We start from the raw sequence: 1,153,433 nt of genomic DNA on the forward strand, positions 1-1,153,433 counted from the left end.
AAATCCAGTTTGTCTCTCTATACTCCTTGGCTCCATTGAAGTTGTGTCCTATTTTTGGGGAGCCCCAACAAAGCCATTAACGTAGGGTTTAAATGCAATGTGAATAGTCCCCTAAAGCATATCTCTACTTTAATATGAAACCTGTAATAAGACATAGTTTGTCAGGCTTCATCCCTACAACAAGTAAAAGCTGCTTTTCTGTACCTACCAGAACAATATGTACAGGCACTGTCCAGATTCTCATGCTCTGTAACTTGCCATCCACTTTTTTTGAGTGGGTGGTTCATTTTTACCTGCATTCTGTCAGCACTATACAGTATGTGCTGGAACTTTATCAACTGTCCCAGTATGCATTGCTCCTGCTATAATCCAAAGGATTGATTGCCCTGAACTAAAATCCAACATTTCTGTTTTGCCTATATGCAATTAGATAGTTCCACCAATATGAATGGTTCACTAAAGCATATCTCTACTTTAATATGAAACCTGTAATAAAGCATGGTCTTGCCTTACACTTTGCGGTTATCTGCATTCTGCCAGGACTATATGTGCTGGAACATCATTTATCTACTTTCCCAGCATGCATTGCTGCCACTATCCAGTGTCTTGCTTGTCCTGAATTAAGAGCCCACTTTTCTGTTCTGCCTACACTCAGTTTGACAGTTCCATTGATGTGAATAGTCCCTTAAAACTTATCTCTACTTTAATGTGAAACCTGTAATAAAGCACGATCTCTCTGGCTTTATCCCCCACAACCAGTAAAAGCTGCTTTTGATGAAGCTACTAGACCAATATGTACAAGAACTTTCCAGATTCTCATGATCTGTAACTCAGCACCCACTATTTCTGAGTGGGTGGTGCGTTTTATCTGCAGTCTTCCAGCACTATATGTGATGGAACTTAATTTATCTACTTTCCCAGTATGCATTGCTCCTGCTATTATTCAATGGCTTGCTTGCCCTGAACTAAAAGCCCAATTTTCTGCTCTGCCTATATCCAGTTTGACAGAGAGTAGAGCAAGGACAGAGAGATAAAGATCTAATTTTCTGTCATCTGTCTCAGCATCTTTGCTGCTACAGAAGGATTACACTTGACAGCAGGCAGTGGACAGTAATGTAAACACAAGGGAGACACTAGTCTCGATAGAGATTTTCCAATATAAACCCCAGCCGGCCGGACAGCAGTCAATCACTGAAATAAAGAAGTATTTTAGACTGATCATTATTTATTTATTTATTTACTTATTTATTATTATAGATTTTATGGTTAATAGGTCATTCTTAGCATTTTTAAGCATTTTTTAAAATTATTTGCAACCAGAAATCCTCTGACAACAGAACTGTTATGAATCATGTGGCTGATATTTCTGCTCGCTGTGTATTTTCTTGCTCACATAAAGACCTTTGTTGGGCGCTGGCGCTGCTCGTAGAAGATAACGATGAATTTAGGGAGAGCCCTAATAGAAGCCTCAGCTCTCCTGGCAGATGATTCTGCTCTGATGAGTGATACTTTATTTTACTGCTTTGATGGCCTTCATTCAGGACGAGTTCTCATCCAGTGATAGGTTAATTCAGATCAGCCGCTCACATTTTGGGAGGAATTACAGTATTAGAATACATTATTGTCATAGAAAGTGAGTCCATGACTGCAGGTGGGTCAGGAATAACTACAAAAGTGAGAAGAAATGGATAACACAACTTCAGTATCTATTAACTATATTATCTACAGTACAGACCAAAAGTTTGGACACACCTTCTCATTTACAGATTTTTCTGTATTTTCATGACTATGAAAATTGTACATTCACACTGAAGGCATCAAAACTATGAATTAACATGTGGAATTATATACTTAACAAAAAAGTGTGAAACAACTGAAATTATGTCTTATATTCTAGGTTCTTCAAAGTAGCCACCTTTTGCTTTGATTACTGCTTTGCACACTCTTGGGATTCTCTTGATGAGCTTCAAGAGGTAGTCACCAGGAATGGTCTTCCAACATTCTTGAAGGAGTTCCCAGAGATGCTTAGCACTTGTTGGCCCTTTTGCCTTCACTCTGCGGTCCAGCTCACCCCAAACCATCTCGATTGGTTTAAGGTCTGGTGACTGTGGAGGCCAGGTCATCTGGCGTAGCACCCCATCACTCTCCTTCTTAGTCAAATAGCCCTTACACAGTCTGGAGGTGTATTTGGGGTCATTTTCCTGTTGAAAAATAAATGATGGTCCAACTAAACGTAAACCGGATGGAATAGCATGCCGCTGCAAGATGCTGTGGTAGCCATGCTGGTTCATATGCCTTCAATTTTGAATAAAGTCCCAACAGTGTCACCAGCAAAGCACCCCCACACCATCACACCTCCTCCTCCATGCTTCACGGTGGGAACCAAGCATGTAGAGTCCATCCGTTCACCTTTTCTGCATCACACAAAGACACGGCGGTTGGAACCAAAGATCTCAAATTTGGACTCATCAGACCAAAGCACAGAATTCCACTGGTCTAATGTCCATTCCTTGTGTTCTTTAGCACAAACAAGTCTCTTCTGCTTGTTGCCTGTCCTTAGCAGTGGTTTCCTAGCAGCTATTTTACCATGAAGGCCTGCTGCACAAAGTCTCCTCTTAACAGTTATTGTAGAGATGTGTCTGCTGCTAGAACTCTGTGTGCCATTGACCTGGTCTCTAATCTGAGCTGCTGTTAATCTGTGATTTCTGAGGCTGGTGACTCGGATAAACTTATCCTCAGAAGCAGAGGTGACTCTTGGTCTTCCTTTCCTGGGGCGGTTCTCGTCTGAGCCAGTTTCTTTATAGTGCTTGATGGTTTTTGCCACTGCACTTGGGGACACTTTTGAAGTTTGCTCAATTTTCCGGACTGACTGACCTTCATTCTTAAAGTAATGATGGACACTCGTTTTTCTTTACTTAGCTGCTTTTTTCTTGCCATAATGCAAATTCTAACAGTCTATTCAGTAGGACTATCAGCTGTGTATCCACCAGACTTCTGCACAACACAACTGATGGTCCCAACACCATTTATAAGGCAAGAAATCCCACTTATTAAACCTGACAGGGCACACCTGTGAATTGAAAACCATTCCCGGTGACTACCTCTTGAAGCTCATCAAGAGAATGCCAAGAGTGTGCAAAGCAGTCATCAAAGCAAAAGGTGGCTTCTTTGAGGAACCTAGAATATAAGATATATTTTCAGTTGTTTCACACTTTTTTGTTAAGTATATGATTCCACATGTGTTAATTCATGGTTTTGATGCCTTCAGTGTGAATGTACAATTTTCATAGTCATGAAAATACAGAAAAATCTTTAAATGAAAAGGTGTGTCCAAACTTTTGGTCTGTACTGTATGTTCATCTTACATGCAGAACGGTTTTAGGATTTTCTCACATCTGCGCTTAAAATCGTCGAGTGCAATGTGAGGAAACCTCGCTACAATGTTAATCAATGAGGCAGGGCTCGTCTGCGAATTGGGGTGAGGAAAAAGTCGCATCATGCTGAGTATGGCTGCGTTTCAAAAATGAAAGTCAATTGGTCTGAGAAAAAAAAATTGCACGGCACAAATTCAGCTATGTAAAAGTCAAGCCAAGCCATATGCACTGCTGCCAGATCTGCATTGAACTCTGTGACAAACTCAGCTCTGCTATCATCAAGTTAATTCTGTTGCACAGCAGTGATTTCTGCATTGTTCTCTGTGAAAAACTCAGCTCTGCTATCATCAAGTCAACTGTGCCGCACTGCTGTCAGATCCGAATTGGACTCTGTGGCAAACTCAGCTCTGCTATTATCAAGTCAACACGGTCGCACTGCTGCCAGCTCTGCAATGGACTCTCTGCAACAAATATTTTGTATCACTGCCAGCTCTGCATTGAACTATGACAAACTCAGCTCTGCTCCTCCTCTTTCTCATTGCCATGGCTCTCCTACTCCTGTTTGTTCATTTTGTTGATGCACTTGCTGCATAAATGTCATCAGCCCATTCTCCATTACAACTGCGCATCCGGATGAAGGGTTTTGAGAATCCTCTGGATCTGCGTAGGTACTTGGACTTGGGTGTGCCAGCGGCCTTAGCATCCACTATAGCTAAGCACATGGGAATTTTGTGGGAATCATAAACTGGCATGAAAAAAAGATTTGGGTTAAAATGTCATCCTTAATAATCGCCTCAGCCCCTGCACGCCATATGTTTCGGTGCACAATCAACATGTGTTTGATGTTGTCCACACTGTTTAAGTAAATGTGTTGTGACTGAGTTAATATTGCTCTGTAATTTAATGGCATTACCGTCGTTTGAAAGCAATGTCATTAGGCCAGAAGAAAACATTCCCCGAGCCCATTTGAACATCTCATATTATAATTTAGACTTGGGTAAATTGGATCTGAGAACTGCATTCTGGAAAATAACCTGATGATAAAAACAGAGCAGCCGCTAATCCTGTTTGTGCGAATCTCATTATCATGGAGGTTTGTAACTGACAACTATTTTCTTTAAGGAGAACCTGAGATGGAGGCGATGAAATGAGAAGTGGCTGAGCCTTTCCTTCATCATTTGGAATCTTCAGGTCACGTTTATCTTCGTTTCACTGTGTTTGTTTTCTTGGTCCTCACACATTTTCAAAAAATTCAAATGATTTGTGCCAAACAATGTTCAAGGAACCCTTCAGAGATAGAGAATTGACATAACTTCATATAGAGCATTACGACGTCATGGAGAAGTTCTAGAGATAAACTGTTAGGGTATGTGCACACGGTCAGGTTTTTTCGTGTTTTTTTTCGCTATAAAAACGCAGACATATGCATCCTATTTTATGTGTAGCAAACGAAAAAACAGATCAGGCACTCACCCAACGTAGCTGTGATTAATGTCCTTTATTCGCTGAACTCAGCGTTTAGACTTCCATGGAGAGGCGGCAGGAGAATGAACAAAAGAGGGTGCGGGGAAACAGGTGAGGACGACGGCCGTTTCGCACGAATGTGCTTCCATGGGTCCAAGTGCAAACAACACACATGTCACTTCCTTTTAAGGGGATGGACAATAACGTGAAAAAAATGTACAAATATGCTCAAAATAATTAAAAGTACAATTTGCAATAGATAAGCATACAAAGACATATTACGATCGCAACTAAGCGATCAATAGATAATTTATCTAAAAAGTTTATGGCTGCAAGTATATCATGTATTTTTTCTATAAGAACACCGCCATATCAAGCTTGTCATTCAAGCCAATTGGACCCTGAGCGTTGGTGTTTAAAATCCACCTTGCTTCATGTTGAAGTAACATTTTATTCCGGTCACCTCCTTGGGGTGGGGGTTTGACCATTTCCAGACCTGCAAACCGCAGGACTTCGGGATTTGCACCATGTCGGTTTTTTATATGCTCAATTAGCCGCAATGAGCCTTTCCCTGTGGAAATTGATTTGTAATGTTCCCTAAATCTAGTGATCAGGGGGCGGATGGTTTTACCGATATAGAAGAATTGGCATGGACAATAAATTATATATACTACATATTTGCTTCTACATAAAATGAAATCCCGAACCGTGTGTATTGTCGCACCTATACGGAGGGGATTTTGCGTTAGGTGAAAGTGGCAGTAATTACAGTTTCCACATTTGTGGTTTCCCTGCGGCAACGATTTTTCTAACCAATTGAGATTTTCAGGTAGAAGGCGGTTACGGACCAAAAGATCACCAAGATTTTTGGTACGTTTATAAGCGAATTGTGGTTCTAGAGTGGTAATTTTAGAGAGATCTCTATCGCTTTGCAAGACGTGCCAATTTTTTCTTATTGCCGAGTATATTTCTCTGTCCATTTGACTATGAGTAAACGCAAAGGTGAACTTTTGTTGATTTTGTATCCCTTGTTACGTTTTTTTACGATTTTTTAACAGCGCATTTTGTGACAATTTTTCTACTCTACGTTCAGCATCTATCAATATACTAGCAGGATAGTTTCTTTTTAGGAACCCTGTTTTAAGCTCTGCAATTTGCTCCTTAAAGATTGTATCATTGTTGTTTATCTTTCTATAACGAACCATTTGACTATACGGTATGCTTTTTCTTGTTCTCCACGGGTGTGCACTATTATAATGAAGTAAGTTGTTTGTGGCCGTGGGTTTTTTATGTACCTTAGTCACGAGGTCACCATTGATGACATTGATTTTTACATCTAGAAATTCTAACTGGCTATCGCCATAGGTGGAAGTAAATCGCATATTATCCTTATTTACACGGTTTAGATGTTCTACAAAACCATCAAAAGCATTTTTTGAACCGTCCCAAATAATGAAAATATCATCCGCAAACCTTAAATATAATTTCATATGTTGAAGAAAGGGGTTCGAAATAGATGTAATGTATTCTTCTTCAAAGGCAGCCAGGAACAGGTTCGCAAAAACGCATGCGACAGGCGTGCCCATGGCTGTGCCTGTGCATTGCAAATACCACTTGTCCAGGAATTTAAAGGCGTTATGCGAAGTGACATGTGTGTTGTTTGCACTTGGACCCGTGGAAGCACATTCGTGCGAAACGGCCGTCGTCCTCACCTGTTTCCCCGCACCCTCTTTTGTTCATTCTCCTGCCGCCTCTCCATGGAAGTCTAAACGCTGAGTTCAGCGAATAAAGGACATTAATCACAGCTACGTTGGGTGAGTGCCTGATCTGTTTTTTCGTTTGCTACACATAAAGTCTTGATTTATCTTTCTTCGGTGCACCACCCCCACGTGCTGATGTCTTGGAAGTGTGGAAGTCTGCTCAGCTCCGCTTAAAGAAATCAACCTGGAAAGAGTATTTCACCTAGTGCCGCAGATTCCTCTGAACCTTCAAACAGTATATGCATCCTATTATTTAGAATGCATTCTGCAATTTTTGTGCACATGATGCGTTTTTTTCTGCGAAAAAAATGCATCGCGGCAAAAAAAGCAGCATGTTCATTAATTTTGCGGATTTTTCGCGTTTTTTGCTCTATTTAATGCATTGGGAAAAAATGCAAAAAAACGCACAAAAAAAGCGCAAAAAACGCATAAAAAACGCAAAAAAACGCACTCGGATTTCTGGCAGAAATGTCCGGTTTTTGTCAGGAAATTTCTGCAAGAAATCCTGACGTCTGCACATACCCTTACACTACTGCCCTAAGTATCCTGGGCTCCGCTTCCTCCTACTGGGCTTGCTGCCCTCTGTTGTGCTCCCCGTTGGGTTTTGCAGTTTGCCCTGTGGACTCAGGGACGTCATCTCCCTAATCCTATTAAAGGCCCATTAATACACAGATGCGTATGAGGATTGCGACTCTAGAGTTCCAAGTTTGGTGTGCTCCGCCATCTGTACCTATTGGACTTCAACTTGCATCCATCCTTGCTGGGTTCCACCTCATCTGGCCTACTATCCTTGAGATTCCAGATAGTCCAAGTCCTCACCATTCCAGGTGTTAAGTAGGAAGCTGCAACAGTGCCCGAGGTCCATGTGCCCACCCAGAACCCTTACATAACATTTTCTAAGTTTCTAATAATGGTAGTGATATTTTCCCTGATTACCCCCAGCTCATGGTCCGAGGATTACCAGTTCCCCTGGCCTCTACTTTCTGAATGAGGTGGGTCACTGCTGTAGTTACGATCGGCTGAGTGGGCTTTTCCTGCCTCATTTGTTGTTGATTGGATCATGAGGAAAAGATCAGCAGGAAATGGGTAAACACTGGGTTGGGAGCTGCAGGGGAATGTTAAAGGTAAGTAGTGCTTATTTTCTTTCCTTTTGTAGACAATCTGAGCCTTTTTTCAGTTATTTTGTATCCTCTGGACAACGCCTTAAAGTTTTCAGTTTGGTTTTATGATGCGTTAATTACAGTCGCAGATTTTACATAAGTTTGAGCTCAGTTAGGATCGATTATACTAAGTGTAATGTGAAGGGAGAGGGAAGTGATAAGATACTCGTGTAGAAATGTCCTGAAATTCTCAGTTTTACGTGAATTCAAACACTATCAGATTTTATTTGCAGAACGCAAAGAAATAGAATACTTCCACAGCACCATATCCCACACCTTTCATGCCCATATTCTATAGGACATACTTGGTACTGTAGTGGTCTAGCACGGCAGTGCAAGTCTGCTGCTCACAGTATACTCTAACACCCTTAAAAAACCCTGCTTCTAAATTAAAGTTGTAGGACAGGTAGTTTCGGCCTTGATTATGGCAAAGAAAAGCAATTTTTTAGATGCAGCTATTGACGCAAAAGATGCCACTCTAGGAACTGGACCTCCAGTGCCAAATAGAAAATATGGTCCTGTACGTGGCAGCATTTGCAATATGTGAGCCACATTTAATCAAATGGTCACCATTTCATAGATGTCTTTACTTTTCTGTGTATATGTTACCCTCTTACCAAATATGTTGCCATAAAGTTGGATTGTTTGTATTGTTCCGCTATGTTGATGTTGACTCATATTGCGCATGTCATCCCTTTTATTTTACACAATATATTTATTGTTATATCTTCCTGCCCTTATGCCGTCTGAGTGTTGTTGATGGGTGAAAGTCTTCTGCCCATGATGGTACCTTGCCGTAGGTTCCAAACAGAATCCTTGGGTGGAGGAAAGTACTTTGAGTGTATTGGTGTAAAATGGACTCAAAAACTGGTGGGTGAATTTGTTTCTTTCCACCATCAAGTATCTCATATAAAAGAGGAACATACACAAGTCACCTGTAACTGGTAGTTGAGAAACTGCCCATTGTTCGAAGTTTTGGGATTCCACTTTGTGCTGAGCCTATGGAGGAGAAGATGGATCCTTGGCTCTCACAAGCCCTTACCTGCCCTTGAGGCAAAACTGCACTGGGAGTTCGGAAGTGATGGTGAAGTGAAATTGTAGATGAAGAGTCACCTGCAGAAATGTGTGCGTGTGGAGCCACAGTATCAGGTCACCACAAGTGAGGAAGAGAGCCACTTGTGTGGTGGAGTGTCCGTGAGAAAGCGATAGGAAACCTCTGAAGACCGAGAAAGACACAAGGGGTGAGCAGAATTACTTTCTCCATCTCCTCTGCAACTGTGCTGCGATTATCCCATACTTGCCGAGCTAAAGTCATCTAGATTAAATAAAAAAAAAATAGATATATACCCCCATTCCGGACCAGCACCGGTCCATTGATGTTGACACTGTGTCTCCCAGGAGTCATTGACATTGTCACATAAGTGCTGCAGCCGCTCCTCCTATCGCTGATGAGACGCAGTCTTCACAGTTCTGTCTGATTAAATGTGAAGGCTGCAGCTGATCAGCGGCTACTGATTGGCTGCAGCAGTCACAAGATAAAACAATAACCCACGACTGCCGGAAGACACAGCCGTGAAGTAACTGAAATGGCGATGGTTTTAGTATACCTTTTTTGATGTTATCTGAAAGACTTTACCATTTAAGAATAGATTTTCCAGTGGTGTACAACTCATTTACATTTTGTAAGATAGCGCTCACTAACGCGCTGGGGAATACTCGCTTGGCACGGGATTCAAGCACTCAAGCATGGTTTTCAACACAAAAACAGTCCATGCGGTTTATTTTATACAGCATAAACCGCACCGTGAGCCAGGTTACATATCATTGGCTTACACATAGTCCATTACTTCATCATTAGCTTGCATCATTAATCTGCGGCAACTAAACACGTTGGTCCTCTCCTGACCAGTTGCTGTTCATAGAACATCATAAGCACCAACAGTCTATTGAGGTACCTTACGGGAGCTCCTGCTCCACCACCTGCTGACTCCTTGTCAGTCCTCTCTCCTGGGGAAAGCTGCCTCACAGGGATCACCAACTTGCCTGGCAGGCACACCTCAGACAGTCCAGACCCACCGAAGGACGATAGCTTCCCCAACACAGACCATCCAGGTCCACGGTCCCTCAGGTGCTCCAGGAAGACTCCACTCACAGGAGCTTCCCACACAGACCGTCCAGGACCACGATTACACTGTGCTCTTCAGGACGTCCATCCCAGCTGGGACCGTCCAACACAGAGGCATGTGGCCTGTCCAGGTGCTATTCAGGACTTCGTCCAACCCCCAGGCCACCAGTGCGCTATTCAGGATGTCCGTCCCAACCTGGGACCGTCCAACACAGGTGTGTGGCCTGTCCAGGAGCTATTCAGGACGTTCGTCCAACACCCCAGGCCACCAGGTCCAAAGCCCCACCATGTGCTATTTAGGGAGATAGTACTCCCAACACATAGGCTCTCCAGGACATTCAGCACAGACCATTCAGATCCATACTCAGAGTCCATACAGGAACATGTGACCCACACCCTGGTCACATTATCAAGCTGTAGCCACTCCCCTAGATGGGAGTGTGTGTGGCTAGTTTGACCCGCCCATCTCTCATAACTAGCCCTGCCAGCCTCCCTTCATAATTATACAAACACAACACAGTTACTTGTGGGACTACAGGTCCCAGAACATCCTTACCTCAGGCTGACAGTGCAGAGTACATACCGGCCATTCACAGTAATGCCGGACTTTGACTCATCACCACAGTTATGCCTGCGATTGCCATGCATTCCTATGGCCTCAATATGCCTCCATGCGTATTCCGGGAAGACCATGCAGCGCCCCCTACCTGTAACAGGGGTCACTGCATCACAGTTTGCATGGACAGATGTATATTTTTTTATCATGAATGAACACTGTAAAAGCAAAACCCTAATAACAATGATGGAGTTGCATTTTTTTTTACCACTTTTTGAATATTTTTTTCAGTTGTTAATTGCATGGCAAAATGAATGGTGTCATTCAAGGTCACAGCTCATCCCACAAAATATTAAGCCTTGGTATGGCTTTGTTAATGGAAAAAATAAAATAGTTATAACTCTTGGAAGAAGAGGAGGAAGAAAAGAACATGCAAAAATGAAAAATTGCTCAATTATGAAGGGATAACACTATGGGCAACCCCTTTATTGGATTACTAAGCATCTCAGACCAAGAGATGGGAAACAGAACTAACGAAACACTGAAATAGCAGGTATTATTTTTTTACCCTTTTTTTCCCACGTTTTATGTCCCTTGAACTGTATTACGAGTTCCTGAGTTAAAATCCGCTCACACAGAGTCTGGTGTTGCCGGACTACTGTTACCACATCAATGCTTTCTCCTTACCATTATTATTTTTCCATTTCCCACATGTAAACCCCTTTCATGCACTTCGTGACCCAGTTGAATTTTTTACTTCAGGGTCAGAGCATTCTTTCTTCTGCTGAACGGACCGCTAACATTATTGTGCTTCTCTTTCCTATATTCCCACACGTAACAAATCTGCCTGTTATGTACAGCAGACTTACATCCATGATTCAGGTTCAGAATAATGGTAATAATATTACATGATGTTAACCACTGCCAAGAACCTCCAATTAAAATTAATATGCCGATTCTCCGACATCTGAGGCTATGGGAGAATCACAAAATGTTCAACTGGTTTTTGCCGAAAGCCGCAGTTTCAGTTGACTTTTTTGTAAAGCACACATCTGTGCCAACAGTTTTGACAGGTTTGGAAAAAGTGCTGTACAATAAGAATACATTCATATATAGAAGTGTTTAATAGTTGCAGGATTTCACTAACTATAAGGCCACTGGTAGCATTTACTCAGGCAATGTGGTTTAGTCCAAACAGATGAAGTTTTATTGACTTCATATACTGTAACCTCCAGTGCTTTCAAAACAGCCTCTTCTGTGGACAAAGGTATAACATAAAATAAACAGTTCATATGCCAGTAGGTAACAAATAACACCCATCCAGATCAGTGTCCACAATTCTTTAAACTCTGGCTTCAAACTACAGCAACACAAAAGGTCTTTCCACCTCTACTCCCAGACAAGGAATGAAGCAGCTGAGCCATCTTAAATAGGCTGAGACATGGGAGCAGCCAGTCCCTCCCATCTCTGCTGACTGCTCCTAAAAACCTGGACCCATGCTGTCCTACTTAAAAACCTTCTCAGCACTAACTGTGCTGGCAACCACTGTGCTGGCCACCACTGAGGAGGTTAGCCACCCCAGGGAAATATATCTCCCAGCCAAGACTTTACAACCTCTTCTTTTCCTTTTTTATGGCTATTTATATGCTAGTAATTCAGTCAAATAGCAGATCAGAGGCTCATGTCTGTTTAAAAATGGATTATATAATATACACCCCTGTGCTAGAGAATCAGGCTAACACTATTTATGGCCATTATATAACATGAATCCTGCATTTTCACCAGTTTTACCCTTTGTAGCCTCTAACTCCTAATTTGCAATTGACTCTGAGCTAGTGAGAGAAGACCAGCAGTTATGGTGTCTCTTATACACAGCAAGGCATACATGGATGAATTCCTGCTCCACTATCCTCCACTCCTCAACACAGAGGCAGAAGCAGGAGCACGGAAGACCATATACAGCAGAACTTAGCTGTGTGAATGTGAATCCAGCCCTAGAGTGAGTTAAAATACTTGTTAGAAAGCTCAGCACTATTTTTCTGTGCCTTCCACAGCCTGTATTCATACTCCGTTCTTCACTTCTTCTATACTCCCCTCTCCATAGAGAATAATGGGCTGTGCAACCTGACTCCACGGTGAGCTGGAAGTCTGTGACAAGGTGAAGTTGATCTGTTTTTAAATATCGTATATGGTTAGTTCAGGAGGCAGGGGAGAAGAAAAAAAAAGACTTATAAATGGGGAATTAAGCAATTTTCTGTGATAGAATAAATTACAAAGTTTCTTACATTCACCTATACTATTTACTTATGCAAAGTATGCTGATAGTACAGTTCCCTTTTAAGATATTTTTCTATTTTAGATGTGTTACATCTCCTTGCTCCAGTGCTCCATAGTCTGGTCTTGCCTGGTTTTTCCATGGCAACTCAACATCTTTTTGTAACGTCACCCCATGAAGCCATTTAGCTAGGCCATTTGACCAGATTGAGATGCCACCTGAGTATCTAGTTATTTGATGCTCTGCCACTACTGTAAGGTGTAAGGTGGATAAGCCTCGTCTGCTGTAAATATGCTGCTCTAACTACCACTGTTCCAGCCCTGCTACATCAACCTCTATTGCTACAACTCTGCTGCTCTAACTCTAGTTGTTCCAGCCCTGCTACACTAGCATCTGCTACTAAAACTGCTGCTCCTGCTACACTACGGTTCCATCCCTGCTACATTGTGGTTTCAGATCTTCTACATCAGTTGCTAATGTTCTAACTCTGCAGCATCATTTGTTATTGTTCCAACTCTGTTACAGCAGTTGACATTTTTTCAGCCACTGTTGTACCAGCTCCCCACCTTGTTGGACCAGTGTTACCTTTCCGTTTTGCAACAAAAACTGCTCACCTGGTAAGATCCAACTTACCAGTTGAAAAATAAAAAGATGCAAATGCAGAATTCAAGCAAAAGTTTTCAGAGACTGGAAAATACCTGTCAATTACTTTATCAATTATCTACACATACTACATCACAAGGTCTTCTGTGGAGTAGTTTAGGTATTAGCAATCAAATACTTAGAATCATCCCTGAGAGGGTTGGCAGTAATAGCTAATATGTCTGGGGGTGAAGGGTGGCACAGAGTTGAATGGTAATATCAGTGGTGGTCTACGAGCTAGTACTTTAAATTCCTGGAGATACTAGGCCAGTAAAATCTACAGTATATACAGGGTTAAAGTATTTTGCTGGCATTTACTTTAAATAGAACCCAAATCCTATCATTTCAGAATATATCTTTTAAAAGTTGAAGCTTCAGGTTCGGAGCTCGGTGTCCTCTGCTTCTTATTTAAACACAGCCTTAGAGTTAAAAGGGTAATCCAAGACTCATTGTGACACGTGACCAATGAGGCCAGTCATTAGCTGCAGCGGTAAAATTCCAGTGTGGCATGTCATTGATGGCAGCCTGTAAACAAATACCAACTCTAAAACTCATTGTTTTATAGTTTTCTTATATAAATTTTATCCTCCATACTTTGTCCAGCATTCCTACTTGTAAGCACCACACACAACCGCCGCAATTTTCCTCCAACACCTTGATTCTCCTCTCCACCCACGGTGTGTGAGTGTGGCGGCCAGAACAGCAGAATTCTATCAGCTGGTCCTATACCTGCATTGGGGTTGTGCCGGATACAACTCATCCAACTCATCTTGCCATCCTGTCGATCACTCTGCAGTATTTCTCTTGTTTCATGGTAAATAAAGACCAGCAGGGACCAACAGGGCATCTGCCCAGGGAATGAGATGGTGATGAGTACTGATTGTTTTAGAAACTGTATAACTATAAGTATTTTTATGCAGTAAAGTAAAAGGTACTACGATGTTCTGCTAAAGGCTGGTCAATCATGACCCTTGGGTGTAAAGCATACATGTGACATGTCAAAGAAATCGGTGATAGAAAAGCTCAGGAAGTCAATACAAAGTTATAATGTTTTTCTGCCTAAAAAAAGCCACGAAACAAACTAAAGTTCCATCAAAAAGATTAGATAAAAATCTGATCAGACTTGAAAAGGTCCAACTTCTTCTAATGACTCGTGCAAACTAAGGTATTTTTGTACCATCAGATCGCACTTGGACCAATTTTAGTCTGTTGGGCCATGAACATGTCCAGCTTGGACTGAAGTAAAAAATCGCAGCTTGCCTAAGTTGGATCTGCTTATTGGATTACAGTCAGCCATGCAAATCAATGAGTCCGTGAAAAACATCTGACTGCGGTCCAATTTTCAGAGACTGGCAGAATGGAGAAGATGGAGACATTTTTTTTCCATTTTCTCCTCATCAGAGCGAATTGGAGCACACTGTGATCACACTCTGGTCAAACTCTAAAGGTACCTTCACACGAAACGACATCGCTAGCGATCCGTGACGTTGCAGCGTCCTCGCTAGCGATATCGTTTAGTTTGACACGCAGCAGCGATCAGGATCCTGCTGTGATGTCGCTGGTTGCTGAATAAAGTCCAGAACTTTATTTGGTCGTCCGATCGCTGTGTATCGTTGTGTTTGAAAGCAAAAGCAACGATACCAGCGATGTTTTACACTGGTAACCAGGGTAAACATCGGGTTACCAAGCGCAGGGCCGCACTTAGTAACCCGATGTTTACCCTGGTTACCAGCGTAAAAGTAAAAAAAACAAACAGTACATACTCACCTTCGCGTCCCCCGGCGTCTGCTTCCTGACACTTACTGAGCGCCGGCCCTAAAGTGAAAGTGAAAGCACAGCGGTGACGTCACCGCTGTGCTGTTAGGGCCGGAGCTCAGTCAGTGTCAGGAAGCGGAAGCTGGGGGACGCGCAGGTGAGTATGTACTGTTTGTTTTTTTTACTTTTACGCTGGTAACCAGGGTAAACATCGGGTTACTAAGCGCGGCCCTGCGCTTAGCAACCCGATGTTTACCCTGGTTACCCGGGGACATCGGCATCGTTGGTCGCTGGAGAGCGGTCTGTGTGACAGCTCTCCAGTGATCAAACAGCGATCGGCATCGTTGTCTGTATCGCTGCAGCGTCGCTTCGTGTGAAGGTACCTTAATAAGATCAGAGTGTAATTAGCATAATTGGCCCGATTCTCTTGGATGATACAAAATACGGTGCTGTGACACTAGCCTTACCCTGCTTCATCTTCAGAAATATAGTCCTGCAGCAGCTGAGGTAGGTACAATCAGTGTATTGAACCCTTAATTTCTAAAGCATAACCATCCTGGTGATTGTCGAAGGTTCAGAAAGTTGATGATCATTTGTGATCACTTAGATGTCTATGCTCAGATATACATTTCATAGGAAATATAGTAACACACTAAGGTGGAACAATATAAGGTCACCAACATAGTATTTAAACCCAGATAGGGTATATTCAGTACAGAAAAACTGGGACCAAGGGCAGGAACATATAGGACCACTGCCTAAATTAATCAACAACCAAAGTAAAAAGAAGCAGCATAAAGTCCAGATAAATATGTAAACAAACTTTATTAACAATTTATTACAGGTTTAAAATGAGCAGAGGGAAGTGGTCCCCGTGCTGTACTCAGCACGCACCTACAGAAACAGGGGGTATGTGCCTGTAGTATATATATGCCCACATTATAGCCAAGGCTAGTATAGCAGAAAATTAAGGTGACTGTGCATAGGATTCAAAGAAGCCTGCATTGGACACACAGGTCCATAAGATTAGCTGACAAGCATATTTCATACTAAGTATATAATACTATACATACCAGGTAATGTGGAAACAAGTCACGGCGTGGATTGGCACTTCACCCCTGTATCCCCTGACGCACGTTTCGGCTATCGCCTTTCTCAAGGGGTGCATAAGCATAGCGCTGGGTTCAATAAATAATAAAAGACAGCACACACTGATGGATGTGTGCAGTGGGCTAGCCAATGACCACACAGCGCCCAATCAACCTGCACCCAGCACACCTGAGCGCCGCTCCTAATGGAACACATGGGGCCCCATGCTTCACACAGGAGACAGCGCCATGTGATCGGGAACAGGGAGAGCGGCCATGTGATCATATTGAGACCGCATAGCGCTGATCGCGCCAAACAGGCAGATGAAAGTAAATGAATATCTGGCACTGCGGCCGCATTCACAGGGCCTGACATGCGCAGATCAGACATAAACTACGGATGGCTGTGTGGACACACTACATCTGCGCCTGCGCCTGAAGCCGCAGTATACATCTTAATTTAGTGCAGTAGCCATATTACCAGGATCAGACATGCGCAGAACGTCCCTGTGATCGTTTTTTTAGGAGAATTGCTATATCCATGTGCGGCCATAATGAACATATAACAAACATAAATATACTGAAAAAATTACGGACAGGTAGCCCTGTAAACTATAATGCCGAACATATGTAACCGATAACAACAGGATATATGTGATTTTTTAATGTAGCAGCCCCTTAAATCAGGGGAAATGAATCCACACTCGACATAGCCCACAATTAAAATTAACTATATAAATACACACAAGAGCATAATACATCAAAACATGATATAAAGACCAAAAAATGCAAAAAAAAAATATATATATATACCACCATAAGGGCACGTTCACACAGGACTTCTCCGCCGCCCTTCCCTGCCGCTTCAAAAAAAAAAAAAAAAAAGCAGCAAAAATCTGCAGCAAAAAAGTCCCGTGTGAACGCACCCCAAGAGGTAGCAGAAAATACACTCCACCAGTTATGTATATATAGATTAGCACATGAAGGGAATTGCTAAAAATACATAAATGGAAGGGATGGCGCAACTACATGGTATAGATATATGCTGTCAATCTACCATACCAATATATATAGAAGAACCAATAGCGAGTCCGAAGATAATAATGCTGATATTAAATATAATGTACTCCAAGTGGACGTATATAAGAGTCCCAATGTGTATCTTCAACCAATCTGGCCAACGTCGCTCGAATCTTCATATATCTTCCAGTAAATGGAATCTCCTTCACCCAAATGGGTCAGCAAATGTCCCTCATGTGCTGCAGCTATTAATACTAAAGAAAAAGTAAAAAAACAAAGAACCCATTAAAAACACTTAAAATCAAAGATGCATGCGGAAATATACACGGGAAAACACACACAGGGGCCGGCGGACTACAGAAATGGGGCAAATGAGATGTTTTCATTTAAGCCCTCCGGATGAATGGTCCGGAGGCGCCATATCCATTGCGTCTCCAATTTCGCAAGTCTTTTAGAGAGTTGCCCACCCCTGATGTTAATTTTTAGGGTATCAATTCCTCTAACCCTCAAGAGGGATGAATCACACCCATGGAACGCCCTGAAGTGCCTAGGTAACGTTTTTAACAAGGAGGAGTCCACGTGGCCGCTGGCCGCCTGTATCCCCAACACATGTTCCCTCACACGGACTTTGAATAAACGGGTAGTCAGACCTACATAAATAAGTCCACACGGACAGGTGGCATAATAGATCACATATCGTGTATTACACGAAATATGTGATCTAATTGAGTATGTTCTGACACCCCTTGAGTCCGTGAAAGTGTCACAGGTGTCCACGTTGGGACAGGCAACACAGCGGCCACATGGACGGCATCCAGGTCCAGGGGCAAATCTCTCCAGAAAAGTTTGGGGATGCTGACTCACATGGTGACTCCGGACCAAACAGTCACGGAGATTTTTAGCCCGTCTAAATGTCAGTAGGGGTCGGGTTGGGAGAAATTTCCCGATAATCGGATCCACCTTTAGGATAGGCCATGCCTTATCAAGCGCATGGCGTATCCGATCAGATTGCGAACTGAAGGTGGTAATGAATCTTGTTTTTTCATAGGCGCCCATATTTGGACGTCTCGGGGGGCCATACATAAGACTATCCCTAGATGTGTGTTTTGCACGTAAATAAGCTCTCTTGATGGACCTCCCACTGTATCCACGTTCCCTAAATCTGAGGCGAAGTTCCTCAGCTCGCTTTTCAAAATCATCCATATCTGAGCAAATGCGTCTCAGGCGGAGGAACTGCCCCACAGGAATAGATTTAACCATGTGTTTTGGGTGTCAAGAGGTAGCGTGCAACAAGGTATTCGTAGATGTTTTTTTACGGAATATATCCGTATTCAGGATACCCCCACTGTCTCTCTTTATCGTGACGTCCAAAAAGTCAATTGAATCAGGATCTGACACAAAAGTAAGGTGGATATTCAGGTCGTTGCCGTTCAAGAGAGACATAAAATGCGTAAGGTCGACGGATGTGCCCTGCCAGATGAAGAAGATATCATCGATATATCGTGTCCACAGGGGAACACGATTAATCGATCCCTGTTCATCTGGCAGGGGGAGGTCCCTCTCCCACAGCCCCAGGAAGAGACCCGCATACGCGGGCGCGAAGGCCGCCCCCATAGCGGTCCCCTGGAGCTGCAGGTAGAAGGACCCCTTGAATACAAAAAAATTGTGGGTGAGGGTGAACTCTAGAAGCTCCAGCAGAAGCGATCTCATACCCATGGATAAAGATGAAGTGTCCAGGAAATATCTTACAGCACGAATACCGTCACTGTGTCTGATGTTGGTGTATAGAGATTCGACATCCGCTGAAACTAATAGAGAACCACCCTCCAAACACAATCCGTCGACCCTACGCAAAAGATCCCCCGTATCCAGGAGAAATGAGGGGAGATTAGAAACAAGAGGCTGCAGGTGGAAATCTATCCATCTATTCACATGCTCCAGCAGATTCCCCCTCCCCGAGATTATAGGTCTACCCGGTGGGGACTGAAGGCCCTTATGAATTTTAGGTAGTAAGTAAAATGTAGGTATAGTCGGCTCTTTGACTACCAGGGCCCCAGCCAGATCTTTGGTGATAACGTCGTCCCGTAAGGTCCTTTGGATGATCGACTCTAATTGTGCAGAAAATGCAGAGAGGGGGTTATATGTAAGTTTTTTATAACATATGTTGTTATTCAATTGCCTAAACGCCTCCCTCTCATACATCTCCACAGGCCACAGGACGACGTTACCACCTTTATCTGCTGGTTTGATAACCACATCGGGCAGATTTTGAAGAAATTGTAGTCTATCCCTCTCAGCTCTAGACAAATTATCATTTTTATGGGACTTCTGGATATGGCCAAGATCCTCAGTAACCACCCGAACGAATGTGTCAATAGAGGAACATGTAGACAGAGGGGGGAACCTGCTGGAGCGAGGTCGAATAGATGGAGGGATCAGATTACCTTCATGTATATGTTCCACCGCCAGCTCCTCCAAAATTCTCAACGTATTTTGCTCCTCCTCTGTGGGAAACAAAAGATGTAACTCATTATTGTAATGGTATCTCCTGAACAGCAGCGACCGAGCAAAAATATGAAGATCCTTAATGGTGGAAAATAAATCAAAATTGGACGTCGGAGAAAAAGAGAGACCCCTTTCCAATAGCTGTAAATCAATATCAGAGAGAGTATAACTACTGAGATTAATCACCTTGTTGTCACGTTTGGGTGCTTTAGAGGCTTTATTATTCCTCCTATATGGGTGATATGTATGGTCCCGTAGTCTAGTCCCACCGCCTCCAGACATGTGAGTGGATGCCGACGAGATGTCTGATCTTCCACTTTGAGATGATAGGGAAGTATTGGATAGGACTCTATCTGATTGCTGAATTGCCTTTGTCCTCCATAGGTAGACCCTCTTACTTTGATAGTCCTTATTATCCCTGTGAAATTTAGATGTCTGAGTATCTTGTATTTTCTTCACAGTGGCGTCCATTGACTTATCCAAGTCATTCTCAAATTGTTGTAACTTGGTCGGGGGACAACCTATCTTTACTTCAGCCTGCATTGAGTCAATGGATTTGTCCAACTCAGATATACAGCTGGTATTGAAATTAATCAGTGGCTGCATAAGTGTGGTGGAGCAGGATGTACAGGCCTCCTCCCATTGTGTAATAAATATATTGTCCTCAATTGGGAAGGATGGGAGAATCCTTACTCTGAGGCCCCTGGGGATCATCTTATTTCTAATATATTTTTCCAGGAACATCCTGTTCCACCACAATCGTGAACGCTTCAGAATCATAGTCTTGATGGACAATAATTTATCATCCCACTTTGCATCCACCGGCTGCTGTACGTCCACCCCACCGTCATTAAAAACCTGGTCCATCTGATCGAGCCAGGAACGCTCCTTGGCTCTGTAGTCCATATTAGAGTCCACGCAACCTGTGCATAACACAGCAGACAAATATAAGTAACACACTAAGGTGGAACAATATAAGGTCACCAACATAGTATTTAAACCCAGATAGGGTATATTCAGTACAGAAAAACTGGGACCAAGGGCAGGAACATATAGGACCACTGCCTAAATTAATCAACAACCAAAGTAAAAAGAAGCAGCATAAAGTCCAGATAAATATGTAAACAAACTTTATTAACAATTTATTACAGGTTTAAAATGAGCAGAGGGAAGTGGTCCCCGTGCTGTACTCAGCACGCACCTACAGAAACAGGGGGTATGTGCCTGTAGTATATATATGCCCACATTATAGCCAAGGCTAGTATAGCAGAAAATTAAGGTGACTGTGCATAGGATTCAAAGAAGCCTGCATTGGACACACAGGTCCATAAGATTAGCTGACAAGCATATTTCATACTAAGTGTATAATACTATACATACCAGGTAATGTGGAAACAAGTCACGGCGTGGATTGGCACTTCACCCCTGTATCCCCCGACGCACGTTTCGGCTATCGCCTTTCTCAAGGGGTGCATAAGCATAGCGCTGGGTTCAATAAATAATAAAAGACAGCACACACTGATGGATGTGTGCAGTGGGCTAGCCAATGACCACACAGCGCCCAATCAACCTGCACCCAGCACACCTGAGCGCCGCTCCTAATGGAACACATGGGGCCCCATGCTTCACACAGGAGACAGCGCCATGTGATCGGGAACAGGGAGAGCGGCCATGTGATCATATTGAGACCGCATAGCGCTGATCGCGCCAAACAGGCAGATGAAAGTAAATGAATATCTGGCACTGCGGCCGCATTCACAGGGCCTGACATGCGCAGATCAGACATAAACTACGGATGGCTGTGTGGACACACTACATCTGCGCCTGCGCCTGAAGCCGCAGTATACATCTTAATTTAGTGCAGTAGCCATATTACCAGGATCAGACATGCGCAGAACGTCCCTGTGATCGTTTTTTTAGGAGAATTGCTATATCCATGTGCGGCCATAATGAACATATAACAAACATAAATATACTGAAAAAATTACGGACAGGTAGCCCTGTAAACTATAATGCCGAACATATGTAACCGATAACAACAGGATATTATGTGATTATAGGAAATATAGTGAAACATTTGTGCCATCAAATAAATGGCCGTGTAATCCTTGGACAGTCTAGGTCTGCTTGAGCAGACCTAGACTGAACTTGCACCAGCGCTGCCCCCGTGACTGAAACCTGAATGCTACCGGAAGGAAAAAAGTTAAATTCCTCCCGGCAGCAGGGATCTAAGTGCAGGCGCTGGGCAGGTTTGGAATGCTATTAGCTTGTGGATTAACCCAATATCTGCAGATCAATAGGATTTTTTCAACATGATATGTTCCCTTTAAAGAAAGATGCCATAATAACTCGTATATTGAGGTCTCTTTAAGAGATAACCCTTTTATATAAGTGTGGCACAGGGAAGTCTTACCTTCATAGGTTTGTGAATCTTTAACTTAAAGGGGTATCCTCAACATTAAAAGTCAACATCTATCCTCTGTTTCGGTGACACCTTGCAGATCTGTGGAAATCTGACAGCTGAGATACCCGCCAATCCCAAGAATTGGGCTGTAACATGCCCCATCATAATGGAGCGGTAGCCGCACACATGCACTACCATTTTCTTAATTCTTGATGGGACTGGCAGAAATAGCCGAGTACAGCTGTGTTGTTTAAGTATGTGCGTTGTGGATATATCATGTTATGATGGTCTTTGGTAAGGAAGGGGGCCTCAAACTGTCCCTAGAACTGGGTCCCTAACTATTCCTGTTCCGGGAATACTCTTGGAGGTGGAGAGGCCTGAGTCTCCGACCTTACTATGCTCCTGTTAAACCCTGATCTGTCCCCTCCCTCACTGCATGAGGCATGGGACAGAAATGTAAACAAGACACAACGACAAAACAGGCTCAACAGAAAGTCTTTATCAAACAAAAGCACTAACCAACAATAGGGGGGTGGATATGGACAGGGAGGAAAAAATCAATTGGAACAGGCACCAGGAGATAAACACATACGTACTAGAGCAAACCACAGAACACTACCACAACAACTCTACTCCAGCCACTTAGCTTTAGCACACAGGAAGACAACTCTTTCACCGGCAGGGACAAGTAGGTCTGACCAGTTTTTATAGGAAAAGGTAAGGACCAGATCAGAGGCAGCTGAAATGGAGCTGCTTGTTTCTGACCAACATAGGAAGGGTTGTCAACCTCTTCAGCACCAGAGGAAACTAAATTCATTTAATATGGGACACAAAACACACCACCTCTAAAGAAGTCCTGCAATTCGTTACCCAACGTGATCATCTGACTCCAGGTCTTCCAGTGGGACGTGACAACCTCGTGACCGGATAGCCCTTTAATGAAGGTCTGTCATTTACTCAATTCTCTTCACTAAGACACGTATAGCACCGCACATACCCGAGGAGCACGTCTTGTAATTTCATGTGCGTTCAGCTCTGTAGATGTTGCAGGCTTGACTGATGGTTGCATATTGCAGATTTGACATTAGTAATCTGCTCAAATTTCGACACGCACATGAAGTTCTTAGAGTTTCCCTCATATATCATGCGGATCTACACAGCTTACAGCTTTATTTGAGGTTGTTGTTACTGAAGCGGAGCTTACATCGTGGTGTCAGAATGACTTCTGGTATTAGAGGAACTAAACTAATAACTTAATGCATGAAAATGGAGGAAATCTTTATAATACACTAAATAATGAACGGCAGCTCGGATCTAACATCAGTACCAGCTCCGTCAGCGCTAATGTAGCATTGGGAGACATGTCAAGGAGACCCGAGGCTTCCAATGCAGCTGCAAGCAATCAACTATCTGGATTAAGTAACTGGTTATTTTACACAAACATCCTTGATTTATACAGAATTTGCATATTGAATCGTTGGCATATGTCATTGAGATGATGCTTGTATATTCTGGTGGCAAGAGGGGAATGAATGAGGACATGTAGGGCTGATATGTCTGTGCACCTCATATTTACTTGATGCAAGTTTAGCTTTTATATATTGTATGCACCTTTATACTGAAAATTTAATGTCCACAAATAAACGCAGTTTTTTTTCCCCAAGTGCAAGAAACTTTATGACGTATCTTATTAGAAAAAAATATTTCTCACTCCATTTATCCGTCACTTTTCTTCTGCACTGATCACTTACTTCTCTAATCTGTCTACAAATCCGTTTGGAAAAGTCACTTAGACAACAGTTACACTTTTAAATAAGTTCAACACATCTGAATAATAGTTTATCATATATTAACCCTTACATGATACAGCTATCTTTGCCGTTGAGGACAAAGTCTTGTTTCTACAGTGTTGCTACAGCCATAGATGTTTAATTTTGCAATTGACATAGCCATATTTTTTTTTTCTGGGGCTAGCTTATTGTCAGTGTCTGCTATCAGGAATACAATATGTTGAAACAGTTGTAATATTTGTGTTTTTTTATAGAAAATACAGGGATTGCTTAATTCTGAGGGTACTGTTTTTCTGTCATTCACCTTATAGTATAAATGACAAATTTACGGATCAGTGCTATTATGCCAATACCAAATTCATAGAATTATTTTGCATGTTTTGCCATATACTGAGAGCATAGATGAGCACAGTGATCCATGAAGGATTGAGCTTGAGTCAATTTTTTTGAAATTCTCGTTTTCATGCGAATTTGAAGATTTGATTTGTGGATTGCAAAACAAAAACCCCAAACATTTCCCTACACTATTCCCCACACTCCTGAAGATGTATATAGCTCCATCATATGAGTTGATGTCCGTTTTGGGGTAGATCTGGCTTTTTAGTAGCTTTTTATTTCATGATGAAAAACAATAGTTATGGTACTGTCTGATAGTTTTTTTTATGGCATTCATCTTGTAGGTTAAAGAGTAATTAAACTTTTTTTGTATTTAATTATCCAACACCATCAGTTATTATTTTTTTGTAATATACTTCACTATCTTATTTTGCCTTCTTCTCTGCCCAGTATATGTTCCTTCATAATCTGCTTTCATCTGCTGCTGGGTTAGATCTGTACACTATAATTAAATAATCTGTATGCTGAAATTCCCCTGTCTGACTATGGGATGGTGGAGAAGAGCAGCTCAGACAGGGCAAGTCACATACACAGACTTATTGCATATAGTTTATGGATCTTTGCTGAGCAGCATTTAAAAGCACCTTCTAAAGAGGCATGAACGGGGCACTGAAGCAGCACCACAATGTAATGAGTGAAGGAAGTGAAATAAGGTAATGAAGTGTATAAAAAAATGTAGAATTGCGCAATTCCTGGAGAATAATTGAATAAAAAAAAGAGTTTAGTTACTCTTTAATTGACTTTAAGTTACACTTTATTTTTGCATTTCATTTAAATAATTTCATAAAACTTTTTTTTTTTAACTTTTATAATACTATACAATGCTGGCAAAGTCTAATAGGGATTTAAAGATGGCAGACACAATGGCCGTTGTTAGGCCCCAAATTGATATGACAATACAGACAAATTCAGCTTTCAGCATAGAAGCCTCGGCAGAAATGCTACCTATTAGGAGTTGCACATTAAAGCCCAATATACTGGATATGGAACCTCTGGGGGCAGAGGATGATTTTCTTACCCCTATGGCTATGGCATTAAACATAATTAATATTATTTGCATGATATATATATATATATATATATATATATATATATATATATATATATATATATAATTTAAACCAGCCTCTGCCATTATAATACTAGCTCAAAAGGATACAAGTGTTCAACCTGCAGTTATATTTCATCCTAAAAGAAGACCATTATCTGAATGAGAATGATAAGAGTGCAGTTCTCCTCATGACCACTAGGTTGCACCAACTCACAATCTATAATTACTTTCCCTCCTGTAGTAAAGTGACTTTTAACTTATGGATTTTTCATATCTAAACAAAATTAAACAGTGAGAACGGGAACATATATTTACTTCTCAATTTTCCTATTACTGCGACGTTATGTAAGGATGACAGGAGACGCAGGATTACTGCTGATGATTAATTCTCCACATTTATTGAGAAGATCTTAAAGCATTTAAATGCAATAAATGAGGATATCATCCATGAAAAGCAAATGTGTTGTGCATCGTTTGATATTTTGGAAGAGCTAATTTCCCCACACAGGCTTTAAACTTTACGTGACATTTCACTCTTAAAAGACAATGAAAATGACTTTTTTTTTATTCTGTGGTTGGCAGAAAAACAATGGAGATTTCATGTAATTGGAAAAGCACATACTGACATTGCAGAGCTGAATGTGTGCTTTAACGTTTAATGAAAAAATGAAACCTTCATTCTGTGCCAGTTTCAGTGCTATCAGCCTTACCCATCAGCTTCATTAATTGAGACTGTACTGACATCACATATAGATATCATGATAATGGTTATAATGGTTAATGGTTGAACTCTAGCGCCACCTATTGGAAGTAGCGATCCTACAAGTCAATATTGACCCTTTAGCGAGCCTTGTCACATGACTTAGGATAACAGCCAAACCAGAATCTTAATTTGCAGACACATGTTTCTGGGTGTCCCCCTCCTCAGTGCAAAGCAAGAGATGTGATTGCTCGTTAAAGGGTCAATATTGACTTTTAGGATGGCTCCTTTCAATAAGTGGCGCTAGAGTTCAAGTCCTCTTCCTTTCTAAAGAGGCGATTTGCATATTTCATTTCCCAGAGGAGCACTGCATGGCCTATAAGTCTCTTTACACTGGCATGCCAGGCATGTCACTCTCCATAAGGAGAAACGTTGCCCCTTAGACATTACTTGGGGAATTTTTGCCATCGGAGGGAAGGGAGATTTTGAAAGTCATCTCAACATGCTGCATGACCACCACTAGATCACGGTATCAGCCGATCCTAGGAGGAGGTCAGGACTGAGTATTGGTTGATGTGAATAGTGGGTTACCATTCATATACTTGGATACTAACCCACTATTTATTTACTGCAATATTGCCTGCTTGTTATTGCTTAAAAATGCCCCTTCTGTGCAAAGTTGCCATCCCTCATGCTCTACATTGCAGCTCTGCTCATTTAGGCTAGCTGTAATGTGTAAATATAATCCGAGGAGGAAGGTAGTTCCAGCAGAATGCTAGATAATTAACGGTAGGAATAGGGCTATTAGGTGTTCGATATAGACCAAGGTCAATCCCAAGGGTCACAGTAAAAGGGGAACACTTTATCATGCATTTATGGCATATCTGATTGATCCTGGCTCCACTTACAACCTATCTAGTGTATGGGGGTGTTTTTCTCCCTTGGGCACTCTAGAAAGAATGAGACCACCTCTATGGGGCTCTCTAAAGTAGTTTATGTCTTCTCCCCTAAATCTACAATGAAGATATCTGCATACAAGGCCAAGAAACCCTTATTCTGCTGTTATATGGGATTCATCAGCCACCTGGACCATAAATGGCATCAGACAGGTTCTGGACTCATTGATCTAAGTAGGAGAGTGTTCTAGCCACATTCAGAGGACATTGTGCAGGAATAGGGAGGAGGTGAGCTGTGACCATCACCCAATATGAACGGTTGATCCTGTGTTATGAATATTTAGATTTTATCCGGCATTATTATACTGCCTGTGATGATAATAGAAGTTCTGAAAAAAATGATCTTTAGGTGTCTAGTATTAGTATTGTGACTTCATAACTAGGCTGGAAGTGTGGACTTCTTAAACAATCTTTCTATTGATGTCTGTATGAGCCAGTACTCACACGAAGGACTTCATCAAATAGTGTCAATTCGACTGCAGAGATGAGAATGAAGATTCCCGAAGAAGTTTATTCTCAACTCGGATTCTTGTATTATGCACAATAGTAACAGCAGAAACTGCAACAACTGCACCAGGTGAAGAAACAATTCTGAACCCGAGATGTAGAGAGAGGAAAGTCAGACAATGATGGCTGACAAATAGTGATAAGCGAGCGTGCTGGGATAAGGTGTTATCAGAGCATGCTCAGGTGCTAATAGAGTGTCTTCAGCATCCCCGCGCCTGCATTCCATAGCAGTATAACAGCAACAATACAATGAATACAATACTGTGATTCCCAAAAATTGGACATGGAAAAAAAAAAGAGATATGATTTATTTTTCTGGAGGCTAGAGAAAAACCTCCCACAAAAAACACACGAGGAAATAAAAATACAATAGGTCATTTTCTAAGGACATGCTTTATTAATAATCAGTATTGATTTTCAACCTCCAAAAGTAAACTCTGTTATTACCATTTAATGAAAGGAAGCAGAGATGTTGAAGAAGGTGAACAGTATAGTTAAATATTAATTACACCCATATTTCCATAAGGCAGGGCGAGTCCTTTACTGATTGTATTGATTTCTAATATCATCGCATTCTTTTTTTAAAATTCCGAGGATCCCTGAACTGTGCCAAATGGACCAAATAATAATTAGAGAAGACCAATAGAGTTTTGATGAATTTCCGGTATCTCTAAAGAACATAAAAGACAAGAAACCAACAAACAATCAACGTTGTCAGTAATCTCTGCACATTTCATAAATACTTGAATTTCCTTCTTGCTAAGAACATGAGAACCAATAGCAATAATGAAGGAACAAATGATCAGAATATATAAGAATTAAAGCAAATTTTTATTATAATACTAAAAATATGATATAAAAATAGATACATAATTATACAGATAAACAATAGGGGACATGATGACAAAAACTAGTGAGCACGAGCACATAACATGATCAGTATTCCCATTATCCTGTTACAGAGATTAATATTAAATGGCAATGCTAGTCAACAGTAAACAATGTCTCTATAACTGGAAGATCAGTATATGGAAACCCTTAGTGCAATAATATCCAGGTATGGAGTAGATTTAGGGAATGATAGATTAGATCAGTATCAGTACTGATGATACCATATAAGAGTGCACCATGTGGGATTGCACCAATAAAGGCACATACCTATACATAACAGTGGATAGATCATATAATCCATTACCTGTAGACATGTTGCAGGGTCTAAGTGTGCTCTAGCCAACACCTCGACGCGCGTTTCACTGCCTCTGCAGCATCGTCAGGAAGTCGCTTGGGTCAATCGGCAGTGATCCCTCAGCACACGCAATCGGCTGGGGCTATGCCGCTGCACTTTGATAGTCTTACCTACTCCGGACAGCGAGTACTCACCTCCTGGACCAGCTTGATACCCTTCAATCCCTCAGTATCCAACAACAGGATCTGTGCACCACGGCACCTTCTCCCATTGCTTCCAGGACCAGAGATAACAGACTTCACCCATGTCCCACAGAGTCACACAGCAGCAGGACTAGTTCATCACGGGACTTTCTCTCACCACTCCCAAGGACCAAAGACAGCGAACTTCATGCATCTTCCACACAGTCACTTAACAGAGGGTAAAAAGAAACTTTCTTTCCCAAGATTATCTTGTCACACATATTTACATATATTATGCGTTTATGACACAGGTTATGCCAATCTACTGAGCAACTGCTTATGTGACTATCTACTAGGGACCTGAAAACCGCTCTCACCTTGTACTATACTTCCCTGTTCTCTGTCTTCAGCAACACTTCCCAACATGGTGCCCTTAAATATAAAACTATCATTATACTGTCCCATAAATATTAATATCTCCTATGCCCCACTTCCTGCACAAAATATTCTCACAGTTTCCCCAATACTGTCCCCACACTGCCTTTCTCTGTATTGTTCCCCCACACGGCCCTTCTCCGTAATGTACCCCACACACTGCACCTCTCCGTAATATATCCCCCAACTGACCCTCTCCATCTTCCCCCCCCCCCATATGTTACAGGAATGTCTGCAGGAAATTTGGAATGGCCTCATGCTGCCAGAGCGTTATGTAGTACACATACCTCCAGCCCACTGCAACTTGGACACCTGAACTTCACACGAACCTCCAACTCTAACCTTCTGACTATATGACTAAACCAGGAAGTGTTGCCACTTTTTGCCTACCCTAGCCCCTCTCAATATTGGCTATTCCCAAAACATTTCACCATATCCTAACCTCTTCCTATATCTTACACCACCACTGCCTGTCTGCTCTATTGTTCCTATCTATCACTAACTAAGCCCTAAACTATGTTCTTCACTTTCCCTACTTCTGAGCTGAGTGTATAAGGTTACTTAAGGTATCACCAATACAGTACCCACATAGCTTCATTAGTACCTATAAACAGTCTGCATTTTACATTATATCATAAAAACACAATACAACCACATTTTGTGTGGCCTACTACAGTCTTTGTCATACCCATACATACTTCTTTAAAAATGGTCGTCCTCGACCACAATGAATCTGCAAAACAACAACTTAGACCTAAACACATAAAATACACTTTATCTTAAAATGCACATAAAATGTAATGCTCATTCCATCTAGAGACAAAAAGTGATTGGCACCAAGACTCGGCTCACTCACACCCATATAAGTCTATGGGTGCGAATCACAACACACGGCACTTGGATATCATCCGAGTGTGGTGTGATATACGCCGACGCCAGCAGTGGAGGAGATGGAGAAATTACTTTCTCCGCCTCCTCAGCCGCTGTGTGAGAGGATCGGAGCACAGTAGCATGACACTCAGCTCCCGCTCACAGCAGAGCAGGAGCCGAGGGTCATTAGCATATCACATCCGATGCTCTGGTATCAGATGCCATATGCTAGTGTGACTCCAGCCTTACACTTTTCCTCCGATTGTTCCTCTCCTGGTTTTGTCTTACACATACTGATATGAAATACTGACCAAATACTGAACGTGTGCACGTGGCCTTAGTAGTTTTATGCTCAGCTGTTGCTGGCCGGCAGTGCACGTGTGAGACAAATCAGGCACAAATAGTTGAACATGAAGCCAAAGATTCACAGTTATGGATAGAGGAGCTTTCAGGGATCCCTTCTGTTAATATCCAGGGAATATTTATAGTTGGCTTTATCCAAACTGATGAGGTGATTTCAATGTTCTTCAATTTTGGCTGCAGAGTATGGTGGAGTCAGCATTTTAACAACATCTCTTTGCTGCAAGAAAAGAATGTTTTTCACAACTTTACTCTGCAAGACGTAATTCCTTTAAGTCCAGTTTTAAAGGGGATGTGCTGGATTAAAATTACGTTGCTGCTACTTCCAAAAAAAAAACAAAAAACAGTGTCTCATGTGTGCACAGGTTATGTGTGATATTGCAATTTTAGGGGAGCTAGTCAGTTCTATTTTCATGATGCTGTGAGAGTGGGCCAGGGCGGTAGTCATGGCTGAGATTAATCCCTGTATCACGCACTGGCCTCTCCCCACAGTACAATAGTGCCTTTCCTTCGGCATACCTGCATTCTGGATCTCCATGCCATCAGGGTCCACCCTGGACAGCCAGTGATGCTTTGTAGACAGCACAGAACAAAGAGAGATACAGCCCAGCTCAACTTTAACAACAACTGCTTTACTTGGTTCTGTACGCAGCATATCCACATTCTTTCCAGGATCATCATGTCCCTGTCCTTCTCTCTCCATCGCCAAGCTCGCTTCCAGGACGGGCCATACTTTCCAATCCCCCAGCATCATCTCTGCCCAGCCTTACTCCGTCTGGGGACTCCCTCTGCCTTTTCGCTCCGGTTCTGAGGGCGTTGGCATACGCAGTAAGCTGCCACATGATGAGCGACCTGTCCTTACTGCGTAGACTTTTCTAGCAACTGCAGTCCCACTAATACTGCACCGCTAGCACTGTTGCTGTTGCTCCTTCTGATGAGGTCCTGGCCAGGGATGCCATATGGCTGGGCCTTACACTTCTGTTGTGAAATTGGATTCTGGGCTCCCCCGGTGGCCACTTGTGGAATTGAACTTGTGTGCATCATCCCCTCTGTTCACCTGCTCCCATCAGGATGTGGGAGTCGCTATATAACCTTGCTCCTCTGTCAGTTTCATGCCGGTCAACAATGTATCAGTAGCCTTTCTGTGCATGTTCCTGCTACTAGACAACTACCAGCTAAGTTGGACTTTTGTCCTTGTGTGTTTTTGCATTTTGTTCCTGTTCACAGCTGCTGTTTCGTTACTGTGTCTGGAAAGCTCTTGTGAGCGGAAATTGCCACTCTGGTGTTATGAGTTAATGCTAGAGTCTTAAAGTAATTTCTGGATGGTGTTTTGATAGGGTTTTCTGCTGACCATGAAAGTGCCCTTTCTGTCTTCATGCTATCTAGTAAGCGGACCTCGATTTTGCTAAACCTATTTTCATACTACGTTTGTCATTTCATCTAAAATCACCGCCAATATATGTGGGGGCCTCTGTCTGCCTTTTGGGAAAATTTCTCTAGAGGTGAGCCAGGACTGTCTTTTCCTCTGCTAGGATTAGGTAGTTCTCCGGCTGGCGCTGGGCATCTAGGGATAAAAAAACGTAGGCATGCTACCCGGCCACTTCTAGTTGTGCGGCAGGTTTAGTTCATGGTCAGTATAGTTTCCATCTTCCAAGAGCTAGTTCTCATATATGCTGGGCTATGTTCTCTCGCCATTGAGAATCATGACAGTTTGACCGGCCCAAAAGAGGGTTAAATTACTGGCTGAGAAAGGAGAGAAAAAAGAAGTCTGCTACAATTTTTTTTTTTTTTTTTTTCCCTCTAGTTCTGAGTGTGCTCTTAATTGAATCACTTGCTAGTCTGCCTATACTGCAGCCTTCCTCTCTTCCTCTCCTTCTAATCCTTGAATGGCTCTGTGTTCACCTGTTTCAAATGGATCTTCAGAGTGTAGCTACAGGTTTGAATAATCTCGCCACAAAGGTACAAAATTTGCAAGATTTTGTTGTTCATGCACCTATGTCTGAGCCTAGAATTCCTTTGCCTGAATTCTTCTCGGGGAATAGATCTCACTTTCAAAATTTTAAAAATAATTGCAAATTGTTTTTGTCCCTGAAGTCTCGCTCTGCCGGAGACCCTGCACAGCAGGTCAGGATTGTAATTTCCTTGCTCCGGGGCGACCCTCAAGACTGGGCTTTTGCATTGGCACCAGGGGATCCTGCGTTGCTCAATGTGGATGCGTTTTTTCTGGCCTTGGGGTTGCTTTATGAGGAACCTCATTTAGAGCTTCAGGCGGAAAAGGCCTTGATGTCCTTGTCTCAGGGGCAAGATGAAGCTGAAATATACTGCCAAAAATTCCGCAAATGGTCTGTGCTTACTCAGTGGAATGAGTGCGCCCTGGCGGCGATTTTCAGAGAAGGTCTCTCTGATGCCATTAAGGATGTTATGGTGGGGTTCCCTGTGCCTGCGAGTCTGAATGAGTCCATGACGATGGCTATTCAGATCGATAGGCATCTGCGGGAGCGCAAACCTGTGCACCATTTGGCAGTGTCTACTGAGAAAACGCCAGAAAATATGCAATGTGATAGAATTCTGTCCAGAAGCGAGCGGCAGAATTTTAGACGAAAAAATGGGTTGTGCTTCTATTGTGGTGATTCAACTCATGTTATATCAGCATGCTTTAAGCGTACTAAGAAGCCTGACAAGTCTGTTTCAATTAGCACTTTACAGTCTAAGTTTATTCTATCTGTGACCCTGATTTGTTCTTTGTCATCTATTACCGCGGACGCCTATGTCGACTCTGGCGCTGCTTTGAGTCTTATGGATTGGTCCTTTGCCAAACGCTGTGGGTATGATTTGGAGCCATTGGAGGCTCCGATACCTCTGAAAGGGATTGACTCCACCCCATTGGCTAGTGATAAACCACAATACTGGACACAAGTGACTATGCGTGTTAATCCGGATCACCAGGAGGTTATTCGCTTTCTGGTGCTGTATAATCTACATGATGTTTTGGTGCTGGGATTGCCATGGCTGCAATCTCATAACCCAGTCCTCGACTGGAGAGCTATGTCTGTGTTAAGCTGGGGATGTAAAGGAACTCATGGGGACGTACCTTTGGTTTCCATTTCATCATCTATTCCCTCTGAGATTCCTGAATTCTTGTCTGACTTTCGTGACGTTTTTGAAGAACCCAAGGTTGGTTCACTACCTCCGCACCGGGAGTGCGATTGTGCCATAGACTTGATCCCGGGTAGTAAATACCCTAAGGGTCGTTTATTTAATCTGTCTGTGCCTGAACACGCTGCTATGCGAGAATATATAAAGGAGTCCTTGGAAAAGGGACATATTCGTCCTTCGTCATCTCCCTTAGGAGCCGGTTTTTTCTTTGTGTCTAAGAAAGACGGCTCTTTGAGGCCGTGTATTGATTATCGACTTTTGAATAAAATCACGGTTAAATATCAATATCCGTTACCACTGCTTACTGATTTGTTTGCTCGTATAAAGGGGGCCAAGTGGTTCTCTAAGATTGATCTCCGTGGGGCGTATAATTTGGTGCGAATCAAGCAGGGGGATGAGTGGAAAACCGCATTTAATACGCCCGAGGGCCATTTTGAGTATTTGGTGATGCCTTTTGGTCTTTCAAATGCCCCTTCAGTCTTCCAGTCCTTTATGCATGACATTTTCCGCGATTATTTGGATAAATTTATGATTGTGTATCTGGATGATATTCTGATTTTTTCGGATGACTGGGACTCTCATGTCCAGCAGGTCAGGAGGGTTTTTCAGGTTTTGCGGTCTAATTCCTTGTGTGTGAAGGGTTCTAAGTGTGTTTTTGGGGTTCAGAAGATTTCCTTCTTGGGATACATTTTTTCCCCCTCTTCCATCGAGATGGATCCTGTCAAGGTTCAGGCTATTGGTGATTGGACGCAACCCTCTTCTCTTAAGAGTCTTCAGAAATTTTTGGGCTTTGCTAACTTTTATCGTCGATTTATTGCTGGTTTTTCTGATGTTGTAAAACCATTGACTGATTTGACTAAGAAGGGTGCTGATGTTGCTGATTGGTCCCCTGATGCTGTGGAGGCCTTTCGGGAGCTCAAGCGCCGCTTTTCTTCCGCCCCAGTGTTGCGTCAGCCTGATGTTGCTCTTCCTTTTCAGGTTGAGGTCGACGCTTCTGAAATCGGAGCTGGGGCGGTGTTGTCGCAGAGAAGTTCCAACTGCTCCGTGATGAGACCTTGTGCTTTTTTTTCCCGTAAATTTTCGCCCGCCGAGCGGAATTATGATATTGGGAATCGGGAGCTTTTGGCCATGAAGTGGGCTTTTGAGGAGTGGCGTCACTGGCTTGAGGGGGCCAGACATCAGGTGGTGGTATTGACTGACCACAAAAATTTAATTTACCTTGAGTCTGCCAGGCGCCTGAATCCTAGACAAGCGCGCTGGTCGTTGTTTTTCTCTCGGTTTAATTTTGTGGTGTCTTACCTACCGGGTTCTAAGAATGTTAAGGCGGATGCCCTTTCTAGGAGTTTTGAGCCTGACTCCCCTGGTAATTCTGAGCCCACAGGTATCCTTAAAGATGGAGTGATATTGTCTGCCGTTTCTCCAGACCTGCGGCGGGCCTTGCAGGAGTTTCAGGCGGATAGACCTGATCGTTGCCCACCTGGTAGACTGTTTGTTCCTGATGATTGGACCAGTAGAGTCATCTCTGAGGTTCATTCTTCTGCGTTGGCAGGTCATCCTGGAATCTTTGGTACCAGGGATTTGGTGGCAAGGTCCTTCTGGTGGCCTTCCCTGTCACGAGATGTGCGAGGCTTTGTGCAGTCTTGTGACGTTTGTGCTCGGGCCAAGCCTTGTTGTTCTCGGGCTAGTGGATTGTTGTTACCCTTGCCTATCCCGAAGAGGCCTTGGACGCACATTTCGATGGATTTTATTTCGGATCTGCCTGTTTCTCAGAAGATGTCTGTCATCTGGGTGGTGTGTGACCGTTTCTCTAAGATGGTCCATCTGGTTCCCTTGCCTAAGTTGCCTTCTTCTTCCGAGTTGGTTCCTCTGTTTTTTCAAAATGTTGTTCGTTTGCATGGTATTCCGGAGAATATCGTTTCTGACAGAGGGACCCAATTCGTGTCTAGATTTTGGCGGGCATTCTGTGCTAGGATGGGCATAGATTTGTCTTTTTCGTCTGCTTTCCATCCTCAGACTAATGGCCAGACCGAGCGGACTAATCAGACCTTGGAGACATATTTGAGGTGTTTTGTGTCTGCGGATCAGGATGATTGGGTTGCTTTTTTGCCTTTGGCGGAGTTCGCCCTCAATAATCGGGCCAGCTCTGCCACCTTGGTGTCCCCGTTTTTCTGTAATTCGGGGTTTCATCCTCGATTTTCCTCCGGTCAAGTGGAATCTTCGGATTGTCCTGGAGTGGATGCTGTGGTGGAGAGGTTGCATCAGATTTGGGGGCAGGTGGTGGACAATTTGAAGTTGTCCCAGGAGAAGACTCAGCTTTTTGCCAACCGCCGTCGTCGTGTTGGTCCTCGGCTTTTTGTTGGGGACTTGGTGTGGTTGTCTTCTCGTTTTGTCCCTATGAGGGTTTCTTCTCCTAAGTTTAAGCCTCGGTTCATCGGCCCGTACAAGATATTGGAGATTCTTAACCCTGTGTCCTTCCGTTTGGACCTCCCTGCATCCTTTTCGATTCATAATGTTTTTCATCGGTCATTGTTGCGCAGGTATGAGGTACCAGCTGTGCCTTCCGTTGAGCCTCCTGCTCCGGTGTTGGTTGAGGGTGAGTTGGAGTACATTGTGGAAAAGATCTTGGACTCTCGTGTTTCCAGACGGAAACTCCAGTATCTGGTCAAATGGAAGGGATACGGTCAGGAGGATAATTCTTGGGTCACTGCCTCTGATGTTCATGCCTCCGATCTTGTCCGTGCCTTTCATAGGGCTCATCCTGATCGCCCTGGTGGTTCTGGTGAGGGTTCGGTGCCCCCTCCTTGAGGGGGGGGTACTGTTGTGAAATTGGATTCTGGGCTCCCCCGGTGGCCACTTGTGGAATTGAACTTGTGTGCATCATCCCCTCTGTTCACCTGCTCCCATCAGGATGTGGGAGTCGCTATATAACCTTGCTCCTCTGTCAGTTTCATGCCGGTCAACAATGTAATCAGTAGCCTTTCTGTGCATGTTCCTGCTACTAGACAACTACCAGCTAAGTTGGACTTTTGTCCTTGTGTGTTTTTGCATTTTGTTCCTGTTCACAGCTGCTGTTTCGTTACTGTGTCTGGAAAGCTCTTGTGAGCGGAAATTGCCACTCTGGTGTTATGAGTTAATGCTAGAGTCTTAAAGTAATTTCTGGATGGTGTTTTGATAGGGTTTTCTGCTGACCATGAAAGTGCCCTTTCTGTCTTCATGCTATCTAGTAAGCGGACCTCGATTTTGCTAAACCTATTTTCATACTACATTTGTCATTTCATCTTAAATCACCGCCAATATATGTGGGGGCCTCTGTCTGCCTTTTGGGAAAATTTCTCTAGAGGTGAGCCAGGACTGTCTTTTCCTCTGCTAGGATTAGGTAGTTCTCCGGCTGGCGCTGGGCATCTAGGGATAAAAAAACGTAGGCATGCTACCCGGCCACTTCTAGTTGTGCGGCAGGTTTAGTTCATGGTCAGTATAGTTTCCATCTTCCAAGAGCTAGTTCTCATATATGCTGGGCTATGTTCTCTCGCCATTGAGAATCATGACACACTTCTAACATTGCATGGCATGATATAGCCTGGGGCTGGCTAGCCCAAGTGAGCTGCATGGGCACCCTGGCCCCAACTGACTCCTATCAGGAAGTCCTTCCTGTCTTATCTATCGTGCCCCTCCTATATTAACTATTTAATATACTATGTACAATCCCAAACTCTATGTGCCTCCATCTTGTGGCCTAACTAAGCACTGCACTTTCCCTATAATACGACAAAATACACTGTGCTGCAGCAGCTGAAATGCCATACATAAATATACTTGTCACCTATAAATAACATTCACAGTGCTATACAACAATATGCATACAGTAATTAGATATCACGGTTAATCAGGACGCACTTAAAGGGGTGAATGCACACATCAGTCTTTGTAACCACTTACAATGCCATAGGTAAAAAATTAAGCTGTAACCCCTCCACGACCTTTGACATATATTTATGTCAAAGGACGTGTCCATGCCTTTGATATGACCTCAACACTGAATATCTTTCCCTTTGATTTACTCAGCCATTAAGTTCCTGATAAAGCCACGGGTAGATCCAGTATCTTCCTGCAGCTGTTTAACCAGTTAAAGACGCTGTGAAGAGTTTAAAGCCACACTCACATTAGCCATAGTGCAGCTCTATTTCTCAGCACTGTCTCATCTGATGACTAGAAAACAGGTATCATTTTTATCATTGTTCAATGACCTATACAGACAAGACTCTAGTTTCATTGCTAAAATTAAACTGATTGGTTAACTTTAATGCCATTTACATGAATGGAGTTTGGATGCAATACCAATTGAACCCATGGACAAGTGGGGTGTTTGGAAGAAAAACAAAAATTATAAACAACCATAACCCTAACCGATTGCTGTGATTTCTGGTTTACAACCTGAACGGTGGCATGATGTGACCATCCAGGCTGAGAAACATGAGACAATGGCGCTTACCCCCATTCACTGAAGGTGCGTTCTCAGTCTCACTTCACTGCGAGCTGGGACGATGAACTGTGGTGATCTCAATGAGATAAACGAGAGCACCATGAGAATTTTCTCCCTTTAATCTCCTTGAGATCGCCACAGTTCATCTGGCTGCTCACAGTAAAGTGAGCTTGGAATTGCACCTTCAGCGACTGGCATTAAACTTCTACGACATCACCACTCGTCACTGAAGCTGCACTCGCAACACCTCATTGTCTCATGATTTTCAGCCTGGTTGGTCACATCATGCCACTGTTCACGGTGTAAACCGTATAAATATTATGGATTATCTTCACTTCGGACAGTTGAGGGATATAGTTGTTTATTATTTTTGTGTATTTACAGGGGACAAGGGCTTCAATGAATTAGGAGTAAGGGGAGTATTATGGTTTTTTATTATTTTCTGTCTTTTACAGGGGACAAGGGCTTCAATGGAATAGGCGTAAGATGAGTATAACTTTGCTTTTAATTTTTAAATAAATATGAAATACAGAGCGTTGATTTTTATTTCAAATAAAGGATTTTATTCTTGCTGTGTGTTTATTTCCAAATTTACTATGGGGATAGTAATGGGAGCATCTTAAAGACGCCCCTCCATTAAAAGACTGACATTAACCCCAACCCTATTACCCCACTGGCCACTGCCACAGGGCAAGTGGGAAGAACAAGGCTAAGTGCCAGATTTGGCATATCTTCTGGATGAGCCATTTCTGGGGCCGCTGAGGGCTGATGTTGGTAGCCTGGGGATGGGGGGACAATATCTCTAACCCCTTCTCAGGCTATTAATATCAACCCACAGCTGTCTGTTTGGTCGTTGCTTTGCTGGTTTGAATTTATAGGGGGACCCTAAATCATTTTTTTCTGAGGTCTCCCATAAATTCACCAGTAAAGGCTACGCAAGCAGCTGTGAGCTATTATTAGTAGCCTGGGAACCTTATGGGGTATTGCACTTATCCCAGATTATTAACATCAGTCCCCTTGGGCTTTCCCTCTCCTGGGTACAAAAATTGTGTGAAAGCCCATGCCGTATTTTTTTTAAATTCTTTATTTTACACAGGTTTAAACCGGTGCTGCTGCTGAATACAACTCCCATCATTGTCTCCTGTTTGCGCTGATCTCAGCGTGAGAAGGAGACAATGATGAAAGCTGCCTTCAGCCGCCAGAACCTGGGATCAGCACAAACCGTACTGCTTTTCCCAGGCACCAGTATGTGTCACATGGACACACAGACGACACATGAATCTGACACATGGACACAGAAAAATGGACAGCATATGTATACACCAAAAACATACGGCTGTCACATACGTGCATATGGATGGCACATGGACACGGACCATGGGAATCACCAGTACTGGATATTAAGCTGCTTATAACAACCATATTTATAGTTGTTTTTGTGCATTCTTCTTTCTAATACAGCTAGTGCGTTCACATATTACGAGGCTGCATAATTTCTGTGTCCTGAAAAATATATGAGTAATGGAAAGTTACTAAGAGGCAAAAAATTGCTGGAAAAGTCAGATATGAAGTCACAAATCTCTGAGTCATCGCTGACCCGGACATTATATTTTTATTATGTGAAGTTACAGCTATATTGATGTTCCTATGATACAGATCATTCAAAACCGAAGTTCTATTCTCCCTCCTGTTATTGACATTATTTTGATATTAACCCCTTCAAGACCTTGCCCTTTTCCGTTTTTGCGTTCTCGTTTTTCGCTCTCCTCCTTCCCAGAGCCATAACTTTTTTATTTTTCTGTCAATATGGCCATGTGAGGGCTTGTTTTTTGCAGGACAAGTTGCACTTTTGAACGACATCATTGATTTTAGCATGTCATGTACTAAAAATGGGAAAAAAATTCCAAGTGTGGTGAAATTGCCAAAAAAGTGCAATCCCACACTTGTTTTTTATTTGTTTTTGTTTTTTATTTTTCAGGTCATTATGAGTTCATAGACACCAAACATGTCTAGGTTACATTTTATCTATGTGGTAACAAAAAATTCCAAACTTTGCTAAAAAAGAAAGAAAGAAAAAAAATGGCGCAATTTTCCAACACCCATAGCTTCTCCATTTTTCGTGATCTGGGTCAGGTGAAGGCTTAGTTTTTGCGTGCCGAGCTGACGTTTTTAGTGATACCATTTTTGTGCAGATACGTTCTTTTGATTGCCCGTTATTGCATTTTAATGCAATGTCGCGGCGACCAAAAAACGTTATTCTGGCGTTTCAAATTTTTTTCTATGCTGTTTAGCGATCAGGTTAATGCTTTTTTTTATTGATAGACCAGGCGATTCTGAACACGGCGATACCAAATATATGTAGGTTTGATTTTTTTTATTGTTTTATTTTGAATGGGCCGAAAGGGGGGTGATTTAAACCTTTCTTTTTTTTTTTCTTTTTTTCATATTTTTTAAACTTTTTTTTATACTTTTGCCATGTTTCAATAGCCTCCATGGGAGGCTAGAAGCTGGCATAGCCTGATCGGCTCTGCTCCATAGCAGCAATCATCAGATCGCTCCTATGTAGCTGAATTACAGGCTTGCTATGAGCGCCGAACACAGGGTGGCGCTCACAGCAAGCCGGCATCAGTAACGATAGAAGTCTCAAGGAGAACTCAGGTTGTCATGCTGACACATCGCTAACCCTCAATCATGTGATGGGGTCGGCGATGCGCTCATTTTCGGCCCGATGGCCGGAAGCGTCGGTTAAATGCCACTGTCAGCATTTAATAGCGTTTAATAGTGGCGGGTGAATCGCGATTCCACCCGTCGCTATTGCGGGCACATGTCAGCTGTTCAAAACAGCTGACATGTCCCGGCTTTGATGCTGGCTCACCACCGCAGCCCGCGTCAAAGCAGGGGTACCGACCTATGCCGTAGTAGTATGGCGGAGGTCAGTAAGGGGTTAATGAATCGCTAAGTAGAGAAAATTAAATTAAACTAGCAAAGAAGAGTACCACTTATGAAACATAATTATATATATATTATTTTCTTTTTATGCCTCCACTGAAGTTGTCATTGATGGGTCACACCCTCATTGTGGGGTCAAACTTGTGACCTTTGACATTTATTTATGGGGTTGCATTCCACCATACTAATAGGACCAGCTTACAGACTGTGCATCCTTCTCCTCGAGCCCACTAAATCGTCTGGGAGAGTATATCATGTTATGCCTATCACATCACCTCTACACGCCTCTTTGGGCGTTAACATTCTGGGCCAGTTTTGATTGACACTCTGGTCACACATCGTCGTCCTGCCCAGCTCACACCTCACGGCCACAATGTCATATCTACAGAGCGAGCGCCACTGACTTTTTATGCAAGGTAGGATTTCAAAGAATGTAGCAGAAAAAAGGCAGCCATATTAACAAAAAAAGGTTGGAAAACTAAGGCTGCCGTCACACTAGCAGTATCTGGTCAGTGGTCAGTATTTTACATCAGTATGTGTAAGCCAAAACCAGGAGTGGGTGATAAATGCAGAAGTGGTGCATATGTTTCTGTTATACTTTTCCACTAATTGATCCACTCCTGGTTTTGGCTTACAAATACTGATGTAAAATACTGACCAAATACTGCTAGTGTGACGGCAGCCTAAGGCACTTTGGGATTTTTTCCATGTTATGCTCAATAATTTTTTGTGTTATTTTGCTGTGTTTTTGTTTTGGTTTTATTTTAGGGACTCACAAAACAATAACGACCCTTGCGAGCTTGCGTACTTTGGCCGAAATATCCATCAATATCTCATGCATATTATATTATAATATACGGTATATATTTTTCTGCACATTTTTTTCATTTTCAAGTAGAATGTAGCTAGACCCATCACTGTTGGACTTGTAAACTAGGCTGCTTGTCCCTGTGGAGCATACTTGCATAATGCTAGTAGGCTATGAACCAGACACTGTGCAATACACGTATCAGTATGACTGGCACCCTATACAAGCCTTATCCATGTGCATTCATAAAACTAGGCAACTACCCCCTCCATGAATGGTCAGTGTGTGAGTGGTTGTTTCATCAGTATTTTGCACCTGTGTTGCCTTTGCCTTTAACGTGAAGGCTGCTGCATCCTGTAGTGCGTTCATTTATTTGAATTGTGTTGTTAAAAATGGCTCCATTCTTTCTTCTATGTTCTTTAATTTTTTTGTGTAATTTTACTGTGTTTTTATTTTGATTGTATGTCTGTGTGTATATGGTACGTTTTTCCTGCATTGAATTGGCCCAAAATCATTAGGGAATCATTATACCTGCAAAGACAATGAGAATCCTGAATTGCTGTGCGCATGATCAGTAATTTTTCTTTCAGGACTTGCTGTGCTTTTAAAATCAGCAGCATGTCATTTCTTTGTACGTTTTTGCCGCGTTCTTCACCCATTGACTTTAATAGAGTCAGTTAAGTACGCAGCAACAATGAAGGTATAAAAATGTTTGCACATTTGCTGCATTTTTGCTTGCGTTTTTTCTCCTATATTGGGTGTTTCCGATGCTGTCACACAGATGACACCGGCTGCTCTAATCGGCTGTAAGATTATCACCACCTGTCAGAGCACTGTGGGGGTCACAGTGTCAGCATGAGCCCGCAGCTGTGAATGGCGGTAAAAAGCTTAGTCACAGACTACTATTCCATCAGCCTACGCCTGCTGTTACTAATAACAACGAGAGCAGGAACAGCTTATGGGCGTAGTCATCAGCCGGCACCTGAGATCAAAGTAAAGAAAAATAAAAGTTTAAATTACGGTATTATTATTATTAATTAAATTAAACCCAGTTATGCTCACATTAAGGCTGTGTGCACACGTTCAGGATTTGCTGCAGAAAATTCCTGAGAAAAACCTGAAATTTTCTGCAAGAAATCTGCAAAAAATCTTCATGCGTTTTTTGCTAGTTTTTTGCGCGTTTTTACCTCGTTTTTGGTGCGATTTTTTTGCGGATTTTTCTGGACATTTCCCAATGCATTCTATAGTGGGAAATCCTCGAAAAAAAACGCAAAATTAATGAACATGCTGCATTTTTTACCGCGATGTGTTTTTTCACGGAAATAATGTGCACAAAACATGCGGAATTCATTCTAAATGATGGGATGCATAATGTATGCTGTTTTTTTGCGGTTTTATAGCATTTTATAGCGAAAAAACGCGAAACAAAAATGAAAAATCAGCAACGTGTGCACACAGCCTAACATCTAATCCCTGAAGCCCTGTAAAAGATACAAAATAAAAAAACATATACACATAAAATAATAAACCACCATATCACTCACATATTCTCCGTAATCCATATTGTCTCACGATGATTTAGATCACTTGTAGAGCAGTCACATCAGCTGATGCTATTGCTCTACCTGGCAGTCGGGTGCACACTGATAGGAGTGTGTAATCGCTCCTGCAGTGTGTAGCGCTGAGCTGCGGTTAGAAAGTTTACTGGGCTGAATCAGCTGATGAGCTCTGGTGATCTCACTTACAGCACGTTCTTATGCAGCAGCGCCATCAGTGGGTTCATCTGATGTGGCTGCTCTCAAAGTCATCAGGATTGTCGTGGGACATAATGGATTATCTCTTCACTTTGAACAGGTGAGTATTATGGCTGTTCTTTTTTATTTTTTATTTTACAGTGTACAAGGGCATCAGGGATTTGGTGTTAAGGTGACTATAATGTGTTTTTTATTTTTAAATAAATGTGTAAAACTGTGTCAATTATTTTAAATAAAGGACTTTATTCTGGGTGTTTTTTTAGTTACAATTTGAATATGGGGTTAGTAATTTTTAACCTCTTATAGATGCCTCTCCATTACTAGCTCATGTACTTCATGTCAGATGTCAATACAAGGCTGACATGAATCCCCCAACCATATTACCCCACTTGCCAATGCATCAGGGCAAGTGAGAAGAGCACCAAAGTGCCAAGCTCCAGATTTGATGCATCTTATTGATGAGCCATTTCTGGGGCAGCTGAAAGCAGATATTTTTAGTCTAGGAGGGGGAGAATAACCATGGCCCTTTCCTAGGCTACTATTAATATCAGCCTGTAGCTGTCTATTTAGCCTTTGCTAGTTAGAATGTATAGGGGACCCTACATCAATTTTTTTCTGCGGTCCCATGTAAACTAGCCAGTAAAGGCTAAGCAAACAGCAGTGAGCTGAAATTGATAGCCTGGGAACCTTTGGCTATTGGCTCCTTCCTAGAATGTTAACATCAGTCCTTAGCCATTGGCTTTCCCTCTGCTGGTTCTGAAAATTATGCTGGAGCTCATGCCATTTTTTCATTTTTTTTAAATAAATAAAAAAAATGTCTGCGTGTGAGCCCGCTGATATCAACTTGAATAACCCCAAGCGCATCAATGTTGCATCGTCAATGATTCACTGCTCATCTACAATTTTTTTCTCAGCTCAGATTGGACTGAGAAAAAAATTGCAGCATGCTGCGAGTGGCCGCATATATTGGGAGAGACTCGCCAATCCAAGTCAATGGGTGCGAGAAAAAAAATCACACTGCACACGGACCATGCATGTGCCATCCAATTTTTAGGCACCCAGCTCCTGGAAAACCAACATTTCTTCAGCTTTACACAGTAAATTCACAGTGTGACCATCAGAATAGAATAGATAAATACATAGAATAGATAGAAAGGTGTTAGTGACATATATGATTAATGCAGTGTTTGTATAGTTTAATGTTTACGTAGTTAGCTAATAATTCAATAAATGAAAGAAAAAAATGGCATGGGTACCACTACTTTTTCGTAACCAGATGAGGAAAAAAACAAAAGCTGGGGGCTGATGTTTATAGCCTGGGAAGGGGTAATAAACATGGAGCTTCCTGGGCTATTAATATCAGCTCACAGCTTTCTGCTTAGCCTTTACTGGTTATTAAAATGAGGGACCAACTGAAAAATATACTTGGGGTCTCCCATATAATTAATAATCAGTAAAGACTAGGCAGACAGTTGCGGGCTGATATAATTACCTAGGATGGGGCCAAGGATATTGGCCCCCTCACAGACTAAGAACATCAGCCAATAGGTGCCACAGAAATGACACATCTGTGAGATGAGCAAAATCTGGCGCTTAGCCCCCTTTTCCCATTTACCCTGGTGCGGTGAAAATTGGGAAGTAAATGAAGCTCCATGAACAGTCAACGCTTTACCATGTTTTATTATGATTATACACCTGAAATACATTCATGCCACATTCCTCGTAAGCTTTACTGCTGATTCTGTATGTCCTTGAAGAATTTTGTGTGAACAAAACATTCACCTTTGGTGGAGCTGGATTTCCTTCATTTTGTGTTCTCAAGTTATCTCTTCAGCAGCTCTCAGCTCTGCAGTCTCCTCACTTCCAGGTTGCTTGGGTGGGTAGATTCTCCTCAGTGAGTGACAGTTCTGTTCAACAACTTCCGTCCTGCTACTACGCATTGAGATTACCTTGTCACTCATGGATGGCCTTTACGCTTTTTTGATCAAAATAGTGTTGACTAAGTATCTTAACAGTTATTTACATGTACTATTACTATTTATTTACTTACTTACTACAGGGTAGATGCTAATTTCTTTTTCTTGGATTTTAACTATGCATTAATGATTTGCCAGTGTTTGTACTGAGTCTTCATTGTTTTTGCAATCTTTACATATAGAGATAACAGGGCATTTGAACAAGCACATGGCACCCAAGAGTGAGAGCTGTGGTTAGCAGAACTGCTCTGGAGACTGCTGAGGCTTTAAGTCAGGAATTGTGACTATAAAAGAGTGATAAATAACAGAAAAACTGATTGAAACATCAAGAACCAGTCTGAACAGGTGCAAACCAAAAAAGCAACTTATATATCAAAATACAAAAATGGCTGCACTCAATTGTGTCAGTGTGAAATACATGAAGTGGGAATAGCAAAATGGCTTTTGAAATTTAGGAAAAATACACATGAGATGATTAGCACAAAATTTGGCCAAATGATGTGAGCCCATCAACCATCGTCAAGGTAATCTCATGAATCTGATGGGTCTCTGACCTAACTGCCCAGTGTGAACACTTACATATGGCTAATTTCTGAATGCATGGGTGAATATAAACACCTCTCTTGGTAAAGCCTACATTTATGGTTTGGTTTCACATTGACATGCTTTAACACAATTGAGTGAAACCATTTTCTTATTTTGTTATAAAAGACTGATAACAGATTTTGAGCTGACAGGAGGGTGAGTAGCTTACTGCTATGCATGGAGAGGTAGCTGGGATGATAGGAGTTAACTCCTCTCCTGGATCTATTACACATACTAGGCCAGGCTATGATGACCAAGCCCCATGGAAACCAGCTGTGTACTATGTAAGATAAAAACACTCACAGCAGAATAATGGAAGGAGCTAGGAAAAGCAAGTCAATTACAAGCTTGATTATTTTCATGCTGTCTTAGTAAAGCAATGTAATAACATAATATCCCTTTAATAGTACTTTTCTAGAGCAGGTTTTCCAGGTAGTTTGCCAGTGACATTGTAGACACAATTACAGAACCATCTTATATTTGGTTACATTGAGAATTGATGTGGAGATACATAGCATGGCTGGAAATACACAAATATAATTTTTACATGTAAATTATCAAGTTACCATCGTTCAGCAAGACAGCCATATTTAAAAAAATCCTAATATCCATTATTGTAGTTTTTGTTCCTGTATACAGATGTTTAGTGAACCCTATAATGATATGCATTTCAATGATGACCATATGTAATGAACAGTGTCTGAATATGGTAGGTATGATGATAAAGGCAGACATGAATGATTACATTATCAGGAAAGTGCATTTACCGGGTCAGAGCATATTTCATGCTTATTTGCTAATGCCAACACGAGATGGGCTGTAATATAGAAGCATTTGTCATCATGAAACCCGAACACGAGAATTTTAATTACAAGCACATTAAGTAAATAGTTTTACTAGAAGAAAAGATTCTGGGCAGAATGATTACAGTTCACCTTACCAAAGTCTGTAGATAAGGGAGATTTTCCTCCATATCGTCACCTGCTGTATGCCTTCATTCATCTCCATAGTGGGTCCAGGGCATGTCCACACATCGGTTTCCTTTTTTTTTTTTTCATTTGCAAACAGACCATTTTTCTTACATTGTTGCATCTGTTTTGCTTCATTTTTTCTCAACTGAAGGAGGTTAAAGAGGTTAACTGTCAGAACTTTTCTTTTCATTGTCTCTTAGGACTAGACCCATGGAAAACAGAAGCAAAAGGTTAGAAAACAAATATAAACAGATATTTTTCATCCATTTTTAATTAATCCTCATACATTTGAATGGCTGATTCTGCTCAGCAAAAAGTGATGGGAACAGGACATGCACTGAGTGTAACATAATGGGTGCTCAAATCCATTAAATAAAGGAAGTGAATAATTCTATTAACCCCTTAAGCCCCGAGGGTGGTTTGCACGTTAATGACCAGGCCAATTTTTACAATTCTGACCACTGTCCCTTTATGAGGTTATAACTCTGGAACGCTTCAACGGATCTTGGCGATTCTGACATTGTTTTCTCGTGACATATTGTACTTCATGTTAGTGGTAAAATTTGTTCGATATAACTTGCGTTTATTTGTGAAAAAAACGAATATTTGGCGAAAATTTGGAAAATTTCGCAATTTTCCAACTTTGAATTTTTATGCCCTTAAATCACAGACATATGTCACACAAAATACTTAATAAATAACATTTTCCACATGTCTACTTTACATCAGCACAATTTTGGAACCAAAATTTTTTTTTGTGACGGAGTTATAAGGGTTAAAAGTTGACCAGCAATTTCTCATTTTTACAACACCATTTTTTTTTAGGGACCACATCTCATTTGAAGTCATTTTGACGGGTCTATATGATAGAAAATACCCAAGTGTGACACCATTCTAAAAACTGCACCCCTCAAGGTACTCAAAACCACTTTCAAGAAGTTTATTAACCCTTCAGGTGTTTCACAGGAATTTTTGGAATGTTTAAATAAAAATGAACATTTAACTTTTTTTCACACAAAATTTATTTCAGCTCCAATTTGTTTTATTTTACCAAGGGTAACAGGAGAAAATAGACCCCAAAAGTTGTTGTACAATTTGTCCTGAGTACGCTGATACCCCATATGTGGGGGTAAACCACAGTTTGGGCGCATGGCAGAGCTTGGAAGCAAAGGAGCGCCATTTGACTTTTCAATGCAAAATTGACTGGAATTGAGATGGGACGCCATGTTGCATTTGGAGAGCCCCTGATGTGCCTAAACATTGAAACCCCTAACAAGTGACACCATTTTGGAAAGTAGACCCCCTAAGGAACTTATCTAGATGTGTGGTGAGCACTTTGACCCAACAAGTGCTTTACAGAAGTTTATAATGCAAAGCCGTAAAAATAAAAAATCATATTTTTTCACAAAAATGATTTTTTCACCCCCAATTTTTTATTTTCCCAAGGGTGAGAGAAGAAATTGGACCCCAAAAATTGTTGTGCAATTTGTCCTGAGTACGCTGATACCCCATATGTGGGTGTAAACCATTGTTTGGGCGCAGGGCAGAGCTCGGAAGGGAAGGAGCGCCATTTGACTTTTCAATGCAAAATTGACTGGAATTGAGATGGGACGCCATGTTGCATTTAGAGAGCCCTTGATGTGCCTAAACATTGAAACCCCTAACAAGTGACACCATTTTGGAAAGTAGACCCCCTAAGGAACTTATCTAGATGTGTGGTGAGCACTTTGACCCAACAAGTGCTTTACAGAAGTTTATAATGCAGAGCCGTAAAAATAAAAAATCATATTTTTTCACAAAAATGATCTTTTCACCCCCAATTTTTTATTTTCCCAAGGGTAAGAGAAGAAATTGGACCCCAAAAATTGTTGTGCAATTTGTCCTGAGTACACTGATACCCCATATGTGGGTGTAAACCATTGTTTGGGCGCAGGGCAGAGCTCAGAAGGGAAGGAGCGCCATTTGACTTTTCAATGCAAAATTGACTGGAATTGAGATGGGACGCCATGTTGCGTTTGGAGAGCCCCTAATGTGCCTAAACATTGAAACCCCCCACGAGTGACACCATTTTGGAAAGTAGACCCCTTAAGGAACTTATCTAGATGTGTGTTGAGCACTTTGACCCAACAAGTGCTTCACAGAAGTTTATAATGCAGAGCCGTAAAAATAAAAAATCATATTTTTTCACAAAAATGATCTTTTCACCCCCATTTTTTTATTTCCCCAAGGGTAAGAGAAGAAATTAGACCACAAAAGTTGTTGTACAATTTGTCCTGAGTACGCTGATACCCAATATGTGGGTGTAAACCATTGTTTGGGTGCATAGCAGAGCTCAGAAGGGAAGAAGCGCTATTTTACTTTTCAATGCAAAATTGACTGGAATTAAGATGGGATGCCATGTTGCGTTTGGAGAGCCCCTGATGTGCCTAAACATTAAACCCCCCCACAAGTGACACCATTTTGGAAAGTAGACCCCCTAAGGAACTTATCTAGATGTGTTTTGAGAGCTTTGAACCCCCAAGTGTTTCACTACAGTTTATAACGCAGAGCCGTGAAAATAAAAATATTTTTTTTTTTCACAAAAATGATTTTTTAGCCCCCAAGTTTTGTATTTTCACAAGGGTATCAGGATAAATTGGACCCCAAAAGTTGTTGTCCAATTTGTCTGGAGTACGCTGATACCCCATTTGTGGGGGGGGACCACTGTTTGGGCGCATGACAGAGCTCGGAAGTGAAGGAGCGCCATTTGGAATGCAGACTTAAATGGATTGGTCTGCAGGCGTCACGTTGCATTTGCAGAGCCCCTGATGTACCCAAACAGTACAAACCCCCCACAAGTGACCCCATATTGGAAACTAGACCCCCCAAGGAACTTATCTAGATGTGTTGTGAGAACTTTGAACCCCCAAGTGTTTCACTACAGTTTATAACGCAGAGCCGTGAAAATAATATTTTTTTTTTTTCACAAAAATGAAATTTAGCCCCCAGTTTTGTATTTTCACAAGGGTATCAGGATAAATTGGACCCTAAAAGTTGTTGTCCAATTTGTCCTGAGTACGCTGATACCCCCTATGTGGGGGGGAACCACTGTTTGGGCGCATGACAGAGCTCGGAAGGGAAGGAGCGCCATTTGGAATGCAGACTTAAATGGATTGGTCTGCAGGCATCACGTTGCATTTGCAGAGCCCCTGATGTACCCAAACAGTACAAACCCCCCACAAGTGACCCCATATTGGAAACTAGACCCCCCAAGGAACTTATCTAGATGTGTTGTGAGAACTTTGAACCCCCAAGTGTTTCACTACAGTTTATAACGCAGAGCCGTGAAAATATTATTTATTTTTTTTTTCACAAAAATGAAATTTAGCCCCCAGTTTTGTATTTTCACAAGGGTATCAGGATAAATTGGACCCTAAAAGTTGTTGTCCAATTTGTCCTGAGTACGCTGATACCCCCTATGTGGGGGGGAACCACTGTTTGGGCGCATGACAGAGCTCGGAAGGGAAGGAGCGCCATTTGGAATGCAGACTTAAATGGATTGGTCTGCAGGCGTCACGTTGCATTTGCAGAGCCCCTGATGTACCCAAACAGTACAAACCCCCCACAAGTGACCCCATATTGGAAAGTAGACCTCCCAAGGAACTTATCTAGATGTGTTGTGAGAACTTTGAACCCCCAAGTGTTTCACTACAGTTTACAACGCAGAGCCGTGAAAATAAAACATATTTTTTTTCCCACAAAAATGATTTTTAGCCCCCCAAATTTTTATTTTCCCAAGGATAACAAGAGAACTTGGACCCCAGAAGTTGTTGTTCAATTTGTCCCTAGTACGCTGATACCCCATATGTTGGGGTAAACCCCTTTTTGGACGCACGGGAGAGCTCGGAAGGGAAGGAGCACTGTTTTACTTTTTCAACGCAGAATTGGCTGGAATTGAGATTGGACGCCATGTCGCGTTTGGAGAGCCCCTGATGTGCCTGAACAGTGGAAGCTCCCCAATTCTACCTGAAACCCTACCCCTAACCTCACCCCTAACCGTTTACTGAACATTTTCTGACAGTCATAAGTGCCACGTATATAAGTGCCACGTATTTAAGAGCCACGTATTTAAGTGCCACGTATTTCAGTGCCACGTATTTCAGTGCCACGTATTTCAGTGCCACGATATTTCAGTGCCACGTATTTCAGTGCCACGTATTTCAGTGCCACGTATTTCAGTGCCACGATATTTCAGTGCCACGTATTTCAGTGCCACGAATTTCAGTGCCACGTATTTCAGGCACTGAAAAATACGTGGCACGTAAATACTTCAGTGCCACGATATTTCAGTGCCACGTATTTCAGTGCCACGTATTTCAGTGCCACGTATTTCAGGCACTGAAAAATACGTGGCACGTAAATACTTCAGTGCCACGATATTTCAGTGCCACGAATTTCAGTGCCACGAATTTCAGTGCCACGTATTTCAGGCACTGAAAAATACGTGGCACGTAAATACGTGGCACGTAAATACGTGGCACGTAAATACGTGGCACGTAAATACGTGGCACTGAAATACGTGGCACTGAAATACGTGGCACTGAAATACGTGGCACTGAAATACGTGGCACTGAAATACGTGGCACTGAAATACGTGGCACTGAAATACGTGGCCACTGAAATATCGTGGCACTTATATACGTATATACGTATATAAACGTATATTTCAGTGCCACATATTTCAGTGCCACGTATTTCAGGTTAGGGGTAGGGTTAGGGGTAGGGTTAGGGTTTTTTGTTTTTTTCTTGTTTTCTTGTGTTTTTCTATAAAAACGCATGCGTTTTACCGCGTTTACATGCATTTTTTCACACATGCGTTTTTTTTAAAAAACGCATGCAGATAAAAACGCAAGTGTGAAACCAGACTAAAAGACGCTTTTTATAGCAAAAAAGTTTTTGCGTCTCCACATTTTGAGACCTATAATTTTTCCACATTTTGGTCCACAGAGTCATGTGAGGTCTTGTTTTTTGCGGGACGAGTTGACGTTTTTATTGGTAACATTTTCGGACACGTGACAGTTTTTGATCGCTTTTTATTCCGATTTTTGTGAGGCAGAAAGACCAAAAACCAGCTATTCATGAATTTCTTTTGGGGGAGGCGTTTATACCGTTCCGCGTTTGGTAAAATTGATAAAGCAGTTTTATTCTTCGGGTCAGTACGATTACAGCGATACCTCATTTATATCATTTTTTTATGTTTTGACGCTTTTATACGATAAAAACTATTTTATAGAAAAAATAATTATTTTGGCATCGCTTTATTCTGAGGACTATAACTTTTTAATTTTTTTGCTGATGATGCTGTATGGCGGCTCGTTTTTTGCGGGACAAGATGACGTTTTCAGTGGTACCATGGTTATTTATATCCGTCTTTTTGATCGCGTGTTATTCCACTTTTTGTTCGGCGGTATGGTAATAAAGCGTTGTTTTTTGCCTCGTTTTTTTTTTTTTTTTCTTACGGTGTTTACTGAAGGGGTTAACTAGTGGGCCAGTTTTATAGGTTGGGTCGTTACGGACGCGGCGATACTAAATATGTGTACTTTTATTGTTTTTGTTTGTTTTTTTTAGATAAAGAAATGTATTTATGGGAATAATATATATTTTTTTATTATTATTTATTTAGGAATTTTTTTTTATTTTTTTTACACATGTGGAAATTTTTTTTTTTACTTTTTTACTTTGTCCCAGGGGGGGACATCACAGATCGCAGATCTGATAGTGTGCACAGCACTCTATCAGATCCGTGATCATACTTTCATCGGAGCAGGCTGCAGCTTTCATCTGCAGCCTGCTCCGACCCGGAAGTGCTCCCTGCAGGACCCGGATACAGCCCCTCGGCCATTTTGGATCCGGGGCCTGCAGGGAGAAGACGTTCGGTACGAGGTGAGTACATCACCTTGTACCGATCGTCTCAGGGAAGCCCGCAGGGAGCCCCCTCCCTGCGCGATGCTTCCCTGTACCGCCGGTACACCGCGATCATGTTTGATCGCGGTGTGCCGGGGGTTAATGTGCCGGGGGCGGTCCGTGACCGCTCCTGGCACATAGTGCCGGATGTCAGCTGCGATATGCAGCCGACACCCGGCCGCGATCGGCCGCGCTCCCCCCGTGAGCGCGGCCGATCGCGTATGACGTACTATCCCGTCACCGGGAATTAAGGCCCACCCCACCTCGACGGGATAGTACGTCATACGGGCTTAAGGGGTTAAACTATATAAAGTGGACAGCCAGGCCGGTTTTAGACAAAGTGGGGCCCTGGGCAAAAGTTTAAAGTGGGGCACCAAATGGTCACATATCGCACCATCACTCAGATATTTCTGTTGTATTTACAAGCGCTAAGTTCAAGCCGAGAAATGAGCGTGATCGACAATATTGAAGTCGTTTGACCCTTGTTTCCCGGCCTCATTGGGGTATGTGTACACATTCAGTAATTGGTATCACTTTGGATGCAGCACTTGTCCGCTGCATCCAAAGTGCTGCCGTCTGTTGTACGCAGGTGAATCCGCATGTGATCACTGAACCGTGCGGATTCACCGCGTCCAATAAATTGCATAGGTGAAATTAATCTTCCGGAGACTCACATCTCCACAAGATGAATAGACATGCTGCAGCCTGGAGAGACGCACCGCATGTCAGTGTCCGCGGGTAAGCTGCAGGCATCTGTGAACGCATAGGTAACATGGGATTTCTTGGAATCCCATCCACTATGCTGTAACATCTAGACACTGCACAACTACACAGCGTCCAACCCGCATCGTTTACTCACCGTGTGCACATACCCTTACTCCAGCTGAGGAAAAATCATAGGTACAGATAGTCCTCAATACAGTATAATGCAGGTCCCATATAGTACATATAGTAGAATGCACTCTCCATGGTCCTTGATAGAGTATAATGCAGCCCCATTCATAGTATAATGCAGCCCCCTCAGAGTAAACCGAAGCCCCCTCAGAGTAAACTGAAGCCCCCATAGAGTATAATGCAGCCCCTTCAAATTATAGTGCAGCCCCCTCAGAGTATAATTTAGTCCCCTCAAAGAGTATAATGCAGCCCCCTCAGAGTATAATGCAGCCCCTTCAGAGTATAATGTAGCCTTCTCAGAGTGTAATGAAGCCTCACAGAGTATAATACAGCCCCCCTCAGAGTATAATGCAGCCCCCTTAGGGTATAATGAAGCCCCACACACAGTATAATGAACCCCCAGAGTATAAAGCAGCCCCCAGAATATAATACAGCCCCCTCACACTATAATGTAGCCCCACATACACACAGTATAATGCAGCCCCCCACAGTATAATGCTGCCCACCACACACACAGTCTAATGCAGCCTCCCACACACAGTATACTGCTGTCCCCACACACACTGTATCATGTAGCAGACACATATACATACACAAACAATATTTACCACTTCTCCTTCCCCCTGCTGCTCTGGCTTCTGCAGAGCTTCTCAGTGTCTCATCAGCTCCACTGCACTGCTGACACACACTCAGTCAGAGGCAGAGGGGGGGATGATGGGAGAGGAAGAATCACATGACGCTCTCTCCTCCATCACTGCTTTCAACTGTAGTTGAATGCGCGATGCGGGGGACGTGTGTGGGCCCCTCTTACTCTGAAGCAGAGTAAAGCATGAAGAAACAGAACACTTTTTATCCATATCATGACTTCATTTTCATCCATTTACATCTGTTCTGTCTGTTTCTACCGTCAGTGTCAGAGATGAGCAGATCGATCCATGGAAGACTGAGTTTGAGTCGAAATTCCTGAAATTCTCGGCTTCATGCAAATGTGAATATTTTTATATTTTCCCAGTGGAGCACAGTTTGTATGGCAAAGTCATTTACCTTCTCCAGAGTCACTGGATAAGCCTCTTTCTCCTGTAGAGTGTAAGCTCTTATGGTCAGCAGAGTCCATTCTCTCACCTGTAGAGTGTAAGCTCTTATGGTCAGTGGTGTCCTCTCTTTCCTGTAGAGTGTAAGCTCTTATGGTCAGTTGGGTCCTCTCTTTCCTGTATAGTGTAAGTTCTTATGGTCAGCAGAGTCCATTCTCTCACCTGTAGAGTGTAAGTTCTTATAGTCAGCAGAGTGCTTTCTCTCAGGACTCTTCTGACTGCTCAGCAAGCCAGCCTCAACATGCTGAGACAGGAGCATGATTACACTCCTGCAGTGTGTAGCACTGGTGTGACTAAGGTCACCAGAGTTCATAGCCGATGAACCCCGCTCACCTTACTGACATCACTGGTCACATCGTGAGAATTTTCTATCTATCATCTATCTATATCTGTATATAAGATTGTCTTATTAGTTAGTAACCAGCTTGAAATGACAGAATTACAGCATGTAAAAGTTGATGTTAAAAACGAATTACATAAGGATTACATACGCATGTCATGCGGATGCTAAGTGAGAAACATCTCATTGTACTCGCTTGACACTCGTCCTACTTTTCAGGAGCCACATCGGACCGATTTTATTTACGCTGATGAGTGTGAGACTTTAAGATAGTTGTTTTCTTTGAAAATGTAAGTCCTCCACCTGCAGCAATGTTTTGTTCCCTAAAATCTCTGACTTTTTGTGAAAATAAACTGAAGTACGGAGTCGGAATTATCCTTAATGCTCGGAGTTATTTTGGGTCGTTGTGCGACTATTGGACACAGGGCATGCTGAGCACGTTATTAAACTTGCCTAATGTCTCGTGGGTATTTTCTCAACTTGCTGCCAATCTTTATTCTTTCCAAGACTGAAATGTTATCTTGGTTTTGTATAAAACGGTGAGGGTTCCAAAATAGATGAGGGGCAGAGAAGGTTGGCAGCTCATAAAAGTAAGATCAAACTGAGTCAAAATTTCAATAAGAAAAACACCACCGTCTAAATAACAATGACGAGGAACATCTTTGCCATTTGATACCGGCGTCTATTAATGTGAGATAGACCGAATGTGTGTTTTGTTGAATTAAGGTACAGCTGCTTTCAGGATTATTTCTCGAATCAAAGCTTTATATCAAAAAGCTTCTTCTAATACCAGATAACAAACCGAAGATCTTTTCTTTGGTGGAGAAAGAAATTTAAATAAACAGTGGTCTGATAAAACTGAGATATCCAGATCTATGAACAGATCTCCATAATTAAATGCCAAACAGCCCAGGTGTAAAATGTATGTGCATTAAAAAAAAAAAAACATTTTAATCCCTCCCAGAATTTTTCCTTCTTGTGCTGTCATTTTTCCTACCTTTTTTTTTCCAAGAGCCATAACTTTTCTATTTATTTATATTTTACAGAGTGGTATAAAATCTTGTTTTTGTTTATTTTTTTGCGGGATAAGTTATAGCTTTATAATTCCATTCTTTTTTACTGTGCAATGTATAGAAAAGCTGTAAAAAAAAAAAAATATCCAATTGGGGTAAAATGTTGAAAAAAATATATAATTCTGCAAAAAATGTTTTGGGTTTTAGTTTTTACAGGACTTGTGCAGTAAAAATAATCCGGTAGCATAATTCTTCAGGTCAATTTGATTATGCGTTAACTTTTCTAACATTTTAACGGTTAAATAGCCCAATGAATTTTGTAAAAATAACTACGTTTGTGTTGCCATTTTCTGAGAGCTTTTTTATTTGTACATTAATAGGCTTGTTTTTGTGTGGCATGCTGACATTTTTTATTGGTGTTATTTTTGAGTGTATATTATGTTTTCAGCATGTTGTATTGCATTTTATGAAGTAGGGGTGGTGATTGAAAAACAGAAATTTTGGCGTTTCATTTTTTTTTCACTGTTATTTTGATAGGTCAAACATTGGCATTACTAAACATGTTTAATTTTTTATTTTTTTAATTTCTTTATTTTTAAACTTGGAAAAGGTCCTGGTATACTTTTTTCATCAATATGGTTTATTCACTGCTTTTTATTCTTTAAATGTAGTATCGCCACTTGCTCTTTCTTACTTTTTAAGCTTAACTATCCATAAAAAGAATTAGGATTTTTTTGTCCAATTTAGCATACAATATTGGCTACTAGCAAGCACCACAAGGGGGCGTTTAGGAGCCTACTGCATCCCGTTATGCATAAGTAGACTCCAATGGCAGTTGCATGCAGCCTGCATATATGTCTAACGGGATTTGGAGCTCTGCAATAAAAAACCAAAAATGTATAAATAAACTACATTACACAGAATTCTGGACCTAAAACGACATGGTGTTGAAATATTGAAGTTCATTTTAAATAAAGTGATTCATGATTGACCCCATTGTAGTTGTCAGAAAGTAATGAGGTGTAAAATCACCGCACTGCTGGTAGATCTAAATAGTTAATTCCTAGCAGTATTATATGGAGCACAGGAAAATGTGTTTAGCAAACTGTATTTCATTTTGATGTAACAATTAAAAGTTAATTTTCGCCATCTTACCACATACGATCCCAAGCCATGAAGTCATTGTAAATGCAGAGTAATTTACTGTTAATTAGATCATTTTCCCAACCATTTCTAAAAGACCTCATTTGTTATTAAATAATAAGATGTGCATGCTCCCTGACAATTACAGAATGAGAATTGCTAGTTTAATGTGTCATTATTTTGGTTCGTACCATTGTTTTCAGCCAGAAAAATGTCAAGAGTTTTGAACAACAAGATAATTTAATGGGGTCTTCCAACAGTGAATTAAAAGAAAAGAATGCAACAGGAACTAAAAATAAAGAAAAATTACACTCAGATTACCCGTCCTGCAGCCACTGCACAGGTGACGGAGCTGTGCTGTCCAGCTCTACAACTGAGCACATCTCACTGAGAACAGCCGATCAGCGGGTGGTGCCAGGTGTCCATTGACAGCATAGAATAGGCCTTCAATATTAAAATACCAGACAACATCTTTAAAGGGATTTTCTGACTTGGAGAACATTTTTTTTTAAAAAAGACAGCGATGGATTTTAAAAAATAACGTGAAGCATACTCACTGATCCAAACTCCTATTGCTCCAATCCTGGCTGCTGTGGTGTTCTGCACCTGGAAAGGGAACTATGACATCCTATTGTTTGGTCACATGACTGCTAAGGCTTGTGATTAGGTGCAGGGGTCAGGTCACCTGACTCCTTGAGTCAAAGCTTTCATTGGTCAGGTGACTGAAGAAAGAGACGTCATTACGTTGCATTGTAGACCACTGGAAGAGAATATAATGGGCACACTGTAAAGTTCAATGATGGTGCTGGCTAAACATCCAACTTCAAATATACAAAAAGTAGCCGCACTCAAGTCTTGATTTCAAATGTGAAGAATTTTCTTAGTTTTTATTCTTTTAATTCAAGTGCACAGGCACCACCACATAATTTTACAGAGAAAGCAAGTGATTGCGGACAATACGGTGACGTTTCGACCTGATACGGTCTTTTTCAAAATCTCACTGTAAGAACAAATGCAACATATAAGTGTGCTGTACAAGTATACATGCATGAAGAAAAAAACATATAATACATAAGGACAAAAACTAAACTTCCTAAATAGAGCCACAAAACCTACATATATATTTAAAAAAATACTAACATAATAATATATACAAAAATTACATATAAATACCCACAATTTGTAACGTACTGAATACGGACACGACTATGTCCTAGGACAATAAATTGTAGCATATAGAAGCAAAATAGAGGTACCCTGAAATCAGGTTGAGTGTGAGGACTGTTCAAAAGAACACTGCTGTATTGGGACATAATACTGGGCTAAGAGTAAGCACATAAGTAAACAAGACACTGTTCAAGACGCCACAATAATACTAACCTTAACTAAGAAGTGTAGTTTAGGAAGAAGGGAAATAGGAAGAGAGTCCCCAAGGACTAGAGAAAAGCAGAGAGGACATGGTTAAATATCTGGTAAACCGAAAACAGAGAGAGGCAAAGAGTGTTGACACATTATTAAAGCGCAGTTTTTACCAGCTCAAGGTAGAATTCAGGAGTAAGGTGTCCGTCTCATTGGTGGTGCAGTGGCTGGTATGGCCGCTGTTGGCGCTTTAAATACACCGCAGATGCGGTCATATCCGGTGTCTGTTGTCGTGCCCCCCTGTGTGTTGAGAGCGAGGTCTGTACCGCAGAGCGGCGTGCGTGTCAGACCTGCGCCTGCGCAGTGGTTTGCCAGGTCCGGGGATAGGTATTATAAGAATTGCAGCTGCGCGTTTAGACCAGGGGGGGCGGAGCATGCGCAGTTCTGTTTAGGGTGATCAAACCAAGTAGCGCTCCTGTAGGGGGAGTGTAAATAGATGGTAGCGGCGATCAGGAGGCAGGAGTACTCAGCGCTGGGCATAGGAAAAGCTTGTATGCATGAGGGACGCCCCCTGTCATATGGAAACTAAAAGCAATGATAATAATGAGGCTGGGAAGAGATATGGAAAGAAAGGAGAAGGACTCCATGGAAAATAATAGAATGAAATACAGCAGGAGGAGGATATAGATCCACGAAATATAATTCCACATATGAGAACCATAGTCATGGTACTGTAAAGGGAAAAAGTGAGGACAAGTAGAAAATGTAGAAATCTAAGAAAAATAAAAAATAAAAAATAAAAAATAAAGAATAATAAATAATATGAAAATATAAAATAATAATGATAATAATAATGATAATAAAAATAATAATAATAGTAATAATGAAAATGAAAATGAAAATAAAAATAAAAATAAAAATAAATAATAAAAACTAAATAATAAAAACTAAAAATAATAAAGAAAAGTGGAAAAAATGAGAAAGAAAAAAGAAAAAAATAACAACGTGTGTTATAGTAAATAAATTGCTGAGTAAAATAGAATGAAAATAATAATGAAAATAAAAATAAAGAAATGGAAAAAATGAGAAAAAATGAAAAGATAAATTAATAAAATAAATTAATAAAATAAAGAAAATGAAAAAAATGAAAAAAATGAAAAAAAATGAAAAAAAATGAAAAAAAATGAAAAAATGAAAAAAATGAAAAGAATAAAATGAAACCATGATCATGGTAAACTTACCAAGAGTGGTAGAAAAATATAGGGTTTTCTGCATTTCATACCTAAGAAGTCTACAGAAGAAGGGGGAAAAACAAAGAGTGATTAGAGAGGCTGTCTTGATACAGTGACATAAAAGGAATAAAGCACAAAATGATTAATATACACTCGGCTCGTATTATTTTAGAAGGTGAAATCCAGTTCTCTATTAAGGCCTTTAGGGGCCAGAGTCTGCAATGTGTAGATCCAGAATGATTCTCGTTCCTTGAGAAGTTTTATATGGTCACCGCCCCGTCTCGGTCGTTCCACTCTTTCTATTACCTGGTACCGGAGTTGAGACACGGAATGATTGGCTGAGACAAAATGATGGGGAAGTGGAAGCCAGGTTTTCTTAAGTCTAATGGTAGACTTGTGGCTGGAGATCCTGTCACGTACGTGTTGTATGGTTTCTCCCACATACATAAGACCACAGGGGCACTTGATCAAGTACACAACAAAGTTAGTTTCACACGTATAAAATCCCTTGATGTTAAACTTCTTACCCGTGTGTACTGGATTTCACCTTCTAAAATAATACGAGCCGAGTGTATATTAATCATTTTGTGCTTTATTCCTTTTATATCACTGTATCAAGACAGCCTCTCTAATCACTCTTTGTTTTTCCCCCTTCTTCTGTAGACTTCTTAGGTATGAAATGCAGAAAACCCTATATTTTTCCACCACAATCTACCACTCTTGGTAAGTTTACCATGATCATGGTTTCATTTTTTTCTTTTCATTTTTTTCATTTTTTTCATTTTTTCATTTTTTTTCATTTTTTTTCATTTTTTTCATTTTTTTCATTTTCTTTATTTTATTAATTTATTTTATTAATTTATCTTTTCATTTTTTCTCATTTTTTCCATTTCTTTATTTTTATTTTCATTATTATTTTCATTCTATTTTACTCAGCAATTTATTTACTATAACACACGTTGTTATTTTTTTCTTTTTTCTTTCTCATTTTTTCCACTTTTCTTTATTATTTTTAGTTTTTATTATTTAGTTTTTATTATTTATTTTTATTTTTATTTTATTTTCATTTTCATTATTATTATTATTATTATTTTTATTATCATTATTATCATTATTATTTTATATTTTCATATTATTTATTATTCTTTATTTTTTATTTTTTATTTTTCTTAGATTTCTACATTTTCTACTTGTCCTCACTTTTTCCCTTTACAGTACCATGACTATGGTTCTCATATGTGGAATTATATTTCGTGGATCTATATCCTCCTCCTGCTGTATTTCATTCTATTATTTTCCATGGAGTCCTTCTCCTTTCTTTCCATATCTCTTCCCAGCCTCATTATTATCATTGCTTTTAGTTTCCATATGACAGGGGGCGTCCCTCATGCATACAAGCTTTTCCTATGCCCAGCGCTGAGTACTCCTGCCTCCTGATCGCCGCTACCATCTATTTACACTCCCCCTACAGGAGCGCTACTTGGTTTGATCACCCTAAACAGAACTGCGCATGCTCCGCCCCCCCTGGTCTAAACGCGCAGCTGCAATTCTTATAATACCTATCCCCGGACCTGGCAAACCACTGCGCAGGCGCAGGTCTGACACGCACGCCGCTCTGCGGTACAGACCTCGCTCTCAACACACAGGGGGGCACGACAACAGACACCGGATATGACCGCATCTGCGGTGTATTTAAAGCGCCAACAGCGGCCATACCAGCCACTGCACCACCAATGAGACGGACACCTTACTCCTGAATTCTACCTTGAGCTGGTAAAAACTGCGCTTTAATAATGTGTCAACACTCTTTGCCTCTCTCTGTTTTCGGTTTACCAGATATTTAACCATGTCCTCTCTGCTTTTCTCTAGTCCTTGGGGACTCTCTTCCTATTTCCCTTCTTCCTAAACTACACTTCTTAGTTAAGGTTAGTATTATTGTGGCGTCTTGAACAGTGTCTTGTTTACTTATGTGCTTACTCTTAGCCCAGTATTATGTCCCAATACAGCAGTGTTCTTTTGAACAGTCCTCACACTCAACCTGATTTCAGGGTACCTCTATTTTGCTTCTATATGCTACAATTTATTGTCCTAGGACATAGTCGTGTCCGTATTCAGTACGTTACAAATTGTGGGTATTTATATGTAATTTTTGTATATATTATTATGTTAGTATTTTTTAAAATATATATGTAGGTTTTGTGGCTCTATTTAGGAAGTTTAGTTTTTGTCCTTATGTATTATATGTTTTTTTCTTCATGCATGTATACTTGTACAGCACACTTATATGTTGCATTTGTTCTTACAGTGAGATTTTGAAAAAGACCGTATCAGGTCGAAACGTCACCGTATTGTCCGCAATCACTTGCTTTCTCTGTAAAATTATGTGGTGGTGCCTGTGCACTTGAATTAAAAGAATAAAAACTAAGAAAATTCTTCACATTTGAAATCAAGACTTGAGTGCGGCTACTTTTTGTATATTTGTAGACCACTGGAACGGCAAGGATTGAAGCCACAGTCAACTGTGACATCTTTGACATTGACAAAAAAAGAGGGTCGCAGCAGCACTCTGTAGAGATCAATATATATGCAAACAAAATCTAACATAATTTCTGAATACACTGTATTACAAAAATATATTTTTATAATTTTTTTTTTAAAAATGAAGGTTCTTAGTGCATAATTTGGCCAATTAAAGTGAGCCCATCAACCGCGACAAGGTGTTCTATCTTTGACATTGACGTCTTTTGTGACTCCATCTTATAAAACACTTCTCCTATGACTGCTAGTGGAGTGGTGGGCATTTTTTCATGATAAGACTTAGTGCTCCAAAATTTGTGCATGGACCTCTTATCGGGAATGATGATACACTTAGGTTGGGCCACCAAAATTGCACAATAATAAAGCACAGTATACTCACATGCTACTCACTTTGCAACGGGATTATGAAAGGTCCAATGGCACAAAAGTGATGGCGAACCCTTACTGAAGGCCTCCTACTCTTCCCTGGTCCCATTGGAAAAGACTATGGCCACGGTTCATCAATACTGGCAGAAATCTGGAGCATCTAATAAGTGGCGTGCACTTCCGTGAGCCACACCAGAAACCTTACTCCAGCCAGGTACTGAAGTGAGATCTCTGTAGTAAGTAACATCATAGCTCATCGTGATTTATACAAGTTGTGGCATCTCAAACCCATCCAGCTCATTTTGCGAGAGCTGGGAGAAACTGGTATGAAAAAAAGTAAAGTTCAAAAATGTCGCAACTCTGAGTTTTGACAAAATTTTGCTGCTTTTCGCAGTTTTTGCTCTAAAATTCTGTCATTGAAAGCTTTGATGAATCAGGCCCTATGTATTTAGAAAAGCATCTTTGAATTATGCATTATATGTCTAGTAGTGTTGAGCGATACCGTCCGATACTTGAAAGTATCGGTATCGGAAATTATCGGCCGATACCGGCAAAGTATCGGATCTAATCCGATACCGATACCCGATACCAATACAAGTCAATGGGACTCAAGTATTGGACGGTATCCCTGATGGTTCCCAGGGTCTGAAGGAGAGGAAACTCTCCTTCAGGCCCTGGGATCCATATCAATGTGTAAAATAAAGAATTAAAATAAAAAATATTGCTATACTCACCTCTCCGACGCAGCCTGGACCTCACCGAGGGAACCGGCAGCGTTCTTTGCTTAAAATGCGCGCGTTTACTTCCTGCCGTGACGTCACGGCTTCTGATTGGTCGTGTGCCGCCCATGTGGCCGCGACGCGACCAATCACAGCAAGCCGTGACGTAATTTTCAGGTCCTCAATGCCTAATTATAGGCATTCATGATTTTAAAATTACGTTCCGGGTTGTGATTGGTCGCGTCGCGGTCACATGGGCGACGCGACCAATCACAAGCCGTGACGTCACGGGAGGCAGGAAACGCGCGCATTTTAAAATTACGTCACGGCTTGTGATTGGTTGCGTGCCGCCCATGTGACCGCGACGCGACCAATCACAGCAAGCCGTGACGTAATTTCAGGTCCTGAATGCAGAATTAGGCATTCAGGACCTGAAATTACGTCACGGCTTGCTGTGATTGGTCGCGTCGCGGTCACATGGGCGGCACGCAACCAATCACAAGCCGTGACGTAATTTTAAAATGCGCGCATTTCCTGCCTCCCGTGACGTCACGGCTTGTGATTGGTCGCGTCGCCCATGTGACCGCGACGCGACCAATCACAACCCGGAACGTAATTTTAAAATCCTGAATGCCTAGAATTAGGCATTGAGGACCTGAAAATTACGTCACGGCTTGCTGTGATTGGTCGCGTCGCGGCCACATGGGCGGCACGCGACCAATCAGAAGCCGTGACATCACGGAAGGCAGTAAACGCGCGCATTTTAAGCAAAGAACGCTGCCGGTTCCCTCGGTGAGGTCCAGGCTGCGTCGGAGAGGTGAGTATAGCAATATTTTTTATTTTAATTCTTTATTTTACACATTAATGTTGTTTCGATACCGATACCCGATACCACAAAAGTATCGGATCTCGGTATCGGAATTCCGATACCCGCAAGTATCGGCCGATACCCGATACTTGCGGTATCGGAATGCTCAACACTAATGTCTAGTGCTTCTTTTACAGCGTCAAAGAGCTACAATATGGACCCTCCGATGACTATGGCCAGGCACTGCCCCAATGGTCAATCCTTTATTATCCAGTGGGTATTTATTAAGACTACATAGATTCAGTAGAAGTTACTCTAGATTTAGAGATATTACAACATAAAGTGACACTGGTCAGAATTGTAACATTTGGCCTGGTCAGGAAGGTGAAAACAGGCTTGGGGGTGAATGGATTCATTTTCTCCCTATGGAATCTGCAATATTTATGGGGTAACCACATTCCCATCCATCCATTCAACAAATTATGACAATGAACAACAGAAGACTATCAAACATAAAATAACCAAACGTTTCACTACAAATCTGACACCCTAAAACTAAGGCCACGTTCACATGTCCAGTATTTGGTCAGTATTTTACGTATTTTGTAACCAAAATCAGGAGTGGGTGAAAAAAGCAGGATTGGTGCACATTTTTATATTACATTTTTCCTTACCTGGTTTTGGCTTACAAACACTGATGTAAAATTCGGACCAAATACTCAACGTGTGAATGTGACTTTAGACTGAATATGACTAAGAGCTAAATCATTGTTGAGCAGACAGTTGGTTTTCGTAGTCAAATGGAAATCAAGTGTGCAGCCAAATATAAAGTAATTGTAGTATTAGCCATGTGATGAGTCAGTGTTCCGTCAAATGAAAAAAATATATTGAGTATAACCCTTGTGGCCTTAAAATTAGCTCTATATAGGGGTGCCTCCTGCTTGACCATTATTTTGTCAGGGTCCATAGGTGGATCTTCATGTAGATTAGTCCAACCACAGTTCCAAGTTTATGTGTCTGACAGAAGACATTTTATATAAAAAATAATGCTATGGGCTTTCTCATTATTCTAATCTTAAAGGTGTTGTCTCAATTTGGCAATCCCTTTTTTTTATAATGAATTTGCCCCAGTATTAAGTTGGTAACTAGGGTTGAGCGAAACAGATCGGCCAATTTCAAAAGTCGCCGACTTTTGGGAAAGTCGGGTTTCGTGAAACCCGACCCGATCTCACTGTGGGATCGGGTCGGCCGTCGGCGGTCTTCGCTCCAAAGTCGGGTTTTGTTTTTTACATATATATATATATGTCATTGAGACACACATATATATATATATTTATATTTACTTCAGCGCGATATATGTGAAAAGCCGGTAATTCAATTGCCGGCTTTTCATTTCTCATGCCTAAACCCGACATGATATGAGACATGGTTTACATACAGTAAATCATCTCATATCCCCCTTTTTTTTGCATATTCCACACTACTAATGTTAGTAGTGTGCATGTGCAAAATTTTGGCGCTGTAGCTATTCAATTTAAGGGTTAAAAAATTGGTGTGGGCTCCAGCGCAATTTTCTCCGCCAGAGTGGTAAAGCCAGTGATGAGGGCAGATATTAATAGCCTAGAGAGGGACCATGGTTATTGGCCCCCCCCTGGCTACAAACATCTGCCCCCAGCCACCCCAGAAAAGGCACATCTGGAAGATGCGCCTATTCTGGCACTTGGCCTCTCTCTTCCCATTCCCGTGTAGCGGTGGGATATGGGGTAATGAAGGGTCAATGACCTATAGTTACCTTCATTTGCGGTGATGCGCCCCCTGCTGGATGTCCTCATGAACTGCAGCCTGGGAACTTTTTCCCATGCTCGACGTCATATGAGGACATCCAGCAGGGGGAGCATCACCGCGACTGAAGGTAACTATAGGTCATTGACCTACATTTCCTTCATTCCCCAGGGTTTACAGGCACGAGCGCAGCTGCATTGGCAGTGCTCCTGCCTGTAAAATATTTTAACCAATTCAGATGGATTTACCTCGTGGGACGTGACAGTTCATCAGAGGGTATGTATATTGTTGGTTTATTATTTTTCCAAGCGAGGGTCTTCAGGTGGATTGAGAGAGCAATAAAATATTAAATCAACCGGTGTGTTTATTTCATTAAAATACTTTTTAATTATGTGTGTGTGTTTTTTTAACCCTTTCAAACAATTGGATTAATAATGGATAGGTGTCAGAATTGACGCCTCTCCATTATTAATCTTGCTTAATGTCACCTTACAATAGCAAGGTGGCATTAATCCCTCATTACCCCATATCCCACCGCTACACGGGAATGGGAAGAGAGAGGCCAAGTGCCAGAATAGGCACATCTTCCAGATGTGCCTTTTCTGCGGTGGCTGGGGGCAGATGTTTGTAGCCGGGGGGGGGGCAATAACCATGGACCCTCTCCTGGCTATTAATATCTGCCCTCAGTCACTGGCTTTACCACTCTGGCAGAGAAAATTGCGCGGGAGACCACGCCAATTTTTTCCGCGATTTAACCCTTAAATTTAATAGCAACAGCGCTGAAATTTTGCACATACACACTACTAACATTAGTAGTGTGGAATATGCAAAAAAAAAGGGGGATATGACATGGTTTACTGTATGTAAACCATGTCTCATATCATGTTGGGTTTAGGCAGGAGAAATGAAAAGCCGGCAATTGAATTACTGGCTTTTCAACATTATCGCGCTGAAGCAAATATTAAAAAAGTATGCTTCCCCATTGAATTGCATTTGGTTTCGTGTTTTGGCCGATCCCCGACCCCGACTTTTCAATAAGATCGGCCGATTTCACTCGACCCGACTTTTGAGAAAGTCGGGTTTCGTGAAACCCGGCTCGATCTCAGAAAATGAAAAGTCGCTCAACCCTATTGGTAACATTAATGCTGTATGGGGCCCGTTCTAATGAAGAGGTGGCCATGTAAGACATGGCCATTCTGAGTCTAGTGTAATACCCAAAGGCTGGGCATTACAATAATGTTTTATTATGTTATTTATAATACTTGAAGTTTGATGTTTTTATGTGAAATGCAGCAAACACACAGAAGGGTTAAACTCCTCACTGAGATGGTAGCCAGAAGACTAGTTTCCTGGGTAGAGTCTAGTGTACCAAAAACTGCTGAGTCCTGCACAGATCAACTAGAGACATGCCAGAAAACATGTAGGGGAAATATTCTCCCCATTCCAGTGGGCCTTACGGTCTAGCGCTCGAGGAGCAGATGGAATTTCTTGGTCTCCAGAGCACACTTAGCCTAATGGAAACAATACACCATGGACGCAGGAAGAGTACGGGCCTGGCAGGTAGTCCCCCATAACGTGGATGGGAATATAGTCATCTTCCAAAGCAATGAAGCTTAGACAAGTAGGGATGATGAAGTGCTCAGGACAATGCCACTGTAGCGGGAAGAAGAAAATTCCACTATGTCAGCTTGGACAGCAGAATAAGCTCTGACTGCACCTGCTGTTTATCACGCCTCATATGTGCTGTTTCTTGTATCTGTCGCCATGTGCCTGTCTTTTGGAACCTTGGTCATCTGAAACATGTAATACCATCTATGGCTGTGTACCTTTTTTGTCTTCTGTATAAGCAAAGTTCATCTGGTTTACTTTCAAGGCCGCCTTCCGACTCTCCTGTCTCCTCCATCACACCAACACCATGGGGAACTCCACCAAACACCATAGAGGCAAAGGGACAGTACTGCTTGTGTTAAACCCCACATACCCACAGTTGTGTGCCTATTTCACTGCACTGGAGCACCAGGCACCATGCACAGCCACCACCCCCTGTGTGACAACAACAAGGATTCGATCCATGCCGGTTGTACCGAGTTATCTGCTCTCCTGGAGTCACAATAGGCTGGGAGCAGATCTTTATTCTGACACAAGTTTAAATTAATTTAGGCTCTGTAAAGAATAATTATATTTGTGCTAAATGAAATAGTGGGTAATCAACCATATAGGTGGTAAAGATAATACAATATATTTGTTTGATGCTTTTTAGATGCTTATAAAATCAAAAGTGTGTATAAGTATACTGTATTGACCAATTAGTACAATCAATTGCATTGATCTGCCTTCCACTTGAAATAGCTACTGTAGTTGTTGATGAAGTCTTAGAGTATACACATTCCGTGCAATATATAAAGTGCAGAGTGTTAACAGTCAATCAAATTGTATGTACAATCGCGTGCACTTAATGCTTCTAAAGTGCATGAATTGTCAAAATAGCACCTGTTAGTCATTAGGCCGAGTTCCTGTCTGTACTTTCCCTTAGGCGGCACCCCAGCTGGCGGCATGCGCACGAACGGAGAGCTCGTGAATATGCAGTAGTGTATGTCTTTACTGTTGGAGTATAGCATAGCGTAACATCACGTTGCTGGTATGGATCGAAGAACGGACCAAACTTCTTTCGAACACGGTTCAAAAAACGCTGGTTTCCTTCCTCGGGGATGGTCCCAATGGGTAAATTTAACTCTTTGTTAGCTCTGGTAGTTGACAGCACCTGTGCATACTTAAACTAATATGGTACTGAAATACGAAGAGTTCAATCTTGCTGTCCATTCCCTTAAGTTTTAGCGAATCTAATTCAAAGATCCATTGGCTCTCCACCAGTGACATTTGTTTGATATAATTACCTCCTCGCCAAATCTCTTACCTTTTGTATTATATATATGACTATATTAAAATTACTTATTTAGGCTCTTGTCCAGGAGTTCAATCAATTTAGGAGTCTGTTTTTGGATTGGAATAAATTAGGAGTCTGGGGTCTGAATTTAAGAGTCCACTCATATGTTTGAATTAATTTAGAGGTCTGGTTGTCGCTCTGCAAGAATTTGAAGGATCGGTCAAAAGTTTGAACCACTTAAAGGTCTGATCTTACGTTTCATTAATTTAGGGGTCTGAGTTAAATTAGTATCTGACCTGCAGTCTAAATTAGGGGTTTGATCAGACTTCTCGATTCAAGAGCCTGAATTAATTTAGCAATGTGGTTATGGGTCTGATTAATGATTAATGTAGGGGTCTGGTCAAGAATCTAAATTAATCTAGGAATCTCATCCTTGGTCTGATCTAGTTTGTATGTGTGGTCTTGAGTCTGATTATTGTAGATCTGTGAATTCATTTATAGGTCTGTTCTAGCATCGGAATTATTTAGGGCTTTTCATTTAGGGGTCTTAAAGAGTAAATACACTTTTGTGCACTTTTATGCTTAAGACTCTTTAATTTTGAGCAGATTGATGCTCGTGATTAAAGCCTGACTTTCTACTGAATCCAACTCTGCTGGATATGCAAAATGAGGCAGATGCTATTGCGATCCAGCCTTCTGATCCGCACACTTCTAAAAGTTTTTTTGAGAGATCGGTGGGGGCTTAAGACCCAGGCCCCCAACGATCTGCTCTAAATTAATAAATCAAAAACATAAACACTTTTACTAAAGCTTACTTACTTTTTCAATTATCATTTGGGACTTGAATAACTAGTTGTATTTTTGTATCCATACCTCTTAAGTGCATCCTCCGCACTTTCATTTTTCCAGGGATCCATTAAAATACTGGTACTGAAATTTAGCCCTGGCACTTGAAATCACACAGGCCCATGCTGTCTCTGTCCCCAAGCACCAGATGGGATATATTACTAGTATTACCCTCTATGGAGGAAAGGAAGATTTACTACAAGACCAATATTTCTAATGATACCCTTGGCTTTCTGGGGTAAGTGACGATGTCAGCGACTTAGTGCTTCGTCACAACTCTTAACAGTATGGGTTGTTGTGGATTCTGTTTGTGGGCTCCCTCTGGTGGTTACTGCTGGTACTGGGTGACTTTGGTGGGTTGCGGCCTTTGGTTTCCACCTGTCCATCAGAGGCTGGGTGTTTCCTATTTTACCTGGCCTTTCTGTCATTTCCTTGCCGGCTATCAATGTATTCGGATGTGCTCTGTTTTGTTCCTGCCTACCTGCTCCCAGATCTTTCAGGATAAGCTAAGTGCTGATTTTCAGTTGTTTGGTTTTTTTGTCCAGCTTGCTTATTATGTCTCTATGCTAGCTGGTAGCTCTAGTGGACTGAGGTTCTCCCCATGTGCCATGAGTTGGCACATGGGTTCTTGTAATCTCAGGATGGTTTTTTTGATTAGGGTTTTTTGCTGACCGCTCAGACCCCTTTTGTATCGTTCTGCTTTCTAGTTTACAGCGGGCCTCTATTTGCTAAACCTATATATATCATCTCTATGTGTGTGCCTTCCTCTCATTTCACCGTCAATACATGTGGGGGGCAACTATATCTTTTGGGGTTCATTCCTCTGGAGGCAAGTGAGGTCTTATTTTCTCTGCAGTACTAGTTAGCTCTTAGGCTGGTGCGTGGCGTCTAGAACCAACGTAGGCACGCTCCCTGGCTATCTCTAGTTGCGTTTGTCAGGCGTAGGGCAGCGGTCAGCCCAGGTTCCATCACCCTAGAGCTCGTCCGTTATATATTTGTACCTTGCTTGTCCTGTGCTATCCCTAGCCATTGGGATTCATGACAATGGGTGTCTTGAGAACACCGATTCTGTTAACAACATAGCAGACAAGGTGGCCCACGACCAGACAGCCCCTTCCAGCATTTGCCAGAATTACCAGATGGCCAGTCCGGCCCTGGTGATGTCTAGCACTTTAGGGATGGTAGATAGGAATCCGGTTACAGATTTTGCATTTGGGCCCAGGGATATGAGTGCAAAATAAGTAAGCTTTATAAAAAAATAAAATACAAAAACAAACAGGAAATCAATCCATGATATTGCTGCACTTTGTGTTTTGGACAATAGTAAGAGGATTTAGTCTCCCTGTAACCCAGTTATTCCACAGATAACTCACTTTGAAATGATGTCTGCTTGCTCCTAAGAATACAATTTTTATTTTGTAGCGTTGCCAATGTATATAGAGCTAAACAACCCAGCCCAGAATCCATTCAGGCCATCCCTGCCAAGTAGAAAAGTCAAATCGGGTAAGAGATTGAGCTTTTCTATTTTTCTAAATACCAGATGGAAACATTTCTGCAGTAACAAAAGAAGGTAATTTGTTGGGGTATTTTAAGTATATCTCTGGTTCTGAGATGGCAGTACATCACCGACGCACAGCAACATTTTCCAGGAGGTTGATTAACTGCTCATAATCTACAACAAACAGTATTCTTCATGAACTCTTGCAAATTACTTTCCTTGTAACTTTCCGAATTCTGATCATTTTGCTCTAATTTGTGTTTAAGTTCATTTTTTAAAGTATCATTGACGCTGACGGCTAAGTCGCTGTCATTGTGTAAATGTTATTACATTGAATATACTAGTTTGTGTGCGCACTGGAAAATCCTGAGATAATTTTAGCCAAATGACTACACATCTGTAATTTACAATAACAATCTGAATTTTTCTTATGACAAAGAAGTCACATCAGATGCAATCATCTATTTCTTTAGTTTATAGGCACTGTGTCATAGGAAAAAAAATGTTGCTTAAATCAGGTCCATATTAAATGTATTGTTACATATCAATACATACAGTGGGTGAAATACTGTAAGTATTAAACACATCACCAATTTTACAAGTAAATGTATTTCTTAGGGTGCTATTGACATGAAATTCTCAACCCGTCCAATCCACACAGGCAAATAAATTGAACCATATGTGTCCATAAATTAATTTTATGAGTAATAATGAGCAACGATACAGAGAATTGAACAGGGGAAGAAAGAGAGATGAAAAAAGCCATGAAAAGTCATGACACCAGCTGAGATCTATCAATAATGAGAAAGCAATCTTTCCACTTAGTGACAAATAATATCAGCAGGTACAACTGATGGCCTATAGAAAGGTGTCTCATTACCAAGGTACCAATACAAAAAATAACATCTCATAATGGGTAAAACCAGTGAGTTCTCTGAAGACCTTTTCAACCTTATTGTTGCAAAACATATTGATGGCACTGGTTGCAGAAGAATTGTTAAACTACAGAAGGTTCCAGTGAGCACTGATGGGGCCATAATCCGGAAATGGAAAGAACATAATTTAATCCATCTAGATGCCTATGAGTAAGGACAAAAAGTCCGAAATGAGTCAGGCGTGCGGGGGATGTTTGCCCCCTGGCATGTCATGACACTTGTTTTTAACTTTTTACAAGCAATGGATTAAATAAAAAGACTACATTTGTATTTTTATGGAAATCACCTGGTGCTGGTTTTTCCTCTTTGCCTGTATTTACAAGTGGACTCCAGCCACATTGAACCTGGCACCAGTGGTCCTGTGATACTCTGGTGAGCACTGTGAACATCCTTTTTCCCCCTTTCCCTCAGAAGTACAAGGTGTTCAGTACTCAGGGACAAGGCCAACGTGAGGAAGGGTGAAATCCAACCACCATTGAGCAAGACACAGAAGTATAAGATGTTTAGTGCTCAGAGACACGGCCAAGGTGTGGAAGCTGAGTCCAACCATCACTGAACAAGACACAGAAGTACGAGGTGTTTAGTGCTCAGGGACATGACCAGGGTGCGGAAGCTGAGCCCAACCACCACAGAGCAAGACACAGAAGAATAAGGTGTTCAGTGCTCCTGGATATGGTCAATGTGAGGAGGCTGAGCCCAACTACCACTGAGCAAGACACAGAAGTACAAGGTGTTCCGTACTCAGGGACACTGACAAGGTGAGGAGGCTGAGCCCAACTACCACTGAGCAAGGCACAGAAGTACAAGGTGTTCAGTGCTCAGGGACATGGCCAAGGTGAGGAAGGGTGAAATCTGACCACCATTGAGCATGACACAGAAGTATAAGGTGTTCATTGCTCAGAGACACAGCCAAGGTGTGGACGTTGAGTCCAACCACTACTGAGCAAGACACAGAAGTACAAGGTGTTCAGTGCTCAGGGACATGGCCAAGGCGAGGAAGGGTGAAATCTGACCACCATTGAGCATGACACAGAAGTATAAGGTATTCATTGCTCAGAGACACGGCCAATGCATGGAAGTTGAGTCCAACCACCACTGAGCAAGACACAGAAGTGCAAGGTGATCAGTGCTCCAGGACATGGCCAACGTGAGGAGGCTGAGCCCAACTACCACTGAGCAAGACACAGAAGTACAAGGTGTTCCGTGCTCAGGGACACTGACAAGGTGAGGAGGCTGAGCCCAACTACCACTGAGCAAGGCACAGAAGTACAAGGTGTTCAGTGCTCCTGGACATGGCCAACGTGAGGAGGCTGAGCCCAACTACCACTGAGCAAGACACAGAAGTACAAGGTGTTCCATGCTCAGGGACACTGACAAGGTGAGGAGGCTGAGCCCAACAAACACTGAGCAAGGCACAGAAGTACAAGGTGTTCAGTGCTCCTGGACATGGCCAAGGTGAGGAAGGGTGAAATCTGACCACCATTGAGCATGACACAGAAGTATAAGGTGTTCATTGCTCAGAGACACAGCCAAGGCATGGACGTTGAGTCCAACCACTACTGAGCAAGACACAGAAGTACAAGGTGATCAGTGCTCATTGACATGACCAGGGTGAGGAGGCTGAGCTCAACCACCACTGAGCAATAAACAGAAGTACAAGATATTCAGTGTTCAGAGACATGGCTGAAGTAAGGGAGGCTGAAAACGCCCACCACTGAGTAAGACACAGAAGTACAAGGCTTTCAGTGCTCAGGGACATGACCAGGGTGAGGAGGCTGAGCTCAACCACCACTGAGCAATACACAGAAGTACAAGATATTCAGTGTTCAGAGACACGGCTGTGGTAAGGGAGGCTGAAACCTGACCACCACTGAACAAGACTCTGCCAGAGTTTCCTTACTCTGCGGAATCCCGTGTTTGGCTTTTGATTAGGCGGGTTGGTGAGATATCACTTATGCATCACAATCTGCACAAATATGGTCACACCAGGCAAGCAAAACAAATGTTGTCCAGGGGAACCAGGTAGCTCAGTAAATTCATGCAGGTCCTGTCCACAGCCAGAGAGCACTGAGCAGGATTCTGAACCAAGATTGTGTGATGCAATCCACTCACTTTTAATCCTGGCCAGAGAAACAATAAGTAATAAAAAGCGAGGCAGGGTAGCTAGCTAGTAGAGCGAGGGTCTCCACCTCCATGACTCTTTAAGTCTACAAGGTTCATTAGTTTATAAATTTTCATTAGCAGCATGTAAACTTTTTTATTTAATGCATGAAAACAATTGATTTAGTGACACATTAGAAAATGTAATCTCCTTCAAAACAAGCAGTCATGGGGTGAAAAGTTCTTGTCAGTTTCCGGATAATGTGAAGGAGCATTCGCCGTGTAGAGGGACAACATGCTATGTAGTCTGTCTAGTGCTGGTTAACGCCTTCACAGTGTCACTTCAGGTTAACTTCCATCAGCTCTGGGAGTCATCGCATGTGTCAGTATTTCAGGGCATTGCTCTATAGTTGGATGAGGTGTTTACATTTAACTCTAAGTAGAATAAATGAAATAAAGCCTAAAACCAAAGACTTTAATTTCCTGTGTTCTGTGTCTAAATCCACAAAGTCCTTACAGAGGAATAATAAAGGAAAGTAGATGTGCTGCGCCTGAAGTTAATGGCCAAATACTATTATTCCCTAAGAACACAGAATTACTACAAAATAGCCGCTTATTTCCCAGTGAATCTGTGCCCTGGATTTATGTTGTGCCTTGCTTCTACCTTCGGAGGGGTCTTCAAATTAAACTTTAGCATTGACTTTAGAGAAGCGATGGTTGTTGTCCGGTCCGCTGGCACCACCAGTAAACAGATGATATTTCAGCGAAATGATGGGGTCAAACAATGTCAAGGGCTCAGATCCAAATCGAAATGTTGCACTGATCTGTGAATCTGCTTTTAACACTCTATAAAAAAATCTGGATTGGATGAAGACCTCACATGTGAGTTATTAAACAATCTGTCAGGAGCTGTGTTCTTTGTAAATACTTGCAGTTTTTGGCTAATATGCTCAAAAATTATCATAATTGATTCCAAGGCGTAAAATGAATACTTGGTGGTATCAACATCATCCACCTTGTAAGGTTAATTTCTGCAATACACTTTATGAAAAAGAAAAAACCTAAGTCAGCACAGAAACCATTATTTTTATTAAACTCATTGTAAAACACCATTTTGTTATAAAATGTTTTGTAAACAATAAGCTGATAAAAGCTGATAAAAAAACATGTTAGAAAAAAGTTGCGTTCCAGTTCCAGGATAAAAATCAAAAATGCTTTATTCGGAAAATACTAAAATAGCATGGCATTAGGCTTGCAACAACAAGATGAGAGAGAAATAGTGACGCGTTTCAATCACAATTGTTGTCTTTATTTGAGCTAGATAATATATACAAATGAACCAATTCCAACCAGTTAAAAAAACAATAAAGCATTTTTGAAATTTTGTCCTGGAGCTGGTACGCAAAATTTTTCCAATATATTTATACGTTGGATCAGGACGGAGTTCCATGCACCTGGAAAATCCAAGAGGGTGAGCTGTCTTTTCTCCACTTCATTGTTTGATAAAAAAAAGCATCCTGATTCTGGGACGTTCAACACTTGTGATAGTAATCTGTAAAGAAATCTGTGACGGGGAGCAATGGGAAAACAGGAGCTAGGGAACCTGGGGACTTGAACTACCCTTCAGGCTAGGGGAGCCCTGTCTTACCTTAACTCAGGGGTACCCTTGATGGTAGGGAGTCCTGAGTAACCGACCTGTCCCTATCTCCTATCCAACCCAAAGCTAGGCCCCTCCCTAGCATAATAAAACCAACTCACAGCTGTCTGCTCTTCCTTGACTAGTTATAAATAATAGGTGGGACCGCAAGTCGTTTTGAAAAATTATTTATTTCTTTAACACAGATATAAAGGCTGGGTCATGTGGTGCACTGACCATTTACAGCCATACCAATACTTGGCATAGCTCTGATGGGGCCGGAAATACCCACAGCCTTAAAGCTTGTTCATTGGCTGCACTGCAGCCTTTCAATAAGCTTTATTTGGCTGGTGAACCCGAACAATATCATGGACTTCCATTTAGTGTCCAGTACTAACTGAATATTTTACCGTTTGGATTCGATAATCCTTAGTCACCAACTAATGATAGTGATTAGTAACTGCTTCAACAAGCAAACTAAACAACTGCTGTTTCGGGAGAAATGTAGAAGACTAGGTTTTTTTTACTATCTATACTCCATCTGGAAACTACATCTTCTACAGTCCCTCCTCCCAAGGACCCAACACAGATTAGGTAAGGGAGGCAGGGTGGGTTGCAGAAGTTGTATTTGCAGACTGTGATGTTGGAGAAAGGAAATCTCCGCAATCTACATTTTGGGTAACGGTAAGTAATGCTTTAAGAAACCAAAGCTCTTTTTTTTTTCTTTACAATTTTATTTTTTTTATTGCCAGTTTAGATTTTTTTTTTGCTACTTTTTACCTTTAGAGTTTACAAATAGTTCTGAATAACTATGAAATATTGAGCAAGAAGCCAAAACAAAAAGAGTTTTGATACTCCTGTACTCATGGATGTATTTTCCAAATTGAGCTCCATCAATGGAAGTGCTGTCAAGCTCACCCACTGTTACAAAAAAAAGAATCTTTGTTTAGAAAGTCTGTAATTCACGGTAACCGGCACTTTCCATGCTTTGTTCTCAATTATATCTTCTAGTATTCCTGTTACTTGAATTTTCTGACCTACTTATGAACTTGTTGCTCAAACTACAAAATGGCCTTTTGAAAACAACGGAGAGGTGTTCATCTAACAACAGACTTGAAAGGCATCTTTGTAAGAAGTTGCGTTGTAAAACATTCTACTCTAATTCAACTACAGATGGCATTTGTATTAAATGGCATTCTTATTCTTCCCTTCTAAAGACTCAGTGGAAACGGAGATTCACTTTATTGTTTCAAGTAAAAAAACATTTAAAAAAAAAAATAAAATTGTAGGCTATTCTTCAGCAGTAGGGTAGAAACATAGTTATTTTCTAAAACATACACTGACAGTATTGGAGAACATTTTTAAAAAGAACAGCTATACGCATTTCAATTTTGCTGCAAAAAAATGAAGATATTGAAACAGGGATTATTCGAGAAAATATTCCAAGGATTTCAAGTATGCCTAAGTATAGTTTCAAAGAACAACTTATAGATCATAGAGTAATTGCAGGCATTTTCTTGTTTCTCAAATGGGAAAGTGGAATGCAGTTAAAAACCAGACAGTTAAAGTTTATTTTTTATGTTTTTTATTTATAATGCCAGGGTAAAGCACTGGCGACACTGCTGAGACCAGTGGATTCGGTAATTGGGCAGAAAATAATCACAATTTGGGCAGGAAATAATCACAATTTTTCTTTAAGCAGTTGTAGATATTCATGCAATGTAGCAAGCCAGAAACATGTGTAAGACGTGGTTCATATATCCTTCAGGAGCCTCTGTTGCAAATTCTGTAAAAAGAAAAAACCTAAAGGACTCTATTATTGTAAATGGGTTTCACTGGGAGCCATTAGTGTAGGTCATATGACAGACCATTATTTTTTGGCTTTTCTATTTCTTTAGTGGAATAGAAAAATTAAAATAGTAGCACGAATGTCAATTTAGTCATTCCTTCATACTTTCTGCCTTTTTCTTTCCCTTTGATGATTTCTGTGAATTTTTATATTTTTTGTTAACTTCACCATGATTACTGAGTAGACCGGATTTTCTTGATTTATTATCTCCTTCTGCTGCTATCCTTCAGGATATGCTGAATTTGTAATTGCCTTCAACATTCCCCAATAAGATCTTGGATTGCCTGAACCACAATCTATTTGACATGAGACACGGGAGTCCCAGGTCTTAAAGGGAATCTGTCAGCAGGTTTTTTGCTATCTCATCTGAGTGCAGTGTAAGGTAGGCAAAGAGAAGCTGAATCCAACGATGTATCACTTAGATTACTGAGTGCAGTCCTTCTGACACAATCAGAGCTTTTAAATTTAGAATGAAGCAGAGCTGAAAAAGCTAACCCCGCCCACACCACAGCTAGCCCCGCCCACACCAGGCTCTCTTTGTGCAAATTCCATAGACAGTGAGGTGCTTATCACAGGGGGTCAGCAATGTTAATCTCTTCGGGAGAAATTGTCACATGGCACCATATGCAGGTAGATACCAGCTTCCTGCCAATAAATGTTTAGCCCCATAAGGAAAATCAAAAAAGTCCCAGATAACATCTTTACATGAAGATTTAGAAGTGTCTGGGCACTGTCAAATGTTGCTTAAAATTTTTTTCACATAGACATAATATGTTTTACGTAGTATGCAATACATCCCAGTGACTGAAAATATAAAACCAGTTTCATGGGGGTTTGTCTGAAAATTTAGGATGAAACGTAACAGAGTTTTTGGAATATTTGTTCCATCTGTATATTGAAAGCTGCTGCCTATTAGATTTATGTTTTTGCCGAATCCTGTTAATAGAAAATGTGAAACTTGTATATTATATGTAATATTTTAAAAAAAAAAAGAAAATTGGGTTTAGTTATGTGAATGATTTTGGTTTTTGCACAAATATTCCTCCAGCAAGAATGTTAAACATAAAAAGAAGTTAAACCATTTGAAGGCTCAAAAATGGCCTCCTGCCAGATGAAACTAGGCAATTACCTGTCCTGAAGTAATTTCAAGGCTGGAATGGAAGAATAACACATTCAGAATTGGATGTATGAATTGTGATTAATGTGTTCCGAAAGGCAATTATATAATTCTCTTCCAAAATGACTCCGCGAGACCAAATGTCCTTATGTCGTTTCTGGTATTTTCCATCAATATAATATCTGCCAAAATTGTCTTCTTAAAATCTGCATGATAAATAGCTTCACACAGATTGCTTTTCCCCAGAAAGGCTGTCATATCCCATTGCTCAGCTACACCGCAAAGTCCACGGTTGTTTGGCGTGAAGATTCGCATGGGTCGAAGCTTTGGTTCCATGTTAGGAAACCAAGATATATGGTTGACATGAAATTCTGTTTGCAGAAAAATACGTGCAATGGAAGATCAACTGTGTGATGATGACGAGAAGCTATGCTCGGCCTACTGAGGATTTGTGTTTGCTAATGGCATTGCTATAAAGTGAATATCCAAAAATATGTTAAATCGTAACGTATCTTCATAGCAGTCGATCATTCTATTACGTCGATTTATATCCCTTCCCACTTTTTTATTTCGTTTTTGCCTCTGATCTTTACAGCAGCCATTTTTTTCATTAACATGGATATATGATACTTTGCTTAATGCAGTACAATTTATATTTTTCAGTACTGCTTTGGGGGTACATATCAATTACTGTGGAATTTATAGAGTATTTTCTTTGTGACACAAATATAAAAAAAAGGTAATTTTTTTTATTTTGTGCAGTTAAAGTTTGACACCAAATAAAATGATGAATAAATTCTACATGTTCTTAGAGTTGTGTCGATATCTAATATGGATAGGTTTTGTGTAATACATTTGTAGTAAAATTCATTTGATATAAATATATCTATCTAACTATGTATATATATATTTTTATTCTTTACTTTTTTACAGATTTTTTATATATGTTTTTTTAGTCGGTTTGTCTCCTAAAAGATCATAAAAGATTTCTGGGGAACATTTATTATAATAATAATAATAATTATTATTATTATTATTATTATTATTATTATTATCATTGTTGTTGTTATTTTTATATAGGTTTTTTTTTTACTCAATTTGTCTCCCAAGAGATCATAAAAGATTTCTGGAGAACATTTATTATTATTATTGTTGTTGTTTTTGTTATTATTCATTTTCCACTGTCACTGGGGCATTCACAGGAGCTCAAGTTACAGGGGAAACCAAACTCCTACTTTGCCATGCTTCACTTCCAGAGATGATCTGGGTCTGCTACGACCCAGCAACTCTGCTTTGTTGGCAAATACCCAATGATCTTGCGATTGTCAGGTTCTAAAGTACCTATCTATGTATTCAATGATTACTCACTGCAAACCATATATTCAAATGTAGAAGTCCTAGAATTAAGAATGCTATTAGGGAAATAATAATAATACCAATGATTTTTTTATTCTATTTTTTTTGGGGGGAGTAGATAGGAGTTATTACCAAAAACAGTAATTATGAGAATTGTATTTATACATTGTTTACAATACAAGATGTTGATATCAATTTGTGTCAGTACAACACAATTGGTACAAACCAGTAAGATATCATTTATAGGGGAATTTATTACACCCCCAGCTGCTATAATAACTACTTGGTATACTCGGTAATTTACGGTTGATTTGGAGGATGGCAATGGGTTGTCTAATTTCATGGTCACTATTGTGCATTTTGGGGCACAAACTGCCTGGATACTGCCAAGGATTATCACTGATCCTTGCTTTTGCAGGCAAGTGGCAGGTAGTGTTGAGCGATACCTTCCAATATTTGAAAGTATCGGTATCGGATTGGATCGGCCGATATCCAAAAAATATCGGATATCGCCGATACCGATACCCGATACCAATACAAGTCAATGGGACACAAATATCGGAAGGTATCCTGGATGGTTCCCAGGGTCTGAAGGAGAGGAAACTCTCCTTCAGGCCCTGGAATCCATATTCATGTAAAAAATAAAGAATAAAAATAAAAAATATGGATATACTCACCCTCGGACGAGCCCTTGCTGTCACCGCTGCAAGCATCTGCCTCCGTTCCTAAGAATGCAGAGTGAAGGACCTTCGATGACGTCGCGGTCACGTGAGCGGTCACATGAGCGTTCACGCGACCAATCACAAGCCGCGACGTCATCGCAGGTCCTACACTCACTGCATTCTTAGGAACGGAGGCTGCCGGTTGCACCGCTGAGGTCCAGGGTCCGTGGAGGGGTGAGTATATCCATATTTTTTATTTTTATTCTTTATTTTTTACATGAATATGGATCCCAGGGCCTGAAGGAGAGTCTCCTCTCCTCCAGACCCTGGGAACCATACGCACCGCACACACCTGGGAACTTATAGGAACTTCCGATTCCGATTTCCGATATCACAAAAATATCGGAACTCGGTATCGGAATTCCGATACAGTGAATATCGGCCGATACCTGATATTTGCAGTATCGGAATGCTCAACACTAGTGGCAGGTGTATAACACATCTGACACTTCTACTATCAGGATTAGACTCATCTCCTGAGCCCACTTCATGCAGCGTGGGGCAACACATATCACGTGCCTCATCTCCAGTTCCACTGCCTCCTTCCTCTCTGTCTCTGGAGAGATCACGTTTCTCATGCTGGGCAGCAAATCCGGTGCAGAGGTTTCCAGGTAGCAGTCCTGTGCTGTGTGTGCGAAAAACATGAATTAATTACCGCACTTCATTAAACTTTATAATAGAAAGGCAGCTGTAAGTAGTGGCAATATCTGAAGAGGGAAGGAAATCATGGGAACTTTGGTTCTTGCCAACAGTAAGCCTGGCAGCACTAAAACAAAGGTGCAGCACAGAACTTGGAAGATAAAGAAATTGAGAAATAATGACTATTTGTGAACTATACCAGAGCCATCTCTGGGTGAGTATGTAGATACATAGGTATATTTTGTGGGTTGCAGCACTTTTAACTTTTCTTGTAAATACATTTCTTTTTCCATTGTTCTCGGCTTTGGCTTGGGGGTCTCCAGAACTCTGGAATTACCTGCAAGTTATTAAAGCTATGTGAGCTATGAGAGTCATAAGTTACATATTGCTACTTTATATATGTAAAACAAAGAGGCTTGTTGTTTTTCAAGATATTTGTAATGTTTGCTCTAGCTGTGATAATCACTCCCACTGCGGCACTGTCAGCAATATCGCTCTCACCCACACTACTCATCCTTTTATCATCTCCGGAGAAAGATAGCTGAAAAGGGTCTGTCTGACACCCAATCCATAGTTCACTGCACCGCTGAATGGCATAAGCAATTATAAAGGACCAGACTGCCCCAAGATAATTGTTAAGCATCCTGAAGCAAGCGAGCACAGAAAAAGTCAATGATTCCGCATCTTGAAAAGTGTTTTAATACAGGTAGGGAATGTTCATCCAGGCACAGATATGAGCTGAGCAAATCTATCCTGTACTTCAGTCCTAAAAAAGTGCATTGTTTACGAAATATAAGAATGGAGAAGAGGTTCTGAAGTGTGGCTTTGTTTCAGATGCTATAAAGAGTATACTTTATTCTTTCTAAAAAGTAATGTAGAAGTATCTTGGGCGAAAACAAAGAAAAAAATTCTTCCCGAGTCTCCTGCTATTCAAAATTGATTTTTATTTTTTAAATAAGGGCTACTATAATAATTGCAAATTGTGAAAACAGACAGCCATATTGAAGTTTCTTCTCTCTAAGTCTAACTGATATCTGAAGGGTCTGGTCATCATAAGAACATCGCATTGGTATTTCTCATAAAGGGCTCAGATACAACTTTTGGAGATTACTTTAAGCCAATCACTTGCCTCTAGGGTTTATTAGTCATGGGTTGAAACCTTACTGAAGATATTGTAAAAACAATTAGCTCTTTAAAGAGGTGGTCCGAAACTAGCATTTATTTTCATTCTAAATGTCTATTTAAAGAAGCACTCCTCCTCACATCAAAGTTTTCCTTCTCTTAATAAATCTATATAGCACTGTGTACTTGTAAGAAGAGAGACCAGACCGGTGGTACCTTTCTCGCACCGGGGCCAGAACTGTCGGGACTGTCACCTTTGTTGTCTGGGGGAAGGCTTAGAGATCCGGACCGGCCTTTGCACTCGACAACAGTGGGCGTAGCTAGGTCAAAAAGGGTAGAGTGCGTGAAAAGTGAGAGAGACTTGGCGGGAACATGCAGCGCTCAGCAGGGGAAGTTTGGTGCTCCGTTCTCTGAGCACCATGACAGTGCAGGTCATTGTCCCTGCTACCACTTACAAGGACTAAAAGTAATAGCAATTGGATAAAACTTAACCTTTAATTGGTTTGTATAAAATGGTACATGTATTGGACTATAAATAGACAAGGACAAAACAACAAACCACCCTTGTGCAATGTGCAACCTACCAAACAGAAAGGGGGAATAACAACAAAAACAATAAAGTTGACAGTGGTTGAGGGTCACGATAAACAATGGCCCTTAATCCCTGGCTGGGGATATGTATTGATAACCAATACCCTTTTGTATATGAGGCTCCAAAATTTGGCCTTACAATATATCTTGGTATGGTGTAAACATACTAAGTGTGTATCCTGAAGGTGATACTAGCTATATGAAATGACCAATTGGTACCGTTATCACATGTATCACCGTAAACACCAAAGTTCCCCACTTATAGGCATATAAAAAAAAACCAATGCATATTAGCTCAGGGTATAAATAGAAGCCTTATTGTGGGAACATGAATAAATTACCCGCCAGGCATATATCAGAATTGTAACCCTGTCAACACGAATTGGCAGCAAGAACAAGAGGCTTAAATGAGCAAATCATGACCTAAAAATACCACTATGCTTGAAAAAATTAGGACCATGCTGCCTCATGGACATATGTCTTTTTTTTTTCATCATTTGGGTGAGTTCTATCCGTTATATGGATATGTTGTATTGCACACACATCTGCACATATAGGGCCCGTTGGTAATAGGGTCCTGTGCAGTAACATATTGACCTCACTACCTTGACTCAAAGGGATGCTCGTGGCATATGTCCATGAGGCAGCATGGTCCTAATTTTTTCAAGCATAGTGGTATTTTTAGGTCATGATTTGCTCATTTAAGCCTCTTGTTCTTGCTGCCAATTCGTGTTGACAGGGTTACAATTCTGATATATGCCTGGCGGGTAATTTATTCATGTTCCCACAATAAGGCTTCTATTTATACCCTGAGCTAATATGCATTGGTTTTTTTTTATATGCCTATAAGTGGGGAACTTTGGTGTTTACGGTGATACATGTGATAACGGTACCAATTGGTCATTTCATATAGCTAGTATCACCTTCAGGATACACACTTAGTATGTTTACACCATACCAAGATATATTGTAAGGCCAAATTTTGGAGCCTCATATACAAAAGGGTATTGGTTATCAATACATATCCCCAGCCAGGGATTAAGGGCCATTGTTTATCGTGACCCTCAACCACTGTCAACTTTATTGTTTTTGTTGTTATTCCCCCTTTCTGTTTGGTAGGTTGCACATTGCACAAGGGTGGTTTGTTGTTTTGTCCTTGTCTATTTATAGTCCAATACATGTACCATTTTATACAAACCAATTAAAGGTTAAGTTTTATCCAATTGCTATTACTTATATCTCTATTTGGATTAGTACCCAGCTTTATATATATACACTTACAAGGACTGTGACCGGAGAACCATATTCCACCCGTTGGTCCTCACTGCTCAAGGTACTCAATGCCACGGGCCAGTGAATAACACGTGCGTGCCGCCTAAGAGATACCGGGTGACTTACCGAGAACTTTACCCTTTCTCACCCGCATACTTCTGCTGAGCACTGTCAAGCCCCTATAGTGTTAGAGACTGCTCGCTGCTCTGCAACCCAGAACCCCATGCAAGATGTCGAGGATAAATCAACACCGCCAGGAACCGGACCATCAACGCCTGCAGGACAACATCAGATCACGTGCTAGCCGCGTCGGCACCACCGTGGGAATTTAAGACTCTGCACTAAGGAAGCCATCGGACTGATAAGTTTACACTAAGTGAACAGTTGTTATACCTTTTGCCCTCATTACCTCCCCCCAGCACATCGATTGTGCTAATATCACCTGCCTGTACTTTCACCATCCCTGTGTGGAGTATACCCTTGTTTCAGTAAAGTTAACTTTAACCCTTGCTCTGCCTCCTGTCCATTACTGCATCCCGCAACCTGCTCACATACTTACAATTGCTCAATTTGCCTTTCTACCCAGATAATGCTCCCCTTTTCCCTGTTATATGTAGAAACAGGAAGTCACTTGTCCCTGCATGAGTCGTCACAATCCTCTACTCCTGATTTAGCTGGTCCCTCTTCCTCCCTGCCAGGGACTTTTGCAGTGACTCATGAATCATACAGGGAAAATTGACGTCCTGTTTCTACATAAAACTTAGAAAGATTCAGCTAGTCAATTTTTAATAATGTGATGTCATAGACCTAATGGAAAACAGAAGAATTAGTAAGGTAGAAAGGCAGAATGAGCAATTGTAAGTACACAGTGCTGTATAATATGATGTCTGCAATATATTAAGAGAATAAAAACTTTGTCGGGAGGAGAAGGAGGAGTGCTTCTTTAATATGTCATATGAGGGAAGACTGTATATTTTTGCAAGACGAAAAATGGCGAAAGATTCCGGCACAACCATTCAGGGATAAAATAGGCTGTATATTTTTGCTTCTAAACCAAAAATGAAATTACCTTTCTATGAGTATGTAATCAATACAATCCAGCCATTTAATGTATAAAGCTCCTCTGGAGACTTATATGTATCCATGGTTACAGACTACAAACAAACTTTGTGTTCTAACCTGCAGAAAGTTGGAACAGGGATAAGAGCGATAAATAAGTGCAGGGTAAGATTATTCATCGGGTCTGTATGTAGTTTATAATCAGACATATAAGGGTTGTTTTTTTACGCAGTAACATTGGTTGTTTTGAACTATCATGAAATCAAGCTTATTTTTTGCTTTGTACTTTTTGCATTTGCGCGCACCCTAGTATACCGAGCACACCATGAGGTCCATGTCTTGGTCAAACCCACATTAGCCAAAAAGCCCGGATTTTACTGAGACAATCCAGCAGAATGGAGCAGAAAGGTGTCATAAACCCTGCGCCGAAATGGAAGTTTGGGGGTTCATTGGCACATTTTTGGGGGAATTCCTGGGGACTGGCTTTAATGTTCTGATTTTGACAATAGATTATTACAAAATAATATATTTATGAAATATATGGATCTGACGGCAACTCTCATCCATTGGAAAAATGTGATTCAACTGACCTTTGTCAAGTCCACAAGGTCACATAATGGAGCAGACGAAAAGACGATATGGATGCATAATTGTCTTTTTTTAAAATTCCCTGGAGGTGTCAATGGGGGGGAGCTATGGTCTTGACTCTACCAATCATTCTCCTGCTTGCTATTTGGTGGTGCCCCCTGAGGACACGCCATATCTAAAGTGGGAATACCTCTTTTAGCTATCTATGCTGTGGGTATGCTGGTGTATATTTCTCTAACAGCCAATTTATATTCATGACAGAGATATATTGCTGAAGCTTTTTAGCAACTAACTCTGCTGACCTAGGATAGGCAAATCTAAAATGTGGCATCATAATTCATCCATCATGCACTGGGCAATTAAGCCAGAATGTAGTTTCCATAATAACGAGGTAAAATACTTAAATTTTTAATGACATTTGCAGCAATTTGCGAAATTCTATTAAAACCACTCAAGATTTTCTTTATTACATTTCCAGAAACTTATTTTTATCCAGTGGTTAAAGCAAATAGCTCTTGCAGGATATAAAAATTCATTAAATAAGCCTAGCTTTGATGGCAACAATGGGACTGTTAGCCTCCCGAACATTACAAGATGTTGGTTTTGCGGTAAATCTTTGCATTCTTGTAGTGATTACTAGGAAAGGCTCGGAGATGTCATTTTATACTTTTTGTTGTAGTTCTCACGCAGTATGGGGTCCACCGCTGCAACACGATCACTTGACAAGTAAATACACCTCAACAAGTGGAAGACTTGGAAAAATGAATGAAGAATTTGGAAAGTAGAATATTGGCACATGATAGAGGGTCTTTTCTCACTACATTACTATGAGTACAGTGGAAAACATATTGTACAGTTATAAGTTGGAAAGAATTGTACATTTTTGTTTATGTCAGGAATTACCATTTGTAGTTGCTGTAAACAGGTATACACAGTGTTCCAAATTATTATGCAAGTGTCATAAAGATTTTTTGTTTTTCAAATAACCTCATAGATCATTTTGTGTCTCAGGGGTCTCTGTATTATTCAAAACAATCTCTAACACTTGTGATAATTAGTTTGCCAAATGAGCCCAATTAAAGGAAAACAACTTTAGAAGAACTGCTTCACATTATTAAGCAGCCACAGGTTTCAATCAATATGGGAAAGGAAAAGCATCATAACAGCGTCAAATGGTGCAATGCCTTGGACAAGATAAGAAAACATTAGATATTTCACAAAAACTTAAGTGTGATAGACCACAAACTGGTTTGTGCAGATAAAAGCATAATGAGGAAGGTTCCTGCCAAACGAATTCATTGAATTAAGAGAACAGCTGCTAAAATACCATTGCAAAGCAGCAAGCAGTTACTTGAAGCTGCTGATGCTTCCTATGTACTACAAGGTGTAGGATCGAGAGGCTTGCAGTTGTACATAAACCTATTATTTGGCCAACCGTAAACAGTGCTATAAGCAGAAATGTTTGCAGTGAGTCCAGACATACATGAAGACTAATTTTAAAACAGTCTTGTTTACTAATGAGTGCCCTACAACCCTGGATGGCCCAGATGGATGGAGTAGTGGATGATTGGTTGACAGTCACCATGTCCCAAAAAGGCTGCAACATCAGCAAGGAGGTGGATGAGTCATGTTTTGGACTGTAATCATGAGGAGAGAGCTCACAGGTCTCTTTAGGGTCCCAAAAAGTGTGCAAATGACCTCTGCAAAGCATATAGAGTTCTGACTGACCACTTTCGTCCATGGAACCAAAAGACAAACAGTGGCATCTGTAGAAAAATGATCTTCCTGCATGACAATGCTCATGCTGCAAAGAATACCTCTGAATCATTGACTGAAATGGGCATAAAAGGAAAGAAACTCAAAGAAACTCATGGTGTGGCCACCATCCTCCGCTGACCTCAACCCTATTGAGAACCATTGGTATGGACAAACAATAGATCTATGAGGGTGGGAGGCAGTTCACATAAAAACAGCAGCTCTGGGAGGAGATTCTGACAAAAACTCACGAGTTTAATGGATGCAAGGATTTAGAAAGTGATATCAAAGAAGGGTCCAATATTAACATGTAACTTCACCTGTTAAGATGTTTTTGATTGAAAAAGCTTTTTATTTCACTAAATGTGTCCTCTTAATGCTGCAGATTCAACAAATGACCATTTTCAGTTCTTTACAACCTATAAAATATTTGTAAACTCTGTTGTGCATAACAATTTTGTTCATTTAGGTTTTTTTAGTTTTGAAAACAGTACTCTTATCCTTGGGAGATTTGTCCAATAAAATTTGATTTCTACTTTAATAGTTGATGATTTGAACATTATACTGACTCATTTGCATTCACCATTTAGGAATATCACACAAAAATACCATTTGTATAGTCAATATACAGTATATACCATTATATATATATACCATTTGTATAGTCAATCTGTATGTTAGCTTTCCCCCAAAAGGAAGTAATCAGGCTCTCTAGTTCTATCCTTAGAGTTGAGTTGAGCGAATTTTTCAAAATTCGGTTCTGATTACTGTTGTGAATTCCGTTCTCAAACTCCCTCCTGTGGTCATGAATGGTACTTCGGTGAGTTCTGTCCGTGGACTCCCTCTGGTGGCTGTGAGTGGAGCTGCTGGTTCTGAGATTCCTTCCCCACCTGCCCTCGTTTAGGGCTAGGCTGGATTCTCTATTTAACTCCACTCAGATCGTTACTCCATGCCAGCTGTCAATGTTCTAGTACTGGTTCAGATCTCTCCTGGATCTTTCTGAGGACCTGTCTACTCCAGCGAAGCTAAGTTCCTGCTTGTTCATTTGTTACATATGGTTTTTCTTGCTAAGTTCTAGTCCAGCTTGCTATCATGAAACTGCCTGGCTAGCTGGAAGCTCTGGGGGTGCAGAGTGGCACCACCGCACCGTGAGTCGGTGCAGGGGTATTTTTTGCACACTCTGCGTGGTTTTGTAGTTTTTTGTGTTGACCGCAAAGATCCCTTTTCTATCCTCAATCTGTTTAGTTAGACTGGCCTCCCTTTGCTAAAGCCTATTTCATCCTGTGTTTGTAATTTCCTCTTAACTCACAGTCAATACTTGTGGGGGGCTGCTTTTACCTTTGGGGAAATTTCTCTGAGGCAAGTGAGGCTTTGTTTCCTTTCTTTAGGGGTAGTTAGCTCTTAGGCTGTGTAGAGGCGTCTAGGCAGAGTCAGGCACGCTCCACGGCTATTTCTAGTTGTGTTGATAGGAGTAGGGTTTGCGGTCAGCAGAGTTCCCATTTCCCCAGAGCTCGTCCCGATTCCGTGTTTAACTATCAGGTCATTCCTGGTGCACCTAACCACCAGGTCCATAACAGTACAGCTGGCCCACAAAGTGTTAATGCATCTCAATAGAGGGAAAAGAGAAGTTCTGAGACCATTTTTTTTTTTCTTCTCTGCAGTGTGTTTTGCCTTTCTTTTCCCCTTAAACTCTGGGTGGTTCAGAACTCAAATGTACAAAACATTCAAGATTATGTAGTTCAGAATCCTATAATATAGCCTAGAATTCCAATTCCTGATTTGTTTTCTGGGGATAGATCTAAATTTCTGAATTTCAAAAACAATTGTAAACTGTTTCTTGCTCTGAAACCCCGCTCTTCTGGTGACCCTATTCAGCAAGTAAGAATCATTATTTCTTTGTTGCGTGGTGACCCTCAAGACTGGGCATTCGCCCTGGCGCCAGGAGATCCTGCATTGTGTAATGTAGATGCGTTTTTTCTGGCGCTGGGATTGCTTTATGATGAACCGAATTCTGTGGATCAGGCAGAGAAAATTTTGCTGGCTTTGTGTCAGGGTCAGGATGAAGCGGAGGTATATTGCCAGAAGTTCAGAAAGTGGTCTGTGCTTACTCAGTGGAATGAGTGTGCTCTGGCAGCAATTTTCAGAAAGGGTCTTTCTGAAGCCCTTAAGGATGTTATGGTGGGGTTCCCCACGCCTGCTGGTCTGAATAAATCAATGTCCTTGGCCATACAGATCGATCGGCGCTTACGTGAGCGCAAAACTGTGCACCATTTGGCGGTATCCTCTGAGCAGAGGCCTGAGCCTATGTAATGTGATAGGACTTTGACCAGAGCTGAACGGCAAGAACATAGACGTCAGAATGGGCTGTGTTTTTACTGTGGTGACTCCACTCATGCTATCTCTGATTGTCCTAAGCGCACTAAGCGGTTCGCTAGGTCCGTCACCATTGGTACTGTACAGCCTAAATTTCTTTTGTCCGTTACTCTGATTTGCTCTTTGTCATCCTATTCTGTTATGGCATTTGTGGATTCAGGCGCTGCCCTGAATTTGATGGACTTGGAGTTTGCCAGGCGCTGTGGTTTTTTCTTGGAGCCCTTGCAGCATCCCATTCCTTTGAGGGGAATTGATGCTACGCCTTTGGCCAAGAATAAGCCTCAGTACTGGACCCAGTTGACCATTTGCATGGCTCCTGCGCATCAGGAGGATATTCGCTTTTTGGTGTTGCATAATCTGCATGATGTGGTCGTGTTGGGTTTGCCATGGCTGCAGGTCCATAATCCAGTATTGGATTGGAAATCAATGTCGGTGTCCAGTTGGGGTTGTCAAGGGGTACATTGGGATGTTTCATTGTTGTCAATTTCTTCCTCCACTCCTTCTGAAGTCCCTGAGTTTTTGTCGGATTACCGGGATGTATTTGATGAGCCCAAGTCTAGTACCCTACCTCCTCATAGGGATTGTGATTGTGCTATTAATTTGATTCCTGGTAGCAAGTTCCCTAAGGGACGACTTTTCAATTTGTCTGTGCCAGAACACGCCGCTATGCGGAGTTATATAAAGGAGTCCTTGGAGAAAGGGCATATTCGCCCGTCGTCGTCACCATTGGGAGCAGGGTTCTTTTTTGTGGCCAAGAAGGCTGGTTCTCTGAGACCTTGTATAGATTACCGCCTTCTTAATAAAATCACGGTCAAATTTCAGTACCCTTTGCCTCTACTGTCTGATTTATTTGCTCGGATTAAGAGGGCTAGTTGGTTCACCAAGATAGACCTTCGAGGGGCGTATAATCTCGTGCGTATTAAACCGGGCGATGAATGGAAAACAGCATTTAATATGCCCGAGGGCCATTTTGAGTACCTGGTGATGCCATTCGGCCTTTCTAATGCTCCCTCTGTGTTTCAGTCCTTTATGCATGACATCTTCCGAAAGTATCTGGATAGATTCATGATCGTATATTTGGATGATATTTTGGTCTTTTCGGATGATTGGGAGTCCCATGTGAAGCAGGTCAGAATGGTGTTCCAGGCCCTTCGTGCTAATTCCTTGTTTGTGAAGGGATCTAAGTGTCTCTTTGGAGTTCAGAAGGTTTCCTTTTTGGGTTTCATTTTTTCCCCTTCTACTATCGAGATGGATCCTGTTAAAGTCCAAGCTATTGATGATTGGACTCGGCCTACATCTGTGAAGAGCCTTCAGAAATTTTTGGGCTTTGCCAATTTTTACCGTCGCTTCATCGCTAATTTTTCTAGTGTTGTTAAACCGTTGACTGATTTGACCAAGAAGGGTGCTGATGTGGTGAATTGGTCCTCTGCGGCCGTTGAGGCTTTTCAGGAGTTGAAACATCGTTTCTCTTCGGCTCCTGTGTTGTGTCAGCCAGATGTTTCGCTCCCTTTTCAGGTCGAGGTTGATGCTTCTGAAATTGGAGCAGGGGCTGTTTTGTCTCAGAGAAGTTCTGATTGCTCTGTAATGAAGCCATGCGCTTTCTTTTCAAGAAAGTTTTTGCCTGCTGAGCGTAATTATGATGTTGGCAATTGGGAGTTGTTGGCTATGAAGTGGGCATTCGAGGAGTGGCGACATTGGCTTGATTGGCTTGAAGGAGCCAAGCATCGCGTGGTGGTCTTGACAGATCACAAGAATCTGACTTATCTCGAGTCTGCCAAGCGGTTGAATCCTAGACAGGCTCGTTGGTCGCTGTTTTTCTTCCGTTTCAATTCTGTGGTTTCGTACCTTCCGGGTTCTAAGAATGTGAAGGCTGATGCCCTTTCAAGGAGTTTTGTGCCTGATTCTCCTGGGGTTCCTGAGCCAGCTGGTATTCTCAGAGAGGGGGTAGTTCTGTCTGCCATCTCCCCTGATTTGCGGCGGGTGCTGCAGGAGTTCCAGGCTGATAGACCTGACCGTTGTCCAGCGGAGAAACTGTCCCTGATAGATGGACTAATAGTTATCTCTGAGGTTCATTGTTCGGTGTTGGCTGGTCATCCTGGGATTTTTGGTACCAGAGATTTGGTGGCTAGGTCCTTTTGGTGGCCTTCTTTGTCGCGGGATGTGCGTTCTTTTGTGCAGTCTTGTGGGACTTGTGCTCGGGCTAAGCCCTGCTGTTCTCGTGCCAGTGGGTTACTTTTGCCCTTGCCGGTCCCGAAAAGGCCCTGGACACATGTTTCCATGGATTTTATTTCAGATCTTCCTGTTTCTCAAAGGATGTCGGTCATCTGGGCGGTTTGTGATCGCTTCTCTAAAATGGTCCATTTGGTACCCTTGCCTAAATTGCCTTCTTCCTCTGATTTGGTTCCATTATTTTTCCAACATGTGGTTCGTTTGCATGGCATTCCGGAGAACATCGTGTCTGACAGAGGTTCCCTGTTTGTTTCAAGGTTTTGGCGTTCCTTTTGTGCTAAGATGGGCATTGATTTGTCTTTTTCTTCGGCTTTCCATCCTCAGACAAATGGTCAAACCGAATGAACCAATCAGACTTTGGAAACCTATCTGAGATGCTTTGTTTCTGCGGATCAGGATGATTGGGTGACCTTCTTGCCATTTGCTGAGTTCGCCCTTAATAATCGGGCCAGTTCGGCTACTTTGGTTTCGCCTTTTTTTTGTAATTCTGGTTTTCATCCTCGTTTTTCTTCAGGGCAGGTTGAGCCTTCGGAATGTCCTGGTGTGGATTCTGTGGTGGACAGGTTGCAGCAAATTTGGACTCATGTGGTGGACAATTTGACCTTGTCCCAAGAGAAGGCTCAACGTTTCGCTAACCGCCGTCGCCGTGTTGGTCCCCGACTTCGTGTTGGGGATTTGGTTTGGTTATCATCTCGTTATGTTCCTATGAAGGTTTCTTCTCCTAAGTTTAAGCCTCGTTTCATTGGTCCTTATAAGATTTCTGAAATTCTTAATCCTGTATCATTTCGTTTGGCCCTTCCTGCTTCTTTTGCCATCCATAATGTGTTCCATAGGTCGTTGCTGCAGAGATATGTGGCGCCTATGGTTCCCTCCGTTGATCCTCCTGCTCTGGTGTTGGTCGAGGGGGAGTTGGAGTATGTGGTGGAGAAGATTTTGGATTCTCGTATTTCGAGACGAAAACTTCAGTACTTGGTCAAATGGAAGGGCTATGGTCAGGAGGATAATTCCTGGGTTGTTGCCTCTGATGTCCATGCTGCCGATTTAGTTCGTGCCTTTCATTTGGCTCGTCCTGATCGGCCTGGGGGCTCTGGTGAGGGTTCGGTGACCCCTCCTCAAGGGGGGGTACTGTTGTGAATTCCGTTCTCGAACTCCCTCCTGTGGTCATGAATGGTACTTCGGTGAGTTCTGTCCGTGGACTCCCTCTGGTGGCTGTGAGTGGAGCTGCTGGTTCTGAGATTCCTTCCCCACCTGCCCTCGTTTAGGGCTAGGCTGGATTCTCTATTTAACTCCACTCAGATCGTTACTCCATGCCAGCTGTCAATGTTCTAGTACTGGTTCAGATCTCTCCTGGATCTTTCTGAGGACCTGTCTACTCCAGCGAAGCTAAGTTCCTGCTTGTTCATTTGTTACATATGGTTTTTCTTGCTAAGTTCTAGTCCAGCTTGCTATCATGAAACTGCCTGGCTAGCTGGAAGCTCTGGGGGTGCAGAGTGACACCACCGCACCGTGAGTCGGTGCGGGGGTATTTTTTGCACACTCTGCGTGGTTTTGTAGTTTTTTGTGTTGACCGCAAAGATCCCTTTTCTATCCTCAATCTGTTTAGTTAGACTGGCCTCCCTTTGCTAAAGCCTATTTCATCCTGTGTTTGTGATTTCCTCTTAACTCACAGTCAATACTTGTGGGGGGCTGCTTTTACCTTTGGGGAAATTTCTCTGAGGCAAGTGAGGCTTTGTTTCCTTTCTTTAAGGGTAGTAAGCTCTTAGGCTGTGTAGAGGCGTCTAGGCAGAGTCAGGCACGCTCCACGGCTATTTCTAGTTGTGTTGATAGGAGTAGGGTTTGCGGTCAGCAGAGTTCCCATTTCCCCAGAGCTCGTCCCGATTCCGTGTTTAACTATCAGGTCATTCCTGGTGCACCTAACCACCAGGTCCATAACAGATTACGATCGGCGGTGAATATTGTATTTCCAATATTCGGCAAACACAGCCGAACATCATTGGAGTCAATGAGAGTAGAAATGACCGAATATGTTCGGAAACGATAGTCATACATAAATTCGGCACAAATTGGGTATCAATATAGCACGAATATGGCAAATTCAGATTCGCCAACCGATTCCGAACGTATTTGCTCAACTCTAATTGTGAGGTCTCCTCCAGCAGGAAGAAATCTTACTCTATTGAGCCATCCATTGGAGATTATTAGCTCCCCTACAGGTGGAAGAAAGCTGACTACCTAGTGCTATCCATTGACAATAATAATTCTTACTCAGGAGACGGAAAACTCACTCTTTAGTGCTATCCATGGGAGATTATTAGCTCTTCTTCAGGAGAAAGAAAGCTGAGTCCCTAGAGCCTTCCAACTGAAACTCTTAGCTGTCCTCCAGGAAGAAGAAAGCTAGTGCCATCCATGGGGGATTATGGTAAAAGTTGGAAGAAAGCTGTCTATTTCGTGCTTGCTTTCCATTGGAGGTAACTTCCCTTAATATTACTGTTTTTAACTAACCTTGCAACATAGCTAAGGATATTAAGCCAAACCACTGGCGTCTCCAAAAAGAAAAGGCACCCATTTGGAGAAAGCGGTTTTGAGGTTCTTGTTCTTTATTAGTTAAGAGCAAATATTGCTGACAGTGGTCAGCCAACCTTGAAGGCATTATTAACAATCTCACCAGTCTGTCATTTCCAAGTAGGGAAATCCTCGATCTTCAGTCACCGGATTTTAACATCCCTGCTCTTTGCTCATTACATACCACCAGCTGATAAAACAAAGGAGACTTATGGAGGAAAGGGAGAAAAAAGCAGTTGTAGTGACACGTATTGGTGGTAGCTTCCCTATGAATCAGTGTCCATTGGTTTGGTTAAATATCCATCATCAAGACCTATTAAAAGGTTGAATAATGACTTAGAATATATCTGCTCTTTAAGAGCAGCTTTCTTCTGTCTGGAAAACTAATTTGAATAATTTCTTCCTAGGAGCATTGCCTGGCCAATAAGTCTCCTTACGCAAGCTGGCAGTCTCCACATTAGTTTGTTATAGAAATTTGATGTTAAGTTGTAATTTGTACCTTTTCAAAAAGTATTGCCTTTTTTATACTTTTAGCCATTGATATCAGTACCTAAAATTACATTGTTAATCACCTCATTACTTGGGTACTTTCTCCTGTTTGATTTTTATTAGCAAAATGTCACAATAAGTTGCTACCACCATTTTATCACTTAAAAATATCACATGTGTAGTCTTCAGTGGTGAAATGGGGTGTCAGTATGGATTGGGCCGATAGTGGACACAGAGGTTTTTTTCTATTTTTATGCAGTTATATATTTTTAGACATTATATCCCCCACAAGGTCATAGGAGTCGTTGTTACTTTATATGCAATGCTTTACTTTATGTTTTTCCTGTGTAAGTAAGGTTGCCATAGCAGCTCCTGGTAATAGATAAATAATGCTCTAAGTAATGTTCTTACATTTTGAAGCTGATTTGTGTAATTTAAGGTAAAGTTGCTGTAGCCCATACACCGTGAGATCACATGAGATTGGAAAGACTAATGTTTTGTTTATTCAAGGTTGTGTTTTTGTGACATCTATTAATTTGTGACTTTCTATGCAGCTGTAGGGTTCTATTGAAATCCTATGGAGAAAAGTGGTCAAAATATACCATACCTTAGCATGTGGAATAAATCAAATGCTGATCCTGAAAAAGACTAATAAAATGTTAAAAAAATAAATCATTGTGTCTGTTTTCATTTTCATAATTACATATAGTTTCTCAACAATTGTCTCAAAAAATAAAATGAATTTTACAGTTGACATACACTTGGAATAAAAAAAAGTACCAGGTCAATAAAGCAGTAAACAATCTAGGGCACGGAGGTCACTAATCCAGGAAATCCTCATGGATATCATTGTCTAGATAAAGAAAAAATAGGCTGTGTTGGGGCAAAATAAAGTACAAAAAGTAACTTTTTATTTTTCTAACATATTGTAGGTGTGAGTTTACGGGGAATATGCTGCTGTCACCTACCATTAACCATTTTCAAATAATTTGCAGCTGCTGTTTTATTTCATTAGAAGCAAGGCACTGAATGGTACTAGGAACACAGCCACTAGTAGAGTGTATTTTCTTGATCCACACCCTGTTCATTTAATTTTCCTACTGACATACGGTGGTACGCCCCACTGGTGGTTGGTGCTCTGCATATGTGTGCATAATCATTCAGTCTTCATTTACGGAGGAAAGAGAAGAAAATATGCGGCACTCACCCAGCTTGCGTAGAAGCACAGATCAAGCGAAACGGCCGTCATCCCCTCTACACTCCCCGCACCCTCACCGTTGCCTGCCGAGCCGAATGAAATGTCTGTAACCAGATTGTTGGTACATTAAAGACATCGATTTCACGCATGCTGGGTGAGTGCCGCATATTTTCTTCTCTTTCCTCCGTAAATGAAGCTGTTTTATTTCATTAATAATGTAAATGGACATTGAGAATATTCTTGCCTGCATTACTAATCACCGGTCAAAGGAAGCCACTGTTTAGATATGTCCATTATTATATAGTATCCTCTCTTATTATACGCCGATCTGTCCATTATTATACAGTATCTTCTCTTATTATACATAGATCCGTTCATTATTATATAGTATCCTCTCTTATTATACATAATCCATCAATTATTGTATAGTATGCTCTCTTATTATACATAGATCTGTTCACTATTATATAGTATCCCCTCTCATTATGTATAATTTGTCCATTATTATATAGTATCCTCTTTTATTATACATAGATCCATTCATTATTATATAGTATTTTCTCTTATTATACATAATCTATCCATTATTATATAGTATCCTCTCTTATTATACATAGATCTGTCCATTACATATTATCCTCTCTTATTATACATAGATCCATTCATTATTATATAGTATTCTCTCTTATTATACATAATTCTATCCATTATTATATAGTATCCTCTCTTATTATACATAGACCCGTTCATTTTTAGATAGTATTCTCTTTTATTATACATAAATCCTTGCTTTATGGTATAGTAGGCTCTCTTATTATACATAATCCATCCATTATATAGTATCCTCTCTTATTATACATAATCTGTCCATTATTATATAGTATCCTCTCTTACTATACATAGATCCGTTCATTATTATATAATATCCTCTCTTATTATACATAGATCCATCCATTATTACACAGAGCTCCCCCTTGTCAAGCAAAACATTGTTTATAATGAAAAAAATCATGTGTGACATGCTATACACACCGCTGTATTTTCATTACATGGCCCCATAATGTTGTTACTCCTTCCACACTTGCCACATGGCTAATTAAGTGATTGGAAGGGCCCATCAAGTCAAAAATGCCAAGGGCCGTGGCTACTCTTAATCTTCCATATGGTGTTGGCATCCTGAACAGTTGCAAAGAGTTTGAGAGACAGAAAAAGTGAATAATTGATGTCAATGTATTGTCTTTACATTCGACAAAAGGAAACAATGTTTATTCTTACAACGAGAATATTTCAACTCTGCAGCTACAGGTCGTGAAAACACTTACTATCTTTATCTTTTCTTACATGTTTCTATTCATCTTCAAAGTATATCTCTTATTAATTTCAAAGGCACTCGACCTTGATTGCAAGTGTAAGGTTTGATAAATCGAAGAACTATTTTATAAAGTGTTTGTGTTATGGTCAGAAAGAGGAATGAAACAACCTTCCACACACAAAGGAAATCTGACATACATTGAACTATCTGCTATAAAACCAATCATTTAGTGTGACACTTTGCCGCCTTTGTAATTACTTGACATTACACATGACCAAATCTTTTGAAGTTCAAATTAGCTAACTTCACAAATTTTTTAACACGATAATACATTTACAGGGAACAGTAGATGCTCCAATTATATAGAACTCTTAGGGATCATAGGTCTGTTTCAAACCTTTTTTGTATAGATGCAGCTTTAGTAACGTCAATATATATGGCTCGGGGTAAACAGATGGAAACTGCTGTTGGTCACACACAATGTACAGGATATTCAGGAGGGTTGTTTTTTTGCTTTTTTTCATTTCTATTTCTATTCCTAAGCCAACAGCCTTGACATCCTCTTAATAAACAGATTCACCCCAAAATGGTTGAAGCATTCCCTGCCCCAGCTTTTATATAGGCTATATTGGCTGTGCTATACTATATGATGCACTATAATATGTGAAAGCTGTGCTCTACTATGTGATGTACTATACTATATGATGTTTGTGCTATACCATGTGATGGGATAACTTCAAGCCATTATTTTGAATCCAGTCCGGTCACACGTCATGTCTCCCTCCATGCCAGATCCTTCTTTTGGCTGGCACAATATCAAATTGTTCACATTCAGCAAATTTTAAAACATTCAACACAAATTCAATTTGTATTGAGTCAATGCACTCATGTCTACTTGACATACTGTATAAAAATAAATTTAGGAATGTGTTTATTTGCTGAAGAATTACAAAACCTATCACTTTTAATGTCTACTCTAAAGAAGTAAACTGTCAAAATATTTAGTGCGAGAAAGTAACTTATGAATCATTTTTTGAAACCCTCAACCTCAATTTATATTATGATAATTTATTTACAATATCACATAACATTCATTAGCTGCAAACCCGTATCAGCACAAAACGTTGTGGTCATTCTTCAGATTGACTGCAATCTACTTGATATCTTTGTGGTTGAACATGAGTTAACTCAGTGACCAACATTTATTACAATTTTAAGCCAAGTCCACCCCTTCCAAAATGCCCCACTCCAACACTATATGGATATAAAATAAAGTAGATTGTTTTAAAAGGAATTTTCATTACAAGTTGTTTAACAACAACTGTTTTATGTATTAAAAGTAATATTAATTATTAATTTTTATAACTAGAATTGTTGTTAAACAAGTTATAGCAAAAAATTCTCGAAGAACAATCTAATGTGTTTTATATACATGTTTTTTATTCACAAATCCATTATAAAATTCAATTTTTAACTCACATACTTTTTAAAAACATTTAATCTATCACCACAATTCCAGTTTTCTTTGATTCGTCCTAATGCTTCTCCTTCTCCCGTGGATGGGCTGTAACTATAAACGGTGGTCAGCTGATGAAGAAAGGTTTTTCTCTAAAACACATTGTTTTTTGCCTCTTCCATGTCACCACTCTGATCAGTCAGTGACGTCACGCGTTGTATGCAGGAACTCTCACACGTGGTTGCATTGCACTACACAGAATGGGAAGGACTGGCGTCTTACCACTCGGTGTGCACATGTCTTCATGTCTACCAATACATAGTGGAACAGATTGGAAACGTACACCATCATCCCTTGGTTTCACTGGTATCCCACATCTTTTCTTGCTCTACTAAGAGCCAGGTCCACCAAGAACGTGACAAGAATCTGCATTTCCACACTTAGAGGAGTCGGAACTATCACGCAAACACAAGCACTAATCAGATCACTAATTTATTGTCCACTGCCCGTGTGCATTACTATTTTCAGGTAGACTCATATTACTATAATACCAGTATTACCTTGACAATACTAAGTGCAGCATCATCTCTAATCTTTTTCCTGTGACTATTTTTTCTTAAATTGCTGCGATCTCCATCTGCGCACGCACGGCATCCCGCGGCCATTTTCCTGAAGCCGCGGCCAGCAGTGCGCCGCTTCTGCGCACGCGCGGCCAAAGGAAGATGGCCGCCCCCACCGATCACCAATGAAATAGCACACATCGCGCTCTTTTCACTCCCCTGTGCAGTGGATTCGGGACCTTGGACATGCGCAAACCACTACGCCACCAACGGAAAACTAAGCAAGATCTGGGGGAAGACACCACACCCTTTTGACCAGACCAGCCTGATTGACAGGCGAAAACGGCTACTTTGGTAACGTATATTGGCAGCATAGGTGGGGAATCGGGGTCCACAAAATACACTGTTGTAATGCACAGCTCAGGCCCTATTTAACAGTATTTTTATCTCATACGGAAAAAACGGGGTGACAGGTGCCCTTTAAATGAAAGGAAACATTACTGGGGTAAGACATGTAGATCAGGAGAGAAGACTGTCAGTCATTCCACGCCCCGTTTAATTTAAATTAACCTCTGGAGGCAGATTATCGGGGAGATTTGAAGTCATGGTTGTTGGCACCCCTAAAATTGTTCAAGACGATTAAGCATTTCTTTCAGAAAATTATTGCAATTACACATGTTTTGTTCTAAATAAGCGTATTTCCTTTGTGTATTGGAACAACACAAAAAAAAAAGAGAAAAAAGGCAAATTTGAACATAATTTCTCACAAAACCCCCAAAATGGACTGAACAAAATTGTTGGCATCATCAACTTAATATTTAGTTCCACACCCTTTGGAATATATAACTACAATCAATCGCTTCCTATAGCCATCAACAAGCTTCTTACACCTTTCAAGTGGAACTTTGGACCACGGATAAAGACTCCCCCATGCTCCCTCATTTACCCATGTATTAATTAAAAAAAATCCAGGAAGTTCCGACGGTAATCCAATAGTGAAATGTCCCACGATGCCCATCGAATCCTATGGAGTCTTGCTGTGAGAAAGTTCTCAGAGCGAGACTTTATAGTTCACTCCCATCCAGCGGCTGGCATGGATATTCTCACGCTCGTGCCTGCCGCTGACGTGTGTAACCCTATAGAGTCTCATTCTGAGAACGCGCTGAGTGTGTCTGTGTTTTTTTAGCTATTCACTTACAGGGTTAGTAATTGGGGTATCTGATAGCCGCCCCATTACTAACTTCCGGGCTTGATGTCAGCAGACATTACACAGCTGACATCATCCCCAAAATAATATTACGGTGCGATGGCAAGTGGGAAGAACAGGGCAAAACACCACAATTGGCACATCTAATGGATGTGCTTTTTCTGGGTGGCTGTGGGCTGCTATTTTTAGGCTGAGAGGGGCCAGATATCAATGGACCTTCACAGCCTAAGAATACCAGCTCCCATGTGTGACGCAATCCGTAAAAAAATAATCAGATCAGACGTCCTCTACCCTACTTATTTCATATCTGACTTTAAGTCAAAAGTCTTTCTAGGACATCGTGGGCTGAATTGTAAATGTTTCTAAATATTTCCTGAAGTTTCCCTCATTCAATTCTTCGTTATACGATCAGCTATTGTTTCCGCAAGACATGTTTATGGTGTGTTCTTTATATAGTTTATAACTGTACATCTGGACCATAAAGAAAAAGGCAAAGAATTGGGAAAATAGATTGTAAAATTATATGTACAAACATGAAAGGGATTTACAGGCTTCTAACAAATAACATACTATATTCCATACTTGAAATCTAAAGGCATGCTCAGTCTCGAAAGCAAAAGAAATAGCCATTTTATTACACATTCATGTTTCCAAGGAAACTGGCGATCATGAAACAGACACAATGATTCCTTTGATAATGGAAAATGAAAAAATTACAGAAGGCCCTGTCTCACTTTCAGCTGACTTGTATCCATGTTTATTTATACTGAGCAATAAACTTAATCCTGTTCTTAAATATTTTACAAGCCTACGCTAAGGTATAACTGGTGATAACGATGATGCCGTGGCACAAACACTGAATGGGAATACATTAATATAGAAGAACTTCAGTCACAAGCGGAATAGAAATATGGAACATAGCACATGTAATATTTATGTATAGGGATGGGTTAAGAGTAGCCGGGGCCCCGGAAAGTTTAGAAGGCCCCCCTGGAACCTGATACACTGCAAGACATGTCACATGATCCCTTTTGATAGATCATGTGATCGGTCATGTGAGTAACACACAGGTACTCTGGTGCACATCTGCATATGGCAAACATGTAGTGTGCCGTCAGGGCCTACGTCACCACCCTAAGCATAAGTGCCAGGGCCCTGGATAAATGGGGAACTCACTCAGTAGCTTACCGCCAATGGTGGCAGACCATTCGGATGCTATGGGGCCTGCAAGTTGGGGGGGCCAGTGCCAGCATTGCCCCCATCGTACTTCCAACTGTTTAGACAGCCCCCAATATATAGTATTAGCCTTCACATAGCCCCAATATACTGTATGAGCCCCCACATAGCCCCCTAGATACAGTGTGAGCCTCACATAACTCCCTATGTACAGTATAACCCCACATGGCTTCCTATATAAAGCCTGAGCCCTCACACAGATTCCTTTATACAGTATGAGCCCTTCCATTGCCTCCTATATGAGCCTTACCAGATTCCTATACACAGTATGAGCCCCAAATATCCACCTATGTACAAATAGAACCCCGCATAGCTCCAGATATACAGTATGAGTCCTCACATAGCCCCCTAAATACAGTGTGAGCCTGCACATAGCTCGCTATATACAGTATGAGCCCTCACATAGCCTCGTATATACAATATGAGCTACCACATAGCCCAGTATAGACAGTGTGAGCCCTCACATAGATTCCTATATACAGTATGAGCCTTCAAATAGATTCTTATATACTTTATGAGCCTCCATATAACCACCTACATATAGCAATAAAAAATGGAAAATATATCCAGCTCACCCATTTGGAGAGTGTGTATCCTTTTTTAGTGCACGGACCAAAGAACTTGTGTTGGCTGCAAGGAAAAGTATCGTAGATAGCAGATATACAGCACAGGTACCGTGGATATTAATTTAAAAACATTTATTGAAAAAAGATTAAAAATTGACATCTTATTAAAAAAGCACTTATCAGAGCCATGCACAATTAACGCATTTCAAACTATGTGTTCTTAGTCACCACACGACTAAAAACACAAAGATGGTCACATGGTCTGTCAGTATATACACAAATTTTATGAAAGGCCACATAGGCTGCAACACAAAAAGGCACCGCTAACCAAACAACACCATGAAGACCAAGGAGATCTCCAAACAAGTCAAGGACACAGGTGTTGAGAAGTACAAGTCAGGGTTGGGTTATATAAAAAATCCCAATCTCTGATGATCCCCCGGTGAACCATCAAATCTATTATCATCAAATGGAAAGAACATGGTACCAAAACAAACCTGCCAAGAGAGGGCCGCCCACCAAAAACTCTAAAACAATAGACAAAAAGCCCAGTGGTAAGATATGAAAAACTCATAGAGACTTATCCAAGGCAACATAGAGGCATCCAAGGCATCCAATCCTCATAGATTGTAAGCTGGCGAGCAGGGCCCTCATTCCTCTTGGCATCTCTTTTGATCTATGTGTTTATTGTTATGCTGTAATGTCTATTGTATGTACAAGTCCCCTCTAAAATGTAAAGTGCTGCGGAATATGTTGGCGCTTTAGAAATAAAATTATTATTATTATTATAACTACTGGGATATGGTGACACACAAAGAATTATAATGAGGGCAACTTGTTCATGGGCTCTGAATCTTACCCAGACCATAATGCCGCTCTACCATAATAGAAGACACCAGTGTTATCTATCTATATAATCGTCTAAGGGGTACTTCCATCTGTCTGTAACGAAAATCCCAGTGTGTCGCCCCATCCCGGATGAACTTTTTACTATTGATGCTGCCTATGCAGCATCAATAGTAAAAAGATATAATGTTAAAAATAATAAAAAAAATAAAAAATTGTGCTATTCTCACCTTCTGGCGTCCACCGATGCACGCGATGCTGCCGCCAGCTTCCATTCCCAGAGATGCATTGCGAAATTACCCAGATGACTTAGCGGTCTCGCGCTATATACTACGTGGCTGCTATATACTATGTGGCGGCTATATACTACGTGGCTGTCTGTTTTACGTGGGCTGTGCTATATACTACATGGCTGCTATATACTAAGTGGTTGCTATATAGTATGTGGCTGCTATATACTATGTGGCTACACTATATACTACGTGGCTGCGCTATATACTAGGTTGCTGTGGTATATACTACGTGGCTGTCTGTGTTATATACTACGTGGCTGTGTTATATACTACGTGGCTGTGCTATATACTACGTGGTTTTGCTAAGCGCGACGTACATACCTACATATTCTAGAATACCCGATGCATTAAAATCAGGCCACCATCTAGTAAATAATAAAGTAGGAGGAGAGTTATTGATTGTACATTGGGAACTTCAATATATGCCTCCAGTTAGATAAGCAGAAATAGATAAACTGCTCAGGACTTCCATTAAATTTTGAAGTGTAATATGTACCCAAATAATGTACACAGTCCCTAAACCAGTGCCAGTCTCAGATTGACAGTGAACAACTTTCCAATAGAGACTTATCCACAAATTTCTAAAAATATTGTCAGCTTTCCCCAAAAAAGATCTCTGAAGCTCCCGGAAAAAGGAGAAACCTACGAGTTGGCAATTTCCCTGGTTATTGATGATACCTACTGGGAAAGCTGCTTTTCTGAAGGCTGCTTGTGGGTTATGCTAGGATGGATGCATTATTAATGAGAGCACTTGTGTTACAGTACTGGTGAAACACACTGGAATCTAATGACCAAAGACACACGAGCAGGAACAGAAAGTGGTAGTTGGAATTCTTGATTGTAGCAATGGGGAGTGTAAGGACAATCTAGAGAGGAGTAGGAACCATCTCAGACAGTTCTGGAACTGGAGCTGGTGACTGGAACTAGAATGAAGGCTAAACACAATATTCAAACAAAGAATGAATGTTCCATAAGGCTTTACATAAGCCCAAACAGGAAACAAGATGATTTCTATAGGTTCAATATAAGTCATCTCACTTTAGGGCAAATGCAGAACACAATAACAGCTTTCAGTGGCAAGGAGCAGAATTGCAGCACAATTTAGTTAAGTGAATAACAGCAGCCATTAGTGGTCACTCCATAGAAGGACAACAAAATCTTGACATTTTGTATCCAAATGCACGTTCAGGGAGTGTAGAACAGTCTCTGAAAGGATATAAAAAAGTCACGGAGAGGGCATGGCTATGGGGTAGCTTTCTTCCCCAAAATACATCCTTAAAAGTTTTCAAAGTATTGCTTAAAAAGGATGATAGCCAATGTCTACATCTATGCAGACAAGGTTCTTTCATTGTCTCACTACAGATGCATTCTCCATTGTAAGTGCACAAGAGTCCTAAAAGTGTAAGATAAAATAAGAACCTTATTCAATTTACCAATCCCTCCATCAATCTTGCCTATGTTTCTCAAGTCACTGCTGGCCCATCAGTGTCTACTTACCCTATGCTAACTATTAATGTGGCCCGTCGATGCTACGGCCAATCATTGGCCATACTGGTTACTTGTTGACACTACCGAAGTCAACACTGCGGCCAATGATTGCTGCAGGGGTCACACGTTGTGTGGGCACATCACCACAGCAGCCAGGTATTCGGTAATTAGCAGGGAGCCCAGAATGCATTGGAACATAAGTGGTAGGGATTGCCAGACATATAATTTATCCTTTTGTTTTCTTCAATTTTGAACCACTGTAAGTTATTTATCTGCAAAAAACTATTCAAAGTGCCTGACCTATGACTAGTCAGCGCTTTGCCTGTGGCTGACCATCCCTGGTTTTATTAACGTGCTCTGAACAGTGACATTTGAGCAACTGAGTTGTGAAGTTGTGATTATCCGTGTGTCAGGATTTCTGCAGATTGACCACTAGTGGATGCTACTATTCACTGAAAAATTTCCACTCTTTACAATTGGAGGCTTCTTTTATGTTTTTGCAATCGCCCTTTAGTAAGATGGCCGATGTTGGACTTGTAGAACCAATCTTGTTTCCGGTTTGGGCTTTAAAAAAGCCACATGGAACTCTCACTCATCACTTGGGTATTGTATCTAGCCTTTAGTCTAATTCCAGTCTCCAGCTCCTGAGACTTGTCTAACCCAGACTGTTCCCACACCTCTCTTCTACTTCCAAGAACTTCTACTACCACTTGGTGTTCCCAGCTTATGCTCCTCCGGCCACTGGATTCCATCCGTTCCCCATCAGTATCGTTACACCATAATTTGATAAGGGCTGTTTCCTGCCTTCGGGTTGCTATCTGCTCTTATCTATATGACTTATTGTGTTGCATTAGCTTTTCCAACCTTGACCTCAATCTTCTCAACCATGCTTCTGCTTACAGGACCATTGGGTTTGCCTGCTAAAAGCCTGTACCTCCTGTTGGGGTCATTTTAACATATAGAGTATACAATCTCTTAAACTCTGTCCCCAGTTTAGACCTAAACAAATAAAACATTGACAAAGTGGCTCCTTGGAAATCAACAACTCTGAAAAATCTAACTGGCTGAATAGTTTACTTATGTCCTGAAATCCTTACATATCTCAAAATTATGTGATATTAAAACCGCAACACACTAATTTATTTATACCTGTAGCAGAAAATGGAAATAATTGGACAGATGGAGATGTCAATGTGTGTAAATACGAATTTCTGTCTACATACACAACACTTTCCTCCTACGCGGCTCATTTAGGATAATGATTATCTCTTTGTTTGTAGCATATATACCGCTTTCATGATAAAAACTTAATGAGCAAAAATAACAGCAATGAAGGCAGCAAAAAACTTAAAAAGAAAAACTTGTTTTAGGAAGTTGAAGGGCTTGTCAAGATTTTCTCAGGATAATAAGCTCAGTAAATTGTTCATATTCACAGACTTCTTACTTAACTGGTCTGATTCCCAAATATTTTTGAAAACTTTTGAAAAATGTGTTGTATCTGATAACATCCCAAAGTAATCTATTGTCTGGCTGATAGAACAGACGTAAATGACATGTCATTATGCAAAATAAGATCATGTGAGATTGTTCGGTACGGATGTTCAAAGTATTTGAAAAACTTTAAAAAATTGATGGTTAACCCTTCAAGGACAAAGCAGTCCTCACACCCCCCGAAGAAGCAAGTGTGCGAAACGCGCGTTGGGGTATTCTTTCCGCATTCAGGTACAGGCTGGTTCTATTTACCTTCATTTTTTCATCTTCTCATGTTGCAAATTTGCCCTATGTATTTCTACTTTGGCTGCATATAGTGCTGCATAATCTCTGCATGTATATCTAACGCTAATACCCCAGTAGACAACATTGGCTGTGTATTCCCCAATCTAGGGGTTTATTGATGAGTACTTGCCATGTAGGTCGGTTTTGGATTACTATATCTATTATTTGTTGCACTTTAGCACTATGCACTTTAAATTGATGAGATTTGTAGGATATTTTGAGTCTGTGGCCATTTCTCTAGGCTATATTCTGCATTGCACTTTGGCAACTGGCACTTTTTTGTGATTTAATTACTTGTCTTATACATTGAGCCTGTATATATATATCTTAGCTTCGTGATTCAGGCCACCTTGATTTCTTTTTGATAGAATTATTTGATTCTCTGTATAATTTGTATTTCATTACCCCGTGGCCTCTGTCAGTGCTATTTGTGTTTCCATCAAGAGAATGCCAAGAGTGTGCAAAGCAGTCATCAAAGCAAAAGGTGGCTACTTTGAAGAACCTAGAATATAAGACATAATTTCAGTTGTTTCACACTTTTTTGTTAAGTATATAATTCCACATGTGTTAATTCATAGTTTTGATGCCTTCAGTGTGAATTTAAAATTTTCATAGTCATAGTTGCATAACGTTAATTTAACCATCTATAAAGAGAATCTGTCAGTAGGATCATCCCTCCTAAGCCATCTATATGGGCGAGAAGGTCATAGAAAGAAGAATAAAATTATGACTTGATATCTGCGATCTGATATCTTATTCCACGTTTTTTTCAATATGTTAATGAGACGTTAAGATCTAAGAGATTAAGAGCTGGTCAGTGATCTCTCCGAGATCTGCCTCCAGAGCTTGTTTTAAATGAATGGAGGTGTTACCTGTGTGAGACATGTAATGACTGTCTGACAGTCTGCTCTCCTGATCTATATGTCTCGCGATGTTAACACCCCCTTTTATTTAAAATAATCTCTGGAGGCAGATACTCAGGGAGATCTATGTCTGGCCGATAGATCTTTAAAGCTGATTTACAATTTAAGAAAAATGTTGAATTCTCTGGAATAAAACAACTTTCCTACTGACAGACTCCATTTAACTTAGTTTTTTTTTTAGCTGGCATCCCATTTACAGGGGACTTTTAAAATTGATCATGCTAATCTGTTAGGAGTTTCAGCAGGGCTGTATAGGTTGAACTGCTGTCAGGGGTTAGGTAATAAAATCCCAAAACAGTCACCAACAAGTAAAATATTATGTTTTGGAAAAGGAATAACATAAATTTTCTGCTGCAAAGGATTATTTCATCCATCACAATAAGCAATAAGATTAAGATTGAGACATAGAAAGCTCGGAGGGTCCTCACCATTTGCCTATACAGGAGTCCAGATATGGTTAATATCAAACTTGTCTTTGTGCTTCTTGTTATAGAGCAGGAGGAGGAGAGCAGTTTTGTGGGGGTACATCAGTATTGGAATGTATTGATTTAAATTCTTGTTTCCTGTTGGTTTATAAGTCTAGAGGTGCAGTGTCAGACTGATGTATTACTCTCACAAGGACCGCATTGTAATCCTCGGACTGGCCGGCAGCTCTCCTGACCCAAGCGTGACAGCATGTATTTCTATTTCTATGCAGCTATTACACTTAGGTCAGGGGAGCTCAGCTGACGACCAGTCCACTTTTTCAGAGTTGGGTTGAGAATGGCGTGAAGATGCAAAAAGTTTAATTTTTTTTGCACAACTTTGCATTTGCGCAAAAAGTACGACTTTTTAACCCTTTGACGAATTATCATTCAGTGCAAAAACTATTGAAAAATGATCTCATAGAACAGGAAATGTCTATTATGATGCCCAAAGGTTAGTGTGAAAATATTAATCTTAAAATTAGAAAAATTGAATAAATCTCTGCAAAACTGACCAAGACAGTTTATTCCTCCATCAATTTTTTACGGGACGCCAGTCTGTAAAAAAAATACAGATGCGTGGAACCTTATAGAAAATTGTGGCCCTAAATCTTCTTTTGTGTCTTTTTTAAGACACTTAACTTTTTTGTCTTGTGGTATTAACTGCATCTTTTGGTGCCAAGTTCATAAAAAAAGTGCAAAAAATTCATAAATTTGGTGCAAAATCAAACACAGGATTTTTTGTCTGAAAATACTTTCTGGCCTTAAACTACTTGACGACTAAAGGTCAAATGAATTACGACAAACATTAAACTACTTGACATCAAAAGGACGAATAAAATACGCAAACACACTGTCATACTCAAATATACACCATAGGTGGACTGGAGTGAAGTTGTGTAAAATTTTCCCAAGTAGTTAAACCTCAAATGAAAAGGATAAGTGACACTTTGGACACTGTGACAATTGTGGTATTGTGGCCAGAACTAGTCCTAGTTCTGTGAGACTTTCAAGAATCTGATAGGATAAAGGTAAGCAACAGGAAGTAAAAAACAGAATTCTGAAAAACATTCAGGATTCTAATTGTCCATTGACCCTGGTCTGACTCTTTTACTTGTGCCTTATACAAGGTTTCCCACTTCTGATATTTATCACCTATTAACAGGATTATTGTCGGATTGCTGGGTCCTAATACTAGAATGGGGGACCTGGTCACTCTTTTCTCATTGCTGAAATTGTAATTAAATTATGTCATGGTTGCACATGTTCACGGCCACTCCGTTCATTTTCTACTAGACTGACAAGGATAGCCAAGTACTGTTGGTAAATGTCATTTATGGGAAAACCCCTCTAAGTTATTGTTAGATAGTGGAATCCCAATTCTGGATTATTGTAAATTTTACTTTATGACATTATTATTGTGGTGCCTCGCATGGTGGTGGTCCAGATAAGCAGTTGTTATGGAGCACGGACCAATGTTTTTGATGCAGCAGACAATTAGTATACAATAGAGGCAGAGGTGACTGAAACAACAGTAACTGGAGGAGTAGAACTGGTTCCACCAGTAATGATAAGGCAGGGTTCAAGCAATGGCAATAGCTGTAACAAAAAGAGTATTGTTTCATTATTTGTTATACTTATTTGCAGAGTGCCATCATTTTCTGCAGCACTTTATAGACATCATCATCATGACTGTCCCCACTGCAGCTCACAATCTAAATTCCACATCATTATGTCTTTGGAGTAGATGATAAAACAATGCAGCAAGGCTCAGTTCTCATGTGTTCCTAAAACTTGTGAAACTAACCAATATTATGGCACAAGAGGAACATTCATTTTATATTGATTGTTGGAGGCTGTATGTAATTAATGAACTGTAAAGCTTATTGAGCCAAAAGACTAATAACTGGCTAATGAGTGAACGTTGGGGTAATCTATTTTTTTGACATGGCATAGAGCAGGAGTTGAGTCACCGGATCTCCCAGGACACCCATTTCTCGTCTGTTATTATTCATGAATGAGTTTATCCCATTGTATTATGTGCTGTTCATGATTCACTATTATTCTATATAGAAATCAGTAGCCAGGAAGGCTGGGACGAGCTCCAGAATCATGTGTCTGGCTTGGTTGTCGCCCACAAGGGATAGACAGTGCCAACCATTATTACTGCTTGTTGAGCGGGTTTCATCTATTTAGAATCAAGTCAAAGAGGGGTAACATTAAAATCACTGGAAGGTGAAGAGGATGACATTGACTATGTCTTCACATGGTGCATGTAAAGAGGTGAGATACATTAGAAAGAAAGAGAACAGCCAGTTCTTGAAAATGATGTTTTGGAAGCAGGAAAAATGTCGAAGTTTAAGTATCTCAATGATTCTGATGAACAAAATTGTGATGGCTAAATGACTGGGTCAAAGGGTCATGACTGAGCGAAAACTATCATGTCTGGTCTAATCACACAAAATAGCTATACTAGAAAATGCTGACTTTAATAAAAAGCTGTCAAACCACTTAGGACAATTCTGTTCAGTAACACAGAGCCGCAGACCAGTTATAGTTAATGATGAGGAAACGTGCTCAGTGATACTCGGATATCACTCCAGTATCTGGGTGCTCAGGTGTGCTCTGCACTAGATGAGCACTGGCTGGTGCTTGGATTTAATACTCAAATCCCCACCCGGTATGTTTGGTGCCTGTTACACAGCCAATAAGCATGCTGGGATTGCCTGCCAGTCACTGTAATGCCAAAGCCATTTTGATAGTGGCATTACTGTATTTGGCTAGCAGCATTAACTCATCAGAGGTTCTGAAAGGACTGGCGCTGCCATGCTCGGCACACTGACGCCATTGCACAGCTCATGAATAGTTATGACTGGAGGGAGAGAGTAGTCGTCTAGGCCTTTGTGTGCACAGTTTTAGGAATCAGAGTCCTCTAGTGGTGATATTTACTAAACCATCATACTAAAAGTCATTCTAAGTGCTATGATATTGCTAAGTGCTGATATTGTGCTTTGATGTTTCTGTACGATACATTCGGCTTTTAGCCTTAGACAGCTGCTGGAGCAGGGAGAGCAGGGCTTAGGGCTTTGCAGACTGTTGCTGAATATTTAGCTGCTGCATATTACCACATTTTTTTGGGGGGTGAAAAAATTGACTATAATGTCATCCATACAGATTAGCGTGCTTTGTGTTAAATTATGGTGGTTTTAAACAAAAAAAAATGCTTTGCTTGCTGCAGGTGAAGACATTTTTTTAATTTAAAAAACCCTTGGTTTATGAAAACCTAGCAATTAGAGAATGCAAAAGGCATGTAATAGGGGATGGGGAAGTCGAAGTGCTGATGATGGTTCACGCAAACATTGAGGATGTGGGGCAGGTGCAACTGCGCCTGTTGTTGGAGCACAGCAAAAAAAGCCCATCCACGACACATAGCTTCCTGTCCCACATTGCAGGGAGGCACAAGACACCACTTCTGAAGCCACACCAGTGCAAACAGGTGGTCGGTTGGATACCAGATAATGCTTCCAACATGCTTGCCAGCACCAACCAGTCTTCCACATGGTCCAGTCTCACCAGCCAAGAGTCTTGATTAGTGATGAGCAAGCATTCTCGTTACCTGAGTTTCTGGTCTGCATGATTTGCCACTGCTAGACAGCTTGAACACATGTGGGAATTGCCTAACAAACAGGCAATCCCCACAAGTATTCAAGCTGTCTTGCAGCCGCAAATCATGCAGGTGCGTCGACATAAACTAAATCTCCAAGCATGCTGAAATACTCAGAGACCACCTGAGACTGCTCTGGATATCTCGAGTAATGAGCATACTTGCTCATCACTAGTCTTGATCGCTTAATCCTCACCCTGATCCTCCTTCCTCCCACCATGTCGAGTCCCAGTAGACCAGTGATCTTACACTAGGACACTCCGAGGAGCTCTTTACATCATTTCTTGATTATGGCTGCTCACCCTGCATGTTCCCAAGAAGGACAGGAGGACATGCTGTTTAGTTGGGCACAAAGCTTAGAGTGACCATGGTCACCTGAAGGTGATGGTGAGGACTGGCAAATTTTGAAGGAGGTAGATGATGAAGAGACACAGTTGCCAATAAGTCAAGTTGTTGTTAAATCAGGAGGACCCATGTGCGGAGGTGGAAGATGAAGCTTTGCATATGGACCAGGTGGAGATGGAGGAAGACATGTGACAGAGAGACACTACCCAGCCCAGCCTCATCTCATCTGCTCAGCCTGGATTGGGTAACAATGAGGAGGTGAAGGTTGAGAAGGAGGAACAGGAGCTGGTTGCTAGTGCAACAGAGACTGATACTCACGCAAGCTTTGTCCCCTCTCTTCTGCATGGATGAGCTGAAGAGGTGAATGAGGAGGAAGAGAGGGAGGAGGAGAAGATGGAGAGTTGTGACCATGGTGAAGTGTTGGCGGTAGGGAGCTTGACACATATGACTAACTTTATGTACTTCTGCCTTTCCCATGACCATTGTGAGCTATTCATCTTGGCCAAAAAAGAGTACTTTTTTCACCCTGCTAGACCCTTGCTAGAAGGGAACCCTGAATCTCTCATTCCTGAGATGGAGAGGTCTACCAAAATGGTGCTATATCAGAAGGCCCTTGTGGAAAATATGTAAAAAAAATTCCTATCATACAACACTTGTGGCAGGGGGCAAACTTCCTTGCCCAACCAAAGAGGAGAGGTGAGGGAGACACAGACCATGTATAGCAGAGGCAAGGATACAATGTTAAAGGCCTGGGTCATTTTCATGACACCCTTCCAGCATCCAGGCCCTGATGATCGGGTATTTTTACAAGGAAGGAAAAGATTTTAAAGATGGTCAAGCAATACCTGGCAGACAAAACTAGTGTCCTCCCTAATTCCTCTGCAACCTTCAACTATTGGGTCTCAAAGCTAGACACCTGGCATGAACTGTCCCTCTATGTGTTGGAGATGTTGTGCTGCCCTGCTGCTATTGTCTTGTCTGTGTGGGTTTTTAGTGCTGCCGGGGGGTCATAACAAACAGGCACTAACAGAAAATGCTGACAGGTTCACTCGGATAAAAATGAACAAAGCCTGGATTAGCCCCAACTTTTTCACACCATCAGATGACAGAAGCACATAAAGTGTTTTTAGTATTCAATATTTGAATGAGGCTCTCCAGTTGTTACCCTCAGGGGTCTATGGATGATCCTCCTTATAATTGTTTTCTGGCTTTGCAATGTGTACAGGGCCTATATAAATGTAGAAGTACTGCAGCTACACTTTCTTAATATTTGAATGAGGCCCTCCAGTTGTTGCCTTCAAGGGTCTATGGATGATCCTCCTTTTTTCTGGTTTTTCACTGTGCGTCATGCCTTTATGAGTGTAGACATACCACAACTACAAAATTTTAATATTTAAAAATGGAGAACAATGTGGAGTTTTTTTAGCTAAAATGTTATATATATAAAATATATATATTTTCTTATAAAACTTCAAATTGTTCTCCTTTCTCTATATGACCTAGGAGTGGCTTTTTATGCATATTTGCTTACTAACTCATGGCTTATGACGGCCTGATATTTAGTTGCCATGAGGTGCCTGGTTTTTGTGTTTCTAATTTTCTTAATATTTGAATGAGGCACTACAGTTGGGGCCTTCAAGGGTCTATGGATGACCCTTCTTATAATTTTTTTCTGGCTTTACATTGTGTGCACAGCATATATGAATGTAGATGTACCTCAGCTAAACTTTCTTAACATTTAAATGAGGCACTCCAGTTGGTGCCTTCAGAGGTGTTTGGATGACACACCTTATACTGTGTGCAGAGCATTTATTATTGTAGAATTATCATACGTATGTTTTATTAATATTTAAATTAGGTACTACAGTTGATGCCTTCAAAGTTCTATGGGTGACCCTCCTCATAATTTTTTTCTGGCTTTGCACTGTGTACAGTGCATTTATGAGTGTAGCAAAACCACAACTACACTTTCTTAATATTTGAATGAGGCACTACAGTTGGTGCTTTCAAGGGTCTATGGTTGAAGCGCCGTCTAATTTTTTATGTCTTTGCACTGTGTACAGAGCCTTTATGAGTGTAGAAGTAATACAAATAAACTTTCCTAACATTTGAATGGAGCACTCCAGTTTGTGCCTTCAAGGGTGTATGGATTATTTTGCTTGCAACTTTTGCCTAGCTTTGCACTGTGTACAGAGCCTTTATGAGTGTTCAAGTACCACAACTACACTTTCTTAATATTTGAATGAGGCCCTCCAGTTGTATGTGTAACATATAATCCCTTAAAAATATTAAATTTTAATGCAAAATTCTTTTAAAAATACCTAATCCAAGTGTAACAAAAATAATTATATAGATCTACTCCGTAACAATAACCTAACAATTTCCCTACGCTTAGCTGCTGTCCCTACCTTTCAGTACTATAGCCTTTTTTATTAAGTACTTTCCTTTCATTTCTTTTTGCTGCTTATTGTTTTTCCACCTATAGTCTAACAGGTATTTAACAGGCTGAGTTGGGGATAGCCGCTGCCGAGTGGGGGCGCCAAAAAATTGTATCTATCAGGGTGCCAACCTCCACTGTTAGGTAGGGACAGCAGCTAAGCATAGGGAAATTGTTAGGTTATTGTTATGGAGTAGATCTATATCATTATTTTTGTTACACTCGGATTAGGTATTTTTAAGAGAATTTTGCATTAAAATTTAATATTTTTAAGGGATTACATGTTACACAGTTGATTATTTTCCCTGGTTTTGCACTTTATACTTTTTGTTTGCCCTCCAGTTGTAGCCTTCTAGGATCTATGACCCTCCTTTAATTTTTTTCTGGATTTGTACTATGTGCAGAGCTTTTATGAGTGTAGAAGTACTACACTTTCTTAATATTTGAATGAGGCGGTGCCTTCAAGGGTCTATGGATGACCCTGCTTGTAATTTTTGTCTGGCTTTGCACTTTTGTGCAAAGCCCTTATGAGTCTAGAGATGAAAATTTGAACAGAATATTATAAGGCTCTCTTTTATGCCTAATGCAAGGCCCTGGGATCCATATTCATGTATAAAATAAAGAATAAAAATAAAAAATATTGATATACTCACCCCTCCGACGGCCCCGGCTCTCACCGGTCCAAGCGTCTGCCTCCGTTCCTAAGAATGCAGAGTGAAGGACCTTCGATGACGTCGCAGCTTGTGATTGGTCGCGTTACCGCTCATGTGACCGCTCACGCGACCAATCACAAGCCGCGACGTCATTGAAGGTCCTTCACGCCCTGCATTCTTAGGAACGGAGGCACCGCTAAGAGCCAGGGGCCGTCCGAGGGTGAGTATATCAATATTTTTTATTTTTATTATTTATTTTTTACATGGATATGGATCCTAGGGCCTGAAGGGGAGTCTCCTCTCCTCCAGACCCTGGGAACAATACGCACCGCACACTTCCGATTCCGATTTCCGATATTGCAAAAATATTGGAACTCGGTATCGGAATTCCGATACAGCAAATATCGGCCGATACCCGATATTTGCAGTATCGGAATGCTCAACACTACTGGTTAGTTAATATTTATATTAGCGTATATACTCGAGTATAAGCCAACCCGAGTATAAGCCGAGACCCCTAATTTTGCCACAAAAAAATGGGAAATCTTAATGACTCGAGTATAACCCTAGGGTAGGAAATGCAGCAGCTGCCGGTAAATTTCAAAAATAAAAATAGATACCAATAAAAGTAAAATTAATTGAGCCATCAGTAGGTTAAGTGTTTTTGAATATCCATATTGAATCAGGTGCCCCATATAATGCTCCATACAGTTCATGATGGGCCCCATAAGATGTTCCGTACAAAATACGCCCCATATAATGCTCCATAAAGTTTACGATGGGCCCCATAAGATGCTCCATGTTAAAATATGCCCCATATAATGCTGCACAAAGGTTAATAATGGCCCTATAAGATGCTCCATAGAAACATTTGCCCCATATAATGCTGCACAAAAGTTGATTATGGCCCCATAAGATGCTCCATAAAAACATTTGCCCCATGTAATGCTGCATAAAGGTTAATAATGGCCCCATAAGATGCTCCATAGAAACATTTGCCCCATACAGGTTGATTATGGCCCATAAGATGCTCCATAGAGTAATGTGCCTCATATGCTGTTGCTGCAATTAAAAAAAAATGCCACTCACCTCTCATCGCTCAGGCCCCCAATACTTGCGATATTCACCTGTCCCCGTTCCACCGCCGGGCTCCGCTCTGTCTTCCGGCTCTCTGCAGTGACTGTCCAGGCAGAGGGCAGTGCGCACACTAACCACGTCATCGCGTCCTCTGACCTGAACGTCACAGCCAGAGGACGCAGAAGACAGAGCGGCGCCCGGCGGTGGAACGGGGACAGGTGAATATCGCAATGCTCACCCTCCCCCATTATGCTCACCTGCTCCCGGCGCAGTCCCTGCTTCACACTGACAGATGGTCTCGGCGCCGGCAGCTTTTTCCCATGTTCAGCGGTCACTGGTACCACTCATTAAAGTAATGGATATGCGGCTCCACCCCTATGGGAGTGGAGTCACGTCCATATTCATTACTTTAATGAGCGGTACCATGTGACCGCTGAGAACAGTAAGAGCTGCCAACTCCCGGAAACCATAGGAGATGCAGGGACCGCGCCGGGAGCAGGTGAGTATGATGTTACAGCCGCCGCTCCCCCTCCCCCGCCAACCCCCTGGGACAATGACTCGAATATAAGCCGAGAGGGACACTTTCAGCCTAAAAAAATGGGCTGAAAATCTCGACTTATACTCGAGTATATACGGTATGTTAGTTAATCTTTGTGAGTGTCTTTTGACTGCAGCTGTACCCCTCGTCCTGTGACCGTCCCTCGTACACATTTAAACCACGTTTTTCTATAGTTTGGTCAGTTATATACATGGCAATACCGCTTTTTTCACATTTTACCATTATGTTTGGCCGAGGAGGCTATTAAAACATTTATATATTTATATTTTTAAATATTTTTGTTGCATTTTTCATGAATCTGTTTGGGGTTCTAGAACCTGTGATCGATTGATGCAAATTACTGGTTTCCGATGAAGCCCAGGAAGAAGATTGGCTTCATAGGTACAGTACCATGGCAGCATCAAGCTTGGCTTTGTATGTACAATACCATGGCAGGCGTAGAGGTCTTTCAAAGGCCACTGGCTACCATGCCAATCAATAGGCTTACTGGTGGGGCCAATGACAAGCAAACTGATAGTGGCATTTTATCTATTCACAGTGGATACCTTTGACAGCTGTATTTAAGTGGTGTAGCTGAAGTGATCTGGGCTAGCTCCAGGGGCGCCTCTATCATGAGGCACGTTGAGTCCTTTGCTTCAGGCGGCAGTCATCACTGAAAGACAGGGGGCGACAGAGCGGCAGTCAGAACACGTGGTGCCGGCTCTCCATATTCTGTGACATTTGCTGAGTGTCACTAGTGCTGTGCGTGCCCCTGCTCACAACCCACAACCTAACCGTTAGGTTAGTCACAACCCACGGTGTGCAATATCAGCCGGTCATTCCTGCACCCACAGACCAGCACACCACATATAGACTGCTCTGTGTGCACAGGACCTGTGAAGAGGTCACAGGAGGGGAGGAGTCAGGGGGTCACATGATCGGGAGGACCGCCGTGGATTGCAGGACTCTGCTGTGCTGGTTGCCATGGTGCTGCTGGAGGTAAGCTGCCTTATGTCTGGGGTCAGGAGGGGTTTACAGTGTGGATGTAGCAGAGCCGTGTGTGTACGAGGTGTATGGAGTGGAGCTGAAAGTGTACGAGGTGTACGGAGCGGAGCCATGTGTGTATGAGGTGTACGGAGCGGAGCCGTGAGTGTATGAGGTGTACAGAGCAGAGCCGTGAGTGTATGAGGTGTATGGAGCAGAGCCGTGTGTGTATGAGGTGTACGGAGCAGAGCCGTGTGTGTACGAGGTGTACAGAGTAGAGCCACGTGTGTACAAGGTGTACGGAGTGGAGCCGCGTGTGTACGAAGTGTACAGAGCGGCGCCACATGTGTACGAGGTGTACAGAGCAGAGCCGTGTGTGTACGAGGTATACGGAGTGGAGCTGTGTGTGAACGAGGTGTACGGAGTGGAGCCATGTGTGTATGAGGTGTACGGAGCGGAGCCAAGTGTGTACGAGGTATAAGGAGTGGAGCTGGGCATGTGCGAGGTTACACCATTCACACCTACGCAGTCATAAGTCCAAATATATGCAAAATACAAAAAACCTTTATTGATCATAACAGGCTAAAATAATAGCAGATAGAAAAGAAGTCCCCGTGCCATCCCCAGCACGTACAAACAAAGGACAAGGGTGGGTGCAAAGAGGTTATATCAATAGTGATAACAAATGTAATGTCCACATATAGTCATCATCAATATGACAGTACCATCACATAATGCCAGTAACAAGTATCAGCATAATCAGACAGATGTATAGAGTATACATACCAAGAAACGTAGAGGCACAAGTGTGCAAGCACCTCACACCCGTCCAACCCGACGCGCGTTTCGGCAAATGCCTTTCTCAAGGGGTACCATGTGTGAGGTGTATGGAGCGGAGCCGTGTGTGTATGAGGTGTATGGAGTGGAGCCGCGTGTGTACGGAGCGGAGCCGTGTGTGCAAGGTGTACGGAGCGCAGCCATGTGTGTAGGATTAACTATGTGTAGCCATTATAAGTTACGCAGTATCATGTATGGCCAATATACAGTATGGAGCATCATGTGTGGCCATTATACTGTATGGAGCACTCTATCATACCCAAAATACTGTGTGAAGCAATACATGGGTCTCATTATACTGTATAGAGCAATATATGGGGCATGTTATTCTGTATGGAGCACTATGCGGTGCCCACAATACTGTATGGAGGACTATGTGGTGCCCATAACTGTATGGAGCCACATATGAGGCTCATTATACTCTATGGAGCAATATATGGGGCATTTTATTCTGTACGGAGCGCTACGTGGTGCCCATAATACTGTATGGAGCAATATATGGGGCTCATTATACTGTATGGAGCAATATATGGGGCATGTTATTCTGTATGGAGTGCTGTGCAGTGCCCACAATACTATATGGAGGACTATTTGGTGCCAATAATACTGTATGGAGCAATATATGGGGCTCATTATACTGTATGGAGCAATATATGGGGCTCATTATTCTGTATGAAGCACTGTAATGCCCAGAATACTGTATGGAGGACTATACTGTCTGATTTATGACCTATTGTAGAATGTACAATAGTTATCACTCATGTAATGTATGGGGGGACTGTATATGAGATGGGAGCCCTATAGGGGGGCTGTACTGTATATGCGTTTGGGGGGGCGCCATTTTGAAGTTCGCCTCATGCAGCAGTGTGGCTAGGTTCACTCCTGGCTAGCTCCAATTGCATCAGTCACTTTTGGAAGCTGGCTGTGTAATGCAGATGGCACTCATGCTGTATGAAGCAGGCTCATCTACTGAGCCCGCTCCATATAGTATTAGTTAGGGCTGCCAACTGTCCAAAAATTCCTGGACAGTTCATAGAACAGGGGAACTTTTTCCCTGTGCATAAAACAATGTGATATGTCTGTGATTATTGTTTTTAAGCTGGAGAGACTTGAACAGATTTTTATGACTGTATTTATAATACTTTTTGAGTTCATGGTGAATTAAGCTAATGTATTTTTATAGGATTTATGATCTGTAGCAATCTATCACTCATAGTCTTAACAATTTGTATGGTCATCTAAGGTGTCCACAAAAGTGGTCTGTCCGTGATTTTTTGAGAAACTGTCCACAAATAATAAAAGATAACGTTGGCAGCCCTCGTATTAGCGCACTGCCAAACATGTACCTTGGCCGCCGCTGGGGGGTTAATAATGTATGCAGTTTGTACTGTGAAATCTGGCAACAGATCCACCTTAAATATCTTAGGGTATGTTTCCACGTTCAGTTTTGCTTCAGGCTTTGGTCAGGATTTTATGCAGGTAAAATCCTGACCAAAACTGCACCTGAGGTCACTGGCAGGTCACCTGCGGTGTGCCTGCGTGTTTTGCTCATAGTAGCAACATGCTGCGTTTTGAAAAAACGCACCACGCATGCGTTTTCGCGGCAAAAACGCATGCGTTTTTTAACGCATAGTGGAGTCTGGATTTCATGAAATCCCATCCACTATGCTGTAACATCTGGACGCTGCGTTTTTGACGCTGCGGAAAAACGCAGCGTCAAAAACGCAGCGTTTCCTGAACGTGGAAACATACCCTAATATGGCATTCAGTATGGTAACTCCATTCAATATTACTATTCAATTAGGAACAATCCTGACTTGACTGCTTAGGGTACTTTCACACTTCCGTCGGTACGGGGCCGTCGCAAACCGTCGGCCCGACGTACCGAAGGATGTTATGCTAAATGTAAAGTAAAAAACCTTGCACTCAACTTAATGCTCATTTGTGATTTTAATGTAGGACTCCAAACGTTTCGGTCCAACAAACAGAACCATCATCAGTTACGTACTATAAGTGAGCTTGCGAACAAAAGAGACGTTTGTGTCTCTGGGCACACAATAGACAGTGTCTGTAGATAAGCTGGATAATGAACCAGAACCACTGGTGAATGTTGCGGCAGCGGTGTGTGCCTGGATCAGACGCGGTATCCCCCCAAGACGATACACTGTACTTTTTCACCAAGTCTGCATATTTCTACTATCTCAATAAAGCACAGGATGGAGGAACTTGAAGGTGATGAATTTTTGCCAGGTTTCGAAAAGCAATTAGAAGAATTGGCTCCCGAGGTAGCAAAGCATATTGGCAGACATCGTTTTGCACTGGCAGACACAATCATTTCTGATTGTACAGTCATGTAAACACAGTGTCACTCAGTGCAGAAAAGAAGAAAAAGTGACTGTCATATTTCCACTGCTAACTTTTGGATCAGTCTACCGCAGTGCTGCCGGTATTGAGTAACATCCAACGGTGTATTTTTGTTTTCTCGATAAATGATGTGTGAGGCATATTCTCATATGAGCATTTGGCTCCAGATTTATTTTGATTGATTCACGTTTCCTCCATTATATACAGATGGAGCGCCTTCTCTCTGGACATATGACAATACACAGAAATGTGTAACATTCCTTCTTTAACAATCCTTCATTAACCTGATATGGCAAGTTTGGCAATAGGAAGGATTATAGTATAAATACAATAAGAGAGGGCAAGGACCCAACAAAAATATAGAAAGAGGTAACTGCACACGGATTTATACAGCTGACATTGGGCTCACATATACAGTAAACCTGTTTCCAATAAGCTCATAAGCTAGTAACACGTGGCTCCCTTGGCCTTTAGATTGCCAAGCACAAATGTTATACTTGCTAACTTTTGTAATGGTCTCATGGGAGGCCTTGGAGTGCCAAAATGTTTTTGCTTGCATGGCCTGCTTACTTTTAAAGGCCATTTCAAACTCAAGTTCCTATTGCTTGAATATGTCTTGATGCAGAGGATGAGTCTGAACACAAGCTATCTTGGTGCCCCATGCTGTATACCTTCTGGGAGTGCTGTTATTGTGAGATTCTGGAAGGTTTATGTGGTGCCCAGGAGATTTACCAACTTTTCAAGAAGTCCAGGAGGTTTGCCACTTTTTGTGAACCTTTTGGACAATCTAGGAGTGATGGCATGTTGACGGTCTCTTGGTCTTTTGCCACGTTTGTCTTTCAGGACACCACCTCTTTCAGGTACCACGCAAGCACTCACTTTTAGGTCATCATAACTCCTTTTGGTGGACAAGCTCCCATGTTTACTAATGTTACCGTTGATCCAATAGGCACTGCAATTAAATTATCCTGCTTAGTAATGCCTGAGCCTGCTCTTCAGGGGCTGCAATCCGAGGATTAGTTTCAGCAGTTTCCCCTAGCACAACATGCGTCTGACGCTCACATACTCCTACTGTTTTCTGTTTCTATAATTCATATATAGAGAAAGTTTTAACAATTATCACTACAGCAAATAAGATCTTTTCAATATAGAAATCTAATTAAAAATTCCCTATTGTTTCCTCACTAAGCTATCTATTTCTTTTTTTACCTTCTTCCTGTTTGAGAACCCTCCAATGCATTCCATGATACTAAAATGAGCTGTCGTCACTGTCGCAGCAACTGTCTCCACCCCAAGATGAAGCGTCATTAGTGCCATCTGTTTGAGGGCGGTTACTCCCTCCTCTACTAAATATGCATTAAATGTCAATTCCAACATATGTGCAGCGCCCCAGAGTCCTGGTCGTTGCAGTACCGCCGCTCCGCCGCTAAGGGGAGTGATGGCACTTCTGATGGCACTTAAGGAGGTCACCTGACCAGGTATCACAGTCACACTTTACACTTCACATTCTGGCCACCAGGGGGAGCAAAGGGTTCTATGTATTAGGCCACTCCTCACAATCTGGTAAAACTGGGGGCTGGATAGGAAGTTAGTCAGGAGCTGACTGGGTTGGAACCAGGCAACATCCTGTGGCAGAGGGTGTGGCAGGGGAAGATTCAGGGGGGGTCTCTGTCAGGGGTGGGATCCTGACAGTGGCCTAGCGAACAGAACAGAACGTTACGGAGCCGCGCCTGCACTTGAATGCGGTGGCATCCTAAGAAAGGAAAAGAAGCGAGGTTTATTGTGAAGAAGTGAGAAACAAGATCGCAGCAAAAAGGAGATAAAGCCAGTAGGAATCGTGCCGTAAGATCGAGGCAACATCCTACTGAGGCGCGTAGCCGGTGGCCGGAACGCCGAGGAAGTATTGGGCTCCAAGTAATACTTCAAACAGCGGCAGGACAGTTAATTTTAGGTTGGCTGTCTCACCTAAATCACCTAAGCAGACGTAGGGGGCAATTGTGGGAGAGGGGCGACGCTAGGGTCCCGGAAGAACTCCAGGCCTACCCGTCATACGGGTGCGTCCTATCCATATCATCTGGGGGACGGAGAACAACATCAGAACAGATACAAGTTGTGAGAGAAGAACATCAGAAACAGACACAACAGTTGTGAGGACTATCCCGTGGTGCTCAGCAGGGAGGTACTACAACACAAAGGCGCTAGAAGGTAGGCACAGATTTCCACCTGCAAAGGGAACTCTGGAGGTGCCATCGGACCGGCCGGTCTCAGCCAGCCCTGTTAGCAGTGCTCTGGATTGTGGATTCTGAAGCCTTCAGTAAAGAGGTAAAGAGACTGCAACCCTGTGTCCTTGTTATTCATCGCGACCTGCACCACGCACCATCATCACATCTTTCATTGGACGCCCCTTAGCAGGGTCACGGACCGAGCCTAGCCACCGTGACAACCCCAGGACGAGACAGAGAGGCCCAGTACCGAGTACCCCACGGCCCTGCGTCTGGGGGCGCTCCATATGCTCAGTAGCATTGGTTAGTGTGCAATATGCACAGTGACAGTATGCTCCCTCACTGGCTCTGATGAGAAGAAACAAGCTAGCAAGAGAGCGCACTGTCAGTGTGCATTGTAAGGAAACAACCCGGAGTTCAGGAAAAGCATTGACCAGCACTGTCCTCACAAGTGATGTTAAAGTATATTAAAAAAGAGATTAGATTATGACATTAAATAGGCAGACTTTTTTTTATTAAGATATATGTTAGTTCCAGACCACCTCCTTTAAGGAAATAAGGTAAATATAGCATTCCTTCTCCTTATATGGTCTAATTTGTAGTGGCCAAAGGTAATTAGAATGTTAATTTTTAATCATTGGTTGAGAGGGTAGGCAGGAATGGGGACCTTTTTTAGGCAATTCTGATAGAGGCAGCCTATACAGCTGCAGTTGGGCTTTATAAGTTGGGTGCCAGACAACTCTTCAAAGGGACATATGTGTCATCAATATGGTTAGCCTCGGTGATCTAAGCCCGGAAAAGCGGGCTCCTGCAGTTATTGTGCAAAGAGAATTGATAGGGCATAGCAAGAGCCGAGTTTAGGAGCAGTCGAAGAGATGAGTGGGACTGGCTGCTCCCAGATCTCCACCTCTCTGTGTGGTGCGACCTATAAAAGGCAGTTCAGCTGCCTCATTGTGTGTCTGAATGTAGACGTAATGGCCTCCAGTGTTGGTCTGTCTCTGCCACAGACTCAGAGCTGGACACTTACTCACATAGATGAGCAGGTGAGCCCGTGCTAGCAAATGGACTGTTTATTTTTTGTTTATTTTCGGTTTGCTGTTATGCCTAAGGGTACTGTCACACTATACGATTTACCAACGATCATGACCAGCGATACGACCTGGCCGTGATCGTTGGAAAGTCGTTGTGTGGTCACTGGGGAGCTGTCACACAGTCAGCTCTCCAGCGACCAACGATGCCGAAGGCCCCGGGTAACCAGGGTAAACATCGGGTTACTAAGCGCAGGGCCGCGCTTAGTAACCCGATGTTTACCGTGGTTACCAGCGTAAAAGTAAAAAAAAACAAACAGTACATACTCACATTCCGGTCTCTGTCCCCCGGCATTCTGCTTCTCTGCATTGTGAGCGCCGGCCGGCCGGAAAGCGAACACAGCGGTGACGTCACCGCTGTGCTTTCCGGCTGGCGCTTACACAGTGCTGAGAAGCAGAACGCCGGGGGACAGACACCGGAATGTGAGTATGTACTGTTTTTTTTTATTTACTTTTACGCTGGTAACCACGGTAAACATCGGGTTACTAAGCGCGGCCCTGCGCTTAGTAACCTGATGTTTACCCTGGTTACAAGCGAACGCATCGCTGGATCACTGTCACACACAACGATCCAGTGATGACAGCGGGAGATCCAGCGACGAAAGAAAGTTCCAAACGATCTGCTACGACGTACGATTCTCAGCAGGGTCCCTGATCGCTGCTGCGTGTCAGACACAGCGATATCGTATGGATATCGCTGGAACGTCACGGATCGTACCGTCGTAGCGACAAAAGTGCCACTGTGTGACAGTACCCTAAGGGAACTGTCACACAGTGGCACTTTGATCGCTACAGTGGCACGATCCGTGACGTTCCAGCGATATAGTTATGATCTCGCTGTGTCTGACACGCTACTGCGATCAGGGACCCCGCTGAGAATCGTACGTCGTAGCAGATCGTTTGAAACTTTATTTCGTCGTCAAGTGTCCCGCTGTGGTGGCATGATTGCATCGTGTGACAAAGGTGTGCACGATATTCTCAATGTCCCGTATGACTTCTACATCGCAACTACGTCATGAAATTATCGCTCCAGCACCATGCATTGCAAAGTGTGACCGCAGTCTATGACGCTGGAGCGATAATCAAGCGACGCTGAAACGTCACGGATCCTGCCGTTGTAGCGATCAAAAAGCCACTGTGTGACAGTACCCTAAGGAAAGGCCATTTGTTTTCCCTTATACTGAAAGTTTATGAAGTCTGATAAACTTTCATGTCTGCACCAAGAAGCTTCGTGCCTGTGAGAACCTGGCAACTACCAAAGAGCTAGACTCTGACAGTCTCCATAGAGTAGGGGTTCATTTCAGGTTAGTCCCCACTAGTGCTGCAATGCTACCAAGCCAGAGTCATGAAAATATGATAGAAATGTAGGTAATAGTGTCAAGTAGCTCCCGTAGAAGCCTCATTTTTGTATTTACTATGTACTTGGAAATAAGCAATTTGATCCCCAGTGCATTGATCCGGTGATGAGTTCAGTCCTCCGTGGCAGTCAGTGTCTAATTCTGCCCCTGACCTCCATGGTCCGGCATCCTAGGGTGCTTACTTGGCCCTGGAAGGCTAAGATGTCATAGCACGATGCATAAACATACATGTAGAAGCCAGCGACACATCTCCATATCAAGGTTGTAATGTGTCAATATCAAGCAATCCAACTTATTACAGACCACAATAAAATATATAGGTAGGGTCCAGATGGGTTGATAAAATAGCAAAATACTGGAGTTTATTCCATCCAAAACATACATTGTGACCAAATTTAAGTCTTTAACAAACTCGTATATATTGAATGGAATAAACTCCAATTTTTTTTGCTTTTTTCTCTACCTGACTGGACTTTTTCTAGTATTGTAGAACAATGCATGTCATGATGTTGGGGGGCCTGGTAAGGACCAAAGTTGCTAAGGATTCTGGTGCTGAAGACCTGTAGCACTTGTCAACAAATTGCTCATTTCCACCGAACTGATGTTTAGTTCTCTATCTAGGGAGATGCACTGTAATCTTTATGCTATGCCAGAGACTGCCTCACTTTCCTGCACGTGCTTGGTTTACTTCTCTCCCGGCGAAGACAGAAGAAGCGATCAAGACAATGGGGACATATGCATGAACCTGTCGTGTTATAAGTTATCTGTTGTCAGACAGCTCGGGGTACAAATCATGTGTCACATGGAGATAGTCTTCCATTATGAGTAGCATTAATATTTATCCTCCGTCCTCGGTATCCTACAAAACACCCAATGGAATACAATGAAGAAGGTGAATTTACAGACAGTGACTATAAGTATTCCGAGCACAGGATGGAACTGAAGCACAGAGGACCTGATCATCTACTTTCTATTTGTATTCAGTGACATTCGCAGCCTGGCAGACAGTGGTGTCTGCAAGTCTCACAATGAAGCACTGCAAGTGTCAAGGAGATGGATTATATCTGCAGTGTCTGACTTCCAAGCCCTGCTTATGCCAACAACAGCTTCGGCTCCCCCTAATAGTGATGAATCTCCACGCTTTATTACGAAGGCAAGGGAAATGGGGGATAATATGTAAAAATTATGATTTAATGACGCTAAATATCAACCTAAGTAGAAATATTTAAAGGAATCGGGTGAATCAAAGTGGCTCAGATCCTGCAATGGGAAGTTTCAGTGCACAGTGTTAAAGTATTTATTAATTATTTCTTCGTAGCTCATTTCACCTTAATTTCCCATATCCCGAGTAAAGAACTTTGCAGCCTTAATTGCTCCTACGTTAACACCCAGCGCAGATGCCTTGGCATCATTATTAGATTAAGTTTAGACTTTCTTTTCAAAGATTTACATTTCTCTGCTGCAATGAGGTTCATTAGAAGATGAGAGATGGCGTTTTGGAAATTAGATAATCAGTTTTCGTGTATATTTACTAGAGATGAGTTGATCAGACAAGATTCAAATTCGCCTGTCCGCGCATTTTTTCCCAGTAAAGTTGATTTGAATAATATGTCGTTATTATGTCCTAGGCTCTCACTAGACCCCTGAGCAAAATAAACATGTAAAAAAAAATAAATAAAAAGAATGTTATACTCACCCTCTGCACACCTCTCCAGCCTCTCCACCACTCAACGCCACCTAACCAGTCATAGCCGCATCTTCTGATTCCCCAGCACTTGCATTGAAATTTTTGGTTCTCTCACACAATGTCGGACTTCAAGGTGTCATGGTGCCCGTGAGAGTTTTCCTCAGGTTTGTGGACACCAAGTCCGCACACGCCACTTGATCTGATATGCGTACAGGCCCTACCATCTCCACTCTTTTTTTCACCGTGACTGAAAGTTTTTTTGATCTAGTGATCTTCAACTGAATCTATTGGTCCACCTGACCTAATAGACACACTTTAATCGGTAACTGAAGAAGGTCTGATGTAAGGCCGAAACGTTTTGTTTACTCCGACTGTGGACAACATTAAAATGTCGTTTGATCACTTAAGTTGAGTGCCGAGTTTCTTGTTATATGTGGGATATTGATGACATCATGAAATCAAGGTGGCATCATGACGTCACGTCCACAGCACAGTGTGAGAGACCCGAATACTCCATGGTGAGCTGCGGGGGATCAGAAGATGCAGTCAGTAGTGGAGGGGCCGAAGAAGTGAGCGGTGAAGTGAGTATAACAATTTTTTTTTGTTAACCTTTGGGCCCATTTTGGTACAGAAAAATGGCAACCAGTGGCCACCATTTTGATAATTCCTGTAAAATCGACATGCAAAAAATGTGGATTTCAGTGAATGTAGACTTTTGTAAAGTTCGAGTAGAATTCATTTCTGCTAAAATTTATTGGCTCATCTCTAATATTTTCATGCAAAATAGTTGGGAATAGATTATGTGTGAATTATAATTATTTTTTGTACAGTTGCACCTACTTATGACAATTTCATGATCCGGGACATATAAGAGACTGAATATCATAAAGATAAATAATATGACTGCTTTAGTTCCGATTGGTAAGATAAGGCCCAGTTCTGGTTTGGTCCAATCCCTTGACATTTGGGTAGCAAGAACCTGTGTAGAACTCTGTTCTCCAGATTATTTGCATTGCTACCAAGTAAGGGAGTGCAGAACTGGCTCAAGTGTCATGAAGATGATGTTGTGGGACAAAACAAATATCAGGACCTTCTGGGTGGCAAAAGCTGTCACCATAATAACATCACACTTTAACCTTTCCTATGGAGCCCCCTCACACACACACACTAGTGAATGGTTGGTAGAATTATCTCTGGTCAAGCTTAAATCAAATCTATCATGTCATCAAAGTGTACAGTCTGATCCGTGGGAAGCACATTATAGAGGAGAATCTGGGCAGGATGATATATAGGTTTGTTGGAAAAGATTTAGCATACAATGGGTACGAAAAGTATTCAGACCCCTTTAAATTTTTCACTTTGTTTCACTGCAGCAATTTGGTAAATTCAAAAAAGTTCATTTTTTCTCATTAATGTACACTCTGCACCCCATCTTGACTGAAAAAACAGAAATGTAGTAATTTTTGCAAATTTAATAAAAAAGAAAAAATGAAATTCCACATGGTCCTAAGTATTCAGACCCTTTGCTCAGACACTCATATTTCAGTCACATGCTGTCCATTTCCTTGTGATCCTTCTTGAGATGGTTCTACTCCTTCATTGGTGTCCAGCTGTGTGTAATTAAACTGATAGGACTTGATTTGGAAAGGCACACACCTGTCTATATAAGACCTCACAGCTCACAGTGCATGTCAGACCAAATGAGAATCATGAGGCCAAAGAAACTGGCCAAGGAGCTCAGAGACAGAATTGTGGCAAGGCACAGATCTGGCAAACGTTACAACAGAATTTTTGCAGTACTCAAGGTTCCTAAGAGCACAGTGGTCACTATAATCCTTAAATGGAAGAAGTTTGGGACCACCAGAAGTCTTCCTAGACCTGGCCGTCCAGCCAAACTGAGCAATCGTGGGAGAAGAGCCTTGGTGAGAGAGGTAAAGAAGAACCCCAAGATCACTGTGGCTGAGCTCGAGAGATGCAGTAGGGAGATGGGAGAAGGTTCCACAAAGTCAACTATCACTGCAGCCCTTCACCAGTCGGGCCTTACTTATGACCATGTGATATTTCAGTTTTTCTTTTTTATTAAATTTGCAAAAATTACTACATTTCTGTTTTTTCTCATTCAAAATGGGGTGCAGAGTGTACATTAATGTGAAAAAATGAACTTTTATGAATTTACCAAATGGCTGCAATGAAACAAAGAGTGAAAAATTTAAAGGGGAATGAATACTTTCCGTACCCACTGTATCTTGTATTTTAGTCATTGAAATCACTGATGTTTGTATGTATATGAGTCCAGTGGGTGGTCTTACTAGTGACTGACAGCTATCTCTGCATGCACAGTTATAAAAGGAAGACAGTCACTAAATAGGACTGCCCACTGGACTCATGCAAACAAACACCAGAGATTTCAGTGATTTCAATGCAAGTTTTACTGAAACTTTTTTTTTTATAAAAAAAATTAATCTGCTCAGCTCCTTCTGCTTCATAATATCCTGTCTGCAGATAAAGTACCATTTTCAACTTGACACATTGTACAGAACTCCAACATCAGATATTTATGCAATTATTTAGCTTTTTTGCATTTTTTTTAGGCAATGTGGCTGAATTACAACAATTCTGCAAGGATGAATGGGCCTAAGATCCTCCACAGCATTGTAAAAGACTCATTGTCAGTTATCGCAAACACTTGATTGCAGTTGTTGCTGCTAAGGGTGACCCAACCAGTTATTAGGTTTAGGGGGTAATCACTTTTTCACACAGGGCCCTGTACGTTTGGATTTCTTTTTCCTTTAATAATTAAGACCTTCATTTAAAAACTGCATTTTGTGTTACTTGTGTTATTATAGTTTAATATTTAAATTTGCTTGATAATCTGGAGCATTTAAGTGACAAACATGCAAAAGAATGGGAAATCAGGAAGGAGCAAACATTTTTCACACCACTGAATGTGGAAAACAATGCGCCATCCATTTTCTTTTGATCTATGGTAGTCGAGATAAGAGATACTGTTACATGTGAGCTGATCATGTCTATTTTACAAATGGACTCTTCCAAGAAAGGTAATGTTTCCATAGTGAGATCCTTTCTGTAATAGCCTCTCAATGTAATTGCTTGCTTTTGATGTACCACTCTAGTAGACGCTTCCAGGTCTTTTCCTGAAAATCAGAAATGGATTTCAAGAAACTGTTCAAAAACTAATATACCCCTCCTCCCCCATTAGCACAGTGAAAGGGGTATAATTCGAGTATAAGTAATAGTATTAGTAAACAGATATTTTACCGGTGCTCAGCAGACTTTGTACAAAGATCATTTTTATGGAAAACTCCAATCAAAGGTTGGCAGCACCCAAATTGTGCATAGTGTCTTCTCACATTTGTGTATAATTGTTTATATACACCAAAAACTTGGTGTAAGGTTCAGTCAGTTATTTGTGTGTGTGTGTGTGTGTGTGTGTGTGCGTGTGAAAGCAGGCTCTATGTACAGTGTTGCAGGATATACAGCGGGTGAAATAAGTACACGGGAACCTTCGTAGTTTAGAAATTCTTATTTAGCCTATGCCATCAGTATGTTTTACAACAATAAGGTTGCAAAAGTCTTGAGACAGCTCACTAATTTAACCCATCATGAGATTTTTCTTGTTTGGCACCTTCCTAATGAGACCTTTATAAAGGCTATCAGTTGAACCAGCTGATATTATTTTTCATTAACTGGCAGGATTTCTTTCTAATTGCTTAAAGATTTCAGCTTTTGTTATGAACCTTCATGGCTTTCTGCAACTCCCTTTCTTGCTTCACACAAGGAGAAGACGTACGTGCCCCCAGTGAAAACTATCAGATAATACCCTCTTGGCCTTAACATAAGTTAACTCATTAGGTGCCAAATCCCTTGATTGCTAAGCTCAGTGGTTAGCACTACTGCTTTGCAGCGCTGGGGTTCTGGGTTCAAATTCCACTATGGATAACATCTCCATTTGCTTGGGTTTCCACCTGGTACCCTGATTACCCCCCTACACTCCATACTGTAGACGTAATGATAGGGAATTTAGATTTTGAGCCCTAATGGGGGCAGTGATGATGATGTCTGTAAAGTGCTGTGGAATATGGTGGCTTTGTAAAAGCAAGTAAAATAAATACATAAATAAATAGCTCCAAAACAGAGAGGCAGAATTACAAGAAAATCAAAAACGCTGAATTCCACCAAGCTAATTTAAATATTAGACAAAGATAACACAAGTAAACGCAAAATTACGTTTTTAACCTCTTTCTGACATTAGACGTACTATCCCGTCCATGTGCCCTGGGCCTGTGTGACCATGGACGGGATAGTACGTCATCACCGATCGGCCGCGCACACTGTTGGTGTGCCGCCGATCGCGGCCAGGTGTTAGCTGATTCTCATAGCTGGCACCCAGCACTAAGTGCCAGGAGCGGTCACAGACCGCTCCCAGCACTTTAACCCCTGGAACACTGCAATCAAACATGATCACAGCATTCCGGAGTCGGCACAGGGGCTGACAGCCCCTCTGCTTTTGGATCAGAGTCCCCACGGCATGCCACGGGGTCCCGATCACTGCCATGGAGACCAGATGTCGTCATAATGACATCCAGGTCTCCATAGCTGAGAGACTTCCTGTCATGCGCAGTGATGATCAGAAAGTCTCTGAGGTCAGTGTGCAGTTTCTGCAGCACTGACAGTTTCTATAGCATGCAGATGCTGCTTCATCTGCATGCTATAGAAGCAATCAGCCTGCACAAAATGTTTGTCCCATAGTGGGACAAAGTGTAAAACTTAGAATGAAATAAACCTTTTTTTTTAAAATAATTGTAAATATATTTTAAAAAATAATAAAAAATAATTAAAAAAAAATCAATATTTATTCAATCAATAAATATTTGAATTAAAAAAAAATCTAAACAATAAAAGTACACATATTTGGTATTGCCGTGTCCGTAATGGCCAGACCTATAAAACTGTCCCACTAGTTAACCTCTTTAGTGAACACCATAAAAAAAAACAAGGCAAAAAACAATGCGTTATCATCATGCCGCCGAACAAAAAGTGGAATAACATGCGATCAAAAAGACGGATGTAATGTACGGATGTAAACATAGTACCGCTGAAAACGTCATCTTGTCCCACAAAAAACAAGCCCCCATACAGATCCATCAGTGGAAAAATAAAAAAGTTATAGTTCTCAGAATAAAGCGATGCAAAATAATTATTTTTTATATAAAACAGTTTTCATTGTTTAAAAGCGCCAAAAGGTTAAAAAAATGATGTAAATGAGGTATCGCTGTAACCGTACTGACCCAAGGAATAAGACTGCTTTATCAATTTTACCACATGCGGAACGGTTTAAGAGCCCCCCCAAAAGAAATTCATTATTTGCTGGTTTTTGTTAATTCTGCCTCCCAAAAAATGGAATAAAAAGCTATAAAAAAGTCATGTGCCCGAAAATGGTACCAATAAAAACATCAACTTGTCCTGCAAAAAACAAGGCCTCACATGACTCTGTAGGCCAAAATATGAAAAAATCATAACTCTCAAAAATGTGGTGATGCAAAAACTATTTTTTGCACTAAAAAACGTATTTTAGTGTTTGACAGCTGACAAACATAAAAACCCACTAAAAGGTCTCTTTCACAGGTCCTGATACTTCCGGTACCGGAGATGTCAGTGTCCATGTGCATAATACTTGTGGCACACATGTGGCATGCGTGTGCCGCATCAGTACCACAAGGATGGGCGCCAGGGAAGAAGCGTTACAGTAAGCGCTGTTCCCCGGCACTGGGTGCTGAACATGGCTCTCATCATTCTCCCCTGCTCTGCCGGCGATCAGCACAAGCAGGGGAGAATCATTATCCTCTGCTTATGCTGATAGAACAGCGCTTACTGTAATGCTTCTTCCCCGGCGCCAATACGTGTCACATGGATAATATCCATGTGTGTTATGCGTATGCACATGTGCTGGATGTTTTGTGGCCCGTGCTGACATTAAAAAACAGACATGTCAGCGTGTTTTGCCCACTGATATGTGCACAAACCCATTCACCTGAATAGGCAAATAGCGCTCCATTCCTCCCGAGACTCTCCACATGGCTGCCCAATGGTATCAAATTCTGTGACACACCCATGGTGTCAATATGATCGCTGCACCCCTAGATAAATTCATTGAGAGGTGCAATTCGTAAAATGGTCTAACTGCGGGGTTCTGCTGTTTTGGCACCTCATGGGCTCTCCCAGTGGATCATGGCACCTGCAAACCATAGCAGCAAAATCTGGCGCTCTTTCCCTTCTGAGCTCTGCCATGTGCCCAAACTGGTTTACCCCCACATATGGGGTATCAGCGTACTCAGGACAAATTGCACAATAACTCTTGTGGTCCAATTTCTTCTGTTACCCTTGGATAAATAAAAAATTGGGGGCGAAAAGATCATTTTTCTGGAAAAAATAGGATTTTTTATTTTTACGGCTCTACATTATAAACTTCTGTGATGCACTTGGGGGTTCCAAGTGCTCACCACACATCTAGATAAGTTCCTTGGGGGTCTCGATTCCAAAATGGGGTCACTTGTTGGAGTTTCCACTGTTTAGGCACATTAGGGGCTCTCCAGACGTGACATGACGCCCGCAGACCATTCCATCAAAGTCTGCATTCCAAAACGAACCCCGATGTGCCTATAGAGTAGTTTTCTCCCACATATGGGGCATCAGCGTACTCAGCACAAATTGGACAACAACTTTTGGGGTCCAATTTCTCATGTTACCCTTGGGAAAATAAAAAATTGGGGCCTAAAAGATCATGTTTGTGGAAAAAATATGATTTTTTTATTTTCAGGCCCGGGCATTATAAACTTTAGTGAAACACCTAGGGGTTCAAAGTTCTCGCCATACAGCTAGATAAGTTTCTTGGGGGGCCTAGTTTACAAAATAGGGTCACATGTGGGGGGGTTCCTTTGTTTAGGCACATCAAGGACTCTTCAAACGTGACATGGCGTCCGATCTCAATTCCAGCCAATTTTGCGTTGAAAAAGTCAAACGGCGCTCATTCCCTTCCTAGCTCTGCCAATCGTCCAAACAGTGGTTTACCATCACATATGGGGTATCAGAATACTCAGGACAAATTTCACAATAACTTTTGGTGCCCTGTTACCCTTGAGAAAATTAAAATGGGGTGAAAAGATCATTTTTGCAGAAAAAAATATTATTTTTCATTTTATGGCTCTACGTTATAAACTTCTGTGAAGCCCTTGGAGGTTCAAAGTTCTCACAACACATCTAGATAAGTTCCCTGGGGGGGTCTAGTTTCCAAAATGGGGCCACTTGTGGGGGGTTTCCAATGTTTAGGCACATCGAGGGCTCTCAAAACGCGACATGGCATCCGATTTCAATTCCAGCCAATTTTGAGTTGAAAAAGTCAAATGGCGCTCATTCCCTTCCGAGCTCTGCCATGCGCCCAAACAGTCATTCCCCCCACATTTGGGGTGTCAGCGTACTCAGGACAAATTGCACAATAAATTTTGGGTCCAATTTGTCCGGTTCCCCTTGAGAAAATAAAAAAAATTGAATCTAAAGTAATTTTTTTGTGAAAAAATGTTAAATGTTCATTTTTTTTAAACATTCCAAAAATTCCTGTGATGCACCAGAAGGGTTAATAAACTTATTGAATGTGGTTTTGAGAACCTTGAGGCGTGCAGTTTAAGAATGGTGCCACTTTTGGGTATTTTCTATCATGTAGACCCACCAAATTTCCATTTTTTTCACAAATAAACGCAAGTCATATCAAAGAAATTTTACCACTATCATGAAGTACAATATGTCTCGAGAAAAAAGTCACCAGAATCACCGGGATCCATGGAAGCATTCCAGAGTTATTACCTCATAAAGGGACAGTGGTCAGAATTGTAAAAATTGGCCTGGTCATTAACATGCAAACCACCCTTGGGGGTAAAAAGGTTAAACGACGGTCCTTATTATTAAGAGGAAAAGAAATTCAAACCTACAGGGCCCTGTGAAAAAGTGATTACCCTTCTTAAAGCATAAATTAACTGTGGTTTATCATAACTGGGAAGCTGAGTTCAAATTCCCCAGCCACGCACAGACCTGATTACTTCCCTCCTGGGAAGGTTCATCACTGTTCCATGTTTTCGCCATTTGTAGATAATGGCTCTCATTGTGGTTCGATGGAGTCCCAAAGCTTTAGAAATGGCTTTATAACCTTTTCCAGACTGATAGATCTCAGTTACTTTGTTTCTCATTTGTTTCAGAATTTCTTTGGATCATGGCACGATGTCTATTTCTCCTTCGCCTCATTGGAGGACACAGGACCATGGGTGCATGATGCTGCCACTAGGAGGCTGACACTAACTGAATACAAAAAAGTTAGTTTCTCCTCTGCAGTATACACCTAACACTGGCTCCAGCCCCACCCAGTTCATGCTTAGTGTCTGTAGGAGGCACATGGGTCTGGTCAGACCATAATTTTTCATTTAAATTTTTACTCTTAACTAGGGTTGAGCGAAACGGATCGGACATTTTCAAAAGTCGCCGACTTTCAGCAAAGTCGGGTTTCATGAAACCCGACCCCACTGTGGGATCGGCCATGCGGTCGGCGATCTTCGCGCCAAAGTCGCGTTTCATATGACGCTTTCCCCGCCATTTTTTCAGCCAATGAAGAAGTGTGGGCAGCGTGATGACATAGGTTCCGGCTTGCTTTGTGCGGCGTCACAGGGGTAAAACCGCCATCTTAACGTTTGGGATATAGCGATTTGCACAGTGAAACACAAACTTTGCAGGGACGGAGAGAGAGAGAGAGAGAGAGAGAGAGAAAAAAAACAAACAAAAAAAAACAAAAAACAACCCATTGACCTGCATTGGGTTTCGTGTTTCGGTTGGCCCCCGACTTTTCACAATAATCGGCCAATTTCACACGATCCGACTTTCGAGACAGTCGCGTTTCACGAGACCCGACTCGATCCTAAAAAAGCAAAAGTCGCTCAACCCTACTCTTAACCTTTTACTTCAGATTTGATTTTTTTCAACAAGGATTACAGGGGCGATGGCTCCCTTCTGGGTTCTGATCTCCCCGAACCAACAACAGGTAGGAATGTCGAGTGTCGCCTGCACATACCCCCTCCTGCACCGATTGAAGATATGCCTGAGCTCATTTAGGGGCGACGATCTCCCCACACCATCAGCAGACGGGAACATGGAGTGTCGCCTCCATGTACCCCCTTCGGCAACCAGGTCCGACACTGGTGAAGGCTGCTGAGCAGCACAGCGTTCATCTGGATGATCCGTTTGGCCAGCACCGGAAATTTAGTTCCCAACTTCGGCCTCTGCTAGGCCGCAGGTTGAAAACTCTGCTCCCTATGCGCGTCACTTGGCGGCCCCACCCCTCCCTTGGCACTTCTAGCATGAAGTCTCGGTGGCCATATCTGGGGACTGGGGAAGTTTTTTGAGCCCGGAAGGTGAGATATGTATAATGTGGTACACAACATCATGTGTGTAGGGTCCCAGAATCCATGGACTCCAACAGTGCTATGCACTTATTCAGGCGACTGCATAGGGGGACTTCGTCTCCTTCCCGCCTTGATTTCAGAGTCCCTCACCACTCCTTAGCACTGCTGGACAGACTTGTCATCAAGTGCAGGGGACTTCACACAAAACCTGGGTAAGCCGCACTGAATATATTTAGCCTTCTCTGCAGGAACCCCCAACCCCCTTATAGCAGAGAATCATTGGGAGCAATTAGGGTTGAGCGACTTTTATTTTTATAGGATCGGGTCGGGTTTCACGAAACCCGACTTTCTCAAAAGTCGGGTCGAGTGAAATCGGCCGATCCTATAAAAAAGTCGGGGTCGGGGTCGGCCGAAACACGAAACCCAATGCAGTGCAATGGGATACTATGGTTCCCAGGGTCTGAAGGAGAGGAAACTCTCCTTCAGGCCCTGGGATCCATATTAATGTGTAAAATAAAGAATCAAAATAAAAAATATTGATATACTCACCCTCGGACGCGCCCTGGTACTAACCGGCAGCCTTCCTTCCTAAGAATGAGCGCGTGAATGACCTGCGGTGACATCGCGGCTTGTGATTGGTCGCGAGCGGTCACATGGACAAGCCGCGACGTCATCTAAGGTCCTTCACGCGCTCATTCTTAGGAAGGAAGGCTGCCGGAAAGAAGCAGGGCGCATCCGAGGGTGAGTATATTCCTATTAGGTATATACTCACCCTCAGACGCGCCCTGCTTCTTTCCGGCAGCCTTCCTTCCTAAGAATGAGCGCGTGAAGGACCTTAGATGACGTCGCGGCTTGTCCATGTGACCGCTCGCGACCAATCACAAGCCGCGACGTCACCGCAGGTCATTCACGCGCTCATTCTTAGGAAGGAAGCCTGCCGGTTAGTACCAGGGCGCGTCCGAGGGTGAGTATATCAATATTTTTTATTTTGATTCTTTATTTTACACTTAAATATGGATTCCGATACCGATTCCCGATATCGCAAACATATCGGAACTCGGTATCGGAATTCCGATAATAGATTCAGAAGATCGCCGACCTCATGGCCGACCCCACACAGGGGTCAGGTCGGGTTTCATGAAACCCGACTTTGCCAAAAGTTGGCGACTTCTGAAAATGGCCGACCCGTTTCGCTCAACCCTAGGAGCAATGTCTCTCCCTGAGACTTATAAGAAGCCCAGTACGGCTCATATAGCATTTTTCCTGTCACGCTGTGTTACCATGGGGACAGATTTCAGCCTGTGATCCCTAATGCGCTCAGGAGCCCTCCGCCGTTCTCGACCCCAAGGTTTCTAATCTCCCTAAGTGGGCCACATCACTGTCACAGTTTATGGCTTCTCTAGCCACAGCGATTGAGTCCCTCCATGATACTTCCAAGAATCGGGCTATTCACCTACCTGTCTCAGACGGTTCCTCTTCCACACAGGAACCGTCGGCCTGCAGGGGCCACTCTCAGTTGAGAGATACACAGGCACTTAGAAAATGGATCCATAGCAGGTCTCCAGGGCCTTTTCATGCCTTGGCATCCGTGACCTCCGTCTCTCGCTCCCCCTCCCAGGGGTATGAAGCGAGCATGGCTCTGAGTTTGAGTCGGATGGACCCCCTTGACCTGGAATCGTCAGAGTATCAGGCGATGGTGGATAGTCTCAGTGAGGCTGTCAACCAGACCTTAAGGGTTGACGAGGACTCTATCTTTGCCCCGGACCATGAAGTGTCTGTAATAATTATAGGGGATAACTCAGGAGACTCTTTGCGTGGAACAAGACAACTACAGGACACAGTTTTATAAGTGGTAAAGTCAATATTGTCACACGGTGATCCAAACAGGTGCAGAGAGAAACTCAAGTCCACAACACTTGGTGCAAATAATAAACGCAGCTTAGCAGTCTATAGGAAACTTCAGAGAAACAAGCAATCAAGCAGAAAGTCTATGAAGCACAGTTATTCTTGAGGATACTTGACAAGAATCAATCCTTGACTTAGTCCAGACACAGATAGATATGCTTATAAGGCAGTTCAAACCATATCTTAGCTGAACCAGGGAGGCCTGGTTAATAGTCTCAGGTTATTGCAGCAGCAGCTTACATGTCCAGCAAATGCAGATAAAGTAAACACGAGCAGCAGATGAAGGAGGATTACTGGAGACTTGTGTATGCAGCAGGAACTCAGAGCAGAGTAGCAGGATCACCACACAGGTTCACAGGAGCAGGTGTATAGCCAGGGAGTAATCAGAGGTCAGGAGCTGGATGCAAGGCAGAATTATCTAGCACAGACTGAAGACTGGGGTGGAGTTTTATAGCAGGAAGACAAGTGCACATGAGACCAAAGACGCCATGTTGTAAAAGGGCAGTAATGCAAAAAAGGTAAAAAATGTTCAGAGTCCTGACAGTGTCCTTTAAGGGAACTATACATCCTCATAGGGTGTTCGCAACCCCCCAGAGTTTCAGGACATAGTTTGATGGCATAGAGATCATCCGGATAAATGCTTCACAGGTCAGAAACCTCTTGATGCGAGATATCCCTTTTCTTGGAGTGGGCAGCATCCCCTCCAGTTGACCCACCGTTATCTCGTCTGGAATGAAAAAACCTTATATTTTCAGACCGTCAGATGGAGAATTCTGACCTTCAGGGTTTGAAGCCTCGTGTTTGGCACTCTTGCCATCTTTTGCAGTGGTGTGGGTAGCCAAAGCCATGCTCTCTTGGATAGATGACCTTGGCAGAACTATACAGACCAGTGAGCTTTCCCCGGAGACAGTGGAGCTGGCAAATTGGATTGCCTTGACCGGGGATTATTTGGTGCACGCTTTTCTTGACATAGCTAACTGTTCTGCACTGGTAACCTCTAACGCTATTTCTATCACGTGATCCCTGTGGCTCAGGCAATGGCAGGCGGACCCTGCATCCAAAAGTCTCTAGCTTCTCTGCTTTATCAGAGTCGCTGTCCATTCGAGGAGAAGCTAGATCATCTTATCTCTGACGCCACAGGAGGGGAAAGTATATACTTCCCCCAGCACAAAGTCAAGGGACCAACCAGCTGTGGAGAAGCAGGCCAAAAAAGGCCAGATCTAAGGGATCCAGGTCCCATTTATACTCGTCTCAATGTCTCGTGGCATTATTCGGTCCACACCAGCTAAGTAAGCAGTCGCCTGCCTTTGTTTCATCAGGTCTGGCTCTCCGTCGTGCACAATGACAGGGTCTGGGACCTGATGTCTTCTGGTCTCCGATTCATTTTTTTCCCTTCTTGTCCTAGAAAAGGAAAGCTTCCAAGGGTGATACTCGAACCTGTCCATGGTCTCAAAAAAGGAAGGGTCAGTGTGGCCCATCCTGGACCTCAAACTTCTAAACAAGTTTTGGCAGGGTTCGGCTCTTCAGGACAGTGTCCCTCCTTTCTCTCATACCCTCTATGAAAAAGGGGAGTTGCTAGCATCCAATCGACATCTGTCCCCATTTTTCCCTCTCACCAGAAGTTCCGTCGCTTCGTTGCTTGTGAGGAACACTTTCAGTTAACAGCCTTGCTCTTCGGTCTCACCTCCACTCTCAGAGTGTTCATGAAGATCATGGATGCTGTCATGTCCATACTGCACTCTGGGAGCATGGTCATGTTGCCATACTTAGATGACCTTCTAATCTAGGGACCGTCCTTCCAAACCTGCACGGAATGTGTGCGTATCACTTTGGATGCTCTTCCTGGGCTGGTTAATAAATTTAATAAAGACTTCCATGGTTCTGGCTCAGTGGATATTCTTTATTGGGATGATCCTGGACACTTATAATATAATAATATTTTTACTTCTATGGCGCCAACATATTCCACAGCACTTTACATTTTAGAGGGGACTTGCACAGACAATAGACACTATAGCATATCAATGAACACATAGATCAAAACAGATACCAAGAGGAATGAGGGCACTGCTCGCAAGCTTACAATCTATGAGGAAAAAGGGGAGACACGAAATGTGGATGGTAACAATTGCTTTTGTTGTTTGGACCAACCATAGTGTAAGAATCGGGTGTTCATATAATGCTTCATGAACCGTTTATTGGCCTAAGTATGTAACAGAACAGACACAGAGAGATATTAAATACTTAAAGCATGTGAGAACATGATGCGAGGAACCTGGTTATGGTAAAAATTTTGAATGGGCAACACAGGGATAGGTTAATGCATTGAGGCGGTAGGCCAGTCTGTTGTGAAATTGGATTTTGGGCTCCCCCGGTGGCCACTGGTGGAATTGAACTGGTGTGCATCATCCCCTCTGTTCACCTGTTTCCATCAGGATGTGGGAGTCGCTATTTAGCCTTGCTCCTCTGTCACTTCCATGCCAGTCAACATTGTAATCAGAAGCCTTTCTGTGCATGTTCCTGCTGCTAGACAACTCCCAGCTAAGTTGGACTTTAGTCCTCGTTTGTTTTTGCATTTTGTTCCAGTTCACAGCTGTAGTTTCGTTTCTGTGTCTGGAAAGCTCTTGTGATCTGAAATTGCCACTCTGATGTTATGAGTTAATACTAGTGTTGAGCGATACCGTCCGATACTTGAAAGTATCGGTATCGGAAAGTATCGGCCGATACCGGCAAAATATCGGATCCAATCCGATACCGATACCCGATACCAATACAAGTCAATGGGACGAAAATATCGGAATTAAAAGAAACCCTTTATACACTTGTAGGTTCATTCTACATGAAGGAAAACAACTAAGAATAATGTAGGATGTATTGGGGGACGTGGCGGAGATATTAAAGGCACAGAGGTTTAGCCCAATGTAATAGAATAGCAGGATTTTGCGTTTTTTTTTATGACGTTCGGCGTTAGAAAGAATTTGACTATGTTAATTTTTTTTTTAATGTCAGATATTGATGTTTCACTGCTTCCACGCCCTTCACCTTTTTTTTTACTTCTCCCACGCTTTCTTCTTTATTATCCTCATCATCAGCTTCTTTGACATCAACTTCTTCACCTTATTCATCTTCTTCTTCATCTTCTACCTATTATTTTTTGGGTTACATTGTTCATATTGTTTTTAGTTTACTATTATCTTCATCATATTCTACTTCTTCATCATATTCTTATTTGTGACAGGCATTCCCGTAGTTGTTATCTATAAAAGTTTGAAGATTACACCTTCCGTTCTGCCTGTCACAAAACAGTTACATTTGTCCGCGTTCAGTTTGGCCTGCAGCATCAGGCTTTATCCAGGGGCACCACGAGGAGGAACGGACTCACCCCCATACACTGCTTAGTCTTCTTCTGCTTATAATTTACATAATATTTTTTGCTCTGATATTTTGTGTTATGCTTAATGTCCTTCTGCTCTTTGTTCTGCAGCCTCTTGTTCTTCTGCTTCTCGGTCTTCCAGGTCGTCGTCGTCTCCAGGGTCGTCGTCTCCGGGGTCGTCGTCATCGGGGTGGTCTCCGGGGTCGTCGTCATCGGGGTGGTCTTCAGGGTCATCGTCTCCAGGGTCGTCGTCATCACGGTGGTTGTCGTCTCTGGTGTCGTCGTCATCTTAGGGGTGGTCTTCCGGGTCATCGTGTTTAGTCTCTTGAACTTGGAAATGTAGCAGAAGGTACAAGAAGGCTGAGAAAATGCCGAGAACCAGCTGATGGAACTGGAACTCGGATGGCTACCCGAAGGTCCAAGAGCCAATGGAACTACCGAGGACCAGCTGACGTTACTGGAACCCGGTTACTAAGCAGGAGGTACCTGTGCTGAAAGCACTACCAAGGACCACCTGACGTTGGTGGAACTCAGATACCCAGAGGGAGGCACCTAAGCCAAAGGCTCTGCCCGGAACCAGCTGACGGTACTGGAACCAGGATGGGGAGCAGAAGGTACAAGAGCAAAAGACACTGCCGAGAACCAGCTGACGGTGCTGGAACCCGGATGGGTAGCCGAAGGTCCAAGAGCCAATGGAACTACCGAGGACCAGCTGACGTTACTGGAACCCGGTTACTAAGCAGGAGGTACCCGTGCCTGAAAGCACTACCAAGGACCACCTGACGTTGGTGGAACTCGGATACCAAAGGGAGGCACCTAAGCCAAAGGCTCTGCCCGGAACCAGCTGACGGTACTGGAACCAGGATGGGGAGCAGAAGGTCCAAGAGCAAGTGTCTGCGTGGCTTTTGCAGGACACGTTGCCGGCTGCACAGCAGGGGAACAGCTGGCGGTGCTGGACCCCACTGACACATTGGCTGGTGTTTTTCTCTGTGCAGCTAGCACATCTGGGCCCCAACTGGCGGTTTGTTAGAGCCCAGGGTCAGCAGGAGGAGGAGGAGCAGGAGCAGGGGGAGGGGAGTGTAGGCCGAAGCCTGCACTGGCGGCAGCTTTGGGTCTGTTGTGTCTGCGTGGCGGTCGCAGGACACGTTGCCGGCTACACAGCAGGGGAACAGCTGGCGGTGCTGGACCCCACTGACACATTGGCGAGGTGTTTGGCTCTGTGCAGCCAGCACTTCCGGACAGCAACTAGCGGTGTTGGAGCCCGGGCTCTGCAGGGGGAGCAGAGTGTAGGCCGAAGCCTACTTGAACCAATTTCAAAGGTAACCTTTAACCCCCCCTCAGGGGTTAGAAAGTAGAAGAGCCACAGCTTATGCAGCAGTAGTGCTGCACAAGTCAAAGGTTGCTCTTTTAATTTCGCTCCTTGCACACGCTGAATGAAACACGTATAACATTTAGCCCTTTATACAGTCAAACTGTGTTGGAGGCGCGAGTTCCCTTTGTAATGAGACGCAGCACAGATGTCAAGAATCCCACCTTGGTGCTGGGTGCAGCCTCCTGAGCGTTGTTATTTGCTGTACAGGAGTCTGCGCTGTCGTGTTATCCCCTGGCCTAGCGCTGTTAGCGCTGCCCATCTTCTGACATCATTTAATGTCGGCCGGTGCGGTTCGCGATGACCATGAATCCCAGCCCCGCAGTGTCTTAACATTGTAAAAACACTGCGGGGCTGGGATTCAGGGCCTGGCGCAGCACATATGTTGGCCTCTCACACTCGGGTCCTTACACCCGCTTCAGACTGTGCGGCGTCATCTGATCCCTTATCGCATGCCACGGCCATGAAGCCGCACAGTCCGAAGAAGGCGGAAGGAGAGGAGGGACAGGCGAACTGATGCACTGATCCTGCCCATCAATCACACCCTCGCAGTCCCAATAAATAAGACACCGAGGGGCGTTGTGTGGGTCAGGGCGGCCGCAGAGGCGCAGCCAGCCAAACAATGATGCCAGAAGACGGGCAGCGCTACCAAGGGGGTTGCAGCGTGTCATTACAAAGGAAAGTCACACCACCGGGACGGTTAAATGGTCACACAGAGGACACATTGCAGACGTGTTTTCAGTTCCACATGTGCGAGGAGAATACGTTTCTGAGCCACCTTGCACACATGCAGCATTACCGCTGTACAAGGTGGCTGGATAACGTAAAAACGCCTGGGGGAGGGGGGACAGGTTCCCTTCAATTTCAGTTCTTGTGTCTGCGTGGCTTTTGCAGGACACGTTGCCGGCTGCACAGCAGGGGAACAGCTGGCGGTGCTGGACCCCACTGACACATTGGCTGGTGTTTTTCTCTGTGCAGCTAGCACATCTGGGCCCCAACTGGCGGTTTGTTAGAGCCCAGGGTCAGCAGGAGGAGGAGGAGCAGGAGCAGGGGGAGGGGAGTGTAGGCCGAAGCCTGCACTGGCGGCAGCTTTGGGTCTGTTGTGTCTGCGTGGCGGTCGCAGGACACGATGCCGGCTGCACAGCAGGGGAACAGCTGGCGGTGCTGAACCCCACTGACACATTGGCTGGTGTTTTTCTCTGTGCAGCTAGCAGTACCGGGCCACAACTGGCGGTGTTAGAGCCCAGGGTCAGCAGGAGGAGCAGGGGGAGCGGAGTGTAGGCCGAAGCCTGCACTCGAGCAAGTTGAAAGGAAACCTTTAACCCCCCCCCCCCCCCCAGGCGTTTGTAGCTGAAAGAGCCATTGTGTACAGCACTAATGCTGGAAAAGGTAAACTTAGCTCTTTTAATTATGGTCCTTGCACATGCGGAACCTAACAGTTATGAAATGTGTCCCCTCACAGCGTAAAACCGTCCGGTAGGTGGAACTTTCCTTTGTCGTGTGACGCAGCACAGCCATCATTTTTACCCCCTTGGCGCCGTGCGCCGCCTCCTCAGCGTTGTTTGAATCTGTCCCGGAGCCTGCGCTGTTAGGTTAGCCCTTGGCCATGCACACATTTTGCGCTGCCCGTCTTCTGACATCATTTGGTGTCAGGCTGGCTGCGCCTGTGCGGGTGCGCTGGCCGAGATCCCGCCTCGCAGTGTCGTCTAATGTAATCCCACCGCGGGCCTGTGATCCGTGCCCGTGCGCAGTGCATATCCTCGCCTCTCACTCCCCTCCCTACGGCTTTTTCAGACTGTGCGGTGTCACGGCCGTGGCATGCTATTAGGGACCAGCTGACATCGCACAGTCTGAAGAAGCCGTAGGGAGGGGAGTGAGAGGCGAGGATATGCACTGCGCACGGACACGGATCACAGGCCCGCGGTGGGATTACATTAGACGACACTGCGAGGCGGGTTCTCGGGCAGCGCACCCGCACAGGCGCAGCCAGCCTGACACCAAATGATGTCAGAAGACGGGCAGCGCAAAATGTGTGCATGGCCAGGGGCTAACCTAACAGCGCAGGCTCCGGGACAGATTCAAACAACGCTGAGGAGGCGGCGCACGGCGCCAAGGGGGTAAAAATGATGGCTGTGCTGCGTCACACGACAAAGGAAAGTTCCACCTACCGGACGGTTTTACGCTGTGATGGGACACATTTCATAACTGTTAGGTTCCGCATGTGCAAGGAGCACCACGAAAAGAGGCACTTTTTCCCTTTGCATCATTACTGCTGCACAAGGTGGCTCCTTCAGTAACAAACGCCTGGGGGGGGGGGGGACAGGTTCCCTTAAAGTAAACTTGTTGTGACTGCGTGGCGGTCGCAGTACACGTTGCCGTATACACAGCAGGGGAACAGCTGGCGGTGCTGAACCCCACTAACACATTGGCGAGGTGTTTGGCTCTGTGCGTACAGCACTTCTGGACGGCAACTGGCGGTGTTGGAGCCCAGGGACAGGTGGAGGAGGAGGAGGTTGGAGGAGGTAGGAGGGATTGCCACACACACAGCAGGGGAACAGCTGACGTTACTGAACCCCAATAACAGAGGAGGGACTGTTGACTGTGCGTACAGCACTTCTGGACGGCAACTGGCGGTGTTGGAGCCCAGGGACAGGTGGAGGAGGAGGAGGTTGGAGGAGGTTGGAGGAGGTAGGAGGGATTGCCACACACACAGCAGGGGAACAGCTGACATTACTGAACCCCAATAACAGAGGAGCGACTGTTGACTGTGCGTACAGCACTTCTGGACGGCAACTGGCGGTGTTGGAGCCCAGGGACAGGTGGAGGAGGAGGAGGTTGGAGGAGGTAGGAGGGATTGCCACACACACAGCAGGGGAACAGCTGACGTTACTGAACCCCAATAACAGAGGAGGGACTGTTGACTGTGCGTACAGCACTTCTGGACGGCAACTGGCGGTGTTGGAGCCCAGGGACAGGTGGAGGAGGAGGAGGTTGGAGGAGGTAGGAGGGATTGCCACACACACAGCAGGGGAACAGCTGACGTTACTGAACCCCAATAACAGAGGAGCGACTGTTGACTGTGCGTACAGCACTTCTGGACGGCAACTGGCGGTGTTGGAGCCCAGGGACAGGTGGAGGAGGAGGAGGTTGGAGGAGGTAGGAGGGATTGCCACACACACAGCAGGGGAACAGCTGACGTTACTGAACCCCAATAACAGAGGAGGGACTGTTGACTGTGCGTACAGCACTTCTGGACGGCAACTGGCGGTGTTGGAGCCCAGGGACAGGTGGAGGAGGAGGAGGTTGGAGGAGGTTGGAGGAGGTAGGAGGGATTGCCACACACACAGCAGGGGAACAGCTGACGTTACTGAACCCCAATAACAGAGGAGCGACTGTTGACTGTGCGTACAGCACTTCTGGACGGCAACTGGCGGTGTTGGAGCCCAGGGACAGGTGGAGGAGGAGGAGGTTGGAGGAGGTTGGAGGAGGTAGGAGGGATTGCCACACACACAGCAGGGGAACAGCTGACGTTACTGAACCCCAATAACAGAGGAGCGACTGTTGACTGTGCGTACAGCACTTCTGGACGGCAACTGGCGGTGTTGGAGCCCAGGGACAGGTGGAGGAGGAGGAGGTTGGAGGAGGTAGGAGGGATTGCCACACACACAGCAGGGGAACAGCTGACGTTACTGAACCCCAATAACAGAGGAGGGACTGTTGACTGTGCGTACAGCACTTCTGGACGGCAACTGGCGGTGTTGGAGCCCAGGGACAGGTGGAGGAGGAGGAGGTTGGAGGAGGTTGGAGGAGGTAGGAGGGATTGCCACACACACAGCAGGGGAACAGCTGACGTTACTGAACCCCAATAACAGAGGAGCGACTGTTGACTGTGCGTACAGCACTTCTGGACGGCAACTGGCGGTGTTGGAGCCCAGGGACAGGTGGAGGAGGAGGAGGTTGGAGGAGGTTGGAGGAGGTAGGAGGGATTGCCACACACACAGCAGGGGAACAGCTGACGTTACTGAACCCCAATAACAGAGGAGCGACTGTTGACTGTGCGTACAGCACTTCTGGACGGCAACTGGCGGTGTTGGAGCCCAGGGACAGGTGGAGGAGGAGGAGGTTGGAGGAGGTAGGAGGGATTGCCACACACACAGCAGGGGAACAGCTGACGTTACTGAACCCCAATAACAGAGGAGCGACTGTTGACTGTGCGTACAGCACTTCTGGACGGCAACTGGCGGTGTTGGAGCCCAGGGACAGGTGGAGGAGGAGGAGGTTGGAGGAGGTAGGAGGGATTGCCACACACACAGCAGGGGAACAGCTGACGTTACTGAACCCCAATAACAGAGGAGGGACTGTTGACTGTGCGTACAGCACTTCTGGACGGCAACTGGCGGTGTTGGAGCCCAGGGACAGGTGGAGGAGGAGGAGGTTGGAGGAGGTAGGAGGGATTGCCACACACACAGCAGGGGAACAGCTGACGTTACTGAACCCCAATAACAGAGGAGGGACTGTTGACTGTGCGTACAGCACTTCTGGACGGCAACTGGCGGTGTTGGAGCCCAGGGACAGGTGGAGGAGGAGGAGGTTGGAGGAGGTAGGAGGGATTGCCACACACACAGCAGGGGAACAGCTGACGTTACTGAACCCCAATAACAGAGGAGGGACTGTTGACTGTGCGTACAGCACTTCTGGACGGCAACTGGCGGTGTTGGAGCCCAGGGACAGGTGGAGGAGGAGGAGGTTGGAGGAGGTAGGAGGGATTGCCACACACACAGCAGGGGAACAGCTGACGTTACTGAACCCCAATAACAGAGGAGGGACTGTTGACTGTGCGTACAGCACTTCTGGACGGCAACTGGCGGTGTTGGAGCCCAGGGACAGGTGGAGGAGGAGGAGGTTGGAGGAGGTTGGAGGAGGTAGGAGGGATTGCCACACACACAGCAGGGGAACAGCTGACGTTACTGAACCCCAATAACAGAGGAGCGACTGTTGACTGTGCGTACAGCACTTCTGGACGGCAACTGGCGGTGTTGGAGCCCAGGGACAGGTGGAGGAGGAGGAGGTTGGAGGAGGTAGGAGGGATTGCCACACACACAGCAGGGGAACAGCTGACGTTACTGAACCCCAATAACAGAGGAGCGACTGTTGACTGTGCGTACAGCACTTCTGGACGGCAACTGGCGGTGTTGGAGCCCAGGGACAGGTGGAGGAGGAGGAGGTTGGAGGAGGTAGGAGGGATTGCCACACACACAGCAGGGGAACAGCTGACGTTACTGAACCCCAATAACAGAGGAGCGACTGTTGACTGTGCGTACAGCACTTCTGGACGGCAACTGGCGGTGTTGGAGCCCAGGGACAGGTGGAGGAGGAGGAGGTTGGAGGAGGTAGGAGGGATTGCCACACACACAGCAGGGGAACAGCTGACGTTACTGAACCCCAATAACAGAGGAGGGACTGTTGACTGTGCGTACAGCACTTCTGGACGGCAACTGGCGGTGTTGGAGCCCAGGGACAGGTGGAGGAGGAGGAGGTTGGAGGAGGTAGGAGGGATTGCCACACACACAGCAGGGGAACAGCTGACGTTACTGAACCCCAATAACAGAGGAGGGACTGTTGACTGTGCGTACAGCACTTCTGGACGGCAACTGGCGGTGTTGGAGCCCAGGGACAGGTGGAGGAGGAGGAGGTTGGAGGAGGTAGGAGGGATTGCCACACACACAGCAGGGGAACAGCTGACGTTACTGAACCCCAATAACAGAGGAGCGACTGTTGACTGTGCGTACAGCACTTCTGGACGGCAACTGGCGGTGTTGGAGCCCAGGGACAGGTGGAGGAGGAGGAGGTTGGAGGAGGTAGGAGGGATTGCCACACACACAGCAGGGGAACAGCTGACGTTACTGAACCCCAATAACAGAGGAGCGACTGTTGACTGTGTGTACAGCACTTCTGGACGGCAACTGGCGGTGTTGGAGCCCAGGGACAGGTGGAGGAGGAGGAGGTTGGAGGAGGTTGGAGGAGGTAGGAGGGATTGCCACACACACAGCAGGGGAACAGCTGACGTTACTGAACCCCAATAACAGAGGAGCGACTGTTGACTGTGCGTACAGCACTTCTGGATGGCAACTGGCGGTGTTGGAGCCCAGGGACAGGTGGAGGAGGAGGAGGTTGGAGGAGGTAGGAGGGATTGCCACACACACAGCAGGGGAACAGCTGACGTTACTGAACCCCAATAACAGAGGAGCGACTGTTGACTGTGCGTACAGCACTTCTGGACGGCAACTGGCGGTGTTGGAGCCCAGGGACAGGTGGAGGAGGAGGAGGTTGGAGGAGGTAGGAGGGATTGCCACACACACAGCAGGGGAACAGCTGACGTTACTGAACCCCAATAACAGAGGAGCGACTGTTGACTGTGCGTACAGCACTTCTGGACGGCAACTGGCGGTGTTGGAGCCCAGGGACAGGTGGAGGAGGAGGAGGTTGGAGGAGGTAGGAGGGATTGCCACACACACAGCAGGGGAACAGCTGACGTTACTGAACCCCAATAACAGAGGAGGGACTGTTGACTGTGCGTACAGCACTTCTGGACGGCAACTGGCGGTGTTGGAGCCCAGGGACAGGTGGAGGAGGAGGAGGTTGGAGGAGGTAGGAGGGATTGCCACACACACAGCAGGGGAACAGCTGACGTTACTGAACCCCAATAACAGAGGAGGGACTGTTGACTGTGCGTACAGCACTTCTGGACGGCAACTGGCGGTGTTGGAGCCCAGGGACAGGTGGAGGAGGAGGAGGTTGGAGGAGGTAGGAGGGATTGCCACACACACAGCAGGGGAACAGCTGACGTTACTGAACCCCAATAACAGAGGAGCGACTGTTGACTGTGCGTACAGCACTTCTGGACGGCAACTGGCGGTGTTGGAGCCCAGGGACAGGTGGAGGAGGAGGAGGTTGGAGGAGGTAGGAGGGATTGCCACACACACAGCAGGGGAACAGCTGACGTTACTGAACCCCAATAACAGAGGAGGGACTGTTGACTGTGCGTACAGCACTTCTGGACGGCAACTGGCGGTGTTGGAGCCCAGGGACAGGTGGAGGAGGAGGAGGTTGGAGGAGGTAGGAGGGATTGCCACACACACAGCAGGGGAACAGCTGACGTTACTGAACCCCAATAACAGAGGAGCGACTGTTGACTGTGCGTACAGCACTTCTGGACGGCAACTGGCGGTGTTGGAGCCCAGGGACAGGTGGAAAAGCAGAGGAACACAATGTAGGCCGAAGCCTGAGAAAGTCGAAAGGGAACCTTTAACCCCCCCCCAAGGCGTTTGTAGCTGAAAGAGCCAGCTTGTGCAGCACAAAAGATGCAAAAAGAAAAGGTGGCTCTTTTCATTATGCTCCTTGCAAACACAGAACTAAACACTTATAAAATGTGTCCCCTGCAACCGTAAAACCGTCCCGGAGGTGGGACTTTCCTTCGTAATGTGACGCAGCACAGCCGTCATTCCTACCCCCCCGGCGCCGCGCACCGGCTCCTCAGCGTTGTTTTATTCCGTCCCGGAGCCTGCGCTGTTATGTTATCCCGTGGCCAGGCACACTTAGCGCTGCCCGTCTTCTGGCATCATTTGGTGTCAGGATGGCTGCGCCTGTGCGGCCGCGCTGGCAGAGAGCCCGCCTCGCAGTGTCTTCTGATTTAATCCCACTGGGGGCCTGGGATCCATGGACATGCGCAGTGCATATCCTCGCCTCTCACTCCCCTCCCTACGGCTTCTTAAGACTGTGCGGTGTCACGGCCGTGGCATGCTATTAGGGACCAGCTGACACCGAACAGTCTGAAGAAGCCATAGGGAAATGAGTGAGAGGTGGAGGTTCAGATATGCACTGCGCATGTCCATGGATCCCAGGCCCCCAGTGGGATTAAATCAGAAGACACTGCGAGGCGGGCTCTCTGCCAGCGCGGCCGCACAGGCGCAGCCATCCTGACACCAAATGATGCCAGAAGACGGGCAGCGCTAAGTGTGCCTGGCCACGGGATAACATAACAGCGCAGGCTCTGGGACGGAATAAAACAACGCTGAGGAGCCGGTGCGCGGCGCCGGGGGGGTAGGAATGACGGCTGTGCTGCGTCACATTACGAAGGAAAGTCCCACCTCCGGGACGGTTTTACGGTTGCAGGGGACACATTTTATAAGTGTTAAGTTCTGCGTGTGCAAGGAGCTAAACAAAAATAGCTACCTTTTCCTTGTGCAGCATTACTGCTGCACAAGGTGGCTCTTTCAGTAACAAACGCCTTGGGGGGGGGGGGGACAGATTCCCTTACATTTCAGTTGTTGTGTCAGCGTGGCGGTCGCATGACACATTGCCGGCTACACAGCTGGGGATCAGCTGACGTTACTGAAACCCAATAACACTGGGTCGTATGTTTTGACTGTGCAGACGGCACTTCTGAGCCTCAACTGGCGGTGTTGGAGCACAGGAATTTAAGTTCAGGTGGTAGAAAGATGAACACAACAGGAGACCTGGATAACGTATACAGTGACCTAATTATTTAATCAGGAGGAGGAGTGGCAAATTCCTGCGAGATCCAGGCCTTGTTCATTTTCAGGAAAGTAAGCCGGTCAACGTTATCGGAGGATAGTCGCATGCGACGGTCAGTTAGTACACCACCTGCAGCACTAAAGACACGTTCCGATAATACACTGGCCGCAGGGCAAGACAGCACCTCCAATGCATACTGGCTTAGCTCTGGCCATGTATCCAGCTTTGAGACCCAAAACTTGAAAGGGGAAGAGCCGTCTGGGAGTACAGCAAGAGGGCAAGACATGTAGTCTGTCACCATCTGACGGAACCGTTGCCTCCTGCTGACTGGAGCCGTCTGTGATGGTGTAGACTTTTGTGGGGGGCACAGAAAACTTTGCCACAGTTGGGCCATACTGGTCTTGCCTTGGGCAGAGGCACTGCTTCTGCTCCCTCTTTGTGCAGAGCCTCCACCACTGCCTGGACGCACTGAGCTGCTTTGGAATGCACTAGCAGCACTTCTCTCAGTTGGAATGGAGAAGATGATGGAATTGACCAGTGTGTCTTGGTACTCCCGCATTTTTCGCTCACGGTTCAACGGTGTGATGAGGCTTTCTACGTTGTCCCGGTAGCGAGGATCGAGGAGGGTGAACACCCAATAATCAGACATGTTGAGAATGTGGGCGATGCGGCGGTCGTTTCTCAGGCACTGCAGCATGTAATCCACCATGTGCTGCAGACTGCCAACTGCCCAAGAAACGCTGTCCCCTGCTGGAGGCGTGATCTCTGCCCGCTCGTCATCACCCCACCCTCGCTGTACACACTGAGTACTGGACAATTCGGTAACTCCCTCCTCTGGACGGATGTCTTCCTCCTCCATTGACTCCTCCTCATCCTCCTCACAAACTGTCCCCTGCCTAAGCGTTTGTGAGGAACCACGTGGCGCTGACTGTCCAGAAGATGATGGAAATGGTGAATCCTCATCCTCCACCTCTTCCACAACATCATCCCTTAGCGCTTGCAGTGATTTTTCAAGCAGGCAGATAAGGGGGACAGTCATGCTGACTAGTGCATCATCTGCACTCGCCATCCGCGTGGAATAATCAAAGGGACGCAAAACCTGGCAGACGTCATTCATAGTGGCCCACTCTGTGGTTGTGAAGTCTGTACGGCGCTGACTGCGACTTTTTTGCGCCTGAAGCAGCTGGTACTCCATTACAGCTTGCTGCTGCTCACACAACCGCTCCAACATATGTAACGTGGAATTCCACCTGGTAGGTAGGTCACATATGATGCGATGTTCCGGCAGGCGGTGTCGGCGCTGCAGAGCCGCAATGCGCGCTTTTGCCGTGCTGGAACGCCGCAAGTGAGCACACTCTAGGCGGACCTTGTGCAGCAGTGCATCAAGATCCGGATAGTCCCTCAAAAAGCTCTGCACGACCAAATTGAGCACATGTGCCAGACATGGGATGTGAGTGAGGTTGCCGAGGCCCAGAGCTGCCACCAGATTTCGGCCATTATCACACACTACCATGCCTGGCTGGAGATTCGCTGGCACAAACCACACATCGCTCTCCTGCTTGATGGCATTCCAGAGCTCCTGCGCTGTGTGGCTACGATTCCCCAAAAAAATTAATTTCAAGACGGCCTGTTGACGTTTGGCCACGGCTGTGCTCATGTCGGTCGTAACAGGTACACGTTCATCACGGGTCCATGTGGAGGTGGACTGTGACGGCTCCTGCAGCGATGATTCTGAGGAACTGGTGTAAGAGGAGGAGTCAATGCGTACAGAATGGATTCCTGCAATCCTTGGAGTGGGCAGGACACGTCCTGCGCCACTCGCACGGTCTGTACCCGGCTCAACGACATTAACCCAATGGGCAGTGAGGGAAAGGTATCGCCCCTGTCCATGTTGACTGGTCCACGCATCGGTGGTGAGGTGGACCTTGCTACTGACGGCGTTCAGTAGCGCGTGTTTTATGTGTCCCTCCACATGCTTGTGCAGGGCAGGGACGGCTTGCCTGCTGAAGTAAAAGCGGCTGGGCACATTGTACTGTGGGACTGCCAATGACATCAAGTCACGGAAGCTGTCAGTCTCCACCAGCCTGAATGACAGCATTTCCAGTGAAAGAAGTTTGGCAATGCCTGCAGTCAGAGCCTGTGCTCGTGGGTGGTTTGACGAGAAAGGCCGCCTTTTCTCCCATGCCTGTACTACCGATGGCTGTAGACTGGGCTGGGAGTGTGTGGATGACTGGGAAAGTGGTGCTGCGGGTGGAATTACAGCGGGTCTCTGGACAACAGGGCCAGAGGTTCTTCCACGGCGATCCTGGGAGGAAGCCGAACCAGCTGCGTGTGAGCTAGAGGAAGAGGCAACACGAGCTGAAGAGGTGGTAGCTGCCGCTGTTGGTTGGCCTACCTCTTCAGTGTGTTTTTCTAACAACGCCGGGTGCCTGGTGCGCACATGTTTCCACATGTTGGAGGTATTGAGGCTGCTGACATTTCGACCTCTTTTGACTTTGTGATGACACACGTTGCATCTGACATAGCAAATGTCATCTGCAACTGTGTCAAAAAAGGACCAGGCACTGCAAGTCTTGGGAGCGCCCTTTTTGGCTTTTGGAAGAGACATGCTCCTAACGGGTGCCAAAGCGGAGGCTGCAGGATCCGCAGTCTTCCCCCTCCCTCTCCCTCTTTGGGCCGTACGGGGAATCTCTTCCTCAGAGCTGCTCCCACCACCTTCCTGTCCCTCACGCCAAGATGGGTCGAGGACCTCATCATCTACACTACCCTCTGCCCCCAACTGCTCCTCCTGGGTAGTCTCAGCAGCAGAGCACGCACCAGTAAGTGGCACCTGAGTGTCATCATCAGCTGATGCGGCCTGCGATGTGGTGACCGGAGCCACTGGCCCACCCGCCTCTTCAGAGGAAGACAGAAAAAGCTGTTGGGCATCACTGCACCCTGCCTCTTCTTCCATTTCTCCAATGCTGCTTGGCTGGCCCCCTGTTTCCAAGCCAAGAGATTCAGAGAACAGAAGTAGAGACGGCTCCTGTCCTGGGCTCTCTGTCTGCCTGGGCAATTTGGCAGGTGGTGAAGAGACAGATGGCTGCTCTCCAGTGCTCTGTGTCTGAGAGGATGTGGCACTAATGGAAGTTGATGCATTAGCTGCCATCCATCCGACAACGGCTTCAATTTGGTCTTCACGCAGCAGCGGTGTACGGCGCTCTGACACAAAGCTGCGCATGAACGACTGTTGCCTGGTGAAAGTGGGTGCTGATGAGTCACCGGTGCCCGCAGCAGGCACAGAATCCCCACGTCCCCTCCCTGCTCCGCGCCCACGCCCACGTGCCTTACTCACTGCCTTCTTCATCTTGGTTGACTGATAAAGATAAGCAGAAAAGTACTAACGGATTTGTGTGCTTATTCCTGAGCAACTCCTCCTAACAGGTATAAGAAACACTAATTTTCTAAAGTGTGGACTAGACTTTAATATGAGCTAATGTGGCCTACACAAATGTAAAGTGGTGTAACTGGTGTGTTTGGTGAACTTTATTATTTATTTCTTTTTTGGGGGCTGAACTGACAACAGATAGAGCTGCAGTCACACAGAGACCGTGCAGACAGACGTAAACGGCGCTGCAAGGCCCAAAAACCCTCCTCTACTTTATCCTATGTAGTGTTTTTCCACAAATTAGCTGGAGACGGGTGCAAAGACACTAATAGGATTTTTTTAAATTAATTAGCAGCAGACTACACTACTTGAAAAAAAATTAAAATTGATTTGGCGGTATGACGCAGTGAACAACCCTGAGCTGGAGACAACCAGGCTACGGCTGCTCACAGACTACAGGGCGAGCTGCAGTCACACGGAGACCGTGCAGACAGCCGTAAACGGCGCTGCAAGGCCCAAAAACCCTCCTCTACTTTATCCTATGTAGTGTTTTTCCACAAATTAGCTGGAGACGGGTGGAAAGACACTAATAGGATTTTTTTTAATTAATTAGCAGCAGACTACACTACTTGAAAAAAAATTAAAATTGATTTGGCGGTATGACGCAGTGAACAACCCTGAGCTGCAGACAACCAGGCTACGGCTGCTCACAGACTACAGGGCGAGCTGCAGTCACACGGAGACCGTGCAGACAGCCGTAAACGGCGCTGCAAGGCCCAAAAACCCTCCTCTACTTTATCCTATGTAGTGTTTTTCCACAAATTAGCTGGAGACGGGTGGAAAGACACTAATAGGATTTTTTTTTAATTAATTAGCAGCAGACTACACTACTTGAAAAAAAATTAAAATTGATTTGGCGGTATGACGCAGTGAACAACCCTGAGCTGCAGACAACCAGGCTACGGCTGCTCACAGACTACAGGGCGAGCTGCAGTCACACGGAGACCGTGCAGACAGCCGTAAACGGCGCTGCAAGGCCCAAAAACCCTCCTCTACTTTATCCTATGTAGTGTTTTTCCACAAATTAGCTGGAGACGGGTGGAAAGACACTAATAGGATTTTTTTTAATAAATTAGCAGCAGACTACACTACTTGAAAAAAAAAAAAAAAAAAAAAAAAACAGTATGAGGCAATGAACCACCCTCCCTGAACTGAATACAACCAGCTATGGATGGCCTATGTGGCTGCACTCAGACTAGAGAGTGGGCTGCACTCACACACACACACACACAGACCTTGCAGATCGCTGTGAAAACAGCGCTACAAGGCAAAAGCAAGGTGACTAGTAGGTGAACACAGCGGTTGCTAAATTAGCCTTTGGAAAGCACAAAGAAGCAAATCGCTATCTCTAAACTGTCCCTCAGTCAGCAAACAGCGTCCTGTCACTAACTGAATTCACAGCAGAGTGATCGCAAAATGGCGCCAGCGACTTTTAAACTGCATCATGACATCATTTCAGCAGCCAATCACAGCCTTGCCAGTACTTTCATGCCCTCCATGCTAAACAGGATGTGCCCACACTTGGAATCATTCTCATTGGCTGAATTTCTGAATTTTGAATCTTGGAACTTCCGATTCCGGTATCCGATACGCGGCAAGTATCGGAATACCGGTATCGGAATTCCGATACCGCAAGTATCGGCCGATACCCGATACTTGCGGTATCGGAATGCTCAACACTAGTTAATACTAGAGTTTTAAAGTAATTTCAGGATGGTGTTTTGATAGGGTTTTCAGCTGACCATGAAAGTGTCCTTTCTGTCTTCCTACTATCTAGTAAGCGGACCTCAATTTTGCTAAACCTATTTTCATACTACGTTTGTCATTTCATCTAAATCACCGCCAATATATGTGGGGGCCTCTGTCTGCCTTTCGGGGAAATTTCTCTAGAGGTGAGCCAGGACTATATTTTCCTCTGCCAGGATTAGTTAGTCCTCCGGCCGGCGCTGGGCGTCTAGGGATAAAACGCAGGCAACGCTACCCGGCTACTGTTAGTTGTGCGGCAGGTTTAGTTCATGGTCAGTTCAGTTTCCATCCTTCCAAGAGCTAGTTCTTATGTTTGCTGGGCTATGTTCTCTTGCCATTGAGAACCATAACAGTTTGACCGGCCCCAAAGGGTTAAATTAATTGACAGAGAAAGGAGAGAAAAGAGAAGTCTGCTGAAGATTTTTTTTTTTTTTCAGTTCTGAGTGTGCTTGTAATTGAATCTCTTGCAAGTCTGCCTATATTGCAGCCTTTCTCTCTCTCTCTCCTTCTAATCCTGGAATGGCTCTGTGTTCACCTGTTTAAAATGGATATTCAGAGTTTAGCTGCAGGTTTGAATAATCTCACCACGAAAGTTCAAAATTTACAAGATTTTGTTGTTCAGGTTCCTATATCTGAACCTAGAATTCCTTTGCCTGAATTTTTCTCGGGGAATAGATCTTGCTTTCAAAATTTCAAAAATAATTGCAAGTTGTTTTTGTCCCTGAAATCTCGCTCTGCTGGAGATCCTGCTCAGCAGGTCAGGATTGTGATTTCCTTGCTCCGGGGCGACCCTCAGGATTGGGCTTTTGCATTGGCTCCAGGGGATCCTGCGTTGCTCAATGTGGATGCGTTTTTTCTGGCCTTGGGGTTGCTTTATGAGGAACCTCAGTTAGAACTTCAGGCGGAAAAGGCCTTGATGTCTCTATCTCAGGGGCAAGACGAAGCTGAAATATACTGCCAGAAATTCCGTAAATGGGCTGTGCTTGCTCAGTGGAATGAGTGCGCCCTGGCGGCGAATTTCAGAGAGGGTCTCTCTGATGCCATTAAGGATGTTATGGTGGGGTTCCCTGTGCCTGCGGGTCTGAATGAGTCCATGACAATGGCTATCCAGATCGATAGGCGTCTGCGGGAGCGCAAACCTGTGCACCATTTGGCGGTGTCTACTGAGAAGACGCCAGAGAATATGCAATGTGATAGAATTCTGTCCAGAAGTGAACGGCAGAATTTTAGACGAAAAAATGGGTTGTGCTTCTATTGCGGGGATTCAACTCATGTTATATCAGCATGCTCTAAGCGTACTAAGAAGCTTGATAAGTCTGTTTCAATTGGCACTTTACAGTCTAAGTTTATTCTATCTGTGACCCTGATTTGTTCTTTATCATCTATTACCGCGGATGCCTATGTCGACTCTGGCGCCGCTATGAGTCTTATGGATTGGTCCTTTGCCAAACGCTGTGGGTATGATTTGGAGCCTCTTGAAACTCTTATACCCCTGAAGGGGATTGACTCCACCCCATTGGCTAGCAATAAACCACAATACTGGACACAAGTAACTATGCGGATTAATCTGGATCACCAGGAGATTATTCGCTTTCTTGTGCTGTATAACCTACATGATGTGTTGGTGCTTGGATTGCCATGGCTGCAATCTCATAACCCAGTCCTTGACTGGAAAGCTATGTCTGTGTTAAGCTGGGGATGTAAGGGGACGCATGGGGACGTACCTGTGGTTTCCATTTCATCATCTATTCCCTCTGAGATTCCTGAATTCTTGACTAAATATCGTGACGTTTTTGAAGAACCTAAGCTTGGTTCATTACCTCCGCACCGGGAGTGCGATTGTGCCATAGATTTGATTCCGGGTAGTAAATACCCTAAGGGTCGTTTATTTAATCTGTCTGTGCCTGAACATGCTGCTATGCGAGAATATATAAAGGAGTCCTTGGAAAAGGGACATATTCGTCCTTCGTCATCTCCCTTAGGAGCCGGTTTTTTCTTTGTGGCTAAGAAAGATGGCTCTTTGAGGCCGTGTATTGATTATCGGCTTTTGAATAAAATCACGGTTAAATATCAATATCCGTTGCCACTGCTGACTGATTTGTTTGCTCGCATAAAGGGGGCCAAGTGGTTCTCTAAGATAGATCTCCGTGGGGCGTATAATTTGGTGCGAATTAAGCAGGGGGATGAGTGGAAAACCGCATTTAATACGCCCGAGGGCCACTTTGAGTATTTGGTGATGCCTTTTGGTCTTTCAAATGCCCCTTCAGTCTTTCAGTCCTTTATGCATGACATTTTCTGTGATTATTTGGATAAATTTATGATTGTGTATCTGGATGATATTTTGATTTTTTCGGATGATTGGGACTCTCATGTCCAGCAGGTCAGGAGGGTTTTTCAGGTTTTGCGGTCTAATTCCTTGTGTGTGAAGGGTTCTAAGTGCGTTTTTGGGGTTCAAAAGATTTCCTTTTTGGGATATATTTTTTCCCCCTCTTCCATCGAGATGGATCCTGTCAAGGTTCAGGCTATTTGTGATTGGACGCAACCCTCTTCTCTTAAGAGTCTTCAGAAATTTTTGGGCTTTGCTAACTTTTATCGTCGATTTATTGCTGGTTTTTCTGATGTTGTTAAACCATTGACTGATTTGACTAAGACGGGTGCTGATGTTGCTGATTGGTCCCCTGCTGCTGTGGAGGCCTTTCGGGAGCTTAAGCGCCGCTTTTCTTCCGCCCCGTGTTGCGTCAGCCTGATGTTGCTCTTCCTTTTCAGGTTGAGGTCGACGCTTCTGAAATCGGAGCTGGGGCGGTTTTGTCGCAGAGAAGTTCCGATTGCTCCGTGATGAGACCTTGTGCTTTTTTCTCGCGTAAATTTTCGCCCGCCGAGCGGAATTATGATGTTGGGAATCGGGAGCTTTTGGCCATGAAGTGGGCTTTTGAGGAGTGGCGTCATTGGCTTGAGGGGGCTAGACATCAGGTGGTGGTACTGACTGACCACAAAAATCTAATTTATCTTGAGTCCGCCAGACGCCTGAATCCTAGACAGGCGCGCTGGTCGTTGTTTTTCTCTCGGTTTAATATTGTGGTGTCCTACCTGCCGGGTTCTAAGAATGTTAAGGCGGATGCCCTTTTTAGGAGTTTTGAGCCTGACTCCCCTGGTAATTCTGAACCTACAGGTATCCTTAAGAATGGAGTGATATTGTCTGCCGTTTCTCCAGACCTGCGGCGGGCCTTGCAGGAGTTTCAGGTGGATAGACCTGATCGTTGCCCACCTGGTAGACTGTTTGTTCCTGATGATTGGACCAGTAAAGTCATTTCTGAGGTTCATTCTTCTGCGTTGGCAGGTCATCCTGGAATCTTTGGTACCAGGGATTTGGTGGCAAGGTCCTTCTGGTGGCCTTCCCTGTCTCGAGATGTGCGAGGCTTCGTGCAGTCTTGTGACGTTTGTGCTCGGGCCAAGCCTTGTTGTTCTTGGGCTAGTGGATTGTTGTTGCCCTTGCCTATCCCGAAGAGGCCCTGGACGCACATCTCGATGGATTTTATTTCAGATCTTCCTGTTTCTCAGAAGATGTCTGTCATCTGGGTGGTGTGTGATCGTTTCTCTAAGATGGTCCATTTGGTTCCCCTGCCTAAGTTGCCTTCTTCTTCCGAGTTGGTTCCTCTGTTTTTTCAAAATGTGGTCCGTTTGCATGGTATTCCGGAGAATATCGTTTCTGACAGAGGTACCCAATTCGTGTCTAGATTTTGGCGAGCATTCTGTGCTAGGATGGGCATAGATTTGTCTTTCTCGTCTGCTTTCCATCCTCAGACTAATGGCCAGACCGAGCGGACGAATCAGACCTTGGAGACATATTTGAGGTGTTTTGTGTCTGCAGATCAGGATGATTGGGTTGCTTTTTTGCCTTTAGCGGAGTTTGCCCTCAATAATCGGGCCAGCTCTGCCACCTTGGTGTCTCCCTTTTTCTGTAATTCGGGGTTTCATCCTCGATTTTCTTCTGGTCAGGTGGAATCTTCGGATTGTCCTGGAGTGGATGCTGTGGTGGAGAGGTTGCATCAGATTTGGGGGCAGGTGGTGGACAATTTGAAGTTGTCCCAGGAGAAGACTCAGCTTTTTGCCAACCGCCGGCGTCGGGTTGGTCCTCGGCTTTGTGTTGGGGACTTGGTGTGGTTGTCTTCTCGTTTTGTCCCTATGAGGGTTTCTTCTCCCAAGTTTAAGCCTCGGTTCATCGGCCCGTACAAGATATTGGAGATTCTTAACCCTGTGTCCTTCCGTTTGGACCTCCCTGCATCTTTTTCTATTCATAATGTTTTTCATCGGTCATTATTGCGCAGGTATGAGGTACCGGTTGTGCCTTCCGTTGAGCCTCCTGCTCCGGTGTTGGTTGAGGGCGAGTTGGAGTACATTGTGGAAAAAATCTTGGACTCCCGTGTTTCCAGACGGAAACTCCAGTATCTGGTCAAATGGAAGGGATACGGTCAGGAGGATAATTCTTGGGTGACTGCCTCTGATGTTCATGCCTCCGATCTGGTCCGTGCCTTTCATAGGGCTCATCCTGATCGCCCTGGTGGTTCGGGTGAGGGTTCGGTGCCCCCTCCTTGAGGGGGGGGTACTGTTGTGAAATTGGATTTTGGGCTCCCCCGGTGGCCACTGGTGGAATTGAACTGGTGTGCATCATCCCCTCTGTTCACCTGTTTCCATCAGGATGTGGGAGTCGCTATTTAGCCTTGCTCCTCTGTCACTTCCATGCCGGTCAACATTGTAATCAGAAGCCTTTCTGTGCATGTTCCTGCTGCTAGACAACTCCCAGCTAAGTTGGACTTTAGTCCTCGTTTGTTTTTGCATTTTGTTCCAGTTCACAGCTGTAGTTTCGTTTCTGTGTCTGGAAAGCTCTTGTGATCTGAAATTGCCACTCTGATGTTATGAGTTAATACTAGAGTTTTAAAGTAATTTCAGGATGGTGTTTTGATAGGGTTTTCAGCTGACCATGAAAGTGTCCTTTCTGTCTTCCTACTATCTAGTAAGCGGACCTCAATTTTGCTAAACCTATTTTCATACTACGTTTGTCATTTCATCTAAATCACCGCCAATATATGTGGGGGCCTCTGTCTGCCTTTCGGGGAAATTTCTCTAGAGGTGAGCCAGGACTATATTTTCCTCTGCCAGGATTAGTTAGTCCTCCGGCCGGCGCTGGGCGTCTAGGGATAAAACGCAGGCAACGCTACCCGGCTACTGTTAGTTGTGCGGCAGGTTTAGTTCATGGTCAGTTCAGTTTCCATCCTTCCAAGAGCTAGTTCTTATGTTTGCTGGGCTATGTTCTCTTGCCATTGAGAACCATAACACCAGTCTGAACAAATGCATTTTTAGGTCACGCTTAAAACTCTGTGGATTGGGGATTAATTGTATTAACCTGGGTAGTGCATTCCAAAGAATTGGCGCAGCACGTGAAAAGTTTTGGAGATGGGAGTGGGAGGTTCTGATTATTGAGGATGTTAACCTCAGGTCATTAGCAGAATGGAGGGCACAGGTAGTATGGTAGGCTGGGATGAGGGAGTAGATGTAGGGTGGTGCTGATGGAGTCCTTTGTGGGTGAGGGTAATAAGTTTGTACTGGATTCTGGAGTGGATGGGTAACCAGTGTAATGACTGGCACAAGGTAGAGGCATCGGAATAACGATTGGTGAGGAATATAATCCTGGCTGCAGCATTCAAGACAGATTGCAGAGGGGAGAGTTTGGTAAGAGGGAGACCGATTAGTTGAGAATTACAATAGTCCAGACGAAAATGAATAAGAGAAACAGTAAGAGTTTTTGCAGAGTCGAAAGTAAGAAAAAGTCGAATTCTCGAAATGTTTTTGAGGTGCAGATAACAAGAGTGAGCCAGTTATCGGATGTGAGGGGTGAATGAAAGCTCAGAATCAAGTATGATCCTAAGTCCTCTTTCACACTTCCGTCTTCTAAGATCCGTTGCAATGCGTCGTTTTGGGAAAAAAAACGGATCCTGCACATGTGCTCGCAGGATCCGTTTTTTTCCCATAGACTTGTATTAGCGACGGATCGCGACGGATAGCCACACGTCCATCGTGTTTTGGCGGACCGTTGTCTGGAAAAAATGTTCAATGTAACGTTTTTTTGTCTGCGTCGGGAAAACGTGTCGCGACGGTTCCTGCGGCATATGCCGTTCACTAGAATGGAATCCTATGGACGCAGGATCCGTCGTGACACGTCGTATGACGGTATCCAGCGCTGGAATCCATTTTTTTACACTGAGCATGGTCAGAATCAGGAATTTGTAGCCAATTGGCCAGACAGGCCCCAAATCTATATAAACCTGGCTTGGGGCATCACCCCCAAATGTGCCAGCAAGACTTCTGCCAGCCTGAAGACAGCCAGCCAGTCAATATATTGGTTTCCCTATTTTCCAGTAGCCAATCACATTTGGGAGACTCCCATTTTTAGGCATGGAAAACGGATCCCTCAAAAAAACGGATGAAACGGATGGTAAAAATAGACAAAACGGATGCAATGGATCCAGTTTTTCGACGGAACTGTCTAGCGGATCTGTCTAAATACTGGATGCGTTGCATCCGTTTTTCACTATTTTTTATGCATCCGTCGATACGTTGCGCCGACGCATTGTGACGGATTAAAAAAAACGGAAGTGTGAAAGTAGCCTAAGACAGCGAGCATGTTGCTGGGGAGTAACGGTAGAACCACACACGGAAATGGCAATGTCGGACATAGGTAGGTTATTAGAGGAAGTTCAGTTTTTGACAGGTTCAGTTTCAGATAGAGTGAAGACATGATGTTAGAGACAGCAGTAAGACAATCACTGGTGTTTTCTAAAAATTTTCTAAAAAGGCAGGCGTCATATCACGAGTAGAGGTGTATAATTGGGTGTCATTAGAAAAGAGATGGTACTGGAAAACAAATTTACTGATTGTTTGACCAATAGGAGCAGTATACAAAGAGAAGAGGAGAGGGCCTAGAACCGATCCTTGAGGAACCCCAACAGGGTCAGTGATTCTCCCTCGAGGAAACATCTTAGACCTTCAACAGGGAGCCCGGACACTTTGTTGTCCATCCTCTCATTCCATCCGATTCTGCATGGGGGTACTGGGGAAAATGGTGGCAGCCATGGAAGCTGTTCTCTTCGCCCAGCTACACTTCCATCCTCTGCAGCGTGCGCTTCTGGCAGCCTGAGACAGGAGCCTGTTTCTTCTTGACCAGCTGTGCTGCTTGCCCCCACAAGTCAAGCCAGCGCTCAGGTGGTGGACTTTGGAGTTTTTCCCTCAACCAGGGGAAATCCTTTCTCCCGGCCCAATAGCTGGTGGTAACTACGGACGCCAGTCTTCTTGGGTAGCAGTCCTTCATAACCACACTGCCCAGGGACGCTGGTCAGCCCGGGAGTCACGTTTCCCGATCAACGCCGGGAGATTTGGGCGATCTGCTTATCCCTTCGACGGTTCCATCATCTCCTGGCGGGTCGCCCCATCTGAATTCAATCGGACAACGCCACGGCTGTGGCATACATCAATTACCAAGGGGCACTCGCAGCAGGGTAGCAATGCGCGAGGTGGTTCACATGCTCTGCTGGGCCGAGATGAACCACGTGGAAAACTATCTCAGCCGTCAGGGTCTCACCTCGGGAGAGTGGGCACTTCCAGCAGATCTGTCATTGCTGGGGGATCCCAGCCGTGGATTTGCTCACTTCAACATTAAACGCCAAATTACCCAAGTACATAGCTTGGTCTCGGGATCCAGAAGTCATTGGAGCAGATGCAGTTCTTCTTTCATAGCGTCAGTTTCATCTTCTATACATGTTTCCCTCACTTCTGTTACTTCCGAGGGTCATCAGGAAGATCAACATGGATGGGTTCCAGTGATCCTAGTTGCTCCAGGTTGGCCATTCCATGCATGGTCCGCGAAGCTAGTGCAGCTCGTCGCTGACATCTCCTGGTGACTTCCGTATTGACTAGATCTGCTCTTCCAGGGCCCGATTTGTCACCAGAACTCAGGGGCCCTGTGTTTAACTGCTTAGCCATCAAATCCTGTGTCCTAACCTAGGCTGGGTTCTCCCATCAGGTGGTTTCTATCTTGATTAGTGCCGGAAGTCTGTGTCAGTGCGCATCTATCACCACACCTGGATAGAGTTTTTCAAAGGATGCAGAGACCAGATGTCCTGCCCTCATCTTCTCCATTCCTACCATTTTGGAGTTCCCCCAAGCCGGCCTCGAGTCAGGCCTGGTGCTTAGCTCCTTCAAAGGTCAACTCTTGACTTTATCGGTTTTATTCCAGCGCAGGATTGTTTCCAATCTGCAAGTGAGGTCTTTCATTCAGGGGGTCTCTCATGTGGACCCTTTCCTCATCATCCACCAGGACAAGGTGATTCTCAGGCCATCTCCGGCCTTCTTGCCCAGGGCGGTCTCTTCTTTCCACCTCAACAAGGTCATTGTTCTGCCCTCGTTTTGTCTGGCACTGGTACAGCGTATTGAGAGAGCTCTTCACACTCTAGATAGGGTGAGGGCTCTCAGAAGGTACTGTACATATCGCGGGCGATGTCTTTCCATAAGTCGGATGCCTTATTCGTACTCCCAGAGGGTCAGTCACTATAGCCAGGTGGATTTGCTCAGCTATTCAGGAATCCTACTGTGTTGGAGGTAAGCCTATCCCAGCAGGGATTAAGGCACCCTCCACTTGGTCGGCGGACGTTTCTTGGGCCGCTCAGCACCAGGCATTGGCAGAACTCGTCTGCAAAGCTGCATCTTGATCCAGTCTGCACACATTCTCAAAGCACTTCAATATCCACACTCAGGCTTCCATGGATGCGGGTCTGGGCAGATGGTGTCTGCAACCGGCAGTAGCGCCCCTCTAGTCAGTTGGTACATGGGATTTGATCTGTTATGTTGTTTTTTCCTACCCAGGGACTTCTTTAGGACATTCCATGGTCCTGTGTCCCCCAATGAGGCGAAGGAGAAACAGGAGTTTTTGTGTACTCACGATAAAATCCTTTTCTCTGAGCCACTCATTGGGGACACAGCACACACCCTGTTGGCCTGATGGCTATGTTTGTTCTTTGGTTTGAAATGTTGTATCCATATTTGTTGGTTATGATCCACTACTGCTTTGTCACTGAACTCGTTCGGGCTGGAGCCAGTGGTAGGTGTATACTGCAGAGGAGCTAACTTTTTTGTATTCACTTAGTGTCAGCCTCCTAGTGGCAGCAGCATACACCCATGGTCCTGTGTCCCCAATGAGTGGCTCGGAGAAAAGGATTTTACAGTGAGTACACAAAAATCCCTGTTTTTGTAGATCTTTTGGTTTACTTCACTTTGTCACGAAGGTCCTATTTAAGTGATTTATTGATTGAGAACAGGTGTGGCAGTAGTCAGGCCTGGGTGTGGCTAGGGAATTTGAACTCAGCTTCCCAAAGATGTGATTAACCATAGTTAATTTATGTTTTAAGGCAAAGGGGACAATCACTTTTTCACACAGGGCACTATTTTTTTTCACTTAATAATACAGACCTTAATTTAACAACTACATTTTGTGCTTACTTGTTTTATCTGCGTCTAATATTTAAATATGCTGGTGATCTGAAACATTTAAGTGTGACCAACATGCCAAAAAAAATAAGAAATCAGGAAGGGGGCAAACACTTGCTCACACAACTGTACACCAGTATTTTGATGGGGATGGGTTAATTTACATGATCATGATCACTATAAGATAATTAAAACAACATTTTGCAACATTATTGTATCTAAATGTATACTTTAAAATGATGCTAATTTAAATGGCTCACTTGTGGAAGCTTCAGGGCTTTTACTCACAGGATTTTCTTCACTATTCAGAATTACTTACCTGATTTGCAAATTAGAATAAAATCTGGATTTTATTCCTAGTTTCCCAACATGACCTCTGAAAAAATGCTGATCCTTGAAGTCTGGCCTCCTAACATAATACAATTTGTTTGGAAAAGACAAAACAAACAAAGATGTAAAATGCAAAAGTTCAACTGATCCAAACCGAAAATAACATACATGGCAGGGAGTCTACTGTGCTTACTAGGTTAGTACACACTCTAAACATCACATGAAATACAGAGAGTTGAAAACATGTTAACACCACTAACAATTCTCATTAAATCCAAAATTCTAAATATTGTAGTACTGTAGAATTTCACAAATAGTTTCCCTTTAAAAAGAGCTGTATTTCTGAACAGAGGCACAGCAAATTATATACATACATCACAAGAAGAGGCACAAAATATTAATGGATACAATTCACACATTTGCTTTAATGGGTTCTCTGGGCATATAATATTGATGACATTGAATGGGGCTGTGTAGTGCGGCTCTGTTCAATATTACATTGAATCTAATAACAACTGATCAGTGGGCAAGGTGGCCAACCTATTCTTACCTTCTTTTTACAACCTAACCAAAAATCATGGACATCCATGAACGTTAATGGACATGGACCATGTTTTATTTAAAAACCAGACCTCCATGTTATGCTTCAAGCATTGTGCAAAAAAATCACAAAAATAAACCAATAGAATTAAAGTGATAGATTATAGATATAGTGTATACATTTCCACTTCAGTGTCTTGTTCAATTATGGTTGCGTCTCTGGCTTCTTTACGTCGGCCATGTCTCTGAGCGCTTTGCCCCTTCTATTTCTCGACCTCCAGGGAGGTTGCAGCTCTGGAATATGACAGGACTGGAGGATAATGGCTCCTGGTTGCTTTATGTTTTATTCTTCTCAAATCTATGGAAGTTATATAAACTGTCCCCAGCACTAGTCATGTGAGTGGGCCACTTTTCCACGTCAGAGCCAGATACAGGAAATTGAGTGTCGTTAGTGGATGTGTGCGACATTGTTCCTAGATCTGCTGCTTCCATCGTTGGTTCCCTTGCACTTAGCGGAGACCAATTTCCATTAAACGCTTCATTCAATAAGGCCAATCAGTCTTTAAAAACAATGTCCATTTTATATTTGGCCAAACTAGTGAACAGGGGATTACAGGTTATATATTCTACTTTTCCATCTTCCACACAATACAACGGCTCCATTTTCAGAGTTACAGTCTAGTGATGGGCGAACCGTATTTATTAGTAATAAATAAATGAAAAAATACATCAGTTCGCCCCAATTCTGATAACCAGACCAGAGAAAGCAGACAGCTGGGGACTGCAGCTCTCAGCTGTCTGCTTTCCCTTGGCTGGTTATCAAAAATGGGGGGTGGAACCTACTCCATTTTATTCATTTATTTATTAGTAATAAATAAATACTTGAAAAAAAGATGTTGAGTCCCCCTTATTTTTATTAACCAGCCAAGGGAAAGTAGTAGTCTCATCAACCGACTCCTGTGACGGCGATAACGTTTTAACTGCTGGTTACAGCTGCTGGCTTACATGCTGTCATCTGTGTGACAGTGTGGGAGCCACAGCGTTGTGACCTGCAGTAACATGTACCATTACCACTGATCACAGCAGGTGTTTTTCGTGTAGTCATACGTGGGTGGGAAACGTAGAATGTTCAGGTCCCCCATTCATTTTAACTAGATTCAGGTTTGAGTATGGGTATTGTTCTGGCATCTGAACCGGGCTCTTTTTAAAGTTCAGCCAAACCCGACAGAACCGAACATCCAGGTCCGCCATCACCAATTATGAAATGTTACAATGAAGTCATTGATATTTTACTTTACTTACAGCAACTGGAACCATGTTGAGAGTTGTGGATGCCCTGCTTAGACACATTTTTACCTAGACGAGGAGACAAATTGTCACTTTTATAAGCACTGTAGGGCAAGGCCTGTCACTTTCACAATAGCATAATATTGTCCCCAGATGGGGGTCAAGTGATTTAGGCAGTTTGCTGATGCTCTGAATATTTATTAAATGTCTGAAGTCGAAAAACTGCATTAAAGGGCATATCCATTGATAGGATCTTGCCAATCTACAATGGCTTTTTGTTTTTGAATGACTAGTTTCTATGCCATAGAACAAACAGCTGCCATCAAAGGACAAACTTGGCCGGCCATAAATTTTAACCAACTCCTATATAATTCATCCTTCTACAGGTATGAGAAAAGTCAGGGTGTGCCAAGAAAACATTTTCCTCACCTCTAGTTTGCTTCACCAGCCTCAACTGTTGACACAAATTGTCCATCGATGCATGCTGCTTTCACCAAATGCTGACCCTTCCAAGGTACAACAGAAATTTGGATTTATCTGACCACGCAATGGTCAAATGCTAAATGATCCAATTTTTGCATTCTTTTACCCAATGAAGTCTCAACCTTTCTGTTTTCTTTAGACAGCAGTGGCCCTGGAACTGGTCATCTTCTCTAATAAGTTGAACAAATCTCCAGAAATTTGATTAAGGACGATTCACTCAATTCAGACGAGGAGATTCAATTCACATTGAAGAAATTTTTTGGAAATTGAATCTGCCATGAAGGTGCTAACAAAACAAAAATCTATCATTCTAACCTTTCGTCTGTCTTCCTTATAGTGCATTACTGTTTCTATGTCCCGCCTGTTTCATCCAGCTCCTTTTCTTTGACTTTTTTCTTGTTATGGCTCCTCCAGCACCAAAGTGCCATTTGGTCGCGTGAGGTAAATCCAGCAAAATGCTGTCCAACTAGTTGCCTTTTTGCAAACCAAATCACATATAAAGATGCAGGTTCATTAGAGGCAAAATTTGGGGGAAATTTATAGCAAAGTTGATTAGTTTACAATTGATTTTCTTATACAGTTATAGTTCATCCCAAGCAAAAGAAACACAAATTGTGCATTCAGTCACCTAGAGCAACCGTGTAGTAATCGGATGTGATTGGCTTGATTGTGTGTATACGTAGCAATGTAATAACAACTAAATAACTCGTACATCCAAATTACTGAACGCAAATCATCCACTTGAGCAGGAATAAAAATTAATATCTGCCAATATCATATATTTTACCAATCTTACTACTTTGCTCTATAGTCGTGATCTCACTCGTATTGCCCAAATGGCATATGTAGGTGGAGAGACTTCTTAGACCTTAATCAATCACCTAGTATTAAGAAGAAATTGATGCAATATTAATATTTAATGATTACATCTATATCCCTAACTAATCGACTTGGCCAAGCATAAACCATCGCAGAGGGAATTCTAACACAAAAACAGCAACCATGGAGTTAAACATTTTTCTAATCAAATTTTTCCCACCCATATATTAAAGCAAAATAATAATTAACATATTGGGAACAATGATGGAACTGCTGCCAGACAGCTTTGTTAAGGGACAAATGTCACCTTTTTGTAGAGATTCTAAAAAGAAAACCATCGTTATGCTGTCAAGAGAGGGTCTAGACAATGTATCCGCTAACCTATAATCAGACTGTTTTACTTTTTTACTGTCATTTCTCTAATTATAGAATTAGGCAGAAGATGTTCTCATGCATAAAATGTAGAAATCTTTTACAGCTTTGCACGTGAAGCTTAAGCTTCCTGCTGCTTCAAAAGAAAATCACATTATTAATTACAAAACGATAATTCAATCTCTAATGAATTTCTTTCACCCATCTGATGAAAATAATCATCGCCGTCTGGGGGCAGACATCTCAATAGTTCAATGGCAATTTGTACAAAGATTACAATACCCAATTTGCCTGAGATCATCCATATGTCCCTAGAGCTGTGATCCTTTCATTCATATTATACCCCAATAAGAAATAAAATTTGGCTTGCATTTTATTGGTATTTTACACAGTAGGAAGCTATTACCCAAAAATTACCTATTGTTTAAATGTTGGAATTTTGATATTAGCCACTAGGGCTTTTTTAGACTCTAATGTCCTGTTGTTTCAGGAAACAACACATGTACATAGCCACAATAGTCAGACATCAATCTTTTTGTTTGTATTGAAACATCTTATGAGCGAACATCATTGTGAAGAGAGGGGGAGCAAGGTCAGTTGTGACTTTGCCTATTTTGATTGGTGGATCCAGTGTTATCAGCTGTGCATAGAGAATTTACCTGCCATTACAATCCTACCTCTGTTGATAAGGAACCTGATAAAAACGTTTCCTGAAAGTACAGCTAGTATAAATGTAAAAAAAAGTCCCAATGGCCAGTGGCAATTGATAATTAAAAAAAAAAAATCACAAAAACAGCACCACTCTTGTTCTAGGTGCCTGGTATTGCAGCTCAGCCTCATTCACTAGTATTGGGGCTAATTTGCAATACCAGACACAAGACAAAGACAAGGGTGACACTGTTTCTGGGAGACCCATTTTTCTCTTTCAATATATTCATTTTAACCCCATAAAGGCCACAATTTTTTTTTCCACCACTTTAGCAAAATGAGGACTTCGTTTTTGCAAAGGAAGTTTCATTTTTCAGTGCCGCCTTTTTAGTTCATGTAAAAATTTGTAAATTAGCTTTTGTTAATATTTTAAAGGGTAATAGAAACATGCAATTTTATTTTGCTGTTTAAAGGGGTTGTCCACTACTAGCCCAATCCCTACTTAATCTAAATGTTTGGCCCCGATAAAATAATGAAACCTATACTCGCCTCTCGTGCTGCTGTTCCCACGGTGTCAGCACTCGCTGTTCCCTGGGCTCCTGTGCAGTGTTGTGACACGTGACTCCCACGCTAAATCAGAGTCACTGCCTCCGCCTTCGTACAGATTGAACATGAAGAGGAAGTCCGGGCTGCAGGTGATCTCTAGCTTCCTCTAAATTTCCAGCCTAATTTCCTCTAAAATCCCCACCTTCCTGGTAATGACCATATCACATAGGTCTAGTTTTTTTCTTTTATTACTTTTGCACAAAAAGTGAAGTTGTATAGAATTTTTTTTTATTGTTGCCACACTTAAAAACCAAGAACTGTTTTTTTATATTAAAGTAGCAGCATAAGGAGCTCGTTTTTTTGCAGTTGGTATTTTTTATTAACACCATGTACTTTATATTGAAAACTATTCTTAACATTTTGAGGGCTGGCAGCCTTATATTTATTAAACTTAAAGATTTTGTCCGCTATTTTAACACTGATGACCAGTGGCGTAATGGGGCCACAATGTATGGAGCATCGTATGGGGCCACAATATATGGAGCATTGTATGGTGCCACAATATATGGAGCATCATATGGGGCCACAATATATGGAGCATTGTATGGGACCACAATATATGGAGCATTGTATGGGGCCACAATATATGGAGCATTGTATGGGGCCACAATATATGGAGCATTGTATGGTGCCACAATATATGGAGCATTGTATGGGGCCACAATATATGGAGCATCGTATGGGGCCACAATGTATGGATCATAGTATGGGGCCACAATATATGGAGCATTGTATGGGGCCACAATATATGGAGCATTGTATGGGGCCACAATATATGGAGCATTGTATGGTGCCACAATATATGGAGCATTGTATGGTGCCACAATATATGGAACATTGTATGGTGCCACAATATATGGAGCATTGTATGGTGCCACAATATATGGAGCATCATATGGGGCCACAATATATGGAGCATTATATGGTGCCACAATATATGGATCATGGTATGGGGCCACAATATATGGAGCATTGTATGGGGCCACAGTATATGGAGCATTGTAAGGGGCCACAATATATGGAGCATTGTATGGTGTCACAATATATGGAGCATTCTAAGGGGCCACAATATATGGAGCATTGTATGGTGCCACAATATATGGAGCATCATATGGGGCCACAATATATGGAGCATTGTATGGGACTACAATATATGGAGCATTGTATGGGGCCACAATATATGGAGCATTGTATGGGGCCACAATATATGGAGCATTGTATGGGGCCACAATATATGGAGCATTGTATGGGGCCCCAATATATGGAGCATTGTATGGGGCCACAATATTTGGAGTATTGTATGGGGCCACAATGTATGGAGCATCATATGGGGCCACAATATATGGAGCATCGTATGGAGCATCGTATGGGGCCATAATATATGGAGCATCATATGGGGCCACAATGTATGGAGCATCTTATGGGGCATAATGTGTGGAGTATCTCTTGGGGTATAATGTGTGGAGCATCTTATGGGACCATCAACCTTTATGCAGCATTATATGGGGCATATTTTAATATGGAGCATTATATGGGGCGTATTATGTATGGAGCATCTTATGGGGCCCATCATGAACTGTATGGAGCATTATATAGGGCTCCTGATTCAATATGGATATTCAAAAACACTTAACCTACTGATGTCTCAATTAATTTTACTTTAATTGGTATCTATTTTTATTTTTGACATTAACCGGTAGCTGCTGCATTTTCCACCCTAGGCTTATACTCGAGTCAATAAGTTTTCCCAGTTTTTTTGTGGCAAAATTAGGGGGGTCGGCTTATAATCTGGTCGGCTTATACTCGAATATATACGGTATTTACTCCATCCTGGGGTATATATCCCAAATCCTGGCATATATCTCTCTTTTCTTGCCTGGGCCCCTTCTATCCTCCATCCTGGTATATAGGTCCCTTATCCTGGGCCCCATCCTTATATATATATATATATATATATATATATATATATATATATATATATATATATATATATATATATATTCACAATACTGGCATATATATCCCCCATATATATTCCATGCTGGTAATATATTCTTTATCCTGGTGTCCCTTGTCCTGGGCCCCATTCTGGTAATATGTCCTTTATCCTAGTATATGTCCCTTATCCTGGGCCCAATCCAGGTAATATGTCCCTTATTCTGGTATATGTCCCTTATCCTGGGCCTCATGCTGGTTTATGTCGCCCGCTCTGTTGCTGTTTTTTAATACATAGAAAAAAAATTATACTCACCTACCATCCGCTCTCCTGTGGCGCAACATCCTCTTCTGAAGTTGGCAACTGACTTCAGTGTGCAAGCACAGGAGCGCATGAAGTCACTGCTATTCTCCCTAGTCACATGCAAGTCGATGCCAACTGTTGGCCTCAGATTGGCCGGCAGCGTGTATTACCTCACATAGACCCGACAGGTCTGTGTCCCACAATACACTTCAACTGGATGTGTGCACGATGATGTACATCCAGTTGAAGTCTCTGTTGAAATCGGTGGACCGCTCACCCACACAGGCCCCCACTTGCGTGGGTCCAGTTGTGGTCGCAACCGCTGCAACCTCGATCATTACATCCCTGTTGATAACCTATCCTTAGGATAGTTTATCAATGTCTGAGCGGTGAGGATACGACAACCGGCACCCCGGCCGATCAGCCATTCTCGGTGCCAGCGGCAGCAAGAACCGCTCAATTATGGAGCTGCTCTGTTTACTGATAGTCTATGCGGCCTGAAAATAAACATTGGCCCCCTATTCAAATCAATACCCACCGCCAGCAGCTTCTAGAACAGCTGATTTACAGGGGTGATGGGTGTTGCACCCCCACTGATCAGACATTGATTACCTATGGTTAGGATAGGTGATGAATGTTAACTTTACCTTTATTGGGTGACTGTATGTCATATTGTGTTCAGTGGTTAATATTAAAATGATTATTGGATTGGAATAACACATTTAATACATATATACAGAGCACGAGCATGTCACTCCTATGTGTTCTGTACTTTCTTAACGGCACAACCAAAATGACGATGAGATTGCATGAAGTGGCAGTCAAGCATGGGCATTGAATCTTCATACAATGCTATGGGAATTTCATAAGTGTCTAAGGGCGGAGACACACTGCTGTGTTTTTCGTGTGATAATCGCATCGCACTGCATGGACTGGCCGGTACCTCTTCTGACCTGAGCATGACAGCATCATGGATTACTATGTAGCTGTCAAGCTCAAGTCAGGAGAGCCGACAGCCAGCTCACGAGTTTTACGATGCGATTCTCGCATGAGAAATACGGCAGGGTGTCTCTGCCCTAACTCTAATTATCGGAAAGTCAGCACATTTCTTGCTCCATACAATGGAGGATGAAGTGCACTGAAGAGGTTGATTGGTGGTATTAGACCATGATAGCAGCTGGCTACCACAATTATACTGCAATAAGGGCTTTGTTAGTAGTGCCAAAAAGCAGATAGATGTGCACTTGATTGTTCACAAGTCCATGTTCTTTGCCTCCCGCGTGTCGGCAAAATAATCTTGGACACATCTTTTTTTGATCTGAATCACGGATCAAAATCACCCAAGTTTTTGGGTCCATGAAAATCAATGACAGCACAAGTATGGCATCTTTGTGCAATCCATGCGCTGACCATTATTAACATTGCAATGGAAAGGTCAATTTCTACTGTTTTGAGACAAGGAATTAGAAACCAGCTGAGACCAAGTAAACTTCAGATTGGTAGTTGGTTTCATAGATCATTAGAGAAATGTGAATGGAGAGTAAGGGGTATTTCATCCTTGTTATGAGAACAAGGTGATTGAGGCATTTGAGCTTCCTGTGGTGTCACTCCATAGTGGTAGTCCAGGACCAACATATTGATGACCTATCCATTGGATAGGTCATTATCATCTGATCCCCCTGATCAGCTCTTTTCTGATTAGAGAGGCTTGTAATACCTGAGAGTAGCCACTAACCAACATATGAAGCCCAACTGTTCCAGATCATTACATCTATGTCTGACCATCACCAGAGCAAGTAATAGCTGAACATTGGGGTGTCGAACGTCAGAGATCTACTTATTGATGACCTATCCTTTATATGGGTCATCAGTATAATAGCCTCAGACAATCCCTTTAAAATGGCTAAAATGTAATATTATTTACCAGCAGTGTTAGTTGAGTTTGGCTCGAAAGTACTAAGTGCTACTTCTCGAAAACCCAATAATTTGGGTGCTATTCAATCCTTTAGGTCCATGACTGCAAGTTGGATGAGAACATGCACCCAACTAGTATTCACATGCTAAAATAGTTGCCGATATTGTATACAATAATCAACATAATTTAGTTTAAAGAGACAGTAAACCACAATGGAATGTAACACTAATAACAAAATGGTAGCACATCATTGGCATGTAACACATGTACATAGGAGCAATGGCCAAGTATGCAACAATCAGTTTCAACGGTTAATAACATCTCTGCCATTTATGGACGAGACAAGAGTAACTTCATTTAGGTCAAGATGACAGGTGATGGGGCTACAGAAACAACCAAGAAACTATGGCTAAATAATGCAGTTACGAAAGCAGCAAAGAACAGCCTACCTTGATCATTTCCATAGCCATCGGTGGTCTTCAACGTGAGGGAGTTATTCTATTCTCAGCCATGAAAGGCTATAAGATGGTATTGACCCTACTATGTGCTATAAAACGGCAGCATGGTGGCCCAGAGGTTAGAACTGTTGCTTTGCAGCGCTGGAGTCCTGGGTTCAAACCCCACCTAGGACAACATCTGCAAGGAGTTTGTATGTTCTCCCCATGTTTGCGTGGGTTTCCTCTGAATTTTCCAGTTTCTTCCCACACTCCAAAGACATACTGATAGGGAATCTAGATTGTGAGACCCAATGGGGACAGCGATGATAATGTGTGTAAAGCGCTGTGGAATTAATGACATTATATAACAGCGTAAAATAAATAAATTAAAGTGTCCAAACAGTGAATGCGTATTACAATTTTCTGGCAATTACATGACAAGTGGTTAATTAGCCATGAAAGTTGAACTGTCAAAATTCTCAGTTGCCAATGAATAGATAGACATTGCAGAATATTGGTTTTATTAGCAAATTTAAAACACCTAATAAAGGAATTGTGTTCTCTCTTACATTTCCAGATTTTATAACAACAGTGTTATTTGAGAATAATTCTGCTTTCAGTACTAAGAAAAAATAAAAAAACTCTTGCTAAATGTTGTGGTTGGTCATAGTCGGGGAACTATGGTTAAGCTGTTTTGTATGCACAGAAAATCACACTTGGATAAGCAGGGCCATCAGGAAGACGAGCCAAGTATTACGGGCTAAATTGGTCAATGGGCACGAGAGCATGACTTGCAATCTAATATTAAATGAAAAGCAAAATGAAAAAAACACCTTTGCTGGTTCCACTACAGTGCGAATCATAAAACAGGCAGCATGGTAATACATGATGGCATTTCAGAATTGCAAAGTAAGCCTTAAAAAAAATGAAAAACACTAGTGGGTGTGAAGGAAAATGGAAACTGAAAATTCCCCCAGCTCCCAAACATAAAAACCCATTAGAAGTCATTTATTCCAAGTTTGATAACTGAAGATGTTTGCAAACTCATAGTGACTTAATAGGGATTCAATTGAGAGGTCGGACAATCCCCTACACAGACTTTGTGACCCAAAAATTACACTTTTGACAATTTTTTTATAATTGAATGATCGGATGAGATGAAGCCAGTGCAGTCATTGCTCAGGAATATTGAGTGATTCTTGTTTTAACACCTTTGTAGAGTTTTTAGAGCTCATGCACATGGCCATAATAAGGAGTCATAGGACTGCCATAACAGTTCAGCATGCCTTGTATTACAGATGGGGGCACATGGATATTGGTGCCTCCTGTATCACTGACAGCATTGTGTCTCGACTTGCATTAGTTGAGTATATCCTAAAATCAATATTACTGTGATTGGTATGATGATGATACTGTCCCATGAGGAACCTCTCAAATAATAGGGCACGGAATCTCCTGAGAAATCAAATTTCTTGCAATTTCCCTGTAATCTCACGAACACACGGACTGTTTTCCAATATCAGATTACACTGGTTCCCATTGATCTGCATTTTTAATTAGACATTATACTGTTTTTTAGCCAATTACTGCTCATTCCAGAACACAGCAACACAACAATATAATAAAAACTCCAAGATTTTGTGCAATATCTGCAAAAAGTGCTGTAAAGTGCAATGAAAAGAGAAGTTGTTATTGGATATCAGGGTTTTATCAGACCCTGCACAGTGCTAAAAAAATTACAAAGTGCTAAGTGCTTAACATAGAAAATAAAAAATCCCAGGAACCAATATATATAGTAGATATTACCTTGGGGTACCGTTCTGTCCTGAATACACGCACACCCCCGACGCGCGTTTCGGAACTAAATTCCTTCGTCAGGGGGTGGTGTTAAGACATACTGAATGTGTTTATATAGTACGCACAAAGATCACACAGGGAGCCGGAGCATTTCTGGGTCAAAGTTGGCATATGCGCAATGAAACTCACATACCAACACTTCTCCGATGATGTCGGCCTGGGCACTGTCGGCGCGTGCGCGGCCGGGCGAATCCGGAACCTCCAAACCCCCACATCGCGAGACCGGACGTACGGGATAGTAATCCGACGTTACCAAGGTGATCGCAATGCAAAAGGCAGGAGATCCCTGACACAGACCACGCATGCGCACTCACCAGGACATCCACCATGAGCGGTGCCGGAATGAAAGTGGATTATTATAAACTCAAAATATAAGGTAATACATGTATAACAAGCATTGGCTCAACATTTTGTACATACTTGGCAACAAAAAGAAGAGAAAAAGAGAGAAATAAAAAAATAAGAGAAAAATTGTCTGTGCTGTACCACATAGTGCACCATAAATAAGACACCGCAATGTCAATATCCATATAGATATCAAGAGAAAATATAACCCAAGACAATACAGCAAAAATAACAGAATAATAAAGAAATAAATTCACATGCATCAAGTGTAAGAAAGAATATGAGAAAAAAAAAAAAAATTTAAAAAGAAATATGTATACAAAACCACCGTATATCACAGAACTTACTCAAAGAAAACCGATGCATGGTACACATAATTGAGAATTAAAAAATAAATTCACATACATCAGGCAGCCCTGGATGTGTAGAAAAAATATAAATAGAAAATAATAATAATATATATACACACAAAACCACCATGTGTCACAGAATTTACTCAAAAAAGAAAGACTGATGCATGGCATACAAAATTATATGCAACAGATTACTATAGATGTGTAATCAGATCACATATCCCATAATAAGTGCAAATCAAAACATAAAGAATTTTTAATAAATCCTTCTCTCTTCATTATAGACGCGAAGATAATTCCATCCTGGTTATAAGGATATTGCCGTTATCCATCTCATAGTAATTTCTCTGTGCAATTATAGAGGTCATCATGTTTTGAAAATTCGGCCATCCGATGTTCCCAGATGAGAATCCACGGATAGAATTTTAGGTAAGTAGTAAATGAACCTAAAATATTATAAAAACATGTAAGATAAACACAATAAAATATAATAAGAGGTTAAAAACACCTAAAACAGTTAAAAAATATAAAAAAGAAGGGCTACAAGAAAGGGGTAAAACTAATATTTTCATTTAGGCCATAGGGGGAAATGGTTTCTAACAACCAGATCCATTTCGTTTCCATCTGAGCTAAGGGTGTACTTATTTTTCCTTCCCTTTCCCTGGTTTCAATCAGGTCTATACCAATCACTTTCAATAAGGTGGCGTCACAGTCATGATGGCTTTTAAAATGTTTGGAATTGTTTTTAACAAGGAGACATCTGTCACTTCTTTTGCCGCTTGTATTCCCAAGACATGCTCACGTACACGTGTTTTCAATTTGCGTGTCGTAAGTCCCACATATATAAGTGAGCATGGGCACGTGGCGTAATAAATTACGGCACTAGAATTACAACTTATTGCATGTTTTATTTTGTATGTGACCGTTTTTTTAGAATTTAAACAAGTTTGTGCTTTTAAAATATTAGGACACGCCACACATTTGCCGCAGGGTTTACATCCCATTTGGGGCTTAAATTTAGACAAAAAAGAAGATGCCGTATACGTATAGTGGCTTTTTACCAGATGGTCTTTCAGAGTTTTGGATCTTCTGTAAGTAATACTTGGCTTCTCCCCTATGTATTTTGATCGTATAGGATCGGCCTGTAAAATAGAGCAAGATTTGGCCATATAGAAACGCATAAGATCAGTCTGGCCATGATACGTTGCAATAAACCGAACATTTTGCTCTGAGTTTGAAGATTTAGCGGAATATAAAGCCTGGTGCCTTGTCACATGTTTGGCTCGGTTGTATGCTTTCTTAATTGACCGTTTGCTATAGCCACGGTCTACAAATCTTTTACAGAGATCTTTAGCCTGTTCTTCAAAATCAGAGTTTTCCGAGCATATCCTCCGTAATCGCAAAAATTGACCCGTCGGAATAGAATGTATCATGGCTGGAGGATGCGCTGATGTCGCATGTAAAACAGAATTTACTGCCGTCTCCTTACGGTATAAGTTAGTTTGAAGGCAGTTATCACTGCCTCTACGAACATGGACATCAAGGAATTCCATTTGGTCCTTATCATACTTATACGTTAACCGTATATTGTTGGTATTGGCATTTAGTATCGACATAAATTCCATAAGTGTATCGGTGGATCCTTGCCAAATAAAAAATATGTCGTCAATGTAGCGCATCCACATGGGGATGCGCTCAATTGATGACAAATGACCAGATAGGAAGATAACTGCCTTCAAACTAACTTATACCGTAAGGAGACGGCAGTAAATTCTGTTTTACATGCGACATCAGCGCATCCTCCAGCCATGATACATTCTATTCCGGCGGGTCAATTTTGGCGATTATGGAGGATATGCTCGGAAAACTCTGATTTCGAAGAACAGGCTAAAGACATTTTAAAAGCCATCATGACTGTGACGCCACCTTATTGAAAGTGATTGGTATAGACCTGATTGAAACCAGGGAAAGGGAAGGAAAAATAAGTACACCCTTAGCTCAGAAGGAAACGAAATGGATCTGGTTGTTAGAAACCATTTCTCCCTATGGCCTAAATGAAAATATTAGTTTTGCCCCTTTCTTGTAGCCCTTCTTTTTTATATTTTTTAACTGTTTTAGGTGTTTTTAACCTCTTATTATATTTTATTGTGTTTATCTTACATATTTTTATAATATTTTAGGTTCATTTACTACTTACCTAAAATTCTATCTGTGGATTCTCATCTGGGAACATCGGATGGCCGAATTTTCAAAACATGATGACCTCTATAATTGCACAGAGAAATTACTATGAGATGGATAACGGCAATATCCTTATAACCAGGATGGAATTATCTTCGCGTCTATAATGAAGAGAGAAGGATTTATTAAAAATTCTTTATGTTTTGATTTGCACTTATTATGGGATATGTGATCTGATTACACATCTATAGTAATCTGATGCATATAATTTTGTATACCATGCATCAGTCTTTCTTTTTTGAGTAAATTCTGTGACACATGGTGGTTTTGTGTGTATATATATTATTATTATTTTCTATTTATATTTTTTCTACACATCCAGGGCTGCCTGATGCATGTGAATTTAATTTTTAATTCTCAATTATGTGTACCATGCATCGGTTTTCTTTGAGTAAGTTCTGTGATATACGGTGGTTTTGTACACATATTTCTTTTTTTAAAAAAAAATATTTTTTTCTCATATTCTTTCTTACACATCCAGTGCTGCCTGATGCATGTGAATTTATTTCTTTATTATTCTGTTATTTTTGCTGTATTGTCTTGGGTTATATTTTCTCTTGATATCTATATGGATATTGACATTGCGGTGTCTTATTTATGGTGCACTATGTGGTACAGCACAGACAATTTTTCTCTTATTTTTTTATTTCTCTCTTTTTCTCTTCTTTTTGTTGCCAAGTATGTACAAAATGTTGAGCCAATGCTTGTTATACATGTATTACCTTATATTTTGAGTTTATAATAATCCACTTTCATTCCGGCACCGCTCATGGTGGATGTCCTGGTGAGTGCGCATGCGTGGCCTGCGTCAGGGATCTCCTGCCTTTTGCATTGCGATCACCTTGGTAACGTCGGGTTACTATCCCGTACGTCCGGTCTCACGATGTGGGGGTTTGGAGGTTCCGGAGTCACCCGGCCGCGCACGCGCTGACAGTGCCCAGGCCGACATCATCGGCGAAGTGTTGGTATGTGAGTTTCATTGCGCATATGCCAACTTTGACCCGGAAATGCTCTGGCTCCCTGTGTGATCTTTGTGCGTACTATATAAACACATTCAGTATGTCTTAACACCACCCCCTGACGAAGGAATTTAGTTCCGAAACGCGCGTCGGGTATGTGCGTGTATTCAGGACGGAACGGTACCCCAAGGTAATATCTACTATATATATTGGTTCCTGGGATTTTTTATTTTTATGTTCAGCACTTAGCACTTTGTAATTTTTTTAGCACTGTGCAGAGTCTGATAAAACCCTGATATCCAATAACAACTTCTCTTTTCATTGCACTTTAAAGCACTTTTTGCAGATATTGCACAAAATCTTGGAGTTTTTATTATATTTCACTTATCTCCCAGTGAATTAATATACCCCTCTAAAGGGGGGGGAATATTTACCTTGCACAAAGACGTATGTGATTCTAGTGTGCATGTGGGTATCCGTATATTTACTGTTATATGACGTCCGTACTGCACACTTTTGTTGTATGAGATATTGTAATTTTTGTATTTTAATATTAAATATTTTGTATCGCTGCAAGATATTATATTAATAAAAGAATATTATTGATCCAAATTGGTCTTCTCGGTGCATCCGTTACTTTGGTGTTTGGTTTTGGTTCATTCCAGAACAGCACAGTTATGTTACTCAATCTTGGATTTGTAAGAGTAGGGAATCCTAAGATGAACTTAAAAGAAGTGAAAGTTTTATCAGACGAAAGCAAGTTTCATCCACGGTCTGGTAAGTCTGGCTATGACCTTAAACCTGTCACCAGGATAGGCCAATAAGAGTTACGGCCACCCCATTTCAGGGCTTATATACACCAATCTATAATGCTGTATATAAGCCCCAATCCAAACTGTAAGAGAGGAAAAATAACTATATTAACTTTATTATGCTCACCTGGGGGCGGTCCGGTCCGATGGGTGTTGCTGGTCTTGGTCCAGTGCCTGCTATATTCTTGTGATACTGTCCTCCTGCTTGCTTCATGTGGATGATGCGTCCCTGCGTCATCCACACAGGCTCCCCGGAATCGCGCTCCTGCACAGGCGTACTTATCTGCCCTGTTGAGGGCACAGTAAAGTACTGCAGTGTGCAGGTGCTGGGCCTCTCTGACTTTTCCCGCCACCTGCGCACTACGGCACGCCGCATTCCCTATATAAGCCCTGAAAGGGCGCGGCCATAACTCGTATCGACCAAACCAGGGGACAGGTTCCCTTTAAACTGCAGTTGAAACGCGTAGCTTTCTTCGACTAAACCTTTTACTGCTTTTAAGATCACAATGGAATTCCCTAATCTTTGAAATTCCAAGAATGATTTTCATACCTGAAATGTTCAATCAGTTCTCATCAAGCAAGGGTCAGTTCTGCAATTTTTGGCCAGGGTGGTTTCAGACGATTGGACAGGGCAGTGGAAATACAGCGATTCTCTGAAACACGATTGTCCTGTAGCACAATATCGTATGGTGAGCTGATCTATTGTGTAAAATCTGTGGATTTACCAGTCTGGCTTTCTGGTATTTGCTGCGCAAATGTTGGAAAGAAAATCTACTACGAGTGGACATAAGTACCAAAGAGCTTGTAGTTTCGGCAAATCCTCTGACCTCCCAACAAAGTGGCATTATTGAAAGTTAATGTTAGACAATCAAAAAGTCTTTTTGTTTTTTTGAGCTTGAGAAGGAGAAAAACTAGGAGCAAGCAACAACATCAAGGTTATCCTATTTTTTCTTGGTGAAGGCTGCAGCGGACACTGGAGGAACAGTGCTGGTCCAGGAGGTAAGTCTATGTGTTATTTTCTCATGCACTGTTCTACTGTTGCAGGGGTGGACATATCATTGGGGCAACCTGTGCAGCTGCTTAAGGGCCCAGAGCAGGTGGAATTGTGCATTTTGATGAGTTATTAGGCAAATGGCCCATACTGTATATTTTTCTAGCACGGGTCTTCTGTCTGTTTCCGCCAGTGGACTGCTGTTGAGAAAGGATTGGCCAGTAGTGTGCAACAACTTTAATTCCACTAAATACTGCAGAAAGCACAAGCCATCAAAAAATCATACGTTCAAGTCCCCTTTCTGCAAGAAAAATAAATTATTAATAGTGTTGAGCGATACCTTCCGATATTTGAAAGTATCGGTATCGGATGGTATCGGCCGATATCCGAAAAATATCGGATATCGCCGATACCGATACCCGATACCAATACAAGTCAATGGGACACAAGTATCGGAAGGTATCCTGGATGGTTCCCAGGGTCTGAAGGAGAGGAAACTCTCCTTCAGGCCCTGGGATCCATATTAATGTGTAAAATAAAGAATAAAAATAAAAAATAGGGATATACTCACCCTCTCAGCAAATGAAAAGGAAAAATAATCAGCACCGCTGTAATGCGCTTACCCCTCGGGTGTGAAAATTATCCGTGTCGTCGTGACTCCATTGTCTCACATAACCGGCCTCTTGAGGGTGCAGCGTCCAAAAAGTTCATGAACTGTCAAATCAAGAGAAGAAAGTGATGCGCACTCCTGGGTCCGGTAAAAACTTTTCTTTATTGGGACATCTATACAGTGACAGGCGGGCGGGAGAAAACGTGCAAGAAAAACAGGACTACAGCTGTTTCGCGCAGACCTGTAGAAGCGCGGTCTGCGCGAAACAGCTGTAGTCCTGTTTTTCTTGCACGTTTTCTCCTGCCCGCCTGTCACTGTATAGATGTCCCAATAAAGAAAAGTTTTTTACCGGACCCAGAAGTGTGCATTACTTTCTTCTCTTGATTTGACATATACTCACCCTCTGACGCGCCCTGGTAGTTACCGCTGTAACCGGCAGCCTCCGTTCCTAAGAATGAGCCAGTGAAAGACCTGCAATGACGTCGCGGCTTGTGATTGGTCACGTGACTGCTCATGTGACCGCTCACACGACCAATCACAAGCCGCGACATCATCGCAGGTCCTAAACTCCTCATTCTTAGGAATGGAGGCTCCCGGTTACATCGGTAAGGTCCAGGGGCCGCCGGAGAGGTGAGTATATACATATTTTTTATTTTAATTCTTTATTTTTTACATGAATATGGATCCCAGGGCCTGAAGGAGAGTTTCCTGTTATGGTTCTCAATGGCAAGAGAACATAGCCCAGCAAACATAGAACTAGCTCTTGGAAGGATGGAAACTAAACTGACCATGAACTAAACCTGCCGCACAACTAACAGTAGCCGGGTAGTGTAGCCTGCGTATTATCCCTAGACGCCCAGCGCCGGCCGGAGGACTAACTAATCCTGGCAGAGGAAAATATAGTCCTGGCTCACCTCTAGAGAAAATTCCCCAAAAGGCAGACAGAGGCCCCCACAAATATTGGCGGTGATTTTAGATGAAATGACAAACGTAGTATGAAAATAGGTTTAGCAAAATTGAGGTCCGCTTACTAAATAGCAGGAAGACAGAAAGGACACTTTCATGGTCAGCTAAAAGCACTATCAAAACACCATCCTGAAATTACTTTAAGACTCTAGTATTAACTCATAACATCAGAGTGGCAATTTCAGATCACAAGAGCTTTCCAGACACAGAAACGAAACTACAGCTGTGAACTGGAACAAAATGCAAAAACAAACAAGGACTAAAGTCCAACTTAGCTGGGAGTTGTCTAGAAGCAGGAACATGCACAGAAAGGCTTCTGATTACAATGTTGACCGGCATGGAAGTGACAGAGGAGCAAGGCTAAATAGCGACTCCCACATCCTGATGGAAACAGGTGAACAGAGAGGATGATGCACACCAGTTCAATTCCACCAGTGGCCACCGGGGGAGCCCAAAATCCAATTTCACAACAGTACCCCCCCCTCAAGGAGGGGGCACCGAACCCTCACCAGAACCACCAGGGCGATCAGGATGAGCCCTATGAAAGGCACGGACCAAATCGGAGGCATGAACATCAGAGGCAGTCACCCAAGAATTATCCTCCTGACCGTATCCCTTCCATTTGACCAGATACTGGAGTTTCCGTCTGGAAACACGGGAGTCCAAGATTTTTTCCACAACGTACTCCAACTCGCCCTCAACCAACACCGGAGCAGGAGGCTCAACGGAAGGCACAACCGGTACCTCATACCTGCGCAATAATGACCGATGAAAAACATTATGAATAGAAAAAGATGCAGGGAGGTCCAAACGGAAGGACACAGGGTTAAGAATCTCCAATATCTTGTACGGGCCGATGAACCGAGGCTTAAACTTGGGAGAAGAAACCCTCATAGGGACAAAACGAGAAGACAACCACACCAAGTCCCCAACACAAAGCCGAGGACCAACCCGACGCCGGCGGTTGGCAAAAAGCTGAGTCTTCTCCTGGGACAACTTCAAATTGTCCACTACCTGCCCCCAAATCTGATGCAACCTCTCCACCACAGCATCCACTCCAGGACAATCCGAAGATTCCACCTGACCAGAAGAAAATCGAGGATGAAACCCCGAATTACAGAAAAAGGGAGACACCAAGGTGGCAGAGCTGGCCCGATTATTGAGGGCAAACTCCGCTAAAGGCAAAAAAGCAACCCAATCATCCTGATCTGCAGACACAAAACACCTCAAATATGTCTCCAAGGTCTGATTCGTCCGCTCGGTCTGGCCATTAGTCTGAGGATGGAAAGCAGACGAGAAAGACAAATCTATGCCCATCCTAGCACAGAATGCTCGCCAAAATCTAGACACGAATTGGGTACCTCTGTCAGAAACGATATTCTCCGGAATACCATGCAATCGGACCACATTTTGAAAAAACAGAGGAACCAACTCGGAAGAAGAAGGCAACTTAGGCAGGGGAACCAAATGGACCATCTTAGAGAAACGATCACACACCACCCAGATGACAGACATCTTCTGAGAAACAGGAAGATCCGAAATAAAATCCATCGAGATGTGCGTCCAGGGCCTCTTCGGGATAGGCAAGGGCAACAACAATCCACTAGCCCGAGAACAACAAGGCTTGGCCCGAGCACAAACGTCACAAGACTGCACGAAGCCTCGCACATCTCGAGACAGGGAAGGCCACCAGAAGGACCTTGCCACCAAATCCCTGGTACCAAAGATTCCAGGATGACCTGCCAACGCAGAAGAATGAACCTCAGAAATGACTTTACTGGTCCAATCATCAGGAACAAACAGTCTACCAGGTGGGCAACGATCAGGTCTATCCGCCTGAAACTCCTGCAAGGCCCGCCGCAGGTCTGGAGAAACGGCAGACAATATCACTCCATCCTTAAGGATACCTGTAGGTTCAGAATTACCAGGGGAGTCAGGCTCAAAACTCCTAGAAAGGGCATCCGCCTTAACATTCTTAGAACCCGGCAGGTAGGACACCACAAAATTAAACCGAGAGAAAAACAACGACCAGCGCGCCTGTCTAGGATTCAGGCGTCTGGCGGACTCAAGATAAATTAGATTTTTGTGGTCAGTCAATACCACCACCTGATGTCTAGCCCCCTCAAGCCAATGACGCCACTCCTCAAAAGCCCACTTCATGGCCAAAAGCTCCCGATTCCCAACATCATAATTCCGCTCGGCGGGCGAAAATTTACGTGAGAAAAAAGCACAAGGTCTCATCACGGAGCAATCGGAACTTCTCTGCGACAAAACCGCCCCAGCTCCGATTTCAGAAGCGTCGACCTCAACCTGAAAAGGAAGAGCAACATCAGGCTGACGCAGCACAGGGGTGGAAGAAAAGCGGTGCTTAAGCTCCCGAAAGGCCTCCACAGCAGCAGGGGACCAATCAGCAACATCAGCACCCTTCTTAGTCAAATCAGTCAATGGTCTAACAACATCAGAAAAACCAGCAATAAATCGACGATAAAAGTTAGCAAAGCCCAAAAATTTCTGAAGACTCTTAAGAGAAGAGGGTTGCGTCCAATCACAAATAGCCTGAACCTTGACAGGATCCATCTCGATGGAAGAGGGGGAAAAAATATATCCCAAAAAGGAAATCTTTTGAACCCCAAAAACGCACTTAGAACCCTTCACACACAAGGAATTAGACCGCAAAACCTGAAAAACCCTCCTGACCTGCTGGACATGAGAGTCCCAGTCATCCGAAAAAATCAAAATATCATCCAGATACACAATCATAAATTTATCCAAATAATCACGGAAAATGTCATGCATAAAGGACTGAAAGACTGAAGGGGCATTTGAAAGACCAAAAGGCATCACCAAATACTCAAAGTGTCCCTCGGGCGTATTAAATGCGGTTTTCCACTCATCCCCCTGCTTAATTCGCACCAAATTATACGCCCCACGGAGATCTATCTTAGAGAACCACTTGGCCCCCTTTATGCGAGCAAACAAATCAGTCAGCAGTGGCAACGGATATTGATATTTAACCGTGATCTTATTCAAAAGCCGATAATCAATGCACGGCCTCAAAGAGCCATCTTTCTTAGCCACAAAGAAAAAACCGGCTCCTAAGGGAGATGACGAAGGACGAATATGTCCCTTTTCCAAGGACTCCTTTATATATTCTCGCATAGCAGCATGTTCAGGCACAGACAGATTAAATAAACGACCCTTAGGGTATTTACTACCCGGAATCAAATCTATGGCACAATCGCACTCCCGGTGTGGAGGTAATGAACCAAGCTTAGGTTCTTCAAAAACGTCACGATATTCAGTCAAGAATTCAGGAATCTCAGAGGGAATAGATGATGAAATGGAAACCACAGGTACGTCCCCATGCGTCCCCTTACATCCCCAGCTTAACACAGACATAGCTTTCCAGTCAAGGACTGGGTTATGAGATTGCAGCCATGGAAATCCAAGCACCAACACATCATGTAGGTTATACAGCACAAGAAAGCGAATAATCTCCTGGTGATCCGGATTAATCCGCATAGTTACTTGTGTCCAGTATTGTGGTTTATTGCTAGCCAATGGGGTGGAGTCAATCCCCTTCAGGGGTATAGGAGTTTCAAGAGGCTCCAAATCATACCCACAGCGTTTGGCAAAGGACCAATCCATAAGACTCAAAGCGGCGCCAGAGTCGACATAGGCATCCGCGGTAATAGATGATAAAGAACAAATCAGGGTCACAGATAGAATAAACTTAGACTGTAAAGTGCCAATTGAAACAGACTTATCAAGCTTCTTAGTACGCTTAGAGCATGCTGATATAACATGAGTTGAATCACCGCAATAGAAGCACAACCCATTTTTTCGTCTAAAATTCTGCCGTTCACTTCTGGACAGAATTCTATCACATTGCATATTCTCTGGCGTCTTCTCAGTAGACACCGCCAAATGGTGCACAGGTTTGCGCTCCCGCAGACGCCTATCGATCTGGATAGCCATTGTCATGGACTCATTCAGACCCGCAGGCACAGGGAACCCCACCATAACATCCTTAATGGCATCAGAGAGACCCTCTCTGAAATTCGCCGCCAGGGCGCACTCATTCCACTGAGTAAGCACAGCCCATTTACGGAATTTCTGGCAGTATATTTCAGCTTCGTCTTGCCCCTGAGATAGGGACAACAAGGCCTTTTCCGCCTGAAGTTCTAACTGAGGTTCCTCATAAAGCAACCCTAAGGCCAGAAAAAACGCATCCACATTGAGCAACGCAGGATCCCCTGGAGCCAATGCAAAAGCCCAATCCTGAGGGTCGCCCCGGAGCAAGGAAATCACAATCCTGACCTGCTGAGCAGGATCTCCAGCAGAGCGAGATTTCAGGGACAAAAACAACTTGCAATTATTTTTGAAATTTTGAAAGCAAGATCTATTCCCCGAGAAAAATTCAGGCAAAGGAATTCTAGGTTCAGATATAGGAACATGAACAACAAAATCTTGTAAATTTTGAACTTTCGTGGTAAGATTATTCAAACCTGCAGCTAAACTCTGAATATCCATTTTACACAGGTGAACACAGAGCCATTCCAGGATTAGAAGGAGAGAGAGAGAGAAAGGCTGCAACATAGGCAGACTTGCAAGAGATTCAATTACAAGCACACTCAGAACTGAAGGAAAAAAAAAAATATATATATATTCAGCAGACTTCTCTTATCTCTCCTTTCTCTGTCAATTAATTTAACCCTTTTTGGCCGGTCAAACTGTTATGGTTCTCAATGGCAAGAGAACATAGCCCAGCAAACATAGAACTAGCTCTTGGAAGGATGGAAACTAAACTGACCATGAACTAAACCTGCCGCACAACTAACAGTAGCCGGGTAGCGTAGCCTGCGTATTATCCCTAGACGCCCAGCGCCGGCCGGAGGACTAACTAATCCTGGCAGAGGAAAATATAGTCCTGGCTCACCTCTAGAGAAAATTCCCCAAAAGGCAGACAGAGGCCCCCACAAATATTGGCGGTGATTTTAGATGAAATGACAAACGTAGTATGAAAATAGGTTTAGCAAAATTGAGGTCCGCTTACTAAATAGCAGGAAGACAGAAAGGACACTTTCATGGTCAGCTAAAAGCACTATCAAAACACCATCCTGAAATTACTTTAAGACTCTAGTATTAACTCATAACATCAGAGTGGCAATTTCAGATCACAAGAGCTTTCCAGACACAGAAACGAAACTACAGCTGTGAACTGCAACAAAATGCAAAAACAAACAAGGACTAAAGTCCAACTTAGCTGGGAGTTGTCTAGAAGCAGGAACATGCACAGAAAGGCTTCTGATTACAATGTTGACCGGCATGGAAGTGACAGAGGAGCAAGGCTAAATAGCGACTCCCACATCCTGATGGAAACAGGTGAACAGAGAGGATGATGCACACCAGTTCAATTCCACCAGTGGCCACCGGGGGAGCCCAAAATCCAATTTCACAACAGTTTCCTCTCCTCCAGACCCTGGGAACCATACAATGGGAACTTCCAATTCCGATTTCCGATATCACAAAAATATCGGAACTCGGTATCGGAATTCCGATACAGCAAATATCGGCCGATACCCGATACTTGCGGTATCGGAATGCTCAACACTAATTATTAATAATCATCAACATTTTTCTAATAATAAAAAAAGAAAGAAAATAAATATCTAAGCATATTTGGTATCACCATGTCCAATCTATCAAAATGTTAAATTCTAGCCTCTACTAGCTCCATTGATGGAAAAATTAAAAAACATGTTACAGGTCTGAGGAAATGACAACTATTAAGATCATACTGATGTGGAGAATGATCATTTTACTGCACACTCAATGCCATAAAAATTAAAGCCAAAATAACAACTGCAGAACTGAGGTCTTTTCACCCCTTCACCGTACTTGGATTTCTGTTCCTATTTTTATATGGTAAAGTGAATGGTGTCATTCAAAACTTTTTTTTTCTACAGCCTACGGCTCAATGTCAAGCCATGATAAATTGATGGATAAACGATCTGTAGGAAGATCATCGATCTTAAGCAAGCGTAGATAGGTTGACCCAGGTCTTCTCCACCGTTATCTTGATAGTATCAAGGCACTGGGTTGCTGGTCTTCCTCTTCGCCTTGTTCCTTGAATTCTTCTGACCATGATGTCCTTCTCCAGTGATTGTCGTCTTCGTATGATGTGACCAAAGGTGGCAAGTTGTAGCTTGGTGATTCTTGCTTCGAGTGACGTGTCTGGCTTGATTTGTTCCAAGTTTGATTTGTTTGTTCTTCTTGCCCTCCATGGTATTGATAACATTCTTCTCCAGCACCACATTTCAAAGGTGTTGATTCTTATTCTGTCTTGTTTCTTTATTGTCCAGGTTTTTCAAAACTATGCAGGATCCATGTCTTCATCACCAGTGAAATGTTCCTCATTTTGAAGACCTTGTCCAGTGGCTTCATTGTTGATTTGCCCATAGCTATTCTCCTACTGAATATTTACTTTTATCTACTGACTGGTGTCTACTGATTATTCTCCATTCAAACCTAGAACCCTAAAAAATAAGTTCTCATAAAACTATGTTAATAAAAGAAAAAAAACATGAAGAACATTCATACAAAATATAATCACTAAGATTGTGCATTTAATAAGGCAGAATTTTAAAGTCATACTGTGTGCATCTTCCTGCGCGCCCTTTTCCATCAATCTTGTAGATCAATATTCACATATAATGTTATTGTATATTTAGAAAAATATCATTTTTATAATTAAAATCTTACAAAGTCTACATTTATTTCTGGTTCCGTTTTGTGGTCCTGAACAAAACTTGCATTATTTAACATGACCACTAGATGTCAGTGGTAATAATTTACCAGCATTTTGCACACATACACAGCTGCCATAGCATGACAATCTATGAAAACACAACCTGTTCTTAAAGCAAACATAACATTTTCCTCCTGTGCACATGTAGGATGCTCAATCTCATCTGTTGTTTTGCACGCATAAAAATGTTTGGGAAAATTTTAAAAATTAGCTGCTGAGTGGTCACATGCTCTGCTGAAATGCTTATGTGATGCTAAGGTGTTTCATTATATGTATGTTAACAGCATTTTACTGTATGTGTGGATAGTTGTCACGACTATGTTGTCGGGTGTCCCGGGACCAGGGGCTCCTTCCCTGTATCTAATGCTAGGAGCGGCCTAGCTCACTCTATTCCCCAGATTACTTCTGATCGTGAATACGCCAGGGCCACATTTCTTGCCTTAGCTCCTGAATCCACCCTCAGTTTGTACCCTTCCCCCACCCAGGGAAGAGGGGAGTAGTAGTGTATCGTAATACACCAACCAGACTAAACAAGGTAATACAAACAGGGATAAAGGAAAATACCAATCATACAAATATAAACTACCGTTCAAAAGTTTAGGGTCACTTAGAAATGGTCTGGGATGGTCTGGGGTTGCTTTGGTGGTGGTAAAGTGGGAGATTTGTACAAGGTAAAAGGGATATTGAATAAGGGAGGCTATCACACCATTTTGTAATGCCATGCCATACCCTGTGGACAGCGCTTGATTGGAGCCAATTTCATCCTACAACAGGACAATGACCCAAAGCACACCTCCAAATTTTGTAAGAACTATTTAGGGAAGAAGCAGGCAGCTGGTATTCTATCTGTAATGGAGTGGCCAGCGCAGTCACCAGATATCAACCCCATTGAGCTGTTGTGGGAGCAGCTTGACCTTATGGTACAAAAAGTGCCCATCAAGCCAAACCAACTTGTGGGAGGGGCTTCTGGAAGCATGGGGTGAAGTTTCTCCAGATTACCTCAGCAAATTAATCCGCTTGAATTCCAAAAGTCTGCAATGCTGTAATTGCTGCAAAGGGAGCATTCTTTGATGAAAGCAAATTTGAAGGAAAAATGTATTATTTTAAATAAAAATCTTTTTTTAGAACCTCGTCAATGTCTGGACTAGATTTTCAATTCATTTGGCAACTCATTTAATTAATAAAAGTATGAGTTTTCATGGAAAACACAAAATTGTCTGGGTGACCCTAAACTTTTGAATGGTAGTGTACTCACAAACAACAGAGGTAAACACCGGGTAGTGGAGGATGGGGTAAATCCAAAGAAGGAGAAGGAGGGAAATTAGCACACATGCAAAACCTAGCATCAGTCTCAGATAAATCCACCAAATGCTTACTCAAACGGCCACAAACCACCATCTCCTAACAATGCAGCATAAGCTACTCTGGGCAAAGAGTGCTAGCCAGGGCTCAGATTATATAGAAGATGGGAGTAGCTAACAATGAACAGCTGAGAGCCTTAATGCAGGAACGTTTTCAAGAGCTCTCAATTAAGCAGATTAATTCCTGCACTGCTAAAATATAACTGCACCGTTTAATATGAAGGTAAAGTGCTTCTAATCAGTGCAGTAATAGGAGAAATCAGACGCTGTGGTCTTCTGGCTTCTTTTTATCGTGGTAAACCTGTGACAATAGTACTTTAAGTGATGGGAACAGTTTCCTCCATTTTTTTATGTGACATGGCACCTGGGCGAATTTCTTGTAATGCCATATAATTTAAGATTGCTGAGTGGGACCAAGTCTGTAACGAAGCTGGGACACAGACTCTGCAGATGCTACAAGTCTAAGAATTGTTCACTGCCTTCATGTCAAGTGTCTTTAGCATTTAGTACAGTCCTTCTGGCTGTTATAACCTTCTGAAAATGTGATGCAAACTCAGACGCCAGCTTCTACAGGTGTTCTGGAGGAATCTTAGCCTACTCCTCATGGATCATCGCCTCCTGGTCACTAATGTTTTTAGGCTTGCTGCTGCAATCAACTCCTAGCATTTTCTCCAGACAACTATGATGGCCACTCTAGAATCTAACAGGACTTTATCTGAAATGAATCATTGGTGAACTATGAGGTATGACCGGAATCATTATCTGGTTTTAAAGGTCCAATCACACCCAAGCTTTAGATTACTCACAAAAGGCATGATTTATTTTATGATTTTCTGATGCTTGATTGAATCCATGTTAACCTCCACAAGCTGTAAGTTTACAGTATCTGTGGAAACAAGGCAGTCACAGAGCATCACTGAGTCACCACCATGTTTCACTGTAGGCATCACTGAGTCATCACCATACTTCAGTGTATGCAATAGTGAGCTGCCACCATGCTTCACTGTAGGCGTCCCTGAGCCACCACCATGATGGCTCCAGAATGTTTTTTCAGCATATGCTTCATTGTTCCTGCTCTAGACATACCTCTGATCTAATAGACCTGAGAAGTTCTAGTTTTGTTTAATTGATACACAAAACAGAATATTCTGTGGCTCACTTATATGGCTTTGAGCATACTTGAGTCAACATGCTTTTGGGTCAGTAGAGGTGACATCTTGAAGTTCGGGCATGGAGATATTCAGCATTTAGTTTGCAACATGAAAAGTAAAACTTCAGTGCCTGCTGCCATCATTGCAGGTGATTTTCAGTAAGGGTTTTCATCTGCCTCCTTAAGATCCTGGTGACAGCCAGTGACAGCTTCCTCTTTCTGCCAAGTCTGGGTAGTGTAGTCAGTGTTCCGTTAACATAATAACCTTGAACTTAGGAACTCTGCCTCCAGCTGTATCTCTTGGAACATTCAATGTCTTTTTCTCCTTTTGCATCCTTGTCTTAGTTTATGCAAATCAATGATCTTTTCTTTTAACTTATTTGAACATTGTCTTGTCAACGCTAGAATATTAGTGACCTGGAGGCCATTGCCCATGAGGATAAGATTAAAATTCCTCAGAAAGACTGTCAAATGCTGTTGTGTGGCTAAGTATCACATTTGGAGCAGGTCATAACAGCCAAAGTGGCTCTACGAAGTACTAAAGACTCTTGTCAAGAAAGGATGAATATTTCTGAGGCTAACTATGAAGGCAGTCAATGAAAGTGTCATTTTGTGTTGAATTTAAAGAAATTGTTATATTAGTTGTATTGACCGATTCAAACTGTTCTTTTCCAAACAGCAGAAAATAATGTAAATGTTATTAATAAATCTAATGTGCCATGGAGGTTGAATCAATTCAATTGGATAACTACCTGTGAGTGTTCAAATTAATGCTTATTTGTGTACAGACCAGTTCTACCAGACAAAGAGCTGTTGATTGCACAAGATAGGGCAAATGTAAAGGGGATGTTTGCTTTGAACAGTTCCTATTTGCAATAAAGGTGTACTAATTTCCTTGCCACCATCAGTTTGAACAGTAATAAACTCTCTGGACCCTCCATATCAATGATTCGGTCCTTGCCGCATCTTCAGAGCCCTGGAAGGAATCCGCTGAAGAAAGTGTCTTCATGTCTGCATGTGCTGAGCCCTCTCGGGCTTCCTCAAAGCCGAAAGGTTTGGTCTATTATGATGGGCCCAGGAATTTCAGGATGAGCAGCGCCAATCTGAAAACGTGACAATGATCGGCTGGGTAACAGGGAGCAGTGAAGGGAGCCAGAGAGGTGAGTATAAGTGTTTTTTCTTTTACATATTACACTAATTATGTTTTGGGGTCTAGTGAGACTCCAGGGTCTAATAAAGGATATTAAATTCACGGAGAATACCTTTGAATTTCTCTGGAAAATCTGCAAGAACTGGTGAAATCGAATTTTGCCTGATCCAATCATCTACAACCCCTGGCAAAAATTATGGAATCACTGGCCTTGGAGGATGTTCATTCAGTTGTTTAATTTTGTAGAAAAAAAGCAGATCACAGACATGGCACAAAACTAAATTTTTTCCTCAGAATTGAGTTATTCCATAATTTTTCCCCTATGCTTGGTAAAAAAAAGTAACCATTACTGACTACCACATTTTTTTATCTTGATTTCTATTAGTGTTTCTTACAGCCAGAAAGTTGACATTTGAAATGATTTTAGTTTTGTGCCATGTCTGTGATCTGCTTTATTTCTACAACTGAATGAACATCCTCCAAGGCCGGTGATTCCATAATTTTTGCCAGGGGTTGTATAGTAGTCATGACTAGTGATGAGTGAATATATTCGTTACTCGAGATTTCTCGAGCACGCTTGGGGGTCCTCTGAGTATTTTTTAGTGCTCGGAGATTTCGTTTTCCTCACCTCAGCTGAATGATTTACATCTCTTAGCCAGCTTGATTACATGTGGGGATTGCCTAGCAACCAGGCAACCCCCACATGTACTTATGCTGGCTAACAGATGTAAATCATTCAGCTGCGGCGGTGAAAACTAAATCTCCGAGCATTAAAAAATACTCGGAGGACACTCAAGCATGCCTCGGAAACCTCGAGTAACGAGTATATTCACTCATCGCTAGTCATGAGCGAACGTGCTCGGATGACGTCTTATTCGAGCATTCTTGGGTGTTATCTGAGCACCTGTGAGGGCTTGTATATTATGTTCAAGTCCCTGTAGCTGCATAATGTTTGGCTGTTATACAGCCTCAACAGATGTGGGTATTGCCTTTTTGTTAGTAAACCCCCACATGTGTGTTGAGGCTGTGTAACAGCCACAAATATACAGCTGCAGGGACTCGTGCATATTATATGAGCACTCCTAGATGCTTGGGTCACACCCGAGCATGCTTGGATAAGACGTTATCTGAGCACGTTCGCTTACTACTATCTATAGTAAATGATTAGAGATGAGCAAATCTATTTGCATAACTCTAATCCTGTAGCCACATCCGTAATCTATGGTCCCTCCGAAACGCCTGCTTCCTGTCTGAATTACTTGATGTTCTTTTTATTAGCCATTCTGGCATGATGTGGTATATGCATCGTGACATAGTGATGATGTCTTGCCAGACCAGCTGATCAAAAGAGGATTTCAGGATGCCAGTATAAAAGAGGCAGTCTGCAGATCTACTGTCTTGTGGCATCATAGTACTAAAGTTATCAATGGATCCTGTGAATTTATTCACTCATCACTATAAATTAAGCCTTAAGGGACTTTATTCCAATGATATGGTATAAATTGCTGACCATGATGACCATTGCTGTTTTTTTCTTCTCACTGCTGGTATCTCCCTCAGTCCTGAGAATAAGGTTCTGTAGAGGCCCATCTTAGATTGAGCAGAGGTGCATATACTCAGCCTTCAACCAATACATTGTCTATAGGACTATCGAGCACTGTACTCTGCTTTCTCCAGCAAGTCCCATAGACATTAAATTTAATAGAAGTTAAGCATGTGCACCTCCACTCCATTCAAGAAGGGATCTCTACAGAGTTTACACTCCAGAGCTCTGTCTTAGGATCACTGGTGGTCTCAACGAGGGGTGTCACCAGGAATTTCAGGGCCCCATGCTGCCAAAATTTTAGAGCCGCCTTGAGATTTTGCCTAGGCTCCACCACAGCTCTGCCTCCACTCAAGCTCCATCTACAAACCTTGAATCTTCCACAGTCCCACCACCCACTCTTGGAAAAACTCCAGTTCTGCACCGCGTCCTCACCAATCACACATTAAGAGTTCTCATAGAACACCATATCACATACATAGCCATCAGCTTTTGTTTAGGGCAAAAGATTTTTTAAGCCTGCCACCACGACAAGGTATACTCTTTTGGCAGGTCCCTACTCTATTCTAATCTATTAAACAAAAATCCCAAAATCTTTAAGGGAATGTTTCACATACATTTTTCAAAATGACCAATAATAATACCACATACAAGGAATAAATACCTTCACACCATGACCAGATCACATATTACCACAACACAGTGACCGAATAATATCACACACAGGGAGCAAATACTACCTTACCATGACCAGACAACATAGTAGCCCAACAATACCACATACAAGGAACAAATATTGCTACACCATGACCAGATCACATATTACCACAACATAGTAATCAAATACTACAATGATGATCATTAATAAAAAACACAATACTAATATTACCATAAGAACCATTATACACACTAGCTCTGCGTTTAGTATACAGTGTATAGTGTCAGTGTACAGGTATTACAGGGATCACAAGTTATATCATACACAGCAGCTCTGTATATAGTGTCAGTGAACAGATAATACAGGGATCACTGGAGACATTATCCATAGGAGCTCTGTATATACTGTCAGTGTACAGGTAATATAGTGATTCACCAGTGACATTATACACAGGAGCTCTGTATATAGTGTATAGTGTACAGGTAATACAGTGATCACAAGTAACATTATACACAGGAGCTCTATATAGTGTATATTGTCAGTGTACAGTTAATACAGGGATCATCAGTGATGTTATACACAGGAGATCTGTACATATCATACAGTGGACAGTTTCAGTGTAAAGGTAATACAGAGATCACCAGTGCCATTATGCACAGGAGCTCTGTATATAGTGTACAGGTAATATAGTGATCACCAGTGACATTATAGAAAGGAGCTCTGTACATAGCGGCAGTGTACAGGTAATAGAGGAATCACCAGTGACATTATACACAGGAGCTTTGTATTTAGTGTATTGTGTAAGTGTACAGGTAATACAATGATCACCAGTGACATAATACACAGAAGCTCTGAATATAGTGTCAGTGCACAGGTAATACAGTGATCACCGAGGACATTATACACAGGAGCTCTGTATATGGTGTCAGAGTACAGGTAATACAGTTACTCACCAGAGACATTATACACAGGAGCCCTGTATATAGTGTATAGTGTCAGTGTAAAGGTAACACACTGACTCACCGGTGATGTATCTATTTGAAGTCAATCATCTTCGCTTCTTCATCCAGCGTAGACCACCATCACTTCTTCCAGCCAGAACTTGTCTCTGCAGAAAATAAAACATAGTTATCTAGAGCATCTACTTTTTCCTCAACTTCTACACTGCGCAGCTGAATGCAGACATGCATCTACCATTAATATATAAGTAGTTGTTATGCAACCACAATTCCAAATATAAATTGTAATCACCACTGTGCCCCCACTAACTATAAATATCCACATTCCCCACCCAATAAATAAACAAATTGATTAGCACCTGTACTCTTTTCCCAATTCATTACCAGTCAGACTCCTGCATCCTCAACACCCCCCAGTCTTTACCTCCCACTCCCCCAATTCATTATATTTACATGCCCCCTCCACCTCAAATCATTATGCTATGTCCTCTCTCTTCTCTCATCCCCACCCTCTATTCATTATCAACTGCTCTCCACTACCCTCGCTTCATCATTATTTGCTCCGCACTCAATACATAATTTAATCTCCCCACTCTTAGTTTATCATTATTTGTTGCCCCAATTAATATTTCTTTGTCCACCACCCTCCACTCTCAATTCATCATTGTTCACTGTCCCCCATCCTCCGGTATGAATACATCATCATTTACTCCCCTCACCCTCAATTCAGAGGCAAATACTCTCCGAGTCCCATACAGCAGTAAGTACAGTGATGCCCTGATGGCGACCCTGGTCTCAATTATCGGACACCCAACAATTATTACATTACCCCCAATCATATGGACCATGCATTATAAGTCATGAAACTTTACAATGCATGTCTTCTCAAAGCTAACATTTCCAAAGCTGATAGTTTGCTGCAATCGCAGTAGAATAATGCAATCCACCGTGATAGAAATACATAACAGTGGCACAAATCTCTCCTGTCCTGTTAAATGTATTATCTAGGACTTCAAGCTGTTTAAGCTAAATTATATTATTGGAAAGTTGTCAAACTTGTCATTGTACGATGCACACTGTAAGCTTTATTTACATAAAACCAGAAAAAATCTTCTCATTTCTACATTTCCATCACTATCTCACTGATAATTACACATAGATTTTGCCGCGGTGAATTGATTCAAAAAGAATTATGACCCTATTAGTAATTGGCTTGTGAGAGGACATTTCAAGTTCTTCTTATCTAATGCACAGGAATTGAACATTTCTTTAAAGGGAATCTGTGAATCTGTCACCATGCTTTTGCTATGCAATCTTAGAGCAATATGATGTAGGGGCTGAGTCCCTGATTCCAGGGATGTGTCACTTCCTAGGCTCTGTCTTGCTGTTTCAATAAAATTAGTGTTTTATCAGCAGGAGATTATCACTATAGGACTAGTTGCCTCATGCCATGTAGTCCTCTTGCTCTGTGTAACTCCGCCCCCCCACTGATTAGCAGCTTTCTGTCAATGCATAAAGTACAGAGGAAGCAGCCAATCAGTGGTGTGGGCGGGGTTATACAAAGCTCAGCATTTGAGCACTGCTAGATCTGTAGCAGAGAAAACTGTGATTATATCAATGTGACAGCAGGCAGAACAGCAAGTGACATATTGCTGGAATCAGGGTCCAAGCCCCTACATCGTGCTACTCTCAGATTACTGTTTTTGCTCCCATCTTTCATGAGCTGAGCTCAAAAATGTAATTTTTTCTATGGATATAAAATGCCTTTTACTCTCAAATATTATTCAGAAATTTGAGTAAATGTATGTTAGTGACCCCTTCTCCTCTGCCCAGATAATCATCCCCCTCATCGGTGTGGCATACCAGATGCTGATTAGACATATGATTATTGCACGGGGGGGCCTTAGGGTGACCACAATAAAAAGCCGCTCTATAATGTGCAGCTTTATCACACAGCACAATGCCACAGATGTTGTAAGTTTTGAGGGAGCGTGCAATTGGCATGCTGACTGCAGGAATGGCCACCAGAGCTGTTGCCCGTGTATTGTATGTTCTTTTCTCTGCCATAATCCGTCTCCAAAGGTGTTTCAGACAATTTGGCAGCACGTCCAACTGGTCTCAGAACCGCAGACCACGAGATACCACACCAGTCCAGGACCTCAACAGCCAGTATCTTCACCCCCAAGAGAGTCTGAGACCAGACACCTGGACATTTGCTCTAACAATCAGCTTTCTTAACCAAAGAATTATATCATCGTAACCAACTTGTGTGGGCAAATGCTCACATTCGATGGTGTCTGGCACGTTGGAGAGGTGTTCTCCTCATGGATGAATCCCAAGTTTTACTGTACAGGGCAGATGGCAGACTGTGTGCATGGCGTCGTGTGGGTGAGGGGTTTTGCTGATGTCAACGTTGTGAATCAAGTGGCCCATGGGGGCAGTGGGGTTATGGTATGGGCAGGTGTATGCTATGGACAATGAACACAGGTGCATTTAATTGATGCCATTTTACATGCACAGAGATACCATAACAAGATCCTAAGGCTGCTTTCACACATCAGGTTTTCAGTGTCAGGCTAAATCCGGCGAATGTTGGAAAAACTGGATCCGGTGCAGATTGTGAAAAACTGATACGACGGATCCGTTTTTTTGACAGATCCGGCTAGCCTATCTAGATTATTGGATAAAAAAATTTTTTGGAGCAAGCTCAGTTTAAAAAACCGGATCAGGCCGCCGGATCCACCTTTTTCCGGATCCGGCACCATCTGGCTCCCATAGGTTTCCATTCTAGCAAACAGCCGGAAGCGCCAGATCAGGCTTTTTCGCCGGAGACAAAAAACGTTGCTATGGATGTTTTTTCAAGAAACCGGAAGCGGCAGATTTGCCGGATCCGGCGAAAACCGGACGAAACGCAATGTCATCCGGTGCAATCCGGCACTAATGCAAGTCTATGGGAAAAAACCTGATCAGGCGGTAACATTCGCCTGATCCAGTTTTTTTGAAAATTAGCTGGATTTAGCCTGACACTGAAAACCTGATATGTGAAAGTAGCCTAAGGCCCATTGTTGTGCCATTAATCCATGACCACCACCTCATGTTGCAGTATGATAATTAATGGCACAATGTTCCAAGTATCTGTACACAATTCTTGGAAGCTGGAAACATCCCACTTCCTGCATGGTCAGCATGTCGCCCATTGAGTATGTTTGAGATGCTCTGGATTGGCGCATACGACAGAGTGTTCAAGTTCATGCCAATATCCAGCAACTTCGCCCAGCGGAAATAAATGTGTATAACAATACATATGCAATTGCAATAATTTTCTGGGAGAAATACTTAATTTTCTGGAAAATTTCAAGGGTGTCAACACTATCGGCCATGACTGTATACATATACAGTTGAAATCAGAAGTTTATAACCACTATACAAAGAGACACATATGCGTGTTTTTCTCAATATCCGACATGAAATCAGAATAAACCTTTCCCATTTTAGGTCAATTAGGATTACCATAATTATTAATTAATGCCAAATGCAAGAATAACGAGAGAGATAGAGAATGTTTTAGGGTATGTGCACACGTTGCTTATTTCATTGAGGATTTTTCCGCACAGCTTCTGAAAAATCCACAGATAAAACACGCTGCGTTTTACCTGCGGATTTACTGTGGATTTTGTGCGGATTTCTGCTGCATTTTTACACCTGCGGAATCCAATTATGGAACAGGTATAAAACATTGTGGAATCCGAGCAAAGAATTGACATGCTGCGGAAAATAAACCGCAGCGTTTCTGCAGCATGAGCACTGCGGATTTGGTTTTCAATAGAATACATGTGTACAACACATGGAAAACTGCTGCGAATCCGCAGCATCAAATCCACTGCGGATCCACAGCCATCTTACTGCAAAGTCAAAAGTTTACATACACTAAGACTACTATGCCTATAAACAATTCTGGCCTGCCCATATGATGATATCATGTGTTCGGGAGCTTCTGATGTTTTTTTGCCAACATCTGAGTTAATTAGAGACACATCTGTGGATGTATTTTAATGCACACCTAAAATACACTGCTTCTTTGTGTAGCATCATTGGAAAGTCTAAAGAAATCAGCCAAGATATCAGGAAGAGAATTGTGGACTTGCACAAGTCTGGCTCATCCTTGGGTACAATTTTACGATACCTGAAGGTGCCTATTTCATCTGTACAAACAGTTATACGTAAGTATAAACAAGATTGGAATGTCCAGCCATCATACCGCTCAGGAAGGAGATGGGTTCTGTGTCCCAGAGATAAATGTGCTTCGGTTAGACACGTGCATATCAACCCAAGGACAAAAGCAAAAGACCTTGTGAAGATGATGGCGGAAGCTGGTATGATTGAGTCAATATCCACAGTGAAACAAGTACTGTATTATTATTATTATTATTATTTATTTATATAGCATCATTGATTCCATGGTGCTGTACATGAGAAGGGGTTACATACAAGTTACAGATATCACTTACAGTAGACAAACTTACAATGACAGACTGATACAGAGGGGCAAGGACCCTGCCCTTGCGGGCTTACATTCTGCAGGATTATGGGGAAGGAGACAGTAGGTTGGGGGTTGCAGGAGCTCCGGTGTTGGTGAGGGGGTAGCTTCGGTAGTGATGAGGAGGCAGCGGGGTCAGTGCAGGCTGTAGGCTTTCCTGAAGAGATGTGTTTCCAGGTTCTGTCTGAAGGATCCGAATGTGGTGGATAACCGGACGTGTTGGGGCAGAGAATTCCAGAGGATGGGGGATATTCGGGGGGAGAAGTCTTGGAGGCAATTGGGTAAGGAGCGAATTAGTGTAGAGGAGAGAAGGAGGTCTTGGGAGGACCGGAGATTACGTGAGGGAAGATATATGGAGATTAGTTCAGAGATATGTGGAGGAGACAGGTTATGGATGGCTTTGTAGGTCAGTATTAGTAATTTGAACTGTAACAACGTGGGCTGAAAGGCCACTCTGCCAGGAAGAAGCCATTACTCCAAAAGAAACATAAAAAAAGATTAATGTTTGCAGATGTGGAGCGCCCGTTAGGACAGTGGGGTACTTAAAGGGGTGGTCACAGAGGCGGTGACCCGGTCCGTGGCCCTGGCTGTCCAACAAAAATGAAGGGATGTGGAAAATAAAATCTATGGGGGACAATTCATGACGCCACCTGTGGTGTTCAGCCAGGATGGCCGATGCTGCTTAAAGGGACCACTGTGGCAGATGGTAACGCAGCGAGGATGGTTCTACTCCCCACAGGTGGAGCGGGGGGCCCCATGGCTAACAGTACAGTTGGTAAGGGATGATTGATGGTGGGGTGCAAGACTGAGGGTACAGGAAATAAATGGAGGACACAGGGATTGCAGTTTCCTTTACCTTTTTATTAGTAAATTGCAGGTGCAGTCCGGGGCACAGGTTACAGGTGTGGATGGAGTCTTGGCGGCCTGGGAGTATCTTGGGATCCACTTAGCCAGGTGGGTTCAGAAGCCTTCCTTTTTGCGCTGTACTCACTGTCCCTTGCTGCCTGAAGCTTTGCTTAAGCTCCTCTCAGTGTCTGTTACTCCTAACCCATATGGTTAACAGCATGAGCCTTTCATGGGCACTGTCTTCTCACTGGCAGCCCTAGGCTCCTGACCTGCTGTGATGCTTCCAGGTGTCAGATGGGCAAGGAGACCTGCAATCTCCTGCCCACCGGTTCTAGTTGCTAGGCCTAGTCTCCGTGCAACCACAGACTCCGGTGTCTGGTTTCTTTTGCGCTTAATCCTGGGAAGAGCTCAATCACAGCTTTGCTCCCAGTCTCTCTCCTCACAAGCTTCCTCTCCCTCCTCTGTTTCACACTTCACTTCCGAACCCCACCTCCAGACCAGAACTTATAGGGAAGCTCCCCTGAAACTAGGTTTAGCGCTCCCCCTAGTCAGGAAGGTGTTGTATGTTTGTGTTACCTGCTAAGGAGATCCCTCCTTACTTCCAGGCATGATATCACCCCCCTGTGAGGAAGGCAATAAAATTGTGGCAACTGAACTCCTGGGGTGCCACAGAGGCACACAGGAATAAAGACCTTTATTTTTGGAGACATGTCCTGTGGTCTGATGAAACTAAAATTGAACTTTTTGGGCATAATAACCATCATTACGTTTGGAGGAAAAAGGGAGAAGCTTGGAAGCCTAAGAACACCATCCCAACTGTGAAAATTAATTATTGAGGGTTAGAGAAGATGGAACTGGATCAACTCACTAAATGCTGTAACAGCTTCTTCCTAAAAAAAATGGGGTACTTCAGTTGGGTGAGAACTTTTTTTTAAGATTGGTGCCAAATTATTATAATTTATTGATGCCACATTTTATGGAATTTCATGTAAAATTTAACACTAAAATATGCACTATATTCATTTTAATAACAAACAAAAAAGATAAAATAGCACCTTGCATTTTGTACAGAGAACCAGTGCGGTTGTTGGCCCCTGGCAATATGATTGTAAGGTGAAGTATGTATATAGATTGCAATTACTGCTGACATCTAAACAACATTAACAAAGACTATATTGGATTTTTCAGGTAATCAAAGGTTATATTATTAAAAGCTTACAAGAATCATGAGTGCAGCAATAAATCAGTTCCCAAAGTGAAAAGCTCATTCTGCACAAAAATGGAAAGTCTAGTGTAAATATACTAGAATGTGGTGCAATTACAACGACGAGGTTCTGCCTCATTCCAGATACCGGACTGTGTGCAAATAGGAAATTGATATTATATTAAATTGTCAATATTAGGACATTGATTTCTTTACATTCATATACAAGGTTTGGTTGTTACGGGGCAAATAAATCAATATTAGTCCTTGATTCACATTGCTTTTTCAGTATGGAAGATATTTTGATGGAAGATTTAGATTATTTCATTTAGAATGATTTTGAAATGTAATAAATGCAAAAGATTTATATGATTAAAAAACATTGCTGAAACAATACCACACCTGTCCACAGGCTGTGGGTGATATTGAGGCTGTCCACTGTAATGGAGCTAAGCTGTAATACCGAATATAACCCATGGACAGGTGGGCTGCTGTTTCTGGAAAAAAAAATCAGCTATGTTTTTGTTATCATGCATAGTTTCTACATAGGTTTATTTGGACATAGGGTTAAATATCATGGTGAACATTTAGTTAATTACCCTTCCAGGATCCAGCGCCAGACTTTGCTTTGATTATATAGGCAGTGAATCACCACTTGCTTGAAAAATACCTGTATGGTTGAAACGTTGTATTTGGCACAATAAAGGACTTTTTATACTTCACCTGGATTCGATGCTGTCCTTCACTTTGCTGCAGTATGTACTTTTCCATTTGGGTCCAGTGGAACTAGGACGGGCATCACTATATGAGTTGTGCTGTCGGCTATTTTCTAATATACTGACATTTCCAAGTCTGCTACATTGCTGGGCTCTGCTACCACACTCCACTCTGCTCCATTTCTACTATGAATCTCCCGGTCTACCCAGCTCAGCAAAACTGACAAGACCACTCTGCTTCTGTCACAATTCTACTTTGCCAAACATCCTAAGATTATCACCAGCCTTTAAAGCCCCTTATACTTCATCTGCCATACAGCCTCCATTGCTCCAACCGATTCACTTTGCATCAACGTCATCTGACCTGTGGCTTCAAGGATCCAACTTAACCACCTTCTGGCATCAGACATAATGTTCTGTCCATGAGCCCTGGGCCTATTTGACCAGGAAGGCATTATTTTATCCGCGCAATCGCCCGCACACACAGGGGGGTGTGTGTACAGGCGATCGCTGCCGGGTGTCAGCTGACAGCCGGCACTAAGTGCCAGTAGTGGTCACAGACAACGGCAGTTTGCAATTTTCACTTGGCAACATTTATTGCTGCTTATTTCTAGAAAATACCCATGGAGTCAAAAATGGTCACTACGCCTGTACATAAATTCCCCAAGGGGTATAGTTTCCCAAATGCGGTCACTTGAGGGGGTATTCTGCACTGTGCTGATGTAAAGTAGACACGTGGAAAATGTTACTTATTAAGTATTTTGTGTGATATATCTCTGTGATTTAAGGGCATGAAAATTCAAAGATGGAAAATTTGCAAAATGTTCTAAATTGTCGCCAAATGTCCATTTTTTCACAAATAAACGCAAGTCATTTCAAATAAATTTTGCCACTATCATGAAGTACAATATGTTATGGAAAAACAATCTCAGAATCACTGGGATCCATTGAAGCTTTCCCGAGTTATTACCTCATAAAGGGACAGTGGTCAGAATTGTAAAAATTGGCCCGGTCATTAATGTGTAAACCATCCTCGGGGGTAAAGGGGTTAACAGAAAAAATACAACTTAGTTTTGCTTTCTTTAAGTGGCTCTTAAGTACCCTAGTCAGTAAAAGTGCAATCAGGGTTCACTGTGAGACACAATGAAGGGATAAAACTCTTCGACAAGGGCAATGGAAGCTCTGAGGTGTCCTTATAGTCCCTATAGTCATAAGTTTCTAGGAGGAATAATAGAAGAACAACACAATGTAGAATTCAGAAAAACATGACCCAGAATTGTTATCTCACCAAGAATCCAAGTATTTACTAGAATGCACATGTCTGGAGAACTGACACATTGTCTTATGGACTATCGAAAATAGTTTTTTTAAATAAATGCCACTTTTCATCAGTTTAGTATTGAACTCTTCTTCAAGGGAATAGGACTGAGTTGCATTTCCAGGACACTCCATGGACGAGAGCAGCACTGTTGGTCGTATCAAAGACAATCCCTTCAGTCTGTTCTTCATTTGATCAAGCAGCTCTAAAACTCTTGTAACTTTGTCTCACAGGACATGGACAAGAATGATTTAAAAAAAGACCAACTGTTTAAATTCAATGTTATCCCATATATCACACCAAACAGAAAATATTAAGAAATTATTTTCTTTTCTTTTTTTTTCTTTTCATTTTGCACACCTTTCAAAACTATGCTGCAAATGTGACAATTGCAACCACACACTGACCACAAGCGTGACATGTTCATGTCACCTCACCAGTACCAATGTCTGGCTCTTAGGGTAGGGCCACACAATCGTGCGGTCTGATGTTTTCCAAGGACCCTAACAGACTGAGATTTTCAATATATACTTCCATACTGTGGAATAATACTATTCAAGTCCCGTAAAGGGAGTAAACAGAGTAAGGTAAAAAAGTTTTTATAAATAAATATAATTAAAAAAAGAAATGTAAAAAAAAAGATCTTTACTTCAAGGAGCGTTCACCTTTGATGAAGAAACCCACATCCTTTCCTCTGGACCATAGCCCTTCCAGTGCACCAAGTACTGTAGCGAACGACGTTGAAGGCGAGAATCTACAATCCTCGAAATTTGAAACTCTAGGTCTCCATCAACCATTATTGGAGGAGGCGGTGGGGGTGAGGGCTCAAGGGATTCCACATATCTCTTGAGCAAAGACCTGTGAAAAATATTATAGATCTTAAGAGCCTGAGGCAGCTCAAGACGAAATGCTGCTGGACCAATTGCGGCAGGTAATAATGTCACACAACATGTAGGAAAGACTAAGTGCGACATGAAGGGATAAGGGAAAGGGAACCCAACACTCGGTAAGAAGGGAATGGAGACTCCTAGGCAGATCAATCATAACCCTGTCTGCCCTATCATCCCCATATAGCTTCCGCACCTAGCAGGATACCTAATCCCTGCCTGGCCTTGACGATAAGACCTGCATTTGGAATGACAGGATGAGCTCTAGTCAATCCCCACTACCACCACACAAACAAGGGGAACACTTAGCTTGAGTAGACTCAGAGAGAAATACAGATGTCCTCCAGCAACACTAAGGAGGAAGATAGCAGGCTGCTATAGCTCCAAGCCTCAACATTGAAATGGAAATAGAAATATCACCCCAACTCCCAGCAGCCAGCTGGGAGTTATAGACACCCCAGTCCAGGCATGTCAACTAGAGCAGGGGGAGTTTGCCACTGGGTCCTAGGGTCAGAAGACCAGGAAGAAGTCTGTAAAGCAAACTTCTGAGACCTAATACAGTTAGATACAGAGCAATAGTCTGCAGCCTCTGACACACACATGACAAATATGTCCCTTCTCTGGAGATGTTATTTTGGATTAAAAAAAATTCTGTATAAGTGTGCATGTGTAAGTGTCACCGGTATTTGTGAAAAATGACACCACAAGTACCTTATATAGATTGACTGTCTTGTAAAGATTCTTGCTGAGCAGCAGTTGTAAGCAGATTCTTAGGAAATTTGATCTAGGCATTTATACCAGCACTAACAGTGTTTCAGAGATAATTGTGAAAAATAAAGGGATGAGGAACTGTATATTGTAAAATTTCACAACTAGGGAAGGGGAGAGTGGAGACCCCTAGGCAGATCTAATGTAACCCTGTCTGCCCTATCATCCCCATATAGCTTCCACCAGTAGCGTAGCTACCGGGGGGCAGAGGGTGCAAGGGCCCTGGGCCTAGTGCTCAGAGGGGGCCCACCCAGAGCTACGCTACTGTAACTGCATTGGCGTGCACAGCGCTCAGATACAGTTACATTCTGTTGCAGAGCAGGTAGAACCGATACAGCTGACCGCATTGATGAGGAAAGGAGCGCGCAGCGCTCCTTCCCCCATCACCCCCTATCAGCTTCTGACGTCACCAACGCTGACACTGACGGGACGCGATGACGTCACTGACCGGCGCCAGCGGTCTGGAGGTGAGCAGGAGCAGGGAGCAGCGCAGGAACCAGGAAGAAGTGAGGTGAGTTTTTATTGTTTTTCTTTATGGGGGTGCAGCCTTATACTACAGAGTCTGTCTGGGAAATGGGGGTTGCTGCCTTATACTACAGAGTCTGCCTGTGGGGAGGGGGGCTGCCTTATACTACAGAGTCTGCCTGGGGGCAGGGGGCTGCCTTATACTATAGAGTCTGCCTGTCGGGGGGGTGCCGCCTTATACTACAGAGTCTGCCTGGGGAAGGGGGGTGCTGCCTTATACTACAGAGTCTTCCTGGGGGTGAGGGTGCTGCCTTATACCACAGAGTCTGTCTGTGGGGGGGGTGCTGCCTTATGCTACAGAGGCTGCCTGTGGGGGGCTGCTTTATACTACAGAGTCTGCCTGTGGGACAGGGTGCTGCCTTATACTACAGAGTCTGTCTGTGGGACAGGGTGCTGCCTTATACTACAGAGTCTGCCTATGGGGTGCTGCCTTATACTACAGAGTCTGCCTATGGGGGCTACATTATGCAATATAGTCTGCCTATGGGAGCTACCTTATGCTATAGAGTCTGCCTATGGGGGTGCATTATACAATATAGAGTAGGCCTATGGGGAGTGCATTACACTATATGGAGTCCTATGGTGAATGTATTATACTATATTGAGGACTATCTGGTGCATTATACTATATGGAGGCTATATAAGGGGTTATCATACAGTGTGGGGATTACATTGAGGGGGTCACCTTACAGTGTTGGAGCCATCAAACAGTTTGGGGCTACTAAGGGGTCGGTATACTGTGTGGGGGTGCATTACAGTGAGGGGGCATTATTCTGTGTATAAGAGAGCATCATGCTGTGTATAGGGGAGCCGTACAGGGGGAGACTCGGGATATTATTAAATGTAAAGTGGGCACTTACTGTTATAGGGGAACTCAGGTTACTGTGACTATCAAAGGGGCACACAGGGCAATATTACTTTCTAGGGGGCATAATGTGGGCACTGTTTTCTAGGGCACTTGCACCTGGCATTACTATATTATAGAGGGGTGCTTTAGAATTTAGAGGGCACATAGTAACACACAGCAGGTGCAGTAATAGGGACACATATGGCAGCAGTGGCTCAGTATTGGAGTATCAGGGGCAGTAATAGGGACACATAGGGCAGCAGCGGCTCAGTATTGGGGTATCAGGTGGAGTAATAGGGACACATACGGCAGCAGAGGCTCAGTATTGGAGTATCAGGGGCAGTAATAGGGACACATACGGCAGCAGCGGCTCAGTATTGGGGTATCAGGGGCAGTAATAGGGACACATATGGCAGCAGCGGCTCAGTATTGGGGCATCAGGGGCAGTAATAGGGACACATACGGCAGCAGCGGCTCAGTATTGGGGTATCAGGTGCAGTAATAGGGACACATACGGCAGCAGCGGCTCAGTATTGGGGTATCAGCAGGATGAGGAGGTTGTGCAGGTTGGGTATAGATGGTGATGGATGGAATATGAGAAGTGAAACGTGTCTTTGTCGTATTCTCTGCAGACGAGTCCTGGCTGGAGAAGTCGTCATGTCAGTCTGGGCCAGACGGAAAAGACGTGAAAAGTGAACGATTCCATCAGAAAGGACGTCAGCGGTAAGTCATTATCTGTAACAGTGCTGTGATCTCTTATATGTTCTGTAGGACTGGTATCTACCACTGACCATATGGCGGTAATATCAGTGTTGGTCGTTATATAGAGATTATTTTCAGTAACAGCACGGTCATCTGCTGAGGTGAGTATTAGGGTGCTTCACCAAGTTGTAACCAAGGTTACCTGGTTAGGAGCCCACTCAGAAGCTTCTCCCCCCTGAACCAAAACCCTAGCTACGCCTCTGGGTTCCGCACCTATCACTGAGCATGATGCCTAATCCTTGCCTGACCTTGGCGATAAGCCTTGCACATGGAAGGACAGGATTCACTATCACTAGTCAATCCCCACTACCACCAAAGACAGATGGGATACACAAACAAGGGTAACACTTAGCTTGAGTAGACTCAGAGATAAACACAGATGTGTGATGAGTGATCAATTACTAAATATAGAAAAAATGTAGTCACTCTTTAATGGCGCTACACACTGTTCTTATTAAACAAAGAGGAGGATGTGATTTATCGAAATGAGTAGAGACGTAGTATAAATGGATATAACATCTACAATGTAGAGAATGCTTAATTGAGACACTTGTACAATATAAAGCTACTGTGTTCCATTAGTATACATCATAATGTCATCATAATGTCACATATAACACACTTTGGTTTCTAGAATAAAAATATCTTTACTTGTGTCATGTAGATTGGTCTAATAAATTAAAGACAGAAAGATGCAAAAAAAGTGTTGTTCCTTGAAGGTTATTCTCAGGCAATAACTGAGCTTAATGAGGATCGGTCACCTCTCCTGACATGCCTAGTTTAGCAAAGACGGAAGAAAAAAATATTCAAACTAACCACTAAGTGTGCTATGCTTCTGTTATTCTATATGGAAACGTATGAATTATTACATAGATGCTGTATACCAGCTCATGGGGGCAAACAAAGCCACTCTGACAGCTCACTGCCACCCATTATACTCCATGGCTGATAATAAATTGGGCACCCTTTTTGGAAACTTTCATTTATCTTTATACCCTCCGCTGGTTTACTTTGGACTAAATTTTTCCAACAAAATTTTCACAGAAGCCCTTTTTACAAAACTACCATTTATTTGCTACGCCAGGTCCCCAAAGCATGCCATGGTATATGCAGCTAAATTGAGGCTGTTTAAATAGTAAATGTGCCCCAATGTGTATAGAAATGAATATTGCACTTTATATTTTAACTATAGCTGATTGAACCTTTGGAAATTCAAATTTGCCAGATTCAGCAGATTTCCCCCCCAATATTTAATTTGTGGCAAAATTATTCACTACAAATCTCAGATAGTCAAATTAGTCCGTAGAAAATTTTGCTGTCCCTTAATACAGTAGCCAATTTGTTTTATTATTAAAATAGTCTTAGAGGAAAGAGAAACCACACTTTTGGACTGCTGGGAGAATGAGAAATGTGTGTAATTTGGATACCTTAAAGGGCACCTGTCACCCCGTTTTTTCCGTATGAGATAAAAATACTGTTAAATAGGGCCTGAGCTGTGCATTACAATAGTGTATTTTGTGGACCCCGATTCCCCACCTATGCTGCCAAAATACGTTACCAAAGTAGCCGTTTTCGCCTGTCAATCAGGCTGGTCTGGTCAAAAGGGCGTGGTGTCTTCCCCCAGATCTTGCTTAGTTTTCCGTTAGTGGCGTATTGGTTTGCGCATGCCCAAGGTCCCGAATCCACTGCACAGGGGAGTGAAAAGAGCGCGATGTGTGCTATTTCATTGGTGATCGGTGGGGGCGGCCATCTTCCTTTGGCCGCGCGTGTGCAGAAGCGGCGCTCTGCTGGCCGCGGCTTCAGGAAAATGGCCGTGGGATGCCGCGCGTGCGCAGATGGAGATTGCGGCGGCCATTTTCCTGAAGCAGAATTCGCATCTCGGCTTCAGGAAAATGGCCGCCGCAATCTCCATCTGCGCACGCGCGGCATCCCGCGGCCATTTTCCTGAAGCCGCGGCCAGCAGAGCGCCGCTTCTACACACGCGCGGCCAAAGGAAGATGGCCGCCCCCACCGATCACCAATGAAATAGCACACATCGCGCTCTTTTCACTCCCCTGTGCAGTGGATTCGGGACCTTGGGTATGCGCAAACCACTACGCCACCAACGGAAAACTAAGCAAGATCTGGGGGAAGACACCACGCCCTTTTGACCAGACCAGCCTGATTGACAGGCGAAAACGGCTACTTTGGTAACGTATTTTGGCAGCATAGGTGGGGAATCGGGGTCCACAAAATACACTGTTGTAATGCACAGCTCAGGCCCTATTTAACAGTATTTTTATCTCATACGGAAAAAACGGGGTGACAGGTTCCCTTTAAGTCTACGTTCACATTTGCGGTCTGCGCCGCAGCGTCGCCGCATGCGTCATGCGCCCCTATATTTAACATGGGGGCGCATGGACATGCGTTGCACTTGCGTTTTGCGACGCATGCGTCACTGCGGCGCACGCGTCCGGGCGCAGAGGACGCAGCAAGTTGCATTTTTGCTGCGTCCAAAATCAACCAAAAAAAGGACGCATGCGTCGCAAAACGCAGTGTTGTGCATGCGTTTTGCTGCGTTTTTGTTTGCGTTGTGAACGTAGCCTAAGTCCTTAACAAAGTTGGATCCACACATGCTTCCAATGTTGGCTTTCTGCATTTAAATTCGATTAGCCATGGATCGATCCAATCATCTTTAGCTGTAACTGTTACAGATTTCCCCTTTCAGCAGAATCATCAGTAGTCCGACATTGTGTGAGTATGAACTGCTTCACTTGGGGCATACAGCCAACCACCTTTGTCTTCAACATCATGACCTGGAGGATTACAGGAGAAAAACACCAAAAACAAACTAAGGATGTCCCACAGTAAAATATTAACACGGTGTAACAATTAACACAGCACCATCAGCTGCCTCTACAGCATAAGCCTGCAGCTGTTGTACACTCCAACAATACCATGCTGTCTACCAATGTACAAAACCTCTGTTTGAACAATTACATTTTTAGACTGCAGGGTCCCTTCCTAAGTGCTGACTACCATGATTACTTCTATTAGACTAAAATACCAATGTTTCTTTGGGAGAAAAAAATATTATAAAGATTTTATAGTAGGTTTTTCCACTGTGCTAAAAATAACAGTTTTCTACCATACTGTACTATGCAAATGTCTCTAATCACTGGAGCCGAAGTGACCCTAATAATCTCAGTCAACAAAACAAAAAATTACCGTCATTTTCTGCATGTCAGATTCAGTACTTAACATCAATAGCAAGGTCATCGAAAATAATGGAAAAAACAGGCTTTACTAACAAATCACATTATTCCCATGGGGTAATTCACATAATGGGTATGCAAATCTTGCACTGTCTATAGCAAATGCAATAGTCTAGTCACAGATTTTTTGACGTATTTAAAGTGAATCTCCACCTTTGATAAACACTGCAAAAAAATTGTCTATAAAATGTATTTTAATAGTTTTTTTACATTTATTTTGCTTTAGTTCTGTAGTTCAATTCTGTTTTCATATGGAAACCATCAGCTTGCTTCTGTTGAAAGACCTGTGCTTCTTATAATACATGGCTTTGTAATTGTTTGAGGATATCGTTATGTTCTGCCATACGGCAGTCTGTCTCTGCCCTTAAAGTGATTGTCCCACCTGTGAGGTTTATAGCTTATCAATAGGGTCCTGTACCTACCTGGCGGGTGGCTGCACATGAGCGGCTCTCAAATTTTTATGGGAGCTCTAAAAATCACCATTAATGAGCATTCGGTGTTCTTTTTGTTCAGTTTGTTCACCAGCCATAATTCCAAATAAAATAATACCATAATAACATTTGTATGGAGAATGTAGGCTTTTTATTTACTGCTTCCATGTTGTAGTATGTTAATTTACTTTTTAGGCCAGGGTCACACTTGCATCAATACCCGGCACTGCCGCCGGCACTTGTGACCGGAGCATGCCGCTGCATAGAAAGACATGCAGCCGCACGCTCTGGTCCCGACTGCTGGCGGCAGTGCCGGGTATTGATGCGAGAGACTCGTGCGAGTTTTTCACATTGCACTCGCAAGTGTGACCCCGGCCTTAATTGTACATTGACATTTAAAAAACTTACATTTATTGATAACAATTTCCTGATCATTTTATTATGTTCCATATTAGCCTAGATGCCAGATTTTGTTTGCTGTCCTAGCCCTAGGTCTAAATACTGTAGTAGGTCACACTGGACACAATTCTTGTTACCCTTCTGTTAAACTAAGAAAAACCCTCAATGAACATTGAAATAACATGAAACTGACAAAAGTAATTTTCACTTTATGTCAACTAATGCATATCAGAGTTTGCTTTTGAATATTTATGTCAAAAGTTGTGTCACTGCCTTTGACGTGGGATGGCATGCCAAGCACACATCTTTCCAAGCACATGATGACTGATTTAATCAGTTGTCATGTATCTTTAACAGCCGCGGATGGAGAAGTGCTCCGTCCACGGCTGTTAACCTGTTAAATCCCGCTGTCAGTGAGTGCTGCATAGGCAGCATCAATAGTATAAATTTGGTCACACTTGTCAAACACTATGCTTGACAAGTGTGACCAATCTGTCAATCACTTTTCCAAGCGATGCTTCAAATCGCTTGGAAAACGCAAGCATTCTGCAAGCTAAAAATGCTTGTGTTTTGTGGGAAAACGCATGCGAATTCCGCATGCGTTTTACCCACGGCAGGGAGTTGCGGAAATACTGTGGACAGCTACATTTCTGCAATGTGGGCACATAGCCTTATGGTCACGGAAAATGGTGACAAAAGGGGAACTTTTTTCTTTCAGATTTCCAATTTTTTTTCACCACTTTAATAAAAAAAAATCTATGCATGTTTTGTATCTGCATAGTCATACTGACCAGGAGAATCATATTGACAAGTCAGTTTTACCATATAGTGAACATGATAAATAAGAAAACCAAACAACAATTGTGGAAATGCACTTTTTTTTTGCAATTTCAACGCATTTGGATCTTTTCCCGCTTTCCAGTGCATCACATGATGAAATGATTGGTGACATTCAAAATTACAACTCATTCTGCAAAATTCAATCCTTCATACAGCTGTGGGGACAGAGAAATAAAAAGCTATTGCTCTTGAAATAAGGGGGGGAGGAAACTAAATCGCAAAAGTGGAAAATCACAAGTTCATGGAAGGGTTAAAATAAGCTCTGGAGGCAGATCCTCAGGAAAACGTGGATTTCTCCGGCGTAAAACATCAGATTGTATCATTTTATTCTGCTTCCTATGACTTACATGCTCATATAGAAGACTTTCCCTTCAAACTTTTATATATTTTTCTTTCTATAAAACATATTTTTATTTGCCCTATATTTTTTTAGCCCCAATAGAACTTTAGCCTGAGATTTAGTATTAAAAAAACATAAGTGGACACCACCCATGTAGTATGGAAAAAAAAGGTTCTACAAACCTAAATAGCAAACAAACAAGTATAGCAACAAACAAGAAAGAAAAACTATGTAAAACTGCTCACACATACTAAATAACAATTAATGTAATTTACTAGTTGAATCATTACAAATAATATATGTGGCAAAAATGCATTATTTAAAAGTACATAATAGTTCAAAACAAAATACAAGACCTACCTAAACACCATGATAAGTATTGGGGGTAAATATCCCTTTATCCTGTCATATAAGAAGGCAAACCCACAAACATAGGAAATAAAGCATATCCCAATTTGTGCAATGAAGGTCAAAGATAATAAACCAAATAAAGTGAATCAAGAAAAAATATAGTAATAATAGCTCCTGAGCCCACTCAATACATGGCCATGACACACACGTACAATAAGGTCCATGATGGGGTCAAATCGGGAACTGTAATATCTACAAACTTTGCATTAATCAATAGTACAAATCAAAGAAACGTTGTGATATATCTTATAAAAATTCTACTTCTTTCTCCATTTATGAGCCACTTCTTATCTGTCCCTCTCAAACTCAGTATCCATTCCTGAAAACAAGCTAAATTCTGTTTTGGTCAAAGCAAGATAGACTGCCAGCACAATGAGTTGTCAGGTTACATCTACTATAATGGAAAAGTGAGGGAAAAGGAAGAGTGAGGAGCAAAGTGACAAAACAAGCACTGGGAGACACAGAAAGATCGTGCTGAGCTTCTGACAAGTCATTTACTCTGCCACAAAACTGGATTCACAACCGTGAATGCGTCGGTATGGGTCCATCGCTATGCGTCGGGCCGACGTACCGAAGCACGTTGTGAAATTTCTGCATGACGTGGGCAGCAGATGCAGTTTTTCGACGCATCCGCCGCCCATTCTTAAGTCTGGGGAGGAAGAGGCGGAGTTTTGGCCGCGCATGCGTGGTAGAAAATGGTGGACGTGACGGACAAAAAAATGTTACATTGAACGTTTTTTGTGACGACGGTCCGCCAAAACACGATGGATCCGTCGCACGACGGACGTGACGTGTGGCCATCCATCGCGATCCGTCGCTAATACAAGTCTATGGGCAAAAAACGCATCCTGCGAGCACATTTGCAGGATCCGTTTTTTGCCCAAAACTACGAATTGCGACGGATTGCAAAAAACTCAAGTGTGAAAGAGGCCTAAGGGAGACATCAGCTGGTCTCCTCCCACTAGCTCAGGGGAAACTGCAAGTTAAGAAGTAGAGAGTGAGACTAGTGAAAATGCAGGATGCAAATCATATAATGTCTAGTAATACAATGTCTTCTCATATTCCCAGAACACTCCCAATCCACCATAAATAGCACCTGGTTCTCACTTTAGTCCGAGCAACCTCCGTTTGGGTACATTTGGTCTCCAGCAATAAAATACACACACAGTTCGGTCTGCTGTGCATTGCCCTGCCTCATCACGCTGGACAGACTCAAAATATTATACAGTAGAAGAAATGTAAGATGAAAGAATGAACAAATTTGCAATGACGTGTACTGCATGAACTTATGTCACCTGCACACACGCTCAGCAGCCTTTTTCATACATTTGCAAATCCACAGGATGTAGAACTGTATCCAGCACAAATTAAGCTGCAAATAACGATTCAGGAACTAAGTCACAATTTTATTTTTGGCTAAAGGTTACATTTCTTCTTCCTTTTCTAAATTCTGTGTTTGTAGATATGGAGGATAACGAATAAACCCCCCATGATTCAGTAATCAATTGAAGCTCGCAGGAGGTAGATATGGTGCAAAACACTATTACTGTACATCTAGTGGGTTATTTCTGCATGGATTACTAACCGAAAGTATTTCCTTTATTGCCTTTTGCTAAACCAATATCTCTATTATCCACTTATTCATAGCGACTACATGGATTATTATAGTGAAATATCCCTCCCTATTGTGTCTGTAATAACATGACAATGATTCTCCTTGTTAATGAAGCTGCTCTGGCTGTGCGCAAATTATTTAGCAATGGCTTTGATTTTTCTCTCAATTCTTTTATTTATCTATAAATATCTATTATCAATTTATCTATTTATCTATTTCCTGTCTATAAATATCTATTAACGATTTATCTAGTTATCTATTATCTGTCTATCATCTATCTATCTGTCTATCTATCTATCTATCTATCTATCTATCTATCTATCTATCTATCTATCATTATATATCTATTATCTATCTATGTATCATTATTAACTATCTCATATCTATCTATCTATCTATCTATCTATCTATCTATCTATCTATCTATCTATCTATCTATCTATTATCGAGGCATGGCTGTGACACTAGCTGGTGGACGGGTACGGCTGAGGCCCTGACGGGCAGACGGGCTTGATGGAGACACAGGCAGGCAGGCGGGCAGGGCTGATACTCTGGTAGGAACTGGTATACAGGTGGGTGTATGAAAACAGGTAAGAACCTGTTCAGACTGGAGGGTATATGGGAACAGGCAGGGACCTGTTCGGACTGGTGAATATAAAGAAACAAGTAGAGACCTGTGCAGCAAGTTGCAAAACAGAGATAGAGCAAGACCGCAAGAGCGGATGCAAAGCAGAACCACAGGAGGCATAGTTAAGAGCAGGAGGCAGAGCCAGGAACAGGAACGCAGCTAGGAGCAGAGAAGGAGAAGGCGGAGCAAAGAATGGAGATGCTGGAGGTGGAGCCAAGAGCGGAGATGCTGGAGGCGGAGCCAAGAGCAGAACCACAGGAGGCAATGCCAAGAGCAGAAGGCGGAGAGCCACAAGTTGTGGCGAGCAAAGCAGAGAAGCACAGAACCACTGGTAGTGGCAAACAGAGCAGAGAGATAAGGCAGAGGTACACACAGCAGAGTGGGAATGACAACAGACAAAGAAGGAACAGGAACGAACATAGACCAGTGTTCAGACAGGAACGAACATTGATACTAGAACTGGACATGGATATAGACCTGCGGATTGCAGGCCTCAGAGTCAGACACAGAAGTAACGGAACACAAATTGAGACCAGGGTACGACGCCCCACTGGGTGGCGGACACGGATACACAAACAGAACACAGATAAAGGCCTGCGTATTGCAGCCCTCAGAGACAGAGACAGAAAACGACCTGGCAGCTCTGTAGCAAATACTAACTGAGGGAAATAGTTTGCTCAGGCGTCCTCCAATGGGTGAGAATGCCTTAAGAATCAGAGGCCTCTAGGCCATTGGCTGGGGACACCATGGGGAGGTGCACACAGTCTCATTAAGAATCCGGATTTGCCAGTGCCGCCAGCCTATGCACACAGCCAAGAAGTGTACACAGAGCAAGCTGCCATAAAGCACATGGCATAGAGCTGGCAGCAGACAGATCTCACAGCATGGCACAGGGTGAGTGAGTTGATGTTACACTATCTATCTATCTATCTATCTATCTATCTATCTATCTATCTATCTTCTATTATCTATCTATCTATCTGTTTATCTATCTATCTATATTCTATTATCTATCTATCTTATTATCTATCTATCTATCTATCTATCTATCTATCTATCTATCTATTACCAATCTCATATCTATCTATCTATCTATCTATCTATCTATCTATCTATCTATCTATCTATCTATCTATCTATCTATCTATCTGTCTACCTATCTGTTTATCTATCATCAATGTGAGACCATAATATCCAAAGTTTTGTATATCACAGTATGGCAGTCGCATTAATAGTATAAAGTAATTACTTATGCAATTTATTATTATTTATTATTATAGCGCCATTTATTCCATGGCGCTTTACATGTGAGAAGGAGTATACATAACAAAAACAAGTACAATAATCTGGAACAAAACGAGTCACCGAATGGTACAGGAGGAGAGAGGACCCTGCCCGCTAGGGCTCACAATCTACAAGGGATGGGTGAGAATACAGTAGGTGAGGGCAGTGCTGGTCGTGCAGTGGTTTGGTGGATCAGTGGTTACTGCAGGTTGTAGGCTTGTCAGAAGAGGTGGGTCTTCAGGTTCCTTTTGAAGGTTTCCATAGTAGGCGAGAGTCTGTTATGTTGGGGTAGAGAGTTCCAGAGTGGAGGAGATGCAATGGAGAAATCTTGTATGCGATTGTGGGAGGAGGAGATAAGAGGGGAGTAGAGAAGGAGATCTTGTGAGGATCGGAGGTTGCGTCCAGGAAAGTATCAGGATACGAGGTCACAGATATATGGAGGAGACAGGATGAGGATGGATCTGTATGCCAAGGTTAGAACTTTGAACATATATATATATATATATATATATATATATATATATATATATATATATTGAAGGAATTCAGATTTCTGGTAGCTGTACAAATGTATAACATATAGTCCTTTATTCAGGAACAAGGCACAAATTAAATGTAGCAGCTTCACCAATCTCGAGATTGCAGGCAGAATTAGGCAAAGAAGTATTAAAATTGTTCACCAAAAACCTAAGCTCATCTCCAGCAAAGATGAAATAATAAAAAAGAAATAATAATGACACAGCCCTTTCATCACCTGAACTAAACCTTAGTTGGAATGTGTGGGACCTTCTCAAATGGGAGATTTACGATGGAGAACAGTTGCCTGTCTGATCAGTGTCTGGAGACTGTAGTTGGTGCTGCCCAAAAGTAGATCGGCACCAGATTAAGAAACTGACACCATGGATGTTAGGAATGTATTTTTGCACATTTTGAGTTGTTTGGTTATTATTCTCACTTAAAAAGATGAAAATAAACAATTGAAATGGAAAAATGTATGTTTTTCATTTAGTTGCATAATAATTTTGCAGACACAAATATTCTCTTAAGAAAGGCAAAACTTCAGCTTTTACTTTCTTAAATATTTAGGTTTACTAACATCTTGATTGACCGATAGAACTGTAGTGGTTAGTGTTGAGCGATACCGTCCGTCCGATACTTGAAAGTATCGGTATCGGATAGTATCGGCCGATACCCGAAAAGTATCGGATATCGCCGATACCGATACCCGATACCAATACAAGTCAATGGGACAACAAGTATCGGAAGGTATCCTGTATGGTCCCCAGGGTCTGAAGGAGAGGAAACTCTCCTCCAGGCCCTGGGATCCATATTAATGTGTAAAATAAAGAATAAAAATAAAAAATATTGATATACTCACCTCTCCGACGCAGCCTGGACCTTACTGATGTAACCGGCAGCTTCCGTATCTAAGAATGAGCGCTTGAAAGACCTTAGATGATGTCGCGGCCTGTGATTGGTCACGTGAGCGGTCACGTGACCGCCATGTGACCAATCACAAGCCACAACATCATCTAAGGACTTTCAAGCGCTCATTCTGAGGAACAGAAGCTGCCGGTTACATCGGGCTGCGTCGGAGAGGTGAGTATATCAATATTTTTTATTTTTATTCTTTATTTTATACATTAATATCGATACCGATTCCCGATATCACAAAAGTATCGGATCTCGGTATCGGAATTCCGATACAGCAAATATCGGCCGATACCCGATACTTGCGGTATCGGAATGCTCAACACTAGTAGTGGTTCAATAATAAAATTCAAATATACAAATTGCCTAATAATTCTTCACACAGTTTTTTATGGACTTAATAGATTCCCAAAAGCCTCCAAAGCAGACTATCACTATTTTTTTTAGTATGGATCTATAATTCACAGTTATAAGAGCAGTAATCTGTATTAAATAAGTATAGTGTCCTTCCAAATACACAGTATTATGCTATGCTCTCATGTCCAAGTTCTCCATTCAGCCAACATAGTGGCTCCTAACAAACCAGAGGTTAGAAAAAAAAGTCATTTATTAGAATAAAATATATTTTAAAAAGTGAATCATGCACCAGATATATCAGACTGACATAGAGTCTGAAGATCACTTGTAGATGAGCCATTGCTTTCCATTTGTTCCTTCATGGGATAATCATCATGTGAAGTCATCTAAAAAATACATAGAATTATTTATTAAAAATATACACAGGGAGTATATATAATTTCACCAGCCCAATATAGGAAGCCCTTTATTTATGTACTAGATGGTGACCCAATTCTAACACATCGGGTATTCTAGAATATGCATGTCCACGTAGTATATTGCCCAGCTACGTAGTATATTGCCCAGCCATGTAGTATATTGCGCAGTCACATAGTATATTGGCCAGCCACGTAGTATATTGGCCAGCCACGTACATAGTATATTGCCCAGCCACGTAGTATATTGCACAGCCCACATAGTATATTGCCCAGTCACGTAGTATATTGCCCAGCCACGTAGTATATTGCCCAGTCACGTAGTATATTGCCAAGTCACATAGTATATTGCCCAGCCACGTAGTATATTGGCCAGCCACGTACGTAGTATATTGCCCAGCCACGTAGTATATTGCACAGCGACGGAGTATACAGCACAGAGCCAAGTAGTATACAGAGTTAAAATAAAAAATAAACATATACTCACCCTCTGAAAGCCCGTTGAAGTCCTGGCCCTGTGCGCGGTGCAGGCGTCAGCTTCCAGTCCCAGGGTGTGATGACGTCACGGTCACATTACCGTGACGTCATCGCAGGTCCTTCTCGCGCAGGCGCGCAGGACCTGTGATGACGTCGCGGTCACATGACCATGACGACCGCAGGCGGCAGCTTCCGGTCTCAGGATGGTATGCAGAAGGACCTTCCATGACGTCACTGTCATGTGACAGCGACGTCATGGCAGGTCCTTCTCGCATACCATCCTTGGGACTGGATCCTGCCGCTTGCCTGGAGCAGTCACCGTAGCGTCGCTAGGAGCGCGAAAGGCGGCGGATGGTGAGTATAGCAGGTTTTTTTTATTATTTTTAACATGACATATTTTTACTATTGATTCTGCATAGGCAGTGTCAATAGTAAATAGTTGTGGACACACAGGGTTAATAGCAGCGGTAATCGAGTGCGTTACACCGCGGCCCGTTACCGCTGCCATTAACCCTGTGTGAGCGGTGACTGGAGGGGAAGGGGATTATGGAGCGGGTGCCGGGCAGTGACTGCAGGGGAGTAGGGGAGGGACTAATCGGACTGTACCCGTCGCTGATTGTTTGCGGCAGCCATGACAGGCAGCTGCCGAGACCAATCAGCGACTTGGATTCCATGACAGACAGAGGCAGCGACCAATGAATATGCGTGACAGAAAGAAAGAAAGACAGACAGAAGGACAGACAGACGGAAGTGACCCTTAGACAATTATATAGTAAGATTTTCTATCAATATATTTATCTATATAATATCAGTCGTTCAGTCAGTTGCATGGTGGCTCAGTGGTTAGCACTGTAGTCCTGCTGCATTGGGGACCTGTGTTGTAATCCCACCAAGGACAACATCCGCAAGGAGTTTGCATGTTCTCGCTGTGTTTGTGTGGGTTTCCTCCAGATTCTCCGGTTTCCTCCCACATTCCAAAGACATACTGATAGGGAATCTAGATTGTGAGCCCCATCGGGGACAGCGATGATAATGTCTGTAAAGTGCTGTGGAATATGATGGCGTTATATGAGCAATGCATAATAGTATTTTAGATAAAAATAAAATTAGTGTTGACACTTTGGTGTACGCCATAATTTTTTTTTCCCTTCCATAAAGAATTTTTCCCAGCCCGGAAGGTTAACACATAATTACAGTATATATGATAACTTGCTAATTGCTAGGAGCCCCAAAAATCCCTGGAATAGGCTCTGAATGAAGCTGTGCCATGGATCATACAGGACAGTGACAGTCTCTTTGTCAAGAAATGGAACTGTCTCATCCATGCACATGGATCGGGCCATTTCTGAGCCCCATTCTAGGATTTGTGATTGGACCCTCAGCGATCATCCTGCGGTTGACTTTCCAAGATGGGAGAACTCCTTTATGCTTAAAATAATGTTTTAATTGGTAAATATCAGACCTTTCTGTGCTCAGAGTTTAGGTTTTTGAGCTGGGGAAGTTCACTATGCAATTGACTTGCTAAAAAATACAAGCAAATTCCTCCTTGGTTATGTTCCCATTAGGACCTCTTCTCAGACGAGTGCATGTGCCCATCTGCCCGAAACTGGACAACTCCTTTCTCACCTTATCAGGAGATGGAGCAGTTGGCCAGTACCTACTCCAAAAACTCTGAGTGACGGGTTGGTCTCAAGCAAGTGATATGTCCACCTTCAGGATTCAATAGGATGAGTGACAGATGGTGGACAGATATGATTCTTCCCATGATCACTCCTTGCAGCATTTGACAGTGACTGATTATAGCCACAATCAGTTTAGACAACCAAATCTTTACTTTAAAATTGCTTTTCATCCTGGTCCTCGGGGGCAAACACGGCAGAACTCCCCTTTGGATACACAGACCTGCATTTGGAAGTTAACTATCTCTAGAGCATCAGCTGCACTGCAGCAAAAAATACATAAAATGGTCTGAACAATGCGCATAAAAGGGGATCCATTCACCAGTTATCTTTGTAATTGAGGGCAGAGAATTCCAGCACCCTTCATCCTTTTATGAAACCTTGAGTTATATGAAAACCACTGCTGCTAAAGAATAAAATGCTAAATATCCTCAAAGTAGTAAAACTAAAACATACCTACATCTTGTATTTCAGACATACTTGGCATCTTAAATCCCTTCACCCCACGACCATTTTCATCTTTTTTTTCTCCAATTATTCCAAAAGCCATAACTTTTTAATTTCTTATCTTAACATAACCGTATGAGGGCTTGTTTTTTGTGGAACAAGCTGTAATTTTGAATGACACCATCAGTTTATCATGTAAAGCACTGGTTAGCGGGAAAAAAATTCCAAGTGCGTTGAAATTGCAAAAAAAAGTGCAATTTCACAATAGTTTTTTTTTTTTTTTTATTACTATGTTCACAATACGGTAAAACGTATCTGTCAGTATGATTCTCCAGGTCAGTATGAGTAAGCAGATACCAAATATGAATAATTTCCTTTTTAAGTGGTGAAAAAAAAACAGAAATGTATAAAAAAAACAAACAAAAACATTTTGAATGTCTCCATTTTCCGAGACCCGTAACACTCTCTATTAACAGGATATAGGGCCGTGCGAGAGCTTATTTTTTGCAACCTGAGCTGACGTTTTTAGTTGTACCATTTTTAGATACGATACTTTGATCACTTCTTATTGCATCTTATTTTAAAATTTCTGACTTTTTGATTTTTTCCTCATTGTGCCGTTTACCGATTTATTTTGATCATTCGGACTTTTACAAATGCAGCTATGCCAAATATATGTATTTTTTATTGTTTTATTTTTAAAGGAGTAAAATAGGGGTAATTTGTGGTTTTTTTCATATTTTTCAATTTTTTTTTAATTTTTTACTGTCTTTTTTAGTCCCTTTAGGGTACTTGAAGCTGCAATCGTCTGATCGCTTGTATTATACATAGCAGTGCATGAGCTCTGCTATGTATAGCTAAAATCACAATCTCCTATGAATGTCAGCCACAGGCCGGCTTTCACAGGAAGATCGTAATGACGAGAATTACTGCTGACGACCTCTGGCTCTCATGGTTACCCATAAGAGTGAAGATAGGAGCTTGTAATGAAGCGCCCCCTGCTGGCGCATGTTAAATGCATGTAAAAGTTTAATAGCCATGGGTGGTGCTCCACTCCCCTCGCGACTATAAGGGTACTGTCACACAGTGCAATTACGATCGCTACGACGGTACGATTCGTGACGTTCTAGCGATATCGTTACGATATCGCAGTGTCTGACACGCAGCAGCGATCAGGGACCCTGCTGAGAATCGTACGTCGTAGCAGATCGTTTGAAACTTTCATTCGTCGCTGGATCTCCCGCTGTCATCGCTGGATCGTTGTGTGTGACAGCGATCCAGCGATGCGTTCGCTGGTAACCAGGGTAAACATCGGGTTACTAAGCGCAGGGCCGCGCTTAGTAACCCGATGTTTACCGTGGTTACCAGCGTAAAAGTAAAAAAAAACAAACCGTACATACTCACCATGTGATGTCCGTCAGGTCCCTTGCCGTCTGCTTCCCGCTCTGACTGTGAGCGCCGGCCGGAAAGTGAGAGCAGATCACAGCGGTGATCACTGCTGCGTTCTGCTCTCACTGTACGGCTGCACTCAGTCAGAGCAGGAAGCAGACGGCAAGGGACCTGACGGACATCAGATGGTGAGTATGTACGGTTTGGTTTTTTTTACTTTTACGCTGGTAACCATGGTAAACATCGGGTTACTAAGCGCGGCCCTGCGCTTAGTAACCCGATGTTTACCCTGGTTACCAGCGAACCTCGGCATCGCTCCAGCGCCGTGATTGCAAAGTGTGACCGCAGTCTACGACGCTGGAGCGATAGTCATACGACGCTGCGACGTCACGGATCGTGCCGTCGTAGCGATCGTAATTGCACTGTGTGACGGTACCCTAAGAGTCCCATGATGGCTTGTTAAATCAGCCATCCTCTGCCGGGAAAGATGCAGACTCGGTGCACATCGAAGACAGTATGTCTTTGTTTTTTGGCGAGGGGTTGACCTTATAAAAACCTGGACATTTTTCAGTCTTGTACTTCTGTTTTTTTCCTTCCCTTGTTTCAAGAACTACGTTTTTGTTTTAAATCGACATAGCCATACGTGGACTTGTTTTTTTGTGCAAGGAGTTGCGGTTTTGAATGACACCTTTCATTTTTACCATACAAAGTACAATAAGAATGGATGGCAAGTTATAGAACTTGAAGCTGGGGACATGTCCTGAACATTTTTGGATAGTTTCTTGTGTGCTGTTTTATAAATATATATGTTTATTAGGTATGAGAGGTGAATGCTCGGAAACAAAAAATCTGTACAGAGGTGTATTTATAGCCATTCATTACGTACTGGCTCATGAGATGTAAATTTGCTACTTGGAATGAGTTTTTGATGCCTTCTTACCTCCGAGATGATCGGTTTAGATACCTGGATGTTAAGTGGTTATTTGTAAACTGGCCAATGTAAGTCTAATGTATCCAGCAGCTAAACATAATCATCTCAAATCCATCATAACGCGATTATAGGAGCCGAACAAGTTGCTATAAATGACCAACAGCTTGATGATTCCCAGCGCTTCCATACAAGCCTTATAATAGCTGGAGGTGTGAAGAGGATGATTGATCACTTAACTGTGAAAAGTCAGCGTCAACAAAAGGCTGATTTACCATTATCATCTTGGAGAAGTTGTTTTGCCCTAGTTGTCAGGTTCTGCCACTAATATTTACCTGAATTGTAGCCTCATGGTCAATTAAAATTAGCCACATTGCTGGAATAGGCCCACGAGAACGTTCAACAGAAATGGCATAACATTGACAAGCTATCTCACAACTTCAAAGAGTCTCTGTACATTTTTCCGATCAAAGCGAAAATGTCACGTATTCCCCAAAAATGTGTCTACTCTAAAGTGACCATTAGATTGCATGACGTAAATTGCAGCTGCAGAAGGTCTTTAAATATGTCTGAGAATTTTTCATCCCAACCCGACACATTTTCTAGAAAAATAAATATTAACCCCTTTTCCTTTTTCTGTTTATGTTTTTTTCCTCCTCTTATTCCAAGAACCATCATGTCTCTTATCTTAGACACATGATGTCTTGTTTTTTCTGAGGATCCAGTTGCAGTTTTGAATGACACTATTCATTTTAGCATTCAGTGTACTGGAAAATGGTAAAAACAAAATTTCAAGAACGGTGAAATTGTGCAAATAACACAATATTGTTTTTTGGGTTTTGTTTTGATAGCGTTCATTGTGCGGAAAAAAATTACCTGGCAATATTATTTTTCATTTCAGTAAGATTAAAGAGAGAACAAACTTTTTTTTTTTACTTAAATGGTGAAAGAAAATTAGGAAATGTGTTAAAAAAAATTTTGTGTGCTTGTGTCTCCATATTCCACAGCATTTTCAATTTTCAATCAACAGAGCTGGGTGAACGTTTCTCCGCCCAGAGCTGATGATCGTATTGATACCATTTTGAGATAGATACCTTTTGATCCTTGTTGTTGCATTTTTTCTGGCAGTGTTAGTGCCACTGAAAAAAAAAACGCAATTCTGATATTTCTATGTTTTTTTTCTCATTATGATGTTTACCGATCAACTAAATTAATTGTATATGTTGATAGATCAGACTTTAATGGAAGCTGTGATACTAAATATGTTTTTTTTTTATTTCTTTATTTTTAATGGAAAAAATTGGACTAATTCGAAGCTTTACAAACCTTAGCACCTCACTCATGGCAATGGCTTCTATGTTACTGATGGGCAGTCTTAAGAGAATGGCCCAAAAAGATGAGAGAGGCCTTGAACAACCAGTGATCCGGTATTGAATGTTCCTAGAGATATAGTTGGAAGCAGAGTTCACAGGTTTACAGTTAAAGGAACACAGTCTACACTATCTGCAGCTATTATTCTGGCAAGCTGGTAGATCAGAATTTCCAGGACTTTATTAATGACCAATTTTACTCCTAATACCTAACCGATCAGTTGATTGAAAGGGCTACAGCTCCCTACATTGTGCGGTGGCCATGATCGGTACTGCAACTCTCTCCGGTACAGCTGGGGTACCATTTAGGGCCACATCACAATAAATAGAGGTGTTCTAGTTCCCGTGTGGCACAATAATTTCAGGGTCTGATCGTTAGGGTGTCAGGAAGTTGTACCTTTCCGAAATCAATTGATGCAAAGGTCAAGTCACTAATAATAAAGTCCCAGGAAACCTGTTTAAGGCTGGTATTTGAGAGAAATAAGGGTTGAGATTAAATTTACTTTATAGAGGATTTTTAATTTATAGAGGACTTTCTATCATGGAAGGAAAATGTTCTATCTGTAAATCAGGAAATTAGAGTTGTCGCCTTATAGAAAATATATAGGTGAAGTTATTGATTTTTTTATCTCCTCCAGTAAGATTAATCACGCTCTCTCAGCTCTCCTCTGTTCCATCTGAGCCATCATCTTCTTCCATAAAATCAATGTGGTTTTAATGCCCATAAAGGTACAAAGTAGTAAAGTAAAATATTCTGCGGAGTGTCCTGACTTGCCCTTTGAAAGCATCAAAGTGTAGTTTTCCTGCTAGGGAATGTATTTTTATTTTATCTCAATTTAAACTGTGTTTTTTTTTGTCATATTTATATCCACTAATACGTAGATTATAGGGATAATGCTTTAAATAATGCAGCAACGCTTAAGACCTGTTTATGCAAGGGTGTGACTGCCCTGTCCCTGCCCCTGAAGACAGCAGCATGTTATAAGAACAGTGTTCTGCAGTTTTACTGCATTTTATTGTGAAATGTGAATTGTGTCATGTTTTTTTTATTAAATAAATGTAACTAATCTACAGTGTTGTAAGGTACTGATGCTGCTGTGTAAATACTGTAAAGATCATGCCTATTGTGAGTAATGTACTCGGTTCAGGTGTAGAGAAAGTATAGGATATAGGTTAGAGTTTAGAACATAGAGCAGATTAGATAGGCATTGTAAGAGTAATATACTTAGTGCCTATTGTATTTAGGTAGGTGGAAGGTTAAGTCTGCCCAGCAACAGACTGCTGGAGCAGACAGAGTAAAGAGACAGTTAATGATTGGCCCAGCCCACAGTGGGAGGAGTTAGGGCCAGTAAAAGGGAACCACTTCCTGGTTTAGTCAGTGAGGAGAGTTAATTGGTGACAGTTGCTAGGGTGAATTCAATGTGCAGTGGGCTGGAAGCACAGTGAAGTAAAATATAGCAACATATGTGAAGCACAATAATGTAACAATAAGGTATATATAAAGAATTAAGGATATCGTTCTACACCACACAAATAGAGATCATATAAAAAACCGGTGTGAATAACCAAAGTAGAAAAATAGTAGGTAAAAAGTAAACTTTTATTAATAATATTTAAAACAGTGAAAATGCCAATGTTAGCCATGAGATGGTAGCACATGGAGGTTAGCAAATGAGTACAAAGATATCCTAAGGTAAAACGCAAAGGTACACAAAGCTGTAGCTAGTGACTAACAATGAAATGCGACACAGAAATGGCACATAGTCAAGAAAATGACGTAAAGTAAGGTAAAGTATAAGCCAAATAGAGTGACACAGATCAGAGGTAGACATATAAGAACACATAGTAGATAAAGTGTTAACCAAAAATGCAGTGTGGCACCAGGAGTCCCTACGTACGTTTTGGCGCATCACCCTTCTTCCGGGTTAGTCCAGTACACACAGTGTGTACAGATCGTTCTGGTGGTATGAGGCCATACAAATCTCTCTGTGGACTTACCTCTAACATCCAGAGCCTATGGCTCGAGTCTGTGGCTATGGTCAGGGGACACCCGGTTTGTTTCAACATTTAACAGTTTACTTGACAAGCAGTATCGGACACAGCACCCTTCACCACTTGCTTCAGCAACATAGTTCATTTCCAATAGTTGCTTACGTTCAGCTCAGACTATCCCTATACTTGATCCTCCTGTCTGCCCTATCCGGCACAGCAGTATTTCCGAGATCCACTATGTTTCCTTCACGTGGTTCCACATCCATCTTCCTCTGTACTTCAACTGTCAAGTAAACTCTTAAATGTTGAAACAAACCGGGTTTCCTCTGATGTATGTGCAGCTGTTCCGGGAACCGATGATGTGGCTACAGGGAAGGACTCCGTGGGCGGCAAGTGAGTGTAATGCTCCTCACATGAGATGGCACACTGTGACTGGGACACTGTTTATTTGTGAGATGCCAAGGCATGGGAATGTAGCCCCTCAACCATAATTACCACCTTGCGCACCTTACATTTACACCATGTTTTATGTTTGGTGAGTATGCTGCAGGAGTAGAGTACTGTATACTGTGCATATTGAAAAAATCATCACATGGCTATTAAATGAATACCACTATGGAAATGGGGAAGGAGCTGGATGGAGGGAGCATAAGGGGAAGGAAACAAAGGGTCAATGATGCAGATCCTATCAACTGGAGGCAGCATAGGAAAACTGCTAGATATGTACTAGTCATATATCGTGTTAATCCTCATGTAAACTTGTGACAGCTTATTCCGGAAAGTCACCAGAAAATGTCATTACTGTACAATATAACTCCTTAGCAACATGTGGCGCTCATGTACGCTACACACCGAATTTGGAATATACAGCCGGCATTTACATGTAGCAGCAGCAATCGAGGATGAGCTCCGATCTCTGAAGGTAACCCTTTAACTGTCAATCTCTGAAAATGACCTTAAAGATGTGTGGTCCAGAGAAAAATGCATTAATCCCAGATGCTGATCACCCCTCATGATGCAATCAGGGTGAAGATGGAAGGCCAAGGCTGCTGAGGGCTTCCTGAAGATCATCATAGTTGCCATGTCGGTACCACTAGTAGACCGTAATTTTACCTATATACTGCAATATATAAAACAAGCACAGTCTAATGATCACAGGTTCAAGTCCCCTAGTAAGACTAAAAAAAAAAATACAAGTAAAAATAAATAAAAAAACATAAATTTGAATCACACTCCTTTTTCCCACCATTAAAAAAATGAAACCACATTCGATATGGGTTCGTCTGTAAATGTCGAATCTATCAAAATATAAAAATATTTTACTTGTACAATAAATGGTGTAAAGCAAAGAAATAATCAAAATGGCAGAATTAACGTTTTTTAACTGTTGCACCTACTCCCAAAAATGCAATAAAAAGTGGTACCTTACTATGCAAAAAGCAAGGCTTCACTCAGCTCCATCGAGGAAAAATGTAAAAAGAAATGGTTTCATAAACCAAATTATTTTTAGGCCATGTTCACACAGTGCGTTTTTTACCGCGGAACCGCAGCGGTTTTGCCGCTGCGGTTCCGCAGCTTTTTTCCATGCAGGGTACAGTACAATGTACCCTATGGAAAACAGGAACCACTGTGCACATGATCCTGAATTTCAAAAAAAAAAGCTGCGCTGAATAGCTGCGGGAAAAAAGAAGGAGCATGTCACTTCTTTGTCCGAAACAGCAGTGGTTCTGCACCCATAGACCTCCATTGTGAGGTCAAACCCGCAGTAAAACCCGCAGATCAAAAATATATCTGCGGGTTTTATTGCGGTTTGTGGTGCAGAACCGCTGCAGCAGGAAGTGCGGGGAAGCGGCCGGAAGTGCGTGGGCGGAAGTGCTTGGGCGGAGAGACATGGAGGCATACCGTCGCATGGGGATCGTGTCGGCCGTTTGATTGATTTGGTATGTGTGTGTGTGTCTGTGTGTGTGTGTGCATGTGTGTGTGTGTGTGTGCGTGTCCCCATGCGACGCTAGTGCCACCATTGTGCTAAGTCGCCGTATGGGACTACTACTCCCATCCGGTATTAGGATGGGAGAGTTGTCCCTGTGTCCGGCGACTTAGCACAGTTGTAAAGTTATACAAAACACACACAATACACATACATGACACACATACAACATATAACACAGAGTATATACTCACCAACAGCACACTGGTAGGCGAAGCCCTCGATCCCCTAGAAAAAATCCCAAAATAAAAAATCAAATTCATACTCCCTGTCTGCAGAATCCATAAAACGAGTGTCCCACGCCGATCGGCTGCTCTCCGGCGATACACTGCCAGGAGCGAAGCTCCTAGCAGTGTATCGCGTACTGTTCCGGAGTTCAATGGCTCCGGCGTCTCGGTTAACGGCAGTACAGCTGCGTTGAACTTTCCCACGCAGCACTGCCGTTAAGCGAGAGTGCCGGGGTCAATGACCGCCGGTAAACTCGCTCGCGCATGCGCAGTGACACACCGACAGGAACTATGGCTCCTGTCAGTGTGTTGCTGCAGCCGTGGAGAGCAGACATATCTCTGGATGTGTCTGTTCTCCATGGAAGATCTTCGTGGGATACGTGATACGTGGCACTTAAATACGTGGCAATTAAATACGTGATACGTGGCACTTAAATACGTGATACGTGTCACTTAAATATGTGATACGTGGCACTTAAATACGTGGCACTGAAATACGTGATACGTGGCACTGAAATACGTGGCACTTAAATACGTGATACGTGGCACTTAAATACGTGGCACTTAAATACGTGGCACTGAAATACGTGATACGTGGCACTTAAATACGTGGCACTGAAATACATGGCACTGAAATACGTGGCACTAAAATATGTGGCACTTAAATATGTGGCACTTAAATATGTGGCACTTAAATACGTGGCACTTAAATACGTGGCACTGAAATACGTGATACGTGGCACTTAAATACGTGGCACTGAAATACGTGGCACTTAAATACGTGGTACTGAACTATGTGATACGTGGCACTTAAATACGTGGCACTGAAATACGTGATACGTGGCACTGAAATACGTGGCACTTAAATACGTGGCACTTAAATACGTGGCACTGAAATACGTGATACGTGGCACTTAAATACGTAGCACTGAAATACGTGATACGTTGCACTGAAATACGTGGCACTGAAATACGTGGCACTTAAATACGTGGCACTGAAATACGTGATACGTGGCACTGAAATACGTGGCACTTAAATACGTGATACGTGGCACTTAAATACGTGGCACTTAAATACGTGGCACTGAAATACGTGATACGTGGCACTTAAATACGTGGCACTGAAATACATGGCACTGAAATACGTGGCACTGAAATACGTGGCACTGAAATACGTGGCACTTAAATACGTGGCACTTAAATACGTGGCACTGAAATACGTGGCACTGAAATACGTGGCACTGAAATACGTGATACGTGGCACTGAAATACGTGGCACTTAGGCTATGTTCACATTTGTGTTGTGCGCCGCAGCGTCGGCGCCGCAACACACCACACAAACAAAAACGCAGCAAAACGCATGCACAACGCTGCGTTATGCGCCGCATGCGTCCTTTTTTTGATTGATTTTGGACACAGCAAAAATGCAACTTGCTGCGTCCTCTGCGCCCGGATGCGTGCGCTGCAGTGACGCATGCGGCGCAAAACGCAAGTGCGACGCATGTCCATGCGCCCCCATGTTAAATATAGGGGTGCATGACGCATGCGGCGACGCTGCGGCGCCCGACGCTGCGGCGCAGACCGCAAATGTGAACGTAGACTTAAATAGCTGGATAGAGCTGGATCCGCGGGCTGTGATCTGGCCTACGCTCAGCACTCTGCGGAGCGCTGTCATTCAAAACACGTCCACTCATTTTGGTGTTTAGTCCCAAAATGGAGGATGGAAGAAGAAAAGGGTTGGACAAGGAAATGACATCATTTCTTTTTTTTTTTCCCCCACTGCAGTTAAAGCTTTATTTGTGTCAAACACAGACAATCTGCAGAGAAAACTGCATAAAAAACGGCACTAAAAACCGCATCAAAAAACGCATCAAAAACGCACCAAAAACGCACCTGCGTTTTCTGCCAAGAGCTGCGGTTTTTAGTCCTGAAAAAAAGGATTGAAATCAGGAACGTGTGAACATACCCTTACAAATTTCTTTATTTTTAACCCTAAAATAGCAAAACAATGATTCAAGTATCACTGTAAAGGCTTCTGCAGATGACCGTATAACTCAGAAAAGTGCTTTCCAGGGTTTTAACAGAGCACTCATACCCCTGTTATTATATGGGGATGTGCACATATCCTATTGTATCCTATAACCAAGTGATCTGAGGGAAAAAAAAATCACAGCATGTATGATTTGCCTCTGAGAATCGTCAGTCACTCATCCATTCAACTCTATGGGTCTGTGGAAAAAACTTGGACCGCATTTGGATGACATCCGAGTGTGATCCAATTTTCATGGACTGACATTATAGAGAAGGTGGAGAAGCATGAATGTCGTAAAACAAAACCCAAAAAACAATGTGCAGAATTTTGGTATTTATTTCACAATTTTTACTTCTTTCACAAAACAGTTTACAGGTACATATAGATATGTATGTTGCGTCCCCATAAAGGTTGGCAGTAAGGCGAATGTAGGAGTATGATTGACACAAATGTAATTATTGGCGGAGCGCCCAAGTCATTTAATTTAATTATGCTGATGACCTGTATCTCAATCTGACATGGAAATATTGAATATACAGTAAATATACCCACTGAGGGGAATATGCTGCTCCTGCCTTCATTGAGCCAAGGACATTGGGAATATATGATGCTCATCATACAATAACACTCACAAATAGAAATGAGTGGATCTGAAAAAAGCTTAAAGGGGTTGTCAGGTCCAAATCGATAAGTTTATCCTTGTATGGAGCAAGGCCACCCCCTTTAGTAGGCCACTCCCATTTGACATCCCTAGTTGGTGTGAGGACTCGCTCTATACAAGTGTATGGAGCGAGGCTGTAAACAATCAATGGGATCTGGCAGGGAATATGTATAACTGATGTATACCCTCCGGCTCAGAAACCGGCAAACCCCCCAAAGCGCACAGTGCGTGCGTTGGGGGGATTCAAAAGACTGCAGTCACACAGACTTAGCGATTTGGACTGGACAATCCCTTTACATTTGCCTGTTCACATGGATTTTCCCCTGAAATTCGATTTGCAAAGAAGTTATTTTTCAATAATAATTGTGCTCTACAGACCCCAGAGCACAATAAATGTAAGTTTAAAATTTTTTTAAAAAATACACTCACCTTATCGCTCACCTCTCCATCTCCTTCCACTGACACTTTTGGAAGAGACTCTGGTTTATGTAATATCCTCAGTCATGTTGTAAGACTCATTAAATGCTTGTGCATTAATATATAAGGGGATGACTTCCAAATGCAGGCAATACAAAGAATGCTTTATTACTCTGCGGTATTTATGACAGAAGCCATGTTAGTATCTGTGCATAAGACTTACTGAGTTCGATTGATCCAGCAATACCAGCATAATTAGGAATAATGGCCATATGGTCGTGATATAACTGAAGAACCTGATATGCTTGGACATGGTAGCTGTGTAAGGAGGTGAAAGACATATAGTAAAATGCAAGATGGAGCCTAAGTAAACGAACATTGCCATCAATTGACCGGAGAGTAAAATAACTGGAAAAAAATGAGAGCAAGCAGGAACTAGAAAATGTGTGTGTGGCCAGATCGAAGCCAGAAGCAGGAGGCACAAGGTCATGAAACAAGCCATGTCACAGTTAGAAAATATATAAATCCCCTGAGGGCAGGGCAGAGAATGAGTCATTGCCTGGACCTTTGTCATGTCAGATGTGCAGTGTGGACAATCCAGTGAGCAGGTAAAGGGATATGAACAACAGTGTGAGCAGATGAAGATTTGGATGACATGGAGAGCTGAAACCTTGGCAAAAATAAGAAGAGATCCCGGACTGTGCCTTAGGAGATGGAGGTAGCCAGAATGGCACGTTGGTGAAGTAACTCTTCAGTATATTGTGGCAATAGACTTGTGGCCTAAAGGAGAAATAGAGCTGACTCCCGTTAAGTCCTGTTATAGTGACCACCACGAGAGACTTAGTGTTTAGCTGACGACGATGACAGCTACCACATTGACTTTGACTAAGGTACCAGTCAGAAATATCATTTGGTATATTAGTTGGTTAACTTTGTGATTCAAAACAGTTTTTGCACTTTTTTGCCAACCGTCTACTGAAGTAAGAATTGCAGCTTTTTTAACCCCTTTTCAACATGGGGTGTAATAATACATCAATATCAAACACCTTCCCTTTGAAGTGGGCTCCGGTGCTAAGCTCACATTATTTCCGGCACATGTCAGCTGTTTTGAACAGCTGACATGTGCCGCTAACATCTGCGGGAGGAATCGCAATCCTCCTGCGGCTGTTAACCCATTAAATGCTGCTGTCAACTCTGACAGCGGCATTTAACATGCTCTTCCGGCAAACAAGCCAGAAATTCACCAATGGGTGACCCATCACCTGTTCGTAGGTCACAATGCATTGGCATAACAACCAGAGGCCCCTGCAGACCTCTATGTTTGTTACTGCCAAATTGCTATGAGCACCTCCCGGTGGTCGGCGCCCATAGCAAGTGAGTAATTCTGCTACATACAGGCAATCTGATCATCTCCTGTATGTCGCAGAATTACTCACTTGCCATGAGCGCCGACCAGTGGGTGCCGCTCATAGCAATCTCCTGCAGACCTCTATGATTGTCACTGCTGGATTGCTATGAGCGCCACCCGGTGGTCGGCGCTCATAGCAAATGAGTAATTCTGCTACATACAGGCAATCTGATCATCGCCTGTATGTAGCAGAGGCGATCGAGTTATGGCATCTTATAGTATCCCATGGAGACTATTGAAGCATGCAAAAAGTAAAAAAGAAAATGTTTTTAAAAAGAGTGACCTAACCAACGCGTTTCGAAGGCAGACGGCCTTCTTCATCGACCCTGATGAAGAAGGCCGTCTGCCTTCGAAACGCGTTGGTTAGGTCACTCCTTCTTTTTGGCGCCAACGACGTTCCGTAGCTTTGTGACGTCACAATCAGGCACGTGAGAGCAGGTACCGGCAGCCATTTTCCTCTAGCTGTAACCAGGGATGCCTTCGGCCGGGGCTCCCTTGGTGTAGCTCTAGCTGCCACACGCCTCCCCGCTCCCTCCCTCTGACACTCTCCAGCAGCAAGCAGCGGAATCCAGATCTTCCCCTCCTTCTGCATATTCAACGCCAATGGGACATACCTCCTACAGGCACCCTGATACCAAAGATGCACGTGCACTACTAGCAGGGTAAGCATCAACCTGGATGAGTATACATGCATTATAGTTACTTAAGTAAGGGGAATTTATTTGTTTCTGTGATTGCTTCTATCCTTGCGGTGCTCAATTACTGGTTACACACAGCCCAGCACCACCTAACACCTAACCCCTAAGTGCGGTATCACTTTCTTGTGTATAGCATTATCCGTATCTACATACAGGATAGGCACAGATCCTGTTCCAGATTCCAGCAGCTAGGGGTTATTTATATCCTCTACCCTCTTCTGGGTCAGGCACTTATCCACATTGAGGCAAGCGCAGTGTGTTATCTCGTTTTTAAAAGATAAAAAAATAAAAACAATATAAAATTTCAAATCACCCCCGTTTCGCCCCATTCAAAATAAAACAATAAAAAAACAAACGTACACATATTTGGTATTGCCACATTCAGAATCGCAGCTCAATTAAAAAAAAGGATTACCCTGATTGCTAAACGGCGTAGCAAGAAAAAAAATCAAAACGCCAGAATTAAGTTTTTTTGCTGCGACATTGCATTAAAATGTAATAACGGAAAAGATCTTATCTGCACCTAAATGATATCAATGAAAATGTCAGCTTGGCACGCAACAAATAAACCCTCACCCAACCCGAGATCACGAAAAATGGAGGCGCTACGGGTATTGGAAAATGACGCAACTGTTTCTTTTAACAACGTTTGGAATTTTTTTTCACCACTTAGATAAAAAATAACCTACACATTTTTGGCATCTATGAACTAGTAATGACCTGGAGAATCAGAATAGCAGGTCAGTCTTAGCATTTAGTGAGCATAGTAAAAAAGCAAAACAAAAAGAACTGTGGGATTGCACTTTTTTTTGCAATGTCACCTCACTTTGAATATTTATCCCATTTTCCAGTACATGACATGTTAAAACCAATGATGTTGTTCAATATTATAACTCGTCCCGCAAAAAACAAGCTCTCACATGGCCATTTTGACCAAAAAATAAAAAAAGTTATGGCTCTAGGAAGAAGGGGAGCAAAAAATGAAAATGCAAAACCAAAAATACCTCTGGTCATTAAGGGGTTAAGAGATCATAAGTCTGGCTTAGACCTATTTGCAAAGCCAGCCATGCCCTAAAATTGCTAAACTCACATCGAAATGGCTACTGAGAGCACATTGAGGGGCCCAATTTGGACCTTCGCTATAGGGTTCCCAGATTTGTATGTACAGCCCTAGATCGATAGATTGTTAGATACATTCATATTCTTTATAATTTATTTCCCGGTGTTGTCAGGAGATGGAGATTTTTTTGCCTGCGATTTAATCCACTGCTTGCATAACAAAACTCATTCATGTCCGACATGACAGCTACAATATAATGTAATCTTAATTTGCTGATTTTAGTAATGTGCTGACATAGTGATCATGGTGGTAACACCAGTCAGGACTTTTTTACATCTCAGAAAAGCAGAAGGGAACATAAATTGCTATTTCATGAGGCATACACTCACACAGTGTCTCCTGAGCAGCTAATGCTATATCTGCCATGCTTCATTAGAATATCACCCTCTGTTCACACCATTATGTAATTTCCTATGAAAGAAAAAAAAAAACAAAGCGGCACATTCGGTCGAGAAGCTTTAAAGACGCTGACCTGAAATTACATTTTAATTTTGTTTGCATTCAACAATCACTTAGGCTTGCACTCGCTGGCTGAGGAAGATCAGATAAAACAGCTCCATTACACAGACCAGTGCGTTATTTATTAACAGGTGCAAATGGAAAGAAACACATGCCGGCGTCTGAGATGTATAGAAGCTCCATTAGGAAATGGCAGATGTTATAGTGCAGGTCTGTGGTCTCCAAACCTGAGTCTTCTGATATTGCTAAAGCTAGATTTCCAAGCATGGGAGGCTGAGAGTTGTAGCTTTGCAACTACTGGTGTCTCCTGGTGTAAGCTCTATGTGGCGAAAAGCTTTCTGCTTGTAAAACTTATTTGGTATATCCTAGGGTATGATTCTCTCAGAACCCGTTCTCGACATCAACTGCACATTTACATCGAAAGACAGGTATGCAAGTAAGGAGTAGGACCCGGAGCTATTCTCACTCCATACCTAGTCTGCGAATGTAGGACGCTTGAGACACTGTTTCTATGGATGTCTCTATGTACCAGTACTCACACGAAGACATTTCATCAGATAGCTTGACTCGACTGCAGGAGGCACTTATAAAGATTCCAGAAAAAGGTTTATTTTCAAGCTGAATTCTTGCAGTTATACACACATACAGTAGGTAAAAAAGACTATTCTGCACAGGAGAGGAAAGACATGGGCTTCTTAAGATGGCTGACATAAAGGTTACTGACATCAGAGTTGGGGAAAAAAACTGAGGAGCAATAAGTGCAAAAGGGTCTTATCCGATAATAAAGGACAATAAAGTGCAGGGAATTGCTCACCTGGTAAAGTTGTGTATCACACAACAAGCATCACGCTTAAATTTGGCAGCTGCTGTAGTCCCACAGGTTTATAAAAAGTTGAAATGACAGTAGAGAAACAATAAGTGGGTCGCCTGCTCTACTGACGGAGATCAGAAAGAATGCTCCAGGATACAACGTAGACTTGATTCGGTTTTAACATCAGCGCGTTTCGAAGTCTTCAGACTTCTTCATCAGGATATAACAACATACAAAGGACATAGTAACAGACATATAGTAAGGCTTAAGTCACACTAAATGACTTACCAACGATCAAGACCAGCGATACGACCTGGCCGTGATCGTTGGTAAGTCGTTGTGTGGTCGCTGGGGAGCTGTCACACAGACAGCTCTCTCCAGCGACCAACGATCAGGGGAACGACTTCGGCATCGTTGAAACTGTCTTCAACGATGCCGAAGTCCCCCTGCAGCACTCGGGTAACCAGGGTAAACATCGGGTTACTAAGTGCAGGGCCGCGCTTAGTAACCCGATATTTACCCTGGTTACCATTGTAAAAGTAAAAAAAAAACACTACATACTCACATTCTGATGTCTGTCACGTCCCCTGCCGGCGTCCACAGGGTTAAAACTGCTTTCGGCAAGAGCGCTGCTAATGCACGCGCTGCTGCCTAGAGCTTCCCTGCACTGAATGTGTCAGCGCCGGCAGTAACAGCGGTGATGTCACCGCTGTGCTCTGCTTTACGGCCGGTGCTGACACAGTCAGTGCAGGGAAGCTCTCGGCCGGAGTGCATGCATTAGCAACGCTCCTACCGAAATCAGTTTTAACCCTGTGGACGCCGGGGGACGTGACAGACATCAGAATGTGAGTATGTACTGTTTTTTTTTTAACTTTTACAATGGTAACCAGGGTAAATATCGGGTTACTAAGCGCGGCCCTGCACTTAGTAACCCGATATTTACCCTGGTTACAAGTGAACACATCGCTGGATCGGCGTCACACACGCCGATCCAGAGATGACAGCGGGTGATCAGCGACCAAAAAATGGTCCTGATCATTCCCCAACGACCAACGATCTGCCAGCAGGGGCCTGATCGTTGGTCGCTGTCACACATAACGAGATCGTTAGCGGGATCGTTGGTACGTCACCAAAAGCATGACGTTGCAACGATATCGTTAACGATATCGTTATGTGTGACTCAGCCTTAAGTACATTAGAAAAGAGGCCAAAAATGATCACAATGAGTGTCAATGACTCATCAATTTATCAGTATCAGAGCTTTATTGATGCTGACAAATTGCTGAGTCATTGACACACAGTGTGATCATTTTTGGTCTCTTTTTGAATGTACTTTCTATTTAAGTTTGTTACTATGAAGCTACGTCCTTTGTACCGTACCTCCTCTGATACATGCAAGTCCAATGAGTGTCAAGTGCTTATGTCTGAGATGGGAGCACCATTTTAAGTCTTTTGGGTACTTCCTATGCTAAATCCAACATCTTTTTTTGAGAAGATCTAGGACATAAATCAGAGGCTGATATTTGGGTTTCAGCAGTTTATGATCACTTGATTTGTCTGCAGATCTGCACAACATTGACATTCAATGGAGCTAATCTGTGTCTTCTTCCCTGTGTCTGGGCACTTAGCCTTCTGTACATGTTGAAAGCTTCTCCCGATGAATGCAGTAAAGTTCTCATAGGCTTCCATTAGCAAAACAGAGCTCATGACTGTGTTGTTTCTTCGATACCAATGCAAGTCAATGGGACAAAAATATCGGAATTAAAATAAACGCTTTCTTTCCTTGTAGGTTAATTCTACATGAAGGAAAACAACTAAGAATAATGTAGGATGTATTGGGGGAGGTGGCGGAGACATTAAAGGCATAGAGGTTTAGGCCAATCAAATGGAATGGCAGGAATTTTTTTTTTTAAAGACGTTCGGAGTTACAAAGATATTGACTATGTTAAGATTTTTTATATTTTGGCAGATATTGATGTTTCACTACTTCCATGCTCTTCACCTTCTTTTTTACTTCTCCCACACTTTCTTATTCATCATCCTCAGCAGCAAAAAAGCTCCTCTATGTAATCCTATATAGTGTTTTTCCACAAACTAGCAGGACACGGAAGGATAAAGTTGAAAAAATGTGCAGCAGGCTGCACTAATTGAAAAAAGGACAATGGAACGGTATGAGGCAGTGATGCACCCTGAGCTGACTACAACCAGCGGTGGCTGCAGACCAGACTACAGAGTGAGCTGCACTCACACAGACACCTTGCAGACAGCCATGAACAGCGCTGCAAGGCAAAAACAAGGATCTCACACAGTGGTTGCTAAATTAGCCTGGGTAAAGCACAATGAAGCAAATCGCTATCTCAAAACTGGCCCTCAGTCAGAACACAGCGTCCTGTCCCTAACTAAATTCACAGCAGAGTGAACCCAAAAATGGTGGCAGCGACTTTTATAGTGCATCATGACATCATTTCAGCAGCCAATCACAGCCATGCCAGTAGTTTCATACCTAACATGCAGAACAGGATGTGCCCACACTTCTAATCATTCCTCATTGGCTGAATTCTGGCTCTTTGAATTATGGGAACTTTCGATTCCGGTATCCGATATACTGAAAGTATCGGAACTCGGTATCGGAATTCCGATACCGCGAATATCGGCCGATACCCAATACTTGCGGTATTGGAATGCTCTACACTAGCTATGACAGTTCGACTTTACATTTATAGCTTTCTATTCTACCACCAATTTAATTTTAATGATAAGTTCCTGTTACAGAATTTGACAAACCAACATACTGCCTTTATTAAACTGTTGGTTTCTAAGAGAAAGAGAAAAAGAGCAGTACATCCAAGGAATAAAATAATGGAATCTTCGTTATTGTATAGCAAAAGTAGATATCCATGACAGTTTCATGCATTTACAGCGTAACGATAGCCTATGGGTAACTATGAGTAAGGGCATTCATTTTATGATGGAAGCGCATCAGTGTTTTATTGCCATCATGTGAACCTTTTCCGTTGCAAAGATTTTTTTATGTATTTTTATTATGCAATAAAGCAGATTCCCTTATTTTATTCCTTGGTGGTGACACTCTTTTTCTCTATATTTGTGAAGCGGACGATCTGCTGGAACACTGGCACCCATATACTCACTAATCTAAGTATCACTATAATGGACTCTGGATGTGGTGGTGAGCCTTCCTATCAAATCCTCTGTTTAGTTTTAAGCGAACTTTTGTTTTGCAAAACTAAACAAAATAATTTCTGCCATGGTGTTGGCAAAATTACACTTTTCAAAAAACGTGTCACATCTCCCAAGTTAAAAAGATACTGTGGGAGAAAAAGTTGTACTCGTGAATCTGCTTATTTTCTGTTAACTCTCAGGATTTAGTCAATTATGTTGCATTGTAATCCTACCTTGGATGATTGCATATTTGAATAAATGTAAAGCTTAATGGATTTCAGCAAAGATGAATTTTATATAAGGCTTTCAATGTGACTAGAGAGAACCTAATGTATTACATGAGTAGCACAGTTCAAGTACATAATAAATTATTGGAAAAAGTAGATTGGAAAAAAAACTTCAGGCAGGCCCATTATGAGCATATGATTAGTTTTTGATATTGCCTACTTTTGCCGAGTCAAAAGCACAGTGTCTTAAAGTCCAAGCAAAGTAAATGGAATTTAGAGAAATCTCATGCCCGCCGGTTTTTTTTTTTTTACACTGCCTAAACTGTCCTGCGGTGCGTGGTTCAAATCCGCAACACTTCAATTTTTTCTTCCATGTACACTGAGTTTTATGTCCAGATTTTCTTCATATAATCGCATTAGATGCAGAAAATCGATGGAAACAAAATTCATGTAATCCGCACCAGACTGAATCAATAAAGTTTTGTCTAAGCCAAATATAAGGAATTATAAAAAATAAAGCAGATTTATTTAAGACATGACATACCAAAAAGAGGAAAAAATGCAGCTGTAAAAACGCATGTATAAAAAACTCTCAAAAACACAATGAAAAAGTAACCTAATATACTTAATAGGTGCAGAAATGATGCAGAAATTCTGCAACATCTAAAACAGTCCATATAGTCATCATAAGAACATAACCTCAAAGTTACAGTTTTTTCTTTAAGAATTTCCATAAAAACTGGATTCCCCAAAATGAACTTTAACTTTAAGATTTTCTAAACTTGAAAAAGAAAAATTATAAACCAACTTGATTCGAGAGATGCATGTGATAGGCTACTTTCACACTAGCGTCATACTCGGCCCATCGCAGTGCGTCGGGCCGACGTACTGACGCTAGCAGTGAATGCGCCACACAACGGGGGCAGCGGATGCTGTTTTTCCACGCATCCGCTGCCCCATTGTGAGGTGCGGGGAGGTGGGGGCGGAGTTCCGGCCGTGCATGCGCGGTCGGAAATGGCGGACCGTCTGCCCCCCAAAAATTACATGTAACGCTTTTTGCTGCCGGCGGTCCGCCAAAGCACGACGCAACCGTCGCACGACGGTTGCAATGTGTGTGCATACGTTGCAATGCGTCGCCAATGTAAATCTATGGGGAAAAAACGCATCCTGCAGACAACTTTGCAGGATGCGTTTTTTCGCCAAAACGACGCATTGCGATGTATGCAAAAAAACGCTAGTGTGAAAGTAGCCTAATACATGATCCTCATGGTTCAGGTGCAAAGTACGGTATTAAAATAAAACAGATTATTAAAAAAAAATTTCAAAATTGTTCTGTCTTCTTTATGAATTTCTGGTAAAAAAACAAAACAGGATTCTCCAAAGAGAACCGGGAGCCCGGTAAGATTCTATATATTTTGAAAAAAAAAAGAATGAAAACAAAATAGAAACAACACAATAATTTCCTGCTCCCCATTTCCTAATTCTAGTTATTTTGGATGATGTTCTCTTTCTAGAAAAATAACAATCTATAGTTTTTCAGTAGGAGACAAGGGAAGCCCACGGAGTATAAAATGAGAACCGGACAGTGAGGTCACTACTAAAAAATAGCAGAAGACAGCAATAGATATTTTTCTAAACCACAACGCCGTGCTATGACCCCTTTTGTAAAAAAAAGAACAAGCCCTGACCTTGTCATCAAAACTAGTAAATAATACAAATTGCCATTCAATTCAGGGTTGATAAGAAAAAGATTTTGGACCAGAGTATAAAAAAATTGCTGGATCGGAAAGGAAGGTATAGACGGGCAAGTCAACAGAAACCTTAGATATCTCCAAAAAGATAAAAAGCTTGTAGCCAAGGAAGGTGCGATTGTTGAAGATGTAAAAATAGTTAAATTCAGTGTTAAAATTACGAGACTATACCTTTAACCTTAAACGAATCTACAGTGAAAAATTATAGAACCGGAACAGTGTCGACAATGTGTTTCTGCAAAAACATTGATTAAAAAATGCCCATGTATTCGTTTTGCTCGATGTACTGCAGGCGTTTGCTGTTACATTAATTGTGACTTTTTGACTTTCTGTTTAGTAATAGCCGATGAGAGAAGGTGTTAAAAAAAAAATAACAAAAAGCGACCAAGACCCTTGATTTTCTTTGCTACTTGGGAATATGACGGGTTAAAAGTTTTGTCTGTGACAGTGAAATTGAGGCCAGCTGTAGGTCATATTCACGTCCCAGTCACAGGAAAATGAACCTGTGAGACAGAACCTAATTATCTGCTAAACCAAAAGCCAGTCTCAGTTCAATAACTTACGACAGAGCTGGCAGACAGATATAGTGTTGCCATGGAAACACCCAAAAAAAACCTTTCGACTGCAGACAGGAACAAGAAGGAAAACGAGACTATAACCCTAAGCGTGCCGGCGCTGTTTCATTGTCCTCAAACACTCCCGCACCCATCTTCCAAAATGTTTTGATTCCAAAAATATATCGTAGATCACCGTATTGTTACTGCAACAAATGTAACCTTTCTTTTTACAGACAAAAAAATAGACGCCCGAGCGCGAGCCTGCACAGATCATGAGGTTGCGGAACAAGACGCGGTCTTCTAGATAATGGATGTCGTACATTTTGCTTTCATAAGCGGTTTTAATCTTCTGTTACTGCCCAATGCACCGGCTTACACTGCTAACGTTAATATGTTGCATTTTGTAAAAGGGACTACACATTCATTTTTTATTTTTATGGAATTTATTTCTTATATGTTACTTTGTAAAGAAAAAATATTTCCCAATCCTTGTCCAAGATAAAGAAATGGTGATAAAATACATGAAGAGCAAAAGCAGGAAAAATAATGTTTAATAAAAATAGCCTTAAAAGTCAGTAAGTGCAATTTTCTAAATCTTTTTTAATTCAATGTATATTGTAAATTGGAAAATTATGAACATAGTTAAAGGTGTTGTCCAAACTGGTTGTGGAGATGCCCAGTGATTAGCTGTAGGTTGTGGCAAAACTCACGTTTCACATTGAAATAAATCATGATCTAGACATACTTTTATTCCCAAAACTCTTCATCCCTCCACGTAGCTCTTTCAACCACAAGTCCAGTAATACCATTATATGGCCACGCCATACCATCATTACAGTGAAATCTGCATTTGATTTGATATGTAAACGAGGAAGAAAAGCTACTATTTTAGATCTGAATTCTTTGCCACTTCAGCTCTATTCCCTGCCAAATGTAGGCCTCCTCTTGCTTAACTGACAGGCTCTCTACTGTGTGACTTCAGGCAAAGGAGCCATCGGTCTATCAGGAGAAGGCGGTGCTGGGTGGTGAATAGAGCTGGGGTGACAGAGGCTTCAGATGTACAAATACCTCTTCAGTCTCATTTACATATCAATTGGAACTCTGATTTCTAATTAATGGAGGAACAGAATAGCCATGTAAAGGGATTTCTAGACTTGTCTTTGAAAGAGCTATATGGACATACAAATAGTTTAGGGGTGAAATCATGCTGACAGATTGCCTTTAAAGGACAATATTTACACCTTGAAAAATTAACAAAAAAAGTTGAGATTTGACACAGCTACTTTTTTTTCGATCACTCATCTCATGTCAGTGTAGTATATATAGGCTCCCTCCATACTGACTCAGTCTTTGTGATCTAATGAATATTCATAACCTTTCCTACATTCTAAAACTTTTCATTAACTTTGGCGTTTCCACCCATTATTCCATAGAATGAGTCTTAACCATGCCTGCCTCTATCTAGAAACACTCTTTTTCCTTTTGAATGATAACATAAAGTGAAAAGTCCCATGCTGTTTTATCCTTTTTCTTCATAACATATGACATGTGGATGTACTCTTCAAGAAAGTGTTATCAACCTCAGGAGGTGAAGATTAATAACTGAAAAACGCTATGACTTTTGTCTTGCCACCTTCACAGGCAAAGATGTGAATTACCCAAGACGATGTAAGTGGGGTCACCTCAGTTTACTAGAAGAGCATGAAATGATTACCACAAGACATATCCCTGACCTCTCAATGACAGATTTGATAGATACTGAAGGCTTTACAAGACTAAAAGACTCAAGTGAAAGATTATAATGTTCTAAGGACATTGGAGATTAAGAGAACAGACAACCACAAGACATCTACCATTGGAATACCCTTGTTCTCTTATTTAACATTGCAGCCAAACAGAATAGTTTTCATGCTATCAGTTGTAACTGAACATCAAATTTTGTTCAAAAACATAGTGGCATTAACAGGGTCCCTTAAAGCTCCATCAAAAGTTATACTCCATTCTCCTGCCTCCAGGTCATATAGGCGTATATCATGTAGATTCACCTTCTGCTTTGTTACATCTCGTCATAATCACGTGACATCCATAAAAGTGTTATGTGACTTTAGAAACTACAGGGACATTTTGTCTATGGAGATGTAACAGTAAATGGTTAAAGGTGTTACAAAAAGCTTGAAAGTTAACCCCTATTCACAGGATTGAGGATAACTTCCTGATCATTAGGGGACTAATCGCTGGGTTCCTCATCAATCCTAACTGGGTCTTTGAACAGCCATGTATTAATTGAGTGGTGGTCAATCATGGGGATCTCTTCTCAAAACATTCCATATGGAACTTTTTGGAGAAAGTCGAGCACAGTGTTCGGCTGGTCTTTTTTAAAAAATGAATGGAATGGTGGTACATGATCAACCAGTGCTCTATTCATACATCACTCTTCAGAGCAGTGGTTCTTGGTATTGGTGCGAGTCTCAATGATAAAGAAGTTATCCACTATCGATCCCAAACTTGGTAAAAACCCTTTCAATTTGCTTACAACAATTACTTTTCTTATGTGATGCAAAGGCTTGGTCATCTCTTAGGGCAGGGGTCACCAACCTGTAGCTCGAGAGCCACATGTGGCTCGTGGACCCGTGATGTTCGGCTCACGGCTATCATCCAGCTTCGTGCATTAGCACCAGGTGAAACAAACAGCTATTAAGAGTAGATCTCTAGATGGTTACTTTTGTGTGGGGTCCTGCACAGACGATGTGGCTCCTGACCCTCTCTCAGAGCTGAATGTGGCTTGCAACCCTCTTTCATAGCTGAATGTAGCTCTCAAGTTCATAAAGTTTGGGGACCTCTGCCTTAGGACATCCCTTACAGTTGTCTTCCTGTTCACCTACTATTAGTATACTTCTAATCAACATTTGAGATCTGTATCTGTAAAAAAAGCAGCTGTATAGGATACAGTTACATCCAGTAGTTCAATAACAATGCATTGTTTGGTGTTCTATCGGAACATTATTTGTGCATGATATGACTGTATTATTTGCATATTGTATGGTAAGTCATTAGTGGGACATCATTAGAAGGCAACACCCAACCTGTGTCTTCAGACCCTGTTGTGCCGTCACACGAATTCCCCCAGTGCTATAGGGAGATAATTGCAAGTTGTAGAGAGTTTTGCGGATAATAGAGGCTTTCATCTATAAGATGCCTGTATAATGTTCTATTGATCCGAGGCTGTTGAAGACACCTGAGGTTCAACTTCAAGATATCATATCTAACAAGAGACTCACTGAACTGATAAAAGGTATGAATACTTAAACAACTGGTTTATCCTGCCACATTGTGAGCCAAAACTGATATTATATCCTGAAAAAAAAAAATCATAATTCATCCACATATAAGGCCTCCTTCACATGTTGGTTTTTCATTTCCATATGCGGTTCGTTTTTAAGGACTGCAAATCCGGACACACGCACACCCACTGTATCCAATGTTGTGCGCACATGTCAGGTTTTACTCACGGACCGTGTGTCCATGTGAAAAAAATGCAGATGTGTCTGTTTTCTATCACGGGACACAAAATGTCCCGCACACATGCACACTGATGATGCATGACACGTATCGGCACTTGGTAAACAGCGGTACAGTTTGCGCTGTTCCCAGGTGACGGGTGCTGAAGACAGCTCTGATCATTGTCGCCTGGCCTCCCTGAGCTCAGAGCGACCAGGCGACAATGATTCAAGCACCCACCATGCGATATTTCAGTTTTTCTTTTTTATTAAATTTGCAAAAATTACTACATTTCTGTTTTTTTTCCAGTCAAGATGGGGTGCAGAGTGTACATTAACGAGAAAAAAATGAACTTTTTAGAATTTACCAAATGGCTGCAAAGAAACAAAGAGTGAAAAATTTAAAGGGGTATGAATACTTTCCATACCCACTGTATATAAAAAGACATATATGCCTGTTTTTCTCAATATCTGACATAAATTCAGAATAAACCTTTCCCATTTTAGGTCAATCAGGATTACCATAGTTATTAATATTTGCCAAATGCCAGAATATTGAGAGAGAGAATGATATAAGGCATTTTTATTACTTACTGCAAAGTCAAAAGTTTACATACATTTCATTAGTATTTGGTACCATTGCCCTTAAACTGAACGACTTGGGTCCAACATTTGGGATCTCCTTCCACAAGATTCTCACAATAGTTTGTTGAAATTTGGGCCTGTTAGGCTACTTTCACTCATCAGATTTTTGCTGTCAGGCACAATCCGGCAAATTTTGAAAAAAACGGATCCGGCAAAAGTTGCCGCCGGATCCGTTTTTTTCACTTTTTTTCTTTTTCTCAACAGATTGCGATGGATGGCCTCACGTTTCATCCGTTTTTTGCCGGATCCGTCGAAAATTGTTTATCTGGCGGCCGGAGAAAATGGACATAGTAATGTTTTTTGTGTTTGTCAAAAAAACGGACAGCGATGGATCCATCGCCATCCGTCGTTTGCTATAATGGAACCCTATGGTGCCGGATCCGTCAGTTTTTATTTAAACTGAGCATGTGTTTTCCATTCTGGGGTCTCTCTCTCTCTCTCTGGATCAGCTAGTCGGCTTTGGATCAGCTAGTTGGATCCGGCAAAAAAACGGATCCGTCACATCAGTTTTTCACAATTTGCAATGGATCCGTTTTTTAAAAAATTTTCCAGATTGAGCCTGATGGCAAAAAACTGATGTGTGAAAGTCGCCTTATTCCTAACAAAACTGGTGTAACTGATCCAGGTTTGTAGGTCGCCTTGCTCGCACCGGCCTTTTCCACTCTGTCCATAATTTTGCAATAGGTCTTAGATCAGGGCTTTTTGATGGCCACTTAAAAACATTGACTTTGTTATCCTTAAGCCACTTTGTTACCATATTGGCAGTATGCTTCGGGTGATTGTCCATTTGGAAAATTCATTTCAGCCCAAGCTTTAACTACCTGGCTGATGTCTTGAGATGTTGCTTCAGTATTGCCACATAATCTTCTTTTCTCATGAAGCCATCTATGTTTTGAAGTGCACCAGTCCCTCTTGCAGCAAAACAACCCCATAACATGATGCTGCCACCTTTGTGTTTCACAGGTGGGATGGTGTTCTTAGGCTTCTATGCTTCTCCCTCTTTTCCCTCCAAATGTAACGATGGTCATTATGACCAAAAAGTTAAATTTTAGTTTCATCAGACCACGGGACATGCCTCCAAAATTAAGGTCTGTGTTCCTGTGTGCATTTGCATACATTAATCTGGCTTTTTTCTGTTTCTTCTGGAGTAATGGCTTCTTACTGGCAGAGTCGTCTTTCAGCCCATCTTGATACAGTACTCGTTTCACTGTGGATATTGACACAGTCTTACCAGCTTCTGCCATCATCTTCACAAGGTCTTTTGTTTTTGTCCTTGGGTTGATATTCACATGTCGGACCAAAGCACGCTCATCTCTGGGACACAGCACCCATCTCCTTCCTGAGCGGTGTGATGTCTGGACATTCCTATCTTGTTTGTACTTGCGTATAATTGTTTGTACAGTTGAACAAGTCACCTTCGGGTATCTTGAAATTGTACCCAAGGATGAGCCAGATATCTTGGCTGATTTCTTTAAACTTTCCCATGATGCTGCACAAAGAAGCAGTGTGTTTCAGGTGTGTATTAAAATACATCCATAAGTATGTCTGTAATTAACTGAGATGTTGCCAAAAGCTTCCAAACACATGACATCATCATATAGGTAGTCCAGAATTGTTTAAAGGCATAGTAATCTTAGTGTATGTAAACTTTTGACTTTGCATTAAGTAATAAAAATGCCTTAAAACATTCTCTCTCATTATTCTGGCATTTGGCAAATATTAATAATTATGGCAATCCTAATTGACCTAAAATGGGAAAGGTTTATTCTGATATCATGTCAGATATTGAGAAAAATGTGTGTTTTCATATAGTGATGTAAACTTCTGGTTTCAACTGTATGTATATGTATCTGTTTATCCCGACATGGTGTCTATTATATTACTATAGTATTATCAAATATCCTTGATGGCAGAATAAGGCAGTAATAGCATGAAGTCATGCAGCACTGTGTATAATATTACTACCAGCTACCCTTACAGCACTGTCCATATGATAAATGGCAGGCTCCCATGGTATTACTAAAACTTGGGTCAGTCTAAAATAATAATGCGAGCACCACTCAAACATTTTTTTAATTTCACTGCCGTAGTGGTATCGCTAACGTATGTTCCCTGTCCCCAATAATATATTTACAAGGCATCATCTTATTCTGTTCTTCGTGCTGTTTCGGTCGGTCTTCTGCAAGTTGAGATCCGCTGAATCACTTCTGTGTTTGCTGGATGCCCAAAGTCACTTCTCAATGTAAGTCTATGAGAGCCAGATGAGACCATAACTTGGCTTTCCCAGACTTATATTGAAAGCTTGTGACTGGCACCTCTGACTTCCAGTCAGTCAGGATCTTCAATCAAGAAGCAGATCGGGACTGGAGTGGTGCTGGGAAGAGCAGAAGATGGCAGATGGTAAGTATATTACTAAGGGCAGAGAACATAATTTAGTGATAGCTGTCTTGCGGTAATATAAAAAAAAGGTACTTTAAGTACTGTTTGTAATACTTGTCACTCCACTCCTTAAAGCACCACTCCTGCATTTTTTTTACTACATCACTGGAGTAGTGCTACTAAAAAGGTCTCTGCACTTAGTCTTATACTTGCCATCCGCCATCTTCAACTGTTATTGATGGTGCTGCTCTGGTTGACCAGTCGGTAGTTTATGACCTATCGGATCACTCCAGTGTTTGCTGGATAATCTGGATGTCTCTACTCAATGTAAGTCATTGATAGCCTTGTATTAGCTCTCATAGACTTACATTGAAAACTTGTGACATTCACCTCTGACATCTGGTCAGTCAGAAGGTGCGGTCACAAGATGACGACTGAAGCTAACAAATGTGTTGTGTCTGCCTAACAGTCGTGAAAAATGAAGCCGTGGGGACTCGAACATATTGCTCAAGCATGCCTGAAATACTCCGCTGACACCTGAGCATGCTCAGATAACACCTTACCCGAGCACGTTCCCTCATTCCTAGTTCTAACCAACCATGAATGTGCTAATTGACTCAACATACATAACTACATTTCAAAATACAGTACCTACGGAGTGACAGAAGCTTATACCTTTCTGCTGGACATATGTGCAATCTTTAGTTTCAGACAGTTTGTGGTGGGATCTTTTGAACCTTCTTAACCAGCGGCTATGAGATTTTACACTAGAGCTACTTAGCCAAGCATCCAAATTGCATGCCTACTGTAGATAATAACCTCATGCCAACATTACCAAGGTCATGCTATAATTAGAGTTGAGCGAATTTGTTCGGGTTCCCTCTTATTCGGGGTGAACATGGGGATTCTATGGGAGTGAACATGGGGATTCTATGGGGTGAACATGGGGTTTCTATGGGGTGAACATGGGGATTCTATGGGGTGAACATGGGGATTCTATGAGGTGAACATGGGAATTCTATGGGGTGAACATGGGGATTCTATGGGTGTGAACTTGGGATTCTATGGGTGAACACGGGGATTCTATGGGGTGAACATGGGGTTTCTATGGGGTGAACATGGGGTTTCTATGGGGTGAACATGGGGATTCTATGGGGTGAACATGGGGATTCTATGGGGTGAACACGGGGATTCTATGGGGTGAACAGGAGGATTCTATGGGGTAAACACGGGGATTCTATGGTGGTGAACATGAGGATTCTATGGTGGTGAACATGGAGATTCTATGCGGTGAACATGGGGATTCTATAGGGGTGAACATGAGGATTCTATGGTGGTGAACATGGAGATTCTTTGGGGGGTGAACATGGGGATTCTATGGGATAAACATAGGGATTCTATGGGGGTGAACATGGGGATTCTATGGGGTGAATATGGGGATTCTATGGGGGTGAACATGAGGATTCTATGGTGGTGAACATGATGATTATAGAATCATGGTGGGATTCTATGGTGGTGAACATGGAGATTCTATGGGGTGAACATGGGGATTCTATGGGATGAACATGGGGATTCTATGGGGGTGAACATGGGGATTCTATGGGGGTGAATATGGGGATTCTATGGGGGGAACATGGGGATTCTATGGTGGTGAACATGATGATTCTATGGTGGTGAACATGGAGATTCTATGGTGGTGAACATGGAGATTCTATGTGGTGAACATGGGGATTCTATGGGGTGAACATGGGGATTCTATGGGGGTGAACATGGGGATTCTATGCGGTGAACATGGGGATTCTATGGTGGTGAACATGGAGATTCTATGCGGTGAACATGGGGATTCTATGGGGTGAACATGGGAATTCTATGGGGTGAACATGGGGATTCTATGGGGGTGAACATGGGGATTCTATGGGGTAAACATGGGGATTCTATGGGGTGAATATGGGGATTCTATGGGGGTGAACATGGGGATTCTATGGGGTGAACATGGGGATTCTATGGGGTGAACATGGGGATTCTATGGGGATGAACATGGGGATTCTATGAGGGTGAACATGGGGATTCTATGGGGTGAACACGGGGATTCTATGGGGTGAACAGGAGGATTCTATGGGGTGAACACGGGGATTCTATGGTGGTGAACATGAGGATTCTATGGTGGTGAACATGAGGATTCTATGGTGGTGAACATGGAGATTCTATGCGGTGAACATGGGGATTCTATGGGGGTGAACATGGGAATTCTATGGGGGTGAACATGAGGATTCTATGGTGGTGAACATGGAGATTCTTTGGGGGTGAACATGGGAATTCTATGGGATAAACATAGGGATTCTATGGGGGTGAACATGGGGATTCTATGGGGTGAATATGGGGATTCTATGGGGGTGAACATGAGGATTCTATGGTGGTGAACATGATGATTATAGAATCATGGTGGGATTCTATGGTGGTGAACATGGAGATTCTATGGGGTGAACATGGGGATTCTATGGGATGAACATGGGGATTCTATGGGGGTGAACATGGGGATTCTATGGGGGGTGAATATGGGGATTCTATGGGGGGGAACATGGGGATTCTATGGTGGTGAACATGATGATTCTATGGTGGTGAACATGGAGATTCTATGGGGTGAACATGGGGATTCTATGGGATGAACATGGGGATTATATGGGGGTGAACATGGGGATTCTATGTGGTGAACATGGAGATTCTATGGGGTGAACATGGGGATTCTATGGGGTGAACATGGGGATTCTATGGGGTGAACATGGGGATTCTATGGGGTGAACATGGGGATTCTATGGGGGTGAACATGGGGATTCTATGGGGTGAACATGGGGATTCTATGGGGGTGAACATGGGGATTCTATGAGGGTGAACATGGGGATTCTATGGGGGTGAACATGGAGATTCTATGCGGTGAACATGGGGATTGTATGGGGTGAACATGGGAATTCTATGGGGTGAACATGGGGATTCTATGGGGGTGAACATGGGGACTCTATGGGGTAAACATGGGGATTCTATGGGGTGAATATGGGGATTGTATGGGGTGAATATGGGTATTCTATGGGGGTGAACATGGGGATTCTATGGGGGTGAACATGGGGATTCTATGGGGGTGACATGCTGCACATAGGGAGGCTGTGGGGGTATCATGCTGCACATGGTTAGGCTATGGGAAGGCTGTATACTCATGTATTATGTGGGGAGGCTGTGTGGGGCTCAATCAGTATGTGGAGAGACTGTGGGGCTCATGCTGTATATAAGAAGGCTGTGTGGGGCTCATGCAGTTTATAAGGAGGCTGTGTGGGGCTCATGCCGTATATAGGGAGGCTGTGTGAGGCTCATGCCGCATATTTAGTAGGCTGTGTGAGGCTCATGCTGTATATAAGGGGCTGTGGGGGGTTCAAAGATATATAGGGGGTGTCAGCATACTTAATTATACTCAATATTAAGTGATACAATTAATATTAATAAATTAATATTCAGTAGAACTAATTTCAAGCTATTAGTTCGGCCCTCCACAACAGTCTTGGTCTCTCATGTGGCCCCTCGGGAAAATGAATTGCTCACCCCTGGTCTATAGCAATACTGGTCACTTGTGCAATACTGTCTTTAATGTTAGTACTAGTCAGTCACTCCTGTAGTTCTGTCTATGATACTAATACTAGCAGCACTATTTCTAATACTGCTGCATTATCTATAATTTTAATGCTATTTACCACTACTCAAGTAATATCTATAATATTAATACTAGTCACTGCTTCAGTACCGCCTGTAATAATAATGGCCATAATATTAAGGTAAGTTTCTCCTTAAGGGAATGTAACATGTTAAAGAAACTGAAGGCACCACCTTGCCGCTGATTTAAGCTGCTGCGCTGAGGATATTGATTAAGCTGCCTTTGTGTCTAAGTGCAGGGAGAAGGAAAAGCGCTTCTGGCAGCCAAAGACTCAACATTAAAGAAATGCATTCTGAATGGAGCAAAATGGAATCCAGCATTTAATTACATGAATAATAAAACAGCAATATAAATGATAAGAGAATAAAGAAAGACATAACTCACCTGTAGGAGAAGGACACAAAGCAAAGCAGCAAATAAAAAATGTTGACCTATGGAATCAGTTTCTGTGACTTAACGAATTAACAGTATATAAAAGGTGGTACACAGGCAGCAAGGTCGATTAATCAGAACAGGCGTTGTATTTAGTATATGCCAGTCTTGATGCAGAGTCCACAGAAGTAAGAATCGTCATAATACTCATATACCTATTATTTAATTTGATGCTTCTTTCTGCTGGCTTGACTATAGCACATTTCAGCTATAATTTATGACACTTTTGCTGTATTTTATTTTAAGTCCTTCCCTTTTTTTTCTTAGCTTCAGCTTTTTGTTGCAGAAAGTTCTGCAAGAGCTCACACTCATTTTTGAGAAAAATGGACAAGTGCAATCCCATAAAAAAAATCAGATTGCACTAGTGTTATTCTATGAGTCACTGCTCATCGGTGATTTTTTTTCTCAGCTCAGATCGGACTGAGAAAAAAATTGCAGCATGCTGCGATTGTCCTTGTATATCGGATCTAATGCAAGTCAATGGAAGAGAGAAAAAAATGTGCATGGCATACGGACCATGCATGTTCTGTCCGACTTTTATGCACTCATCTACTTGACAACCTGACATTTCATCAGTCGCGTACAGTAAAATCACAGCGTGACCTGATAGAATAAAATAGATAGAATAAATATATATACATAGAATAGATAAATGTAAAGATGTTAGTGACATATATAATTAGTATAGTGCCTGTGTACCTTACTGTACATGTATTTAATTAATAACTAAAGAAATATCTGAAAAAATGGTTAATGTGAGCTTTGTATTGGCAGCTGACATCAGCCCAAGGATTAGAAATGGAGAGATGTATATTAGATGCCCCCATTCCTACCCCCATAGTCATATTTTAAATAAAATATACCCTCAATAAAGTCCTTTATTTGAAATAAACACATTGACAATTCTTTTTCTTTAAAAAGAAAAAAGTAAAGTTATACTCACCTTGAGGCTTAAGCCACTAAAGCCCATGTCCCCTGTAAAAAAATAAAGCAATACACAACCATATTCTTCATCTGAAGATAATCCTCTGATGCCCATATCTCCTGTACAAGAGTATAAAAAAGCAACCATATTCATCACGATATCAAGCTAAATGTTATTACCCCACTTGGGTTGGCTGAGAGCTGATGTTTTTAGTCTGGGAGAAGTCCGATATCCATGGCCCTTTTGGCTCATATGAAAAAAACAAATACCTCTAAAAATATATTTTATTCTTCAATCTTTAAAAAGGGAGAAAAAATAAACCCCCAGAATGCACCATGTAAGAATAAACCAAACAAAAACTATAAAGATATTGCTAATCCATATAAGGTAAACCAGTGATAAAAGTGTTTTGTTTGGGCACAGTGCAATAAGGGTCACGACCTACCTAGACTGCCATAGCAAAAATCAGTGACAAAAGTTGTTTTTTTTCTGCCACTAATAAAATAAGTCGTATATCATTAGTAACGACTGCCTAAAAGAATTTTTGGCATAAGTTATTGGTAGTACAAATCATGCCCATAGTGGTTACATAGGGCATAGGGTGTCCACCGCTGGTTCCAACCAGCGGCGGACACTGCGTTCGCCAGCGCCACTGCGGCATGCAGCACTATGACTGAATACAGGCTTAATACCTCCGAACCTCCCCCTTAAAGATTTTTCGATCCTGTGATCTTACTGTGAGCTACAGATGCACTTAGTCAATTTGATTCATATCACACTGTAACTGATGAAGGTCTGAAGCAAGACCGAAACGTTTTACTACAGTGAATCACATTAAAATCCTGTTTGATCACTTTAGATGAGTGCTGGGTTTACTTAATATATTATATACATGCATCATAAATAACGGTGAAGTAAAAATAAACACGGTCCTTAGGGCAAAACAGGAAAACAACACAAAATGCTATATCACTGTTCATACATCTGCGGGGATCCTCCCACTCAGGAGACTTCAGCATCCAAAGGTTCAACTTTCCTTACACAGCACACTGGAGCTCCACTCTCCAGGCCTACCAAACATTGAATGCCTCTGGAGGCTGACTATTTAAGTCTCAGATCACACTCTAGGGTGGAGATAAGGTGGAAAACCTCCCACCAGCCCTTAAACAAAATGGCTGATTATCCCCTCTCAACACTTAGAGTGCTCAAGCAAAGCTTCTGGGTTTCAAATCACTGAAGCTAATGGCCTCCGTGAAACATATCTGGCCTCCAGAACTTTGCCATTGACTTTGTCACTATATATATAGAGAGCTCTGGCAAAAATTAAGAGACCACCACATCAAAACCCTGTCATGGGCAGCCCAATCTCCAGACCTGAACTCCATTGACAACCTCTGGAATGTAATGATGATTTTTGTTTGTTGATTTTGTCCCTTTGAAATCCAGTTCACATTTTTCTGATAACCTTAAAGGTTTTACGTGACAAGATTAACAAAAAGGTGAGCTTAGGACACCTTCCCAAATCTGTGAGTTTGCATACTGAGATAATGCTTAAGAGGGTTATTGGACAAATTAAGTTGCTGCATCACTCTTAATACCCAATGCAAATTGCCTCTTCTGAGAAAAAGAGGACTTAAACTCTACAGCGCCACCTGTTGGAAGTAGCGATCCTACAAGTCACAATCAACCCTCTAACGAGTCGTGCAATATGACTTAGGATAAAAGCCAAATCAGTATCTCAATTCGCAGACACGGTGTTTCGGGCTGTTGGCGAAGCATGAGAACTGATTTGGCTAGGTGAGAGGCTCTGGACTGGGGTCTAAGGGGTAACATTTCTCCTTATGGAGAGTGACATACCATCTCTGGCTTGTCAAGGTAAGGAGCCTTATTCGCCCTGCAATGCTCCTCTGGGAAATATAATATGCAAATTGCCTCTTCTGAGAAAAAGAGGACTTAAACTCTATAGCGCCACCTGTTGGAAGTATCGATCCCGTCCAGAGCCTCTCACCTAGCCAAATTAGTTCTCATACTTCGCACTGACGAGGGCCAACAGCCCGAAACACCGTGTCTGCGAATTGAGATACTGATTTGGCTTTTATCCTAAGTCATATTGCACGACTCGTTAAAGGGTTGATTTTGACTTGTAAGATCGCTACTTCCAACAGGTGGCGCTATAGAGTTTAAGTCCTCTTTTTCTCAGAAGAGGCAATTTGCATATTATATTTCCCAGCGGAGCATTGCGTGGCGAATAAGCCTCCTTACCTTGACAAGCCAGAGATTGTATGTCACTCTCCATAAGGAGAAACGTTACCCCTTAGATCTTAATACCCAAAACATTCATTTTGGTGTACATTTAGTGTTACTGTCTGCTTGCGTTATTTCACTATGATACTTGTTTCCCTATAACTGTTCTATATCTCAAGGATAAATCATGAGGCTTTGGTAGTCAAGAGGTCTGGGGTCAGATACCAAGAGGACTCGTCATCTACAAAGGTGTAAGGCAAAAAGCATAGTCAGGTCGCAGTCCAGAGTCAGAATTCCAAGGTCAGTGTATGTCAAGACAAAAGAGGTAATACAAACAGGTAGTCAATAGGCAAATCCAGGGTCTGGCAACAAAATATCAAAATGTCAGAATTTAGAATTAAGCACAGAGGACAAGGCATGCAGAGCTCACAGCTATGACTGACAGCTATTTGGGACGTATAGCTTAGCTAAGTAGCTGAGTAATCACTAAGAACAGGGAACACCTGATGGAACTGAAGCACCTCCCAATCTCAGATTAGACAGCTGAGCTGTCAATCAAAATACCAACAGCTCAGCACACCCCTGCCTCAGAATGGATGACTGAGCTGTCAATCAAAATACTAAGAGCTCAGCATGCACCTGCACTAGATTGTATGACTGAGCTGTCAGTCACTGCATCCAAGACACACTGAGCACTGAAATCGTGACAGTGTTTGTAAATATATGTAAAGCACTGCAGAATAAGATAGCTCTATATAAGCATAATAATAATAATAATAATAGTGAATATGATAGAGAAATTAAACCTAAAGAAAATCAAGGACCATCTGGCCTTTCTAGGGGTTAATCATTTAGCTGATTCAAAGTAAGCTAAATTCTTATGATCATTGACTACAGTAACTTGATGAACCGCTCCCTCCAAAAAATGCCCCCATTCTTCAAAGGCAAATTTAACGGCAAGTAACTCACAATTTCCAACATCATTATTTCTTTCCATGGACGAGAATCTTTTAGAAAAAAAAGCAAAAGGACACAGGTTAGTCAGAGTTTTGGACCTCTGCAATAAAATGGCTCATACCCTGATCTCCAAAACATCTACCATCACAATGAAAGTTGAAGAATTTGAACAGGAGCTGAGATTAAACACTCGTTCACATTTTTCAAAAGCCCTAATAGTATCTGGTGATCCAGCCTTGAGATCCAACCCTTACATGAAAAGTCAGTAAGAGGTTTAACAATCTGAGAAAAACCCTTGATAAACTATCTATAATAGTGGGCGAATCCTAGAAAACGTTGCAAGCCTATAAGGTCATGAGGTCGAACCCAATCAATTATGGCCTGCAGCAGAGATGTTTCTAGATTTGCTGGCGCCCTGGCAAGATTTCAGTTTTACGCCCCCCCAAGCACATATGCGATTTGCACACTTAGTCATGTACCGATGAGCTGCTCTCCCTAATGCTCTCAATGTTCAGTGAAAACCTGAGAAAAGCAGAAGAGAAGCTCGTTGTCACAGGACCACAAGTATGAAAATTGCATATGAGTGAAGTGTCCATGTGATGACTACTGGAACCTGCAGAGCTGAATCTTGACATCCCAGGCTTCTGAATTCTCACAACGAATGCTCTGCACACTTTTAGGATTCTCCCTTGCCGGTGGCAAGAGTGGACAATAATGTCAGCACAAGCATGTGATTTGTCTAGTTCTGGCCACATTCCGACTAGACTTGTCTGGCCTCACTCAGTTCATTTTCAGTGAGTGAGGCTGCACATGTCTCGTCAGACTCAGCACGTGACCGCATGTATGTAAATCGCCAGCAGGACAGATTCTTGACAGCGTGCAGTGCGCACCGTGAGAATTCAGTAGTATGCAGAAACCTGGGCAACCCTTTTAATATAAATCCAGGTACCTTATAAATAGCGTCATCTCTGGAGTTATCTTTCTTTTTCTCATCTTGTCCAGACCCCATGATGATATTTCTCATCCACAGCCATCTCTGCAGATCTTCTCCGGTCTTCTGCAGCAAATCTCCACATTATGCCCTTAACCCCTTCACCCCCAAGGGTGGTTTGCACGTTAATGACCGGGCCAATTTTTACAATTCTGACCACTGTCCCTTTATGAGGTTATAACTCTGGAACGCTTCAACGGATCTTGGCGATTCTGACACTGTTTTCTCGTGACATATTGTACTTCATGATAGTGGTAAAATTTCTTCGATATAACTTGCATTTATTTGTGAAAAAAATGAATATTTGGCGAAAATTTTGAAAATTTCGCAATTTTCCAACTTTGAATTTTTATGCCCTTAAATCACAGACATATGTCACGCAAAATACTTAATAAATAACATTTCCCACATGTCTACTTTACATCAGCACAATTTTGGAACCAAAATTTTTTTTGGTGACGGAGTTATAAGGGTTAAAAGTTGACCAGCAATTTCTCATTTTTACAACACCATTTTTTTTTAGGGACCACATCTCATTTGAAGTCATTTTGAGGGGTCTATATGATAGAAAATACCCAAGTGTGACACCATTCTAAAAACTGCACCCCTCAAGGTACTCAAAACCACTTTCAAGAAGTTTATTAACCCTTCAGGTGTTTCACAGGAATTTTTGGAATGTTTAAATAAAAATAAACATTTAACTTTTTTTCACTCAAAATGTGTTTCAGCTCCAATTTGTTTTATTTTACCAAAGGTAACAGGAGAAAATAGACCCCAAAATTTGTTGTAGAATTCGTCCTGAGTACGCTGATACCCCATATGTGGGTGTAAACCATTGTTTGGGCGCAGGGCAGAGCTCGGAAGGAAATGAGCGCCATTTGACTTTTCAATGCAAAATTGACTGGAATTGAGATGGGACGCCATGTTGCATTTGGAGAGCCCCTGATGTGCGTAAACATTGAAACCCCCCACAAGTAACACCATTTTGGAAAGTAGACCCCCTAAGGATCTTATCTAGATGTGTGTTGAGCACTTTGACCCAACAAGTGCTTCACAGAAGTTTATAATGCAGAGCCGTAAAAATAAAAATCATATTTTTTCACAAAAATGATCTTTTCGCCCCCATTTTTTTATTTCCCCAAGGGTAAGAGAAGAAATTAGACCACAAAAGTTGTTGTGCAATTTGTCCTGAGTACGACGATACCCCATATGTGGGGATAAACCACTGTTTGGGCGCATAGCAGAGCTCGGAAGGGAAGGAGCGCTATTTTACTTTTCAATGCAAAATTGACTAGAATTAAGATGGGATGCCATGTTGCGTTTGGAGAGCCCCTGATGTGCCTAAACATTAAAAACCCCCACAAGTGACACCATTTTGGAAAGTAGACCCCCTAAGGAACTTATCTAGATGTGTGGTGAGCACTTTGACCCAACAAGTGCTTCACAGAAGTTTATAATGCAGAGCCGTAAAAATAAAAAATCATATTTTTTCACAAAAATGATCTTTTTGCCCCCAATTTTTTATTTTCCCAAGGGTAAGAGAAGAAATTGGACCCCAAAAATTGTTGTGCAATTTGTCCTGAGTACGCTGATACCCCATATGTGGGTGTAAACCATTGTTTGGGCGCAGGGCAGAGCTCGGAAGGGAAGGGGCGCCATTTGACTTTTCAATGCAAAATTGACTGGAATTGAGATGGGACGCCATGTTGCGTTTGGAGAGCCCCTGATGTGCCTAAACATTGAAACCCCCCACAAGTGACACCATTTTGGAAAGTAGACCCCTTAAGGAACTTATCTAGATGTGTGTTGAGCACTTTGACCCAACAAGTGCTTCACAGAAGTTTATAATGCAGAGCCGTAAAAATAAAAATCATATTTTTTCACAAAAATGATCTTTTCGCCCCCATTTTTTTATTTCCCCAAGGGTAAGAGAAGAAATTAGACCACAAAAGTTGTTGTGCAATTTGTCCTGAGTATGACGATACCCCATATGTGGGGGTAAACCACTGTTTGGGCGCATAGCAGAGCTCGGAAGGGAAGGAGTGCTATTTTACTTTTCAATGCAAAATTGACTGGAATTAAGATGGGATGCCATGTTGCGTTTGGAGAGCCCCTGATGTGCCTAAACATTAAAAACCCCCACAAGTGACACCATTTTGGAAAGTAGACCCCCTAAGGAACTTATCTAGATGTGTTTTGATAGCTTTGAACCCCCAAGTGTTTCACTACAGTTTATAACGTAGAGCCGTGAAAATAAAAATTCCTTTTTTTTTTCACAAAAATGATTTTTAGCCCCCAGTTTTGTATTTTCACAAGGGTATCAGGATAAATTGGACCCCAAACTTTGTTGTCCAATTTGTCCTGAGTACGCTGATACCCCATATGTGGGGGGGGAACCACTGTTTGGGCGCATGACAGAGCTCGGAAGGGAAGGAGCGCCATTTGGAATGCAGACTTAAATGGATTGGTCTGCAGGCGTCACGTTGCATTTGCAGAGCCCCTGATGTACCCAAACAGTACAAACCCCACACAAGTGACCCCATATTGGAAACTAGACCCCCCAAGGAACTTATCTAGATGTGTTGTGAGAACTTTGAACCCCCAAGTGTTTCACTACAGTTTATAACGCAGAGCCGTGAAAATAAAAATTCCTTTTTTTTTCACAAAAATGATTTTTTAGCCCCCAGTTTTGTATTTTCACAAGGGTATCAGGATAAATTGGGCTCCAAAAGTTGTTGTCCAATTTGTCCTGAGTACGTTGATACCCCATATGTGGGGGGGAACCACTGTTTGGGTGCATGACAGAGCTCGGAAGGGAAGGAGCGTCATTTGGAATGCAGACTTAAATGGATTGGTCTGCAGGCGTCACGTTGCATTTGCAGAGCCCCTGATGTACCCAAACAGTACAAACCACCCATAAGTGACCCCATATCGGAAACTAGACCCCCCAAGGAACTTATCTAGATGTGTTGTGAGAACTTTGAACCCCCAAGTGTTTCACTACAGTTTATAACGCAGAGCCGTGAAAATAAAAATTCCTTTTTTTTCACAAAAATGATTTTTTAGCCCCCAGTTTTGTATTTTCACAAGGGTATCAGGATAAATTGGACCCCAAAAGTTGTTGATCAATTTGTCCTGAGTATGCTGATACCCCATATGTGGGGGGGAACCACTGTTTGGGCGCATGACAGAGCTCGGAAGGGAAGGAGCGCCATTTGGAATGCAGACTTAAATGGATTGGTCTGCAGGCGTCACGTTGCATTTGCAGAGCCCCTGATGTACCCAAACAGTACAAACCACCCATAAGTGACCCCATATTGGAAACTAGACCCCCCAAGGAACTTATCTAGATGTGTTGTGAGAACTTTGAACCCCCAAGTGTTTCACTACAGTTTACAACGCAGAGCCGTGAAAATAAAAAATCCTTTTTTTCCCACAAAACTTATTTTTTGGCCCCCAGTTTTGTATTTTCCCAAGGGTAGCAGGAGAAATTGGACCCCAAAAGATGATGTCCAATTTGTCCTGAGTACGCTGATACCCCATATGTTGGGGTAAACCCCTGTTTGGGCACACGGGAGAGCTCTGAAGGGAAGGAGCACTGTTTTCCTTTTTCAACGCAGAATTGGCTGGAATTCAGATCGGATGCCATGTCCCGTTTGGAGAGCCCCTGATGTGCCTAAACAGTGGAAACCCCCCAATTATAACTGAAACCCTAATCCAAACACATCCCTAACCCTAATCCCAACGGTAACCCTAACCACTCCTCTAACCCAGACACACCCAACCCTATTCCCAACCGTAAATGTAATCCAAACCCTAACCCTATCTTTAGCCCCAACCCTAACTGTAGCTCCAACCCTAGCCCCAACCCTAACCCTAGCCCTAACCCTAGCAATAACCCTAGCCGTATCACTAGCCCTAACACTAGCCGTAACACTAGCCCTAACCCTAGCCCTAACCCTAACTCTATCCCCAACCCTAGCCCTAACCCTAGCCCTAACCCTAGCCCCAACCCTAGCCCTAACCCTAGTCCTAACCCTTGCCCTAACCCTAACCCTAACTCTAGTCCTAACTCTAGCCCTAACCCTAGCCCCAACCCTAGCCCTAACCCTAACCCTAGCCCTAACCCTTGCCCTAACCCTAACCCTAGCCCTAACTCTAGTCCTAACTCTAGCCCTAACCCTAACCCTAATGGGAAAATGGAAATAAATACATTTTTTAATTTTTTTATTTTTCCCTAACTAAGGGGGTGATGAAGAGGGGTTTGATTTACTTTTATAGCGGGTTATTTAGCGGATTTTTATGATTGGCAGCTGTCACACACTGAAAGACGCTTTTCATTGCAAAAAATATTTTTTGCGTTACCACATTTTGAGAGCTGTAATTTTTCCATATTTGAGTCCACAGAGTTATGTGAGATCTTGTTTTTTGCGGGACGCGTTGACGTTTTTATTGGTAACATTTTCGGACACGTGACATTTTTTGATCGCTTTTTATTCCAATTTTTGTGAGGCAGAGTGATCAAAAACCAGCTATTCATGAATTTCTTTTGGGGGAGGCGTTTATACCGTTCCGCGTTTGGTAAAATTGATAAAGCAGTTTTATTCGTCGGGTCAGTACGATTACAGCGATATCTCATTTATATCATTTTTTTATGTTTTGGCGCTTTTATACGATAAAAACTATTTTATAGGAAAAATAATTATTTTGGTATCGCTTTATTCTCAGGACTATAACTTTTTTATTTTTTTGCTGATGATGCTGTATTGTGGCTCGTTTTTTGCGGGACAAGATGACGTTTTCAGCGGTACCATGGTTATTTATATCAGTCTTTTTGATTGCGTGTTATTCCACTTTTTGTTCGGCGGTATGGTAATAAAGCGTTGTTTTTTGCCTCGTTTTTTTTTTTTTTTCTTACGGTGTTTACTGAAGGGGTTAACTAGTGGGGCAGTTTTATAGGTTGGGTCGTTACGGACGCGGCGATACTAAATATGTGTACTTTTATTGTTTTTTTTATTTTATTTAGCTAAAGAAATGTATTTATGGGAATAATTTTTTTTTTTTTCTTTATTTAGGATATTTTTTTATTTTTTTTTTACACACATGTGGGGAATTTTTTTTTTACTTTTTTACTTTGTCCCAGGGGGGGACATCACAGATCATTGATCTGGCAGTGTGCACAGCACCCTGCCAGATCTGCGATCTGCTGTGCAGGGCTGCAGGCTTACCAAGTGTCTGCTCTGAGCAGACACTCGGTAAGCCACCTCCCTCCCTGCAGGACCCGGATGCCGCGGCCATCTTGGATCCGGGACCTGCGGCGAGGAGGGAGGTAGGAGACCCTCAGAGCAACGCGATCACATCGCGTTGCTCCGGGGGTCTCAGGGAAGCCCGCAGGGAGCCCCCTCCCTGCGCGATGCTTCCCTATACCGCCGGTACACCGCGATCATGTTTGATCGCGGTGTGCCGGGGGTTAATGTGCCGGGGGCGGTCCATGACCGCTCCTGGCACATAGTGCCGGATGTCAGCTGCGATATGCAGCTGACACCCGGCCGCGATCGGCCGCGCTCCCCCCGTGAGCGCGGCCGATCGGCTATGACGTACTATCCCGTCGAGGGTCAGATAGGCCCAGGTCACCTCGACGGGATAGTACGTCTAAGGTCACAGAGGGGTTAAAGATAGCAGTGTCATTATAATGCTCCTGAATGAAAATATCTGCCCTACCCTGAGCCCCTGAATAAATAATTGCCCCTCACTATATAGTCTGCACAAAATATGACCCCACGCTGTCCCTCTTATGGAACATACTCTTCACAATGACCTCTCCTTTCCATACTGGGACCCCTCTTCACACTGTCCTCTCACACTGTGTCCTCCCTATAAGGTCCCGTCTCTATACTGTACCCTCTCATCACATTCCCCCTCCTTACGAAACGATTGGGAGGGAGATGTCACTCATGCACTGCTGCTAATGAATCCACAATAGTTTCCAAAGGATAAAATTTTATTCATAAAACCAGTTTACAGGGTCAACGTGTTTTGAGGCCGCACAGGACCTCTTCATCAGGACAGAAACCAGGGTCAGATACCAAGAGGGCTCATCATAAATAAAGAGTTAAGACAAAAGGCAAAGTCAGGTGTCAATCCAGAGTTAGTCAATAAGCAAAACTAGGATCCAGCAACAAAATGTCAGAATGTCAGAATTCAGAGTTCAAGGCACAGATTACAAGCAGCACAGAGCTGAAAACTATGACTGGTAGCTATCTGAGAATGACAGCTTCGTAATGTAGCTTCGTAATGTAGCTGAGTAATCACCAGGAACAGGGAACACCTGATGGAAGCTCAGCTCCTCCCAGTTGCACCTCCCAGTTACAGATTGGAATCAAAATACCAACAGCTCACCACACCCCTGCCTAAATTGGGTGACTGAGCTGTAAATCACTGCATCCAAGACGTACTGAATGGTGGAATCATGCCCAAAACTCGTCTTTTGTTTGAGGCTATAAGGGTTTCCCCAATTGGCTGGGATAATATTACAGTGGTGTCTGCCCAATTCTTCACTATTTAGGTTACTTTTCATTTTGCCTTTTTTGAAGGATAACATCAGTCAGTTACTGCTTAATACATTTTTCTTCTTTATTGATTTTTTGGGGCTTTTCTTGTCTGATGAGAAATAAAAAGTAACCACAATTGCCATATTGGGTAGAAATTCACCATTCATGGTTTTATGTTGCCCTGTGATACACTTTACCAGCTTTTGGACCTGGTTAAGGGTTTCTACTTTTAGTCTTCCCAAAACATTAAGGGGTTGTTGAAATTACCATTTTAGGAATTACAGTATTAAGTGTCAAGTCAATACTGTGGTAGACTATGAAGGCTCTGATCATGGAACAAACAGTGCTCAGCATAAATGAGTACTCCCCAACAGATTTGTCAGAAAACCTTTAGTTTATTTTCAGAATCAACATTTTCTTTGGTACAAAATATACCTACACATTTCAGCCATTGATTGCAAATAACATTTTTTAATTTGCACACCCCAAAAAAGTAATTTTCAGGACAAAGTCATTCAAGACCATGTTGCAAATGTGAGTACACCTCAATAAAAGTCTTAGGTGCAAAGACAAAATAAAGAATACAAAATTATAATTAACATGAACAGTTAAGTCTAATTATTCATTAAACAGATGTCCAGCAGACAGTTGATTATAAAAAAGCATTACTTACCAAACAAAATCCTTTCCCATTTCATGCTGTCAGCAATAGCACCACATGAAAGAGAAATGTCACCAGAGCAGAGAAACAAATAAATTATTTATACAATAAAGGTTTAGGCTACAAGGAAATCAGCAAATCTTTACTGATCATTAAGAATACTGAAGCAAAAATGATGCAAAAATTTATCAAAATTCAGAACTTGAAGACCATGGAAGTTAACATTTAAACAGGAGTGTCTTTTGATGAGAAAGCAGTTGGCTAAAGTAATAGAAAGTCAAACTTGCGTAAGTGTTTTCAATGACACAATATGGCATACACTGCAAAGGAATGGCATGCATGATTGTCATATACATAGGAATTCTTTACTAAAGCCCACCTACAATTTGCTAGGATCCATGCTGAAAAATATGACTCTACCCTGTAGAGTTATGAGACCAAAATAAATGTTTTTGAAATTGATGGCTTCAAAACTGCATGATTTCACAAAGGTGAGGAGTGCAAAGAAAAATGCATACTGCCTATAGTGAAACATGGTGGTGGTAGTGTACTTATGTGGAGCAGCATGAGAACTGCTGGTGTCAAGAACCTACATTTCATTAATAGTATCATGAATTCACAAATGTACTTCTCTATAATGAAAGAGAAGATGATACAATTACTCTGGGCCTTTGGTAGATGTGCATGTGTTCAGATTGACAATGATCCAAAAATACATATCCAAGGCCACTGTTGAATTTCTGAAGAACAGGGTGAAAGTGATTCATTTACCATCTATGTCTACTAATCTAAACCCAATTGAACACCAATGGGGAATTCTGTAGAGACAAGTTTAAGATATTTCTCCATCCAGCTTCTAAACTTTAAAAGAGGTATGGTAATTCTTGACAAATAGAAAAAGATAGGTGTGCAAAATACCTGAACCTGTCCTTGTCTGAACTTGAACCTATCGCTGAATTTGTTCTGACTGAGCCTGATCCTGAACCATTCTGTCTGATCCTGAATCCTCAACCGTCCAGTCTGATCCTAAATCCTGTACTGTCCTGTCTGAAACTGAACCTTTTGCTGGACTCATCTTGTCTAAACCTGGACCTATTGCAGAACTCACCCTGTTTGAATCAGAACTTATTCCTGAGTTCGTCCCTTCCGAACATCCAGTTCTATCCAAGCCCAATCCTGTTCCATCTGAACAGGCTCCAACATCCAGGATACACCTGATTCTGAATCCTATCCTGCCAATGACTCTGAGTACCAGTTTCTGTCTTGTGTTTCAGAATCTGCATTGTTTGAACCAGTACCAATGTCCGTTCTCTCTTGTGTTCCAGAATCTGTACTGTCTCAACAAGTACCAGTGCCTGTCCTGTCTAGGACTCAGAGTCCGTGACTGCGATCCTGACCCATGGTGTCACTGCCACAGTACCGGGGACTACCCTTGGAGTGGTACCTAATGGCTGTCTGCAGCTCAAGCCTAACTCCACCATCAGAAGCTCTAACAAAACCAGGTAGACGCTTACCCATGCCCCTCCAGGGTAGGCCCTGCCCTTGGCACAGTGAGTCCACGATCTGCAAGCGTGACACTGTGGGGACCAGTAAGTGCACAACATAATAATATTAATTACATATTTTTATTTTCATATTTTTGCAATTAGTTACCAAAATTTACTGTAATATATATAGTATTTATCCATATCTCAGTATTTGCAATTACAATTTGCATTGAGAAAACTCATGGTCTCCCAATGTACCTGAGTGACAGCTCCGTTTTATTATCCAGTCCACAACTAGAAGATTGGATTAAAGATAAGAATTGTGATTAGGATGCATAGTTTAGCTCATACATATGTCCTGGATCTAAAACAAATCTCACATAGCGCTGTCAGAAAGATGACAGCACATCATTACGTGACATCAATACAAACGAGTAATCACTCATAGAGTTCTGCATTACATTAAGGCAAAATGTAAATTCTCTACTTGCTTAGAAGCAACCCCCACTGCAGCCCCCTCGCCAGGCACAGATTGGTGCTTGTGAACTGAATTGTATTTGGTTGTATTACATTGGCTCTGATGATTCATGATATTTATTATAATCCACTTTATCTTCTAATATATATACTGCTCAAAAAAATTGCAGGAACACTTGCAAATCACGTGGTAGCAACCAAAAATAATTAACCTTAAGTGGCACTGTCAATATATGACAGACACATACAGTGAATGCCCCTGTGGCGAGATCATAGGGCACCAAACGGTTGTTATGGCAGCCAGGGGTCTAATGAAGACCCCCATTTCCACCATCAGAGTGTTCCGTTGAAACCCAGCCTGTGGTTGGGCATTAAAGGAGTCCATGAGTTTTACTATAAACATATACAAACTATATAATACACGCTATTAGATGATCATAGATACAAGTTTCCTAAGGAGACTAAAATACAGTAAAAAACAAATGTATTTAAAAAATGTTAAAAATCTAGCAGTCTGAATGAACCTTCTTTCCCTCCAGTAGAAATAAAAGTATTAAAAAAATATAAAATAGTTGGTGTCCATAAAATTCTGATCTATGAAATCATAAAATTAATTATCCCGATTGGTAAACATCCAAAAAGTTAAAAAATTCAAATACTAAAATTGTGTTTATTTAGGTTGCCGCAATACAGCAAAAAAAAAAAAAATTATCAAAACATTGTTTCTATTCTAAAATGGTAAAAATAAAAATATCTGCTTGCAAATTCAACTTGTCCCACTAAAACAAGCCATCATACGTATATGGCTCTTGAAAGAAGGAGAGGAAAAATGAAAGCACAAAAATTAAATTTGTCTGCGGCGGGAAGAGGTTCATTTTTAGTAGAGAGAAGTTGCAATCGAGCCTTCGACAGGTTGATGATTTTGGTTTCAATTAACTCTTCTTGACATGTCATCTTATTGTCAAGGTACAAAACAATTTATCAGAAGAGATTTTCAACTTGAATCCTTCGCTCATCGCGATCTGGTGATTTCAGAGCTCCCTTACTCTTTAAAGCAGTTTATATTCTCTATTTTATGTAGGATTGTAAAGGTTAGAAAAGAAAATGATTTGCTAGAAATTGTCACAAGGCGGCTAATTTTTTTGTTCAGTTATGTTACATGTGAAAAACTGATCCTTTTACAGTTTGATAGAAAAAGGAGATTTGACGTTTCAGAGTAGACGGCACTGCTGTAAGAAGGAAGCAGTTCCAGAGTGGAATAGTGATATCATAGTTTTTATTTTTACGCATTTCGGGCTCGCACCGAGCTCTTTTTTTTAAAAAAACCAAACTACATAGCACAATTGTAACAGCAGAACCGCAAATCCGAGTATATGTAAGGGTGTGGACTGCCCTGTCCCTGCCCCTGATGACAGCGTTAAATTATAAGAATAGTGTTGTGCGGTTTCAATGTGTTTTATTGTCCCATGTGAAGTGAGTACTGTGTCATGCGTTTTCTAGTAATGTAATGTGACTAATGTACAGTGTTGTAGGTACTGATGCTGCTGTGTAAATACTGTAAAGGTTATGCCTACTGTGAGCAACATACACTTAACTCCGGTATGGGGTACTCACAGGAAAACATATAGGTTAGTGCTTAGTTCAGTAGGTAGTGACTGTAGATAAATTAGGGCCAGGGCCGGTGTTAGGAGCAGGCATACTAGTCATTTGCCTAGGGCCTTGGCTGCCCCAGGGGACCCCAGCTAGTGGTGTGCTGATAACAGCGGCACACAACACGGCTGCTATGGAGCCCGTGAGTAAGGATGTCCCAACGCCCCCGAATCATGCATTCAACTGTATCAGTATCATAGATCAGATGACGCTCCCTCTCACATCACTCCCTCTCTGTTTGTGACGCAGCGGGCACACGATAATGTCACTTCATCGTGCACATGCTGTGCCATCAGTGGAGCTGATGAGACACGCTGCAGAAGCCAGAGCAGTGGAGGAAAGGTAAGTATTGTATTTATTTATTTTCTATAATACTGCTGGACTGTGGGGCTGCATTATACTGTGTGTGGGGGGGCTTCATTATATCGTGTGTATGTCTGCATTATACTGTGTGTGGAGAAGGCTGCATTACACTGTGTGTGTGTCTGCATAATATGGTGAGTGTGTGAGGGTCTGCATTATACTGTGCATTGGTGGGGGAGCTGCATTATACTGTGTGTATGTCTGCATAATACTGTGTGTGTGGGAGGGTGGGCTGCATTATACTGTTTGTGTGGAGTGCTGCATTATACTGTGTGTGGGGGGCTGCATTATACTGTTTTTGTGCGGGGCTGCATTATACTGTGTGTGAGGGGGCTGCATTATTCTCTTTCAGGAGGGCTGCATTATACTTTATGAGGGGAACTGCATTACACTCTATGGGGTGACTGCATTATACTCTATTAAGGACTATGGGGTGCATTATACTGTATGTACCATATAAGGGCTGCATTATACTATATGAGGGCTGCATTAAACTTTATTAAGGACCATGGGGAGTGCATTATACTATATGTACTATATAGGAACTGCATTGTGCTGTATCGAGGACTATGGGGAATGCATTATACTATTTGAAACATTATGGAGTGCATTATACTATAAGGAGTGCATTGTACTATAAGAACGACTATGGGGGCTGCATTATAAAATATGCTGGACTATGGAATGCGTTATACTATATGGAGGACTACAGGGAGTGCATTATACTATTGGGATGATATGGGGAGTGTATTATACTATATGGAGAACTAAAAGGAGTGTACTGGACTATGGGGAGTGTATTATACTATATGGAGGACTATGAAGAGTGTACTAAAGTATGTAGAGGGATATGGGGCACATTTTACTATATGGAGGACTATGAAGCACTTTATACTATACAGAAGACTATGGATGTGCATTATACAATATGGAGGACTATGAGGTGCATTATACTATGTGTAGTATTTGTAAGCCAAAGCCAGGAGTGGGTCAAAAATGCAGATGTGGTGCTCTTGTTTCTGTTACACTTTTCCTCTGATTGTTCCTCACCTGGTTTTGGCGTACAAATAATGAGAAACAATACTGACGAAATACTCATAGTGTGACCATAGCCTTAGAGAAAGTGTTCATTGGAGGCAACTCCCATGGATCAGTTCCAGGAAAACGTTGAAATGGATTTGAAAACTTTACAACGCGATCTTGACTTCTCCCTGAAAAAATACAATCTGTCTAAATGTGAACAGGAAGCCCTTGACAATCTTTGCACTAGATTGGACATCGTAATCAAAATGTCAGACAAAAGGGTCGGTGGTGGTGCTAAATAACCATGATTTTGTTAATTCTATTATTAGCATGCTTGCTGACTTTAACCTCTATATTTCATTAAAAGTTAGTTTTCATTTGAAAAAATACAGACTGTATACCCAAGATTTACAAAGATTCATTAATTATGTACTTTCATTTTTATTAAAAGATAATTATTTTATGTACAACAAAAAACAAATTCTTCAGAAGAGTGGAGCTTCTACGGGTGCTAAATTCTCCCCCTTGATGGTAAAGCTTTTGATGGCATGGTTGGATAAATGTCTCATTTTTAATGTATCCAGCCCTTTCCGCACATCCATCAAAATATTATGTTAGATTTATAGATGACCTACTACTTGTTTGGAATGGTGAAGAATCTGATATTCCTTTATTCCTAGCAAATCTTAATGACAGACATTTTTGGCTTTAAAATTGGTTGACTACCACAACTCCCCCATCACTAACAAAACATGTATAAAACCGACATCCGGTAACATGATATAGCATGCACAAAGTTTCCACCCTCCTCATACTATTTGAGCCATTCCTGTAGGCGATCTCCCCAGAACCAAGAGAAATTGCAGGAACAGAAATTTATTTAGTGAAGAATCCAAAATCATCAATTCTAGACTAACTAATAGAAATGATCCTACTTGGTCTCTGCTCGGTCCACTAAAATTGTCGATTCTAATTCATGAAACACCCTGATTAATAAACCAATCAAAATGCACAACGTGAACACCACCGTGCAAAATAAACCTACTTTAGTACTCACTTACAATGCTCATTTTCCAGCAATTGCTAGCATTGTTAAAAAGAACTCGCGTTTTCTAGGGATGATCACATTATGGATTCCATTTTGGAGAATGGTATTAGAATGGCCACCATTAGTGACTTCATCGAGCTCGAAAAATACGTTTGAGTCCCCATGGCTGCATGTCTCGCAGCTCTTCGACAGCTAGAACACATGCAGGGATTGCCTGTTTGTTAGTCTATCCATATATGTATTGTGGGTGTCAAACAGCCACGAGACATGCAGTAGCGGGGATTCGAATATATTATTCGAGCACAACGAAGTCACTCGGTTAGCACCTGAGCATGTTCACCTTATCCCAGCATGTTCGCTCATCACTAGTAGCCGTCTTTCACCCAGTCTATATAATCTGTTTTTTGGTTGTCCATGAATGGTTTCCACAAATGTGAACAAACGTCCTGCAAAATGTGCCCATATGTTGTGAAAACATCTATATTAACTAACTATGGCAACAGTAAAAGCTTTAATATAAACAGATTCCTCAATTGTAATTCTCATTTCCTTATGTATATTATTGAGTGTAAGGTATTTAAATTAAAAAACATGGGCTTTACCAATAGGAAACTCAACTCCAGAATGAGAGAACACCTTTATGATGTCATTCATCAATCCAACCATCACATATCCAATGCCTCTGCGTATGCCATTGAATATGTTGCAAAACATATTCGGGGTGGTGATTGGGAATGAACGCCCCACAATAGATTTTTTTTCTTAATACTAGGATCTCCATAAGATTAAATCTTAGAAGAGAAGTAACGCTACACTACTAAACGTTGGCATATTGGGAACTTTTTGACAAACTTTTTATGTTTTCCATGTATTGTCTTTGTTTACAGCATTGTTACCAGGTTTGTCTCTGTACAATATTGCATATATTTGGTATTTTGTATTGTATACTCTGCTTGCTGGTATCCACCCACCTTTTCTTTTTCTTGTAGCTTTGTATCTGCGTTTAGCCTTGACCCTGCACACCTGCAGTATGTTTAATTAGTTCACATTGTTTTTAAGGTTTTTCCCTATACCCGGTACTCATTCAAACAAATTTAAGAGTGCAGGTAGTGCTCGAAACGTGTGTAGTGATGAGACCCCCGAGTCACTCCCTCACACCTTAGATTGTTGGTGTGCATTTGTTTTTCTTTTTGTCACATATTTTCAATTTTTGTTAATAAAGGAATCCATTTTACTCATACCTGGATTGAAAGCTGGATACTTCTCCTGCTTTCACTGGGCGCTGAGCAGTGGTATCGATCACAGGCTTCCATACCAATTGTTCCTTGAAAAGGTGAGCTGGTCTTTCTCCTTTTACACAGTGTAGAGTAAGCACAGGAAAACATATAGGTTAGTACTTAGTTCAGTAAATAGTGACTGTAGATACATTAGGGCAAGATACAGTAAAATGTTTGGGACTAGCCCAGATTGGGAGGTGGGTGAGCAAGTAAAAAGGGAACCCCTTTCTGGTTTAGTTAGTTGGAGAGCTAGAGAAAATGTTCATTGGAGGCAAGGTGAAGTTCAAGGTACAGTGGACTGAAAGCACGGTGTGGACAAAAAGTTCTATCGTATGAGGTTGTACAAAACTCTGTGGACATGCCTGCAATGTCCGGCGCCTACGGCTTGATACAGGTGCGGTGGACTGCACCTTAACCTCTTCTGTACAGGAGAAGATGGATGTAGAACCGAATGAGAGAACCATAGAAGATCTCGGTAATACTGCAGTGCCGGATGGGAAATCCCTGGGGATAACAGGATAATAAGTTAAAGTAGGGATAGTTCAAGCTAAGTGTAAGAAAATTATGGAAATGTTGTGTTTGAACAAAGAAGTTGGTGAAGGGGCTGTGCCCAATACTGCATGTTAAAGACTGAGGACCTGAACTGCTCAGTAAAGTTGAACTTGTTAAAATGAACCAGGTGTCCCCTGATGTGCATGCGGCTTCTCCTGGAATCAAAGACAAGGGCCTTCAAGTTAGTGTGATGCATCATACACAACTCATATAGACTGGGATGCGATATTCTGGTAAAGTGCCAGGGTGTGAAGGAGCAGAAGTTCATCCATGGCTACCATCCTGGGCACCTAACATATACAGTATACAGTACTGGTTCTATTTTTCCATAAGCTCAGATGGTTCCATGACGTGTAACAATCCTTTAGGTTAAAAATTGGTTTTCAGTGTCACATTTAGTGCTGTTCACTCTACTAAACTGGATCTAAGTGATTCACTAGTTTTTAGTCTTAAAAGGAACCCGTCATGTCAAAAAATGTATTCACCTACAGATACAGGGTTAATCTGCAGGTTAATAATGTCCTAAAGCCATGCGGCTGTCACACTGAAAGCTGGGCTAGGTGGAAAAAAATAACTTTATTCATCTAGGCAGCCTACAGTTTTCAGTCATAGAGGCTGTAACCATGCCCCTGCACTGGACAGGACAATCTCTTTAAATATAGTTGATTTAAAAAAAACAATAGGTTTTTCTAATGTCCCAAAGGAGAACAACATTGGTCCAGCAACCTCTGCAATTCTGCAATAGAAAAGTGGTATAACATTCAGGAGCTGCCAACCTTAGTAGGACATACGGACAACAGTTGTTCTTATGGGACATCAGTTTTGGACCTGGAGCTCTTTGTTGAATTTTATAGTTTTGTAAATTTCTTCCCTAAAGTAAAAAAAATAAAGAAATAATATATTGCAATTCTTCATACATTTTTTAAGAGTTGTTAATCTTACATAACAGTATAAACCACTTCAATCCATAAATGTAAAAAGTTTCAAATGCCAAATTTCTGAAGACATCTCGAGGACTTCTTGTTATTATCTGTGTAATCTGCTTTTTATATGCACTTATCTTATTACTGATTGAAGTATTTGGATATTTACATATGACAGCGGCGCAGACATAATTGTGAGTAGAGAGCTTAGCACAATGCTGGCAGGCAGCTACCATCCTAAATTAGAGCATGCACAATTAGTGGTCTGCGATGATCAATATATCCATTATCTTGTTAAGAGATGAAATATACAGTCAGTAACCATTTACTAGTTCCAGGAAATACTCAATGAAACATTGAACACTGCCATGTAAGGCCACTAGTGCTGGTAGATCTGTTCTAAGCAAAGTTGCAAAATGTGTGAGAAGTCCAAGTATGATATCACTTGGTGTGTAGTGTAAATATGTCTTTGGAAGAAAAAGTAATAAAATATTGTACATAAATTCAACATTTTTTCTCTGTTTTAGAAAACCAAAAAAACTTTTAATTTAAAGGGGTTTTCTTGAAAAATATTTTTTTTACCCCTTTCCGACATCGGGCGTAATACTACGGCAATGTCAGACACCCTCCCTTTGACGTGTGCTCCGGCACTGAGCCCACATCTTTACCAGCAAATGTGAGCAGGTTTGAACAGTTGATATGTGCCCAGACCAGCCACGGGTGGAATCACGATCCACCCGCAGCTATTAACCCGTTAAATGCCGCTGTGAAATGCTGACAGTGGCATACAACATGCACTTCCGGCAATCGTGCCTGAAATCCACCCATCGGTGACCCTCGTCACATGATTGCGGGTCACTAGTGATGAGCGAGTGTACTCGTTGCTCAGGTGACCTCCGAGTATTTATGACTGCTCAGAGATTTAGTTTTCATCGCGGCAGCTGAATGATTTACAGCTACTAGCCAGCTTGATTACAAGTGGGGATTCCCTAGCAAACAGCCAACTGTACTCAGCCTGGCTAGTAGCTGTAAATCATTCAGCTGCTGCGATGAAAACTAAATCTCCGAACACTAACAGATACTCGGACGTCACCAGAGCGTGCTCAGGAAAACCCGAGCAATTAGTACACTCGCTCATCACTACGGGTCACCGATGGGTTGGCATGACAACCAGAGGTCTCCTGCAGACCTCTATGGTTGTCGATGTCGGCTTGCTATGAGTGTCACCCAGTGGTCGGCACTCATATCAAGTGAGTAATTCTGATACATCCCCTATATGTATCAGAGCCGATCAGGTTATGACAACTTCTGGTCTCCCATGGAGACCATTAAAGCATGCCAAAAGTTAAAAAAAATGTTTTTTAAAATAATAAAAAATAAAAAAATAAAATCACCCCATTCAAAATAAAACAATAAAAAAAAATCAAACATACATATATTTGGTATCACCACGTTCAGAATCGCCCGATCTATAAATAAAAAAATAATTAACCTGATCACTAAACGACATAGTGAGAAAAAAGTCAGAACACCAGAATTACGTTTTTTTGGTCACCGAGACAGTGCATTAAAATGCAATAACAGGCGATCAAAAGATTGTATCTGCACCAAAATGATATCAGCTCAGCGTGCAAAAAATAAGCCCTCACCCAACCCAAGATCACGAAAAATGGAGACCCTACGGGTATCAGAAAATGGCGCAATTTTTTTTTTTTAAACAAAGTTTGGAACTTTTTTGTCTCTTAGAAATGATGTAAAACAATAAACCAAAATATACTAACCTGCCCACCATAGTCCACGTAATCCAGATTGTCCCATGGCGATCTCACGTGTAGAACAGTCACACTGGAGATGTGACATCTCTACCCGGCTGCCGGCAATACACTGACAGGAGGTAATCGCTCCCGCACTGTATCACTGAGTTGCCATGAGAGTTCACTGGAGATCATCAGCTCTGGTGCTCTCACGGCACCGCTGCATGAGAACTTTCCCATGCAGCAGTGGTGCCATAAGGGAGATCACCGGAGCTGATCAGCTGATGAACTCCGGTGACCTCTCTCACGGCCGCTCAGTGATGCACTGCGAGAGCAATTACCTCCTGTCAGTATATCACCGGCTATTTTGAGAACAGTCACCTCACTGACGTGACTGCTCTCAAAGTGATCAGGTTCATCGTGGGACATTAAGGATTATCTTATCGGCGGACAGGTGAGAAATATTGTGGTTTATTATTTTATTTTTGTTGCAGGAGACGTTGGCTTCACTGGATTAGGTGTTCAGTAATTGTGGTTTAATTAAGATTATTAAAGGATTATGTGTAAATATTTCAAATACAGGACTTTATTCTGGGTGTCTGGGTGTTTATACAATTTCACTATGGGGTTACTAATGGGCGCGGCCATCTTTCCTGTGGCCGCGCGTGTGCAGATGGAGTGCTCTGCTGCCCGGGGCTTCAGGAAAATGGCCGCCGCGATCTCCATCTGTGCACGCGTGGAATCCCGCGGCCATTTTCCTGAAGCCCCGGGCAGCAGAGCACTCCATCTGCGCACGCGCGGCCACAGGAAAGATGCCGGCGCCCACCGGTAAACGGCGAATAGCGAAGACCACGCTGTTTTGAATCTCCTGGGCAGTGGATCTTCGCTTTGGACATGCGCACACCACTACGCCACCAACGTAATGATGAGCAGGTTTCTGGGGGAGAAACAGCGCTGTCACCACGCCCATATGACCAGACCAGCGTGAGTGACAGCAGAAAACGGCGATTTTACAAAGGTATTTCGGCAGCTTAGGTAGGTTATAAAGGCACACAAAGACACTAATGTAACGCCCAGCTCTGCCCCTATTTAACGGTATTTTTAGCTCATCTTCAAAAAACGGGGTGACAGGTTCCCTTTAATAACCAGTAAAGGCTAAGTATACAGCTGTGAGCTTATATGAATAGCCTGGGAAGCTCCATGGGTATTACTCCCTTCTCAGGCTATAAACATCTGCCCCCCAGCTATCGGCTTTCCCTCTGCTAGTTATTTAAATTACATGGGAGCCCACGCAAATTTTTTTCATTTTTTTTCTTTAAAATTATCAGTTGCTGTGTGTTTTTTCAGTCTATGTAAGTGTGTTCTGTTAATGCTCCTACATTGGCTGGTGACAATGTGTGTGTAGGTTTGTGTGTTTTTGTGTTTACTTATCGGCTTAGTAATGAGGGTGTTGGGCTGACACCTTTTCATTGCTAAAGGTACCGTCACACTCAGCGACGCTGCGGCGATATAGACAATGAGCCGATCTAAACTAGATCGCTGGAGCGTCGCTGTTTAGGTCGCTGTAGAGACGTCAAACACAGCAACTCCAGAACGATGCAGGAGCGATTCTGTGACGTAACGGCGACTCACTTCTCGTTCTCGCTGGTTGTTAGCTCCATGTCAAACAGCCGGAGTGTACCGACTGGCTAGAAGGAGACGCTGCGACGCCCCCTATGCTCGTTGCTGGCGTCATTGATTTTGATGTCAAACATGACGATACACGCCGACCTGGCTATGAAATAAAGTTCTGGACTTCTAGCTCCGACCAGCGATATCACAGCGGGATGCAGATCACTGCTGCATGTCAAACACAACGAGATCGCTATTATCCAGGAGTCGGACGCTGCAACGTCACGGATTGTTGTCGTTCTCTTTGCAAAGTTGCTGAGTGTGACGGTACCTTAAGCCTAGAGCTACTGTCAATGACAGCTGCTGCCCTAATCCCACTACCCTGATGCTACACTGCATCAACATGGCAAAGGTGGTGTTGAGCCAAGAAATTATATCACAAAACTTATTTTTAAAATATCTTTATTTAGCTCAAAAAAGCCTCCATTGATGTACAAAAACGCATACAAAAACGTGCGTTTTTCCTGCCAAGAGATGCAGAAACCGTGCAGAAATGTCTGCAACAAATACTCAACGTGCGCACATCGCCTTAGTGCCTTAGTGTTTATTTCTTTACTGCAGGGTATTTTCTCATTGTTTTTTTTCCTAGGTGTTGTCTGTTACTGGTCACACAGTGTGAATGTGCACCAACACGTTGCAATTAACAGGTGTGCTGGTCTATTTCTTGGGTTTTGCTAAATCGTAAAAAGCTGTAGTAATACAGCTAATTTCTAATTAATGTTTCCCATCATTCAGGCAGTATAAATCAGATGATAGACTACCTTTAAAGCTGCAGCGGCATGCTGGGATTTCTCTCTTAAAATATCCTGATTTAAAGTTTGTGATTTACCCCACAGCTAGGCGTGCCAGATAGTGATAGGAACGTTAAGTGAAGACCTCAAAAACATGTTATTCTAGACCCCAAGACATAAAATCAGGATTTTGGAAATGCGCTGCTCACTTCACTTTCTATCTCCGTTTAATGTTTTGAATTATTGCAATGGTTTTACGTTTTCGGCATTACTGCATGCATACAATCACTTAGCAAATATTGATCATTCTGGAAGCCAAGCTGGAAACAAATTCGTTTATCCAGTACGCTTACATCTGACATTTATATATCTCTATTTATCACCGCACTAAAAAAAACACCCAAGCTATGTGCATGCGGACATCATCTGCTATAATGTAGGGATAGAGCGTAAAGGACCGTGGTTCTGGTGCTGGGGTAGTGTTACCAATATAACAATGCCTTCTGTTCTAATATCGGAGGGGCAATATACTAAGGTTTAATGCAGGTGGAGACCAAATAGAGGCGGCTGCAGTCAGAACCTGCCACATCTTTTCTATCATACACATGTCATTTTCCAATAAGGCCGGTCACAGCAATGGCAAAATCTTGGGAAAGTGAAACTCTCATGGTGGCGGTATCTGTTATGGAGGTACTTTGCTTGTCCATGTTAAAGAAATGCTGTGGGTGATACACTGTGTGCACAATTTGGCAATTTGTAGTTTTGATGATTGGTTTTATTATTGAACTATTTATTATTATGCTGTTGGTCAATCCAAAAAGTTAATAAACCTGAAACTTGAATTTTTTTAGAAGTAAAATGTGTGATTTTGTCTTTCTTAGGAGAATACCTATGTGTGAAGAATTATTGGGCAACTGTTGTGAATTCTGTTCTCGAACTCCCTCCGGTGGTTATGAATGGTACTTCGGCGAGTTCTGTCCATGGACTCCCTCTGGTGGCTGTGAGTGGAGCTGCTGGTTCTGAGGTTCTCTCCTCAGCTGACCTCGTTTAGTCCTAGGCTGGCTGCTCTATTTAACTCCACTTAGATCGTTACTTGATGCCAGCTGTCAATGTCCTAGTACTGGTTCAGTTTGCTCTTGGATCTTTCAGATTACCTGTCTACTCCGGCAAAAGCTAAGTCCCTACTAGCTTATTTGTTTACCACTGTTTTTTTGTCCAGCTTGCTATCATGATTCTGCCTGGCTAGCTGGAAGCTCTGGGATGCAGAGTGGCACCTCCATGCCGTGAGTCGGTGTGGGGACTCTTTTGCACACTCTGTGTGGTTTTTTTAGTAGTTTTTTATGCTGACCGCAAAGATACCTTTTCTATCCTCAAGTCTGTTTAGTTAAGTCTGGCCTCCTTTGCTGAAACCTATTTCATTCCTGTGTTTGTGACTTCCATCTTAACTCACAGTCAATACGTGTGGGGGGCTGCCTATTTCTTTGTGGAATTTCTCTGAGGCAAGTTAGGCCTTATTTTCTATCTTTAGGGGTAGTTAGCTCTTAGGCTGTGAAGAGGCGTCTAGGCAGATTCAGGTACGCTCCACGGCTATTTCTAGTTGTTGTGATAGGTTTAGGGGTTGTGGTCAGCAGAGCTCCCACTTCCCAGAGCTTGTCCTGTATTACTAGTTATATCATCAGGTCATTCCTAGTGCTCCTAACCACCAGGTCATCATAACAGTACAGCTGGCCAGTAAAGTGTTAATGCATCTCAATAGAGGGATAAGGGAAGTTCTGAGACCATTTTTTCTTCCCTCTGCAGCGTGTTTTGTTTTTCTTTTCCCCTAAATCTCTGGGTGGTTCAGGACACAGGTGTAGATATGGACATTCAAGGTCTGTCCTCTTGTGTGGATCAACTCACTGCAAGGGTACAAGGCATTCAAGATTATGTAGTTCAGAACCCGATGTTAGAACCCAGAATTGCAATTCCTGATTTGTTTTCTGGGGATAGATCTAAGTTCCTGAATTTCAAAAATAATTGTAGACTGTTTTTTGCTTTGAAACCCCGCTCCTCTGGTGACCCCATTCAGCAAGTAAAAATCATTATTTCTTTGCTACGTGGCGACCCTCAAGACTGGGCATTTTCCCTTGCGCCGGGAGATCCTGCATTGCGTAATGTAGATGCGTTTTTTCTGGCGCTTGGGTTGCTTTATGATGAACCAGATTCAGTGAATCAGGCAGAGAAAATCTTGCTGGCTTTGTGTCAGGGTCAGGATGAAGCGGAGGTATATTGTCAGAAGTTTAGAAAGTGGTCTGTGCTTACTCAGTGGAATGAGTGTGCCCTGGCGGCAATTTTCAGAAAGGGTCTTTCTGAAGCCCTTAAGGATGTTATGGTGGGATTTCCCACGCCTGCTGGTCTGAATGAGTCTATGTCCTTGGCCATTCAGATCGATCGACGCTTACGTGAGCGCAAAACTGTGCACCATTTGGCGGTATCTTCTGAGCAGAGGCCTGAGCCTATGCAATGTGATAGGACCTTGACCAGAGCTGAACGGCAAGAATACAGACATCAGAATGGGCTGTGTTTTTACTGTGGTGACTTCACTCATGCTATCTCTGATTGTCCTAAACGCACTAAGCGGTTCGCTAAGTCTGCCACCATTGGTACGGTACAGCCAAAATTTATTTTGTCCGTTACTCTGATTTGCTCTTTGTCGTCCTATTCGGTTATGGCATTTGTGGATTCAGGCGCTGCCCTGAATTTGATGGACTTGGAGTTTGCCAGGCGCTGTGGTTTTTTTCTTGGAGCCCTTACAGTATCCTATTCCATTGAGAGGAATTGATGCTACGCCTTTGGCCAAGAATAAGCCTCAGTACTGGACTCAATTGACCATGTGCATGGCTCCTGCACATCAGGAGGATATTCGCTTTTTGGTGTTGCATAATCTGCATGATGTGGTCGTTTTGGGTTTGCCATGGCTACAGGTCCATAATCCAGTATTGGATTGGAAATCAATGTCTGTATCTAGTTGGGGTTGTCAAGGGGTACATGAGGATGTCCCATTGTTGTCAATTTCGTCTTCTCATCCTTCTGAAGTCCCTGAGTTCTTGTCAGATTACCGGGATGTATTTGATGAGCCCAAATCCAGTGCCCTACCTCCTCATAGGGATTGTGATTGTGCTATTAATTTGATTCCTGGTAGTAAGTTTCCGAAGGGCCGACTGTTCAATTTATCTGTGCCAGAACACGCCGCTATGCGGAGTTATGTAAAGGAGTCCTTGGAGAAAGGGCATATTCGCCCGTCGTCGTCACCGTTGGGAGCAGGGTTCTTTTTTGTGGCCAAGAAGGATGGTTCTCTGAGACCTTGTATAGATTACCGCCTTCTCAATAAAATCACCATTAAATTTCAGTACCCTTTGCCGCTACTGTCTGATTTGTTTGCTCGGATTAAGGGGGCTAGCTGGTTCACCAAGATAGATCTTCGAGGGGCGTATAATCTTGTGCGTATTAAACAGGGCGACGAATAAAAAACAGCATTTAATACGCCCGAGGGCCATTTTGAGTACCTGGTGATGCCATTCGGGCTTTCTAATGCTCCATCTGTGTTTCAGTCCTTTATGCATGACATCTTCCGAAAGTACCTGGATAGATTCATGATTGTATATTTGGATGATATTTTGGTCTTTTCAGACGATTGGGAGTCGCATGTGAAGCAGGTCAGAATGGTGTTCCAGGTCCTTCGTGCTAATTCCTTGCTTGTGAAGGGGTCTAAATGTCTCTTTGGAGTTCAGAAGGTTTCATTTTTGGGCTTCATTTTTTCCCCTTCTACTATCGAGATGGACCCTGTTAAAGTTCAGGCCATTTATGATTGGACTCAGCCTACTTCTGTGAAGAGCCTTCAGAAATTCCTGGGCTTTGCTAATTTTTACCGTCGCTTCATCGCTAATTTTTCTAGTGTTGTTAAACCATTGACTGATTTGACCAAGAAAGGTGCAGATGTGGTCAATTGGTCCTCTGCGGCCGTTGAGGCTTTTCAGGAGTTGAAGCGTCGTTTTTCTTCTGCCCCTGTGTTGTGTCAGCCAGATGTTTCGCTCCCGTTTCAGGTCGAGGTGGATGCTTCTGAGATTGGAGCAGGGGCTGTTCTATCTCAAAGAAGTTCTGATGGCTCGGTGATGAAACCATGTGCTTTCTTTTCTAGAAAGTTTTCGCCTGCTGAGCGCAATTATGATGTGGGCAATCGAGAGTTGTTGGCTATGAAGTGGGCGTTCGAGGAGTGGCGACATTGGCTTGAAGGAGCCAAGCATCGCGTGGTGGTCTTGGCGGATCACAAGAATCTGACTTATCTCGAGTCTGCCAAGCGGTTGGATCCTAGACAGGCTCGATGGTCGCTGTTTTTCTCCCGCTTCGGTTTTGTGGTTTCGTACCTTCCGGGTTCTAAAAATGTGAAGGCTGATGCCCTTTCAAGGAGTTTTGTGCCTGATTCTCCGGGAGTTCCTGAGACGGCTGGTATTCTCAAAGAGGGGGTAATTTTGTCTGCCATCTCCCCTGATTTGCGGCGGGTGCTGCAGGAGTTTCAGGCTGATAGACCTGACCGTTGCCCAGCGGAGAAACTGTTTGTCCCTGATAGATGGACTAGTAGAGTTATCTCTGAGGTTCATTGTTCGGTGTTGGCTGGTCATCCTGGAATCTTTGGTACCAGGGATTTGGTGGCTAGATCCTTTTGGTGGCCTTCCTTGTCACGGGATGTGCGTTCTTTTGTGCAGTCCTGTGGGACTTGTGCTCGGGCTAAGCCCTGCTGTTCTCGTGCCAGTGGGTTGCTTTTGCCCTTGCCGGTCCCGAAAAGGCCCTGGACGCATATTTCCATGGATTTTATTTCAGATCTCCCTGTCTCTCAAAGGATGTCGGTTATCTGGGTGGTTTGTGATCGCTTCTCTAAGATGGTCCATTTGGTGCCTTTGCCTAAGTTGCCTTCCTCCTCTGATTTGGTTCCGTTGTTTTTCCAGCACATGGTTCGTTTACATGGCATTCTGGAGAACATCGTGTCGGACAGAGGTTCCCAGTTTGTTTCGAGGTTTTGGCGGTCCTTTTGTGCTAAGATGGGCATTGATTTGTCTTTTTTTTCGGCTTTCCATCCTCAGACAAATGGCCAAACCGAACCAACCAATCAGACTTTGGAGACATATCTGAGATGCTTTGTTTCTGCTGATCAGGATGATTGGGTGTCCTTCTTGCCTTTGGCTGAGTTCGCCCTTAATAATCGGGCCAGCTCGGCCACTTTGGTTTCGCCTTTTTTCAGTAATTCTGCTTTCCACCCTCGTTTTTCTTCAGGACAGGTTGAGTCTTCGGACTGCCCTGGTGTGGATTCTGTGGTGGACAGGTTGCAGCAGATTTGGACTCACGTGGTGGACAATTTGACATTGTCCCAGGAGAAGGCTCAACGTTTCGCTAACCGCCGTCGCTGTGTTGGTCCCCGACTTCATGTTGGGGATTTGGTTTGGTTATCGTCTCGTTATGTTCCTTGTTGTGAATTCTGTTCTCGAGCTCCCTCCTGTGGTTATGAATGGTACTTCGGCGAGTTCTGTTCATGGACTCCCTCTGGTGGCTGTGAGTGGAGCTGCTGGTTCTGAGATTCCTTCTCCAGCTGATCTCGTTCAGGTCTTGGCTGGCTGCTCTATTTAACTCCACTCAGATCGTTACTTGATGCCAGCTGGCAATGTCCTAGTACTGGTTCAGTTCTCTTGGATCTTTCAGATGACCTGTCTACTTCAGCAAAAGCTAAGTCCCTGCTAGCTTATTTGTTACCACTGTGTTTTTGTCCAGCTTGCTATTATGATTTTATCTTGTTAGCTGGAAGCTCTGGGATGCAGAGTGGCACCACCGCGCCGTGAGTCGGTGCGGTGGTTTCTTTTGCACACTCTGCGTGGTTTTTTGTTAGTTTTTTATGCTGACCGCAAAGATACCTTTTCTATCTTCAGTCTGTTTAGTTAAGTCTGGCCTCCTATGCTGAAACTTATTTCATTCCTGTGTTTGTGACTTCCATCTTAACTCACAGTCAATATATGTGGGGGCTGCCTATTTCTTTGGGGAATTTCTCTGAGGCAAGGTAGGCTGTATTTTCTATCTTTAGGGGTAGTTAGCTCTTAGGCTGTGAAGAGGCGTCTAGGCAGAGTCTGGAACGCTCCACGGCTATTTCTAGTTGTTGTGATAGGATTAGGGCTTGCGGTCAGCAGAGCTCCCACTTCCCAGAGCTCGTCCTGTATTGCTAGTTTGCTCATCTGGTCATTTATAGTGCTCCTAACCACCAGCTCAACATAACAGTTCCTATGAAGCTTTCGTCTCCTAAGTTTAAGCCTCGTTTCATTGGTCCTTATAAGATTTCTGAAATTCTTAATCCTGTGTCATTTCGTTTGGACCTTCCAGCTTCTTTCGCCATCCATAATGTGTTCCATAGGTCGTTATTGCGGAGATATGTGGCTCCTATGGTTCCCTCCGTCGACCCTCCTGCCCCGGTGTTGGTTGAGGGGGAGTTGGAGTATGTGGTGGAGAAGATTTTGGATTCTCGTATTTCGAGACGGAAACTTCAGTACCTGGTCAAGTGGAAAGGTTATGGTCAGGAGGATAATTCTTGGGTGGTTGCCTCTGATGTTCATGCTGCCGATCTTGTTCGTGCCTTTCATTTGGCTCATCCTGATCGGCCTGGGGGCTCTGGTGAGGGTTCGGTGACCCCTCCTCAAGGGGGGGGTACTGTTGTGAATTCTGTTCTCGAACTCCCTCCGGTGGTTATGAATAGTGTTGAGCGATACCGTCCGATACTTGAAAGTATCGGTATCGGAAAGTATCGGCCGATACCGGCAAAGTATCGGATCTAATCCGATACCGATACGCGATACCAATACAAGTCAATGGGACACCAAGTATCGGACGGTATTCTGTATGGTTCCCAGGGTCTGAAGGAGAGGAAACTCTCCTTCAGGCCCTGGGATCCATATCATTGTGTAAAAGAAAGAATTAAAATAAAAAATAGGGATATACTCACCCTCCGACGCAGCCTGGACTTTACCGCCGTAACCGGGAGCTGTTGTACCTAAGAATGCGCGCTTGAAGGGCCTTAGATGACGTCACGGCACTCTGATTGGTCCATAGCGGTCGCGTGACCGCTACGCGACCAATCACAAAGCAGTGACGTCACCTAAGGTCTTTCAAGCGCTTGAAATACCTTAGAAGACGTCCGCAGCTTCTGATTGGTCGCGTAGTGGTCGCGTGACCGCTACGCGACCAATCACAAAGCAGTGACGTCACCTAAGGTCTTTCAAGCACTTGAAAGACCTTAGGTGACGTCACTGCTTTGTGATTGGTCGCGTAGCGGTCACGCGACCGCTACGGACCAATCAGAGCGCCGTGACGTCATCTAAGGCCCTTCAAGCGCGCATTTTTAGGTACAACGGCTCCCGGTTACGGCGGTAAAGTCCAGGCTGCATCGGAGAGGTGAGTATATCCCTATTTTTTATTTTAATTCTTTTTTTTACACATTGATATTAATCCCGATACCGATTCCCGATACCACAAAAGTATCGGATCTCGGTATCGGAATTCCGATACCCGCAAGTATCGGCCGATACCCGATACTTGCGGTATCGGAATGCTCAACATTAGTTATGAATGGTACTTCGGCGAGTTCTGTCCATGGACTCCCTCTGGTGGCTGTGAGTGGAGCTGCTGGTTCTGAGGTTCTCTCCTCAGTTGACCTCGTTTAGTCCTAGGCTGGCTGCTCTACTTAACTCCACTTAGATCGTTACTTGATGCCAGCTGTCAATGTCCTAGTACTGGTTCAGTTTGCTCTTGGATCTTTCAGATTACCTGTCTACTCCAGCAAAAGCTAAGTCCCTGCTAGCTTATTTGTTTACCACTGTTTTTTTTGTCCAGCTTGCTATCATGATTCTGCCTGGCTAGCTGGAAGCTCTGGGATGCAGAGTGGCACCTCCATGCCGTGAGTCGGTGTGGGGTCTCTTTTGCACACTCTGCGTGGTTTTTTTGGTAGTTTTTTATGCTGACTGCAAAGATACCTTTTCTATCCTCAAGTCTGTTTAGTTAAGTCTGGCCTCCTTTGCTGAAACCTATTTCATTCCTGTGTTTGTGACTTCCATCTTAACTCACAGTCAATACGTGTGGGGGGCTGCCTATTTATTTGTGGAATTTCTCTGAGGCAAGTTAGGCCTTATTTTCTATCTTTAGGGGTAGTTAGCTCTTAGGCTGTGAAGAGGCGTCTAGGCAGAGTCAGGTACGCTCCACGGCTATTTCTAGTTGTTGTGATAGGTTTAGGGGTTGCGGTCAGCAGAGCTCCCACTTCCCAGAGCTTGTCCTGTATTACTAGTTTGCTCATCAGGTCATTCCTAGTGCTCCTAACCACCAGGTCATCATAACAGGCAACTAAATGAAAAACATACATTTTCCTATTTCAATTGTTTATTTTCATCTGTTACACTGAGAATAATAACCAAACAGCTCAAAATGTACAAAAATACATTTCTGACATTTTGAAAAAATATCAGTGACCAATATATCCACCTTTCTTTTCAATAACAGTCATAATCTCCATCCATGGAGTTTGTCAGTTTCTTAATCTGTTGATGATCAGCTTTTAGGGCAACAACCAACCACAGCCCCAGACACTGTGCGGAGAGGTGACTGTTCTCCTTCACCATAAATCTCCCATATAAGAAGGGCCCACGCCACGAGTTCTCAATAGGGTTTAAGTATGGTGAGGAAGGGGCCATGTCATTATTCTGGCACTGAGCAGTGGAGATTCTGATGCTGCGATGGAGCATTGTCCTGCATAAAAATCATGGTTTTCTTGAAATATGAAGACTTTTTCTTGTACAATTGCTTGAAGAAGTTGTCTTCTAAAAACTGATAGTTGGTTTAGGAGTTGATTTTGAGTCCATATTCAACTAAAAAAGATCCAACCAGCTCATTTTTAATAATATCAGCCCCTGGCAGTACTCACCTCCACCTTCCTGGCATCTGAGTTCAACTGGAGGTCTGTGCTCGTTACTGATCCATCCACCGCCCATCCATCTGGTCCATCAAGAGTTACTCTCATCTCATCAGTCCATAATACATTTGAAGAATATGTCTTTGGATATTTCTTGGCCCAGTCTCGATGTGTCACCTTCTGTGTTTTGCTCAGTGGTGATTGGGTTTCAGCCTCCCTTATCTCGGCCATGACTTTGAGCACTGAACATCTTGCACTTCTGGACACTCCAGGGAGGTTGCATCTCTGGAATATAACAGCACTGGAGGATAATGGCTTCCTGGTCGCTTCACATTTGATTCTTCTTAAAACTTTGTTGGCAGCTAATGTGTGTTTTTTTCTCAACACATTTTTTGCAACCCTTTTGCCTATTTGTACAGAATCTTTTCATGGTTCTATGATTTTGCCTAAATATCGTAGTGATTTCAAGCAAGCAACATCTTCTGAAATATTTTTAACTACTTTGGACTTTTCAGAGTCAGTTAAATTTCTTTTTGGTCCATTTTGCCTGAGGAAGTCAAGTTGTGTAATAATTCTGCACACCTTTATATAGGGCGCTGTATCTTTAGGCCACACCCTCCTTCTTTAAACAAATACACATCACCTGATCAGATTCACCCAATAATTCAAGTTTATACAGATTGGAATTGGAAAATCTGCATAAAAATGATGATATGGTCAAAATAGTCACTTACTTAAAAATTGTACACAGTGTAGTATTTCTTTAGTGTCTGGAAGAAAGGAGGCTTTTCGTCTTGCAGTTATATGTGGGCACTGTGATTGCTCAAGCATGGCAGCTGTCACAAAATCATTCTTTATAGCACATTTTTGTGGCTGGCAATAGGTACATATAGAACTGATGATGCAGTCATATGGACCTATGTTACAGTAAGAGGTTACATTTTAAGCAATCAGTGTTGCTTTGGGAAGCACCCACTTATCTGACTTTTTGAAGTTCTCAATATTAAGGAGCGAAGAACAGGTCATCTCTTCTTTCATGGACAACTGAGCATAACACAGGGATGGAAAAAATTGTAAAAAAAGAAAAGTAAAATATAAGTATAACCCCTTACGACTACCAATACGCATTACAACGGTGGCCATTAAGGGGCCTTGTTCCTGATCACTTTTAAAAAGGTGGTCAGGAATAAGTGACTAGCGCCCCTCTCTGTACAATTCCCACGTATGACAGCTGTACATGATTGCTAACACCCTGTGATGTTGACCCCGGCATGTGATTAAAAGGAGGTTAAAAGATGCCCTATATCAGAGTCGACTCCCTGCGATCGTAATCGTGGGTGCCGATCATTGCCATGGTAACTTATGTTCATCTGGTGACCCCAAGGTACGGTAGTTTGTTAGGGACTGCTGTAAGCATGAGACCAGAAATTAAAGTTAAAAATATTCATATCCCTCAGTGGGACTAAGTAAAAACAAATTAGGAGGCACGCTGTGAAATGTGCTACATCTGTTCGAATTTTATGAGATACCCAACTTACATGATATGTTTGCCCCTGGAGGTCCCACGAGGCAGATATTGTTGTCATGTTTCTTATCGTGATTTGACTTGTCTATGTGAGGGGTTCTGCTGGCCTTACAGTGATGTGAGTGAATGTGCTATGTTCGTCTCTTTGTTGCGACGCTGAGAATCTCCCATAAATATTGGAATGATGCAAACCCCATTATTCATCACTGATCTCTGGCTCCAAAATGTCTCAGAAGCGTGCTTTGATCAGATTAAGCTCTATCCCTAGGAAGTGTGCTTCTCTGCCTCTGCGTAACTAGATACTAGTCTTAGTTTGAGCCTCTGATGTACAGGTGACCCCTCCCGAACCTGTAATGGTCCTCCCTGATCATTTTATGGGGAGAGAAAGACCAATTTAAGTTATTCATGGAAAGCTGTAGTTTATTTTTTACACTGTACCCCAGGTCGTTAGGGAATGAGTTCCAGAGGGTAGGAATAATTATGTCCCTACTGTGAGGGAGTCCTCAGACCAGCAAATTTTCCTTGTCCCCACAAGCCCCAGTATGGTTTTCTGCTGATGCCTTTTTTTACAGATTAGGTCTGATATATGACAAACCTGACAGGATCCAGGTTACTGAGGCTAAGATCATGAACTTAGCACATTGGGGTCGTACAGCTGAGAACTACTGTACTGAGTACTGATAGTGGTCCACTGAAGTTCTGTGGAACGATGCAGCTCTCAGGTGCCACTTCCACAAAGACCTTTCCGTAACCCCCAACACATTGGCCTTTGCCCACTTATAAATCAGTAGCTGGGTTTATTCTTTCAGTGCTGCCTACTGATATATATGTACCCCAATTAATCAAAATTATATGGTATTATATGATCAATATTAGCATCCTAGGGACTTTCCCTTAGCATCTCAGTAATGTTACTTGCTGATTGGGGGCAATAATGACGTCAGCTGACAATTAGTGTTGAGCGATACCGTCCGATACTTGAAAGTATCGGTATCGGAAAGTATCGGCCGATACCGGCAAAGTATCGGATCTAATCCGATACCGATACCCGATACCAATACAAGTCAATGGGACACCAAGTATCGGACGGTATCCTGTATGGTTCCCAGGGTCTGAAGGAGAGGAAACTCTCCTTCAGGCCCTGGGATCCATATCAATGTGTAAAAGAAAGAATTAAAATAAAAAATAGGGATATACTCACCTCTCCGACGCAGCCTAGACTTTACTGCCGTAACCGGGAGCCGTTGTACCTAAGAATGCGCGCTTGAAAGGCCTTAGATGACGTCACGGCGCTCTGATTGGTCCGTAGCGGTCGCGTGACCGCTACGCGACCAATCACAAAGCAGTGACGTCACCTAAGGTCTTTCAAGCGCTTGAAATACCTTAGAAGACGTCTGCAGCTTCTGATTGGTCGCGTAGCGGTCGCGTGACCGCTACGCGACCAATCACAAAGCAGTGACGTCACCTAAGGTCTTTCAAGCACTTGAAAGACCTGTGATTGGTCGCGTAGCGGTCACGCGACCGCTACGGACCAATCAGAGCGCCGTGACGTCATCTAAGGCCCTTCAAGCGCGCATTTTTAGGTACAACGGCTCCCGGTTACGGCGGTAAAGTCCAGGCTGCGTCGGAGAGGTGAGTATATCCCTATTTTTTATTTTAATTCTTTCTTTTACACATTGATATTAATCCCGATACCGATTCCCGATACCACAAAAGTATCGGATCTCGGTATCGGAATCCCGATACCCGCAAGTATCGGCCGATACCCGATACTTGCGGTATCGGAATGCTCAACACTACTGACAATGTGTTAAGGATGCCACAGAATCCATGGGAGATCTGGTGAACAGCAGATCTCCCGTTACACTTCCCAGGAGGAGGTCCATTTACTGGAGTTGGAACCATTGGAAATTAGAGTTGCCAGTCTTTGTATTATGGAGAAAAGACGTAGACAAGATCTTGGACTCTGTCTGTATTGTGATCTCTCTGGACATTTTCTCAAGAATTGCCCAACTCGTCCTCAGAAACCTTTTTTTTTCTCTGATAAAGTACTGATAAATTTGATGTTATTCTTCAAAAACCAGGTGTTATCAAGATTGGCATTCATTAACTGTGGCTCTACTGCTAACTTTATTGACTTTATAGGACTTCGAAGATGTGTTCTAGGAAAAAAAATGTTCGAAATACTACCTCCCTATCATCCTTATGATTGTGCTCGTGAACTTATTCCTAAAGCTCGCTTTTACAATTTGCCTGGGCCCACCATGAAAGAATATGTAAATGAAAGTTTACAGAAGGGTCATATCCATCATTCCTCTCCTATAGCTGCCAGATATTTCTTTGTAAAAAAGAAAAATGGGGATCTCCATCCTTGCCTCAATATCTGAGAAATAAACAAAATCATGGTTAAAAATACTCAATCACTTCCACTCATCCCCAACCTATATAATCAACGTCTAGGGGCCACAGTGTTTTCTGAACTTGATCTTACCATTTGATTCTCATCCGGAAGGGTTATAAGTAGTGTTGAGCGATACCGTCCGATACTTGAAAGTATCGGTATCGGAAAGTATCGGCCGATACCGGCAAAGTATCGGATCCAATCCGATACCGATACCCGATACCAATACAAGTCAATGGGACTCAAGTATCGGACGGTATTCCTGATGGTTCCCAGGGTCTGAAGGAGAGGAAACTCTCCTTCAGACCCTGGGATCCATATAAATGTGTAAAATAAAGAATTAAAATAAAAAATATTGCTATACTCACCTGTCCGACGCAGCCTGGACCTCAGCGAGGGAACCGGCAGCGTTGTTTGTTTAAAATTCGCGCTTTTACTTGGTTACGTGAAGTCCCGGCTTGTGATTGGTCAGGGCGGCCATGTTGCCGGGACGCGGACCAATCACAGCAAGCCGTGACGAAATTACGTCACGGCTTGCTGTGATTGGTCCGCGTCCCGGCAACATGGCCGCCATTAACCAATCACAAGCCATGACGTCATGGGAGGCTGGACACACGCGCATTTTAAAATGGGCGCGTGTCCAGCCTCCCGTGACGTCCCGGCTTGTGATTGGTTGCGGCGCGGTCAACCAATCACAAGCCGGGAGGCTGGACACGCGCGCATTTTAAAATGCGTTTTAAAATGCGCGCGTGTCCAAATTGTACACTTATTTATATGTATACAGAAGTATGATGTTTTCAACCCTGTAGTTTGGCTTAGCTTGGCACTTTTTGATGTATTGCGAGGCTCAGGTCTTGATTGTGAGCTTGGTACACACTTGTGATTGGTTGACCGCGCCGCAACCAATCACAAGCCGGGACGTCACGGGAGGCTGGACACGTGCCCATTTTAAAATGCGCGCGTGTCCAGCCTCCCGGCTTGTGATTGGTTGACCGCGCCGCAACCAATCACAAGCCGGGACGTCACGGGAGGCTGGACACGCGCCCATTTTAAAATGCGCGCGTGTCCAGCCTCCCGGCTTGTGATTGGTTGACCGCGCCGCAACCAATCACAAGCCGGGACGTCACGGGAGGCTGGACACGCGCCCATTTTAAAATGCGCGCGTGTCCAGCCTCCCGTGACGTCACGGCTTGTGATTGGTCGCGGCGGCCATGTTGCCGGGACGCGGACCAATCACAGCAAGCCGTGACGTAATTTCAGGTCCTGCAGGATTTTAAAATTACGTTCCGGCGTTGTGATTGGTCCGCGTCCCGGCAACATGGCCGCCGCGACCAATCACAAGCCGGGACGTCACGGGAGGCTGGACACGCGCGCATTTTAAAATGTGCGCGTGTCCAGCCTCCCGTGACGTCCCGGCTTGTGATTGGTTACGTCGCCCATGTGACCACGACGCGCCCAATCACAACGCCGGAACGTAATTTTAAAATCCTGCAAGGACCTGAAATTACATCACGGCTTGCTGTGATTGGTCCGTGTCCCGGCAACATGGCCGCCGCGACCAATCACAAGCCGGGACTTCACGTAACCAAGTAAACGCGCGAATTTTAAACAAACAACGCTGCCGGTTCCCTCGCTGAGGTCCGGGCTGCGTCGGAGAGGTGAGTATAGCAATATTTTTTATTTTAATTCTCTCTTTTACACATTATTACATTAATGTTGTTTCGATACCCGATACCCGATACCACAAAAGTATCGGATCTCGGTATCGGAATTCCGATACAGCAAGTATCGGCCGATACCCGATACTTGCAGTATCGGAATGCTCAACACTAGTTATAAGTGGAAAATGGCTTTTTTAATTTCTGAGGTTCATTTTGAAAACCTTGTAATGCTGTTTGGGATATCCAATGTACCTGCTGTATTTTAATTTTATGAATTATATTTTCTTTGATTGCATTGGAAGATATGCTGTGATTTACCTGGACAATATTCTACTTTTCTCTCCTGATTTGGACTCTCACCAGGAACATGTTGTCTTACAAACATTGAGGGAAAACTCTTTGTTTACTAAATTAGAGAAATGTGTTTTTTCTGTTCAGGAAATTTCATTTTTGGGCTTTATCTTGTCGGAAGGAGAGTTTACAATGGACCCTGGAAATCTGCAGGCCATAATTGATTGGGTTCAACCTTGTGATCTTAAGGCTTTCCTGCATTTTCTGGGATTCGCCAACTATTGTAGGAAATTCACCAAGGGTTTTTCTCAGATTGCCAAACCTCTTACCTCTTACCTCTTACTAAGGTTTGGTCGCCAGGTGCTATCAGGGCTTTCAAAAAAATAAAAGAGTGTTTCATGTCGGCTCCCATTCTGATCTAACCTGATCTCCAAGAACCATTTATTGTGGAAGAGGATGGAGGTTGGAGTAGGGGCGTGTGGAGACACGGTGAGTCAGCGGGTGCTCTTGTTCACTAGCCGAAACCACATGGACCAGGGATCATCCCACCGAACGCTGTCTCTCCTTTTACCGTGGGAATAATGCTACTCAGACAACATAGGGTGAGGGTAAAACAGTGTGGCAATACTTTATTAAACCACAAAACAGGCAACTAATATGTAGAACAGTCCTGTCACAATACCCAAGATGGTGCAAAATTACATTGTCTCACCCCTCCGCTGACTCGCCCGGATAAGAGCAGCTGTGACTTCAGAGCTTCCAGGGTCGACTACCCCACTTGTAGCTTGTGGAGAGGAGGTAATGACAAGCTTAGGAAGATGACAGTCCATTGAAGTACAAGGCCAGTTGACCAGAGGGTCACAACCTAGCTTCTTTGATCATCTCCATAATAATAACAAGAATAATTTTATTTCTATAGCGTCAGCATATTCCGCAGCACTTTACATTTTAGAGGGGAGTTGTACAAACAATAAAAGACATTACAGAATAACAATAATCACATAAATGAACAGATACTATGAGGAGTGAGGGCCCTGCTCGCAGGCTTACAATCTATGCGGACATAGGGAGGACACGAAAGGTTGATGGTAAAAATTGCTTTCATTGTACGGACCAGCCATAATGTGATAAATAAGGTGTTCATTTAATGCTGCATGAACCAGTAACCAACCAGTATGTGTAAAAGTACAGACGCAGAGGGCTATTAAATGTATAAAGGGTGCCAGGTGATCAGTGGGTCCCATTGCTTGCTTTCAAAACATATCCAAGGGGATCAGGTGACCGGTGAGTCCAAATCCTGACTACCCCAAACATATCCATGTTTCAGCGATGATCAATGGAGCAGATCTGTCTTCATTTAGCCAGGACCATGGTCCTCTAATTTGGCATCCTGTAAAATGTCAAATCTGTGTCCCTCGTGATGGAGCCATGATGTCTTCGCTGCTATCTTGTAAAGAGTCTCTGGTTCTTTGGGTCTCTGGATCTCTTGCCTGTCTGGATGACTTGATTTATCTCTGTATGATGTTATAGAGGCATATATCCTTTTTATAGTTAAAAACTGTCCTACAAGCCAGCATTCACAGGTAAAGGGGAAGAATGGTGATGAAATCAGCTCACGTTGTTTGATTATGTAATCTGTTTGCATTATTTTTTCTCCTCTGTTTTGCAAGTCAACACACTAGCTGGTGTGTACAATATGTAATCAGCAAATATCATTGTTCACTTATCCTGCAACTCTAGTCATCAAGGATAACAGAACAATATGTTACAATCCATGCTGGATTGGATATTAATGAATTTGAAATAAACTTTGACATTTTAAAGTTTTTGCTCTTTGCAGAATTCATACTTCTTCTTACAAGCATACTTGCTATATAACAAGGTTCTGTGCATGTGGGATAGCTGTGCATGTGGGATAGCCTACTTTGGGTGAGCTGATTTTTTCCCTTTTTGTACACTAGAAACATTTTATAAGCTCTCGTTCCGATAATCTGTCAATGTAAATAAACCGTTGTCATTTTTTTTATTTTTTTTTACTGCATTATCTTAAAAATATATATATTTTTTAAATTCAGAAACAGCGCCACTCTTTCCCACGAGCTGTGGCTGGTATTGCAGGAAATCGTTAGTCGAGTGAATAAGTCAGGATGTGAGAGCGGATCAGTATAATGCAGCGTAATGCAATGTCTGAAGCTTCACTGAACATCAGCGGGAGGGCTGCAGGTTGTCCTCGGCCTGACATACAATATTAATCTACGCCCGTGTACAAGATTAAGGCTCGGCAATGCTAATCCTCTGCTGTGATTATGAGACTGTTGAAACAGGCGCTAAATAAAAAAAAACATAATGAGCAGAACTGTAGCGATCACCGAAGATTTGTAAAAATTAAATGGATTTCCATTCAAATCAAGTCTCTTACTCTTGTTGTAAATGTCAAAGTGTCAGGCAGGGCCATTAGAGGAGCGAGATTTATAGTGGAGACAGGAGGATAATTCTGGGGACTATCTGTATACTGAAAGCCTTGACAGTAACAGGAGACCGCCATATCAGCTCTTTACACCTTTACAGCTATAGAAATTATGGGGTCGTGACACTCAGTAAAATAATGTGGTTATCCCACTTACACATTATCACTCCTTTAACTCGCACATGGAACATAAAGGAAAATAATTCACCGTATCACTTGCAAACTTGGACAAATTGCCATAAGACAAGTAGTAATTCAGTTTAATGATATTAAAGCCTGCACTGAGCTGCGATGCCAGACGAATGCTGTACCTGAAAATATTGTAAGGGCTCGCTCACAATGGCGTATAAAAAAAAATCCGTCCGATTTTCATCCAGGAAAGTGAGACGATTTTTTTCTCACTTGTCATCCATGTACAATCTATTCTTTTACTCAGCAGCTGTTAATGTTTCACAGGAGCATTTACAGTTTCCTATACTACAGAATTGTAATGTATCCGTAAATATTGGATGGTCCATGTGGCATCTAATTTTTTCCCACACCCATCGGATTTCGCATAAATTGGACAAGTGCAATGCGAGAAAAAAATGGGATAGCCCTTGGACCAATCTTTTTTAATGAGGCCGTGTATATTTTTTCTCATATGTATCCAGCATGAGAAAAAAATCGATCTCACTCCCAAACCGGTAAGGTGAGCGTGAATATTTTTTTAAATTGTTTTTTGCATCTTACGTTTATTGTGCTCTGGGGTATGGAGAGATCCAAGGACTTTCTATATGTGGAGAATTACTTCTCTGTGGCTTGAATTTACCAAGAAAATTCATGTGAACAGGCAAACTCGGATTTGGTCTGATCATCTCATCCCTAGTCTATAACATAACTCCATTTAATCCCTTCATAACACCTTTGCTTGAAGTTTAGGGTAGTAATTAGTGATGAGCAAGTATACTCGTTGCTCGGGTTTTCTGGAGCATGCTCTGGTGGTCTCCGAGTAGTTGTTAGTGCTCGGAGATTTAGTTTTCGTTGCGGCAGCTGAATGATTTACAGCTGCTAGACAGCTTGAATACATGTGGGGATTCCCTAGCAACCAGGCAACCCCCACATGTACTCAGGCTGGCTAGCAGCTGTAAATCATTCAGCTGCGGCAGCAAAAACTAAATCTCCGAGCAGTCACAAATACTCTGAGACCACCCAAGCATGCTCGGGAAAACCCGAGCAACGAATACACTTGCTCATCAATAGTGGTAATCGTTGACTACTTGCAGTATTATTTTTGCCTTTTGATTCCTTTACAAACTTTGCTATGTCCTTGCTTTGGCACTTTCCCCATTGCACTCCTTGGTACTGATTTTAGTTACATCTTCTTAGTACTACTGCCTTCATAATATTCATAATGGCTATCCTGCCCTTGCAAATATCTCACTTGCCAGTTTTCTTCTGCACGTCTTTGGCAGTGCACCTTCTGCCAATTAGTCCCAACTCCATAACCTAAGGATCTGACCAAGAAAGCCATTGTGAAGTGGTTAAGGGTGGAGGAATAGGGAAATGAGCAGAATTTGTAGGTTCTTTCGTGGTCACAAATATACACTGCAATGGTCAGACATACAATGTGGGACTTTCGATGATCATTGTAATAAGAAAGTGAATGGTCATTCAAGAAGATCATGTAAATAACAAATATATAAAAATATTTTTTTTTCAGCAACTGTAAACTAAATGCAATTTTTTTTATCTTTTATTTCATGTAAGTAAGAACATGGATGAAGGAGAACTTTTGGATTCCAGGACCTGTTGAAGAGCGCAAGAAGGCTCGAAATGACTGTCGTTCACCATATGTCCAAAAAATTCTCATGCATCCTTGTTTTAACTTGCATGAAATAACAGATCTCTTAAGGGACAGTGAGTGCCACCTCTCTTTTTCTTATTGGATTTTTGATGTGGACTCGAGATCCCATTGGTCTGGTGGAAAAACACGTCCATAAAAACACGAGATTCTGGCCAAGTTTGATTTTTGGCGCAAGATTCTTTAGCAATTTTTATCTTTCCTGTGATGTTGTTGAATGTGTGCTTCTTGCTTTGTAGGGTCAGTGATGTTTGTAAAAGAACCAATTTTGGGCACATTTGATTAAAAAAGAATTATTTTATTTAGAGAATGAAATGGAAAAAAAGTGATTCTATTCTTTTTTTTTATAGATACAACCTTATAGACACTTTATTCCAGTAAAATTCTACATAAAACAGACAACAAAATGAACATATTATCACCCACAAAGCTGTATCACCTTCCTTATCTCGATTTGTGCGTTCCATTTTGCCATGGATGTAACACTAACATCCTCCATGTAGAAAAAAAGTAAATTCCAGCACTAAAATCCACTAGATAAAAATAAGTATTCTTTTATTGCACCAGACTAAAATAGTGAAAACAATATGAAAGTCTCTGACGCGTTTTGGATAAGATTCTTAATCCTTGTATATGAAATGTGAATATGCAACAATTCAGGATCTTGAATCATGTCTGAGGATTTTAAACACAAAAATATGAATCTGTTGAAACAAAGTAATACTGATATTTATCTAGTAGATATTGGAGCTGAAATTTACATTCATTACATTTATTTCCCCATTTTGTGTTACTGATGGCTTTTCAGTTTCTGAGCACATTGAACATCATCTGATCGGTGAGCTGACTGTCTCCCTGTGCTTTTTATGCCATCCTCCGTGATCTAAACTACTCAATCTTGTCACTAACACTTTTCTTGTGCCGCACCAATTTTCTGAAATGTGCTACACCAGATAATCTGGTTAATTTCCAGTGTCCACAGTTTAAAATGTACAATAAAAATACTTTACCAATCTGACTGTTGTCTATTCTCCCTGCCTGCACTTTCCTCAGACTCTAGTCCAGGGGTGGACACTGACAGCTATGGGCCCTGGTGCAAGAATTGTGGAAGGGCACAGGAAGGGCATTTTGGGTAGGGATAGGCACTTCTATCTTCCCTAGCCCTTTCCTGTACATTTTTTAAGAAATATTGTTTTTCTTCTGGCATTTTTTTGATATACCAGAGACCCTTTTTTCCTACAGGCTCTCTACTGTTGGTCTATATGATACTATTACTAGTTGATTTTAATTACTATATTAAAACTTATACGTTTTAGGTCTTTTGTCAGTTTTTTGGTTTTTCTGTTTTGTAATATTAGACCTAGCTATTGCAATTGGTTTTTCTTATGAGGATGTCTGTTTGTGCAGGTAACTATTACTGTGCAGAATTATTAGGCAACTTAATAAAAACCAAATATATTCCCATCTCACTTGTTTATTTTCACCAGGTAAACCAATATCACTGCACAAAATTTAGCAATAAACATTTCTGACATGCAAAAACAAACACCCCCAAAATTAGAGACCATTATAGCCACCTTTCTTTATGATGACACTCAGCAGCCTTCCATCCATAGATTCTGTCAGTTGCTTGATCTGTTTACGATCAATATTGCGTGCAGCAGCCACCACAGCCTCCCAGACACTGTTCCGAGAGGTGGACTGTTTTCCCTCCCTGTAGATCTCACATTTTATGAGGGACCACAGGTTCTCTATGGGGTTCAGATCAGGTGAACAAGGGGACCATGTCATTATTTTTTCTTCTTTGAGACCTTTACTGGCCAGCCACGCTGTGGAGTAGTTGGAGGCATGTGATGGAGCATTGTCCTGCATGAAAATCATGTTTTTCTTGAACGATACCGACTTCTTCCTGTACCACTGCTTGAATTAGTTGTCTTACAGAACCTGGCAGTAGGTCTGGGAGTTGAGCTTCACTCCGTCCTCAACCTGAAAAGGTCCCACAAGTTCATCTTTGATGATACAAGCCCATTCCAGTACCCCACCTCCACCTTGCTGGCGTCTGAGTCAGAGAGGAGCTCTCTGCCCTTCACTGATCTAGCATCTGGCCCATCAAGAGTCACTCTCATTGCATCAGTCCATAAAACCTTTGAAAAGTCAGTCTTAATATATTTCTTGGCCCAAGTCTTGACATTTTATCTTATGTTTCTTGTTCAAAGGTGGTCGTTTTTCAGCCTTCCTTACCTTGGCCATGTCCCTGAGTATCGCATACCTTGTGCTTTTTGTTACTCCAGTAACGTTGGAGCTCTGAAATATGGCAAAACTGGTGGCAAATGGCATCTTGGCAGCTTCCCGCTTGATTTTCCTCATTTCATGGGCAGTTATTTTGCGCCTTTTTTGCCCAACATGCTTCTTGCGACCCTGTTGGCTATTTGCCATGACACGCTTGATTGTTCGGTGATCATGCTTCAAAAGTTTGGCAATTTCAAGACTGCTGCATCCCTCTGCAAGACATCTCACAATTTTGGATTTTTCAGAGCCCGTCAAATCTCTCTTCTGACCCATTTTGCCAAAGGAAAGGAAGTTGCCTAATAATTAAGCACACCTTATATAGGGTTTGGATGTCATTAGACAACATCCCTCATCATTATAGAGATGCACATCACCTGATTTACTTAATTGGTAGTTGGCTCTCAAGCCTGAACAGCTTGGAGTAGGACAACATGTATAAAAAATATCATGTGATCAAAATACAACTTGCCTAATAATTCTGCACACAGTGTATATACACACACACTGCTCAAAAAAATAAAGGGAACACTTAAACAACAGAATCTGACTCCAAGTAAATCAAACTTCTGTGAAATCAAACTGTCCACTTAGGAAGCAGCACTGTTTGACAATCAATTTCACATGCTGTTGTGCAAATGGAATAGACAACAGATGGAAATTATTGGCAATTATCAAGACATCCTCAATAAAGGAGTGGTTCTGCAGGTGGAGACCACAGACCACATCTCAGTACCAATGCTTTCCGGCTGCTGTTTTGGTCACTTTTGAATGTTGGTTGTGCTTTCACACTCCTGGTAGCATGAGACAGACTCTAAAACCCACACAAGTGGCTCAGGTAGTGCAGCTCATCCAGGATGGCACATCAATGCGAGCTGTGGCAAGAAGGTTTGCTGTGTCTGTCAGCGTATTGTCAAAAGGCTGGAGGCACTACCAGGAGACAGGCCAGTACACCAGGAGACGTGGAGGGGGCCGTAAGAGGGCAACAACCCAGCAGCAGGACCCCTACCTCCGCCTTTGTGCAAAGAGGAACAGAAGGAGCACTGCCAGAGCCCTGCAAAATGACCTCCAGAAGGCCACAAATGTGCATGTGTCTGCACAAACTGTTAGAAATCGTATCCATGAGGATGGTCTGATGGCCCGGCCTCCACAGAAGGGGGTTGTGCTCACAGCCCAACACCATGCAGAAAGCTTGGCATTTGCCACAGAACACCAACAATTCGCCACTGGCGCCCTGTGCTCTTCTCAGATGAAAGCAGGTTCACACTGAGCACATGTGACAGACGTGACAGAGTCTGGAGATGCCGTGAAGAGCGATCTGCTGCCTGCAACATCCTTCAGCATGACCGGTTTGGCAGTGGGTCAGTAATGGTATGGGATGGCATTTCTTTGGGAGGCCTCACAGCCCTCCATGTGCTCGCAAGAGGTAGCCTGACTGCCAAGATGAGAGCCTCAGACCCCTTGTGAGAACATATGCTAGTGCGGTTGGCCCTGGGTTCCTCCTAATGCAGGACAATGCCAGACCTCATGTGGCTGGAGTGTGTCAGCAGTTCCTGCAAGATGAAGGCATTGAAGCTATGGACTGGCCCACCCGTTTCCCAGACCTGAATCCGATTGAGCACATCTGGGACATCATGTCTCGCTCCATCCACCAACGTCACGTTGCAACACAGACTATCCAGGAGTTGGCGGATGCTTTAGTCCAGATGTGGGAGGAGATCACTCAGGGCACCATCCGCCGCCTCATCAGGAGCATGCCCAGGCATTGTAGGGAGGTCATACAGGTATGTGGAGGCCACACACAATACTGAACATCTTTTCTTTGTCATGAGGCATTTCCACTGAAGTTGGATCAGTCTGTAATTTGATTTTCCACTTTGATTTTGAGCATCATTCCAAATCCAGACCTCCATGGGATATTCATTTTGATAACACTATGTAACACAATTTTTGTTCCTGGCTTCCAAGTGTAATATTTCAACTGCTTATGTTTAAAGACTATGGAAAAACAACTTCATTGAAGCAAAAACTTTGATTTTATGACCACAGGGCTGAAAAATGTCATATATATTGTGTTAAAAAAATGAAGTTACACTATAACAAATTTTTATATATTTTTTTGTTCCTTGGTCCAAAGTGTGTTTTCCTAACCCATTATGCCTAAAACAAGTAGAAAATAGTTGACAATGAAATTTGTCTGTTTTCTGGAAAATTCTCCATTCATATTCAATACTGAGTAGTCTTCATTGTCCTGATCACAGAAGCAAAGTTTTTGTGGAACAACAACTATTTTATTTTTGATTTAGGCATAACGGCTTAGGAAAACACACTTTGGACCCAGGAACAAAAGATAAACAAAAATTTGTTACATAGTGTAATTGTTATATTTTATTGTTATGAACACATTCCACTATGCAATGAATAAACATTTGCAACTGGAATATTTCATTCAGAGATATCTAGGATGTGGCATTTTAGTGTTCCCTTTATTTTTTGAGCAGTGTATATACACGTATATACAGTGCCTTGCGAATGTATTCGGCTCCCTGGAACTTTTCAACCTTTTCCCTCATATCATGCTTCAAACATAAAGATACCAAATGTACATTTTTGGTGAAGAATCAACAACAAGTGGAACACAATTGTGAAGTTGAACGAAATTATTGGTTATTTTAAATTTTTGTAAAAATTCAAAAACTGAAAAATGGGGCGTGCAATATTATTCGGCCCCTTTTACTTAATACTTTGTTGTGCCACCTTTTGCTGCGATAACAGCTGCAAGTCGCTTGGGGTATGTCTCTATCAGTTTTGTGCATCAAGAGACTGAAATTCTTGCCCATTCTTCCTTGGCAAACAGCTCGAGCTCAGTGAGGTTTGATGGAGATCGTTTGTGAACAGCAGTTTTCAGCTCTTTCCACAGATTCTCGATTGGATTGAGGTCAGGACTTTGACTTGGCCATTGTAACATCTGGATACATTTATTTGTGAACCATTCCATTGTAGATTTTGTTTTATGTTTGGGATCATTGTCTTGTTGGAAGACAAATCTCCGTCTCAGTCTCAGGTCTTTTGCAGACTCCAACAGGTTTTCTTCAAGAATGGTCCTGTATTTGGCTCCATCAGTCTTCCCATTAATTTTAACTATCTTCCCTGTCCCTGCTGAAGAAAAGCAGGCCCAAACCATGATGCTGCCACCACCATGTTTGACAGTGGGGATGGTGTGTTCAGGGTAATGAGCTGTGTTGCCTTTACTCCAAACATATCGTTTGGCATTGTTGCCAAAAAGTTCGATTTTGGTTTCATCTGACCAGAGCACCTTCTTCCACATGTTTGGTGTGTCTCCCAGGTGGCTTGTTGCAAACTTTAAACTACACTTTTTATGGATATCTATGAGAAATGGCTTTCTTCTTGCCACTCTTCCATAAAGGCCAGATTTGTGCAGTGTAAGACTGATTGTTGTCCTATGGACAGACTGTCCCACCTCAGCTGTAGATCTCTGCAGTTCATCCAGAGTGATCATGGGCCTCTTGGCTGCATCTCTGATCAGTCTTCTCCTTGTTTGAGATGAAAATTTAGAGGGCTGGCCGGGTCTTGGTATGTTTGCAGTGGTATGATTCTCCTTCCATTTCAATATAATCGCTTGCACAGTGCTCCTTGGGATGTTTAAAGTTTTGGAAATAATTTTGTATCCAAATCCGGCTTTAAACTTCTCCACAACAGTATCACAGACCTGCCTGTTGTGTTCCTTGGTCTTCATGATGCTCTCTGTGCTTCAAACAGAACCCTGAGACTGTCACAGAGCAGGTGCATTTATACGGAGACATGATTACACACAGGTGGATTATATTTATCATCATTAGGCATTTAGGATAACATTGGATCATTCAGAGATCCATAATGAACTTCTGGAGTGAGTTTGCTGCACTGAAAGTACAGGGGCAGAAAAATATTGCACTCCCCACTTTTCAGTTTTTGAATTTCCACAAAAATGTAAAATAACCACTAAATTTCGTTCAACTTCACAATTGTGTTCCACTTGTTGTTGATTCTTCACCAAAAATTTACATTTGGTATCTTTATGTTTGAAGCATGATAGGTGGGAAAAGGCTGAAAAGTCCCAGGATGCCGAATACTTTCGCAAGTATATATATATATATATATATATATATATATATATATATATATATATATATTAGAAACTTGTTATGTCAAAAAGCTACAAAATTATTTTTATTAGCTCATAAATACACATAATCAAAACAATAATGATGTGGACATATCCATACACCGAATTACATATAGCAAAAACAAGTAGGCAGCAGTACAACCATGGAGCAACGGTGGACATACAATGTAGTAGAACAAGTAGGAAGACCCCAAACACCCGAGTCAAAATTTAAATCACAATATATATTTCTGAATGCAAAAAACACCACAAGTTCCTAAGATGGGAAAAAAGGTTGCCTCCAGCGCAGAATTTTTTAAAAATAAAACCTTACTTTTATTTAGAACATTCTTAAAAACATGGTCTCAGGTTTGTACATCTTGTGGGGTCCCTGGTAATCTACCGACGCGTTTCGACCTTTGAGCTCTTACCATGAGTAAGACCTCATAGGTCAAAACGCGTCAGTAGGTTACCAGGGACCCCACAAGATATACAAACCTGAGACCATGTTTTTAAGAATGTTCTAAATAAAAGTGAAGTTTTATTTAAAAAATTTCTGCTCTGGAAGCAACCTTTTTTTTTCTGCTTTCAATTTGACTACGCCTGTGATCAGGGCGGCTCCGTGCGTGGATGGACTTAGGAATCTAATGAAGACTGGTGAGCTGACTATATCCATCTCCCCCTTACCTTACTTACTAAGATGGGAAAAGAGGTAATATCATGTGGTTTGGCAAATTCCAATCCTTTTGATCATAGCGTAAACCAATAGATAGGCATGGGAGTGTTGCCAAACACTGTCATCCCATAACAATTACAAAATGCTGCATGTGCATATAAAGGGATGGTGAAAGAGCCTCTTACCCATGTGTAGTATGCCAGACCATTGCACCAAAGCCCCAACGCACGTTTCGCTATTGCTTCTTTGGGGGGCATTATATATATAGCCACACACACACATACATGAATATATTTTACATAGTCTCCTTTATTATGTATATTGTCTTATTACACAGTGCTCTCTCTTGTTATGTACAGCTGTGTCCCTTACATATTGGATTATTTATAGGGCCCCTGTCTTTATTACATACTGTCCTTTCTTGTTAGATAATATAATGAAATGATGGCTGATGGAGTTTCTTTTCTAATGGAGGAGGTGATAGACTGGTCTTCTGATCACCAGTTGCTCCTTCAGCTGTCATTTTATATCAATCTGTGTTACGAAGAAAAACACCAGGCAGGAAGCAGAGGATGGATCCATGCAGCTCTGCCACAATCTTCTCCTGCAGGCAGCAGAGCTGCAGGGATCGCTCCCTGACCGCCGCGTATGATGAGGGCAATCTAGCCATGGGCCCCCTGGCTAGGTTTGATTTGCGGTGATTTGCCCTCATCAGTACAAAACAGTAAAACTGGTTTGGCTGGATGAATGTCTTTGACAGGAGGTCTAAATTGCTAAATCTCGCCTTGTGGAGAGCATCAAGCAGGTGTAAGGCAACTTATGGCCTATAAGTCTTCCATAAGGACTTGTCCTTCTCAACAATGAGAAAATGTACCCCTTAGGCCCTGCATAATGGCTGATTTTGATTGTACACCTACCCTCTGTAAAGTGCTTCTGAATATGTTGGAGCTATATTACTCCTCAATATTGAATATTGCAACATCATGAAGGAAAAGTTGTGAAATTATAGAATTCACAAGATCAATAGACATGTTAATGATATGCAAATGATAACATTTTGAATTTTCAGTATTTTTACTGCCTTAGTTGAAATCAATAAAGTTATTAATGGTTGTCTAAGGAATGTTCTGCCGTGCTGAATGCACTTGGGCAGATCTTCAAGATCCACTGCTGGCAGCTCCATTCCAATTGCCAACCAATGACGTCCCAGATGTGCTCAATAGGAGCCATATCTAGAGACGCTGCAGACATTATTGAATTTAGTGATAAATCAGTCTATACCGAAGATGTAGCCATGTCAAGCTTTGAAGCGTTTACTGACCTATGAGTGAATCTTTGAGGTGAACTGACTGAGCAGTGCTGTAGGGTCTTTCCGGTTACTGCAATTGTCTAATAACATCAATGTCGTGGATATCTGCAGTGCTGCCTAATAAAGGCAGGAAGTAAAAGCACTGGCTTTTTATACATGGCTCTCACAGTTATCAGCCTATTGTTGCAATGTATATAATAGTGCTACGGTGGGCAAGAGGTTAAGAATAGGGTTGAGCGACTTTTATTTTTATAGGATCGGGTCGGGTTTCACAAAACCCGACTTTCTCAAAAGTTGGGTCGAGTGAAATCGGCCGATCCTATAAAAAAGTCGGGGTCGGGGTCGGCCGAAACACGAAACCCAATACAGTGCAATGGGATACTATGGTTCCCAGGGTCTGAAGGAGAGGAAACTCTCCTTCAGGCCCTGGGATCCATATTAATGTGTAAAATAAAGAATTAAAATAAAAAATATTGATATACTCACCCTCGGACGCGCCCTGGTACTAACCGGCAGCCTTCCTTCCTAAGAATGAGCACGTGAATGACCTGCGGTGACGTCGCAGCTTGTGATTGGTCGCGAGCGGTCACATGGGCGGTCACGCGACCAATCACAAGCCGCGATGTCATCTAAGGTCCTTCACGCGCTCATTCTTAGGAAGGAAGGCTGCCGGAAAGAAGCAGGGCGCGTCCGAGGGTGAGTATATTCCTATTAGGTATATACTCACCCTCGGACGCGCCCTGCTTCTTTCCGGCAGCCTTCCTTCCTAAGAATGAGCGCGTGAAGGACCTTAGATGACGTCGCGGCTTGTGATTGGTCGCGTGACCGCCCATGTGACCGCTCGCGACCAATCACAAGCCGCGACGTCACCGCAGGTCATTCACGCGCTCATTCTTAGGAAGGAAGGCTGCCGGTTAGTACCAGGGTGCGTCCGAGGGTGAGTATATCAATATTTTTTATTTTGATTCTTTATTTAACACTTAAATATGGATTCCGATGCCCGATATCGCAAACATATCGGAACTCGGTATCGGAATTCCGATACCAGATTCAGAAGATCGCCGACCTCATGGCCGACCCCACACAGGGGTCGGGTCGGGTTTCATGAAACCCGACTTTGCCAAAAGTCGTCGACTTCTGAAAATGGCCGACCCATTTCGCTCAACCCTAGTTAAGAAACTTGAATTTTCTCCTCCAATGTTACAATATTTTCATAGAATAGTCTTTCTTCTTGGACACTAATGTTCTAATTCATAGAGCATTTCTGGTCACCAAGTTATTGAAATGCATTAAACTGAAATGCTTCCACGGCCTTGTCACCTAGGCAGCAATCAAAGGAAAGTTATGGAAAAATGTTAGTTGTTTATATTTCATGACAGAAACAGAAACTTGATTTTCACATTATGGTAGATACTATAACTCAATATCCAGTAGCATAGCAACCAGCGGGGCAGAGAGTGCGGTCGCCCCGGGCCCCCTGCTCAAAGGGGTCTTACCCAGGTCTACAGGTAAATTTTGTGGTAGAGCAGACACTGTCTCCCTGCACTACTGCTTTCTGTTCTATAGACCTGTGGTCTACAGAACGGCCGAGGTGCCAAAGCACGTGCAGAACATCAAACTCCTGGCACAGTGACATCATTGTGCACAGCCAGGACTCCTGTTCGTGTGTCGGAGCTATGACAGCATGGTGATCTGTCAGAGCTTCACCGGTGGAGTCCACAGAATCCTGAATTAGGTGAGTATAGGATGTATTTTATTTTAATTAATACTTCTGGGGGCATCATAAACAATGGGGACCCTGAAACAGTGGGAATCCTTATACTTTATAGGGGGTACTATGGGGGCCCTTATAAAGTGTGGGGCCTATTATTTAGTTTAGCGGCTAATGTAGGGCCCATTATATAGTATAGGAGCTAATGTGTGGCCATTCTACAGTGTGTAAGCTAATGTGGGGGCCATTATACAGTCATTGCCATAATGGCACTGGTATACGGATTTAATATATACTTTCAGTAAAGAAAGCCATAGTCTGGTTTTTATAAAACCATCATTAGAAATTTTTGGGGAGGGCTTGTGGGGTGGGAATGTGGGTAGGGTATCCACCTCTGACATGGCTCCACTGCGGTCTATCTTCTTCCTTATTTAAATTTCACACTGACCCCATCCTATGCGTGGGTGACACATGCGCAGAATAGATTAATCTTTTGGCAGTTTTTAAGAAATTGGCGCCGGTGGTGTCGCATGTGCAGATTGAGCTCCCAGCTCGTCATCCGTGCATCACTGCCTTGATTGAAAGATCCCAAGGCTATACCATACTTCGGGAGGGCTGGTCAGTATTTTTTCTATTTTTTTTTATAAAATAGTGTGGATATAATAATATAATAATGCAATAATCAAACTTAAAATGTAACCTGTAGTGATGAGCGAGTATACTCGCTGCTCGGGTTTTCCAGAGCACACTCGGAGATTTCGTTTTCCTTGCCGCAGCTGAATGATTTGCTAGCCAGCCTGAGTACATGTGGGGGTTGCCTGCTTGCTAGAGTATCCCCACATATAATCAAGCTGGCTACCAGTCACAAATCATCCTGCTGCTGCAAGGAAAACTAAATCTCCGAACAGTCATAAACACTCACAGACCACCCGAGCGTGCTCTGGAAAACCCGAGCAGCGAGTATACTCGCTCATCACTAGTAACCTGCAATGAAGGGTTTGTAGGTTATCTTCCTACTATACCATCAAATACAGGAAGCATAATTTTTCAAGCTAATATTGGGAATTTTAGCTTTAGGAGTAATTTGTTGGAAATGTGTCAGTTTGTGCTAAGTATTATTTTCTAAGTTAACTTGTGCTAACTGGCTTATCTTAATGATGAGTTTTGTCTGAAGGAAGAAGAATAATTTGAAGCTTCAGGACCCCATGGCAAAAATTATAAAACATCTCCCCACTTACCATATGACATTAATAGAACTGGTGTCTCCTAAAATGACAATGGGATCTTTGAACCCTCAGAGACATGAGGCTTTAGGGTGCTACTTCTGCTGCTACATTTGAACCCCTTATAGTTAGCATTTTATCAAGGTAACTAAGCAAGTCCCAGGTCTATACTATGAAAGCACTTCCAATGGTCGGCTGATGGTGGCTCCAGGGTATGCCCTTTCTTTTTTCATTTATTTCTTTCCTAATTTGCAGAATTTTTCAGCGTTGCTCCTGCTGTGTATGCTGAAATGTTGTATAGATCAAATAATGGCCCTGCAATTAGATTGCTATTTATTGAACAACGCTTATACTATTATTTCATTTATACAAGGTAATACATATTATTACGTTAGCATCACAATGATTGTCCTGCCAGCCTTTGAGATATAATAATAATAATAATAATTTTTATTTATATAGCGCCAACATATTCCACAGCGCTTTACAACTTATAGAGGGGACTTGTACAGACAATAGACATTACAGCATAACAGAAATCACAGTCCAAAATAGATACCAGGAGGAATGAGGGCCCTGCTCGCAAGCTTACAAACTATGAGGAAAAGGGGAGACACGAGAGGTGGATGGTAACAATTGCTTTAGTTATTTGGACCAGCCATAGTGTAAGGCTCGGGTGTTCATGTAAAGCTGCATGAACCAGTTAACTGCCCAAGTATGTAGCAGTACGGACACAGAGTGCTATTAACTGCATAAGGTGTATGAGAACACGATGCAAGGCACCTGATTATGTGTTTTGTTTTTGTTTTTTTCTATTTTTAATAGGCCACACAGGGATAGTTAGGTTAATGCGTTGAGGCGGTAGGCCAGTCTGAACAAATGCGTTTTTAGGGCACGCTTAAAACTGTGGGGATTGGGGATTAATCGTATTAACCTAGGTAGTGCATTCCAAAGAATCGGCGCAGCACGTGTAAAGTCTTGGAGACGGGAGTGGGAGGTTCTGATTATTAAGGATGCTAACCTGAGGTCATTAGCGGAGCGGAGGGCACGGGTAGGGTGGTAGACTGAGACCAGAGAGGAGATGTAGGGTGGTGCTGAGCCATGGAGTGCTTTGTGGATGAGGGTAGTAGTTTTGTACTGGATTCTGGAGTGGATGGGTAGCCAGTGTAATGACTGGCACAAGGTAGAGGCATCGGTGTAACGGTTGGTGAGGAATATGATCCTGGCAGCAGCATTCAGGACAGATTGGAGCGGGGAGAGTTTGGTAAGAGGGTGGCCAATTAGTAGAGAGTTACAATAGTCCAGACGGGAATGAATAAGAGAAACAGTAAGAGTTTTTGCAGAGTCGAAAGTAAGAAAAGGGCGAATTCTAGAAATGTTTTTGAGATGCAAATAAGAAGAGCGAGCCAGTGATCGGATGTGGGGGGTGAATGAAAGCTCGGAATCAAGGATAACCCCAAGGCAGCGGGCATGTTGCTTTGGAATAATGGTGGAACCACACACGGAGATGGCAATGTCAGGCAAAGGTAGGTTAGTAGAGGGAGAGAACACGAGGAGTTCAGTTTTTGACAGGTTCAGTTTCAGATAGAGGGAGGACATGATGTTAGAGACAGCGGTAAGACAATCACTGGTGTTTTCTAAGAAGGTCGGAGTGAAAGCAGGAGAAGAGGTGTATAATTGGGTGTCGTCAGCATAGAGATGGTACTGGAAACCAAATCTACTGATTGTTTGTCCAATAGGGGCAGTATACAAAGAGAAGAGGAGGGGGCCTAGGACTGATCCTTGAGGAACCCCAACAGTAAGGGGAAGGTGAGAGGAGGAGGAACCAGCAAAACATACAGTGAAGGATCGGTCAGAGAGATAGGAGGAGAACCAAGAGAGAACGGTGTCCTTGATGCCGATGGAGCGGAGCATAGCGAGGAGGAGCTGATGATCCACAGTGTCGAATGCTGCGGAAAGATCCAATAGAATTAGCATGGAGTAGTGACCATTAGATTTAGCTGTTAGTAGGTCATTAGAGACTTTAGTGAGGGCAGTTTCAGTAGAGTGTAAAGAGCGGAAGCCAGATTGAAGAGGGTCAAGAAGAGAGTTATCTGAGAGATAGCGGGTAAGACGGGAGTGGACCAGGCGTTCCAGGAGTTTAGAGATGAAGGGAAGATTAGAGACAGGTCTATAATTAGCGGCACAGTTTTGGTCGAGGGAGGGTTTTTTAAGTAATGGATGTATGATGGCATGCTTAAATGAGGAGGGAAAAATACCGGAAGTGAGGGAAAGGTTGAATATTTTTGTTATGTGAGAGGTGACAGCCGGGGAAAGGGACTGGAGGAGATGTGATGGAATGGGGTCACTGGTGCAAGTGGTCGGGCGAGAAGATGCAAGGAGCCTGCTTACTTCTTCTTCAGTAACTGGTTCAAAGTCAGAGAGTGAACTAGATGCAGTGGGGGAGGGAGGACAGTGCCTGGTATGAAGAGATTGGGAGATGATTTCCTGGCGAATGTGGTCAATTTTTTCTTTGAAGTAATTGGCCAGATCTTCAGCGCGGAGATCTGTGGTTGGGGCCTGCTCTCTTGGGTTGAGTAGGGACTGGAAAGTGTCGAAGAGACGTTTAGGGTTATTGGACAGTGAGGTGATGAGGGTGTTGAAATAGGTTTGTTTGGAGAGGTGAAGGGCAGAGTTGTATGTTTTTAGCATGAACTTATAATGGATGAAATCTTCGGGTAGATAAGATTTTCTCCACAGACGTTCAGCGCACCTGGAGCATCGCTGCAGGAAACGTGTTTGCAGCGTGTGCCACGGTTGTCGCCGTCTGTGTCGAGTTGCTCTATGTATAGGAGGAGCAGCTTCATCCAGGGCACTTTGCAGGGTTTCATTGTAATGGTTCAGAGCAGAATCAGGACATGAGATGGAGGAGATTGGGGCCAATGAGGACTGCAAGTTCTTCATAAGTTTCTGGGTGTTAATGGCCTGTATGTTTCTATAAGTGTGGAAAGTGGGGGTGACCTGAGCAGGATGGCAGTTCTTGATAGAGAATGAAAGAAGGTTGTGGTCAGAGAGTGGGAGAGGGGTGTTTGTGAAATCATCCACTGAGCAAAGCCGGGAGAAGACCAAGTCAAGGGAGTTTCCATCTTCATGCGTTGGAGAGTTAGTATGCTGCGAGAGGCCGAAAGAGGAGGTTAGAGATAAAAGGTGAGAAGCAGACGGGGAAAGGGGAGAAGCAATGGGGATGTTGAAATCACCCATGATAAGGGTGGGAGTGTCACAGGAGAGAAAGTGTGGAAGCCACGTGGCAAAGTGATCCAGGAACTGATGAGAGGGGCCAGGAGGACGATACACCACCGCCACTCGCATGGAGAAGGGGACGTAGAGTCTGACAGCATGGACCTCAAAGGAAGGGAATACAAGTGAGGGTACTTGGGGAATAACTTGGAAGGTACATTTGGGTGAAAGGAGCAGCCCAACGCCTCCACCTGCTCTGTTGTCTGATCTTGGGGTATGAGAAAAGTGTAGTCCACCATAGGAGAGAGCAGCAGCAGCGGTTGTGTCTGACTGCTGGATCCAGGTTTCAGTAAGAGCCAGGAGATTAAGAGCCTTAGAAAGGAAGTAATCATGGGTGAAGGAGAGTTTATTACACACAGAGCGAGAATTCCAAAGAGCACAATTGAAAGAGACAGAAGGCATGCATGGAATATTGATAAGGTTAGAGGGGTTTCTGGGTGTAGCAGTTGGGAGGTTTGACTGGCTATAACATGGGGGGCCATGGAGATATAAAGATAGAAAATACATGTTTTTTCAGAGGTAATGTTAAGGTCAATATAAAACCTACTTAGTTAATTATTCTCTTGAAGCAACATAGTGCTGGGTTATTACCCTGATAAATATTGAAACTATTCACCTATAGGCAATTGGAATTATAATTACATTTTATGATGCTATTTTTATTCATCATTGTTATGGTAAGGAAAGCCATATCTGGCTTTCACTAATTTTTGCAAGATGGCAATGAGACCAACATGGTATAACAAAGTTGGATAATGGGAAAGTAAGGAAATTGGATAGTTGTTTATAAAGCTTTATGAGCATACCTCCCAACTTTGTAGTCCTCATTATTAGGGCAACTTCTGATCTACTGAACTGTGCAAAAGTTTCTCTGTATGTGTACTCTGCACGCGCCAATGTGTGAGTACTCTGCCAAAACGCCTGTGTGTGCAATCTTCACGCGTCTCTGTATGCGTTCAATGCGAAAAAGCATGTTTGTTTACTCTGTACCCATCACTGTGGGAGAACTCAAAAAGTCTGAGGTGTGTACCCTAAGCCCATCACAGTGGGAGTACTGTGCTAAAAAGCCTCTGTGTGTGTGCTCTGCACCAATCTCTGTGCAAGTACTCTGCCAAAAAGCCTCTCTCTTCCCTACTGTGCATTTTTTGGGGGTTGGAAAAATGAGGAGAGCATCAAATAAGGTATGTGGAGCTGCTGGTGTTTGTGGTGTAGCTGCTGGTGGTGGTGGTGTAGCTTCTGCAGGAAGAGAACGTGGTCATTCTGTGCCTGTTACGTGCCTAAATGAAACACTTTCCTCTGGTACATGTGTAGCGCCCCCACCGCCGCAGGGCCGAGGGGTACTCGGTACCGGGCCTACGGGTCTCTGCTTCTGGGGTTGTCACGGCGGCTAGGCCCCGGTCCGTGACCCTGCCGTGGGGTGCACAGTGAATGATAGGTGTGGATAGTGGTGGTGGTGCGGTGCAGTAAATAACGAGGACACCAAGTTGCAGTCTCTTTACCTCTTTACTGGAGATCTCTGAGTCCTCAGTCCAGAGTAAGGTCCACCAGGCTACGCAAGTCCGGCCGGTCCAATGGCACCTCCAGAGTTCACTTCACAGGTGGAAATCAGTGCCTTCCTTCTTAGCGCTATGTGTTGTAGTCCTTCCCTGCTATGCTTACGGAAAGTACCCCACAACCGTTGTGTCTGTTTCTTAAGTTCCCTCACAACTCGATTAAATGATGTTCTTCTAATCTTCCGTCCCTTCCTGATGTTACAGTTAGAACGGCACCCATTTGTCAGGTAGGCCTGGAGTTCTTCCTGGACCCTAGAGACGCCCCTCTCCCGCAATTGCCTCCCAAGACTTCATAGGTGATTTAGGTGAGACAGCCCGCCTGAGACTGACTGTCCTGCCGCTGTTTAGAGTATTGCTTGAAGCTAGTTGTTATAATACTCCCTCGGCGTTCCGGCCACCGGTAGTGCGCCTCAGTAGGATGTTGCTCCGGTCTTACAGCACGACCCCTACTGGTATTCTCCTATCGCTTGATCTCGTTTCTCACTCAGCACAATCTATCTCGCTTCTAGTCCTTTCTTGGGTCCCGCCGCTTCCCGGAGCTGGCGCGGACCCGTTACGTTCTTTTCAATGCCAAGCCTCTGTCAGGATCCCACCCCTGACAGAGACCCTACTGTCTCTTCCTCCACAACACCCTCTGCCACCAGGTGTTGCTTCGTCCAATCCAGTCAGCTTTCTGATCTAACTTCCTGCCTGACCCCCAGTTTACCCACTATGGTGGGGAGTGGCCTAATGAATAGCACCCTTAGCTCCCCCCGGAGGCCCAGCTGTGAAATGTATTGGTGTCTGTGATACCTGATCAGATGAACTCCTTCAGTGCCATCGGACGCACCGTAGCTCCCCATAGTGGCGGAGCCACAGTACTGCAACGACCAGGACTCTGGGGCACTGCACATGCAGACAACAGCATGTTTTGTGTCATTTCGTAGGGTTGAGTACCACTGAATGAATTTTGAGGCAAGAACATTTTAAAGCAGTTTTAGATTGAATGGCTGAGAGTGCGGCCAGTTCCTTCACATTATCAAGTCATGCTGCAGTCACTTCTGATTTTTGATGACTCTGCTGGCTGTGGTTCCATTGGTCATCCACCTGGTCTTGGCCCACAAGTGGGAGAGATTCAGTGCACTGATGCTCAACCACTTGTTCAGTTGGAGAATGAGTACGTGGGAGGGTTATGGCACACGATTAGCGGACCACCGCAGCACATCATTGATGATCACATAACACAGGTGCCAACTGCATCTTTATGCAGTGTGCAGACCGGTAAAGAGGGCAGGAATAAGGAGTTGGTGGTAGATGATGCAGGGGATGATGAGGTCTTAGACCCGACAAGGAGTGAAGGTGATCCATGTGATGTGCAAAGTTTGGAGGAAAAAGTGGTGGCCTCGCTGCTCCAGATGCACAGCAAAAGAGGATGTAGTGTGCAAAAGCACAGTGGCCGACGAACTGTGGTAGACAGCCGCAACACATGCAGTGATTGCTCATTTGTTTTGCAATCCCTACATATAAATGTAAACTCAAATATATTATCTAAGCACACCCAAGGTACTTGGATAACACCTGAGTATGCTCGGATAGCACATTATCCGAGCACATTTGTTCATCACTGGTCCTTAGCCTTTATGAATAGTTTATATACCAAAACAGACAGCGATATTCTGATTCCCTATCCTTTGCCTGAGCTGATACTGCCTGACTGTGGAGGTTGGCACCCTAATGTAAGCGAAATAGGGCCCCTCTCATCGATGGCTGTCTCTAACTCACGCTGTTATGCCCTGATGTAATGAGCTAGGTCTGAGAGTAGGTGACTGAGAGTAAATATAAATACTAACATTAGTCTGTTAGAACATATAGTGATAAACAAAGAACTTATCATTAGTTGTAGAAAATGCCTCAACGCGTTTCCCTGTCCATTCGGTGCATCAGGAGGCTTGATGTGTAGGTGGATAACTGCAGGCTCATGATGGGTAGTCACAGTCTAAGATGTGGTGGGGCTGATAATTCAGAATATGGGCTTTACATATGCCTAAAATTGACTTATTTGTCAATTCCATATGCCAATTTAATAGTCAGTCTGTCAATGTCAACTAGAGTCCGCTGTCTCAATAAGTCTAATGCACATGCTTCAGTTTCACAATGCTTAACAGCCTAGAAGCATAAAGGTCTCGTTGCCCAATGTAGCAATGCACTTGTGCAGTGACGTCTGTACGTTCCGCTCACGCGGGATGTTGCGATCGGAGATGGCGCTTGTGTTTCAAGCTGAAACGCAAACCAGTGTTTGAGGCACACATGAGTGATGACATAATCAGATATGGCAAAAGCGCTCCACACTGGAATGAATAACAGCAATCAGTAGCTTCACTTTTTTCTCTTTTCTTGTACGCTTTTATAGTTGACGTCCATACAAGGAATTGCACACTCCCCAAGAGCTTGAGAGGTGACCCATTGAATATAACCAGTGAAATAGTGTTCAGTCTGTTTGATGTCACTATTTATCATCTGAGAAATCAAGATTCCCAGGTTATGTAGAAGAAATAATCCGTATAGGATGAGGTACCAAACCTACACCTTCTTCTCCTCCTTCTGGTTCAAGATTGTTGCTTCTTATTTTTTTCTTTGTTATTTTAATTAATTTCCTTAAAAAACAAAACCAAAAAATAACCAAAGCCTCCCACAAAAACAGTGTTGGCTACCTCCTCCTTTTCCACCTACACCACCACCCCATCTGGACCTCCACTTACTGGTTCAAGAGAGAGCAGTACAGAAATGAGTGGTCTGCAGGAAACAGTGAAGCATGGTGGAAGGTCTTTTCTAGTTTGGGACTGCATTTCAGAAAATGAATTTGGAGCATCATCAATGCAGAAATGCATGCAGAAACGTATCCATTGTGCAATACAATGAAGGAGGCACCTAATTGGCTCCAAAATTTATTCTACAGCAGAACAATTGCCTCAAATATGCAAAAAATGTCTTTCAGAACTATCTTCACCAAAAGGCAGAACAAAGTGCCCTTGAAGTGTTGGCGTGGCCCCCGCAGAACCCTGATCTCAACATGATTGAGTCTGTGTAGCATTACATAAAAAGACAGAAGGATTTGCATTAGCAGACATCCACAAACCTTTGGTTAGTTCTCAGAGGTGTTTGGAACATCCTCCCTGCCTAGTTCTTTCAAAAATTGCGTGCAACTATGCCTAAGAAGACTTGATGTTGTTTTGTTTGTTTGTTGGCAAATTGTGGTCACATTAAATTGATTTGATTTAGATTTTTCTTTTGTTCATTTACTTTGCAATTTGTTAATTCATAACATTAAACTATAAATTCTTCCATTTCTTTAAAGCATGTTTTACTTTACAGCATTTTTCGCACAAATGCCTAAAAACTTTTGCACAGTACAATAAATAAAAATGTCAACTAAATTTCTCCAAAAAATCTACTCATTTTCCAAGTTGTAGGTTGCATATGTTATAGTTAAACTTTCAAAGTTGCTGTAGTGAATGAAAACAGATTTAAATGAAAAGCTATGCATCCATTCTATTCAATTTGTTTTTAGTGTAATGGATCTGAAATGTCTTAAAAGGGTATTCCCATTTCCAAGATCCTATCCCAATATATGGTAGGTAATGTTGGGTGGTTCGAAGGGTTCAGTTTCATTTGATAATACTGCTTCTGATACAGAAGAGAAAAACAACATAAAAGACTCTAGTTTGATTCCAACCTTAGGCTATACCTACACAAAACAACGTACACCTAATTGATCAAAACTACCCACATGAAAAACAGTCCTTACTGTCTACAGCAACCAATCGTAGTGCAGAGTTCATTGTTCTAGAGAGGTATAAGACGTGTAAGCGGAGTTTTGATTGGTTGCTTTGGGCACTGTTTCCAGATTTTTCTTACATAATGGGAATGTTTTCTCAATGATAAAAAATTATCACAAGTAGTGTAGGATCTGGTCTTGATCTCTAAGTTGAAAAGTGTAAAAAAATATATATACAGTCATATGAAAAAGTTTGGGCACCCCTATTAGTCATAAGCTTAATGTTTTATAAAAATTGTTTTTTTTGCAACAGCTATTTCAGTTTCATATATCTAATAACTGTTGGACACAGTAATGTTTCTGCCTTGAAATGAGGTTTATTGTACTAACAGAAAATGTGCAATCTGCATTCAAACAAAATTTGACAGGTGCATAAGTATGGGCACCCTTATCATTTTCTTGTTTTAAATACTCCTACCTACTTTTTACTGACTTACTAAAGCACTTTTTTTGGTTTTGTAACCTCATTGAGCTTTGAACTTCATAGCTAGGTGTATGCAATCATGAGAAAAGCTACTTAAAGTGGCCACTTGCAAGTTGTTCTCCTGTTTGAATCTCCTCTGAAGAGTGGCATCATGGGCTCCTCAAAACAACTGTCAAATGATCTGAAAACAAAGATTATTCAACATAGTTGTTCAGGGGAAGGATACAAAAAGCTGTCTCAGAGATTTAACCTGTCAATTTCCACTTTGAGGAACATAGTAAGGAAATGGAAGAACACAGGTACAGTTCTTGTTAAGGCCAGAAGTGGCAGGCCAAGAAAAACATCAGAAAGGCAGAGAAGAAGAATGGTAAGATCAGTCAAGGACAATCCTCAGACCATGTCCAGAGAGCTGCAGCATCAACTTGCTGCAGATGGTGTCACTGTGCATCGGTCAACTATACGACGCACTGTGTTTTTTTGCCGCCAAGCATAACGCCTTTTTGTATGACCAAACAACTCAATCTTGGTTTCATCAGTCCACAGGACCTTCTTCCAAAAAGAAATTGGCTTCTCCAAATGTGCTTTTGCATACCTCAGCCAACTCTGTTTGTGGCGTTCTTGCAGAAACGGCTTCTTTCGCATCACTCTCCCATACAGCTTCTCCTTGTGCAAAGTGCGTTGTATAGTTGACCGATGCACAGTGACACCATCTGCAGCAAGCTGATGCTGCAGATCTCTGGACGTGGCCTGAGGATTGTCCTTGACTGATCTCACCATTCTTCTTCTCTGCCTTTCTGATGTTTTTCTTGGCCTGCCACTTCTGGCCTTAACAAGAACTGTACCTGTGTTTTTCCATTTCCTTACTATGTTCCTCACAGTGAAAATTGACAGGTTAAATCTCTTAGCTTTTTGTATCCTTCCCCTGAACAACTATGTTGAATAATCTTTGTTTTCAGATCATTTGACAGTTGTTTTGAGGAGCCCATGATGCCACTCTTCAGAGGAGATTCAAACAGGAGAACAACTTGCAAGTGGCCACTTTAAGTAGCTTTTCTCATGATTGCATACACCTGGCTATGAAGTTCAAAGCTCAATGAGGTTACAAAACCAAAAAAAAGTGCTTTAGTAAGTCAGTAAAAAGTAGGTAGGAGTATTTAAAACAAGAAAATGATAAGGGTGCCCATACTTATGCACCTGTCAAATTTTGTTTGAATGCAGATTGCACATTTTCTGTTAGTACAATAAACCTCATTTCAAGGCAGAAACATTACTGTGTCCAACAGTTATTAGATATATGAAACTGAAATAGCTGTTGCAAAAAAAACAATTTTTATAAAACATTAAGCTTAAGATTAATAGGGGTGCCCAAACTTTTTCATATAACTGTATTTCTCACTGTATATTCATTACATAGCTCTGGACAAAAATGTATCCTAAGAGCATATTTCAGCTGTGTGTAAATGATGTTGCACACATAGACCATCAAAACCGTATGAGCTTGTTTGCCATCCAATTTAATAGCCTATGGGCGTGTAGTGTGGAATTGGCCATCTTCTTTTCAGCAATACAAGCCACCACTCTTCTAGAAAGGATTTTCCACAAGATTTTGAAGTGTCTTTGGAAATGTGTGCTTATTTAGCCAAAAAAAAAAATCATTTTTGAGATCCAATACTAATGTTGGAGGAGAAGTCAGGCTTTGATGCTCCTGAGGTCAGAGGTTTTATTTATGTGAAGAAACAAAGTCCAGTTCGCCAGTAATGTTGGAATCCAGTCCTGTCCGGAGCAAGGATGGTGTTGCTGCCAAAAACGCAAAAACTGGAAGCAAGGATGAAAGATCCAGCTACATGGGCACAAAAATCTTCATTATTGGCATGGGTGAAAATTCTAAATAACATCCATATCGGCTTAGAACAATAGATAACACAGACGTATCTCTGATGCCTCGAGCATCTTTAGTCATGGTAAAATAGGGACAAATTAATGTCTTCATGGACTTCACTTGTTTTCAGAGGCAGAGTCATGCTGGAATACGAAAGGGTCTTTGCTAAAATATTGTCACTGCTTAGAAGATTACTTTTCTAAAAATGTTTATTATATTTAGCACCAAATTCGTTGGAGGGGATATTTTTTTCGTCATAGGTTTGCAGGTGTAAAAAATGACAAATACTCACACCCATAGGTCTAGAGCTTCCTCTCTTTCATGGCTCTGGTCTTAAACATGGGGCTTCAGTGGTGACATAACAACTACAACACACCTGACTTGTGCTGACAATCTTTGTGCGCATCGTTTTTTTCCAAATTATTGGCAACTTTGCAAATCACTTTGTTAAAGGATTTGTCTTTATTCCTGTAAAAAAATACATGTACATGGCTTTTCCTTAGTCTTTTTATCTTCTGCTGCATTGATATCAGAATGTGCTAATTTGGGAGTACAGATGATGGTAGTGATGGGCCAGCACCTGTCTTCTTTAAATACAGCACTCACACTACTCAATCATGCTATTCCTTGAATTTTGTAGTTTGCAATAAAATTGCGCTGTATTGCAAGTATTAGCCTTATTTAAAGCCGTATCTGAATCTTAGTGTTAAAAATATGGCAAATAAAATTGCCAAATTGTCCTGTAAATAATTCTGCAAAGAGGGAACCATCATACCATTAAAAAATACGAGTGGATTTTCATGGGCCCATCCAGTATGTGGGTTCCAAGGCCTAATGGGGTGCATATGACTGACTATGCAGCAGGGCTGGCCTTCCTGCCAATGTGTAAAACAAAGAAGTACGGGAGTACAAAATGCGTATTGTGAAGTGTATTTTCCTGGGCCCATCCAGTATGTGGGTACAAACTCTTATTGGGGTGCATATGAATTGGTAGCAGGGCAGGCCTTGAATTTAATGCAACACTTTTTCAGGTATTCCCCCCTGGACATCTTATGACAGGGGTATTGTGGTGCGTCGTAATTCCTGGCAGCCCATCCACTCACAGCATAGGCTACAACAGCTTAGGAGACCCACTGTTTCATAATGGCCCTTTAAGAAGATTAATGCCACCTGATGTACCAGTAAAAATAGGCTCTGTGACTTTAACAGTCCCTCCTTCGTAAATGAAACAAGATGGGTGTGCTTATGTGTCACACACCACATGGCCAGCTAGGGGTGTTAAATTTTACAATTACATTTCCCAGTGAATGCATTTGTAGTTGTTGAAAGCAATGTTAAAGTTGAAAAACTCGTAGTTCTGGCCGAGTACCCGAGTATTCCAATTTGCCCGACCCGAGCAACGAGCACCCGAGCATTTTAATGCTCGCCCATCACTAGTTGTGTCATGTCATTTTAATAATTTTATTAAATGTTATTTTTTAAGTTCCCACTTTTTGCTATTTTTCTGCACCAATAAACACTCACCTTTTATTCTTCCAGCAATCCGCACCATTCTGATGAAGGTTCAGATGTAGGACAGAATCGTCAATATTGCTTTGCATTTATGTTGATGTCATGCTTCTGAATTCGAACCCTTGATCCTGTGCTCTGTGTCTCTTCCTGCTGAGCCACTGCAGATACAAATTTTCTCTGGATGTTTTAGTTCTGCTATCTTTGTTTCTGTCGGTTTTGGGTAACAGGTGTTTTTTATTTACTCTGTTTCCTGTCTTACCACTTTTCAGGTGCAGCTTTATATACCTTCCCCTACTGGTATTTCCTGCTGGTGATGGACTTTGTTGGATCCATTTACATTTCTGTAATTTGTCTTGGCTGCAGTTGTTTTGTGTGCGATTCCTTTATTTCTTAGGGATCTGTTACTCCAGTGATCCTAAGTAGGGTTGAGCGAAACGGGTCGATCATTTTCAAAAGTCGCCGACTTTTGGCTAAGTCGGCGTCTCATGAAACCCGATCCGACCCCTGTGCTTGTCGGCCATGCGGTACGCGACTTTCGCGCCAAAGTCGCGTTTCAATGACGCGAAAAGCGCCATTTCTCAGCCAATGAAGGTGAACGCAGAGTGTGGGCAGCGTGATGACATAGATCCTGGTCCCCACCATCTTAGAGAAGGGCATTGCAGTGATTGGCTTGCTGTCTGCGGCGTCACAGGGGCTATAAAGGGGCGTTCCCGCCGACCGCCATCTTACTGCTGCTGATCTGAGCTTAGGGACAGGTTGCTGCCGCTTCATCAGAAGCAGGGAGAGCGTTAGGCAGGGTCCACTAACCACCAAACCGCTTGTGCTGCAGCGATTTCCACTGTCCAACACCACCTTCGGTGTGCAGGAACAGTGGAAGCTATTTTTTTTTTTTTTTCCCCTCAGCGCTGTAGCTCATTGGGCTGCCCTAGAAGGCTCCGTGATAGCTGTATTGCTGTGTGTACGCCACTGTGGAAACCAACTGCTTTTTTCAAAGCACATATCCTCTTGTTCCTTCCTTTCTGCACAGCTATCTTTTTTGTTTGTCGACACTTTTTATTTAATTTGTGCATCAGTCCACTCCTATTGCTGCCTGCCATACCTGGCTTACATTACTGCAGGGAGATAGTAATTGTAGGACAGTTTTTTTTTTTTTTTTTTTTTTTTTTTGTGGGAGATTAAGATTGGCATTTCTGCTACAGTGCCATCCCTGTGTGTGCCATCTCTCACTGAGTGGGCCATAGAAAGCCTATTTATTTTTTCCGTGATTTGTGTTCTAAAATCTACCTCAACACAGAAACACTACATCAATCAGTGGGAGAAAAATATTGGCCTCAGTCAGGGCTTGTGTGCCACTGCTGTGTGTGCGCTATCTCTCATTCAGTGGGCTATAGCAAGCCTATATTTTTTTTTTTTTTTTTTTTTTAATATTATTTGGTTTCAAAAGTCTCCCTGAAAAAAAAAAAAAACCTAAAAAAACAGTGGGAGAGTAATATTGCCCTTTCAGCTTGTGTGCCAGTCTTGACTCCTGGGTGTGCCACCTCTCTCCCTCTCATTCAGTGGGCCATAGAAAGCCTATTTATTTTTTTTTTTAAATATTATTGGGTTTCTAAAGTCTCCCTGAAAAAAACAAAAAATACATAAAAAAACAGTGGGAGAGTAATATTGCCCTTTCAGCTTGTGTGCCAGTCTTGACTCCTGGGTGTGCCACCTCTCTCCCTTTCATTCAGTGGGCCATAGAAAGCCTATTTATTTTTTCCGTGATTTGTGTTCTAAATTCTACCTCAACACAAAAACACTACATCAATCAGTGGGAGAAAAATATTGGCCTCAGTCAGGGCTTGTGTGCCACTGCTGTGTGTGCTATCTCTCATTCAGTGGGCTATAGCAAGCCTATTTTTTTTTTTTTTTTTTTTTTTTTAATATTATTTGGTTTCTAAAGTCTCCCTGAAAAAAAAAAAAAACCTAAAAAAACAGTGGGAGAGTAATATTGCCCTTTCAGCTTGTGTGCCAGTCTTGACTCCTGGGTGTGCCACCTCTCTCCCTCTCATTCAGTGGGCCATAGAAAGCCTATTTATTTTTTTTTTTAAATATTATTGGGTTTCTAAAGTCTCCCTGAAAAAAACAAAAAATACATAAAAAAACAGTGGGAGAGTAATATTGCCCTTTCAGCTTGTGTGCCAGTCTTGACTCCTGGGTGTGCCACCTCTCTCCCTTTCATTCAGTGGGCCATAGAAAGCCTATTTTTTTTTTTTTTAATATTATTTGGTTTCTAATTCTCCCTGAAAAAAAAAAAAAAACCTAAAAAAACAGTGGGAGAGTAATATTGCCCTTTCAGCTTGTGTGCCAGTCTTGACTCCTGGGTGTGCCACCTCTCTCCCTCTCATTCAGTGGGCCATAGAAAGCCTTTTTTTTTTTTGGTTTTTTTAATATTATTTGGTTTCTAAAGTCTCCCTGAAAAAAACAAAAAAAACATAAAAAACAGTGGGAGAGTAATATTGCCCTTTCAGCTTGTGCGCCAGTCTTGACTCCTGGTTGTGCCACCTCTCTCTCTCTAATTGTGGGCCATAGAAAGCCTTTTTTTTTTTTTTTTTTAATATTATTTGGTTTCTAAAGTCTCCCTGAGAAAAAAAAATAAATAAATTAGGTGGGAGATTAATATTGACATTAGTGCTTGAGTGACAGTCCTGCGTGTGTGTCATCTCTGTGATTTTGTGCCACAGAAAACAGAGTGTGTAACATTGTGCCTGATTTTCCTTGTGGTCTCACCAACCTGTTAAGGGATATTGAAATCATACTGAAGTTATAGCTCACCGTGTAAGTTGTTTGATAGCAACAAATAAAGTTACTTTGGTTAAGATTTTAAAACAATGAGGAAGTCTGGTGCAAGAGGTCGTCGTGGGCGTTCATTGTCAGCTGGTAATGATGGTAGTGGTAGTGGAGCATCAGGTGGTCGTGGGGATAAAAATATTCCACCTAAGTCTGGAGCTGTGGAGCCAGTTTCGTCGTCAGGCTACACAAGGCCTCGAACGCTCTCTTTTCTGGGAGTAGGAAAACCGCTTTTAAAGGCGGAGCAGCAACAGCAAGTTTTGGCTTACATTGCAGACTCAGCCTCTAGCTCTTTTGCCTCCTCTTCCGAAACTGGTAAATGTAAAAGCAGCGCGTCGCTTGTGGATGTTCACGGTCAGGGACAAGTCGCTTCCTTGTCCTCCTCAGCAAAAACTACAACAAGAGAGAAGGATGCAGCAGGCGACACAACGGGTCACTCCATGGAGCTCTTTACACATACCGTCCCTGGCTTAGAAAGTGAAACATTTAACAGGCCATGCCCATTACAAGTATATTCTGACATGGAGTGCACTGATGCACAGCCACAGCCAGAGTACTATGCTGCTCCTTTGACTCAGACCACCACATTGCCCTCTCAGGGTACAGATCCACAATCAGACCCTGATGAGACTATGTTGCCCCGCCACGAACGCTATACCACCGACCGACACAGTGACACAGACGAAGTTGCACACGAGCTCGAAGAGGAGGTAATAGATGACCCAGTTATTGACCCCGATTGGCAGCCATTGGGGGAACAGGGTGCAGGCGGCAGTAGTTCAGAAGCGGAGGTGGAGGAGGGGCCGCAGCAGGCATCAACATCGCAACAGGTTCCATCTGCCGGGCCCGTATCTGGACCAAAACGCGTGTCAAAGCCAAAACCTGTTGGAGCACAGCGTTGCCATCCGGTTAAAGCTCAGTCTGCAATCCCTGAAAAGGGATCAGAGTCTAGGAAGAGTGCAGTCTGGCATTTTTTTAAACAACATCCAACTGATCAGCGCAAAGTCATCTGTCAAAAATGTTCAACTAGCTTAAGCAGAGGTCAGAATCTGAAAAGTCTAAATACTAGTTGCATGCATAGACACTTAACCACCATGCATTCTCAAGCCTGGACTAACTACCAAACGTCCCTCAAGGTTGTAGCACCCTCGGCCAATGAAGCTAGTCAGCAACGCAACATCCCTTCCGTCACTGTAAGGCCACCATTTTCCGCACCACCGGCAGTATCTGTGCAGGTTTCTTTGCCAGCCAAAAGCAGTCAGGGTCAGGGAATCACCAGTTTTGTAGGAGGAAATATTGCATGTAGGGCACCGGCGGAAACAATACCGTCTCCAACCGTCTCTCAGTCTGCCATGTCCACCGGCACACCCGAAAGTTCCACGATCTACAGCTCTCCAGTCCAGCTCACCCTACATGAGACTCTGGTTAGAAAAAGGAAGTACTTATCCTCGCATCCGCGTACACAGGGTTTTAACGCCCACATAGCTAGACTAATCTCGTTAGAGATGATGCCCTACCGGTTAGTTGAAAGCGAAGCTTTCAAAGCCCTGATGGAGTACGCTGAACCACGATACGAGCTACCCAGTCGACACTTTTTTTCCAGAAAAGCCATCCCAGCCCTGCACCAGCATGTTAAACAGCGCATCGTCCATGCACTCAGGCAATCTGTGAGTACAAAGGTGCACCTGACTACAGATGCATGGACCAGTAGGCATGGCCAGGGACGTTATGTGTCCATCACGGCACACTGGGTGAATGTGGTGGATGCAGGGTCCACAGGCGACATCAATTTAGGGACAGTTGTGCCTAGCCCACGGTCTAGGAAACAGTTGGCTGTAGGCGTTCGCACCCCCTCCTCCTCCTCCTCGTCCTCCTGCAGAAGCTACAGCTCTTCCACAGAACGCAGTCGGCCAACCACTCCATCGGCAGATGACACTGTTGCACACCAGTTGTCCCATTATGGGCCAGCTACTGCCAAGCGTCAGCAGGCTGTATTGGCTATGAAGTGTTTGGGCGACAACAGACACACCGCGGAAGTTCTGTCCGAGTTCTTGCAACAAGAAACGCAGTCGTGGCTGGGCACAGTAGATCTTGAGGCAGGCAAGGTAGTGAGTGATAACGGAAGGAATTTCATGGCTGCCATCTCCCTTTCCCAACTGAAACACATTCCTTGCCTGGCTCACACCTTAAACCTGGTGGTGCAGTGCTTATTGAAAACTTATCCTGGGTTCTCCGACCTGCTCCTCAAAGTGCGTGCACTTTGCTCACATATCCGACGTTCGCCTGTACACGCCAGCCGTATGCAAACCTATCAGCGGTCTTTGAACCTTCCCCAGCATCGCCTAATCATAGACGTTGCAACAAGGTGGAACTCAACACTGCACATGCTTCAGAGACTGTGCGAACAGAGGCGTGCTGTTATTTATTTGTGGGAGGATACACGGGCAGGCAGTAGGATGGCAGACATGGAGTTGTCAGGTGTGCAGTGGTCGAAGATACAAGACATGTGTCAAGTCCTTCAGTGTTTTGAGGAATGCACACGGCTGGTTAGTGCAGACAACGCCGTAATAAGCATGAGCATCCCCCTAATGCGTCTGCTGATGCAAAGTTTGACGCACATAAAGGAGCAGGCGTCTGCACCAGAGGAAGAGGGAAGCCTTGATGACAGTCAGCCATTGTCTGGTCAGGGCAGTGTACAGGACGAGGTAGCGGGCGAAGAGGAGGTGGAGGACGAGGAGGATGATGGGGATGAGTATATTTTTAATGCGGAAACTTTCACGGGGGCACAGGAAATTGGTTGCGTGTCACGGCCGGGTTCTGGTTTTTTGAGGGACACAAGTGACGTAGATTTGCCTGCAACTGCCCCTCAACCAATCACAACCGGAGATTTGACAACTGGAACTTTGGCCCACATGGCGGATTATGCCTTACGTATCCTAAAAAGGGACACACGCATTACGAAAATGATGAACGATGACGATTACTGGTTGGCCTGCCTCCTTGATCCACGCTATAAAGGCAAATTGCAAAATATTATGCCACATGAGAACTTGGAACTAATATTAGCAACCAAACAATCAACTCTTGTTGACCGTTTGCTTCAGGCATTCCCAGCACACAGCGCACGTGATCGTTCTCACACGAGCTCCAGGGGGCAGCAGACTAGGAGTGTTAGGGGTGCACACATCAGAAGTGGCGTTGGACAGAGGGGTTTTCTGACCAGGTTGTGGAGTGATTTTGCTATGACCGCAGACAGGACAGGTACTGCTGCATCAATTGAAAGTGACAGGAGACAACATTTGTCCAGTATGGTTACTAACTATTTTTCATCCCTTATCGATGTTCTCCCTCAACCGTCATTCCCATTTGATTACTGGGCCTCCAAATTAGACACCTGGCCAGAATTGGCAGAATATGCATTGCAGGAGCTTGCTTGCCCGGCAGCAAGTGTCCTATCAGAAAGAGTATTCAGTGCTGCAGGGTCAATATTAACCGAAAAAAGGACTCGTCTGGCTACCCAAAATGTTGACGATCTAACATTCATTAAAATGAACCACAACTGGATTTCAAAATCTTTTGCCCCACCTTGCCCGGCCGACACCTAGCTTTCCTATGAAAAGCTCTTGCCTGTGAATTACTTTTCTAATGTCTAATTTGCTGCTGCAGATTGTACAGCATACGACATGTTTACACCTCCCTAAATGGCCAAACTCCCCACACGGGGCCGTGGTATCGCGACTTGGCGCAAGCACCCGTGAGACTGCTGTTTGTCTGAAGAGGTGGGTGTGCTCGCTTTTGGTTGACGGCATTGCTACTGGGTCCCTCATAGTACAATGTAGTGTCTCTGGCGGTGGTGGTGCGCACCCAACGTCAGACACACCGTTGTAACATGAGTGGCCCTGGGGCGGTCCCGCCGGCCTCAAGAGAGTTCCCCCCTACCCCAGCTCAAACTGGGCTCTACTACGTGCAAAATTATGTCGCACAGCTCCACCAATCTTTAGTCTATTCGCTGACATCATTCAATGTCTGGCACTGACAATACAAATTTGTAGACATCTATGATGCAACTTAAAGTAGTCTGTGTCTGTGTCCTATATTGGCACCATTAAATAGTTACTGCCAAATTACTATGTCAGAAACACAGCAGATGAGCCCACCCCTGTACCTAAGTATGCCATCTTTTTTTTTGTTTTGGTTGTTTTGCGAGACATTAACATCTATTTATATTTTGGGAGTACTGGGACAGACACTCCTTGCACTACTCCTCCACTCAGCACCAAGCTGCCTGCCCGTGTATCCATGTAACCGCTGTAAAACTGCCATGAGCCTATTGTTTGTTATTTTAGGCCTTTGATAGCCTGTCTGCGGTCCCTACTCCTCCACTGACCACCAAGCTGCCTGCCCGTGTATCCATGTAACCGCTGTAAAACTGCCATGAGCCTATTGTTTGTTATTTTAGGCCTTTGAAGCCTTTCTGCGCTCCCTCCTTCCACTAGTCCTCCACTGACCAGACCACTGCTGCCCGTGTACCCCTGGAACCAATTTTAAAGTGCCTACAGCCAGCCCATTTTATTGTGTTAGGCCTTCGAAGCCTGTCTGCGGTCCATACTTCCACTAGTCCTCCACTGACCAGACCACTGCTGCCCGTGTACCCCTGGAACCAATTTTAAAGTGCCTACAGCCAGCCCATTTTATTGTGTTAGGCCTTCGAAGCCTGTCTGCGGTCCATACTTTAAATACTCCTCCACTCACCACCAAGCTGCCTGCCCGTGTATCCATGTAACCGCTGTAAAACTGCCATGAGCCTATTGTTTGTTATTTTAGGCCTTTGATAGCCTGTCTGCGGTCCCTACTCCTCCACTGACCACCAAGCTGCCTGCCCGTGTATCCATGTAACCGCTGTAAAACTGCCATGAGCCTATTGTTTGTTATTTTAGGCCTTTGAAGCCTTTCTGCGCTCCCTCCTTCCACTAGTCCTCCACTGACCAGACCACTGCTGCCCGTGTACCCCTGGAACCAATTTTAAAGTGCCTACAGCCAGCCCATTTTATTGTGTTAGGCCTTCGAAGCCTGTCTGCGGTCCATACTTCCACTAGTCCTCCACTGACCAGACCACTGCTGCCCGTGTACCCCTGGAACCAATTTTAAAGTGCCTACAGCCAGCCCATTTTATTGTGTTAGGCCTTCGAAGCCTGTCTGCGGTCCCTACTTTAAATACTCCTCCACTCACCACCAAGCTGCCTGTGTATCCATGTAACCGCTGTAAAACTGCCATGAGCCTACTGTTTGTTATTTTAGGCCTTTGATAGCCTGTCTGCGGTCCCTACTTTAAATACTCCTCCACTCATCACCAGCTGCCTGCCTGTGTATCCATGTAACCGCTGTAAAACTGCCATGAGCCTATTGTTTGTTATTTTAGGCCTTTGATAGCCTGTCTGCGGTCCCTACTTTAAATACTCCTCCACTCACCACCAAGCTGCCTGTGTATCCATGTAACCGCTGTAAAACTGCCATGAGCCTATTGTTTGTTATTTTAGGCCTTTGATAGCCTGTCTGCGGTCCCTACTTTAAATACTCCTCCACTCACCACCAAGCTGCCTGTGTATCCATGTAACCGCTGTAAAACTGCCATGAGCCTATTGTTTGTTATTTTAGGCCTTTGATAGCCTGTCTGTGGTCCCTACTTTAAATACTCCTCCACTCACCACCAAGCTGCCTGTGTATCCATGTAACCGCTGTAAAACTGCCATGAGCCTATTGTTTGTTATTTTAGGCCTTTGATAGCCTGTCTGCGGTCCCTACTTTAAATACTCCTCCACTCACCACCAAGCTGCCTGTGTATCCATGTAACCGCTGTAAAACTGCCATGAGCCTATTGTTTGTTATTTTAGGCCTTTGATAGCCTGTCTGCGGTCCCTACTTTAAATACTCCTCCACTCACCACCAAGCTGCCTGTGTATCCATGTAACCGCTGTAAAACTGCCATGAGCCTATTGTTTGTTATTTTAGGCCTTTGATAGCCTGTCTGCGGTCCCTACTTTAAATACTCCTCCACTCATCACCAGCTGCCTGCCCGTGTATCCATGTAACCGCTGTAAAACTGCCATGAGCCTATTGTTTGTTATGTTAGGCCTTTGATAGCCTGTCTGCGGTCCCTACTTTAAATACTCCTCCACTCACCACCACCAAGCTGCCTGCCCGTGTATCCATGTAACCGCTGTGAAACTGCCATGAGCCTATTGTTTTTTTATGTTAGGCCTTTGATAGCCTGTCTGCGGTCCCTACTTTAAATACTCCTCCACTCACCACCACCAAGCTGCCTGCCCGTGTATCCATGTAACCGCTGTAAAACTGCCATGAGCCTATTGTTTGTTATTTTAGGCCTTTGATAGCCTGTCTGCGGTCCCTACTTTAAATACTCCTCCACTCACCACCAAGCTGCCTGTGTATCCATGTAACCGCTGTAAAACTGCCATGAGCCTACTGTTTGTTATTTTAGGCCTTTGATAGCCTGTCTGCGGTCCCTACTTTAAATACTCCTCCACTCATCACCAGCTGCCTGCCCGTGTATCCATGTAACCGCTGTAAAACTGCCATGAGCCTATTGTTTGTTATTTTAGGCCTTTGATAGCCTGTCTGTGGTCCCTACTTTAAATACTCCTCCACTCACCACCAAGCTGCCTGTGTATCCATGTAACCGCTGTAAAACTGCCATGAGCCTATTGTTTGTTATTTTAGGCCTTTGATAGCCTGTCTGCGGTCCCTACTTTAAATACTCCTCCACTCACCACCAAGCTGCCTGTGTATCCATGTAACCGCTGTAAAACTGCCATGAGCCTATTGTTTGTTATTTTAGGCCTTTGATAGCCTGTCTGCGGTCCCTACTTTAAATACTCCTCCACTCACCACCAAGCTGCCTGTGTATCCATGTAACCGCTGTAAAACTGCCATGAGCCTATTGTTTGTTATTTTAGGCCTTTGATAGCCTGTCTGCGGTCCCTACTTTAAATACTCCTCCACTCATCACCAGCTGCCTGCCCGTGTATCCATGTAACCGCTGTAAAACTGCCATGAGCCTATTGTTTGTTATTTTAGGCCTTTGAAGCCTTTCTGCGCTCCCTCCTTCCACTAGTCCTCCACTGACCAGACCACTGCTGCCCGTGTACCCCTGGAACCAATTTTAAAGTGCCTACAGCCAGCCCATTTTATTGTGTTAGGCCTTCGAAGCCTGTCTGCGGTCCATACTTCCACTAGGCCTCCACTGACCAGACCACTGCTGCCCGTGTACCCCTGGAACCAATTTTAAAGTGCCTACAGCCAGCCCATTTTATTGTGTTAGGCCTTCGAAGCCTGTCTGCGGTCCATACTTCCACTAGGCCTCCACTGACCAGACCACTGCTGCCCGTGTACCCCTGGAACCAATTTTAAAGTGCCTACAGCCAGCCCATTTTATTGTGTTAGGCCTTCGAAGCCTGTCTGCGGTCCCTCCTTCCACTAGGCCTCCACTGACCAGACCACTGCTGCCCGTGTACCCCTGGAACCAATTTTAAAGTGCCTACAGCCAGCCCATTTTATTGTGTTAGGCCTTCGAAGCCTGTCTGCGGTCCATACTTTAAATACTCCTCCACTCACCACCAAGCTGCCTGCCCGTGTATCCATGTAACCGCTGTAAAACTGCCATGAGCCTATTGTTTGTTATGTTAGGCCTTTGATAGCCTGTCTGCGGTCCCTACTTTAAATACTCCTCCACTCACCACCACCAAGCTGCCTGCCCGTGTATCCATGTAACCGCTGTAAAACTGCCATGAGCCTATTGTTTGTTATGTTAGGCCTTTGATAGCCTGTCTGCGGTCCTTACTTTAAATACTCCTCCACTCACCACCTAGCTGCCTGTGTATCCATGTAACCGATGTAAAACTGCCATGACTGCCTACTGTTTGTTATTTTAGGCCTTTGATAGCCTGTCTGCGGCCCCTACTTGCAATACTCCTCCACTGACCACAATGCTGCCTGGAGTGCCTGCCTGTGTATCCATGTAACCGATGTAAAACTGCCATGACTGCCTACTGTTTGTTATTTTAGGCCTTTGATAGCCTGTCTGCGGCCCCTACTTGCAATACTCCTCCACTGAGCACAATGCTGCCTGGAGTGCCTGCCTGTGTATCCATGTAACCGATGTAAAACTGCCATGACTGCCTACTGTTTGTTATTTTAGGCCTTTGATAGCCTGTCTGCAGCCCCTACTTGCAATACTCCTCCACTGACCACACCAATGCTGCCCGTGTACCCCTGGAACCTATTTAAAAGTTCATAGAGCCTAGTTATATATTTTATTTACTATTAATAAGGCCATGATGGACTACGCTGTACCACGCTACAAGCTAACCAGTCGACACTTCTTTTGCGAGAAAAGCCATCCCAACCCTCCACCAGCATGTAGAAGACCGCATTGTCCATGCACTCTGGCAATCTGTGAGTACAAAGGTGCACCTGACAACAGACGCATGGACCTGTAGGCATGGCCACGGAAGATTACGTGTCCATTACGGCGCAATGGGTTAATGTGGTGGATGCATGGTCCACAGGGGACAGCCTACTAAGTCTGTCTGCAGTCCCTAATTCAAATTGTCCTCCACTGTCTAAATCGGAACTTCCACCTTCTGGCTTTCGGCCTATAGTATCAGAAATTAAACTGCATTTGGCCTTCAACTTTGGTTAGGGCCTACTAACGGCTTCTGCCCCTCCCTGGTGTTGTCCTCAACTAAATAAAGCTGAGCTTCAACCTTCCGGCTCTCATTAAGTGGTTTTTAAAAAAAAATGGTGGTTAGGGCCTACTAACGGCTTCTGCCCCTCCCTGGTGTTGTCCTCAACTGAACAAAGCTGAGCTTCCACATTCTGGCTTTCGCCCTATACTATCAGATATTAAACTGCATTTGGCCTACTAGTGTGGTTAGGCCCTTGAAACAGTGTCTGCTGCTCTTGGGTTTGCTACTCCACTGAACAAAGCAATGCCGCCTGTTTAGTCCTGTTACCAATTTTGAACTGCATGTAGCCTACTTTATTCTTTGGCCCTATATCTGTTTCCTCCTCATCCTGCCCATTGCCCAGCCACTGCTAAATGAGTCTGCTGGTACATTGACCTAGACCACTACATTCCCCTTGTACTCTACACAGCCAGAATCTGTCCCTGCTGAAAGTAAGGTTCCCCTTCCCGCATGTTATACCACCTTACACAGGGACAAAGAGGAAGGTGCAGATGAAAGTGCAGGTTCCTTCATCAGGTGGGGGGGCATACTCGTTGGCGACGTCACTGGCACAGGGCCCCTCAGAGTACGCAAAAGTGTCGCTGCTGGTGGGAGGCGCCCCCGCCATGCAAACACACCGCCGTACTTTGAGGGGCCCTGTGCCAGTGGCAATGCGAACGAGTGGGCCCCCCCTGCTTGCTCAGGATCACAGCACTTGCAACTTTTAAATACTTACCTTTCCCTGCAACACCGCCGTGACGTAGTCCGCATTTCCTGGGCCCACGAAAAACTTGAGCCAGCCCTACTCCCCCCACAACTTTCCCCCAATTCCCTATGCCCAACTATTATTATACAGTTAATTAAGATTGGCAAGCTTCAGAAACAAGAATGGATGTTTTTGGCATTAAAATGGGCACTGTAGGTGTTTTCCTGGCCTCCACTCACTGCCGACTATGCTTCCCCATTGACTTGCATTGGGTTTCGTGTTTCGGTCGATCCCCGATTTTTAGCGATAATCGGCCGACTGCACTCGACTCGACTCTGGACAAAATCGGGTTTCCCAAAACCCTACTCGATCTTAAAAAAATGAAAGTCGCTCAACCCTAATCCTAAGTGCTGCTAAGGACATTCAGGGTAAGCCCCCATCGAGTAGGGGCACCATTGAGTTATCTTAGGGTGCCAACATCTGCGGTCAGGTAAGAACAGACCAGGGTCAGAGAAGGGACCTGTCATAGGTTACCCGTATGAATGTGCTTTGGCAGTCACATCAGTTGGATTGCATGATTGAACCTATCCTACACTTTAACCACAAACCCTTGTGTGTGCCAAATTTTTCATACTATTATATTACCGGATTGGAACCCTACTTGTGCACCACCCCCACACAGAGTCATGTGTACCATTATTTGCAACTTATATCCAAAGAATGCGACATGAATGTCCTCTAGATGTTTAATCTATATTTGATTTATAGATATATAGATATTTAGACTATAGATGTTGAGAATGGGGCCTTATTGCATGCTGCTGAGAGTGATAGTGGGGAGGTAGCAGCCCACACTCGTCTTTCTTTCTCCTTTTGTATGGGAGTTTTGAATTTTGTCATTTGTGTCCTCTTAGCAATTTTTGGCAATCTCATATAAGTGAATGGTTTGAGCAGCGCAAGTGCAGCCACCTGTCCATTCCCATTCTTGAGACAGATATACCGTATTTTCTGGTGTATAAGATGACTGGGCGTATAAGACGACCCCCAACTTTTCCATATAAAATATGGAATTTGGGATATGCCCGCTGTATAAGACGGGGGTCATCTTATACGCCCAGTCATCTTATACGGCGTGTGGTTCCCAGGGTCTGAAGGAGAGGAGACTCTCCTTCAGGCCCTGGGATCCATATTCATGTAAAAAATAAAGAATAAAAATAAAAAATATGTATATACTCACCCCTCCGAGAAGCCTGGCTGTCACTGCTGCAAGCGTCTGCCTCCGTTCCTAAGAATTGCAGAGCATGAAGGACCCTCGATGACGTCGCAGTCCTGTGATTGGTCCGTGACCGCTCATGTGACCGGTCACCTGACCGTGACGTCATCGAAGGTCCTTCACGCTCTGCAATTCTTAGGAACGGAGGCAGACGCTTGCAGCGGTGACAGCCAGGCTTCTCGGAGGGGTGAGTATATACATATTTTTTATTTTTATTCTTTATTTTTTACATGAATATGGATCCCAGGGCCTGAAGGAGAGTTTCCTCTCCTTCAGACCCTGGGAACATCCAGGATCGCTCCCTGCACATGCCGTACCTGGCGTATAAGACGACCCCCGACTTTTGGGACAATTTTTAGGGGTTAAAAAGTTGTCTTATACGCCGGAAAATACGGTATATATATGGCACAGCCTGTGGATATGCTGCAATTGTCCCAAGTGAAATGAACACTAAGAGAAAAATTTGGAAAAAGGTGAGCAGCAAACTGAATCCCTATCGGCATAGTGTAGCAGTTACATTGCAGAGCCACTGGTTTCTAATCTCTGTAGCCCTATTTTATAATCTATTTAATTAAGTTTAGTTTATGGGATTAGATTATTTTACGTTTTTTAAATTGCAGTATAAGCAGTTGTGCTATTATGTGAAAATATTCCCTTAAAGACTGGGTCAAAAAGCACTTTTTTAGAAACCATTGTAGTAACATATTCTAATTTGTTGTCTAGAAATAGAAATATGTTTTGCTTTAAAGAAGCGCTCCTATCAAGATGCTTATCCTCTTCGTATATTGCAGTCATCATATTATATAGCACTGTGTACTTACAATAGCTCATTTTGCCTTTCTACCCAGCTAATTCTTCTCTTTTCCATTACGTCTATGACATCACGTGACTAAAAAGTGATTAGCTGAATCCTTCTAAGCTCTATGTCTTTTTACCTTGCATGGGTCACTGCAAAATCCCTGCAGGGAATAGTGACTTCCTGTTTCTATATACAGTAAAGAGAAGAATTAGCTGGGTAGAAAGGCAAAATGAGAAATTGTAAGTACACAGTGCTGTATAATATGATGACTGCAATATAATAAGAGGATACAAACTTGGATGGGAGGAGGAATGATTCTTTAAGTTCATGTTTTTGTGTTCTGAAAACATAAGACATTTCAATGTGTTTCGGTTATATCACAACATAGAAAATAAATACTATCTCTTAAATCCCACATTGTTATTATTTTATTTTTGTTTTTTACTTCACAGAGCAATGTGTTTTCTGCACTATTTTATAGTGTGTAATTTTTGATTAAACAGAAATACCGTAATATAAATAAAGTGGTCATTTTATTGATCTATAACAGGTTAAATTAAACATCAATATACCAATCAGCCAACGTAATATAATATAGCGTATGTTTAGCAAGTAGACAGTTTTAAAATTATTTTTTTCAAAGCATAAAAAAATTTTTTAAATAAAATGTGAAAGATATTCATGCTTTAATGGACAGATCTTTCCTCCATTTTATTTCATTTCATGAAATTACTTAGTATTCCTAACATAACACTGATAGATTTTTTTTACAATATATATTTTTTTCTCTTGTTGGTATTTAGCATATAGGATTATCATGGCAAATTGCTACCAGCAATTTATATGTTTAGTGGATAAAATAAGTATTTGATACACTGCCAATTTTGCAACTTTTCCCACCAACAAAGGATGGAGATTTCTGTAATTTTGATTGTGGGTACACTTCAACTGTGAGAGACAGAATCTAAAAACAAAAACCAGAAAATTACATTGTATGATTTTTAAATAATTAAATTACATTTTATTGCATTTGATCACCTACCAACCAGCAAAAATTCTGTCTCTCACAGACCTGTTAGTTTTTCCTTAAGAAGCACTCATACTCTGCACTCATTAATTGTATTAATTAGGGTTGAGCGACTTTTATTTTTATAGGATCGGGTCGGGTTTCACGAAACCCGACTTTCTCAAAAGTCGGGTCGAGTGAAATCGGCCGATCCTATAAAAAAGTCGGGGTCGGGGTCGTCCGAAACACGAAACCCAATGCAGTGCAATGGGATACTATGGTTCCCAGGGTCTGAAGGAGAGGAAACTCTCCTTCAGGCCCTGGGATCCATATTAATGTGTAAAATAAAGAATCAAAATAAAAAATATTGATATACTCACCCTCGGACGTGCCCTGGTACTAACCGGCAGCCTTCCTTCCCAAGAATGAGCGCGTGAATGACCTGCGGTGACGTCGCGGCTTGTGATTGGTCGCGTGAGCGGTCACATGGGCGGTCACGCGACCAATCACAAGCCGCAACGTCATCTAAGGTCCTTCACGCGCTCATTCTTAGGAAGGAAGGCTGCCGGAAAGAAGCAGGGTGCGTCCGAGGGTGAGTATATTCCTATTAGGTATATACTCACCCTCGGGTGCGCCCTGCTTCTTTCCGGCAGCCTTCCTTCCTAAGAATGAGCGCGTTAAGGACCTTAGATGACGTCGCGGCTTGTGATTGGTCGCGTGACCGCCCATGTGACCGCTCGCGACCAATCACAAGCCGCGACGTCACCGCAGGTCATTCACGCGCTCATTCTTAGGAAGGAAGGCTGCCGGTTAGTACCAGGGCGCGTCCAAGGGTGAGTATATCAATATTTTTTATTTTGATTCTTTATTTTACACTTAAATATGGATTCCGATACCGATTCCTGATATCGCAAACATATTGGAACTCGGTATCGGAATTCCGATACCAGATTCAGAAGATCGGCAACCTCATTGCCGACCCCACACAGGGGTCGGGTCGGGTTTCATGAAACCCGACTTTGCCAAAAGTCGGCGACTTCTGAAAATGGCTGACCCGTTTCGCTCAACCCTAGTATTAATTGCACCTGTTTGAACTCATTACCTGTATAAAAGACACCTGTGCATGCAATCAATCACACTGCAACCTCTCCACCGTGGCCAATACCAAAGAGCTGTCTATGGACACCAGGGACAAAATCGTAGACCTGGTGAGAAGGAAACAACTGTTGACGCAGTTATTAGAAAATGGAAGAAACCAAAGATGACTATCAATCTTTTTCGATCTGGGGCTCCATGCAAGATCTTGCCTCGTGGGTTAAGGATGATTTTGGAAAGGTCAGGAATCAGCCCAGAACTACGCAGGAGAGAGCTGGGACTACTGTCTCATCTATCTGGATGATCAAGAGGAAACATGGGAGAAGGTCATGTGGTCTGAAGAGACCAAAATAGAACTTTTTGGTATCAACTCCACATACCATGTTTGGAGGAAGAAGAAGGATGAGTTCAACCCCAAGAACATTGTCCCAACTATGATGCATGGTGGGGGAAACATACTTTGGGGGTGCTTTTCTGCAAAGGAGACATAATGACTGCACCATATTAAAGGGAGGATGGATGGGGTCACGTATTGAGAGATTTTGGCCGACAACCTCCTTCCCTCAGTAAGAGCATTGAAGATGGGTCGTGAATGGGTCTTCTAGCATGACCATGACCCAAAACACACAGTCAGGGCAACTAAGGAGTGGCTTCGTAAGAAGCATTTCAATGTCCTGGAGTGACCTAGCCAGTCTCCAGATCTGAACCCAATAGAAAACCTGTAGAGGAAGCTGAAACTCAATGTTGTCCATTGACAGCTCCAAAACCTGAAAGATCTGGAGAAGATCAGTATGGAGGAGTGGCCCAAAATCCCTGCTGCAGTGTGTGCAAACTTGGTCAAGAACTACATGAAATGTCTGACCTCTGTAACAGCAAGCAATGGCTTTTGTACCAAATATTAAGTTCTGTTTTTCTATTAAATCCATTACGTATTTTATGCAATAAAATGCAAGTTATTTTAAAAATCATACAATGTCATTTTCTGGTTTTTACATTTAGATTCTGTCTCTCACAGGTGAAATGTACCTACGATAAAAAATACAGACCTCTCCATTCTTTGTAGGTGGGAAAACTTGAACATTCGGCAGTACTTATTTTCCCCATTGTTTATGAGGAGGTCACATAGCAACAAAACGTGAAAAAAATGTGTTTCATGCTGAAGATACACAATGCTTTGGCTCAAGGTGGAAGCCTTTCCTATGAAGTTTTCATTTCCTGTTCTGTCCAGATGTCACCGTATCCCAGAATTCCAAGCGAAGGAAGTTCACCGATCACCATATTGGGACACCCAAGTGATGAGTGTCTCAATATGATGGTACCAACCTATTGTGCGGAACACCGTCGGAAAACACACACACTCTCTACACCGTACGCACCACACACACACACACTCACACTCATGCAGCCTCTTGCGCGGAACCACCAGCGAAAATCCATTGCGAACACGACGCTGCCAGGATCAGCCGAATTATTTACCACCATCTTTGTACAGGAGGAGCACATGCGCAGTTTTAATGTGACCGCTGATATCTGTCTGCACAAATGGCGGTTGTCTGATTTACTGCACCTGGTGAATTACACGCAGGTGCAGTGAATCATTCGGCTGATCCCGGCAGAAGATGCGCAACATGTCTACAGGCAGAGGAAGCCGGTCACATTAAAGGGGTTTTCCCACGAATGAAAGTTAATTTTAAAAATTGACTGTGTCTGACTGTGTACGGAGCATACCACATCTCCTAGGCAGGAGAGGAAGCAAAATATAATGCTGACATTACAGCAGGGGAACACAGTGGATTCATTTTGTGAGGTAAAAAATTTCACTGACCATTTTTAAAAAGTATTTTACCACACAAAATGTATTCTCTGAAATCTCCTGCTGTAATGTCAGTATTGTCTTTTGCTTCCTCCCCTGCCCAGGAGCTATGGTATGTTCGGTACATGGTCAGACAGACAATTTTTAAAATCAACTTTTGTTCGTGGGAAAACCCCTTTAAAATGCAAATATCAATGCCAACATGGCTCCTCCTAAAAAGTATGCCAATGACAATGAAAGGAAAGCAGCAAAGGCACAACGTCGCCAACAACAATGGCAAATGAGACTCTTGAAGAGCAACAGCATTGCTGTGACAAAAACAATGCATATAAGCGCAGGCATCAAGCACATGAATCCCCTGATGCAAAAGTTATTAAATTATCACAGGATGCCCTTAGGCAAAAACAGCGCTGCATGCCTGCCCCCATCGTGACATTACCGTCCTCCCGATGCAATAGCATCAGGCCTCCATCTAGTATATATATATATATATATATATATATATATATATATATATATATAGGAAATATTTATATATAAATACATATATAAATATGAGGTGACATGTTTGGTTTGATTCAGTCTTACCATGTTTACTGTCTCATATCTTCTGCTCCTAGGCGGCCTCATATGTGGTCTCATCAGGACAGGCTCACACATTATATGCATATGAGGGAGACATCGTCATTGTCATTTCTGCCATAGTATGCAGCATACTTACTTTCTATACCAGCTTTAACCTCTTGCACTTTATTGGAAATTTGTATATAGTGTTATATATTTTTCTTTGGTAATTCAATATTTTTATATGAATTACTAAGCTATGCACAAATCACTTTTACCCTTTATATCAAGCACTGTCACTGGTAACAATGCAAACTTGTGGAAAAGAATCTATATATCAGGAATCTATATATCACCACTTTTAGGGGATTCATTCTTGATTCCAAAGTTTTTCCTGTTCTATTACTTGTTGTATTTTGGAGCCTTTTTTTTCTATTTTTTAATTTGACTAATGCAAACATAGCCCCTCATTCCTTGGCTGGTATTAGTACAATGGGGTCTCTTCTTTCATCTGTGTTTAAAAAAAAAATAAAATATATATATATATATATATATATATATATATATATATATATATATGTTAATAATAAAGCTATATGTTTCTAAACTATTTATGATTTGTGTGCTCCTTTATAGGTTTAATATAAACATATATATATTTATACATGTATATATTGCTTTAAAGTAACTTACTGATTAATAAAATGGAACATTTAAGATTGAAAAAAAACAATTATTGTAATTAGATGCTTATTATGCATTTAGCCATCTCTAGAACCATCTTCTTATTTTATTAGAATGCAAATTTTATATTATAAAACTGTTTACATGAAGTCAATAAACATTTCTAAGGTTAAAATAAACCACATTTGCTTTCTATTTTGCCATTTTTAGCTATTCTCCTAAGAAGGTTAGAATACTTCATCATGGTGGAGTCTTGGTATATCGTATTTACTCCTTTATTATATTATCGTATTGTTTATGGTTTCCTTGTTTTAGTGAATTACTCGGTGAATATATTTTGCAACAAGACAATGAGCTCATCTTAGATGTTAGGTGCCATCTTAAGACCCTACGCAGGATCTGCTGCTATCTACGATTTGCCACGAAGAAACAATTAATCCATTATTAATCGCTTCTAAGAAAACCAATGACTTGAAACCATTGATGGATGTTTGCTTGTTATATCATTATATATTTACAGGTTCTTAGGTTACGGTATATATAGTATTGAATGTGAACCATAACTATCGGAAATAAAATTAATGGAGGTGTCTGCTCAACATGTTTTAAGATCAGAAAGGGATTCCTATGATATCATTTGTTAATAATCGAGGTGTTTTAGAATCCACGCATTTATCTGTCCACCCCATCTTGCCTCAAGTGTAAATCCTGATAAATAAGGCTTCCATGGCAGATACCGGCATGTGTTATTGGATGATAAGGAACGGTGCCAGAGGAAAATAGGGGGAGCCAAATCATATAGGATTCTGTGTGTAGAAAATACAATATTTATATTAAAAAAAAATACACATATATATATATATATATACATATATATATATATATATATATATATATATATATATATATATATATATATATATATATATATATATATATATATATATATATATAAATAAAGGATCTGATTCCTTTCTTTCAGTATTTTGGATGTGCCGCCTAAATACACACACACATGGAAACATAAGGTTTGGCTCCCTCAATTTTTCTCTGCCATTTTTCATATAAATATATATAAAGAAAAATGGCAGAGGAAAATTGAGGAAGCCAAACCTTATATGTTTCCGTGTGTATCTATCTGAGATTTGGACTATATGGCTATATAATAAGTTATGATAATATAGGATAGCATTCCATTTTAGTAATGTAGCATCGTAAGCCCCGTCTGTGTGTCACTATTAGTTTGGTCATTGCAATTTCGTATTGTGTTATGTATGTACCCCCTTCTCACATACAGCACCATAGAATCAATGGTGCTATAAGAACAAACAATAATATTAGACAAATATTACACATAATTTGTCACATTTTACGTTTTTTATTTCTGCTTTTATTATCTGTCTTTTGCATTATATATATATATATATATATATATATATATATATATATATCATAGATAGATAGATAGATAATACATAGATAGATAGATAGATAGATAGATAGATAGATAGATAGATAGATAGATAGATAGATAGATAGATAGATATGTATATTTTTTTAAGTATTTATGTATACATATACACACAGAATCATACAAAGTTCGGCTCCCTCAATTTTTTTTTTGGACTATATAATATGTCATGTTAATATAGGGTAGCATGCTATTTTAGTGCTAGACAGATAATTTACTATTTTGTATGCTTTTTTCCTTTGTTTTTGTTTTTATTTCCTATGCCTTTTGCATTTTATACAACTTGACGGATTTTGCGGCAGTGTCATGTTCAAGTGATCCTTATGCTACACTATAATAAATCTGCATCAATTAGTGGTGACATATTTACCATGCTAACCTTCTGCCGAGCAATCCCAGAGAAAAAAAAAAAAAAAAAAGATGCAGCAAATCAGAAGATGGAAAGTTTACAGGGTAAGTGATTTCACAGTAATTATTATGATAACACTGCTGACAGCTGCTTTAATGCTCTAAAGAAGGATTTCTAGCATATCCTGGTATATTTCAACTTACACTTTTTTCTCTCTCTGATATCTGCTGATCAATAGAAAATCATCAGTCAATTAGTTAAAAAAAAACAACTAAAAAAATGGACGTGACATTATAACGAAAATTCAAGTTAAAAGAGAAGAAAAAAGCTTCTGTATAATCTGATGTCGGAATAACAATTTAAGATTAGATCCAGTAAAAATGAAAAAGAAAATAATGCTGCAAGTTTTCCAAATTGCAGACATTTATGAATATTTTAACAATAATTTTAAAAATCAATTTTTTTAAATGGATTTTTTTTATATTATATAAAATGTCCTAAATAACGATTAAATTTGCAATTCAGTTACATTTCATTTGTCCTCCATCGCAATAAATACAATGGCATAAATCGTTCAACCTTAACTGGCAAGACCTAACTATACGAGCAGCCTCGACAGGAAAAGATTAAAAATCTCTATTTGATCAACGCTATATCGAGCTGTAAATGGGGGGCTTTTTCCAATTGAGGAAACAAATTTAGATTAAAAAAAAATATGAAATTGGATAGATCGGTATCGAATGTAAAAGCTGTCAAAATAAATGATTTGGAAGTGATTAAATTCTGTCTCGACTGAAGACGAGCAACAACGCAAGGGGTTAACCGGTCGTAGATGTTGATAGCAACGATTTGGGGCTTTTTAAAAAAAAAATTAAAAATGTACAAGTAAGCTGGTGTCAAAACCTAGGTGATCCTTCATTTCCAGCACATTGACCAAGCTCACATCAGCAGCAGACAGCAGTTAATATATGCGTCTGGCTCAGTCTGGTCTACCCGCCAGGAATTCATCGAATTGTTAACAACCCTCCTTTTTTGTATGCACCGCACATGATTCCCTTTCTCTCCCTCCCCCCAACCCTCCCTCCCTATTCCGACATTCTCCAGCTGAAGATTTTTTTTGTAGCGGTAGTACAGTATGATATTATTACCCACTATCGCATAAAAATATGATCGGATCTAGAAGAAAAAACAAAAACAGTCAGAGGGGGGGATGCCTAATTATACATGTAACCCCCCACCGCCTGCTTACCCTTAAATAACTTGATGGAGAATTCAAACATATCCTTTTTGGATCTTTTTTTTGCTATTTTATACTGCTTTTTCTCGTTAATGTCATTTTTTTTTTTTAGAAAAAGCTAAGATGTCAATATTTTCAATTATCCAAATAAGAGAAAACTATGTGTAACCTTTAAGAAAAAAAAATCTATAATATATCATTAGCATAGCTTTATATGAGCGGATCTTCTGCAGCTCATTAAAGGAACAGATTCAAGATACGCATGGGCTAGACGACTGAATGGCAATGCTTCAATTATAGCTATCTATGGAATAATAAGCTGTTAAATTAGGTTATTAATAAATCTATATCTATAAGAAGATGGAAACAATATATTTTAACGTCATATGGCCATTTCTTTACCGCAGTCAATATACATAAAGAAAGCGTGTACAGTATAAATTATACATATATATATATACACACATATAAAAAAATACGTATATATATATATATATATATATACACATACAGTAAGTAAGTATATGTATAGATCTATTTAATATGTATATATATATATATATATATATATATATATATATATATATATATATACACACACACACATACATATATAGATAGGTAGATAGATAAAGATATTATGTACACCTTATATTATATACACCTCATATTTGCATTTAAATAAAACCACCACACAGTGCCAATAAAATGTGCTGATTTTAATGACATTTTTAGAATATCATGACACAGAGGCAAGAAAACACAACATATTGCTTGGAATTGTTATCAGTAGAAAATGAGAAAAACAAGACATTTGTAAACCAAATATATCATATTTTATTAATTTAAACAATAAAACATATTATTTAATACACATCTACTGCCATTTCCAACCCCCACCCATCCCCCCCCCAAAAAAAAACAAATCTGAAACACAGGAACAGATACAAGGACATGATTTATTCCCTCCATATCAGAGATACACATCAATATCACAGTCCAGAGCTGCTGATTCCCCTCCGCCTAGGTCCCAAGAGCCAAACTTGTGATCAATGCTGAAAAATCCTCACAAGTTAGGGTCTCAGGGACTAGGAAAAGTCCAAAATCACTCCGCTGCTCTCGTCTCGTAAGGTTTTTATTCGCTTTCGACTGGAAAAATGGCATCGATATATCAGTGTTATAATATATAAAAACACAAACACAGTGAAGCATTAATCCCAAAGCCTAGAGGAGACAGTAAGGAGAAGAATGAAATCCTCAAAATCTGAAGAGTCAGTGTGGGAGATGCTGCAACCTACGTCCATATCCTGTTGCTATCTGGGCCCTGGGATATGGGGTTCTTTAAGGACGATTCCACACATATTTTTTAATCTTATTTGAGAAGAATATTCTCTTTTGCAGGAGATCGGGAGCTGTGCACACACAAGCCTAAGCAGCGCAGCTGATACAGACAAGGAACAACGAAAAGGAGCTGAGAACACTTTCCTATCACCAGGGGGCTTTAGCCGGCTAGGGGCATAGACCATAATCCCGGCATATTCATTTCCTAAGAAAGCCTTGTGTCACAGGAGTATTATTTCCAATTAAGGTGCATCCCCTTGTCATTTCCTCCCGAAAATACATTTTCAATCAATGGCCCAGAGAGGTCTTGTCGACTGTAACAAACCAAAATAGCGTAGGATCCGGTGAATGGAGAAATCCGCGTCCTTCCGAAAAACTTCTTGTTCTGCATAAAATATAACATAAAGGAATGAGAAAAAAAAAAGAAACAAAGCGTTAGTATAGTATAAGGAAATAACAGAATCTGTCCTGTAGGCTTAGAGGGTGCCAGTCAGTATGAAAAAAAAAATCAGCAGTTTTTTGTCGTTTTAGTGTTTCGTTAGCAAAAAAAGAAAAGATGTAGTAAAATCCGGTAAGCGAGCCTATTCCGAACGTTATCGGAAAATGATTTTACATGCAATATTTGAACACAGACTACAGACGAACAATTAAAATGAGGAATCTGTGCCCTCCGCAGATATGGCATTAACATAATTACATCCCCCCGTCGCCTAGACCCATCCTCCTTGGAGACTACATCTGATGCTCCCAAAGATTGAAATCAGTGAGATTTGGATTCGCTCTCAGACATACCTTTTGCTTGTCACAGACTGGCTTTCACCTTCCATAGGCACGCGCAGACACACAGACAGACGCACACACTTGCAGACACGCTCAGACACACACATTAAAAAAAAAAGCAAATGCCGGATGCTGCTGACTCAGAACAGTTGTGTTTGGAGGGGGTGCAGTAGGCTGGTATTTTCTGCACTCCACATTAACAATAACTCTCTCTAGTATCCTCCCTCTCCAGAACCTGCAGAAATGCAGTATTTGCATGACGCTGACACTCAGCCCTTGCAGGTCAGACGTCGGTGGGGGTTGGGGAGCGCAGGCTGGGGACACACACACACATATAAAGCAAGAATCAAGCCTCCTTTAAGAATTCCCGTCTTATCTTCCAGCATTACCTTCCTCCCCACTTCCGCTTCTCCATTTATTTGATATCTTTTTGGATTAGATTGAAAAAAAAAAAGCATGGTGTCAAGTAAGGCGAACACACGGTGTCAAGTAAGGCACCGTCCCCCCTCTCGATTGCCTGCAGTGCCCTCCTTCCCTCCCTAAATCGATAAGTAAGATCTCCAGAAGCAGTGGTGAAAACAGGCTGTGACATCGAGACTTTCATCTTCAGTCCTCTCGGTGCCTGAAGAATAGCAAGTGATCCAGCCACGCACGTGACGTGCGGAGACAGAATGCCAGCAATTCTTTTACAGTCTTAAGAGTTTTTTTTTCTCGACGCCTTTGTAGGTCCTCTCCCTCCTCACCGCACAAATGCTTGCGGTAACAATACTTTTCTATAATCCACAGCCCAGACATTGCCATGATGAAGCGTTTTATCCTCACCCAGTCACGAAATGCAACCAAAGCAATGAAACACACAAGAATCGTTAGATCTAACCTGCGCCCTTGTCTTATCTTCCTAGACCTGTCTCCAATTAATATCCAACAAGACCGGACTGTAAAAGTGAATGGCTCTTGAGAGTGATGCAATAAACCTGATCACTTATTACTGTACCTATAAATAAATCATCGGTACCCATTTCAGGGAACGGAGTATTATTTCTGCACTTGTTCTGTGCCTTCACATACCTTTCTTTCTAAAGTGCTGGACTTAGAGGATTTCCTCCGAGCACCGATGCTCTCGAGCACAAAGAACAATGGAGAATCACCTCCACAGTCATCCTCTGCCCCAAATGCTGTCTCATGGCACCCAAATGCCGAACTGACGTTCAGAGACAATTCCCAGCATGCACTGCCAGTCTGCAACACTTCCGTAAGTCACAAATTGGCACAATAATCAAAATATTACAAAATCACCATCCAAATAATAAATATGATAAAACAAGACATAGACATGCAACAGAGCTCAACACCTTCCATTTTAATGTCATACGTACATCAAGAGGCGATGCCAATCTAACGTCCTTTTGCCCAGTCTCATCCTTTTTTTTTATTGCAGCTCCTGCATCCTTTTAATTTCTTTGTGTCTTTTTCTCCCTCTCTACTTTTACCCCCAAAATGTCCCCGGTTAAATAAATGTCGTGACCTCAGAGGCGAATAAGCCAGAGAGAGAGAGAAAGAAAGGAGACACTATTTTAAAAATGGAACATGCACTCTGACATAGGCTGGAGAGTGGTAGAGGAGTGCGGACTGCCTCTAAGAGCAGCCGTCACCTGCTCTACGAATCAGAGAAAGCCGATGCAAATGTTACACACGTCTAGATTCGCTCCCAGCCCAGTCTCTCGCACTCGCTGGAGCTCATGCCAACGGTTCAATGCTGTGTGTATGTAACCTAATGATTCTAGGGATGTTCAATTCTTTCATTGCAAAAGGGAAAAAAAAAAGAAAAATGAAATAAAAAAATTAGGACATTGATACTCGTGTGTGTAATATGACGGTGCTCCTCAAGAGCCGAGAGACCGAGGACAATCGAGAGGCAGGAATGGACTATATATTTAAACAAAACATAGACCACCGGAGGCATTATAATGGTAGCGTCCTTAGGGCCATGGGACTTGGCGGACCACGTTCGATCAATACTCCTCTGCAAAGAGATGCTGCAATCTATCAACTCAATTGCCTTTGCTAGCATATATTTGATCTGAGGACTTATCGAGCCATTAACCCTTCCACTAGTGCCTTTCCATTGTTAACAAGTGCAGTATAAATATATGCTTTATCCGACATATTAAAGCTATGGATTGCTATGGTTTTCGGACATAAGATATGACTACCCTGCTCTCTATGTAACTGATCAATGTGTAATTGAAACGAGACCGACGCTTGTAAGAACATTGTCCAATAAAGGTCTGGTATAAGGGTTTCTACATAATGCAAGGACTCAATGATGCATGCTTTTTGACTTAGGACATTTTTATGTTTTTTTTAATAAAATGAGAGTCTGTAGTATGGGAGAATTTATGGGAGCAGGGTCGAGCTGCAGAAAGCTGGCGGTGGCAGGAGTGGGGCGATGCTGCGGGCCCGGGGCTGGGTGGAGGGGTTGTCCCGGTGGTGCGAGGCTGCAGGCCCTGGGCTTTAATAAAATGTGGGCATCAAGGCAGAAGCGGAGTCCCCTCTCTGTACATTGATTTTCCGATGATGGGCTTCAGAAAAATGGCTGCCGGAGGCGGCACATGCGCAGATTTAGATTTCGGCTCAATGATGAGCCAAGACCTAAATCTGCACATGCGCCTTCCCAGCGACCATTTTCTTGAAGCCCGCAGCCGGGAAATCCATGTATAGAGCGGGGACTTTGCTCCTGTCTCACTGACTAAATTTTATTGAAGCCCAGGGCCTGCAGTCTTGCACTGCCTTCCTGCAGCAGCGACACTGCCTCCTGTGACCCCACTCCACTGCTGTCACTCCCCCGGTAAGCTACATTTGGATTATAAGATGCACCCCCATTTCTTCACAAAGATGTCACTGCCACAGCTGCCGACTCCTGCCGCTGCTACGTCGCTCCCCCTCCTCCGCCAGCATTCTGGACAATTGACTCGTGTATAAGCTGAGTCAAAAAAATTGTGCTGAAAATCTCAGCTTATACACGAGTATATACTGTAATTAGCTGTAATAGTCACATGCATGTAGGGTATATCGTCAAGGCCGAGATTTGAACAGCAAACATCATGGAGGACAAGAGCTGCGGCTCTGGATCTGGGGGTTTTGAACAACTAAATACTGATTTTTCATTTTATTTGATCAACCGCAGATCTCTGTAGTTTCTGTCTAGGACTAATGAAAATGTTCAATGAAAAACTGAATTGAACTAATAAAAGTTCTTTATTGTTTAATCAGAAAAGAAGATATCAATCAGACATGAATTAGATGGTGTTTCCCACCTGTTATATGTCTTTTGGTGCTTTGAAAGTGAACGCATGGTTGATCGCCACTTAAAGGGATTTTCCCACTAACCAAGTTAATTTTAATCAACATTTTAATCAATACATTTTGGAATAATAATAACATCCACAATTGCATGTGTTTAAAAAAAATGTTCCAGTGCTGAGATAATCTTATAAATGTTCCCCTGCTGTGTACTGTGTAAGGCCTTCACACGTCCAGATAATTCCAGTACAGGAGAAAACGGTACCGGAGTTATCCGTGTGCTCACGTGGCACATCAGTGTGGCACACGTGCGGCAGCCGTGTGCCGCCCGTGTGCCGCCTGAGGACAACACGGACGGTCCGTGCAGGAGAGACAGCGCTACAGTAAGCATTGTCCCCTGCTTGTGGTGCTGAAGCCGGCATTCATCCCTTCTGTCCTGCTCGGCTGATAGCAGCGCTTGCAGGAGAGAAGGGATGAAAGATCAAGTTTTTTTTTGTTTAAAATAAAGTTTGGGGGTCACCTCCCACCTCCCATCCCCCGTGCGCCCGCCCGCTTGCAGAGAAATACTCCCGCAATGTCTCTTCTCAGCATCGGCAGCTTGCCCTGTGTGAGCAGTCACGTGGTACCGCTCATTACAGTGATGAATATGCGCATCATACATAGTGGGACCTGGCAGGGTAAGTCTATGTAGAATTGGGATAATATATGCCATGTCAGTAATGTGGATTATGTCCATGTACCGATGCCCATGCTGATCAATATAAGCAAGGTAGGAGTTGCAATGACAGCACTACACCAATAAGTATAGACACAGATCACCCCTCCTTCATTTTCAAATTATTCTGTGTTCTCTGCTCGTATGATTGCCATGCATCAAGTCAATAGCCCAGACATAATCTCTACCATTCGGCCGTTGATGCGCTTATTCTTGAGACACCTCCTTGTTACGGTTTTTGTTTCTGGGAGCAATAATCATTTAATTTACAATAATGGGGAGGAAGGCAGATAATGCATTACTTCATAAGGAAGGAGCGAATTCTCGCTCTACGATATTTGTTGATAAACACTGGAAAATGTCATTCTGAACGTTCTCCCACGTACCATCACCAGACTGAGAGCATCATTGTGCCAGCACAATGCACCCTGTGTATGGCCATGCAAAATTCACTCTCCACAGCTGACTCTGGGAATCTTAGTTATTTAGTTAGGCAAACCAATTACACTCACAGCCGAGTATTCCAAAAATCTGAAAGAAAACTGAAGAAGGGACAATCTGCTAACTTCCTATATTTCACTGCAAAAAACCATGACTAGTACAGACTGGAGAATATGCTTGTCTAAACTACATACTGTTCCCCCTGCTGGTAACATGGCTGGAGAAGCAGCTACCCAGACACACAAACATATACACATATACACTATATATGCATATACAGTGATGGCTGAAAGTGTTGGTGCGGAGCGCCCCCACACCGCCGCAGGGCCGAGGGGTACCCGGAGCCGGGCCTCTGGGATCTCAGTCCTGGGGTTGTCACGGTGGCTAGACCCGGTCCGTGGCCCTGTCTGTCAGTGGGGGACGTCCGTTGCAAATAGGTGCTGTTAACGGTGGTGTAGCGGTGCAGTTGTGGGGTGCAGGTCGCGGTAAATAACGAGGACACCAGGTTGCAGTCTCTTTACCTCTTTACTGGAGATCTCTCGGTCCTCAGTCCGGAATCCGGTCCACCAGGCTGCGCAAGTCCGGCCGGTCCAATGGCACCTCCAGAGTTCTCCTCACAGGTGGAAATCAGTGCCTTCCTTCTTAGCGCTTTGTGTTGTAGTCCTTCCCTGCTGTGCTTACGGAAAGTACCCCACAACTGTTGTGTCTGTTTCTTAAGTTCCCTCACAACTCGATTAACTGATCTTCTGCTAATCTTCCGTCCCTTCCTGATGTTACAGTAAGAACGGCACCCGTTTGTCAGGTAGGCCTGGAGTTCTTCCGGGACCCTAGAGACGCCCCTCTCCCGCAATTGCCCCCCAAGACTTCATAGGTGATATGTGGTAGACAGCCCGCCTGAGACTGACTGTCCTGCCGCTGTTTGGAGTATGGCTTAAAGCTGTATATTATTCCACTCCCTCGGCGTTCTGGCCACCGGTAATGCGCCTCAGCAAGGTGCTGCCTCTTTCAACAAAACCCCTGCTGGTATTCTCCTTCTGCTTGATTTCGTTTCTCACTCAGCACAATCTATCTCGCTTCTAATCCTTTCTTAGGGCACCGCCGCTATTCTGAGCAGGCACGGTCCCGTTGCGTTCTTTCAATGCCAAGCCTCTGCCAGGATCCCACCCCTGGCAGAGACCCTACTGTCTCTTCCTCCACAACACCCTCTCTCACTAGGTGTTGCTTCGTTCAATCCAGTCAGCGTTCTCTCTAACTTCCTGCCTGACCCCCAGTTTACCCACTATGGTGGGGAGTGGCCTAATGAATAGCACCCTTAGCTCCCCCCGGAGGCCCAGCTGTGAAACATATTGGTGTCTGTGATACCTGATCAGAGGAACTCCTTCAGTGCCATCGAACGCACCATGGCTCCCCTTAGTGGCGAAGCCACAGTACTGCAACGACCAGGACTCTGGGGCGCTGCACTCCCCCCTGGTTAAACACAGTACTCCGGGACTGGGAAGAAAACAACAATACAGGTTAGCAAAAAGACATACAAATTTGTTGAGTGCAAAACAATAAGCATACTTGAACAGGCTTCCCTTTATGGGAGGTGAGGACACTTTAACGTTACAAAACATAATCAAATATCATAGCAACAGGCTACAATTTACTCTCATTACCCAACCGGGTATTCTACTAAGTGCAAATGCTGGAACAATAAATTAACATTGCCTTTAAGAAACATACACTCTTAGTTTATCAAAGGCCTTCCTATAATCACATTACAGGGCAAAGTAACTCTTCATTCTCCTACTTTTGAACCTGCAGGACCGCCTGTCCTATCGGCGAACAGACCTACTGCCTCTCCTTTCTGTTACAGGACCGCCCCGTTCAGCCAGGGCCTACTGCCTTTCTCTACTATACATAGTATAGACATAACATTCCTTTCAGTTTGAGAACATGGAGCCCACTCTGCCTGGCTCCTATAAGGACTCACTCACTAACCCCTACGGGTCTACTTTCTGTCCTTAGTAACGAACTAACTTTCTATGGGGACGCAGGGTTTACCTTCTATCCTCACCTTCATTATTACTTTCTTACGTTTATATCCATGCAGAACTCTAGTCTACCTCAACAGGCTTTCTGCATCTTTCCTTTTGAAGAACATTATTCAAGCTTCACATTTCAAACATATTAAACACATATAACTTTTCATGTAAAACGGTTACATTTCTTGCAAAGCATCATCATGACATTACTGTTCCAAAACAGTATCACTTTCAGGTTCAATTCCCACCTCCCCTTTAAGAGGAGATCAAGTCTTTCTGAGGTAGCTCTTCTTCTCAGCCTACCAGTCCATACCAGAGCTCCGGAATGGCATCTTCGCAAAGTGTCTTTAACTAAAACCAGTAGGAAGCACCTTTAAGAAAGTGCAAACTATATACAGGAAAGTTTGAATCATGCACAGTCCATGATTACTGCAGTTCGTGTAACTTTGTGCAAAACTTCAAGAAAACAACAATAGTGACCCCGGGTCAACAAAGGGGTCACCTTTTTTAAAGTTTACCCTGGACGGGTTTAGCAGCAACTTAAAGAACAAACAGTAACTATTTACATTTTCATAAAAGAGCATTCAATTCAGAATCCCCCACGAGGCGCCACCTGGCGGGGGAACCCCTGCAATACAGGCAGGTCAGGTTCCAGATTCACTCCCGCGGCCAGGTACACCCCATGGGTGCGGGTCTGTTGCACAACCAGATCGTGTGCGGTGATGAGGGTCTGCGTTCCCACGTCTTTCTGCGCTGGTACATCAGGAACATTGGTCACTTGGAAAGGCACTCCCTTGGCCACTACGGTGGTTGCGGGGGTCATGCGGCAGATCGCAGGTTCTGTGATCAGACAGGTGGGGGCGACCGGGGTGGTTACGGATCGATCACAAGGTGGCACCTTGGCTACAGGGGCTGGTTTCTCTTTCTTCTAGACGTTCAGAGCAAACCACCCCTTTTCCCCAAAATGCCGGGTGTAAGTAACGCTATCCCCCGGGTAGAGGTCCCGATCGGGGTGGCCCTCTCTAAGGTGTGACTCAACATCCCGTCGGTTGACAAAGATCTCCACATATAGCCCCGGTTCCTTAATAAAGCCCCAGCCTCCTCGGAGCTTAAAGGTGGTGACGATGCCCTGCCTGCGCGGGGCCTGGTGAGTGGTGGGGTCCTTGCGGGCCCGATCCTTGACCGCCAAATCCTTTTGATGGTGAGCCTCCCGCCCAGCCTGATGTACTTTCTCCTCCTCTCGCCACCGATGTTCTAGCTGGATTTGGTATTCCTCCCAGCTTAGGGCCTGTACCATCTCCCCCTTCTGGGTCTCCACCCCCGGGGAACCCCATAAGATTGGATCCGGGGTTCACCCAGCGGCACACCGTGCGCTCCGCGTGGACCTCACACAGCAAGGGAGTAGGGGTGATTGGGGATCGCATACGGTGTTCCATGCCCGTGGCTTCCTCCCATGGTAGCAGGCGCTGGAGTCTATGGGTTCCCGGGAGAGGTGGTGCCGCTACAGGACCCACTAACACACCCTCGGCTGGCGGGGCAGGATCGGCGGACTCACCAACTGGTACGAGTTCACTTTCCGTAGCAGGTCCCGCTGGTTCTTCCGGTGAGAACTCCGATGTCCGGGAACCCTCTACCGGCTCCACCGGGTGCGGAGCCTGGACACTCACATTCAGTTGGAGGAGCTGGTTATATAAGTCCTCCATCTCAGCTCTCAGGAATCTGGTGTTATCCACGGAGGACGGGCTACTGGGCTCATCCGGGTAGTCGGGGGAGACTTCCACTTCAACCCCACTGTCGGGTTCGGAGCTGCTGGCCATAGCGTCCTCCACGCGGGTCACTTCCTGGTCTTTTTCCCGCTCTCTCCTTCGGGAGCGGTTTCGTTTTCTCTGCCTCCGCCCCCCATTAAGAATTAGGAGGCGGATCTCTGCTGCTGACGGACACGTCCTCACCGTGCAGAAATATTTAGACTGGGCGGCCATTGCTGTTCGCGCTCTCCAACTTGTCTACGCCCACTCCACGCCCCTCTTCTCTTCCTGCGCTCTCCTCAGCGCTGCAATGGCGGCGGATTTTGGCGGCAAATGGCACAACACAGTCTTTTCAATAAAGTACGGTTCAAGTACAGTAAATCACAGTCTCTAGGCACACATGACCTGATTTTTCAGGCTTAAGTAGATCCTGTTCGTGACGCCAAGATTGCGGAGCGCCCCCACACCGCCGCAGGGCCGAGGGGTACCCGGAGCCGGGCCTCTGGGATCTCAGTCCTGGGGTTGTCACGGTGGCTAGACCCGGTCCGTGGCCCTGTCTGTCAGTGGGGGACGTCCGTTGCAAATAGGTGCTGTTAACGGTGGTGTAGCGGTGCAGTTGTGGGGTGCAGGTCGCGGTAAATAACGAGGACACCAGGTTGCAGTCTCTTTACCTCTTTACTGGAGATCTCTCGGTCCTCAGTCCGGAATCCGGTCCACCAGGCTGCGCAAGTCCGGCCGGTCCAATGGCACCTCCAGAGTTCTCCTCACAGGTGGAAATCAGTGCCTTCCTTCTTAGCGCTTTGTGTTGTAGTCCTTCCCTGCTGTGCTTACGGAAAGTACCCCACAACTGTTGTGTCTGTTTCTTAAGTTCCCTCACAACTCGATTAACTGATCTTCTGCTAATCTTCCGTCCCTTCCTGATGTTACAGTAAGAACGGCACCCGTTTGTCAGGTAGGCCTGGAGTTCTTCCGGGACCCTAGAGACGCCCCTCTCCCGCAATTGCCCCCCAAGACTTCATAGGTGATATGTGGTAGACAGCCCGCCTGAGACTGACTGTCCTGCCGCTGTTTGGAGTATGGCTTAAAGCTGTATATTATTCCACTCCCTCGGCGTTCTGGCCACCGGTAATGCGCCTCAGCAAGGTGCTGCCTCTTTCAACAAAACCCCTGCTGGTATTCTCCTTCTGCTTGATTTCGTTTCTCACTCAGCACAATCTATCTCGCTTCTAATCCTTTCTTAGGGCACCGCCGCTATTCTGAGCAGGCACGGTCCCGTTGCGTTCTTTCAATGCCAAGCCTCTGCCAGGATCCCACCCCTGGCAGAGACCCTACTGTCTCTTCCTCCACAACACCCTCTCTCACTAGGTGTTGCTTCGTTCAATCCAGTCAGCGTTCTCTCTAACTTCCTGCCTGACCCCCAGTTTACCCACTATGGTGGGGAGTGGCCTAATGAATAGCACCCTTAGCTCCCCCCGGAGGCCCAGCTGTGAAACATATTGGTGTCTGTGATACCTGATCAGAGGAACTCCTTCAGTGCCATCGAACGCACCATGGCTCCCCTTAGTGGCGAAGCCACAGTACTGCAACGACCAGGACTCTGGGGCGCTGCATTGGCACCCTCGAAATTGTTTCAGATAATGAAGTATTTTTCCCAGAAAATTATTGCAATTACACAATTTGTTGTATACCGGTTTATTTTATTTGTGTGTATTGGAAAAACACAAAAAACTGAGAAAAATAGCAAATTGGACATAGTTTCATTCAAAACCCCCCAAATGGGCTGGACAAAATTGTTGGCACCCCCTTTGGAATAAATAACTACAATCACTCACTTACTATAACCATCAACAAGGTTCTTTCACCACTCAATTGGTATTTTGGACCACTTTTCTTTTGCAAATTGCTTCAGGTCTCTCATATTTGAAAGTTGACTTCTCCTAATAGCAATTTTAACATCTCTCCACAGGTATTTAATAGGATTCAGATGCGGACTCACTGCTTACTTCAAAACTCTCAAGCGCTTTGTTTCCATCCATTTCTGGGAGTTTCCTGAAGTATGTCTGGGGTCATTGGTATGATCTAGGATGCAAATCCAGCTTTCTGACGCTGGGCACTACACTGCGACCCCACATCCTTTGGTAATCTTCAGATTACATTATGCCAGACGCACAGTCAAGGCACCCTGTGCCATAGGCAGAAAAACAACCTCAAAACATCTTTGAACCTCCACCATATTTTATTGTAGGTACTGTGTTCATTTCTTTGTAGGCTTCATTCCTTTTTTGGCAAGTAGTTGAATGATGTGCTTTACCAAACAGCTCTTTCTTTGCCTCATCTGTCCACAAGATGCTTTCCCAGAAGGATTTTGGCTAACTCTCGTTCAGTTTAGCAAACTGCAGTCTAGCTTTGTATGTCTGTGTATCAGCCGTGGGGTCCTTCTGGGTTTCCTGCCAGAGCACTTCATTTAATTCAAACGTGTGCAATTTCCTTTTTTCTCCAAGCACTTGTAAATGAAGGGCGTAACCTCCTGATTTGGCCTCATTGATGATCTGGCATGTCTGACATTGGGTCAGACCGCAAACAGCTACAACAGTTTTGGAGCCCGAACGGGGGCCGTGGTATCCAGCCTATTCGGAATCCGTATGTGGGAGCTTCCTGGGAGATTGGACATGCAAAACCCAGCTTCAGCAAGGTGAGAAATTTTATTCTTACAATCTGTTTTGCACTTGCAATCTCTTTTGGATCTCTCCATATCCCTGGGTAAAGGCTGCGAACACGGTTCAAAGAACTTACATCACCAGTGAGTTTTGTGTTTTTTTCTGTTTATGTCTGTATGAGAGTTGAATAATAAGAGTAATAAGATAATTGTCATCTGTAATATTTGTCAAAATACCAATTGGTTGTGTACTTGTGCAGTGTGTAGTACAGAGCTGGGATAGACTCTGTGCAGTGTTATTTTGGTCATTTTGGATTGGCAGTACATCATATGAAGCTGTATTTTGTATAGAGCTGTGGTTTCTGTTGTTTGGCCTTAAAGTGCTTTCAGAGTGTCAGTGGAAACTGCTGCAGCTTTGCAGCTTTTATATAAGAGTTGTGTTAATTCCAAAGTGCAAAATAGGCAGGCTGTGTGAACCTTGTATGTATGTCTATGAGAACCTCTGAATGAGATGTGAGTATCCACACTGAGGGTGGATGGGTGAAGCAGGTAGGAAGTCCACTTGTGGGTACTAGACCCATGAGACAGTAGCTCCTATGTGAACATCAGCTGACCCCGTGGCAAAGGTTATACCAAATGCTTCATTTTCTGGAACAATTTTAAGAGTGCCAACACTTTTGACCATGACTGTATATGCTTTTTTGTAAGTCAGTATGCTTCCATTGCAAAGATGGCTATTTTACTGTTCACAGTAGGAACATCTAAAATGAGAAACTATACATATTTAGTATCATCAACCCACAAAATAATAGTAACATGATTTTTATGCCTCACAGTTTATGTTGTAAATTTAAAACCCTCAAACAATAAAAATACATTCTCCAAATGTTAATAAAAGTTAAAGGTTATATGCACCTTAGCACAGAATTACATTTACTACACGCAACAAAAAGAAACCTTCTCCATAAGGCAGCCTTCTCTGATTCTGCCAGCCCTCCCCTTCACCCAGTAATTTTTAAACACAGACCACAGACCCGTCTGACTGAAATACCCATATATGTATATGTACCTATATATATATATATATATATATATATATATATATACAGCTCTGGCAAAAATTAAGAGACCCCTGCAAAATTTACAGTTTGTCTGATTTTCCTCTTTATAGGTATATTTCTGAGTAAAATGTAAATTGTTCTTTTATTCTATAAACTACTGACAACATGTCTCCAAAGTTCCAAGCAATAAATTTTGTATTTATTTTCTGAAAATGAGAAATGGTCAAAATAACAAAAAAGTGCATTGCTTGCAGACCTCAAATAATGCAAAAAATCCAAGTTCATAATCATTTAGAAACAACAATGATAATGTTTTAACTCAGGAAGAGAAATCAATATTTTGTGGAATAACCATGATTTTTATTCACAGCTTTTATGCATCTTGGCATGCTTTCCACCAGTCTTCCACACTGCTATTGGGTGACCTATGCCACTGCTGGTACAAAAATGTAAGCAGTTCTTCTTTGTTTGATGGCTTGTGACTATCTATCTTCCTCTTGATTACATTCTAGAGGTTTTCAATGGGGTTCAGGTCTGGATATTGGGCTGACCATGATTGGGATTTGATGTGGTGGTCCTTCATCCACACCTTGATTGACCTAGCTGTGTGGCATGGCGCATTGTCCTGCTGGAAAAACCAGACTTCAGAGTTGGGCAACATTGCCTGAGCAGAAGGAATCAACTGTTTTTCCAGGATAACCTTGTATGAGGTTTGATTCATACGTCTTTTGCAAAGAACAACCTGCCCAATTCCAGCCTTGCTGAAGCATCCCCAGATCATCACCGATCTTCCACCAAATTTCACAGTGGGTGCAAGACACTGTGGCTTGTACGCCACTCCAGGTTTCCGTCTAACTATTAAAGGACCAGATGTTGGGCAAATCCTAAAATTAGACTCATCAGAGAAGAGTACCTTACTCCAGTCCTATATGGTCCAATCCTTATGGTCTTTGACAAACTTCAGCCTGGCACTCCTTTGCTTCTAATTGATGAAAGACTTTTTTCTAGCTTTATATGAAAAAGTCCTGCCTCTAGGAGCCTGTTACTAACTGTTCTTACCGTGCACTTCACCCCAGCTGCCATTTGCCATTCCTTTTGTAGGTCACTTGATGTCATCCTGCGGTTGCTGAGTGACATTCGAATAAGACGACGGTCAGCCCGGTCAGTGGAGAGTCGTTTTCACCCTCGGCCGGTCTGTAGCTTTGTTGTCCCCAATGTCTGCTGCTTGACCTTGTTGTAATGAACTGCTGTCTTAGACATTTTAAGGATGGAGGCAACATGACACTCACTGTGTCCCTCTGCTAGTATAGCCAGTATTGAGCCCTTCTTTTCCTCACTCAAGACTTTTCTTTTCAACTCCTTTGGTATTGTTAAAAGTTATTTTTTCATTCCTAGTACTTTTGGGATATTACAAGCACTTGTTTTGCCATCCAGCTTGTCCTATTGCAAGAGGATTATGAACGCTACAAGTGTTTTTTATACTTTCCTTCGTTAAATAAGATTTGGCTCAGGTGATTACCTAATCAGAAGCACATTAAGTAGGATGAGGTGTAATCTGGTTGGAATTCAACTGACACTGGAATGGAATAGCTGTCAGACATGTAGAGAAGCTGATTTTTATAAATCTGTGCAGTGGTCTCTTAATTTTTGCCAGAGCTGTATATATATATATATATATACACACACACATACATGCATACATATGTTAGACAAAAGCACCGTCTGGTCAAGGTATACAGCGCAAGAGGCGGCCCCGCAGTGTAATCACAGGGTGAAATGCGTTGGAAGTTAAAAAAGATTTTTTTTATGTCTTTGAAGGGACCAAACTTTTCTGAACATTACGATTAATTTTATAATTAACTTTCATTTAACTTACGAATTTATGATGAATGCTATTAGTGGATTGGTAACTATCATTGTTGGTCAATAATTTAGGATTTTAGATTATCTGAGCTACTTCTTTGAGCAGCGACATATCAGGGATAGCAAGGGAGAGTCGTTGAGGAGTTGTCACGCTGTCACTGTACATTAATATGAAAAGAGCCCCTGCACTGTCCCTAGGGCTGGGACCCTATCTATCCCTGCTCCCAAAGGTACCTCTAAATGTGAGGAGGTTTGTGCCACCAGCCTTACTGTTCTCCTGTTATACCTTAAGCTTTCTCCATCCCCAGGAGGCCTGGGAAAGATATGTTAGTGTATTAACAAGTAAGACAAACAGGGATAACAAAAACAACTAACATACAAAACACTTACCAAAGATAGAGCAGTATACAGGGAAGCGTAAGAATGTACAAACATAATGGGAAGAGGACAATAAAGATAGCATACACCACAAAACAGCACACAACAATCTCCAACAGCAACAACTATCTCCAACTCAGCACAGCGACTCTAAGGAGCTAAGAAGTCAACTTTCACTGATGAGGAAGAGATGGTCTGGCCAGATTTTATAGAGAGAGGAAATGACCAAGTCAGGAACAGCTGTGAGATGGGGCTGCAAGTTTCTAACCAGCATAGAAGGGTTCGTTAACTTCTTCAGCACCAAAAAAACAAACACAAGCCATTCAATATGAAAAAGAATCTCACAGGCTAAATGGAAGAGCAAATCTCACCTTGTCATTTTGTGGTGTGGTGTGGTGACATTGTTCTGTGACTTGAGCTGTTGACATGTTGACGCAATGTTCTTGCGTAATTGCAGTCTGTGATATCTTTAGTGGGGTATCTTTCTGTGCCTGCTGTTGCTGCTGCTGCTGCAGATGTTAGCATTAATTTCTGGAAATGTGAACAGTCCTACTTGGATGTCTATCTGCTGGGTTGGCTGTAGTGGAAGAAGTGTCGGTCCCTATTATACTATTTCTACTGTGGTGAAATTGATGTCACTTTGTTGGTGTCTTCCAATAAATTTTTGAAAATGTGTAGACTCCTGGTGGGGTCTCCTTCATGTGTGTTGTCTGTAGCAGCCTCCGATACCAGCAGTCCTCCACTCTCTTTGAGTCAATTACCCGTGTTACTATCATTACATTTTTCTGACAATAGTAATCTATGAAACTGATATTTGTTCCACCTGAGGTGTGGCTGAGCATCAATTTCAATTTTTTTTTTGCTATCACTTATATAGCGCCAATAATTCAACATTCGCTTTACAGACATTTACAGAAATTACTGGCACTGTCACCATTGGGACTCACAGAATCTAAATTTACTATCTGTATGTCTTTGGAGTGTGAGTAGAAAAATACACATTGGGAGGAAACCCTTGCAAACACGGGGATAACATACAAACTCTTTGCAGATGCTGTCATTGGTGGGGTTGAAACACAGTACTCCAGCACCGCAAGGCTGCTAATGTTTTTGCGTTGACGACTCAATGTTCCTGGGGTTGAAAGCCTATCACTGTGATGCAAACTGTGTTCCTCACTTCTGTCTTGGGCAAAAATCACTGTCAAGTTTGTCTTCAACACTGCCTGATTGTGATGAGCTGCGCAGTACGGAGGTGGGGGATTCTCTCTGCAGTGTTAGAACGTGTTTCATTAAGGCAGAGGTTGAGGGTGCAGGTGGAGGCCCTAGAGTAGGTAAAGGTGTTAGATGCAGAGGTTTGTTCCACAAGCACTGAGGATCCCAAGACTTGGTGTCTAGTGCTTTAGTTCTCCATACCCTGGTATGTAATAATTTCGTTCTACAACCCAAGCTGTTTAGTAGTTTAGTTCTTCAACCTCTGTTTTCTATTAGTTTAGTTCTCTATGTTCTGGTGTGTATTTGTTTCGTTCTACAATCATAGCTGTTTAGTAGTTTAGTTCTCCAACCCATGTTGTCTATTAGTTTAGTTATCCATGTTATGGTGTGTAGTTGTTTAGTTCTCCATCCCTAGCTTTTTAATAGTTTAGTTCTCCAACCCCTATTGTCTATTAGCTTAGATATCCATCTTATGGTGTGTAGTGGTTCAGTTCTCCATCCCCAAGCACCTTGCAAGCTTTGAGGATTGCAAGACTGGTGGAGCAGCCCCTTCCTCGACTGCCCTCACAGCCACCAGAATCACCCAGTGCCCAATCAGCAAGGTGCAACACCCCATGCTTGCTCGTCCAGGTGTTAGTGTTGAAATGCACCCTTGCAGACATGGAATTTTTTGCAGAACGGGTGATGTTGTGTGCGACATGCTGGTGTAGCGCAGGCACATCTTGCTTAAAGAAGTAATGGTGAGTGGGCAACTGTCACGGGTGAACTGTGATGATCATCAGCTTTCAGAAACTGTCTGTATCCACAAGGTGGAAATGCTGCATTTCTTTGGCCAACAGATTGGAGTGGCCTTGCAATAATCACAGAGATCATAGGCCGTGAGTCACACAGAAGCAACCGCTGTGATCTTTGTATTGAAGAGCTCTCAGCTGACCCCTATCATCCACACAATTACACGATTGGGCTAAGTGATAATAGTGAGCGTACGGCATATCCACCTCTGGAATAGAGCACATGGAATGTGTGTATATCCCGCTGTATGATCATTGCTAACTCCATGATAACCCCACACTCCTTGCTGCCACCAACAATCCTGTTTTTTAAAAAGTTATAAATGTAGGCCCATTGGACGCCATTCTTCTTTGGAGGTTCACACCATCAGGGTGTCCATCCCCTCTCCGAGTAGCAGTCATATACCATCCCTCAGGCTCACCTACCCACTTCCTTGACTACTTTTCTGCCTTGCTGCTGCACTTCATGTCCTCAGAATTGCCAACCCTTATCCTGGGAGACCACAGCAGCCCCACCTCCCCAACTGCATCCCAGCTTCTATCTGTAGCCATTTTTGGTGGCCTCTCACAATTTTCAACCTCTGAGACCAGGGCGGTAGTTAGAGTTTATGCTACCCTAGGCACTTTTCATGCTGCCTCCCCCATTGGTGAGTATGACTAATGCAGACTCTGTCGGCAGTGACTTAGGCTACTTTCACACCAGCGATTTTTGCCATTGGCGGCAGATCCGGCAGTTTTTCCTCATCTGCCGCATAACGGATCACTTATGGCAACACTGCGTTTGGCCTCATTCATTCCCTATGGGACTTGCGGACACATGCGGCACTTGCGGTTTTGCCGCGATCCGGAAAATGCGGTACTTGTAGCAGCGGAAAAAAAATGCTGCTAGCAGTGTTTTTTCTGTCTCACCGCAAGTGCCAACACTAGTGGAAGAGAGCCAACACAAGGGGTCAGCATAGGCATTTTCCTTTTAATTGGAGCAAACCTAGGGAATAAGAAGGGGATGTCCAAATAGCAATAGCAATTAACAATAAATAACAATATTATTAATAATGCATGATGGAGAAGTACAGTGCACCCTTGCCTGCACAAGGCTCCGGGAATCTGATCCCTTCCTTTGTAGACGCTTTGCTGGGAGAAGCCTCAGAACACAAGTTACAGAGTTTAGGGAGTTACAATACAATAGTGCCCGCTCCTCCATGGTTGGCCGTGTATCCATAGACCGCGTCTAAATTGATTTTGTTGTGAAAACAGGATGTAACATTGGGAAAGTAGTCAGTAAATCATACAGTATGCTTAGGGTGGGGCCACAACTGGCCAAAGACCCCGTTATGTCACATAGTGCAATGTAAGTGATTAGGGTAATGGTGCAACCTGTGATGCGCTAACGACGAAAAATGTAAATTAATAGTTTTTTTTGCAACTTACAACCATAGTTACATACATAGTTGCCATCAAGTTCAACCTTGGACCAATGTTCGCCAAACCTGCTGTTTGGAGGACAATGGCCACCTAATGTGTATGGCGGATTTAAGAAGTATTTACTACTTACAATGAAATACATGGAAGGATCTGCAGTAGACACATTGCTGACCAATGGAGGGCGTCCATGGAAGAAGCTGGTACGTACCCTGGGCTGGGACGCCCCTGCTGTCTATATCTGCCTGGGATCCATACAGTATACACCGACACTGTCACCCAGGAGGATCATTACTATCAGTTCTCGGCCATAATAAATCGCCCATAGATGGCTCCTGCAAATGTCTCCATTACTGCAGTCAGCCAGGGTCAGGGGATAATCAGCGTCACAGACATATGGCACCGATCATCCTCATAGGGAACAAAGGACCAGGTGGTCAGAGAGTCCCCAAGGCAGATGTCAGGGGCCACTGACCGGACATCAAGGACTGAAACCCGAAGTCTATGGCAGATCCAGGGCCGGAATATCCTTATGAGTTCCTGATCTGTGATCCTTAGCTTGGAAACAACAGAAAAGTCTCAAAGTTGTAGAGATTTAGAAGGGACTAAACACATTGTGGGTAGATCAGCCCCATCATCAGTCTTAGCCGTCCCCGTCAGCTCCCTAATAATGGGGCAGGGAAGATTAACAGTAAACAGATGTGATCACCCAAAACAAATCTGACACATGGAGCAGAGAACACTCATCATCAGAAACAGTGGGACTACAACTCCCAGCATGGCCCCTGTCAGTGCAAGTGAGATCAGCTCATCACATAGAGAAACAGTGGGACTACAACTCCCAGTATGGCCACTATCAGTGCACTGAGAACAGCTCATCATTTAGGGTATGTGCACACGTTGCGGATTTGCCTGTGGAATTTTCTGTGCAGATTCTGCATCTCTTGGAGGAAAACGCAGGTAAAAATCCGCTCGTTTTTTATGCGTTTTTGGTGCGGATTTTCATGCAGATTTGTATGCGTTTTTGAAAGCTAGATAAAGATCTATTAATGAACAAAAAAAAAAAAGAATTGTGATGTCATTTCTTGTCCAACCTCTTCATTTACACACTCCAGTGAGGAATGTTTACACAGATAGATAATAGATAGATAGATGATAGATAGATAGATAGACAGATAATAGATAGATAGATAGATCGATCGATAGATCTATAGATTGATAGATAATACCAAGTCCGATGTTTAGTAATAAATGCAGCGCCCCAGAGTCCTGGTCGTTGCAGTACTGACGCTCCGCCGCTAAGGGGAGTGATGGTACGTCTGATGGCACTTAAAGGGAACCTGTCACCCTGAAAATGGCTGGTGAGGTAAGCTCACCGGCATCAGGGGCTTATCTACAGCATTCTGTAAGGCTGTAGATAAGCCCCCGATGTTACCTGAAAGAGGAGAAAAAGACGTTAGATTATACTCAGCCAGGGGCGGTCCCGGTACGGTCAGGTCGGATGGGTGTCTCCGGTCCGCTCCGGTGCCTCCCATCTTCATTCCATGACATCCTCTTCGGGTTGAGGGCAGAGCAAAGTACTGCAGTGCGCAGGCGCCGGAAAGGTCAGAGAGGCCCGGCGCCTGCGCACTGCAGTACTTTGCTCTGCCCTCAACAGGGCAGACAGAGTACACCTGCGCCGGAGCCGCGGCGTAAAGACCCGAAGAGGACGTCATGGAATGAAGATGGGAGGCACCGGAGCGGACCGGAGACACCTATTTGACTAGACCGCACCGGGACCGCCCCTGGGTGAGTATAATCTAACGTCTTTTTCTCCTCTTTCAGGTAACATCGGGGGCTTATCTACAGCCTTACCGAATGCTGTAGATAAGCCCCTGATGCCGGTGAGCTTACCTCACCAGCCATTTTCGGGGTGACAGGTTCCCTTTAAGGAGTTCACCTGACCAGGTATCACAGTCACTCTTTACACTTCGCATTCTGGCCACCAGGGGGAGCAAAGGGTTCTATGTATTAGGCCACTCCTCACAATCTGGTAAAACTGGGGGCTGGATAGGAAGTTAGTGAGAAGCTGACTGGGTTGGAACCAGGCAACATCCTGTGGCAGAGGGTGTTGCAGGGGAAGATTCAGGGGGGTCTCTGTCAGGGGTGGGATCCTGACAGTGGCCTAGCGAACAGAACAGAACATTACGGAGCCGCGCCTGCACTCGAATGCGGTGGCATCCTAAGAAAGAAAAAGAAGCGAGGTTTACTGTGGAGAAGTGAGAAACAAGATCGCAGCAAAAAGTAGATAAAGCCAGTAGGAGTCATGCCGTAAGATCGAGGCAACATCCTACTGAGGCGCGTAGCTGTAGCGCCGCAGGGCCGAGGGGTACCCGGTACCGGGCCTCTGAGTCTCTGCTCTGGGGTTGTCACGGTGGCTAGGCCCCGGTCCGTGACCCTGCCGAGGGGCGCACAGTGAATGATAGATGTAGATGATGGTAGTGGTGGTGGTGGTGCGGTGCAGTAAATGATGAGGACACCAGGTTGCAGTCTCTTTACCTCTTTACTGAAGATCTCTGGGTCCTCAGTCCAGAATACGGTCCATCAGGCTGCGCAAGTCCGGCCGGTCCAATGGCACCTCCAGAGTTCTCTTTGCAGGTGGAAATCTGTGCCTTCCTGCTAGCGCTATGTGTTGTGGTCCTTCCCTGCTGAGCACCCCGGGATAGCACCCCACAACTGTTGTGTCTGTTTCTGATGTTCCCTCACAACTCGTTCGGATGATGTTCTTCTCCTCCGTCCCTCCCTGATGTTCTGGTTAGGACGGCACCCATATCACGAGTAGGCTCGGAGCTCTTCCGGGACCCTAGAGTCGCCCCTCTCCTAGTGCACCCCCCATGTCTTCATAGGTGATGTATGTGAGACAGCCCGCCTTAGACTGACTGTCCTGCCGTGGTTTGAAGTATTGCTTGGAGCTATATAAATACTTCCTCGGCATTCCGGCCGCCGGTTGTGCGCCTCAGTAGGATGTTGCCTCGGTCTTACAGCACGACTCCTACTGGTATTTCTCCTCTTGCTTTGATCTCGTTTCTCACTCAGCACAATATATCTCGCTTCTAATCCTTCCTTAGGGCACCGCCGCTATGCTGAGCAGGCACGGTCCCGTGACGTTCTTTCTTGCAGCCAGGCCTCTGTCAGGGTCCCAAACCTGACAGGGACCCTACCGAATCTTCCCCCACAACAACCTCTGCCACAAGGTGTTGCCTGGTCCAACCCAGTCAGCTTTCTCCCTAACTTCCTGTCTGACCCCCAGTTTACCCACAGTGGTGAGGAGTGGCCTAATAAATAGCACCCTTAGCTCCCCCTGGAGGCCCGACTGTGAAATGTATTGGTGTATGTGACACCTGGTCAGATGAACTCCTTCAGTGCCATCAGACGTACCATAGCCCCCCTTAGCGGCGGAGCCACAGTACTGCAACGACCAGGACTCTGGGGCGCTGCATAGCCGGTGGCTGGAACGCCGAGGAAGTATTAGGCTCCAAGCAATACTTCAAACAGCGGCAGGACAGTTAATTTTAGGTTGGCTGTCTCACCTAAATCACCTAAGCAGACATAGGGGGCAATTGTGGGAGAGGGGCGACGCTAGGGTCCCAGAAGAACTCCAGGCCTACCCGTCATACGGGTGCGTCCTATCCATATCATCTGGGGGACGGAGAAGAACATCAGAATAGATACGAGTTGTGAGAGAGAAGAACATCAGAAACAGACACAACAGTTGTGAGGACTATCCCGTGGTGCTCAGCAGGGAGGTACTGCAACACACAGGCGCTAGAAGGTAGGCACTGATTTCCACCTGCAAAGGAAACTCTGGATGTGCCTTCGGACCGGCCGGTCTCAGCCAGCCCTGTTAGCAGTACTCTGGATTGAGGATCCTGAAGCCTACAGTAAAGAGGTAAAGTGACTGCAACCCTGTGTCCTCGTTATTCATAGCGACCTGCACCACGCACCATCATCATCACATCTTTTATTGGACGCCCCTTAGCAGGGTCACGGACCAGGTCTAGCCACCGTGACAACCCCAGAACTGAGACAGAGAGGCCCGGTACCGAGTAACCCACGGCCCTGCATCTGGGGGCACTCCATAAACATAATAAAACGGTACATAAAGAATAAAGACACACACACACAATCTGCGTTGGCCGGGGTCACACTTGCGAGAAACTCGCATGAGTCTCGCACCTCAATACCGGGCACTGCCGCCGGCACTCGGACCGGAGTGTTGAGCTGCATAGAAGTACATGCAGCCGCACACTCCGGTCCCAAGTCCCGGCGGCAGTGCCCGGTATTGAGGTGCGAGACTCATGCGAGTTTCTCGCAAGTGTGACCCCGGCCTTAAACGCAATATCTGTTTAATTAAAAAAAATGGAAAAAATAATTGTGTGGACTCTCTTGCAATTTTCAAGTCCAGAGTGGGACCTGAGGACTGGAGCCGTCCCTCGCCTGAAGCCATACCTCCTCTATCACCAGCCGGCCCAGGACTTCCCTCCTCTCCAGCACTGACCTCAGCACTGGCATCATGTGTCACTTATATGTGATCCTAATGTGATGTTCTCACTCCTCCTCAGCAGTGCCTCGCCCTCCACAGTGGGATTAGAGACCCCCGCAGCAGCCGGAAGCCCCCTGCTACCTGGCGCCCTAGGCAAGTGCTCTCAAGTGCCTAGTGGCAAATACAGCCCTGTCTGAGACACAGAAAGACAGTAAACACCCCTGATCTGGTCTTTGTCTGGCTCAGCTCAATCTCCTACCTAGATAACTTACCTCTTACCCTTTGTCTTCCATGAAATAAGGAGTATAACCACACCTTAGACATTTTTAGGCGCTCCCTAAAGACACATCTGTTTATGGCGGCCTATCGTGTTCCCTAATCAAAGTCTTTTTTATATATAGCCTATTCTTTACTTTTCTCAACATAATTCACCATCAAACACAATCATACCCAAAAGCCTCATGCAGCCTTTATCTACCCCCATTTCCTAAAGTTGGTTGCACCATCATTGTAAATAAGCACCTGTAATTGGGGTCACCCGCTCCTCATTGTAGATTGTAAACTCTGAAGAGCAGGGTCGTTATTGTTTGATTATGTTAAACTTTGTAATTTTTGACTGTGTTATATGAACTGCTGTGGAATGTTTGCGATATATAAATAAAGGTTATTATTATTAGTAGATTGAAGATGGTGAAGTTCAAGCTCTGAGCTTTTCCATGTGTAGGAGCAAACAATCTTTTACGGGAGCACAACTGCACAAACGAGGGTGGAGTAGGGTGAACAAGACAAGCTGCTGGACTGTGAGAGAGGTGCAGGTGGAGATGTTACGTGGATTGGGAAAGATGGGGTGCGCTTGATATGTAAAATCAGTCAAAAACAGCAGGCATGTCCACTTCCATATCAGCTGACAGGCAGTGGCGTATCCAGGGGGGGCAGCCAGGGCATGTGCCCCGGGCGCAGCTGACAGGGGGGCGCCAGCGGGCCGCCTGATGATGCGGCGGTCCAAGGAGGCTCCTCGTCGGCGGCATTCTGCCGACCCCACACTGAGATTATAGTCCCGTTCTCTGAGCCGGCTGTCAAATTGACAGCCGGCTCAGAGAAAGTGCTGCGCTTGGAATCTCAAGTGTCAGCAGCGTAACTACCGCGGTCGCAGGTGGGACTGCACTTGTCCCGAAGCAGAGCCCCTCCACCGCAGAGAGACGCACACCACAACTATGGCTGCTGCTGTTCTGTGCACACAGGACCTAGGATGAGGTCACAGGAGGGGAGGAGTCAGTCACATGATCGGGACGGGAGGACCTCTGTGTAGTGCAGGACTCTGCTGGTTTTCATGGTGCTGGACGAGGGTAAGGTTTTGTGTGGGGTCAGGAGTGGTTTGTGTGGATGTAGCAGAGCCGTGTGTGTATGAGGTGTACAGAGTGGAGCCATGTGTGCAAGGTGTATGGAGCGGAGCTGGGTGTGTACGAGGTGTACAGAGCGGAGCCGTGTGTGCAAGGTGTATGGAGCAGAGCTGGGTGTGTACGAGGTGTACAGAGCGGAGCCGTGTGTGCAAGGTGTATGGAGCGGAGCTGGGTGTGTACGAGGTGTACAGAGCGGAGCCGTGTGTGCAAGGTGTACGGAGCTCAGCTGCATGTGTAGGAGTAACTAGGTGTGGCCATTATACTGTGCGCAATATGTGTGTCTGTGTTTGTGCGTGCATGCATAGCACTGCGGGTGAATGTGTAGAGAGGTAAATGGTTTTTTGTGAGTGTGTACGGGGAGGAGAGGCGAGGGCAATGATGGGGCTGACGGGGAGAGTGCAATAATTGGGATGGAGGGAGAGGAGGAAATGATGGATGTGGTGGAATGGGCAATGATGGAGGTGGAATAGGCAATCATGGGGGGAGGAAATGATGGAGGTGGTGGAACGGGCAATGATGGAGGTGGAAATTGGAATGGTCGATGGTGGTGGGGGGAGAATGCAATGATGGTGGGGAGGAGAAAATCATGGAGGTGGTGGAAAGGGCAATAATGAGAGGGGGAAGAAATTATGGACGTGGTAGAATGGACAAGGATGGTGGTGGTGGAAAGCACACTGATGATATTGGAGGGGGAGAAAATGATGGAGGTGGTGGAATCGGCAAGTATGGTGATGGCGGCGGAAAGGACAATGATGATCGTGGTGGAAAGGGCAATGATGGGGATGGTGGGGGAAGAGAAAATGATGGATATGGTGGAAAAGACAAAGGAGGAAATGATTGAGGTGGTGGATTGGGAAATTATGGGGTGGTGGGGGAGAAAGCAATGATAGTGGTGGTGGAGAAGGCAAAGATGGAGGTGGTGAAGAGAGCAATGATGGGTGCAGACAGTATGGGGAGCGAATGGGGGAATGTATGCGGGCACAGTATGAGTAGCGATGTGAAAAATGCATGTTTACAGAGTACGGGGAGTGAGGGTGATGGGATGTGTGCAGACACAATGGGGAGTCAGGGGAGCAGGCAGTATAGAAAGTGAGGGGTAAATATATGAGGAGACAGTATGGTGAACAGGAGGGATGTGAGAGGAGACAGTATGAGGAGGGAGGGGAATAGTGTGAGGAGACAGTATGGGGGGAGAAAAGTGATTGGGCATAGAATAGAAACTGAGTAGTGGGGGTGTAGCATGGGGGGACAGTGTAAGGGCGGAGCCAGGAGGGGACAGTATACCAAGGAGGGGGGAGTGTGATGAGAGAGTACAGTATAAATACTGGGCCCTATAGGGGGGACACAGTGTGAGAGGACAGTGTGAAGAGGGGTCCGGTATGGAAAGGAGAGGTCAGTGTGAAGAGCATGTACCATAAGAGGGACAGTGTGGGGGTCATATTTTATGCAGACAATATAGTGAGGGGCAATTTTTTATTCAGGAGCATTATAATGACACTTGTATCTTTAAGGGCATCATGTGGAGATTTTCTGCAAAAGAACGGAGAAGATGGAAGTCTGCAGAGACAGTTGTAGATGAGAAAACTCATCATGGGATCTGGACAAGATGAAGAAAAGAAGGAGATAGGCTCCAGAGACGACGTCATCTATAAGGTACCTGGATGTAAATGTTATTTGTGATACTGACTAATTCTCATGTTTTTATTTATGTTAGGAGCATTAAAGGGGATGTCCAGGTTTGTAATAAGTCTGCAGTCATTCTATGAGACTGCAGACTTCTGAGTTCTCACAGTGCGCCCTGCACGCTGTCAGGATTCTCTCATGCCGGCAATTTACATACATGCGGTCACGTGCTGACTAGACATGTGTGGCCTCACTCTATGAAAATGAACTGAGTGAGGCCGGGCACGTCTGGTCGGAATGTGGTCAGAAGTATACAAATCACATGCTTGTGCTGACATGACTGTCCACCGGCAAGGGAGAATCCTAAAAGTGTGCAGTGCATGCGTTGTGAGAATTCAGAAGCTGCGATGTCAGGATTCAGCTCTGCAGGTTCCAGTAGTCGTCACATGGACACTTCACTCATATGTGATTTTCATACTTATGGTCCTGTGACAACGAGCTTCTCTTCTGCTTCTCTCAGTTTTTCACTGAATATTGAGAGCATTAAGGAGAGCGGCTCGTGGGTACATGACTAAGTGTGCAAATCGCATATGTCCTGGGGGGGGGGCGCCAAAATGAATTCTTGCCCCAGGTGCCAGAAACCCTAGATACGCCTCTGCTGACAGGCCCTCAGTCACCGCAACTGTAAGGCCGGCGTCACACTGGCGAGTTTTACGGACGTAAGAGCGCAGAAATTACGTCCGTAAAACTCGCAAAATAAACGGCACAATTATTCTCAATGGGGCTGCTCCTATCAGCCGTATATTACGGTTCAGTATTATACGGCTTTCTACGGCCGTACAAAATCGCAGCATGCTGCGTTTGTCAGCGTATTGCGCAAATACGCCAATGAAAGTCTATGGGGGCGAGAAAAATACGGATTCCACACGGACCAGCAGTGTGACTTGCGAGAAATACGCAGCGGTGTTAGTGAAAAGTCGGTAATTCAATTGCCGGCTTTTCATTTCTCCTGCACAAACCCGACATGATATGAGACATGGTTACATACAGTAAACCATCTCATATCCCCTTTTTTTTGCATATTCCACACTACTAATGTTATTAGTGTGTATGTGCAAAATTTCAGCGCTGTAGCTGCTAAAATAAAGGGTTAAATGGCGGAAAAAATTGGCGTGGGCTCCCGCGCAATTTTCTCCGCCAGAATGGTAAAGCCAGTGACTGAGGGCAGATATTAATAGCCAGGAGAGGGTCCATGGTTATTGCCCCCCCCCGTGGCTAAAAACATCTGGAAGATGCGCCTATTCTGGCACTTGGCCACTCTCTTCCCACTCCCGTGTAGCGGTGGGATGTGGGGTAATGAAGGGTTAATGTCACCTTGCTATTGTAAGGTGACATTAAGCCAGATTAATAATGGAGAGGCGTCAATTATGACACCTATCCATTATTAATCCAATTGTTTGAAAGGGTTAAAAAACACACACACACATGATTTAAAAGTATTTTAATGAAATAAACACACAGGTTGTTTTAATATTTTATTGCTCTCTCAATCCATTTGCAGGCCCTCGCTTGGCAAAATAATAAATGCACAAGATACATACCCTCAGCTGAACCGTCACGTCCCACGATGTAATCCATCTGAAGGGGTTAAAATAATTTACAAGCAGGAGCCCTGCAAATGCAGCTGTGTGCTCGCGCTTGTAATTCCCCGGCGAATGAATGAAATGTAGGTCATTGACCTACATTTCCTTCAGTCGCGGTGATGCGCCCCCTGGTGGATGTCCTCATATGACCTGGAGCGTGGGAAAAAGTTCCCAGGCTGCAGTTCATGAGAACATCCAGCAGGAGTGCATCACCGCGACTCAATGTAAGTATAGATCACTCTGCTTTCCTTTCAGCACCCGGGGGATTACAGGCACGAGCGAGTGGTTTATCGCAGCTCGTGCCTGTAATATTAGTTAACCCCTTCAGATGGATTACCTCGTGGGACGTGATCGGACATCAGAAGGTATGTATCTTGTGCGTTTATTATTTTGCCAAGCGAGGGCCTGCAAGTGGATTGAGAGAGCAATAAATTATTAAAACAACCGCTGTGTTTATTTCATTAAAATACTTTTAAATCATGTGTGTGTGTGTTTTTTAACCCTTTCAAACAATTGGATTAATAATGGATAGGTGACATAATTGACGCCTCTCCATTATTAATCTGGCTTAATGTCACATTACAATAGCAAGGTGGCATTAACCCTTCATTACCCCATATCCCACCGCTACAGGGAGTGGGAAGAGAGTGGCCAAGTGCCAGAATAGGCGCATCTACCAGATGTGCCTTTTCTGGGGTGGCTGGGGGCAGATGTTTTTAGCCACGGGGGGGCCAATAACCATGGACCCTCTCCTGGCTATTAATATCTGCCCTCAGTCACTGGCTTTACCATTCTGGCGGAGAAAATTGCGCGGGAGCCCACGCCAATTTTTTCCGCCATTTAACCCTTTATTTTAGCAGCTACAGCGCTGAAATTTTGCACATATACACTACTAACATTAGTAGTGTGGAATATGCAAAAAAAAAGGGGATATGAGATGGTTTACTGTATGTAAACCATGTCTCATATCCTGTCGGGTTTGTGCAGGAGAAATGAAAAGCCGGCAATTGAATTACCGGCTGTTCACAGATATCGCGCTGAATGAAATCTAAATACAGAATATATATATATGTGTCTCAATGATTTCCCGACAATGTTTTCCCGAACATTTGAGCACATAAATCCATTAGATGTCGGTTTTGCAAGCCTGCGCGAAAATCTCGCAGTACGGATGCCATACGGATTACATACGGAGGATGCCATGCGCAAAATACGCTGACACACCCTGACTACGGATCAATATTTTGGGAACATTTCTCTGTATTACGGCCGTATAATACGTGGCGTATTGTCTTACGCTGAGTGTGACGCCGGCCTAAGGGGTAAAGAAGTGGAGGTTCTGCGGCCAGAGACCTGTGTGACAAAACTTTCCACGGTGAGGGAGGAGGAAGAATCAGAAGATGCGGTTGATGAGGTTGACGGTGGTTGGCGAGGCCCGCTGGTCTGCATTTTAGCACAGTGAGATTCCCAGATTAAGGCATGTTAATTGCACATGTGCCAGTTCGTGCATGTAGTACTCTAATAATGTTTTTGTTTTTTTTAACTGTGCTCTGTCAGTTTTTTAAACCCTTAACTCTCGCTGCTTTTTTCTGTTTTGAGTTTTCGTTTTTCGTTCCCCTCTTTCCCTGAGCCATAACTTTTTTTTATTTTTCCATCAATATGGCCATGTGAGGGCTTGTTCTTCGCAGGACAAGTTGTACTTTTGAACAGCACCATTGGTTTTACCATGTTGTGCACTACAAAACAGGACAAAAAATCCAAGTGCGGTGAAATTGCAAAAAAGTGCAATCCCACACAGGTTTTTTGTTTGGCTTTTTTACTAGGTTCACTAAATGCTAAAACTGACCTGCCTTTATGATTCTCCAGGTCATTATGACCTCATAGACACCAAACATGTATAGGTTCTTTTTTTATCTAATGATAAATAATAGTGGTGAAAAAAAATTCCAAACTCTGTGAAAAAAAAAATTGCGCCATTTTTAGATACCCGTAGGATCTCTATTTTTCGTGATCTCGGGTTGGGTGAAGACTTATTTTTTGCATGCTAAGCTGATGTTTTTAATGATACCATTTTGGTGCAGATACAATCTTTTGATCGCCTGTTATTGCATTTTAATGCAATGTCGCGGCGACCAAAAAAACGGAATTCTGGCGTTTTTACTTTTTTCTCGCTACGCCGTTTAGCGATCAAGTTAATCCTTTCTTTTTTATGATTCTGAATGTGGCGATACCAAACATGTGTATGTTTGATTTTATTTTTACTCTTTTATTCTGAATGCGGCGAAAGGGGGGAGATTTGAACTTTTAAATATTTTTTTATATATTTTTAAAAACATTTTTTTTTTACTTTTGGCATGCTTCAATAGTCTCCATGGGAGACTAGAAGCTGCCACAACCCAATTGGCTCTGCTAGATAGAGGCAATGATCAGATCGCCTCTATATAGCAGATTTACTCACTTGCTATGAGCGCCGACCACTGGGTGACACACACAGCAAGCCGGGACTGACAACCATAGAGGTCTTCTCGAGACCTCCGTTTGTCATGCCAAAACACCAGTGACCTGCGATCATGTGACGGGGTCACCGGTGTGCGTATTTCTGGCGCGATTGCCTGAAGCGCTTGTTAAATGTCGCTGTCAAAGTTTGACAGAGGCATTTAACTGGTTAATAGCCACGGGTGGATCGCAATTCCACCCATGGCTTTTGCGGTCATGTTCTGGGACAGATGTGGGCTCACAGCCGGAGCCCATATGAAAGGGAGGGACTCCGACATCGGTGTACTATTACGCCCGATGTTGGAAAGGGGTTAAAAGTTGACAGATAACATGATTTTTAACATTTTGCCTATCTGAAAAAAAGACCCAAGGTAGACAAGTGCAGACCAGTGAACGCTGCTGGCCACTGCCAGAGTTGTGGCTCAGGATGCATTGCTTGTCGTGGTTGTAAAACTCTGTGTCTGCAGGAAGCCGCAATGTAACCTTCTCATCTTCCTCCTCCTCCACTGCTGAGGTACTCAGCTGCTTGCCTCGGGGTTTACACCACACCTCAACACACCTCATCGCCATCCTCTCTGTTCTACCACTCCTCACCCTGAGTGTCACCTTCCTCCTCCTACCCCCACAGCACAGTACAGTCCGTGGGTGCCTCAAGTATCTGAGTCTCGTTACGAAGGGATCACCTCCACCTACTGGGGTTAAGGTCTATTGATGAGGGTTTAGATTCTGCTCTGACCCTACTTCATCCGGCCCTGGATCAAACTGAAAAAAAATGTGGGCATCAGTGCATATGATTTCCTTCTCTTGACTCTGTGAATCTTTGGAGTACACTTTCGATGCCAATGGCATACAATGTGTGATCAGATCTGCAGACTCGGCCATCTGTGGTTCCCTGCAGCCATTTGGGCAGTTGGAGAGTTGTGATGTGGGGGAAAACAAAGGTACTTGTGGAGCCACCTCTGAGAACAGTATTATGTGTGATGTTAAGGTGGAGGAAGAGGAGCAGAGGCCACTTGATGCAGCGCTTGCCATCTACTGGAGCACATGATCTTTCTGGCCCTCATCTACAAAGCATACCACTGGGCAGCTGCCAAAGAAATGGAGAGGAGTAGCCTGTCCATTAACAAGTTGTAAGAATGCTGCACAATTGCTCACTGCAGCAAAACAAACCTACTTTTCATCCCTCATATCATACCTGTCTCATAACCCTAAACAGCTATTCAGTACTTTCAATTCTCTCCTTCGTCCACCATCTCCCCTCCCTCTCATCTCAGCTGAAGACTTTGCCTCACCACTTGTGAACTTGACCCAATAACATCCCACCTCAAGCCTAACCCACCTTTTCAACCTGTCACTAACAACTGATGTCTTTCCATCCTGATTGAAACATACTTCGATCACACCCTTCCTCAAAAAGCCCAACCTTGCCCCATCTCATTTCTCCTCTATGCCTCCGAACTACTGGAACAACACATCAATTTTGAACTGTCCTCCCACTTTTCCTCTTGCTCCCTCTTTGACCGCTTACAATCTGTCTTTAGACTGCATCATTCCACTGAAACTGCCCTGACTAATGTCACCAATGACCTGCTAACCGCCAAATCAAAGTGATGCTAGTTTGTCCTCCTCCTTCTCCTGGACCTGGCATCTGCCTTTGACACAGTGGACCATTCCCTCTTACTACAGACTTTCTGATCTCTTGCCATTACAGACTTAGCCCTTTCTTGGATCTCCTCGTACCTAACAGACAAGACATTTAGTGTCTCCCTCTCACACACCACCTCCTCATCTCGCCCCCTATGTGTCGGTGTCCCCCCACGGTTTAGTTGTAGGCCCGGGCACTATGTTTAGGGCACACGCGCTGCCTCCCTATTAAAGGGACCGTCCATATCAAGCTAACGTTTTCCCAACCTATAGCTGGGTGACACTATGGAGGTGCCTGATCTAGGTTGTTAGTTTGCCTTGCATGCTTGCTAATGGTCAGTTTCCCTAGGTCCGCCTGTCTGCTTGTCTACCCTGTACCCATATCTGCTTCTACTTGTCTGTGCTCTTCTGTCCAACAGCCGGTCCAGATGGCACCTGCCAATGCCCTTCTGTTTAACACCTGGTCCAGCCCGCACTTACCAGTGCTTTTCTGTTCCCAGCCGGTCCCATCTGCACATGTGGTTCCAGTGTCTCTACAGTGCCTGTATTCTTCATCCCTCCTTTGGGCTGTAGCAGCCTACCCGCTCTAGGGGGTCAGCTGCCACCCTCTGTTGGTCAGCCCTGGAGAAGCACTTGGTGCCACCTCCTTGTTGGATCGCAGTTTTCGCCTGATGCCACTTATCCGAGTTGGGATTTGGTTGGCCACCTAGTTACTCCCCTCCAGGCTTTCCGAGTGATATGACACAGTGGTTCTACCACCTTGCCCGTTAGTATCCATCTGATGGATTGGCTGTAGTGTAGTGTCTCCACATAGTGTCTGCGTGTTGCCTGTTGCAGTAGGCCTCCGAGACCATCAGGCCTCCACTTCCTTTTAGTCAACTACCCGTGTTACTATCCTTAGATTTTTCTGACAATAGTAGTTTACAAAACTGATATTTGTGTCACCTGAGTGTGGCTGAGCATGAAAGCAGGTTGAGCTGTTGCATGTGGTATCAGAGCTCCCAGTACAGCACGCCTACACAGATCCCTCACCCATTTACTTTGACATTCAATTCAAAGCTGTAAATGCTGTCCCAGACCCTGATACCTCATGCCTGGCTGATTGCTCCGGTTCCATGCTAAAATTTGTACTATGGGTGAATTGAGGACACTTTCCTGGTCTCTGTCCCTCATTTGATGTATTTTGGAAGCTTTTGGGGCTGTTTGCAGGTGTTGTGCATGCATTTACTTTTGCCTCCCATTGACTGTAATGACGTTCGGCTATGTTCGTCTAATATTCATTGAATAAATCGTTGAATATTACAAATTCGGCTACTGTAATCCGAACCGAACATTGAAAAATTCGCTCATCGCTATTCACAATACGTAGTAATCTTCTAACCTCAGATATCTCAGGAGTGACAGGAGTGGGGTCACTATGCTTAACTAACAATAGGGTGTTAAGCTCTGCGGTAAAGTAAGGAAAATCTGTTCTTATCAGGATGGTATATAGGGAAAATGCATTTATTAAACTCTGCCTTTTTACTCTGCTCTGCTTTCCGCATATGTAATTGTCTTTACGATCATGATACCCCATTCTTTACTGTAAATTGGAAATTGTTGTACTCCTTTATTTTGCTGATTTCACCGACAAGTGTTTTTGATAATAGCTCTTAATCTATGATATCAATGTATAGAGTGAAATGTGCCAGCATATATATTTTCTATGGTTATATTTTGCAGCTGAAATGTCTCCTGGGATTTTTGGTTCAGTGGATGGTCCTATTAGTGACTAACTGCAATCACTGTATATAAACTTACATAGGAAAACAGTCAGTCACTGAAAGGACCGCTCACTAGACCAAAGATCACAGAGCAAAGGATTACATGATTAAAACATGGCTTATACTGAGTCTATTCTTTCAAAACTTTATATCAATCTGCTTCGCTCCTCGTGCTCTATAACACAGTGTCGGCAGATTGGATGGCATTTTCATGGTGACAGGTTCCCGTTAACAGTATTTTTCTTAGTAACCTTGCTCCTTTTTTTATTATGAAACATAGACATTTTTGAATGTTTAAGTTAAGACATGTCAGTGATTAATATATAAAAAAAAATAGATAAAATGTAATTATAAAGGTTCCTTTTGACTATTTTAGACATTTCTTGAAGTGATACCCTTTCTTATTTTGTCTGACACTCGATGTTAAAATTTATAAGCGTGGCATTTAAAGTCTTGGGAGTCTCATTATTCCGATCCCCCCCCCACACACACACACACACACACACACTACCCTGATGGTTGCTTCACCATTTGATCGCAATTGAGGTGCTGACAAACGATGTTTGGTTTTTTTCTCGCCATTTTAGCACTTTTGCAATTTTCTTTCCCGTTTTTCCGCACGTTGTACTGGTAAAATGAATAGTGCCATTCAAGACTACAACTCGTCCTGCAAAAAAAAAAGGAAGCTATTGTGGGTCAATGTCGACAGAAAAATAAAGAAGTTGTAGCTTTTGAAAAAAGGGGTGAAAAAAATAAAGGTGCAAAAGAACAAAATTGTTGAGTAAGGCTGCTTTCCCTCGGTCTGGATGCGCAGACCTTAGTTTATTCGTAAAACTTGCCTCGACAGCTAGGTCTCCTAACTCGAGTTAACTGCCTCATAGGTGTATATGAAGCAGTTAGTTCAGGCCGAGAGACCTTACTGTTGGACTGGGTGTACGAATCCGAGCAAGGACCTTGTTTCATCGATGTGTGAAACCAGCCTAAGTGGCCTAGGTGGCCAAGCATAATCCATTCTCTAAAGGACTGTCAGAGATAGCCAAGTACAGCACATGGCTTTCTCCTGCAGATTCAAAGAGAATAAATGGAGTATGTTTGTCCACTCCTCCATTTCTGGGATCGATGGGGTCCAAAACATTGAACCCCCATGGATCAGAAAGTTATTGTCTATCCTATTGGGAGCAAACCCTTTAAGACTGGATCCACTTTCAGCTGAGCATGCATGTGTATAGGGGCATCCAGAAGGGTAATTGTTGACCTAATACCCTATTCATTCTGGCCAATTTTGGCTCATTATTGAGGGCAGATCGATCATATAAAAAAGATTTAATACCACAATGTATGATAACGCGCTTCGGGGTAAGTTATCTGGATGACCAGGTTAAGAAATGAACCATCTGAGATGGTCAATCAATTCCCTGTTAAAAACATTGCGCTGGATAATCCTTTTGTGAGGATAAAACTAGTGCCCAGTATGCAAGACTAACAAAATTAAATTAATAAAAGACACCCCTTGATGTTCTACCAACTCCACGGGTATATGCGGTATATAGCGCTTACCCTACACACAGTGGAGGTCCGTCCGTATACTAGGATTCAGGATCTCCGTCCAGCTGTGCGGTGTTGGCTATGCAGGGTGTTGAACATACGTTACTTCTTGCTGGAGACAGGGAGCGTGGAGCACTTCAGCTGCGTACTACCAAAGGATCCCTGGCCGAAGGTGTCCCTGGTTACAGCTGAAGAAAAATGGCTGCCGGTACCTGATCGCGTGTGCCTGGGTGTGACGTCACAAAGCCACAAAGCGGCGTTAGGACCAAAAAGGGGGAGTAACCAACGCGTTTCGAAGGTGAACGACCTTCTTCATCAGGGTAAATGCCAGTAATCTGGTATCCTCTATATATACTTCATGGCAGCGCTACTAGTCCTGCCCCTAAATCGCTCTGTTCAGCCCCGGTCTCGGTTCTATTTGCATTTTTTTTATATTTTAGTGCTACTACTAATGACCCTCGAACATGTCGGGCTGACTGGATATAAGATTCTCGTCCTAAGGGAAAAAATGTTTGCAATTAATAATTTTATTTAAAACTGCACATATGCATATTTGTTGTATGTCAAGAGGCGATCTGTGTGTTAAAACAAAATTTTATTAAATATTAAAAAGTAAAAAAATTGTGTGTATGTGTACACTTTTTTTTATAAAGGATAGACCTATATGGTCGTGGCAATCATCCAATGCGTACGACTACAGAAAAAATAAAAACACAAACGCCCCCTGGAAGGGAGTATCTTAAAATTCTAGATATGAAGGGCCATTCATAAAAGACTCTGGGTCATAACATGTAAAGAAAAAAACGAAAGGAATAAAAACAAATAAAATAAAAATGAAAAAATATTTTTTATTACTGTAATTTAAAACCACTTCTCTCCTAAATACTTTCCTTGCACAAACTGTGGCCATATGCTGTGAAACTAACTATAGTGGATTCACCTTATTTATAGGGCATATAATTCTAGTTCATGGTTTGAACCTTTTGGGGTTAAACAGTCCAACATGAACATTCATTGCGATTCAATTTTGGACAGTTGTTTTAGAAAGTCCCCCCCTCCCCTTGGGTTTGGCTGGACCTTCTGGATACCACAAAAAGATACGCCTTTAATTGTTCCACCGTGCCTCTCTGTAAAGTGGTGTGACAAACGGTGTCCCATTTATCCTTTTTGAATATTGGTTAGATGTTCTTTGACCCGAACCATAAGCCTCCTTTTAGTCCGGCCCACGTATATTTTCTTGCATGGACATCAGATAAGGTAAATAACTCCTGTAGAGAAACAGGAGATCTTGTCCCTAATGGTGAATTCCTTCGTATCACTTGAGTCTTTAAAACTTAATTGACGGGTTTTCTTGAATAATGTATTTATGCAGCACAGGCATCCCCCACAAGGTGTGAATCCCATATTTGAACTAGAAGGTGCTCTGGGGATGGATTCTGGTCTATTTAGGGCCAATTTGGTGGTCGGAGCTAATAGATTACCCGTATTTGGGCTTTTCTGAGCACTAATTTGGGGTGGGACGGTAGATGTTCCCCTATCAACCTGTCCCTTTGTAAAATAGCCCAGTGCCCTGAAATTGCCTGTAGCCTGCATGGAATTGTGTTATGATCGGTAGTTGGTTGATTTGTTCTGGGATATTTGGGGTCTTATTAACATTCGGCCAGGGCTCCTTTGGTAGTACGCAGCTGAAGCGCTCCCCGCTCCCTGTCGCCAGCAAGAAGTAACGTATGTTTAACACCCTGCATATCAAACACTGCTGTAATAATTATAGGGGTTAACTCAGGAGACTCTTTGTGTGGAACAAGACAACTACAGGACACAGTTTATAAGTGGTAAAGTCTATGTTATCACACAGTGATTCAAACAGGTGCAGAGAGAAACTCAAGTCCACAACACTTGGAGTAAATATTAAACGCATCTTAGCAGTCTATAGGAAACTTCAGAGGAAAATGCAATCACGCAGAAAGTCTATGAAGCACAATTATTCTTGAGGATACTTGACACGAATAAATCCTTGTCTTAGTCCAAAACACAGATAGATAAACTTATAAGGCAGTTCAAATAATATCTTAGCTCAACCAGGGAGGCCTGGGTAATAGTCTCAGGTTCTTGCAGAGCAGCAACAGCTTACATGTCCAGCAAATGCAGATGGAAGTAAACACGAGCAGCAGATGAAGGAGGATTACTGGAACTGGTGTATGCAGCAGGAACTCAGAGCAGAGTCGCAGGATCACCACACAGGTTCACAGGAGCAGGTATATAGCCAGGGAGTCGCCAGAGGTCAGGAGCTGGATGCAAGGCAGAATACTCTAGCACAGACTGAAGGCTGGGGTGGAGTTTTATAGCAGGAAGACACAGTGCACATGAGACCAAAGACGCCATCTTGGAAAAGGGCAGTAATGCCCAAAAGGTAATAAAAATGTTCAGAGTCCTGACAACCACACACACGGACGGACCTCCACTGTGTGTAGGGTAAGCGGGTAAGCGCTATATACCGCATATACCCGTGGAGTTGGTAGAACATCAAGGGGTGTCTTTTATTAATTTAATTTTGTTTGTCTTCCATACTGGGCACTAGTTTTATCCTCACAAAAGGATTATCCAGAGCAATGTTTTAGCAGGGAATCGATTAACCAGCACAGATGGTTCATTTCTTAACCTGGTCATCCAGATAATTTACTCCCAAGCGCGGTATCATACATTGTGGTATTAAATCTTTATTTATTTACAGGATAGGCACATATTCTGTTTCTGATTCCAGCAGCCGGGGACGTGTCTTTCTTTTCTGTATTAATCCCTCTCTGGTGACAGCCGAGCTACTGGGTGGTGAGCGCCAGTGTGATTTAGTATTTGTTATCGATCATATAAAAAAGATGCCTATTTACTAGACAGTTCAAATGGGCCCACACAAACTGATCGGTAATGAACAATATTTACAGGTGTTGTCCAATACTTGAAAACCCATTTTAAATATCCTAACGGCTTTAATAAAATACTCCCCCCCTTCCCAACGACACAGTGCTTGGAACAGAGGAGTGATGCTGGACCAGGAGATAAGTATGCATACTTTATTTTATTGAGCAATTTAGGATCATTCAAAAGGGGTTGTTCAGTAGTGGACAACCCCTTTAATATGATTATACTATTCCAATTTAGCATTATGTTCTTGGCAGCATTTACCCTTTTTACACAGGGCCAAGTGCTGCAAATTATTTTTAAGCTGGTATAAACAATCTGATCGCCCTAGAATCAAGCGTATATGGCTGATGAAAGGATTCGAGCATGTGGTCGCCATTACCCTGACTTACTAAAAGGGGTTGTGAGCACAAAAAGTGCCCATGGTAGAATGAAAGCCCTGCATGCCAGGAGAGACTCTACACCAATCTGAATTTGTGAAGATAAAGGGCCTAATTCATCATTGCAGTTATGCCAGTTTTTTTTAGCACGAATAACTCTCAATTAGTGACTTTTTGATCTGCAACAAATTCAATCATTTGTATTTTCTTGATTACTTAAAGGGTATTCTCATGTCATTAAATTGCTTTAGTTTGTTAGACAGCATGAACATAAGCAAGTTTGCAATTAGTTTTGTTCTGCTCCATTTAGTCCTTTTTCCTTACTTAGTGTACAGCTTGTTTCCAATGAGTTTGCCCACCAGAGCCTAGCCGAGTATATGCAGTAGTATATGCAGTAGTTAGATTCCAGGAGACGAGTTAACTCCTGACATCCCAGTCAGCTCTCACCAGGCGATTTATTTTTATACATCAGTTAGTTTCTCAATTCCTTTGGAGCTCATGAGTCATTATGAGTAATGTACAATCACACACCCCCAGCCCTAACCATCTGCAACTTCCGGAGCAATCACTTCTTGCTTGTTCAAATGCCCTGTTATCTCTACATGCAAATATAGTTATAACAGTATGGACTTAGAACAGACACTGACAAAATAGCTAATGTGTAGTGGCTGGACAAAGCTCTTGGAGCAGAACAGTCATGCAATGAGGAATGCCCGAACCTTCAGCAACCAGTAAGATAGGAGATTGCATAGCTCTGGGGTGCTTAAGACACAACTTGAGACATCCAGGTCACCAGAGCTAGCAAAGTTGCTTCATCATGCTTAGAGCATGATGAAGCAACTTTGTCTGTCAGTGCAGCACTGACAGTTTGCATAGCAAAGGGATGCTGCTGCATCTCTGTGCTATACAAACGATCAGCCTGCAAAAAATTAAAGTTCCATAGTGGGACAAAGTAAAAAAAAAAAGTTTTTACATTGTTTTCAAAATATATATTAAAAAATAATTAAAAAATCAAAATTTATTGTCCCCATAAATATTTTAAAAAATATATATAATACAATAACAGTACACATATTTGTTATTGCCTCATCCAGAATGACCAAACCTCTAAAACTGTCCCACTAGTTAACCTCTTTAGTGAACATCATAAAAAAATAAAAAACAATGTTTTTTCATCATACCGCCGAACAAAAAGTGGAATAAAATGGGATAAAAAGACTAATATAAGTAAACATGATACCGCTGAGAAAAGCATCATGTCCCTCAAAAAACAAGCCATCATGCAGCTCCATCAGCAGAAAAAATAAAAAGTTATTGCTCTTAGAATAAAGCATTGCAAAAATAATTAATTTTTCTATAAAATAGTTTTTTTTGTGTAAAAGCGCCAAAACAAAACAAATCGATATAAATGAGGTATTGCTGTAATAGTACTGACCCGGATAATAAAGCTGCCTTATCAATTTTACTACACGCAGAACGACATAAAAAACCCACAAAATTCCTGAATTGCTGTTTTTTGTTCATTCTGCCTCCCAAAAATTGGAATAGAACGCAAATAAAAAATGTCATGTGTCTGAAAATGGTACCAATAAAAACGCCAACTTGTCCCGCAAAAAACAAGCCCTCACATGACTCTGTGGGCCAAAATATGAAAAAATTATAGCTCTCAAATATGTTGATGCAAAAACTAGTTTTTGCAATAAAAAGTGTTCTTTAGTTTGTGACAGCTGCCAAACATAAAAATCCAATATAAATCTGATATCGCTGTAATCGCACGAACCCGAAGAATAAAGTAGTCTAATCACTTATTCCGCATGAGTAACGGCTTAAAAATAAATAAAACCAATTGTTCACCTGCTGTTTTGTTTATTCTGTCTCACAAAGATCGCAGTAAGGCTTGGCGCACATTTATCCTGTGCTCTGCGCTGAGCTCTTGCACATAGGTTTCCGTGTAAATCTCTGAAATATGTGATACAGATGGAACCCCCGGTGGAAGATAAAGTAACTGTGGACGCCATAGGATCAGTGATCTTGCAGTATTCCGTCTTTTTAGGCGTGCATAAAAGTGCTGCTGGCCACAGTTTTGTGCACGTCTGAAAAGAAGGACAACGCTAAACAGTAGCCAGATGGAGTCCAGAGTAACTCTTCTACCTCATAATAGTGAATGGATCCCTTGGGGGTTTCATCTGAATCACGTCACTTGGAGATTTAGATGGAAACCCCAATGTAAGTGCTCAGCGTAGAGCGCCAGAAAAAAGGGGATCCTAAATGCTTTGTAAAATGTTCCCAATAAAAAGTTCAACTCAATCCACATAAAAAACAAGCCCCCACTCAGGTCTGTCATATGTTAACAAAAATATAGGGGGCTTCCACGTTACTGGTAGTACAAAGCTAAATGTCCGCTTGCCCCTCAAAAGAAATTCAGCAAATTCTGAGCTCCCAAATCCAAATGCCCACCCTCCCTTCTGAGCCCCACAGCGTACCTAAACCAAATATAGCGTCCACATGTTTGTCATTTCTGAAGTGATGAGAGCAGCCTAACTTACGGGTGCATGTCTCCAGAAGCATGAGCTGGGCATAACAATCTAGTGACTGCAACATACTGGTCACTACAATGTACTGGTCACTACAATGACATATGGAATCTGCAAACTATTCTAAAATAATCTGCTTTCCAGGATGCAAATAGCGCTCCATCCCTCCCGAGTCTCTCCGCATGGCTAAGTAGTACTGTACAGCCACATATGGGGTATTGCCACGCTCAGTAGAAATTGTGGTACAAATTATGGTGCCATTAATACCCAATTCTTGTGTGAAAATGTAAAATCAGGGGCTAAAACAAAATGTTGGTGGTAAAAATGTAGTTATTTTTTCTTCAGTGCCCAATGGCATAAAATTCTGTGTCATACCTGTGGTGTCAATATGATCACTGCGCCCCTAGATGAATTTGCTGAGAGGTGTAGTTTGTAAAATGTGATCACTTATGGGGGTTCTGCTGTTGTGGCAACTCAGGATCTCTCCAAGTAGGTCATGGCACCCGCAAACCATAGCAGTAAAATCTGCACTATTGTATGATGCTCTTTCCCTTTCCCAGAGCTTTACACTGTGTCTGAAAAATATTTCCCGTAGGGTATTGGTGCACGCATAAAAAATTGGACCTCAGTTTGTTGTAAAAAAGTTTCCTATTAGCCCGTAGAAAAATTAATAGCTTGGGGCTAAAATAACATTTTAGTGGTAAGAATGTAATTTATTATTTTTTGACTGCTCAATGATAACTCAAATGGAAAAACTCATGCAACAATAGCAGTACGGATTAGGCAAAAACTCAAAAACTAAAACCAATCAAGACAATGAAGAGTATGTTTAGCCCATAAAACACATATTTTATTAATATATTATTAAAACTGGCTGGTAACCACAGCCTCAACGCACGTTTCGATGTAATCTTCGAAGATTTCATCTAAACGTGCATTGGGATGGTTGAGACAGCACACACATATCGTTGGTCGGATTCATGTAAGTCTGTTTTCTCTTATACGCACCTACCATATATTTACCAGTCAAATGAATTACTTGAAGGATCAAAAAGTTATTACAATAGACTAAAAGTATTCAAACCAACAATATCCTCATGAATTACTACCAACAAAGCGCATAAGTTTTCATTGTCTCTACCTAGGACAGCAGCCTCTGCTTTAATGTTTGTTCATCTAAGTGAATTTTTGATTAATGCTCTGTTTTAATAATAGATTAATAAAATATGTGTTTTATAGGCTTAATATACTCTTCATTATCTTGATTGGCTTCACCGCTCAAGGGTATAAAATTCTTTGAGGCACATGTGGTGTCAATATGATGACTGCACCCCTAGATGAATTCATTGTGGAGTGTAGTTTGTAAAATGAGTTCAAATATGTGTGTGTGGGGGGTTGTTGTTCTGGCACCTCAGGGGCTCTGCCAATGTGACATGGCACCCTCAAACCATTCCAGCAAAATCTCAACTCCAATATGGCGCATTCAGAGCTTTGCACTGTGCCTCAAAAGTAGTATTCCCCCACATATGAGGTATCAGCGTACTCAGAAGAAATTGTACAATAAATTGTATGGTGCCATTTTTCCTGTTACCCTTAAGAAAATGAAAAATTTGGGGCTTAAAAACATTTTTGTGGAGACAATTTGATTTTTTTTTTTATTTTCACGACTCAACATTATAAACTTGTGTGAATCACCCGGGGGTTCAAAGTGCTCAGCACACATCTAAATACATTCATTGAGGGGTCTAGTTTCCAATAATTTGAGTCTAAAAGAATTTTTTGGTGAAAAAAAGTTAAATGTTCATTTTTTTTCCATATTCCAAAAATTCCTGTGAAGCACTTGAAGGGTTAATAAACTTTTTGAATGTGGTTTTGAGCACCTTGAGGGAGGTGCATTTTTTTAGAATGTTGTCACTTTTGGGTATTTTCTATCATGCACGCACCTCAAAGTCACTTCAAATGTGAGGTGGTCCCTAAAAAAAATTTTGTTTTAATTTTGATGGAAAAGGAGAAACCGCTGGTCAACTTTTAGCCTTCATGATGTCTCAACAAAAAAAAATGTTTAACCCCTTCAAGACCAGAGCTTTTTTCGGTTTTGCGTTTTCGATTTTCACTCCCCTCCTTCCCAGAGCCATAACTTTTTATTTTTCCATCAATATGGCCATGTGAGGGCTTATTTTCTGCGGGACAAGTTATACTTTTGAATGACATCATTGGTTTTACCATGTCGTGTACTAGAAAACGGGAAAAAAATTCCAAGTGCGGCGAAATTGCAAAAAATCCCACACTTGCTTTTTGATTGGCCTTTTTCCTAGATTCACTAAATGCAAAAACTGACCTGCCTTTATGACTCTCCAGGTCATTACGAGTTCATAGCTGCCAAACATGTCTAGGTTCATTTTTATCTATGTGGTTAAAAAAAAACTCCAAACTTTGATAAAAAAAAAAAAAAATCACAATTTTCCGATACCCGTAGCGTCTCCATTTTTCGTGATCTGAGGTCGGGTGAGGACTTATTTTTTGCGTGCTGAGCTGATGTTTTTAATGATACCACATGTGTGCAGATATGTTCTTTATCTCGCCCGTTATTGCATTTTAAGTAGTGATGAGCGAGTGTACTTTTTGCTCGGGTTTTCCCCAGCACGCTCTGGTGACCTCTGAGTATTTGTTATTGCTCGGAGATATAGTTTTCATCGCCTCAGTTGCATGATTTTCGGCTGCCAGATACGCTGAATATATACATGTAGATACATGTGGGAATTCCCTAACAAACAGGCATTCCTCACATGTATTCATCGTATCTGGAAGCTGTAAATCATGCAACTGAGGCGATGAAAACTAAATCTCCGAGCAATAACAAATACTCAGAGGTCACCAGAGCGTGCTGGGGAAAACCCGAGCAACGAGTATAATCGCTCATCACTAATTTCAATGCAAAGTTGCGGCGACCAAAAAAATGTAATTCTGGCGTTTCTCATTTTTTTCTCGCTACGCCGTTTAGCGATCAGGTAAATCCTTTTTTTACTGATAGATCGGGCGATTCTGAACATGGCGATACCAAATATGTGTTTGTTTGACTTTTTTATTGTTTTATTTTGAATGGGGCGAAAGGGGGGTGATTTAAACTTTTATTTTTTTATTTTTTTCTTATTTTTAAAAACTTTTTTTTTAAAACTTTTGCCATGCTTTACTAGCCTCCATGGGAGGCTAGAAGCTGGCATAGCCTGATCAGCTCTGCTACATAGGAGCGAAGCTCATATCGCACCTATGTAGCAGAATTACAGGCTTGCCATGAGCGCCGACCACAGGGTGGCGCTCATAGCAATCCGGCATCAACAACCATAGAGGTCTCAAGGAGACCTCTGATTGTTATGCCGATGCATCGCTGACCCCCTATCACGTGACGGGGGTTGCAATACGCGCCTTTCTGGCCCGATGGCCGTTCTAGTTAAATGCCGCTGTCAGCGTTTGCCAGAAGCATTTAACTAGTTAATAGCGGCGGGTGGATCACGATTCCACCCACCGCTATTGCGCGCACATGTCAGCTGTACAAAACAGCTGACATGTCGCGGCTTTGATGTGGGCTCACCGCCGGAGCTCACATCAAAGCAGGGGATCTGACCTCGGACTTACTATTCCATCCGGGGTCAGAAAGGGGTTCAAAAATTGCGCTGATGTAAAGCAGACATGTGGGAAATGTTATTTATTAACTCATTTTTCTGACATATCTCTCTGATTTAAGGGCATAAGAATACAAAGTTTGAAAATTGCTAAATTTAACACATTTTCACCAAATTTTCATTTTTTTTCACAAATAAATGCAAGTTATATTTAAGAAATGTTACCACTATCATGAAGTACAATATGTCACAAAAAACCTAATCTCAGAATCAGTGGGATCAGTTGAAGCGTTCCAGAGTTATTACCTCATAAAATGACAGTGGTCAGAATTGTAAAAATTGGTGCAAACCACCTTTGGAGGGTAAAGGTGTTAGGGTATGTGCACACGTATTCCTGAGGTCTGCGGATTTTTCCGCAGCGAATTTGTGAAATCCGCAAGTAAAAGGCACTACGTTTTACCTGTGGATTTCCTGCGGAATTACTGCGGATTTATTGCGGAATTAGTGCGGATTCCACTGTAAAACGCAGCGGAATCCGCTCAAAGAATTGACATGCTGCGGAATGTAAACCGCTGCGTTTCCGTGCGTTTTTTTCCGCAGCATGTGCACTGCGGATTGCGTTTCCCATAGCTTTACATTGTACTGTAAACACATGAGAAACTGCTGCGGACCCGCTGCGGATCGGCAGCGTGTGAACATAGCCTTCAGGTTTTATTTTGATAGTGTTATTTGTGCAGTAAAAATGACCTGGAAGCTTGATTCTCCAGGTCAGTATGATTATGAGGATGCCAAACAATCACAATTTGTTTGGCTTAAAAAAATTTTGTAAAACAAAAAAAAAAAGTGGTTTGTGCCAACATTTTCAAAGACCCATAGCTTTTTTTATATTAACACGAATGGCGTTGTGCGGGGTTTTGTTTTTTTGCATTGCGGGCTGATATTTTAATTTATATAATTTTGGGGTGCATACTATGCATTCATCGCTTTTTACTGCAATTTTTGGGAGCTATTGCAGCAACTGAAAAAACTAAATTATGGCGTTAGGATTTTTCCTTGTTTTGCCATTTACTGATTTGTTAAATAATTTTATATTTTGATAGATCAGACTTTTCTGGACACAGTGATACCAAATATGTGTATTTTTTTTATTTTTTACATTTCTTTATTGCTAGTGGGGGAAAGGTGAGGGGGTGAAAGGGGGTGATTCAAATTTGTATATTTTCTTTATTTTTTTATAGTTTGTAAACCTTTTTTCTCCTTTAAACATTTTACTCTGTTAGTCCCATTGGGGGTTTGAACCTGCAATTGCTTGATCTCTTGCACTATATATAGCAATACTGTAGTACTGTATTGTAGAACTCCTACATTCTGGGCCGGCGTTAGGGGAGGCAGACAAGGTAGCTGCCTAGTGTCCTTGCTCCCCCGGGGGCTGCAGCCAGTGTCATGAAGCTGATAGTGGCACACCACGTGGCCGCTATGGGGCTCGTGAGTCAGGGGGGCCTGGTGCCAGAACCGTCCCCCTGCACACCGCATTCAACTGTATCGGCATCATAGATGCCGATACAGTTGAAAGCAATAAGGGAGGAGAAATCGTCAGATGATGCTCTTTCCCCCATCATTCCAGTCTGCCTCTGACACAGTGGGTGCGCGATGACGTCACTTCATTGCGTACCATGCTGTGTGCCGGGCAGTGGAGTTGCTGAGACGCTCTGCACAGCCTGGAGCAGTGGGGCAACGAAGAGGAGAGGTGAGTTTTGCAATTTTTTTTATATATCAGTGAGTGAGTGAGTATGTGGTGGCCATAATACTATAGGCCAGCACTATATGCTATGAGGGGGCTCCATTATATTCTATGAGGAGGGCTGCATTATACTATATGAGGGGGGCTGATTTATACTCTGAGGGGGGCTGCATTATAATCTACGGGGCAGCTGTGTTATACTCTGAGGGGGGCTGCATTACACTCTATCGAGGACTATGGGGTGCATTATACTATATGGGGACTGCATTCTAAACTATTGAACTATGGGGAGTGCATTATACTATATGTACTATATGGGATCTGCATTATACTGTGTTGAGGACTATGGGGAATGCATTATACTATATGAAGAACTATGAGAAGTGTATTGTATTATATCGAGAACTATGGGGAGTGTATTATACCATATGGAGGACTATGTGGAGTGTACTACACGAAGAACAAGCAAAATGCTGCATATTCTTTTGAGTGATTGGATTGGTTATGCCAGAACAGAAATCATTGCTCTCAGCAGCACATCACCCAGTGAAAACTGCAGATATGCTGCTGATAACATGATACTGTATGGGGACAGATTGATCTACTAGTGATTGTTTTGTTCCCATCATTGCTCCTCAGCCGATGCAAAGTTGCCAGGAAACAAGGGTAGAACAACTTCAAAAATTGTAGATCTCACTCGTTTAGCGACCTGAAATCAGCGCATGTAAATACAACCAAAATGTTTGTGTGCAATATGTTAGCATCTGGAGCCCCATTTTAAACGTTTGCCCAGGGCCTCACTTTGCCTAAAACTGGCCCTGGCTACATCTAGTAAAATTGACAGTCTTATGCTCCCAGCCGCAGAATGAAAATAATAGGAGAGACCACGTGACGGACACAGGGGCATTCAGACAAATTGCGGTGCTTGAATCAAACAGTCAGTGATTGACAGCAGCATTTAAGAATCAGATGTAAACAGCAGCAATCTGAGGACACACTGGTCGCTGCTGTTAGGGGCAGATGTCGGCTTCTGAGCCCCCTCCAAAGTCCCTGACATTCTCCATGACTTATTAGTAAATCAGGGAGCATAAAACGGGTAAAAACCACAAAAATCCTTTGATAAATTTGCTGCAAAAAGTTAATAATTTATAGTTATTGAAGCAAAAATTGTCAAAAATGAAATGATAAATTGGTCCCATAAAATCAGTTACATCAAGGCCGTCCATTTTCTCACCTGTTTTGATGATGCGGAGTGTAGGAATCAATAAGAGGTGCTCCACGCCAGAAATCTTCCCCAACTCCGAGTTGCGCAAATATTTTGTGACTTTTTAAAGACATTTAGGCTAAAATTCTGTCGAACCATTTTTTTGATGAATCCGCCCCATAAAGTTTATATTTTTCTGTTTCTTGTAATTTCTTATTGTTTTTAATCTTTTTTTCTCTAAGGAAAATCATGTCATCATCTCCTCACTCCCCAGCTTGCTTGGGTTTATGCAGAGCGGCCAGTCTTCGCACACTCAGCTGCAGTGTAAAGTATAGGGGGTTGTACCCCATAGGGTGTAGGGGGCTTCATATGAGGCCTCCTTTTCTTTTTCTTGGTGTTTGTATAATATTTTTAAAGCGCTTTATATACTTTATTAAACTATTTTAGCTGTTTGCTAGGCAGCCGCCCAAGTACATGTGCACCTACCCATGTAGTAGAAAGCTTCCTTACCCAATCTCCTGGGAAAAAGCAAAATGTATTGAGCTTGATCTTGAAGTACAAGTACAGAAAGTCCTGAGAGCTCTTTACATTCGCACTTTCTGCAATGTGAGTGGCCGCCCGTCTAGGAGACAGCAATCTGCTCAGCACATATTGATTTTATGGGAGAAAGGGGGTCCCATAGGAGCCTTGTTTCTTCAGGCTTTGAATAAAGAGCATATTGTCGTGTATACAAAACAGAGTAGGGGGGCCGCCATGCTTCTCCATATACTTCCATTGTACATGGCTGTGATGACTGTGATAAATTCACAAAACAGCAATAATCATATTAATGCAATAAAATATTTGACCACTGTTAATATTCATTACACCCCCCTCGGTGATTATATGCATTTAATGTCATCTTTGTGATACTTCATAGTTATTTCTTTATACAATAAATTCCCATCTTGTCCTGTAGGTGTCAGTGTTGCCTGTAGTAAATGAGGATGCAGAGGCCAGAACTGAGCAAAGGAAGAATCATGACAGAGACACAGCACAGGTCAGTCGCTTCCTGTGGAATCATGTCCATCAATCCCAACCGCACGGAGAAAAGGAAATGTCAAGATATCATTTTCTCATCATGACTTATTTCTCTTCCTAGATTATGTTTTAATCAAGATTTTTAGTCTACAATAGGTTTACATCAGCGACGGACGCTGAAACTAAAGGGCCCCCATGCAGGACTTGTGTCTGGCCCCCCGTACCGTTACGCCCCACCTGTATTCACACACCCACATTTGCAACGTATTGTTACTCCTTTATAAATCGCTTGTGAGGCCACATCTGGAATATGGCATCCAGTTTTGGGCGCCACATTTTAAAAAAGATATTCAGAAATTGCAGTCAGTTCAAAGAAGGCCACTAGATTATTACAAGGGATGGAAGGACTCTCATAGGATGAGAGGGTAGACAAGTTGGGATTGTTTAGCTTAGAAAAAAAGACGCCTCGGAGGGATTCTCATAGAAATGTAGAAATATATGTGTGGTCAGTACAAGGGACTGGCACATGACTTATTCCTTCCAAAAACCAAACTAAGGACCAGGGGACACTCATAACGGGAGCAATAAAGGCGATTCCCGCAGCTAAATAGGAAAGGGGTCTTTACAGTTAGAGCAGTCAGACTGTGGAATACCCGACCACAGGAGGTAGTAATGGCCGACACTATAACAGCTTTTATACAAGGGCTGGATGATTTCCTCAATACACATAGCATTGCAGGTTATAGTTAAATTAGTGACAAATTGTACAATTGGTCGAGAAAGGTTGAACTTGAAGGACCTAGGTCTCTTTCTCAACCAATGTCACTATGCATGGTCACATTAGGCCCACGTATAAAATATGCACATGCTAATTACAGATGAGTGGATCTTTTGAAATTGAAATTTGTTAACCTTGAAGAATTTTCCTAAAAGGTTGGAAATCTTGTAATTGCTCATAAGATTCACGTGGGGGGAGAGGAGAGAGAACTTTGCTGACCATGACCTGTTACACATTATAGGCGCAAGAGATAAAGGACCCCACTGACCATAAGAGCTTACACTCTAAAGGAGAGAGAGGACCCCACTGACCATAAGAGCTTACACTCTACAGAAGAGAGAGGACCCCTCTGACCATAAGATCTTACACTTTACAGGAGAGAGAGAGAGGACCCCACTGACCATAAGAGCTTACACTCTACAGGAGAGAGAGGATCCCACTAACCATAAGAGCTTACACTCTACAGAAGAGAGAGGACCCCTCTGACCATAAGATCTTACACTTTACAGGAGAGAGAGAGGACTCCGCTGACCATAAGAGCTTACACTCTACAGAAGAGTGAAAACCCCACTGACCATAAGAGCTTACACTCTACAGGAGAGAGAGGACCCCACTGACCATAAGAGCTTACACTCTACAGAAGAGAGAGGACTCCTCTGACCATAAGATCTTACACTTTACAGGAGAGAGAGGACCCCGCTGACCATAAGAGCTTACACTCTACAGAAGAGCGAAAACCCCGCTGACCATAAGAGCTTACACTCTACAGGAGAGAGAGGACCCCACAGACCATAAGAGCTTACACTCTACAGAAGAGCGAAAACCCCACTTACCATAAGAGCTTACACTCTACAGCAGAGAGAGGACCCTGCTGACCATAAGAGCTTACACTCTACAGGAGAGAGAGGACCCCACAGACCATAAGAGCTTACACTCTACAGGAGAGAGAGGACCCCGCTGACCATAAGAGCTTACACTCTACAGGAGAGAGAGGACTCCACTGACCATAAGAGATTACATTCTATAGGAGAAAGAGATAGGATCCCGTTGACCAGAAGAGTTTACACTCTACAGGAGAAAAAGCGTGTACCCAGCGGATCATAAGAGCTTACACTCTACTGAAGAGAGAGACTTACCCGGTGGAGATGGAAAATGACTCTGCTGTATAGTCTGTGCTCCGTAGTTTTGCTAGTTTGCTAAACTTGTCTGTAAGCTTTATATTTGTGTTAACTGTTTTATGGGTTTCATGGACAAACTAAAAATGAAGCCATTAATTTTACACCTTAAATCTGTTCATTGTAATATACGGGTTGATTGAATTACAGGGATACCAAACATGTTCGTATTATTTGTTGGTTTCTAACATTTATTTTTGAAAAGTGTATTACAACTGTGATTATTGTAATTATTTTTCATTATTTTTTTTATAGATTTATAGGGAAAAAAATCTCTGACTTTATTTACAACTACTGGTAATATACTGGCATATAGAAATGTACCTCTATGTACCAGTACAGTATGCCTGTGGAGAAGAAGAATGCAAGTTAGAACTTTAGGCAGAGCATATTGTGCCTCCCATGCTACAGGTTGCGAGAATGAATCCCAGGAAAAACAACACTTCAAGAAAAGCAAAATACTGAACTGTATATAAAGGAATCTACTGAGCAGAAATAGATGCCCTGAGTTGGAGATGGAGAGGATCGATCAGAACGAACACAGCAGTGTCCTGACTGAGGAACATGAAGTGCGACTCAGCGCACAGGCCCCTATTCAACTGGAGCTGGCAGCAGGTGTGGTATGTCTGCCCGAGGTTTACAGCTATTAAAGAATTACCATTCCTGATCATAAAGTGTTACAGACACAAGCTATGTATTTTCACCTATGAACAATAATCCAGGGACTGTTTTATCTGATGTCCCAGTGGTAGTCCTTCTGGGCGACACATATTCTTTATAAATGGTATAAATATATATTATATACATATACATAGTTAATATGGTTCAGAAATTACATACATTCATCAAGTTCAACCAAGGGATGAAAATTGAAAAAGGGAAGGGGCACAACCACAATGCATGGTCTGATCCGCCCCATAGAGCTAATCTGTCCTAATTGTCGCTCAACTAGACAAAACATTCAGAACAAATATTTGTTATTTTATTGTAAAAAGAAGCCTTTTTTGAAACTATCAACGGTTCTTGCTGTGACCAGACTATTCCACAGACTAATAGCTTTCATGGTAAAGAAGCCTTCTTTCCTCCGGAGATTGAACCTTTCTTTCTCCAGGTAGTGGGAGTACCTGTTGTCTTTTGAGGGGTTTTACCTAAAACAGCTTTTTACCATACTTTTTATAACTGTCAGGAGCGGATCACATCCTCCTGGGAGATCTGGAATTAGAAAGTCCCTACGTATTGTGAATCACAGATCTTCCCTGTAGCTGATGTATTTGTGTTTAATGTTAAATTGATTTAGTTTCTTTTGTTGCTGAAGAGGTTAACAACCTTTTCTATGCTGGTTAGAAACTTGCTGCTCCATCTCACAGCTGTTGCTGACCTGGTCATTTCCTCTCCCTATAAAATCTGGTCAGACCTTCTTTTCCTTGCCAGTAAAAGCTTTGCTTCCTACCTCCTTGGAGACTCTGTGCTGAATTGGAGATCATTGTTGCTACTAGAGATTTTTGCGTGCTGTTTTTGGGTGTATGCTTTGCTCATTGTCCTATTCCCATTTGGTTGATACATTCTATCCCTCCCTATATATCGCTCTACCTTGGTGAGTATTTTTGCATATTTATTGCTTTATGTTATCCTTATCTGTCTTACGTGTTAATACACCAGCATTTCTGTCCCAGGCCTCTTGGAGAAGGGGGATGAGAAAGCTTAGGGGATAGCAGGAGAACAGTAAGGCTGGTGGCCCAAACTCCCTTACCTTTAGAGGTGCCTTTGGGAGCAGGGATAGTTAGGGCCTCAGTTCTAGTGATAGTTCCGGGCCACTTTCCCTAATCACATACAGTCACTGTCCATGTATGAAAAAGGAATCTCTTGTAGTAGAGAGCTCTGTAAGTTTTACTCAATACCATAAAAAATTCTATAAAATACTATAAACTAATAATTATTAAAATAAAATCTAGACGGAATTCAGATACCATAAATATTTACAAGTTACTACTTTTTGAAGTATAAATATCTATAAAGATTTGTGATTTTCTTTGGATCCTTAATATTATTCCAATCCATGCAATGATTAGAAAAATCAGGGCTAAAGGTCTGCTGCATGGTATTGTTCGATGCATAAAGCAATATTTGCTTATTAAAAGCATTTTTTTAAGCTTTAACTTAATGTACTTAATAATTCCTTGATATATTCATATACTGGTTCTGATGAAGAACTCCAAATCCTTTGTGTAGGCATAATGTTATATGATAATATTTTGGATACCTGCAGCCACCACAAGAGGGAACTTAGGAGCTTACACCTTGACTATTATTTAAGAAGCACCCCGGTATTAAATAAATCTGCCAATTCAAGGTAAGCAGGGGTTCTTGTGTGTGATTTGATTCTATTACCTGCGGTAACTTTACTGACGTCACTGCTCCTCACTGCAGTCGGGCTCTCACGCTACTCTCAGTGTGTAGTCCGGCTGCCGTGGTGAGCGATTACGTTACTGATGTCACTGCTAGTGTTGAGCATTCCGATACTGCAAATATCGGGTATCAGCCGATATTCACTGTATCGGAATTCCGATACCGAGTTCCGATATTTTTGTGATATCGGAATCGGAAGTTCCCAGTGTGTGGTTCCCAGGGTCTGGAGGAGAGGAGACTCTCCTTCAGGCCCTGGGATCCATATTCATGTAAAAAATAAAGAATAAAAATAAAAAATATGGATATACTCACCCCTCCGAAGGACCCTGGACCTTAGCGGTGCAACTGGCAGCCTCCGTTCCTTAGAATGCAGTGAGTGTACAGGACCTGCGATGACGTCGCGGTCTTGTGATTGGTCGCGTGACCGCTCATGTGACCACTCACGTGATCGCGACGTCATTGCAGGCCCTACACTCACTCATTCTTAGGAACGGAGGCTGCCTGTTGCACCGCTAAGGTCCAGGGTCCGTCGGAGGGGTGAGTATATCCATACTTTTTTTTTTTTCTTTTTTTTTTTACATGAATATAGATCCCAGGGCCTGAAGGAGAGTTTCCTCTCCTTCAGACCCTGGGAACCATCTAGGATACCTTCCGATATTTGTGTCCCATTGACTTGTATTGGTATCGGGTATTGGTATCGGCGATATCCGATATTTTTTGGATATCGGCCGATCCAATCCGATACCGATACTTTTGAATATCGGAACGTATCGCTCAACACTAGTCACTGCTCACCACAGCTTCCGGATGTCGGGGATCGCCATGAGACCTCCATATTATTTTACTTTTATGGTAATGAATGGGTAAATGAGGGTAATTGTCGGGGAGTGATTTTTACAATTAAACTTGTCTGTGTGTTTATTGCTTTTGACTACACGGTTAGTAATGGGGGTGTCCGACAAATGCCTCTCCATTACTAACCCCAGGGCTTGATGTCAACGGACACTACACAGCTGACATCAACCCCCAAACCATTACCCCGATTGCCAATGCACCAGGGCAATTGCGATGAGAAGAGGCTAAGTGCCTGACTTGGCACATCTAATGGATGCACCATTTCTGGGGCTGCTGAGGGCTGGTGTTATTAGTATGACAAAGGTCAATATCCATGCTGTTTAAAAACAGAGGGGACCCCAAGTCATTTTTTTGGTTAATCCCCCTTTTAATAACCAGTAAAGGCTAAAAAGACAGCAGTGAGCTGATATTAATAGGCTGGGAAGCTCCATGGATATTGGCCCCTTCCCAGAATAATAGCAGCTCACAGCTGTCTGCCTTCCCTAGCTGGTTATTAAGAATAAGAGGAACCACATGCCATTTTTGATATTTATTTATTTAATTATTAGATAAATACAATTACAGAAAAGTACACATGCAAAACACTGATTATATATCTCACTGACATCTATCTATCTAACACCTAAACATCTGTCATTTGCATTCTTCGTTCTACTACAGTACTTGTCACACTGATGGTGCACATGGACAGCACATGGACAGTACACATGGACAAACGTACATACGTATACCATATGTATGGTGTCATACTGACACATGGATGGCACATGGACATGGACCACGGACCTCACTGTTACTAGTTTTTCCAATACTGAAATCACCAGGACGTGTGACGGGGCCTAAGACTATGTTCACATGTAAACTAAATGCTGCGTCTTTTATGCTGCTTTTCATCTGCATGTTTTCTATGGGTGACTGCATCAAAGTACCCAGTAACAATCTCCTATGATTGTTACATTTTGATTCTTTCTTTTTTTGCTGCATTTTCTTTGTTATTTGATGTGCTTTTTTGTTCAGATTTCAAGCGGCATTTTATTGTGTTTTATTTCTTTGATTCTACACTTGAAAACGCAACTGTTTTTTTTACATGCATTATTTCAGACTCCCTATAATAACCTATATCTATATGAGGGCACAAATTAGACAGTTAAATGCAGCTGATTTTCTGCAGAAAAATAAATTCAGCATAATAACTGCGCTTTTACTCTATATGGCAACATTGCTTCCGGACATGCCCTATAGGCAGCACTATACAGACAGTTTTATTTCATCAAGAGCAAAGAATTTACATATTTTTCCTATAGAGAATATCCCTAAAGATTCCGTACACTAGTAAGATCACCACGAGGAGGATCAGCACCTTCTAAAAACTGGATTTCACTCAGACATATCTTTTCACATTATTTTAAGATGCGGATCAAGAAATGATGATGATACATAATGTACGTGATACATGGTACACAGTCTGATTTTTACAGATCATCTGAGGTGACAGGGTTAAACGTGGCTTCATTAACAGATGAGAATACAAGATAAAAATATATTTATGAGCAGCAGTCCAGGAGACTGATTAGGTACGTAACTAAAGATGAGGGCATCATGTTTTATAGGGCAGTGTCTAAACAATTACATGTTCTTATTTTCAGCAAACCAAATGGAAATGTCCTTCTGTGTGTGAGCCTGCTAGTAGGTTACGTTCTGGTTGCCTACATACATTTTTATTTTCTTTTAAAATTTCTACCCTATTTTTATTAGTTGTAGCCAAGATAGCAAAAAAAACAAGAACAATATGAACCCATGCACAAGATGTGTCTACATAGAAACTTGTGCTAACGTAAAAATGATAGGATCGGATTTTTAGAACAATTAAAGTAGTGTCACAAGATGTCCACAAAATATAGATGCCATGAACCCAATGTCTCGAAAATACAGATCAGAAATTTACTAAAAAAAAAAAAAGCTCCATCACCCTGACGCAACAAAGGCCAGGTCAGTTTCTTCCTTATTAGGGTATGTGCACACGTTGCGGATTCTGCTGCGGGTTTTTCCGCAGCAGATTTGGAAAATCCGCAGTGCAAAACCACTGCGGTTTTCACTGCGGATTTTCTCGCAGTTTCTTCTGCGGATTCCTCTGCGGTTTTTCAACTGCACTTTCCTATTGGTGCAGGTTGAAAACCGCTGCGGAATCCGCACAAAGAATTGACATGCTGCGGAAAATAATCCGCTGCGTTTCCGCGCGGATTTTTCCGCAGCATGTGCACAGTGGGTTTTTTTCCCCATAGGTTTACATGGTACTGTAAACTTTGGGAAAACTGCTGCGGATCCGCAGCAAAATCCGCAGCGTGTGCACATACCCTTAATGTCACCCAAAACCATCTTAATGAGTCCCTCATAACTTCGCCAAGATAACCTTCAAGAGCAATACTCATGTACACGGCTTTACTGTACCTATTCCTGAGGATCTCAGATCACATGTATACTTATTTACTATTCCATAAGAAACACTTAAAGGGGTACTTAAAAAAGAACTTCATTAAGATGTGAGTGAGACATTTAAGCCATGTATATTAATACCAGCTGGTGCACAATACCTGCTAATCGTGCACCAGACCAGGTAGGAGCAGTAGCTTCAATCAATGGTTTCACCTGCTCTCCTGATCTTCTCTATCCTAAATTTACTCAGATCTACTAAGGTCCCAGTTCTCTTGGTGGATTGGACAGAATTTCATTTGAGTCATAGCCATCATTTGCACACATTTTAGAAGGAACAAACTGTAATGAGTATACTTTCTGATGTGCAAGTATCATGGTGAGGAGCAACAGAAACAGGAGAAAAGATTCATCAGCAATTATATCTCATTCTTGAAAATCCTTGCATTATTTTGTACCTCGAAACTTAGCTAAGTCAGCAGTTTCCAATTCATTGATCATTTGGGACAATCAAGTACCATTTCCCACTGCTTCCATTTAGCTTGCACAATCTTTATTACATTTACTATAACTGGCTACTGAAAAAAAACACAGCACTGTAGAATAAGGAGCAATGTTCTGGCATTTTTTTTACCATTTTCACTTTGGGCTCATTCACCAGTAACATTCTTGCTGTGTGATTTGTTTCATCCCTCAGTTATTTCCAAAAATCATCACCTACATTATGGGCAGATGCGATTTCCAGTCAAACTTCCCATGAACAGCAGGATGATATTGCAACCTATCCAATCTCCCCTGGCAGCTCCCAGACATCACTGAAAATGCTCTCCCTGCCTCCTGCTTGTAAAGGGTGACAAGGAGAATCCTTTCCCAAGCAGGAGACAGGTTGAAACTGTATCTCATGGCATACACTTGAAACTCATAGGACACAATGAGACTCGGAGCAGAAAAAGTGCAACATGATGAGATTTTACCCCCTCTGTAAAGCCAGAGGCATAAGAAAAAAAAAATAAAAGCCAGCATGGGAGACAACCCCAAAATGGCAAATCAACTAAAAAAGGTATACACAAACCATGACAGAAAACAAAATAATGCTTGTTAGCACTGCAGTGAAAGGAAAAGTTGGAAGAGTTTCTACACCAGCGGTGCACCCCACATTCTCACTTAGTTTGGCGTGCTAGAAGTCAGACCTGAACTGATAAACTAATGGTATATCCTGGAAATATTCCATCACTATTATAGGACAACTGCTTTTAACTTTTATGTTTAGAACTAACGGTTAAATAAAATCTGACCAAACTGAAGTTCCTGAAAGCTTGAATGTTTAGCTGAGTGCAGTTGAGTACATCTCCCTTTTTCGGTGCCTCTCGAGCACTCCTTGTAATGTTCCTGCCTTCAGTGTACCAAATACCAATCTATCACTGGGGGTTTTCAAGCACAGCAAACCGGCAGCTTGGGTTCCAGGAAGTCAGTCCAGACATTAATTATTGTATTCTTTTCATCCTTAAAGTAAGGAACGTTAAACAAGCAATTACTGCATCATTCATATTATCTAATTATAATTGGTAATCAAGTGGTTTACCGCTGCGGCATGAAAGAATGAGTCTGTCCCACTGGGATTTGAACCTGCAACCCTGATGTCACACACAGATGCTTTATACAGTACATAAGCTTTACTTGGTGGAGCTGCTGTTTAACTTGGGAAAGATGCAAACAGCATTAAAGAAATTACTGTTAAATTTTACAAGGGAGCCGATGCTAAAAATAGTCAGACGCTAAAGTGCTGCCGGTCTATGATATTTCGAATTGAAATGGAGAACATGTTAAAAGAAATATTCACAGTTATTCCTCTATATTCTGCGGTTCAATGTTACGTCAGAACAGGATTAGTGATGGAAAAGTATTACTATTAATTCCCAAAATGAAGTTGAGCTCCTAAAACATCCAGACCTCTTTAAAAGGATTTTCCCGCCATTAAATATCATATGGTATAGAGATGATTATAGAGATGATCAAAAATATATTAAAATGTAATATAAAAAAAGTTCCATACACATGTACACTCACTGGCCACTTTATTAGGTACACCTGTCCAACTTCTTGTTAACACTTATTTTCTAATCAGCCAATCACATGGCGGCAACTCAGTGCATTTAGGCATGTAGACATGGTCAAGACAATCTCCTGCAGTTCAAACCGAGCATCAGTATGGGGAAGAAAGGTGATTTGAGTGCCTTTGAACGTGGCATGGTTGTTGGTGCCAGAAGGGCTGGTCTGAGTATTTCAGAAACTGCTGATCTACTGGGATTTTCACGCACAACCATCTCTAGGGTTTACAGAGAATGGTCCGAAAAAGAAAAAAAATCCAGTGAGCGGCAGTTCTGTGGGCGGAAATGCCTTGTTGATGCCAGAGGTCAGACGAGAATGGGCAGACTGGTTCGAGCTGATAGAAAGGCAACAGTGACTCAAATCGCCACCCGTTACAACCAAGGTAGGCCTAAGAGCATCTCTGAACGCACAGTGCATCGAACTTTGAGGCAGATGGGCTACAGCAGCAGAAGACCACACCGGGTACCACTCCTTTCAGCTAAGAACAGGAAACTGAGGCTACAATTTGTACAAGCTCATCGAAATTGGACAGTAGAAGATTGGAAAAACGTTGCTTGGTCTGATGAGTCTCGATTTCTGCTGCGACATTCGGATGGTAGGGTCAGAATTTGGCATAAACAACATGAAAGCATGGATCCATCCTGCCTTGTATGGAGCATCTTTGGGATGTGCAGCCGACAAATCTGCGGCAACTGTGTGATGCCATCATGTCAATATGGACCAAAATCTCTGAGGAATGCTTCCAGCACCTTGTTGAATCTATGCCACGAAGAATTGAGGCAGTTCTGAAGGCAAAAGGGGGTCCAACCCGTTACTAGCATGGTGTACCTAATAAAGTGGCCGGTGAGTGTATATACACACTGCACATACACATGTATATACACACTGCACATACACATGTATATACACACGGCACATACACATGTATATACACATGGCACATACACATGTATATACACACTGCACATACACATGTATATACACACTGCACATACACATGTATATACACACGGCACATACACATGTACAGTATATACACACTGCACATACATATGTGTATACACACACACTGCTCATGTATATACTGTACATACAGACACACACTGCACATAGACATGTATATACACACACTGCAAATGCGATACATCCTAGCCTAGTTCGTCCAGACCATCCCACTGGAAAGACCTTTGGCGAAATCATGGTCACATGACCGTTGTTTCACCAAAGGTCTTTAAGCAGTCTTGACCCCGGAATAGAAAATCTGGGGGCCCCTACAAGAGTGGGGACCCAGTGCAATAGCCCAGTTTTCTCCCCTAACTCTGGCACTGATTGTAACTAGGGCTTATTTTTGGAGTATGGCTGTTATTTCAAGCAAACTCCAAAAATACTGTAAAATCATGCTAGGGCTTATTTTTAGGGCAGTTCTTATTTTCAGGGAAACATGGTATGTTCAATAGCTACTTATTTTGCAGAACCAAAATAACAGGGAGGGTTTGGACTACTAGGATTTATCTTGAACTCAATTTCTTCTCCTACAGATGGCTTCAGTGGGAGACGAGTAATGGCTGAGGATTCGAATATGTGCATGGCCATAGTCCATCTAAGTCTAAGGGAGATGTGGGGTCAATCAAATTAGCATGTTCGAACATTTGACACTTAACATTTATGTACAGGAAAAGTGTAACTAGTAATAGCAGTAATACCCCTGTAGAAGTTATGAAACTCCACTGAGTAGATCTAGGGAGAGGCCAGGGCAGGACGGGGCAAGGTTACGCCCACTTGTCTTATTCATTAAAAGTGTCGTCATTTCTTATTCCAGAATTGCAACTCCAATCAGGAAGGAGCACGTCCATGAGAAGATATACTAATGAATTTGATGCATAATACTCCAGTGAGCCCTAGTGCAATGCCAGTCTTAACAGGGTTGTCAGGCCTTAGATTGACTGCAGACTTTTAGCCTATGTGACTGCAGACTTGTGAATCTCACATCTTGCGCACTGCAAGGATTCTCTGGTGCCAGGAGCAGATGGTCATATGGCCACAATTATGGGGTTTGCATCCTCCGGCCACATTTCGACTAGACATGTCTAGCCTTTCTCAATACACTTGCATTGTGGTAGGTCGCGTACGTCTAGTCAGCATGTGATCATATGTATGCAAATTGCATACTTGCTGTCATGCTGCCACCACACTAGAAGACCCTCAGGGTGCATGTGAGTATTCACAAGTCTTCAGTCACATAGAGGGACTGCGGACCGGTAGCCTAAGACTGGAGAACCCCTTGATCCAGAACCTACGGAGGTTTCCATTTTCAAAACATGAAATATAAAAAAAAGAAGTGAATAATAAGGTATTTTTCATGTTTCATATAGGAGAGCCACGGGACCAATTCCTGGTCGCTGTTATTGTTGTTTTTTTGACATGCATTGTATTGCTAGATAAACATGCAGGGTTCTTAGAGCCTCGGGATTCATTTCAGCTAACTCTTGTGCAAAGATATAGTGTAACACATTTATAAAAAGTGTAATTTTGCTGCTAATTTTCTGGATGCGGACTCTTTTATAAATGTTTTTGGCTAACCTCACAAAGATAGGAGAACTAAGTGTCATAAAAGAAAAAGCATCACTCCCGAATGACAAATAACCTGTGGTCCATATTTACTTCGAAATGTTTGATTTTCTGGTATTTATAAATGTCCCCACCAAAATATATTTTAAGTTGAGGTCTTCCTCTAAATGTCACTTGCATCCATGGCATGTGGCTGCACGCCTCGGTAATCTAAGCGTCACTCTCCAGATTATAATCCTGTAGAAGTGAGTAAAATGAGACTGTTTATTGGGATATTAATAAAGGAGCGATTGAGGAGAATGTTCTCCGTTCTTTGGCCGGTGTCCCTGCTTCCTGCTCTTAATCGCCTCTTGCACCATCGCCGGCTATGCACGGTTGGTCTGACTCCCGTAGAGCAGTCTCTCTGTATAAACTGCTCACAGTATGTTTGGCCTCAGCAAACATTCCCATTCCTACTTGGAACTATTTTTGGAAAATATGTTTTTCTTCATTCCAAAAATAGATTAAAAACAAACTCTTTGGAAAATGTATCACATGTTCGTGCCACCCATCGTCTTGTGGCCTGGGGCCGGTGAGATGCGCATATTCTGCTCTTAGTGTCTGCGTTCTCTTGCTTACAGTTTAATTTTTTCTTTGCTCTGCCAATCGATATTGCTGATATTTCCAAGGCTCAGACATTGTACTTTTATTGATCCGAGGAGCTGCCTGACACAGCTGAAGAGGAGACGAATCCAGACAGATCAATTGCAACCATGTCTAGATTTCAAACATTAAGGTTTCTTCAAAGCCATCAAAGCTTTGTGTGCCCTGGACTTTATCCTCCATAAAGCTGTGTTACAGTGCGGGAGCAATAAATAGGAACAGAAATAGTGAGAAGCCATATTGTGCTATATACTTGTATCACACACGACTCAAATATCTGTTATCTTTTGGTAATTTTTTTATTTTTGCCATTTTTTTCTATTCTGGTAAATCTTTAACATTTAGCATTAAGTCACTTCTAAGTCCAACCTTCTAATCTTATCAATTTCCTAAATGGTCATCGCCATTTCAATAAACTTTATATAAATCAATAGTACAAGCAGATATAAGAGACTTTGTGATATATCTTATTAGAGAAATCTGCTTCTTTCTCCACCTATGAGCCATTTTCCCCTCCCCTTCTCCTGAGCTCATCATGATCATCATTAACTCTAACAATCCATCATGATTAGTGTTGAGCATTCCGATACTGCAAGTATCGGGTATCGGCCGATACTTGCTGTATCGGAATTTCCGATACCGAGATCCGATACTTTTGTGGTATCGGGTATCGGGTATCGCAACAACATTAATGTAATAATGTGTAAAAAAGAGAATTAAAATAAAAAATATCGCTATACTCACCTGTCCGACGCAGCCGGGACCTCAGCGAGGGAACCGGCAGCGTTGTTTGTTTAAATTTCGCGCTTTTACTTGGTTACGTGAAGTCCCGGCTTGTGATTGGTCAGGGCGGCCATGTTGCCGGGACGCGGACCAATCACAGCAAGCCGTGACGAAATTACGTCACGGCTTGCTGTGATTGGTCCGCGTCCCGGCAACATGGCCGCCATTAACCAATCACAAGCCGTGACGTCACGGGAGGCTGGACATGCGCGTATTTTGAAAAGCGCGCGTGTCCAGCCTCCAGTGACGTCCCGGCAACATGGCCGCCATTAACCAATCACAAGCCGTGACGTCACGGGAGGCTGGACATGCGCGTATTTTGAAAAGCGCGCGTGTCCAGCCTCCCGTGACGTCACGGCTTGTGATTGGTCAGGGCGGCCATGTTGCCGGGACGCGGACCAATCACAGCAAGCCGTGACGAAATTACGTCACGGCTTGCTGTGATTGGTCCGCGTCCCGGCAACATGGCCGCCATTAACCAATCACAAGCCGTGACGTCACGGGAGGCTGGACATGCGCGTATTTTGAAAAGCGCGCGTGTCCAGCCTCCAGTGACGTCCCGGCAACATGGCCGCCATTAACCAATCACAAGCCGTGACGTCACGGGAGGCTGGACATGCGCGTATTTTGAAAAGCGCGCGTGTCCAGCCTCCCGTGACGTCACGGCTTGTGATTGGTCAGGGCGGCCATGTTGCCGGGACGCGGACCAATCACAGCAAGCCGTGACGTAATTTCGTCACGGCTTGCTGTGATTGGTCCGCGTCCCGGCAACATGGCCGCCCTGACCAATCACAAGCCGGGACCTCACGTAACCAAGTAAAAGCGCGAATTTTAAACAAACAACGCTGCCGGTTCCCTCGCTGAGGTCCCGGCTGCGTCGGACAGGTGAGTATAGCGATATTTTTTATTTTAATTCTTTCTTTTACACATTAATATGGTTCCCAGGGCCTGAAGGAGAGTTTCCTCTCCTTCAGACCCTGGGAACCATCAGGAATACCATCCGATACCTGAGTCCCATTGACTTGTATTGGTATCGGGTATCGGTATCGGATTGGATCCGATACTTTGCCGGTATCGGCCGATACTTTCCGATACCGATACTTTCAAGTATCGGACGGTATCGCTCAACACTAATCATGATCAAAACAATATAGATTTCTCACTGAGGGATGAGATTACAGCTGCCTATTAGGTGATAGTTTGCTGAACTGGGGGAGTCAAACCACTGGGTCCAGCACCGATCATCAGAACTGGGAAATTTTGTACCTGTACTACCTCCATGTAGTATAATGCACCACTTAGTCCTCCATATAATATAATAGACTCTTCAAAGTCCTCCTTATATAATGCACCCTTCATATTCCTCCATATAGTATAATGCACAGCCCCATAGTCCTCCATATAATATAATGCACAGCCCATAGTCCTCCATGTAGTAGAATGCACAGCCCATAGTCCTCTATGTACAGTGGGTACTGAAAGTATTCAGACCCCTTTAAATGTTTAACTCTTTGCTTCATTGCAGCCATTTGGTAAATTCAAAAAAGTTAATTTTTTCTCATTAATGTACACTCTGCACTCCATGTTGACTGAAAAAAAACAGAAATGTAGTAATTTTTGCAAATTTAATGAAAAAGAAAAACTGAAATATCGCATGGTCATAAGTATTCAGACCCTTTGCTCAGACACTCATATTTAAGTCACATGCTGTCCATTTCCTTGAGATCCTCCTTGAGATGGTTCTACCCCTTTATTGGAGTCCAGCTGTGTTTAATTAAACTGATAGGACTTGATTTGGAAAGACACACACCTGTCTATATAAGACCTCACAGCTCATGTCAGACCAAATGAGAATCATGAGGTCAAAGGAACTGGCCAAGGAGCTCAGAGACAGAATTGTGGCAAGGCACAGATCTGGCCAAGGTTACAACAGAATTTCTGCAGTATTCAAGTTTCCTTAGAGCACAGTGGCCTCCATAATCCTTGAATGGAAGAAGTTTGAGACCACTAGAAGTCTACCTAGAATTGGCCATCCAGCCAAACTGACCAATTGTGGGAGAAGAGCCTTGGTGAGAGAGGTAAAGAAGAACCCCAAGATCACTGTGGCTGAGCTCCAGAGATGCAGTAAGGAGATGGGAGAAAGTTCCACAAAGTCAAATATCACTGCAGCCCTCCACCAGTCGGGCCTTTATGGCAGAGTGGCCCAACGGAAGCCTCTCCTCAGTGCAAGACATATGAAAGCCCGCATAGAGTTTACTAAAAAACACATGAAGGACTCCCAGAGTGTGAGAAATAAGATTCTCAGGTCTGATGAGACGAAGATAGACTTTTTTGGTGATAATTATAAGCGGTATATGTGCAGAAAACCAGTCACTTTCACATCACCTGCCCAATACAATCCCAACAGTGAAACATGGTAGTGGCAGCATCATACTATGAGGGTGTTTTTTGTCTGCAGGGACAGGATAACTGGTTGACATTGAAGGAAACATGAATGCGGCCAAGTACAGAGATATCCTGGATGAAAACCTCTTCCAGAGTGCTCTGGACCTCAGACTTGGCCGAAGGTTCACCTTCCCACAAGACATTGACCCTAATCACACAGCTAAAATAACAAAGGAGTGGCTTCAGAACAACTCTGTGACCATTCTTGACTGGCCCAGCCAGAGCCCTGACCTAAACCCAATTGAGCACCTCTGGAGAGACCTGAAAATGGCTGTCCACCAACATTCACCATCCAACCTGACAGAACTGGAGAGGATCTGCAAGGAGGAATGGCAGGAATGGCAGAGGATACCCAAATCTAGGTGTGAAAAACTTGTTGCATCATTCCCAAGAAGACTCATGGCTGTACTAGCTCAAAAGGTGCTTCTACTCAATACCGAGCAAAGGGTCTGAATACGTATGGCCATGTGATAGTTCAGTTTTTCTTTTCTATTAAATTTGCAATAATTTCTACATTTGTTTTTTTTTCAGTCAAGATGGGGTTCAGAGTGTACATTAATGATAAAAAAAAATGAACTTTTTTGAATTTACCAAATGGCTGCAATGAAACAATGAAAAATGTTAAGGGGTCTGAATAATTTCCAAACCCACTGTAATATTATGCACAGCCCACAGTCTCCATGTAGTGTAATGCACCCAATAGTCCTTGATATAATATAATGCACGGTGCATAGTCCACCATACTGTAGATAATGCACCTCTCATATTCCTCCATATAGTATAATGTACCTCCATATATAATGTACAGCCCATAGTCATCCATGTAGTAGTATGGATACCGTGTACTCACTGATTTAAAAACATTAATGAATAGTCACCCTTCCCCCTGCTCTCTCGCTGCACGACATCCTCTTAAGCTGGCAGCTGACTTCAGATTGCAAGTGACAAGAGTGCATGACGTCACTGCCATGCGCCCCCAGTCATGTGCATGCCGATGTCAGCTGCTGGTCTATGATTGGCCAGCAGCATGTATTGCCATGTGCAGACAACATGAGTCTGTGCACCACAATACATTGGATGTGCATCTGAGGATGCTGGTAATAGGAGTTCACAGGAAGACACATAGAACATGCTGCTCAGTGTCTCTGTTGATGACAGGCTGTATGGTCCCATCTAGCAACCTTGCATCCTGCCATCTAGATGTAGCAGAGCTAGACTTGTTGTGGGACAAATGTATTATAATTTTCTCTACGCAAAGGTGAAGAATATCGTTATTTGTTATTTTAACTCTTTTGCAGGAGACATTGGCGTCTGTGGAATTGGCAATGTCGTAAGTATGGTTTAATTAAGATTTAGTAAAGGAGTCTGTGTCATTCTTTCAATTAAAGGACTTTGTTCTGGGTGTCTGTGTTTTTATACAATATGACTATGGGGTTAGTAATGGGAGCGTCATATTGACGCCTCTCCATTACTAACCTCGGGGCTTGATGTCACCGGACAGTACAAAGGTGACATCAACACCCCAACTATCACCCCACTTACCACTGCTATAGGGCAAGAGCGAGGCTAAGTGCCAGAATTGCGCATCAAAGGCAAGGTTCACACTTGCGTACTGGGGCTTTGCAGACGGCTGCGTACTTCCTCCCTGAAGCTCCACCGACTACCGCACTTCTTCTGTTTAGGTCCGCCTACTTTTGCATGTGTCCTGGGTACCTATATTTGGGTGCACAGGACATGTGGATGTATGCGGATCTATGCGGATGCGTCGTTTTGCCGGCATGAGAATGCAACTTGGCGACAGGTCTAAATCTTTAATTTTCAAAGCTTTTTGGAACAGATTACAAAGAGAGCAGGAAGATATTGGAAGTGTTTCCAGGGAGCAACCCTACTACTCACATTTTCTTCAGGATGCACTGCTGAATAATGTCCTCAACGCTGCTGCCACAGAAGCCCAGGAGGTCAGGAATCTCTCAACTCACTGTGTGAAGGCTATTGAGGACATCATATCAGCAAATCTACAACTATTAGTTTATTAAGTGTATCCTTGATGAAATCTAGCCTAACCTTCTACATGACCATATTGATGTTTACCTTTATGGGATACATGTTCTAAAAAAATTCTCCTTTGCTCTTGTTTGTCACCTCTAATCTCCATATCGTCATGCATTAACTATGCAAATACGAGTGAGATTTTGGTTTGAGTGAACAGGCATGGTTGGGTTAAAAAAGGATCCAACTTCACGACACTTAAAGTGAATCTTCAACTTTTATCATCCGGTCATTTTCTTGTCAACATTCTGTGTTAAGTGTTTAATATATTATAGAACTTAGAACATGGAATTTTGATACTGTACGTGGGAAAAATGTAAAACTTATCATGCAAGCGACCTGCAAGCGCAACAAGAGGGCACCAAGTGCAAAAAGTCCAATGTACATATTATAGATAGTTGGGTGTCTCAGCAGTAGGAAACAAGATGGAAAACTATTGTCATGGGACATTTTTAAATAAGCATATCCAAAGAGAACTGCACTAAGAAGAAATTGGTCAGTGGTTCATGTGTTGGGATAGTTTATTTAGACAGAGGGTTTTTTTGTAATCGATAAGGAAAATCTGAGAACAGATTGAGACCAATAGGGTCAAACTAGACATTGAATATGTTGAAACCGCATGGCAAAAGTTTTTGATAACAACTAAGCAGTAAAACAATTCTTTAATTTTCTTTTGGAGAAATAATGTTGTATGGCTTGTTAAGGTGGCAAACAATGACTACTAGGGTAGCTACACCCAATAAATGGCACCAGACAGGATTATTTTCTCTACAAGGGAGATAATTTGCATACCATTTTCCCAGGAAGCATTGCTACTTCTAAAGGTCTCCCTACAGTAGCTGGCGGTCTGCACAAGGAGAAACAGTACTCTATTTGACCTCTGTAAAAGACCTTTCACCCAGGAAATCAGAGATTCTGAAATGCACTGACGATGGTCAAGAACCCTGAAATCAGAGGTGGATTCAGATAGCTGGAGGCTCTTGTGCAAGACAGTGTACAGGCCCTTTTTTATCCAGCACCGGATCATATTTATCTCTCTCCAACAATTTACAAATATTTGATAGCTAAGCTATGTTGTTAGATAGTAGAAAGTTGCTTGCTAGGGTAGAGGGCTTCCTTACCTACCTGCACAGGTTGCACCAATGGTATGTCTGCCCCTGTCTGTAACATTTTTCTAAAGATGGATATATTTCCTTTTGGAGAAGGCTCAACTTTGGCTAAATATCTGCAATTAGGTAGCAAGGATCAGTTATTGACTTGAAGGATCACTACCTCCAATAGGAGGCATTATTGAGGCTGCGCGGTGGCTCATTTGCTGCACATGGCTGCACATCCAGTTGGAAGAATGTCTCAAGTGGGGTACCACAGGGTTCTGTCCTGGGTCCTGTATTTTTCAACAGCTTTATCAATGATTTAGATAAAGCAATTGAGGGTAAACTCATTAAATTTGCTGATTACACAAAGCTAGGTGGGATAGCTAATACTAGAGAAGAGAGAGAGGGGATTCAAAAAGAAATAAATAAACTGGAGCAGTGGGCAGCAACTAACAGAATGGTCTTTAACAAGGAAAAATGCAAAGTACTACATCTGGGCAATAAAAATAAAAAAAGCATATACAGAATAGGAGGAATAGGGCTAAGCATCAGCACATGTGAAAAAGACTTGGGTATACTAATAGATCATAAACTGAACATGAGTCAACAGTGTGATGCAGCAGCAAAAAAGGCAAATGAAATTCTGGGATGTATTAACAGAAGCATACAGTCTAGATCACGTGAAGTCATTATTGACCTCTACTCCTCTTTGGTCACACCTCAGCTGGAATACTGTGTTGTTATGACCCCAGTGGACAGGGTCTCAGAGGAACGTGTAAGTCTGCGAGATTCAAAAATCCAGCTCATAGGGCTGTGGTAACTGGGTTGACCAAATAGCTACTCCTAACGCCAACACTAGAAGTAGCCGGGGATCATGCCTACGGTGATCGCTAGATGACTCGCGCCAGCCGGAGAATCTAACTACCCCTAGGAGAAGAAAACAAAGACCTCTCTTGCCTCCAGAGAAAGGGACCCCAAAGCAAGATACAAGCCCCCCACAAATAATAACGGTGAGGTAAGAGGAAATGACAAACACAGAAATGAACCAGGTTCAGCAAAGAGAGGCCAGCTTACTAATAGCAGAATATAGCAAGATAACTTATCTGGTCAACAAAAACCCTATAAAAATCCACGCTGGAGATTCAAGAACCCCCGAACCGTCTAACGGTCCGGGGGGAGAACACCAGCCCCCTAGAGCTTCCAGCAAAGGTCAGGATACAGATTGGAACAAGCTGGACAAAAATACCAAACAAAACAAAAGCAAAAAGCAAGGAAGCAGACTTAGCTTGAAATACAGGAACCAGGATCATAGGACAAGAGCACAACAGATTAGCTCTGATTTCAACGATGCCAGGCATTGAACTGAAGGTCCAGGGAGCTTATATAGCAACGCCCCTGAACTAACGGCCCAGGTGAGGATATAGGAAAAGACAGAAGCTCCAGAGTCAAATCACTAATGACCACTAGAGGGAGCAAAAAGCAAAATCACAACACTGTGTCCAGTTTTGAGCACCACATTTAAAAAAAGACATCAACAAACTGGAGCAAGTTCAGAGAAGAGCAACCAGAATGGTGACCGGTCTGCCAACCATGTCCTATGAGGAACGTTTACAGGATTTGGGAATGTTTAGCTTGCAAAAAAGAAGACTGAGAGGAGACTTAATAGCTGTCTACAACTATCTCAAGGGTTGTCACTTTGTAGACAGATCATCTCTATTCTTATTTGCACAAGGGAAGATTAGAAGCAATGGGATGAAACTGAATGGGAGGAGACACAGATTAGATATTAGAAAAAACGTTTTGACAGTGAGGGTGATCAATGAGTGGAATAGGCTGCCACGAGAGGTGATGAGTTCTCCTCCAATGGAAGTCTTCAAACAGAGGCTGGACAGACATCTGTCTGGGATGATTTAGTGAATCGTGCTTTGAGCAGGGGGTTGGACCAGATGACCCAGGAGGTCCCTTCCAACTCTACCATTCTATGATTCTATGATAACATGTATGTGGAGTTTGTATGTTTTTCCCGTGTTTGCGATGGTTTCCTCCGGGCTCCCAAGTTTTCTCTAACATGCCAAAGACATACTGATAGGGAATGTAGATTGTAAGCCCCAATGGAGACAGTGATGATAATGTCTGTAAAGTGCTGTAGAATTAATGTCGCTATATAAATGAGTAATAAATAAATTAATAAATAGACAGACAGCTCTCTTCTTCTTAGACAAGAGCTAATTTGTTACAATAATTGGCGTTCCATTTAAGGTGCAGCCATTTTTATATGAGATCTCTTTGAACCTAATCAGACCAATGGATCCCACCCAACACAATACTACATAGAAGAATTACCTTCCGAGCATACTCACAAAGGCTCAAAGAAACACAAGTGTATCTTTTTCTTTTTTTTTTACCATGCGGACAAGAATGACATCCCCGTTCTCTGGGAGCGCAGCCACTTTTGTTGAGCAACCATTTAAATCAAAAACAGATGTAGCAGCTGTTTTTTGCACCTGTCAGCGCACACCAGTGACTGAAATAATGAGCTAGCCCCCACCTGAGACCTCTATTGGGAGGTGGGGGGCATCTTCAGAACGAGAGAAAATACACGGGGCATGTACTGTAGTCCCGAGATCTATAAGAGAAATGTACCTCGGCTTGCTCCATGTGTGTACACAAAATATATCACACGACAGACACAACACAATGAGATCATTAAGAACAAAAGCGACGTGCGTCTCTCCCACCACAAGGCTGGAAATTGGCTCTTGTAGACGAGAACTATTTTATCAGCTGTGTCGCTTTTTCTACAATGGCCTGGAATAATTCATGTCTCGTATAATTAAACCACCGTCCTGTAGTTCCCCTTGCATTGAGAACATGGGAAGCCCCCTAGTATGATTACATCTCTGGGAAAAGAAGAAAAAAAAAACAGGCTTCTACTGAATGGAGTCTCGTCAAATTCGAAAGCAACGTATGAGAAAATAAAAAAAATACAACAAAAACACTGTAAACACTTAAAAGCCTCGTACTACAGTCAAACAAAGACTCCTCTTTCTGGCCCTTTAATCTACTAATTTATTTTTTCAACCAAGGCATAAATCGAAACACAGCTGTAACCAATGACTTGCAGATCTAGTTCCTCTTCCAGCTGGATCCTGTTCTGCTGAAGCAGCAAGATTTTCTGCATTGTTCCCTTTTGTACATCTGGAGAAATCGTTTGAGTTTAAAGGTGACAAGAAAAGCTCTTTAAATAAACCCAACCAACGGTGAAGATGCCCAGGCAACCAGCAAATCCCCATCAGGGGGATGCTTATTAAAATAAAGCTTCCATTGAGAGGCACTCCTTTTTGTGTGTTTATACGTCTATCCGCCTTGAATTTTTTTTCCTTTTATCAACTAAGAAGACTAAAAATCCTGTGCAGTCGACTAGCTAGCCTTCACTTGTTACATATATTTTCTAGAAATTTGACTTTTTTTTTAGTTTTCAATCAATTTACCAGGATTTTAATACGGAAATAGACTGAAGGGAGGATTAGTGACCACATAACGGCTGCCTCCACTGTAGATTTTTTTTCTTTGTTGGGTCACGCTGAATAACATGGAACGACTAGGTATTCTTACTTCAACATTTTCGAAAATGCTATGAGTGAGTTGGCTCAATACCAATAAACGGCCACCATCCATCATAATTACTTGATAGGTCTTTGCCAACAGAGAAATGCTATCATTATGGCTTTTTCTAATAGAAGTAAGTCATTGTGCTGTCATGGATCTGTCATATGGTGGATCCAATTTGACATCAAACTTTTATATGCAGGTTCATAAGACAGCCATCACAAAATGAACCATTATTGTTACTATCAGATCAATGGAAAGCTTAACATAAACCTTCTGGACCCTATTAGTCCTTTGTATGATTCCACCAATGCGTCATGGTTTATGTTGAGCCATTACAAAAAAGCAAACATAACTTGAAATGGTGTATATTTGGGTTACGTTGGGTTTCTCCATAATTTTGATGGCCAAAATCGTGCTGCATCTTGTACTATTAGTACCAAAGTGAAAGAACCTCCCCCAATGTGAGTAGTAGAGTGAGTCTACCCAACAGTACATTTGGCATCCCTCACACACACATAAAAACACACAAGTGTAACAAACCAAACTGGCTAAAGTTAAATGTTTTATGTTAAGAATCTTTTTTCAAAAATATTTGAATTATTTTTTTTGGTCTCCATTTAATGTTGCTTGTTGCAAAATATCCTAAAACGTAGTTATTTTCACTATGACCGCTAAGCCTTAAATTGAGCTAAAACATCTTTTTCTGTAGAACTAACTTTTATGTAGTCTTTTAACTTTTACAACTTTTATGCAGTCATCTCATTTTCACCACAAGTATAATTACAATACAGTAACCGTTATTTTGGTAATAGTCACAGATCACTTCCTCTCCCTCCCTGCACAGTGATCTCTGCACAGATCATAGAGCATGACTAAAAAAGACTAGTATAAATCTCAATGAGTCAGATCCTGGCAGTTGCTATTAGAAACTAGAAACATACAAGAAAATAAAAACTATGTTTCAAAATCATACAAAATAATGAAAACAACCCTTCACTTGTACATTTTATGGTAAAAATGACCAAGCAATATGATTCTTATCAGTACGATTACGGAGATACCAAACATGTAGTACTTTTTTTATTATTATAATGGTGGAAAAATAATCAGTTTGAAAATTAAAAAAAAATAGAATTGTGCCATTTTTTGACACCTGTAACATTTTATTTTTCGTCCGATGGAACTTTGTGGCAGGTGAGCCGATGGGCTGAGTTAATGACGCGCACACACACGTCGGCACGTGTTAAATACCGTGTTAATCAGAGATTAACAGCAGCATGTAACAAGTTACCAATCACGGATGGAGCGGCTCCACTCGCGATTGTTAGCGGCAGGTGCTGACTGCATTACACAGCCATCACCAGCTGGATATAGGGTGGACTCACTGTGTAAACCCGCTCCATACACCCGCTTCCGAAATGCTCTATATACATAGGGTGAATGACGTAATGAAGATAATATAGGTCCGGACATACATACCCTTTAAATGTCTTTGTATTAATTTAAAAACACAAAAACGGATCGTCATCACATGGATAAATAGTGAATAATATCTATTGAAAACTTATTATAATAACATATGTGAATGGATAGGTTTTTGAATTAGTCATAGGTTATACACAGTATAGCGTAAAAAAATAAGAAAAATGCAAACATGAGATATGAGTGGATAAGTGGCCTCAATGAATGAGTATCATCATTAACAGAGGTGTCAATTAAATTGGAAGTTCAGTAAGGGACCTAATTAGTGTAGACACTGATCTTATATAGTGACCTCAATTTATCTGGAAGCCTCTAAAAGCAACTCATGGACTGCACATATGGAGGAACCAGCCATGGGAGGGTTCTGGTAGACGTTACCTAAGCACTAGTGTTGAGCATTCCGATACTGCAAATATCAGGTATCGGCCGATATTCGCTGTATCGGAATTCCGATACCGAGTTCCGATATTTTTGTGATATCGGAAATCGGAATCGGAAGTTCCTATAAGTTCCCAGGCGTGTGCGGTGAGTATGGTTCCCAGGGTCTGGAGGAGAGGAGACTCTCCTTCAGGCCCTGGGATCCATATTCATGTAAAAAATAAAAAATAAAAATAAAAAATATGGATATACTCACCCTCGGACGGGCCCTGGCTCTCACCGGTGCAAGCGTCTGCCTCCGTTCCTAAGAATGCAGTGAGTGTAGGACCTGCGATGATGTCGCGGCTTGTGATTGGTCGTGTGAGCGGTCACATGAGCGGTCACATGACCAATCACAAGCCGCGACGTCATCGAAGGTCCTTCACTCTGCATTCTTAGGAACCGAGGCTGCCGGTTACACCGCTAAGGTCCAGGCTCCGTCGGAGGGGTGAGTATATCCATATTTTTTATTTTAATTCTTTATTTTTTACATGAATATGGATCCCAGTGCCTGAAGGAGAGTTTCCTCTCCTTCAGACCCTGGGAACCATCCAGGATCACTTCCGATATTTGTGTCCCATTGACTTGTATTGGTATCGGGTATCGGTATCGGCGATATCCGATATTTTTTGGATATCGGTCAATCCAATCCGATACCGATACTTTCAAATATCGGAAGGTATCGCTCAACACTACTAAGCACTGATTATTAGTAGGAATCTTCAAAAATTTCTATTTTGATTGAAATCAAGAAACTGCGAGGAACAAGTGGGCAATGTATCTCAATGGTCATTTGGTAAGAAGGAAATAAGTAAAATAGCTGGAACTAGTGGTGCAAAGAATATATTATATTAAATTTTACTATCTGAGGGGTCTCGAAATGATTTGGGATTAGGCAGGACCACAATAGATGGTAGAAAGAACTGGTGTAATCTTTGCGTCTGCGACTCAGATATATCTGATTTTATGCATTAGGTCTTACAACCTTAGGAATTGCTTGCAGATCAAGACATTGACCACAATTGACCATAATTGCATTTTTGTTAGTTTTTTGGCATATCAATTAGAGACTTTTTAATTTGCGAAAAATTCATTAAACAATTTGTGCATTTTTTTTATCCTTTGTTGTTTAGATTTTTATCTGATTTTTATGCCAGTGTGGCATTTCCAGATGTTTTAGACTGATTCATTGAATGCGACTTTTTAAAAAGTAGCAACATTTTAGTTCACATGTACTCCAGTTCACCATTAGAATGATTTCATGCATACCAGTAATTTTGGTGCAATTTTTGCACCATTTTGTGAAACGTGTGACTTTTTCTGCTAAAATTTAACAAAATCCATCAAAGACAAAAATTTTAAAAAAAGCATTGTTGATTTTGCTCAATATTCATGAAGCACGTGCACCATGTTGAATAATTAGGCACAAAAAACCTCAATGAATATCACAAAACTAAAGAAAAGTAAATTTAAAGGGAACCTGTCAACAGGTTTGGCATCGCAAGAAGATGGGAGGTGCCGGACCAAGAAGAGCAACACCTCTTTGACCACCCCACAGGTGACTATGATAAAAGTTATTTTTCTTCTCTTCTCTTTCTTTTAACTTCACGTAACTTTTAACTTCGAATAAAACAGATTAAATACTCCGGACCAAGAAGAGCAACATCTCTTTGACCGCCCCGCAGTTGAGTATGATAAAAGTTATTTTTCTTCTCTTTTCTTCTCTTTATTTTAACTTCATGTAACTTTTAACTTCAACTAAAACAGATGAAAAACTCTATTTCCCAATAATACGCTTTACTATACCTCAACTTGGTGTCAGATGTCCTCATAAGGATTTCCCTGTAGAGCCAGGAATAGATGGAAAGTTCTTCAAGAAATATTTTGACAGATGAAACCAAAATTTCCCAGATGCTATTCCAATTACTTATATCTGAAAATAAAAGTTTAAGTAAATTTAATGAAGGGCATATGAGAGCTATCAAACATCATTGAAATTATTGATATTCGAGATTTCTAAATGGAAATATTATCTTACATCTCTACAGCAAATATCATTGTGCTCAGAAATGAGCTGTTGTTTTATCAGTTCATCAGAGGCCTTCTACACCAAATCAAGACGAAGAATGCTTTGTGAGATTTAGGATAAGACATATTGGCCTTTTCTCAACTCTCAGATATTCCTTCCACAGGCATTTTTAAGAAGGATTACATGTACTTGGAATTTTAACTAAGTAACGGAGGATTCTGCTGAAGAATTTGGAAATAAAAACAAAGAGATAATGTGACCTATAAAATAACCGACACAGACAAGTGTGATATCCCAGTTTTGCCAGATCTATAAAGCAAAAGGTGTAAATCCACTATTAATGACCAGGGCTGGCATTAGGAGGTGCCTGGGCAATTGCCTAGGGCCCCCCTCCAGGGGCTCCTAGTCAGTTGGCATGCCGCGAATAGTGGCAGACCATGCTGCTGCCATGGGGCTAGTGATTCGAGGGGACCTCCTAGCCTGGCATCACACATTCAACTGTATCGACAACTAGGGTGTTGATACAGTTGAAATAATGATGGAGGAGGAAAGCTGTGCCAGGCAGTGGAACTGCTGCAGAGACCAGAGCAGCAGGGAATGGGTAGAGGTAAGTATGTATTTATTTTTTGGAATTAGTGAGTACATTGTGGTGGCCTTAATACTGTATGGAGGACTATAGGGTGTGCATTATACTATATGTACTATATGGAGGACTATGGGGACTGCATTATATTCTATGGAGGAATATGGGAAGTGCATTATACTGTATGGAGGACTATGGAGTGTGCATTGTACTGTATGGAAGACAATGGGGTGTGCATTATTGTGTATGGGGGACTATTGTGTACATTATATTATATGGATTATTATGGGGGTATATTATACTAAATGAAGGACTGTGAGTAGTGCATTATACACTATGGATGACTATGAGGAGTGCACTATACTATATGGAGAAATATGAGAGGAGCATTATACTATATGGAGGATTATAGTGTGCATTACATTATATGGAAGACTATGCGGTGCATTATACTATGTGGAGGACTATGGGTCACATTATACTATATGGAGGACTGTGGGGTTCATTATAATATATGGAGATCTATGGGGAGCATTGTACTAAATGGAGGACTATCAGGGGTACATTCTACTATATGAAAGGAAATGTGGGGCCCATTATACTATATGGAAGGCAATGTGGGGACCATTATAATATTTGGAGGACTATGTGGGGCCCATTATACTATATGGAGGGCTTTGTGGGGACTATTATGGTATTTGGAGGACTATGTGGAGGCCATTAAATATTTGGAGGGCTATGTGGGGCCACTATAATATTTGGAAGGCTATGTGAGCTCCCTTATAATATTTGGAAGGCTATGTGGGAACATTTTATACTTTATTGAGAGCTTTGTGGGGGCCACTACACTGTATGTGAACAGCTATACAGTGTGAATAATTTTGTGGGGTCCATCATACTTTGTGGAAGGCTGTATGGGGGCCATGGTGATGTGGATGGTAAACAGAGTAAAGTAGTGAAAATGTTATACTTAGAAGACCACATCTCAGTCCAAAACATATGCATTTACTTGTGTTTTAGAGTATACTGAGATAAAAGAGAGAGAATTCCCCCACAACAGAATTATTGAAATAGATGAGGAATCATGTAAAGGGCTGTCAGTTTTAGAAAATGGATTGTCAATTGAAAATTAAATGTGTTCTCTCATCAGATATGCAAATTGCCTCTTCTGAGAAAAAGAGGACTTTACTCTATAGCGCCACCTATTGGAAGTAGCGATCCTACAAGTCACAATCAACCCTTTAACGAGTCGTGCAATATGACTTAGGATAAAAGCCAAATCAGTATCTCAATTCGCAGACACGGTGTTTCGGGCTATTGGCCCTCGTCAGTGCGAAGCATGAGAACTGATTTGGCTAGGTGAGAGGCTCTGGACTGGGGTCTAAGGGGTAACGTTTCTCCTTATGGAGAGTTACATACCATCTCTGGCTTGTCAAGGTAAGGAGGCTTATTCGCCGTGCAATGCTCCTCTGGGAATTTAAATATGCAAATTGCCTCTTCTGAGAAAAAGAGGACTTTACTCTATAGCACCACCTATTGGAAGTAGCGATCCTACAAGTCACAATCAACCCTTTAACGAGTCGTGCAATATGACTTAGGATAAAAGCACTGACGAGGGCCAATAGCCCGAAACACCGTGTCTGCGAATTGAGATACTGATTTGGCTTTTATCCTAAGTCATATTGCACGACTCGTTAAAGGGTTGATTGTGACTTGTAGGATCGCTACTTCCAATAGGTGGCGCTATAGAGTAAAGTCCTCTTTTTCTCAGAAGAGGCAATTTGCATATTTAAATTCCCAGAGGAGCATTGTACGGCAAATAAGCCTCCTTACCTTGACAAGCCAGAGATGGTATGTCACTCTCCATAAGGAGAAACGTTACCCCTTAGACCCTTCTCTCATCATATCATTTTCAAAATTTAGCCATCAAGAATATCAATAGATTTCCCCAGGTCCCACTCTCGAGAAATCTAGCAACCAGCTATTTTTTCCACGGCTTCTGTAGCCAGCCAGACATGTAGGATATGTTGTATTTAAATGGTGGTCCTTCAAATGAATGGCCAAGCTGTAAGTACAAGAACCATTTAAGTCTGCCAGAACAGGAATACTGGGGTGCAGGCCCCAGGCCCCATTTCCTAATCAAAATTGTTTGGGCTAATACTGTGTTGCAGTCAGGACTCAGGAGGTCACATTTACTAATCAAAATAGTTTGGGCTAATATTGGGGTGCATGCAACAAGCTACACCACAACCTTGAAAGGTTCGCTGATCTCTAATGATAAATACAAAAACATAGAGAAGACATTCACATTACAGAGACCCAATGTAGTCATGATTGACTTATAGGAAATGGCAAATACAGCAATTGAGAAATATAAACGAAGGAGGAAAATTACAAAACAATGTGATTAGTCAGTTTTCATAAATCTGACTGTAGATGTATCATATATTAAATTGACCATACTTCTTTTCACATCCTAAAACGAATATTAATATAAAGTTGCCAAAACGCCATCATTCTTATAATGACTATGGCCTAGACCCCAGCTTGGAAGAGTCTTTCTTAAGGTGACCACACTCAGATAGATGACTCATCTGCTTCTTCTTAAATCATTGGTCTGGGAATTACTTGGTAATAGTGTAGAAATGTATCAACATGCAAATGCATGTTTTGCTGTGAAACATTGCGCATTTCAGAGAAAACATACTTTGTAAAGCAAGCCGGGGACTATGTGTCTCAGCTGATTAGTCTGAGGAAGGTCCTTCTCCCTGCACAGATCTATTTAATTGACATGTCTTTTCCTATGTATACTTACAGGTAGAGACCGTTAGCCATTGAGAGGAGACAGCTGGACATGGACCTGCTTTGGAATAGTCAGCCGAGAAACACAGGCCCATGATGGCTTTTCAAAGTAAGTTTTCTCTGAAACGACAGCATTTCAGATTAAACATACAAGTCTGCAATCTTGCAACCTATGTCCAGATTTCCAACACCTAATGAGTGGTGTGCACCTCTATGCGCTATGCCAGAAATCTTATTCCAGTTAGAGACTGTGGTGAGATTTCTGACGTACAGAGATGCACAGCTCATCATGAATTAGACAAGCTGTGACGTCACGCCCCCACTATGCCCTCGCTTTGCCTCAGCTATGTCCACTTTGGTGAAGCTAGGAGAAGCTGGCATGTAAACGCCAAAAGTTGCAAAATGTAGGAGTAACTCCGAGTTGTGTCTAAAGTTTGTGACTTTGATTAATCAGGCCCATAGTCTATAATTTACATGTTCCATTACTACAATGTTACCCTCTTTATTAGAAAGCTTGGGGCTAATTCTTGTATTTTTTCAGCTTTTTTTCTCTGAAATTATTTACAGGATCATAGGTAGATGGTCTTATTCTCCACAATTCCTCGTTCACTACTTTTCTAAAGATGATGATTCTGGAGAGATCTCCAGTAGGGGACATTTATCTATATTTTGAGTTTATGTCTGTAAAGAGACCCTGTGCTGGTTCACTTTAGCTCTCACGTAGCAGTGCGGTCAACAGTCCTAACATCTCGTAAGTCCTCTTCATGAATCTCCAAGACCCCACATTGGACCAGATCATGATGTTTGTAAAATGTCTGCTATCTTAACCCTCGATCCTGTCTTTACTCTAATTCAAACATTCAAATATATTTGTGGATGCAGAACACAAACTTTTTCATAAGATATTAATCTTGAGATCAGATAGTGAGGTGGAGGATAAAGTAATAATTACATTTTCAACCATTACTTTTTTTCTTGTAGAATGGATTTCATGATGTTTTTGCCCCTCCCAATCAATATGAAGTTGTCCTTTTTTTAAAAAAAAAAAAGTAGACTAGAATGAGGAAGGCAAGAGGAGGGAAACAGGTTTAGCAGAAGGCCCTTGTGTTCTCATCGGCACCATCTTCTCTTAGGTTTTTCCCACACCAGGTCTGTCTGTATTCCACTCATTTTGTTTTGGAGTTTTCTCCTTTTTCCCCTGGGTCTACATATACCACTCATGAAATCCCTTTTAAGAGGTTTACTATATAACACTTGCTCAGAAAACTTATGGAGTGCATACATGCAGTAGTACTGAGCAGTGTAGTCATGAATCCAGCTCTGAGGAGAGACAACACTAATTAGAACGCAATAGCAATATCTTTAGGTCTCTAACCTCTGTCTCATTCTACTCCTCCCCTCTTCATAGATCTTAATAGGCAGTTGTACATGTGTTTCAGTGTGAACTTTTAGTCCAGCTTATCTTGAGAACAGGACAGATATTAGGCTAGTTTCACACTAGCGTTCGGCAGGACTGCGGCCTTCCTCTGTGAAGCCCTGCCCACTGCCGCACCTCTTCATTCAGCTCCACCTATGGCTGCATGCGTCCTGCATACCCTATCTTTAACATTGGGCACACAGGCCATGCGAATGTATGCAGATGCCTCCGCATGCATCATTTTCAACATTGCAACATGTTGCGTTCGGCGGAGGTCGGCGCAGCGTGAAAATGACGCATGCGGAGGCATCCGCATACATCCGCATGGCCTGTGTATCCAATGTTAAAGATAGGGTACGCAGGACGCATGCAGCCATAGGCGGTGCTGAATGAAGAGGTGCGGCAGTAGGCAGGGCTTCACGGAGGAAGTCCACAGCCCTGCCAAACACTAGAGTGAAACTAGCCTTAGCTAGTTTGCAGCATGAATGATGAGTTAGAAGATATATCACAAAATGGTATTATATTTGCTTTTACTGTTAAACTTTGCAAGTTTTGTTTAAACAGCAATGACAACATATCCATTGGACCCTGTCTAAACCACTTTAATCCTTCATTTTTTTGAGGGGGAGGCAGTAGCGACCTCACTTCAACAAACATTCTTAAAGATCCATTCTCAAATAATGTAATGCTATTTGAAAGAGACCAGCAAATGGTGTCTCCCGTCAGAAGCGTAGAACAACGACATACTTATTTCTGTATAATAAAGGATCCATTGTGCTTAGTGTTATTCCTTTTTCTATTTAAACACATATAAAACCACTACATGTTTTTTTGTCTCGCGTTGTGTCCATTGTACGGAAGTGATTACATTGAAATAAAATGAATCATTGCTCGGCGCTCATGACAAGTGGTTAGAACGTCCTCTAACATTTCATATTAGAATGGATAATTTTATTACAGTCATGTAATATCCAAAGTGACTGCCTCTAGCACAGTGTGACATGGTAGCCGGCACCCGTAGAGCTTAATAATGCAGTGCCGGTCGTGAGAATATATATGTAAATACATTTATAAAATGCGGTTTCGTAGACTACACATAATAATAAAGTAAAATAGTAGTTCAGATGCATATTACTGTCTAGTGAAGAAAAACAGTATAATACTGCATAAAATAAATGGAAAGTGGAGAAAGAGGTGGATTGTGTGACCCTAGAAGATAAATGCATCAAAATCATTGCTTATTCATGGAGTTATATCTGAAAGGCAGATATTGAGTGAGCAGCATATTGAAGTCATTTGATCTACTCAGTTTCCAGTGTTCCCTTTCCAGGCTGGAATTTCAGCAATGTAAAGAGCTCCTCCGCTCATATACATATGCTCAAGTCTATATACAAGTCTATATAGTAGCCCATAGGGGATATTTTATGGCAATAAGCGCTGATGTAAGGATATTCAACTTATTTACTTTACTGTACTTGAGCTTTGAAGTGACTTCCGCTAAAAAAAAGCAAAAAACAGAAAAGTTGTGAAGTCTCCCAAGTGTTTTCATCAGTGAATGTGGGAGAACATAAAAAAGAACTCAAACAGGTAATAATAAATGAACCGAAAAATGTTCCATATTTTTAAATAACTATTTTACATTTTTTTAATTAATAGACCAAGAATGCTAAAAGGCTCTTTCAGCTGGAAACTAAATCATCTTAAATTACCATTTACGTATTTATTAGCAATTCAGATACAATAGGAGCAAACAACATTCCATACATTATAAAAATCATTTAGTTTATTCATTTAGAAATGCAATAAAAACAATTAAAAAAAAATAGAACAAACTCAATTACAGATAAAAGTGGGATGTGGGCATGCCAGTATGAGCAAGGTTATTATCACATATGATGTATCCGTTAATGTGCTCCGGGTACAAAACTCATCCAAGTCAAACAATAAACAGTACAATGTATATCTCAAGGTTGAATGAACCTATGACATATGCACTATAAGCTTGCATTAACTCCTAACATTTAAAAAGAGAGAAGTATAAAAATATAAGGGAAATCTCACCTGACCAGAAAATAGTAACTGGACAAGCCTGAATGTAATCCCCTGAGGAAGCAATGGTGAAACAAGTGTAGGGTTGGATGAGCTGTCTCTCGAATGGGATTATTTCCAGGCTACTTTATCATGTGTCTCTAGCACTGTGCCATTAGCAATAAATCCTCCAGCATAGTTGAGATTAGGCAAGGCTTCTGTGCAGACTCTTGAAACCCATACAAAAGCCCAACAAGTAGACTAAGGAGTAAGTAGCTTTCTTAAAAGCAATTTAGATGCAAATTTTAAAAATAACTTAAGCTATATCGATTAATAAAGTGATTTTCAAAATGAAATAACTTTCAATGCTGGATGTTTTAGACAATTTTTGGTATCTATTATCTCACAATTTATATAGTAAATCTGCCTACTATGATTTGCAAGTCCAGTCAATAAAAAAATAGAGTCTCAATGAAATATATAGAGCAAAGTACCATAACAATCCAAAATTGAGGCAATTTAATCGATTTATAGATTCAATATACTATATTAGCATTTTACAGCTTGCAAACCAATTTAGGGTAAAATTTGTAAATTAATTTATTAAAAGTCAATCAAGCATCAAATTTGCTGCACTGAAGAGGGTCAGCAAAATTCTATAAAACAAAATTAATACCTCACTGTTCACCTCTCCGGCCACATCCATTGCTCACTCTCTCCTTTAAAGTTATTGGTGCTTCTTTTTACCTCCACTATGTGCTGAAACCCCGGGCATCTTCATGCTAGGCTGGGACTTCCAGCTACACTAGGCCTGGACATCCCTGATCATTTGCAGGGACATCCCAGACTTTGTCATGGCTGGAATTCTTGATCTATCATGAATATGCCCGGGGTTTGAGTGTGTAGCGGCCATAAGAAGGAGCTAGGGACCATATGGGGACAGTGAGCAGCGGAGGTGAGCATTGAGGAGAATGATGAGGTGTAAATATTAGTTGTTTTGGACCTTTTTTTACATCTTACATTTATTATGCCCAGTGGTGTTTTCGGGCTGAAGAGCATTAATAGGGCCCATTAAGTGTCATTGCTGCATCTTGAATGATCATTGATCTAAGTAGGTTCAAGTCCTTCACAATTTGCAGTTCATTGTTGTCCATCTCTAATGTGTCCCGGTCATATCTGGCAGTAGTCAATATAATTGTCTTCCTTGTATTGAGTAGGAGTCCCATCTTGACACTCTATAAAAAGTCCTTCATTCCATCTACACTTGTTATCAATCTTGTACAGAGTTGGAAACGTAAAAAGCTATATTTTGGATGATGTGGTCACATGATTATTGTATCCTATGTCATAACCACGGCAGAGTAATTTTTTTTTAGTATGATCACACTGTATGTATGCACTGCAGCTTTTCTCTACAGGTTTGCATATAGGACATTAGCAGCCAAGTAGATGAGATTTTTACTAAATCTCTTTTAAGTGGTGCAGAAAAAAATCTGTGTGGAAATAGTTAAGCGACATGGATTTTACCTACACAGCATGATAACTGCTTCTGTGGATTTTGAGAGCAGATTTTATCCTTTCCAAAAAATCTGGTGAAATTTAAAGCTAAACTGTCATAAACTACATAGAAATAATCTGCATGAAAGGCTATGTTATAACATTGCATTTTTGCAGTGTTTCTTTATGCAAATTTTCAGCCGCGGTTTACTAGCAAAGTCTATGAGATTTCAGAAATATCATTCACCCACATTGTGTCAGGACTGGCGGAACGCACCAAATAATATTTAGAGAGGATATGCGGTGCGCTCGCAGTCCGGGGTCCACCATGCAGAAAGGACACCTGCTGCTCGGTAATGGCGGACTAGATGGCGGTATAATGTGAATACACACTGGTTAGCTTCTCCCAGTATGAAGGAAGCGAGCCCTGTTGCGTCACAGGGCCGTGATACCACACAGAGATCGCAAGTAAAGAGTCACAGAATTCTGTCCCGAGACATGGGGAAAGAGTTCCTCTAGACCTCTTATGCTTGACACCGTTACTGTGGTGTCAGGGGTAGAACGAAACTAATAATTTATCGCAAAAGAGTGCATACAACGCCGCTCTGGCGGACGCCACTAACCACCAGGGCCAGGAAAGCACACTAAGAGCACGGCGCCGCACTGGTGGTCGCTGCTGAGAGACACTACATTGTGTGCTGGATGTGCAGAGAAGCACTGTCTGGCGCTAGGTAGCTTCCACCATTCGCGAGCAGGCAACAACACTAGGGATGGGAATGATTTGGAGCTTTCATCCATCAACAGGCATTCATCTACACACGCACAAGCAAATCAGTTTACACTAGCGCATGGCCGAGCGGCCATGCAAAACTTTTATAGCTGTAGCACTCCAGGACCTTCCTGATGGTCCAATAGGAGCCGCAACAGGACCTGAGCATGTGACCCCCAACCTACAATGGGAGGTCGTCCCGTGGGCATGCTTAGTATGGGAAAAGCAGGACTTAGTCCCAGAAAGGCCTGCTCACTGCTGGCTACAAAGGCAGAGCCTGGAAAGGCAGCAGTACCCAGTATCAGCTTGAGCCAGATGCTGGGACCGACATCTCCAGCTGAGCAGGCTCCACTGTGGCTAGAGGAGAATGGGAGACCGCAGCGGAGATGGCTCGAGATTCCCTCTGTGCAGCGGTGGGAACTCAACACCTAACACATTGGTTTTATTAAAAATGCAGACATCAGTTTTTTCTGCGTTTTTGGTGCAAAAACCTTAGGAAGCTAAATCATGATTTTTGGGGGCCACTACACTTTGTCAACATGCAAAAGAGATTGGAACAAAGCAGCAATAAAAATGCAGCAAAACATGTTTTTTGTAAGCAGCTTCTTTACTGCCAAAAGAGCAGGTTTTGCCTGCGGGAAAAAAAAAAACGCAGCAAAAATGCAATATGTGAACATAACCTAAAACTTGCAAATTGACAATTTTAGTGTTAGGGCTAGGGGAACACACCTAATAATAAAGAGGTAGATATGAGGGGCGTTCGCAGCCTGGGGTCCACCATGCAGAGATGGTACCTGCTGCTGAGTAATGGCGGACGGACGCTTACTCACACGTGGGTTTAGACCTCACCTAGTGTGAAAGGGAGTGATCTCTGTTGCTTCAAAGAGTCACCTAATTAAATGCTGCGCCCTGTTAACAGTCCCAGGGTGCAGCTGAAGACGCTAGTGGGATCCCTGAGATTCATCCCCACTAAGCTGGTGCCTGGTCTCACTCTGACCCTCAGTGATTTTTGAGCCCGCACCTGAGGACGACCCGATTGTCAGGATAAAGGATTACTGCACAGATCGTACTCTGGTGTGAGATAGCACTGTCAGGCGCTAGGTAGCTCCTCCATTTCCGAGCAGTCAACAACTCTAGGAAGGGGAATGATTCAGAGCTTTCATCCATTGACAGTCATACGTCCACACACACATGAAAATAGGTTTACAATAGCGCATGGCCGAGCGGCCATGCGAACCTTTTAGAGTAGTAGCGCTCTGGGACCTTCCTGATGGTCCAAAAGGAGCCGCAACAGGACCTGAGCATGTGACCCCCGACCTCCAATGGGAGGTCGTCCCGTGGGCATGCTCAGTATGGGAAAAGCAGTACTTAGTCCCTGAAACGTCTGCTCACTGCTGATCAATGCAGGTTACAAAGACTGAGCCTGGAAAGGCAGTCGTAACCAAGCGCACAGTATCAGCTTGAGCCAGACGCTGGGACCGATGTCTCCACTGCGGCAGGAAGAGAATAGGAGACCGCAGCAGACATGGTTCGAGATTCCCCCTGTGCAGCGGCGGGAACTTGACTCCTAACATTTAGTATGGATTTTCTGCAAAATCTACTGGTGGATTCACAAAGTGTGGACATAATCTAAAGAGTAATCCAAAAGTTGAAAAGCAGCAGAATATATAACATACAACAAAAACATTCACCTGTTGAATCCCTAGCTGATCCTCCTTTGGTAGCCCCTCAGCATTTTTACACTCTGGCATTACTATTTGACTTTTTGTAACAAATTTATTGGGCACAGCGGTGATATCAGTGTTGCAGTGATCATACACTGTTATACCTCATCGCCATGTAGAGAGACTAGTAGGGACCACCACAGCATCAATGTTGGATTGGTAGAAAAATAAATGAGTGTTGTGAATTTTTTGTTTATTTTTTTATGACTTGTTTTGCTGATTAATTTTTTTTTTTTAATTCTTGGATATCTCTTTTAAGGATTTTTTTTCACTTTTGGGATCACAAAGAGACTTGGATACACGGAAACAGCAATAAGGATTCAATCAGCTTGATGTTTCACATTATTTGTCCTAATTAGTGCCTTGTATTTTTGGACAGAAAGACTGCAATGTTATTTTTTTTTCCATCCAACAATCCTGGAACACGAAGCCTTGTCGATCATATTAAGTCAACTCGGTTTTACAGAATTTGTGAGGATTCACTCAAGGACAGATACAGTTTCCATGGCCTCACTAAATGGGAAAGCCATGGTGCTATTTCACCAGACACTAATTATTATTATTTTATTTATTTATTTTTTCTTGTATTAAAATTCTGTCTAAAATGGTTTTTTAGTTTTATTTCACAAAGAACATGAGAATAACAAATTCTACACCCTCTACCCCAAACTTCACACTGCGTTATAGTCTATTGTGATTTTTTTAGATATGTTTTACATAGATTTATTTTATGCAAAATTGTGATTTAAAAAAAAAAATCATTCTGAAACGAATAAGTACAGTACATGATGACTTTACACAACTTCTCTATAGAAACAGAGAAACCTTTGTCTATAAGGGCCAATGAATGTTACTGCTAGTAGAAAGGTTTTATCAGAGACCTTGATGAAACGTAAGAGAATGTTTTGTTTGTTGGATTTCTTTTATTTGTTTCCCTCATTTTCGCTTCTTCTAAATTCGGTCTAATGGATCCATTTACATGGAAACTGCTCAAATGTTCACTTCAGTCTACAATTTTTCATAACTTACCATCAGTAAAAAGGAATTCGTGAAATTTCCATATGCAATATACCATAAAGAAATTTGCGTGCCCACCATTATTTACTGTATATAAACTGCTATGATATGTACTATTTCTAATGAATAGCATCCGGACAGCTATTATTTTATGTAGAAGGCAATCAACCAACAGCACTCAGATAATCACAGTGCACGCTCCAAAGTCCATGGATCCAACTGGACCAATACTCACAAAAATTGAAGAAAGAGCAGCATCCGTTTCCAGGTGAAAAAATATTACAAAGTCTTTATTCTGCCATCACATAATACAACGTTTCGGCCAAAAATGATACTTGACAAAGGCCATTTTTGGCCGAAACGTTGTATTATGTGATGGCAGAATAAAGACTTTGTAATATTTTTTCACCTGGAAACGGATGCTGCTCTTTCTTCAATTTTTGTAGCTATTATTTTATGGTCATTTTCACGTGTCTATTTTTGTCCACAGAAAAAAGGAAACAAGGGATCCAAGTATGGTCTGACTTGCAGATTAAACTCGTTCATTCAAGTTAATGGGTCTACATAACAATACATAACACTCCAATATCACAAAAAAATGTCCAGCTTAGAATTCTCAAGATGTGCACAGAATCCCAGTTGGAAGGATAATAGAACACATGTGAAAAAACAGCAATGTTTTCCAGCACTTAATATCCAAATTTCCAAGTAGAAACGGAGCCTTATTGATTCAATAAAAAGATTCCAAAACACATATGTTTAAAAATAGGATATCCTGACAAGAATATTTGACGCATTTCGAACCTAGAAATATGTACCGTTCTTGGTCATGGCATGATTACTTTTTTTCACATAACATTCCAACATCATCGGTGCTGAATCTGTATGCAGTCTATTTTTCACTAGTTGTTGGTAGAAGCTTACAAACCATCCAACTTCAGAGCAATGGATGATACATTGATAATAAAAGTTGGAAACATAAACCAATAGGGATTAAAATTGGATCCAATGACTGCTGATCCTTGAAATAGCTTGATCGGTAGAGTGTATTGACACTGATAGTGTCACTGCGGAAAGCCTGGATGGCGCAAGCAGGGGGCACGGGACTGAGAGCCAAGAGTGTAAGGAGCAGGGCACGCAGTGTGCACAGGACCTGACACTAAGGCACACAGTATGCACAGGACCTGAGTCACGTGATAGCAGAGGAGCAGAGCCACCCCGCTAGGACTGGGAATAAGCCAAGAGCGGGGAACACAGGGCAGAGAACAATAACATAGTCAGTGGGGAGCCAAGGGTCAAAAGCCAGACAAGAGCGAGGTACCAGGGACAAGACAGAAGAATAAACCGAGATGAGCCAAGGGGTCAGAGAACCAGGAAGGACAGATCAGTACCAAACAGAAAACAGAGGCAGAAGTCAGGAGACAGAACCGGGTCATACACAACAAAACTCACACACACAGAGGCACAACGATTACAGATGATTAACCTGGGTCAGCAACCAAAAACCAAGTACACTGAAGTATCTCCGACACCTGACCAAGGAACCACCAGCATTAAATAGCCACCCCAAAACCAGAAAGAGGCAAGTCACGTTAACCCTGACCTGACTAGGACGGAGGCTGGATCATCCCATCCAAAGTCATGACATAGAGATTTGCAGATCTGCAAATATACAAATACACCAAATTGCATGGAGCTTTCATCAAGAAATTCGATTTGCAGCAAATATATTTTCTGTAAATTTAATATTCCCTAATTATGTCTGAGGTTTCTCGAGAATGTAACATGCAAATAATAAAAAGAAACACCAATACTCATCTCACCGCTCACCTGTCATGATGTCACCATATGCTCACGGTCAATGGTCCTGTCCTAGACTGAATTCGCAAATTGTAACTTTGGTTAGAAGAGCCTTTGAGGGCCAGGTGGTGGGACAGTGCGCATTGGAGGCAAAAGGGGCGACAGGACAGGTGAGAGTTGAGGTCAGCATTAGTTTTGGTTGTTTTTTTAACTGTTGTGAATTTGGATTCTGGGCTCCCCCGGTGGCCGCTTGTGGAATTGGACTTGTCATCCTCTTTCCTGTTTCACCTGATTCCATCAGTAGTGGGTGTCGCTATTTAAGCTCATTTCTCTGGTGGTTTCTTGCCGGTCAACAATGTTATCTGATGCCTCTCAGTGCTTGTTCCTGCTTCTAGACTACTACTAGATAAGTTGGACTTTTGTCCATGTTTTGTTTTGCCTATTTGTTCCAGTTCACAGCTGAAGTTTTGTTACTGTGTCTGGAAAGCTCTCGTTGATCAGGGATTGCTACTCTGGCGTTATGAGTTGATGCCAGAGTTTAAGGTAATCTCTGGATGGTGTTTTGTTAGTGTTTTTCTGCTGACCATGAAAGTATACTATCTGTCTTCTGCTATCTAGTAAGCGGACCTCAAATTTGCTAAGACTATTTTCCTGCTGCGTTTGTTGTTTCATCTGAACTCACCGTCATTATACGTGGGGGGCTACTGTCTTCTTTGGAATATTTCTCTAGAGGTGAGCCAGGTCTTATATTTCCCTCTGCTAGCTATTTAGGTCTTAGGCCAGAGCTGGGCATCTAGCGATAAATAGGAAATGCTACCTGGCTATTTCTAGTTGCGCGGCAGGCTTAGTTCATGGTCAGTATAGTTCCATCTTCCGAGAGCTTGTCCCTCTATAGGCTTGCTATGATCTCTGCCTGCAGAGATCATGACAGTTTGACCGGCCTGTAAAGTGTTAAGGACCCAGGTTGAGAAAGGAGAGTTATAAGAAGTCTGCTGAAATTTTTTTTTTTTTTTTTTCCTCCAGTCTGCCTTGCTGCAGTCTTTTCTCTCTCTCTCCTCCTAATCTCTGTATGCTCTGTGTGCACCTGACAATAATGGATCTCCAGAGTGTAACTGCGGGTTTGAATAGTCTCATCACGAAAGTACAAAATTTACAAGATTTTGTGGTACATGCTCCGGTATCTGAGCCGAGAATTCCTTTGCCGGAGTTCTTCACAGGGAATAGAGCTAGCTTCCAGAATTTCCGAAATAATTGTAAGCTTTATTTGTCCCTGAAGTCTCGTTCAGCTGGAGACCCTGCTCAGCAGGTTAGGATTGTGATTTCCTTGCTCAGGGGTGACCCTCAAGATTGGGCCTTCTCATTGCCAGCAGGGGATCCTGCGTTACGCGATGTGGATGCGTTTTTGGGGTCCAGAAAATTTCCTTTTTGGGGTATATTTTTTCTCCCTCTTCCATTGAGATGGATCCCGTCAAGGTGCAAGCTATTTGTGACTGGACTCAGCCCTCCTCTCTTAAGGGTCTTCAGAGATTTTTGGGCTTTGCCAACTTTTACCGCCGATTTATTGCTGGTTTTTCGGATGTCGTTAAACCACTGACTGATTTGACCAGACAAGGCGCTGATGTTGCTAATTGGTCCCCTCATGCTGTAGAGGCCTTTCAGGAGCTTAAGCGCCGTTTTGCCTCTGCCCCTGTGTTGCGTCAGCCTGATGTGAATCTGCCTTTTCAGGTTGAGGTTGACGCTTCGGAGATCGGAGCTGGGGCAGTGTTGTCGCAGAAAGGTTCCGACTGCTCCGTCATTAGGCCTTGTGCCTTCTTTTCTCGCAAATTTTCGCCCGCAGAGCGGAATTATGATGTTGGGAATCGGGAGCTTTTGGCCATGAAGTGGGCGTTTGAGGAGTGGCGCCATTGGCTCGAGGGGGCTAGACATCAGGTGGTGGTATTGACTGACCACAAAAATTTGATTTATCTTGAGACTGCCAGACGCCTGAATCCTAGACAGGCGCGCTGGTCTTTATTTTTTTCTCGCTTTAATTTTGTGGTGTCATACCTACCGGGTTCTAAGAATGTTAAGGCGGATGCCCTTTCTAGGAGTTTTGACCCGGACTCTCCTGGTAATTCTGAACCCACAGGTATCCTTAGGGAGGGAGTAATTTTGTCGGCCGTTTCTCCTGATCTGCGGCGGTCCTTGCAAGAGTTTCAGGCGGATAGACCGGATCGTTGTCCGCCTGATAGACTGTTTGTTCCGGATGATTGGACCAGCAGAGTCATCTCTGAGGTACATTCTTCTGCATTGGCAGGTCATCCCGGAATTTTTGGTACCAGGGATTTGGTGGCAAGATCCTTCTGGTGGCCTTCTCTGTCACGAGATGTGCGAGTCTTTGTGCAGTCATGTGACGTTTGTGCTCGGGCCAAGTCTTGTAGTTCTCGGGCTAGCGGACTGCTGTTGCCCTTGCCTATTCCTAAGAGGCCTTGGACGCACATCTCGATGGATTTTATTTCAGATCTGCCTGTTTCCCAGAAGATGTCTGTCATCTGGGTGGTCTGTGACCGTTTCTCTAAAATGGTCCATTTGGTTCCTCTGCCCAAGTTGCCTTCTTCTTCTGAGTTGGTTCCTCTGTTTTTTCAGAATGTTGTCCGATTGCACGGTATTCCTGAGAATATTGTTTCTGACAGAGGTACCCAATTTGTGTCTAGATTTTGGCGGGCATTCTGTGCTAGGATGGGCATAGATTTGTCTTTTTCGTCTGCTTTTCACCCTCAGACTAATGGCCAGACCGAGCGGACTAATCAGACCCTTGAGACATATCTGAGGTGTTTTGTCTCTGCTGACCAGGATGATTGGGTTGCTTTTTTGCCATTGGCAGAGTTCGCCCTCAATAATCGGGCCAGTTCTTCCACCTTGGTGTCCCCGTTTTTCTGTAATTCGGGGTTTCACCCTCGATTTTCCTCCGGTCAGGTGGAATCCTCGGATTGTCCTGGAGTGGATGCGGTGGTAGAGAGATTGCATCACATTTGGGGGCAGGTTATGGACAATTTGAAGTTGTCCCAGGAGAAGACTCAGCGTTTTGCCAACCGTCATCGTCGTGTTGGTTCTCGGCTTTGTGTTGGAGATTTAGTGTGGTTGTCTTCTCGTTTTGTCCCTATGAGGGTCTCTTCTCCTAAGTTTAAACCTCGGTTCATCGGCCCTTATAGAATATTGGAGATTCTTAATCCTGTTTCTTTCCGTTTGGACCTCCCTGCGTCCTTTTCCATTCATAACGTTTTTCATCGGTCGTTATTGCGCAGGTATGAGGTACCTGTTGTACCTTCAGTTGAGCCTCCTGCTCCGGTTTTGGTTGAGGGTGAGTTGGAGTACGTTGTGGAGAAAATTTTGGACTCTCGTGTTTCCAGACGGAAACTCCAGTATCTGGTCAACTGGAAGGGTTACGGCCAGGAGGATAATTCTTGGGTCAATGCATCTGATGTTCATGCTTCTGATCTTGTTCGTGCCTTCCATAGGGCTCATCCTGGTCGCCCTGGTGGATCTGGTGAGGGTTCGGTGCCCCCTCCTTGAGGGGGGGGTACTGTTGTGAATTTGGATTCTGGGCTCCCCCGGTGGCCGCTTGTGGAATTGGACTTGTCATCCTCTTTCCTGTTTCACCTGATTCCATCAGTAGTGGGTGTCGCTATTTAAGCTCATTTCTCTGGTGGTTTCTTGCCGGTCAACAATGTTATCTGATGCCTCTCAGTGCTTGTTCCTGCTTCTAGACTACTACTAGATAAGTTGGACTTTTGTCCATGTTTTGTTTTGCCTATTTGTTCCAGTTCACAGCTGAAGTTTTGTTACTGTGTCTGGAAAGCTCTCGTTGATCAGGGATTGCTACTCTGGCGTTATGAGTTGATGCCAGAGTTTAAGGTAATCTCTGGATGGTGTTTTGTTAGTGTTTTTCTGCTGACCATGAAAGTATACTATCTGTCTTCTGCTATCTAGTAAGCGGACCTCAAATTTGCTAAGACTATTTTCCTGCTGCGTTTGTTGTTTCATCTGAACTCACCGTCATTATACGTGGGGGGCTACTGTCTTCTTTGGAATATTTCTCTAGAGGTGAGCCAGGTCTTATATTTCCCTCTGCTAGCTATTTAGGTCTTAGGCCAGAGCTGGGCATCTAGCGATAAATAGGAAATGCTACCTGGCTATTTCTAGTTGCGCGGCAGGCTTAGTTCATGGTCAGTATAGTTCCATCTTCCGAGAGCTTGTCCCTCTATAGGCTTGCTATGATCTCTGCCTGCAGAGATCATGACATTTAACCTTTTCTACAGCTATCTGACATTTTGATAAATTGACAAGGAGTGAATTACAAAAAGTTTGTATTCTGGAGAATACAGATTTTTGTAAAATTGAAGCAGAAATCAATTCTACTTGAATAAATTCGCCCATCTCAATTAACCTCTTTAGTTTCTTTGATCCATTGAAAATAAGTGATTAATTTACATTATTGTAACTGTATTTTTATACATTGTCCTTTTTCTCAATTAAAGTACAAAAAGTTTATATTATGTTCCAGATATATTGCTAAAACTCTATATTTGCTTAAAGAAATTCCTAAATCTAGTCTGCTTTTTAGGTGCTTTTGTTTCAGGCTTTAAACTACGATGATTTTTGTAGACAATCTTATAAAAAATTCTCTGCCAGGACCAATTTGACATTCTACTATCACATCGCAGACCCACTAAATATAAAATCGCATATCCAGGTAGCATGCTCTCGAGCAAAAGAAGCTTAGCATATTGTATTGATTCATATTTGTGTGAAAATATTTAATCTAACCAAAAAACAATTCATTTAAAGTATACCTGTCATTTTGGAGAACTTGCAGCAGAATTACTGTGTCTGCCTCTAGCTCTTCCTCAAAAAACTGTATTCCATGTAGACAGACTTTACATCTGAATTGAGAATGAATGATCAGCCCAGGAGGAGAAAGAAGTAGATTTCTCTAAGGCCGAGGGTCACACTTGCGAGTTCAATGTGAGAAACTTGCACAAGTCTCTCGCATCAAGTCCCAGCGCTGCCACCCACACTCGGGACCGGAGTGTTCAGCTGTATAGAAATACATGCAGCCGCACGCTCCGGTCCCAAGTGTCGGCGGCAGCGCTGGGACATGATGTGAGGGACTCGTGAGAGTTTCTTGCATTGAACTTGCAAGTGTGACCCCGGCCTAATGAGATATATTACAAATTTTCTTATTTTGATTTCTACTTTTGATTTATCAACTAAATATTAAAATGCTGGATACTCTTTAAACCGTTGTGGGCTGAGATATTTTTCAGGCAGTCTTAGTCAATGATTGAGAGACTCTACTGTATGAATATACATAAACAGATTACTGTGAATTATGAGTAATACCACCCACTGGACCCTTTAAGCAGAGAATGAGCAACTTAAGTGAATAACTCACTATTTATTCTGAATCTTTCCTACAAAAAATATAAATTTTGATCTTGTGTTTGTACCACAATTACTCCAATTTTCATATTGTCAGAATCCCTTAAAAAAAATTTCAGCTAAACAAGATTATATAAATTTACAAGATGATCTTTCAATCTTTTCACTCTTCCCACAATGAGATTACTCCACAAATTAGGAATATTACGTCTGACCTTCACGGTCTAAGTACAGATCATGATATCTGGTTGAGGCTGTTGAGTTCAAGTCTTGTATGTAATTTTCCAGTGGAGTATTGCATGGCCTATAAGTCTCCTTACAACAGCTTGTCATACTCTATAAGGAGATACATTCCCCTGTACACACCCTGTCAGAGGCCACTTTTATAGTGAAATAAGACCTTTTGCTTTGCACTGATGAGAAGTAAACCCATGTGTCTGCAAATTAAAGGGAACCTGTCACCCTCCCCATGCGTTTTTAACTATAAGAGCCACTTGTGCAGCACTAATGCTGCATTCCGTCAAGGTGGCTCTTTTAGTTCTGGTCCCTGCCAACGCTGCAATAATCGCTTTTATAATGTGCCCCTCATACCTCGAATTTGTCAGGGGGGCAGGTATTTCCCCCATGACACAGACGCACCACAGGAGTCACTCAGGGCCTCTGCGCGACGGGCGCCGCCTCCTCTTCCTTCATTAGCGTTCCTGGTGCCAGCGCTGTAAGTTCGAAGGGCAGTGCAACTGTGCATGCCCGAAAAAAATCTTAAAAAAAAACCTGCCCCCTTACAAATTCGAGGTATAAGGGGCACATTATAAAAGCGATTACAGCAGCGTTGGCAGGGACCAGAACTAAAAGAGCCATCTTGACAGAATGCACCTTGACAGAATGCAGAAGTAGTACTGCACGAGGTGGGTCTTTTAGTTAAAAATGCCTGGGGGGTGACAGGTTTCCTTTAAGTCTGGCTAAATATCTTAACCCATTCACCCCCTGCCATTTTCTGTTTTTTATTTTTGTTTTTCTTCCCCTTCTTCCTAGAGCCATACCTTTTTATATTTTTCCATAAATAAGGCAGTGTGAAGGCTTTTTTGTTTCCAGATAAGTTGTACTTTTGAACGACACCATTCATTTTACCATATAAAGTACTGGAAAACAGGAAAAAAAATCCAAGTGCAGTGAAATTGCAAAAAAAAAGTGTAATTCAACATTTTTTTCATCATGTTCACTAAATGCTATAACTGACCTGGCAATATGATTCTCCAGGTCATTACAAGTTCGCAGATACCAAACACATATGAGTTCTTTTTTATTTGAGTGGTGAAAATCCGAAGTTTGTTAAGAAAAAAAATGACACAATTTTCCAAGGCACATAGTGCATCCATTTTTGGGGATCTGGGGCTGGGCGAAGGCTTATTTTTGCACTCTGAGCTGATAATTTTATTCATACCATTTTGGGATGGATAAGATCTTTTGATTGCCTGTTATTACTTTTCATTGCAATGTTGTGGCGATCAAAAAAAAGTAATTCTGCAGTTTTGAATTTTCTTCTTGTTATGCCTTATACTGAGTGGATTATTTATTTTATATTTTGATAGATCATACATTTCTAAACACAGCGATACCAAATATGTGCATTTTATTATTATTATTATTATTATTATTATTATTATTATTATTTTAAATGGGGCAAAGGGGGGGTGATTTGAACTTCTATATTTTTTCTTTTTTTTTACATTTTTAAAAATTTTCTTTACACTTTTTACTTGCTTAAATAGTCTCCTTAGGAAACTTGAAGCTGTGATCTTCTGATCGCCTGTGCTACACATAGCAGGGCTTCAGCTTCTGATACATTGCTGCTTACAATAGGTGGCACTAGAGTTACCATTGTCTTCTTTTCTGAAGAGGATATTTACGTATTTAAATCCCCAGTGGAGCACTGCATGGCCTAGAAGTCTCCTAACGCCGACTAGGCACATTTCAGAAGGAGAGAGATTCCTCCTTAGAATCATTTTCTCCGTGAGAATAATGGACTTCTAATTGAGATGGGAGGGTTATTTTAGAGTCCATCCCCTCTTCCCTCAACTAACTTAAACACATTAATACATAAATGGAAAAAACAATGTCTGAAATTGATTTATGGAAAAAGAATCCCAGAGTTGCAACCAAAGATTGGCACTAGTGATGAGCGAATATACTCGTTCCTCGAGATTTCTCGAGCACACATTTTTCTGAATGATTTACATCTGTTAGCCAGCATAAGTGCATGTGGGGATTCCCTAGCAACCAGGCAACCCCCACATGTACTTATGTTGGCTATCAGATGTAAATCATTCAGCTGCGGCAAGAAAAACTAAAACTCCGAGCACTAAAAAATACTCGGAGGACCCCCGAGCGTGCTCGAGAAATCTCGAGTAACGAGTATATTCACTCATCACTAATTAGCACATCTTTATACTGTAAAGTAGCCTTCATTACAATCCACTTCCCGTATATGTAGAGACAATGAGGGTTTTTCTATCTGTTGGTCCACCTAAATCACTTAATTATAACAGACCCAGTATACAAGTCCCTTGGACTCCATAAGCGTATTAGCACACGTGCCTAAGGAAATCATATCCTGTCATTTTCTACTGGCAATAAATTTTGAATTGTCATTGGAAGTAAATAGCAGCAAACAATCATTGCTTCTGCTCATCAAAACTCTCCGAAGCAACTAAAAGGCGACGTGTGCTGATTTTTAACAAGCTGCATGAAAAGTGCATGTAAACCCTTCCAGCGGTGAGAAGCCTACAGTAACAAAAGCTCATAGTCTGCAGTCACTTAACCAGTGAGCAGAATTTAAAAATGAACGTTCCATCTCATCTTAACTCCTTCATGCATTTCGGCAATTGGTGAACAATTATAGAGAGTATTACAGATATGTGGACAGTCGAGGGCCATAGAAAAAAATAAAACATGCTGCCTTTTGCAGAAAAATGAAGTAAAACAATACCAGGGCTTGTAAGGGTTATAAAAACAGACAAGGCTTCTCGGTTACAAAATGACTTTAAAAGCCCTGCTGGAGTCATCGGTGGGGTGCTTTTACTAATAGGTTTCTGATGTGTGTCTTCAAGGCAGACTCCCAGGAGTAAGGAATGATGCTGACTATATATAACAAATAAGTTCAAACAAGGGAGAGTTGAGGTGCTCCTAAATAGCTTCTCCTTCTGTAACCCGACACTCATAAATTAACCAAATGCAATATTTGCATTCATAATAAAGACATTTTTAAGATGCTACATGCTAAAAGGAAACCTTTTGTGGATAACCATAAACAGCAAAACTCAGCTCAGGTTAGACTGGGCCCTTCGGGCTTCTAGCTATAGGACTGGTAAACAAGGTAAGATGAAAGGGCATCAATTAACAAGCCACTAAATTAGGAATTCATCATGTTACAAATGACAATTTTTTTTAGAGAATATACGGTGCAATTTTGTGCAAATATCCAGTGGCTTGGTCCATGTTTAAAGAAGTTGTCTAATGTGTCTCATTAAAGTATTGCTGAATTTAATAAGGTATGTGATAAAAAGGTGTTTTTGCAAAGTACATCAATTACATTTTTTTTCCGATTTTGCAAATACATTACATTTTCAGCTATAGCAGTGCTCCATACATGCTCAGTAGTTTCTTTTCATTTGTCTCTGCTCATTAAGAATAGTGATGTGACAGTGAAGAGAATTACTGCATTTGTAGTAAAAATCAGGGATGAGAGAGGAGACAGATATAGATAGATGTAGACAGGCCGATTGATGCACTCTGGGAAAATTCTGATCAAGCTGCTGGTCACAGTGGACAAGCTGCTGCCCGTCAACAAGTAACGAGTAAAAAGGCAGAAAAGGGTGAAAATGACACTTGAGACTGGGGATTTTTTGCATTGATATGGTTGAAGCAATGATTTGGATCACTCCAGATTTTTTTTTCCCGATTCGTAGGATAACTAATTTGGGGCCAGCTTTTCTAAAAAGTGCATGTGCTTAGCTAGAGAGGCATGGACAAGTATAGACTAACAGATTCACAATTATTTACATTATAAAGTGGTGCAAATGGTTACATTAAATTAATGGACTTTTCTTTAAGTAATGCCAGTCCTGATGAATCCGTTCTGATTTTACTAATAGATCATAATTAGCAATATAAAAGGAGCAATATGGCAAATAGAGCAATACATGAGGAATGTGACATTAGATAATTGAGATCTCCCAACAATCTAATACGTGTGGGGAAAACTGGATTGTTCCTAACAAGAAATACTGGATTTCAATGCAGCCAACCCTACTATGATAATCATGCAAACTTAACTAATTTAAGTTGGAGTTCAGAAAAAGGATATCAGAAGTTTTTGTTCCATTTTTTGCAATAAGTTAAATGGTGCACACAAGGTAAAGTCTCCAGAAGTCAGGAGAACATGATTTCTCTTGAGAGACTTAATGATGGACAACCCTGCTCTTATCTCAGATCTCTGCAGCTACGGTGTAAAAGAACTGAGTGTGATTACACACACTTTCAGCTTTAATATCACAGCAATCAGTACGGCGGGAGAGGGAGTACAGCTGAACTTGTGAATACAAACACTTCTGACTGACATGAGATGAAAATTGAAAGTGTTTGTAATCACACTCAGCTTTGCTGTATTCTACACCCACACTAATTGTAAAGCGCTGTGGAATATGTTAGCGCTATATAAAAATAAATATTATTTATTATTTATTAATCTCACTAGGTTCATCTATACTCATTCTCTGACCACACTGACTGCTGTAAGATGAAAGAGGAAAGTGTTTGTAATTACTTTCAGCTCTGTATACAGTAGCTGCTAAGATCAAGGCTGAGAGCAGGGCTGTCTGTTATTACATCTCACAAAGAAAGTACACTTTTCTGACCCGCTGGGTGTATTCTTTCTTCCCTGTATACTTCTTCCATGATGATGACCATTCATAAGCAAGAAGTGTCATGCAGGATTAAAAGTACACGCTCTCCAAAACAACTCTCTGGCAATACCCCTTTTGGCTTCTTATTAATTGTAGCGTAAACTTTGCAAGATAATATCTCAGTAATAGAGATGGGAAATGAAAAATTGAAACAGACTTTTTGTTCATCTCTGCATCCACTATTCCATGACATGGCCAGTCTAACATGCTAATACTGGTGAAAGATGAAGAAAAAGCTGTAACTACTTTATTTATATCTTAAATCACAATTCTGAGCTATACTTATTTAAGAAAAATGGTGTAGAATAAAAGAGACATATTAAAAACTGCTGCAAATGATCTGCTGTAAAATAAAGTAAGGTTTTGAAGACACTATCAGAGGCGGTATATTGTTTTCTTAGTAAAACCTTGAGCTGTTATATGAAATAACTCACTGTGTGGGAGCGGTGAAGATGTGAGCGAGCGCATTGAGGACTGAAGGTCCATAGGTATGTTGAGCTCAGCTTTTATCCTTCCAGCAAGTCTACTCTTGTCTATAGGGAGAAAGGCGGAATACAGCAGGCGCTGCCTGTACTGGGGAAGCGTGTCTAAAATAGTGCAAGCTCTGGAAGGAAGAAAATACTCAGATAAATATTTCATAAAAACCAAAGAAAAGAATTTAACCATATATAAGTCTCATATGTTTCATTTGTTTGCTGTAATATAAATATTCAGAGACTTGTTATCTTAACTCCAGCCCAAAATGAAAACTTACATGGGCTTTATATTTTACGTTGGCCAATATGGTAATTCTTGCCCACTTTGCTCAGCCTTTTTGTTCTCCAGTCAGGGGCAGGAGTAGGGCGCAGCTACACGGAGGCCCCCCATGACCGCATTTGGCCGGGAGGTTTTTGAATGATGCGAGGGGGCTCTGATAGGTGGATCGGAACGGGGAGGAGCAATAAGGAGGGGGATTTAGGGAAGAAAGTGCGGGAAAACCGCCATTCTATTCCCTATACCAGAAGCGAGCAGTACCTGAAATATCTGATGGAGTCTGCGGAGGCAATGCTGGCCCGGCTCCAGGAGTTGGCTCGGTCCAGGAGGGGAGGTTGGTTGGAAGCCCAGCTTTCCTCCATTCTGGGTGCGGCAGAACGATCCGGAGTGAGCACGAGGGGCAGGAGGACCAGGCCCCAAGAAAGACTTTCCCCTGAAGTTCCGGCGCGTGGCAGGCGCAGGCTCCAGAGCCCCTCCAGGGACCCTGCGGCTGGCGTGAGCGGCGGCGCGGCACCCCCCCCCGCCACTTGCGCTCCGGCAGGAATCCCCTAACCTGGCCTGCCGGCGCCCGTCGACGAGCCCAGGATACCGCCGCTGCTGCTGCGAGCGCCAGACTGGAAGTGCGGCCTGAGCAATCCAGACTGTAAGCAGATAGGGTTATCGCAGGATCCAGCCGGTCCCCGGCGCGCAGGGGGCGTACAGCGGTGGCACGAGCAGGCACACAGTGGTCACCGGCGGTGGCGGTGGGGAGGAGTCCAGACCCACCAACTGCGGCAGGCACCCTCAGTGCAGCTCCCTCCAGGGTACCTGCTGGTATCAACACCAGATGATGACCAGCAACGGGCAGGCAGCAGCAGGGAGTCCCCCTGCTGCCTGCATCCAGGGCGCAGCAAGGCGTAGAGAGAGAGGCAGGCAGCAGTGTCGAGCTGCCTGCTGGTCGGCGAGGGAGGCTTTACGACTGGTCAGTCCCGTCTGGGTCGGCACTCCAGGATCGGTCACGGTCACCTGCGCGGTCTCCAGCGCGTAGAGATTCCCGCACCTGGAACCCCTCTGGCGATGAGGAGGCCGGGGGCACGGGCCACGGACGGAGAAGTTTATCGGTTCATTAGTATCCAAATGCTCGGTCCCCCCTGGTGATGAGGAGGCCAGGGGCGTGGGCCTGGGGCAGAGAGGTGGCGGTGCAGCAGTCTCCACGAACTTGGGTCCCCCCTGGTGACGAGGAGGCCAGGGGCGCGGGCCTGGGGCAGAAAGGGCTAGCGGTGCAGCGGTCCCAAAACGCTAGGGTCCCCCCTGGTGACGAGGAGGCCAGGGGCACGGGCCTGGGGCAGCGATGCAGCGAGGAGGTATCGACGGCCGACAGCGATCGTCACGGAGGGACGGAGCGACAGGGATCCGGAGTTCCGGCTGGCGGGGACACAGCACCCGCGCAGCGGTGTGAGTATGATTCTATGTCTTGTTTGTCGCCCGCAGGGGCTGGGTTGCAGGTGGCTAGGGGGGGCCGGGTGGTAGGGAGTGAGGACCGACAGAGGGGTGGGCCGATCGTGGCGGAGGTGCCAGGCCTGCAGGATTTATTACAGGGTATGTCGCAAATTTTGCGGAGACTAGATGTCGGGGCAGCAGCTGGGGTCGCTACGTCGCCAGTCGGGGCGTGGATGTCAGGGCAGGGGGTGGAACCCCCGTCAGGGAATGTGTTGTTGAGTCCTGGTTGTGTGTTGGAGGTAGCATCGTCAGGTGTATCAGTTTCAGTCCAGACGGAGAAAGAAAAAGGCGATATGGTTAAATTAGATGACAGAGCGAAAGGTGAAGTTTATGTGTGCTTCAAAGGGCCGCTGGGGGCTCATTTGAAGAAGGAGGTAAAAGAGAAGATTTGGCAGGATGAGTACGTGGAAATTTTTTCCTTGCTTCCTTTGGAAAAGTTTAACTTAGATAAAGGAAAAAAAGACGATAGCAAAAAAGAGGAGGAGGAAAAGCGGAGGTGGAGGCTAATTCCGCAGACATTTGTGAATTGGTTGCAGGCATTTGCAATAATGGCGAGTGTGGTGGGGGAGAAGGCGCCTGAGAATTGCTCGGGATTGTTTTGCTATTTAGACTCGATTGGGGAAGCCCATTGTACATATGGCGGTCAGACGTGGCTGCGGTATGATGAGCAGTTTAGGCAAAGAAAGGCGGTGAGGCCAGAAATTAGGTGGGACCAGAAGGATATAGGCCTTTGGTTGAAGGTTATGGCCCCGGCTAGGCATGGGCAGTCCTTTCACGGGGCTGGAGGTGGTGGCAACCAGCAGGCCAGACACGGAAGCGGTAGTCAGGGTGCACAGGGAACAAAGGAGAAGTCCGGGACCTGCTGGCAGTTTAATGACGGCCAGTGCAAATACGGGAATACCTGTAAGTTTAAGCATGTGTGTTCCCACTGTAACGGAAGCTCCCATGGGGCTTCAAAATGTTTCAAGAAGGGAAAAGGAAAGCCGGCATTGGGTGCCGGTCAAGGGGGAAAGCCCGGTGAGGCTTCACGAGATGGCCCCCTTTCTAAATAGGTACCCTGATCAAGTGAAGGCGGGTATTATTTTTCATGGTTTTGCGGATGGTTTTAGGATTCCCCCCCTGGGTCACGGGGTTCCTTTTTCGATTAAGAATTTGCGGTCGGCAATGTTGCATGCCGAAGTTGTTGATGCTAAGCTCAAAAAAGAGGTGGAGATGGGTAGGATATCGGGGCCGTTTTTACACCCGCCGACGGAAGGGATGGTTGTTTCCCCTTTGGGGGTAGTGCCTAAAAAAGAGCCGAATAAATTTCGGTTGATTCAGCATTTGTCATATCCAAAAGGTCGGTCGGTGAATGATGGCATCGCCCAAGAGCTGTGCTCTGTTGAATATACATCATTTGACACAGCGGTGCAGTGGGTGAGGAGACATGGCCCTGGGGCTTTGTTGGCAAAGACGGATATTGAATCGGCCTTCCGTTTGCTTCCGGTTCACCCGGACAGTGTTCCGTTGTTAGGTTGTTTTTGGAATGGTGGTTACTATTTGGATAGATGTTTACAAATGGGTTGTGCCATTTCTTGTTCCTTGTTCGAGACATTCTGTACTTTCTTGGAGTGGGCGGTTAGGGAAGTGGCGGGAGTTCAGTCAGTTATCCATTATTTGGATGATTTTTTGTTCATTGGCCCGCCTAATTCAGCGGTATGCAGGAATGCGTTAACGGCTATGTTTTGTGTTGCGGAGCGTTTTGGGGTTCCGTTAGCGGCGGAAAAGACGGAAGGTCCCAGTACAGTTTTGAGTTTTCTGGGCATTTTAATTGATTCCGAGAGAATGGAGTGTCGGTTGGCGGATGACAAGCTGGCCCTCCTGCAACAAGAGGTGGACAGAGCTACGAAGATGCGGAAGCTGACTTTAAAAGAGTTGCAGTCTTTGTTGGGTAGGTTGAATTTCGCATGCAGGATCATACCCATGGGTAGGATATTATGTCGCAGGTTGTCGGTTGCGATGGCGGGGGTGAAGGCGCCGAACCATTTTATTCGTTTGAACAAGGAACACAGGGATGACTTGCTAGTGTGGCAACGTATTTTGAACAATTACAATGGGCGGTCATTGATTCAACAGGAGGTTTTAACCAATTTTGAATGTGAGATATACACGGACGCAGCTGGCGCGGCTGGTTATGGGGCTTATTGCAAAGGTCGGTGGTGTGCGGGACGTTGGCCGGACCATTGGAAGGAGATGGGCCTTACAAAAAACCTGGCTTTGTTAGAGTTGTTTCCTGTCGTTGTGGCGGTTTCCATTTGGGGGGGTTCGCTAACAGGAGGGTTCGTTTTCATTGCGATAATATGAGCGTTGTGTCGGTGATTAATAGTCTGTCGGCCTCGTCTCCCCCTGTGATTAAGTTGGTGAGGGAGCTGGTCTTCAGGTGCTTGGAGCTGAATGCTTGTATATCGGCGGTTCATGTGCTAGGTGTCCAGAATTCAATTGCTGATGCGTTGTCTCGTTTTCAGTGGGAGCGTTTTCGAGAATTGGCGCCGGACGCGGAGATCTCGGGAGAGGAATGCCCTTTGCATCTCTGGAACGTGATTATGGACGAGCAGGCCGGTTGATTCAGGAGTCTGTTACAAGCCAAACCTGGTCATCATACGAAGAATCGTGGCGGGTTTGGCAGAGTTGGGTGTCTTGTTGGGGCGATTTGGTGTCCAAAGAAGATACGATGTTGGCGGTGTTATTTTTAATTGGCAAGGCGGCCGAGGTAGGTTGGTCAATTTCTAAAGTGAATAAGTTCGTGGCTGGGCTTGCTTTTGCTTTTAAGTTGCAGGGGTTGGCGGACGTTACAAAACATTTTTTGGTTAGACAGGCACTAAGGGGTTTTAGGAGAGGGAATCAGATGCTTGATAGGCGCCGTCCAATTTCTTTTAGCCTTTTGGAACGGTTGGGCAGGGTTTTGGAGTCTATTTGTTGTTCTAATTTTGAGTTGGCGTTGTTTCGACTTGCTTTTTCTTTAGCCTTTTTTGGGGCCATGCGTGTTGGCGAGCTTGTGGCAAGCTCCAGGAACAGGGCAGGAGGTTTGTTGGCAGAGGATGTTGATTTTTGGATGGGGGGTATTGTTTTTTGGATGCAGCGTTCGAAGACTGACCAGTTTGGAAGAGGGAAGCGTGTGGTGTTGGGAAGGGTTAATTGATGTGCCCGAGAGGGTGTCTGGAAGCGTATTGGCGCTTGTGGTCAGGTAGAGTAGGCCCTTTGTTGTGTCACGCGGGGGGGACATTTCTGTCTCGCTTTCAGTTTATTGCAGTACTGAAAAAGGGTTTGCAGGCGTTGGGCCTTCCTCCGGATATGTTCGGGTCGCATTCCTTTAGGATCGGGGCCGCATCAGAAGCTGATAGTTTGGGTTTAGGTGCTGACGCAATACGGAGAATTGGCAGGTGGACTTCGGATCGATACTTAAGCTATGTTCGTCATTAATTTGTGGGTAGCATGTCATGGTATCGTGTTGAAGTTGAGTGTTTTTCATCTGTCTTGTTGCAGGTGGTTTCCCCTATTTAGCATGGATCTTCGCACATTCGTTCGTGCATTGGGGGGCGCTGCGTGCCGATGTCAGGCCGGACGGTAGGCAACTTAGTTTTAGTATGCAGCAAGTGGTCATTCGTTGGTTGGGATTTCGGGGGATGGTTTGGAGTAGAGTTCTTTCTGAATTTTCCAGGGCTGTTCATTTGGATAGACAGCCTGACATTTTGGTCCTGCATATGGGGGGGAATGACTTGGCGGTAAGGCCGGTTAGAGAATTAATCAGAGATATACGGTTCGATTTTTTGAGGTTGTGGAGTTCGTTTCCGGGAGTGTTGACTGTGTGGTCGGATATTGTGCCTAGGAAGCGGTGGAGGGTAGCCAGATCTTTGAAGGGGATTAACAGAGCTAGGGTAAAATTAAACAGGGCAGTGTCAAGTTTTGTTTCCAGAAATGGGGGTATTAGCGTTCGACATTTCGAGTTGCAATCGGGGGTCGGTAATTTCTGGTTAGAGGATGGAGTTCATTTAAATGCGATTGGGATCGATTTGTGGACATTAGCTTTACAAGAGGGGGTGGAGAGAGCGTTGGTGGCGTTGGGGCACTTACGAGCCTGAGGTGGTCAGGGCTGTTCGTGGTTGGTGGGGGTTCTTGGAGTTGACGCTGATTGGTAGGGGGAAGGAATTGGAACATAATTACAGGCAATTTAAAATGGTGTGGGGTTTTGATCTGGCATTTTTGGTATGGGCTCTGGACGGGGTTTTACCCTGGGAGCTGTTGGTGGCTTTTCTCTTCCCAGAACGAGATGTACGGTGCCCTCGAGCTGGTGATGTACAGCTGAGGGTAACATGGTGGTTGATCTTCATTTGGGGGTTTTGCCAGATCTTTTTAGCTCCAAGAACCCTCCCCTCGAATTTACATACTGATTGTATTACTGTTTATGTTAATTTTGTTAATAAAAGTTGGCCGCTGTGGCCAAAATATCCAAAGAATATAAATGGTTGTGTTATTATTCAAAGACTGGGTTGGTACAGTACGTCATTGGGGGGGGTTGGCGGTATTTAAGATTGCGCCCAATGGGAAACCGTACTCGGCATACGCGGTCAAGAATTCTTCATAACTTAATTGCTGGGCTCCTAAGTAGTCAACAACTACCATTTTAATTTTGGGCTAATTTGCCTTCTAGACGGTCTTCCATCTTTATTTTCTTCCTGGCAGCCAATGACAGCTCAATAATACTACAAATACCATTTTTCTAACCAATTTCCTACCTCTAGGAAATGTACACATGTTAAGTATTAGCATAAAAAATTTCTGCACCATTTCTGCATCTCTTGGCACAAAGAAACACTTTGTAAAATAAGAATTTTTGACTCTTTTATGTGTTTTTTCCATTTTTTGTTTGAGTTTCACCACTCATGAGGACCCGTGCTCACATTGCAAATTTGTCACATTTTTTTGTCACAAAACCTGAAAGGTATCTAGATGCCAGCAAAGTAAATGAGAATGCTGAAGTCTCATGCACATATTGCTTATTTGTGACGTTCGGATTTGGTGCAGATATTAATCTGTAACATGTCAGTTCTTTCAGTGTTTTTGCAGCAGATTTCACCTATACTAATGAGTGGGGAAAAATTTGCAACAAAAAAGCACGTAAAAACTCATCAAAAACCCATGGAAAAATGCACTGAAACTGTGGCAAAAATGCAAATATATCATGCTGCATTTTTCCTACCAAGAGATGCAGAAATAGTGCAAGGATTCTTGCACCAAATGCTTAACCCCTTTTACCCCCAAGGGTGGTTTGCATGTTAATGACCGGGCCAATTTTTAAAATTCTGACCAGTGTCCTTTTATGAGGTTTTAACTCTGGAACGCTTCAACTGATCCTGATGATATGTCACAAAAAATACTTAATAAGTAACATTTTCCACATGTCTACTTTACATCAGCACAATTTTGGAACCTACATTTTTTTGTTAGGGAGTTATAAGAATTAAAAGTTGACCAGCAACTTCTCATTTTTACAACACCATTTTTTTTTAGGGACCACATCACATTTGAAGTCACTTTGAGGGGTCTCTATGATAGAAAATACCCAAGTGTAATAACATTATAAAAACTGCACATCTCAAGGTACAAAAAAACACATTTAAGAAGTTTATTAACCCTTCAGGTGTTTCACAGGAATTTTTGGTATGTTTAAAAAAAAAATGAACATTTAACTTTTTTTTCACAAAAAAATTACTTCAGCTCCAATTTGTTTTATTTTACCAAGGGTAAAAAGAGAAATTGGACCCCAAAAGTTGTACAATTTGTCCTGAGTATGCTGATACCCCATATGTGGGGGTAAACCACTGTTTGGGCGCATGGCAGAGCTCGGAAGCGAAGGAGCGCCATTTGACTTTTCAATGCAAAATTGACTAGAATTGAGATGGGATGCCATGTTGCGTTTAGAGAGCCACTGATGTGCCTAAACATTGAAACCCCCCACAAGTGACACCATTTTGGAAAGTAGACCCCTATTTGGGCACATGGCAGAGCTCGGAAGGGAAGGAGCGCCATTTGGAATGCAGACTTGGATTGGTCTGCAGGCGTCAAGTTGCATTTGCAGAGCCCCTGATGTACCTAAACAGTAGAAACCCCCCACAAGTGACCCCATATTGGAAACTAGACCCCCCAAGGAACTTATCTAGATGTGTTGTGAGAACTTTGAACCCCCAAGTATTTCACTACAGTTGATAAAACAGAGCCGTGAAAATAAAAAATCTTTTTTTCCACAAAAATTATTTTTTAGCCCCCAGTTTTGTATTTTCCTAATGGTAACAGGAGAAATTCGACCCCAAAAGTTGTCCAATTTGTCCTGAGTACGCTGATACCCCATATGTTGGGGTAAACCCCTGTTTGGGCACACGGGAGAGCTCTGAAGGGAAGGAGCACTGTTTTCCTTTTTCAACGCAGAATTGGCTGGAATTGAGATGGGACACCATGTCACATTTGGAGAGCTCTTGATGTGCCTAAACAGTGGAAACCCCCCAATTCTAACTAAAACCATAACCCAAACACACCCCTAACCCTAATCCCAACCATAACTGTTGTGAATTCCGTTCTTGAACTCCCTCCTGTGGTCATGAATGATACTTCGGCGAGTTCTGTCCATGGACTCCCTCTGGTGGCTGTGAGTGGAACTGCTGGTTCTGAGGTTGCTTCCTCAGCTGCCCTCGTTTGCGGCTGGGTTGGCTTCTCTATTTAACTCCACTCAGATCGTTACTCCATGCCAGCTGTCAATGTATTAGCACTGGTTCAGATCTCTCTCTCGGATCTTTCTGATGACCTGTCTACTCCAGCAGAAGCTAAGTCCCTGCTAGTTCATTTGTTGTTCATTGTGTACTGAATATATTTCTTAGTACTTGCTAAGTTCTAGTCCAGCTTGCTAACATGATATTGCCTTGCTAGCTGGAAGCTCTGGGTTGCAGAGTGGCACCTCCGCACCGTGAGTCGGTGCGGGGGTCTTTTTGCACACTCTGCGTGGCTTTTTGTAGTTTTTTGTGCTGACCGCATAGATCCCTTTCCTATCCTCAGTCTATCTAGTAAGTCTGGCCTCCTTTGCTGAAACCTGTTTCATCCCTGTGTTTGTGACTTTCCTCTTAACTCACAGTTAATATATGTGGGGGGCTGCCTTTACCTTTGGGGAATTTTCTCTGAGGCAAGGTAAGGCTTATTTTCCTATCTTTAGGGGTAGTTAGCTCTTAGGCTGTGAAGAGGCATCTAGGGAGAGTTAGGTACGCTCCACAGCTATTTCTAGTGTGTGTGTTATAGGATTAGGATTTGCGGTCAGCAGAGTTCCCACTTCCCAGAGCTCGTCCTGTCTACTAGTTTAACCATCAGGTCATTCCAGGTGCACCTAACCACCAGGTCCATAACAGTACAGCTGGCCACAAAGTGTTAATGCATCTCAATAGAGGGATAAGAGAAGTTCTGAGACCATTTTTTTTTCTCTGCAGTGTGTTTTGTCTTTCTTTTCCCCTTAACCTCTGGGTGGTTCAGGACTCAGGTGTAGATATGGACATTCAAGGTCTGTCCTCTTGTGTTGATCACCTCACTGCGAGGGTACAAAGCATTCAAGATTATGTTGTTCAGAATCCTATGTTAGAGCCTAGAATTCCAATTCCTGATTTGTTTTTTGGAGATAGATCTACATTTCTGAATTTCAAAAATAATTGTAAACTGTTTCTTGCTTTGAAACCCCGCTCCTCTGTTGACCCCATTCAGCAAGTAAAAATCATTATTTCTTTGTTATGTGGCGACCCACAAGACTGGGCATTCTCCCTTGCGCCAGGAGATCCTGCATTGCTTAATGTAGATGCATTTTTTCTGGTGCTTGGATTGCTTTATGACAAACCTAACTCTGTGGATCAGGCAGAGAAAATCTTGCTAGCTTTGTGTCAAGGTCAGGATGAAGCGGTGGTATATTGCCAGAAGTTTAGAAAGTGGTCTGTGCTTACTCAATGGAATGAGTGTGCCCTTGCAGCAATTTTCAGAAAAGGTCTTTCTGAAGCCCTTAAGGATGTTATGGTGGGGTTTCCCACGCCTGCTGGTCTGAATGAATCAATGTCCTTGGCCATTCAGATCGATCGGCGCTTGCGTGAACGCAAGGTTGTGCGCCATTTGGCGGTGTCCTCTGAGCAGAGGCCTGAGCCTATGCAATGTGATAGGACTTTGACCAGAGCTGAACGGCAAGAACACAGACGTCAGAATGGGCTGTGTTTTTACTGTGGTGACCCCACGCATGCTATCTTTGATTGTCCTAAGTGCACTAAGCGGTTCGCTAGGTCCGTCACCATTGGTACTGTACAGCCTAAATTTCTTTTGTCCGTTACTCTGATTTGCTCTTTGTCATCCTACTCTGTTATGGCATTTGTGGACTCAGGCGCTGCCCTGAATTTGATGGACTTAGAGTTTGCCAGGCGCTGTGGTTTTTTCTTGGAGCCCTTGCAGTATCCTATTCCATTAAGGGGAATTGATGCTACGCCTTTGGCCAAGAATAAGCCTCAGTACTGGACTCAGTTGACCATGTGCATGGCTCCTGCACATCAGGAAGATGTTCGCTTTTTGGTGTTGCATAATTTGCATGATGTGGTCGTGTTGGGTTTGCCATGGCTACAGGTCCATAATCCAGTATTGGATTGGAAATCAATGTCTGTGTCCAGTTGGGGTTGTCAAGGGGTACATGGTGACGTTCCGTTGTTGTCAATTTCTCCTTCTACTCCTTCTGAAGTCCCTGAGTTTTTGTCGGGCTACCGAGATGTATTCGATGAGCCTAAATCCAGTGCCCTACCTCCTCATAGGGATTGTGATTGTGCTATTAATTTGATTCCTGGTAGTAAATTTCCTAAGGGACGACTTTTCAATTTATCTGTGCCGGAACACGCCGCTATGCGGAGTTATATAAAGGAGTCCTTGGAGAAAGGGCATATTCGCCCGTCGTCGTCACCGTTGGGAGCAGGGTTCTTTTTTGTGGCCAAGAAGGATGGTTCTCTGAGACCTTGTATAGATTACCGCCTTCTCAATAAAATCACGGTCAAATTTCAGTACCCTTTGCCTCTACTGTCTGATTTGTTTGCTCGGATTAAGGGGGCTAGTTGGTTCACCAAGATAGATCTTCGAGGGGCGTATAATCTGGTGCGTATTAAACAGGGCGATGAATGGAAAACAGCATTTAATATGCCCGAGGGCCATTTTGAGTACCTGGTGATGCCATTCGGGCTTTCTAATGCTCCATCTGTGTTTCAGTCCGTTATGCATGACATCTTCCGAAAGTATTTGGATAGATTCATTATTGTATATTTGGATGATATTTTGGTCCTTTCGGATGATTGGGAGTCTCATGTGAAGCAGGTCAGAATGGTGTTCCAGGTTCTTCGTGCTAATTCTTTGTTTGTGAAGGGGTCTAAATGTCTCTTCGGAGTTCAGAAGGTTTCCTTTTTGGGTTTCATTTTTTCCCCTTCTACTATCGAGATGGATCCTGTTAAAGTTCAGGCCATTTATGATTGGACTCAGCCTACATCTGTGAAGAGCCTTCAGAAATTCTTGGGCTTTGCTAATTTTTACCGTCGCTTCATCGATAATTTTTCTAGTGTTGTTAAACCGTTGACTGATTTGACCAAGAAAGGTGCTGATGTGGTGAATTGGTCCTCTGCGGCCGTTGAGGCTTTTCGGGAGTTGAAATGCCGTTTCTCTTCGGCCCCCCGTGTTGTGTCAGCCAGATGTTTCGCTCCCTTTTCAGGTCGAGGTTGATGCTTCTGAGATTGGAGCAGGGGCTGTTTTGTCTCAAAGATCTTCTGATGGCTCTGTGATGAAGCCATGTGCTTTCTTTTCTAGAAAGTTTTTGCCTGCTGAGCGTAATTATGATGTTGGCAATCGGGAGTTGTTGGCTATGAAGTGGGCGTTCGAGGAGTGGCGACATTGGCTTGAGGGAGCCAAGCATCGCGTAGTGGTCTTAACGGATCACAAAAATCTGACTTATCTCGAGTCTGCTAAGCGGTTGAATCCTAGACAGGCTCGATGGTCGCTGTTTTTCTCCTGTTTCGATTTTGTGGTTTCATACCTTCCGGGTTCTAAGAATGTGAAGGCCGATGCCCTTTCAAGGAGTTTTGTGCCTGATTCCCCGGGAGTTCCTGAGCCAGCTGGTATTCTTCAAGAGGGGGTAATTCTGTCTGCCATCTCACCTGATTTGCGGCGGGCGCTGCAGGAGTTTCAGGCTGATAGACCTGACCGTTGTCCAGCGGAAAAACTGTTTGTCCCTGATAGATGGACTAGTAGAGTTATCTCTGAGGTTCATTGTTCGGTGTTGGCTGGTCATCCTGGGATTTTTGGTACCAGAGATTTGGTGGCTAGGTCCTTTTGGTGGCCTTCCTTGTCACGGGATGTGCGTTCTTTTGTGCAGTCTTGTGGGACTTGTGCTCGGGCCAAGCCCTGCTGTTCTCATGCCAGTGGGTTACTTTTGCCCTTGCCAGTCCCGAAAAGGCCTTGGACGCATGTTTCCATGGATTTTATTTCAGATCTCCCTGTCTCTCAAAGGATGTCGGTCATCTGGGTGGTTTGTGATCGCTTCTCTAAGATGGTCCATTTGGTACCCTTGCCTAAATTACCTTCCTCCTCTGATTTGGTTCCACTATTTTTCCAGCATGTGGTTCTTTTGCATGGCATTCCGGAGAACATCGTGTCGGACATAGGTTCCCAGTTTGTTTCAAGGTTTTGGCGGTCCTTTTGTGCTAAGATGGGCATTGATTTGTCTTTCTCTTTGGCTTTCCATCCTCAGACAAATGGCCAAACCGAACGAACTAATCAGACTTTGGAGACCTATCTGAGATGCTTTGTTTCTGCTGATCAGGATGATTGGGTGACCTTCTTGCCATTGGCTGAGTTCGCCCTTAATAATCGGGCCAGTTCGGCTACCTTGGTTTCGCCTTTTTTTTGTAACTCTGGTTTTCATCCTCGTTTTTCTTCAGGGCAGGTTGAGCCTTCGGACTGTCCTGGTGTGGATTCTGTGGTGGACAGGTTGCAGCAAATTTGGACTCATGTAGTGGACAATTTGACATTGTCCCAGGAGAAGGCTCAACGTTTCGCCAACCGCCGTCGCTGTGTTGGTCCCCGACTTCGTGTTGGGGATTTGGTTTGGTTCTCGTCTCATCATGTCCCTATGAAGGTTTCTTCTCCTAAGTTTAAGCCTCGTTTCATTGGTCCTGATAAGATTTCTGAAATTCTCAATCCTGTGTCGTTTCGCTTGGCCCTTCCAGCTTCTTTTGCCATCCATAATGTGTTCCATAGGTCGTTGTTGCGGAGATATGTGGCGCCTATGGTTCCCTCCGTTGACCCTCCTGCTCCGGTGTTGGTCGAGGGGGAGTTGGAGTATGTGGTGGAGAAGATTTTGGATTCTCGTATTTCGAGACGGAAACTTCAGTACCTGGTCAAATGGAAGGGCTATGGTCAGGAGGATAATTCCTGGGTTTTTGCCTCCGATGTCCATGCGGCCGAGTTGGTTCGTGCCTTTCATTTGGCTCGTCCTGATCGGCCTGGGGGCTCTGGTGAGGGTTCGGTGACCCCTCCTCAAGGGGGGGTACTGTTGTGAATTCCGTTCTTGAACTCCCTCCTGTGGTCATGAATGATACTTTGGCGAGTTCTGTCCATGGACTCCCTCTGGTGGCTGTGAGTGGAAGTGCTGGGTCTGAGGTTGCTTCCTCAGCTGCCCTCATTTGCGGCTGGGTTGGCTTCTCTATTTAAAGGGAACCTGTCACCTGAATTTGACGGGACCAGTTTTGGGTCATATGGGCGGGGTTTTCGGGTGTTTGATTCACCCTTTCCTTACCCGCTGGCTGCATGCTGGCCGCAATATTGGATTTAAGTTCATTCTCTGTCCTCCGGAGTACACGCCTGCGCAAGGCAATATTGACTTGCGCTGGCGTGTACTCCGGAGGACAGAGAATGAACTTCAATTCAATATTGCGGCCAGCATGCAGCCAGCGGGTAAGGAAAGGGTGAATCAAACACCCGAAAACCCCGCCCATATGACCCAAAACTGGTCCCGCCAAATTCAGGTGACAGGTTCCCTTTAACTCCACTCAGATCGTTACTCCATGCCAGCTGTCAATGTATTAGCACTGATTCAGATCTCTCTCTCGGATCTTTCTGATGACCTGTCTACTCCAGCAGAAGCTAAGTCCCTGCTAGTTCATTTGTTGTTCATTGTGTACTGAATATATTTCTTAGTACTTGCTAAGTTCTAGTCCAGCTTGCTAACATGATATTGCCTTGCTAGCTGGAAGCTCTGGGTTGCAGAGTGGCACCTCCGCACCGTGAGTCGGTGCGGGGGTCTTTTTGCACACTCTGCGTGGCTTTTTGTAGTTTTTTGTGCTGACCGCATAGATCCCTTTCCTATCCTCAGTCTATCTAGTAAGTCTGGCCTCCTTTGCTGAAACCTGTTTCATCCCTGTGTTTGTGACTTTCCTCTTAACTCACAGTTAATATATGTGGGGGGCTGCCTTTACCTTTGGGGAATTTTCTCTGAGGCAAGGTAAGGCTTATTTTCCTATCTTTAGGGGTAGTTAGCTCTTAGGCTGTGAAGAGGCGTCTAGGGAGAGTTAGGTACGCTCCACAGCTATTTCTAGTGTGTGTGTTATAGGATTAGGATTTGCGGTCAGCAGAGTTCCCACTTCCCAGAGCTCGTCCTGTCTTCTAGTTTAACCATCAGGTCATTTCAGGTGCACCTAACCACCAGGTCCATAACACATAACCCTAACCACACCCCTAACCCTAATCCCAACCTTAATCCCAACCGTAAATGTAATGCAAACCCTAACTTTAGCCCCAACCCCAACCCTAACCCTAACTTTAGCTCCAACCCTAACCCTAACTTTATCCCCATTCCTAACCCTAACTTTAGCCCCAACCCTAACCTTAACTTTAGCCCTAACCCTAACTTTAGCCCCAACCCTAACCCTAACTTTAGCCCCAAACCTAACCCTAACATTAGCCCCAACTCTAACCCTAATGAGAAAATGGAAATATATACTTTTTGTAAAATTTTGTTATTTTTCCCTAACCAAGGGGCTGATGAAGGGGGGGGTTTGATTTACTTTTATAGTGGGTTTTTTAGCAGATTTTTTTGATTGGCAGCCATCACACACTAAAAGACACTTTTTATTGCAAAAAATAGATTTTGCGTCTACATATTTTGAGAGCTATAATTTTTACAAATTTTGGTCCACAGAGTCATGTGAGGTCTTGTTTTTTGCAAGACGAGTTGACGTTTTTATTGGTACAATTTTCAGGCACGTGACAGTTTTTGATCGCTTTTTATTCCGATTTTTGTGAGGTAGAAGGAACAAAAACCAGCTATTCATGAATTTCTTTTGGGGGGGCGCTTATACCGTTCCACGTTTGGTAAAATTGATGATGCAGTTTTATTCTTTGGGTCAGTACAGTGACAGCTCATTTATATAATTTTTTATGTTTTGGTGCTTTTATACGATAAAAACTATTTTATATAAAAAATAATTATTTTTACATCGCTTTATTCTGAGGACTATAACTTTTTATTTTTTCGTTGATGATGCTGCATGGCAGCTCATTTTTTGCGGGACAAGATGACATTTTCAGCGGTACCATGGTTATTTATATCTGTCTTTTTGATCACGTGTTATTCCACTTTTTGTTTGGCGGTATGATAATAAATTATCGTTTTTTGCCTCATTTTTTTTACGGTGTTCACTGAAGGGGTTAACTAGTGGGACAGTTTTATAGGTCGGGTTGTTACAGACGCAGCGATACTAAATGTGTGTACTTTTATTGCTTTTTTTATTTAGATAAAGAAATGTATTTATTGGAACAATATATATATTTTTTTCTTTATTTAGGTTTTTTTTTTTTTTTTACACATGTAAATATTTTTTTTTAACTTCTTGACATTGCCCCGGGGGGGACATCACATTATAGTGACAGATCGCTGATCTGACACTTTGCAGTGCACTGTATCAGATCAGCGTTCACACAGGCACTGCAGGGAGGCTTCCCGGCACCTGTTCTGAGCAGGTGCTTGAAAGGAGGAGGCAGGAGACCCTCAGAGCAACGTGATCACACCGGGCCAATACCACCTCGACGGGATAGTCATACTGGCCCATACCACCTCGACGGGATAGTATGTCAGATGTCAGAAAGGGGTTGCACATACCCTTTTGTGGGTGAAATCTGCAGCAAAAACGCTGAAAGAATTGACATGCTGCAAACTTAAATCTGCAAGTTAAAAATAAGCTACATGTGCATGAGACTTCAGGATTCTCATTGCTGGCATCAGGAAATCATTCAGGTGTCGTGACAAATCTGTGCAGAAAAGACAAAAAAAGCAAACATCTGCAATGTGTGAACAAACCCTTAGTGTACAGTGGCATGTAAAAGTTTGGGCACCCCTGGATAAAATTACACATTTTCTTTGTATTTGGGGCCAAAAAAATATTGTAATTTTCCCCACTTGACTGACTGCAAAAAACCTTCAGAAAGATTTAGCAGACTCTGGAGTTGTGGTACTGTTCAGAGACATCTGCACAAATATGGACTTCATGGAAGAGTCATCAGAAGAAAACCTCTCCTGCATCCTGACCATAAAACTCAGCATCAGAAGTATGGAAAAGAACATCTAAACAAGTCTGATGCATTTTTTTAAACAAGTCCTGTGGACTCATGAGGTCAAAATAAAACACTTTGGCCACAATGATCAAAGGTATATGTGGAGAAAAAAGGGCACATAATTTCAGGAAAAGAACATCTCGCCAATAGTGATGAGCAAGTGTGTCCTCGGATAACCAAGTATTTTTGAAGTGCTCTAAGTGCTCAAAAAATATGCTTGAGTCCCTGTGACTGCATGTCTCGCGGCTGTTCGACAGCAACAACATATGCAGGGATTGCCTAACAAACATTCAATCCCTGAAAATACTCGATTAGGACCCGAGTGTGCTTGGATAACACCTTATCCAAGCAAGCTTACTCATCACTACTGGCCGAGCAGTAAACATGTTGGTAGATCAATCATGATTTGGGGTTCGGTTGCAGCCAATGTCACGGGGTGGATTTCAAGGGTAAAGGGAATATGTATTGAATGAAATTTCAACAAATTCTTAAAGCAAACATAACACAATCTGTAAAAAGGCTGAAGTTGAAAAGAGGATGGCTTCTACAAATGGATTAGGATCCTAAAGACATGTAAAAATCCACAACAGTCTACCTCAAAAGGCACAAGCTGAAGGTTTTACACTGGCCTTCACAGTCCTCTGCTTCATACATCATTAAAAATCTGTGCCTAGACCTCAAAATAGTAGACAATGCAAGACGACCCAAGAGTCTAACAGAACTGGAACAATTTTCCAAGAAAGAATGGATGAAAATCCTTCAAATAAAAATTGAAAGATTCTTGGCTGACTACAAAAAGCATTTACCAGCTGTAGTATTTTCAAAAGGGGGTGTTGCTAGGTACTAACCATACAGGGTGCGCAAACTTTTGCATCTGCTCATTTTCCTTTTTCTAATTGTTAAAATGTAATAAAATAACAATATTCAGTGGGTATGGAAAGTATTCAGACCCCTTTAAATTTTTCACTGTTTCATTGCAGCCATTTGGTAAATTCAAAAAAGTTCATTTTTATTCTCATTAATGTACACTCTGCACCTGCATCTTGCCTGAAAAAAAAGCAGAAATGTAGAAATTTTTGCAAATTAAAAAAAAAAAAAAAATTGAAATAACACATGGTCATTATTAGTATTTAGACCCTTTGCTCAGACACTCATATTTAAGTCACAAACTGTCCATTTCCTTGTGATCTTCCTTGAGATGGTTCTATTCCTTCATTGGAGTCCAGCTGTGTTTAATTAAACTGATAGGACTTGATTTGGAAAGGCACACACCTGTCTATATAAGACCTCACAGCTCACAGTGCATGTCAGACCAAATGAGGAACATGAGGTCAAAGGAACTGGCCAAAGAGTTCAGAGACAGAATTGTAGCAAGGCACAGATCTGGCCAAGGTTACAACAGAAATTCTGCAGTACTTAAGGTTTCTAAGAGCGCAGTGGCCTCCATAATCCTTAAATGGAAGAAGTTTGGGACAACCAGAAGTCTTCCTAGACCTGGCCATCGAGCCCAACTGAGTAATCGTGGAAGAAGAGCCTTGGGGAGAGAGATAAAGAAGAACCCCAACATCACAGTGGCTAAGCTCCAGAGATGCAGTAGGGAGATGGGAGAAAGTTCGACAAAGTCAACTATCACTGCAGCCCTCCACCAGTCAGGCCTTCATGGCAGAGTGGCCCGACAGAAACCTCTCCTCAATGCAAGACATATGAAAGTCCACAAAAAGTTTGCTAAAAAACACATGAAGGACTTCCAGACTATGAGAAATAGATTCTCTGGTCTGATGAGACAAAGATAGACCTTATTGGTGATAATTCAAAGAGGTATGTGTGGAGAAAACTAGGCACTGCTCATCACCTCCCAATACAATCCCAACAGTGAGACATGGTGGTGGCAGCATCATGCTATGGGGGTGTTCTTCAGCTGCAGGTACAGGATGATTGGTTGTCATTGAAGGAAACATGAATGTGGCCAAGTACAGAGATATCTTGGATGAAAACCTCTTCTAGAGTGCTCTGGACCTTAGAGTTGGCCGAAGGTTCACCTTCCAACAAGACAATGACCCTAAGCACACAGCTAAAATAACAAAGACTTGACTGGCCCAGCCAGAGCCCTGACCAAAACCCAACTGAGCATGTCTGGAAAGACCTGAAAATGGCTGTCCATCAACGTTCACCATCCAACCTGACGGAACTGGAGAGGATCTGTAAGGAAGAATGGCAGAGGATCCCCAAATCCAGGTGTGAAAAACTTGTATCATTCCCAAGGCGACTCATGGCTGTACTAGCTCAAAAGGGTGCTTATAGTCAATACTGAGCAAAGGGTCTGAATACTTATGACCATGTGACATTTCAGTTTTTCTTTTTTAATAAATTTGCAAAAATTTCTACATTTCTGTTTTTTTTGCAGTCAAGCTGGGGTGCAGAGTGTACATCAATGAGAAAATTATTTTTAAAGAGGTCTGAATACTTTCCATACCCACTGTACATTTTTTTTTTGCCTAAAATACAAAGTAATTGTGTCATCTTTAACCTTTTTAGAGATCATTTTATCTTCAACTTACTTAAATCTTCACAACAGCAATTTTGACCATGGGTGCTCAAACTTTTACGTGCCACTGTAGGTCCATTAATGGTCTAAAGGGACAAGGTTGATGCAGGCTGCTGCTTCTTTATCGGATTACAAAGACTGTTTATTTCATTGCTTCTTTGTAACCTATTGTTGAAAACTGTAAAGATGTAGGAGATCAGTGCAGGTCAGTATTATCTTCCCACAGAATTTTATAGAGTATATCTGTGAAGATGCCTCTGATCTGCATTTTCTCACAACAATCTCAGCATACACAGTCATGATTATGTGACAGAGGGACAAGAGAAAAGCCCCTGGTAAAGGATAGAACATTGAGTCAAGGGAAAGGACAGAGTGTAGTTATTGCAGAATTATGACAGAGCTCTGAACTTGCAGCTACACAAATTAATATTTCTGAGAAAGCAAACAAAAATGTATACATTTCTAACAACTTCATTCCACTAGGGAACAAACAATATACTACTCCAATGAAACTTTATAAGTAATCTTTATCAGAAACCATTAAAAAGATTGACAGGTGTGTGTAAATACAACTATGAAGAAATATTTATACCTTGAGGCACAACACCCCCCTGTGTATCCCACCAATATCAAATTACCATAAAATATCTATTATAATTATAAATGGGGTCTTTTCCCATTTTTTGCTGCCCTGCACCAATTATGTCACACGCTCATAACTTATGACTTATCGCTGGGTCCTGTCCCTATTTAAGACACCACCCCACATAAATTTATAAATCAATATATGCACACTCTCTTGGTCCCCTACCTCTTGCTTCGCACTCTGCACTTTATAGTGAGTATTGATATATAAATTTATGTGAGGTGGTGTCTTAAAGGGAACCTGTCACCTGAATTTGGCGGGACCTTTTTTCGGTCCGAGTTTTCGGGTGTTTTATTCACCCCTTCCTTTCCCGCTGGCTGCACGCACAGCAAAATACTTCCGGGACATAGTGCGCTGGCGCATGCGCCCTAATGCTTTTCGGCTTTGCCCGCAGTTGGACAAAGCATACTGTGCGTGTGCAAGGCAAGATTGCCTTGCGCAGGAGTGTTCTATGGAGGAAAGCGAATCAACTTCAAGCCAATATTGCAGCCAGCATGCAGCCAGCGGGAAAGGAAGGGGTGAATAAAACATCCGAAAACACTGCCCCTCGGACCGAAAAAAGGTCCCGTCAAATTCAGGTGACAGGTTCCCTTTAAATAGGGACAGGACCCAGCGATAAGTCATAAGTTATGATTAGTAGGAACCTACCTTCCTCAGCCCACAATCTACCAAAACTCTTGTAGATGCCCTCATGATCTCCCGCCTCAATTACTGCAACACCCTCCTCTGGGGCCTCCCCGCTAACTCTCTTGTACCACCCCAGTCTGTCCTCAACTCTGCTGTCTGGCTAATCCACCTCTCTCCTCGCTACTCCCCTTCTTCTCCCTTCTGTAAATCCCTCCACTGGCTCACAATTCCCCAACAAATCCAGTTCAAACTACTTACACTGATCTACAAAGCCATCGACAACCTGTCCCCTCCCTATATCTCTGAACTAATCTCCCAATATCTTCCCTCATGTAATCTCCGATCCTCCTCAGACCTCCTACTCTCCTCCACACTTATTCGTTCCTCACACAATCGCCTCCAAGATTTCTCCCGAATATCACCCATCCTCTGGAATTCCACACCTCAACACGTCCGATTACCCACAACCCTCAGATCCTTCAGACGGAACCTGAAAACCCATTTCTTCAGGAAAGCCTACAGCCTGCTATAACCATCTGCTGCCTCAACACCACCCGAGCTGCTGCCTCATCACCACCCGAGCTGCCGCCTCACCCCCACCAGAGCTGCCGTCTCACCACCACCCGAGCTGCCGCCTCACCACCACCAGAGCTGCCACACCCACGACCTTCTGTCTCTTCCCCATAATCCCATAGAATGTAAGTCCGCAAGGACAGCGTCCTCTCCCCCTGTACCAGTCTGTCATTGTAAATTTGTTTATTGTAAACGATATCTATAACTCTGTATGTAACCCCTTTCTCATGTACAGCACCATGGAATTAATGGTGCTATATAAATAAATAAATAATAATAATAATAATAATCAGTGCAAACCTATGTTCCCTGAGGAAGACTTTAAAAGATGACACCAGGTCTGGTGATACCTGTGTCGCAGTTTGTAATTATAAAAAGCCGGGTTGAGAAAGGACAGTTGGCACCAGAACCTGTACCAGGACAGGTTGTGTGGTTGATAGGTGAGCTTATAGCCACAATCACCACAGAAGGGTTCGAGAATGATCAGATGCCGAAGAATGCCTGAGTTGTGATGAAGATTTGTGCTCATCGATGGTAGAAGTCTGTGACCAGCATCAGTACAAGTCTGTGACTAGCGTCAGTTGAAGTCTGTGACCAGCACAAGTAGAAGCCCGTGATCAGCGGCAGTAGAAGACCATGAGGAGAGCCAGTAGAAGTCTGTGACTAGATGTAAACCAAGCTTGGGAGATGATCCGGTTGTAGCAGAGAACCGTTCCTGTGAGCCGTTACTTCCAGCGCAGACTTACTTTACAGGGTGTGGCCTGGGGCAGTGCTTCAGGATGGCCAGTGCAACAAGCACACTGTATACCCAGACATTTATATCTCAGACATATGTAAGACTTGCAGCCTAGCAGGAAATACCGTTAGCCCCTTCTAAGACCAGTGTAACAATCAGAGTTCTTTATAAAAGCTACTACGGGGACGGGCCTAGAGCTGAGAGTGACATCTGTGAAGTTAAGACATAACAGCATTAACAGTCATTTAACTGCTAGATAACAAGAACAGTGTATGTAATAGAACGTTGCATAGATATTGTATTTAGTTGTATTGCTATGTCATAATATGCTGCATACACCCTATTACTGTTACCAGGAATATAGTGCTCTCTTATATATACACAGTTGTGCTCAAAAGTTTACATCCCCTGACCGAATTTTTGCTTTCTTGGCCTTTTTTCAGAGAATATAAATGATGGCACCAAAACTTTTTCTCCACTCATGGTTAGTGGTTGGTTAGTGGTTGGGTGAAGCCAATCCAAAACATCCAAATGACCTGGACTAAAACTTTGCAATACCTGTGTCTAAACATTTGCAATATTTGTTCATCAGATATGAAAATCAGCTTGGAGAATTTTTGGCCCATACTTTCATACAAAAAAAAACTAACTCTGTTAGGTTGGTGCATTTTCTCCCATGAATGTCTCTGCAGGATGAGATTAAGGTCAAGATTTGTTAATCTCAAAACTTTAACATTATTTTCCTTTAACCACTCTTTTGTAGAAGGGCTAGAGTGCTGCAGGACCTATGTGCGCTTCAAATTCAAATTTGTGAACAAATGTCCTGATATTTTCCTTTAGAGCTTGCAGGTACAACTTAGAATTCATTAATCCATCAATGATGAGAGCCAAAACTGGCCCAAACCATGACACTACTATCTCCGTGTTTCCCAGATGGTATGAAGTGTTTATGCTACAGCAAATTGCTTTTTTTTCTAACAATTAATGCTTCTTATTTAAATGCAAAAAATTCATCTTTCCACAAAACTTTGTTGCAATATCCTTCTAACTTTCCAGGTGATCTTTAAGAATTTAAAAATGTGCAGCAATGTTCGTTTTAAAGAACAGCGACTTTCTCTCTGAAATCCTGGCACTGTTGTTCAGTGTTCTTCTTATGATTAACATGGACATTAGCTAATGTGAGAGAGGCCTTTAGTTGCTTATAAGTTACCTTGGGTACCTTTGTGACATTTCAGAAGATTATAAATCTTTATCTTGGAGTGATCTTTGTTGGATCGACCACTCATAGGAAAGATAATAATAGTCTCATATTTCCTCCAATTGTACATAACCTGCTTGGAAGTAGATTAGTCGTATAACTTTCCTTTTGTTCGTGCCATGATACATTTCCACAAACGTGTTGTGAAGATCAGACTATGATGAATCCCAGTTCTTTAAATAAAATAGGTTGAACACTCACACGTGATTGTCATCCAATTCATTGAAAACACCAGACTTTAATTTCATCTTTAAATTATCTAATAATAATAAAAATTGACATACTTTTATCACAAGCAGACATGTGATATTGGATCATTTTCTGTATGTAAAAAATTAAAGTCTAATATTTTTTGAATAATCTGTATGATTTGATTCTCTTCATTTACTTTTAGGACGTATGTGGAAATTTGAAGTAGATATAGGTCAAGTTCATGTAGAAATATGGAAGATTCGGAAGGGTTCACAAAGGTTCAAGCACTGTTATACCCAGTAGATATGTCTCATAACATACAGTATATATTTCAGCAAAAGATATACATCTCCTAAAACATATTTTGAGTAGTCAACCCAGTACAGCTGCTGAAGATTATAAGCTCTAGCATGGACCAGGTACTTATCTTTGGACAATAATAATACGAGGAACAAAGACATCATTTTCTTGTTAAAATGTATATTGCAAAAACAAAGCTCTCAATACATACAAGACATCTTGGGTCTGTCTATATCAGATTTCATTTATCCTGAACATAATACATCTGTGTAATCCTACAGGCCTGCACTTGAAAGCGAGATCTGCTCCATGTGTAACATAACATACTATATGCCCTATTCAGAAACCGGACCCTCTGACAAACGCTCTGTTATATTCTGCCAAATCTATAAGACAGAGGAACAGAGGCCATTAAAACATGTTGCTTGAAACTGTCAAACAGATTGAAGGATCAGATGGGATTTCTCAAAATGCGTCCTGCTGGTAAAGTACTTCACGTAATAATATATAATAAAGCATATCGTTCTATGTATATGGGTCAAGCTGAAGTCCGAGCGGAAGTTGTCAACTTATATGAATCTTATAATGGTAGATCGATTGCATGTAGACCTAAATAACTAGAAATATGTGCACAGACACAAAGGCGTTCACAAAAGTATAAGTAACCTATTAAGATTTTATTTCAAGCTGGAACTTGGAATTTTTGGAATGTGGAAGAAAAAAATTAACATTAAACTTTATGTCACAATAATTTAACTTTAGACGCCAATTATTTTATTTTTGTAATGGTAACAGGAAAAAATGGATCCAAAAATTTGTTGTGCAATTTCTCCTGGGCATACCGATACCCCATATGTGGGGAAAAAACACTGTGCACATGGTAGAGCTCAGAATGGAAGGAGCGCCATTTGACTTTTTGAATGTAAAATTTGCTGGAATAATTAGCGGACGCTATGTTGCGTTTGAAGAGCTGCTTATATGCCTAAACAGTGGAAGTCGCCAACAAGTGACATCATTTTGGAAACTTGTACCTAGTTTGTAACGTTGAGCCGTGAAATTAAAAGAAAACACGTTTTCCTCTCAAAAATGTTTTTTAGCCCCAAAGTTTGCATTTTCACAAGGATAAGGACAGAGTTACACTACCGTAGAATATGACCGAATGCTATGAGAGAAAACATCGCATAGCACTTGGCGCAGTGTTAATCTATGGAGCAAGTCAGATCAGCGTTTTTTTCCCCTCAGGCTTATTGGACATGCATGTAAAATCACAGCAGGCTGCAATTGGCACTGAAACTCGTCCGAGACTTGCCAATGCAAGCATTTGGGTGTGAGAAAAAAATCGCACAGCACTCGGACCAAGCGAGTGCTGTCCGATTTTTACGCATCGATGTCCTTTCAAAAGTCTGCAATTCATCTGCTGCATACAGTATAATCACAGAGTGACAGGTTAGAATAGAATAGATATATACACATAGGATAGGTAGATATATAGATGTCAGAGACACACACACATATACAACTCTGGCAAAAATTAAGAGACCACTGCAAAATGTTCAGTTTGTCTGATTTTGCTCTTTATAGGTATATTTTTGACTAAAATGTAAATTGATCTTTTTTTCTATAAACTTCTGACAACATGTCTACAAATTTCCAAGCAATAAATTTTGCATTTTTTTCTGAAAAGAAGAAATCGTCAAAATAATTTAAAAAAACCAGTGCTTTCAGACCTCAAATAATGCAAAGAAAACAAGTTCATAATCATTTAGAAACAACAATGCTAATGTTTTAACTCAGGAAGAGTTCAGAAATCAATATTTTGTGGAATAACCATGATTTTTAATCACAGCTTTCATGCGTCTTGGCATGCTTTCCACCAGTCTTTCACACTGCTTCTGGCACAAACATTTAAGCAGTTCTTTTTTATTTGATGGCTTGTGACTATCGATCATCCTCTTGATTACATTCTAGAGGTTTTCAATGGGGTTCAGGTCTGGAGATTGGGCTGCCAATGACTGGGTTGATATTAATAGCTTAGGAAGGGGCCATAGATACTCCCCCAGGCTAAAAACAACAGCTCTCAGCCGCCCCAGAAAAGATGCATCTCTAAGAAATGCTAATTCTGGTACTTTTCCACTTGCCCTGTAGCGGTGGCAAATGGGGTGATAGTTGGGGAGGTTCATGTCACCTTTATATTATCAGGTGACATCAAGCCCCGCGGTTGGTAATGGAGAGGCGTCAATAAGATGCCCCCATTACTAACCCCATTACTAATAGACTTCCTAGGCTATTAATATCAGCCCACAGCTGTCTGCATAGCCTTTGCTGGTTATTAATTATAGGGGGACCCTACATCTTTTTTTGGGAGGTCCTCCATTTAAATAGCCAGTAAAGGCTAAGTATACAGTTGTGAGATGATATTAATAGCCTGGGAAGCTTAATAGGTATTAACCCCTTCTCAGGCTATAAACAACAGCCCACAGCGGTCGGTTTTCCCTCTTCTGTTTAAAATAATTATGCTGGAGCCCACAACATTTTTTTCAAAAAATAATATTTTATTAATTAAATACATGTACAGTAAGTTGCACACACACTCCACTAACTGCATACGTCACTGACATCTGTATAAATATCTATTCTATGTGTATTTACAGTATGAAATCCTTCTATTCTATGCTGTCGGCTCCTGCTGTACTTTGGCTGCTAAATTATCAGCTTTTATTCTACCTATGTAATATATATACATATATACAGCTCTGACAAAAATTAAGAGACCGCCACATCAAAACCCTGTCATGGGCAGCCCAATCTCCAGACCTGAATCCCATTGAAAACCTCTGGAATGTAATCAAGAAGATGGTGGATAGTCACAAGCCATCAAACAAAGAAGAACTGCTTACATTTTTGTGCCAGAAGCAGTGTGAAAAACTGGTGGAAAGCATGCCAAGACGCATGAAAGCTGTGATTAAAAATCATGGTTATTCCACACAATATTGATTTCTGAACTCTTCCTGAATTAAAATATTAGTATTGTTGTTTATAAATTATTATAAACTTGTTTTCTTTGCATTATTTGAGGTCTCAAAGCACTGGGGGGTTTTCTTTTTCATTTTGACCATTTCTCCTTTTCAGAAAAAAAAAATACAAAATTTATTGCTTGGAAATTCAGAGACATGTTGTCAGAAGTTTATAGACTAAAATAACAATTTACATTTTACTCAAAAATATACCTATAAAGAGCAAAATCAGACAAACTGAACATTTTGCAGTGGTCTCTTAATTTTTGCCAGAGCTGTATCTATCTGTTCTATGTGTATATATCTATTCTAACCTGTCACTGTGATTTTACTGTATGCGGCAGATGAATTGCCGGCTTTTATTCTATCAATCTATCTAATGTATATTTACATAGAGCAATTCTCTATGTCATTTACACATCATTTACATATACAGTATGTTTTGAAGGATATTTCCTTTGAAAATGATGTGTAAATGACATAGAGGGAGATTCATTTTTATACATTGATGGTGGGTAAGGGTAACCCATTGCAGCATACACTTGGGGACTGTCCGTGTGAGGACAGGAGCAATGCAGGCTCACAACAGGGAATGAGAGGAAACTTTTTCCTCCCCTCACATTTGGACTATAGTGAAGTGAACTTCTAATATACTGGTGAGACCAAACCATCTTTACTGAGCACTGGTATGCAGGAGCCCTTTATATATGTATGTGGTTATTAGGTTTTTGTGTCACTTTTTTGTCCAGAGTTGTTTATTTTAATATTATCCAATTAAAAGTTATGTATGTTTTATTATTTAAGGGAAACTCTCCAAGCTATATTCTATATTCCTACTTATCCTGAGAGTACTACAATAGTGAATTTCTATGTAATACACTATAACTGTTCTTGCATTGTAAATGAACCCTAAAGCTCCCAAAACCATTTAGGTGGTCTACTTAAAGGGAACATTTCCATTGGTTCACACTTGTATTTCATCACACCGCTTTTCTGTCAGCTTAAAAAAATGTTTGCAACATTTTTTAATATTATTTGTATGAAATTATATCTAAAAATGAAAAATTTAAATAAAGAACTTAGAAATTAGAAGTTACAATCCTGAAGGAAACGCAGATACCTATTTCAAGCCAAAGCCATCTTTAAGGTTTTACTGCTATCTGTAAAAAAAAATGGATCATCCATAGCTTTCGTGGATCCATTATTATAGTATGATTATAGAATACAATGAAGACTTAGCCTAAACATAGACGTTTCCCACTGTAGATGACTGATGACCTGCAATGGGGGTGTCCTATTGTCTGAGGAAAGTAGGCATTACAACCCACTTTATCAGTGTTATAAAATGCATGTTAGGTTTAGCGGTCTTTTAATTGGAATGTGTGATCAGAAAATGATCAATTGTTTAAATAAGTTTTTTAATGTTATTTATTCTTTTTTCAGAAATTTTTGTTTAATTTTCCATTTAACAATCTCTATTACGAAGTGTGTTAGAATTCTTGAAATTTCCACATTGGCCACTAAGCCTAATAGTAAACTCAAACTTCCTGTACAGATGACTCTACAGCAGTCTCATTATCATTAAAGACAGAATTACAATTTCAGGTAACAGCAGTATGTGCAATAGGTAACCCAGGATGATTAATTCAACATTTTCCAAAATAATGATCTTTACCCTGAAATTGTCACGGAGAGATTAGGTGAGCGAGAGCTAATAACCCGGGCCCCTGCAATTTCCCTCAGACTAGGGAAATCCTGACTGACCCTCTACCTGGAGTTTACACTGATGGTGTGCATGTCCAGGCCTCGAACCTCACCCTGTCTCCTGTTTCAACCCTAGGCTGAAACCTCCACCCAGTGAAGAGGTAATACACCAATACCCACAGTTAGAACAGACAAGGATAAAGGAAAATATACACCACGCCGCAGTCACTCAGGAATACACTATAAATGTGCAGAGCAAAATAAATATAAATATAGGAAGGAGTAAATAAGTAAGGAAAATACACCACCAGCAATGAATCTTTAACAACCAGCTCTCCACTCCAGACCGAGATAACAACGCACAAGACAGAAGCTATAATCGGCGTCTCCCAATGACCAGGAGAACTATTTAAAGGCAATGGGCATGGCCCAGCTTCCAATCCGAGGATCAGGTAAATTAACCCCGGAACAGCTAGATAAAATCTAGCTGATGCCAATGAGCAAATAGTGGTCAAAAGCAGAATTACCGCTGTCTGTCGAACGACCTGGTCTGAACAGCGTCCGACATGACAGTACCCCGCCTTCTACGAGGGACCCCAGGGCCCTCACAGCTTATAGGACCCGGCTTGTCTGGATGGCGACGATGAAGAAACCTGGCCAGCCGATCCGCATGAATATCCGAGGCTGGTACCCAGGACCTCTCCATAACCACGCCAGTGTACCAAGTACTGTAAAGTGCGACGCACTACACGAGAGTCAACCACCTTGGAGACTTCAAACTCCAAATTACCATCCACCAAGACTGGAGGTGGCATAGGCGCCGCGTCCACAGAACCCACCACCTTCTTTAGAAGAGACCCGTGGAACACGTTGTGTATCTTATACATCGTAGGGAGCTCCAATCGGTACGCTACTGGGTTAATGACGGCGGTGACCCTAAATGGACCAATAAACCGTGGACCCAATTTAAGGGACGGTATTTTGAGTCTTATGTTTTTTGTGGATAACCACACCCAGTCATCCACACTCAGGTCCGGACCTGGCACATGCCTACTGTCAGCCACACGTTTGTACCTAGCACCCACATTCAACAGGCGCTGTTTAACTCTCCTCCAGACTGATGACAATTGTGCTCCTAACTGATCCTCCTCCGGAATGCCGGAAGAGCCCCTCTGACTCAAGGTACAAAATTGAGGATGTAGCCCGTAAACACAAAAAAACGGAGACTCCCCAGACGACTCCTGGTGGTGATTATTGATGGCAAACAGCCAAATGAAGAAAGGTAGACCACTCCTCCTGGTTATCAGAGACAAAGCAGCGTAGGTACTGTTCCAAATTTTGGTTCATACGCTCAGTCTGACCATTTGACTGAGGATGGAACGCCGAAGAATGAGACAACTTGATCCCCAGCCGTGAGCAAAATGCTTTCCGAAATTTTGCCACAAACTGAGTCCCCCTATCAGACACGATGTCAGACGGAACCCCATGAAGTCTGACCACCTCCTGCACAAATACCTGAGACAGAGTCTTAGCGTTAGGCAACGAAGGCTAAGACACAAAGTGCGATATTTTAGAAAACCGATCAACAATCATCAAGATAACCGTGTTCCCAGCTGATGAGGGCAAATCAGTGATGAAATCCATGGAGATTTCCGTCCATGGCTTACTAGGTACTTCAAGAGGAAGTAGTGTGCCAACAGGATGGGAGCGGGGCGTCTTAGCCCTAGTGCACGTGGTACAAGCTGACACATATGAGACCACGTCCTGTCGGATCTTGGGCCACCAAAACCGACGTGACACCAACTCCAAGGTACCTCTAACCCCTGGGTGACCAGCCAGGACAGCATCATGATGCTCCGCCAAAACCTTTAAGCGGAGATGAAGCGGTACAAAAGATTTGTTGATGGGAAGCTCAGATGGTACCTCCTCCTGAGCCTCGGCAATCTCAGCCTCAACCTCGGTAGTGAGAGCCGAAACCACAACACCCTTTTGGAGGATGGGTACTGGATCTTCCTGAGGTTCACTCCCCGGAAAACACCTGGACAGAGCATCCGCCTTAGTGTTTTTAGACCCCGGTCTGTAAGTGACAACAAAATTGAACCGCGTGAAAAACAATGCCCAGCGAGCCTGCCTGGGGGACAGACGCTTGGATGACTCCAAATACAGCAGATTCTTATGATCGGTAATAACAGTAACCTGATGTACCGACCCCACCAAGAAGTGTCGCCATTCCTCAAAGGCCAACTTGATTGCCAACAACTCCCTGTTGCCGATATCGTATTTACGTTCGGCGGACGACAGTTTCTTGGAGAAATAGGCACACGGACGCAAACCACTCAAAGATGAGCCTTGAGATAGTACCGCCCCCACACCAACCTCAGATGCATCGACTTCCACAACAAAGGGTTTTGATACGTCTGGCTGCACAAGAATGGGGGCTGAAACAAAACTGTTCTTAAGAAACTCAAATGCGCGCACAGCAGCCTCAGGCCAAACAGAGAAATTGGTACCCTTTTTAGTCATGTCAGTTAGCGGTTTAGCAATGATAGAAAAATCCTTGATAAATTTCCTATAGTAGTTAGAAAACCCAAGGAACCGCTGAAGTGCTTTCAGGTTATCAGGACGTCCCCAATGCAGCACCGCTTGCACCTTAGCGGCGTCCATTTTAAAACCAGAAGCAGACACAATCTAACCCACGAAAGGCAACTCTTGAACAGAAAATACACATTTCTCAAGTTTAGCATACAGCTTATTCTCTCAGAGAAGCTGTAACACCTGCCTGACATGATTTAAATGAGCATCACGGTCGCAAGAATATATGAGGATGTCAACTAGGTACACGATAACGAATTTCCCCAAAACATGTGAGAACACATCATTGATGAAATGTTGGAACACTGCAGGTGCGTTAGTCAACCCAAAAGGCATCACCAAATTTTCAAAATGACCCTCAGGGGTATTAAAAGCCGTCTTCCACTCATCACCTTGACGGACTCTTATGAGATTGTACGCCCCCCTGAGGTCAAGCTTGGTAAACCACTTAGCACCTGCCACCTGGTTGAACAAATCAGGTATCAGTGGCATCGGGTATGGATCACGAACCGTAATCTGGTTCAACTCCCTGAAATCCAAACACGGGCGTAATCTGCCATCTTTCTTCTTCACGAAGAAGAACCCTGCTGCCACCGGCGAGGATGACGGCCTGATGTGCCCTTTGCTCAAGCTTTCAGCAATATAATCTTTTAACACTTGTCTCTCCGGACCAGAGATGTTAAACATCCTTGCTTTAGGCAACTTGGCCCCTGGTTTAAACCTGATAGAACAGTAATAGGGACGATGTGGCGGCAATTCTGAACAACCCTTTTCAGAGAACACATCCACAAAATCCAGAAGTGACTCCAGAATGCTTGAAGTCACCGCAGCCACACATGTGGCCAGGCAATTCTCCTGGCAGAACTCGCTCCACTGAATTATGTCCTGAGTTTTCCAGTCAATTACCGGGTTGTGCATGGACAACCAAGGAAAACTCAAAACCACCTGAGCAGGAGGATTCCTGAGCACCTTACATGTAACCCGCTCGGAATGTAGAACCCCAATGTGGAGTTTCACCTCAGCCACAAATTCAGTAATCTCCCCCTGAGAGAGAGGAGCAGCATTGATGGTGACCACGCGGATAGGATGAGACAGTTTTTCAATCCTAAAACCTGCTGTGCGCGCAAACTCCTCATCAATGAGATTTGTGGCTGAACCACTATCCACAAAAACAGTAATTGGCAGCTCACTGCCAGCGATAAAAACCTTAGCAGGGAGCATGCATTGAGAAACCACCATGGAGGATATACATAAGCTCAGATTGGTCTCCTCCACACCCTCTGAGCTTAGAAGTTTTCCGCCGTTGTGTTTTTCTTAGACAGCAGAGGACAGATGTTAATAAAATGACCAGATTTACCACAGTAAAAACAGGCTCCCTGCTTCCTGAGCTCAGGGGCTCGACGCTTCACATGTGACACCCCTGCGATTTGCATAGGCTCCGTGGGCTCACATGCAGCAACCTCATGTGAACCTAAACCCTCTCCTATAGGCGGTGTCTCATGCTCCCCCTGACGCAAACGGTGATCAATGCGGACAACCAGACTCATAGCGGAATCTAGAGAAGCAGGAGTCTCGTACATCAGAAGGGCTTTTTTAACCCTTCCAGAAACTCCATGAATAAACTGACCCCGCAATGCTGGATCATTCCATTGTGTATCGATCGCCCAGTGACGAAATTTAGAACAGTAATCCTCTGCAACTCGCTCCCCCTGGCGAATAGTGCGTATCTTAGATTCTGCTAGAGCCATTCTGTCAGGTTCATCATAGATTTTTCCAAGAGAGGAAAAAAAACTCTCCACAGAGTCAAATGCAGCAGAATCAGATGGCAAAGAAAACGCCCATGCTTTGGGATCCCCGCTTAACAATGACAACATCAGGCTCACACGCTGAGCCTCATTACCCGAGGAGATCGGGCGCATACGGAAATATAGTTTGCAAGCTTCACGAAAAGAAACAAATTTACTGCGTTCCCCAGCAAATTTTTCAGGCAAAGGGAATTTAGGCTCAGCAACTCTTCCTGTCGCTCCAGCTTGCACATTAGATACTGCTAGTCCCTGTTGCTGAACTGCCCCCCTCAACTCAGTGACCTGCAGGGACAGCGCCTCCAACTGGCGGGTTATGGAAGTCATGGGATCCATGACAAAAGAAAAAAAAGAAACCCTTTTTTTTTTCTTTTTTGTTGTTAGGCCAATTATAATGTCACGGGGAGACTAGGTGAGCGAGAGCTAATAACCCGGGCCCCTGCAATTTCCCTCAGACTAGGGAAATCCTGACTGACCCTCTACCTGGAGTTTACACTGATGGTGTGCATGTTCAGGCCTCGAAACTCACCCTGTCTCCTGTTTCAACCCTAGGCTGAAACCTCCGCCCACCACCCAGTGAAGAGGTAATACACCAATACCCACAGTTAGCACAGACAAGGATAAAGGAAAATATACACCACGCCGCAGTCACTCAGGAATACACTATAAATGTGCAGGGCAAAATAAATACAAATATAGGAAGGAGTAAATAAGACTAAGGAAAATACACCACCAGCAACGAATCTTTAACAACCAGCTCTCCACTCCAGACCGAGATAACAACGCACAAGACAGAAGCTATAATCGGCGACTCCCAATGATCAGGAGAACTATTTAAAGGCAATGGGCATGGCCCAGCTTCCAATCCGAGGATCAGGTAAATTAACCCCGGAACAGCTAGATAAAATCTAGCCGACGCCAATGAGCAAATAGTGGTCAAAAGCGGAATTACCGCTGTCTGTCGAACGACCTGGTCTGAACAGCGTCCGACATGACAGAAATATCCTACATAACTCAAAGGGTCACAATCGGTCTATTAGTACTTAAATCCATTGTGGTTCCTGAAATTAACAGGAGGTATGAGTCTAGTATTAGGCCTGGTGGCAAGTGTGAAAATTGCAAGATTTCTGAATTTCTAAATAAGATTAAAAAAGACCCATAGTCAATTTTGTAAAAGAAATAAAAAATAAATAAACAAAGCGTTTAACGTAAAAAGAAGATTTAAACAATAGGTCATTTTCTGATGACACAATACCTTTAAGACTTTAACAAAACATTTTTGGCCCTGTACTTTAGCGATATCACTGGTTCCCCGTGATCTGGTCTCCAAAGACTGAATATTGTTTCAGAAGATAAAACGTCTGAGTTTGCAGTATGTGGGCGATGGTGCATTTTAACTTGTAGATAAATATTGTTAGTGTTACAACTATTCCATTAGCTCTGACTGAGTCGTTTGAAAGAAAAATATGTTATTCCTGACTGCTGGGTGCTTGTTTTTGTGATAGAAGTAGCTTGTGGAACAGGGGAGATGTTATCTTAGAAAAGAGCTAGCTGGCAATGGCATAGAAAGCTCGAATCAATCCTTACAGTTCAGATTTAAGGACATTGTACTTCGCCATTATGTAATCGCATTAATAATACCGCTCATTATCTGCAAATCAGCGCATGGGAATGAGGAAAGCAGGAAATGGCATTACAAAGCTGAGAAGTCGCTATTGGGTTAAGTACCGCGCAAACCGTTTGCTTATCAAACTCTGAGTGCCGCAATTACTGCAGTTTACTTTCGTCAGTAGGCATCATTTATTCACAGATATATGGCAGTCGTATTCGGGTAGAAAATGATTTTTTTTTCTTATGAAGAAAAACTATCTGGAAATAAAAATCCCCAAAGTAGTTTGATTGTGTGATGCCTTATTATTAGTCTTTGTCTAAGAGATTACACATTTCCGTAAGGGATAATTAGGAATAGCCACCATTCTACAGACTGTCGAACTGGCACATCCATTCACCAAAAATGTCGAGGAAGAAAAAAACGGCACTAAAATCTCTCCCAACTACAGTATGGCAATACCGGTCTGAAGGGAACTCGGGTGCACACCAAAAGAACAATCAGTAAGCCATAGTCCTGGATGATCAAAGAGAAGGTGGCATTCACCGTCCATATAAAAATCCTTTATTCCAAGTCTGTAAAACATAAGTGAGAGAATAGAGTGGACCCATGAGTCCAATCAAGTGTTCACACTATTCTCTCGCTGTAATGTTTTAAGGACTGGGATTAAAGGACTTATATATGGACGGTGAGAGCCACCTTCTCTTTGTTAATCCAGGACATCCATTCACCATCTCACCCTACCTATACTCTGTCAAAATCTGTACGGTAAAGGCCAAGACACATTCTGAAAAATAAACAAGGCAAGCATATCTAAAGATTTTTTTTTACTGGAAGTACTACATTTATAGAGAAAGTACAAAAGTTTTAAAGAAATCACGTTGGAGCGTTAATATGTAGAACTAAGTCTCTCTCTCTGTATATATATACTGTATATAATATACTCTGTCAAGGTCTGTACAGTAAAGCCTAAGCCGTATTCTGAAAAATAAGCAGGGATGAACATAATTAAAGATTTTTTTTTTACTAGAGGTAATACAATTTATAGAGGAAGTACATAAATGTTTAATAAATCATGTTGGCGTGTGTCATTACACAGCAATTAAGAAATATGGAAATCATCAATCACCAACCATATGAGCTGCGTCTTTTGTATACCTAATTTAGTAAAATAAGAAGAACTGGGCATGGCAGGGCACAGCGAAGTGTGCCCAACAAATTCACCATGGTCCTCATATTATAAGACAAAGGTCTGCCAGCCCACAGCACACGACAGTTGAAAGATGTAGAAAATTCCTTAAAGAAGTATGCTCCGCTTATTGAATTTGACACATCTTATTTAAGCACCCCCTTACTGTCATACAAAAAAACTAAATTTTATTAAAGTAGAAAAAAAATACATGATTTAGGTATTTTTCACATCTACGTTAAATGCTCCATTGCTGGTTTTGTCATACTAAAACAATGGACACCTAGTGATGAGCTGTGAGCTGAAAAGTATGCCCTTTAGATTGATATATCATAGCAAACTGTCAGAGAGGCTGTTCCTTCAAATGCACTCATCTCACACGGCATTGCCTGGATTGGATAAAAATGTGCCCAGTAGCGCAATTTGAAGTCACTTGGCCCAAAGCAAGGTCTTAATCAGGGTCTTCAACTATCATTGGTCTTTAATTGTGCTGATCTTCTCATATGAACAAGTGAGACCTTTTTGGCCTCCTCTATGCTTCATGGCTCTGATAACACCCCAACTCCTACACCAACTGTTGTTTATGGTTCTGTATGTTCCGTTTTGTTGCCTCTGAATTTATACAAGATTGTTCTCATTTTCTGATTCCAAATTATCTTCCCTTAAGTGGTGAGAAATGAAAACACAAAGTATATAAAAAACGGTAGATTTTTTTCATTTATTGGAATAAATCCTTATTTTATAAAACTAGAGCGGCTCTTTAAAGTTTTGGGCTTTAACACACCAACTTTTCAACATTGATCTCATAGGAAATGGGTCCAAAAGAGACACTTGGACATTAAACAAGGGGTTCATTAAAATAAATCAACAAGTGTTACCTTCTGGCCCTGGCTCATGAAATTAAATCCTCCTAGTCCTTTCAGGATTAATATATTAAACCCGCTTCTGTCTTTAATTTTTCTAACCCATTTCAGTAGAGAAAGGTGAAATAATTGTTGGACCAGATTATCCTTGCTTGCCAAGGTTGAAGAACTTGTGGGATTTATTAGCAACTTGATCCCTTGTAAAATAAATTAGGTCAACCTAATCATACTACTTTTATAAATATGACTTGGCTTTGGCAAAACTAAGCTCAAGCCCTGAATAATCACTGCACACCCCACAGGTCACTGAAAACTTCATGGCCATGGCAAGCTGTCTTTCATCAATTTGACTGTAGGTAACATTAGCTCCTTTGTTTAAATTTTAGGGGGCCAAACCTTTCAATATCGGCAGGACTAACAAGCAAGTCATCAATAACCTGATGTGTATGAGGGTTTTTCCTCAAAAGTAGGCGAGAGAAGTTGGATTTCAACATGCCAACCCTTTTGTTTTTAAGGGAAATAAGTTGCCACCAGAGCTTTCTGGCACTGGCTTATTCTCTTTGCCCCCTGACTAATAAGCTTGGTCAATTGGTGGGGATATCTGTTGGACAAACAAGTGTCATGGTTTGGACAGGGTTAATGCCCTGCCCTCTCAGGGTTAATTGTTGTGGCCTCCTTTTGGATCTGAGAGGGATATTTATGCCCATGATGGACTAGGATTCTCTGTCAGTTATACTTTTGTTTGGTCTGTGTGCCTGACCCCCTGGTGTGTGTGTGTGTGTGTGTGTGTGTGTGTGTGTGTGTGTGTGTGTGTGTGTGTGTGTGTGAAAACTGTGCTGTTTGTTTGCTCTCCGTGCTTGATCTGGTCTGATTGATCCTCTCGGCTTCTCTGCTTTGTGTTTCAATTCATTCACTTACTCAGCTTTCTGACCTCCGGCTTCCACCTGACTATTCTTCTGTCTCACCCTCCAGTACCTTGCTTGTCCCCTGGCTATTGACCTCAGCACGTTTGACTACTCTCCACTGTCGTTCACCTCCTTTGCAACCCAGTGCCTGGCTTCGCCCCTGTTCACTCCCCCTCTGTCACATGGTTCAGGTCCTGATTGCTACCCGGTGAGTTCTCCGCCATTCTGCTCTGGGCTCCCTTGCTGCAGTGGCTAGCCTCCCGGCAGTAGTTACACTCGGGTGCCTTGACAACAAGTTTTTGACCTACAGGTAATGGGAAGAGCCTTAGAGTATGCGGTAAAGCTAATCACAAATTATTCTTATTTAAAAAAAATAATTTTACTGGTGGTCTGGATTAATCCTTTATAATTACCACATAAAGAATTCCTTTTGTGAAGTAAATTTGGCAATAAAAATAGATATTCCTTCCAATTTCACCCCATTCCATTGGGTGGGGAACTTATGCTTGAGTTTGTAGTCTTTAGATCTAGAGTTTCACCGCTTCTTCCAACATTTGATATATTACAGATGATGTGTTAGATGGAACCGACCCATTGGCTGCCAGATCACTATATTTTCTCTCGCTTTGTTCGTAACCAATTATAAAGACTTTTTAGTAAAATGTAATCCTGAATGTGATATCCAAATTTTATGCTTAGTGTTATAAATAAGGCTTACAGGCAATTTTTGATTAATTGTGCACAGTGGGTTCTAATTGATCAGTAGTACAAAGGGAATATGAGTGAAAGTTTACCAGAGAGGTTTACCAGAAATAAAACCCCCAAACCAGGGGTAGTCAGGCTATGACAACTGTGTGTGATTGTGTGGATCTGACCATGGGACCCTCACAATTAAATAATGGTTGGCATGTGACTGTTGCATCCAATCAGTATCCAAGCGCAATGTGACATATTAATCACTGTAAGAGCAGAAGCAGACGATCGCTTTACTAACTTCAGAAAAAATCAGTCCGATTCTTTGGAGTTTGATCAGCGTTTGATCAAAGTGTGATTTGATTTTCTTGGGGGTGACTAGAAAAACAGTTTCTCTACCTTCTCTATAATGACAGTCTGCGTACGGATGTCATCCGAGTGGGAACCCATTTTGCCCATAGACCATAGAATTGAATGGGCAAGTGATATCCTATTCTCGGAGGCAAATCGTGCATACTGCAATTTTTTTTACTTGGATCACTCAGTCCAAGGTTAAAAAATCAGATATGTGCAAGGTCCCATACAAAAACATGGGTAGGAGTGCTACCTGTCAAAATCCTCGGATAGCACTCATCTGATTTTTACGGTTGCCTGCACTAGGCCTAGCACCTACTGATTGACTGCAGTGGTCATGTGCCATCCCTACTGTAAAATTAAGCAAGGAGTCCAGGCAGTGCTGCAGAGGAGGGATGAGAGATCAGACCAGGTTGGCCACAGGGCTCTCCAGTGCGTTGTCTATATTTGTCCAGGCATAGAGGCTTTTTTGACTATCCATATTAATGTTTTTTTCCTAGAAGATTTCTTTAACAGAACAGTGCAGGAAATAATTGTTCAGATTAACCATGCCCATAGCCCTATGAGCCTCTATGTACACAGAAGGATGATATTTGTGACTCAACATATAGTGCATTTAACCATGTTTTTACCATTGTATGGCATCCAAATACCTTTATAAAATGGCTATATGCTATAAATTATTCTTTAGTTATTCCTTGCGGAGACCGACCCAGTAAATCAGATTACTGAAGCCTGAAGTGAATGGTTATTTATAAATGTTTAATATACATTTATTCACAGAACACTGAGAATGTTACTCATACTCAGCCCTCAAAAATTTGATATTGGAATGTAAATCAAAAGCATCTAATTCACGGCTTCCTTTGATGTCTGGGTAAATCTCCTTTAATTAAATTCTCATTTGCAAAGCACTTTTGTTGGTAGTTAAACGAACAATGAGTTTTCTGTTGTTTGCACAGAAAGTATTAAAATATCAAATTCAGGATGGCTGATTTTATCCAATGAATATAAGTGGATTTGGAGGGAATTCAAATATTCGTGCACACCTTGATCCTCATGTGAAAACAAAGAGCAGGTAAAAGCTGTAACTCTGCCATCAGCACATCTGCAGGAAGGAATTAGGAGGATGAATCAGACACTTGCTGAGACTAAAAATGACCTTAAAGTAAGGACAAGCAAGTCCAAGGAGTCGATAAATGACCGGTCAGCTACACATTTTTCCTTACGAGTTTGTCCACATGGACTAAATATGCAGTGGATTTTCTGTTGCTGATTCTGTTCAAACAAGACTAGGTTCACTCAGAGTTTTTCCAAGGAGGATTATGAAGCAGATCCACTCCAAAATCTTTTTAAAACATATTCCTTGAATGCTCTTCATACTCAAGTCAATGGAAAATTCATCATACCTGAAGTTTTTTACTCTTCTTTTTTCTGCCGTAGATTGTCATTATAGTATGTCAATTATTTTCATCAGAGTTTCATGGAGAACCACCCCCGACGCACGTTTCGTATCTAGCTTCGTCTATAGAAAGATAGATAGATGGTATTGTTATGGCTTATGGGCTCTCATGAATTTACCAACTTATGCGCTGATTAGATGCATATTTTATATACAAGAAATTAAGTTAAAATGTTATATATTCAGTGTTTGCACATCTTAGAATAATTTTCTGGCTGCATAATATACAAACAAAAGATTACAGCAGCCTCTGTATTCTTTTGTTTGTATATTATGCAGCTACAGCAACTAGCACTTGCTTTCAGAGATGCTGGCCAGATTTTGTTTTCTGTAAAATATTATTGGAGGTTTGGACTTCCTCCTTTTCTGACTGAGCACTCCTCCCATTAGCCATGTAAATCGGTGCGAGATCGTAATGTATTGCACAGACTGGCCAGCGACTGTTCCGAAGAATAACCAAATGGGAAATGTATAAATAGGGCTCAAAAGGGTGCTTCTACTCAATACCGAGCAAAGGGTCTGAATACTTATGGCCATGTGATATTTCAGTTCTTCTTTTGTATTAAATTTGCTAAAAATTCTGCATTTCTTTTTTTTTCAGTCAAGATGGGGTGCAGAGTGTACATTAATGAGAAAAAAAATGAACTTTTCAGAATTTACCAAATGGCTGCAATGAAACAAAGAGTGAACAATTTAGAGGGGTGTGAATACTTTCTGTACCCACGATAGATAGATAGATAGATAGATAGATAGATAGATAGATAGATAGATAGACAAATGAACAGCTTAATATATGTTGAAATGTTGAATATGTACATACTGGTGGAAGTGAAAATAATCTAGAGGCCAGTAACAGAAACTCTTATGGAACCATTAAATTTGCTCTTCCATTCCTTCAAGGAAAGTAATTAGAATGTCTCCAGGGTCTCGTCTACTCTTGGGATAGAATAAAGTACTATACTGAACCACTCATATACTGTAAAAGGAGATATGTCATTCACACATGACTCTGCCAGTGTTTACTTAAAGGGTTCTGTACTGCAAACGATCATTAGAAATAACATTCCGCATGTTCCTTCCAAACATGAACATCAAAGTCTACCAGTCTATGGACAACTTTTATAGGACAATAAAAGCAAATCTTCTTTGTGAGCATGTAAGATTTATTCCAGTCTGGAAAAAGCAGCGCTGCGGCTCAGGATGTTATAAACTTTAGTTACTTTGTGACAGGACTCGGCAGCGTTGAGGCATTCTTGTATTAAACAGCTCGTTCTGAAGTTTGTCTTCTTGGCAATTAGTTGAGAGGGCATCTGAGGCTATGACTTGACGTCAATAATTATTATAACACCAATGACTTTACGTATTTTTAAGGCAGAGTCCTTTTTGACTTGACCCACGTGTATTTCAATGGGTTGAAGATCATTTTTAAGACATAGTTTAAAAGCTTTTGCAGTTAACCTCTTAATGACCATATATTTTATTATTATTATTATTATTAATTTCAGCACATTTCCGCAACAATAACTTTTTTTCACTAACATGGCTGTTTGAAGCTTTGCTTTATGTGGGATTATTTGTATATTATATTGGTGGTATTTATAAATTATTGGGTCATTTATATACATTTTTTTCAAAGCAAATAAAGAAAAACTGATATTTCTATTTTTTTGTTTTCGTTAGTGATTTTAAGGCTTTACCTTTACTTTTTCAGATTATTATTATATTCCTAAAACGTGTGTTTTAAGTAATGTTGGTGGAATAAAATGCACTTTCAATGGTATAATACATGCATATTATGTTCATAAAATATCTCTTGAGAACATTATCTTTTTCTGTTGTTTTTCACTACAAATATGGTATCCATATGAGCATCAGTTTAAGGTAAAACAGCCTCCTGCCATGGCATAACATAGACAGAGCTAATGTGCATCTGTTAATACCTAGTAGTTCCATTATGATGAGCAGCACATGGAGTCCAGTAGAAGTTTTTGGTTAATTCAGCGCAAAGTAGTCAACTGAAGAGAAGACAGAAACGGTGATAAACTGCTTCTGTCTTCTACCCAGCGTGAACCCGTGTTTGTGCCATCTGGAGACTTGATCTGCTTTGAGTAGACTAAAGGACGTTGCTGCAGACTCAGGACACATTCAATACTATCACAAATGTGCCACACCATACTGGATGGGACCTGTGGTGCATCTGTGATCAGAAGATCAGAAGATCAAAGAGGACCCGTGCTCAGCTAATCTCTGTGGAAGGGGTTAACAGTTCTTGGTTTAAATCTGCTGAGATTCCATTTGGCCATTTGTCTCAGCTGTTGCTCATTGGGCCCACTCCCCTTCATTATTTAAACCCACTCCCGGCTTCCTCATTTGCCAGCAATAGAGTTTCTATCCTGAGCCTGACTTCTCTGGAGAAAGGTGTTCCTGGAGAATCTATTGTGTCTTCCATTGAAGCCGTGAAGTTCTCGGTTTGTGTGTTTTTCCATGCTTGTCTCCTTCCCTGTGTTGTCTTTTCATAGTAGTAAGACCAGTGTCTTGCTGACCATTTCATTAGCCAGGGAGAAGCCCAGGGTCAGCCAGTGCTTAGGCATGTGATGGCGCATGGGAAAAAGAACCAGTCTCAGTTGAAGAGGTGTGCAAGGTTCAGCATGAGTTGACTGTTCAGGGGTCTCCATCCCCCCTCTCCCAATCGTCAAGGCCCTCCTGTTCCCATTCCCCCCTCTCTCTTTGTGCACCTTGCTGGGCATCTCCCTGCTCTGGTGTGACAAATGCACTATCAAAAGATATAGGGAGTCGAGAACGGATTAACGGGGAGATCAACACTATAGGAGCCCCATAAATTAGCCAGAGCTCCAGAAAGAGCGACCATGCAACACATAGTAGTGATGGGCGAGCATTCTCAGCACTGCTCAATACTTGTTTGAGCATCGGGATGCTCGATCAAGTAGTGCAGAGTATTGCGTTGTGCTCGAATCCCGTCAGTTAATTTTCTGAGGGGAGAAAGAGAAAAATGCTTGAGTTTGTCATTCAATTACATTATGCTCACTACTCGTACCGTGCACTCAAACATTTTAGTGCTCGAGCAACAGTAATAGTCAGCAATACATAGCCACAATTCGCATCATGGTAAGGTACCATAGAAGATCACTTAATTTAAAAGGAAACACATAAAAAAAATATATGCGTACAGTATATATATGTATATATACATATATATGTACACACATATATTTATTTATACACACACAGTATACATATAAATATATTGCTTCTTTGGCTGGTTGTCATAGTCGTCAATATTATTCTTTTTACTTCCCTACACTGATAGTTTTACTAGATTGCCACTTCTTATTCATGACTGAATATTTTGCTGTTATTTACAGCTTGTATCACAATATATTGTGCTCCAGGAGATGAATATTATGTATGCAAAGGATACCTCTACCTCAAAATGTATTGGTGCATTCTGTTAATGTGGGCAGGAAATTTAACAAATAGACCTGATCTACAGTTCATGGCAACTCTTTCACTGCAGCATTTTTTATGAATACTTGGTGGTCTAATGATGTCCCTGCTTTTTCGAGCTATATAGTTTTACATAAGGATTGTATTGGGTCTTAAATGAATTAATACTCATGAGATGAAGATTTTCTCATTAGTCTGGATCAATATGTATCCACAATGGAAATTAAATCTATCTAATAACTGTTTCAAAATTTGTATATTGCTACTGTCAAGCGTAAAAAGCAGAGGAAAGCATTTTGGTACCATTTGACTTTAACCGGCGGTTGCAGGTTTGTCCTATAAATCAGCCAATCAGCAAATTTAAGCTCATATTTGTTTTCAGCACCCCAAAATTTGTTGGAATCAACTGCTTTCTTCTCTGAACCAATTTGGCTGTAGAAAAGTACAATTTAATGAATGCCACTAGATTACGATCAGTGTGAATCCAACCACTGTGATCAGCACCAGTCACTAAGGTAAAGTGGAAGAGGTGTTAAGAAAACATTATTCTATTTCATCCCATTGGCTCTACTTAACTCTTTCTATGTAGCCATTAGGTTTGGCCATTGACATTACACACCCTTCATTGGGAGTTGAGTAGAGGTGACAAAAGAAGAAGTGGAACAAGACTTTCATAGCTCCTCTCCTACAATCACATGGGGATCACAGTGGTTAGACCTTTGCCAACCAGACACTTATGGCATATCCTAACTTTATGTCACCAATGCCTATTATGACATATCTATATAAATGTATTATACCTAAAACTGTACATTGCTACCATTAATATCGGATTGTGGTTGTATGATCATTTTGACCATATTAATTATTTAAATATTGTGGGTGTAAGAAGAAGAGAAGAGAGCTGTGGACCTTTATCAATTGACTCCATTTGATTTTTTTTTTAGAGGTTGCAGGTTGGGCCAATAAATCAATAAATGCCACTAAATTCCGATCAGTGGTGATCCAGCCACTGTAATCCCCACCAGTCACTAGAGTGAAATGATAAAGATATTCAGAAAATATAATTCCATTTCATCTCGTTAGCTCTGCTCAAATTTTTCGGTTTGGCCACAAGATTGGCAATTGGCTATGATTGGCCAACTATGTACTCTTAGCAGAGAGTTGAGTAGATAGAAGTATTAGCACAATTCCCTCATAGCATCATGACCAACGCGGTTAAGTCCAGCAGACGACACAACATATACCTACAATGGGATTGAATGGGGTGAGGAAGGCCCTAACCATAGGGAACGGGGGGCAGGGGCACCTTCTGAAGTCCAACCTATGCCGCTCCCTAAACTCCCCTAATGCCCTAAGCGGGTCCTTCTTCCCACCACCATCACGTGCCTAAACCCTGATTGTAAACCTTGCTAATCCCTGGCTAGTGCACTGGCCAGCAAAGATGCTAGCCTCACCATTGCAGATGATGAACAACACGGGAAGAGTGACAAAACACAAGACAGACAGATAGAAGAGAACATATACTTAACAACTGTCTCTGTGCAAAGCACCACACGGGAGAGCGTAAGGCACTAGGACCATGAACTCCTGAAAACAGTGGACTCACTACTACAACCAGGCAAGGAGGCTTATTCGCCATGCAATGCTCCACTGGGAAATTAAATATGCAAATTGCCTCTTCTGAGAAAAAGAGGACTTAAACTCTTTAGCACCACCTGTTGGAAGTAGCGATCCTACAACTCACAATCAACCCTTTAATGAGTCGTGCAATATGACTTAGGATTCGCACTCACGAGGGCCAACAGCCCGAAACACTGTGTCTGCGAATTGAGATACTGATTTGGCTTTTATCCTAAGTCATATTGCACGACTCGTTAAAGGGTTGATTGTGAGTTGTAGGATCGCTACTTCCAACAGGTGGCGCTATAGAGTTTAAGTCCTCTTTTCTCAGAAGAGGCAATTTGCATACTACAACCAGAGAGCTCTGTACTACAGGCTTGGTTAATATAGAATACACTATCACTGACAGTCAGCTGATGGGTCATGTGACCTGTTTAACTTTTTTTAAGTATAGTGAGAGTGGTCATCACCCACATCAGCTGACTAGCAATGAAGTAGCTGCCAGCAAGGGAAACTGACCTTAACCCTTGCTGGCCCGAAAGGATAAAGCTACATTTAAATTATAGCGGAACCAGAGATGCCACAAATCCAAAATTGAATCGTGACACCTAACTCTTGCATTTACAAAGGGAAAACTGGGTCAGACCCTTGCTAACCAGATAGTTGATGGCATACCCTATCTCTAAGTCAACAATTTCTATCATGACACAACTCCTTTAATTTAATTTATTAAAAGCTAAAAAAGAAGAAGTATGCAGTGTGTTGTAAGCCCAGAGCAAGTAGGATATGACAATGATGAGAGCACTAGGTTCAGGGAAAGTTGGAGGTCACAACGATGATAAAAACACTAATCTAGCACTAGATGAAAAATAAACTAATTCTAAACCTCTTCCGATTGTGAATTCAGACCCAAAGGACATGGCAGGTAGTTATGTCACTATACTTTGTTGAGTGAACCCTTATAAAATGTACAGTAACAGAATATATGGACGGTGGCCGTAACAAATATATGCCGGTTTTAAGGTGAAGTGGTCAATGGGAAATATTTCTCGAGAGAAACAATGAATTGAAATTAACATATGATCTCAGGAAGGAAACTTTGTGTGAAATGAACTGAGATGTAATTGCAATGTGCTGAAACAGTGATTTAATCTAAACACTTCTGGAGGTCAGGAAAGAATTGTTTATTATTGTGTAGAAAGTTCTCTGAAGCGGCTGAATAGGGTTTTTTTGTGTTATTTTTATTTCCTCTGGATAGCCACAAAGTTGTAACCTAAGCTGAGGTCATTACAAAGTTGGAAATGATTTCCCTAACAATTAAGGCATGGTTGTGGTTTCAAAATCCATGCTCAGAGCTCCTTGGCTTTTATTTGTCTGCACAAAGAGCCAGCGGTGGGCACAATACCACGTGAAGTGCTATAGATGTAGGCCTGGGGGGCTCTGGGAAAATGTGCAGCAGTTGTATTAATGAGAAGACATACGAGATAGGAGATATTGTACAGTAATAAAAATATGGATGATTTATATCAGCAGCAAGTAGGATGTGTTCACACTATAATTGTGCTACTGTTCATTATAATTACATATATATAATATATATATATATATATATATATATATATATATATACATATACAGTACAGTATGTATATCAAGAGAATGCCAAGAGCGTGCAAAGCAGTCATCAAAGCAAAAGGTGGCTACTTTGAAGAACCTAGAATATAAGACATAATTTCAGTTGTTTCACACTTTTTTGTTAAGTATATAATTCCACATTCATAGTTTTGATGCCTTCAGTGTGAATGTACCATTTTCATAGTCATGAAAATACAGAAAAATCTTTAAATGAGAAGGTGTGTCCAAACTTTTGGTCTGTACTATATATATACTAGATAGTGGCCCGATTCTAACGCATCGGGTATTCTAGAATATGCATGTCCACGTAGTATATTGCCCAGCCACGTAGTATATTGCACAGCCCACGTACTATATTGCCCAGCCACGTAGTATTATGCCCAGCCCACATAGTATATTGCCCAGCCACATAGTATATTGGCCAGTTACGTAGTATATTGCCCAGTCATGTACTATATTGCCCAGCCACGTAGTATATTGTCCAGTCACGTAGTATATTGCCCAGTGACGTAGTATATTGCCCAGCCACGTAGTATACAGCACAGATCCATGTAGTATATTGCCCAGACATGTAGTATATTGCCCAGCCACATAGTATGTTGCCTAGCCACGTAGTATATTGCCCAGTCACGTAGTATATTGCACAGCCCATGTAGTATATAGCACAGCCCATGTAGTATATTGCCCAGCCACGTAGTATATTGCCCAGCCACGTAGTATATAGCACAGCCCATGTAGTATATTGCCCAGCCCATGTAGTATATTGCCCAGCCACGTAGTATATAGCACAGCCACGTAGTATATAGCAGAGCCCATGTAGTATATTGCCCAGCCACGTAGTATATAGCACAGCCACGTAGTATATAGCAGAGCCCATGTAGTATATTGCCCAGCCCATGTAGTATATAGCAAAGCCCATGTAGTATATTGCCCAGCCACGTAGTATATAGCACAGGCCACATAGTATAGAGCACAGCCCTTGTAGTATATTGCACAGCCACGTATTATATAGCACAGCCCATGTAGTACATTGCCCAGCCATGTAGTATATAGCAGAGCCCATGTAGTATATTGCCCAGCCCATGTAGTATATAGCAGAGCCCATGTAGTATATTGCCCAGCTCACGTAGTATATAGCAATGTGGGCATCATATCCCTGTTAAAAAAAAGAAATAAAATAAAAAATAGTTATATACTCACCTTCCGGAGCCCCTGGATCCAAGCGAAGCAGTTACCGACACTGCTCGTGCGCTCCGGTCTCAAGAGTGCATTGCGGTCTCGCAAGATGATGACGTAGCGGTCTCGTGAGACCGCTACGTCATCATCTCGCGAGATCGCAGCATGGACCGGTTACCGGAGAGTCGCGAGCGGAAAGGCCTGTTGTCGTTCGGGGGCCGACGGACGGTGAGTATATAATGATTTTTTTTTTAATTATTATTTTTAACATTAGATCGCTTTACTATTCATGCTGCATAGGCAGCATGAATAGTAAAAAGTTGGTCACACAGGGTTAATAGCAGCGTTAACCGAGTGCGTTACACCACGGTCTACGCTGCCATTAACCCTGTGTGAGCGCAGACTGGAGGGGAGTACGGAGCAGGCACTGACTGCGGGGAGGAAGGAGCGGCCATTTTTCTGCCAGACTGTGCCCGTCGCTGATTGGTCGTGGCTGTTTTGCCATGACCAATCAGTGACTTGGATTACATGACAGACAGAGGCCGTGATCAATGAATATCCATGACAGACAGACAGACAGAAGGACGGAAGTGACCCTTAGAAAATTATATAGTAGATATATATATATACCGCGAGAGAGAGAGATAGTCAAGTCACAATATATAATACAATAAGGCTATGTTCACACGGTGCGGTTTTTGCTGCGGATCCGCAGCGGAATTGCACTGCGGATCCGCAGCAGTTTTCCATGTAGGTTACAGTACAATGTAACCCAATGGAAAAAAGGACCCGCTGTGCCGACGATCCTTTTTTCCACAGGCAAATCCGCAGCGGTTTTGCCTGCAGAAAAAAGAAGTAGCATGTCACTTCTTTCTGCAGATTCCGCTGCGGGTTTCCAGCAGCACCAATAGGAAACTGCATTTGGAAACCCGCAGTGGAATCCGCAGAAGAAAAAGGATCAAAAACCGCAGCTAAAATCAGCGCTGAATTTAGCTGCGGTTTTTCAAAACAGGACCTGAAAAAAAAAGGATGAAAAAAAGGATCGTGTGAACGTAGCCTTAAAGGGAATCTGCCACCAGTTTTTCATCACCTACTTGGATAGCAGTGGGGCTAGGAACCCTGATTCCAGCAATTTATCACTTATTGGGTTGCTCGCTGCAGTTTTGATAAAATCACAATTTTCTCTGCTGCAGATCTACCAGTTCTCTAAATGCAGAGCTCTCTGTAAGCCCACCCACACCACTGATTGGAAGCAGTGTACATAGAAAGCTACCAATGAGTGATGTGGACTGGTTTATACAGAGCTCAGCATTCAGAGAACTCCTAGATCTGCAGCAGAGAAAACTTTACAAAACTATAGCAAGCAGACTAATAAGTGATAAAATGCTGAAATCAGGGTCTCTCTCTCTACATTATGCTATTCTCATATCAGATGGCAAAAACCAGGTGATAGATTCCCCTTTAAGAGGATATGTTTATCAGAAACTGTACTCTATTGATATTGTCCAGACAGCAGATACAGTGAATTTTATGTCCCCTCGGCAGCACTATAAGCCCACCGCTAAATTTCACAATGAAATTCAAAATTTCACTCACGTTTTTAACAAAGCCACATTTAGATATAACAAAAACAACCTATACAATCTATTTGGATAGTATGCCCAAGATACAGTCAGCGGAATGCATTTGACTGCAGTTTTGCCACAATTTTTCTTTATGCTTGCCTACTTTGTGTCTTGGCTGCAACTTTTACAGTCTCAATATTACCTGAATTATTCATATAATTCAAGTTCAATAATGATAATAATTCAAGTTCAATGATATAATTCAAGTTCAATAATGATAATAATAATAATAATAATAATAATAAACAGTATTTTGCAAAAGTTTTGAAAATATCTGCAAAGTAAGAATGCTTTCAAATATATAAGTGTTAATACTTTGTATTTTGCTAATAGGGAAAGTAAATGAACAAAAGAGAAAAATCATGCATGAAGATGAAGAGAAAGAAAGATTTGTGCGAGCCTACATCCATAGAAGATCTGTGGTTAGATCTCCGAGACGTTTGGAACAACCTCCCTAGTGAGTTCCATCAAAACCTGTGTGCGAGTGTACGGAGAAGAATTGAAGCTGTTTTGAAGGCAAAGAACGGTCACACCAAATATTGATTTGATTTAGATTTCAATTTGTTAATTGCTAAAAATCAAGCTATTAACACTTGTATTTTTGTTAAAGCATTCTTAATTTGTAACCTCCTTTTACACAGCTGCCTAAACATTACTTACATATAGGGGTAACAGCATTTGTTACTGTTGATATGTCGCTTAAATGTGGTAAGCAAAAAGTCAACATCAATCAAGTTTATCTATAAAAACCGTATGTAAAAAAACTCCCGCATTTTATTGTAAAACTATCTCGGCTGCACATGAAGCACAACTTGCAGCTTTACCCTTAGGGTAGATTTTCTTGCCAGCACTGAACCAAAGATACAGCAGAACTGCCATGTATGAACCTGGGCAGTAGGTAAAGGTATGACGTGCAATTTTCATTAAACCTTATTATTGGGCTTCTATTCTACCTCTGAGGATGCCGTATATCGGTCTTTTCATGTGATTGAACAATAGTTGCTTAATATGAAGGTGCAAAATCTTGTCGATTACAGCAGTGACATTTCAAAAATTTTGGTATAGAGACAAAAATGAAGTATTTATAATAAGAATAAAATTAAGGAATGTTTATTGAAAGGAGTAGAATTGAGCAAAAACATTCATAATCTCATATTCTCACAGTCACATTATTAGTCTGTGGCTGCCGGACCAAAGTTCTACAAAAAACCTCTTACTGGCCTTTGTGTGGGGCCTACTATGCAGAAAAGGTGCCACGGATCCGGGCAGGTAGGAGGTGATTAGCAAAGCTCTGGTCCAGTTGCACAGATTATTGACATGGCTGCACAGGTATGAGGAGGTTTGCAAGGCTCTAATCCAGTCGCACACATTACCAATATGGCCATACAGGTAGGAGGAGGTTTGCAAGGCTCTGATCCAAAAAAAACACCATAAGAGGAAAGACCTCCACTATTCTAAACAAAAAAACACCAGTATACAGGCAGAGATGCTTACCTGTTCAAGGCCTCCAACAATTGCACTAACCAAGGTGCAGCGGACCCAAGTTAAGATGGCAAATACACAGGTGCAATAATACCGATAATGCAACCACCCTACAATCAGGAATTGGCCGCTTGGTGCACCTGTGCAAACAAATAGTCTGTATGTGGCGTGTTCACACAGGAATGCAAAGTATATGGCTCAAAGCCTATTAATGACACCATGTAGCGGGCTCACGCCGCATACAGACTATTTGTTTGCACAGGTGCACCAAGCGGCTAATTTCTGATTGTAGGGTGGCTGCATTATCGGTATTATTGCACCTGTGTATTTGCCATCTTAACTTGGGTCCGCTGCACCTTGGTTAGTGCAATTGTTGGAGGCCTTGAACAGGTAAGCATCTCTGCCTGTATACTAAGGCTCTGATCCAGTGGCACAGACTACCGACATGGCCATACAGGTAGGAGGAGGTTTGCAAGGCTCTGATCCAGTCGCACAGATTACCAACATGCACACCAAAAAGGGATGCTAGACTGCACTAACAATATAATGTCAACTTTATTAAAGAACAGGTAAAACCGAATACATAAAAAATGAGACACCACAGAGAACAGACACAACTGGAAGGGATGGCTGGAAAATAAGTGGCTAACATAGAACAACTACCTCCCAATACGATATCAAAGCAGATAGTAATAGCACTCAACCAGTTCCAAAATATAACTACCGATATGGTGACTGAAAAAGTGCAACAGTGCAATTAGACAATAAATTAATAAATATTCACAAATGTGAGGTAGTACCAAGTGGTATACTATATATTATATATTATAAGAAGTATGTAAAAAGCATCAGTCAGCATATCGGAAAGTATATCATACATCCATTAGTACATACCAGGAGGAACTTATTTACCTAATAGATGCCACCAGCCAGGGACCCGACCACACCCTAAGTTCCTCCTGGTATGTTATATTTTGGAACTGGTTGAGTGCTATTACTATCTGCTTTGATATCGTATTGGGAGGTAGTTGTTCTATGTTAGCCACTTATTTTCCAGCCATCCCTTCCAGTTGTGTCTGTTCTCTGTGGTGTCTCATTTTTTATGTATTCGGTTTTACCTGTTCTTTAATAAAGTTGACATTATATTATTAGTGCAGTCTAGCATCCCTTTTTGGTGTGTATGATTAATATTGCTTAGACGTAATTAAATTTGCTATTTATAGGTGTTTATTAGATTACCAACATGGCCATACAGGTAAGAGGAGGTTCGCAAGGTTCTGGTCCAGTTGCACAGATTATTGACATGGTCATACAGGTAGGAGGAGGTTTGCAGGGCTTGGTCAGGTAGTACAGGCTATGAACATGGCTGCACAGGTATGAGGTTTGCAAGGCTCTGATCCAGTCACACAGACTATCGACATGGCCATACAGGTAGGAGGAGGTTTGCAGGGCTTGGTCAGGTAGTACAAGCTATGGACATGGCGGCACAGGTATGAGGAGGTTTGCAAGGCTCTGATCCAGTCGCACACACTATTGACATGGCCATACAGGTAGAAGGAGGTTTGCAGGGCTTGGTCAGGTAGTACAGGCTACTGTCATGGTGGCACAGGTAGGAGGAGGTTTGCAAGGCTCTGATCCAGTCACAAAGACTATTGACATGGCCATACTGGTAGGAGGAGGTTTGCAGGGCTTGGTCAGGTAGTACAGGCTACTGTCATGGTGGCACAGGTAGGAGGAGGTTTGCAAGGCTCTGATCCAGTCACAAAGACTATCGACATGGCCATACTGGTAGGAGGAGGTTTGCAGGGCTTGGTCAGGTAGTACAGGCTACTGACATGGTGGCACAGGTAGGAGGAGGTTTGCAAGGCTCTGATCCAGTCACACACACTACTGACATGGCCATACAGGTAGAAGGAGATTTGCAGGGCTTGGTTAGGTGACAACGGCTACTGACATTGCGGGACAGGTAGGAGGAGGTTTGCAAGGTTCTGGTCCAGTGGCACAGACTACTGACATGGCCACACTGATAGAGGGAGGTTTGCAGGGCTTGTTTGGGTAGCTATGGACTAAGGGCCCCATGACTCATTTTTGCTAATCTCTATAAAGGAATTTACTTTTTGAACCTCCATTCCTTTACACCCTATTTGTAAAATTTCAGTAAAGAGTTCTGGTTGTTTGTTCAGATTTCTCATCTCTTGCTAAAGTAGGAAGCAGTTATGAGGGTCACATGTCCTACAGGTCCTAGTCTATCCTAATTTATTCAAACAACTCAAAAATATAAATAAACACTGTGTAATACTCAATTGGCCCTGCGGAGGTGCTGCAATGAAATTGAACTCTTATTGACAGTTTTTTTTTACTATGAATTACAACTTATTATCAATAGTGATGACCGAATAGCATTGTTGCTCAGTTCTCCCCAAGCACGCTCTGGTGATGTCCGAGTATTTGTTAGTGCTCGGAGATTTAGTTTTTGTCAACACAGCTGCATGATTTATGGCTGCTAGACAGCTTGAATACATGTGGGGATTCCCTAGCAACCAGGCAACCCCCACATGTAAATCATGCAGCTGCTTCATCAAAAACTAAATCTCCGAGCACTAACAAACACTCGGAGACCACCCGAGCGTGCTTGGGAAAACCCGAGCAAGGAGTATACTCGCTCATCACTAATTATATCAACTGATTTTTATAACAGGCAGGGATTGTCCAAGATAAGAAGCCCCTTTAAGCTGCTCTCAGAAATATATCTTAATATTGCTTTTCCCAAGGTTAAGCAATGCTTTAAGGTACAAATCTTAAATTAAGTAAAACCTTTTTATCAGAAAACCCCAAGTATAACATATTTTAGGTAATAGTTTCCATATCAGTAGAAGGCAATTACACACTAAATCCATTAATCTGTTTGAACTTGTACATCTTGTTTTCTTCACATTTTGGATTTTGTGATAAGACGTTTCAACAGGTCCAGCAAAGAATAAAAAGATAAAGACATTACAATTACGAATGTTAGATTAAATGCAAAACCATCATCCATTTTCTTTTCCTGCTCATTCTTTTCATGTCTGAGGTCGGTGGATACCAGTAAATGATTATGAAGACCTGTCTGTATTGTACTTTATATAACCATATGACTGAAGTGGTTAAAGAACATCTATGGCCCCCGGGGGGGTATTCTGCTTCAACAGGTTTCAATACATCAAGCAGAACTATCTAAAAGGTCATTTATGAAGGTAATTTATAGTTATTAGTGATGAGCGAGTGTACTCGTTGCTCGGGTTTTCCCAAGCACGCTCGGGTGACCTCCGAGTATTTATGACTGCTCGGAGATTTAGTTTTTATGGTGGCAGCTGAATGATTTACAGCTACTAGCCAGCTTGATTACATGTGGGGATTCCCTAGCCACCAGGCAACCCCCACATGTACTCAGCCTGGCTAGTAGCTGTAAATCAATCAGCTGCTGGGATGAAAACTAACTCTCCGAGCAGTCAAATACTCGGAGGTCACCAGAGCTTGCTCGGGAAAACCCAAGCAACGAGTATACTCGCTCATCACTAATAGTTAATAGAGATATAAGAATCCCAAGACATTTTTGAATTATTGTATTGGGGTTCATGCACATGATAGCGATGCCCGTACAGCAGCACATGAAGGCCTGACAGCGGCAGTTATGGTGTCGGAGGCAATGTTTGTGTAGAATCACTATACAGCACAGTTCTATGGGAATATTCTTCCCTAAACTCAATGCTTCTAAGAGGAAAATATCTCAGTAATGCAACATTCAATGCAACACGGTACTGAAGTCAAAGTTATATGTACTTAATCAGTGACCCCAAAGAATTTTATGGGAGAGACTTTGCAGCTGTCTATCAATGAAAGATTGTATAATTATATACAGCTCTGACAAAAATGAAGAGACGACCGCATCAAAACCCTGTCATGGGCAGCCCAATCTCCAAACCTGAACCCCATTGAAAACCTCTGGAATGTAATCAAGAGGATGATGGATAGTCACAAGCCATCAAACAAAGAAGCACTGCTTACATTTTTGTGCCAGAAGCAGTGTGTCAGACTGGTGGAAAGCATGCCAAGACGCATGAAAGCGGTGATTAAAAATCATGGTTATTCCACAAAATATTGATTTCTGAACTCTTCCTTAGATAAAACATTAGTATTGTTGTTTTTAAATGATTATGAACTTGTTTTCTTTGCATTATTTGAGGTCTGAAAGCAATGTTTTGTTTTTTATTTTGACCATTTCTCCCTTTCAGAAAAAAAATACAAAATTTATTGCTTGGAACTTCGGAGACACGTTGTCAGAATTTATAGAATAAAAGAACAATTTACATTTTACTCACAAATATACCTATAAAGAGAAAAATCAGACAAAATGAACATTTTGCAGTGGTCACTTAATTTTTGCCAGAGCTGTATATAAAAAAATCATACTACTTAACTTCAGCTGATATCTTGTTATTTGCTTGTTTTTCAATTTTCAAATGTATCTGTACACATTGGATAATGTAAAATGAGTGATTATAGGGGTCGGGGACATTTTTGCTTTTAACAAAAGACATGTATTTCAGTTAAAAAAAAATCACATTTACAATTTGGTTTTGTTTAAAAATGTTACACCTTTTGGTTTTGACATGACTTTTGTTTCCTTGCACAGTCAACAAGTCTGTTTTTTAGGAATGTATGCCAACGGCAGAAGCTCTATAACTAAACCTGGGGGCTACCCTATTACTTCTCACATATATAGTGTAGATCTATTTATTTACCTATCCCAAATGGGTTAATTTTTAGAAAGGTCAGTAAACCAGGGGCGGAAACATTGCAGACATTGAATAAAAGCCATATTTCTGCTCTAATTTTAGGAAGATGATGACATTGCAGCACGGTGGCTTAATGGATAGCAGTGTTGCTTTGTGGTGCTGGGGTCCTGGGTTCAAATCCCACCAAGAACAACATCTGTGAGGCGTTTGTATATTCTTCCCGTGTTTGTGTGGGTTTCCTGCAGATTCTCCAGTTTCTCACAAAAACATACTGATCGGGAATTTAGATTGCGAGCCCAATGGGGACAGTAGTGACAATGTCTGTAATTAACGGTGGTATATGAACAAGTACAATCAATTAATAAAAGTGCTGAATCCTGGATTGTTACTGATCTATCTAATATTTATTCATCTTACCTACAAATATTTCAAGATTGCTGTCCCCAAAGTTTTACCATCTGACTCCATGAGGATTTATAATGTAATTTCTGGTTGTCCAATTAACATGTTCAGACCAATTTGACAACCTTAATGTTTTTGCAGCATGGAAGTAGCAAATCTGTTTTCTCCACAACTATGTGATTATCTTGCGTAGTCTACGAAGGGATCTGCATTTAGTGACATACAGTACGTTGGCGGCTGCAGATATATACTAGATAGACATTTAGTAAGTTAATTTGTCATTTTGCACAATTTATAGGACTGTTACACAGTGTGTTATTTAGTGCTTTTTAAACACGGAACTCAGAAGCGTATCTATAGCAGGTGCGGTAATGGCCTCAAGGGCCCAGGTGCTAATGCTAAGTAGCCTAAAGGTCTCACTGCCACATAAGAAGACATTAGTATTATAAAGGTCATATGGTAGTTACTACAAATCTTACAATGGTACCCAGAAGCTTCAAACCACTACTTCTCTGACTGCAGGTACACTCATTTTTTTTAAAAGAGTATCTACCATTTTAATTGTTTTCAATAATTCAGGTGAAATAAGGGTAATATACGTTATTAGGGAAATTTGTTATCCCCATAAAGTTCTATGGAAAACTGTAATTGTTATTTCAGGAGAACTTTCAGGAGAACATACAAGTGTCTCTAGGTTCCACCCTTCTCCCCCTCCATAGAATTTTTTTACAGCACCAACTGTTATCTTCTCTCAAGTCATGGGGAAATCTGTCTTCACTAAATACAGATTGTACAGATTTTACCTATGAATTGAAAATGAAAGATCAATCTGGGAGGAGAAAGAAGCAGAACACCCTGATAAGATATATTCCAATGCACTATTCATTTAGGAAATAAAAATTAAAATGACGGTTACTCTTTAATTTAGTTTTTCTACATCTGTGGATCGCGACACTCTACTGAGCACCCATCTTTGTGTTGAGGACATTCAGGCTTCCTATTATTTAATATTGACTAGATATAGTTTATTCATTCGGTGTTTAGAATTATAAGGTTCCCAAGCATGCACTTTTGTACATTTAATTGGGTTGTCCCATCAGAACAAACCCTTTTCCAAATGTAGACCTGTTGGTGATCAATGATTGTTCTCTTGGCACGGTTCATTCTGAGATATCGAAAATTTAAACCTGCTGCATGGCTAAAAGAACCATAAGGTCTATGCAAAAGTAGCCATACAAATAAGATTTCGGTAAATGTTTGTTCGGCCATCTTTCCTGACTTTCCATAAACACGTGAGCTCTCAGAAGAAAGAAAAAACCTGCTGACAGACATATCCTTTAGAATAAAAGGGTCACATATTGAAATTCCAACTCCCCGATCCTTTTGTCACTCTACATTATCTATTGGAAGAGAGTTGGGAGACTCTCCATACACATCAGATGGTTGACTAGTTCTACTGAAATTGGCGGGTTCATGACTTTCATGTAATGTGTATGGAGGTCTTTGGACTCAACAGAAATAGGATAAAAAATAATTGTTCCCCTCTTTCGGGGCTTTCATACTTCTAAATTTTCAACAATTGTGAAGGAAATATCTTATTATATGAGAAAACAGCACCCAGAACCTACAGACTACGATTAGTCCTAACTTTATATTTTTTTTTTATAATTTGCACAAGCCATGTACAAAACCTTTCATTTCGATGCCATGATGCATTTAGCCTGCTTCTTTCTGCAATCATTCCACTAATGAAAATCAGTAGTGTTTGTGATTATCCCTTCCAATCTATGCTTCTGGCACAGCATCGGTGGAGGATCCAGCTTTCGTACTAATGCAATCTTAGAAATAAAATTAATTTACTGAAAAAATGCATACTACAATATACTGAGGATTTTATATTTTTTGAATTCTTAAAGGCATTTATCATGCTTAAATAGATCCAAACAGTGTTAGATACAGACCACAGAGTCCAACTTCACGATAATAATGTACAAGTAACACACTAAAAACAACTCCTACATACCTACACCCTTAGTGTATGTGCACATGTTAAGCATTTAGTGCCGCAATTTCTGCACCATTGCTGCATCTCTTGACAAAGCGTAGAATAGGTGCGTTTTTGAAGCATTTTTGTGGCAGATTTTTCCCCACTCGATAGTATGTGTGAAATCTGCAGCAAAAACGCTGAAAGAATTGACATGCTGCAGATTTGAATCTGCTCCAAATCTGCAAGTCAAAAATAAGCAATGTGTGCAAGAGATTTCAGGGCTCTCATTCACTTTACTGGTTAGGAAATCCTTCCCGATTTGTGACAAATCTGAGCAGATAAAAAATGTGACAAAAACACAACAAGTCTGCAATGCGTGCACAGGTCTTTGTGGTCCAGAACACAGAATCTATACGAGACCAAAATATGGGCCTGTAGGCACTTCGCGCCTCTGTAAAACACTGTCAACTCTTATAGGAAGAAAACCCTTATAGGATATTACCTTGAGAATGTGATGGAACATACCACAATTTTTTCGCCAATCAAATTTATATTCATCGGTAAAAAAATGTTGTCTATAATTTCCAAATTGAGTCCATGGATGTATAATATAGTTATGTATGAAAACTTTAGCTCCAGCACCAAGAATACTTACATAGCAACTAACACCTTATGTAAAAATGGTCTGCTAGCTACTCTTTTTACAAAAATTTAGAGGAGCGAGTAAATATGGAGCTGGTAACAATGGCGAAAAACTAGATCCCAACATAGCGACTTCAGCCTGGACAACTGCTATAACCATTAACTCTTTCATCATTTTTCGAACATGGGCATCAATATATGGATATATGGAAAGAGATAAATAATATCGTCTGACCCACACAATATAAATTCAGTTAAACGATGTTCCCCGAGTTCTAATATTCTTATAAACTGCAGATCATTAATATTTTTTTAGAATATTGCAAAGTTATTATTGTTTAATATACTATAGGGTTTGATATTGTATTTTATTCTAATATTAATATAATCACTAGTTATACGAGCGTACAAATGTATTTATTTTTTTAAATAATTTTTTATCTTTCAACCAAATATTTAAAAGGTGCAATGTCCAGATGAATGATACAAAACATTTCAGTGTAGAAGCGCAAACATTTATTAAAACCAAGTCCTACAAAAATCCGCACTTCAAGCTTCATAATTGATACTAGAAAGTAAATTCTTAGCGCAAATGACAGAGGAAAAAAAAAATGTTTCTTTCTGAAATGGAATTTTTTTTGTGGGATATCCAGGTTGATACATCAGCTAAAACCTTATTTTACATAAGCTCTGTTGATATCCATCGTTCGACAAAACCTGGCATAAATCGAAGACACATTTGCCAGCATATCAGGAAATTACCGAAAAAATGGTAGCCTGCCTTATTACAGCCATTTAATTTGAGAGTGCATCAATAATGAGGAAAATGTTTAATTAAGGTGAATGGGTGCAAGAACATACAAGCAATCAGCATCCTGAATGCTAATTGTATTGATGCAAAATACTACTGTAAATGAATGGTTTTCTACTTTGTCATTAGAGCTAATCAGAATAATTACAGGACTACATAAATAACACATAGCATCCATTATTCTAAGAAATCACAAAAACAAACACAAAAGATTTTTTTTTTAGATTTATGATGGAAGAAATTTTAGGACATATCACATCAAGTCAACTGGCTTGCCCAAACATAGGGTTAATATTTAAAAAAAAAAATAAATAAATAAAATACAATCAATATGAACTCATTTTGGACTAAAAGGCTAGAAAAATCTAACAATATTAGGAAACTGATCCATCTTATACTATGTAGAGGTGATTGCTTTTAAATTAATGTAGGTTTACTTACAGGTCTATAGAAAACCCAGAGAAAATGCTGAGTTGTGCCATATGTAAAATTCACCAAAACACAACAACTAGACCGAAAAGCAACATCAACATTTGGATTTTGATATGACTGTAATCAAATTAGAAGCGTTACAAGTGTCATTTATACTTTTTTGATCGTAGGTCGACTCTTGAGCTAAAACTTTGATTGAGACTCATCATGGATTCATTAAGTATTTTTGCTTGTATTCCATTTTTTTTTATCCGTACCCAAATTATTCATAGCACTGGGTGCTCATGAATACTGTTTATGTGCAAAATGGCCGCCTCCATTGTGCGAGAAGGATGGGTACAAACAAAGTGGATAAAGCAAGTGACAAAATAAATGTATTTGGATGTATGTCCAAGAATTCTAAATTCTACTTCTGTGATAATGGTGGATAGGTAATAGTCTATGCCTAAACCTTAGAAAGATGGAGAAGAATATGACTATTAAAATATGGAAATTGCTTAGCATTCTTTACATACATTTCTATGTCCTTTATATAATAACATCCTCCAATATTTGGGACTGCAGCGCCGATATTATACCAAGATTGGTGCCCCAATTACAAAGATTATTTACAAGGACTAGAAAGGGTGTGTGGGGTTTCGATCCTCTTATACCACTGCTCTCCTTCCCTAAAAAAAACAATACTAATTAAGCTTAAAATTTTAAAAGAAATTTTTTTTAGGAACTGACAGTTATGTATTTCTCTTCTTATTCTTTTCAGGTTGCATTATATTTTTTGACATTGTTGAATAGAATATTCTTATACTATTTTATTCGCGGAACTTTGTGTTTTAAAGACATTCAGAGCTTCCAATTTTGCATCATACAAGTTTTAGAACACAACTGAAGACAGATGTTTTGTCTCAGGGGATGACGATTCCTCGATGGTTCAAGTGTGCTCCAAGGAAAGCTAGAAGGTTGTACAGTTAACTCCCAGGGTGTCATTCTAAACCATACAACCTACTACCTCAACCTGGATGCACACAGCTTCCAACGCAGTCCAAATCTTCATTTCTTCCATGTTTTGTACACTTGCAGGACTCATCTTTTTTTTTCTCCCCTGTTATGCCCCATCTTTATTTTTTATAAACACTAAACTGCTATAAAAAGGCATGCTTTTTATTATCTGATCGAGAATTAAATGTGGAGAAAAAAAAGCTGAAATCTAAAAATTCAAGAAAACTTATAAATGAAACATGTTTTGAGCTTAACACTAGAACATGCCAAAAGAAAATAAGTGCTGTACTTCGCCAATAACGTTATCAAATTACTCAGGCGTATTAGTAACTTATATTAAAAAGTAAAAATGTTGTTGTAATTAACTATATAAATGGAAAGAGAAAACAAACTGAAAGGTTAAAACAAAAAATTAAAAAACTGAATAAACGAGACATGTTCTGTAATAAATATGTTTGTGCTTAATTTATCTTAAAAAGTATAAACTTATAGATAAGGTGCATAGATAGATAGATATGGGATAGACAGATAATAGATAGATACATATATATATATGAGAAAGATATAGATAGATAATAGATAGATAGGTTGATAGATCGATAGATAGATAGATAATAGATAGATAGATAGATAGATAGATAGATAGATAGATAGATAGATAGATAGATAGATAGATAGATAGAATTTTTGGCCATAATTTAAAACTTAAAAGAAAAACAAGAGTAATTAAAAATTACATTCGAATCATTAAATTCAACCAGTTACTTATAATTTCAACAGGTTGAGAAACATGTGGACTCAGAACCTCAATCACACAGACCCACAGAAACGAGCTTGAGCAGAACAATTCACCACAAGATCGGATCTACGGGTTCATGTTCTTAGGCATTAAAGCTTTTATCTTCTCTTTTATACATTTTTTTATCTTTTTTTTTTAAGCCAAATAGTAAAATCTGGACAAGAATTAATCATTTTCTTTTTGAGATGACATTTTTTTTAACATAGCGCTTAATTCGCATAAAAATACTTCTACGTAATATTTTTTTTCCTGTCAAAAACGCATCATATTTTTTCTTTTAATCTTAGTATTTCCTTAGGACAAGTTATGAGTAGATTAGGTTGTCCCCATTACCTAATGATAGTGAACAATAGATAACGTATAGGGTAAAATCTATTACGCACAATGATATGACATACTATGACACAATGTCAACAATGCATCATGGGACACAAGCCTTGGCTGGGGGTTTTTTTCCCCGCTTTTTAAAATTTCCGTAGAACACATTAATGCTTTAAATTCATTTTCTGGTATTACATATGTTACTACATTGGAATAAAATGGAAAATCTTTTTTAAAAAACAGATGCTATAAACTGACAGAATCCAATGCACGATGACGGAAAATAACTTTTTACTCCAAGATTTAAACTCTTGCAAAGTAAAAACAAACACACATACATATTTATACACTTGTCAACCAACGTGAAGGATTTTGGCAGTGGCAGGTTGATAAATTGTTAGGGTGTTTTTTTTTTAGCTCCTTCTAAGATTGATGTGGCTAAATTAGAAATGAGAATCACTTGCAGCAAAACATAAGAACATGTTAACCATTAACATTAAAGAGTAAAATTCCAGTCTCCCTTTACCTTTGCCGATAGCTTGGAAACTTCACAACTTCAGCAACTTTGCTCCTCTTGGGTTGTCTGAAATTATGACATCAGAATTAGTATACATGATATAAAAAATATATATTAAAAAAATTGCTATATCTTCTATATTTTAACAAAATAAAGATCTGGTATAGCATATATATATATATATATATATATATATATATATATAGATGCCCTTAATTTTCTGATTGTATTTGCCGGTAGCAAAATAGGTTTATTACAGACATTCTAAACGAAACACTACAATTGCAAATGTCAAATTTGGAAAATTTCCAAAAATGTCAAAACTCGAGCCAAAATGAAAGTACATTTACTAAATAAGTAAAGTAGTCCCCAACAAATTCATATATCTATCTATATATCAATCCATGTATATATATATATATATATATATATATATATATATATATATATATATATATATATATATATATATATATATATATATATATATATATATATAAATGATCATTTCGGATTGAATTCTACCACTTATGGAAATATATAGCTACACATATATAAATAAAATCATCCATATTTTTTAATCATTCAGGTCAATATTCATTATTTTTCCTTTGTCGTTGTCATTTTTGACATTTATGGAAACATATATATATATGTATATATACATATATATTCATATTAATAAAATCTACCCGATTTTTTAACAGTTTATATAAATATTCTTTATTTTTCCACTGATGTCGCCGTTTTTCATGTCTCAAACATTTACTTTTTTACTGAAAGACTGGAAACATACTTTTCTTTTGGACAATCTCAATTATGATAGGGCACTTAACTTGAAAAAAAAATTATAACTTTAAAAAAAAGAAAAAAAAAAGAAAATAATAAGGGGGGAAAAAAGTAATATCTAGTATTCCTAAGTGCACGAAACAGAAGTAAAACTGAAAAATTACTATCATTCCAGCCAATTACATACTTTAATCCTAGCCTCTACTTCATATATAGTTACAAATGAACTTAATTAAAGAAGCAAACAGATATGCGAGTAGAATGTTTAATGCTAAAATGATACTGTTAAGTAGCTATGGCATAGAAAGGAAAAAAATCATAAACTCTACACAATGCTCAGCTCTGCGTGTTAATCTAAAATACAAGTCCCGTTATATAAAAAAAAAATGCAAAAAAACAAGTAGAACAAACACAAAGAATGGCATTTATGTGTGATGGATGACCGGCAAGTACAAATTTCTAGATAAGTAAAAAGTAGAATATACCTGGTGAAGTTCACGGCTGCATGGCCTATTCCACCAAAATTAAATGCATGGGATAAAAAAGTATCTAAAAAATGTAAAATTATATTAAAAAAATAAAAAAGTACAAATATCCATTACATGAAGCTGTTTTTCCAGAAAGTCTATGATGCATCCTGACTTTCTTTTTTTTTGCATTTCACCTCTCAGGATTCCAGGCACAAAGCACTGCACAAAATCATCACCAATCCTTGCCGCGACAATCTGCACCATGATAGAGGTGGGAGATCCCATGATATGTATGTAGGCAGCTTGCATTTTATAAAATAAGGGAAATGATCTGCCGGAGCAGGAGGGGGTCAGAGAGGCAGGTTGCCAGTGTGCTTCAGTGTAGAGCAATGAGCTCATGTTGTATGCTGTCACCTCATTTGCCTGTTAATTATCCAAACCAGAACTTTTTACTTTGCCAGTCGTCGCAATATTCAATCGGATGTATGAAATGTCGTATGCCCGCTAAAATACATATGCAAAATGTATTTGGCGAAAATAATATTTACATTTGTCTTTATCTGTATGAAGATACGCAGTAAAAAAAAATGTATCAGGCGTGAAAGGGACAGCCTCCTAGTGGCCTGCCAAAAGAAAAAAAGCCGGAATAAAGACGAAGTTGTGCTTCAAAGCTGAATCGCTTGCTGAGTCCGACTAAAGTCAAGTTTTTTAAAATCCGCCATTTTCTGAGCCTTGAAAGAAGAAGAGGGGGGAAAGTCAGCATGGATGTTGCTATCCAAGACCCCTTGGCATCCACACAAAATCTCAGCCGTACGGTCACATGATCCTCTGCCAAGTCGGGAGTGCATTCCCATAAACCATTCTGTTGATATTGCGAAGGCAGCTATTGTCTGGCGTACTGTACACCCTGAGCTCAGCCCACTCTCTTCTAAATTAGCTGGAAAAAAAAACGCATCACCTTTGGGGGTTGGGAGCCATGGAAACGTCTACCTGGCATGCTGCCCACTTTCTCTGCCCATCAGCCAGAGATGGAATCGTGGCCGCCTAATAGGATGATGACTAGGAATGCAAAGTTGTCCAGAGTGAATCTGATTCATTCTCACAGAAACTCTTCAAGCTACTTAACAGCGACGAAGAGAGACGGAGAAAAAAAAAATCTCCTACAAGATGTTACTGCTTGTTAGATTTTCTAGCATTTCAAAAATTGCCTTCAAATCCTTAAAAAAAAAAAAATCAGACCGTGTCCTGTCAAGCCCCTGGACTGCATTAACCTCTTTCTATCCTTAGCTTTGAAAGATCCTGTACTAGGCATTGCTGCATTGTATAAAACAACTTTTCTAGCTTTACACAGCTTTCGGAAAGAAGAGAAACCTGCGACAGGGTAGACAGCCAAAAAACATTATCCCGGGCTTCGAAGAGTTAAATCTGACAATTATTCCCTCCTGTCACGGAAGGGGTGAGCAGTAGGAGCTGCCAATAGCTTGTCCTTTTCAGACTTGTTAAAGTATTGTATAACGGAACCTTTTAAATCTTGTTCGGTGCAGTCAGACTTAAAATTCCTTAGAAAGTAGATGCACAGCAATAGCCGGCAGCGATGGCAAATACAGTATTGCAGAATTCTAGCTGGAAGTAATGCCCCGAAAAAAAAAAACTGTTTAGATTCCAATAGTACGCCCCTCCTTGCTCTTAAGTTTAAAGCACTCGTTACTAAAAAAAAAACCCCACAAAGACTTAGAATAAAAGTAAAAATAAATTCATGCCTTTGCCACTTGAGATAAAGTTGATGTAAGTCTGATGTTAGCCTTCTAGAGTCAGCCTGTGCACTGCATAAGCTACGATATGGTATTCTAGGATCTCTGTGTAAGCTACAGCATCCACTATGTGCCGACCCTCCTTAAAATTATAGAATAATTGTTATCAGTTTCTTTAAATGGTAATACTCAAAAATTTCTCAAAAAGATATTTCAGAATTTCAAGAAAATTACTATAGAAGTCCTAGCACATATACATCAATATTCACTTATTAAATCAATATGGTAAAAGAGCGGCCGGGTGAGAACAAGGGTCAGCAGCCCTCGAAACACAAGAAAGACTGGAAAGAATATGCTTCATCCAAACAGGGAAGTCAGCCTGCTAGCTAAGCCTAAATCAATTAATCCTATTGTTAGAGTATATGTATTTATTAGAAGGGTTCCTCTGATTAAGATACCACTCTTTAACAGTAGAATGCCCCTATAAATAGTATTGACAATAGTAGATTGCAATGGCAACCAGTCGCCCAAAATTTGCCGATGGACACCTTTTGCTTAGAGCTAAGGCTTTCAACTTGGAAAATGTATAGCCCAAGAAGGTATGTTGAATGTCTCCAATCAGGACCTACCCTGTCTTCATATTGTTCTTTTAAAGCGTAGCACAATCATGATCATAGTCTTTGGGATATGTGGCCATAATTACGTGGGAAGTATTTGGATTTAAAAGGCTTAGGAACCCCGGTTTAGGGTCTGGGATCACATTTTTAGGTATGGGAATAGATCTGTTATAAAGAAACTGTACATGATTGTAAGCAGAATTTGTCACAATAGCACTGTTTGTGAAAGACGGGTAGCTGTTACTAGAGCTTCTATGGACATGATTAGCACAAGCCACTTCATTTACCAGATTGCCCTGATCTACCCCCTTTAAAACCTATACAGGGAGATGGGCTTACACAAGAACCCCTGGGCTGGGGCCACAGAGTGAGCTGCTGCCTGGTAGAGCAAGCTGGTGGCAAGAAGGGACATCATGCAGGGTCAATACCTAGAGGTCACATCAGAGACAAAATCAGAAAGTAAGCAGGTGGTCAAAATACAAGCCGAGGTAGGGAATAAGATAAATCAGGATAACCCTACAGGTGCACAGAACAGAGATAAAGACCAGGGAAGCAGAACTATTGACTGGCAGTAAGATGTAAGAGCTTCAGGGGTTTAGATAAATTACAGCTTTGCCCAGAAATCTCAAAAAGGAGTGATTAAAACCAGACCAAAATTAACCCTGTAGCTCCCTAACACTAGAACTACCGGAGGGGTCATTTTGACCCTTTTGCTATTTCTTTTTCCTATAATTTCTAAAATTTTAACAAATGAGTTCTGAGTTTTTGTGATTTTTATTTATTCATGGTAGTGCATATTTTAGGACACAAAAATGAATTGAAACTTTTTCAGGGGCCCGGATTTTACAATTCATACCTATAAGTACTGAAGGGGTCAATTTGACCCCATACATAAAAGTAGTAGTAGGCAAGTCTCCTAATAACAATTACATATGAGACTACTCTGATGAAGAATGGTGACAACACTCTTACAGTTTACCAAGGTAAGCCAAATAAGAATGTCAATTTGCTCAGTAGTCTTCACCCAGATGTAGCAGTTGGAAACGACAAGAAAAAAAAAACGGAAACGGTACAATTTTACAATAAAACAAAGGTTGGAGTGGACACAGTAGACCAGATGGCTCGAAAGTACACCACAAAATCTGGAAGCCGCCGATGGCCTGTTCAGGTGTTCTGTAATGTACTTGATTTAGCAGCTATAAACGCAACTATACTCTATGAAACAGCAACTGGGAGTAAAATTAGCAGACGGGAGTTCATTCTTCAGCTTCATGCTATGACCATGTAAAAGAAAAATGCCTGCTGTACTTGATCTTAACACTGTTCCTACTAAGTTAAAATAAATCTTCTTTAATTTGTTGGCAACAAAAAAGTTATTTTTACTCCAGAGTCAGTACTTTTGAATGGGGGTCAAAATGACCCCTAATGGTAGTTATAGGTATTATGAAACCTGCGGTAGTTCTAGTGCTAAGTGACACCAAAAGTCCCAGGAAAAACACTGGACTGTCACTATCATGATTCACCAGCTATAAAGCAGCACCATTTCCCAGCGGTCAAAGTGGAAGCAACGGAGACACGAATAGGCACAGATGTTACAGAATTATCTTTCCGTTTGAGATAACCTCTTAAAGGGAGAACCTCATGTACTTTTAAACAGCATTTTTTTTATTTTGTAAACTTCTATGGGAAACGGCCTTATTGAATATTGACATTTCCTTTATGTATTACTAGATGGAGGCCCGATGCGATAGGGCGGTAATGTCACAATGGCAGCAGGCTTTGCAGCATTGAGAATATCTCCCCAACGTGTGCTCACCCACCTATCCAATCTCTCTTTCCACATGTGCTGACTTCTGCGCATGCGCTCCTCCTGTAAAAAGATGAAGTGAATCATTCTGCTGATCCCGGTGATGGTGTGTTCGCGACGGTGTTCCGCTGGTGGTACCGCGCAAGAGGCTGCGTACGGCATATACAGTGTTTGTGTGTGTGTGTGTGGTGCATATGGCATATACATTGTGTGTGTGTGAGTGTGTGTGTGTGGTGCATACGGCATGTACAGTGTGTGTTTGTGTGTGTGTGGTGCGTATGGCATATACAGCGTGTGTGTGTGTTACAGCGGTGTTCCGCGCAAAAGGCTGGTACCACCAGCAGTTTCCATATTGAGACACCCATCACTTGGGTGTCCCAATATGGCGGTCGGTGAACTTCCGCCGCTTGGAATTCTGGGATCCGGACACATCTGGACGGAACAGGATGTGAAGACATTACAAGGTAAGTATATGTTAAGATATGCAATTATATGTATAGGCATTGCAGCAGCAAGAGTGTGATTTATATCAGCTTAAATAAAGTTAATGGTCAGAAAGTATCAATAGTTTAAAGCTGCATTTACAAATCTGTGTATTACAGTGATTGTATGGACTGTAATGTCTGAGGTAACAAAGATCTCCTGACTAATAACCTCATATATGCTTAGGAGGCTGTCAGTTAAAGTCAGGAGATTCATGATTAGTCCCACGCACTGCACTTTGTGTATGATCTGTGAAATAGGGACACGGAAAAGCAGACTAAGGCCAGTCTCACACGTCCAGATATTTCCGGAGCTATCCGTGTCCATGTGTCCGTGTGTGCACATAGGCCATCCGTGTGTCATCCGTGTGCTATCCGTGTGTCCGCGTTTATCATCCGTGTCCTGTCCGTGTATCTGTGTCCATGTATTGAAACAATTTGTTTCAATTTTAACCCTATGACTTTAAAAAAAAGCACACGGAAAGCACATGGACGGTGTTTACATGCAGCCATTGACTTTAATGGGTCCGTGTGATCCGTGCGCTCCCACGAACACTGACATGTCTCCGTGTTTTGCACACGGACACACGGTCCGTGAAAACATGCTGACATCTGCAGAGACAAATTTATTTTAATGTGTCTACGTGTGTCAGTGTCTCCGGTACATGAGGAAACGGTCACCACACGTACCGGAGCCACTGACGTGTGAATCCGGCCTAATACAGTTTCAAGAAAACAAGTAGTGCCCCTTCTTCCAAGGACACCAAGAAAAATCAGTAAAGCTACATACAGACTCTTATTTATGTGAAAAACATGGCTATATTAGATTGTATAGACCTCTGGCCCTAAAGTAGTCCAGCAATGCCTCATGAAATCCTTTGTTCTCTGCTTATTATGTCCCAGTCTACACAGCCAAGCTGAAACATTAGCTAAATGAAGCACAAAGTAACAGCTTATTGTGAGCAGTGAATATGTTTAGATTATTTTAATATTTACTTAAAATGAAAAAAGGAAATTCAAAGTAATTACATTGATAATAAAAACTTGATTAAGATAGTGCAATTTCCTGTGAGACATTCCTTTAACCCTTTAACCCCCGGAGCTTTTTTTGTTTTTTCGTTTCCGTTTTTCACTCCCTTTCTTTCCAGAGCCATAACTTTTTTATTTTTCCGTCAATATGGCCATGTGAGGGCTTATTTTTTGTGGGACGAGTTGAACTTTTGAGTGATACCATTGGTTTTACCATGTCATGTAACCGAAAACATGAAAAAAAATCAAAGTGCGATGAAATTGCAAAAAAAGTGCAATCCCACACTTGTTTTTTGTTTGGCTTTTTTGCTAGGTTCATTAAATGTTAAAACTGACCTGCCACTATGATTCTCCAGGTCATTACGAGATCATAGACACCAAATATGTCTAGGTTCTTTTTTATCTAAGTGGTGAAAAAAAAATCCAAACTTTGCTAAAAAATTTTTTTTTTAAATTGTGCCATTTTCCAATACCCGTAGCGTCTCCATTTTTCGTGATCTAGGGTTTGGTGAGGACTTATTTTATGCATGCCGAGCTTACATTTTTAATGATTCCACTTTTGTGCAGATACTTTTTTTGATCGCCCATTATTGCATTTTAATGCAACGTCACAGCGTAAAAAAAAACGTAATTTTGGCGTTTGGGGTTTTTTTCTCGCTACGCCGTTTAGCGATCAGGTTAATCCTTTTTTTATTGATAGATCGGGCGATTCTGAACGCGGGATACCAAATATGTGTAGGTTTGATTTTTTTTGTATTGTTTTATTTTTTGCAGAATGTGAGGTTAACACAACACATTCTGCCAGTTTCGACAAAATGGGCAGAGCTAGAACGGAATGCCTATCTAATTTATGGTGAGCCGTGGCGCTCCTTATGCCATAAATTATACTCCAGTACCTGACTGATTTATGGCAAGGAACCTGGAGGCGCACACCACTCTCAAGTTGGACCTGATTCATTAAGCTTAGTGAATTAGGCACCAGTCTTAATGAATCCGGGCCAATGAGTTTTTTGTTCTTATGTCCTGGTATGTGCTGGTTTTGTGCCAGCATTACTACAAAGAAAATATCATTTTTTTATATATATATACTATGACTGTAAGTCATGAGAAAAGTATATCTGTTCTATATTCGGAAGTTTTACATAAAAGGACATAATAAAAAAACATTTGGTCTTTAAAAGGTCCTAAAATTAGGTAAATACAATCTCAGATAAATAAAACGACACATTATGCCATGTAATTTACTAAAAACTAGGCCAAACATTTGGTGAAAAACTAAACACATCCCATGAATCAATAGCTTGTAGAGCTACCGACAGTAACAATAACTTATTGTAATCTTTTCCTGCACGACTATCAGTCTCTCACATTATTTTGGAGGGATTTTTTCAAACTTCTCCAGAAATGTTGCTTAGCTTCCTTGAGGTTTGTGAGCATTCGTTTATGCAACGTTCTCTTATTGGGTTGAGGTCTGGACTTGGGTCTTGGGTTTGGACTGGGTCACTGAAGCACTTTGATTCTTTTATTTTTCAGTCATTCTTATGTAGATTTGCTGCTGTGCTTGGGATCATTGTCCTGTTGAATGACCCAGTTTCGACCAAGCTGTAGCTTTTGAATTGATAACTTCACATTTAAGTTATGTATGTAGAATGTAAGTCCGCAAGGACAGGGTCCTCTCCCCTCTGCACCAGTCTGTCATTGTAAACTTGTTTACTGTAAACGATATCTATAACTCTGTATGTAACCCCTTCTCATGTACAGCACCATGGAATTAATGGTGCTATATAAATAATAATAATAATAATTTAATTCAAGAATACATTCAAGTATATAGAGAAGTTTGTGTTTGGTTTAATGACTGCTAAGTGCCCGGGTCCTGTGGCTACAGAGGAAGCCCAAATCATCATCTCTAAACCACCATGCTTGACAGCAGGTATGAAGTGTTTCTCTTAGCTTTCACTAACTGTGGCTCATCTGTCCAAATGATATTGTTCCTGATGTCTTGTGGTTTGTTTAGATGGAACTTTGCTGACATGTTCTTTAAAAAAAAAAACATGGCAACCCTTGCAAACAAGCCATATGTGTTCACTCGTCAGTCGCTTACTAATTATACTGTCATATAATTGGACATTTAATATGCTAACGTAGGCCTTTAGAGTTGGAGCTCTAGCTTGTTGGTGTTTTTTTTAACAATTTCTCTGAGCATTGCATGGCCGGATTTGGTGTCAAAATTTTCTAATAATTACACTCCTGGGAAGATTGTCAGCTGTCTTGAACGTTTTCCACCTGTAGATATTTTTTCTCACTGTAGCATGTTGGACTCCAAACTATTTGGAAATGGCCTTGTTGTAGCCCTCCAACTCATTTTTATCACATTTATTCTCACCACCAACGAAAGCCTCCTCTAAACCATTAATTTTTGTTTAAATCTTTTAGATTCTATACTTAAACGTGAGTAAACAGCTATGGATTTTGAGACTTAAACCCTTAAGCATTTGATTTAGGATTCACATTCTTGTAGAAACCTGAATTCTTCTAATTCCACGACTTCAATCGCGAACAGTTCTTATTTGTCCAAGTTGGTATAGAGACAGGAGTACTTCACAAAGGATTTTAAAAGCAATGCCACATTAAAGGGCACCTGTCACCCCGTTTTTTCGGTATGAGATAAAAATACTGTTAAATAGGGCCTGAGCTGTGCATTACAACAGTGTATTTTGTGGACCCCGATTCCCCACCTATGCTGCCAAAATACGTTACCAAAGTAGCCGTTTTCGCCTGTCAATCAGGCTGGTCTGGTCAAAAGGGCGTGGTGTCTTCCCCCAGATCTTGCTTAGTTTTCCGTTGGTGGCGTAGTGGTTTGCGCATGCCCAAGGTCCCGAATCCACTACACAGGGGAGTTAAAAGAGCGCGATGTGCACTATTTCATTGGTGATCGGTGGGGGCGGCCATCTTCCTTTGGCCGCGCGTGCGCAGAAGCGGCGCTCTGCTGGCCGCGGCTTCAGGAAAATGGCCGCAGGATGCCGCGCATGCGCAGATGGAGATCGCGGCGGCCATTTTCCTGAAGCCGAGATGCGAACTCTGCTTCAGGAAAATGGCCGCCGCAATCTCCATCTGCGCACGCGCGGCATCCCGCGGCCATTTTCCCGCGGGCAGCAGAGCGCTCCATCTGCGCACGCGTGGCCAAAAGAAGATGGCAGCCCCCACCGATCAACAGGGAAATAACGCACATCGCGCTCTTTTAACTCCCCTGTGCAGTGGATTCGGGACCTTCGGCATGCGCAAACCACTACGCCACCAACGGAAAACTAAGCAAGATCTGGGGGAAGACACCACGCCCTTTTGACCAGACCAGCCTGATTGACAGGCGAAAACGGCTACTTTGGTAACGTATTTTGGCAGCATAGGTGGGGAATCGGGGTCCACAAAATACACTGTTGTAATGCACAGCTCAGGCCCTATTTAACAGTATTTTTATCTCATACTGAAAAAACGGGGTGACAGGTGCCCTTTAAGAAGTAAGGAATCTGTGTCCAGAAGAAACAGCATAAAATCATTTATAGAGGATTAAATCTCTCCTCCCTATCGCTTCTCCAATATAACACACTGCCTTCTAATGGTTCAATGGAGAGCAGGGGAGACTGGGAACAGCCCTGCCTTATGCAAGTGCCCAACTTGAGGGCTTCTATCGAAATAATGATACGGTGAAATTTATCATGTGCTCTTATTCATCTGACGTTGCATTTCTTGTTTCTTAAGTCTTTCTGGGTAAATTGTTTTAAAATTATGTCTTGAAACATAAAACCATAAAATTTCAAAAGGGTACACTTAGTTTTTCATGTGGCTGTATTTATAGTATATAAAGGTCCCTTTATCATTTTCTCTGTATACTCTGACTGGTCCAATTAGTGCCAACAGTGTGATGGATCATGGATGGTTCAAAACACTGCTAAAAGCCTGCTACAAAAAACTAGTCCAGATCCAATATTGAATTGGTGGCACTATATGAAGCTGCCATGTACTAAAGTCATCCGTCTAATGTGAACAACCTGGAAAAAAAATCAACCGTAGCAAAGACATTGGAAATTTACTAACTAAAATATAGGGATTAGAAAAACGTAGCCATTTTCTTTCAAAATCAGTGCCATTTCTGCCGACACATAGGGTCTGGTTTTCCAGCTCAGATATTCCTCTTTAGGTGTTATTTGGGACTATTTTATTTTTTTACTTTTGGTTTAAGAACTAACGGGCAGGAAGCTGCTCCTGATAGCGATTCTGCTGCTTCATGTCAACAGATCAGTTCTTCCTCTGCTGATTGAGCCAACTGTCAGTCAGGATGACATTGGCAGTCACACCCTGTCAACAGAGCAGAGCGGAAGAGAGGAAAAAACTGCACAATCGCTGGCAGGAGCGGTCTGTGACAAAGACCTTTTTGGGTCGAAACGTTGCATTATGGCAGAATAAAGCTATTGAATTTTTTCATCACCTGGACTGGATGCTGTTCCCATTATTTCTAAGATTGCTCTATGTCGAAAGAGATAAGCGGTGGGACGAACAGGCCTAGCCTCACAGTAAAAACATAAAATAGCATAGGATAACTCCGTGGAAGATTGAGCAGTAATAGCAACCAATGGACATATATGGTGTATATATGTACAGTATATTATTTTCTAATATCACAGATCACTGTGTAGATTTTACATTTCCTAACTGTTACGAAATTAAAGCAAAAATTTGATGGGCAATGGGTAACACAATTAGTCTTTCGGTGACACAGTTTAATAAATAAGACCCATTGAGTGATGATGCAGGATGAGCACATGGCGAGAACTGTGGGGTGTTGAAGAATCATTCAATAGGAGTTATGAAAGAACCTCTACTTTTTAGAAAACATTGATGAAGCAATTAGGGAGCAGTATTTTTGGATGGGAGTTGTATAGTGAACTTATTGTGTTACACTTTGAAGAGAAAGACATCAAACATCACGCTGCAGCATAATGCTGTTCTCCAAATGTTCCATGACTTAGACTGCAGCAAAATTGGTGATTAAAATAATGTGTGAGATCTCAAACCGGAAGTGGTTACAAGAAAGAATGATGGGCGCATGAAGAAGTGCCCACCACCTAAGAGACCTAAGACTTCCATAGTTTAGACTTCTTTATGAGGCTAGTTTTTTCAATCTCAACTCCTTCCTTACCAACAGTATTGGTTGTCTAAGACTTTCCTGCACTGGAGCTCAAAAAGGACGTCCACCTAAAAGTGGATGTTTTGGGTCATTCCATGTCTTTTTGGAGTTGTGACTGGCATAGGTTTTATATTATTGTCATTGAAATGTTGTGAATCAGAGAATATTCTAACCATTGCTGAGGCCACAATTGGGGACAATTTTCTTTATTTCCTGAGTTGCACGAATTTGGGGCTAAACATGGTTTCTTCAATTGGGTTTCACTATGTTGCATCGTGTCGTGTCTTCTGTAACCTCTGTGCTGAGCCGTCTATCATTGGCTGCAGAATGAGTTCACTCAGAATCTATCAGTATGCTCGTTCAGACGATCTGATAGGAGAGTTGGTAACTGTTAGCTTTCTGATCTCCTGTCAGCTAATTTAAGGTCAGCGGACCCTTTAAGCCTCTGATCTAAACTGTTTACATGGGCAATTTATATATTGCTTACCGCCTTTGTATCCGTATATATCACTTGAATGGGGTCTGAGACTTAATTCCTGTCTACAGTACGATAACAGTGAGGAGCAGATGGAGCAGAGTGGCATTCAAGCATGCGTGCTCCCACCTTCCCACCTACTTGTTTTCCATCTGACTTCACTGCCGCTTCCTTTATTGACAGCTTGGACTTTATAAAAGCCAAAGAAGGGCACATATAGAAGGAAAACAAGTACATGTAGGTGGGAAGGTGTCTTCAGCTGATGGCCATATAAAGGGTGTTTTTTTAAAACAGTCATTTTGCACATGGTAACCTTTTGCTTTAAAGAAACGGAGAGGGTATCATGCTCATGTGTGACAATTTCCTTCTGGAGACTGCCATATTATTGAGAAGATACAGATTAGATATTAGAAAAAACTTTTTGACAGTGAGGGTGATCGATGAGTGGAACAGGCTGCCATGAGAGGTGGTGAGTTCTCCTTCAATGGAAGTCTTCAAACAGAGGCTGGACAGACATTTGTCTGATATGGTTTAGTGAATCCTGCATTGAGTAAGGAATTGGACATGATGACCCTGGAGGTCCCTTCCAACTCTAACATTCTATGATTCTATTATATATTTCACTGAAGATGGACAACCAATCCATTAAAGGGGTTATCCGGGACTATTCAATTTCTCTTACCTAAGCACTAACAGGCAGATAGTTGCTTACTACCGGCCTATTGTGTACAATCTTTGTCGGCACAGATTGGTCAAGATGTCTCTTGCCGGCGATTCTTTGGTTTACGCTGACATCACATCAAAAGAGCAGCAACTTCTCTTCTGTTCTGCTCTGTTGATGGGTTGTCACAGCTGACTAGATGCTGAATGGCAGCTGACTCCCTGATGTCTAACTGCATGGAGCTTGCAGTCAATCAGCATGACTTCTGAAGTCACACCCTGCTGACAGAGCAGCCCGGTAGAAGAGCTTCTCTGTTGACATTGAGCGACTGACCTAGGTACGGGTGGTCAGAGACCACTCAGTGCCGGTACCGGGTAGAATAGGCAGGTAGTTAGCAACTACCTTAGTTTTTAGGCCCATAATAAAAAAATAATAGTCTTGGATAACCCCTTTAAGCATAATATGATCCTAGATGCAATGTTATGGAATGTCCACTTGTAGCAGAATCGTTTCAGAAATTTCTTTGATGAAATATTATAGGGTTGTTTATGCAGAACTTCTTTAAAGGGAACCTATCACCCCCAAAATCGAAGGTGAGCTCAGCCCACCAGCATCAGGGGCTTATCTACATCATTCTGGAATGCTGTAGATAAGCCCCCAATGTATCCTGAAAGATGAGAAAAAGAGATTAGATTATACTCACCCAGGGGCGGTCCCGGTACGATGGGCATCACGGTCCGGTCCGGGGCCTCCCATCTTCTTACGATGATGTCCTCTTCTTGTAGTCACACTGTGGCTCCGGCGCAGGCGTACTTTGTCTGCCTTATTGAGGGCAGAGCAAAGTACTGCAGTGCGCAGGCGCCGGGAAAGGTCAGAGAGGCCCAGCGCCTGCGCACTGCAGCACTTTGCTCTGCCCTCAACAGGGCAGAGCACTTTGCTCTGCCCTCAACAGGGCAGACAAAGTACGCCTGTGCCGGAGCCACAGTGTGACAAGAAGAGGACGTCATCCTATGAAAATGGGAGGCCCCGGACCGCAACGCCTATCGGACTGGACAGCAGTGGGACCGCCCCTGGGTGAGTATAATCTAACCTCTTTTTTTTACCTTTCAGGATACATCGGGGGCTTATCTACAGCATTCCAGAATGTTGTAGATAAGCCCCTGATGCTGTTGGGCTTAGCTCATCTTCTATTTTGGGGGTGACAGGTTCCCTTTACAAAAAAAAGCATGGAAATGAATAGGAAAAACAAATCTGCCACATGTGAACTTACCCTAAAAGACCCAACTAACAGGGGCAAAATGAACATATAAAAGCCATCATCTTTCTCTTTTGGATAGCTATTTGCAGTTTAATACTTCATCTGGAATTACTCCAGAGATGATGTGAGATGATGATATTTTAGTCTTGTTCATCCGAATGATAAAGCAGAGAATTACCTGCACCCTGGGACCAGCACGCATAACTTTGGCTTGGCACGCTGCCTCTATTCTGTACTCAGGTTTGCAACGGGAGTTAATATTATTTAAATCTATTGATATGACAGGCGTACTAATATAATCATTCAGCGCATTCATGCGTTGTCTGCAAACCTATACAGTTTATATCTTCATTTTCCTACCAGCAGGTTCTATATTTCTATTATTGAGGTCACATTAGTCTAAAGAACGGTGTTAAATCTAGAGATATAACTAAACTTTGTGCATCAGTGCCAACTAAATCTGTTCCAACCTGGACAGATGTCGTCACATAGCAAGTCAGAAGATAAGGAATAGCAGTTATCTTATTATACGAGGATTACCAATCATGGTAGAGTCTTACAGAACCTTTCGCTTTTGCCCCTATGTCCTAATTCTGCAACTCACTGACTGCACATGGAAGTTAAAGCGCACAATTACTGACTTTACTAAACTTGCAAAAATGTCTCCATTTAGGATAAAAAGTGATACATTTATTATCTTTAGAGGATTTGGAGCTTCTACACATACAAAGTCATATACTCCAGCACAAAACATTGGGCTTAACACTTTCATGTTCTATAAAGGTAAAGATTCATTTTAAAACAGATGGAGATTTACTAAACAATTCAAGACTTTGGACCTTCGAAAATTGCTTAAAAAATTGGCAAATTTTTAGCTAAGCCAATACACCGGGCATAGACTCTGCTGCTTTTTAGGTACACTTTTTTTCCTGTTTAACATGTCACCTTGACCTTTATTTTACCCTGTCTTGCTCTGCATGCTGATAAAGGAGCCATAGAAGTCCTCTCCATTACGTCACCAAGCTTAGGAGTCCTCTTTAACCCCTTTCTGACATCTGACGTACTATCCCGTCGAGGTGGGGTGGGCCCGTATGACCACCGACGGGATAGTACGTCATATGCGATCGGCGTCGATCGCGGCCGGGTGTCAGCTGCATATCTACGGACCGCCCCCGACACATTAACCCCCGGCACACCGCGATCAATCATCATCGTGGTGTACCGGCGGTATAGGGAAGCATCGCGCAGGGAGGGGGCTCCCTGCGGGCTTCCCTGAGACCCCCGGAGCAACGCGATGTGATCGGGTTGCTCCGAGGGTCTCCTACCTCCCTCCTCGCCGCAGGTCCCGGATCCAAGATGGCCGCGGCATCCGGGTCCTGCAGGGAGGGAGGTGGCTTACCGAGTGCCTGCTCAGAGCAGGCGCTTGGTAAGCCTGCAGCCCTGCACAGCAGATCGTCGATCTGACAGAGTGCTGTGCACACTGTCAGATCAATGATCTGTAATGTCCCCCCCTGGGACAAAGTAAAAAAGTAAAAAAAAAATTCCTCACGTGTGTAAAAAAAAAAAAAAAAAAAAAATCCTAAATAAAGAAAAAAAATATATATATTATTCCCATAAATATATTTCTTTAGCTAAATAAAATAAAAAAACAATAAAAGTACACATATTTAGTATCGCCGCGTCCGTAACAACCCAACCTATAAAACTGCCCCACTAGTTAACCCCTTCAGTAAACACCGTAAGAAAAAAAAAAAACGAGGCAAAAAACAACGCTTTATTATCATACTGACGAACAAAAAGTGGAATAACACGCGATCAAAAAGACTGATATGAATAACCATGGTACCGCTGAAAACGTCATCTTGTCCCGCAAAAAACGAGCCACAATACAGCATCATCAGCAAAAAAATAAAAAAGTTATAGTCCTGAGAATAAAGCGATACCAAAATAATTATTTTTTCTATAAAATAGTTTTTATCGTATAAAAGTGCCAAAACATAAAAAAAAGATATAAATGAGATATCGCTGTAATCGCACTGACCCGACGAATAAAACTGCTTTATCAATTTTACCAAATGCGGAACGGTATAAACGCCTCCCCCAAAAGAAATTCATGAATAGCTGGTTTTTGATCACTCTGCCTCACAAAAATCGGAATAAAAAGCGATAAAAAAAGTCACATGTCCGAAAATGTTACCAATAAAAACGTCAACTCGTCCCGCAAAAAACAAGATCTCACATGACTCTGTGGACTCAAATATGGAAAAATTACAGCTCTCAAAATGTGGTAACGCAAAAAATATTTTTTGCAATGAAAAGCGTCTTTCAGTGTGTGACGGCTGCCAATCATAAAAATCCACTAAAAAACCCGCTATAAAAGTAAATCAAACCCCCCTTCATCACCCCCTTAGTTAGGGAAAAATAAAAAAATAAAAAAATGTATTTATTTCCATTTTCCCATTAGGGTTAGGGTTAGGGCTAGAGTTAGGACTAGAGTTAGGGCTAGGGTTAGGGTTAGGGCAAGGGTTAGGGCTAGGGCTAGGGTTAGGGCTAGGGTTGGGGCTAGGGTTAGGGCTAGGGTTAGGGCTAGGGTTAGGGCTAGGGTTAGGGCTAGGGTTGGGGCTAGGGTTAGGGCTAGGGTTGGGGCTAGGGTTAGGGCTAGGGTTAGGGCTAGTGTTACGGCTAGTGTTAGGGCTAGGGTTATTGCAAGGGTTAGGGCTATGGTTAGGGCTAGGGTTGGGGCTACACTTAGGGTTGGGGCTAAAGTTAGGGTTAGGGTTTGGATTACATTTACGGTTGGGAATAGGGTTGGGATTAGGGTTAGGGGTGTGTCAGGGTTAGGGGTGTGGTTAGGGTTACCATTGGGATTAGGGTAAGGGGTGTGTTTGGATTAGGGTTTCAGTTAGAATTGGGGGGTTTCCACTGTTTAGGCACATCAGGAGCTCTCCAAACGGGACATGGCATCCGATCTGAATTCCAGCCAATTCTGCGTTGAAAAAGGAAAACAGTGCTCCTTCCCTTCAGAGCTCTCCCGTGTGCCCAAACAGGGGTTTACCCCAACATATGTGGTATCGGCGTACTCAGGACAAATTGGACATCATCTTTTGGGGTCCAATTTCTCCTGCTACCCTTGGGAAAATACAAAACTGGGGGCCAAAAAATAAGTTTTGTGGGAAAAAAAAGATGTGTTATTTTCACGGCTTTGCGTTGTAAACTGTAGTGAAACACTTGGGGGTTCAAAGTTCTCACAACACATCTAGATAAGTTCCTTGGGGGGTCTAGTTTCCGATATGGGGTCACTTGTGGGGGGTTTGTACTGTTTGGGTACATCAGGGGCTCTGCAAATGCAACGTGACGCCTGCAGACCAATCCATTTAAGTCTGCATTCCAAATGGCGCTCCTTCCCTTCCGAGCTCTGTCATGCGCCCAAACAGTGGTTCCCCCCCACATATGGGGGTGTCATAGACGCCGGCATAGTTAAATGCGGCGGCGGCGGCGGCGCCGTCGGCACTGGGGGGGGGTTCCGGGGGAGGAACAGTGCAGCGGCCCACTACTGGCATCGGCTCTTCTGGCATTTGCCAGAAGTGCCCGATGGCCAGCCCGGCCCTGCTCAGACCTGCCGGCCCGGGGCCCCTGACCTGCGGGGCCCGGTCGCAATGGCGACCGCTGCGACCGCGGTAGTTACGCCCCTGCAGCTTTCACACATCAGTTTTTTGGTGTCAGGCTCAATCCAACGAATTTTGAAAAAAATGGATCCAGAGACTGATGCCGCTGGATGTTTTTTTCCCAAAGACTTGTATTAGCGACGGATTGTGATGGATTGTGATGGATGGCCACACGTTTCATCCGTCGTTCCCTGGATCCGGCAAAAATTGTTGATCCGGCGGTGGGAGAAAACGTACAAAGTTAAGTTTTTTGTCTCCAGCAAAAAAACGGACAGCGCCAGCATTTGCTACAATGGAACCCTATGGCGCTGGATCTGTCAAATGATGGAATCTGGTGACGGATTCCGTTTTTTTAAACTGAGCATGCTCCAATTTTTTGGGGATCCAATTAGCTGGATCAGCTAGTCGGATCCGCCAAAAAAACGGATCCGTCGCATCAGTTTTTCTCAATCTGCGACGGATCCATTTTTTTCAACATTCGCCGGATGGTGCCTGATGGTAAAAAAATGATGTGTGGATGCAGCCTAAGTTGTAGTTTTTATCATTTCTACTTTGGGGTCCATGCAATATTGTGATCTCTTTTTATTCCTGTTCTTGGGAGACAAATTGATAAAAGCAATTCTCCCATTTAATTTTTTTCTTCCCCAATTTCAGCCGGAGGTTGGTATTTACCGGTGTACAAATATGGAAGACATAGGCGCCATCAGTATCCCCCAATCGACTGACATGACAAAGCCAGAAGGGATACCTCCCCATATTTTCATAATGTTAAATGCTACTGTCATGATCACAGAAAAGAGGGGGAATAAAAAAACACTCCTGTGGCCCAAATTATATTTAAAATCTTAAACACTTTATTAAGTTAACATGTTATTACAAATGAGAGGCAGAGAAAAGTGCATATGTGCAGTGCAAAAAAGTGCAGAGCACACGGTACAAGCTGATATCAAAGTGCCAAAAGAAATGGTAATTAATTACTAATATGAGCCCCACTATCAATACCAAGTGATAGGGTGTCATATATCAGGGAGTAGAACCAGCAATGCAACTAAATCATCTAAGTATGAAACAGCATAAAGGACATAATATTTGAAATAATTGTAGCATGCCTGATATAGACACACAAGGGGGAAAGCTTAATAGTTCATGGACCCACCTCGACGCACGTTTCCGACCTGCCTTCGTCAAGGGGCATTTTTTTCCCCTTTTTTTATATTTCCTACTGACAATTAGCCCAGTACAGTCTTAGATATCGGTAACATAATGGATATTTTCTCCTGAATTTACTCTACCTTCACATCTGTTGAGCCATTTTTATGTCATGATCACAGCGGTTAACACGGACACCTACTGTATAAAACAGCCAGCACCCATGCTGTAGAAAGGAAACTCAGATTCTTAGCATAAGACCATAAATGCACTGCACAAATCTGATGCTGCAAAACCACACCTGGTAGATGGGCCTGGGCTCCTTGGTTGCCATGGTCTCATGGAATTTGCCCAGGTTTGCTGGGTTCTGGTACTAGCCTTACGGATGTGAGATGTTTGTTGGCTCACCAGAGTGACATAATTGTGTATACCTGTCCACACACGAGTATAATCTCTGTATCTGTGGTAAATAGATTTGCTTCTCTACAGTAATGTTGTTATTCGGCCACAAGTTGTCACTGTTATTTAAGCATTGCTTAAAGGATGTGATATGCTTATAAATTGTCAGTAGGTGGGACTACAATGTCACTGATGTGAGACACAGGAAGAGGAAGTGCAGCCATCTTAAGGCAGTCTGCAGCTAATGAGAACAGAGAGAGGTTGTGTTGGAGAGGAATCCAACAACATCCTCTCATGGAATTGCAGCGCCCCAGAGTCCTGGTCGTTGCAGTACTGTGGCTCCGCCACTATGGGGAGCTATGGTGCGTCCGATGGCACTGAAGGAGTTCATCTGATCAGGTATCACAGACACCAATACATTTCACAGCCGGGCCTCCGGGGGGAGCTAAGGGTGCTATTCATTAGGCCACTCCCCACCATAGTGGGTAAACTGGGGGTCAGGCAGGAAGTTAGATGAGAAAGCTGACTGGATTGGACGAAGCAACACCTAGTGGCAGAGGGTGTTGTGGAGGAAGAGACAGTAGGGTCTCTGTCAGGGGTGGGATCCTGACAGAGGCTTGGCATTGAAAAGAACGTAACGGGTCCGCGCCAGCTCCGGGAAGCGGCGGGACCCAAGAAAGGACTAGAAGCGAGATAGATTGTGCTGAGTGAGAAACGAGATCAAGCAATAGGAGAATTCCAGTAGGGGTCGTGCTGTAAGACCATAGCAACACCCTACTGAGGCGCACTACCGGTGGCCGGAACGCCGAGGGAGTATTATAACATTCAGCTTCAAGCAATACTCTAAACAGCGGCAGGACAGTCAGTTTAAGGCGGGCTGTCTAACACATATCACCTATGAAGTCTTGGGAGGCAATTGCGGGAGAGGGGCGTCTCTAGGGTCCCGGAAGAACTCCAGGCCTATCCGACAAACGGGTGCCGTTCTAACTGTAACATCAGGAAGGGACGGAAGATTAGAAGAACATCATTTAATCGAGTTGTGAGGGAACTTAAGAAACAGACACAACGGTTGTGGGGTACTTTCCGTAAGCACAGCAGGGAAGGACTACAACACATAGCGCTAAGAAGGAAGGCACCGATTTCCACCTGTGAAGTGAACTCTGGAGGTGCCATTGGACCGGCCGGACTTGCGCAGCCTGGTGAACCGTATTCTGGACTGAGGACTCAGAGATCTCCAGTAAAGAGGTAAAGAGACTGCAACCTGGTGTCCTCGTTATTTACCGCGACCTGCACCCCACAACTGCACCGTTACAACACTACCACCTACATTTATTACTGTACGCCCCTCAGCAGGGTCACGGACCGGGCCTAGCCACCGTGACAACCCCAGAGCAGAGACTCACAGGCCCGGTACCGGGTACCCCTCGGCCCTGCGGCAGTGGGGGCGCTACAGAATCATCTCACCGAGATCAGAGCAGTGGCAGATTGGAACTGAACTTGTCTGTGACTAAAACCTGTCCTGATGTGAGGAGGTTCTGCCAGGAACACTGCTGAGAGATGGAAAAGGCCGGGACCTAGAGTGAGAGGTGTTGGATGCTGCTGAGGAGTTAAGCCACAAGCATCAATGGTACCGCTCACCTGTTGGAGGGGCCCCACATCTGTCTGATTTTTTTGTCTGGAGCAGACCTGGGTCGGTATGAATGCTAAGGCCCACTGCGCCGCCACAGTAAGTAACTGTGAACGCACCTTACTACATTCTGGTGCCAATTTGGTGCCTTAACATCCCTTGAGCTTGTGGTACAATGGTAAGGCTGCCGGCTGTGGACTCTCAAATGGAGCTTTTATCCCTACATTCTGGTGCCAAAAGACGTAAGCCTGGGATAAAGCCTATAGTTAGATAGTCAGGCATATGGATGTTCTGGCCTCATTTACTGCCAAAATCAGCATCCAGAACTTTCGGATTTGTTACCATGCTTCATGTTTTTTTTCCGTAACTAAGAATCCTACACTACACCTAGGTGCCGACACGACAAACAAAAGACCCCAGACTAAACTTGAGCTTCCTTTTGTTTCAGGAGAGTTTCTCTGGAATATTATAATACGGGGCAGGTGTTCTACTTCTATAGACTTTGTTCACGGCTAAGTCGCTGATACAGATGGTTAATTTTGGAGTATTTTCAATGTAATTGAGGATGGACTATTCCTCTGAGTTCATTGAGGTCATATCGGGACTGTAGAGGGATATTTGGTTGGGGAATAGAAGTAAATGTTTGTAAGGTTGTAAACTGTTGTGCTGAACCGCAGGCGAGCCCGTACGTTACACTCATATAATTAATCCAGTCTCCAGGGTGTAAACAGGTAATGGGTGGCTGGTATAGTCAGGCACGCCAGTAGGTAGATTTATAGAAAATACAGTAGGTACAGATCGTTTGGGTGCCATGCTGTGCAGCACAGGGGGTTCAGCCTTCTGGCTAAATATGTGTATAATGCATGTTTTAATGTTTTCTATTGTCTGGTTAAATTACCCTCAGAACTATGTAAAGTAGTTGCGGAGAGCAGACAGTATAGGAGTTAGTTTTTCTCGCCCGTGACTCCGTTGGATCCTGAAGAACACCCCCCTGTACATGATTTACATGGATCCCAGCTTGGAACCTGTATCTAGCAGACATTTATGACCTGTGACTTAATTTCTTTAAGCTGTTTACTGATTACTGTAATTTTTACTTGGGATTTTTCAGAGGTGACCGAGTCCCTTTAAGACATTAGTATTTAGCATTTCAGATGAAGTGTATCACTATTACAAGGCTCAAAAAGTGATTACTGGTAAAATATTGTCTGGTCAGACAAACATGGAAATATAAAGAATTTATTCAAAGCTGGAGTTAACATTAGGCAGAGGGGGAGAAAGCAGATGTTGAGAGGAAATACTTTGGCATCTCGGCAGGCTTGTCAGTCTTATTTTATTTCACAGGCAAATTGAGGTAATGCCGGGTGCAAATGCGCTGTAAGTGAAGCGATCATTGGCTGCTTATCGTTGGCTCCATACTAATTGCTTTTATTCTGTTGCTGTCAACAAGCTGCTGTTGTCAGATCTGTTGTTTTTGTTATTTTTCTCTATTTAGTACTTTAAAGGGGGAAAAGCGTCCTGCTGTGGGCGTAAAATGGGCTATGGGACTTCAAGTGGCTTAATCAGCCCATCTCAATGTATGATTATTAATTCAAGGGCTGCAGTAATTAGTTACATATTTAATCATCTTTGGATCTCAAATACAATCTAAGAGCAGCATGATGTAGGGGCTAAGACCCTGATTCTAAGAATATGTCACTTTCTGGGTTGTGTTTTGCTGTTTCACTACAATCAGTTTTTTATCAGCAGCAGATTAGCACTAAATGTTGTCAGATTGCATAGCAAAATCCTGCTCACAGATTCCTTTTAATATAAAATTGGTGGTGCAGATGATCAAAGCTCCTTGCAGGTAGGGCATTGTAGAGTCCTATTTTCAGGATTGGTGGTGGTCCCTGAGATAGGACCCCCGGCGATCAGCAAGGTATCACGTATCCTAGGGATAGGTAATAATATACCAATTTAGTACACCCAAGGTTAAACCAAAGGATATGTGATATACGGCTTCATTACGGGGGTAACATAGTTATAGAAGGTGCAAGATCTTCACTCTTCCATCTAAACATGAATTTGGTGGGGAGAAGATTGAATAGAACAGTGGTAGATCTGACATCTAATACAAACTCTACTGGTGTTTTGGAAAAAAGTAAGAGAGTTCCTGTAACATTTGTATGGAGTGCTCTTTACTGCTGAGGTAGTACAGAGGATTCGGGACCCTGGTGTAACTGGTTTGTAGAGGTCTCAGTGGAGAATCTTAGATATTTACCATTTCTAACATCTCTCATGGTCAGGTAATATTTTTGGGGCTGGAAAACTTCATTAATTTTCTATACTATAGATAACTAGACTTGTGATCACCAGGTGAGGTGGGATTTTACTATCTAGAGGTTGTGCTTCTACAGAAATACTTTCCAAATGTTTCTGTTTTGGAAGAATTCCAGAAATGTGATTTCAACCCAAATCTTAAACATTCGCTTACCTTAAATTACCGTAGTCCTGTTCCATAAGTAGAAGAAAGTCCCCAAATTTATATTAATAAAACATTCTGCTCCATTTCTCAGGGAATACATAGAGGTTTGGGGGCAGTATATGAAATGAAAATGAAGCCCCCTCCTGATTAATGCTAGTCACCTGGGACAAAAAAAGAAAACTCTACTAGATACAAGTTGAAGAACATTTCTGCTATAAGTTACTGCAGTTTCTGGAGTAAGTTATAGGTAATCCGTCGGGCATTGGTTTGCCTCCCATGTCCTGTAAAGGCTCACCCAGGGTAAAAATGCAATGTCACAAAATGTTTTGCATAGCTATTGGTACCATAAATTTGTCTGTCAGAATCTGTATAAACATTATGTTTTAGAGAAGAAATATGATGACTTCCCCACTTGGTGCCTATTTGTCACTTTCCATTTTTTTTATAAGTTGTTCTATGACTATCACATGGATAACCTACCCCTAGGTCACCTGGCAATCCTGTTGAGGGCTGAGCTGCAGTACCTGAGAATAGCTGGCAGCAGTGTAAGGAGGAGGTGTGATGTTTTGGCTCTGAAATTCATGTAATTTTGGTCACCATAGGACCTACTAACAGTGAAATCCCAGATATCAGACCCCCATCGATCTGATATTAATGGCATCCTACGGAACAAGCTTCAGTGTTGGCTTTGAGAGCACAGCAAATTAGGATAATAAAAAGACATCCATTTCATAGTCCTGGATATTCAAGACCATCCATGCTTTCTCCAGAGGCCTCATAACATCCACCTGTTTGGTACATATTAGAGTAAAACTCTTAATATGTAAAGTCTCTTAATATGTTCATATATCGACCTCACTACCGACATCTACTCTTATTCAATGTACTTTGGACATCGTCATGTGTCAGCATATGGAATCACTTCTTCATACTACTACTAGGTTAACTTCAATTCTCATATTTACTCTTAATAGGCCCTGTCATGTTCTCAAATGCTATTAACCTGCAGATATAGGGGTAATCTGCAGGTTAATAGTGCTCCAAAGCTGCCCAGATGCTGCACTGAAGGCATGGCTACTGAGAGGAAAGAGCTTTCAGTCACAGAGGTGTGGCTGTCATGGCTATAGACACCGCTCAGCATACAGTGAGCAGCAGCAGAAAGCATGCCCCGGCACACTGACTGACAGCCGTCTGTCCAGCTTGTAAGTGTATTCATCCAATGAATGAGCAAAACGCTTGTTCGTCGGGTGAAACGATTATTAGGTTTGCCCAAAAGAGCATAGTTTTTGTCAGGAAACAGGATCTGTGCTGCCAATATCAACAGTAGCCTATGCTGACTGAATAATCCATTACTGATCCTTCAGTGGACATCTGAAGTGCATTCTTGCCTATGTTAACAGGATATTAAATGATTGCCGATCTGCAAACATGCTGTCCGTTGGAGGTAATTTATTTCTGCACTTCTGGAGGTGGGAACAACGGCATCAGGGGCAGACATATCGTGTGTGCAGCCGATGCGACTGCACTAGGGCCCAGAGGTGGAGGGGGCCCCTCCAGGGTGGCTACCACTGAGGGCAATTTGTCCTGTTTCTCTGACCCTGAGGGGCCCCTGGCCAGATTTCCCTCATGTGCGGTGAGCAGGGAGCAATCCCTGCAGCTCCACTGCCTACACAATAAAATGGCAGTGGAGAGGAGTTGCAGGGATCTGTTCTGCTTCCTGCCCGCACTTCCTGTCTGACACAGCAGTGCAGCTGGATGACATCAGCATTCAGCGCACTTCTGTGTCAGAGAGAACGCTGCTGGCAATGAAGATGCTGTGGGGAACAAGCGGAGAGGTGAGTGGTGCTGTGTGTGTGTGAATATGCAGAGGTGTGTGTGAACATGCGGAGAGGTGAGTGGTGTGTGTGTGAGACATCCGGAGTGGTGGGAGTGTGTGTGTGTAGGTGTGGTTGGGAGAAAGCAATGAAGGAGGTGATGGAGAGGGCAATGTTGGGGGTGGTGGGGAGAAGGCAATGAAGGAGGTGATGGAGAGGACAATGATTGTGGTGGTGGAGAGGGCAATGATAGAGGTGGGGAGAAGGCACTGACAGGGTGATGGAGAGGGAAATGATGGGGGTGGTGGAGAAGGCAACAATAGAAGTGATGAAGGAAATGATGGGGAGGGCAATGATTGGGGTGGTGGAGAGGGCAATGATAGAGGTGGGGAGAAGGCAATGATGGGATGCGGGGGGGAGGCCAACAAGGGATGTGGAGGATTGGCATGGGAGAAAGAGGGACTTATAATGGACTTAGGAACAGGGGGGAGGTCGTTAGATATAGATGTAAAATGAATTGGGTGGTGGAGGAGAGTGATAAGCCCCTCATAGTGTTCTCCTTATTCTCACAATTCATTGTGATGCTATCGAGGACTTAAAATTTATTGGGGATTGAGAGAGGTAAGGTGCATTGGATGCTTTATAATGAATTGAAAAGTGGGAGAACACACTGTCAGGGACTTGTAGTGAATTGGGAGGTGGTGGAGAATGCTTAGTGCCTGATAGCATCAAAATGAATTTGGAAGAGGGAGAAGATGCTATCAAGTACTTATAATGAATGGGGGGAACACAGGACAGAGACTAAGGCAATGTGCACACGTTTAGGATTTACAGGAGAAAATTCTGCTGCATTTACTAATGTGTAGGCAGGAAGAAAGTTACATAAAATACATTTTTTTTCCACATTTTTGCCATGCTTTTGTTACGTATTTTCCCCATTAGTATGGGTGAAATACATTGCAAGAATTGACATTATGCAGATTTTAATCTGCTGCAAATCTGCAAGGAAAAATAAGCAACGTGTACATGAGACGTCAGGGATCTCAGTCACTTTGCTTGTATTGTAAAACTTTGCGTACTTTCCATGTGCACATAGCCTTACAGTTACTTTGGGAGAGTCACAGACTGAATAGTTTATATGTTTGGGCGGCAGAGATACATATCTGTATTCAGGGGGGAGACACAAGTATGTAGGCTTGTTATTTTCAGGGCTGTGAAGATCATCGTGACAAGACAAGTCGTGGCTGGGAGATGTCGACATGAAGGTCAGACTAGATGGAGAAGAAACAGGAGAAAGCGGCTCAAATCAGACAAGACATCAGTGGTAAGTGCCTGGATGTCGATATTATTCTGTATCTGCATTGTATGATATGGAGTGATAATTTTGTAAAATCCATTATTCTACATTCTCCGATTTGTGTAAAATGTCTGTGTACTTCCAGGTTTTTTTATCGGATGGCACATGGACTCAGAGTTTTATAGGTCCATTCATGCATACATGAAAATCACAGATCTGAGAATGAGATCTGTGAAGATGAGAGAATGTTCTGTTCTGATCCGATTTTGAGGGTCAGGATAGGACATGCTGTAATAGAGGGCAGCACACCGACACTGCACACAGATACAGGAATCTAGCCTTATTATGTATAGCACAGTCCGTTAGTATATAGTGTACTCACTTATTATGTATAGCACAGTCCCTTAGTATATAGTGTATTCACTTACTATGTATAACACCATCCTTAGTGACATAGTTTCCTCTTTTATTATGTACCAGCTGTACTACCCGGCTTTGCCCGGGTTAATGACTGCTGTTAGCAAAATAGAATGTGTTAACAAAAATTTATTCTGCACACAAAAACCACAAAACAAATAGATAGAAATGTAATTATTAAAAGGCAAAAACTAAGCTAATAGAAGCATTTCACAACATATATTAGCTTTGTTATACTGAGAATGTCTTTGTTGCCTATGTTAACCAATCAGAGCTCAGATTAATTAACTGTAGCAAAATAGAAGCTGAGCTGTGATTGGTTGCTATTGGCAGCCTGATAAATCCCCAGCCAGCAGTAAGCCCACCCCCTGGCAGTATATATTAGCTCACACATACACATAATAGACTGGTCATGTGACTGACAGCTGCCGGATTCCTATATGGTACATTTGTTGCTCTTGTAGTTTGTCTGCTTATTAATCAGATTTTTATTTTTGAAGGATAATACCAGACTTGTGTGTGTTTTAGGGCGAGTTTCATGTGTCAAGTTGTGTGTGTTGAGTTGCGTGTGGCGACATGCATGTAGCGACTTTTGTGAGATGAGTTTTGTGTGGCGACATGCGTGTAGCAACTTTTTGTGTGTCGAGTTGCATGTGACAGGTTAGTGTAGCAAGTTGTGTGCAGCAAGATTTGTGCATGGCGAGTTTTGCGCGTGGCGAGTTTTATGTGTGGTGCGTTTTGAGTATGTGCAAGTTTTGTGTGAGGCAACTTTTGCATGTGGTGCAACTTTTGTACATGTGGCAATTTTTCTGTGTGTGCAAGTTTTGCATGAGGTGAGTTTTCCATGAGGTGAGTTTTGCACGTGTGGCGAGTTTTGCGTGAGCCTAGTTTTGCATATGGCGAGTTTTGCATGTAGCGAGTTTTGCGCGTGGCGAGTTTTGAATGGTGACTTTTGTGTTTCGACTTTTATGTGGCGAGGTTGGTGTGTGTGTGGTGAAATGTGTGCTGAGGGTGGTATATGTGTTCAAGCACGTGGTAGTGTGTGCCACATTTTGTGTGTGTGTTCATATCCCCGTGTGTGGTGAGTATTCCATGTCGGGGCCCCACCTTCGCAACTGTACGGTATATACTCTTTGGCGCCATCGCTCTCATTCTTTAAGTCCCCGTTGTTCACATCTGGCAGCTGTCAATTTTCCTCCAACACTTTTCCCTTCACTTTTTCCCCATTATGTAGATAGGGGCAAAATTGTTTGGTGAATTGGAACGCGCGGGGTTAAAATTTCACCTCACAACATAGCCTATGACGCTCTCGGGGTCCAGACGTGTGACTGTGCAAAATTTTGTGGCTGTAGCTGCGACGGTGCAGATGCCAATCCCGGACATACACAATTACATACATACACACATTCAGCTTTATATATTAGATATACCTGTATGTAATCTCCTGTATATAGTATATACCTGTGTGTCATCTCTCCTATATATAGTATATATCTGTGTGTCATCTCCTCCTGTATATAGTATATACCTGTATGTCATCTCCTCCTATACATAGCATATACCTGTATGTCATCTCCTCCTGTATATACTATATACCTGTAGGTAATCTGTTCCTGTATATAGTATATACCTGTGTGTCATCTCCTCCTGTATATAGTATATACCTGTATGTCATCTCCTCCTGTATGTAGTATGTACCTGTATGTCATCTCCTCCTCTATATAGTATATACCTGTGTGTCATCTCTCCTGTATATAGTATATATCTGTGTGTCATCTCCTCCTGTATATAGTATATACCTGTGTGTCATCTCCCCTGTAAATAGTATATACCTGTGTGTCATCTCCTCCTGTATATAGTATATACCTGTATGTCATCTCCTCCTGTATATACTTGATACCTGTGTGTCATCTCTCCTGTATATAGTATATGCCTGTGTGTCATCTCCCCTGTATATAGTATATACCTGTGTGTCATCTCTCCTGTATATAGTATATATCTGTGTGTCATCTCCTCCTGTATATAGTATATACCTGTGTGTCATCTCCTCCTGTATATAGTATATACCTGTATGTCATCGCCTCCTGTATATAGTATATATCTGTATGTCATCTCCTCCTGTATTAGACCTCGTTCACACGTTATTTGGTCAGTATTTTTACCTCAGTATTTGTAAGCTAAATTGGCAGCCTGATAAATCCCCAGCCTACAGGAAGCCCTCCCCCTGGCAGTATATATTAGCTCACACATACACATAATAGACTGGTCATGTGACTGACAGCTGCCGGATTCCTATATGGTACATTTGTTGCTCTTGTAGTTTGTCTGCTTATTAATCAGATTTTTATTTTTGAAGGATAATACCAGACTTGTGTGTGTTTTAGGGCGAGTTTCGTGTGTCAAGTTGTGTGTGTTGAGTTGCGTGTGGCGACATGCATGTAGCGACTTTTGTGAGATGAGTTTTGTGTGGCGACATGTGTGTAGCAACTTTTTGTGTGTCGAGTTGCATGTGACAGGTTAGTGTAGCAAGTTGTGTGCAGCAAGTTTTGCGCATGGCGAGTTTTGCGCGTGGCGAGTTTTATGTGTGGTGCCTTTTGAGTATGTGCAAGTTTTGTGTGAGGCAACTTTTGCATGTGTTGCAACTTTTGTGCATGTGGCAATTTTTCCACGTGTGCAAGTTTTGCGTGTGGCGAGTTTTCCATGTGGTGAGTTTTGCACGTGTGGCGAGTTTTGCATGTGGAGAGTTTTGCGCGTGGCGAGTTTTGAGCGGCGACTTTTGTGTTTCGACTTTGATGTGGCGAGGTTGGTGTATGCGTGGGGAAATGTGCGCTGACGGTGGTATATGTGTTCGAGCACGTGGTAGTGTGTGGCGCATTTTGTGTGTGTGTTCATATCCCCGTGGTGGTGTGGTGATTATCCCATGTTGGGGCCCCACCTTAGCAACTGTACAGTATATACTCTTTGGCACCATCGCTGTCATTCTTTAAGTCCCCCTTGTTCACATCTGGCAGCTGTTAATTTGCCTCCAACACTTTTCCTTTCATTTTTTCCCCATTATGTAGATAAGGGCAAAATTGTTTGGTGAATTGGAAAGCGCGGGGTTAAAATTTCACCTCACAACATAGCTTTGACGCTCTCGGGGTCCAGACGTGTGACTGTGCAAAATTTTGTGGCTGTAGCTGCGACGGTTCAGATGCCAATCCCGGACATACACACACACATACATACACACATTCAGCTTTATATATTAGATAACACCATCCCTTTTATGTACCATCTTCTCTAGTTATATATGGTGCTGTCCCTTATTATATAGCTTCCTCTGCTGTTATGTACAGTTCTGTCTCTTACATAGTGCATTCTTGTTATTTTTGTTACTCATAGTGCCCCCTTTTACTACATAGTCCCCTCTCTTGTTAAATAAAAAATGACTGCTGATGGAGCAGCCGGTGACCAGATGACCAGTCCATCAGCTCCTTCATTAGAAAAGAAGCTTTCCCATGCCCCATCAGCGGTCATTGCATTATACATCTAACACAAGAGAGTACAGTATGTAATAAAGAGAGGGGGCACTATAAATAATCTGATATGTAAGGGATGGTGCTGTACATAACGAGAGGGCACTGTGTAATAAGGGACGGCAATATACATAATAAAGGAGACTGTGTAATATATATATACATATACAGTTAGGTCCATATATATTTGGACAGAGACAACATTTTTCTAATTTTGGTTATAGACATTACCACAATGAATTTTAAACAAAACAATTCAGATACAGTTGAAGTTCAGACTTTCAGCTTTCATTTGAGGGTATCCACATTAAAATTGGATGAAGGGTTTAGGAGTTTCAGCTCCTTAACGTGTGCCACCCTGTTTTTAAAGGGACCAAAAGTAATTGGACAATTGACTCCAAGGCTATTTCATGGACGGGTGTGGGCAATCCCTTCGTTATATCATTCTCAATTAAGCAGATAAAAGGCCTGGAGTTGCTTTGAGGTGTGGTGCTTGCATTTGGAAGGTTTTGCTGTGAAGTAAACATACGGTCAAAGGAGCTCTCCATGCAGGTGAAACAAGCCACCCTAAAGCTGTGAAAACAGAAAAAATCCATCCGAGAAATTGCTACAATATTAGGAGTGGCAAAATCTACAGTTTGGTACATCCTGAGAAAGAAAGAAAGCACTGGTGAACTCATCAATGCAAAAAAGACCTGGGCGCCCACGGAAGACAACAGTGGTGGATGATCGCAGAATAATCTCCATGGCGAAGAGAAACCCCTTCACAACAGCCAACCAAGTGACCAACACTCTCCAGGAGGTCGGCGTATCAATATCCAAATCTACCATAAAGAGAAGACTGCATGAAAGTAAATACAGAGGGTTCGCTGCACGGTGCAAGCCACTCATAAACATCAAGAAGAAAAAGGCTAGACTGGACTTTGCTAAAAAACATCTAAAAAAAAGCCAGCACAGTTCTGGAAGAACATTCTTTGGACAGATGAAACCAAGATCAACCTCTACCAGAACGATAGAAAGAGAAAAGTATGGCGAAGGCTTGGTACAGCTCATGATCCAAAGCATACCACATCATATGTAAAACCCGGCGGAGGCAGTGTGATGGCTTGGGCATGCATGGCTGCCAGTGGCACTGGGTCACTAGTGTTTATTGATCATGTGACACAGGGCAGAAGCAGCCGAATGAATTCTGAAGTATTCAAAGCCATACTGTGTGCTCAGATCCAGCCAAATGCAGCAAAACTGATTGGTCGTCGTTTCATACTACAGATGGACAATGACCCAAAACATGAAGCCAAAGCAGCCCAGGAGTTTATTAAAGCAAAGAAGTGGAATATTCTTGAATGGCCAAGTCAGTCACCTGATCTCAACCCAATTGAGCATGCATTTCACTTGTTAAAGACTAAACTTCAGACAGAAAGGCCCACAAACAAACAGCAACTGAAAACCACCGCAGTGAAGGCCTGACAGAGCATCAAAAAGGAGGAAACACAGAGTCTGGTGATGTCCATGAGTTCAAGACTTCAGGCAGTCATTGCCAACAAAGGGTTTTCAACCAAGTACTAGAAATAAACATTTTATTTAAAACTATTTAATCTGTCCAATTACTTTTGGTCCCTTTAAAAACGCGGTGGCACATGTTAAGGAGCTGAGACTCCTAAACCCTTCATCCAATTTTAATGTGGATACCCTCAAATGAAAGCTGAAAGTCTGAACTTCAACTGCATCTGAATTGTTTTGTTTAAAATTCATTGCGGTAATGTCTATAACCAAAATTAGAAAAATGTTGTCTCTGTCCAAATATATATGGACCTAACTGTATGTGTGTGGGTGGCTATATATACATGTAGCTCTGTCGCAATAAAAGGAGGGGGACCAGATACATTTCTTGCACAGGGGCCCCAAGCTATCAGCGTCTGCCCCTGACCTGTATCCTGATTTTTCCCTATTTTCTGGAACATTCTGCAAAAAAAATGTTTAGCTGGATATACAAAGATGAGGTCATGTTATTATTTTATTGTTTTTAGAGGAACATCCAAGCAGCTTGAAATCTCCGGATAGTATCAGCTGTATTATCTCAGACTGACAAAAAAAAGGTGGAGATAAAAAAACATTTTTACTGGTAGTATAGTTATAATAGCTAGGCACTTATGTAACTAAATATGGCATTGACAATAAAGATGGCATTGGCTAATTGCTTGCATTGGTTGCCGACCAAGGAGATAGAAGCAGAAGAAAATAGTGTAGGATGGTTGCTTTCAACGTCGAAATATCGGAGGCCCCTTCTTGGAGCAGTCATCTGCACTGATCTTGTACTGCAACCTTTCCTGCGCCTCGCATGGTGTTCGCTCCCTGGGTCATATCAGGACAGCGGGTGAAATATCTGTGTTTTATGGAACAAACTTCAGTGCTGGCTTTGAGACCACAATAAATTAGCCAAAACTTAGACTGAATAATAGATTGCAGTTACCATATAAGACAGACAGCTGGCAGCATACTTCCTGCTCTCTCGGTTCTGAAAACATATTATACTTGTTGGCAGGCGACACAGCTCAAGTGGAAAAAGACTGCTATGTGTAAGTATGGGATAGCACTGCATAAAACTATATGAAACGGCACTGTGCCATTAACATCATCTTCAGGAACTAACATCTACTTATAGAAGACAAATGAAAATGACAAGAGCAACCGCATAGGTATAGATAGGGGTGTAACTACAATAGGCGCAGAGGTTACAAGCGCATCCGGGCTCTGGAACCTAAGGGTCCTCAAAAATCTCTTTGTCCTATAATGAAAACTCCATTACTATTACAGATTTGTAATAATTCGGGGCCCCATTGGAGCTTTTGGGTCCCCACCACTGTGTCTAGGCACAACAACTGCTGTAAAAAACGTTGGATGACCTTTATACTATTCTGTTTGTAGTTAGAAGGCTAAAAAATAAAATTGACTATAGTTTTAATTTTAAATCGCCATATCCCAAAATAAGTGTCATGGGACAACCGGTTTAAAAAATTAAAATATATAAAAAAAACAAAGTACTGATTTTATGTTGCTCTGTTGGAAAGTAGTTTACACTATACAGTATTATTATTGTTATTTATTATTATAGCGCCATTTATTCCATGGCGCTTTACATGTAAGGAGGGGTATACATAATAAAAAAACAAGTACTATAATCTTAAACAATACAAGTCACCACTGGTACAGGAGGCGAGAGGACCCTGCCCGCGAGGGCTCACAATCTACAAGTACTGTATGTGTCTATATGTGGCCAACCAGGGGCTGTGACGTGAGTTGCAGTGTGTCGAAACTTTTGCTACCTTGTGACGGAAACGTATTGAATGTGTTTAGTGAGAAATTGGGGTCATTAATGAAATATTAAATAAGGTAAGGGTGGAATAATCTGTAATGACATGAAATGATGTACCTAACTGATAGGGCTAAGGTTTTTTAAAATTGAAAGGGGTTATCTAAGACAATATTCAGCAGCAGCCACATAATCAGTCTGTAAGAACTGGAACAGAGCCCCCCCAATCCTCTGCCTACTGGCTGGAATCCTTCTGATTGGTAGGCCTGGCAAGTCATCATATGTGGTCAATGATGATGTGGTGCAGGCCTGCTTTTCAGAAGGCTTTGTCTACTGCTCTGAATATTAATCCTTTTCGCTTTGCTAGATAGTTGAACAATGTAAATGAAAAAGAGATGCTCATCAATACTTTGCCTTCAGAATTCCACAAAAACTTACAAATCAATACTATAAGTGAAAACCCTTTGATATGCTCAGGTCGCTTATGGCTGGTCTGAAGCGAATACAATGTATTGATTTTGAAAGTCAAGTGAAGTAAAAGCATCTTACACACTAAAGGTCGGTTTTCACCTGCAGACTGACGTTGGTAATTGACTGCCGAACAGCCACTTGTTTGCGGTAGTTTAAGACCCTATTTACACAGTCTGACCCCACTTCAGATATGCACTCAACGATTTTAAGTACACCATCCAGTCTGTGAAGGCTGCCATTGTCCTGTTTACATTACTGAGAATGAAGATCTTTTTTGTAAGCCAAAACAAAATTTCACCCAACAAACGTGTGTTTTGCTTGTTCATAGAGTGATCGGCAGCCTAATTTAGACAGCACAATTTTCATGAAACAAGTGTTCCTTGGAATGCTCGCTCATGATAATTTTGCAATGATAATAGACCTTTACGGCTCATATACTCAATGATGTAGCTGTCGCCTGAATGATAGTTTGGCCACCAGCTATCTTTTACATCTCCGCATATACTGGAAAGCTCAGCTTGGTTGAGCACTTGTGTTGTCTATGAGAGAGCAACTGCCAGGTGCCTGTGCTGGACATCAAAAGGTCATTGAAAATCCAACAAGCCAGATAATTTCCTTCCCTGAAATCATCTGTCAGTGGTGAGGCCACCAGACAACTTAGACCAGGAGTCTCAAACTGCATTCCTCGAGGGCCGCAAACAGGTCATGTTTTCCAGATTTCCTTGTATTGCACAGGTGATAATTTAATCACCTGCACAGATAATGATTCTAGCACCTTGTGCAATGCTAAGCAAATCTTGAAGACACGCATGGTTTGCGGCCCTTGAGGAATACAGTTTGAGACCCTTGACCTAGACTGTCAACCGATCCCATAGAAATCGGTAAGTTTGCCAGACTTTTGAGTAATGTGTGCAGGTCGATTAGAGAACCGATGAAACTTCTGGTACCAATTTTTGTGACTGCTCTAAAAACTACACAAAAATTGGTTGCCCTGACAAACTGAGATCCTGTAATATTTCCAGTATGTCTAATATGGCAATAGTTAGCATAATAAATTAGATATTGGCAAACTAATATTTAGTTTTTATAAATGACAGATGAATAAGAAATAAAAATGTAATATTTTTATTTTATGCCATTTATAATTGTTGAAGTTTCACATTTTATCTTCTCTTCTTTATCTTCCTAATCTTAGATTATGAAAACGAATAGATGGGACAATGAACATGCAGGATTAAGCATGTGTCCATGGACCATCAGCAAAAATATGAAGGATTTTTACTGGAAGAATGCCTTTAACACAGCAGCCACTAGTCTATGTATATTAGCGTAACTAGAGTCTGATTGGCCACGGTGCAAAATTTGGACCTTTGCTCCCACCTGCATGGTCAGATCTAGAGGCCCTTGTAGGATTCTAGATCCTATAAAGACATATGTGTTTGTTTACCATGTAAAAATATCCCTATCTTTACCCCATCCTGTAATAATGTCCTTGATCCTGGCCCCTTCATGTAATAATGTCACCATCTTGTAATAATGACAAACATCCTGGCTCTTTCCTGTAATAATGTCCTCCTGGATGTGTAGCTACTTCTTGAAGTTACAACACACATTGCTTTTATGCACATTTATTTCCACTAGTGTGAATTCTCTGATTTGCACCCATTTAGGACATCTTCATTTCTATAGCATTGGCTTTAGACACAGAACAGTCTGTTCATCTAGAAGGTTACCAGACATATTCACATGCAGTGACGTCCCAAGCAAATAAACCATAACATTTATGAATATCTTATGAATCCTCAAAATTGTGTCTTCCTAGCTGCAATGATGACAGGTATGTATTAATATGCCACGCTACCACATTCTGTAAGCAGTACATACATAATATACAGCAAAGTCCTAATCAGATACACTTGATAAAATCTCAAAATAAGTACCGTATATTTGAGCGTATTTTATGTGCCAAAAAATGTGGGCGTCTTTATGATGTGAAAAGGAGAAAAAGCAGGGTGTCAAGTTCAACATTTCATTAGTGTAGTAAGGTCTTTTTTGCGGATTAGAAAAGGTGGACCGTAACAAATAATACATTTCAGCAAAATAGTCCACATGTCCAATGGACACAGACCTAAGCAAAATACCCGTAATTAACCTTGACTATAGATACTGTCTATTAGTGCACTTTCTCTAGTAATGCTATACTTCATATGAATTGTTATATTACGTTGCTTGTGACCTAAACATATTCATCATACATTCAGAATGAATAATCAGATTCTATATTTCTTTGACACAAATTATTATTATTTATTATTATAACGCCATTTATTCTATGGCACTTTAAATGTGAGGAGGGGTATACATAATAAAAACAAGTACAGTACAATACAAGTCACAATGGTACAGGAGGAGAGAGGATCCAGCCCGTGAGGGCTCACAATCTACAAGGGTTAGGTGAGGATACAATAGGTGAGGGTAGAGCTGGTCGTGCAGTGGCTTGGTAGAGCGGTGGTTACTGCAGGTTGTAGGCTTGTCGGAAGAGGTGGGTCTTCAGGTTCTTTTTGCAAATTACATTGGATATTTTACGTAAATAAGCTTAAACCAAGATCCTCATAGGTCTTAGAGGTCAGAATATAAAATTGGGATATTTTGAGCATACCTGAAAAGCAGAGTCATTGCCAATCAAGTCATAAACCTGGTCCATAGTTCATGTCAGTAATTGGTGGCCACTGGATAGGAGGCCTGAGAACTGATTTTTTGATTAGATGGCCATCATTGCAATATGACCCGCATGTGACATTGCACTAGTCCATCTAATCAAAAGCAGAGCTTTGAATGCCGTCAGGGAAGGGACGATTCATCTATCTTCCATCCAGTGGCCAAAATGTACTGACATGGCCAATGGTGAGCGTTTCTGTAAATCGATTTGCACCCCCAAAAAAATGCAGAAGGTGCTTAAAAGTCCATCTATCCCATATAAGAAGACCATACTTGCTTATACTCAGAATATTACATTTGGATGGGTTTTTTAAGGGTTTTGGATGAGTTTTATTCCTGAAGCGGTTTTTGCAGCCTTCGGATTAGACAGTGCCTAGATTGGAACAGATTCCATCAGGAATCGATTCAAAGAACCAATGTGTGCTCCCTCTTTTCTTACTAGGCATTTTTTTTTAAAACTGAAGCAGAAGAAGGCTCTCAAACAACCGAACACATGAACAGCAAAGTAGTTTTACAAAAGAAATGAATAAGAGGAGTCTGTCAAATGTTTTTGAGTGATTTTTTTTCAGGTGTTTATTGGAGCAAAAACGTTCCTAAAAACTCAAAAAATTGTGCACATTGTCTTGCAAATTCCACATTGGGGACCCAAAGTTTCAAGTTTCCCTCACTGCTTTCTCCTATATAGAGCAAGGATATGCCCAATAACATGAAAATCTTGAATAAGTAGTAATATATTATTTTTGGAAATAACCCAAAAATGTGACCAGCAAAAAAATATCAGCTTCCAATGGGTTTGTCCAGACCTTGTCCTCAAGGGATTTACTTAAGGTGTGCCTAATTATTGATGCCGATTTTCAGAAACGTGGAAGATTCCCTAGCTCTCTGGACGCCCCTCTAATCCTGACCTCATGTTACTATTCATATTAGGCAATTTTCCCTAAATACAACGAACTAAAGGGTGTTACTGCAAAAGTCACATTCTATACTGTAACTATGGCTGTAGGGGACCACAATGGATCTCAGCTATTCTTAATATACAATTAATCACAAAAAGTTGAAAGGATGTATTATCTATTCCAACAATTTTGGGAACTTTTTAGATTCAGCAAAAATTGAATTAAAATTATTGAGAAGAAAATCAGGTCATTTAAAGTGACTTTTCACTGTACATGAAAAGTTGCAGTAGAAAATTATTACGGCTGGACAAAGCTCTAATACCGGGCAAAAGAAAAGATTGTATGTAAAGGGGACTGCAGGGATCGTGAGATAGCCACAGCATCTTCAAACAGCAGATCTGCAGGGGTGCTGAGAGTCAGATCCCCAATAATGTAATATTAATGGACTATTGAAAGGATAGGGATTCAATTTTGGAGAACTGTAACACCTCTTGAAGGAAATGTGTCACTTAGCACACATAACAAATCTGCTCCTCTCTACTCAATAGGTAGAATTCAGACATCAATATATCACGTTCCGAGTATGGACTACGGTATGGTGCTCAGACTGACCATGAATCTCCTGACTCCCACTTGACAACCTCATATGAGGTTCTCAAATTCGGGTCGGAGACCCGTGGCAAGTCCTTGCACCGTGGTCTGTACTTAGACCGTGATTTACAGATGTTTGAATTCGGCCTTAGATCCAAATAAAGAACAAATTGTAATAATTTCATCCCAATGTTAAAGCTTATATGACAAAGCCTAATTTTATATTCTGGTAGTATAACTGCATTGAGAATTCAACCATGTTGGATGCACTGAATATTACACAAGGATTACAATATTTTTATAAGGAGAAATAAAAGTTTGTGTTCCAAATGAAGGGTCCAAGGACAGGCAGGTTCCTCACCATTTATCAGTCATGAATATGCAAATAGCCTCTTCAGGCAGGGATAGAACTGGAATGCTAGTGCTGGGAATTGGGAGTGGCAATCCTAAAATTCAATATCAACCATTTAATAAGCTTTTCCACTTGTTTTAAGATAAGAAGCCAACATGCAGACACATGTTTTGCGGTGTTTGCCACTCATCAGTGCAAAGCAGGAAAGAACTGTTTTGGCTCGATGAGAGGACTCTGACAGGAGGTCTAAGTAGTATTATTTCTCCTTGTGGAGAGTGCAAAATATGCTTGAGGAGGAGCCTTATAGGTATGCAACACTCCTCTAGGAATTTAAATATGCAAATAGCCTCTTTAGAAATTAATAGGATTAGAGTAGGGATGAGCAAACACTAAAATGCTTGGATGCTTGTTACTCGCACTGAGCAATTCCAACTGCTTGAATGCTCATTTTGAGTAACGAGTATAATGGGAGTAAAAGGGAAATCCGAGCATTTTTTCAGCAGACCTTACAAGGAGGAGGTGTGGGAGGCAGTGAAAATGTTGAAATGGATGGAAAAAGTGCAGAATGGAAGGAGATCAGCATAAGAAACACCCCATGAAGCATCTCTGACTCTCAGATTTCTGCTGAGAACAATTGTGTCACATTTTTTACTCTATTTTAAGGACTCACAATAAAACGTTCAAAATTGAAAAGAAATTGGAGTTTACAGGTAAAAATGTTAACCCTTTCTGCCATCGGACGGAATAGTACATCTGATGGCAGCAACCCCCTCTGATGTGGGCTCCGGCAGTGAGCCCGCATCAAACTGGGACATGTCATGTTTTGAACAGCTGACGTGCCCGCAATAATGCCCGCAACTATTAACTAGTTAAATGCCACTGTCAAACTCTGAAAGCAGCACTTAACAAGCTCTTCAGGCCATCCGGCAGGAAATGCGTGCACCGGTGACCCCCGTCACATGATCGGGGTCATCGGTGCATCGGCATGACAACCAGAGGTCTCCTTCAGACCTCTATGGTTGTTGATGCGGGATTGCTATGAGCGCCACCCTGTGGTCAGCGCACATAGCGATGCAGTAATTCTGCTACATAGAGGCGATCTGAACATCGCCTCTAAGTAGCAGAGCCGATCAAGTTGTGGCAGCTTCTAGCATCCCATGGATGCTATTGAAGCATGGCAAAAGTAAAAAAAATATTTTGAAAAATATGAAACTTTAAAAAAAATCTAAAAGTTTAAATCACCCCTTTTCGCCCCATTCAAAATAAAACAATTAAAAAAAAAAATCAAACCTACACATATTTGGTATGACCGCGTTCAGAATCGCCTGATCTATCAATAAATAAAGGATTAATCTGATTGCTAAATGGCATAGATATAAAAAATGGCAAAACGGCAGAATTACGTTTTATTGGTCATCGCGACATTGCATTAAAATGCAATAATGGGTGATCAAAAGAACATATCTGCACAAAAGAGGTATCATTAAAAGTGTCAGTTCGGCACGCAAAAAATAAGCCCTCACCCAACCCCAGATTACGAAAAGTGGAGACGCTACGGGTATCTGAAAATTGCACTTTTTTTTGTCACCACTTTGTCAGAACCCAGACCTAGACCTGGAGAATCATAATGGCAGGTCAGTTTTAGCATTTAGTGAACCTAGCAAAAAAGCCAAACAAAAAACAAGTGTGGGTTAGCACATTTTATGCAAATTCACCGCACTTGGATTTTTTTTTCAGTTTTTTAGTACAAAACATGGTAAAACCAATGGTGTTGTTCAAAAGTACAGGTCATCCTTCAAAAAATAAGCCCTCACAAGGCCATATTGATGGAAAAATATAAAAGTTATGGCTCTGGGAAGGAGGGGAGTGAAAAACGAAAACGCAAAACTGAAAAAAGCTGCGGGGTTAAGAAACATACTTTCCTGTATAATGACTTGTAGATAAGGCAAAAGTTAAAAAAGATTTTTTTAAAATTATAAGATGGAACAGGTACGCAGATACACCCTGTATTAGACATACAGGAAGGCCTCATACACATTATGCTTATATTTCATGCAGTGGTACAAATGCTGCCAAAAAATAGAAGCAGAGTTATCCATACACATTGTAGTGTAGCTGTGGTACTCCCACACTCATTAAAGGGCTGCACACAGTGCAAACCATGCCAAAAACTGCAAGCAGGGTCATCCATACACTCTTCAAGGCACAAACTGTAGTATCTCATTTAAATATTGTGAAAAAAGTGTAATTGTGGTACTCCCACACTCATAAAAGGTCTGCACAAAGTGCAAAGCCTGCCAAAAATGATGTAGTCCTGCACTCACAAAGTTGCTCTCCAGCAATAGGCGCAGTTGCACCTACCCCACGTCCTCGGCTTTGCGTGGACCATCATCAGCACTTCTTCTTCCCCATCCCTTACTGCACGCCTTACGCATTTTCTGATTGCTAGGTCTCTGGAAACCAAGTTTCCTTTATTAATTGGAACTACATTTCTTAATGCACCAAAATATTTGGTCAAGTGTAGCAGGCCCAGCAGTTTTTAAAATTATAAACCGACAATTTTACACAGCAGATTAAGCTGTATGGATGACAATAGTCAATTTTTGGAACCCAAAAATTTAGTCAACAGTAGCAGGACAAGAGGTTTTTAAAAATGTTAAAATATTGTAATTTTCACAGAGCATGTTAAACTGTGTGGATGACTAATTGAATCCAGAAAAAAATTAACTTTTTTTTGCAGTTTTGCATACCACCATAATGTAATGCAACACTATCCACGTTAAACTCTATGGATGACTAATTGAATGTAGAAAAAATATGTTAACGTTTGTTGGCAGTTTTATATACCACCATAATGTAAAGCTAGCTACGTTAAACTGTATGGATGACTAACTATATCCATAAAAAAAGTGAACTTTTTTTTTTTGGAGTTTATATACCATCGTAACATAACACTAACCCCGTTAAATTCTATAGATGACTAATTCAATCCAGAAAAAAACATGAATGCATTTTTTGAGTTTTATATACCACCATAATGTAACACTAACTACACTAAACTGTATTGACTAATTTAATCCAGAAAAAACTTTGAACACTTTTTGGGAGTTTAATGTACCACTATAGTTTAACAATAAGCACTTATTCAATTTCCCCCCCCCAAAAAAAAAAAAAATGAATGTGGTCATGTGCAGCAGCTATATATTTAGCACTGCACTGCAAAGCCCTAAGCCCTGCCTTGAGGCCGTATTCTGCCACTCTACTTGCTCTTGTAACTGTCCCTAGGCTAAATGCAGAATGTATCTGATACAAACAGCAAGGCACAGGATTAGCCCTTAAAAGGATTGTTAGTATGATGGTTCAGCATCAGCACCAGTATCAACGCTAGAAGTATCCGATTAGTAAAACTGTGCATACACAAGCTTGGATAACTGCTCTCTTCCTCCAATCAGAACTGTCCCTTAGATATGCAAGGGCATCAGTGAGCCGAACATAGTGGTGCCTGTCCTTTTATAAGGAGAGATTGCGGCCAGCCAATCACGGTAATGCCACTAGCAAGATGGCGACAGCATTACCATGACTGGCAGGCAATCCCCACATGCTAATTGACTGTGTAACAGGCACCAAATATGCAGGGCAGGGATTTGAGCTTCAAATCCGAGCACCAGCCAATGCTCATCTAATGCCAAGCACATCCGAGTACCCAGATACTCGAGTGATCCAAGTATCACCGAGCCCGTTCGCTCATCCATAGCAAACATAAAAAGTGACTACAGACCATTTTAGAGATACTCACACATCTAAGGATGTAGGTTTCAATGATGTACTGACATGCAGTCAGGAGGTTCTAGAGATTTTCCAAACTAGATGTAAGTAGTGATCTTGGAAGAAAACATTTTTTGGACATTTCTAAAACCTTAATTACTGTACGTTGAACAATATTAAAAACAACTATCCATACCCTTAAAGGGAATCTTAGGATCAACCCTCCTGAGCCGTCAATATGGACTTGCAGGTCATAGAAGTTGAATAAAATGACAGTCTGTTCTCTTGATCTACGTGTCTCACACTGGTAATGCCCGCATTCATTTAAAATAATCCCTAAAAGCAGATTCTCAGGGAGATCTATGTCCAACCCATAGATCTTAACAGTTCATAAACATATTAAGGAAAAAGTCGATTTCTCTGGACTAAGACATTGGATCACTGCTATCAAGGTGTCATTTTAATCAACTTTCTATCACTTATATACCCACATAGAAGGCTTAGATTCCCAGCACCCATTAGCCCATCCCGATGCGATCGAGGCTTGCCATGAGTTGCCTGGTCCCTGCTGAAGACCCCCATCATTGCTATCTAAGAATTAAAGGTTAAACCAGCACCTTTCTCCCTGATACAAAAATAGAAGTCTGTGCTGTAAAAATATGAAATTAATGAATGAAATGTAAGAATTGCTGAATTTTAGTTTCCACAACTCCCCTCCCCACCCCCAGAAATGCATTATAAAGCGATGAAAACATATGTATCATATGGTACCAATAAAACATCAGCTCACCACACATAAAACAAGTTCCAAGTAGCACTATCAATGGAAAAATATAAAAGTAACGGGACTCAGAAAGCAGAGACACAAACCACTTTTTTTTCCAGGTCATTTTTACAACAGAACAAGTGGAAACACAAATAATATTGTCAGAATTTTTATTCTTAGCCGTTTCACCAACCTTGGAATTTCATTTTTTTTCTCTTTTTTCAGTACATTTATTCATGCAGAATATAAGCTCTCACAGCGTTACATGGACTGAAAATGTTAAAAAATTATGGCTCTTTAAAGAAGGTGTGGAAAAAAATAAAACACAGAAAAAGAAAAATGGTTGCATAGTAAAGGGGTTAAGGCTTGTTTATGTCTACGTTTAGCCACCAGGTCAAAAGTGTCCAGATTGTGCTTTTGCTTTACGCTCGTTGCATTTTTATGTTTAAGGTTCTTTTGTGTTTTTTTCTTTAAATCCACTTAATGGCTCAAGAGATCTTGGTCTTTTTAATTAGTTATAATTTTTATGGTCTTTATGGCAGAGCAGTCTAAAGACAAGAAAGTTATTGCTCCTTGAAAGAAGGAAAATAAAAAAAAGGAGCAAAAATAAAAAAAATTAAAAATTGCCCAGTCTTGAAGGAGTTAATTAGAGGAAGTCATAGGCTAGCAGGAAAGATTTTATTTTTTTGGTGTATTTAGCAATCTTTGGTGGTATGGGAGGTTGCTCCGCTTTTCGTTAGTTTTATACTTGAGGCAGTAACTAGACTTCACAAACACGTAATATCCTGTATTAGCAAATTATCTCAACCAAACAGTCCAGGCGAAAGCATATTAGAAATGCAAATGTCTGTGAAATTACATTTCTCTAATATCAAAAATAATCACAGCATTCTGATTGGTTCTTATTATTAGAAATATTTTATATGAAATTCCTGATTAAAAAACGCAGCTTATTATCAGTCAGATGTATGAGCTGTCATTATGTCATTACACAAGTGGCTGGAATTTCATGGACATTTATATCTAAGGAGAAGCTGACAAGAAGTGCGGAGGATCGGTGTAGTACAGAGCACAGGTTGTGCTGAGTTGCTTACACTGTAGGGCGGATTCATACATCCGTGGGCACAGACTCCTAAGGCTGTATTCACACATCCGTGTGTAGTCTGTTTTTTTATCGAACGGTTCACTGACTCATGGCGTTTGAATAGATTTATTGCTTTCTGGTTCTTGAGTCTCAGAATAAGGGTTCATTCTCCCATGCGAGAAACTCGGATGAGTCTCGCACGTCAATACCCGGCACTGCACCGGGCACTCAGGAGCGGAGCGTGTGGCTGCATGTATTGCTACGCGGCCACACGCTCCGATCCGAGTGCCGGGTATTGACTTGCGAGACTCATCCAAGTTTCTCGAATGTGAGAATGAGCCCAAATTCCAATTCTCAACTGCTTTATGTTTCTGACTGGGCCATTAAAGTTTATGGGGGCGATTCCTCAAAGCTTTTTGGCAAAATTTCAAAAATTGTTGAAAAGTTGCATTTTTTTGTGTGCAAAAAGAGCAACTTCTAGTGTTTTCACACCATTCTCGCCCCAGCTCTGAAAATGTGGATGGAGGTAGGGAGGGTGGGGCATGATGGGGCATGGCAACAGCTGCTCACCAAATTCAAGATGAGTAGCAGCATTCTTTCTTAGTCCCAAGGGTGGAGTAAGATTTGTGGCGAGACGCATATAGTGGTGCACGCCACTACGCGCCATGCTTGATTCATTTAGAGGAGTGCACCATTTAATGAATCAGAAGTGCCCTCTCCAACGTACCCCTTTCATCAAGACTGAGAAGAGAATTGCTGATGCTTGATGAATGGTCCCCTTTGTGGATCCATATAAAACAGATGAAACATTGAGGACAAACTTTGTACTTCAGAGTTCCATCCGTTTTCAACTGGTCCATTACTATTAGTCAATGGATAAGTAAAAGTTTAGACCATTTACTGGTCTTAGTGAAAATATACACAGGTAAGAAAAAACAACTGATTGACCAAGGAAGACACCTGAGGAAAAAAAAATCTATTCTTCAATTAATACTGGAGGACAAAGCTCTAAGACCCTCCAAGCTTTGTTGACAGAGACTCAATGAGCTCTTCTTCATTTAAGATATTGGTCTCCTCTGCTTCCAAGAACTATAACTTTCCTGGTCAATACAACCTGTAGTTTCAATAATATTTCAAGAAATCAAACTTTTCTTATCTTTGACTCTACAAAAACTCTCAGGGTATGGCTCCACGGTCCGGCGAAGCCGCTCGGCGCTAAGCCCCGCCCCCTTTCTGGGACGCGATGGTGCCGGATGTGTACAGTACACATCCGGGATCATCGCACCCCTCGCCATAGGGCCCTGTGATATGCCTTGCGGGGACGCTGCGTCCCCGCAAGGTGTACGGACATGCTGCGATCTTAAAAGACGCGCAGCATGTCCGGAGTCGCAGGGCCGCCGCGTGCGGGTTTCCACGCATAGTGGAGACGGGATTTCCTAAAATCCCCTCCACTATGCTGGAACATCTGGACGCTGCTTGTTTGACGCTGCAGCGTCAAACAAGCAGCGTTTACTTACCGTGGAAACATACCCTCATTGTTGCTTTGACTCATTCTTGTTTAGACTATTGCGACCCTCTACTAATTGGTCTCCCTCTTACTAAATCAGCTCCAATCTATACTAAATGCAGCCTGGGTCATATTTCTATCCAGCCACTATACTCATGCCTCCAGCCTGTGCCAGTCATTGCACTGGTTACCCATCCACTGTACAGTCCAATATAAAACTTATCAGTCTCACTCACAAATCTTTCCAAAGTTCTTCAGCTCCCTACATCTCCTCCCTCAGCCCATTTACCACCCTACCTTTTGCCCTCCATTTCTTTATTCACTTTACAAAGGTCATTTGTAGACTATGTGGCTATCTATTCCAAACCAGGGGTCAGTATCATAAATTAAGCAGAGCAATTATCAGCTTCTTATATCCAAGTATTAAAAGTATTGTCTTATCTGATGCATTTACCTGTTATTAGGTCAAACCTGTTGTTAGGTCAACGGTGGCTTTATTTGTTTGACCACCATACTGTTTCAAAGATATGAGCCTTTTGTATCTAGGGCCGATTTTGATGGTCTATATCAAGAGGACAGTGTAATAATGCAGAGCAACCTAAAGACATGTACCCAGTAAATCATATGAGCCATGCCTCCTTGGTAAAGATCATAAAAACTATCATTAAAGAAAAAGGTCTGTATCTATAGAGCTATATGACGGATTTAATAAAAAAAAAAACTGAAATACCGGCAGGGATAAATTAGGAGCAAAAACTGGCCACTTTTGACTCGGTGACAGGTCTTCTTCAATGATTAGTAGACAACTTCAGATACATGGAAGAAGGATAGGTTAACCTGAACGAGGTGGTTGAGATGAAACATCTACAAGATGAAGTTGAAGCAGGTCCAAGAACGCAAATTCTGAACCTCTGTGAAAATGCTGTGCTCATGAGGTCATGTGAAGAATAGCATGGAGGATAGAACGAGAAAGCTCAGACTGTGAAACTAATTTATTGAGGTGGACTAAAGACCACCAGGAGAACATGTGTTACTATATTCCTTAAACTAACTGCTGATTATACGGGTCAAAGAGGGAGCAGCTCCAGACAGTCAAGTATACGTAGTGCGTGTGGACGGAGATTGTACACATTTCATATTCACTCACTCGGGTTTATGACAAATTAAACTTGATCTTTTGACCTGAACATGAAATTAGATTTTTCCAGCCAATAAAACCTAAGCTTCCCAGGCAGGGTGTCAAGCTGCGGTCCCACGAGGTCGCAGCTGATGGATTAAACAGCAAAAGTCCCGTTAGTTACTCACGTTACACATGTTGTGTGTTGTTGGCGTGTCATAGATGGGAAACTGCTGTGCCATCAATCTAATATACCGTACATACAGCACACAAGGCACAAGCCATGTATGAATCTAACACCTATCTGTTCTTCTGCTCATGCAATCCCCTTGGTGCTCGGGTGGCCCCCGGACTTTGACACATAGGTCACGCTGCATTTACAAGAACAAGAAATTCTACAAAGAAAAGTAGGGTTCAATTGGGATCAAGAACTGAAATTGCTATTGAGGTCATCACAGAAAACTCCTGCACCTATCCACTATCTATCTGCTTATTACTTATCTTACAGTAATCCATTGCATTTCCTCTATGTCTCTAGAAATCTGGAAAAATAAAGTAGCACAAGCTTAGCAGAAAAAAAAATATGGAGCCAACAGAACATTAATTTTATCACTGTGAAACCATCATGGAGTGCAGCCTGCATTTTATTTTTCCTTATCTATCGATCTACTACAAACTCTCCTCAACTCAGACCATAAAAGTAAGCTCCCTGAAATATTCTCATTTAACTCATTTTGCAGCCACCAGTAGGCAGTGAAACAGAGAGGTTACAGAAGGTACATGGTGCTACTTTTTTAATGAATCCCAATTACAAAAAATGATTTTTAGCATGAAATACATGTATCTAAGTAAACATAGAAAATTGCCGCTACAGGTGGACAACCCTTTAACATAATCTATTGCATATCTATCTATCTATCTATCTATCTATCTATCTATCTATCTATCTATCTATCTATCTATCTATCTATCATATATCTATCATCTATCTATCTAGAAACAGAAAAAAAGCAGTAACACTAGCAGGCAATATAAAGTCAATACTGGTGCAAAATCTTTCAGGCAATTATCAAGCGAGTAGATAGATATTTTTTTTAACTTTCTCTCTCCTATCTATCATATATCTATCTCATATCTATCTATAATCTATTATCTATTTACGGTATCTATTATCCCTCTATCTATATCTATCTATTGTAGCGCAGCAGAGCTGGTGCAGTGTGACAGACAGGCAGTGATTGCAGAAAAGTTCAAATGTCTTTAACGTCCAAAGAAACTTACAACTGGAATGCAAAAGGTATTCTTCGGACCGCAGCCCAGAAACAAGACCGCCTGTAACTGAAATCCGTTACTGTGGGCGACTGCACCACCGTGTCAAGCTGAAGGGTGCCAGGCATTTTGGCTAAGCTTGACTCCATGTTACGTCAAACAGGCTGAAGCTTTGCAAAGCCTCTTGCTCTGCAAGTTTGCAATCCAAGACTGACACACCCAACCCTTTGCTACATGGTTTTTGCAAGGAACCTGTGGCCATAAGCCACTTGTACGACCTGGCTGGGAGGAAGCACACCGCACCACTATCATCCTGTAGTTTACTCCAAAAATAAAAGTCCATGGCAGGTTTTCTTAAATCTGCCTTGAGCAAATAGGTTGCCCAAGACCAGACTTACTTTTATTTTGCATTGCAGTCAGGTATAGCTATGCCTGTGACTGTAATGCTCTCCCGCGGCCTCAATAATCTGTGTGCATCCTGGGGGACACATTGCGACCCTCGCATATACACCTGTCACTGCCTCACGCCATCTATCTATATCGATCGATCTATGCATTAAAGCCAGTGCTATCTTAACGTAATCTATTGCCTACTCCTTATTTGTCTATTTATCCATATATCTCAAATCAGAAGTGACTTGACACTTCAAAAAGGACTTTATTTGCCCATTTAATTAATGTTTCAGCCCATATTTGGGCCTTTTCAAGCAATTATAAGGTGTTTCAGTGACATATTGAGACCTACATCTGTTGTTCAATGATATCACAATAATAAGACAACAATGTCACAGTGCCATCATAATCAGGTGTCAGCACAGTGTATACATCCTCATTGCCCTCATATGCACCACATTTATATTTGGCATAATCATGCCGCGGGTGCTACATAATTATTCTCTCATCTTAATCATAGAGCCCCCTAAATAAGCATCAAAATCAGCATTCCGGACATTCATTACTTCTTATTACACACATTTTAGATGTTTCTGCCTGGGATAGGCTGGAGCCGGGGCATTTCTCCTCAACCGGAGAGAGAAAGTTTTATATGTTATTAAATGCCTGGCTGCCACCTTGTTCCCAGAGAGTTGTACCTGTGTATCTGCCAGAGTAATGATGAGGGCAAAAGTCGGGCTTCCACTGTCTGAGTCCAACCCTAGATTAGTGCCAGCGCCTGGGAGCATTACATACATCAACTTCGGTTTTACCGCAGTATGAGTTGCTTAATATTACTAGAAACAATATCCGAAACTGTAATGGCGCGTCCAGATTTACTGTACAGAAATACTCAGTGTAAAAAAACAAAACAAATACGGCTTAAAATGTCGGCTACCTAAAAAAAAAAATTGTAGAAAAACTGTGATTTATCTTAACTATTCAGCTGTCATCTAAAATAATAGATTGAGCTGTTCTCAATTTTTTTGGTCTGCAGCTGTCACTACCTAAATTCTCTGTATAGTTCAAGCCAAGAACAAAGGCAAAAAAGAGCAACACTTAAGGTATCACTGATTTCCAGTGGATCAGGCAATAATAAATTATCCTTGAATTTCTTTCCTTCTTGCAATTCCACAGATTCTTGCCTCTTTTGTGTTTGGGCCGTACCAAGGGCGCAAGGTTTTTTCATCCTTATTTATTAGATGCTATAGCAACCCCATAATTCTAGCAGTAGCCACAATAAATAGCATCTTGCAATTGCTATAAAAAAATTTCTTGACAGTTTTTCTTGATATCTTGTTTCCCGGAAAATAAGACTCACCCTAAAAATAAGACCTAGTATGATTTTACATGAAATGCTTTTTTCAATAAAAATGAAAAAAAAGCATATACAGAATGGGAGGAATAGGGCTAAGCAACAGCACATGTGAAAAAGACTTGGGTATACTAATAGATCATAAACTGAACATGAGTCAATAGTGTGATGCAGCAGCAAAAAAAGTAAATGTAATTCTGGGATGTATTAACAGAAGCATACAGTCTAGATCACGTGAAGTCATTATTGCCCTCTATTCCTCTTTGGTCAGACCTCATCTGGAATACTGTGTCCAGTTTGGGGCACCACATTTTAAAAAAGACAACAACAAACTGGAGCAAGTTCAGAGAAGAGCGACCAGAATGGTGACCGGTCTGCAAACCATGTCCTGTGAGGAACGTTTACAGGATTTGGGAATGTTTAGCTTGCAAAAAAGAAGTCTGAGAGGAGACTTAATAGCTGTCTACAAATATCTCAAGGGCTGTCACATTGTAGAAGGATCATCTTTATTCTCATTTGCACAAGGAAAGACTAGAAGTAATGGGATGAAACTGAGTGGGAGGAGACACAGATTAGATATTAGAAAAAACTTTTTGACAGTGACGATGATCAATGATTGGAATGTGCTGCCACGAGAGGTGGTGAGTTCTCCTTCCATGGAAGTTTTCAAACAGAGGCTGGACAGACATCTGTCTGGGATGGTTTAGTGAATCCTGCTTTGAGCAGGGGGTTGGACCAGATGACTCAGGAGGTCCCTTCCAACTCTACCATTCTATGATAATGGCGATTCACTGGAACAAATAGTGGAGGTAAATGCACTAAAACACAAACCAAGGAGGATTCAGATTTCTCATCATTATGTGGAGAACAGATTTTCCACCTCATGTTAGGATTCACTGGTCATCGCTCTTACGTTTCACACATCCATCTCAGTTTTTAACAAGAGTTACCAAAATCAAAAAATGTTTAATCAAGTTTAGACTTAAAGCTTTTTTTTTCCAATTTCACAACTGAATAGGTATCAGTAATGTATTTTCCCTATGTGGAGCAAAATGCTTACTGGCGGCTGTCTTCTACTGGTGCAGAAGAGGACTAGAGTGGTGGTGGAAACAGCAGAAGACGTGGACCGGTAAATATTTCAGTACACACAGGGAGCATTAATTTCTGATACCTAGCCATTGGTGAAATAAAGTAAAAACCCTCAGTAGAACTTTAAGGAAAACATTAGAAAAATCTTCAAAATGTACATACAGGATGGGTAATATGGGGCAAAGGCTACTTGTTGGAGAAATTTGACATATCTGGAGGTTTGTCTAGAAACCGAGTGCGTTTTTGCTTTTTTCAAAAGTTCCATATTTTCTCATGTTTCAAAGCCAAGAACTAAGAAAACTTCAAATTCCTGACACTAAATTAATTTAAAGTGAACTGAGTTGCACTTGTGAGCAAGGCTGGCAAGATGCCCAGTGACAGCAGCACGCTACTTCTTCAATAGTTTATGATTAGGGGTCCATTTTCAACTGGAGCATACAGAGCCTGTCAACTTGTTAAGAAAAGATGATCTCTTCATTTACACAGTATCACTTTGAAAATCACTTTAAATTATCCGCACTCTTCTGAAGCCATGGAGGAAATCTACCCAGAAGGCTTAGTATGTCTTCCACAATACAGAGCTGATTTCCCAAATGGATGTCAACCCTTGGAACAATGTACCCCAGCGTGTGACGAGAGTTAAGAATGTCTGATGCCATGGATTAAATATCTTCTAGTTTTCTTCCAGGAAATTTTTTTTTAACCATGAGGTACAATGTTCCACTGGACAAAGCTAGGTATTTTTTTATTGTATCTGTATCATTATATTTGTCCAGACGTATTGCACTGTAAATTTGAATTTTTAGTGTTTGCAAATGTAATATTTGTAAGGCACGAAGAACATAGGAAGGGTCGCAATGAACAACTAAAATTGTGTATTTTTGGGGAAATTGGCATTAATTTCTATTGGGAGCAAAGTCATTTTTAAACCACAAGTCCAACTTAAAAGGGATAACCAATGACACAAAAAGTTTCTTATTAGTTTCCAAATTTACGCTCATTAAACTTACTAAAAAACTTTGATTGGGAATCCTTAATAGATTTCTCAATTTGAAAGCTTTTGTTCCGCCATTGGCGGAGACCACTCTCTTTCTGTATCAGTAACGTGATGAAGGGGACTGTCTGTCTGGTTTACCATCTCCATCAATGTGATGAATGGTCAAGGAAGGGGGCTAACTTAGCAAAGGAAAAAGAAACAGTCAGTTAACTTCAAGCAAATCACTAACATGGAGGGGGGGGAAGCTTTCTCCCTTTGTCGAAATGAAACATTCGAACTTGAAACATTAGTGGTCATTGAACAAGTAGTGAAATTAGAAACTTTAAAAAAAAACTTCACAATTAAAGTAAAATATTCCCTTGTTAATCCATTTATACCAGGAAATCAATGAAAAGCTTTTTATGTACAACACAATTGGACATCTAAAACTCTAACACCTTTTGCACATCATATTATTACGGTTTTACACAACCTCCAGTTGTACAGAGCTAAAAGGGATAGATGAAGCCCTATTAAACCATTGTAGACTATATACTTCCATACAGAGGTATTGAAGAATTCTTGAGGGCCAAATTCTGCATGAATCAACATGCTGCAATACACAAATATTCTATCAAGAATTAATCCTCCATAATACCATGCTCTACAGAGGCACCAAAGAGCAGAACTGAAATATGCCAAAACCAGAACTTGTTATTCAGTGCCTTGCGAAAGTATTCAGCTCCCTGGAACTTTTCAAACTTTTCCCACATATCATGCTTCAAACATAAAAATGCTAGATATAAATTTTTGGTGAAGAATCAACAACAAGTGGAACACAATTGTGAAGTTGAACGAAATTTATTGGTTATTTTAAATTTTTGTGGAAGTTCAAAAACTGAAAAGTGGGGCGGGCAATATTATTCAGCCTCTTTAACTTAATACTTTGTTGTGCCACCTTTTGCTGCGATTACAGCTGCAAGTCGCTTGGGGTATGTCTCTATCAGTTTTGTACATCAAGAGACTGAAATTCTTGCCCATTCTTCCTTGGCAAACAGCTCGAGCTCAGTGAGGTTTGATGGAGATCGTTTGTGAGCAGCAATTTTCAGCTCTTTCCACAAATTCTCGATTGGATTGAGGTCTGGACTTTGACTTGACCATTCTAACACCTGGATACGTTTATTTGTGAACCATTCCATTGTAGATTTTGCTTTATGTTTGGGATCATTGTCTTGTTGGAAGACAAATCTCCGTCCCAGTCTCAGGTCTTTTGAAGACTCCAACAGGTTTTCTTCAAGAATGGTCCTGTATTTGGCTCCATCCATCTTCCCATCAATTTTAACCATCTTCCCTGTCCCTGCTGAAGAAAAGCAGGCCCAAACCATGATGCTGCCACCACCATGTTTGACAGTGGGGATGGTGTGTGTTCAGGGTGATGAGCTGTGTTGCCTTTACGCCAAACATATCGTTTGGCATTGTTGCCAAAATGTTCACTTTTGGTTTCATCTGACCAGAGCACCTTCTTCCACATGTTTGTTGTGTCTCCCAGGTGGCTTGTTGCAAACTTTAAACAACACTTTTTATGGATATCTTTTTGATATGGCTTTCTTCTTGCCACTCTTCCATAAAGGCCAGATTTGTGCAGTGTATGACTGATTGTTGTCCTATGGACAGACTGTCCCACCTCAGCTGTAGATCTCTGCAGTTCATCCAGAGTTATCATGGGCCTCTTGGCTGCATCTCTGATCAGTCTTCTCCTTGTCTGAGATGAAAGTTTAGAGGGACGGCCGGGTCTTGGTAGATTTGCAGTGGTATGATACTCCTTCCATTTCAATCGCTTGCACAGTCCTCCTTGGGATGTTTAAAGTTTTGGAAATCATTTTGTATCCAAATCCGGCTTTACACTTCTCCACAGCAGTATCACGGACCTGCCTGTTGTGTTCCTTGGTCTTCATGATGCTCACTGTGCTTCAAACAGAACCCTGAGACTATCACAGAGCAGGTGCATTTATACGGAGACTTGATTTCAAAGAGGTGGATTATATTTATCATCATTAGGCATTTAGGACAACATTGGATCATTCAGAGATCCACAATGAACTTCTGGAGTGAGTTTGCTGCACTGAAAGTAAAGGGGCCGAATAATATTGCACGCCCCACTTTTCAGTTTTTGAGTTTCCCAAAAAATGTAAAATAACCAATAAATTTCGTTCAACTTCACAATTGTGTTCCACTTGCTGTTGATTCTTCACCTAAAATTTGGTATCTTATGTGGGAAAAGGTTTATAAGTTTCAGGGAGCCGAATACTTTTGTAAGGCACTGTACTTTTCCTCTATTTTGGATCTACTTTGGTTAGAAATAATCAGCTCTGTGTATGCATAATCAAACTGTGCATATCAACCTAAACTCTGCTCTAACGCATTGACCAAACTCTTATCTAATGCATCTATCAAACTCTGCTCTAATCCATCTACCAAACTGTGCTCTAATCCATCTACCAAACTCTGCTCTAACGAATCTACCAAGTTCTGCTCTAATGCATCTACCAAACTCTATCCTAACGCATCTACCAAACTCTATCCTAATGCTTCAATCAAACTCTGCTCTAATGCATCTACCAAACTATCCTAACACATCTACCAAAGTCAGCTCTAACGCATCTACCAAACTCTGCTTTAATCCATCTACCAAACTCTGCTGTAATCCATTTACCAAACTCTGCTTTAATCCATCTACCAAACTCTGCTCTAATCCATCTACTAAAGTCTGCTCTAACGCATCGACCAAATTGTGCTCTGACGCATCGACCAAATACTGTCCTAATGCATCTTCCAAACTCTGCTCTAATGCATCGACCAAAATCTGCTCAGATTCATCTTCTCAGGTCTGCTATATCTAGATAAAATATAGATTCCACCATTCTATGATGTTCGCTTACAAATGCATTGTAATATTGAAAATGTTTCTAATAAATGAGTAACAGTGACAAGCGTAAAAAAATCAAACAACTGCACAAAAAGGGAGTATTTGACTAACGTGAGGAATGTAACACACATGTTGATACAGATAACACCAAGAGCTGGAATACACATGGGCATCAGTGGGAGAGCAAGAAGTAATTGAGAACACATGCTGTGGTTGTAGGGGTGCAGCATGTGACCTGTATAATGTTACTGACTCATTTTCACAGAACATTCCATCAGTTACAATAACTGTATGTGCGATATGTACATCATGTAATAGTTGTGTAATACAAGGGAGCGATAGCCATAGGATAAATATTCAGTATAAAGTGGCAAGATCTATGTAACTGATGTTCTTAGAAACCAGCTCCTGGTACCTGCATTTTCTGTAGATTTCCATATGGATTTAATATGAAAGGTCTTATTTTCTGGTCACAAATAATGCCAAATTGGCCTAAATGGCTACTAAAGTCTTCGCAGTTGAATTCCACGATGTGACATTAGAACAGTTCTGAAGTGCATGTCGGATTCTTGAGAACACTAAGAGAAAAGAGAAAAGTTCAACCTTCGACCTAGTTTAGAGTATATTTTCAAACCCCTAAAGTGGAACCAATTGGCAGACTTTTGAGAGTTGTTCCTGCCTGCTTCTCCAGATTCTCAGATCATGAATTGAAAATAAAATACGATCTGCCCAAACATTGTATAAATGAATAATTTCTCTAACTGATCCACGATGCATGTGTTGAGCGTGTCACTAGCTGCACTTCAAAAATATCTGATTTGGTAAGATTGAAGCTCAATCGAAATCCTTGCCTCCACAGCCATTTTCCATTTTTGCACTTTTATTTTTTTCCTCCCCTTCTTCCAAGGGCCATAAGTTACATATAATGTACTGGAAAACTAGTAAAAAAATTCCAAGTGGGGGAAAGATAGTAAAAGAAAATGAAATCCCACCATAGATTTTTGGGTTTTGCTTTTACAGCGTTCCTTTTATAGTAAAAATGACTTTGCAGCATGATTCTCCAGGTACAGTAAGTACAATTACAGCAATACTAAAGGTTCATCAGCTTTGTTTTATTTCTCTAGTAAAAAATAATTCAAAGTTTGTAAAAAAAGACATATGGGTTGTGTTTCCATTTTGCTAATTCCTATAATTGTTTTTATTTTTCTGTCGATTGAGCAGTGTCACAGATTATTTTTTTTAGGATGGTGAGCTAACTTTTTTATTGACAGTAATATGAGATTCATAAGACGTTTTGATCAGTTTTCATTGCATTTACAATAGTAATGCAGATTATAATGAAAATCACAGTCTCTAATAAAGCTCAGTCTGTAGCTAAACGTCATAAGTACTAAGACCAGTAAAAGTCGCTGTCAAGAGATTGACAAATGCAGTTAAATGGTTAACAACAGTGATTAGAGACATAACATAACATAGCAAGAATCACCCATGTTTGTAAAGAGCTCAACTCTGCATCCTTCTCCTCAATGGTCACCCCACAATCACATACATGTACTTGATTATATGTTGAGAGGTTGAAGTGAAACTCCAGCAAAAAGTGAGTTGTAGGAGGAATAGAAACCTAAGTATGCTTTGACTGATATTTAGTAACAGGGTAGGTCAACCATACATGACACTACTGTGTGTAACACATCAGTCCCTGGCATCTAGGGCTCCACTTCCTTCTCCTGGATCCACTGTCCTTTGTTGTGTTCCACGTGGAGTTTTGCAAGTTGCCCGGCATGGATATATGACATCATGTCCCTAGACACACTCCTGTGTATTAGGATTGAGAGTCTAGACTTCTAGGTTTGGCGTGCTCCACTGTTCTTTAACTGTCTTCTATCCCTGCTGGCTTTCACTTCATTCATCCTGATGCTCCTGAGATTCCTGGCTGTGCCAAGTCATTGCTGACTACGTGCTTTTCTGCTTGCTGTATCAACTCCCGGGTTCCATGTGCCCATCCAGACCTGAGGCTCGGAGGATCCACCTCACCAGGTGACCCTAAAACCTGTAGACTTTTATTGTTCCTAAACAACTTCCTTAGCTGTTGGCTAAATAGGCTCATTCTGCCATGAGTTATTCCTCTCTGTCCCATTCGCATAGGCGCTCTGTTCAGCAGAACGTGCATGTGTTGTTAATGGGAACAGCATAACAAGCCTCTGCCAAACAAACAATGATAACTGCAGCTTATCGCCTTGAAGAACAAAGCACTGGCATATTGAAATTGAGCATTCTTGATGTTTCATTTTCCCATCACCCCTGGAAAATAGACAGGTTTGGCTGATGTTCATCTAGTCTGCTTGGCCACCTTAAGTGCCGACAGCAATATTCACTAGAAGGAATGATGATTATTAATATGCGAGACCATCATTTTTGTGTCAGGAACGGCGAAAGAATGATGTCAGAATGTGCCCCACCCAAGCATAGGACATCATATATGACACCCATATTTCCTAAAAGAGCATACAGACAAGGGTTGTTATAATTCGACAACCCAGATAACTTGGAGAAAAACATATTTTAAGTCCAGTTTTGAAATTTCCATTATTTGCTACATGAGATTATTTGCTATTTATGAAATTAACTAGATGGTGGCCCGATTCTAACGCATCGGGTATTCTGGAATATGTATAGTAGTATATAGCACAGCCCACGTAGTATATAGCACAGCCCACGTAGTATATAGCACAGCCCACACAGTATATAACACAGCCCACGTAGTGTATAACACAGCTCATGCAGTATAGAACACAGCCACGTAGTATATAGCACAGCCACGTAGTATATTGTCCAGCCACGCAGTATATTGCACAGCCACATAGTATATAGCACAGCCCATGTAGTATATTGCCCAGCCATGTAGTATATAGCACAGCCATGTAGTATATAGCACAGCCACGTAGTATATTGCCCAGCCACGCAGTATATTGCACAGCCACGTAGTATATAGCACAGCCCATGTAGTATATAGCACAGAGATGTAGCCCACATAGTATATAACACAGCCCACGCAGTATATAACACAGGCCACGCAGTATATAACACAGCCCACCTAGTATATAGCAATGTGGGCACCATATCCCTGTTCAAAAAAGACTTAGAATAAAGAATAGTTATATACTCACCTTCCGTCGGCCCCCGGATCCAGGCCAGGCGTTTACCGATGCTCCTCGTGACACTACAGTCCCAAGAATGCACTGCGGCAATAACACGTGATGAATAACACGTGATGACGTAGCGGTCTCGCGAGACCGCTACGTTATCATCTCGCGAGACTGCTACGTGATCTTCGGTCATTGCCGAAATGCATTCTTGGGACTGGAGCGTCGCGAGAAGCGGGAAAGGCGCCGGAAGGTGAGAATAGAATGATTTTTTATTTTTTTAATTTTTTTTAACATTATATGTTTTTACTATTGATGCTGCATAGGCGGCATCAATAGTAAAAAGTTGGTCACACAGGGTTAACAGCAGCGTTAACGGACTGCTAAAACCCTATGTGGCCGCTGACTGGAGGGGAGTATGGAGGGGGCACTGATTGGAGGGGAGTAGGGAGGGGCCAAATCGCGGCCAGACTGTGCCTGTTGTTGACCAAAAATGTGATTGTGTTGTCCTGATGGTCTCCATGGAGACCCCAGCTGCAAGATGGCTGCAGGGTCTTTCAGGGAAGGTGGCATGTCAGTGCCTGCTCAGAGCAGGACTTGAGATGCCTCCTCCCTGACTGTCAGATCCTGGTCTAATACCCTGCAGTGCAGATGCAATGCAGTACATCAGAACAGCCATCTGATGTTATACAGTAATGTCCCATACTAGGACAATGTTAAAAAAGTAAAAAAAAAATAAAAAGTGTAAAAATATTTTTAAAAAATCCCCAATGAAAAAATAAACAAATATAAAAAAATACATTTATTTGTGTAAATAAAAAATTAAACAATAAAAGTACACATATTTGGTATCGCAGTGTCCATAACGACCCGCTCTATAAAACTGTCCCACTAGTTAACTACTTCAGTGAACACCGTAAAAAAATAAATAAAAAACGTGGCAAGAAACTATGCTTTATCATCATACCACCAAACAAAAAGTGCAATAAAATGCAATAAAAAAGACAAATGTAACTAGAAATGGTACCGCGAAAACAATGTCTTGTCCTGCAAAAAACAAGCCATCATACAGCTCTATCAGCAGAAAAATAAAAATGTTATAGCTCTCAGAATTAAGAGATGCAAAATTAATTATTTTTTTTTTATAAAATAGTTTTTATTGTGTAAAAGCACCAAAACAAAGAAACTATATAAATTGGGTATCGCTGTAATTGTACTGAGCTGAAGAATAAAGCTGCCTTACCAAATTTACCACACACAAAACAGTCTAAAAAAACTCAAAGTACCGTATATACTCGAGTATAAGCCGAGATTTTCAGCCCAAATTTTTGGGCTGAAAGTGCCCCTCTCGGCTTATACTCGAGTCACGGTCGGCGGTGGGGTCGGCGGGTGAGGGGGAGAGAGCATGTCGCATACTCACCTAGTCCCGGCGCTCCTGGCGCTCCCCCTGCCCGTCCCACGGTCTTCGGTGCCGCAGTTCGTCCCCTGTTCAGCGGTCACATGGGACCGCTCATTAGAGAAATGAATATGGACTCCACTCCCATAGGGGTGGAGCCGCAAATTCATTCCTCTAATCAGCGTTAACGGTGACCGCTGACAGAGGAAGAGGCTGCAGCACCCGGAGACCAGCTGTCCGGGAGAAGGAGCCAGGGACGCCGGGAGCAGGTGAGTATGTCATAGTTACCTGTCCGCGTTCCACACGCCGAGCGCCGCTTTGTCTTCGCGTCCTCTTGTTCTGACTGTGCAGGTCAGAGGGCGCGATGACGCATATAGTGTGCGCGCCGCCCTCTGCCTGATCAGTCAGTGTGGAGAGATGCCGGGATGGGACGCTGAGGAGCTGCAAGCAAGAGAGGTGAGTATGTGTTTTTTTTTTTATTGCAGCAGCAGCAGCATTGTATATTGCACAGATTTATGTGGAGTATCTATGGGGCAACGGTGCAGAGCATTATATATGGCACAGCTTTATGTGGAGCATCTATGGGGCCATAATCAAAGGTGCATGCAGAGCATTATGTATGGCACAGCTATCTATGGGGCCATAATCAAAGGTGCAGAGCATTGTATATGGCACAGCTATCTATGGGGCCATAATCAAAGGTGCAGGGCATTGTATATGGCACAGCTATCTATGGGGCCATAATCAAAGGTGCAGAGCATTGTATATGACACAGCTATCTATGGGGCCATAATCAAAGGTGCAGGGCATTGTATATGGCACAGCTATCTATGGGGCCATAATCAAAGGTGCAGAGCATTGTATATGACACAGCTATCTATGGGGCCATAATCAAAGGTGCAGAGCATTATATATGGCACAGCCATCTATGGGGCCATAATCAAAGGTGCAGAGCATTGTATATGGCACAGCTATCTATGGGGCCATAATCAAGGGTGCAGAGCATTGTATATGGCACAGCTATCTATGGGGCCATAATCAAAGGTGCAGAGCATTGTATATGGCACAGCTATCTATGGGGCCATAATCAAAGGTGCAGAGCATTGTATATGGCACAGCTATCTATGGGGCCATAATCAAGGGTGCAGAGCATTGTATATGGCACAGCTATCTATGGGGCCATAATCAAAGGTGCAGAGCATTGTATATGGCACAGCTATCTATGGGGCCATAATCAAAGGTGCAGAGCATTGTATATGGCACAGCTATCTATGGGGCCATAATCAAAGGTGCAGAGCATTGTATATGGCACAGCTTTCTATGGAGCATCTATGGGGCCATAATCAAAGGTGCAGAGCATTGTATATGGCACAGCTTTCTATGGAGAATCTATGGGGCCATAATCAAAGGTGCAGAGCATTGTATATGACACAGCTTTCTATGGAGCATCTATGGGGCCATAATGAACTGTGCAGAGCATTATATATGTGGCACAGCTTTATGTGGAGCGTCTATGGGGCTATACTGAACGGTGCAGAGCATTATATATGGCACAGCTTTATGTGGAGCATCTATGGGGCCATAATGAACAGTGCAGAGCATTATATGTGGCACAGCTTTATGTGGAGCATCTATGGGGCCATAATGAACAGTATGGAGCATCTATTTTTAATTTTGAAATTCACCGGTAGCTGCTGAATTTTCCACCCTAGGCTTATACTCGAGTCAATAAGTTTTCCCAGTTTTTTGTGGCAAAATTAGGGAGGTCGGCTTATACTCGAGTATATACGGTAATTCCTGAATTGCTGTTTTTCGTTCATTCTGTCTCCCAAAAATCGGAATAGAAAGCAATTAAAAATGTCATATGCCTGAAAATGGTACGAATAAAAACATCAGCTCGTTCTGTAAAAAACAAGCCATAAAATGACTCTGGAAATATGGAAAAATTATAGCTCTCAAAATGTGGTGAATGATGCAAAAACTATTTTTTATTTTTGCAATAAAAAGCATCTTTTAGCTTGACAGCAACCAAACATAAAAGCCTGATATATTGTATCACTGTAATCGCACCGACCAGAAGAATAAAGTCACCTAATCACTTATACTGCACGAGGAATGGCGTAAAAAATAAATAAAACCAATTCTTCACATGCTGTTGATTTTTTCATTCTGCCTCCCAAAGATCGCAGTAAGGCTTGGCGCACATTTATCCTTCGCTCTGCGCTAAGTGCTTACACTGAGGCTTCCGTATAAATCTCTGAAATATATGATTCAGATGGAACTTCTGGAGGAAGATTCCTTATAATGATAGATGCACTGTGGGCGCCATAAGACCTGTGATCCGATGATGTCTGTCTTTTTAGGATTGCATAAAAGTGCCGTTGGCCACAGTTTTGTGACACTTCTGAAAAGTAACTCTGCTGCCTCATTATAGTGAATGGAACAATCAGGGGTTTCATCTGTCAAGTCACTCAGAGATTTTGATGGAAACCCCTATGTAAGTGCTCAGAGTAGTGCGCCACATAAATGTGATCATATATGCTATGTAAAATGTTCCCAATAAAAGCTTCAACTCAATCCACAAAAAAACAAGTTCCCACTCAGGTCCGTCATCTGTTAATAGAAATATAAGGGCTTCCAAGTTACTGGTAGCATAAAGGCTCTGGAAAAGCGCTATGGCTCCTCGCCAGCGAAAAAAGAAATTCAGTAAATTCTCCACTTCCAAATCCAAATGCCCCCCCGCGCTGATGAGCCCCAGGGTGCCTAAACTATATTTAGCGCCCACATGTTTGGCATTTCAGTAGTGATGAGAGCTGGCGCAATTTACAGGTGCATGTCTCCAGAAGCACGGGCTGGGCATAATGTTCTGGTCACGACAACGACAGTTTGCAATTTTCGCTGAGCAACATCCACTGCTGCTTCTTTCTGGAAAATGGAGTAAAAATTGTTACTACATCTGTAGATATATTCCAAAAGGGTTAGAATTACCAAAATGGGGTCAATTAAGTGGGGATTCTACTTTTCTAGCACTTAGGGGACCTTTATATGTCATCTACAAACTAGTCTAGGAAAATCTGCGTTCCAGGAGGCAAAGAGCGCTCTGTCCCTCCCAAGTATCTCTGTATGGCTAAGTAGTACTGCACAGCCACATATGGGGTAATGCCATGTTCAGTAGAAATTGTGGGACACATTTTGGTGCCATTTTTACCAATTTCCTAGTATGAAAATATAAAACTTGTGAATAACACACAGTCTTGGTGGTAAAATTATTTTATCTTCACTGCTCAATGGTATAAAATTCTGTAACACCTGTGGTGTCAATACAATCACTGTACCCCTAGATGAATTCATTGAGAGGTTTCGTTTGTAAAATGGGGTCACATATGGGGGGTTCTGCTGTGTTGGCACCTCAGGGGCTCTTCCAATGTAATATGTCACCCTCAAACAAGAGCAGCAAAATCTGCACTGTAATATGGCGTTTCTTCCTTTCTGAGCTTTGCACTGTGCTTCAAAAGTAGTTTTTGACCACATATGGGCTATTGGTAAACTCAGGAGACATTGTACAACCAATTTTGATGTCCATTTTCTCTTGTTACCCTTGTTACCCTTTTTATTTTCACAGCTTAACGTTATAAACTTCTGTGAAGCACCTGTGGGTTCAAAGTTCTCAATACACATCTAGATAAGTTCCCTAAGGGGTCTAGTTTCCAAAATGGTGTAACTTGTGGGGGGATTCCACTGTTTAGGGATATCAGGGGCTTTCCAAACGCGACATGGCATCCGCTAATTATACTTGCAAATTTTATATTCAAAAAGTCCAATGGCACACCTTCCCTTCCTAGCCCTGTTGTTTGCCCAAACAGTATATTTCCCCTACATATGGGGTATTGGCATCTCAGGAGAAATTGTGCAACAAATTGTATGGTCCATTTTCTACTGTTACCCTTGCGAAAGTAAAAAAAAAATAGGTCTAAAGGAATTTTTTTTAATTTTTTTAAAGAAAACTGAATGATCATTTTTTCCTCCCACTTCCGGTGAAGCACCTGAAGGGTTAATAAGCTTCTTGAATGTGGTTTTGAGCACCTTGAGGGGTGCAGTTTTTAAAATGGTGCCGCTTTTGGGTATTTTCTGTTATATAGACTTCTCAAAGTCACTTCAAATGTGAGATGATCCCTAAAAAAATGGTTTTGCATATTTTGTTGTAAAAATGAGAAATCGCTGGTCAACTTTTAACCCATATAACTCCCTAACAAAATATTATTTTTCAAAAATTACGCTGATGTAAAGTAGACATGTGGTAAATATTATTTATTAACTATTCTGTGTGATATGACTCTGATTTAAGGACATAATTATTAAAAGTTTGAATTTTCAATTTTTTTTGCCAAATTTCAGTTTTTTTTCACAAATAACTGCAAGTCATATCAAAGAAATTTTATCACTATAATGAAGTACAATATGTCATGAGAAAACACTCACAGAATTAGTGGGATCCATTGAAGCATTCTGGAGTTATGACCTTGTAAATTGACAGTGGTCTGAATTGAAAAAACTGGCCTGGCTAGGAAGGTGAAAACAGGCTTTGGGGCGGAGGGGTTAATGATCACACCCTATAGTATGTGTAAAACTAAACAAAAACCTTTAACCATTTTTAATATTCCTATAAAAAAATCATCTCTATTAACAAGTGAAATCTATAAAACTTCATCCATCCATGCACTTCAAGCATTAAACTTAATCTATATATATATTTTTTTACAGTTAAGTACAATTCAAACAATCTATTTAACGCGTAAAATTATTCTGACATTTTACAATCTTTTAAACTTAAAAAACCAAAATCAAAGTTGAGTAAAAATTCTTTTACCCCACTCCATAACTGTTCCCAGTGCTCAGTAAGGGGAGAGAATTAGTAATCTCTTAATTCTTCTTTTTAAGATTTCTTCTCTGTTACCTTTCAATACCATAAAACTTCCTGTAATTGGAATATTGAGTTACAAACCCGCGGCTGCTCGTTAAGACGATGCTGTTCAGTAAAGTGAAAAGAGGAGAAGCATGTTGAAGAGTGAAAGAGTGGCTTAGCTTTCATTGTTCCTGAAGGACTGATTAAAACTTAGTAAATGCACTTCAGTCGGTGCCCGCAGATTCTATAGAATGGACCTCTCGTTGCGGGGGACATACATTATTCAAAACAAACCCTAATAGAGCGATTTTGTACGACAACAATGGCATATTGTTAAATTGTCCATTTCAACAAATGTAGCAGCCTTAGTTAAACTGGTATCTACTCGGGTAATTAAACGCTGAGGGGGGAAAACGTTTGTCCAATATTCAGCTAATTATTGTATTGAAGAGTTCATTACTTTCATAGGCTTAATTAATTCCATGGATGAGTCATTATTTAGGGACAAAGTGGGGTTGAAATATTTTTCTCTCCATTTTTATATCTTCATAGTAAAACTGAAGAATAATTATTATTTAGGTTATAATTTTTGTAGAGAAACTTAAATAATTGCATAAGCTTGTGGGCTGCAGAAAGCTTCGGATTAGAAAGTAGTAGAAATTAGAATTTGGTATTTATGGATTTGTGAAGGGCATAAATTCTGCTCTGAGTAATAATCTCATTTTTATATAGATGGGCCCTTGGACAAAGTTTTTGACTTGTCATTGTGTCACTGGTTCCTGAAAGGAAATAGATCTTTTCCCCTTCGGCTGTGGTCTTGCAGACCTCTAAGAGTCCATCATCAGCTATCCTTGTATCTTCGCCTTGGTATAGTATAGATGTTGAGAAGGACATGGCCGCACATCCAAAAATCATACACTGATCTAATGGCTTTAGGCAAAAAATGTACAAAACTGAACATGAGGTTCTAAGATTTACATTCTGATCAGACAGTATGAAGCCAACTGCCTCGTCATGGCAAACCTCTGGGTCCCTAACCTTTTCCTAACCTTGCATATTCAGCGGGAGTCAATCACCGCTTAGGTCTAGATTATAAGATTTATCTTATTAACATATCAAAACAAAAATGAAAAAATAGGGAACTATTTTATAGTCTATTGGCTTATTTTTGATTCTGTTGTTTTAAAAGCATTTCTCTAATTGTTTTAACACAGGCAACAACGTTCATATGTGCCTGAATACAGACATACATTTCATTTTTAGACATTTCAAGTCCACCATAGTTATGTACCCCTCTTACTGTGCAGTTCTCTGTTCTGGTTCACAGGAGGATTCCAAGTGATAAATTTGTTCTATAAAGTCCTTATTCCTTAATAGGAACTGTGTAAATATATTTAGTAGACAACATCTAAGCGTGTGGTCACACCTATGATCATTGTATCTGCTCTCAGGGACCACAGTTACTTAGCAGGGCTGCTAACTGTCCAGAAATTCCAGGACAGTTCGTAAAAATATGGCACTTTTTTGTCCTGTCCCTAAATTTTTTTTAAGGCATCCATGATTGTTTTGAAGCTGAAGAAACCTATACAGATCATTTTGACTTTAATTATCATCACTTTACAGTTTATAGTGAAAGGAGTTCTTGTCTTCTTGTGAAAATTATGACCTGTAGACATGGGTAACTTCAAGTCATAACGATTTATTATAGTTTTTCAATGTGTCCGTAAAAAAATATTGTCTGTCCGTGATTTTACGGTAAGCTGTCCAGAAAAAATATGAAGTCAAGTTGGCAATCGTGTTTAGACTGACGGAATATTTCCCTGACCAAGTTACACATTAGATACGAAGACCATATGTTAAATACGTTGCTTTTTTAACATAAATTTATGTATTTAGGGCTACAATTTTTGCAATTTGGTTTCGTTTAGATACCTTCAGCGAGGATATTCTTAAAGGTTGATGGAAGAGTTTGTAACTCTACTATCGGTCATTTCCTGAGGTTCACTCAGCTGATTAATAATGCCAAATTTTTATGAAAACCCAATTTCAAAAAGGATTTTTAGCCCCAAATACATGCATTAAAGCAATTAAATAAATAAGTAAACACATCCCCAAAGGTGAACAACTCTTTTAAACCAATTTGTAAAATATTTGGCCAAGAAAACTAACCAATAGACACAACATTCACACAAAGAATAAATTATTTATTTTGTAACACGGATACATTTATTTTACCTTTTTTTAAAGTGTAAATTATACATTTCAGGAAGATTTAAACTTTTTAGAACATTACAAAATGACAATCTTTCCTGAAGTTCCCTATCTTTGGGTTTTATGATATACACGAATGGGTGATATTATCGAACGTATCATGGAAATGGAGACCAAACCCTCCAGTTGCTGGCAGTTAGGCACAAATAAGTACCCTCAATAGATAACGTAACTCCCTCACCCGTCTATCATAGATAGACCTTTTTTTTATCCAACGAGCATCTAACAAAAAATATCAGAAGATTTGTCTAATATAAAAATACAAAAAACAGAAGATGATGACTAAATTAGAGTAAAGGTTCTACCTTGAAGTCATCATCCATGAAACCAGTACAAGCTTATACATGACTATTTATAAAGGCATTTATAAAATCACAAATCAATTATCACGTTCTTAGAAGAATGTAGATATTTTGCAGGGGGATAAAGCAAATGTCAAAACCAACTCATATGCATTGTGCAAAGAGCCCTATTGTATGGCAAGTGCACAATAGCGAAGCAACATAGTGGAGCTGTTGACTGAGCTGAGCCATGGTGTGTGAACAGTCGTATGAGCACACTCCCAGTTTGTAGCCGGAGCTGGTCATCTTTGTCTTACTATGGCAGAATTCAAGGTCCGACTACAATGGTTACACAAGAAAGTGCAAGGATATTGAGGATCGGCTACGGTAAACCCGTGTGGCAAACCAGTACATAAAAGCAAAATCCTTGATTGACCAGCATATAAAACGGACACTTAAAAAATTCATAATGCATAGCGAAGTGTTATAATGTATATACAGTGTAAACGCTCCATACTAGTATACAAAGTGGATCAATTTTATATGGTCCATAAATAATGCGCCATTGTGGTTAGAAACCCATTATGTTTTTACGGCACAAAGCAGTACCCATTTTCTTTGGTTGTTGAACAAAGTCCTGTCTTTATTAGGCTTGTGCAGAAAATATAGCCTATTACTTTCCCACTGATGACAAGGAACTTGCCTGCTGGGTTTTGGACCTGATCCCAGCCTGAAGTACAATCAGTGCCTGATGGTTTTCCATTTTCTGTTCTCCACTGATGAACTCCAATTGACTGCCAGAGTTCATAGCAGGACAAGAAACGGAGCTGTATCAGTCAGTGATCACTCTGGAAGCTGAAGACTCCCGTTGTTATCAAGTTCTGTATAAATGACTGGTCCAATAAAATTGTAATAATCAAGGACGCAGGCAGGGGCATTGTTAAGGTGGTCTTCAGCTTTCCATTTCTAATGGAAATCATGTAATGTGCTACACACAACCAAGAACTGGTTATCAGGACAATACATTCTCCTTACCTTCTAATACGCTCGATATACCATCCTCCTGATAGTCCTGTAAAGAAAGGAGAGGAGTCGTAAATACATTATTATGATTTATACATGATAGTGGTTTCCTTTGTAAAAAAAAAAAAAAAATTGTTACATTCACATACAGTCTAAAATCTTAATTTTAATTTTTCATTCATTTTGGAACTTCTCGATATGCAATTTGCAACCTGCAGAACTCAGCAATCAAACTAAATGATTTTACATGTCAGAGCAACTATATAATTCTGCTATTTAAATATCAGCTGAAAAGTGAGAGAGTTCATGACTCCGAGTGCATTGAATCTCCACTCATCCAGCCTGACTAACTGCTGCAGCTTGCACTGAGCAGTGTGAGATCTCAACAGGGAAGGGGCACACTGAGGAGCTGTCTATCAGATTGGGAGACTTATTTTTTAAATTCAGAAAGGAATTTGTGGCCATTCTGACATGGATTTTCAAAATAAATACTGCAACCTCATCAGGTGTAAGACATTACTTTATATGGCCAATGACATTTAGACAAATCGCATAAATCAATAGTACAAATAAGTAAAAGAACATTTTTACTAAATATTACAGTGGGGTAGCACGGTGCCTCAGTGTTTAGCACTGTATTCTTGTAACGCTGGGGCCTGGTTTCAAATCTCAAATACAACATCTGCATGGAGTTTGTATGTTCTCCTTGTGTTTGCATGGATTTCTTCTGGGCTGTCCTCCCATAATCCAAAGACAAACTCATAGGGAATTTAACTTGTGAGTCTCAATGGAGACAGAAAGAAATGTGGAATTAGTGGTGCTAAATAAATGAGTAAAATATATAAACGGAATAAATTTGCTTCTGTCTGCGTATATAAGCCACGTCTCGAAATCTTTCCCCACCTCTTAAATTCACCACCCACTTTGAAAAACAATTCAAATCTGTATTGGTGACACCAAGAGAGACTGTCAGCTCACTGAAATATGATGTTACAGCTCCTATTAAACTATATAGAGAGAGGAACGGGAAAGCCAAGAGAAAATATGAATGAGAGACCAAGCAAATCGAGTTGCAAATTTAGGTCACTTTAGTGCTGGATTCAGATCTACACAGCTCAGGACTGCTATATAACATCCTACAAGCTGCTTCTACGTTTCTTCTATGCTTTAAACAGAAAATTAAGTGCAGGAACCCATGTTTACTGTGTACGGAAGACATAGTAGCTATTGTCCACCTACCAGTACAGAGAAAACTGGAAATTAAATAAAAGGTTAACAAAGCAGGATTCAAGTCAGATAATTACCAGAAACAGTGGTGTTCTTCGTGTACACACATATAACCTTATTTTGAAAAGTCACCTAAAACTACATGCACACATTAATAATGTATACAGTTTGCATTGTAAAGTCTGGTGACAGGTTTAATCTAAAAAGGAAATGTACTTTCATCAAACTTAATATATAAAATTCATGTGCACAAGAAAAACAAGTTAGATTATGCTCACCTGGAGGGGCAGTCCCGCTGTGGTCCGGTCCGATGGGCGTTGCGGTCCGGGTCCGGCGCCTCCCATCTTCATGCGATGACATCTTCTTCCTTGCTTCCTGTCGCAGCTCCTGTGCAGGCGTACTTTATCTGTCCTGTTGAGGGCAGAGCAAAGTACTGCAGTGCGCAGGCGCTTGGCCCCTCGGACCCTTCCTGGCATCTGCGCACTGCAGTACTTTGCTCTGCCCTCAACAGGACAGATAAAGTACGCCTGCACAGGAGCTACGACAGGAAGCAAGGAAGAGGATGTCATCACATGAAGATGGGAGGCGCCGTGCCGGACCGTGATACCCATCACACCGGACTGGACTGGACCGCCCCCCCAGGTGAGTATAATCTAACTTGTTTTTCTTATCTTTCATGTTACATCGGGGGCTTATCTACAGGATTATAGAATGCTGTAGATAAGCCCCTAAAGGAGGTGGCCGCAGCTTATATACAAAAAAGTAGGTGACAAATTCACTTTAACAAAATCCCAGATAGGCTACAACTCACATCAAAAATACTTCTGGGGCCTCACATTGAGGTATACTGCAAAAATATATCATGGGGCAGCATTGTTGCTTTGCATCTGCAAGGAGTTTGTATGTTCTCCCCGTGTTTGCGTGGGTTTCCTCCAGGTTCTCCGGTTTCCTCCTACCCTCCAAAGACATATTGATAGAGAATGTAGAATGTGAGCCCCAATGGGGACAGAGATGATAATGTCTGTAAAGTGCTGTGGAATTAATGGCACAATATAAGCAAACCTAATAATTATGATAATGTATCACAATTTTATTTTTTTATTATTATTATTATTATTATTTATTTATATAGCACCATTAATTCCAGGGTGCTGCACATGAGAAAAGGGGTTACATACAGGGTTATAGATATCGTTAACAGTAAACAAATTTCCAATGACAGACTGGTACAGAGGGGAGAGGAGCCTGTCCTTGCAGACTTACATTCTTCGGGATAATGGGGAAGAGACAGGAGGTCGGGGGTGCAGCACTGGTGGTGGTGAGGCGGCAGCTCTGGTGGTGGTGAGGCGGCAGCTCGGGTGCCTGGTGACGTGGCAGCAGCTCGGGTAGTTGGTGAGGTGGCAGCTTTGGTGGTGGTGAGGCGGCAGCTCGGGTGGTTGGTAAGGCGGCAGAATGGTTATTGCAGACTATAGGCTTTCCTGAAGAAATGGGTTTTATCAAAGATATTCTTATATGAGTGACTCGAGATGACTATATCAAGGCAAAATACATAGTATTGTTATGTACTATTCAATTCTATGATTACACATTGGTACAATCAGATAAAAAAGTATTCCAAATATTTTTTTTCCATTTCTGAATAAATGCAATACATATTTACAGTAAATGTGGATTATACAGAAGTACATCTTTAGCACATTGACTGGTGCTGGAATGTGTTTATTCAGATTATTATGGACTCATCGAGCACATATACTGAAGGATAAGAACAGTTACTTCCACCTATACTGCATTCATTCCTTATTATCATGGAAAAAAAGATATATTTTACATTTAGCATCTAGAAGGAGCTCACTGAGGGCAAGGCTAAGCATTGTGAAACCAAACATGGAAGAACAGAACTGCTGCAGAAAAACATTGATGCGGTCAAGCCATCAAAGTTCCTCAGAATATGTTAATGTTATTTAAAATAATAAAATAAAAATTTGCTTTGCAGGTACTAGAAATTCAAATTATTAGTTTGTCGTTTTGGATGACAATTCCATAAATTAAAATGACAGATTACAGATCATCCTCATCCTAAACCTGTGCTTTCATCGATACAATGCAGAACTGTCATTTGTGATGAATCAAGTACAGCCCTCGAGGGCAACATAAAAAATCCAACATGACATATCTAGAGATCTGTCATTGAATGGCATCTGTTCATATTCCAAAAAGGGTCTATGGTTAGTAGAAAATCGTCTAAATCGGTCTTTTCAGCCGTGCCAAATCTCACACTTTACCACCAGTCTTCCAAATGTGCCTGATGGCCCACAGTCGATCTTTTACACAACCTAAAGCGTGCAGATGCTCATCAGATGTAATTTTTTTTACCCAATCTCAAGTGATTTCTAGCTTTAGATGATTTTAAAAAATCATAATCTTAGCTTTCATCTAAACTCCAGTTCTTGTTTCCTGATAAGATACAGTTAGGTCCATATATATTTGGACAGAGACAACATTTTTCTTATTTTGGTTATAGACATTACCACAATGAATTTTAAACAAAACAATTCAGATGCAGTTGAAGTTCAGACTTTCAGCTTTCATTTGAGGGTATCCACATTAAAATTGGATGAAGGGTTTAGGAGTTTCAGCTCCTTAACATGTGCCACCCTGTTTTTAAAGGGACCAAAAGTAATTGGACAAATAACTCCAAGGCTATTTCATGGACAGGTGTGGGTAATCCCTTCGTTATGTCATTCTCAATTAAGCAGATAAAAGGTCTGGAGTTGATTTGAAGTGTGGTGCTTGCATTTGGAAGATTTTGCTGTGAAGTAAACATGCGGTCAAAGGAGCTCTCCATGCAGGTGAAACAAGCTATCCTTAAGCTGCGAAAACAGAAAAAACCCATCCGAGAAATTGCTACAATATTAGGAGTGGCAAAATATACAGTTTGGTACATCCTGAGAAAGAAAGAAAGCACTGGTGAACTCATCAATGCAAAAAGACCTGGGCGCCCATGGAAGACAACAGTGGTGGATGATCGCAGAATAATCTCCATGGTGAAGAGAAACCCCTTCACAACAGCCAACCAAGTGACCAACACTCTCCAGGAGGTCGGCGTATCAATATCCAAATCTACCATAAAGAGAAGACTGCATGAAAGTAAATACAGAGGGTTCACTGCACGGTGCAAGCCACTCATAAGGATCAAGAAGAAAAAGGCTAGACTGGAATTTGCTAAAAAAACATCTAAAAAAGCCAGCACAGTTCTGGAAGAACATTTTTTGGACAGATGAAACCAAGATCAACCTCTACCAGAATGGTGGAAAGAGAAAAGTATGGCGAAGGCGTGGTACAGCTCATGATCCAAAGCATACCACATCATCTGTAAAGCACGGCGGAGGCAGTGTGATGGCTTGGGCATGCATGGCTGCCAGTGGCACTGGGTCACTAGTGTTTATTGATGATGTGACACAGGACAGAAGCAGCCGAATGAATTCTGAGGTATTCAGAGCCATACTGTGTTCTCAGATCCAGCCAAATGCCGCCAAACTGATTGCTCGTCGTTTCATACTACAGATGGACAATGACCCAAAACATAAAGCCAAAGCAACCCAGGAGTTTATTAAAGCAAAGAAGTGGAATATTCCTGAATGGCCAAGTCAGTCACCTGATCTCAACCCAATTGAGCAGCATTTCACTTGTTAAAGACTAAACTTCAGACAGAAAGGCCCACAAACAAACAGCAACTGAAAACCACTGCAGTGAAGGCCTGGCAGAGCATCAAAAAGGAGGAAACACAGCGTCTGGTGATGTCCATGAGTTCAAGACTTCAGGCAGTCATTGCCAACAAAGGGTTTTCAACCAAGCACTAAAAATAAACATTTTATTTAAAATTATTGAATCTGTCCAATTACATTTGGTCCCTTTAAAAACAGGGTGGCACATGTTAAGAAGCTGAAACTTCTAAACCCTTCATCCAATTTTAATGTGGATACCCTCAAATGAAAGCTGAAAGTCTGAACTTCAACTGCATCTGAATTGTTTTGTTTAAAATTCATTGTGGTAATGTCTATAACCAAAATGAGAAAAATGTTGTCTCTGTCCAAATATATATGGACCTAACTGTATATAAAAGGCTATTATTAATCCTTAAAGTGCTAAGGTGGTGTCTTCCTACATAAGAACTACAATTTATTTTATATAAAAGCAGCTGAGAAAGTTCGTTATATATTTTATCACAGAAAAATGCCTCCTCTCTCTCTTATCAGTCACTTTTTGTCTAATGAACTAACTACGCTCAAAAAATGTTCAAATCTGTCTACAGATCTGTCTGCTGTGAAGGACCAAATAAACTTTTCTGCCTATAGAAGAGTATGAAGAGGGCAGGTGAGAGTGGAAGGTGGGAAACGAATGCAGAATGGTACAAGGAGAAACTGCCAAGGCTTCTAGTACAGAGAGAGTAACAGGTAATTTGACAATAACCATACCGTAAATTAGATATAAAAGCAAAAAAAAAAAAAAAATTGTGAAAAATTACAGTAGTTCTCTGGAATATAAATAAAGCCCATGATGAGGACACTGTACCTGATACTACCTTTTTTATTTTTTTATACCCATAGTGTCCACACATGAGGTATCAACAGAGCTGTATACCTGTCTGTTTACAGGGAGATGCTGAAATACCATCATGCAGTGCTAAAATAATAATGCATTTAGGTAGATAAATAATACTACCACGTAGTTGCCATATACTGTAACTGTATCTTACTTAGCAAAGCAAAAAAATCTAACATGCAATACTCAAATCACATCACTGTGTAGTGTAATAAATATACAATACTGCAAGTGAGCACTTAAAAATACACCCACTTGTTTATTTCATCTAGAACTGCAACCCCAGCTGATTGATAGTGACACTTTCCACTTTTTTTATACATGGTGTACTTATTTGACTGTAGTTCAACCCACTTTTTCTTCCCTTCAGCCTATATCTTGATTCCCTTCAGCCTCCAACTTGATTCGTGGCTTTCACCCTGCATGTTATTCCCTTAATCTTTGCTATAAATCCATGTTGCATTAGCTCAGTACCACATGAGCAGCTAGAGCCAATGCCATTTCTATTTGCTAGGATAACATTGTGATTATCCTTCCTTCTATGTTCTCCTAAATGAGCTAATGTATTCTAAGTATATTGGCAGAAAGCTGTGATCTCCTACTTTATGACTGTGTAGAAGGAGCTGTGCAGTCATCATCATTAAAATTGATAGGCGCTTCTGTATAGCTTGTACAGAACTTCAGTGGTACATTCCATGCAATTGTATCATATTGGAACTTCTATTGACTGATGATGAACCTAGACTATAAAGCCATGTGATTTCCATGGGGTCACAATATGGTCACATGACCTGAGTAGAAGTATACCATAAATTTCCAGATACAATTAATCATGGCGATATATGAATTATATAGAGGAGAACTAGTTAAAGGAAAAAAACAGGGATACACACCTGTAACAAGACGGCATTTATTCTTAATTATGAAACACATTTTATTCAGCAGGTCAAGATCATATCAGCCTGAATATTGACTGTTATTGTAGGTTGAATTGATGTTTGTTGATTTGTTGAATGGCTGCTGATTACCTGTTGCATCAGTCCCTGCAACGAATTGTTCTGCTATCCTTGAGGGGCAAAGGCGCAGGTTAATTGAACAATCAATGTTTGTTAATTTGGTGAATGCCTGCTGACTACTTATTGTATCAGTCCCTACAGCTTGTTCTTCTGCAAACATTGAAGGACATAATAGGAAGGTTAATTGGATACTCGAATAATGAGAGATGACCTCCTCTCACCTCCCCTCAAACCTGTGGATAATGCCCTCAAGGACAGCTGTGGGTATAAAAGGGATCTGCCTCTGTTTCCAGAGACTCTAGAGGACAGTAGCCAAGACATCATGGCTCTAACCAGAGGAATACAGATTTGATCCATTGCTCATCACTGAACCCATGGTGAAGTTTGGAGAACCCAGATTGGGACAATCAGGTCACCTGGCCACATACCTAAAGGTACCGTCACATTTAGCGACGCTGCAGCGATCTAGACAACGATGCCGATCGCTGCAGCGTCGCTGTTTCGTCGTTGTGTGGTCGCTGGAGAGCTGTCACACAGACAGCTCTCCAGCGACCAACGATGCTGGTCCCCGGGTAACCAGGGTAAACATCAGGTTACTAAGCGCAGGGCCGCGCTTAGTAACCCGATGTTTACCTTGGTTACCAGTGCTAATGTAAAAAAACCAAACACTACATACTTACATTCCGGTGTCTGTCCCCCGGCGCTGTGCTTTCCTGCACTGACTGTGAGCGCCGGCCGGAAAGCACAGCGGTGATGTCACCACTGTGCTCTGCTTTACGGCTGGCCGGCGCTGACAGTGCAGGGAAGCCCAGCGCCGGGGGACAGACACCGGAATGTAAGTATGTAGTGTTTGGGTTTTTTTACATTTACACTGGTAACCAGGGTAAACATCGGGTTACTAAGCGCGGCCCTGCGCTTAGTAACCTGATGTTTACCCTGGTTACCAGTGAAGACATCGCTGAATCGGCGTCACACACACCGATTCAGCGATGTCTGCGGGAGTCCAGCGACGAAATAAAGTTCTGGACTTTCTGCTCTGACCAACGATGGCACAGCAGGATCCTGATCGCTGCTGCGTGTCAAACTCAACGATATCGCTAGCCAGGACGCTGCAATGTCACAGATCGCTAGCGATATCGTTCAGTGTGAAGGTACCTTTAATGGACTCTGTCAGCTTCCTAAGCTTGCCTTTATCTCCTCTCTGTGGGTGCCCGCTAAAAAGCGGGTGAGGGTCACTGGTTGGGATAGCTGGCCTAGAAGCCCTGAAGTTGCAGATGTTCTAATTCTTGTTGAGCCAGCGAAGGGAGAGACTGTCATTTGCATCATCTTATGTACTGTACTATACATTATCGTTTATTGTTGGTTCAAAAAAGTATTACCACACTGGGTTACCCTCACCCTGTGTTGTCTGAGTAGGATTCTGCCCATGGTAAAAGAGTATGAGCATTCAGTGGGAAAAGCCCTGGTCCATGCGGTCTTTCTAAAGACAACCAGGCCAGTGGACGAGAGCGCCCGCCAACCCTCATGTCTCCACAACACCGAAAGAAAAATCTAATAGCTGTCAGTTGTGAGAGTTCAGGGGACTTATAAAAATAGGAATGTATGCAAAGACTGAGTTCACATGTTGAAACCATGGTGTGTCCAGGATGCCAACTAAAACATGAAAATTACTACATTTAAAAGCAGTTTCATGTTAATGGCTGCTTGGTGATCTGTTGTTTAACGCATTACCACGCAGTCATTAAAAATTAAAAACCTTTTAATTTACTGTTATTTGGAGACCTAGCCGATGAGCACTTCAATTTGTATTTTGGCCACATCATAGGTAGAACTTAGCTGTGATGCCTCTAGAAGGTGAACACAACCAGATAGAAACAAAATAAGTATAAAAGATCAATCAACAGCAACATCTTGACAATTTTCAGGTAGAAATAGCAAAATACATAACACATAATAATAGATATCATATTAAATGTGATGGGTATTACCTTTTAGAGTCAATGCTAATAAAAGAGGAAGCGTCACCATAAAGTTTAGGCTTGTTACACGATACTCTATGTGCCGCTATGCTACTGTCATTACAAATTCTCCATTGATTGTGATATATTAAACCAAATCCTGCTAAACATAGCTCTATACATAGGATGTGCCATTTCTTGGCAAAGATACCTTCTCAGACACACAGCCAAAAATGACTTATGCCTCATTTCATTTAACTTTGGCTTTTCACCCTCCAGCAATACTTGAGAGACATTTCATCCTGCTTCATGGATGTAGTGGTATATAGTGGATTGATTCATTAAATCCTCAATGTGATATTTAAATGTAGAGACCTAAACCACCCATAGAAAATATGGATCTGTCACAGATGTACGAAACCAAACACAGAGGTGTCTGTGTTAACAAATCCTTACATTTAATGGATAACACGGTATAAAACACCACGTTCTACAGGATCTTGCCATATTTCCAAATGGGTTTGATGATTCTGTACATCAATGTGTTAAGAATACACTATTTGATTCCAATGATGAGAATCATATACCCTTGGCCAATACCCTAGTTCCTCTGTAGTAAATGTGCTTCTTTAACCTCTAAAATGCATCAATTTTTCATTGTTTTTCTTCCTCTCTGCCTATCAAGATCCCTATCTTTTTTATTTTCCTTTCAACAGAGGGTATGTTTTTACTGTACGAGTTGTATTTTTGAATGACACCATTCACTTTAGTATACGATGTTCTAAAAAATGAGTGGGATGGAATTAAAAAACAAAATGTGACGCTAGTCAATACTCAATGTGATGCTAGTCAATACTCAATGTGACGCTAGTCAATAATCAATGGGATGCTAGTCACTACTCAATGTGACGCTAGTCACTACTCAATGTGACGCTAGTCAATACTCATGGACTTACCCTGAGTCAGGATAGTCAACAGACCCGGGGTCAGTACCAAGAGGGCTTGTCATAGAGAAAGGGAAAAGACAAAAGCATAGTCAGGTAACAGTGCAAGGTCAGAGAAACAGGATGCTAGCGGATCAAGACAAAGGGTTAAGTCAAACAGATGGTCAAAGAGAAGAGAATACGGAGAGAGCGGCTCTTCCATATGGTGAGAAAAATGAAAGATGCTTTATTTTCAATCCATTAAAAATGCTAGACAAAGGATTAAAAATTGATGCATTTCTGGGGTGTTGCACGCCCTTAATCATAGTATAAGATGGTCAAAAAAGGTAAATACCAGGTCGGCATTGGACATTAGAATACAACTCAGAGTACAGAGCAAGCACACACACTATTTGCGCATAGCTACAACTGATAATGGTCTGACAGTTTTCAGAGCTTAATAGCCCTGTAATCACCCAGAATGGATGAAACCTGCAGGAGATCCCAGAGACCCAGCCAGATAGGACGGCTGAGCTGTCAATCACAATATTAACCCCTCTGCCTCAGTTTTGGCAGTAGAGCTGTCACTCACCATCCTGACAGCTCAGCCAGCAGAGCTGTCATTCATATCATCATCCCTAGGACACCATGAGTGGTGGAATCGTGACACAAAACAACAGAAATCTTCATGTTGTATATTTGTACAAAAGTAGACAACATTTTTGTTACTCGTCTGTTAAAGTTAGAAAAACTCACAATGGTCACTGAAATAACTTGAAATGGACATAAGTAATTTTCAATTTAAATTGACTGAATATCAACTAATGAAAATCAAACATTGCTTTTGAATTTTGGTTCAACAGAAAAATAAAACAAAAACTAATGAAAGTGGCCTGGAAAAAATTATGGGAACCTTAGAAGAGATTAAAAAAAATGTAACCATAATGACTAGTGATGAGCGAGTGGACTCGTTGCTCGGGTTTTCCCTAGCACGCTCGGGTGATCTCCGAGTATTCATGACTGCTCGGAGATTTAGTTTTCATCACGGCAGCTGAATGATTTACAGCTACTAGCCAGGCTGAGTACATGTGGGGTTGCCTGGTTGCTAGGGAATCCCCACATGTAATCAAGCTGTCTAGTAGCTGTAAATCATTCAGCTGGGGCGATGAAAACTTAATCTCCGAGCAGTCATGAATACTCGGAGATCACCCGAGCGTGCTAGGGAAAACCTGAGCAATGAGTATATTTGCTCATCACTAATAGGGACATGTTAAACTAAGGTGTGACCTGTAATTAGCATCACAGTCTACAAACTTCTAATGAGTCAGTGTGTCTGTTTGAAAAGGTAAAAAGTAATCACGGTGCTGTTTGGTATCATAGTGTGTACCACACTAACATGCACTTTATATACTGTTTTTTTCATGATGAAGGGTAACACCTGCCATTAGAAAGAATTCGATTAGATTAGATTAGAAGAGATTAGAATAATTCCTTCTTGCATTTCTGTTTTTCGCTCCCCTTCTTCCCAGAGCCATAACTTTTTTATTTTCCATCAATATGACCATGTTAGGGCTTGCTTTTTGCAGGACAAGTTGTACTTTTGAATGACACAATTTATCTTACCATATCGGGTACTGGAAAGCAGGAAAAAAATTCCAAGAGCGGTAAAATTGCAAGAAAAGTGCAATTCCACAACAGTTTTGGGGATTTTTTTTACCATGTTCACCAGATGCTAAAACTGACCTGCCATTATTATTATGAGTTCGTATACACCAAACATGTCTAGGTTCTTTTCTATTTAAGAGGTGAAAAAAAATTCAAAATTTGTTAAAAAAATAAATAAATAAATTGCGTCATTTTCCGAGACCCGTAGCGTCTCCATTTTTCGTTATCTGGGGCTGGTTGAGCACTTATTTTTTGGATGCCGAGCTGACATTTTTAATTATACCATTCTGGTATCAGGAGGGACTATCATAGCCTGTATAATAGCCTCGTCATAGAATGCACAAGTCATTTTAAAGCGATTTTAGAACGTTGAGAAGGTGTCAGAGCTCACAGCTCAGCAACAGACATAAGAAGAGAAAGTCTTAATACATTTGACAAAATCTTCCGATACTAATATGTTGTACAACTGCAGCAGTGAAGAAGATGAGTGTAGTAGGCTCTGTAATAAAGAGATTCAATTGATAGGGGAAGAGATAGATAGGAAAAGGTGGCTACAGCAGTGCCAGACTTGGTATGATTGATCAGTGTAGATGGGTTGGTATTTCTCCTGCTACATTTGAATTTCAATTACACATTTGTTTTTCTTCATTGTTAATGCACTAGAAAGCAGCAGCAAGCCACAGAAAAATCTAAAATCAGTCAGATATGGTGTGCTTGATTTTCATAAGTGACTGTACGGATGTTTTCAGTTCTTGTGTGATAAGTGTGATCATTTTTCACAGTGTGAGGGGACAATTATTGGTTTAAAAATTCCTCACTACATTTCCCAAAAAATCTAGACATTTAACTTCTGTACGTGTACAACATAACATTTCTTTTTATGTCCTTTTTGTCCAGGGTTGAATAATTGGAGTGGAAAAAAAATGTCAAAAGTTAATTATGGTGTTGTGCAAATTATATAATCAAGTAAAATGTGTCAATGGCAATGTACCGGGCTAGTGTGAAAGAAAAAACATATCAGAGCTAAAAATGTGGAGATAGTCCAGTTTGTACCAAAGATTACTGTGCCCATGAATATTTCTTTATATTTGTCAGATCTTGCCAGTAGATACAGGTGGGAGTCAACTCTAAAGAATAAAAGTTAAAAAAAAATACAGATTTTTTTTATTCCTTTTCCAATGTTTTAGGAATATATTTTTTAGTTTTGCCAAGGATGTGTTGCAAAGAAATGTCTAGTCATTGGTTCTATTCATTTGTCTATCTATTGAGAATGAATAAACCACAAATTATATTGGACTTTTGGAGCATTGTGACTTGTTTGTGACTCTTGTTGCTCGCACCAATTTCTGCATTTCTAGGTCTTTATTGAATGCTACAGCTAACTGCCTATCTATTTATCCCTCTATCTATCTATCTATCTATCTATCTACAATCTATCTATCTATCTATCTATCTATCTATCTATCTATCTATCTACAATCTATCTATGTATCTATCTATCTACTGTATCTATCTATCTATCTATCTATTATCTATCTATCTATCTATTATCTATCTATCTATCTATTATCTATCTATCTACAATCTATCTATCTATCCATCTATTATATGTCTATCTAATTGTTTTATTATAAACTTGCTCCAAGCTTTCATCACGTTTTTACGTTGGTAACAGGTATATCTTGGTTACATTTAGTTTTGCTCGTTCCAGGCCTTAGATCTGGAGGAATGAACACGTGAACACAGTAAACTTAAAATGTTTCATTTTCATCAATCACAATGTGCCAGAATTGTGGCATAAAATGTTCCAATAAAGCGGCATGTGACTAATACGTATTTTAGACACTTTTTGAACTTTCCTACATAATTTTAAAAAATTGTCAAGAAAAATGGATTGGCTATGAGGAGTCACAAAATGTATTAATTACGTTCAAGTTTTTGGCACAAATTATTAGTGTAAAGTCCACCAGCCGAGAGGTGCTGGAACTAGTGAGAGATTTGGAGCGGTTTCTACGAGTCGGGTCTACAGTACGTTCATGTTCTGCCTGACTTTATAACTGCATTAATAAATCTGCTCCAATGGACATTTGTAACAATTATTAATGTGGAGCTAGGACTGTCAGATAGGACGTGAAACAGACAAGCACTAAATATTATCACACATATTTACTTAGCCGATCAATTACTGGGCAGATGTTTATTTAGAGAGGATGATATCTATATGGGAGTAAACACTGAAGTCATTATTTACTCTCACGTCCCATAAATACACATAAATATAGGGCCACACAGAGAGCAGCACTACGCCTGGCCACGTAGCAGAGCTGTGATTAGTGCTGGGCTCTGTAGTGTACAATATCTTATCTCAGGATTCATAATGATACAAGCTCGGAGTCCTAGAATACTGGGGATGGGGGGCTATGTATGCGGATTAGTGATGGGTGAACCCCCGATGTTCGGGATCGGCGGGTTTGCCAGAGTTTTTCTGTAAAGTTCGAGTTCGGGGCTGGAGATGACGGGAACTTGTGTCCGAACCCCGAAGTTGTACTTTACAGATATGGGATTGGGCATGGGGGCTGTAAAAGAAAGCATACAATTAATAATAAACATTATAATTATACTTACCTCCCATCCCGCTGTCTCCCGGACGCATCTTCTTCCATGGCCGCTCATTACCTTCCTCCGGTATTCACTGCACTCGCCAGTCCTCGGCTTTTCCAGCAGTGTTCGTGCGGTGACGTCACCGTATCCCCCCATTACTTTACCACTTGCTTTGGCAATCCTAACATGTTCTTAGTCGTGCTAATGAAGCCCATTTATGTGAATATTCACACTCAGCTCTGCTATAACGTCACTCACAACACTCTGCGCAGCATTTACACTTTTTTCAGGGAATTTTTACAAATCGTCCACAGCAGAGTACAGCGCAGTCCAGAAAATCATACAATAAAGCGCAAAATTACTAGGAGGGAAAAAAAATGCTTTCTTAGCTAAAACATCTCCATAATCCCCGAGAATACCAGAAGTACAATTACAATCCAGGAGCATTTAAGGAGAACAAGACGGATTCAGTCTGCAGAATAAAATGACGTTAATGCTTCCAATTTTTCAGGCTTCACTTTTTTTTTATCTTGGGGAGAAAAAAAAAAGATAAAATCTGCTTGTCTTTTCAGTGTAATAGTATGCAGGTACTGAGTATGTCACCACGGAACAGACAGACCAACAGTTGAGGGGTTTATTAACAGGAATCAGGTTCTCCTCGCAGGGAGGAAGGAGTGGAATATAGCTAACAATATAACAGTGCAAAAATATGGGAGTCAAACAGTGTGACAGTAGAAAACGGAATTTCATGGGAAAAACAACCCTTATCAGTCTGATGAGGACTTGCTTAAAGGGTCGTCTTCTCCAACGTAGGCACCGAGATACAGCCGCACTTGTCGTCCCTCTGTTGTCCGTGGACTGAGTAGTCTGTAGGAACCCGCTGCCTGGGGTTTCGAGAGTTAATGTGATATGCACAGGCTCTGAGTCTTTAACTTTTACAGCACAGCCTATCCCGGGAAAACGATGGTCAGTTATTAATAAGTCTCTCAACAGGAATCAAGGGCTCTGCACTGGTAGCGTGGGTACCAGGGGTCACAGTCTCTGCATTGATACCTTGGGTACCAGGGTTCACAGTCTCTGCACGGGCCAATGTCTCCACATGGGTGTCAAGGCACCCCTCTCCAGTCACAGCAGAGTCTGCTTTCATGTACTCACAAGATGCAGTCTTTTTGGGCGATCTCCCTGTATTTGTCCTCTGACCGGGAGCTCTCCCTCTTTCCCGGAGCGCAGCTGTGTCCTGCTCTGACCGCTGCTCATGCTGCTCTGACCGCTGCTCACGCTGCTCTGACCGCTGCTCTGACCCTTGCGCACGCGCCTTTCCCGCTCTCTGCCCGGCTTCCTTCCTGTCCCGGTCTCTAAGTCTGCCCCCTGGGGAACCTGTAGCACAGCTCAATGGTTCCAGGCACGGAGCCGAGAAGGTAACCACCCCGGACTCTTCTTGTGCTTCACCTCCTTACATCAGTACATGCTGACCACCGGGAAGTTGAGGTTGGACAAATGCCAAAATTATATGCAGAGCGGCCCCTCTCTGTACAGATCATGGACGTCCGTCCGTACAACAAACAGGACGCAGAAGAAAACTCCTATTGTCCGAGAAGAAAAGAAGCTTAATGGCTGTCATTTCACACTTCAAAATTCTATTTCCGGTACTGAAGACCATGATAAATCTGTAGCACAGCTGAGCTTGTCACAGGTAGCAGAGGTCTGCTCAGTAGTTGCAGGGGCTGCAGTCACACAGGGGCCCTGGAATATGGGGGGCCCAAAAGGGACTTTTGGCCTATGGTAAAAGACCAATAACATTAACAATAGTTAAGGCCCTTTTGGAGATTTTGCATTGTGGCACACAAGCTTGAATATGCACTACTGGCCTACATGATCGCATGTAACAGCACAGATGTTTACAGATGTAGCAGAGCTGGGTCTATCACATGTAGCAGATGAAGCAGAGCTGGGTCTATCACATGCAGCAGAGCTGAGCCTATCACATGTAGCAGAGTTGGGTCCATCACATGTAGCAGAGCTGGGTCTATCACATGTAGCAGATGAAGCAGAGCTGGGTCTATCACATGCAGCAGAGCTGAGCCTATCACATGTAGCAGAGCTGGGTCCATCACATGTAGCAGAGTTGGGTCCATCACATGTAGCAGAGCTGGGTCTATCACATGTAGCAGATGAAGCAGAGCTGGGTCTATCACATGCAGCAGAGCTGAGCCTATCACATGTAGCAGAGCTGGGTCCATCACATGTAGCAGAGTTGGGTCCATCACATGTAGCAGAGCTGGGTCTATCACATGTAGCAGATGAAGCAGAGCTGGGTCTATCACATGCAGCAGAGCTGAGCCTATCACATGTAGCAGAGCTGGGTCCATCACATGTAGCAGAGCTGGGTCCATCACATGTAGCAGAGCTGGGTCTATCACATGTAGCAGAGCCGGGTCTATCACATGTTGCAGATGAAGCAGAGCTGGGTCTATCACATGCAGCAGAGCTGGGTCTATCACATGTAGCAGAGCTGGGTCTATCACATGTAGCAGATGAAGCAGAGCTGGGTCTATCACATGCAGCAGAGCTGGGTCTATCACATGTGGCAGAGCTGGGTCTATCACATGTGGCAGAGCTGGGTCTATCACATGTAGAAGATGTAGCAGAGCTGGGTTTATCACATGTAGAAGATGTAGCAGAGCTGGGTCTATCATATATGATAGAGATTAGATGATCAGTTGAAGCAGAACTGGGTTTATCACATGTAGAAGACTCCTAGTGATCAGAGATGGGATGGCACATATATTTACAGATATACACCAAAAAAAGGAACATGGAGCGCACCTCCAAAAATGCATACTGTGATGTAAGGCCGCTGGGCAAAACATATATAACTGAACATGAGGTTCTTAGATAACATTCTGATCAGACTGTATGGAGCCCAGTGCCACGTCACGACAAACCTCTCAGTGGGTCCCTATCGCAATAGATCAACGTATGAATATATTTACAGATGTAGCAGAGCTGGGTTTATCAAACAGAAGCATTGAAATGATGGAATGTGGCAGCGCAGATGCTTATAAATGTAGCAGAGCCGGGCTGATCAGCGATAGCATGCTGGAGATCATTACATGTAATAGACCACAGAAGGCGGTTTCACATTAGATGTAGCAGAGCTGAGTGTCGCACAAGTAGAAATGCAAAGATAGCAGAGCTGGGGTCATGTGGCAACATATATATATATGATCCTATATAGCAGAGCTGTGATGACCAGAAGTCAATGACTTGTGCTGATTGGGCATCGCAGAGCTGAGATAGTTGACTTTGCCTTTGGCGCACTTCATTTACTGATATGAGATTTACATAGGACTGCAGGTAAATCCTATGCATAGATGTCACATTAAAACAAAAGTTAATCTAAGTCATAAAAAAAGAAGAAAACTTCAGCCACATAAAGAGGTCAGTAACAACAGATCTCCTTACCAAGATGTTGTTGTTTCCCAGAAGATGGAAAATAGATCAGGAAAAGCAAACCGTCTCCACAAGTGCCAGGAGCCTTCAGAGCAGCAATCTGCCTTCTGCACTGTGCGCAGAGGGAAATGGCAAAAGTTTAAAGAAGATCCAAACTAAAAAAAAGTGCACAGATAGGACTGCCGCAGCCTAATACTCAATTAGGGGCTGAGACTGAATAATGGGAATTTTATCTTTAAAGGGATGCTGGGGGGTGCTAGAAAACATGGAGGGTGTGGTCAGATGTTAGGCTAGAGGGGTCCTGCACCTCACTGCTCGCACACCGGGCAGGGGGCCAAGGCAGTGACTTTGGATGACCCAGCTGCCAATCTTTCCTGGAGCGGAGCGCCAGACTAAACACTGACACTATTTTCACTGAAATCAGGCTTCAGCAGCTGTCTGCTCCCTGGCTGTAAGCTGTGCCCCATGGTAGCACTGATGACCCCGCGCCGCGCACACAACTCCGCATCCACCAGCTCCCAGCTTCAGAGACATCATTTTCAGCCTTGTTACTGCAGTTGTTAATGTTGTCTCTCCGCCACATATCTCGGTGGACGGTGTGATCCAGGAATCTATGGATTGGATTGGTGCAGTTCTGGTGCGTTTTTTTTTTCCATTCAATGCAACGGGTGAAAAACGCTGACAGAAGTGACAACATACTCTATGTCCAAAAACCCATGCAAAGAGGAAAATACTGATGACAAAAAAAACAATGTGTGTGCATGAGATTTCTGAAATCTCACAGGCTTTGCTGGTACTGTCAAAAGCAGCTGAAAATTAGCATAAAAAAAGCACTAAAAAAGCCCAGTGAGAACTTAGCCTAAGAGGTATATTACAAATATTGGAAGCAGTTTCTAAAACCTACCACCACTTATCAGACATTTACTTACAGCTATTTGCACATTCCTATCTCCAAGATCCTATTCCAAAATGTAGTAGATGTAATAATAATAATAATAATAACAACAATAATAATAATAATAATAATAATATTAGCAAATACCTCCAGCTAGAAATATATAGTTCTTCTGATTCGCTATGTCCCTTACCCCACGTGCAAGGTATTGCAGTATCTTAGGTATCCATGGTTACTGCCACTAACTGATTGTCACTATTTGAGTGGTCGTAACCTTGGATACCAAAGCTACTATTAGAGGGAGAAAGGAGGTAGTCATGACTTGGGGTGCTCTCAGCACCAGAAGCGCTGCTCTGAAGCTGGCCGGATCCAGACACCTTCACTGCTCCTGGGCTCCTCCGAAGCTGCTTGCACGTGAGAGAGCGCACAGTTTGGACCAGTGGCAGCAACATGTCTTTGGTTCGAATTGTCAATCTTCGGGAGCGCACTGCTCCCCAGCAGTTATGGAGCCTGGAGGCAGAGGAGCGGTGCGCTTGTGAAGACAAGACAACCGTTTTAATAAGATTTTGCACAGGGCAATAATAATGAGAACGATCATTCTCGATCATGGCCCAGTATAGACATGGCCAGCAGAATTTGATCCTTTGTCATAAATTAATTTTTATGATGATATAAAATTATTGTCGGCAGCACATCCCCTCGTAACAACAGCGAATGTACAGCGAAAAATGTATGTAAACTGTAGGAGGTGGTGGGCAAAGAGGAATCACCAAAACTAAAGATGATTGTAACAGGTAATTGATCAACGATCGACTTTTTATTCCGCTCGTCACTGACGATTTATCTGCTTGACCGTCTTACAGCCCTCCTCTACTTGGCAGCTCTTATTAAGTAAAATATTTCACAACAATGTGTATCAATGAGCAGAAAAGAAAACTCCACCCAGAAATTAGAGAAGCACTCCTCCAAAGTTTTATACTAAAATATTGCAGTTATCATATTATATAGCACTGCTCGTTTACCATTGCTCATTTTGCCTTTCTACCCTGCTAATTCTTCTCCTTTCCATTAGGTCTATGAAATCACATGATTAAAAACTGACTAGCTAAATCCTTCTAAGCTCAATGTAGAAACAGGAGGTCAATTTTCCCTGTATAAGTCATCAGTCATCCCCCTCTTCAATTCCTCACCCAGCTGCTAGGGACTTTGAAATGATGACTCATGAAAGGAAATGTGACCCCCTGTTTCTACATAGAGATTAGTAGGATTCAGCTAGTCAGTTTTTAATCAGATGATGTCATAGACCTAATGGAAAAGAGAAGGATTAGTTGGGTAGAAAAGCAAAATGAGCAATTGTAAGTACACAGTGCTGTATAATATGATGACTGCAATCTATTAAGAGGCAAAAAAATGAATGGGAAGAGTGCTTCTTTAAGGTTTCTAATGAAAGATGATGGGAGAAAATCCAGAGCATAACCGTGAAAACTATGAGTAACATAGAAATAAGTACAAAATCATAGAAGTCAATATCAGTGTTGCCTAGATTTGTTATTTAAAGGGGTTTTACCATCATAGAAGTGTTCAGATCCTGAGAATCTGGCAATCAGTTGATTTTGCCAAGTTGGAAAAGTCATTTATCCTGCAGTGACCTCTACAGTAAAAATGCAGCATTACAAGTAACCATCTACCCTCTATGACATCCCCATAGCCTCATACACATTAGAATTCTGTCGGCCAAAAGATCTTTCAGCCGACAACCATCTCAGCCGACTCTCCCATACACAGGTCTGCGTGATCAGCCAACCACTTCTGTGTTCTCTATGACAAAGATACCAACATTTTATTATGTATACCCCTCCTCACATGTAAAGCGCCATAGAATAAATGGCGCTATAATAATAAATAATAACAATAATAACATGTCAACTGGTGACTTACCACAGAGAGAACATTGAGATCAGCAGTCCGAAATCGGACATGGCTGATTGACATCCCTCCTGACCATCATTTGGCTGGCACTTCCATACACATTAGACCATCAGCTGAACCCATTGATATCGGTGGGTTTGGCCGACATAAGTCTAATATGTATGGCCAACTTTACTAAGATCAGAAAACCTCTTTAGTGACAAAAGTCCATGACTAAGAGAAAGTTCCATCCGTGTTTTCTGAGACATTTGAAGAAATGTAACCTACTGGAATCCAATCTTCTCCCAATGTGGCCATGCTGTATGATGACTCAGGGCTGTCGTGGAATTGATTGCTGGCCTGTTCGGTACTTTCTATGGATGCCACACTTTAACGTGCCCCATAAAATGTAAAGCTCAAATAACATTACCAGCCAAGGAGGGGAAGAGGCTGCACAAAAAGTTAAGATGACTTTCTATAAATTTGGACACTGAATTTGAGACCAGGGATGAAAGCTCTGAGCGCCAAAGACCTCATGATCAATGGTGTCCCCTATTGAGGGGCTCCGCATAACACTAACATACAGTGCACATATCCATGGGGTGCCATTAAAATAATGCTATGGCACCAATCTCTCTTGCATCCCAATCTAGTCAATCTGGAGAGTTCCCATAACCAACATGATGTCCCTGTAATGCACTTACATTATACGTAGGGAGTTACAAATATAAAATATTAGCAGCTGATGAGCTCCACTCCAGAAGGAAGAAAGCCCATTAAGGAACCTTAATCGTGGCAGGGGGTCTTTGGTTTGTCTCTAGCCTTTTTTCACACTGTTGTCTCATTTTCTTTTTCCGGAGCTTCAGTAGCACACAGCTTCTCTGCCTTGTGACTTCCTTATTGCTGGGGGCAGTACGCTCCTGAAGATTAACGGGTCACACACCAGCTTGGTCACACTGCTAGTCTGAATGTGGCGCTCTCCAAGGTTACGAGCAGAGGCAGCTTTGCACCTATAGCACAAAAGCACGGAACTGGCCAGATCACTAGATCGGAGCAATGCTTAAAAGCTGTAGGTCAAACAGCTTGAAAGCATGTGCATTTAGACTGGTTTAATCGGTCACCTCGGATAAGACTGCAGACGTGGCCACAACCTCGGCCATGAGCAGTAAACTATAACATTATAAATCCCTTAAAACGGTGAAGATTAATAAGAAGTAAATTTAATTTTTTTAAGAATTTTGCAATAATACCCATCAAAGAGCTTGAGATAATCCATTTGCTGGGTTGGACATTGACTTACAGGTTGGGACTAGAGAGACAATTTTCTTCTTCCTAGAGGAGAACATATTTGCATTTCGCTTTTCCCAGGAAGCAACGCCCCTAAGACTTTTCCACCATATCTGCACATGGAGAACCAGTACCTTCCATTATCAATTTGAGCATGGAAGAAGTGACAAGTCTCCTGTTCTCGTACAGGTGCAAGCCCATTCACAACACCTAAACACCGATTTGCACTAGCCTGACAACGTGCACCCCACCACCCCGCCTACTAGATGTGGCATACCCATATTTTGCAGCTCTGGACACCGTTGCCTTTAAATAGGGGCATAAGCTAAACCACATTACTGTTTTGTAATAAAAGTACTTCATATCAGGATGAGCGATTCTTTGAAAAATTCACCCACTCTCCGCTTCGCCAGTGCAGACATTTTCTGGAGCCATATTAGCTGCAGGCAGCGCAAGTAATCCATATTCCAACATGTCATCATCCATTGACTTCTAGGAGACATATACTCCATAAAAATTCTGCTTTCGCTCTATATTGTCCCTGTCGTAAGCAAATCCACCACTTACAGAATGTTTCGATTTACACAGCAGGTGCATTATTAGATATTTTATTGTCTCATCTATAGGGAAAGCTGCAGAGATGGGCGCACCCGCGCTGGTGACACAGGACAAATTGCGCCTTTTTCCCCTAGCAAATCTTGCTATCTGAAATGATGTAAAGTTGGCAATTACTATCGCAGAAATGTAACCCGAGGCACTGATTCAGCAATTCTCCCCAATCTGGCGGAAAGCCATTTTTTTCCCTTCAAACTGTATCTGCAACATGGTATTACGGTAAAGTTGCAGCGCGCAGAAATAACAGGTTCCATCTGCATACACTTTCCTAGGCAAAGCACAATTATTCTAATCCAGCCCCATGTTCCCATTAAAGAGTGAAATTCGACATGAATTTCTCCTAAGATGGACGGGTGGGGAATTTGCACGAGAAGGAAATGAATGAAGAGATGACAGAAAATCTTGCCGAGTCCCTTTTAAGTGCCCATTTACGTGCCTCCATTTTTTAGCTTCTGTCACTATAACAATTTACCTGCTACAATCAATGGCTGACTGAATCCACCTGGTTGCAAACTTGGAAAATCATGTATACGTACAAGAGCTCCCTCGTTGTGAGGCCCCTTTGTGTATGATCGGCCATGGCTGACGGAAAAGCTGTAACAATATCCAGTGAAGCGTTTGCACACCGGGTGCAGAGATCTCTTGTCCCCCAGCATCAGACAGCTGCATGTACAGGCTATGGCTTTTCATTTCTGCAAAGTACTGAGTGCTCTCATCCTTAGTACGCTTAACCCATCTCCTGCCAGAGAAAAAAATATATATATAACACCCACCGGAGCTTGTTACGAGAGGCCTACCTGGCAGGAAAGGGCTAACGAGGAGCGATGTTTACTAGACGCGCTTTACATACCTCCCCGGCTCATTTCTAATTTTAAGAGCGCTCCCTAATAGGTGTGACAATCCTTTGTCAGATAACTGGGCGAAAATAGTTTTTTCACACCTAGAGTCACATCGTTTCGGGGGGGCTTCTACAAGTAATTTAAAACCAGTGTAAAATACCGGCACTGCTTCACGAATTGCCGTGAACCCGAACGGCTATTTTTGAAACCATTATTGCTTTATTCTTGTAAATCCAATTTTTTTTTTCATAAGATATTATTAAAAAATACTGGTTTGTTAGAATTTCATATTAAAATGTTGCAATTAAAAATGTTAAACATCCATAGAGCATAAAAAAAGAAAATTGTTTGCCATATACTTGCTGGTAAAACATTTAGGAATTGTCATTTACATATAGTAAAAAAAATGGAAGTTCCATTTTTAATTCCAAGAATAGAAGGGTTAATAATTTAATTTGCTCCGTTAACAAAATGGAAACCTAATCAACAAAAAAAAAAAGTAAAGTCACATTGATATTTGGTGTGTCTTCCCTTAGCCTTCAAAAGATCAATTCTTATAGGTAAACTTGCACAAAGTGAGGGATTTTGTAGAATGTTAGTCAAGTTTATGAATAATCAGTTATACCAAGCAAGTGATAATGATCATCATTTTCATATATGCACAACAGCTGTGTTTGAGGCTTAAACCTGAGTGAGGAACAGCCAACTTCTGCTACAAAGGTGAGGTTGTGGAAAAAGGTCATGTACCATGGCAAAACGGAGCTCAGCAACAAGACAAGGTAGTTATACTGCATCGGCAATGTCGTTCCTAGTTAAAGTTTTTAAAGCAGACTGAAGTTTCTAAGATACACTGTTCAATTTGTTTTGAGGAAGCAACAAGAAATGGGCAAAGTAACCTCAGTGGGCGGCCAAGGACACTTAGCGCAGCATATAAGACACATCATGCTTACGTCTTTCTAAAATTGGAAGATGTCCAGCAATGCCATCAGCTCAGAACGGGCAGCAACCAGTGAGACACAGCTGCGCTCATCTAGTGTTCTGAGAAGTTTGGCCAGAACTGGTGTTCTTGGAAGAATTGTGGACAAAAAGCCATATCTTCAAGATGGAACCAAGGCCAAGCGACTCAATTATGCACAAAATCATACAAACTGGGGTGCAGAAAAATCTCAGCGGGTAACAGAAGGCAGTTTGCTCTTACAAGGGTGGAAAAAGGTAAAATAATGAGCACCTGCAGGCAACAATGAAGCATGGTGGAGGGTCCTTGCAAGATTGGAGCTGCATTTTAGCAAATAGAGTTGGAGATTTGGTGAGGATTAATGATGTCCTCAATGCTAAGAAATACAGGCAGATAATTATTCATCAAGTAATACCATCAGGAAGGCGTCTGACTGTCTCCAAATATATTCAGCAGCAGGACAACGACCCCCAAACATGAAGCCATTGTAATTAAGAATTATCTTCAGCAAAAAGAAGAACAAGGGGTCCTGGAAGTGGTGGTTAGAGTTGAGGGAATATGTTGGGAATCTGTTTCCAAATCTGAATTTGCCATATTCAGGCTATATTGGTACCTATTTGTGCCGAATTTATGTTTGATGATTGGTTCCGAACATATTTGTTCATTTTTACTCCCATTGACATTCGGCGAATATTTGCAAAACCAATATTCGCTGACGATCGTAATCGAAACCGAATTTTGAAAAATTCACTCAACTCTAGTGGTGATATGGCCTCCACAGAGCACGGATGTGAACATTATGAGATTAGTCTGTCTGGGATTGCGTGAAGAAACAGAGGGATTTGCGCGAGTGACATCAACAGAAGGTCTGTGGTTCAACCGTGTGCGAGTACAAAGGCAAAGAGCAATGACACAATATATTGATTTGATTTAGATTTTCCTTTTGTTCATTCACTTTGCATTTTAATTGATAAAAATAAACTATTAACACTGCTATTATCAAAAGCATTCATACTTTGCAAAAGTTTTAGGCACAGTGCCGTAATGTTGGTTAAGGAAACTGAGAATCTAGTGAAAAGCGGCCATTCATTTCTACTAGCCATATACCCGGTATGCAAGGGATTTTTTTTATCGTGGTTCCCTATTTGCTTTCTCTATTCTTCTTTGCTGATACAGAAGAAATATAGAATGTAAGAATGTAATCTTTCACATCGGTTCCTGTGCCCAGTGGGGCTCACAATCTAATTTCCCTTTCCAAGGCACACACACACACTGGCGGCTGCCAATCTAAACTATGTGTATGTTTTTGCTCTGCTTGAGGAAACCAGAATAATAGAAGTAAACCCAGTAAACAATGGGGAGTACTTGAGATTTCCATGCAGTAGTTGCCCTGATCGGATTTGAACCCGTGGCCCCAGTGCTGGCCGGAATCAGTGCTAACCACAAGTGATATCTGTACAGAACATAACATAGACATCTTACCTACAAAGAGTTCTGTCTAGAGCCTAGAACCCTATAAATTTGTGACTGGTTCCCACCATTAGAACCTGGATGTCCTTATTTCACGCACTTTTCATAGCTAATCACAACTTGCAACATCTTCGCTTGGTTAGCTCCTCTCTAAACTGCACCCGCCAAAGATGAGAAAAAATAAACGGCTATTCATGCCCTTATCTCAAAGCAAACATTGAAATCCCATACCACATGCAAATGTTTAACAATGGAACAATAAAGCAGATAAATGTCTTTGAAGAACATTTATAGAATGCCCCCAAAGCGGGACTGTCTGGCTGAGAAAAGGTCAGTATTAGGCTTAGAATAAAATATCCCAGATCACATTGTTAGGACAGGTCATTAGTACAAAATAAATCATTTGTGATAGAAGAAGAGGTGAGGACCATCCGCATCATCGTGTAAACCTCTCCGACAGCTGCTTTCTTTGCCAAATTGTAGTTTCTTCAGCGAAAAACCTTCAGCACAAGGAAAAAACAGGTACAGGAGGCCGTATAATGCCAATTGGACGCACTGAGGGGCCATAGGCACTTTTCAAAATGTCATATTACTAGGTTATTCTAACCTAGGATCAATGGTTCAGTCGAAGAACCAAGATCCTATCCCAATAAGTAATAGGTGTGATAATATTTATATTAGCAAATGCCTTAGACTAGGAATGTATTATAGTTCTTCTGATTAGCTATAAGAACAAAGATCCTATCCCAATAAGTAATAGGTATGATAATATTTATATTAGCAAATGCCTTAGACTAGGAATGTATTATAGTTCTTCTGATTAGCTATATTGTTTATAGTGACAGTCAGTTGTTAGTGGTCTTAACCATTGATACCTAAGCTACGGCAATGCCCTGCACATGGGGTAAGCAACATCGCTTACCAGAAGAACAATACTACATTTCTAATTGGAGATATTTGATATTTTTATTATTATTACACCTGCTACATATTGGGATAGGATCTTGGAAATGGGAATACCCTAAGCATCAGTATTTTTGGTATGATAAGGCCACAGACACATCAATAGTTTATGGTTACAGATATATATACTTTGTCTATTCAAAAAAACCTAGCACTGTCTAAAAATGACGAACAACATATGCTTATATATAACCGGTAGGTGAGTTTCCGGCAGTCTCCTTGCTCCTCTTGCAGTTAGAGGTGCCATATAACTGCTGTGGCAAGTAGTGTTGAGCATTCCGATACTGCAAATATCGGGTATCGGCCGATATTCGCTGTATCGGAATTCCGATACCGAGTTCCGATATTTTTGTGATATCGGAAATCGGAATCGGAAGTTCCTATAAGTTCCCAGGCGTGTGCGGTGCATATGGTTCCCAGGGTCTGGAGGAGAGGAGACTCTCCTTCAGGCCCTGGGATCCATATTCATGTAAAAAATAAAGAATAAAAATAAAAAATATGGATATACTCACCCTCGGACGGGCCCTGGCTCTCACCGGTGCAAGCGTCTGCCTCCGTTCCTAAGAATGCAGTGAGTGTAGGACCTGCGATGACGTTGCGGCTTGTGATTGGTCGCATGAGCGGTCACATGAGCGGTCATGCGACCAATCACAAGCCGCGACGTCATCGAAGGTCCTTCACTTTGCATTCTTAGGAACGGAGGCAGACGCTTGCAGCGGTGACAGCCAGGGCCTGTCCGAGGGTGAGTATATCCATATTTTTTATTTTTATTCTTTATTTTTTACATGAATATGGATCCCAGGGCCTGAAGGAGAGTTTCCTCTCCTTCAGACCCTGGGAACCATCCAGGATCACTTCCGATATTTGTGTCCCATTGACTTGTATTGGTATCGGGTATCGGTATCGGCGATATCCGATATTTTTTGGATATCGGCCGATCCAATCCGATATCGATACTTTCAAATATCGGAAGGTATCGCTCAACACTAGTGGCAAGAGATTGGTGGCAGTGGTTACATGTGACCGGAAAAGGAAACCAGTCCATTGTTCTTATGGCCAATCACCAGCTGCAGTGGTCACATGCTATCCCCCCTCACTTTACCTGCCAGGAGAGGAAGTAAGAAGTTCAAAGGAGCAGTGTGCGGGGATCCATGAGTAGGTATATGTTATTTTCCAAAGTAATGGAGATCTCCTTTAAACTATGCAGATCCAACAAAGGAAACGTATTAGATAAGTTTTTCTTTCACACAATTTTTGTTTTCAGAATCCATTCTTCAATTTTTCCAATTTGACTTCTAATGTTCAATATCTTTTGACCTTTGCTATAAAATTTCATTCGTACCAGATAAATCATAAATGTCAGACCCACTGCCCCTTATTCTCAGCTAATAGTGAAGGAAGAAATTTGTAATGAATGTCACAATTTTCAACAATGCAGACTATAGGGTCCATGACAGATCATGAGTTGGAAGTGGTTGGAGTCATATTTGATTTTTTTAACTGTGGAGACAGAAAACATTTGTCGCTGCAGGTATACTGTGTTTTAGTCATCGGTACTGGAATAAATGAATAACCCTGGTATAAAGGGAGTACAAGTTGGAGTTTATCGGAATAACAACAGGCTATGCGTTTCGATAATGAACCATTGCCTTCTTCAGGTCTCAATGCAGTGACACTGATATAGTGAGTGTACGTTTCGGTCATTGACTCTGACCTTCATCAGGTGCACAGATGATTTTAGAAGAAAGATAGGGATGCAGTACTGATAATCCCTCTCACTACTGCAGGATCCTACATTTTTCCTATAGCCCCTTATCACAGCTTGATCCATGGATCACTGCAAGAACCATCTGTGCACCTGATGAAGGTCATAGTCAATGATTGAAATGTTGTACACTCACTTGGATTACAAATACATTTCCTACCATCTCCTATCTATATGAGAGCCTAGTTCTTTCCGTTTGCAGTATACAAGGGCTGTGCCCTTACTAATGCATTATTATTATTATTTATGATAGCGCCATTTATTCATGGCACTTTACATGTGAAAAAAACAAGTAAAATAATCATGAACAAAACGAGTCACCAACTGGTACAGGAGGAAAGAGGACCCTGGTGTCTTTTATACTGATAACAAGTTCAAACAGGTGCCATTACTACAGGTAATTAGTGGAGGACAGATGAGCCCCTTAAAGAAGAAGTCACAGGTGTGTGAGAGTCAGAAATCCTGCATGTTTTAGGTGACCAAATACTTATTTTCCACCATAATTTGCAAAATAAGTTTTGCCAAATCAGACAAGGATTGGTTTTCTCATTTTGACTCTCATAGTTGTGGTCTACCTATGATATCAATTACAGGTCTTTCATCTTTTTAAGTGTGAGCACTTGCACAACTGGTGGCTGACTAAATACTTTTTTCCCCACTGTATGTGGAGTGGAGGATGGGGTTAAACCAAAGTATGAGAAGAAAGGGAATTATCACAAACTCAAAACCTAGCAACAGTCACTGATAAATCCACCAAACGTCTTCTCCAATAATAATCAACATCAACCTCCAGCCATGCCGCATGAGCTACTCTGGCAATGAGTGCTAGCCAGGGCCCGGATTATATAGGAGATGGGAGTGGCTAACAGTGAACAGCTGAGAGCCTTAATGCTACAGGAGCTCTCAACTAAACAGATTAACCCATTCACTGCTAAAATAAATTTACACCCTTTAATATGAGGGTGAAGTGCTAGTGTGATGCCCCCAGGGCCTGGTTAGCACAGTGGCATTGCTTTCCTCACAGGGAGAGTGATGTCACACTTGGAAGTGATGAAGGATTCCTTTTAACAGGTAATCAGCACATAAAACACCATTCTGACTCCAGTCTAGAGAGGGGAGCTTTACACCCGACTTCAGGGGAACTCCTGTCTCTGGTCGGGAGGAGGAGTCAGTTGCTAGGCAGTTAGGAAGAGTTGATAGTTGGTGCAGAAGGATGGGTGAGGGGCCGTACAGCCTGAGGTGCTGTAGCTCCTAGATAGCGAGATGCAGAAGGAAGAATAGCTTTTAGGGAATGTGCTGGAGAGCAAAGCACAGGAGAGTGACAACAAGGGAGAATAGCTGTGACTAGGCTACCTCCCTGACAGAGCGCAGATACCGGCAACCGGAAGATCGAGGTTGTGTCATACTTTAGGAGGCACAGCAAAAACTGGTAGGACAGCTGGACTACACGTAACCTGTCCATCCTAACATCCAGGAGACGCAGTGACACATAGAGCCCAGGTCATGATAGAGACCCTGTAAAAAGGCTCGAGTCACCTGTCATATGGGTTTGTGTCCTAACCTACATGAGGGACAGAGAGAACTGAGAGGACCTTGCGAGAAGCCATAGGCAGTAAGGGACTACAATACCACCGCGCTATTAGGAAGGCTTCTAACTCCACAAGGTAAAGGGACTCTGAACTCGCTTCCAAGCCGGCCAGATCCTGCCTGTACTTGTGACCTGGTACCCTGGACTGTGGCTGCCTGAATTCTTCAGTAAACCAGGTAAAGAGACTGCACAATTGTGTCCTTCGTTCTTACTATACCACTCACCATCCTCCATCTATACAGCACCAGGAGCCCTGAGGACCCAGCATTACCTGTGGGAAGCTACACCATCCCAGCTGCCATAACATCACCCCAGTGGACCCCTTAAAGCAGCGTCGGTCATCCCTGACCGAATACCACAGGTGGCGTCACAAACTTTTATTATTTCACAAACCTTTAAAGACCGTCCATTTTACATGGACGCCCAGGGCCACGGACCGGGTCGCCGCCGCGTGACACATCCCTTTAAGTACTGGACGGCCCTGGTGGGCGTTCCACTTCTAATCAGTGCAAGAGTAGGAGAAATCAGATGCTGCGGTCTTCTGTTTCTTCTCTGTCACGGTAAACCCATGACATGCAATTACCAAGTAAAGCCATAGTGAAAAAGGTAAAGGTTTACCCACAAAAAACACACCTGATGCACGTTTCACAAACTAACCTTTGTTATCAGTATAATAAATAATAATAAATTGTATGGCTGACTCAGATGGTCATAATAAATAACAATTATTTTGGATCAGAAAACCCTAGCTTAGTCCTTAACAGGTTTTAATTTATCATTATTGCTGCTGGCTAGCATCACATGAGACAATGTTTCGAGGTAGCCCAAATCTGGCCATCGTCAATCCTGCTAACTTTATTGGTCTTTAATGACAATCTTTTACGTAAAGTGGATAGCATATATTGTTTTATTTTGGATATGACACCTTGTAGGTTTACACTAACTGCCATATAGCAATGTTTCTCTGAAACATCCAGTCTTTTGTTTTCAGGCATCTTAATGACATTTCTTCAAATTTATCAATTTTAGTACAGGGGTTTAATTTTGTCTGTTTTTACATTATTTTTTCTTATATTTTTATGTCAAACTAGCTGAAGAGCCTGGCGTTGCCTGGACATAGTAAATATCTGTGGTTAGTTATAGCACCTCACTTCTCTTATTTTCCCATCACGCCTCTCATTTTCCCCATCACATCTTTCATTTTCCCCTCACATCTCTCATTTTCTCCCTCACACCTCTCATTTTCCCCCTCACTCCTCTTATTTTCCCCCTCACTCCTCTCATTCCCCCCTAACACTTGTCATTTCGACCTCACATCTGTCATTTTCCGATCACTCCACTATTTTCCCTCACTCCTCTCATTTTGCACTCACACCTTTTCATTTTCACCTCACACCTCTCATTTTCACCTCAGTATATACATGTTTGTCATCTCCCTTATATATAGTATACACCTGTATGTCATCTCCTGTATATAGTATATACCTGTATGTCATCTCCCCTGTATATAGTATATACCTGCTGTGTGTCATCTCCCCTGTATATAGTATATACCTGTATGTCATCTCCTCCTATATATAGTATATACCTGTATGTAATCTCCTCCTGTATATAGTATATACCTGTGTGTCATCTCACCTATATATAGTATATATCTGTGTGTCATCTCCTCCTGTATATAGTATATACCTGTATGTCATCTCCTCCTATACATAGCATATACCTGTATGTCATCTCCTCCTGTATATACTATATACCTGTAGGTAATCTGCTCCTGTATATAGTATATACCTGTGTGTCATCTCTCCTGTATATAGTATATATCTGTGTCATCTCCTCCTGTATATAGTATATACCTGTGTGTCATCTCCCCTGTAAATAGTATATACCTGTGTGTCATCTCCTCCTGTATATAGTATATATCTGTATGTCATCTCCTCCTGTATTAGACCTCGTTCACACGTTATTTGGTCAGTATTTTTACCTCAGTATTTGTAAGCTAAATTGGCAGTCTGATAAATCCCCAGCCAACAGTAAGCCCACCCCCTGGCAGTATATATTAGCTCACACATACACATAATAGACTGGTCATGTGACTGACAGCTGCCGGATTCCTATATGGTACATTTGTTGCTCTTGTAGTTTGTCTGCTTATTAATCAGATTTTTATTTTTGAAGGATAATACCAGACTTGTGTGTGTTTTAGGGCGAGTTTCGTGTGTCAAGTTGTGTGTGTTGAGTTGCGTGTGGCGACATGCATGTAGCGACTTTTGTGAGATGAGTTTTGTGTGGCGACATGCGTGTAGCAACTTTTTGTGTGTCGAGTTGCATGTGACAGGTTAGTGTAGCAAGTTGTGTGCAAGTTTTGCGCATGGCGAGTTTTGCGCGTGGCAAGTTTTATGTGTGGTGCCTTTTGAGTATGTGCAAGTTTTGTGTGAGGCAACTTTTGCATGTGTTGCAACTTTTGTGCATGTGGCAATTTTTCCACCTGTGCAAGTTTTGCGTGTGGCGAGTTTTCCATGAGGTGAGTTTTGCACGTGTGGCGAGTTTTGCATGTGGAGAGTTTTGCGCGTGGCGAGTTTTGAGCGGCGACTTTTGTGTTTCGACTTTTATGTGGCGAGGTTGGTGTATATGTGGTGAAATGTGCGCTGAGGGTGGTATATGTGTTCGAGCATGTGGTAGTGTGTGGCGCATTTTGTGTGTGTGTTCATATCCCCGTGGTGGTGTGGTGATTATCCCATGTCGGGGCCCCACCTTAGCAACTGTACAGTATATACTCTTTGGCGCCATCGCTCTCATTCTTTAAGTCCCCCTTGTTCACATCTGGCAGCTGTTAATTTGCCTCCAACACTTTTCCTTTCACTTTTTCCCCATTATGTAGATAGGGGCAAAATTGTTTGGTGAATTGGAAAGCACGGGGTTAAAATTTCACCTCACAACATAGCCTATGACGCTCTCGGGGTCCAGACGTGTGACTGTGCAAAATTTTGTGTCTGTAGCTGCGACGGTTCAGATGCCAATCCCGGACATACACACATACACACATACACACATTCAGCTTTATATATTAGATTTTCTCAATGCAATATGCAAGCGTAACGCAATACAGGCAGATAGTCATATGGCTAAGTGACAAACCCCAGACAATAGACTATGGTCACCTGGTACATGAGCTAACAAGAAATACAGATGACAGTAATAAATTAACAATAACATGAGCGTCTCAATTAAAAGAAACACAACTGAAGACTTTCTACATGTGCCGATACACCAAACCTAAAAAAAGAATAATATATAAATAACTACTGTACCGCATCAGCTGGGGAGACAGATTAAATGCCCACGCTCTGTACAGTCTGGGGGATTTTCATGACCCAGAGAAAACATATTCTTAGCTCAGATGAAATGCATATCAGTGTACTATTGGGTCATTTCAGGTTATGCTAGCATTCCTCCTCCTGATATTTCACACGTTCTCAAGTGAGTATTGAGGGCATTGCAATTCAAGAGTGAAAGATGTATTCATTCCCTCATGATCAACAAGTGTCTACAGAGACTTCGGCATCACAACCTACCCTCACATACAGCTGCCTCCGATGACTGTACACGTGGACCCAAAGCCCCTGGATCTCTGAAAATGCATCCCATTATAAACGCTCCTATAAAAAGCAAATACATGGCCCTATATAAATTATAGCATGATGCTTATAGTACAAATGTGCTCAAATAACTTCACTGGAGCCTTTAACAGGTAAGACAACCATTGAGTATCTTCTAATGATGATGGGGATTGAGGAACAAGTATCCCGATCAACTAAGAATCTAGTAAAAAAAAATTCCAGCACTCTAAAGATGTCGCATCCCATTTGCTTAGATATTCCCCTATCCCTAACTTAAGCAGACTCCTATCCTATTGAAAAACAGATTACATTTGGTGGGGAATTTGGGGCAAAAGATTTGGTGGGTGTCCTTAGTCCACTTATGATACTTGGACCTCACCTGATCCTTTATAAAAGCTACATATAGGATATGTACGATCCTCTCCTCTGAAATCTATGAAAGTTATTGAACTGGCCCTATAGGAAACTTGAAAAGAGATAGTCAGATTGGAAGAATTAGCCTGGATATTGAGGATGCATGGTGGACAGACCCTAGATTCTCAAGTGGTAGAGATAACAGACTTCATGACATGCAACCTATGTGTTCTTCTTGTAATCCAGCACTGGTAATTTGATAATTTAAGTGTCAAAAATCAAAAGCAATGAGGCACATTTACTAATGTTGTCTATGACTAGTTTCAAATATCGACTTTCAAGGTCTGTGTACAGATTGCAATGTCCGGAATGAAAGCAGGTTTCCTGACCGAAACTCAACCACCTCATAGCCATACTTAAGGGTGTTGAATCAGGCTGGAAGGTTGACAGCTGGTCTTGACATCACAGGCAGATGTCTGAAACCAGCCTAAAGCCACAATCACATGTTCAGTATTTGGTCAGTTTTTTACATCCATATTTGTAAGCCATAATCATACGTGAAACAAGCAGACATGCATCACTTCTGCATTTTTCACCCACTCTTGGTTTTGTCTTACAAATACTGATGTAACATACTGATTAAATCCTGAATGTGTGAATGTAGCCTAAGGTTATGTGCAAACAAGGTTTTTTTTTTGGTGGATTGCACCTCGAAAGTTGGGAGCGAAAGGGTGGATAAATTTGAGGACATGGTTTGGGGAGTGAAGAAGAGTTGGTTGCAGACGCAGTATGTGGAGCAGGAGGTGGGAGGCATGTATTGGGAAAAAGTATGAGAAGGGGTGGGTGCAGACACATTATGCGGAGCCAGAGGGAGGAAGAAATTTGAAGGCAAAGTATGGAGAGAGAGGCAGGGAATGGATGCAGTCACAGTATGGGAAGCAAGGGGGAGGAATAAATATGAGGACACAGTATGGAGAGCGAGGGAGGGGAGGGGTGAGGATGCAGTATGGGGAGCAAAAAAGTTGAGGACATAGTATATCAAGCTAGGGAGGGAATGGATGCAGAAACAGTATGGGGTGCGAGAGTGGATGGGTGCTGACAGTATGAAGAGTGAGGGAGGGGATGGGTGCTGACACAGTATGAGGAGCGATGTGGGAATGTATGAAGACACAGTATGAGAGGGATTGTATTCGGACACAGTATGGGGAAATGTATGTGGACACAGTATGGGGAGGAAGGGTGATAGGTGTGTACATAGAATGGGGAGCGAGGGGTAAATATGTGAGGAAACAGTATGGTTAGCAGGGGGGATGTAAGAGGAAACAATATGAGGGAGGAGGAAGTGTGTGAGAAGACTATTGAGGGGAATAATGTGAGGAGACCTTATCCATTAGGACAGTGTGTGGATCATAATTTTTGTATGTAATATAGTGAAAGACAATTATTTATTCAGGGTCTCAGCATAGGCGGACATTTTTATTAAGGAACAATATAATGGCATTGGTATTTTTTAGCACATCATGTCAAGATGTGCTGCAGAAGACTGGAGAAGAGGGAAGTCTGCAGAGACAAGCTGTGGCTGTAAAAATTCATCATGACATCTCAACAAGAACAACTCCAATAAGAGATAAAGTCATCTATAAGGTACCTGGATGTAAATGTTTATTTGTGATACTGACTAATTCTCATCAGTACTGTGGTTCCTGTATGGTCCACAGTCTGATATTGACTGATAACAACAACCTCCAGGATCTTCTTACCATTGTTAAGGACATACTGGGAATTGTAGATTCATGTGACATGTCATGTGATAAATGTATATGGGGCTGACTGGACATTACAATTGATGTACCTTGTACAGTTCTGGAGATGTATTTCTGCACTGCTGGTGAATCTGATGATGTATTTCTGTACCGCTGGTGACTCTGGTGATGTACCATATTTTTTTCCTCCAAATTTGGGAGGAAAATGGAGGTCAGTCTTAAAATCCGAAGTGAGTTTACCAGGGGCTGGCGGTGGTAGACTGGGGTCACTGGAGGCAGGGTTGCTGCTTCAGGAAGCCGGCGGTGGCAGGAGTGGGGAGATGCTGCGGTACCTGGAATCTCAATCTGCTCTTGCGCAGTGGCCATTTTCCCAAGGCCCACCGTCGGAAAATCATTGGGAAATTCCGACACCTTCTGAGATCTCAGGCACTGCAGCATCAACCCGCTCCTGTCACCAGCATCCTGAAGCAGCGACCCTGCCTCTCGTGACCGCACTCCACAGCAGCCACCCACCAGGTGAGCTACCATTAAAAGGAAATATAAGAAGCACCACCATTTTATTTAAAAGGGTTTTTTTCTATTTTAAACCCCAAAATTTGGGGTGCATCTTATGGTCTGGTGCATCTTATAATCTGCATGATATGGTATTTGTTTTTCTGTTGGTGGTTCTTGTGATGCTGTGTTACTGTACTGATGGGGGGTCTACTGATGTATTTCTGTACTGATAGTGGTTCTAGTGTTGTACTTCCATATTGCTGGTGGTTTTGGTGATGTTTTATTACTGCCAGGGGTTGATAATTTGTTATTACAAAGTGAACTAAGTTATAAATATCCAAATAGCCCTTGGCAGAAAAAGGTTCCCCACTCCTGGTGTAGAACAAGCTGATTTAGAGGTCTCTACCAGGGCAGGAAGTAATGACATCCATTTTTTTTGGTCACCTGACCATTAAGACCTCAGGTTACTGGAACAAAACATCTTCAGATGTGCTTCTACTGATGCCCTGTAACAGTCTTCAGTAGTCAAGTGGCAAAAGAATGAGATACTATTCCTCCCTGCCTAGCCAGAGATCACCAGAGTGACTTGTGCTGGCGCCAAGGAGTTAGTATAGAGTCCCTTCTGAAGAGTACCTATAACACAGTGCCTTCCTGACAGCACCCATAACAACAGTGCTCTCTGAAGACTTCCTATGACTTTTCAGAGAAGTGTGCAAAATGCAATACTTTACCTTTCAAGAAACAGTTGTTTGTATCATTGAAAGTTCTGTTATTATTAGTGTTGAGCATTCCGATACTGCAAATATCGGGTATCGGCCGATATTCGCTGTATCGGAATTCCGATACCGAGTTCCGATATTTTTGCGATATCGGGAATCGGGATCGGGATCCATATTAATGTAAAAAATAAAGAATAAAAATAAAAAATATGGATATACTCACCCACCGACGGCCCCTGGCTTGCAGCGGTGCAACCGGCAGCCTCCGTTCCTAAGAATGCAGTGAGTGTAGGACCTGCGATGACGACGCGGCTTGTGATTGGTCACGTGACCGCTCATGTGACTGCTCACGTGACCGCTATGTCATCGAAGGTCCTTCACTCTGCATTCTTAGGAACGGAGGCAGACGCTTGCAGCGGTGACAGCCAGGGCTCGTCCGAGGGTGAGTATATCCATATTTTTTATTTTTATTCTTTATTTTTTACATGAATATGGATCCCAGGGCCTGAAGGAGAGTTTCCTCTCCTTCAGACCCTGGGAACCATCCAGGATCACTTCCAATATTTGTGTCCCATTGACTTGTATTGGTATCGGGTATCGGTATCGGCGATATCCGATATTTTTTGGATATCGGCCGATCCAATCCGATACCGATACTTTCAAATATCGGAAGGTATCGCTCAACACTAGTTATTATGTGTTTTTATTTAAGACAAAAAAAATGTTAATGTATGAGTTGTTTTCCAAACTAAAACCTCAGTATTCAGATTAAATTGCTGTCTTGGCACTTTGAGATAAATAAGTGGGTTTTGGATTGCAGTTTGGGCACTCAGTCTCTGAAACGTTCGCCATCACTGACCTAGACTGTGTAGGAATTGTGCACCATGATACCATGAGCATTTCCTAGCGTTTACCTAATTATCTTTCCTATATATCCTGTCACCAATACAGCAACCGACTTCTACTTCCAAGCTTAGTCCAGAAATTCCTTGTGCTATTGCACACTCAGCTCTGCTATGTCAAGTTATCAAGCTCATCCCTGCTATTCCGATGTTATCAACATTTTATACTCTCTTCTTCTGAGCAAACCCATCTCTGCAAGTTACCAGTTTGCCTATACATCTGATATACACCAAACACATCAACAGATTTTTTTTCTAATCGCAATTCCACTCCCCCTACTTCAGGCAACAACATACTTGAGTGCTGCAAAATGGCGCTTTGAGCAATTACCACTTTTTTCTTCTTCAGTCTTCATTTGCGGTTAAGGCAAATTTATAGTCAAAAAACATATTTTTAAGAATTTTCTGTGATTCTTTAAAAAAAAATTTGTCTTTATTAAAATAAAACAAAATCTTGAAATCTTGCAGTTTTCACTACTGAAACAATCTTGGGATGTCAATTAATGTTTACTCAAATGACAGCTAAAATATGGTTTACCAGACCTGTCAGCCTCCATCCTGCAAAAACAAAGTGTTATATTGGCGTGTTTGACCACAGTCCGCACTGAGGCCCTGAGCTATGTACCGCTTATAATTTATACCTTGATTCTCCCAAAAAGAGAGCCCATGGCAGTAGATTTAATAACATGGTGTCATGGTCACTTTTTCCAGGAGCTATGTCACACAACTAACTATTATGTTTACCCCTCCTCACATGGAATAAATGGCGCTATAATAACAAATAATAATAATTATAATAACTAGAGGTCTCCACTTCAAATGAGAAAGTTCCACTTGCGGACAACAACAATTTTGTAGAAAAAACTTGTTAACGTTGTGATAAAGTTTCAAACTTATTAAACAGCAGTGAGGGAAATGCCAGCTTACCCATCTTCACAGTTAGGCTTGGACTGGCCCACTGGAGAGCAGGAGAATCCTCCGGTGGGCCCCTGTGCAGGAGATAACCATCACCCTCTTATATGAGCAGTACTTGGCACAATACACTTGATTCACTATGTACAGACAAAGGCGACATCTTATTTATTTAATAATCTACCCCGCTCTTTGTTATATAAAATTGTGACTGAAGATAATGTCACATTTGCATTCAGTTGAATAGTGGGGCCCTGGAGTTGTTATTGGTGGGCCCTTGGCACCCCAGTCTGACACTGCTTACATTCCCTTTAGGAAATTCATTGCAATAAGATTCCACCAACACAACAGCGGTGAATTCCTCTTTAAATGTATAAATTGAGACATTAGATTATTATTATTTATTATAGCGCCATTTATTCCATGGCGCTTTACATGTGAGGAGGGGTATACATAATAAAAACAAGTATAATAATTTTAGAACAATACGAGTCACAGCTGGGTTAGGAGGAGAGAGGACCCTGACCGCGAGGGCTCACAGTCTACAAGGTTGGACAGACTACTCTATTAATCACAAATATAATGAATGAATAAAGAAATAATGAAATCCATGACTCGATTACAGAACATTTTTCATTCTCCTTTTCTCTTGTAAAAGAATTCTCCAACTAAGTAGAACAAAGTCCTGCAATATGACCATGGGATTACATCACTTGGAGCAGCCATTTTCACCATTCAAGCACCTCAATTCATCATTGTGCTAAGTTGGCTCTAAGTCACAGATTTAGTTTCCATGTTTTCTTTTTTTAAAGCAGAATTTCCATTCTTCAGGTTCTCATGCCGGTCTTCCAAAAACGGTTTTTCTACAGTCAAAGCATGTTCACTGTGTACTTCGTTCTTGTTTCCGAACAAATGTCTATGTCCTTTTCCTTACAGCTATCTGGCATGTATCCGTCAGCCAGGCATGCTGAAATAAGGCCTCTATAGTCCGGTTTCTAAGATACAAGCCATCAGCCTTCATAAGATGTGTTAATTATTTATCAGTTTACTTAATTTTCCCCAGTATTTTAAGTGTTCTTTATTGCTAATGATGTAGCTTTAAAACTGTATATGTAGCTTATTAGGAGATTGTGCTGCCATTTGCCTAACCTTATCACTTTGACCCACTCCATTTAGACCTTGGTTTGACCATTCCTCATAAATAAAGAAACATTTCCTAAGAAATAAGGTCCATTTGGACAAGGCGTACAAAGGCTTGGTTTCGATTATGAGCCGGAGTACACATACCAGCAAACACCAGAAGAAAAATGCTCTTTAATGGCATGATTAGGTCATCTGTGCCAGCATAACAAACCATCGTTATTCAAAGAATATTGGCCGGTGTAAATGGGAGTTGTGCTGCAGACAACACGATGCTGTTCGGGACGGATCAATTGAATTGTCGAATTGTTTTTGCCCATTAGTTTTCATCCTGCCCATGTACACAACCTAGTTAACAAGTGTAAAACAATTTCTATATAAGCAATCGATGCTCATTAACTGGCTAAATTCGGCCAGTCTAAGTGGCCCTTTACGAAACATATTGCATGGTCCACTGCACCTAATATAGGCCCAGTTAGATTTGCCATTAATTGGCAATAATCCTTGAAATGCTAGTTCCCTCTGTAGGCATGCAGGTAGATCGTTCACTCAAACATTTTTTGTCTGGCGATCAGATAGTTTGTTATACAGTAAATAAGAAAAAAGCATTGCTAAAAGTCCAAATTAATATAGTAACAATGAATAAAGACAATGTTCTGCTCAAGCTTTAGCTTCTACATTGTTTGGCTGCCATTTCTTAAGGGCTTGTGCACATGGCTGTACTTTTGGTCCAAGCACAATCCAACAAAACATCAGGTCACTCTGGGACCAATGTTATTCCTTGGGGCCATGAACATGTCTGACAAAAAAATTGCAGCATGTCCAAGTTGTCTCCAATTTTCGGATCACACTCGGCCATGTGGGTCAATGACTATTTGGAAAACATTGGGCTAAAGTTGCATGACATCTGAGTTCAGTCAGATTTCCGTGCACTGAAAGGAGAATATGGAGGCATTTCTTAAGTATCTTCTCCTCATATGAGAAAATCAGATCATACTGTGATCACACTATGATCCAACTCTGATCAAATTGACTTGATTCTCTCAGATGAGAAAATATACACTTGTGTTACTCTAGCCTTAGCATTAGACTAAAACGGGTAAAAGTAATGAAAAATATGAAAAAAGTTTACAATGTTAATTGGTTATTCCCGCAATGGCCATATTTTAAGCAACGCAAAATACCTGCATGACTATTGTTTGTATAGAGTACAAGCCCAACAAAAAGTTTATTTCTTGCATATTTGTTTATTTTTTTAACTCCTTCTGTCCCTATGTCCATCCAGCTTTGCAAATCTGAATGGGGGATCTAATTTTCTAAGACTGCATTTCCCAGCAGCACCCTGCTTCTTTTTGGTGCTGCAGGCCCCTTCCTTTGCTCTCCTTTTGGCTTTCTGATAGAGATAGAAATATCTCCACATAGGAAATGTTTATTACATAGATGAGGTGACCAGTGATAGTTTTGAATGTAGAGACTGTGACTCATTACAAATATTCATCACTACTTAAAAACTCCACATTTCATTGGTGTTTCATCAGAGTCATCAGAAATTGATTATGTTCTCCTGTGAATGCACAGCATGGCTCAGGACAGAATAGCTGAGCTGTGCTGGAACACAGTTGATAGGGCAATGAGGATGCCATTAGAAGATCTGATGAGTATTTTGTTGTGCAAGGTCATAGGTGCATCTGTTTTTCATTAATTAGACCGGGTCATTAGGTGCAAATGCAGCTGGAACCAGTGGGCTTTTTAGAAATGATAATTAAAATTTGCTACAACCCGGTTGTCAGATGATTTTTAACTCAGGGTCATTAGGTGATCTGAGCATGCATGACTGACAGTTTTAGAGCTAGTGGACGATGGATCCAGAGGCAACGGAGGGTCAAGAGAGCTCTTGGAGGTGGTCATCATTGGGGGAATGATATCTACAAATCACTGCAAATTTGAAAATACTGTAGTTTGTTTTGCTACACACAATTCTGTTTGTACAGATAGCTGAGACCACCTTTTTTGAGAATAACCCTCTAACAGTGGTGTATCTAGGACTGACAATCTAACTTACCCTGAAAGGTGCAAATTTAATTAAAACATACTTCAATAAAATGGGCTTGAAAATGGCTTTGGGTCATCAAGGGAAAATGGGTTACATGGTGTATAGCATCTGAGATTGCGTGACATGGTCATGTCAACAGGAATGGTCTTATACCTTGCAAGATGCTATACTGCAGCCTGACCAATGCAATCACAACTTTTAGGAAAGTATTACGCATGTTTTACAATTGTAATAACTTGCTATTGACTTTGATGGAAAGATTTATAAAGATATATTAATATGTAATATTTTAAGTGAGCAAAATGCTAAGAAGTATCAAAAACAAAGCAGCATTATCTAAAACATGACACACAAAAAAGAGACAAAAAACACAGCTTAAAAAATGCAGTAACAACACATGTAAAAGAAAATAGAAAAATGTGCACAAGGAAAAAAAAAAACTAATAAGTGCCAGAAGATGGACAAGAACAAAAACTCACCAAATACTCATCATAGGAACATAGCCTAATATAGGAAAACCCTTTAAACCTAAATTTTAAAAATGAAAGAAAATTTAGGAAAACTTTACAAATTTGATGGAAATTCGGTGATAAAAATAAGAAAGCCCAAGGATGGTATTACAAATTACCAGAATAAAATGATATACTGACACAATCTTCCTCCATGACTTTCATCAAACTATCCTTATATACTTAAATCACCAGAAACACTTCATTTTCTAATCATCTCCTTAAAAAGTGCTTCATGTCCTTGTACATTGACAAAAAAAGTTAATCAAGTACATCTCTGATGTGGAATATCTGATTGCCTTGTGTGAATTTCAGTCTCAACGTACACAACTTCACTTGATGTCAGATTTAATAAGAAGCAGATTAAGTGAAGTGCTGAGATTCAGAAAGTAATTTATAGTAATGCTTATTGCAAAATTAGGCCATGGTGTAATTGTAATAAACGCATAGCGGCCTCACATTGTCAGTGTTATTAGACGCCCGGTCTTGGTTCTTTAGTCGCTAATCAAAACTAAATGCTGGGAACGAAACTCCAGGAGAACACCGCCAGAAATGATAATTACCGGGCTAAAAAATCAGCAGCACGATATCAAGTCATACGTTATCAGAATTTATCATTTATATATGGAGCGTATGCTTCATACTGAGACAAAAAAAAATGAAAAATTGGAATTCCCTGGTATAATTTTTCATTAGATAATCCCACAAATCCCTCTTGGCCCCTGTGGAGGTTGACTTTGAGTTAGGAGATGGAGCATGTTGATGTCGGGTCACAGAGCTGGTCCCATAAATTAATTTTACTAATGTGGTGCAGAAGTAGGGATACACAATTTGGAGCACAAAGTGTTTAATGCATTGCTTCACTTTTAGAAAACTTTTGACATGTCACAGGGATATATTAAACATTTTGAGTGGTGGGGTTGAGACTCTAACCAATCAAGCATATTCGTGGAGAAAAAGCACTCAGGAGACTGAAGACGCATTCATCGGAATTTCAATGTCTTGCTCAATTTAATGCTTCTATTCCTTTATTTCAGAAATCAGTGGGGGTCTCATATAAACCCCCATCAATCAAAAAGTTTGACATGCCAAACTTTTATAAAAGTGGAATTAGGCGCAAAGAGACAATTATTTTCCCTTATGAGTTCTCAGGTTGACAGAGTTGGGCAAAATGGCTGCTGCATTCCCTGCTGTCTGCTTTTATACAGGCTATTATAGTCCCTCCTAGTTGACTGTTCAATACCATGTGATGTGATTGCGGCAAGGCATTATGGACATTTTACTTATTTATTTGCATTTGCATTCATTACGCTTGCTTATACAGCTCTGGCAAAAATGAGACCACTGCAAAATGTTCAGTTTGTCTGATGTTTCTCTTTATAGGTATATTTTTTAGCAAAATGTAATTTTTCCTTTTATTCTAAAAATTTCTGACAAAATGTCTCCGAATTTCCAAGCAAGACATTTTGTATTTTATTTCTGAAAAAGAAAAATGGTCAAAATAAAAAAGCCGTGCTTTCAGACCTCAAATAATGCAAAGAAAACAAGTTCATAATCATTTAGAAACAACAATACTAATGTTTTACCTCAGGAAGAGTTCAGAAATCAATATTTTGTGGAATAACCATGATTTTTAATCCCAGCTTTCATGCGTCTTGGCATGCTTTCCGCCAGTCTTTCACACTGCTTCTGAGGCAAAAATGTAAGCAGTTCTTCTTTGATTGATGGCTTGTGACTGTCCATCATCCTCTTGATTACATTCTAGAGGTTTTCATTGGGGTTCAGGTCTGGAGATTGGGCTGCCCATGACAGGGTTCTGATGTGGTGGTCTCTTAAATTTTGCCAGAGCTGTATAGTGCCAACATATTCTGCATCGCTGTCCCCATTGGGGATCACAATTTAAATTTCCTATCAGTATGTCTTTGGAGTGTGGGAAGAAGCAGGTAACACTTATGTGGTTTAGTAGTTGTCTTGCCCAGTTTACATAACGGGATGATTTTCTCCTCCTGATAGTCGGCCAGCCCCATTGGCTTATGATACACCTAACATTGTCGTGGACTCAATTTTTAGTTCAAAAACATCTACTGGTTGTAGAATCAGCAACACCTAAGTAAAGTCAAGTGCCAGGACCTGTTAAAAATGCCTTTGGAAGGTGAGCTGTGGAGGACTAACATCAAGTCCAATGTCCGAATGCAAATATCCAATGGTCTGAAAATCCTGGAAGATGAGCTTTAGTTTAGTGCTGACTATTGTAGTGTGTTACTGTCCCTTGAAGATTTTACACATTGAGTAAAGTAAGTTGCTAAACTGTGAACCATACCAATTTTATGGATATTATGAATTTAAAAAAATGGAGCATTTGATGTGATTTCCATGAAAATTGAATTTCAACCTGCGGAGTAGATTGGTGGTGGAGAGTTTGTTGTGTTGGGTGCTGTTCACATTGCCATGGGAGCCTCATTTTTGAGCCCATGGCAGCAGTTACATCACATTTGACAAAGATAGCATAAAATGCAGCCAACAGATCCCATTATATGTCAATGTTTTCTGATGGGCACCATTGCAATTTGTCATACAATACTGTGCATACAGTATGGCACAGCGTCATTGCTTTTGTTGTAAACAGAAATCGTAACACAGATGGGAACAAAGTTTTAATTTTTTTAACATTAATTTTAATGCTCATATTTTAGAAGCCATGGTCCAGGATGTGGTTAGGAATATTACGGTCCAACACTTCCAAATGGTAAAAATTCTTTGGATGTTATTCATGGTACATCTTCAATTTTTTAGCCCATTGTGTAAATTTGAACCTTGATTAGAGTACCTTTAAGTAGAAAATGGGGAGGAAGAGTTTTAATTCTAAAAAGCATAGAACAGATTATTTTTCATAGACTGAGAACAACCCATTCTCATTCCTGATGTTTGGACCTGCTAAAATAAAAGCACCTATACTTGCCTACCGCGCCGGCACCATTCCAGTGGTGTCAGCACTCACGTTCCCAGGGCTCACATGAGGTTGTTTTGTCACATGAGCCCTGTGTCCAATCAGCACCAGATTCACTGTCTCCACCATCAGACTAGTTGAACAACAAAAGTAAGTCAGGGCTGCAGCTGTTCTCTCACTTTCTCTTGAAGTTCGATTTGTCTGAAGGCGGGGACAGTGACGCCAGCCGGAAATGCAATTGTCAACACCGGTGCCAGCGCCGAGGGCGAGTATAGATGTTTTTCTTTCTACTGAGCCAAACATGAGGAACACAACACAGCATTAGCAATATCCAAGTGACCTCAACATACTGTATATGGCTATGGGGAAATAAAGTTTCATGTAAAAGTTTGTGCACCCCTGGTCAAAATTACTGTTATTGTGAACAGTTAAGCAAGTTGAAGACAAAATAATCTCTAAAAGGCCAAAAGTTAAAGATAACACATTTCCTTTGTTGATGCCTTAAAAATGGCAGAAAAGGAAAATGGGCCAATGCAAAAGTTTGGGCACCCTCAATGGTTAGTGCCTAGTAGCATCCCTTTTGCAAGTGTAACAGTTAGTAAACGCTTTTCCTAGCCGGCCAAGAGTCTTTCAATTCTTGTTTGAGGGATTTTCATCCATTCTACCTTGGAAAATTCTTCCGATTCTGTGAGATTCCTGGGCCGTCTTGCATTCTCTGCTATTCTGAGGTAGGCACTAATTTTCACTGATATTGAAATCAGGGGACTGTGAGGGTCATTATAAAGCCTTCAGCCTGCACCTTTTGAGGTTGTCTGCTAGATTTGACATATGCGTAGGATCATTATCCATTTGTGGAAGCCATCCTCTTTTCAACTTCAGCTTTTTTTCTGGTGGTGTTATGTTTGTATCAAGAATTTGTTGAAATTTCATTGAATCCATTCTTTCCTCTACCCATAAAATGTTCCTGTTCCATTGGCTGTAACACAACCTGAAAGCATGATTGATCCACCCCCATGCTTAATGGTTGGTGAGATGTTCTTTTCCTGAAATTCTGTGCACTTTTTTCTCCAAACATACCTTTGATCATTGTGACCAAATAGTTCTTTTTTAACCTCAATGGTCTACAGGAGTTGCTTCCAGAATGCATCAGTTTAGTTGTTCTTTAGCATACTTCTGATGCTGAATTTTATGGTGAGGACGCAGGAGAGGTTTTCTGCTAATGACTCTTCCATGATGGCCATATTTGTGCAGGTGTCTCTGCAAAGTAGAACAATGTACCCCAATCCCAGAGTCTGCTAAATCTTTCTGAACGTCTTTTGCAGTCAAGTGGGGGTTCTGATTTGCCTCTCTAGCAATCCTACGAGCAGCTATCACTGAAATTTTGCTTGGTCTTTCAGACTTTATCTTGACCTCCACTGTTCCTGTTAACTGCCATTTCTTAAGTACATTTTAAACTGAGGAAAGGACAACTTGAAATTGCTTATCTATCTTCTTTTAGTCTTCTCCTGATTTGTGAACTTCTGCCATTTTCATTTTCAAATTGCTAGGCAACTGCTTAGAAGAACCCATGGCTGCTGTTTTTTAACAGGTTAGAGGAGGCTGGGTTTTTATAAAGCTGGAAAATCTGCATCCTCTGGCCTTTAGTACTGATGACAGTGAACAAGCCATAACACTAACAGGCTAATTAAGGTCTGAAACCTTGGTCAAAGTTATCTGAGCACACAAATCTTCAAGGGTGCCCAAACTTTTGCATAGGCCCATTTTTTGTAAAAAATTACAATATCTTTTTTTTTTTAATTAAAATACAAACTAAACCTGTAATATTTAACTTTGGCCCTTTTAGACATCATTTCATCTTCAACTTGCTTAACTATGCACAATAACAGTGATTTTGATCAGGCTGCTCAAACTTTTACATACCACTGTAGATGGTAACTGTTCTTCACTGCTGTGTTTCACAGACACTATCTTTACAGTTTTTTTCAGTGTTGCATGGCTTTTTCTCACCATCTCTGTGACTTAACTGTGAGGTCTGACTTCTTCTCACTATCCAGATTCACCACAAAATGGCTGCTGCATTCCCTGCCTCTGCTTTTAAACAGGCTATGATAGTCCCTCTTGACTGACAGTGCTATACTATGTGATTTAATAGAGGCAGGGCATTATGGGGAAGCCTGCCCAGACTGTGCCTGAAGTGTTGCGAGCCTTTTCTGGTTAATGCAATTTTCTGCAGTGTGGTCATTTTAGGTGACTTATGGCAAATCACAAACTGTTAGAATTTGACAGCTTCACCGAATTCCCAAAATAAATTTCATTTTGAATCAGTTCACTCATCTCTAATCATGACAGGTCAGCTTTAAGTGGGCAAAACATAAAAATACTACAAGAGTCTACGAACATAACAGTGTGATATCATAATGAGTCCTACAGCTAGGCTATATCTAGAAAAAAAAGAAAAGAGATGAAAGCTAAAAAGAAGCTTAAAAACAAGAGAAAAAAGCTACGAGGATCTGGCTGTTTGGAACATGAGTCAGACAGATCTGTGCAAAAACATAATTAGTATGCGCTGGATTTTAGCCGAAAAAGAAAGCAAAAAATCATCATTTACAAATGATTTAGTTACAGTTAGAAGTATCCCTAGATGATGTCTTATGTAGGTGAAGACTGTACTTTATGATACCAATTAAACAGGTTGCAGTTGCTCTTTAGATTACTAATGCACATTGCGATCATAAAGACTAGAATGTATTATTTAAAAAAATGAAAAAAATAAATAAAATATTAATCTCTGGAGGCAAAAATAAATCTGAAAACAGAACGTAGCCTTCTGCAGCGAAAACAATTAGTAACTCTTCTGAGAGCTTATAAAGCAATTTTCATATATGCCCCTGACTAATTACATGGGGGTTGTGTTTATATTGCACAGTGCAAAGGGTCAAGTGGTCTTAAAATTGCTATAACTAAGCCGTCTGTAAGTGGCACTTGTGGAATCTCTTGCTTCTTTTTATTTGCATTAATATACAAAGAATCAATACATGCTCATTTCATTTCTACGCATCAGGCAATACTTCAAAATGAAATTCCCCCTTACACAAGATTCCCAGTATACTAAAAACTTTTGCCTTTCTACTGCTTGATGTCTAAGTGGCTCTTATGGTTTAAAGTTAGAAAAATTGGTTTTCGAGAGGACAAATGCATTTTATTTGTAGGAAAAACAAGCCATTATATTATCCCAACGCTTAAAGGGTTATAATCGCCTTTTACAGTTTTATATAATTATAATCTGCATAAAATTTTATTTTTTATTCTTCCATATTCAGCACCGTCATATTCGTTCTGCAGACATCATTATTGTCCTCATTGGGGCTCACCATCCTAATTCCTCGTTGGAGGAAACCGGAGAACCCAGAGGAAGCCCAATCAAACACAGGGAGAACATGCAAACTACTTGCCGACAGTAACGGTACCAATATCACAATGTGACCCGTCCCAACAGGGTTCGGTCAGCAGACGGTGCAACACACTAACAACGAGATGGAAATGGGGAGAGGAAGGCCCTATTGATTGGAAATAGAGGATGGTCACCACCTGAGCTCAGACCTGAGCCTGTCCCTGCACTCCCCTAATGCCCTAAGTGGGTCCTTCTCCCCACCGCCATCAGAAACCTTGTCCCTCGCTGTCACCTAATACTTCCCTGGCTAGTGCACTGGCAGGCAAGGATCACTAGCCTTACCACTGTAGATAATACCACACAAGGGACAGTGACAAACACGGAAGGGACGGGGTAAAAGCACAACTTATCTTCAACTTCCTCTGTTGCAGCGCATCGCACAGCAGAATAAAGGCACCAGGATCTCAAGCTCACGAAACCAGCTGATACACCACAGCAGCCAGCGAGCTCCTATCTCCAGGCTTGGTCACTGTAGATTGCTCTATCGCTGACAGTCAGCTGCATGAGATGCAGTCAGATGCATCAGGTGACCATTTAAAGGATGATGGGAGTGGTCACCACCCACATCAGCTGACCAAGCCACACTGCAGTTACAGCTCATTGCCAGCGGGGGGAACTGATATTATCCCCCGCTGGTGCTGAAAGGAAAAAGTTATTTTTAAAACAGAGTGAAACCCGAGCTGCCATTAATCCAAACATGGATTGTGACAACGAATTATTGAGTTATGGATCCGCCTAGTAACATTGAAAATACTTTAAAATGTGTATTTATAGGCTAAAATTCAGCATAAAATTTAGGCTGAGGCTACCCGGTGACTTAAGCCTTGGCAACGGCCACATGACCAAAGTACTATATGCTATATTGCAGCATAATACAAGTTGCATCGCGACCCTGAAGCTACTACGACAAACAAGTCATTAAAAATCTCACAAGCTTCAACTTCTTCAACTTCGCAGTATCCTCAGGAATCTCAGTCACTTGAATTGCGCTGCGATGTCACAGCAGCACCAGGCCAAGCTTGGTCGCGTGACAGGTGTCACGGCCAATGTTGCAGCCTAGCCTTAGCCTTAAGCAAGCTCTGCATTCATCGATCCCAGATTAAATGCTGAAAAATTGTGAATGCAGCTCTAGAGCATAGATCATATTGATCTTAAAGACCCTCATTCACATTAGTTTAAAGGGGCTGTCCAATTTTAAAAAACCTCACGATATAGACAGTTTGTTGAAAAGAACACACTGCTTTACTGACCATGCTTAGGTCCAGAGATGGGTCTTCAACACTGCCCCGGTATCCATTACATGGCGACAGTGGTGACATCTAGTGATGAGCGTGTTATTCAGCATGCTTGGGTGTTATCAGAGTGTCTGCGGCATGCTCGGATATGGTCGAGTTCTTGCAGCTGCATATTTTGCTGCTCTTAGACATGTTGTCTAACATGCAGCAGCGGTGAGTCGAACATATTATCCGAGCCCGCCGAAGACACTCGGATAACACCTGAACATGCTCAGATAACACATCATACGAGCACATTCGCTCATCACTAGTGAAATCACATTGCTGCAGCCAATCACTGAGCTCAGTGGCTCTCTCTGTGAAAATGACACGAGCCATCACTGCAGCCGAATAACAGAGACCAGGACAGTGGTAGAAATTCAGTAAATCCTCATTCAGACGTCTGATTATTTCATGCAAGAGAAAATGAGATTGATTATTTAGATCAGAGTGTGCTATGTTATGGTTCTCAATGGCGAGAGAACATAGCCCAGCATATATAAGAACTAGCTCTTGGAAGATGGAATCTAAACTGACCATGAACTAAACCTGCCGCACAATTAACAGTGGCCGGGTAGCGTGCCTACGTTTTATCCCTAGACGCCCAGCGCCAGCCGGAGGACTAACTAATCCTAGCAGAGGAAAATACAGTCCTGGCTCACCTCTAGAGAAATTTCCCCAAAAGGCAGACAGAGGCCCCCACATATATTGGCGGTGATTTTAGATGAAATGACAAACGTAGTATGAAAATAGGTTTAGCAAAATCGAGGTCCGCTTACTAGATAGCAGGAAGACAGAAAGGGCACTTTCATGGTCAGCTGAAAACCCTATCAAAACACCATCCAGAAATTACCTTAAGACTCTAGTATTAACTCATAACACCAGAGTGGCAATTTCAGATCACAAGAGCTTTCCAGACACAGTAACGAAACAGCAGCTGTGAACTGGAACAAAATGCAAAAACAAACAAGGACGAAAGTCCAACTTAGCTGGGAGTTGTCTAGTAGCAGGAACATGCAAAGAAAGGCTTCTGATTACATTGTTGACCGGCATGAAACTGACAGAGGAGCAAGGTTATATAGAGACTCCCACATCCTGATGGGAACAGGTGAACAGAGAGGATGATGCACACAAGTTCAATTCCACCAGTGGCCACCGGGGGAGCCCAGAATCCAATTTCACAACAGTACCCCCCCCTCAAGAAGGGGGCACCGAACCCTCACCAGAACCACCAGGGCGATCAGGATGAGCCCTATGAAAGGCACGGACAAGATCGGAGGCATGAACATCAGAGGCAGTCACCCAAGAATTATCCTCCTGACCGTATCCCTTCCATTTGACCAGATACTGGAGTTTCCGTCTGGAAACACGGGAGTCTAAGATCTTTTCCACAACGTACTCCAACTCACCCTCAACCAACACCGGAGCAGGAGGCTCAACGGAAGGCACAACCGGTACCTCATACCTGCGCAATAATGACCGATGAAAAACATTATGAATAGAAAAAGATGCAGGGAGGTCCAAACGGAAGGACACAGGGTTAAGAATCTCCAATATCTTGTACGGGCCGATGAACCGAGGCTTAAACTTAGGAGAAGAAACCCTCATAGGGACAAAACGAGAAGACAACCACACCAAGTCCCCAACACAAAGCCGAGGACCAACACGACGACGGCGGTTGGCAAAAAGCTGAGTCTTCTCCTGGGACAACTTCAAATTGTCCACTACCTGCCCCCAAATCTGATGCAACCTCTCCACCACAGCATCCACTCCAGGACAATCCGAAGATTCCACCTGACCGGAGGAAAATCGAGGATGAAACCCCGAATTACAGAAAAACGGGGACACCAAGGTGGCAGAGCTGGCCCGATTATTGAGGGCGAACTCCGCCAATGGCAAAAAAGCAACCCAATCATCCTGATCCGCAGACACAAAACACCTCAAATATGTCTCCAAGGTCTGATTAGTCCGCTCGGTCTGGCCATTAGTCTGAGGATGGAAAGCAGACGAAAAAGACAAATCTATGCCCATCCTAGCACAGAATGCCCGCCAAAATCTAGACACGAATTGGGTCCCTCTGTCAGAAACGATATTCTCCGGAATACCATGCAAACGAACAACATTTTGAAAAAACAGAGGAACCAACTCGGAAGAAGAAGGCAACTTAGGCAAGGGAACCAAATGGACCATCTTAGAGAAACGGTCACACACCACCCAGATGACAGACATCTTCTGAGAAACAGGCAGATCCGATTTAAAATCCATCGAGATGTGCGTCCAAGGCCTCTTCGGTATAGGCAAGGGCAACAACAATCCACTAGCCCGAGAACAACAAGGCTTGGCCCGAGCACAAACGTCACAAGACTGCACAAAGCCTCGCACATCTCGTGACAGGGAAGGCCACCAGAAGGACCTTGCCACCAAATCCCTGGTACCAAAGATTCCAGGATGACCTGCCAACGCAGAAGAATGAACCTCAGAGATGACTCTACTGGTCCAATCATCAGGAACAAACAGTCTACCAGGTGGGCAACGATCCGGTCTATCCGCCTGAAACTCCTGCAAGGCCCGCCGCAGGTCTGGAGAAACGGCAGACAATATCACTCCATCTTTAAGGATACCTGTGGGCTCAGAATTACCAGGGGAGTCAGGCTCAAAACTCCTAGAAAGGGCATCCGCCTTAACATTCTTAGAACCCGGTAGGTATGACACCACAAAATTAAACCGAGAGAAAAACAACGACCAGCGCGCCTGTCTAGGATTCAGGCGCCTGGCAGACTCAAGGTAAATTAAATTTTTGTGGTCAGTCAATACCACCACCTGATGTCTGGCCCCCTCAAGCCAGTGACGCCACTCCTCAAAAGCCCACTTCATGGCCAAAAGCTCCCGATTCCCAATATCATAATTCCGCTCGGCGGGCGAAAATTTACGGGAAAAAAAGCACAAGGTCTCATCACGGGGCAGTCGGAACTTCTCTGCGACAACACCGCCCCAGCTCCGATTTCAGAAGCGTCGACCTCAACCTGAAAAGGAAGAGCAACATCAGGCTGACGCAACACAGGGGCGGAAGAAAAGCGGCGCTTAAGCTCCCGAAAGGCCTCCACAGCATCAGGGGACCAATCAGCAACATCAGCACCCTTCTTAGTCAAATCACTCAATGGTTTAACAACATCAGAAAAACCAGCAATAAATCGACGATAAAAGTTAGCAAAGCCCAAAAATTTCTGAAGACTCTTAAGAGAAGAGGGTTGCGTCCAATCACAAATAGCCTGAACCTTGACAGGATCCATCTCGATGGAAGAGGGGGAAAAAATGTATCCCAACACACACAAGGAATTAGACCGCAAAACCTGAAAAACCCTCCTGACCTGCTGAACATGAGAGTCCCAGTCATCCGAAAAAATCAGAATATCATCCAGATACACAATCATAAATTTATCCAAATAATCGCGGAAAATGTCATGCATAAAGGACTGGAAGACTGAAGGGGCATTTGAAAGACCAAAAGGCATCACCAAATACTCAAAGTGGCCCTCGGGCGTATTAAATGCGGTTTTCCACTCATCCCCCTGCTTGATTCGCACCAAATTATACGCCCCACGGAGATCAATCTTAGAGAACCACTTGGCCCCCTTTATACGAGCAAACAAATCAGTCAGCAGTGGTAACGGATATTGATATTTAACCGTGATTTTATTCAAAAGCCGATAATCAATACACGGCCTCAAAGAGCCATCTTTCTTAGACACAAAGAAAAAACCGGCTCCTAAGGGAGATGACGAAGGACGAATATGTCCCTTTTCCAAGGACTCCTTTATATATTCTCGCATAGCAGCGTGTTCAGGCACAGACAGATTAAATAAACGACCCTTAGGGTATTTACTACCCGGGATCAAATCTATGGCACAATCGCACTCCCGGTGCGGAGGTAGTGAACCAAGCTTGGGTTCTTCAAAAACGTCACGATAGTCAGACAAGAATTCAGGAATCTCAGAGGGAATAGATGATGAAATGGAAACCAAAGGTACGTCCCCATGAGTCCCTTTACATCCCCAGCTTAACACAGACATAGCTTTCCAGTCGAGGACTGGGTTATGAGATTGCAGCCATGGCAATCCTAGCACCAAAACATCATGTAGATTATACAGCACCAGAAAGCGAATAATCTCCTGGTGATCCGGATTAATACGCATAGTTACTTGTGTCCAGTATTGTGGTTTATTACTAGCCAATGGGGTGGAGTCAATCCCCTTCAGAGGTATAGGAGCTTCCAAAGGCTCCAAATCATACCCACAGCGTTTGGCAAAGGACCAATCCATAAGACTCAAAGCGGCGCCAGAGTCGACATAGGCGTCCGCGGTAATAGATGATAAAGAACAAATCAGGGTCACAGATAGAATAAACTTAGACTGTAAAGTGCTAATTGAAACAGACTTGTCAAGCTTCTTAGTACGCTTAGAGCATGCTGATATAACATGAGTTGAATCACCACAATAGAAGCACAACCCATTTTTTCGTCTAAAATTCTGCCGCTCGCTTCTGGACAGAATTCTATCACATTGCATATTTTCTGGCGTCTTCTCAGTAGACACCGCCAAATGGTGCACAGGTTTGCGCTCCCGCAGACGCCTATCGATCTGAATAGCCATTGTCATGGACTCATTCAGACCCGCAGGCACAGGGAACCCCACCATAACATCCTTAATGGCATCAGAGAGACCTTCTCTGAAAATCGCCGCCAGGGCGCACTCATTCCACTGAGTAAGCACAGACCATTTACGGAATTTTTGGCAGTATATTTCAGCTTCATCTTGCCCCTGAGATAGGGACATCAAAGCTTTTTCCGCCTGAAGCTCTAAATGAGGTTCCTCATAAAGCAACCCCAAGGCCAGAAAAAACGCATCCACATTGAGCAACGCAGGATCCCCTGGTGTCAATGCAAAAGCCCAATCTTGAGGGTCGCCCCGGAGCAAGGAAATTACAATCCTGACCTGCTGTGCAGGATCTCCGGCAGAGCGAGACTTCAGGGACAAAAACAATTTGCAATTATTTTTAAAATTTTGAAAGCAAGATCTATTCCCTGAAAAAAATTCAGGCAAAGGAATTCTAGGTTCAGACATAGGTGCATGAACAACAAAATCTTGCAAATTTTGTACCTTCGTGGCGAGATTATTCAAACCTGTAGCTACACTCTGAAGATCCATTTCAAACAGGTGAACACAGAGCCATTCAAGGATTAGAAGGAGAGAAAGAGAGGAAGGCTGCAGTATAGGCAGACTAGCAAGTGATTCAATTATGAGCACACTCAGAACTAGAGAAAAAAAAAAAAATTTTCAGCAGACTTCTTTTTTCTCTCCTTTCTCAGCCAATAATTTAACCCTTTTGGGCCGGTCAGACTGTTATGGTTCTCAATGGCGAGAGAACATAGCCCAGCATATATAAGAACTAGCTCTTGGAAGATGGAATCTAAACTGACCATGAACTAAACCTGCCGCACAATTAACAGTGGCCGGGTAGCGTGCCTACGTTTTATCCCTAGACGCCCAGCGCCAGCCGGAGGACTAACTAATCCTAGCAGAGGAAAATACAGTCCTGGCTCACCTCTAGAGAAATTTCCCCAAAAGGCAGACAGAGGCCCCCACATATATTGGCGGTGATTTTAGATGAAATGACAAACGTAGTATGAAAATAGGTTTAGCAAAATCGAGGTCCGCTTACTAGATAGCAGGAAGACAGAAAGGGCACTTTCATGGTCAGCTGAAAACCCTATCAAAACACCATCCAGAAATTACCTTAAGACTCTAGTATTAACTCATAACACCAGAGTGGCAATTTCAGATCACAAGAGCTTTCCAGACACAGTAACGAAACAGCAGCTGTGAACTGGAACAAAATGCAAAAACAAACAAGGACGAAAGTCCAACTTAGCTGGGAGTTGTCTAGTAGCAGGAACATGCAAAGAAAGGCTTCTGATTACATTGTTGACCGGCATGAAACTGACAGAGGAGCAAGGTTATATAGAGACTCCCACATCCTGATGGGAACAGGTGAACAGAGAGGATGATGCACACAAGTTCAATTCCACCAGTGGCCACCGGGGGAGCCCAGAATCCAATTTCACAACAGTGCTATGAGTGTCCACCTTCTCCGTTTTGACAGTCTATAAAAATTGAATCACACTCAGATGTCATTCGAGCACGGTCCAATTTTTTCACGGACCCATTGACTTGCATGATCAAGTGCAATCCAAATATCAGATCAAAATTGGACATGTCTCCAATATTTTCCGCGGATCACACAGTTTGAGGAAAACATAGAATATGGAAATGGCCCCATAGACTTACACATATGAGTGCTAAAGCAAAGTTTAGGGGCTATTTTTTGCAATAATCTGTAGATATCGGGAGCAGTTTTCTGAAAGTTATCAACCCCTTTAAAGGGCCACTGTCACCCCCCTCCAGCCGTTATAAACTAAAACAGCCACCTTGTGCAGCAGTAATGCTGCATTCTAACAAGGTGGCTCTTTTAGTTTTTGGTTCAAGTATTCCCAAAATAAAGCGTTTTGAAACTTATCCAAAATACCTGTCTTTAGACAGGGAGGCGGGTCCTCACTCCCCAGCTTGAACCGCTACTCTGCCGTCACTCCAATCTTCAGGGGCTTTCGGCGCCGCCCCCTCAGCGCTGTTTACGCTTCAAAACCGGCGCCTGCGCTGTGTACTACTGTGCTGCGCAGGCGCAGTAAGCGCTGGCCATCTGACGTCCCAGCCAGGCTTGCAGACTGCGCCTGTGCGGGCATTGCGGCCACCCACCTTGGGAATCCCAGCCCTGCAGTGTGTTATGCATTATGCACAGTGCGGGGCTAGGATTCCTGGGCATGCTAACAGGAAAGTTTCCAAGGTTGGTTCTTTCCCGGCGATTGCTAGGAGGAGGAGGCGGAATGATCAGCTGAATAGACAGATGCTGTAAGGCGGGGGACCTGGGTGACAGGCTGACACACGCAGTGCGCATGCCCAGGAATCCTAGCCCCGCACTATGCATAATGCATAACACACTGCGGGGCTGGAATTCCCAAGGAGGGTGGCCGCACTGCCCGCACAAGCGCAGTCTGCAAGACTGGCTGGGACGTCAGATGGCCAGCGCTTACTGCACCTGCGCAGCACAGTAGTACACAGCGCAGGCGCTGGTTTTGAAGCATAAACTGCGCTGAGGGGGCGGCACCGAAAGTCCCTGAAGCTTTGAGTGACGGCAGAGTAGCGGTTCAAGCTGGGGAGTGAGGACCCGCCTCCCTGTCTAAAGACAGGTATTTTGGATAAGTTTCAAAATGCTTTATTTTGGGAATACTTGAACCAAAAACTAAAAGAGCCACCTTGTTAGAATGCAGCATTACTGCTGCACAAGGTGGCTCTTTTAGTTTATAGTGGCTGGAGGGGGGTTACAGTGGCCCTTTAAAGTTCACAAAAGTGAACGACTTCAGACAAAACTGTCAGTTAAAAATAATGATAGTTTTAGGGAAGGAAGGGAAGGAAGGGAGGGCAAGGAAGGAAGGAGGAGAAGGGAAGAAGGAGGGGAAGGGAAGGAGGTAAAGAAAAGAAAAAGGGCAAGGAAGGAAGGAGGGCAAGGAAGGAAGGAGGGGAATAAAGGGAAAGGAGGAAGGAGGGGAAGGAAGAGAAAAAGGGGAAGGAAAGGAAGAAGTGGAAGGAAAGGAAGAAGAGGAAGGAAGGAGGGGAAGGTAGGCAAGGAAGGGAAGGAATGGGAGGAAAGAAGGTAGGGAAGGAGGGTAAGGAAGGAAGAAGGGGAAGGAAGGAGGGGAAGGAAGGAAGGAAGGAACGTAAGGAATCTAAGGAGGGGAAGGAAGGCAAGGAATGGAAGGAAGGGAAAGAGGGCAAGGAAGGGAATAAGTGGAAGGAAAGGAAGAAGGGGAAGGAAGGAGGGGAAGGAAGGTAAGGAATCTAAGGAGGGGAAGGAAGGGAAGGAAGGGAAGGAAGGGAAGGAGGGCAAGGAAGGGAAGGAGGACAAGGAAGGAAGAAGGGGAAGGAAGGAGGGGAAGGAAGGTAAGGAATCTAAGGAGGGGAAGGAAGGCAAGGAAGGTAAGGAAGGGAAAGAGGGCAAGGAAGGGAAGAAGTGGAAGGAAAGGAAGAAGAGGAAGGAAGGAGGGGAAGGAAGGTAAGGAATCTAAGGAGGGGAAGGAAGGCAAGGAAGGGAAGGAAGGGAAAGAGGGCAAGGAAGGGAAGAAGTGGAAGGAAAGGAAGAAGGGGAAGGAAGGAGGGGAAGGAAGGTAAGGAATCTAAGGAGGGGAAGGAAGGGAAGGAAGGCAAGGAAGGGATGGAGGACAAGGAAGGAAGGAGGGGAAGGAAGGAGTGGAAGGAGGGGAAGGAAGGTAAGGAATCTAAGGAGGGGAAGGAAGGCAAGGAAGGGGAGGAAGGGAAGGAGGGCAAGGAATGGAAGGAGGACAAGGAAGGAAGGAGGAAAATGAAGTAACGAAGGGGAGGAGGGGAAGGAAGGAGGGGAAAGAAGGAGGTTTTCTTCTTTTGACTGAAAGCCGAATAAAAGATACTTAAATTTAAAGCAAGAGCGCTCTGCCATAAACAATCTTTTTTTTAAGGAATATTCCCAGAAAGATTGTTCATTCTTCATTCAGGCATCATGCAAAATGTACGGCCGGTGACAGAGACTGTAAGGAGTAAAATGTGAATAAGTCTATTTCCGGCCACATTCCTACTTGACGTGTCCGGCCTCGCTCAATTCAGTTTCATTGAGTGAGGCCGTGCACCTCTAGTTGACATGTGACTGCATGTATATAAATCACATACTTGGGGTCTCGCGCCATCCCGATCCCGACGCCTGAACAACCACTTTAAAGAGAAAACCTATTTTTTCATTTTTGCCTCTGCGTTTCAGAATTCAGAACTATTTACTGTATGACCGCTGTGATCAGTGGATGAAATGTCTGATATTAGAGGCTCCTGTAAGCCTGACTGCTGCAGTGGAGCTAAGCTGCCATTAGACAGACCTGTGTCCGCTTGAAGGTTGCACAAAACATTATTACAGGGCTTATTGTACAGCGCTGTAGAAAGGTAGCAGTGTACATTAAAGGCCTCTTAATGATCCCTTTAAAAGTTTGTATCAGAAAATATTGGGTGGAGGCGAATTTTGAAGGCCACGTATAAGGAGGTTTAAAGGGGTTTTCCATTTTCAGAAAAGTCCTGTCCCCAGAAGCAATGCTTTACCCGGCGCTGAGTCTTTGCTGCTGTTCCTGGCATCTTCTAAGGTCTGTAATGCTGACGTCACATTGACATTGCTGTAGCCAATCACTGTAATCAATAGCTCTGCCCGTGTAGACGGCACAAGTCGCTCACTAGTTGACTACAGCGCTGTCGACATGACATCAGAGCTGCAAGCAATAACAGACACTGGGAGCAGCGGAGGAGGTTTAACTTTGGACCCAGGGAGAGTAAATAAAGCACAGTTTGTTTTTTTATGAAACTGGTAAACCCCTTTAATGAGTTAATCTTAAAAGATACTTTCATACTTGTTTTCTGAAAAGACTTCAGATTTTCCAACATTCTTATTTTTGCAGAGATTTATATATATATATATATATATATATATATATATATATATATATATATATAATAATAATAATCTTTATTTATATAGCGCCAACATATTCCGCAGCGCTTTACAGTTTAACAGTTTCAAACACAACAGTCATAGGTAACAATGTTAACAATACAGCAATAAAGCAAAATAAGACGACCCTGCTCGTGAGAGCTTACAATCTACATATATATATATACACACACCTAGTTTTCTAAAAACAACAGCGCCACTCTGGTTTATGGACCGTGTCCGGTACTACAGTTAGACTCCTTACCCTCCTATACGGCTTAGAATGAAGCAATATCAGACCCGGTGATGTTGCTGTGACTGATTTGCAAGTATCACACAGAATATGTTGATAAGCCGTAGATGGTGTCAAAGCCGGGCATCTACGAAATGACATGCTGTACGTGCGCCTAGACAGCGGAATAATGGAGGTCTGGGACAAGTCGTGCCAGATGTACACCCACGTTTCCCAGCGCTGGTGAAGACATATAGAGAACCCCGGCTTCAGCCACCATGGTACAAGCCAGCGGGGCGGCTGCAGCATCCACAGCGCCTCTTGTTCTTCAACACTGTACAAGCATCAAGACAGCCATAAAAAGCTGAGATCAGGGGTCATCGCAGCCTTTGTGGCAGCAGGTTTTACATTTCAATGTCCTATACTTCCCACCAATCAGGAAAAATGCAACGCTGGTGAAATGAGGACAGCTTATCATTCTGGAGCCTGATGCAGGAAATGAGCTGGAAGGACAATAAACAATACGCTTTTCATAGGTGAAGCCTCCGCATCAACAGTATTATGTGTATGGGCGGCTGCATTAACCGGAGGCTTTCTGGCAGGTGGCGGCTGTGGGAGACCATATGTATGAACAGCGCTTCTGTAATGCATGCTAGTAACTGAATCGCTCCCGTTATAAGCCAGGGGAAAATACAATCTTTTGCCATTGTTTGGCTATTATGATAGACCCTGTATATATAAGAGCTTGCCCTTCGCTCTCGCAGGGTAGTTAGTGCGCACGAGGCCCCGAACCCACTATATATTACACCCCATATAATTACAGCGTATCGCCCACATTTTTAACAAAACTTTTGCAGGAAATTTCAGAGAACAATGCATGAGGTTTTCCACCTTCGGGGACATTTTGTTTTCTCATTTAAAGAAGCGCTCCCATCAAAATATTTATCCTCTTAATAGATTGTAGTCATCATATTATATAGCACTACTTACAATTGCTCATTTTGCCTTTCTACCCGGATAATTCTTCTCTTTTCCATTAGGTCTATGACATCGCGTGATTAAAAACGGACTAGCTGAATCCTTCTAAACTCTGTGTAGAAACAGGAGGTCAATTTTCCCTGCATGAGTCATAGTTAGAACTACAATACTACATCACTGCAAAATCCCTGGCAGGGGTGAGGAGCAGCTGGGTCAGGAGTTGAAGATGGGGATGACTGATGCAGGGAAAAGAGACTTCCTGTTTCTACATAGAGCAGAGAAAAGAAAAGAATTAGTTGGGTCGAAAGGCAAAATGAGCAATTGTAAATATACAGTGCTATATAATATGATGACTGCAACATGTTAAGAGGATAAAAGCTTTGGTGGGAGGAGGAGGAGTGCTTCTTTATAGGAGTTGTCCGGCCTTGCTAAACAAATCGGCAGATACTCTATGTGACTGCAGGCTTGTGAATCCTCACAGTGGGCACAGTGACCGCTCTGGGAGGAGGCTCATGACTGGAAGTGTGTGATTTGCATACTTTATGCCACACTCCAACTAAACGTTCACTCAATTCACTTGCATAGAGCGAGGTCGCACACGTCTAGTCAGCATGTGACCACATGTACGCAAGACAGAGAGAGATCCATATACATTATCATGTCATCAGCAGCACATCTGAAATTTACACCGGCTGATGTGCTGCTGAGAACAATTATTCATGTTCCTCCATAAACAATCCATGATAGTGATAGGACATGGAACTGATGAACGAGTAGAGAGAAACTCGCTGATCAGGACTCTGGCCTAGAAGCTGGCTTGTGGAGACGTAGCAATGAAACATATAAGGTGCCGAGGCTGTAGGTGTAGCCTGCAGGGGAAGGATACAGTTGGCATAAAAAGGCTTCTTGCTGTGAGTGATACGTGCTCAGACTGTGTACCCGCTGTGCCTTGTATATCTCCCTTATCAAGCTCAGTAAAGTTCCCATGTCTGAACAAAAGTCTCCTTTACTAATTTGTGGAATTACTGGTCCTTGTTGACCAACGCCATCGGCAAAAGGCGACCTACACGGGCATAAGGCCCAGAGGACACAAACACCCACACCCAGCCAGGACCCACTCTTCCATGTAGCTCGTGGCTACCGCCCTGTGCCGCACTACATATACACCAGATAAAACCGCTACATAAAAGCGGCAACCGACAAGTCTTTTTTACTTTTTTTTTTTTTCACAACCATGTACCTTACATTTTTCCCACTGTTTCCCACCCCTTGAATGTGGGTGTGGACCCCCGGGCTCAGTCCCTGATTGATGCTCACTAGGAGGGCCCTAGGCTTCTACGGCACCCAGACTTGCCAGTTCTTAAAGAGGAACCTCCCTTTTTTCTGCTAGCCTGCTTTTCTCCATCCCATGGACCAGAGTCCTGATGGCTTTTTTGATTTCCTATAAGTTCCTCTTTTTCACCTGGAAAATTGATGTGCAGCAAAAAAAAAAAAAAAGGAAATGTGTGAAACTTCTATATTGTTGCATTATTTGTCAGACCATTTGGATAATATTTGTGCTAATTTATATTTTGATTTTAAATCAATATTTATTAAGATTTTATTAGATAAATCCAAACAAGCAAACAACAATACCCATATAGAGTAAGCAGGATAGAAACAATAGGAACACAAAACCCTTCTTACAAAGCAAAAATTCAAAATACGGTGATAAAGTTTTGAATAAAGAAAAACTTTTCAAGCTTTGATCTGTATGAAAATCCACAAAAATAACACTGTTATCGCTTTTACTACTACTACCGAAAGTACGAACTGCGGTTATGGCCATTTTTCCTTCCTGTATAATCAGTAACAGGCAGCTTTTTATCATAAAAATTGGTCTCAATAACGCCGCCTGGTGTCGTCTTTTGATATTGCACATATTTGTTAAATCTTTTTCGGAATGCTTCTCCTGCGGCGTGGTTACGTCACGTGGTGCACCGTCGTGTTATATTGCAACCCTTCGCCAATGACGAAAAATATACGCGTACATTATGAGATGATAAAAGGTGGCTTGTAGGTTCTGACACATGGATCGCGTAGGTCAATAATAATCAATATTTGATATCAATAAGGATCTTAAATAGGGGACGTAAGTAAAGAGCGAAACACTTACGTTTACGGCAGCCGACCGTGTCCTCGGTGAGTTATGAAAACATGATAGTGAACACATGAATGTTCGCAGTCGGGCTTCCAGATGCTCTGCAGAAATATCCCCTTCTCAGCACATTCCTTCTTCAAAGATGACTTATTGATTCCTCCACTAGATGGCAGTAGCTGCATCTTTCAAGTTCAGGAACTCAGAAGAACAATGGAGTCCTTTATTCTGCAAAGTTAAGAAAATGGCCAGTTTTTCACAGTGGAGCAGATGTACAAGGCACATATTAACTCTTTCAAGGTTGCTGTTTTTTAATAAAAGCCTGCAGTCCAACGATAATGACCAGTTATACCTGTGGGGTTATTTATAGGCAGCGATAATGAACAGCGCCCTGATAGAAGGGCAGGGATTGTGTATTTTGACAAGTATACATTAGTCATGTTTGACTTCTGAGTACCTGTCCCCAGAGAGACTTCTCAGAACCCCTAATTAGACATGCTTTCTACATTCCAGATCCTTTTGCAGATACCCAGATGTTGTTCTTCTCCCTAATAATCTCCGCCATCGCAGATTCAAGAGAAAAATGGATCTGATAAATTACAGAATTCCAAGTGAGGAGGGATAGCGGTATTATTTTATTATGTTATTTGTTTTTTTTATTTATTGCATTTTATTAAGTTCCAGAATATGTTCCAATATGATTCATGGTTTATGTGACAGCTCGGATCCTTAGGTCACGTATAAATGTGCAAAAACATGGACACTTAGGGCATCTTAAAGATAAATGTGGCGGTTTGTCTGCATAAAATATGTAATATGCCCAGTGGCGTGGCTGCAGGGGGTGCGCACCTGGGTCTGGATGCCGGAGAAAGCCCGAGGGTCCGCCAAAAGCCAGCAATTATAAATAGTAAAGGGAGGGAGAGCGCCCCTGTGTGGATCTTGGGTTGGACGCAGGAGTTTGAAGCGACAGCACTGAACTAAGGCACAAATAATTCCTGGGTACGTTCAGCGGGTGCACAGGAAAGGATAGGCTTCTTCAGGAGGTGTTAGAGACTAGGAGGTGCCGCATTGAACGTCCTAAGCATTTCCCAATAATCTTGTTGAGAATGATCCTTGTCCTATCGGCTCAGACTTTGCTTATCCAAGTGTATTAAAAACAATTCCAATATGGAGCCAAATCTTTCCTGACAAACAAGATGTTGTAGGACAATGCGAAGTATCACTGCGCACACAGTAAGGAATGCCTAGACTCTCTGCTCGTACAGTAAAGAATCATTCATTGCCCTTTCTAAGGTACGCTTCGTCCAGAAACGTACGTCAGAATGAGCAATGTTTCTTAATTGTATGGACAACTTTTTTTTTTAACCATGTGAAATATTGTTACATTTTTTTTCTTTGTCAATTTTCTCCTATGGTCAACGGTATTGGATCCATGCTGCATAACAAGAAACAACGCTACATTTTCCACACGGTGAGGGTCTTACCTAATTTTCTTTTTGTGCTTCTTTAATGTTGAGTAAAGAATCATGGTTTGTGATGATGATGATTGTTAACTTCTTCCCTCTAAACCAGTGTTTACGAAACTCCAGTCCGCACAGCCTCAACACATCATGGTTTCAGGATTACCTGTGAGCAGTAAGACTATGGATTCTGTACTGTATGAAAAATGAGACTATGGATTCTTTACTGTACGAGCAGTTACACTATGGATTCTTTACTGTGTGAGCAGTGAGACTATGGATTCTGTACTGTACGAGTAGTGACATTATGGATTCTTAACTGTTGGGCAGTGGGACTATGGATTCTTTACTGTGCAAACACTGACGCTATGGATTATTTACTTATGAGCATTTACACTGGATTCTTTACTGTATAAGCAATGAAAATATGGATGATTTACTGGGTGAGCCATGAGATTATGGATTTCTTACTGTGTGAGCAGTGACACTATGGATTCTATACTGTGTGAGTTGTGAAACTATGGATTTTTTACTGTGGGAACGGTGACACTATAGATTCTTTACTATGTGAGCAGTGACTATAGATTCTTTACTGTACAAGCAGTTTTCACTGGATTCTTTGCTGTGTGAGCCATGAGATTATGGATTCTTTACTGTGTGAGCATGGAAACTAGAGATTCTTAATTGTATGAGAAGTGAGACCATAGATTCTTTACTATGTGAGCAATGAGAAAATAGATTCTTTACTGTACGAGTAGTAACATTACGGATGCTTTGTTCTGCGAGCAGTGAAATATGGAGTCTTTACAACTTATGGTATAAGTAGTGTTGAGCATTCCGATACCGCAAGTATCGGGTATCGGCCGATACTTGCGGGTATCGGAATTCCGATACCGAGATCCGATACTTTTGTGGTATCGGGTATCGGTATCGAAACAACATTAATGTGTAAAATAAAGAATTAAAATAAAAAATATTGCTATACTCACCTCTCCGACGCAGCCTGGACCTCACCGAGGGAACCGGCAGCGTTGTTTGCTTAAAATGCGCGCTTTTACTTCCTTCCGTGACGTCACGGCTTGTGATTGGTCGCGTGCCGCCCATGTGGCCGCGACGCGACCAATCACAGCAAGCCGTGACGTAATTTTCAGGTCCTCAATGCCTAATTCTAGGCATTCATGATTTTAAAATTACGTTCCGGCTTGTGATTGGTCGCGTCGCGGTCACATGGGCGACGCGACCAACCACAAGCTGTGACGTCACGGGAGGCAGGAGACGCGCGCATTTTTAAAATTACGTCACGGCTTGTGATTGGTTGCGTGCCGCCCATGTGACCGCGACGCGACCAATCACAGCAAGCCGTGACGTAATTTCAGGTCCTGATGCCTATTTCTGCATTCAGGACCTGAAATTACGTCACGGCTTGCTGTGATTGGTCGCGTCGCGGTCACATGGGCGGCACGCGACCAATCACAAGCCGTGACGTCACGGAAGGCAGTAAAAGCGCGCATTTTAAGCAAACAACGCTGCCGGTTCCCTCGGTGAGGTCCAGGCTGCGTCGGAGAGGTGAGTATAGCAATATTTTTTATTTTAATTCTTTATTTTACACATTAATATGGATCCCAGGGCCTGAAGGAGAGTTTCCTCTCCTTCAGACCCTGGGAACCATCAGGATACCGTCCGATACTTGAGTCCCATTGACTTGTATTGGTATCGGGTATCGGTATCGGATTAGATCCGATACTTTGCCGGTATCGGCCGATACTTTCCGATACCGATACTTTCAAGTATCGGACGGTATCGCTCAACACTAGGTATAAGTTGAATGGAGCTGGTCTGATATGACCTTAGTCAGATGTGACATCATTTGAAGTGTGACATCTTTTAATTGTAACATCAGAAATATACCAGAATGGTAACCCATGGTATATTCTCCTTCATGCTGTTATGCCCTGATCTATCTGCTTTCATCCACAGGTACGTCTGAACTATCTCCTAATCTGGAATACCCACTGCAGCCCAGAACCGCATGTACTCCTCTTCCTCTGTTTCAACTGGAAATCCTACAACCTGCAATAACCATTCTTCCACCTCACCACCACCCGAGCTGCCGCCTCACCACCACCCGAGCTGCCGCCTCACCACCACCCGAGCTGCCGCCTCACCACTACCCGAGCTGCCGCCTCACCAACACCAGTGCTACCGCCTCATCACCAGAGCTGCCATCTCACCACTACCCAAGCTGCCACCTCACCACCACCCGAGCTACCGCCTCATCACCAGAGCTGCCACCTCATCATCCGAGCTGCCACCTCACCACCAGAGCTGCCACCTCACCACCAAGAGAGCTGCCGCCTCACCACCACCAGAGCTGCTGCCTCACCAACCGCCAGAGCTGCAGCCTCACCACCACCAGTGCTGCTGCACCCCCAACCTTCTGTCTCTTCCCCATTATCCCATAGAATGTAAGTCCGCAAGGACAGGGTCCTCTCCCCTCTGTACCAGTCTGTCATTGTAAATTTGTTTACTGTAAACTATATCTATAACTCTGTACATAACCCCTTTCTCATGTACTGCACCATGGAATTAATGGTGCTATTGAACCCCTGGCAAAAATTATGTAATCACTGGCCTGGGAGGATGTTAATTCAGTTGTTTAATTTTGTTGAAAAAAGCAGATCACAGACATGGCACAAAACTAAAGTCATTTCAAATGGCAACTTTCTGGCTTTAACCCCTTCTCCCCGAAGCCTGTTTTCAATTTCCTGACCAGGCCATTTTTTTCAATTCTGACCACTGTCACTTTATGAAACACTTCAACGGATCCTGGTGATTCTGAGAGTTTTCTCGTGACATATTGTACTTTATGATAGTCATAAAATTTCGTCGATTTGAGTTGTGTTTAGTGGGAAAAAAACAGAAATTTGGCAAAAATTTTGAAAATTTTGCCATTTTTAAACTTTTAGTTTTTATGCCCTTAAATTAGAGAGTCATATTATACAAAACAGTTAATAAATAACATTACCCACATGTCTGCTTTACATTAGCACAATTTTGGAAACAATTTTTTTTGTTAGGAAGTTATAAGGGTTAAAAGTTAACCAGCGATTTCTCATTTTTGCAACAAAATTTGCAAAATCATTTTTTTAGGGATTATCTCACACTTGAAGTTACTTTGAAGGGTCTATATGACAGAAAATGCCCAAAAGTGACAACATTCTAAAAACTGCACCCCTCAAGGTACTCAAAACCACATTCAAAACGTTTATTAACCCTTCAGGTGCTTCACATTAATTTTTGGAATGTTTAAAAAAAAATTGAACATTTAACTTTGTTTCACAAAATTTTTACTTCAGATCCAATTTGTTTTGTTTTTCCAAGGGTAACAGGAGAAATTGGACCAAAAAAGTTGTTGTACAATTTGTCCTGAGTACGCCGATACCCATATGTGGGGGTAAACCACTGTTTGGGCACATGGCAGAGTTCGCAAGGGAAGGAGCGCCATTTGACTTTTTAATGCAAAATTTGCTGGAATTGAGATCCGACAACATGTCGCATTTGGAGAGCCCCTGATGTGCCTAAACAGTGGAAGCCCCCCACAAGTGATACCAATTTGGATAGTAGACCCCCTAAGGAACTAATCTAGATGTGTGGTGAGCACTTTGAACCCCCAACTGCTTCACAGAAGTTTATAATGTAGAGCCATAAAAAAATCATATTTTTTTCGCAAAAAAATGATCTTTTCGCCCCAAATTTTTTATTTTCCCAAGGGTAACAGGACAAATTGGACCCGAAAAGTTGTTGTGCAATTTGTCCTGAGTACGCTGATACCCCGTGTGTGGGGGTAAACCACTGTTTGGGCGCATGGCAGAGCTCGGAAGGGAAGGAGCGCTGTTTTGGAATGCAGACTTTGATGGAATTGTCTGCGGGCATCAAGTTGCGTTTGCAGAGCCCCTGATATACCTAAACAGTGGAAACTCCCACAAGTGACCCCATATTGGAAACTAGACCCCCCAAGGAACTTGTCTAGATGTGTTGTGAGAACTTTGATACCCCAAGTGTTTCGCTAAAGTTTATAACGCAGAGCCGTGAAAATAAAAAATATATTTTCTTCCACAAAAAGGATATTTTAGCCCCCAAATGTTAATTTTCCCAAGGGTAACAGGTCAAATTGGACTCCAAAAGTTGTTGTCCATTTGTCTTGAGTACACTTCTCCCCCACATGTGGGGGAGAACCACTGTTTGGGCACACGGCAGAGCTCAGAAGGGAAGGAGCACCGTTTTGAATGCAGACTTAGATGGATTGGTCTGCAGGCGTCACGTTGCATATGCAGAGCCCCTGATGTACCTAAACAGTAGAAACCACTCACAAGTGACCCCATATTGGAAACTAGACCCCCTCAAGGAACTTAACTAGATGTGTTTTGAGAACTTTGAACCCCCAAGTGTTTCACTACAGTTTCTAACACAGAGCCGTGAAAATAAAAAATATTTTTTTTCCATAAAAATTATTTTTTAGCTCCCAGTTTTGTATTTTCCCAATGGTAACTGTTGTGAATTTGGATTCTGGGCTCCCCCGGTGGCTACTGGTGGAATTGAACTGGTGTCTTCATCTTCTCTGTTCACCTGTTCCCATCAAGATGTGGGAGTCGCTATATAACCTTGCTGCTCTGTTAGTTGCTTGCCGGTCAACAATGTTATCAGAAGCCTCTCTGTGCTTGTTCCTGCTCCTAGACAACTACTAGATAAGTTGGACTCTTGTCCATGTTTGTTTTTGCATTTTTGTTCCAGTTCACAGCTGTAGTTTCGTTACTGTGTCTGGAAAGCTCTTGTGAACAGGAATTGCCACTCTGGTGTTATGAGTTAATGCCAGAGTTTAAAGTAATTTCTGGATGGTGTTTTGATTAGGGTTTTTAGCTGACCATGAAAGTGTCCTTTCTGTCTTCTGCTATGTAGTAAGTGGACCTCAAATTTGCTAAACCTATTTTCATACTACGTTTGTTATTTCATCTTGATTCACCGCCAATACATGTGGGGGGCCTCTGTCTCCTTTCGGGGTATTTCTCTAGAGGTGAGCTAGGACTAATATTTTCCTCTGCTAGTTTTATTTAGTCCTCCGGCTGGTGCTGGGCATCTAGAATCAACGTAGGCATGCTACCCGGCCACTGCTAGTTGTGCGTTAGGTTTAGTTCATGGTCAGCTCAGTTTCCATCTTCCAAGAGCTAGTTCCTATATATGCTGATGCTATGATCTCTTGCCATTGAGATCATGACAGTTTGACCGGCCCACTAAAGGGTTAAAATCCTTGGCTGAGAAAGGAGAGAAATAAGTAGTCTGCTGAAATTTTTTTTTTTTTTTTTTTCTCTCCTTTGAATGGCTCTGTGTTCACCTGTTTGCAATGGATCTTCAGAGTGTAACTGCAGGTTTGAATAATCTCGCCACGAAGGTACAAAATTTGCAAGATTTTGTTTGTCATGCACCTGTATCTGAGCCGAGAATTCCTTTGCCGGAATTTTTCTCGGGGAATAGATCTGGGTTTCAGAATTTTCGAAATAATTGCAAATTATTTTTGTCCCTGAAATCTCGCTCTGCCGGAGATCCTGCACAGCAGGTCAGGATTGTGATTTCCTTGCTCCGGGGCGACCCTCAAGACTGGGCTTTTTCACTGACACCAGGGGATCCTGCGTTGCTCAATGTGGATGCGTTTTTTCTGGCCTTGGGGTTGCTTTATGACGAACCTCATTTGGAGCTTCAGGCAGAAAAAACTTTGATGTCCCTATCTCAGGGGCAAGATGAAGCGGAAATTTACTGCCAAAGATTCCGTAAATGGTCTGTGCTTACTCAGTGGAATGAGTGCGCCCTGGCGGCGACTTTCAGAGAGGGTCTCTCTGATGCCATTAAGGATGTTATGGTGGGGTTCCCTGTGCCTGCGGGTCTGAATGAGTCCATGACAATGGCTATTCAGATCGATAGGCGTTTGCGGGAGCGCAAACCAGTGCACCATCTGGCGGTGTCCACTGAGAAATCGCCAGAGAGTATGCAGTGTGATAGAATTCTGTCCCGAAGCGAGCGGCAGAATTTTAGACGGAAAAATGGGTTGTGTTTCTATTGTGGTGATTCTACTCATGTTATATCAGCATGCTCTAAGCGCACTAAAAAGCTTGGTAAATCTGTTTCCATTTGCACCTTACCGTCTAAGTTTATTCTATCTGTGACCCTGATTTGCTCTTTGTCATCTATTACCACGGACGCCTATGTCGACTCTGGCGCCGCTTTGAGTCTTATGGATTGGTCCTTTGCCAAACGCTGTGGGTATGATTTAGAGCCTTTGGAGACTCCTATTCCTCTGAAGGGGATTGACTCCACCCCATTGGCTAATAATAAACCACAATACTGGACACAAGTAACTATGCGTATTAATCCGGATCACCAGGAGATTATTCGCTTTCTGGTGCTGTATAACCTACATGATGATTTGGTGCTAGGATTGCCTTGGCTGCAATCTCACAACCCAGTCCTCGACTGGAAAGCTATGTCTGTGTTGAGCTGGGGATGTAAGGGGGCTCATGGGGATGTACCTGTGGTTTCCATTTCATCATCTATTCCCTCTGAAATTCCTGAGTTCCTGTCTGACTATCGTGACGTCTTTGAAGAATCCAAGCTTGGTTCGTTACCTCCGCACCGAGAGTGCGATTGTGCCATAGATTTAATCCCGGGTAGTAAATACCCAAAGGGTCGTTTATTTAATCTGTCTGTGCCTAAACATGCTGCTATGCGTGAATATATAAAGGAGTCCTTGGAAAAGGGACATATTCGTCCATCGTCATCTCCCTTAGGAGCCGGTTTTTTCTTTGTGTCAAAAAAAGACGGCTCTTTGAGACCATGTATTGATTATCGGCTTTTGAATAAAATCACTGTTAAATATCAATACCCATTGCCGTTGCTGACTGATTTGTTTGCTCGCATAAAGGGGGCCAAGTGGTTCTCTAAGATTGACCTTCGTGGGGCGTATAATTTGGTGCGAATCAGGCAGGGGGATGAGTGGAAAACCGCATTTAATACGCCCGAGGGCCACTTTGAGTATTTAGTGATGCCTTTTGGTCTTTCTAATGCTCCGTCAGTTTTCCAGTCCTTTATGCATGATATTTTTCGCGATTATTTGGATAAATTTATGATTGTGTATCTGGATGATATTCTGATTTTTTCGGATGACTGGGACTCTCATGTCCAGCAAGTCAGGAGGGTTTTTCAGGTTTTGCGGTCTAATTCTTTGTGTGTGAAGGGTTCTAAGTGTGTTTTTGGGGTACAGAGGATTTCCTTTTTGGGATATATTTTTTCCCCCTCTTCCATTGAAATGGATCCTGTCAAGGTTCAAGCTATTTGTGATTGGACGCAGCCCTCTTCTCTTAAGAGTCTTCAGAAATTTTTGGGCTTTGCTAATTTTTATCGTCGATTTATTGCTGGTTTTTCGGATATTGCTAAGCCTTTGACCGATTTGACTAAGAAGGGTGCTGATGTTGCTGATTGGTCCCCTGATGCTGTGGAGGCCTTTCGGGAGCTTAAGCGCCGTTTTTCCTCTGCCCCTGTGTTGCGTCAGCCTGATGTTGCTCTACCTTTTCAGGTTGAGGTCGACGCTTCTGAGATCGGAGCTGGGGCAGTGTTGTCGCAGAGAAGTTCTGACTGCTCCGTGATGAGGCCTTGTGCCTTCTTTTCCCGTAAATTTTCGCCCGCTGAGCGGAATTATGATGTTGGGAATCGGGAGCTTTTGGCCATGAAGTGGGCTTTTGAGGAGTGGCGCCATTGGCTTGAGGGGGCCAGACATCAGGTGGTGGTATTGACTGACCACAAAAATTTGGTTTATCTTGAGACCGCCAGGCGCCTGAATCCTAGACAGGCGCGCTGGTCATTATTTTTCTCTCGGTTTAATTTTGTGGTGTCATACCTACCGGGTTCTAAGAATGTTAAGGCGGATGCCCTTTCTAGGAGTTTTGAGCCTGACTCGCCTGGTAACTCTGAGCCCACAGGTATCCTTAAGGATGGAGTGGTATTGTCAGCCGTTTCTCCAGACCTGCGGCGGGCCTTGCAGGAGTTTCAGGCGGATAGACCTGATCGTTGCCCACCTGATAAACTGTTTGTTCCTGATGATTGGACCAGTAGAGTCATCTCTGAGGTTCATTCTTCTGCATTGGCAGGTCATCCTGGCATTTTTGGTACCAGGGATTTGGTGGCAAGGTCCTTCTGGTGGCCTTCCCTGTCACGAGATGTGCGAGGCTTTGTGCAGTCTTGTGACGTTTGTGCTCGGGCCAAGCCTTGTTGTTCTCGGGCTAGTGGATTGTTGTTGCCCTTGCCTATTCCTAAGAGGCCTTGGACGCACATCTCGATGGATTTTATTTCGGATCTGCCTGTTTCTCAGAAGATGTCTGTCATCTGGGTGGTGTGTGACCGTTTCTCTAAGATGGTCCATTTGGTTCCTCTGCCCAAGTTGCCTTCTTCTTCCGAGTTGGTTCCTCTGTTTTTTCAAAATGTTGTTCGTTTGCATGGTATTCCTGAGAATATCGTTTCTGACAGAGGGACCCAATTCGTGTCTAGATTTTGGCGGGCATTCTGTGCTAGGATGGGCATAGATTTATCTTTTTCGTCCGCTTTCCATCCTCAGACGAATGGCCAGACTGAGCGGATTAATCAGACCCTGGAGACATATCTGAGGTGTTTTGTGTCTGCTGACCAGGATGATTGGGTTGCTTTTTTGCCATTGGCGGAGTTCGCTCTCAATAATCGGGCCAGCTCTGCCACTTTGGTGTCCCCGTTTTTCTGTAATTCGGGGTTTCATCCTCGATTTTCCTCTGGTCAGGTGGAATCTTCGGATTGTCCTGGAGTGGATGCTGTGGTGGAGAGATTGCATCAGATCTGGGGGCAGGTGGTGGACAATTTGAGGTTGTCCCAGGAGAAGACTCAGCTTTTTGCTAACCGCCGTCGTCGTGTTGGTCCTCGTCTTCGTGTTGGGGACTTGGTGTGGTTGTCTTCTCGTTTTGTCCCTATGAGGGTCTCTTCTCCTAAGTTTAAGCCTCGGTTCATCGGCCCGTATAAGATATTGGAGATTCTTAACCCTGTGTCCTTCCGTTTGGACCTCCCTGCATCCTTTTCTATTCATAACGTTTTTCATCGGTCATTATTGCGCAGGTATGAGGTACCGGTTGTGCCTCCGTTGAGCCTCCTGCTCCGGTGTTGGTTGAGGGTGAGTTGGAGTACGTTGTGGAGAAAATCTTAGACTCTCGTGTTTCCAGACGGAGACTCCAGTATCTGGTCAAGTGGAAGGGATACGGCCAGGAGGATAATTCTTGGGTGAATGCATCTGATGTTCATGCCTCTGATCTGGTTCGTGCCTTTCATAGGGCCCATCCTGATCGCCCTGGTGGTTCTGGTGAGGGTTCGGTGCCCCCTCCTTGAGGGGGGGGTACTGTTGTGAATTTGGATTCTGGGCTCCCCCGGTGGCTACTGGTGGAATTGAACTGGTGTCTTCATCTTCTCTGTTCACCTGTTCCCATCAAGATGTGGGAGTCGCTATATAACCTTGCTGCTCTGTTAGTTGCTTGCCGGTCAACAATGTTATCAGAAGCCTCTCTGTGCTTGTTCCTGCTCCTAGACAACTACTAGATAAGTTGGACTCTTGTCCATGTTTGTTTTTGCATTTTTGTTCCAGTTCACAGCTGTAGTTTCGTTACTGTGTCTGGAAAGCTCTTGTGAACAGGAATTGCCACTCTGGTGTTATGAGTTAATGCCAGAGTTTTAAAGTAATTTCTGGATGGTGTTTTGATAGGGTTTTTAGCTGACCATGAAAGTGTCCTTTCTGTCTTCTGCTATGTAGTAAGTGGACCTCAAATTTGCTAAACCTATTTTCATACTACGTTTGTTATTTCATCTTGATTCACCGCCAATACATGTGGGGGGCCTCTGTCTCCTTTCGGGGTATTTCTCTAGAGGTGAGCTAGGACTAATATTTTCCTCTGCTAGTTTTATTTAGTCCTCCGGCTGGTGCTGGGCATCTAGAATCAACGTAGGCATGCTACCCGGCCACTGCTAGTTGTGCGTTAGGTTTAGTTCATGGTCAGCTCAGTTTCCATCTTCCAAGAGCTAGTTCCTATATATGCTGATGCTATGATCTCTTGCCATTGAGATCATGACAGGTAACAGGAGAAATTGGACCCCAAAAGTTGTCCAATTTGTCCTGAGTATGCTGATACCCCATACTTTGGGGTAAACCCCTGTTTGGGCGCACAGGAGAGCTCGGAAGGGATGGAGCACTATTTTACTTTTTTAACGCAGAATTGGCTGGAATTGAGATCGGACGCCATGTCGCGTTTGGAGAGCCCCTGATGTGCCTAAACAGTGGAAACCCCCCCAATTCTAACTGAAATCCTAACCCAAACACACCCCTAACCCTAATCCCAACCATAACCCTAACCACACCCCAACCCTAATCCCAACTGTAAATGTAATCCAAACCCTAACTTTAGCCCCAACCCTAACCCTAACTTTAGCCTCAACCCTAACCCTAACTTTAGCTCCAACCCTAACCCTAACTTTAGCCCCAACCCTAACTTTAGCCCCAACCCTAACCCTAGCTTTAGCCCCAACCCTAACCCTAACTTTAGCCCCAACCCTAACCCTAACTTTAACCCTAACCCTAATGGGAAAATGGAAATAAATACTTTTTTTAAATTTTATTATTTTCCCTTACTAAGGAGGTGATGAAGGGGGGTTTGATTTACTTTTATAGTGCTTTTTTGGTGGATTTTTATGATTGGCAGCCGTCACACACTAAAAGATGCTTTTTATTGCAAAAAAATAGTTTTTGCATCACCACATTTTGAGAGCTATAATTTATCCATATATTGGCCCACAGAGTCATGTGAGGTCTTGTTATTTGCGGGACGAGTTGATGTTTTTATTGGTACAATTTTTGAGCACATGACATTTTTTGATCGCTTTTTATTCCGATTTTTGGGAGGCAGAATGAACAAAAACCAGCAATTCCTGAATTTCTTTTAGGGGGGCGTTTATACCGTTCCACGTGTGGTAAAATTGATAATGCAGCTTTATTCTTCGGGTTAGTATGATTACAACGATACCTCATTTATATCATTTTTTAATGTTTTGGCGCTTTTACACAATAAAAACTATTTTCAATAAAAATTAATTGTTTTTGCATCGCTTTATTCTGAGAGCTATAACTTTTTTATTTTTCTGCTGATGATGCTGTATGGCAGCTTTTTTATTTGCGGGACAAGATGACGTTTTCAGCGGTACCATGGTTATTTATATCCGTCTTTTTGATCACATTTTATTGCACATTTTGTTCGGCGGTATGATCATAAAGCGTTGTTTTTTGCCTCATTTTTTATTTATTTTCTTGCGGTGTTCACTGAAAGGGTTAACTAGTGGGATAGTTTTATAGAGCGGGTCATTACGGACGTGGTGTGGTGATACCAAATATGTGTAATTTTATTGTTTTTTTTTTTATTTACATAAATAAATGGATTTATTGGAAAATATTTATTTATTTATTTTCTTCTTTATTTGGGGATTTTTATTTTTTTTTTACACTTTATAACATTGTCCTGGGGGGACATCACTATGTTTCATCAGATCGCTGATCTGACACTTTGCATAGCACTGTGTCAGATCAGCGATCTGACAGGCAGTGCAGGAGGCTTTCCGGCGCCTGCTCAGAGCAGGCGCCGGAAAGCCACCTCAGTGAAGGACCCGGAAGGAGCCCCGCACCCATCTTGGATCCGGGGACTGCTTCCAGAACACCGGAACAATGCGATCGCATTGCGTTGTTCCGGTGGGAGAGCGCAGGGAGCCCCAGTCCCTGCGTGATGCCCCTCTATGTCGCTGTCACTACTGACAGCGGCATCAGAGGGGTTAAATGCCCACGATCGGCGCTAGCACCGATTTGCTGGAATAATTAAGGGATGCCAAGTTACATTTGCAGAGCCCCTGTTGTGCCTAAACAGTGTAAACTGCCCACAAATGACACCATTTTGGAAACTAGACCCCTCAGGGAACTTATCTAAATGTGTGGTGAGCACCTTGAACCCCCAGATGCGCCACAGAAGTTTATAATGTTGAGCCGTGAAAATTTTTAAAAAAACACACATTTTCCCCCACAAAAATGTTTTCAGCCCCAAATTTTGAATTTTCAGAAGGTTAATAGGAGAAATAGCATCATACAGTTTGTTGTGCATTTTCTCCTCAGTATGCCAATACACCATATGTGATTGAAAACTATTGTTTGGGCGCACAGCAAGGTTTGGAAGGGAAGGAGCACCATTTGACTTTTTGAATGCAAAATTTGCTGGAATAAGTAGCGGATTGCGTTTGGAGATGCCCTGATGTGCCTAAACAGTGGAAACTGCCCACAAGTGACACCATTTTGGAAATTAGACCCCTCAGGAAACTTATCTAGATGTGTGGTGATCACCTTGAACCCCCTAGGTGCTTCGCATAACTTTACGACGCTGATATGTGAAAAAAAAAATTCACAAGGACAGCAAGAGAAAATTGACCCCTAAATTAGTTTTGCAATTTCTCCTGAGTACAACGAAACTCCATATGTGGGGGAATACTACCTTTGAGGCACAGGGAAAATCTCAGAAGGGAAAGAAGTTCCATATTGAAGTTCAGATTTTACTGGAATGGTTTGAGGGTGCCATGTCACATTGGCAGACCCTGAGGTGCCAGAACAGCAGAAAACCCCATATGTGATCTTATTTTAAAAATTAAACCTCCCAATGAATTAATCTATTCATCATATCATATTGACAATACATGTGCCTCATACATATACTATTGGGTGGCGAATAAAGAATAAATTACATTTTTCTAAGTTTTCTAAGGACTATTAACAAAAAATGGAACATAGTTTGTTGTAAAAATTTCTCCTGAGTGTGCCATTACCCTACATATAAATGGGTAATACTTTTCAGGCACTGTGCACAGCTCAGAAGGGAAGGAGCACCATATTAAAGTGCAGATTTTACTGTTATGGTTTGCAGGTGCCATGACCCACTGGGAGAGCCCATGAGGTGCCAGAACAGCAGAATTCATCATTAGTGACCCCATTTTACAAAATACACCACTTAACAGAATTTAATACCATTGGGCTGCGCAAAAAAAAATTATTACATTTTTACCACAAAAAATAGTTTTCACCCCAGATTTTACATTTTCACAAGAAGAAATGGGTAAAAATGGCTCCAAAATTTGTCCCACAATGTAGAAATACCCCATATGTGGCTGTACAGTACTGCTTAGTCCTACTGTAGACTCGGGACTCGGGAGTCCTTAAATGCTAGAAAAGCAGAATCCTCCCTCAAGTGGCCTAATTTTTGAAATTATATCCCTTTGGGAATTTATGTACATGTGTCGTGACAATTTTGACTCCGTGGGAGTTTTCCACAAAAAAAGCAAAATTGGATATTACCGAGTAAATTGCAAACTGCCATTGTAGTGCCCAGTACATTGTAGTGACCAGGTGTTCAGTTCATGCTCCTGGAGACATGCACCTGTAAATTAGGCGGGCTGCCATCACTACAGAAATGCCCAACATGTGAATGCTAAGGGTATGTGCACACGTCAGGATTTCTTGCAGAAATTTTCGTGACAAAAATCCGGAAATTTCTGCCAGAAATCAGCATGCCTTTTTTGCACGTTTTTGACGCTTTTTTTTGCGGAAAATTTGCTGATTTTTTGCGTTTTTCTCCTGACACTCCAAAATCATGGGAAATCCGCAAAAAATCCGCAAAAAGAATGAACAAGTTCAACAAAAATTGCAGAATGCATTCTAAATGATAGGATGCATAATGTAAGCGTTTTTTTGTGCAGAATTATAGCGTTTTTATCGGGGAAATCCACAAGAAAAGCGCTAAAATTCCTGAAGAAATCCTGACGTGTGCACATACCCTAAATGTGGAAAAATGCAAGGTAGAAGTGTAGATAAATTAAAAATTAAGTTTTAATATATAATAATAATCTTTATTTTTATATAGTGCTAGCGCTTTACAGGTTGCACACATTATCATCGCTGTCCCCGATGGGGCTCACAATCTAAATTCCCCATCGGTATGTCCTTTTGAATGTGGGAGGAAACTGGAGAACCCGGAGGAAACTCACGCAAACACGGGGAGAACATACAAACTCTTTGCAGATGGTGTCCAAGGTGGGGTTTGAACCCAGGACTCCAGTGCTGCAGTGCTATCTACTGTGCCACCGTGCTGTAATATATCTTCCTCTGTCTGATGACACCAATTGCAATACAAAACAAACAATCATAATATAAAATCACAGGAAGGCTATCACAGGAATGTGATGTGTACCTAGGAGGGGATAATCCTCTTGCACCAAAAGAAGAGACCCCATGACAGTTTGGTAAAGAATCCCTTTTTATAAGTGATTAGCGAGTGTGCTCGGTACTCAAGATTTCTGAGCATGCTCGAGTGTTCTCCAAGTATTTTGTGCGTGCTCGTAGATTATGTTTGTGTGTCCCCGCACCTGCATGATTTTCATCTGTTAGACAACCTGAACACATGCAGGGACTGCTTGTTTGTTAGGGAATCTCCACATGTATTCAGGCTGTCTAGCAGCTGCAAATCATGCAGCCGCAGGGACTCAAGCATAATCTAGAACACCCGAGCATGCTCGGAAAACTCGAGTAACGAGAACACTCTCTCATCACTAGTACCTATATATCTTATGTACCAGTGTAATAGGGACCAAAGCGTGGTATACCGTAAGTCAATCAATTTTCTTTGCACAGCATGCTTTATCTAAAAAATAACACATTTATCTTGATATACAAGGATAGTAAATGTAACCCACCCAGTTGTGTTCATAGGTAGGACCAGGTTGTGTTCCAAATAGGAAAAACTAATTAAAATGGAAAACCAAATGATGGGAACATGCCCATCCTATGTGCAAGATATGGTACCACCCAAGTGGAGTGCGATTCCCTCCATCAGCAGAGGAGAAATATACATGCTGCGGTCTTGATAGACGTGCCGCCTGTCAGTGTCCGCAGGTGACCCGCAGGCATCGGTGCATGCATAGTGGACATGAGATTTCTAGAAATCCCATTCACTAGGCTGTAACATCTGGACACTGGGGGTTTGATGCTGCATAAATACACAGCGTCAAACCCGCAGCAGTTCCCGATCATGGGCATATACCCTAAGAGTTCTAATCCATGAATATTGGAACAAATGCTGCTGTGAAAGTGCTGCTTATAGCATAATTTATATCACAATTACCTTTATATCGTATAAAACCTGAATAATGGGATTTGTATTAAAGCTGTATTGATTTTTTCATTCCATAAATTAGTTTTTCAGTAAAAAAAAATGAAATATATTGCGCACTTGAGTTTAAAACTTACACATATTTCACGGAAAACAAGCCAGATTTTATTATTCCTTAATAAAGGCATTTTGTTTTTTAACGAGACAAAATAACATCATAAAAATGTATTTCATTCATCCATTATATTGTAAAATGCGCGGCCAATTATTGGAGACACGGTATGGTAACATTATTGAAATCTTCCACTCCCCGATCAATGCACGAACGCTTCCATTCATCAGTTTCCAGTTCAGATCGGGATATCAGTTTGTGAATTTACAGACATGCTGGAACGTCTTTAAAGCTGGGGTCTCACAACAGCAGAAAAAAATTGTCACGATTTTCATCCGGAAAAGTTAAACGATTTTTTCCTCACATGTGATTTGTGTGCTGTCCGTGTACAATCCATTTCTTTATTCAGCGGCTTTTAATAATTTACAAGACCATTTACGACTTCCTATGGTACAGAATTGCCATGTATCAGTAAAAGTCGGATGTTATACTGTCGCACCGTACGGCGTCCGATCATTTTTTGTCAACCATCTGATTCCGGAGTGATTCAGTCAGTGAAAAAAAAAATGGTCATCAGCACTGCCCCATTAAATAATATTGGTCCGAGTGCTATCCAATAAAAAAATCAGACAGCACTCATCTGATTTATACGGTGGTGGGAGCACGTTCTAAAATGTGTTATAGGGGTCCACATTTTTCCTTAATTTTCGCTTCTTGATTTATTTAATTTTAGATTTTAATTAAATCTGGGCAATATGTAACGAAAATTTCTCCCAGCAAATTACCATGCTCCCTCCTCTTTCTCCTCCACCTCACTTTCCTGTGTTTGTCTGGCTGCAGCAGGAGCCTCTCCCCTCTACTGTTCGCAGTGTAAGATTGTGCTTGCTACATGTGTTGGGGGACACTCACTTAGCAACGGGATTCAGTCACACAGGCACGTTTTTTTTAACACAAATACAGTCCATGCGGTTTATTATAGCATCATAAACCGGGTTATGCACAGTTCGTTATAAACTCCATAGAACACAACAGGCACCAACCGGTGACATTAAGTTGCAGCTTTGACTCATATTTCATATACGGCTTTAACTCACAGTTCTGACACTACACCCGCCAGCCCTCCTTGACTAGTTCCCGGGGGGTGTCCGTACGCAGTGTCAATGTCCGTGTCATATAGCACACGACATTGGTTCGCCATCTCTAAACACGCTGGACCTCACTTTATCCAGTTACCGTGGGAGACCGCACAGTTCATCACTATCCATGGAGCACAACAAGCACCAACAGTCTGTTTCACTGGCAGATACATCTCTGCCGTTATGATAGCCCCCCTTCCCGGGTGTTACCTTTCTGGAGCTCCTGCTCCACACGCTGATCTCCTGTCAGTCCTCTCTCTCACAGGGAAGCTGCCTTACAGGGTTCACCAACTTGCCTGGCAGGCACACATCAGTTAGTCCAGAGCCACCGAAGGTCGGTAGCTTCCCCAACATAGACCGTCCAGGTACACGGTCTCTCAGGTGCTCCAGGAAGACTCCACTCGCAGGAGCTTCCAACACAGACTGTCCAGGACCACAGTCTCACTGTGCGCTATTCAGGATGTCTATCCCACCTGGGACCGTCCAACACACTGGCATGTGCTCTTCAGGACTCCTACTCCCAGGACATCCAACACAGGTTGTGCTCTTCAGGAAGCCTACTCCCAGGACTTCCAACACAGGCTAATCAGTGCGCTATTCAGGACTTCCATCCCTACCTACCAACACACAGGCATGTGACCTGTCCGGGTGCTATTCAGGACGATTGTCCAACACCCCTGGCCACCAGGTCCAAAGCCCCACCACATGCTCTTCAGGGAGACGACACTCCCAACACATAGGCTCTCCAGGACCTTCCAGCATTGACCATCCAGGTCCACACTCAGAGACCATATGACCCACACCCTGGTCACGTTATGAAGCTGTAACCACTCCCACAGGTGGGAGTGTGTGTGTGGCTAGTTCAACCCGCCCATCTCTCATAACTAGCCCAGTAAGTCTCCCTTACCAATTATACAAACAGCACAAATTACTTGTAGGACTACAAGTCACAGAACAACAACATTACTTCAGACTTACCGCACAGACTCCCTCTGCGACACATATCGGCCACTTACAATTCTGCCAGTCGCTGTTTCACCACCATTATAATCACAGATACGCCTCCATGCATATCCCGAGGAGCACACACAGCGCCCCCTAGCTGCCACAGGGGTCACTGCTTCACAGCAGTATGACACAAAGAAAGATACCATCAATCAAAAATAAAAGAGGAAATTAATCCCTTTTTTGCTGGAGAATTTCTACAGGTATTTTAGCTTCTGGAATGTGAGAACTAAAACTTGACCAAGGAGGTGCACCTCTACAAAATCACCAAGAAAGAAGAATGTTAATATGGATATTAACCTGGTGACACCCAAATCATCGCACTTGTACTAGAAATGGTATGGCCATGGAGAACAAAGCCAAACTCCAGCACAAGCAAATTATTGGAAAAAATACGTACTTTATTTTTTAGCAAAAACGAAGGGTTAAAAAGTCGATTAGACAAAGAGCAGGTATCAAGCATAGCAGGAGAGGACAAATAATACATAAGGTACAAGTTTTATATTTTATATATTATTTAGCTTGTTGGCCATCCTCTCGTGGTTTGGTTTGTTTTTGTTTCAGGGACATGTAGAAAAAGCTGATGATCTTGTTTGTTTTTACAGTACCAGCAAAGTGAATGATATTTCTGAAGTCTCGTGCACACGCTGATTATTATTTTCCATGCAGAGTTGATCAAAGTGACAGACACATAGATAGGTAGATTGATTGATAGATAGATACAGTAGATATGAGATAGATATGAGATAGATAGGTACATAGATAGAAAAATAGATAGAAAATAGATATGAGATAGATAGACAGATACAGTGAAGGAAATACGTTTTTGATCCCTTGCTGATTTTGCAAGTTTACCCACTGACAAAGACATGAACAGTCTATAATTTTAAGGGTAGGTTAATTTTAACATTGAGAGATAGAATACCAAAAATTAAATCCAGAAAATCACATTGTATAAATTATATAAATTGATTTGCATTTTGCAGTGAGAAATAAGTATTTGATCCCGTATCAACCATTTAGTTCTGGCTCCTACAGACCAGTTAGACGCTCCTAATCAACTCGTTACCTGCATTACAGACAGCTGTTTTAAATAGTCACCTTTATAAAAGACTCAATTAATCAGTCAGATTCTAACCTCTACAACATGGGCAAGACCAAAGAGCTTTATAAGGATGTGAGTGACAAGATCATAGACCTGCACAAAGCTGGAATGGGCAACAAAACCATAAGTAAGACACTGGGTGAGAAGGAGACAACTGTTGGTGCAATAGCAAGAAAATGGAAGAAACACAAAATGACTGTCAATCGACATCGATCTGGGGCACCATGCAAAATCTCACCAAGGTCCCCCTGCTCAAGAAGGCACATGTGCAGGTCCATCTCAAGTTTGCCAATGAACACTTGGATGATTCTGTGAGTGATTGGGAGAAGGTGCTGTGGTCAGATGAGGCAAAAATTGAGGTCTTTGGCATTAACTCAACTCGCCATGTTTGGAGGAAGAGAAATGCTTCCTATGACCCAAAGAATACCATCCCCACTGTCAAGCATGAAGGTGGAAACATTATGTTTTGGGGGTGTTTCTCTGCTAAGAGCACAAGACTACTTCACCGCATTAATGGGAGAATGGATGGAGCCATGTACCGTAAAATCCTGACTGACAACCTCCTTCCCTCCGCCAGGACATTAAAAATGGGTCGCAGCTGGGTCTTCCAGCAAGACAATAACCCAAAACATACAGCCAAGGCAACAAAGGAGTGGCTCAAAAAGAAGCATATTATGGTCATGGAGTGGCCTAGCCAGTCTCCAGACCATAATCCCATAGAAAACTTATGGAGGGAGTTGAAGCTCCAAGTTGCCAAGTGACAGCATCAAAATCTTAATGATTTAGAGATGGTCTGCAAAGAGGAGTGGACCAAAATTCCTCCTGACATGTGCCCAAACCTTATCATCAACTACAAAAAACATCTGACTGCTGTGCTTGCCAACAAGAGTTTGTGCCATCAAGGATTAAGTCTTCTTTGCCAGAGGGATCAAATACTTCTTTCTCCCTGCAAAATGCAAATAAATTAAAATAATTTATACAATGTGATTTTATTTTTGATATTCTATCTCTCAATGTTAAAATTAACCTACCCTTAAAATTATAGATTATTCATGTCTTTGTCAGTGGGAAAACTTACAAAATCAGCAAGGGATCAAATAATTATTTCCTTCAGATAGATACAATTGAAAGTGGACATTTACATGTCCAGTCTAGATGGAGGTTAGGCCTTCATTGACATTGGTTAGGTCATAATCGTGGGTGAGGCTGAGGTTGTGTCCTCAGCTTGTTTGTTTTTTTTCTTACCTGCATTAAACTTGGCTGTTGAATAAAAGTCACTTATTTTTTTAAAAGGCAGCCACTTTGGGAGTCAGCACCACCATAGCAGGCTCTTACCTCATTTATTTCCTACACAGAAACCAATTTGCAAATCAAATATTGTAAAGCTATAAAATGCAGAATGCAACCGGTCGAAATTGAGGAATCTAAATCTTGTAAGTAAAACCAAGTAAATTTTCTACTCACATTTGCTACGGTGTCCTGAAATACATATATGGAACTTTTCAACCTTTTCCCACAAATCATGCTTCAAACAAAAAGATACCAAATATACATTTTTGGTGAAGAATAGTGTTGAGCGATACCGTCCGATACTTGAAAGTATCGGTATCGGATAGTATTGGCCGATACCCGAAAAGTATCGGATATCGCCGATACCGATACCCGATACCAATACAAGTCAATGGGACACCAAGTATCGGAAGGTATCCTGATGGTTCCCAGGGTCTGAAGGAGAGGAAACTCTCCTTCAGGCCCTGGGATCCATATTGCTGTGTAAAATAAAGAATTAAAATAAAAAATATTGATATACTCACCTCTCCGGAGGCCCCTGGACATCACCGCTGGTAACCGGCAGCCTTCTTTGCTTAAAATGAGCGTGTTTAGGGCCTTCCATGATGTCACGGCTTCTGATTGGTTGCGTGCCGCTCATGTGACCGCCACGCGACCAATCACAAGCCGTGACGTCATTCTCAGGTCCTAAGTTCCGAATTCTAGGAATTTAGGACCTGAGAATTACGTCACGGCTTGTGATTGGTCGCGTGGCGGTCACATGAGCGGCACGCGACCAATCAGAAGCCGTGACATCATGGAAGGTGCTGAACGCGCTCATTTTAAGCAAAGCAGGCTGCCGGTTACCAGCGGTGATGTCCAGGGGCCTCCGGAGAGGTGAGTATATCAATATTTTTTATTTTAATTCTTTATTTTTTACATGGATATGGATCCCAGGGCCTGAAGGAGAGTTTCCTCTCCTTCAGACCCTGGGAACCATACACTGGGAACTTCCGATTCCGATTCCCGATACCACAAACGTATCAGATCTCGGTATCGGAATTCCGATACCGCAAGTATCGGCCGATACCCGATACTTGCGGTATCGGAATGCTCAACACTAGTGAAGAATCAACAACAAGTGGAACACAAGTGTGAATTTGAACAAAATTTATTGGTTATTTTAAATTTTTGTGGAAAATCAAAAACCGAAAAGTGGGGAGTGCAATATTATTCGGCCCCTTTACTTTCAGTGCAGCAAACTCACTCCAGAAGTTCATTGTGGATCTCTGAATGATCCAATGTTGTCCTAAATGCCTAATGATGATAAATATAATCCACCTGTGTGTAATCAAGTCTCCGTATAAATGCACCTGCTCTGTGATAGTCTCAGGGTTCTGTTTGAAGCACAGAGAGCATCATGAAGACCAAGGAACACAACAGGCAGGTCCGTGATACTGCTGTGGAGAAGTGTAAAGCCGGATTTGGATACAAAATGATTTCCAAAACTTTAAACATCCCAAGGAGGACTGTGCAAGCGATCTTATTGAAATGGAAGGAGTATCATACCACTGCAAATCTACCAAGACCTAGCCATCCCTCTAAACTTTTCATCTCAAACAAGGAGAAGACTGATCAGAGATGCAGCCAAGAGGCCCATGATCACTCTGGATGAACCGCAGAGATCTACAGCTGAGGTGGGACAGTCTGTCCATAGGACAACAATCAGTCATACACTGCACAAATCTGGCCTTTATGGAAGAGTGGCAAGAAGAAAGCCATATCAAAAAGATATCCATAAAAAGTGTTGTTTAAAGTTTGCAACAAGCCACCTGGGAGACACACCAAACATGTAGAAGAAGGTGCTCTGGTCAGATGAAACCAAAAGTGAACATTTTGGCAACAATGCCAAACGATATGTTTGGCGTAAAGGCAACACAGCTCATCACCCTGAACACACCATCCCCACTGTCAAACATGGTGGTGGCAGAATCATGGTTTGGGCCTGCTTTTCTTCAGCAGGGACAGGGAAGATGGTTAAAATTGATGGGAAGATGGATGGAGCCAAATACATGACCATTCTTGAAGAAAACCTGTTGGAGTCTGCAAAAGACCTGAGACTGGGACGGAGATTTGTCTTCCAACAAGACAATGATCCCAAACATAAAGCAAAATCTACAATGGAATGGTTCACAAATAAACGTATCCAGGTGTTAGAATGGCCAAGTCAAAGTCCAGACCTCAATCCAATCGAGAATTTGTGGAAAGAGCTGAAAACTGCTGTTCACAAACGATCTCCATCAAACCTCACTGAGCTCGAGCTGTTTGCCAAGGAAGAATGGGCAAGAATTTCAGTCTCTCGATGTTCAAAACTGATAGGGACATACCCCAAGCGACTTGCACCTGTAATCGCAGCAAAAGGTGGTGCAACAAAGTATTAAGTTAAAGGGGCCAAATAATATTGCACGCCCCACTTTTCAGTTTTTGAATTTCCACAAAAATGTAAAATAACCAATTTCATTCAACTTCACAGTTGTGTTCCACTTGTTGTTGATTCTTCACCAAAAATTTACATTTGGTAACTTTATGTTTGAAGCATGATATGTGGGAAAAGGTTGAAAAGTCCCAAGGAGCCGAATATTTTCGCAAGGCACTGTATATGTGTATATATATATATATATATATATATATATATATATATATATATACACACACACACACACACACACACACACACATTTTATATGTAAATACCATATAATTAGCGCTTAAAGTTGACAGAGCTGTGTTGATCACGTCATCAGTTTTCTAAGTACATATATTGCTGAAGGTGGTATTGACATGCAATTCTCACCAGATGTTGGTAACAATCCACCAATGCACACAGACAAAGAAATAAAACCATAGATGTCCATAAATTAAGTTATGTGTAACAATGAGAAATTATTTGCCTATGTGGATTGGATGGATTGCTACCGACATCTTGTGATAATTTCATGTCAATAGCACCTTTAGACATATATTTACTTAGAAAATTGGTAACATGTTCTATACCTGCTGTATATATATATATATATATATATATATATATATATATATATATATATATATATATATATATATATGTATAACATTGATTGTGCCATAGTTACCATAGGACATATAACAAGACAATTCTAAATTTCATATTTTAGGGATGACATTTTTATTTTAAGTCTGTACCTCATCATCATTCCCTAGTTTTATAATAAATCCCACTGATTCTGAGAATGTTTTTGCGACATATTGTACTTCATAATAGTGGTAACATTTGTTCGATATGACTTCTGATTATTTGTGAAAATACCAAAAATTTGGCAAAAATGTTGAAAATTTTGCTATTTTCTAATTTTTAATACTCATACCCTTAAATCAGAAAGTTATGATGCACATGACTATTTTACATGGTGCTGCTGCTTATGTTGTCAGAAATTACCGTTGGGCCACACGTAACCGCTGAGAAGGAAGGAGTGCTATTTGGCTTTTGGAGCACAGATTTTGCAAGAATAGTTTGTGGGTGACATGTGCAGAGCCTCGAAAAGAAGAAAAATGCAAAAGTGACCCCATTGAGGAAACTGCACCTCTCAATGAATTAACATACAGCTCCAGTGACTATTTTGTAACATCCACGCCAGGAGAATTGCAAATCTGCCTGTCTAATACCCATACATTGTGTCCCCATGAAGTGTAAAGACCCCATATATTGTAGCACACCCAAACATTGCACCCAGCTTGTGTTTCTGTCAACACACACCCTGTAAATTGACCCCTTATCGACCGCTGATATGCCTTTTAACCCCTTAAGCCCCGAGGGTGGTTTGCACGTTAATGACCGGGCCAATTTTTACAATTCTGACCACTGTCTCTTTATGAGGTTATAACTCTGGAACGCTTCAACGGATCTTGGCGATTCTGACAATGTTTTCTCGTGACATATTGTACTTCATGATAGTGGAAAAATTTATTCGATATAACTTGTGTTTATTTGTGAAAAAAATGGAAATTTGGTGAAAATTTTGAAAATTTCACAATTTTCCAACTTTGAATTTTTATGCCCTTAAATCACAGAGATATGTCACGCAAAATACTTAATAAGTAACATTTCCCACATGTCTACTTTACATCAGCACAATTTTGGAACCAACATTTTTTTTGTTAGGGAGTTATAAGGGTTAAAAGTTGACCAGCAATTTCTCATTTTTACAACACCATTTTTTTTAGGGACCACATCTCATTTGAAGTCATTTTGAGGGGTCTATATGATAGAAAATACCCAAGTGTGTCACCATTCTAAAAACTGCACCCCTCAAGGTGCTCAAAACCACATTCAAGAAGTTTATTAACCCTTCAGGTGTTTCACAGGAATTTTTGGAATGTTTAAATAAAAATGAACATTTAACTTTTTTCACACAAAATTTATTTCAGCTCCAATTCGTTTTATTTTACCAAGGGTAACAGGAGAAAATGGACCCCAAAAGTTGTTGTACAATTTGTCCTGAGTACGCTGATATCCCATATGTGGGGGTAAACCACTGTTTGGGCGCATGGCAGAGCTCGGAAGGAAAGGAGCGCCATTTTACTTTTCAATGCAAAATTGACTGGAATTGAGATGGGACGCCATGTTGCGTTTGGAGAGCCCCTGATGTGCCAAATCATTGAAACCCCCCACAAGTGACACCATTTTGGAAAGTAGACCCCCTAAGGAACTTATCTAGATGTGTGGTGGTGAGCACTTTGACCCAACAAGTGCTTCACAGAAGTTTATAATGCAGAGCGATAAAAATAAAAAATCATATTTTTTCACAAAAATGATTTTTCGCCCCCAATTTGTGATTTTCTCAAGGGTAAGAGAAGAAATTAGACCACAAAAGTTGTTGAGCAATTTGTCCTGAGTACGACAATACCCCATATGTGGGGGTAAACTACTGTTTGGGCGCATAGCAGAGCTCGGAAGGGAAGGAGCACCATTTTACTTTTCAATGCAAAATCGACTGGAATTAAGATGGGATGCCATGTTGCGTTTGGAGAGCTCCTGATGTGCCTAAACATTGAACCCCCCCACAAGTGACACCATTTTGTAAAGTAGACCCCCTAAGGAACTTATCTAGATGTGTGGTGGTGAGCACTTTGACCCAACAAGTGCTTCATAGAAGTTTATAATGCAGAGCCGTAAAAATAAAAAATCATATTTTTTCACAAAAATGATGTCTTCGCCCCCAATTTTTTATTTTCCCAAGGGTAAGAGAAGAATTTGGACCCCAAAAGTTGTTGTGCAATTTGTCCTGAGTAGGCTGATACCCCATATGTGGGGGTAAACGACTGTTTGGGCGCATGGCAGAGCTCGGAAGGGAAGGAGCGCCGTTTGACTTTTCAATGCAAAATTTACTGGAATTGAGATGGGACACCATGTCGCGTTTGGAGAGCCCCTGATGTGCCTAAACATTAAAACCCCCCACAAGTGACACCATTTTGGACCGTAGACCCCTAAGGAACTTATCTAGATGTGTTTTGAGAGCTTTGAACCCCCAAGTGTTTCACTACAGTTTATTATGCAGAGCCATGAAAATAAAAATATTTTTTTTTCACAAAAATGATTTATTAGCCCCCAGTTTTGTATTTTTCCAAGGGTAACAGGAGAAATTGGACCACAAACGTCCAATTTGTCCTGAGTACGCTGATACCCCGTATGTGGGGGGGAACCACTGTTTAGGCGCATGGCAGAGCTCAGAAGGGAAGGAGCGCCATTTGGAATGCAGACTTAGATGGATTGGGCTGCAGGTGTCACGTTGCATTTGCAGAGCCCCGATGTACCCAAACAGTAGAAACCCCCAAGAAGTGACCCCATATTGGAAACTAGACCTCCCAAGGAATTTAACGAGATGTGTTGTGAGAACTTTGAACCCCCAAGTGTTTCACTACAGTTTATAACGCAGAGCCGTGAAAATAATAATTATTTTTTTTCACAAAAATGATTTTTCAGCTCCCAGTTTTGTATTTTCACAAGGGTAACAGGAGAAATTGGACCCCAAAAGTTGTTGTCCAATTTGTCCTGAGTACGTTGATACCCCATATGTGGAGGGGAACCACTGTTTGGGTGCATGGCAGAGCTCGGAAGGGAAGGAGCGCCATTTGAAATGTAGACTTAGATGGATTGGTCTGCAGGCGTCACGTTGCATTTGCAGAGCCCCTGATGTACCCAAGTAGAAACCCCCCACAAGTGACCCCATATTAGAAACTAGACCTCCCAAGGAACTTATCTAGATATGTTGTGAGAACTTTGAACCCCCAAGTGTTTCACTACAGTTTACAACGCAGAGCCGTAAAAATAAAAAATCTTTTTTCCCACAAAAATGATTTTTAGCCCCCCAAATTTGTATTTTCCCAAGGATAACAAGAGAATTTGGACCGCAAAAGTTGTTGTCCAATTTGTCCCGAGTACGCTGATACCCCATATGTTGGGGTAAACCCCTGTTTGGGCGCACGGGAGAGCTCGGAAGGGAAGGAGCACTGTGTTACTTTTTCAACGCAGAATTGGCTGGAATTGAGATCGGATGCCATGTCGTGTTTGGAGAGCCCCTGATGTGCCTGAACAGTGGAAACTCCCCAATTCTACCTGAAACCCTAATCCAAACACACCCCTAACCCTAATCCCAACGGTAACCCTAACCACACCCCTAACCCTTACACACCCCTAACCCTAATCCCAACCATAAATGTAATCCAAACCCTAACCCTAACTTTAGCCCCAACCCTAACCCTAACTTTAGCCCCAACCCTAACCCTAACTTTAGCTCCAACCCTAGCCCCAACCCTAACCCTAGCCCTAACCCTAGCCCTAACCCTAGCCCTAACACTAGCCCTAACCCTAGCCCTAACCCTAACCCTAGCCCTAGCCCTAACCCTAACACTAGCCCTAACCCTAACCCTAGCCCTAATCCTAATGGGAAAATGGAAATAAGTACATTTTTTAAATTTTATTATTTTTCCCTAACTAAGGGGGTGATGAAGGGGGTTTGATTTACTTTTACAGCGTTTTTTATATCGGATTTTTATGATTGGCAGCTGTCACACACTAAAAGACGCTTTTTATAGCAAAAAAGTTTTTGCGTCTCCACATTTTGAGACCTATAATTTTTCCATATTTTGGTCCACAGAGTCATGTGAGGTCTTGTTTTTTGCAGGATGAGTTGACATTTTTATTGGTAACATTTTCGGGCACATGACATTTTTTGATCTCTTTTTATTCCGATTTTTGTGAGGCAGAATGACCAAAAACCAGCTATTCATGAATTTCTTCTGGGGGAGGCGTTTATACCGTTCCACGTTTGGTAAAATTCATAAAGCAGGTTTATTCGTTGGGTCAGTACAATTACAGCGATACCTCATTTATATCATTTTTTTATGTTTTGGCGCTTTTATACGCTAAAAGCTATTTTATAGAAAAAATAATGATTTTGGCATCGCTTTATTCTGAGGACTATAACTTTTTTATTTTTTTGCTTATGATGCTGTATGGCAGCTTGTTTTTTGCGGGACAAGATGAAGTTTTCAGCGGTACCATGGTTATTTATATCCATCTTTTTGATCGCGTGTTATTCCACTTTTTGTTCAGCGGTATGATAATAAAGCGTTGTTTTTTGGCTCGTTTTTTTTTTTTTCTTACGGTGTTCACTGAAGGGGTTAACTAGTGGGACAGTTTTATAGGTTGGGTCGTTACGGACGCAGCGATACTAAATATGTGTACTTTTATTGTTTTGTTTTTTATTTAGATAAAGAAATGTATTTATGGGAATAATATTTTTTTTTCCTTTATTTAGGATTTTTTTTTTTTTTTTTACACATGGGTAATTTTTTTTTAAACTTTTTTACTTTGTCCCAGGGGGGACATCACAGATCGGTGATCTGACAGTTTGCACAGCACTCTGTCAGATCAGATATCTGACTGACAGCGCTGCAGGCTTACCAGCGCCTGCACTGGACCCGGAAGTAATCCCTGCAGGACCCGGATGCAGCCCCGCAGCCATTTTATATCCGGGGCCTGCAGGGATAGGAGGTAAGAGATGCTTGGAGCAACGCGATCACATCGCGTTGCTCCGGGGGTCTCAGGGAAGCCCGCAGGGAGCCCCCTCCCGGCGCGATGCTTCCCTATACCGCCGGAACACTGCGATCATGTTTGATCGCAGTGTGCCGGGGGCGGTCCGTGACCGCTCCTGGCACATAGTGCCGGATGTCAGCTGCGATAGTCAGCTGACACTCAGCTGCGATCAGCTGCGCTCCCCCCGTGAGCGTGGCCGATCGCATATGACGTACTATCCCGTTGGTGGGAATTAAGGCCCACCCCACCTCGACGGGATAGTACATCATATGGGATTAAGGGGTTAACGGTACATCAGGGGGTCTCCAAACGCAAAATGGCGCCACCGTTGATTCCTGCCAATTTTGCGTTCAAAACGTCAAATGGTGCTCCCTCCTTTCTGAGCTCTGCCCTGCACCTAAATAGTGGTTTATCTCCACATATGGGGCATCAGCATACTCAGGACAAATTGGAAAACAACTTTTGGAGTCCAATTTCTCCTGTTACCCTTGGGAAAATAAAAAATTGGGGGCTAGAAAATCATTTTTGTGGAAAGCAATGATTTTTTATTTTCACAGCTCTGCGTTATAAACTTCTGTAAAGCACTTGGGCATTCAAAGTGCTCACCAGTCACCACACATCTAGATAAGTTCCTTGGGGGTCTAGTTTCCAAAATGGGGTCACTTGTGGGGACTTTCTACTGTTTAGGCACATCAAGGGCTCTGCAACATAACGCCCGCAGACCATTCTATCAAAGTCTGCATTCCAAAACTTCACTACTTCCCTTCAGTTTTCTTCCACATATCATAGTTATTAAGGTTGAAGGAAGACTTTAAGTCCATCTAGTTCAACCCATAGCCTAACCTAACATGCCCTAACATGTTGATCCAGGGGAAGGCAAAAAAAACCCATGTGGTAAGAGTAAGCTCCATCATGAGGAAAAAAATTCCTTCCCGACCCCACATACGGCAATCAGACTAGTTCCCTGGATCAACGCCTTATCAAGGAATCTAATATATATACCCTGTAACATTATACTTTTCCAGAAAGGTATCCAGTCCCCTCTTAAATTTTAGGAACGAATCACTCATTACAACATCATATGGCAGAGAGTTCCATAGTCTCACTGCTCTTACAGTAAAGAATCCGCGTCTGTTATTATGCTTAAACCTTTTTTCCTCCAGACGTAGAGGATGCCCCCTTGTCCCTGTCACCGGTCTATGATTAAAAAGATCAGCAGAAAGGTCTTTGTACTGTCCCCTCATATATTTATACATTAACATAAGATCACCCCTTAGTCTTCGTTTTCCAAACTAAATCGCCCCAAGTGTAATAACCTATCTTGGTATTGCAGACCCCCCAGTCCTTTAATAACCTTGGTCGCTCTTCTCTGCACCCGCTCCAGTTCAGCTATGTCTTTCTTATACACCGGAGACCAGAACTGTGCACAGTATTCTAAGTGTGGTCGCACTAGTGACTTGTATAGAGGTATTAGCGTACTCAGGACAAATTGGACAACAACTTTTGGGGTCCAATTTCTCCTGTTACCCTTGGGAAAAAAATTTGCTAGCTAAAAAAATAATTTTTGTGGAAAAAAAAAAGATTTTTTAATTTCACGGCTCTGCGTTATAAACTTTAGTGAAACACTTGGGGGTTCAAAGTTCTCACAACACATCTAGATAAGTTTCTTGGGGGGTCTAGTTTCCAAAATGGGGTCAATTGTGGGGGGATTCTACTGTTTAGGCACATCAGGGGCTCTGCAAATGCAACATGACGCCTACAGACCATTTTATCAAAGTCTGCATCCCAAGACGGCGCTCCTTCCATTCTGAGCTCTGCCATGCGCCCAAACAGTGGTCCTCCCCCACATATGGGTTATCAGAGTACTCAAGACAAATTGCACAAAAATTTGGCTGTCCAATTTCTCCTATTACCCTTGCCAAAGTAAAAATTTTGGGGTGAAAAGATAATTTTTGTGGAAAAAATATAATTTTTTATTTTCACGGCTCTACATTATAAACATCTGTGAAGCATTTGGGGGTTCAGAGTGCTCACCACACATCTGGACAAGCTCCTTGGGGGTTCTAGTTTCCAAAGTGGTGTCACTTGTGGGGGTTTCTACTTTTCAGGCACATCAGGGGCTCTGCAAATGTAACATGACGCCCGCAGACCATTCTATCAAAGTCTGTATTCCAAAACGGCACTCCTTCCCTTCCGAGCTCTGCCATGCACCCAACCAGTAGTCCTTCCCCACATATGGGGTATCAGAGTACTCATGGCAAATTGCACAACAACTTTTATAGTCCAATTTCTTCAGTTACCCTAGTGAAAGTAAACATTTGGAGGTGAAAAGATAATTTTTGTGGAAAAAATATGATTTGTTATTTTCACGGCTCTACGTTATAAACTTCTGTGAAGCACTTGGGGGTTCATAATGCTCACCACACATCTATATAAGCTCCTTGAGGGGTCTAGTTTCCAAAATGGGGTCACTTGTGTGTAGTTTCTACTGTTTAGGTACATCAGGGGCTCTGCAAACGCATCATGACGCCCGCAGACCATTCCATCAGTTTGCATTTCAAAACGTCACTACTTCCCTTCCAAGCCCCGATGTGTGCCCAAACAGTGGTTCCCCACATATCGGGCATCGTGTACTCAGGAAAAACTGGACAACAACTTTTGGGGTCCAATTTCTCCTGTTACCCTTGTGAAAATAAAAAATTGCGGGCTAATTTTCATTTTTGAGGAATAAAAGATTATTTATTTTCACGGCTCTGCATTATAAATTTCTGTGAAGCACTTGGGGGTTCAAAGTGCTCACCACACATCTAGATAAGTTCCTTAAGGGGTCTAGTTTCCAAAATGGTGTCACTTGTGAGGGGTTTCCATTTTTAAGGCACATCAGGGGCTCTTCAAACGCGACATGGAGTCCGATTTCAATTCCAGCTAATTCTGCATTGAAAAAGTCAAATGGCACTCCTTCACTTCCAAGCTCTGCCGTGGGCACAAACAGTGGTTTACCCCCACATATTGGGTATCGGTGTATTCAGGAGAAATTGCACAACAAGTTTTGTGGTTCATTTTCTCTTTTTACAATTGTGAAAATAAAAAAATTTGGTTCTGAAGTAAAATGTTTGTAAAAAAAAAAGTTAAATGTTAATGTTTTCTTTCTACATTGCTTCAGTTCCTGTGAAGCACTTTATGGGTTAATAAACTTCTTGAATGTGGTTTTGAGCAGCGTGAGTCGTGACGTTTTTAGAATGGTGTCACTTTTGGGTATTTTCTGTCATGTACACCCCTCAAAGTGACTTTAAATGTGAGATGGTCCCTAAAAAAAAACGGTTTTGTAAATGTTCTTGTAAAAATGAGAAATTGCTGGTCAAATTTTAACCCTTATAACTTCCTAACGAAAAAAAAATTTTGGTTCCAAAATTGTGCTGATGTAAAGTAGACATGTGGGAAATGTTATTTATGAACATATCTCCCTGATTTAAGGGCATAAAAATTCAAAGTTTGAAAATTGCAAAGTGTAAATTTTTTTTCCCATATTTCCATTTTTTTAATAAATAAATGCAAGTAATATGGAAGACATTTTACCACGAGCATGAAGTACAATATGTCACGAAAAAAAATCTCAGAATCAGTGGGATCCGTTAAAGCGTTCCAAAGTTATAACCTCATAAAGTTACAGTGGTCAGAATTGTAAAAATTGGCCTGGTCATTAACCCCTTCACCCCCAAGGGTGGTTTGCACGTTAATGACCGGGCCAATTTTTACAATTCTGACCACTGTCCCTTTATGAGGTTATAACTCTGGAACGCTTCAATGGATCTTGGCGATTCTGACAATGTTTTCTCGTGACATATTGTACTTCATGATAGTTGTAAAATTTCTTTGATATTACCTGCGTTTATTTCCAAAAAAAATGGAAATTTGGCAAAAATTTTGAAAATTTTGCAATTTTCCAACTTTGAATTTTTATGCCCTTAAATCACAGAGATATGTCACACAAAATACTTAATAAGTAACATTTCCCACATGTCTACTTTACATCAGCACAATTTTGGAACCAAAATTTTTTTTTGTTAGGGAGTTATAAGGGTTAAAAGTTGACCAGCAATTTCTCATTTTTACAACACCATTTTTTTTTAGGGACCACATCTCATTTGAAGTCATTTTGAGGGGTCTATATGATAGAAAATACCCAAGTGTGACACCATTCTAAAAACTGCACCCCTCAAGGTGCTCAAAACCACATTCAAGAAGTTTATTAACCCTTCTGGTGCTTCACAGGAATTTTTGGAATGTTTAAAAAAAAAATGAACATTTAACTTTTTTTCACAAAAAATTTACTTCAGCTCCAATTTGTTTTATTTTACCAAGGGTAACAGGAGAAAATGGACCCCAAAAGTTGTTGTACAATTTGTCCTGAGTACGCCGATACCCCATATGTGGGGGTAAACCACTGTTTGGGCGCATGACAGAGCTCGGAAGCGAAGGAGCGCCATTTGACTTTTCAATGCAAAATTGACTGGAATTGAGATGGGACGCCATGTTGCCTTTGGGGAGCCCCTGATGTGCCTAAACATTGAAACCCCCCACAAGTGACACCATTTTGGAAAGTAGACCCCCTAAGGAACTTATCTAGATGTGTTTTGAGCGCTTTGACCCACCAAGGGCTTCACAGAAGTTTATAATGCAGAACCGTAAAAATAAAAAATCATATTTTTTTACAAAAATTATCTTTTCACCCCAATTTTATATTTTCCCAAGGGTAAGAGAAGAAATTGGACCCCAAAAGTTGTTGTACAATTTGTCCTGAGTACGCTGATACCCCATATGTGGGGTAAACCACTGTTTGGGTGCATGGGAGAGCTCGGAAGGGAAGTAGCACCGTTTGACTTTTCAATGCAAAATTGACAGGAATTGAGATGGGACGCCATGTTGCGTTTGGAGAGCCACTGATGCGCCTAAACATTGAAACCCCCCACAAGTGACACCATTTTGGAAAGTAGACCCCCTAAGGAACTTATCTAGATGTGTTTTGAGCGCTTTGACCCACCAAGGGCTTCACAGAAGTTAATAATGCAGAGCCGTAAAAATAAAACAAAAATTTTTTCCCACAAAAATTATTTTTCAGCCCCCAGTTTTGTATTTTCCCGAGGGTAACAGGAGAAATTGGACCCCAAAATTTGTTGTCCAATTTGTCCTGAGTGCGCTGATACCCCATATGTGGGGGGGAACCACCGTTTGGACGCATGGAAGGGCTCGGAAGTGAAGGAGTGCCATTTGGAATGCAGACTTAGATGGAATGGTCTGCAGGCGTCACATTGCGTTTGCAGAGCCCCTAATGTACCTAAACAGTAGAAACCTGTTATGACCCCAATGGCGAGGGTCTCAGAGGCACTAGTAAGTCTGCAAAATACAAAAATCCAGCTCATAGGGCAGTGGTAACTGGATTGACCATATATCTAATCCTAACGCCAACACTAGAAGTAGCCGGGGATCATGCCTACGTTGATCGCTAGATGACTCGCGCCAGCCGGAGAATCTAACTACCCCTAGAAGAGGAAAACAAAGACCTCTCTTGCCTCCAGAGAAAGGGACCCCAAAGTTGGATACAAGCCCCCCACAAATAATAACGGTGAGGTAAGAGGAAATGACAAACACAGAAATGAACTAGGATTAGCAAAGAGAGGCCCGCTTCACTAATAGCAGAATATAGAAAGATAACTTATATGGTCAACAAAAACCCTAACAAAATCCACGCTGGAAATTCAAGAACCCCCGAACCGACTAACGGTCCGGGGGGAGAACGCCAGCCCCCTAGAGCTTCCAGCAAAGTCAGGAACAGTTTAGGACAAGCTGGACAAAAATGCAATCAAAACAAATAGCAAAAAAGCAAAGAAGCAGACTTAGCTTGATCGAGCAGGAACCAGGATCAGTAGACAAGAGCACAGCAGATTAGCTCTGATTACTACGTTGCCAGGCATTGAACTGAAGGTCCAGGGAGCTTATATAGCAACACCCCTGAACTAACGACCCAGGTGAGAATACAAGGGATGACAGAAAAACCCAGAGTCAAATAACTAGTAACCACTAGAGGGAGCCAAAAAGCAAATTCACAACAGTACCCCCCCCCTTAGTGAGGGGTCACCGAACCCTCACCAAGACCACCAGGGCGATCAGGATGAGCGGCGTGAAAGGCACGAACCAAATCGGCCGCATGTACATCAGAGGCGACCACCCAGGAATTATCCTCCTGACCATATCCCTTCCACTTGACCAGGTACTGAAGCCTCCGCCTGGAGAGACGAGAATCCAAGATCTTTTCCACCACGTACTCCAACTCGCCCTCAACCAACACCGGAGCAGGAGGCTCAGCAGAAGGAACCACAGGCACAACGTACCGCCGCAACAAGGATCTATGAAACACGTTGCGAATGGCAAATGACACAGGAAGATCCAGGCGAAAGGACACAGGATTAAGGATTTCCAATATCTTGTAAGGACCAATGAAGCGAGGTTTAAATTTGGGAGAGGAGACCTTCAAAGGAACAAAGCGAGAAGAAAGCCACACCAAATTCCCAACCCGAAGTCGGGGACCCACACCGCGGCGGCGGTTGGCAAAACGCTGAGCCTTCTCCTGTGACAACTTCAAGTTGTCCACCACATGATTCCAGATCCGCTGCAACCTATCCACCACAGAATCCACCCCAGGACAGTCGGAAGGCTCCACATGACCCGAGGAAAAACGAGGATGGAAACCAGAGTTGCAGAAAAATGGCGAAACCAAGGTAGCGGAACTAGCCCGATTATTAAGGGCAAACTCAGCCAACGGCAAGAAAGTCACCCAATCGTCCTGATCAGCAGAAACAAAACACCTCAAATAAGCCTCCAGAGTCTGATTAGTTCGCTCCGTCTGTCCATTAGTTTGTGGATGAAAAGCGGATGAAAATGACAAATCAATGCCCATCCTACCACAAAAGGATCGCCAGAATCTGGAGACGAACTGGGATCCTCTGTCTGACACAATATTCTCAGGGATGCCGTGTAAACGAACCACGTTCTGAAAAAACACAGGGACCAGATCGGAAGAAGAAGGCAGCTTAGGCAAAGGAACCAAATGGACCATCTTGGAGAAGCGATCACATATCACCCAGATAACAGACATGCCCTGAGACACCGGAAGATCAGAAATGAAATCCATGGAGATGTGTGTCCAAGGTCTCTTCGGGACAGGCAAAGGCAAGAGCAACCCGCTGGCACGAGAACAGCAAGGCTTAGCTCGAGCACAAGTCCCACAGGACTGCACAAATGACCGTACATCCCTTGACAAGGAAGGCCACCAAAAGGATCTGGCCACCAGATCTCTGGTGCCGAAAATTCCCGGGTGCCCTGCCAACACTGAGGAATGAATCTCGGAAATGACTCTGCTGGTCAACTTATCAGGCACAAACAATCTGTCAGGTGGACAAGAATCAGGCTTACCAGCCTGAAATCTCTGCAACACACGTCGCAGATCAGGAGAAATAGCAGACAAGATAACTCCCTCCTTAAGAATGCCAACAGGTTCAGCGACTCCAGGAGCATCAGGCACAAAGCTCCTAGAGAGAGCATCGGCCTTCACATTCTTAGAACCTGGTAAATACGAGACCACAAAGTCAAAACGGGAGAAAAACAATGACCAGCGGGCCTGTCTAGGATTCAGGCGTTTAGCAGACTCGAGATACATCAGATTTTTGTGATCAGTCAAGACCACCACACGATGCTTAGCACCCTCGAGCCAATGACGCCACTCCTCAAATGCCCATTTCATGGCCAACAACTCCCGATTGCCCACATCATAATTTCGCTCAGCAGGCGAAAACTTCCTAGAGAAAAAGGCACAAGGTCTCATAACAGAGCAACCAGGGCCTCTCTGCGACAAAACGGCCCCTGCTCCAATCTCTGAAGCATCCACCTCAACCTGAAAGGGAAGTGAGACATCAGGCTGGCACAAAACAGGCGCCGAAGTAAACCGGCGTTTCAACTCCTGGAAAGCCTCCACGGCAGCAGGAGCCCAGTTAGCTACATCGGAGCCCTTCTTGGTCATATCCGTCAAAGGTTTCACAATGCTAGAAAAATTAGCGATAAAACGACGGTAGAAGTTAGCGAAACCCAAGAACTTCTGAAGACTCTTAACTGACGAGGGTTGAGTCCAATCAAGAATAGCTTGGACCTTGACTGGGTCCATCTCCACAGCAGAAGGGGAAAAAATGAACCCCAAAAAGGGAACCTTCTGTACACCAAAGAGACACTTTGAGCCCTTGACAAACAAAGAATTTTCACGCAAAATCTAAAAAGACCATCCTGACCTGCTCCACATGCGAGTCCCAATTATCAGAAAAAACCAGAATATCATCCAGATAAACGATCAAAAATCTATCCAGATACTTCCGGAAAATGTCATGCATAAAGGACTGAAAAACTGAAGGCGCATTAGAGAGCCCAAAAGGCATCACCAAGTACTCAAAATGACCTTCGGGCGTATTGAATGCGGTTTTCCATTCATCTCCTTGCTTAATGCGCACAAGGTTATACGCACCACGAAGGTCTATCTTGGTGAACCACTTGGCACCTTTAATCCGGGCAAACAAATCTGACAACAGCGGCAAAGGATACTGAAATTTGACAGTGATCTTATTCAAAAGCCGATAGTCAATACAAGGCCTCAAAGATCCGTCCTTTTTTGCCACAAAAAAGAATCCCGCACCAAGAGGGGAAGAAGACGGACGGATATGTCCTTTCTCCAGAGACTCCTTGATATATGAACGCATAGCGGTATGTTCAGGTACCGACAGATTAAACAGTCTTCCCTTAGGAAACTTACTGCCTGGAATCAAATCTATTGCACAGTCACATTCCCTATGGGGAGGCAATGCACTGGACTTGGACTCGCTAAAGACATCCTGATAATCAGACAAATACTCCGGAACTTCCGAAGGCGTAGAAGAAGCAATAGACACGGGCAGGGAATCCCCATGAATACCACGACAGCCCCAACTTGACACAGACATAGCCTTCCAGTCCAAGACCGGATTATGGGTCTGCAACCATGGCAGACCCAAAACAACCAAATCATGCATTTTATGTAAAACAAGAAAACGTATCTCCTCGCGGTGTTCAGGAGTCATGCACATGGTAACCTGTGTCCAATACTGCGGTTTATTTTCTGCCAATGGCGTAGCATCAATACCCCTAAGAGGGATAGGATTTTCTAATGGTTCAAGAATAAAACCACAGCGCTTAGCAAATGACAGATCCATAAGACTCAGGGCAGCACCTGAATCTACAAACGCCATAACAGGATAAGACGACAGTGAGCAAATCAAAGTTACAGACAGAATAAATTTAGGTTGCAAATTACCGACGGTGACAGGACTAACAACCTTAGTTATACGTTTAGAGCATGCTGAGATAACATGTGTAGAATCACCACAGTAGTAGCACAAGCCATTCCGGCGTCTATGAATTTTCCGCTCATTTCTAGTCAGGATTCTATCACATTGCATTAAATCAGGTGTCTGTTCAGACAACACCATGAGGGAATTTGCGGTTTTGCGCTCCCGCAACCGCCGGTCAATTTGAATAGCCAGGGCCATGGTATCATTCAGACCTGTGGGAATGGGAAAGCCCACCATCACATTCTTAATGGCTTCAGAAAGGCCATTTCTAAAATTTGCGGCCAGTGCACACTCGTTCCAATGTGTCAGCACGGACCATTTCCGAAATTTTTGGCAATACACTTTAGCCTCGTCCTGGCCCTGAGACATAGCCAGCAAAGCTTTTTCTGCCTGAATCTCAAGATTGGGTTCCTCATAAAGTAAACCGAGCGCCAGAAAAAACGCATCAATATCAGCCAATGCCGGATCTCCTGGCGCCAACGAAAAAGCCCAATCTTGAGGGTCACCCCGTAAGAACGAAATAACAATTTTTACTTGCTGAGCGGAGTCTCCAGATGAACAGGGTCTCAGGGACAAAAACAATTTACAATTATTCCTGAAATTCCTAAACTTAAATCGGTCTCCGGAAAACAGTTCAGGAATCGGTATCTTAGGTTCTGACCTAGGATTTCTGGTAACATAATCTTGTATGCCCTGCACACGAGCAGCAAGCTGGTCCACACTTGTAATCAGGGTCTGGACATTCATGTCTGCAGCAAGCTTAAGCCACTCAAAGGTAAAGGGGAAGAGAAAAAAAAAAATGAGAGAGGAAAAAAAAAACTCAGAACTTTCTTTCTTATAATCCCACTTCTGCAATGCATTAAACATTTAATACTGGCCTGGCAAACTGTTATGACCCCAATGGCGAGGGTCTCAGAGGCACTAGTAAGTCTGCAAAATACAAAAATTCAGCTCATAGGGCAGTGGTAACTGGATTGACCATATATCTAATCCTAACGCCAACACTAGAAGTAGCCGGGGATCATGCCTACGTTGATCGCTAGATGACTCGCGCCAGCCGGAGAATCTAACTACCCCTAGAAGAGGAAAACAAAGACCTCGCTTGCCTCCAGAGAAAGGGACCCCAAAGTTGGATACAAGCCCCCCACAAATAATAATAGAGGTAAGAGGAAATGACAAACACAGAAATGAACTAGGATTAGCAAAGAGAGGCCCGCTTCACTAATAGCAGAATATAGAAAGATAACTTATATGGTCAACAAAAACCCTAACAAAATCCACGCTGGAAATTCAAGAACCCCCGAACCGACTAACGGTCCGGGGGGAGAACGCCAGCCCCCTAGAGCTTCCAGCAAAGTCAGGAACAGTTTAGGACAAGCTGGACAAAAATGCAATCAAAACAAATAGCAAAAAAGCAAAGAAGCAGACTTAGCTTGATCGAGCAGGAACCAGGATCAGTAGACAAGAGCACAGCAGATTAGCTCTGATTACTACGTTGCCAGGCATTGAACTGAAGGTCCAGGGAGCTTATATAGCAACACCCCTGAACTAACGACCCAGGTGAGAATACAAGGGATGACAGAAAAACCCAGAGTCAAATAACTAGTAACCACTAGAGGGAGCCAAAAAGCAAATTCACAACAGAAACCCCCCACAAGTGACACCATGTTGGAAAGTAGACCCCCTAAGGAACTTATCTAGATGTGTGGTGAGTGCTTTGACCCACCAAGGGCTTCACAGAAGTTAATAATGCAGAGCCGTAAAAATAAAACAAAAATTTTTTCCCACAAAAATTATTTTTCAGCCCCCAGTTTTGTATTTTCCCGAGGGTAACAGGAGAAATTGGACCCCAAACTTTGTTGTCCAATTTGTCCTGAGTGCGCTGATACACCATATGTGGGGGGGAACCACCGTTTGGACGCATGGAAGGGCTCGGAAGTGAAGGAGCGCCATTTGGAATGCAGACTTAGATGGAATGGTCTGCAGGCGTCACATTGCGTTTGCAGAGCCCCTAATGTACCTAAACAGTAGAAACCCCCCACAAGTGACACCATGCTGGAAAGTAGACCCCTTAAGGAACTTATCTAGATGTGTGGTGAGTGCTTTGACCCACCAAGGGCTTCACAGAAGTTAATAATGCAGAGCCGTAAAAATAAAACAAAAATTTTTTCCCACAAAAATTATTTTTCAGCCCCCAGTTTTGTATTTTCCCGAGGGTAACAGGAGAAATTGGACCCCAAACTTTGTTGTCCAATTTGTCCTGAGTGCGCTGATACACCATATGTGGGGGGGAACCACCGTTTGGACGCATGGAAGGGCTCGGAAGTGAAGGAGCGCCATTTGGAATGCAGACTTAGATGGAATGGTCTGCAGGCGTCACATTGCGTTTGCAGAGCCCCTAATGTACCTAAACAGTAGAAACCCCCCACAAGTGACACCATGTTGGAAAGTAGACCCCCTAAGGAACTTATCTAGATGTGTGGTGAGTGCTTTGACCCACCAAGGGCTTCACAGAAGTTTATAATGCAGAGCTGTAAAAATAAAACAAAACTTTTTTCCCACAAAAATTATTTTTCAACCCCCAGTTTTGTATTTTCCCGAGGGTAACAGGAGAAATTGGACCCCAAAAGTTGTTGTCCAATTTGTCTTGAGTGCGCTGATACCCCATATGTGGGGGGAACCACCGTTTGGATGCATGGGAGGGCTCGGAAGGGAAGGAGCGCCATTTGGAATGCAGACTTAGATGGAATGGTCTGCAGGCGTCACATTGCGTTTGCAGAGCCCCTAATGTACCTAAACAGTAGAAGCCCCGCACAAGTGACCCCATTTTGGAAACTAGACCCCCCAAGGAACTTATCTAGATGTGTTGTAAGAACTTTGAACCCCCAAGTGTTTCACTACAGTTTATAACGCAGAGCCGTGAAAATAAAAAATCTCTTTTTTTTCCCACAAAAATTATTTTTTAGCCCCCAGTTTTGTATTTTCCCAGGGGTAACAGGAGAAATTGGACCCCAAAGGTTGTTGTCCTATTTGTCCTGAGTACGCTGATACCCCATATGTTGGGGTAAACCCCTGTTTGGGCACACGGGAGAGCTCGGAAGGGAAGGAGCACTGTTTTACTTTTTCAACGCAGAATTGGCTGGAATTGAGATCGGACACCATGTCGCGTTTGGAGAGCCCCTGATGTGCCGAAACAGTGGAAACCCCCCAATTATAACTGAAACCCTAATCCAAGCACACCCCTAACCCTAATACCAACAGTAACCCTAACCACACCTCTAACCCTGACACACCCCTAACCCTAATCCCAACCCTATTCCCAACCGTAAATGTAATCTAAACCCTAACCGTAACTTTAGCCCCAACCCTAACCCTAACTTTAGCCCCAACCCTAGCCCTAACCCTAACCCTAATGGGAAAATGGAAATAAATACATTTTTTTATTTTTCCCTAACTAAGGGGGTGATGAAGGGGGGTTTGATTTACTTTTATAGCGAGTTTTTTAGCGGATTTTTATGATTGGCAGCCGTCACACACTGAAAGACGCTTTTTATTGCAAAAAATATTTTTTGCGTTACCACATTTTGAGAGCTATAAATTTTCCATATTTTGGTCCACAGAGTCATGTGAGGTCTTGTTTTTTGTGGGACGAGTTGACGTTTTTATTGGTAACTTTTTGGGCACGTCACATTTTTTGATCGCTTTTTATTCCGATTTTTGTGAGGCAGAATGACCAAAAACCAGCTATTCATGAATTTCTTTTGGGAGAGGCGTTTATACTGTTCCGCGTTTGGTAAAATTGATAAAGCAGTTTTATTCGTCGGGTCAGTACGATTACAGCGATACCTCATTTATATTATTTTTTTATGTTTTGGCGCTTTTATACGATAAAAACTATTTTATGGAAAAAATAATTATTTTTGCATCGCTTTATTCTCAGGACTATAACTTTTTTATTTTTTTGCTGATCATGCTGTATGGCGGCTCGTTATTTGCGGGACAAGATGACGCTTTCAGCGGTACCATGGTTATTTATATCTGTCTTTTTGATCGCGTGTTATTCCACTTTTTGTTCGGCGGTATGATAATAAAGCGTTGTTTTTTGCCTCGTTTTTTTTTTTTTTTCTTACGGTGTTTACTGAAGGGGTTAACTAGTGGGCCAGTTTTATAGGTCGGGTCGTTACGGACGCGGCGATACTAAATATGTGTACTTTTATTGTTTTGTTTTTTTTTATTTAGATAAAGAAATGTATTTATGGGAATATTTTTTTTTTTTCCATTATTTTGGAATTTTTTTTTTTTTTTTACACATTTGGAAAAATTTTTTTTTACTTTTTTACTTTGCCCCAGGGGGGGGACAATACAGATCGGTGATCTGCCAGTTTGCATAGCACTCTGACAGATCACCGATCTGCGAGAAGTGCAGGCTGCTTCACAGTGCCTGCTCTGAGCAGGCTTCTGTGAAGCCACCTCCCTCCCTGCAGGACCCAGATCCGCGGCCATCTTGGATCCAGGTCTGGAGCAGGCAGGGAGGGAGGTAAGACCCTCGCAGCAACGCGATCACATCGCGTTGCTGCGGGGGGCACAGGGAAGCCCGCAGGGAGCCCCCTCCCTGCGCGATGCTTCCCTGCACCGCCGGCACATCGTGATCATGTTTGATCGCGGTGTGCCGGGGGTTAATGTGCCGGGAGCGGTCCGTGACCGCTCCTGGCACATAGTGCCGGATGTCAGCTGCGATAGGCAGCTGACACCCGGCCGCTATCGGCCGCGCTCCCCCCGTGAGCGCCGCCGATCGCGCTGGACGTACTATCCCGTCGGCGGTCATACGGGCCCACCCCACCTCGACGGGATAGTACGTCGGATGTCAGGAAGGGGTTAAGCTGCAAATTGGCTCCATCACTAAGGAGTTAAGTCAGGCTCGGACTGGCCCATAGGGAAACAGGGGAATACCCCGGTGGGCCCCTGTGCAGATTTGGACCCCAACCTTACTGTATGGGCAATACTTGTCATAATTCACTTGATTTACTCTGTACAGAAAAAAACAGCATCTCATTCATTATCCAAACTACCCAGTTTATTATTGTATAGAGTTATAGGTACATTAGTGAACCAGGATAGTGTAATATTTGTATGCAGGTGAAAAGTGGGCCCCTAAGTCAATGTTACTGGTGGGCCCTTGGCACCCCAGTCCGACACTGGGTTAAGTGCCTTCTCTTCATTACAATAATGCCAAACATGTGGCCTCTTACTGTGGTTTACATAGTTACATAGTTATTAAGGTTGAAGGAAGACTTTAAGTCCATCTAGTTCAACCCATAGCCTAACATGCCCTAACATGTTGATCCAGAGGAAGGCAAAAAAAAACCATGTGGCAAAGAGTTAGCTCCACATTGGGGAAAAAAATTCCTTCCCGACTCCACATACGGCAGTCAGACTAGTTCCCTGGATCAACGCCCTATCAAGGAATCTAGTATATATACCCTGTAACATTATACTTTTCCAGGAAAGGCATCCAGTCCCCTCTTGAATTTAAGTAATGAATCACTCATTACAACATCATACGGCAGAGAGTTCCATAGTCTCACTGCTCTTAAAGTGAAGAATCCGCGTCTGTTATTATGCTTAAACCTTCTTTCCTCCAGACGTAGAGGATGCCCCCTTGTCTCTGTCTCAGGTCTTTGTCCCTGTCTCAGGTCTATGATTAAAAAGATCATCAGAAAGGTCTTTGTACTGTCCCCTCATATATTTATACATTAAAATAAGATCACCCCTTAGTCTTCGTTTTTCCAAACTAAATAGCCCCAAGTGTAATAACCTATCTTGGTATTGCAGACTCCCCAGTCCTCTAATAACCTTGGTCGCTCTTCTCTGCACCCGCTCCAGTTCAGCTATGTCTTTCTTATACACCGGAGACCAGAACTGTGCACAGTATTCTAAGTGTGGTCGAACTAGTGACTTGTATAGAGGTAAAATTATGTTCTCCTCATGAGCATCTATGCCTCTTTTAATGCATCCCATTATTTTATTTGCCTTTGTAGCAGCTGCCTGACACTGGCCACTAAATGTGAGTTTGTCATCCACCCAGGTCTTTTTCATTGACGGTTTTGCCTAGAGTTTTAGAATTAAGCACATAGTTATACATCTTATTACTTCTACCCAAGTGCATGACCTTACATTTATCCCCATTAAAGCTCATTTGCCATTTATCAGCCCAAGCTTCTTTAGGCACAGTGGGACACAAAAGGATGGGACATTTGGATTTGGGAGCTCAGAATTCACTGGATTTCATTTAATGGGGTAAGAGCCGTGTTGCTTTTCCAGAGATTTTGTTCTACCAGTAATGTGGGAACCCCCTATAGTTCCAGTGACAGATGACGGACCTGAGAGGAGGCCAGTTTTGTGTGGGATAAATTAGGGGTTTTATTGGTAATATTTTGGGGAACATTTATGATCATTTTTAGTATAAGGCTCGGATCACATTTTTGTGTTCTATACTGAGCGCTTAAGTAGGGGTTTCCATGAAATGCCCAATGGAACCACTCACCTTGAGATAGATGGAGACACTTCGTACTCCATTTGGCATCTGCTTCGGTGGTCTCCATCTTTTTAGGTGTGCACAGATCTGTGGTCGTCCACATTTGTGTGCCAAAAAGATGCCTAAAATGATGGGACACCGACAGAACAGAGACGTGACCAAAGTGACTTCATGTGCCTCATAAGTGAGTGGTTTGCTCGGGGGGTTTATCAGAAACACTTGTCACGACACAGCTGTCAGGTGACCAGGGACCAGGGGCTCCTTCCCTGTCCTTAACACTAGGGGGCACTCTAGCTCATCCTACTCCTCTCGATACTTGTGAAGGTGAAGATGCCGGGGCCTCCGCCCTTGTTTCCTGAGTTATCCCTCCGTCTGTTCTCTTCCCCCATCCAGGGAAGAGGGACACTAGTGTGCACTGTAGTACACCAACCCGACAAACAAGGCAACACAAACAAGAGTTAACAGAAAACACCAGGCATACAAAATATTCACTCACATATTGCAGAGAAATGTATCGGGGCATGGAGATAGGGGAATAAACTAAAATAGAGAAGGATAGGGAATTACCACACATACAAAGCAAACAACAGTCATAGACAACTCCTCCAACTCTCCTTATCATATGAACTTCTCTCCCTCTGTTAGCCATGCAGCAAATGCTTGCTCTGACAAGGATTTATAACAGAGCCCAGATTATAACGGGAAAGGAGTGGCTAACCAAGCTCAGCTGTGAGCACTGGGATTTCCAATATGGCCGATTAACCTCTGTTCTGCCAGAAGAAATAAGCACATTTAAAATGAAGAAGAAGTGAGTCTTCTCAGCGCCGCAGTAGAAGATTCACACTATCGCGGTAACCCCGTGACATCACTTTTTTGTGCAAGTTACATGGAAACCACGACATAAACGCTCAGCGGAGAGCGCATGATAAATGTGAGCCGAGCCTTATTCTAATTTTGGGAGGAAGAAGGAACAAATAGACAGCAGTACAAGAATAGTTCTTGTTTTTAGTTTTCCACTGTTCACCATGCAATATAAATGATAAGGGCGGATTTATTCTTCAGGTTGCTGCAATTATAGCAATACCAGATTTATTTATTTTTTTTTTAGGCTTTGCTGCTATCACACAGTAAAAATGCTGTTTTATAAAAAGTGGGGTTTTTCTGCTGCCATATTCTGAGAGGTGTAACTTTTTTATTTTTTGGGGAACAGAGCTGTACAAGGCCTTATTTTTTGCTTGACACGTCGCAGATTTTTTTTGCTACCATTGCACATAATATTTTTTGATCGCTTTTTATTCAGATTTTTCAGGCATAAAAAACAAAAACCTGGCAATTCAGTTATTGTTTTTATTTTTTAATTTTTTGCGCCATTTACCATGCAGTAAAAGTGATGAGACCGATTTGTTCGTCGATATGATTACAGCGATACCAGATTTGCGAGACAGTTTGGCGTTTTCATTTGGACCATTTTTTTTACGCATGACTTTTTGATTGCTTTTATTCATTTTTTTTGTGAGTCAGTATGATGACAGCGGTTTTTCAATTTTTTTTTCACGTTGTTCACCAAACGGAATAAATAATGTGCAGTATTATAGAGCGGGTCATTCTGGATGCGGCGATGCCAATTATGTGTACTTAATTTTGTTGTATTCGAAACACTGCGTTTTGCGTGACAAAATCGATTTTCGTGATTTGATTTCCAATGCAAAGTTAATCATGGACTCCACAGTGATGCTAGTAAATGTATGAAAGGAATTTTACACCAAAAGGCACATGGAGAAGCTTAATTAGGAGGATCTTTTCAGAATATCGACAGATTACACCGCCGTCAAGAAAGCAAAAACATAAAGGTAAATTCTCTTTATCAAACTGTAAAAAAATATACGAGAGTATAGGACTATATATTAGTGGAATGCTGAGAATATTTATCAAAATCTCAAAGATGCAATCCATGTGCTGTCAGTGATTTTCATTGACCTGTAGACTTGAACAGGGGCTTTCATCTTTGATAAAAAAAAAATGGACACTTCTTCCTGATTTTTGCACCGATACATGGTCGCCAAAAAACATGGACATGTGAATAGCACCATAGGCTATAATGGGTTCATGTTCTCAGGGACGGTTTTATACAAAGTGGGGCCCTGGGCAAAAGTTTAAAATGGGGCCCCAAATGCGCACATATTGCACCATCACACAGAAACATTTCTATTCTATATACAAGCGCTAAGTTCAGGCGCGATCGACAATTTTGAAGTCGGTTGGCACTTGTTTCTCAGCCTCTTTAGTGTGGAAAAACTGGTGTAGTACATAGCCAGAGCACTGCTCTAAGGGTGTAGATCAAGAAGGCCTCTGATGTCCACTGTCTAACCTTGCGAATGCCATAATCAATGCTCACAGACAAGGCCGGTTTCACAAGTCAGTGGCTCTGGTACATGTGGTGACAGTTTCCTCACGTACCGGAGACACTGACACACGTAGACACATTAAAATAAATGTGTCTCTGCACATATCAGTGTGCTTTCATGGACCGTGTGTCCGTGTGCAAAATACGGAGACATGTCAGTGTTCGTGGGAGCGCAAGGTTCGCACGGACCCATTAAAGTCAATGGGTGCGTGTAAACACGTACCGCACATGGATGCTGTCCGTGTGCCCTCCGTGTGCTGTCCGTGTGCATTTTAAAGTCATAGGGTTAAAACTGAAACAAATTGTCTCAATATACGGACACACGGACAGCACACGGACAGCAAACGGACGCTAAACACGGAAAGCACACGGATGACACACGGATGGCCTACGTGCACACTCGGATACACGGACACGGATAGCTCTGGGACCATTTCTTCACGTTTTGGAAACATCTGGACATGTGAGACTGGCCTAAGGAGGACCTGCCATTCAATCGCGTCACTGACAATTGCTATAACTTGATGGAGGCTCATCTCATCTAAGGACACAGCGCAGGATTGCTGAAGGATGCCAGAGAGCTGTCCTGCCATGTTTCCTGAAGTTACAGCCCTAACAACCACCTTTTTTTCTATAATATAAATAAAAATAATAAATATGTAGAGTAAAAAAACATATTACAAATTTCCTGATTAGATGAAAAAAGGTAAAATAAATTCCTGGAAATATAGAAGGAAACTCCTGGGTAGATGTTAAAACTTGATGCTCTGTTTAGAACATTTTAAATAGTGAATGTACATTGTGGAAAAAAGAAGAAAAGCGATGCATTTCTAATGCTATCCGACGTTCTCTTTCTCACAGCTGACTTGCCAAAACCATATATATATATATACACTCACCGGCCACTTTATTAGGTACACCATGCTAGTAACGGGTTGGACCCCCTTTTGCCTTCAGAACTGCCTCAATTCTTCGTGGCATAGATTCAACAAGGTGCTGGAAGCATTCCTCAGAGATTTTGGTCCATATTGACATGATGGCATCACACAGTTGCCGCAGATTTGTCGGCTGCACATCCCAAAGATGCTCCATACAAGGCAGGATGGATCCATGCTTTCATGTTGTTTACGCCAAATTCTGACCCTACCATCCGAATGTCGCAGCGGAAATCGAGACTCATCAGACCAAGCAACGTTTTTCCAATCTTCTACTGTCCAATTTCGATGAGCTTGTACAAATTGTAGCCTCAGTTTCCTGTTCTTAGCTGAAAGGAGTGGTACCCGGTGTGGTCTTCTGCTGCTGTAGCCCATCTGCCTCAAAGTTCGACGCACTGTGCGTTCAGAGATGCTCTTAGGCCTACCTTGGTTGTAACGGGTGGCGATTTGAGTCACTGTTGCCTTTCTATCAGCTCGAACCAGTCTGCCCATTCTCCTCTGACCTCTGGCATCAACAAGGCATTTCCGCCCACAGAACTGCCGCTCACTGGATTTTTTTTCTTTTTCGGACCATTCTCTGTAAACCCTAGAGATGGTTGTGCGTGAAAATCCCAGTAGATCAGCAGTTTCTGAAATACTCAGACCAGCCCTTCTGGCACCAACAACCATGCCACGTTCAAAGGCACTCAAATCACCTTTCTTCCCCATACTGATGCTCGGTTTGAACTGCAGGAGATTGTCTTGACCATGTCTACATGCCTAAATGCACTGAGTTGCCGCCATGTGATTGGCTGATTAGAAATTAAGTGTTAACAAGAAGTTGGACAGGTGTACCTAATAAAGTGGCCAGTGAGTGTATATATATATATATATATATATATATATATATATATATATATATATATATGTATACATACATGGGTGAAAAATGAAAAAAATTGTTCTGATTTTTTGGTCAAAATTGGCATAGTCCTCCAGAAGGGAACGACATATCACATACTATGTCCAACATGTCATCTCCCTTGGTCTGATGTAAACTTGGAGTCCCAGCCCGCATCTTTTCTGGCAGATGATGGCTGATTTAATCAGCCATCATCTGCTTCTAACAGCAGCGGGTGTTGCGGAACTCCGCCAGTGGCTGTTAATCTGTCAATTGTCAAAGTTGTTCTTTCAAAATATAAAATAAATGATTTGAATCGGTAATCGGCGTAGCGGGAATAAAAATCAAAATGCCAGTTTAGCGTTTTTTTTGCCACCGCAACAGCACAAAAAAGTATTAACAGGCGTTTAAAACACTGTGTGTAGTGACCAGGCCGAATGTTCCCTGCTATCCACCCCCACACGGTGTCCGCAACGTAAGGAATTATGACACACACCGTCCTGGGGATAAAAGTTGCTTTTACTTCAGCAGGAACGGGAATTATAACTTGGAACAAATAAGGAACAATCTCTCATGGGTGGTCCATGGCAATTACAGTTCACACATAGATGCTGAGATTTGATTGGGGTCTGGAGCTTTACGAGCACTCGACAATGTCTTTTGATAGCTTACAGAAGGAGGTAGACACAGCAATGGAGGTTACAGAACTGTACTCGGGGTTAACTCCGCAGTGTGTCACAGCACGTGCACAAGTACTTATAGGTGAATGTAAAAACTGAGGTGATTCCAGTCAGAAAGACTTTAGAATGAGGTTTTAGAGGGAACCCAGGCTCTTAGTCCTGCAGGACATCTTGTAGTGAAAACAGCCTCCACGTCTGTTCTGCTCTCCCTGAGGGCATCCCTCAGACTAAAGAATATTCTAGACTTGCCTGGAAAACAGCTCCTCCTATTGACCATGTGACTAGGAGCTGGCCAATAGGACACCGGATTCACATCTCAGATCCTTACAAAACAATAATTATGAGTCATTGTACACTTTCACCATAGATGACGCCAGAGCACAGCAAATGAGAAATGCATGTAAAATGGGGGTGACTAGAAATGGAGAATTACAGCTCACAAATGCAGGAGATAATGTAGAGGGGCAGTTAGAGAGGGGGCTGTAGTGTACAGAAGCTACTCACAATGCAGGATTACTTAAAGGGAAGGACACACTCCCGATTTTATCAATAAAAACTTTGTGTTAGGGCACAGAAAAACGAGTCCTCACAGAGCTCCATATCCCGAAAATTGAAACTGTTACAGCTCTTGGAAAATGGCATCACAAACAAATTTTTTTTTTTTCCTAAATTCTGAAATTTTTTCACTACTTAAAAAAAAATCTTACCATTCTGAAGGCCAAACGGGCATAAAAATTTGCTAAACCCCTTAAGGACCGGTCAATTATTCATTTTTGCACTTTCAATTTTCCTCGCCTTATTCCAAGAGCCACAATTTATTTTGTATTTTTCTGTCTACATTGTTATGTGAGGGCTTGTTTTTTTGCAGGATGAGCTATACTTTTGATTGACATTTTATGATGTGATATACTGGAAAGGAGAAAAATTCCAAGTGTGGCAAAATGGTGAAAAAAAGCACAATTCAGCAGTTGCTTTTCTTTCTTTTTATTTACAGTGCTCGTTTTAGGTAAATATGATTTTGGAGGTCAGTACGATTATGCAGACACCAAACTTGCCATTTTTGTTTGATTTAATTTTTGTTTTTCTACATTTTTTTTATTTTTCATTAGCAAAGCTACAACACTTTATTATTTTGGGTTATTGTGATAATATTACGTCATGGTTATTTTGATGGAATAAAATCTGATTTTTTTTTTATAATAAGAGTTTTATTTTTTTATTTTTTAATGGACGAACAATTTTTTTTTTATTTTTTAGTTAAATTATACCAACCTACTGTATGTCTACATGCCTGTACTATATAAATAGTGTCAATATATAAAAGGTCAGTTGTTAGGCATGCCGAAAATAACTACTGTAGAGCCCAAAACAGAATATATAGGAAAAACTGTACAAGGGTCTTTTCCAGCATATATTATTATTATTATTATTTATTACTTATTATTATAGCGCCATTTTTTCCATGGTGCCCTATATGTGAGGAGGGGTATGCATAATATAAAACAAGTACCGTAATCCTAACAATACAAGTCACCACTGGTACAGAAGGAGAGAGGACCCTGCCCACGAGGGCGCACAGTCTACAAGATATATGCCAATCATATGTTGCATCGATCACGGGTAATTGCTTGGCACTTAACAAGATGAGGTTAATAGTATATAACAAATATCTAACAAGTGTGATGGTGGAGGATTTTATTTTTCTGCACCAGATAGCCCAATCCTGCCTGTAGGGGGAGCAATTTCCGTAATTTAACAAGAGTAGGGAATTGCCTACATGCGATTCCATCATTTACTAGCTCCAATTGCTTTGAACCAAATCTCACAAACGTTTTCCTTTTAAAAAGGGCGGCACTCCTGTGTACTAAAATGGAATATTTTAGGGTTTACACCCCCCCACCCCAAAAAAAAAGAAAAATCACCAATATTATGGGGCAATTGCTGCAATCCTACACCAACCTTCTCCAATCCATGGCAGAAAAATAGGGACTTTATAAATGTTTCAATGTCTCATCAGAAATCTTCCCAGAGCTCAACCTAAAGGACATATGAACATATAAATAGCCCTATAATTATTATGGTAAGCTCATGCACAGATCATTACTGAGTCACAGCACTTAATGGAAAAAATAAAAGGAACCCACTGCTAATGAGATTACCGAGTATGCGTCTCCGAAACATAAAATCCGACCAACATAAAGGCAAATCTAAATGAGAAACAGCGCCTGCTCGGGTGACCTTCAGAGACAGCGGCTGGTGACCTTGGCGTGCCACTCAAATTCTCTGCATATTAGCTGCTCTACAATGAAACTGCAAACTCTACATATCATGAAGCTTCCCTATAAATCTGCAAAGAAAAACCCTGGCAACACTGCAAGCATGAAATCAGAACTGCATCCCCTCCCTAAAAAAAGCATTATCGCTAGTTACCTCAATTCACCCGATCAGCGCAGGGAGGATCAGGTTTCAATGGAAATCTGTCTCGGTTTTCAATGTATATAGATGAATATGTATAAAAAACATAACAATATTATAAAATATCCAGAATTTATATACTTTATATGATGGATAGATAGATCAATAGATAGATAGATAGATAGATAGATATAATAGATAGATAAATAGATAGATAATATATAGATATAATAGATAGATAAATAGATGGTAGATAGATAGATATGAGATAGATAGATAGATAGATAGAGATAATAGATAGATAGATAGATATGAGATAGAGACATAGATAGATAGATAGATAGATATGAGATAGATAGATAGATAGTTAATAGATATAGATAGAGATAATAGATAGATAATAGATAGATAGAGATAGATATAGATACAGAGATAGATGATAGATAAACTATCTATCAAAAAAAAAAAGACAAGAGCAGCACCAGCAATATGGGTGCAAAGCTTCCCAGCCACATACCAGCCCTTTTTATCTATCTATCATCTATCTATTATCTATCTATTTTCTATCTATCTATCTATCTATCTATCTATCTATCTATCTATCTATCTATTATCTATCTATCATCTATCCCTCTCTCTTTATCTCTATTTATCATAAAGTATATTTATTTTACATTTATGTTAGATATACAGGGGCAGGCACCTTGTGGGGATAAATCCCAGTGTCCTTCTCTATACGCTTCTATCAATTATAAAGCATTTGAACACAAATTCACAGAAAGCAGCGGTACATTTTGGGTGGCTACATATCAGTAATCGCCTCCTGTGTCCGCCATGTGTAACCGTGCGATTTCTTATCCTCCATAGTCTAATATCACATCGCCTGAAGTTCACGACCTCCGATACATAACGATTCATTTCAGAACTCAGAATGCAAAAAACACAAAATTCTGTTCCTTCAAAAATAAAAATCCCGTCTGCTGCTTCCTGACAGCTTTAAGGATAAATTCAACAATGAAAGAAATGCACAGTCAGGAAAAGAAAAAAAATGACGATGCGGCTAAGGTCAGGAAGATAGAAATTCATTACTTTCCACGCTTTGTCAGACCTATGAGAACGGCTTGGATTTAAAGAGATGCAAAATCTTACTCGAAATGCTATTCACTCTGAAGCTACAGCAACAAAAGGGGGCTTGTGGCCCGGTCACATCAACCTTGACCTCTAACCCTTTATTTCAATCAGGAAAAAAAAATGAGAGGGCAAATGTAAAGTCTCATAAGAAGGCTACATGCCAGCCAGCATTTGTCTTGCTCTGACCCAGCAAGAGGATTTTTATGAAACAGCAGAAGCCTGAAATGCGTCATGTGACTTTCTCCTTTTTTTTTTTTCCCTGGTATGAACCATGTGCCGGCGTATCATTTTGCTGTGAAATAAGTATGCGGATTTCAGCCTCTGCTTCTAATGCATGACACAAGTCTGCGAAGGAGCATGAGAACGGTTCTCCATGAAAGGCGAGGTTTTCATAGTTGGCCTGTAACCATAGAAGCAGATGCCTTTTTTTTTGCTTGCCCCTGCTTACCTCTTTGCAGCCACGAGCTGTTCCCTTTTGTTATGGGGGGTATGCCTTGATTTTTCATCCACCATGAGCGAACTTGCTTCTTCTTCAAAGGGCACGGTGATGCAGGTCATTGGTCTAGACTGTTTGAGCGGTCGAGGGATCAGCCTTGATGTAACCCTTGCTCCTTCAGAACCTCACCACCAGCCGCGCGACTGCAGACTGGAGGGGGACATTTGAGATCTGTATTGAAAAGGAGACGGTCCGATTTTGCTATTGTGCCTTTTCACTCATCGATCGAATGAATATCGAACCTTCTGTCGTTGCATGTGTGAAATAGATAGCTTAGCAAGCACTTTTCCAACCAAACCTGAGCGGTGGGCCAAACATTTTAATCTTTCTTCCTTTTACCCTTTTCCCTTCTTCCTTGTCCTCATTTTTTTCCTTCTTCCTTGTCCTCATTTTTTATCCTTCCTTGTCCCCATTTTCTCCTTCTTCTTCCTTGTCCCCATTTATTTTCCTTCCTCCTTGTCCCCATTTATTTTCCTTCCTCCTTGTCCCCATTTTTTCCCTTTTCCTTGTCCCCATTTTTTCCCTTTTCCTTGTCCCCATTTTTTTCCTTCTTCCTTGTCCCCATTTTTTCCTTGTCCCCATTTTATTTCCTTTTTTCTTGTCCCATTTTTTTCTGTCTTCCTTGTCCCCATTTTCCCTTTTCCTTATCCCTATTTTATTTTTCCATCTTCCTTGTCCCCATTTTCCATCTTCCTTGTCCCCATTTTATTTTTCCATCTTCCTTGTCCCCATTTTTTTCCTTCTTCCTTCCATTTTTATTTTTATGCATTTTACTTGTTGTTTCTATTAATTATTTTTCCATTATTTTTGCATTTAACGTCCATCCTCTATCGCAACTTTTTATATCACTTTATTAAAATATTGACAGGTATTATTATATTATTTTAATACATAGCTGCTTCATCTATAACCTGCTTGAGCATGCTGTTATATTTCATATTTTACTTACTTTATGGTGACTGCTGTATTTGTTTTCCCTTTTTTTCTACAAATATAATAGGAATATCTACAGAATACATACATTTATGCCATTTTCAACATATAAATAAGACTAGATGAAAAAAATGTGCTTAATTTTTTAGCTTTTGTAACCATTTTAAATATTTATTGTTATTTAATAACACAATTTATCAATCGCAATATTTAAAAATTTAAGGCATGGTGCAATTTTATAGCAATTTATCTGTCTATTTATAGAGAGAATATTTGTATATGCAGTATATAGATTTATTTTATTTGTCTTTCTAATTTATCTATGAAATAAATATGTTTAGTACATATATATATCATATTCTATATCTTTTAGAGCAATTCATCTAGAGATCTATATATCAAGAAGAAATACATACATTTTATAGCGATTCATTAAGAGGTCGTTCTGCGAATACATCATCTATTTATCTATCTATACCTCTATTTAGTATATACATATGCTCAGTATATGCAGAATGACATCTTAATATACATATAATTATACACTGCATAAAAGTATATTTGCATTTATATATTTATATATACACACACAGTTGGAGCTGAAATGTCGCTTTTACTCCATGAGTGAATAAAAGTAGTTTTTGCAGGGCTTTAAAGTACTGCTTTTTTGTCTTTTTTTCCCCTTGGATTGGATTATCGATCCATTTTCTATCTACCTATAGATCATCTATATCTGTCTCATATCTAGCTCTCTCCATATCTAGCTCACATGTATTATCTATCTCATATTTATCTATCATCAATCCAACTCATAGCTCTCTATCTCATATCTATTGTTCTTTATACCTATCTATCTCATATCTATCTATATATTTATCTATCTATTATCTATATATCATCTATCTATCTATCTATCTATTATCTATCTATTTATTATCTATCTCATATCTATCATCTATCTATCAATCTTCTATCTATCTATCTATCTATTGTCTATTATCTATCTATTTATTATCTATCTATCTATCTATCTATCTATTATCTCTTCTAGCTATTATCTATCTATTATCTATCTCATATTTATCATCTATCTATCTATTATCTATCTATCATATATCTATCTATCTATATATTTATTATCTATCTATCTATTGTCTATTATCTATCTATCTTCTATCTATTATCTATCTATTATCTAACTAATATCTATCTATTATCTATCTATCTATCTATTATCTCTTCTATCTATTATCTATCTATCTATTTATTGCTCTTTATATTTATCTTTCTATTGTTCATCTATCCGTCATTTTATAATATTCTCATTTTTTCTAAGTGATAAAAAAAAAACTATTTTTTGGAATAAACTAAATCCAAAATACACCCCCCCCCCCCAAAAAAAAAAAAAAAAACTGCTCCAGGATGGCAGCCATCGCCACCTGCTCAGTCTGGTAAGAAGTCTAATAGCGAGGAATCCAAAATACTAAGAGGACATCCGCAATCTTCGTGGTCGAGCTCTCAGCATAAGATACTGGTACCTATTCCCTGAGATGACACCGCGTTATCTCTTCCTACACTCCACACCTCTTTTTTTTCTCCTTTTAATTGCTGCAGGCGAAGGGGAGGCGCATTAAGAGAAACAAGGTTATTGGGACAGAAGACACATAATTCACAATGAGAGTCGCCTTCATCCCAGCTTTACCAGAGACTTATCTATTTAAGGCAGCAGACGTATGACTGGATAATTATTAGTCGGGTGTTAGGGCGTAAATGTGTAAGAAACATAATGTAATGTCATGTGAGCCCACCACACATGTGATGCGCTGCCTGCCGCATGCAGGAAAGGAGGCCATATGTATTGTTCTCCAGTAACAATCCTGGCGCACGTACAGTTGTAGTCTCTGCAATTTATCCGTTTATCTTCTCCCCTTACACAACAAATTAATTGTAAAATAATTTTAAAAAAGCCTAACGGTATAATACTACTTGAAGCGTCTCATAGATGGTGAAGATGCTGCAGTTTTACTAGCCGCACAAATTCTTATAAATTTCTGCATTAAACTTTTTCATTTTATGGGTTTTTTTTTTACACTTATGTTTTTTCATTTAACATTTTCATTTAAAAAGTAATTACAGACTAAATATTTATGTGAAAAACTTATACTTTGCTATTGAAAATGCAATATTGGATGGAAATTAAATGAAGATTTCATTAAAAAAAATATTTTGAAACTATTTTTGCAAGTGCGCTAATACAAAGATTTCTTACACATGATAGATAATAGATAGATCTATAGATAGATAGATAATAGATAGATAGAGAGAGATAATAGATAAGATAGATAGATAGATAGATAGATAGATAAATAATAGATAGATAGATAATAGATAGATAGAGAGAGATAATAGATAGACAGATAGATAACACAGGCCAACAAAAAACAACTTTTTTTATGTTTCTTTGATGAAAATAGGCAAATATTACTAATTTTGGGTCGAGAAACTCAAATATACCCACAGAATTGTTTAATTAGCTCTCGTTTTTTAGATACACGCCATGGAAGTATGTGCTGTAGGTAGCGATAAGAATTCATTACAAGAGTATAAATTGCACAGTACAGTACACATATTTAGTATCGCCGCGTCCGTAACGACCCAACCTATAAAACTGTCCCACTAGTTAACCCCTTCAGTAAACACCGTAAGAAAAAAAACAAAAAAACGAGGCAAAAAACAACGCTTTATTACCATACCGCCGAACAAAAAGTGGAATAACACGCGATCAAAAAGACGGATATAAATAACCATGGTACCGCTGAAAACGTCATCTTGTCCCGCAAAAAACGAGCCGCCATACAGCATCATCAGCAAAAAAATAAAAAAGTTATAGTCCTCAGAATAAAGCGATGCCAAAATAATTATTTTTTCTATAAAATAGTTTTTATCGTATAAAAGCGCCAAAACATTAAAAAATGATATAAATGAGGTATCGCTGTAATCGTACTGACCCGACGAATAAAACTGCTTTATCAATTTTACCAAACGCAGAACGGTATAAAGAAATTCATGAATAGCTGGTTTTTGGTTATTCTGCCTCACAAAAATCGGAATAAAAAGTGATAAAAAATGGTCACGTGTCCGAAAATGTTACCAATAAAAACGTCAACTCGTCCCGCAAAAAACAAGACCTCACATGACTCTGTGGACCAAAATGTGGAAAAATTATAGGTCTCAAAATGCAACGTATATAAGTGCCACGTATTTAAGTGCCACGTATAAGTGCCACGTATTTAAGTGCCACGTATAAGCAAAGTAATGATGGTAAGCAGTCTTCACAAGTGGAGTAATTGGTCTTCTTTGGTTGGCAAATGTCACATAACCACACACGTAACAAAAATTGTTAACAATATTTGCACATTTACGAGGCATTTTCAAAGTGTAAATTCTCTCCACAAAATTACTGCAACAAGAGAAAGAGACTTCAATTAGTACAAACTATGCAGACACAATTTATAAAATGGCTGACATTGGTTCAACAGGTCTGTAATCAGGTTTACCAATACACATTTGTTGAAAATTCAAAATTTCCCTATTTTCCTGCATAATAATCTTAAATGACCTGTATCTCAGCAACAAGAGCTAATAATGATTTTTAAGTAACATATTCGTTTTTAGGATGCTAAAATTATTACAAACCAGCTATTTTCATTTCAGAAACATTTTCACTGTTGGCCAGTGTAATAGATAGATAATAGATAGATCGATAGATAGATAGATAAAAAAATGCAGGCAGCACTCCATAGCTTAAAGGTGAAAAAATGTGGTTTTATTTCAAACCCACATGCCGTGGCAACGTTTCGGCTCAAATGAGCCTTTTTTAAAACCATGAGCTTGAAAAAGGCTCATTTGAGCCGAAACGTTGCCACAGCATGTGGGTTTGAAATAAAACCAAATTTTTTCACCTTTAAGCTATGGAGTGCTGCCTGCATTTTTTCCTATGTCTGGATTGAGGCAAGTCTTGGATGTTTTGTCTGTGAGGCGTGCACCCACCTATTGGTAAAGTGCTGTTCCAATTTTCTATGTTTAGCACGGTGGCTCAGTGGTTAGCCTTGAAGTGCTGGGGTCCTGGGTTCTAATCCCACCTTGGACAACATCTGCAAAGAGTTTGTATGTTCTCCCCGTGTTTGCGTGGGTTTCCTCTGGTTTCCTCACACATTCCAAAGACATACTGATAGGGAATTTAGATTGTGAGCCCCATCGGGGACAGCGATGATAATGTGTGCAAACTGTAAAGCGCTGCGGAATATGTTAGCGCTGTATAAAGATTCTTATTATAGATAGATAGAATAGATGGATGGCTAACAGATAGATAATAGATGATAGATAGAGATAGATGCTTGAGAAAGGCTTTTGGAAGCCGAAACGTTGAACCATGCCATGTGGGCCCAATAAAGTCCACTTATTTTTGGTAAAGCCTGGAGTGCTGCCTTCCATTTTTTGAGTCCCTGTATATTTGGTAAGTATTTGGATTAGTTGCATGGAGGCCTGTGCCCCCACTTGATTGCATGTGCTGTTCCATTTTTTTCTATCTAGATAGATGATAGAGAGATAGATAGATAGATAATAGCCCTCTGCCCTCTCCTAGTGTATCATCACCCATCCCCTGCAGATTGTGAGCCCTCGCGGGCAGGGTCCTCCCTCCTTATGTACCCGTGTGCCTTGTTTTTTTTGCTCATGTCTAATGTATTTGTCTATATTTGCCCCGTATTTCACATGTAAAGCGCCATGGAATAAATGGCGCTATAAAAATGAATAATAGAAAGATAGATGATAAATAATAGATAGATAGATAGATAATAGATAGATGGATAGATAATAGATATATATATATATAATAGATAGATAGAGAGATAATAGAAAGATAATCTATAGATAAATAGATAATTGATAGATAGATAGATAGATAACAGATAGTTAGACAGATAGATGATAGATAGATAAATGATAGATAGATAGATAGATAGATAGATAGATAGATAGATAGATAGATAGATAGATAGATAGATAGAAGAGATGTAATAGATAGATAAAATAGTTTAGGAATTCAGAAAATAAAATTTGTGACATAAACACCTATTTTTAGAACTTATCATTAAAAAATGTGAAAATTATTTACCCCTGTAAAACAAAACAAAATTACCTTTAAGATGCTTTACTTTACTGTGATACACGCTTACCGTGATAGTGTGGTATTATTACCATTTTGTGTGCATGTATCATTATTGGTAAATATATAATTTTTCATAATAATCTAGCATCTAATCTGTTTTCATAAATCTTTGCACAAAATATATACCGTAATCAAATACATTTCAGATTATTTTTATATATTTTTTAAAGATATATACACAGTTCCATTAATATCCAAGTTTTCTTTAGCGTTTTATAAAAATTTTGGATTTTCCCAATTTAATCTGTTTGGATTTTTGTAATTTTTATTGTTCATAATAAAAAAAAAATGGTGATAAGAAGAGTAATAATTATAATGGCTGGGACTAAAAGAATTCAAGCATTTATGTAGAATAAAATCCGTGTTTTCAGGTGATGCCTTCTATATTTTTCTAGGCTCTACCATATATATTGTCAGTTTTCCATATTCAGATCTAACCATTAGTGATCGGAGCGAGGAGCAGAGCATCAGACAGACAACTTAGGAGACAGCTCAGCAAATAATAATAAAAACCCGGCATACTTTGATTTTATAATTAGACAGACGGGATCAGAGTCAGAGCTGCCACATGCTGTGTGAAAAAATGCCACCCTGATGGGAACAAAGGGTTTAAAATGGAGTCAAAAAGCATGCAAGCTCAATGTCTAAGCCTTTCCTGTGTATTGTTCTGCCACAACCTGCAGGACATCAAGTGGGCTTGAAAGAATAGAGCGCTCCTAGAGATTACTGTTGACAGAGAAATGCATGGGGATTTTGGGGGGATTACTAGAATAAATAGGTCCAGTGTTTATGATATGTAAAGATAAATAATTAAAAAAAAGTGTGTACAAGGATGAGTCATTGTGCACCGAGCTCAGGGACTATAGGAACATTTATACATTAGAAAACAAACATTTCTACAAAAACGTGGCAAAATGCGAAATCAGAAGTTTGTCATACAGATAGGAGGCATCTAATGATGTAGAAGAACTCTGGAGACTCTGGGATAACAACTATACTTGTCAATGAAATAATTTAGTCTTCTTATAAAAAATATAGAAAGAAAAAAAAGAAAGAAAGATGGGAAGTTAAGAAAGAAAGATAAAGGAAGGAAAGAAAGAAAGAAAGAAAGAAAGAAAAAAAAAGGAAGACGGGAAGGAAGGAAGAAAGAGCGAAAGGAAGAAAGAGAAAGAAATAAGGAAAGAGAAGGAAAAGAAAGAAAGAGAGAAAGAAAAAGAAAGAAAGAAGGAAAGAAAGGGAGGAAGACGGGAAGGAAGACAGGAAGGATGGAAGAAAGGGAGAAAGAAAGAAAGAAAGAAAGGAAGAAAGAAAGAGAGAGAAAAAAGGGTGAAAGAAAGAGAAAGAAAAAGAAAGGAAGGAAGGAAGAAGGAAAGAAAGAAAGACAGGACATTAAGAACAAAAGAAGAAAAAAATAGATATGTAGAAAGATACATAGATAGATATATAGATAAATAGAAAGATTTAAATAAGCTGAGAGAGACTTAGCCTAGATAGAGAGATAGATGATATATAGATAGATAGATAGATAGAGAGATAGATACATAGATAGATAGATAATAGATAGATTGAGAGATAATAGATAGATAATAGATAGATAATACAGTGTATAGATGGATAATAGATAACACTGGTCAACAGCATTTTTGGTGCCAAAGATATTTCATCGAATTTAGGGTATTTTTGGGGTGCTGATTCTGAATATGTCATCAGTTTTGCCAGATTGGCTCAAGTTTTTGAGATTTTTGGTATCTTATTTATAGCACTTGTTGGTAAATGCGACGCATCATCTCATTAATTTCTTTGGATTAGTACTTGAACTGAGCAGTTCTCAATATAGTTTTGTGTTAATTAGTGTTCTAAAAGTTTGTTCATAGCTTGATTTTTGCACTAACTTTATGTTGTTGTCTGTTTTCCAGTGAAAAGCATGAACTCATCAAGAAGAAGTTGTCTTAACGATTCAGACTCATTCTGTTACATTTGTGGTGAATACACACTGCCAAAACATAGAAGAAACATAACAGACTTCGTAAAAAAAGTGTATTTTGCCTATTTTGGGGTTATGCTTGGGGACCAAGACAAGTTTTGGGCACCACACATAGTGTGCAAAGCATGTATCGAATTATTACGAAAATGGAGCAAAGGACAAAGAAAAAGCTTCAAATTTGGTGTTCCAATGGTGTGGAGAGAGCCAAAAAATCATCATGATGACTGTTATTTATGGTAAACACAGGTACAGGCACATCTTCACAATGAGGGACAGGCCTTCTTGCAGATTCCATGTTACTCCCATTTTCGTTTCTTATGCTTATTGAATCCTTGCACTTGCACTGCACAGAAATAACAGTCATCATGATGATTTTTTGGCTCTTTCCACACCATTGGAACACCAAATTTGAAGCTTTTTCTTTGTCCTTTGCTCCATTTTCGTAATAATTCGATACATGCTTTGCACACTATGTGTGGTGCCCAAAACTTGTCTTGGTCCCCAAGCATAACCCCAAAATAGGCAAAATACACTTTTTTTACGAAGTCTGTTATGTTTCTTCTATGTTTTGGCAGTGTGTATTCACCACAAATGTAACAGAATGAGTCTGGATCGTTAAGACAACTTCTTCTTGATGAGTTCATGCTTTTCACTGGAAAACAGACAACAACATAAAGTTAGTGCAAAAATCAAGCTATGAACAAACTTTTAGAACACTAATTAACACAAAACTATATTGAGAACTGCTCAGTTCAAGTACTAATCCAAAGAAATTAATGAGATGATGCGTCGCATTTACCAACAAGTGCTATAAATAAGATACCAAAAATGTCAAAAACTTGAGCCAATCTGGCAAAACTGATGACATATTCAGAATCAGCACCCCAAAAATACCCCAAATTCATTAAAATATTTTGGACACCAGAAAAAAATTTTTTTTTGTTGACCTGTGTAATAGATAATAGCGAGATAGATAGATAATAGATAGATAATAGAGACATAGATAGGTAGATAGATAGATGATAGATAATAGATAGATAGATAGATAGATAGATAGATAGATGATAGATAGATAGATAGTAAATAGATAGATACATAGGTAGATGATAGAAAAAATAAAACAGTATGATTTTGCAGGTAAGACATTGATTAATAGACCAGATATAAACAAGTAATGAGGCAGCTGTAGCTTCTACCAATTCTGGGCGCCGGGCCTCCTAGACAAATACTCAAAAGTCTTCTAATATCAAAAAGGAAAAAGAGGCGGCGCTCCAATAAATGATCCAGTGTAATAAAGCCCATGTGACGACACTTCGGTTCCTCCACAGAACCTTCCTGAAGTAGACAGGTATGAGTAAAAAATAAAAAATGTGTTTTCACAGGAGATGCAAAGATTTCCTCCATAAGTAGATATCAGACTGATAATATTTGCATTGCCGCATTCTCTCATCACAATATTAATCAGTATTAGAATTCCTTGCGCTGAGCACTAATTCGGGCATTTTATTGACGCTGCTGCTTTCTATTTGCATTTAACCCCACGATATAAGACAGAAATGGGTTTAAAGCCACTAAATCCCAGAAGCTTCTCCAGAAGGTCAAGATGGGAACACTTTTCTATTTACTCTTTGTAACTCTGGATAAAAATCAATTTGTTGCTTTCATTACAACCACACAATCAATTCCATTTAAAGCATGATGCAACAGTCAAGTCCAAAGACAAAACCCAGCCAAGACATTGAGATCACGTCACATTTTCTACAAGATGTTGGTGGCACAGCTGCCGTGAACACAATGCCTGTCTGATTAGTCAGGGGTAAGATGTCATGATATGTCTATAGGAAACACTAGACGCTCTGATCACTGGTCTTATACCTTTCATTTCCTTGAAGTAGGGCTTATTGGTGAATATATTAATGTGAAGAAATATCGGTGCACCAATACCAGCCGACCAACATCTATTACTGATCTGCTCACAATCAAACACCAGTGACTGGTGGTTCTGCCCATCTTTAAGCTCTTCCTAAACTTCTCACATATCTCCCATGGTCGCATTAAGATCAAACCATTAATATGTCCTACAGAACTAGAAATTCTTGGCGGCGCAGGGTTAAACACATGATGAAAACATAACTTTCATATTTCCTAAAGGGAATGTGTCATCGGAAAATGATCTATTGTTTAAGTCAAGTTTTGCCGTTACCTTTACAGTACTGTGCAAAAGTTTTAGGCAGGTGTGGGAAAAAAAATGCTGCGAAGTAAGATGCTTTCAAAAATAGAAGTGTTAATAGTTAATTTTTATCAAATAAAAAGCCAAATAAATAAACAAAAGATAAATTTACATCAAATCAATAGTTGGTGTGGTCGCCCTTTGTCTTCAAAACAGCATCAATTCTTCTAGGTATACTTAAACAAAATCAAGGATTTTGTAGGATTTTGGTATGAGCAACCAATTATACCAAAAAGGGGATAATGATCATCATTTTCATATGTAGGTTAAAACAGTCATTAACTGAAGCAAAAACTGCTGTGCAGTAGCTTTATAACTGGGTGAGTATCTGCTGAAACCTGCTATAAAGGTGAGGATATGGAAGACAGATTCATGTCACAACAAGTCATATACCTTGGCAAGGCTGAGATCAGCAACAAGACACAAGGTAGTTATAGTGCATCAGCAAGGTCTCTTCCAGGTAAAGATTTCGAAGTAGACTAGGGTTTTAAGATGTGCTCTTTTGAAGAATCACCAAAAAATGGGCAACGTTGAGGACCATAGTTGCAATGGTCAGTGACGGAAACTTAGTGCAGCAGATGAAAGACATACCATATATGCTTATATCCCTTCGAAATTGGAAGATGTCCAGCATTGCCATCAGCTCGGTCATTTAAGGCTGCATTTCAATAGAGTTGAGGATTTGGTCAGGATTAATTTTGTCGTCAATGCTGAAGAATACAGATAGATACTTGTCCATCATGCTATACCATCAGGTATGAGGGAGGCTTCTGATTGGCTTAAAATTTATTTTGCAGCAGGACAATGACCCCAAACATAGAACCCGTGTCATTAAAAACTATCTTCAGTGTCAAGAAGAACAAGGAGTCCTGGAAGTAATTTAATGAACCCTAATTAATCCTGATCATTGTCAAGTCTGTCTACATGAAGGTACAGATAAATATGCGCAAGTTTCATCCACAAAAGGTCTGCGGTTAGCTCTCCAAGATGTGTGGAACAACCACATTGCCAAATTCTTTCAAAGCTGTGTGCAAGTATACCTAAAGGAATTGATGCTATTTTGAAGGCAAAGATGGTCACCCCAAATACTGATTTCACGTAGATTTCTCTTTTGTTCATTTACTTTACATTTTACTTATTGATAAAAATAAACTATTAGCCCTTCTTTTTTTAAGGCATAAAGCATTCTTATCTTTCAAAACATTTTCCATATTTTTTCATGCCTGCCTAAAACTTTTACATGCTACAGAATTGAAAAAAAAGTCCAGCAGGCTCCTTATCATCAGAGGCAGGTATACACAGCTGATAAAGCATCCGCCAATTAAATTAAGAGATATCATAGCTCCCCCTGATTCCTTTTCCTTCATAAAGACTTTTCCACACGCACATTAGATGCCTCAATACAAAAGAGTTCAAGTCAATTTATTGCTCTTAATGTACTTATGTTATTTTCTGAAACAACAGGAAGTTACACTTTAAAAAAAAGTCCCAGTGACCAGTGTGAAAACTTAAAATTTTAATTTTTAATACAGATTGTGAATTTTTTTTTGGACAAATTCCTGACTTAAAGAGGACCTGTTAAAAATGGCCACATTTTGCTCTTGTTTTATTCTCACTAGCCCATCTTGTCTTGTTTTTTTGCTTTTCTAAAAACTAATTTTATGGTCTTAAAGAAGGGAGCACTGCTCACAGGGTAATAATGCGGAAAAGTGGAAAGACAAGCCTGCAGACCCCTTGGTAAAGACCATAAAAAAGTGAATGACCCCCAATCAGAAAGAACGTCACCTGCAAGGCACTATGCATAACTGCACTGCAGAAGCTTTACTTTCCACTGTATGATCACTGTAATATATATATATATATATATATATATATATATATATTGTAGCATAGCGCCTACTACGTGTCTTGGGGGACACTCTCTTGGCACGGGAATAACGCATACAGGCACGGTTTTCTATCAAAACACAGTCTCTTAGGTTTATTTCTCACAACATAAACCACATCCACAGGAACTTAGTAACAGTTTGAACACCATCTGGACGTATTCAACTTCACCACAGTTCGTATCTGACCCCGGTCAGCATTACACACGGTTTTCAGACCGTTACTCGTTGGCAACCTCTTGGCCTCAGAGGTGCCCCATACACAATGTCTCTCTCTTCTTTCACTCTGACACCGGTCAGTACAACACGGTTCCTTCCCGTTACCTGTGGGTGCCGCACAGGTTCTCGGATACCTCTCTTCCTTAGAGGCATCCTGCAGACACTCACACTCTGTCTTTCCTTTTCTCTGACCCCGGTCAGTACAACATGAATCTCCATTCATTACCTGCCATTGCTGCACAGGTTCTCGGATACCTCTCTTCCACAGAGGTATCCTTCAGACAGACATTCTCACTCTGACCCCGGTCAGTATAACACGGATCTCCATCCGTTCCACAGTCTGGTCTGTGCAAGGTCCAGAGCCCCACCATGTGCTCTTCAGGGAGCCGAGACTCCCAACACATGGGGCTCTCTCCAGGACCTTCCAGCACAGACCATTCAGGTCCACACTCAGAGCCCATGTGACCATCCCTCAGTCACATTATATAGTACTAACCACTCCCACAGGTGGGAGTGTGGATGTGTGGCTAGTTTGTCCCGCCCGTCTCACACAACTAGCCTAGTAAATCTCCCTTACAACTACACCATAGATATACACACTCTTGAGGGACTACAGGTCCCAGAACAACAACATTGCATCAGACTTACCACGCAGACTCCCTTTGCGACACATATCGGCCATTCACAACACTGCCAGTGACTGTTTCACCACGATTATAATGACAAATATGCCTCCATGCATATCCCAAGGAGCACACACAGCGCCCCCTAGCTGCCACAGGGGTCACTACACCACAATATATATATATACATACAGTATATATATATTGTGGCAAAGTTTCTGGCAATGTACTGGAGGGGAGATATGGAGCATTGAGGTTATTAGCTTCAGTTATATGAACCTAGGAAAACGGTCCAGCACAGTAAGTGCTGAGAGGGGTTAATCGGCCATGCTTAGGGCTAGGTTTTTTGAACAGCTGTAGAGTGGGGGGAGGCTGTTCACCATATCTCCACCCCAGTCCAGAGGATAAATACACAGCCTTCTGGCTCATTCATTGTTGGGTGTCTCGCGAGGTGCAAGCTCCAGCGCTGTGTTTTCATGAACAGGAAAGCTGAACCTTTTGTTGTTTGTTTCTGTGCAAAGGAATTCCCGCAACAACATGGACTGTGCCATATATTATGTTTTGTTTTCCCATTAGTGATTTGTGATTTGGATATCTGCAGATATAGTGGTAATCTGTAAAGGTACCGTCACACTTAGCGACGCTGCAGCGATACAGACAACGATGCCGATTGCTGCAGCGTCGCTGTTTGGTCGCTGGGGAGCTGTCACACAGACCGCTCTCCAGCGACCAACGATGCCGAGGTCCCCGGGTAACCAGGGTAAACATCGGGTTGCTAAGCGCAGGGCCGCGCTTAGTAACCCGATGTTTACCCTGGTTACCAGCGTAAAATGTAAAAAAACAAACACTACATACTTACATTCGCGTCCCCCGGCGTCCGCTTCCCTGCACTGACTGAGCCCGGCCCTAACAGCAGAGCGGTGACGTCACCGCTGTGCTGTACTTTCACTTTCACTTTGCGGCCGGTGCTCAGTCAGTGTGGGAAGCGGACGCCGGGGGATGCGAAGGTGAGCATGTACTGTTTGTTTTTTTACATTTTACACTGGTAACCAGGGTAAACATCGGGTTACTAAGCGCGGCCCTGCGCTTAGCAACCCGATGTTTACCCTGGTTACCAGTGTAAAACATCGCTGGTATCGTTGCTTTTGGTGTCAAACACGACGATACACGCCGGTCTGACGACCAAATAAAGTTCTGAACTTTCTTCAACGACCAGCGATATCACAGCAGGATCCTGATCGCTGCTGCGTGTCAAACTAAACGATATCGCTAGCCAGGACGCTGCAACATCACGGATCGCTAGCGATATCCTTTAGTGTGACGGTACCTTAAGTGAATAGCATTTAGGCCAAGCCTGGTTTCCTTACTGGAGCAGCAGATGCAGGGAGAAAGTGAAGTTTTATTCACCCTGCAGCTGCTCACTTACTGTCAATAGGACGGTGCACTGAGCAGTTACCGCCTGCCTTTCTGTGAATGCGCTGTACTCACTCTCCCGCACACTGATTGATAATTGTTTATGCACACACACAGCACAAACACACTTCAGAGCTGTCTGCCAATCAATGTGCTGGAGAGTGATTACAGGACAGTACTTATGCCGTGAGCAGTAATCATTCTCTGCACTGTCCTGAAGACTTAAAATGTGAGCATCGGCAAGGAGGATATAACTTAACTTTCTCCCTGCAGTTGAGCTTAAAGTGTATATGCCAGACAAGACTTAAACGCTAGTTACCTGCAGATTACCACTGTGTTTGCAAATAAATAGCATTTCTGGAGTTGACGGTATCCACTGGGGGGAACGTGGTGGGAGGGAACGAATAGAAAGACATCCCCTGGGTCTTGAGACACTGATCTCTTAAAACCCTAGCAATGGACCTGACTGCTAGAGATAAGCAAATCTCCCAAAAATAGTTTAAGGCAAATTTGCTCGATCTGGTCAGCAGATTCGATTCTGTCTGGATAAAATAATTCTAAATGAAAAATGCCCCAATTCCCATGAAAAGAAGTTTATTACATTCAGAGGTCTTTCTAAACTTCAATGAATAATAATAATAATTAATAATAATAATAATAATAAACAACGGTGGGGAGGTCAAGGGAATATAAAATAATATACATTATATTTATCTTTCCTTCCTTGTCTAACTAAAAGAAAATCCTCTTTTTTATATTAAAAGCAGTGCTATGGTTGAAACCAGAAGTTTACATACACTATATAAAAAGACATGCATGTTTTTCTCAATATCTGACATGAAATCAGAATATACCCTTCCTGTTTTAGGTCAGTTAGGATTACAATAATTATTAATATTTGCCAAATGCCAGAATAATGAGAGAGGCATTAAGGGATTTTTATTAATTAGTGCAAAGTCAAAAGTTGCATACACTAAGATTACTATGCCTTTAAACAATTCTGGACTGCCTATATGATGATGTTATGTGTTTGGAAGCTTCTGATAGATTTTTGGCAACATCTGAGTTAATTAGGGACACGTCTGTGGTTGTATTTTAATGCACACCTGAAACACACTGCTTCTTTTTTGTAGCATCATTGGAAAGTCTAAAGAAATCAGACAAGGTATCAGGAAGAGAATTGTGGTCTTTCACAAGTCTGGCTCATCCTTAGGTACAATTTCAAGATACCTGATGGTGCCTTGTTCATCTGTACAAACAATTATATCCAAGTACAAACAAGATGGCAATGTCCAGCGATCACACAGCTCAGGCAGGAGATGAGTTCTGTGTCCCAGAGATGAAAGTGCTTTGGTCCTACATGTGCATATCAAACCAAGTACAAAAGCAAAGACATTGTGAAGTTGATGGCGGAAGCAGGTAAGATTGTGTCAATATCCACAGTGAAACGAGTACTGTATCAACATGAGCTAAAAGGCCACTCTGCCAGGAAGAAGCCATTACTGAAAACTAGAAAAAACACCACCAAAATAACAAACATCAGTTATTTGATAAAGGGATAATTATTATAACCAATTGCCAAACAGATATATTCTGGAAGTTAAAAAGGGCGAAACGCAGATCAAAAATTACTAATCTTACCCTATTAATTATCCCTAACTGGATCCTACCTGACTGTGTTGGTTGGCATCCGAATAGGTAATGCAAAAATGGCACCCCACACTCACTGTCATCTCACCATCCTAGTCACTAAATATACCTTAAGCCTAAATCAAATCCCTTTAACATAATACAAAGGAAGGAACAAAAACCAAGAGACCAACCAAAATGTATCATCAGTCACATTGATGAGGAAGATTCTGATTAAGTTGATTAAGGGCCCCCAACGTAGACTAAAGTCGGCTTGAACCAACCAATATCAACGGGATTGACCATCAGTCTAATTTGTATGAGGAGAACCTCTTATCTCTATCCTCAATTAATTATATTGGGAGAGAAGTATTGGCAATTAGAAATTCAAATGGCCAAATCTTTTGTTCTCCCGGAGAAAAACCACCGGCAAATAAGACCGGCAGCGGCTCTCTCATAGAGAACACAGGAGTGCTTGGTTAAGCAAAGCGCTCCTGTGCATGAGAGAGATATATGTCAGCTGAGCAACACAGAAGTTGCTATGGCTTTGATTTAGATCATTTACAGGAGAAGCCACCATGCAGGGAACCACACAAGTCTAGATAATGTTCTGCAGAATGTATAACAAGATACTTGGCACTCCAAAATATGTGATATGTATTTTTTTTTAGGTAATCAAAAAAAGGGGTCAGTGGTATTTTGGCCCTTAGACATGGGCCTTCATCAAACTCTGTGACCTGGTAACTCTGAGAAAACCTGCGTTGTCTACTGTTGTCCCAATGGCGATTTCCTCTTGTATTGCGTTTGCGCCTTGGACCTGTGTCCAGAGAGCATAAGGTCTTGGTCTCTTGGACCTTTTGAGCACCGAATATCAACCATTATTGCCAGAATATGTTGGTGTAATATAAATAATATGGATTGCTAAATATATGTGTATTGTCATAGCTTTCTTTTTTAAGGGCTACAAGATAACCAATAATTTATATCTATCAATCACTTCTACACGAAATCATAGATTTACAACTTATTATTCCGCGATCTTCCTGTATGGGACAATACATATTAAACTGTCATAAAACAGAAGTAAAAATAAGTCGCTTTGTAACAGAGTTCGAAAAAGATCTGTGCTTTGTTTCACATGAAATCTTTCACCTGACTGAAAGGGCATCTGTCATGTTCAACACGGCGTCTGATCTGCAGACAGAGAAGAGCAGAGAAGTGCAGGAAGAGCAGAGCAGGTTCATACATTGTTTTGTGGGTAATATAATGAATATAACTGGATTACATTAATTTAAATCCCTGCTCTCTCAATGTTTAGGAATCCAGCGGGTGGCCCTATTCAGTGATTCAGTCTTCCCTCTAGGACCACCCACTGGACTCCTAAACATTAAAACAGCAAGGGCTTAAATGGATAAAATAAAAAACGTACCGAACCCCACATTACTGTATAGTAATCTGTTCAGCTTCTCATGATTTATTTTACATGCCCCCTCTCCACCCACAAATACTGCAGAATGCACAATGTGACAGGTTCAAGGAAAAGAACTACAATCTACAAGTAGCATGGTATTGTCTTAATTGCAAAAATATACAGTTGTGCTCAAAAGTTTACATACCCCAGCAGAATTTTTGCTTTCTTGGCCTATTTTAAGAGAATATGAATGCTAACACCAAAACTTTTTCTCCACTCATGGTTAGTGGTTGGGTGAAGCCATTTATTGTCAAACTACTGTGTTTTCTCTTTTTAAATCATAATGACAACCAAAACATCCAAATGACCCTGATCAAAAGTTTACATACCCTGGTGATTTTAGCCTGATAACACGCACAGAAGTTGACACAAATCGTTTTGAATGGCTACTAAAGGTAACATCCTCACCTGCGACTTGTTTGATTGTAATCAGTGAGTGCGTAAAAGCTGAGTGAGTTTCTGGGATCCAGACAGACTCTTGCATCTTTCATCCAGCCACTGATGTTTCTGGATTGTGAGTCATGGGGAAAGCAAAAGAATTGTCAACGGATCTATAGTAGTTGAACTGTATAAAATAGGAAAGGGACACAAAAAGATATCCAAGGAGTTGATAATACCAGTCAGCAGCGTTCAAACTGTGATTAACAAATGGAAAATCAGGGCTCAGTATAAACAAAACCATGGTCAGGTACACCAACAAAAAATGCCGTCCACAACTGCCAAGAAAGTTGTTCGGGATGCAAAGAAAAACCCACAAATAACATCAGCTGAAATACTGGATTCTCTGAAAACTAGCGGTGTGGCTGTTTCAAGATGCACAATAAGGAGTCACTTGAAGAAAAATGGGCTGCATGGTCGAGTTGCCTGGAGAAAGCCATTAATACACAAATCCCACAAAGTATCTCGCCTACAATACACCAAACAACACAGAGACAAGCCTCAAAACTTATGGAGCAAGGTCATTTGGAGTGATGAGACCAAAATTTAAATTTTTGCCACAACCATAAATGTTACATTTGGAGAGAGGTCAACAAGGCCTATGATGAAAGGAACACCATTCCTACTGTAAAGCACAGAGGTGGATCGCTCATGTTTTGGGGATGTGTGAGCTACAAAGGCATAGGAAACATGGTGAAAGTTGTAGGAAAGATGAATGCAGCATGTTATCAGCAAATACTGGAGACAAATTTGCACTCATCAGCTCGGAAGCTGCGTATGGGACGTACTTGGACATTCCAATATGACAAGGATCCAAAACACAAGGACAAGTTGACCTATCATTGGCTACAGCACAACAAAATTAAGGTTCTGGAGTGGCCATCTCAGTCTCCTGACCTCAATATCATTGAGCCACCCTGGGGAGATCTCAAGCACGCAGTTCATGCTAGACAGCTCAGGAATTTACAGGAACTGCAGGCTTTTTGCTAAGAAGAGTGGGTAGCTTTATAATCTGAGAAAATAAGAACCTCATCCACAACTGCCACAAAAGACTTCAAGCTGTCATTGATGTTAGAGGGGGCAATACATGGTATTAAGAAATGGGGTATGTGGACTTTTCATCAGGGTCATTTGGATGTTTTGGGTTGTCGTTATGATTTAAAAGGAGAAAACACAGTAGTTTGACAATAAATGGCTTCACCCAACCACTAACAATGAGTGGAGAAAAAGTTTTGGTGTTATCATTCATAGTCACTGAAAAAAGGCCAAGAAAGCAAAGATTCTGCTGGGGTATGTAAACTTTTGAGCACAGCAGTAGTATCTAAAGGGTTTTTTCTATCTTAAAAAGTGGCGGCATATCATTAGGATATGCATTCTCAATGTTTGGGGAGGGTCCAAACTCTAGGACAGACCTCTACTGATCCTGAAAATTAGGGGCCACAGTGTTTATCAATGGTTCATCTTGTACAATTTAACTGCACAGCCAGCTGTGAGCAGAACTGCAGTCAACCTATATTTTTGGGGCTTTCTGCAGTTCCCTACAATTTAACAGCACTTTGCACACTATTGATATGATGTTACTTCACTCTGCACTTTATCCCACTAATATTCCGTTATTGGGAGCATTATCCCACTGCTGTGACATCACTGTGTTTATTCTCCCTGTACTGTGACATCACTATGTATATTATCCCCCTACTGTGGGGGTATTATCCCCCTACTGTGGGGGTATTATCCCCCTACTGTGGGGGTATTATCCCCCTACTGTGGGGGTATTATCCCCCTACTGTGGGGGTATTATCCCCCTACTGTGGGGGTATTATCCCCCTACTGTGGGGGTATTATCCCCCTATGGGGCAGCATGGTTGCTCAGTGAATAGTACTGCAGCCTTGCAGCACTGGAGTACTGGGTTCAAATCCCACCAAGGACAACATCTGCAAGGATTCTATGTTCTCCCAGTGTTTGCGTGGGTTTCTTCCGGGTTCTCCGGTTTTCTCCCACATTCCAAAGACATAATGATAGGGAATCTAGATTGTGAGCCCCACCGGGGACATCATCGTGTGCCTACCTGTACTCTACTTTTTACTCTCAATAAGGATGGATTTATTAGTAGACAGCCAGCAGAAAAATAACAGACATCAAAATTCCAACGTTTCGGCATATACTGCCTTTTTCAAGGAAGTCTGTATATGATTAATCATGCATTCAATACAAGTTAAGACAATTTAAACAGTGACATTAGGAGTGAGGTCCCTGCTCGCAAGCTTGCAATCTGCATTACTATCTGTTCCTCCTGGACTATCCCTATGGTTACTGACTCAGCCTCAGTGATTTCCCATCCAGTTCCGCAGTAAACTCAGGATCCGTTACCTTCCCTTCATGCAGTTTCGTGTCCATCGTCCCCTGTACGCCAGAGAATAAGGATGTTGCAGTAATGCCTGTAAGGGATTCCAGTATGGCCTCCCACTCTACTGAGCAATAGGTTCTTCCGGTCACTAACAGCCCACTGCAACTTGACCTTGACCTTGATTAACAAACTTCCCTATCTGTCTATCAGGCAGCAGTCCTTTTTTACTGGGGCTTTCCCCTCCCACTATGGGTTAATCCCGAATTTTAACTACATCTGTCCTTACATCTGTAGCTGACAGATTTCATTCACAAATGTTTCAATTTCATTTACATACAATAACACCTAGAACACTTTTTAACTCCTTCATGTCGCAGCCCTTTTTCATTTTTGCATTTCTGTTTTTCCCCTTCTTCCCAGAGCCATAACGTTTTATTTTTCCATAATTGGCCATGTGAGGGCTTGTTTTCTGTGGGACAAGTTGTATTTTGGAATAGCATAATTGGTTTTAGCATATTGTGTACTCGAAAACGGGAAAAAAAATCCAAAATGTGCAATTCCACAACTGTTTTTTGGATTTGTTTTTACCATGTTTACCAAAATGCTAAAACTAGCCCTCCAATATGATTCTCCAGGTCATTACGAGTTCATAGACACCAAACATGAATAGGTTGCTCTTTATTTAATGGGTGAAAAAAAAATCCAAATCTTGTTAAAAAATAAATTAATTGCATCATTTTCTGAGACCAGTAGCATCTGCATTTTTTGTGATCTGGGGTTGGGTGAGGGCTTATTTTTTGAGCACTAAGCTGATGTTTTTAATTATACCATTTTGGTGTAGATATGATCTTTTGATAGCCCGTTATTGCATTTTAATGCAATGTTGTGGCCACCAAAAAAAAACGTAATTCTGGCGTTTTGACTTTTTTCGCTACGCCATTTATCAATCAGATTAATTCTTTCTATAGCTTGATAGATCGGGCGATTCTGAATGCAGCGATACCAAATATGTGATTTTTTACTGTAATTTTTTTTATTTTTTTAATATTGTTAAAAACATTTTTTTTTTACTTTTTGCATGCTTCAATAGTCTCCATGGGAGAGTAGAAGCTGCAGCCGTCCGATTGCCTCTGCTACACACAGGCGATGATTAGATCATCTGTGTGTAGCAGAAATGTCACTTGCTATGAGCGCCAACCGCTGAGCGGCACTCATAACAATCCAGCAATGACAACCACAACAACAGGGGTCTTCTGCAGACTCTGGGTTGTCATGTGACATGGGCGCCGATGGGTGGGATTAGTGATGCGCTTCCAGGGTGATCACATTAAATGCTGCTGTCAGAGATTGACAGCGGCATTTAATGGGTTAACAGCCACGGGTGGATCGCGATTCCACCCTCGGCGGTTAGGGGCACATGTCAGCTGTTCAAAACAGCTGATATGTGCTCGGAAAGATGTGGGCTTAGCGCCGGAGCCCACATAAAGGAAGGACATGACATGCGCTGTACATGTACGACACATGTCGTGAAGGGGTTAAAGTCTCTCTTACTTTATGCTGCATACTACTCACATTATGCATAGCTTTTACATAACAATTCACAGTATATCACATGACTACCTTAAACCACACCTCACATAACGCAGCGCCCTTGTGCTCTATTCTAATGGGAATAAAGGTGCCCCATTTTTGCTGATCAGAGTCGATCCCAGTGGTCAGACCCCCATCAATCACAAGTTATCACCTTTACTATCAATAGGTGACAAATTGTTTTCATCAGAGAGCCCATTAAATGTTTTATTCCTCTGTATTATATAAGACTATAGGTGTGCCTAGATACTTATGGTATATGGATGTACTCAGGATGGGTATGTAAGTATATCATTAGAGCGATATTAAAAAATATATATTAGTTCCTGATCTGGAGCCATTAAAGGGAACCTATTAATATGGGCATGCAGGTGATAGAATGGTTAAACTAGTCATACTGTATGCACATATCTGCAGTCTTGCAGTCCACCCCCCTCGCGTCAGCTCTACAGTGCCCTAAGATGTGTATTGGTGGCCCTGGAATCCCGTGCCCTTCAATAGTGTGATTATACGTACCTATTCCGCCCTTCTTTGGATGTTGGCTTCATCCCTCACCAGCGAGTCATTGCCACTGCACAGTGACTCGCCAGCGTAGAAAAATGAGAAGTCAATGCCCATAGAAGGGCAGATAAGAAGGGCCAGAATTGCTGTTTTTTAGTCGTCTCCCTCAACTAGCAAATAATACAATACATAGTAATCAAAATGTCATGTCTACCCCAAATTGATACGCAATAATCAAATGTTCTTTCGGTTATGGGTAGACAACATTTTTGTTTCAGGAGTTTCAGGATGGCGTGGGTGTTAGATGAATAATATGCATATAGTAAAATAGAAGATATGCAATAAAATGCAGCAACCCTGAGGCATCAGTCTAAATATAGAAGTATCACGGAAGGCATGTAAGTGATCGCCGGATCTCTTTTTCTCCTTTTACTAAATGAATGAATAACTTCTTATTGATCACACTGGATAAATGTAGAAAACAACACTAAATTGAAAGAGCACTGATTTGATCATGTATTTACAGGGGGTTTCCAGCTTTTGAAAACCTCAGTTTCCCGGCTGCTTTTTGTTTAAAAAAAAAAAAAAACCTCTTTACTGTCCCTACCTGGGTCCAGCTCTGAGTCTCCATCGCAACTTCTGGTGTCTTTGATTGTTTGATGCGCTAACGTCACATTGAGAGCACTGCAGCCAATAAGTGAGCTGGGCCGCTCGGCCCAAAGTGACGGCACAAGCAGCTCACTAAATGGCGGCAGTACTCCCTTAAAACTACAGCAAGAACCCCAGGAAGTGACCCAGCAATGAAATCAGGGTCTCTGATGCTTTCTCAGGAGACATGAACAGGATTTCTGCTTTCGACAGACCCAGGTTAGAAGGGGCTTTGACAATAGGCTCATTAGAAATTGTCACACTGCTTGGATCCACCGTAATCTATGAGGAAACTGCAGCGTCAAGTAAGCCGTACACCTTACCTATTCAAACAATTTTTGCTATTTTTCACTTTATTACTGGACTACAATTTTTATGTACAGCGCACCTTTTTGTCTTGTAACTATAGTTTACTTTGTATCTGTGTTACTAATGAACTGTTGGTTAGTGTATGGTGGCGCCTTAATAAGAATGAAGGCAAATTATTGACTGGATGAAAATCTCAAGAACTGTGTGAAAGTAATAACGATTGTTATAGCTTTTATTCCTGTAGGAGCAGGAAGATTGGAATTTACAGGGATTCTATTAATTAAATTGATCAAATGATGTGAACTCAATGCTTTGATATCACCATGATCACCATTGCAAAGAAAAATAAGGGGTATATCCGGGACTTTATGAAAACCAAAAAATGTGCCTAAGTACTAACTGCTCTTGCCGGAGATTCAGCTGCCTCTGCTGACTTCACGTCGACAGAGCGGAGGCTTCTTTTCCACTCTGCTTTATTGACAGGATTGGTGTCATGCTGCTGCAATGCAGGTAGGTGCAGGCTTCACTAAATGGCAGTAGAGAGGAAGCAGGACTGCACCTAAACAGAGCTGGCCTGCAGAGCAGCAGTGAGGCTACCACATGTGGCAGCAGAACGGTCAAATAAGCCTGGTCAAATCCTAGACTATAGCGCAGTATCAAAGGAATAAGCAAACTCGCGGTCAGAGACAAGCCAGGGGGTCAGTAACCCGTCAGGAGCGGATAAGCCAAAAGACAAAGGACAGAAACAGGATACAAGCTAAGTCAAAACCAGGGAGCAGCACACTAATGGAAACACAGAGTCAAGATGGGAATAGGGGAAAACAGAGACGGGTTCAGACAGCAACACAGCAGGACCAATCAGAGCAATCAGAGTCAGCTGCAGCAGCACTAGGCAAAAACTATAATTGACATCGCCTGCAGGATGCAGCGGTGATAAATAGCCAAACTGAATGCAGATAGAGGCTGTGAGAAAGGTTAACTCTTGACATGATCAGACAGAGAAAAAGGGAAAACAGGACTCAAAACCTGGTCTGCATCATGACAATGGGACTTTCATTCTAATTGACAGCACAATTCCCGCTGCCTAATTGGGTCAATCAGAAGTCACACCCTGTCATGTCAACAGAGGCAGCTGAATCGCCGGCAGGAGCGGTCGGTGAACACTCTGTGCCATGGAAGAACGGCGCAATGCACAACAGGCAGATAGCAACTACCTGCCTGTTAGTGTTTAGACACATTGTTTTTGTTTTTCATAAAGTCCTGGACACCCTATAAAAGGAGCATTATAATTGTCTTTCTTCAGGAGCCCACCTCTTTTCTGTCTTCTGGCTTTCTGAAAGTAGACAGCTCAGACCAGTGGCATGGTCACTCCGCTGGCTTAACTGAGCTCTCTCCCATGCTGCAAGCTAAACACAGGAAGACTGAAGTTGGTAGGAACAAGCAATCTGGTCAGATTCAGGCCAGCATTTGCATAGAACCTGCAAGTGGCACACACAACAGTATTTTCTCTCATCCAAAAGGATCGGGCCGATTATGCTAATCACACTCTGATCACATTCTGGTCAGAGTTTGAGTGTGATCTCATTCTCTCGATTGAGGAAAAGATGGAAAAAAATATCTCCATCTTTTCCATTCTGTTAGTCCGTGAAAATCGGACTGCTCTCAGATGTCATCCAAATGCAGTCAGATTTTTTCCACAGATTTAGCCAAGAGTGATCCAAATATCAGATGAAAATCGTGCAGACTAAAACATGTTTGTTCTTGAGAACAGAGGGAAATTTTAATAAGAGATAAATTGCAAAGATGCCTGGTTTTACAAGCATTTTGCAGTTTTAACCATTAACTGAAAACACTTACAGTATTTCACAGCACAAACTTACATCTATTCTTATTCCAATGTATTCATTCTGTTTTAGGCATGTAAACAGTAGCAAAATGCCAATTTGATAGAATGTCAATAACCTATGAGCATAAAAACCATGTAAAAAACAAAATTACATACATACTCCACGGAAATAGTGACATGGGTAAGCTAAATCCACAGTGGTGCAAAATCAGATTACTAACCATAGAACCACCAAGACTACAGACACTAAGGCCATGTGCACACGTTCAGTATTTTTCGCGTTTTTTTCGCGTTTTTTCGCTATAAAAACGTGATAAAAACGCAAAAAAAACGCTTACATATGCCTCCCATTATTTTCAGTGTATTCCGCATTTTTTGTGCAAATGTAGCCTTTTTTTCCGCGAAAAAATCGCATCGCGGAAAAAAATGCAACATGTTCATTAAAATGCGGAATTGCAGGGGATTCCGCACACCTAGGAGTCCATTGATCTGCTTACTTCCCGCACGGGGCTGTGCACACCATGCGGGAAGTAAGCAGATTATGTGCGGTTGGTACCGAGGGTGGAGGAGAGGAGACTCTCCTCCACGGACTGGGCACCATATAATTGGTCAAAAAAAAAGAATTAAAATAAAAAATAGTCCTATACTCACCTTCGATGTCTTCCCGCCTCTCCACTGCATGCTGTCGCTTCGGTTCCTGTAGCTGGTGTGCGGTGAAGGACCTGCCGATGACGTCGCCGTCTTGTGATTGGTCGAGACTAGGGTTGAGCGACCTTGACTTTTTTAGGGTCGAGTCATGTTTCGCGAAACCCGACTGTTGGAAAAGTCGAGTCGGGCGAAATCGGCCGATTACTGCGCAAAGTCGAGGATCGGCCGGAACACGAAACCCTATGCACGTCAATGGTTTTTTTTTTTTTGTTTTTTTTTTCTCTCCCTCTCCCTCTCCCTCTCCCTCTCCCTCTCTCTCTCTCTCTCTCTCTCTCCCCTCCGTCCCAGCACAGAAAATTTCGTTTTACACATTCCAAATCGCTAGTGCGCACAAGCGATAAAATGATGATAGGCGTGCACGTCCTAACCCCTATGTCATCACTCTGCCCACGCTCCTTCATTGGCTGAAAAAATGGCGCTACACGCGTCATACAAAACGCGACTTTGGCGCCAAGATCGCGTACCGCATGGCCGACCCCACACAGGGATCGGGTCGGGTTTCATGAGACGCCGACTTTACCAAAAGTCGGCGACTTATGAAAATGAACGATCCGTTTCGCTCAACCCTAGTCGAGACCGGTCATGTGACCGCTCACGTGACCACGACGTCATGGAAGGTCCTGCGCGCACACACCATCTATACGGAACAGACGCCGGTGAGGAGATCGGCTGTCTGCGGGTGAGTATAAGCATTTTTTTTATTTTTTTTATTATTTTTAAACATTCTATCTTTTACTATAGATGCTGCAAAAGCAGCATCTATAGTAAAAAGTTGGTCACACTTGTCAAACGCTATGTTTGACAAGTGTGACCAACCTGTCAGTCAGTTTTCCAAGCGATGCTACAGATCGCTTGGAAAACTTTAGCATTCTGCAAGCTAATTACGCTTGCAGAATGCTAAAAAAAAACGCGAAAAAAACTGAAAAAAAACGCAAAAAAAAAATGCGGATTTCTTGCAGAAAATTTCCGGTTTTCTTCAGGAAATTTCTGCAAGAAATCCGGACGTGTGCACATACCCTTAGTCTCTTTTAGAGATAAGTGAAGTAACTTGAAGCAAATCAAATTAGTAACAAATTTTAGGAAATTCACTGGACCTGATTTCAAACTTTTTTTTGTTATTCTTGTATGGTGCCATCATATTCTGCAGAAATTACCATCACATTGAAGATCACAATCTAAATGATGTATCAGTATTAGTGATGAGCGAATATACTCGTTACTTGAGATTTCTCGAGCATGCTCGGGGGTCCTCCGAGTATTTTTTAGTGCTCGGAGTTTTAGTTTTTCTTGCCGCAGCTGAATGATTTACATCTATTAGCCAGCTTGATTACATGTGGGGATTCCCTAGCAACCAGGCAACCCCCACATGTACTTATGCTGGTAACAGATGTAAATCATTCTGCTGCAGCAAGAAAAACTATAACTTCGAGCACTAAAAAATACTCGGAGGACCCCCGAGCGTGCTCGGGAAATCTCAAGTAACGAGTATATTCGCTCATCACTAATCAGTATGTCTTTGGAGTGTAGGAGGAAAGCGAAGAAAACCCATACAAAAACAGGGAGAACCTGCAATCTCCTTGCAGATGTCCTCCTTGGTGGAATCAGAACTCAGGATTTCAGAGAACTGCAAAGCAACAGAATTAACCGCTGAGCCACCGTATTGCCCATACAATATGACAGATCCTTAGGAATTGGAAGAGTCACAGACATGCAAAAACAGTAGAAACCTCCACAAGTGACCCCATTTTGGAAACTACACCTCTCGAGGAATTAATCTAGGGGTGCAGTGAGCATTTATAACCTTTTTTTTTCCCACTAAAATGCTGCATTGCCCGACAAGAGTTTTTAACTTTCAAAAGGGGCAATAAAATAAAATGTATGGTACAATTTGTTGTGCAATTTCTACTGATCTGTGATCAAAAGCCACTTTTGAGGTACACTGCACAGTTCATAAAGGAAGGAGTGCCATATTGGAGTTCAATTTTTAAAAATGCCTAAAAAAATTATACATTTGCTACAGAACTGTTTAGGTTGGTTTCAGACTTGCGTACAGGAGGGCTGTGGATGGCAGTGTCCTTCCTCCCTGAAACCCCGCCTACGCCTCTTTGCATCCTGCGTTGCCCTGCATACCTATCTTTAACATTGGGTACGCAGGGACGTACGCTGTATGCGGATGCCTCCACATGCGCCATTTTGATGCTGCGCTGAACTGCGTCAAACGCAACATGTTGAATTTTGTTGCAGTTGGCGCAGTGTCAAAACGGCGCATGCGGAGGCATCCGCACACAGCGTACGTCCCTGCGTACCCAATGTTAAAGATAGGTATGCAGGGCAACGCAGGATACAAGGAGGCATAGGTGGAGCGTAGGCAGGGTTTCAGGGAGGAAGAAGGAAGTACTCTGCCATCCGCAGCCTTTCTGTTTTCAAGTCTGAAACCAGCCTTAGCCACACGGCGAGACTCAGGAAGGAAGAAGCGCTATTTGACTCTTGGAGAACAAATTATTGTAGAATAGTTTGCAAACTCCATATACAGAGCCCATAAGTGCAAGAAGAGCAGAATCCCCCCTCAACTGGCCCCATTTTGGAAATTACACCAGTCTCGTAATTTATCTACAGGTGTAGTGATGATTTGACTCTCTGGGAGTTTTCCAGAAACAAGAAGCCGTGGATGTTGCCAAGTGAATAGACCCCTAGAAGCATCTCTGACTCTCAGATTGCTGCTGAGAACAATGGCGTCACACTTTTACTCCACTTTAACCCCTTCACCCCCGGAGCTTTTTCCGTTTTTCCGTTTTCGTTTTTCGCTCCCCTCCTTCCCAGAGCCATAACTTTTTTATTTTTCCGTCAATTTGGCCATGTGAGGGCTTATTTTTTGCGGGACGAGTTGTACTTTTGAACGACATCATTGGTTTTAGCATGTCGTGTACTAGAAAACGGGAAAAAAATTCCAAGTGCAGTGAAATTGCAAAAAAAGTGCAATCCCACACTTGTTTTTTGCTTGCCTATTTTGCTAGGTTCACTAAATGCTAAAACTGACCTGCCATTATGATTCTCCAGGTCACTACGAGTTCATAGACACCTAACATGACTAGGTTATTTTTCACCTAAGTGGTGAAAAAAAATTCCAAACTTTGCAAAAAACAAAACAAAACAAAATTGCGCCATTTTCCGATACTCGTAGCGTCTCCATTTTTCGTGATCTGGGGTCAGGTGAGGGCTTATTTTTTGCATGCCGAGCTGGCGTTTTTAATGATAGCATTTTGGTGTAGATACGTTCTTTTGATCGCCCGTTATTGCATTTTAATGCAATGTCGTGGCGACCAAAAAAACGTAAATCTGGCGTTTCGAATTTTTTTCTCATTACGCCATTTAGCGATCAGGTTAATGCTTTTTTTTTATTGATAGATTGGGGCGATTCTGAACGCGGCGATACCAAATATGTGTAGGTTGGGGTTTTTATTTTATTGATTTATTTTGATTGGGGCGAAAGGGGGGTGATTTAAACTTTTATATTTTTTTTATTTTTTTCACATTTTTAAAAACTTTTTTTTTTTACTTTTGCCATGCTTCTATAGCCTCCATGGGAGGCTAGAAGCAGGCACAGCCCGATCGGCTCTGCTATGCAGCAGTGATCATAAGATCGCTGCTACACAGCAGATTTGCAGGTGTGCTGTGAGTGCCGACCACAGGGGGGCGCTCACAGCCACCGGCAATCAGTAACCATAGAGGTCTCAAGGACCTCTATGGTTACAATGGAGGAGCATCGCCGACCCCCGATCATGTGACGGGGGTCGGCGATGCGCTCATATCCGGCCGCACGGCCGGATGCGGTAGTTAAATGCCGCTGTCTGCGTTTGACAGCGGCATTTAACTAGTTAATAGCGGCGGGTGATCGTGATTTCACCCGCCGCTATTGCGCGCACATGTCAGCTGTAAAAAACAGCTGACATGTCGCGACTTTGATGTGCGCTCACCGCCGGAGCGCACATCAAAGCGGGGGTCCCGACATGTGACGTACTATACCGTCACATGTCAGGAAGGGGTTAAGGACTGACAATCAAAATCGAAGAGAAATTGGAGTTTACAGGAAAACAAATGTTATCAAACATTCTTTCTTATATAATGACTTGTATAAAAAGCAACATTTAAAAAGGATTTAAAAAATATAATTTAAGTAACCAAAATTTAATTTTTTATTAGAAAAATTGGAAATATCAGTGTAATTTATGAAGGAAGCAAGAACTGCTAAAAATTAGATGGAAGAGAAACTCAGATACACCCTGTATTAGACATAAAGAAGGGCCTCATCATACACATTCTGTTCAAATTGTCATGCAGTGGTACTCCTAGACTCAAAGATCATGCACGAAGTTACAAGCAGGGTCATCTATAAACCCTTGAAGCCACCAACTGTAGTGCATTGTGAACAAAGACCATGTATATTTCATATTTCAGTTTTCCTTTTTTCATAAATATGCAAAGAATTTTACATTTCTGTTTTTTTCAGTCAAGATGAGGTGCAGAGTGTACATTAATGAGGAAAAAATGAACTTTTTTGAATTTACCAAATGGCTGCAATGAAACAAAGAGTGAAAAATTTAAAGGGGTCTGAATACTTTCTGTACCCACTGTACCTGATCATCTTGGTGGTGGTTAAGCTTTTAGTGGTCAGGCCCCTTCTGATCTTTGCATGGCGCAGTTTGCAAATTAACATTTTTTTTGTCTAAGAACTCTATTTAAAAAAGTCCTAGACTGGGGAACACCTAACGCTTTGACGTGGAATACCACAAGTGTCAGTGCTCTGCGGAACTGTTGACCGCTTTCTCCTTCTGGTCACACCACTGCCTCTTCCTGCCTGTTTCAGTGCTGCCGATCTCTCACCATCAGCTCTGCTGGCCTTGCTCTGCATGCCAACTTCCCGGCTTGGGTCAGTACAATTGTCATTCACTACCTTATCTTCCACTGCTGCACCTTGGTCCTCCTGAGTTGGTGACTGAACAACAACCTGACTTATCGCAACTGTGTCTCATCATCATCTACCTCCTTAGACAAAATTTCCCAATCCCCACAGTCATCTTCTTGTGACCATGGCTGCTCTAAGTTATGTGCATCACTAAACAGCATCTACTATATAATTGTCTAAGGGTCACTTCCATCTTTCTGTACTTCTGTCCTTCTGTCTTTCTTTCTGTCACGGATATTCATTGGTTGCGGCCTCTGTCTGTCATGGAATCCAAGTCGCTGATTGGTCTCGCCAACTGCCTGTCATGGCTGCCGCGACCAATCAGTGATGGCCACAGTCCGATTAGTCCCTCCCTACTCCCCGCAGTCAGCGCCCGCTCCATACTCCCCTCCAGTCACCGCTCACACAGGGTTAATGCCGGCAGTAACGGACCGCGTTATGCCGTGGGTAACTCATTCCGTTACTGCCGCTATTAACCCTGTGTGACCAAGTTTTTACTATTGATGCTGCCTATGCAGCGTCAATAGTAAAAACATCTAATGTTTAAAAATAATAAAAAAAATAAAAAATCATTATATACTCACCTTTCCCGCTCCTCGCGACGCTCCGGTGACCGCTCCATGCAAGCAGCAGGTTCCGGTGGCAAGGATGGTCTGCGAGAAGGACCTGCCATGACCTCAAGGTCATGTGACCGCGATGTCATCACAGCTCCTGCGCTCCTGCGCGAAAAGGACCTGCCGTGACATCACGGTCATGTGACTGCGACACGGTCATGTGACCACAACGTCATCACAGCTCCTGCGCGCCTGCGCGAGAAGGACGCGACAGGACTACAAGGGGCCCTGGAAGGTGAGTATATGTTTATTTTTTATTTTTTAACCTGTGACATACGTGGCTGGGCAATATACTACGTAGCTGGGCAGTATACTACGTGACTGGCCAATATACTACGTGGCTCTGTGCTGTATACTACATCGCTGTGCAATATACTACGTGGCTCTGTGCTGTATACTACGTCAATGGGCAATATACTACGTAACTGGGCACTATACTACATAACTGGGCAATATACTATGTGGCTCTGTGCTGTATACTACGTTGCTGTGCAATATACTACGTGGTTGGTCAATATACTACATAGCTGGGCAATATACTACGTTACTGGGCAATATACTACATGGGCTGGGCAATATACCACGTCACTGGGCAATGTACTACATAACTGGGCAATATACTATGTGGCTCTGTGCTGTATACTACGTTGCTGTGCAATATACTACGTGGTTGGTCAATATACTACATAGCTGGGCAATATACTACGTCACTGGGCAATGTACTACGTCACTGGGCAATATACTACGTGGGCTGGGCAATATACTACGTTGGCTGGGCAATATACTACGTGGGCTGTGCAATATACTACGTGGACATGCATATTCTAGAATACCCGATACGTTAGAATCGGGCCACCATCTAATGTCCTCATATTCCTCTTGGAACAAGTAGAGTGAGAGGCCACAATTAAGAAATTATGATGTAAAGAGCTCCTCTGAATACCCTAGTATGGGATCACTGGTCTCCTGTGATTCTACACGGTGGGAAGAAGAAGGATCAGAGTGAGGACTAAACGATCCAAACATTTGGCTCGTGAGACTGGACCATGTGGAAAACTGTAGGGTGCTGGCAATCATGCTGGAAGCATTATCTGCTATCCAACTGACCACCTGTTCACACTAGTGTGGCTTCAGAAGTGGTGTCCTGTCCCTCCCTGCAAAGTGGGACAGGAATCTATATGTTATGGACGGGCATGTTGTTTGTACTCCAGCAACAGGCACAGTCCACAGCATCTGTGTGCACCATCATCAGCACTTCCAATTCCCCAACCCTTACCACACGCTTTATGCATTTTGTAATTGCTAGGTCTTGCTAGTTTCCTTGACTGATTGAAACAAAAATTGAAAAAAAAAATGTGGTCACCTGTAGCAGGCCAAGCAAATTTTTAAAAATTTCAAACCACCGTTATTTTACACAGAGCACTTTAAGCTGTATGGATGACAATACAGTCAATTTTTAGAACAAAGAAATGTGGTCACCTGAAGCACTGTAATTTCACACAAAGCACGTTAAACTGTATTTGTGACAAAGTCAATTCCCATCCCCCCCAAAAAAAAAAACATGTGGTCACCTGCAGCAGCTATATATTTAGCAACGGACTGTCAAGCCCTTGCCCTGTTTAGAGACTGTAGTCAGCCAGTCTCCCTGCTCCAGCAGCTGTCCCTAGGCTAAATGTTGAATTTATTGCATAGAAACAAAAAAGAACATGATTAGCCCCTAGGAGGACTTTTAGTATCATAGTTAAGCAAAGTATCACTGCAGCGCCCCAGAGTCCTGGTCGTTGCAGTACTGATGCTCTGCCGCTAAGGGGGGCTATGGTACGTCTGATGGCACTGAAGGAGTTCACCTGACCAGGTATCACAGACACCAATACACTTCACAGTCTGGCCTCCAGGGGGAGCTAAGGGTGCTATGTATTAGGCCACTCCTCACAATCTGGTAAAACTGGGGGTTAGATAGGAAGTTAGTCAGAAGCTGACTGGGTTGGAACCAGGCAACATCCTGTGGCAGAGGGTGTTGCAGGGGAAGATTCAGAGGGGTCCCTGTCAGGGGTGGGATCCTGACAGAGGCCTAGCGAACAGAACAGAACGTTACGGAACCGCGCCTGCACTTCATTGCGGCGGTACCCCAAGAAAGGACAAGAAGCGAGGTTTATTGTGCTGAGTGAGAAACGAAATCAACGCAACAAGGAGAATCACCAGTAGGAGTCGTGCTGTAAGATGAGGCAACATCCTACTGAGGTGCGTAGCCGGTGGTCGGAACGCCGAGGAAGTATTGAGCTCCAGGCCTTACTTCAAACCTACGGCAGGACAGTCAGTTCTAGGCGGGCTGTCTCACCCAAAATCACCTAAGCAGACACAGGGGGCAACATCTGGAGAGGGGCGACTCTAGGGTCCCGGAAGACCTCCGATCCTACCCGTCATATGGGTGCGTCCTAGCCATATCATCTGGGGGACGAAAACAGAACATCATAATCGAGTTGTGAGGGAACTTCAGAAACAGACACAACAGTTGTGAGGACTATCCCGTAAGCACAGCAGGGAAGGACTACAACACACAAGCGCTAGAAGGTAGGCACAGATTTCCACCTGCAAAGGGAACTCTGGAGGTGCCATCAGACCGGCCGGACTCACGCAGCCCGGTTAACCGTATTTCGGACTGAGGATCCGGAAGCCTTCAGTAAAGAGGTAAAGAGACTGCAACCTGGTGTCCTTGTTATTTACTGCGACCGGCACCACACCACAACAGCATCACTGTCCACCTTCATTGGACGCCCCTCAGCAGGGTCACGGGCCGGGTCTAGCCACCGTGACAACCCCAGAACTGAGACAGAGAGGCCCGGTACCGGGTACCCCTCGGCCCTGCGGCAGTGGGGGCGCTCCATCACCACTAGAGAACTCGGATTCCTAAAACTGCACACAGGCCTCGAAAACTATTCTCTCCCTCCAATAAGACCTGTCCCTGAGCTGTGCAATGGCATCAGAGTACTGAGCGTGGCAGCACCGGTCCTTTTACAACCTCTGATGAGGTAATGAGGCCAGCCAATCACAGTAATGCCAGTACCAAGATGGCTGCCACCTTACAGTGACTGGCAGGCAATCCTGCATGTTTATTGGCTGTGTAATATGCGCCAAACCAGCAGGGTGAGGATTCAAGCATTCAGTCCATGCATCAGCCAATGCTCGGTGAGGGCCTAGCACATCCGAGCACCCAGATACCCGAGTGATATCCTAGCACCGAGCACATTCATTCTTCATCACTACTTTTCTTGCTTGAGAACAAAGGATCAGTCATACTAAAGTCCAATACAATCCTATATCTGCCGGAATTAGTCCCACACACATTTGTATATTGACTAATCCCAATGTTCACCTAACATGTCTGACCACCTTAGGACTCTCTAATGCAAACTTTTTTCCAAAATTTTTAAACACTCATGAAAAATGTCATCAATATTCATCAACTATTATATCCTCATATAATAAGCTTTATTAGCCTTTTAAATTTGTAATATTTGTAAAGTGTTTTAATCTGTCACTAATTTTATGCTTCCCAATCTGAGGACAGCATAAAGTAGGCACAAGGACCCTGATTCCAGCAAAGTATAATTTAGTGCGCTTATTGCTTTTCTGCAGCAGCTCTGGTAGTCCTCTGATTAATAAGCGTATTCTAACCCTGCCTTCATCACTGATTGACAGCTACCTGCAAACACTGTTCATAGGCAGAAAGCTGCCAATCATTGGTAGGGGGCAGGAATAGGAAGCCGTGAGTATTGAGTAGTATAAATTAGGGGCTTAATACTGAGAAGACTATCAAAGCATCAGCAGATAAAACAATGTTTCAACAAAACTACAGCAAGAAGCTCAGTAAGTTACAGTGCCAGAATCAAGGATTTTATGTCTACTTTACAATATCCATAGAATCAGATGGAAGAGCAAAAAACTGGTGGCAGGTTCTCTTTAAAGAGAACCTGTCCAAAACTCCCCATCCATTTATAACCTTTGAAGTATAGGCCAGTCAATTCCTTTATGACCCCAAAGTGCTTTTCATGTTGTGAAGTTCAGTCTTGATTCCCTCAAGATGTCTGGACCATCATTGAATATAAACCCCCGGTAGTTTGTGTCTCCCCACCTCATTGTAGATTGTAAGCTCTTACGAGCAGGGTCGTCATATTTTGCTTTAATTATTGTATTATCTTTAACGTTGTTACTTATGACTGTTGTGTATGAACTGTTAAACCATAAAGCGCTGCAGAATATGTTGACGCTATATAAATAAAGATTATTATTATTATGCTCCAGGGCATGATGATGCATTTACAGCTCCTCAGCCTCCACTGTATTCCCAAACTAGCTGCACCCTCCTCTGGCTGATTGACAAGTCATTTGCTTTGGCACACTGGCCACTGACCTGCCAATAAGGCATGGGTGGATGCTGCTAGGTCTGGAAAAATATGGAAGCTAAGAAGCTGTAAGTGCATCATCAAGTCCCAATGCACTTCAAGACTTAACTTCAAAATGTGATTCCTTGCTGCTAAAGCAGCACTTTGTAGTCATACAGGGAAGAACTGGATTTTATTTTTAAGGGCTGCACAGTGATATAAATGGTTTTGGAGGGATAACATTTTTTACATTTTCCATTTAAATCTTATAGAGAAGACTATGAAAAACAATCCCACAAAAACACCATTGTTCCAAAATATACTGCTCAACAAAATAAAGGGAACACTTAAACAACAGAATATAACTCGAAGTAAATCAAACTTCTCTGAAATCAAACTGTCCACTTCAGAAGCAACACTGTTTGACAATCATTTTCACATGCTGTTGTATAAATGGAATAGACAACAGATGGAAATTATTAGCAATTATCAAGACACACTCAATAAAGTAGTGGTTCTGCAGGTGGGGACCACAGACCACATCTCAGTACTAGTGTTGAGCATTCCGATACCGCAAGTATCGGGTATCGGCCGATACTTGCGGGTATCGGAATCGGAATCGGAATTTTACATTAATGTAAAAATGTGTAAAAGAGAGAATTAAAATAAAAAATATTGCTATACTCACCTCTCCGACGCAGCCTGCAACTTACCGAGGGAAGCGGCAGCGTTCTTTGTTTAAAATTCGCGCTTTTCTTTCCTTTACGTGAAGTCCCGGCTTGTGATTGGTTGCGTCGCAGTCACATGGGCGACGCAACCAATCACAGCAAGCCGTGACGTAATTTCAGGTCCTTAAGGATTTTAAAATTACGTCCCGGCTTTGTGATTGGTTGCGTCGCAGTCACATGGGCGACGCAACCAATCACAGCAAGCCGTGACGTAATTTCAGGCCCTTAAGGATTTTAAAATTACGTCCCGGCTTTGTGATTGGTTGCGTCGCAGTCACATGGGCGACGCAACCAATCACAAGCCGTGACGTCACGGGAGGCTGGACACGCGCGCATTTTAAAATGCGCGCTTGTCCAGCCTCCCGTGACGTCCCGGCTTGTGATTGGTTGCGTCGCGGTCAACCAATCACAAGCCGGGAGGCTGGACACGCGCGCATTTTAAAATGCGCGCGTGTCCAGCCTCCCGGCTTGTGATTGGTTGACCGCGACGCAACCAATCACAAGCCGGGACGTCACGGGAGGCTGGACAAGCGCGCATTTTAAAATGCGCGCGTGTCCAGCCTCCCGGCTTGTGATTGGTTGCGTCGCGGTCAACCAATCACAAGCCGGGACACCACGGGAGGCTGGACAAGCGCGCATTTTAAAATGCGCGCGTGTCCAGCCTCCCGGCTTGTGATTGGTTGACCGCGACGCAACCAATCACAAGCCGGGACGTCACGGGAGGCTGGACAAGCGCGCATTTTAAAATGCGCGCGTGTCCAGCCTCCCGGCTTGTGATTGGTTGACCGCGACGCAACCAATCACAAGCCGGGACACCACGGGAGGCTGGACAAGCGCGCATTTTAAAATGCGCGCGTGTCCAGCCTCCCGTGACGTCACGGCTTGTGATTGGTTGCGTCGCCCATGTGACTGCGACGCAACCAATCACAAAGCCGGGACGTAATTTTAAAATCCTTAAGGGCCTGAAATTACGTCACGGCTTGCTGTGATTGGTTGCGTCGCCCATGTGACTGCGACGCAACCAATCACAAAGCCGGGACGTAATTTTAAAATCCTTAAGGACCTGAAATTACGTCACGGCTTGCTGTGATTGGTTGCGTCGCCCATGTGACTGCGACGCAACCAATCACAAAGCCGGGACTTCACGTAAGGAAAGAAAAGCGCGAATTTTAAGCAAACAACGCTGCCGGTTCCCTCGGAGAGGTGAGTATAGCAATATTTTTTATTTTAATTCTTTCTTTTACACATTAATATGGTTCCCAGGGCCTGAAGGAGAGTTTCCTCTCCTTCAGACCCTGGGAACCATCAGGAATACCGTCCGATACATGAGTCCCATTGACTTGTATTGGTATCGGGTATCGGTATCGGATTGGATCCGATACTTTGCCGGTATCGGCCGATACTTTCCGATACCGATACTTTCAAGTATTGGACAGTATCGCTCAACACTACTCAGTACCAATGCTTTCTGGCTGATGTTTTGGTCACTTTTGAATGTTGGTTGTGCTTTCACACTCATGGTAGCATGAGACGGAATCTAAAACCCACACAAGTGGCTCAGGTAGTACAGCTCATCCAGGATGGCACATCAATGCGAGCTGTGGCAAGAAGGTTTGTTGTGTCTGTCAGTGTAGTGTCCAGAGGCTGGAGGCGCTACCAGGAGAGAGGCCAGTACACCATGAGACGTGGAGGGGGCTGTAGGATGGCAACAACCCAGCAGCAGGACCGCTACCTCAGCCTTTGTGCAAGGAGGAACAGGAGGAGCACTGCCAGAGCCCTGCAAAATGACCTCCAGCAGGCCACAAATGTGCATGTGTCTGCACAAACAGTTAGAAACTGACTCCATGAGGATGGTCTGAGTGCCCAACGTCCACAGATGGGGGTTGTGCTCACAGCCCAACACCGTGCAGGACGATTGGCACTTGCCATAGAACACCAGGATTGGCAAATTCACCACTGGCGCCCTGTGCTCTTCACAGATGAAAGCAGGTTTACACTGAGCACATGTGACAGAGATGGCAGAGTCTGGAAATGCCGTGGAGAGCAATTTGCTGCCTGCAACATCCTTCAGCATGACCGGTTTGGCAGTGGGTCAGTAATGGTGTGGGGTGGCATTTCTTTGAAGGGCCGCACAGCCCTCCATGTGCTCGCCAGAGGTAGCCTGACTGCCATTAGGTACTGAGATGAGATCCTCAGACCCCTTGTGAGACCATATGCTGGTGCGGTTGGCCCTGGGTTCCTCCTAATGCAGGACAATGCCAGACCTCATGTGGCTGGAGTGTGTCAGCAGTTCCTGCAAGATGAAGGCATTGAAGCTAATGACTGGCCCACCCATTCCCCAGACCTGAATCCGATTGAGCACATCTGGGACATCATGTCTCACACCATCCACCAACGTCACGTTGCACCACAGACTATCCAGGAGTTGACGGATGCTTTAGTCCAGGTCTGGGAGGAGATCCCTCAGGAGACCATCCGCCGCCTCATCAGGAGCATGCCCAGATGTTGTAGAGAGATCATAAAAACACGTGGAGGCAACTCACACACAACTGAACATAATTTCCTTGTCTTGAGGCATTTCCACTGAAGTTGGATCAGCCTGTAATTTGATTTTCCACTTTGATTTTGAGCATCATTCCAACTCCAGACCTCCATGGGATATTCATTTTGATTTACATTGATCATTTTTATGTTTTATTGTTCTCAACACATTCCACTATGTAATGAATAAAGATTTGCAACTGAAATATTTCATTCAGTGTCATCTAGGAAGTGGTATTTTAGTGTTCCCTTTATTTTTTTGAGCAGTGTATATTGTAAACCATTGTATACAGTACGTTTTATATTTTACTTTAGAATTTACTACCTGGCTACGGCATTTTTGGGCAATACAAAAACATTTTTTAAAAATCATCACAAAAATGTTACTTATGGATTTTTTTGTAAGGAAAACACTTTATGTACATCTATCTCTTCTTTTCTTGTTGCAGATTGAGGCTTTAATTTGAAATTTAGTATTAATTATATAGTGGCCTATAGTCAAATAGCAAATGTTTATTAATGAGATAGGTAGAGCTCCATGATATTCCATCTCTTGCGAAGAGCGAGCCAAGAGTCGGTTGACCTTCCCAGCATTCTGCCCGGGAGAGCACTGGTTAAACATTATCAAAATGAAGATTGCAAAAACAATGTATATTTATGAAATGGCAGAAGAACTATTGATTGCAGTCAGAGATTCCAATCACATGTACACTCTCCTTTTTAATTTCTTGGTTCCCCATCCACGTAAGTGAACAAAAAAAAAAAGCTTTATCTATGGTGGCCAGTGAGAAAAGTCGGATCTATGCAGGGACTATCCATCACACTTCTGTCTTAATTGAATGACACCAGAATGAAATCGATAAATTGTAACAGGAGACAGCTTTGCATTTCCACACTCACTTATACTTCTTCTTTATTACTTGCAGCCTCCAACGTGACCAGAAAGCCAAGCCAGACCAGAACAAGGAGGGCTGAAGAGCAAACAACCTTTTGAACAAACTTACAAGAAACACAGTGTATAAAAATCTAAGGAGCTCATTTGTATGCCACATGCGGACTGATAAAGATGCCTGGATCCAGTGTTGGAGCCTGCGGGCACCAGGGATTATGGGTATTAGAAATATTACCATTTCCTTAAAATAAAGAAAAAAAAGTTAAACTTGAAATATAATAAAAATCTCAAATGTCAAAAATGCTAATACTAATAATAAAGTTGAACACTAATTGATTTTTAATAATTTTATTGACCATTTTATTTATTTTGTTTATGTTTTAGTCAATGCGAAACTTTTTTTTTTTGCTGACTGTATTTCTTAAGGAAATCCAAGATAATGGTAAAAGGGTTCTCCAGGTCTGTATAAATAGAGTTCAGAGGCGCATGAAGTCCTTGGAGACCAAATAGAAAGAATCCTTTATGAGCAGCACGGCAAGGATGAAGAATGCCCACATGCGTTTGTATACAGTGAAGTAAGTGCTTGGGGACCAATTGACCAAAGGGTAATTTATTACGACGTATGAGGTATCCAGTGCCATCATTAATAATGTGTAGTTATACACTGGGGCGGAATTAAAGGGGGTGTCTGCCGCATGTGCACATCTTGTAGAGAATGGTCTCATGAAAGAAACTCTTCTCCATATGTAATATCGGAGCACATGGGCATTATATAGGACGACTCCCAGTTCAGTGACCTCTCTCTATGGACAAGAATGGAAATCTGCACTGCGAAAGTAGCTCCAGCCAATCCATGCGTGACATCAGTACAAATTGCTTTCAGATTTCATTAAAGGTATATTCTGAAGTTTGAAAGCTATCCCCTATCCATAAACTTCCTGATTGCTGGGGGTCCAACCAATCCCTACAACTGGTGTGAATGAACTAATGGTCAATCATACACACTTCTGCTCCATTGATTCCTAAAGGGATTGTCGGAGATAACTAAACACTGCGCCTGGCTGGTCTTCCACACTCCCATAAGCAGGTCCTTCCAAACGGGGCTCTTCAGAGCCCTGGTTTTCAGGATCAGTGGGGGGACCCAATAGTAAGACCTCCCCCCAGAAATCGGGAAGTTATTACCTATCCTTGGGATAGGGGATCACTTACTTACTTGAGAATACCCCTTTAATGTTTATTAATGAAAACTATGTCAACTTGTAGGAGTTGCAAACTAACAAGTGAAGATCATAGAATTATAGAATCAGAATGGTGGGAAGGGACCTCCAGGGTCATCTGGTTCAACCCTCTGCTCAATGCAGGGTTCACTAAATCATCTCAGACAGATGTCTGTCTAGCCTCTGCTTGAAGAAATCCATTGAAAGAGAACTCATCAGCTCTGATTATACAAATGACACTCTAATCAAACTCTGAACAGTGTCAGCATAGCGTGATCCGATTCTCTTGGCTGAGACAATTGTAGAATGCTGTGAAGAGAAGATGGAAAACAAAAATTCTCTATGTTCTCCATTGTGTCAGTGAATGGAAATCGAACCGCACTCAAATATCATCTGCGCGCAGTCCGATGATTTCCACGCACTCATTGCCTTGCATGCCTGAGTGAAATCCAATAATCAGATCAAACCCAAACATGTGTATGGCCCCATAGAATAAAATTGGTCCTGGTGTGATCTGATGTTTTGTCGGATCGTACTCGAGTGACAAAATACGGTGGTGTGACTGAGCCCTTAGGATAAGTCATTAATATCAGATATGGGGGGTCCCAAACAGATCAGTGGTTACCATTGCTGGCCGGATGTTAACAGTGAACGTAGCTCAACATCACAGCTCCTTTCAATGTGGAATGTCCGCTACTTAGAACTGCAGATCAGCTCCTGTTCAGAGGAACGGCAACTGACCTGCTGAGAACGGCACAGGAATATGAATGGAATCTGATCTGCAATTCTTGGTAACAACCTCTGCACAGTGAATGGCTGGGTTGGAATTTTTCTTCTGACAGTCAAAAGATCTTTCATCAATGAATGATCTTTCTTAGAAAGAATATTACGAAGCCAAAATATGTATGACCAGTCTGGACAAATATAGCATCCAACATGGACTAAAATGTCTACGGCTTCAGCAGCTTAGTGACCATTCACCAGATGGATGCTCAACCACGACCCTACCTCTATCTAACGTTTAGTTGGTGAAGACCTTGCATTATCCTAATACGCCTGGATGTATAATGATCCGCACATAGGATGCAAATGCCACTGTCAAAAATTACACTAAATTTTGCAAGTCAGCAGTTTCATATATGGCTGCCAGTCTGTATGCCATTTTTAGTGTTCCCAAAGGGTATTCCCAAAGTATTAAGCATCTCCACAAAGAAAAGAAAAGAAAAGCTGCCTGATGTCTAGACTCCGTTTATTGCCCGGCTGACTTTCAAGGTGATTGCAGATGTTGGTGTATAGAAGCCAGGTCTATTATCTGCTTGTAATAAAACTGATGGTTGGATTTATCTGCTTTTACTCCATAACTTCGGAGACACTGCAGCTGCTTCCAATGAGAGCAGGTCCTTCAGATAATCTTGCACCACTGGTGATTATGGTTTCTTCGCAGTCCTTGAGATCTGCAATGCATTATTGATAATCCCATCACTGTGTTAAAAGCAGTGACTGACACTGGTACAATACAAGACACTCCCAGAAAGGCTGCGGTGATTGCCGCGAATCAATCACACGGAAAACCTGGGACAAAAGAAAAAAAGAAATGACACCTTCCTGTAATGAAATACTGAGCGGACCAAGGCATGGCGAGATAATGCTACATGGCTATAACGTATGTGGATTCAGACACGTTCTCATTTAAAAGAACAATAAGTCTAAAGATGACGGCTCATAATATCTTAAAGATTTTGAAAGAGCAGCTAAAGATATGTGAGATCTCCCCTCATCTACCTCTACGTATAATTGTTCAACAGGGAACAGGGAGACAGGCTGTTGTCAGAAACTTCTGACGGCTTCTAATATTCTAGGAGAACAAAGAATTTGCCAACAGCTGAAGGTCCTGATTCTCCAATAAGAATTTGTGTTAAAAATTTTGAGGTATATGTCAGTACTTGGGAAGAGTTAGATGGCCGTAAAACTCGGACGAGGAACGCAACACAATCCTCGGACTGGCTGGCAAATCTCCCGACCCGAGCGCGACAGATGCATAAAAATACAAGCTGTCATACTCGGGTCTTGAGAACCACCCGTCAGTCGGAACATTAATGTTGTGATCCTCGTCAGAGTTATATGGCCGCGTGACTCTTCACTTTAGCTCATTTGGAAATGCAGCTTTAGATTTACTTAAAGGGAAGCTATCTTCAGAAATTTACATATTATTTAAATCAGGTTTAAGGGTTAATTTTTTAAAAGCATTTTTGCCAAAAAAAATTTCCCATTAAAAGTTAAAAAATAGAACTCTTGACATTTTCAAACTGGCCACTAGCAATTTTTTTTAGACTTTAAACTCCTGTTTGTTTGTTTGTTTTTCAGGAAAAAAAGCCACAAATTGGGTCAGATCCAGACCCTATCTTTTCCATTAAAGTGTATAATGAGCGTGTGCAAAAGGTGATTGTGAAAAAGGGGGAGCAGGTGAGTTTTGATATCACCTATTGTTATTGCTGGATCCTCTGTTATCATCTTTGTATAGAAGGTACTGTAATTCTGCCATTGATGATAAGGAGTCTGCTGAAAACTCTTTCTGAAAGGACAAGAAGTAAGAGTCCAAAAAAGAACCAGTGGCCAGTATGAAAATTGCAACATTAATAATATTTGTTTTTTGTTTTTCTTTATAGTGATTGTAACATTGCCATTTTTTTTAAATCCATGTAACACAAAAACTGATTATAACAAATTCGTTAAAAAAATTGTTAAATGGAAATAATGGTGTACTTTGTCAAAGGGATGATTTCTAAGAAATGTATAACTCTCATCCAAGAAGAAAGATGATCCCATAAACCAGTCTATAATTGGGGAAATGGCAAAGATACCGGCACCATATACCAAAAATCCACCTCAATGTCCTGTCACCTATGGACGTATCATTCCACCTTGGAATCTTGGGTGCAACATCACAATGGAGTCAATCCAAAAATGTGCAAAAAATAAAAAGAAAGGTGGCACTCACCATCCCTTTATTCATCAAAAATTAAAAGATAGATGCAGGAGATTTGTGTAATGGATGAAGGCCATGTTGCATCTTCCTGCGCTTCACGGGAAAGTAAGTGTCCCTGTGTATGAGAGAGTCGGCCAAGATAGCTGTCGGCCGAACAGTCGGCTGAATCATCATTTGGCTAGCAGCTATCAAAAATACATGGGGGCGTTACATCTTTTACAAGATCTTACAAACTATATTAGTAGGTCACTAGAGATGGGAACATTTATCACAGTGGAATTGAATTCTATTCGTATTTTACAGTTTAGTTTTTCATTTGGGCTAATATGAATTTTTATAATTGGTTCTACACAAATTCAACAAAAAGGTGGCCAACTATGACTACCTTCTCGCTGAACTGTAGAGGACTGGCAAAAGGTTAAAAAGAAAAAAATCATACTCAATTTATTGCTAACCTTTCTGGCCAGCCCACAGCATAAAACGTAGCTGTAAAAAGAAAATCATACTCACCGCTCACCTCTCCGGCCATCCCCGCGGGTCTCTGCCATCTGTTTGGCCCTTAGTGCCTTCATTGCATCGCATCTCCAAGGCTTTCCAACCTAGAGTGGACACTGGGTCCGGAGATGCAGCATGACGGAGGTACGGAGGATCCGGCAGAGAAGGTGGCCGGAGAGGTGAGCGCTGAGATAAGTATGATTTTCTTTTTACACCTTACTTTTTATCCTTTGGTGTTTCAAGAGACCTCAGGGCATAAATAACTTCTCTGTGAATCAAATTTCTTGAAAAAATCGGTTAGATTAAGCAAACTCGAATTTTGCCATATCTGCTCCTCTCTATAGTTTATGCTTTGTTGCGTTCTCGCAATTCTTGAGTTTAAGACTTTTTCACTGGTTCCCAAACCTTCCTGAGAAAAGCTGAGAAGAATGAAGCAGCTGTATGCAAGTCGGATTGAATGGCTCTGAATGCCAGCAATTTCGGATTCATCCTTAGCTACATGGGCATAAAGGAACAATTTATATACTTTTGCCTAAAATCCTGCGACGAGAGATAACCCACTTATTTGCCTGATCCCTAAATAGATTTTGTCTCACGGACTTAACGGCTGAATATAAACTCATGTATTAGGCGTGGGACCATTAAATAAAACATTCACACCATATAATATACAAACATGACATCTAACAAGGGGAAAAGCAAACATCCCAGTAACACATGAGGGATTAGGACCAACTAGTGTGGTGTAATTCATTCTGAGACACTGAAATTTGACAGGAGGAAGGGTAGTCCAAGGTCTGGCTCATTAGGACAAGGACCTGATAATGCAGAGATAATGTCATTATCTCAACAAAGGCAGTAAAATAATTTGTCACCAATTAGTCTCAATTATCTTAAGTGTAACAATTAACCAGAAAGTAGAATAACCTTTGAAAAGCTAATAGACCGCAGCCATTTCAATGGCTGTAATCTTAGCTGGTTCTCAATGGCCTATCAGACCCATTGTGTCTTTGTGATGTCTATGTAATGAAACACTTCACAACCCAAGCAGATGCCACTTCATTGACGGAAATAAAATAATAATTTATGACCAAGACACATTTTTTCGCAGTTGCCAGTTTCTCACATCTGTCTGGGGTTTATTGATGTAATGATTTTTCCAGCTCAATTTTTTTCTTTCAAAAATCCCATAAAAGTAAAATTGGAGAGTCCCTTTGTTGAGATAATTATCCATGACCACGGCGGGACCACGGCGGGCGCCCGGGGGCGAAAAATATCAAATCAAAGGTTAGCTTGTGGATACTTAAGCACTTTCTCTCTTGAAAAAAAAGCAAAAAACATTAGTTTCCATAGTGAAAAGGAAATTGGCAAAATGCTATTATATCTGTTAATACCCGTCCCGTAAAATACCCAATGGATGGGATAGTGCTTGGAGAATAATTGGCAGAGACTCAATCTTAGCCGTCAAGATTGGAAGAGGGTGATTGTCTTGACGGGTCCATTGTGTCCCCCTGCTATGTATGTATTCAGCAGTAAACTAGTGTTTACATATCAAGCTAAAACAGAGGACAACCCCATACTGAGCTGGCCTTTGTAGGATGGCTTCCCAGTCAATAGGGAAATGATACTAAGCTCTAAATCACTGAAAAGAAACCCCTACAGAGTAAAGACCTCGTAGGGCGGAGTGGAAAAGTCAGAGCCTCCTAGAACCCAATTCACTTTCTGGTTATTTACCAATGACTGTTTTTACAACAAATTAACTTTATGGCTCAAGTGCAAAGGTCAAACAAACGCTGCCTGTGTTATAGGGGTTTTGGTCAAGTTTAAGTGGTTTAGGTCCATCAACTACATGAGTTTGTGCCGCGCTTTCATGTTGAGTAGCTTTGGATGAGAATAACCAATTTATCTTCATGCTCAAGTGTGGGATCCACTTTGTATTGTTCATATGTGATAGGCGTCATTGGGTGAAGCAGGTATCATTGATGTAAAAAAGAAATAAAAAACAATGTAGCCAGGTCAGTAAAAAAAAAAAAGAAGCATATTGCTTCAGGTGTGCGGAACTTTGATCAAGACGTGTGTAACAAATAAAAGAAAGGAAGAAAGGATTTGTTCAGGTTACTAAATATAAAATTAAAAAATGTTGTTATAACATGGTTAAAATCTCATGCACTCACAAATGGAAAAACCATAACAGAGGAAAAAAGCGACGCGTTTCGATCGTGCTCTCGCAATTTTAATCAGAGCTCTGGAGTATGATCGAAACGCATCACTGTTTTCCTCTTTTATGGATTTTCCATTTTTGAGTGCATGAGATTTTATGCATGTTATAATAAAATTTTAAAATTTTTATCCCAACTAGCTGGAACAAATCCTTTCCTTTCTTGTATATTGTTATTGATTATAGCCAACTGTATAAGAGCAGCTATGACTTCAAATAAGTGGGAAAGCAAGGGAAATTCAGAAACGTTTTCCAAGAATAGCTTATGCAGACAAAAGTGACAACGAAAAAATTAGGGAGTTAACTAGGCAGTAACACACAAATAATATCTGCAACATGTGCTTAGTAGGCAAAGGGGCCCACTGCCGCCTTAAAAGGGTTGTCCAGTTTTGAGGACATTTTTTTCTAATACGTAAATGCATATATTTGAGATAAAAATATATTTTTGCATATGGTTTCATTTAGACCTCCTCCAAGTTGATTTATGATCACAGACCCCATTAAAGATGAATGTGCAGGGAAACAAAAAGCCCATATACGTGTATTTAAGTGGAAAACAGTGTCCCCAAAGTTAAACAACCACTTTATAGGAGATAGCATGTTCCTACTATCTATTACATTGACTACAAAGATACTAAATTAACACATTTTAGAGCTCATAAAAACTGGTGATGTTCAATGATGAGCAATTGAAGATCAAAGGGCCCCTATATTGTTCTTTCACGAGGAACCCCTACTGTTTCTGGCTGCACACGGACTGAGGATTATCGGCAGAATAAAGCTAAACTCCCCCAAAACACTGAACACAATCATAAATGCATTGAAGAAAATCTTCACGATGAATGCTTATAAAGAAGATCTTATGGACTCATAAATGCTGTTTAGTATACAGTAATACATGATTCAGCTCAATAACGGACCTTTAACTTTACTGTCATGACTATTTGCAAGTACACCTGAAAAGTCCAATCAAGAGGAACGGTGGGGAACATATTTTTTTTTTATGACCAATTTGTGCAACACTTTTAGTTCAAACTTTAAAATGGACAGGCATCGGGGCATTAATTTTCTCTTCCTACAGAAAACTGAGATCGCATTTCACTTAAAGAAGATGTTCCATCCAAATTTATATTTCATAAACAGACCTAATTACCTAATGTAATGTTCAAGTGCATTAATATACTTACCGATTACCATCTTCCCCGGCTTACAGCGCCATTCTGGACTGGTATGTTTGGAGGAGCTACTTCTTTCAACGTAAAACCTATATACACAAGGTCTATATCCACAAAATAAAGTGAATGTGTGGAATAGAAAGGATAGATTCATTGCTAAATAAATATGAAAATCATATAGAGAACAGGCACCACCAGGAATCGATAAGTAAAAAGGTATCAAAGCTTTATTATAAACAATTACATAGAACACAATTATAAAAGGATGTGACAGAGGTAAGCCAACCTAAGTGGGATCACAGTAAGCACCCAGGCACCAACAGGTATATAAGAATTAAATAGATTGCTCAATAATTTATACAAATGCATTATAAGTAGTGGTATAGAATCTTAAATAAAGAAATACCAGAGCAAAGACTCCAAAAGGGCTGTGTACCACATCTAAAGCGAGTCAAGCAAGAGGTGTCTGAATACGATCATGATAATTACCTGGAGGTGCCTGGAGCCCTGTGATGCCCACCATCCCCAACGCATGTTTCGGTTCTCAGCCTTCTTCCAGGGGAGTGAAGAAGGCACCGGAAGAAGGCTGAGTGCCGAAACGCGCGTTGGGGATGGTGGGCATCACAGGGCTCCAGGCACCTCCAGGTAATTATTATGATTATTATGGTGGAGTGCAGAAGTCATGGACTGGCTTGAAGAGGCCCTGGATTTCAGCATGCAGTGGCAATTAGAAAAGGCAGTGAGGGCCATACAAGTGAGAGCGTGCATCAAAACCAAAGAAATGAGCAAAAGTTGGTAAATGTACAGTGCATAACCGCGCGCTCACACTATGGCTATTTCACAGACTAAACCCAAGAGAAAACAAATTGAGCATATACCCTCTAGTAAGTAAATAAGTAGGCAGTAATAGTACATGTAATTAGCATAGGGTACTAAGTTAACACAGTTTTGGTCAAAAGGGCATAAAAGCCATCCCACCATGACGAGGTGTACCCAGTCGGGAAGGTCCTACCTTACCTTGTGTCATCCGACATCAATGTGAATAAGTGAAGAGCAGAAAAGGGCGCTATCAAATTAGCGTTAACTAAGAACCCTATGTTATTTACATGTACTATTACTGCTTACTTATTTACTTTATATAGAGTATATGCTCATTTTGTTTTTTCTTGGATTTTGAGTAAAATGGCCGGGGGGTGATTGGGGAGTTATTTGTTTTATTAAATTTCTTTCAAACCTCTTTCGGGCCTTCGACAGTTCAACAAAATGTTGGCCAGCAAATTTTTTTTTTTTTTTTTTAAATCTGTATTCTGGAGAATCTGTAGTTTTGTAACATTCAATTCCATTCAACAAATTCACCAAAAACTCGTCAGAATGAGGCTCCATAGTCTTAAATTGAGAAAGTGACTTCGCTTCACAAATGAATCCCTGTGTGAGCCGATACGTCTGTTTGCAGGTCATGTTGGCCGGAAAAGGACTGGAGTGGGGGGTGGAAACCAAGGAAGAGGGTGGTAGGAAAGTATTTTAATGTGATCACACATCATTACATCAGCGAATTGGGCAGATTGGGAAATACATTTTTTCTTTTCAAAATAAAATGAAAATAAAATGCATTAAAGCTACTAATGTGAATGCAGCACCATGGGGCTACTTTTGTAGTTTAGTTTGTAAGTCCCAATGACCAGGTGACAGTAAATCCAAGGTTTGAAAGAGCAGCATATAATATATACAATATATTGTATATATACAGTATATATAGCATCAGTATTCCATATTGTCAAATCTTGTAGGTACAGTAGAACGAGAACGTTTCTATGAGATCTTGGTAGGAAGAAGATAAGGAGGTGAGTCCTGAAACCCTGCTCCACCGCCTTTGTGTGCACTGCAGGAATTTGCTTGCCTTTCATTCTACTTTTTTGTGTCTAGCTCTCTGGCTTGCAAGCGTATCTTAAGCCATGCAGGGTCAGGGCAAACAGAGAACTGCATTCATGAATAGATCAAGTTTATGTGAGAATCTGCTCCTCCGGTGCCCTCAATTTCCATATGAATTGTTAATAAAATCTCAGGCTGAAAGCACATGATCACATCAGTGGGGAAGTCATGCAGAGAATCCCCTGGCGAAGAAAAAAAAAATTGCTCTATCTTTCTCATCCCCCTTTCTTTATTCGTGGGAATTAATCCTTGTAACCCCTCCCAAATAAGAAGAAAACCCCTCTCCCTCCACCCTCGACACCATTCTAACACCTGATCACTAGGGAACAGATTGCAGAAACCACATAGACACAAAGGGAACAAGATGGTAATGGCCCTCACCTGCCGAGCAGTTGGCCATCACCGATACCTTCAACCAAAGAGAATATTAAAACTGGAGGACAATGACTTGCATCTAACAGCTGATGCAAGGGGCTAGACGATTTTCCCACAGCTTTTTGACACTGGATGAACTGAAGAGCGAAGGAAACAATGAAAGGTCATACATGGTGCAAAGAACAGAACCCATGGCAATTAATGATATCTTACCATGGAAACCTAGGGGGCAAGAGACCATGTCTCCTGCCCCCAATTCTTCTATAATTTACCAAGCTCCCTTTTGGCCTTTTAAATGTATTCTGATATATGTCAATAAGGATGAGGGTTTATAAATGAGAGGCCAGCTTGGTTTCCTTTGTATTAAAGAATAGCAAATATTATGTTCACTAATTATTGTCTTTGTGCCCCTATGTGCCTCCGAAGTAATGAAGGAGAGAAAAAAATAATATAAATTATATATAATCTATAGACTTTCATCCCTTCCCCATATGAGTATGTGAGATAAAGACTGACCATATGCGTGCTGCCTGGCCCCAGTTAAGACTTTACTTGACTTTATCCTGTCTTTTAATGGGTGCTTGAAATCTCTGTGTTGGTATTACCTCTTTAAAAAGTCCTGGAAACAAGAATCATGTAAAATAAATGGAGGAAAAAGAAAAAAATGCCCTAAGACCTCCTTTTTCAAGTATTTCAAGTACTTCTGAAGGGGACCACATTTTAATTTTTGCCCCTCTCTTCTCATTATCTTATAGTTTTTAAGATTGTTGGTAGACTTAAATCCATCGAATCCAACCTATAGCCTAACATGTTGATCCAGATGAAGACAAAAACCTTACAGGGCACACACTAATGGCTCCATTTTAAGAGAAAAATTTGTTCCCAACGCCATAAGGGAATCAGACTAGTTTCTTAGATAAACACCCTATCACAGAATCTAGTGTCCATAAGGAGTAATATTATATTTATTAAGAAAGGCATCCAGACCTTTCTTGAATTTTAGCAGTGGATCAACCATTACATTATGTGGCAAAGAATCACACAGTCTCACTGCTCTTACAGTAAAGAATCTGCATCTGGGATTATGATTAAACCTTCTCTCCTCTAGACCAGGGGTAGGGATTTTTTTTTTCTGCCAAGGGCCATTTGGATGTTTATATCATTCTTCGGGGGATGTACAAATTGTGCGCTAATTCCATCCACAAAGTACGTCTTAACAATGGTACTGGTGTCAGGACGTAATCTTTCATCGCATGCACATCATCGTTCAGTCATGAACACTGCGTGTGCGTGCTTACAGAGCAAGAAGAAAGTCATGGGCCAGTGGCCGTCAAAATACAGCTGTCAACCAAAGCACTACATACCCCGGGAATTTGCCCTGGGACCGGCTAAAAGGTCATAGAGGGCCGTAAACGGCCAGCGGGCCTGAGGTTCCCCACTCCTGTTCTAAACATAGAGGATGCCCCCTTGTTACTGACAAAGACCTAAGTGTGGAAAGATCATTACACAGATCTCTGTACTGTCCTCTAATATGTTGGAACATTGTAATAAGATCGCTCCTAAACCTTTGTTTTAACAAACTGAATAACCCCAAGTCTGATAACCCGTTTTTCTTATTGCAGTCCATTCATTCCTTTAATAACCTTGGATGCTTATCTTTGCAAATGATGTTCTAGTTCAGCTGTGTCATTCTTATACACCACAAACTAAAATTATTCACAATATCTAAGTGTATCCACACTAGTGACTTGTATAGCGCCAAAGCTATCTTCTCGTCATGAGCATCTATGCCTCATATAATTCATCCCATTATTCTATTTGCCTTTTCAGAAGCTTCCTAACACTGCTCACTGAAGTGGAGCTTGCCATCCACCCAAGTCTTTCTCAGTGACAGTTTTACTCAGGGTTTTACCATTTAGCACATAATAATACATTTTATTTCCTCTGCTCAAGTTCATGATCTTACATTTACCTACATTAAAGCTCAATTGCCATTTCTCAGCCCAAGCCTCCAGCTTATACAAATCCTTCTGTATTATTAACTTATCATTCCCTGTGTTGATTCCCCTGCAGAGTTTAGTGTCATCTGCAAATATTGAATTCTACTCTATATGCCCCCTACATGGCCATTAATAAATATATTAAAAAGAAGAGGACCCAGTACTGACTCCTGGGGTACCCCACTGTTTACTGTGACCCAACCTGAGTGTGTCCCCATTTATAACCGCCTCTATGTAACTCATTGTTTCAAAACTTAACTTTAACCAACTTTAATGCCATGCCCCATATATTGACGCCATGCAGAATACCATCAATGTATCATCCTGAGTGGATGTCAGGTGTATAATACTGCTGTCATGGAAGAGATCAGAGATAGCTCTGTTCCTGGCTGTTTAATTGTACAGATCAATAGCAACTGTTGCATCTAAATTAATAAAGAATAGTTGAAGTTTCACCATTAAGGGGGATTTTTTATTATTAAAATAGGGATGATATATCCTTAGAATAGGCTATTACTCTCAAATTGGTGGCATACAGTATATGCCACCTGTCTAGAATTTGTCTGAAGTGTCCAAATATATCAGAAACAATCCCAGATTTGCAGTATGGGCTGTTTCAGATGTCTGATTTTCACAGAAGAGTGTGATCCATGATTTTCACAGATAGCACTCATACCTGTGATAGCATGTGGGGTCATTCACATGTCTTTTATTTTTCACAAACCGGATCAAAATCGGCAATGCAAGTCAGTGGGTCTGTGAATTTTTTTTAGCAGATAGTTAGAATGCAGAAGGTGGAGAAAAATGACTCCTGATTTCTCCCTGTACTAGAAAAGTGGATGACACTCGGACCACACTCTGATCAGAGTAATCGGTCCATTTTTCTTGATGGAAAAATCGGACGTGTGAATGAACCTCAAGTCTGGACAAAAATGGGCGAGGTTTACATATAAATGGGTGTGATTGGGGGCACGACTAAAACTTCCCTAAGCTAACAGCAGGAATTATGTTGGTAACTATGTGGCGAGTGTCTGGCTGTCGGCACCTCGTCACCAAGCTGTTAGAAGAAGCCACAGGACTCAGGTGAGCACTGAAGCCTCTTCAATCTTTAGACTGTTCTGTTACCTTCACACCAAATCGCTATACTGGGGGTTGCAGAATGCCCCTTTAGTCATGAGTTTTCTACTTTTTCTCACAGCTCTTTACCTGGATTCCATGTAGATCCATATAAAGTGCCTTTTAAGGCTGAGATTCTATTTGTCCATACCATTGGGATCAGTTTTCATGACCCTCAACAGATTACAACAGGTGTCAAAATGGCATCAATGATCATTGTCAAACGGCTTTTTTTTTTTGTTTACTAATTTCTGCTGCAAAACTGGTGAGCCCGATCAAAAAAACGCATAACACATAGCATTTTACAATCCTACTCATCAAAGGGCTCAATTAATGTGCCGGATGAATGGAAACGATCCCTTAAAAAACTACGGTTACAGTTTCCACATCAATTTCCCACCAGTCTACTATGAAAAAAAACAAAAGCTGGATGGCCGAAAAAATGGAAACCAGGCCTTAGAATATTTACTGTATGTTACTAATGTCATGTACATACGCACCTGTATAAAGGTCAATGGAGGCTTAGAAAACTTGCCCCTTGCAGGATCCTTTCATAATTTAAACTTTAGTAAAAAAAAAATTAGAAAAAGATATTTTGGTTTTTTTTTTGCTTCCTATTTGGTTGGCTTCCACATTTATCCTCATCATGGAGCAGCTTTTGCAAACCAAAATGTTGAGATTGCAATTTTGCTGATGTCATCCGATGTTTTATGAGAGTCTTACATCTGCCCCAAAAAGCCTAATAAAGAATAATGATTCGGATGCAGCTGTTTTCCCGTGCCTGTGGCCTCTCATCCCGGTTAAGTAATTCCCTCTGATGTTCATCGTATAGATCTTATAAGAGAAGATATTTATCTCAGAAATATATAATTCCAGCCATTTCCACAATGACAGAAGTTTGCTTAACCCGTGCTTGCGTTGCGTTAGTGGTACCTCTGATAAATGGTATACTTAGGGATTGATTTGCTGGAACTAAACTTTTTATGGCTGATTTCTGTACGGTAATAACGTAATCACCGCTGCTTAGCTTAGCGCCGGTGCCGTAAAGACCCCTACTTTATACCAGACACTCTGCTTCTATTCTTCTCTGTCATTTTCGACATTCCATAAAGTGTAATCATGTAGAGAACTTGAAGTTCTCTTGACCAGCCTGCCTTAAATATTAAAATAACTATGCTTGAACATGTTTTCTTACGTCTTCATTGTACAATTCCTCAGTTCTTCCTTCTGGAAATGTAGGAATTAGCGATAGCAAACGTGTTTGGATAAGGTGTTATTTGAGCATGCTCAGGTGCTACATGAGTGACATTGACGTCCTCTAATAATTTGTTTGAGTTCGCCATGGCTGCATGTCTCGCGGCTGTTCGACAGCTGCAACGCATGTAGGGTTTACCTAACAAACAAGCAATTCCTTTTACATTGACTCATTCAGGGAAATTGACCTCCTGTGGCTACACAGAGCTTAGAAGGATTCAGCTAGTCAGTTTTTAATCGCGTGATTCATAGACCTAATGGAAAAGAGAAGAATTATCCGTGTAGAAAGGCAAAATGAGCAATTGTAAATATTCAGTGCTATATAACATGATGAGTTCAATATATTAAAAGGATAAGCATTTTGGTGGGAGGAGGAGTGCTTCTTTAAGTGTACATTTTCAAGAGGAGTAACAAGTAGCGCACTGTGACTGTGGTTTGGTTTGACGGGGAAAAATTTCTAAAGAAATGTCTGCAGTGGTGCCGAATATCTGGAGCAGTGTCCCGAGTCCTCAATATTTATGGGGTGCATCACTTCAATCAGCTGGATCCTGTGGTGGAGCAGGAATCCTAAGAGCTCCCTCCACTCCCCATTCTACAAGCTGGAAGGATGATGTAGGTTAACAGCCCACAGAGCATCAGCAGCTGGCCCAGGCAGTACAATGACATCACTGCATTGCACCGCCATTACTGACCTGCTCTGTGTGCAGAGTTGAAGGGGAACTTGATTTCTCGAATTAGGTGAGCAAGTTTTTTTTTGTTTGTTTTTTTTTTGGAGGGTGGCACAAAGAGGGGGCATTATTACTTTTGGAAGACGCATCTTTAAATGTTAGGCTACGTTCACATTTGCGGCCAGCGCCGCAGCGTCGGGCGCCGCAGCGGCGCCGCATGCGTCATGCGCCCCTATATTTAACATGGGGGCGCATGGACATGCGGCGCACTTGCGTTTTGCGCCGCATGCGTCGCTGCGGCGCCCGCGTCGGGGCGCAGAGGACGCAGCAAGTTGCATTTTTGCTGCGTCCAAATTCAATGAAAAAAACTACGCATGCGGCGCAAAACGCAGCGTTGTGCATGCGTTTTGCTGCGTTTTTGTTTGCGTTGTGCGCTGCGGCGCCGACGCTGCGGCGCACAACGCAAATGTGAACGTAGCCTTAGGGGTGCACTAATGCATCATTAATACTTTTAAAGGAAATAACAAGGGGCTTTGTGTATTTTAAGGGGACACTCAGTGCTAACATTTATCCCTGTTCAAACATCTTACATTAAAAACTGTGCATGATCAAGTACAATTTCCTAGGGTCATAATAGAAATGTACACACCCATAGACTTGAATCGGAAAGTGTTATCCAAGACTCAGAAAAACCGAGAAGGACCGAGAAAAAAAAAAGGGTTAATCTGAACGGCCGTGTTGAATAACGTGGGTCAGTGTGATGTACACATGCTATCTGATCAAAAATTGGACCGCACACATCCGATTTATACGCCATCTGCATGAGCCCTAACAGAGTATACTGCGATTCAGAGTATTAACACAATAAAATTTTGTTTTATGAAATAATATAAGGATCTACGCTAGTAAAATTTTAGAAGACCTGCAAGTTCATTTTTAACGATTATAAAGGGGACCAGTAAAAAAAAAAAATTATATTTAGCAGCTTCTTAGACTATATGCACACAGAGGGTTTTTTAGGAGCTTTTAGAGCTGACACAGCAGAAACTTTTCAAATCTCAAAACTCATAAAAACCGTCGAGTTTCTGCTCTGAAAACTCAGCAAAAATACTCAGTGTGCATTTTTGGGAGGTGGTCAAAAATGACACATTTACTAGAGGAAACCACTTCAGTAAATGTTCACTCTCTGGGGCGTTACTTGAGGAGATTTTTGTTTTTCAGAGTTTTTTTCTTGAAGTGTTTTTTTTTTGCAGTCTTTTGACTGGACAGTGTGACAGTGCTTAGTTTGGAGCGTTTTCCATCAGGAGATACTTTATATACGGTAAGCGACTTTCACCTACGCTAGGTGCACACAATGTTTTTTTTCAGCCAGAATCTGCCTGAAAAGGCATCACAAAAATTAAAATAATGCACGGTAATACCAAAATGACATTGCTGTGGAAATGCACTGGCTTATGTCACTTGTTTTAACTGCTTCAGTGTTCATAAACGCTGGACTGGTTAAATGAATTAACATGTTCAGTCTTCAAGCACCGTCATTTGAAAGCCGCCCGCTCTCTATTATTGAAGATAACGGAAAAAGATCCCACCAAAATGACTACCGGCTTTTTCCTGTAGCAGCTTTGTGAAAGAAAACTCCGGTGGCTCTGGAGTAAAGCCGTGTGAATTTTTTTAAGAGTTCTTGAAGCAGAAGCTGAGCTGAAACTCTCCAAATCCTCCTCAAACACTCAAAAACGTAGAGTTTCTGATTGGTTTGCTCTCCAAAAAACTCAAAAAGTGAGCACATACCCTTTCTTTTCTCCCCCGAGGTGTTTTTCAAAACTTGAAGGGAAAGAAAATTTCTCAAACATATAATCAGTGAGTTGTTTTATAATAGGAATGAATACGAACAGTCCTTCAAGCATTTTTGGTGCAATTTTTCAGGCACTTTATGGAGCTTTAAAACTCCTTAAAAAAATCTCCGTCTACACATACCATTAGGCTATGGTCACAGCCACTGTGCTTTTTTTACGCAGCGTAAACTGACCTGCAGTGGTTGTGTCAAATTCACATGTTAATTTCTCTTGCAATAGATGCAAAAAATCCATAGGCAAAGAAAATGCATATGCGTCTTTAGTGCGCTTCCACTGTCAAAAAGCACGAAAAACAAAAGTAATCTGCACATGATGGCATCAATAAAGTTTTATTAAAGCCAAATACCAGAAAGTATCAAAAACAAATCAGCTTTATTGAAAGCATGACACACCAAAAAGACACAGAAACTGCACCATCAAAACGCGAAAAGTGCATGTAAAAAAAAATGCTCTGGAAAATGTAAAAAACATAAATAACCTAACTTATCTAATAAGTGCTGAAATTCTGCAAAAAATCTGCAATATCAAAAACTCACCAAGAGTTATTACTGCTTGGTAAATGACAAATGGTGGCAATAATTGGACCCATTGCAGCTTTATTACCCTCCCGGTCTTCAGCTGACATGCACACTGAACATGGTGTGAACTTTGCTTAACTTATATCTGTTCCTATAAGAGATGACCAACCAATATGGCCTTTAATATACAGGGTGGTGAATGACACATTTTACTAGTTATGTAGGTGCAGAATGGACCTCCACTAGTGCTTAGTGGCTTCCACCATGGCTGTTAGTGGGGAGGTGAGATTCCAGTCTTAATTATCACTCCCAAATAATATAGATGAGAGATAGAAACCTTAAAGTGAGGACATTTCCACTAGAAATGTGAGTGCTTAGTCTCCGCGACATCTCCCATAACCACTGTCCCAGCACGGTACAGTATCATGCTGCCTCCTAGTTGCCTTCTGTTAAGTTTCCACTCTTCATCATAAACCTGGAGCAAAAAAAAAGATTTCCCAAAGATTTCCTCTTCGAGGATATTCCATGTCTCATTACCTTCTGCTGATTCAGCTACAATATTGAGCTAGTATGGTTACATAAATATGGTCAGTAATTAAATCCAGTTCCTACTTCATCTCTGCCAGAAAAATATCTACAGGCAAGATTTACATTTGTAGAGTTATTCATAGTAACAGTAGATGGAAAGAAGACTGAGCGATTGCACGAGTTATATTTAGGATGGAATGAAAAAAGCGAATTGAAAATGACTTCCAGAGAATCTCATCAAAAGGACCTAGCACAAATATTAGCCCGTCTATACAGTGATAGAGGTGATCCTTAAAATAATTGTAGAAGCAAATGCTGATTGCTCATGAACCTTGAGGTTCCACCTTTCCACTGGTACCGTAAGTCCCATAAGTCATGAAACCTACCTTATGTTACAAAATGTATCCACCCCATCAGCTAGGAGATAACTTGCTGACAGTTGAGGAACCAACTGCTAGGGCCTTCAACAATCGAAGCTCTGGACCCTCATGAAGAGTCATTGTCTATGGGACTGCTGGAGAAAGCAAGACGCTATACATGGGTATTTTTGGCAGTTCTATCGACAATGAATAGAGCGGAGGCAGATCATGTGCACCTCCTCTCCACCCAAGACGGGGCTGCAGAGCCATGTACTCTGGATTCTAGAGCCACAACCTCAAGATTGTCAGAGGCACAGCATTCAGACTCTCAGTGATTAGTAGGTTCTAGAGTTGAGCAAATTTGTTCGGATTTAGGTCCGAATACTATCGGCAGCGAATATTGTTTTTGCAATATTCGTCGAACACAGCTGAACGTCATAGTCAATGGGAGTAAAAATTACTGAATATGTTCGGAACCGATCATCAAACATAAATTCGGCACGAATAGGGTACCAATATGGCACGAATATGGCAAATTCAGATTTGGCAACCAAATCCGAACAAATTCGCTCAACTCTAGTAGGTTCACTGATATTCCATGAATAGGGTTCAACTTGTGGTTTTGGAAATAACCCTTCAAGAACTCCAATCTCTCACAACACAAGTTTAATACATTCTCATGCAGACACATTTAACACAAAACAATGCCCGATAGGGTAAAAAAAAAATATTTCAAAGATGGTCACCTTATCTTTGGAAATCTTGAACCAAGCGGAAAGGTAAATAAAGACATGTCTGTATGTATGGACCAACAAGCTTTTGGTTATCTTATCCCCTATAAAGGATATGAGCCTGCAGCAGAATAGGTGTCCCATTATGATTTGAGGATGGTGCTGCAGTGCTCCTCTATCATGGAGTTACAGTGTCCTGATATTGGGATTATTGGGGTTCTAGCAGAAGACTTCCAACGATCAGCAAGCTATTCCCTATTTTATGGATAGTTGACAACTGATGATTTCGGAAATAACCCTTTAAAGACTCCAGTTTCTGATGACCCAAATTAATTGCATTATCATACAGACAGATATAGTAAAAAACAATGTCCAACAGGTAACGCAATTTTCTCATTTCAAAGCTGGTCAACTCATGTCACCCATCTTGGGAAATCTTGAGCCAAGCAAAAAGGGAAGTAAGGACAGATAGTTAAATAGGGACCAAAAAAAAACTTTTGGTTCCCCTGTCCTCAAATGAAGGAATAGATGCCTCATTATGATTTTCCTTCTGGGGTCCCTGTTATTCACCCACCAAAGAGATTGTGGCATGCCATTTTTGATGGCCACTTGTAGCTCTGAATGTTTGATAACGTTTTGCTGGATAGAATATATAACTTAATCACATTTAGTGGTTCACTGACTTTAAACTCTCATTATTACAATTACTTTCTGACAAATTTAGTTACTTACAGGGGGGACAATCATTTCCTTCTACTGAATTTATTACTAAGAACTCAACACAAAACAAGTAGAGACTTACCAAAATCTCTGCTACCTCTGGGGGTTTATTCAGCACTTCACCCTAGAGAAGAGGGGCACACAATGATAATACATGAGTAAAGAAATGCATGGTAAATAAAATGTAAAAAAAATGGCAAAAAATATCTAAAACAGAAATTCTGAAAAAAAATATTCTTTACCCATGCTTATCTCTTCTCTGGCACCCAGATTTCCCATTTTCCCAGGTTGCAAAATATGCATATGAGATTATTACTTAATAACTGGTGACAGAAAAGGACAACCCAATATTTGATTAGGCAGAAATACTTTTTAATGAAGACACATTTTTATATGTATTTACAAGTTATCAAAATGTATAGAACTGAACATTTTTAGCCTAAGGTGGTCAATTGGGAAACAATTGGAAGCAAAGATAAATGATATTATTAACATTGTCAGCCTATTCTTGGTGCAGCCACCATACAAAAGTATAAAGAGAGCAGTCCAAACCCCTAAAAGCTATGGCCTCTAGTGGAAAACAACTATCCTCTAATGCCAATCATAAATTAAAAATGCTGCATACTGTTCTCCCATATTGGCGCTGTTCTTGCAATCTCTGAGCTGTGTTCCCCCCCCCCCCCCCGCAAATTTAGAAGCGGTTGTCCAGTAGTGGGTAACTCCTTTAAAGTGGACTGAGATGATACGTAGCAGACACAGCTATCGGCATAGATGGCCATTTGCATGTGGCTATAGGGGTTGTCCAGTCACATCACATTGATCACCTATCAAAGGGAGAAGACATCAATATGAGATTGGTGGGGTCCAACACCCGGCACCCCCATTGATCACCTGTTATTTGCTACTCATATTATCTATAGTGCCTGGCAGCGAATGGTAAACACCAAATGAAGGGGCGCTCTGCAGTTCCATTCCATATGTTTAGATCTAGCCTCCAACAGAGCCTTTATCAGTTTATCGGCGGTGGTGCCGGATGTTGGACCACCACTAAATTCATATTGATGACTTATCCCACAGGTATTGTACCGATAGATCATCAATATGGTGTAACTGGACAACCCCTTTCCATCCACATGTAATGCTAATTCTGTAGGTCATGAGTTTTGGGCCTCCATTTATCACACATTGATGATCTATCGTACGGATTGGCTAGTTTTTTTTTGAGGGTTACTAGAAATATCCCTCAATTTGTTGAAGTTTTAATTGTATATAATTTAACATTGTAATTTACTGTATGAAGGGAATCTATCAGGTTCTTAGACTGTACCCAACTGCATGTATGATGTTATACCTGGGGATTCCTAAATTCTGATGATGTGTTTTATGTAACTTATCTATGTTCCAGTGGTCGAAGAATGAAGTTTAACCCTGCAGAGTCAAATATGCAGTTGAGGCAGGACTAGTCCAGAAGGACGTTTCTTCAACCGGACAAATGCTGCCTTAGATCTCCTAATCACCCCTCCTTTGGCTTGATTGACAACCCTAGCCGTTGCATTTCTCTTCCCATTAAAGTCTATGAACACGCATGCATTTAAGCTTATAGTATATGAAATGAGCCTGACCCAATCTATTTGCGAATCCACCTGATCTGTGAGATTGAAGAGTATATTTTCCAATTACTTTGATTTTTCAAAAGCGAAGCTCAAATAGGTCAAATTGATTCTTTTGATGAATGCTAGCAGCAGGCAAATCTGTCATCGATTTCTGAAGATGAGTGAATAAATTCAATTAACTTTGATTACAAACAAAGATCGGCCTTCTTGTTTTTCTTTCAATTAATTTTTTAATTTTAAAGTTAAGGGAATGATAGATAAAAACAGGCAAGATGTTGACATAATGAAGTCAGTAATGCTGCAATGTTCAAAAAGTGGGAGAAAAAAGTGAAAATAAAATTCTGTAAGAAATAATTGAAAGAATTGACATCTGCTGATGGTTTATTCTCCATACATTTAATAAAAAAAGTGCCCTGTACAATTTACTGGAATAATTCTTGTGAAAGTTTTTTCTATATGCTCCTCTATGTCACTGAAAAGTGCAGCCCTTTTGTAATAATCTTGGTTTCAGGTTTCCAATTATTTATTTCTCGCACTTTGGAGCAGATTTTACTAATCCTGTCTATTTTTTGTAAAGAGAAAATGCAATTTATCACAATGGCTCATTTGGAAATTAATTAGGCACATTTTCAAAAAGTTTTTTCTAACTTTACAATACCTATTGGTTGTCTTATCTTACAGCCAAAAGGTTTCTCAAAATGTCGCCACAATTTAAAGCATATTAAAGCGGACCTGTCACTTTCCATATATAGTGGGTTGTGAAAGTATTCAATCCCCTTGGCCTTTTACCTATTGTTATAATGCAATCTGTGTTTAAATATTTTTTTGTAATCTTATTTGTGTGAGATACATCAGAACTAAATACGTTGGTGACATAAAGTGAAAAAATATAGGGATCAAATAACTAAAAATTGGCATGTGCTTCTGCATTCACCCTTTTATGATGAAGCACGTAAAAAAAATTGGTGCAAGCAATTACTTTCATAAGTCACATGTTTAGTGAAAGGAAGTCCCCCTGTGTGCAATCTAAGTGTCCCATGTCAGTCAGTATATATACTTTACCTTTTCTGAAAAGTCACAAAGGCTGCAACACCATTAACAAGAGGCACCACTAACCAAACACCATGAAGACCAAGGAGATCTCCAGACAAGTCAAGGACAAAGTTGTTGAGAAGTACAAGTCAGGGTTGGGTTATAAAAAAAAACATCCCAATCTCTGATGATCTGGAGCACCATCAAATCTATTATTATCAAAAGGATAATAATGGTGCGTAGTATATGTACAGGTGCCTCTTGTGTTGTGCAGTTGACGCTCCACTATAATGGGTATAACGACTGACAAATATTTGCATATAGCTGTAGGGTGGACCCATGGAGTCAATTCCTCCTAAAAAGCCCCAGTCACCCCAGTCCAACCCTGATTCGAGAGCTTCATTTTCAATAAAAAAAATGCTATAATCTCCAGTCTTGATGTTCAATGAGTGTGTTAAATGTGTTAACCTTCTTCCGAACTGCCGTCCTACCGTGCAGAATCATAAAAGGTGATTAGATTTCAATTACCGATTTTATTATCTGCACAAACATATCTATTGAAAGAACAAAACATTTTATCTTTACTATGGAAAACAAATCCTTAGCTTTTCTCTGGGGACAGTTCAAGCATAATTTACCATGTCTAGACTTTGCTTAATTACCATTCTTCTCAATATTTCAAGTACAATGCAGAAGGGCATTTTGCTCATTTTAACACCTTTACGAACAGATGACCTTCAATTTAATATAAGTGTAAAGGTCCCTGCATGTGGATAGTGGCTTATAGCAACCACTGAATAGTAAAATAATAATGTCCAAACAAAAGATACGAAAAAATAGCGGCACTACCCTAGTCGGGTCAATATCGCAAACTCATCACTGCGGGAACAACGATGGTCTCTGTGCTGCAAAACACCGTATTAACTGCGGGGTGCTCCTTCAGGGAAAACAGTCTTTAAATTCAGAAGAAGTCCATAAGAAATGATGAGGGCACTCACCGCAAAGAATATACGAAAGTTCCTTTATTGAAGATAAAACATCCAGACAACGGTCATGGCCGGGGGAGAGGCAACACGTGCGAGCAGGGGTGGACAACGGCCGTTTCGCGCTGTCTTGCGCTTCAACGGGTCCAAGACAGCAAGACAGCGCGAAACGGCCGTTGTCCACCCCTGCTCGCACGTGTTGCCTCTCCCCCGGCCATGACCGTTGTCTGGATGTTTTATCTTCAATAAAGGAACTTTCGTATATTCTTTGCGGTGAGTGCCCTCATCATTTCTTATGGACTTCTTCTGTAAAATAATAATGTTTATTGTCCTTGTAGACGAGCGGAGCACCTTATTTGTATGCGCTGTGTGCATGATGGAGTAGACGGTAATACAGATGTAAAAAAAAAGCAGAACGAAACAGTGCTATTGATGTTATCTCCACCGGTGTGCCTAAATGCTGTTTTGCGGTTGATTAATGAATTTTAAGAAGTGCTGTTGAATTTATTATAGAATGTACAAAACTGTTTCTCTGCATAAAATATTTCCATTCATTTGGTTATCATTTGACACATGCATTGAAATGTTTTGTTAGTCGCATGGTATTCAGTAATTAGGAAAAGAATGTCCAGATGTTTCCTAGAAAGTCAAAATAGTTTTGAAAACCACTAAACGTGTTAAACATTATAATGTGGCCTACACCCTTTTAGACCACTTTCAGAGGACCGTGAATTACATACATGCCGTTATTTTCACGGATAGAGCACATTAAAGTTTAGGGAAATATTCACTTGTCCTTGTTTTTCTGCGGACCGAAAGCGCACAAAAGAATCACAGAAATATGTCCGATTCTGGTCCAAGTCATGGATCAAAATTTCCCGTATAATTCACGGACAGCACATGGATGCCATATTGTGCACTGTCTGTGGTTAACATTGCAATACTGTAAATAGGAGAAGCTTTGCAAAATCACTGCTGAAATATTGAGGGTAAAAACTGAAACACTGATCAAACACTGAAGAAACTTGGATGCAAAACACTGATCAACAATGATCCATGTTTTTGACGCAAGAAGAAATTCACCAACTTCTGAATGAGACTTCTATAGCTTGCATATAAATAACATCTACAGCACATATAAACTACAGTTAGGTCCATATATATTTGGACAGAGACAACATTTTTCTAATTTTGGTTATAGACATTACCACAATGAATTTTAAACAAAACAATTCAGATGCAGTTGAAGTTCAGACTTTCAGCTTTCATTTGAGGGTATCCACATTAAAATTGGATGAAGGGTTTAGTTGTTTCAGCTCCATAACATGTGCCACCCTGTTTTTAAAGGGACCAAAAGTAATTGGACAATTGACTCCAAGGCTATTTCATGGACAGATGTGGGCAATCCCTTCGTTATGTCATTCTCAATTAAGCAGATAAAAGGCCTGGAGTTGATTTGAGGTGTGGTGCTTGCATTTGTAAGGTTTTGCTGTGAAGTAAACATGTGGTCAAAGGAGCTCTCCATGCAGGTGAAACAAGCCATTCTTAAGCTGTGAAAACAGAAAAAACCCATCCAAGAAATTGCTACAATATTAGAAGTGGCATAATCTACAGTTTGGTATATCCTGACAAAGAAAGAAAGCACTGGTTAACTCATCAATGCAAAAAGACCTGGGTGCCCACGGAAGACAACAGTGGTGGATGATTGCAGAATAATCTCCATGGTGAAGAGAAACCCCTTCACAACAGCCAACCAAGTGAACAACACTCTCCAGGAGGTCGGCGTATCAATATCCAAGCCTGCCATAAAGAGAAGACTGCATGAAAGTAAATAAAGAGGGTTCACTGCACGGTGCAAGCCACTCATAAGAATCAAGAATAAAAAGGCTAGACTGGACTTTGCTAAAAAACAGCTAAAAAAGCCAGAACAGTTCTGGAAGAACATTCTTTGGACAGATGAAACCAAGATCAACCTCTACCAGAATGATGGAAAGAGAAAAGTATGGCGAAGGTGTGGTACAGCTCATGATCCAAAGCATACCACATCATCTGTAAAACACGGCGGAGGCAGTGTGATGGCTTGGGCATGCATGGCTGCCAGTGGCACTGGGTCACTAGTGTTTATTGATGATGTGACACAGGACAGAAGCAGCCGAATGAATTCTGAGGTATTCAGAGCCACACTGTGCTCAGATCCAGCCAAATGCAGCCAAACTGATTGGTCGTCGTTTCATACTACAGATGGACAATGACCCAAAACATGAAGCCAAAGCAACCCAGGAGTTTATTAAAGCAAAGAAGTGGAATATTCTTGAATGGCCAGGTCAGTCACCTGATCTCAACCCAATTGAGCATGGATTTCACTTGTTAAAGACTAAACTTCAGACAGAAAGGCCCACAAACAAACAGCAACTGAAAACCACTGCAGTGAAGGCCTGGCAGAGCAACAAAAAGGAGGAACACAGCGTCTGGTGATGTCCATGAGTTCAAGACTTCAGGCAGTCATTGCCAACAAAGGGTTTTCAACCAAGTACTAAAAATGAACATTTTATTTAAAGTTATTGAATCTGTCCAATTACTTTTGGTCCCTTTAAAAAGAGGGTGGCACATGTTAAGGAGCTGAAACTCCTAAACCCTTCATCCAATTTTAATGTGGATACCCTCAAATGAAAGCTGAAAGTCTGAACTTCAACTGCATCTGAATTGTTTTGTTTAAAATTCATTGTGGTAAAGTCTATAACCAAAATTAGAAAAATGTTGTCTCTGTCCAAATATATATGGACCTAACTGTATATTGATTGTAAAACATTGCATTCGTTTCTTTGTACAGATCCTAAATTACAGTCTAAGTCCAGAGCTGCATTCACAATTCAGCTAACTAATGTTAGAAGCAACAGCTGGGTGGCAGATTGATCCCTGGCGGAGTTCATATATTGTCATGCTCTTTGCTGTATTTTGTCGTAACCTAGTCAATCACCATAGATCAAAGGCAGATGAAGTTACTAATTTTGGCAAAATAGGACTCTCCCTAATGAGTCAACAGTCCCCCACATAGTAGAAGTTAAGCCTCTACCAAATATCTTGTTCGACAGCTTGTATCCCTCTAATTTTTTTTTAGTATAGATACATGTTGAGCCTTGAGAACCTCCTAATACCTGTGACATTACTGGTGCCTCTACAGATTAGTAGCCCACCACAACATAACAATATCACAGTGACCCACTAAGTAGAAGAACCATCGGGAATTTTGTAGGTAGTAGGAGGTTCATGGTGCTCTTCTTCAGCAACCATGGACTACCGATGTGGCCGCTGAAACAGGGTCCTATGAATCGTTTGTTAACAATAAATAGGGCAGTACATAAAAAGTCGACAAAGAATCTCCTTTAAAATTTAACTTTTAATAGTTTAATAAAAATGTATAATTAAAAGACAACATTTTCAAAGGTGGTTAGTAAACCACAGAAATCAAATAACAATAAATGCCCCATAGAAATCACATAGTTAGGTGTATAGTGTGTTTTTATTTCTCCCTATATGTCCTCAGGGTAAATAATTACCTGGCTGCGGAGGTTGGCACCCTATTGATGATCGCCAATAACGCCCCTTCTCAACGTTGGCTGACCCTGTCTGGCCCTGTTTATCACTGCTCTAAAAAGATGTTAATTGAGTACTCAGTAAACCATCTCAAATCCAGATCACATAGAACCTTCAACTACCGGTAGTCAACCGGCCAGAATATTAGACAGAAAAAAAGACCACAGGCTAAACTGATTGCACACAATCATATAGCTTACCCACAGATTTTCAGTTAGTATCACATGGGAAGACAACGGTTTCCTCCCACCAGCCCAGGAGGAGGTTTGCGACAGCCCATGGCAGTCCCCCTGCAGAGGTGGAAGTACTTGCCATCAAACAAAAATAGTTGTGGGTTAAAATGATCCTTATAAGATCCAGGACGAAACAATTGTGTCTGTTGAACTGTATGGATCTGGTTTTTAGAAAAAAATCCATTGCTGCAAGACCCATATTGTGGGGGATGCTGCAGTAAAGGGAATCTATGTGAATAGAGCCCAAGATTGTGCCCTCCTCTACCACCACACTAACAAGTTTTAATAATAACTCAAAGGTGTGTCTTGCATAAGAAGGCAGAGACATGATGAACGAGCGTAAGATGTTGTCCACAAATATGCCAAATTGTTTGGTGCAGGGAGTTTACACCAGATACAATAGGGCGCTCCTTTTGTGGGATGAGGCTTCTATGTATCTTTGCAAGGACGTAAAAAGTCAGAATCATGGCATGAGTGGGAATTATAAATTTATACTCGCTATCAGAAATTAGTCTTGCATCTAGGCCTCTATTCAAAATGGTCATTAGGGATTTTGTGTAATCATTAGTGGAATCACCACGTATAGCCTTGTATGTGCCCCCATCATCCAAAATAGACCTGCATATGGATTCATAATTCTCGTAGTTGAGGATGAAGAGGCTACCTCCTTTATTGGAAGGCTTCAATATAATGTTATGATTCTTCTCCAAAGCCTTCCAATGGTTCTAATTCCTTATCGTTAAGGTTTGATATTAGATTAGGATTTTTATGACCCAATTTCCTCAAGTCATCCTCGACAACTTTGAGAAAGATGTACACACTAGCATATTTCCCAGTTGAGGCATATGAATTGTTAACTCAACTAAGCAGATCAATCCTGACATGACTTTATCATAGTACGGGTGTGTTGGGGTGTCAATATTTATGCAAAGAGAATATGATTAGGATGTGAATTCTAAGAAAGGGTCAATATAATGTTCTATCATAGAAGCAGAACCTAGAATATTTAAAGCAGAGCTGAATCCGTTTGCATGATCAACAGCAGGTGAACAAGCAAAAAATTAAAGAAAATAAATCACTGTTAAAATGCTTGAAATTCATTTTCTTATAAAGCTATAAAAAAAACTTGTTAACCAATAGTTTACTGATTAACAAACATTTTAAGACCCCCCCCCCCCCATGAACATTGGATGAAAGTTTTTGGGATAAGCTAACCATCTGATGTGTATGGGGAGTCTCCAACTTGTCTTCCTCATCTGAAGATGTCAGGAGAGCGAAGTATCGGGATATTGGAATTTCAGTGACGGCTACTTTTGTTTCATGGAGTTTTCATCTACCTCCCCATTAAAAACAAGCACTCACGTGTATGTGGTGGGGGGGAATCGGGAGATATAGCTGTCTGCTGAATGAATTTGTAGCCACCAACTATCTTATGTGTATGGCCAACTTAAGACTTGGTTCACACTAGGGTTCTTGGGATATATTTCTACTGGAGCCGTGGCAGCTATACCATAATAGTATCTAAAATTGCCAGTGTCAGCATAGCCATAATGTATTTCAAAATTATAAAATACTTGAGAAAGGTTCTGTGGAGTCGAAAAGTTGCCCGTTTCCTCTTGTTCACATGGTTTATTAAATGTTTCGCTGGACTTTTGATAGAATCCCATTTTTGAATGCCGACTGCTCTGTTTTATCTTGAATAAAATACTTAAATAAATTATTTATACAATTTGACAAAAAAATGTATTATCATGTATAATAATAATGATAATAATCATTATATAAAAATAAATAACAATTATTATATTATTACTATTACATTTTCTGCTTTTATTTTATTTTTTTCTATTTTACAGTTAGTTTTCAGCTGTTTAATGGTTAATTTCTATTTAGTATAAAGTTACATAATTAAAGCTATTAAACCTACAACCAAAAAGTTTTTGATTGTTTTACTAACTAGAAATGGCTTCAATTCACAAACAGACGACTTCACGGGAGTCGGTCATTAGATGCAATGATAAAATAAAAGCCTACGAGGAGTCACAATACAATATACATTCTGACTGTTCTTACTGATTAACTGTTGTTAGCATTTATATAATAGTTCACCGCCACACTGAGCTGGAGTAGAGAAATTGCTTCCTCTATAGGAGTCCAAGCAATTATCTAACACTGTTAAACATCTCTACCGGGAGAACAAAAATAACCAAACGCCTCATCAGACTTATTTTTTTGTTCTTTGGTAAATATTCGTCTTTGACTTTTGTGATCCGATGCGGCTCCTCGTATTCAAAAAGAGAATCTTCTTGTTTCAGGATAGAAAACATTTAATTAAGATTATTTCCGATTTCTAACCCCACTCCCAAGTGCTGATTCAAGAAACATGCAGTAAGGTAGAAAGGAAAGGGGGGGATAGACACCTGCCGGTTGTAAACAGGGCTTAACAAATGTGTAACAGCTTCAAAACAAGGAAACATGGGCCCTCCTGCTGGTTAGTAATGAGGACGAAGCGATCCCCAACAGACAGAAAGTGCTTTGAGGATGGGAAAGAAAATGGGCCTTGGAATCATATGAGCATAAGAAAGAGGAAGGGGATCTGTGGATGTAATGACCCCATCTTGTATTGCCTTTGATGGCGAAGGGAACTTTGAATGGAATGTTTAGAATCAATTGCAGGGTAACAAAGGAGAGACACGATCCAATCAATAAGTATGTTCTCGTAATACACAATATAAAGCAGTAACGCCTCCTAGAAGCACGAAATCACCAGTCAGTGTCTTCTCACTCTACTTCTTCTATCCAAAAAATTTTATTTAGACTTTTTTTAATTCCTATAGCTCCCATAGAGATTGCACCGGTCTTTCCTGCACTCAGGACTAGCACTCCTGCCTACTGATGCATCAATATATGAACAACAGTCATTATAGCTATATCTCAGGACCAAGAGCTTCAAGACATTCACACTATAATACCCCACATTAACTAGCTCTGGTATATTGTGTGCCAGCCAAACAAAAAATGGGGTTGTGAAGAATATGGGGTATATAGTGTAATGTCAAGCCAATCGACTACATAATATCTGTGTGAAGCTGAGACAGGACATTTGGTTTAGCATGTGGTCCATCTTCAACAGCTATGAGTGAAAAATCTCACACCCCCAGCAGGCTAGGTGGTACCAAGGTCTTTCTGGTAGGATGAACCCATGATGGGAGACCAAGCTGCTTACCTGCTTGAAAGAATTCCCCAAATGAGAGCCGTAATGTTATAGGGCATTATGAAGTTATCTTACATTCTAGATGAATTCTGGTTACATTTTCGATATATCTGGAACGGGCCGAATGCCCGCCTGGGTGTCTCAATCCGTTCCAGCACCCCGGGATGGGAAGATATGTAGAACGACTAGTAGAGGCCAGGTAGTGAAGCCATGTTTGGTACCGGGAGACCAGCTGGATCATATGGAACCCAAATCACCTCCCTATGACCTTCTGTTGAGAAATTATGATCCATCATAGGTTTTGGAGTTTCAGCTACCAGCCCTAAGTGGAGGTAAACTAGGACCATCCTGATGGCAGGAAAGGAAATGACTGACCAAGGGGCAAAGTGCTGGTGCAAGACTGTGGCCCACTGTTCACTTCTAAGGGAGGTCACGTCGTGTATCATGTTGGAAAACAACGGAAACAGCTGGCACCCACATCTTCCATGTGGCTGCCAGTATCCAGGCCTAACATCAAGCTGGTAAATGACTTGTGTATCATCTGCTTATACTTATTGTACTACTTTCTGTATTTGCATATCTGACCGTTATGCATATCCATTGTGTATATAGTGTTTTGTCTAGTGTCAAACTCTGTGCATATTTTTTTCTAATTGTGGCATTGATTGGTTTTTCATTAGAAATAGTAAAATAGCTAACGTTTTACAAAATGTTTATGCCCTTTGATTACTTTTTCACCCCAAAAAGCTCAACATTTTTGACAAGCACCTTCACAGGACAGAGGTTCCTGTGAATGCAGAAGTATGTGATGGAGGCTGGCTGTTCATTTCAACCAGCCGCTATTTTCTGTGACTCCTGATGTAGCGAGAGGGAAGGAAGCCAGCTGAGTTTCTGAACTAAGCAGCCAGCCAGCCCCCTTTCACTGGCTGCGACAATTGTACTGACATAGTAATCCTTGTCAGCATAAGTGCAGAGGCAGGAGCCAAGGTATGGAGGGACTGTAGAGTAAATGGTGCACCGGAGGTAGCAAAACTATAATAGAAACCTTCTCAATTTGTCCAGTCACTTTCCAAATTTAAAGGGTGATGAGAAACATCTGAAAATGTAAATGTAAGGCTATGAAAATTTAACCTATCGTTTTAATTTTCATTTCATATATCTATACTAGACACAAAAGTAAGCAACTTTGAATTATTTTTTTTAATAGAGAAATCGGCTTCTTTCTCCTCCTGGACTGATCATTAATTTTCTAAATTCTCAATTAATGTGTAAAATTTGTATTCAGTGAAGACAGATTTTTTCTTTATTGATATGGGAGATGGCAGATGCTATGAGGGGTGTTCATGAAAGATTTCCCCTGACCCACAACTATTTACTACAGGACGCTGAAACTGCACATGTGTAATGATATCAGTCTCTATAGGTTACAGGTGCTGAAGTGGTTTGAGGTTTGATAATGGACCCTTTGGAATACAGAGCAGTCATCAAGTTCCTTTACTTGAAAGGACGCACAGCAAAGGAGACGTTTGATGAGATGAAAGAGGTTTATGGTGATAATTCCCCATCATGTGATGTAGTCAAGAACTGGAATCGTCAATTCAAATGTGGTCGGACTTCAACTCCACTCTGCTATTGATGAATTCACCACCCAGCAAGTGGAGGTCACCATTTTGGAAAATCAATGCATACTCATTTGTTACCTAGCCCAAAATGTCAAGATTAATGTTGGGTGTGGAAAAAATCGTTCAAGACCATCTTCACATGCATAAGGTATCCGCTCGCTGGGTTCCCTGGCTGCTCACACGTTTCCAGAAGCAGGAACGAGTTGCATGCTCTCAGGCTCTATTGACAATGTGCCATGAAAGCCAGGAGGACCTTTTCAACAGACTGATCACAGAGGATGAAAGCTGGGCCCATCACAGTGATGATGAGACTAAAGTCCAGTTGATGCAATGGAAGCATCACTCACCAGCATCACTCATCATGATTCACCACCAAAGTAGGCATGTGCCCAACCCTTGGCAGGCAAAGTTATGCTCACAGTATTTTTGGACCAGCACAGAGTAGTATTGATGGATTTCCTAGCAAAGGGTACCATGATCACTGGGACATACTATGCTTCACTGCTGCGGAAATTGTGGGAGGCCATCGAAAGCAAGAGATGTTGCATGCTCACCAAAGTTGGCCGCCTTCTGCAAGACAATGCACCAGTTCACAACTCACTTGTTGCCCAAATGAAAGCATGCTCATTTGGCTTTGAAGTTCTACCGCATCCCCCTTATTCACCTGACCTCGCACCTCGGACTTCCATCTTCCATGAAGTTATTTTTGAAAGGCAAGCATTTTCCAGATGATGAGACTCTGATTTGCAAAGTCACAAAGTGGCTTTTGGAGCAACTGTCGACTTCTAGAAGCAAGGTGTTTACAGTTGCTTAAATAGATGGGAGAAGTGTGTGTCCCTAAGTGGCACCTATGTAGAGAACGACTAATAACTGTGCCAAGTTTCATTGCTCTCAGTCCACAGGAAGTGGATCAGGGGACATGTGATATGATTCTATGTAGACTGGAGGGGGAGGGAAGAGCTCTGTCTCTAGCTCACATCATCACCTCCTCTACTCTAAATAGTATCTTATCAGAACTAACTTTCATCTTCTACCTCAGTAATACAACAATCTCCCTTCACTGAATACAGGTTTTACCGGGAATTGAGAATTTTAAAAATTAATGATCAGTCCAGGAGGAGAAAGAAGCAGATTTCTTTAATAACATATATTACAAATTTCCTTATTTTCATGTTTACTATTAATTTATGCAATAAAAATTAAAATGATAGTTAGACTTTAGAGGGAATCTGCAGGATTGTGAACAACAACCTATAGACAGTATCAGGTCAGCGCCATTATACTGATTAAAATGATACCTTGTGATGAAAAGTGTTTTGTGGTTGTTTAATCTTTATTTTCAGTTTTGAGTTAATGATATGCTCGTGCTCCGGGGCGGCCTGTGGGGGGTCTTCATTTGCTCTGATTAAGCATTCATTCTGATGGCTTCACACAGGTCACTAATCCCTCACTGACCTGTGTTATAGGGATATTTAAAATATAAATACCGTATATGTAAATACTGAGAAAAATAAACTTCTGTAGGCAGGTGGCGGCTGTGGCACCTGCACTGCAGCATAATCGCATGTTTACGGTGTTAATAATAAATGTGCTTGAGGTTATCCTGATAGTAAAAAAAAATAAAAAATCCATTTGAAAATGGCGCCCTGCTGCACCTGCACAGTAGTATATATAGAAGTGATCCAATAGCTGCCATTGCACAGACACCGGCAGCTCCATCTTGCCACAGAAGAAAATGTTTACTCCATATGTCCCTGTGACCTGGGCCTTATTGAACTGAGACGTATGGATGCGTCCCAGCAATTTTGCACCCACACAGGCTGTGAACGCGCAATCGCCACCTGATTCTAACACCTGGCACTCAATGCCAGGAGAGGTCCCGCGCCGCTCCCGGCACCTTAACCCCCTGAATGCAGCGATGGAACTCGAACTCAATCACAGCATTTCGGAAGCAGACAGAGAGAAGACAACCCCTCTGCCCTTGGATCGAAGACCCCATGGCATCATCACGGGGTCCCAATCGTTGTCATGGTGACCCGACATCTGGATCACAATAGCTAGAGCATGATCAGCAACATTGACTGTCAGTGCAGTGCTGACAGTTTGCATAGCTTCTCAAAAAAATAGAATATCATCAAAAAGTTAATTTCTTTCAGTTTTTCAATACAAAAAAATTATATAGAGTGATCTAGTTCACGTGTTTATTTCTGTGAATGTTGACGATTATAGCTTACAGCCAATGGAAACCCAAGAGTCATTATCTCAGTAAAATAGAATAATTAACAAGAAACACCTGCAAAGGCTTCCTAAGCACTTAAAAGGGTCCCTTAGTCTGTTTGAGAAGGCTCCACAAGACTGCTGACAGATATCCAGAAGGCAGTCACTGACACAATCCACAAGGAGCGTAAGCCACAAAAGGTCATTGCTAAAGAATCTGGCTGTTCACAGAGTGCTGTATCCAAGCATATTAATGGAAAGTTGAGTGGAAGGAAAAACTGTGGTAGAAAAAGGTGCACAAGCAACCGAGACAACCGCAGCCTTGAAAGGATTGTTAAAAAAAAAGGCCATTCAAAAATGGGGGGGGAGATTCACAAGGAGTGGACTGCTGCTGGAGTCATTGCTTCAAGAGCCACCATACCCAGATGTATCCAGGACATGGGCTACAAGTGTCACATTCCTAGTGTCAAGACACTCGTGACTAATAGACAACGCCAGAAGCATCTTACCTGGGCAAAGGAGAAAAAGAACTGGACTGTTGCTCAGTGGTCCAAGGTGTTTGTTTTCAGATGAAAGTAAATTTTGTATTTTATTTGGAAATCAAGGTCCCAGTGTCTGGAGGAAGAGTGGAGAGGTGCACAATCCACGCAGCTGGAGGTCTAGTGTGAAGTTTCCACAATCAGTGGTGGTTTGGGGAGCCATGTCATCTGCTGGTGTAGGTCCACTGTGTTTTAACAAGACCAAGGTCAGCACAGCCATCTACCAGGAAATTTTAGAGCACTTCATGCTTCCCTCTGCCGACAAGCTTTTTGAAGATGGAAATTTCATTCTCCAGCAGGACTTGACATCTGTCCACACTGCCAAAAGTACCAATACCTGGTTTAAGATCAACAGTATTACTGTCCTTGATTGGCCAGAAAACTCGCGTGACCTTAACCCCATAGAGGTTATAATATGGGGTATTGTTAAGTGGAAGAGGAGAGACATCAGACCCAACAATGCAGACGAGCTGAAGGCTGCTATCAAAGCAACCTGGGCTTCCATAACACCTCAGCAGTGCCACGGGCTGATCGCCTCCATGCCACGCCGCATTGATGCAGTAATTGATACAAAAGGAGCCTCGACCAAGTATTGAGTGCATTTACTGAACATACATTTCAGTAGGCCAACATTTCGGATTTTAAAATCATTTTTCAAGCTGGTGTTATAAAGTATTCTAATTTACTGAGATAATGACTTTTGGGTTTTCATAGGCTGTAGGCCATAATCATCAACATTAATAGAAATAAACACTTGAAATAGATCACTCTAAATAATATACAGTATTAGTTTCACTTTTTGTATTGACGAACTGAAATAAATTACCTAATTGATGATATTCTAATTTTGTGAGAAGCACCTGTAGCTCTCAGAATAACGAGATGAAAAAATATTTTTTTCTATAAAATAGTTTTTATTATGTAAAAGCACCAAGACATAAAAATAAACTATAAATGTGGAATCACTGCAATTGTACTGGACCGAAGAATAAAGCTGTTTTATCAATTTTACCACACCCGGAACCACATTACAAAAAAATACTGAATTGCTGGTTTTTGTTCATTCTGCCTCCCAAAAATCGGAATAGAAAGCAATCAACAAATGTCATGTGTCTGAAAATGGCACCAATAAAACGTAAACTCCTTCCGCAAAAAACAAGCCTTTACATGACTCTGTGGGCAGAAATATGGAACAATTATAGCTCTCCAAATATGGTGATGCAAAAACTATTTTCCCAATAAAAAGCATCTTTTAGTGTGTGAAAGCAGCCAAACATAAAAACCTGATATAAATCTGGTATCGCTGTAGTTGAAACGACCAGAAGAATAAAGTCGCCATATTACTTATACTGCATGAGGAATGGCATAAAAAATAAATAAAACAAATTCTTCGCCTGCTGTTGATTTTGTTCATTCTGCTTGAAAAAGATTGCAGTAAGGCTCGGCACACATTTATCCCGCGCTCTGCTCTGAGTGCTTACACTGGGGTTTCCGTGTAAATCTCTGAAATAAGTCGTGATTCAGATGGAACCCCATTGGAAGATTCCTTTTATTTGCACCATTTTTTGGCAAATAATATTTTTTAATCTCTTTCTATTCAGATTTTTGGGAAGCAAAAGTGCACAAAAACCAGCAATTCCACAGTTGTTTTTTTTTTTATGCTGTGTCGCATGTTGTAAAATTGATAAGGCAGCTTTATTCTTCGGGTCAGTACGATTACAGCAATACCACATTTATACATATTTTTTTATGTTTTGGCGCTTTTATACAATAAAAATTATTTTTAACCAAATATACAAGATGCACATAATGAATCTATGGGTCGGACTCGAGAACTTAGTCAATGTAATGCAGTTCCCCCATTTAAAGAGAGTGGCGTGCTTCTGATCATTGCTAGCAATGGAGTAATCATGAGCCACAAAAGTGAGCTAAAATTTCATGGTTACACCATTTTTTCTATCTTTTAGCAATAAAAACTATTTTATAGAAAATAAATTTCACTTGCATCGTTTTATTTGGAGAGCTATAGCTTTTTTATTTTCCCACTTATGGAGCTGTATAGCGGCTTGTTTTGCACGGGAAAATATGATGCTTTCAGCAATACCAGTTTTATTTACTTTCATCTTTTGATTTTTGATCGCATTTTATTCCACTTTTTGTTTGAAGGTATGATGAAAAAGCATTGCTTTTTGTCTTTTTTTTAGGGGTTAATCAGTCTGCTTTATAGATCACGTTGTTCCATACACGGCAATAGCAAATATGTGTATTTTTTTGTTGTTGTTTATTCTTGTTTTTACAGAAAAATACATATTTGTGGGTATATATATATATTTTTTTTAAAATTATTTTGTGATTTCTTTAAAAAATATTTTTTCAATTTTGTAAAACTTTTATTAACTTATTTACTTAGTCCCTCTAAGTGACTAACTTTTATCACTCTGATTGCTGATATAATGCAAAGGCACTGTGTAAGGATGTGCAGTGGAAGTCTGGAGAAGAGAGCAATCTATAGAGACAAGAACTGGATTTGAATAGCAATCATGCAAGATGGATGGAGAGGAAAAGAAATAGAATGTCACACTCACGCCCACATGGATGGCGTGAGCGTGGGGGAGTGACCCCACTGTGCCACAAACCAGACTACCCTGGAAGGGGCGTGACTAGTGTTGAGCATTCCGATACCGCAAGTATCGGGTATCGGCCGATATTTGCTGTATCGGAATTCCGATACCGAGATCCGATACTTTTGTGGTATCGGGAATCGGAATCGGAAGTTCCCAGTGTATGGTTCCCAGGGTCTGAAGGAGAGGAAACTCTCCTTCAGGCCCTGGGATCCATATCCATGTAAAAAATAAAGAATTAAAATAAAAAATAGGGATATACTCACCCTTGGACGCGCCCTGGTAGTAACCGGCAGCCTTCTTTGTTTAAAATGAGTGCGTTCAGCACCTTCCATGACATCACGGCTTCTGATTGGTCGCGTGCCGCTCATGTGACCGCCACGTGACCAATCACAAGCCGCGACGTCATCCCTCAGGTCCTAAATTCCCTTCTAGGAATTTAGGACCTGAGGGATGACGTCACGGCTTCTGATTGGTCGCGTGGCGGTCACATGAGCGGCACGTGACCAATCAGAAGCCGTGACGTCATGGAAGGTGCTGAACGCACTCATTTTAAACAAAGAAGGCTGCCGGTTCACAGCGGTAAGGTCCAGGCTGCGTCGGAGAGGTGAGTATATCAATATTTTTTATTTTAATTCTTTATTTTACACATTAATATGGATCCCAGGGCCTGAAGGAGAGTTTCCTCTCCTTCAGACCCTGGGAACCATCAGGATACCTTCCGATACTTGGTGTCCCATTGACTTGTATTGGTATCGGTATCGGCGATATCCGATACTTTTCGGGTATCGGCCGATACTATCCGATACCGATACTTTCAAGTATCGGACGGTATCGCTCAACACTAGGCGTGACTAAGCAGCTACCTTGGTGTTCACTGGAGCCTCTGATGGTGAAAGGCTGCCAGGTACCACTCCAGGGTGGAGTAGCAGGCAGGCGGACACGGCCGAGACACTAGCAGGCATGCAGGCACGGCTGAGACACTGGCAGACAGGTGGGCACGGCTGAGACACTGGCAGGCAGGTGGGCACAGCTGAGACACTAGCAAGCAGGCGGGCATGGCTGAGACAGTAGCAGTCAGGCGGGCATGGCTGAGATACTAGCAGGCAGGCGGGCATGGCTGAGACACTAGCAGGCAGGCATGGCTTAGACACTGGTAGGCAGGCGGTCACGGCTGAGACACTGACAGGCAGGTGGGCACGACAGACACTGGCAGGCAGGTGGGCATGGCTGAGACACTGGCAGGCAGCTGGGTACGGCTGAGACACTGGAAGGCAGGCGGGCATGGCTAAGATGCTGGCAGGCGGGCATGGCTGAGACGCTGGAAGGCAGATGGGCACGACTGAGACACTGGCAGGCAGGTGGGCATGACAGACACTGGCAGGCAGGTGGGCACGACAGACACTGGCAGGCAGGCGGGCATGGCTGAGACACAGGCAGGCAGGCACAGCTGGCACAGGGACTGACTCAGAAGGCACAAGAACACAGGCAGGTGTGAGTGATATATGGGAACAGGTAGAGACCGGTACACACTGGAGGGGCAGGGACTGACTCAGGAAGAATAAAAGCATGGACAAGTATGAATGGTAATTGGAAACTGGTAGGGACCTGTTAAGACTGGATGAGCTGAACCACAGGGTGCAGTGCAGGGCAAAACCACAAGGTGCGGAGCAGAGCCCCAGAGTGCGGAGCAAAGAGCGGAGCCGCAGGATGTAGAGGAAAGAGCGGAGCTGCAGGGTGCGGAGCAAAGAGCGGAAGATGCAGAACAGAGTGCAGAGCAAAGTCACAGGATGCAGAGTGCAGAGCAAAGTCACAGGATGCAGAGAAAAGTCACAGGATGCAGAGCAGAGTGCAGAGCCAAGTCACAGGATCGGGAGCAGAGTGCAGAGCCAATTCACAGGATGCAGAGCAAAGCCGCGGAGCCACAGAGAAAGAGCAGAGCTGCAAGGTGAGCAGCAGAGCAGGACAGGTCAGAGCAGGAAGGAGTGAACACAAGATAAAACACAGCGGAATAGCTAAGGCTACTAACAGGGATACAAATGGACACCGGAATAGGACTAAGTTCAGACAGGGAATGGCACAAGGCAAGGAACAAGGACTCAGACCAGGGCACTAAGCCCCACTGGGTGGCTGACACAAGAGACACAGGTACAGGCCAGGGTACAAAGCCCCCTTGGGTGGCAACACAAGAGTAATAGCAGGACAGGGCCTGGCACCTCAGCAGCAAGACACTGACTGGGGAAGTAAGTTGCTCAGGCCTTCACCTAGGGGTGGGAATGCCTTAAGTACTTGAGGCCTCTTAGCAATCAGCTGGGGACACCTTAGGAAGGTGCACACTGACACTACAAGCATCAGGAAGTGCCGCCGCCCTAAGCACATAGCCAGGAAGAATGCATAGAGCAAGCAGGAAACATGAGGCACACAACATGGAGCCGGCAGCAAACAGAACTCACAGCATGGCCCGAAATAGTGAGTAAGTAAGTGTGTAATGCAGGTGGGAGATGGGAGGCCATGCAGTGATGCCGGCAGAGTTGTTACAGAAAATGACTCCTAACAGAGAAGATGTCATCTATAAACTACCTGGATGTAAATGTTGTGGTACTGACTTCATCTCATCACTACTGTGATTCCTGTATGGTCTGCAGTCTGATAATAATTGTTAATAACAACTTCCAGTATCTCATTACAATTATTAACCCCTTCATGACCAGAGGTTTTTTTTTTTTCGTTTTTGCGCTTTCGTTTTTCGCTCCCCTTCTTCCCAGAGCCATAACGTTTTTATTTTTCCATCAATATGGCCATGTGAGGGCTTATTTTTTGGAGGACGAGTTGTACTTTTGAACAACATCATTGGTTTTACCATGTCATGTAACAGAAAACAGAAAATAAATTCCAAGTGCAGTGAAATTGCAAAAAAAGTGCAATCCCACACTTGTTTTTTCTTTGGCTTTTTTTGCTAGGTTTACTAAATGTTAAAAAAACTGACCTGCCATTATGATTCTCCAGGTCATTACGAGTTCATAGACACAAAACATGTCTAGTTTCTTTTTTATCTAAGTGGTAAAAAAAAATTCCAAAGTTTGCTAAAAAAATAAAATTTGCGCCATTTTCCGAGACCCATAGCGTCTCTATTTTTCATGATCTCGGGTTGGGTGAGGGCTTATTTTTTGCATGCCAAGCTGACATTTTTAATAATACCATTTTGGTGTGTATACAATCTTTTGATCGCCTGTTATTACATTTTAATGCAATGTCGCGGCGACCAAAAAACGTAATTCTGGCGTTTTGATTTTTTTCTCACTACGCTATTTAGCAATCAGGTTCATTCTTTTTTTATTGATCGGGCGATTCTGAACTTGGCGATACCAAATATGTATATATTTGATTTTTTTAATTGTTTTATTTTGAATGGGGCAAAAGGGGGGTGATTTGAACTTTTATGATCTTTTTAAATATTTTTAATACCTTTTTTTTCTTTTACTTTTGGCATGCTTCAATAGCCTCCATGGGAGACTAGAAGCTGCCATAACTTCATCGGCTCTGCTACATAGAGGCGATGCTCAGATCACCTCTATGTAGCAAAATTACTGCATTGCTATGAGCGCCGACCACAGGGTAGTGCTCTTAGAAATCCGGCATCAACAACCATAGAGGTCTAAAAGAGACCTCTGGTTGTCATATCAATGCACCGATGACCCCTGATCATGTGACGGGGATCAGCGGTGCATGTATTTCCAGCCCGATGGCCGGAAGCACGCTTTAAATGCTGCTTTCAGAGTTTGACAGCGGCATTTAACTAGTTAACAGGTGTGGGCGGATCGTGATTCCACCTGCACCTATTGCGGGCACATGTCAGCTGTTGACAACAGCTGACATGTCGCGGCTTTGAGGTGGGCTCACAGCCGGAGCCCACATCAAAGCGGGGATTCCGATGTCAGATGTACTATCCCGTCCAACGTCAGAAAGGGGTTAAGGATATACTTGGAATTGTAGGTTCATGTGATACAATAATGTATTGGACTATCCTGACATTAGGATTGATTTGCTGTACTAAGCTTGGTGACATATATGTACCGATAGTGGTCCTGGTGATGTAGCTGGTACTCATGGTGTTCTGATGATGGGTTCATGTACTGATGGTGCTTCTGATGATATATATCTGTACTGATAGTGGCTCTGGTAATGTGTTTATGCACTGATGGCAGTTCTGGTGATGTATTCCTGTACTGATGATGGGTGAGATACAGTATTCTTGTACTGTAGGTGGTTCTGATTATGTATTTATGTATTGTTGGTAGTTTTGGTGATGTATTCCTGTCCTGATGATGATTTTGGTGATGCATTCATATGCTGTTTTTGATTCTGCTCCTGTACACATACAGCAATCCATAACTTGCCAGATAACTTGACACATGGCTTTGATAATAAAGTATTGTGCTGTCTGACAAGTTAAGAATTTCTATATCTACGGTATATTTATGTTATGAGAATTAATAATAAAATTAGGTACTATAGCATGCCAAACCCTAACAGCATGAAATATACTCACTGTCGGGACTTGGCTGTATTTTCCCACTCATATATGATTTTCATACTTACAGTCACATGCCAATTAGCTTATCTTCCCGCTTCTCTCAATGAAGCAGGGGCTGTCAGTTTTTCACTGAATATTGAGAGAATTAGTAAGATCAGTTAGTCGGCCCATGATTGTAAGTGTGCAAATTGCACATGAGCATTTACATGATGATTACTCGAACCACTTAAGCTGTGTATAGGAAAGGGTAGCCAAACTGAATTTGTGGCATGGGTGCAGGAAAACCTAGATTCACCTTTGGATTATGATAGCCCATTCTGATTGGATGTGATCCTTCTCTGGCTCATGTAACAAAGAATTTGCTACAGCAAAATGACACCGGCGCTTGTGCAGTAGCATCTATTGGTAAGAGATAAATGCTGCTGCCGGTACCATTTTCATAGATGTAAAAAAAAAATTCTAAACCCCACAATACTATATGCATTATCAACAATAATGTATATCAACAAGATTATCAACAATATGATATTCATTCTGTGAAATAGCAGGCAGGTTACTGAAGGATTAGTGCAAATTTAAAAAACTGACCATCACATCCAAAGATAAACTAGGTCTGAACAGGTGTATTCATTAGCCTTCTGACTGAGCACTCCACCCTTTAGCCTCAGGCGTATTTAATTACAGCAGGACCCTACCCCTCCACAGAGATATAGATTACAGTCAGAGGATTCACATTAGGTTCCCATACAGATGAAAACTTTAGTCTAAGAGTGGATTGGCATTAGGTTAGGTCCTGGAAAAGAGAATCACCTTAACGTGGCTTCCAGGTACACATGAATTGGCCAATGTATGCACTAAACATTCTCAATTTTTCATATTTCTAGTGCAGTAATGCAATTCAATTTTCATATTTAAATATTTCATATTTGCATGCTATGGCACTACAGAGTGCTGCTTTATTTGATTGATTGACTGAAGGATTAGTGACCTGTCATAAGCTCATCATAAGGATGCATTTGTAAGCAGAGCACCACGTAAAGCCTTAACCACAGCCCCCCTACAGGCCACCCCGAAGCACGAAAATCTCCGTAACTGAAAACTGCAAATACTGATAATACAACAATCACAAGACGGATTCCATCACCAGGTGTCATTTTACTCAGTATCACAGCGCCAACCTGACAGTGTCTGTAGTTTACTGAGAAAAATCCTGCTATAGGTTTGCTTTAATCTTCTGCTTTCTGTAAAAAGGTTGGTGGGAGTTTTTGTAGTAATAAGTGATCAAATTGCAAAATGATCGAATTCGCTGAGTCCAGTGAATTCCCTAACATTTGATGCAAATTCATTTTGCATCAAATCGATTCACTCATCTCTATGTAGGAGAGCTCAGTAGTTTTGATTGCAGTGGCAATTAAAACCAAAGATAACTGAACGCTAAAATGCAGCTGAGAGATTGAAGACATAAGAGTGTGATGATTTTCACTATAATATAGGAGTAGGATCACCATGAAGAGCCAGGAGGTCCCTGACACAGAATATAAAATATGTTACTAAAGGCTGCATAGAAGTCATTGGCATTTGACCCCTTTGAAAAGGAGTTAGAGTTCATGCTTCCTAGCAAAATAACCTTTGCCTTCACAAGACATGGGTCACATGTGACAGTTTCTGGGGTTATGCTCTTAGGCTCCCGAGGTTAAAGTCAGGCCACAGATTGTGGGTTCCTGCAGCCAGGTGGCTGGCTTAAGGCAGTGCTCTAAACCTGTCACATCAGTCTCAAAGGCTAAAGTACAACTGCCTTGAGTTTGTTGTTGTAACTACTAATAGTGTCCTTCAGCTTCAGTGATAAACATCAGACAGACAAAAGTATCCACCATCCTGACAGTGACATATAGCCGTCATGCCTTCAGTCTCAATATTTATGTGGTAAGAAAGTCCACCCTCCTTAAAGCAGATGGCCCAAACCATGAATAGCCATACATTTTTTTTACAGAATACTTATTAGGCCCCAATCACATATTTTTAAACCCAGATTTAAAATTATAGCTACACAAAATTTTGGTTGAAAGCCAGCTATTTTTTCCAATGGGTAGAAAAGGTCAGAAATTCTTACATTTTTTTCGATCATAGAGAATAATTGGGAGTCACATGGTTAGCACAATTTTACCTCAATTTACTTTAATTTGTTTTTTTTGTTGGTCTCTAGACTAACTTTAGTGCTGTAATAAATGGATACGAAAATGTAAAAAAAATGTGTGGTCTTTTTCTTCCATTAGGAACATATATACAGTTGCTATTGAAATTATTCAACCTCCATTGCAAATTAGTAATCTCTGCTGTTCCCAATAAACTAACAAGACAAGAATAATATAAATAGCTCAACACAACTATTACAATGAGTGGTTTCTCCAAAAACAACACAAAATGTCTATTTTGGTGACTATTGCAGTCTTAGAATGTTGAAGTTGAACTTCCTGAAAAGGATCCCTCATAAGGACACACATTTGTACATCAGATGTTGTGTCAAGCGAGTGGTCCAGAAAGTTAAGAGAATAGATCATTGCCTTACACATCAAGATAAGGCCAGGCTCCGACAGTATAATTTCACTGTCAGACTATGGACCACAGTGGCAGGACCGACCAAACACCTTTACAGGTAGTCTCAGTTTCATAGGTAGTCTAAACAAAGCACAAAGGATGCAAAAAAATACAAAGATTGAATGTTCTTAGAGATACAGATGAAAGCAGCTTGAAAGTTCCAAGTTAATGGAACACTGGATACACTCCCTGGGCATGGCAGAAATAGGAAGCTGTCACCGGCTGCCACCAGATTCTGGAGGAGGCAGGTGGTCAAAAACTCTCAAGTAGCTGAAAAAGACCTGCAGCAAGATCTGATGACCGCACATTTTGTACAGTAAGGACTCCCTCAGATGTCTGTTTTCATGTACATGTTATATCTGTTTTTTTCCACAGATACCAGTTACAGTCTATGTGGCTGTCATTTGAATGGGGGCTTAGGCACATTCTAAATGCTGAAGGACTTGATGTCCAAACTCCAAGACGTAAACCTCCACTAACCCAAAAACAGTCAGTTCCAACATGGTCAAAGCCATACAAATTATCCACTAAAATGTTGGGTTTCTGTTATGCAGAGAGATTAAACTTTACAGGTCAATGGATAAACAATATTTCTACAGGAGGAATAATGGAGTATACGCTGAAAAAAATACCCTGCATGATGGTGGATTGGAGATGTTTCATCGTTAACAACTCTGCACTACCAAGTGCAGAGTAGTTTACAGTGAAAATTTCTTCTAGTCTATATCTGTACTATATTATTTAAGTACTATGGTGGTTGGAAGATATCAAGAGTGAAGCTTGGCGGTGGCTCAGAGATGTCTAAAAGGAAAAATGGCAGTAACTCGGTGATGCCTACAGTGAAGCATGGCGGTAGCATGGCAATTTTTACAATGACGCATGGTGGTGGCTTGTTCATGCTCTCCAGCTGCTTTGCTGAATCTGGCACTTGAAACTTGCAGCATGTGGAGGCCAGCATGAATTCTAATAAGTATCAGGTAACTCTTTGAGATAACATCATGCCTTCTATGAGGAAACTGAAGCTTGGTCGCCATTTGACCTTCCAACAGGATAATGATTTCAAGCATACCTCAAGGTCCACCAAGATTTGGAGTTCTCCTCAACATGTTTTGAAAAATGCTCTAGAATCAAAATGTTCCATGCAAAGCTGGAAAACATATTTACCCTTTGATTTGCACCAAAATGGGGTAGAAAACTATGGCAACATTCTTCATAAAACAGATAAGAATATTCACATCCATGGAGCTGTGATGAAATACCGGACAAAACCTATTGAGCAATTGTGATGCTGTTTCTGGAGGAAAATAGCAGTATTTTTCTAATCCTGGATAACTATTTCAATGTTGCAAATACTCCTTTTTTTCTTATGCATAGTGGAGATGAGCAAAATTTGATTTGCTGCAATTTTACTGACAGCATTTATTTCATCCTACAGTTCTGTATTATAAGACAATGGAACTATATTTCATTATTTTAGCCTTCATCTTAATGCAGCATGGATGGTTTGAAAATATTACATTTTCAAATCACAAAAATACTAGCAAAATAATTTTCAGAGTTTCACGAGTTTCACTTATCTATAGCACCTGATCTGTGCAGTTATCTCCCAAAATGTACTAAATTTATATATAGACAAGCATAAAATACACATCAAAACCATCTCACTGCATCTTTCACATTCAATAAGTTGATGCACAAATTAAAAAAAAATCAATAGAAATTATAATATCTCTTTAAGGCTAAGGTCACACTTCCGAATTTTCTCTCATCCGAGAGAATTGGGCGCTTATGCTAATCAGATCTTTAGGAGCAAAACAGTAACAATGCAGTGACATGACAAGAATCTGCATCAACTAATCATATGCTAAATAGCGGCAAGTCAAATTTATGTATGAGATAGCCGAGATTGTCCATAAAATGATGGTAGTCTCACGATCAAAGCAGAAGTGGATAATGAGATCTGGAGCCTGAAAGTCAAAAGTTCAAAACAGTGTTACCCTTTTGCTCTTTACGTTCTGGGTTTTATAGCACTTTAGGGATGGAATCTGAGCAAACAATATTCCGTAGATGAGCTAAACCCTCTGATTTTATTGTTGCCGAGTCCGACCAGTTATCTAAAGTGCATGCTTTTGTTTTCCTGGAGATCAGCCATCATCACCAGACATGCCTGGTAGCAGCTTACTCTCCTAACCATACAGAACACTTGCACACTCATGGAGTCGTGATATACTGTATATATCGGGTGGGGAGAAATGCATCCGCAGATTCCCCTCTTTCAGAAAAGAGGGAGGGTACAGTAGAATTGAGAAGAAGTCTGAGTGTTGTACACAGCAAAACAATGTGTGAGGTTAACAAGAAAAGACGCCAAAGTAAAGGCTATCATCTGGCCGGTAGAACCTGCCTACTCAGAAAGCTGCAAAGAAAAGTAATACAAGCGTGCAATGGGATCTAAATAGACGAAACATATGCAGGTTAGACACAAAATCATTAGGATTACTTTATCTTTGAACATTCTCTATAATCTAATAAATACTTTTATTCTTAGGTTGAGAGTCAGTTAAATGCACTCATGGTCTTCCAAGCTCTCACAACTCTCTTTCTTTGAGATTAACCACAAAGATGTAAACTTTTAGTGGTCTTCGGCTTAACCACAGGAGATAAGAGATAAAACATTTTTATGATTTCAAATAAAAGGATCAGGACTTTGAGGCTGGTGAATACAGTGAAAATGGAACACAGAAGGTAATGTAAAAAAAATCTCACGTCCAATTCTCCGAGGAACACTAGAATCTCATAACTTTTCGAGCTACATTAAAAGCTCTTCATCAGACAAAGATGCAGCCCATTAATTTAAGGGCTTTTAATATAGCCCAAAGGGTCGTATAATTGTAGTGGTGACTGGGGAATTCCTGAAGCATGCACATTTTGGTCCTAGCTCAATATGTTACATTACACGTTAGCAGGACTCGGTCTGTTCAGGCAATTCTTGCTGTAAGTTTGAACTGTTCATTACTTGTGAGAGCTGCTATGGCTAGTCTACGGTACATGACCTACAGGATCAAATAGCCACCTACTTAAATGCAAAGTATGAATCCTGTTATTTACTAATGGTTATCGACTATAGTCACTATGTAGGTGCCTCTTTTTAGACACCCAAAATAGGAGTATACAGCAACAGGGAGCCTCGAAAAGTTGGCCACCGAGTAGTCATGTGAAAATATGGCTGATTGAGTTTGGAATTACCATAATGGCCACGTTTATTCATAGGTTTTTGAGCTATCCAACCGCACAATCTTTTTTAATTACTCCATTTTATACAATCAGAGGATGCCTAGAACAATTGTAATCCGAGAGTAGTTTCTTCAGTAAGGGCACACACAAAATTGAGAATATTTTTAGGACATACCTCTTAATATTTGAATGCAAGTTATTCACCACATTACAACTTGTGTATAAAATCTAGATAAAAAAATTAATAGTTTTTTTTTTAGCTCAATCCATATTGTTCTATAAATAGTTTTTTTCTTATTATTAATTTAAATCCATTTCAATGAGTAAAAAGAAAAACAAAATCAATCTCAGAGCGTAGAGAAGTCCTTGACCACTTTCAACTGCTATTTCTACTTTTTCCACATTAAAATGGATTTTAATGGATATTAAAAAAGAAGTTACAATTCAGAAAAATACACAATGAGCTGGACATTACTATAATTATCTACAGTCTCTGCAAGCATATAACCATGGAAATGTTCTGATGTTCCGGCCTTTCTAAGGTCAAAAATAAATAATTGTGTTGTTTTTTTCTATGTTGATTATGTATAAAGTCCAGGCCCTCACTGTCTGCCTTGGTTAATATTTGTAAAAGAATGATTCATTCTAAAGAACTTAGTGATACCAGCGAGCGTGGTTCTGTACTACGATGTCACTAGTGTTAGTCAGTTCATGATATAGGTGCTTTTTGATAGGCACCGTAAACATGAACCTAAAAGGGAGACTCAAAAAGTAAGGTAGTCGTGTGAAAATTTGGTTGATGTAGCTTCCATGACCGAGCAGCTGCATGCAAACCTTACATTACCTAGCACAATGCCAACTATCGGATGGTGTGGTATAAAGCCGCCAACGCTGAAAAAAGGTTGGCCTTGGCCCCTTCTTTCCAGTGAAGGAAAATCTCAATACTTTAGCATATCAAGGCATTTGGACAATTTTAGCTTCCAACTTTGCAGTAATAGTTTTGGGAAGGTTTTTCTCTGTTTCAGCATGACTGTGCCCAGTGCACAAGGGCCATAAAAACATGGTTGGGTGAGTTTGATGTGGAAGAACATGACCAGCCGAGCAGAACCCTGATCACAACCCCATCAAAGTCCTTTGGGATGAACTAAAGATTGTTAGCCCGGCCATCTTACAAATGCTCTTCTGCGTGAATGAGCAAAATATCCCACAAACTCCAAAACTTTGTAGAAAACCTTTCCAGAAAACAAGAAGCTGTTTCCGCTGAAAATGTGAGGAAAAACTCTGTATTAATGCAGAGAATTAAATGTTATAAAAGCTCGTGTAGGTGTGATGTTTATGTGTCGAACACTTTTGTTTATATGGTGTATATAATATTGGACAAAAATACCAGGAGTGATAACAAAACACAGACTTTAAAATATTTCTGAATTTATTTAAGAACCAATTGTCACGCACAGTGTAGGAAATATTAAGTGCAACACGAAGGGATGAGGGGAAGGGAACCCAACACTAGGGAAGGGGGAAGAGAAGACCCCTAGGCAGACCTAAAGTCACCCTGTCTGCCCTAAACCTCCCTATATAGGTTCTGCACCTATTGCCGAGTAGGAACCTAATCCCTGCCTGACCCTGGCAATAAGCCCTGCTTAGGGAATGATGAGTGTGCACTACTTGATCCCCACTACCACTAAAGACAACTGGGATAGACAAACAAGGGGAACACTTATTTTGAGAAGACTCAGAGATGTAACACAGAAGTCCTCCAGCAACACCAAAGAGGAAGATAGCCGATTGCTATAGCTCCAAGCCTCAATGTCAATTAGATCTGGAGAAAGGTTGCCACTGGGTCAAAGAGTCAGAAGGATTAAGAAGGTGTCTGTAAAGTCAAAGGCAGAGAGCTTCTGTAGCTAGTTGCAGTGCGACTGTCTGCAGCTTCTGACATACCCGTGATACCAATGTTGAAAACTAACAACCGTACTCTTTAATTTAAAGAATTTAAATATTTAAATAGTCAAAAACATCTAGCATGTTGTTTGTATGGGGTCTTATCTCTGGCCCCCAACAATCAAGGGAATGAGAGTAAGAAAAACTATCTGCATATATGATACCAGATGTAGAGGTGGCTATGCTACTGTCTACTTTGAAGAAAGCTGAAAATTTGCAGCCATAGCTTCATTGGTTCCTCACTGGTTCTTGGTTGACATGTGTCACATAAAGTGATTGTCCATTAATAAAAAAAAGCTAAATACCTGAAGAAAATGTCGTTAGAAATAAATTCCTAAGAACATTTATTTATAAAATCACATTGGTTTCATCTAGGGAATCACTATGGAATTAAAATGGACACCGCCTTGTTCCACAGAGAAAAGTCCTAGAACATTAGGACAGGAGCCTGTGAGCATGTGCAGTAGGAAGCTCCACGCTCTCTCATATTTAGGAAGATGTCCTCCACTAATTCCAGATGCTGGAGGTGCTGAGGGAAGAAGAGGCCGCTCAAACCTCTGTGTGGCCTTTCTGAATAACAATATACTGTAAGTATCTCCAGGTCACACCAGCAGAGCTTCCTACTGCACATGCTCACAAAGCTCCTGTGCTAACATTCTAGGACAGGTTCCTATCAGGTGACAGCCACGTTAATTCTATACTAATTAAATCTCTAGGCAAAACTATTGTGATTTGTCAATTAAATGTATTTAGGAATTTATAATGACATTTACTTTATTACTATTTTTTCCAATTCCAGGAGATCCTCTTTAAGAACTTTCTGAATTATTTATCTACCTGTTTGGTGCCATGACTGGAACCAAAACACCATCTGAAGATTTCACACTGCAGACATGATGGCTCCAAAAGGGATCTTAAGAATGGCAGCTAAGAAACGGTTTCCTGGGGCTGTCCGCTAGTAAATCCTGCAGTTTGCGTTAAATTACATTTACCGTATTTTCCGGCGTATAAGACGACTGGGCGTATAAGACGACCCCCTAACTTTACCAGTTAAAATATAAAATCTTCTTAAAAGTCGGGGGTCTTCTTATACACCCTATGTCGTCTTATAGGGCCGGTGAATATGTGCCTTTTGGGGGGGGGGGGAGTGATCCTGATGACGAGGGGGCGTCTCACAGGAAAGTGAGTATCCCCCATTACCTTATCGTAGCGGTGCAGCGTGGGGGTCTCAGTGCTGGGAGTGGCGGCGGCGGCTACTGTGCTCTGGTGCGGCGGCTGCTGTGCTCTGGTGCGGCGGCTCCTCTTCTGTGTGGGGCCTCTGTGCTGTGCGGTGGCGGTGGCAGCGGCATATCTTTATCCAGTTGGGGCTCCTCCGGCATCTCCTTAGCCCTGGAGGCCCCGCCGCAACTCCATGAGTGCAATGCAGCGGCCATTTTCCCGGAGGCAGCTCAATAGGTGCGATGCGGTGGCCTCCGGGAAAATGGCCGCTGCTCAGATTCAGATCTCGTCCCGAAATCTCGGGACACGAGATCTGAATCTGAGCAGCGGCCATTTTCCCGGAGGCCACCACATTGCACCGATGGAGTTGCGGCGGGGCCTCCAGGGCTAAGGAGATGCCGGAGGAGCCCCAACTGGATAAAGATACGCCGCTGCCGCCGCCACCTCACAGCACAGAGGCCCCACACAGAAGAGGAGCCGCCGCACCAGAACACAGCAGCTGCCGCCGCTCCCAGCACTGACACCCCCACGCTGCACCGCTAGGATAAGGTAATGGGGATTACTCACTTTCCTGTGAGACGCCTCCTCGTCATCAGGATCACTCCCCCTCCCCACCCACCATATACACCGGCGTACAAGTCGATTCCCGGCGTATAAGACGACCCCCGACTTTTAAGAAGATTTTCGGGGGTTAAAAAGTCGTCTTATACGCCGGAAAATACGGTAGTAGGATTTTACTTGCAGGGAACCGGTCATCTACAAAAAATGTTTTTTACCTCCAGACATAGTGGTAATCTACAGATAAATTGTGTTTAAATCATGTTAGGCTGGTTTACAGCAAGCACAGCTACAGGGAGAAAGTGAAGTTTTATTCTTCCTGCAGCTGCAGATTTCCAGCCACGGGGTGATGCAGGGAGCGGATACAGTCACCACTAGTTATATAGTGAGCGTGGTGTAATTACTCCCACTGCACCTTGATTGACAGCCTGCTCTGCACACATATGCTAGCCACGCTTGTAGTAACCCAGCATAACAAGATTTAAACACTATTTACCTGTAAATAACCATTTTATATGCAGGGAAATAGTGTTTTTGTAGGTGACAAGTTCCATTTAATAGGAAGTTCCTACCTAAGCAAGAACATGGGCTACCTTAAAGGTATGTGCACACACTTAGTATTTGCAACAGCCTTTTGTTTCACCAGCGAAGCAGACTATTCGCATGAAAATGCTGCATGAAATATGTACATTTTTAAAGCCTTATTTTTACTTGCGCCTTTGATATATCTTTCTTTGCGTTTTTTTTCTCATTTGTTTGAATGAGTAAAAAACGCTGAAAGAATTGACGTGCTGCATGGTTAAAAAAAACAAACACTTTGTAAAAAATAATCACCATGTGCATGGGATTTCAGAAATCTCATTCAGTTTGATGGTAGTGTTGAGTGTAGCATTTTTTACGCTTGAAAACGCACAGAAAAAATAAGGCAAAATCGCAGCGTGTGAACAAGCACTAACTCCTAAAACTAAATTTTTAATGATATAACTAAAAGACATACATTAGATTTATACAGAGATATTGTGCTACAAGTTACAACCCATAATACAGCATGGATAATGCAAGGCATTTTACTGCTGCTGGATGGATATAAAGTGTGGATTATAATCTTAGCTTTTTCACATTGTGATGTATCTACCCGATTTTAGAATTACCTATTTTACCAAGTTTACATTAAAAAAATACTGTTTAGTAAACATAAATATGTGCCGAATTTGTAGAACGAGAGAGAGAGACCTTTTTCCCGGACTAGAAAATCCTTCCGGGCATGCTCAGAGGGGAAAAACTGGATCCGTCGCTGGATACCAGTGTGTGACAGTCAGCGACGGATCCGTCGCTATACGTTTTCCCAACGCAGACAAAAACGTTACATTGAACGTTTTTTCCAGACGACGGTCCGCCAAAACACAACGGATCCGTCGCATGATGGATGCGATGTGTGGCCATCCGTCGGGATCCGTCGCTAATACAAGTCTATGGGAAAATGCAGGATTCGGCATTCTCAAAAATCGACGGATTGTGACGGGAGCTGAAAGACGGAAGTGTGAAAGTAGCCTAAAGGACTCTTGAAAATACTGAAGGACAATGTAAATAAATAACAGCAATGATGACTGAGTGACCCCTTGCTAAAGCATTTGCCATCTGACTGAAAAGGGTCACTACTGTATATCAATAGGGTTATTCACCTTTGGTGACATTTGTTTTTTACTTAAATACATCGACTTGGGGCTAAAAATTATTTTTGCTGTTGGGTTTCATTAAAAATTTTGCACCGTTTGCATTCTATCACTTCTATGTTATACTGTCTTTTATTGGCGGAAGAATGAGTTTAACTGAGAAACCATCAGACAGCTCGTTTTGACAGTGTTACAGATGAGTTTGTTGACCCTTTATCTGTCTTTTTCTGTGCACTTCTTAGCTGATTGATGATCACAGAACACATCAAAGTTGAATGTTCTGGGAATTAAAGAGTGTAGAAACCAAATGGTGCAAATTTTTTAATGAAACCCCATTGTAAAAATAATTTTTAGACCCAAAAATAAGCATTTAAATAAAGAAAAAATGTTCACAAAAGGTGGACATCCGCTTTGTTATTTCCACGGCTTTAGTGTGAACAAGGAATCCATGTCTCTGCATACTTGATTATGCTGTTATGGTGGTTGATTTACTAAAATAAAGTAAAATAGGGGTTTCTATACAGACAAAACTTGCTCAAGGGATTTATTCTGATATTCCTATTTGTGACTGCCAAGATTTCATTTCGCATGACATGAGAATTATTGGCCAGTATCTCGTAGGGGTTGTTTTTACTTTTCTTTATGTCAACACTGCAGATTAATAGGTTGAACAATGTGAATATGTATCTTTGAGAGTTGTTCACGAGGCTCCCTAAAGACACTTTGACACATCCGACCTATTTTCATTTCCCTAGTTGTGTGTGATGTAATATTTGTGTGCTTTATTCATGGCTGGAGTTTAAATTTGAGATTAAAGGGGTGTTGCAATGGGTGGTTAAAATGTGCAAAACTGCTGCGTACAGGACAACGAGGTAATAGAGATAATCAAATCTGCAGAGATTCTAAATCGGCAAATCTCTAGAATTTATCGGGGAAATTCAATTCGATCAAAGTTATTTCATGAGAATGAAGTGCTCCATATCTGGATTCTGTTCAGATCCCAGAGCATAATAAAATGTAGGATATAGAAAAAGAGAAATTAATACTCACCTCTTTGCTCACCTGTCCTCCACCCTTGCAGCCTACCATCCAGTTCTCCGTACCGCTTCTTTTTGCCTTCTCTTGTCATACACATTTTCTTCGCCCTGATTCGCTCTGGACCGCAGCTTCCGACTAAATGAGACTTCTTACGTCCCTGCGCGCTGTGCCATTGAGACACACGTGTGTGTTACTGGAGACCTAGTCAGCTCCTAGGGGAACACACATCATAAAATGCACCATGGCAGCACGGGACACAAGGAAGTAAGAAGTCTAGTCTCAACAAAAGCCGCAGCCCCAAGAGAAGAGGCAGAGGAAGATGCACACGATGAGGAAAGGCCAATAGAAGAGGCCTGGAGGACCGGACATCAGGCTGATGATGATGGGGCGGAGGGACAGGTGAAAGGTGAGGTATTAGATTTATTTTTATTCTTTTCTAAAACCTTTTGGGAGCCCTCTATGGTTAAGCAAAATGGTGAGAAAATGTGTATTCTGGAGAATACACATTTTTGTAAAATTCAAGAAAAATTCCATTCCAATCAAATTCATTTTCTCATCTCTGCTAAGTAATAGAAGGATGCCTGGTCAAGTTTAAACAGCTATTGTCCTTAAATTACCCCTTTTTCTGGTGATAAACATCAATACATCATGCAAAGATGAATCTGTCTGGGCATTCGGCAGAACAATGTTATGTTTTGCATGAAATGGATCTCTAAGGACATAAGATTAGACAGCTCTTATACAGAATTCCAACTACATGCATGAACGACCAGCTTTTTTATTTGGCTACTTCCAACAACAGACAGGAGTGATCAAGGATATAGTGGATGACTGATAAGTGATCAAACTTGTCAATATTGCACGCTGAAAAATAATGTAGAAGTGCCTAGTACTATTGATATTAGAGTTTAGCAAATCGAATTGGCCCCAATTTTCACAAAAAAAATCAAATTTGCCAGAATTCTATTTTTTTTAGATTCTATTTGTGAGAATCCAGCAAAATGGAGGGCAGCTGTCCATCATTTTGCTGGATTCAAAAGGGCCAAAGCTGGTTAAATAAATGAAAAAATAATACTCATCTGGCCTTTCCCTGTGCCCCCTGCACTTACCCACTCCAGTGCTATCATATTCTTTGATTCAGTCATCAGTTGAGGTTTACTCGGCCATCTTTGACATTTTTAGCACCCAGCATCTTCTGTGCTTTTGGCACCCAGGATCTTTGACATTTCCTTCCCTGACTAGGCCATAAATTTATGATGTTGTGTTGCTTGAGTTGTGCATTGCCAGAGTAGGAGAAGCTTAAGATGCCAAGCAACAGAGACATCAAAGACGGCCTAGTGAAAACTGCATCAGTGAAAGCTGTGAGAGGACCAAAGAAGTTGACCAAATGAGAGTTCGGAAACACAAATGAGTGTTGAATCATTACAATTTTGTTTTTTTTACATATATTTTTAGGAACATCAAAGTATAATAATGTATATTTGATTTTCTGTGAATAAATTTGATACAAATTTAATTTCCTTTTCAAATTCATGGGAACAGCCAAATTTGGATTTTAGAAGATTTGTTCAATACTAATAGATATTCTTTAAATAACTGGAATGCCAATACACGGCGGCCAAAAACGGGAGTATCGGAATGTTACATCAGAACATAATAAACAGGTTTGGATTCCTGGCAACTTGATTGTTGTGATTGCTGTAGTCAAACTTGATTGTAGTGATTGCCGTAGTCGGGTACGACCACATTAACTTTCATTACATTGCAGTGTAGCACCCGATACTGCTATCCCTAGTGACGTGAAGAATTACCAAATTAAAACCATTGCGTGTTTATCAATACTAAAAGCCATTGGAGTCAATGTCGCTGTGCCGCCCCCCTCTCACACCCATTAATGCGTGTTTGTTCCATGTTCTGAACTTCCAGGATTTTCATAAGGATATAATGTAGATACAAGAAACCATCCACATCAATAGCTACATCTTGTCAGGACTAAATAGTGGAGTTTATGTGTGTGACTATATGTAGATGTTAGGGTGGAAGATGATCTAATTACACAATATGCTATAAAACAAAACAGCACACTCTTATTTCGGTAATTATGTTGATTCCTTGCACCATAAAGTTTCATACATGTCTTCTTACTACTTGCATGTGGAAATAAATATTTTTTTGCATTGCTGAAATAAGAGTGTGCTGCGAAATTCCTATCTTTGTACTGTATATCAGGGGTTTGCACCTGTTTCTGCTAGCACCTCGCCATCTCCCGCCAATTCTCCTCATCCAAGATAGAACAGAACCTTCCAGCAAACAGGCAGGGCTGCCGTTGGGTAAAAGAGTCAGGGTCGTGCTGCTCTAACATTCTGACCCGTTAGTATGGAAGAGAATAATTCTGTACAATATTGTACATTTGACTTACTCTTACGCAGGCCGACGTCATGTACTTTAATTCTTAGAACACCTAAAAACAAAATAAAAAGAAATTACAGAATAAATATGGCACCCGGTTTCTCACTTGCATCTGTATAAATGTGTCTATAACAGTGCAATGTAAGCTAAAGAACAAAGAATTAGGAAAGGGAATCTAGAGCTACAGCTGAATGGACTAGTCAGGGGCTATAATTATGTCAACGACCTTGGGACTCTACCAATTAAATAGGCTAAAAAATGACTAATGGGTGAAATCCAATTTCTGTAACCTCCTCTGATCTAGTGAAAACGGGGCCTAGGTGAATGAGAAGGCGCTACTGAAGAAGTTGAGTGGTACCGCCATCAATCAGAATTGTCTTAAATGATCATCATGAAAAGCTCTAGTAAGGAGACTGTCCCAGAAAAATATGTATCACCTAGCTACAGGATTATATATGCTTTCTGTGACCTCCAATAATCATGAGAAATTCCCTTGTGTGAATGCAGCGTATTGAGCATGTGCGACCACTGTTCTATTGACTGTGTGTACGAGTTACAGACAGGAGAGGTGGTCGCACATGCTCAGTGCATTTTGGGACAATTGTTGTCATGATGACGAGTGGAGGGCGTAGCAGCTGGACGCCAGTCAGCAGCAATCATACATTTATCCTCTATCATGTGTATATGTAATAAATGTTGTTTATTGGATTACCCACTAAAGGCTACATAATATATGAACGCTAAGGTGGCCTTGACTGGTGGATATTGAGTTGTATCCAATAGCCTTCATTGAATGGATGTAGTTTAATTTAGTGGAGTTTTGGGAATATTTTATGCATCAATAGATGCATTTACCTGATTTATACCCTTGAGAAATTTATGGTAAATATAACAAATATACAACATGCCATCACACCACATACCAAATACATAACAATATAAAAAAGACACACTTACCCTGCCTCAAGAATAATTATTTTTTTCTAGCGTTATTTTTTTTTAAAGAAATAAACGTTCCTTTTTTTCTGTATAATCTGTGTCTTAAAATAATGCAGTATTAACACTTCTTCATGCAAATTGTGGTATGTGAACAAGCCCCACAGGTCTGCAACAGGTAAAGCACTCAAAAGCTATAAAGTGACAAGCACAGCCATTGATATTGTGTGTCATCCACTGCTCTTGTAACTTCACAAACAAAATGTATTGACTCGCTTCACATAAATTCATACAATGAAACATTAAATAATAAAATTAATAAATAAATATTTAAAGAGAGTATGTCACCCCAAAATGCATTTTAAATGGTCTATACAGAGTTGTAGGTAACTTAGCCCCTATTATAACAGTACTAGTGCTGTACCTGCAATACCTGAGAAATAAATTTTAATTCATATGCAAATAAGGATGCTATGGTGCACCCTTGGTGCGGCCAAAACTTTGGTGCACCACTACTCCTCATTTGCATATTGGGGCTCTTTCTTCATTTTCTTCTGAAGTGATAATACCCCCAGAAGTGCAGTAAGTGATACCAGAAGAAAGGAGACAGCGAGAACGTGAGCGGCCGCACACGTGACGACAGTGTTCATGCAGTCCTTGCTCTGGGAAGCGAGTGCTGTCCCCAATATGCAAATAAGTAGGCATAGGAGTGCACAAAACTGTTGGCCACACTAAGGGTTCACTGAACATGCCTACAACTATGAACATTTGGTTTTCTTTTAATTGTGAAGCGAACAACAAATAGGACAAAATATCAGAAAACTTCAATGCTCATAACTATTCACCTCCTAAAGTCAGTACTTTGTGGAGCCTCCTTTTGCAGCAATTACAGTTGTACTTCTCAAGAACTTTGTCCCTGAATTGTTTGCAGAGCTCTTTAGTCTTCATGGTGTTTGGTTAGTGGTGCCTCTTGCTCAACCCCTTTCTGACCTCGGACGGGATAGTACGTCCGAGGTCAGAAGCTCCGCTTTGATGCGGGCTCCGGCGGTGAGCCCGCATCAAAGCCGGGACATGTCAGCTGTTTTGAACAGCTGACATGTGCCCGTAATAGGCGCGGGCAGAATCGCGATCTGCCTGCTCCTATTAACTAGTTAAATGCCGCTGTCAAACGCAGACAGCGGCATTTAACTACCGCTTCCGGCCGAGCGGCCGGAAATGATCGCATCGCTGACCCCCGTCACATGATCGGAGGTCGGCGATGCATCAGCATTGTAACCATAGAGGACCTTGAGACCTCTATGGTTACTGATCCACGGTAGCTGTGAGCGCCATCCTGTTAGTGAACCTAGCAAAAAACCCAAACAAAAAACAAGTGTGGGACTGCACTTTTTTTGCAATTTCACCGCACTTGGAATTTTTTCCCGTTTTCTAGTACACGACATGGTAAAACCAATGATGTCCTGCAAAAAATAAGCCCTCACTTGGCCAAATTGATGGAAAAATAAAAAAGTTATGGCTATGGGAAGGAGGGGAGTGAAAAACGAACATGGAAAAACGGAAAATCCCAAGGTCATGAAGGGGTTAATGGTGTTGCAGCCTCTGTGGCCTTTCAGAAAAGGTAAAGTGTATATACTGACAGACATGTGACACTTAGATTGCACACAGGTGGCTTTCCTGTCACTAAGCATGTGACTTATGAAGGCATTGGCTTGCACCAAAAATATTTAGGCGTTTCTTATAAATTTTATTTATGCCTACAGTCATGGCCAAAAGTATTCACACCCCTGCAATTTTGTCAGATAATACTCAGTTTCTTCCTGAAAATGATTGCAAACACAAATTCTTTGGTATTATTATCTTTATTTAATTTGTCTTAAATGAAAAAACACAAAAGAGAATGAAGCAAAAAGCAAAACATTGATCATTTCACACAAAACTCCAAAAATGGGCCAGACAAAAGTATTGGCACTCTCAGCCTAATACTTGGTTGCACAACCTTTAGCCAAAATAACTGCGACCAACCGCTTCCGGTAACCATCAATGAGTTTCTTACAATGCTCTGCTGGAATTTTAGACCATTCTTCTTTGGCAAACTGCTCCAGGTCCCTGATATTTGAAGGGTGCCTTCTCCAAACTGCCATTTTTAGATCTCTCCACAGGTGTTCTATGGGATTCAGGTCTGGACTCATTACTGGCCACCTTAGAAGTCTCCAGTGCTTTCTCTCAAACCATGTTCTAGTGCTTTTTGAAGTGTGTTTGGGTCATTGTCCTGCTGGAAGACCCATGACCTCTTAGGGAGACCCAGCTTTCTCACACTGGGCCCTACATTATGCTGCAAAATTTGTTGGTAGTCTTCAGACTTCATAATGCCATGCACACGGTCAAGCAGTCCAGTGCCAGAGGCAGCAAAGCAACCCCAAAACATCAGGGAACTTCCCCCATGTCAGACTGTAGGGACCGTGTTCTTTTCTTTGAATGCCTCTTTTTTTCTCCTGTAAACTCTATGTTGATGCCTTTGCCCAAAAAGCTCTACTTTTGTCTCATCTGACCAGAGAACATTCTTCCAAAACGTTTTAGGCTTTTTCAGGTAAGTTTTGGCAAACTCCAGCCTGGCTTTTTTATGTCTCGGGGTAAGAAGTGGGGTCTTCCTGGGTTTCCTAACATACAGTCCCTTTTCATTCAGACACCGACGGATAGTAAGGGTTGACACTGTTGTACCCTCGGACTGCAGGGCAGCTTGAACTTGTTTGGATGTTAGTCAAGGTTCTTTATCCAATATCCGCACAATCTTGCATTGAAATCTCTTGTCAATTTTTCTTTTCCGTCCACATCTAGGGAGGTTAGCCACAGTGCCATGGGCTTTACACTTCTTGATGACACTGCACACGGTAGACCAAGGAACATTCAGGTCTTTGGAGATGGACTTGTAGCCTTGAGATTGCTCATGCTTCCTCACAATTTGGTATCTCAGGTCCTCAGACAGTTCTTTGGTCTTCTTTCTTTTCTCCATGCTCAATGTGGTACACACAAGGACACAGGACAGAGGTTGAGTCAACTTTAATCCATGCCAACTGGCTGCAAGTGTGATGTAGTTTTTTGCCAACACCTGTTAGGTGCCACAGGTAAGTTACAGGTGCTGTTAATTACACAAATTAGAGAAGCATCACATGATTTTTTGAACAGTGCCAATACTTTTGTCCACCCTTTTTTATGTTTGGTGTGGAATTATATCCAATTTGGCTTTAGGACAATTCTTTTTGTGTTTTTTTCATTTAAGACAAATTAAATGAAGATAATAATACCAAAGAATTTGTGTTTGCAATCATTTTCAGGAAGAAACTGAGTATTATCTGACAGAATTGCAGGGGTGTGAATACTTTTGGCCATGACTGTATATTTTTGTCACTTTATTTCACCAACTTAGACTACTTAATGCTGATGCATCACACACAAATCAAACAAAATATAAATACAGGTTGTAAAATGTAACAAAATAGGAAAATAGTCAAGTTGGGGGAGGGACTTTCGCAAGCCACTGTATATGTAAATATATACAGTTGTGCTCAAAAGTTTACATACCCCAGCAGAATTTTTTGCTTTCTTGGCCTTTTTTCAGAGAATATGAATGATAACACCAAAACGTTTTCTCCACTCATGGTTAGTAGTTAGCTGAAGCCATTTATTGTCAAACTACTGTGTTTTCTCTTTTTAAATCATAATGACAACCCAAAACATCCAAATGACCCTGATCAAAAGTTCACATACCCTGGTGATTTTGGTCTGATAACATGCACAGAAGTTGACACAAATGGGTTTGAATGGCGACTAAAGGTAACATTCTCACCTGTGACCTGTTTGCTTGTAATCAATGTGTGTGCATAAAAGTCGTTGATGTTGCATACACGGTATTAAGAAATGGGGTATGTGAACTTTGATCAGGGTCATTTGGATGTTTTGTGTTGTCATTATGATATAAAAAGAGAAAGCACAGTAGTTTGACAACAAATGGCTTCACCCAACCACTAACCATGAGTGGAGAAAACGTTTTGGTGTTACCATTCATGTTCTCTGCAAAAAGGCCAAGAAAGCAAAAATCCTTCCAGGGTATGTAAATTTTTGAGCACAACTGTATATTATATTATATAATATACATTATATATATATATAATACATTATATATATATAATCACACGCACACAATGTTTATATGCTACATATAGTATAATAAAGACTGCTTGTCTCATTTAAAAAAATTAAATAAATACAGTACAAAAACTACATAAAAAACACTAAGATATAAAACTTATGCAGAAGTTATTTCATGTATATACAAAAAAAAATAATATTTGAACATATACCAGGGATGTTCCTCTCTGCTTTAAATCATACTAAATAAGGGATATGAAAGATGACATCCAGCTATTCAAAGGGGATTATTTACACAGCACTTTATCCATCACCAGCTGTTTCCAGCAACCACATGCAATAGGGGTAGACTTTGCGGTGACCTCACAACAGCAAAACTTTGATGGAAGACTTTCTGGAAAAATTCAGACCTCAAATATATTATGATTAGTTACTGATGGCAGATAAGAGCCAGTTGGCCATACGACCACCATGACATTTCTTTTCTTGGTTCTCTCTTTTTCTGCATGATACTGCAGAGATTTTAGTATTCTGTAATTTAACGTCTTGTATACCTGGTCACTTTTACTATAATTCCTTAATTCTATTTAAAAGAACATTTTGCGAGCTGATGACATACTGTACATTCCCACTTGGTTTCAGAAACATTGTCCAGAAGTAAGCGAAGGCCGACCACGAACGAGCAAGAAAACTTTCCAAAGTGTTGTTGAGCGGGATGCAATCACATGGGCGCCGGTATTTATTTTATGCTGTCAAATCATCATGGTTTCCATGTGTTTTGAGCATTTTATTTCAATATTTTGATAACCTCTGTTATAATAAAATCTCCAGCCGAACATCAATCCTTAATGTTTATATTGTTTGAAAAGTATTTTTTTGAGAAAATATACATGATGGTTGGTCCAATCAAATAAAATAGCCAGGGAAAATGTTGGGATGGAAATTGACGGCTCAGCAACACACAGTCCTTACATTTCCATATTATGGGACATTTTTCTCACTAATGTGTCATGTCAAAAAACATATCACCATTTTTCTTTTTAATAACAACTACTGTATTAATGAAGCAAAGTGGCAAACACTGGGAATAGCAATGACAATGGCTGATATCTCCTACACCAATCAGCCACAGCCTTAAAACTAATGGCAGGCAAAGTGAATATCATGGATTATCTTGGTACAATGGCACTTGAAAAGAGGTGGGAGATATCAAAAAGTAAGTGAACGGTCAGTTCTAGAAGTTGAGTGTGTTGCAAGCAGAAAAAATGGGCAAACATAAGCATCATGGCATGATAGCTGCAAAAAAACTTCAGGATTTACTGGTTTTGTTCCTGGTATACAGTGGTTAATACCTAACAAAAGTGATCCAAGAAAGAACAACTAATAGTAATGGGCACCCAAGGTCTAAAGGACAAATAGCAATAATGGACCCTCAAGACGTAAAGGCCAACAAATAGTAAAGGACACCCAAGACCTAAAGGCCATCTAATAGTAATGGACGTGCAAGGCCTAGAGGGCAACTATCAGTAATAGACACCCAAGACCTCAGGGACAAATGATAGTAACGGGCTTGCAAGACTTAAACATCAACTAACAGTAATGGACGTGTAAGACCTAAAGGACAAATAATAGTAATGGATCTGCAAGACCTCAAGGGCACCTAAACAGTAATGGACATGCAGGACCTAAAGGACAAAAAAAGTAATGGGCACCCAAGACCTAAAGGCCATCTAATAGTAATGGACATCAAAGGCCTAAAGGGCAACTAACAGTATTGGACACCCAAGACCTAAAGGACAAATAGTTGCCCTTTAGGTCTTGCATGCCAATTGCTAACAGTGTGGACACCCAAGACCAAAAGGACAAATAAAAGTAGTGGGCACCCAAGAACTAAATTACAAAAAATTGTAATGGGCATACAAAGTCTATTGTTGTACAGAGAGAACAATGATTAACCAGTCTGACCAACTTACTGTGTGTGTGGGGCTGCATAGTTAGATAAAGATCAGAGTGCACGATAACCCCTGTCCACCTACCCAAAACATATAAGTTTGTACGCATAATGTACTAAAGAATATGTATCTGTTGTTGGAAAACTATGGTCAAACTAAGCTATTATAGATCAATATTGCAGTACATTAATTTTATCTAAAAGACACAAGCTCCTTTTATACTTTTCCATCTTCATAAGTGGATAATTACCCTCCATTACATAAATTGTTTTATAACCACAACCAGAGAATTTGGGTGTTATAGAGGTTCCTCTTGGGCATCTCTATGTCTGCAGACTGGAGTGACTTTTGTAGAGGTATACAGCGCTTTCTAGGTTAGATGCCGGATCGAGAACGATTCCATATGACGGATAACTCACCTTTTAAACTTTCCTTTGGCAGAGATCGGACACTAGGTGAACTAATCACACTGATGTAAAGATGAGAGACACTATGATTACAGGTTTGGAGCCAGAAAACTTAGACGAACAGTTGTGTGTTTTCTCATCTGATAATTGTGTTTAATGAGTCTATGACGCAGATACTCCTCTGAGCTTCATCAACAACTCGTCTGTCCTAGTAATCCTCTTCCCCTGAAATGAATGTCAATTGCAGCAGTAATAAACTGAAATATAGACATTAAAAGAGTAGACAATCTGACAATGAGAAGCTCCGGGAAAAAGTAATCTTCTCTCTAAGTAAACAATATGGGACCCCAAACACACGGAAAGTCAGTCCATCTTGTTGATTTTGGTGGGACCAACTGATCAACCATCAGATGATATTGAAGGATAACAATGGGGCATGTTAAATTTCAACACCCTATTACTCTGTTCTTCTGAGAGATAGGACACTGTCGGAGGTTTCTGACAGGAGGTTTCTGACAGTGGCTTGCTCACATCTCCTTATTGAAAACAGCAAACACTCCAAATGATCATTGTAGGAAAGCAGAAGGTAAAGTCATGAATGAGAGAAATGTGTCACTGAGGTGGCTAGCCTCGGTGATGTAAGTTTCAAAGGTGAAGGCTTCAGCAAAAGTTGGTAAGCTAGGGTTAAGGCTGGGTTCACATTGCGTTAATGGCAATGCGCTGACGGCATTCGTTACATAGCGGCACTAACGCTATGTAACGGATGCATTAGCGCACCCATTAGCTGCCATTATGTAGCGCATCACTAACGCATGTCATAATCGACATGCATTAGCGATGTGCCGTCATTCTGTGACGGACCCTCAGACGCGGTCAGCAGCGTTTTCAGGTCTGTCACTGCTAGCACAGATGAAGCATCTGCGCTAGCACGATCGCATAACGCGATCTTTTTCGGCACTTGTGTTAACGCAGTCCGTTTAACGCATGCGTTGAATGGACTGCACTAACGCAATGTGAACCTAGCCTAAATCCTAACCCAACAGGTAAAGATGATGTGCATATGGATAGCTATGACTAAAACTAGGCTGTCACAATCCATGTTTGGATCTGTGGCAGATCTGGTTTTATTTGATTAAAACCTTTTTTTCCTTTCTGGTCATCTGGGGTTAATACAGTTCCCCCCCCTGGTGGCCGCTGGTGTTATTGCATTGCATTGCTACTGGGTCAGCTGATGTTGGTGGTGACCAATCCCACCATCCTTCATAAGGTCACCTGATGCATCAGCTGACTGTTGGTTATACAAGTCCTTCTGGTTATCAACCTAGCTGGAGAAGGAGTTTGCTGAGTGCGGTGGTTCTTCAGCACTGTCAGCTTGGTGGTGACTAGTGATGAGCCAGTGTACTCGTTGCTCGGGTGACCTCCGAGTAATGGTTAGTGTTCAGAGATTTAGTTTTCATCACCTCAGCTGAATGATTTACAGCCTTAGTACATGTGGGGGTTGCCTGGTTGCTAGGTAATTCCCACATGTAATCAAACTGTCTAACAGTCCCAAATCATCCAGCTGCAGCGAGATACTCGGAGACCACTCAAGCATGCTCGGGAAAACCCGAGCAACGAGTACACTCGCTCATCACTAGTGGTGACCACTCCCACCATCCTTTATAAGGTCACCTGATGCATCAGCTGACTGTTGGTTATACAGGTCCTTCTGGTTATCAACCTAGCTGGAGGAGTTTGCTGAGTGCGGAGGTTCTTCAGCTGGTGCCATACTCTGCTGTGCGGTGCATTGCAGCAGAAGAAAGCTAAGTGTTTTTTGCTGATACCTTGTTTGTCTTTCGTCTTTCCTTCCCTTTGTGTTTTTTAGTGCAGCAGTGGGACCAGTGTTCTCACTTGCCAATTCCCTACCCAGGGATAGGTGCAGGGTGAGGGAGGGCTAAGGTATCCAGCTCAGCAATAGGTTGAAAGAACCTGTATATGGAAGTCAGGAAGATTAGGGCAAATCCTTAGGAGAGTGCAGGAGGTGTCCATTTCCCCGTTCCCTATCGCAGGGCCCACCGTTGTTATTGTGTCCCCGGTATTCCATTGTGAGTCTCGCCGGTTTGTGACCAACCACCCGTTGGGTCTTGTCACGCTAGGTCAGTCACTTCGTGACATTATAACCAAATGTTCAGTTTTTTCTGGTGAGCTATGGCTCAAATGCAGGCCTTTGCCCAACTGCTTCAGACCCTCACCGACGAGTTTAAGGTGCTGCGTGGTGAGGTGGTGCAACAGCTGCAGCAGTTGTTGGGGTTCTGGTCCTCGGCTCAGGTACAGGCTCAACCAGAACCCAAGATATCTCTCCCAGACAGGTTCTCTGGAGGGAGAGATACATTTTTGTTTTTTAAGGAGGTATGTAAGCTATACTTCAGGCTCCGCCCTCTGTCATCAGGGAGTGTGGAACAACGGGTGGGAATCATCGTTTCCCTTCTTAAGGGTGATCCCCAATCCTGGGCCACCTCCCTGTGACCGGTTCACCATCTCTATGGTCGGTGGATGAGGTTTTTTTAAGGCTCTGGTGCTGGTGTATGGTGATCCAGATGGCGTCTCCCTGGCGGAATCCCAACTCTGTAAAATCAAGCAGGGCGGCCGGTCGGCTGAGGAGTATTCTTCAGAGTTCAGGAGGTGGGCCACAGATACACAGTGGAAATACCCTGCCCTTAGGGGCCATTTTGTGCAGGGTCTGTCCCCAAGGTTGCAAGATACTCTGGTGCAGTATGCCGCCCCCAGGTCGTTGGAGGCCACCATGTCCCTTGCCATCTGGGTGCATAGACACTTGAGGGAGAGGCATACACCAAATGTGCCCCTGTAGTCCTTGCTAGGGAGGTGGGGACACCTGAGCAGGTGGACGAACCCATGCAGGTGGGAGGAGTTGGTTTCCAAATGGGGTTGCCTGCGGTTCGCCGTGGAGTGGGGGCATGTTTTTTCTGTGGGCAGACTGGTCATTTTATCAATGTCTGCCCAGCGTGTGCCAAAGTACCTGCACCATCTAAAGAGCCGCGTCCCCCTGGTCATGTGGAGGGAGGCGACCAGGGTGTGTATATTTCCTCCATTTTTTCATCTCAGTGTACCTTACCTGCTGAGGTGGTTTTTGGTGGGGTAATTGAGAATATTCCGGTGCTAGTGGACAGTGGAGCCAGAGTCAATTTGGTGGATGCTCATTTTGTCCAGACCCATGGCCAGAAGGATGGATGCTAGCGAGACCCTTAAGCGTCCAGGCCATAGACTCTGCCTCACTCAGCTAGGGGAATATTATTCAAGTCATAGACAATATACATCTGCGTATAGGGGCTTGTCATGAAAAGTCCTTATCATGCTACGTCTTGGAGGGCATACCAACTCCCATGGTTTTAGGACTCCCTTGGTTGAAAAGACACAACCCGGTCATAGATTGGCGGTCCAGGGAAGTAGTCAGCTGGGGTCAGTGGTGTAAGGACTGCTGACCGGGAGCTATGATCTCTGCCGTTCTTCTACAACCTACCCCTTCTTCACCAGTGGGGGCAGCAGAGGTGCTGCCAGGGAGTAGGAGCAAGACTCAACCCTCACCACATGCTAACCCTGAGTGTCGTAGTCCCCTTTGGAGGAGGAGTCAGGGGAGGGTGGTGGTTACCTCTGAGCTTGGTGGGGGTGTGAGTGTGGTGACACAAGGGGATGCCTCTGTTGTCAGTTCCTCATGAATTCACTGTCTTGTAGCAAATGTATGCATGGAAATAAACATTCAGATCCAGACCTGTGTGTGAATGAGTACATATGGGTGTTCACCAAAAACATCAGGTGGAAGTGTGCAACTGGGACCTGGAGTTCCAGGGTGATTGGGCCAAATCGGGTGTCGGCCATTCTCAGGCTGGGGACTTTTCAGTTGGAGTTACCTCTAGTTATGCATGTACACAACTTATTCCCGCAGGTCGGCGCTCTGGAGATTTGTGGCGCCTCCGGAGCCTACGTTGTTGGCATTTTCATCAGGCCATGTTTGCCATAAACCTGAGAGTCAGGTGACTGCTGAGGTGAACTCTGGTGGATCAATGTGTCCTCACGGTAGGTGGTTATCTGGTGAGGTCCGGTGTTGAGTTTCCAGAGGCCCCTCATTGAAAGGGCAGTACTGTCACGATCCATGTTTGGATCTGTGGCAGATCTGGTTTTCTTTGATTAAAACCTTTTTTCTTTTCTGGTCATCGGGGGTTAATGCAGTTTCCCCCCCGGTGGCCGCTTGTGTTATTGCATTGCGTTGCTACTGGGTCAGCTGATGTTGGTTGTGACCACTCCCACCATCCTTCATAAGGTCACCTGATGCATCAGCTGACTGTTGGTTATACAAGTCCTTCTGGTTATCAACCTAGCTGGAGATGGAGTTTGCTGAGTGCGGTGGTTCTTCAGCTGAATACTTATTCCTGGGGCCTTACTCTGCTGTGCGGTTCATTGCAGCAGAAGAAAGCTAAGTATTTTTTGCTGATACCTTGTTTGTCTTTCTTTCCCTTTGTGTTTATTAGTGCAGCGGTGGGACCAGTGTTCTCACTTGCCAATTCCCTACCCAGGGATAGGTGTAGGGCGAGGGAGGGCTAAGGTATCCAGCACAGCGACAGGTTGAAAGAACCTGTATAGGGATGACAGGAAGATTAGGGCACATCCTTTGCAGAGTGCAGGAGGTGTCCATTTCCCCAGTCCCTATCGCAGGGCCCACCGTTGTTATTGTGTCCCCGGTGTTCCCTTGTGAGTCTCGCCGCTTTGTGACCGACCACCCGTTGGGTCGTGTCATGCTTGGGCAGTCACTTCATGACATAGGCCATGTGTTCACTGGTCAGTCAGCTGGGAGGAGCTGACCAGAGTGGATTGTGTTGGAGCTGGAGAGGGACAAAGCCAGAACCTAAGAACTGACTATACAGGCCATGTGCACCAAACTGCAAGTATCATCAGTTGCTATGTACTTTTTGCATGACCAAACTGACTGTAGCTCAGCCCTGTCTGGATAGATAGGGTCCGTATTGTTTAGTTAACGCCTGGACAAGCTAGAAAATTATTAATTCTAAATAATTTTCTATCTACTGGCTAAAATGTTATCAAGATATATATCTTTCCTTGACAAACTAGGGATTTCATGTTTATGGTTTTGTTTTTGGACTATGCAACCAGTTTCCGTTTTGAGCAAAAACCCTTGTGACTTTGCGTTCCTAGTGGCCACCCGATACCGTGAATCCCTACAGCATGCATGTGTATGGGGTAACTGGAAGAGATAGATATTCATTAAGCCAATAGGTGTCTGAGGTGTACAAGCACAATAGAAAAGCAAAGATTAGAAATTAGTCTCTTAAAATTTAATTCCAGGACTATTATTTTGAATCGGCACTGTCTGTATAAAATTCTGTCCGAATCTAAAAGTGCTCTGTTAACTTGTTTATTATACCTTCAGGTCTCTCCAGACCCAAAAGTATAGAGGTCGACATTTTGCTTGGAAATGAATGGCCCCAAAAATTTGGCAGGAATTTTGTATCAGACTCAATTCATTACAAATGGATCCATTCATGTCTAATTATTATTTTCTCATCTCTCATTCTGAACATTAACAAGTCTAAGCTTGTCCCATCTTGACGTTGTTGGAGATGCTTTCTCAGTCAATAGTGGGTTAAGGTTGGTCACTCCTGCAACCAGTGATTGAAATAGCTGGCTTTTTTTGGCATGTCAAGGTGGAACCAAGAAGTAGAGAACGGGCGGGGACATGTTAAGCACCAGAATGGAGGCTGAATTTATCAAGTGTAAAGCCATTTCAAAATCATTTTTACAGCTGCACAACTTTAATCAAACATTTATCACCGATCCTGCAGATGAGTCGGAAATCTTCATCATGGCATAGCCTTGCCAAACTGGTGAGGCTTATTTGTAGCAACATTTGCATCATTCACTTTCATATTTATGCATAAAGCAATGGCTGAAATGTCCACAGAATCGGAGGTTGTTTTCGCGAAGATGTCCACTATGCATGTTATCCGGTTGAATTGAAAATTTGTCACTAGAAAAAAAAAGGGGTAATCTTCTCAAAGAGGTGATTCTTCAGGCAAGGTTTCATTGTAATATCATTCTTAAGAGATAATAGTCGATGAACAAAAATACAGTTTTTGTTCAATCTTTGTTGCTGGCAAAATGTGAAGAAGACAAAAATAGACCAAAGTATCCAGAAAAAAAAATGCTGATGTATAAAAAGAACTGGCAGGTGAAGAAAGTGATGATTGGAATACCTCCTTACTAAATTAAAATTCAGAATGAGTTCATGCCAAATCCTGGGGGTGTTATTATATTCAAATGGGTTAATTAACTGCACACCTAACAGATTGGAAGTAATAGGCTGGGGCGTCACTCTGCTTGATGGATATTTTTTGATGCAGACTATTAACATGTGAGGTTCATCAAGATTGCCGTGATAAATCAACAAGGCAATGTACTATCGATAGAGATTATTTATGGGAAGAAGCCATATAGACGAACTATTGACATTTTCTCGAGAAGCAGAACCATAGACTGGGTATGATGACTCAAAATCAAATTTGACACACAACATGCTAGAACAATTCTTATAGGAAGTAACTTACTAAGCCAATTTATCATTTGGAGAAAAAAATCAGAGTGCCGAGCAGAAACTTATGTAAGCACAAGGAGAATAGCGCTAGTCCTGCAAGGCAAGCAAAAAGATAGACTAATGCAATCATGGAAACCATAAAGGCACATTTGAGAAGAATCAAAACTCAAAATGGAGTGAAGACAATCCTATGTATTAGCTACAGAGGTATCAAATAGGAAAAATGGGTTGAACAAGAAGCTGTTTAACCTCTTCACCTTGGGTAGATTTTCCATTTTTGTTTTGTTTTTCTCGCCTTCTTCTAAGAGCTTTAAGTTTTTTATTTTTTTGTCCACATAGCCGTATGAGAGCTAGTTTTCTGCTGGATGAGCTGTACATTTGATTGACATTCATTTTATCATGTGATATACTGGAAAACAGGAAAAAATTCCAAATGAGATGATATTGTAAATAAAAAAAAAAAAAGTACAATTTCACAATTGTTTTCTGTTTGTTTCTTATTTCCCATATTCACTGTATGGTAAAGTTGAACTGGCAGTGTGATTCTCCAGGTCAGTACGAGTACTAAGATACCAAACATGTATAGGTCTTTTTATTTAAGTGGAGAAAAAAATTCAGAAATTTATCAAGAAAAAAAATTGCTTTTGTCACCATTTTCCGAAACACGTACTGTTTTCATTTTTGGGGAATCTGAAGCTGTGTAAGGGCTTATTTTCTTGCACCCTGAGCTTATGTCTTTAGCCATACCATTCTGGGATAGATGCGATGTCTTTATCGCCTCTTATTGTATTGTATTGCAATTGTCGTGGTTGCCAAAAAAACATAATTCTGGAGTTTTTATTTTTATTTGTTACACTGTTTACCGATTGGATTAATTTACTTTTATGTTGATAGATCAGACTTTTACGAATACAGCAATACCAAATATGTATATTTTTTGCTTTTTATTCTGGTAATTGTTTTATTTTTAATGGGGCAAATGGGGGGCGATTTGAACTTTTGTGAGGGGGATTCATATTTTTAAAAGCATTTATTTTTTATTTTTTAATGTATTTAATAATCCCCTTAGGGAACATGAAGCTGCAGTCGTCTTCTCGCTTGTAATATGTATAGTGAAAATCACAGCCATGGGCCGGCATTCACCGGAAGATCGTAATGACAGACACGGGGGTCGTCACTTGACTCCTGGCTGTAATGTCAACCCATCGGCGCCCCGCGATCATGATACCTGCACACCCATGGGAGCTGTCAGAGATTGCCAGTGGCATTTAACAGGCTAACAGCCATCATGTCCAGGTAAAGATGCCGGCTCAGCATGCAAGACTGAATCAAGGGCAGGGATACAACTGTTGACGTTCATGTATGTCAAAAGTCATGAAGGGGTTAAGATCAGGGAATCTTGCTGCCGTAACATGAGGGTAACCATTAGCAATTTTATAATTACTAGTGATGGGCGAATATACTCGTTACGCGAGATTTCCCGAGCACGCTTGGGTGTCCTCTGAGTATTTATGACTGCTTGGAGGATTTACAGCTACTAGCCTGCTTGATTACATGTGGGGATTCCCTAGCAACCAGGCAACCCCCACATGTACTTATGCTGGCTAGCAGCTGTAAATCATTCAGCTGCCGTGATGAAAACTAAATCTCTGAGCACTAAAAAATGCTCGGAGGACACCCGAGCGTGCTCAGGAAATCTCGAGTAACGAGTATATTCGCTCATCACTAATAATTACCCATGACTGTCATCACAGGGGAAATAAAATATGACATTTCTCCATGTAATGCAAGGACACGTTGGGCTGTCTAACTGTCCAATGCATCTTTTAAGCTACTCTCTACTAAGACTAAAGGGGTTATCCAGTACTAATTTTTTTTACTATGAGACAAAAAAACTAACAGGCAGAGAGTTGCTAACTAGTTAGCAACTACCTGCCTGTCCTATCTGGCATCAGCTCAGAGCGGTAAGCGACCACTCCTGCTGGCAATTCAGCTGCTACACATCAACAGATCAGCTCTTCCTCTTCCGAGATGCTTTGTTGATTGGAAGCATCTATCAACGTCATGCTGAGTGACAGCGACTCCCCACTGCATAGCTGCAGAAAGCCGGCTGTCAATCAGCATGACAAATGCAGTCACACTCCGTCAACTGAGCAGAGCAGATGAGAAGCCGACGTGAAATCAGTGGAAGTCGCAGAATAGCTGGCAGGAGTTGTCAGTGACTGCTCCGTGTCACAAGGGATCAGCCCGGGTAGAAGTTAGTTCTCAGGCCCACAGTTATAAAGTAATATAATCATCCATAACCCCTTTAAAAAATTGGAGCCCCTCTTCCAAAATACCCAAATAGAGCATTAAAAATGGGTTTAAAACTATTTCAAAACAATTTTAAAGTTATTTCACTACAAGGCTATGTTCACATGTTGCGTTTTTGCAGCTTTTTTTGCAGCTTTTTTATACAAATGTTCAGCTGCGTTTCACAGTACATGCAAAGCCTGTGAGATTTCAGAAATCCCATGCACACAGTTTAGTTTGTCTTTTCCTGACTGTTTTGGGTCAAAGAACTGCATTTCTCCAAAATGCAGCATGTCACTTCTTTCGGCGTTTTTCATCCAAAGCAATGAGTAAGTGCAAAAATTGCTGCAAGAATGCAAGTATCAGTTTTTGCCGCATTTTCGGTGCCCAAACTTGATGAAGTAGAATAAAAAAAAATTTTATGCACTAAACTTTATCAGCATGCACAAGAGACAAATGTACCCTGACAAAAACGCAGTTAAAAAAGTATAAAAAAAAAGGAAGCTAAGACTAAGCAAAAAACGCAGCAAAAATTAAGCAAAACCTGTGTTTTGTAAGCAGCTAAAAATTTGCATGACAAAAAAGCTGCAAAAAGGCAACATGTGAGCATAGCATAAGGATTCCAGTGCACAAAGTTATGTCTAGGTCACAATTCAAAACCCAACCTATGATATGAAGCTTCTCTTACACAGAATACTTGGTCTCAATTGAGATTTTTTTTTCCAACAAGTCATTTTTCAACTTCTTTAATTGAACTACAGTATAAGAGATTTAGATACATTTATTAATTAAACTTGTGAAAAAATGATCCCAGATATTTAGTAAAGAAAGACAAAAGGCTGAAATATAACAAAAAGTGTTTGGGTCACTTTACGAAAAGGCAGCTGAACAGCTCCTGGATCCCATGTGTTGGTGACCAGATTAAATCCTCATTGCCCTTCAGTTCAACTCTGACATGAAAGGTTCACCGCAAAAGAAAGCCAATTCATCTTTCATCCAGGCCAAGAGTTTAACAAAGCCCTTAATATTCCTGCTTTTGCTGAACTTTCTCTTAAGTGTCAGACATATTTGGTTATGAACTCCTTTGAGTTGTCAGCACATGAGTAAAGTGTAGTTCTTTACCTGGGCTGGACCTGTACGGAGACTGCCAGAAGCAGGTGTTCAATAAATGTGCAGAAAACACACTCTTAATCTTTGTAATAAAGTTTTTAAAAAATCACAATATTTGTCCATAAATGTGAAAATACAATAACAATGCCTTAATTACAGAGATGAGCAAATCTTTAGATTTTGGAATTCTCCAGCTTCACAGAATTTATCCAAGAAATTCAATTAGCGGTCAATTGATTCAAAGGAAATCAAAGTACTTCAACATTTACGTTTACTAAAAAACCCTACATAACACAGTGACTCTCCGAATGGTCTCTCCTTATCAGTTAAACCTATAATATTTTACTTTCCCCACACACTAATCTTCACTGCAGTGCTGTTGACACACACTATCTGTATAGTTTATTAAGTGTTCATGACTTCCTCTCCCTATTTCACTTGCTAAGTGTGAACTGCGATGGTCTCTTTCAAATTCACCACAAACTGGGAGCTGCATTCCCTGGCCTTGGCTTTTATACAGGCTATGAAAGTTCTTTCTGATTGGTTGCGATCTACTATGTGTTTTGACAGCTGCATTATGGGGAGGACATCATAATTAGAGTTGAGCGAATATGTTTGGAATTGGTCGCAAGATTCCGAATTTGCCATATTCGTGGTGGGCAGCACGGTGGCGCAGTGGATAGCACAGCAGCCTTGCAGCGCTGGAGTCCTGGGTTCAAGCTCCACTAAGGACAACATCTGCAGAGTTTGTATGTTCTCTCTGTGTTTGTGTGGGTTTCCTCCGGGTACTCCGGTTTCCTCCCACATTCCAAAGACATACTGATAGGGAATTTAGATTGTGAGCCCCAACGGGGACAGCGACGATAATGTGTGTAAACTGTAAAGCGCTGCGGAATATGTTAGCGCTATATAAAAATAAAGATTATTATTATATTCGTGCCATATTGCTACCCTATTCGTGCCGAATTTATTTTTGACGATTGATTCCGAACATATTTGGTCACTTCTACTCCCATTGACTTCAATGACGTTCGGCTGTATTCATAATCTGAACCAAATTTTGCAAGAGGTGTGAACTCTTGTGCAGAACTGGCTTCCTTTGCTTGACTCAGGCTGCCATTGTGACACAACAGATCCCAAGCTAAACCAGAACAAGGCTTTTAGATACTAAATCAAAAAAATTACCTAATAAAAGAGTGCAATATCTCTGAGCCTAGCAGAGCACATAATTGGAATCTACATTCCTTTCATCACAAGCCTATACCATGCAGCCACCACCAAAATTCAGCGTTATTGAGTTATAAAAGCATAGCTATCAGGAATTACAGACGGTAGCCATATTTGGTCTCCCTATGCAGATAAAATCCAGCAGAACCCTGTGGCGCCACCGCCGTCTTATTTAGAGCTTCGGGCGGAAAGTTATGGGCATCCATGGTTCCAGACAGAAAACCATACTCTCAGATATGGGAAGAGAGAGGCTGCACAAGCCCAGGGGTGGGCGCAGTGTGTGGATGGGGGCAGCCTTGGGGAAAATAGGCAGCTTCTAATTTTGGACTCAGTTTATTTCTACTGGCAGGAGGCCTGTTAGCTGACACGGCCAGGGAATCACGTAACAAAGAATTGAACCTGTGATCTATCAGCGCCTCTCTGTGGTAACATGCTACATCACATGGTAATTATAATCTACTGTATCTATAGCCTACCCTTGTACTACACTCCTGACAGTATACTTGTATATTTGTTCTCTTTTTATATATATATATGTGTGTTTTCACATGGCCTAGATTCATGTACATGTGCTGCTGTGTTTTTTTGTCTATATGATGCAGCTTGCAGCTTTGCACGTGTTCACATTAGGGGTGCTGGTTGTTGTTTTTTTCTCTATTTAGTTATTGGATGTGGCTGCATCCATACTGATCTTGCACTCCTCCCATTGACCTTGCAGGTGGCGGTAATCAGCTCTACCTGCCCATAAATTGTAGGTTTAGCCCAGAGTGACATGTTTTGTCCATAGTTGTAGGCTGGTGGCCCAAGAGTGGCATGTACGGTAGAGTAGGACCTATCAGAGGGAGATCACCTTGCCGTGGTTGATGGGCACACATGAATTGGCCAATTTATGCGCTAAGAATCTTCATTACTGTAAGTTTTATGATAAAAAAAAATTTTGAAAAAAATTTGTAAAAAAATATTTTTGAAGTATAATTCATATTGAATATTTCTCTGTTTTCACATGGCCTAGATTCATGTACATGTGCTGCTGTGTTTTTTTGTATATATATATATATATATATATATATATATATATATATATATATATATATATATATATATATAACCCTGTATTTTTTAGTGCGCCTTTCGGCAATTAAATATAATATTAATCTTGGGTTGCTATTTTATCTCAATTCAAGAGTCCCCATGTCCGCACTCTCAGCTGGTTATTATACGCTACTTGGGTTGGTTTCTGACCCGATATAAGCCTGCTGTCAGATGGGGCTTATATCTAATGAGGAACTGAAGGCAGCATACCGTATTGTGTTAGTGAGGAACTTTGACAGTGATGGCTGGGAGGTTTACATATATATCCCCAGCCTGGACTGGCTATATTTATCCCCCCTCACTGGGAGCTCCTCAATAACTCATACCTATAAGGGAAGCCTCTCCGGCGACTATTTGCCCTCAGTTCAGCACCCCAAATGACCTGGGGTAAGTGGTGGCACCAGAGAGCTGATGCCTGTTGGGTTATTCTCTCCCGTCCCCAGAGGTGAGTGATGTCGACACATCCCTTCCCCTGTACGATCCGTTACATAGATTAAATGTCCTATGTATATAAATACATACAGTATATAAAAGAGCCAAAATTTGGAGCATTACTGTGAGTTTCAAATCCTGCTGCAAACCTGAGGATTATGGTTCTCAATCTGCAAAATGGAGAAAAAGTCATGACATTACAGGAATAAATGCAAGAAAATAAGGACTTGATTGACCCATGTGAGATATTGCAGACTATAATCATGGGTAGCATTATCTATCTATCTATCTATCTATCTATCTATCTATCCCTCCCAGGTGCAGACATCTAGTTTTTTTTTTAATTTATAGCATTCTTGTCCTTACAGATAATTTTTCAGAATAAGATATTGTGTGTACATGAGGACTAGCACTATTTTTTCTAATTATTTGACGTGTATCCTGTGTTTTTCACCAGTTTTACACTCTGCAGGGTCTTTCTCTAGCTTTCAGTTGTTTCTGAACTAGTGAGTGGAGACTAAATGATATACTTTCTGGTACACAGAGATCTGAGGAATTCCTGCTCTCCCTTCTCTGTGTGCATATGCTCAGAACAATATACAGTAGTAATGTGTAGTGAAGATGTTAATCCAGCACTGGGGGTGAAGTAAAAACTTACTAGAAAGCAGGAGGAGTGTGTGAGTATCTTTCTGTCTCTCTCTCTCTCTCAATCTGCTCCTCACTTCTCCTCCTTCCCCTTGTGATGCAGTGACCCCTGTGGTGGCTAGGGGGAGCTGTGTGTGCTCCTTGGGATATGCATGGAGGCATATTTGTTGTTATAATTGTGGTGAAACAGTGACTGGCAGTGTTGTGAATGGCCGATATGTGTCGCAGAGGGAGTCTACGTGGTAAGTCTGAGGCAATGTTGTTGTTCTGGGACCTGTAGTCCCTCAAGAGTTGTATAGCTATGAAGGGAGACTTACTAGGCTAGTTATGTGAGATGGGCAGGACAAACTAGCCACACCCACAAACTCCCACCCAGGGGAGTGGTTACAGGTATATAATGTGACCACGGTGTGGGTCACATGTTCTTGTGTGGTTCCTGTGTTGGATTTCCTGGGAGTAGGAATCCTGAATAGCACACTGGGCAACCTGGGTTGGATTTCCTGGGAATAGGAGTCCTGAGGAGCGTATGCCAGTGTGTTGGACAGTCCCATGTGGGATGGACGTCCTGAATAGCTCACTGGGCAAATTGTGTTGGAAGACCTGGGAGTAGGCTTCCTGAAGAGCACAACCTGTGTTGGATTTCCTGGGAGTAGGAATCCTGAAGAGTACATGTCAGTGTGTTGGACGGTCCCATGTGGGATGGAAGTTCTGAATAGCACACAGACTATGGTTCTGGAAGGTCTGTGTTGGGGAAGCTATCGTCCTTCGGTGGCTCTGGACTGACTGTTGTGTGCCGGCCAGGCAAGTTGGTGAACCCCGTAAAGCAGTTTTCCCAGGAGAGAGGACTTACGAGGAGTCAGCAGGTGGTGCAGGAGCACCCATAAGGTATCATTGACTGTTGGTGCTTGTGATAGTCTATGAACTGTGTGGTCTCCCACAGTAACTGAACGAAGTGAGGTTCAGCGTGTTTAGACACCGCGACCCAATGTCATGTGCGCTATATGACTAGGGACATTGGTGAACTGTTCGGCGTACGGACACCCATTGTAACTGGATGAAGTGAGAGGTCCAGCATGGTTAGTGTCTGTGAGACAAAGCCGTACATAAAGTGTCTAAGATAAAGCTGCAAGTTAATATCACCAGTTGGTGCCTATTGTGTTCGATGAAATGTATATAATGAACTGTGCATAACCCGGTTTACGACACTTTAATAAACCGGATGGACTGTTTTATTTGGAAAAATCGTGCCTGACTACGTTAATCTTGTGCCAAGTGAGTGTCCCCCAATACACTCAGTGAGTGCAATCTTACACCCTCTAGACTTTTATATTCAGCTGTAATCTGATGCTTCAGTGAGTTGCCGTTCCATTTTATTTTCAGTAAGATGGATTTTAGTAGCTTTAAAGAGTGAATTGAGAAAGAGGGAGGAGAAGTGGCTCATAGGTGGAGAAATAAGCAGATTTAGCTGATAAGATATACAACATTTCTTATATTCGCTCGGCTTCCTTCACCCAGGTCCACTGCCCTCTGTTGTGCTCCATGTAAGGTTTTGCAGTTTGCCAGGAGTGGCTCAGTGACGTCATCACCCTAATCCTTTGTAAAGGCCCTCTAAGACACACATCTGTGTTTTAGGATTTAGAAGCTCATGTTTGGTGTGCTCCAGGATCTGTGTTTATTGTGCGTTAACTTCCATTCATCTCTAAAGATTTCACTTCATCTGTCCTACTGCTTCAGTGATTGCTGTCTGTCCAAGTCTTCATGGTTCAATGTGTCTTGGAAGAACCCTCGCCAACGACCCGTGTGCCCTCTCGGACCTGAGGATTACTGGATCGCCCTTATCAGGTGAGCATTACACAAAGTTTGTTGAATTAACAGTAACCCTCGATTTTACTATCTGTCTTACCTTTTGACATTATTTTCAGATTTTATGGAGAAGAAACCTCCTCTCCAGACAACTTAAAGAAAAGTAAAATGTTTATGCTCAATCTTCTGGAAATTGGTACAAATTCTTGTCAATATTTTACAGACTCCATGATCCTGCTTCTGCTGTGAGCCTGGTCTTTCTCACCTGTCACCAAGCTGACATCTTGCAAATAAAAGCCAAGATCGACCAAGGTCTGCTAAATTATAAGGCCAAGCAAAGTGTTACATAGACCAGCCACAGCCATTATATGCCCCAAGGCCTCGACTTCTATAATTGTAAGAAAAATCAATGTCTATATAGAACTATAAGCAGGAACTTGACATCTGCTTTCCCTCACAATCTCTGCAGCTTCACTTTCTCTCCGGTTTATTTTCTAATAGATGAGAAGAACGACCCTTTTTAATATTATTTAATAACGGAAATGAGAAGTTTAAGTTATGTGGAGAATTTGATTTAATGTCATTTTTTTTTATAAAGCTGGATAAGGGCCATCATATACAAGTAGTAAATAGAATGTATCACATGTAATGCATGGCAGGAAATTTCTACAGAATTCCTTGATATCAATCAGAAGCTCATTAATACCAGAACTAAAAAAAACCTCACTATATAAATAAAACCAACAAGATATAAAAATAAAAAAATCATGAGGTGTCAAGTCCTAAGTAAAAATTTCAAAAAATGTATTCAATTATTACCTTTTTATGAAAAAGATAGATGACAACCATTATGGTCGTCATTACTTTTCCCACATGGTTGTCACACTTCTTTAGAGTGCTGGAAAAAATAAATTTGCTTCTATTATGAAAGGTTTCAGCACTTGTAATTTTTGCGTATGCGTTCGGAATTCCCTTTTAAAGGGAACGAGTGAGTAGGATCAACCCTCCTAAGTCACCTATATGGGAAGGTAAATCATAGAAAGTGGAAGAAAATTATACCCTGATAGTTAAAATTCAGAGTCTTATTGTAGAGAAATCCATGTTTTCATTAAAAGGTAAATTAGCTGTTAAGATCTATGGGCTGGACATAGATCTCCATGAGAATCTGCCTCCAGAGCTTATTTAAATAAAAAAGGGAGCATTACCAGTGTGAGACATGTAATGACTGACAGTCTGTTCTCCCGATCTATATGTCTCACACTAGTAACAACCTCCTTTTATTTAAAATAAGCTCTAAATAAGCTCTGAAAGCAGATTCTCAGGGCGATCTATGTCCAGCCCATAGATCTTCATTTATTTCTTGGGAATAAGAAATCACATCGCAGATTTCAAGGTCTAACTTCATATACCTTTGTATGACCTACCTGTCCATAAAGATGGCTTAGGAGGGTTGAAACTACTGACATGTTCCCTTTAATTATATTTAACTGTTATAAAATTAAATCTGTCTCGAGCAGTAGAAACAGCTAAATGGATTACAAGTATCTTTGACTCTCTACCTTTCCTCTTTAATTTATCAGTCTGCACCCAAGCATAAAAAGGCAGGCCTTCAGTTCATGCAAAAAGCCATTGAACGATGCATGCTGGGAATTGAGGAAAAGAAAGCTCCTGCTCCTATAGTGCTGGAAGAATGCTAATAAATATGCTCACTCAAAACCAAGGATAGCAAGTCAGAGAACAAGAGAATCTAGACAGTTTTTGGACATATTAGGATGTATGTGTACAAAAAGCAGTGCCTAGCATGTTGTGGAAGAGGAGCACATCAAGAACATGCTTTTTTAAAAATGTTGTACCTAAAAGTTAAACTATATCGGATTAGTTAGACATCCCATATAGTGACTAAATATATTGTGTGCAATAAATATATACATACAGTGGGGGAAATAAGTATTTGATCCCTTGCTGATTGTATAACTTTGCCCACTGACAAAGACATGAACCGTCTATAATTTTAAGGGTAGGCTAATTTTAACATTGAGAGATAGAATATCAAAAATAAAATCCAGAAAATCCCATTGTATAAATTATATACATTTATTTGCACATTGCAGTGAGAAATAAGTAATTGATCCATTTGGCAAACAAGAATTAATACTTGGTGGCAAAACCCTTTTTGGCAAGCACAACAATCAGACATTTTTTGTAGTTGATGATGAGGTTTGCGCACATGTCAGGAGGAATTTTGGTCCACTCCTCTTTGCAGATCATCTATAAATGATTAAGATTTTGATGCTGTCGCTTGACAACTTTAAACTTCAACTCCCTCCACAAGTTTTCTATGGGATTAAGGTCTGGAGACTGGCTAGGCCACTCCATGGCCTTAATGTTCTTCTTACTGAGCCACTCCTTTGTTGCCTTGGCTGTATGTTTTGGGTCATTGTCTTACTGGAAGACCCAGCCACGACCCATTTTTAATATCCTGGCAGAGGGAAGGAGGTTGTCACTCAGGATTTTACGGTACATTTCTCCATCCATTTTCCCATTGATGCGGTGAAGTAGTCCTATGCCCTTAGCAGAGAAACACCCCCAAAACATAATGTTTCCACCGTCATGCTTGACAGTGGGGATGGTATTCTTTGGGTCATGGGCAGCATTTCTCTTCCTCCTAACACAGCGAGATGAGATGATGCCAAAGACCTCAATTTTTGTCTCATCTGACCACAGCACCTTCTCCCAATCACTCACAGAATCATCCAGGTGTTCATTGGCAAACTTCAGACGTGCCTGCACATTTGCCTTCTTTAACAGGGGGATCTTGCGGGCACTGCAGGATTTTAAACCTTTACGGCGTAATGTGTTACCAATGGTTTTCTTGGTGACTGTGGTCCCAGCTGCCTTGAGATCATTACAAGTTCCCGCCGTCAAGTTTTAGGCTCATCTCTCACCTTCTTCATGATCAAGGATACCCCACGAGCTGAGATTTCTGCATGGTGCCCCAGATCGATGTCGATTGACAGTCATTTTTTATTTCTTCCATTTTCTTACTATTGCACCAACAGTTGTCTTCTTCTCACCCATTGCCTTGCTTATGGTTTTGTAGCCCATTCCAGCATTTTGTGCAAGTCTATATTCTTGTCCCTGACATCCTTATAAAGCTCTTTGGTCTTGCCCATATTGTGGATGTTAGAGTCTGACTGATTAACTGTGTCTGTGGACAGGAGTCTTTTATAAAGGTGACTATGGCTACGTTCACATTTGCGTTGTGCGCCGCTGCGTCGGCGACGCAACGCACAACGCAAACAAAAACGCAACAAAACGCACGCTAAAATGCTGCGTTTTGCGACGCATGCGTCCTTTTTTGCCGAAGGTTGGACGCAAAAAAAATGCAACTTGTTGCGTTCTCTGCGCCCAACGCTTGCGGCCATGCATCGCAAAACGCAGCACAACGCATGTCCATGCGCCCCCATGCTAAATATAGAGGCGCATGACGCATGCGGCGACGCTGCGGCGCCCGACGCTGCGGCGCCGAATGCTAATGTGAACGTAGACTAAGTAAGACAGTTGTTTTTAATGCAGGTAACGAGTTGATTAGGAGCGTCTAAGGCCATGTGCACACGTGCGGTTTTTACTGCGGATCCGCAGCGTTTTTGATGCTGCGGATCCGCAGCAGTTTTCCATGCGGTGTACAGTACCATGTTAACCTATGGAGAATAAAAACCTCTGTGCACATGCTGCGGAAAAAAACGCGCCGAAACGCAGCGGTTTATTTTCCGCAGCATGTCAATTCTTTGTGCGGATTCCGCAGCGGTTTTACACCTGCTCCATAATAGAAAACCGCAGGTGTAAAACTGCAGTAGAATCCGCACAAAAACCGCTGTAAAGCCGCAGTAAATCCGCGATAAATCGGCAGGAAAAATGCAGTGTTTTTGCCCTGCGGATTTATCAAAATCAGTGCGGAAAAATCCGCACACCATTCCGCAGCATGTACACATAGCCTAACTGGTCTGAAGGAGCCAGAAGTCTTAATTGGTTGGTAGGGGATCAAATACTTATTTCTCAGTGCAAAATGCAAATAAAGTTATATAATTTATACAATGTGATTTCCTGGATTTTATTTTCTATATTTTTATATTCTATCTCTCAATGTTAAAATGAACCTGCCTTTAAAATTATAGACTGTTCTTGTCTTTGTCAGTGGGCAAACTTACAAAATCAGCAAGGGATCAAATACTTATTTCCACCACTATATACTGTATGTTAGTCATTATGTTATAAGAGATGGAATTCAGTGGGTTCATCATATCCCTGGTCCCAATGAGGTCAGGGTTGACATTTTAGGAGGCTTGTAATGCTGTTTGTAGCCAGACTGAAATGAATGACAGAGCGGCAGACTTTATCAGCATAGCCGCACTGTATGGATCTTAAAATATTAACATTTTGACCTGTATTCCATTAGCAGCATTGGATGTTCCATTATCTATCTGCAATGGAAGATACGGCTTTATAAAACTATTTTACATGTGTCACATCTAAGAAATTGCATTTCAAATAAATGTAATATGCTCCAGCCCCAAAACTGAAAATTTTTGACCCTAAAAACATCTCTCTTCTATAAAAGCTTTATAACATGTCTGATATTGAATACAAAAATAGAAATATGAGACACACACACAATAGGAGGCCATTCTGGTCTATTCCACTGCTGGAGACTAGGTAGGCAAGCTTATTACTGACAATAGAAAAAAAGAGGGTGAATACACAGACGCGCACTCACACAAAGACTCTGTTCTAGGAAACTACCGTAAGTGTGGATATAGGACAGTGATGGCGAACCTATGACACGCGTGTCAGTGCTGACACGCGTAGTCATTTTCAGTGACACGCGGCCACCGGCCCCATAGAAATTGCATCCTTAAATTGCATGGCAAGCCGTTCCGATTTTTTATCGGATCGGATGCCATGCAGGAGGCCTGTAGGCCGAAACAACAGAGCTCCGGCGCAGAGCGTCTAGGCCTGGGACTTCCGGTAGACCCGGCGCAGCTCCCGGAAGTCCCAGGCCTAGACGCTCTGCGCCGGAGCTCTGTTGTTTGGGGCGGCGTTGCGCTGCTCCCTGCTGCGCCGGCCAGAAGTTCGGAAGTCTGCTGGAGTGTACATGGCATGGATCCACCCTAGAAGCAGAAAGTGAGCGCCAGTGAGCAGGAGGTCGGCGGCGGCACAGGCAAACTGGCTGCACAGCGGAGGGGGCGGCCTGCTGCAGAGCACGGCCGGCGGAGAGCATGGAGCGGAGCCGCGGAGAGCTGCTCATCGCGCTTCACTCTCCGTCACTGCAGCCAGCAATGCATGGCCTCCCAGCGGCAGGAGGAAGCAGGCGGACTCTGGCCACGGCTCACGCTCCCAACCCCCTCCCGGGGGGGAAACACACACACACACTTGAGACATTACTGACGGAGCTACGTGTGCTCCGAGGAAGCGATCCCAGGCCAGTTCAGAGGAAAGGAAGTGAACAAAAATCCTCAGAGGAGCTCATCACACGCTATGTATGGAGGGCGCCTGCCATTGTCGCACACTGCCCCTGGTGCCGCCACTAGAATGACCGGGGGTATTGTAGAGTACACGAAGGGCCAGAGGGAGAAAAGCAAAGGACTTTCACTAATGTCCTGGACAGTCACAGGACACTTCTAATTATAAGCTAGTGATTAGCATCTGCCCTGCACCCCAGCATCAGTGTACAGGAGGGACCCATCATCTGCCCTGCACCCCAGCATCAGTGTACAGGTGGGACCCATCATCTGCCCTGCACCCCAGCATCAGTGTACAGGTGGGACCCATCATCTGCCCTGCACCCCAGCATCAGTGTACAGGTGGGACCCATCATCTGCCCTGCACCCCAGCATCAGTGTACAGGTGGGACCCATCATCTGCCCTGCACCCCAGCATCAGTGTACAGGAGGGACCCATCATCTGCCCTGCACCCCAGCATCAGTGTACAGGGGGGACCCATCATCTGCCCTGCACCCCAGCATCAGTGTACAGGAGGGACCCATCATCTGCCCTGCACCCCAGCATCAGTGTACAGGGGGGACCCATCATCTGCCCTGCACCCCAGCATCAGTGTACAGGGGGGACCCATCATCTGCCCTGCACCCCAGCATCAGTGTACAGGTGGGACCCATCATCTGCCCTGCACCCCAGCATCAGTGTACAGGTGGGACCCAACATCTGCCCTGCACCCCAGCATCAGTGTACAGGTGGGACCCATCATCTGCCCTGCACCCCAGCATCAGTGTACAGGTGGGACCCATCATCTGCCCTGCACCCCAGCATCAGTGTACAGGGGGGACCCATCATCTGCCCTGCACCCCAGCATCAGTGTACAGGGGGGACCCATCATCTGCCCTGCACCCCAGCATCAGTGTACAGGTGGGACCCATCATCTGCCCTGCACCCCAGCATCAGTGTACAGGTGGGACCCAACATCTGCCCTGCACCCCAGCATCAGTGTACAGGTGGGACCCATCATCTGCCCTGCACCCCAGCATCAGTGTACAGGTGGGACCCATCATCTGCCCTGCACCCCAGCATCAGTGTACAGGGGGGACCCATCATCTGCCCTGCACCCCAGCATCAGTGTACAGGTGGGACCCATCATCTGCCCTGCACCCCAGCATCAGTGTACAGGTGGGACCCATCATCTGCCCTGCACCCCAGCATCAGTGTACAGGGGGGACCCATCATCTGCCCTGCACCCCAGCATCAGTGTACAGGGGGGACCCATCATCTGCCCTGCACCCCAGCATCAGTGTACAGGTGGGACCCATCATCTACCCTGCACCCCAGCATCAGTGTACAGGTGGGACCCATCATCTGCCCTGCACCCCAGCATCAGTGTACAGGGGGGACCCATCATCTGCCCTGCACCCCAGCATTAGTGTACAGGGGAGACCCATCATCTTAGTTCACGGCACCCCACACAAGTTAAATAATAGCAAGACCAACAAAAGAAACCAACTGACAGATGAACAAAGACGTCACTAAGCAAGTAAGTTAATTATAATTATACATATTTGTTATTTAAACTATACATGTCGCAAAATTATGGTTTTTTTATCAAGGTGACACACCACCCAAGTTATGTTCGGTTTTTTGGCGAATTTTGACACACCGAGCTCAAAAGGTTGCCCATCACTGATATAGGATCTACATTAAACCCCTATTAACCATAGCTCTAGTTTGTCAGTATTTCTCCAAGTTCACGAAAAACCTTTGGAAAAACTAATAAACAATAAACACATTATTCATCTTGTAGTAATAATACATTGCTTTCCATGAGGAGATACAGTAAATTGCAAAAGTATTCACTCCCTTGGCATTTTTCGTGTTTTGCTACCTCACAACCTGGAATAAATTACGTGTGCCAATTTTGGCACTTAGCCTCAACTCTTCCCGATTGCCCTGGTGGCAATAGGGCTAATGTGAGCTGACATCAAGCCTACGTGTTAGTAATGAAGAGGCGTCAATCATACTCTCACATTACTGACCCAGTAAGTAGAAAAAAAAATCCGTATTTAAAAAAAGCTTCCCAACAATTTTCCGGTTTCCCCCATTTATTAAAAAAAAAATAATAATCTGCAGAATCAGCCGTAATCCAAATGAAGGCCCCACGACGATCCCCATCTTCTTCATCCAGTATATGGAGCCCCAATCAGAGAACACAGCTTCATAACATATTAATATTATACATTAATATTACAATAGGGGGGACCCCGCATAGTTATTTCATTTATTTTTTACTAGTGTTTTAAAATTTATTTATTAATAATAAATAATTTTTGAAAAAAAAAAGACTCGAGGTCCACCCTATTTTTAATAACCAGCTAAGGGAAATCAGACAGCTGCGGAGTTCTAGTAATAGCCTGGTAATGCTTATGGTTATTGGGCAATTCCAAAACTACAAATTTCAGCCCGCAGCCACCCCAGAAGTGGAGCATCATATTTGATGAGCCAATTCTGGTGCTTAGAGTCAGCTCTTCACGATTGTTCTGGGGTGGTGGCAATCGGGGTAATTATTATTGGGGTTAGTAATGGAGAGGTGTCAGTAAGTCATCTCCATTACTAACCCAGTAACTTGAAAATTACCCTATTTCACCAATTTATTAAAGGTAAAACTTTCACGGCGGTCCACCGTATTCCACATCGAGGTCCCAAGACGAGCCACGTTCAATATTCCAGCATATGGAGCCCTGTCCAGAAAATAGATCTTCATAGACCCTAACTGCAGAGACTGCCGGATGTCGCAGAGGTCAGCTATACCCGGCAGTCTGTGTGACCAGCGATGACGTCAGTTAACACTTAAGGTACCTTCACACTGAACGATATCGCTAGCGATCCGTGACGTTGCAGCGTCCTGGATAGCGATATCGTTGAGTTTGACAGGCAGCAGCGATCAGGATCCTGCTGTGCCATCGTTGGTCGGAGCAGAAAGGCCAGAACTTTATTTCATCGCTGGACTCCCGTAGACATCGCTGAATCGGCGTGTGTGACACCGATCCAGCGATGTCTTCACTGGTAACCAGGGTAAACATCGGGTTACTAAGCGCAGGGCCGCGCTTAGTAACCCGATGTTTACCCTGGCTACCAGCGTAAACGTAAAAAAAAAAAAAACACTACATACTTACATTCCGGTGTCTGTCCCCCGGCGCTGTGCTTCTCTGCACTGTGTAAGCGCCGGCCGGCCGGAAAGCAGAGCACAGCGGTGACATCACCGCTGTGCTTTCCGGCTGGCGCTTACACAGTGCAGGGAAGCACAGCGCCGGGGGACAGACACTGGAATGTAAGTATGTAGTGTTTGGGTTTTTTTTACGTTTACGCTGGTAACCAGGGTAAACATCGGGTTACTAAGCGCGGCCCTGCGCTTAGTAACTTGATGTTTACCCTGGTTACCCGGGGACTTCAGCATCGTTGGTCGCTGGAGAGCTGTCTGTGTGACAGCTCTCAGCGACCACACAGCGACGCTGCAGCGATCGGGATCGTTGTCTAGATCGCTGCAGCGTCGCTAAATGTGACGGTACCTTTACTGCGACAGAGCCCCTGTGTGGGCCACTTTGTGGACCGCCACCATTTTAATTTTCAGAGCGCTAGGCAGCTGCTTAGAAGAACCCATGGCTACTGTTTTTTGGCACAAGGTTAGAGGAGGCTGGGTTTTTATAAAGCTGGGAAATTTGCATCACTTGGCCTTTCCTAACGATGAAAGTGAACAAGCAATAACCCTAAACAGGCTAATTAAGGTCTGAAACCTTGGTCAAATATTTTATATATATAACATTGACCTTTTTTTGCCTAAAATACAAGGGTAATGTGTCATCTTTAACTTTAGGCCTTTTAGAGATCATTTCATCTTCAACTTGCTTAAAGGGACACTGTCACCCCCCCTCCAGCCGTTATAAACTAAAAGAGCCACCTTGTGCAGCAGTAATGCTGCATTCTAACAAGGTGGCTCTTTTAGTTTTTGGTTCAAGTATTCCGAAAATAAAGCGTTTTTAAACTTAGTCAAAATACCTGTCTCTAGCCAGGGAGGCGGGTCCTCACTCCCCAGCTTCAACTGTTACTCTGCCGTCACTCCAATCTTCAGTGGCTTTCGGCACCGCCCCCTCAGTGCTGTTTACGCTTCAAAACCGGTGCCTGCGCTATGTACTACTGTGCTGCGCAGGCGCAGTGAGCTCTGGCCATCTGATGTCACAGCCAGGCTTGCAGACTGCGCCTGTGCGGCCGCCCTGCTTGTGAATCCCAGCCCCGCACTCTGCATAATGCATAACACAGTGCGGGGCTGGGATTCCAAAGATGGGTGGCCGCACTGCCCGCCGTCTGCAAGCCTGGCTGGGACGTCAGATGGCCAGAGCTTACTGCACCTGCGCAGCACAGTAGTACACAGCGCAGGCGCCGGTTTTGAAGCGTAAACAGCGCTGAGGGGGAGGCGCCGAAAGCCCCTGAAGATTGGAGTGACGGCAGAGTAGCGGTTGAAGCTGGGGAGTGAGGACCCGCCTCCCTGTCTAAAGACAGGTATTTTGACTAAGTTTAAAAACGCTTTATTTTCGGAATACTTGAACCAAAAACTAAAAGAGCCACCTTGTTAGAATGCAGCATTACTGCTGCACAAGGTGGCTCTTTTAGTTTATAATGGCTGGAGGGGGTGACAGTGGCCCTTTATCTGTCCATCACAATAACAGTAATTTTGACCAGGGGTGCACAAACATATACATGCCACTGTAAACCTACAGTTTTGGGAGCAGATGGACTGGAAGTCAGTTTTTAAGATGCATAGGTTCATTGGAGCGCACTCAGACCAATGTTATTCTAAGGGGTAGAACACATGTCCAATCTTTTCATAATTTCAAATCCTTGACTACAATATTATTTCTTCTCTGCTGTAATGGATGGCTTTTTTTTTGTAACAGCAAATGATGAAAAAAAGTGGATTCCAGCCGAACAGATGTATAGTATAAACAGGACATTGTCAGGGTGAAGTGCACGGTGATAAATATTTAATGCTCCACTCTGCCCCATGGCTCTTTCTCTTGCTCCTGACACACTTCTCCAATTCCTAGGAGCAACTGCTGAGCGCTGCATTTTACGGCCATACCTACAGCGGGTTCTTTATGCTCTTGCTTAGTTAGCACTATTTACTTAAAGCAACAGCTCCTCATACATTGAAAACACTACTTTTATGATAACCACCAGTGTCCTAAGGTGCGTGGTCCTGTAGAAGACCTGCCTCTTGGTTAGATTTAATACAGAGGTACACAATGGTTTTACCTCATAGATTCATAAAAAACCTATGAGGAAACTATGCGTGGCATGCAGCACGGTGTGTAGCATTATGCAATACTAAGATGGCGGGTGAAAAATGAAGGTGGGTCACGTCCGTAGCTTCATGTGCTGCTCCATCTGCATGTCTACATAGTGGATGAGGGCAGGAGTTGGCCGCTATGGTCGGTAGATCAGACGAGACTAGAGCATGCTGCCATTTGTTTCCCATGGACCCTAGGTCCATATGGAAAATACACCATGTGAACTAGAACATAGGCCAACACTGGGTCTGAGTGCTGTCCATTTTACTTTTATCTGAAGGTACCCAAAGGAAGAATACAGAGTGTTACAGAGTGTCATGGAGTCAGAATATGACAGTTTACAGGAAATCCATAGCTCCATAATCATCATGTGTCGCCCAACAAGGTCTCTGTGCATGGTTTTCCCCTTTGTATGAGGCTTTGTTGTTTGATCTGATATTTTAAAGTGACAGCATGAAATTCGGTTTTATTGGTTGTGACCTTTTGGCATGGGTCCAGAGGGTGCGACCAGGCCCATGGAGGAAAGGGGCCTCTGACCCCAGCGACTTTTTTCAGCTTGATGTTTTGACTCTCAATGAGAGACATTATAACAGGATGAGAAAAATTATTCCAGGATGAAAGTCAGGATTGAGGTCATTATTACAGGATTGGGGACATTATTACTTGTCAGAACCAGGACGGAGGGTATTACCACAGGTTGGGAGCCATGACGGAGGACATTACTACAGGTTGAGGGTCTGATCTTATCAGGCTGATGTTGTGTCACCACCATGCACTGGCTGGCCACAGATCTCCTGACCTGAGAGTGATAGCTTCATATATTTCTATGAAGGTGTCATACTTGGGTCAGGAGATGTGTGGCCAGACTGTGCGTTGTGATCCAACATCAGATCAATAATAATTATAACGAATATCTGAAACAGACCTTACACTATACACTATATACAGAGCTCCTGCGTATAACGCCACTGGTGGTAATGTTAGTACTGTGGGTTTTTATTTTTGGGTTTTTGAAGGATTACTATGGCATATTAGTTTTGGTATAAAGGACTTGTCCACAAGATGCTGATATTTGTTATTACTAAGAAAATGATCACACTGCAGTGTTTTCTATTGGATTTATATGTTTTTTGTAGTCTTTTTTTAAAGGGAGGAGCTAACACCTATGTCTTTATAGGATTTAGAACCCTACAGGGCCCCATACTTCTAATCAACATGCTGGTAGGGGCCAAATTTTACATGAGCCTATAGGACAATAGTTACGTCTCTGCCTTTAGGCCGCATTCAGATGCCTGTTTTTTCTCATACTTGAAAAATAATGAACAAGTTCATCAGCGTTTGGTCCATGTGTCAGTTTTACCATCAGAGTTTCATCATTGATTTTCTCATGTGCCAAAAAATAAATTGTAAACCTTTTCCTACCCATTGCAATGTTAATTATGGACAGCACGCACATGGATGGCAATGTCCGCTGTCACAAAACCATAGACTTGCATGGGTATTTGTGTGCAGTGTCATGAATCGCAAACAGACATACGGACCACAAAAACAAACACAAGTGAATAGCACCATAGACTATGATGTGAAAACCACTGATCGAATACGTACGTGAAAACCAGACGTCTGAATGAGGCTTCATTTTGTCTTTACATTTTATTTCTATTGAAAAGATGTAATCAAACAATGGGATCTATTTAGGACACTTCTCTAGATGGCGATGTACATCAGACTTACCGCAGCACATTCCCCGCACAAATCATACTGAATGACACACAAAAAACTAATAAAAAATAGATCAGTAAAGTCTACAGTGGTTCTAATCATTTTTCCTTCTTTCACATTAGAAAATGAAAACTTAACGTTATGGACATCTTTAATATGGTAAGAATGATTTTGACACACACTAGATCAATGGTAACATTTAGTCTATAGATTTGCACTAAGTTTCAGTCTGTAAACTTCATTCCTTCCTTCATTTCCAGATCCTTGATATGCAGTTTGCAGCCTTTTCCAATTTTTAGATTTTTCTGTTGTTAGAGTGTCGTTCTCTGTAATATAGGCTGGAAGTAAGGTCTGTGTGTATCTAGCATTATCATACACTTATTTTGTCCATCTTTTCTAGTCTGTTTTCTCAACCCTCCCTGAGATACTTCCTTTCCTATGCAGTATATGCTGTTGATATATGTGTAAAAAACCCCTCCCAATTCCTCCTGCTATCTGTGATTCTTTAAGGAGGGGGCGAAGAGTAGAGAGTCTTCAGAACCAGGAGCAGGAGCTCTGATGGATTTGTAACATTTTTGCAAAAGCACTCAGCTAGGAAAATGATTAACAGACACTTTGCAGCAGAAAAATGGCAGAGTTTTTTTTATAAAGATTACGGTATTTATAAAGTTGTTTATAAATGCTGTGGATATCTGTATAAACCCCCCTCCTAAATCCTCCTGCTATCTGTGATTCTTTAAGGAAGGAGGCGAAGAGTTGAGAGTCTTCAGAACCAGGAGCAGGAGCGCTGATGGATTTGTAACATTTTTGCAAAAACACTCAGCTAGGAAAAGGACTAACAGACACTTTGCAGCAGAAAAATGGCAGAATTTTTTTTTTATAAGATTTTTTTATAAAGTTGCTTAACTTTAGGATGCAAATTAATGAAAAATATATTGTGTTTGAAGGTGTGCAAAGCCTTTAAATCTGCTATATAAGATATGTCTATATCTATATATTGATGTCTAATAGTTGACCAGAGGAGCTTGTATTTGCAGGAGTTGGTATACCGTTGGCAATGGGTACAGGGATGACCTGCCACCAAAAAAAAAGTTACTTTCTATCAGAGAGCAACATATTATATTCTGCTCTTGCAGGAACTATTCTTTTCTTGCTTTAGGCACCTTTGAAATTGATGACAAAAGTGAAAAATCAGTTTAGCAAAAAAAAAGTTTTTTTGTCCCATGTGATTGCAAATGTCTTGTGGTTTCCAGCCACTTTGTATGAAATGGATTAATCTTAGTCCTTTAGACATGATCCCCAACTCTTTTTTTTTTTGCAGCTGTACTAGTGAAAGCAAGATGATAGATGCCCCAACAAAACTAGGACCGCAAAAGATTTCTGAAAAGTTTTTGTTTTTAAAGGTGGCAAAGATGGGAAAGACCTGGTAGAAGAAAGTTTTGTCAATACTGAAGTTTTTGTTTAGGCATCACTTCAGTAGTAGTGTAGGACTTTTTTTCTTTTCATCTACACACAGAATGAATCTCGGGGATTTATAGTAAATGTTTGAATGTGAAGGAGACTAATCAGTCAGTCATAGTAGTCACATCTGTCATCTCAATAGCACTTTTATAAAGACATCAATGGATGAATAGACAACACTTTCAGGAGTTATAGAAACATATCTTAATGAGATGAGACTTATGTTAATTGATCCTTTCAATTACTACCCTCATAAGATAAGAATGCTCTCATCACTGCCAAGAAAAATGAAGCCTTGGGGTCAACTGAACAGTCTCTAACTGAAATGTTTTTTTTTTTTTAAATTATCCATATGGAACTAACTAAATGCTCATTATACATATGCAGCTCTTAAAGGGAGTGTGTCACTTGATTTTGCCACTTAGAGCAGAACAATGTGGAGACAGAAACCCTGATTTCAGCAATGTCACTTATTGGGCTGCTTGATGTAGTCATGATTAAATGACTGTTTTATCAGCAGGAGATCACTGGAGAACTAGTAAACCTGCTGTCAAGAAGTCCTCCATATTCCTGAGCATTGTATAACCCCACCCATAGCCCTGATTGGCAGATTGCTGCCTATGCACAGTGTACAAAGAAACCTGCCAATGAATGGTGTGGGTGGGGTTATTCAGAGCACAGCCTTCAGAGAACTGTGGGTGCAGACATACTCAGTAGGTGCCGACTGTGTTGTACAACTGGCATCTGCCTCTAACAGGAAACATCACAGAAAAAGGCAGTAGCCTAAACCAGATCACAATATTAACACACTGTAGGATGCAGTAGCCCCCTATGATAAAAGTAGAGGCAGTACAGGTGCAAAATACTGATGAAACAATCACTCACACACTGACCATCATGTGAGGGTTTGTCTAGAATTATAAATGGACATGGATAAGGCTTGTATAGGGCGCAGGTCACCCACATAAATAAATGATAGCAAATAGCATACAACCTATTAGTGATGCCTATAATATTAGATTAGGTGGGCTGCCCATTCCTATATAAGAGCACCCCACAAGGACAGACACCCCAATTTACCCAGTCAACACTTACGGCCCAGCTGCATTCTGCACAAACATGAAAAATGTGCAACAAAAACTTTTATGCATTACATCTATCTGTGTGACTGGCGCCCTCTACAAACCTTATGTCATAACACAGCTGTCGGGTTTTCCGGGACCCTGGGCTTCTTTCCTTCACCCTACCACTAGGGGTTGCCATAGTTTGCCCTATTCCCTGGGATACTTCTGAATGTGAAGATGCTGGGGCTTTCACCCTTGCCTTGTCTCCTGAGTTAGCCCTCTGTCTGTTCTCTTCCCCCACCCAGGGAAGAGGGGGCACTACTGTGCTCTACAGTACACCATCCTGACAAACAAGGCTGCGCAAACAAGGTTAACATAAACAGGTTAACAGAAAACTCCAGGCATACAAAATAGTCATTCACTTATAACAGAGGAATAAACTTAAGTAGAGAAGGGAAGGGAATTACCTCACTTACAAACCACACAACAGTCACAGATAACTCATCCAACTCTCCTCATATGAACACCCCTTCCACCTGAAGCCATGCGGCAAATGCTAGCTCTGACAAGGAGTTGCATCAGAGCCCAGATTAGAAAGGGGAAAGGAGTGGCTAACTGGGCTCAGTTGTGAGCTCAAAGTTTTCCAACATGGCCGATTAACCCCTTTTCCACCATTAAAATGAAGGAGAAGTGCTTCTTCTCAGCGCCGGAGTAGAAGCAATCAGACGCATCGGTCTTCTGGTTCCACACTGTCACGGTAATTCCATGACACCTTACCCATGTGCATTTTTGTTACTTGGCAACCACTCCCTCCATGAATAGTTGGTGTGTAAATGGTTATTTCATCAGTATTTTGCACTAGTGCCGCCTTTTACTTCATCAAGGGAATCTGCTGCATCCTGCAGTGCATTAGTCTTGTGACCTGGTATTGGTAAATAAGGCTGCTTTTTTTCTTGATTCTTTAAAACATTTTTTGTCCTTTTTAATGATTTGCTTTGAATTTTAGTGTAGGGAGTCACAAGACAATTGTTATGAACGTAACACACTCACTTACAGGTAACGTAAAAAGGGAATTCCTAATACAGGGAGATGCCGCACCCTCACAACTGGTCCCTGTACAAACTAGAAAGACCCTAGCCATTCGACTCAAAAACCCCACTCTGACCTGGCTCCCTAAAAGGCCATTGAGGGATTTATCGTACCTCCTGAGGAACCAGAGGGAAGGCCGTAACACATTGCCAAAAAGAGGAGAGAAAAAGGTGCAGCAAGATACAAAACTCAGGGTAAGAAAATTAAAACATGTTCATGTGGGGCAGAAAGGGAAAGCAAAGTTGAGCCAGAAGTAAACGGAACAAGTATAACCTCCCAGAAACCTAAAAAAAGGTAAAAGAAAGATGAACTGGGAAGGAAAACAGACTCACTGCAGGAATTCAACTGGTATTTACCATGCAAAGTGAACCTTTAGCACCAAAGTCTACTTAGAAGAAAAGCCAGGAAGGAGTGCAGTGAAGGGTGAACAATATAAAACCCAACCCAGAATGTGATAGTGCAGACCAAAATGGGAAAATGGAAAACACCTGGAGAGGAGCACACCAAGAAGGGGGAACAAAGACATTTGGAACCATCAGCATTTGGGACAGGGAAGAAATGGCAATAGCTCAGCAGACATTGGACTTGACCATGCAGCAGCAGTTCAGCGGATCGAATCCCCAAACTGAGCCATGATAACAATGAGGACCCTTGATGTGGGTTATGAACTTGCATATTTTGGCCAAAACATCAACCGATACTTCATACATTTTTGTTTTTACATTTTTGTTCACCTTTTGTCACGGGGAGACTAGGTGGGCAAGAGCTAATAACCCGGGCCCCTGCAATTTCCCTCAGACTAGGGAAATCTTGACTGACCCTCTACCTAGAGTTTACACTGATGGTGTGCATGTCCAGGCCTCAAACCTCACCCTGTCTCCTGTTTCAACCCTAGGCCCACCACCCAGTGAAAAGATCACACACCAATACCCACAGTTAGAACAGACAAGGATAACGGAAAATATACACCACGCCGCAGTCACTCAGGAATACACTATAAATGCGCAGGGCAAAATAAACACAAATATAGGAAGGAGTAAATAAGACAAAGGGAAATACACCACCAGCAACGATACTCCAACTTCTAGCTCACCACTCCAGACCGAGATAACAACGCACAAGACAGAAGCTATAATCGGCGACGCCCAATGTTCAGGAGAACTATTTAAAGGCAATGGGCATGGCCCAGCTTCCAATCCGAGCATCAGGTAAATTAACCCCGGAACAGCTAGATAAAATCTAGCCAACGCCAATGAGCACATAGTGGTCAAAAGCGGAATTACCGCTGTCTGTCGAACGACCTGGTCTGAACAGCGTCCGACATGACACCTTTGTGTTGCACAATTTTTCATATTTGCAGGATGCAGCCCGGCCCTTTAGTGTTGTCTGGAGAAACCTAGGCTGCTTGTCCCTGTGGGGTGCACTTACATAGTTCTGATCAGCCCAACTGAGCTAATAGTTCTGGCGTCAGTGGCGTAGGAAGGGGGGTGCGGGGGGGCGGGCCGCCCTGGGCGGCACAATGCGGGGGGGCGGCACAATGCGGGGGTGAGTCAGTGGCGTATCTAGGGGGGGAGCAGCCGGCAGGGGGGCGCAGTCGGGCCGCCTAAAGCGGCGGTCCGCAGTGTCTCCCCCGGCGGCTGCATTCTGTCACCCCCCGCGCTGGGAGTCAGCTGTTCTCTGTGCCGACTGTCAAGCTGACAGCCGGCACAGAGAAGCTGCAGCGTGCCGGCTCCCAGTGTTCAATTGTACTCGTATCTGTGATGCGAGTACAATTGAAGCTCTGACTGCCGGGTCAGAGCGATGCCAGCAGCGTGATCAGGTCATGTGATCACGCTGCTGACGTCACTCACCTGCGCGGCAGAGCAGGAGATGCAGAGCGGTGGTAAGTGCTCCAATGGAGCTGAAGACACCGAAAGTGCAGGGGGGGAATTTACTGTGTGGGGAAGGGGGGCATATATTGTGGGGGGGATTTACTGTGAGTGGAGGCTGGAGCTGAAGACACCGAAGGTGCAGGGGGGGATTTACTGTGAGTGGGGATGGGGAAAATATTGTGGGGGGGATTTACTGTGAGTGGGGATGGGGGCATATATTGTGGGGGGGATTTACTGTGAGTGGGGATGGGGGCATTTATTGTGGGGGGGATTTACTGTGAGTGGGGATGGGGGCATTTATTGTGGGGGGGATTACTGTGAGTGGGGATGGGGGCATTTATTGTGGGGGGGATTTACTGTGAGTGGGGATGGGGGCATTTATTGTGGGGGGGATTTACTGTGAGTGGAGCTGAAGACACCGAAGGTGCAGGGGGGGATTTACTGTGAGTGGGCATGGGGGAAAATATTGTGGGGGGGATTTAATGTGAGTGGGGATGGGGGGCATATATTCTGGGGGGGATTTACTGTGAGTGGGGATGGGGGGGGGATTTCATGTGAGTGGGGATAGTGGGATATATTATTGGATTGGGGATATTTAATATGAGTGGAGATGGGGGGATTTATTGTGGGGGGAGATTTAATGTGAGTGGAGATGGGGTATTTATTGTGTGTGGGGGGAGATTTGTCATGGGGATGGGGGGATTTAATGTGTGGGGGAGATCTGAGGACACAAAATGAAGAGCAAAGGGGGAAATGGGGGGGCATATATGAGGAAACAGTATGGGGGATGGGTGCAGACAGCTTGGGGTCAAACAGGGGAATGTATGCGGACACAGTATGAGTAGCGATGTGAAAAACGTATGTGGACAGAGTACGGGGAGTGAGGGTGTTGGGATGTGTGCATGCGTAGCATGGAGGACAGTGTAAGGGCACAGCCAGGAGGGGATATGATACAAAGGAGGGGGAGTGTGATGAGAGAGTACAGTATAAATACTGGGCCCTATAGGGGGGACACAGTGTGAGAGGTCAGTGTGAAGAGGGGTCCGGTATAGAAAGGGGAGGTCAGTGTGAAGAGCATGTACCATAAGACAGACAGTGTGGGGGTCATATTTTATGCAGACAATATAGTGCGGGGAAATTTTTTATTCAGGAGCATTATAATGACACTTGTATCTTTAAGGGCATCATGTGGAGATTTTCTGCAAAAGAATGGAGAAGATGGAAGTCTGCAGAGACGGCTGTGGATGAGAAAACTCATCATGGGATCTGGACAAGATGAAGAAAAGAAGAACGGCTCCAGAGGCGACGTCATCTATAAGGTACCTGGATGTAAATGTTATTTGTGATACTGACTAACTCTCATGTTTTTATTTATGTTAGGAGCATTAAAGGGGATGTCCAGGTTTGTAATGAGTCTGCAGTCATTCTTTGTGACTGCAGACTTCTGAGTTCTCACAGTGCACCCTGCACACTGTCAGGATTCTCTGGTGCTGGCGATTTACATACATGCGGTCACGTGCTGACTAGACATGTGTGGCCTCACTCTATGAAAATGAACTGAGCGAGGCCAGGCACGTCTAGTCGGAATGTGGTCGGAAGTATACAAATCGCATGCTTGTGCTGACATGACTGTCCACCGGCCAGGGAGAATCCTAAAAGTGTGCAATGCATTAGTTGTGAGAATTCAGAAGCTGCGATGTCAGGATTCACCTCTGCAGGTTCCAGTCGTCGACACATGGACACGTCACTCATATGCGATTTTCATACTCATGGTCCTGTAACAACGAGCTTCTCTTCTGCTTCTCTCAGTTTTTCACTGAACATTGGGAGCTTAAGGGAGAGGAGCTCGTCGGTACATGACTAAGTGTGAAAATCGCATACGTTCTAGGGGGGGGGGGGGCGCCAAACTCGGGAACAGCCCCGGGCGGCAAAAGCTCTAGCTACGCCCCTGTCTGGCGTCACTTATAAAGGGAGCCAGATTTTATGCACTACACTTATCTGTGTGAATGGCGCCCTATACAAGCCTTATCCATGTGCATTTATAATACCTGGTAAACAACCCCTCCATGAATGGTCAGTGTGTGAGTGGCTGTTTCATCAGTAGTTTGCACCTCTGCTTCCTCCACCTTTATTATGGGGCTGCTGCATCCTGCAGTGTATTAGTATTGTGAGCTCGTGTTGGTAAATGCGTCTGCCTTTTCTTCTGTGTTTTTTTTAATTTTATGTCTTTTTCAGTGAGTTGCCTTTAACAGGAGCAATCAGAGCTATTCCAATTGATTTAGCTTAACCACTCAAATACCATTGTCAATACCTGACATCAGCACTTAACTGGCGCGATCCCAGTAAGGACTCCATTTGGGTGCTCATAGATCCCTTCATGACACAATCATGGGATGCCAATGGTTTGCTATGGTAGCTGGGGGCTTGCTAAAGGTTGATGACACTGCCACTTTATACTATATAGCAAAAGAAATCACATAATGGCAGACCAAGTTTCCTAGGGTATGTAAAACGTAACGAAAAAAAGTTTGTAAAAATAAAAACTTATATCTCCCTTTTGCAAATACACAAATAAAGAACTTAAGAAAAATAATACTTTTGTTCTCAAACCTCCTTCTATCCTATAAAACGTCAACCATTTTAGTATATTACTGATCTATGTTGTGGGACAGGTTCTAACATCTGTACAGGTGCTGCAACAAAGGAAAGACTCTGAGAAATGAGCTGAGAGGGCGGACTGCTATAATTACATGTGGTAGACACAAGCCTTGGCATTTCTCTGCACTTCCTGGAAATGCTTTCTAATAATGTCTACACTGTCAGAGACTACTAAAGAAGTCTTTTAGACAGAATGTAATGTATAGAGTGTACATAATAAGCACACAGATTAAGAAAATGCATGAAAATTCCAGGAGACTATTAACAGGCATCAAATAAACATGTAGGAGACACATTGTTAGGAACAGTAACGGCTTAGAAGAATATGTAACCCAGACAACCAGGTTTGGTCCATTGACATCCAAGGAGATGCACCATAAATGACATTTATCAACCATCCATAAATGTATGATTACTGGGACCGATCATGAGAACAAGGGCCCAAAGTCCCCTACATGAATGGAGCAGTTATTTTGGACTCCTCTGTTCTGGGATTGATAGTGGACTCAGCAATCTAAACCCCAGTGACATTTGTCATCTATCCTGTAGATAAGTAATACATTTATGGGTCAACATCTGTAGCTGTATCACTTTGAACTGGGGTCAGGACCACCATTATCTCAAAAGCAAATACCATCACTCATTGGGTTTGAAAAACCAATGGCAAATATGTTCTAGCTTAGGGTTGGGAAAGATGTGGTCCAACTTGAGATTTACGTGATAACCCACAAGCAGCTGGAGCAGATCCTGAAATAAAAAAATAAATGATGTACCCCTTTCTCCATCTTGTGTACATGGGGACTGAACTGTCAGTCACCTGCAGCCAGCCGGTGGGGGCACTTGACTGGTTTGATCTCCGACTATGGCCCGGCGCTTCGGAGAACAATATACCTGGCTGCAATTGTACAGCCAAACTGTGATTCTTGCAGCCCATGGTTTGGGTGATGTGACACCTGTAAGATTTTCTTTTTAAATAGTATAAGATTTTGTCCTTTTAACTTTAGTGGTTCTCTATGTTACACACACCCCTTTATGCATATCCTTTCCCATCCCACGGTTGAACTTGAAAAGCATTTGTATTATTTAACAATATGCTACTATTTATTGGAAAACCTAATTTTATATTAAGGAATTCTTCTTTTATAGAGAGGGGCACTATGTAATGTCTAATTTCCTTCATAGTGATCATGCAGGGAAATTGAACACTGAAAACAAGGATTCCCTAATCATAGTTCCTGGAGGTCACAATTTGTTGACATTTCATGCTCTTCTAATTGGAGAATCTTCAAGCAAGCTGTAGAAGTGAATGCCGATTATCTCGAAATAGTGTCATCTGCCAAGTAGTGGCATATACAGTAGTAAGCAGCAGGTCAACAGTCAGTTCTTGAGGTTGGTGTTGGAAGTAGAAAAAATGTGCAAGCTTAGGTATCTGAACAAATTTGATTAGGGTCAATTTGTGATGGCTAGATGATAAGCCAGAGAATTTTCAAAATGTCAGGTCTTGTGCAGTGTTCCAGGTATGCAGTGGTTTAACTCTACCAAAAGAGGTTCAAGAAACAAGAACAAACACAAGAGCTCAAAAGCATAATATAAAAATTGTTGTGGAGTTGTAGAGATGGAGAGGTCAAGGCAGTGGTAAGGCAGTGGTATCTCAGCACTCATCCTGCAACACCCATTAGGGTTAATATCATTAGAAACCATTCAACTAGATATAATAAAAAAAAGTTTCCCACTGCCATGGCCCTGCATGGAGTCTGTTCCTCTAGGGTAGTCTTCAATTCTGAGGCCTGCATCCTAGTCTCAGCATCCTGGGCAACTCTAACATTTACAAGGCCCTGAGACTTCATGATATTGCGAGAGGCCTATTGACATAAAAAGCTGACTGCAGAAGTGAAGTCTACCCTGGTTTGGCTTTCATAGAGAACCAAATTGGATGCTGGACCACGGCAGCTTGAATCTTTTTGCTCAACTCTACAATCAACCTTTCTGTATATTTTTGAAGTGTAAGTGTAAATCAGAGTACTGGGAGGAAATAGAAGCAACTAAAGGGGCAACATATAAACTCCATGCAGATGAACACAGGACCTTCAGAACTGGACCATTTTGCAGTGGGTGAAAAGTGCCCTTTTCTGATGAACCAATTAATTATTGTGTATGATTTGGTGCATGTATATACAGTTGAGAAAATAAGTATTTGATACACTGGCGATTTAGCAAGTTTCCCATCTACAAAGAACGGAGAGGTCTGTAATTATTATCGCACATACACTTCTAACTGTGAGAGACAGAATCTTTAAAAAAAAAAAAAAACTGAAAATCACATTCTATGATTTTTACATAATTAATTTGCATTTTATTGCATGAAATAAGTATTTGATGCAATAGAAAAATAGAACTTAATATTTGGTATAGAAATCTTTGCTTGCAATTACAGAGGTCAAACATTTCCAGTAGTTCTTGACCAAGTTTGCACACACTGCAGAAGGGATTTTGGCCTACTCCGCCATAGAGATCTTCTACAGATTTTTCAGGTTGAGTTTCAGCTGCCTCCAAAGATTTTCTATTGGGTTCAGGTCTGGAGACTGGCTAGGCCACTCAGGGACCTTGAAATTCTTCTTACTGAGCCACTGCTTTCTTGCCCTGGCTGTGTGTTTCATGTCATTGTTATTGCTGGAAGACCAAACCACGACCAATCTTTAATGCTCTTACTGAGGGAAGGAGATTGTTGGCCAAAATCTCACAATATATGACCCCAACCATCCTCCCTTCAATACTGTAAAATCGTCCTGTCCTCTTTTCAGAAAAATACCCCCAAAGTATGATGTTTCCCCCGCCATGCTTCGTAGTTGGGACAGTGTTCTTGGGGTTGTACTCATCCTTCTTCTTCCAAACACGGCGAGTGGAGTTGATATCAAAAGATATATTTTAGTCTCATCTGATCTTCTCCCATGCCTCCTCTGGATCATCCAGATGGTCATTGGCAAACTTCAAATGGACCTGGACATGTGCTGGCATGAGCAGGGGGACCTTGTGTGCCCTGCAGGATTTTAATCCATGATGGCATAGTGTGCTACTAATGGTAATGTGGTAATGTATGAGACTGTGGTCCCAGCTCTCTTCGGGTCATTGACCTGGTCCACCCATGTAGTTCTAGGCTGATTCCTGACCTTTCTCAGAATCATCCTTACCCCATATGGATAGATCATACATGGAGCCCCAGACCAAGGACGATTGGCGAGCATCTTGTATTCCTTCCATTTTCTTATAATTGTACCAACAGTTGTTGCCTTCTCATCAAGATGCTTGCCTTTTGTCAGTTCTACAGTTTCTACAGTTCTAGAATTTTGCTCCAAATGTCCTTAGTCAGCTGTTTCATCTTGGCCATGGTGGAGAGGTTGGCGTGTGATTGATTGTGTGTGTGGACAGGTGTCTTCTATACAGGTAATGAGTTCAAACAGGTGCAATTAATACATGTAATGAGTGCAGAGTAGGAGGGCTTCTTAAAGACAAAAACTAACAGGTCTGTGAGAGCCAGAATTCTTGCTGGTTGGTAGGTGATCAAATACTTATTTAAAAATAAATAAAATAGAATGCAATTTAATTATTTAAAAATCATACAATGTGATTTTCTGGTTTTTATTTTTAGCTTGTGTCTCTCACAGTTGAAGTGTACCTTTGATAAAAATTACAGACCTCTCCATTCTTTCTAGATGGGAAAACGTGCAAAATCGCTAGTGTATCAAATACCGTACTTATTTTCCCCAGTGAATAGGAAGACAAGGTTGAGAGAGGTGATCCATGGACAGGGTTGCCAACTTGACTTTTTATTTTTTCTGGACATCCTATCAAAAAATAATTGACAGGCAATATTTTTTACGGACTCATTGGAAAACTGCGATAAGTCATTATGATTATAAATAATCCATGCCTACAGCCCATAATTCTGATCTTAAGAAATCAGCTGCATTCAGTGTAAGCTGTAAAGAGGATAATTACAGTCAAAATAATCTGGATAAGTTTCTTCAGCTTAAAAAAAGTCACAGACTCCTTAGAACATTTTTACTGACTGGGGAAAAAGACTGTCCTATAATTTCTGGCATCCCTGGCCAAGTACATGCCATTAATGCCTGTGGCGGAGACACTGCTTCACTTCAATAAAAGATATATCCATTGATATATTTTTACACAAAAACAGCAATTTAAATTTGAGATGAAAATGTAGAGAAATGATCACCTGGACTAAATTGATCCAAATTGTGTATTCTTGCTTCGTCTACCCAAGTTCATTGGGAGGCAGTGTTTTTCTTGGCCATCGTGACCGGTGTGCTCGCTCTCTCTTATTTTACACTATGTCTTATGTAGTTGGGATTAAATGTGATGTTAAGCAGATGTTGGCCATTATCTACGATACCCTCCTTTTTCCCCGGTATGATGTCATTTGTTGGCTTTAAGCTTAGGCACTAGCCTATTGGACGTGACACAAGAAAACATTTTAGACAGGATCTTGATTGTAGCTGGGTTGGAGATTACAGATGTGCAGTCCTTATATAAACTACATTATTTCTGTGGTCTCATGGGCCATTTACATTTGAGAAGAGCGATCAGAATTACATAATCTTAGTATTAGGCTGAATAAATATGTTGTTATAGTATCAGTTGGATTCAGTGTGGAAAACATAATATAGTGATGCACCAGCAAAGTGTTCGTATAATCATGGATCACCACTAGCCCGAAATGTATTCCTTTTGTTATATAGACGTTTGGCCATTATGTTTCCATAAAGAGATATATCACCTTAAAGCACCGAGACATGTTAGAAAATGTCATCTGTCCCCTGTAACATCACCAATTGTCAGTAGAAAGCGACCATGAGGTTTCTGACTACAGACTCTAAGATTGAAAGGTCTCTACGTCACAATATGAGGGTGCACGGTGCTCATAGGAGGGTCGCAGCTGTATCATTATAACGATTGGTGGGGATTATATGGCATAAAGCTCCTTATCATACAGTATCTTCTACTAAAATGATCAGCAGTCATTCACAGTAATGGTATCTTCTTAGACTTTTAGGATTTCTAAGACCTGTAATCATTTAACTACGACCATAGTGTAACAACATATGAAGAATATGTTGATGGTATATGGACTAAATGGAGAAAAGTATTGGGACACACCATTTTAGCATTGAAAACAGGTTTTTCCTTCAGTTCCATTGCCCCCAGTGCATAACGTCATGTCCCCCACCATGCCATCTGCCTTTACTAACATGTCAGAATGTCTGTTGGTAAACGAGCTCCGTTACCAGCATGGTCCTATAATGAGTCACTAAGTCCATTCATGACATTTTTTTCCTCCAACATATTCCACCATCACCTATGAGTGATATTATTGAGATATGGAAGGAACCACAGCAACTCACTCACAAAGTGGAGACCACGTAACGTGATACACAGAGGGATCACCAAGTGCGGAAGAACAGGCGAGAGGAGAGTCACCAAAGCTCTGTTGGCTCAATAACTGCAGAGACCAAACCTCCCCTGGCATTGCATCAGGCACTTCATGGTTGAGCAGCTGCATGCAAGTTTTACACTACCAAGCACAATGCCAAATGTCTGATGGAGTGGCATAAGGCCTCAACTACTGGACTCTGGAGCATTGGAAACATGTTCTGTGAAGTGATGGATGGCACTTCTCTCACTGGATGAATGAGTCTGTGGTCGGTGAATGCCACTAGAATGTTACCGGCCAGACCACATTGTGCCTGCTGTAAAGTTTGATGCAGGAGGGATAATTCCATGGGGTTGTTTTTCAGAGATTCGCCTAGGCCCTTTAGTTTCAGTGAAGGAAAATCTTAATGCTTCAGCATACCAATTATTTTAGACATTTGTAGCTCACAACTTCATGGAAACAGAGTGGGGTTTGGGGAAGGACTATTTCTGCTCCAGTGAGCAAAAAAAGACCAAAAAGGCATGTTTGTTCGAGTTTGGTGTGGAAGAAGACAACTGCGCACAGAGATCCTGTACCTCAACTTTATCCACCACTTTTTGGGTGAACTGGAATGGCTAGAATGGAGATTGAGAGTGCGTCCATCTTGTCCAACATCATGGGATGCCTAGACTGTTGAAAGTATTGTGGGTCAATGCAGCTCACTGTCGGACCGGCCCCTACGCCATCCGCCAGAATTGCCAATGGCCAGTCTGGTCCTGTAAACAACATAGAACTGGGTCCTCCACCCTGTGCCTGGCAGTGCCATTCTGGAGAGGAGTGAAGGTGTTGAAGTATTTCAAAAGTGCATGTGAATGGCTGCTCCACTACACCTCCCCTGCCTTGGAGAATACCCGGATGGCCGTGGTTTCTCCTAACAGAATCAACTATTTGTTATGAGTGGGGATGGGGCTGATCAGCTGACTACCCCCTTCATGGATGTTTTTCATCCCTTTAAAGTCATGACACAGTGGGCTGAATAATTGGAAATGCATATGCAGGATGGAAATGTACACCAATAGTCAAAATCCAAAGTCATGGCTATGATATGATTAAGGCTGCATACAGTATGGTATTTTAGTCATCACTTGAATGGTAAAACCAAATAGAATTCCTAGATCTGAAGATCGCTGTTTATGGTAAAAAGCAGCCATGTTTTTATCAATTTTTGAACACAAAATCTGATTTTCTCTGTAATGCTCCAAAAACTCTGTTTTTCACATATTTGTTCTATCTCTGTTTTCCACGGTTAGAACTTGCGCCCATTGTAGTCTATGGGGCTTTTCACATATTAGTACGTTTTTGTAGATGGAGTGTCAAAAACACGGCCACTTTTTATTCAAGTCATGTAACACATTTCTTCCAAATCAATGGGTTTGTGAAAAAAAAATGGACAACAAATGGATGCCACCAAAGTTTAATGTTCAGTGGGAAGGAATTTATTTACTTTTTTGCATTCAAGAAAACTAAATGCCACTATCATGGCAAAAAATAGAAACACGGACCAAAAATGGTTAAAATCTGGCTTCAAAACACCGGTGAAAAATGTATGCCATAAACCTTCCCCCCAAAAAATGGATATGTGAATGAGGACTTAGACTGTGGATCCTCCCATAGGAATAGTGGGGCTGGGGAGCACACAATTTACCATGCTAATTCCCTTGCAAGTCTTTTTTTTTTTTAAAAAAGCGGCCATTTTGATATCTACTCGTACACAGTAATTTTATGTTATTTGCAACATATTAAACCAAATAAGATGCTTCTTCATGAGTAACCAAGCCAGAACGAAAAAAACCAACCCATCCCCCAGCTCCTGACATACAGTTTAACCAAATCGCTATACTCTTAGAGGTATGCGCATTGTATCATTTAATAAGAAAACCCATACCGTGCTCGCCTGACAGCTTGACAAACTGCTGGAATGAGTCAGCCTGTATCACAGACATTTCTGGTTTCCTAGAAAGCACCGAGGTATGTAGAGGAAGCCTAGAACATCTGCAGTCAAGTCATCTATACCGAATGCAAGATCAAGGGGAAGAATAGCATGGCACCATCATTTATTTTATTTTTGCAACAAATTTTACCACTTTGTAAATATAAATCAGCGCTGCAAACCAAAGTATGATGTCAGCCATTGAACATAGTGGATTATTTAATAGTGTATTGGGTAGTTTGGGGTTTTACTACGTTGCAACCAATAGTCGCTAACTTCTCCCCGTAAGGATATGGCTGTAAGATGGAAATACTGCCGATTGCTGTGGGTTATGGCAGAAAATTTGACATCAAACCTAATATTCAATTGCTTTTTCAATTTATTGTTCCTAGAATAGAGCAATTTCTGCCTAGAGAAGCATCAGTCTACCTAGTTCTGGAGGACATTTTGGAAGATCTACCTTCATACTGTACACAGACATGATATTAGTAGCAATTTTAAGGAAAGTTCTTACTGATTATTATTTGCTATCTTTATATTACTTTTTTATTTGTAAAATGCCCTTAGGCACTTTTTTGCTATTCCACAATCTAAAAAAAGGCTAAGAAAACAGACTAAACCAAATAATTAATAAAAAACCCAGACTTATAAACTCTTAAGTCTGTTTAAGAAAAAGATTTAAATTGCCCTGCAGCATCCTTAAAAAAAAGCCAACTATTTTTATAGACATATTTGAATATACCCCAATTTAGTTTTTAAAGAAATATGTCGATGTTTATTAGAAAAAACGTTAGCGTAGTTTTTGATACCTTGACCTATAGATGATAAAAAAACTAAAATTAATACTTTAAAAATTCGAATAATGAATCCCGCTTCCAAAAAAAGAGTAAGGTTGTTAATGAATGTGCCTAGAGATCTGGCTGTTAGAGCCTTAGTTAGTAAAGTACCTTGCCGAAAGTGAAACTGTTGAGCTAACCACAAGCCTGCTTTAATCATCTGTAAAGCCTCTTATGTCACACTAAGGCGAGCTTTACTTGCACAATAAAAAAGGAGCTAGCAAAGATTTTCCTTGGGCCTCTGGTCTGCATTCATTTAAACCAGCATAATGCTCTACAACATCTAACAATAACCGGCTTCAGCCAGTGCAATCTCTTCCCCCCAAAAAAATGAAAAAGATTGAAAAAAACTACCTTTCAATTTAGAAACGCTTGTTCTGTCCCTACAGCAATGTCAGACGCATACAAGTCATTTTCACAAAATAACTTTTTCTTCTGTAATTTCGAAGAATCAAATTGTGTCAAAAGTTTCTGTGGTTTTTGAAAATAATTGAGAAAAAAAGCCTAATTAAAAATATAGATAAAGAAAAGAAAAAAAACATTCCTGGCAAAGTCACTTACACCATAAACGTACAAAAGAAAAATTAAGTGTGTCAAAACCGGTAAAAAATGGCAAAGAAGTTCCGTACGTCATGGTTCCATTTTTATTCTTTAAGCTTTTGTAAAGAATTTTTTTTTTAATTATAATAACACCCCTTAGGTTAAAACAATCAATTTATCTTGACCTTCGCTGCGAACTATAAATCAGCATTTTAATTCTATGATTTTTTTTTAATTCTAATTTTTATTACAAGAAGACACGGTGTGTAAAAAAATATTTACATAAATGATATCGTCCTAAAAGATAAAATGTTATAATAAGGCGTATACCATTAATTATTATTTTTGTCAAAAGTTAAGAGATTTTCCTAAAATTGATGCCAATTTCCACCTGCCTGAAAACATTCCCTCCACACTGACATGTGTAATATTAATTTGAATGTCATATTACTAATTAATTTTGTAAAACATTTTTTTTATCAATGCAAATATTTGTCATTTCTGGACGCAAACCGCTCCAGTTCCCCCAGATTTGTCAGGATACAGATTGTATTTCCGCTTCTGCGACAGCAAACATGAGCAATATGCTTCCTATTGATAACGTCTACCGGGTCAAAGTAAAGAAAGCCACAAAGCGGCCATTAAATATGTATTTGATCACAAGTTAGAACAAAGAAAACTATAAGTGGCAGGAGGAAAACTCCAGGGTTAAAAGAAGCAGTTTAGCAGTAAATTGAGTTTTTACTCTTTCCACAGAGCGCACATTCGAAAGCTGCAAACTCGTTTTATAAGGTGATTTCAGTTTCTATTAAAAAAAAAAAATGCTGCTTCGGGGATCTTTCTGGCAAGCAGATGGATCACACAGGCCCTGACCTCTCACACTGCCAAGAATTCTCACACAAAGCCCTTTTCATATTGACCGCAGCCTAAATTTCTTAGATAAGGCAGCAGAGAAGGCAGTGATAAAGTGTCTGCAACATCAGATTTCATTAAACTTGGATTTCTTTTTTTTTTCCCAGGGATGACTTGTACTGAGCATAGAATTTGAAAACTCCATCACTATTTTTTTTTTTTGCAAATCGAGACCGAAAAATATTTCAGATGTCGCGTAGCCCTGTGTTGTCAATGTCATTGTGAATTTCCATCGCACATTTCTTGCAGCCCCAAAGAGTTAAAAAAAGAAAGTCATCTCTTCTACGTTTGCATGCACATTTTTTTGTGAGGCTACGTCCCACTATGAGTTTTTCACGCTACGTTTTTTTTAAAAATGCAAGTAACCTAATTTGCAGAAAATCGTCAACATCAAAAGCTCATCGTGGGAATGTAGCCTAAACGTCTACTTCCGCAGCAATACCACAAGCTCTGGCAGAAAGGCTGCACTCACCATGTGATAGCAGAGGTCTCCTGGATGCATTTCTGCTCCCTGGTCCATTTCACGTTTTGTCTGCAGTCGTCTTGCATTGTGCAGCTTGCTGACTCCACATAGGCCTCGCTCCCTTGCTCTCTCGCTCTCTCAGTGCCGGCTAATTTTCCTGTCACTCAATCTCAGTCCCACTATCAAAATTAGGCAGATGTGCACGTTTCCTGGAGCTCCGCTCTGTATAACGTGATCATTTTTCAAAGCAGACCAAAAAAAAAAAATTAAAGGATGGCCCGAATTCCATTTTTTTTTTACTCCCCCCCCCCATGGACGAATGAGAAAGCAGATGCTGCTACGTCTATGGGTTAGGAAGTTTGCAGAAAGTGGAAAGGAAGAGAACTGGAAAAGCCGTGCAGACTCCTTGAAAACTTCCTCCTTCTTGCTAGGCAAGGCTAACCTCCTTCACAAAACTTTGGAATGTAAAGGGAGGACTCTCAGAGAGGCCCCAGCTAGACAAGCCTTTCTTAATCAATTAGCTTGCAGGCATTACTTGTGACCCGAGGTCACACAGCAGAAGTGTGTGTAGGGTGTTCCGTAAAGGAATACAAAATCAGCATTTTTCTGTGCATTTGATACATGACCCCCCCACCCCACACTCCCCTCCTCGTAGAGATGCTTGAGCAGAGCAGGTATCATGTCTCAGATTTGCTAGCAGCCATAAGAACTGTACAGCTATAGAGTATCCAGCCCCCTTACCTGCTGTGCTGGTGATAATGTCTCATCTAAAGCAGCAATGTAAAATGCGGAATAAAAAAAAACATATCGGAGACGTTATTCTACAAGAAATCAGGAGCAACAGCCATGAGAATTTTTTTTTTTAAATAGTCAATTCACCAGGTGGTTGGAACATTGACTGTAAAAAAATTGCTGCTTTATGGTATAAAATCAATAATTTAGGTTACGATTGGCAATCACTTCACCATTCCTAAAGTGATCAACGTTCCAAGCTATTAATGAAGAAACTAAAAAGGTAAATTCACACATCTGACTTCTGATTAATAAATCCTATTCACATAAAGCTGTCGAATGCTTTGTCAACTTTGACAAGCATTTACTTTTAACACATCGCATATATGGAAGAAGAACAGCTGCAGGCGGCAAAACACCTAAGAAGATGGAATCACACATGCAGTTTTTGTGGGAGTTTATGACACAGTTTTTCAAACTTAGCACAGCATGGTACACCTTTGATTTGCTAAAAAAATTAAAAACCGTCACAAAAACTGCAAGTGCGATTCCGTGCTCTATGTTTTGCAGCTGATCTAAGACTAACAGCCTCAATAGTCTGAACCTCCAACTTCTGCCTCAAAGACTTCTCTCGTGCTCCTCTAGTTTTGTGACATGCACTGGTCATGAAGGTGAAAACAGGCTCAGGGGTGAAGGGGTTAAAGAAGCTGCACGTCAACTCTTTCTACATTTTTTCACTATTGAGAGCATCAGAAAGTGCAAAAACGCTATGTGTGAACACCAATAAAGCGTTCCTTGGTTCAGCACCACCCTACATCTCCTCCCTCAGCTCAGTCTACCGCCGTATCCTACCCATTCCCTCCGCTTTGATAATGACTTAAAACTAAAATCCTCAATAATCCGAGCATTCCATTCCCGTCTCCAAGACTTCTCACGTGCTGCACCAATTCTTTGGAATGCACTACCTGGGAAAATTCTACTAATTCCCAATACCTACACTTTTAAGCATGGCCTAAAAAAATTTCTTTAGATTGGCCTGTCACCCCACCACATTTAGGTAACTATCCCAGTTTTGCCTACACCAAATTTTCTTCAAAATCAGGACCCTCGTGTCATCTGTTCACACCCCCTCCATGCACTTAATAGCTAGCCCTCTGTGTCTGTACTGTACATATACTGGCTGGTGACCTGTTCATGCAGCTTTATGTGATTACTTAGCCTATTTATTATATTAATGGCTGAACCATACAATACAAGGACTTCTTACCATTTACCTTTTGTGTCTCATAGATTGTAGCTTGTGATCAGGGCCTTCACTCATTTTGATATATGAGATATCTTTATTCTGTAATGTCTTTATTGTCTGTACAATTCCCCACTAAAATTGTAAAGTACTGAGGAATATGTTGGCGCTATAAAAATTATTATTATTATTATAATAGCCAAAGGGGGTGAAAGATGTTTTTCCCGCTTTTTAATTTTGCCTTATAAACAATTCATTATACAGAAAAGAATGTTTCCAAACATTTTTTCATGTAAAATTCATTTTATATTCGGTTTTCTATACCATGGGAGGCAAAACCATATGCTTAGACAACACCTTTAAGGGGGCCCAAAAGCTTCCCAAACAGCTCAAATTAGGAGCAGACACGAGGAAAAGTGGCATCAATTGATCTAGAGTACAAATAGTATAATTGTGCCGCATGGATGCATGGCTCAAGGTTTAGACCAGTATTTTTAGCTGAAGCATCAGTTTCAGATCAGGAACAGGTGGATGAGTGACAGGTGTAAGCCTGGTGCTCTGAGAGCCCTGCCAAATTCAGGCAACACACATGAAGGAGACCCAACTAGGAGTCCAAACATTTCCAACAATTAAGGGCAGACACCAGGAAAAGTTGCATAAATTGACCCATAGTAGATATTTGATAATGGCAGAGCAGCTGTCAGCCATGGGCCTTGCATGAGGTATCAGGGTCCGGGCCCGCATTTAGAGCTTTGATTTGAAGTTTCAATTAAGACAAGGTGGGTGAGGGACCAGTGTTAGCCTGCTTTGCTGGGAGCCCTTATACTCATGCAACATCTCTAATTGATTTTTTGCTCAGCGCCACTCAGGTGGCACAAATATCAGTTTCGAAGACCATTAATGTTACATTTTTCTAAGGATAGTAACACTAACACATGTAGTTGACTGAAAGTAAGTGTAGGCCTGCCAATCTGGGAGCCCTACTGCTATAGGGAACATACATGAAGGAGACGCAACTTTGAGTGAAAAGTTCAAAAAATTATTGCCACACACCACTAAAGTGGTATCAATTTCTCTAGAGTACAAATAGTATAATAGGCCTCTGACACCCCTTACTCTACAGGGAACCCACCAGATGGAGATCCAACTTGGAGTCTTAACATTTTCCAAAAATTATTGTCACATACCACTAAACTGGCATCAATTCCCCCCGAGTAGAAATAGCAATATTGTGCTCTGAAAGACCTTCCACTACAGGCAACCCACCAGATGGAGACCCAACGTTGAGTTTCCACATTTCAGAAAATTGTTTGCATCATCATCAGCAGTAGAAACAGCAGGCAAAGAAGCCACAACAAAGGTGTCTCAGACAGCAATAACGCAAGATCAATGCATCACACTAAAAGCAACACTATCACCTAGCCTGCCCAGTCTGCGACTGGGGTGCAAAAGTCATTGGAGATCCATGACTTTGTTCAACTTGAAAGTTAGGCGGTCTACACTTTCAGGGGATAGCTGGATCAGTGCTGTCACCAACAGTGCTGAAGACACATTCTGACAGAACGCTGGCTGCCGGGCATGACAAAATCTCTAAGTCATGACAGGCGAGCTCAGGCCATGTTTACATTTTTGAAGATCAAAATGCAAAAGGGTCCAGATTCCCCCTGATGACATTGATATTGAGCTCTAGATACTCCTGCACCATCCTATCCAGTCGTTCACAACATGTCTGACTTGTGCTCTGTTCTGCTGGGGCACGGACTGGTCAAAAAAATGTGTGAAATGACTCACATAAATTGCTTATGTCACTTTAGCAGCAACAGCAGTAATGTATGTGGAGCGCCCCCACACCGCCGCAGGGCCGAGGGGTACCCGGAGCCGGGCCTCTAGGTCTCAGTCCTGGGGTTGTCACGGTGGCTAGACCCGGTCCGTGGCCCTGTCTGTCAGTGGGGGACGTCCGGTGCAATAAGTGATGTTGTAGCGGTGCAGTTGTGGGGTGCAGGTCGCGGTAAATAACGAGGACACCAGGTTGCAGTCTCTTTACCTCTTTACTGAAGCTCTCTGGGTCCTCAGTCCGGAATACGGCTCACCAGGCTGCGCAAGTCCGGCCGGTCCAATGGCACTTCCAGAGCTCTCCTTGCAGGTGGAAATCGGTGCCTTCCTTCTAGCGCTATGTGTTGCAGTCCTTCCCTGCTGTGCTTACGGAAAGTACCCCACAACTGTTGTGTCTGTTTCTCGTGTTCCCTCACAACAACTTAATTCGCAATGATCTTTCTCGTCCCTCCAGATACTATGGTAGGAACGCACCCGTATGACGGGGAGGCTCGGAGATCTTCCGGGACTCTATCTGCGCCCCTCTCCTGTTGGTACCCCCCTTTGCCTTCCTGGGTGATGCGTGAGACAGTCCGCCTCAAGCTAACTGCCCTGCCGTAGGTCTGAGGTATGGCTTGAAACTCTTTACCTCCTCGGCGTTCCGGCCACCGGTAGTGCGCCTCAGTAAGGTGCTGCCTCTTTCAGCACAACCCTCACTGGTATCTCCTTTCGCTTGATTTCGTTTCTCACTCAGCACAATCTATCTCGCTTCTTAGTCTTTCCTTGGGCACCGCTGCTGAGCAGGCACGGTCCCTTTACATTCTTTCCATGCCAAGCCTCTGCCAGGATCCCACCCCTGGCAGAGACCCTACAGTCTCTCCCTTCACAACACCCTCTGCCACCAGGTGTTGCTCCGTTCAATCCCGTCAGCATTCTCTCTAACTTCCTGCCTGACCCCCAGTTTACCCACTATGGTGGGGAGTGGCCTAATGAATAGCACCCTTAGCTCCCCCCGGAGGCCCAGCTGTGAAATGTCTTGGTGACTGTGATACCTGCTCAGAGAACTCCTTCCGTGCCATCGAACGCAGCATGGCCCCCCTTAGTGGCTGAACCATGCTACTGCAACGACCAGGACTCTGGGGCGCTGCACTCCCCCCTGGTTAAACACAGTACTCCGGGACTGGGAAGAAAAACAACAATACAGGTTAGCAAAAAGACATACAATTTTGTTGAGTGCAAATAACAATAAGTATACTTAAGTAGGCTTCCCTTTATGGGAGGTGAGGACACTTGTAACGTTACAAACATAATTAACCTTATAATTTACAGAGTATAAATAACTTCTGTTACCCAACCGGGTATTCTATTTAGTGCAATTTTTGAAATAATAACTTAACATTGCCTTTAAGAAACTCACACTCTTAGTCTATCAAAGGCCTTCCTATAATCACATTATAAGGCATTTCAACTTTACATTCTCCTTCTTGTGAACCTGCAGGACCGCCTGTCCCTACGGCACCAGACCTACTGCCTCTCCTTTCTTCTACAGGACCGCCCTGTTCAGCCAGGGCCTACTGCCTTTCGCTACTATACACAGTATAGACATAACATTCCTTTCGGTTGAAGAACTCTGAGCCAGCTCTACTCGGCCCCTTTAAGGACTCACTCTCTAACCCCTACGGGTTCACTCTCTGTCCTTAGTAACAAAGTAACTTTTCAATGGGGACGCAGGGTTTACCTTCTATCCTCACCCTCATTATTACTTCTCTTACTTTCAGCTATGCAGATCTCTACTTCTACCCCTACGGGCTCTCTGCACCTTTCAAAACATTATTCAGGTTTCACATTTCAAACAAATTGAACACATTTAACTTTTCATGGAAAACAGTTACATTCTTTTCTAGCATCATTATAGCTTTACTGTTCTGCAACAGTATCTCTCTCAAGTTCAATTCTTCACATCCCCTTTAAGAGGGGACCAAGTCTCTCTGAGATAGCTCGTTCTCTCAGCCTACCAGCCCACGCAAAGGTTCCAGTATGGTATCTTCGCAAAGTGTCTTTAACTAGAACCGGTAGAAAAGGTATCTTCACAAAGTGTCTCTGGCTCAAACCAATAGGGCAAATATCTTCGCAAAGTGTCTTTGGCTAAAACCAGTAGGAAGCACCTTTAAGAAGGTGCAAACTATTTACAAAGGAAGTTCGAATCATGCACAGTCCATGATTTCTGCAGTTCTTTAAACTTGTGCAAAATTTTAGGAAAACTCAGAACAAACACAGGGATCCCGGGTCAACAAAGGGATCCATTAACCCTGGACGGGTTTTAACAACAAACAGGAACAGTTAAAGGAAAACTATTTACATCTTCACAAAGCGAAATCTTACTCTTCTTTCAGAAGTTTCCATGAGGCGCCACCTGGCGGGCGGATCCCTGCTGTTCAGGGTTCAGGTCCACTCCTACTGCCAGGTACACCCCATGTGTTCGGGTCTGTTGTATGACCAGATCGTGCGCAGCAATGAAGGTCTGGGTTCCCACTGCTCTCTGCGCTGGCTCCTCAGGAGTCTCAACCACCCGAAGAGGCACTCCCTTGGCCACTGCTGTGGTGGCGGTGATCAACCTGCGGGCTCCAGGTTCCGCAGCCAGGCAGGTGGAGGCGACCGGAGTGGCTTCAGATCGATCACACGGTGACACCTTGGCTACAGGGGCTGGCCTCTCCTGCTTGTGCACATTCAGAGCAAACCACCCCTTTTCTCCAAAGTGCCGGGTGTAGGTAACGCTGTCCCCCGGGTAGAGGTCCCGATCCGGGTGACCTTCTCTGAGGTGCGACTCCACATCCCGGCGATTGACAAAGACCTCCGCATACAGCCCCGGTTCCTTGATAAAGCCCCAGCCTCCTCGGAGCTTGAAGATGGTGACAATGCCCTGCCTGCGCGGGGCCTGATGGGTGGTGGGGTCCTTGCGGGCCCGATCCTTAACCGCCAAATCTTTTTGATGGTAGGCCTCCCGTTTGGCCTGATGTATTCTCTCTTCCTCTTGCCACCGCTGTTCTAGCTGGGTCTGATATTCTTCCCAGCTTAGGGCCTGTACCATTTCTCCCTTCTGGGTCTCCACCCCGGGGAACCCCATGAGATTGGATCCAGGGTTCACCCAGCGGCACACCGTGCGCTCCGCACTGACCTCACACGGCAAGGGAGTAGGGGTGATAGGGGCTCGCATACGGTGTTCCATGCCCGTGGCTTCCTCCCATGGTAACAGGCGCTGAAGTCTATGGGTCCCCGGGAGAGGCGGTGCTGCTACGGGACCCACTAACACACCCTCGGCTGGTGGGGCAGGACCGGGGGACTCACCCACCGGTACGAATCCACTTTCCGCAACAGGTCCCGCTGGTTCCTCCGATGTCCGGGAACCCGCTGCCGGCACCGCCTGATGCGGGGCCTGGATTCTCACATTCAGTTGGAGGAGCCGGGTATATAACTCCTCCATCTCGGCTCTCAGGAATTTGGTGTTATCCACAGAGGACAGGCTGCTGGGCTCGTCCGGGTAGTCAGGGGAGACTTCCACTTCAACCCCGCTGTCGGGTTCGGAGCTGCTGGCCATAGCGTCCTCCACGTGGGTCGCTTCCTGGTCTTTTTCCCGCTCTCTCCTGCGTGAGCAGTTTCGTTTTCTCTGCCTCCGCCCCCCATTAAGGATCAGGAGGCGGATCTCTGCTGCTGACGGACACGTCCTCACTGCACAGAAATATTTAGACTGGGCGGCCATTATTCTTCGCGCTCTCCAGCTCGTCTACGCCCACTCCACGCCCTTCTTCTCTTCCTGCGCTCTCCTCAGCGCTGCAATGGCGGCGGATTTTGGCGGCAACTGGCACAGCACACAGTCTTGCAATAAAGTTCAGTCCACACACAATAAATCACAGTCTCTAGGCACACATGACCTGATTCTTCAGGCTTAAGTAGATCCTGTTCGTGACGCCAAATTGGAGCGCCCCCACACCGCCGCAGGGCCGAGGGGTACCCGGAGCCGGGCCTCTAGGTCTCAGTCCTGGGGTTGTCACGGTGGCTAGACCCGGTCCGTGGCCCTGTCTGTCAGTGGGGGACGTCCGGTGCAATAAGTGATGTTGTAGCGGTGCAGTTGTGGGGTGCAGGTCGCGGTAAATAACGAGGACACCAGGTTGCAGTCTCTTTACCTCTTTACTGAAGCTCTCTGGGTCCTCAGTCCGGAATACGGCTCACCAGGCTGCGCAAGTCCGGCCGGTCCAATGGCACTTCCAGAGCTCTCCTTGCAGGTGGAAATCGGTGCCTTCCTTCTAGCGCTATGTGTTGCAGTCCTTCCCTGCTGTGCTTACGGAAAGTACCCCACAACTGTTGTGTCTGTTTCTCGTGTTCCCTCACAACAACTTAATTCGCAATGATCTTTCTCGTCCCTCCAGATACTATGGTAGGAACGCACCCGTATGACGGGGAGGCTCGGAGATCTTCCGGGACTCTATCTGCGCCCCTCTCCTGTTGGTACCCCCCTTTGCCTTCCTGGGTGATGCGTGAGACAGTCCGCCTCAAGCTAACTGCCCTGCCGTAGGTCTGAGGTATGGCTTGAAACTCTTTACCTCCTCGGCGTTCCGGCCACCGGTAGTGCGCCTCAGTAAGGTGCTGCCTCTTTCAGCACAACCCTCACTGGTATCTCCTTTCGCTTGATTTCGTTTCTCACTCAGCACAATCTATCTCGCTTCTTAGTCCTTCCTTGGGCACCGCCGCTATGCTGAGCAGGCACGGTCCCTTTACGTTCTTTCCATGCCAAGCCTCTGCCAGGATCCCACCCCTGGCAGAGACCCTACAGTCTCTCCCTTCACAACACCCTCTGCCACCAGGTGTTGCTCCGTTCAATCCCGTCAGCATTCTCTCTAACTTCCTGCCTGACCCCCAGTTTACCCACTATGGTGGGGAGTGGCCTAATGAATAGCACCCTTAGCTCCCCCCGGAGGCCCAGCTGTGAAATGTCTTGGTGACTGTGATACCTGCTCAGAGAACTCCTTCCGTGCCATCGAACGCAGCATGGCCCCCCTTAGTGGCTGAACCATGCTACTGCAACGACCAGGACTCTGGGGCGCTGCATATGTTTTTGCGTTGATAACTCAATGTTGGAAATCTATAACTGTGATGCACACTGTGTGCCTCACTGTTGTCTTCGGGAAAACCACTTTTGAGATTGTCTACAAGCGTGTGTCGATACCCCAGCATGCGCGTGTCCCTTTCTAGGGGGGAAGCATCTGGCAAAATTTACTCTTGTGCCGTGGATCTAACAGAGTGGCAACTCAGTAATTAGCACTATTTCTAATTCCAACAATACAGGCATCATGTCACAGATAGTGCAGCAAGAAGGCGCTCATGTATCAGCACTTACATGAGGTCCAAGTCCATGGTATTTTGGTGGTGTGGTAACACTCAAGCTTGCTTCCTCTGTCCAAGCCAATCAAGGACAACAGAGAGGGGATTATTATCCTCTTCATCTCCTGACTGTTCGTGCCCATCACCAGGTTTGCACCGTTATCGCACACGACCTTCCCTAGCTCCAGGATCAGTGGAGACAGCCATTGCTCAAATATGGCCTGGATAGCTGTCCACAATTCTTGAGCTGTGTGACTGCGATCTCCAAAGCATATTGATTTAAACATGCCTGATTGCGGTGACCTCTGGCTCTGCAATACGTAGGTGGGGGGATTCTCTCTACACTGCTAGAATGCGTGTCTTAATAAGGGAGAGGTTGAGGGCTCAGGTGGAGGCTCTAGAGGAGGTGGGGGAGGCAGAAGCAGTGGAGGAAGTGTTAGATTCAGAGGTTTGTCCCACAAGCTTTGAGGATTCCAAGACTTGTGGAGCAGCTCCTTGTGAGAACACTTGCCACGGTGATGCAAGAGGAAAAAGCAGCAGATTCGGTTGATGGCATTGCCGCTGGTTGGCAAGGCTCGCTAGTCCGCATTTTTGCACAATGAGATTCCCAGACTAAAGCATGCTGATCGCACATGTGCTGGTTCATGCATATAGCAATCAAATTATTGCAATTTTTGCTTCTACTGATTCGGTATTTGCGAAGTTGTCAGATCAACTCCTCTTTTGCAGTCTCAAAAAATGCCCAGGTAAGGCAACCCTTGCTGCCCCATGTGAACTGCAGACTCGCAACTGCCGCTGGCCACAGCCACAGTTGTGGCTGAGGAAGTAGTGCTTGTTGTGGTTACATCACTTTGTGCCTGTGTGAGAAGATGCAAAGTAACTTTCTCATCTTCCTAATCCTCCACCTCCTCTGCTGAGCCAATCAGCTGCATGCCTTTTGTTTCACACCAAGTGGGATCTACAACCTCATTGTCATCCTCTCTATTCTCCCACTCCTCGCCCTGAGAGTCACCCTCATCCTCTTCCTTCCCTGACCGCACAGTATAGTCTGCATGCACCTCAGGTATCCAAGTCTCATCAGGATCACCTTCACCCCTGAGGGTCAACGTCTGGTGATGAGAGTCTGTATTCTGCTAGAACCATACTTCGTTCTACCCCGGATCCAACAAGAAAAAAATTTGTCCATCGGTGCTGATGCTTTCCTCCTATGGATTCTGTGAATCTTTGGGGCTGACCTCTGTTGCCCATGGAATAGAATGTTTGAACAAATTTGCAGACTCGTCTATCTGTGTTTCACCAAGGTCAGTTGACCTGTTGGAGAGATATGAAGGGGGTTGAAACAAGGGTGATTGGGGTGCCACCTGTGAGGATTGTACTCTGTTTGATGTTACGGTGGAAGAAAAGGAGGACAGACCTCTTGATGCTTGCACAACAATATTAACCCCAACTATTTTGATTTGGATATTGGATCTGATGCCTGCAGAACAATATTTGCCCAAACGATTTTGATTAGGAAATGTGGACTCCTGCCTGACCCCAATATTAGCCCAAATGAATTTGATTAGGAAATGGGGCCTGGTGCCTGCACCCTAATATTAGCACTAATGATTTTAATTAGGAAATGTTGCCTGAAGCCTGCACCCTAATATTTGCCCAAACGATTTTGATTAGGAAATGGGGCCTCCTGAGTCCGAATGCAACACAGCATTAGCCCAAACTATTTGGACAAGGAAATGTGGACTCCTGCCTGCACAACACTATTAGCACAAACTAGTTAGAAACTAACTATGTAAAATCGACCTACCAGCATCTATCTAACTATACGACAACTTGTTACACTGACAAAATGGGGCAACAAAAGAACATGTCTGCTTTTTCTATGGAGAGGGACATGTGACTTCGGCAGCCAATGACAGAAGCCATTGTGTATGGACGTTGTGAATGGTTTCTGCACCCCTATTGGCTTCCAGAATGTACACACATTAAGTTAATTAAAAATAATTACACTCCCCAGCTCCTCTAACGCATACACACTCCCTCTCCTCATAAAACATGTCCCCTCACTTATCATACAGTACCATTATCCTAGCTAGTCCTAACCAAAGCATAAGTGGAAACCCGATCATGTACCGAATTGTGACCAAATTTTGCTGACTTTGAGGAAAATGCTCGGAAATTTGAACACAACTTCGAATGTGCTACGTTTGTGCCAAATTCTAGATTGGCAAGCGGTTTTTTGAGAAAGGAAGGAAGGAAAGAAGGAAGGAAGGGGCGAGCAAGCTGTGATGGTAGCCACTACTCACAGACAGACCATGAGGCAGAGAAGTCAGACACTCAGTACCAAGAGAGCATGTAGAAAACCAAAGGGAAATACAAAATCATCAGTCAGGTAATGGTCCAGGGTCAAAATACCAGGAGATAGCAGATCAAAGCAACAGGATAAGATGAAGGGATAGTCAGAAAATGGTCCAAATAATCAGGCAGCGGAAGATCAAAACTCAGCACAACAGAATCAGGTAAACACTAGAGTTGTGCGAATTTGTTCAGATTTGGTTCCGAATATGATCGGCATTGAATATTGTTTTTGTAATATTCGTCTAACACAGCCGAACGTCATCAGAGTTAATGGGAGTAGGAATTACCGAATATGTTTGGAACCGATCATCAAACATACATTCAGCACGAATAGGTTTCGAATATGGCACGAATATGGCAAATTCAGATTCAGCGACCAAATCTGAACAAATTCGCTCAACTTTAGTAAACACCAGGAAGAGAAAGCTACATCTGTCAATCAAAGACTGACAACTCAGCATGACCCAGTGTCACGCTCGGACACAGGTAAGTCTGGAAAATGAGACAGCATATACTGTAAATAAGACTGGATGGAAAAAGAAGAGGAAGGCCCTAACAGTAGGGAGTGGGGGCACACCTCCTGATGTCAACTTGTGCCTGTCCCTAAGCTTCCCTTAGGCTCTCTGTGGGTCCTTCCCCCTGCTGCTGTAACGTGCCTAGTCCCTGACTGTCACCTCTATGAATCTTGGCTAGTGCACTGGGCCAGCAAGGACGCTAGCCTCACCACTGCAGACGGTAACACACAGAGGAAGAGAAACAGGAGGCAGACATAAAGGAAACTATTCAGCTTAGGCTGTGCTGCTAAGCTCCATAAACAGCAGAGTAAACAGCACCAGAATAGCAGAACTCATGACCGATGATCAGCTGATGGGTCACGTGACTATTTAAAGGGAGGTGGTAGTGGTTACAAACCAAGACCAGCTGAACAGCCTAAGGCTAGGCTCACATTGCGTTAAGTACATACCATTTAATGGATCCGTTAAACGCATATACAGAAATGAGCCAAATTTGTTGAAAATTTGGCTTCACGTTAACGCACGTGACTGCGTTATGTCATTCTGATGTCCGTTCATGAAGCATCCGTTTGTCTGCCTTCAGGCACTGAATAAATTATTTTTTTTTCTCCTTTTGTCAGCGTCGGGTGTGGGTGCATACACATTCTCCATTTTGAAAGCATTTAGTGAACTTCTGCTAGCAAGATGTTTGTGTCTGAGCTCGTTTTTCGCTTGATGCAGTTGCGACTTCGGCAGAGAAAGCGTATTTCCCAAAGGAGATATTGGATCCATGAAGTGAATTTATTATGGAATAAAATCATATGAAAATGAAATCATATATCCTGTCACATGACCACATGGACCACCCTCATTAACGCAATTCAAACGTATGGTTTATTTGGAAATTTTACATGATTTGCATCTGGCTGCGTTTGCAATAGCCTTCAATGGCAGAATTGACGCTTCCATTACTCTTGCGTTAGCTTGACCGGACTCGAAAACACTGCAAGTCGCGTTCGAAGGTCCGTCATAAAAAAACGGAATGTGGCAAACACATGCCAATTTTGACATGCGTCACGATGCGTCATATAATGCAAGTCTATGGGTGCGTTACAATGTCCATTACATTGCGCTTTCACTACTTAAAAACGTGTCCGTTAGACAGACTCCCCTAGCGCAATGTAAACCTAGCCTAAAAGGCAACTTCCAGCAAGAGACTGACATTAGCTCTTGCTGGACAAAAAGGATAAAAACAACATTTAGATTTCAGTAGACCCAGAGCTGCATGAATCCCTGCATGAATCCCTTAATGAATCATGACATCCAGATTCCATAGGACAGCAAACCAGTCACCTTCTGACCAGGGGAATGGTGACAGAAGCTATGCTTACTCTGGATTCCACCCTCTGCTCTGCTGATCTCCTTGGACCTGGAACAGATGATGTCACAACCAATAGGCACCTGACCACTGAAACTACTGAGTGACTGCAGGGTCAGGTAACTAGTGGTTGTGATCCACATAAAATCAACAGTCTACTGGCGTGAGGATTTGGTTGGGCATGCAGAAAAGTGTCAGCCATTTTGCATCACATGGTTTGATGTGAAAGAAAAGTGGATAATTAAGTCATAAGTTTTTAACCTCTTTCTGACCTCAGACGGGATAGTACGTCCGAGGTCAGATACCGCACTTTGATGCAGGGCTCCGGCGTTGAGCCCGCACCAAAGCCGGGACATGTCAGCTGTTTTGTACAGCTGACATGTGCCCGCAATAGCGGCGATCACCAGCTGCTATTAACTAGTTAAATGCCGCTGTCAAACGCTGACAGCGGCATTTAAAGGGAACCTGTCACCTGAATTTGGCGGGACCGGTTTTGGGTCATATGGGCGGGGTTTTCGGGTGTTTGATTCACCCTTTCCTTACCCGCTGGCTGCATGCTGGCCGCAATATTGGATTGAAGTTCATGCTGTATCCTCCGGAGTACACGCCCATGCAAGGTAATATTGCCTTGCGCAGGCGCGTACTACGGAGGACACAGCATGAACTTCAATCCAATATTGCGGCCAGCATGCAGCCAGCGGGTAAGGAAAGGGTGAATCAAATACCCGAAAACCCCGCCCATATGACCCAAAACCGGTCCCGCCAAATTCAGGTGACAGGTTCCCTTTAACTGGCGCTTCCAGCCGGGCGGCCGGAAATGAGCGCATCGCCGACCTCCGTCACATGATCGGGGGTCAGCGATGCTTCTGCATTGTAACCACAGAGGTCCTTGAGACCTCTATGGTTACTGATGCCGGCCTGCTGTGAGCGCCACCCTGTGGTCGGCGCTCATAGCACACCAGCATTTCTGCGGCATAGCAGCGATCTGATGATCGCTGCTATGTAGCAGAGCCGATCGCGTTGTGCCAGCTTCTAGCCTCCTATGGAGGCTATTGAAGCATGGCAAAAGTAACAAAAAAAGTAAAAAAAAATGTGAAAAAAAATAAATCAATAGAAAAAAATTCAAACCTACACATATTTGGTATCGCTGCGTTCAGAATCGCCTGATCTATCAATAAAAAAAGGATTAACCTGATCGCTAAACGACGTAGCAAGAAAAAAATTCGGAATGCCAGAATTACGTTTTTTTGGTCGCCGCGACATTGCATTAAAATGCAATAATGGGTGATCAAAAGAACGTGTCTGCACCAAAATGCTATCATTAAAAATGCCAACTCAGCACCCAAAAATAAGCCCTCACCCGACCCCAGATCATGAAAAATGGAGATGCTACGGGTATCGGAAAATGGTGCAAACTTTTTTTTTTTTTTTTGCAAAGTCTGGAATTTTTTTTCACCACTTAGATAAAAGAGAACCTAGACATTTTTGGTGTCTATGAACTCGTACTGACCTGGAGAATCATAATGACAGGTCAGTTTTAGCATTTAGTGAACCTAGTAAAAAAGCCAATCAAAAAACAAGTGTGGGATTGCACTTTTTTTGCAATTTCACCGCACTTGGAAATTTTTTCCTGTTTTCTAGTACACGACATGCTAAAACTAATGATGTCATTCAAAAGTACAACTTGTTTCACAAAAAATGAGCCCTCACATGGCCATATTGACGGAAAAATAAAAAAGTTATGGCATTGGGAAGAAGGGGAGCAAAAAACGAACACGGAAAAACGGAAAATCCCAAGGTCATGAAGGGGTTAAGTCATACAGAGTTCTTTATCAGGAGTGCCACCATCACTGTATGTTTGTGTTCAAAATGCATAGAGAATAAACTGTATTATTCTTCACCACCACACTGTCATTATTTCCCAAGCAGCGCAGAAAATTATTTGATTCTCCATTACCTCAAATCACAGCGCGTTGTTACCTTTCCAATAAGCATAACAACAGCAGCTGGATATCAACATAAGCCTTTACAAGAGTTGTGCTACCACAACTCAGCAAGATGAGCGCATACTACAGCATTAACGTTTACGTTATCTGGGTAATGCCCTACTGTGCGCTTTTTGTCACCCCTTAAACAATTTTGCATCACATGATGCTTTGACAAAATGAGTTCCGTCATGTGACAGCTGTTGACTTTCCCCCCCCCCCCCCCCCCGGCTGGATCCTCCCTACTGTTCCTTTTGTGCGGATTATATTGAATAAAAAGAGATTCGTACAACTGGTCAGAGACACTACATTTTCTTTCTTGTCTGGAAGTAACTCGTAAACATGGCATTTTCTGGGGCACGGTCCCGCCATTACTGTCTGGTCTGCAATGAGGTTAAGAGGCATTGTTCTACAATCGGACACTATAACACGAGGGTCTCGATAGTGCCAAGCGCATTCTGCTCACTGTATGAACTAGTGGGAGAGACGTTATATCTTACGATAAATTGAAGTGAAGGACAGCATCCAATCCAGGCGAAAAAGGTTTTCTTTATTGTGCCAAATGCGTCGTTTCAAGCATCAAGGTCTTTTCCAATCTCTTACGGTCTGACAGAGACAGTTGTGGTGACAGACAGTGCTGAAGTTGAAGATGGCTTCTGCGAAAAAGTATGTTTTCTTTTTTTTCTTTTATAAGTACGTCTTGCACTGTTTAGTTTCAAAGAAGAGTGGAAACCCTCTGTAATTAAACATAATGTCGGCGTAACACTGGCGTTTTAAACGGCCGAGTGCAATGCGATTAAAAAAAAAATCGCATTGCACTCGGACCAATGTTAAGCTATGGGGCAGCTCCCACCAGCCGACTTTTTGTCGGCCGTTTTCCTCGGTCCGAGACAATGCTGCGATGCATGCAATGCATGCTGCGATTGTCTCGGACGAGGAAAACTCTCGGCTCACTCGCACCCATATAAGCCTATGGGTGCGAGGGAGACAGCGCACACCACTCGGATATCATCCGAGTGATGTGCGTTATAAGCGGACCCCAGCAATGGAGGAGATGGAGAAAATCATTCCTCCGCCTCCTCCGCAGCTGTGCTCTGATCCTCCCTGTGCGAGAGTATCGGAGCACAGACGCATGACACTCGGCTCCTGCTCTGCTGCAAGCAGGAGCCGAGCGTCATTAGCATATCGCATCGGATGCTCTCGCATCGGATGCAATATGCCAGTGTGACGCCGGCCTAAAGGTTATCTATGCTTTCTGAATGGTTCTCTCATGTCAAACCAGTATATATTATTCAGAAAAAAATGTTTGAAAAAGGAACAAGACTCAGTGAGAAGAGTTCATGGGAACAGTCTGCTGGGCAGCTCCCTTTGGTTTCTCCCCACCCAGCTTAGCTTGATTGACAGGATTCTCCTGCTTCCTTATAAACTGTTATATCCCAGAAATTCCCTGCCATCTTAGGGAATGTTTCCAGTAGTCAAAAAAAATCTAATTTTCAAGCAGTCACTCCAGGAATCTTTTCATTTCACTGCAATTCTGTAATCCTGAAGAACCTATTTTTCACTTCTTTGGTCGTTTCAAAACTGACTCATCAACATTTTTATACAATAGTATTTTCAGAATAGTTAGTGTGTTTTTTACTGGTGTTCTCCAAATGTTTTTTTGAAATCCATAAAGCAATAACGAAAAACAGTGTTTTTTTTTTCCTTTTACAGCAGAAAATCTTAAAAATTGGCACAAAAAAACCACCTGGACGTTTCCCAGGCGTTTTTAAACCATCACATTGACTTGTATTGTAAGGTATGGAGTATCTTCTTAATCTAAAACTAATGAAGACAGTACATGTCACTTCTTTTAAACGCTTGGTGTCTCAAAGTCTGAAGTCTTTAAAAGAAGTTCAAAAGATTTAACGTATAAATAGAGCGTAGTTTTTGCATACAAATTAATAGGTACGTTTTTTTTCTAGCATTCTGTTATCATTTCCAGCCTTTTTCGCACCAAACATGCCAGAAAAAGATGCAATATGAACATACCCTTAGAGTAAAACATAGTTGTTTGTAAGGATGGAGCCCATCAGTATTTTATGCTACATGTGTTTTGAGCAACATGAATCTCCTCCTAGGAAAGTCGCTGCTGACCGCTGACAAACCCAAAAATTCCGATGCGGACCAGCCAAGCATGACTCCATTTCTCAGTTATCTAGACCCTCATAAATATGAGTTGGAAGAATGTTGCAAGCAAGTATTAATGATTTTTTTTCTGTAATTTGAAAGAAAAGACAGAGTTGGACCATAGGTGGGGGGTGGGGGAGGGGATCAGAAAAGCTGTACGTCTCTTTTTTCTAATCTTCTCCTGTTTGGGATTAAAAATAACAACACCAGGATATGCCTGTGTCCTAAAAGCTTTGGATATTAGAAGATTAACCATGACCTCTATATAAAAACGTATATGACCTTTTCCAATTACAAAATTACTAATCCAACATATAACTCATGACAATGGCTGCAGAATATGATGGTGCCAAAACTTCTGAGAACCGGTGGGAAAGAACAAAAATGATGAGTCTGCAATTTACAGGTAAATGCAAGAAAGCCGCTATGACTGCTTCCTCCTAATTATTTTAATCCTCAAAACAGACTGTAAAACAATTTGAGAAGAGTCTAACGAATCAGACGTTTCCTGCTCTCACTCATAATTAGGTAATATTTTATGAATGTCATGTTTGGTGAAAAGAATAGGCTTTAAGTATTGTCAACTGATGCATAATTAACGGAGGCAAAAAAATAATTGACATTTTGCCAAAAAATTCATAGGGTAGAGAAAAGTAGGATGAGAAGCAATACAGTATACTCTAGAAATAATATAAGCGAAGATCCACAAAGGTCTGGTAAGTATGACAATGCAGGTGGGATGGACTCCTGAGCTATATGTTGGATGCTTAGGTTTTGTCTCGAGGGTGCTGGTGGTGTAAGCCTAAATGCTGTAGGAAACTACCGTACTAATACATCTCCCAAAATTAGAATATCAGAAAAAGTTAATTTATTTCAGTTGTTCAATACAAAAAGGGAAACTCATATTTATATAGTTTCATTACAGAGTGATCTATTTCAAGTGTTTATTTCTGTTAATGTTGATGATTATGGCTTACAGCCAATGATAACCCAAAAGTCATTATCTCAGTAAATTAGAATAATTAACAAAAAACACCTGCAAAGGCTTCCTAATCCTAAGCATTTAAAAGGTCCCTTAGTCTGTTTCAGTAGGCTCCACAATCATGGGGAAGACTGCTGACTTGACAGAGATGTGCTGAAAGCTGTCATTGACACACTCCACAAGGAGGGTAAGCCACAAAAGGTCATTGCTAAAAAAGCTGGCTGTTCACAGAGTGCTGTATCCAAGCATATTAATGGAAAGTTGAGTGGAAGGAAAAAGTGTGGTAGAAAAAGTTGCACAAGCAACCGGGATAACTGCATGTGTGCATTGAACCATGTGGAATCACCGCATCCAACACATTATAGGGTGAAATTTATCTTGCAGAGACTTGCGTCTCCATGAGATAAATAGACATGCTGCCGACTGGAAAGACGCGCCTCATGTCCATCTCCACGGGTGAGCCTCGGGAGTCTCTGGATGCATAGTGGGCATGGGATTTCTTGAAATCCCGTCCACTATGCTGTAACATCTGGATGCTGTGGGTTGGATGCTGCGCAAGTACGTTTACTGACCATGTGCACGTAGCCTTAAAGTTCCATGTTTGCTGTTATTAAAATTGCTGTTTGTAAATTAAAAATAGATATTTTAGGCCTGATGAGGATGGTGTACTTACATTAAGAAAAAATCCATGTCAGAATGACGGTATTTTATTAAAATGATTCCTTCTAGGATTGGTCTTATAAAATGTTCATCTTAATATGAGTGTTATAAAGCAATTCTGAGATGGATTTTCAAAGTAAGTACCCCAGGCTCATTGGGTCTAAAAGACCTATTAAATGGTAAGTACATGTGTGCGAACCAGCTCACCCTGGATAAGGCTCCAAGGATTCTTGGTACAGAAAAAAAAACATTCCTGCCAAATGTTGTGGAACAACAATCTGAAGTAAGGCTACTTTCACACTAGCGTCGTACGACGCACGACGAATTGCGTCGTTGCGACGTACCGACGCAAGCAGTGAAAGCGCCGCACAACGGGGGCAGCGGATGCTGTTTTTCAATGCATCCGCTGCCCCATTGTGAGGTGCAGGGAGGAGGGGGCGGAGGTTGGAAATGGCGGACACGACGCACCAAAAAACGTTACATGCAACGTTTTTTGGTGACGACGGTCCGACGCAACTGTCGCACGACGGTTGAGACGTGTGTCAATGCGTCGCACTGCGTCGCTAATGCAAGTCTATGGAGAAACAACGCATCCTGCAAGCACTTTTGCAAGATGCGTTCTTTCTACAAAACGTCGCATAGAGACGTGCAGTGCACGACGCTAGTGTGAAAGTAGCCTAAGACGCTTTCCAGCTTTATTTTGGGATTTAAAAAATATGTAAAAACTTTATTCCAACATGGTTAAACATTACATTTCCAGTACATTTTAAAATGTATTTGTTTTCTTGCAGGTTTCAGACTAAAACTTAGTCCTTATCCTGGAATAATAAGACCCTGAAACGCATAGGAAGCAAATACATTTTTGGATGTACTGGAATTGTCATTTTTAACCATGTTGGAATAAAGCATATGTATATTTTTTTATTGCGAAATATGGCAGGAAAGCTTCTCACTTCAGATCTATTAAACGGAATCTGTCACCCGCTAGAACGTTTTTAACCTATGAATAATGGCATGCAGGTGATAGAATGGTAGAAGCAGTTCTACCTGTATGTCTCATATCAGCAGTATTCTTGTGAAGAAATCCTCTTTTATACTGTTATGGTGATGAGTTCTTCCAGGTTTTTGGGTGTGTGGTGCCTGGACGAAAACTCTGCTTCCGGTCTTCACTATCATACCAGCCCCTCCCATATTGCATCACGGTGCCTTGTGATGTGTAGTGATGGCCCCAAAATCCTGCGCCTGCGTCATGCAATAGCACAATCACTTTTATGCCCTTTTATGGGCATTGGCTTCTTTGTTCTTCTGCGCAGGTGCCGGCGAGTCACCGCTACTTCCGCTCCAGTGAGTGAAAAGGTGCTCTCCCCACTTACAGTGATTGGCCAGCGTCTCCGTGGAAGAAGCCGATCCCCATAGAAGGGCAGAAGCATCAAGCACAGGCGCAGGATTCCGGGGCCACCACTACATGCCACAAAGCAATGTGATGCTGATGACAGGGGGTTGGTATGATAATGAAGACAGGAAGCAGAGTTTTCTTACAGACACCGAATGCCTCAGGGCCTGGAAGAAATCATTACCATAACAGAATAAAAGAGGATTCCTCCACAAGAATATTGCTGATATGAGCATACAGGTAGGATTGTTTTTACCATGCTATAGGGGTGGAGCCGCATATTCATCCCTGTAATGAGCAGCACCACGTGACCGCTCACACAGGACAAGCTGCGGCGCTGAATGGAAGCATCGCGGGAGCTGGGTGAGTATTTTAATACAAGCGGGCGGGCGGCGGGAGGTGACCAGGAACTTTATTTTAAAAAACAAAAAAAATAAAAAAACCTTGATTTTTCATTCCTTCTCTCCAGCGAACACTGCTGGGAGAAGGAATGAATGCCAGCTTCAGCACCCAAAGCAGGGGACAGCGCTTAACTTTAGCGCTGTCTCCTGCACAGTCCGTGTGGTCCTCAGTCGGCACACGGCTGCTGCACGTGTGCCACACTGATGTGCCTCGTGAGCACACGGAAACACGGACACGGATAACTCCGGTACCGATTTTTCCGGTAGCGGAATTATCTGGACGTGTGAGACTGGCCTGAGAAAGTGAAAAAACTTTGCCAAAAGCATAGTAGCGTTTTTCACTGCATTTTTGCAGAAGTTTTCGGTGAAAATAAAACTAACTTTATTAAACATTAATTATCAACAAATCACACATGTAATCCTCACCCCTCCAAAAAAAACAAAACAGCAAAACAATTGTCAAAAATACTGAAATGAACGTTTTGAATGCAGTTGTTTTTACTGCCAAGAGAGCAGGTTTTGGCTGCAGGAAAAAATCTCAGAAAAAAAGGCTCAATGTGAACATAGTGTTATACTGCTCATAAGTGCAAGTAGGTTAGGATTAGATTTATCGTGTAAGAACAGCAGCATAAATCACCTCTATTTGGTGACAATGATTTGCTGCACTTTAACAATACAATAACATCCAGGCTGTTAATCAGAATATATAAGCCTTTAGTGGGATTTGGAAGTCACATAACAAAGTCCAGACCTCAAAGGAATCCAAAAGTGCAGAATGCGGGAACGTAGAGAGTTCAGTGTAGTGACATAAGAAGCATGAAATATGGAGTCATCCTTCACATTCCTGCTAATTCAACATCCAATAATGTTACTTTCCGCTATTATACTACAATGATTCGCTGTGTAATACTCTAAAAAGACAAATATAGGCCATATACATCAAAAACTCACCAAAAGTTCATCGTAGGAACGTAGTCTTGATGCTCACTGATTGCTCAAATCAGCGGGAAAAGTGCTTAGTATGTAGACTGACTGATTCTGGCACTAAGTTTTAGGCCACGTTCACACGTTGAGTATTTGGTCAGTATTTTACATCAGTATTTGTAAGCCAAAACCAGAAGTGGGTGATAAATACAGAAGTGGTGCACATGTTTCTATTATATTTTTACTCCGATTGTTCCACTCCTGAATTTGGCTTAGGCCGGGGTCACACATGCGTGTTTTACGGACGTAAGAGCGCAGAAACTACGTCCGTAAAACTCGCATAACATACGGCACAATTATTCTCAATGGGGCTGCTCCTATCAGCCGTATATTACGGATCCGTAATATACGGCTTTCTACGGCCGTACAAAATCGCAGCATGCTGCGTTTGTCAGCGTATTGCGCAAAAAAATCGCCAATGAAAGTCTATGGGGGCGAGAAAAATATGGATTCCACACGGACCAGCAGTGTGACTTGCGAGAAATACGCAGCGGTGTTAGTGAAAAGTCGGTAATTCAATTGCCGGCTTTTCATTTCTCCTGCACAAACCCGACAGGATATGAGACATGGTTACATACAGTAAACCATGTCACATCCCCCTTTTTTTTGCATATTCCACACTACTAATGTTAGTAGTGTGTATGTGCAAAATTTCAGCGCTGTAGCTGCTAAAATAAAGGGTTAAATGGCGGAAAAAATTGGCGTGGGCTCCCGCGCAATTTTCTCCGCCAGAATGGTAAAGCCAGTGACTGAGGGCAGATATTAATAGCCAGGAGAGGGTCCATGGTTATTGGCCCCCCCTGGCTACAAACATCTGCCCCCAGCCACCCCAGAAAAGGCACATCTGGAAGATGCGCCTATTCTGGCACTTGGCCACTCTCTTCCCACTCCCTGTAGCGGTGGGATATGGGGTAATGAAGGGTTAATGCCACCTTGCTATTGTAAGGTGACATTAAGCCAGATTAATAATGGAGAGGCGTCAATTATGACACCTATCCATTATTAATCCAATTGTATGAAAGGGTTAAAAAACACACACACACATGATTTAAAAGTATTTTACTGAAATAAACAGCGGTTGTTTTAATAATTTATTGCTCTCTCAATCCATTTGCAGACCCTCGCTTGGCAAAATAATAAACGCACAAGATACATACCCTCAGCTGAACCGTCACGTCCCACGATGTAATCCATCTGAAGGGGTTAAAATAATTTACAAGCAGGAGCCCTGCTAATGCAGCTGTGCTCCGTGCCTGTAATCCCCGGTGAATGAATGAAATGTAGGTCATTGACCTACATTTCCTTCAGTCGCGGTGATGCGTCCCCTGGTGGATGTCCTCATATGACCTGGAGCGTGGGAAAAAGTTCCCAGGCTGCAGTTCATGAGAACATCCAGCAGGGGCGCATCACCGCAACTCAATGTAAGTATAGATCACTCTGCTTTCCTTTCAGCACCCGGGGATTACAGGCACGAGCGAGTGGTTTATCGCAGCTCGTGCCTGTAATATTAGTTAACCCCTTCAGATGGATTACTTCGTGGGACTTGATCGGACATCAGAAGGTATGTATCTTGTGCGTTTATTATTTTGCCAAGCGAGGGCCTGGAAATGGATTGAGAGAGCAATAAATTATTAAAACAACCGCTGTGTTTATTTCATTAAAATACTTTTAAATCATGTGTGTGTGTGTTTTATTAACCATTTCGTACTATTGGATTAATAATGGATAGGTGTCATAATTGATGCCTCTCCATTATTAATCTGGCTTAATGTCACCTTACAATAGCAAGGTGGCATTAACCCTTCATTACCCCATATCCCACCGCTACAGGGAGTGGGAAGAGACTGGCCAAGTGCTCGAATAGGCGCATCTTCCAGATGTGCCTTTTCTGGGGTGGCTGGGGGCAGATGTTTTTAGCCACGGGGGGGCCAATAACCATGGACCCTCTCCTGGCTATTAATATCTGCCCTCAGTCACTGGCTTTACCATTCTGGCGGAGAAAATTGCGCGGGAGCCCACGCCAATTTTTTCCGCCATTTAACCCTTTATTTTAGCAGCTACAGCGCTGAAATTTTGCACATACACACTACTAATATTAGTAGTGTGGAATATGCAAAAAAAAGAGGGGATATGAGATGGTTTACTGTATGTAAATCATGTCTCATATCCTGTCGGGTTTGTGCAGGAGAAATGAAAAGCCGGCAATTGAATTACCGGCTGTTCACAGATATCGCGCTGAATGAAATCTAAATACAGAATATATATATATATGTGTCTCAATGACATATATATATATATTGTATATATGTTTTAATGAACATTTGAGCACATAAATCCATTAGATGTCGGTTTTGCAAGCCTGCGCGAAAATCTCGCAGTACGGATGCCATACGGATTACATACGGAGGATGCCATGCGCAAAATACGCTGACACACCCTGACTACGGATCACTATTTTGGGAACATTTCTCCGTATTACGGCCGTATTACGGACGTATAATACGTGTCGTATTGTCTTACGCCAAGTGTGACCCCAGCCTTAGAAATACTGAGGTAAAAAACTCACCAAATACTGAATGTGTGCACGTGGTCTTAAGATTAGTGATGAGCGAGTATACTCGTTGCTCGGGTTTTCCCGAGCACGCTCGGATGATCTCCGAGTATTTGTGAGCGCTCAGAGATTTAGTTTTCCTTGCTGCAGCTGCATGATTTACAGCTGATAGACAGCTTGGTTACATGTGGAGATTCCCTAGCAACCAGGCAACCCCCACATGTACTCTGGTGGCTAGCAGCCGTAAATCATGCAGCTGCGTCAACAAAAACTAAATCTCCGAGCAATTACAAATACTTGGAGACCACCCAAGCGTGCTCAGGAAAACCCAAGCAATGAGTACACACGCTCATCACTAATGGCTAGCACTAATCAATGACAAAATGGATGTCTGAATGAGGCCCAGTTCATTCAGATGTCATTGATCTTTTGGATTCGATTTTCCTCGATATGTGGCTCCACCTCCCATAGGGGCGGAGCCGACTATTCATGATTGTAAATGATCGGCCCCACGTGACCGCATACAGTAAGCCGCGGCCAGACCAGGAAGGAGCGACAGCCGACGGGGGACCCGGGTAAGTATTTTTGATCCGATTTTGCTCAGTGTTTTGGATCTGATGTTCCTCAGTATTTTGGATCCAATTTTCATCAGTGTTTTGGATCCAATTTTCCTCAGTGTTTTGGATCTGATTTTCCTCAGTCTTTTAGATCCAATTTTCTTCAGTATTTTGCATTCATTTTTCCTCAGTGTTTTAAATCCTATTTTCCTCATTGTTTCGGATCCAATTTTCCTCAGTGTTTTGGATCCAATTTTCCTCAGTGTTTTACATCCAATTTTCCTCAGTGTTGTGGATCCGATTTTCCTCAGTGTTTTAGATCCAATTTTCCTCATTGTGTCGGATCCAATTTTCCTCAGTGTTTAGGATCCGATTTTCCTCAGTGTTTTGGATCTGATTTTCCTCAGTGTTTTACATCCAATTTTCCTCAGTGTTTTGGATCCAATTTTCCTCAGTGTTTTGAATCCAATTTTCTTCAGTGTTTTGAACCTGATTTTCCTTGGTGTTTTGGATGCGATTTTCCTCAGTGTTTGGTTAATGTAAACTTTTATCATCAGAGCTTCATCGGGTATTTTTTCATATGCTAAAAAAAAAAATTCTGTTGATTACAATATTAAAAAATAGGCAACACACTCTTTGCCCACAGATGGCATACGTATGTTGTCCATGATTTTTACAGCTCCACATGCTAGTATGGGTGATTTTGATTCAAGATACAGATCAAAAACGGACATGTCTCCATTCCTTTTCTTTTGGGGGGAGGGACCAATCAGACATGTGAACAGACACATAGACTATAATGAGTACATAGTCTACCCATGAAAAATAAGGATACACACATACAGGAAAAAACAGATGTCTGCATGAGGTCTAAAATGTACAGTGACCACGAGGATAGAGAGGTGCAGCCCGATGAGAACAGAAACAGTAATCTGCTCTGATCTGGTAGAATTCATGCTGCAGCTATAGTGCGGTCCACCCCAAAGGAATGTGCAAAGGTATTTCATAACTGTTAAATAAGCTTTACTTTGACTCCAAAGAGGTACTCAGCCACAAAGGCAGCAAAGTGGATAAGTGCAATGGTTACAGTTGCACTGAGACATCAAAGGGCAGCAGTTCTCTCTAGGAGGCACAAACATTCTCTTTTGAAAATGTCACAACCGAAAACTTTGAAGTAGCTACTATCGTTTATCCACTTCCCGCTGATCCCAATTTTTTGCTTTTGCACTAAGCTATATGGGATTGGACTTTCTTTTTGCAAGACAAGTTGTAGTTTTAATTGACACCATTCATTTAACGACTAATATACAATGTTATTTAACAGGTAAAAATGCAAGATTCTACATCTGGGCAAGAAAAATGTAAATTACATCTACATAATGGGAGGAATAGAACTAAGCAGCAGCACGAACAAGACTTGAGTAAACTAATAGATCACAGACTGCACATGAGTCAACAATGTGATGCAGCAGAAAAAATGCAAATACAGTTCTAGGATGTATTAAGAGAAGCATAAGTCTAGATCACATGAAGTAACTATCCCTCTCTACTTCACCTTGGTCAGACCTTCTCTGGATTAATGTGTCCAGTTCTGGGCACCACATTTTAAAAAAGACATTGAAAAACTGGAGCAAGTTCAGAGAAGAGCTACCAAGATGGTGAGCGGACTGCAAAGTATGTCCAACGAGGAACGGTTAAAGGCTCTGGGAATGTTAAGCTTGCAAAAAAGAAGGCTAAGAGGAGACTTAATAGCGGCCTACAAATATCTGAAGGGATGTCACAGTGTAGAGGCATCATCATTATTCTCATTTGCACATGGAAACACGAGAAACAATGGGATTAAACTGAATAGGAAAAGATACAGATTAGATAGTCGAAAAAAACTTTTTAACAGTGAGGATGATCAATGATTGGAACGTGCTGCCACGAGAGGTGGTGAGTTCTCCTTCAATGGAAGTCTTCAAACAGAGGCTGGGCAGACATCTGTCTGACATGGTTTAGTGAATCCTGCATTGAGCAGAGTGTTGGCCATGATGACCCTGGAGATCCCTTCCAACTCTAACATTCTATGCTATAATGTACTAAAAAACAAGCAAAAACATTTCAAGTGGAGCAAAATGGTTAACTAAATCTCTCACAGTTTAATAGTGTTCAGAGTGTAGATAAAAATAACCTAACATCACAATTCTTTGGGTCAGTTCAATTACGGCGATATCAAACTTATATAGTTATTTTTTATGTATATTTTTTTAAAAAAAGGGGTTTGTGTCACTATTTTCTGAAACCCTTCCGATTTTATTTCTCTATTGATGTGAGAGCTGCTTTTTTTTCCTCTATGGCTTAAATAAATGTATAGTTTGATTGTTCACAGCTTTGTGAAAGTGGAGAAATCAAATATGTGTACTTTAATATTTTTATATTGTTTACATTTTTTTCAACTGGAGAAGGTTGGATTATTCAAATACTATCTTTTTGTATTTTTTAAACTTTTTTAAAATGTATTTTTGTTTATTTTCTAGGCGACTTAAACCTGTGATCGTTTGATCTATATTTTGGATCAGATTTGATTAGCATTACAGTAGATTTTTAATTTTACTATCTCCTTTGAAGCACACTGGCATCCGGCTATCATACCACTTAAATGCCACTATCAGTATTTGAAAATAGCATTTAAGGGGTTAAAACAACAGCGATTGGAGCCAGCTCCAGTCACTACTGTCAGCAGAGGGTTCTGGCTGTATAACGCAGCAGGCACCTGCCGAGTATCAAGCTGGCCCAGTCCCTGAGCCTGCTCCAAATACTCATATCCAACATGTGACAAACATTGACACCAGATCTCAGGAAGGGGTTAAAGTCTTTCCAAAAAATATGCAACTACTTCCAATCTCAGGGCAGGTGCAGGTGGCAGTATGTTCTCTATCTGAGGAAAATGGTCCGATTATGCTAATCAGACTCTGCTCAGAGTTTGATCAGTGGGAGATTTATTTTTCTCAGATGTATTATCTACACCCAGCATAGGTGATAACTTTAAATATTGCGAATAATCCTTTAAGAATCCCTAGTACACATATGCACAATACTACCATGTCAATGCACTATTATAAATGGGGCATTAGAAAAAGTAGTTTAGCACTGATTACAAGTACTATCCATATTCTCCATTCATGAATAATGCCTGCATAATATGACAAATGATGATAAAAATCAACCCCGGGACCTCAGACCTTAGTCAAAGGGATAGGACATCTGTGCAAATACTATGCCAAAATTAATAATTAAAAACTCTTTTTATTTAGAAATTTTCTAAAATAAAAAAATGACATAGATGTATAAATCACGCCCCATGAGGAACTCAGTCACCTGATCTGCAAGGATCACAGTTCATCATGATTGGTCCCTATATATTTGTGATAAGTCATATTATATGTACCTAAATTCATATTGTAATCATATCATATGTTCACAACATCCAGGGATATATTTAGAACTAAAGAAGAATAAATACCACGCACACAGTGCATGTCCAGAGCCCCAACGTGGCTTCCTCAGGGTCGGGTGTTTCATATGTATGTCATTTTTTTTATTTTAGAAAATATCTAACTAAAAGTGCTTTTAAATATTAATTGTGGCATAGCATTTGTAATGGTGTTCTATCCCTTTGACTAAGGTCTCAGGGGTTGGTTTGTATCATTAATTGAATAGGGTACATCCCATAATATATGTATAGGTTGATTTAAGGAATGACTCAGACATCACTTTAAGTAAATAACTTTTGTTCATAACAGTTAACAAATTATGAACTTTATGTTTTCCTTAATGTGAACTTACCTATATTAGTATTTGCCTTTCCTTTGAAAAATATTATCTGAAGAGCACAGCGTCTGCAAAGGAAGGAAATGTGAAATAAATGTTCCTGTATATCTAACTACTTGCTGGTTGAATTACAGATCCTTTCATCTTTCCATGCAAATACAAAGTATTAACCCACAACAACACTATAAAAATTATTATTACAGATCTGAGCACACATTACACTTATAGAGAAAACATAGGGGAGCATAAAGGTCCACAAGGGAGACAACAGGTTTATGGTGGAGAGTACAGGTCCATAAGGGGGAATGCAGGTATATAGGGGAGACAGCAGGTTTATAGTGGAGAGTACAGGTCCGTAAGGGTGAACACAGTTATATAGGGGAGACAGCAGGTTTATGGTGGAGAGTATAGGTCCGTAAGGGGGAATGCAGGTATAAATGGGAGACAGCAGGTTTATGGTGGAGAGTACAGGTCCGTAAGGAGGAATACAGGTATACAGGGGAGACAGCAGGTTTATGGTGGAGAGTACAGGTCCGTAAGGAGGAATACAGGTATACAGGGGAGACAGCAGGTTTATGGTGGAGAGTACAGGTCCATAAGGGGGAATGCAGGTATATAGGGGAGACTGCAGGTTTATGGTGGAGAGTACAGGTCCGTAAGGGTGAGTACAGTTATATAGGGGAGACAGCAGGTTTATGGTGGAGAGTACAAGTCCGTAAGGCGGAATGCAGGTATGAATGGGAGACAGCAGGTTTATGGTGGAGAGTACAGGTCCATAAGGGGGAATGCAGGTATATAGGGGAGACTGCAGGTTTATGGTGGAGAGTACAGGTCCGTAAGGGTGAGTACAGTTATATAGGGGAGACAGCAGGTTTATGGTGGAGAGTACAAGTCCGTAAGGCGGAATGCAGGTATGAATGGGAGACAGCAGGTTTATGGTGGAGAGTATGGGTCTGTAAGGGTGAGTACAGGTATATAGGGGAGACTGCAGGTTTATGTTGGAGAGTACGGGTCTGTAAGGGTGAGTACAGGTATATAGGGGAGACAGCAGGTTTATGGTGGAGAGTACAGGTCCGTAAGGGTGAGTACAGGTATATAGGGGAGACTGCAGGTTTATGTTGGAGAGTACGGGTCTGTAAGGGTGAGTACAGGTATATAGGGGAGACTGCAGGTTTATGGTGGAGAGTACAGGTCCATAAGGGTGAGTACAGGTATATAGGGGAGACAGCAGGTTCATGGTGGAGAGTACAGGTACGTAAGGAGGAATACAGGTATATAGGGGAGACACCAGGTTTATGGTGGAGAGTACAGGTCCAAAAGTAGGAGTAAAGGTACGTAGGGGAGACAACAGGTTTATGGCAGAGAGTACAGGTCTGTAAGGGTGAGTACAAGTATATAGGGGAGACAGCAGGTTTATGGTGGAGAGTACAGGTCCGTAAGAAGAAATACAGGTACATAGGGGAGACAACAGGTTTATAGTGAAGAGTACAGGTCCATAAGGGTGAGTACAGTTATATAGGGGATACAGCAGGTTTATGGTGGAGAGTACAGGTCCATAAGTAGGAGTACAGGTACATAGGGGAGACAATAGGTTTATGGCAGAGAGTACAGGTCCGTAAGGAGGAGTACAGGTACATAGGGGAGAAAACAGGTTTATAGTGGAGAGTAAAGGTCCATAAGTAGGAGTACAGGTACATAGGGGAGACAACAGGTTTATGGCAGAGAGTATTAGTCCATAAGGGTGAGTAAAGGTATATAGGGGAGACAGCAGGTTTATGGTAGAGTGTACAGGTCCATAAGTAGGAGTACAGGTATATAGGGGAGACAGAAGGTTTATGGTGGAGAGTACAGGTCCATAAGTAGGAGTACAGGTACATAGGGGAGACAGCAGGTTTATGGTGGAGAGTAAAGCTCCATAAGTAGGAATACAGGTATATAGGGGAGACAGCAGGTTTATAGTGGAGAGTACAAGTCCATAAGGAGGAATATAGGGACATAGGGGAGACAACAGGTTTATAGTGGAGAGTACAGGTCCATAAGTAGGAGTACAGGTACATAAGGGAGACAACAGGTTTATGGCAGAGAGTACAGGTCCATAACGGTGAGTCCAGGTATATAGGGGAGACAGCAGGTTTATGGTGGAGAGTACAGGTCCGTAAGGAGGAATACAGGTGCATAGGGGAGACAACAAGTTTATGGCAGAAAGTACAAGTTCATAAGGAGTACAGGTACATAGTGGAGGCAACAGGTTTATGGTGGAGAGTACAGGTCCGTAAGTAGGGGTACGGGGGTGCAGTGGGGGCGAAATGCCATTGTCTAATTTATGACTAACTATGGCATTCTGTATGGCAGAAGTCTCACTCCAAGTGTCTGACTATAGGAGATTTCTATCATAGCGCATGGAGGCACACGCCACTCTTCAGGCGTTCCAGATTTATGAAGAGGCATGCACCCCTCCATGAATCAGGAGCGTCTGACTCCATCACGCCACCTCATCAAGACCATTGAGAAAATCAATCATCTGGATGAATCGGGCACTATATATTTTTGCAGGGAATAACACATTGACAGCTTACTGCTATCTGGCACTACTATGCAGGTTATCCGATATATGGCAGTATGAGCCATACCTTTATTATCGCTACTTATGTTGTTTCAGTTTCTTGTCATGGAGGGCTCATATCATTTTGCAACAGAGCCGTATATAATTTTAATTTTAAATATTTTTAAATTTAATTTGTAATTTCTGTGCTCCAGTGCAACATTGGAAGCACAGGGACGTACAGTTTGAGCCGACAGACTTATATGCATTATTATGAATCCATTCAATGATTCATAATAACGTTGTTTGCATAAGACCTAAGGCCACATTCGCACGTTCAGTAGGGTTGAGCGACCTTTACTTTTATAGGATCGGGTCGGGTTTCATGAAACCCGACTTTTTCAAAAGTCGGGTCGAGTGAAATCGGCCGATCCTATAAAAAAGTCGGGGTCGGGGTCGGCCGAAACTCGAAACCCAATGCAGTGCATTGGGTTTCCAATGGTTCCCAGGGTCTGAAGGAGCGGAAACTCTCCTTCAGGCCCTGGGATCCATATTTAAGTGTAAAATAAAGAATTAAAATAAAAAATATCGCTATACTTACCCTCTGATGCGCCCTGGTACTAAGCGGTAACCTTCCTTCCTTAGAATCAGCCTTCCAAGACCTTGCGGTGACGTCGCGGGGACATCGCGGCTTGTGATTGGTCGCGCGGCCGCCCATGTGACCACTCGCGCGACCAATCACAAGCCGCGACGTCACCGTGACGTCACCAAAGGTCCTGGAAGGGCTGATTCTTAGGAAGGAAGGCTGCCGGAAAGAAGCCGAGGGTGAGTATATTCCTATTAGGTATATACTCACCCTCGGACGCGCCCTGCTTCTTTCCAGCAGCCTTCCTTCCTAAGAATCAGCCCTTCCAGGACCTTCGGTGACGTCACGGTGACGTCGCGGCTTGTGATTGGTCGCGCGGCCGCCCATGTGACCGCTCGCGCGACCAATCACAAGCCGCGACATCCCCGCGACGTCACCGCAAGGTCCTGGAAGGCTGATTCTAAGGAAGGAAGGTTCCCGCTTAGTACCAGGGCGCATCAGAGTGTAAGTATAGCGATATTTTTTATTTTAATTCTTTATTTTACACTTAAATCTGAATTCCGATACCAATTCCCGATATCTTAAACATATCGGGAATCGGTATCGGAATTCCGATTCCAGATTCAGAAGATCGCCGACTTCATGGTCGACCCCACACAGGGGTCGGGTCGGGTTTCATGAAACCCGACTTTGCCAAAAGTCGGCGACTTCTGAAAATTGCCGACCCGTTTCGCTCAACCCTAACGTTCAGTGTTTGGTCAGTATTTTACCTCAGTATTTGTAAGCCAAAACTAGGAGTGAGTGATAAATACAGAAGTGGTGCATATGTTGTAGATTGTGAGCCCTCGCGGGCAGGGTCCTCTCTCCTCCTGTACCAGTTATGACTTGTATTGTTTAAGATTATTGTACTTGTTTTTATTATGTATACCCCTCCTCACATGTAAAGCGCCATGAAATAAATGGTGCTATAACAATAAATAATAATAATATGTTTCTATTATACTTTTCCTCTATTTGTTCCACTCCTGGTTTTGGCCTACAAATACTGATGTAAAATACTGACCAAATACTGACCTTGTGAACGTGGCCTAATAGTTATCAACAGAGGCGTATTTACAGTACTACGGGGGCAGCCGGGGCATGTAGGGCCGCCTAATGTGGTGGTCCAAAGTGTCTGCCCTGGCAGCTGCATTCTGCTACCCCCAAACTGTGAGTCAGCAGTTGTCTCAGCTGGCTGTCAAGCGGACACCCAGCACAGAGAAGCTGCAGCACGCTGGCTCCCAGTGTTCAATAGTACTCACATCTAACAGACGCGAGTACAATTAAAGCTCTGGCTGCCAGGTCAGAGCGACATCAGCAGCGTGATCATGTCATGTGATCATGATGCTGATGTCACTTGCCGGTGCAGCAGAGGGGTGGTATGTGCTCCACATTACTGGAGCTGAAGACACCGAAGATAAGGGGGGTATTTACTGGGTGGCTGGGTGGTGTTTACTGGGCAATGGTGTATTTAGTGGGTAGGGGGGTATTTGCTGTGTGTGGGTGGTATTTACTCTGTTTGGTGGGGTATTTACTGTATGTGTGAGTTGGGTATTCACTGTGTGTGGGGGGGAAGTATTTACTGTGTGGGGGGGCAGTCACTGTGTGTGGGGGGGTATTCACTGTGTGGGGGGGAAGTATTTACTGTGTGGGGAGATTTACTGTGATGAGGTTTTTAGTGTAATGGGGATGGTGAGATTTCGTGTAATGGGGTATGATTCCAGGACACAAATTTGGAGAGCAAGGAAGTGACAGGTGCAGAGTGCAGACACAATATGGGGAACGAGAGAAATTTGAAGACACAATGAGAGGAGGAAGGTATGAGATGGGAGGCATGTATGGGGGAAGGGTGCAGACACAGTATGGTGAATGGTGGTATGGGTGCTGACACATTATGAGGAGCAAGGGGAAAATGTATGATGACACAGTATGGGAGTGATGGGATGGAGGCTACACAGCATGGGGAGTTGGAGGGATGTCTAAGGAGGCAGTATGGAAAGTGAGAGGATAAATATATGAGGAGGGCGGGGAAAACAGCGAGGAGACAGTATGGGGGAAAAAGTGTGAGTGGGCACAGAATAGAGACTGAGTAATGTGGGGGTGTAGCATGGGGCAACAGTGTAAGGGCACAGCCAGGAGGTGACAGTATACCAAGAGGGGGTGTGATGAGGGGGCATAGTTTAGAGACTGGGCCCTATAGGGAGGACTCAGTGTGAGAGAGCAGTGTGAAGAGGGGGCGGTATGGAAAGGAGGGAGCAGTGTGGAAAGCATGTACCATAAGAGGGTCAGCGTGGGGTCATATTTTGTGCAGGGAATATAGTGATGGGCAATTATTTATTCCGGGGCTCAGTGTAGGGCAGATATTTGTGGAGCGCCCCCAGATGCAGGGCCACGGGGTACTCGGTACCGGGCCTCTCTGTCTCAGTTCTGGGGTCGTCACGGTGGCTAGACCTGGTCCGTGACCCTGCTAAGGGGCGTCCAATGAAAGATGAGATAATGGTGCGTGGTGCAGGTCACGATGAATAACGAGGACACAGGGTTGCAGTCTCTTTACCTCTTTACTGAAGGCTTCAGGATCCTCAATCCAGAGTACTGTTAACAGGGCTGGCTGAGACCGGCCGGTCCGAAGGCACCTCCAGAGTTCCCTTTGCAGGTGGAAATCTGTGCCTACCGTCTAGCGCCTGTGTGTTGTAGTACTTCCCTGCTGAGCACCACGGGATAGTCCTCACAACTGTTGTGTCTGTTTCTGATGTTCTTTCTCACAACTTATATCTGTTCTGATGTTCTTCTCCGTCCCCCAGATGATATGGCTAGGACGCACTCGTATGACGGGTAGGCCTGGAGTTCTTCCGGGACCCTAGTGATGCCCCTCTCCCACAGTTGCCCCCTATGTCTGCTTAGGTGATTTAGGTGAGACAGCCAACCTATAATTAACTGTCCTGCCGTTGGTTTGAAGTAATGCTTGGAGCCCAATACTTCCTCGGCGTTCCGGCCACTGGCTACACGCCTCAGTAGGATGTTGCCTCGATCTTACGGCACGACTCCTACTGGTGTTATCTCCTTTTTGCTGTGATCTCGTTTCTCACTCTCCACAATAAACCTCGCTTCTTGTTCTTTCTTGAGATACCGCCGCAATGTAGTGCAGGTGCGGCTCCTTAACGCTCTGTCTTGTTTGCTAGGCCTCTGTCAGGATCCCACCCCTGACAGGGACCCCCCTGAATCTTCCCCTGCAACACCCCCTGCCACAGGATGTTGCCTGGTTCCAACCCAAGCAGCTTCTGTCTAACTTCCTATCCAACCCCCAGTTTTACCAGAGTGTGAGGAGTGGCCTAATACATAGTACCCTTTGCTCCCCCTGGAGGCCAGACTGTGAAGTGTATTGGTGTCTGTGATACCTGGTCAGGTGAACTCCTTCAGTGCCATCAGACGTACCATCACTCCCCTTAGCGGCGGAGCGTCAGTACTGCAACGACCAGGACTCTGGGGCGCTGCACTTGTATTTGGGAGCATTATAATGACACTGTTATCTTTCAGGGTATCGTGTGGGGATGTGCTGAACAAGACCGGAGAAGATGGAAGTCTGTAGAGATGGCTGTTGATGAGAAAACTCATGGAGTCTGGACAAGATGAAGAAGAAAACAAAGAGAACGACTCCAGAGACAATGTCATCCATAAGGTACCTAGATGTAAATGTTTTTTGTGATACTAATTCTCATTTTTATTTATGTTAAGAGCATTAAAGGGGGTTGTCCAAGTTTGTGTAGAGTCTGCAGTCATTCTAGGTGACTGCAGACTTCTGAAATCCCACAGTGCACACTGCACGCTGTCAGGATTCTCTGGTGCTGGTGATTTGGATATATGTGGTCACATGCTGACTAGACATGCGTGGTCTCATTCAATGAAAATGAATTGAGTGAGGCCGGGCATGTTTAGTCGGATTGTGGCCAGAAGTATCCAAATCACATACCTGTGCAAGGGAGAATCCTAAAAGTGTGCAGTGCGTGCACTGTGAGAATCAGAAGCCTGCAGCCACCTATAGTGACTGCAGATTTTCATCGCAAACCGGGATGCACTCTTTAATTATAAATTGAAGCCCTGCAGCCAATCCTAACAGCATGTAATATCCTCACAGTCAGGATTCCGCTCTGCTTGCTGGTTCCAGCGGTCATCACTCATATGTGATTTTCATACTTACGCTGTTACGTAACTACGAGCTTTTCTTCTGCTTCTCTCAGTTTTTCACTGAACATTGAATTAGGAAGAGCAGCTCGTCGGCATGTGACTTAAGGCCCCGTCTCACATAGCGAGATCGCTAGCGAGATCGCTGCTGAGTCACAAGTTTTGTGACGCAACAGAGATCTCAGTAGCGATCTCGCTATGTGTGACACGTACCAGCGATCAGGCCCCTGCTGCGAGATCGCTGGTCGTGTCGGAATGGCCTGGACTTTTTTTTGGTCGTTGAGGTCCCGCTGACATCGCTGAATCGGTGTGTGTGACACCGATCCAGCGATGTCTTCACTGGTAACCAGGGTAAACATCGGGTTACTAATCGCAGGGCCGCGCTTAGTAACCCGATGTTTACCCTGGTTACCAAAAAAACAAACAGTACATACTCGCCTTTCGGTGTCCAGGTCCCTTGCCGTCTGCTTCCTGCTCTGACTGCCGGCCGGAAAGTGAGAGCAGATCACAGCAGTGACGTCACCGCTCTGCTCTCAGTGTACAGCGGCACTGTCAGAGCAGGAAGCAGACGGCAAGGGACCTGGACACCGAAAGGCGAGTATGTACTGTTTGGTTTTTTTGGTAACCAGGGTAAACATCGGGTTACTAAGCGCGGCCCTGCGCTTAGTAACCCGATGTTTACCCTGGTTACCGGGTGCTGCAGGGGGACTTCGGCATCGTTGATGACAGTTTCAACGATGCCGAAGTCGTTCCCCTGATCGTTGGTCGCTGGAGAGAGCGGTCTGTGTGACAGCTCCCCAGCGACCACACAGCGACAAAACAGCGACGCTGCAGCGATCAGCATCGTTGTCTGTATCGCTGCAGCGTCGCTGTGTGAGACGGGGCCTTTAGTGTGCAAATCACATATGAGCCTGGGGTGGTTGGGGGTGAGGGGCACCAAACTGAATTCTTGCCCCGGGTGCCAGAAAACTTAGATACACCTCTGGTTATCAATCAGTCTCACAATCATATCCCAAAATCTGCTCCAGATCACTGTAGGCAGCCACATACATTAGATGAAAGTTGTCCGACCATCTTATGATTAGGTGGGTCCTTACTTTCCCCTGGCAGTAGACATCTAGAGAGATAAAGATGAGACATCTTGAATTTTTACAAGGCTAGACCCTTTGGTAAATTTGGTGTCTGATTATGTTTATTTGCCTCTCTCTAGAGGGAGGACATCCAAGCTTGGCGCTATATGGTAGGGTTTTGGAAGAAATAGCTCTGAGTCGAACAATACTTCTAGTGACAAGTATCTAAGGCTACGTTCACATTTGCGGTCTGCGCCGCAGCGTCGGGCGCCGCAGCGTCGCCGCATGCGTCATGCGCCCCTATATTTAACATGGGGGCGCATGGACATGCGTCGCACTTGCGTTTTGCGCCGCATGCGTCCCTGCGGCGCCCGCGTCCGGGCGCAGAGGACGCAGCAAGTTGCATTTTTGCTGCGTCCAAAATCAATGAAAAAAAGGACGCATGCGGCGCAAAACGCAGCGTTGTGCATGCGTTTTGCTGCGTTTTTGTTTGCGTTGTGCGTTGCGGCGCCGACGCTGCGGCGCACAACGCAAATGTGAACGTAGCCTTAGGCGTACCAACCCTTTAAAGGGAACCTGTCACCCCCAAAATCGATGATGAGGTAAGCCCACCAGCATCAGAGGCATATCTACAGCATTCTGTAATGCTGTAGATAAGCTTCCGATGTAACCTGAAAGATGAGAAAAAGAGATTAGATTATACTTACCTGGGTGGGCGGTCCGATCCGATGGGCGTCGGGGTCCGGTCCAGCACCCCCATCTTCTTACGATGACGTCCTCTTCTTGTCTTCATGCTGCGGCTCCGGCACAGGCGTACTTATTTGGCCTGTTGAGGGCAGAGCAAAGTACTGCAGGCGCCGGGAAAGGTCAGAGAGGCCCAGCACCTGCGCACTGCAGTACTTTGCTCTGCCCTCAACAGGCCAAATAAGTACGCCTGTGCCGGAGCCACAGTGTGAAGACAAGAAGAGGACGTCATCGTGAGAAGATGGGAGGCCCCGGACCGCGACACCCATCGGATCGGACCGCAGCAGGACCGCCCCTGGGTGAGTATAATCTAACCTCTCTTTCTCATCATTCAAGATACATCGGGGGCTTATCTACAGCATTACAGAATGCTCATCTTCGATTTTGGGGGTGACAGGTTCCCTTTAAAGCTTCTTGCAGAGAGACATCTGCAAAGTGTAGTATCTTCTTGTCACGATTTTACATCTAAATGTTAAATGCCCTTGAACCAGTTACTAAGTCAGTTAAACCTAAAAAACGACAGCTCTGAGGACTGTATTCTCTGCTGTAGACCTAGAAGAGCTCGGAATTCGGAGTTGTGTATAACCCTACCCACACCACTGATTGGCTGCTTCTTGTGTACATTGTCAGCAAGCTGCCAATCAGTGGTGGGGGCGGGGTTACACAGATTAGCTGGACTGGCTGGCATGTGACACCTAGTCCTTTCAGCCTAGTAAGTGGCACAATGCCAGAATCAGGGTCTCTGACCCTACATCATGCTGCTCTCAGATTAAATATCAAAAATATATTTTCTTTAATTGTATCCTTCCATCGCTAGAGCCTATGTTTCTAGAAAATATCTAATTTCCATCTATGGTGGAGAAGCAGAACATAGAATATATACATACAAAAAATTATAAAAATAAATTTGCAGAAATTCCTTTTTTATTGTTTAGACTTTTTCAAAAATAAAAACAGCTTTCCTTTGTGTGCCAGGAGCTCAGGTATACTCCCCTCCTTTTTAGAAATCTGTGTCTGGCTATAGAATAACTGGTCATGTGTGCAATAGGAAAAAAAGATTGTATAGCCCTGCTCCCTTGCTAAATCAAACCTAGTAATAATAATTATTATCTTTATTTATATAGCGACAACATATACCGCAGCTCTTTCCGGTTTAATCACAATTATTAGGGGACGCAGGGGTTTTCCAATTAACTATTTGTGATAAGTCATCAATATCAGATTGGGAGGGTCTGAACCCTAGAACCCATTAGCTGTTTGCTGCTCCTGAGATGGCCAGATGTAAACAGTGCACAGCGCCATCACTGTGTAGTGGCCATTCTCAGGTACTGCAGGTCAGCTCCTGGCATCTGAATTTTTTTTCACGCTCATGACCTTGAATGGGTGAGTTTCATCCGATTTACGGGAGCTTTTTTTCACATGCAGACTTGGTGTAGCAGAGCTGGGTTTGCATAGTAGCACAGCATGTAGTCATATCCCGATGCATCTTCTGTGATTTTATCATAAGACTATAGGTAAGACAAATTCTGCTCTGCTACATCAGTATAACAATCCTGTGTCTAACCAGATTCAAGGTATTGAGAAATATTCTATACATTGTAAAAGGAAGCAACATTGTTAAACAAGAAATGATTGAACCACATGCACATTGGACAGGAACTGATGTGCACAGTAGCAATGTCCATACTGCGCTGTGGAATATGTTGGTGCTATATAATCAACAGGAAATAAATAAACAACAAAAATGCAGAAAAAACACAGTGTGAAACCAGCCTAACCGAGGCAGAAATCAGCCACTTATTAGCCAAATCCCTACAATGTATTACATTCATATTTACCAATATCATCAGGTTCATTCAGTTAGAAACTTAATTAATATTAACAATAAAAGAAATGTTTCCAGTAGAGATAATTAACGGCAACCTTCTCATTACAGCAGTAAGTACCGAAGAGTGACACGTAGTCAATATGCGCAAACTAATTATTCTAGTCACTGTTAATATTCGCAGTATTTGTGCAATAGACAATCTTTAATTGAATGAGAAGATTGATTTTGTCAAATCTTAATTTTTTTTTAAACATTTCCATTTTTCACACTCCCATAGTTCTTCTCTACTGTGCTCACTGCTGCCCCCTGCTGAGTTATGCGGTTTCTAATCAAGAAGGTAAGAGACAACTGAGCAAGAGAATTTCTGCTGGAAAATTTTGTAATGATTATTATTATTATTATTTAATATTATTATAGCACCATTTATTCCATGGCATCTTACATGTGAAAATTCACCAGTAGGGGAGTTAAATTGTATGTGGCTTTCTGCAGCTAGGATGGATAATCTGTATGCAGTGAGCTCCCCCCTGTGGTGACACTAGGTAGCTGTTATGGTAGAATCATCATCATTGCTTGGTCGTCATCTACCACGGCAATCGTATGGTAGGTATGTCACTGAAATTCATCTTATGGACAACTTTAATTTTATTAGATTTCATGTAATATTAGAAGCTATGGAAACATGGTGCTCAGCCTATAAACAAAAAAAACCCCACAAGATATCTGGAACACAAGCAGTCACCACGTGTCTAAATGGACAAAAAGGCTATAAAATGGTAACAAAGGGCTTCCAACAAAAAACATTGCATGACGCATGGAGGAGGTCAGCGGCAAAGGCACAATACTACGACTAGGGACAAGTAAATCTTTCACAAGTCATGAATGGGAGTCTGCAGCCATATTGCTTCCTCCAAAAGCTAGGTGAGCCGAGGCAAACAGGAACCACAACAGCTCCGAGCGGAAATAACAGGAAGTCAATGTGGAAAAATGACCGTCCAGACAGGATGACTTTATGGGACCTGTTTTACAAGAGATTTTCCGTTCTTAGATCTAGTTAAACACCGGTTAATTACTAATAATGCCTCATATCCGAGGACTAGAAGTCACTGGAAAAAGGATGGAAGCACACAGCTCTTTATAATTATAGGAAAACAAAAACCTAAAGCCACAAGCCGGGCAGAGAAGGAGGAAAGTTCTTGTCAGGTGGAATTCACACACACACACAAGACTTCAAGGACTAGAAAATACAGTAATATAGTCATTTCCTTCTCAAATGAAGCATTTTATTGGAAAAGGAGCTTCACTCTAACAAATGTTCTATGCAATCCATGTACCGTAATATACAATTTATTATCTATCTAATATTGATCAATCAGTACTGTATATCCAGAAAAGAAAGTAGCACCATACTTAAAGGGACTGTTCAAGCTATGACCCATCACTAATGGCGGGGCCAGTCATTTATATTCACCTTCACACCTGCTTGTCTTTATTCAGTTTCCACCCCCTCATCTTTGATTGATAGTTCTGGCTTCATAGAGTCAGAGAAGGTTGGCGATATATGGAAACTAAAAGGCGGGACGGTGTATATAAATGATGGACCCCACTGTGAAGCACTGGGTGGTGGGTGTTAGCTTGAACAGTTCCTTTAAGTATAAAGCTGCTTTCTTTTTTGGCCTATATTTGGTTTGAACAGTTATTCTGTCCTGACAGACTCCCTTTAATGGGACAGTCTTTTAATACATTTCTGTCAAACCCACAGCATTCCCCAGATAGTGTCATATACCTTAAAAAAGAAAACACTTTGAAGTTATCCAGCGCTGCATTCTAATGTGCACTGAGCAGTCTGATGGGTGTCTCCAGACCGTGCTGAGTGGCCTCTCTCTCTGCCCTGTAACATTGCCCTCCACCTATGAATATCATGGATGACGTCTTCAACCTCATTCACACACTGGCAAAGCCTCACGCCTGCACATGTATATATAACACCCCTTTAAGCCATCTCCATGGGCATACAGTAGTTGTATAGAGAAAACCTGATGACAGGTTCCCTTTAAAGTGTGAACAAGGTGCAAGCCTCAGGTTACCGACTCCAAATCATCCTTTATATACTCCCGCAGATAATGGCAGCACTCCAAAGTACGATAGAAAAAAATAGCAGTGGTTTATGCACCTAAGTGGCATGCAATGTTTCATCTACCAAATATAACTGAGCAAAGCTCATTGGAGAAAGGCACGGGCATATTTGAGAGTCAAATGGGTGAATAAATCACTGCTAATTTTGTATTTTGGAGTGCTGCCATTTTTTTGCATTACATCTATCTATATAAATATATTTGTCTCTCCTGTCTATCTATTTCATATCTACCATATATACTCGAGTATAAGCCGGCCCAAGTAGAAGCAGAGGCACCTAATTTTGCCACGGAAAACTGGGTAAGCTTATTGACTCTAGTTTAAGCCGGGTATGTATTGTCCCCTCATCCCTATCCCAGTATGCGTGGTTCCCCCTGTCTGTGGAGAAAACCAGGCACCGCTCATCACCTATTCCAATACAATCCCAACAGTGAAACATGGTGGTGGCAACATCATGCTATGGGGGCTGCAGGGACAGGATAACTGGTTGTCATTGAAGGAAACATGAATGCACTAAGCACATAGCTAAAATAACAAAGGAGTGGCTTCAGAACAACTCTGTGACCATTCTTGACTGGCCATTGAAATATTGGCACGGTCTTGTGCCACCTACCACGAAGTGCTGTATCCGAGTGACATATAATATAGCAGGCTGTGGCCGCAGTCGTACATCTTTGTCAGCTGCACGCCATTATAAGACATACTTTGCATTTAAACCAGCATGAGATCCTATATGTCTGTCTCTTGTTCCCCAACTCATAAAACGACTTTGCCATGTTTGGAGCACTAAAGCCGGATTCTTCTTTTTATTACCGCCCTTCTAAACTACGCTGGATATTAGAGGGTTGAGTTCCATCTCGAGAAGAGCTCACTTCATGAACTGTTGCTTTTGGCATCAATGATTGTTATCGAATCCAACCCAATACTTGACCTAGTGTACAGCACAAACCAAGCACTTTTGCATCATGCCCAAACTTGTCTGAAAACCCATTGACATTGAAGTTTATAAGTTACGCCCGACTGGCAAACAGGATTGTACAAAACATGAAATGCCAAAATCTAAAATCGTGCTGTGCACAATTTTCTTGAAAATAAAGAGAAATGTATGGTCTACTCTTCACAAAGGGTCGGCTACTCTTCCAAATATTCAGTTTTTCCAGTGAATCTCTAGATAGAAGGTGTGGTGTACTCAGCACATTTATGGACTAGAAAAGCTGAGGCATGTGAACTTCTTCTAAAAAGATCTGACCACTGGGTCACAATGGCAGGATATCTCAGAGTGGATTTTCATTTAACTCTATGGGGCACCATCGGTAGTGGATTATTATAACTTTCTTATCTTATGGTTTTATATATAACACTTTGGGACATTAGAATTTTTGTGATAAAGAAAATTTAGCTTCCCTACTCTTAAAAGTCTGGATTTCTAGGCTGACTGTTGCTTCTCTAGGTTTTCAATCTGTGGTATGCAATGTATGTGTACATTATGGGGGTACACACATGATTCTTATTGAGTTGACTGTGAAGTATTGGAAGATATAATAATTAGCATGAATAAAGGGAGCGTTGAGGAGAAATCATCGGGCAATGGTTCTGGTAAAGAAGAGGAGTGGTGGACAGCAGGAGGCCTTTAGTTGATGGACTCTTGGGAGAAAAAAGGAAGCATTGGGGACAGAAATTACAAGAATAAATGGGAAGCAAGGGAAAAAATAACACAGCGGCTATAGAAGGGCAGAGTGGAGACAGTAAGTGGGTAGAGACTCAGTTGGAGGCAAGGGGGATGCAATAGATTGAAGGTGGATGGAGGGAAAGAGGTGATACAAGTGATAGGGCTCTACGGGAGGAAAGACATGGAGACAATAAAAATGGCATGGAGAGGGGACAAACAGCCTGATAGGAACTCTGCGGAGGATAAGGGATTATTCAGACATAAGTTTTCACATGTGTTTTTCATAAAGAGAAATCTTACTATGGGTCTGTTCACATGTCCATGTGTATTTTTGAAGCCTGAGTGATCCACACAAAATCATGGAGACATGTCCAATTTTGATCCAAATCAATCAAGTCTGTGGGTCAGTGAAAATATTGGGCAGCAGTAAAATGCCATCCAGATACTTTCCCTTTTTCATTTATTGTTGAATAGGAGAAGCTTAGGAAACCTCCATTTTTTATGCAAGAAAAACTGATTAAACTCTGACCATATTCCCATGGCAAAAACTGACCCGCTACCAAATCCTAATGAAAATCTTTTAAAAAACACAGCTGAAGCCCAGACTGGTTTTTGTTTCCAAAACCAGAGGCATTAGGTGCTGGGATTCTGCGATAGGAAAAAGAGGTGATGCACAAAATGAAGGGTACTGTGGGGGAGGAGGACACAGGGAGTGTCTTTTATATCATTGAGGCCAGCAGCTGACACTGGTGAAGGGTTGCCAACTTGACTTTTCATTTTTTTCTGGACAGCTTATCAAAAAATCACAGACAGACAATATTTTTAATGGGCACATTGGAAAACCATAATAAATCATTATGATTATCAGTGATCCACATTTACAGTCCATAATTCTGATATGAAGACATCAGGTGCATTCACTGTGCACTGTAAAATGATGTCATTTTGTGCACCATTATTACAGACTGTCTTGGAATATCTGGATGGTTTGGCAACCCAGCGTCGGTGTGCAAGTCACTACGTGGAGCACAGCAGTGAAGTCGTGTGCTACCCATCACTTGCATGCTGAAATAAGCTACCAGCTTCTGCACTGACTATGGAAGAGGACACTGCATGTCATGGGAGTGAGGGAAGGGGACTAGAATCTTTTATTTTTATATATATATATTGTGGAAGGTCGGCTCACTTAGCTGCTCCCCGAGGTAGACACAGGAACACTTTTAGGTCTCTAGGTGGTTTATCGCTTCATAAACCATAAAGCCCAAGATCATAACAAAACAGCCTTTCTGGCACAAATGAAAATAAAAAGTCCATACAAAGTCCTTCCCAGTATGAGTTCTGCCTTCTGGGACAAACACACAAGGCAGCTCTCACTGGAGCTTCAGTCTGGAGTCTTCCTTCCTCCAAGGGCTGTCCCACACGTCCAGATAATTCCGGTACCGGAATAAATCGGTACCGGAGTTATCCGTGTCCGTGTGCCTGGGAACTCACGTAGGCCATACGTGCGGCACACGTGTGCCGCCCGTATGGCGAGTGGGTACCACACGGAGCGTGTGGTACCCACGCGTGTGGTACCCTGCATCGCGGATCCATATGTTCCCTGCAGCAGCGTTTGCTGCAGAGAAAATATGAAGAATAGTGTTTAGAATAAAGATCTATGTGTCCGTCGCCCCCCCCACCCCCTGTGCGCCCCCCCGCTGTTCAGAAAATACTTACCCGCCTCCCTCGCTGCTTCCTGGTCTGGCCGCGGCTTCTAGTGTATGCGGTCACGTGGGGCCGATCATTTACAGTCATGAATATGTGGCTCCACCTCCCATAGGGGCGGAGCCGACTATTCATGATTGTAAATGATCGGCCCCACGTGACCACATACAGTGGAAGCCGCGGCCAGACCAGGAAGGAGTGACAGCCAACGTGGGAGCGGGTGAGTATTTTCTGAACAGCGGGGGGCGCACAGGGGGTGGGGGGGCGGCGGACACATAGATCTTTATTTTAAACACTATTATTCATATTTTCTCTGCAGCAAACGCTGCTGCAGGGAACATATGAATCGCGGCTTCAGCACCATGTGGGGGGGACAGCGCTTACTGTAGCGCTGTCTCCTGCACGCACACGGACCCCAGACGGAGAATGTCCGTGTGAGGTCCGTGTTTTACACAGACCCATTGACTCTATTGGGTCCGTGTAATACGTGCGCTCCCACGAACACTGACATGTCTCCGTGTTTGGCACACAGAGACACGGTCCGCAAAAAATCAATGACATCTGAACAGATGCATTGATTTTTATGGGTCTACGTGTGTCAGTGTCTCCGGTACGTGAGGAAACTGTCACCTCACGTACCAGAGCCACTGACGTGTGAAACCGGCCCAAGACAGCACAGACAGAAAAAAAAACACTGGCTGAACATCTAACTCCCTCCAACCACACCCTTGAGGTGGAGATATGGTGAGTAGGCATCTCGCCCATCTCTTACCTACTCAACCATGAAAGCCAGTCCCTTGAAACAACTGATTTACTCTCAGCGCCTATCATGCTGGAAGAAAACTTATGGCTTTCACATCACGCAGGATAACAACCTTTGCGACACAAACCTCCCCTCACATACAGCACCAGTTACCCAGTCATAATATGTTGGAGAAGGGCCAGAACAGGGACATTATTACTGGTAGAAGCTAAAGATAGGGCACAATATACACAGCTCTGGCAAAAATTAAGAGACCACCACATCAAAACCCTGTCATAGGCAGCCCAATCTCCGGACCTGAACCCCATTGAAAACCTCTGGAATATAATCAGGAGGATGATAGATAGTCACAACAAGCCATCAAACAAAGAAGAACTTCTTACATTTTTGCTCCAGAAGCAGTGTGAAAGACTGGTGGAAAGCATGCCAAGACGCATGAAAACTGTGATTAAAAATCATGGTAATTCCACAAAATATTGGTTTCTGAACTCTTCTTGAGTTAGTATTGTTGTTTCTAAATGATTATGAACTTGTCTTCTTTGCATTATTTGAGGTCTGAAAGCACTGTTTTGTTTTTTTTTAATTTTGACCATTTTTCTTTGTCAGAAAAAAAATACAAAATGTATTGCTTGGAAATTCTGAGACGTTATGAGAAGTTTATAGAATAAATGGACAATTTACATTTTACTCAAAAATATACCTATAAAGAGAAAAATTAGACAAACTGAAGATTTTGCAGTGGTCTCTTAATTTTTGCCAGAGCTGTATAATACTGAAAGGGGTCCAGGATGGGGGACATTATGCCAGGATGGTGGACATATATTACTGTAAGGGACCCAGGAAAAGTGACATTATACCAGGATGGGGAACACATATTACTGGACGGGTCCAGGATAACGGAAATAATATCAGAATGGGGACATATATTACTGGAAGGGGCTTAGGGTGGGGGACATTATACTAAGGTGGGGGACATATACTATTAGAAGGGGCCCAGGATGAGGGACATTATTACAGGCAAGGGGCATAGGATGAGGGACATTATTACAGGAAGTGGGATACTGTTACATGAGAGGGCAAACATGTATGTCTTCACAGGATGTGGATAGCTTAAAGGACTCACACAGCTAACTAAAATATCTGGGAACCCAGGTTCAAATTTTGCATCGGGGCTCATCAGACTAATTACGCCAGTGGTCATATGTCACTTCCTTTAATAGCTTCTGTTGTTTGAAACGGTTAAGAAACGGTTAATCTTAGGGCAATGTCTGCTCAGAAACTACCCACTCTTTTTGCTTCGTTCTACAGTACCAGGAACGATAATGATTAATGATGAGAGAATATACTCGTTACTTGAGATTTCTCAAGCATGCTCGGGGGTCCTCCAAGTATTTTTTAGTGCTCGGAGATTTAGTTTTTCTTGCCGCAGCTGAATGATTTACATCAGTTAGCCAGCATGAGTACATGTGGGATTCCCTAGCAACCAGGAAACCCCCACATGTACTTATGCTGGCTAACAGATGTAAATCATTCAGCTGCGGCAAGAAAAACTAAATCTCCGAGCACTAAAAAATACTCGGAGGACCCCCGAGCATGCTCGAGAAATCTCGAGTAACGAGTATATTCTCTCATCACTAATAATAATGTTTCAAAAATTTAATTCACACACTTGTTTTTGTTCCTTTTGTTTTTTTAATCTTTCAGTAATTTTCACCAATTTTAACGAATTGGAAAAAATGCAAGTAAAAACACATAAAAAATACCCACAAAATGCAGCGCTTTTATGCAGAAGTTCCCCGCCAACCCAATAGTTTTTGCTGCAGAAAATAATGCTGCACAAATGCCATGTATGAACAACTATTAAAAATCTATCAGAAAACATATCCAGGCTTTTAGGCTGCGTTCACACAATTCGTTTTTGGTGAGTTTTTTACACTGCGTATATGCGTATCTGCGTATGGGTGCGGAAATTTTGCAGAAAATCTCCAACATCAAAAAATCACAAAAAGCTCATAGTGGGAAGGTAGCCTTAAACATCTTTTAGCCACTTAAAATTTCTAAAAATGCCAAGCAGAAAGAAATAACTAGTTAATTTACCTGTTTTTTTGCTTGGAAGCAGCTCTGTAACAATGCAAATCAATGGTAAAACTCAAAAGATGCTCGGAAGACTCCCGAACGTCTTTTGGAGCATTTTGCCATTGTTGTTGCTTACAGGAACACCACTAGCGGTTTCTTCAGTATTCAGTGGAGTGAAAAAAAAATGGAAAATGACAGTAAAAAAATATATAATTTTGAAGGAAAGACCCTCCAAAACCCGCCAGTGGCCAAAACAAATTCTGCTCCAAAACCTTCCTAAAATACTCTGTGTGCACAGGGCCCAAAACAAGTCAGGAAAAGAAAAAGTCCACCTGAAGCATCTTCTGCTTGAAAACCATTGTTGGTAAAAGACCCAGTGTGAACACACCATTGGTGTGGAGTTTTTATGTTTTTTGTGCATGGAGCTCTTTTTTAATTATCCTTTTGACTTAGGGTACCGTCACACAGTGAAATTTCCATCGCTGCGACGGCACGATTCGTGACGTTGCAGCGTCGTATAAGTATCGCTCCAGCGTCGTATACTGCGGTCACACGTTGCAATACACGGCGCTGGAGCGATAATTTCATGACGTATTTGCGATGTAGAAGCCGTTGGTTACTGTGCGCACATCGTATACAACCTGTGTCACACAATGCAATCATGCTGCCACAGCGGGACACTAGACGACGAAAGAAAGTTTCAAACGATCTGCTACGACGTACGATTCTCAGCGGGGATCCGGATCGCAGGAGCGTGTCAGACACAGCGATATCGTAAATGCATCGCTGGAACGTCACGAATCGTGCCGTCGTAGCGATCAAAATTGCACTGTGTGACGGTACCCTTAGTAACCCGATGTTTACCCTGGTTACCAGCGTTAACGTAAAAAAAACAAACAGTACATACTTACATTCCGGTGTCTGTCCCCGGCGTTCTGCTTCTCTCCACTGTGTAAGCGCCATAGCCGGAAAGCAGAGCGGTGACGTCACCGCGTCACCGCTGTGCTCGCTTTCCGGCCGGCAGGCGCTCACACAGTGCAGAGAAGCTGAGACGCCGGAGGACTGACACCGGAATGTAAGTATGTACTGTTTGTTTTTTTTACGTTTATGCTTGTAACCAGGGTAAACATCGGGTTACTAAGCGCGGCCCTGCGCTTAGTTACCCGATGTTTACCCTGGTTACAAGCGAACACATCGCTGGATCGCTGTCACACACAACGATCCAGCGATGTCAGCGGGTGATCAAGCGACGAAAGAAAGTTCCAAACGATGTGCTACGACGTACGATTCTCAGCAGGGTCCCTGATCGCTGCTGCGTGTCAGACACTGCGATATCGTAACGATATCGCTAGAACGTCACGAATCGTACCGTCGTAGCGATGGAAATTTCACTGTGTGACGGTACCCAGAATCTGCCCCCAAAACCTCATAAAATCCTAATTTGAACATACCCTTAGAAGTTCAACTCCACTTCATTAGTACTTTACCCTTTGGCTTGATTAAGCATCCTAAATTCCCCTGTATACGTCTTCACCAAAGACAGATAAATACAAACTAATCAGAACCTGCGAGACTCATGATCACAGTCTGCAGTGATGCCAAAGCACATAAAGCCATCTGTCCTACTCCTATAAACTCCAAGATAACGATCAATATCTGTGTGCAATTAAATCCTTTATCTTTCTGGGCCGTGCCTGGGACCTGATTATAACACCGCGCTGAGGGTTTGTTTGTTTTTATTGATAACATCAGAAGTCTGGTTGTCTCCATGAGAAATAAAAATTACATTTTCATGTACAGAAAAGACTTTTCGAAAGACTGTGGTACAGAAAAGAAAATATAAAGCCGTCTTTCTGTCTTACATGGGAAAATATTGCAACGTGAGAATTTCGAGAATGTAATAAACGCTTCTATCTGTTCTATTAACTGATCAGGGTCAAGTGCCAATTTGGGATTATCATCAAGTGAGGATATGACGTGGCTGTTTATCAGTCTCTTTACCCACGCGTCAAAGGCATCTGAATGGCCTAATATACAAAGTGTTAATACCAAAAAGTATATGGTGAAAAATATTAGAAAACTTAATAAGGAAGGGGGACAATTTTGGGATTCAGAAACAAGGCCACAGATATTAGCGACCGACAAAAATAGATCCGGTGTAAATCAACATGTCCAAAACTTCACTTCCCCAACATTACAAGCCATGGAGAATTGGGTTCTCATACACATTAGATGGTCATCCAGTCCTGACAAAAAGGCAGGTTTAAGGTACTTTAGTCTAAAGTGTTTGCGAAAAGATAAGGGATAAGGGTGCAATCAGGCAGCCTTATAAATCAAGCCGAGAGCAGACCATGATGTTCAGGCTGGCCGGTGGCTCTCCCGACACGAGTGTCACAGCTGCATAGGTATACATGAATCTGTCATGCTCTAGTCAGTAGAGCCGCCGGCCAGTCCATGCATTGTGGTCCGATCTAGGCCCAATTTATATGACTGCTCCCTAATAGGGGGGAGGGATTATCAGATCAAAGTGTGCAAAAATTCAGGCTGACATTGAGGTAAAAACTTGCGTACTCGAGATGAACCAAACATATTATGGTCCCCGATTCATCAAAATATTTACGAAAGAACACTAGAGCAAAACACAAGTCGCTAAAATTTTTGCTACTTTTGGTGTTTTCATACCAGTTTCAGATAGCTCCACCAAAATGGGAGGAGCTGAGGAGGAGCCTGGGTGGCACGATCGCCCAAATTCACCAATACCGGCAGCAATTTTTACACCAGAAATGTCACTTTGAATTTATTAAGAGCCATGCACCTGTTAAGCCCTTCACCACAAAGCGATTTTCCATTTTTTATTATTTTTTTATTCTCTCTTAGCCATATGAGGGCTTGTTTTTTGTGGCAGTTGTACTTTTGACACCATTCATTTTATCATGTGAAACACTAGAAAGTGAGAAAAAGATTACAAGTACATTCAAATTGCAAAAAAAGATCAATTTCACTTTTTTTTTTTGCAGATGTGGGGGGTTAATTTATCATATTTTCTGTATGGTAAAACCGATCTAACATTATGATTCTCCAGGTCAGTATGATTATGCAGATACCAAACGTGTATAGCTTTTTTATTTAAATAGTGAAATAAATTTAATTGTGTAGACATTTTCCAAGACCCGTAATGCTTTAAATTTTCAGGATCTGGGGCTGGGTGGGACTTATTTTTTGCATCCTCAGCTGATGTTTTTATTCATGTCATTTGTGGGTAGGTACAATGTCTTGATCGCCTCTTATTGCATTTTATTGCAATGTTGCGGCTGCCAAAAAAAACATAATTCTGGCCTTTTGATGTTTTTCTTAATACGCCGTTTACCAGTCAGATGAACTTACTTTATATTTTGTTAGATCAGACTTTTACGAATGCAGTGATATTAAATATGTGTATTTTCTCTTTTTTTTATAATTGTTTTATTTTTAATGGGGCAAAAGGGGGGTGAGTTGAACTTTTGTGTTTTCCTTTAATTTTTTTCATATTTTTTTAAACTTTTTTTTAACTTTTTACTGTATTTAATAGAGCCCTTAGGGAACTTGAAGCTGCTATCATACCATCGCTTGTGCTACACATAGCAGTACACCAACACCAGCATCAGTGCTGCTATACAGTGGGGGAAATAAGTATTTGATCCCCTGCTGATTTTGTAAGTTTGTCCACTGACAAAGACATGTGCAGTCTATAATTTTAAGGGTAGGTTAATTTTAAGATTGAGAGATAGAATATCAAAAATAAAATCCAGAAAATGTGATGATGTAATAAAATACCAAAAACTGGTCCATCAGTGATAACGCCATGAACATAATTCACCGAACTGCAGTAGTCAAAAACGGACCTCAGCAGTGATATCGGCATGTTTGCCTCATGACTATTGAGGCCAGGGATTGGCTGCAGCGGTCACATGAATGATGTCTGCCATGTGACCACCTGATAGAGCAATGGGACCACTAAAGTGGCAGCAATAAAACAGTTAAGCCACGTTCACATGGTCAGTATTTGGTCAGTATTTTACATCAGTATTTGTAAGCCAAAACCAGGAGTGGAACAATCAGAGGAAAAGTATAATAGAAACATATGCTCCACTTCTGTGTTTTTCACCCACTCCTGGTTTTGGCTTACAAATACTGATGTCAAATACTGACCAAAAACTGAATGTGTGAACGTGGCCTTAGTCAAAAATCCAGGGACAGTATATGCCAGTCTGTCTGTAGTTTTGCTGGGGTTACAATGCTTGAAATAACTTTCCAAAACGGTAGAAAATACAACACAATGGGCTCCTTCCGCCATACCTAGCCGCTGACTGTAGCTTTATTCTCTCTCAGCCGCTGTCTATTCTTACAAAGGAACAAAGGTTTTCATTTCTTTGCTAACAAACTGCCAACAGGGATTGTGCCGAAACCGTAGATTAAAGTTTATACATGGCTTTAGGTCGGCTGGATCTTAGTGATTCTTCTGCTATAAATAGTCGCGGTTCCAGGTGTTACTGCTATTTTGTTAACAAATCTCGGATTAAAATGCAAAAAGAAGCAAAGTCACTATAAAGAGATTAACCTACTTCTATAGAATAGTACGGTAAATAGTAGATATTGTTACTCGCTGATGTGCAGAAATGAAACTTGAAACTCCTATGCCCCATTGCAAAATCTTTAGCCACTTGGAGACATGGCCATTTTCATTTTTTTCTGTTTCTTATTCTTTTCCTCCTCATCTTCTAAGAATCACAGCCTTTTTTTATTTATCGTCAACATACCCATAAGAAGGATTCTTTTTTTTCTGTGGCAATAATTGAAAATGAAATCATTCATTATAATGTATTGAAAATGGGAAAAAGATTTTTTAGAGGATTGGAATTAAAGAAAAAAACTATTGTTGTTTTGGCTTTCATTTTTTAAGGTTCTTGCTTTTTTGGGGGGGTTTCATCACAATTACTTATTTTATGAACGAATTATGCAAAGTGTGTGGATATCTAGTAGAAATATGTAAGGTTCTCTTAAAATAATAGGGTTTTCTTAGAAATGGCCTCTCAGGCACATTGTGCCTGAACATGTAATAATAATCTCTTATATGATATGATAATATGATCTGCCAAACTTGCTCTTCTCTCTGCCAATGTTTTTCTTTTGCCAAACTTTTAAGGTCTGAATCTGAGTGAATGACTCCAGTAGCGTCTAAGTGCCATACCCTTATGTTTTTTTCTCTAATTTTAATGTTTAGTAATAGTTATGTCCTAACTGGAGGCTATTTAGCGGTAGTTGTGAAATGTGGGTAATTTTTGTTTTATTACATTTTTGGTTATTAAGTGCTATTTATTTGCATCTGATTTTGTGTACACTTTTTTAATACATCCTATGAAGGTCACTGATTACTTTTATAGCTCAGAAATTGAGATAATTAGATATTATAGGCAGTTTTCTAACCTGTGCCTGTCAGGTGTACTGTGCGTGAACTCAGGAGTGCCAGAGATGCACCTGACCTAGGGTTAACATGAAAATTTCACCATATGACGGTAACAACTCATCCAATCCCCACATGCAAAGAAATCAAAGCAAAGATGTCCATTAATTAATGTGTAATAATGACAATTGATGCAAGGAAAAAGTATTGAACACGCTTACTGAACTTTAAATAATACTTCATACAAAAGCCTTTGTTGGTGATGACAGCTTCAAGACACCTCGTGTATAGAGAAACTAGTTGCAGGCATTGCTCAATTGTGATTTTGGTCCATTCTTACACATAAACACTTTTCAAAAACTGAAGGTTTTGTGAGTTCTTCCTATGACCTCTGAGCTTTAGTTCCTTCCAAAAATGTTGTATTGGATTCAGGTAAGGTGATTGGCTCAGCCACTCTAGCAGCTTTATTTTCTTTCTCTGAAACCAATTGAGAGTTTCCATGGCTGTGTGTTTGGGATCATTATGTTGCTGAAATGTCCACCCTCATTTCATCTTTATCATCCTGGTAGATGAGAGCAGATTTTTTATCAAAAATGTCTCAGTGCATTTATACATTGATCCTTCCTTCAATTATATGAAGTTTGACAGTTCCGTATGCTGAAAACTGCCCACATCATGATGTTTCCATCTCGAAACTTCACTGTTGGTATTGTGTTTTTAGGGTGATATACGGTGGTTTTTGGCTTTGAAACACAGTGTATATTATGGCATCCGAAGAATTTAATTTCAAAATGTTTTTGAGAAAACTTTAAACACTCTTGAACATACTTTTTGTTCAGCAATTGAGTCTTGTGTAGTGAGTGTGCATACAGGCCATGGAAGTTGAATGCTTTACTTAATGTTTTCTTTGAAGCAATTGTACCTGCTGATTGCAGGTCTTGCTGTAGCTCTCCACAGGTGGTCTTTGCCTCTTGAACAACTGTTCTGATAATTATTTCCACTACTCTGTATGAAATTTTGCAAGGAGCATCTGGTCTTGGACGATTTATGGAGAAATTATGTTCTTTTCACTTTAGATGTTTCGTGTGTGGCATCTTGATAATGAGACACCTTTTTACAGGCCATCAATTTTCTGATTTTATTTTTCATCAAGTGGCAAAATTGCTCTCTAATTACTGATAGATTTCAGCTGGTGTCACGATTTTTCATGGCTTTTTTTACCTCTCTTTCTTAATGTGTTCAATACTTTTTCCTTGGATAATTTTATGTCAATAGCACATTATGAAATATATTTGCTTAGAAAAATGGTAACATGTTCAATATATATATAATGTACTAGCTGAAGAGCCCGGCGTTGCCTGGGCATAGTAAATATCTGTGGTTAGTTATAGCACCTCACTTCTTATTTTCCCATCACGCCTCTCATTTTCCCCATCACATCTTTCATTTTCCCCCTCACATCTCTCATTTTCTCCCTCACACCTCTCATTTTTCCCCTCACTCCTCTTATTTTCCCCCTCACTCCTCTCATTCCCCCCTAGCACTTGTCATTTCGACCTCACATCTGTCATTTTCCGATCACTCCACTATTTTCCCTCACTCCTCTCATTTTGCACTCACACCTTTTCATTTTCACCTCACACCTCTCATTTTCACCTCAGTATATACATGTTTGTCATCTCCCTTATATATAGTATACACCTGTATGTCATCTCCTGTATATAGTATATACCTGTATGTCATCTCCCCTGTATATAGTATATACCTGCTGTGTGTCATCTCCCCTGTATATAGTATATACCTGTATGTCATCTCCTCCTATATATAGTATATACCTGTATGTAATCTCCTCCTGTATATAGTATATACCTGTGTGTCATCTCACCTATATATAGTATATATCTGTGTGTCATCTCCTCCTGTATATAGTATATACCTGTATGTCATCTCCTCCTATACATAGCATATACCTGTATGTCATCTCCTCCTGTATATACTATATACCTGTAGGTAATCTGCTCCTGTATATAGTATATACCTGTGTGTCATCTCCTCCTGTATATAGTATATACCTGTATGTCATCTCCTCCTGTATGTAGTATGTACCTGTATGTCATCTCCTCCTGTATATAGTATATACCTGTATGTCATCTCCTCCTATACATAGCATATACCTGTATGTCATCTCCTCCTGTATATACTATATACCTGTAGGTAATCTGCTCCTGTATATAGTATATACCTGTGTGTCATCTCTCCTGTATATAGTATATATCTGTGTGTCATCTCCTCCTGTATATAGTATATACCTGTGTGTCATCTCCCCTGTAAATAGTATATACCTGTATGTCATCTCCTCCTGTATGTAGTATATATCTGTATGTCATCTCCTCCTGTATTAGACCTCGTTCACACGTTATTTGGTCAGTATTTTTACCTCAGTATTTGTAAGCTAAATTGGCAGCCTGATAAATCCCCAGCCAACAGTAAGCCCACCCCCTGGCAGTATATATTAGCTCACACATACACATAATAGACTGGTCATGTGACTGACAGCTGCCATATTTCCTATATGGTACATTTGTTGCTCTTGTAGTTTGTCTGCTTATTAATCAGATTTTTATTTTTGAAGGATAATACCAGACTTGTGTGTGTTTTAGGGCGAGTTTCGTGTGTCAAGTTGTGTGTGTTGAGTTGCGTGTGGCGACATGCATGTAGCGACTTTTGTGAGATGAGTTTTGTGTGGAGACATGCGTGTAGCAACTTTTTGTGTGTCGAGTTGCATGTGACAGGTTAGTGTAGCAAGTTGTGTGCAGCAAGTTTTGCGCATGGCGAGTTTTACGCATGGTGAGTTTTATGTGTGGTGCCTTTTGAGTATGTGCAAGTTTTGTGTGAGGCAACTTTTGCATGTGTTGCAACTTTTGTGCATCTGGCAATTTTTCCGCGTGTGCAATTTTTGCGTGTGGCGAGTTTTCCATGAGGTGAGTTTTGCACGTGTGGCGAGTTTTGCATGTGGAGAGTTTTGCGTGTGGCGAGTTTTGAGCGGCGACTTTTGTGTTTCGACTTTTATGTGGCGAGGTTGGTGTATGTGTGGTGAAATGTGCGCTGAGGGTGGTATATGTGTTCGAGCACGTGGTAGTGTGTGGCGCATTTTGTGTGTGTGTTCATATCCCCGTGGTGGTGTGGTGATTATCCCATGTCGGGGCCCCACCTTAGCAACTGTACAGTATATACTCTTTGGCGCCATCGCTCTCATTCTTTAAGTCCCCCTTGTTCACATCTGGCAGCTGTTAATTTGCCTCCAACACTTTTCCTTTCATTTTCTCCCCATTATGTAGATAGGGGCAAAATTGTTTGGTGAATTGGAAAGCGCGGGGTTAAAATTTCATCTCACAACATAGCTTTGACGCTCTCGGGGTCCAGACGTGTGACTGTGCAAAATTTTGTGGCTGTAGCTGCGACGGTTCAGATGCCAATCCCAGACATACACACATACACACATTCAGCTTTATATATTAGATATACACACACTACCGTTCAAGAGTTTAGGGTCACTAAGAAATTTCCTTTTTTTTTTAAAAGAGAAGCACAGTTTTTTCCAATGAAGCTAACATTAAATGATTCAGAAATACTCTCTATACTTTGTTAATGTGGTAAATAACTATTCTAGCTGTAATGTAATATCTTCATAGGTGTATAGAGGTCCATTTCCAACCACCATCACTCCAGTGTTCTTATGGTACTTTGTGTTTGCTAACTGTGTAAGAAGGCTAATGGATGGTTTGAATACCCTTGAAAACCCTTGTGCAAGTATGTTAGCACAGCTGAAAACAGTTTGGCTGATTAGAGAACCCATAAACCTGACCTTCCTTTGAGCTAGTTGAGAATCTGGAACATTACATTTGTTGGTTCTATTAAACTCTCAAAATGGCTAGAAAAAAAGAACTTTCATGTGAAACTCGACAGTCTATTCTTGTTCTTAGAAATGAAGGCTATTCCATGCTAGAAATTGCCAAGAACCTGAAGATTTCCTACAATGGTGTGTACTACTCCCTTCAGAGCAGAGCACAAACAGGCTCTAACCAGAGTAGAAAGAGAAGTGGGAGGCCCCGCTGCACAACTGAGCAACAAGACAAGTACATTAGAGTCTGTAGCTTGAGAAATCGACGCCTCACAGGTTCTCAACTGGCAGCTTCATTAAATAGTACATGCAAAAAGCCAGTGTCAACATCTACAGTGAAGAGGCGACTCCGGGATGCTGGCCTTCAGGGCAGAGTGGCAAAGAAAAAGCCATATCTGAGACTGGATAATAAAAGGAAAAGACTAATATGAGCAAAAGAACACAGACATTGGACAGAGGAAGATTGGAAAAAAGTGTTATGGACAGACGAATCCAAGCTTGAGGTGTTTAGATCACACAGAGAGGACATTTGTGAGATGCAGAAGAACTGAAAAGATGCTGGAAGAGTGTCTGACGCCATCTGTCAAGCATGGTGGAGGTAATGTGATGGTCTGGGGTTGCTTTGGTGCTGGTAAAGTGGGAGACTTGTAAAAGTGATTTTGAATAAGGAAGGCTATCACTCCATTTTGCAATGCCATGCCGTACCCTGTGGACAGCGCTTGATTGGAGCCAATTTCATCCTACAACAGGACAATGACATAAAGCACACCTCCAAATTATGCAAGAACTATATAGGGAAGAAGCAGGCAGCTGGTATTCAATCTGTAATGGAGTGGCCAGCGCAGTCACCAGACCTCAACCCCAATGAGCTGGTGTGGGAGCAGCTTGACCATATGGTCCTCAAAAAGTGCCCATCAAGCCAAACCAACTTGTGGGAGGGGCTTCTGGAAGCATGGGGTGACATTTCTCCAGATTACCTCAGTAAATGAACTGCTAGAATGCCAAAGGTCTGCAATACTGTATTTGTTGCAAAGGGAGCATTATTTGACGAAAGCAAAGTTTGAAGGAGAAAATTATTATTTCAAATAAAAATCTTTTTTTCGAACCTTGTCAATGTCTAGACTAGGCATCGCGGTCCGGATCCGGCTCCTCCCATCTTCATGTGATGACGTCTTCTTCCTTGCTTCCTGTCACAGCTACTGCACAGGTGTACTTTATCTGCCCTGTTGAGGGCAGAGCAAAGTACTGCAGTGCGCAGACGCTGGGCTTCTCGGACCTTTCCCGGCACCTGCACACTGCAGTACTTTGCTCTGCCCTCAACAGGGCAGATAAAGTACGCCTGCGCAGAAGCTGTAACAGGAAGCAAGGAAGAGGACGTTATCGCATGAAGATGGGAGGAGTCAGATCCGGACCGAGACGGACCGCCCCCCCAGTTGAGTATAATCTAACTTGTTTTTCTTATATTTCAGGTTACATTGGGGGCTTATCTACAGCATTACAGAATGCTGTAGATAAGCCCTTGATGGTGGTGGTCGAAGCTTATATACGAAAAAGTAGGTGACAGATTCCCTTTAAGAGACCACTGCGAAATTTTCAGTTTGTCTGATTTTTCTCTTTATAAGTATATTTTTGAGTAAAATGTAAATTGTTCTCTTATTCTATAAACTTCTGACAACATGTCTCCGAATTTCCAAGCAATAAATTTTGTATTTATTTTCTGAAAATGAGAAATGGTCAAAATAACAAAAAAAATGCATTGCTTGCAGACCTCAAATAATGCAAAAAAAACAAAAAAAAAAAAACAAGTTCATAATCATTTAGAAACAACAATACTAATGTTTTAACTCAGGAAGAATTCAGAAATCAATATTTTGTGGAATAACTATGAATTTTAATCACAGCTTTCATGCGTCTTAGCATGCTTTCCACCAGTCTTTCACACGGCTTTTGAGTGACCTTATGCCACTCCTGGTACAAACATTTAAGCAGTTCTTCTTTGTTTGATGGCTTGTGACTATTCATCTTCCTCTTGATTACATTCCAGAGGTTTTCAATGGGGTTCATGTCTGGACATTGGGCTAGCCATGACAGGGATTTGATGTCGTGGTCCTTCATCCACACCTTGATTGACCTAGTTGCGTGGCATGGCGCATTGTCCTGCTGGAAAAACTAGTCCTCAGAGTTGGGGAACATTGCCTGAGCAGAAGGAATCAACTGTTTTTATAGGATAACCTTGTATGCTGCTTGATTCATACGTCCTTGGCAAAGAACAGCCTGCCCAATTCCAGCCTTGCTGAAGCATCCCCAGATCATCACCGATCTTCCACCAAATTTCACAGTGGGTGCAAGACACTGTGGCTTGTACGCCTCTCCAGATCCCCATCTAACCATTAGATGACCAGGTGTTGATCTGGGGATGATTCAGCAAGGCGTGGATTTGGGCAGGTTGTGATTTTCTGCTTTTTATTTTTAGATTCTGTCTCTCACAGTTGAAGTGTACCCTCTCCATTCTTGGTAGGTGGGAAAAGTTGCAAAATCGACTGTGTATCAAATACTTATTTTCCCTACTATATATTTCACCAGTCACCAGTTTTCTAAACAAATTTATTTCTAAATACTTGTCACCAGATGTTAGTAACAACCCATCTATTCCACAGAGGCACAAAAATCAAACCATAGACGTCCATAAATTAAGTTATGTGTCATAATGAGAAATGATACAGGGAAATAGTAATGAACACTTGTACAAAGAGAGGTGGAAAAAGCCTTGATAAGTCAGGATACTAGCTGAAATCTATCAGTAAATAGAAAGAAATTCTGGTTCAATAAAAAGTTTTTAGATTTAGCGAATACTGTATACTCGTGTATATGCTGAGATTTTCAGCACATATTTTTGTGCTGAAAACATCCCCCTCGGCTTATGCACGAGTCATTGCGGGAGGGGGAGCGGGAGGGGGAGCGGCGGAGCAGTGGCAGGAGCTGGCGGCTGTGGCACTGTGACAGCTGCAGCTGCAACCACCGGCTTTCAGAAGACATCATACTCACCCTCCTCGTGCCGTCGCTGCATCTCCGTCCCTGCATCTCCATTGTCTCAGCGCTGGCAGCTCTTCCTGTGCTCAGCGGTCACGTGGTACCGCTCATTAAGGCAATGAATATGCATGCGTCTCCACTTCCATAGGCGTGGAGCACATATTCATTACCTTAATGAGCAGTACCACGTGACCTCTCAGCACAGGAGAGCTGCCGGCACCGGGACAACGGAGATGCAGCGATGGTGCTAGGAGGGTGAGTAGGATAGGGGGAGTGTGAGCCATGCATACAATGATGGGATGGGGGTGAGCCATGCATACAACGGGACCAGGGGAGCCATGCACAGCAGGACAGGGACCAGGTAGCCATGCACAGCAGGACAAGGACCAGGGAGCCATGTACAGCAAGACAGGGACCGGGGAGCCATGCACAGCAGGACAGGGACCAGGGAGTCATGCACAGCAGGACAGGGACCGGGGAGCCATGCATAGCAGGACAAGGAACGGGAGCCATGCATAGCAGGACAGGGACCGGGGAGCCATGCATACCAGGTCAGGGACGGGGGGACAATGCATACCCGTAGAATGTAAGTCCGCAAGGACAGGGTCCTCTCACCTCTATACAAGTCTGTCATTGTAAATTTGTTTACTGTAAACGATACCTATAACTCTGTACATAACCCCTTTCTCATGTACAGCACCATGGAATTAATGGGGCTATATAAATAAGAATAATAATAATACCTGGCTTATACTCGAGTCAATAAGCTTACCCATTTTTCGGTGGCAAAATTAGGTGCCTTGGCTTATACTCGAGTATATACGGTGTGTGTGTGTATATATATATATATATACACTCACTGGCCATTTTTTTAGGTACACCTGTCCAACTTCTTGTTAACACTTAATTTCTAATCAGCCAATCACATGGCGGCAACTCAGTGCATTTAGGCATGTAGACATGGTCAAGACAATCTCCTGCAGTTCAAACCGAGCATCAGTATGGGGAAGAAAGGTGATTTGAGTGCCTTTGAACGTGGCATGGTTGTTGGTGCCAGAAGGGCTGGTCTGAGTATTTCAGAAACTGCTGATCTACTGGGATTTTCACGCACAACCATCTCTAGGGTTTACAGAGAATGGTCCGAAAAAGAAAAAAAATCCAGTGAGCGGCAGTTCTGTGGGCGGAAATGCCTTGTTGATGCCAGAGGTCAGAGGAGAATGGGCAGACTGGTTCGAGCTGATAGAAAGGCAACAGTGACTCAAATCGCCACCCGTTACAACCAAGGTAGGCCTAAGAGCATCTCTGAACGCACAGTGCGTCGAACTTTGAGGCAGATGGGCTACAGCAGCAGAAGACTACACCGGGTACCACTCCTTTCAGCTAAGAACAGGAAACTGAGGCTACAATTTGTACAAGCTCATCGAAATTGGACAGTAGAAGATTGGAAAAACGTTGCTTGGTCTGATGAGTCTCGATTTCTGCTGCGACATTCGGATGGTAGGGTCAGAATTTGGCGTAAACAACATGAAAGCATGGATCCATCCTGCCTTGTATGGAGCATCTTTGGGATGTGCAGCCGACAAATCTGCGGCAACTGTGTGATGCCATCATGTCAATATGGACCAAAATCTCTGAGGAATGCTTCCAGCACCTTGTTGAATCTATGCCACGAAGAATTGAGGCAGTTCTGAAGGCAAAAGGGGGTCCAACCCGTTACTAGCATGGTGTACCTAATAAAGTGGCCGGTGAGTGTATATATATATATATATGTATATATATATATACATGTTCAGAAATATTTGGACAGTGACATAAGTTTTCGCATTTTCGCTGTTATCATCAATTAAGCAGGTATAAGTGTGGAGTTGATTCCAGGTGTGGCATCACCGCTGTGCTCTGCTTTATGGCCGGCGCTGACACAGTCAGTGCAGGAAGCTCTGAGCAGCAGCGCGTAACCCTGTGGACTCCGGGGGACGTGACAGACATCAGAATGTGAGTATTACTGTTTTTTTACTTTTACAATGGTAACCAGGGTAAATATCGGGTTACTAAGTGCAGCCCTGCGATATTTACCCTGGTTACAAGTGAACACATCGCTGGATCGGCGTCACACACGCCGATCCAGCGATGACAGCGGGTGATCAGCGACGAAATAAAGTTCTGGACTTCTAGCTCCGACCAGCGATATCACAGCGGGATCCAGATCGCTGCTGCGTGTCAAACACAACGAGATCGCTAACCAGGATGCTGCAACGTCACGGATCGTAGTCGTTCTCGCTGCAAAGTCGCTTAGTGTGAAGGTACCTTAAGTCTACCATAAACAGAAGACTTCATGGGAGCAAATACAGAGAGTTCACCACAAGGTGCAAACCATTAATCAGCATTAAAAATAGATAGGACAGATTAGACTTTGCCAAAAAGCATCTACAGAAGCCGCCCAGTTCTGGGAAAAGCATTCTTTGGACAGATTAAACTGAAACCAACCTGTACAAGAATGTTGGGAAGAAGTAACAATGGAGAAGGCCTGCAATGGATTATGATCCAAAGACCACCAAATCTGTTAAACTTGGTGGAGGCAGTGCGATGGCATGGGCATGCATGGTTTCCAATGCGCTGAGTCACTGGTGTCTGTCGATGATGTGACTGAAGACAGAAGGAGCCGGATTAATTCTGAAGTGTACAGAGCGATAATTTCTACTCAGATTCAACCAAATGCAGCAAGGTTGATTGGACGGCGCTTCACAGGACAGATGGACAATGACCAAAAACATACTGTGAAAGCAACCCAGGAGCAGAAGGCAAAGAAGTGAAATATTCTGCAATGGCCGAGTCAATCAATAGGTCTCAAAACAATTCAGCAGCATTTCCCATACTTAAGGCAAAACTTAAAACAGAAAGAGCCAGAAACAAGCAACAGCTGAAGTTGGCTGCAGTAAAGGCCCGGCAAAGCATCACAAACGAGGAAACGCAACGTTTGGTGACGTCCATGGCTTCCAGAATTCAGGCAGTCATTGCCTACAAAGGATTCTCTACAAAGTATTAAAAATGAACATTTTTTTATGGTAAAGTTAATGGTTGCTATTCCTAAACGTTTCACAGGATATTTTTGTTCAACCCCATTAACAAAACCTGAAAGTCTACACTCCAATTGCAACTCAGTTGTTTCATTTTTAATCCCAAACAGTGTCATGCAGAGCTGAAATCACCAAGATTTGGCCACTGGCAAGATGTTTCTGGACCTATCTGTGTGTGTATGTATATATATATATATATATATATATATATATATATATATACACTCACCGGCCACTTTATTAGGTACACCTGTCCAACTTCTTGTTAACACTTAATTTCTAATCAGCCAATCACATGGCGGCAACTCAGTGCATTTAGGCATGTAGACATGGTCAAGACAATCTCCTGCAGTTCAAACCGAGCATCAGTATGGGGAAGAAAGGTGATTTGAGTGCCTTTGAACGTGGCATGGTTGTTGGTGCCAGAAGGGCTGGTCTGAGTATTTCAGAAACTGCTGATCTACTGGGATTTTCACGCACAACCATCTCTAGGGTTTACAGAGAATGGTCCGAAAAAGAAAAAAAATCCAGTGAGCGGCAGTTCTGTGGGCGGAAATGCCTTGTTGATGCCAGAGGTCAGAGGAGAATGGGCAGACTGGTTCGAGCTGATAGAAAGGCAACAGTGACTCAAATCGCCACCCGTTACAACCAAGGTAGGCCTAAGAGCATCTCTGAACGCACAGTGCGTCGAACTTTGAGGCAGATGGGCTACAGCAGCAGAAGACCACACCGGGTACCACTCCTTTCAGCTAAGAACAGGAAACTGAGGCTACAATTTGTACAAGCTCATCGAAATTGGACAGTAGAAGATTGGAAAAACGTTGCTTGGTCTGATGAGTCTCGATTTCTGCTGCGACATTCGGATGGTAGGGTCAGAATTTGGCGTAAACAACATGAAAGCATGGATCCATCCTGCCTTGTATGGAGCATCTTTGGGATGTGCAGCCGACAAATCTGCGGCAACTGTGTGATGCCATCATGTCAATATGGACCAAAATCTCTGAGGAATGCTTCCAGCACCTTGTTGAATCTATGCCACGAAGAATTGAGGCAGTTCTGAAGGCAAAAGGGGGTCCAACCCGTTACTAGCATGGTGTACCTAATAAAGTGGCCGGTGAGTGTATATATATATATACTGTATATGTGTGTGTGTATAGTGTTCATTTTTTTGCATAGAGAATTGCTATTCATGATTTGACCAGATATGTTCATGTAGGTTCACCAAGGGTAAATGTGAAGCGCCCTGCAGAGTTATGCTTTTGCAGCCCCTCATTCTCCTGCTGACTTGCTATATTACAATGTGTGCAGTGTTTTTATAAGTCTGTACAATAATTCCTTAGTAAGTAATTTGCACTGCCATGACCTATCCGCACACTGTCACAACATTGCTATTTGCTGCTATCACCGGGTTCCAGACGGATAAATGAATCTTTACAATATGCAGAGAGCCATTAAGTTAACATTCCCAACAAGTGGATTTCATTTCTTTATATCCACATTTGTTTCAAGACAATACTATAATCCATTCCAAAATACGCCATTTTATTGTTCTACCAAAGATAACACTTAAACCCATGTGAAAAGGCTTAAACCAAAACCACAGCGTAAAATTGAACATTTGTGTTGTGCTGAGGTCTGGAGAGAATTCAGCGGTAAAGCCCTTATAGCCAACCTAAAGAAAATGAAGTCCAAAGAATGCTCACCCACTTGGGACAATGAACTTTAACAGCCACCCCCGGCCAAAGTCTGAAACAAAGGGATAAAATGGGGATAGGAACAAAGGCCGAGTGTGGGCTGCCCGTAAACTCATATGAACTCCTGAGTCTATTATTCACAATCCCCAAATGTATTATCACGGTCAGTTCTTCAAGTAATTAGAGAATGGAAAATATTTGAGAAGTGTTACAATGTGCGGCACCTAACATGTGCAAACTACGACCTGCGAAAGCATTCACAACCTCTACGCACTCCGATATGGAACATGGACGGACAAGGTCATAATAGTCAAGCTGTCCATCGGGATTCTGGACTTCTGTTCTAAGGACTGAACAGTCCAAGATATTTACACCTCTAGACCCTTCTCGTAATGGAGCAAGTCTTGAAAGAAGGTGGGCATTGCAGACTGATCAGTGGCTCAAATATTCACTATAAGTGAACGTGAGAATTTCGCAGTCACACAAATTAGATTCTCACCATAGCATAGCACTGATGCCCGGATCATTCATCTACTATTACCATTCATACATAAAGGGATGTTAGAGAAAGCTACCTTAAATAGGTTTTCTATGACTATAATACTAATTTATCTTTGAAGGGAATCTGTCTGCAGATTTTTGCTTTGCAACCTGAGCGCACCATGATGTAGTAAATGATAGCCTGATTCCAGCGATGTGTCACTTACTAGGCTGTGTTTTGCTTTTTTCAATAAAATCAGTCTTTTATCAGCAGAGGATCATAACTTCTAGGACAAGTTTTCTTGTGCCTGCTGGTCTAGCCCCACACCATCATCGATTAGTAGCTTTCTGTCAATATACAGTGTTCACAGAAATCTGCTGATCAGTGGTTTTGGGGTTATGCAACGCTCAGCTTTCTAAGCTCTGCTAAATCTGCAACAGAGAAAATTGATTCTCTTACTGTAGCATTCAGCATGCAGTAAGCTAAGTGATACATCACTGGAATCAGGGTCTCAGTCCCTACAACATGCTGCTGTCAGATTACCTAGAAAAAAAACCTGCTGACAGATTCCCTTTAAAATATGTAATCAATCTCAGACTAATCAACTGGTTGAATAGTCCACAGGGCACTGGAAGAGACACAGCTTTTGACTTTTAGGATTCCTACATCCAATAGGTGACGTCAGAGATCCAGCTCTCTTCCTTCTGAAGATTTAAATTCCCAAAGAAGCATTGCATGGCCTATAAGTCTCCTTACATCAGCTTGCACTCTCCACAAGGAGAAACGTTCTCCATTAGACCGCTAGTCAGAGACCTCTCACCTAGCCAAAACAGATCTGCTGCTTTAAACTGAAGAGGGAAAAAACACAGCAAAACACGTGTCGACAAAAGAATTTCTGGTTTGGCTTTTTAACTTGCTGACAGATTTCCTTTAAAACAGGTCATCAATTTCATATCTGTAAATTGGTGGAGGGTTTCCTCCCAGCACCACAACTAATCAGTTGGTTAAAGCGTCCACAGTGCACTGGAAGTGACACAGCAATTGACTTTTAGGAATCCTGCATCCAATGGGGGGTGCCAGAGATCCAGCTCTCTTCCTTCTGAAGATTTAAGCATTGCATTGCCTATAAGTCTCCTTACATCGGCTTGCACTCTCCACAAGGAGAAACGTTCTCCATTAGACCGCTAGTCAGAGGCCTTTCACCTAGCCAAATCAGATCTGCTTCCTTCTGAAGATTTAAATTCCCAGAGAATCATTGCATGGCCTATAAGTCTCCTTACATCAGCTTAGCACTCTCCACAAGGAGAAAGGTTTCAAATTAGACTGCCAGTCAGAGGCCTCTCACCTAGCCAAATCAGTTCTGCTGCTTTACACTGAGGAGGGGCAAGCACCCCAAAACATATGTCTGCAAATGCAGTTTTTGGTTTGGTTTCTTATCCTAAGTCATGCGGCTCGTTAAACTGTCAGTAGTGACTGTTATGGTTGCTACATCCAATGGCTGATGCCACAGATTACGTTCTCTTTCTTCTGAAGAGGATATCTGGATAGATCTATATATTGTAATGGTAATTCATTTCAGCCCACTCCTATACAAATAAAAGGGATAGAGCTTCCAGTACTATTCACAGCCACTGCACAATGTACAAAGCCGTGGCACTTCCTCTGCCACGTGGCACCTTCAATCAGCTTATACAGAGATGTATATATTTTATTTTTGCATTTTCTCCTTTTAGTAGACATAAATCATTATCTGCATATTCAGATATCAGAGATTTGTTAATAAAATTTCACAATATGTAAAATAAATAAACAAATGAAAGTCTTTTACCTTTCACTAGAAAATTATGAAACGGTCTGACATTTTAAGTTAAAATTTTACTAACAAACATTATAAGAATGTCGCCCTGATATATCTGGAATTAACGTGAATAGTAATCTGTATGAAATGGGATTAGTTCAGCATAATGTCATTGCTACCATCAAACATTGGCCTATTTCTTATGAAATCTTTGATAATGTATGGGTTCTGAATTCTGCTCTTTAAAAATAAATATTAAATGGAAAGGTTATGCTAAATGATTTTTTTTTCAGATTTGAGGTTTCTTTTTACAACTTTTACATTGGCTAACATATATTATACTCATGGTCCTTATTCTGTTTATCAGCAGTCTCATTATCATCACAGACAGGATTACAATAAATATGGAGGACTACGTGGCAGCAGGTTTACTTCGACTTTGACGCAATTCACCCAATTTGGCATAACATTTGCATTTGACACAAATTGAAAGTGCTTCAATGCCTCCAATATACATGAAAAGACATGTGACACTCTGAAGTCTCCTAGGATTGTATACAAACTAAAAGACAACCATAGTAATATCAACGAAACACCAACTTTTATGAGTAAACGGATGATAACGGCCATACAAATTGCAATATAGGGCTCAGTACTTGCTGAAACTGCACAGGTCCAATAAAGAAGGGCCAGGAATTGCAGTTTGGATAGCAGTAGGCAGCTTCCCACATTACATAGTGTCAGTAACTTCCATTCCCCATCCCAACAAAATTCTTGTAATTAAATCTATGTATTCTCTTCTCCTTTCACGCAATAGTCTGTATTCTTTTTACTATGTCTCTCTGAATGAGCTCTGAGGTCCTCCCTTCTATTCCCATTCCCCACCAAGTGGGAGCTTCATTTCCTGATTTAGCTTTTATAGTGGCTAAGAGTCATCAGTGACCTAATGATGATAGGATGTGATAACTGAAAGGCAATATGGGTAATTTGACCCTTATTCTCTGTTTTATGTTATGTGACAATTCTAGTCAATTCACCCAAAATAACTCACAAACTATTTTGCATTTGCAAAACTCTGACAAACTTCTAAAAATTAGTAATATAGAATCTAGTTGCTCACCTCTAATTAGCAAGTAGGTACATGACATGGGGCTGCTTAGGTATACACAGGTATTTTGCTTTTTATGTCACCTAAACTACTGAATGCACTGGGATTAATGAGGGTTCCCGACCTATCAACCGGCGCTATAGATCCGCCATGTTCTGTTGTATAAATATTATGAATCCCAGTTTAGTTAGAAAGATCAATGCGAGATCAGCGAAGATTATGAGTCCAGACATATTACTGTATTTATTGGCTTTACTAAAACGTGCAAAATAGAAAAACACTTCATGTCATGCAAGTTATCTTAGAAAACAATCCACAGCGATACTCAAAATATCCAAAGATGATTTGTGCTCAAGACATCTGCTGGGATATGAAGCTTTTAAGAGATGGCATGTTACCAGACTACATAATGGTCTTTTGTGGTGAAGAAACAATAGTTTATTATATTGGAAGTCAAGGGGTCGGGTGGAGTCCTTACATGCTCTGCAGAGGAATCTCAGTTCAGAGATCTCAGCAATATTTGATGGCTCTGCGTAGAGCTTATACCTTACGTAATGGTGAGAGCAGACACAAATGCATCTCATCTACCTATAAAAATAAGGACTCTGCGATAAAGGTTGCATAGTTGTAAGGTGCGCAGGGCGGTAGTCATATGCGAGGGGCTGTTGTGTTCCCCCACCCTGGCACCCCACAATTAAACAGTGTCCTGATTCCCTTGTGCTGTAAGTGTACTGCATAACACTCACATTCTGGCCACAGACCTCCGCTGTCTCCACGATCCCAGCTCCAGGAACAGCCACACATACAATAGGGGACACTCGGCTCTTTTCAAACAGTTTAACTTTTCTGAGCAGTCCAAGCTCAATTGTTGTTGTAGTTACTAGTGATGACTCACTGATGAATCACTGATGAGCGAATATACTCGTTGCTCGGGTTTTCCAGAGCATGCTCAGGTGTCCTACGAGTATTTGTGACTGCTCGGAGATTTAGTTTTCCTTGCTGCAGCTGCATGATTTACAGCTTGATTACATGTGGGGATTCCCTAGCAACCAGGCAACCCCCACATGTACTCAGGCTGGCTAGCAGCTGTAAATCATGCAGCTGTGTCAACAAAAACGAAATCTTCGAGCAGTCACAAATACTCGGAGACCACCCGAGCGTGCTCGGGAAAACCAGAGCAATGAGTATACTCACTCATGACTAGTAGTTATGGTTCCTTTAGTCTGAGCTATCCCTTTCATCTCTGGTATCTCTGGCCCATTGGAAACTTCATCTGGCTTTGCAGCTTCCATAAGTCCCATCCTGACTCCCATAAATGGTTCCCTGTCTGGCTTTCCCTTGTGGAAATAGATTAATGCATGCTTCTCCATGCCTAATTCGGGCAGTAGGGCCTGGACATCCCGGGAAGATCCATTGAAGTGTGTCGCAGTCGTTCTCATGCTGTCTACCAGTCCGTAACTCTTTGTGCCCTCCAGCTCTCTGGCCTTGAGCTTCTGCTATCACTTCTAGTTGCTAATCTTATATGACTCATGTGCTTCCCTTTTTACAACTTTGCCCCCTGCCATTGGCTGGGCTGGTCCCAACTCCTTATCTGTTCCTAAACCTGTGCATATCTACTTCCTGAATCAATCGTGTGTTGTGGATTCTGTTTGTGGGCTCCCTCTGGTGGTTACTGCTGGTACTGGGTGACTTTGGTGGGTTGCGGCCTTTGGTTTCCACCTGTCCATCAGTGGCTGGGTGTTTCCTATTTTACCTGGCCTTTCTGTCATTTCCCTTGCCGGCTATCAATGTATTCAGATGTGCTCTGTTTGGTTCCTGCCTACCTGCTCCCAGATCTTTCAGGATAAGCTAAGTGCTGATTTTCAGTTGTTTGGTTTTTTGTCCAGCTTGCTTATTATGTCTCTATGCTAGCTGGTAGCTCTAGTGGACTGAGGTTCTCCCCATGTGCCATGAGTTGGCACATGGGTTCTTGTAATCTCAGGATGGTTTTTTTTTTATTAGGGTTTTTTGCTGACCGCTCAGTCCCCTTTTGTATCGTTCTGCTTTCTAGTTTACAGCGGGCCTCAATTTGCTAAAACTATATATATCATCTCTATGTGTGTGCCTTCCTCTCATTTCACCGTCAATACATGTGGGGGGCAACTATATCTTTTGGGGTTCATTCCGCTGGAGGCAAGTGAGGTCTTTATTTTCTCTGCAGTGCTAGTTAGCTCTTAGGCTGGTGCGTGGCGTCTAGAACCAACGTAGGCACGCTCCCTGGCTATCTCTAGTTGCGTTTGTCAGGCGTAGGGCAGCGGTCAGCCCAGGTTCCATCACCCTAGAGCTCGTCCGTAATATATTTGTACTTTGCTTGTCCTGTGCTATCCCTAGCCATTGGGATTCATGACAGTATAGCCGGCCCACAAAGTGTTAATTGTTTGGGCTGAAGCAGGAGAAAGAGAAGTGTTTAAGGGATTTTTTTTTTTTTTTTCCCTTCAGAGTTTTGCTGCCTAGCCCTTAATTGCTGTCTAGCTGCTTCTTACCTCCTCTTAACCCTTGAATGGCTCTGATCTTAGCTGTTTAACATGGATGTCCAGAGTTTGGCTTCCAGCCTGAGTAATCTCGCGGCAAAAGTTCAAAACGTACAGGATTTTGTTGTTCACTCCCATGTCTGAACCTAGAATTCCTATTCCAGAGTTCTTTTCTGGAGATAGATCTACCTTCCTGAATTTCAGGAACAATTGTAAATTGTTTCTTTCTTTAAAATCTCGCTCCTCTGGAGACCCTGCTCAACAGGTCAAGATTGTAATATCTTTCCTGCGGGGCGACCCTCAGAATTGGGCATTTGCATTGGCACCAGGGGATCCTGCATTGCTCAGTGTGGATGCGTTTTTTCTGGCATTGGGATTGCTCTATGAGGAACCTAACCTGGAGATTCAGGCTGAAAAGGCTTTATTAGCCCTCTCTCAGGGGCATGATGAAGCGGAGATATATTGTCAGAAGTTTCGGAAATGGTCGGTGCTTAACCAGTGGAATGAGTGCGCCCTGGCTGCAAACTTCAGAAATGGTCTTTCTGAGGCCATTAAGGATGTTATGGTGGGGTTCCCTACGCCTACAGGTCTGAATGAGTCTATGGCTATGGCCATTCAGATTGATCGGCGTTTACGGGAGCGCAAACCCGTGCACCAGTTGGCGGTGTCTTCTGAACAGGCACCTGAGACTATGCAATGTGATAGAATTCAGTCCAGAAGTGAACGGCAAAATTATAGGCGGAAAAATGGATTGTGTTTCTATTGTGGTGATTCAGCTCATGTTATATCAGCATGCTCTAAACGCACAAAAAGGGTTGATAAATCTTTTGCCATTGGTACTCTGCAGCCTAAGTTCATTTTGTCTGTGACTCTGATTTTTTCACTGTCTTCCATTTCCGTCGATGCCTATGTGGATTCGGGCGCTGCCCTGAGTCTTATGGATTGGTCATTTGCTAAACGCTGCGGTTTTAGTCTGGAACCTCTGGAAGTTCCTATTCCTCTGAAGGGAATTGACTCTACACCATTGGCTATGAATAAACCGCAGTATTGGACACAAGTGACCATGCGCATGACTCCCGTTCATCAGGAGGTGATTCGCTTCCTTGTACTTTATAATTTACATGATGTACTAGTGCTTGGTCTGCCATGGTTACAAACTCATAATCCTGTCCTGGACTGGAAAACAATGTCTGTGTTAAGCTGGGGATGTCAGGGGGTTCATGATGATGCACCTCCGATTTCAATCGCTTCATCTACTCCTTCTGAGATCCCTGCGTTTTTGTCTGACTATAGGGATGTTTTTGAGGAGCCTAAGCTCAATTCGCTCCCTCCGCATAGAGATTGTGACTGTGCTATAGAATTGATTCCTGGCAGTAAGTTCCCTAAGGGTCGTTTATTTAATCTGTCACTGCCAGAGCATACTGCTATGCGGAATTATATTAAGGAGTCCTTGGAAAAGGGACATATTCGTCCATCTTCGTCCCCTCTGGGAGCAGGTTTTTTTTTTGTGGCAAAAAAAGATGGTTCCCTGAGGCCTTGTATAGATTATCGCCTTCTGAATAAGATTACAGTCAAGTATCAGTATCCATTGCCATTATTGACTGATTTGTTTGCTCGCATTAAGGGGGCTAGGTGGTTCACTAAGATAGATCTTCGCGGTGCGTATAATCTGGTGCGGATAAAACAGGGTGATGAGTGGAAAACCGCATTTAATACGCCTGAGGGCCATTTTGAGTATTTGGTAATGCCTTTTGGACTCTCCAATGCTCCGTCAGTCTTTCAGTCCTTTATGCACAATATTTTCCGTGAATATCTGGATAAGTTTATGATTGTGTATTTGGATGATATTTTGGTGTTTTCTGATGACTGGGAGTCTCATGTTCTACAGGTCAGGAAGGTGTTTCAGGTTCTGCGGGCCAATTCTCTGTTTGTGAAGGGCTCAAAGTGTCTCTTCGGAGTCCAGAAGATTTCTTTTTTGGGGTACATTTTTTCTCCTTCTACTATTGAGATGGATCCCGTCAAGGTTCAGGCGATTTGTGACTGGACACAACCTACATCTGTTAAGAGCCTTCAGAAGTTCTTGGGGTTTGCTAATTTTTATCGTCGGTTCATTGCTAATTTTTCCAGTATTGTTAAACCTTTGACTGATTTGACTAAAAAGGGTGCTGATGTTGCTGATTGGTCTCCTGCGGCCGTGGAGGCCTTTCAGGAACTTAAGCGCCGGTTTTCTTCTGCTCCTGTGTTGTGTCAACCAGATGTTTCACTTCCTTTTCAGGTTGAGGTTGATGCTTCCGAGATTGGAGCGGGGGCGGTTTTGTCACAGAGAAGTTCTAATGGCTCGGTGATGAAGCCATGTGCATTCTTCTCTAGAAAATTCTCGCCCGCCGAGCGCAATTATGATGTGGGTAATCGGGAGCTTTTGGCCATGAAGTGGGCATTTGAGGAGTGGCGTCATTGGCTTGAGGGTGCTAAACATCGTGTGGTGGTCTTGACTGATCACAAGAATCTCATTTACCTTGAGTCTGCCAGGCGTTTGAATCCTAGACAGGCTCGTTGGTCGTTGTTTTTTTCTCGTTTCAATTTCGTGGTTTCATACCTGCCAGGTTCAAAGAATGTGAAGGCAGATGCTCTTTCCAGGAGTTTTGTGCCTGACTCTCCTGGAGACTCTGGGCCTACTGGTATCCTTAGGGATGGGGTAATATTGTCCGCCGTATTCCCAGACTTGCGACGTGCATTGCAGGAGTTTCAGGTGGATAAACCGGATCGTTGTCCACCAGAAAGACTGTTTGTTCCGGATGATTGGACCAGTAGAGTCATCTCCGAGGTCCATTCTTCTGTGTTGGCTGGTCATCCTGGAATACTTGGTACTAGAGACTTGGTGGCCAGGTCTTTTTGGTGGCCTTCCTTGTCTAGGGATGTGCGTACCTTTGTGCAGTCTTGTGAAGTGTGTGCTCGAGCTAAGCCTTGCTGTTCTCGGGCCAGTGGGTTGTTGTTATCCTTGCCCATCCCGAAGAGGCCTTGGACGCACATTTCCATGGATTTTATTTCTGATCTCCCGGTTTCACAGAAAATGTCCGTTATCTGGGTTGTGTGTGACCGCTTTTCTAAGATGGTTCATTTGGTGCCCTTGCCTAAGTTGCCTTCCTCCTCTGAGTTGGTCCCTTTATTTTTTCAGAACGTGGTTCGTTTGCATGGGATTCCAGAGAATATAGTTTCTGACAGGGGATCCCAGTTTGTGTCTAGATTTTGGCGGACGTTTTGTGCCAAGATGGGCATTGATTTGTCTTTCTCGTCTGCATTCCATCCTCAGACGAATGGCCAGACGGAGCGAACTAATCAGACCTTGGAAACTTATTTGAGGTGTTTTGTTTCTGCTGATCAAGATGACTGGGTTGCTTTTTTGCCACTGGCCGAATTTGCTCTTAATAATCGGGCTAGTTCGGCCACGTTGGTCTCTCCTTTTTTTTGTAATTCGGGGTTTCATCCTCGTTTTTCCTCTGGTCAGGTGGAGCCTTCGGATTGTCCTGGAGTGGACGTGGTGGTGGACAGGCTACATCAGATTTGGAATCAGGTGGTGGACAATTTGAAGTTATCTCAGGAGAAGACTCAGCAGTTTGCTAATCGCCGTCGCCGCGTGGGTCCCCGACTTCTTGTTGGGGATTTGGTGTGGTTGTCTTCTCGTTTTGTCCCTATGAAGGTCTCTTCTCCTAAGTTCAAGCCTCGGTTCATCGGTCCTTATAGGATCTCGGAGATTCTTAACCCTGTATCTTTTCGTTTGGATCTCCCAGCATCGTTTGCTATTCATAATGTGTTCCATCGGTCGTTGTTGCGGAGGTATGAGGTGCCCGTTGTTCCTTCGGTTGAGCCTCCTGCTCCGGTGCTGGTGGAGGGAGAATTGGAGTATGTTGTTGAGAAGATCTTGGATTCTCGTGTTTCCAGACGCAAACTCCAGTATTTGGTTAAGTGGAAGGGTTATGGTCAGGAGGATAATTCCTGGGTGGTCGCCTCCGATGTTCATGCGACTGATTTGGTCCGCGCCTTCCATAGAGCTCACCCTGATCGCCCTGGGGGTTCTCGTGAGGGTTCGGTGACCCCTCCTCAAGGGGGGGGTACTGTTGTGGATTCTGTTTGTGGGCTCCCTCTGGTGGTTACTGCTGGTACTGGGTGACTTTGGTGGGTTGCGGCCTTTGGTTTCCACCTGTCCATCAGTGGCTGGGTGTTTCCTATTTTACCTGGCCTTTCTGTCATTTCCCTTGCCGGCTATCAATGTATTCAGATGTGCTCTGTTTGGTTCCTGCCTACCTGCTCCCAGATCTTTCAGGATAAGCTAAGTGCTGATTTTCAGTTGTTTGGTTTTTTGTCCAGCTTGCTTATTATGTCTCTATGCTAGCTGGTAGCTCTAGTGGACTGAGGTTCTCCCCATGTGCCATGAGTTGGCACATGGGTTCTTGTAATCTCAGGATGGTTTTTTTTTTATTAGGGTTTTTTGCTGACCGCTCAGTCCCCTTTTGTATCGTTCTGCTTTCTAGTTTACAGCGGGCCTCAATTTGCTAAAACTATATATATCATCTCTATGTGTGTGCCTTCCTCTCATTTCACCGTCAATACATGTGGGGGGCAACTATATCTTTTGGGGTTCATTCCGCTGGAGGCAAGTGAGGTCTTTATTTTCTCTGCAGTGCTAGTTAGCTCTTAGGCTGGTGCGTGGCGTCTAGAACCAACGTAGGCACGCTCCCTGGCTATCTCTAGTTGCGTTTGTCAGGCGTAGGGCAGCAGTCAGCCCAGGTTCCATCACCCTAGAGCTCATCCGTAATATATTTGTACTTTGCTTGTCCTGTGCTATCCCTAGCCATTGGGATTCATGACAATCGTGCCCACAACTGCACTTTTCCTAGCTTATATCTGATACTAAATCTATACCCTATATCCCATACTATACCTTATGCTATCCTAAGCTTATCCCTAAACTTTACCTAAATGTTTTACATAAAATACATTATACATCCGCAATAAATTTACTACAGATATTAGTACCTATAAACTTCAGTAGAGTTTCACGCTACCCACACAATGCAATACAATATAATAAAACCATATTCTAACGTGTATTCCCCTACACTTCCTCCAGACGTTGTCTTTAGGTGTAGAGGCGTATGACAGCTCTTGTCACACCCTTACATAGTGCTACAGTAGTAGGTCCATTCTACAAAGAGAACAAGCTGACTACACAAACGTATAATCATAAAATTCTATGCAAAAAAATCAACATGTGTACAGTAATAATGCTGCAAATGTTCCTTATAAAGTAATAATGTTCTGAGTATCCCATTAAAAAAATAATTGTCCCCTTATTATTATTATTATTATTTATTTATATAGCACCATTGATTCCATGGTGCTGTACATGACACTGGGTTACATGAAAATACAAATATCACTTACAGTAAACAAAACTAACAATGAGCGACTGATACAGAGGGGAGAGGACCCTGGCCTTGCAGGCTTACATTCTACAGGATTATGGAGGCGGAGACAGTAGGTGTCACGGGAGAACTAGGCAGGAACACGCTCCCCCCTGGCAAATAGTGCGTATCTTAGATTCTGCTAGAGCCATTCTGTCCGGGTCGTCGTAAATGTGTCCTAGAGCACAAAAAAACTCTCCACCGAGTTAAATGTAACAGAATCAGACAGCAAAGAAAACGCCCATGCTTGGGGATCCCCGCTTATTAATGACAACACCAGGCCCACACGCTGAGCCTCATTACCGGAGGAGATCGGGCGCATACGGAAATACAGTTTGCAAGCTTCACGAAAAGAAACAAATTTACTGTGTTCCCCAGCAAATTTTTCAGGCAAAGGAAACTTAGGCTCAGCAACTTTACCTGTAACTCCAGCTTGCACATTAGACACTGCTAGTCCCTGTTGCTGCACTGCCCCCCTTAACTCAGTGACCTGTAGGGACAGCGCCTCCAACTGGCGGGTTATGGAAATCATGGGATCCATGGAAATAATGTTGGCCGATTATAATGTCACGGGAGACCTAGGCAGGAAAGAGCTAATAACCCGGGCCCCTGCGATTTCCCTCAGACTAGGGAAACCCTGACTGTCCCTCTCCCAGAGTTTACACTGATGGTGTGCATGTCTGGGCCTCCACCCTCACCTTACCTCCTGTTTCAACCCTAGGATGAAACTACCTCCCACCACCCAGTGAAGACCACACTCCAATACCCACAGTTAGCACAGACAAGGATAACGGAAAAGTAAGCACCACGCCGCAGTCACTCAGGAATACACTATAAATGCAAAGGGCAAAACAAATACAAATATAGGAAGGAGCAAATAAGACAAAGGGAAATACACCACCAGCAACGATTCTCCAACTACTAGCTCACCACTCCAGACCGAGATAGCAACGCACAAGACAGAAGCTATAATCGGTGACGCCCAATGTTCAGGAGAACTATTTAAAGGCAGTGGGCATGGCCCATCTTCCAATCCGAGCACCAGGTAAATTAACCCCGGACCAGCTAGATAAAATCTAGCTGACACCAATGAGCGCATAGTGGTCAAAAGCGGAATTACCGCTGTCTGTCGAACGACCTGGTCTGAACAGCGTCCGACATGACAGTACCCCGCCTTCTACGAGGGACCCCAGGGCCCTCACGGCTTATAGGACCCGGCTTGTCCGGATGGCGGCGGTGAAAAACCCTGACCAGCCGATCCGCATGAACGTCCGAGGCTGGTACCCAGGACCTCTCAGGCCCATAACCACGCCAGTGTACCAAGTACTGTAAAGTGTGGCGCACTACACGAGAGTCAACCACCTTGGAGACTTCAAATTCCAAATTACCATCCACCAAGACTGGAGGTGGCATAGGCCCACCACCTTCTTTAAAAGAGACCTGTGGAACACATTGTGTATCTTATACACCGTAGGAAGCTCCAATCGGTACGCTACCGGGTTAATGACGGCGGTGACCCTAAATGGACCAATAAACCGTGGACCCAATTTAAGGGATGGTATTTTGAGTCTTATGTTTTTTGTGGATAACCACACCCAGTCATCCACACTCAGGTCCGGACCTGGCACATGCCTACTGTCAGCCACACATTTGTACCTAGCACCCACACTCAACAGGCGCTGTTTAACTCTCCTCCAGACTGATGATAATTGTGCTCCTAACTGGTCTTCCTCCGGGACGCCGGAAGAGCCCCCTTGACTCAAAGTACAAAATTGAGGATGAAGCCCATAAACACAAAAAAACGGAGACTCCCCAGACGACTCCTGGTGGTGATTATTGATGGCAAACTCAGCCAAAGGAAGAAACTTCAACCACTCCTCCTGGTTATCCGAAACAAAGCAGCGTAAGTACTCTTCCAAATTTTGGTTCATACGCTCGGTCTGACCATTTGACTGAGGATGAAACGCCGAAGAATGAGACAACTTGATCCCCAGCCGTGAACAAAATGCTTTCCAAAATTTTGCCACAAACTGAGACCCCTATCAGAAACGATGTCAGATGGAACCCCATGAAGTCTGACCACCTCCTGCACAAATACCTGAGCCAGAGTCTTAGCATTAGGCAACGAAGGCAAAGACACAAAGTGCGACATTTTTGAGAACCGATCAACAATCACCAAGATGACCATGTTCCCAGCTAAGGAGGGCAAGTCAGTGATAAAATCCATGGAGATTTCCGTCCATGGCTTACTAGGTACCTCGAGAGGAAGTAGTGTGCCAACAGGACGGGAGCGGGGCGTCTTAGTCCTAGCGCACGTGGTGCAAGCTGACATGTATGAGACCACGTCCTGTCGGATCTTGGGCCACCAAAACCGACGTGACACCAACTCCAAGGTACCCCTAACCCCTGGATGGCCAGCCAGGACAGCATCATGATGCTCCGCCAAAACCTTTAAGCGGAGATGAAGCGGTACAAACGTTTTGTTGACGGGAAGCTCAGATGGTACCTCCTCCTGGGCCTCGGCAATCTCAGCTTCAACCTCGGTAGTGAGAGTCGAAACCACAACACCCTTTTCGAGAATGGGTACTGGATGTTCCCGAGGCTCTCCCCCCGGAAAACACCTGGACAAAGCATCCGCCTTAGTGTTTTTAGAACCAGGTCTGTAAGTGACAACAAAGTTGAACCGCGTGAAAAACAATGCCCAGCGAGCCTGCCTGGGAGACAGACGCTTGGCAGACTCCAAATAAAGCAAATTCTTATGGTCGGTAATAACAGTAACCTGATGAACCGACCCCTCCAAGAAGTGTCGCCATTCCTCAAAGGCCAATTTGATTGCCAACAACTCTCTAATGCCGATATCGTAGTTACGTTCGGTGGGCGACAGTTTCTTGGAAAAATAGGCGCATGGATGCAAACCGCTCAAGGATGAGCCTTGTGACAGCACCGCCCGCACACCAACCTCAGACGCATCGACTTCTACAACAAAAGGTTTCGATACATCTGGCTGCACCAGAATGGGAGCCGAAACAAACCTGTTTTTAAGAGATTCAAATGCGCACACAGCAGCCTCAGGCCAAACGGAGAAATTGGTACCCTTTTTAGTCATGTCAGTTAGAGGTTTAGCAATGATAGAAAAATCCTTGATAAACTTCCTATAGTAGTTAGAAAACCCAAGGAACCGCTGAAGTGCTTTTAGGTTATCAGGCCGTTCCCAATGCAACACCGCTTGCACCTTAGCGGCGTCCATTTTAAACCCAGAAGCAGACACAATATAGCCCAAGAAAGGCAACTCCTGTACCGAAAATACACATTTCTCCAGTTTTGCATATAGCTTATTCTCTCTGAGAAGCTGTAACACCTGCCTGACATGATCTAAATGAGTATCATGGTCGCAAGAATATATGAGGATGTCATCTAGGTACACAATAACGAATTTCCCCAAAACATGCGAGAACACATCATTAATGAAATGTTGAAACACTGCAGGTGCATTTGTTAACCCAAATGGCATCACCACATTTTCAAAATGACCCTCAGGGGTATTAAAAGCCGTCTTCCACTCATCACCTTGACGGACTCTTATGAGGTTGTACGCCCCCCTGAGGTCAAGCTTGGTAAACCACTTAGCACCTGCCACCTGGTTGAACAAATCCGGAATCAATGGCATAGGGTATGGATCACGAACCGTAATCTGGTTTAACTCCCTGAAATCCAGACACAGCCGTAGTCCACCATCTTTCTTCTTAACGAAGAAGAACCTTGCTGCCACAGGAGAGGCTGAAGGCCTGATGTGCCCTTTGCTCAAACTTTCAGCAATGTAATCCTTTAGCGCTTGTCTCTCCGGACCGGAGATGTTAAACATCCTTGCTTTAGGCAACTTGGCCCCTGGTTTAAACCTGATAGGACAGTCATAGGAGCGATGTGGTGGCAACTCTGAACAACCCTTCTCAGAGAACACATCCACAAAATCCAGAAGTGACTCAGGAACGCTTGGAGTCACAGCAGAAACACATGTGGCCAAGCAATTCTCCTGACAGAAATCACTTCACTGAATTATGTCCTGAGTTTTCCAGTCAATAACCGGGTTGTGTGTAGACAACCATGGAAAACCCAGAACCAATTGTGCCGGAAGACTCTTGAGCACCTTACATGTAACCTGCTCAAAATGAAGAACCCCAATGTGGAGTTTAACCTCAGCCACAAACTCAGTAATCTCCCCCTGGGGAAGAGGAGCAGAATTGATGGTGAACACGCGGATAGGATGAGGCAGTTTTTCGATCCTAAAACCAGCAGTGCGCGCAAACTCCTCATCAATGAGATTTGTGGCAGAACCACTATCCACAAAAACAGTGATTGGCAGCTCTCTGCCAGCGACAACAACTTTGGCAGGGAGCATGCACTGAGAAACCATCATGGAGGATATACATAAGCTCAGATTGGACTCCTCCACACCCTCTGAGCTTAGAAGTTTTCCGCCGTTGCGTTTTTCTTTGACAGCAGAGGACAGATATTAATAAAATGACCAGTTTTACCGCAGTAAAAACATGCTCCCTGCTTCCTGAGTACAGGGGCTCGATTCTTAACATGTGATACCCCTGCGACTTGCATAGGTTCCGTGGGCTCACCTGCAGCAACTTCACGTGAACCTAAACCTTCACCCACAGGCGGCGTCTCATGAACCCCCTGACGCAAGCGGCGATCAATGCGGACAACAAGACTCATAGCAGAATCTAGTGAAGCAGGAGTCTCGTACATCAGAAGGGCTTTTTTAACCCTATCAGAAACTCCATGAATAAAGTTACTCCGCAGTGCGGGATCATTCCACTGTGTGTCGACAGCCCAGCGGCAAAATTCAGAAAGTAATCCTCTGCAACACGCTCCCCCTGGCAAATAGTGCGTATCTTAGATTCTGCTAGAGCCATTCTGTCCGGGTCGTCGTAAATGTGTCCTAGAGCAGAAAATAAACTCTCCACCGAGTTAAATGTAACAGAATCAGACAGCAAAGAAAATGCCCATGCTTGGGGATCCCCGCTTAATAATGACAACACCAGGCCCACACACTGAGCCTCATTACCGGAGGAGATCGGGCGCACACGGAAATACAGTTTGCAAGCTTCACGAAAAGAAACAAATTTACTGCGTTCCCCAGCAAATTTTTCAGGCAAAGGAAACTTAGGCTCAGCAACTTTACCTGTAACTCCAGCTTGCACATTAGACACTGCTAGTCCCTGTTGCTGCACTGCCCCCCTTAACTCAGTGACCTGTAGGGACAGCGCCTCCAACTGGGGGGTTATGGAAATCATGGGATCCATGGAAATAATGTTGGCCAATTATAATGTCACGGGAGACCTAGGCAGGAAAGAGCTAATAACCCGGGCCCCTGCGATTTCCCTCAGACTAGGGAAACCCTGACTGTCCCTCTCCCAGAGTTTACACTGATGGTGTGCATGTCTGGGCCTCCACCCTCACCTTATCTCCTGTTTCAACCCTAGGCTGAAACTGCCTCCCACCACCCGGTGAAGACCACACTCCAATACCCACAGTTAGCACAGACAAGAATAACGGAAAAGTAAGCACCACGCCGCATTCACTAAGGAATACACTATAAATGCAAAGGGCAAAACAAATACAAATATAGGAAGGAGCAAATAAGACAAAGGGAAATACACCACCAGCAACGATTCTCCAACTACTAGCTCACCACTCCAGACCGAGATAACAACGCACAAGACAGAAGCTATAATCGGCGACGCCCAATGTTCAGGAGAACTATTTAAAGGCAGTGGGCATGGCCCAGCTTCCAATCCGAGCACCAGGTAAATTAACCCCGGACCAGCTAGATAAAATCTAGCCGACGCCAATGAGCGCATAGTGTTCAAAAGTGGAATTACCGCTGTCTGTCGAACGACCTGGTCTGAACAGCGTCCGACATGACAGTAGGTCGGGGGTTGCAGTAGCTCCTATGGGGTGTTGAGGTGGCCGTGTGTTCATTACAGGTTGTAAGCTTCTTTGAAGAGATGGGTTTTCAGGTTTCTTTTGAAGGATCTGAATGTGGTAGATAACCGGACATGTTGGGACACAGAATTCCAGAGGATGGGGGATATTCGGGAGAAGTCTTGGAGGCGATTGGTTGAGGAGTAAATAAGCGTGGAGGAGAGAAGGAGGTCTTGGGAGGACCGGAGATTACGTGAGGGAAGATATTGAGAGATTAGTTTGGAAATATACGGCGGAGAAAGGTTATGGATGGCTTTGTAGGTCAGGGTTAAGTTTAAACTGGATACACTGGGAAATTGGGAGCCAGTGAAGGGATTTGCAAGGAGGGGAAGCAGGAGTGTAGCGAGGAGAGAGATTAATTAGTCAGACAGCAGAGTTAAGGACAGACTGGAGGGGTGCGAGAGTTTTAGAAGGTAGGCTACAGAGGAGGATGTTGCAGTAGTCGAGGCGGGAGGTGATTAGGGCATGTACATGTGTTTTGGTAGAGTGAGGGTTGAGGAAAGGACGGATTCTGGAAATATTTTTGAGCTGGAGGCGACAGGAGGTGGCGAGAGTTTGGATGTGCGGTTTGAAGGACAGGGCAGAGTCAAGGGTTACTCCGAGGCAGCGGATTTCCGGGACAGGGAAAGTGTGATTTCATTTATTTTGATAGATAAATCAGGTAGGGAAGATATGCGAGATGGAGGAAAGATAATTATTATTAAGTAATAATCACTCAGGCAGATCCTCATATAGAATTGATGTTCAGACTAACCTCTTAACCCTAGAACGCATACATGGGGCCTCGCAGGTCTGCCAGGCTACTTGTTTTCTATTTTCTGTAAAAGTACTTTAGTTAGAATTTGGAAAATCTAGGTAATCCTCAGGTATATACTTTTTTTGGGACTACCCCATATTCACGCACCTGGGGCCTTTTAGGCCTGTACTAGGTTTACATGTGATACACAGATTTGCTTATCAAGGCAAATTACGGAGGCAATGATCCGATGTCTTTCTGGAACATCCAGAGCAAAGAGAAAAAAAAGAAAGCGCTGCTATATTTGTCCAGCAAAGAACGAAAGAAAATCGGAGCGTTTCTGTTCTACTTGCGGACAAAATGTATGCAAGGAACATTCAGCCGAAAAAATAATATGCGAGAATTGTCGGGGGAATATGTAAAGATACAAATAAATATTCCTGCACCAAGTTTGCTACAACCAAAAAATGTTTTCATAAAAAAATTGCATATAGAATGCCTATATTTGGCGTGCCCGTTTACTTACTTTTTTGTTGTTTTATGCACATAATTATGTTTTGAAATATACACATCTTAGGCTGTGTTCCCAGTAGCGCTGGGGTTCGCCAGAAGGGGATCCATAATGGATCTGACCTCCTGGTAACTCCAGGATTCCGCCAGCCTTAGCTGGGGTCACCAGGAGGTCAGATCCATTACCGATCCCCTCCTGGCGGACCCCAGTGCTAGTTGAAATGCATCCTTACCTTGCAATTGTAAAATAAATTTTGAAAAGTATTTTTATTTGAGTTATTCCGTGTTATTTGCACACAGGCCTAAAAGGCCCCAGGTGCGTGAATGTGTAGATTTCTATGGGTATGCGTTCTAGGGTTAAAAATAATTAATGATTCCAGTGCCTTCTTTAAAGCTAGTAGTAGCCCAGTTAAAAAAAAAAAGAAAACAAAATGAGCATATACCCTGTAGCAAATAACTCAGTAAATAGTAATAGTACATGTAAATAACATAGGGTTCTTAGTTAACATTATTTTGATCAAAAAAGTGTAAAATCCATCCCACCGCGACAAGGTGTACCCAATCCAGATGAGATAGGACCATCCCAATTGGGTACACCTTGTGGCGGTGGGAGATGGCTTTTATGCTTTTTTGATCAAAATAGTGTTCACTATGTTTTCACATGTACCTATTACTATTTACTGATTTATTTACTATAAGGTATATGCTCGTTTTCTTTTTTCTTGGGTTTTGTCTGTGAAATGGCCACAGTGTGAACGTGCTCTTACACACTGAATGTATACCAGCTTATTCTCCGACTCATTTCTTTGGTTTTGTAACAATGCACTGTTATAAGGTGATAATCCCAAAAATGCCATATTAAAAAGTAGTATTGACCCGAGTGCTACTTTTTTTTTTTTGTTACTCACTTATAAAGTCATAAATTTACTATTATCATTGTTATCATCATTGTCTACATTGGGGCTCACAAACTAAATTCCCTTTTAGTATGTCTTTGGAGTGTGGGAGGATGACAGAGAGCCACGCAAACACGGGGAGAATATACAGTACAAACTCCTTGCAGATGTTGTCCTCTGTAGGATTTGAACCCAGGACCCCAGTGCTAACCTAACCACTGAGCCACCTTGCTGCCCATTATTACTTATAAAGTGATAATACCTATCAGTCCCACCTTAAAAAGAAATAATACTGTGTGTACGCCAAAACAATTTAGAGTGGTGCTCATCTGAGCAGACAGCCGTGATCCACACATGAGGGGCCCACAAGGCAAATATCAAGTTAGTAAATAGCTAGAGGCAGTCTGGAGAAATTTGATAATTTTTTTATTATATACCTCTAGTTACAAAAATGCTTATTTCAAATCTCCCAACAGGACTAAAATATAAGTCAAAATGTTGTTAAAATTATTTTTAAAAAAACAAACAAAACATAAAAATTAAACTCAATCCCTTTCTCTCCAGACAAAAAGAAAGAAATGCAAAAAATGTAAAAAATACCTTTTTTTTGGTATCACCAGATCCGTAAACGTCTGATCTATCTAAATATAAATTAATTTATTAACGTAAGCGGTATATAGGAGAAAAGATATTGAAAGGCTAGAATTGCTGTTCTTTGGTCACTTGCACCCAAAAATCCAATAAAAAGTGATTAAAGTGTGGGGTATATCCCAAAAATGGTAGCAATAAAACTACAGCTCAGCACAAAATAAAAACAGGTACGGTAGTTTCAAAAGTCATCCAATGGAAGAATAAAAGAGGCTCTTTGATGTTTTATATACGTATGTCGCCTATTATTTTAATAATTCTTATAGACGCGATTGTTTAAAATTAATTTGCTTTATTTATTTGGTCCATAAATAAACGTATAAAATGAAATGTATTTTTCTATTAAATGGAGGACATCTTTTAATTAAAAAAAAGAGTATATGAAACGCCCTTGACAATTCTCTATTTCCTTAATGTCCCCTTTTGTACTCTGCCCAGTGTCTTGGTAGCATTTACCATTGGGTATAAAATGGAAGTAGTGAGGCATAAAACTCCTTGTCAAAACACTTCTAATGCCCTCCTCATTGTTAGAGACGTGTTTAATAACGTCTTAAATTGAGGACTTAGAGCTCAAGAAAGCACAATTAGAAATGTATAATGGATGTGCGCCGTGTATTGTTCTTATTATGGGATGATTAAGGAATCATCATAAATGGGTTAATGATGCTTGTATGATGTAAGATGACCTAAGTGAAGGAAATGGGGAGATAATTAGGACACTGTTACACAGCAAACTTTGGACATAATCGGTGTCCCAGCATGCTCGACAATTACTAGCGTTGCGCTATATGCTTCACTTAGTGCATTTCTTAAGTCACGTACTTGAGGACGGGATATTAATTCAGTAATGTGTAACTTACCAGTAACATTAGAAGTCGCTTCCACATTCTCTGGTGATGTCATAGTGGAGACTTCAGCATTATATAATAGGGTGATCTCATATATATGCAGATATAAAATCTAATTAAAGCTGCATTAAAAAGTTCAACGAAAATGAAATGGCAAAAAATGTTCTAACTTTATTATAACGAAACACTAAAATGCCGATTCGTCAATTCAGGGGTTATTTGTGTCGTTTTTTTTTTTCAGTCCTCATTCTGTCTCGTCTTTTTGTTTTCAATGGTGGACTTCGTGCTAAAATTTATTAGGATGGCTCTTGATGTTTCATGAATTTGGCACAAATTGCTATTTTTTTTGCATCTTTTTAGATAGAAACGTCGCCCAATTGTTTTGATAAGCTTTAAAGTGACGCTGATTAGTCTTCAACTGTGCCAGAAAGAAAAAAGAGACTTATTTTGTTCTCCACTTGGATACTGGCATAGCACTGTGTCAAACTTTTGAAATCCACAAATGATAAATTAGTTTAGGGGCTAGTTCACACGGCCGTATTGTCAGTCAGAGAGCAGTCCGACAAAACATTGGATCGCACTCGGATCAATGTTATTCTATGGAACTGTGTAATTTTTTCCTTGGACCGAGCCGGGCTGAGGACAATATTGATGCACTCAGCCAAGAAAGACAATGAGTCCATGGAAAAAAAATCGGGCTGCAGTCAGATGACATCTGAATGCTGTCCGATTTCCTCAGACTGAAGGAATGGAGAAGATTAAGATTTTTTTTTTACATCTCCTCATGTGAGAGAATCGGAACACACCATAGTGTAATTAACATAATTGACCCGATTCTCTCAGAAGAGAGAAAATATGGTTGTGTGACCCCAATCTTACACCAGGCAATGGTCAGGAATGATCGTTTGTGAACTGTAAAATTATATATCCATTCTAAGATGGATTTTTAAGGTAAGCATACTGGTCTCATCGGTTTCATACGATCTATTTAATATTGAATGCAGCTTGAATTGTGAACTCTACCAATACATTCTCTTTAATGGAAAGCCAACTAAGCTGATCAAACACTTTTGACAACTGTTTGCCGAACACTCGATCAGCCAGCTGCTATTCCTTCCTACCACTCTATGTGTAGGCATGCTTGGCTCGGCTGAGTGTGCACTTGTTCTTAATGGGGAGAAAGAAGAGTAATTCATCCCCTCTCCCTTCTTAAAGGATCGGTATATTGAAATTGAACAGCCTGGTCTTTCTTTTCCTTGATATCATCGGGGGGGAGGGAGGTGTACGGACACCACCATACACATTATATGGTCAGACAGTCTCACCGCTGGTTTGGTAGGTTCAACTGTATTAATCGTATGTATAAAGGTATCTTAAAGGCGTAACTACAGCTCGTATATTTACATCATATACTTAGGATATGTCATAAATGTATATTAGATGCGGGTCTTACCAATGGGACTCGAAACTAACTCAAAAACAGCAGTCCACAAAGACTAACTGGCTCACATCAAAGTCTATCCTACATGTAGATATAGCGCGGGACACGGCACAAGCACATTGACAGAGATTCCGCCATAGAACAAATCTGGCTTCACGGCTTGGGAGAAGAAAAATGCTAAATTTTATTTAAACTAGCACAAAATGTTCACGAGGTGAGAGAATAAGGATTAAGACCCCATAGATCCGACAAGTGCATTTTGGGCTTTTGAGTCCTTAGTCATGGTTGATCCGAAATGCGTTGGTTCTGTGGATTTTTAATCCATTTCCTATTCACCTAGTGAAGATTTTTTTATGCAAGTTTAAATAACATTTTGAATACTTCTACCATGCCGTGAAGCTGGATTTGTACTATTGATGAATCTCAAGAACCGGATCGAGTCATGCGCTGCGGTCAGTGCTCATCTCTATATGTAGTGTTAGCTATTAACTAAGTGTAAGGAGAAGATTGTATCAATTACATGTGTGCAATACAAAAAAATCATGTTCAAAGGTTCTTCAACAAAATTAGCCTTGTTAAAGGTGACCATACATATAAGATAAATGTTGGCCAACCATTTCATGTAAATGTTAATGTCCTGACATTCCAAGATAGAAGATACTGAGGAAAAGAAGGGTCAGACATGTTGCATTTAAACATGCCCAATCATTTTGTTCTCCTGGGAGATAAGACATCGCTAGTGATGTTTGGCTTATTCCTCCCTCCTAATTGCAAACATATGCATGCTTGGCCAAGCAAGGATCTTTATATAATATAAACCATTGTAATTCTTCTCACATTTACAAAAACATAACGAACATCGAAAGCACTAGACAGATCCATGCCTCGTGTTATATATGCGCTAAGTGAAGGAAATATCCCGCACAATGATACAATCTGTGTTCGCCTTATTTCTATAAATCTTGAGTAAGATATACTCTATGGCATTTACAGGTCTACGGAGCAAATCCCAGGAGTCTTATATTCACTGGACCTTGTATTTTTATTGGAAGAGAGTTTTAGCAATGTGATTATTCTTACAAGAACACGAAAATGAATGGTGATGGTACGAAAATAAGTGACCCCAAATTACCTTATCCAAAGTTCAAGAGTTTGTTAAAATTGACCAATGACTAATGGAGATACTATACAAAAGATAAAAATGGTATAAAGATAATAATATGAGGATAAAGAGGTATAAAATATGTCCAAACTATAAATTGACAAGGTTTGTGGTCAACAGGGCACAAAAATTATAAATGCTACACTTACATACAGTGTGATTAATGGAAAACCCAAATAGCACAAAATGTGAAAAACAACAAGGGCAAAAGAACAGAAAAAACAACCACAAAATGGTTTTATTTTATACAACAGGTTTCCACATATTGAAAGGTTTGTCCGCCAACTGATTGACTGCAGTGTTCCTACTGCATAATAATGTCACGCGGGCAGATCCAGCAATGTTCCAGCAATGTGCGAAAGATGAATATAAAGGGTTTTATTATTTTTTTTTTCTATTGGGCACAATTGTATTTAACGTTGCCCAAGTAATGAACAACCCATTTAACGTATTTGCTATTTAAAGCCTATGTAGTGAAACCCCTTTTAGACCACCACTCAAAACTGCATTGCAAATTTAAATTTTTTCTATTATCTTTTGATCCCCAAATTTGGAAACTAATGACACTCCTTGTTCTCCATATGAATTATCATATATAAATTTGTAACTTCATCTTTATTTTAACAGGTAAGAAGGCCATGATTTTGCTCAGTACTCATATTCTCACAATGTCCGCAGAATAAAATGTCATATCTCAGGATCTCATGAGTCCAAGTGCATTCAGTCCCCTCCCACCCAGTTTGACTGATAGCTGCAGCTTGTACTGAGCAGTGAGAGATCTCAGCATCAACAGGGAGGATGGACACTGAGAAGCTGTCAATCACACTAGCTCAGTGAAGATTGAGTTTAAGCTTTCAAAAACGATTACAGTTATTCTGTCATAGATTATCAAAGATGATACGCCAGCCTCATCAGGTTTAATATATCTATTTAATAATACATGTAGTTTGTGTTGTGAAATTTGATGGTAGAAGTACTTCAAATTGAAAAGCAAGACCCCTGGGAAGAGTTAGTGCAGCCTCATGACCTGTGCTGGATCTTGTCTATCCACAAGCCCTTGGTAAAGAAGGGAGTGGGACGATCATGGGTAGTAAGGTAAGGGGTGTAAGGGTAAAGGAAAGTGAGGTAATAGATGTGCCTGGATCATGGGTAGTAAGGTAAGGGGTGTAAGGGTAAAGGAAAGTGAGGTAATAGATGTGCCTGGATCATGGGTAGTAAGGTAAGCGATGTAAGGGTAAAGTGAGGTAATAGATGTGCTTGGATCATGGGTAGTAAGGTAAGGGGTGTAAGGGTAAAGGAAAGTGAAGTAAGAGATGTGCCTGGATCATGGGTAGTAAGGTAAGGGATGTAAGGGGATAATAGATAATATGGTAAGAGGTATGAAAAGATAATGGATAGTAAAGTAAGATTGTGGATAAACTATGGATAGTAAGGTAAGAGGTGTGAGGATAATAGTAAAGTAAAAGGTTTGCGGGGGTCATGGATAGTAATGTTAGGGCTTTACTAGGATAATAGATAGCAAAGTAAGAATATGGATAGATTATGGAAAGTAAGGTAAGTGTTTTGTGGGAAAAATACACTGCTCAATAAAAATAAAGGAAACACTAAAATACCACCTATGATATCCTAGATATCACTGAATTAAATATTCCAGTTGCAAATCTTTATTCATTACATAGTGGAATGTGTTGAGAACAATAAAACATAAAAATGATCAATGTAAATCAAAATGAATGTCCCATTAAGGTCTGAATTTGGAATGATACTCAAAATCAAAGTGGAAAATCAAATTACAGGCTGATCCAACTTCAGTGGAAATGCCTCAAGACAAGGAAATGATGCTCATTAGTGTGTGTGGCCTCCATGTGCCTATATGACCTCCCTACAGTGCCTGGGCATGCTCCTGATGAGGTGGCAGATGGTCTCCTGAGGAATCTCCTATCAAACCTGGACTAAAGCATCCGCCAATTCCTGGACAGTCTGTGGTGCAACGTGACTTTGGTGGAACGGGCGGGCCAGTCCATAGCTTCAATGCCTTCATCTTGCAGAAACTGCTGACACACTCCAGCCACATGAGGTCTAGCATTGTCCTGCATTAGGAGGAACCCAGGGCCAACCGCACCAGCATATGGTCTCACAAGGGGTCTGAGGATCTCATCTTGGAACCTAATGGCAGTCAGTCTACCTCTGGCGAGCACATGGAGGGCTGTGCGGCCCTCCAAAGAAATGCCACCCCTCACCATTACTGACCCACTGCCAAACCGGTCATGCTGAAGGATGTTGCAGGCAGCAGATCACTCTCCAAGGCATCTCCAGACTCTGTCACGTCTGTCACATGTGCTCACTGTGAACCTGCTTTCATCTGTGAAGAGCACAGAGCACCAGTGGTGAATTTGTCAATCCTGGTGTTCTGTAACAAATGCCAAGCGTCCTGCACGGTGTTGGACTGTGAGCACAACCCCCATCTGTGGATGTCGGGCACTCAGACCATCCTCATGGAGTCAGTTTCTAACTGTTTGTGCAGACACATGCACATTTGTGGCCTGCTGGAGGTCATTTTGCAGGACTCTGGCAGTGCTCCTCCTGTTCCTCCTTGCACAAAGGTTTAGGTAGCGGTCCTGCTGCTGGGTTGTTGCCCTCCTTCAGCCCCCTCCACATCTCCTGGTGTACTGGCCTGTCTCCTGGTAGCGCCTCTAGCCTCTGAACACTACGCTGACAGACACAGCAAACCTTCTTGCCACAGCTCACATTGATGTGCCAGCCTGGATGAGCTGCACAACCTGAGCCACTTGTGTGGGTTGTAGAGTCTGTCTCATGCTACCACGAGTGTGAAAGCACAACCAACATTCAAAAGTTACCAAAACATCAGTCAGAAAGCATTGGTACTAAGATGTGGTCTGTGGTCCCCACCTGCAGAACCACTCCTTTATTGAGTGTGTCTTGATAATTGCCAATAATTTCCATCTGTTGTCTATTCCATTTGCACAACAGCATGTGAAATTGATTGTCAAACAGTGTTGCTTCCTAAGTGGACAGTTTGATTTCACAGGAGTTTGATTTACTTGGAGTTATATTCTGTTGTTTAAGTGTTCCCTTTATTTTTTTGACCAGTGTAAATACTAAGGTAAGAGGTGTGTGGATCGTGGGGAGTAAGGTAAGGGCTGTGCATGGATCATGAGTAGTAAGGTAAGGGCTATTGGGGTATCATGGGCAGTAAGGCAAGGGCTGTGTGGGGATCATGGGCAGTAAGGTAAGGGCTGTGCGGGAATCATGGGTAGTAAGGTAAGGGCTATGAGGGGATCATGGGCAGTAAGGTAAGTGTTGTGCGGGGTTCATGGGTAGTTAGCTAAGGGTTGTGTAGGGATCATGAGTAGTAGGGTAAGGGCTATGTGGAGATCATGGGCAGTAAGGTAAGGGCTGTGCAGGGATCATGAGTAGTAAGCTAAGGGCTGTGTGGGGATCATGGGTTGTAAGGTAAGTGTTGTGTGGGGATCATGGGTAGTAAAGTAAGTGGCGTGCTGTGCGGGGATCACGGGTAGTAAAGTAAATGCTGTGTGGGGATCATGGGTAGTAAGGTAAGTGCTGTTCGGGGATCATGGGTAGTAAGCTAAGCGCTTTGTGGGGATATTGGGAAGTAAGGTTAGAGCTGTTCAGGGATCATGAGAAGTAAGGTAAGTCTGTGTGGGGATCATGGGTAGTAGGGTAAGGGCTTTGTGTGAAGCATGGGTAGTAAGGTAAGGGTTGTGTGGGGATCATGAGTAGTAAGGTAAGGACTGTGCGGGGATCATGAGTAGTAAGGTAAGGGTTGTGTGGGGATCATGGATAGTAAGGTAAGGGCTGTGTGGAGATCATGGGTAGTAAGGTAAGGGCTATGAGGGGATCATGGGTAGTAAGGAAAGGGCTGTGTGGAGATCATGGGTAGTAAGGTAAGGGCTGTGTGGGGATCATGGGTAGTAGGGTAAGGGCTATGAGGGGATCATGGGTAGTAAGGTAAGGGCTGTGTGGAGATCATGGGTAGTAAGGTAAAGGCTATGAGGGGATCATCGGCAGTAAGGAAAGTGTTGTGCGAGGATCATGGGTAGTAAGCTAAGGGTTGTGTGGGAATCATGAGTAGTAGGGTAAGGGCTATGTGGAGATCATGGGCAGTAAGTTAAGAGCTGTGCAGGGATCATGGGTAGTAAGGTAAGGGCTCTGTGGAGATCATGGGTTGTAAGGTAAGTTTTGTGCGGGGATCACGGGTAGTAAAGTAAGTGCTGTTCGGGGATCATGAGTAGTAAGCTAAGCGCTGTGTGGGGATATTGGGAAGTAAGGTAAGAGCTGTTCAGGGATCATGAGAAGTAAGGTAAGTCTGTGTGGGGATCATAGATAATCGAGTAAGGGCTTTGTGGGAATCATGGGTAGTAAGGTAAGGGTTGTGTGGGGATCATGGGTAGTAAGGTAAGGACTGTGCGGGGATCATGAGTAGTATGGTAAGGGCTGTGTGTGAATCATGGGTAGAAAGGTAAGGGTTGTGTGGGGATCATGGGTAGTAAGGTAAGGACTGTGTGGGGATAATGAGTAGTAAGGTAAGTGATGTGTGGGGATCATGGGTAGTAAGGTAAGGGCTGTGGGGATCATGGGTAGTAAGGTATGGGCTGTTCAGGGATCATGGGTAGTAAGGTAAGGGCTGTGTAGGGATCATGGGTAGCAAGGTAACTGTGATCTAACCTTTTGTATACTAGCACCTTAATCTTCTGAATAAAAAAATTAAGAACAGCTATCATCAATAGTTTCTCCACTAACTGACAGAATGGGGGAATGGGGGTTATGATGGGCTGAGTGAACACATTAGGAGGGGTGGTAGCTCACGTTTGAGTTGACATACCATTGCAACCTGTGCAGTCTCACAGGAGCCATAGAGGGGCCATTTCCACTTCCAATGCAGGTGGACATGTAAATTAAGAAAAGATAATGGATTCTAAAGGGTCCATATATTGTTCTCTCACAAGGGCCCTTTACTGTCGGTGTCCGCCATTGTTATGGACCATCCCTTCACAGTGATGATTTTTTCCCATGGGTTCAATTTTTACATATCTTTTAAATGCTTATGATACCAAAATGAAAATGTCAGCACAGCTCAGAATAGAGACATAATTTCTGTCTTGTGATCTTAATGCACAATATGCACCCGCTTAATGAACGCTCGTGTACGGCTCATACAAAATTATAAAGTACTAATTAGAGATGAAGGCAAAGGGAAATCAAGCTGATATTATTCACTCTGTCTCCTAATAATATCACTAACATCTTTCTTTATTATCATGACTCTGGGGGGATTAATATTATTCTTTGCAGCATTTCATACTAAAGGATTCAGATTAAAGATTTACAGTAATATACATTTGAAATGGATGGAACAGCAGGAAAACCATCTTCATAAAGACGTTCCCACAGACAGGACTGGTAAAATCCCATGTGGCTGGTCATACATGTTTTTTTGTTTTGACTCTACGACATCATTTGGCCCAACATGTTCTCTACATGGGGTCAGTGTGTAGGACACTAAGCAATGGTGTTTTTTTCTCTTTTTACTATGAGAGCTGTCATAACATAAGGTCTCAAATTAAATAAATAGTGGATGGCGTAGTTGGCATTTCTAGGATTCCTTGCTCATGGGATGAACACTTCGGCTCAGAATTTATATTTTTAAATATAAACACTTTTTCGAAGGGGCTGCTAAATTTAGAGAAAAAAAAGCAAAATTATTCTATTTACTAATATACTTTAGTCTGAAAGGTGTCCCGATCTTTAGTTATAACCTCAAGTATGCCGTCTTCTGGCTTGTGATAGCTAAGCCAGCCCCCTTTTCGGTGACAGCCGATGTGTAGATGTGTAGGTAGGCTTATCTAACGAAATATACAATCAGTCAGCCCCTGTCAGATAGTAGTGATGGGCAGTCTGGCTCTGTTTCTGGATCTGGATCACTTAAAAAAACAGCTCTTTTGGATCCTAAATGGATCCCGAATAACTATGTGTTATAACTAAATACACATTTAAAATTACATTAACATGGCTAAAACCCTGCCCTCCCGCAGCCAAACCCTGCCTCTTTGCAGCCAGCCAATGAAATCGATGGGTGATATGGACTTGGTTTGAGTGAGTGGGATTTTGGCCAATGGACGCCGTCATTTTACCCCATTTCTAGACTTTAGTGGCTTTCTCTCAGGTGTTGGCTCCCATCATTCCCAGTAGGGTGCCAGCTCTTTTACTTGGATCGGTTGTGAACGACCCATCACTATCAGATAGTGCTCTGGTTATGTCTTGACACAGAAATAACTGACCATAAGACCACCTGTGAGAGCTGACACTGGAGCCTATTGCTAAAGATCAGGACATCTTTTAGATGTAAAGTATATTAGTAAGTTGCATAATTTAATGCCATTCAAGCAGCCCCATCTCCAATGTACAAAGGTACTTATTTTATTAGATCACAGAAAGGATCAGGGCAAATTACACCTGACCCTTAAATTTGGTAAATTATATTTTTCCTGGTGTGCGTCAAATGTATCTTTATGGCTGTTTTCACCCAAGATAAGGCCAGAATGTTCTTTTGACTCCAATCAAAGTGGATTTTTTTAACTGTATTGTAAAGAAGAGACTGTGTTTTGCAAAATATAGGGTCATCACAAAATAACATGGAGTTCATGATTTACACAGAGCCTAAAGGCATCAGACATGTATCAAAAATGTGGGGCTACGGAGCAAAATTTGCAAAGAGGCCTGCTTCATTGGGACATCAAAGGTCAAATTATTGTGGTCCATTCTTAGAATCTAATTGTTTTTCTTCATGCTTTGATGGTTCAAACATATGAATTCATTTTCCTACTCTTGTCATCACCGGTTGTCCCCAACCGAGCCTCACCTCCAAGCGGAGGTGGATCCTCTTTGTTGATGGGCCCCATAGAAGATACCCCTTCTTCTACCATAGCAGTTAAGCAGATAATATACTTGATACTCAGGGAAAGGTATCATTAATGGGGGTCCAGCAGACAGCTTTCTACAGCTCTGAAAGTGGCAGGATGTAAACAATTGTGGAGCTTAACACCACCACTACATCAACTGTTTAGTGGCCGCTGCAGATCATCAGTGCGGCGAATAAACGTACAACTGTTTACATCCAACTGCTGCTAGAACAGCTGATAGGTGGAGGTACAATGCGTTAGACCCCTACCCAATCTGATATTTATGATATTTCCTGTGGATAGGTCATGAATATGATAGTAGTGAATAACCCCTTATATATTCTAGACCCTATAAAGGTAAATTATACAGTATCGACCAATGTTATTTCAGCTGTCAGCAGCATTGGTTGTTGCATATAATTATGACTCTTCTGATTATACCTCATATGGTGATGTAACAATACATGAAAGGTTCGATTCAATCTTATAGGAGTGATTCTACTTAGAGACAAGTCAGAACTTTTCCCATTTTAATCGAAATGTGCAATCAAAAAATAACTTGTCTAAACATGTGAAAAATATTTTGAAGGATTTTTGGTTTGTTTTTTGTTTTTTAATTCATTGCCCAGTATGGAGAAAAGTATCCAGACACACATCGTAATCATTGAATTCAGGGTTTTTTGTAATCCCATTGCCACATGTGTATAAATCTGTCACAACACGATGATACTTTTTCAATCTGTAGACATTACCTTACTGCAGTTTCATTATCATCACATAATAATAATGATTTTTTTTATACTGCCAGCATATTCCACAGCACTTTTATAGCAACACCGCAGGCTTTACAATAAAAGGTAACACCTACATATGGATAACTCAGGATCCGACATTCAGAAAAGGCCAGAGATCACATTCTCTCCCTCCCATAGGTCACAAAGCAAGCCCACCACACTCCCCCATAGAACAATCAATGAATATCTTCAGACTTTTGTTTCCCATATATGTATTACTATCAGTTTTTAATTAGTTTATAAATTTAGTTGTTATATTCCTTCTGCGCGATATTTGTGCTACTTTTTCGGTGGCGTTAAAAAATCACAGGTAAAACAAATATTATCAACATCCATTTTTGCAAAAGTGACAAGATGCACTCAGACTAGTAACTATCTTCAATTTCTTTTTCAGAAACTCATCGTAAAGCAAAAATCTCTTTATATGTTTAATCAATGACAAATTGTTGAATGAGAAGATCAATAAAAGTTAATGACTACTGATGAGCGAGCATGCTCGGAAGTGCTCGGTGCTCACCTGAGCATCTCGCTGCTCGCGATGCTCGGTGAGCAGCGAGCATTTCCGGAGTTGCTCGGCGGGAGTTTGGGTCCCCGCCCTGCATGTTTGGCGCTCTTTAGAGCGCCAATCAACATGCAGGGATTGTCTGCCACACACTGTATTGCGGCAGCCATGTTTAGGTGACAAGCAGAACAATGCTGAAGAGTTGTGGACAGAGCTGAAAGAGCAGGCAGATCTGTGGCTGACACCACTGAACCTACAGCCAGGCATGGTCGTGTGTGACAATGGCCGGAACCTGGTGGCGGCTTTGAGGCGTTGCGAGGTAACACACGTACCATGCCTGGCTCATATGCTTAACTGTTATGATCTGGTGGCCTAAGAGCAGCATGAGACGTACTCTGGAGAAGGTGGTACCTGTACTGACCGCAGACCCTGAACTTAACACCGCAACTAGAAGTAGCCGTGGAATGTACCTATCACTCCCTAGACATCTCGACACAGCCGGAGGACTAATTACCCCTAGAGATAGAAAAGGGAAAATTATCTTGCCTCAGAGAAAATTCCCAAAGGATAGCCAGCCCCCCACAAATATTGACTGTGAGAGGAGAGGGAAAAAACATACACAGACTGAAATCAGAATTTAGCAAAGGAGGCCACTTCTAGCTAAATAGAAAGGATAGGACAGAGTACTATGCGGTCAGTATTAAAATACTAGAAAATATCCACCACAGAAAATACAAAATCTCCACAGCTAACTAAAGATATGGAGGGTATATCTGCATCTCCAGAGATACCAGCTTGGCTAAACAACCAGCTTGGCTAAACAAATCCTTGTTCAGACCAAGCTGGACAAGACAAAAACATGGAAAAGAACTGAACAATAAGGCCACAGCATGTGGACAGAAAAAATCAAGGCCAGAACTTATCTTTGTTGAAAGGAACAGCAAAGCAGGAGAGAGCAGGCAAGGATGTGAATCCTCCAGGAACAATGGACAACTGGCACTGACTAAAGGGTCAAGCAAGGCTAAATAGCCCAGTCAGGATTGCAAAAACTTGACACACCTGATGAATGCTGCGATCCAGAGACAGCAGCACTACCACTTATAACCACCGGAGGGAGGCCAAGAGCAGAATTCACAACACTTAACCTCATTGTTCAACAGTTTCTCAAAAGCTACAAGGCCAAATCGGCTTGTGAAAATATGCTGCCTGTGTGCCTATTTTAGAAAGTCAGCTACAGCCTTCTACGCCCTTGCCGTGCTTCAGCAGTGTTTGCAGCTTCTGGCTCACTGACTGGTGTGTGATGTCCCCACACGTTGGAACTCTACACTTCAGATGTTGTAAAGGATTTGTGAGCAGAAGAGGGCAGTTGTTGACTACCAGCATCAACAAGGCCATCGGTATTCAGTTCAGACTCCACACATAAGACCTCAGGAGTGGATATGGATGTCAGACATATATACCATGCTCTAAAACTGAGAAGACCACCAAGATGGTGAGCGGCGATGATGCCATAATTAACATCACCATCCCACTTCTGTGTCTTCTGAAATGCTCTCTACTCACAATCAAAGAGGATGCATTGCAGGCAGAGCACAATGAGATGGAGCAAGGAACCATACAGGGTGATTACACACAGCCCAGCCTCATCTCATCCCAACGTGGATTCGTTGACAATGAGGAAGAGGAGGAGGAGGAAAAGGAGCTACTTTCATGAGCTGTAGACGGTACTACATGCACAACTGTCAGACTGTTCAGCGTGGATGGCCTGAGGACAGGGAAGAGGAGGAGAGCATAGTCAGTCATCCTCTTGGTGAGGACACAGATGTCTTGCCTGTTAGCAGTCTGGCATGCATGGCTGAGTTTATGTTACACTGCCTTTCCCGTGACCCTCATATTCTCAAAATTTTGGGTGACAGTCATTACTGGTTGGTGACACTTCTAGACCCACACTACAAGGAGAACTTCCTATCTCTTATTCCAGAGGCAGGCAGGTCTACTAACATGTTGCATTACCAGAGGACCCTTGTCGCAGAATTAATAAAAAAAATTCCCATCTAAAAACGCTGGCTGCAGAGGTCACAGTGCTTTGGAAAACCAAGGAGTACATGCGACACAACTTCAATCCAGCAGAGGCAGGGGAACACTGCCAAAGTTCTGTGAGACTTTTCTCAGACCCTCCAATTGCACTGGCCCTGATTCATGGGGTACTCTCACAAGAAGTGCAAAGTTTTGGAAGATGCTGAGGGAGTACTTTGCTGACCGTACCAACGTCTTCCGTGATTCCTCTGTGCCTTATAGCTATTGGGTATGCAAGCTGGACACGTAGCATGAACTGGCTCTCTACACCTTGGAGGTCCTGGCCTTCTCTGCCGCTAGCATTTTATCAGAGCGGGCATTTAGAGCAGCTGGTGGAATTATAAATAATAAGTGCATCCACCAGTCAACTGAAAATGCTGACTGGCTAACTCTTATAAAAAATGAACAAGGGCAGGATTGGGCCATACTTCTCAACACCACCGAATGATAGCAGCGTAATATAAATTCAAATCCAATGTCTTTTTGGGGGTGGTCTATTCCCATGCACCTCTTCACATCTACACATGGGTATACGATTCCTGAATTGGCCTATTTGCTGTTGTCCTCCTCCTTCTCCTCTTCCTCATCATCCACCACCACTATATCACCAGGGTGACTGCTGTTTGTGATGCAACACCAACATTATTGTTTTAATGGGTGTTTATGGTGCACATAAACAAAATTTTTAGACAGTATGTTGATGTATACCCCCAGGGAGAAATTTTTGTCAGCCCATACTAAAAATGAGGCGACTACCATCTTGAATAACATTGCCAGTAAGGCACGCACTCTAGTCAACTGGAATGTTTTAGCGTCAACAAAAAGATTTATTTTCTCACTGAGAAGCATAGAGTGGTTTTGGTCACGGTTGGCGTACAAGGGCTTATAGTCTTTTAAATACTACAATATTTGCAGATTATTCTCACTCTCTATGAGTACAGTCATTTAAACAGCAAAACCATGAAATAATGAGTGGCTTAAAGTGTAAAATCTTAGGATTGCAAATAGTTGGCAGCAACGACAGGAGACAGAATTGCAGCGTGGTCAAATGGTTAGAACTATAAGTTATGGGTGTGGTGCCCATAGTGCAAGGTGGAAGCAACATCAGGATAGGTCTGGATCCAGGTGTAATGTCATAGAAAAATCCAAAAAGCTATTCAATGGGTGAAGTTCAGGAATAGAGCTATGCCACACAGGTAATGAAAAGGAATAATACTGACTACAGGGAGAGACATGATAGAATTTACTTGACGTAATACTCAGGTATCTGAGTGAGGGAGCTGGCAAGAAGAAGACACAGAACAGAAGTGATGTGATACTTAGGCATCTGAGTGGAGGAACTGGCTAGAAGAAGACACAGAACAAAACTGACGTAATACTCAGGCATCTGCGTGAAAGAGCTGGCTAGAAGATGACACAGAACAGAATTGATGTGATGCTTAGGCATCTGAGTGAAGGAGCTGGCTAGAAGAAGACACAGAACAGAACTGACGTAATACTCAGGCTTCTGAGTGAAGGAGTTGGCTAGAAGAAGACACAGAACAGAATTCATGTGATACTTAGGCATTTGAGTGAAAGAGCTGGCTAGAAGGAGACACATAACAGAATTTATGTGATACTCAGGCATCTGAGTGAAGGAGCTGGCTAGAAGAAGACACAGAACACAACTGACGTGATATTCAGGCATCTGAGTGAAGGAGCTGGCTAGAAGAAGACACAGAACACAACTGACGTGATATTCAGGCATCTGAGTGAAGGAGCTGGCTAGAAGAAGACACAGAACACAAATGATGTGATACTCAGGCATCTGAGTGAAAGAGCTGGCTAGAAGAAGGCACAGAACAGAATTCATGTGATACTTAGGCATCTGAGTGAAGGAGCTGGCTAGAAGAAGACGCCGAACACAACTGACGTGATATTCAGGCATCTGAGTGAAAGAGCTGGCTATAAGAAGACGCCGAACACAACTGACGTGATATTCAGGCATCTGAGTGAAAGAGCTGGCTAGAAGAAGACACAGAACAGAATTGATGTGATACTTAGGCATCTGAGTGAAGGAGCTGGCTAGAAGAAGACACAGAACAGAACTGACGTAATACTCAGGCTTCTGAGTGAAGGAGTTGGCTAGAAGAAGACACAGAACACAACTGACGTGATACTCAGGCATTTGAGTGAAAGAGCTGGCTAGAAGGAGACACATAACAGAATTTATGTGATACTCAGGCATCTGAGTGAAAGAGCTGGTTAGAAATAGACAGAGCCAGATTGATATGATACTCAGGCATTTGAACGAAGAGACTGGCTTGAAGAAGACACAGCATAGAAATTAAATGACACATAGGCATCTGAGCGAAGGGACTGGCTAGAAAAAGGCAGATCAGAATTGACATGATGCTGAGATATCTGAGTGAAAGGATTGGCTAGAAAAAGACAGAGCAGGCTTTATACATACTGTGTTTCCCCCAAAATAAGCGCTACTCCAAAAATAAGCCCTAACATGATTTTTCAGGCTTTTTGGAGTATGATTAAAATATAATCCCTACTCCAAAAATAAGCTCTAGATGTGTTTCAATAAGAAAGTTTCCAGACAGCTAAAAAGTTAAAGGAATACATCAGGACCCTTCATGAAAGAAAGCAGACAACCCCAAAAAAATTGCACTCACCAGACCCTGAACAATTACAATTGTCCAGTTCCGATGGTGGATGGGCTTTCACACAGAATTCTTCGTCACAGTCAGGTCCCTCGCCATTCCAGATGCATTGCTCTGCAGCTCTCATACACAGATTAGGTAGTAATATCACTCTGCTCCCGATTGTGAGTGATTCTGCTTCCGGTCACCAAGGGGAGACAACCACTGTCAGGAGGACCTGACAATGACACACATTTGTGTGTCACTTGCCAAATGTAATTGTTTGGGATCTGGTGAGTGCAATTCTTTTGGGGGTATCTACTTTCTTTTGGGGGGTAAACCAATATTAGCAATCAATCCAAGTACATAGAGAATAATAATTGTAAATTTAAATAAGGTACATATGCAGCACCATGAGAATAGCAACTCAGGCAGGAAAAAGTGCACAGGATTAACACAAAATGTATTAACATAATTTAGATAAAATACAATTTATTGAAACATTAAAATATATCAATTAGTCAGTAGCTGGAACCACATAAGAACAAATAAAAAGGGAAAGGTATGAACATATAAATTACGGTAGTATTCCTGAGTGGAGTATTCATCAAATGATAAGACCTACAATTTCCAAAATGAATTGATACCACATCTATTTGTTATATACATGTTAGGTAAAATTCCTACACTCGGGGTTACTACCGTTCTGAATATAGACGGCTCCCACTGCCTCTATTACTTGTTCAGACAGTTCACAGCACACAGTGGAATTATAGGAAGGTAGCGTTAGAATGGACCTCCAGGGTCATCGTGTCCAACCCCCTGCCCAATGCAGGATTCACTAAACCATCTCAGACAGATGTCTGTCCAGCCTCTGTTTCAAGACTTCCATTGAAGGAGAACTCACCACCTCTCCTGGCAGCCTGTTCCACTCATTGATCACCCTCACTGTCACAGTTTTTTCTAATATCTACTCTGTGTCTCCTCCCTTTCAGTTTCATCCCATTGCATCTAGCCTTTCTTTGTTCAAATGAGAATAATAATGATGATCACAGTGACATCCCTTCAGATATTTGTAGACAGCTATTAAGTCTCCTCTCAGTTTTCTCTTTTGCAAGCTAAACATTCCCAGATCCTGTAACTGTTCCTCATAGGACATTGTTTGCAGACTGGTCACCATCCTGGTAGCTCTTCTCTGAACTTGCTCCCGTATGTTCATCATGTCTTTTTACAATGTGGTGCCAAGAACTGGACACAGTAAAATTTGTCATATTTGGTATTTATACTCACTGTCACTCTGGTTGTCTCTTGCACCTATTTAACCTTGCAAGAACATGAACCGCATAGTTGCTAGCCTTGTATTAGCATCTTCTCCGGTGGGGTCAATAATAGACTAAATCACTTCTTCCTCCACTATTAGCACACACTCCTCATCATGACTAAGATTCTAATGGCCCCTGTTTAGGCTGTGACTAAACAGCTTTTAAGGTAAACCAGACTCCTTACAATATGTAACTACTGGCACCATTGCAACCGTCTTGCCCTAGTGCAGCGCCCCAGAGTCCTGGTCATTGCAGTATTGTTGCTCTTCCACCAGGGGGAGTGATGGTACGTCTGATGGCACTAAAGGAGTTCACCTGACCAGGTATCACAGTCACACACTACACTTCACACTCCGGCCACCAGGAGGAGCAAAAGGGTTCTATGTATTAGGCCACTCCTCACACTCTGGTAAAACTGGGGGCTGGATAGGAAGTTAGTGAGAAAGCTACTTGGGTTCGACCCAGAGAAGACCTGTCAGGCAGACAGGGGGAGAAGGAGGAACATCTGAGCTTCAGACAGAGGTCCCTGTCAGGGGTGGGATCCTGACAGAGACATAGCAAGAGATAGAACGTTATGGAGCTGCACCTGCACCTCATTGCGGCAGCATCCTAAGGAAGGACAAGAAGCGAAGTATGTTGTGGAGAGGGAGAAACGAGATCACAGCACAAGGAGATAATACCAGGAGGAGTCCTGCCTTAAGATCGGCAACATCCTCCTGAGGCGCGTAGCCGGTGGCCGGAACACCAAGGGAGTAATAGGCTCTACGCATTACTTCAGAGACCGGCAGGACAGTTAATTTCAAGTTGGCTGCCCAACCTTTAACCTAATGAAGACAATGGAGGCAAATTGTGGGAGAGGGGCGTCTCTAGGGTCCCTATAAAATAGCTCCAGGCCTACCCCGTCATACGGGTCGTCCTATCCATACCATCTGGGGGACGGAGAGAGAATATCAGAAACATACACGACAGTTGTGAGGACTATCCCGTGGTGCTCAGCAGGGAAGTACTACAACACCCAGGTGCTAGTAGGAAGGCTACTGATTTCCACCTGCAAATGGAACTCTGGATGTGCCTTCGGACCGGCCGGATTCAGCCAGCCCTGTTAGCAGTGCTCTGGATTGTGGATGCTGAAGTCTACAGTAAAAGGTAAAGAGACTGCAACCTTGTGTCCTCATTATTTACTGCGACCTACACCATCATCATCTACCTTACTGGGAAGCCCTGGGAATATAATTCACCTGTGGGAAGGTATACCATCTAGCTGCCATAACATCACCCCAGCGGACCCCTCAGCAGCGTCGGTCACCCTGACCGAACACCACAGGTGGCGTCACGAACACTTGACAAACTTTCACCTTTAATTGGGCGCCCCTTAGCAGGGCCACGGACCGGGTCGGGCCACCGTGACATCCCCAGAACCGAGACAGAGGGACCGAGTACCCCACTGCCCTGCGCCTGGGGGCGATCCACTAGTATATATGGAAACACTTATGACCCTACTAGATTTTGCAGCACAGCTCTAGTCGCGCCATATTGTCCACCCAGTCAGATGCAGGGCAACAAGACAAAAGTACCTTACTGACTGCTCCTCCTCTTTCATGGTAGCAACCATGAATGCATTTCCCAGTATTTTCAACCTGCACAGGATTGGTCATCCCAATGTCATGATGGTTTACAAGTCCTCTATATTACATACCCTAAGATCTCTGGACTTTGTGGGCACAACAGCGTGAATCACACATTACAAATTCAAAACATTACATTTTACATCCTACTGCCACTATGGCATTTTTTCTTTGCAGTGCATGTAACGTAACATTTTAAGTTTTACAGGAGTGAATATTGGGGCCAGCATATCACTCTCATTACAATTTGAACTACAACATTGTTTAAGTAGGTGGCACATGTCAAAGTGACATAGGCATAATGCCAGAATACAAGGTTTCTCAGAAGAACATTGCCCAAAGCATCACACTGCACAGCCACCACAGACTTTCCATCTTCCCATAGTACCAGCAAGAGACATGAACCCAGCCATCCACATAGTGCAAAAGTGTGATTCATCAGACCAGGCTACCTTCTTCCATTGCTCCATGGTTCAGTTTAGATGCTTATATGCCCACGTTAGCCATTTTTCTTGATGGACAGTGGTTAGTATGGGCACTCTGACTGGTGTTTGGCCACTCAGTTCCATGCAGAGAAAGCTGCTCTACATCATGGGTCCGTTTCATCAATCAGGACCGTCAGACGACTGACGTGCTCCTATGTGTACACCTTGCCCTAGATCCAACTACAGCCCCTCCTAGAGTAAGATTTGTGACATAGCAAACACCTCCGGTCATCACGAATTTGGCGAGCAGCGGATGGCATACTCTCCTCCTGCCCCAGCTCTGCCCATTTTGTCTGAGCTGAGAGAAACTGGAGTGAAAGCGCCAAAATTTGGTAAATTTTTGCGCAACTTACAGCTGCACCTAAATTTTTCAAATTGTCAACGCTTTTACGCCAGAATTACAGAATTAAGACTTTGATGAATCAGGTCCTGTGTGTTCTGACATCTGTCATTCATGGTATAAATTAATGTTTTGACCAAATTGTGGGGACTTTTGCAGTGTTGAACCAAACAGGCTAGCATTTGATCCCCACATACATCTTTGAGCCTTTGGTACTTATGCTGGGTCATCCATTGCCCTTCTGTTAACCAATTTTGGTACTAACTAGGAACACCCCACAAGACCTGTGGTTTTGGGAGTAATCTAAGCCTGTTGACTAGCCATCACAATTTGGCCTTCACATGGTCACTCAGATCCTTATGCTAAAATACTTTACCGCACTTACCGGTATATGTTTCTAACTATTCGTAGTCATATCTGTATTAGTATGGACAGACAAGGAATTTAAATTCTAAAGATGTCCCAGGTGTCACTTTTTTATGGCTATCTTATTTATTACAGATGCGAATAACATGAATCAGTGAGACTGCTGTGTGAATAAAGTCTAAGATGATTTTTTTGATAGGGTATGCAAAAGTGATGGAAGCCCCTTGGCATTAGTTTGAAGGTCCTGAAGTGCCAGTATGACTTTGAGTATTTTACTTTAAAAAATAAATTCTACATTATAACCAGGGGCATAACTACAATAGGTGCAGGGGTTGCAGTCGCGAGCTCTTGAGCCTAAAGTGGTCAGCATGATAAGACCAGTATTTTAACCACCACTAATAGATAGGAGCCCTGTTGGAAATTTTGCACTGGGACCCATGAGCTTCAAGCTAGGCCCATGATTATAACAATGGCTCGGACTGCATTTGTTGAACTACAATATGGATTTCCACTCCACATAAAAAAGTGACAACCTCTATTGTACCCATTTTTTAGATGTTATAGAATTTGTTACTTTACTATTTCCTTCCATGTTTGGCCAACAGCGATTCCACTCTGTATACACGTGCACGCTCAGCTTGGCCAAGCATGCATGTGTTCTCCATAGGGTGCTCGTAGACATCTGTGACAGCGGTTTATCTCTAGTGAGACCCTAAGGATTGGGCATGTTGAAATGTAGCAGACTGCGTCTGAGTGTCTACCTCCAGTAGACTTATACACCCGAAAATGATGCATGTCAAAGCACACGTTCACTTCGGTGGCAACATTATAGTCTATGGTCCCACTGGCGCATACGCCCAAATACCATTTTGTGGGGGGGGTTCGAATGTAAGCCCTTACGGGACTAACAAACGTGTGACAAAATGCAATGTTAAAGCCCATCTTTACTGCATGATAGTCCTGTCTAGGCTATCTGCAGTTGAGATCCAGCAAAAATGTAAATACAGCCTTTTTTATGGATTATTTTTTCATTTTTTGCACCATTTGTTGAGTCACAAAAATGCTGTTGATTGTGAGTCAATAGGAACATATGAAACACAATTTTTTTTTTCTGTGGCATGTCCAGGGCATTTTTTCATGTAATATTTTTCCACTTTTTTTCCTATAGCCTTCTTTATAGAAAAAATTACAAAAAGTGCTTGTACAAAATACATGCAAATCAAAGCTTTTCTCCCCCCAAAAAACGCTGCTAAAAACAGCGTGATTAAAGTCTGAAAGAGTTTTATGATATTAGTAAAACATAAGCTTTGTTCTTCCCAAAACAGCACCACCCTTGTCTGTGAGTTTTGGGATTGCGTTGAAATAAAAGGGACTGAGCTGTGAGCAGTCCATGGTGGAGCTGTGCATGGAGGAAAATATAAAGGATTTTATCATATCTTTTAGTAGAATTTTTTTTAATATTCATCTCTAGAGTTGCAGGATCAAGATTGATGAACCTCATATAAGTAGATTTATACAGATAGAAAACAGGAGACAAATTGAAAAGTTCCTGAGCTCAAGGCACTGACTCATCTGCTTTGTGAGGACACCGCTATCTTATGCAGCAGAATGTAATACAGCATGAATAAATGATGACTAAGACTCCAGACTGTACTGAATTAATATTATGGAAGATTACCGGTCGCAGCCGCAGCTTCTGGTTGTATCATACAGCAAAGCAAGGATTCATCAGAATAATACAAATGCACGGCACACAGAAGTCACAGAAACGTATGGGAATTCATGCCCCTGTACTCATCACTTCAAATACGCTGTTGTGATGGATTGATGCAAAAGGATGAGTGCACCAGAGCACTAAACGTATAACATGAGCTTACTAAACAAGATGAAGATATGGCAAAAGGCTGCAAAACATTACTGTATTAAATAAAGGAATAGAAAATAACTATATATATATATTACTTCTGCACATTATCATTTTACAACATGTACTGTAAATATAAGTGACAAGTGAATAATATGAGTGAAGTAGACGAAGGGAAAAGAAAAAATAAATAAAAAAGAAAAATGAAAAGAAGAAAGAGGCTAGAAGATAGAAAGTAGAAAGCAGGAAGAAGACTAAAAGAAGGAAGATGGGAAGAGGAGATAGACAGGAGAAATAAGAAAGAGCAGATAGAAAAAAGAAAGGAGAAAGAAGACTAAAAGAAGGAAGATAGGAAGAGGAGATAGCCAGGAGAAATCAGAAAGAGAAGATTGAAGATAGAAAGAAGAAAGCAGAAAGAAGGCTAAAAGAAGGAAGATAGGAAGAGGAAATAGACAGGAGAAATCAGAAAGAGAAGATAGAAAAAAGAAAGGAGAAAGAAGGCTAAACGAAGGAAGATAGGAAGAGGAGATAGACAGGAGAAATCAGAAAGAGAAGATTGAGGATAGAAAGAAGAAAGCAGGAAAAAGTAGTAAGATAAGAAGAAGAGGATAGAAGATAGAAAGAAGAAAGCAGATAGAAGAATAAAAAGAAGAAAGATAAGAAGATAGAAAGAAGAATAAAAAGGGGGAAGAGAAGATTGAAGATAGAAAGAAGGAAGAATAAAAATACAGAATAGCAGAAGATAGGAAGAAGAATTAGAAGAGAAGAAAAGCTATTTATGTATTAAAATATACAGCCAAAAGAAACGTCAAACAATAAGCTCCACAGTAAAAAAGGAAGAAAATCTCAACGATGACAAAAGCGACCCCCAGAGTCAGATGTAGGAACAGTGATCCTGCAGTCCTAGACAGACACAGGTGTTCTCCAATAACATGGGCTGGAGAGACCGGCAGAGGAAATCACGCCGTATGATCCCTGTATACCTCAGATAAAGTAGGAAAAATTTACAAAAACCATATATAAAATGTCCCAGCTCCATTATTCTTTCTCTCCAAAACACGTCAAATCTGGTCCACCGCCAAGTAGGCAGCAATCCTATCTGCCCGCCCTCCTGCATTGTAGTCTCTTGGTGCACATGCAAAAACATGGAAAGGCGAATTCTGAAAATGGATCCTACTTCTTTTTTTTTTTCCTAAATCCGACACAGTATTTTAAGTGTCTTTACTTCCAAGAAATTCTAATTTATAACATGGGGAGGATTTTTTTGGCACAGTCTGAAGTGCAGATGTTATTCCTTAAGGAAGGCAGCCTTGATTGCCTGGGTGAATAATGGCCAGGCGCTGGCATGGAGCCAGGACTCCTCTTACAGCAGAATGTATAAAACCACTCTTCTACAGAAAGAGGCCCCCAGAAGGATAATATATTATTACGCATGATTCAAATTACAGGATCTGCAGCAGGGGAGCGAGTGGCTGAACTGAGACAGCCGCACACAGAATACTGATGATGAGATGATGGAATGCAGCGCGCATTGAAGGAGCCACAGTTTACCCTTCACGTCCTCTGTATTCTTTTCACAGTGACTGCACGCTTGATTATCTCTCGGTCTCATTGCTCATTGGCTGATAGAGATGTATTTCAAGGTTCTTTTAAGGTTTGCAATTTTTTTATTATTTTATTTTATTTTTTTATTTTGACACATTTCAATGTACGGTTCCGTTTCCCAAAGAAATAATAACAATAATAATAATTCTTCGCATAATGCATTTCCTATCTTTTTAAGGCCTTGTACGCATACAAAGCAACAACAAAAAAATCAGGATTTTTTTGTATTATTTTTTTCTTTATTCCGAGCAGAAATAATTTCTAGAACAAGATAAGACCAAGAAGATATAACGTCTAGCCTATGGTTTATTTAAATGAGGAGGGGACGTTAATGTTTTCTTCTTGCGAAGGTTACCTATAATGAGCATTTTCTCAGCATGCATGGACCCTTTTTTTTTTTTATCCCCACCCCCACCCCCGAGAACATTCTTGCATTGCCTGGGGCATGAATTCCTATATGAAGAGATGCAAATAAGGTGTTGACAAGTATACGGAGGAGGGGTAAGGATCACACATATTCAATAACGGTTTCACCCGCGGATTAATATATTAAAATCGCGACAAATTGAGGCCACGAGAGACGTATATCAAATGTTTATATCGTTGGAGGGCGAAATACATCGATGATTTTAAGTCTTAAAAAGCGGCAGTGGTTTTGCCGCTGGGTTAATATCGGGCGACCAGGGGGAAATTTGCAAACGGGAAGGATGAAAGGGTTAAAATATTATCTAGGGGTGGGGGATGGGACAAAAAAAAGAAAAAGAAATGGAATAATCCTGGTGGCAACGAGAGACGGCACACGATGGCGCGGGGCCAACTCTTTTGCATAGTGATTCAAATTATGCTGGCAGAATAATTAATGGGGATACCTAATCGCACAAAAAAATATGTTAAACAAGGTTCATTACCGCATGATGTAAATGAGTTTCTCACCAATGATGTCACTGATTGGCTGAGATGGAAAGCTGGTTTCGAAGAGTGCAGCATGGCCGGATTGGCTGCGAGCTCCTCAGTCTTACTGCTCGGGCAGCCCTCGAGTCAGACATGTTGTGTCTCGCTGGCTCGGTGTTTCAATGCAAATCTTCATCATCCCAGCTGCGTCTCCATAGCAGTGGTACCCTAAAGCCGGAGTCTCTCTCCTGTTTCCCACAGCTCTTGTCTGCTAGGCGGTCACTGCTGTGAAATACCAGCCCTTGGCACTCAGCCCAGACTGCAATCTTACATTTGTCTATAATACAAAAAAAAAAAGGTATTTGACAAAACAAATATAAAAGCGCAGCATCCGCATGCAAAGGCAGACAAACGAACCACTATTGTCCCGTTTATGTTTTTTTTTACCCTTTTTTTAAGTTTCCAATCTAAGAGAATATTAATATTACAGTGATTATTAAGAAAAAAATAAAAAATAAAAAAATCTTAGCTTTCCAATCTAAGAGATTATTAATATTATAGCAATTATTGAGCAAAAAATAAAAATATCTTAGATTTCCAATCTAAGAGATGATTAATGCTATACTAATTATTAAGATAAAAAAAATCTTAGATTTCCAATCTAAGAGATGATTAATGCTATACTAATTATTAAGATAAAAAAATCTTAGATTTCCAATCTAAGAGATTGTTAATATTATTCTATTAAGTAAAAAAATTAAAAAAAATCTTAGATTTCCAATTTAAGAGATTATTAGTATTAAATTATTAAGTAAAAAAAATCTTAGATTTCCATTCTAAGAGATTATTAATGTTACACTAATTACTGAGCAAAAAAATAATTAAAGAAATCTTATTTCGTTACCTCGTTAACAAATTGGATATCCATGCAATAAAAAAAAAAAAAAGAAGAAAAAAAAAAGGCATTTGGCCCATAACGGCGGTCCGAAAAACTAATTACGATTCTGTCGTTATGTTTTTTCGCCTTTTAATGAGCGTTCTTTACAACTATGCAAAATGGTGTCGAAAGGGAAAAAAAAAAAGAGGTAGGGAGAGAAGAAAATCTGTTCGGCTCGTACAGTTCAGCTTGTCTGACCCCCCTGATAAAAAAGAATGCAGTCATATCAAGTTTAGCAGACAATGAAGTACCTAAAGGTTTTCCCTAGACAAGTCCTTTATAACCAGGCGGTATTATGTGCTGCAGACAGCGTCCAATCACTATGCCGCATTCTGCAGCGATGACACAATAGGTGCCCTGGCCACTGTGTCCTGATAGCTCAGGTTCATGTACTGTATATCTTAGGATCCCTGGGTCTTTAATATTCAATAGGAAGGAGGAGAGGGGGATAAGCAGCACAGGCTGACTAATTCCTTTCCCGTAATTATAACCGCCTAATTGCTGTACATAATCCGCCCCATAACGGTGGGTGGTGCGTACTGTAATAATGCACGTCATATTCATATGCTGAAAAAAAAAAACCCACTCCCTACTTAACGCTATATGGAAAATCTCAAATTATTCAACGCAGGCAGCATTTAAACATTAGATGAATGAGATGTGCGCTGAAATAATCTCATTAACCCGGCTCATTACGGCTTATCGCACCGTCGTTGGAAGGTAACGCAACCTCTGATGTTCTGGGGATATGTTAGCATATAAACTTGCCACTTTAAATTTCCAGAAAGGCTAAAGACGCCTAATTAATTTAAGGTCTTGAGTGAAAAAAATATTTATATTAAAAAAAATATATATGTATATACCGGTACATATAGTATATATACATATGCTATATATATATATATATATATATATATATATATATATGTGTGTATTTTTATTGTTTTATTTTTTTAAGTAAAGTGTACCCCTAAAAAAAAAAAATGTGCTTTAGATTGCAAGAAGGGACCAAATTTATTAAGGATCTTGGGTAAAAAAAAATTATACATATATATATATATATATATATATATATATATATATATATATATATATATATACGGTATATATATATCTAAACAGGGAGAATGTGCCCAGAAAAAAAAGATTGCCGCTTTAGATTATGGGAAGGGTTGAATGTGCCTAATTTGTCAAAGGTCTTGGGTAAGAAAAATATATATTTTAAAAAAGTGTGTGCATATATATGTATATATATATATATATATATATATATATATATATATATATACATATTTATTTATTATTTTTGTTATTTATTTTATTTTTCTTAAAAGGCGAAAATGTACCCGACAAAAATAAGAAATCGACATAAAGCTAGATGGCATATCTCAAACCTTCCCTAATTGGAAACCTATTGTGCTAATTCTCTGGCGCGTGAAATAAAGCGACAGGATAGCGAAGCGTGTTTTTTCACGAATTATTTAAATGTAACGCTGCATAGTGGGAACCTCCGCACTAATTTGAGTCATTTTTTTTTTATGGACACAGGATTAACATATTCATGAACTAAATGACTGTTATGACTGCAGATTCAGCCACGACAGTAAGCAAAAGCTGAACCTTCATGCTGGCACAATGAAATAAAATCAAGAGGGGGGGGAGGTAAGGAGGGCGCCCGGACGAGGAATCTCTATCCCTCCCTCGATTTATGGATTTAATATTTATTTATTTTGGGAAGAATATCAATTTTCAATATTTAAAAGCCTGTAAGTACATTGACCTTTCCAAGCCAGGAGTGAAATCTGTTATTTGGCACCTTACTCGCACTGTCATGATGTGAAATCGTCCGTGTTCTGAGCCTTTTTTACAAGTTCAGTTCTGATCGGCGTCATTACCAGAGGGTAGGTTTTTATTATTAAAGCTATATCCATTAGTAGAGACGGTGATGGCCGGGGAGAAACAAAGACTTGCCTCTACGCTGTTATTCACTTGTTTTTCCCTTTCTGCTTTGCACCATGACACTGGCACCAGCCATAATGTTATAAATTATCTCCAATACCATGGTATCAGAATTGTAGATGTGTATGTAGCAGAGCTGATTTTTCATTCTTTTTTTTGTAGATTGACGTGAACTCTTTAAAAAAAAATCCCGATGACATCATGATGAGTTGTGCGAAATCGCTAAATCGCGAACTCAGCGCTGCTACTTCTGTAAAAGAATATCACCACTATTTTCATTGTACAGGGGAATGAGAACTACTATCAGGTCATTTCTAACATTGCACCCCAGTATATAATGCTTTCCACAACTTACATATTTATATTACAGATGGAGTTGAGCTCAGTTTGTCATCTGGCGCAGAGTGTGGCAAAATATTAATGGTTTTCCGCAACTGCAGGTAAATCGATCCAGTTATCTTGGCAGAAAAAGAGACAGCGAAATGAGAAACACAGCCCCGCTGTAGCCGAACGTTATAATATGTATCACGGTTATACAAGATTTACGTTTTTATGTTCTTTTTAGTATTGTTTAAAATGTAGTATTTGACATTGAATTTCTTTACTCCGTGAAGTTAGTGGTAATGAATTTATTTAATATCAACCTTCGGTTATGTTTCTTTTTCTAATATTCAGTTAAAGGGTTTGTCCAGGTTTTTCCTGAACGTGTACAGCCCCACCCTACGTGACTGCAGACCTGTGAATCCTCACATCATGCACGGAGCATGTTGTCAGGATTATCCAGTACTGGCAGCGAGACTGAGCGATCATGTGATTTTATGGTATTTTTATAACAAAGTGAGGGTGATGTCAGGTGAAGAGATGTATAGTTGGGTATCATTAGTATAGAGATGATACTGGAAACCAAATCTACTGATGGTATGTTCAATAGGGGCAGTATATAAGAAGAAGAGGAAAGGACCTAGGACTGTGCCTTGAGGAACCCTGATAGTAAAGGGAAGAATAGAGGGAACAAGAGCCAGCAAAAGATACCGTGAGGGAGCGCTTAGAGCAGTGTTTCTCAACTCCAGTCCTCAAGACCCACCAACAGGTCATGTTTTCAGGATTTCCTTAGTATTGCAGGTGATAATTAATATATAGGTGATAATTTCATTACCTGCTCAAGCATTAATTCCATCACCTGGGCAATACTAAGGAAATCCTGAAAACATGACCTGTTGGTGGGTCTTGAGGATTGGAGTTGAGAAACACTGGCTTAGAGAGATAGGAGGAGAACCAAGAGAAACCGATGTCCTTGAGGCTGATAGAGCGGGGCATGGTCAGGAGGAGCTGGTGATCCAGTGTCAAAGGCTGCAGATAGATCCAGGAGATTTAGCAGGGAGCAGTGACCATTATATTTTGCTGTTAATGGGTCATAAGAGACTTTAGTAAGGGCAGATTCAGAAGAGTGTGAATGACGGAAACCAGATTGTAATGGGTCAAGAAGACAATTATCTGAGATATAGCAGATGAGATGGGAGTGGTCCACGCATTCCCGGAGTTTGCAGATAAAGGGAAGATTAGAGTCCGGTCTGTAGTTAGCAGTGCAGTTCTGGTCCAGGCATGGCTTTTTAAGTAAAGGATTTATGGCATGGTGTGTTTGAAAGAAGAGGGAAAGATACCCTAAGAAAGAGAGAGGTTAAATATTTTAGTTAGGTCGGTAGTGACAACTGGGGAGAGGGACTGATGGAGATGGGAATAGAGTCACTGGTGCAGGTTGTAGGGCGAGAAGAAGTAAGGAGCATGGTCACTTCTTGTTCTGTGACAGTCTCAAAAATGGAAAAAGAACTTGAGGTGCGGGCGGGAAGAGGATCCAGGTTCTGAGGGGATTGTGCAAAAATGCCTTGACATATATTATTGATTTTGAGTAGGAAATAAATGGCCAGATCATCAGCGCTGAGGTTGATGCTATCACCATCACCATCCCTATGGGCCTGTACTTTAGAGCTTGAGAAGGAGTGAAAGGTTTCAAAGAGTAGTTTTGGATTGTTGGCCAGTGATGTGATGAGGCTGGTGAAGTAGACTTGTTTAGCCAGATGGAGCGCAGAGTTATAAGTTTTAAGCATGAACTTATAGTGGATGAAGTCTTCTGCTAAAAGTGATTTTCTCCACAGATGTTTGGCACAGCTGTGACTGAAGGTACTATATTTGATACGCATACTCCCAGTGATTCTTTGACATGAAGTGCGTGGGTGGTCTCACTCAATTCCCTTGTACTGAGCGAGGCCATGCAATTCTATTCGGATTGTATCCAAAATTATGCATATCACATAATTGCAGACACATGACCGCTCAGTCTCACTGCCGGCACCAGAGAATCATCTCAGTGAATGAGATGTGAGGATTCACAGATCTGCAGTCACATGACTGCAGATGTTTGTGAAAAACCATTAAGATGCATCAGAGCTTAACTTGTAATTAAGGATGATCTCCGATTTGTTGGTGGATACATTGCTGCATATAAGGCAATGGAAGGTGAAATAGGCATCCATATTCCCTAACAGGCTGCCAATTAGCCGATGATCGAGAAAAATGCTCTTTCATTGGGTAAAATTATTTTTTGTGCAGCACAAAAGTTCAGTGTTCTCGACGGTGCATTATCCTGTGTGTACAGGACTCACACTGCTAAGAAATATGGTGGCCTATGCACACTGGGTGATCTAGCGTAGATTTGTAACCAAGAAGATACAACTGCACTCTGAAACACTATAATATGCAAACATCGAATATTTAACATTGGAACTGCTGTAGAAAATATTTAAAAAAAAAATAAAGGTACTTAGCACACAATTTGACCAAGTCATGAAATCCCATCATCCTTGACAAGGTGTACCCCATTGATGGGACCCTAATCTTAAATGCCTCTCCTGGGCTGAAAGCCTATAAATTTATGGGCAGGCAGGATCCAGCTCTAATATAAAATGCCTTAGGCTGATGGGAGGAGTGCTCATTCAGAAAGGAGTATACTACAAAAATAAAAAAAACTGACCAGCACCTCTTTTTCTTAATCAAGTATATATCTATTGTACATTGTTTACTCTTGTCTGCCTGTGTAATCAGGCATTTAAAAGACTGCCAATCAGCACAGGTTTACCAATCATCATTACCACCAGTCAGACCATGTAAACAGACTCTTAGGCCGGCGTCACACTAGTGAGTTTTACGGACGTATGAGAGGTGCAGAAAATATGGATTGCATACGGTACAATGATTCTCTATGGCCCAGCTCCTATCCGCCGTATTTTACTGATCCGTATTATACGGTCTTGTAAGGCCGTAGAAAATCGCAGCATGCTGCATTTGTCACCGTATTGCGCAAAAAAATCGCCAATGAAAGTCTATGGGGGCGAGAAAAATACGGATTACACACGGACCAGCAGTGTGACTTGTGAGAAATACGCAGCGTGGTTCTATAGAAAAGCTGGTAATTCAATTGCCGGCTCTTTCTTTCTCCTTCACAAACCCGACATGATATGAGACATGGTTTACATACAGTAAACCATCTCATATCCCTTTTTTTTTGCATATTCCACACTACTAATGTTAGTAGTGTGTATGTGCAAAATTTGGGCGCTGTAGCTTGTAAAATAAAGGGTTAAATCGTGGAAAAAATTGGCTTGGGCTCCCGCGCAATTTTCTCCGCCAGAGTGGTAAAGCCAGTGACTGAGGGCAGATATTAATAGCCTAGAGAGGGTCCATGGTTATTGGCCCCCCTGGCTAAAAATATCTGCCCCCCTGCCACCCCAGAAAAGGCACATCTGGAAGATGCGCCTATTCTGGCACTTGGCCACTCTCTTCCCACTCCCGTGTAGCGGTGGGATATGGGGTAATGAAGGGTTAATGTCACCTTGAAAAAACTCAGAAAAAATACATACAATGAGATACGGCCTTCCCAAAACCCTGTCTGATGACAAATGCACACTTAGTAGGATGCAGCAGGCCTCCACTGATAAAGGCTAGGAGCGGTACAGGTGCAAACTACTTGATAAAAACAACCACCCCCACCCTCCAAACATTGCAGGGGTTGGCTGCCTAGTAGAAAAAATGCACATTGATATAACTCACATAGGACGCCAGTCACACTGATAAGTGTGGTGAACAGTGTCTGGTATGCAACCTATTAATGACGCCCCTTGTATTAACAGGCGGGCTGCCCAGCACTATAATATGCAGCACACAGTGACAGACACCCCAGAAAAACCTAACCAACATAAAGAGGCCTGGCCACATCCTGCAAAAAAGGATATGATATAGTGCAAAAAAATGTATGCATATGATAAACACATACACTATATGAGGTATTGGTTTAATATTTTGGCCAAAATAAAGTAAGCCCGCAACCCAACGTCAAGGGTCCTCATAATATTGCGGGTCCTACCACTAATATCAAAAAACAGCTAACATAGAAAAAACTCAGAAAAAATACATACAATGAGATACGGCCTTCCCAAAACCCTGTCTGATGACAAATGCACACTTAGCAGGATGCAGCAGGCCTCCACTGATAAAGGCTAGGAGCGGCACAGGTGCAAACTACTTGATAAAAACAACCACCCCCACCCTCCAAACATTGCAGGGGTTGGCTGTCTAGTAGAAAAAATGCACATTGATATAACTCACTCCATTCATTCACAACATTTTACAGACAGGAGCACACATGCATTAGCATAGCTCCTGGGTGTAAAATGATTTAACCCCTTCAGATGGATTTTCATCATGGGACTGCCAGAACGACGGAAGGTATGGGATATTGGTGATTTTTTATTTTACCTTTTTTACAGAACGAGGGTCTTCAGGTGGATTACCAGTATAATAAAATATTAAAACACCCTGTGTCTTTATTTCATTAAAATACTTTTAAATAATGTGTGTGTGTTTTATTAACCATTTCGTACTATTGGATTAATAAGGGATAGGTGTCATAATTGACTCCTCTCCATTATTAATCTGGCTTAATATCACCTTACAATAGCAAGGTGACATTAACCCTTCATTACCTCATATCCCACTGCTACACGTGAGTGGGAAGAGAGAGGCCAAGTGCCAGAATAGGCACATCTTACAGATGTGCCTTTTCTGGGGTGGCTGGGGGCAGATATTTTTAGCCATGGGGGCCAATAACTATGGACCCTCTCTAGGCTATTAATATCTGCCCTCAGTCACTGGCTTTACCACTCTGGCGGAGAAAATTGCGCGGGAGCCCACGCCAATATTTTCCGCGATTTAACCCTTTATTTTACAAGCTACAGCGCCCAAATTTTGCACATACACACTACTAACATTAGTAGTGTGAAATATGCAAAAAAAGGGGATATGAGATGGTTTACTGTATGTAAACCATGTCTCATATCATGTTGGGTTTGTGAAGGAGAAATGAAAAGCCGGCAATTGAATTACCGGCTTTTCTGCAATCTAGCGCTGAATTAAATATAAATACAGTATATATATGTGTGTCAATGTGTGTCAATTTATATATGATAAACACGGACGGCACACGGACGGCATGTTTACACGGACTCATAGACTTGTATTGGCCCTTGTCATCTGTGCTGCTGGGAAAACAGGGACATGAGTGCAGCACCGTAGCTCAAATAGAGAACACGTGGCATCTGTGAAAAACATGATAGGTCGTGTGAAGGGGCCGTGCAGTCACATAATAGAAAACATTAGCAGAATTGCCGTCTATTTCTACATCCTACCTCACAAACAACAGAATAAAAAGAGATTAAAAAAAAGTCCTACATGTGCCCCAAACTACTCGGCTAAATCCCCTCTGGCTCCATGGCCGTTGGAGCAACAGATTTATTTTAAAAAAAAGTTTCTTCATTCATGTAATAGGATGGCCCTGTGTTTTATGCAGACCAGCTAAATCACAAAGACATAACTGTTTGTACAGGGTTAAACTGCAAGATCGATGCTTGTGAATGGTTAGTCTACTAGAAGAGGACATAGCTGCCTCCAAAAAGATTATTCGCTAGACTACTGGAAGAGGACATAGCTGCCTCCAAAAAGATTATTCGGAATCTCTCACTACTGTACATACACACAGAACCCTCTGGATCTACACTAAGGTGAAGGCTGTGACAACTTTTACCTTTGTAGTTTCATTTAGCGTCCTCATGCTGCTGCTGCTTCCCCATAACACACAGGAATCCTTCTTACAGAGCTTCATATATAACTGCATTCAGCATATAATAGAATAGCAGCACAGATCTCCCCTGTGATTAAATGCTGCACACAGTCTCCTGCCACACATTGGTGTGTCCCAGCTAAGAAGCAGGAAGTTTTACATAGCTGTCCAAGTAGTAAGACAGTGGAAAATCCAATTTCTGCCAACTTCATTTTCCTTATCTGAAAAGGCCAGAGCTTATTTAAGTAAACTCGAGAAAGACATTTGTAACTTTTACTCTGTATATAGACTTGAAAAAGATCTTTTTTTAATTCATTGCATTTTTCAGGAGGTAATAGGTCCTCCTTAAAGGGATTGTATGAACATATAAATTTGATAACCTAGTCTTACAATAGGTCATCCATATCAGATAGATGGGGTGTCTGACACCTTACACATTTACCGATCAACTGTTATTAGCTCCGTTGGTGGACGGATGTAAATGTTGAACAGTGTTGAATAGCACAGCTCCTTTCAATGTCTAGGGGATGTTGCCAATGAACTGCAGATTTTAGGTCCTATTCATTTGAGATCTATTTGAGGTCTCAGCAGTACTATAGTTTTACAACTCTTCAAGTGAAAAATTCCGACTATGATAGAGGAGAAACCCTATTCCTCTAAACGTACATGGTGTTCACTTGTTATGGTCTCAAGCCAAGGCTTATTCTGTTTAATACATTTTGTGCAACTTGATAGACATGTAAAACTCTTACTTCACCTCTCACTGAAATACATAACTGCAATATTTTGTGCCAAAAATTGGTGCACACTATTAATAAACTTGGCACATTTTTGGACTCCTCTCAGCCATACTGCTTTTTATACACAATTTTTAACAGCATCAAGGTAGCTGTACTAAGTGTGTAAGACATAAAAACTAACCATGTCATGAAAAAGTGACTTTAAGAGTTTAAATATGTGAAATCACTGATAACACACATTGATACCATGAGCTGTGTGAAGTGGGAAACACAACTCTGACACCTTTGAATCTCCTCATGGCATTAGACAAGAAACCCTTTTGATATGCACCTTTTTAATGATTCACAGAGTCTGAGACCTTTCATTAATACAGTGTACTTCATAAGACGTAATGACTCTTTATCACACAATCTTCTTCATCATGAATTAACTGGATTCATTATGACAAGTGGCAGCTTTCAGATATCAATCATTTGACAATCATTTTCATTATATAAAATACCATATGAATGGTTCTAGCCATTTTTGCCATGAGATTTCACATTTTTACTGCCCTAATTTTCAATAATGAAAACATGTATCACCTACATTTACTATGTCAAAACATAAAAACTACAGTACTACTAAAACAGTAGAAGAGAACTTTTAGCTGCCAAGGTCACATGTCCCTCTCCATATAAAAAGCAGACATGTTGTTTTTGCTCTATTTTGTCAGTGTAGTAGTGCAGAGAGGCTGCAAATACTGTAGTCAGATAGTTAGATAGGCGGTTTATTGTCAGTTCATTCAGCTAGATAGGATCCTGTGTGAAATCGACCTTCCAGCATCTAACTCGTTTGTGCTAATAGTGTGGTACAGGAAGGAGGCTATATTTGCTAATCAAAATCTTTTCTACTAATACATAGGGGCAGGCACCAGTCCACATTTCATAATCAAAATCATTTGGGCTAATACTCTGGTGCAGGCACCAGGCCACATTTCATAACCAAGATAGTTTGTGCTAATTTTGTGGTCCTGCCACCAGTCCACATTTCAGCACCTAAATCCTATGTGCTAATTATGTAGTCCAGTCACCAGTCCATATTTCAGCATGTAAATCTTTTGTGCTAATTCTGTGGTCCAGCCAATAAATACTGATTATTAATTTAGTGACAGGTGACTGAAAATCCTGGGCCGAGGGTTGTGAAACAGCTGGTTAAAAGAGGGGAAGAGTATATCCAACATGAGTGGAAAAAAGCAAAGTTGTCCTGGTAGGGGGAATAGGCTTCGTGTTCGAAGTATACGTAAAATAGGTGGTAATGTTACTGAAAGCTCTACTGAACAAACACCGGCTCATCCTATCCAAAGACAACAGACAACTTCTACTACTAGATGGGCTACTCAACTCCAATTCTTTGGCAGCCACACAACGGTGCACCTTATAGATGAGGGACAGAAAGAGCATGTGCTCCAGTGGATGGCAAGTGCTGCATTAAGTAGCCTTCCCTCTTCTTCATCCAACTTAACATCACACAAAGTACAGTTCCTCCAATTACCCTTGCTTCCCACCACGTCATGACTCTCCAACCGCCCAACTGACCCAGAGTACAAGTAGTATAATTTCGAAGCATGGATGCATGGGGCAGGGCCTGGGACAGGTCTTGGGCCAGTATTTCTAGCTTTTTCAGGTGGATGAGTGACAGGTTTAAGCCTAGTGCCCTGAGAGCTCTGCCAAATTCAGGCAACACACATGAAGGAGACCCAACTTGGAATCCAAACATTTCCAAAAATTAGGGGCAAACACCACTAAAGTGTCATCAGTTTCTCCAGAGTATAAATGGTATAATAGAGCTCTACACCCCTTCCACTACAGCAACCCACCAAATGGAGACACAACTTGGAGTCTCCACATTTCAAAAAATTGTTAGCAACATCAGCAGCAGTAACAGCAGCACAAACAGAAGCCACGACAAAAGTGTCACAGACTGCAATAATGTGAGATCAATGCAGCACACAAAAAACACCATCGACTAGTCTGACCAGTCTGCTATTGGGGTGCAAAAGTCATTGGAGATCCATGACTTGTTCATCTTGATGAAAGTTAGGCTATCTACACTTTCAGGAGACCGCTGGATGTGCTTATCCATCAGGACTAGTGATGAGAGAGTATACTCGTTGGTCGCGTTTTCCCGGGCACGCTCGGGTGGTCTCCAAGTATTTGTTAGTGTTCGGAGATTTAGTTTTCATTGTCGCAGCTGCATCATTTACGGCTACTAGGCAGGCTGAATCAGAGGCGTAGCTAGGGGTTCAGCTCAGGGAAGCGAGACATCTGAATGGGCCCCTAACCCCTGATTACAACTACGATGTCGCACTGTAATTGTGGGTATAATAACCTCAGCCGATGATCCTCCTGTAACTAAAAAAACATCTCCACAAAGACCAACACTGATATTACCGCCATATGGTCAGTGGTAGATACCAGCCCTACAGAACATATAAGAGATCACAGCACAGTTACAGATAATGACTTACCGCTGACGTTCTTTCTGATGGAATCGTTCACTTTTCCCGTCTTTTCCATCTGGCCCAGACCGACATGACAACTTCTTCCAGCCAGGACTCGGCTACAGAGAATACAACAAAGACACGTTTCACTTCTCACATTCCAGCCCCATCACCATCTATTCCCGACCTGCAAAAACTCCTCATCCTGCTGATACCCCAATACTGAGCCGCTGCTGCCGTATGTGTCCTTATTACTGCTCCTGATACCCCAATACTGAGCTGCTGCTGCCGTATGTGTCCCTATTACTGCCCCTGATACCCCAATACTGAGCCGCTGCTGCCGTATGTGTCCCTATTACTGCCCCAGATACCTCAAATACTGAGCCGCTGCTGCCGTATGTGTCCCTATTACTGCTCCTGAAACCCCAATACTGAGCCGCTGCTGCCGTATGTGACCCTATTACTGCACCTGATACCCCAATACTGAGCCGCTGCTGCCGTATGTGACCCTATTACTGCACCTGATACCCCAATACTGAGCCGCTGCTGCCGTATGTGTCCCTATTACTGCTCCTGAAACCCCAATACTGAGCCGCTGCTGCCGTATGTGTCCCTATTACTGCACCTGATACCCCAATTCTGAGCCGCTGCTGCCGAATATGTCCCTATTACTGCCCCTGATACCCCAATACTGAGCCGCTGCTGCCGTATGTGTCCCTATTACTGCCCCTGATACCCCAATACTGAGCCGCTGCTGCCGTATGTGTCCCTATTATTGCACCTGATACCCCAATACTGAGCCGCTGGCGCCGTATGTGTCCTTATTACTGCACCTGATACCCCAATACTGAGCTGCTGCTGCCGTATGTGACCCTATTACTGCACCTGATACCCCAATACTGAGCCGCTGCTGCCGTATGTGCCCCTATTACTGCACCTGATACCCCAATACTGAGCCACTGCTGCCGTATGTGTCCCTATTACTGCACCTTATACCCCAATACTGAGCCGCTGCTGCCATATGTGTCCCTATTACTGCACCTGATACCCCAATACTGAGCCGCAGTTGCCGTATGTTTCCCTATTACTGCACCTGATACCCCAATACTGAGACACTGCTCCCATATGTGTCCCTATTACTGCACCTGATACCCCAATACTGAGCCGCTGCTGCTGTATGTGCCCCTATTACTGCACCTGATACCCCAATACTGAGCTGCTGCTGCCGTATGTGTCCTTATTACTGCCCCTGATACCCCAATACTGAGCCGCTGCTGCCATGTGTTCCTATTACTGCACCTGATACCCCAATGCTGAGCCGCTGCTGCCATATGTGTCCCTATTACTGCACCTGATACCCCAATACTGAGCCGCTGCTGCCGTATGTCCCTATTACTGCCCCTGATACCCCAATACTGAGCCGCTGCTGCCGTATGTGTCCCTATTACTGCCCCTGATACCCCAATACTGAGCCGCTGCTGCCGTATGTGCCCTTATTACTGCACCTTATACCCCAATACTGAGCCGCTGCTGCCGTATGTGTCCCTATTACTGCCCCTGATACCCCAATACTGAGCCGCTGCTGCCGTAAGTGCCCCTATTATTGCACCTGATACCCCAATACTGAGCCACTGCTGCTGTATGTGTCCCTATTACTGCCCCTGATACCCCAATACTGAGCCGCTGCTGCCGTATGTGCCCCTATTACTGCCCCTGATACCCCAATACTGAGCCGCTGCTGCCGTATGTGCCCCTATTACTGCCCCTGATACCCTAATACTGAGCCGCTGCTGCCGTATGTGTCCCTATTATTGCACCTGATACCCCAATACTGAGCCGCTGGGGCCGTTTGTGTCCTTATTACTGCACCTGATACCCCAACACTGAGCTTCTGCTGCCGTATGTGACCCTATTACTGCACCTGATACCCCAATACTGAGCTGCTGCTGCCGTATGTGCCCCTAGTACTGCACCTGATACCCCATTACTGAGCCACTGCTGCCGAATGTGTCCCTATTACTGCACCTGAATCCCCAATACTGAGCTACTGCTGCCGTATGTGTCCCTATTACTGCACCAGATACCCCAATACTGAGCTGCTGCTGCCATATGTGTCCCTATTACTGCACCTGATACCCCAATACTGAGCCGCTGCTGCCATATGTGTCCCTATTACTGCACCTGAATCCCCAATACTGAGCTACTGCTGCCGTATGTGTCCCTATTACTGCACCAGATACCCCAATACTGAGCTGCTGCTGCCATATGTGTCCCTATTACTGCACCTGATACCCCAATACTGAGCCGCTGCTGCCATATGTGTCCCTATTACTGCACCTGATACCCCAATACTGAGCCGCTGCTGCCGTATGTGTCCCTATTACTGCACCTGATACCCCAATACTGAGCCGCTGCTGCCGTATGTGTCCCTATTACTGCACCTGATACCCCAATACTGAGCCGCTGCTGCCGTATGTGTCCCTATTACTGCACCTGATACCCCAATACTGAGCCTCTGCTGCCGTATGTGTCCCTATTACTGCACCTGATACCCCAATACTGAGCCTCTGCTGCCGTATGTGTCCCCATTACTGCACCTAATACCCCAATACTGAGCCGCTGCTGCCGTATGTGCCCCTATTACTGCACATGATACCCCAATACTGAGCCGCTGCTGCCGTATGTGCCCCTATTACTGCACCTGATACTCCAATACTGAGCCGCTGCTGGCGTATGTGTCCCTATTACTGCTCCTAATCCCCCAATACTGAGCCGCTGCTGCCGTATGTGAACCTATTACTGCCCCTGATACCCCAATACTGAGCCGCTGCTGCCGTATGTGTCCCTATTACTGCACCTGATACCCCAATACTGAGCCGCTGCTGCCGTATGTGTCCCTATTACTGCACCTGATACTCCAATACTGAGCTACTGCTGCCGTATGTGTCCCTATTACTGCACCTGATACCCCAATACTGAGCCGCTGCTGCCGTATGTGTCCCTATTACTGCCCCTGATACCCCAATACTGAGCCGCTGCTGCCGTATGTGTCCCTATTACTGCCCCTGATACTCCAATACTGAGCCGCTGCTGGCGTATGTGTCCCTATTACTGCCCCTGATACCCCAATACTGAGCTGCTGCTGCCATATGTGTCCCTATTACTGCACCTGATACCCCAATACTGAGTCGCTGCTGCCATATGTGTCCCTATTACTGCACCTGATACCCCAATACTGAGCCTCTGCTGCCGTATGTGTCCCTATTACTGCCCCTGATACCCCAATACTGAGCCGCTGCTGCCGTATGTGTCCCTATTACTGCACCTGATTCCCCAATACTGAGCCGCTACTGCCGTATGTGCCCCTATTATTGCCCCTGATACCCCAATACTGAGCCGCTGCTGCCGTATGTGTCCCTATTACTGCACCTGATACTCCTATACTGAGCCGCTACTGCCGTATGTGCCCCTATTATTGCCCCTGATACCCCAATACTGAGCCGCTGCTGCCGTATGTGTCCCTATTACTGCACCTGACACCCCAATACTGAGCCGCTGCTGCCGTATGTGTCCCTATTACTGCCCCTGATACCCCAATACTGAGCCGCTGCTGCCGTTTGTGCCCCTATTACTGCACCTGATACCCCAATACTGAGCCACTGCTGCCGAATGTATCCCTATTACTGCACCTGATACCCCAATACTGAACCGCTGCTGCCGTATGTGTCCCTATTATTGCACCTGATACCCCAATACTGAGCCGCTGCTGCCGTATGTGCCCCTAGTACTGCACCTGATACCCAATACTGAACCGCTGCTGCCCTATGTGACCCTATTACTGCCCCTGATACCCCAATACTGAGCTGCTGCTGCCGTATCTGTCCCTATTACTGCACCTGAATCCCCAATACTGAGCTACTGCTGCCGTATGTGTCCCTATTACTTCACCTGATACCCCAATACTGAGCCGCTGCTGCCGTATGTGTCCCTATTACTGCACCTGATACCCCAATACTAAACCGCTTCTGCCGTATGTGTCCCTATTACTGCACCTGATACCCCAATACTGAGCCACTGCTGATGTATGTGTCCCTATTACTGCACCTGATACCCCAATACTGAGCCGCTGATGCTGTATGTGTCCCTATTACTGCCCCTGATACCCCAATACTGAGCTGCTGCTGCCATATGTGACCCTATTACTGCACCTGATACCCCAATACTGAGCCGCTGCTGCCATATGTGTCCCTATTACTGCACCTGATACTCCAATACTGAGCTACTGCTGCCGTATGTGTCCCTATTACTGCCCCTGATACTCCAATACTGAGCTGCTGCTGCCGTATGTGTCCCTATTGCTGCACCTGATACCCCAATACTGAGCCGCTGCTGCCGTATGTGTCCCTATTACTACACCTGATACTCCAATACTGAGCCGCTGCTGCCGTATGTGACCCTATTACTGCACCTGATTCCCCAATACTGAGCCGCTGCTGCCGTATGTGTCCCTATTACTGCACCTGATCCCCAATACTGAGCCGCTGCTGCTGTATGTGTCCCTATTACTGCACCTGATACCCAAATACTGAGCCTCTGCTGCCGTATGTGTCCCTATTACTGCCCCTGATACCCCAATACTGAGCCGCTGCTGCCGTATGTGTCCCTATTACTGCACCTGATTCCCCAATACTGAGCCGCTACTGCCGTATGTGCCCCTATTATTGCCCCTGATACCCCAATACTGAGCCGCTGCTGCCGTATGTGTCCCTATTACTGCACCTGATACTCCTATACTGAGCCGCTACTGCCGTATGTGCCCCTATTATTGCCCCTGATACCCCAATACTGAGCCGCTGCTGCCGTATGTGTCCCTATTACTGCACCTGACACCCCAATACTGAGCCGCTGCTGCCGTATGTGTCCCTATTACTGCCCCTGATACCCCAATACTGAGCCGCTGCTGCTGTTTGTGCCCCTATTACTGCACCTGATACCCCAATACTGAGCCACTGCTGCCGAATGTATCCCTATTACTGCACCTGATACCCCAATACTGAACCGCTGCTGCCGTATGTGTCCCTATTATTGCACCTGATACCCCAATACTGAGCCGCTGCTGCCGTATGTGCCCCTAGTACTGCACCTGATACCCCAATACTGAACCGCTGCTGCCCTATGTGACCCTATTACTGCCCCTGATACCCCAATACTGAGCTGCTGCTGCCGTATCTGTCCCTATTACTGCACCTGAATCCCCAATACTGAGCTACTGCTGCCGTATGTGTCCCTATTACTTCACCTGATACCCCAATACTGAGCCGCTGCTGCCGTATGTGTCCCTATTACTGCACCTGATACCCCAATACTAAACCGCTTCTGCCGTATGTGTCCCTATTACTGCACCTGATACCCCAATACTGAGCCACTGCTGCTGTATGTGTCCCTATTACTGCACCTGATACCCCAATACTGAGCCGCTGATGCTGTATGTGTCCCTATTACTGCCCCTGATACCCCAATACTGAGCTGCTGCTGCCATATGTGACCCTATTACTGCACCTGATACCCCAATACTGAGCCGCTGCTGCCATATGTGTCCCTATTACTGCACCTGATACTCCAATACTGAGCTACTGCTGCCGTATGTGTCCCTATTACTGCCCCTGATACTCCAATACTGAGCCGCTGCTGCCGTATGTGTCCCTATTACTGCCCCTGATACTCCAATACTGAGCTACTGCTGCCGTATGTGTCCCTATTACTGCCCCTGATACTCCAATACTGAGCCGCTGCTGCCGTATGTGTCCCTATTACTGCACCTGATACCCAATACTGAGCCGCTGCTGCCGTATGTGACCCTATTACTGCACCTGATTCCCCAATACTGAGCCGCTGCTGCCGTATGTGTCCCTATTACTGCACCTGATCCCCAATACTGAGCCGCTGCTGCTGTATGTGTCCCTATTACTGCACCTGATACCCAAATACTGAGCCTCTGCTGCCGTATGTGTCCCTATTACTGCCCCTGATACCCCAATACTGAGCCGCTGCTGCCGTATGTGTCCCTATTACTGCACCTGATTCCCCAATACTGAGCCGCTACTGCTGTATGTGCCCCTATTATTGCCCCTGATACCCCAATACTGAGCCGCTGCTGCCGTATGTGTCCCTATTACTGCACCTGATACTCCTATACTGAGCCGCTACTGCCGTATGTGCCCCTATTATTGCCCCTGATACCCCAATACTGAGCCGCTGCTGCCGTATGTGTCCCTATTACTGCACCTGACACCCCAATACTGAGCCGCTGCTGCCGTATGTGTCCCTATTACTGCCCCTGATACCCCAATACTGAGCCGCTGCTGCCGTTTGTGCCCCTATTACTGCACCTGATACCCCAATACTGAGCCACTGCTGCCGAATGTATCCCTATTACTGCACCTGATACCCCAATACTGAACCGCTGCTGCCGTATGTGTCCCTATTATTGCACCTGATACCCCAATACTGAGCCGCTGCTGCCGTATGTGCCCCTAGTACTGCACCTGATACCCCAATACTGAACCGCTGCTGCCCTATGTGACCCTATTACTACCCCTGATACCCCAATACTGAGCTGCTGCTGCCGTATCTGTCCCTATTACTGCACCTGAATCCCCAATACTGAGCTACTGCTGCCGTATGTGTCCCTATTACTTCACCTGATACCCCAATACTGAGCCGCTGCTGCCGTATGTGTCCCTATTACTGCACCTGATACCCCAATACTAAACCACTTCTGCCGTATGTGTCCCTATTACTGCACCTGATACCCCAATACTGAGCCGCTGCTGCTGTATGTGTCCCTATTACTGCACCTGATACCCCAATACTGAGCCGCTGATGCCGTATGTGTCCCTATTACTGCACCTGATACCCCAATACTAAACCACTTCTGCCGTATGTGTCCCTATTACTGCACCTGATACCCCAATACTGAGCCACTGCTGCTGTATGTGTCCCTATTACTGCACCTGATACCCCAATACTGAGCCGCTGATGCCGTATGTGTCCCTATTACTGCCCCTGATACCCCAATACTGAGCTGCTGCTGCCATATGTGACCCTATTACTGCACCTGATACCCCAATACTGAGCCGCTGCTGCCATATGTGTCCCTATTACTGCACCTGATACTCCAATACTGAGCTACTGCTGCCGTATGTGTCCCTATTACTGCCCCTGATACTCCAATACTGAGCTGCTGCTGCCGTATGTGTCCCTATTGCTGCACCTGATACCCCAATACTGAGCCGCTGCTGCCGTATGTGTCCCTATTACTACACCTGATACTCCAATACTGAGCCGCTGCTGCCGTATGTGTCCCTATTACTACACCTGATACTCCAATACTGAGCCGCTGCTGCCGTATGTGACCCTATTACTGCACCTGATTCCCCAATACTGAGCCGCTGCTGCCGTATGTGTCCCTATTACTGCACCTGATCCCCAATACTGAGCCGCTGCTGCTGTATGTGTCCCTATTACTGCACCTGATACCCAAATACTGAGCCGCTGCTGCCGTATGTGTCCCTATTACTGCACCTGATACCCCAATACTGAGCCGCTGCTGCCGTATGTGTCCCTATTACTGCTCCTGATACCCCAATACTGAGCTGCTGTTGCCATACATGTCCCTATTACTGCATCTGATACCCCAATACTGAGCCGCTGCTGCCCTATGTGTCCCTATTACTGCACCTGATACCCCAATACTGAGCCGCTGCTGCCGTATGTGTCCCTATTACTACAACTGATACCCCAATACTGAGCCGCTGCTGCCGTATGTGTCCCTATTACTGCACCTGATACCCCAATACTGAGCCGCTGACGCCGTATGTGTCCCTATTACTGCCCCTGATACCCCAATACTGAGCTGCTGCTGCCATATGTGACCCTATTACTGCACCTGATACCCCAATACTGAGCCGCTGCTGCCGTATGTGTCCCTATTACTGCCCCTGATACTCCAATACTGAGCTGCTGCTGCCGTATGTGTCCCTATTGCTGCACCTGATACCCCAATACTGAGCCGCTGCTGCCGTATGTGTCCCTATTACTGCACCTGATACCCCAATACTGAGCCGCTGCTGCCCTATGTGTCCCTATTACTGCACCTGATACCCCAATACTGAGCCGCTGCTGCCGTATGTGTCCCTATTACTACAACTGATACCCCAATACTGAGCCGCTGCTGCCGTATGTGTCCCTATTACTGCACCTGATACCCCAATACTGAGCCGCTGACGCCGTATGTGTCCCTATTACTGCCCCTGATACCCCAATACTGAGCTGCTGCTGCCATATGTGACCCTATTACTGCACCTGATACCCCAATACTGAGCCGCTGCTGCCATATGTGTCCCTATTACTGCACCTGATACTCCAATACTGAGCTACTGCTGCCGTATGTGTCCCTATTACTGCCCCTGATACTCCAATACTGAGCTGCTGCTGCCGTATGTGTCCCTATTGCTGCACCTGATACCCCAATACTGAGCCGCTGCTGCCGTATGTGTCCCTATTACTACACCTGATACTCCAATACTGAGCCGCTGCTGCCGTATGTGACCCTATTACTGCACCTGATTCCCCAATACTGAGCCGCTGCTGCCGTATGTGTCCCTATTACTGCACCTGATCCCCAATACTGAGCCGCTGCTGCTGTATGTATACCTATTAAGGCACCTGATAAACCAATACTGAGGCGCTGCTGTCGTATGTGTCCCTATTAATGCCCCTGATACCCCAATACTGAGCCGCTGCTGCCGTATGTGCCCCTAGTACTGCACCTGATACCCCAATACTGAACCGCTGCTGCCCTATGTGACCCTATTACTACCCCTGATACCCCAATACTGAGCTGCTGCTGCCGTATCTGTCCCTATTACTGCACCTGAATCCCCAATACTGAGCTACTGCTGCCGTATGTGTCCCTATTACTTCACCTGATACCCCAATACTGAGCCGCTGCTGCCGTATGTGTCCCTATTACTGCACCTGATACCCCAATACTAAACCACTTCTGCCGTATGTGTCCCTATTACTGCACCTGATACCCCAATACTGAGCCACTGCTGCTGTATGTGTCCCTATTACTGCACCTGATACCCCAATACTGAGCCGCTGATGCCGTATGTGTCCCTATTACTGCCCCTGATACCCCAATACTGAGCTGCTGCTGCCATATGTGACCCTATTACTGCACCTGATACCCCAATACTGAGCCGCTGCTGCCATATGTGTCCCTATTACTGCACCTGATACTCCAATACTGAGCTACTGCTGCCGTATGTGTCCCTATTACTGCCCCTGATACTCCAATACTGAGCTGCTGCTGCCGTATGTGTCCCTATTGCTGCACCTGATACCCCAATACTGAGCCGCTGCTGCCGTATGTGTCCCTATTACTACACCTGATACTCCAATACTGAGCCGCTGCTGCCGTATGTGTCCCTATTACTACACCTGATACTCCAATACTGAGCCGCTGCTGCCGTATGTGACCCTATTACTGCACCTGATTCCCCAATACTGAGCCGCTGCTGCCGTATGTGTCCCTATTACTGCACCTGATCCCCAATACTGAGCCGCTGCTGCTGTATGTGTCCCTATTACTGCACCTGATACCCAAATACTGAGCCGCTGCTGCCGTATGTGTCCCTATTACTGCACCTGATACCCCAATACTGAGCCGCTGCTGCCGTATGTGTCCCTATTACTGCTCCTGATACCCCAATACTGAGCTGCTGTTGCCATACATGTCCCTATTACTGCATCTGATACCCCAATACTGAGCCGCTGCTGCCCTATGTGTCCCTATTACTGCACCTGATACCCCAATACTGAGCCGCTGCTGCCGTATGTGTCCCTATTACTACAACTGATACCCCAATACTGAGCCGCTGCTGCCGTATGTGTCCCTATTACTGCACCTGATACCCCAATACTGAGCCGCTGACGCCGTATGTGTCCCTATTACTGCCCCTGATACCCCAATACTGAGCTGCTGCTGCCATATGTGACCCTATTACTGCACCTGATACCCCAATACTGAGCCGCTGCTGCCGTATGTGTCCCTATTACTGCCCCTGATACTCCAATACTGAGCTGCTGCTGCCGTATGTGTCCCTATTGCTGCACCTGATACCCCAATACTGAGCCGCTGCTGCCGTATGTGTCCCTATTACTGCACCTGATACCCCAATACTGAGCCGCTGCTGCCCTATGTGTCCCTATTACTGCACCTGATACCCCAATACTGAGCCGCTGCTGCCGTATGTGTCCCTATTACTACAACTGATACCCCAATACTGAGCCGCTGCTGCCGTATGTGTCCCTATTACTGCACCTGATACCCCAATACTGAGCCGCTGACGCCGTATGTGTCCCTATTACTGCCCCTGATACCCCAATACTGAGCTGCTGCTGCCATATGTGACCCTATTACTGCACCTGATACCCCAATACTGAGCCGCTGCTGCCATATGTGTCCCTATTACTGCACCTGATACTCCAATACTGAGCTACTGCTGCCGTATGTGTCCCTATTACTGCCCCTGATACTCCAATACTGAGCTGCTGCTGCCGTATGTGTCCCTATTGCTGCACCTGATACCCCAATACTGAGCCGCTGCTGCCGTATGTGTCCCTATTACTACACCTGATACTCCAATACTGAGCCGCTGCTGCCGTATGTGACCCTATTACTGCACCTGATTCCCCAATACTGAGCCGCTGCTGCCGTATGTGTCCCTATTACTGCACCTGATCCCCAATACTGAGCCGCTGCTGCTGTATGTATACCTATTAAGGCACCTGATAAACCAATACTGAGGCGCTGCTGTCGTATGTGTCCCTATTAATGCCCCTGATACCCCAATACTGAGCCGCTGCTGCCATATGTGTCCCTATTACTACACCTGATATCCCAATTCTGAGCCGCTGCTGCCGTATGTGTCCCTATTACTGCACTCGATACCCCAATACTGAGCCGCTGCTGCCGTATGTGACCCTATTACTACACCTGATACCCCAATACTGAGCCGCTGCTGCCGTATGTGACCCTATTACTACACATGATACCCCAATACTGAGCTGCTGCTACCGTATGTGACCCTATTACTGCTTCTACTGTGTGGTACAAAAGCATTGTTCCTCATACTGCTTCACATAGTAATGCTACCATTGTGCCCTTACATTGTAAAATGTCTATGTGCCTTCACAGTAGCCCCGAACTCGTTACAGCTCCCCACAACTGTATAATGACCCCTACAGTAGCTCCCACACTGTATATACGCCCCTACACTGTATAACGGCCCTTGCATTATCTCTCACACTGTATAATGACCCCCGCAGTAGCATTCATGCTGGATAATGACCCCCGCATTAGCTCCCAAACTGTATAATGACCCCCACAGTAGCTCCCACACTGTATAATGGAACCCGCAATAGCTCCTACTCCTTAGAATCTGGTCACTGTCCGTCCCTGTCAGTGGGCTGCTACTTGCACAGCCCTGATATACTTAACAAAGAGCTAAACAGAAGAAAATAGAAACAGCCAGTGGGTGCGTATAGCAGCCAGCATATGGGTATTAGGGTGTTTCATTTTGTATGGTAAAAATTAAAATGTCAAATTTTTGCAGACTGTGCTTACGCCCCGAGTCTCACTAATGTAAAAAGTATATATGCCAATTTTCAAGATGATCGAACTATGTTTAGAGGTTGCACACTTTTATCAGTTTAATAAAAGAACGCAAAAAAAAAACAGATTTTCAATGTTAAGTATTTTTTATTAGAAAGTCAAACAATTAAAAACTTAGAATAATAGTGACAATAAACAGTAACATTGATAGGCAGTATCATACGTATTAAATGATTTACACTAATGTGCTGTGAAAGATGCAACTCCTTTTGTTCGCTTGGTGACGGCTTTTCTATGATACTCGACAACTCTTAACAAGAACTGTTTCTGTTGTTCATCTCTGATTGAATTATTAAACTTCTTTATCAGAGCAATGCCCCTTTCTGTCATGTCATTCACCACCTTAAGAGCATTGATGGAGCTTCTTAGTGTATCACTGCAATATTCCTCTACATCGTGGATCCCAAAATTCAATTCAAAGAATGTCTTTGTTTTACTTGTAACAAAATTGCTGAGGTCTTTTCCTTTAAAAACTAGTTTTTTACCTTCCAACTGTTTCAGCTCCTTTTTCTTTGCAGGTTTCATTCTTAAATTTTCAAACATGCCAATCCTATGTTAGTTTCTGACAGATACCAAATGTGTCTCTTAGCCACTGTGAGGGCACTTTCTCTGACATCTTTATCTGGATAATATTGCAAAAGCTGTAGCATCTCCAAATCATTCTTTGGAGCCCATCGACTTACAACTGCCTTGTGCCAAAAGCGGACATATATTAGACAGACAAATCGCACTACTTTTCTTATTCCTTTCAATTCGGTATTAGAAATATGCAATTGTTTAGTGAATAGCACAATTTTGAGTACATATATGGCCTTTGCCATCCACCTTGCTTCAGTCAGAGCCCCTGGAACCCTAAATTCGAAATAGTTTTCATCCCAGCCTCCAAGATATAGAAGTGATAGTTGTAATAACTCTTTGTAATCTTCTCTTGGATGACTGCCATCTTGCAAGACATTGTTGAGGTAGTCCACTATTTTCACACGTTGTTCTTCTAGAAAACCTTGAATGGGATTTTCTTCATCTAACATCGTGAAATAGGACTTCTTATCAACTGAATTCGACTGATTTTGGAACTTTCGGAAAATCTGGATGTCAGGACCACTTCATGGTATGTTACAACAGTTACCAAACACTCCTTTCAAGATTACTTAGTGGGTGTGGTGGCGGCAAGCCAACCACAACAATGGTCTCCCAAATTCAGTTTCAATTCTGATACATGCTCCTTGGATCATTCCTGTATTAGATGCAGTTGTATCGAAAAATATAGCAATGATAAGGTCACGTAGCGCGAATCGGTCCACCTCCTGAATAACAACTTCAGCCATTAACTCACCAGTACCTTTCTGGGCAACAGGTACGCCAAGCAAATGCTCAAAATCTTTTCCAGTTTCAAGAACAGCAGCTCTATCTTCTAGAGTTTTGACACTCCCTCAGGCAACAATTCACTATCCCAATGTAAGATTAAATGAGGAGGATTTTCAAACAGTGACTTTTCCATGTTCTCAGCCATTTGTCTTCTGTTAATCGCCCGAGCTCGGAAAACGGTAGATGAAGATATGGAAATGCATGAAACATCGTGACCAAAGCTTTTTGCAGTTGCAATAAATGAAGTACTTGCTTGTCGAATGGAGAGTTGTTCTCGATCCCATATAGCCGTGAGTGTGTGATCAAGAGGTTTTAATCTACGACCTGCACAAGATTTTTTCACTGGTTGTGCAGAAAATGTGTCCTCTTCGTGAATTGATGATGATGGAGATGAGACTGAGTGTTCCACTGTTCATTTTGGCGATTTCTTTATAATGTTTCTCCTTGTATGCCTCCTTTTTTTCTGCATTTATTTTCTTCTTTTTAATTTGTGAGGCAAGAACCTTATCTACACCACTCATTGATAAATTCATATAATCCTCTCTTTGTGACATAGGGTACCGTCACACAGTGGCATTTTCATCGCTACGACGTCACGATTCGTGACGTTCTAGCGATATAGTTACGATCTCGCAGTGTCTGACACGCAGCAGCGATCAGGGACCCTGCTGAGAATCGTACGTCGTAGCAGATCGTTTGAAACTTTCTTTCGTCGCTGGATCTCCCGCTGTCATCGCTGGATCGTTGTGTGTGACAGCGATCCAGCGATGCGTTCGCTTGTAACCAGGGTAAACATCGGGTTACTAAGCGCAGGGCCGCGCTTAGTAACCCGATGTTTACCGTGGTTACCAGTGTAAAAGTAAAAAAAAACAAACCGTACATACTCACCATCTGATGTCCGTCAGGTCCCTTGCCGTCTGCTTCCCGCTCTGACTGTCTGCCGGCCGGAAAGTGAGAGCAGATCACAGCGGTGATGTCACCGCTGCACTCTGCTCTCACTGTATGGCGGCACTCAGTCAGAGCAGGAAGCAGACGGCAAGGGACCTGACGGACATCAGATGGTGAGTATGTACGGTTTGTTTTTTTTACTTTTACGCTGGTAACCACGGTAAACATCGGGTTACTAAGCGCGGCCCTGCGCTTAGTAACCCGATGTTTACCCTGGTTACCAGCGAACCTCGGCATCGTTGGTCGCTGGAGAGCGGTCTATGTGACAGCTCCCCAGCGACCACACAAAACGACTTACCAACGATCACGGCCAGGTCGTATCGCTGGTCATGATCGTTGGTAAATCGTATAGTGAGACGGTACCCATAAGGAATGCTTTATCGTCTTCTAGTACGCTATTCATGGAGATCACATTTTGCTTGGCAATATCAAATAGCTCAACAAGATCACCTTTCCAAATCTGCCGCTTTACATTTACTTTGTCAATGTTTCTTGATTTCTCTTTACCCAGATGTTGACATTCCTTGTATAACTTCTGTATACGAGTTCGGATATTCTCCTCTGTCATGACAGGGATACTTGCTTTCTTCCACACTTCCTTTAGTTTAATACTTGTGGATTTAGCAACACACGAGAGTGTTTCTTTCATTTCCTTGTGTGTGATGGTAAATAAAAACTAAAAGCACGTGTTCCTTGGAAGGGAGTTGAGCTCCCACAAATTCACCACCAGGCACCTTTTCATGTAACCAAATTCCCTTTTCTAGTACTCTTTTTCAGTTAAACTACCCGCAAAACATAATAGAAACAAAACATACACATTAGTGTGATGTCGATGATACATTTTCATGAATTTCGGTACTTTCAGATAAAAGTGATCAAAGTGTGCAACCTCTAAATATTAATTGATTTCGCTAAAATTTTTTACATGGATCTTTTAGATGACTTAGACCAAGAATTCAAGCAAAGTCATATGAAAATCATAACTTTGGAAAAATGAAACACCCTAATGGGTATAGCACCCTGAATGTATTCAGGTAACCATAAAAAATACTCTTTCACCCCCTGGCTCGTCTGCTCCTTTCTTTTTTCCTTCTCCCCTTTGGGGTCTTGTTGTCTAGACTGAGTATATGTTCAGGGGCCTCCACCCATACGTGATTTTCTATACACACTATCAGTGCACATTACTGACCAGTCTTGTCAGTATATATAGCTTGGATTTACTGATATGAGATCATGCAGATGCAGCGCCCCAGAGTCCTGGTCGTTGCAGTATCATGGCTCAGCCACTAAGGGGGGCCATGGTGCGTTCGATGGCACTGAAGGGGTTCTCTGAGCAGGTATCACAGTCACCAATACATTTCACAGCTGGGCCTCCGGGGGGAGCTAAGGGTGCTATTCATTAGGCCACTCCCCACCATAGTGGGTAAACTGGGGGTCAGGCAGGAAGTTAGAGAGAACGCTGACGGGATTGAACGGAGCAACACCCTGTGGCAGGGGGTGTTGTGAAGGGAGAGACTGTAGGGTCTCTGCCAGGGGTGGGATCCTGGCAGAGGCTTGGCATTGAAAGAACGTAACGGGTCCGCGCAGGCTCCTGGAAGCGGCGGGACTCAAGAAAGGACTAGAAGCGAGATAGATTGTGCTGAGTGAGAAACGAAGTCAAGCGAAAGGAGATACCAGTGAGGGTTGTGCTGAAAGAGGCAGCACCTTACTGAGGCGCACTACCGGTGGCCGGAACGCCGAGGAGGTAAAGAGTTTCAAGCCATACCTCAGACCTACGGCAGGGCAGTTAGCTTGAGGCGGACTGTCTCACGCATCACCCAGGAAGGCAAAAGGGGGGTACCAACAGGAGAGGGGCGCAGATAGAGTCCCGGAAGATCTCCGAGCCTCCCCGTCATACGGGTGCGTTCCTACCATAGTATCTGGAGGGACGAGGAAGATCATTGCGAATTAAGTTGTTGTGAGGGAACACGAGAAACAGACACAACAGTTGTGGGGTACTTTCCGTAAGCACAGCAGGGAAGGACTGCAACACATAGCGCTAGAAGGAAGGCACCGATTTCCACCTGCAAGGAGAGCTCTGGAAGTGCCATTGGACCGGCCGGACTTGCGCAGCCTGGTGAGCCGTATTCTGGACTGAGGACCCAGAGAGCTTCAGTAAAGAGGTAAAGAGACTGCAACCTGGTGTCCTCGTTATTTACCGCGACCTGCACCCCACAACTGCACCGCTACACCGTTACTACACCACTTATTGCACCGGACATCCCCCACTGACAGACAGGGCCACGGACCGGGTCTAGCCACCGTGACAACCCCAGGACTGAGACCTAGAGGCCCGGCTCCGGGTACCCCTCGGCCCTGCGGCGGTGTGGGGGCGCTCCAACTTGGCGTCACGAACAGGATCTACTTAAGCCTGAAGAATCAGGTCATGTGTGCCTAGAGACTGTGATTTACTGTGCTTGGACTGTACTTTATTGCAAGACTGTGTGCTGTGCCATTTGCCGCCAAAATCCGCCGCCATTGCAGCGCTGAGGAGAGCGCAGGAAGAGAAGAGGGGCGTGGAGTGGGCGTAGCCGAGCTGGAGAGCGCGAACAGTAATGGCCGCCCAGTCTAAATATTTCTGTGCAGTGAGGACGTGTCCGTCAGCAGCAGAGATCCGCCTCCTAATCCTTAATGGGGGGCGGAGGCACAGAAAACGAAACTGCTCACGCAGGAGAGAGCGGGAAAAAGACCAGGAAGCGACCCACGTGGAGGACGCTATGGCTAGCAGCTCCGAACCCGACAGCGGGGTTGAAGTGGAAGTCTCCCCTGACTACCCGGCTGAGCCCAGCAGCTTGTCCTCCGTGGATAACACCAAATTCCTGAGAGCCGAGATGGAGGATTTATATAACCAGCTCCTCCAACTGCATGTGAGAGTCCAGGCCCCGCATCAGGTAGGACCGGCAGTGGATTCCCGGACATTGGAAGAACCAACGGGACCTGTCGCAGAAGGTGGAATCGTACCAGTGGGTGAGTCCGCCGATCCTACCCCACTAGCAGAGGGTGTGTTAGTGGGTCCCGTAGCAGCACCACCTCTCCCGGGGACCCATAGACTTCAGCGCCTGTTACCATGGGAGAAAGCACATCAGGCTAAACGGGAGGCCTACCATCAAAAAGATTTGGCGGTCAAGGACCGGGCCCGTAAGGACCCCACCACTCACCAGGCCCCGCGTAGGCAGGGTATCGTCACTGTCTTTAAACTCCAAGGAGGCTGGGGCTTCATTAAAGAACCGGGGCTATACGCGGAGGTCTTTGTTAATCGACGGGATGTTGAGTCACACCTTAGAGAGGGACACCCCGATCGAGACCTCTATCCGGGAGACAGTGTTACTTACACCCGGCATTTTGGGGAAAAGGGGTGGTTCGCCCTGAACGTCTACAAGAAAGAGAAACCAGCCCCTGTAGCCAAAGTGCCGCCGTGTGACCGACCTGTAACCACCCTGGTCGCCTCCACCTGCCCAACCACCGAACTAGCGATCTGCCGCCCGATCGCCGCAACCACCGTAGTGGCTAAAGAAGTTCCTCTGCGGGCGATCAATGTCCCTGATGTGCCAGCACAGAGAGAAATGGGAACACAGACCTTGATCGCCGCGCACGACCTGGTCGTGCAACAGACCCGAACCCATGGGGTGTATCTGGCAGCGGGAGTGGACCTGAAACCTGGATTGCAGGGGTCCGCCCGCCAGGAGGCGCCTCATGGAAACTTCTGAGAGAAGAGTCACTTTATGAAAATGTAAATAGTTACTGTTTGTCTTTTATTCCTTTAAGTTGCTGCTAAACCCGCCCAGGGTTAATGGATCCCTCTGTTCACCCGGGATCCTCTTTGTTTGTTTTCCTTTTCTAAAGATGTTGCACAAAAGTTATACAAACTGCAGAAATCATGGACTGTGCATGATTCGAACTTCCCTTGTAAATAGTTTGCACCTTCTTAAAGGTGCTCCCTACTGGTTTTAGCCAAGGACACTTTGTGAAGATATTTGCCCTATTGGTTTGAGCCAAAAGACACTTTGCGAAGATTCCTTCTCTACTGGGTTTAGTTAAAGACACTTTGCGAAGAAACCTTTCCTACTAGTCCTAGTTAAAGACACTTTGTGAAGATCCCGGGCTGGAACTTTGCATAAGACTGGTAGGCTGAGAAGACGAGCTACCTTAGAAAGACTTGGTCTCCTCTTAAAGGGGATGTGAGAAACTGAACTTGAGAGAGATACTGTTGCAGAACAGTAATGCCATAATGATGCCTTGAAAAGAAATGTAACTGTTTTACATGCTAAGTTATATGTGTTGAAGTTGTTGAAATGTGAAATCTGAATAATGTTTTGTAGAAAGGAAAGATGCAGAGAGCCCGTAGGGGTAGATGTAGAAGCCTGCATAGTTGAAAGTAAAAGAAGTAATAATGAAGGTGAGGATAGAAGGTAAACCCCGCGTCCACATTGAAAAGTTACTTTGTTACTAAGGACAGAGAGTGAACCCGTAGGGGTTAGAGAGTGAGTCCTTAAAGGAGCCGAGTAGAGCGGGCTCAGAGTTCTTTAAATGAAAGGAATGTTATGTCTATACTGTGTATAGTAGCGAAAGGCAGAAGGCCCTGGCTGAACAGGGCGGTCCTGTAAAAGAAAGGAGAGGCAGTAGGTCTGGTGCCGTAGGGACAGGCGGTCCTGCAGGTTCACAAGAAGGAGAATGTAAAGTTGAAAGGCCTTATAATGTGATTATAGGAAGGCCTTTGATAGACTAAGAGTGTGAGTTTCTTAAAGGCAATGTTAAGTTATTGCTCTAAAAAAATTGCACTAAGTAGAATACCCGGTTGGGTAACAGAAGTTATTTATGCTCTGTAATTTATAATGTTGATTATGTTTGTAACGTTAAAAGTGTCCTCACCTCCCATAAAGGGAAGCCTACTTAAGTATACTTACTGTTATTTGCACTCAACAAAATTGTATGTCTTTTTGCTAACCTGTATTGTTGTTTTTCTTCCCAGTCCCGGAGTACTGTGTTTAACCAGGGGGGAGTGCAGCGCCCCAGAGTCCTGGTCGTTGCAGTATCATGGCTCAGCCACTAAGGGGGGCCATGGTGCGTTCGATGGCACTGAAGGGGTTCTCTGAGCAGGTATCACAGTCACCAATACATTTCACAGCTGGGCCTCCGGGGGGAGCTAAGGGTGCTATTCATTAGGCCACTCCCCACCATAGTGGGTAAACTGGGGGTCAGGCAGGAAGTTAGAGAGAACGCTGACGGGATTGAACGGAGCAACACCCTGTGGCAGGGGGTGTTGTGAAGGGAGAGACTGTAGGGTCTCTGCCAGGGGTGGGATCCTGGCAGAGGCTTGGCATTGAAAGAACGTAACGGGTCCGCGCAGGCTCCTGGAAGTGGCGGGACTCAAGAAAGGACTAGAAGCGAGATAGATTGTGCTGAGTGAGAAACGAAGTCAAGCGAAAGGAGATACCAGTGAGGGTTGTGCTGAAAGAGGCAGCACCTTACTGAGGCGCACTACCGGTGGCCGGAACGCCGAGGAGGTAAAGAGTTTCAAGCCATACCTCAGACCTACGGCAGGGCAGTTAGCTTGAGGCGGACTGTCTCACGCATCACCCAGGAAGGCAAAAGGGGGGTACCAACAGGAGAGGGGCGCAGATAGAGTCCCGGAAGATCTCCGAGCCTCCCCGTCATACGGGTGCGTTCCTACCATAGTATCTGGAGGGACGAGGAAGATCATTGCGAATTAAGTTGTTGTGAGGGAACACGAGAAACAGACACAACAGTTGTGGGGTACTTTCCGTAAGCACAGCAGGGAAGGACTGCAACACATAGCGCTAGAAGGAAGGCACCGATTTCCACCTGCAAGGAGAGCTCTGGAAGTGCCATTGGACCGGCCGGACTTGCGCAGCCTGGTGAGCCGTATTCTGGACTGAGGACCCAGAGAGCTTCAGTAAAGAGGTAAAGAGACTGCAACCTGGTGTCCTCGTTATTTACCGCGACCTGCACCCCACAACTGCACCGCTACACCGTTACTACACCACTTATTGCACCGGACATCCCCCACTGACAGACAGGGCCACGGACCGGGTCTAGCCACCGTGACAACCCCAGGACTGAGACCTAGAGGCCCGGCTCCGGGTACCCCTCGGCCCTGCGGCGGTGTGGGGGCGCTCCAACTTGGCGTCACGAACAGGATCTACTTAAGCCTGAAGAATCAGGTCATGTGTGCCTAGAGACTGTGATTTACTGTGCTTGGACTGTACTTTATTGCAAGACTGTGTGCTGTGCCATTTGCCGCCAAAATCCGCCGCCATTGCAGCGCTGAGGAGAGCGCAGGAAGAGAAGAGGGGCGTGGAGTGGGCGTAGCCGAGCTGGAGAGCGCGAACAGTAATGGCCGCCCAGTCTAAATATTTCTGTGCAGTGAGGACGTGTCCGTCAGCAGCAGAGATCCGCCTCCTAATCCTTAATGGGGGGCGGAGGCACAGAAAACGAAACTGCTCACGCAGGAGAGAGCGGGAAAAAGACCAGGAAGCGACCCACGTGGAGGACGCTATGGCTAGCAGCTCCGAACCCGACAGTGGGGTTGAAGTGGAAGTCTCCCCTGACTACCCGGCTGAGCCCAGCAGCTTGTCCTCCGTGGATAACACCAAATTCCTGAGAGCCGAGATGGAGGATTTATATAACCAGCTCCTCCAACTGCATGTGAGAGTCCAGGCCCCGCATCAGGTAGGACCGGCAGTGGATTCCCGGACATTGGAAGAACCAACGGGACCTGTCGCAGAAGGTGGAATCGTACCAGTGGGTGAGTCCGCCGATCCTACCCCACTAGCAGAGGGTGTGTTAGTGGGTCCCGTAGCAGCACCACCTCTCCCGGGGACCCATAGACTTCAGCGCCTGTTACCATGGGAGAAAGCACATCAGGCTAAACGGGAGGCCTACCATCAAAAAGATTTGGCGGTCAAGGACCGGGCCCGTAAGGACCCCACCACTCACCAGGCCCCGCGTAGGCAGGGTATCGTCACTGTCTTTAAACTCCAAGGAGGCTGGGGCTTCATTAAAGAACCGGGGCTATACGCGGAGGTCTTTGTTAATCGACGGGATGTTGAGTCACACCTTAGAGAGGGACACCCCGATCGAGACCTCTATCCGGGAGACAGTGTTACTTACACCCGGCATTTTGGGGAAAAGGGGTGGTTCGCCCTGAACGTCTACAAGAAAGAGAAACCAGCCCCTGTAGCCAAAGTGCCGCCGTGTGACCGACCTGTAACCACCCTGGTCGCCTCCACCTGCCCAACCACCGAACTAGCGATCTGCCGCCCGATCGCCGCAACCACCGTAGTGGCTAAAGAAGTTCCTCTGCGGGCGATCAATGTCCCTGATGTGCCAGCACAGAGAGAAATGGGAACACAGACCTTGATCGCCGCGCACGACCTGGTCGTGCAACAGACCCGAACCCATGGGGTGTATCTGGCAGCGGGAGTGGACCTGAAACCTGGATTGCAGGGGTCCGCCCGCCAGGAGGCGCCTCATGGAAACTTCTGAGAGAAGAGTCACTTTATGAAAATGTAAATAGTTACTGTTTGTCTTTTATTCCTTTAAGTTGCTGCTAAACCCGCCCAGGGTTAATGGATCCCTCTGTTCACCCGGGATCCTCTTTGTTTGTTTTCCTTTTCTAAAGATGTTGCACAAAAGTTATACAAACTGCAGAAATCATGGACTGTGCATGATTCGAACTTCCCTTGTAAATAGTTTGCACCTTCTTAAAGGTGCTCCCTACTGGTTTTAGCCAAGGACACTTTGTGAAGATATTTGCCCTATTGGTTTGAGCCAAAAGACACTTTGCGAAGATTCCTTCTCTACTGGGTTTAGTTAAAGACACTTTGCGAAGAAACCTTTCCTACTAGTCCTAGTTAAAGACACTTTGTGAAGATCCCGGGCTGGAACTTTGCATAAGACTGGTAGGCTGAGAAGACGAGCTACCTTAGAAAGACTTGGTCTCCTCTTAAAGGGGATGTGAGAAACTGAACTTGAGAGAGATACTGTTGCAGAACAGTAATGCCATAATGATGCCTTGAAAAGAAATGTAACTGTTTTACATGCTAAGTTATATGTGTTGAAGTTGTTGAAATGTGAAATCTGAATAATGTTTTGTAGAAAGGAAAGATGCAGAGAGCCCGTAGGGGTAGATGTAGAAGCCTGCATAGTTGAAAGTAAAAGAAGTAATAATGAAGGTGAGGATAGAAGGTAAACCCCGCGTCCACATTGAAAAGTTACTTTGTTACTAAGGACAGAGAGTGAACCCGTAGGGGTTAGAGAGTGAGTCCTTAAAGGAGCCGAGTAGAGCGGGCTCAGAGTTCTTTAAATGAAAGGAATGTTATGTCTATACTGTGTATAGTAGCGAAAGGCAGAAGGCCCTGGCTGAACAGGGCGGTCCTGTAAAAGAAAGGAGAGGCAGTAGGTCTGGTGCCGTAGGGACAGGCGGTCCTGCAGGTTCACAAGAAGGAGAATGTAAAGTTGAAAGGCCTTATAATGTGATTATAGGAAGGCCTTTGATAGACTAAGAGTGTGAGTTTCTTAAAGGCAATGTTAAGTTATTGCTCTAAAAAAATTGCACTAAGTAGAATACCCGGTTGGGTAACAGAAGTTATTTATGCTCTGTAATTTATAATGTTGATTATGTTTGTAACGTTAAAAGTGTCCTCACCTCCCATAAAGGGAAGCCTACTTAAGTATACTTACTGTTATTTGCACTCAACAAAATTGTATGTCTTTTTGCTAACCTGTATTGTTGTTTTTCTTCCCAGTCCCGGAGTACTGTGTTTAACCAGGGGGGAGTGCAGCGCCCCAGAGTCCTGGTCGTTGCAGTATCATGGCTCAGCCACTAAGGGGGGCCATGGTGCGTTCGATGGCACTGAAGGGGTTCTCTGAGCAGGTATCACAGTCACCAATACATTTCACAGCTGGGCCTCCGGGGGGAGCTAAGGGTGCTATTCATTAGGCCACTCCCCACCATAGTGGGTAAACTGGGGGTCAGGCAGGAAGTTAGAGAGAACGCTGACGGGATTGAACGGAGCAACACCCTGTGGCAGGGGGTGTTGTGAAGGGAGAGACTGTAGGGTCTCTGCCAGGGGTGGGATCCTGGCAGAGGCTTGGCATTGAAAGAACGTAACGGGTCCGCGCAGGCTCCTGGAAGCGGCGGGACTCAAGAAAGGACTAGAAGCGAGATAGATTGTGCTGAGTGAGAAACGAAGTCAAGCGAAAGGAGATACCAGTGAGGGTTGTGCTGAAAGAGGCAGCACCTTACTGAGGCGCACTACCGGTGGCCGGAACGCCGAGGAGGTAAAGAGTTTCAAGCCATACCTCAGACCTACGGCAGGGCAGTTAGCTTGAGGCGGACTGTCTCACGCATCACCCAGGAAGGCAAAAGGGGGGTACCAACAGGAGAGGGGCGCAGATAGAGTCCCGGAAGATCTCCGAGCCTCCCCGTCATACGGGTGCGTTCCTACCATAGTATCTGGAGGGACGAGGAAGATCATTGCGAATTAAGTTGTTGTGAGGGAACACGAGAAACAGACACAACAGTTGTGGGGTACTTTCCGTAAGCACAGCAGGGAAGGACTGCAACACATAGCGCTAGAAGGAAGGCACCGATTTCCACCTGCAAGGAGAGCTCTGGAAGTGCCATTGGACCGGCCGGACTTGCGCAGCCTGGTGAGCCGTATTCTGGACTGAGGACCCAGAGAGCTTCAGTAAAGAGGTAAAGAGACTGCAACCTGGTGTCCTCGTTATTTACCGCGACCTGCACCCCACAACTGCACCGCTACACCGTTACTACACCACTTATTGCACCGGACATCCCCCACTGACAGACAGGGCCACGGACCGGGTCTAGCCACCGTGACAACCCCAGGACTGAGACCTAGAGGCCCGGCTCCGGGTACCCCTCGGCCCTGCGGCGGTGTGGGGGCGCTCCACAGACATTTTACTGATACGATCCTGACCCCGGCACAGGACTGCATCACATTATATATATATATATATATATATATATCCTATAGCAGGGGTCAGGATCCTACCAGACCAATGTCTGTATGATCTTATATCAGTAAATCCAAGCTACTGTATATATACTGACAAGACGGTCAGTAATGTGCACTGATAGACGTGACCCCGGCTGTAGGACCCCACAGATGAGGATAGATGTATCTTTACATACATATACTGTATATATACAGTATATATGTAGGAAAGAGACCTATATCCTCATCTGTGGGGTCCTGCAGCCGGGGTCACGTCTATCAGTGCACATTACTGACCAGTCATGTCTCTCTGAGGAACCATTAGATTTATATCAGCTGCTCTGAAGTTTTTTACTGATCGTGATGCTCGGGCGATTTGCACTCACAGTGACCCAATCTGTGTAAAAGTTCAAGCTGCCGCCATAAATCTACAGTGTCTCAGAGACTGCAGATACTGCACAAGAATCCAGCCTTGGTTTATCAGGAGAGGAGCAGGGTCCTACCACCTCCTCCCTGCACAGTGCAGACAGCTCAGACCTCTACAGGCAGTAGTGTGAGCTGTTACCTACAGCACTGTGTCCCCTGTCCTGCTCCTCTCTGGATGGAAGACCCAGCGCCATGGTCCTGACTTCTCTGCCGCAGATATGTTCACTGAGCATGCAATGTGGGCGTGTCTGCTGGATACAGGTACAGTGTCGGCACTGGGGGGGTGGGGCATAGCTTCACTGCCTTTCTCCAGCCACTGCCCGAGGTAGAGCAGGGAGATCGTATCTCCCTGCTCTACCACGGAGCTAATTAAGTGTAGTGTAGCTCCGGGTGGGCCCCTGTGAGCGGTGGGCCTGGGGCGACCGCACCCTCTGCCCCCCTGGTAGCTACGCTACTGGGCTGAATACATGTGAGGAATGCCTGTTTGTTAAGGAATTCCCACATGTGTTCAGGCTGTCCAGCAACCGTAAATCATGCAGCTGAGACCACAAAAACTAAATCTCTGAGCACTAATGCCTAATTCTGCATTCAGGACCTGAAAATTACGTCACGGCTTGCTGTGATTGGTCGCGTCGCGGTCACATGGGCGGCACGCAACCAATCACAAGCCGTGACGTAATTTTAAAATGCGCGCGTTTCCTGCCTCCCGTGACGTCACGGCTTGTGATTGGTCACGTCGCCCATGTGATCGCGACGTGACCAATCACAAGCCGTAACGTAATTTTAAAATCCTGAATGCCTAGAATTAGGCATTCAGGACCTGAAAATTACGTCACGGCTTGCTGTGATTGGTCGTGTCGCGGCCACATGGGCGGCACGCGACCAATCACAAGCCGTGACGTCACGGGAGGCAGGAAACGCGCGCATTTTAAGCAAAGAACGCTGCCGGTTCCCTCGGTGAGGTCCAGGCTGCGTCGGAGAGGTGAGTATAGCAATATTTTTTATTTTAATTCTTTATTTTACACATTAATATGGATCCCAGGGCCTGAAGGAGAGTTTCCTCTCCTTCAGACCCTGGGAACCATCAGGGATACCGTCCGATACTTGAGTCCCATTGACTTGTATTGGTATCGGGTATCGGTATCGGATTAGATCCGATACTTTGCCGGTATCGGCCGATACTTTCCGATTCCGATACTTTCAAGTATCGGACGGTATCGCTCAACACTATCTATAACCCTAAGTGTTTAGTAGTTTAGTTCTCCAACCCCTGTTATCTGTTCATCATTTGGTGTTTAGTGGTTTAGTTATCCAACCCTAGGTGTTTAGTAGTTTATTTATCCAACCCCTGCTGTCTAGTAGTTTAGTTCTTCATCCTCTGGTGTGTAGTGGTTTAGTTTTCCATCCCAAAGCGCCCTGAAAGCCTTGGGAATTCCTCCACTTGTGGAGCAGACCCTTCACTGCCTGCCTCTACAGCCACCAGTCACCTAGTGCCCAGTCACCAAGATGTAACGTCCCTGGCCATGCTTGCTCATTCAGGTGTCAGTGGTGAATGCCCCCTGGCAGACATAGATTTCATAAAGGAACCGGTGATGTTGTCTGAGACATGCTGGTGTAGCACAGGCACATCATTCTTAGAGTAGTTACGGTGACTCAGCAAATGTTACTGGGGTACTATCAGCTTTCGGAAAGCGTCTGTATACACCAGGCATTATATACAATCTGTGACCAACAAATTGGAGATGGTGAAGTTCAAGCTCTTAGCTTTGCTATGTGTTGGAGGAAACAATCTTTTACATGACCACAACTGCGGGACTGAGGGCTGGATTATGTTCTGAGAGAGGGTGGAGTGGGGTGAACATGACAAACTGCTGGACTGTGAATGAGGTGCAGGCAGAGATGTTATCGTGGATTGAGAAAGATGTGACGTGCTTGGTGTCAGCCAAAAACAGGAGGCATGTGTGCAGCGCCCCAGAGTCCTGGTCATTGCAGTACTGTTGCTCCGCCACTAAGGGGGGCTATGGTACGTCTGATGGCACTGAAAGGGTTCTACTGACCAGGTATCACAGACACCAATACATTTCACAGTCTGGCCTCCAGGGGGAGCTAAGGGCACTATGCATTAGGCCACTCCTCACAGTCTGGTAAAACTGGGGGTTGGATAGGAAGTTAGATCAGAAATCTGACTGGGTTGGAACCAGGCAACACCTTGTGGCAGAGGGTGTTGTAGGGAAGATTCAGAGGGCTCCCTGTCAGGGGTGGGATCCTGACAGAGGCCTAGCAACCAGAGAGAACATTACGGGACCGCGCCTGCACGATATAGCGGCGGTACCCCAAGAAAGGACAAGAAGCGAGGTTTATTGTGCTGAGTGAGAAACGAGATCAACGCAACAAGGAGAATACCAGTAGGAGTCGTGCTGTAAGACGGGGCAACATCCTACTGAGGCGCGTAACCGGTGGCCGGAACGCCGAGGAAGTATAGAGCTCCAGGCCAAACTTCAAACCTACGGCAGGACAGTCAGTTATAGGCGGGCTGTCTCACCCAATTGACCTAGGAAGACACAGGGGGGTAACAACAGGAGTGGGGCGACGCTAGATTCCCGGAAGAGCTCCGAGCCTCCCCGTCATACGGTTGCGTCCTAACCTTAAGATCTGGGGGACGTGGAAGAACATCAGAATCGAGTTGTGAGGGAACACGAGAAACAGACACAACAGTTGTGGGGACTATCCCGTAAGCACAGCAGGGGAGGACCACAACACACAAGCGCTGGAAGGTAGGCACAGATTTCCACCTGCAAAGGGAGCTCTGGATGTGCCATCGGACCGGCCAGGCTTGCGCAGCCCGGTTAACCGTATTCCAGATTGAGGATCCTGAAGCCTTCAGTAAAGAGGTAAAGAGACTGCAACTTGGTGTCCTCGTTATTTACCGCGACCGGCACTTCACCGCACCATAACGACATCCCATACCTCCACCTTCATTGTACGCCCCTCAGCAGGGTCACGGACCGGGTCTAGCCACCGTGACAATCCCAGAGCAGAGACTCAGAGACTCGGTACCGGGTACCCCTCGGCCCTGCGGCAGTGGGGGTGCTACATGTGCACTTCCAAAACACCAAACGGGCTCTCACTCACCCTGACTGTAGTGAGTAAACAAGAGGAGGTTCTGTGGCCAGTGACCTGTGTGAGAACACTTGCCACAGTTACGAAGGAGGAAGAAGCAGCAGATGCGGATGAGGGGGTGGCCGGTGGTTTGCGAGGCCCATTAAGCCACAATTTAATGCAGTGAAATTCCCAGAATAACACATGTTGATCATGCATGTTCCCGTTTCTTGTGTGTAGTAGTTAAATTATTGAAATTTTTGCCTCTACTGAGTCTATTTTTACAAAGTTGATAGATAACGTGAGTTGGGTCATCCTTTTCGGTCTCAAAAAAGTCCAGGCTAGGCACCCCTTGCCACCCATGCGAACTGCAGACCCGCAATCACTGCTGGCTACAGCCAGAGTTGTGGCTGAGGTTGGAGTGCTTGTTGAGTTTGCTTCACTCTGTGTCTGTGCAGCAAGCCACAACATAGCCTCCTCCTCTTCCTCCTCCTCCACCTCCTCTTCTGAGCTACTCAGCTGAGTGCATCTGGGTTCTTAATAAGTGAGATCTACAACCTCATCGTCATCCTCTCTGTTCTCCCACTCCTTGTCCTGGGAGTCACCCTCCTCCTCTTCCTGCCCTGATAGTACAGTACACTCCGTGTGTGCCTCTGGTATCTGAGCCTCATCAGTATCGCCTCCCCCTGGGGGTAATGTCTGATGATGAGGTTCTGGATTCTGCTCAGAACCAACTTCGTCCAGCCCTGGATCCAACTGAAAACATTTTGAATGTCGGTGCAGATGTTTTCCTCCTGTTGAGTCTGTGAATCTTGGGAGCAGACCTCTGAATTGAATGTGTGAACAGCTCTGCAGACTCGACCATTTGTGGTTCCCCACAGTAAGTTGGGCAGTTTGAGAGTTGTGATGAGGAGGGGGAAACATGGGTAATTGTGGTGCCACCTCTGTACTGTGTGAAATGTTAAGGTGGAGGAAGAGGAGAAGAGACCACTTTATGCAGTGCTTGCCATCCACTGGAGTACATGCTCTTTCTGGCTCTCATCTACAAGGCGTAGATGAAGGTGTCACGAACGCACGCTGCCTCTGGGTAACCCTGGACTCTGATCTCTCCTCCAAAACACATATCTAGGCCCTTTCCACTTACTGCCGACTACAACTCAAGAATATTTTCCTGATCCGTATATTCCTTAACCAAGAACCTGCAAAAATCCTAGTCCATGCATTCATCATCTCCCACCTCGACTACTGCAAGCTCTTGCTTTTTGCCCTCCCTTCTAACAGTCTCACACCCCTTCAATCAATCCTAAACTCTGCTTCTCAACTAAGCCCTGCTGTATGTAGCTAAAAAGCTCAACTGCTATGAGGGCAGGCCACCGGGTGTAGGTCATAGCAGTGCGGCAATGACAACCAGGGGTCTCCTGCAGACCCTGGGTTGTCATGCCAACCCATCAGTGACCCACAATCATGTAACACGGGTGCTGATGAGTGGAGCTAAGATGCACATCCGGTTTATGCCATGGAATAAATGTTGCTATAGCAATAAATAATAATACCGCTGTGCGGCTGCCAGAAAAAAGGAGTTGAGTAGCACATCCAGTAACAGAAATTGGCAAAATGATTATACTATTTCTACTCTGAGGAAATTGATGCCATTTTAGTGGTGTGTGGTAATAATTTTTGAAAATGTTTGGACTCCAAGTTGGGTTTCCTTCGTGTGTTGCCTGAATTTGGCAGGGCTCTCAGAGCACCAGGCCTATACCTGTCACTCATCCACCTGTAACTGAACAGTGTTTAAGCTAGAAATGCAGGTTCAAGCCCTATCCCAGGCACTGTCCAATGCATCTATGCTGGGTAATTATACTTTTTGTTCTCTGGGTCACTTGGTGCCACTTCTCCTGATGTGTGCCCCTAATTTGAGCTGTTCTGGCAGCTTACCCCCCCTTCCCCGAAAGGTATTGTGTATGCGTTTGGTTTGAATTCAATGGGGTTTGGGTGTGTTTGACTAACCGTTCTGCGAACATGTTTGGCAAACATCGTGCCGTTTTCAGAACCGAAACCTTTAAAGGTTCGCTTATCTCTAGTGGTAACTTTCCTATGGCTGGGAGTCTAACCACTGGGACAACAGCGATCCCAAGTGCACATGATTTACTACTGCTTCATTAACACTGAAGAGCCCAGGTTCTTGGGGTCTTTAGGGACCGCAAAGGTCAAGCCCTCAGCGATTGCAAAGTTTTCCCCTATCGATAACTTTCAAATTTGAATCCCTTTGTTATCCAATAAACAACATTTATCACCTATCCACAGAATAGATTATTATTGCAGAGACCTCCCTCCAGTTGAGAACATGGCAACAAGTGAATATTACGGTACGTTCTTGTATCCGAAAATTTGGACATTACTGAAAGAAAATACAAAGAGAGGTTATTTGTGATCTGTGATTCCATCAAGAATTCTGACTGAATCCTGTTATTCGGGGATTCATGAGGAAGACCCAACAGAAGGGTTGAAATGCAATGTGAATGGCCACTTATAGACTGTGAATGGGTGAATGGAGATGTCTTCTCTAGTGTTGAGCGATACCTTCCGATATCGGAAAGTATCGGTATCGGATTGGATCGGCCGATATCGGCAAAATATCGGATCTCGCCGATACCGATACCCGATACCAATGCAAGTCAATGGGACGAAAATATCTAAATTAAAATAAACCCTTTCTTTCCTTGTAGGTTCATTCTACATGAAGGAAAACAACTAAGAATAATGTAGGATGTATTGGGGGAGGTGGCGGAGACATTAAAGGCATAGAGGTTTAGCCCAATCAAATAGAATAGCAGGAATTTTATTTAATTTTTTTAAGACATTCGGATTTACCAAGATATTGACTATGTGAATATTTTTTTTATTTTGTCAGATATTGATGTTTCACTACTTCCACGCCCTTCTACTTTTTTTTACTTCTCCCACACTTTCTTCTTCATCATCCTCAGCAGCAGCATCTTTGACATCAACTTCTTCTTCACCTTATTCATCTTCTTCATCTGCTACCTATTTTTTTTTTTTTTGTTACATTCTTCATATTCTTTTTTTTCAACTATTATTCTTCTTCATATTCTACTTCTTCATCATATTTTTATTTGTGACAGGCATTCCTGTAGTTGTTATCTATGAAAGTTTGAAGATTACACCTTCCGTTCTGCCTTTCACAAAAGAGTTACATTTGTCCACGTTCAGTTTGGCCTGCAGCATCAGGCTTTATCCAGGGGCACCACGAGGAGGAACGGACTCACCCCCATACACTGCTTAGTCTTCTTCTGCTTATAATTTAGATAATATCTTTTGCTCTGATGTTTAGTGTTATGCTTAATGTTCTTCTGCTCTTTGTTCTGCAGCCTCTTGTTCTTCTGCTTCTCGGTCTTCCATGTCGTCGTCTCCAGGGTCGTCGTCTCCGGTGTCGTCGTCGTCGTCGTCATCGGGGTGGTCTTCAGGGTCATCGTCTCCAGGGTCGTCGTCATCTCAGTGGTTGTCGTCTCTGGTGTCGTCGTCATCTTAGGGGTAGTCTTCCAGGTCGTCGTCTTTAGGGTCTTGAACTTGGAAATGTAGCAGAAGGTACAAGAAGCCTGAGAAAATGCCGAGAACCAGCTGATGGAACTGGAACTCAGATGGCTACCCGAAGGTCCAAGAGCCAATGGAACTACCGAGGACCAGCTGACGTTACTGGAACCCAGTTACTAAACAGGAGGTACCCGTGACAGAAAACACTACCAAGGACCACCTGACGTTGGTGGAACTCGGATACCCAGAAGGAGGCACCTAAGCCAAATGCTCTGCCCGGAACCAGCTGACGGTACTGGAACCAGGATGGGGAGCAGAAGGTACAAGAGCAAAAGACACTGCCGAGAACCAGTTGACGGTACTGGAACCCGGATGGGTAGCCGAAGGTCCAAGAGCCAATGGAACTACCGAGGACCAGCTGACGTTACTGGAACCCGGTTACTAAGCAGGAGGTACCCGTGCCTGAAAGCACTACCAAGGACCACCTGATGTTGGTGGAACTCGGATACCCAGAAGGAGGCACCTAAGCCAAAGGCTCTGCCCGGAACCAGCTGACGGTACTGGAACCAGGATGGGGAGCAGAAGGTACAAGAGCAAAAGACACTGCCGAGAACCAGCTGACGGTACTGGAACCCGGATGGGTAGCCGAAGGTCCAAGAGCCAATGGAACTACCGAGGACCAGCTCATGTTACTGGAACACGGTTACTAAGCAGGAGGTACCCGTGCCTGAAAGCACTACCAAGGACCACCTGACGTTGGTGGAACTCGGATACCCAGAAGGAGGCACCTAAGCCAAAGGCTCTACCCAGAACCAGCTGACGGTACTGGAACCAGGATGGGGACCTATTCAAGCTTGTCTTCCTAGAGCCCCAACTAGCGGTGTTGGAGCAAAGGGTCAGCAGGGGGAGCAGAGTGTAGGCAGAAGCCTGCACTGGAGGTATTTGGAGGTCTGTTGTGTCTGCGTGGCGTTTGCAGGACACGATGCCGGCTACACAGCAGGGGAACAGCTGGCGTTGCAGAACCCCACTGACACATTGGTGGGTGTTTTTCTCTGTGCAGCCAGCACTTCCGGGCACCAACTGGTGGTGTTAGAGCCCAGGGTCAGCAGGAGGAGCAGAGGAGCAGAGTGTAGGCCGAAGCCTGCACTGGAGGCAGCTTTGTGTCTGCGTGGCGTTTGCAAGACACGTTGCCGGCTACATAGCAGGGGAACAGCTGGCGTTGCTGAACCCCACTGACACAGTGGCGAGTGTTTTCTCTGTGCAGCCAGCACTTCCGGGCACCAACTGGCGGTGTTAGAGCCCAGGGACAGCAGGAGGAGCCTAGTGTAGGCCGAAGCCTAATTGAACCAATTTTAAAGGTAGCCTTTAAACCCCCCTCAGGTGTTACAAACTAGAAGAGCCACCTTGTGCAGCAGTAATGCTGCACAAGTAAAAGGTTGCTCTTTTAATTTTGTTCCTTGCACACGCTGAATGAAACACATATAAAATTTAGCCCCTTATACAGTCAAACTGTCATGGAGGCGGGACTTTCCTTCTTAATGAGACGCAGCACAGCTGCCAAAAATACCACCTTGGTGCTGGGCGCAGCCTCCTGAGCATTGTTTTTTGCTGTACAGGAGTCTGCGCTGTTGTGTTATCCCATGGCCATGCGCTGCTAGCGCTGCCCGTCTTCTGACATCATTTGATGTCGGCCGGTGCGGATCGCGATGCCCATGAATCCCAGCCCCGCAGTGTCTTTTCATTTATTCACACTGTGGGGCTGGGATTCATGGCCTTGCGCAGTAAATATGTTCGCCTCTCACTCATGTCCTTACACCTGCTTCAGACTGTGTGGCGTCAGCTGATCCCTTATCGCATGCCATGGCCATGAAGCCGCACAGTCTGAAGAAGGCGGAAGGAGATGAGTGACAGGCGAAGATATGCACTGCTCATGCCCATCAATCACACCCTCGCAGTCAAAATAAATAAGACACCGAGGGGCGTTGTGTCGGGCAGGGCGGCCGCACAGGAGCAGCCAGCCTGCCAACCAATGATGTCAGAAGACGGGCAGCGCTACCAAGGGGGTTGCTGCGTGTCATTACAAAGGAAAGTCACACCTCAGGGACAGTTTAATGGTATCAGGGGACACATTTTATACGTGTTGAGTTTGACGTGTGCAAGGAGAATAACTTAATGAGCCACCTTGTACAAATGCAGCATTACTGCTGTACAAGGTGGCTGTTATACATACAAACGCCTGGGGGGGGACAGGTTCCCTTCAATTTCAGTTGTTGTGTCTGCATGGCGTTTGCAGGACACGATGCCGGCTACACAGCAGGGGAACAGCTGGCATTACTGAACTGTTATGATCCTGGTGGTAGGATCTCAAACTGACCTGACACATATACCCTGAATATATAGAACAAGTTCTGGGTAGGTGGAAGCTATACTGACCGCAATCCTGATCCTATCCAAACACACTAAAGGCAGCTGTGGAGCGTTACCTGAAAACCTAGACGCCTCGTCACAGCCTGAGAAACTGACTACCCCTAGAGAGAAAGCAAAGACCTCACTTGCCTCAGAGAAATGTACCCCAAAGTTTTAGATAGCCCCCCACAAATAATAACGGTGAGTCAAGGGGAAAACACAAACGTAGAGATGAAACAGATTTAGCAAATGAGGCCCGCTAATACTAGATAGGCAGAAAATAGATAGGTGTCTGTGCGGTCAGTACAAAAACTATCAAAAGTAAACCACGCTGAGAATACAGGAACCCCCACACCGACTCACGATGTGAGGGGCGCACTCTGCACCCCAGAACTAACCAGCAAGCAAAAAATCACATAAAAGCAAGCTGGGCTGAATTCATTATATAATGAGAAACGTTTTCAAGGAAATAATGAGAAACTGAACAAGCAAACTTAGCTTCTCATAGCAGGAGACTGGTCACATCCGGGACTGGATTATGAGCCTGCAGCCATGGCAGACCCAACACGACAACATCATGCAAATTATGCAGCACCAGAAAGCGAATTACCTCCTGATGTACAGGAGCCATGCACATGGTCAATTGAGTCCAATACTGAGGCTTATTCTCAGCCAATGGTGTAGCATCAATTCCCCTCAGTGGAATAGGGAATTGTAAAGGCTCCAAGATAAAACCACAGCGCCTGGCAAATGACAAATCCATCAAATTCAGGGCAGCACCTGAATCCACAAAAGCCATAACTGGGTAGGATGACAGAGAGCAAATCAAAGTAACAGACAAAATGAATTTATTAGGTTGTACAGTACCAATGGTGACAAACTTGGCAACCCTTTTTGTGCGCTTAGATCATGCTGAGATAACATGAGCAGAATCACCACAGTAAAAGCACAACCCATTCTGACGTCTGTGGTTTTGCCGTTCAACTCTGGTCAGAATCCTGTCACATTGCATAGGCTCAGGTTTCTGCTCAGAAAATACCGCCAGAGGGTGCACAGGTTTGCGCTCCCGCAAACGCCGATCAATCTGAATGGCCAAAGACATTGACTCATTCAGACCCGCCGGCGTGGGGAACCCCACCATAACATCTTTAAGGGCTTCAGAAAGACCCTTTCTGAAAATCGCCGCCAGGGCGCACTCATTCCACTGAGTGAGCACTGACCACTTCCTAAACTTCTGACAATAAACCTCTGCTTCATCCCGACCCTGAGAGAGAGCCAGCAAAACCTTCTCTGCTTGGTCTACCAGATTTGGTTCCTCATAAAGCACTCCAAGCGCCAGAAAAAACGCATCAACATTTAGCAGTGCCGGATCTCCTGGCGCCAAAGAGAATGCCCAATCTGGAGGGTCACCCCGCAACAAAGAAATAACAATTTTGACTTGCTGAACAGAGTCGCCAGATGAGCGAGGTCTCAGAGAAAGAAATAACTTACAATTATTCTTAAAGTTCAAAAACCTAGATCTATCTCCGGAAAACAGCTCAGGAATAAGTATTTTAGGCTCTGACATAGGACTGCGGACTACATAATCCTGAATGCCCTGTACCCTTGCAGTGAGATGATCCACACTAGAAGACAGACTCTGAATGTCCATATTAGTAGCTGCATACAGAACCACCCAGAGATTAAGGGGAGGAGAGAGGCCAAACACAGTGCAGAGGAAAAAAAAATGACCTTAAGATTTCTCTTCTGCTGCATTAACACTTTCGGGCCTGCTGTACTGTTATCATCCTGGTGGTAGGATCTCAAACTGACCTGACGCATATACTCTGAATATATAGAACAAGTTCTGGGGAGGTGGAAGCTATACTGACCGCAATCCTGATCCTATCCAAACACACTAAAGGCAGCTGTGGAGCGTTACCTGAAAACCTAGACGCCTCGTCACAGCCTGAGAAACTGACTACCCCTAGAGAGAAAGCAAAGACCTCACTTGCCTCAGAGAAATGTACCCCAAAGTTTTAGATAGCCCCCCACAAATAATAACGGTGAGTCAAGGGGAAAACACAAACGTAGAGATGAAACAGATTTAGCAAATGAGGCCCGCTAATACTAGATAGGCAGAAAATAGATAGGTGTCTGTGCGGTCAGTACAAAAACTATCAAAAGTAAACCACGCAGAGAATACAAGAACCCCCACACCGACTCACGATGTGAGGGGCGCACTCTGCACCCCAGAACTAACCAGCAAGCAAAAAATCACATAAAAGCAAGCTGGGCTGAACTCATTATATAATGAGAAATGTTTTCAAGGAAATAATGAGAAACTGAACAAGCAAACTTAGCTTCTCATAGCAGGAGACTGGTCACAAGGAATATTCAGGAGAGCACGGGATCAGGACTGAATACACCGACAGCAGGTGACATCTAAAGGTCCAGGTGAGTTAAATAGGCCCAGCCTAGCAGGAGATGAAACAGCTGAGCCCAGCCAAGACCAGCCATATCGCTAAAGGCCACCAGAGGGAGCCCAAGAACAAACTCACACAGTACCACTCATGACCACAGGAGGGAGCCCGAGAACGGAATTCACAACAGTACCCCCCCCTTGAGGAGGGGTCACCGAACCCTCAACAGAGCTCCCAGGCCGATCAGGACGAGCCAAATGAAAGGCATGAACCAAATCGGCCGCATGGACATTGGAGGCGACAACCCAGGAATTATCCTCCTGACCATAACCCTTCCATTTCACTAAGTACTGAAGCCTCCGTCTCGAAATACGAGAATCCAAGATCTTCTCCACCACATATTCCAACTCCCCCTCGACCAAGACCGGAGCAGGAGGATCAACAGAAGGGACCACAGGCACCACATATCTCCGCAACAATGACCTATGGAACACATTATGAATGGCAAACGATGTTGGGAGGTCCAAACGAAAAGACACAGGGTTGAGGATTTCCAAAATCTTATAAGGACCGATGAAAAGGAGGCTTGAACTTAGGAGAGGAAACCTTCATCGGGACATAACGAGAAGACAACCATACCAAATCCCCCACACGAAGTCGGGGACCCACACAGCGACGGCAGTTAGCAAAGCGCTGAGCCTTCTCTTGGGACAAAGTCAAATTGTCCACCACATGGTTCCAAATCTGCTGCAACCTATCCACCACAGAATACACCCCAGGACAGTCAGAAGACTCAACCTGACCCGAGGAGAAACGAGGATGAAAACCAGAATTGCAAAAGAAAGGTGAAACCAAAGTAGCAGAACTAGCCCAATTATTGAGGACAAACTCAGCCAATGGCAAAAAGGTCACCCAATCATCCTGGTCAGCAGAAACAAAACATCTCAAATAAGTTTCCAAGGTCTGATTAGTTCGTTCGGTTTGACCATTCGTCTGAGGATGGAAGGCTGACGAAAAAGACAATTCAATGCCCATCTTAGCACAAAAGGATCGCCAAAATCTGGACACAAACTGGGATCCTCTGTCGGACACAATGTTCTCCGGAATACCATGTAAACGAACCACATCCTGAAAAAACAATGGCACCAAATCGGAGGAGGAAGGCAACTTAGGCAAGGGTACCAAATGGACCATTTTGGAAAAACGATCACAAACCACCCAGATGACAGACATCTTCTGAGAGACAGGAAGATCCGAAATAAAATCCATGGAAATATGCATCCAAGGCCTCTTCGGGACAGGCAAAGGCAAAAGCAATCCACTGGCACGAGAACACGAAGGCTTGGCCCGAGCACAAATCCCACAGGACTGCACAAAAGAACGCACATCCCGCGACAAGGAAGGCCACCAAAAGGATCTCGCCACCAAATCCCTGGTACCAAAAATCCCAGGATGACCCGCCAACACCGAAGAATGAACCTCGGAAATAACTCTACTGGTCCATCTGTCTGGGACAAACAGTCTCTCCGGTGGACAACGGTCAGGTCTATTGGCCTGAAACTCCTGCAACACCCGTCGCAGATCAGGAGAGATAGCAGACAAAATCACCCCCTCTTTGAGAACACCAGTCGGTTCAGAAACTTCCGGGGAGTCAGGTACAAAACTCCTAGAAAGGGCATCAGCCTTCACGTTTTTCGAACCCGGAAGATATGAAACCACGAAATTGAAACGAGAGAAAAACAGCGACCATCGAGCCTGTCTCGGATTCAACCGTTTGGCAGACTTGAGATAAGTCAAATTCTTGTGATCCGTCAAGACCACCACACGATGCTTGGCTCCCTCAAGCCAATGTCGCCACTCCTCAAATGCCCACTTCATTGCCAACAACTCTCGATTACCAACATCATAATTCCGCTCGGCAGGCGAAAACTTTCTTGAAAAGAAAGCACATGGTTTCATCACAGAGCCATCAGAGCTTCTCTGCGACAAAACAGCCCCTGCTCCAATCTCTGAAGCATCAACCTCGACCTGAAAGGGAAGAGAGACATCGGGCTGGCACAAGACAGGAGCCGAAGAAAACCGACGTTTCAACTCCTGAAAGGCCTCCACGGCCGCAGGAGACCAATTCGTTACATCAGAACCCTTCTTGGTCAAATCCGTCAAAGGCTTCACCACACTAGAAAAATTAGTGATGAAGCGACGGTAAAAAATAGCAAAGCCCAAGAACTTCTGAAGACTCTTCACAGATGTAGGTTGAGTCCAGTCATGAATAGCCTGAACCTTGACTGGATCCATCTCGATAGTAGAAGGAGAAAAAATAAAGCCCAAAAAGGAAACCTTCTGGACTCCGAAGAGACATTTAGAGCCCTTCACAAACAAGGCATTAGCACGCAGGACCTGAAATACCATCCTGACCTGCTTCACATGAGACTCCCAATCATCAGAAAAGACCAAAATATCATCCAGGTACACAATCATAAATCTATCCAGGTACTCTCGGAAGATATCGTGCATGAAGGACTGAAACACAGAGGGGGCATTAGAAAGCCCAAAAGGCATCACCAAGTACTCAAAATGGCCTTCGGGCGTATTAAATGCTGTTTTCCATTCATCGCCCTGCTTTATGCGCACAAGATTATACGCTCCACGAAGATCTATCTTGGTGAACCAACTGGCCCCCCTAATCCGGGCAAACCGATCGGACAACAGTGGCAAGGGATACTGAAATTTGACCGTGATGTTAATTAGAAGGCGATAATCTATACAGGGTCTCAGAGAACCATCCTTCTTGGCCACAAAAAAGAACCCCGCACCCAAAGGGGACGAGGACGGGCGAATATGTCCCTACTCCAAGGACTCCTTAATATAACTCCGCATAGCGGCTTGTTCTGGCACAGACAAATTAAAAAGTCATCCCTTAAGGAACTTACTACCAGGAATCAGATTTATGGCACAATCACAATCCCTATGAGGAGGTAGGGCACTGGATTTGGGCTCATCAAATACATCCTGGTAGTCCGACAAAAATTCAGGGACTTCAGAAGGAGTAGAAGAAGCAATTGACACCAAAGAAGCATCGCCATGAATCCCCTGGCACCCCCAACTTGACACAGACATTGCTTTCCAATCCAGGACTGGATTATGAGCCTGCAGCCATGGCAGACCCAACACGACAACATCATGCAAATTATGCAGCACCAGAAAGCGGATTACCTCCTGATGTACAGGAGCCATGCACATGGTCAATTGAGTCCAATACTGAGGCTTATTCTCAGCCAATGGTGTAGCATCAATTCCCCTCAGTGGAATAGGGAGTTGTAAAGGCTCCAAGATAAAACCACAGCGCCTGGCAAATGACAAATCCATCAAATTCAGGGCAGCACCTGAATCCACAAAAGCCATAACTGGGTAGGATGACAGAGAGCAAATCAAAGTAACAGACAAAATGAATTTATTAGGTTGTACAGTACCAATGGTGACAAACTTGGCAACCCTTTTTGTGCGCTTAGAGCATGCTGAGATAACATGAGCAGAATCACCATAGTAAAAGCACAACCCATTCTGACGTCTGGTTTTGCCGTTCAACTCTGGTCAGAATCCTGTCACATTGCATAGGCTCAGGTTTCTGCTCAGAAAATACCGCCAGAGGGTGCACAGGTTTGCGCTCCCGCAAACGCCGATCAATCTGAATGGCCAAAGACATTGACTCATTCAGACCCGCCGGCGTGGGGAACCCCACCATAACATCTTTAAGGGCTTCAGAAAGACCCTTTCTGAAAATCGCCGCCAGGGCGCACTCATTCCACTGAGTGAGCACTGACCACTTCCTAAACTTCTGACAATAAACCTCTGCTTCATCCCGACCCTGAGAGAGAGCCAGCAAAACCTTCTCTGCTTGGTCTACCAGATTTGGTTCCTCATAAAGCACTCCAAGCGCCAGAAAAAACGCATCAACATTTAGCAGTGCCGGATCTCCTGGGGCCAAAGAGAATGTCCAATCTTGAGGGTCACCCCGCAACAAAGAAACAACAATTTTGAAAAAAAAAAAAATGACCTTAAGATTTCTCTTCTGCTGCATTAACACTTTCGGGCCTGCTGTACTGTTATCATCCTGGTGGTAGGATCTCAAACTGACCTGACCCATATACTCTGAATATATAGAACAAGTTCTGGGGAGGTGGAAGCTATACTGACCGCAATCCTGATCCTATCCAAACACACTAAAGGCAGCTGTGGAGCGTTACCTGAAAACCTAGACGCCTCGTCACAGCCTGAGAAACTGACTACCCCTAGAGAGAAAGCAAAGACCTCACTTGCCTCAGAGAAATGTACCCCAAAGTTTTAGATAGCCCCCCACAAACAATAACGGTGAGTCAAGGGGAAAACACAAACGTAGAGATGAAACAGATTTAGCAAATGAGGCCCGCTAATACTAGATAGGCAGAAAATAGATAGGTGTCTGTGCGGTCAGTACAAAAACTATCAAAAGTAAACCACGCAGAGAATACAAGAACCCCCACACCGACTCACGATGTGAGGGGCGCACTCTGCACCCCAGAACTAACCAGCAAGCAAAAAATCACATAAAAGCAAGCTGGGCTGAACTCATTATATAATGAGAAACGTTTTCAAGGAAATAATGAGAAACTGAACAAGCAAACTTAGCTTCTCATAGCAGGAGACTGGTCACAAGGAATATTCAGGAGAGCACGGGATCAGGACTGAATACACCGACAGCAGGCGACATCTAAAGGTCCAGGTGAGTTAAATAGGCCCAGCCTAGCAGGAGATGAAACAGCTGAGCCCAGCCAAGACCAGCCATATCGCTAAAGGCCACCAGAGGGAGCCCAAGAACAAACTCACACAGTGCCACTCATGACCACAGGAGGGAGCCCGAGAACGGAATTCACAACACTGAACCCCACTGACACATTGGCTGGTGTTTTTCTCTGTGCAGCCAGCACTTCCGGGCACCAACTGGCGGTGTTAGAGCCCAGGGACAGCAGGAGGAGGAGAGGGAGAAGAGTGTAGGCCGAAGCCTGCACTGGAGGCAGTTGGAGGTCTGTTGTGTCTGCGTGGCGTTTGCAGGACACGATGCCGGCTACACAGCAGGGGAACAGCTGGCGTTGCTGAACCCCACTGACACATTGGCGGGTGTTTTTCTCTGTGCAGTCAGCACTTCCGGGCACCAACTGGCGGTGTTAGAGCCCAGGGTCAGCAGGAGGAGCAGAGGAGCAGAGTGTAGGCCGAAGCCTGCACTGGCGGCAGCTTTGTGTCTGCGTGGTGTTTGCAAGACACGTTGCCGGCAACACAGCAGGGGAACAGCTGGCGTTACTGAACCCCACTGACACATTGGCTGGTGTTTTTCTCTGTGCAGCCAGCACTTCCGGGCACCAACTGGCGGTGTTAGAGCCCAGGGACAGCAGGAGTAGGAGAGGGAGCAGAGTGTTGGCCGAAGCCTGCACTGGGGGCAGTTTTAGGACTGTTGTGTCTGCGTCGCATTTGCAGGACACGATGCTGGCTACACAGCAGGGGAACAGCTGATGTTACTGAGCCCCACTGACACAGTGGCGAGTGTTTTTCTCTGTGCAGCCAGCACTTCCGAGCACCAACTGGCGGTGTTAGAGCCCAGGGACAGCAGGAGGAGCAGAGTGTAGGCCGAAGCCTGCACTGAAGCAAGTTGAAAGGGAACCTTTAAACCCCCCCAGGCGTTTGTTGCTGAAAGAGCCATCTTGTACAGCACTAATGCTGCTAAAGGAAAAGTTGGCTCTTTTAATTATGCTCCTTGCAAACTCTGAACTAGACACTTATGTAATGTGTCTCCTCACACCGTAAAACCGTCCCGGAGGTGGGACTTTCCTTTGTAATGTGACGCAGCACAGCCGTCATTTCTACCCCCTTGGTGCCGTGTGCGGCCTCCTCAGCGTTGTTTGATTCTGTCCCGGAGCCTGCGCTGTTATGTTATCCCTTGGCCAGGCGCACTTAGCGCTGCCCGTCTTCTGACATCATTTGGTGTCAGGCTGATTGCGCCTATGCGGCCGCACTGCCCGTGATCCCGCCTCGCAGTGTCGTCTAATATAATCCCACTGCGGGCCTGGGATCCATGGGCATGCGCAGTGCATATCCTCGCCTCTCACTCCCCTCCCTCCGGCTTCTTCAGACTGTGCGGCGTCACGGCCGTGGCATGCTATTAGGGATCAGGTGACGGCGCACAGTCTGAAGAAGGCGGAGGGAGATGAGTGAGAGCCTGAGGTGAAGATATGCACTGCGCATGCCCATGGATCCCAGGCCCGCAGTGTGATTAAATCAGAAGACACTGTGAGGCGGGATCTTGGGCAGCGCGGCCGCACAAGCGCAGCCAGCCTGACACCAAATTATGTCAGAAGACGGGCAGCGCTAAGTGTGCCTGGCCAAGGGATAACATAACAGCGCAGGCTCCGGGACAGAATCAAACAACGCTGAGGAGGCGGCGCACGGCACCAAAGGGGTAGGAATGACAGCTGTGCTGCGTCACATTACGAAGGAAAGTCCCACCTCCGGGACGGTTTACGGTATCAGTGGACACATTTTATAAGTGTTAAGTTCTGCGTGTGCAAGGAGCTAAACTAAAAGAGCTACCTTTTCCTTGTGCAGCATTACTGCTGCACAAGTTGGCTCTTTCAGTAACAAATGCCTGGGGGGGGGGGCAGGTTCCCTTAAATTTCAGTTGTTGTGTCAGTGTGGCGGTCACAGGACACATTGCCGGCTACACAGCTGGGGATCAGCTGACGTTACTGAAACCCAATAACACTGGGTCGTATGTTTTGACTGTGCAGCCAGCACTTCTGAGCCTCAACTTGCGGTGTTGGAGCCCAGGAATTACAGTTCAGGTGGTAGAAAGATGAACACAACAGGAGTCCTGGATACTGTAGACAGTCACCCAATTATTTAATCAGGAAGAGGAGTGGCAAATTCCTGCGAGATCCAGGCCTGGTTCATTTTCAGAAAAGTAAGCCGGTCAACGTTATCGGAGGATAGTCGCATGCGACGGTCTGTTAGTACACCACCTGCAGCACTAAAGACGCGTTCCGATAATACACTAGCCGCAGGGCAAGCCAGCACCTCCAATGCATACTGGCTTAGCTCTGGCCATGTATCCAGCTTAGAGACCCAAAACTTGAAAGGGGAAGAGCCGTCTGGGAGTACAGTAAGAGGGCAAGACATGTAGTCTGTCACCATCTGACGGAACCGTTGCCTCCTGCTGACTGGAGCCGCCTGTGATGGTGTAGACATTTGTGGCGGGCACACAAAACTGTGCCACAGTTGGGCCATACTGGTCTTGCCTTGGGCAGAGGCACTGCATCTGCTCCCTCTTTGTGCAGAGCCTCCTCCACTGCCTCGACGCACTGAGCTGCTTTGTAAAGCACTAGCAGCACTGCTCTCAGTTGGACTGGAGAAGATGATGGAATTCACCAGTGTGTCTTGGTACTCCCGCATTTTACGCTCCCGGTTCAACGGTGTGATGAGGCTTTGTACGTTGTCCCGGTAGCGAGGATCGAGGAGGGTGTACACCCAATAATCAGCCATGTTGAGAATGTGGGCGATGCGGTGGTCGTTTCTCAGGCACTGCAGCATGCAATCAACCATGTGCTGCAGACTTCCAACTGGCCAAGAAACGCTGTCCCCTGCTTGAGGCGTGATCTCTGCCCGCTCTTCATCACCCCACCCTCGCTGTACACACTGACTACTGGACAACTGTGTAACTCCCTCCTCTGGACGGATGTCTTCCTCCTCCATTGACTCCTCCTCATCCTCCTCACAAAGTGTCCCCTGCCTACGCCTTTGTGAGGAACCACGTGGCGCTGACTGTCCAGAAGCTGATGGAAATGGAGACTCCTCATCCTCCACCTCTTCCACAACATCATCCCTTAGCGCTTGCAGTGTTTGTTGAAGCAGGAAGATAAGGGGGACAGTCATGCTGACTAGTGCATCATCTGCACTCGCCATCCGCGTGGAATAATCGAAGGGACGCAAAACCTGGCAGACGTCCTTCATAGTGGCCCACTCTGTGGTTGTGAAGTCTGTACGGCGCGGAGTGGGACTTCTTTGTGCCTGATGCAGCTGGTACTCCATTACTGCTTGCTGCTGCTCACACAACCGCTCCAACATATGTAACGTGGAATTCCACCTGGTAGGTAGGTCACATATGATGCGATGTTCCGGAAGTCGGAATCGGCACTGCAGAGCTGCAATGCGCGATCTTGCCGTGCTGGAATGCCGCAAGTGAGCACGCTCTAGGCGGACCTTGTGCAGCAGTGCATCAAGATCCGGATAGTCCCTCAAAAAACTCTGCACGACCAAGTTGAGCACATGTGCCAGACATGGGATGTGAGTGAGGTTGCCGAGGCCCAGAGCTGCCACCAGATTTCGGCCATTGTCACACACTACCATGCCTGGCTGGAGATTTGCTGGCACAAACCACACATCGCTCTCCTGCTTGATGGCATTCCAGAGCTCCTGCGCTGTGTGGCTTCGATTCCCCAAAGAAATTAATTTCAAGACGGCCTGTTGACGTTTGGCCACGGCTGTGCTCATGTCAGTCGTAACAGCTAAACGTTCACGGGTCCATGTGGAGGTGGACTGTGACGGCTCCTGCAGCGATGATTCTGAGGAACTTGTGTATGAGGAGTCAATGCATACAGACTGGATTTCTGCAATCCTTGGAGTGGGCAGGACACGTCCTGTGCCACTCGCACGATCTGTACCCGGCTCAACAACATTAACCCAATGGGCAGTGAGGGAAAGGTATCGCCCCTGTCCATGGTGACTAGTCCACGCATCGGTGGTGAGGTGGACCTTGCTACTGACGGCGTTCAGTAGCGCGTGTTTTATGTGTCCCTCCACATGCTTGTGCAGGGCAGGGATGGCTTGCCTGCTGAAATAAAAGCGGCTAGGCACATTGTACTGTGGGACTGCCAATGCCATCAAGTCACGGAAGCTGTCAGTCTCCACCAGCCTGAATGACAGCATTTCAAGGGACAGTAGTTTTGCAATGCCAGCATTCAGAGCCTGTGCTCGGGGGTGGTTTGCCGAGAATGGCCGCCTTTTCTCCCATGCCTGTACTACCGATGGCTGTAGACTGGGCTGGGAGTGTGAGGATGACTGGGAACGTGGTGCTGTGGGTGGAATTACAGTGGGTCTCTGGACAACAGTGCCAGAGGTTCTTCCATGGCGATCCTGGGAGGAAGCCGAACCAGCTGTGTGTGAGCTGGAGGAAGAGGCAACACGAGCTGAAGAGGTGGTAGCTGCCGCTGTTTGTTGGCCTAGGTCTTCAGTGTGTTTTTGTAACTCCACCGCGTGCCTGGTCCGCACATGTTTCCACATATTTGAGGTACTGAGGTAGCTGACATTTCTCCCTCTTTTGATTTTATGATGACACACCTTGCATTTGACAAACCAAATGTCATCTGCAACTGTGTCAAAAAAGGACCAGGCACTGCAAGTCTTGGGAGCGCCCTTTTTGGCTTTTGGAAGAGGCATGCTCCTAACGGGTGCCGAAGTGGAGGCTACAGGCTCCGCAGTCTTCCCCCTCCCTCTCCCTCTTTGGCCCATTCGGGGAATCTCTTCCTCAGAGCTGCTCCCACTACCTTCCTGTACCTCACGCCACGATGGGTCAAGGACCTCATCATCTACACTACCCTCTGCCACCAACTGCTCCTCCTGGGTAGTCTCAGCAGCACAGCACGCACCAGAAAGTGGCACCTGAGTGTCATCATCAGATGCGTACTGCGGTGTGGTGACCGGAGGCACTGGCCCACCCGCCTCTTCAAAGTCAGAGAGACAAAGCTGTTGCGCATCACTGCACACTGCCTCTTCTTCCATTTCTCCAGTGCTGCATGGCTGGCCCCCTGTTTCCAAGCCAAGAGATTCAGAGAACAGAAGTAGAGATGGCTCCTGTCCTGGGCTCTCTGACTGCCTGGGCAAATTGGCAGGTGATGAAGAGACAGATGGGTGCTCTCCAGTGCTCTGTGCCTGAGAGGATGTGGCACTAATTGAAGTCGATGCATTAGCTGCCATCCATCCGACAACGGCTTCAATTTGGTCTTCACGCAGCAGCGGTGTACGGCGCTCTCCTACAAAGCTGCGCATGAAGGACTGTTCCCTGCTGAAACTGGGTGATGATGAGTCACCGGTGCCCGCAGCATGCACAGAATCCCCACGTCCTCTCCCTGCTCCGCGCCCACGCCCACGTGCCCTACTCCCTGCCCTCTTCATCTTGGTTGACTGATAAAGATAAGCAGAAAAGTACTAAGGGCTAAGTGTGCTTCTTCCTGAACAGCTCTTAACAGTTATAAGAAACACTAATTTTCTAAAGTGTGGACTAGACTTTAACCCCTTCACCCCCAAGGGTGGTTTGCACGTTAATGACCGGGCCAATTTTTACAATTCTGACCACTGTCCCTTTATGAGGTTATAACTCTGGAACGCTTCAATGTATCTTGGCGATTCTGACACTGTTTTCTCGTGATATATTGTACTTCATGATAGTCGTAAAATTTCTTCGATATAATTTGCGTTTATTTGTGAAAAAAATGAATATTTGGCGAAAATTTTGAAAATTTCGCAATTTTCCAAATTTGAATTTTTATGCCCTTAAATCACAGACATATGTCACGCAAAATACTTAATAAGTAACATTTCCCACATGTCTACTTTACATCAGCACAATTTTGGAACCAACATTTTTTTTTGTGACGGAGTTATAAGGGTTAAAAGTTGACCAGCAATTTCTCATTTTTACAACATCATTTTTTTTTAGGGACCACATCTCATTTGAAGTCATTTTGAGGGGTCTATATGATGGAAAATACCCAAGTGTGACACCATTCTAAAAACTGCACCCCTCAAGGTGCTCAAAACCACATTCAAGAAGTTTATTAACCCTTCAGGTGTTTCACAGGAATTTTTGGAATGTTTAAATAAAAATGAACATTTAACTTTTTTTCACAAAAAATTTATTTCAGCTCTAATTTGTTTTATTTTACCAAGGGTAACAGGAGAAAATAGACCCCAAAATTAGTTGTACAATTTGTCCTGAGTACGCTGATACCCCATATGTGGGGGTAAACCACTGTTTGGGCGCATGGCAGAGCTTGGAAGGAAAGGAGCGCCATTTGACTTTTCAATGCAAAATTGACTGGAATTGAGATGGGACGCCATGTTGCATTTGGAGAGCCCCTGATGTGCCTAAACATTGAAACCCCCCCACAAGTGACACCATTTTGGAAAGTAGACCCCCTAAGGATCTTATCTAGATGTGTGGTGAGCACTTTGACCCAACAAGTGCTTCACAGAAGTTTATAATGCAGAGCCGTAAAAATAAAAAATCATATTTTTTCACAAAAATGATCTTTTCGCCCCCATTTTTTTATTTCCCCAAGTTAAGAGAAGAAATTAGACCACAAAGGTTGTTGTGCAATTTGTCCTGAGTACGACGATACCCCATATGTGGGGGTAAACCACTGTTTGGGCGCATAGCAGAGCTCGGAAGGGAAGGAGCGCTATTTTACTTTTCAATGCAAAATTGACTGGAATTAAGATGGGATGCCATGTTGCGTTTGGAGAGCCCCTGATGTGCCTAAACATTGAAACCCCCCACAAGTGACACCATTTTGGAAAGTAGACCCCCTAAGGAACTTATCTAGATGTGTTTTGAGAGCTTTGAACCCCCAAGTGTTTCACTACAGTTTATAACGCAGAGCCGTGAAAATAAAAATTCTTTTTTTTTTTCACAAAAATTATTTTTTAGCCCCCAGTTTTGTATTTTCACAAGGGTATCAGGATAAATTGGACCCCAAAAGTTGTTGTCCAATTTGTCCTGGGTACGCTGATACCCCATATGTGGGGGGGAACCACTGTTTGGGCGCATGACAGAGCTCGGAAGGGAAGGAGCGCCATTTGGAATGCAGACTTAAATGGATTGGTCTGCAGGCGTCACGTTGCATTTGCAGAGCCCCTGATGTACCCAAACAGTACAAACCCCCCACAAGTGACCCCATATCGGAAACTAGACCCCCCAAGGAACTTATCTAGATGTGTTGTGAGAACTTTGAACCCCAAGTGTTTCACTACAGTTTACAACGCAGAGCCGTGAAAATAAAAAATCTTTTTTTTCCCACAAAACTTATTTTTTGGCCCCCAGTTTTGTATTTTCCCAAGGGTAGCAGGAGAAATTGGACCCCAAAAGATGATGTCCTATTTGTCCTGAGTACGCTGATACCCCATATGTTGGGGTAAACCCCTGTTTGGGCACACGGGAGAGCTCTGAAGGGAAGGAGCACTGTTTTCCTTTTTCAACGCAGAATTGGCTGGAATTCAGATCGGATGCCATGTCCCGTTTGGAGAGCCCCTGATGTGCCTAAACAGTGGAAACCCCCCAATTATAACTGAAACCCCAATCCAAACACACCCCTTACCCTAATCCCAACAGTAACCCTAACCACTCCTCTAACCCAGACACACCTAACCCTATTCCCAACCGTAAATGTAATCCAAACCCTAACTCTATCTTTAGCCCCAACCCTAACTGTAGCCCCTACCCTAGCCCCAACCCTAGCCCTAACCCTATCCCTATCCCTAGCAATAACCCTAGCCCTATCACTAGCCCTAACTCTAGCCGTAACACTAGCCCTAGCCCTAACCCTAGCCCTAGCCCCAACCCTAGCCCCAACCCTAGCCCTAACCCTAACCCTAGCCCCAACCCTAGCCCTAACCCTAGCCCCATCCCTAGCCCTATCCCTAGCCCTAACCCTAACCCTAGCCCTAACCCTTGCCCTAACCCTAACCCTAGCCCTAACTCTAGTCCTAACTCTAGCCCTAACCCTAACCCTAACCCTAATGGGAAAATGGAAATAAATACATTTTTTAATTTTTTTATTTTTCCCTAACTAAGGGGGTGATGAAGGGGGGTTTGATTTACTTTTATAGCGGGTTTTTTAGCGGATTTTTATGATTGGCAGCCGTCACACACTGAAAGACGCTTTTCATTGCAAAAAATATTTTTTGCGTTACCACATTTTGAGAGCTGTAATTTTTCCATATTTGAGTCCACAGAGTCATGTAAGATCTTGTTTTTTGCGGGACGAGTTGAAGTTTTTATTGGTAACATTTTCGGGCACATGACATTTTTTGATCGCTTTTTATTCCAATTTTTGTGAGGCAGAGTTATCAAAAACCAGCTATTCATGAATTTCTTTTGCGGGAGGCGTTTATACCGTTCCGCGTTTGGTAAAATTGATAAAGCAGTTTTATTCATCGGGTCAGTACGATTACAGCGATATCTCATTTATACCATTTTTTTTATGTTTTGGTGCTTTTATACGATAAAAACTATTTTATAGAAAAAATAATTATTTTGGTATCGCTTTATTCTCAGGACTATAACTTTTCTTTTTTTGCTGATGATGCTGTATGGCGGCTCGTTTTTTGCGGGACAAGATGACGTTTTCAGCGGTACCATGGTTATTTATATCAGTCTTTTTGATGGCGTGTTATTCCACTTTTTGTTTGGCGGTATGATAATAAAGCGTTGCTTTTTGCCTCGTTTTTTTTTTTTTTTCTTACGGTGTTTACTGAAGGGGTTAACTAGTGGGGCAGTTTTATAGGTTGGGTCGTTACGGACGCGGCGATACTAAATATGTGTACTTTTATTGTTTTTTTTATTTTATTTAGCTAAAGAAATGTATTTATGGGAATAATATTTTTTTTTTTCTTTATTTAGGATATTTTTTTTATTTTTTTTTTTACACACATGTGGGGAATTTTTTTTTAACTTTTTTACTTTGTCCCAGGGGGGGGACATTACAGATCATTGATCTGACAGTGTGCACAGCACTCTGTCAGATCGATGATCTGCTGTGCAGGGCTGCAGGCTTACCAGCGCCTGCTCTGAGCAGGCACTCGGTAAGCCACCTCCCTCCCTGCAGGACCCGGATGCCGTGGCCATCTTGGATCCGGGACCTGCGGCGAGGAGGGAGGTAGGAGACCCATGGAGCAACGCGATCACATCGCGTTGCTCCGGGGGTCTCAGGGAAGCCCGCAGGGAGCCCCCTCCCTGCGCGATGCTTCCCTATACCGCCGGTACACCGCGATCATGTTTGATCGCGGTGTGCCGGGGGTTAATGTGCCGGGGGCGGTCCGTGACCGCTCCTGGCACATAGTGCCGGATGTCAGCTGCGATATGCAGTTGACACCCGGCCGCGATCGGCCGCGCTCCCCCCGTGAGCGCGGCCGATCGCGTATGACGTACTATCCCGTCGGTGGTCATACGGGCCCACCCCACCTCGACGGGATAGTACGTCAGATGTCAGAAAGGGGTTAATATGAGCTAATATGGCCTACACAACTGTAAAGTGGTGTGTTTGGTGAACTTTATTATTTTTTTTATTTTTTTTGGCAGAACTGACTACAGGGCGAGCTGCACTCACATGGAGACCGTGCAGACAGCCGTAAACGGCGCTGCAAGGCCCAAAAAACCTCCTCTAGGTTATCCTATGTAGTGTTTTTCCACAATTTAGCTGGATACGGGTGGAAAGCCACTAATAGGAATTATTTGAAAAAATGTGCAGCAGGCTGCACTATTAGCAAAAAAGGACAATGGATTTTACGGCATGAGGCAGTGACGCACCCTGAGCTGAATACAACCGGCTGTGGCTGCACACAGACTACAGGGTGAGCTGCACTCACACGGAGACCGTGCAGACAGCTGTAAACGGCGCTGCAAGGCCCAAAAAACCTCCTCTAGGTTATCCTATGTAGTGTTTTTCCACAATTTAGCTGGATACGGGTGGAAAGCCACTAATAGGAATTATTTGAAAAAATGTGTAGCAGGCTGCACTATTAGCAAAAAAGGACAACGGATTTTACGGTATGAGGCAGTGACACACCCTGAGCTGAATACACCCGGCTGTGGCTGCACACAGACTACAGGGCGAGCTGCACTCACACGGAGACCGTGCAGACAGCCGTAAACGGCGCTGCAAGGCCCAAAAAACCTCCTCTAGGTTATCCTATGTAGTGTTTTTCCACAATTTAGCTGGATACGGGTGGAAAGCCACTAATAGGAAATATTTGAAAAAATGTGCAGCAGGCTGCACTAATAGCAAAAAAGGACAATGGATAGAACAGTATGAGGCAGTGAAGAACTCTGAGCTGAATACAACCGGCTTTGGCTGCACACAGACTACAGAGTGAGCTGCACTCACACACACACACACACACACAGAGACCTTGCAGACAGCTGTGAAAACAGCGCTGCAAGGCAAAAGCAAGGTGAACACACAGTGGTTGCTAAATTAGGCTGGGGAAAGCACAATGAAGCAAATCGCTATCTCAACTGGCCCTCAGTCAGAACACAGCGTCCTATGCCTAACTGAATTCACAGCAGAGTGAGCCCGAAATGGCGGCAGCGTTTTTTATAGTGCATCATGACATCATTTCAGCAGCCAATCACAGCCTTGCCAGTAGTTACATGCCCACCATGCTGAACAGGATGTGCCCACACTTGTAATCATTGCTCATTGGCTGAATTCGTGCAGTTTGAATTCTGGGAACTTCCGATTCCGGTATCCGATATGCGGTAAATATCGGAACTCGGTATCGGAATTCCGATACCGCAAATATCGGCCGATACCCGATACTTGCGGTATCGGAATGCTCAACACTAGTCTTCTCACATTTACTCCCGCTCTATTCACACAGGAAACTATGAACTCTCTGTCCACAGGATAGATGATAACTTGTTCATTAATTCTGAGACCTTCAACTATACTGAGAACGGAGCTCTCAAGTGCCTCATGTGAACTGAATAGCTGCACCATTTATTGGTTATGGAACTGTTGGAGATATCCTTGATTATTTTTTGCAATCCCATAGAAAAAGTGTAAGTCTTGTGAAGTGGACCCACTAAGTCCCTGATCTGGGTGGGTACACGGACCCTGGGCGTTGATGCAACTAGCAGGGTGGCACATGGGGAGAGAGGATGTGGTCACACACGTGAATCTTGGAAGCAGTGGAACAGATGAAGTGGAAGTCATCAGGAATTTCAAGCAGGTGAGCACAGAGTTGCACAGAATCTGGAGTACACCAAAAAAAGGTCTTGAATCTCAATCCTGAATTACAATTTGCCAAAAGGCAACTAATCCATAACTAAAGACTCTAGTAAAACATAACTTGTATTGAACTAATAGGACAGTTAAAATCGCAAAGTTAGTGTGTATTTATCACCAAATTATTTGGAAAACATCTGAGTATTAAGATGCCATCTGATCAATTGAATTATTTATCTAATTAATAGTATTCATTTGATCTATGGGAATGGTGTGGCCGCTACCTATATCCCTATTCTGATTTGTTACTCCCCAGGAGAGGCATAGGAGTGAATTTTAATAGCAAGTTAGGAGTGTAGTAACAAATCTGAATAGGGATAAGGTAGCGGCCGCACCATTCCCATAAATCAAATGAACACAATTATTGGGGCAACTAGATAAATAATTCAATTGCTCAGATGACATCTTAATACTCAGATGTTTTCCTAATAATTTGGTGATAAATACACAATAACTTTGCAATTTTAACTGTCCTATTAGATCAATAAAAGTGGTGTTTTATTGTAGTCTTTAGTTAGGGATTAGTTGCCTTTTGGCAAATTGTAATTTGAGTTGATGTCATTGAGCCACGTTGAGCACCCTGCAAATCCCGACGTAGAGTACAACATAGGGAAGCAGACCGAGATGAAGGGAGCAAAGCCCAAAATATCCAGGACAGGTGTGTAACCCAATTAATGTATAAGACATTGCTCCGTTCAAATAAGGCACTTCAGAACTCTATTCTGGGGATCAACGGTGCTTCCAGCGATGTGATCCCTGCGGATAACTTGATAAGTTAGGAAAAATGCTTGAATATGCACCCTCTGGTGAACCCAACCCTATATCTTTAGCCAGTGGAGGGAGCAAGTTCAGAGAAGAGCTACCAGGATGGTGAGCGGACTGCAAAGTATGTCATACGATGAACGGTTAAAAGATCTGGGAATGTTTAGCTTGTAAAAGAGAAGGCTAAAAGGAGACTTAATAGCTGTCTACAAATATCTGAAGGGATGTCACAGAGTAGAGGTCTCATCATTATTCTCATTTGCACATGGAAACACGAGAAGCAATGGAAAGGGAGAAAATACATATTAGATATTAAAAAAAAAACTTTTTGACAGTGAGAGTGATCAATGAGTGGAACAGGCTGCCACGAGAGGTGGTGAGTTCTCCTTCAACGGAAATCTTCAAACAGAGGCTGGACAGACATCTGTCTGAGATGGTTTAGTGAGTCTTGCATTGAACAGAGCGTTGGACACAATGATCCTTGAGGTCCCTTCCAAATCTAACATTCTATGATTCTATTATTCTATGATCACAAACTCCCCCCTCTTTATATTTCTTACATATATTAATAGGGCACATTCAGTTGCACCTGAGCCCTCTTTCCTGAGGGGAACCAAAGCCCCTTTGTCACATAAAACATAATAAATGGCACAGGTTATGCCTCTGTACATAAGTGCCTCAGGTTATGCCTCTGGGCACATGAAAATAAAATTGTAGATTTTGATTATCTGTTCTGAAGATATGAAAATTCCTTTTTCCACATCAGACATTATTACTTCATTCTACCAAAATAAAAAGCTCCAAAACAGAAGTTATCATCTACTACTGACATAACGGATAGAGCATGGAGCCGTGTTGTTATTTGGATGTGCAGCGCCCCAGAGTCCTGGTCGTTGCAGTAATGTCGCTCTGCCACTAAGGGGAGTGATGTTACGTCTGATTGCACTAAAGGAGTTCACCTGACCAGGTATCACAGTCACACATTACACTTCACACTCTGGCCACCAGGGGGAGCAAAGGGTTCTATGTATTAGGCCACTCCTCACACTCTGGTAAAACTGGGATTTGGATAGGAAGTTAGAGAGAAGCTGACTGGGTTTTGCCCAGGCAACATCCTGTAAAAAAGGGAGTTCCTGGGAAGATTCAGGGGGGTCTCTGTCAGGGGTGGGATCCTGACAGTGGCCTAGCGAAAAGGACAGACCGTTACGGAGCCGCGCCTGTACCCGTTGCGGTGGCATCCTAAGAAAGGACACGAAGCGAGGTTTATTGTGGAGAAGTGAGAAACGAGATCACAGCACAAAGGAGAATAGAACCAGTAGGAGTCGTGCCCTAAGATTATGGCAACATCCTACTGAGGCGCGTAGCCGGTGGCCGGAACGCCGAGGAAGTATTGGGCTCCAAGCATTACTTCAAACAGCGGCAGGACAGTTAACTTTAGGTTGGCAGTCTCACCTAAATCACCTAAGCAGACAACGGAGGCAATTGTGGGAGAGGGTCCCTATAAAATAACTCCAGGCCTACCCCATCATACGGGTGCATCCTAGCCATATCATCTGGGGGACGGAGAGAGAAAGAACATCAGAAACAGACACAACAGTTGTGAGGACTATCCCGTGGTGCTCAGCAGGGAGGTACTACAACACACAGGCGCTAGAAGGTAGGCACTGATTTCCACCTGCAAAGGGAACTCTGGAGGTGCCTTCGGACCGGCCGGTCTCAGCCAGCCCTGATAGCAGTGCTCTGGATTGCTGATCCCGAAGCCTTCAGTAAAGAGGTAAAGAGACTGCAACCCTGTGTCCTCGTTATTCATCGCACCTTGCACCACGCACCATCATCACACCTTTCATTGGACGCCCCTTAGCAGGGTCATGGACCGGGTCTAGCCACCGTGACAACCCCAGGACCGAGACAGAGAGGCCCGGTACCGAGTACCCTGCGGCCCTGCGTCTGGGGGCGCTCCAACTTGGCGTCACGAACAGGATCTACTTAAGCCTGAAGAATCAGGTTATGTGTGCCTTGGAACTGTGACTGAATTGTGCTTGAACCGTGATTTATTGCAAAGACTGTATATTGCTATTTGCCGCCAAAAGTTCCCGCCAAAACCGCCGCCATTACAGCACAACGCGGAGCGCAGGAGAAGAAGGGCGTGGATTTGTGGGCGTGGACAAACTGAAGCGCGCGAAGAACAATGGCCGCCCAGTCTAAATATTTCTGTACTTTGAGGACGTGTCCGTCAGCAGCTGAGATCCGCCTCCTGATTCTCAATGGAGGGCGGAGACAAAGAAAGCGAAACCGCCCACGAAGGAGAGAGCAGGAAAAGGACAAAGAAGAAGCCAGCCACGTGGAGGATGCCATGGCCAGCCTCCCGGAGCCGGAGCGTGGGGTCGGAGCAGAGGACTCCCCCAGCTACCCGGAGGGGCACCGTAACCAGGCCTCCACCGCTGATGCTGATTTCCTGCAGGCCGGCGTAGAAGAGCTCAGCGACCAACTCCGGCGGACGCAGCTGAGCACTGAGGCCGGGTGGAAGAAGATCTTCATCGGGAGCCTCACCAGACGCCTGTCGGCAGCCTCATCTGGTCCGGAGCAGGAAAGAAGTTCCAGCGCTCCAAAGCCAGAAAGCAAGGCCCCGCAACCAGCGTTCCAGACCCCAGCAGAGACAGAGCAGACCGGCACCAGAGGAACCGCATCTGAAGCAGGTATGAAGAACGACCCTGCCCTGATGACCGACACCACTCCAGCGACTGCTAGTGCTACAGCTGCTGACTCCGTTCCAGTGACTGATCTTGGAGCAGCCGCTACCTCTGCTGCAGCAAATGCCCATACTCAAGCTACGCAGACCTCCATCGCTGCGCATGACTTAACCGTACATGAAAAACGGATTAACGACATTTATCCAGCACTGGGTGTAACCCTGGACCTCACCCTTCCCAGGCCAAGAAGGGGTAAGTGCCTGGTGCAGCCCTGGAAGCCGTCCAACTAAACCTCGGAAACCTGAAACTGTAAATAGTTAACTGTTTGTTTGTCTGCTGTTTTGTTGCTAAAACCCAACCAGGGTTAGTTCTTAAAGGGATCCCTTCGTTTACCCGGGATCCCTAACGCTTTATGTTTGTTTTGCATCACTGTTTTAAAAGACTGCCGAATCATGGACGGTGAATGGTTCACAAACTGTGTTGTAAATAGTTTGCACCTTCTTAAAGGTGCCCCCTACTGGTTTTACAAAAAGGAGAACTTTTTGAAGAGACTGTTCTTGAATACAGCGCAGAAGTTCTTGCCTTAAACGGACTTGCAGATAGAGAGTCTGCACTACTTCCAAAGAGACTTGGTTCCCTCTTAAAGGGAATTTTTATGTGTTGCACTTAAGTATAATGTTACTTTAAGAATGTTGAATAGTAGTGAATAGTGTGTAGTTATTTAAGAAATAATAGGAAAATGTTTGATGATGTTACTAGAGATTGAGGACAGAAAAGAGTTGAAAGCCGAATTTCAATAAGTGAACCCGTAGGGGTTAGTGAGTCCTCCTGGAAACCATAGAGAGATGGTTGATTGATCTTGTACTGTGAATAAAAATTGAGCTAATAGAAGAAAAGAGGCAGTAGGCCCAGACGAGTAGCCAGGCGCTCCTTCATGTTCAGAGAAATAAAGACAAAGTTAATTTATATTTTAGAGTTTTATAGTAAGCCTTTAGTGGGTTCAGCTTATACGCCCTTAAAGGAAAAGTTAAATTATTGTTCAAAATTTGCACTTAGTAGATAGAATACCCGGCTGGGTAATGATGGTTATTTATAGTCAAGTTAGTCATAAGTGTTATTTATAACCTTGAGTAAAAATGTAAATATGTTTCCGTTTGTAACGTTCAAGTGTCCTCACCTCCCATAAAGGGAAGCACTGTTAAATTTACTTGTTCATTGCATTTCAAAATTTTGTATGTCTTTTGCTAGCATGTATTGTTGTTCTTCTTCCCAGTCCGGGAGTACTGGATTTAACCGGGGGGGAGTGCAGCGCCCCAGAGTCCTGGTCGTTGCAGTAATGTCGCTCTGCCACTAAGGGGAGTGATGTTACGTCTGATTGCACTAAAGGAGTTCACCTGACCAGGTATCACAATCACACATTACACTTCACACTCTGGCCACCAGGGGGAGCAATGGGTTCTATGTATTAGGCCACTCCTCACACTCTGGTAAAACTGGGGGTTGGATAGGAAGTTAGAGAGAAGCTGACTGGGTTTTGCCCAGGCAACATCCTGTGAGAGAGGGAGTTCCTGGGAAGATTCAGGGGGGTCTCTGTCAGGGGTGGGATTCTGACAGTGGCCTAGCACAGGACAGATTGTTACGGAGCCGTGCCTGCACCTCATTGCGGTGGCATCCTAAGAAAGGACACGAAGCGAGGTTTATTGTGGAGAAGTGAGAAACGAAATCACAACACAAAGGAGTATAGAACCAGTAGGAGTCGTGCCCTAAGATCGTGGCAACATCCTACTGAGGCGCGTTGCCGGTGGGCGGAATGCTGAGGAAGTATTGGGCTCCAAGCATTACTTCAAACAGCGGCAGGACAGTTAACTTTAGGTTGGCTATCTCACCTAAATCACCTAAGCAGACAATGGAGGCAATTGTGGGAGAGGGGCGACACTAGGGTCCCTATAAAATAACTCCAGGCCTACCCGTCATACGGGTGCGTCCTATCCATATCATCTGGGGGACGGAGAGAGAAAGAACATCAGAAACAGACAACAGTTGTGAGGACTATCCCGTGGTGCTCAGCAGGGAGGTACTACAACACACAGGCGCTAGAAGGTAGGCACTGATTTCCACCTGCAAAGGGAACTCTGGATGTGCCTTCGGACCGGCCGGTCTCAGCCAGCCCTGTTAGCAGTGCTCTGGATTGCGGATCCCGAAGCCTTCAGTAAAGAGGTAAAGAGACTGCAACCCTGTGTCCTCGTTATTCATCGCACCTTGCACCACGCACCATCATCACACCTTTCATTGGACGCCCCTTAGCAGGGTCACGGACCGGGTTTAGCCACCGTGACAACCCCAGGACCGAGACAGAGAGGCCCAGTACCGAGTATCCCGCGGCCCTGCGTCTGGGGGCGCTCCAGATGTAACACAGAACTCAGCTAATCTCATAATGGAACCTGGATGTTTGTGAAACCTCAAGAATAATTAAAAGACATGTGGCCACCAGCTCGGCATTATTACTTGTCCCATGTTCTGCATTTATAACCCACTTCAGATAAATTGCAAGTTATAAACCGATCTGGAGCCGCATTTTGTAGAGAAAGGTACATGACCGTACTATGCTGCCAGGGATTAATACATAACATAATGAAATGTCCTTCCTGCAGCTGTGTTATTACTTTGAATGGAGCAGACAAGCAGATTAATGGCACAATGTCAGGATATTTGAGAGAAGCTCGTCTGAACTTGTCATCCACTTGTCTACTAACTTGCAATTTCTCAGCGCTGAAGGCAGAAGTGCTGATCATTGGGAGGAAAGGTCAGCGTTGTGTTTTCTACAGTATTGAAGTGTAACTGATCAATGCAGGAAGGTAGGATGACTGATTAGTGCCCCCAGCAAGGTCTTTTTTCATAGTTCCCAGAGGTTCATGGGATTGAAGCAGTGATCTGTTCCAATATAGGCACATATACCATGAGCACTTGTTTATGTGAGCCATAAAATTCACAAAGCATTATGCTCCAACCTGTGGCTCTGCAGCTATTATGAAGCTACAAATCATATCACGCTCTTGTTACTCCTTGTCTTGGCTCCAGGGCCGGTCCGTGCATCTTATCTCCCCAGCAGCTGTCTCTTTCTGCTCTCATGCATATCAGGTTACCATAGTAGCCAAGTGCGCACCTCTAATGTCACTTTCCTAGGCTTTTTAATGCTGGCTCAAGTGCCTTCATGCCGACCGTCCACCTCCAGACTGTTCCAATACTTTCAAGATTTTGTGGAACTGTCCCTGGATTTTGGGGTTATGTCCCCACTTCAGCTACATCTGAGTCCACATTAGATGCGCCAATTCTGGTTCCCTGTCTTAGCTCTTCCCAATTGCGCTGGTGTGGTGGAAATCGTGGTAATGGAATTAGGGGTTGATGTGAGCAGGTGGCGCTGACACCAAGCCCTGGGGTTAGAAATAGAGAGGTGTCAGTCAGACACCCCTTATTACTAAAAATCAATAAACACACATAGAAAAGTCCTTTATTTTAACTAAAAAAACAGACACCCTTTCACAAATTTATTTCCCCCAAAAAATCCCACATTAGTCCATCGTTGTCCAGTGGATCTGCCTTTATCCACATCCATGTCCCACGACAAGCCTTGTCCAAAAATCAAGCACACTGTTGGATCTGTAAGGTTATTGCTGGTCACAGACACCATCTCCCACTTTTTTATACAGCATCTGTGAACGGCGATAATCTTACAGAAGTCACCGCTGGTCACAGACACTGCCGGCTATCACGGTGCACTGCAAGATCCGGTGTGCTGGTGTGACAGCCTATAAAGCCCCATTTTATGAACCGGGCTCCGTATGCTCGATTTTTGGAAAGGGCTCGCCATGGTACATTGGTAAGGATTACGGCAGATCCATTGGACTACAACAGACTGACATGGGATTTTTTGGGGGAAATAAATTGGTGAAAGAGGGTATCTAGGGTTCTTTTTTTAAGAAAATAAAGGACTTTTCTGTGTGTTTATTGATTTTTACTTATAGGGTTAGTAATAGGGGTGTCAGACTAACACCTCTCCATTAATAACCCCAGGGCTTGATAGTTTTCAAAGGAAATATTCTTCAATATATACTGTATATAAAAACTTCCTTCTAACCCCCCAATGGGGGTGGTCTTTTTTCGTCCTTTCTCATTCTCAGGTCCTCTACCAGAGGCCTGGGAGTTTGAGGGTTCTGTGCAGGATGTTGTTCCCAGCATTGCGCTTTTCTGGACAAAGAGTTCAGATGTTGCTCCTGGGATCTGTTGTAGCCATTTTCCAAGTTAGGGGTCACTACAAATGCTCCTATCACCACTGGAATCACTGTTGCCTTCACCTTCCACATCCTTTCCAGTTCTCCTTTGAGGCCCTGGTATTTCTCTAGCTTCTCATATTCCTTCTTTCTGATGTTGCTGTCACTTGGCACTGCCACATCCATTATCATTGCTGCCTTCTGATCCTTGTCTACTATCAATGTCTGGTTGGTTAGCCAACACCTGCTTATGGACTCAAAAAGAGGACTTAAGGCTAGTTTCACATTTGCGTTTAAATCCGCAGCATTTAAAACGCATCCGCAAGTGGTGGAAAAAACGCATATAAACGCGTACAAACGCGGCGGTTTTTTGACGCATGCGCTGACGCATGCGGTTAAAAAACAGCCGCGTTTGTACGCGTTTACATGCGGTTTTTTTCTGCGTTTCGTTTGCGTTTTTGGTGCGCATGATGAGAAATTTCACAAGAGAAAAATCAAGCCGGTAATTCAGCGCGGTGTACAGTAAAATCACACTGACAGGTTAGAATAGAGTAGATATACACACATAGAATAGGTATAAATACATATATATATGTCAGTGAGACACCTATGTATATGGATTCTATGGATGTGGTACTTAGTGCTTGCTCTTGTACTGCTATGATTAGTGCCTCTGTGCTGTCTGGGAGTCTTTCTCCAGCCATTGGTAGGATTTCTCCATGTCAGCCACTTCCATTATCTGTCGATGCTACATCTGATGCAGTGGTTTGTCTTGCCATGGTGCTTCATGTTCCTGTTCTTCCTCCCAGATCTGTTGTTGTTGCTGCCTTTGGCTTTCTCTTAGCATCTAATCTTTTGGTGCCATTTTTCTGATGTATTCTTGGATACTACGTGTTTCATCCGTGATGCTGGCTTGCATGCTCATCAAGCCTCAACCACCCTCCTTTCTGTTAGTATACAATCTTTGAGTGTTAGACTTAGGGTAGAGACCTCCATGAATTGTGAGGAGCTTTTGTGCCTTCACATGTGCAGCTTCCATCTCTTCTTTGGGCCAGCACACTATGCCAGCATGGTATCTGATAACTGGCAGGACATATATATGGATGGTGTGGATTTTATTCTTCCCATTGAGCTGGCTCTTCAGGACCTGTCTTACCCTTTGATGGTATTTCGATGTTTATGCTCTCCCTGGCTCCTCATCATGGTTACCGTATCCCTGTGGGATGTCGAGGTACTTGTAGCATGTCTATACATCTGCTATGTGCCCTGCTGGTAATTCCACTCTATCATTGTTGACTACCTTGCCTCTCTTTATTTCCAACTGGCCGCACTTCTCCAATCCAAAGGACATCCCAATGTCTTATCTGTAGATCATTGTCAGGTGGATCAGTGAATTAATGTCTTGTTAGTTTTTTGCATACGGCTTGATATTATCCATTATTCCTAAAGTCCTATGTTTAGCAATGGCTAGACTCACTCCAACATTACATCAAAACACATTCTAATATGGTAGGTGCCACAAAAGAAATGAAGTGAAGAGAAGGTATGAATAAAAACAATATATTTATTTAGGATTTTTTTTTTTAAATTTAATAAACAGTTATGATGAAGACAAAGAATGGGGGAACGGAAACCTCCAAATACCAGGGAAGACTTGTAGAGCACAATACCAAACAATGCTGTAAGCTAGAGTAATACAGACCTTAATGTCATTAATACTTTATAGCTCAGAGAAGTGTGCCTAGTAATGTATCAGCGCACAGAGCTGTATATATAGTGTGTTACATAGAGGTGCTGTGTTTACCACGTGTAGCAATGCAGAGGCAGGTGTACCCAGGAATGCAGTGTTAAGGCCCCATCTCACATAGCGAGATCGCTAGCGAGATCGCTGCTGAGTCACAAGTTTTGTGACGCAACAGCGACCTCAGTAGCGATCTCGCTATGTGTGACACGTACCAGCGATCAGGCCCCTGCTGTGAGATCGCTGGTCGTGTCGGAATGGCCTGGGCCGTTTTTTGGTCGTTGAGGTCCCGCTGACATCGCTGAATCGGTGTGTGTGACACCGATCCAGCGATGTCTTCACTGGTAACCAGGGTAAACATCGGGTTACTAAGCGCAGGGCTGCGCTTAGTAACCCGATGTTTACCCTGGTTACCAAAAAAAACAAACAGTACATACTCACCATCTGATGTCCGTCAGGTCCCTTGCCGTCTGCTTCCTGCTCTGACTGAGATCCGGCCGTACAGTGAGAGCACAGCACAGCAGTGACGTCACCGCTGCGCTCTGCTCTCACTGTACGGCGGCACTCAGTCAGAGCAGGAAGCGGACGGCAAGGGACCTGACGGACATCAGATGGTGAGTATGTACTGTTTGTTTTTTTTGGTAACCAGGGTAAACATCGGGTTACTAAGCGCGGCCCTGCGCTTAGTAACCCGATGTTTACCCTGGTTACCCGGGTGCTGCAGGGGGACTTCGGCATCGTTGAAGACAGTTTCAATGATGCCGAAGTCGTTCCCCTGATCGTTGGTCGCTGGAGAGAGCTGTCTGTGTGACAGCTCCCCAGCGACCACACAACGACTTACCAACGATCACGGCCAGGTCGTATCGCTGGTCGTGATCGTTGGTAAATCGCTATGTGTGACGGGGCCTTTACTTGCTAATATGCCTGGGAAGTGATAAGAGCACTATACTACCTAACTGCTGCCAAGTGAGAAAATACACTTGGCAGCAGTTAGGTAGTATAGTGCATTCAGACCAACGTTATTCAATGATTCAGTGCTCATCTGCAATTTTTTTTATCAGATCAGATTGCGATAGGACTGCAAAAAAAAAACGCAACATGCTGCGATTGTAATTGGAAATCAGATCGCATCCTGCAATAGAATTCAATGAGTGCGATAAAAAAAATCTCACGGCAGTCGGACCATACATGTGCCGTCCCAGTTTTGCACACCCATCTCCTTGAAAATCCGACATTTCATCAGCCGCTTAAAGTAAATTCACAGCGTGACAAGTAAGAATAGATAGATTAGATATACTGTATATACCGTATATACTCAAGTATAAGCCGAGATTTTCAGCCCACTTTTTTGGGCTGAAAGTGCCCCTCTTGGCTTATACTCGAGTCAGTGTCGGCGTTGGGTCGGCGGGTGAGGGGGAGCGGCGGCTGTGATATACTTACCTGCTCCTGGCCCTTTCCCTGCATGTCCCATGGTCTCCGGGCAGCTCTTCCTGTGTTCAGCGGTCACGTGCCACAATGTATGGAGCCACAATGTATGGGGCCACAATGTATGGGGCCACAATGTATGGGGCCACAATGTATGGGGCCATAATGTACGGAGCCACAATGTATGGAGCCACAATGTATGGAGCCACAATGTATGGGGCCACAATGTATGGGGCCACAATGTATGGGGCCATAATGTACGGAGCCACAATGTATGGGGCCACAATGTATGGGGCCACAATGTATGGAGCCACAATGTACGGAGCCACAATGTATGGGGCCACAATGTATGGGGCCACAATGTATGGGGCCATAATGTACGGAGCCACAATGTATGGGGCCACAATGTATGGAGCCACAATGTATGGGGCCACAATGTATGGAGCCACAATGTACGGGGCCACAATGTACGGGGCCACAATGTACGGGGCCACAATGTATGGAGCCACAATGTATGGGGCCACAATGTACGGAGCCACAATGTACGGGGCCACAATGTATGGGGCCATAATGTATGGAGCCACAATGTACGGAGCCACAATGTACGGAGCCACAATGTACAGAGCCACAATGTACGGAGCCACAATGTACGGAGCCACAATGTATGGGGCCACAATGTATGGGGACACAATGTATGGGGCCACAATGTATGGAGCCACAATGTACGGAGCCACAATGTACTGGGCCACAATGTATGGGGCCACAATGTATGGAGCCACAATGTATGGAGCCACAATGTACGGAGCCACAATGTATGGGGCCACAATGTATGGGGCCACAATGTATGGAGCCACAATGTATGGGGCCACAATGTATGGGGCCACAATGTATGGAGCCACAATGTATGGGGCCACAATGTATGGAGCCACAATGTATGGGGCCACAATGTATGGGGCCACAATGTATGGGGCCACAATGTATGGAGCATCTCATGGGGCCATAATGTGTGGAGCATCCTATGGGGCCATTATTAACCTTTGTGCAGCATTACATGGGGCATATTTTAATATGGAGCATTATATGGAGCGTACTTTGTATGGAGCATCTTATGGGTCCCATCATGAGCTGTATGGAGCATTATATGGGGCTCCTGATTCAATATGGATATTCAAAAACACTTAACCTACTGATGTCTCAATTAACTTTACTTTATTGGTATCTATTTTTATTTTTGACATTTACCGGTAGCTGCTGCATTTTCCACCCAAGGCTTATACTCGAGTCAATAAGTTCTCCCAGTTTTTTGTGGCAAAATTAGGGGGGTCGGGTTATACTAGGGTCGGCTTATACTCGAGTATATATGGTACATAGAATAGATAGATATAAAGATGTCAGTAACATATATAATTAGTACAACTTGTGTCTGAAGCTACAGTCCCCCTGGGTTGTGTGAGCTTTACTATGGACATCAAAATGTTAGATTTAAAAATGGCATCCTTAATTGCACTATCCTAAATTTCTGTAAAGCTTGATTTATTCATTTTTTCAGTACTCTTGTACTCCCATCACAATATCCACCATTTTACCAGACAAAATATGCTATAATATGGGGCAAAAATGAATACTGTACTGTATAAAGCTTAAAGGTTATGCCAATTAATAAAAAATATATTTTGACATTCCACTAATATAATTCAATACATACTAATATGTTTCTAGCCACCAATAACTGTGCCAGTAGATTTACTTGCTTTGTGCGTTCACTAATGTGTTGAGGTGATACCAGAGATGCCTATGAAAGTGACTGGTTAATTAGCTAATTTCAATAGCTAAGCCAGCCTCCTTTTCTGTTTTTATGTATTGACTGTGAAAAAGAAGGTTTAGATATGAAAATCAGCCAGTCAGCCAGTTCCAAACATACACAGCATTGAAGACATGTTGGAAGAATGATGTGACATCATCGGCTACTGACTGACTGCAGCTCATCAGACACAACAATGTCTCATCATCACCTGTGGGCAACAGCAGCGCCGACATCACTGGAATGGCGCCAATGCAGGAGGTGCAAAAGGCCCGTATAATAATAATAATAATAATCTTTATTTTTATATAGCGCTAACATATTCCGCAGCGCTTTACAGGTTGCACATATTATCATCACTGTCCCCGATGGGGCTCACAATCTAAATTCCCTATGAGTATGTCTTTGGAATGTGGGAGGAAACCGGAGTGCCCGGAAGAAACCCACGCAAACACGTATAGATTGTTTTTCTTTTCTAATAGGCTGTGAATTGCTTAGGCAGGGTTAGTAGTGAACATCAACAACCCCTTTAAGTTTAATATGGTAAAACAATAATTTGGCTACACAGCAAACCGATATACTCATCTATATTATCACTTTATCGGTCACCCATAACCGTAGAGCCATAAAAAATCCCCAAGATTGATGACAGAAAAATTTTCAAAGTGGTAAAAAATGTTTATGGTCAACATTATCTGAAAATTCCATGGTGGATCAATAGAGGTTAACATTAATCTTTCCTTAACCTACTAGGTGAATTGTAACCTGTTTACTAATGCAGCAGGCTATGGGGGAGAAATGTCACCACTAGACTCACTAATGAATGACCCATCACCCTGGGGGGACATTTGGCATTTGATACACTCACAGGCTAGCTAATTAACACCACTGACTGAAACATAATCACTGTCTGAGAAAACAAAGATCCATTTACATAACAAAGAACTTTCCTAGCAGCTTAACCTTGAATAAACTCCAAATATCAAGTGTGAATTTAAAGGGCATGTACCAGAGGTCCTATATAACAAAGTTCAACAACTCTGTTTGGGGTCCCGCAGAGAAGATATGTTTGGCTAAAATGTCACTTTACCTGCAAAGGATCCAACTTGATAATAGTGTGATAAAAAGTAATCATCTTATATTATCACCACAATGTAAAAAAAAAAACAAAACTAAATATACTGTAGAAAGGGCACAAATAAATAATAAAAAAATACCAGCAATTCTTTCTCTTCTCCTTTAACCCCTTTACCCCCAAGGGTGGTTTGCACGTTAATGACCGGGCCAATTTTCACAATTCTGACCACTGTCCTTTTATGAGGTTATAACTCTGGAACGTTTCAACGGATCTTGATGATTCTGAAAATATTTTCTCATGACATATTGTACTTCATGATAGTGGTAAAATTTCTTTGATATTACCTGCGTTTATTTGTGAAAAAAAAACGGAAATTTGGCGACAAATTTTGAAAATTTCGCAATTTTCCAAATTTGAATTTTTATGCCCTTAAATCACAGAGATATGTCACACAAAATACTTAATAAATAACATTTCCCACATGTCTACTTTACATCAGCACAATGTTGGAACCAAAATTTTTTTTTGTTAGGGAGCTATAAGGGTTAAAAGTTGACCAGCAATTTCTCATTTTTACAACACCATTTTTTTTTAGGGACCACATCACATTTGAAGTCACTTTGAGGGGTCTATATGATAGAAAATACCCAAGTGTGACACCATTCTAAAAACTGCACCCCTCAAAGTGTTCAAAATCACAATCAAGAAGTTTACTAATCCTTCAGGTGTTTCACAGGAATTTTTGGAATGTTTAACAAAAAATGAACATTTAACTTTTCTTCACAAAATTTTTTACTTCAGCTCCAATTAGTTTTATTTTACCAAGGGTAATAGGAGAAATTGGATCCCAAAAGTTGTTGTGCAATTTGTCTTGAGTACGCTGATACCCCATTTGTTGGAGTAAACCACTGATTGGGCGCATGGCAGAGCTCGGAAGGGAAGGAGCGCCATTTGACTTTTCAATGCAAAATTGACTGGAATTGAGATGGGACGCCATGTCGCCATGTTTGCAGAGCCCCTGATGTGCCTAAACATTGAAACCCCCCACAAGTGACATCATTTTGGAAACTAGACCCCCTAAGGAACTTATCTAGATGTGTAATGAGCACTTTGACCCACCAAGTGCTTCACAGAAGTCTATAATGTAGAACCGTAAAAATAAAAAATCATATTTTTTCACAAAAATGATCTTTTCGCCCCCAATTTTTATTTTCCAAAGGGTAAAAGAAGAAATTGGACACCAAAAGTTGTGCAATTTGTCCTGAGTACGCTGATAGCCCATATGTGGGGGTAAACCACTGTTTGGGTGCATGGCAGAGCTCGGAAGGGAAGGAGCACCGTTTGACTTTTCAGTGCAAAATTGGCTGGAATTGAGATCGGACGCCATGTCGCATTTGGAGAGCCCCTGATGTTTCCAAACAGTGAAATCCCCCAATTCTTACTGAAACCCTAACCCAAACACACCCCTAATCCTAGTCCCAACCCTAACCATAACCCTAACCACACCCCTAACTGGAAAACACGCCCCTAACCCTAATCCCAACAATACCCCTAACCCCAACACACCCCTAACCCTAATCCCAACCATAACCACAACCCTAACTCCAACACACACCTAACCCTAATCCCAACCATAATCCTAACCACACCCCTAACCCTGACACTCCCCTAACCCTAATCCCAACTGTAAATGTAATCCAAACCCTGTCCCTAACTTTAGTACCATCCCTAACTTTAGCCCCAACCCTAGCCCTAACTTTAGCCCCAACCCTAACCCTAACTTTTGCCCTAACCCTAACTTTAGCCCCAACTCTAACCCTAACTTTAGCCCTAACCCTAACTTTAGCCCCAACCCTAACCCTAACTTTAGCCCCAACCCTAACCCTAATGGGAAAATGTAAATAAATATTTTTTTTTATTATATTATTTTTCCCTAACTAAGGGGGTGATGAAGGGGGGTTTGACTTACTATTTATAGTGTTTTTTAGCGGATTTTTATGATTGGCAGCTGTCACACACTAAAAGACGCTTTTTATTGCAAAATATTGTTTTTGCATCTCCACATTTTGAGAGCTATAATTTTTCCATATTTTGGTCCACAGAGTCATGTAAGGTCTTGTTCCATGCGGGACAAGTTGACGTTTTTATTGGTAACATTTTCGGGCACGTGACATTTTTTGATCGCTTTTTATTCTGATTTTTGTGAGGCAGAATGACCAGAAACCAGCAATTCATGAATTTCTTTGGGGGGGGGGGGGGTATACCGCTCCACGCTGGTAAAATTGATAAAGCAGTTTTATTCTTTGGGTCAGTACGATTACAGTGATATCTCATTTATATCATTTTTTTATGTTTTGGCGCTTTTATAGCATAAAAATTATTTTATATAAAAAATAATTATTTTTGCATCGCTTTATTCTGAGGACTATAACTTTTTTATTTTTTCGCTGATGATACTGAAGGGGTTAACTAGTGGGACAGTTTTGTAGGTCGGGTCGCTACGGACAACTGGCTGCAGCAGAAGCCTCTCCCCTTTTGCTCTGACTGCAGAAGGACACTAAAGTCCCCCATATACAATACATAGCTGTTGGTCTATCTTGGTAGGGCCAATTGTTCGGCCAATAGCTAGCTCTCCTGACATCCACACAGGAGTACTCGACTAAGCCAAATGCTCTAGTATTTTCCTTGAAAGAGCCTCTGATGGACTCCTCTGGTGGCGGCTTATTTCAGGGAGGACAAAATGGTAATGGTCCTAAATTGGACATGCTGGAATCATTCTCTCTCCACGCCATCATCTGAGTCAGGAGGCCCCGATACAGATTAGGCTGTTGGCCAATCCCCCGTTAGTCTAATGTGTCTAATCAACATTTTAATGAATAGATCCTTGAATAATGGTTTGAACATGGTCTGATCATACCACAGCTCCTGGGCAGGTGAGGAAGCAAAAGAGTATACAGACAGGACAGTATGGGATCACAGCTGATTCTTTTCTTTTTCTGGAACCATGGAGGATTTAACATGTAAATAATGCATAGGTTATTATTATTTTATGGCATTTTCCTTTAATTTAAGTTTAAAATGTAAAAATGGCATCAAAATGTTATTTTTAAGTTAAAAAAAATATTTTTTTCTTTAGAACGATAAATTTAATCTAAATTTTCCACATAGAAAATGTATTAGTGTGTGATTTGCATTCCAATGGGAGCAATGCCCTTTCCCTTCAGCCCTCTGCACCCCAAGCAGAACTTCACACTGGAAAGCTGACGGGCAGGATAGGGGGCATTGACTGCAATTAGCACCCGGGCTACTCTGCTCAGAAAAAGCCTTTTTAATGGTGACTGAATAGGCTGAAATGAACAAAGGATGTCCTGTAGTCGATGGCGCTGGTCTTTTATGTCATTTTAATAAAGGAGAAGAATAATGATATTCTTGTATTCACCCCATCACCTGGTTATTGAGATTTTCTAAAAAAGAGCCACCAGGCAAATCATGTCCATGAAGTATAACTCTAGCAGTGTAACACTTCATGTGGCCAGATAATTGTTGTGGAATACATATCTTCAATGTCAATACTTAAAGGCATTGTCTATACCAGAAGTAAAAAAGTTTAGAATGTCATTACATACTCCCTATATACTCCCTATATCCCCTTTTCTCCACTTGTCTGGCCATTCCCTCTTCTAAACAGCATCAGTATAACAAGGGGACGTGACAAGAGATGAGTAAATCAATTTGATGCAAATTTTGGGAAATCCGGTGGACCTGGCAACATTTTTTACAATTTTCCATTTATGGCCATCATTTTACACAATGCAGTAAATTGCATGATCCAGAGAATTTTCACATAACTTACAATAAAGGGGTGGGCATAAACATTAGATTTTAACCCCTTAAGGACCAAGACACTTTGTAGGTTAATGACCAAGCCTTAATTTTGAAATCTGACCACTGTCACTTTAGGTGGTTAATTTATAACTGTGGAACGCATCAAATGATCCCACTGTTTCTGAGACTGTTTTTTTCATGACATATTTATGATAGTGGTAAAATTTCTTCAAAATTTCTTGTGTTTATTTGTGAAAAAAAATGTCAATTTGGCAAACATTTTGTAAATTTACCATTTTCAAACTTTTAATTTTTATGCCCCTAAATCAGAGCGTTATGTCACACAAAATAATTGATAAATAACATTTCCCACATGTCTACTTTACATCAGCACAATTTTTGAAAAATAATTAGGTTTTTTTGTTAGGAAGTTATAAGTGTTAAAAGTTGACCAGCGATTTCTCATTTTTCCAACAAAATTTACAAAACCATTTTTTAGGGGCCATCTCACATTGAAGTGACTTTGGGGGCATATATGACAACAAATGCCCAAAAGTGACACCATTTTAAAAATCTGCACCCTTAAAGGTGTCCAAAACCACATTCAAGAAGTTTATTAGCCCTTCAGGTGCTTCACAAAAAGTGAAGCATGGTGGAAAGAAAAACTGAACATTTAACTTTTTTTCACAAAAAATTTACTTCAGACACAATTTTTTTATTTTCTCAAGGGTATCAGGAGAAAATGAACCACATTATTTGTTGTGTAATTTCTCCTGAATACATCAATAGCCCATGTGTGGAAGAAGACCAGTCTTTAGGCTCACGTATCGGAATGGAAGGAGCACCATTTGAGGTTTTGAGCGTAAAATTGGCTGGAATCGAGAGAAGACGCCATGACGCATTTGGAGAGCCCCTGATGTCCCTAAACAGTGGAAACTCCCACAAGTGAACCCTCAAGGACTTTATCCAGGGGTATAGTGAGCATTTTAAACCCACAGGTACTGCACAGTATTTGATAACAATAGGTCGTCATATTGAAAATTTTTATTTTTTCACAAAAATGTTAAGAATTTGTTGCGCAATTTGCCCAGAATGCAATGATACCACATATGTGGTCAAAAACTTCCGCTTGGGCACATGGCAAGGCTAGGAAAGTAAAGAGCGCTATTTGCCTGGGATAGATTGTGAATGCCATGTCGCATTTGAAGAACCCCTTACATGTGAAAACAGCAGAAACCCCCACAAGTGACCTCATTTTGGAAACTAGACCCCTCAAGGAATTCATCTAGGGGCATAGTGAGTATTTTGAACGAATAGGTGCATCACAGGATTTTATAACATTGAGAAATGGAAATATGAGATTTTTTTTGTAAGGTACACAAGGGTTAAGAGGTGAAACTAGACCCCACAATTTATTGTGCAATTTCTCCAAAATGCAGTGCTTCCCCATGTTGTCAGAAATTACTGTTACATGTACAAAAGGAATCTTTTCTGGAGATTTGCAATTCTGCCAGTCTAGTACCCATACATTGTGCCCTCATACACTGTAGAGCCCCTGTATATTGTGGCGTCCCCATACATTGTGCCCAGCTTGTGCTTCTGGCGATACACACCTCGTAATTTGTTAAGTGCTCTTTCCCTACTACAATAATGCCAAGCATGTGGCCACTTACTGTGGTTTAGGCATAGTGGGGCTCAAAAGGAGAGGGCATTTGGATTTGGAAGTGCAGAATTCACAGGATTTTATTTGGGGGGGGGGTGGGAGTCATGTCACTCTCCAGAGACTTTGTTCTACCAGTAACATGAGAATCCCCTACAGTTCCAAATGACAGACCTGAGTGGGGGCTGGTTTTGTGCAAAATAAATTAGGGTTTTCTTCTGTATTGGGGTACATAATATTTTTTCGATCGCTTTCAGTGTAAGGCTCCAATCACATTCTTGTGTTCTATGCTGAGCACTTATATCAGGGTTTCCATGTAAATCCCACAAAAATGTGATTCAGATGAAACCCCCAATGGAACCACCCACTATAATGAGGCAGATGGAGACACTTTGTACTCTATTTGGCATCTGTGATAATGGACTCCATCCATTTAGGTGTGCACAGATCTATATTCGTCCACACTTGTGCGCTAAGAAGACGCCGGAAATAATGGGACACCACAAGAACACAAACCAGTCCAAAGTATATCCATCTGCCTCATAAGTGAGTGGTTCCGTAGGGGGTTATGTCTGAATCGTGGTTTGGGGTAATTTACATGGTAAGCCCGACGTAACCGCTCAGTGGAGAGCGCAGGATAAATGTGAGCTGAGCATTATTCCGATTTTTGGGAGGCAGAATGAACAAATGGACAGCAGTAGGAGAATAGTTCTTATTTTTATTTTTGCGTAGTTCACATGCGGTATAAGTGATAAGGCACATTTATTCTTTGGGTAGGTGCGATTACAGCGATACCAGATGTATATTGGGGGTTTTTGTAGGTTTTGCTGCTATCAGACATTAAAAATGCTGTTTTATAAAAAGTATATTTTTTATCGTCATATTCTGAGAGCTGTAACTTTTATTTTTTGGCAAACAGAGCTGTATGAGGGCTTACTTTTTGCAGGATGAGTTGCAAGTTTTTATGTGGTACCATTTTGGGCACATAATATTTTTTTTCGCTTTTTATTCAGATTTTTCAAACACAGAAAGAAGAAAAGCAACAAATTCAGTTATTGTTTTTATTTTTTATTTTCTGCGCCATTCACCGAGCGGTAAAAGTGTTAAGACTGATTTGTTTGTCGGGTTGGTACGATTACAGCGATACTTGATTAATATTGCTATTTTACCAGTCTAAAAACATTATTTTAGCAAAATGAATTTGTTTTTGCATCGTCATATTCTGAGAGCTGTAACTATTTATTTTTTTTGCCGAATGAGACCTATTAGGGCTTGTTTTCTGCAGGAGAATATGTCATTTTCATTTATACAATTTGTTTTCACATTTGGCTTTTTGATCGCTTTTTATTCACTTTTTTGTGAATCACTATGTTGAAAAAGAGACATCTTTGGCATGTTTTTTATTTATTCTTTTCACGTTGTTCGCCATACTGAATTAATAACATGCCAGTTTTATAGAGCGGGTCATTCCGGATGCGACTATTCCAATTTGGTGTACTTTTTTGTGCTTATTTTTGTTTTATCACAAACGCTTCATCCTGAGTTGCAAAACGGATTTTCGTGGTTTGTGTGCACTTTTTTTGTGTTTTTTTATTTTTTTTACATATTTATGTTACTTTTTTTTAATTTTTCACTTTGTCCTACTGTGGGACATGTATAATTTTTATTTTGATCACTGGTCTCATACACTGCAGTAATTGTGTACTGCAGTGCATGAGACTGTCAGTGTCTCACTGCTTATAGCTGGAACTCACAGGCCACCATACCCTGGGTTCATCACATGACCTCAGGGTATCATAGTAACCATCGGGACCTGTGATTCTCATCCTGGCGTTTCGATGGTTACTAAGGGGGTCTTGTGATCCCCTTGTAACAACTTAAATACAGCTATCACAATTGACAGCAGTATTTAAGGGGTTAATCGGCCCTAATCGGTCACAAAACCAGCGTGGGCCCATACTGCAGGGTGTCAGCTGTCATATACAGCTGACACCAGTGGGAATTATTTCTCAGTATACCAGCTCTACTCTTATTCCTCAGCATCATTAAAAAGCGGTGCTAAGGAATAAGGCCCCTTATCCACCACTGTTAAACGGCATATTGGCGGTCATTAAGGGTTTTATTGTATGTGTGATAAATATAATAATAATAATTTTATTTCTATAGCACCAACATATTCCGCAGCACTTTACATTTTAGAGGGGTCTTGAACAACAATATATAAACATACAGTATATTAGAAATTCAAATAATCTACGACTATCAGCTTCAATGCAGAGACACCCCAAGATTCATTGTGATGGTGGCAAGTGCAGAATTATTCATGTCAAATGGTTGCACCACTTAAATGCCACTGTCAGAGATTGATGGTGGCATGTATGTGGATAACATCTGAGACTGGATCTAGCTTTGATCTTTGCTGTTAGAGGCAGGTGTTGGCTGTATAACACAGACAGCAGGTACCTGGCCTGTATGGAAAAGTCTCAGCTCTTGAGCCCACTATGTTCCCAATGTGTGACATACACGTTCATTACAGCTTTGCAGCACTGGCGTCCTAGGTTCCAATCCCACCAAGGACAACATCTGCAAGCAGTTTGTATGTTCTCCCCGTGTTCCCGTGGGTTTCCACCCACACTCCAAAGGCATATTGATAGGAGATCTAGATTGTGGGCCCCAATGGGGACAGTAATGAAAATGTCTGTAAAGAGCTGCGGAATAAGATAGCGCTATATAAGCAAAACATAAAAAATAATAAATAATTATTACATGTCGGAAGCAGCTGTCAAGTTGGTGGTTGCTACATCTATTTAATGCTAGCTCACCAGTATGCCAGCAATGTAATTTAGAGGGTGCAGAGTGGGCACCTAGTTTTAGCTGTTTAGACTCCTAACATTGTGTCCTCCCTCAAACTGAATCTCTCCTAAACAGAACTTCTCGTGTTTCCTCCCTCTACTAACCTACCTATAACCTACCTATAACGGATATAGTGTAAAGGCCCCGTCTCACTAAGCGATTTACCAACGATCACGACCAGCGATACTACCTGGCCGTGATCGTTGGTAAGTCGCTGTGTGGTCGCTGGGGAGCTGTCACACAGACCGCTCTCCCCAGCGACCAACGATCAGGGGAACGACTTCGGCATCGTTGAAACTGTCATCAACGATGCCGAAGTCCCCCTGCAGCACCCGGTAACCAGGGTAAACATCGGGTTACTAAGCGCAGGGCCGCGCTTAGTAACCCGATGTTTACCCTGGTTACCAAAAAAAACAAACACTACATACTCGCCTTTCGGTGTCCAGGTCCCTTGCCGTCTGCTTCCTGCTCTGACTGAGATCCGGCCGTACACTGAGAGCAGAGCGCAGCGGTGACGTCACTGCTGTGCTCTCACTTCTCACTGTACGGCCGGGAGTCAGTGAGAGCAGGAAGCAGACGGCAAGGGACCTGACGGACATCAGAATGTGAGTATGTAGTGTTTGTTTTTTTTTACATTTACGCTGGTAACCAGGGTAAACATCGGGTTACTAAGCGCGGCCCTGCGCCTAGTAACCCGATGTTTACCCTGGTTACCAGTGAAGACATCGCTGGATCGGTGTCACACACACCGATTCAGCAATGTCAGCGGGGCCTCAACGACCAAAAAAAGGTCCAGGCCATTCCGACACGACCAGCGATCTCGCAGCAGGGGCCTGATCGCTGGTACGTGTCACACATAGCGAGATCGCTATGGAGGTCGCTGTTGCGTCACAAAACTAGTGACTCAGCAGCGATCTCGCTAGCGATCTCGCTATGTGAGACGGGGCCTTTAGGTTCAGCCAGGACCATAGTCATGGCCGAGGACACAGGGGCCTTGGTGTCCTGGCCTCCCCTCACAGATAAACAACATTCTTCTGTCAGCATACCTGTGTCTACTCTCTCCTCACAGTCAGGGACTCCTCTCCAGTGCTGGGGACTTTCTGTAATCGACTTCACAAGAATGGAGACACAGTCTATTTCAAATGCAAAACGAAGAACTTTACTCAGTACACTTTGCAGCACATTCTTGTCAGAATCAGCATACACATCAGGCTCCATACAGTACACATCCTGCATCTTCCCTGTACTCAGTCCCATGTCCTTCAGTACATTACAGGGTAATAACGCCTTAGGCGGTACTGCAGCGTTCTCCTTGTTCAGACTCACTACTTCTGGGTTTTCCTCATCTGTTTCTCCCCAGATTTAAGAGTAGCTGCCATGCAATGATCTGCCACATCTTGAACCATCTGCGCCCTGTCCTTTCCTGGACCGCTTCCTTTCATCCACTCCAAACTGCAGTAGCTCTGCTGCTGTACACTGTCCTTCTGACCCTATAGGACCCCGAATTACTGGGTTCTCCTCTTAAACTTTACGTGGCTGCTGTGGTGTTCTGGGCCTAGAGCCCGTGTGGATGCTTCAAGCACATAGGCCCTTCTGAACTTCCTAACATAACATACTTGTTAACCACACAGCAGCCCCTTCTACAGTTAACCATTTACTTACACTGTTACTAATTATGCTACACATAATATAGTGCCCCCCATCTATTGGCCATAATTGGACGCTCCGCTTTCCCTATTCTGTACATACAACAGTATAACATATATATATATATATATATATATATATATATATATATATATATATATATATATATATACACTCACCGGCCACTTTATTAGGTACACCATGCTAGTAACGGGTTGGACCCCTTTTGCCTTCAGAACTGCCTCAATTCTTCGTGGCATAGATTCAACAAGGTGCTGGAAGCATTCCTCAGAGATTTTGGTCCATATTGACATGATGGCATCACACAGTTGCCGCAGATTTGTCGGCTGCACATCCCAAAGATGCTCCATACAAGGCAGGATGGATCCATGCTTTCATGTTGTTTACGCCAAATTCTGACCCTACCATCCGAATGTCGCAGCAGAAATCGAGACTCATCAGACCAAGCAACGTTTTTCCAATCTTCTACTGTCCAATTTCGATGAGCTTGTGCAAATTGTAGCCTCAGTTTCCTGTTCTTAGCTGAAAGGAGTGGTACCCGGTGTGGTCTTCTGCTGCTGTAGCCCATCTGCCTCAAAGTTTGACGCACTGTGCGTTCAGAGATGCTCTTAGGCCTACCTTGGTTGTAACGGGTGGCGATTTGAGTCACTGTTGCCTTTCTATCAGCTCGAACCAGTCTGCCCATTCTCCTCTGACCTCTGGCATCAACAAGGCATTTCCGCCCACAGAACTGCCGCTCACTGGATTTTTTTCCTTTTTCGGGCCATTCTCTGTAAACCCTAGGGATGGTTGTGCGTGAAAATCCCAGTAGATCAGCAGTTTCTGAAATACTCAGACCAGCCCTTCTGGCACCAACAACCATGCCACGTTCAAAGGCACTCAAATCACCTTTCTTCCCCATACTGATGCTCGGTTTGAACTGCAGGAGATTGTCTTGACCATGTCTACATGCCTAAATGCACTGAGTTGCCGCCATGTGATTGGCTGATTAGAAATTAAGTGTTAACAAGAAGTTGGACAGGTGTACCTAATAAAGTGGCCAGTGAGTGTATATAACAAGACACGGTAATACACTGATTTGTGTAGCAGTACCAATGAGGAATAGTGGTAATGCACATATTCGTGTAGCAGTACCAATCTCTAGCAATATTAAGTGCCATTTCAAAGAACAACATTAACTATTGCTTATACAATATCTTGTACACCAGTAGATATGACCATAGCATAATGGTACCAGGATGGCAGGTACATCAAGGATAGCTCATCCCCCTACAATAGCAATTGCCTTGGATGGATTAACCACAACTCACAAGCAGCACGCTCGCTGTCTTGGGGTCATATGTGACACAGAACTTTCCTTTATTCCCTATATCACTCGCTCATGTCACCTGCAGCTAAAAAACATCTCCGGAATCCGACCTTTTCCCACCCATACTGTCAACTCTTATTCATCTAGACTACTGAAACTCTCTACTAATCGGTCTCCATCTTACTATTCTTTCTTCTCTTCAATAGATCCTGAATGCGGCAGCTAGGGTCGTACTTCTGTTCAGACGCTACACCAATGTCTCCACCTTGTACCAGTCATTACACTGGTTGCCTATCCACTACAGAATGCAATATAAACTTATGTCTCTCACCCACCAAGCTCTCCACAGTTCTGCACCATCATACATCTCCTCCCTCATCTCTCTCTATCACCCTTAGTTGTGCTCTTCATTCTGCAATTGATCTAAGACTAATATCCTCCATATCCTGAACCTTGCATCTCCATCTCCAAGACTTCTCCCATGCTGCACCAGTTTTCTCGAATGCACTATTATAGACAATCTGATGGATTCCTAGCTCCCAGATTTTTAAGTGTGCTTTAAAAACACATCTCTGTAGACAGACCTATCACCTCACCCTGTTCTCCCTTTCTATATTTTCCCCAGAATCTGCTCCCTCCAACTCATCAGTCTCCACATCCTCCATGCACCCAATAGTACTTGATAACTACACTTCGATCCTGGCGGATGACCGGATCATGCAGCTTATTTATTATTTTGTGATGCCCAATTTATTATAATGGTGGCTCGACCATACATGACAAGCACTTTTTAGCTATTGTGTCCCCCTATTTCCCTATAGATTGTAGATTCCGAGCAGGGCCCTCACTACTCCTGTAACTATTGAGCTGTGTATTAAGCTGTACTGTCTTAAGCCTCTTTCACACTTCCGTCTTCCAAATCTGCACAGGATCCGTCAAGACATTGAAATGATGGATCCTGTGCAGATTGTGGAAAACGTGTGCACTGGGCCCGTCTTTCTGACGGACCCGTCGAGGCTATGTGCACCTGTTGTGTATGCGTCTTCGCAGTGGTTTTCCGCTGCGAAAATGCATACACAACTCAAACCAGGTTAAAATATAAAAAATCGCAGTATTCTCACCTACCGGCGTCCCACGCAGCGATGCTCCCGGCAGCTAGCGTTCCTAGAAATACATTGTGAAATCTCGCAAGAAGTCACGGTCTGGCGAGACCGTGACTTCTCGCGAGATTTCGCAATGTATTACTAGGAATGCTAGCTGCCGGGAGCATCGGTGACGCTGCGCAAGATGCCAGTAGGTGAGAATACTGCAAATTTTTATTTTTTTAATTATTTTTAACATTATATCTTGTTACTATTCATGCTGCATGCAGGATCAATAGTAAAAAGAGAAAGAGAGCGAGCGAGAGAGAATTTCCCTGACGGGAAATTCTTCCACGCATGCTCAGTATGAAAAGGCGGGACCCGTCGCTGGATTCCTGCTTTTCACAGTCAGCGACGCATCCTGTGCCCATAGGCTTCCATTGTAGCCAGTGACGGGCAGCACAGGATGCGTCGCTGACCGATTTTCCGACGTGCAGAAAAAACGTTCCTCTGAACTTTTTCTCTACCCGACGGACCATTTTTTTACGCAGGATCCAGTGCACGACGGATCCATCACAATCCGTCGCTAATACAAGTCTATGAGAAAATGCAGGATCCTGCATTCTCAAAAATTGACGGATTGTGACAGGAGCTGAAAGACGGAAGTGTGAAAGAGGCCTTAATTGTGTGTACATGTCCCCACTTAATTGTGCTTCAGAATATGTTGGACATATATAAATACAATTTTTATCATTTATTAGATAATAATAATAATTATTATTATTATTACATTGTTAGAAGAGCACACTGAATTTTTGCAGGTGACGGAAAATCTATCTCAGACGTTGGGTGACAGCCCACATTTACTATCCCTATATTTGATCATATAACCAGTAAGAGTCTCTTCTTTCCATATACAATTCACTTAAATGTTTTAGGTGCTTGAAAGAGTCCCAGCTCTGCTCTACCAAATGCTCATAAAACTCATTCCTTAGACATGGATTAAGAGACTGAAGCCGGTCTTTATTTTCCTGTCTGCACTACTAGAAAAATATGGAAGTGATCACAGGATTGAGCACAGACAGCTTGATGGGCTGTCACACATTTAAAGGCAGTTGGTCTCCTATGTTCCAAATTCTGGCACAGTACCCCCTAAATTACTCACGGTGCTCCATGATGGGCCCCGCTCACTTATTTACTGCATCATAATTATATGCACTTGTTATAATCACCGGGGACCGCGTTTCACAATGCTCGAGTACTTGCATATGAAGATCTTGTCCTTTGTTGAACATTTCACTGATCCTAAGTGAAGGAGAAATCCTGAGCTAGGAACATGTGCTCACATGGTGCTCATCTGGGTGCACTCAAGAAGATGTTAAGGGATTGGGGCCGTATAACAAATTAGAAACACACGTTAAGATATGTCTTTCAGATTTATTGCTTCATAAGAGATGTGTTGGCTTTATCTCTGAGAGTACTGACAATTATGTAAGCTGCAAATCATTTGTGCAGACACATTAAAAATAAGTAGATGTTATCAGCATGGCAGTATACTGTTCTGCCACTAGGACTGAGAAAAAGTATTAAAATTTGAGGGTCCTCAATGGTTTCTACCTTTTATTGCCTAACTTAAAATATGGTAAAGACTAGTCAGGTCTCTCCATCAGGCTCAGTATAACACAAAATCTGAAGAGTCTCATATTTATACACAACAGGACACAGGAATAATGCAGTAATGAGACAAGTGATGTGAAGCAGAACTATCAATGTGGGACTGGGAGAAACAGTTGTGTCGTTAAATATTGGAACAGGTCATAGATAAGGAGTGTGAAAGTTTTATTGTCCACAAATTGAGGTCTGGTCCAGGGTTGTGATGCCTCCACCAGGTCTGAGGAGCACATTCCTTAATAGTAGTATATAGAACTAAATCCATGAGACACATTCACTCCTGCTCTGAATGTGTCAAAGGTCATCATAAGTTTGTACTTCCAGACTCTTTTGTCTCTGAGATGTGAAGTTACCTTTCAATACCTGGAATTTCATGTCCATGATGCTGTGATCAGGGCTACAGAAAATGTTTGGCCAAATGTAAATCTATTCTTTTTTCTTTAATTTGAAATACAAGAAAACAGCGACAAATTAGTGCAACTTTCACCAATATACTGACTCTGATATAACACCTAGTAAATAGGCGAACCTGAGTCTTCATATATTAAAAAATAGCATTTATTAGTACAAAAACATAAATACTCAACACAATTTCTATAAATATTACATTTGTATGGATAAAAGTGTGATCCTCAAAGGTGAAAAAAACATTTTGAGTAGCCGCTAACTTGGACCCAAATGGTGTAGCACCAGAGACAATGTCCTAGTGGACATATGTATGTAGCCCTATGATGACAACAAAGAAAGGACATAAGCCATTAACCCACATATAGTGAGGCAAAAAAGGTAAGGCAATCACAGTCAAAACATATGGCTAAGATAGGCCACGAGAGCCACAAAATAGGTCATGCTGGAGCGCTGAACCAAAAACACATGAAGTGAAACCAAGGCCAAAACACAAATTAAAAGAAGGAGAAATACCAGACAGATTAGATTATAAAATAAATAAATAAAAATAATAAAAATAAATAAATAAAATAAATAGAGCCCTCTCAGTAAATTATTTTAAAAATCCTAAAATTCTAATAAAAAACAAGTGTGAGTGAACAAAGTGTCAAAATTAAATAAATATATAAGTAGTACATATGTGCTCCATGTGCAAAACCTAGCAATAAAGTGTCAAAATAACAGGTACATCAGTACCCAATGTGCAAAAAGTGCAACATAGATTCAGAACCGTGTGCCAGTAATGCATAGAAAACCGGAACAAGTGCTTAGCGAAAGTGCCAATAGAAATGTATCAGAGCAAATATCACAATATACAGGATAACAGGATACCTTGAGGGTTTTAAGATCTGTGTGTGCACACGCGCACCGACGCGCGTTTTAGGATATTTTAATAATTTACTGAGAGGGCATCTATTTATTTTATAATCTAATGATTATTTTTCTTTGTATCCTGGAGAGTGCACACTGTGATTTTAAAACTTTTCATTGTGATTTGCCTTACTGCCATAGATATAAAAAAAAAATAATTAATATTATACTGATTCCTGTCTGGTATTTCTCCTTCTTTTAAATTGTGTTTTAGCCTTGGTTTCACTTTTCACTGAGTGGTCACCACTTGTTTTTGCCACACACTTGATGTATCTTATAAAATTAATTATATAGATACTTTTATTATATTTTATACTCATTGATTTTATTTTATTATCTTCAGTGTTGTGGTTCTAGCTACAAAAACACATAAAGCATAAGGTAACTCAGGGGTTAATTACCCATAGTAATAGTCTCTCCGGTCCAGTCCAGGGGCGACCTGACGCGCGTTTCTCAAGCGTATCTGTCGCTTCCTCAAGGGAGCGTGGACCAGTGCTCGCCCCCTAAACTGGACTGCAGAGACTATTACTATGGGTAATTAACCCCTGATTTACCTTATGCTTTGTGTTTCTGGTGCAGCGCTCCAGCATGACTTATTTTGTGGCTCTCATGGCCTATCTTAGCCATATGTTTTGACTGTGATTGCCTTACCTTTTTTGCCTCACTATATGTGGGTTAATGGCTTATGACCTTTCCTTGTTGTCATCATAGGGCTATATACATATGTCCACTAGGACAATGTCTCTGGTGCTACACCATTTGGGTCCAGGTTAGCGGCTACTCAAATTTTTTTCACCTTTGAGGATCACACTTTTATCCATACAAATGTAATATTTATAGAAATTGTATTGAGCATTTATTTTATGTTTCTGTACTAATAAATGCTATTTTTTAATATATGAAGACTCAGGTTCGCCTATTTTCTAATTTGTTCTTTAATTGCGTGGTGATGAGTATTTACCCTTGTTCTAAACTTTTGTCCTGTCTCCACCACATATGGACCCCAACCACAGCTGGATATTTGGTACATATTATTAAGTACACTACATTAGTTATGGTGCAGCTGAAATATTCTGAAACCTGAGTTGAATCTTTATTTTATATTTTTTTCTGGTTTCAGGGGATGGTTCCGGTAGCTGTTGGAGAGGACAGGGAGCTTCTGACAATGATGTTTTTTAGATTTGGGGGCTGCCTAAAACATAGAACTGAGATATAGATTTCAATTGGGCATCGTTGTGTAATAAAGGTTGTAGTTTCCATGCAGATCCACTTAGCACCTCCATATTTGGATTGTGGCTTTCTTTTTTATTTTGTAATGTAGGAGATGATTCCTTGATATTCTAGCGACTTTTGCAATCTGGTTTTCAATTGGATACTAGCCTTGGTTGATAAAGGTCTTTCAAAGGCCACCAATGAGTTTTTCTCTATCTGTAGGGTTGGATCATATCTGATTGTATCTGATGGCCGGACTGTGGACAATGGAGTTTTTTATATGTTTTGGATGAATACTGTCCTATTTAAGGTATATGGGATGGTCAATTGTTTCCTGGTACAGGGACAACTCTTTTTCATTGTTCGGCAGCTTGATGATGATGCCCAACAAGTTGATTTCAGTACAGGAGCAGTTTTAGGTTGATGGTGGGATTAAAGTGTTCATGGAACGGTTTCAGCTGTTGCTCAGACTCAATCCAGATGATTAAAATATCATCAATGTAACGGTAATAGGCCAGAGGCCTGATCGGACATGATGACAAAAAGTCACTTCCAAACTTGTCCATTAAAAGATTTGCATATTTTGCTGACCATCACTGTACCAGTCCCCTAAAAATATGTTGTTATCAAATGCAAAGTAATTGTGGATGAGAATGAATTTTATAAGCTTCACCACAGGACTGAGAGAATAAAAAATACATTGCAGATGACTTTCATGCAGAAAAGTTTATTTCTGTGACTTTTTTTTGTTGCAGATGGGTAAGGAATTGGCTAATTGACCGGAAATAAAGAGTTGTCAAAAATGGCACATTCTCTAAATAGGATATAGTCAGCAATGGGGTACCACAGGAATCTGTTCTAGGACCTATTCTTTTTAACCTTCTTATTAATGACCTTGTTGATGGGATTGAGAGTAAAGTGTAATCTTTTGCTGATAACACCAAACTATGTAGGATAATAAAATCTGACCTTGACATTACAATATTGCAAAACGATCTGAATAAGATGACTGAATGGGCAAACACTTGGCAAATGAGATTTAATGTAGATAAATGTAAAGTAATGCACCTAAGACAGAGTAATCCTATTGCTGCATATACATTAACCCCTTCCCGTCATATGCGATCGGCCGCGCTCACGGGGGGAGCGCGGCCGATCACGGCCGGGTGTCGGCTGCATATCGCAGCTGACATCCGGCACTATGTGCCAGGAGCGGTCACGGACCGCCCCCGGCACATTAACCCCCGGCACACCGCGATCAAACATGATCGCGATGTGCCGGCGGTGCAGGGAAGCATCGCGCAGGGAGGGGGCTCCCTGCGGGCTTCCCTGAGACCCCCGGAGCAACGCGATGTGATCGCGTTGCTGCGAGGGTCTTACCTCCCTCCCTGCCTGGTCCAGACCCGGATCCAAGATGGCCGCGGATCCGGGTCCTGCAGGGAGGGAGGTGGCTTCACAGAAGCCTGCTCAGAGCAGGCACTGTGAAGCAGCCTGCACTTCTCTCAGATCGGTGATCTGTCAGAGTGCTATGCACTATCACCGATCTGTATTGTCCCCCCCTGGGGCAAAGTAAAAAAGTAAAAAAAATTTTTTCCAAATGTGTAAAAAAAAATAAAAAAAAATATTCCAAAATAATGAAAAAAAATATATATATTATTCCCATAAATACATTTCTTTATCTAAATAAAAAAAAAAAAACAATAAAAGTGCACATATTTAGTATCGCCGCATCCATAACGACCCGACCTATAAAACTGGCCCATTAGTTAACCCCTTCAGTAAACACCGTAAGAAAAAAAAAAAAAAAACGAGGCAAAAAACAACAAAAACAACAAAAAGTGGAATAACACGCGATCAAAAAGACAGATATAAATAACCATGGTACCGCTGAAAGCGTCATCTTGTCCCGCAAATAACGATCCGCCATACAGCATGATCAGCAAAAAAATAAAAAAGTTATAGTCCTGAGAATAAAGCGATGCAAAAATAATTATTTTTTCCATAAAATAGTTTTTATCGTATAAAAGCGCCAAAACATAAAAAAATTAGATAAATGAGGTATCGCTGTAATCGTACTGACCCGAAGAATAAAACTGCTTTATCAATTTTACCAAACGCGGAACGGTATAAACGCCTCCCTCAAAAGAAATTCATGAATAGCTGGTTTTTGGTCATTCTGCCTCACAAAAATCGGAATAAAAAGCGATCAAAAAATGTGACGTGCCCAAAAATGTTACCAATAAAAACGTCAACTCGTCCCGCAAAAAACAAGACCTCACATGACTCTGTGGACCAAAATATGGAAAATTTATAGCTCTCAAAATGTGGTAACGCAAAAAATATTTTTTGCAATAAAAAGCGTCTTTCAGTGTGTGACGGCTGCCAATCATAAAAATCCGCTAAAAAACCCGCTATAAAAGTAAATCAAACACCCCTTCATCACCCCCTTAGTTAGGGAAAAATAAAAAAAAAGTATTTATTTCCATTTTCCCATTAGGGCTAGGGTTGGGACTAGGGTTAAGGCTACAGTTAGGGTTGGGGCTAAAGTTAGGGTTAGGGTTGGGGCTAAAGTTACGGTTAGGGTTTGGATTACATTTACGGTTGGGAATAGGGTTGGGATTAGGGTTAGGGGTGTGTCAGGGTTAGAGGTGTGGTTAGGGTTACTGTTGGGATTAGGGTTAGGGGTGTGTTTGGATTAGGGTTTCAGTTATAATTGGGGGGTTTCCACTGTTTCGGCACATCAGGGGCTCTCCAAACGCGACATGGCGTCCGATCTCAATTCCAGCCAATTCTGCGTTGAAAAAGTAAAACAGTGCTCCTTCCCTTCCGAGCTCTCCCGTGTGCCCAAACAGGGGTTTACCCCAACATATGGGGTATCAGCGTACTCAGGACAAATAGGACAACAACCTTTGGGGTCCAATTTCTCCTGTTACTCCTGGGAAAATACAAAACTGGGGGCTAAAAAATAATTTTTGTGGGAAAAACAAAGATTTTTTATTTTCACGGCTCTGCGTTATAAACTGTAGTGAAACACTTGGGGGTTCAAAGTTCTTACAACACATCTAGATAAGTTCCTTGGGGGGTCTAGTTTCCAAAATGGGGTCACTTGTGTGGGGCTTCTACTGTTTAGGTACATTAGGGGCTCTGCAAACGCAATGTGACGCTTGCAGACCATTCCATCTAAGTCTGCATTCCAAATGGCGCTCCTTCCCTTCCGAGCCCTCCCATGCATCCAAACGGTGGTTCCCCCCACATATGGGGTATCAGCGCACTCAGGACAAATTGGACAACAACTTTTGGGGTCCAATTTCTCCTGTTACCCTCGGGAAAATACAAAACCGGGGGCTGAAAAATATTTTATGTGGGAAAAATTTTTAGTTTTATTTTTACGGCTCTGCATTATAAACTTCTGTGAAGCCCTTGGTGGGTCAAAGCGCTCACCACACATCTAGATAAGTTCCTTAGGGGGTCTACTTTCCAACATGGTGTCACTTGTGGGGGGTTTCTACTGTTTAGGTACATTAGGGGCTCTGCAAACGCAATGTGACGCCTGCAGACCATTCCATCTAAGTCTGCATTCCAAATGGCGCTCCTTCACTTCCGAGCCCTTCCATGCGTCCAAACGGTGGTTCCCCCCCACATATGGGGTATCAGCGCACTCAGGACAAATTGGACAACAACTTTTGTGGTCCAATTTTTCCTGTTACCCTCGGGAAAATACAAAACTGGGGGCTAAAAAATAATTTTTGTGGGAAAATTTTTATTTTTTATTTTTATGGCTCTGCATTATAAAATTCTGTGAAGCCCTTGGTGGGTCAAAGTGCTCACCACACATCTAGATAAGTTCCTTAGGGGGTCTACTTTCCAACATGGTGTCACTTGTGGGGGGTTTCTACTGTTTAGGTACATTAGGGGCTCTGCAAACGCAATGTGACGCCTGCAGACCATTCCATCTAAGTCTGCATTCCAAATGGCGCTCCTTCACTTCCGAGCCCTTCCATGCGTCCAAACAGTGGTTCCCCCCCACATATGGGGTATCAGCGCACTCAGGACAAATTGGACAACAACTTTTGGGGTCCAATTTCTCCTGTTACCCTCAGGAAAATACAAAACTGGGGGCTAAAAAATAATTTTTGTGGGAAAAAATTTTTGTTTTATTTTTACGGCTCTGCATTATTAACTTCTGTGAAGCCCTTGGTGGGTCAAAGCGCTCAAAACACATCTAGATAAGTTCCTTAGGGGGTCTACTTTCCAAAATGGTGTCACTTGTGGGGGGTTTCAATGTTTAGGCACATCAGTGGCTCTCCAAACGCAACATGGCGTCCCATCTCAATTCCTGTCAATTTTGCATTGAAAAGTCAAACGGTGCTACTTCCTTTCCGAGCTCTCCCATGCGCCCAAACAGTGGTTTACCCCCACATATGGGGTATCAGCGTACTCAGGACAAATTGTACAACAACTTTTGGGGTCCAATTTCTTCTCTTACACTTGGGAAAATAAAAAATTGGGGGTGAAAAGATAATTTTTGTGAAAAAATATGATTTTTTATTTTTACGGTTCTGCATTATAAACTTCTGTGAAGCACTTGGTGGGTCAAAGTGCTCACCACACCTCTAGATAAGTTCCTTAGGGGGTCTACTTTCCAAAATGGTGTCACTTGTGGGGGGTTTCAATGTTTAGGCACATCAGTGGCTTTAGATTTAGAATTAGATTTAGAATTTTAGAATTAGAAGTTTAGGACCTGCGATGACGTCGCGGCTTGTGATTGGTCATGTGAACGGTCACATGAGCGGTCACGCGACCAATCACAAGCCGCGACGTCATCGAAGGTCCTAAACTCCTCATTCTTAGGAACGGAGGCTGCCGGTTACATCGGTAAGGTCCAGGGGCCGCCGGAGGGGTGAGTATATCCATATTTTTTATTTTAATTCTTTATTTTTTACATGAATATGGATTCCAGGGCCTGAAGGAGAGTTTCCTCTCCTTCAGACCCTGGGAACCATCCAGGATAGCTTCCGATACTTGTGTCCCATTGACTTGTATTGGTATCGGATATCGGTATCGGCGATATCCGATATTTTTCGGATATCGGCCGATACTATCCGCTACCGATACTTTCAAGTATCAGAAGGTATCGCTCAACACTAGTCATTAACAGAAGTTGATCTCAATATTTTGTTATATATCCTTTGTTGGCAATGACAGAGGTCAAACGTTTTCTGTAAATCTTCACAAGGTTGGCACACACTGTTGGTGGTATGTTGGCCCATTCCTCCATGCAGATCTCCTCTAGAGCAGTGCTGTTTTGGACCTGTTGCTGGGCAACACCGACTTCCAAGTCCCTCCAAAGTTTTCTATGGGGTTGAGATCTGGAGACTGGCTGGCCACTCCAGGACCTTCATATGCTTCTTACGAAGCCACTCCTTCGTTGCCCTAGCGGTGTGCTTTGGATCATTATCATGCTGAAAGACCCATCCACGTTTCATCTTCAATAGCCTTGCTGATGGAAGGAGGTTTGCACTCAAAATCTCACGATACATGGCCCCATTCATTCTTTCATGTACCCGGATCAGTCGTCCTGGTCCCTTTGCAGAGAAGGGGAAATTCCAATTTCTACATTCCTATTCCAATATTTAGTAGGCGTAATAATAATAATAATATTAGCAAATACCTCCAATCAGAAATGTAGTGTACTTTTTTGGATTCGCTATGCTTCTTTCCTCATGTGCATGCATTGCAGGACCTTAGGTATCCATGGTTACAACCACTTATATAGTGACATTCTGCAACTTTTTTTCTTCCTCACATTGTATTTTTGAGTCTTGGGGATCTACCAAAGGCTGTAGACGTTGGAGGGAGATCATCCACAGCTTTGTCAGTGTTGTGTCTGCTGCACAACATTACGAGCCAAGTTTATGACTCGCATTGTCTCCCTCTCTGCATCTGTTTGATCACACTAGGAGTGTTTTTTTCTCTTATATCTAAAGTGGTCTCCATTAAAGGTACCTTCACACTAAGCGACGCTGCAGCGATATAGACAACGATGCCGATCGCTGCAGCGTCGCTGTTTGGTCGCTGGAGAGCTGTCACACAGACAGCTCTCCAGCGACCAACGATGCCGAAGTCCCCGGGTAACCAGGGTAAACATCGGGTTGCTAAGCGCAGGGCCGCGCTTAGTAACCCGATGTTTACCCGGGTTACCAGTGTAAAATGTAAAAAAACAAACACTACATACTCACCTTCGCGTCCCCCGGCGTCCGCTTCCCTGCACTGACTGTGAGTGCCGGCCCTAACAGCAGAGCGGTGACGTCACCGCTGTGCTGTGCTTTCACTTTACGGCCGGATCTCACAGTCAGTGCAGAAAGCGGACGGCGAGGGACGCGAAGGTGAGTATGTACTGTTTGGTTTTTTTACTTTTACAATGGTAACCAGGGTAAACATCGGGTTACTAAGCGCGGCCCTGTGCTTAGTAACCCGATATTTACCCTGGTTACCATTGTAAAACATCGCTGGCATCGTTGCTTTTGCTGTCAAACACAACGATACACGGCGATCTGACGACCAAATAAAGTTCTGAACTTTAACCAACGACCAGCGACATCACAGCAGGATCCTGATTGCTGCTGCCTGTCAAACACAACGATATCGCTATCCAGGACGCTGCAACGTCACGGATCGCTAGCGATATCGTTTAGTGTGAAGGTACCTTTAGACTGTAAGTTATATTGTCCTGTCTATACAGTCACCTAACTGCTGAGACACAATGATTGTCTTCAGGGTCAGGTGAGATGTCATCTCACTGGAAATGATGTTGTCCTGTCCATTAGTCATCTGGCCTCAGAGGTTAGGTCACTGAGTAGATGGGTTATCATTGCTTCCAATATTGGCAGAGATTAAAGGGAATCTGTCACCATTTTTTTGGCCTATCAACTAAAAATATCATCTAATAGAGTGTGAGCTATACATTCCCCAACTACTTGTGAACCCCCTGACTCCCCATGAATCCCCCATAAGAACCTTTTATATTGCTCCCGCGCTGTATGGAAATATCCTTGGTCCGGTCCGATGGGCGTTGGTTCTGGTCCCTCTCTCCACCCCAAATCGGCATGCTGTACGCATTCTGTTCTGTGAATAGCGTTGTTCGCGTACAGGTCCCACGCGTGCGCCTTCAAATTGCCTCCTGCGCGTGCGCAGTATGCATTGCTCAACTGCGGGCAAAGCCAAAAAGCATTTGTGCGCATGCTCTAGGGAACTATGTCCCGGAACACAGCGAAAGACATCTGGGACATAGTACTTCCGGCGCATGCGAACTAATGCTTTTCAGCTTTGCCCGCAATTGGGCAAAAACATACTGCGCACGCTCGAGAGGCCATTTCAATGCGCACGCATGGCAACTCTACGGGATCTGTGATATTCACAGATCACAATATGTACAGCAAGCCGAGGAGGGGGGGATAGAAGGAGAATAAGCCCCGCTCATCGGACCGGACCTTGTAGATTTACATACACCGCAGGAGAGCTAAAAACAGTATTTATGCATCAAAGGTGGGGAGTCAGGGGGTATCAAAAGTATTGCTATAATGCTTATGTGACACTAAATTGAATGATATTTTTACATCATATTACAAAAAATGGATGGCAGATTCCCTTTAACTGAGCAGTAAACTGGGAGCTACAAGGGCAAGCTAAGGCAAGATTTCTTTTATCTATAAATCTTACTTCCTGGCTTCTTTGAAAACGTTATTTAAAATCCCTTTAATTTGTGTAGCCTAATATGGTGCCAGTGAAAAATACACCTCATCCACCAAAAAAGTAATCTCTTATATAGGTCGATAAAAATATGTATGGCTCTGAATACAATGACACAAAAATAAAAAAAAATATTCTTAAATGGAAAAATAGGCTCAGTACTGAAGCCGTTAATTAGGCGATGATGTGGTAGGGAGAGGAGAACACCCAGGGAGAGAAACAGCAAATCTGACATTATATGAAGTACAACTCAAGGTTCTCTGTTTATTTGGAGGAGCAGATGAACATTTTAAAGCCATATATGAGTTACTGTAGGCCGGTTCGGACAAGCATGTGCAAAATAGTCTGTTTTATATCCAGGAAAAACATACAATTTTTCATCCGCATGCCGTTTTTTCAACCCTATGACATCCATATGGCATCTGGCTTTTGCAGCAGCAATTTAATCCCTTAATGACCGCACACACACCTTTTAATGGCGCTTGAGAGTAAGGCTGGGGTCACACTTGGCGTAAGACAATACGCCACGTATTATACGTCCGTACTACGGCCGTAATACGGAGAAATGTTCCCAAAATATTGATCCTTAGTCAGGGTGTGTCAGCGTATTTTGCGCATGGCATCCTCCGTATGTAATCCGTATTGCATCCGTACTGCGAGATTTTTGCGCAGGCTTGCAAAACCGACATCTAATGGATTTATGTGCTCAAATGTTCATTGAAACATATATACAGTATATATATATGTCATTGAGACACATATATATATATTCTGTATTTAGATTTCATTCAGCGCGATATCTGTGAAAAGCCGGTACCGTATATACTCGAGTATAAGCCGACCCGAGTATAAGCCGACCCCCCTAATTTTGCCACAAAAAACTGGGAAAACTTATTGACTCGAGTATAAGCCTAGGGTGGAAAATGCAGCAGCTACCGGTAAATGTCAAAAATAAAAATAGATGCTCCATACCGTTCATTATGGCCCCATAGCTGTGCCATATAGTGCTCTGCACCGTTCATAATTGCCCCATAGCTGTGCCATGTAGTGCTCTGCACCATTATTGCCCCATAGCTGTGCCATATAGTGCTCTGCACCGTTCATAATTGCCCCATAGCTGTGCCATATAGTGCTCTGCACCATTATTGTCCCATAGCTGTGCCATATAGTGCTCTGCACCATTATTGCCCCATAGCTGTGCCATACAGTGCTCTGCACCATTATTGCCCCATAGCTGTGCCATATAGTGCTCTGCACCGTCCATTATTGCCCCATAGCTGTGCCATATAGTGCTCTGCACCATTCATTATTGCCCCATAGCTGTGCCATATAGTGCTCTGCACCATTATTGCCCCATAGCTGTGCCATATAGTGCTCTGCACCGTCCATTATTGCCCCATAGCTGTGCTGCTGCTGCAATAAAAAAATAAAAATAATAAAACACATACTCACCTCTCTTGCTTGCAGCTCCTCGGCGCCATCTTCCCGGCGTCTCTCCGCACTGACTGATCAGGCAGAGGGCGGCGCGCACACTATATGCGTCATCGCGCCCTCTGACCTGCACAGTCAGTGTGGAGAGACGCCGGGAAGATGGAGCGGCGCCCGGCGTGTGGAACGCGGACAGGTGAATATGTAATACTTACAAGCTCCCGGCGTCCCGCTCCTTCCCCCGGACAGCTGGTCTCCGGGTGCCGCAGCCTCTTCCTCTATCAGCGGTCACCGGCACCGCTGATTAGAGAAATGAATAGGCGGCTCCGCCCCTATGGGAGGTGGAGCCGTCTATTCATTTCTCTAATGAGCGGTCCCACGTGACCGCTGAACAGGGGAAGAGGCTACTGCACCCGGAGACCGTGGGACGGGCAGGGGGAGCGCCAGGATCGCCGGGACTAGGTAAGTATGCCTCAGCGCCCTCTCCCCCTCACCCGCCGACCGTGACTCGAGTATAAGCCGAGGGGGCACTTTCAGCCCAAAAATTTGGGCTGAAAATCTCGGCTTATACTCGAGTATATACGGTAATTCAATTGCCGGCTTTTCATTTCTCCTGCACAAACCCGACAGGATATGAGACATGGTTTACATACAGTAAACCATCTCATATCCCAATTTTTTTTTGCATATTCCACACTACTAATGTTAGTAGTGTGTATGTGCAAAATTTCAGCGCTGTAGCTGCTAAAATAAAGGGTTAAATGGTGGAAAAAATTGGCGTGGGCTCCCGCACAATTTTCTCCGCCAGAGTGGTAAAGCCAGTGACTGAGGGCAGATATTAATAGCCTAGAGAGGGTCCATGGTTATTGCCCCCCCCCCCCTGGCTACAAACATCTGCCCCCAGCCACCCCAGAAAAGGCACATCTGGAAGATGCGCCTATTCTGGCACTTGGCCACTCTCTTCCCACTCCCGTGTAGCGGTGGGATATGGGGTAATGAAGGGTTAATGTCACCTTGCTATTGTAAGGTGACATTAAGCCAGATTAATAATGGAGAGGCGTCAATTATGACACCTATCCATTATTAATCCAATTGTCTGAAAGGGTTAAAAAACACACACACACACACATGATTTAAAAGTATTTTAATGAAATAAACACAGCGGTTGTTTTAATAATTTATTGCTCTCTCAATCCATTTGCAGGCCCTCGCTTGGCAAAATAATAAACGCACAAGATACATACCCTCAGCTGAACCGTCACGTCCCACGAGGTAATCCATCTGAAGGGGTTAATTATTTTACAGGCAGGAGCCCTGCTAATGCAGCTGTGCTCCCTGCCTGTAATCCCCGGCGAATGAATGAAATGTAGGTCATTGACCTACATTTCCTTCAGTCGCGGTGATGCGCCCCCTGGTGGATGTCCTCATATGACCTGGAGCGTGGGGAAAAGTTCCCAGGCTGCAGTTCATGAGAACATCCAGCAGGGGCGCATCACCGCGACTCAATGTAAGTACAGATCCAGCTTTCCTTTCAGCACCTGGGGATTACAGGCACGAGCGAGTGGTTTATCGCAGCTCGTGCCTGTAATATTAGTTAACCCCTTCAGATGGATTACCTCGTTGGACGTGATAGGACATCAGAAGGTATGTATCTTGTGCGTTTATTATTTTGCCAAGCGAGGGTGTTGCTGATGGATTGAGAGAGCAATAAATTATTAAAACAACCGCTGTGTTTATTTCATTAAAATACTTTTAAATCATGTGTGTGTGTGTTTTTAACCCTTTCATACAATTGGATTAATAATGGATAGGTGTCATAATTGACGCCTCTCCATTATTAATCTGGCTTAATGTCACCTTACAATAGCAAGGTGACATTAAACCTTCATTACCCCATATCCCACCGCTACACGGGAGTGGGAAGAGAGTGGCCAAGTGCCAGAATAGGCGCATCTTCCAGATGTGCCTTTTCTGGGGTGGCTGGGGGCAGATGTTTGTAGCCACGGGGGGGCCAATAACCATGGACCCTCTCCTGGCTATTAATATCTGCCCTCAGTCACTGGCTTTACCATTCTGGCGGAGAAAATTGCGCGGGAGCCCACGCCAATTTTTTCCGCCATTTAACCCTTTATTTTAGCAGCTACAGCGCTGAAATTTTGCACATACACACTACTAACATTAGTAGTGTGGAATATGCAAAAAAAAAAGGGATATGAGATGGTTTACTGTATGTAAACCATGTCTCATATCCTGTCGGGTTTGTGCAGGAGAAATGAAAAGCCGGCAATTGAATTACCGACTTTTCACTAACACCGCTGCGTATTTCTCGCAAGTCACACTGCTGGTCCGTGTGGAATCCGTATTTTTCTCGCCCCCATAGACTTTCATTGGCGATTTTTTTGCGCAATACGCTAACAAACGCAGCATGCTGCGATTTTGTACGGCCGTAGAAAGCCGTATATTACGGATCCGTAATATACGGCTGATAGGAGCAGCCCCATTGAGAATAATTGTGCCGTATGTAATGCGAGTTTTACGGACGTAGTTTCTGCGCTCTTACGTCCATAAAACACGCATGTGTGACCCCGGCCTAAGAGTGTCGTGCCGCCTTGCGGCTGAATTTTTGTGCGGGTGTCAGTTGTACATGGCAGCTGACACCCTGCAGTATCAGCTCCAGATGGTTTTGAAGCCAATCAGAGCCAATTAACCCCTTAAATATCGCTGTCAATCCTGATATCATCCTCCAGCATGATCGGTTTGGCAGTGGGTCAGTAATGGTGTGGGGAGGCATTTCTTTGGAAGGCTACACAGCCCTCCATGTGCTCGCCAGAGGTAGCCTGACTGCCATTAGGTACCGGGATGAGATCCTCAGACCCATTATGAGACCATGTGCAGGTGCTGTTGGCCCTGAGTTTCTTTTGATGCATGACAATGCTAGGCTTCATGGGGCTGAAGTGTGTCAGCAGTTCCTGCACAATGAAGGCATTGAAGCTATGGACCGGCCGGCCCGTTCCCCAGACCTGAATCCAATCGAGCACATCTGAGACATCATGTCTTGTTACATCCACCAATGCCAAGTTGCACCACAGACTGTCCAGGAGTTGACAATAAATATAAAGGTAGACAACCATATCCTGATTATCTAGAATATTATTATTATTATTATTGTTTATTTATATAGCACCATTAATTCCATGGTGCTGTACTTGAGAAGGGGTTACATCAAAATACAAATATCACTTACAGTAAACAAAACTAACAATGACATACTGGTACAGCGGGAAGAGGACCCTGCCCTTGCGGGCTTACAATCTACAGGATTATGGGGAAGGAGACAGTAGGTTGAGGGTTGCAGTAGCTCCAGTGGTGTTGAGGTGGCCGTGTAGTCTTTACAGGCTGTAAGCTTCTTTGAAGAGGTGGGTTTTCAGGTTTCTTTTGAAGGATCCAAAAGTAGTGGATAACCGGATGTGTTGTGGCACTGAATTCCAGAGGATGGGTGATATTCGGGAGAAGTCTTGGATGCGATTGGGTGAGGAGCGAATAAGTGTGGAGGAGAGGAGGAGGTCTTGGGAGGACCGGAGATTATGTGAGGGAAGATATTGAGAGATTAGTGTGGAAATATACGGAGGAGAAAGATTATGGATGGCTTTGTAGGTCAGTGTTAGTAATTTAAACTGGATACGCTGAGAAATTGGGAGCCAGTGAAGGGATTTGCAAAGAGGGGAAGCAGGAGTGTAGCAAGGAGAGAGATTAATTAGACGGGCAGCAGAGTTAAGGATGGACTGGAGGGGTGCGAGAGTGTTAGAAGGTAGGCCACAGAGGAGTATGTTGCAGTAGTCGAGGCGGGAGATGATTAGGGCATGCACGAGCATTTTGGTAGAGTGTGGGTTGAGGAAAGGACGGATTCTGGAAATATTTTTGAGCTGGAGGCGACAGGAGGTGGCGAGAGCTTGGATGTGCGGTTTGAAGGACAGGGCAGAGTCAAGGGTTACTCCGAGGCAGCGGATTTTGGGGACAGGGGAAAGTGTGATTTCATTTATTTTGATAGATAGATCAGGTAGGCAAGATATGCGAGAGTGAGGAAAGATAATTAGTTCAGATTTGTCCACATTGAGCTTGAGGAAGCGAGAGGAGAAGAAGGAGGATATGGCTGATAGACACTTTGGGATTCTGGAGAGCAGGGAGGTGACATCTGGACCAGAGAGGTAGATCTGAGTGTCATCGGCATATAAATGGTACTGGAAGCCATAGGACCTTATGAGTTGTCCCAGGCCGAGTGTATAGATTGAGAAGAGTAAGGGTCCTAGGACAGAGCCTTGAGGGATGCCAACAGAGAGGGGGCGAGATGAAGAGGTAGTATGGGAGTAGGAAACGCTAAATGTGCGGTTGGCAAGGTATGAGGAGATCCAAGATAGGGCAAGGTCTTTGACCCCAAAGGAAAAGAGGATCTGTAGTAGGAGGCAGTGGTCAACTGTGTCAAAGGCAGAGGACAGGTCTAGGAGGAGGAGTATAGAGAACTGTCTGTTAGCTTTGGCTGTAAGTAAGTCGTTAGTCATTTTGGTCAGGGCAGTCTCAGTGGAATGGTGGGGACGGAAGCCAGATTGTAGATTGTCGAAGAGAGAGTTAGATGCAAAGTGAGAGGAAAGTTCAGCATGGACGTGCTGCTCAAGGAGTTTGGATGCAAATGGGAGCAAAGATATGGGGCGATAGCTGGACATGCCGCTTGGGTCAAGGGATGGCTTTTTGAGGATGGGTGTGATTGTGGCATGTTTGAAGGCAGAGGGGAAGGTACCAGAAGTTAGTGAAAGGTTGAAGAGATGGGTTAGGGATGGGATTAGTGTGGTGGTGAGGTTGGGGAGGAGGTGGGATGGGATGGGGTCAAGTGCACAAGTGGTGAGGTGTGATTTGGAGAGAAGATGAGCAAGCTCCCCTTCAGAGATTTTGGAGAGTGAAGTTATGGGGTTTGGGCATTGATCTCTCATACAAAGGGGTAGTGGTGGTTGGACAACAAAGACTTGCCTTGTTTGGTCTATCTTATTTTTGAAGTGCGTGGCAAAGTCCTCGGCAACGATTAGGGAAGTCGGAGGGGGCAGTGGTGGGCGGAGGAGGGAGTTAAAAGTGTTGAACAACTGTTTGGGGTTGTGGGATAAGGAAGATACGAGGGTTGTGAAATAGGCCTGTTTAGCAGAGGTGAGAGCTGATTTGAATGCCAGTGTTGCTTGTTTGAGTGCAGTGAAATCATCTTGTGAATGCGTTTTCTTCCAACGCCGTTCTGCAATTCTGGACACTTGCCGAAGCTTTTTAGTGATGTTATTGTGACAGGGTTGTCTATTGGTTCGTCGCGCTCTGCTATGCATGACAGGGGCAACCGTGTCAATAGCTGATGCAAGAGTGGCATTGTAGAAAGCAGTGAAAGTGTCTGTGTCGTGTAGTGAGGATATAGAGGACAGTGGTAGGATAGAGTCAGAGAGTGTGTGGGTGTCTAGGTGTGCGAGGTTCCTGCGTGGGTGCGCATGGTGCTGGACATGGGTGACAGGTGAGGAGGGCAGGGATGAGAAAGTGAGTAGATGGTGGTCGGATAGAGGAAGAGGGAAGGTTGTGAAGTTAGATAGGGGGCATAAACGGGTGAAGACCAGGTCTAATGTGTGTCCATCTGTGTGGGTGGCTGAGGAGGACCACTGAGTAAGTCCAAAGGATGAAGTAAGGGACAGGAGTTTGGAGGCTGCTGACTGGTGGGTGTCAATGGGGATATTGAAGTCACCCATGATGATGGTGGGAATGTCGGCAGAGAGAAAGTGAAGGAGCCAGGTGGAGAATTGGTCAATAAAGGCAGTGGCCGGGCCCGGAGGTCGGTATATGATGGCCATTTGGAGGTTGTAGGGGGAGTAGATGCGGACAGAGTGTACTTCAAAAGAGGGGAGGATAAGGGAGGGTAGAGGTGGGATTGTGTTAAAGGTACAGTTGGAAGAAAGGAGAAGGCCCACTCCCCCACCATGTTTGTTGCCAGGGCGAGGAGTGTGGGTGAAGTGGAGGCCACCGTAACATAGTGCAGCAGGGGAGGCTGTGTCAGAGGGTGTCAGCCATGTTTCGGTGATGCCCAGAAAGAATACCAATATAATTACTCCACTAGGTTCAGATAGAAAAGGAGGGACAGGCTCCCATGCGGCCTACCTAGGCCGCATGGGAGCCGGTCCCTCCTTTTCTATCTGAACCTCCTCAGCAGTATATAAGGGTATGAGCATGTCCATTAGGAATGCATTCTGATGATAAGCTCTCTGATATGGGTTTTTGAGCCTTTTATCTTATTTAGGCAATAATCTTAATCTTTTTTAGGTTTTGTACCTAGTGGAGTTATTATATTGGTATTCTAGATAATCAGGATATGGTTGTCTACCTTTATATTTATTGTATTATTGAATTATTCTCCCCTTTACACTGGGTACCAATCTAGTTCTATAGGAGTATTTTGAGAGAGAGCAAAAATGTTGTACTACTGGCTTGCTAAGTGATTATGGCGGGATTTTGATTAGGGACCATTTTCCCGTGTGTATAATATACTGTCTTCCCATTATCTTCATGGGTATATTGCTCTGTTAAATGTGTTTTTAAGTGTTTTTAATTCAAGTTGTGTGGTCCTAGGGCCTTGAATTAATAAAATGTGTTATATTTTGTTGATCCCCGCGTTTATGCATGTTTCTTTTCTTCGGTTTGTCATTATGACATAACCGTCACCATTGCAACCTGTTATGACATCATTGTCGCCATGGCAACCATTATGACATAACCGTCACCATTGCAACCTATTATGACGTCAGCGTCGCCATGGCAACCATTATGACATCATAGTCACCATGGCAACCATTATGACATCATCATCTACATACATGCACACATACACTCGTTTATATATATATATATATATATATATATATATATATATATATATATACAATGGTGTTCAAAAGTCCTGCATAGGCGTGAAGAAATCTATATGTTTCATACTTCTGCATCTCTACAGTGAAACTGGTGGAACATATATGTTTTTGTAATTCCTCATTGTATGCCATACTCATTTTTGAATGTCCCAAGTGTATAAATTGTTATGGTAAGCGCATTTTTGATAATTTTTTTTACACCATAACCATACCTACACCAGTACAGTGTGTAGAATGGTGAACAGGTTTCTAAGTTCATTAACTTCCAATGCAAGTTCACACAGACTTAAATTTTACTTTTTAAGATTTATTATTTTTTATTTAATTCAGAGTGCTGAAAAGGGCCTTTTGAGTGCATCTTTAGCTTCTAATACTTTATTGGCCAGCCTTTGCTCTTGAGCACCAGCTTGCATCTCTGTGGCATTGAGTGAACAAGCTTCTGCAGATGTTCACGAGTGATGATGTGGTTCCAGGCCTGTATCAGAGCCTCAATCAACTCACTCTTGGTCCTTGGCTGTTTTCTAGATATCTCTAATGATACCTTGTGCCACAAATTTTCAATTGGATTGAGGTCCGGGGACTGAGCTGGCCAGTCAATAGTAGCCACCTTGTTCTTCCAACACCATTGGCTACCATACAGCCCCAGACCATTACTTTCATCGGATGTTTCACAGAGAAGCTCAAACACTCTGGCTTGTACTCTTCATGTGGGAACCTTCTCACATAAGACTTGCCATCATTTCCTAAAATGCAAAAAGTGCTTTCATCACTAAACAGCACTTTTTCCCACTCCTCCTTCCTCCATTTTAAATATTTCAATGCCCACAGTTTTCGCCTTTGTCTTTGTATGGCTGTCATCAATGGCTTCTTTCGGGCCTTGCACCCTTTCAATCCTGCTTCGAAACATCTCTTCCTAACAGTTGATGTTGCTACCTCAATATTGCACTTTTCTTGCCATTCTCGCAGAAGCTGAGGAGAGGTGAGCTTTCGATTGGCAAGGGATGTTCTTATCAGTACTCTATCTTCCCTTTTAGTTGACTTTCTGGGCCGACCAGATCTGGGCCTGTCCTGGGTAATTCCAAGCTGCTTATGTTTCTGCTAAATTCTTACGACTGTACTCTGATTACAGCCGACCTTCCTTGCGATCTGGGGGCCAGTATAATCCTCTTCATGTAGCACCACAACTCGCACACGATCCTCCGCTGACAAAAATCTGAAGGCTCCCTTCATAAAACTCTGCAGTATGATTCACTAGATAGACCAAAAGATATAACAAACAAACAAAGCAGCAGATGTGATGCAATGTAATGAAATGTGATTGGCTGCCATATCCAGGTTATGATTGGTCACAAAAACCTCATCTGTGATTGGCTAGTTTTTGATCTGAAGCTGTACAATATTTAGTTGTGCTTTCAATTCCCATTTTGTTGCAATAATTTCAGGCAAAACTGCTTCAAAAGCTAAAAATATTACAGCGAGAGAATGCAAAATTGTATTCTGAACAAAACCATATATAATATGTCATATTAGCATCAAAGATATTCGACAGAAAACGCTTAAAACTTGAAAAATCAATTTATCCTATGCCTATGCAGGACTTTTGAACACCACTATATATATATATATATATATATATATATATATATATATATATATATATATATATATATATATATATATATATAAAAGATATAAAATTCATGCCTTCATATGGCCGTATCGACAGAAGAATAGAAATTTATGGCTCTTGGAGGAAGGAAAGGAGAAAACAAAAGAGCGAAAATGAAAATGGGCCACAGTGGGAAAGGGTTAAACAGAGGCTAACATATACATGTATTACACCAAGATAAAAATTGGGATAAGACAGGGTCCCCGATTGCAGTTTCTTCATCTTTTTTAGAAACTGAAAATCTACAGAAAAGTTTTTAGGCAAAGTAGTAACGCTGAATTTTTCATGCAATTTTTTTTTTACACCCAATGATTGGTCTATGTGTTAGATTTACCTGCAGTCTTATGAAAATCACACAATATAATACAGAAACCAAAATCCAAGCAAAAAAAAAACACAATAAAAAAAAAAGAGCATATACCCTTCAACAAGTAAATCAGTAAACAGTAAGAGTACAATGTAAATAACATAGGGATAATGCTGTTTTGACTGCGACAAGGTGATCCCATCAGGATGGTTCTACCCTGTTTCAAGTATTAAAACCTTACCATGTGTCATACAACATCAATGTGAATAAGGGCAGAACAAGACAGGGCTAGAATGAGACACCCACGGATACCAGCTTATAGTTCAGCTAAGTTTTCTTGTTTTGCTAATATATTATAGCAACTATACAACCTAACCTCTGCTGCTGACTATGAAAATCTCAGCTCCACTTCATTCATGGATGCATAGCCAAAAATATCTTGGGGATCCTCTTAAAAGTTTTGCTCCAGCCAATTCTAACAGCATTGATTTCTTCTCTCACAGAAGGGACGCCTTTCCATCAATAATAAGAGGGATGCGGAGGATCCACTATTTCCTTTTCTGCTGAATTAAAGTCTTTGAAAGTTGCTGATATCATTGTCCTATATAAGAAACCGGCTAAATGGCAGCCAGCATGGCAGTGTACAAATGTATCAATCAATGAGGACCAAGTTTTAATGCATCAGTGGCTGGGATTACCCTTCAGGAACTTGACAAAAGAGTAAAAAAATATATCTATCTAATTCCTAAAAATATCGGATGTTAATGTGGCACACCTTTAGCACGAAGAAAAATATTTACAGTTATATGAAAAAGTTTGGGCACCCCTATTAATCTTAATCTTTATAAAACTTGTTTTTTTTGCATCAGCTATTTCAGTGTCATATATCTAATAACTGTTGGACACAGTAATGTTTCTGCCTTGAAATGAGGTTTATTGTACTAACAGAAAATGTGCAATCTACATTCAAACTAAATTTGACAGGTGCATAATTATGGGCACCCTTATCATTTTCTTGTTTTAAATACTCCTACCTACTTTTTACTGACTTACTAAAGCACTTTTGTTTGTTTTGTAACCTCATTGAGCTTTGAACTTCATAGCCAGGTGTATGCAATCATGAGAAAAGCTACTTAAAGTGGCCACTTGCAAGTTGTTCTCCTGTTTGAATCTCCTCTGAAGAATGGCATTATGGGCTCCTCAAAACAACTGTCAAATGATCTGAAAACAAAGATTATTCAACATAAATATCCATATATAGATCAACTGGCCTATATGTATGACACTTCCATTATTATAGCAAAATCCAAAAAGCACCAAAAGCGGAAGTCAATGTCATATTTTTCCATAAAATGGTAAATTTTATTAAATATTTTTAAAAAAAAAAACAGAGAATATCAAGCAATTAAAACAAATACCTCTAACAATGGAGACAACATAGGCAAGTACACCGCATGATAACAGTTTAAGCAGCACATATAATGTAAGGAATAAGTAGCAGGCTAATAAAGCGCATGAATATATATAGCTGAATTGCTGAAGTTATACATATAGGGATAAATTGTTGACACATATACAGCTGTCCCAACAGTGGACCATACTAAATAACCCCATAGGAATATATGTGGCAGTATATATGGCCTAATAAAGTGCATAGTGCATTGTGCTCAGCTACTACCACCACATAGCTTCCATACCAGTAACTTAGCTGGCCTTAGTGAACAAACTTCCACTTCATCAATAGTCCTATAAGTCCCATACAATGTGTATCAAGTATAAGAATAAATAGTGCTACATAACCTGTATATGCGGTCCTGAGCCCCAACGCGCGTTTCGCGTTTAGCTTCGTCCAAGGGAACTGTTGTTGTAGAGATGTGTCTGCTGCTAGAACTCTGTGTGGCATTGACCTGGTCTCTAATCTGAGCTGCTGTTACCCTGCGATTTCTGAGGCTGGTGACTCCGATAAACTTATCCTCAGAAGCAGAGGTGACTCTTGGTCTTCCTTTCCTGGGGCGGTCCTCATGTGAGCCAGTTTCTTTGTAGCGCTTGATGGTTTTTGCAACTGCACTTGGGAACACTTTCAAAGTTTTCCCAATTTTTCAGACTGACTGACCTTCATTTCTTAAAGTAATGATGGCCACTCGTTTTTCTTTACTTAGCTGCTTTTTTCTTGCCATAATATAAATTCTAACAGTCTATTCAGTAGGACTATCAGTTGTGTATCTACCAGACATCTGCACAACACAACTGATGGTCCCAACCCCATTTATAAGGCAAGAAATCCCATCTATTAAACCTGACAGGGCACACCTGTGAAGTAAAAACCATGTGACTACCTCTTGAAGCTCATCAAGAGAATGCCAAGAGTGTGCAAAGCAGTCATCAAAGCAAAAGGTGGCTACTTTGAAGAACCTAGAATATAAGACATAATTTCAGTTGTTTCACACTTTTATGTTAAGTATATAATTCCACATGTGTTCATTCATAGTTTTGATGCCTTCAGTGTGAATGTACAATTTTCATAGTCGTGAAAATACAGAAAAATCTTTAAATGAGAAGGTGTGTCCAAACTTTTGGTCTGTACTGTACATTCTTTCTTCTCTCTCCATTGAATATTTCTGTGTAACCTTCACCATGGTGCCTGGAGGAGGGAGGAGAAGAGCAGAGAGCTATTAGCCGGAGAAGCTTTAAACCATTTTGTAATATTTCAGCAAAAGCGCATCTAGATAAAAGACTTACACACTGCACCAGTATGGTAGAATATTTTTAATGAAGCAAATGAACAATGAAACATATAATGTGCTATGGTATACAGGTCCATTTTTATTCATTAAACCATTGGTATGGGTATTTAGGCTATTTCATTACATTAAAAACCATATTTGTATTGTAGAAAATCAATGTGCTAGTCCTTAGAAATGAACATTTGAAGCAAAATGTAAATGTGACTGGAAGTGTATCTGAAGGTCTTAATAATTTTGCAAAATAGAAACACCTTAAAAAAATTGTTTTTTGGGGGCAGCAGCTGGGTGGTGCCTCAGTTTTTAGGTAGTTGGTACCCACACTGCTTCCATGGAGTGACTTACTGCTCCTTTTAAGATTCCTGACTTACTCACTCACTATATCACTGAGTAATTTGGCTTTTCACTGGCTTGTCCTGTCTAGGCTCTGAGAAACCAAACTCTGTTACGTAGCTGGGTACATCTGCTATGCCACTAGCCAGTTGTGTCTGGACTCTGTGACATACTAAGCTATGCCATATTGCTCGCTGGCTAATTCTGCTATAATGCTAACCAGTTCTGCCTTGGAGTTTATGAGAAACACAGTTCTACTATTTCTGATACTTTAATAGGTAAACTTGCTAACGTTTTTCCCGAAAATAAGACCTACCCCGAAAAACATCTCTAGAATAAATTTACATAATTTTCGGTGTAAGCCTTAAATATAAGCCCTACTACAAAAATAAGCCATAGTTACAGTCAGCAGTGGTGTTTTGGGAGGGAGGCAGACTGGTCAATTGACCAGGGCCCCCACTCTCTTCTAGGGGTCAGCAGCTTTTCTATTCTTATATGGGTAGAAGCGCAACACAGCGCGAAACGGCTGTCGTCTTTGCACTTTCTACCCCCCCACCTGCCTGAGATGTTTTAAACATTTTATGGACCAATAAAGTTTGGACTTTATTCCGGTGAGTGCCACCTCTTTTCACTTCATTTGGATTATGCACTTTGCTCTGAGGTGCACCTGAAGGAAAAAAGGTTTTATGACTGCAGCATTTTTGATCAGCTGATGGTATTGGCTCTATGAATCACCAGTGGTGCTCGGCTTTCTCTATTTCTGTGAATAATAATAATATAAGACCCTGTCTTATTTTTGGAGAAACACAGTATATAGTTGCTAGCTCTGCCTTGAACTCTGTGACACAGTTTTGCTATGTTGCTGAGTCTCCTCGGCTATAATGTATAACCCAGTTCTGATTCATCAGATCTTCTACACTGAGTTAGTTCTACTTTGGCGCCAGACCTGCTCTGCTTTTGATCCTACGGTGCAATTCAGCTCTGCTTTACTGGTTTCTCCTCAATGAGACACCTCTGCTTTCCTATGGATTTTTCATCTGTTCCATAATCTTACCTCTTCATCGGATCCCATTATTCCCGTTTGATTCTGTTGTCGTCCTCCCTTAACAGTTTCCATTGTTCAATCTCGATCTTCCTGTTGCACCAAAGTCATCTGTCCATGCTGCATACCTACTGCTCATTAGTACTAAAGCCCACCATTCACAATTTATGGCTGTCGGCCATCTTAGCCATCTCTTCCATAAACATAGTTGCTCGTTCGGCCAAGTGCTCATCTGTTCTCAATGAGAAAGCCACTGACATGTCATTCAGCTTATCTTCAGGAGAACAATCTGATTGGCAGTCTGAAAGTGGACAGGCACAATCGATATCCCCCCGGCCATCAGTTGGCTGGCGCCACCATCCACATTAAACCATCGGCTAAACCCGTCAATATCAGCTCGCTAGTCTAATGTGTATGAGGGCCTTAAGGGCTTTGAGTAGCCACCTCACCCGGTGAGATAGAACATGCTGCTTATGTAAAAAATGCAGATTGTTTTTTGCACATTAATATTTTATGAGCCAGTATTCCAATGTTGATCTGACTAGCAGGATATGCCTGTCTCCCCAGAGTACAATGGGTAGACATGGGGATTCGGTATCTCTGGTGTCCTGTGGTGAGAAGGATTAATTGCCACAACTCAATTATCCAATGAAACAGAATCGGTCATCAGCTAACCCAAACCAGAATTGTAATGCATACATTATTTTCTCAGGCTGATATCCATCTGCATGCCATGCACATATACAGTATATATATATATATGCGGTACACAATATACTATGCAAACCACAAGTGTGTTTGAGGTGAGAATGTTGGCAGTCAAGTCATCAATTAGAAATTTAAGGCTACACGAGAAGGAAACCGATCCCATGGATGACAGGCATCGCTTAAAATAAGAAATACATAATTGAGTTAAAGCTGAAGTGGCAAATTTGCAGAAACACTTTAGCATTGGAGTGAGCTGGTGATATATGTGATTGCTTTATATAAAAGAGGCCTGGTGGATAGACATGTGATACAATCTTTCCACCTGGGAATAATCTAAATATATCAAGCTATTTTTCATAAAAGGTATCACATTCTGTGACCAAAACCGCTAAATCAGGAATAACATTTTATCCAGTGTCAGTCGGTAGCCGTATGCATGCAATATGGCTTGTTATACTTTTTTTTTAAACTTCTGAGGAAAAAAGTTCCCCAAGAAAAAAATAACTTATGCCTACATTCTCTAATTTAGAAATCCTTTAATACTTGGTATGTACAGGTCCTTCTCAAAAAATTAGCATATAGTGTTAAATTTCATTATTTACCATAATGTAATGATTACAATTAAACTTTCATATATTATAGATTCATTATCCACCAACTGAAATTTGTCAGGTCTTTTATTGTTTTAATACTGATGATTTTGGCATACAACTCCTGATAACCCAAAAAACCTGTCTCAATAAATTAGCATATTTCACCCGGCCAATCAAATAAAAGTGTTTTTTAATAACAAACAGAAAAACCATCAAATAATAATGTTCAGTTATGCACTCAATACTTGGTCGGGAATCCTTTGGCTGAAATGACTGCTTCAATGCGGCGTGGCATGGAGGCAATCAGCCTGTGACACTGCTGAGATGTTATGGAGGCCCAGGATGCTTCAATAGCGGCCTTAAGCTCATCCAGAGTGTTGGGTCTTGCGTCTCTCAACTTTCTCTTCACAATATCCCACAGATTCTCTATGGGGTTCAGGTCAGGAGAGTTGGCAGGCCAATTGAGCACAGTAATACCATGGTCAGTAAACCATTTACCAGTGGTTTTGGCACTGTGAGCAGGTGCCAGGTCGTGCTGAAAAATGAAATCTTCATCTCCATAAAGCATTTCAGCCGATGGAAGCATGAAGTGCTCCAAAATCTCCTGATAGCTAGCTGCATTGACCCTGCCCTTGATGAAACACAGTGGACCAACACCAGCAGCTGACATGGCACCCCACACCATCACTGACTGTGGGTACTTGACACTGGACTTCAGGCATTTTGGCATTTCCTTCTCCCCAGTCTTCCTCCAGACTCTGGCACCTTGATTTCCGAATGACATGCAAAATTTGCTTTCATCAGAAAAAAGTACTTGGGACCACTTAGCAACAGTCCAGTGCTGCTTCTCTGTAGCCCAGGTCAGGCGCTTCTGCCGCTGTAGCCCATTTCCTGCATACGCCTGTGCACGGTGGCTCTGGATGTTTCCACACCAGACTCAGTCCACTGCTTCCTCAGGTTCCCCAAGGTCTGGAATCGGTCCTTCTCCACAATCTTCCTCAGGGTCCGGTCACCTCTTCTCGTTGTACAGCGTTTTCTGCCACATTGTTTCCTTCCAACAGACTTACCATTGAGGTGCCTTGATACAGCACTCTGGGAACAGCCTATTTGTTGAGAAATTTCTTTCTGGGTCTTACCCTCTTGCTTGAGGGTGTCAATGATGGCCTTCTTGACATCTGTCAGGTCGCTAGTCTTACCCATGATGGGGGTTTTGAGTAATGAACCAGGCAGGGAGTTTTTAAAAGCCTCAGGTATCTTTTGCATGTGTTTAGAGTTAATTAGTTGATTCAGAAGATTAGGGTAATAGGTCGTTTAGAGAACCTTTTCTTGATATGCTAATTTATTGAGACAGGTTTTTTGGGTTATCAGGAGTTGTATGCCAAAATCATCAGTATTAAAACAATAAAAGACCTGACAAATTTCAGTTGGTGGATAATGAATCTATAATATATGAAAGTTTAATTGTAATCATTACATTATGGTAAATAATGAAATTTAACACTATATGCTAATTTTTTGAGAAGGACCTGTAATAGAACATCGTCTACATAAACTGTATAGTCAAATGTATGGGGAAACTAGACGTCGCACGTAAAGGGGCTTTTCTGATCTCCAATTCTACATCCATAGGCAATAATATGGAGTTGGTCACTTTTCAGCTACAACAGCTCCCACTCATCTGGGAAGGATTCCTACTAGGGATGAGCAAACGTGCTTGGCGATACTCGGATATCACTCGAGTATCATGTGCCCGTTACTCAGAAAACATTAGCCGATGCTCGATTTTAAACTTGAATCTCTGCCCAGCATGGTTGGCACCTTTTACACAGCCAATAAGCATGCTGGAATTGCCTGTATGTCAATGTAATGCCGTAGCCATCTTGGTAGTGGAATTACTATGATTGACTGTCTGGAGGACATGATGATGAGAAACAGTTGTCGATAAGTCAGGTTGTTGTTAAATCACCAAGTCAGGAGGACCAGGGTGCGGCGGTGGAAGATGAGGTGGTGGATGAAGAAGTCACCAACTCAACCTTGAAATCTGGCATGCAGAGAGAGGCCAGCAGTACTGAGGGGGAGGGATCAGGAGCACCAAAAGAGGAAGAAAGGGGCAGTGGGCTGATCAGATGGAGAAGGCGGAGAACTGTTCCGCAGATCAACGACACTCCTGAATTTCTCTGTCAGAGAGTTAGGTGTTCCTCAGTCTGGGACTTTTTTTAAGAGAGTTCTAATACAAAAAATGGTAATTTGCAACCTGTGCCATGCCAAGATCAACAGGAGCCTGACCACAAAGTGACTAGTTGGATGTAATACGCTATCCCTACTGCAACAGCTCACCCTACATGAATTGCAGATAAGAGCGGCATTATTAGAGAATAGAATCTATATGAATTAGCCCTGAAAAAAGCGATTAGATTAATGAAGCAGCATCAAGAATTGTTATTTCATTAATCTTGCTGGGGAATATAGTGGAGCGTTTCACATCTACTCAGCCTGATATGGAGACCAGGATGTTCTGTACTTACTGTACAAACTCTCCTGTCCCGGCTGTGAAATCCTGTATGCAGTGTGAGAACTCTCTATGTGACGACCACCTGACAGTCCACAACAAGACACTGGATCCTATACTAATAGAACCCACCGACTTTGGTTTCCAAAAATGTTCCCTCACATAGAAGGTGAAGCTTCAGAAAACCATTTTTCTCATTACTAAGAAGTGGGTCTCCTATACTGGTAAAGCGCAAGGGATGCCAAATATTAGAAGGAGGCGCTCCAATACCCCTTTGAAGAGACGTAGTGGAGGGCCTCAGAAAACATTTTTTTCCCATTATTAAGGAGTGGGCATCCTAGACTGGTAATGCTCATGCACCAAGTGTATGGGCTGAAAAACATTTACCTCTGGGAGATATAAATATGTATCAAAGAATGTTTGAGGTAGACCTCTGAAAATTGTTAATGAGGGCATCAAACACCATTAATGTAAACCGAGGGTAAAATGGTCACCCTGTTGATATGGGGAGGAGGAAGAGGAGGACGATGACATCAAAAAGATGAAATCCTGAAGGGTATATCATATTTGAATAGACCAGAAAAAGAAACAAAAAAAGTACTGGATTTGATTTTATGTTCCCCTGCTGTCATTCGTGGGTGTTGAGAAGTCTGGGCCAACCTAGACCTTGTTCATTTTGATAAGAGTCAGTCTGTCAGCATTTTCAGTTGACAGTTGGATGCGCCTATCAGATATAATACCCCCCAGCAGAATTAAATACCCGCTGTGATAAAACGCTAGTGGCAGGGCAGGCCAGGACCTCCAAGGCGTAGACAGTTCATGCCACATGTCTAGCTTGGATACCCAATAGCTGTAAGAGCCCAACAAACAGACTCTCCATGCATGTGCTGTGACAGTGACACAGCCGCGACACATGCAGCTGAGGCACTGATCAGTTGGCGCGCTCCATGTATCCGGGTTCCCTCTGCAGCTAATTTGGCAATCGCTATAGCTTGCCAAATAAGTCTGGACCTAAAGAAATTCGCTCAACTCTATTTTTGATAACCAGCCAGGGAAAACTGACAGCAGCAGACTGCAACCCTCAACTGTGAGCTCTAGCAAGGTTGGTTATCAAGAATAGAGGTATCCCTACTAGTGTTGAGCATTCCGATACTGCAAGTATCGGGTATCGGCCGATACTTGCGGGTATCGGAATTCCGATACCGAGATCCGATACTTTTGTGGTATCGGGTATCGGTATCGAAACAACATTAATGTGTAAAAGAAAGAATTAAAATAAACCAGCAGCCTTCTTTGCTTAAAATGCGCGCGTTTACTGCCTTCTGTGACGTGACGGCTTGTGATTGGTCGCGTGCCGCCCATGTGGCCGCGACGCGACCAATCACAGCAAGCCGTGATGTAATTTTCAGGTCCTGAATGCCTAATTCTAGGCATTCAGGATTTGAAAATTACGTTACGGCTTGTGATTGGTCGCGTCGCGGTCACATGGGCGACGCGACCAATCACAAGCCGTGACGTCACGGGAGGCAGGAAACGCGCGCATTTTAAAATTACGTCACGGCTTGTGATTGGTTGCGTGCCGCCCATGTGACCACGACGCGACCAATCACAGCAAGCCGTGACGTAATTTCAGGTCCTGAATGCCTAATTCTGCATTCAGGACCTGAAAATTACGTCACGGCTTGCTGTGATTGGTCGCGTCGCGGTCACATGGGCGGCACACAACCAATCACAAGCCGTGACGTCACGGAAGGCAGTAAACGCGCGCATTTTAAGCAAAGAAGGCTGCCGGTTCCCTCGGTAAGGTGCAGGCTGCGTCGTAGAGGTGAGTATATCAATATTTTTTTTATTTTAATTCTTTCTTTTACACATTAATATGGATCCCAGGGCCTGAAGGAGAGTTTCCTCTCCTTCAGACCCTGGGAACCATCAGGGATACCGTCCGATACTTGAGTCCCATTGACTTGTATTGGTATCGGGTATCGGTATCGGATTAGATCCGATACTTTGCCGGTATCGGCCGATACTTTCCAATACCGATACTTTCAAGTATCGGACGGTATCGCTCAACACTAATCCCTACTCCATTTTTTAAATTATTTAAATAATTAAAAAAAAGGTGTAGGATCCTCCCCAGTTCTGACAATCAGCCAAGCAAAAGCAGACACCTTGGGGATGGTATTCTCAGGATGGTAAGTGGCCATGGATATTGCCCCCCCTCAGTCTAAAACAGACAGACAGATGAGGGATATGGTTGCTTTTTATTTTTGTCTTATTACATGAGATGAGGGCTTCAATGGAATGGGCGTTGTTAAGTGTGTATAACTGTGTTTGCTATTTTTAAATTAAAAATAGGTTTTGTTTTTCAGGAAAAGACGTAGGAATACTTCAAAATGCATAGAGAATAACTTTTTCTTCATAGCCAGAACTCAAATTAAATGCAGTCGACCTTAAGAGAGGTGTGCATAAATGAACACCAGAGCTTAGTGAACGCAATGGTGTTGTCCGGTGAAAACAATTTATCACCTATCCGCAAGGCAGATAATAACTTACTGATCAATGGGGACCTGACTACTGGGACTGATTGGTATTTTTATCCCCAAATAAGCACTTTTATCCCTATTAAAAAATGGAAAGGCAGGTCAGTCAGACATTCAACTGCCCCGCCTTTCATTCTCTACAGAGTTGCCAAGAAAAAGCCAATCTCAGAGCTCAGCAACCCCATAAAAAAGATGAATGTATTGCTTCTTGATGCAGAAAAAAATGCTTCAATTAAGATAGAATAACATACCCTAATGCAGTGAGGCAGAATTTATTTCTTCTACAAGCTATTGATTCATGGGGGGTATTTAATTTTTCACACATGCATTTTGTCTCAGTTTTTGTTAATTAAATAATGATGGTGTAATTTGTAATCTGTTGCTCATCATTTGTTGTATTTTAATACCTTCTAAGGACCAGATTTTTACAGTGTCCTGATATGTAAAGCCATATATTTTGTTCTTTTTGAGGTTGGGTCTGGAATCGTGATACTCCCAAATGGGAGCACCTTCCTTAATTGATATAGAAAGACATAAATCCATGCGATACATTCATTCCTGTTCTGAGCGTAACAGGTTGTCATTAGTTATTACTATTACATTACTATCAAATACCAATATTTTCATGTCCATGATGCTGTGATCAACGATAAAAAAATGTAATTTTTTTTCTTTTATTTTGTGGCAATGAGAATTCATCCATGTACTGGATAATTCAGTCAGGTTTTGTCCTGTTTCCCCACATATAGATCCCCGGACACTTGGTACATATTAGTATGGGTGCAGTTGAAGATACTTGGAATCTTGAAATATACTTGGATAATTTTTCTGGGTGCAGGAAAATGTTACTTTTGTTGTAAAGGACAGAGATCTACTGATAATAATACTTCGAAGATTCGGGGAGTCGGTAAATATGGATTTTAATTGAGCATCTTCTTGAAATACAGGTTGTAGTTTCCATGCAGCTCCCAATACACCTCCGAATTTGGATTATAGGTACAGTAACTGCTGATAGTAATTGGTTGCTTTGTTTGGTTTTGTATTGTAATAGATGGTTTATTGATATTCTGGTGGTCTTACAATCTGTTTTCTATTTGTTCTAGGATGATAACCATGATTCAAAAATATTTTTCTGAAACCACCAAAATGTTTTTCTCTTATCTGTTGAGTTGTAACATATCTGACTGTATCTGTAGACTATTGGGTTTTTTACGTGTTTGAGATGAACATTGGCGTACAAATTTGTGACAGCCTTTGATATAGTCAAAGCAGGAATTCATATTTTCACATGGATTTATGTCTTTCTACATCATTTAAGGAATGTGCCCCTCAGATCTCGTGTGGGCATCACAGCCATTGAGTAGACTTCAACAGTGGACAATATAACTTTCACACTGCTATGAACTACGCAAATATTTATTGTGACAACTGTTTCTCCCCCTCCCATACTGATAGCTTTGCTTCATGTCTCTATGTTGTATCTATTAGAATTGATCAAAAAATACACAGGACTCTGATCCCACGGCCATCTCTGTATTCCGAGACTACCAGACCAGATCACTGCAAACCTCCTTATACCTGCGCCATCCCTGGAGCGTCTTCTCATAAGTAAGCCCACAATGTCATGTATGTATCTTGCACCAACGTAATGAATTCATAAGCCTACTAATCAGAAGAGGCGCCGAGGATGCTGCAGGAAGTTTGTTTTGGTCTTGCTCGGCGTCCATTGACTAACAATATGATAGCTAGACCAGAGTTCTGCAAATCTTTTTTCTCAAGTCCACCATGGACCTTTGTAGTAGTATAATCTCCATTAAAATCATATGGAATGAAATGAGCTGGATTTAACCTTCCACCCACAGAAACTTGGAATTTGTGGCCCTTGCCAGTTGGAGATGGATACATCGGGCACTGACTCATTCCTTATTTTACCTTCTTTCTCAAGTTTTTTAAATGACTGAAACTTAGTTTGACACAACTTGGCAACCTGTCTGGAACCAGTTTTGCTTTTCTACTGACTAATTTGACTTTTCATGTTTTCTTTGGGATCAAAAGCATTTTAGACACAATCCAAAAGGATATAATAAAGAGTAAGAACCAAAGTGTCTTAAAATATCAAAGACTTTGACCAAGTTTGACTTGGAACCTTAGTCACCTCAAAGTCTATAATTTTTATTTCAACTATAAATAACTTCATCGGTCATTAAACGCCAGAAGCTCAGCAATTTATACATCCCCTTATAACTCTGTGCAATTCACAATGAAAATACATTTATTTGGAATATAGAAATCTGCAAAGTGTATGAGAAAACCTGAATATTAGACTTGATCGTGATTAAATGGTTTGAAAAGCGTATGACGGAGTGACTAAGTATTAATCATTCTTTTACATTTGCATAGTGGAAATATTTTTTCTTTCCATCAAAGTCAATAAAATTTGATAAATATATCTGTTATGGATTCATTTTCAAAGTTAGTGCTCATAACTAGGGGTCAGCTTTCATCTTTTGGTAACTTGACAGTAAGCGCAGCTACAGGTGGATCCAAAGGGCTCAAGCCTATACACATTAGACTAAAGTTGGCCTAATCTGTTCCTGAGTATGGGAGATTCAGGAGAGTGTGTATGGGGGCTTTAAAAGAAAAACGAACAGAGGTATTACCCTATTGCGCTTTTTTCCCAGTTTTTATTCGTATGGGGGCTTTAAACATTATATATCATATTTGTATTGTTCTTTTTTAGTTAATAGATGAATCGCTTACTAAGGATCCCCTTCTGTAAAATGAATTGTCCACTTTCTTGATACTTTTGCAAATGCACTGCAAATAGAATTACGTGAAACTTACAAATTTAAACATTTACCATGCTAAATGAGGCCTTTAGAATCGGAGCTGTAGCTCTTGAGTTTTTTCCTTATATCAAATAGCATTGTGAATGGCATAAGATAGCGCATGTGCATCACAGTGCGTGGTGTTATCAGATGGAAAGTGTCTGGCATCAATAGTCATGTTTAGGATCAGAATTCCATATGGTCTGTGGAGCACACTGTACTAATAAGTGAGTATACCTCAACAGAAAATATCTGAGCTTATACTGTACATTATGGCCCCAATTCATCATTTCCTTCGTGCCAGTATTTTGTGCCTTTTTATGTTTGCACAAAATTTATTATTCTAGTTGCTCCTTTTTTTTTTCAGTCCATTTTATATCTGCTTGCCTGTTTCGGTTTTTTTCCGCTTTGTAGGCGTAGTTTAAGGATTTCACATGGTTTTGAATAAGTCATCAACTACACAGTCTACTATGTGTGAGTGTCCACCTCCATTAGGTGTACAGACACCTGTACATCAGAGCGCTTGTTCGCTCTGTCGCCACCATGATAATCTATAGCACCGTCGGCACAAATGCTCGAATCCCATTTTGCGTGGGGTTCAGATGTAAGCCCCGAAGGGGCCACTGCATGTACGCCAAAACACAATGTGAAAGTGCAGCGCCACAGAGTCCTGGTTGTTGCAGTACTGATGCTCCGCCGCTAAGGGGAGTGATGGTACGTCTGGTGGCACTGAAGGAGTTCATCTGACCAGGTATCACAGACACCAATACACTTCATAGTCTGGCCTCCAGTTGGAGCAAAGGGCGCTATGTATTAGGCCACTCCTCACAATCTGGTAAAACTGGGGGTTAGATAGAAAGTTAGAACAGAAGCTGACTGGGTTGGAACCAGGCAACATCCTGTGGCAGAGGGTGTTGCAGGGGAAGATTCAGGGGGGTCACTGTCAGGGGTGGGATCCTGACAGGGGCCTAGCGAACAGGAAAGAATGTTAAGGAACCGCGCCTGCACTACATCGCGGTGGTATCTCAAAAAAGGACAAGAAGCGAGGTTTATTGTGGAGAGTGAGAAACGAGATCAAAGCAAAAAGGAGATAACACCAGTAGGAGTCGTGCTGTAAGATCGAGGCAACATCCTACTGAGGCGCGTAGCCGGTGGCCGGAACGCCGAGGAAGTATTGGGCTCCAAACATTACTTCAAACCAACGGCAGGACAGTTAATTATAGGTTGGCTGTCTCACCTAAATCACCTAAGCAGACATAGGGGGCAACTGTGGGAGAGGGGCGTCACTAGGGTCCCGGAAGAACTCCAGGCCTACCTGTCATACAGGTGCGTCCTATCCATATCATCTGGGGGACGGAGAAGAACATCAGAATAAACATAAGTTGTGGGAAAGAACATCAGAAACAGACACAACAGTTGTGAGGACTATCCCGTGGTGCTCAGCAGGGAAGTACTACAACACACAGGTGCTAGAAGGAAGGCACAGATTTCCACCTGCAAAGGGAACTCTGGAGGCGCCATCGGACCGGCCGGTCTCAGCCAGCCCTGTTAACCGTACTCTGGATTGAGGATCTTGAAGCCTTCAGTAAAGGAGTAAAGAGACTGCAACCCTGTGTCCTCGTTATTCACCGCGAATTGCACCACGCACCATCACCTACACCTTTCATTGGACGCCCCTTAGCAGGGTCACGGACCGGGTCTAGCCACCGTGACAACCCCAGAACTGAGACAGAGAAGCCCGGTACCGAGTACCCCATGGCCCTGCGTCTGGGGGCGCTCCAAACTTGGCATCACAAACAGGATGTACTTAAGCCTGAAGAATCAGGTCATGTGTGCCTTGGAACTGTGATTTATTGTGCTTGGACAGTGACTCATTGCAAAGACTGTGTATTGCTGCTTGCGCCAGAAGTTCCTGCCAAAACCACCGCCATTGCAGCGCTAGGGGGAGCGCAGGAGAAGAAGAAGGGCGTGGAAGTGGGCGTAGACAAGCCGAAGAGCGCGAAAGACAATGGCCGCCCAGTCTAAGTATTTCTGCGTCCTGAGGACGTGTCCATCAGCAGCTGAGGTCCGCCTTCTGATCCTCTTTGGAGGGTGGAGACCATGTAGACAGGGCCGCCCACGAAAGAGAGCACGGGAAGGAGACACCGAGGAGGCAAAGATGGCGACGTCGGAAGCACCGCATGGGGACGATCCGACCCAGCATGAGGCTGCACTACCCGTCACAGCCCCAGATTCGCCATCGCTGCAGGGACTGGCCCTCACGGAGTTACCGCTGGGCAGACCCAACTGGCCGCCATCCGAGGAGTGTGTGGCTGCAGCTGAGGCCCAGCGGATAGCACGCCACTGGGAGGCCGATGATCGTGTGACCTCCCGGCTGGTCCAGCCTACAGAGGTTCGTCTAACTCCGGTGTCCCCCACCCTCTCCATCCCGGCCGCAGCAGAGTGTGAGCTGCAGGCGCAGAACCTGAGAATCCTGCCGGAGGCAGAACACCTGCGGTGCCTGATGACAGCGTGGAGGAATAGACCCCAACCTGCGGCCCAGATCGACCTGACGGGTGCTGAGAAGGTCCCACCGTCACACTGGGGAGTGATGGTTTTCTTTAGCTCCCGGGAAGGAAGGGGAGTTATCCAGGAGATTGGAGAGCCGCTGCAGGTCCGCGTTGACCGGAGGGAAGTGGAGCCCTGCGGTGGAAGATATAAGGACCACGACTTGGAGCCCGGAGATGCAGTAACCTATACCCGATGGAGGAGGGAGGTCGGCTGGATGGCTCGGGGCGTTCAGCGGTGCATCACCCTCCAGGTTGCTGCTGGGACCTTGGAGGACGAATCCCCTGCGGAAAAGGTAACGGAACCCACCACCGCGGAACCCCAGGATATCCCGACTCACTGTGTATCTATGGGGCGCGCTCGCTCTCGGTTGAGGGTGGCCCAGAGAGGGGTGCTGTCGCTGCCTGGACGGGGATCGGGCCTTCCTATACCACCGCGGGCCGTTTGCCAGGTGAAGCCCGGAAGGAGGCCGCCTCCTGATCAGTCAGAAATTCAGAATGAGTTCTAAAGTTCTGCAAATGTATATAGTTAACTGTTCGTCTTTTTGTGTTTTTCTGCTGCTATAACCCGATCAGGGTTATCTCTTAAAGGGATCCCTTAGTTGACCCGGGATCCCTATTTTGCCTTTTTGTTTTGTTTACCACTGTTTTAAAGACTACCGAATCATGGACGGTGAATGGTTCACAAACTGTTCTGTAAATAGTTTGCACCCTCTTAAGGGTGCCCTCTACTGGTTTTACAAGAAAGAGAACTCTTTGCGAAGAAACTGTTCCTGGAAACAGCATCGGAGTTCCTGCCTTACACGGACTTGCAACATGAGTAGTTGCACTACCTTAAAGAGACTTGGTTCCCTCTTAAAGGGAATGTTCACCAGTTGCATTTAATATATAATTTTGCCTTAAAGGAGAGTAAATAGAAATAATGTTTTACATAGAAAAGTTATATGTAGCCAGTTAGTTAATTATAGAAAATGTTTAATAATGTGCTAGAGAATGAGGACAGGAAAGTGAACCCATAGGGGTTAGTGGGTGAGTCCTCCTAGGAGCCATAGAGAGATGGCTCAGTGATCCTGTACTAAGAGGCAGTAGGCCTGGGGAGATAGACAGGCGGTCCTGCATAAGACAAATCAGAGAATAAAAAGAAAATATTGCACTTAGAAGAGAAAAATGAAGAAAAGTTAATTTATATTTTAGGAGTTTTATCATAGGCCTTTAGTGGATTCAGCTTACACGTCCTTAGAGGCAAAGTTAAATTATTGTTCAGCATTTGCACTCAGTAGAATACCCGGCTGGGTAATAGAAGTTATTTATAGTGTGTTATTTAAGATATTTAACCATGTTTGCAATGTTCAAGAGTCCTCACCTCCCATAAAGGGAAGCACTGTTATTTCCACTTATTACTTGTTTATTGCATTTCAAAATTTGTATGTCTTTTGCTGATATGTATTGTTGTTTTCTTCCCAGTCCGGGAGTACTGGATTTAACCGGGGGGAGTGCAGCGCCCCAGAGTCCTGGTTGTTGCAGTACTGATGCTCCGCCGCTAAGGGGAGTGATGGTACGTCTGATGGCACTGAAGGAGTTCATCTGACCAGGTATCACAGACACCAATACACTTCATAGTCTGGCCTCCAGGGGGAGCAAAGGGCGCTATGTATTAGGCCACTCCTCACAATCTGGTAAAACTGGGGGTTAGATAGAAAGTTAGAACAGAAGCTGACTGGGTTGGAACCAGGCAACATCCTGTGGCAGAGGGTGTTGCAGGGGAAGATTCAGGGGGGTCCCTGTCAGGGGTGGGATCCTGACAGAGGCCTAGTGAACAGGAAAGAACGTTAAGGAACCGCGCCTGCACTACATCTTGGCGGTATCTCAACTCCAGGCCTACCCGTCATACGGGTGCATCCTAGCCATATCATCTGGGGGACGGAGAAGAACATCAGAACAGACATAGGTTGTGGGAAAGAACATCAGAAACAGACACAACAGTTGTGAGGACTATCCCGTGGTGCTCAGCAGGGAAGTACTACAACACACAGGCGCTAGAAGGAAGGCACAGATTTCCACCTGCAAAGGGAACTCTGGAGGTGCCATAGGACCGGCCGGTCTCAGCCAGCCCTGTTAACCGTACTCTGGATTGAGGATCTTGAAGCCTTCAGTAAAGAGGTAAAGAGACTGCAACCCTGTGTCCTCGTTATTCACCGCGAAATGCACCACGCACCATCACCTACACCTTTCATTGGACGCCCCTTAGCAGGGTCACGGACCGGGTCTAGCCACCGTAACAACCCCAGAACTGAGACAGAGAAGCCCGGTACCGAGTACCCCGCGGCCCTGCGTCTGGGGGCGCTCCAAAAGCACCCTTAGGAGTTTATTATATTAATTTATATCATAAATTCAATTATAAAATGGTTCAGATTTTACTCCAAAGCTCGCCCTAGTGGTGGTGACAAGCTTTTTGTACAACTCTAGGTTTATAAAGACTATTTAGAGCTCTGTGTAAGCAAAATGGAGCTCTGAATACTATAAAGATATATTGAGAAATTATTCAGCACTGAATGTTGGCCAAAAAAAGTCATGTTCTTAAAAGTTCGAGATTAACTTTAAACCATAAATTTGTTGCAGAATTTGGAAGAAAAAAAGAGCACACAAAATGAATTAAATCCTTGAAATACAAGTTTCATATTTGGAAAATGTTCTGTATTGAATGAGTCTGAAATGTATGTGCCAAATAACCTTTTTACTACTTTGTCCCTGTGACCCTTTTCCAATGTTTTAACAAACATGCTACATTTCATTCGGGTTCTGTGCAGTCCCTGAAGTGTCTTTCTAGAAATGTCTCTCGTTTCACAGTGCTTCCAAACTGTAGAAGCCAAAAAGGTTGTGGCATTTGTTACTGATACGTGAAACTTTAAAACGAGCTTTGCACAACATATTTACACAAAAATAATTGATGGCATTTTTGGAGCTGCCTCAGAGAGACTCAAGAGTCATCAAGAAGTAATTAATCCCCTTGCAACGGAGGGGATGAATCTCAGGAATTGCCCCTTAGATTGTTATATAGGTTTCATATAGCTTTGGGGCGAGGGACGAACAAATCTCCTGGAATTCAAATTAATTAACTTGCCAACAAGTCATGATGAACTAACCAAAGAGACTTTCATAGTCCATTCCTCTTGTCTCTGGCATAAAAAAGAAAGACTTGGCTCAGTGATTAAGAGCAAACACTATAAGAAAAAGTGAGAAGATAGAAATTTCAAGTAACTGCAGGTTTCCTGCCAAGCATTTTTTTTTTACCTCTGGCAACCTAAAAATCCAGATAAAGTCTGTATTAGGCTGTTGAATGAAGCGGGAAGTATTATTCATACCACTCTGTCTATAAAGATGGATCATTCGACTTTAACACCACAACCCATCCATTATTGGACCTGAAGTGACTTGGCATCACATCTAGTAAAAAATAAGTGACTCAACAGTAAAAATGAAAAAGATTTCGAATAATGAAACAGAAAACACGAACCACTCAACATTATAATACAAACCCATGTACATTTCTTTCAATCGCACCTTCTGCGAAACCCACAGACGAAATAGGCTACTATAGTATCTGGTTATGGTTCACTCACATGGCACAACTCTTTATACAGAGATAACACACATCTTTATGACTTGAATGCACTCTCCACCACATAGAGTTGCCAGAGACAGTGTATTCTCTCCAGAAGTTTTGCTATCTATTTGGCATGATGTTTTTTTTCCCGTTGGCTTCTTACCGAATCTCTAAGAACAAAGAACCTTAGGGAACAATGTGTGTCCCTATTCGTTAAAGGGAATCTGTCACCCCCATTTTTGGCCTATAAGCTGCGGCCACAGCCATCAGGGGCTTATCTACAGCATTTTGGAATGCTGTAGATAAGCCCCCGATGTAACATGAAAGATAAGAAAAACAAGATTATACTCACCCAGGGGCGGTCCCGGTCCAGTTCTGGTCCAATGGGTGTCGCGGTCCGGTCCGGGGTGTCCTTATCTTCATATGATGACGTCCTCTTCTTGTCTTCATGCTGCGGCTCCGGCGCAGGTGTACTTTGTCTGTCCTGTTGAGGGCAGAGCAAAGTACTACAGTGCGCAGGCGCTGGGCCTCTCTGACCTTTCCCGGTGCCTGTGCACTGCAGTGCTTTGCTCTGCCCTCAACAGGGAAGATAAAGTACGCCTGTACCATAGCCGTGACAGGAAGCAAAGAGGATGTCATCGTATGAAGATGGCAGGCGCCAGACCCGGACCGCCCCTGGGTGAGTATAATCTAACTTGTTTTTCTCATCTTTCAGGTTACCTACAGCATTCCAGAATGCTGTAGATAAGTCCCTGATGGTGGTGGCTGCAGCTTATAGGCCAAAAATGAGGTGACATGTTCCGTTTAAAGGCAATAAATTATACAATTTCCATTAATATTGCCATATACACTGTATAGGGCTGCTATTAAACATTATCCATAGAAAAAAAATTATAAAAATTATATGGGTTTCAGTTATGCTCTTATGCCAACTTTTTCATTTTTCTTGTTAGATTTTGTAGGGGAGAGTTTCTTAAAAAATGTTTTTGTAAGCCATGAACATTTTTCTAAAAGGATATTTCTGCAGATATGAAAATCTCCATGGTAAATTTAAGTGCTTTTAAATATCTGCTCGCACCTATCGGATGAATCTGACCATTCGGAGAGGGTCACACAACCATATGTTCTCCATCCGAGAATAGAACTGTTCTTTTGTGTCAGCGCGCGTTGGTAGTGATAATGTTCAGCTTTGATCACAGGGAACACAATCTGATATGTTAGGAGACTGCTGACCTGTAGCTTATACTTCAGATACTGCTGTTCCAAGAAATTGACAGTTTCATCAAAGAAAGCTAATGTTACGATTGCCTCAGGAGAAAATCTATATTCTTCCAATATCTACAGAAAGCATTGTTCTAGCGTGATTTTCTTTTTAATGTTTATCGCAATCCTTATCCACCATTTGCAATGTATGTGAGGTACAAGGATCACCAGTGTGAAGGAATAAAGGAGAATTCAACTAATAAGAATAATATGAACAATTTTTATTTCTATAGCGCCAACATATTCCGCAGTACTGTACAATTCAGAACTAAGGTACTTATGGAGTTAAAATCTACCATTTGTGCACTATTCAGTCTTATCATAAGTGCCTTGTTGCAGAAGCGTGCATGATCAATGAATCTTTTTTTATAGCCACATCTTGGTTAAACTACATCAGCCTCCCCCATGGACGGGTCAGTTAAGTGTCCTAGCAGCCATTTTGAGAATAGAAGGGCAGCGCAGTTACTGAGGATGTAACAAAATCACATTAAAAAAAATGGTGTTTCATCATATTCTAATCGTATTCGTAGCTGGTGTGAGATGTGCCTAATTTTTTGAGAGGTGCACAACACTGGAGTATATTTCTGGAGTATTTATGTCACTAAAGTTGCATACGTTTTGATGAGTTTCCCGGGCAGGTTTAGTCATGCCCAGTCCTGACAAAACTCTGTCTCCTTTGGCGAAGCTGGCCAAGACTGACCAAAAGAGTCAAAAGTTGCAATATTTTTAGGCAACCCGAGTTGGGCCAAAATTTTGTGACATTCCAGGGTGTTTGAAACCAGAATTCTGGCATAAAAACATTGACCCATTGGGACCAAAGTGTCCAAGCTAAGAGGTAATAAAATAAATTGGATTCCACGTCTAATTCTTCATCTTTCTGGACCCTCCTGGACAATTATGGTCAAAAGTTATGGACAAGTATGGCCAATGAGAGAAATATCAAAACCCAATCCAGCCAAGAGGGTGGTTTGTTTTTTTGTGTTTTTATCAGGTGTGCTTTTACCCTTAGTATAAGGTTATTTTAAGTTATGGTTGTATATAGGAAATCTAATTTGTACCTAGAAGAGGACACGGGGCACAAATCTGAGGCTGATTCTCTATTTTTGCTACAAATATGCAGTTACAGTACTGATGGTCTGCTGAAGGACTCACTAATTTTCAGCTTGTTCATGCAGATTTCACAAGAATACTTAACATGCCAAAGAGCCATCGATTATGGCTCTACAGCAGAGGTGGGGAACCTCCAGCCCATTGTCATTTCCTCCAGCCCCCGGGCAATGATTCATTTGCACCCCAGTGCTCAGGACGGGGATTGCAATGCCTGGGCCGTACCTTTAATTTCTCCTGACACTGTATTTGCTGCTGTGCATTCAATGAAGGATTGCGTCCTGATACTTGATACATCAGGACGTACTTTGTTGTCTCTCACAGTGAGCACTGTGCTCCAGGCCCACCGACGACGACAACAGTTGCGGCAGCCTCAGCTCCTGTGATGTATATGCCCCCAAACATCTCCTGCGATGTATGTGCTCTTGCTCCTTCTGTAATGTATAAACCCAAGCCCGTCCTGTAATGTTGTGCCTCAGCTCCTCCTGTGATGTATGTGCCTCAACCCTATCTGTAATGTACATGCCCCAACATCTCTAGTGATGTATATGCCCTAGCCCCAGAGTCTCCTGTGATGTATATGCCCAGCCCTGGCATCTCCTGTGATCCTGGCATCTTCAATGATCCTGTATACCCCAGCCCCATTTGCCCTTAATGTCCTGTGACATATATACCCCAGCGTCTCCTGTGATGCATATGCCACCCCTTCTTGTAATGTATGTGCCCCAGCATCTCCCGTGTAATGTATATACTCCAGCCCCATTGTCTCCTATGTGATGTATATACAGTAGTCTGAGTCTACTTTGTGATGTATACAGCAGACCTCCTGCTTATTGAGTTCTATAAATATAACGTGAGCAGTTATGAATTTCCCACTTTGAGGAGACCTGCAGTGTAATTACATCTATGTTTAAAACTTACTGCGTCCAGACCGACGCACATGAGAAAAATCAGTTGTGAGTAGCAACATCATCAATACCACCTAACATCAAAAACAGTCAGCTCCAGCCCTCACATTAGAAGTGAGTTAATTAAATATTTGACTAAACGTAGCAGGATACATTTCAAGTTGATAATTCTGTGCGGCCCCCGAGTGATGGTATAAATATCCAAATGACTGGGGGCAGAAAAAAAGGTTCCCCACTCCTGCTCTACAGGGTAATTTTATTTCTGTAAACTACTTACCTGTCTCAGACACAAGTTGTTATTAATGGACCGTCAAGTGCTAATACTGTCACAAAAGGTCCATGGGCAGTGCCAGTTTTTCTCCAATAAGACTTCTTGGGAAAGCTGTATACTGACAGTATATTACACTTTAACCTCTCTAAAGACAGAATGGACCTGACACTCCAGCCATGTAATCAGAAGAGACTTCTCTGACATGTCAGAAGTTGAGTAAAATGACACCAACGTTTTAGCCTCTAGAAGAGCCTTTTAAAAGATTCCAACGTTTATGTATCGTCCAACAATCGTCTTAGTATATTCCAAGTTCAAGACTTAATTTTATATTCTGTGAAATTCCAAGAAGATGGACAAGAAAAAGCTATTTTGTGGAAATGGAAAGTTCATGTAAGGATAAAAGAGAAAAGTAATTAATTTGTTCTGTTTGTGGAATTTTCCAGACTTTCATAAAATCTGCAAATTCTAAAACATTCAGTAAACTGAAATTCAATGACAAGCATATTTCCTATTCCTTCATTTATCTTTATTTAAAAATAATTAATTGCTCGACGTATTTTAGAACAAGTACCTTAATTTAGAAAACAAATTGTTTAAAAGGGTGGTACATTTTTATGGTATTTATTTATAGAGAAGAAAATCATATTGTTTTCTATTACATATGTTGTCAACTGATGATGACTAGAGATGAACGAATTTGCTCGGGTTCCCAGTTATTCGGCAAGCTGCAGAGGGTCGCGCTGGCAAATCAGCTGATCGGCACCGCAGCTGCATGTGTCGCGGCTGTGTCACAGTCACAACACATACATGGAGAGCCTGCTTATTGGGCTCTTCATGCATGTGTTGTAACTGACACAGCTGCGACACGTGGAACTGCGGTGCCGATCTGCTGATCGTCTGGAGCGATCCAAGAAGCCAGGTTCCCTCTGCAGCTTGCCGAATAAGAGGAAACCCGAGCAAATTTGCTCATCTCTAATGATGACAACTGTGGACTGCAGTACACCCTGCCAGAGTCTCTTCATAGGAATACCACTTGATGACTCCTTTGGAGCCTGTAGTCTCTCACCGTTGCTATATGGGATGAGTTGTATCACTAGCCCTTCCTTTTGCTAACTCTGTGCAACTGTATCTTGTGCTCGAATCTTTTAGATCCTCCCGGCTCACTGCCTAAAGGCCCCGTCTCACTAAGCGATTTACCAACGATCACGACCAGCGATACGACCTGGCCGTGATCGTTGGTAAGTCGTTGTGTGGTCGCTGGGAAGCTGTCACACAGACAGCTCTCTCCAGCGACCAACGATCAGGGGAACGACTTCGGCATCGTTGAAACTGTCTTCAACGATGCCGAAGTCCCCCTGCAGCACCCGGGTAACCAGGGTAAACATCGGGTTACTAAGCGCAGGGCCGCGCTTAGTAACCCGATGTTTACCCTGGTTACCAAAAAAAACAAACAGTACATACTCGCCTTTCGGTGTCCAGGTCCCTTGCCGTCTGCTTCCTGCTCTGACTGAGCCGCCGTACAGTGAGAGCAGAGCGCAGCGGTGACGTCACTGCTGTGCTCTCATTTCTCACTGTACGGCCGGCAGTCAGTGAGAGCAGGAAGCAGACGGCAAGGGACCTGACGGACATCAGAAGGCGAGTATGTATTGTTTGTTTTTTTTACATTTACGCTGGTAACCAGGGTAAACATCGGGTTACTAAGCGCGGCCCTGCGCTTAGTAACCCGATGTTTACCCTGGTTACCAGTGAAGACATCGCTGGATCGGTGTCACACACACCGATTCAGCGATGTCAGCGGGGCCTCAACGACCGAAAAAAGGTCCAGGCCATTCCGACACGACCAGCGATCTCACAGCAGGGGCCTGATCGCTGGTACGTGTCACACATAGCGAGATCGCTATGGAGGTCGCTGTTGCGTCACAAAACTTGTGACTCAGCAGCGATCTCGCTAGCGATCTCGCTATGTGAGACGGGGCCTTAACTCTGTGTGAGTCAAAAACAGTGTTATATGAGCAGGTCATGAGGGTCACAACAATTTCAGGGCTCCTCCGCCCTAAGCGCTAAATCTCAAATACGTAGTGACAGTTCCACGTTGGACAGGGGCAAATTTGCCAGCTAACATACACTCAAACATGAGGTTCTGATGCTTTAAATAAATTGTGTACAATTTATGGCAAAAGTCAGCCTGTACAACTGAGACTTTTCTTAACCTGGGGTAGATCCCCACACCCTTACAGATCCATGGGTAAACCAGTGGCTTATCTAGAGAAGGCAATCTGGGCATTTCATCTGGGCACAGCGAACAGGGGGGCACATCTGAGCTCCTAATGTGGCAGTCCAAGGTGTTTCTCAGTTGGTGACATTTTTCCATGTGTGAGGGAACAATATTGGGATACATAGTGTGAGGTGACAGTATGGGTGGAGAATAATGTAAGGGGACAGTATGGGGGAGTGTAAGGTGTTAGTATGGGGGGAAGAATTATATGAGAAGACAGTATGTTGGGAGAAAGGTTGAGGTGTCATTATGATGGGAGAAATGTGTGATCACACAGTATGGGGTAGAGTGTGATGGATCAGTATGGGGGGTGTGAAGTGACAAAACTGGAGGAAAGTGTGAGGAGACTGTATAGGGGAAAGTGTGTTTGGTCACATTATAGAGAATGGATATTCTGGAGTAGTATAGATATGGGGTAGTGAGAAGAGACAATGCACTACAAGTAGAAAGATATGTAAAAAGGGCAGCAAGATATTTCGGTCAGAGATCACAGTGAGGGTCAGTTGTTTCTTCAGGGGAGCAGCATAGGGTACATATATTTATTCAGGAGCGTTAAAATCACAGTTATTTTTAAGGTCACCATGTTGGTATGTTCTGTAGAATACCAAAGAAGACGGAGGTCTGTAGAGACCAGCTGTGGACATCATTGTGTCTAGACAAGATGGTGAAGAAAAGAAAGAGAACAATCAGAGAAGATGTCACCTATGAGGTATCCGGGTGTACATTTCTATTTGTTATACTGACTACATCTCATCAGTACTGTGGTTCCTGTAAGGTCTGCAGTCTGATGATGGCTGTTAACAACCACTACCAGTATCTCCTTACCATTGTTAAAGGCGTTATCCAGGTTTGGGGTTCAATTCTGCAATCAATCTATGTTACTACTGACTTATGGATCCTCCTAGCATGCACTCTGCATGCTGTCAGGATTCTCTGGTGTCTGCACTGGGAGTGGGTGGGTGCACGACTGCAAGTATGTGATGAACATACATGCCGTCACATGCCGACTAGACATGCACAGCCTCGCTCAATACAAGTGAATACAAGTGTCATGGTAGGGAGAACATGTAAATATGTGTCAGGTAGGGAGCAGAGGCAGAGCTGATGGACACATGTCAATGAATGTGCAGTGCTCTGTGTGGATCAGCGCTCAGTCTCTGCTCTGTTGTGAATTCTGCTCTTGGGTTCCCTCCGGTAAGGCTCTAAAACCGGAGTCTGAACAATATAATCCAAAATACCCTGTACCCTAGCAGCAAGCTGGTCCACACGAGAAGCCAAACCACCAACAACCAAATCTCTGGTACCAAAAATACCAGGATGGCCAGCCAACACAGAACAAAGCATTAGAGAGCCCGAATGGCATCACAAGGTATTCAAAATGTCAATCTTAGTAAACCACAACGCCCCCCCGAAGGTCAATCGCACAATCACCCACTCCTCAAACGCCCACTTCATAGCCAACAACTCCCGATTGCCGACATCATAATTTCCATTCAGCAGGTTAAAATTGTCATCCGACATTGGCTTGAGGGAGCTAAGCACCGTATTGTGGTCTTGACCGATCATAAAAATCTGATTTACCTCGAGTCTGCCAGAGGGCTTGCAGTTGTCCCTGAGTTGCAATCCTGGGCAGGTGTCTCTGCTGATTGCAACTGATTACAACTGTTCTGTGTTGGCTGGCCATCCTGGTATTTTTGGTACCAGAGATTTGGTTGTTGGTGGTTTGGCTTCTCGTGTGGACCAGCTTGCTGCTAGGGTACAGGGTATTTCGGATTATATTGTTCAGACTCCGGTTTTAGAGCCTTACCGGAGGGAACCCAAGAGCAGAATTCACAACACTGCTCCCTACCTGACACATGACAGTACATATTATGCATTGTCATGGTTTGTACAACTGTGGATCACAGCCTGTTTTCGCACCTTCTTTATGACATGTCCAGGAGTGTGGAGGGAGCTATTAGTTTGCCAACCATTCTACTGGTTGCACATTCACTACAGAATAAAATACAAAATTATCTCTCACCCACTAAGCCAGGATCGCCATTAGTGCACTACTGCCATTACTTGTGTATCGGACAGGTGACCAAAAGCAAAGAGCGGTGCCTGGACTGGGTGAGTCGCTGCGCAGCCGAGCCACTGTATACACAGCCTGGTAGACTGTGTGGCATGCTGGGGTCCAGGATAATTACTTTACTCTGCTTTGTGTACACTCACTCATCACTAGTTATGTCCCTAGGGTACATCTTTAAGTTTTATGAGCGCCCTATTATCACAGTACAAGGGAATGGGAGGGTTGACGGTGAGTCTGCATTTCATCTAACACCATAAATGATGCAATCACTATTGACTGCAGCATGTAAGGGGTTGATTTACCAGGATCGGAGCTAGTTCTGATTGAAGCCTTTGCAACCGGTGTCCGCTTTGAAACACAACCAGCGCCTACCTCATAACTCCAAAACCGGGCACAGACGACATAGCAGAGCATGGCCTTACAAGTCTGGTCCTTTATATGTTATAGCTAAAAGGGAACAATTGGGTTAAAATTCAAAAGAAAAAAAAAAGTGGAAGATATTTGCTAGTAGTTTATTTTAAGACTCGGTTTTGGCCAGAGAAGCCGGTGTAATCCTAGCTCGCAGCTTTTCTCCCCAGACTGAATTATTAGCATTGGAGAGAGGAATGAACTGACTTGACTGATATCTGGAGTCTCACTTCTAAACAAGAACCTTTAATGTACAATCTGAATGTAAATCCTCACTGGATTTTCATCTTAAAAGAAATTAATTCTTAAAAAGAACCAGGACAAACTTGGGAAAAGTGGCATAATGTGACATAATGCAGCATGAGAAAAAGCCGGCGATCCTCCTGGGGCTTTCATCATCTTTACAGAATTACCATAACTTTTATATATTTTATGTAAGATGGGAGATGAAAAGCGGGTACTCTTGGCTTCTTTTATTCTTCCAAAGAAGAATTTAACAAAGTACCACCAATCAACAGCAAAAATCAACAAGGTAGCGCTAAAACTAGCGGCACTGGAAGTGCGTAAGCGCCACCTGCTGTTAAGATGTGGGAATGGCCGCTAAAAATTGGATAATTTTAAATGTGGCCCTCATTTATGTTAATATTCCTTTTCATTTTATCAACAAGAAAGTTTCCCCAGTGGATAAGCTATTGAGTCTCAACACTATCACGAAGACCATATTTCTTAATATGGAGATTATCTTGTTCACCTTTGGGGATAATTGTTTTTTCTTTATTAAATGCTTGTATTTTTTACTAAAAAATAATTTTTGTAACTGGCATTCATTAAAAATTTAGCACTGTTTGGCTTCTATAGCTTCTGTGTTGTGCTTTCTAATTTTGGCTGGAGAATGAGTTAACTGAGAATCTATCAGATTTATGACAACATCAAAGTTCAATGCGCAGGAAAACAAAGAGCTTGTAAAAGCAAAACAGTGAACATTATTTAATAAAATAGAATTAAAAAAATATATTTGTAACCTCAAATGCATGAAGAAAAAATTCTGTTGAGGTGGACATGTTGCTCCATTTATTATTTTTTACTTTCTTTTTTTTAATTCAAAATCATTAAACCTTGTAGCCGCAGTTCAGTCTATATGATGACTACAAAAGTGACTGTGGCCACGTAAGAGGATAAGCTTTAGGGCATTCTAGGCCATTCTTATTCTAATAGTTTTACATCATGTTATGACTTAATCAAAAATAACTTTCCTGTAACTAGTAGGCTATATTTACACATAAAGACACTAATTTATCATTTGCAGTATATGCAGGTGCTTCTCACAAAATTAGAATATCAAAAAGTTAATTTATTTCAATACAAAAAGTGAAACTCATATTATATAGTCATTACAGAGTGATCTATGTCAAGTATTTCTGTTAAAGGGAACCTATCACCCCGTTTTTTTCGGTATGAGATAAAAATACTGTTAAATAGGGCCTGAGCTGTGCATTACAATAGTGTAGTTTGTGGACCCCGATTCCCCACCTATGCTGCCGAAATACGTTACCAAAGTAGTCATTTTCGCCTGTCAATCAGGCTGGTCAGGTCGGATGGGCGTGGCTTCTTCCCCCAGATATTGCGTAGTTTTCCGTTGGTGGCGTAGTGGTGTGCGCATGTCCAACGTCCCCAATCCTGCACGGGGGGGTGAAAATAGCAGCGATGTCCGTTATTCCATTGGTGGTCGGTGGGCGCGGCCATCTTCCTTTGGCCGCGCGTGCGCAGAAGCGGCGCTCTGCTGGCCGCGGCTTCAGGAAAATGGCCGCCGCGATCTCCATCTGCGCACGCGCGGCATCCCGCGGCCATTTTCCTGAAGCCGCGGCCAGCAGAGCGCCGCTTCTGCGCACGCGCGGCCAAAGGAAGATGGCCGCGCCCACCGACCACCAATGGAATAACGGACATCGCTGCTATTTTCACCCCCCCGTGCAGGATTGGGGACCTTGGACATGCGCACACCACTACGCCACCAACGGAAAACTACGCAATATCTGGGGGAAGAAGCCACGCCCATCCGACCTGACCAGCCTGATTGACAGGCGAAAATGACTACTTTGGTAACGTATTTCGGCAGCATAGGTGGGGAATCGGGGTCCACAAACTACACTATTGTAATGCACAGCTCAGGCCCTATTTAACAGTATTTTTATCTCATACCGAAAAAAACGGGGTGATAGGTTCCCTTTAATGTTGATGATTATGGCTTACAGCCAATGAAAACCCAAAAGTCATTTTCTCAGTAAATTAGAATAATTACCAAAAAACAACTGCAAATTTTTCTTAAGCTTTTAAAAGGGTCCCTTAGTCTGTTTCAGTAGCACCACAATCATGGGGAAGACTGCTGACTTGACAGATGTCCAGAAGGCAGTCATAGACACACTCCACAAGGAGAGTAAGCCACAAAAGGTCATTGCTAAAGAATCCGGCTGTTCACAGAGTGCTGTATCCAAGCATATTAATGGAAAGTTGAGTGGAAGGAAAAAGTGTGGTAGAAAAAGGTGCACAAGCTACTGGGATAACTACAGCCTTGAAAGGATTGTTAAGAAAAGGCCATTCAAAAATTTGGAGGAGATTCACAAGGAGTGGACTGCTGCTGGAGACATTGCTTCAAGAGCCACCACACATAGATGTATCCAGGACATGGGCTACAAGTGTCACATTCCTTGTGTCAGGCCACTCATGACCAATGGACAACGCCAGAAGCATCTTACCTGGGCCAAGGAGGAAACGAACTCGACTGTTGCTCAGTGGTCCAAGGTGGTGTTTTCAGATGAAAGTAAATTTTGCATTTCATTTGGAAATCAAGGTCCCAGAGTCTGGAGGAAGAGTGGAGAGGCACACAATCCAAGCTGCTTGAGGTCTAGTGTGACGTTTCCACAATCAGTGATGGTTTGGGGAGCCATGTCATCTGCTGGTGTAGGTCCACTGTCTTTTATCCAGACCAAAGTCAGCGCAGCCATCTACCAGGAAACTCTAGAGCACTTCATGCTTCCCTCTGCCGACAAGCTTTATGGAGATGGAAATGTCATTCTCCAGGACTTGGCCCCTATCCACACGGCCAAAAGTACCAATACCTGGTTTAGAAACAACAATATCACTGTGCTTGATTAGCCAGCAAACTCGCCTGACCTTAATCTCATAGAGAATCTATGGGGTATTGTCAAGAGGAAGATGAGAGACACCAGACCCAACAATGCAGACGAGCTGAAGGCTGCTATCAAAGCAACCTGGGCTTCCATAACACCTCAGCAGTGCCACAGACTGATCACCTCCATGCCATGCTGCATTCATGCAGTAATTGATGCAAAAGGAGCCCTGGCTAAGTATTGAGTGCATTTACTGAACATACATTTCAGTAGGCCAATATTTTGGATTTTAAAATCATTTTTCAATCTGGTGTTACAAAGTATTCTAATTTACTGAGATAATGACTTTTGGGTTTTCATTGGCTGTAAGCCATAATCATGAACATTAACAGAAATAAACACGTGAAATAGATCACTGTGTGTAATGACTCTATATAATATACGAGTTTCACTTTTTGTATTGAAGAACTGAAATAAATTAACTTTTTGATCTTTTAATTTAGTGAGAAGCACCTGTATGTGTTTGAAATTTATTTCCACCCTTCCTGGCTCCCGTAAAACCAAAGCTGTCAATCATGAAAAAGGGGTGGTGATAGATGGAAAACAAGTAGGTGCACTAAGTTTTTGGCCACACAAAAGGCTGCGACTGTGCTTAGTTTGAACAGTCATTTTGCACTGGCAAACTCTCTTTAAAGAAAGATAAAAGTCTTTTCAATGTAGTAATTAGAATGGAGTAAACTTGGTGGAAATAAGCATAGCTTCTTTGAATATGGTATGGGGGGTAGGTACATGGAGATCGTTAGGGATCCAGCTACTGATATCCCAACTAATCCTTTGAACCCCATCTGAAGGGAACATAGGTTGATTAATGGCACTTTCCCACCATTCATTCTCTACAGCAGTGTTCCACAACTCCGGTCCTTAAGAGCCACCAACAGGTCCTGTTTTCAGGATTTCTCTAGTATTGCACAGGTGATAATTGCATCACCTGGACAGGCAAGAATTTCATCACCTGTGCAATACTAAGGAAATCCGGAATACATGACCTGTTGGTGGCTCTTGAGCAGGGGTGTCAAACTGCATTCCTCAAGGGCTGCAAACAGGTCATGTTTTCAGGATTTGCACAGGTGATCATTTAATCACCTGCACAGAATGATTCCAGCACCTTGTGCAATGAGAAGGAAATCTTGAAAACATGCATGGTTTGAGGCCCTCGAGGAATGCAGTTTGACACCCCTGCTCTTGAGGACTGGAGTTGGGGAGCACTGCTCTATAGGACTGCTGGCGAGACAGCCCAGTACGATGCTTGGCTATCTCTGGAAGTCCCATACACAATGATTAGAGTGAAGAGGCAAATACTTCACCCCTACAGATCAGCTTCTAAACTTGCTACAAACCCTTTAAGTATGTAGGTCTAACAGAAATTGGACATAATACCAAAGACATTTAAAGGGAATGTCTAATATATTCCATTTTATTTAAATTCTATACCTGTAGAAAAGAATAAGTTTAATATTTTTTTTAGTTAACTACTTAGTTTTCAAACCTTACCTAGGGGCAGCAGCCGTATCGGAGACACGTACATTCTTAACCCTATAGGGTGTGCTTTATGGAGGCTGAAATGAAAGAGTCCATGCGAGAGAATTGGGGCCGATTGTGCAAATACTTTTGGATGAAACTGTCCCGAGTTGGATCAGAGTATCACGTCAGTGTGCACCAACTCTTTTGCATGAGAGAATTGCAGCACAGGTGCGGAGACGATGGAGAAAGTAATTTCTTTATCTTCTGCATTGCCGGTGTCCGTGGTAATTGCAGATGACATCCGAGTGCAGTCCGATATTTCACATGCACACACTTATATGGGAGCACGTGAGCAGAGTCTAGCAACATGCTGCAATTGTTTTCTCATGCCGAGCCAGCAAAAAAAAAAAAAAAAATCGCAGACCTGAGCTGTCCAATAGAATAACACTGGGCCGAGTGCTATATAATAAAATATCAGCCATGTTATACGCTCGTGTGGGTGAGCCCTGTGTCTTTCAGTCAACCATCTTCTAATGAGATGACTCTGCTGATTCTGTCCCCGCCTGTACAATAAAGCTCATAAGAGAGTTGCAAATGATGGGAAGCGATAGCCTGTTTATTATAATTGCCAATGTGGAAACTGCATAATTTAAATATCTAGTTTTATGTAAAGAAAGTAAAAAAAAAAAAAAAAAAACACTAAGAGGGACAAACCTGTTTTTTATGAAGTTGACCCACTGACAAGCTATTCGAAAGGTAAGATTGGGTCACCTGTATGAAAACATCCCCTTACCTGTCTATTTTTTGAGCATTTGTAGCCAGTAGCATCAATAGGCTGCAATAAAGTGAATAGGATAGAAGTTAAAACGAAAATTCAGATCTACAGAAAATCTTCAGGAATAAAGATGACTTTCAGTTTGTGCACTTATAAAACTCTGATACATCACCTTATTACAGTCAGTATGTGGTCTGAACACGGTCGCCGGGCGTACCTGCTCTAAATATTAAGCACCCGTCTCTCTCCACTAACAGCACGGTCTTTGTGTTTCCATCACATGATTAACGGAATTTATGTCGCTGCTACTCTCTTCCAAGAAAATATTACTGTAATGCCTCCTTTCCTGGAATATGGGGTTTACCTGCTATAAAAATGTGATCAGCCAGACCAAAAATAGTAAAAGGAGGCATTTCAGCGCCAGCAAATTTCAAAAAGAAAATGGGGGTGCGGGAAGGGTTTGATTTAATCAATTATTATTCAGCATATAGGAACGGAAAGCATAATTTTTTTTTTTCATTTTGTACAATTTATGTTGTGAAGTTTAAAACGAAAGAGAAACAAACAAAAAAATCATCTCAAATCATACTCATATGAGCGATAAAACATACGGTCAAGACAAACACTGTGGCCTCAAATGATGACCTTCCATCTGTACAGGAGAGATGTATATCTCTGTACCGTGTTAGCCAGTAGATAGAAAAATATTTAGATTTGAGAGTCCTCAGTGGTTGATACCTTTTAATGGCTAACTGAAAAGATGGTAACAAACTGGAAGTTTTCGAGACTACTCAGGTCTCTTCATCAAAGAAAAATGGTCAAAATAAAACCCCCCCCAGTGATTTCAGACCTCAAATAATGCAAAGAAAACAAGTTCATAATCATTTAGAAACAACAATACTAATGTTTTAACTCAGGAAGAGTTCAGAAATCAATATTTTGTGGAATAACCATGATTTTTAATCACAGCTTTCATGCGTCTTGGCATGCTTTCCACCAGTCTTTCACACTGCTTCTGGTGCAAAAATGTAAGCAGTTCTTGTTTGATGGCTTGTGACTATCCATCATCCTTTTGATTACATTCCAGAGGTTTTCAATGGGGTTCAGGTCTGGAGATTGGGCTGCCCATGACAGGGTTTTGATGTGGTGGTCTCTTAATTTTTGCCAGAGCTGTAGAATAACACATCATCTGAAGAATCACATATTTATAGACAACAGGACACAGGAATAAATAAAGCAATATATAAGACAAGTGACGTGAGGCAGAACTATCATTATGGGAGAGGGATAAAGCGTTTTGCCCATAAATACTAGATCAGTTCATAGCTAAGGAGTGTGAAAGTTTTATTGTCCTCTTATTGGGGTTTGGTTCTGTGCTGTGATCAACATTTCCAAAACCATCTAAAGAAGTCAGCCCATTCTGGAAAAGCATTCTTTGGACAGTTGAAACAAAGATCAACCTTTACCAGAATGATGGGAAGAAAGTATGGAGGTGTCTTGCAACAAACTATGATCCAAAGCCCACCACATCCTCTGCATGGATTTCACTGGCGCTGGGTCACTATGGTTTGTTGAGGATGTGACTGATGACAGAAGCAGCCGGATGGATTCTGTAGTGTACGGGGCGATACTTTCTGCTCAGACTCAACCAAATGCAGCAAGGTTGATTGGACGACACTTCACAGGACAGATGGACAACGACCAAAAACATACTGCAAAAGCAACCCAGGAGCAGAAGGCAAAGAAGTAGAATATTCTGAAATGACCGAGTCAATCAATAGGTCTCAATGCAATCAAGCAGCATTATACATGCTGAAGACAAAACGTAAGGCAGAAAGAGCCAGAGACAAGCAACAACTGTAGTCAGATGCAGTAAAGGCCTGGTAAAGCATCACAAAGGCAGAAACCTAGCATATGTCTGAAATCTGCAAGCTATGGATGCCACCAGTCATTGCCTGCTAAGGATTCTCAACAAAGTATTAAAAATGAAAATTTTATTTATGGTAAAATACATTTTTTTCCAATTATTTTTGAGCTCCAAAAATTAGGAGGCTTTGTAGAAAAATGGTTGCAATTCCTAAACGTTTCACAAGGGTATTTTTGTTGAGCCGCATTAATTAAACCTGAAAGTCTACACTCCAATTGCATCTGTCATTTTAAATCCAAAATAGTGGAAAGCAGAGCCCAAATATTTCAGGACCTAAGTCAGAGCCAGAAGGAGCTGCCAGGCCACTCACTGTTGTGCAGACATTCAGATTTCTTCCAGATACCCAAACATAATGTAGCATGGGCTCCTGTTTGTCTCGATCAGATAGGCGAACAAGACCACAAACCGGACCAGTTATCTCTATTTTTACAAACAGATACTAATAGCACAAACCTTAGTATTTGACGGGACACTTTAAGGGTATGTGCACACGTTCAGGATTTCTTGCAGAAATTTCCTGAAGAAAACCGGAAATTTTCTGCAAGAAATCCGCATTTTTTTTTTTGCGTTTTTTTTGCATTCTGCAAGCGTAATTAGCTTGCAGAATGCTAAAGTTTTCCAAGCGATCTGTAGCATCGCTTGGAAAACTGACTGACAGGTTGGTCACACTTGTCAAACATAGCGTTTGACAAGTGTGACCAACTTTTTACTATAGATGCTGCTTTTGCAGCATCTATAGTAAAAGATAGAATGTTTAAAAATAATAAAAAAAATAAAAAAATGCTTATACTCACCCAGACATCTCCTCAGCGGCGTCCGTTCCTCTTCCTATAGCTGGTCTGTGCGCACAGGACCTTCCGTGACGTCACGGTCACGTCAATCACAGGACAGTGACATCATCGGCAGGTCTTGCACCGCACACCAGCTACAGGAACCGAAGCGACAGCATGCAGTGGAGGCGGGAAGACATCGAGGGTGAGTATAGGACTATTTTTTATTTTAATTCTTATTTTTTGACCAATTATATGGTGCCCAGTCCGTGGAGGAGAGTCTCCTCTCCTCCACCCTGGGTACCAACCGCACATAATCTGCTTACTTCCCGCATCGTGGGCACAGCCCCGTGCGGGAAGTAAGCAGATCAATGGACCCCTAGGTGTGCGGAATCCCCTGCAATTCCGCATTTTAATGAACATGTTGCTTTTTTTTCCGCGATGCGATTTTTTCGCGGAAAAAAAGGCTACATTTGCACAAAAAATGCGGAATACACTTAAAATAATAGGAGGCACATGTAAGCGTTTTTTTCGCGTTTTTATAGCGAAAAAACGCGAAAAAAACGCGAAAAATACTTAACGTGTGCACATGGCCTAAAAGCCTACTAACCTTGGGGTCTTAGTCTATTAATTTTATTTCTCGTTCATCAAAATAATTCTTCTCCCCCATCTTAAAAATGATTTCCGAACAATGGAAATATATTATCTACATAATGATCAGATTTTGGACAGATTTCAGGATTTTTAATCAGCAATTTTAGGGTATGTGCACATAGAGGATTTCCTGCGGATCCGCAGCATTTTTTGTGGTGTCTACTATACTTTTCTTCTGATTGTTCCACTCCTGGTTTTCACTTACAAATACTGATGTAAAAGTGGAAGACACAGATCCCACACCTGACATCAGAGGACTAGGATTAGTCCCTGGAATCTCCATGACATGTCTGTCCCACAGCAAATGCACTAAAGATGACAACTTTACTTTTCACACAAATGTTATTTATCCCTCCAAAGAACAGATGAGGGGGCACACTTGCCTCATGACAAATGACACCATTATATATTAACCTAATGCAACTGCTGCAGGTTTGACACTGTGTATACAGCAACAGACCCGCACGGACAGCTGTTACAGCCTAGTTGCTGGGATTTCAAGAAATCCCATGTCCACTATGCGTCCACAGTCACCCATGGATCACCAGCGGAGACTGACATGTGGCGCATCTTTCCAGACCGCAGCATGTCAATTTCTCTTGCGGAGACACTAGTGTTTCACAGAATTTTATACCATTGGGCAGTGAAGAAAAAATAACTACATTTTTACCACCAAAATTTTTTGTTTTAGCCCCAGATTTTACATTTTCACACAAGTAAGTAAAAATGGCAACATAATTTGTCCCACAATTTCTACTGAACACGGCATTGCCCCATATGAGGCTGTCCAGTACTGCTTAGCCATACAGAGAGAGACTTGGGAGGAACGCAGCGCTATTTTCCTCCGGCAGTGGATTTTCCTAAAACAGTTTGTGGACTCCATATAAAGAGCCTCACATTGCTGGAAGATCAGAATCCCCCCTCAAGTGACCCCATTTTGGAAATTATACCCTTTTGGGAATTTATCTACATGTGTAGTGACAATTTTGACTCCATGGGTGTTTTCCAGAAACAAGCAGCAATGAATGTTGCTGAGTGAAAATTGCAAACTGCTGTTGTAGTGACCAGTACGTTGCAGTTACCAGTATGCTATGCCCAGCCCGTGCTACTAGAGACACGCACCTGCAAGTTAGGTGGGCTCTCATCGCTTCAGAAATGCCAAACATGTGGACGCTATATGTGGTTTAGGTACACTGTGGGGCTCAGACAGGAAGGTGCATTGGGAGAAGAAAATTTGCTGAATTTCTTTTGGAGGGTGAGGAGCCATTTTGCTTTTCCAGAGCCTTTGTGCTACCAGTAATGTGGAAGCCCCCTACATTTCTGTTAACAGATAACGGATCAGAATGAGGACTTGCTTTATTTGTGGATTGAGTTGAAGCTTTTCTTGGGAACATTTAACATAACGTTTGGGATAAAATTTATCCGGCGCTCTACGCTGAGCACTTATTTTGGGGTTTCCATCTAAATCTCTGAGTGACGTGATTCAGATGAAACCCCCAAGGGATCCATTCACTATAATGAGGCAGCAGAGTTACTCTGGACTCCGTGTGGCTTCTGCTCAGCGGTGTCCTTTTTTTCAGAGCTACACAAAACTGTGGCCGACGGTACTTTTATGCACGCCTAAAAAGACAGAGACCACCGGATCACAGGTCAGACAGCGTCCGAGTGCCTCCATCTGCTTCATTATAGGGAATTTTCGGCCAGGGGTTCTGTCTGAATCACGTATTTCAGAGATTTACATGAAAACCGTGCTGTAAGCGCTCAGAGCAGGATAAATGTGCGCCAAGGCTTACCGTGATCTTTCGGAGGCAGAATTAAAAAAAAAAAATCAACGGTAGGTGAAGAATTGGATTTATTTTTTACGCCACTCCTCGTGCGGTGTAAGTGATTAGGCGACCTTATTATTCGGGCCGATGCGATTACAGCGATATCAGATTTATATTGAGTTTTTGTGTTTGGCTGCTGTCACACGCTAAAAGACGCTTTTTATTGCAAAAACTAGTTTTAGGCAACACCATATTTTGGGAGCTATCATTTTTCCATATTTTGGCCCACTGGGTCATGTGAGGGCTTGTTTTTCGCAGGACGAGCTGACATTTATATTGGTACCATTTTCAGACACATGACATTTTTTGATCGCTTTTGATAGATTTTTTTGGAGGCAGAATGAACAAAAATAGGGATTTTTGTGTACTCACCGTAAAATCCTTTTCTCCGAGCCATTCATTGGGGGACACAGACCGTGGGTGTATGCTGCTGCCACTAGGAGGCTGACACTAAGTGATACAAAAAAAGTTAGCTCCTCCCCTGCAGCATACACCCTCCTGCTGGCTCTCAGCCAACCAGTTCGGTGCAAAAGCAGTAGGAGATCAATAACAACGTATGAAAGTATATGAAAGTAAATATGAGAGAAGAGTATATCAAAAGTATAGTATGTGAAAGAAAATATGAGAGTAGAGTATATCAAAGTAGATATGAGAGTATAGCATGTCAAATATAATAATATATATACACACATACATATACACCTACATATACACATACATACACACATGTGAAAACTATATAAATATACAAGCATAAGCTAAAAAGGGTGGGAGCTGTGTCCCCCAATGAATGGCTCGGAGAAAAGGATTTTACGGTGAGTACACAAAAATCCCTATTTCTCCTTCGCCTCATTGGGGGACACAGACCGTGGGACGTCCTAAAGCAGTCCCTGGGTGGGCAGATCAGGCCCTGTGCAACCGCCACTTACAAGTGCGCTACCACGGCCTGCAGAGTCCGCCTGCCCAGACTTACATCTGCGGAAGTCTGGGAATTGTAGTGCTTCAAGGATGCATGCGGACTGGCTGAACCCGCAAAGATGACAGACGTGCTTTGCTGACGTCTGGTGTCTAGAACCCAAGAACCCTCGATTGATCGAGTGGAGTGAAAATAAATACTGTCCTCTAACACGTAAGGATTTCTGGATGCGTAAAGAATGCACCAGGCTAACATGGCCGAAGACACGGCTAAGCCCTTCCTGAAACAAGAAAGACCATCAGGAAGCCCAGATGAGGTGTCCATCCTCTCTAAGGACGCCGTCCTAGACACGTACCTACTCAGGACACTCACATTGTGCAGGGAATGGGGTACTCATTCCATTTTGTGGATGGGAGCCGAAAGAGGAGAGGGAAGAAAGATGGTAATAAGGAAAAAAGGGTTTGAAGGACCGGAGTGGCCAGCTTCGAAGACTCATCTGACTTGACTAGGACAACACGGATGTCCCAGGGTCACTGGGGTCGTCCTGCTTCCTAAAGACCCTCGGAACTAGTGGAAGAGGCGTGATGGAGTATGCACTGCGATGGCTTTCGGATGTCGAGGCCAAACCTGAACTCGAGTACATTGGTGGTCAGGCTGGATGCCATCCGATCTACATCTGGAGTGCTCCAGTGAAGGTAGATAAGTTGGAAAACTTCCATATGAAAACTCCCACCGAGTTGAGGCGAGACCCTGGCGGCAAGAGACAAAACTGCTGCTCAGAGTTGTACTCTCAGGATGAGTACTGCCAAGATCACCAAAAAATAAATCTCGGCCTATCAGAGAGTGTGAGGTACGTAGGTCAAGATGCCTGACCGTGGGTACCTACAAGACGATAGACGTATTGAACAGCCGTGATAATATCCAACTGAGTTTGGAAGGGGAGACCTGCCAGAGGGCATCGGTCCTGCTGTGGGAGCAAAGGTACCGTTGGGATCCGCAGAAAAAAACCGGTTGGGAGACTGGATTCCCGAGGTAACCAGAGGCCGTGAGCAGTATGGTGACGCTCCGCAGACACTAGCAACCATTGAGCCGGGAGAAAGGATCTCCCCCGGACGAGAAAGGTACTCAGAGATTACCCTCTGGAAACTTGTTTGATCTGTAGGAAAAAACAAGCGGAGCGAAGGGAACTGCCTCCATTCCCATATTCTATCCAAGGATACTCCTAGCAAATCGGATGGAATGAAGGCAGGTACGGACCGGGGCTGAAAAATCAGCCCTGTTTTGAGAACCCGGGTTTTTTTTTTTTTTTTTTTTTTAAAGACGTAGCAGAAGAGATAGCCCAAGACCAGACAGGCCGTTCTGGCATTTGCCAGAACTGCCGGATGGCCATTCTGGCCCGGAATGAGGGGATGAGTGACCATGTGCGAGGGCGCCCTGTTGAAGGACCACAGCCTTGTTTCAAGGGAGGATCCCAACTCTCTGGAGGTGTCCAAGATCATCCTTAAAAAAGGATATCTGCTGGGCTGGGAAAGAGGAAGACCTGTTTAAGTCTATCCGCCGGCCCAGGAGAGGAAGGATATCGTAAGAATGACCGCCGTCATGATAATGGCGAACACTCTGGGAAGGGCAAGGTCGTGACTTGTGAAGGTAAGCATCCTGAAAGTCGATGGATGCCAGAAAAAAAGCTCCACCTTTCCCTATAGAAGTGATGGCCAAGTGGAGGACCTCCATCCAACGGAGGAGGACGTTTTGGAAGCTCGTTAGAGGTTAGAGTTCCAGGATTGGTCTTACTTTTCGGTTCTCTTTTTGGAACCAAGATCCCTTAGATCTAGACTGTCCTGGACCACGCTTCCACTGTTGGTTGGATCTATAGGACATCTGCGATCCTTTGTTCCTACGTGGGGAACACCCCAACCACTCACCGAATAAGCGACTGCTCTGTAAGGGAGTGAAATCATTATTTATTTATTTATTTTTTTTAAACGCAGAGTAGCTTTCGTTCTCTGATGCGTAAAGCCCTTCTGAATGGAATGGCATGCGCTGCAGACAGCGCCACATAACTAGCCGCATTCCAAGAGGCGTGCGCCACAAAGCCTCCTCCTCAAGAGATTTGATTGCCAGGTGCACTGTCTCCAGAAGGAGAGATAATAGATCTAAAAATAAATGTGAAACAAAGTAGCTAAGGTTTCCAGCCATAGACCATTGGTCTGGTAACCCATGCAGGCGAAGGAAGGGTAAAGCGCTGAACTCGATGCCGCAAGACTGAATGAATGGAATCATTGTCTGACAGTCCATGGTATCGTTAAAAGATGATCCATCGGGCAGGGAAAACTGGTAGGTGCCAGGAAGCAGAGTGCGCGGTTACATCCGCCAGATGAGGAAAAAGACCCCTCTCTTGATTTGCTGCCGTCATTGAACGTGCAGAGATAAAAGAATGAACTTTCAATCAACCATCCTCTTAACAGGGAGGTGGAGAAGAATCGTCCGCCTCCTTGCATCATCCGTTACCTATAGGCGATGCAGAGAGGAACTGCTCGGAAGCCAAAAGGAAGGTATCTGTACATCTACAGAGATCAAGTCCATGGGGAACCGGGATGACATCAGGCCCGGCTGTAGCAGAGTATACGTGGAGGTGACACTCCATGTGCTCATTTGATGATGGCGTAAGATCGGTGTCCTTTGAAGGACCGTCGCCCAGCGTATACGTGGAGGCGACACTCCATGTGCTCTTTTGATAATGGTGTGAGGAGATCAGAGTCCTTTGAAGGACCCGTCGTCCAAAGCATACGTGGATGCGACACTGCATGTGCCCATTTGGTGATGGTGTGAAGAGATCGGTGTCCCCTGAAGGACCCGTCGCCTAGAGTATACGTGGAGGAGACACTCCATGTGCTCATGTGATGAAGGTGTGGGGAGATCGGTGCCCTTTGAAGGACCCGTCGCCCAGAGTATACCTGGAGGCGACACTCCATGTGCTGATAATGGTGTGAGGAGATCGGAGTCCTTTGAAGGACCCGTCGCCCAAAGCATACGTGGATGCGACACTGCATGTGCCCATTTGGTGATGGTGCGAAGAGGTCGGTGTCCCCTGAAGGACCCGTCGCCTAGAGTATACGTGGAGGAGACAATCCATGTGCTCATGTGATGAAGGTGTGGGGAGATCGGTGCCCTTTGAAGGACCCGTCGCCCAGAGTATACCAGGAGGCGACACTCCATGTGCTCATTTGAAGCTGGTGTGAGGAAATCTGAGTCCTTTGAAGGATACGTCGCCCTTAAAAAAGCAGTTTAACCAGGCATGGCATCTGGTGTCGCTTGAAGAGGCGTCTGTTTCCAGAGCAAGTCCATTTGCGATTGTTCATAGCGTTTTACCACTGCGCTACCATGGTGTTCACCAGTGAATCGCTTATCCGGACGCTCGCTGTCCAGGACAAATTGCAAATGCACTACTAAGGGTTTCCGTTTTGAGGGACCCTGTGTGTCCTTGCCAATCTAGAGAATGATGTGATGGCCTAACTAGGCGAATCGGTCTTGTTATGAGGCTGTGGCGAATCCAGATCCGAGGTAACATCTGCTTCATATATGGAGTCTTGTTCCGTTTCTAGAATACGTGTGGCCCCTGCTAGCCTAAGGTTCCCCTGTAGGGGGAGATATATATATATGCCTTGCGAGGACTTCAAACCAGAGGGTACAACCTCATGGTCAGGGAGGCCATGGATTACACCAGCGACAAAGCCCCCTTAAGGAGAACTAGATACTCTGGGAAGAGCTGGGATCGGCGGCGGAGGACTCCTGAGCTGATTTGAACTAGGTGCTTTGGGAAAAAAAGTGACCGGCTTAGAATGGTCATGAGTGTAAGACCGGTGAAAAACTGGTCATGTGCCCTTTAAAACTAGGGAACCTTTAAGACCAGGGAATGAGATCATGTGTCTTTAAAGGCCAGGGAATGATGGACGTGTGCCTATAAGTCCAGTGACTACCGGACATGGTACCTTTAAAGAGGGAATTGCCTTTAAGAATAGGGAGCTGATAGATACGCCCTTGATGTCGGTAGGCATCAGGGAGTGACAAGTTCCCTGGACCGTTTCAGTATGTCTATAGAAGATGAGCACGAGGAGAACATACTGTCATCCAGGGTGGAGAACCGTGGACTCCCATGCTGCAAACGCCAGCCTTAAGCACAGGGCAACTGTGCTGCTTGTCCCTTTAATGCTACCGGTGCGTGCGGGGAGGGGTGCCGGGTGAGGGATTGTCTGCTTACCCGGATCCTGAGTCCCCCGTCGGCGTTGGAATAGCGCTGTCTTCAGCGCTGAATACCGCTGATGCGATGCAGCAGCCGCTTCCGGAAATTTACAGCTGGAGTCGGCAGGGGTAAGAAGATGGCCGCCGAGACTCTCGTCCTGAGTGAGAAACGCCCGAATAGGGGGGCGGAGCCGCTAGAATGATGCGAGCGGTGGGCGGGGCTTCCCTGGATGCGGCCTACACAAGGCCAAAGCCGGGAACTAAATTTATGGCTTCGGCCGGCGCACACCCGTGGACTGTAGGGAAATGTGCCGCGGAGCTCTGAGGGGACCCTGACGCTATGGAGCCCTCTTATAACCGCCGGAAAAACGACCCCTGATGTGCACTTACCCCAATATGAAGGGGATGGTAGATGCTGTAGATCAGAGCTGTGCCCAGGGTAGATAGGACGGTGCAGGGTTGGGAAGCCTCCATCCACCATCCCCGTAAAAGGGGGGTGGAGAGGAACTGTCCGCCTCCTTCCATCATCCGCTTTTTCAGTGGTAATGCAGTGGGGGCTGCACGGATGCCACAATGGAGAGTGCCTCTGAACAGCCAAGGGTAAAACCTGGTGGGCAGGGCTGAATGTCCGGCAATAGGCCTGGCTGCAGAAGAGGATACTGAAGGTGACACTCCAGTGCTCGTCTGAAAAGGGAGGGGGGAGATCGGTGCCCTTGAAGGGGCCCGTCGCCCCTAAAATCAGCTCAGGCAGTGGCTTCCCACGTCGCAGGAGAGGATACGGAGAGGTGAAACTCCCGTGCTCGCCTGTTGTTGGTTCGGGGGAGATCGGAACATGAAAGAATCCGTCGCCCCCTTCGTCCAGGTAAAAGGGTTAAATAGTAGAAAATCCGAAAAGTTCTGGTCTGAAAAACAGACCTGTCCGTGTGCCTCCTACGGACACTAAGCTTGAACTGGTTAGCTGAGAGCCAGCAGGAGGGTGTATGCTGCAGGGGAGGAGCTAACTTTTTTTGTATCACTTAGTGTCAGCCTCCTAGTGGCAGCAGCATACACCCACGGTCTGTGTCCCCCAATGAGGCGAAGGAGAAAACAGCAATTCAGGATTTTTTGGGGGATGGTGGGGGATTATGTCATTCCACGATGACGCCACAAAGTCTCCGATCCAAGGGCAGAGGGGCTATCTTCCCTCTGCCTGCTTCAGAGTTCGATGGCAGAACTTAGGGGGTTAAAGTGCCAGGAGCAGTAGGGGACCAGAATCAGCTAACACCCAGCGGCAATCGCGTGCGCACACGATCTCTTGGACATAATAATCCGTCTTGTTTCAATAAGTACCAGGGCTCTGGGACGTATTATTACTGACAGTTGGAAACGAGTTAAATTTATGTGCCCACGAACCGGAGTTGATGCAGGTTTGACACTGGGTATTTATGCAGCGTCAAACCTGCAGCAGACAGCTGTTAAAGCATAGTGGATTGGATTTCAAAAAATCCCATGTCCACTATGCGTCCACAGATGCCCGTGGATCACCAGTGGAGACTGACATGCGGCACATCTTTCCAGACTGCAGCATGTCACTTTCTCTTGTGGAGACACTAGTCTCTGCCAGAGAAATTTCACCAACAGAATGTATTGGATGAGGTGAATCCGCACGGATCAGTGATCACATGTGTATTCACCTGTGTTCAATCGACTGCAACGCTTTGGACTCAGCGAGCATCACTGCATCCAAAGCACTGCTACTTCCGGATTGTGGGCACCTGGCCTTAGAAAACAAAACATGTACATTAGCCACAGTGATAACACCTTGAACTTCTCTTCTGCATTGAAGCATCTGAGCATGTGCAAAACTGAAGGGAAGAGGAGCAGGGTCAGCTGTGACATTGACTATTGTGGTGGATCCTGTATCATAAGCTGTGTATAGAGGTGGTACTCATCACTGTAACCCTGTCTCTGTGAGCACAGGAGTTATTTATCTATCCCGACTCAATTTTGTTTTTTCTACATACATCTCCTTGCCTGCAAAAATGAAGTCTATGTATGGTTAAGAGGGTCTTAAAAACGTCTTTGGCTAAAGACTTAGAGATAACAGAGAAGTGAAACTAGAGTAGAGCCACACCTAGACCCTGGGTGTTGATAGTGTTAACTTTATCAAATTATATGTATGCATGCCAATGCCAGGACATATGTAGTGATAAGCTGAGACATTTATACAAATAAATCCAATGAAGAAACAGAGAAGCAGCACTCACCGATCCGTCCGAGACAGGTCATAACTGACCCGTAGAAGCGCCAGGAGGGCGCGAAACGGCAGTCGTCAGGCTTGCCGCACACTTTACATCTGTACTCCCGGCCGTGAAGATTTTTATCATGTACAAATAAAGATACCTGTCTCGGAAGGATCGGTGAGTGCTGCTTTTCGGTTTCTTTATTGGATTTATTGGCATGTGTCTTTGGCAGAAACACCCGGGATCCGGAGGTCACATTCCTGTTGCAGAGGGGCAGGCTCAGCTGTAATAATAGGCGGTAGTGCCGTCTACTGTGTTTCTCATAGATTGACTGAGACATTTATACTGTTACAATGCATGATGATTAATAACCTATATAGACCCTGACCAAATGACGTAATTAAGGAGTTCTATTAAGATACTACGAGCATCAGTGTGGTACCTCTCGCTTTGTACATGTAGTTGGATTTTACAAATTCATTTGGAGAAGGCACGTTGTCTCAGAACATAACACAATATGGGAGGATGACACCTCTGAGGATAAAGAGCCTGGTGAATGCTGACGAGGACATTTAATCTTCCAAATATCAGTGTCGGATCCCAGGAGAAGCAACCGATATTACAGATCTGTCAATATTTTCTGCGGCATTCTCCTCCACCAGAACCTCTTGTGGTTCCAAATTCATAGGATATTTCTATATTTAACCCTTTTATTTTATTCTGTTTTTGCTTTTACGTATGAGTGTAATTTTATCATTTCATCTTTGAAACCTTTTTAAGCACTGTACTTCTGTTGTATATTAAATCTGAAATGTTATAAACTTGTTCCTTGCTGCTCTAAATGTACCCCCCAAGCCTGAAAAGGGCAACTACAGAGAAGCGGTGTTACCCACAACATGCCAAAGTAAAAGAAAAATGCTTAGGCTGGGTTCACATTACGATATATGCATCCGCTAGACGGACTACGTTACACACGCGGCATAACGCGGTGTAATGTAGCCCGCTAACGCCGCCATTTAGTTCAATGTAGGATGCATCGCTAGCGCATGCCCACAATGGGCGTACGCTAGCTATGTGCCGTCATTGAGTGACGGACCCCGAGACGCGGGCTGCAGCGTTTCCGGGTCCGTCACTGCTAGCGCAGATAGAGCTCTATCTGCGCTAGCGCGCTGCCATACCGGCACTTGCATTAACAGCAGCCCGTGTGTTGAACGGGCTGCTGTTAACGCAGTGTGAACCTAGCCTTAGCTTGTTGCAGAGAATGCCTTTAATAATAAAAAGAGAATTTTGACATTTAATCTGAATGCAGCATAATGTAAGGGCAGAGACCCCGATTCCAGCAATTAATCACTTATACCAGGCTGTGCTGTAGGTTCAATACAAATCAGTGATTTATCAGCAGGAGATTATCACATCTGGACTAGGTCTCATGTGCAGGCCAGTCAGGCTAATCTGCGTAACCCTGCCCACACAACCCATTGGCAGCTTTTGTTTATATTGTCAGCAAGCTGCCAATCAGTGGTGTGGGCGGGGTTATACACAGTTCAGCATTCTGAGCACTGCTAGATCTACAATAGAGAAAATAGGATTTGTATCAAAGCGGAACCAAGCAGCCAAGTAAGTGATACCTCACTGAAATCGGGCTCTCTGCCGCTACATCAAGTTGGTATTAGATTACATAGCAAAAACCTGATGACAGATTCCCTTTAATATGGATACACCTGGAAAGGGAAATGGTTCCTAGATATATAAAAAATGCATAAAATGATAAAAGGGAAATGGTCTTATAAATAATAATATGCATAAAATGTTGAGGCCAGACTGGCTCTAAAGAGCCCACAGGACTTTCTCACAATGTGTTAACCCTGTGATTATTGGAAACCAAGTGTTTTGGTATTTTGCCTGGAATACTGGGTACCAACAGGTCCAGAACTGGAGTGAACGTGTTGTGGTTTAATTTTCAATGTGCACAGGGACAGATTGAGCAAGACATCGATTATTCCATTATAGTTCCACCCACATAACATTTTCTTTCTTTTAAAAAGAGTACATTTATTTGAGAAATAATGTGCTGATTTTCTAAAGTAAAAAAACAAAGAAAAAAAATTCCTTCAACAAATCGAGAAAAACAGTTTAACCCCACAAAACCCCGTCCTTTAAGTACTGCTCAGCTCGTCAAAAAATACTTATCTATTCATTTCATACATAAATGTACAATTTCTTTTTTTATTAATATTTTTTTTTTTTCCAAACGGAGTAACCATAAATAAAACTTTATTCTTTAAATGTCATTTACAAGCTACCAGGCGCCATGTCCTTTTATTAACATGGCACCAGATAATTAAAATGGCGGCGGTCACAGAAAATAAATCCAGACTTAAAAGGTGGTGGGGAATCAATAACAAAAAAAACCCCAAAGCATTGATAAAATGAGTTTTTTTGTAGATAAAAGCAATGTAATACTGTCACAAAGGTGTGGCCATTGAAGCGGTCTTGCCATAAATAGTTTGGGATAGTTTGGATGCGTCTGCTGAAGGCCATGCGTAACTCAGGTGTGGGTGCAGTCTGGCTAAAAAAAAAACCAAAACAGTCTATACAGTCATTTTATCTTTGACAATTTATAACATAAAAAATAAAAGAAGTTAAAAACCTATAGCAGCAACAAAGCAAACCTTGTCATGGGAAGGCATGAGTTAAAAACTAAGAAAGAAAAATAAAGGAAAAAAATAAAAGAGTCTATAGAATGTGCGTAAGAAGGTGCATTGTTCATCTCCCGTCAGCCGGCGTACGACTAAGTGACAACATAATTCGAGCAAACCGCTCGCACAGCTCGTGCGTGGAGAAGGTAGGAAGCTTTGGCGGGTCGTTGAAACCTTTGATTTCAGTTGAACAATCAAGCAGTTTTGGCAGGAAGTCAGTCAGCTTTTCTTGTAGACACGCTGGAGAGATGGGAACAAAGAAGGGGCTCAATGAGCGCACGACGCAAACCCAGCGGGCAAAAGTCATCACGCCCATTAACACATAAGTGTTTATACTGAATGAAAGATTTTTGGTTAAAGTTGATCAAATGCATATTTGTCTTCTGCATGTATTTATTTTGCCCCTAATAAAAAGGACCGGTCTCTTGTCAGAAATATTTATTTTTTCCCTGGAGTTAATCCTGCTCCACTCCGTTCCAGAGATATGGCCTCTTCTTCCAGTGTATAAATCTAGTCTTTGTACCAAGTGGGCATCTCCCACATGAGGACCCCTTAGGAGAACAGTAGAGGACCTCACTCATTTGGATAAAAACAGAATACCACACAGAGAAGAGGAGACCGTTTCTCAGGAATGGAGGCGCAGGAAAAGAAGACAAATGGCAAATTCAGGAGAACAGTGGCATTCACACCTAGGAAAATGTTTATCATTTTGCTATACTGTGAGATGGCTCATGGTGTTAAAGGGAGTGTCACCTTCAAAACTTGATTTAGGGGAACAAATGATCCCCCGTCCCACCACAGGGGGAACAAACGATCCCCGTCCCACCACAGGGGCAACAAACGATCCCTGTCCCACCACATGGAGAACAACGATCCCCGTCTTACAACATGGAGAACAAACGGATCCCCGTCCCGCCACATGGAGAACAAACGGATCCCCGTCCCGCCACAGGGAGAACAAACGATCCCCGTCCCACCACAGGGAGAACAAACGATCCCCGTCCCACCACAGGGAGAACAAACGATCCCCGTCCCACCACAGTGAGAACAAACGATCCCCGTCCCACCACAGTGAGAACAAACGGTCCCCGTCCCACCACAGGGAGAACAAACGATCCCCGTCCAACCACAGAGAGAACAAACGATTCCTGTCCCACCACAGGGAGAACAAACGATCCCCGTCCCACCACAGTGAGAACAAACGATCCCCGTCCCACCACAGTGAGAACAAACGGTCCCCGTCCCACCACAGTGAGAACAAACGGTCCCCGTCCCACCACAGTGAGAACAAACGATCCCCGTCCCACCACAGAGAGAACAAACGATTCCTGTCCCACCACAGGGAGAACAAACGATCCCTGTCCCACCACAGGGAGAACAAACGATCCCTGTCCCACCACATGGAGAACAACGATCCCCGTCCCACCACAGAGACAACAAGCGATCCCCGTCCCACCACAGTGAGAACAAACAGTCCCCGTCCCACCACAGGGAGAACAAACGATCCCCGTCCCACCACAGAGAGAACAAACGATTCCTGTCCCACCACAGAGAGAACAAACGATTCCTGTCCCACCACAGGGAGAACAAACGATCCCTGTCCCACCACATGGAGAACAACGATCCCCGTCCCACCACAGAGACAACAAGCGATCCCCGTCCCACCACAGGGAGAACAAACGATCCCCGTCCCACCACAGGGAGAACAAACGATCCCCGTCCCACCAGAGGGAGAACAAACGATCCCCGTCCCACCACAGGGAGAACAAATGGTCCCCGTCCCACCACAGGGAGAACAAACGATTCCCGTCCCACCACAGGGAGAACAAACGATTCCCGTCCCACCACAGGGAGAACAAACGATTCCCGTCCCACCACAGGGAGAACAAACCACCCCCGTCCCACCACAGGGAGAACAAACGATCCCCCGCCCACCACAGGGAGAACAAACGATCCCCGTCCCACCACAGGGAGAACAAACGATCCCCGTCCCACCACAGGGAGAACAAACGATCCCCGTCCCACCACAGGGAGAACAAACGATCCCCGTCCCACCACAGGGAGAACAAACGATCCCCGTCCCACCACAGTGAGAACAAACGGTCCCCGTCCCACCATAGGAAGAACAAACGATCCCCGTCCCACCACAGGGAGAACAAACGGTCCCCGTCCCACCACAGGGAGAACAAACAATCCCCGTCCCACCACAGGGAGAACAAACGATCCCCGTCCCACCAAAGGGAGAACAAACGATCCCCGTCCCACCAAAGGGAGAACAAATTCACGGTCCTATATGGACTGCGATGCCTGCACCAGCCGTAGGTTTCCTCACCAGAACTCAATGTCTTTATACATGTCTATGAAGATGATGAATTCTGGTCAAGAGACCCATGACCGGTCCAGACATTATGGTGCGGACGCTGACCATGAATGTCAGATGTGCGAGGCTTGTCCTAATCTGAGATAATTGGGGTCGGCGCCCGTTAGGGGTAATAATATAATCCACCGTGGAGACTCACGTTCCATTTCTTGCCCCAGGTATGAACACCAGCGATTCCTCATGTCTTCTACAGCAATTATGTCCTTTTCTTCTATTTCATCAGCCAACAACATGGGCAAACATGGCACAATGAGTTCATTCATCAGAGTCAGGCCGTTGCCGACTTTTTCTACATCTCCAGACTCGAACATGATCGCGGCTTTCTCATTCAGTTTCTTCAGGACACAAGAAATAAAAGGTTTATAAACAAATTTACGTAATGTGCCACATTTATTGTTGTAGCCCATACATGAGGTGCTGTATCTAAAACAGGGCCACACTGCCAAAAAATCAGAACAGTGGCCTCATATTGCCAAAAGCTGCTTAAAGAGGCCATGACAATATCAGTATTTCATTTTTTTAAATTTTTTATAATGTATACTACTCTCTCAAGTCTACAAACGTTACTTATGGGAAGTATATGCCGAAAAGTACTAAGCAAAGTTACACATAAACATAAACTTTACAGCTCGTCAGAGGTCATGGGATGGATTCTGTATAAATCGAGCATATGTTCTACTTACTAGAAAACACTCCCTTCGATAATGAGAAATCAGTTCCTCATCGTGTCCTCTATATGGGCCTCTTGAGAGAAGATCCTTGTTGTACTGGTAGCCATAAATGAGGTACAGCAAAGCTTCCACATAACTAGGAGATAAGGCAGAGGTTACGTCAGCTAATGGGCTAGGGTTATGCACAATACTAAGAAATTAAACTCTTCTCCCTGCAGCTGTTGGCCAGGATCCCCGAGAACTGCCTCCCGTACTGGATGACATACTTCTTTATTAGTTTGACTCATCGATGCAGCCTGACACACGTGAGCCAAGCAGACTATTCATAAGAAGAGCCGAGGATGCCAAGAGTTACGAGGTGGTTCCTGAGGCACGGTCCACCGGCCAGAGATAACCAACATATCCGATGGATCGAGTTGATTTGTACCAATGCAACACAATTTCCAAAGTTTCTTAACCCTTAAAAGATGTACAGCGCCTTTCATTTGTGCATCGCTTTAAGCGTGCTGGGTGGGAAGCTGGCATGGTGCACGTTCATTAAAACAGAACATGTGCTGGGTACCAGGTGGGCAACCATCCTGCCCAATGTGACCTAATAATCAATACGGAAATGAGAGGTTCTGCACAAGTCAAATCAGCTAAAATAGGGTTTTGTACTTTTAGTAAAACCAAAACTTCAGATTCGTGCAATTCCTATTCATTGTTGTCTTCCTTTGAGTTTTGGTGGCTCATTGAAAGGTGGCAAGCCATCTTATGTCTCAAATTTACTATCGTTAATGCCAGATCCACGGGCAGCATGTATCAGGCACTGGCTACATAATTACCGCCATGTATGTTTGACTCTGAAACATGCCTTGGACCGAACCAAGCAGGAAACTAGTCGGAAAGGCAGATCCCTGGCGGCTTCTCACCACTCGCTCCCTTTGACTGACACGTCTTTCCCTGCGTGCTCCTATAGATAAAGCCACCAGGGGTCTGCCTGTCTGACTAGTCTCCCATACAGCTCGGTCAACAGATATGGCTGAAATCATGCAGCTAGGGCCATATACATGCTTCCTGTGGATTCGGCAAAACCGATCAGCTGTCAGATTCCTTTTAATTGATAAAACATAATATAAATACTACACAAGTGAATAAATTGTACCAATAAGTGCACAAATGCTGAAATTCTGCAAATCACAATCTCGTACCTTTTGTTCTGAAACAATTCTAATCCGATCAAGATTAACATCGTCGTCTCTCGAAAGATCCGGTATTCCTTGTGCCACCTCTATACAGGAATAAGAGCCATAAAGAGACATTGCTTGTTACGGAAATCATGAGAAAATACATGCACCAAGCACTCTAACAAAAGGTGCAAAAGGGTTTCCCCAAAAAGCGCTTGCTATAAAAGTCAGATTAGAGCTCCAACAGCGCCATCCCCCCACTGACCTCCGGGAACGGAGGAGTGTCTGCAATGCTCATTTTCTCCTTACTGATTGCATATCCTAAGAATAATCCCTGTCCAATCAATGGAATTGGTGGCTGATTAGTAGAAATTCCACAAAATTGTTATGGTTAACGATGGTGGTTACACCATGTGAATACTGAAACGTTTCAACTACTTGTGAACTCTCCAAGTCTTAAAACATCGGACCGTTCGTCATAGAACTCTGCAGAGGTGTTGTAGACCAGAGGTGTCAAACTGCATTCCTCGAGGGCCGCCAACAGGTCATGTTTTCAGGATTTCCTTGTATTGCACAGGTGATAATTTAATCACCTGCACAGAATGATTCCAGCACCTTGTGGAATGCTAAGGAAATCCTGAAAACATGACCTGTTGGCGGCCCTCGAGGAATGCAGTTTGACACCTCTGTTGTAGACTATGAGGAGTCTGACCATTTCTGCAAGGCTGTTCATTGATGGTGAGTCTCCCACTAGAGAAGGCAGAGGCAGTTTACTACCATCTCTGCCTTTCTGATTGCAGTATAACAAAGGAGTAAGAATGAATGAAGCTGTGAATAAAGTATAAGAAGCACTCGCCGCTACGCCCTTCATCCTCCGGATCCAGTGATTACACAATTGCTGGGTGCCAGGTGGAGCCTTGGGTCTCCGCAGACCCAGTTTAGATCTGCTATGCAGACATGAGGCTGAATTTGCTCTGTAACTGGGGCCAGTGTACCAGCTCCAGTTAGGCCATGTTCACACTGACTTTTTATTTTTTGCTTTTAACGACTTCAAAAAGTCTTGGAAAAAACTTTTCCAATTCATTTCCACGGCAAATTTACTTTGCTGTCCATATGAGGAGTATTTGTTGAGCTTATTTTTTTTCCAAATTTGTGATTAGTTATGGAAAACCTTCTGGGTGAAAAAAAAAAGAAAATGCCCATCACTTCTATGAAGCAGGATGTGAAGGAAACATCTCCAAACTAGACAATGTTCGATCAAAAGGCTGAAAAAAAAAACCTCAGTGTGAACACTGCCTTTCAGGGGAAAGCAGCAATTAAATTCAATGTAGGTATTTAAATATTGTAATGCCCCCAAAAGGTGTTTTATGACCTTACAGGTGGCATAGTTAAAAATAAAAGAAAGGAAAAGCCGGTAAAAAGCCACTGACGTTCCAGAACCAGTTTTTGGCTTTCCTCCATATGGGGGAAAAAAATCCATGTCTAACATATAAATAATTGGTATGGAAAGGAAATGATCATTTGAAAAAAAAAATATATATATATATGAAAAACAGAAATGTCTTTTTTGGTCTTTATATTTCAACAAAAAAGAGGATTAAAAACCAGAACACTTAGCATAAATCTGCTTATACCAACAAGTGCCTGGTCATCACAATGGGCTGATCATGGACTTATTCAAAACATGGATGTAGCAGTCAGATATTAATTATTAATAAAAGGACTATAAAAAATGCAAATATTGAAAAAACTAGTTTATTAATCTGGCATAAGGGAAATTTATGAAAAACGGTCACAAAATAGATTAAGATCTTTGCTCATGAAATATACATTACACATCTTATACCGACCTTGTACTCGTCCATGTTAACCTCGTCCGGCTTTATCAGTTCAAGCTTGGCCTGGGCCACCTTCATAATGTTTCGACAACTAAAAAAAAAGGTAAAGACTATTAAAAGGGTTTTTATGAGATTAGAAAAAAAAAGGATCTACGGTATATTCCATGAGCGGTGTCTAGTGCTGAGCTCAGCGTTATTCCCTGGAATAAGGCTTAGATACAATAGCTAATATACATAAAATAAGAACATTTCTTTTTAAGAAAATTTGCTAGCTTTCTGTACGGTCAGAAATCTATGAAAGTTGCAAGTGCATTGTTGTGGGCAATAATTCAATAAATGCAATGTCTAACACGTTACTCCACTTTGAATGTATACAAGTGGTGTCCAACAGGGCTACAATAGCCACATGGAGAGCAAAAGGAGTCTTCTTAGCCTCTGGCCACCGCCAAAAGTGTTCCTATGGCATTTTAGGTTGCTTAGTGGCGACTGTAGGTTTTTGCTGCCATCTCAGCACACGACCTGCATTGTTCATATCCTTTTTTTGAGGCCTATGTTGTTTTTTGTAACCCCTTCATGACCAGAGGTATTTTCGTTTTTGCGCTTTCGTTTTTTTGCTCCTCTTCTTCCCAGAGCCATAATTTTTTTTCTTTTCGGTCAAAACGGCCATGTGAGGGCTTGTATTTTCCGGGAAAGTTGTACTTTTGAAAGACACATTGGCTTTAACATATCGTGTCCTCAAAAACGGCGTCACTGATGGGTGGGATTTCCTGTGCGCTATTGGTAAGCGCGAGGTAAATGCCGCTGTCAAAGATTGACAGCGGCATTTAACAGGTTAACAGCCGAAGGTGGATCGCGATTCCACCCGCAGCTGTTAGAGGCACATGTCAGCTGTTCTGAACAGCTCACATGTGCCGGGAAAGTTGTGGGCTCAACGCCGGTGCCCACATCAAAGGGAGGGATTCAGACGTGGGCGTACTATTACACAACGTTGGAAAGGGGCAAGGCAAGGCGAGGCTTTAAACAAGGCGAGGCTTTATCCCAGCATGCATGGATATACACCAGGGTCTTCTCATTTGCATGGGAGCTTTTAGGTTAGAATACTGGGATAAACCAGCTGTTTGATTTGGAAATGGACGGGGACCTCCCAACTCTTTCTTTATAGATGTCGGAAAACATAAAAACAAAAAAAAAAAAACCAACAAGCTTGTTGAATTTCAGTCTCCTGGAGCCTGGCAGCGTAATTTTAGGTTTTATATTTGGCCAAGCTGAAATCTCTGCAGGTAAGAAATCAGTAGTGACAGATATTTAGGGAATTAGGATTCCCTATTCTCACCCCATAAAAATGTCATCATTTCATACCGCACCGTACTGCTGAAAAATAACACCGCTATTGTTATATGTGGCTGGCACATGAAGCAAGCGAGCAGGTTTGATCTTCATCAAATGCATTTAATGAAAACAATTATTTTAATTATCCACAAACCAAATATTTGGGTTTTAATATTCGTGAAGCTTTTAATGAGGCTGAGCAAATGTCAAAAGTGTCAAGGACATGCCCTGGTACAAAACACTAGGCGCCAACAGATGAGGTGCACAGACTTTGAAGAAGATCACAAACCTACAGAAAAGGTTATTAGGAAGTCATAAAACCTAAACCACACCAATATATCCCTGATCTCCTCCATATCTGCCTACAGCACGTGGCTCCACGCCATGGCCATACTCTGCATGGATCTCAGGAAAACGACAATTTTAGGTCAGTGGATACTACTCCTTACTACAGAGTAATAACAACAGCATTGGCCGCATCCAAGAGGTCGAATGTAACCGATTCATTGCGATACCTCCCCACAATCCTCATTCTGGCTTGTGACAAAGGTCAAAAACTGGTGGCTAAAAATACATAAGGTCAGACGGGTATTATAGGCTCAACTCCGGCTGGCAATGGACAGATTGCCTGTAACAGTACGAAACGGAGAACAAACCCCAGAATAAGGATCAGGGAGACGACTCATAGGAAAAAGGTTTTGTCGTTTCCTCCTTATTGGACATATACGGTAGTTTTTGAGCAAGCTATATCAATTTTTATTTTTTTTGTAACTATTTTGTAACTACACCACCCACAAAAAAGTCAATTCCAACAGACATCATGCTTTAGCCTCAGCCACAAGTCAATGGCTCAGTCGGAAGACCTTAAAAAAAAAGGACTCAAGAGTATGCACTTTATACTCTGTCTGCCCTCATTTTTGGCAGTGTCCACCCTTTTGGCGCAAACATGAAAACGTCGTCAACCGCATTTTTAAGCAAGCCGAAAAAGAGACCAGACAGAGCATAAAGTGACTGTGTCATTAAAGTCAATAGCCCCATCGGTGGATACACTTGAATCCAGTTTTACATTCAGGTGGAAGTCCCGACGGAGCCATTGACGCGTGTCTAAAACGTGATGTGAAGCCGGCCTTACTGGAGATGTGGCTGCAGGGAGGAAAGGAACTTGCATCCTCTCTGCAGCTGCTGGCTTTCAGTTATCATGGCGCACACGGAGAGATTCCAGTCTTTGGTCACTTTATAGTGAGTGCAGAAATCACTCCCAAGCACATGGAGGGACAGTTTGCACTGTACTCTGGTGTTGGGAAGTGATCACAGTCCCGTCCGTATAACCGGAAGCTGCAGGTAAGATATAAAGTTCATTTTCTCCCTGTAGCCACCACTCCAGTAAGCAGCTTAACATGACTGTAACTTTATTTACGTGCAGATAACCCTTTATCTGCAGGTAAACGACATTTTTTTCCCTTTACCATGAAGTCTAAAACGAACAATATACAACTATATACACTGCACAACGAACATCCAAACAGTACAATAAATATTCCTGGAAAAAAAAATAGTTGTCAACGTCTCCCCCTGAAATAAAAAAGCAGCACAAAACACAGCCAGTATCATAAATTGGTATTTGGATGCCAAAAAAGTGCACAAATAAACACATATTACAACATTCCAAGTGTTAAGTTATGGATTTTAATATGTAAATTAAACTTTCTGGGTAAATTGACCATAATAAAATTGAGGGGAACATACAGGAGCAGCAAAAACTGTCCCAAAAGAATAGCGTGCTTCCTACCACAGAAAATAATGAGATATAAGATTGGTGCTTATGCCTAGCACAAACGGCAATGCTGGCTCCTATATTGGTCAATAAATATAGTATATATTACAGTGCTAAGATATAGGAACACATATATAACGGAGGACAGCCGACCTGATGTCCCTGCACCCTAACAAGCGTTTCGCTCTGCTTCTTCAGGGGGCACAGGAGGAGATAAGCAGTGCCTATATAGCTCGTCTTAGCTCTTTATAACCATAAGGTTCTGACTATTAGGAAGTTGGTAAAAGTGAAGTGTTTGTGTCACCGTTATGTCTAGAACTGAACCTCCAGTTCTGCGAGTCTACGAAACCTCAGACTTCATGGGTAAGTTTGCTTACCGTTCATCAAAACTCAGGTTGCGATCGGCAAATTGTTCCAGGAGGGTTCTCTCGATAATCTTCTTTGGCGCCTGGCTCTGGATGAAGTAGACTATTGCATGCTGTAAGCGGTAGTCTGTCTCCGGAGGAGGATCCTCTTGTGCTAATTTCAATAGACGTGCATACTCCGTTTTGATGGCCTGAGGATAGGAAACAGAAAGGAGACAAAGTTATTTGGCAAACACAAAAACCCACAAACCTAAAAAAAAAAAAAAAGAAAATTAAAAGTTAGCCAGTGTGATCTCCATTATACAATGAGAAAAATCTGCAGCTCTATGAATATACGGGGGTCAGCATCCTGCAACCACTGAAAAACTACAACTCTCGGCATGCTCTGCCAGGTGCCATGCTGGAAATTGTAGTTTTACAACAACAGCAGTGCCGCAGGGTGCTGACCCCTGATTTAAAGGGGAATCTGTCAGCAGATTTTTGGTATGTAATCTGAGAGCACTATCATGTAGGAGCAGAGACCCCGATTCTAGAGTGACGTCACTTACTAGGCTGTGTGCTGATGTTTCAATGCAATCAGTGTTTTATAAGCAGGAGATTATCACTAGGGACTAGGTGTCTCGTGCCTCCTGGTCCAACCCCGCCCCCAGCACTGATTAGCAGCTCACTGTACACAGGAAGCGGCCAATCAGTGATGTGGGCGGGGTTATACACAGCATTCTGAGCAGTGCAAGATCTGCAGCAAAACACTGAATATAATCACAGCTACTGCAAAAAGTGAACCAAGTGATACATCACTGGAATCAGGTTATCTGCTCCTACATCATGCTGCTGTCAAATAACCTGCTAGAGGACCTGTCTGAACTATTTTAGTAGATACCTCATAAAATAATTTTAGAGGATATTTTCTTAAATCTCGGCTGTGCCATTTCTCTACTATCCGAACTGGAAATCTATAAATTTACACTGGGCTGTTACCACAACTGGGGCCCGTCTCTAATGGCTCTGATAATGTCCCATCGGTGATGGCAATGTTGCACATGTACAGGAGAGCACACCCTATAGGCAAGAGGAAATGAAACGCCCACTTGCCAATTTCTTCCCATATTTCCAGGAACAACAGAGGGACGGAACAACATAATTATCCAAATAAGATGTTCCAGAATTGTTCTTTCCAGGAGACTACAGTCATTTACTAGAAGTCAAATGACGAAGCCACATTGTGGTTACTTGTGACCTCAGTGATCGTCTAAGACTTTTAAAATCCAAATCGAAGAAGTATTCCCAATAAGAATGTAAAGAGTAACCAATGATATTCTTCGCTCTCGTTTTAGAACGGGCCTTATGAAAATTCTAGAATAAAATGGATTTTCCTATTTTAATCCCTACCTACCTTCATGACTATGTTATGGAAACGATGCAAAGTTGGCAAACTGACATAATTACACTTGCAGTGCGCCGCTGCCATCTCTTATGGGTGCCGACGGTATTCTACAGCCCCCCAGTGAACCTGATCTAATGGCTGCAATCAGAGACCAGTCTAATGGCCCCAATATAAGTCACAAAGGTTGGGAAAACTGGCCAGATTATTATGCTGAGGACAAAAAGGATCAGGGGTCCGAAATTAGATCTGCTTGATCCTTCTCTTCCTCGATGGGAGGAATCAGGTGACCTACAAACACTAGACTGTTGGCCGATTCTGCAAATATCAGGGGGTCCCGTCTGATGCGCGGTCTAGGTAAGGCTTTCACACAAATGAGACTGGAGAGGAAACTCCATCAGTCTCTCTACAAGACATCTGCTATAACACTGCGGTGTGCCAGTGGGTTATCTGGACTGACAATGGCCTTCAGGTCTTCCATCGGAGGGCACCAATCATGTCTAAAAACACTATTAGCCTGCAGATATCGGGTTATTCTGCATCGTAGTAGCATTATGAAGGTGCTGCAGCACCCAGGAACAAAAGAACTTTTTTTCTCCCAGGAGCCGCCAGCTTTCAGTCGTGCCCGGAGAAATTACAGTCACCGCTCATAGCACAGAGCTGCCCGCCCGGCATAGACGGACAGCCGGCTGTGTATGCATACATTACTGAGCTTGCTGTCAGTGGGTGCCGAGGCATGCTTACAGCTGCCACTCTCAGTGCTGTCAGAAGTGACTGTAACCGCGTCTGCACACCTGTATGACTGACAGCCGGCGGCTTCTGGGAGAAAGTTTAGTTTCTACCAAGCGCTGCCCTGTCAGTATGGCAGCTGGGGACCTTCATAATATTATTAACTGACACATTAACGTTATATCTGCAGGTTAATAGCGTTATCAGACCAGAAAGGTTCCCTTTACATTGGCAGGCAAAATACATTGCAAGACGGATGAATTCTCATACATGTTCAAACTCCCTAGTGGCTCTATATTAATGAAAAATAAAAGGGAAATAGAACTTTTTGATTCATTTATTTATACACCAAGTACCCCAAAACAATACTAATGAAAATATGAACTTATGTTTACTAGTGATGAGCGAATATACTCGTTACTCGAGATTTCTCGAGCATGCTCGGGGTTCTCTGAGTATTTTTTAGTGCTCGGAGTTTTAGTTTTCTTCGCCGCAGCTGAATGATTTATATCTGTTAGCCAGCATAAGTACATGTGGGGGTTGCCTGGTTGCTAGGGAATCCCCACATGTACTTATGCTGGCTAACAGATGTAAATCATTCAGCTGCAGCAAGAAAAACTAAATCTCCGAGCACTAAAAAATACTCGGAGGACCCCCGAGCGTGCTCGAGAAATCTCGAGTAACGAGTATATTCTCTCATCACTACATTATACAGCTCAGAAGGAAAAATGATGCAACTGGCATGCCACAAATACTTAGCATGAGCATTGATCAGGCACTGAGGGCACATATATAGACTGGGCACCCAGATACCCACTCTGCACAACTGAGGTTAAGGAACCCAGTGCCGCATTTAAATGGACCTCGCACCAGTGCTCTCGCGCATTGGTTCCCCTCAACACCCCATCACACAATTGTGAGGTGCCGATGGGTTAACCATGAGATACAGCATAATTTTTCAATCGCTGGGGGGAATGGTCACCTGGGAACCCCAGCGATTTCAAGGACCTCCAAAGAGGTCAATCAAGTGCACTGCCACTTCACTCACTCTACTGGGAGTGACAAAGACCAGATGTGCGCAGCGCTCAACAATCTACACTCCATCCATTAACAGTGATGAAGCAGCAATGTACAAGATGGACCACTGCTCTATTCACATGGGGCTCCTCAAAGCCAGGGTTCTCGAGAGCCCCAGATTTCAGACATCCAATGATCGGTACATATTAACCTTTATCCAGTGGATACGTCATAACTTTCAAACATGAGAATACCCTTTTCAAGGTGTTAAAATGTCATGTGAAAATAGCTGTATAACAAGGAAATGAATCAAGTCCAGCTAGAATGAGAGACCTAATGAGTTAAAGTGTATTCAGTCACTGACTTACAACAGCAGCTCGTACTGAGCAGTAGGAGATCTCTGCAGGGAGGAGAGGCATTGAGGAGCTGACAATCAGGCTTGGTGTGCAGATAGTGTGTTAAACTTTCACAAAGGATATTAAGAAATTCAGTATCTATGTCCTAGGAAAGCCATTTAGTAATATATGCAGTTTGCATCGTAAAATCTGGTGACATATGCACTCTACATCGCTCACTGTGATGAGCATGCAGCTCCCATGCAGACAGGTGAGGTATGTTCTATGGACTAGCAGGGTGCAATAAAATACCCGCCGGTTGGCTGCATCCATCACACGGCTTCCTCTGCTATTTATTTATGCTGGCAATCCAATGGTGGGGTGTCAGGCAGATGCGAAAGCGGCATATTGGCGCTCTTCAGAGTACAGGGGATTTGTATTTATTTACACCCACTGGGGCAAACAAGGTTTAGGCAAAATATAGTGAAAATCCCTTTTTAAAAGGCTAGATGTTTGGGAAGGATCATCAATATCTGACTGGTGTGGATCCACCTTCCAAAACCAGCCGTATGAGCTAGTCCTGACTCTCCCAACGAGTGCTGTCTGGGCTAGTCCTGACTCTCCGAGTGCTGCATGAGCTAGTCGCACCTCTCCAACAAGTGCTGTATGAGCTAGTTGTGACTCTCCAACAAGTGCTGTGTGAGCTAGTCCTGACTCTCCGAGTGCTGTGTGAGCTAGTCGCTCCTCTCCAACAAGTGCTGTGTGAGCTAGTCGTGACTCTCCAACAAGTGCTGCATGAGCTAGTCGTGACTCTCCAACAAGTGCTGCATGAGCTAGTCGTGACTCTCCAACAAGTGCTGTATGAGCTAGTCGTGACTCTCCAACAAGTGCTGTATGAGCTAGTCGTGACTCTCCAACAAGTGCTGTACGAGCTAGTCCTAACTCTCCAACAAGTGCTGTATGAGCTAGTCCTAACTCTCCAACAAGTGCTGTATGAGCTAGTCGTGACTCTCCAACAAGTGCTGCATGAGCTAGTCGTGACTCTCCAACAAGTGCTGTATGAGCTAGTCGTGACTCTCCAACAAGTGCTGTATGAGCTAGTCGTGACTCTCCAACAAGTGCTGTATGAGCTAGTCGTGACTCTCCAACAAGTGCTGTACGAGCTAGTCCTAACTCTCCAACAAGTGCTGTATGAGCTAGTCCTAACTCTCCAACAAGTGCTGTATGAGCTAGTCCTGACTCTCCAACAAGTGCTGTATGAGCTAGTCGTGACTCTCCAACAAGTGCTGTATGAGCTAGTCCGAACTCTCCAACAAGTGCTGTATGAGCTAGTCCTGACTCTTCAACAAGTGCTGTATGAGGTAGTCGTGACTCTCCAACTAGTGCTGTATGAGCTAGTCCTGACTCTCCAACGAGTGCTGCGTGAGCTAGTCGCGCCTCTCCTCCGAGTGCTGTGTGAGCTAGTCGCCCCTCTCCAACAAGTGCTGTATGAGCTAGTCGTGACTCTCCAACAAGTGCTGTATGAGCTAGTCGTGACTCTCCAACAAGTGCTGTATGAGCTAGTCGTGACTCTCCGAGTGCTGTGTGAGCTAGTCGCTCCTCTCCAACAAGCGCTGTGTGAGCTAGTCCTGACTCTTCAACAAGTGCTGTATGAGGTAGTTGTGACTCTCCAACTAGTGCTGTATGAGCTAGTCGCGCCTCTCCTCCGAGTGCTGTGTGAGCTAGTCGCTCCTCTCCAACAAGTGCTGTATGAGCTAGTCGTGACTCTCCAACGAGTGCTGTATGAGCTAGTCCTGACTCTCCAACGAGTGCTACGTGAGCTAGTCGCGCCTCTCCAACGAGTGCTGTATGAGCTAGTCCTGACTCTCCAAGTGCTGTATGAGCTAGTCCTGACTCTCCAAGTGCTGTATGAGCTAGTCCTGACTCTCCAAGTGCTGTATGAGCTAGTCCTGACTCTCCGAGTGCTGTATGAGCTAGTCCTGACTCTCCGAGTGCTGTATGAGCTAGTCTTGACTCTCCGAGTGCTGTATGAGCTAGTCCTGACTCTCCGAGTGCTGTATGAGCTAGTCCCGACTCTCCGAGTGCTGTATGAGCTAGTCCTGACTCTCCGAGTGCTGTATGAGCTAGTCTTGACTCTCCGAGTGCTGTATGAGCTAGTCCAGACTCTCCAATGAGCGCTGTATGAGCTAGTCGTGATTGTACCCCCTTCATTGTTTACCCAGATTCAGCGACTAGTGCCCCCTACTTTGCCAATGCAGCCCATCAGTCCAATTCACGTCTGACACCCTGGTTGCTAGGTATACACTGTCTAACAACGAGTCTTAAGGTTGTCAGGCAGGACTTCCCTAGCAACTAGTCTGTCGTTCATTACATAGCTCAAGGCTGAGGCAGATTATATCCGGTTGCATTTAATGGGTCTCCAAAATATCTGATAATGCGATGTGTAATCTATGAGCACAAAATACACACTTTACTATGAGAGACAATGCAACATGAATATTCAAGACACAAAAAAACAGGATGCCGCCGACAAATGAGAACATGAGTATAGTCTGTACCTTAAAGAACCCCGCCTCGGGCCCACACCTGTCATACACATTCCTGGATTTACCTATGGCCATGATAATGCCTTGCATGTTTGGGGTCATCATGACCTGCCACAGAGGATTCAAGTTTTAATGATCATCATATATTAGTGAAATAGATCATAAGCGTGCAGAAATAAAACACGGATAAGCGAGTGGCCGCATGCATCTATGGGTGACCGTTTGCTTGCAGTGCACCAGACAATGTTAATGGAGATGAATGAGAGAGGTGATTGGGGGGGCAAAATATCAATGGCAGTCGCAGCAGGCAGACACATGCAGTACAAGGCCCTCAGAGCATTAACCAGAAAATAAACGTAGAACATGACCATCCAGGAAGGAGAGGCAATAGTCTGACAATATGATTGTATGCAGTAAATATGGGGCAGATTTATAAAGTCCGTCTAAAAACAAACAAACAAAAAAATCTGTCTGTTGCCCACGGCAACTAAGGAACAGCTATCATTTTTCATCATCAGAATAGGAAATTAAAGTTGTGCCATGATTGGTTGCTATGGGCAACGAAGATCATTTCATAAATATCCCCCATTACAGTACATTTTTTCCCCAAAAGTTTTGCCATAGCAAAAACACTGCAAGCGCCAAAGTGGGATACACACCCAGCTGCACAATACTAGAATATGAGAGTTAACAAAAATGTAGGTCACTATAGTTTTTTGCTATTTAATAGGGGATCCATTCGTCCGTAAAACTCTTCCCCATCGTAAACAATTAGGGAAAGGATCATATTTCTAATATACACCTCATCCTTCAAGTGTTTCCACATAAAGAGATTTGAGGTATTTAGCGGCCAAAAATGCCGATCAGGGCTCCACAAACTGGCCGGTTTACTTTGGTGTGTTGATGGTTGGATCGTTCATTCGAGAGATCTGACTGATCTGAAAATTGATCAGTCAGATTCGGGCCAATCGTAGTCTCATCTGTAGGACCTACAAATCCTAAGCCACAGTGCAGAACGTAGACATGATATGGAAAAGAGGTTCCTCAAAAAAGTGCAAACCCCAACAATGGAGAGAGGCTAAATGGTTTCATGACTTTATTGATGGGTTCAGCTAGTAAAAACAAGTTCTCCCCTATCCTATGGGGTTCTGACCACTGGGACCAGCACTGATCTGCTTGACAGCTGCACTAATTCCCTACGGAGCTGTTGAGCTCTGCACTTGACCATTCCCGGCAGCCCCATAGAGAATGGATGAAGCAGCGGTCAGGAGTTCAACCCAACCAGCAGCCTTCTGATAATCTGTTCGGGTCCCAAAGCTCAGACCCCCCACCAATTAGTAAATTATCACCTGCCACATGTATAGGTGATAACTTGTTTTCACCAGGCAACCACTTTAAGATGCTTCAAATTATAAGGTGTTTTTAGAGGCGGTCCAGCTGATCAGTCAGGTCAAATAAAGCAGATGTAATTCGCCCAATGAAGGAGAACCATTTGAAAACAACATGTAATTTGAAGCTTCTTATTAAAGCTATCTATCCATCCATTTCTGGAGATTGTGCCAACTCCAAGAACTACCTCTTTTCCATATCTTCTGTCACTATTCACTATCGATCGCTACGAGCCTCCGTAAGATAGTTGGTCCAATGAAAACTACACTTCATCTTGATTGCACCAGTGGTTGTTTTGTCTATAGCACCACCCCGCTCGGGAATCACCTTCTTTTTTTTTTTTCTTTGGCAAAAACGGTATTTATTTTCCTAATGGTGTTGCCCTATGAAATGCCTCCTCTACTTGTGCAGGGTGAAATCTTCAAACTAGACATCTAAAACCGTGTGGACATAACTTTATATTATATCTAAACCGGCCAATAACAGAAGCAAGAACCACAACTACCGTAAAAAGTTCACAAAACTTTAGGCACAAATGTACAAATACGACTTCAGAATGTAAAATATAAGGGAAGATAATGGTAAATTAAATGTACCACACGTTGGATATTGTTCAATCACAACGGCATTGGAGGAAATGTCCAAGACTGGGTTTTTATACATAGATACGCCAAATTTATTCAATACGGTGCATGTTTGGGCTGTCCGTTTACCAGAAAATGTGATCTAGGCCATCTAGGAGCCGGTACATTGGAGTACATTTGATAAGTTGAAGTGTGCCATGGCCGACACAAAACCATTTTTTGCATCTTTCTTGAGATAAAAAATTGGAGTAGGGGGAATGATACAATTTCCCCCATATTATACTACCTCCAAATCACCCTCTATACCAATACTGTGTGAAGCCGATAGTGGTCGGTAGGGAAGTTGGGTGCATTCATATTCAAGCTGCAGACGTTGGGCCTTTAGCCACAAGACGGACAATCCATGTTCACTCAAGAGTGCAATCTTGATGGCCAAAGCAGGGGCTTACACACCACCCTGTCCCATCCTTGGCCCACACGACAGCTATATATTTTTTTACTTTATTCCCTCCCTCCCACACCCAGGTTTCTTACCTTCACACCAATGTCTAGCATTATTATTACTTTTTCCCCAGTTCTTGCCAAACACATTCCCTTCTCATGTCTTGGGAAACCGAACAGTGTTGTCCACGCTGGGACTTCTCATCACTTTTTTTCTAGAGATCTTTACACGCAATACCCATTGGTAATAATGGCAGGACTCGATGTGCATACATAATATTGCATGGCTTCTGAAGCCCTACTATTGTGCAGCGCTGAGGTCCTGGGTTCAAATCCCACCATGGACAACATCTGCGAGGAGTTTGTCTGTTCTCCCAGTGTTCCCGTAGGGTTTCTCCGTTCTCTGGTTTCCTCCCACACCCCAAAAACATATTGATAGGGAATCTAGCTTGTGAGCCCCAATGGGGACAGTGATGATAATGTCTGTAAAAGTGCTGCGGAATTAATGGCGCTATATAAGGGAGTCTGAACCCCAGAGATCTAAGATTCATTGTGGGTTGGAAAACGGAGACACAAACTGGTTATTGCACTGGTATTCTCTTGTGTAGGGTAGGAACAATTACACCAACATTAAAAAAGGAGAATGTTAATAATCATCACCCCAAGCAGAACCCAGTGTCCCTCGTTGGCATGATGCATGCACACAAACGTATTCCTAGCACCCACATGAGCAATGCCTGATGATTAGCAAATGCTGGTGCCATATTAGTTGAGATTTGGTTGGCATGCCACAGTGGAAGAGTGAGTCAAGCAGCAAAACAAAAAGCGCCAGGGGGAGGGAAGAGATGGCACAAAGGGGCGCCCTGCAGCCGAAATGAAATAATAAATGGTACCTCATCGTCATAACCCCCCTCCTCTGACTCAATAACAAAAGTGCCTATGTGAGGGATGGCCACCTCCACAACTCGCTGGCTAGGAGCTGTCGAGACTGGGGTGTTATCAGAGGGCTGCAGAGAAAGAGATTATGGGAATACAAAGTTAGCTATGTTAACATGTTCAGCGCAAAAACCCTTCCCCATTGTACACAGATTGAGACACTTGGCTCTTATGGACATATCACATACAATCGAAGGCACTGTGTATTACGTATGTTAGGATATTACCACTAAAAAGGTTGTAGAAAAATTTATTTCAGAATCAGCGCCACCACTTGACCACGGGCCGTGTTTGGTATTGCAGCTGGGTCATCATATTTCATGGAATGCAATGCCAAACACGGCCTGCGGGCTTTCTAACGTCAATTGGCATCTATTATTATTACGCCAGTAAATATGGAATTAAATAGAATTCTATAAATGAAATTAATCTGCACTTGGTCCAAAATTATTTAACTGTTTCGATCATCATCTACTTGAGAGGTACAACCAGACTTACCCAAATTTAATATCAATATATATATATATATATATATATATATATACAATGCTTTATCTTCCCAGTGAAAATGTAACATATAAATAGAATATAAGTATTCAATAAGTTTGTATAAATATGTATTTATACATAATTGTGAAATATTCGTGAAAATTTTTTATCATGTCCCTAATACAAGACTAATGGCAAAGCCAATCAAACAGCTCCCTATTCCTAGCTTCCTGGACAATTGTGAGTTTAAAGGGAACCTGTCACCCCGTTTTTTGAAGATGAGCTAAAAATAGCGTTAAATAGGGGCAGAGCTGGGCGTTACATTAGTGTCTTTGTGTGCCTTTATTACCCACCTATGCAGCTGAAATACCTTTGTAAAGTCGCCGTTTTCTGCTGTCACTCACGCTGGTCTGGTCCTATGGGCGTGGTGAATGCGCTGTTTCTGCCCCAGAATCCTGCTCATCATTCCGTTGGTGGCGTAGTGGTGTGCGCATGTCCAAAGAGAATATCCACTCTCCAGGAGATGAAAAACAGCGCGATCTGCGCTATTCAGCCGTTTACCGGTGAGCGCGGCCATCTTTCTGTGGCCGCGCGTGCGCAGATGGAGCGCTCTGCTGCCCGGGGCTTCAGGAAAATGGCCGCCGCGATCTCCATCTGCGCACGCGTGGAATCCCGCGGCCATTTTCCTGAAGCCCCAGGCAGCAGAGCGCTCCATCTGCACACGCGCGGCCACAGGAAAGATGGCCGCGCCCACCGGTAAACGGCTGAATAGCGCAGATCGCGCTCTTTTTCATCTCCTGGGCAGTGGATATTCTCTGTTGGACATGCGCACACCACTACGCCACCAACGTAATGATGAGCCTGATCTGGGGGAGAAACAGCGCTGCCACCACGCCCATATGACCAGACCAGCGTGAGTGACAGCAGAAAACGGCGACTTTACAAAGGTATTTCAGCAGCATAGGTGGGTAATAAAGGCACACAAAGACACTAATGTAACGCCCAGCTCTGCCCCTATTTAACGCTATTTTTAGCTCATCTTCAAAAAACGGGGTGACAGGTTCCCTTTAACTTCCCATCTCCAAGATCCTATCCTAAAATCTAGTAGGTGTAACAATAATATTATTAGCAAATACCTCCAATTAGAAATATAGTATAGTTCTTCTGATTCGCTATGTCACTTACCCCATGTGCAGAGCACTGTGTTAGCTTAGGTGTCCATGGTTACGACCACTAACCTATAACTGTCACTATATGAGTGGTCGTAACCATGGACACCTAACCTACGGCAATGCCCTGCACATGGGGTAAGCAACAGTGAATCAGAAGAACTACACATTTCTAACTGGTGATCATCATTATTATTACACCTACTACATATTGGGATGTGATCTTGGAGAAAGGAATATTCCTTTAAAGGTCAAATGTCCTTTTGGGTCAACAGAACAAATACATTTTCAGGTTTTCCATGTGCTTAGTCTTTAAGAGCAAAACTAAGAAGAAGTATCAGTCTGCTATTCTACAACACTGACCGGTCAGTATCTTCAGCAGGTTACGGAGAAGCCTGATGTTCTACAACACTGACCGGTCAGTATCTTCAGCAGGTTACAGAGAAGCCTGCTGTTCTACAACACTGACCGGTCAGTATCTTCAGCAGGTTACAGAGAAGCTTGCTGTTCTACAACACTGACCGGTCAGTAGCTTCAGCTGGTTACAGAGAAGCTTGATGTTCTACAACACTGACCGGTCAGTAGCTTCAGCTGGACAAAGAGAAGCCTGCTGTTCTACAACACTGACCGGTCAGTATCTTCAGCTGGTCAAAGAGAAGCCTGATGATCTACAACACTGACCGGTCAGTATCTTCAGCTGGTTATGGAGAAGCCTGCTGTTCTACAACACTGACCGGTCAGTAGCTTCAGCTGGTTACGGAATAGCCTGATGTTCTACAACACTGACCAGTCAGTATCTTCAGCTGGTTATGGAGAAGCCTGATGTTCTACAACACTGACTGGTCTGTATCTTCAGTTGGTTACAGAGAAGCTTGCTGTTCTACAACACTGACAGGTCAGTATCTCCAGCTGGTTATGGAGAAGCCTCCGGTTCTACAACACTGACCAGTCAGTATCTTCAGCTGGTTATGGAGAAGCCTGATGTTCTACAACACTGACCGGTCAGTATCTTCAGCTGGTTACAGAGAAGCTTGCTGTTCTACAACACTGACCGGTCAGTATCTCCAGCTGGTCAGGGAGAAACCTCCGGTTCTACAACACTGACCGGTCAGTATCTCCAGCTGGTTAGAGAGATGCCTGCATATACTGAGCGCTACAGATCAGTGACCACCAAGGCATTAAAAGGAAATACAGAAGTAAAAGGAAAACGATGAATGGTCCTCTAACCGTTTGCAGGACAGCCTCCGGACCTTTGTCTTCAGACTCCGTGACGGCCTGGGTGATTGCACTAGTGGTTTCTTCTTTTATCTCGGTAGTCAGCTCGGCTCTGGTGGGTTGCTCCATGTACTCAGGATCTTTCTGAGGGGCTAGGTAGGGGCACAAATGTACATGTAAATGTATGTCCTGATAATCTAAGTAACTGCAATCTCCATCAATTAGTATGACGGACTCCGCACATTATGCATTACAGGGAATTCATGGATTGTAATGGGCACCATGTAATATTTCATTAGGGGCACTACAGAGAAACTGAACACTTGTTTCCAGGTTCCCCTGCAGATTACAGCTGAATGATGGCAGGCTTTTCACTCGGTGATGTGTTTATTTCCCATACAAACTGCATACAATAAATAAATAGATTTCTTAGTCTTGATTAGACTGGTGTACTTACTCTGAAAACCTACATTAGAATAGTTGCTCATCAGTCCAAGTATATTTAATCTCTGCAGGACCACTTTGACAGAGAGCAGCAGATTGTACTGAGTGGTTGTAAGGAGTGCTGGAGAGGAAGTACACTGAGGAGCGGTCTACTTGGCTAGGTGGACAAAGATTAAGCCCTTCTGACAGTTTTCACAATAGTTCACCAGCCTCATCAGATCCAAGATCCACTCAATTTGTTTTATTGTGATTTTGTATCGAAAATCTGCTTTATCAAACCCTCTAATCAAATTAAAAAAATAAATATAAATATATATATTAAAAATAATAGTAGCACAACAGCTCCATAATTTCTATAGTGGCCGCGGCCGGGTACTACAGATGCACCCGCTAATTCAAATAAAGTTTCTTAATGGGACAGTCAATTCCTACATAAGAGAATTACATGGAAATGGACAGAAGCCTTCACAGTCAGATGGTTGAATAAGGAAGTAAGAAAGATTTACCAGGAATAAACATTGACTGCCTATTCAATGAGGCCTCCGATCTATAGGCGTTACCCCACTCAACAAGAATACTGTATAAAAAGTCGCAGTCTTACTGATCGTTGTGGTTTCTGTTGGTCGGATGAGCACAAATAACACATCAATAGCCAAACCAAAGGATAACCTACGGAAGACCGCTCACACACTTGTGACACGCTTGCTCTGTCTAGTCACTTGCTGCCATGTATAGATTATACAGGTTATAGGAACATTTGCTATCTAATATATAAATCTGAATGTGTGTGTGTGTGTGTGTGTGTGTGTATGTGTGTGTGTGTGTGTATGTGTGTGTATGTGTATGTGTGTGTGTGTATGTGTGTGTGTGTGTGTGTGTGTGTGTATGTGTGTGTATGTGTGTGTATGTGTGTGTATGTGTATGTGTGTGTGTATGTGTATATGTGTGTGTATGTGTATGTGTGTGTGTATGTGTGTGTGTGTATGTGTGTGTGTGTATGTGTATATGTGTGTGTGTGTGTATATATATGTGTGTGTGTGTGTATGTATATGTGTGTGTGTATATGTGTGTGTATATGTGTGTGTGTATGTCCGGGATTGGCATCTGCACCGTCGCAGCTACAGCCACAAAATTTTGCACAGTCACACGTCTGGACCCCGAGAGCGTCATAGGCTATGTTGTGAGGTGAAATTTTAACCCCGCGCGTTCCAATTCACCAAACAATTTTGCCCCTATCTACATAATGGGGAAAAAGTGAAAGGAAAAGTGTTGGAGGCAAATTAACAGCTGCCAGATGTGAACAAGGGGGACTTAAAGAGTGAGAGTGATGGCGCCAAAGAGTATATACTGTACAGTTGCTAAGATGGGGCCCCGATATGGGATACTCACCACACACGGGGATATGAACACACACAAAATGCGCCACACACTACCACGTGCTTGAACACATATACCACCTTCAGCACACATTTCACCACACATACACCAACCTCGCCACATAAAAGTCGAAACACAAAAGTCGCAGCTCAAAACTCGCCACACGGAAAAATTGCCACATGCACAAAAGTTGCAACACATGCAAAAGTTGCCTCACACAAAACTTGCACATACTCAAAACTCGCCACGCACACAACTTGCTGCACACAACTTGCTACACTAACCTGTCACATACAACTCGACACACAAAAAGTTGCTACACGCATGTCACCACACAAAACTCATCTCACAAAAGTCGCTACATGCATGTCGCCACACGCAACTCAACACACACAACTTGACACACGAAACTCGCCCTAAAACACACACAAGTCTGGTATTATCCTTCAAAAATAAAAATCTGATTAATAAGCAGACAAACTACAAGAGCAACAACTGTACCATATAGGAATCCGGCAGCTGTCAGTCACATGACCAGTCTATTATGTGTATGTGTGAGCTAATATATACTGCCAGGGGGGTGGGCTTACTGTTGGCTGGGGATTTATCAGGCTGCCAATTTAGCTTACAAATACTGAGGTAAAAATACTGACCAAATAACGTGTGAACGAGGTCTAATACAGGAGGAGATGACATACAGATATATACTATATACAGGAGGAGATGACACACAGGTATATACTATATACAGGAGAAGATGACACACAGGTATATACTATATACAGAAGGAGAGGACACACAGATATATACTATATACAGGAGGAGATGACACAGATATATACTATATACAGGAGGAGATGACATACAGGTACATACTATATACAGGAGGAGATGACACACAGGTATATACTATTTACAGGGGAGATGACACAGGTATATACTATATACAGGGGAGATGACACACGTATATACTATAGACAGGAGGAGATGACACAGGTATATACTACATACAGGAGGAGATGACATACAGGTATATACTATATACAGGAGGAGATGACACACAGATATATACTATATACAGGAGGAGATGACACACAGGTATATACTATATACAGGAGGAGATGACACACATATATACTATATACAGAAGGAGATGACACACAGATATATACTATATACAGGAGGAGATGACACACAGATATATACTATATACAGGGGAGATGACACACATATATACTATATACAGGAGGAGATGACACACAGATATATACTATATACAGGAGGAGATGACACACAGGTATATACTATATACAGGAGGCGATAACACACAGATATATACTATATACAGGAGGAGATGACACAGATATATACTATATACAGGAGGAGATGACACACAGGTATATACTATATACAGGAGGAGATAACACACAGATATATACTATATACAGGAGGAGATGACACAGATATATACTATATACAGGAGGAGATGACACACAGGTATATACTATATACAGGGGAGATGACACACAGGTATATACTATATACAGGAGATGACACGTATATACTATATACAGGGGAGATGACATACATATATATACTATATACAGGGGAGATGACACACAGGCATACACTATATGCAGGAGGAGATGACACACAGGTATATACTAGATACAGGAGATGACATACAGGTGTATACTATATATAAGGGAGATGACAAACATGTATATACTGAGGGGAAAATGAGAGGTGTGAGGTGAAAATGAAAAGGTGTGAGTGCAAAATGAGAGGAGTGAGGGAAAATAGTGGAGTGATCGGAAAATGACAGATGTGAGGTCGAAATGACAAGTGTTAGGGGGGAATGAGAGGAGTGAGGGGGAAAATAAGAGGAGTGAGGGGGAAAATGAGAGGTGTGAGGGAGAAAATGAGAGATGTGAGGGGGAAAATTAAAGATGTGAGGGGGAAAATTAAAGATGTGAGGGGGAAAACGAGAGGCATGATGGGAAAATAAGAGAAGTGAGGTGCTATAACTAACCACAGATATCAGATATTTACTATGCCCAGGCAACGCCGGGCTCTTCAGCTAGTTACAGAATAAAGTGACAGGCACAAAAGAAAAAGAAAAGAAAAAATAGCGACTGAGCTTAATATACCAGGAACTGAAGATGGAGTCGGCTTCAAAGTTTTCTGCGCAAGCAGCATCTTCTCTTGTTCAGCTTTCCGGAGCTGCTCCTTGTCCCATTCTTCAAGTTCCTTTTCAAATCTTCTGTTGTCTTCCTTGACAAATTCCTTTAAATCAGGGGGTAAGGTGTCCATCCCAGTAAGAACCTGACCCGTCTCCTTGTCGTACTCCTCTAGAATGGCAAAAATAAAAAAAAGGGATCTTTTAAGTGCAAAACCAGAAAATGGGATCATGTCCAGACATCCTGATACATATAGAATGTATGCCCGTAAAGCAGTGCATACCCCGAACACTGCGACAGCCTTTGGGGTATGCGCACTACTTTACGGGCATCCAATGTTTTGACTTACACTGATGTTATGTGCATACTATCTGGATTGGGTGCCATACATTCTATATGATTTATTGTGGCTTAGACTAGTACCATGGGTTCGGTCTATACAAAATTACTGGTTATGCCGGGGACTTACTGGTTTCTAAACTAGGGCCTTTGTTCTATTCTTGTGTTATTTTGTGATTTATTCTGTTAACAGTATTTATAATAAAATGTACTATTTTTAAACTTAAATTTTCTTTGTGTATGGAACTCCACTTTCTCTGCGTTTAAACAACTATCAATTGCGTATAGTGAAGGAAATAAGTATCCCTATCCCTTATGATCCCTTGCTGATTTTGTAAGTTTGCCCACTGACAGACATGAACAGTCTATGATTTTAAGGGTATATTATTTCCCTCACTGTACGTGACAATCAGTTCTTGGATGACTGGAATAGGAAAAAAAAATCCGACCTCGACCGGATGGGGTCAAATCTACCATAGAGCATGTTGGATCCTTTGTACTGCTGGGCGCTAATCTGCTTCCAGGAGGCTCTATTATGGTACAATTACAGGTTTTCTTTACTTTTCTGATGAACAGATTAGCATACAACATGCCTAATTTATCCCCCCCAAAAGGCATAAAATGCTTACTGAACACAGAAAATATCAGGAACTTTCTTGTGTCATTTTTTTCCAAATGTTTGTAGAACCAAGGCAAAACAGTGTCCTTAAGTTTGGGGCAGGATCATCCAATTGTCCACTTGCAGTGCGCGATGCGCAGTTTTACAGACCACGGGCAGATAAATGACTGGCGACCGGCAAACCTGTTAACACCTTGTTTGCACAGGCTGAGCGCTCTTTAGGTGCGAACTGAATAATCTGTAATAAGCTGCCACCATTCCAACAGCACAGGTCCTGTTACACAGAATAACGTGCTGGCAAGAATGACGATCTCTTGGGTGAGCCGAAAGTTCATTTCTCCCAATGATCAAATGCTCTGCCCCTTCGTGTGATCAGTAGCCTATTTCCACAGGACGATCTTGCAGCGTAAATGGACCTTTAGTAATCACGAAATTTAGACAAATAAATGATTACAGAATGAGTGTCCATAGGAATCCTCCTTCATGCTTATTGGCCCATGTAGATATGCAAGTTATAACCCTAAAGATTACCTTGTTCATTAGATAATTGGCTTGTTTATGCCAATATATATAAAAAAATCATTATTGGGAGCATATCGCCAGCGGTAACGAATATGCTGCCAACAAACTCATGCAGTAGAGGGAAATAATGATATTCTGTCTCCATTATGGTCTGTGGCCACATGTAGACAGATAAAGTGCCACTTGTTATATTCTTAAGGTGCATTTAGAAGTGGGTTCGCTTATGTGCAGTGACGGGCCTAAACTGGCGCTTCTAAATGCACTTTAAGAAAGTCCTCATGAGACTAGTAGTGTCTGTCCTCACGCCAACTCTTTGCAACAAGTGCTTACAGTTCAGCAAGTCATCAGTCACCTGGTGTAAAGTCCCTTTAGGACCGATATACTCTTCTCAACTTTATCCCTGACATGACTGATGAGTTCCTTGGCTTTACTCTTCTCCACAACTTTATCCCTGACCTGCCTGGTGTGTTCCTTGGCTTTACTCTTCTCCACAACTTTATCCCTGAACTGCCTGGTGTGTTCCTTGGCTTTACTCTTCTCCACAACTTTATCCCTGACCTGTCTGATGTGTTCCTTGATTTTCATGATGCTGTTTGATCATTAATGTTCTCAAACAAACCTCTGAAGCCTTCACAGAACCGCTGTGAGCTGTGATTATACTGCGCATAAATTACACAAAGGTGGTCTAAATATACCAGTTATGTGACATCTGGAGGCAATTGGTGGCTTACGATTTTATTTAGGGGTATCAGACTACAAGGGGCTCTATAAAAAAAGGCATGTCACGACTTTCAGATTTATATTTTTAAAACAATTCAAAAACCATGTATCATTTTTCCTTTACCCTTCACAAATACTTGCTAGGATGTGTTGGTATATCACATAAAATCCCAATACAACAGACTTACGTTTCTGAGTATAATATGAAAAAATTTGGAAAAGTTCACTGGGTATGAATACTTTTTCAAGGAACTGTATAGTTTGCAGTCTGACATCTGGTGACAGCTCCGCTTTAAATCCAGCTCACTACAAAATAACATCTGAAAACTATGATGACAAAACGTGTAATCCCGGCCTAAATGAATTTATGCCAACTTTACTGGCATTTGTCCATCTCCAACACTGGCTCCAGAAGTATGGCATTCTCTGTAATAAAACTTATGTGCGGTATGTACCTCTATCAGTTTAATTCTTCTTGATTTTTGCCTGTATATCCCTGTAACTATAAGGCTATGTTCACACGTTCAGGATTTCCATCCTTTTTTTTTCCTGACTGAATCTGCAGGTCTCTGCAGAAAACGCAGGTGCGTTTTTTGGTGCGTTTTTGGTGCGTTTTTTGGTGCGTTTTTTAGTGCGGTTTTTTGTGCGTTTTGTATGCAGTTTTCTCTGCAAATTGTCTGTGTTTGACACAAATAAAGCTTTAACTGCAGTGGGGGAAAAAAAAAAAAGAAATGATGTCATTTCCTTGGCCAACCCTTTTCTTCTTCCATCCTCCATTTTGGGACTAAACACCAAAATGAGTGGACGTGTTTTGAATGACAGCGCTCCGCGTTTTGCGCCGCATGCGTCACTGCAGCGCACGCATCCGGGCGCAGAGGACGCAGCAAGTTGCATTTTTGCTGCGTCCAAAATCAATCAAAAAAAGGACGCATGCGGCGCAAAACGCAGCGTTGTGCATGCGTTTTGCTGCGTTTTACTTTGCGTTGTGTGTTGCGGCGCCGACGCTGCGGCGCACAACGCAAATCTGAACATAGCCTAAGTGCCACGTATTTCAGTGCCACGTGCCACGTATTTAAGTGCCACGTATTTAAGTGCCACGTGCCACGTATTTCAGTGCCACGTATTTCAGTGCCACGTATTTCAGTGCCACGTATCACGTATTTAAGTGCCACGTGCCACGTATTTTAGTGCCACGTGCCACGTATTTAAGTGCCACGTGCCACGTATCTCAGTGCCACGTGCCACGTATTTAAGTGCCACGTGCCACGTATTTAAGTGCCACGTGCCACGTATTTCAGTGCCACGTGCCACGTATTTAAGTGCCACGTGCCACATATTTCAGTGCCACGTGCCACGTATTTCAGTGCCACGTGCCACGTATTTAAGTGCCACGTGCCACGTATCTCAGTGCCACGTGCCACGTATTTAAGTGCCACGTGCCACATATTTAAGTGCCACGTGCCACGTATTTCAGTGCCACGTGCCACGTATTTCAGTGCCACGTGCCACGTATTTAAGTGCCACGTGCCACATATTTCAGTGCCACGTGCCACGTATTTCAGTGCCACGTGCCACGTATCACGTATTTCAGTGCCACGTATTTAAGTGCCACGTGCCACGTATTTAAGTGACACGTATCATGTATTTAAGTGACACGTATCACGTATAAGTGACACGTGTCACGTATTTAAGTGACACGTATCACGTATAAGTGACACGTGTCACGTATTTAAGTGCCACGTATTTAAGTGCCACGTATCCCACGAAGATTTTCCATGGAGAACAGACACATCCAGAGATATGTCTGCTCTCCACGGATGCAGCAACACACTGACAGGAGCCATAGTTCCTGTCGGTGTGTCACTGCGCATGCGCGAGCGAGTTTACCGGCGGTCATTGACCCCGGCACTCTCGCTTAACGGCAGTGCTGCGTGGGAAAGTTCAACGCAGCTGTACTGCTGTTAACCGAGACGCCGGAGTCATTGAACTCCGGAACAGTACGCGACACACTGCTAGGAGCTTCGCTCCTGGCAGTGTATCGCCGGAGAGCAGCCGATCGGCATGGGACACTCGTTTTATGGATTCTGCGGACAGGGAGTATGGATTTGGTTTATTATTTTGCGATTTTTTCCTGGAGGATCGAGGGCTTCGCCTACAAGTGTGGTGTATGGTGAGTATATACTGTGTTATGTGTTGTATGTACTGTACTGTGTGTCATGTATGTGTATTGTGTGTAGGTGTTTGGTGTAACTTTACCATTGTGCTAAGTCGCCGGACACAGGGACAACTCTCCCATCCTAATACCGGATGGGAGTAGTAGTCCATACGGCGACTTAGCACAATGGTGGCACTAGCGTCGCATGGGGACACGCACACACACACGCATACACACACACACAGACACACACACACGCATACACACACACATACACACACACACAGACACACATACCAAATCAATCAAACGGCCGACACGATCCCCATGCGCCGGTATGCCACCATGTCTCTCCGCCCACGCACTTCCGGCCCCGCACTTCCGCCGGCTTCCCCGCACTTCCGGCTGCAGCGGTTCTGCACAACAAACCGCAGTAAAACCCGCAGATATATTTTTGATCTGCGGGTTTTACTGCGATTTTGACCTCACAATGGAGGTCTATGGGTGCAGAACCGCTGCGGTTCAGGAAGAAGAATTGACATGCTCCTTCTTTTTTCCGGGAGCTATTCAGCACGGCTTTTTTTTTAAATTTCCGGACCATGTGCACAGTGTGTCCTGTTTTCCATAGGGTACAGTGTACTGTACCCTGCATGGAAAACAGCTGCGGAACCGCAGCGGCAAAACCGCCGCGGTTCCGCGGTAAAAAACGCACTGTGTGAACATGGCCTAAAGCATGAACACGGCAGATATATGCAGAAATTCCTGGAAAAACCTGTGACCATGACATTATGGGAAGCTCCTATAACAAAGAGGGCATCTGAAGAAGACATGATAAGTTTTGTTCCTTCTTTGAATAGCCTTAAAAGGGGTTGTCTTTTTCAAGAAAACTTTATGCCATTTCCTGTGAGTTATTAATAAAAATAAAAATCGCCCTGGATTTTCCACCGCTGTCTCAGCCAGTGCTAGACCTGGCAAGGGTAAATAGTAATACCATGTTCGTTTATAGTCATCACAGTATATGGCAAAAACATTTCTACGTGTATAAGCTCAGCCATTAAAGGAATTATCATTAGTCAAGGGATCTCTACCACATAGGAGTTTCCCCTTTGGTTTACTGGATGAGTTGACTCGTGGTGACACTACTGATTGCACAACCACTTTACACCAGAGGAATTCTGAAGATCAACACTCCAATGCTTCTCCACGGTCAGAAGATAAGCCCCTCATTCTCACAGGTGGGCCATGTATCTCTACTTTCGTGGTACTGTAACCATCCTCTCGCAATGGACCAGGGGTGTCGGGAACACCTAGTGCCACTGCTTTCTAAAATGCCACGTATCAATAGACAACCCTGGCACAATAACATCACTAAAAAGCTCCGGCAAGTGTCCAGGGTTGCAGAGCGGCATTGGAAAAAACACATTCGCAAGATGGCTTCATTGCATTGAAACAGGAAACACTCACTTTCAAATCTGCTCTCACCTCTACTAAACAGGCCTACTTCACAACCCTCGTATCTACCCTATCCTACAACCACAAACAGTTATTCAAAACCTTTAACACCCTCCTCCACCCCGCACTGCCCCCTCCAACCTCCCTCATCTCTGCTGAGGACTTTGCCACACACTTTAAAAATAAGATCGACCAAACAAGGCAAGTCTTCATTGTTCGACCACCTCAACCCCTTTGTATACCAGACCAATGCCCAAACCCCATAACCTCCCTATCCAACATCACTGAAGGAGGGCTTAATTGTCTCTTCAAATCGCACCTCACCACCTGTGCGCTCGACCCCATCTCATCCCCAACCTCACCACCACACTTATCCCATCTCTAACCCATCTCTTCAACCTATCAATAACTTCTGGCACCTTCCCTTCTGCTTTCAAACATGCCACAATCACGCCTATCCTTAAAAAGCCAAGCCTCGATCCAACAGCTATGTCCAGCTATCGCCCAATGTCGCTGCCCCCATACGCTTCCAAACTCCTGGAGCAGCACGTCCATGCTGAACTTTCCTCCCACCTCTCATCCAACTTGCTCTTTGACAATCTACATTCTGGTTTCTGCCCCCATCACTCAACTGAGACAGCACTGACCAATATTACTAACAACCTACTTACAGCCAAAGCTAACGGACAGTACTCTATACTACTCCTTCTAGACCTGTCCTCTGCTTTCGACACAGTTGACCACTGCCTCCTACTACAGATCCTCTCCTCCTTTGGCATCAAAGACCTCGCCCTATCCTGGATCTCCTCATAGCTTTGCAACAGCACTTTCAGTGTCTCCCACTCCCACACTACCTCCTCATCCCACCCTCTCTCTGTTGGAGTCCCCCAAGGCTCTGTTCTAGGA

At 42.7% G+C, this 1,153,433-nt stretch overlaps 1 protein-coding gene and 1 long non-coding RNA gene across 6 annotated transcripts in view; both read right to left on the bottom strand.

Moving 5' to 3' along the window:
• Positions 1-350,281: 350,281 nt before the first annotated feature.
• LOC143815131 (uncharacterized) lies at positions 350,282-960,940 on the bottom strand. 4 transcript variants are annotated; one of them, XR_013223683.1, is made up of 10 exons: positions 960,603-960,940; positions 959,741-960,035; positions 878,204-878,256; positions 795,793-795,834; positions 759,000-759,041; positions 644,250-644,459; positions 581,416-581,452; positions 512,935-512,991; positions 426,018-426,144; positions 350,282-351,309 (listed from the first exon to the last, which is right to left on the bottom strand). It is a non-coding gene; the product is annotated as an uncharacterized LOC143815131 (long non-coding RNA). The 4 variants fall into 4 exon arrangements; XR_013223685.1 differs by lacking the exon at positions 878,204-878,256; XR_013223684.1 differs by lacking the exons at positions 959,741-960,035; positions 960,603-960,940 and adding an exon at positions 958,186-959,147.
• A 159,532-nt stretch (positions 960,941-1,120,472) lies between these two features.
• Positions 1,120,473-1,153,433, bottom strand: part of USP25 (ubiquitin specific peptidase 25) — a 104,904-nt gene continuing 71,943 nt past the window's right edge. The window contains exons 17-26 of one of the 2 annotated variants that reach the window (XM_077294033.1): positions 1,146,691-1,146,891; positions 1,142,732-1,142,871; positions 1,139,804-1,139,917; positions 1,136,509-1,136,604; positions 1,130,501-1,130,679; positions 1,127,033-1,127,111; positions 1,125,207-1,125,286; positions 1,124,029-1,124,152; positions 1,123,485-1,123,680; positions 1,120,473-1,121,205 (exon numbers count right to left, since the gene is read on the bottom strand). In XM_077294033.1, the coding sequence (XP_077150148.1) occupies positions 1,121,033-1,121,205; positions 1,123,485-1,123,680; positions 1,124,029-1,124,152; positions 1,125,207-1,125,286; positions 1,127,033-1,127,111; positions 1,130,501-1,130,679; positions 1,136,509-1,136,604; positions 1,139,804-1,139,917; positions 1,142,732-1,142,871; positions 1,146,691-1,146,891 (1,382 nt within the window). In that variant the 3' untranslated portion in view covers positions 1,120,473-1,121,032. The remainder of the gene's footprint in view (positions 1,121,206-1,123,484; positions 1,123,681-1,124,028; positions 1,124,153-1,125,206; positions 1,125,287-1,127,032; positions 1,127,112-1,130,500; positions 1,130,680-1,136,508; positions 1,136,605-1,139,803; positions 1,139,918-1,142,731; positions 1,142,872-1,146,690; positions 1,146,892-1,153,433) is intronic. The other variant, XM_077294032.1, reaches the window with a different exon arrangement.

Source organism: Ranitomeya variabilis, chromosome 3 (genome assembly GCF_051348905.1).
Source record: "Ranitomeya variabilis isolate aRanVar5 chromosome 3, aRanVar5.hap1, whole genome shotgun sequence".
NCBI classification, from domain to species: domain Eukaryota; kingdom Metazoa; phylum Chordata; class Amphibia; order Anura; family Dendrobatidae; genus Ranitomeya; species Ranitomeya variabilis.